We start from the raw sequence: 1,137,405 nt of genomic DNA on the forward strand, positions 1-1,137,405 counted from the left end.
GGATTCACATGCACATTCTGAACAACAAATCAGGTGGATTAAAATCCTTTCTGCTTGCGGAGATCACATGGCAACCTGACCAAAATGCTTTTGCATAAGTGCATCCTTTCTGCAACAAGCATTCAGGGCATCAATATCTCAAGGACCACCTCTCCCCATCTAAACCAACCTGATCTCTGCGATCATTATCTGAGGCCCTTCTTCATGTGCCTCCTCCACAAGAGGTGCAAAGAGTGGCAACACAAGAACAGGCCTTTTCTGTGATGGCTCCCCATTTGTGGAATGCTCTCCCCAGGGAGATCCATCTGACACTTTCATTATACATCTTTAGGTGCCCGGAGAAAACGTTCCTCTTTCACCAGGCCTTTGGCTGATTGATATCCGGTGCCCTTTTTAAATGCCGAAACAAAATAAAAATAAAATTCCTTCCAGTAGCACCTTAGAGACCAACTAAGTTTGTTCTTGGTATGAGCTTTCGTGTGCATGGACACTTCTTCAGATATGATAAGCTCATACCAATAACAAACTTAGTTGGTCTCTAAGGTGCTACTGGAAGGATTTTTTAATTATTATTTTGTTTCGACTACGGCAGACCAACACGGCTACCTACCTGTAACTTTTTAAATGTGTTTGTGAGAGGGAGGGGGATTATTACTGGTTTGTTTTGGTGTCGTTCTTGTTTTTATTATAAGCTTTGTGAACCACCCTGATGGTTCATCTTCAGATGAAAAGTGGTGTCATCCATTCATTCATTCATTCATTCATAAATAAATATCATTCATATCTTCTTGCAAAAATACAATCACTGAGTTCTTCTCTCTATGAGAGAATTATTTTTTTAGAAAATTCATAATTAAACAAAAGAAGTAATTTGCAAAGTTACATGCTTAAACAGAATTAGCTCCCACATGACATAGCAAGGATCATAGACTTGGATGGCTTTAAAAGAGGAAATTTGTGGAAAATAGGACCATCAATAGTTACTAGCTATGTTCTACCTGTACTGTCTCCGAGGCAGTATGCCATGGAATTCCAGCAGCAGGGAATCGTAAGTAGGGAGAGAACTGTGGTACTCATGACATGCTTGGGGGCTTCCCATTGGCATCTGGTTGGCCACTGTGAGAACAAGATCCTGAACTTAATGGGCCTTGGACCTGATTTAGAGGGGATTTTCTTATGTCGTTATGAGATGATTTCTACATGTGTTACTAGGCACAGGGATCATGCATCAAGGCTTTGAATGGACTGCTTTGGAGTACTGCAATGCGCTCTATGTGGAACTACCTTTGAAGGTGACCCAGAAACTACAACTAATCCACAATGCGGCAGCTAATCATAATTAATAATAATTTATTATTTATACTCCGCCCATCTGGCTGGGTTTCCCTAGCTACTCTGGGCGGCTTCCAACAAATATTTAAAAATTCATTAAAACATCAGTCATTAAAAACCTCCCTAAACAGGGCTGCCTACTGGGAGTGGAAGCTGAGACCATATAACACCGGTCTTGAAAGACCTACATTGGCTCCCATTATGTTTCTGAACACAATTCAAAGTGTTGGTGCTGACAGCCTCGGTCCAGTATATATGAAGGAATGTCTCCATCCCCATCATTCTGCCTGGGCAGTGAGGTCCAGCTCCAAGGGCCTCCTGGCAGTTCCCTCATTGCGAGAAGTAAGATTACAGGGAACCAGACAGAAGGCCTTCTCGGGTGTGGTGCCTGCCCTGTGGAACTCCCTCCCTTCAGATGTCAAGGAAATAAACAACTATCTGACTTTTAGAAGACATCTGAAGGCAGACCTGTTTAGGGGAGTTTTTAATATCTGATGTTTTAGCATGTTTTTAATATTATGTTGGGAGCTGTCCAGAGTGGCTGGGGAAACCCAGCCAGATGGGCAGGGTATAAATAATAAATTATCATTATTATTTGAGTTTTGGTGCGAAGGAAGACCAGCTTGTACCAGCAGTTTAGGAGGGAATAAATGCTGAAATGGACAACGCCAGGCAGACTAGGCACTGGACTATGAGCCCTGGCTGCGCACCTGGTCCTTCAGGGGCACAGTTACCCTATTCAGGACCAGGGAGTCCTCCACACCAGCCCGCCCCCTGTCCCCCAAAAACAGTACTTCTGTCTTGTCAGGATTCAACCTCAATCTGTTAGCCGCCATCCATCCTCCAACCGCCTCCAGACACTCACACAGGACCTTCACCGCCTTCACTGGTTCTGATTTGAAAGAGAGGTAGAGCTGGGTATCATCTGCATATTGATGGACACCCAGTCCAAACCCCCTGATGATCTCTCCCAGCGGCTTCATATAGATGTTAAATAGCATGGGGGAGAGGACGGAACCCTGAGGCACCCCACAAGTGAGGGCCCAGGGGTCTGAACACTCATCCCCCACCACCACTTTCTGAACACGGCCCAGGAGGAAGGAGCGAAACCACTGTATAATAGTGCCCCCAGCTCCCAGCCCCTCTAGACGGTCCAGAAGGATGTTATGGTTGATTGTATCAAAGGTCGCTGAGAGATCCAGCAGAACCAGGAAACAACTCTCACCTTTGTCCCTAGCTCGCCGGAGATCATCAACCAGCGCGACCAAGGCAGTTTCAGTCCCATGGTGAGGCCTGAATCCCAATTGGAAGGCATCCAAATGGTCCGCATCCTCCAGGCGTGCCTGGAGTTGTTCAGCAACCACGCGCTCAATCACCTTGCCCAAGAATGGAAGATTTGAGACTGGGCGATAGTTGGCCATACTGGCCAGGTCTAAAGATGTTTTTTTAAGAAGCGGTTTAATGACCGCCTCTTTCAGCGGATCTGGGAATGTTCCCTCACAGAGGGAAGCATTCACCACCCCGCAGAGCCCATCGCCCAGCCCTTCCCGGCTTGCTTTTATTAGCCAGGATGGGCAAGGATCAAGGAGACAGGTGGTTGGTTTCACACGTCCAAGCAGCCTGTCCACATCCTCGGGGGTAACGGATTGAAATTGATTCCATGCAACTTGACCAGACAGAGCTCTAGCACTCTCCCGCCCCGGCCCTGCTCCCACGGTGGTGTCTAGCTCCTTCCGAATATGAGTGATTTTATCTGCAAAAAACTTAGCAAAATCATTGCAGGAGATCTTGGGGTCTTTACAAGGCCCCGGTGGTATAGGTGGTTCCGTTAAATTGCAAACCACCTGAAAGAGTCTCCTGCTACTATTTTCTGCAGATGCAATAGAGGCGGTGAAGAAAGTCTTCTTCACCGTCGCTATCGCCACTTGGTAGGCTCGACGTTGAGCTCTAACCTGTGTATGGTCAGATTCGGAGTGAGTTTTCTGCCACCGATGCTCTAGCCGTCTCAGCGATTGTTTCATCGCCCTCAGCTCCGAAGAAAACCACGGGGCTGTCCGGGCTCCATGCAATCGGAGAGGGCGCTTCGGAGCCAGACAGTCGATAGCCCTGGTTAACTCCGCATTCCAGCGGGCCACCAGGGAATCAGCTGAAAGGCCATCAACATGGGCTAAAGCATCCCCTACCACTCTCTGGAAAATGGAAGCATAGGTAGCATATGACTGTGGGCTGTTTTCAGAACTATGACAAAATGCCCAAATACCAGCACTCACTCACAGACACACACACCACAATCTTGATTTGTGGTATGGCCTGGATGCCTGTCAAACACAGCAATAGATTGAAAGGGATGCTTGGAGTTGACAGACTTGGTTAATGGATTGTTGGATCCACTGTTTTAATGTCAGTGGGTAGGGCTAATGTTATGCCGGGCAATTTTTCTTCTTGTGGGGCACAGTTTGGAATAGGGGGAAGTGTGTGTGTTTTGTCTTGGTGTGTGGCCGTCCCGAAATGCTGGAGGAACGTTGAGTTTCCTCCTTGTAAAACTGAATTTGGATTATTTTCCCCTTCTGTGGGTAGAGTTCTTTCTGTTTTTTAGTTACTGCCTTTGTGAGATAAAATTTGCTTTCGGCAAGATTTCTTTCTTTCTTTGGAGAACTGAACTGAAATGTGGGTGACGAGAGAGAGAGATCGATCAGGAAAAGCATAGAATCACAGAGTTGGAAGAGGCTGTGTGGAAAATCTAGTCCAACCCCCTGCAGTGCAGGAACTGAACTATAGCCTTGCTCTATCCCTTATTTACAGAGATGCGGGTGGCACTGTGGTCTAAAACACAGAGCCTAGGGTTTGCCGATCGGAAGGTTGGCAGTTTGAATCCCTGTGACAGGGTGAGCTCCTGTTGTTCGGTCCCTGCTCCTGCCAATCCAGCAGTTCGAAAGCACATCAAGTGCAAGTAGATAAATAGGTACCACTCCGGCAGGAAGGTAAACGGTGTTTCTGTGCGTTGCTCTGGTTCGCCAGAAGTGGCTTAGTCATGCTGGCCACATGACCCAGAAGCTGTCTGTGGACAAACACCAGCTCCCAGCGAGATGAGTGCCGCAACCCCAGAGTCGTCCGCAACTGGATCTAGGTTAGGGGTACCTTCACCTTTACCCCTTATCTAAAATGTTTATCCACAGCGCATAACCCCAAAATGCCTGCCTGTTGGTCCTGCACTTGGGCAAGGCCAGAGCATGGGAGCCAAAATGGGACACCCTGGTTTGGGATTATAAACCAGGGTGGTTTCTGCCAAAACATGATGTCCCATTTAAATCGGGACACTTGGAGAGTATGATCTTCCTCCTCCCTCACATTGCAACTACTAAACACACTTTTCACTTTCTGCCCTATTACAAAGCCATCATCCCCTCCAATTGTGCAGACCTTTTCATGACCCTGATTTCATCTTCACCCCCATTCATATGTGTAACATGCCTCAAGGTGTGTTCTGACCAAGGGACAAGAGAGCAGTGCTATGACTTCCCTTGATCAGCACACAATACTTCTGTTGATGCAACCTAGAATAGCATTAGCTCTTTCTTTGCTGCTACTGCTGCATCACACTGTTGATTCATGTTCAGTTTGTGGTCCACTAAGACCCCTAGATCTGTTTCACATGTATTACTGGCAATGTACTATTGTGCAGCTGGTTATACCTGCCTAACCTTCTGTATGCCAGTGTGGTGTAGTGGTTCATCATCATCAACCTTTTATTCGACCGTCAGTCAGAAAAAAGTACATTTGTCAATACACAGTTAAAACATCCAAGAAGATTTTAGACTTAGCCAACACTAAAATGGGCTAAACAGATAGCCCCATAGGTGTAGTGGTTAAGAGTGGTAGACTCGTAATCTGGGGAACCGGGTTCGCGTCTCCGCTCCTCCACATGCAGCTACTGGGTGACCTTGGGCTAGTCACACTTCTCTGAAGTCTCTCAGCCCCACTCACCTCAAAGAGTGTTTGTTGTGGGGGGGGGAGGGAAAGGAGAATGTTAGCCGCTTTGAGACTCCTTCGGGTAGTGATAAAGCAGGATATCAAATCCAAACTCTCCTCCTCCTCCTCCTCCTCCTCCTCCTCCTCCTCCTCCTCCTCCTCTTCTTCTTCTTCTTCTTCTTCTTCTTCTTCTTCTTCTTCTTCTTCTTCTATGCCCCTATATTCAGAAGGGCACAGTTCATTTTGTCACAGTTCTCCAATCTGTTTCGGTCATACTGAGCCCCGATTTTGTTTCTGCAGCATTAGCTAGCCCTTCTAGTTTGGTGTCATCAGTAGCAGATCTTGGGATCAAATTTCAGCAGCAGCCTGTGTGATGCCAAAATTCAGCACCCCTGCCTCTTGTCTTCCATTAGTTTTGGTATCCCCTGGCCAAGTTATATTTGGCCTCTCCCTGACAGTAAAATTATAATGATGGTGGTGGTGATGATAAATACCTGACCACTATACGATGCCCCAGAATCAGATGCCTGAGGCCAGGGATGTGGAACCAGCAGTTCTGTAGATGCTGTTGGACTCCAACTACCTTCAGCCACAGACAGCGTGGTCAGTGATCAGGAATGATGTGAGTTGTAGTCCAATGACACCTGGAGGGGCACAGATTCTTCATCCCTTCTTCCAGCAGCTGCATCACTCTACCTTCTGGACTGGGCCAGCCATACAAGCCAAAGCAAGGACAAGCTCAATAGCTTCAGCTGAAAGGCTGTGCAGTTCTCAGTGAACCTCGAATACTGGAAGAAAGCCCAAACTTTTCCAGGTGGACCTGGGCAATGCCTGGCCTAGGCTACAAATGGTCGACACATATTAGACTGCATGAAAAGCACCATTGGTGGTCTCATTGACTGCCCCAGGATGAGTGGGGGATCAAAGGTGTACATTCTGTACTGCAGTCTAGCAAGGACACAAATACTTGAAGTCAACAACTGAAGCTTTGGCCTGGGATGCTGAAAAACAGACCCAAAATTATACTAGTTCGAAATTATTTCACCACACAATCCTAGAAATACAGCAGAAGTCCATGGTGTCGAAACGAAAGGACATCACAGCAAATACCACTGTAACAGGCCGCTGGCCAAGAGACATGTCTCCAAGCTGTCCTCCAACTCCAGAATAAATAAATAAAATATTTCAGAGAGAAGAGTTCTGTATGCTTTGGCCAGGCCGTTGGACTTTGTGTGTAAAAACCAATTCATGACTCCGACTTCCACTAGGTAAAGACACTTACACAAGAAACTCATTTAAAGTGGTCAAATTCAAACAAACATTTTCTGCGAAAATTCAGTAAGTTGGAATTTGCCAGGAGTTTTTTCCAGGAATTATTAACCTCCAAAGACTGCAAACACTTCCCTCCACTCCCCCCTTTTTTTGATAGTCTCTCGCCAGAACCTCTCTCCAAAACCCATAAAGCAAGAACTTTAGAAAACCTGTCTGAAAATGACTATGCTTTAAAAATATCAACACCACACAGCTCTGCAGCACAAACCTAGAAGTGGATGGAGAAGGAGGAGACAGAGGAGTCGCCAAGTGAGTGAATATCCAGCCCACCATCTTGGCTCTGGGACTATTGGTTGCAATGGCAGAGTGAACCACAGACAAGCACATTTGACATTTACAAATCCACACCCTGCATAGATAGGGGAATTTCTCAAACCTTTGTGGAGTGTTCTAGGGATCATTTTACCAAACAATGATTGTAATATTCTTAAGTGAGAATATTACAATCACCAAGTGTGCTGTCTTCACAGAACAAAACACAATTGGCTGGCTTTGGTATGCTTTACTCAGAACTAGCTCTCTGAAAGGAGTAAGTTTGCCTTCCTACTATGGAAAAATTGTGATATTGCCCCCACTAAATTTTTGAAGTCGGCCTCCACACTAGTCATCTGCTTGTCATCACTGTGGTGTTATTTGTCAATATACAGCAGCCAAATGAAATATATAGAGTACAAAATGAATCAGCAAATATAACCATAAAACAATTCAACAGCTTACAGCTTTCCTAAAGACAGTACATGAAAAGGAAAAGTTGATCATCAAGTTTGGCAAAATGTTCTTTGGGTTTGCTGAGAGTTGTGAAAGTGTGTATATTTGTTGCTGGTCTTAGTATATAATAATATTGTAAGATGTCACCATGCTGCAGTTCATGTGGTCACCAGTATTACAAGTGCCCAGGGGGGAAAGCTGTCAGAATGTTTGCAGTTTAGTTTTTGCAAGGGAAGTTGCCAGAACAGGATTTGTTTTATGTTACAAACAAATGTCAGGGCTGAGACCCTAGGAAGTGAGGAAGCAGAGCAGCCCTCAGACTGAGACATATGGACTTGAAATACAGTGGTACCTCGGGTTACATACGCTTCAGGTTACAGACTCCGCTAACCCAGAAATAGTGCTTCAGGTAAGAACTTTGCTTCAGGATAAGAACAGATATCGTGCTCCGGTGGTGCGGCGGCAGCAGGAGGCCCCATTAGCTAAAGTGGTGCTTCAGGTTAAGAACAGTTTCAGGTTAAGAATGGACCTCTGGAACAAATTAAGTACTTAACCCAAGGTACCACTGTATAGGTAGTGAAGGATGCTTGAGGCAAGGAGACAAGGAATGTGGCGGCTACAGAATGATATCAGCTGACACACAGTTTTGTTGGCTGCAGGGGTTTTTAAGATTCAAATTAGGAACTTTAGATCAAGATTTAAAAAAAGAAAATTGGAAATTATTTATGTATGCAACAACAGCGGCAAGAATTATATTAGCACAAGCTTGGAAGACAGAAGAAATACCAACGACAGAACAATGGCAATGGAAACTTATGGAATATGCAGAACTGGCAAAATTAACAGATAAATTACATGAAAAGGATAACAAAGACTTTAAAAGAGACTGGGAACCATTTACAATGTATATGAAGAAACAACATAAAGAATTGGACTCACTGGCAAGGTTTGAATAAAGAAAACACAATTGTATATAACAAAAAGTAAGATTATATGCGTTGGGGAAATTTTGGGAAACAACACACAGGATAAGTAATATGGAAATAAAACAAAGTGGGAATATGAGGGAAGTCCAGGGGAGGGGGGGATATGGAAAAATGCTAGAGAAATATTGTTAGAGGATGTATACATGGAAAAACCAATATTTTTTAAAAAAAAAGATTCAAATTTGGCTTCCAAATGCTTGAGACTTTTGTCATATAAAACGCTGGAAATTATCATTGAGTGAGCTTCTGTGTGCGAATGATGTTTGCCAAGAACAGAAAACTTTGGTGAGCAGCAACATATTAAAGTCAGAGTCAAGTATTTTAAGAGGTAATTATATACAAGAAAAGATCATTTACACTTCCCTTGATGTTGTTTACTGCCTGTTCCTGCCCGTTTCCCCCCAAGGCTGAATATGTTTGCCTTATGTGCCGCATCGCAGGAGTACATGGATGACTCAGCGTTTTCCCCCTTCCAGGAATACGCTTCCAGCACTAAAACACAATTTGGAAAAATCAAAACAAGAAGGAACTTTGATGGCGGCTATTTATAATGGGTGAAGAGGTCCAAATAAAAAATTAAGTATTTTTTTGAGGAGGGAGATCTTTTGTCTCTGTTTCTTTGGGTGAAGCTATGAAGGTACAGTGGTACCTCAGGTTACGGATGCTTTAGGTTACAGACTCCGCTAACCCAGAAATAGTACCTTGGGTTAAGAACTTTGCTTCAGGATGAGAACAGAAATTGCACGGCGGCAGCGTGGCGGCAGAGGGAGCCCCATTAGCTAAAGTGGTACCTCAGGTTAAGAACAGTTTCAGGTTAAGAACAGACCTCCAGAACGAATTAAGTTCTTAACCTGAGGTACCACTGTAAACATTTTACAGAATGCCTAAGGGAGAATAGAAATTTAACCTAAGGCAACTATGTGGATGAGTAGCCCAGGACATATCCAATCAGTCAGATTTGCTAGAAGGGTTTATAAATTAGGGACTATATAGAAATTCCCTACATTTCATGCCCTGTATGCTGGTGATACCACAATGACTCAAAACTGGACACAACTTTGAACACAACTTCTATTCTCCTCCAATAGAATGGAGGTCAGCCCTTCCTCAACATGCCTTGAGGTAGGGAACAGCAACTTCTCCCATGGCTGGCTTAAAGATACCCAATATGTTTATGGTGGAGCTGAGACATCAGAGTCATCCTTTCAACCACTAAATGACACCAGTTCTCAATGTGTTTAATGACATTAGCAAGTGGAAATAAAGGGGTGGGGAATTCTCCACCAAAATGAACATCTAATGGCTTCCATGGACTTGGCTCAGGAGGTGTCTTCATGATTCATGCCTTTGTTTGAGAAAGAGGTGGATGATAAAACAGTATTTATAGTAAACTATAAGCACTCCCGTCTGGTGATTATTTAAGTGGCATTTATGACATTCAAGCACTGCACCTTTTACACGCAACCAGTATATTAAACTTATTTATTTATAGCTCTTCACTAGGACTTCGGTTTGACTTCATCCCCGGAGGCACACGCCATTGCTTTTTGAGGCAGACGGATGCCAACAACTAGGACTGGAGCCCAGCTACGTTACACATCAACTTTCCTCAGCTTGTGCATATTCTGCTTTTGCTAATGTCCTCAGCTGGAAAGGGAAAACTTGAATTTTGTGTTGTCAGATATCTCACAGAGTCTCCAAAGTGTTGTTCATAGACATTGCTGCTCCTAACCCTTATTGGGTCCTTTGCCAGCTTGGTGCCCTCCATATGTTTTAGACTATGACTCCCATCCCATGCTGGCCGGGGCTGATAGGAATTGTAGTCCAAAATGTCTCCAGGACACCAGTTGTATGCAGGTGGCTGCAGATGATACAAATCCAAGAAGATAGTCATAGGATCATGAGAAGAGTCTGCTGGACTAGGACAATGAGCCATCTACTTCAGCATCCTGTTCTCACCATTGCCAATCAGATGCCTGTGGGAGACCCCCAAGGAGGTTCCAAGCACAAGACCACCCTCCCAGTGGCGTAGCGTGGGGGGTGCAGGGGGGGCCGGCCGCACCGGGCGCAACATCTGGGGGTTAGGGTTAGGGGGTGCAAATCCTCGGGTTAGGGGGCACAAATTACTTGCCTTGCCCCGGGTGCTGACAACCCACGCTACGCCACTGCACCCTCCCCTCTTAGGGTTCCCAGCAACTGGCATTCAAAAACATAACCACAGTGGTACCTCGGGTTACAGACGCTTCAGGTTACAGACTCTGCTAACCCAGAAATAGTACCTCGGGTTAAGAACTTTGCTTCAGGATGAGAACAGAAATCATGCAGTGGTGGTGCAGTGGCAGCAGGAAGCCCCATTAGCTAAAGTGGTACCTCAAGTTAAGAACAGTTTTAGGTTAAGAACGGACCTCCAGAACGAATTAAGTTCTTAACCAGAGGTACCTCCAACTGTGGAAACAAAATAAAAAAATTCCTTCCAGTAGCACCTTAAAGACCAACTAAGTTAGTTCTTGGTATGAGCTTTCGTGTGCATGCACACTTCTTCAGATACACTGAAACAGAGTTGCCAGATCCTTCTATATAGTGAGAAGGTGGGGAGGGGTATTACTCAGAAGGGTGGTGGGAATGGGAGGTTGGCAGATAGCTGAGATGAGCCTGTTGATGACTCTTAACGACTGTAATAGGTCTTACAGGAAAAGGCAAGGGGTGAGAAGGTGAGAAATGGCTTAGTCATGTATAATGAGATAAGAATCCAATGTCTTTGTTCAGACCAGGTCTCTCCATGGTTTTAAGTTTGGTAATGAGTTGCAATTCAGCAGCTTCTCTTTCCAGTCTATTTCTGAAATTCCTTTGTAGTAAAACAGCTACTTTGAGATCTTGTATAGAATGTCCTGGGAGATTGAAGTGTTCTCCTACTGGTTTCTCTGTTTTGTGATTCTTGATGTCAGATTTATGTCCGTTTATTCTTTGGCATAAGGTTTGGCCTGTTTGTCCAATATAGAGAGCTGAAGGACACTGTTGGCATTTGATGGCAACATTGTGGTTGTGTATGTGGAAACAAAACACAACCATCATGGTTAGTAGCCATCTGTGGTCTTATCCTCCATGAATTTGCCTACTCTTCATAGCAAAGCAAAATTCACGACACACAGTGGAGAAACAGTGGCTGGAAGGTCCCAGATGGATTTTTGCCGTCAAAAGCCCAGACCAGCCTTCTGTGGTCTCATCTCCCATGTCAAAGGTGCAGAGGGAGCTGCTGTTTAGAAAAGCAATTGGGGCTCCTGTAGTAGAACACATTTTTTAACTGGGCAACGCAACAAATCTTTGATATTAACACATCTGCCAATCCTCTTGCCAGTCACTAGCTCCCTCCCCGTTTGACTGCACATCTTTTCAGTATGACATCCATCTCCCCTGACATCTGGAATGTAGCAAACAAAGAGCTGCTGGCTTGGAAGAGGCAGAGGAACAAGCTGTCCACCTTGCCAAAAGTCACTTAGCAACATAACATGTGTACAAAAGGCAAGCTTGCTTCATCCATCATCAACAACAACAACAGCAGCAGCAGCAGTGGGGGTTGGAGGGAATACCCTCTCTTAGCAACTTTTGTAAAATTGTGGCAAATGTTACGGTGAACCTCATCAGAGAGAAAGCCAGGTCCATAGAATGAAGAAGAGGAAGCAAAATGAATTTGCTTCTTACAAAACCATACATCACACAGACACAGAAACATACACACTCCCTCTGGATTAAGTCTTCCAAAGCTGAAGGCGATGACTCACTGTAGACAGTGTGAGCCCTCAACATCTCTTTTACCTCTCTGGAATCTCTGAAGCGGCAGATTCTCCACTGCTGTCGATCTTCTAGGCAAAGTCTGGAAGTCTCTCAGTCAACAGGCTGTATTTCCCCCAACTGAGGTTGATGATGGTTCAATCAATGAAAAAGGGAGGGTTTGATGTTTCCAGGTTGACAAATTGGATCTATGGGTCTTCAAAATCCATGCAACAAAGGGCTGACCTTTCAAAGACAGTCATGCTGAACTTTCTTCCGGCAGTTTCGGTTTAGTTCTTCTCAGTGCTTTTTTCTTCTTCTAAAAAAAAGTTTTAAAAAAGGTAAAGGTAAAGGACCCCTGACAGTTAAGTCCAGTCATGAATGACTCTGGAGTTGCGGCGCTCATCTCACTTTACTGGCTGAACGAGCTGACGTTTGTCCACAGGCAGTTTTTCCAGGTCATGTGGACAGCATGACCAAGCCGCTTCTGGCGAACCAGAGCAGTGCACGGAAACGCCGTTTAACTTCCCGCAGGAGCGGTACCTATTTATCTACTTGCAATTTGACATGCTTTCAAACTGCTAGGCTGGCAGTTTAGGGGTACTCTTACTCAAATTGGGAAAAATAAATACAGTAAATGGACAAAAGTACAAAGATTCACAAATTGTTTAGGGGTAATTCATACCACTGTGTCCCCTCAGAAAAAAGCACTGGTTTTTCTACATAGAGAGAATATTGACTGCTTTTTGCCAGTGTTTATGGCATAAACATACACTGATGCAATTTGCACTGAACACAGAAGGAAGGTGGCAGGGGGTCTATTTTTGGCCTCTGACCTATCACGAGCTAAAGTTTTTGTGAAAATGTAGGCTAGGGATACAGCTAGCAGAAACTGGAAAGAAAAGTGGAAGCATTTGCTTTCGCTATCAGGTGCATGGTTTAGGAAGCTGCACAGAGTGACAAAGTTCTAGAGCTGTATAGCTTCTTTTTCTTTGCGGCTTGGGAGAGTCACCAAGGCTGCACCCTAGTTTCAAGAACCTTTACAATCCCTTGGGGAGAGATTTCAGTACCTCTTTGTGGGCCTATTGGCATATTGGTCTTAAATTTAAAATGCTTTTAAGTTGGAAACAAGCATTCTCTGTGAATGTTCAGAGCCTTGTTTTATACTCCAAACCAAAGAAGAATGGGGAGGGAAACAATGTTTGATTCATCTTGTTTCCAAGCATTACAGCTCAGACAAATTTGTGTTCCAAAGCACAACATTAGGAGTTTCAGCAACACCAATCAATTCTGATATTTGTAGTGGAAAAGAAAATCCTGGTTTGTTTGAGGCTTAAATGAATGGAATTGAACTTGCTGATCAGTTCTAATTCATCAATTTCACTCTGGACTCGGACTCTCTCTTTTATTTTATTTATAGCAGCAGCTATTAACTGTGTTGTCCTCACACCAAGGAGGGCATATTTTCAAACGAACGAAGGGCTGGAAACTGATGTGTTGATATACTGATAGACAGAGGATATATATCTCAATATACAGAGTTGGCTAAGTTACAGTACTGCTTTCTATTTTGCCTATTCCATTCATAAAAAAGTTTAACTTGGTGAGGGGGAGCAGCTCTGCAACATCAGCTGGTTTGCCCCAATAGGAGGTCAACTAAGATAGCTTTGGCCACCTCATGAGAAGAGAAGACTCCCTGGAAAAGACCCTGATGTTGGGAAAGATGGAGGGCACAAGGAGAAGGGGACGACAGAGGACGAGATGGTTGGACAGTGTTCTCGAAGCCACAAACATGAGTCTGACCAAACTGCGTGAGGCAGTAGAAGACAGGAGTGCCTGGCGTGCTCTGGTCCATGGGGTCACGAAGAGTCGGACACGACTAAACAACAACGAAGTACCCCTGCATTTCCCCAGAAAAAAAAGCACTGGAAGTACATTCTCAGCAGATTGCACTTCAGTTTGACAACTATTTTTGGACTAGGATGACATGGGGATGATGTGTGTACCACACCCCAAAGAAAACTGTGTCCAGCACCAAATGTATCATGCAGTGCGTGTAGACGCCTAGAGTAGTTTGGGGTGGGTTATTTCACAATGCTTCACATTGCGCTGTTTAAACACTGCATTGCCAGCTAGATTTATAGTTTTGTAGATATGTTGTTTGGAAGCAATGTAGATGAACAGCCAACCACATGTGTGTTGCATATAATTCTCAAGGGCAATTTACACTTCTTCAGTGTAAACATTTAAAAGTTTACTAGAACTCTTCTGAGTGCTTAGAATCTAAAAGATCAGAGCAAGGGAATGGAAAGAGACCCAACAGCAACAGTGAACAGTAAACATTTAGATAAGAAAACTCTTAACATCCTCCCAGTCCAGAAATTATTGCCATTTTGTTTCCTCTGTTCAAGCAAAAATAACCTAGCAGTGTAGTCCAATTATCAGAATGAGCAATGCAGCAATTTGGTTTCTTGGTGGTCAATCAGCTCTGGATCACGAAGCCTCAGCTCCAGTGATCTCCACGCAATCCACGTGCATCTCTTTTCTTCCACAGATCCAGCAGCAAATTATGTATCAAACAGCTGCTTTATTCAATGCATTTTTTATCTTTATGCAGGAATGTTTTATGTATACCACTGATAATTTAAAAAGTGACTTTGACAACATGTTTGCAAACGCAGATATTGCAGACCTTTACTCATGGGGGGAGGGTCAGGGTTGACTGCGGTGTCCTGTCAAATCTAGCCATGATGATGATGATAGCAACAACAACAACAACAACAACAACAATTTATTATTTATACCCCACCCATCTGGCTGGGTTTCCCCAGCCACTCTGGGCGGCTTCCAACAGAATATTAAAATACAATAGTGTATTAAACATTAAAAGCTTCCCTAAACAGGGCTGCCTTCAGATGTCTTCTAAAAGTCTGGTAGTTGTTTTTCTACCCACTACCTCCATGGTCAGAGACAGGAGACCACCACCAGCATTTTCTGTTTAATGTCATTTTTTAAATTGTAACTGGCTTTCCCAGCTTGATCAATGGGTCTGTACTACGGTTGTCTATTTGTTCAGATTTTAGTCTTATTTTAAGTGTTGCTTTTGTGCTTTAACCATTATTTTATTATATAACAACAACAATTTTATTATTTACATGCCCCCCATCTGACTGGGTTACCCGAGCCACTCTGGGCAGCTCCCCCAAAAATGTGTAAATCACATTGAGATGGTGGTTTAGAAGGCGACAATTCTATTATTATTATTATTATTATTATTATTATTATTATTATTATTATTATTATTATTTACTACTACTACTACTACAGAAGCCAGGTTCTATAAGGTATGAAGAGGACTGTAAATCTTACGGCACATCAGAAACTGTCTTATACTGAGTCAGAACACTGGTCCATCTAGCGCAATAGTGTCTTCCCCAAACTCATGCCTTCCAGATGTTTTGAGCAACTCTTCCCATAAGTCCTAGCCAGAAAAGCCAAAGTGCTGCCTGTTCCAATAATGGAAGGAGAAAAATGATGCTGGAAAGTGGGACAGTTGGAGAGTCCTGCTTGACCAAACTACCTCACAACATCTTCGATGAGTGACGAGTTTCCCTGCAGGGAGGGGAGGAAAGCAGGAAGGGGAGTGATCCAAACTGATCCAATGTTTCTTGCCATTTGCAATAGAAAAACAGACCCTCACTTTTAAAAAACCAATATAGTCTAGGGTAACCAGATGTCCCCATTTCCCGGGGACAGTCCCTGGATTTGCAAATTTATCCCCGGACAAATTCCATCCCCGGAATGTCCCAGGATTTCATCTAATGTCCCTGGGAAACGTGGCAGCAGCAGTCTCAGCAGCCCAGAGCCAGCCTGGTAGCGCAGTTGGCTCTGGCTGGCTTCAGGAGCTGGCCGCTGCTGTGGCGCCCGCCATTTTGCCTCGCTGGAAGTCCCCATATGATGTGTTGCGCACAAGACACATCATATGGGGACTCGGTGTAGGGGCTGAAGACGCGGTGCTGGGCACCGCCACCGGGCGAGAGCTGCGCAGGGTCATTGAGCTTGGAGCGCCACTGCAACTTGGTGCTCAGCTCTCCATCGGCGCCGCTGTCCAAGGCTGGCAACTCAGCCTCCGGGTGGTGCTTGGGTGGCTGCGGCTCCTGCTCAGCTTCACCATTGTGCTCCTCGACTTGCAAGTGGCGGCTCAACTTGTTGGCCAGCTCTTCATTGGCCATTGCGGATGAGAAGCGAGCAGGAGACAAGCTGATCTGGCGAGATCCTACCTGCCTGCGGACTGTCTCGCCAGAGTGGTGCATGCTCTAGTTATATCCCGCTTCGACTACTGCAACGTGCTCTACGTGGGGCTACCTTTGAAGGTGACCAGCAAACTGCAATTAATCCAGAATGCAGCAGCTAGACTGGTGACTGGGAGTGGCCGCCGGAACCACATAACACCGGTTCTGAGAGATCTGCATTGGCTCCCAGTACGTTTCCGAGCACAATTTAAAGTGTTTGTGCTGACCTTTAAAGCCCTAAACGGCCTCGGTCCTGTATACCTGAAGGAGCGTCTCCACCCCCATCGTTCAGCCCGGACACTGAGATCCAGCGCCGAGGGCCTTCTGGCAGTTCCCTCATTGCAAGAAGTGAGGCTACAGGGAACCAGACAGAGGGCCTTCTCGGTAGTGGCGCCCGCCCTGTGGAACACCCTCCCATCAGATGTCAAAGAGATAAATAACTACCTCACATTCAGAAGACATCTTAAGGCAGCCCTGTTCAGGGAAGTTTTTAATAGGTAACGCTGTACTGTTTTTAACACTTGATTGGGAGCCGCCCAGAGTGGCTGGGGAAACTCAGCCAGATGGGCGGGGTATAAATAAATCATCATCATCATCATTATTATCTGGTCCAAGCATGCCTCCTCCTGCTCGCTTGCCACCGGCTCTGCCCAAGACCCACTGACTGGGCATGCCACACTGTGGATGGGCGGCTGCTGGACAATTCCTGTGCAGGAGATGCCCAGACTGGTGGGCAGGGCAGCAGCAGGAGGAGGGGGTTTCTGTTAACACATACTCTCTAATAAGCCTGTAGGGGATCGCAGTGCAAGGAGGGGGAGTGAGGGAGGGGGAGGGGAAGCATGGCTAGTGCTCCAAGATAGGCTGGGACCCAGAGGAAGGCCACGCAACAGAGGAGACCACAGAAGAGAAGATATTACTTCTTTATTTTTTTAATAACTTTCCCCCCTTTTTAAATTAATTTTTATTTTATTTTATTTTATTTTATTTTATTTTATTTTATTTTATTTTATTTTATTTTATTTTATTTTATATATAGAGAGAGAGAGTCCCTGGATTTATTGGAAAAAAATCTGGTAACCTTAATACCCCCGAAATTAATGGACTATGCAGAATTGGAGAAAATGACAGGAAGGATTCGAAACCTGCAGGACCAGAGATTTACAGAAGATTGGAAGAAGTATATGAATTATTTGAAGAGCAACTGTAATCAACAAATTACGCTAGTAGGACTACAAGAAGTTTTGTAAGGAGAAATATACGAAGTGTTACAAAGTAGAAAAAGACAGAGATATTGGTTATGAGTTTGAAATGTAATAGGGAAGATAAGAAATGCATACTGAGAGATTAGACTGGAAAATTTTCAGACAGTATTGATGGAAGTCAAAAATTTGAATAAGATGTAAAAGTATGTTTAATTATTGTTGAAAATGATATGTTTAAAAAACTAATAAAAATTATATATATATATAAAATTAATATAGTCATACCCCAAAAGTACTTCCCCTACCTACCATCTTTGACGCCGAACAATAATTTCCAAAGACAGGACCAGTGCCAAAGGTCGACATTGCTGAGTACCTGCCATGACCCATACTCCAGGAGTGACCCACAGACAAGAGCCTTCTGCTCCTCCTCCTTGCTGTTGCTATTCTATGGGCTTAGCCACACTCTAGCTTGCGGGAGATGAGCAGCAGGAACAAGAATGAGGACCAATTGCAAACCCTTGCAAACCTAGTAATCTGGTGGGCACCATTGGTAGTGCAGTGGATTACGACCCACTGAATGAAATGGGGCACACCACTGACATCTTGCCCAAGGACCCCACCAAAACCTGAAGCAGTCCCTGTCTAATGCTAAACCTTTCCAAAATATACCAGGTAGTTCACAAACGCTCTTAATGCCATAACAGGGCTCACTAAGCCATCCGTTGCTACCTCTCTTGCACCATAAACAAGAAAGAAATTACTAACGCGGGACATCAGAACAGAGTCTCACAATGTGTGTGAGGGCACTGTGTGTGCTAACGCCCATGATTAGCTATTCCTCTTGTTCTCTGTCCAGAACAATATTTCCGGAAGCCTTTCAAGTTTGTTCTCTCTCATGGAGGTTTTCCGTCCTTTGTGTCTGTAATGCTGGTCAATCTGTTGCTAATTCTTTCTTTCCTCCTCTTTTCCCTCTATTATTCTGGTGCCCTTGGGAAACTCTGATAGAATGACTAAGGCAAGCCAGCATAATATGTGACCCGCTCGGCTGAATACAGCCCTCCAGCCAAGAATAAACAGTGTGGTGGCGTGGCAGTGATTATTATTTATATGGAAATTAAACAAACATTAAAATATAAACATCCCTAATTAAAATGCACATCGAAACAACCCCACTGAGGCATTAAAATTCAAACACCCATAATTTAAGTATGCAATATTAATTATCTCAATAAAGGAACACTGCAAATGAAACAGAAGACTCAGGTTGAGAAGTCAAGGGGATGCCTATGTAAACAGGTGTGTCTTCAAAAGCTGACGGGATGCCAGTACAGATGGGACCTCTCATATTTCAGCATTCCACAACACCGGTGTCACTGCTGCCAGTAGTTGAGAATCACAAGTGGGAGAGTGCTGTTGTACTCGGGTCTTACTTTCGGGTTTCTCATGAGCATCAATATGGCCAGTGTGAGAACAAGGAGGTTGGGTGTCCTTAAGCTATAACAATCACAGAGTTATCAGGTGCCTTCCAGGCTGGTCATGCAGAGTGTTGATTTATTGCTGGGAAATAATAATAATATTAATAATAATAATTTATTATTTGTACCCCACCCATCTGGCTGGGTTTCCCCAGCCACTCTGAGCGGCTTCCAACAAAGATTAAAATACATTAAAATGTCACACATTAAAAACTTCCCTGAACAGGGCTGCCTTCAGATGTCTTCTGAATGTCAGGTAGTTGTTTATCTCTTTGACATCTGATGGGAGGGCGTTCCACAGGGCGGGCACCACTACCAAGAAAGACCTCTGCCTGGTTCCCTGTAGCTTTGCTTCTCGCAATGAGGCAACTGCCAGAAGGCCCTTGGCGCTGGACCTCAGCACCAGGGCAGAATGACGGGGGTGGAGACGCTCCTTCAGGTATACTGGGCCGAGGCCGTTTAGGGCTTTAAAGGTCAACACCAACACTTAAAAAAGTGATTGCTCCCCCAACCATTGTTTCAGGTATTTATTTTATTTTAAATGGTGCACATGAGTGCGCTGGCACACACATACATATGCCATTAAGGAAATGCTTCAGTGTATAAACATGTCAGATATTTGTAAAATGTTTTTAAAAACCAAAGAAGGTATGATAGTGTGAGATCCAGCGTGAGAAGAGAAACACAGCAAAGTTCAGCCCATAGCAGGAAATTCACGTAACTGAATTTTTGCATAATGAACTGGCAGATGTGTGGATTATTTCTGGTATGCTGGTATTCACAAGCAAAAGAGCGTTGCTGTGCTCATAACCTGCATGCAGGCTTCCCCAAAACATCTGGTTGATCCCTGTGGGAACAGGATACTGGCCTAGATGGACCTTTGGTGTTATCCAGCAGGGCTTTTCCTATCTCATTCCTCCCCACCCCCACCCATTTCTCCATTCTGCCCCATTTCTTTTTGTCTCCATTTCCCACCTTTTCTACTCAGGTGCTATTTTATTTCCTTTTAAAACGCCCCGCCGAGAAAATGTATGCAGCGTTTGGAACTTCCTGACAGATTTGCACATCAGTTGAAGTTAACTGACAGCAAGTTTATTGCATTTCGTAAATTACGACTCCGGCCCCCTCATATATCTCACTCTTCCATTTCCTCCTCTCCTCCTGTTATTTATTAGGTAGGTCCTCTGCAAATAAAGGAGAGAGGGGGCTTGTGGCTTTGGCAGAAAGGCTGGGTGCTAAGCTGGTGGCTTCCCCTCTCTTCTGCAGGGGAAAGCAGACGTTGCCAACACATTACCTCAACCGTTTCTCGAGCACGATTTTCAAGAACAATGCTATGGTGAATCTGCAGCCTGTTCACTGACATTTCTCGAAGCTGCAGTGTCTTTGAGTCCTGTCCTATGGTCCGTGGAATGCCTGTGTTTTGACATACAGGAATTCCCTTTCCACCCAAAAGATGTCTGGCACTCCCGCTTGCGACCCACACTAAATTCCGTGCCATTGCAGAGCGTCCAGCCAACACTCTTGGGTTTTGCTTTTGGACGAGTTTTTCGTGAGCTTCTAGCTCGCAGTTCTACATGTTCTAAATATATTCCTCAAAGTGCAATCCTAGCTCCCTGCCATTTCCTGCTTTGGCTGTACATATAAGTCCCGTTCAAGCTTTCCCTTCCATGCGTTCTGAGAAAGTACCAAGGGAGGAGTAAGGCTTTGTACACTGGGGCTGCATTCATATAGCAGTTTATGGCAGTTTGCATTTCTTAGTGCAGCAAGTATTGATCTGATGTGTAGAGATCTTTCCTATTCTAATTCATTCAAGAGGGTTCTGGAAGCTTCTCTGTGTGAAAGAAGCAACCAAGAAGGTTCATGATGTTTGGGTTATTCCTTCAGAGAAGCTGAGTACAGTTGGTTCCAACTGGTTCTCTTATCTCTTTCAGTCAAGGTCATGCTGACCATAAAAGTAGGGCCAGAAGGAGGCCTGGGTTTCACCCTCTCTCTTTCTGTCTCTCTTTCTATCTGGCGTGGTGTTCTATATGTAGTGTTAAGTTTTAGGGTGATTATAAGTTTTTGCAAGTTTAAGTCTGCTGCAACTGGACTTTTTATGGACAGTGCCAATAAATTCAGTGCCTGAATGTATTGGATTTGTGACCATTATGCTCATTTGCCTTCAGGAGCAGTAAAGCTCTGCTGGATGAAATACAATGGCCTCTGGTCTATTTTTGGGGAATCCTTCAACATATTTAAGTTGTTACTTATACTTGCTAACTATACATTGCACATACATCTAACTATACATTACTTGCTAACTATACATTGTTGTTACTCCGCTAACTACTCTGGATCAATATTGAGTAGAATTCCATGACAGTTCATTTCCTTTTCCTGATATTTCATAAGAACATAAGAAGAGCCTGCTGAATCAGTGGCCCATCTAGTTCAGTGTCCTGTTCTTACAACGCCCCCCCCCCATGCCAGTGGAAAGTCCTCAAGTAGGACTTGAGCACAAAAGTACTCTTCTCTCCCTGTGGTTTCCAGAAACTAGTACAGTGGTGCCTCGCAAGACGAAAAGAATCCGTTCTGTGATTCTCTTCGTCTAGCGGTTTTTTCGTCTTGCGAAGCAAGCCCATTGACGGATTAGCGCTATTAGCGCTATTAGCGGCTTTTAGCGGCTTTTAGCAGCTTATCTGCTGATCGGATCAGCTGATAAGCGGCTTAGCGGCTTAGAAAAAGGGGGGGAAGGGAAAAAAACCCGCAGGAACTCGCAAGACATTGTCGTCTTGCGAAGCAAGCCCATAGGAAATTCGTTTTGCGAAGCACCTCAAAAACGGAAAACTCTTTCGTCTAGCGAGTTTTCCGTCTTGCGAGGCATTCGTCTTGCGGGGCACCACTGTATTCAGAAGCATTATTGCCTCTGAACATGGAGGCAGAGCATAGGCCATCACGGCTAGGAGCCATCGATAGTTCCCCTAACACAGGTTTTCCCAGTTATTCTTGGACTACAACTCCCATGATCCTTAGCTAGCAGGACCAGTGGTCAGGGATGATGGGAATCGTAGTCCAAAAACAGCTCAAGACCCAAGTTTGGGAAACTCTGTGGACCTAACCATTAATTATAGTTGAGCTTTCACATGACGTAGAAGCCACTTCTGGAAAACTAACGGATTTTACTGCATGTTTAGTGCTGATTTCTGTGTTATTTGTTTGCACTCTCTTTAACCTGGGAAACAGTGGAAGTAAAGAGACAAAACCTGTGAGAAAAGAGACCAACATACAATCCTTTCCTGCTGTTTTCACGGGGCAAATCATGGGGAAACAGAATTACGCAGGTGCAGAATGGGTTGTTGCTGTGTCACACCCAGCGGCATAGATGTCAACTTTTCCCTTTTCTTGCGAGGAATCCTATTCGGAATAAGGGAATTTCCCTTTAAAAAAGGGAAACGTTGACAACTATGCCCAGTGGTGGAGCATATGTCCATGCTGCCCAGGGTGGGCACCCTCCTGAGGCCCAGGATAGCCACTCGGGTTCCCGGAGCGGTGTGCGCGCCTTGCAGCTGTGGGGTGGAGTGAGCTATCCATGGGGGCGGAGTGAGCCGCCCATGGTGGATATTCAGCATGTTGCCCACCCGCAACTCCCAAGCCTCCTCCAAGCTGTCAAAATGAAGGGGGAAGGGTTGAATGCCGCCGGCAAAGTGGCGCAGCTCCCCGCTTACCCCAAAAGCTTGGGGCAGGCTTGGGTGGCACGGGCAGGTGGCGTGCCCAATGTCACTCCCCTCAGTGAGGTCTGCCCCCCCTTCCTACACCCCTGGTCACACCATGCCCATGCATGTGAAGGAAATTTAGCATGACATGCCGGTATATTGGTCAAAAAGCCACCTTTGCATAACACAATAGGTATGTACCTCACTTAGGACGCGGGTGGCGCTGTGGGTTAAACCACAGAGCCTAGGACTTGCCAATCGGAAGGTCGGCGGTTCGAATCCCCGCGATGGGGTGAGCTCCCGTTGTTCGGTCCCTGCTCCTGCCAACCTAGCTCCTGCTAACCTAGCAGTTTGAAAGCACGTCAAAGTGCAAGTAGATAAATAGGTACCGCTCCTGCTGGAAGGTAAACGGCGTTTCCGTGCGCTGCTCTGGTTCGCCAGAAGCGGCTTAGTCCTGCTGGCCACATGACCCGGAATCTGTACACTGGCTCCCTCGGCCAATAAAGCGAGATGAGCGCCGCAACCCCAGAGTCGGCCACGACTGGACCTAATGGTCAGGTCATGTACTGCACTGTAAAAGGAGACTTAGAAAACAGGACACAAGTCCTAGCATTGTAACCAGGAAAACTAACACAATATTCCCTGTGTCTTGAAGGCATCCTAACCCTACTCCCAGTATCCCTGTCCCTTCGGCCTTCATTTCCATCTTTCATGTATTGAATAGAGAGAAGAAGAATAAGAGTTTGGATTTGATATCCCGCTATATCACTACCCGAAGAAGTCTCAAAGCAGCTAACATTCTCTTTTCCCTTCCTCCCCCACAATAAATACTCTGTGAGGTGAGTGGGGCTGAGAGACTTCAGAGAAGTGTGACTTGCCCAAGGTCACCCAGCAGCTGCATGTGGAGGAGCGGGGAAGCGAACCTGGTTCACCAGATTACAAGTCTACTACTCTTAACCACTACACCAGAGGCCTGAAGGAGGAATCTTTGTGGGCTTGGCTGAAAGTGCTTGGAATGCCCTACCCCAGGGGTGGGTGGCGTCTGACCAACAGGCCTAACTAGTCCCACCTCCAAACCCATGAGACTGTTTCAGTGCTTTACAGTGCAAAGCAGTCAAGCCCTGTGGTCAGGCTTGCATGCATCTGTCCTGGCAAAAAATGGATTACTTGATGCTGTTGAGAATAAACCAACAACACTTGCAATAGGTTGCCTGAAGCAGGGTGGAGGTGTCGGTGACAGACACCTGTTCTTCCTCCTCCCCGATTCCTTCTCTTTTAGTAACTATTTGTTGGTAAAGTAGATTATTCTCTTTCAGACTTTTATTTCTTTCCTGCTTCTTCTCCAACTTCAGCTTGTTCGAGGGAGCTGCAGTATGAGTTTACCCATTTGTGACTCCATTTTGGAGACACGTGAAGCCCTTGTTTGCCATGCATAATAAACCTTCTGTTTTCTTTATCCTTTCAGCCATCAGTCTTACCAGGTTATTTCTTTCCGCACCACACTGCAATATATTTACTAAACTCCAACACTTATGACCTTGGGCAGTTGGCTGGTGGGTGGCTCCACCAACCTGACAAAGCTGACCCTGGGGATTGGGGGAGGTCAAGATCTGGCCCACTGGGAGGGTCCAGTTCTCCACCCAAACGGCAGACTATTCATGAATATTCCATGACATCACTGCAGTGCAACCAATCCATGGTAGAGGTTTTATTGCCATGCCCAGGAAAAAAAAACTATTTTAGTAGTTTCCTATATGCTTCAATGAGTATCACATGCGTCTACTCTAAAGAATGTATACTTATTCCAGGAAGTTAGCACAAATTTACATTTCCACTGAATTGAATATTTTCCAATTTTAAAATGGCAACTGAGGCTAACAAGCAAATGTTGCATAATGCAGATAGTTAAATTTTCTCATGATTTTCCTGCAAAGCATTTCTTTTTTAATTCCTTTCATTACAATTTTACATTGTACAGTGGTACCTCAGATTAAGAACTTAATTCATTCTGGAGGTCCGTTCTTAACTTGAAACTGTTTTTAACCTGAAGTACCACTTTAGCTAATGGGGCCTCCCGCTGCCACCGCGCCATGATGGCACGATTTCTGTTCTCATCCTGAAGCAAAGTTCTTAACCCAAGGTACTATTTCTGGGTTAGCGGAGTCCTTAACCTGAAGTGTCTGTAACCCGAGGTACCACTGTATATTAATTAAGGGGGGAGGGAGAAACCCTGTTGGTTGAAGAGGGTTAGTATTTTACACTTCATATATTGCTGGTATAACACCACGAAGCAGGTTTTTGTCTTCTCACCAAATAACTCGCTTTCTATTTGTTCATTCTAGCTTCTCTTCCAAGTTGAAAAATGTAAACAAAATAACAAATCATTTGTTGACAGACCAAAAAGAAAGAAAAGAAGAAGAAGATCTATCTATCCACACAGTGGTGAAAATATGAAATAACACTTGGAATTAACTGCACATGATGGATAGACAGCAATAACCCCTTTGGGATAACTCTATTAATTTTCAACAGGCAGGTTTATAATATTTACAGAAAGGTTTAATCCAAAACTGTTGCTAACTGCAGTATAATAAAATATGCTCAAGCCAGCGATTGCTTCCTTATCCAAGTTGCCCTGTTGGATGTCAGCTACTGGACTTTCGGGAATTCAGAATGTTCTAATACAGTGTCACCTCTAAATGATGGTTGCTTGTCTAATAAGAAATGTGTGGCGGAACCGGCACAGGCTACTGGATCCTCTTCAGAAACAAGCGACAAAGGATTATTTGTGACTGCTTTCATCCAAACCATATGGGGCGCTTGGGTCATGTGCTGTCTTCTCACAAAGGAGGGAGGTCTGTTTTGCATGTTCTAACTGGAGTCTTCTTTGGCGATCACTCGTAGCCGAGTAAGATTGTCTTCCATGAACACGGTCTTAACAGTGAGTCCGTAAGTGACTGTGGAGGCCACTTCTGGATCCACATGTCCTTCCACAGTGGGGACATAGGTTTCCAGGCAGGAGTTGATCACGGTGAGGGTTTGCCAAGCATGCCTTCCTCTTAGCCAGTGTGGTGTAGTGGTTAAGAGTGGTAGACTCGTAATCTGGTGAACCGGATTCGCGTCTCCGCTCCTCCACATGCAGCTGCTGGGTGGCCTTGGGCCAGTCACACTTCTCTGAAGTCTCTCAGCCCCACTCACCTCACAGAGTATTTATTGTGGGGGAGGAAGGAAAAGGAGAATGTTAGCTGCTTTGAGACTCCTTCGGGTAGTGATAAAGTGGGATATCAAATCCAAACTCTTCTTCTTAGCACATTTCTCCCTTTTGTCCTGAGTTTGAGCGTCTTCAAAGCCCATGACACCTTTGGTAAAGGCTGTTCTCCAATTGGAGCATTTGCAGGCCAGTGTTTCCCAGTTGTTGGTGTTTATACTACATTTTTTTTTTTTTTAGATTTGCCTTGAGAGAGTCTTCAAACCTCTTTTGTTGACCGCCAGCATTACGCTTTCCATTTTAAAGTTCGTAGTTGCTTTGGAAGACGATAATCAGGCATCTGCACAACATGAACAGCCCAGCAAGTTGATGTTGAAGAATCATTGCTTTGACAATGGAGTGGGGAATGAGTGAATGGTTGATTTGAAGATTCTATGCATCATCTTCATCCCGTGGCCGGAATATCTAGGGCGTGATTCAGTATTTGCAAATTCTGTTAGTCCCATTGGAGGAGTGTTGAGCGTGTGCTTAACTCCACTAAAATCAGTGGAAGCGCCTAGCTCTACGGTTTGACCATAAATAAGGTCCCCAGTTCAATTTTTGATATCTCCCAGTAGGGCTGAGAAGGACTCCTTTCTGAAACCTGGGAGATTCTCTGCCAGTCTGCTGGTGGGCCAGTGATCTGACATTCCTGTGACTAACTCACCTACTGAAATCAACGGGAAGTGAGTGTGTTTAAGGTCATTCTTTTTTGCACATGGCTATGCATTACACTAGGCTATGCATTACATCTGCAAGTGAGGGCCTCCTACAGATGCCATCTCATCAGGAGGTCTGTTCCCCTAATACAGTGGTACCTCCGGTTGCGGACAGGATCCATTTCAGAGCTCCGGTTGGATCCCTAGGTTTCCGCAACCGGAGGTGCCACTTCTGTGCACGAGCACGCGCAGAGCGAAAAAGTGCTTCTGCTCATGTGCGCGGCATGAAAAGCGCTTCTGTGCATGCGTGAGTGGCGAAACCCGGAAATATATTTCCGGGTTTGCCGTTTTCGCTACTCGAAGTTCACGTTACCCGAAGGTAACATAAACCGAGGTTCTACTGTATATGAATTCAACCTTTAGTGGCATGGCACTTACCCTTTGGAATTCCTTCCCGTTAAATATTAGAAAGGTGCTGTCTCTGTGGTCTGTTGACCTTCCTCATCAAAGAAGCCTTTTAAGTAGCGACCTTTCCCAGTCTGGATCTGTACTGGAATTGTTTTTAGGTGTTTTTCATTTGTATGTTTGCAGCTCTGGGCTCCTTGCAAGGATGGGGAAGGAATGTAGCTCAGTGGTAGAGTATCTGCCTTGAATGCAGAAGGTCCCAGGTTCAGTCCCTGGCATCTCCTCTGAAATGCTGGAGAGCTGCTACCAGTGAATTACCGATACTAATGATCTACTGAGTCAGGTCCAATGAGATCATTCTACTAAGTCAGCTTCCCATGTTCATATATTATTGTATTTAACAATATATATATATGATATATATTTAATAAATAATAATAAATAATTACCTAACCTTGATTAATACAATTTGGTTTAGCTGTACATATAGACACATATAGACACTTAGAGCATGGAGAGTATTCCAGTATACTCAGCAGCTTGCCCTTTCCCTACCAACTTCCCCTACTTCAGAGGATGTGCTAGCGGCTATTATAGTAGATGAGAAAGGTATGGGCAACCCTCCCACATCTCCACCAAAACCCTCTCTCCTCTGCTTAATGCCAGAGGCACTGCCAACTTGCCCTTGAGGTAGACAGCTGGAATAGCTCAGTAGGTAGAGCACGAGACTCTTAATCTCTGGGACGTGGGTTTGAGTCCCATATCAGGCAAAATATTCCTGCATTGCATAGATGATCCTTGTGGTATCTTCCAACGCTAAAATTTTATGATCCTATTATTCCTACCCTTGGATACTATTCAAAGTGGTCAGTCATTAGTTGAGATGAGGATGCACAATGCTTTGGAAATGTTTGAGGTCCCTTCCAGCTGCATATATAGAACCATGGAGTCATAGAATTGCAAAGTTGGAAGGGAACCATCTCAGTGATCTTATCATGGAAATGTAAAAAGGTGAAGAAACAACAGAAAGCTTGATGGAACATCTCCAAATGCTTCTCGCTCCCCCCCCCCTTTTAATAGACTTGTCTTGGTTGAAGAGAAGAAAGATAACAAGAAGAACATAGGAAGGGACTAAAACTGTGTTATCCATGTCCTCACATGCTCACTTGCTTGCATAAAATGCTTCATAACCCCACTCCCCAAATATTCATCATAATGAAGTGTAAGCTTTCAAGCCTTTTAGATTTAGTGGAAAAAACAAGCTGATTGGCCCAGTGAGTTTCTCAAACTCACACAGCTCCGATTCCTACAGAGCTCCGTTGCGTTTTCAATCATGTCCCTTGAAAGAACCTTACATGAACTAAATCAAATGAAAAACACATGGACTAAAAGCAACAGGATCTTGCCAGATACCCTTCTCTGGTCCAAAGCGGCGAACTTCTAGTCAGTTTGTCCTTTCATGTCTTGTTTTTTCTGGCTCCGCAACCTAAGAATGATTTTTACTACGTGCAGTAGTATAACAACATATTATGCAATTCTGTTTTCCAGGGAGAACACTGTGTAATTCATGAGGTTTACTGCACCAGTTTTTTCTTCCCTTTTCTTTTTCTGTACAGCAAGCAGACATGGTGGGGTATGTGCTTGGGTGTCCGTGTGTGAAGGCTAGCTTTTGATTTCCAATGATGAAAGTTGCTTGGTGGGTCTGTACGTGGGAAAGGCCATAGGCGGTAGAGCGTCTGCTTTGCATGCAGGGTTCCAGCTCTGGCATCTCCAGAAAGAACTGGGGAAAAAATTCCCTGTCTGAAATCCTGGAAAGCTGCTGCCCTTCAGAGTAGGCAATACTGAACTGATGGATGTGTGACTCTAGTATTTTCTATAGTGCTCATCAATCAAACCACGACTTCACTCATTGGCCAAAAACGCAGAAAGGCGGGAGCAGCATTTGCAATTGATTAGTGTGTCACTTGAACATTTTCTTTGTATCTCTCATTCTACAAGGGCTGGAGTCTATTAATTTTGTTACACAAAAAAATCTGAGAATTGGGTCTCTGCTGCCTCTGGGTCCAGTACAGCAACATCTCTTGATCCCTCCTCTTGCCAGGCCTGGAGAGAGACTTTACCAGCCATCTGAGCCCATATTTCTGGATTCACCAGGGTCTGAATCCAGCCTGGGACGTTCTACATGCAGAGCATGTGCTCTGGCAATAACATTGGTCCCCTTCCTTACAAAACATAATATTATACTTGACCCATCTTATTTGGCATTTTTATATTTTTTGCTGATGTTTCCTTGCTTTACTATTACAGTGGTACCTCGGGTTACATACACTTCAGGTTACATACGCTAACCCAGAAATAGTACCTCAGGTTAAGAACTTTGCTTCAGGATGAGAACAGAAATTGTGCTCCGGCGGCGCAGCGGCAGCAGGAGGCCACATTAGCTAAAGTGGTGCTTCAGGTTAAGAACAGTTTCAGGTTAAGAACGGACCTCTGGAGCGAATTAAGTACTTAACCCAAGGTACCACGGTATCTTTTTATATTTATATGCAGATATTTATATCCCAGCATTCTTATGCTTACATACCAGTGAAGGCAGCCAAGAATATTGGAAACCAGGTAGAATATTCAGCATGCGCACACACACAGACACAAAAACACACACACATGCACACACGCACACACACACACACCTCTGAAACACATACAACAGATAAAACAGAGACAGTGGGAGGGGATCAAATTTATCTATCCAATACACCAAAAAACCTGCTTAAACATTATTATTACTTTTTGGGCATAAGAAAAAATGAGCCAATGAGCCTCTCAGGACTTACATTCTGTTTGTTCCATGCTGGTCTCACTTTTACTCTCCATCTCCTTCCTGGTCAGCCACAGCAATAACAGTGCTGGGAGGTCATGGGATCTCAACTCCCATGCTGACTGCTATTGGTTATTGGTTAGAATTAGGGTGAGGGTTTGTTTTGTTTTTTTTTAATTCTTTGAGCAGCTCTGTTGCCGAGGGTAAAAATCAGGGCACATATTTTTATAAACATCCATCAAAAAAGGAAATAATGTGAAAAGTGGCTCTTTGGGGTGTTTATCCTTGATAAGAAATCTTGGGCTAACAGAAGGTTGGCGGTTCGAATCCCCCCGAGGGGGTGAGCTTCTGTTGCTTGGCCCCTGCTCCTGCCAACCTAGCAGTTCAAAAGCATGTCCAGTGCAAGTAGATAAATAGGTACCGCTCCGGTGGGAAGGTAAATGGCGTTTCCGTGTGCTGCTCCGGTTCGCCAGAAGCAGCTTAGTCATGCTGGCCACGTGACCCAGAAGCTGTACGCCGGTTCCCTCGGCCAATGAAGAGAGATGACCGCCACAACCCCAGAGTTGTCCGTGACTGGACCTAATGGTCAGGGGTCCCTTTACCTTTACCTTTAATTAAACATTGCTGTGTACAATGATTCCCAAGGGAGCCTCTGTACCAGAATGCCAACATTCAAGCATCTCTTATGTTCTCCCCCCGTATACCGGTACTTTTTTATTCATTCTCCAAAAATATTTCAAAACATTTATCATCATATACAAATGTTAAAAAACATACGTAGTTTCTTCTTGAATCTCCACCTATTTTTCCTGATATTTGTTTCACTCCCTTTTATTAGCTGCCTTATAACAAATATGTTTTTATTGTCTAAACCCCAAATCATTGGTTATTTCAATAATCCATTGCTTATACTTTATATCCTGCCTGCAACTTCATGTATGGATGACAGTTTGATAGGTAATCCATCTATGGTCTCCATTGCTCCTTAAACGTTTCATCATTATGTCCTCTTAATTTAGCAGTCAACTTCACTATTTCAGCATAGTCCATCAGTTTTATAAGCCATTCTTCCTCAGTTGGTGACCCTTCTTTCCACTTCTGTACATATAAAGTTCTAGCGGCTGTTGTCACGTACAAAAATAAATTAGTCTGCTTTCTTGGGACCTCCATTCCCATTATTGCTAGGGCTCTTCAACATCAGCTTTGTTGGACTGGTCATGTTGTGCGGATGCCTGATTAATGTCTTCAAAAGCAACTACTCTATTCCGAACTTAAAAATGGAAAGCTTAATGCTAGTGATCAACAAAAGAGGTTTAAAGACTCTCTCAAGGCAAATCTAAAAAAATTTAGTATAAACACCAACAACTGGGAAACACTGGCCTGCAAGCACTCCAATTGGAGAACAGCCTTTACCAAATGTGTCATGGGTTTTGAAGAAGCTCAAACTCAGGATGAAAGGGAGAAATGCGCTAAGAGGAAGGCACGCTTGGCAAACCCTCACCGTGATCATCTCCCGCCTACAAACCTATGTTCCCACCATGGAAGGACATGTGGATCCAGAATTGGCCTTCACGGTCACTTACGGACTCACTGTTAAAACTGTGATCATGGAAGACAATCTTACTTGGCCACAAGTGGTAGGAGGAGGAGGAGGAGGAGGAGGAGGAGGAGGAGGAGGAGGAGAAGAAGAAGAAGAAGAAGAAGAAGAAGAAGAAGAAGAAGAAGAAGAAGAAGAAGAAGAAGAAAGTTTCCTAGGACTCAGCTACAATAGTCAAAAAAACCAATTGAATTTCTGATCTATTTATAGTGGTTTTTTCCTGGGTGTACATCCATCTCTAGTTAAAGGCTTTGGGTTTCCTAGCGGTTGTCAGTGAGTCTCTTACTTTCAAAGCTGTAAACCATGTTGCTCAATGTATATCATGAAAATGTGATGCTACCTTATGCTGAGTCTGTTCATTGGTCTAGTTGGATGGGTGCTTTCTTTCTACCCGAACAGGGTATGAAGAAATCTGTCCCAGATTTACAGCCACAGATCCTTCTAACTAGAGATGATCAGATCCGGATTGGCTCCCCCAACTTTCTGTAACCGAAGTCTGTTCCGCACCTCTGAGCTACAGTGTCCATGCTTCATGATCTCCCCATGTAGACAGCATGCATTAGTTAGCAGGCAAGCCTAGCTGTTTGTTCGGCATGAGGTCATACCCTCATAAAGAATTCAGCAGGGAAGATCAGGGGAAAATGTTAACTTATGCAACAGGAAGTGTGGTTTCTCATGCATTTGTTATTTGCACATGGCTCATTCATAAAAGGGACACATTGGTATGAATCCACCCTTGGCAGGAGTTCTTTTATGGAGATTTACAAGCCATACAATGTCTCAGAACTTCCAAGATGATAGGAACTGACTGACAAGCCAAGTTCAGTGATAGGAACTGACTGACAAGCCAAGGAGTCCCCCACTGCCAGTATTTCTTTCCTCCAAGGGCAAATCTCACATGCAATCCTTCCACCCCATGCTGCGATCAAACCACGAGCACACTCATAGAATCATAGAATCATAGAGTTGGAAGAGACCACAAGGGCCATCGAGTCCAACCCCCTGCCAAGCAGGAAACACCATCAGAGCACTCCTGACATATGGTTGTCAAGCCTCTGCTTACAGACCTCCAAAGAAGGAGACTCCACCACACTCCTTGGCAGCAAATTGCACTGTCGAACAGCTCTTACCGTCAGGAAGTTCTTCCTAATGTTTAGGTGGAATCTTCTTTCTTGTAGTTTGGATCCATTGCTCCGTGTCCGCTTCTCTGGAGCAGCAGAAAACAACCTTTCAAGAGAACGCTTCATGCAGCCCTTGCTTTCATAAAGCTGTCCGCCTCTGAGGTGCCTCAAGACTTTGTGTTGTTTGTGCTGTACGCCTCACCCATTTTTGTTGATTTAGATTTCTTACCCTCCCTTTAATTCCTCCTCAGTTTCTGCCATCAAGGTTGTGTCATCTGCATATCTGAGGTTGTTGGTATTTCTTCCAGCAATCTTAATTCCGGCTTGGGATTCATCCAGCCCAGCCTTATGCATGATGAATTCTGCATATAAGTTAAATAAGCAGGGAGACAATATACGATCAAACCTATGCATTCTTAAGGAAATCAGCCCCGAGTGCTCACTGGAAGGACAGATCGTGAAGCTGACGCTCCAATACTTAGGCCACCTCATGAGAAGAGAAGACTCCTTGGAAAAGACCCTGATGTTGGGAAAGATTGAGGGCACTAGGAGAAGGGGGCAACAGAGGACGAGATGGTTGGACAGTGTTCTTGAAGCTACCAACTTGAAGCTACCAACTGCGGGAGGCAGTGGAAGACAGGAGTGCCTGGCGTGCTCTGGTCCATGGGGTCACGAAGAGTCGGACACGTCTAAACGACTAAACAACAACAACAACACCCTCCCTTTACCTTAAGGTTCCAGGGTGCATTGCCATGATAAAACACGCACTTATGAAACAAACAAAATAGAACCATAAAACGCGGGAAAGCGTCAAAACACTTCCATATCTAAAAACAATGCAAACATTTGAAAAGAATTTCACATGTATCCATCTTAGCTGTGAGTCCTGAAAGACTAATTCATCATGTTTGGAAAAGTGATTTTTTGCATAGCGAGCTTTCAGAAAAGTGGAACCTGTGTGTGTTTGTTTGTTTGTGTGTGTGTGTCTTTGCACACCTTAGTATTTTCTACATGGGTGGTGGGAGGAAGAAGTTACCTGTGAACCTACCACTTCCACCTACATGCAGATATTGCATGCCGGACCTGCATCTGAACTGGTGCTAGAAACTAATATCCTGTACAGTGTTTGAATGGCAGTTGCCAGGCCATTAGGTTGGACTGTTTCTATGTACTAAATATTTGGGAGGGGAACTATCCCGCAGGAGGCAGAGCAAGGTTAGCATGCATTCTTGGCAAAGTCTGTAATGAAGTTCTTGTCGGAACACACCTGGGGGGCACAAGCAGCCCCCGGAATGAGACAGACCTGTCCGGGTGTCTTCCTGATGAAGCACAGCCCGGGACGTTCACAAATCAGTCCCAGTGTGCACCAGCGACATATATCAAAAGACATGTGCACGCTCTATCAGCAGAGTATAGCAGAAACAATCGTGGAGCGTGAGTGTGTGTATTCTAAGTATTTATTAAGCAATATATACAGGACAAAGCAATCATGGCGTTCTCTCACTTCTCCGAGAGAGAGAGAGAGAAAGAAAGAAGTACAGAAGTACAGTACAGTGGAAGAGAGTATGACTGACTTCCGTTCTCACACTTTCCAAGCCTAGAAAGTAAACACTGTCATGTGATATAGCAATCACACATCCAGCAAGGGAGGAGTGAAATGCTGACAGTTCTATGCCACTGGATCTACACTTTGTGTGGTGAGTTCCCCCCTCCCACCAGTAGAAATAAAGACACCGGACACCATTATTTAGGTTAATGGGCTAAAATTGGCCACAACTTTATTGGTTGCAGGTAATGAGCGGTATTGGCTTAGGCATTGGTCCTAATCAACTATCCGGCTTCAGTCTGTCTGCCTGAGAGGCCGGGAAGGGTTAACACCAGCAGGGGGAGCCCTGCTGATGCATATCAACTCCCCCGGGGTCACCGCTCGGGAGCGTGCCTTGGGCCCTGGCCTCCATAGGCTTTGGATGTGGCCACGCCCCCCAGAATCCTTTTCCGGACTACCCTTCACTATCCGGGGGAGGTGATGGTGCTCCCCCCCATTCATCTACATCTTAAATGGGGCAAGCCACACCCCCTGAGCCAGCCGGTTGGCTGGCCAGGGAGTGACATGGCAGAGGATTCCCCTGGTCACGTGGGGCTGGGAGCCAGCCTCCGCACGAGTGTGGGGGTGGGAATCCCGCAACACCACCTCCTCCTTAGGTCGGAAGTGGCTTTCCCATAGGATCTAGATATTACAACAACAACAACTACTACTACTACCGTACTACAACTACTACTACAACTATAGGGACATATAATTTTTGTTTGTTGCTCTGGAATGTATTCTTGTGTTTTTGTATTGTAAACCACCCTGCCATCCTTGGATGAAGGGTGGCATAGAAACTTAATAAATTAATTAATAATACACTGAGTCAGACCTTTGTTCATTCTAGCTCAGTATTGACTACACTGACTAAGGTTAAAAAAAAAAAAGGTACAGGACCCCTGGACAGTTAAGTCCAGTCAATGGGGTGCGGCGCTCATCTTGCTTTCAGGCTGAGGGAGCCAGTGTTTGTCCACAGACAGCTTTCTGGGTCAAGTGGCCAGCATGACTAAACCGCTTCTGGTGCAACGGAACACCATGACGGAAACCAGAGCGCACAAAACGATGTTTACCTTCCCGCCGGAGCAGTACCTATTTATCTACTTGCACTGGTGTGCTTTTGAACTGCTAGGTTGGCAGGAGCTGGGGCAGAGCAACAGGATCTCACCCCGTGGCAGGGATTCGAACCACTGACCTTCTGATCAGCAAGCCCAAGAGGCTCAGTGGTTTAGACTGCAGCGCCACCCGCATCTGCTACACTGACTGGCGGCAGCTCTCCAGAATTCCAGACTGGATGCATTCTCAGTACTACCTGGAGATGCTGGGGACTGAACCTGGGACCTTCGGCATGCAAAGCAGATGTTCTGCCACTGAGCTATGGCCCTTGCACACTACTGTTTATGCAGACTTCATGCTTGGTTATACAAACTTCACACCAGCAGCTGGAGCATCCTGCATTTTTTCCATTTTCATGTAAATCCAATGAAAGAATTCTTGACACACTGCTGAGAGATTAATTTGCAACAGACTATGACTGAATTTGGTTTTGTTTGCGATTTTTCCATGTGTCTTCGGTACTAAACTTATCACATTCATTGAGTGGGCACAGGGAATATTGTTCCTATCACTTAGCTGGATTGATACCCAGTTGACATTCTGTCCTGTTTTGAGTTTGGGAATCTCACATTCTGAGCACTTGTAACCATGTTGTAGCCTCCTGCTAGCGTAATCACTCTGCCAGTAAACCCGGTTTTTTGAATGGCTCATATAAGAGACGCAGAGAGTCAGAAAGAGCACCAAATACATATGCAAAGAAAATCTTAAATAACTTCTTGTAATCCCTTTACTCCACCTAGATGTTAATTATGCCCAGGCTTCCAACATAAGCTTAATTTGATGCCCATAAGTTCTAGTGTCATAAGAGAAAGAGAAACCTTTTCCCCATCCACTTTCTCCATGCTGTGCATAAGCTTAGAAACTGCTATCACCTCATCTCTTACTTGCTTCTTCTCTAAAATAAAAAGTCCCAAACATGGCACTCTCTCCCCATAGGGGAGTTGCCCCATGCCTTCGATCGTCTTGGTAACCCTCTTCTGAACCTACAATATCTGCTTTGAGGTGAGGCAGAACTGTACACAGTACTCCTTCGATCTATATCATGGCATTATGATATGGACAGTTTTGTTTTCAGTTCCTTTCCACATGATGCCCAGTGTAGATTTTGGCTTTTTTTAACAGTTGCCACACACTAGGTCAACATCTTTCTGGAGCTATGTACTATGACCCCCTTCCTGGTCATTCAAAACCAGTTCAGACCACACAGGCATATATGCAAAATTAAGTTTTTGCTGTGACATGCATCACTTTATACTTGTTTACATTTGTTCATTCGGCCATTTGGCTACCCTTTTTTATCACCTATTCATGGTTAGGAGAGGTCCTTTTGGGGTTCCTCACAATCTCTCTTTATTTTAACAGCAATTTGTATCACCAGCAAACTTGGCTACCTTATTGATCATTCCTAACTCCAGATCGTTTACGGACAAGTTAAAAAGCTCCGATCCCAATACTGATCTTTGGGGGAGTTCACTTTCTATACTTCTTCATTTGGAAAAATGTCTATTAATTCCTACTCTTTGCTTCTTAGCCAGTTCCTGATCCAGAAGAGGACCTCTCCACTTATTCCTTGACTGCTAAGCTTACTCAGGAGTCTTTGATGAGGTACTTTGTCTAAAGCTTTTTGCAAGTCCAAGTACACTAGGTCATAAGAGGAACTTGATTTGATCTGGCATTTACTGGCTCCAACCAATACTGCTTAATTTTGCTGATCGGGTGGCTCCAATGTGAATTGGCAGCTCTAGCATCATTTCAGTGCTCCGTTCTTCAGCCTGGGCAGCTGTGTGAGGCACCCTCTCCGCAACAGATGTGGAGGAATGCAACGAGGAAGAGACCCGGTTTGTCCATCTAGGCAATGAAAATCAGCTGGAGAATTGGTGGCATCCACATGTCATGCACATGGTTTGCTCACGAGGAATCTTGAGTGACCGAGCACATAGTTTCCACTGTGGCACAGTCCATATCCCTCTCTGTATAATTTTAAATTAATTTAGCATGCCCTCCCAGATTTATTAACAGTATTTGCTGCATATTTTGCACTTTCCAGATTGGACGTTTGGCTTTTTCCTCCAGGAATTTCAACACCACCAACTTGTGTCTGGTGCCAGGAACATTCCTCAATCTCTCTCTCCGTCTCTGATCTCCCTCTGTATGTGTGTAAAATCTTTCTCTCTCCCCCCCCCCTCGCACTCTGACTCAGCCATTGGCTTAATGACGTGCCACTGAATGGTTTCATAATTGCACAGATCAGTGATAGCCAGTTTCCCCCCTCTGCCTGTGGGGACTGAACCCTCCCTGGCCAAGCTGCTTAGGGGATGAAGGCTCCCTCCTCTATGCTATTATGTCATCACATGTGTGACCCCCCAAGCAGCTTGTCTGGGGGAGCAGTCAGCCAGCAGGCTAAAGTACCTGGCAAGAATCCATTCCACTGCAAAGAGTGAGGATGACCCCAGCAAGGCCTGTTTGTTATCAAACTGGGGCCTCCTCTCATCTTTTGCTAGGAGAGGCACAGTGTCTTGCAGGTTGCTTTGGTTTTTTTAAAATATTTATTAATTTTATTAAATAATACAAGAATGGCAAAAAAAAAGAAATAAAAGACAAATTTCAAACATATGCACATGAACCTAATTATTTACATATTGCAAAACAATGTTTAGGAAAAAAGAAAAGAAACAAAAAAAGAAAAGTTAGAAAACAGAAAAATATTTACCATAAACAATAATTCCAAATTTGTACTTACACACAAGTATGTGTTTCCATGTTACAAAATACAAATCTTGATTAAAATATTTTAAAAGACTTCCACCACCTACACCACACGTCTTTTATACCTAGTTCACCTTGACCTCTGTTCTTAACCTCTGCTTTGGACTGGTAGAAATATATTTCCCCTATAGCAATATGTAATCAATAAATTTTTAAATTAACTTTCCATAATTCCTCCCAATCTTCCATTTGTAAGTTATGTCCTATATCTTGTGCCCATTTAATCATTATAGGTTTGACCTCTTTAGTCTCCCATTCTAACAATAAATTATACATTTTCTTTAAGAGTTGATTATTATCATCAACAATTTCTCTTTGAAATCTAGATATGGTATAACAAAACCTTTCTTATTATCTTCTTTAAAAACCTCATTTAATTGACGATGTTGCAGCCAATCATGAACATATTCTCTTATCGCATCATAATCCTTAAGTTTTAGTTTCTCTTCTCTTTCAATCAACAGATCTCCGTATGTAGGCCATTTTCCTTCTATATTTATCCTTTTAATTGAAATTGCTTCCACTGGGGTCAACCACCATGGTGTTTTTTGTTTTAACAGATCTTTATATTTTCCCCATAATTTTACCAATGATTTCCTAATGATGTGATTATGGAATCCTTTATGTACCTTCCCTTTGTTATACCATAAATACACATGCCAAGAGGGGGACCTTTTTCATCCTGAGGCCTTTCAGGGGCCACAGGCCACAGGCACAGCTGTCAACTGTCCCTTATTTGTTGGGAAAGTCCCTTATCCCAGTGCAATGTCCCGCTGCTGTCCCTTATTGATGATGTCCCTTAAATTTCCCAGGTTTCAAAGGAAGCAGCTCCTGTCCCTCCCTCCCTGCAGGCCAGGGAGGAGAGAGGTTCCAACTGTATTGCTTGGCTGTGTTGCTCATCCAATAAGGAGTCTAATAACGACTGGGGGTGGAGCTTGCATGCCTTGGGCTGATCAAATCGGCCGCGTTGCCTGGGGACTCGCCTTTGCTCAGTGCTTCCCAGCAGAGAGGTGATGGTGGTTTTCTTTGCTGCATCCCCTTTGCCGGGTTGCTGCGCTTGAGGCTTCATTTGGCTGCTGGCTGGGCTTTCTGCCTTTGGCTTGGAGGTGCTCAGAAGTTGAACATACCTGTGCTTGGAAAATTCCTTATTTTGGCTGCTGATCCCTTATTTTCGAGGCTGCTGGTCCCTTATTTTCAAATCTGTAAGTTGACAGCTATGGCCACAGGCCAGAAGCAAAAATAGGTGGAGCACCACATCCTTCATTTCCTTGTACACCTCTTTTTATCCTCCACACAGGCAATGACACTTATAGGCAGGCAAAAACATTTAAGGTGGGCCCAGTGAGAGGAGGTATTGCTGGGGAGAGACCTGGGAGGGGATCAATAGCCATCTTCAAATATCTCAAGGGCTGTCACATGGAAGATGGAGTTTTCTCTTGCTCTGGAGGGGTAGGAAAATTACTTGCAAAATGTATGTGTTTCATCAAATTGTGTACAGAAATGTGTGTCTTAGGAGAAAGAAGCACGGAAATGCATGAGGACTTTTTTAAAAATTGCAAACTCGTGTGGAAATTGGGTGACCTTAAGATTGGAAAAACGAGGACTTATGAGAAACTGGAAGTGACACATTGTTCCATTCCTAATCCTTGCATGTAGTTATTCGAACGAGAATTAAGAGAAGCCAGTCCTCTCCTGAAGGAACTTCTGTGCTTTAACAGTTGAAAGATAAGCAGAAACCCAACAACTGGCATGAACTTCACTGGCATGAAAAGCAGCACCTGTTGTATATCCTTTGTCGGCCATGTAGCTGTTAAAAGCCCAGAACCATAATACAGAAAGTGTTCTGCAGTGGGAAGCTAGAATGACATAACTTCCTAACAGCATCGCTCAACTTTTGATTCTCTGGACACATTTGTGGCCTTTGCGCTATGTCATTTAGCGCATTTCTCAGTTGGCAGTCGCGACGGGCTGCTTTGGGGCTTGAGAGTTAAGCCAAGATAAAGAATCCTGTCTGTTCTCAAACATTGTCAGGCATGGATCTGAAGACCAAAGCAAAACTCCAGGCAGTGCAGGCTATACAAGCAGGTCCATAAGAATTAATAGCCTGCAAAAATATATAATAGTCTACCTTGGGGCACATTGACCATCTGAAAGGAAAACAACAACACACTTCTCTTTCCATCTATCAAAGCTTTCTGCTTAGAAAAATAGAATCATAGAATTGTAGAGTTGGAAGGGACCCTGAGGTTTAGCCTTTTGTTCTGAATAAATTGCACTTATACCATTTTCAACTGAAGCATTCATGACAGATGACCATCCAATCCCTGCTTAAACACCTCCAAGGAAGGTGGAAGCCTGCTCCACTGTCAAACAGTTCTTAACCTCAGACAGTTCTTCTTGATGTTTGGTCGGAATGTCCTTTTTTGTAACATTCTAGAGGGCTTGCAAGGAATTGTGGAGCATGCCCATTGGGCTAGGTGTAGTATCTCCTTTAAGCAGTCTCATACTCTGGGTTGAATCCCATCCTTAAAAAAAAAAAAAAAAACCATGCTAAACTGGTTGCTTTGTCAGGCTCACCCTATTATTACAGTGGACGCTCGGGTTGTGAGTGTGATCCGTGCGGGATACGGGTTGTGATTCAGCGCTTCTGCACATGCGCAAAGCACGATTTAGTGCTTCTGCGCATGCACGACCACTGAAACCAGGAAGTAACCCATTCCAGTACTTCCGAAACCCGTAGTCCGTAACCCGAAAAAATGCAACCTGAAGTGTCTGTAACCCGAGGTATGACTGTATTATTATTTATATACCGCCCTATATGCAGAGGTCTCTCTTATATTCCATGTGCCTTGTGTGCCTTGTGTGCACATGTGGACTAGATATATGAAGGATATAGGGTCATGTTTTATTATGTTTTATATATGCTATAAGCCATCCAGTGTGGCTGGGGAAACCCAGCCAGTGGGTGGGGTATAAATAAAACATAACAATAAAATAACAGCAACAGCAACAACAATAAGCTGCCCTACACTCTTGCAATGCTTGGTTGACTCCTACCAGGAAAAGTGTTCATTTTATGAGATAGGAGTATTAGAAGCTATTTTATACCAAGTCAGGCCATCGGTCCAACCAGCTCAGTATTGTCTACACTAATTGGTGATTCTTCTTCTTTTTTGGCGATCACTCATAGCCAAGTAAGATTGTCTTCCATAAACACGATTTTAACAATGAGTCCGTAAGTGACTGTGGAGGCCAATTCTGGATCCACACATCCTTCCACAGTGGGGACATTGGGTTCTGGGTGGGAGTTGATCATGGTGTGGATTTGCCAAACACCAGTGTGGTGTAGTAGTTAAGAGCGGTAGTCACGTAACCTGGGAAACCGGGTTCGTGTCTCCGCTCCTCCACATGCAGCTGCTGGGTGACCTTGGGCCAGTCACACTTCTGTGAAGTCTCTCAGCCCCACTCACCTCACAGAGTGTTTGTTGTGGGGGAGGAAGGGAAAGGAGAATGTTAGCCGCTTTGAGACTCCTGAAGGGGAGTGAAAGGCGGGATATCAAATCCAAACTCCTCTTCTTCTTCTTCTTCTTCTTCTTCTTCTTCTTCTTCTTCTTCTTCTTCTTAGCACGTTTCTCCCTTGCGTCCCGAGTTTGAGTGTCTTCAAAGCCCATGACACCTTTGGTAAAGGCTGTTCTCCAATTGGAGCACTCACAGGCAAGATTTCCCCAATTTTTGGTGTTTATACTACATTTTTTAAGATTTGCCTTGAGACAGTCTTTAAACCTCTTTTGTTGCCTGAGCTCTGCGAGTGTGGCTTTCCCCCGATTGAAGTGCAGAGTGTTTGAGGACCGGGATATTCGCAGGGAAACCAAAATGCTTGCTTACAAAGCCATCGTACTCTATTCCCAACTTAAAAATGGAAAGTGTAATGCTGGTGGTCAACAAAAGAGGTTTAAATTGGTGATTAGACCCTACCTGAAGGTTCCAGGGATTGAACCTGGAATTTTTAGCATGCAAAGAAGATGCTGTCCCACTGATCTTTGGCTGTCCCTCTAATAACATCACAAGAGCCCAGAGCTAAGTTGTAGAATGTTTGCTTTGCCTGAAGCAACTCCCAATGTTTGCTTTGCCTGCAACTCCCAAATCCAACTTAAAGGGTCTTAGGGTTGGGTAAGACCTCTGTCTGAGAGCTGCAGTTGTTGTCACCAGCATGTCTACAACGTCAACCTAGGACAATGTCTAAATAATTTATTTATTTTTAAGTCTCCACCAACTTATATGTCCATATTGTGTCTTTTTTTTTTTTTTTTGTCTAAGACGTTTTAAAACCTCTAGAAAATATTCAAAGGTTGCAAAAGAAAAGGGGGAAAAGCACACCAAACTGAGATAAAGCAGCAGAAGGATAGAAAGAGGACATGGGCTAATGTAATTTAGAAAGTCATCTGAAGGTCTTATAAGCAAAAGAGAGCTGTAAAATCCAGCCGAAGCTCTGATAAAAACAATTAATAAAAGCTGCTTTTTAAAAACCATTAAAATTCTCAAAGGAAAAGGCTTTGACTTACTGATGGAATGACTACCACGTGTCTGACCTCTCCTGGTATGGTACTGGTGACCCAAGGAAGGCAGATCTTAGATTTTGGCTATTCCATGTGTCCTTCATGTATTTATGTCCTTTTTCCTGAATAAATATTTTCTTTCTCTAGGAATCTACTTCAGTTTTGCCTCAGGGAAGTCCAAAGCTCTGTAAGCCTCATCTTCATTGTTGCTACTCTGTTTCAGGGGTTGGAGAGAACCTGGATTCAGGCTGCATTTAAAGGCGAAACTCCCAGATCCATAGTTCCTGAAATAATGCAAGAATCAAAGCACCGTCTTTCTTTAAACGTCACACTTCTCTGAATTTTGCAATGCAGATTTTCAGCCAAAAAAAGAGCATATGCGAGGGCAAACTGTGCATAAAAAATGCACGTGTTAGTAAAAAAAAAAAAAAAACATTTGAAAAGGCAATAAATTAGGGGAAACTGCCTTGCAAAAATGTGCATATTAGACAAAATTGCATACAAATGGGTGCACTTTAGGAGAAATCCACATTAAAACACTGATTGATTTTGATGGGTACTTTTTTAAAAGAAAAATTGCATACTGATGTGGAAATGTGGAAACTTGAGCTTAAGATTGGAAAAAATAGAAATAGGATAGAAACTGAAATTGACATATTCACCCATCTGTACTCTCCTTGGACAATTAGGAGGACAAGTTCATAAGGCTGGAAAGTATTTCATTTGAGAAAACGGGGGCCCAGCTATGAAGCTCACCGGCTGCACTTGGGCCAGCCACCCACTCTCAGCCTAAGCTAACTCACAGGGTTGCTGTGAGCATAAAATACAAACACCACCTTCAGCTTCTTGAAGGAAAGGTAAAGGTAAAGGGACCCCTGACCATTAGGTCCAGTCGTGACCGACTCTGGGGTTGCGGCGCTCCTCTCGCTTTATTGGCTGAGGGAGCCGGCGTACAGCTTCCGGGTCATGTGGCTTCTGGCGAACCAGAGCAGCGCATGGAAACACCGTTTACCTTCCCCCTGGAGTGGTACCTATTTATCTACTTGCACTTTGATGTGCTTTCGAACTGCTAGGTTGGCAGGAGCAGGGAATGAGCAACGGGAGCTCACCCCGTCGCGGGGATTCAAACCGCTGACCTTCTGATCGGCAAGTCCTAGGCTCTGTGGTTTAACCCACAGCGCCACCCGCATCCTAGGCAATGTATAAATGCAATGAATAAATACACTTCAACTCAGTTTGGCTTGTTTAGCCATCTGGATATACATTTGTGGTAAAATGGGTGCAGGAACTTACTTCCTAAGTAAGTGGGCTGTGGTACAGCTGGACCACCTACTCCTCTCATCTCTGAAATACCTCCCAGGGCTGTGGCAGTTTGTGAGCGCCCCCTTGGCCCTGCTAATCGTACTTCACATTTCCACAGTGCTTTCAAATGTTCAGGGCGCTTTAAATGCATTAACTACTTGTAATCCTAACAGGGGGACGTGGGTGGCACTGTGGGTTGAAACCACAGAGCCTAGAACTTGCCGATCAGAAGGTCGGCGGTTCGAATCCCCGTGACGGGGTGAGCTCCCATTGCTCGGTCCCAGCTCCTGCCAACCTAGCAGTTCGAAAGCACGTCAAAGTGCAAGTAGATGAATAGGTACCACTCCAGCGGGAAGGTAAATGGCGTTTCCGTACGCTGCTCTGGTTCGCCAGAAGCAGCTTAGTCATGCTGGCCATATGACCTGGAAGCTGGCTCCCTCGGCCAATAAAGCAAGATGAGCGCCGCAACCCCAGGGTTGGTCACGACTGGACCTAATGGTTAGAGGTCCCTTTACCTTTTAATCCTAACAGGCAGTGCTTTTTTCTAGAAAAAATAGGTGCCACACTTTTTAACAACAACAAAAAGAGGTGCAGGTACTGCATATTATCGAGTACCCCCTGAAAAAAGCAGTGCTATGGGCGACACTCTCATGGTGGGAGGAGCCAGATGGGGAACCCCCAAGGGAAGGAGGCTCAGAGCCCGGGGATTGGTGGTGGGACAATGATGAGCAGGCAGAGGGAGAAGATTGGGAAGAGAAGGTGTTGGAAGATGAAGAGGGGACAGGGCTGTGGAAGGGGCTGTGAAGTGCGCCAGGGCAGGGACAACCTCATTGTGCTCAAAGGTAGTACAGTGGTACCTCGTGTTACATACGCTTCAGGTTACAGACGCTTCAGGTTACAGACTCTGCTAACCCAGAAATAGTACCTCAGATTCATAGAATCATAGAATCATAGAGTTGGAATAGACCACAAGGGCCATCGAGTCCAACCCCCTGCCAAGCAGGAAACACCATCAGAGCACTCCTGACATATGGTTGTCAAGCCTCTGCTTACAGACCTCCAAAGAAGGAGACTCCACCACACTCCTTGGCAGCAAATTCCACTGTTGAACAGCTCTTACTGTCAGGAAGTTCTTCCTGATGTTTAGGTGGAATCTTCTTTCTTGTAGTTTGGATCCATTGCTCCGTGTCCGCTTCTCTGGAGCAGCAGAAAACAACCTTTCTCCCTCCTCTATGTGACATCCTTTTATATATTTGAACATGGCTATCATATCACCCCTTAACCTCCTCTTCTCCAGGCTAAACATGCCCAGCTCCCTTAGCCATTCCTCATAAGGCATCGTTTCCAGGCCTTTGACCATTTTGGTTGCCCTCCTCTGGACACGTTCCAGTTTGTCAGTGTCCTTCTTGAATTGTGGTGCCCAGAACTGGACACAGTACTCCAGGTGAGGTCTGACCAGAGCAGAATACAGTGGCACTATTACTTCCCTTGATCTAGATGCTATACTCCTATTGATGCAGCCCAGAATTGCATTGGCTTTTTTAGCTGCCGCGTCACACTGTTGGCTCATGTCACATTTGTGGTCAACCAAGAGTCACGCTGGCCACGTGACCCGGAAGTGTCTCCGGACAGCGCTGGCCCCCGGCCAATAAATGTGAGATGGGCGCACAAACCCCAGAGTCTGGCAAGACTGGCCCGTTTGGGCAGGGGTACCTTTACCTTTACCTTTAAGACTCCTAGATCCTTTTCACATGTACTGCTCTCAAGCCAGGTGTCACCCATCTTGTATTTGTGCCTCTCATTTTTTTTTTGCCCAAGTGCAATACTTTACATTTCTCCCTGTTAAAGTTCATCTTGTTTGTTTTGGCCCAGTTCTCTAATCTGTCAAGGTTGTTTTGAAGTGTGATCCTGTGTGATTAAGAACTTTGCCTCAGGATGAGAACAGAAATCGCGTGGCAGCAGCAGGAGGCCCCGTTAGCTAAAGTGGTGCTTCAGGTTAAGAACAGTTTCAGGTTAAGAACGGACCTCCAGAACAAATTAAGTAATTAACCCGAGGTACCACTGCAATGTGAACAAACCCTGAGAGTGAGCCCAAGGCAGAGGTGAGATTTGAATCCAGGACTTCCTGATTAGTAGCTCAGTTGCCTCACCACTGTGCTGCAGCAGCTCCAGTCCAATCCCTGGATGCAGGATAGTGATGTAAATGAAAGAGGATAAACACTGTCTCATCCTGACCAATCAGAAGTCACTGCCAAAGGAGGAGGGATTTTCATTTGCATAAAACAGTTTCTGAGGGTTGCTCAAGACAAGTACCGTTCCAAGACGTCGCACAGAAAGATTTAAATGACTGGATGCCCTTCTTCAGAACATCAATTGAATTCCTTCTATAAAAATCCTTAATACATCTGTGATGAATTTTAAGAGTTCCTCCCCCCCCCCCATATTACAGCCCCAAAACACATGACAAATTGGAATCAAATATATATGTCACATATTTTTTGCATGATGGTGGAATGTGTTGGCATCAAGCAGCAGTGACTAATGGAAAAAGGAAAGTGTTTCGTTTAATGTATTTAGCAACATGTTATATCACATATAATGATGCAAAAAATTAAAACGCCTGGAAGTTGTTTGTTGAATGCCAATCTAAACAGTGCTGCTCTCTGCTGGCTGATCAGTCAAACAACACTTTCCCAAATCTCTCTTTCACTCTAAAATCTCTCTTTCACTCTATCATTTGTCTATCTATCTATCTATCATCTATCTATCTATCTATCTATCTATCTATCATCTATCTATCTATCTATCTATCTATCTATCTATCTATCTATCTATCTATCTATCTATATCTATCTATCTATCTATCTATCTATCTATCTATCTATCTATCATCTATCTATCTATCATCTATCTATCTATCTATCTATCTATCTATCTATCTATCTGATGTGGAATTAACTAAATTAGGTGCATCAAATCATGTAAAAGAGTTTTAAAGTAAGTACTCCAGCTTAATACACCATTTTCTGGAGGTATAAATATTTGCATGGGAGAATACATATTTATGAATAAAAAATTAATCTTACTTTATTATTCATTCATCTCCACCCATGCAAAATTGTCCTGCAGGGATGGCAGAGAAATTCAACAAGGTTTGCATTTAAAGGTGAACCTGCCTAATTCACACCGTCTAAAATGATATGAGAACTGAAACACATCTATCCTTTTAAATTCAAAATTATCCCCGTTTTGCCATGTAGTTCTTCAGCCAAGTAATATATACAGAAGTGAATAAGCCAGAAGGAAGGAAGGATGTCATGTTACAGTTTCCTGCTGAGGTAGACAAAGAAAGCGATCTCACAGAGTTCTCTCTAGGAATTTTGTCAGCATAGCTCTGTGAGCTTCTGCTCCTTCATGTGCCTATCTGGCAAAACATTAATTGTTGGTCTGACTGTAATAATGCCTCACACATGCAAAGAGCATTTTAAGGGGTCAGTGCAGAAGGGCAAAGAAGGTGGCTGAAAAAGTTATTGAAATCACTGAACTCAGCAGGGCGTACTGTGGAACTGATGGAATGAGCATTGCAGATTTGTACCCGTGCGTTGTCACAGTGTTATTAGCTCTATTAATAAAAGGCCTGTCAAAGTTGACGAACAGAGGAAGGGAGAAGGGAGAGTACTGGTCCTTTCTCTGCCATCAGATAACTCTCCCATGCTGAGAGGAATCACATGGCAAATCAGATTCTAGTATGTGATGTCACTGAGGGCAAGAGAACATGAAGGTCAAGAAAACACCAAAAAGGGGAGAAACTGAAAAGGTTTGCAAAAAGCCAACAGCCCAGTGAATTCTTTTCAGAATAGCTCTAATAAATATGATACATAATACAGAAAGTTAAGCAGGCAATAAGCCCTTTGACTGAGTAGTGAAGTGCCATCAATTACAATGTGATTTCCATGTGTTCAGCTTCCTTTGGATTTAGCCCATTATATGCAACCTCTTGAATGACTGACATGTCAAATGGTGCTTACTAGCAATGAGGAGTGGGTGACTGTGTCACTTTTGGTTTTTCTCCATTTCTCATTTTTCCCATAGTCAGTCCAGTTCTCCACATTGCACAACAGTTTGCATTTTTTTTCCTTAAACTCCCCAAGAAAATCCACCAGCAATTTAGCCCCAGCGTTCTCATTTTTCTATGCATTTGTCCCTAACATACACATTTTTGTAAAGCAGTTTTCCCAGATGTATTGTATTTTTGCAGGCTTTTTTCACCAATACGTGCATTCCTATGCAAGCTTTAGGCTAGTGTGTGCATTTCCCCACACATTTCTTGGCTGCACAATGACATTGCAAAATCTGGACAAGTGTGAATTTTGGTAAGTTTGATTGTGAACTGACTTGAATTTTCACAGTAGTTCAATGGTAAACCACAACCCGGCTGATCCAAATTGCTATTGGGATGTGAGCCCCCCCCCAACCAGCCCTCCATCTTGCTGTGTTCCATTTTGCTTCAGAACATTAGTTCTCCCAATCATTTATTTTTTTAAAATTATCTCGAAGGCTGGATGCATGAGAAGCCAATTTCTTCCTTCTCATCACAAATCATAATAAGGGGGTCAGGCAGGGATGCCTCAGAGGCACAAAGGCTCCTGGGGCTGTGGAGAGAGCAACAGATGAAGGCCAGATGGGGCCCTCACATCTATCTCGGCTTATTTACTACCTAGTAACACAGTCCATCTCACCCAGCAGTTTCTGCATCAGCCCCAGATGTCCTGGCTAAACTACAGCATGTGCATTAGGAAGGCATCCAGCCTTTCCTTCACAGGCTTCAAGAGACCAAAAAAAATATTTTAAAAATAAAAATAAAAACTTGCGAGGAGGGGGAGTCCTGCAATGGTCAGTTGCAGATGGTCACTCCCAATGCCATCTCACCCTCTCTTTAAACTCATTCCTACAGATACAAGAAAGGACTCGGTGGGTTTTTCAAAGCCCGGGCCTCTCATGGATCCTAACCTTTCCTTTCTGTTGGTAGAGATCCATCTCGAGAGCCTCTTTAGTCTTACCCAATACTTTCCCCTTGCATCAACTTGGCCACCTATGGTAGGAATCTGGCCAAGAAGCAAAAGCAATTGGATGGTCAAGAGAGCATGATTTATAAAGATTAAATGCCTTTTAAAAGGCAAGATGTCCTCAGGGGTCCAAGACTTTAATGAAAGTCTTATCCCCTTATATTCTCACCACCACCACCCTCCTTGATATGTGTCAGGACTTCTGTCTTTGAGACTTTTGGTGATGAAAGGGGGCTTTGTCTTATTGGGGCGGAAGAGGCAGTTGGAGGCCCCAGTACAGGGGGTTTGAAGACACTCGAACTCAGGATGCAAGGGAGAAACGTACTAAGAGGAAGGCACGCTTGGCAAATCCACACCATGATCAGCTCCCGCCTGGAAACCAATGTCCCCACCATGGAAGAATGTGTGGATCTAGAATAGGCTCAATAGTCACTTACGGACTCATTGTTAAAACCATGTTTATGGAAGACAATCTTACTTGGCTGTGAGTGATAGAAGAAGAAGAAGAAGAAGAAGAAGAAGAAGAAGAAGAAGAAGAAGAAGAAGCCTTGTTTCATGCAGCCGGAAAGAAAGGGGGAAGGTAGCAGCAGGTAGCTGTAGAAGGAGAGGCTGTGTGTGTGCCCTGCTCACTTTTGACTCTAATCCCATCCATTTTTGAAGCTGTCCCTGCCAACCCCCAGCTAGGTTCCCCAGCGGACTGCCCCTAAGAGAATGCAGCCTTCCATTAAAATGCCCCGCATTTTAGAAGTCCAAAAAGGAGGTAGCACACTGTAAGGTGAGGGTAGGGGTCAGAGAGGATGGCCAGTTACAGCAAGGCAGAGCAGAGCAGAGCAGGGCAAGGAAAGGAGAAGGTATGTGAGGACAGGCAGGTAAGGGGGAAATCAACAAAAAGCATACGGACAGCTTAGTGGCTTCCATAAATGATGAGTTGCGCAGACATAAGAGCATAAGAAAAGCCTGCTGGATCAGGCCAATGGCAGCCTACCAGATGCTTGTGAGAAGCCTGCGAGCAGGATCTGAGCACAAAACCGCTCTTCCTTCCTGCAGTTTCCAGCTGCTGGTATTCAGAAGCATCACTGCTTCTGGCTGTGGAGGCAGAGCCCAGCCATCACAACTGGCAACCATCAATAACATTCTCTTCCATGATTCCCCCCCCCCCCCATCCTCTTTTAAAACTTTCCAAGTTGGTAACCATTACTGCCTCATGAGGAAGCAAGTTCCATAGTTTATGCGCTGCATGAAAAAGTACTATACAGTGGTGCCTCAGGTTACATACGCTTCAGGTTACAGACTCCGCTAACCCAGAAATAGTGCTTCAGGTTAAGAACTTTGCTTCAGGATAAGAACAGAAATCGTGCTACAGCGGCGTGGCAGCAGCAGCAGCAGGCCCTATTAGCTAAAGTGGTGCTTCAGGTTAAGAACAGTTTCAGGTTAAGTACGGACCTCCAGAATGAATTAAGTACTTAACCCGAGGTATCACTGTATCTTTTATCTGTCCTGAGTCTTCCAACATTCAGTGTAGTTGGGTGTCTGCAAGTGAATGTAAATGGCTTAGACGCATTTTGCATCAAGAGGCAAATAAATCAATTAAGCACATTGCTATCGTTGCCATTATTGTTACACAGTGGTTCCTTGGTTCTTAAACTTAATCCATTCCGGAAGTCCATTCCAAAACCAAAGCGTTCCAAAACCAAGGCGTGCTTTCCCATAGAAAGTAATGCAAAACGGATTAATCCGTTCCAGACTTTTGAAAACAACCCCTAAAACAGCATTTTAACATCAATTTTACTATCCTACAAGACCATTGATCCATAAAATGAAAGCAGTAATCAATGTACTGTACTATAAAATAAATAAGACAGTATTGTAGATGATAAAAATTAAAATTATTATTTTTTCTTAGCTGCACAGATGATAGTCATTGTTTGGATGCAGGGCTTTTATACATTTCCGCAGTCACAAATTCAATCCTTCAGTAGCTGAACTGGGTTCCACACAGTCACAAAAACAAATTAACTGAAAAAGCCTCAAAAACAAAAGCTCAAAATAAATAATAAAAACAAAAGTGCCACATAAAATCCATTCTGGAAGTCCATTTGACTTCCAAAATGTTTGAAAACCAAGGTGCAGCTTCTGATTGGTGCACGTGCCCCAGAAACAATAGCCGACAACTGCATTGGACGTTCAGCTTCTGAAAAATGTTTGAAAACCGGAACACTCACTTCCGGGTTTTCAGCATTTGAGAACCAAAGCATCTGAGTATCAAGGCGTTTGAGAACCAAGGTATCACTGTAATTGTCATACTCATACTGAGTGTTTAGTTTTGTCTTTATTTCTAAGGGCACCAAATCTGACTCACTTTCCATTTTAAATATGTATAATTAAAAACAAACAAAAACAAAGCAAAAAACAGCACCTTTCCGCTTAGAACCCAGAGTGCAAGAGTACCCCCAAGGTAAACTGTGACATTTAATAGTGTGGAGGTGGCTGTGGAAGCAGTGGATGAATGAGGTCATCAGCTACTAGGAAAGTAATGAAACCAGCAGTTACTGGGAAGGTAATAAAATGTTCTCTTCCAGAAAGTTGACTGAAATTCAATAGCGGCCATGCAGTATCCGGGAAGATTACTGAAGGTAAAGCAGGCAGTGAACATGTAATGCACAATGTGGGTGAAAGGCACCTTTGTCCTGCTGCCCTGGAAAACATCTGAAGGCAGCCCTGTATCAGGAAGTTTTTAATGTTTGATGTTCTATTATGTTTTTATATGTGCTTGAAACCTCCCTGAGTGGCTGGGGAAACCAAGCCAGATGGGTGGGGTATAAATAATAGCATTATTATTATTGTTGTGAGCTTTTGTGGGCATGCACACTTCTTCAGATCTTCGGTATCTGAAGAAGTGTGCATGCACACGAAAGCTCATACCAATAACAAACTTAGTTGGTCTCTAAGGTGCTACTGGAAGGAATTTTTTTTATTTTGTTTCGACTACGGCAGACCAACACGACTACCTACCCGTAAGTAGCATTATCATCATCATCATCATCGGCTAAGGGCTTGTATGAAGGACTGTTTTAGCAGCAATCTTTTTCTTCTTTGGCAATCACTCGTAGCTGAGTAAGATTGTCTTCCATATATGCGGTTTTAAGAGTGAGTGACTGTGGAGGCCAATTCTGGACCTACACGTCCTTCCACAGTGGGGACATAGGTTTCCAGGTGGGAGTTGATCATGGTGAGGGTTTGCCAAGCGTGCCTTCCTCTTAGCGTGTTGCTCCCTTTTGTCTTGAGTTTGAGCATCTTTAAAACACATGATGCCTTTGGTAAAGGCTGTTCTCCAATTGGAGCGCTTGCCGGCCAGTGTTTCCCAGTTGTCAGTGTTTATACTACCTTTTAAAAGATTTGCCTTGAGAGAGTCTTTGAACCTATTTTATTGACCACCAGCATTACGCTTTCCATTTTTCAGTTCGGAATAGAGTAGTTGCTTTGGAAGACGACAATCAGGTATGACCAGTCAAACAAAGTTGATGTTGAAGAATCATCGCTTCGACACTGGTGAACTTTGCTTCTCCCATTTGTTCACCTGCCTTCCCAACGGATGTGTAAAAATTTCCGGAGACGCTGTTGATGGAATCTTTTGAGGAGTTGGAGATGACATTTATAAGTTTCACAAGCATACAGTAAGGTTGGGAGGACAATAGTTTTAGCAGCAATGGAAGCCAGTTAACTCAACCTTTCATGTTATAGGAAGAACATGAGAAATGCCTCATAATGTTTAACTTAGTGCTATATTTCTTGGAAAAGAGGTGCAGGAACTCACCACAAATGCCTCCCTTGTTCTCTTATAATGGCAACAGTGCCCATCTGAGAGGTGCCCAAACTGAGTTTTGGGGAGTTCCAGCTAGAAAAAACAACCTGGTTTAACTATCCTGCAACTACATAACCGTACAAAAGTATACACTTTGCACAAATGTACAGCCAGTATGGCATAGCCTACAAGGGCCCTTGATCAGGAGTATACCTAGAGGTTGGTTAGATTGGCGTCTGCCGAGGGCACAGGACGTTGTATGTGTGCATGCAAAAATCACCCCTCTCCACTCTGGTTTGGAGTGACTAAGAGCCCACCCGTCCAATTCTCTGTGCATTTCCTAGGACGTTCCCCAAGCTCTGGCCTGCAAGCCTCAGTGGAGGAATCTGGCCACTGGTGTGGGCCATTGCAACATTGAGAGTTGCAGGAGGAGTATAAAGGGATGGAGAGAGGGAGGAGGAGAAGGAAAGGTGGCAAACAGAGGGAGGGGGCAGAAAGGAAGGCAGATGGATGGACTTGAAGAGTGTTGGATAAAAGCAGCAATGCAAAAGCCAGCTGCAGGTGGCTGGAAAGCAAAACAGGATGTTGATGTGTGGAACTGTACTGTTGGGAAAAAGGGGGAGTCTATTCTCTGTACTGAGCACCGGGTGTTAGCTCAGAGTGTCATCTGACCTGTGCTGGAAGTACAGAGGCAGAGTTGTGACTGTTCTGCTGGAGTCTGGAGGGTGCAGTCACGTTTTCTATGTACTGCTGAAATGACAGGAATAAAAGACATGTAAATAGACTCCTGTCTGTCTCTTTCCCCTCCCTGGGGGGAATGCAGGGAGGGAGAGAAGTCCAGAGGGTGTGTTCTTCTCACGTCTGATGAGGAGAATCACCGATTTACGACCTTGCCTGCCGGGAGACGCAGACGGGAAGGTCAACAAGTATCTCACTCGGTTTGCCCGGGGGAGGCCAGTTACCTCTGACTGTGAGCTGAGATAGAGCAGAGCTGATGGCCATGGAGGAAATCACTGGCAGAACATGAAAGGCAATGAGAAGCAAACTTTCTGGGCTTCTTGGCCATGGTCTATCCCGGCATCAGAGGCACCAATACATCTCCTTGCCAACTGCACAAGGGAACCTAGGTACACCTCTTCCCTTTATAAGGTAGGCCAAGAAAGCTTAGGTTCAAAGCCTCCCCCAAACCACAAAGGTGGTGAAATCAGGATCTTTCAACCAGGGCTGGCCAAATCAGGACCTTTCCTCCACCACCCACTACTCAGTAATAATAATAATAATAATAATAATAATAATAATAATAATAATAATATAGTGGTACCTCGGGTTACATACGCTTCAGGTTACATACGCTTCAGGTTACAGACCCTGCTAACCTAGAAATAGTACCTCGGGTTAAGAACTTTGCTTCAGGATGAGAACAGAAATCGTGCTCCAGTAGCACGGTAGCAGCGGGAGGCCCCATTAGCTAAAGTGGTGTTTCAGGTTAAGAACAGTTTCAGGTTAAGAATGGACCTCTGGAACAAATTAAGTATTTAACCCAAGGTACCACCTCAGTGCCTAGGACTTGCCGATCCTATGGTCGGCGGTTCGAATCCCCACGGCGGGGTGAGCTCCCGTCTTTTGGTCCCAGCTCCTGCCCACCTAGCAGTTCGAAAGCACCCCTAAGTGCAAGTAGATAAATAGGTACCGCTTTATAGTGGGAAGGTAAACGGCGTTTCCGTGTGCTGCGCTGGTGCTGGCTCGTCAGAGCCGCTTCGTCACGCTGGCCATGTGACCTGGAAGTGTCTCCGGACATCACTGGCCCCCGGCCTCTTAAGTGAGATGGGCGCACAACCCTAGAGTCGGACACGACTGGCCCGTACGGGCAGGGGTACCTTTCCCTTTCCCTTACCACTGTAATAATAATTTATTACTTATACCCTGGCCCATCTGACCCGGCCTCCCCAGCCACTCTGGGTGGCTAGCCAACAAAATATATAAAATACGCTAAAACATCAAACATTAAAAACTTCCCTAAATAGGGTGGCCACTACTGAGAAGGCCCTCTGCCTGGTTCCCTGTAACCTCACTTCTCGCAGTGAGGGAACCACCAGAAGGCCCTGGGAGCTGGACCTCAGTGTCCGGGTTAAACGATGAAGGTGGAGATGCTCCTTCAGAGCTGAGGCCGTTTAAAGGTCAGCACCAACACTTTGAATTGTGCTTGGAAATGTACTAAAGATCTCACCACCCTTTGTACATTTAAATACATGTCTTATAATCACCAAACTCAATTTGATACCTATTTGGACACCTGGGGTAGTATCCAGCGAAGTGCTTCTACTGGTACATGGATTTCTGTTTGCACAAGGGAACTTCTCTTCCACCTGCTCTTCCTAAATGGCATAAATCAACCATCAGTCAGGACAGGAGGAAAGGTGTCTCAAGCTAGGAGAACTTCCTTACAAAGCACTAAAAGATCTTAAGATGTAAAAGCCTGAGTTCGTAAAATAAAATACGTTTTTGTACAGGGAAGCCAAGTATGTAAACTGCATTACGTCAATAGACAAAATATACACAAATTGTCACATGAACTTGCAGCCGTCAAGGGGGAATGCCTGTGAATCACTCTGCAGTGAATATAGAGTATAAATGCCTTTGAATTAGGGGCGGCTCTCTGTTCCAGTCCTGCAAATATATATCTGTCTGCACTCCACAGAAACCTAATAAATGCAGAAGAAATGATAGCTTTGGCTTTTTGCCTACCAGCTGAGATAATGCTGTTGGAGGGGCAGGGAAGGGGAGACATATTGCTTGTTCCATGAGCAATCTATAGTGAATAATAGTCTTCTAGTGTTACAGTTGCTAATAACCACACAGGCTAGTATTCTGTTCTTTGTTTCTGTTTCCAGATGCTACCTGTTGATACTGTGATTCCCCTTTCCCTTTTCTGTGCTTGTGCAAAGTCTATTTCAGTGATGTTCTTGATGATGATTCCAACAGGACCTTTTAACACAATGTGGGCTGTTATCATTCCCCCTCCCCTTGCCCATGGATTATGTATTCTCTCCATTTATTTATTTTTATCATTCCCACTAGGCAGGATTAATCTGGAGAAGCTTGATTACCTTGCACCAGGGTGGGCAACTGATAACAGATCTCCCATGAAGAACAACCAGGAAGAGGTCATTTGGAAGCTAGTTAATCCTGCTTAGCAGATCAGGGTGTTTTTATCACCCAGCGAACACCAAAAGTGGGTGTTTCCTAAGAGATCTTCAGCCCCTGCTTTGTTTCAAACCTCATCAATGTTTGCTGAAGTTAAATGTAATATTGCAAGGCTTGGAGAAGCTAAAAGCCAGGAATTCCTTGTTCGTGATCAAGCGGGTGGATGAGAAAATCGAACCAGTTCTCATTTAAAGGTGAACTTATGGAATTAGCACTTTCCTAAACAGGGTGGTGGCAAGGAGGAAACACGGGGTGTGTGTGTGTGAAGGACCATGTATGTGCCACCTTGAGCAACTGAGAACACAAAAGAGCTTGGTGGATCAGCCCTCTCGTCCATCTAGTCCAGACTTCTCTTCTCATAATGGCCAACCAGATGCCTCTTCAGTATTCAGAAGCATCCTACCTTCAGCAGTGGAGGTAGAACATACTCATTGGGGTTGGTAATGTCTGACAGTCTTCTTGTTGTTGTTTAGTCGTTTAGTCGTGTCTGACTCTTCGTGACCCCATGGACCAGAGCATGCCAGGCACTTCTGTCTTCCACTGCCTCCCGCACACATCCAAATACAAGTACAAAGACAAATGTCCCTGACAGTCTTATCCTCCATTAATTTGTCTAATTATCTTTTAAAGCACTACACAAGCAAATCAGGATGACTGCTCTCTGGAAGAGCCTGTGATAAGCAAGGAAGCAAACCAACCAACCAACCAACATAACAAACCAACCAACCAACAAACCAATCTGTATATGAAAGGCAAATCTGTCAATTTCAGTTTTTTTCCCATTTCTCCTTTTCCCTATCTTAAGGACAGGTCTCTCCCTACCTGTTTACATCAGTTTGGAATTCATTCAATTTTTTTACAAGAAAAAGGTCTGGTGTAAATTTGCTCACATTTTTTGTAGTTTCTTCTCCTACCGTGCACATATTCATGTGCAATTTCCCCAACAGAGACATTATTGCAAGGCAAACCCCCCCCCCAAAATGCATATTTGTATGTTATTTTCACTAACACATGCATTATCCCAGTGCATGTTCCTTTGTGTACACTGCCTGGCTGGAGGGCTGCGCTGCAGAATTCAAATGCATACAAATTTCAAAGGGGTGCCATGCCCCAGTTTCAGAAAGTATGAATCAGGTCCGTTTGCCTTTAAATGGTAACTGAATCTTCCCCCCCCCACCCCATCCCTGCTACAAACACACACATCCAAACACAAGTACAAAGACAAATGTCCCTTAGATATATGAGAAGGCTACATACATTCACTCCCTAGCAAAGTCATCTGCTGCATCCATGTGCACAGCCACTCGCACACCCCATAAACTTTGGCTGCTCCCATTTGTGTTTTCTGCTGCCTCTCCTGTCTGAGAGCATGGCTGGCCCTTGATCTGTCGTCCCCAACTCATTTCTTCCATCTGGGTGGATGTGTGCGGTTAAGGCAAATGCAAAGTCACACTTTCCCAGGAGTGTTGTTTACCAGCTACACTTAGCTTCCATCGCTCCACGATCTTCTTCTGTCACTCAAGACTGAGATGTAGTGAGAAGAGATAGATGAAAGTGGAGTCCATCAAAGCTATACCTGAGCAACCAGCAGCTCATCTTTGTTCTCCCTGAAAATGGGGGAGCAGTTCAAGTAAGCCAGAACAGGGCTAGGAGGGGAGCACTCTGGAAATGTCCCTCATAAACCAGGTGTTCCAACATGTAGATTCAGGATAGATTCGTGCCCTGCTTGGGCTTCCCAGGGGCATCTGATTGCCCATTCATTGTGGGCACAGAAAGCTGGACCAGAAAGCCCTTTGGTCTGATTCAGCAGCAGTCTTTTTGTGCTCTTATCGATAAAGGTAAAGGTAAAGGTACCCCTGCCCGTACGGGCCAGTTGTGTCCGACTCTAGGGTTGCGTGCTCATCTTGCTCTAGAGGCCATGAGCCGGCGCCGTCCAAAGACACTTCCAGGTCACGTGGCCAGCGTGGCGAAGCTGCATCTGGCGAGCCAGCACCAGCGCAGCACACAGAAACGCTGTTTACCTTCCCGCTATAAAGCGGTCCCTATTTCTCTACTTGCACTTAAGAGTGCTTTCGGACTGCTAGGTGGGCAGGAGCTGGGACCAAACGACGGGAGCTCACCCCGCCGCGGGGATTCGAACCGCCGACCATACGATCGGCAAGTCCTAGGCACTGAGGTTTTACCCACAGCGCCACCCGCGACCCGCTCTTATCGATAGGACTCTTTTTCAAAACCTTGCATACAGATGTAGGGCATTTCTAAGCTGGTCCCACCACAAGCTGCATGTTCCTTGTGTTCACCCATGTACCCCTATGTCTGCAGGCAGACATGATCTGGAAGAAAGATTGGGACAAAGAAAGGTATGTAGCAGGAAGTCTGGCAACAAGAGGACACAGCAGAGTTTGGAGTTTGCTGAGTAGGCTGCCATAGAAGAAACAGCCATGATAGTAGAACATAACGCGTATTGTTTAGGATACACAATTGTGGTTGCATTTCCCATCTTTCCTCTTCAGCCCAAATGTATCCCTTTGGTGTCAATAGAATTCAAGGTCTAAAAACCTACATCCCACAAACATCTCTGCTGTAAGCATCCATTTTGACATTCCCTGGGTGACAAGGGTAAGGGGCAAAAGAATATTGTGAGGACTTCATTCCTGGCTGAAGCACAGAAGAGACAGCAATATTATCTGCAAAAGAGTTAAATAAATCATGGGTTATAAATATGATTGGAAATTCAAAGAGATTAAAATATTTCCTATTATGCAAAGAGCACACACAGTTAAATCAGTATCCTTTTCTCCACCGCCCTCCCCCAACAAATAAATGTTTGGAAGGTTTTTTTAGATCTGGAGAGAAGTTTTAAGGGATTTGCTTTTATTAAAATGTTTAATTTTAGGTGGCTAGGAATAGAATGCCCTGTTGACAGAAATAGCATGGTTGCAGGAGGTCAAATACTACTTACCTGTTGAATAAAGACAAGCATGTGAAGGTTTTCTGCCAAGAATCCCCTCTAGTTTCTAATGCTTTAGAAAGCTAATCCACAGATCCTTTGTTTTTCTAGTGGGGCCACAGAATGTTAAGATTCTATTACAGGAAAGTTCCAGACCATTGAAGGAAGGCCTTTCATAAAGCTTTTCCTTTGTGTCCTTCTATTTTGGGGTGGGTACTCCCCCCCCCCCAGTTGGGAATTATATTTCCCGAATGGTTGATAATTAGCTGGAGTCAGAAATAACCTCTCCATTTGTGTTTTGTAGCAATGGCTCAAGTGGTTGAACAGCCTTGGGAAAAGAACAGTCTGCTCACCTCAGTGGAAATGGACAACATTCCCTCATGTTTTACTTCTCTTCGTAGGTACTGTAGCAACCAAGGTCAGCCAACAAAGCTTTGGTGCATGATACTAATGGCCACTCTCCTTAGTGCATATTGGCAGAGTCCGTACTTGAGGGGTTCAGACTTGGTAGCTCTCCAGATGTTGCTGGGTGACAGCTCCTATCATACCATTGGCCATTCTGGGAAGTTGATGGGAATTGGGATAACATCTGGAGGACCACAGGTTCATCAGTAGACAATCTGTTCACCAAGCAACAGCCCGTGATTTCTAATGGCTAACTCAAGAGGCAGTGAACCTAGGCAGATGGAATGCATATAATTATAATTTCCTTTATGTGGTTTTGGGGGCGCATATATATTGGGGGCGCATATTGATTGATCAAACCTATCCATTCTGAAGGAAATCAGCCCTGAGTGCTCACTGGAAGGACAGATCGTGAAGCCGAGACTCCAGTACTTTGGCCAACTCATGAGAACAGAAGACTCCCTGGAAAAGACCCTGATGTTGGGAAAGATGGAGGGCACAAGGAGAAGGGGATGACAGAGGACGAGATGGCTGGACAGTGTTCTTGAAGCTATCAGCATGAGTTTGACCAAACTGCAGGAGGCAGTGGAAGACAGAAGTGCCTGGTGTGCTCTGGTCCATGAGGTCACGAAGAGTCGGACACGACTAAATGACTAAACAACAACAACATATTGATGGAATTCAGCTCTCAGAAAGTCAGACCTCAGACTTGGGAATCAGTCAGATCATGCACTAATAAAATGCCAACTATTATTCCAACTACAACCCAGTGGTGACTTGAGCATGCTATTCCAGACCTGGTGAGCTCAGCCTGTGAAGCGTACTCCTCTTTGCACTGGCACCTCTTGTATCTGGCACCTCTTGCATCTTAGTTACATTATGGCCAAGGCGGGAAGATATGGATGTTGTTTAATTAAATTATAACTTCCATCATCACTGACCATTGAGAACCGCAGTGGTGATTTTGGAAGCCATCCAAAATCTGCTATAAGCCCAAAGCCTGACGACAAATACAGTACACAGGTTAAGTTCCCTACCCCATAAGGCCCCTGCTAAGGTAAAGGGACCCCTGACCATTAGGTCCAGTCGTGGCCGACTCTGGGGTTGTGGCACTCATCTCGCTTTATTGGCCGAGGGAGCCGGTGTACAGCTTCCGGGTCATGTGGCCAGCATGACTAAGCCGCTTCTGGCGAACCAGAGCAGCGCACGGAAATGCCGTTTACCTTCCCGCCAGAGCGGTACCTATTTATTTACTTGGACTTTGACATGCTACGGATGCCTTTAAAATTGTGTGGTGTTTCTAGACCTCTTGGTTAGAGATCAAGATGGACAGGGTTAATACATTTCCTTGACAGCAGCTGGGTGAATGATGCAGTGCTGTCCATCTCTGACTGGTGCTGATCCACTTGAGATAGAGTCAAAAGGTTCGTGCAACATCTCCAAGCTGTTTATCCAAAGTCAGGAGACCCTATAGCTTAAATGTTTCCAACGTCTAAAGCTGCATCAGTGCCAATCTCTGGTGAAATTTCACTGGAATCTCACAAGATCTTGTGGAGAAATTGGTGCCGTTGTTTCATCACCAGTTGTGGCAGCAGGGCAGGCAGAGGGGTAGCAGTGGGAGGGTGGGGCAGCGGCATCTGGGTGGGTTGGATGCACCAGCCCTGCAAAACAGGCAGAATTGCCCATACCTTCTCTTAGGTAAGTGTGCCTAGGATTGCAGCATAAGTGGACTTCTAGGAGTCTCTGCAAATAATTACCAGTTTTTTTGTTCAGTGGTAAGTAGCAACTCAACACAGGTCTTTAGAATGAGCTAATTTGGGAGATGGGAGTGTGTACAGTTCTCTCCCTCTCTCTCTTTCTTTAAAAAATACATTATCTGTCCATTTAGATCTGCTTGCTTATGAAACTCCGATGGGGCTGGTGAAAGTTCAGCCTCGCTTTGATGCAACTCACATTGGCCTCATTCACAGGTATGAATGCCGGATTGGCTGAGTTCCTTTGCTTTCAGCTCCTAAGTACATACTAAGCTAGTTCACCTCATGACCTTATGTTGAGTTGAGAGTCTTTTTCATTAGCCACAAAGGAGAAACCACTCACAGCCTCACTCTCAACCATGAGAGGAGCTATATTTATTGCTCTCAAGGCTTACAGCCATAATCTGGAGTCTCTTATGTCACTGGGACAATGGGCAGAGAGCTTGCAGAAGACTCAGAGAAGGAGTACTATGCCCTTTCTCTGAACCCACGACTGAAAAACCTTGTGATGCCACCACCCATTCCTTGCAGAGCTGGTGTACAGTCATGGTTACACATAGCATAATATAATTTCAGAGATGGAAGGGACCCTGAGGGACCTGAAATGCAGGAATATGCAGTTGGCCGATACAGGGATAGAACCAGCAGCCTTGGCATTATCAGCACCACACTCTAATCAAGTGAGCTATCATTCCTTCTGGGTTCATGGTGAGTAAATAGAGATTTCCAAGGCCTCACAACAGGGCCCTCCATCACCCAATGTGAACCCAGCATCCCTGCTCAAGGCCCCTCCACAATGTCAGCCCTGCCTTAAATTGGGGTTTAATAAGAAATAAAACCCAGCCCAAAATATCTGGGAACAGAGAGGGGCTCTCTCTAAATAGCTTTGTCTTCTTTCAGTTGAAGCCTGTGGGAGATCAAAAGAGTGTTTTGCCAGGCAGATGTCTGCAATGTCAAATACCAAAGCATTGATGGGAAGACATGTTTCCATTGGCTTGGATTTCTGCACAACTGGATTACTCAATAGGAACACTAAGCACAGGAAGGATGCATATGAAGCTGCCTTATACCAGATCATACTGTTGGTCCATCTAGCTCAGTGGTATCTATAGAGTCCAGATGTAGTATGGCTGGAGGAATGTCCCAGAAGTCATAAACGTTGATGCTTAGCACACCCTTGAACCTTACATTTACCATCTGTAGGATTGTGACATAATGGCTGTGGGTCCCTGGTTGAGAGACATGATAAGGTGACAGATGCCTAGCACAGCTCAATATTCTCCTGTGGATATCTGCCGGAAAAAGAGAGAGCCACTTTTACAGAATTGCAAGTGATATGTCTGTCTATTTTCAGCTATGTCAATGTTTACTTTGACTACAGCCTCATGTAGCAGAAAAAGTCCATTAAAATACCAAACTCCATCACTGGAGACAGAGAAATTCTGCATCTCCTGTGGGTTCTGAAACAGAAGAAAGTGTTACAAGGCACTCCAGATTTCCAGTGCAAGTCGGAAATCCTCAGGGGGATCACAAACAGAGTATCAAGGAATAAGAGCTTACATAATCTATTAAGTGCTTTGATAAAACGGCAGAGTGGGAACAGGGGGAAAAGTTTCGACCCCTGTGGGCCATTACAAGATACTCTTGAGGGAGATAAAACAACTCTGTTTTCCTATCCTGTCCTCTGTATTAAATAATGTGCAGTCTGATCCTAAACATGCACATTTGGAATCAGAAGGAAGACTCGTTGTTTTCAATGGGAGTTACTCCCAAGTATGACCATGCAGGATCACAGCCTTAGTAGAAACCATTAGCTCTTGAGCTTTGATACCTAATTGAATTTCTTAGCTGCCTATAGGATTTGCTGCAAGTATTTACAGTAACTGGAGGTCAGGTGTTGTCAGAGAGAGTGCAGATTCAAGAAAGCCGATATTTGTGAAGCGCACAGGGGTTGTGTTGGGCCACAATCTCCCAACATCTGTGGAACCCAGTGTTTCTCAAACTTGGGCCCCCAGGCTGTTGTCAGACTACAACTCCCATCATCCCTAGTTAGCAAGACCAGTAGTCAGGGATGATGGGAGTTGTAGTACAACAACAGCTGGAGACCTACATTTCTCTGTACTTTGGTAAGCTGTATAGGCCAATACAGCAACTGCAGCTCCAATGCCACCTCCAGTTCTCAGTACTTCTTTCTGTCGGGATTCAAGCTGTTATCAGAGGAAACTGGCCACTCTCCAGGCACCCGGCTTGAATCTCCGGTTGACCTCCCTGTCTGCATTTCCCGGCAGGATCCAGGCAAGGTCGCGATCGGCGATCCTCCCCAACGTGAGAAGGACACACCACTCTTTCCTGCCCCCCCCCCAGGGAGGGGAAAGAGATAGACAGAAACGTATTTACATGTCTTTATTTCTGTCTTTTGCAGCGTTACAGAAAACATGTCTGCTCTCTTCAAACTCCAGCAGCAGAGAGACAAACTCCTCCTGTACTTCCTGTACAGCTCATATTACACTCTGAGCTAATTCCGGTGCTTCGCACTGTGAATAGACTGTCCCTTTGTTTCCCACGGAACAGCCCCAACATTCCCATTTATGTTTTGCTTTCAAGCCAGCAGCTCGCTGCCGCATTGGTTCTATATTGTAACATTTTCTTGAAGTGTGTCAGGGAGGGACCATAGAACAGTAATGAAGTCCCAAGTTCAGTTCCAGGCATCTCCAGCTTGATGGAGCAGGGAGCAGGCAACACCAGACTATAAAAGAGCCTGGTGGATCAGACCAGTGGCCCACTAAGTCCAGCATCCTGCTCTCACAGTGGCCAGCCTGTGGGAAACCAACAAACTGGTATTCAGAAGCGTTACAGCCTTACAACCGTAGAGGCAGCGCAAAACCATCATGGCTAGTAGCCACTGAGACCTTGGATATCACTTGCTAGAACATCACAGCCTTCATTTCTGATTCCGTCATGTCTTTTCCCAAGCCAAATCATAGTTGAGGAAGAACGCAGAAAGGCATCCGTAGGCAACCATAACAGGTACAACATGGTTCATGGTTCTTCTCTTTCGTAGCCTCAACTAGGAAGGGCATTTGAAGTGCAAAGGGTGACTTCCACCACGATGGCCAAGGTAACATCTCAAGGAAGGACAGTGGTCTATGAATCACAGAATCATAGACTTGCAGGGTTGGAAGGATTCCCAATGGTCATTTAGTCTACCCGCCTCCAGTGTTGTAGGATGTTGTGTGCAGGGTTCTCCAAACTCTCTTCTCATTTCAGCTGCAAAAAAGAAAAAGGAAAAATACACACTGGGCTTGGCCAGGGACCCAGCTCTTATTTTGCAAAGGTCCCCCACACTCTGATCAGGATGGAAGCATGAAGAGCAGGGAGTGTGTATCTCTCATCAGCAAAGCAGTGCAATGGTGGCTATTGACGCCCATTTCCAGGAACTGACCAAAGCTTCATTTTCATTTTGTTTTTTTGTAGCAGGCGGAAGATAAGAAAGCTTTTTTTAAAAAAATGAAAACAAGTGACATTTCACTAGACACGTCAAAACAGAAAGTGTTTTGAGAATTGCAGAGGTGTTACAGTGCTGCAAAAGTTACATAATTTTCAAAACATCCCCAAGAAGAAACTCTGGGCATGAGAAGCTCCTCCCCCCCCCTTTCTGTGTTGTGTAGCAAAAAAGATTCAAGAAGGTCCAAGCTTGATGTTTTCCATTAGCTTGGAAGGGGGGAGGGGGGAACAGTGAAAGCTGAAAGATGCCAGATGGCATGAAGAGCTTAAAAATCCTGAAACACATTTGTTGGCCTTTAAAATTTATGGTAGAAGATTTGTGATCTGTAGGAAAGTACAGTCTTGGTACCTGGGTTGAAGAAAGAGGGAGAATTGGATATTATTTGTGGGCATTCTAGACGTAGATTTTGACTCTGGAATGGCAGAATGTATGTGGCTGGTTCTTTTAAAAAGAGGCATCCTGGAGAACTGAAATTGATTTTTACAGCTTTCCTCTGCCAGAATTATCTGCTTTGCCATGACAGTAAAAGACTGGATATTGATCAAGTTCACCTTGAGTTAAATAACCCTTAAGCAGCTGGGATCCACCTATCCCCATAGCTTAGGACAGGCATAGGCAAACTCGGCCCTCCATATGTTTTGAAACTACAATTCTCATCATCCCTGACCACTGGGCCTGTTAGCTAGGGATGATGGGAGTTGTAGTCCCAAAACATCTGGAGGGCCGAGTTTGCCTATGCCTGGCTTAGGATCTTACAAGACAGATGTATGATCTAGTTGAGATTCCTGCATTGCAGAGGTTGAACAAGATGACCCTTGGGGTCCCTTCCAACTCTACAATTTTTATGATTCTATGTGCTCCTCTGCGGCATTGAAAGGATGGCTGCTCAGCACGCATTTCATAGATCTCAGGACATCACCTTCTCCTCGAGGTTCACAACACAACATCCTATCTATCTGCATGAAGCTGGGGAAAGCTGAGAAACATTTCTTCAAAACCGAACAATCATTTCAGCACTTCTTGAGATTAGCTGTGGAGAGAAGCATTCATTCCCAGAGGACGTATCACATGCGGGGAGAGCATTGTTGCACTCAGGTTCTGCTCATAGGCTGCCAATAGCCATCTAGTTGGCCTCTGTGAGGACAGGATGTTGGACAAGATAGGCCTTTGGTTGGATCCAGAAAGGCTCTTTGCAAGTTCTTACGTTCTCGTGCCAACTCAGCAGTGCCATAAAGATCTTGAACAGCAGAAGGGAACAAGACAGATCCCAGTGATAAGCCAAAGTCATGGAGTTAACCAGGAATCTCTTCTAATACCTGCCAGGGACTGGGTAGAGGAGGAATGGTGGAGACCGCCTCCCCAGCCTGACCCTTCCAGAGAAGAAGAAGACAGTTCAGAATTACAACAGGGGTTTGAGGGAGATCACAGCTCAGAGGCAGATGAGAGGGAAAGCTGGGAAATAATGGGAGAGGAGGAGGAAGAAGAAGCACCAGGGGAGAGATAGCTGATGAACTTAGTGTCTTTAGAAAGCATTCCAGACCACCACCACCACCACCCAGAACCCAGCGAGCAATGAAAGTAGGAGAGCAAAGAGCTCAAAGGCAGAGAGCACTTTTCAACACTGGTAGCGATGATGCATGAGGAAGTGGGAGAGACAGAGGGGGTGGAGACTCACTCAGGGCAATGCTGTTATTCCAAGAGGCTGCATTTACTCTCTGTGAATATTGAATAAAAAGCAGACAGTAAGACTTTTCCTTGTCTTGTCCATTCATGGCAACCTGCCATGGGGGTTGGTTCCTCTGCCGCCTGACAATACCACCTTTTGGAATCTCCCCTTCAGCAAAGACCAGAATGGCCAGGAAATTTCAGCTACGCATTCCAGAAGGTCACCATATTCAATGCATCCAGACTAAGGTCCACTGGTGGGAAACTTGTAGGTGTAGCAATGGTCTCAATGACAGAAGGGGGGCAAATTCTCCTTTACCCTCTTTGTCCCTTCAACAGCTGGTCTAGAGGCTTCAGCAGAGCAGCCAGAGAATTGACACAAAAGGTTGCCCAGGGAAGGGGAGATTGACCAAACAACAACAAAAGCCACCCTACCCTTGCCCTCAAGTGGGAGGATCCCTCCCCTGGATCCCAACTTCTTCAAATTGAGGGAGCCTTTCCATTTGTGGATGGCTAATTAGGCTTTAAGTGATTAGGGTGCAAGAGGAGGGGTAGTACCTCTGATGGAGAACGCATTGTCCTCCTTCTGGGGCAGTTTTTCCACCTTTGGTTCCCACCCTGCACTCAGCTCTCAGTTGTAGTTACCAGAAGCTGTCAGCATGCAACAGTGGCCACACCCAGGAAACGGCTTTGACTGGCCAGTGAAACCAGGTGAGAGGAGCTGATGGTTCTCAAAACCTCAGCAAGTTAGGGGATTCCCCTGCATGTGAAGACAGGCTCTGGCGAATTGGGCAGATAAGACTAATACAGGCAAGCAATTGTCAAGAATGCGGTTTCTGTCCATGCTCTAGTGCTATGATAAAAGGTCAAAAATTTCCTTCACCCACTTTCTCCAACTTTATAAACTTTTCCCATGTCATTTTCTCTACGGTCACTGTTTCCGTGTTACCTTTTACTCTCCTTTTCTACTAAGTGCTGCAACCTTTCCACACTGGGGAGTCATTCCCCCCCCCCTTGATCATGTTGGTTGCCCCAGAGCAGTAAAAAGGTAAAGGACCCTGGACGGTTAAGTCCAGTTAAAGGTGACTATGGGATTGTGGTGCTCATCTTGCTTTCAGGCCAAGGGAGCTGGCATTTGTCCACAGGAAGCTTTGTGGGTCATGTGGCCAGCATGACTAAACTGCTTCTGGAGCAACAGAACACCATGATGGAAACCAGAGTGCATGGAAACACCGTTTACCTTCCTACTGCAGCGGTACCTATTTGTCTACTTGCACTGGCGTGCTTTTGAACTGCTAGGTTGGCAGGAGCTGGGACAGAGCAACAGGAGTTCACCCTGTTGCAGAGATTTGAACCACCACCTTCTGATTGGCAAGCCCAGGAGGCTCAGTGGTTTAGACCACAGCGCCACCAGAACATTGGGGGCTCATAGCCACTGGATCTGTTGGGTAGCCAAGGCAGTCACTGGAGGAGGGGCCCAGGGACACGATCAGTTTATTCCTGTTTGCCCCACCCTAGTCCTCCTCCTTTACAAAGATACTGTGTGCACCCAAGCAATACAGTAATACAGTTACTTAGCATCGAAATGAACTCAACCCCAGAGTCTACTACATGTACTGGATTGGCAAGAGTGTGCAGAGGTCAACCAAAAACATCTATAGCCCAGGCTGTTTTTAAAGCCATGAGTAAAACCAGTGTGGATCTGTTAGCTCGTGGGTCTTACTTGTTTCTAACAGAGGTGCTGCAGGGAAAGCAGGTTACCATGGTTTTAAAAACAAAAATAACATACAGACTTTTTAAAAGGTTCTTGCTCTGCAATATTCAAGTCATTGTGAACATACATCATTTTTATTGCAGTCCCTTTCCTGTTGAACACACTTAACTTCATCCACAATAGGAAGGATGGCTTATCCAGAAAGAGAGAGAGAGGGAGAGAGAGGGAGAGAGTGCCAAGGCACTGTTTTGTTTCATTAGAAAATGAGAGAACTCACTCTGCTGGAGGGCAGCCAATTCCAATGCAATTTTATGCTAAATGAAACAGGAGAAAGTTCAGATGAGTTTTGTTTGGAAATCTTGCTGCTGAGATAGGTTGTTGCTATGGTGGCTGCAAGCTCCCAACTCAGCAGGGGAAATGAGGGTGCAAAGGGGGTGCTGGCCTTGCACTTCTGGAGGCTGGAAAAGTCAAATGCACGAGGCAGGTTTGCATGAACAGCCCCATCTCAATCATGTAACGTATTTTTCGCTCTATAGGACGCATTTTCCCCCCTCCAAAAATTAAGGGGAAATGTGTGTGCATCCTATGGAGCGAATGCAGGCTCCTTGGCTTCAGCAATAGCAATGTGAAGCCTCCAAAGTGCAGAGGGAGCGCTGCCGCCGCACTCCGGTAGCTTCGCGTTGCTCTCGCTGAAGCCAGGAGAGCGAGAGGGGTCGGTGCGCACTGACCCCTCTCGCTCTCCAGGCTTCAGGGATAGCCGCCTGAAGCCTGTGGAGCGCAGCATGAGTTCCCACTGTGCTCCGCAGGCTTCAGGTTCCTTTCGCTGAAGCCAGGAGAGCAAGACTCTCCTGGCTTCAGCCGAGAGGGAGAGCTGCGCAGCGCCCCTTCAGCCAAGCGGGAGAAATGGAAGGGGCCCCGTTTCTCCTGCCACTTCGCTGAAGGGGTGCTGAGCAGAGAGGGGGAGAATTTCGCCCCTTGTTCTCCCCATCTAAAACAAGGCGCGTCCTATGGTCCGGTGCGTTCTATAGAGCGAAAAATACAGTATTTATTTGACCAAGAGCTGAAGCAGCCAGAAACTTTTATTCAAATTAAATTAACAAAGGGGTTCAACTTATATGTCCTGTCAGTGGAAGCCGTGTGCAAGGATTTCCACTTGTGCAACAGGATTTTCTCCCCTTCTCCCCTTCTCTTTGACCACTCCTCAAAAATCGGCTTGGAGGAATTTGGGAGAATCCCTGGGACAGCAGGCAGGGATAGGAAGGGGGCGTCATTTTGTCCGGCAAGAGAAAATGGTTGCCGAGACAGAACAATCCTCTTAGCTTTCTCCCAAGGCTATACCCTTTGCAAATGTCTGGCTTTGCACTGTCTTCAAGGAGCACAGAAGACTGAGAGCTAATATAATAGCCATCTTCAAATATCTTAAGGGCTGTCGCATGGAAGATGGAGCAAGCTTGTTTTTTGCTGCTCTGGAGGGTAGGACCCGAAACAATGGCTTCAAATGATGAAAGCGAGACTTTGCTGGGGATGCAAGGTAGTTTTGCTGCGGTTTGCTACTTTTTCAGGTCTGTCCCCATCCCAAAGCTTCTCTTTTAAAAAAGTAGGCAGAACATCTGTTTGGCATGCAGAAGGTTCCAGCTTCCATCTCCAGAGTTTCCCATTAGGACTTGAAGAGACCCCTACCTGAAAGCCACCATCATTGCAGACTGACTTACCTCAGTTTGAAGTAAGTGAAGCAAGTCCATTGACATCTAGCCCCCTCCCCCCAAAAAACCCTGGGACCTTCTGCATGCAAAGCAAGTGTTCTGCCACTGTGACTGAACAAAGGACTCTTTTTTTTTCCCATAGACTCCAGCAAATAAGCAGAATCAAATTCCATATAAGCATTTTCACTTTGAGAACTGATATTATCAAAGGGAAGAATCAATTTTCTCAGGAACAAAATACTGCCATTTTGAGTCCTGAGGGGAAATGCAATATAATTTAGTATTTGTAGTGTTGAAAATGCCATATCTCCACTTCAAAAACTAAACTAAACAACTAAACTAAACTATACTAAACTTATCAAAATATGGAAAGGCTCTGTGTTTCTTTATTAATATGGCAGAAATGATGGAGTTGGTTTTAGCTGCGAGATGCTTTGAGAGGCTACTCATAAATTACATGTTCAGATGCTGCCATCCAGTGGGCATTAGTGGTTAAGAGTTTGCATGAAAAGGCAATTCTCTAAAGGTTGAATGTTAACCAATGGACTTCTTTTCACAGAAGTGAACACAAAGCTGAAGCGTCAGGAGCGGAATGGCATTTCTAATATAATAGGTGTGCTTGTTGCAGGATGGACTGGCAACTTAACTGCTTGTTCCACTCTTAACTGAAAGCACCTGTTAAATTTCCCCATGATTCATCCCATTCGTAGCACCTGGAAGAACTTGCTGGGCAAGTCATCTCTACCATCCCATCGCAAGGCCCCATCTGCACTATACCTTGAAAGCTGCTTCAGATCACTTTAGGCAGTCATGGCTTCCCCCATAGAATCCTGGGGGCTGCAGTTTGGTGAGGATGCTGAGACATGTTAGGAAACCCTTGATCCCCTCACAGAACTACAATTCACAGAGTGGTTTAACCATCAAAAACCCCAGGGAAGTCTGGGAACTGTAGTTCTCTGAGGGCTTTCCCTCATAATGCATGGATGGAAGGCTTGCTGGGCCAGCAGAGGATGCAGCAACAGAGGCCAGATCTGAGATCGCAGCCCTTCTCTCGCACTCAGGCAACTGGAACGGCATGAGGTGTAAAAGAACAGGGTTTGCCCATGTGGTGTCCTCCTGATATTGGGGCAATAGTAGCAGAAGATTGGAACCTGGAGGTTCACCATGTTGGCCAACCCTGCTGTGCAATCTTTCCATCAAACTTGGCACTCCATATTCAAATCTCACTAAGCAGCAAACTGGATCTATTCTGGTCCTTGGAGTTCAGTTGTTCATGGCTCTGTTGCTAGCTGTGAAGGCTATACTCTGCCTTCATGGTTGGAGGTTTCTTAATACCAGTTGCCAGACACCTCAGGAGAGCTCCTTTTGCATTCAGATCCTGCTTGGCGATTTCCCACAGGTTTCTAGGTTAAGGTTACCAGATATCCCTGTTTCCCGGGGACAGTCTCCGGATTTACAAATCAGTCCCCTGACAAAATCCATCTGTTTAGTAGAAAGCTGAAAAGTGTCCCCACATTCATTGAAGAAGAAGAAGAAGAAGAAGAAGAAGAAGAAGAAGAAGAAGAAGAAGAAGAAGAGTTTGGATTTGATATCCCGCTTTATCACTACCCGAAGGAGTCTCAAAGCGGCTAACATTCTTCTTTCCCTTCCTCCCCCACAACAAACACTCTGTGAGGTGAGTGAGGCTGAGAGACTTCAGAGAAGTGTGACTAGCTCAAGGTCACCCGGCAGCTGCATGTGGAGGAGCGGAGAGGCAAACCCGGTTCACCAGATTAGGAGTCTACCACTCTTAACCACTACACCACACTGGCTGAAAAAAATCTGGTAACCTTATTCTACGTGGCCACTGTGAGAACAGGATTCTGGATGAGATAGGTCATTGGCCCAAGCCAGAAGGCTCTTCTTACGTTCCTCTTATGTCTTAACAGGCCAATGCTCCAATATAAGGTCAAGGTAGAAGAAGAAGAAGAAGAAGAAGAAGAAGAAGAAGAAGAAGAAGAAGAAAAGAGGAGTTTGGATTTGATATCCCGCCTTTCACTCCCCTTCAGGAGTCTCAAAGCGGCTAACATTCTCCTTTCCCTTCCTCCCCCACAACAAACACTCTGTGAGGTGAGTGGGGCTGAGAGACTTCAGAGAAGTGTGACTGGCCCAAGGTCACCCAGCAGCTGCATGTGGAGGAGCGGGGATGCGAACCCGGTTCCCCAGATTACGAGACTACCACTCTTAACCACTACACCACACTGGTGTAGGCAAAAGGTAAAGGACCCCTGGACAGTTAAGTCCAGTGAAAGGCAACTATGGGGTGCAGCGCTCATCTCGCTTCAGGCCAAGGGAGCCGGCGTTTGTCCACAGACAGCTTCCCGGGTCGTGTGGTCAGCAGACTAAACCACTTCTGGTGCAACAGAACACTGTGATGCATGCCAGAGCGTGTGGAAACACAATTTACCTTCCCATCGCACCGGTACCTACTCATCTACTTGCACTGCCGTGCTTTCAAACTGCTAAGTTGGCAGGAGCTGGAACAGAGCAACAGGAGCTCACTCCATCGTGTGGATTCAAACCGCCGACCTTCTGATCAGCAAGCCCAAGAGGCCCAGTGGTTTAGACCACAGCACCACCTGCGTTGTCCTACCCCAAATACAACACAGGCACTCAACACAGCAGTGGCCTGTACGAACAGAAACCTGATTCCTGTGATCTTCCAGAAGAATTGTTTCCAGAAGAATCAGTTTGTTTCCAGAAGAATCAGCCGAAATAGGCTCTTGAGCACACTGGCTTGTTGAGTGCCTGTGTTGCATCCTGCGTGATGCACAGATTAGACATTTTCATGGAAGAAGAAGCCTTTTAATAGATGCTTATGAAGGTACTGTCCATGTGCACAACAACTGTTGTCTCATTTCCTGAAGGTTGAAGGCTGGTGCAGCCAAGGGAGTAGGCTATGAGTCATGACGATCCCCAGTTCAATCATCTCACTTCAGCTATAAAACTCACTAGGTACTCTTAGACGAGTCACTGCCTCTCAGCTTCAGTCTTCTCTCTCCCCACCACCCCATCTGCAATATGGGGGAATCATAATTCTGACATTTCACAGGGTTTTTGCATGTATTACAACTACTAAATGCACAAAAAGCCCTTTAAGCATGTGAAAGCATAAGAAAAGCATGCTAGATCAGGCCAATGTGTCGAGAGCCAGTGTGGTGTAGTGGTTAAGAGTGGTAGTCTTGTAATCTGGTGAACTGGGTTCGCTTCCCTGCTCCTCCACATGCGGCTGCTGGTTGACCTTGGGCTAGTCACACTTCTCTGAAGTCTCTCAGCCCCACTCACCTCACAGAGTGTTTGTTCTGGGGGAGGAAGCGAAAAGAGAATGTTAGCCGCTTGGAGACTTCTTAGGGTAGTGATAAAGTGGGATATCAAATCCAAACTCCTCCTCCTCCTCCTCTTCTTCTTCTTCTTCTTCTTCAACGGCCCATCTTATCCTGTTCTCCCAGGAGTCTAGACACAGGACTTCAGTGAAACACCATTTTCCCCATGTGTAATTCTCAGCAACTGGCATTCAGAGACATTATAGCTAGAAGGTGTTAATAGCTGTATCCTTCATGAATGTATCTAGGGGTTTGTCCATACTTTGATCAAATGTCTACCCCTTGTGTGCCTATTAGCTCCCGCTTGTCCATACATCCTTCATCAGATACATCTGCTGTCCCACACTTTTTTTGGGGGAGGGGGAAGGTTAAATCCAGAGATACATGGTACTTAGAGAATCCTAAGAGAAATTTTCTCTGCCTCTAAAAACACTTTTTGAACTGTTCTATCTCCAGATTTTCTGATGAGGGCTCGGGGCTCAGGAAGCAGAAAAATGACATGACAACATCTTGGTATCAAAATGGCCACAACTTTATTGATTACAGATGTAAGTAGGTTTTGGCTTAGGCACTGGGTATGCATCCTGAATCAACCAGCCTGTTTGCTGGCTGAGTACTACATCAAGGTCAATCTCAGATGCACATCAAATGGAGCGATCCCTCCAGGATGCCGTTTGGGGAGTTCTGTGACCTGTTAGCCCCTATCTGGGTATTCAGAGAGAAGCCTTCCCCTGGACCCCTTTCCAGGAGTACCACAATACTTAATCCTGAAAGGGAGGGTAGGACTTGCTCCCACCACCCTAGTTTAGACTAAGAATCCAAACCAGAGCCTTTTTCCTCCAGCAAGGTGTGACAGTTGCTATGAGGTAGGTAAAATGCCCTTTTGTTGAACCCAATTGAAATGTTCTGGAAGACCTGCAAGCACCATCTTTGTAGTCAAGATAACGCCCCAAATAATTGGCCGTTGTTGCAAGGATGAACACATACATGTTTCCTTGCTTTGATATGTGCTAATTGGATTGCTTTGATGCTGCACTTATCTGTGGAACTTGGGATGCTGGGCTTTAGGCTTTGGATGGCTGCCACCTATGACCTCACTGGCCAGGTGAGGTTCTGGGCAAACTGACATATTCTGCTTTGTGCATGATGGCTATATCAACATTTGCTTGGGGGCGGACAAGCCATGGTGACCTCTTATTGTTGCAGTGTTTGTCCTGTGCCTGCAATGGCAGCGAGGCCCAGCAGGCTCGTTTACTGTAAGCTTACGCTTTCTTATAGTAAAACACTAGGACTGATCACTCTGGTATTTTTAAACTTCCTTCTTTGGTATACCTGCACCAAACCACTCCCATGAGCCAACCTTTGGGCTGGTGGATCAGGACAACCACCTGCCCAGCCCAATTGGTCTGTGGGCAAATTGCGCCCGGGCCCCAAATACAGCTATTGATTAGTTTCATGCACAGGCACTGCCCACTTAACTTCAGGTAGTGCCAAGACATGAAGAGGGCAGGTGAGATGTCTGATGGCAAACTGTGCTGCTGCTTCTGAGTGTAGTCAGCATGAATGGATTGTCAGCACACCTGAGTGAAGCCAATCTTCCCCAGGTCTTCTCACCAGCTTTGCCTTCCAGGTTTGCCAGGGCTGGCATGTTAAAATTTTAATTTCCTGCCAAGTCCCCCATGACCGGCAGTCTCTGCACCATGAATGATTTTATACACATCTAATCTGCCCTCAGGGATGCGGGTGATGCTGTGGTCTAAACCACAGAGCCTAGGGCTTGCCGATCAAAAGGTCGGCGGTTCAAATCCCCACGATGGAGTGAGCTCCCGTTGCTCAGTCCCAGCTCCTGCCCACCTAGCAGTTAGAAAGAACGTCAAAGTGCAAGTAGATAAATAGGTACTGCTCCTGTAGGAAGGTGAACGGCATTTCCGTGTGCTGCTCTGGTTCGCCAGAAGTGGCTTGTTCATGCTGGCCACATGACCCAGACGTACGTCGGCTCCCTCGGCCTATAAGAGCGAGATGAGCTCTGCAACCCCAGAGTCATCCGCGACTGGACCTCATGGTCATGGGTACCTTTACCTATACCTTTAATCTGCCCTCCTCTCATTCACCTTTTCTCCAAATGACAAAGCAACAAACTTGTAATGCAGCCCCGCAACCTTTCTCTTTTGGTCCTCCATCCTGTCCAGGCAGGGAGGTCATGTCCCCCTTTCAATACACAAACAGATTAAGGGGTTCCACCTATTTGGGAAGCAGGGGAAGACCTTCCGCAGGAGTAGCTAACTGCAACGGCCCATTTCCTCACTTCAAAAATGTGTTACACTCCCTTCCTGGACTGACGTGGCTGTGTAAGAGCTTCCTGTCAGTCAGAGCCCACGTGTGTGCCAAGAGCCCTTAAAAGATGGATGGCTGCCAACCAACAGCCCTTGTTCCCTGACATCCGTCAGGCCATCAGTGCTGCTACATTATGCATGAAGAAACCTGTTAAGTAAGTGACTGCAACAGGATAGACATGAAGCGTGATGTTCTTTTGTGGACCTTTCCCCTTCCTGTCTGCTGAAACATTCTTCCAAATAAAACAACTTAAAAATGGCAGGTGGGTTTTTGCGTGCCTTCGTGCCAACTCAAAGTGGTATTTCTCTTTCATGTGCCTGGACTAGGCATAGCCGTGGCACCTTCCAGTTGTTGTTGGGACTACAATTCCAAGCTCTGTTGGTTAGAGTGTGGTGCTATTAATGCCAAAGTTGCAGGTTCAGTTCCCATATGGGACTGCTGAATATTCCTGCATTGCAGGGGGTTGGACTAGATGATGCTCAGGGTCCCTGAGATATGGCCTGGAAGAGCCCCAAAGGCCACATAAGAGAGGCCTGGGGGTCTTGTTAGGCCCCAGCTTCTGAAATTCTCTGCTCCTGAAAGAGAGCACCAGCCTGAACCAAGTCAAAGTTAAAAGCCTGCATCAGTGTCAATGAAGCACAGCAAAGACCCTTGAAAACAGATAAATCAATATAGCCCTTAAATATCCTTTATTAGAAAATAAGCACTGGAAAATGACTCAGAAGTAGCACGGTGGCCAGACATGCTATACACAGTACAATAACATCAGTTCTCTTATTTTCCACAAAGTATCACCTGCCTTTTGTTTATTTTTAAAGGAAATAAAGATTCATGGGTTCACCACATATGATTCTGAGTGCGTATGTAGGTGGGAAATCATACTACAATGGGAATGGGAAATTTCTTTAGGTGAGAAAAACACAGTCAATTTCTTGTCTGTCAACTGGTCCCAAAGCCAGGAAAAAAGGAAAGAAAAAGTAAAGCCAACCACTTGAAACGTCAAGAGCACATGTTGCGAAATATAAGGCTTTGGGCACAGCCCAGACGACAGTATCTTTCGTCCTTATTCATTAGTCAGTTTGATCTTCTCTGGGAAGATGATATTCACCGAAAGGTTCTCGCCTTCGTTGGCCTTGAGGAAGCAATCCCTCTCCTTGCGTACCAGGTGACTGTACCTGGCATTTGCTAGCCACATTTCAAATCTGGAAAAGAAGATAATCCCGGTTGTACCCAGCACAACGAGACACGTCAGCAGGCCGAGGGCCAGGAAGCAGATCACCTGACTCCTACTGAGAAGCTGCTGCCTGTTTTCGATCGTCTCTTTTATGGTCAAGACGTCTGGCTCTTGGGGATGAACAGGTTTGTGGTGAGCTTTCGGGTGCGGGTGGTGATTCGGCCTGTGTTTAGCCTCTGCACCGACGCTTGTGTTTCTGCTGGAAGAAGCACAGGTGACCCCGGCAAAGGGTGGTTTGCAAATGCATTCAAAGCTCCCGCCAGGGCGTTGGCGACACGTCCCACCATTTTTGCACGGGCCGCTTGTGCAGATTGTGATGGGACTGCTACACAACACACCTCCGTAACCAGAGGGGCAGATGCAGCGGAAGCCCCTCCCAATATCGGTGCACGTCCCTCCATTTTCACAAGGGTTCGACTCGCAGTCGTCCGTATCTATTTCGCAAAAGATTCCAGTGAAGCCAGGAAGGCACAGGCAGGAGGCGTGAGGAGCAAATCCGTTGTTGTCCACACAGGTCCCTCCATTCTGGCAGGGAGAACTGGAGTTCAAAACAACAAAGGCAGAAGGGGAAGTCCATGAAAAAAACAGAAATGGTATTTCCCCTCCTGTAGAATGAAATAGCTCCACCCCCATATGTATACCTGTTACCTGAAGGAGCGTCTCCACCCCCATCGTTCAGCCTGGACACTGAGGTCCAGCTCTGAGGGCCTTCTGGAAGTTCCCTGATTACAAGGAGTGAAATTACAGGAAACCAGGCAGAGGGCCTTCTTGGTAGTGGCACCCGCCCTGTGGAACACCATCCCATCAGATGTCAAGGAAATAAACAACTACTTGACTTTTAGAAGGCATCTGAATGCAACCCTGTAAAGGGAAGCTTTTAATGTTTGATGATGTTGTTTCCTGTATTTTTGTTGGAAGCCACCCAGAGTGGCAGGGGCAACCCAGTCAGATGGGCAGGGTATAAGAAATCATTATTATTATTATATATCCAAAGCCAGGAACGAGCTGAGTTGGGGAGACATGTGCTAAGAGACACGGAAAGTGGGGAGGGAAGGTAGCTTTGCCCTCCTTCACTCACATGCTCCTCTTGTTGCAGGAATTAGATGCTACCTGCTTGATGGGTGAATGGTAGAGGCATGTGAACAAACAAACCGGGCTGACACCATGATGCCCTATGCTTGGACTCCTCAACATGGGTGCATATGAGCAACAACACACACTCCTAATCCTTCTTTATCTGAGAGCATTTTGACACTTTTTTCTTTTGATGGAGACGGTTGTTGTGGTCTGCTCTGCTTGTTTTGTGGTGTGTTTGCCTGCTTGCAAGGTGGTGGTCTGGGCATTGCCAGTTTCTCTTCTGAGAAATGGGCACTTTGTGGTGCCCATGACAGTTTCCAAGTGTGCCCTGAAAGGTTGGGGACTCCTCCCCTGTATGCAGGGCTGGATTTAGGTTTGATGAGGCCCTAAGCTACTGAAGGTAATGGGGCCCTTTATATGTCCAGCTGTCCTTTGTCAACAACAAATGGTAATTTATGGACCTAATAGGTGTCTAAAGCCATTTGCACATGCAGAATGTAGGCACCCTATACAGTATATAGAAATGAGCAAAGCAGTGATATTTTAGGGAGCAGGCTAGCAGGCGAGGCCCTTTACTTACATCATAGGAGCCTACACAACACAAAACACTGTTGCTGTATGTAGGTTTTATTTTATTTGTTTTTTATCTTATATTTTGGAAATGTACATCCAGGGGGTTTTTTCTTTAAATTTTTTTGGGGGGCCCCAAGAGAGTGGGTCCTAAGCTATAGCTTGTTTAGCATATACGTAAATCCGACATTGCCCGTGCACAAATGCATGTAGGTGTCAGCCTAATAAAAGACAGCAGTAAGACATTCACAAGTTTTTATCCATATTTACCCGTTCACTATACAAGGGCCCTTTTTCACGTGGCAGTTTTCCCCGATATATCCTTGAGCACACAAACAAATGTATCCTCCATCGCCAGTTTCAATACAAGTGGTTGAGTTATTTGTACAAGGTTTTGAAGAGCAGGGATGAACATCTATATTAATAATAAAAAATAAAAAATCAGCGTTATTTTTGTATGATTACTGCAATCCTATGCCCATTTACCTGGGAGTGAATCCCACTCAGTCCCACTTATACCCAAGCAGACAGGTATAGAATTGCACTGTATGTTTATGAACATATGAATCTTGGGGTGCATGCACACAAATCCGTTTGTAGCAGAAAACAAGCAATTTCCCCTCAATCTGGAATTCTTTATGCTCATCCTCAACATGCCATTTTCAAACTCAATTCATTCTGGATCTTGCCATCCAACAGAGCGGGTGTGGTCACTCAAGATACATGTGAAAACCTTCCCCTTAATTATGTTATTTCCAACTTAATTATGTTATTCACAGGCACATGTGTCAGGTGAATGATGAAAGACGTGACGAAGTCAGTGGGCAGATGTGGATACACCCCCATTACTGAGACCACTTACATCTGTTTGCATCTGTTTTGAAATGGACACACTGTGGGATTTTCAGCTTTTTGAGAAGCAATGAGAAATTTATATAACCTCAAATCTCCTGCTTTGGTTCCCTCCCAGTGTCAGGAGGACATTGGTACTTCTAAGATTAAAACTATATACCAGTTTTCCCATTTGACATATAGTTTGGCCTTAAGTAGAACTTTGAGGGTTGCCATATTCTGAAGAGCAAAAAAGAGGATGCTATGACGACTTTCGTTTTAAATACCCCTGCTATATGTAGGATATAGGAGCTGCAATATATTGCTGAGGGGAGGAGAAGAGAATAGGAAAGCAAATCTTCAGCCGCCAGTTATTTCTATGTCTCCTCCAGAAATTATGGCCAGAGACATTTTGGCAAATTGAAAAAAATCCACCCGGACACAAATTTTACCCCTGAAAAAGAGGACGTGTCCTGGACAAAGAGGACACAAGGCAACCCTAAGGATCTGCTCATCTGAACAGCTGCAACTCCAAGGTGCCTTCATTGCAAAAAGGAGGGAGAGAGAATGCTATTAGAGTAACTGTCTATCTGCAACACCAGGTGGTGCTGTAACCATATGGATTGATCCATCTGGATCTTGGGCAGAGGAAGCAAAAGAGGTTTGCAAACCTGTGTCACAGAGGCTGCCGATCCATCCTTCTTCGCACATGCATTGCCACGGCTTGGCACAGGTCCCGTGCAGGCAGCCAGGGAAAGGGATGCACTGGTCACAGAGAGGGCCCTGCCAACCAGGCTGACACCTAAAGAAAAGACAGTCAAACAAGCCCGGATAGCTCAGCTGGCTAGAGCATGGTGCTGATAACGCCCAAGGTTGCAGGTTTGATCTTCATAAGGGACAACTGCATATTCCTGCATTGCAAGGGGTTGGACTTGATCAGGCATAGGCAAACTCGGCCCTCCAGATGTTTTGGGACTACAACTCCCATCATCCCTAGCTAACAGGACCAGTGGTCAGGGATGATGGGAGCTGTGGTCCCAAAACATCTGGAGGGCCGAGTTTGCCTATGCCTGGACTTGATGATCCTCGTGGTCTCTTCTAACTCTATAATTCTATGATTCTAAGATATCAAGCCGGGATAAGCCCACCTTTGCAAATACAGTTAAGAGTTTGGAAAGTGCAACAGATGAGCTTACAAAAATAAGATGTCTTGATTTGACCAATCATGGACTATTCTGGTTCTAAACGCAGCATAAGGGGTTTCTATAGTATAGTGTATTTTAAAATGGGGTTTTAGAGTTTTTAGGGGTTTTAGAATGTTTTATGTAGTTTTTATGTAGTTTTATGTAGTTTTTATGTAGTTTTGTGGTAGTTTTATGCAGTTTTTATGTAGTTTTTTTCAATTTCATTGTCCTGCATGGGACAGTGACGATAAAGATATAGCGTATTCCTCTAATGGAATCCTATACACATAGTGCAGCTACATACACACCTACATGTATTTACGGGACCTCCTCTCCTGGTATGCCCCGCAGAGGACCTTAAGGTCCACGAATAATCATAGTTTAGAGGTCCCGGGCCCTAAGGAAGTCAGATTATCCTCCACCAGGGCCAGGGCTTTCTCAGTGATGGCTCCCACCTGGTGGAATGCTCTGTCCCATGAGACCAGAGCCCTGCAGGATTTAACTTACTTCCGCAGGGCCTGTAAGACAGACCTATTCCACCTGGCGTTCAAGCCTGATCTTTTATTCCCCTTCCTTCCCTCCCCCTCCCCTTTTCATGAAGATTACCCGCTCTGGGATCCCACAGCTAATTCTCCCCTGGTCTCCTCGCTGGCCCAAATAGGACTAATTTAGCCAGCTATCCCTTGTGATCGTCTAATGTTTATTGGATGGATTTCCCCCCTAAATTGATTTTTGAATTCTGAATTTATTGTTATTCACATTTTATACTGTATTTTATGCTGTTTTTTGTTGCATCAATTAATAATAATAATAATTTTTATTTATACCCCACCCTCCTCAGCCAAGTCCAGGCTCAGGGCAACTAACAAGCAATAATAAAAACAAGTTGAATGAATACAACTTAGAAACAAGATTAAAACACAACAATTAAAATACTGAAACATTAAAATATTAAAATGCAGCCTCATCACAGGAGGAGAAAGGAAAAAGAAAAAAGAAAGAATTTTAGTGTTTTAAATTTGTTGTTAGCCGCCCTGAGCCCAGCTTTCTGAACCAGGAATGGCAGGGTATAAATAAAATTGTTGTTGTTGTTGTTGTTGTTATTACAAGAGGGGACAAGTTTCGAAACACATATGCCTGGAGATAATAGGATTTCAAAATCATTTGTGTCTCGCATCTGAGCATCACACATAGAAACCCAATTTAAAATAACATGCTTTTTCTTTTCTCTGCAAATAAAGGGGTTTTTTTTAGGACTGTTACTATCAATGGCTATTGGCGTTCATCCTTTATGGAGGCAATATGCCTCCGAACAACAGTTGCTGCAAATCCTAGGCTGCTCTCGGCTTCTGTTTGTGGGCTTTCCACTGTGGCATCTGTTGATCAATGTGAGAAGTGGATGCAGATCCAGCAGAGTTCTTCAGGATATCCTGTGATGCTTTAGAGAACTTTTTTCCCGGGGACAAACACTTTTAGTGCTTCGTATCTGGATTGTTTAATTTATTTTTTCCTAATGCATTTCACATTTTGCATTGCATAATTGCAAAACACTTTGGGGTGCCTATGGATGTGTGAAGTGTTATGCAAAGATAATAAATTAGCTAATTAAACAATTACTGTTGTTTCGTTGTGCTGGGTAACTTTGTACCTCATAATTTACATTGGTCTGCTTTTTAAGTGTTGCACAGGCCGTAATAAATCTAAATCAGGTGTGGGTAAAATGATTGCACGGTTATTAATTAAAGCATTGGTTACTGAATTACATTTTGCACACAAATATGCTCCTGTTAGCTGAAAACAGAATAGAGTTCAAAAGCATGATTAACTGAAACAAGCGCTCTCTAGCTTGGGCATAAAAATCTTAATTTACCTGCATTCACTTGAAACTTCACAATATCCATTTACAGGATGACAACCAGGCTTACATTCGACACCTAAAATAGTAAGATTTACAACATAATATTGCAGAAGTGCTTCTATAAAGAGCTCCTCCTCATTCTGTTTTAGGTTGAAGACCCCACTTTGATGATAAGATAAGATAAACTTTATTCGCATAAGCCAACGGCCATAGCAACATAAAACAAGAAATATATACAAATAAAATATATACAAATAAAAAAGACAGCAATGGGTAAAAAGGGCAGTCAAATGGCCTAGAGTATCGTTCAGATAGTGGCCCTTAATCTCACTGCACCCTCGATAAACCTAGCAACCTTCGCTGTTGTCTGCTCATTTTGATCTAAGACCCCACTTTATAATGACAATGTTACCCATGCAAATGTTTCATTAGCAGCACAGCAGTTGACGAAAACATACGCATAGCTTTAGAACCTATATCTGTTTTCTAAGTTTGAAACTGTTTCCTTCTAAATCAGACTCAGACCCTGAGTGTGGATGCTTATATAGCCAATCCATGTACAGGAGGGAGACCTCAGCAGGCCTGGGAAACCCCAAGGTTTGCAAAAACACAAGGCATCTTTAGGGAAGGGGGGCAGGGAGGAAAAGACCTCAGCAGTGTAATGAGGTCTGAGCATGCTTAGTAGGGCAGGAGGGGAGGGGCGGGAAACTGGAGATGGGATTTTGAGTGGTTGGAATCCAGAGAAGTAGTACTTCATACTGTAACATTTTGTTGCAGCTACTACTTGTGACAAGCCTCAGAGCTGAAAACAAAACGCAATGCAAACTTTTAAATAGTATTATAATTGCCACTGATACAATAATGTTTTTGTTCATTAAATTTCTATCCTGAGCTTCCTTCCCCAAAAGGCCAGGGTGACAAATAAGAAAACAGCAAAAGCATAAAATTTGATGTATATTTTAAAAAAGAAAAACAGCAGCGCAGAATTTCCAACACAAGTGATGCCAGTTTCAAGTTGTATAAAAGAACCCATCTGTGACTACTAATCCATTCTCATTTCATATTAATGCCCTTGGATATATTATTCTCCTTGAAACTTTTGCTTCGAAAGAAGTCCCATGGACTTCAAGGGAGCTTACTCCTAAAGAAGTGCATTTAGGAGCAAATGTTAATTAATAGCTACTCGTTCAAAAGCAGCTCCTGGCTCTAAGATGACATCCAAATATCCCACAACATAAACACCAAATTTGTCCAACAATGAGGCTTGATTGGGAAAAAACTAATTTGGTTAAACCGCAAAGAAATGCAAAGGTTAATTGAAGCTCATTACATTAATAGTGTTGTGAAATGTATCACCTAAGTAAGACAAAATAAAATCAGGCTTTGCTGCCAGAACCTGTGCATGTTTACTCAGAACTAAAATCTGCAATCCTGTGCACACTTGCTGGGATCAAGGCTCGCTGAACACAGTGAAGCTTGCAACTGGGTAAATATACACTAGACTGCACTCAAAGGCCACAGTCACATTATATACACTCAGTGGCGTAGCATGGGTTGTCAGCACCCGGGGCAAGGCAAATAATTTGCACCCCATAACCTGTGGATTTGCGCCCCCTAACCCGTGGATTTGCGCCCCCTAACCCTAACCCCCAGATGCTGCGCCCGGTGCGGCCGGCCCCCCCTGCACCCCCCCACGCTACGCCACTGTATACACTTAAAGGTAAAGGTAAAGGGACCCCTGACCATTAGGTCCAGTTGTGGCCGACTCTGGGGTTGCGGCACTCATCTCGCTTTATTGGCCGAGGGAGCCAGCGTACAGCTTCTGGGTCATGTGGCCAGCATGACTAAGCCGCTTCTGGCGAACCAGAGCAGCGCACGGAAACGCTGTTTACCTTCCCGCCAGAAGGTAATTGCACTTTGACATGCTTTCGAACTGCTAGCTTGTCAGGAGCTGGGACCGAACAATGGAAGCTCACCCCATCATGGGGATTTGAACCGCCGACCTTCTGATCGGCAAGTCCTAGGCTCTGTGGTTTAACCCACACTTATTTGGCATTAAATCTTGTGGAACTCAATCCCATGAGCTATATGACAGTGGAAAATACTATACCAGATCCTGACACTGCAATATATTTAAAAAATGTAATTGTAAAATCATTCATAGATCTGGACCATGAACCAAAATTTCTTCTGAAAAATATATGATGCATTTAAGGACAAAGTTATATTTGAACTCATTCTTCTGCTTAGGAGAACAATGATCACATAGGCTGACCACAAACACAGTGAATTCCGAAGTTAACTGATATATGAAACATTTAATAGAACTAGGCAATAGAACCCCATCTCTCCCCCCCCCCTTTCATCTTTTGCAAAAATGAACAGGCATACCAACATCTCAACACTGGCAGAACAATCCCGAGCCCGGCTTTGGCTGGGGAGGGTGGGATATAAATAATTTTTTATTTAATTATTTAATTATTTTATTATTTTATTATTATTATTATTATTATTATTCATGTCTACTCAGAAGTCCTATTATATCACTGCAGTACCTAGAAGCACTGAAAGTTCAGTTTTTAAGTTTCACCGGCAGAATTAAGCGTGCAGTTACAACTGCTCCGCTTAAATAAATGGAACTGGAGTTTATCTCTGAACGGATCATGCCCTTCAAACAAATACAATGTGTGAAATTTCTGTGCAACGTAGCTCACACTGAAACATGTTATTACACAAGCTGGATCTTATCAGCTGACACTTTCCCAGCCTTAATCTCAAACACACTTAACCATCAATGACCTTAAACCAGGAGCAAATTGCATCAGATGGAGAATGCAAATAACTTTCAGTAGTGGTGCAGTAATAAAACTGCTAGGACGTTTGCAAAGCTAAGCAGGGTTTCTACGATTCTGTAAACTGAGGGGCTGGGGGAGACGGGACAGGACACAGAAAGGACACTCTCCCCCTCCAATAGTTGGAAGATATTTACAACAGGAAAGCTTTACAGTGGCATTAAAAGCTTTGTTTAAAAATAATACTGAGGATTGGGAGAAAGTTTGCAGTCTTTACAGCTGCTACCTATAGAGGGGAGGCAACCTAGCTCGCCCGCCCCCCGACATGGAAGAAAACGGCAGATGGAAAAGTGGGCGTTCATTTTCAAATGAGTTTGTAAGAACTGTTTTACTAAATATCGAAAATGGGGTTATTAATAGAGATGGGTGCGAGAGAGATAGTACGGTGCACGGCGGCCAGTTTTTGGATCTACAAGCAATGGCATGGATGCACAATTCGCTCTCTCGCTCCGCATCCCAATTGAGCGGAAGAGAGAACAAAAACTCGACCTGCTCCAAGGGAGACAGCAGCACGAGCAAAGAACAACAAAACAAAGGACTCGCGAGGGACAGAGTGTGGACCCCACTTGATGCGCCCTGCCTTGGGCGTGCCACGCAAACGCGAGAGGGATTCATTTACTCGCGAGTAAGCATGCACAGCCTTGCGCCGGACGCCGAGGATCCCATTCCCACCGGGATCTCCTTACCTTGGGCAAGAGGGATGCTAGCAAGCGGCCACAAGAAGTAACAGATGAATTTGGCAGCCTTGAACCCCATCTCCCAAAAACGCGCCTGGGGAAGGGGGTCATGCCCCGCGCCGCAGGGGAGGAGACGAAGGCGACGCGCGCCTCGGCTGGCTCGGCTCACGACAGCTGTCCCATCCGCAAACAGATGCGCAGCGTCTCCCGCTAGAGACTCCCTCCTTTCTTTCTTTTCCCAGGAAGGGAAAGGAGGGAGGTCCACCCGCGCGTCTTCCGCAGCAGGAGGAGCGGGGAGGGCTCTTCTTGCGGAGAAGGGACCCTTCCCACCCCCGCCCAAGCTTGGGCGAGCCTCTTACGTTCTGGGGAAGGAGGCGGAGGGAATGGGCGCATTCTCACGTGCACGCCGCCACCTCGCGGGGAATCCAATATTCCCTGCACGTGAGGAAAGGAGAGAAATGGGGGACCCCGAGGCGAAGGGGGCGCAGTGGAATTAGACAAGCCACTTAGGGACGGGGCGCCGGGGGTTGGTGGGGATGGGTTTAGGGTGGGGTGTTTTTTTGGGGGGGGGTGAATCCCCTAATTTGACTCCGCACGACACGTGCACGCGCCCCTCTGCTTTGTTCTCCGCCTGTTGCTTCCAAGCTGGCCAATCGACACACATCGCCGGGGTTGGGGGCAGAAAGGATAGCTTGCGGGGAGTAGAGATAGCTCCGCTTCTTGGAGGCGCGCAGGGTGCGCAGGAAAGGGGCGCGCTCGCTTAACTTGGCCAGGAGGTGGCGCTAGCGAGAAAAGCCCACCTTCCTCTTCGCGAAGCTAAAGCGCTGCAGCGGCTGCGGCTGTCCGCACTGCCCGAACCCCGGGGAGGTTTCAGCCCTTGGCACCCGCGAAGAGCGGGCAGAGGGAGTTTGCTCCAGCCTTATCGCGGATCTGCTCGCTTTGGCAGCGCGTGTCGGAGCTGCCTGGGGAGGGCGCGCTGCCTGCCCGGTGTTCACTTATCGGGGACCAGCAGAGCCTATGTGCCTTTTTTTAAGTTTACTTGTGGGTCCACATTTTGATTGTTGTTTATTTCAACTTAATATCCCTCCTAGGATTGCTGCCTTTGTTGTGGCAAGATACAGGACAGAGCTGGGCGGTTGGGGGAGGGGAGGCGATCCTCACCCCCACACCAATCTGGTGCTGAAGTGACTTCAAAACAGTTCCATTACAATCTATTGCAGTTTAACAGGATGGCCCCTCTGGAATTGGTCACACAAATTTTTAAACTATGGACATCAATATGCCAGCCCATAACCCCTCTCCTCATTTAATCCAGTTGCCAATGGCTTGTTTATAATATCTCCATGACCCATTTACAGTACAGTGGTACCTCAGGTTACAGACGCTTCAGGTTACAGACTCCACTAACCCAGAAATAGTACCTTGGGTTAAGAACTTTGCTTCAGGATGAGAACAGAAATCACGCGGTGCCAGCAGCGGGAGGCCCTATTAGCTAAAGTGGTACCTCAGATTAAGAAAAGACCTCCAGAATGAATTAAGTTCTTAACCTGAAGTACCACTGTATTGAAGCCCCATCTGGTGGAAGCATCCTTTGCCAGGCCATATCATTTCATATTTATTTACAAACTTGCAGAAGACTTCTTTGTACTTGGAGGGTTCCACAAATAGGCAGAAGCCAGGCCACTGCTCTTTTTTGGGGTGGCCCCAAACTGAAAGGCACTCAGGCACCTGAGTTTGCCATTGACGGTATCCCACTCCAGTATCCCTGCCAAGAAAACTGAAGACAGGAGTGCCTGGCGTGCTCTGGTCCATGGGGTCACGAAGAGTCGGACACGACTAAACGACTAAACGACACAAAGTACAGTGTATTGAGCTTTCTTGTATTTTTTTTTTAATGACGTTTATAATGTTTTATAAAAAAAAATTTCTGGATTTTTTGTATGTGGGGGGTGGGGGTGGGATTGATGTTTGGTTGGGCTTGGGGAATTATTATTTTTTTATTTTGATGTTTTTGTAATTTTTATATTTTTTGTTTGTATTGTTGTATTGGTTTTGTTTGTTTGTTTAAGGTGTTATTTTGTTTTTAGGGGGAGGGGTCAGGGCTGCCGGGGAGTGGGCCCCAGCCCGCAAAATGGCTGGGGCATGTTCCACAGGGGGGGATGCACTGGGACAACCGATCTCAGTGATCACGGGTAGGAGGAGGAGTTACGCTAAGACCAGACCATGTCATTACAGAGGAGGCAGGTTTAGTCGTTGTCTGAGGACTATCCCTGCCTCCGGGTCTGGTCCTGTCCGGACGGATACTAGAATCAGCAAGGGATACCCACATAGCCTGAAGGTGCTGCTGTGCAATGCCAGGTCAATGATTCAGAAGACCACTGCCATCCATGACTTGATCATGGATGGAGGATTTGACCTGGCATGTGTAACAGAGACTTGGTTGGATGAAGCAGATGGGCCTGTTCTTGCCGCTGCTTGTCCACCAGGTTTCTCTTACGCACAGCAACCCAGGTCATGTGGGCGGGGAGGGGGGGTTGCAGTGATTTTTAGGAAGTCATTAGTTTGCACCAGGCGTCCTATTGGGAAGACCCAGTTTTCTGAGTGCATGTTCTGGAAGTTGGGCAATAGGGGCAGTACAGGATTCCTTTTGGTGTACCGACCTCCCCGCTGCACCAAGGATTCCCTGCCCGAGCTGCTTCAGGTCGTGGCGGATGTTCTCCTGGAGACACCTAGCTTGGTCGTCCTAGGGGATTTTAACATCCATGCCGACACGACCTTACAAGGGGCCGCTCGGGACTTCGTGGAAAGCATGGCCTCCATGGGGCTGTCCCTGAATAAGTTTGGCCCAACCCATAGCCGTGGACATGCCTTGGACCTGGTGTTTACCTCTATGGATGTTGGTGATCTGACACTAAGTAAAAGCGAAACGAAAGAAGTGCCATGGTCAGATCACTTCCTGGTGCAACTGGACTTCTCTGCGACCCATCCCCTCTGCAGGGAGGTGGGACCAATTCGGATGGTCCGCCCCCGCCACTTAATGGATCCAAATGGTTTCCAGAGAGTGGTAGGGGATGCTTTATCCCATGTTGATGGCCTTTCAGCTGATTCCCTGGTGGCCCGCTGGAATGTGGAGTTAACCAGGGCTATTGACTGTTTGGCTCCGAAGCGCCCTCTCCGATTGCATGGAGCCCGGACAGCCCCGTGGTTTTCCACGGATCTGAGGGCAATGAAACAATCGTTGAGACGGCTAGAGCACCGGTGGCGGAGAACTCATTCCGAATCTGACCGGACACAGGTTAGAGCTCAACGTCGAGCCTACCAAGTGGCGATAGCGACGGCGAAGAAGAATTTCTTCACCGCCTCTATTGCATCTGCAGAAAACAGCAGCAGGAGACTTTTTCAGGTGGTTCACAATTTAGCGGAACCACCTGCAACATCGGGGCCCAGTACGGGCCACATGTTCTCCTGCAATGATTTTGCAAAGTTTTTTGCAGATAAAACCGCTCAGATTCGGGAAGAAGTAGACTCCACCGTGGGAGCAGGGCCGGGGCGGGAGAGTGCAAGAGTTCTGTCTGGTCAAGTTGAGTGGGATCAATTCCAATCTGTTGCCTCCGAGGATGTGGACAGGCTGCTTGGACGAGTGAAACCAACCACCTGTCTCCTGGATCCTTGCCCATCCTGGCTAATAAAAGCAAGCCGGGAAGGGCTGGGCGATGGGCTTCGTGGGGTGGTGAATGCTTCCCTCCGTGAGGGGGCCTTCCCAGACCCGCTGAAAGAGGCGGTTATTAAACCGCTTCTTAAAAAACCATCTCTAGATGCGGCCACGATGGCCAACTATCGCCCAGTCTCAAATCTTCCATTCCTGGGCAAGGTGATTGAGCGAGCGGTTGCCGAACAACTCCAGGCACGCCTGGAAGAAGCGGACCATTTGGATCCCTTCCAGTCGGGATTCAGGCCTCATCATGGGACTGAAACTGCCTTGGTCGCACTGGTTGATGATCTCCGGTGGGCTAGGGACAAAGGTGAGAGCTGTTTCCTAGTTCTGCTGGATCTCTCAGCGGCGTTCGATACCATCGACCATAGCATCCTTCTGGACCGTCTTGAGGGGCTGGGAGCTGGGGGCACTGTTATACAGTGGTTCCGCTCCTTCCTCCTGGGCCGTGTTCAGAAAGTGGTGTGGGGGATGAGTGTTCAGACCCCTGGGCTCTCACTTGTGGGGTGCCTCAGGGTTCTGTCCTCTCCCCCATGCTTTTCAACATCTACATGCGGCCGCTGGGAGAGATCATCAGGAGGTTTGGGCTGGGTGTTCATCAGTATGCGGATGATACCCAGCTCTACCTCTCTTTTAAATCAGAACCAGTGAAGGCGGTGAAGGTCCTGTGTGAGTGTCTGGAGGCGGTTGGAGGATGGATGGCGGCTAACAGATTGAGGTTGAATCCTGACAAGACAGAAGTACTGTTTTTGGGGGACAGGAGGCGGGCAGGTGTGGAGGATTCCCTGGTCCTGAATGGGGTAACTGTGCCCCTGAAGGACCAGGTGCGCAGCCTGGGAGTCATTTTGGACTCACAGCTGTCCATGGAGGCACAGGTCAAATCTGTGTCCAGGGCAGCTGTTTACCAGCTCCATCTGGTACGTAGGCTGAGACCCTATCTGCCTGCGGACTGTCTCGCGAGAGTGGTGCATGCTCTGGTTATCTCCCGCTTGGACTACTGCAATGCACTCTACGTGGGGCTACCTTTGAAGGTGACTCGGAAACTACAACTAATCCAGAATGCGGCAGCTAGACTGGTGACTGGGAGCGGCCGCCGAGACCATATAACACCGGTCTTGAAAGACCTGCATTGGCTCCCAGTACGTTTCCAAGCACAATTTAAAGTGTTGGTGCTGACCTTTAAAGCCCTAAACGGCCTCGGTCCAGTATACCTGAAGGAGCGTCTCCACCCCCATCATTCTGCCCGGACGCTGAGGTCCAGCGCCGAGGGCCTTCTGGCGGTTCCCTCATTGCGAGAAGCAAAGCTACAGGGAACCAGGCAGAGGGCCTTCTCGGTAGTGGCGCCCGCCCTGTGGAACACCCTTCCAGCAGATGTCAAGGCGATAAACAACTACCTGACATTCAGGAGACATCTTAAGGCAGCCCTGTTCAGGGAAGTTTTTAACGTGTGATATTTTATTGTATTTTTGGTTCTTATGGAAGCCGCCCAGAGTGGCTGGGGAGGCCCAGCCAGATGGGCGGGGTATAAATAATAAATTATTATTATTATTATTATTATTATTATTATTATTATTATTATTATTATAGGAGATGCTTCTTTTATTTATCACAGTGTCCAGCAAATAGTAACAGAAATGTGCATTCTCTCACTGGTGGTGCTTTCCGCCCCACACTGATTTAGTGGCAACAGAAGAGGCTGAGGTAGGGCTGACCCTAATTGTTTGGTTACTATAGCAATGCATTGCCAAGAGGGAGCAAACCGTTGGTTTGGAGCAGCTTTTTCTGTCATGCAATGGAGAGATCTTAACTAAAACAACAATTGAAACACTGCCATTGTAATGGGAGCTAAGCTGTCACTTCCCTCCGTGGTAGGTGTCTGACACCAACCGTGCTTCTAAAACAGCTTTGATATATTTGGCTATGAGTTCAGATGGAGTTGCAGATATATTTGTACGTCGACCATAACACCACAGGCAAGCCATGTAGACAATGCAAAATGGAGATTCGGAAACAAAAGGCCTTTCCAGTTCAATATGAGAAAAAATAGTACCGGTAATCTCACCGAAGAATTGATGCTTTTGAATTATGGTGCTGGAGGAGACTCTTGAAAGTCCCATGGACTGCAAGAAGATCAAACCTATCCATTCTTAAGGAAATCAGCCCTGAGTGCTCACTGGAAGGACAGATCCTGAAGCTGAGACTCCAATACTTTGGCCACCTTATGAGAAGAGAAGACTCCCTGGAAAAGACCCTGATGTTGTGAAAGATGGAGGGCACAAGGAGAAGGGGACAACAGAGGGTGAGATGGTTGGATAGTGTTCTCGAAGCTACCAGCATGAGTTTGACCAAACTGCGGGAGGCAGTGGAAGACAGGAGTGCCTGGCGTGCTCTGGTCCAAGGGGTCATGAAGAGCCGGACACGACTAAATGACTAAACAACAACAACAAAGTGGGCATTGAAGCAGATGAAAGGTGTGCGGTAGTTCAGAACCAGCTTGGAAATGTAGGTGAATATAAGCCTATGACTCATAGTTGATTTCTCCAAGGTTGCACCCCATCTGGTAGTTTTTCATACATGGTCTACAGGCAGGGATGTGCAACCTGTGGCCCTCCAGACGTTGGACTTCAGCTCCCATCATCCCTGGCCATTGGCCATGCTTGCTTGGGGCTGATGAGAATTGGAGTTTAAGAATAGCTGGAGGGCCCCATGTTCCTCATTTGTGAGGTACAGAAAAATCACATTAGGAGTTTCTCAATGTTCAGTTAATTAACTAGCTAGGATCTAAACACTCAAATAAACAACATTGCAGTCTCAGTTTCAGAGAATGATTTTTAAAACTTCTGCTCTACCCCCCAAAAAGAAAGGAAGGTAGGATTTGCAGGCCCCATTGGGTTTAATAAGGGTTACTTCTGAGTAGACATTATAGGTTTGCACTGCTGGGTAAATAAATGTCCATTGAGAAGTAAGTCCCACTGAGTTCAATAGGATTTTGGATGCCCTAAACGTGGAGAGTCACAGTCCCAACACCCTTGACATACCACAACTGTGAATTCCTTGAAGGAAAAATGGGCTTGAAAACTGAGCTTTATATGGATCACCCTGCCCTTTGGCATAGCACCTGAACAGGAAACATTGTCTTCTGCCTCAAAATAGAATAAAAGTATAAATACATTTGCGATTGATGAGGACTACACAAATGTGAATGGCAGGCCAGACTATTCACTCTGCATTGCAGTGTGACTGCTTGACATTTCCGCTCTTGAGGCAACCAACTTTATTTTATTTTGGATAATTAAACGACCTTTAATTAAATGGCACTGAAGCTGAGCAGACTTGAGTGTCTTAAAATAAAAGGAGTACAACACATGCCCTCTTACTGTCTTTGCAGCAATGCTGGAGAGGAAAAATAGATTAATTATGTTGCTTTGTTTATCTTGTACTGTGTGAGGAAGTTACTTGGTGTGTGTGTGTGCATGGGAGAGAAGATACTGAACCAAAACTGTTCAGAGAAATCCAAATTAATGCCACCAACCTTTACTTGTGTGAGATGTTGGCTAGTTAGATCATTATTCATTTCAAAACCCCTTTTAACAAATTCCCATTCATGGGGACACAACCTGAATGGGTATTGGAGATGGGGGTGAAGTTTCATCTCTCTCTTTCGGTGACATCCCCCTCTCTCTACCCCAAAAGTAGATAAAAGCAGTTTGCACCTTCCTCCTCCAACCTGGAGTTACTTTCCAGAAGCCTGACTTCATTTCCTAACTATTGTTCTTGTTAGCAAAGTCTTCCTGATGTTTAAACTAAGTCTTTCCTTTTCAGCCTGAAGCCATTTCCTCTTGGCCACAGAAAACAATCAGCTACTAAGGGCACAAGAAGATGTGACAGCAGCAGATCCCATGCTCAGATCTGCTGGTTTTGTTTTGGTTTTTTTTTTTAAAGTTTAATAGCAACTAGGACACCATTGTCTGGTCCTACTGGAAATGGGAGCACAGGAGGCACAGACACCAACCATAGGTGCAGCCAGAGGCAATGAGAGACGCCGCCAATTAATTCTAGTTTTGTCCCCATTTGCTTCATTCACACCATCCATGCAAAGTAATATGATACCACTTTAAACAGTCACAGCTTCCCCCAAAGAATTCTGGGAGCTGTCATTCATTAAGGGCACCGAGGGCTATTAGGAGACCCCCCTATCCCCACCACAGAGCTACAATTCCCATAATGGTTTAATCATTGATCCCCTTTAACAGGGGACTGGGATTTAACCCGCACCACTCTGAATTTTGCAATGCAGTTCTCCAGTTAAGTAACGTGTACAAAAATGTATATACCAGGGTAAAGTATGTATAAGAAAGCGTATGTTAGAATTATAAGGGGGAATTGCTTTGCCAAAATGGGTATATTAGATCTGTACATTTGGCAAGATTGGTACTAAAATGCTGCACAATTGTCATGTGGACTTGTTTTACACACACGCACACACAACTGATGTGGGCACTGAACTGAAGACCTAAAAATTAAGGACGTGAATTAAACTGAAATGGACAAGATTTGTCCATTGCTATTCCCAGGTAGAGGGTCAGATTGGGTGTCGGTAAACCACTTTGAATCAAAATAAGTTGAGGAGGAGGCCTTGAAGTCTAACTTGTCCAACCCACTACTCAATGCAGGAAAACTAGACTTAGATTATTCCCAGTAGTTGGCTGTCCAGCCCCTTCTTGAATGCCTCCGGTGAAGGAGAGCCTGCTATCCCTCTAATTGGTTCCATTAGTGAAGTGTCCTTTCCATGAAGAGGTTTCTTCTGTGCTTAAGCCAAGGTGGTGCCCACCAGAAGTTGTTGGACTCCAATTCCCATCAGCCCCAGCCAGTATGGCCAATGCTCTTACTGTTAAGTATTGTTGGCAGGGACATCCCAAATGCCTTTAGGAAGGTATTTTTATATGCAACGGCTGCAGCTCTTACTTTGGTGGCAAAGGGGTGGAAGGAAGAAGAAGTCCCGACAATAACGAATTGGCATAACAAGCTACAAGAATTTGCTAAAATGGCGCAGTTGACAAATAGCCTGAGAGGCAATTCAAAGCCTTTTTTTTTTTTTGGGGGGGGGAAAAGTGGGATAGATAGAATATATATGTTCAAAAATACAGTAAAGATTCGCTATCTATGCTAGCATTCGATTGACATTGGAGAGAGACTGAGTTGAGAAATAAGACCAAGGGTACATATTGATATAGGAATGTATTAGATAAAATGTAGGGAAATATACAATAATAAGAGTACATTCATTTATAAAAAAGGAATATACAACGGGATAGACAGGAAGTCCAAAGTGTTGGTACATATATGATTTTGGAATCGTTTTTTGTCCTTGTTTCTTTTCTTTATGTATATAAACTTTGTATACATGCTGAAAATTATATTATAATAAGACTGTTGAGAGTCCCATAAACTGTAAGAAGATCAAACCTACCCATTCTTCAGGAAATCAGCCCTGAGTGCTCACTGGAAGGACAGATCCTGAAGCTAAGGCTCCAATACTTTGGCCACCTCATGAGAAGAGAAGACTCCCTGGAAAAGACCCTGATGTTGGGAAAGATGGAGGGCACAAGGAGAAGGGGATGACAGAGGACGAGATGGTTAGACAGTGTTCTTAAAGCTACCTACATGAGTTTGACCAAACTGCAGGAGGCAGTGGAAGACAGGAGTGCCTGGCGTGCTCTGGTCCATGGGGTCACGAAGAGTCAGACACGACTAAACGACTAAGCTACAACAAGCCTTGTGATGTAATAAGATAATGTTTACCGATGTAACATAAGAACGTTAATAAATAAATAAATAAAACTAAACCACCCCCCTCAAAAACCAGTATGGCCAATGCTCAGGGAGATAGACCTGCAGTCCAAGAACATCTGAAGAGGACAACTTTGGCTACCCTTGGCTTGACCCAAAAATCTTCCCTCCTGTAGCCTCTGCCCCTGAGATCTAGACTTGCCATCTGGGGCAGCAAAGAACAAGTCTTTGTCTCATTCTAAGTAACAGCTCATCTGGTATTTGAAGATAGCTATTGTTCCTCTCTGCCCCAGTGCTTTCATAGTACACACAAGCATTGCATCCTGCCTCCACAATCAGTGAAATTAGTGCTTCTGACAGTGAATGCTCACATGATGTCTGACTCAGACCTGTCACACACATTGGAACTTTGGGTTTAGCCCATTCCTATTTTACCCGGCATTAAAGGTGTCATCTTGCTTGCCAGTCATACCCAATTACATCAGTTCTTTATTCTTTCCGTGAGGGGGTACAAAGGGCCGATTAGTTAGGTGGGAGAGAACAGATTATCTACAAATAGTGATACATAAACTCCTTTTTAAGGGTGTGTGTGTGTGTGTTTTGTTAGTCACACTAACATAGAAATTATTCTAGTGATTAGCAGAATACTAATAGTGAACCAGAGAAAGCTGGCGTGAAGTGCTGTTTATGCTTCTATATCCCTTTTCTAGAAAAACGAACAAACCATGTGCTTAACTGTGGGGAAATGTTCACGTCCAAGCCTTAAATAGCCAAAGTTCTTGCTCCTTTCAAAAGTCCATTTCCCCCCAGTTTCGACATATCAAATGGTCACTTAAAATCAAGAAATGAATAAATGGCATTTTACTTTAATATGTACCACCCTCCGCCCTCCACACAGACGTCGTAAAACCATTTGCTTTTAGTTCAGAACTGCAGGTAGCAGATGGATCTGGCCAATATCTTCCCCGTACATTCCTGAGTGCTTTCCAGTGGCTCTCTGCAGACCTTGACATTAATGCGAGCAACTGCATCACTACGACAAGGGAACAAGAGACAAGGACGTTTCCCACTTACCCTGTGTTTCTAAGGCATGCGTTAAAATAGTTACTGTCAGATTTCATTTAACGAAAGGACGGGCCAAGGAGGAAGTTGGCAGCTGATCAAAAGCAAACGGCTGCTCAGAGTTCTGACTTGTCATGTTTAATGAGCAGAGCTGTATATTATTTCTTTTTCTAAAATTAATTTTTATGGAGATTTTCCCACAAAAGATACAGTAAAAACCGAACTCATCTAAAGAAGGGAGATAAGAAGCAAACCAAGAGAAAAATTAAAAAGGAAGGAAAAAAACTATACATGTGTATAATATGAAGCCCTCTATCACAATTACATCTTAATCCTTATTCCACACACAGAAGAGTGCATAATTATCTCTGCTGACAGGAGTGCCAGCAGCTGATATCTAGTCTGCCATGATTTCTTCCTAGAAGTCTATTCTGGCCTTTTCAGCTGCAGGTCCCTGTCTGTGGAATGCTCTCCCCAGCAAGGTCTGCTTGGTGCCTTTGCTGACATCCTTGTTTCCAGTCATGTGAGGCCATCGGGGCTGATATGGGCCCAATAACACTAATTATTATTATTATTATTATTATTATTATTATTATTATTATTATTATTATTATTTATTATTATTATTTATTATTATTATTATTTATTATTATTATTATTATTATTATTAATACCCTACCCCACCCATCTGGCTGGGTTTCCCCAGTCACTCTGGGCAGCTCACAGCATATATCAAAATATACTAAAACATCAGACATTCCCCCGATACAGGGCTGCCTTCAGGGCTGTCTTCTAAAAGTCAGACAGTTGTTTATTTCCTTGACATCTGATGGGAGGGTGTCCCACAAATGCTGTGCCAGCTCCAGACTAGCATAACTAATTGTCTACCCTGTGCTTTCTGCTCAGGTCCATGCTTGCCAAGTGTCAGGGACTGTGCTGAGGGGGGGCTGCACTGAGGAGGAATGGTGGGAGCCCCCCCCCCAACCCTGACCCTTCCCCAGAGCAGGAGGACAGTATAGATTTAGAACAGTGGTTTGTAGAGGGGCATAGTCCAGAGGGGGAAAGCTGGGAAATACTGGGTGAGGAACAGCTAGAAGAAGAAACACCGGAAGAGAGACAGTTAACAGATTCACTGTCTTTGTGCAGCATTCTAATGCCCCCGTCACCAAAGGCAAGGAGAGCCCTGAAAGCGCAGCGGCAACAAACTCAGATTACAAGGCATAGGAGTGACATAGATTAATAGCAACGAAGGGGGTAAGCCTTAATTGGGAGCACCGCCATTTCTAGAGAGGTGCATTCTTTTGTCTCTCGCTGTGATTATTAAAGAAACTAACTGGTAAGAATGTTCCTTTTGTTTGATCTGCTTATTTACTGCCACCAGGGGAGTGATCCGATTCACCAAAGCCTGACACCGAGCAAGGCTTGTTGTTGTTGTTTTCGTCCCACCTCTTTCCCCAGGAAAACCTGCTGCTTACCACTGAATCAGAACAAGTGTCCATCCACGGAAAACCCAACTGATATTTCTTCAGATTCAGTGGTAAACCGTGGGTAAACAGGCTTATGCTTGGAATCACAGACCTGTGCTGACAAATCGTGGCACAAACTGAAGTCTCCGTGACACTTTAGGCTGCAGGAATCCAAACATCCTTGTAAGAAATTCCAGTGCAGATGTTCATTTGGCAGAAGGGGGGGCAGGCCATTGTGAGGACAAGCTTGGACATACACCATGTCCAAGACTCCTTCACTTCACAGACATGCTGATGGAAGTGGGGCTACCCTATGCCAGCTGTGGGATTGGCATAGCTAACTGCCTCGTATTTTGGTTGGGTGTATCCCAGCATAAGATGGGATGTGGGTGGCGCTGTGGATTAAACCACAGAGCCTAGGGTTTGGCAATCAGAAGGTCGATGGTTTGAATCCCCGCGACTGAGTGAGCACCTGTTGCTCGGTCCCAGCTCCTGCCAACCTAGCAGTTTGAAAGCACGCATTGCAAGTAGATAAATAGGTACTGCTCTGGCGGGAAGGTAAATGGCGTTTCCGTGCGCTGCTCTGGTTCGCCAGAAATGGCCTAGTCATGCTAGCCACATGACCCGGAAGCTGTACGCCGGCTCCCACGGCCAGTAAAGCGAGATGAGCGCCACAACCCCAGAGTCGTCCATGACTGGACCCTAATGGTCAGGGGTCCCAGCTTAAATGGATGGTAGGATTACTCTGGAAGGCTGCAGTCTTATATACCAATTACTAGCGAATAAGCCCCCTCACTTGCCTCTGGGTAGACATGCCTTGGGCTGTAGTGGAATTCATTAAACCTTGGACTGAATTTTCCTAGTGCTCTCCAGATGGAGATGCAATATGCAAATGTATTTGAGAACTAATTAAGGGCGATATTAGTTTCACACTTTTTAATGCCTTAGCCGAGCTGCAGTGGCTTATTCAGCTACGCTCCTTGGTTCATTAGGGATGCAGCAAAATCTTCACACTTCTCAGTAAACGCCTCGGTGGATTAGGAATGGTTTAGCATGGTGCAGAGACTGTCCTGTGACTGGATTCAGGCAGTAAGGTTACATGTGATGATCTGACACAAGATCAGGGTGGACCATCCTGTTTCATGGCCTTAGGTGAAATCAGGAAGGTCCCATGCTGTGAGTGGGCCATGCACTCCCCACCCAGCTTCAAAGCCTCTATTTCGGGGTCTAGGGAAGGTTGTGTGAGGCTTCCAGAGGCGACTGCATGATTTCACTGGGCTCTCATGGGATCTCACCAGAAGCTGCTGCAACCACTTCTCCTCGCTTCCCTGGCTGCAGTGGTGGGGTATGTGTGCCAATGGAGGCACCCCTTGGCAGCAGCAGAGCAAGCTAATCAGGTGCCTGGGGCAGTGCGCGTGTCCTATGCCCATGGGTGGGGCCAGCCGCCCATGGGCGAGGCGAGGACGCTCCACGGGGCTTCTGAGAAATTTGCCTGCCTCCCCCCACTCAGCCAGCTGCCCTACAGCTGGGGGTGGGGTGGGGAAAGGCAGCGGGAGGAGCGTTTGGGGTAGTGCAGAGCCTGTGGGCACCCAGGAGAGACATGTGGCTCGGGTGCACTGCAGGCCCTGCGGTGAGTGCCACCCAGCATTTTGTCACCCCCCCCTCAGTGATGACACCCAGGGAGGACTGCCCCCCTTCCTCCTCCCGTGCCCCTTGGATTCCATTTCCTGAAGTGGCTGCACCAGTCTGCACAACCCTGCAAAAGATGAGAGGGCTTCTCAATTTGACAAAGCACATACATTTTTGCAAAAAGTAATTTTCTGTATTATAAGTATTTTTCTACACCCTTTAATACAGTTTAATACCTCGGGTTACATATGCTTCAGGTTACAGACTCCGCTAACCCAGAAATATTACCTCAGGTTAAGAACTTTGCTTCAGGGTGAGAACAGAAATCGTGCTCCAGCAGTGCGGCAGCAGTAAGAGGCCCCATTAGCTAAAGTGGTGCTTCAGGTTAAGAACAGTTTCAGGTTAAGTACGGACCTCCAGAACGAATTAAGTTCTTAACCCGAGGTACCACTGTACAGCCTTTCTCAACCTGTGGGTCCCCAGATGTTGTTGGACTACAACTCGCATCACCCCTAGCTAGCAAGGCCACAGCTCAGGGATGATGGGAGCTGTAGTCCAACAACATCTGGGGACTCACAGGTTGAGAAAGGCTGCATTAATACATTCAATTCTGTCCCCCCCCCCCCCACATTTTGTACACATTTCTTGGTTAGAGAAATGGAACACAAAATTCAAAGGCGTATGAATTTTGGGGATGGTTGCATTTTGGTTTACATATTGATTCAGGGAGTACCAAATAGGCTGGCTATTAGAAGGCCTTTTCTGGTGGCCAAGTGTGGCCAGCTGCCATGCTTGATCCTCCATTACTCTTGTCCCGATTCCTTGTGGTTCCCTCACTGCCCTCAGTGCCACTTCCCAAGCTGGCAGCAACGAGAAGACACCCAACAAAGAGTCCACTGAAGAAGTATGGGGAACCTAAGACCTGTGGACCAAATCCTGGAATTGTAGCTTTGGAAGTGACCCTGAGGGTCATCTAGTCCAACCCCTTGCAATGCAGGAATCCCAGCTAAAGCATCCATGACAGATGGCCATCCAACCTCTGCTTCAAAACTTCAAAGGAGCGTCCACATCCGCCCAAGGGAGTCTGTTCCACTGTCGAAGAGCTCTTTCTGTCAGAAAGCTTTTCCAAATGTTTAGTCAGAATCTCCTTTTTTTGTAACTCGAAGCCATTGGTTCGAGTCCTACCCTCCAAAGCAGAAGAAAGCAAGCTTGTTCCCTCTTCCATGTGACAACACTCAAGATGTTTCATGATGGCTATTGTATCTCCTCTCAGTCCCCACTTCTCCAGGCTAGACATACCCAGCTCCTCCGAATGCTCCTCATAAGGCTTGGTTTCCAGACCCTTGACCATCTTGGTTGCCCTCCTCTGCACACATTCCAGCTTGTCAACATCCTTCTTAAATTGTGGTGCCCAGAATTAGACACAGGATTCCAGGTGTGGTCTGACCAACGCAGAATAGAGTGGTACTATACCTTCCCTTGATCTGGACACTATATTTCTGTTGATGTAGCCTAGAATAGAATTAGCCTTTTTCGCTGCTGCATCACACTGTTGGCTCGTGTTAAGCTTGTGGTCCACTAAGTCCCCTAGATCCTTTCCACATGTACTGCTAATAATCCAGGTGTCCCCCATCTCATATTTGTGCATCTGGTTCTTCTTGCCTGAATGCAGAACCTTACATTTGTCCCTACTGAAATTCAGTTACAGTCATTTTGACTTCGTGAAGTCTTGAAGTCCTAAATTATCACGCAGAAGTTCTTCTGTGGACCGATCTGCAGAGCTGTTTTTGAGATGGAGAGACTGCTCAGTATTCATGTAAGTTTGCTGGCTCCAGGTTTGAACAGGCCACATTTTAAAATTCTTCATAATGCGCTCTTTAAATTTCCCATAATTTCTTAGAATGGTGTGACCTCAGGGGCATTGTAGAGAATGTATAAAGGCAGCTTGCAGGCACAGATGGCTAAGTGCAAGGCACCAGAGCAAAAAACAGTGCCTTGCTGGGGCACTGTGGACACATAGCTATTGTAGAAAGGGAAAATTCACATTCATTGCATGTGGCCCAGGAAAGTGGTGAACTCTCCTTCCTTAGAGCTTTCAACGTAGATGCTGAAAGGACATCTATAAAGGATGCTATAATTATGTTATTAATTAATTAAATTTATTATTACCATCCTGCCTTTCTTCCTCCAATAGGAGCCCTGGGCAGCTAATAAGAGCTATAAACAATTTCACCTCTAGGTAAAGGTAAAGGAAAAGGACCCCGGACGGTTAAGTCCAGTCAAAGGCGACTATGGGGTTGCAGAGCTCATCTCACTTTCAGGCCGAGGGAGTCAGCATTTGTCCACAGACAGCTTTCCGGGTCATGTGGCCAGCATGACTAAACCGCTTTTGGTGCAATGGGACACCGTGACGAGTGTCAGAGCACATGGAAACGCCGTTTAACTTCCTGCTGCAGAAGTACCTATTTATCTGATTGCACTGGTATGCTTTCGAACTGCTAGGTTGGCAGAAGCTGGGACAGAGCAATGGGAGCTCACCCCCATCACGGTGATTCGAACTGCCTACCTTCCAATTGGCAAGCCCAAGAGGCTCACTGGTTTAGACCACAACACCACCCTCGTCCCTACAAATTCACATCTAGCAACCAATGTGCCCCTTTGGTTTCAGATAGCACATGGGTAAAGGTAAAGGGACCCCTGACCATTAGGTCCAGTCGTGACCGACTCTGGGGTTGCGGTGCTCATCTCGCTTTATTGGCCGAGGGAGCCGGTGTACAGCTTCCGGGTCATGTGGCCAGCATGACTAAGCCGCTTCTGGCGAACCAGAGCAGCACACGGAAAACTGTTTACCTTCCCGCCGGAGCAGTACTTATATTTCTACTTGCACTTTGACATGCTTTCGAACTGCTAGGTTGGCAGGAGCAGGGACCGAGCAACGGGAGCTCACCCCGTTGCGGGGATTTGAACCGCCAACCTTCTGATCGGCAAGTCCTAGGCTCTGTGGTTTAACCCACAGCGCCACCCGCATCCCTAGTACATGGGTAGGTGAGTCTATAAAGCCCAGGACACAAATTTTCACAGCCTTCTAGCACCTATGGTGGCTCATTTACCAGAAGTAATGTATTTAGCGTTAACCGTGGAAGTGTGTACTTGATTCTGATCAAACCAAGGCTTCTAAGGCAAAATATACACCAGGAGACTTATTTTCAGCTCCCCTAACCCACTATTCGATTGATGGTTAAATGGTGTCAAAGAGGGGAAGGGGGCTGGACTGGATGGCCTCTGGGGTGTATTCCTGGTCTACAGTGGTATGATTCGGCTACTTGATGTACTGCCTCAGGTGCATGGGCTAAAGCAATGGGGAAGGAGCTCCCCTGAGATATCAGGTGTGTTTCAATGAGGGGGCCTCCTTCTTTATGGCAAACAAAGGGTGGTTCAAGGAAGAAAGACAGCAAAAAATAAACGATCTAAGAGGCAAGCAACAGGTTGAAGCAATAGAGAAAACTCAAGTTCCTTTTAAAATGATGGTAGAGAGATACACCCTTTCCTGAATGCACGCACACACACACACATCTCATTTTTTATTTTTTATTTTATTTTTTGTTCTTCTGCATCCTTCCCCTGTGATGACTACCTTGGGTTATGTAAAGGGAACGATGGGTTCATTTGCATGCAGAAATAAAGTGATAATGAATTAGCTGCCTAAGTCCCTGCTTCTTATTCTAGGGAGAAGATGAGAGAGCTGCTCATTTACATTTCAGGTCCCCTCTGGATAGAGATGCTGTTATTCAGCCTCTCACTTCTCTTTAGCCGTTAACTCTTCCTTGGCCTGATCCTTGGATTTGTGATGTCTTTTTCCCTTTCTTTGGCTCATGCATAAATCCTGTCTGTAGCTAAGGGTATTTTCAGCAAACGTTGAAAAATATTATACAATAAAGGAGGAGCCTTAAAAACGTAAGCATTTACCTGCAGGGGTGACTCGTCTTCCTCAGAAGGCCTGAGTTCTTAGCACTAAATTTGCTATAGACTTAGCTCATTCTGACCCTTTCCCTTATACGCTCATTAGCGTTCCTTGAATAGCCATTTGAGGATAGGAAGTTGCAACTCTGTTGTACCAATAGGAAGAACATTGGCCCAGCAGTAACAAAAGCTTCCTGTCATCTTTCGCCTTCGTGGAATACACTTCCAAGCATTTTTCAAAGCTTGGGGTTAATGCACGTTATAATTATGCTTGTCTTAGCACCATTAAACTTCTGCATAAGTATAGCATAATTACACCTTCATTATAGAGTTCTCAGTTGCAGCCGTTTCTCCCACAGGAGGGCTACCGTGCTGTCATCTCAAAACATTTTTGTAATCAGCCTCTCAAGTGGGAGATTAGCATTGGCAAGTCCTTAAATTCTTGCCTGTTTGAAACCTGTCTCTCTCTCTCTCTCCCCCCACCCCCACCCCCCACTTCTTCTATGTAGTGATGGCACCCACATCCACAAAGCAACATGTCCTTGTCAGTGCCTTGAAGTAGATCAAGACGATATAGCACCTAGCAATATTTAATTAGCACAGTAAGTGGGTGTAATAATTCAGGATCTTCTTTTCCTCCCCTGTTGAACCAAGCCTTCAAAGTAGATGTTTTCACTCAAAGCTTAATTTTTCTTATGGGTGACATTTTCCCAGAAGGAAGAGGTTTTTGGAGGAGGAATCAGAAAGCTGAGCAAGGAGAGCGATGATGTGGAACTTGCTAGCAAGCTGAATTATTCTGATTCAGATGGAAACAATAGGACTCACTGCAATATTTTATATTTTGTAGAAATTGCCACCCCACCCTTCAAATAAATTTCCAGGGCGGCAGGTGTGGGGCTGTAAGAATTTTATATCCCGTAAAACACCTTGTTGTTTTAACGAATACTAGCAGGGGTGGAGAACCTGCTGATTCTCAGGCCTTGAGAAGCTTGTTTCAGATCACCTTGAAAGGGACTTCAGCTGAGTGTTGCTTCTTGAGAAGCCCCTTTCAAAGTGCTCTGCAAGACACCTGACCAGGGGAAAGTCACCTAGTGTCAATTGACTGACAGGTGGCTGGCTCCACCTACCAGACAAACATGGGCGGTGAGGGGTGGGGGAGATAGCAATCTAGGCTGCTGGTCATTACCTGCGCTGGAGGTAATAGCATGCCTAGGTACACATCAGGGCTGGGAGATACTGTATATCAATCTATCATCCATAACCAGTTTGAAGTCCTTCTCATCATATCTGTTTCATAATTTTTGACCTGCCAATATATCACGAATCATGATTTGTGTTTGGGCTGGGCAATATCTTGTCCAAAACTGGTTTGAAGTCCATATCACGATATTTGTTTCATAATTTTTGACCTGGCAATATATCATGAATCATGATGTATGTGTCTGTGTGTGCTATGCAAAAATCACAATGTGGGTGGGGGGGGGGAGTGAAGCAAGCCAACGCATAGTTCCATCCTTATATCAGACATTGTGATATATCAGTATATCACAATGCTTAGTTGGTGATATATTGTGATGTTGAAAACCAGATAACGCTGTTTCACACCCTCCGACATGTTGAGTCCAAAAACCAGGACATTAGTCTTCCTATCAGTGATCCTGAGTGAGCCACGTGACCCACGTGACCCATGCGAAATCACGCCCCCCAAAACTGCACACTTTGGGGTGCTGTCTAAGAACTTGCATGAGATCATAGAGCCCAAAAATGGCTTTCATGTCTCTTGCATGTTCTGTGTTTTTTCTGAGACACTTGCAGGGTATCCTAATTTGGCTTGAAATCTGATGCATTTCATATAAAATCTATGGAGGCCTGCAGAGTTTGCAAACTTGAAGATTGCTGGTGGGATTTAAAGTCGGCCACAGCAGATGGAATTGCAATCCATCCTAATTCAGAGACGGTATCTTCACCCTTCAAAAGCCATGAGATGAGATGTTTTCATGGGTGACCTGCTTGTCTCAAACTCCTTGATGGGCCAACTCTGTTCATGCAGTTCCAAGGTCTAGACTTCAATATTTTGTCTGAAAGAACCTGGTAGCAGGGGGTAGAGATCTAGGATCATGGTTTGGTGTCTCATCCACATCTGTATTTATTAATTTTATTTATCTGTTATGGGGGGCGGGATGTATAGCCCACCCTATCAGCTGCTCACCCTTCATTGGGATGCTGGGAACCTAATGGAAACCTAAAGCAGTAATTATGGGAGGCAGTTCAAAGCCACTCTCCATTCAGCAAAGCAATTCTACTGCTATCCTGCAGACACCCAGGGGGCAAGCTCAATTTTCGCTGCCTGTTAAAGGAGGTGGCTGAATGGACATTTATAAATAGCGGAGGCATGAAGATCCATACTTGGTTTTTCCTTTTCATCCTGAAGCAGGTGAGATTTCTCCCCCTTTGTCTCGTGGTTCTCTCCTCTGAGCAGTGCAGATTCAATAAGAAATTAAAAACAGGATTTCTGAAGTCTCTACCAAGGAGGCTTTTGAAATGAGGACTCTGAGTACCAGCACTGCCCACTTTCATCTCGTGGAAGCTTCTTCCCATTTCAGCAAGCGACTAAATCTCTGGTAGAAAATCTTAGCAGCTCGGATCATCAAAAGAAAAGAGGCCAGAGAGTGCCAAACAGGAACTGCGTATTCTCAAACTCCTCTTTGCCTGCCACAAAGCTCCAAGCCCTCAACCAACATTCTTCAAGCTGGTGCCCTCATGTTGTTATAAGAAGGCAACAATATGGTCATTGCTGTCAGGGATGATTTATTAATAATGCTATTTATTCAATTTATATCCTGCTTTCCCCCAGGGCAGCAAACACAGCCATAATAAATGTTATATACTGAAGTTCTCACCCTGGGCCAGCAGGGGGATACTGTAGATAGTTATGCAAATGAAAGATCGAAAGTGACGTTCAGTGATTGGATAGCTTTTATGCAAATGAAGGATCGAAAGTGACGTTCAGTGATTGGATAGTTTTAGAAAGTTGCTACAGTAACGTACTGGAGCTCTATATAAGCAGGCTGACTGAGCCTATCAGTTCAGTTCTGTCTGGCCTCTGAATAAAAAAGAGCTGTTTGAAGAATCGCTGTGTCATCTGATATGTTCACCCACAACTTAACAATAAAGCAAATTTATGAGGAAGACTTATGAGGAACATTTGAGGGAGCCGGGTTGGTCAGACCACACCTGGAATCCTGTGTCCAATTCTGGGCACCACAATTTAAGAAGGATGTTGATAAGCTGGAACGTGTGCAGGGGAGGGCAACCAAGATGGTCAAGGGTCTGGAAACCAAGCCTTATGAGGAGCATTCGGAGGAGCTGGGTATGTCTAGCCTGGAGAAGTGGGGACCGAGAGGAGATACAATAGCCATCATGAAACATCTTGAGTGTTGTCACATGGAAGAGGGAACAAGCTTGCTTTCTTCTGCTTTGAAGGGTAGGACTCGAACCAATGGCTTCTAGTTACAAAAAAAGGAGATTCTGACTAAATATTTGGAAAAGCTTTCTGACAGAAAGAGCTCTTCGACAGTGGAACACTGGGAGGATGTGGACGCTCCTTTGAAGTTTTGAAGCAGAGGTTGGGTGGCCATCTGTCATGGATGCTTTAGCTGGGATTTCTGCATTGCAGGGGGTTGGACTAGATGACCCTCGGGGCCACTTCCAAAGCTACAATTCTGGGATTTGTTCCACAGGTCTGAGGTTCCCCATACTTCTTCAGTGGAGCCATCTTCAAATATTTCAAGGGCTGTCACATGGAAGATGGAGCAAGCTTGTTTTCTCCTGCTCTGGAGCGTAGGACTTGAACCAATAGCTTCAAGTTACACGAAAGGAGATTCCGGTTCAACCTCATGAAGAACTTTCTGACAGTAAGAGCTGTTCAGCAGTGGAGTGTTCTCCCTCAGGAGGTGGTGGAAGTTCCCCAGCAGATCGTGCTTTGTTCTACGTACTTTATAAAGCACCATGCACATTAAAGTGCAAAATAAAATTATGTGCAAAGTTTAGCATGTCCCAGATTCATCCACCCATACCTTGTTTAATTTAGCCATTAGAATTTGACCAATTAATATAAAGACAGCAGTTCATGTTGTCAGTTGAAAAATGAGGCACAGCTACTTTGGTATGAGCACAGAGCAAGACAGGAATTGAAGGACAAATGACACAAAAGGCTGGTGATTGCTTTTAATGGCTTGATCTCATTTCATGTTCTGGAGCAGTCAGGGATGTGCCAGGACTCACTGTCTCATTCTAAATGGTATCATTTAGCCCTATAACATTTTTGCTTGCAAAAATTAAGATAAAATAAAAAGAATGTGTCATTCATTTCTTGTCTATTGTTCACAAATAATTTAAGCTTAAGCACTTGCATTTAATCCTGTTTTAGCCTTTAAAAGTGATCAAGGGTAGAGAAACCAGATTAGGGATGGGTAAATCTGTCACTTTCAGTGTCTCTCAATTTTTCATTTCTCCAGTCTGGAATTCACTTCTCCACATTTTCACAGCGGGGTGGCGTTCTTTTTTAAAGTCTTCATGAAAATTTGCCAGCATTTTAATGCATATTTCTGCTAGCACACGTGTTACTGTGTGCAATTTCCCCTGATATACATATTTCCAAGCAATCACCCCAATACAGTCATACGTTGGGTTACAGACGCTTTGGGCTGCACGATTTCGGGTTGTACACTGCGCCAAACCTGGAAGTACTGGAACGGGTTACTTTCAGGTTTTGGCGCATGTGCATGTGCATGCACGCTGAATGGCGCTTTGCGCATGTACAGAAGTGCCGGACTGTGACCCACACATGCACAGATGCACAGGTTGTGAACGCTGCAGCTTGTGAACGTGCCTCCCGCACAGATCACTTTCGCAACCCGAGCATCCACTGCACCATACATTTATGTGTGTTATTTTCACTAATATACACATTTATGCATGCTTTCACTTAGTGCATGCATTTTTGTATCGTAGAATCATAGAACTGTAGAGTTGGAAGAGGCCTTGAGGGTCATGTAGTCCAACCCCCTGCAATGCAGGAATTTCATCTAAAGCATCCATAACAGATGTCCATCAAACCTTTGCTTAAAAACCTCCAAGGAAGGAGAGTTCTCCACTTCAAGATCTCACCAGAACCTGCTGCCACCACTTAACAGACTGCCACACAACCCAGGCAAGGGAGCCTTTGGCGGGGGCCGGGCAGCACCTTCTTATTTCACCTCAGGCAGCAAAACGGGATGCGCCACTCCTGCAGCCCCTGAGACAAGTGGACCAGGCAGCCATCAGTGTCATCTCAATTCAGCCACCACACCAGAAGCAAAAATAATAACACACCATCTAAGGCTGACAGTGAAAGCCAATGCCAGTTGGATGAAAATATTGAATCAGCCTGCCTAGGGAGAAGAAAAAAAAGAAAGAAGCAAAGACATTTCTCCCTCCCACACTCAAATATGTGAATACAAATGACCAGCCCTGGCTATAGATAACATTTGAGTCACGTATTTCTCCCGCAGTGCAGCATCTAAAGCCCAGCAAGTGTTGCCTAAGGCAAAAGAATATTGCAAGAAGATGCCAACAGCCTAGATTCCTCTCGGGTTTACAAAACTGAAACACATCACAGCACACGTTGCTGAGGAAGGTGTGCAGAACATCATATCCAGCAAAGGTTGAGCTCCCACCCTGCCATCATATTGATCCATAGATTTATTGCTTTTTCAAAGCTGCCTTCCCTGCAGTGGTGATGACGTTCTCTGCAGAGGCTCAGATACTGCAAAACAGGAAAGCAGGGAAGGAGAGCTTGTGGTCCTCCAGGTGTGGTTGGACTCCAAATCCCATCAGCCCCAGCCAGTGTGTCGCCAAGGGGCGGGGTTTATGGGAGTTGTAGTCAACAACATTTGGAAGGCCCCAGGACGGTTCCCATCCTTGCAACAGACAATGCAAAGGATAAGAGAAACATCTCCAGTGGCGCTCTAAGAAACCAGTCTCGTCTTGTTGCGGAAGAACAGATTTTTTTAAAAAAGCAAAGGTAAAAAAAGAACTCCATATCTGTGTCATGTTTCATGTACATTTATGAAAGATTTATACTGTACCTCAGTAGTGAGGCATCCGCTCTGCATGCAGAAGGCGCCAGCTTCATCCCTAATTGCAAAGCTTCCAATTTGAGCACTTGATTTAAAATGTTTGTACAGTGCATATTCTATTTTGGACACTTTCATGTGAAGAAAGATACAGTGGATGCTCGGGGTGCGAACGTGACCTGTGCGGGATGCACATTTGCAACCCGAAGCGTTCACAACCCGTGTCTGCGCACGCACGGGTTGCGATTCGGCGCTTCTGCGCATTCACAAAGCGCAATTTAGCACTTCTGCGCATGCGCGACCGCCGAAACCCAAAAGTAACCCATTCCAGTACTTCCGGGTTTCGGCAGTCCACAACCCGAAAAAACGCAACCTGAAGCGTCTGTAACCCGAGGTATGACTGTATTACGGTAGCGAATGAGTCTAATAATCCTGGAGGGTCACTATCAGTTGGAGTACACAGTAGGAATGGGGGAACGTGCCCTCAGATCCATTCAGAATCACAGACTTGTACAGCTGGAAGGGACCACAAGGGTCATCTAGCCCAACCCCCTGCAATATGGGAATCTTTCACCCAACGTGGGGCTCAAACTCACAACCCTGAGATTAAGAGTCTCATGCTCTACCAACTGAGCTATCTGGCTGCATACACACCGGATGTTCACACTCTGCACCCTAAAAATTCCTGGGAACTGAAGGTCTGTGTAACTTGAACTGAACACTGCTGTGAAATGATCACTAGTCAAGGAGCGAGCAGTGCAGGCACTGGCAAAAAGGGGGGGGGAAGACCCACTCCAGAATGCCCCCAACTTTCACAGACTTTGAAAGAAGCCATGAAATAGGGGTGGGGTGGAATTTTTCAGTGTTAAACCCTTTCACCATTTCAGTGACAATTAAATCAATTATGCTTAACATACCATAGTTTTAGAAGGCATCTGAAGGCAGCCCTGTTTAGGGAAGCTTTTAATGTTTGACAGACTACTGTATTTTAATATTTTGTTGGAAGCTGCCCAGAGTGGCTGGGAAAACCCAGCCAGATGGGCGGGGTATAAATAAATTATTATTATTATTATTATTATTATTATTATTATTATTATTATTACACACCCCTTCCAAAGAATCCTAGGAGCTGTATTTTAACCCTGACAGAGCTACATTATGTTGTTTTTAACAGAAGGCTCCATGGACAGATGCTGGTCGTGACATTCCTGGTGTCTTTCGGAGGGGTATTCTGAGGAAAGCAAAATGGCAGCCACCAGTGAAGAGGCAAGGAGAGCTTTGGTGAGTTTTGCCCCGTGTCTACAATTTCTTCCAACCAGCCCCCCAGGAAACATGATCGAGAGAAGCCAGTTTAGCTCTCCCCAGTATTGACTGAAAACTGCCACTTTTGAAGTTTCAGCCTGTCTCTAAAGGGAATCCAGGGCAGAGCGATGCATATATGTCTAGGCTTGATTTTCACTGCCATTGAGCTTTAGAAGGCAAAGTCAATGGATGGCAAATTGGTTTCTAGTTCACAAAATTGCATCTCATTTACTCACTTACTCAGCACTGATTCAAGAGGGATTAGTGGCCTGTTTACTTATTTAGGTTACTTTTACCTCATTCCCCCCCCTCCATCCTAAAGTGCGGGGAAACGAAATAAATGTTGCCAAAACTAGTACAATTAAAACCAAGTCCACAGCCGGAATCGATGCTCAGCTTAATCACTGTGGCTGTCGTCTGCCTTCCAGAGCCAGCTGTCCAATCCAAAAGCCCCAAATGGAACTTGCCAGTCGGGGTGAGGAAAACGTCTGGGCTGTGCAGGGGTGGGGAATACCTTTCTGCCTAAGGGCCACATTCCAACATTTTGTACATTTAACCCCTTGGCTTATTTCCAGCTTGTAGCTATCAATGTTCTTGCTGCATTTGAGAGTCCTCCTTCTCAACTGGCTCTTGGTTTCAGGCTCAAAGCCCTGCCCTGATATGACTGCAGCCTTAGAGTCTTCCAAAATTTTTGAGGAAGTGCTTATGTTAATATTAACAAACAAACCAAAAAAAAACATTTGCGCAAATCTATTGGAGAAGAGCAGGTATACAGTATAGTCTGGCAAGAAAACAGTAATAAATCTTGTGAGACTGTTTCTTCTTTTTTAACAGCTTTTTTCAGAGTCCCACAGCTGCTGTTTGGCTGTGTTTGTCAGTGATTGCCATTTCATTGAGTCATGCACTTTTAGTACCTGGGATGGTTTATTGGCATTCTAAAACTTACTTTATTGTCCAAGTCAGTGATAATAATAGAAAAGTTGTGGAAACGGAAGATAGGGTAGTCCACAGGGAAATGTCATATGTCCTACTTTATACTTGTCCACTGTTTGAAGGGCTGTCAGAGGACAGTCCTTTATCTGAAGGAATCTCTTCCTTGAAGAACTACCTGGTCCAAGTCATAAGAACATAAGAAGAACGTGCTGCATCAGACCAATAGCCCGTCTATTCCAGCATCCTGTTCTCACATTGGCCACAAATGCATGGGAGAATCCTGTGAGTAGGACCTGAGCACAACAACACCTTTGAAGGTGACCCAGAAACTACAACTAATTTGGAATGCGGCAGCTAGACTGGTGACTGGGAGTGGCCACCAAAACCACATAACACCGGTCTTGAAAGACCTACATTGGCTCCCAGTACGTTTCCAAGCACAATTCAAAGTGTTGGCGCTGACCTTTAAAGCTCTAAACGGCCTCGGTCCAGTATACCTGAAGGAGCGTCTCCACGTTTTGCCCAGACACTGAGGTCCAGTGCCGAGGGCCTTCCAGTGGTTCCCTCACTGTGAGAAGCGAAGTTAAAGGGAACCAGGCAGAGGGCCTCCTCAGTAATGGTGCCAACCCTATGGAACACCCTCCCATCAGATGTCAAGGGAATAAACAACTATCTGACTTTTAGAAGACATCTGAAGGCAGCCCTGTTTAGGGAACAGATAGGTAGCCGTGTTGGTCTGCCATAGTCAAAATAAAAAAATTCCTTCCAGTAGCACCTTAAAGACCAACTAAGTTAGTTCTTGGTATGAGCTTTCGTGTGCATGCATATCTGAAATGTGTATCTGAAGAAGTGTGCATGCACATGAAAGCTCATACCAAGAACTAACTTAGTTGGTCTTTAAGGTGCTACTGGAAGGAATTTTTTTATTCTGTTTAGGGAAGTTTTCAATGTCTGATGTTGGAGTCCAACAACATCTGCTATATACCTGTTATATAAATAGCAAGGGCCCACGAGCTTTAGAAATGACACTCTTTATATTACCAGCAGATTTAACGAAGTCTGTCTCTCTCTCTCTCCATACTTTTTAAAAAGCTTTTTTGAATGCATTGTACCGTATTTTTTGCTATCATCCACTGATGGCTGGCTGGCATATGCTCAGTTGCTTCATTATAGGACGGTATACATTTGATTGGGGTCAGGGACATGAATGTTAATTATGTTTAACAGTAAACAGAAGAAAGCAATATGGTCTCCTTAGATTCTTCTGAACTGGAATTTGAAATAAGTTTTTTGAGGAAAAGATTAAACATAAGTGCCTGAAAAAAAGAAGAAGAAGAAGAAGAAGAAGAAGAAGAAGAAGAAGAAGAAGAAGAAAGGAACACAGTGTTTCATCTGGTGGTTTGATGAAAAAGAAATTGCCTGCTGACAGAGATCACTAGGCAGGAGAACGTCTTATGAATCAGGCTGTTCCACAATCAAAAGAAGCGATGTGGCTTGGCATAATCTGGGCACTGGTGGCAGACAATTGGCAACTCATTCTTCCAAGGATCTGGAATGTGAGTCACACTCATTGGCCCAGGTTGGTTGCAAAACCCAGATTTCTCTGTGCCTGGAGTTACGTGTGTATGTGCATCGACTGGGTGGGAGGGCAGGCAAGCAGGTAGGAGAGATCAATGCAACTCATTAACAGCTGCTGAACCCCCCCCCCCAAAAAAAATATTTTTGGCTGCCACACATACAAAATTCATCACTTCATTATGTATAGTCTCTTGACTCCCCCTTTGAAAAAAGACCCCAGCCTTTTGCAAAGCTGATGTTTGAGGTGGTATTGTTGTTGTGTAGTCATTTAGTCGTGTCCGACTCTTCATGACCCCATGGACCAGAGCATGCCAGGCGCTCCTATCTTCCACTACCTCCCGCAGTTTGGTCAAACTCATGTAGGTAGCTTCGAGAACACTGTCCAACCATCTCGTCCTCTGTCGTCCCCTTCTCCTTGTGCCCTCCATCTTTCCCAACTCCAGGCTGTTTTCCAGGGAGTCTTCTCTTCTCATGAGGTGGCCAAAGGACTGGAGCCTCAGCTTCACGATCTGTGCTTCCAGTGAGCACTCAGGGCTGATTTCCTTCAGAATGGATAGGTTTGATCTTCTTGCAGTCCATGGGACTCTCAAGAGTCTCCTCCAACACCATAATTCAAAAGCAGAGGTGATATTAGTCTTTACATAAATTTAGTCTTTACATAAAAAGTAACAGACAGGTAGAGGAGCCCCCACCAAATCTTATTTCACCATACTTTGTTAAGTTTAAGGCTTCCCAGCCCAAGCTGGAGAGCAACAGAGCACAATGTTGTTAAAGTGACAGAGTCTAGTGCGGGAAGGCAAGTGAAAGATGGATTTTGCTCTCTTCCATCACATCCTTCTTTTCACTTAAAGACAAGAACTCTCTCCGTTTTTTTGGCAGACTGCACAGACATAGGAATAAAAAAGGGCATGGCTTTCCTGTTGTAATTTTGCTGGTATTTGTCACTCATATGATCTCTCCACCCTCATCTCCAGGCCAGCATATCTCTCCCACCCACTGCTGCATCAGCTCAGATTCCCTTGAAAAGCTGTTGTCAGCTGAGAAAAGAATTGGCTAGCACAGTCACTAAAATTTATGGCAGAGACAAATAAGACAGGGGTGGCAATGAGTCTCCCAATGGCAGATTGCATTGTATCAACAATGTGCTCTTGGCTTGCATCCTTCCTTCCTTTTTCACTGAAAAAGAAGAGGTATCATTCTGCATGTCCCCAGCCAAGTGGGGCCCCATATAATTCTCTGTGCTTCACAGTCCAGCCACAATTTATCATGCTACAGGAGCCAGCTAACTTTCCATCCTGACAAATCTGACACTACATTTTTTATTCTTTTGTGTGAGTAGCCTATTCCATCTCCAGTTTTTTTCAGCTAGGGATGTTTATTTGACTACAGTGGTACCTTGGGTTAAGTACTTAATTCATTCCGGAGGTCTGTTCTTAACCTGAAACTGTTCTTAACCTGAAGCACCACTTTAGCTAATCGGGCCTCCTGCTGCTGCTGCGTCACCGGAGCACAATTTCTGTTCTCACCCTGAAGCAAAGTTCCTAACCTGAAGCACTGTTTCTGGGTTAGCGGAGTCTGTAACCTGAAGTGTATGTAACCCGAGGTACCACTGTACTAGCAAGCAAGCAAGCAGATAAAGAAATAAAGAAATAAAGAAATAAAGAAATAAAGAAATAAAGAAATAAAGAAATAAAGAAATAAAGAAATAAAGAAATAAAGAAATAAAATAGGCACTTATAGAGTGGTGATTAAAAAAAAAAAAGGCTGGGTATCTGGATTCAAAACATGGGGCTAAACTCACATCCTTTCACCAAAGAAAAGGTAAAGGGACCCCTGACCATTAGGTCCAGTCGTGACCGACTCTGGGGTTGCGGCGCTCATCTCACTTTATTGGCCAAGGGAGCCAGTGTACAGCTTCCAGGTCATGTGGCCAGCATGACTAAGCCGCTTCTGGAGAACCAGAGCAGCGCACGGAAACAACGTTTACCTTCCCACCGGAGCGGAACCTATTTATCTACTTGCACTTTGACGTGCTTTCAAACTGCTAGGTTGGCAGGAGCAGGGACCGAGCAACAGGAGCTCACCCCATCGCGGGGATTCAAACCGCTGACCTTCTGATCGGCAAGTCCTAGGCTCTGTGGTTTAACCCACAGCGCCACCCGCGTCCCAGATAAGAAAAGGTTAGCTACCCATAAATGAAAAATCCTTAGTGACAAAAATGTTGTACAAAAAAGCTGACCCCCAACACGTAGTCATCCCCAAAACCATGGGATCCTTTTTGAAAACTCCAATGTGGATGAAAACTATTGGATACACATACCCCACACTTATCTGAAAGCAACCCACATAATTCCCTATGACATGACATGAATGCAACTACAAAATCTCGTGCATAGTTCTGCTTTGGGGCTTATTATGATGAGCAGAGTTAATTAATTTCAAATCTACAGTGATACCTCGGGTTACATATGCTTCAGGTTACAGACTACGCTAACCGAGAAATAGTGCTTCAGGTTAAGAACTTTGCTTCACGATAAGAACAGAAATCAGGCTCTGGCGGCGCGGCGGCAGCAGGAGGGCCCATTAGTTAAAGTGGTGCTTCAGGTTAAGAACAGTTTCAGGTTAAGAACGGACCTCTGGAACGAATTAAGTACTTAACCCAAGGTACCACTGTATTAGCAAGGTTTTTGGAGGGCAATAGTTGTAGCTGCAGTGAGTGCACGTTTTAAAAAACATAATCTTCATTCTTATTAGCTAGTAATTCTTAGTCCATTGTTAAACTTCTTTGAATAAGAGCAACTCTACCTCATATAGTCACCTTTTCTTATTTTTATAATCTAGTGTGGAAATGGGGGGAAAGGGCATTTCTCATACTTTTGTCTTTTGGGAGATTTCTTTCTTGCTCCCATCAGTTCAGACACTGAACACAATGTGCAGTGCTCTTAATAAATGTTTCAATAGCTAAGGGAAGGTGTTTTATTACCTGTTGCCTTCCATTTCTAGCCAAGCATTATGTAGGGGGAATGCATTGTATCATCTGCTTTATTGTATTTTTCTTCTCTTTTCTTTTTGCAGCACATTGAGCACCAGCTCCAGAGAGCATGGAAATCAATGGGAGGTTTTTCATTGACTTTAATGAGACCAGGTAAAAGTACTAAAGAGTCCAATCTATGGCAATTAAATTAAATAGCATGATATTACATATCAGGGGGGAAATTGAGAACATAATTCATTAGATGACGCAGCTGTGGGGAAAGAGGTTCAGGAAATTGGTAACTAATGACAGCATAAATCAAAACTTCTTTGGCACCGCACACTGAAGTGTGGTGCTATTATATTGCCAGGCTATTGAGACCTTCCCCCAGTGAGCACAATCACTGTTCTCTTGCATTTCGCAAAGCTTCTTGTCTTAGATACGGTAAAACAAAACTTTTTTAAAAAAACACACCCATAATTCTATATATTCTTCATTTAAATCATTTGCTGCTCGATTAAACTTCATGGGTTCCTCGTGGAGTGGCAATCATCTGTCACAGCCATCAGGATATAAAAAATTGAGGGTCTGCAATTCATACGCGGCATCGTATTTTGAAAGAAAGACGCTGAGTGAGATTTAAGAGCCATAACCGAGAAAAGCTGGTAGGATAGAAGAAAGGAAGAGTGTACTGAATTGTTAGGGGAAATCTAAAACATTTGTAAGTAGTACAGAACCAGGTTTATTGACAAAGCAGCAGTACTTTCAGCCCAACCAAGGTTCGTGAAGAGGGGTTACCATCCATTGAAGTAAATGGGATTATCATCATCATCATCATCATCATCATTTACTTGTACCCACCCATCTGGCCAGGCCTCCCCAGCCACTCTGGGTGGCTCCCAACAGAATATTAGAAAAACGACCAGCTGCGGGGAGGGAGGGAAGTCAAGACTCAGCAAAGTCAAAGGGATTATATTGTGATAATAATGTTGGGGAAAGGATTATATGAAGAAAATAATAAAAATTCATTTGAAAAACAACACAGAATATTAGAAAAACGAAAAAACATCAAACATTAAAAGCTTCCCTAAACAGGGCTGCCTTCAGATGTCTTCTAAAAGTCAGATAGTTGTTTATTTCCTTGACATCTGATGGGAGGGCGTTCCATAGGGCGGGTGCCACTACCGAGAAGGCCCTCTGCCTGGTTCCTTGTAACCTCCTTTCTCGCAGTGAGGGAACCACCAGAAGGCCCTTGAGCTGGACCTCAGTGTCCGGGCTGAATGATGGGAGTAGAGATGCTCCACCACAATGGGATCATCCAACACAGCACAGTTGGAGTCAACCTTTATTTCTGGGATGGAGAACCTGTAGTCTCCCAGATGTTGCTGGATTACAGTTCCCATCATTCCAAAATGTTTTGCCATGATGGCAGGGGCTGGTGGGAACTGTAGTTCCAATATTTTCTAGAGTGGCATAGGTTCCCCCATCCTGATGTAGCTGCTTATGCCTTCCCATCAGAATTAGAAGGTGCTCGATGAAAGCTAGTTTTGATTCAGTTATATTTATCCCTCTCTCACACACACCCCTTGAACCTCAGCACATTTAATTAGACTGAACACAAATATACTGAGAGGTAAAGGAAATGTGCCAAGCATTTCCCCAATATATAACTTCCTGCTGAGAGTTCTTTGCTTCCATTTTTTCCTATTAGTTGCATGGATAATATTTTTTTTAAAAAGGCAACTTGCTGGTCAACAGACGCTTAGCAAATCATTCTTAAACTGCACAAGTCCCGTTGTTTTAAACTCTATTTACCCTCATGGCTTATGCATCCACAGAATTCCCCCCTCCCCTTTTCAGTGTTATTGCTGGGGGGGGGGGAATTCTGTGATTGTTCTTTTTCTTGTACCCTCCACCCCAGTAAAAGAACACTGCAAAATATTATCCAGCTGTCTTCCACCATTTTATTTCCTGCTGGCTGCTGTTTCTATCTTATCATGCCCCAAAACACCACTAGGTCTGAGGAATTGTGGAGGTTCCAAAATGGCTGCCAGGCTGCCAACGCAGTTGTTGCTACCACTTGCAGTGACAGCCAAAAGCAACAGCTAAAGCTCTTTTTTGTGGGGCTTGGCATAATGTGTGAAATTGGGGCTCATGGTTTCTCTGTCTCTCAAGAGGGAGGGAGGGAGCTGTAACTAAGATTTGCTCTTGTGGTTTCATTTGGGGGAAACAAACCATGACCTTGGGTTTGTACATAAGCCAAACCACAACTTAGCTCTGGGTGGTGCCTCACCAGCAGGACTGGGATAAAAGAGAAGGAACAGGGGTTTTCTCTCTGGAAAACACTTGCATGGTCTTGCTAAGCCATGATTTGGGTTAGCATTACATGTGAGCAAAGACATTGTCTTTATGCAATATTGAGCACAGAGGACTAATATTGTTCTCATTGTGGTTCTCTCTCTCTTTTATTCTTCTTTTTTGCAAAGAAAAAGCCGTCTGAGCAGAAATAGCTCCTCAGCATCAATTCTGATTCATTATAGCTGGAAGCTGTGATTCTGTTTCTTGGAAGAGACCTTCTTATGTCTCAATTATCTTTTCCTTCACAATGGTAACTTCAGGCAACCACATTTCACAAGGCTGTCAGAAATATTCACAGACTCGCCAAATGAATCTCTCTCTCTTGCTCTCTGTTCAGAGGCTGAAAAAGGATATGAAAAGAGAAGCAAGGAATTGGAGACTCATAGGAAGTGTATTTCAGCTGAGTGTGCCCAGCATGTTGTGAAGGGAGAGAGAAGGAACTATCAATTTAGAGCACATATACACAAAACTGGTAAACCAATATCAAGTTCTGTTGGTCTTCCCAGGGAATTCTGGGAAATAAATGGCAGATGACACAAGAAAAGTTTATTTATTTTAATTTTATTTCATAAAATTTATATATCTCTTGATTCTAAAAAAAACCCCAACACCTCAAAGCTGTTTTCAAAAAAAATAAATATCAGTAAAACAGTTAAAAAACACACCTATTTAAGACATTCAGAAATAATTTACATCAACAATAAGCTAAAAACCTGATTAAAACATATATCAACCTTCTATGTATTGGGGTAAGCTTGCCAAATGTTTTTAGCAGGTGCAGGAAAAAAAGATAGTAGTGAATGGGCCTTCCTGATACTTACATACATACATACATACATACATACATACATACATACATAATTTTATCTGTATGCCGCCTTTCCACAGTTCAAACCATGCTAAAGGAGGCTTACAACATGAAAAAATTCTTAGCTACAACATAACAAAAGTAGTCATAAACAAGAAATAAAACTTTAAAAAATACACAACCAAACTGAATAATTTCCACATGTCACCTCAAGATCTAAAATAAAGATACAAAAAACCAAGAGCAACAGCAGCAACAACTCCCCCAACAAAAGCCCCCAAATAATGCCCCAAAAGTCTGTTCAGTCAATGGCAGACCTACATTTTTGGTACTGCCATGGGGGCCCCTTCATAATCAGCAATGAGGTCTAGGTAACCACTGTTATCTTCTTCAATGTTATCTTCTTCATGGCAGATCACCACCTCTTCACAATTTCTGTGCAACCGACTCTCAAACTTGTTGAAATCTCCCCCCCCCAAAAAAAAATCAAAGTGAATAGTCTGACCCAAATTGGGTCTACTAGACCCAAAATTTTAAAGCAATGTGGACTAAAGTCACTTCTGGGGCTCCTCTGGGATTAGGAGCCCTGACGTTTGAGCTTCATTAGTTTCATAGTAGATCCGCTCCTGTGTTCAGTAGCCTCAGCTTTTGTAGCTGGAGTCAGTCCAGGCCCCGCCCTCCCAACCAGGTGGGAAAAGGCCAGCAAGGCAGGGAGCAGGTCTTCCAGGACTCACAGCCAAGGTAGTCTCAACAGGCAGGGATGTTAATAGGCAGGAAGTTCCAAAGTGGAGGTGCTACCACACTAAAAGATTGATTTGTGTAGCTGTTGTAACAGGGGCAGTTCCGCCAACCTCCCACTGCCTCCGCCTCTCTTTCCCAGTACAGTGGTGCCTCGCAAGACGAAAAGAATCCGTTCTGTGATTCTCTTCGTCTAGCGGTTTTTTCGTCTTGCGAAGCAAGCCCATTGAAGGATTAGCGGATTAGCGCTATTAGCGGCTTTTAGCAGCTTTTAGCGGCTTATCTGCTGATCGGATCAGCTGATAAGCGGCTTAGCGGCTTAGGAAAAGGGGGGGAGGGAAAAAAACAGCAGGAACTCGCAAGACATTGTCGTCTTGCAAAGCAAGCCCATAGGAAATTCGTTTTGCGAAGCACCTCCAAAACGGAAAACTCTTTCGTCTAGCGAGTTTTCCATCTTGCGAGGCATTCATCTTGCGGGCCACCACTGTAAGTACAAGTGACTGAGCTGCTATTGGTTATAGCCCCCTAGCCCCCACATGTCCAGATCCTGATCAAGCCCACTGCACCTGCAATTTGCTTTTAGAACATCATTTCAGATGGAGTGAATCTAGTCCACATCTAGTTTAGCCCCAACTCCACAGCATGCAGAATATGCTCCCAGTTTCAATGATGAGGGAATAACTCAGTGGCAACATTCCAGATGTGTCCTGCTGTCCTGACGTCCTTTTCCCAATGGCACATTATTCTCAGTTTGATTGCTGGATTTTATACAACAAGTCAACAAATCACTGTGCCAAGGAGCTGGGCAGGAGGATTTGACGGATGTTGAGTCAATGGCAGCAGCCCGAATGGAAACTCCAGTGGGATCCTCTGTTGCCAGCCCTAATCTATGGCATGCAGAGAGCTAAAGGCACCCCTGCCAGTCTGGCCTTTTTCAATCATCCTTGCAGACTGCTGTGAAAAAGAGGCTAACAAAGGAGAGATTGGCTCTCTGGCTTTCCTGGCCAATGTAAATGGCCACTTTCGACAATGAACCCCTTTTATCATTGCCTGCTTATTTGCTGCTCCCACTTCCCCTTTCTCTCTGTTTGGCCATTCACTACTTGGGGAGAGTATTTATTTATGATACATCACTTGTCCATAAATTCCAATCTCCTCCTACAGCTTTTACTGTTTTTCCACTCCCTGGTGATACATTTCCCCACTGTGATCTCTGAGCCTCAGCATCAAGTCTCCTTCAGCTGAGTGGCCACCAGCATTCTTAAAGACATTTAAGCAGTGTGTGTGTGTGTTTGCATGGAAGGCCTCTCAATCTTTTTGTCCTGTCCCCACCAACATCGTTAAACCTGTGAGCTGTGACTCAAGAAATCCCTGGGTTAAATCTCGCTGCAGTGATGGTCTGAGTCCTCTTAAGCAAGTCATTATCAAGCTCAACAGCCCGCCTCTGGACCTGCGTTATGGAGCAGTTTGCTGCAATGACGACTGTGATCATGATCCAGCTCATTCATACATAAAGGCGTACCTGGGCTGCTGTGCTGGAAGAGGAGAGCAAGTCGTCCCACAGATAATTTTAGTGAAATTAATGCTGTTGTTTCACTTAGAGAGACACCCACCAGAATAAGGAGAAGGAAGACCATTTTTAACAATCTCCCTTGCAGATTAATGCAGAAAGAAGATAGAATGGACCACATATGAAAGTGACATGGACTAAAATGTACTAATTTGCTTATTATTATTATTATTATTATTATTATTATTATTATTATTATTACTATTTATTTGTACCTAACCCATCTGACTGGGTTGCCCCAGGCCATAGGTTTGCAGATTTGTGGGGAGGAGATCATGCTCACTCCTTCCTAGTCATTTGGGTGCTGTTTTGAGCTGAGCTGAACTAACACATGGCTTGACTTAGCATATCATTCAAATCCAGGTTTTAGCTCTCTCCAGACTAAACAAGGGCACACCCTCACTTTTGTATGTGCTGCAACTTCTAGGCACAGGTTTGTGATTTGTAGACACGGGTATGAGTGGGGATTTCTTTTGACCCCTTGCTTTCCCCAGGGGAACTTGCTGTTTACCACTGAGTTGGAGAAACAGTCAATTGGGTTTTCAGTGGATTGAGGTTTGTTCTGACCCAGTGGTAAACAGCAGGTTTCCCCAGAGAAAGTGGTGAAACAAAAAACAAAAAAGGGGAAGGGGACGTAAAACCAACCATTTGGTTCTGTGCCTACAAATCACGGACCTGTGCATCTCAAAACTGAACAAAACTATGGTTTGGCTTAGCATGACATGCAAATGTTTCAATCAGGAGTTGTTGTTGTTTACTCATTTAGTCATGTCCGACTCTTTGTGACCCCATGGACCAGAGCACGCCAGGCATTCCTGTTTTCCACTGCCTCCCGCAGTTTGGTCAAACTCATGCTGGTAGCTTTGAGAAAACTGTCCAACCATTTCATCCTCTGTCGTCCCCTTCTCCTTGTGCCCTCAATCTTTCCCAACATCAGGGTCTTTTCCAGGGAGTCTTCTCTTCTCATGGCCAAAGTATTGGAGCCTCAGCTTCACGATCTGTCCTTCCAGTGAGCACTCAGGGCTGATTTCCTTCAGAATGGATAGGTTTGATCTTCTTGCAGTCCATGGGACTCTCAAGAGTCTCCTCCAGCACCATAATTCAAAAGCACCAATTCTTCGGCAATCAGCCTTCTTTATGGTCCAGCTCTCACTTCCATACATCACTACTGGGAAGAATACAGTCCAGTAATTTTAGATACGAAACTGAACGAATCAAAAGAGAAGGGAAAGGTTATTTCGATGGCAATTCCCATTACTTCATAATGTGGTGAGGCAATCCTCTTATGTTTAGGTTGAGGTTCATACTGCTGATGGGTTTCTGGGCTTCTGCCCCAAAGCTCTATCCTTGTAGCATCACTGGTTACAGTCATAAAGGTCTGAACTCCTTAGAGCGCTGTGAGTCCAGAAGTGAATTCTTCCCTTGGATTTATTGTTATGGGCTGGTTAATATGCAGCAGTTGTTGGACAATGGGTGTCCTTACTTCATCCATCTTTCTCTGACTCAATGAAAATAAATGGGGCCGTCTAGAAAAACCTGGCATGAGAGTAATTGCACCAAAGATCTGTACATGATGAAAAGCTTCACATGCACCCACCCCAGTGTCTAAGGTATTCAGGTTCCTTGTGCATTAAAGCTCTCGAAATGGTATTCTTAATTTTAACATCGCAAAGCATAACAGGTTGACAGAGAGAGGCCCTGAAGAACAGCAGTAAAGAATAATAATTAAATAAAAAATACTGGTAGCAGCAAAGGAGCAGGACAGGGAGGAGAGAGGGGGAAAACAATCCCTCTGCAGGACACTGTAAGTAATCATCTTGGTTCTTGTAATAAAGGCAATTGAGTCGTGGAATGAAGAAAAGAGATGAGGCAATGAATTCTGTCATGGGAATTCTACCCCTAAATAGCCATCTGTCTGCCTCATAATGCAACCAGGTAAAATAAGGCTTGGAATAAGAAAGAGAAAGAGGAAATTTTGGGTAGTCTGAGCACACAGTTCAGGAGAATTGAGTCCAGAAATTGAACACAAGGGCATACAAAGTGCCTGCTGAATTAGGTCAAAGGCCCATCTATTTCATGATCTTGTTCTCAGTGTGTCCAATCAGATACCCACAGGAGGAGATTTAAAAAAAATAAAAATGTTTATTGTTTTATTATGCTTTTATATATGTTGGAAGCCACCCAGAGAGGCTAGGACCACCTAGTGAGATGGGCAGGGCATAAATAATAAAATTATTATTGTCATTATTATGGAATAGGATGTCCATATTTTCATCAGAGAAATATTAAAGGGTATGAAATAGATTAAACAGGTCATGGAAAGTAATATACAAGGTTGTTTGTGCATCTGTCTAGATGAGAGCAAATACTGTGGTTTCTGAGTTATTGCAAAGGGGGAACAATTGTGTAACCATAGCAACATACTAGTACAGTGTAAAAGATGCAAAAGACCACACTCCAGACTATGGAATGGCAACTCATAAAGCTGTGGAAAGCACAATAGTGTGGGCCCAGTTGTCAACTATTTGTGTTTGTTGTTGTTTAGTCGTTTAGTCGTATCTGACTCTTTGTGACCCCATGGACCAGAGCACGCCAGGCACTCCTGTCTTCCACTGCCTCCCGCAGTTTGGTCAAACTCATGCTGGTAGCTTCGAGAACACTGTCCAACCATCTCTCCCTCTGTCGTCCCCTTCTCCTTGTGCCCTCCATCTTTCCCAACATCAGGGTCTTTTCCAGGGAGTCTTCTCTTCTCATGAGATGGCCAAAGTATTGGAGTCTCAGCTTAAGGATCTGTCCTTCCAGTGAGCACTCAGGGCTGATTTCCTTCAGAATGGATAGGTTTGATCTTCTTGCAGTCCATGGGACTCTCAAAAGCATCAATTCTTCGGCGATCAGCCTTCTTTATGGTCCAGCTCTCACTTCCATACATCTCTACTGGGAAAACCATAGCTTTAGCTATATGGACCTTTGTTGGCAAGGTACTATTTGCATTACAACACTTCAAAAAGATGTTTTCTCCCCACTTCTCTTTCCCTGTACACATCTCTGTCTTCCATTTCTACATGCTTAAATGGAGTAAATGTGACTGGAAAGAACATAAGAGGAACAGGTCAAAAGGTCCACATGGTCCCACATCCTGTTTACAGTGGTAGGTTGACTGGATGGTTCTGCAAAACCCATAAGCAAGCCCTGAAGGAGACATTCATCCCAGCAGAACCAGCTTATTACATTTGGCTGTCTAAGACATGGGGGAGGGGAATTTGGTACCCACTCACACTCCATCAGCTCAAGACATTTTGCTGCCTGAGGCTGCCTGGTCCCTCCCTTCATTATATCTTCAGAAGCTGATTTGACTTGAGCAATTGAATTGCACTTGGTGGCTTTCTCTACAGCAAACAATAATAATTTTATTATTTATACCCTGCCCATTTGGCTGGGTTTCCCCAGCCACTGTGGGCAGCTTCCAGCACATATAAAAACATAATAAAATGTCAATCATTAAAAACTTCCTGGTACAGGGCTGCCTTCAGATGTCTTCTGAAAATTGTGTAGTTCTTTATCTCCTTGGCATCTGCTGGGAGGGCGTTTCACAGGGAGGACACCACTGCCGAGAAGGCCCTCTGCCTGGTTCCCTGCAACCTCACTTCTTGCAGTGAGGGAACCACCAGAAGGCCATTGGAGGTGATTTGTTTGTTTATTCATATAAATATTGCCTCATGTGTACTGATATGGGTGGGGAAATAGGGGGCACACCATAAACTCAGGTATTTGACCTTCCACTATCTGTCTTTGAAGAAAAAGATGGAATGGACATTACAGGTAGATGTCTTTTGGAAAAAACAACAGCACACATTTATTTAGCAATATATGCTGGCTTGCACTTCATTGTTTTCACATGGGTGGGGTAGAGGAGTCTTGGGAAAGCCTTGCTGACTTCAGGCAGCCCTATGGTCCTTGTTGTGTCATTCCTGCCCACCCCCTGCCTCTGTTGTGCAATGCTCTGGCACTCCCGTGTTCCACAATTTCACTCTTAACAAAGTGTACAACTCCATGCTGGGTTTTTGATGGGTAAAGAATGCCTGGAGGGCCCCAGATTCCACCTCCCTGTCTTAAAGAAGGTTCAGTTTCACTATGACAGCTGATAGTCTGTGATGGATCTATCCTCCTACAGCAAAGACTACATGCTGCATGATTTGAAAAGCCATTGGGCTTTCCTTCCAAACAAAACCTGTGTTGGTTGAGTAAAGATAACACATTGAAGAAGCCCAATACATACAACACTTACTTCACCGTCAGAGATAGTATTGGTTTGACAAAAAGTGACAGAAAACGTTCAATAGACTCAAAACCTTTCTCAATAAGCCTGTTGCTCCCTTTAGAGAATTAGAGTGACAGTCTTCTTCGATTAACATTTTCCCACATGATTGCAGGAAACTGATTTAACAGGGTGACTCAGGTTTTCCTCATGTCAAGTGCTGTGCAATGGTCTCTCACGAGTTAGGAAGGCAAAATGAATGTGTCACGCAATTTGAAGGACTGGGGGGGGGCAAGGTGATGTCTCTGTAGCACTAAGGTGTGTATGAAGGTCCTTTTGCAGTGGACCTCCCTGAAGCCATGCTGATTTTGATAGCAAAAAGGTAGCAGGAAACATGCTGTAACCATACCATAAAGACACTCCGGGCATGTTTTTCTATACAGTGTTAGCAGCGAACAGTGGGAATGTTTGCCAAGACTGCAGCAAGGGGAGCACAGGGAGAGAGGAAGGCAGGAGTTGAGGCAGATGTGGCCATTTGCGGTTGTAGCCAATAGAATATTGCCCACACCTGCACCATGAATTTAAAGCACTATGGTGCCCCTTTAAATCTTGCCTTCCCCCAAAGAATCCTGGGAACTGTAGTTTGTTAAGGGTGCTAAGACTTGGTTATTTTTGTTGTTTAGTCGTTTAGTAATGTCCGACTCTTCGTGACCCCCTGGACCAGAGCACACCAGGCACTCCTGTCTTCCACTGCCTCCCGCAGTTTGGTCAAACACGTGCTGGTAGCTTCGAGAACACTGTCCAACCATCTCGTCCTCTGTCGTCCCCTTCTCCTTGTGCCCTCCATCTTTCCCAACATCAGGGTCTTTTCCAGGGAGTCTTCTCTTCTCATGAGGCGGCCAAAGGTTTGGAGTCTCAGCTTCAGGATCTGTCCTTCCAGTAAGCACTCAGGGCTGATTTCCTTCAGAATGGATAGGTTTGATCTTCTTGCAGTCCATGGGACTCTCAAGGGTCTCCTCCAGCACCATAATTCAAAAGCATCAATTCTTTGGCGATCAGCCTTCTTTATGGTCCAGCTCTCACTTCCATACATCACTACTGGGAAAACCATAGCTTGAACTATACGGACCTTTGTTGGCAAGGTGATGTCTCTGCTTTTTAAGATGCTGTCTAGGTTTGTCATTGCTTTTCTCCCAAGACTTGGTAGGAGACCTGTATTCCCCTCACAGAGCTACAGTTCCCAGAGTTCCCTGTAAAGAGGGATTAACTGTTAAGCCACACTGAGAATTGTATGTAGTTCTAGGAGGGCAATGGGATCTTCTAGCAACTCTCCTTACTGCAGTGTGTTTCTGCTTGCAATTAACGAGCTTTTAAGTCACTGTTGTCTAAGCTTTGAAGTTTCCACTTTCATCTATTTTGGTCTTGTCACCTTCCCTTCCTAGTCCTTACAGAGCTATGATGAAACAAATTGTGGCAGTTCAGTCTCTCACCTGACATTTGTTTCCCTCTCCCGCTCCCTTTCCACGATCAGCATCTGCTTTCTTGTTACTTGAGATCATCTGCTGAACCTTTCATATGCACCATTAACTTTGCTTTGAAGAAGGCAAAAATATTTATGTGCATTATAAGCAGATACTCCAATCCATATGCTCATGGGGCCTCCCTTGTCAATCAGGCAGATAGCAGAGAACTGCCTGAAGTGGAGGCCATGGCTATAATAATAATAATAATAATAATAATAATAATAATAATAATAATTTATTTATATCCCGCCCTACCCAGCCAAGGCCGGGCTCAGGGCAGCTAACAAGCAATAATAAAAACAAGTTGAATGCATACAACTTAAAAACAAAATTAAAATACAACATTAAAATATTGAAACAATAAAATATTAAAATGTAGCCTCATCGCAGGAGGAGAAAGGAAAAGAAAAAAGAGAGAGGGGGAGGGAATCAAATTGACTCCAAGCCAAAGGACAGGCGGAATAACTCTGTCTTACAGGCCCTGCGGAAAGAAATCAGATCCTGCAGGGCCCTGGTCTCATGAGACAGAGCGTTCCACTAGGCTGGAGCCAGAGTTGAAAAGGCCCTGGCTCTGGTTGAAGCTAATCTAACTTCCTTAGGACCCAGGACCACTAGGGTGTTGCTAGACCTTGAGGCTCTCCATGGGGCATACCGGAAGAGGCGGTCCCGTAGGTACGAGGTTGATATGGTGGAAACTTTGCTGAAGTCAGACCCATAGAAGATTCCTCCTGCTGAGAACCAACATTGTCATATTGGCAGGATCCCCAAGGACGTGCTCTATGGGGAGCTGGCCTCTGACACCAGGCCCATTGACAGACCAACTCTGCGTTACAAAGATGTCTGCCAGCTTGACATGAAGGTTGACAACATTAACTCTGCCCTGTGGGAATCCCTTGCAGATGACCGCAGTGCCTGGAGACAATCAGTCAGGTCGTGCATGCATAGCAGTGACCAGAGGAGGAATGACGTCTGGGAGGAGCACAGAGAGAAGAAACGCCATGGTGCATCTGCAGCAGCACAGCCTGACGCCTTCATTTGCCCCAACTGCAACAAAACATGTCTCTCCTGAATCAGTCTCTACAGCCCCAGCAGGTGCTGCAACCTTCCAACAGTTTGACTTTACACCCAATGGCACACTCCTCCATTGTCTTTCAAGACAGACGGATGCCAACCAACCCCATGTATGTACAATGCCCTTCTGCAGAGTCTCCTTCCGTAGGATGCCACAGGTCTTCAGCATCCTAGAGCAACCCATTTATCATGGAAAGGGAACTTTCTCAGAACTCAGAAATCTTCTCATCCCTTGTGCTGACTGAAGTCGATCAGAGTGAAGCTGTCTCCTGAGACAGACAGATGCCAACAGGATTGATGAAATATTCTTATTGATCATATGAGCTGTTGTTTCTTTTTCATTTCTGTTATTTTGCAATATTATATATTGGAATAAAATGAGCCAGATGTTCAAGATGTTGCCTAGTGTGGCTGGATTATGTCCCCACCCAACTCTCTCTCTCTCTCTCTCTCTCTCTCTCTCTCTCTCTCTCTCTCGTTTCATCCTGCCAAAGAGCTGATAGATTGTCAAGGGGAACATTAGTCAGAATGCTACTAATAGTATTGCTATTCTTCATCTCTCAGCAAGTATGCAGCCCCTGGCTGGCACTGTGCACACAGCAGGGGCTACTTGTAAGCTGAATCAACAACTATATGAAAATCCGCTATTATCTCAGAGGCCTTTCAGAACCAGACAAATCAAGGATAACATTTTAAAAAAAGAATATATATATATATATATATTTAGCTGCATAAATAGATGGTGTCAAACAAACAAGAAGAGTCATTCTGGTGTGATTTACAAGATTCTCATGCCTGTGAGCTGTGCTACTTTACTTTCTGCATATTTATCAGTTCCCCCTGTTAGTCCAGTGTGATCCCCCATATATGAAAAGACTGCTTTGGAAGAAGAGAATGGAATAAATTAGCCCCATCAAGGAACCTGATGAGCAATTGCAGGCGTCTAATAAATAAGTTAGGACTTCGGGGCTGTTAATTTATTTCCGTGAACAAATCTCTTCTGCCTTGATGTCACATTAATTCTGTATCCATGCAGGTGAGAGCTGGGAAAGCTGAACAAAATGCATAAGCAGAAATGTCACACGTCTCAAAGAGCATCCCGATTGCAGATAAAATGCAAATGAGTGCAGGTTTATTTTCCTGGTGTGTCATTAGCTGCTTGCCTGGGAGCGGAGGAGAAACTACCCTATCCCCATTTCTCCAGCAATGTTTTGGCAATGGCATTATTAGTATCACATTAGCCAAAAACTCAGTGGGTGATGGTAAGGCACAACTACATAGGAACACAGGGAGAGCAGTGTTGTTGTTGTTTAGTCGTTTAGTTGTGTCCGACTCTTCGTGATCTCATGGACCAGAGCACGCCAGGCACTCCTGTCTTCCACTGCCTCCCGCACTTTGGTCAAACTCATGCTGGTAGCTTTGATAACACTATCCAACCATCTCATCCTCTGTTGTCTCCTTCTTGTGCCCTCCATCTTTCCCAACATCAGGGTCTTTTCCAGGGAGTCTTCTCTTCTCATGAGGTGGCCAAAGTATTGGAGCCTCAGCTTCAGGATCTGTCCTTCCAGTGAGCACTCAGGGCTGATTTCCTTCAGAATGGAGAGGTTTGATCTTCTTGCAGTCCATGGGACTCTCAAGAGTCTCCTCCAGCACCATAATACAAAAGGATCAATTCTTCGGCGATCAGCCTTCTTTATGGTCCAGCTCTCACTTCCATACAAAACTACTGGGAAAACCATAGCTTTAACTATACAGGGAGAGCAGTAGGCCAGCTCAATTTATTTGTACATTTCTAGCCCGCCTCTCTTTTAAGGAGCTAAAAGTGGCACACATTGTTCTTCCTGTCCACATGCTATTGTCACAACAACCCTGTGAGGTCGGTTAAGCTGAGGGCCATCCTGAGTTTTGTGGCTGAATAGGGATTTGAATCCTGGTTTCTTAGGTCCTAGCTCAAAACTCTAATCATTGCAACACACTGTCTCTGTGTTCTGGCACAGAGTGAACTGTGTGGCTCAGAAAGACCTGTCTGCTCCCTGCCCCGTGACACCTGCCGCCTGAGGCATCTGATTCACTCTGTCTAATGATAGGGCCAGCCCTGCCAAAGCATAACCCAAGTGTGGCTGTACGTTTTGACTTGGTCTCCAATGACATCTTTCGGTCAGAGGAATTTGTTTCAACCTGACCTCGTTTGCAGTGTTCACGATGGGTTCGTGTGGCTACAGGGGAATTGGGAGCTTACAATTAATGGAAATCAATAAGGCCGAGAACCTTAATAACTAGATGCACTGTCTAAAGCTCCCTGGTTGGGTGCTCAATTCATCCTTGTACCCCACTGTTGGAGTTTCTAATATAAAAATTATTGTTCACTGTTGTTGTAGAGTATTCATTATTTTCAAATTATATATCTCCAGTTGTTTCTATGGAAACACTTGTCTCCTTGTGCCTGGGAAACTATAAAAATAAGAGAAGGGGGGTTTTGTGTGTGTATGTGTGTAATCTTGTTTATTCTAAGTAGAGTGCTTAGCTGAGCCTCAAAAGGGCACGATTATTTAGCTTAACAGCAATACTGGACAAAATTCAAATACTATGATTGGGTATGAGTGAAGGCATAACTGTATTTATCCAATTGACTCAAGAATAGCCATAAGATTGCGATAATTGGATTCAGGCAGCATGAGAATATATCATGGCTATTTATGTGAGCATTACTTCAGAGTTGGCTCAGTCAAAGGCAGGACAGCAGGACACCCCCCCCCCATTAAAATTTAGGAACCATGTCACTGTCCCATTGGATCAGAGACGAGGGCTCTTTGACTCTCCAGATGTTGCAAGACTACAACTCCCATTATCCCTGATCATTGGCCATGAGGAATGGGGCTGATGGGACTTGGAGTGCAACAACATATGGAGTGCCACAGGTTTCCTATCCCTGGATTAGACCTCTCTTTCATCTACCTCACTGAGAACCTGAATTCCATTTTAAATAGGAGATTTTGGCAGCATATGGGTCATGTTGAACTTGAGTGTTAAAAATTCAATTCAGTTTAAAAGTGACCTTATCTAACTTGCACCTTCAGAACTAAAACGCAAATTGAAAAACAGCTATCCTTCAAAATTTGTACTTCTCCGAATTCTGCGATGCAATTTTCCAGCCAAGAAATTTGTACAAGGAGTGTGCAATAGGGGAAAGTGTGCATAAACATTTGTGCAAACATGTAAATAACAAAGAAGAGAGGGTTTGCTTTGCAAAACTGTGTGTACTAGGCAAAACTGCAGACAAAATATGTACATTAGGGTAAATTTGCACTAAAATGCTGGTGAATTTTCATGAGGGCTTACCAAACAAAATCACAAATGAATGTGGAAATGTTAAGAACTAAACTTCCCTAGTCACCATAAGCCAAATTTGGGAATGTGTTGTATTCTGGCATGGGGCATTTGCTCCACATTATCTCCTTAGAGGGACGCGGGTGGCGCTGTGGGTTAAACCACAGAGCCTAGGACTTGCCGATCAGAAGGTCGGCGGTTCGAATCCCCGGGACAGGGTGAGCTCCCGTTGTTCGGTCCCTGCTCCTGCCCACCTAGCAGTTCGAAAGCACAAAGTGCAAGTAGATAAATAGGTACTCTGGCGGGAAGGTAAACAGCATTTCTGTGCGCTGCTCTGGTTCACCAGAAGCGGCTTAATCATGCTGGCCACATGACCCGGAAGCTGTACACCGGCTCCCTCGGCCAATAAAGCGAGATGAGTGCCGCAACCCCAGAGATGGCCACAACTGGACCTAATGGTCAGCGGTCCCTTTACCTTATCTCCTTAAAAACAATCCTCTCTTCCCTTCAATCAAGAGGAAGCCAAGTGAGTTGTATAGGACTCTGTTACCATGTTATATTACTATTGCATCTTTGGAGTTGGAATTAGCAAACAAGGTTCAGCAGACAACATATAGGGAAATGAAAAAGGCATTGTGGGGATGGGGCTGAAATACCCCAGCTGATTTCCCTGCCCTATTTGCAAGCAATAAATTGGGGGTTGGGGGGGATAAGGTGCAAAGGGACCTTTAAAGTGTGCTTAATGTAAAGTGTTACTTGGCCCTCAGTCACAACTAATTTCAAGACCTACTGATTTGAATGGCCTTCCTTGTGGCCAAGTGACATTTTGCACAAAAGCATCTTTGAGCTTATTTGCTCTTTTTATAATTCAGGAGAGAGTGGAAACAAAGAGCAGCAAAGAGAGGTCAACTTGGCCTTCCTGCCATTCTAAATCACGGTTTACTCTGCTGCATCATGCCTACCCTTACAATAAGTGCAATTATTTAGTTCTGGAACAGGTGACTGTCTGCCTGTTGCATCACTTTTCTATAAAGCTGCAGGACTGTGCGGAAGTTATCATCAATTTCCCACCAAGGAAGGAAAGGGAAGCATGGCTTTAAACCGTGGCTTCTGCAAATCTAAACACTGCAATATTCCTCAAATATCATGCTCAAAAGGCAAACACTTAAGGAAAGCAAGCACAAAGAACCTCTTAATAGGAATAAAACTAATTTACTGTGAAATTAAAGTGGTTATTCAATGCTTCCTCTGGTGTTTCTACCATTTAACCAATTAGTCTCTCTTTCTTGTTCCTGTCAGATACTAAGACATGCTTTGTTGCAGCTAGGGAAAATAAAGATGTCCAGCACAATTGGACGCCTTCATCTGCCCCAGCTGCATCAAAACATGTCTCTCCCGTATTGGTCTCTCCAATACAGCTGTAACTCTCCAGTAGTTTGACTTCACCCCCGAAAGGTGCACTCCTCCATTGTCTCCCGAGACAGATGGATGCTAACAACTAAATGGAGGGTCCACTGATGATGTTCCAAGGAGAACCTTGGAATAAATAGATAGTTGGTCATGAGAACGTAAGAACTTGTGAATGATGCTAACCATAAGAACAAAATGGATGACAAATTCATTCAACACAAGTCTGATAGGGTTGAGATCAAGTATTTGGAAGCTGTCATTTCAATAGCATTTCCAAAAATTAGTCAAGGAACAGTCACATCCTGAAGAACATGAGAAAAACCCTGATGGGTCAGGTCAAAACTCCATGTACTCCAGCATCATGTTCTCTGCCTCCATGCCGTTAAGGATATCAAAGAATTCCATCGAAAATGGGAGCAGAAGTTCTCACAATCCATGTTCATCAGAGGTCAGGAATTGCATTATTTTCTGCATTTCCCCCTGCCCGAAATATTTTTTGTTTTCAATATACCAAAATACAAAGTCAACCAGCATTGTATAAACAACAGGTAAAGAAGGGATGCATATTTTACAGTATCAAGTAATATAATATATCTAATTTCACATTTTTACTACTTTTCTTTTAAATGTTTTTATTTTTCACTGTAGTTCTGCTATGATATTAATAAACTGGTATTATGCTGTGTTCATCAGGAGTACAAATGCTATAAACAAGGTTAAAGTAAAAAGACAGTGGAATAAGGTAGTATATTTAATTCACGAAAAGGACAGCGACACTTTATATTCTCACAACAGTGAAACATCCTTATTTGCTTCTGGAATGAAGTCACTTAAACTGCTAATATTAGCATATTGTATAAAATCCTAACACACTGCACAAAACCCCAAAGGATGTGCCTTGCCTTAAATTAATTTTAAACTAAATGTATTTTTCTTCCTGAAATTGCAGCGTTCCACATGTTTTCAAGACACAGTTGTACAGTTACCCCAAGCTTTCCAGTGTTGGATAACAGACTGCCTTGCTGCAATCAACTAGAAGGTGATAAGTTGACTGTTAAATTTTGTTTGTACTTTGGAACATTGTTAAAATAAAAAGTTCTGGAGGGATTTTAATGGCGTTCTTTATTATTGCTGTTAGTTCAGTGTAAACCAGGGACCAAAAAGCTCTTATAAGGCGACAGGTCCACTACAGTTATACCTTGGAAGTCGAACGGAATCCGTTCCGGAAGTCCATTTGACTTCCAAAATGTTTGGAAACTAAAGTATGGCTTCTGAGAGCCAGTGTGGTGTAGTGGTTAAGAGCAGTAGTCTGGTAATCTGGGGAACCGGGTTCGCGTCTCTGCTCCTCCACATGCGGCTGCTGGGTGACCTTGGGCCAGTCACACTTCTCTGAAGTCTCTCAGCCCCACTCACCTCACAGAGTGTTTGTTGTGGGGAGGAAGGGAAAGGAGAATGTTAGCCACTTTGAGACTCCTTCAGGTAGTGATAAAGCGGAATATCAAATCCAAACTCTTCTTCTTCTTCTTCTGATCGGAAACAGAACTGATTGCAACAAACCCAGGACAGGGTTTGCCTCCTTACAACCCAACATACTGCCTCCGGCAGTGGAGGTAAAATGCAGCCATCATAGCTGCAGAAATAGTACCTCGGGTTAAGAACTTTGCTTCAGGATGAGAACAGGAATCGTGCTCCGGCAGCGCGGCAGCAGCGGGAGGCCCCATTAGCTAAAGTGGTGCTTCAAGTTAGGAACAGTTTCAGGTTAAGAACAGACCTCCGGAACAAATTAAGTACTCAGCCCGAGGTACCACTGTACACTGTCTGCAGAAGTACCTTGTTTTGTCTGTCCTGAATCTTCCAACATTCAGATTCATTAGATGGCCCTGACTTCTCGTATTATGAGAGAGGAAGGAAAATCTCTCCCCGTCCACTTCCCCCACACCATGCTGTATTTTAGCCACCTCTGTCATGTCTATCCACCCCAACCAGCTTTTTCCTACACAAATTGGTCTCAGCTAGTCTTTCCTGCTGAATGTGGATCTCCTGCATCTAATAAGCCTATGGGGGTCTGTGTGTCATGTTGCTTCTGTGCTCTGGACAGCAGCTGGTGCTTGGATGCTTCACACCAAATAGAAAGGAAGGCAGAGAATGAAATAAAATTGTGGAGTGAGGCTTCTCTTTTATAAGCACCTCTCCCATGAAGCCTTTGGCACTACACCTTAATCCTCACCTTCAATGGTAATGGAGCAAGCCAACCACACTCTGCCCCTGAGATGGCGCATTCCTTAAAAAAATTTTTTTTTAATAAAGTAATAATACAAATAAGAATGTGCACTGCACCTATTTACCATAATTATTATCCAACTTTCCAAAAACGTAACACTTCTCAAGATGGTTTGACCCCTTTCTGTTTTAGCAATACGAATTCCACAAATATTATCCATATTTCCTCAAAGTCATTTCTCTTCCATTTCCCCCTTCTTACTTTAATAGCACATATTAATTTATCATTAATTGTTATATACCTCACGTCTTTCTACCATTCTTCTGTTTGATATCCAACTTGCTTTTTCCCCCCAATTCCTGGCTATGATAATTCTTGCCGCTGTCAACAAATTTGTGAGTATATCCTTCATAGCTTGCGTACATTTAACCTTAGCAGTGCTATTTCTGGACGTTCATTCTGCGTTAACTCTGTTAATTCTCTTATCTCACTAAACACCCTTTGCTCAAAGTTTACTGCATATTTGTACATGTAAATAGGTGATGGTTCACTCTAAGGGTGAGGAGTGGACACAGAGCTGAAGTGCCTGGGATCCAATGGATCCCAGTCTGGTCTCACTACCATTGCCCAACAACATGGAGTGCAATCCAGACCTAGTTGTTGTACTGGCCTGGAAATAAGAAAGGTACAGTGGCACCTTGGTTCTCAAACTTAATCCGTTCTGGAAGTCTGTTCCAAAACCAAAGCGTTCCAAAACCAAGGTGTGCTTTCCCATAGAAAGTAATGCAAAATGGATTAATCCGTTCCTGACTTTTTAAAAAACCACACATAATAATAATAATTTTTTATTTATACCCCGCCCATCTGGCTGGGCTTCCCCAGCCACTCTGGGCGGCTTCCAAAAGAATATTAAAATACATCAAAACAGCAATTTAACATGAATTTTAAACACACACCTAAAACAGCAATTTAACATGAATTTTACTATCTAACGAGACCATTGATCCATAAAATGAAAGCAGTAAACAATGTACGGCAGTCACACAATCAATCAATCAATCAATCAATCAGTAGCTCAACTGGGTTCCACACATTCACACACAAAAAAAAAAGAACCGCAAAAACAAAAACGCAAAATAAATAGCAAAAACAGACAGACCTCAGCATAACTCTCAAAACGGAAGTGTGGCACTCAGATCAGAAGCGTAACACTCAAAATGGAGCACGTTCAGCTTCCAAAAAAAGTTTGCAAACCAGAACAATAGAACAATTACTTCTGGGTTTGCAGTGTTTGGGTTCCACGTTGTTTGAGTACCAAGGTGTTTGAGGACACCCTGTCCCAGAGTCAGACCATTGGGTCATCTAGCTCAGTAAATTAGTCTACACTGACTGGCAGCTGCCCTCCAGGACCTTAGACAGGGATCCTTCCTCCCCCTCAATGCCAATTTATTCTTACATTTCTTATTTTTTTATTATAAATAGAGTTTAGTGCAGCACATTAAATGATAGATAATATAGACACTAAGCACAACAGCAAATGCCTCTTCTGTCACCTTGCTTATGACAAGCCAACTTATATAGACAATTCAGAAACGCAATAAACACAAAAAGATACACAATCTCTTGAAGTATTACATCGTCAGTGTGTTTTATAGCACATTTCCCCACAAACAGATTTGCGCTCAAATCGGTTTAAGGAGAAGAAGCACTCCAAGTAGAACAGTACAATAACTATAAGAAGGTGTAATTAAAAAACCGATATCACTACAACACCAGGGACTGAGCAACCCAAACTCTTGATCTGTCAAGGTGGAGGTGGGGTCTACTCTGAGTAGGGCTAACATTGGATTCAACCCTCAGTCACATGATCAAGTTATCTCATATCTCAAGTTATTGTAGTAAGGTAAAGGTAAAGGTACCCCTGCCCGAACGGGCCAGTCTTGACAGACTGTGGGGTTTGTGCGCCCATCTCACATTTATTGGCCGGGGGCCAGCGCTGTCCGGGGACACTTCCGGGTCACGTGGCCAGCGTGACATCGCTGCTCTGGCGAGCCAGAGCCGCACACGGAACGCCGTTTACCTTCCCGCTGGTAAGCGGTACCTATTTATCTACTTGCACCCGGGGGTGCTTTCGAACTGCTAGGTTGGCAGGTGCTGGGACCGAACAGCGGGAGCGCACCCCGCCGCGGGGATTCGAACCGCCGACCTTTCGATCGGCAAGCCCTAGGCGTTGAGGCTTTAGCCCACAGCGCCACCCGCGTCTTATTGTATTATTGTAGTAGCACTGACAATTTACAAATCAATCTTCGTCACAATTAAATCTACAGCACAGGGTCTTCCCATCCTGAAAAAAAATCTGCACGAAATTTTCTTTTACCTGTACTATAAAATGCTAAACTAAGGAAAACAAGCAAACAAACGGATTTTGGGGTTGTTTCAGGGAATTTTTTGCCTGTGAAATGGTGAAATGCCGATTGTAATAATGCCGATACTAATAATATCTCTTCTCGCAGTTTGCTTATGTCTGGCAGTTTATACAGAGAGTGTGTGGAAACTCAATAAACCACATCTCCACAAACATTCCAAAACATGAATTTCTTTTGTATTACCTGGGATGGGTGGAATGTGTGTGAGAGAGAGACTGAAAAAGACCTATAGCACTTTAAAGTGCTCTCGGCTATGATTTGCAAACTGATTTATTACTTTGAATTTGCACCAGCAGAGGCCGCTACACACCTTGTGAACCACGCATGAGAAAAGCAATGTAATTAATTATGAGTAATAAATTCATATCCTCCACCACCCTCGAGAAATTGGGTGTGATGCGTAAATTTGATACCCTGCCAGCTAACCTAATGGAGCAGCAACAGAAATTGCACTAAGATTTCCATGCAGATTATTCATGTTTACTGACGCAGGCTAAAGATAGCTAGGCTTCTCCCAAATAAAACACACTGCCTGGCACTCAGCAATAAAAACAGATAAGCTGGGTGCTCTAATGCAAAACACCGCACGAGTTATTTACATGGGCTGCTCTGTGAGACAACGTTCTCCACGCATGGTCTGTAGATGTTGTTGGGCTATGGCTTCCAACATTTCTGAACTTGTAGCCATTCTGACTGGAGATGATGTGAGTTGTAGTCACCCTGCTGAACCAGACATTTAAACAGCAATGGTTTTCCCCAGAGGATTCTGGGAGATGGGGGGGCAGGGGTGCCATGGTCCCAGGCGCACAACCAGACACTCCTGCACAGGCCGGCAAGGGAAGCAAGCCGGAGGCAAGTAAGAGAAGAGGCAGCACTGATGGTATCAAACACCGAAGTAAACTGGCAAAAATGTATAGATCTAAATCAAATAATGTAATACTTGGAAATATAAAAAAGAAAGAAGGTTCTTTTTATCATATGTGGTGAATACAGCTCAAGATATTATGGGCTGTCCCGTGAATACGCTGGATGACATCGCGGAAGAACGTTGCCTCAGGAGAGTGAGGAGAATTCTCAGGGATGATTCACACCCTGGCCGACACTTTCTTGATCTCCTGACCTCAGGCAGAAGATATAGAAGCATGATTAGTCGCACCAACAGGGTAAAGAGCAGCTTTTATCCGTGGGCTCTTAGGCTGGTTTGCTCGGTGTGCATCAGTAAATGAGGGGAATTAATTTTGACTAAGAGAACTTGACTAAGAGACCCTGATGTTGGGAAAGATTGAGGGCACAAGAAGAAGGGGATGACAGAGGACGAGATGTTTGGACAGTGTTCCCGAAGCTACAAACATGAGTCTGACCAAACTGCGGGAGGCAGTGGAAGACAGGAGTGCCTGGCGTGCTCTGGTCCATGGGGTCACGAAGAGTTGGACACGACTAAATAACAACAATGCTCATGTAATCTCACTGTATACAAGTTGTACAATAAAGTATTTCAATATGTGGTGGTCTTGTAGAAGAGAAGAAGAAGAAGAGTTTGGATTTGATATCCCGCCTTTCACTCCCTTTAAGGAGTCTCAAAGCGGCTAACATTCTCCTTTCCCTTCCTCCCCCACAACAAACACTCTGTGAGGTGAGTGGGGCTGAGAGACTTCAGAGAAGTGTGACTGGCCCAAGGTCACCCAGCAGCTGCATGTGGAGGAGCGGAGACGCGAACCCGGTTCCCCAGATTACGAGACTACCGCTCTTAACCACTACACCACACTGGCTCTATTGTAAATAAAAAAACAAAACAATTGTCCAGTAGCACCTTAGAGACCAACTAAGAAAGACCAACTAGAGACCAACTAAGTTTGTTTGCACACAAAAGCTTATACCCAGAACAAACTTAGTTGGTCTCTAAGGTGCTACTGGACATTTATTTATTTATTTAGACTGCATCAGACCAACACGGCTACTTACCTGAATCTAGAATCATGGAAGGCACCACATTGAGCCGCATGAAATGGAAGTCCATCAGCCTCACAAAGAAGCATGCACAGATAGAGACTGATATCTCCTTTCTGACTAACTGCAAGAACTTGGACATTATACCTAAGGGTCTTAGAATTAAGAACCCTCTACAATCCACCTATCCTACTGAATATCCAAAGAAACTATGCCACACTTTCTCCAAGAAGCTGCTCAAACATCTGATCGGCGTTCTGTACTCTAAACAGAAGCAAATAAAGGAGGAACTCTCTGTACTGGACAACTCTACAAGGAATCACCCAGCTTGGCAAAAGTTCCACAAGGAAAGACAAACTATTTACGACTCTCAACTGGAGTTACTGAAAAAACAAAAAACTCTCTAACCTTTCCAACCCACAGGCTACCAATCAAAACAACATGATCAACAATATTGTCAATCTCTCACAGCAAACACTCAGCCCAGCTGAGGAATCAGTCCTTTCAGGTGGTCTTGGAGTAAGCTTAAGACTTACTGGGAAATGATATACAATGAAATGAAAAAAGATGTTTAAAATAACGTTTGTAAAACAAACAAAAAACAAACAAAAAACCAGAAGCCTTTCTCTTGGGAATTATAGGGCCAGAGCTACCTAAATTGTATAGAAACATATTCATGCGGCTACAGTGGCAGGAATGTTACTTGCCCAAAAATGGAAAGAAGTCCCAGCAAAGGAAGAATGGATACAAAAACTTATGGAATATGCAGAAATGGCAAAACTTACCAGAACAATAAGAAATCAAGATAACAAACTTTTTTTATAAAAGAATGGGTTAGGGTTAGGGTTAGGGTTATTTACAGATAAATTGTAAACTGATAAAAACACTGGCAGAATTATTATAATAACCTGCAGTTACATAAGAGTATATATTTAAAGAAGATAAATAAATGAGTAAGTTAAGTTGGATATGCAGAAGACATTAAAAATAAATTTAAGGAACTGCAGAAAGAAGATGAAGAAAGTCAAGTTTTAAAACATCAAAATGATTGTAAAAGCAGTGAAATGTATATATCTGAAATGTATAAATAAATTTTTTAAAAGAGAGAGAGAGAGAGAAGAGGCAGCAGCCCTTGCAGTGAGATAGCAGGGATGTCCGAAGAGTGCCGTCCCTTTTCTACTTGAGACACAGGTTTGGGAAACCAAAGAGAATATGAAGGAGCATGGGCTGAGCCGATAGTTTCCCGGTGCCAGTTTTTTTGTTCTTTTCACCTCAGGTGATAGGCACCCTCCTTGCCACCTGTTTTTACTTTCGCCTTCGTCAAAATTAAGGCACGCAATCTCAGTCAAAGTGGCATTTGTGGTGACGTGGGCAACCCATGAGACCACTGCAGCTTGGTTGCTCCAGTGGCATCAATGTTTAGGGCTGGGCTGGTGCGACAGGCTATGTTCACCATCAGTGTCCTGCCCCCCGTCCTGCCCCCACAGTGCCCTAGACCCCAGCAACCCATGCTATGCTGCTGGCTGTAGAAGTGTGCTGGGAGAAGAAGAAGAAGATGAAGAAGAAGAAGAAGATGAAGAAGACGAAGAAGAAGAAGAAGAAGAAGACGAAGAAGAAGAAGAAGAAGAAGAAGAAGAAGAAGAAGAAGAAGAAGAAGAAGAAGAAGAGTAGTAGTAGTAGTAGTAGTAGTAGTTTGGATTTGATATCCCACTTTATCACTACCCGAAGGAGTCTCAAAGCGGCTAACATTCTCCTTTCCCTTCTTCCCCCACAACAAACACTCTGTGAGGTGAGTGGGGCTGAGAGACTTCAGAGAAGTGCGACTGGCCCAAGGTCACCCAGCAGCTGCATGTGGAGGAGCGGAGACGCGAACCCGGTTCCCCAGATTACGAGTCTACCGCTCTTAACCACTACACCACACTGGCTTGTTAGGAGAGTTGCTAGGAGACCCCTATTTCCCTTCCAGATCTACATTTCCCAGAGCAGCTCCAACGATCATTCCCTCTTCACATGGAACTCTTAAAATTATGAACTCTGTGGAGGGAATGGTAACTCTCAGCACCGTTAACAAACTACAGCTCCCAGAATTCTTTGGGGGAAAGCCGTGAGTGTTTAAAATAGTATCATGGTGATTTAAATGTACGGCACCAGTGTGGCCTTAGGCAAGTGATCTGTCATGCCAGCCAGATGCTTATGGGAAGCCAAGGTTGTCCACCACCACCTAAGGACCAATGTTAGGGAAGGCTTCTACAAGGGTGGGAGAGGAGCTGTCAACTGAGTTTCCAGCAGGAGTGCCAGAGCCACTCCTGCCAATCAGGCAAAGGAATTGGCATCATGGCCATAACAGGACTCGGCACCTCCTCAAACCCTGGGATCACCCTTGGAAGCCACAAGCAATCATTGGGGAAATGTGAGATTCTTCTTCTCCTGAGTTGTTTCACAAAACCAGCATAAACCAAGAAAGGTAAGGGTAGGCAAGGGGACTCTGGGGGAGTTGACACACTACTTCAATACTCTTCAGGACATAGCACCAAGCCTGGTCAGAATCCTCTCACCTAGAAGCTCTATGTAGCCCACCCATTTGCCCTCAGATCTGCAACAGCCATCAGTGACTGGTTCTCACTGATGTATGGAAGGCACTGGGTCCAGCAGTAGGTGGACAAACACAATGTCAGGGACCGTGCTGAGGAGGAATGGTTGGAGCCACCCCTCCCCCTCCCCCTGCTCCTGCTCCTGAATCTTGTCAAGAGCAGGAGGACAGTATAGATTTGGAACAGTGGTTTGCAGAGGGGCATAGTTCAGAAGGCAGAAGCTGAGAAATACCAAATGGGGAACACCTAGGAGAAGAAACATTGGAAGAGAGAGGGCTAGTAGATTCACAGTCGTTGGACAGCATCCCTCCGCTCTCTCCAAGGTCGAGAAGAGCTCAGAAAGTCTCAGAACAGAAAGCACAGAGGGTACAAACTCAGATTACAAGACGTAGGAGTGACGTACATTAATAGGGATGGAGGGGGTGTAAGCCTTAATTGGGAGCACCGCCATTTCTGGGAGACAGGTTCTTTGTTCTCTCACTGTGAATATTAAAGATTCTAACTGGTAAGAAGCTCCTTTCATTTGATCTTTGTTTTACTGCCACAGAGGAAGGAAGCTGATTCCTCGAAGCCTGACACCCAATGACAGACAGAACCAACTAATTCTACTTTTGTCCCCCATCCTCCCCCCCTGCTGAGGCCAACTGAGACTGAGTCTACGGAGGAGGAAGGGGACAGCCAGTGCCACTTGGTGTACTGGAGGCAGGCAGATGGGAGCTGGCTGAGGGCAGACGGAACAAGGTGGATTGGTGGAACAGGGTCCCATTCCCTCAAATGGATCAGCTTCCACTGAACTGTAGAGTGGTATTGATGAAGAGAAGCAAGCAGGCCACCTGCTTCCCCTTAGCAACACAGTCTTTTACCCAGGCCAGAAATTCCCTTATGAATGCAGTAATACATGGAGGATGCCTGGAGATGCCATTAGACAGATTAGTTTTCTGTTACACAGGAACCCACAATCATTGCTGCATGATCTCAGGATCTGTAGAGAGTCTCTGTCATTTGCGTCACATGACACCGTCCTTCCCTCTTAGCATGATGCGCAAAGTATTTCTAAGAGATATTGTTGCTGTGGAGAAATAGCAGCAAGATACAATTCCATTATCATGTCCACCTACGCTGGGGAGATGTTTGAACAAACATCTTTGAGTCTAGTTAGGTCTATTAGCATTTTAATTATTTACTCCCTGTGGGAAGGCTTCTTCAATTATCCCTCCCTCTCTCCCCTCACAGTGGTACTCTACTCTTGTTTCTTTCAGCTCCAAAATTTAAACTCAAGCAACCACCTTTATGTACAGGCATCTTACGTAGACAAGATGGCCAAATGTTTGCCATTGTGAAGAAGACACTCACTCATAACAGGCAGGCGCCATGAGGTATCCTGGAGTGATTGCTAATGTCCCAGTTTTGCAGGCCTGTGGGAGTAGCCATATCTACCCTCAGCATTGCTCCTGGGAATGACACTGGTCCACACAGCATGCTGAACCATGGCTTAGTGTGACTGCACAAGCATGCAAACTTCTGAAGAAGAGATCCCTACTGTTTTGTTTCTCCTTGGCCATACTGCTGCTGTGCCTTAAGCTATGGCTTAGCATGTCATCCAAACTGGGCTCATGGTTTTGCTCTCCAAGATAAACCATGAGCAGTAAACCGTAGGACAAACCCTTGGTTACATCCAATGGTTTGTCTGGGGGAAGCTAAACCATGAGCTTGGTTGGAATGATGCACTAAGCCAAGCCATGGCTTAGTTCAGAGCAGCACAGCACAGCAACAGACTGGCTAGGAAGGAACCAAGTGACTGCGATCTCCTTTCCTGGAGCTTGCAAACTCCACATTCACACTAAACCATGGTTAGCATAATGTACAAACCGGGCCATTGCCATGATGTAGCATTAGCCCAATTGCAGCAGCTTACAAATATTCTGATAGACTGTTTGATGCAACTACAGCACCACGTGAAGCTTTCTCTAAAGAGAGAATTCTACAGCCCTCTGTTGACACATGTTAGTGGCAAGTCTCACCCCAATGGAAATTGCTAGAGCTATGAACATAAGAGCCTGCTGGATGAGACCAATAGCCCATCGAGTCCAGTATCCTGTTCACATAGCAGCCAACCAGATAGCTGTGGGAAACCTGCAGGCAGGATTCTGCCCACCTGCCAATGGTTAGGGACAATGGGAGCAACAGTTCAGCTATATCAGGAGGACTTGAGATATGCATTTACCATCTCAGTGCTGGTGGTGGGAGGAATGGGACCCCAAGGTTCTAAATTTATCCACTATACTTCACTGCCACATTGCCTTCTGCTAGGATCTTTATTTTTGATTTTGACATATCCAGGGACGGTAATTAGCAGTTACAATGCAATATAACCCAGTTCCATCACATACCTGAGAAGCGAGATGTCATGTTTTAATGAGAACACTATTATAAAACTCATAATTTGCTTCTACTTCAACAGGTTTGGGAGGCGACGCTTTTTTCAAACAAACTGTTTGCATTATCAGTGTGGCCGAAAACATAAAAGTCACTGGGGAAATGATGCAACTGTATAGATATCAGCATATTCCACCGACTATTTCTTCCACACATCAATCACCCACAATATTCATTGATATTTGCCTTTTGGAGTACAGTGGTACCTCGGGTTACAGATGCTTCAGGTTACAGACTCCGCTAACCCAGAAATAGTACCTCGGGTTAAGAACTTTGCTTCAGGATGAGAACAGAAATTGCATGACGGCGGCGCAGCGGCAGTGGAAGGCCCCATTAGCTAAAGTGGTACCTCAGGTTAAGAACAGTTTCAGGTTAAGAACGGACCTCCAGAACGAATTAAGTTCTTAAACCAAGGTACCACTGTACTGACACTTGCCTGATTGCTTCCAAAATGTACAGTTAAACCATGTACGGTTCCAAAAAGAAATCTAGAGATTAAATGTATTGTAAAGTCAACTTTTGTTTTTAAAATTAAGAATAACAAACACATCATTTCAATGTCATTTAAAAAATAAATAAATTGTGAACCTTCCCCAGGATCTGCTCTTAGATAAACATTCATAAGCATAAGCAGAGTGTTTCTTTTATTAACCATATATATTTTGCAAAGTTGTTTATTGGTGTGTTCTCCATACATTTGGACTCCTCCTAAGATGTTGTATCCAAATTTTGCAGGATAGTTCCTGAGATCAAGGAGTGGGTTTTCTTGTATGGTTGAATACAATCGAACATTGTTTTGAATCAAGATGACAGACTTAACCTGTCAAAATTACACTGATTTTAACCATTAGAATTCAAAACAACACTGACTCTTTGCTTTCTTGCAATTCCTGAGCAATGTCAATGTTGTTGTTTAGTCATTTAGTCGTGTCCGACTCTTCATGACCCCATGAACCAGAGCACGCCAGGCACTCCTGTCTTCCACTGCCTCCCGCAGTTTGGTCAAACTCATGCTGGTAGCTTTGAGAACACTGTCCAACCATCTCATCCTCTGTCGTCCCCTTTTCCTTGTGCCCTCAATCTTTCTCAGCATCAGGGTCTTTTCCAGGGAGTCTTCTCTTCTCATGAGGTGGCCAAAGTATTGGAGCCTCAGTTTCACGATTTGTCCTTCCAGTGAGCACGCAGGGCTGATTTCCTTAAGAATGGATCGGTTTGATCTTCTTGCAGTCCATGGGACTCTCAAGAGTCTCCTCCAGCACCATAATTCAAAAGCATCAATTCTTCGGCGATCAGCCTTCTTTATGGTCCAGCTCTCACTTCCATACATCACTACTGGGAAAACCATAGCTTTAACTATATGGACCTTTGTTGGCAAGGTGGTGTCTCTGCTTTTTAAGATGCTGTCTAGGTTTGTCATTGCTTTTCTCCCAAGAAGCAGGCGTCTTTTAATTTCATGACTGCTGTCACCATCTGCAGTGATCATGGAGTCCAATAAAGTAAATTCTCTCACTGCCTCCATTTCTTCCCCTTCTATTTGCCAGGAGGTGATGGGCCCAGTGGCCATGATCTTCGTTTTTTTGATGTTGAGCTTCAGACCATATTTTGCGCTCTCCTCTTTCACCCTCATTAAAAGGTTATTTAATTCCTCCTCACTTTCTGCCATCAAGGTTGTGACATCTGCATATCTGAGGTTGTTGATATTTCTTCCGGCAATCTTAATTCCGTCTTGAGATTCATCCAGCCCAGCCTTTCTCATGATGAATTCTGCATATATGTTAAATAGGTAGGGAGACAATATACAGCCTTGTCATACTCCTTTCCCAATTTTGAACCAATCAGTTGTTCCATATCCGGCAATGCCAATAGCACAGGCCTAATCTTCCCTCAGGGGTGCAGGTGGCGCTGTGGGTTAAGCCACAGAGCCTAGGACTTGCTGATCAGAAGGTCAGCGGTTCGAATCCCCGCGACGGGGTGAGCTCCCATTGCTCAGTCCCTGCTCCTGCCAACCTAGCAGTTCGAAAGCACGTCAAAGTACAAGTAGATAAATAGGTACCACTCCAGCGGGAAGGTAAACGTTTCTGTGCGCTGCTCTGGCTCACCAGAGGTGGCTTAGTCATGCTGGCCACATGACCCGGAAGCTGTACACTGGCTCCCTCGGCTAGTAAAGCGAGATGAGCGCCGCAATCCCAGAGTCGTCCGCAACTGGACCTAATGGTCAGGGGTCCCTTTACCTTTAATCTTCCCTCTGCCATGGAAGGTGGAGCAGGGTGGCGATGTTCGGATTGGACCAAATGCTTGTTGCATGATGGCAGCAGGACCAGCTCAGGATCCAACAGAATCCAGACCAGCTCAGTCCTTCCCCACCTCCAGAGCGGCCATTTGGAGACCATTTGGAGACCCATTTGGCACTCACACACATAAATGGTGGGTGGATGCGAGAGTGTCACACCAACAGTGATGCTCACACCACTTCATAGGTGCCAGCAGATGGGAGGCTGGTTTATCCAGCAGAGCTAGGCCCAGGAACATCTCATCCTACCCCAAACTCACCTAACCCAAATCCAGAATACTGGGTTGGGAGAGAGTTGGGTTTTTCTGTAGCTTTGTTTCTTCCCAACCCTCTATAATCTGCTATACTTTTGTATGTTGCTTTCCTCCCTCATCAATAAAAATGCAACCATCCTCCTCTTTCTTTCCAAAGGGATGAATTCCAGATCACAGTTTTCAGCCTTCCAGATCAAGCTGTGCAAGAGAATATTTACGGGATCCACAGAGAGGTCATAATCTGCATAATCTTTGATAAACTATATTATTGCCTGCCAATGTATTTGAGTCCTGGGGCCATGCCACCAGACGCAAACCAAATCTGCTGATGAGTTTTACATTGCCATCTGGCTTCCTTCTTAATTGTTTGAAGCTTAAAAGTGGTCAAATATTGAGTTCCGGGGGGGGGGGGAATCATTCATGTTTAATGCACGTTGATTTAGAAGAAAGGTTGCGCCAGATTGGAATCTTAGGGGGACTCATTTAATCTTTTCATACATATGCCCGTTTCATCTTGCCATCTTGGCACAGGGATGGGGCAGCAGGGATGCCACTGGAAATGAAGTACTCAAGGACTCTCGACTAAATGTTACAACAGGGCTGGGGAATCCCTTTTCAACCCAAGGTCCACATTTCCTCTCCAGAGAGCCGCATGCTAGTGCTGCGAGGGGCCGGAGGCAGACGTTGGCAGGGCCAGAGGCAAAACGTGGTGGAGCAAAGATCTGAGTCTCTCTCTCTGTTATGTACTGTAGGAGGCCCAGGGTTCACTCTGATTGTTTAGAAATACACAATCGCTTTGAGGTCCTCTCCCCTAGCATGGAAGACGGAGAGCAGACTCCATTTGAGGATCTCTCCCTCATTACAGTCGATCAGGTATATGAAGATGAGCAGCAAAGTCAGTCCTCAGGGAATGTGCAGGCGACCTTGGAACGGACAGCTCACGGAAGAACCCCGACCAAACCCAAGAGGAGGCGTGTAGTGGTGATAGGGGATTCCCTACTGAGGGGAACAGAAGCAGTGATCTGTGGGCCTGACAAGATGTCTCGCGAAGTGTGCTGTCTCCCCGGGGCTAAGATCCAAGATGTAACTGAACGACTGCAAGGAATCATAAAACCCACAGACAATTACCCCTTCCTCTTGGTTCATGTGGGAACCAATGACACTGCAAGCAATAGCCTCCAGAAGATCAAAAGAGACTACGAGGCTCTCGGCAGGAAATTGAAGCAACTAAATGCACAAATTGTCATCTCGTCTGTCCTCCCAGTTGAACGGCGTGGCTCAGGGAGAGAGGGGAAAATAGTGGAAGTGAACAGCTGGCTTCGCAAATGGTGTAAACAGGAACGGTTTGGATTCTTAGATCACGGACTGCAGTTTCTTGAAGATGGACTTCTGGCAAGTGATGGGCTGCACCTCACAACGGTTGGGAGAAATGTTTTTGCCAAAAATCTCAGAAACCTCATCAGGAGGGCTTTAAACTGACTAATGTGGGGGAGGGAGACAGTGCTCCTGAAGGTAGGAGTCTATCAATTAATGAAGATGATCATCCAAATGTCATAGACCAAATGGAGCAAACAGCACGCGGACCTAATGGTGGGAGGAAAAAATCCTTAAATAAGAGACACGGGGGAATGATTAATGGACTTCAATGTCTGTACACTAATGCGCAAAGCATGGGAAATAAACAAGATGAGCTTGAGCTCTTGGTACAGCAAACTAAATATGACATAATAGGCATCACTGAAACCTGGTGGGATAAGTCCCACGATTGGAATGTAATAATGGGGGGATACAATCTATTTCAGAGAAACAGACCAGACAAGAAAGGAGGAGGAGTGGCGTTGTATGTCAGGGATGTGTATACCTGTGAAGAGATCCAAGATTTAGATCCTCAAAGCCAAAGTGAGAGCATTTGGGTCAAAATTAAGGGAGAGAAGAATAACAGAGACCTCATTGTGGGAGTTTACTATAGATCCCCAAGCCAAACGGAGGACATAGATGATGCCTTCCTGGAACAGATGGCCAAGCATGCAAAAGGAAGGGAGATAGTAGTAATGGGGGACTTCAATTACCCGGATATTTGTTGGACGTCAAACTCAGCCAAGAGCATAAGGTCAAACAGATTCCTCACTGGCCTTGCAGACAACTTCATTGTCCAGAAAGTGGGAGAAGCAACAAGAGGAACAGCCATTTTAGATCTGGTCCTAACCAATGTCGATGACCTGGTTAGTGGGGTAGAAGTGGAAGGATCATTAGGCGCGAGTGATCATGCTCTTCTGAAGTTTACTATACAGCGGAAAGGAGCAGCCAAGCATACTAGGACTCAATTTCTTGACTTTAAGAAAGCCGACTTCATAAAACTTAGGGAGGTGCTGGGTGAGATCCCATGGACAACAATACTAAAAGGAAAGGGAGTTCATGATGGCTGGGAGTTTGTTAAGAGGGAGATAGCAAAAGCACAACGTCAGGCAATACCAATGAGATGGAAACATGGAAGGTGCCTAAAGAAGCCAGGGTGGCTATCTAAAGAACTTTTAACTGAATTAAGGTTAAAAAAGGATGTGTACAAAAAATGGAAAAGGGGGGAAACCACCAAAGAGGAATTCAAACAAATAGCCAGCACGTGTAGACACAAAGTCAGAAAAGCTAAAGCACAGAATGAACTCAGGCTTGCTAGAGAGGTTAAAAGCAACAAAAAGGGCTTTTATGGGTATGTTCGTAGCAAAAGGAAGAACAAAGAAACAGTGGGGTCACTCAGAGGAGAAGATGGTGAAATGCAAACAGGGGACACAGAAAGGGCTGAACTCCTCAATGCCTTCTTTGCCTCAGTCTTCTCCGATAAAGAAAACAATGCCCGACCTGAAGAATTTGGAGCAAATGATTCAGCAAAGGAAACACAGCCCAGAATAACTAAGGAGATAGTACAAGAATATTTGGCTAGTTTAGATGTATTCAAGTCTCCAGGGCCAGATGAACTGCATCCAAGAGTATTAAAAGAACTGGCAGATGTGATCTCAGAACCACTGGCAGTCATCTTTGAGAATTCCTGGAGAACAGGCGAAGTCCCGGCAGACTGGAGGAGGGCAAATGTTGTCCCTATTTTCAAAAAGGGGAAAAGAGAGGACCCAAATAATTACCGCCCAGTCAGTCTGACATCAATACCAGGGAAGATTCTGGAGCAGATCATTAAGCAAACAGTCTGTGAGCACCTAGAAAGGAATGCTGTGATCACCAATAGTCAGCATGGATTTCTGAAAAATAAGTCATGTCAGACTAACCTGATCTCATTTTTTGACAGAATTACAAGCCTGGTAGATGAAGGGAACGCAGTGGATGTAGCCTACCTTGATTTCAGCAAGGCATTTGACAAGGTGCCCCATGCTATTCTTGTAAAGAAGCTGGTAAAATGTGGTCTTGACTATGCTACCACTCAGTGGATTTGTAACTGGCTGACTGACCGAAGCCAAAGGGTGCTCATCAATGGTTCCTCTTCATCCTGGAGAAGAGTGACTAGTGGGGTGCCACAGGGTTCTGTCTTGGGCCCGGTCTTATTCAACATCTTTATCAACGACTTGGATGATGGACTCAAGGGCATCCTGATCAAATTTGCAGATGACACCAAACTGGGAGGGGTGGCTAACACCCCAGAGGACAGGATCACACTTCAAAACGACCTTGACAGATTAGAGAACTGGGCAAAAACAAACAAGATGAATTTTAACAGGGAGAAGTGTAAAGTATTGCACTTGGGCAAAAAAAATGAGAGGCACAAATACAAGATGGGTGACACCTGGCTTGAGAGCAGTACATGTGAAAAGGATCTAGGAGTCTTGGTTGACCACAAACTTGACATGAGCCAACAGTGTGACGCGGCAGCTAAAAAAGCCAATGCAATTCTGGGCTGCATCAATAGGAGTATAGCATCTAGATCAAGGGAAGTAATAGTGCCACTGTATTCTGCTCTGGTCAGACCACACCTGGAGTACTGTGTCCAGTTCTGGGCACCACAGTTCAAGAAGGACACTGACAAACTGGAACGTGTCCAGAGGAGGGCAACCAAAATGGTCAAAGGCCTGGAAACGATGCCTTATGAGGAACGGCTAAGGGAGCTAGGCATGTTTAGCCTGGAGAAGAGGAGGTTAAGGGGTGATATGATAGCCATGTTCAAATATATAAAAGGATGTCACATAGAGGAGGGAGAAAGGTTGTTTTCTGCTGCTCCAGAGAAGTGGACACGGAGCAATGAATCCAAACTACAAGAAAGAAGATTCCACCTAAACATTAGGAAGAACTTCCTGACAGTAAGAGCTGTTCGACAGTGGAATTTGCTGCCAAGGAGTGTGGTGGAGTCTCCTACTTTGGAGGTCTTTAAGCAGAGGCTTGACAACCATATGTCAGGAGTGCTCTGATGGTGTTTCCTGCTTGGCAGGGGGTTGGACTCGATGGCCCTTGTGGTCTCTTCCAACTCTATGATTCTATGATTCTATGATTCTATGATTCTATGATACTGAGTTGAATAGGATCCAAAATGCAGCAGTCTGATTGGTCCTAGAACAATAGGATTCAGAATGCAGCAGTCTGATTGGTCCTAGAACAATGCAGCAGTAGGATTGGTCCGCAGGAGCCACCCAATCCAGCTCCAGGTGGAAGTGAATCCACAACCTGATTGGCCTACAGGAGAATCCCAGAATTAGCCAATCACGTGGGGCCCATTGTGTAAATAATGTATATAAAGCAGATATTGTGGGGGAACTTCCATTCCTCCTCACCACTATGAGCTGAATAAAGAGCATGAATCCACCTCTCTCTCTCTCTCTCTCTCTCTCTCTCTCTCTCTCCTCACCAAGCCCTGATGAGCTGTAGCAGGCAGCAGTAAAGTTGAGAGAAAGCCAGATTGGACACCCACGCATATAGCTGGAGAGACATTCTGCTCGAAATACCACTTTGCATTTTGCAGAAAAAGAGCTTGAAAAACTCTCTGAACTGAAACACAGGCACCGATCAAAATTCGCACTTCCCTGATGTAGAAATGTGGAGAAGAGAACTTATGATGGGGGGGGGGGACAAAAGGAGAAACTGATAAGAAACCAAAATGGACAGATTCACCCATCCCCCTTTTTTCCAGCAGCTTGTGTTTTAATAAAGATTCTTTGTTTAAAATGGGCAGTCCACTTTGAGCTTCCTACCTATGGTGGGAACATTAATAAAAAGTCTCCTAAAACCTAAATAATAAATGACTATTAGACAATAATACTAGAGAGGAATTTGAAGACTGCAGCCAAAGAGCTAAGTTTTAATACCTCATAAGAGCAGATTACTGTCAGCAATTTAAAAGAGTGAGAGTATAACTGTTCCCCTAGTATCTATTTATCTCCACAAGCAGATCCAAATGAACTAATGGCACCTTTAACGCAAAACTATTGGACCACCTTCCAATGTATCACCCATTAAGATTTGCTCACAGTTGTTATTGCCTTAACAAGTCATTGTCCTTTCCCATGTAGCAGAGCTCTGATGCTCATGCCTAGCTCTGCTGAATGCAAAGTCTAAGAAGGTAAGGAAAGTCCTGATGGTTCAGCCAATCCCATCTAGTCAAGCTTCCTTTATTCATTGTGGCTACCCAGAGACCACTTGGTGAAATCCAGAAACTGGTATTATTCAGAGGCTTACCGTCTTGACTAGGCCTGGGCAAGGTATCGATACATTGCCCAGGTGTCAGACTTCAGGGAATCAGATCCCTCCCCTGGTGGCAGTAAATAAGCAGATCAAATGAAAGGAGTGTTCTTACCAGATAAGTTTTTGAATGACCAAAGCAAGAGACAAAGGAATGCATATATCTCAAAAAAATGGTGTTGCTCCCAGTAAAGGTTTACCCCCTCTGTCCCCATTAATCTACGTCACTCCTACATCGGGTAGTCTGAACTTCTTGCCATTGCGCTTTCTGCTCTAACACTTTCCAAGCCCTTCTAGTACTAGGCGAAGGGGTGTGTGTCAGGAATGCTGTCCAATGACACTGAATCTGCCAGCTGTCTGTCTCTTGGCCTTTCCTCTTCTAGCTGTTCCTCACCCAGTATTTCCCAGCTTTTCCCCTCTGGACTATGCCCTTATGCAAACCACTGTTCTCAATCAATACTGTCCTCTTGCTCTTGGGAAGGTTCAGAAAAAGGGGGGGCTCCCACCATTCATCCTCAGTCCAGTCCCTGCCACCAGGAATGGTATGATTAACAGACCGCGATGGCAGCTTCATCCGATGGTGTATCACAGGTGAAACTGCCACCACTCCTGAGACCCTCTGCAACCAACACCGCTTTCAACGTCGGGCCACTGGTAGCAGAGGGACTCAGGAGCAGCGGCGGTTTCACCTGTGATATACTGTCGGGTGAAACCGCCATCATACCTCATACCACAGAGGAAGGAGCAAGCTACAGTGGTACCTCGGGTTAAGTACTTAATTCGTTCCGGAGGTCCGTACTTAACCTGAAACAGTTCTTAACCTGAAGCACCACTTTAGCTAATGGGGCCTCCTGCTGCCGCCGCGCTGCCAGAGCACAATTTCTGTTCTCATCCTGAAGCAAAGTTCTTAACCTGAAGTACTATTTCTGGGTTAGCGGAGCCTGTAACCTGAAGCGTATGTTACCTGAAGCGTATGTAACCCGAGGTACCACTGTACCACTGAGCTGATACACCTTAGTCCTCCCTTGACTTCTTTAAACTGCTCTTGCTCCCCACGCCCCCCCCCCAGCTGAACCAGCCTCAATTTTTGACATGGGAGCCAAGGAGGCATGGGGCTTGCTTAGCTGGGGGGGGGGCAGGAGAAGCTTTAGCTCAGCTGGGGATGTGGAGCCTTCCCGCCCCCCAGCTGAGCTGCGCAAACAAGCTGCGTTGTCCCAGCCCGCGAAGCGCTGAGGTGAAACCACCTTGGCTCCTGCGGTGAGAGCTGTGGCAGTTTCACCTGGCACCGGTCAGGCTGAGGCCAATGCAGCTTGTTTTTTCAACTATTTTTTTACAATACTGTAATTTTTATTAGTTTTCAGTTACAATAATCCAATGGTAGCCTCTTTATAACAATGCCAAATTATAATACAACTACTAATCCCAATCATTCAGATGCCAAATTATATCATTTAGGTGGCCTCCCGCGTGCAAGAATTGATGGTTGATGATTTGCTTTGTTTCTGCGTTCCATCATCTTATTCATCTCAATTATATTCCATTCAAAATAACAATCCCTTATACAACAACTGCAATATTAACGACATCCATTCGACTTGACACATTAAATGCTTTATAAAGCTACAGGTGAAGCGTTTCAAACTATATCCTTCTTCCTCCTGTGTGTGACGATTATTCTGCCCATGGTTTTCCTTCCTGTCCTTGCAAAATGTTATGTCTATCTTTTCCCAGCCGTTGCTGCTTGTTTTTTCAACGTTGTAGCATATCACCAGACCACAGTGCTTGGCTGGTGATATAACTGAGATGTTGGAAAGCTGATATCGCCCAGCCCTAGTCTTGACAGTGGAGGCAGAACATAATGGCCATCAATAGACTTTTCCATGAACCTATCTTTCAAAGCTATCCAAAGTGGATGGGTCCCACAAGACAAAATAGCACAGCTGTCAAAAAACAGTGCAAAAGGTCCTCCAGTGTTCAGTTACATCTGGCTTCCATTCTCACTTCAGCGGCAGATCTTGCTCGTGCTTGTATGTAGCTTCCAATAACCTCACTTTCCAAAGAAGTGACCAGGCACTGCTGTGGGGGAAAGGGGCAAACGAGCGTTGGGGTGTTCAATGATTTTCTTCCTCGCTGGAGATGAGCTAGATATTACAGTGTTTCTCAATCTTGGGTCCCCAGCTGTTGTTGGACCACAACCCCCACCATCCTTTTCTAGCAGGACCAGTGGTCAGGGATGATGGGAGTTGTAGTCCGACAACAGCTGGGAACCCCAGTTTGAGAAACACTGATAGAAAGGGATTTGATAAACTCTTCAGTGTATGGGTGAAAGGTTTCGTGAAATTGTACCTGACCCACAAGTACACCTTTTCTTGCAGCTGCTGCCACCCAGATGTGTGATCCTGGCAGCATTTATGCTAACCTGATGCCCTTCAGAGGTTGCTGAACTATAATAGCCATCATTCCTGACCATTGACCACGTTGGCTGGGGATGACGAGAGTTGTAGTTCAGCAACATCTGGAAGGGACAGGTTAGCCATGCCTTCTTTAGGCAAAGCTATGATATAACCACATTTGGAATACTGTGTCTAGTTCCAGTAAAATGAGGGTCTGCAGGTGCATAAATGTGTAGCTTGTCAATTATTCTCCAATTAATAGACCCAAGTTAATCAGGCCCACTAATTTCAGTGGGTCTGCTCTGCGTGTAGCATTGACAACAGCTCTTAAACTGCAAATGGATCCTGTGCATCTGCAAACTCTCATTTTCAGTGGCAGAACTTCTCAGGGACACGTCATTCAATTCACAGTGCATGCATGGAATACAAGCTAGGCAAATTCGTATTCTGAGCCAGGACATTACAGACTTTCGTTGCATCACTGCATCAGGCCAGTTTTCCCACCATCGTCCCAACACACACACACACACAATGTCTGGAGGATCCCGAAAATTCCTCTGAACAGGCACAACAAAAGCTTATCAAAGTGGTGGTGTTTTTAATGAGTATAGATGGACCATTTAACTACTGCCTTCATTTAAGATAACCAACGTTGCTGACGGAGCTTTGATTCCATTTATTTTTGTCAATCGAATCAGTGGCACAGATAACATATATTTTCTTCTTCTGTGCCCCTGTAATCTTCAATCTGTATAACGCACTTGGTACTACAGTTTCCTGTTCTCTCTTAATAAAAACGAAAAAGCCTCACAATAATAGAGTTTTCCACAGAACAACTTCCAGGGATGATCTTAAGAGAGTGTAATACACTGCAGTTACTGTATAGTGTAAATAGCCAGTAGCTTCTTATTACCTTCAAATCGCTCCTTTCAGACTCCTTAAATTGGCCTGGAGGCCTCTTTTGTCAAACCTGCTCCACTCTCTATCTTTCCCCTCCCCTTTCTGGCCATTTGACAAAAGAGATTTCAAGCTTATCTTTAAGTTATCAAAGTACATCATCTCACTGTGGCATAACACTACTCAAGCAGCTTCGATTGTCAAATAGCCATCTGAAAAATGACCTACTTCTTAAGCAGAGAGAGAATACAAATGGATGCAGAAAGATGCAGAAACACATTTTAAAAAAGGGGCAGGGACAGCCCTACCATTAGGCAGAAGGAAGCCATGGCCCCTGGGAGCAGTGGGGGCACAAACACATGCACTCCAGCCATTCCTCCTGAATCCTCCAGCCACTTCCCTCTGCTGGAGAAGAGAGATGTGTGAACACTTGCCAATCAGAGGCACATGCAATGTTCTGTGCGCAGAGTTTTGCAAGCATCAACGGTCCGCAGATCTTTTGGGTTTGCATAGCACAGTGCCAAGGAGCTCAGATGATCAGCTGATTGTTGGAGCTTCTGGGTAGAGTGCCCTGCAAAACTGGGTAGCCTAATGCATATGCTCCAAAATTTATCCAATGAAAATAGGGACGTCCTAGTCTATCATCGTCATCACAATTTTATCCTTTATATGCCACCTATTAAACACTAAAAAATGGCTGCCTTTGGGTGCCTTCTAATGGTTGTGCAATTTCTTCCTCCTCCTCTTCTTCTTCATTGAATTTATATATCGCCCTATACCTGGAGGCCTCAGGGTGGCTCACAGAAAGGTCACAATATACAAAATCAAAATAAGAACGATAACCCAATAACACCCCCCCCCAAAAGAGAAGTCACATTTTAAAAGGGTATAGGATGTCCATAAGGTCAACCAAAGGCCTGGTTAAAAAGGAAGGTGCCAGGTGAACTTCCCTGGATATAGGGAGCCACTGCAGAGAAGGCCCCGTTCTCGTGTTGCCACCCTCTGGACCTCTCAAGGAGGAGGCACACGAAGGAGGGCCTCAGAAGGTGATCTCAGGGTCCTGGTAGGTTCACCTCCTTGGTTCAGGGGATGCGTAACTCCATACTCTCCAACATTTCTCTGATGAAAATAGGGATGTCCTTGTTGAATGGTTTCTTTAAATGTAAAGGTTCATCATTGTTCCACCTGATGTGTATGTATTTAAGGGGCCAGGGCCAGGGCCAAGGCAAATAACGAGACCCAGTCTTACAGCTGTGAAACATAGCAGGTGCTGCTAGGTTGTGTTAATCAAGCTGTGTCAGCAATTGGGTATAGTATATAAGGAGCAGCACCTAGCTCTCTCATTACCTTGGGGGATGGGTTGGTGGTAGGGTCTGGTTTGTTGATGATGTATTTAGTGTAAAAGGAGTTTTTGTTTTTGTAATTAAAACCTTGTTTAAGTTATTTTTGAGTCCCTTTTTAATGCATGGTCTCCCCAGCAAGCTCTCTGCAGCACTACCATACTGCAAATAGCCAACAGTCCTAAGGAAAAGCGGGACATACCATGATTAAATAAGAAACCAGGGTGGCTTCTGTAAATCCAGGACTGCTCCTGGAAAATAGGGCCGCTTGGAGGGTCTGCTGATGTTATTGTGATGTTAACCTGAAGGAGCATCTCCACCCCCATCATTCTGCCCGGACACTGAGGTCCAGCTCCGAGGGTCTTCTCGCAGTTCCCTCACTGCAAGAAGCCAAGTTACAGGGAACCAGGCAGAGGGCCTTCTCGGTAGTGGCGCCCTCCCTGTGCAACACCCTCCCACCAGATGTCAAAGAGAAGAACATCTGGTTCCCCACTCCCTTCTGTATAGCATCTTCAGCTGATGAAAGTAAGACCTCTTTAGACATTGTATTGCCAGATTCAGTACACACAGAAGAGGAAAGTGTGAGGATGACCATCATAGTTCCACCATTGCAACTGCTCCAATTCCCCTACAAGAAATTGAGGTTTGTGGGATTTTGGAGAAGTATTTTGTATATTGTGGGTACCACATATAAAAGAATATAAGTTTCACCACCCTACCCCCTCTCTTCTTCCCCAACCTTATACTGTACACAACACTAATGTCTCCTATCAAATATAACTCATCTGTAGAAAATAAGTGGTATTGGTAAAAAGATTAACAAGAATATGTGAATACGGATTGACAATATATACTCAATAGTTTAAAATATATAGTCATAATAGGTTAAGATATTGAGTAAAGATAAATGATAGAGGGTAAGGATTTGCTGAATTAATTATGTGAATTGGAATACAAAAAAGGGGGTGTGAGGAGGTCAGGAAACAAGTAAATGAAATATAAGACATGAAAATATTGATTTCTTTTTAACTTTTTCTTTTTATGTGTTTTGTTTTTGTATTTTGTATCTTTTTTCCCTTTTATTGTTGTTCTTTTTATTTCTTTTTTTTTAATCTTGTAGCTTTTTATTGCCTGTAAAATCTCAATAAATATCATTAAAAAAAACCAAATATAACTCATCTGTAGAAAAGATATTACAACCTGAAAAAAGAAGACAATGCACACATTTTTATAAACCAAGGATTTGTCCTCCAAATCCTAGAAAGTGATTGGAACAGCAAGAGTGCTCATCCTCAAATCTTTCCCCCTGAATGTTTAGCCTATATACATAGTGGATACCTGAAGAAGGCTACTGATGGCCTCTTGTTTGCTGTTTGATGCAAGGCACTGCAATCAACATATCCAGAGAGTGCATAGTGCACAGAATGTCTAGCCATATAAATATGGCTCCAGAATACAGTTAACTTCTATAACTTGGCATCATGAAACGAGATGCATATTAGACAGATAATCCATAGCTGCCTGTACAGTAATCTCTATAAGCCTGCTTTTAATTCTCTTCCATAAGGAATCGACTGGGGCAGCATTCAGTTCATCAGCATTCATGACCTCACTGCTGCCTTCTGCCTTCGGAAATCTCTTGCAGGAGTTTTTTGTTGCAGGCAATTTATCGCTCCTTTGCTGCCACGTCAACCAATAAGAACGGGAGTGCCATGCACCTGAGATTTGGCAGCCCTTGTACTTATGATTAGGAATGCAAAAAGGTGTCGATTTTGTCCATATGTGTATTAATTAAAGAAAAGCTTCATTGTTTCTGCACTCTGCACAACGAAACATAATTCAATCTGCCTTTTCCCCCCAATGGCAGGTCTTTACATAAATAATGTTGCCGTGTTTTCCTTTTACATTGGCTCTCGAGGCAGATTCTCCATCTGTCTCAATCCTAGCCAGACCTACTCAGAGGTGCTCCATTGAATTCAGTGAGCCTTACTCCCAAATGAGCCTTTGCACATATAGCCCCCCTGTGGATAGCTATTGTATATGGCATGTGTAACCTTACTGCAAATTCCTAACCATGGCTGGATCTACACTAATCTGGAAAACACTATTTTTAAAAAGCTATTAAAAAAATATAGCTCCCAATGCAATTTCCTATTGGCGACAGACCACTGCTCTACAGTGCCCTCTGGTGTCACGGTTTTATAATACATTTTAACATTATAACTTACCAGTGTAGATTAACTCCTTGTTTACTCGGAGATAAGTCCTGTTGAAGCAATCAGTCTTACTCCCAGGTGAGTTTATGACTGAAGCCTTAGTCTATGTAAGCTTACTCAAAAGTAAGTCACAACCTTGGGTGTAGTTTGGACAACACAATGTCCTTGCAATGTAGAAAAGGCAGCAATCCTAATCACGTCTCCTCGGAAGTCGTTGATATTGAATTAATGGGGCTTACACCCAGATAAGAAGGTTCAGGATTGCAGCCTTAGTCTATGTAGATAAGATAAGATAAACTTTATTTGCATTAGCCAATGGCCATGGCAACATAAAAAAAGCAATTGTTGTTGTTTAGTAGTGTCCGACTCTTTGTGACCCCATGGACCAGAGCACACCAGGCACTCCTGTCTTCCACTGCCTCCAGCAGTTTGGTCAAACTCATGTTCGTAGCATCGAGAACACTGTCCAACCATCTCGTCTTCTGTCGTCCCCTTCTCCTTGTGCCCTCAATCTTTCTCAGCATCAGGGTCTTTTCCAGGGAGTCTTCTCTTCTCATGAGGTGGCCAAAGTATTGGAGCCTCAGTTTCACGATCTGTCCTTCCAGTGAGCACTCAGGGCTGATTTCCTTCAGAATGTATAGGTTTGATCTTCTTGCAGTCCATGGGACTCTCAAGAGTCTCCTCCAGCACCATAATTCAAAAGCATCAATTCTTTGGTGATCAACCTTCTTTATGGTCCAGCTCTCACTTCCATACATCACTATTGGTGAAAAAACAAGCAATATATACAAGTAAAAAAACAGCAATGGGTAAAAAGGGCAATCAAATGACCAAGCTTAGTCTATGTATCTTGTGCTGTGTTGTCTGCACTGGCCGTCAGCAGCTCTCCAGAGTTTTGAATGAGCCTGTGGCTTTTGGCATAGAAGGCACTGAAAGCTACATTCAGTGAGGCTTCCTCCCAAGCAAGTATAAATAGAATAGCAGCTCTAGCCTCCTTGGTAAGGCATTATATATTTACAGTGGACACTCGGGTTGCAAATGTGATCCATGCGGGATGCACGTTCGCAACTCGCAGCATTCCCAACCCGCATCTGCACACGCGTGGGTTGTGAATCGGCGCTTCTGCACATGCGCAAAGCACAATTTAGTGCTTCTGTCCATGCACGACCGCCGAAACCCGGAAGTAACCTGTTCTGGTACTTCTGGATTTCGGCAGTCCGCAACCCGAAAAAACACAACCTGAAGCGGCTGTAACCCGAGGTATGACTGTAGTACTAAAATCAAAACAGTGCAACAATTCCTTCACATCCCTAGCACTCTCAAAACAATTAGTGGATGGGGGCGAGGGTGAACAGCCAAGAACTGAAAATGAAGCTGCTGATGAAAGAAAGGAAAATAATTGCATTATCTTCTGTTTCTCAATTCAGAACACCAACCAATTTAATTGACATTTATTCATTATCTAGAACTTTGTTAGCTTGAGATTAATTTATTAAACCTGCTTAAATATGCAATACAGAAACACAATTAACTGGAAACTTTTTTTAAATATGCCACCATAAAAGGCATTAGTTGCTGATTACCCAACACATCTCGGAATGAAGATGCAGAACAGTTATGGGATTAGCCACAAGTTTTATTACATTGCAGGGATCTGCTATGAGTAATGACTTAATAAACTTCCTTAACTCAGGCACAGATTGGGAAGACACACATTCTGCTGTTTACCTTCCATGGGCACGTAATGTGGCCTAGCTGTTGTTGTGCCATAAACTTCAAGATATGTACCTCCTTCCCTTACAAAGGCAACTCCTCTCTGGATCCAGACTGCGCTGGTCCCGGGGGGTTACTGTGCGGCATGGTCCGAGTCCAGTCCAAGGTCAAGGGTGTGGTATGAATGCTGTCCGTCAAAGCTGTAGCTGGGTCCAAGGCGGGGAGTCGGGTGAGGTCAGGAACTCTGGCAGAAGAGCAGGACAGAGTGCCGGCAGGAACAGGTTACCAACAATGTTGCTCCCGCAACCTGGAACTGGGCTGGCTGGCTTTTATCTGCCCCGAGGCATAGGGTGGCCCCCGGTTCACAGGTGACTCACTTTTCCTGGCCTGGAGGCGAGCACTCCTCCTGCAGGAACTTAGTTCCCTCCGCCTCTCTGCCCTGAGCCTCTGCAGCTCAGGAGAGGCTGGAGGGTGACCGGACCCAGAGGCAACCTCCTCTTCCCCTGACGGGGCTGAGAGTGGATCACTTGCAGGCAATGGGTCCTCGATCACCTCCGGAGCCAGAGCAGACTCAGCTGGTGCCTGCTCCTGAGGATCCGGCACAGGTGAGGACCCTTCAGGTTCAAGCCCCAGCCCCGGCTCAGCTGGTCCTGGAGGCGGGGACTCCTGTGCAGGCTCTCAGGTACAGCCTCTGAATCCGATTCCCAGGCCATTACACAGACTCTGGAGTAGCCCATGAACTGAATAATACTCATCCCTGGCCAACTTTAAGGCCATGTGGCAGGTGAGGCCTCTGCTTCATGGAACAGAAGCCCTCAGGGGGCACACCCATGGGTGTCCTGTCTGCCCCTCTGCCTCCACCAGCAGAGGGGAAACACCACTGGTACCAATGCCAATTTGGGGCAAGATCACAGCCATATTGGGCAAGATCCTGCCCAAAATTGGCAACGATGGAGGGGCCACTTCTCCAGCAGTGTTGAATGGGGCAGGATGCACAGCAGGGGCAGAGCAGGTGGCGGCAGCAGGCGCAAGTAGGTGGTGGCAGGAGCAGTGGCAGCAGCAAGGTAGGCGAAATTTGATGCACAGCCCCTGTTGAGGCCTGTAGGCTGAAAACATCACTCTGGGTCTTTTTCTAGGCCATGCTTTTTCTTCTATGGTACAACCAGGTGTCCTAGTCTCACATACAAGCAGGAGCTGCTACATTGTGCTCTCTTGACACAACTACAGACAACATGTAGTGGCTGTAAAAAGCAGACTCAACACACCATTGCTCCATATCTAACACATGCACAAGTGGCTATAATGTTAAGCGAATGTTAAATCATATTTCTGCTTCTTGTTATGTAGCCAGTTATCAATCTGACCTCTCTCCTATGATTACTATGTTTCACAGAGCAGTCAAGTCTAATAGACTTTATCAAAAGCTTTTTGGAGGTCTAAGCACAATTCATATAGGTCACACCAATCTACTTCTTTCCTGACACATTCAATGAATCCCAAAATGGCGGGAGAGGGTTTTCCTTGTTGATCTCCCTCTGCAACGGTTGTTATTCTATATACTTAATCGTTTTAGGTTTGAGGGTGGATCTGTTAAGATAACTATAGATTGAACTATGTCAAACTCTGTAAACATTCAGATAATGTTTACTACCTTATCGACCTTAACCCATGCAATGGAAACACTTAGGGACAAGGGGAGGAGAGGGTCTGATGGAAAGGTGTACTAATATAATTTTTGATTACCGATATTTATTTATTGCATTTATATTCTACCTTTCCTCCTAGGAACCCAAGGTGACGGACATCGTTTCCCTCCTTCCCACCTTATTCTCACAGCAACCCAGTGAGGTAGAATTCTTTGTGTGATTTGTGCTATTGAAATTAAATCAATAAATACATTTTTAAAAATAACTCAAGGTTAGTCATGCTTTCCGCTGATATACCAGGGACAAAATTATGATGGAAAGTGGTGGTTGGTAGCCAGTGGAACAGCTTGATTTCTACTACCACTGCAAAATTGGCAGCAGTGGTAGGGGATAAAAAGTAAGTTGGGATGGCTTTGCCTACCACAAACCCTCTGAAAAATGCCCAGAATTTCTCACTAAATAACTTTTCACCCATTCTTACACCAGAGTTTATAAGAAGTCCACCACAAGGGTTCTGCTCCTGTGAAATGCTTACCTTAGCAGGTGCGGACAATGTCACATTTAAATAATATCACAGTGGCTAAATCTGCGCTTAATTTTAAACATTTTCTGCCCTTTGATCTCCCAAGAAACAGAGCTAAACCTTGGGCTACTGCTTAGCTAAATCTTGACTTCAAGAAGTATAGCTTAGTGGGAAGTTCAGAGTTAGTAAAATCCCAATAAATGTAGGGCAATTGTCAAGGGGGCTCCTTTCATTGTAAAAATAAAAGCCATAAGCATAATACAGGTATAGAGGTTTACAGACTCACCTCATGTCCGTTATCCATGTGCATTATGAGCTTATAATGATGTGACAAATAGCAACAAGACATAACTAACCTATTTGTTATTGCTCATGTTGTTGTTGGATATTGAAACTGCATTTTAAAAATAGGAATAAAAATTGAGCATAAAAAACAAAACATGCCTGTCAGCGACTGTGAAGATGCTTCTTCCAAAGTTCCCTATCAAGCAGATGGGTGTTTGTGCATATATATATTTTTCCAACTCTCAGGGGCCTTCATTCAAACTGGCTGATATAATTTTATTTGAATGGCTTCATCAAGGTGTTTTTGTCCACCTGTCAGCTTTTATATGGATTACCTGTCCACAGCGTTTTCATTATTCATCCACCTGTAGTGAGGAGTAAGAAAGGCAGGCACTTATTCTGGGCACCACACCATTATCTATCTGCTCTCCGCTCCATTTGGCTGTGCAGGAAGAATTCCCCGGACTGGTGCTTCAGTCGCTGTATGGGTTTGCACACCACAAAGAAGATTTTCTGAAGTTGGAGGCAATTTTCCTACCAGCGTAATTCAAAGTGTGTTTCCTTTGCCCCAAATAATTGCAGCGAGTGTCCTTCATACTACAGTGGTACCTCTGGATGCAGACAGGATCCGTTCCGGAGCAGCGTTCGCATCCTGAAGCGAACGCAACCTGTGTCTGCGTGTGCGCAGGTCACGATTCAACACTTCTGCGCATGCGTGTGACGCCATTTTGAGCATCTGCGCATGCGTGAGCGGGAAAACCTGGAAGTAACGCGTTCCGTTACTTTCGGGTCGCCGCGGAGCACAACCTAAAAACGCTCCACCTGAAGCAACTTTAACCCGAGTGTAATGGTTCTAGGGGTTGCTCGTGCATAGGTTGCCGCCACTGCTGGCGAGGTTACCTGGTTAAACCCTTTCTGACTGAACAGCCTCCAGCATCGTGACTGTCTCAGTCGCTGGCAGAATCCGCCAGTGGGCATTTCTTGAACTTCTTCCAGCACAAAAGTTCTTTGATGCCAAGTCTCCTCCTACTCTCCCTGCGGGGAAGTCTTCTGCGCAGGGAGGGTGTGGGCAGCGGAGTACCCATACTCTCTCCGCTGGTCTCTGGCGAGGAGTCTTGGAGCCTCCTCTCCGATTCCCCCATCTGCCCCCCTTCTCCACTGGTGTTACGCTGATTTCCTTCCCCAGCGGACGGGCTGCCTCTCTCCCTACTGGGACCCTCTCCGCCATCCCTCTGGAGCCTTCCCTCCGCCTCTAGCTCCGATGGCAGTTCCCTGACACCGAGGTATGACTGTACTTCCTAGGACCAAGTCAAAATTTCTCAGAAGAGGTATTTCTGGATTTTGTTTTTGTTTTGTTTTTTTTTAAAAAAAACAACAACATTTCCTCCTAAGCTGTTAGAGCAGGCACCCCCAAACTCAGCCCTCCAGATGTTTTGGGACTACAACTCCCATCATCCCTAAAAGGACCAGAGGTCAGGGATGATGGGAGTTATAGTCCCAAAACATCTGGAGGGCCGAGTTTGGGGATGCCTGTGTTGTCCTCTTGAGAATACTGGGCAAAATGGCCTCCCTGCTTTCACCACCTGTGAATCTTGGGCCCAACTATGCATCCAGTTCATTAAAATATTTTGTAAATATTATTTTGATATTGCGATGGGTTTGGTCTTACTATCCCAAAGACAGATTCATAAAAGTTATTGACAACTTTGGCCAAGGCCCTCAGTTTTTGTTTTCTTAAGAGTAATCTACTTTCCTTTATGTTATGGACAGACAAGATTATATGGCATCACCGTGATCATACATTGACTTGCTAAATGCCCCTGAAGGCTAGATTTGTTTCAGAACAAATTCATGAGCTGAGAATGCAGCGTCTCACACAGAATTGAATCGGGATAGGCAAAGTTGAAAATAAGGACTGACATTGGTTGAATAATGTCAGTCCTTAATTTCTTTACAATGTAGATTGCTTGACTGCATTGCCTCCTGTATGCCTCCTTGGTAATATATGTCTACTCCAGTGGCTTCCATTGCCCTGTAAAATGGCTTGACAGTGTGTATGTGCATTTGCTCTTCTAAATAACGTTGATCACTTTTAATTAGCTTAACTAGAGTCCAATTAAAAAGACAGCCTATTTTCAAATCTGAATATGTAACATGCTCGTATATACCCATTACATTTCCACCCCCTCTGGAACTGCACCAGAAAATTGTGCTCAAATGGAAGAAGGCAATCATAGAATTGTAGAGTTGGAAGGGACCATAAGGATCAGCTAGCGCAACCCTCTGGAATACAGGAATCTTTGGCCCAGTGCGGGGCTCAAACTTGACTGAGCTGGGCTGCAGCTCAGGGGTAGAGCATCTGCTTTACATTCAGAAGGTCCCAAGTTCAATCCCCGGCATGCTGGGCAGGGACTGACTCTTGTCTGAAACCTTGGAGAGCTGCTGACAGATGGGCCAATGGCGTGACTCCGTATAAAGCAACTTCCTGTACTATAGTTTCTTCCCCCAGCCTTTCTGCAGCAGTTTACTATAGCATAGGGATGCGGGTGGCGCTGTGGTCTAAACCACTGAGCCTCTTGAGCTTGCTGATCAGAAGTCTGGCAGTTCGAATCCCTGTGATGGAGTGAGCTCCCGTTGCTCTGTCCCAGCTCCTGCCAACCTAGCAGTTCGAAAGCACGCCAGCGCAAGTAGATAAATAGGTACCGCTGCAGAAGGTAAACAGCATTTCTGTGCGCTCTGGTTTCCGTCACGGTGTTCCGTTGCACCAGAAGAGGTTTAGTCATGCTGGCCACGTGACCCGGAAAGCTGTCTGTGAACAAACGCCGTCTCCTTTGGTCTGAAAGCGAGATGAGCGCCACAACTCCATAGTTGCCTTTGACTGGATTTAACTGTCCATGGGTCCTTTACCTTTACCTTTCTTTCTTTTTTACTAGCATGTATATGTCACCCCGTCGTGGGGATTCGAACTGCGACCTTCTGATCGGCAAGTCCCAGAGTCGGTCACGACTGGACCTAATGGTCAGGGGTCCCTTTAACTTTTTTTATAAATATATGTTATGTATAAGATACACCTAAAAGAAGGAAAGTACACTAAGAAAACAAAGCAACTAAGGTTGCCAGATTCAGGGCCAGGGTCCAAGATCATCCAAGGTCCATCATCCCAGCAAGATGGCTCACTGCTAATCATCTGCTTCCTTTCCTTGGTGTTCGTGCTCATTTACCTGCCCATCATGAAACTGTGCTCACATGTTACGTACAACAAGTGTGCAATCAGATTCCTTATTCTAATTTTGTTTGTAGAGGCCTTATTATTACACTCAAGCGGTATATAAATTTTATATGGTGATGAGTGCTAACAACAACAAAGTTTTTCCATTAATATTTAAAATAAATATTTCCACCCTTATTTCTGCAGCAGCAGCAGCAACAAAAAGACTTCACTTAAAAAGAAGAAAGGAATAGGTGTCAGGTACATGGCAAGCAAGGGACGCAGGTGGCACTGTGGGTTAAACCACAGAGCCTAGGACTTGCCGATCAGAAGGTCGGCTGTTCGAATCCCTGCGACGGGGTGAGCTCCCAATGCTCGGTCCCTGCTCCTGCCAACCTAGCAGTTTGAAAGCATGTCAAAGTGCAAGTAGATAAATAGGTACCGCTATTTAGGTAAACAGCGTTTCCATGCGCTGCTCTGGTTCGCCAGAAGCGGCTTAGTCATGCTGGCCACATGACTGGAAGCTGTCTGTGGACAAACGCCGGCTCCCTCGGCCTATAAAGCGAGATGAGCGCGCAACCCCAGTGTCGGTCATGACTGGACCTAACGGTCAGGGGTCCCTTTACCTTTTACATGGCAAGCAAGCTCTGCACCTTCTGGCGTTCCCAGGATAGCCCACCCGAGGATGTCATGGTGTTGTCAGGAAACACAAGCACTGAGAAACACTGCACAATGCATTGGAAAGATGATTTGCTGAATGAAGGAAAAGACAGTGGCAGACATCCCTTGACCACCTTTGAAAGTGAGGAAGGTGCAACAAAAAGCTTGCCGCTGCCCTGATCTCCCCTTTGATAATCTTCAGGTGTGCAGTGTTTTTTTTTTCATTAAGTGATGGAGAATGAGAAGGACCAAGCAGGGACATTTTTTGGTACAGCACTATCTGGGACACGCCCTGCCCAGGTGGCCATAGCAGAGCCACTCAGAGATCATGAGGGACAGCTAATGCACATGGGTGCGTGTTATTGGATTCAAAGAACGTACAAGCCCATTGGTGAACAGATCAGAAACATCTGGCTGTATGCTAACAAGCACAACGAACGGCAAGCTGTGAGCCTGATAATAGGGAGAACAGATGGAGACATCTAACGACATCCACTTATATGGAAGATGTTCGTCCTTGGTTTTCACAGTGGTGGGAGACAACAGAAAAAGGATGTGACGTGACCTTCAGAAACAATGGAACACCATTATAACTCCAGGAGGAGCACTGTTTATGCTTGAGTTGAACTGGGTGGAGTCCAGTGCCTGCTGCGGGAAAGGAACAGGGCTTTCAGGTCGGGCGAGGTGCAGCTTTACAGTGTGGCAAGAGCAAACTTGAAGAGGGGTATTCGACGGGCAAAACTGGATTATAGGCAGAGGATTGAGGATAATTTAAGAAGCAACAACATAAGACAGATGTGGCAGGGGATTCAGCATATTACCAACTACAAACCTAACCTTGGCGCTGTCGATGGTGACCCTTTGCTGGCGGAGGAGCTTAACCTCTTCTTTGCTCGCTTCGAGAAGGAGCCACCTGAGACGCCGGTATTACATCCACCAGCCCATAGGGGCCCCTCATTCACTGTAGAGGAGCACGAGGTGAGACAAGTATTGAGGATGGTGAATCCGAGGAAGGCGGCTGGACCTGATGGTATCACTGGAAAGGTGTTGAAGGGCTGTGCGGATCAGCTGGCGAGGGTCTTCACTAAGATCTTCAATAAGTCCTTACACCAGTCTATTGTCCCACCCTGCCTGAAGTCACTCAACTATTGTCCCTCTGCCTAAAAAATCCACAATCAGTAGTTTGAATGACTACAGACCAGTTGCACTGACTCCAATCATCATGAAGTGTTTTGAGAAACTGGTGCGCCGTCATATTACTTCCTGTCTTCCATCAACTTTTGACAACTACCAGTTTGCATACAGGGCAAATAGATCCACAGAAGACGCTATCACCACCACTCTCCATGCTGCTCTGTCCCATCTGGAGCGGCCGGGGAATTATGTGAGGCTGCTGTTTGTGGATTTTAGCTCTGCTTTTAACACTATCCTCCCCCATAGATTGGTGTCCAAGCTAGAGACGATTGGACTCCCCAACTCCACCTGTCTCTGGGTTTTGGATTTTTTGTCAGAACGTTCTCAGAGGGTTAGAGTAGGGTCACATGTGTCCACAGCCCTTAGCCTTAACACCGGCTCACCACAGGGTTGCGTGTTGAGTCCCCTGCTCTATGCTCTCTATACGTATGACTGTACAGCCATCTACTCCAGCAACAAAATCATCAAGTTTGCTGATGATACTACGGTGGTGGGGCTCATTTCAGGAGGGGATGAGTCCGCCTATCGGGACGAGGTGGAGCGGCTCTGTGTTTGGTGTGGAGAGAACAATCTGGCTCTTAATACGGCTAAGACCAAGGAATTGGTGGTGGATTACAGGAAGAAAAAGGCGGACATTCAGCCCTTGTATATCAACGGGGAACGGGTGGAGAGGGTGGCGGAATTCAGGTTTTTGGGAGTGACTATGGATCAGGGCATGACTTGGAGCGCAAATACCACTGCTCTGGTGAAGAAGGCCCAGCAGAGAATTTATTTCCTCAGACTTTTAAAAAAGAACAATCTGAGTGAGAGACTGCTGGTGTCCTTCTACCGAGGCTCCATAGAGAGCATACTTACATACTGTATTTGTGCTTGGTTCTCCAGTTGTACAGCTAGGGAGAGGAAGGTGCTCCAGAAGGTCATAACCACAGCCCAAAGGATTATTGGTCACCCTCTCCCAGCTTTGGAAGAACTGTACGGTTCCCGTTGCCTTAGGAAAGCAAACAACATCCTGCAGGATCCATCTCACCCGGGATACAGTCTGTTTGCACTACTGCCTTCTGGCAGGAGGTATAGAAACATCAAGTCAAGGACAAATAGACTAAAAAACAGTTTCTATCCAAGAGCTGTGGCCTTTTTGAATGCTGTAACTCGATAGTGAGACCTGGGAGTTTGATGGGTGTGGGTGTGGGTGTGGTTGGAAGGTGGTTTGTTTGGTTGTTGCTGTTGTTTTGCTTTTGTTGTTTTTAAGGGATGGCATCCAATTTCGTTGCACTTGTGCAATGTTGCACTAGTGTAATGACAATAAAGAATCTATCTATCAATTGCGCTCAGTGACATACAATGAAAATGGGGGTGTTCGTTTTCCTTTCTGGTTTTTCTTTTTTAGATGGGAAAATGCAGTTATTTTAAAGCGTGTAAATATCAACCTGCAGCTAAATTTGTGAGGTTATGTGCTCAGAGGAATGGGATCTCGGATGATTAATTGGAGTGTTTTGTTTCATAGGGCTCTGGGTCCAGCAGGGTTGCTCAGCTGTTATCAATCAAGGCTGATCGCTAACAACCCCAGCGAGCTCTCCGGACATGGCATTTTATCAGCACCAATTAGCGCCTAAGTGCTGTTTAGCTGATAAACGAGGAATCAGAGCAGTGTGGAGCACAACAAGGGAAATAACTGTATATGTGCAGGAGAAGCAACAGCCTGCTTTCGTGGTCAGTGGGAAGACTTTATTTGAAGCTTGGGAATGTGACCTCAAATATATCAATTGAAGTCGCATCCTTTGAGTTTCAGAAAGAGCTGCCACCATTTCATGCCTATTTCAACAGCTGCAGATTTTGCTGCCAATATTTAAAGTTTACCTTTAGCTTAATCCTGTGCATTTTTACTCTCATGCAAATATAGGTGAATCTGGTGAAGTGTGCATAGCATTGCAGATTCTGGGGAATACTTTAAAAATAGAAACAACCCATGAGGCATAATCCAGCCACTATTAAGTGCATAACAGTGCAATCTTAGGTTCATGCTTTAAAGGTTTGTCTTCAAGTGTTGGGAGGTTTTTTTTGACCCATCGTTTTCTCCAGGAAAACACACTCTTCAATGCTGAATCGGAACAAATGGCAATTCAGGTGTTTTCTGCAGATTGCTGTTTGCTCCAATTCAATCACAAGGAGTGCCAGGCAAAAATCTTGGATACGATGCTTTAAAGTGTGGACCTGTGCTTAGAAACATGGTACAAAAGGAAGCCTGGATGAGCCCTTAGAGAACTGCATCACAAAAATCAGAGAAGTGGGAATTTGGAAAGATAATTGTGTTCTGTTTTGCGTATTGGTTCAAGATATACATACAGTGGTACCTCTGGATGTGAACGGGATCCGTTCTGGAGCCCCGTCCGCATCCAGAAACGAATGCAACCTGTGTCCACATGTGTGCGCATGTGCGGGTCGCGATTCGCCACTTCTGCGCATGCGTGTGCTGTCATTTTGACCGTCTGTGCATGCACGAGCGGCAAAACCTGGAAGTAACATGCTCTGTTACTTCCGGGTCACCACAGAGCACAACCCGAAAATACTTATCCTAAAGCTACTTCAACCTGAGGTATGACTGTATTGCGTAGTTCTTCATTAAAATGCCAACAAAATCAAATTCCCCGCAGTCTATAGCTTGAGCACCCTGATTTTTTAAATAATAATAATAATAAAGCAAATATTTTAGAATAATAAGAAGTTAGCACCCTCCAACTTCAATAATTATAACAGTATTTTTTTCCCCAGGGATTGTGAATGAAATCACCAAAATTTGTGTTTTCGTGTGTTTGTGTAATTTTCATTAATATTTTTTTTTTGTATTTTTATAATTTTTGATATAAATTTTGTAATTGAATTATATGTGCTTGAATTATCTGTTTCTCTCACTTTCCTAGCTACAACTTCTATCATCCCTAACCATTGGCAATGCTGGCTGGGACTTGAAAACCTAAGCATCTGAAAGGCACCAGTTTGGAAAATTCTGTGTTAAGTGAACATTCAACCCAAACTACCATTTATGTGGCTGAAAGGTGACGTATGCCTACAGTTCCTTGGAGGAAAAGTCATCTATAAAAGTTTGAAATGACTGTCGTTCTTTCCCATTTTGGTTCATTTAAAGCACAAACAGAAGCAAGAGCTCCTGTGGCTTTTTTAAACAATGTACCATTATTCTGCTCTATATTGTCAGCTTCAGGCAGAAGCCTAAGGGGCAGACTGCAATGAATTCATGTATTTTCTTCTCCAGCATGCATTAAGAGTTTTGAACTTTGGGTGAATGGAAGCTTCTGCCTCCCTTGATGATTAAAGCAATGTTCTGGGTCTAGTCACAGTGACAGATTACATATTTCCCCTGCAGGCAAGAGTAGGGATAAACCAAACCGCATACTCCCTGCTCCAAAATTTGCCCTGTGTGATCTTACTCAAAAAAACAAACTACTCAGCCCTCTTGAAGTGTGTATCTTCTATAGTTCAAAATCTTTTCTGTTGTTGGGATGGTTATCACAATACTCCATGTGAAGCCACCATTCATTCTGAAACCTTATACAGAATTTTTTTTGTTTTATCTGTATAACCCAAACAACAAAATAGAACTTCATGAGACATACACATGAAAGCTAAAACCCAACCAAAGCAAGATTGGCATGGGATGTTACATTCACAAGAAGAAATGATAGAGCTGGTTATCGGGATGTTTGCAATAAGGTATCAACAGGTAAGTGGAGAGTTGTTGGCCTCTGTCTGTCTCAAGAGACAACAGAGGGGGCCTTCAGGGGTAAAGTCAAACTGCTGTGTTAGCAGCACTGAAGGAACCTCCCCAGGGCGCAAGCCTGGGTAGTTTGTATGGAGGTCCTAGGCTGCCCAGACAACAAGACACGCCCCCCCCATCTTCACTGATGTGGTCCAAAGGGAAGCAGACCAATACGCTTGGCTGCAGGAGTTGCCGGAAGGAAGCATACAAGGCACCATCCAACCATCTTAAGGACTCCCCTCTGGATTTGTGTAGAGCTTACTCCTTAGTCTCAGTTTTTCCTTGGTAGAACTCAGTACAGTGGTACCTCGGGTTACATACGCTTCAGGTTACAGACTCCGCTAACCCAGAAATAGTGCTTCAGGTTAAGAATTTTGCTTCAGAATGAGAACAGAAATTGCAAGGCAGCAGCGGGAGGCCCCATTAGCTAAAATGGTGCTTCAGGTTAAGAACAGTTTCAGGTTAAGAACGGACCTCCGGAACGAATTAAGTGTGTAACCAGAGGTACTACTGTATGGAGGAATAGGGGAACAAAATTAAACTTAGTTGACACTCCCCATTGTTTGTTCTGGCTCCACCTACTTTTGGCCTCCATGCATTATACCCTACCAGTTCCAATGGGCACCAGCCACCACAGGATACTGTTTATATCCAGTGAAGGTTGGCCTATTAAAATGTAGGGTGTGTGGCTCCCACCAACCCCACTCTGCACTCAGCCAGCCCCTATCTGCCTTCTTTCTTACACCCAGTCCAGGCAGGGGGTGACATGATCAGTCAGCTTCTTCCTCCTTAGTCTCCTTTTCCTCCTGTGGAACTCAGCAGGGAGGTGGATGGGGCCAAAATAGAATTAGTTGGCTCAGGCTGTAATTTGCTCTGGCTCCCCCTACTGTTGACCTCCATGACTTCCACCCTACCAGCCCCAGAGACACCATTCACCACTGATTATCTCATTGGGCTAATTTGGGCTAATTTGATTCAAACCTTCTTCATCTTGTTGAGTGTTTGTGTACTCATTTGGTTTGCATGCTTGTTGGAACTGGATCCCATTTATGCCCTTTAATTTGCACATCAGTGTGACTTTTGAAGGGGGGAAAAGACACACTCTGTCTCCAAGGGATACTTCTCATCTGATTATAGAATAATTGCAATTATTTTAATGGATTGCTACAAAGCAAGATCATTATAGGAAGTATGATAACTGGGCATGATGACTACAAACTCATTCATGGTTCAGGCATTTGCTCAGCATAATGGGGGGTGGGGGCGGGGAGAACATCACCATTGACAAAGGAAGCAAAAAGACCTTCCAAGAAACACTGATTTATTCCAATATGTTTCCCTGCTTTAGGCACCGCTGCATCAGATTTCATATTGCAATCTTTATTTGGATAATGGCTGCAATTTTAAGATGCATGAGTTTAAAATGATTCTCGACATCACAAAAAAGCCCACCTTTAGGAGCGGTCACCAGAAAACTCTAGGTCCTGAGTGGCTAAAAAGGGAACAGCAATTATTAACCAAAAGAGGAAGGTAATGGAGGTCAATTTGGCAGAGAGGGTGCGTGTGCGTCATACATTGTAAGAGTCCTGCTGGATCCCACACAAGGCCTATCACTTGTGACTGCCAGCAATTGGTATCCAGAGGCATAGTGCCTTTGACAGTAAAGACAGAACAATAACCATTGTGGCTAGAAGTCACTGATGGCATTGCCCTCTGTGAGTAAGGTAGCTCTCTACCTGTCCCTACCATATGCTTTCAATACCCAAAAGAGGAACTGAGCTGCGGAAACGACATCTGCTCCATTTCTGTTTAATTTGATTTCCGTTCACCAGGCTGCATTTGAAGGCACAATAGCAAGGTAATCCTAACTAGCGTTGACATACTTAGTGGCATGGCTTGCCTATTGAGCGACCTTTTCTTCTGTCTTTGGTTCAGCTCAGGAATGGGGAGCCTTTGGCCCCCCATATATTGTTGGGCCAGCAATGGCCACAGAGGAGTTGTACATCAACAACATCAGTAACAGGTTTCCCCATCCCTGCTTTAGGTGAAATTCAACTCAGTGTGTGGGCCTGGAAGACCTGCCAGTCCCTGCCCTGTAGGCCTTTCCATCCCCTGCCTGAGAGGTTGGGTCCCAGACTGACTCCAGCTACAAAAACTGAGGCTTCTGAAGAGACGAGAGACCATCTTGGCAGAGCATCCTGGAATACCTCTCCCCTGCCTTGCAGGCCTTTCCCCACCTGGTCTGGGAGGGTAGGGCCTGGACTGACTCCAGCTACAAAAGCTGAGGCTGCTGAACAGACTCTGAGGCTGGGATATTGTTTAAGGGGGGTTGTTGCTGTTATTGTAACCAGGCAGAGGGCCTTCTCGGTAGTGGCGCCTGCCCTGTGGAACGCCCTCCCATCAGATGTCAAAGAAATAAACAACTATCAGACTTTTAGAAGACATCTGTTTAGGGAAGCTTTTAATACTACATGAATCATTGTATTTTAATATTCTGCTGGAAGCCGCCCAGAGTGGCTGGGGAAACCCAGCCAGATGGGTGGGGTATAAATTATTATTATTATTATTATTATTATTATTATTATTATTATTATTATTGATGTTAATTTTTGTATCTTTATTTTAGATTTTATTAGGATTTAGGTGGAAATTTTTTAATGTGGTTGTGTACTTTTGATGTTTTATTTATTGTTTACAACTTTTATTATGTTTGTGATTAGGGTGTTTTTTTCATGTTGTAAGCCACCTTGAGCATGGTTTGAAATAAAATCATGGCTGGTCGGATGGGTGGACACATACAAGCCCTGTAACAATGGGTGTTACTCTGGCCTTTTTTTACCAGGTCTATGTGTATGGATCATGGCATCAGTACAGCTGGCATAAGGTTTAATGTAAAAAATTCTCCTTATGAATTATCTGTGACCTTATCTGTGACCTGAGAAGAAATGTTAACATCTTGACCCTAATAGTTGCAGAAAAGATCAGAGCACACCAATCCTTGTATTTGCCAGGAAGGTCTGTCTACTCTTTAACAGCCTCCTGCAAGCAGGAACTAGACTCCAAACAGACACTGAAGATTTTTTTAAAGGCAAACTTATGATTCAGGAACTACAGAGATAAAGATGTGGTCTTTCCAAAATGAAGGTCATGTCCTCTTCACTTCGAACCTATCTTATAGACACACAAAAGTACATTAGAAGCAAGAAACAGCAGTTCAAAGAACTTGTTCTGTAATCCACTCACTAAGGAAAACCCCTGGCTTCTCCACAGACATTAGTTAAGAGTCAAAGGTGCAGGAGAGAGATCTCTGTTGCCTTGCTGACATAGGATTTTGAAGGGGAGAGCTTAACGCCTGCAGAACACACATCTGGTTGTTCTGCTTGCTCCAAGGTCATATATACCCCTCCCTTTATTTTTCTTTATATTAAGGTTAGTATTGTGGCACATTGCTTTGGGGCAACTGGAAAGTGATTTACTGTATAGAATGTATGTACTGAATAACTATGTGCAACTTTACTGTCTAAAGCAGCAACCATATACCCTTATCTTCTTTTCATTTCCGTGTAATAAACCAATTCATTTCCTACTTCCTGGTGGCAAGTTTCTTATTAGCTTTAAGGGTCAAAGGTATACAGTGGTACCTCAGGTTTCTTTTTCTTTTTCTCCAAAATATAGTCCGGCCCCACACAAGGTCTGAGGGGCAGTAGACTGGCCCTCTGCTGAAAAAGTCTGCTGACTACTCCAACATCTTGTTCTCACAGTGGCCAACCCAGATGAAGAAATGTGAGGTGCCTGCCTCAAGTGGTAGAAACCCAGGAGATGACATCAGCCTCACTTCTGTTGCCTGTCCCCACACCATTGTTCCTGCCACCATTGGAGAAGTGAAGCCATCAACAGCACCAGTTTCTGAGGAGATTTCATGGAGAATATGTGATCACATGAGATTTCAGCGAGATCACGTGAGGTTTCTCCAGAAGCAGGTGTCGCTTCTGGGAGTGTCTGCACTGCTGGGAGTGTTAGAATTCCTGCTCCATGATTGCAGTCATGGGATTGTTGTCCAGCACATGACAGTGTATGTTTTGACTCCACAGAGTGGGAAATGATGGAGACAGGATGTTCATGTTACTGTGTTTCATGAAGTGGGACTATTGTCCTTTGTTCTTTCTCTTTGCTGTCGGATGCTAGAGAGAGAGGGAGCCATGTTGCAGTGCTCTGTGTGTGTGTTTATATGTAAATAAAGTAGATTAGCCAAAATGTTGAGTTGCTGAAGTCTGTCACGCAAGCTGCGAAGACTCTGCAGAACCCTAAGTGTGCCGATGTCTGTTGACATGGGTCGCTGTGATGTTCGGGCAGAAGAAAGCTTTTGAAGCTCCCGAACGATCAACCAGGAGGGAGGGAACAATCCAGTCGGGCATGTGTCTCTACCAGGGTCCTACTCGAGTGTAGGCTGAGCTCCTGACGGTAAGTAATGGGCCCTGTCTGCTAGCCTGCTCCCTAAAATATCACTGGTTTGCTCATTTCTGTATATAGGGTGCCTACATTCTGCATGGTTGCATGGCAACATGTGCAAATGACTTTAGATACCTATTAGGTCCATAAATTACCATATAGATAGATAGATAGATAGATTCTTTATTGTCATTACACAAGTGCAACATTGCACAAAGTGCAACGAAATTGGATGCCATCCCTTAAAACAACAAAAGCAAGACAACAACAACAACCAAACAAACCACATTCCAGCCACACCCACACCACACCCATCAAACTCCCAGGTCACACTAACGAGTTACAGCATTCAAAAGGGCCACAGCTCTTGGATAGAAACTGTTTTTCAGTCTATTTGTCTTTGACTTGATGTTTCTATATCTTCTGCCAGAAGGCAGTAGTGCAAACAGACAGTGTCCCGGGTGAGATGAATCCTGCAGGATGTTATTTGCTTTCCTAAGACAACGGGAACCGTACAGTTCTTCCAAAGATGGGAGAGGATGACCAATAATCCTTTGGGCTGTGGTTATGACCTTCTGGAGCACCTTCCTCTCTCTAGCTGTACAACTGGAGAACCAAGCACAAATACAGTATGTAAGAATGCTCTCTATGGAGCCTCGGTAGAAGGACACCAGCAGTCTCTCACTCAGATTGTTCTTCTTTAAAAGTCTGAGGAAATAAATTCTCTGCTGGGCCTTCTTCACCAGAGCAGTGGTATGTGCGCTCCAAGTCATGCCCTGATCGATAGCTACTCCCAAAAAACTGAATTCCGCCACCCTCTCCACCCGTTCCCCGTTGATATACAAGGGCTGAATGTCCGCCTTTTTTTTCCTGTAATCCACCACCAATTCCTTGGTCTTAGCCGTATTAAGAGCCAGATTGTTCTCTCCACACCAAACACAGAGCCGCTCCACCTCATCCCGATAGGCGGACTCATCCCCTCCTGAAATGAGCCCTACCACCGTAGTGTCATCAGCAAACTTGATGATTTTGTTGCTGGAATAGATGGCTGTACAGTCATACGTATAGATAGTGTAGAGCAGGGGACTCAACACACAACCCTGTGGTGAGCCGGTGTTAAGGCTAAGGGCTGTGGACATGTGTGACCCTACTCTAACCCTCTGGGAACGTTCTGACAAAAAATCCAAAACCCAGAGACAGGTGGAGTTGGAGAGTCCAATCGCCTCTAGCTTGGACACCAGTCTATGGGGGAGGATAGTGTTAAAAGCAGAGCTAAAATCCACAAACAGCAGCCTCACATAACTCCCCGGCTGCTCCAGATGGGACAGAGCAGCATGGAGAGTGGTATTGATGGCGTCTTCTGTGGATCTATTTGCTCTGTATGCAAACTGGTAGTTGTCAAAAGTTGATGGAAGACAGGAGATAATGTGACGGCGCACCAGTTTCTCAAAACACTTCATGATGATTGGAGTCAGTGCAACTGGTCTATAGTCATTCAAACTACTGATTGTGGATTTTTTAGGCAGAGGGACAATAGTTGACGACTTCAGGCAGGGTGGGACAATAGACTGGTGTAAGGACTTATTGAAGATCTTAGTAAAGACCCTCGCCAGCTGATCCGCACAGCCCTTCAACACCTTTCCAGTGATGCCATCAGGTCCAGCCGCCTTCCTCGGATTCGCCATCCTCAAAACCTGTCTCACTTCATGTTCCTCTACCGTGAATGAGGGGCCCCTATGGGCTGGTGGCTGTAATACCGGCGTCTCAGGTGGCTCCTTCTCGAAGCGAGCAAAGAAGAGGTTAAGCTCCTCTGCCAGCAAGGGGTCACCGTCGACAGCACCAAGGTTAGGTTTGTAGTTGGTAATATGCTGAATCCCCTGCCACATCTGTCTTGTGTTGTTGCTCCTTAAATTATCCTCAATCCTCAGCCTATAGTCCAATTTTGCCCGTCGAATACCCCTCCTCAAGTTTGCTCTTGCTACACTGTAAAGCTGCACCTCGCACGACCTGAAAGCCCTGTTCCTTTCCCGCAACAGGCACTGGACCTCTCTATTCATCCAGGGTTTCTGATTGGGGTAAAACCGGATGGATTTATTTACTGTGACAGTGTCTGTGCAGTGATTGATATAGCACAGAACTGCCGCCGTGTGCTCCTCCAGGTCTGAACTATCGAAAATATCCCAATTGGTTCTCTCAAAACAGTCCTGCAGCTGGTGAATAGCACCTTCAGGCCAGATTTTAACAGATTTTAATATTGTGGGAGCCCGTTTCCTGAGTGGGATATATGCTGATACCAGGAACAGAGACATATGGTCGGACTGGCCCAAGTGTGGCAGCTGTAAAGCCCTATAGCCGTGATTTACATTCGAATAAACTTTATCCAGTGTCTTGTCCCCTCTTGTGGGACATTTCACATGCTGATAGAGCGTTGGGAGCACTGTTTTAAGTTCAACATGGTTGAAGTCTCCCGCAATGATGTGCACAGCTTCAGGATACTTGTCTTGCTGGCTGCTGATAAGGTCCTGCAGGCATCCCAAAGCCAAGTTGGCATTGGCATCTGGTGGCACGTACACACCAGTTAACATAACAGCTGTGAACTCCCTAGGGAGATAGACTGGTCTACATTTAACAGCCACATATTCCAAATCCGGTGAACAGTGACTGCCCACAGTCTTCGAATTATTGGACCAGCATTTGTTCACATATACACACAGCCCCCCTCCTTTGGTTTTTCCGAAGTCCATGCCTCGGTCATGACGATGTACCGCACAGCCTTCCAACTGAATAGCTGTGTCTGGTATGGACGGTTGAAGCCATGTCTCAATGACAAATAAAACACAGCAATCTTTTACAAGGCTGTTTTTTGCTGCCTGCAGCCTCAATTCGTCCATCTTGTTGGTAAGAGATCTCACATTAGCAAGAAATATGCTAGGGAGCGGTGGTTTAGATGGACTCCTCTGCAATCTTACCAGGACGCCAGCCCGACAACCCCGCTTTTGCCTCCTGTCTCTACGCCGCCTTCGCCTCCTCCCTGGAGGCATAGTAATCCATGGAGAGCCCGGTGGCCTGTCTACTCCCACAGGAACGTTATCTGGGCGAAAATAATCAGCTCTTACAGCTTGTTCACACTGTAACCCGACCTTCAGAAGTTCCTGCCTGCTGTAAATCTTTCTTGCCCGACCAGACATACTCAGACCAAGTAAAAATAATAAAAACAAAACAAAACAAAAACGCTGAGGGAGAGCACTAAGCCACAGCGTCTATGCGCGCTGCCATCTTGTATATCTTGTATAGCATATATTCAACACTATTTTTGTTGAACAAGGACAGCTGGACATATAAAGGCCCCCATTACCTTCAGTAGCTTAGGGCCTCATCAAACCTAAATCTGTCCCTGCCTCTGAATACCAATTGCTCGTCATTTCAGGTGGAAAGAATTCAAGTGTATTCAGGTTCTGCTTTCAAGTTTCCCATGAGCAGCTATCTGGACACTGTGAGAACAGAATAATTGACTAGATGCCTTCCTGGCCTTACCCTGGAGGACCCTCCTTACATTCTTAATTGCATCTGCATGTGGATGCAAGGTTTCTTTCCTCTTGTCTTCTACAGACAGATTAAAATAGCATCCCCCCCAAAAAAAAACAAACCACTGTTTTTTTAAACATACAGCAGAATGCCGCCTGGAGGATTTATATGATATGACATGACATGAAATTAATTGTATGGCTCACGCCCAGCTGCAGACATGAGCGGAGAATGAGATAAAGGTAAGAGAATTTGCACTTCAGGTGCATCCAGAACAATTTTAAATTACAAGGCCGCTCAGAGGCTATATTGATCTGCAAAATTCAAAGCAAGGCTCGAAGACAAACAAGCGTATGTAACTGATTGAGGTTACCCAATAGCTGTTGGAGGGAGTTCAGATTGTTCAGATTGATAGCCTAATTATTATGCAATGAAAATGTTAATTAATTTTGGCTAGGGAAAAAGCAACCCAAAGTGTAAATAAAAAACCAAGGCATATTTGGTGGTGGTGTTCGTAATTAAATCTGCAACTTATGCTGGTGACTTTTTACACTTCTAGAAGAAAAGTTAAAATAGTTCAGTGAACAGAGTAAGGAGCATCCCTGTTCTTCTTTGCCAGCACACAGCCAAGGGATATGCAAACAAAGAATAAACAGTAATTAGAGGCACTGTAGGGCAATTTCCCGGACATAGCCGGGATTTGGTCGTCAGAAACAGTGCCTGGGTGTAAATTGACATGGCATCCCAGTGTAGATTTTGGCAAATTTCCTTTAAAAAAGCTCAGAAAGATTTTGAGTTACTCATAAAGCTCAACAGCTTTGCAAAAAAAAAAAAAAAGCACCACAACTTTTGTTGGGATTGCTAGGAAATCACCCCCTTGACCGCCATGGTTCTGACCAGGTTGACTCGCTCCATGCTGGGAATTTGTTTAAGTTAAATCAGCTACTCAAATGTCAAATGACGTGACAATCATCCCGTCCAGTTTGGCTCGGAATGAGCACAGGATATTGACTACAGCCGCCGCCATTTTGTCATAGGATCAAGCCGCCTGTCTCTGATGCAAGTTATGAGGCAAGGCGATTGCACTGAATGAGTCATTTCCAAGATGCTGGAGAGATGTCAGCTTAACCCGCCTGTTGTCTTATTACGGCATTTCTCCGGGGTTTTCGGTATTTGAGCTCCGCAAACCATTTCATTTCCAGGTGCGCAGAGCTAACTGCTCATCTCACAATAATGTTTTTATCTCGACTCTCAAAGACGTTTTAATCTTTGAGTGCCTTGATAAAAAGAAGAAGTTATTGCGAGGAGAGCAGTTAGTGTTCCCGCTGGAAATCAAATGGCAATTCTGCCTCAAGTTTGTGTCCCGCATCTCATCTCCAGAAGTTGATAAAGACTAAAGGCCTCTGGTATATGTAACTCTTACCGTGAAAAGTTATTTCTTTCCTCCGTTTCTTAGCCTTTTCTCGGAAATATTTTGAACTATTGTTTTTCACCTCCAGCTTTTGGCAGCACTCTTTTATCCCTTGAAACTTTATTTCAAATGGCAGCTCGATGCCCCGCACAAAGTTTTCTCTGCAGTTTTCTGTGGGAATGTTCAGGGATGCAGGAGAGGATATAGTGTCTAATTATATCCTTATCCAAGGATAAGGATATAACAAGTTCCACAATATCAGCAGAGTAACACATTCCCCTTTATTTTAAGTTTGCAGCGTCTGCGTTTGCTCAGGCTCGCTAAAGCCTCTATAATAACTATTCTGGTAATTTCCCCCTTATTCCCTCATAAAATAGAAGAGACGACACAGTCTTAAACCAAAGTATAGAAAGGAGTTTACTCACATTCTGTTCACAATCAGATCCCAGAAGGCAGACTTAGCTTAATGAAGTAACATGCACTTGGAATCTATCTTATAAGAAGACAGTCCCTTTGTCCTCTCTTGGCTGGAAGTCAAGAGGGCATCTTTGGCTTAGTAGATGTTGCTTCTTCAATGCATGTGATGAAAGAGAGAGAGATGGCTGCCCTGCCCTGTGCTTTTGTCATTACCTGCACAGGTGAGGCCACACCCACCTCTAGTCACATGTAGAGGAAGTCTGCCCCAGCCCAGAAGGAAACAGGAAGTTTACCTGCTGGCTGGACAAACATCCCTCCCCATGTGTAAACATGTTCACTCTAGGAATGTTGTACTTGACTGCTCTTGTGTTTCACATCCCACATTTTCATCTCCCTGTAGTTCAGGAGTAGTCAACATGGCGCTCTTCATATGCCCAACAACCCTTGCCAGGATGGCAAGACGTCAAGGATGATGGGAGCTTGAGTCCAACAAGTCCTGGAGGCCACACCACTGGCTACACCTGCCCCAGATAATGCCTCTTTATGAATTATGGCATGCTTTTAATTTTCAATCTTATCTGCCATCTTTTCCATAAGAAGGAATTTGTGAGGTAAGTGATTTATTCCTACTTATTTTTTTTCAAATTTTTTTTGTTTTCACATTACAAACAAACAAACAAACAAACACATAAGACAAACAAACATAAATCATAGCCTTATTGAAAATTACTCTTATTAACAATGTTAAGTGGCTTCCTCGCTTCCCCTTGGTTGAATTTCATTGCATATCCCTTTAATGGTTTTCCAAATTGCAGTTCTTATAAAATTTAACTTAGACCTTAACATCCTTCGATCTTCACATTATGACATTAAACATATTAATTCATCACTTAACATAAATAAAATCCTAAGCCAATTAAGTATCTGCAAGCTGTTTTCAGTTAATTTAACTTAGAATCATAGAGTTGGAATAGACCACAAGGGCCATCGAGTCCAACCCCTTCTGAGTAATACCCCTCCCCACCTTCTCACTATATAGAAGGATCTGGCAACTTCTGTTTCAGTGTATCTGAAGAAGTGTGCATGCACACGAAAGCTCATACCAAGAACTAACTTAGTTGGTCTTTAAGGTGCTACTGGAAGGAATTTTTTTATTTTATATTTAACCAAGTCATCATTAAATTTGTCCATTCTTCCTGATACTCCTCCTCCTCCTTCTGGTCGCGGACTCTTCTGGTTAGGTCGGCTAGCTCCGAAAAATCCATCATCTTTATATGACATTCTTCTATCGTGGGTAATTCTTGGGTTTTCCACTTTTAAGCTAATAAAATACGAGCAGCAGTTGTGGCATACAAAAATAATTTAACATCTTTCTTGGGCAATTCCAAACCTGTTATTCCAAGAAGAAAGGCCTCTGGCTTCTTTATAAGTGTATATTTCAACATTTTTTCCCAATTCATTATAAATCTTTCCCCAGAGGTCTTTCACCTTGGGACAGGTCCACCACATATGATAAAAGGTTCCTTCCTTTTCTTTACATTTCCAACATAGATTGTCACAGTTATGATATATCTTTGCTAATTTTACAGGAGTCAAATACCATCTGTACATCATTTTCATTATATTTTCCTTTAACACAGTACATGCGGTGAACTTGACCCCTTTCTTCCACAATCTTTCCCAATCCTCAAACATTATATTATGTCCTACATCTCTTATTCCTATTTAACAGATAGTGACGGATTCAAAGCCATGCTGTTAGTTCATGGCGGACATGGCATTTTTATTTTATTATTACATTTCTATTTCACCTTTTGCTCCAGGGACCTCAAAGTGACTTACATACTTCTCCCCCTCTACATTTTCTCCTCACAACAACCCTGTGAGGTAAGTTAGGCACAGAGACAAGTGTTATGTACTGATGTTCTCACCCTGGGCTAGCAGGGGGATACTATAGATAGTTATGCAAATGAAGGATTGAAAAGTGACGTTCAGTGATTGGATAGTTTGTATGCAGATGAAGGATTGAAAAGTGACGTTCAGTGATTGGATAGTTTTAGAAAGTTGCAACAGTTACAATTGTTCTGGAGCTCTATATAAGCAGGCTGACTGAGCTCCTCAGTTCAGTTCTGTTCCAGCTTACAAATAAAGAGCTGCTTTGGAAGAATCGCTGTGTCGTCTGATATACAGTGGTGCCTCGCAAGACGAAATTAATCCGTTCCATGAGTCTCTTCGTCTAGCGGTTTTTTTTTGTCTTGCGAAGCAACCCTATTAGCGGCTTAGCGGATTAGCGCTATTAGCTGTTTAGTGGCTATTAAAGGCTTAGCAGCTATTAGCAGTTTAGCGGATTAGTAGCTAAAAGGCTATTAGCGGCTTAGCGGCTTAGAAAAAGGGGGGAGCGGAAAAAAATCGGAACACTCGCAAGACGTTTTCGTCTTGCAAAGCAAGCCCATAGGGAAAATCGTCTTGCGAAGCAGCTCAAAAACGGAAAACCCTTTTGTCTAGCGTGTTTTCCATCTTGCAAGGCATTTGTCTTGCGGGGCACCACTGTATTCATCCACAACTTAACAACAAGTACTGGCCCAAGGTCATCCAGTGGGCTTCATGGTCAAATGTGGATTTGAAACCTCTTTTCCTAGGCCCTAGTCCATCACTTTAACCACACTGGCTCCCTTGAGCCCAGGTCTCCAAGCAACATCGCTCTTGGCACATAACATGGGAGACATGTTTGCACTGTAATATTTCTTTCTTTTTTTCTTTTTTCTTTATTTATTGATTTTCACATATTACATTACAATATAGATGTACCAAAACCAACACCATTTCCTCCCCATCCCCCCATACATTTACATTTCCTCAATCCATCATATTATTCTTTTCTCCTTCCTCTCACTTCCCTCCGCCCCCACTCGATTTCCTCCGCATTATAGAATTTACAATAATCTTTGCATTCTACACTCTTCTTAAATCATCTATATATTCTTATTATCTTTCCTTACTCATTTTTCTTCCATCCAGTACTTCACATTTTAATCTAGGCATATTAACGTATCTTTTTTTGATCAATAAGAAATCAGCCGAATCAAAAATTAAAAAAGGAGTGGAAATGTTTTGATGAATATATGGCAAAATATTGCACTGTAATATTTAAAGGGTGAGATGTTTATCTTTAAACAGGTGCTAGATATGTTCTGGGGAGCTATGGGGAAATCACAGCTGGAAGCAGAAAGGAATCATATAGCATTCTGTCATCTTTAGATGTGGTATATATCGATTCTCCATTTTTTATTTTTCCCCCATAGATTTATAGCCTACCTTTTTTCCACTATGGAATCTAAAGTGAATCCTGGGAAGTCTAGGCAGGCACTTGGTTAGCTTCAACAGAGCGCCTTTCTTTTGTTTTCACTTTTGCTCCGGTGTCATCCAAAACGCATTATTCCTATTAGATTTCTGAAGGGAGAGTCTGAAAAGCAGTATTTTCTGTAATGGAGTACAAGGCACGTGGATCTGATCTGATATTCCATTTATATGCTAGGAAAACCAAGGATCCCATTAGTTCCAAATATTCTGCCTGCCTTTTTTACATTCCATATTAAAATACACCATAGAATTCAGGCTTGTCCTTGCCTGCTGCTTAAAGGTCTGAATTATTCCTAGCTAGTCGGTAGTGCACAGTGTCATTAAAAGCACAATACTCTGGTGTCTAATTAGTGACTCTCCTTCCACCATCATTTATGGTTGCCTTGTTATTTGTTTGCCTTAAAATAATAATAATAATTAAGCACACTATCCTGAATACAAATACATTGTATTCTTAAAGTTGAACAAGCCTGACTGTAGCTGGAAGTCCAAGCTACAGAAACTGTAATAGGTGTGCATACCGACAATGGAACTTAACCAAGTTCCTTCCTCGGAATCCCCTTAAAAATCATTCTTTACTCTTTCAGAGATAGGAATAAATTTGGTGAAAACAGTGGACTAACAAGGAACCAGTTGTTGACAGATGCTGGTTACAAAACACTGAGCTACAAGTTAAAAAGCACAGTGGGTGGGCTAGCAAACTTAACAAAAGAAGGAATACAATTCATATTTTCATCCTTTCTGAGCATCTCTAGGAGAGACAGGGAACTATCTAACCAGCAAGCAAAGACTAGAAAGCAAGCAGTTTAGGCAACAATAATTTACGGGGAGGAAGGGGTCAAAACTGTACTAAGCTAGCTTTGCTTTTCCTTGGCTCCATTTCCATCTTCTGTTGGCTTCCCTGCCTTGCCCCCTGCCAGCCCCAATGAACTGCATGGGATCTATGCATTCTGGAGGTTATGGCAATAATACTCTCCTCCACATAGGATATGGAACTGGGTTGTGTGATGGGTCCAGTGCCTGAAGTTGCTATGCAGTGGGGAAAGTATCCCTCTCGGCATTCACCTTACCACTGCCCTGTAAAGTTTCAAAGGCATGCCCAGCTTGCACATATGTTTGCTGCTTCTTTTCCACAACAAAGGCATGAGTGGAGCTGTGTGTGAAATTCAAATTCTAGGTCTGATCAGTGTCAGTCGCTGAACTAGGATTCATCCGCAAATCCGATTCAAGAAGAACACATGTGCATTTTACCCTTGTCTAATAGGCTTCACAATTACACATCCTTTTTTATTCCCCAACCAGGGACTCAGTTACATTAGTCAATAAACAATGTTTTGAATGTGTTGTTGTTGTTGTTAGTTGTTTAGTCGTGTCCGACTCTTCGTGATCCCATGGACCAGAGCACTCCAAGCACTTCTGTCTTCCACTGCCTCCCGCAGTTTGGTCAAACTCATCCTGGTAGCTTCAAGAACACTGTCCAACCATCTCGTCCTCTGTTGTCCCTTCTCCTTGTGCCCTCCATCTTTCCCAACATCAGGGTCGTTTCCAGGGAGTCTTCTCTTTGAATGTGTTATTAACATGCAAAACCAGATGGCGCCAGAGAGCAAAAAATAAAAATCTATGCAATTTTTGTACAGGTTTCCCCCCTTTTGTTATAACAATTTAAATTCTGACTTATTTATAGAGCTTTTTTCCTGTGTAGATCCACCTCAGCTAACTCTGGTCACAGTTCAAGGACACATTCTAGCAGGCAAAACCCCTGATGGAAGGTGCGAACCAGGACCGCGGAGGGATGTGTGACCTGGAGAAAGTTCAGAGGGGCATATAGAGAAGTCTGGAGGGCCACATCTGGCCCTGGGTCTGCGGTTCCCCATCTCTGCTCTGGTCTACAAGCCCCTGTCACAAACTGACTTTACATGCAGTTCGCCGCTACATTCAGTTTTAACAGCAGTGGGTGTTCAGTAAGAGTTGGAGCTGAATCTGTCAATCATAGGTTCATGTGAGAGAGTTTCAGTGCACAGACTGTCTTGCTCATCAGTGAATAATCACATTCCCAGCTGCATTGAAAACGCCTCCTGAATAAACATTTGGAAGGAAGACAGCTTGTAGATTTGATAGCGATTTTAATCACAGAATGCCGCTATTTCCCTTTCAGCGGCACAGTTTTGGAGAACAGCGTCCCAACATCGCTGGGACTTCATTGTCAGGCAAACAGCACACAGGAAACAGAATGCCGGGCTCCTCCAATGCCCCCTTCCTTCCCCAGCTGTATCTTCATCCCGCATAGATGAATATCTATGAGCCAGAGACAAACAACTACATAAGGCAATGATTTCAAAAGGGCTTCTTTGTTTTACCATAGCCACTTTCACTTAGCTCACCGTAGCTTCATCTTAAAAGGCCACATTTACACCATACATTTAAAGCGCAATGATAGAAATATAAGCAGACATGACTTCCCCCAGAGAATTCTGGGAGCTGTAGTTTGTTGAGGGTTCTAATAGTTGTTAGTAGATTCCTATTTCCAGGGCTTTCCCCCCCCCACCCGAACTCACTGGAACTCAGTTCCAGCACCTCTCAAATGGACGCCATTGCCATTACAGTGGTACCTCGGGTTACATATGCTTCAGGTTACAGACACTTCAGGTTACAGACTCTGCTAACCCAGAAATAGTACCTCAGGTTAATAACTTTGCTTCAGGATGAGAACAGAAATCGCGCAGCGGCAGCAGGAGGCCCCATTAGCTAAAGTGGTGCTTCAGGTTAAGAACAGTTTCAGGTTAAGAACGGACCTCCGGAACGAATTAAGTACTTAACCCGAGGTACCACTGTATAAGAGAACAAGGGAGGCACTCATGGTGAGTTATGGCACTTCTTTTTCTAGAAAAATAGCACTGCCTGTTCCACACACAAAACTACAATTCTTGGAGTTCCCTGTGGAAACAGGTTGATTGTTAAACCACTCTGAGAACTCTGGCTGGGGGGGGGGGCAGGGGTCCAATTTAAATAAAAAGAACCATAAGAAAGGTTCTCCCTTCTCACAGTTCTTTATTTTTAAATCAGACTTTGGACCAGATAGTTCTTTGCATAGGGACCCTCTCAAACAGAGGACTGTCTTCTGTAAAGGACCGGAGAAGGGTCACAGCTCAGTGTTAGAGCTTTGCATGCAGAAGATCCCTGTGTGAAAGAGAGCTGCTGCCAGCCAGAGTAGACAGTACTGATCAAGATGGACCAATAGGCTGGCTCAGTATAAGGCAGATTCCTGTGTTCCTAAACAGGATAAATGGCCACCCCAAATGAAGGTGCCCCAGTATGCCATAGAAGAAATTTAATACACTTAACTTTCACTCATTCTTTCTTCTCCTCCACTATCAGATTAAATCAATTTTGATTGATTAGAATGCATTACGAGAATAGAATAGAATAGAATAGAATAGAATAGAATAGAATAGAATAGAATAGAATAGAATAGAATTCATTATTTATACCCTGCCCATCTGGCTGGGTTTCCCCAGCCACTCTGGGCGGCTTCAAACAAAGTATTATAATACAGTGGTGTGTTAAACATTAAAAGCTTCCCTAAACAGTTCTGCCTTCAGATGTCATCTGAAAGTCTGGTAGTTATTTTTCTCTTTGACATCTGGTGGGAGGGCATTCCATAGGGCGGGTGCCACTTCCGAAAAGGCCATCTGCCTGGTTCCCTGTAACTTGGCTCCTCGCAATGAGGGAACTGCCAGAAGGACCCTCAGCGCTGGACCTCAGTGTCCGGGCAGAACAATGGGGGTGGAGATGGGGGTGAAGACGCTCCTTCAGGTATGATTGTTGGCTTTTTGCAGTATGGTAACGCTGCAGAGAGCTTGCTGCGGAGATCATGCATTAAAAAGAAAGGACTCAAAAAGTACTTAAAGGTTTTAATAAGAAAAACAAAAACTCCATTTACACTAAATACATCAACAAACCAACATGACCCAACCACCAACCCATCCCCCAGGGTAATGGGAGAGCTAGGTGCTGTTCCTTATATACTCTACCCAAATGCTGACACGCCTTAATCAAATCCAACTCAGCAGCACCTGCTATGTTTCACAGCTGTAAAGCCGGGTCTCGTTATCTTGCTCTGGCCCTTGCTCTGGCCCCTTAAAGACATACACATGGAGTGGAACAATGATGAACCTTTACATTTAAAGAAACCATTTAACAATGATTGGTTAGAATGTATTATATGATTGTTTTACTAAGCCTCCCAACCCACTAAGTCTCTCAACCCACAATGAACACTCTCTGCTTCTACATCTTCTGTGCTCCATCCCAGTCCAGAATCCACATTCGATACCTGCCTGGCTTCCACTTCCCTTGTCTACCTGCTCCACCCAGCAGCATTGCCACCATGAGCAAGGTGGGGGAGAGCGTAAAATGATGTGTCCTGGAAAAGGACATGGCTGGCTGACTGGAACCCTAAGCAGGAGCACTCCACACTGCAACATCTTGTTGCAGATCTCACATGCACCTCTGAAACTTTATTACAAACAGTGCATAGAACCTAGAGGGAGCGGGTGGCACTATGATCTAAACCACTGAGCCTCTTGGGCTTGCTGGTCGGAAGGTCAGTGGTTCAAATGCAAGCAACAGGGTGAGTTCCCGTTGCTCTATCCCAGCTTTTGCCAACCTAGCAGTTCAAAAGCATACCAGTGCAAATACAGTGGTACCTTGGGTTACAGATGCTTCAGTTTACAGACGCTTCAGGTTACAGACTCTGCTAACCCAGAAATTGTACCTCGGGTTAAGAACTTTGCATCAGGATGAGAACAGAAATCATGCTCCGGCGGCACGGCAGCAGCAGGAGGCCCCATTAGCTAAAGTGGTACCTCAGGTTAAGAACAGTTTCAGGTTAAGAACCTCAAGAACAAATTAAGTTCTTAACCCGAGGTACCACTCTGGGTACTACAGTGGGAAGGTGAACGGCATTTCCGTACGCTCTGGCTTCCATCACGGTGTTCCGTTGTGCCAGAAGCAGTTTAGTCATGCTGGCCACATGACCTGGAAAGCTGTCTGTGGACAAATGCCGGTTCCCTGGGCCTGAAAGTGAGATGAGCGCCGCAACCCCATAGTCACCTTTGGCTGGACTGAACTGTCCAGGGGTCCTTTACCTAGAACCTACATGCATACACTTGTATATTATGTGTTGCATGATTATTCCATCAGGGCAAGCCTTTCTGCTTGCCAGATGGAACAATTGCCCCTTCTCCTCCCTCCACGTGCTGTTTTGGGGGTGCTCGGGGGTCATACGGGGAGAGGAAGAGAGCATGCCCCATTGAACTTGCAAGACTTAGTGTACTTGCTGCCAAAGACATAACTGTTTAGTTCAGGCATGGCCAAACTTGGCCCTCCAGAAGTTTTGGGACTACAACTCCCATCATCCCTAGCTAACAGGACCAGTGGTCAGGGATGATGGGAATTGTAGTCCCAAAGCATCTGGAGGGCCAAGTTTGGCCATGCCTGGTTTAATTGAATCAGTGCCTTAATCTCTGGCTGGAGAGGCAGGACCTGCTACCATGGTTCTGCCAAGCTCAGGCAGTTTGTGTCCACCACCTGCATTGGGCTATTGCATGTGAGGGGAATTCTTTAAGCTTCATATATAGAAACACTGCATGCCTCTGATTGTGCCCTATCAAGCAAAGCTGATTTAGTCCTTGTTCATTAGAAAAAGATGGCACTTGAGGCAGCCAAGGCCTCTTACTTATAGCTCAGCTAGGCTTTGTTAGCATTGCTGCCAAGGAACAGAGAGTGCCGTCTGTGCAAACCTTCCCTACGAACGGAGAGCACGAGCTGCAGATATAAAACAGCACCAACAATAATATCTCCTCCCTTAAAGAGAGTCTCAATATGCTGCCCACTAGATGGTGCATTGTCATTTCCCAATAATGTGCGGAAGTTGCATGGAAAGCCACGGTCCTGTATCCTGCACGTTCCAGAAGACCAAATGGTTTAGCCTGTTACAACAAAAGCAAAACAGAATGAAGCAAAAGCCTCATCAAAATGACATCGTCCCGTGGCATCTTGACTTATAGCCTGCATCGAATAAAAGAGCCTCATTCTTAGACCACAATAAATGCCCTGAACTTTACACAGCCACAAAGCTCTTATTTCTAGAGTGGGAAGAATGTTAATTCCTTGCAGCCAAAACAGCAGAGTCTTGTGGCACCTTTAAAACGGTCAAATTTATTACGGCATTAGTTTTCATGGGCTACAGTTACAATTAAAGTCACAGTTACAATGCACCAAGAGCTTCCATGCTCCTACCATATTGGCCTGAAAATAAGCCACACTCCCCCCCCCCCCCCCAATTCCAACCGCGAGAAGTTAAAGTGCGGCTTAAATTTGTGACCTTACAAAAATTGGCTTTTACGATATCGCTGCTGAAACAGACTTGTGGTAAAACAGAACGAGTGTGAGTGCCTGAGGAATTTTAAGGTAGCAGTTTATATTTGGGTTGTTCCCCCCCCCCCTTGAATTTTAAAGGTGAGGCTTATATTTGGGTGCGGCTTATATTCGGGCCAATATGGTACTTTTGAATAAATAATTTTTTATTTATATTTTTCATTATTACACTTTCCAGGACCACATTCACATTGAGATAAACATTTCTCTCATTTATATTTTACTATATAATAAAACAATCATTTATGACTTCCCTTCTTCCCCTTCCCTGGTTCCTTTGATTTTCCCATCATTTCTGCATATTCTTATATAAACATTTAGTTCTCTTCCCCCACCTTTTTTTTTTCTTTATTAACAATATCTCTTATATCATATGACACATTACATATAGCATAGCTCGCATAACATATATGTGGTGGTTGGGAGTTACTCGTGCGTAATCCTGCCCCGTTTGAGCATCGGATTGCCTGGTTAAACCCTCCGGACTGCGCAGCCCATCTCAGCATGGCTGCCCTTAGTCACTCGTAGAATCTGTCTGTGGGCGTTTCTTAAAGCATTGCCAACATAAGAGTTGTTTGACGCCCAATCGTTTCCGCCTCTCACTGCGCAGGAGTCTCCTGCGCAGGGTGGGCGTGGGCAGCGGGGTGCTTGGGCTCTCCTCGCTAACTTCCAACCGAAGAGTCCTGGAGCCCCTGCACCTCCCTGTCCCGTTCTCTCCCTGATCCCTGATCCCTGATCCCTGGTGTTACACTCATTCTCTTCCCCTTCTTCCCGGCTGAGTCTCCCTCTAGCGCCTGGACTTTCCCCTGCAGAATCTGAGACCCTTTCCTTCTCCCGTGCCTCTGATGGCAGTTCCCTGACAATATACATATACATATGTATTGTACATCTTCCTGAGTAAAAAATATATATACAGTAATCTGTGTAAGCAAAAACCATATACAAGTAGTATTCTGTTTACTTACATAAATTAAACTGATTCGTATTTTTACTATCTTTTGATGTCTTATCTATTTATTAACATGAGTTAAAGAAAGAAAAAACCAGGAAAAAAAGAAAAAGGAGTAGTTGGACTTCCTACCATTTCCCAGTGTATAGCCTTATTCTAGTAATGAATATACCTACCATTCTTGAGTTATTTTTTTATATTCCTTCTAATACATTCTTACAACAGTTAGTACCTTTTGACTTATTTCTCATATGTTTCACTATATAAGGGTCAATTAAATGCTGCCATAAACATTATACCACTGTTATAATTTTGTAAATAGTTTGAGAGACAACACAAGTTTATGTTATACAATGGTACCTCGGGTTAAGAACCTAATTTGTTCTGGAGGTCCGTTCTTAACCTGAAACTGTTCTTAACCTGAAGCACCACTTTAGCTAATGGGGCCTCCTGCTGCCGCCGCGCCACCGGAGCACGATTTCTGTTCTCATCCTGAAGCAAAGTTCTTAACCCAAGGTACTATTTCTGGGTTAGCGGAGTCTGTAACCTGAAGCGTCTGTAACCTGAAACATCTGTTAACTCGAGGTACCACTATACTGTTGAATTTACCTTAACCCTGCTAACATTTTTACATATTTACGATTGTTTTCCAAATAGTCCACACAAAAATTTCCATTCCTCTTTATATACTTGATCCACTTGTTCTCTTATCCATTACTTGTGGTTTGAACCAAGACCAATGAAATTCAGGGGGTTTTGTATGTTAATTGGTTCACCAATGCAAGGATGTTTGTGTTATCAGCAATTGCTTTGTGAATTTCCATTACATAATTAACATGGTCTGTACATTTCTGCCTTTCATTGCCACCTGGCCTTGCTGTTTACCACCACTATGCGTGTGCATGTGTGTACACACACAAACACGCTTTCTCTCGCCTGTAACTCGGAATAATGCTTTCTGCATCTGAAGTGAACTGCAGTTCACAAAAGCTTTTACCGTGATATTTTTATAATGCTATTCTAGGCATTATTGTGGCTGAACCTGAATCAACAGTGTGATGCAGCAGAAGCAGCAGGAAAGAAAGAAAGAAAGAAAGAAAGAAAGAAAGAAAGAAAGAAAGAAAGAAAGAAAGAAAGAAAATAAATGCTGGTCTGGGCTGCATCAACAGAAGCATAGCATCCAGATCGAGGGAAGTAATGGTAGCACTCTGTTCTGCCTTGGTCAGACCACACCTGGAGTACTGTGTCCTGTTCTGGCCACCAAAATTTAAGAAGGATGTTGACAAGTTGGAAAGTGTGCAGAGGAGGACAAAACGAGATACTCAAGGCTCTGGAAACCAAGCCTTATGAGGAATAGTTGAGGGTGTTAGTATTTCATGCTTCCGATGCTGCAGATGTTGTTGTTTGGTCGTTTAGTCGTGTCCGACTCTTTGTGACCCCCTGGACCAGAGCACGCCAGGCACTCCTGTCTTCCACTGCCTCCCACAGTTTGGTCAAACTCATGCTGGTAGCTTTGAGAACACTATCCAACCATCTCATCCTCTGTCGTCCCCTTCTCCTTGTGCCCTCCATCTTTCCCAACATCAGGGTCTTTTCCAGGGAGCCTTCTCTTCTCATGAGGTGGCCAAAATACTGGAGCCTCAGCTTCACGATCTGTCCTTCCAGTGAGCACTCAGGGCTGATTTCCTTAAGAATGGAGAGGTTTGATCTTCTTGCAGTCCATGGGACTGGTGTAGATGAGATTGGTGTAAATCACATGCCTGTCTGGGACGAGTGTGGGAATGAAAGACAGTCTTATCTCTTTCGCTGTATGTACTTATTGTACTGTACTTTTGCTTTTACTTCTTCTGATTCATCTCTCGGAGCTGTCAGGAGGTCCTACACATGAGTAGGAATCCGGCAGAGACACATGCCCAACTGCCATGTTCTCTCCCTCTTGGCCGTTCGGGAGCTTCAAAAGCTTTCTCCGGTCCGAAAATCACAGCGACTGATACCAATAGGCATCAGCAGACTTCAGGATCAGCAGAGTATAGGTAGTCAGCGTACAGACTCAGTAGTGCAGCTTATTGGCTAAACTACATTTATTTACATATACACACTAGGAGTATCTTGACTCAGCTCCTTCCTCTTCAGCATCAGACAGCAAAGAGAAAGAACAGCAGGACAAATGTCCTACATCATGGAAACATAGTAATGTAAACATCCTGTCTCCGTCACCTCCCACAATGTGGAATGAAAACATACACCATTATGTGATAAAAACAATCTCTTGACTGCAACACGGGGAATGAATCCTAACAGGAGCTGGAGAGAGAGAGGACGCATGACTCCTTTGTCTGTGCATAGTGTGTAAATTAATATGTAGATTAGCTCTGCGATGTCTCATGCTTCTTGCTGTGTTATGCTAGAAGATTAGTGTGCATATATCATTTGATATATGTCGCTGAATCACACTGGAGAAGAAGGGAAATGCCTTTTCCAGAGCTGCGCATACCGGAGGATGCTCAGAGTTCAGGGGCTGCAGGGGCACCCCAGGGTGTTTTCCAACAGAGGGAATTGGGTACGTTTAACCTGGAAAGGAGGAGATAGAGAGGAGATATGATAGCCATCTTCAAATATCTCAAGGGCTGTCATATGGAGGAGGGAGCAAGCTTGTTTCCTCCTTCTCCGGAGGGTAGGTCTCGAACCAATGGATTCATAGTAGACTGGCGCATATCCCCCAGCCCCTAAACCCAAACTGAACTGACCTGGGGAACACCTGTTAAGTTGTGGGTGAACATATCAGACAACACAGCGATTCTTCAAACACCTCTTGTTTATTCACAGGCCAGAACAGAACTGAACTGAAGGGTTCAGCCAGCCTGCTTATATAGAGATCCACTACAACGCAACAGTAACTACTTTCTGTAACTATCCAATCACTGAACGTCACTTTCAATCCCTTATTTGCATATGTGGACCTGAGTGAAAACTATCTACAGTATCCCCCTGCTGGCCCAGGGTGAGAACCTCAGTACATAACAACACCCATCTTAGATTAAGCCCTGAATCAATTTGGGGATGGGGCTAATCTTAAACTGGGGTTGTACAAACCCCAATTAAACATACGTGTGGGAGGAGGAGGAAGGAGATGTTATGTCACCTCCTCCCACCTCTGACCAAGAGCAGGATTCAATCCTGCTGGGGAAAGTTGTGCCACACACAGTCTCAAAGCTCACTGGGGAGTACTTCAAACAGTAGCTAAATCTGAGTGCAACCCACCTTGCAAGGCTGTTGTAGCCAGGAGGAAAAGAGGGAAGGGTCCCCACACCTAAAAAAAAGTTGTGCAAGCTACATCTGCTGTACGACACAGGACACCTGTGAAGTTCACTTTTCTACAGAAACATCAAACGTGCAGGAGTGCTGTCCACTTTTGCAACCGGTCATCCTAGGTTGTGTGGAGCTTAAAGTGTGTGTTGGGAAAGGAGGGAGGGGTGAACTGCGTCATGCTGTGAGCTCCTTGGAAGAAAGGCAGAAGAGAAATGCAATAAATGAATAAAAATTAAGAAAAAGCCCTGCTTCAGATTTGCTCAAAGGACGCTGAAGCTTTGCTCCTCGCTAACTATTCTGTGAACACATATTCTTACTCTCTCTCTCCCAAGACCTGCTGCAGGAATGGATGGAGGCACAGGTTTGTGTGGGCTGGGGGGGGGGGAGGGGGGAAGGTACGGAATTATCTAATTTTCTACTCAAGGAGACATTTTCACAAATCTTGCGCAGTGTTTTTAGCAACATGGCTCCCATTAGAATCAATGGGAGTCTTGTAACTGAAATCCCGTGGGGGGTCTGAACAATCATGACGTTAAACTAATGCTCTTGGTAGTCTTCTCGCTCCCTCCACCCCCTGCCCCCAGTTTTCTGTTGGAAAATTGCTAAAGGTTTATTTTTGCTCTTTATATTTACCTGCTTAGTTACCAGGAGGCATTGGAACGATGCCTTAAATATGCATGCTCAGAAACATGCAATATATTTAAGGGGTGGCATGGCCTGGAATCTGGAAGTGCCTTTTGTGATTTTTAAAATATATACGTAATCTAGCTTCCATGTGCTCAATGCATCATTCCACCTACCAGCTGCAGGCTGAGATTTTGCATCTGACACTATTATTTAAAAGAGCTATTTTGCAAGTGTACGTAGGGGAGAAGTCCTAACCCCTCTCCTTGAACCCAATTCTCCACAGAAGCTCAAGCAAGAGGGGAACTGAGAGATCACACCGCTTAGTGGTAGAGCAACTGCTTTGCTTGCAGGTCTGATCCCCAGCACCTCTGGGTAGGACCTGGAGAGACTCGTGCTTGGAACCCTGGAGAGCTGCTACCAATCAGTGTAGACAATACAGAACTAGATGGGTCGATGGTCTGACTCAGTATGACAGTTTCCTATGCTCCTAAAAACAGGTCCCTGCTATGTTGTGGGTGAACATATTAGACGACACAGCGATTCTTCGAACAGCTCTTGTTTATTCACAGGCCCAGAACAGAACTGGGCTGAAGGGTTCAGCCAACCTGCTTATATATAGCTCAACTACAAAACAACAGAAACAACTTTCTCTAACTATCCAATCACTGAACGTCACTTTCAATTCCTTTTTTGCATATGTGGACCTGAGTGAAAACTATCTACAGTATCCCCCTGCTGGCCCAGGGTGAGAACTTCAGTACATAACAGTCCCTATTTTCAGTTTGTGCAATGACAGACTATATTCCCTCATACCAGGGGTCTGCAACCCGCGGCTCCAGAACCGCATGTGGCTCTTTTACACCTTTGCCGCGGCTCCGGGGTGGATACTAGCGAGGGGAGGAGGTGCATTGTGCGCCCCGACACTCCCCACTGTGGCGGGTGCTGTACTGGCTGTGACGTCGCAAGGGGGCGGTGCGTGCGTTAGTCACGCACCGTCCCGACGTCACCTTCCCGCCCGCCCGCCCGCTACATTGTAAGGGCCATGTACGCTGGTCACTGCATTGAAAGGGGGCATGTACGCTGGTCACTGTTTTGAAGGGGAGTGAAGAACACACACACACAAAAAGGTAACTTGTTAATTTAACGTTTATTTCTATGAGGAGGAGTAATTCTGAGGGGTCAAACAAAGAAATAATAAAAAAGTGACAAAAAAGTTATTTTTATAATGACGAGTTTTGTGGCTCCCAGTTTTTTTTTCTTCGGAAACGGGTCCAAGTGGCTCTTTTTGTCTTAAAGGTTGCAGACCCCTGCCTCATACAAACCTAGCCCGGGTTTTGAGATCTTCAGGGGAGGCTCTTCACTAGGCCCCACCACCCCCACAGGCATGCTTAGTGGGGACATGGGAGAGGGCCTTCTTGGTGGTTGCTCCAAGACTTTGGAACTCCTTCCCTAGAGAAGCTAGACTGGCTCCCTCCTTGCTGTCCTTCTGTGGTAATGAAATACAGAGAATAAGGTTTGATGTACTGAGCATACTGGGACTGTGGTCGGACTATGCTCGGTAACTGGAGTGAAATACAATACTGAGGTGAAATCTAATCCTGCAATAAAATTCTAGCAGACCACGAGGAGGCTTCTTTTTCTAAACTGGTATCTAGTACGCATGCTTCCCCCTGTAGTAAACTTAGAGTAATCACAGGGTTAAGTGCCTTATAAGGAAATGGGGCGAGAGGAAATGAGTGTTGTGATTGGATATGAAATTTAAACTTATTGGAATCCCTGTATAAAATGATATGGAACCCTTTATTCTGGGTCCAGTTCTTTGTGGAAATTATTCCCACTGAAACTACTATTTCTGCTCAGAAATAAAATACAGAAGGACTCATTTTCCACTCATTGTCTCATGTTGTTTTTGGTTTATCCATGAGATAGGGCAGGCTTTGCTTGCAACACTTCCACTCGCAGGTGTAGAATTGCTTATTCCAATAGGCTTTTGGGAACTGACTGCTTTTAATAAAAGGGTTGGCATCATGCTGCTTTTAGTGAGTGTGAGTGTGCGCGTGTGTGTGTAAATATATATATATTTTAAAAAAATGTCCAGTAGCACTTTACAGACCAACTAAGTTTGTTCTTAGTATAAGCTTTTTGTGTGCATGCACACTTCTTCAGATACCACAGTGCTGCTGCTGCTGCTGTGTGTGTGTGTGTGTGTGTGTGTGTGTGTGATGAGGATGTGGCCTATGATTCAAATGCCTGCCTGGTGGACTTCTGTATGTGGAACTGAGGGGTGCCATCTTGTCCGTCTCAGACAGCAGAATCTCTTGGTCTGGCCCTGGGGAGACCTTCAATGGCAAAGGAAATGTGAATTCTAAAGGTGTGCATAAATTATTGGGTTGCCCCAGCCACGCTGGGCAGCTTCCAACATATATAAAATATTAAACTTTTTTTTTTTTTAAAAAACTTCCCTATACAGGATTCAGACAGCCAAAGGATTGGCTAACTCCATGGCGTCCAACATTTCTCCAATGAAAACAGGGACAGCCTAAGGAAAAGCGGGACATTCTGGGATGAAATCAGAAACTGGGATGGCTTCTCTAAATCAGGGACGACCCTGGAAAATAGGGATACTTAGAGGATCTGTGTGTGTGTGTGGTGTGTGTGACACACACACACACACACACACACACACAACTTTGGCAGCAGGTTTCCCATTGCAATGCATGGGGCAACCACAAAGATGCTCTCCTTGGCGAAGCTTATTTTATGGTAGCAGTAAATCAAAAGCTTTTGATCAGCAACTGTGCTTTTATTCACAGAGCAGTTTGACTTTATGTCAGTAGGAATAGAAATTATTTTCATTCTTTTGTACTCCAAATAAAAGCTTTACAATGCTATGTTATTTTTCATTTGCAGAGTCCAGATGAAAGCAGGAGTGGTGAGTTATAACATGCATCGACAGGGAGATTATTTGATTGAAAAGGAGATATTTCAGTTACAAGGCATGTCTGACCTGTCTGAAAATTGGAGGAACATTGCCAGGAAGCCAATCATCGCCCCTTCTGTTTCCAACTTTCAGTGCTGTTGCTTCTGTAGCTAAAAATGGTGCCCTCTGTGCATAAGAGGAAGGTTTTGGGAACCCTTAAGTTTGCAGAAATACAAAAAAAAGGAGGCATGCTCTAAAGGAGGGAGAAGAGACCCATCAAAACAGCCCAACAAGGTCTGAGTATGCTCAGTCAACAACTGCAGGATGTCTGACAGGGAGTGGTGAAAAATGAAAAATAGCTGATGATGGGAGACTGAACCCTAGTAAGCTTCCATAAACTCCATATTGCAAGAGACGTCTATGGCATTAAAGGAGATACATGTGCCATACGCCTCTCGTGGAGCTCTACCTAATCTGCGAAAAAATAATAATATAACAAGACCGAGGAGAGGTTGGGAACCCTGGGGGGAAAGAGGGAAGTTTCAGGTTGTCTAAAATTAGAAGAAACTTTCAGCTAGGACTGAATCCACTGAGACTAAGCCAGCTAGGATTGAGCGCTAAGGTTTTGAAGCGAATAGCTCTTATAGGTTCCATCACCTGAAAGAGAGGTTTTCTCAAGACAAAAAAGAAGGGCATCTAGAGTATTGTGGGGAGTCTAAGTGTGTGTCTGTCATGGACTGGGGGAGGCGGCAGCTGGGGAACCCCCCAGGGGAAGGAGGCGCAGAGCCAGAGGGTTGGTGGCGGGACAACGATGAGCGGTCAGAAGGAGAAGAGGGATCAGACTGTAAGGGAGATGATGAATTTGCCATTTTTGAAATGTGAGCCTGCTCCTTAAATGGGCTTGCAACCCCTCCCAGGAACACGATCAAACAACCCCCCTCATCATGGAGATGTTAGATTCCAGCTCCAATATCCCAGGATCTACTGCACAGACACAGGTGCTTCCATCTTCTCCTTTCCCCAAAGAGCTTCTTCCATACCAACAATACCTCCATCCTAACTTAAGTTTGCAAGAAGTCACAGTTAAATTGATAGTCACTGCTTTTCTAAAGCACCTGCAAATCGAATATAGCTTTGGGCTGCCATGCAAAAGTTGTCAGGTTCAATCCCTGTCATGTACAGGTGGGAGAAAGACTCCTGTCAGAAAATTCAGAGAGCCATGGTCAATCAGTGCATCATAATCATAATCATAATGAATTTAAACCCCGTCCATCCGGCTGGGTTTCCCCAGCCACTCTGGGCGGCTCCCAACAGAATATTAAAAATACAATAAAAGATCAAACATTAAAAACTTCCCTGAGGAAGACCTTCAGAGGTCTTCTAAAAGTCAGATAGTTGTCTATTTCCTTGACATCTGATGGGAGGGCATCCCACAGGGCGGGCACCACTACCAAGAAGGCCCTCTGCCTGGTTCCCTGTAACTTCACTTCTCGCAGTGAGGAAACCGCCAGAAGGCCCTTGGAGCTGGACCTCAGTGTTCAGGCTGGACAATGTGGGTGGAGACACTCCTTCAGGTAACGTTTCCCAACCTGTCACTATCTAGATGTTGACCCAGCAAGTATGATCAATGGTCAGAAATGATGGGAATTGGAGCCCAACAACATCTGAAGTGCACCAGGCTAGGAATGTCTGATCTATCATGAAGAACTGAAGAGGTTAAGGACCACTTTCCCATTTGGTCAATCTTCTGGGAGTCACATGCAAGCAGTGGGACACACCCCACATTCCCACATCTTTCTTCTTCTTTGGCGATCACTCATAGCCGAGTAAGATTGTCTTCCATAAACACAGTTTTAACAATGAGTCCGTAAATGACTGTGGAGGCCAATTCTGCATCCACACGTCCTTCCACAGTGGGGACATTGGTTTCCGGGTGGGCCAATTCTGGACCCACACATCCTTCCACAGTGGGGACATTGGGTGGGAGTTGATCACAGTGTGGACTTGCCAAGCGTGCCTTCCTCTTAGCACGTTTCTCCCTTGCATCCTGAGTTTGAGTGTCTTCAAAGCCCATGACACCTTTGGTAAAGGCTGTTCTCCAACTGGAGCACTCGCAGGCCAGTGTTTCCCAGTTGTCAGTGTTTATACTACATTTTTAAAGATTTGCCTTGAGACAGTCTTTAAACCTCTTTTGTTGACCACCAGCTTTACGCTTTCCACCCCAGGAAAGGACTGAGCCAGCAGGTTGTAGATAGAAATATAGATACATGAAAGAATGCAAATTTTTTGCTGCATCTTTCTGTTTGTTCGCTTAAAGAAGGTAGATTTTCAGGGGGAACTGAGTAATTTTTTTTCTGAAAAGGGGGCAGTAGGCCAAATAAGTTTGGGAACATCTGGTGTAGACAGTAACATCTGACTCCTTACAAGGCGGCTTTCAATGTTCCTACTTACAGCCGGAAAGTTGGACAGAGTGCAGCTTAACTTTCTCTGAGACAATGTCAGGAAACTGAGTTTGTCCCATCAGTCAGTCACAGATGTGAGCTGAGATTCTTCACTAAGGAAGAAAATACTGTTTTCAGGAGCTCTATCTCCTTATCAACTTGACATGTTAGGGGACTGAATCTTGGCAGTCAGAAGAGGCTTTTGGTGCAGCTGAAACAAATTTACATATATTATTATTATTATTATTATTATTATTATTATTATTATTATTATCAGATCTGAAATGAACAATAGGATCAATCTTCACCTTACTTTCCTTGTGCCTTTGAAAACCAATGTCAAGGCAATGTAAGTGAACAGCCGTCTGAAGTAAGCCAGGAGCCTACACCAAAGAGTAGTCAGGATTATTATTATTATTATTATTATTATTATTATTATTATTATTATTATTATTATTATTAATTTTTTATTTATACCCCGCCCATCTGGCTAGGATTCCCCAGCCACTCTGGGTGGTTCTCAACAGAACACTAAAAACAGAATAAAACTTCAAACATTAAAAACATCCCATAACAGGGCTGCCTTCAAAAAGTGAGATAGTTGTTTATTTCCTTGACATCTGATGGGAGGCCCTCAGCGCTGGACCCCAGTGTCCAGGCTGAACAATGGGGGTGGAGACGCTCCTTCAGAAGCAAAGCGGAACCAGAAAACCCAAGATTCAGGACCAAAGAAAACACAAGAGGCTTACCAAAGCCTGGTTCCGTTTCCACTCAGAAAGGAACATCTCTAATGCTTCTTCTTGTCCATGAGGAGCCAATGGCCAGTCTTGATGGATTCAATCCAGAAGGTTATTCACCTAGAAGTTGTAGTGAGGTGGCTTGCCACATGAGGAAACAGCGTTCCTAGGAGCCCATATAATATAAAATGATGGACTTTGATCTTGGCTGAAATAGCTGCCCAGTTATGGAATCACTAGCTAATATCTCTTAGCAGTAGCCCCATATCTGTTCAATCAAAATAATTGTTGGCATGGCCCACCTCACTGTTTCATTGTGAAGGCTAATGCAATTTTCATTGTAAAGCACAGCACACACTAAAAAAGCAATATAAATGATGAATAATAACTTTCTTTGGCAGGCTCGGCATCAGATTTTTGGAAATATTCCCCAACCTCACTCATGATCATCAATTCCTTAAACTAAGCCTGTCAAAGAGCTTAATTATGTTCTTTCTCCCTAGCAACTGCTAATTATATCCCTTATAGCCTAAAGTAAAATAACTGGGCCAGCTGATATTTCCTGTGCGTCAGCACCCGCCGCTGAACCTATGGGACTGTTTTCAGTAGTCTTCTGACCATTGCTGCTCACTCTCAGCACATCTTTGATACGGCTACATTATATGTAAATGCAAAAATGCATAACCCCGATGACTGCGTCAGCTGCTGAATATGAGTGCTCTGCCCCATAGATTCGCCATAATGCGATCAAAGTGTAATTCTGATATTGAGAGGAGAGTTAGGAATATTGTATTGCCATTATTATGGATCACAGATCAAAGCAAATGTGAACGCTTTCATGTAAAGAACACCACTGTTGAATATCAGAGATTAGAGAACAAAGAGTCCGGAGGCACCTATCACATTAATTATGCCCTGAACTTTCGCTGGCAACAGCGTTATTCGCTGGATACAACAGATATTAGGGCTATCTAAAGGCACCGCCTTCCTTGAATCATATCAACTGGAAATATGGCAAGACTTGCAACAAAAAGCTGCAGCGGGAAATATTTCTGTTGAGGGTTTCAGACACACTGTTCTATTCGCCGCCAGCCACCAGCATTCCTCGTCCACTGAGCATGCCCACTGAGTATGACTACCCAGCTGAAGCTAAGCAGGTCCACGTCTTGTTAGTGCCAGGATACCACATGCATGCCATCATGGATTCCATGATGGAAGAAAAGTGGGATATAAATGTAAAATAAATACAAAACTTAGGGGTTCCCCCAAGTCTCTTGATGCCTCCTTGAAATGTGCAGGTGGTGCCATTTTGGATATATAAGGACCAGAGCTGAGAGAATTGAGATCTCTGTAAGTATATGTGGTGGGAAATGTATTTTATATGGTATATATGACCCGAAAAAAGCTGAGCTGGAATTTTTAAGAGAAATTCAACCAATCATCCAGGTGGCATTAGTGCCACAGCAATCTCCCCTCTTGTATCATGATACTCTTGTATCATGGCCTGGCTGGATGCAGAAGAGTTTGTGGGAGGCAACCCCCAGGGGAATCCCCCAGGGAAGATGATTCAAAGCCAGGAGATTGGTGGTGGGACGACGTTGAATGGTCAGAGGCAGAAGAGGTAGCAGACTGGGAGGAGGAAGTGTTGGAAGCTGAAGAGGTAACAGGGTTTAGTGAGCAGGAAGAGGCTGTGGCAGAGAGAAGTCTAGAATCAGAGGCAGAGTGGAGGCTGGAGAGGAGGGAAGGCCAAGAGACAGATTAGGAAACTAGGCTGTCTCTCCCTCCTGTGACAGGCAGTTCACCTTCCAGTGGTATCCCAGAACCCTCAGGGGTATGAAGATAGCAGAGCAGAGGCAGGCAAGACGATGGAGACTCAGATTGCTTGGGAAGGAACTGGGGGCCTTACAGCACTTGGCATCAGGGACAGACCATCTGCTTCCAAGGGTGAAGGCTCAAGAGTGCAGGGAAGAGGAGAAAGCTGAAACTTGCATCATTTTTCTCAACATCACCTTAGAGGTGCCCTCAATTTTGGAGGTGTTAAGGAAGTTGTCACATTTGAGCTATGCATTGCTCTGTTTGTAAGCAGGCTTTAAAGCAGGCTGGAAGAGGTCTGGCGTTTTTGAACTTTCAAGCCCAGGGACTTTAATGAAATCTGAAAGAGGAAAGCAATATAATGGGACAGGTCACACACATGTGCCTGTGTCTTATTTACTAGACATTTCCAGGTCAGGGAGTTATGCAGCTACTGTGTTTTTATTTATAGCTCCACCCCAAGCCTGAAGTGATAGACTTCGATGTGAAAGACATGGTATTGACCATGATGAAAAAGAGAGTACCAATATTTTTTTAGGGGGCAAAAACTCAGGGCTGCCAGCCACAACCTGGAAACTTCCCCTCTGGTGTATTAGGAGGCAATGCAGACATGGCCCCACCCACTCCCAGATAGGCTCCTCCCACCCGTTTTGCCAGGAAGTGGGAATTCAGTCTCTGCAGATTCCGACATGTAGGACCATTGTGGTCAGTGGTGGCAGTGCCCATTGGGAGACCAGAATGGTGGAAGCAGAGCTGATGATAGGCAGAGTCAACTAATTTGATTTTTGTCCCCATCCTCCTCCCTTCTCAATGCAACAAGGGGCAACACTAAGACTAAGGACGAGAAGCCAGAAGGAAGGCAGATGGGGTGGACTGAGGCTGATGGGTCAGTGTCCCATTTGTTGAAATGAACCTGCCTCTGGAGGTAAAAAAAATGGTGATTAGTGTCCATTGGTGGTTGGTGTCCATTGAGACTGGAAGGGTAGGAGGCAGGGAGACCAACAGTACATGAGAAGCAGAGTCAGCACCTGATTGGTTGATAGCAAGGAGACAGGCAGGTGGGAGCCAGCTGAGATCGGTAGGGCAGTGGCTCATTCACCCTAATGGGCCAGCCTATGCTGATGCAATGCTTCGTTTGACCCTTAGTCTGGATATAGAGACCATTGGACTAAAATGAGGGTTCAGATCCCTACTCATAGAATCAAAGAATCATAGAAGAGACCACAAGGGCCATCGAGGACTCGATGGCCCTTGTGGTCTCTTCCAACTCTATGATTCTATGAGTCCAACCCCCTGCCAAGCAGGAAACACCATCAGAGCACTCCTGACATATGGTTGTCAAGCCTCTGCTTAAAGACCTCCAAATAAGGAGACTCCACCACACTCCTGGGCAGCAAATTCCACTGTCGAACAGCTCTTACTGTCAGGAAGTTCTTCCTAATATTTAGGTGGAATTTTCTTTCTTGTAGTTTGGATCCATTGCTCCGTGTCCGCTTCTCTGGAGCAGCAGAAAACAACCTTTCTCCCTCCTCTATATGACATCCTTTTATATCTTTGAACATGGCTATCATATCACCCCTTAACCTCCTCTTCTCCAGGCTAAACATGCCCAGCTCCCTTAGCCGTTCCTCATAAGGCATCGTTTCCAGGCCTTGGACCATTTTGGTTGCCCTCCTCTGGACAAGTTCCAGTTTGTCAGTGTCCTTCTTGAACTGTGGTGCCCAGAACTGGACACAGTACTCCAGGTGAGGTCCGCCAGTGACTTTGGTCCAGCCACAGTGTCTCAGCCCAACTTACCTCACAGGGTTGTTGTGAGGATAAAGAGGGAGGAAGAAACCTGAAGGCTCCTCAGAGAAAACGCGGGATGTAATAAATAATTATTCCTGGAGCAAAACAAACTGGGCTCCAGTTTCCAAGAGTGCTGCACACTATTGCTTTGGGAGTGACGTTGTCGTGAATCCAGCACTGCTTGCCTGTGTGCTTGCTTCTCCACCCCCATAATATCTGCTTAGGCTGTAAGTTGGGAAAGAAACAGATTGTTAAAAAGATACCACCAGCCTTTGGCACTTTCTACTCCAAATGGAAACACTGTCCTGTGTGTCCCATCACTCAGGGATATGTGTATGTCTGTGTGTGGGGTGATCATAATCTATAACCTGAGAAACCTTCGGGTAGCTTGCTAAGGTTCCCTTTGGCTTAAATATCAAATAGGGACAGAGTCCTGTGCCAATGAGTTATCTGATGGCAGCAAGTTCTCTTGTTAGAACAGCAGCCAGGCATTCATTTGGGATCTAGCTACGACTTTGGAGAGCTGATCTGCTTTCTAATCATAGTGCAGAAGGGCAGCTATGGATTCTGTCAGAAAAGCACATTTTCTCTGTCACAAAGGAGGCTCTTGCAAGAGAAAGCAAAGGAGCAGCAGGCAAGGTAGCACACTGTTCTGGTTATATAAGGTGCCAATTTACACACAAGAACTGGTGCTTCGCTCTGTATTCACACTAGAGAGATGTCACAGCTCTGGGAATCTGAGGGCCACGTCCAGATTGGGATGGGGAAGAAATTCAATTCACTTCACTTTTAAAGGCAAACCCACCTAACTCACAGCTTCACAAACAACATGTGAACTAAAACACAGCAATTCTTCAGAACTCGCACTTCTCTGAATTTTGCAGTGCATTTCTCCAACCCAATAATATGCTCAGAAATGCATACATTAAGGAAAATAACTTACAAAAATGCGTTGTATTAGAAGAAATAGCTTTGCAAAATGGTGTGTGCTTGGGAAATGGCATACAGTAATGTGTACATTTGGAGAAATTTGTACTAAAATGCTAATGAAATTTTCTTTTAAAAAATAAAATTTGCAGACTGATTTGGAAATGTGGGGTGCTAAACGTGAGATTGGAAAAATAAGGAACAGAGAAAAGCCAAAATTGACAGATTTGCCTATTCCTACTTCCCAGCAACAGGTATATTGAGCATTCATCTGATTTGGGGGGTGTTTATATGAGAATGCCGACCAGTCAAAGCTAACCAATGGGTCTCAAACCATTGGTGAGTTGGGAACTTCCCTTGCCTGCAATGACAGGATTTGGCAGATTGAGCGGATGAGGCCAAGAAGACAGTTTTTGCATGAGTTGCAGAGGGGAGGGGCAGATGGGGCTCGTCAACCTGGGCAGGGAAACCATTTAGAAGAACGAAAACTCTGATCCTAAACTTCTGCTGCCTTGTGGGATACCTTTGGGAGAAGAAAAGCCTAAGGAGTAAAGCCTACAGAAATCCAAAGTGGAGTCCCTAAGACAGTTGGATGGTGCCTTGTATGCCTCCTTCCAGCAACTCCTGCAGCCAAGCTGGTGCCAAACACACTGCTCTGCTTTCCTTTGGACCATATCAGTGAGGCTAGAGTGTTAGAATTCCTGCTCCATGATTGCTGTCATGGGATTTTCGTCTATCACATGACGGTGTGTGTTTTGACTCCACAGAGTGTTCCGTGAAGTGGGACTATTGTTCTTTGTTCTTTCTCTCTTTGCTGTCTGATGCTAGAGAGTGAGGGAGCCATGTTGCAGTGCTCCATGTGTGTTTATATGTAAATAAAGTAGATTAGCCAAAATGCTGAGTTGCTGAGGTCTGTTACGCAACTGCACAAACTCTGCGGATCCCTAAGTGTGCTGGTGTCAGTTGGCATCGGTCGCTGTGATGTTCGGGCTGAAGAAAGCTTATGAAGCTCCCGGACGATCAACCTGGAGGGAGGGAACATGCCAGTCGGGCATGTGTCTCTGCCAGGGTCCTACTCAAGTGTAGGCTGAACTCCTGATAGAGGGGAGGGTCTTGTCATCTGGGAAGCCCAGGACTACCCAGGCTTGTGCCCAGGTCACTTCGGTGCTGCTAATACAGAGGTTTGATTTCACCCCCCTAGAAGCGCGCTCCATCATCTCTCGAAACAACAACATATGATAATGTATGCTTATTGAGCACATCGTTCATTTTTGTTTTGTTTTGCAAGTGGGCTTTATGACATCGCGAATTGAAATGTTGAGTTTCCAGCGCATTTTCCTCTCTCTTTCCTTACACACAAAGGCCTTTAGGAGAGGGAGGGAGGGGTGAATCTGTTGCACAAGAGCACAAAAATCACTTTAATTGAGCAACCAGAATTTGCGACTGAATCCTACCTGCAAAATAGCAACAGTTTGGAAGCACCTTTGGTTATCCCAAGACAAAATGAACAGAAAGTTGTGATCAGTTCAAGAAAGCAGCCCACCTGATGGTTCCTGCCTCCTAATCTAAAATTAGTGGGTGCGTAGAAAGGGGAAACTCCAGGAAATGGATAATAGTTGGCCCCCTATGCAGAGCTGATCCACACACCAAGAAAATTAGTTTAGCAATGGAAATGCTTAAAAGATTATCTATGTAGACATGGATTAAATGTAAGGTATTGGTTGTGTTTAGAATAGATTTATGAGAGATTTAGAAAACTTATTGATTAGAATATTTGTGTGAAATTGTATGGGGAAAATACGGAATAACAGATACAATCTTGCTTAAAATGTGTATAGGAAGTGCAGTGTAAGCGATGGAAGTCAATCAATGAAATCTTATTATTATTTTCATATTGAGATATCTGTAGAATAAACTTGGAAGAAATTCTTCCCACATTTCTTCTTTTTTCCTCTTTATTTTTTCTTCTTTTCTTCTTTTGTTCCTTTTTTCATATATATGTGCTTATTTGAAATATGTATGTATGTATGAATTTGTAACATTTTGCTTATATTTTGTAACAATTATGTTAAATAAACAATAAAATTATCCAAAAAGAAAAAAAAAGAAAATTAGTTTAGGATTGCAGCCTTAGTTCAGAAATGGAACACAGATTTTTTTTTTAAAAAAAAGTTTTTTTATTTATATTATAATTCCCCCAGTGTGCATAGGTGGGAGCATAGAGAATAGGGCAGTAAAAAAAGAAATCCCAATAATAAAATGTCACCAGCCTCTTGTGCACCGTGTGGTTTTCAACGAGCCATTCAGAGCCCAATATAATGTGAAATGAATGGGAAGTGTAGGAAGGTTTGTGTGTAGGTGTGCAGTAGCCAGGCAGCTGGGATCTGAGTGTGACTGATGTGGTGATAGGCGGCTATGTGCATGGAATGATAAATGGAAGGAAGGAATGGAATTGATTATATCTGAGAAGGAGCTCACAAGCTGCCATAATAATATGCCTCTCATTTGGAGAGATTTTGTCCAGATGTTTTTATTATGAACACCTTTGTCGAAGGAACTTAATAGCACCATTTATCATGGCATGTTGTAAACCCCCTCCCCTCATCCCCGAAGGCCCTGCCTGCTTCAGCTTTCAATCTCTCTTTATTTCAGGTGTGCAAGAGCCTCAGTCGTTTTTCCTGTCTGCCTCCTTTTCTTCTTTTTCACGAATGTAAGAAGAGTGCCGTCATATCAGGCCAAAGTTTCAGCATCCTCCTTCCTGTAGTGGCCAGCCAAATACCTCTGGAAAGTCCACAAGCAAAGTATGAGGGTAATAGTTGTTATTCTGTTGCTCCTCTGGTTTTCTGGAGGTGCTCTATATCTATAATAAATTAGGGCAGACATCTCTTACCTGATGTCCTCTATTTATACCCCGCCCATCTGTCTTAGTTTCCCCAGCCACTCTGGGCAGCTCCCAATCGAGTGTTAAAAACAATACAGCATTAAATATTAAAAACTTCCCTAAACACGGATGCCTTCAGATGTCTTTTAAAGATAGGATAGCTGCTTATTTCCTTCACATCTGAAGGGAGGGCGTTCCACAGGGCGGGTGCCACTACCGAGAAGGCCCTCTGTCTGGTTCCCTGTAACCTCACTTCTCGCAATGAGGGAACCGCCAGAAGGCCCACAGCACTGGATCTCAGTGTCCAGGCTGAACTATGGGGGCGGAGACGCTCCTTCCGGTATACTGGACCGAGGCCGTTTAGGGCTTTAAAGGTCAGCACCAACACTTTGAATTGTGCTCGGAAATGTACAGGATGAGGACTGCTTGTCTTGAGAGGTGGTTGTGGAGGCTTCAAGGGAGCACCCCCTTGCCTCTCCATGGCCTCTCCATGGCTGCCACTGCCACCCTCCTCCCAGCTGTGGTCTAAACCACTGAGCCTCTTGGGCTTGCTGATCAGAAGCTTGGCGGTTCGAATCCCTGCGACGGAGTGAGCTCCCGTTGCTCTGCCCCAACTCCTGCCAACCTAGCAGTTCGAAAGCACACCAGTGCAAGTAGATAAATAGGTACCGCTGTGGCAGGAAGGTAAACGGCATTTCTGTGCATTTTGGTTTCCATCACAGTGCCCGTTGCACCAGAAGCAGTTTAGTCATGCTGGCCACATGACCCGGAAAACTGTCTGTAGACAAACGCCGGCTCCCTTGGCCTGAAAGCGAGATGAACGCCACACCCCCATAGTCGCCTTTGACTGGACTTAACTGTTCAGGGTCCTTTGCCTTTACCTAGTGCTGATAGTACCCCCACTTCTTGTGACAGGAAATATTCTGTGGGTGGGAGACAAAAAACGGGGGGGGTGAGGACGGTCAGTTGGTGAGGGAATGAGAAATGTCTCTATTTTCATCTGAGGAATGCTGGAGGGTATGAAAACCTGAATTGGGGAGTACAAGTCCAAATCAGTAGCAATAAGAAACTTGCCTCCTTCCAGACTCTAGGCTCTCCTCAGTAGCCATTAGAAAGACCCCGTGAGGAATGGCAGACTGCACAGATCCCTACTTAACCTAACCCCTCCATTCACATCCTCCTCGTGTGTCTGATGGAAGAAGCAAAACCAGTTGGACATAAATGAAATGGGTCTCATTGATTCCTTGATGCTGTTAAAGTTTGCTACATCACTGGGAAGCACTGCCAGATTTATTTATTTATTTTAAGCAAGGCAACCTTTAATAACCATTTGTTGAGTTTTGCTATGCAGGTTGCCATAGACAGGAGAAGAAGATTCTCCACTAGAGCATCAAACTACCCAATGTGATAGAATATATACTGTATATATATCAGTGGGAACTGCTAAAGCTGCATGGATCTAATAAGCTACTTGTTTTTCCAGCACTGTTGTTGCAGGCAGTGGGAAAGAAGAGCATAGCCTAAGCAAACCTTCTCAAGTGAGTATCGTTCATCCCCCTCCCCACCCCATTTAATGCACAGCATGCCTTTGGGTTTAGAAATCTTACAGGTAGGAGGAGGGGGGAAGTCTTCAGTGTGGGAACTGTGGCGCTGCAATATGACATCTGAATGCCTTAATGTGATTTAACATGCTCGATCGCTGCATTCGGCGGAGGTTGCTGCCTCTGAAATAAAGGAAGCTTTTTAATGCATTATGGTACAAAAGACGGCAAATTAGGAGGGCATGGCTTGCTACAGCCATGGCGAGAGGAAACTAAATGGTGTAATGATTTATAACTGAGTGTCAGGGTAAGGTTTGTGTGTGCGGGGTGGGGTGGAGTGGGGGGAGAAAATTGAGTTGTCCTTCGTTCATTTGCATAATGCATGTCATGAAGCAAACCCATTCGATCTCATCTTAAAAGGGATGTGTATTGTGAACGCACTATGGGCTGTCAAGAGTGAAACCAGCCCTGTCATTTTTTGACAGGGGAGGTGAATTGTGCGGGGAAATCACAGGCAGACATCCCTCTCCAATTTATTAATTAGAGAGCTGGCAATTGCACGATAAAAACAAAGTTCAGCTATTTGGATTAAACATTTGAGGAACATTTCCATAGCGGATTGTTTGCTTAAATTAAGCAAGGCATTAGTCTCTCATCGCTGACAGCTCCCCCAACGTTTGTTGTGACTGATGCATAGATGACATTTATTTTATTTACTTATTAAATTTATATACCATCCTTCATTGGAGGATCACGGGGCGGTTTACTGTATAAAATTACCGTGCAACTACATAAGCACAACTTGATTTGCAAGGTTGCCGAAGATTTTTGTTGTTGTTGTTCTGTGGAATATTCAAACAGCTGTTATGGGGGCATGATGATGGAATGAGAAGGGGACACCTCATTTAGGGACAGTAACTCTTTTCCCAGTTCTTTTCAGGTATGTAAGTCTTGAAATATGACATTTAAGCAAGGAGGCAGTGTGATAAGAACAGCACAACAGCCTCTATATGCGATGGTGCTTCTTCATCTATGGGGGTGTGCTTTGTGATTTGCTACTTAGACATGCATGTGTATATTCTCAGCGTATATACCAGTCAGATACTAAAACTACAGGTGAGAGTTGCATTTGAGCTACTGACACAAATACACACAAAATATAACAAACGTAGAAATATAATGCACCTCTGACTTCCAACTGATCAGTATTTTGGGGGGAAGCAAGCTGTGGCAGGCCTACATTTTAAGCCACCTGAAGCTTGAACTGTTGGGGTTGAGCGGGTCTGTTTTGCAACCAGCAATGAGATCTGGGTTGTTATCTGTTATCTTCTTAAATGGGGTTGATGCACAACAGATGACCACACCTTTACAACATCTATGCTACTGACTCTCAAACTTTGGGATTGTTGAACTAGATCAGGCTTCCTCGAACTCGGCCCTCCAGATGTTTTGAGACTACAATTCCCATCATCCCTGACCACTGGTCCTGCTAGCTAGATATCATGGGAGTTGTGTAGGCCAAAAACACCTGGAGGGCCGAGTTTGAGGAAGCCTGAAATAGATACATGTCAGGGACTGAAGGGGAAGGCTGGGAATCCCCCCCCCCTTTTGCTTCCCTCAGAGGAGGGGGAGTGGGGAGGATCGCCCCCCCTCCAGTAGTTTCAAGAGAAGAGGGAAACAGGCTTGAATTGCAGCAGAACTCAGAGCTGCCAAGTTATGAGGAGGTGTTAGGAGAAGGAGGGAGAGGGGGAGAATTGCCAGTAGAGACATCGCTGGAAAGCATAGAAGCCCCGCCATCCCCGTGTACTCGCCGCTCACTTAGAATTCAAGAGCAAAGGGCTCAAAGACCTTTGACTCCTGAGGCCACCTGTAGGGCCACAGGCTGTTGCTGGGGAAATAAGTAGGGGGAGCTCACAGTGAGCAACGTCACTATGGAGTGAAGGACTGGATTATTTGTCTTGCACCACGAGAGCTGAATAAAACCATAAATATGAACTTTCTTGCTTCTTCTTTGATCCTTGATGGAGGATAGAATCCCCCAAGCCTGACAATACTATAAAAAATTAACCAACGTGACTCAAATTGGGTCTCCTAGATCCATTTTTTTAAAGCAATGTGGACTAAATTTGCTTCTGGACCCCCTCTGGAATTAGAGGCCATAAGCAGAAGCTTCATTCATTTATAGTAGATCTACCCCTGGCTGCAAGCTTTCATGGATTTCCTGGTTTGGTTAATTGATTAAAGTGTAGCTGCGGACATTTAAGAACACATACAAGATAATCAAGCAAGTAACAAGCCCATGAAATAGATATTTCAAGGGCTCCAACCAACAACCTTACTGGAGTGAAGAAAAGTGTGGCGATCGGGCCGGGACTAATCAGCCATATTTGAAATCATGAAGGCATCTCAGCACCATCTATATCTTGAAAATAGAAATTCATTCAGACCTAGTGATATTGCGTGACAAGGCTCCAGGCCCTGTAGTTCCCTTATATAACAAACACACACAGACACGGATAATTTAGGTTACAGGGCTAAAATAGGCCACAACTTTATTGGCTACAGAAGTGAGCGGTTTGGCTTAGGCATTGGGTGAAACCAGACTATATCCCAACCCCTGCCCATCTGCATGGAGTCACTCTAAGGGTAAACCACCAGTGGGAGGAGCCCTGTGACATACATCAAATCAATTGGTCGGCCGGGGGCATGACGCAGCTGGGAATCCCCATGACGTGGGTGGCATCCCTCCACCCCCAATCCGGGTCACTGGCAGGGACGCGGACTTATAAAAAATATTGGGGGGGCCCGGGAAAGCTCGTGAAATGTAAATAAGCTCATGAATATGCAAATAAGCTCATGAATATGCAAATAAAGTGGCGCCGCCCCCTCGTGAGCGAATAGGGGAGAGCGTGCTGCTGCCTATTTATCAGCTCCGGAACAGCTGATATGCGGGAAACCTGGGGCTAGAGGCAGGAGCCCCCGCCCCCGGGGATTCCCTAATCTCGCGGGGGACGGCCGGGGCTCTCCGGCTAGGGCGCGCGGCTGGCTGGCTGGCGAGGGAGCAGGTGGGGAGGAGGCGGGGGACGGCGGCGGCGCCCGAGATTATTGGGGGGGCTGAGCCCCCCCAAAATTTTTTTTGAGGGGGCTCAAGCCCCCTCAAGCCCCATGGAGTCGGCGCCTATGGTCACTGGCATTCCCAGATGCTAGTCTGCAACATCACCCACCCCCCCAGGGAAGGGGAGCGGACCTGTAGAGCAAATCATGATGCTTTGTATGGTGCACCATGACTTAAAGTTTTCTGGGTGGTTTGCCATAAATAACAATCCACCCATCTCTTGATTCTGTTACCAAATTAGGAAGCTGGCTTATACCAAGTCAGACCATTGGTGTACCTTGAGCAGTGGGGTGGGTGGGGGTGGGAATGTTCAGGGATGCAGGAGAAGATATATTGTTTGATTATAGCCTTTCCAGCTTGTGTAAGCAAGTTCACAATTTAGCAGAGTAACATTCCCCATTTAAACTCAAAGGAGATGCGTTTACTCAGACTCGCAAAAGCCTCTGTAATAACTGTTCTGGTATTTTCCCCTTTATTCCCTCATAAAAGATAAGGCACGACACAGTCTTCTATAAAAGTATAAAAAGAGTTTACTCACATTCTGCTCACAATTGGATCCTAGAAGGCAGACTTAGCTTAGAAAAGTAACATACACCTGGAAACTATCTCATTAGGAGACAGTCCCTTTGTCCTCTCTTGGCTTCTTCGATGCATGTAGTCAGAGAGAGAGAGATGGCTGCCCTGCCCTGTGCTTTTGTCATTACCTGCACAGGTGAGGCCACACCCACCTCTAGTCACATGCAGAGGAAGTCTGTCCCAGCCCAGAAGGAAACAGGAAGTTTACCTGCTGGCTGGACAAACATTCCTCCCCATGTGTAAACATGTTCACTCTAGGAATGTTGTAGTTGACTGCTCTTGTGTTTCACATCCCACAGGGGGGAGCTTCATTATGCAAATGGGAGTCCTTGCGCTGCACTTTCACTGATAGGATTCATTAGTGGTATCCTGTCAAGGGTGTGGCATTCAGTGCTAGCCCTTCTCGGAGTAGTCCAACTGAACTTAATGGACACAATTAACTGAAGATTCATTAATTTCAGTGGCTCTATTCTGAGGAGGACTTAGCTGACTGCAAGTCGGTGAACTGATTGGAACTGGTGTATAGTCTGGAATAGTGGCAAAGCAACCTTGCAAGTCTGACAATAAACTCCCTTTCGATAGCACATGGTAGCAGCAAAGGCTGTTCTATTTGGGTGAATGAGAAAATACCACACCCACCTCAATTTGCCCCCACATTTTCTCCCCACATATCTGCCTTCTTACACATAACAAGTCTGAGGGGTACTGCGGCTGCTGCCCTGTATAGGGAAGCTTTTGAATGTGTGATGTTTTATTATGTCAGATGGGCGGGGTGCCAGTAAAAGAATTATTGTTGTCACCTTTCTCTTCCTTGGCTTCAGCGTTGCCTTTGGAGATTCCATCAGGAAAGAGCATGAGGATTTAGCTGCAATTCCTGCATTGCAGAGGGTCCTTTCCAACTCCTCACTTCTATGATTCATAGGGTTGCTATATTTTGAAAAGCTTTTTTTCCAAAATAACAAAATCGACACTGCCAACATGAGTTGCATGAATCCAGATTTTCCCAGATATTTCCCAATTTTCTCCCGAGTACTGCTTCCAAAGGAGGGCCGTAGCCAGTGGGTGGTGAGGTGGGACTGTGCATGGGGCGCAGGCAATGGGGGGCACAAAAACAACAAAAATATGTCCGTAAATATTGATTATTGCCTCATAAGAAATGGTTTTAAATAGAGGGTGAATTGAATGGGTGGAAGGGGGGGATTGGAGGAGAGGTGGAAAGAAGAGCTAATTTGAGAGAGGCAGTGTGGTGTAGTGGTTAAGAGCGGTAGTCTCGTAATCTGGTGAACTGGGTTCGCTTCCCCACTCCTCCACATGCAGCTGCTGGGTGACCTTGGGCTAGTCACACTTCTCTGAAGTCTCTCAGCCCCACTCACCTCACAGAGTGTTGTGGGAGAGGAAGGGAAAGGAGAATGTTAGCCGCTTGGAGACTCCTTCGGGTAGTGATACAGCGGGATATCAAATCCAACTCTTCTTCTTCTTGTCCATGGCTAAGGAGCGCAATCTGGACGGTTCTGCCAGGGGAGCAAGATCACCTAGCTACGGCTCTGCTTCCAAGTGCAGTATTCTGAGTATGTCTGGGAAATTCAGACATACCTGCTAGTTCCAATGGGCACCAGACACCACTGTGGTGGCATGCTCAAAATGTGGATCCTTGCAAGTGGCAGTTATGACAATGTTGCAAAGAGTCAGAGATGTGTTAAGAGTCTACACAGATTCCTTCAATCCACAGAATTTGGTCGTGTGAAGTGGGAATACCTTGATGTGAGATAAAGTGCGAGGCAAATAGTGTTTATGCATCAACAAACAATGATGCGTTGAAATTCCCTGGGTGAAAGAGGTATGGGAAAGGTGTGCTATGTTTGTTAAGCAACCAGAATTTGTTTTTCACTCAGACCTATCTTCTTCTTCTCCTTTTTTTAAAAAAGGCTGTTTTTGAAGATCCGTGAAAATTTATCCACATCAAAAACTTAGTTACTTTCTTTTGCTTCAGGCAAGGAAACAACTGGTCCCCAAAATGTGGCACTCACTTGAGATTCAGTTCCACCATATGAAAGCATCTTCCATCACTGTTTCCTGACAGGATTTAATCATTTCGTTTATTTATTGTTTAGTGAGCCTTTTAGCATTCTGTGCTTGGAATCGGTGCCGGGTGCCTCCTACAAAAGAAGCTGTGTTATTCATTATTAAATTAGCTTCATTCACAGGGTCAATCATGTTGTCTTTTTTAAAAAATATAGATTCTTTGAACACATGGCTCAAAGAGTCAGGCCTGTGCAGATTTCAGTCCTGATAGGCAAATGTTAGCGGAAGGGTTGCAGCTCAGTAATAGAACATCTGCCTTGCGTGCTAATAATAATAATAATAATAATAATAATAATAATAATAATTGTATCCCACCCATCTAACTGGGTTGCCCCAGCCACTTTGGGTGGCTTCCAACAGTTATAAAAACATAATAAAACTTCAAAGATTAAAAACTTCCCTATACGGGGTTGCCTTCAGATGTCTTCTAAAAGTTTTATACAGTGGTACCTAGGGTTACATACACTTCAGGTTACATATGCTTCAGGTTACAGACTCCGCTAACCCAGAAATAGTACCTCGGGTTATGAACTTTGCTTCAGGATGAGAACAGAAATCGCGCGGCAGCAGCGGGATGCCCCATTAGCTAAAGCGGTGCTTCAGGTTAAGAACAGTTTCAGGTTAAGAATGGACCTCTGGAACGAATTAAGTACTTAACCCAAGGTACCACTGTAGTTATTTATCTCCTTGACATCTGATGGGAAGGCGTTCAGCAGGGAGGGCGCCACTGCCAGGAAGGCCCTCTACCTGGTTCCCTGTATCTTGAGGGAACTGCCAGAAGGCCCTCGGAGCTGGACATCAGTGTCTGGGCTGAATGATGGGGTGGAGATACTACTTCAGGTATACAGGGCTGAGGCCGTTTAGGGCTTTAAAGGTCAGCACCAACACTTGTGCTCAGAAATGTACTGGGAGCCAGTGTAGATCCTTTAGGACCAACCAGTGTTATATGCTTCCAGTGGCCACTCCCAGACACCAGTCTAGCTGCCACATTCTGGATTAGTTGTAGTTTCTGGGTCACCTCCAAAGGTAGCCCCATGTAGAGCACCTTGCAATAGTCCAAGCAGGAGATAACTAGCACATGTTCAAATATATAGCCATGTTCAAATATATAAAAGGATGTCACACGGAGGAGGGAGAAAGGTTGTTTTCTGCTGCTCCAGAGAAGCGGACACGGAGCAATGGATCCAAACTACAAGAAAGAAGATTCCACCTAAACATTAGGAAGAACTTCCTGACAGTAAGAGCTGTTCGACAGTGGAATTTGCTGCCAAGGAGTGTGGTGGAGTCTCCTTCTTTGGAGGTCTTTAAGCAGAGGCTTGACAACCATATGTCAGGAGTGCTCTGATGGTGTTTCCTGCTTGACAGGGGGTTGGACTTGATGGCCCTTGTGGTCTCTTCCAACTCTATGATTCTATGATTCTATGTACCACTCTGGCGAGACAGTGTGCAGGCAGGTAGGATTTCAACCACTGTACCAAATGGAGGTGGTAGACAGCCACCCTGTATTCTGTCACTTTCCACTGGGCCATGATGATGTATGCTGCTGCTGGCAGGCACAGGAAAATGACAGTACCATGCCCCCCTACACACACACGCAAAGCAGGAGGAGAGCAGTTTTGTAAAGCAGGAGTAGAGCTCATGTCAATGGCACCATCCCATCCTGAAATATCCACTCAGGTGATGTCAGTTCCACCATTCCACCTGACATCTCCACTCAGTCGCTCTACTTAGCATTGCTCATTCTCTTCTTTCCTATAACATTCATTAGGAGTCGAGTCTTCACAAATTGACCTTTTCCTTTCCATTTTACTGATGGAAACTGGCAAGTGCTCCCGGGCAATTGAAGCCAGCACCGATGCCTGTGAAAAGGTGCTTGAACATGGAAGGAGATAATGTAACCTAACCCTGATTTCTCTCTCTCTCTCTCTGTTTCCATCCATATACTATACTTCCTATACTGCAAATGGCACGCACTACAGAGGCAATGACTGGGGTAGTCACAGGAAATTGAGGACAGCATTCAACCCCAGCATCTGCATGCTGCAGAGTGAATAAGCAAGCCAGGCCTCCTGTTTCCCCAGAACCTGCAATTTGGGCTCATATTACTATAATTAAGGCAGTGTGGAAAAGTCAGACCTTTGATTGCCTTCCACTGCTATGATTTGTTGCATGGGGTGTGCACATGTGGCCACAGAACCTTTGGCAAAGATTAAGCAATGCTAACTCCCAACTAGAAGAAGGTTCTTGTAGGGAAACTCAGCCCTCCAGGTGTTTTGGGACTACAACTCCCATCATCCCTGACCACTGGCCCTGTTAGCTAGGGATGATGGGAGTTGTAGTCCCAAAACTTCTGGAGGGCTGAGTTTGCCTAGGCCTGCTCTAAAGGCATTTTGGAAGCTTCAATTCAGTAACTTAACCGGTGCATTGAACTAACTGGCCCCAGTGAGATGAAATATTTTGCCAAACTGTTTTTTCTTATTTATCCATTCTAGGTATTTTTATGCCATATTCCCAGGGTGGTTTACAAAAAAAGACTAAAGCAATTAAAATGTAAGTATAAGCAAAACATAGCAAACTAAAAGGCCAGAAGATCACAAAGCAGCATAAAACTGTCAGTGTGTTTAAAATTATACAATAAAAGGCTCACAAAATAATAACAAGGACTTTGCCTGGAGCAGAAAACAGAATAAGGTAGGCATCATGTAAATCTCAGTGTTTTTCAAAATTCATAAATAGTTCTCAAACAGCTACACCGACTTGTGGTCCATTTAAGAATATAAAAGAGCCTTGCTGGGTGAAGCCCATCTAATCCTGCACAATGGCGTAGCGGGGGGGGGGGCACAGAAGCGGTTGCCCCAGGCACAAAATGGTTAGGGGTGCAAAATTTCAACACCCACTGCTGCCTCAATACAGCTGCGCACTTCCATCACTGGACTCCATTGAAAACAGCTTCTCCTTGTGAAGTGACCTCTCCAGACAATGGAACAACTCTTCTTTTCTTATCTCTGCCGCTATGATCTTCTGGGTGATGCAGATACCATTAGGCAGTTGAATGTGCATGTATACTCTGTTCCCTTCCCACCCACCCTTCCACACAGCCCCAGGCTCTGGCAACCCATGCTACACCACTGGTCCTGCATCCTGTTCCTCGAGTGGCCAGCCAGATGCCTGTGGAAACCCTAAAGCAAGACCAGGGTAGAAAAGCAATCCGCCCTCCTGCAGTTTTCAGCCCTGGTACTTGGAAGCATTACTGCCTCTGACAGTGGAGGCAGAGTATAGCCATCATGGCTAGTAGCCACTGATAGCTTTAATGCTCCATGAATTTGCCTAATCCTCTTTTAGAGCCATCCAAGTTAGTAGTCATCACCTTGCCAACAAAGGTCCGTATAGTTAAAGCTATGGTTTTCCCAGTAGTGATGTATGGAAGTGAGAGCAGGACCATAAAGAAGGCTGATCGCCAAAGAATTGATGCTTTTGAATTATGGTGCTGGAGGAGACTCTTGAGAGTCCCATGGACTGCAAGAAGATCAAACCTATCCATTCTGAAGGAAATCAGCCCTGAGTGCTCACTGGAAGGACAGAACCTGAAGCTGAGGCTCCAATACTTTGGCCACCTCATGAGAAGAGAAGACTCCCTGGAAAAGACCTTGATTTGGGGAAAGATGGAGGGCACAAGGAGAAGGGGAGGACAGAGGACGAGATGGTTGGATAGTGTTCTCGAAGCTACCAGCATGAGTTTGACCAAACTGCGGGAGGCAGTGGAAGACAGGAGTACCTGGCGTGCTCTGGTCCATGGGGTCACGAAGAGTCGGACACAACTAAACAACAACAACAAGTTGGTAGTCATCGCTGCAAGTTCTGTGGTTCCACAGTTTAAAGATGGGCCACATTAAGAAGTCCTTTCTTTTGTCTATCCTGAATCTTCCAACATTCAGCTTCATTATGTGCCCACAATATCTAGTGTTATGAGAGAGGGAGAACAACATTTCTGTATCCTCTTCCTTTATGCCACGCATAATTTTATGGACCGTGCCACCTCCTACTTGCCTTACAAACTTGAAAGTCTGAAACGCTGCAGAAGAATTTCTCTTGATCATTTTGGCTGCCCTTTTCTAACTCTGCAATATCCTTTCTGAGGTGAGGCAACCAGAACTTTACACAATATTCCAAATGTGGTCACACCACAGATTAGTAGAACAGCACTATGTCTGCATATTGCAGTCTTATTTATGGGTTCTTAGGATTGGTGGACAGCCTGAATGCCACGGTCCTTTGCTCAAAACACTTTGCCCCGTGCTGAAACTGTGCTTCACTGCTTTTGTGGACGACTGCTTGTGCTAGAGGGAGTCTTGAAGCAAATTCCACATCACTTCTTTTCAGAAGCTTGTCAAGTGTTATTTTCCCTCCATGCATTTCTTTCTTTCTTTCTCAAGACAATCAAGTAATCAAAAATGACATTTACCTACCATTTCCCCCATGGTTGCTATTTATTTCCAACATGCTCTCGTACAGTGAGCTCTGACATTTTTACCCCACTCAGGAGAACAATCAGAAGTCCAACTGGCTGCAAGTGACTCAAGGAGGAGAGCCAAGCCAAAAGCTACAGGGGAAAAGCAACACCGCGATGTTCAGCTTGCCTTTTGAATGTCTCTTCCCGTCAATGTGACATTCCCATTGGCATGTGGAATTACTCTTTCCTGTTGGGGACTCCCATGCTGCCTTTGATAGCCTGGCGAACCCTCCCATCTTGGCTATATGCAAGCAGAGCCGGTTTCATTCTAATTGGCTCTCCTTCTGCTATTTCTGTAGAATGGCTCGGCAGATATTTGAAGCAACAATTTCACTATTCCAAGCGTTCATTCATCCAATCAACCCACCCACCCCTCATCATTCAGTATTAACAAGAGCCATTTAGCCTAGTTGACAGCATCATGGTTTGGGAGACGGGATCTTAATCATAGCCACCCTTGGATAAGTTACAATTGCAACCTCAGTTCTCCCATATGTAACACAAAAAGAGAAGCAGCTCACTGGCTGGGGCAGAACCGTAGGCTAGCTTCCTGGCAGATGGGTTACTGTTGCTAACCACAAAGGGAAAGCGTAAGGCAATGTGGAGGCCAGCATAGAACAAACACATTGGAGGAGCCAATCCAGTGTTCCTGCCAGTGTGTTTGCACTGCACTGACCTCACCACTCTCTCTCCCAGAGAGCAACCATGGCTCACCTGCCAGGAAGCTAGTGTAACAGTTCCTCTCCACCCAGTGAGCTCCTTCTGCTTGAGAAGAACAGTAACACCAGGAGGGGAAAGAGCCACCCCAAAAAAGCAACTCTGTGCAGTGTAAGAGATCCAAAAATGATGAGAATGTTTAATAGCTGATTTTTCATTTAGTAGACATCAATCTGTCTTCATCGTAAAATACACTTCATTGGAAAGTATTTCCTGATAGCAGTATTTCAAATCATAGAATCAGAGTTGGAAGGGACCCTGAAGATGTTCTGATCCAACTCTCTGCAATGCAGGGATATGCAGCTATCCTGACCCTGCAACCTTGGTGTTATTAGCACCACGCTTTATTTTTAAAAAAATATTTATTGAGATTATACAAAAAATTACACATAAAGAAAAAACTAACAAAAACTAACAAACACAAGCTAACAAGAAAGTTGACAAAAAGGCAACCTAGCAAGAAGGAAAAAAAGGAAATAGGAAAAAGAAGGAAAAAAGATATATTTTAAAAAAGAATAAATCCATTTTTCAGCATCTTTGATCTCGTTTGCTTATTTCCTTGACCTCCTCACACCTCCCCTTTTGTATTCCCGTTTTCCAAGTCTTTTCAGCAAATCCTTACCCTCTTTCATTTGACTTTGCTCTATACTTAACCTATTATAACTATACATTTTCATCCGTATAACTATCTATATTTACCTATTCTTATTAACCTTATTACCAAAACCACTTCTTTTCAGTCCAACATCATTTTAACATTCATTAATTTTACAGTATTTCTGCAGATAGTCTTTAAATTTCTTCCAATCTTCCTCCACCATTTCTTCTCCCTGGTCTCGGATTTTGCCAGTCGTTTCTGCCAATTCCATATAGTCCATCAGCTTCATCTGCCATTCTTCCAGAGTGGGTAAATCTTGTGTCTTCCAGTACTTTGCAATAAGTATTCTTGCTGCTGTTGTAGCATACTGAGCTATCCACCTTGATGAATCATATCTGTCTAAGACAGTAGCCTGCCCCATAAGAGGGGAGGCTAGCAAACCTGCTAACCCAGTCCCTCCTACTTTGGTCTTCAATTCTACCACCAAGTGAATATCTTTACTCCTCTGCCCTCTAATCTCTGGAATTTGATTCCTGGCCCAGCCAACTCTCTGGGGACTGTGGCAAGGAAACGGGGGTGGGAAGACTAACAGGTTTTCAGATAAACTGCTTAGACCATTAGTCTTCAACTAGTGGGAAAGAACCCACTGCTGTATTGTAGACTCATCTAAGGTGAGTTGCAACAGTAATATTGCCAGCATAACAAATGTGTGGTAAAGCATTAATAAAAAGGCTCCCAAATGCTTGTTTGGATTACAGGTGGGCCCTGGATCTGAAAAAGTTGAAGACTTACTATATAATTCCTATATAAATATAGGAATTAAATTGATAAAAGTAGTTAAAACCAGAATTAAATTCGTTTTTCCTACAAGCAGTACATTCATGGTTTTTATGGATATATATATATATTTAGAAGCAAAAGGTAATTTTAAAAGAGTGTGAACAATTAACCATAATTTTCAAATGGAAATAATCTAGCTAATTCTAGTCTAGATGATTTCCCTATTTAGCAGTAGAGCCATTTCCAGCCCTCTCGGTTGAGCTTCTGGAGTCTTGGGCTGTATTTCAGCAATTTTTATTTTCTCCAACAGCACTTTACCATATTTAACTGTATTTAATTAGCTACATTATTTCCACTCACTTTCCCACCATAGTGGCCAATCGGAAGAGCAGGACAGTTCTCTTTCATTTCCTATTTCCCATAATTTATTCGGTTTCCTTTCTTCCCCTTTCACATTTAGGTTTCATTCCCACCCCCCACCCCGGGGGACAGATTTTGGGGCTGAACTTTGGATCCCCATGGTCTGAACCTCTGCTAAAACAGTGGTCACCAACCTTTTTGGACTAGTTTGCACAGTGTGAATTTTGAATGCTGAAGGTGCCAGTTACAAAATGGCAGCCATGGAAGGGGCATTTCTGTTTTACTGGAATTAGCAATATGGAGAAAGGGGTGAGCCTGTGAGGTGGGCTGAGGCAGCCACCTCAGGCAGCAGAAGCCCACAAAATCTCGTGAGATCTCATGCACTTCATGAGATCTCACGAGACCTTGCTGCCACTTCATAGGCATCGCCACGCAACCCAGGCATGGGAGGCTCTGCTGGTGGCAGGGCATCACATTCCCATTTAGCCACAGGCAGCAAACCAGGACCTGCTGCCCCTGGAGGTGAGAGACTCTGCATTGGTCACCAGCAGGTGGCTTTTTCCACCTGCCCTGCCTGTCAAGGAACTGTCAGGTGTGCATAGGTCATCCTCAAGACAGGAAAGAATGTGAGGCATGAAATGCAATTAGCTTTTGTTCACGGAAAGCAACAGCATAGCAGAGTTCCTCTGTCTCATCTCATTTAGCTTAAGGCGTGTCACGGTCCAGGTTACGGGCAGTCGGAGTCCCGGCTTGGTACGTCAGGACCGGAATAGAGGTCGGGAAGCAGGAATCAGCAGTCCTGGGTCAGGAAGCCAAGAGTCCACGAATCAGGAAACCAGGAGTCAGGAAGCCAAGAGTCCGAGGGTCAGGAAACCAGGAGTCAGGAAGCCAAAGCACAGCTAGGTGGGTAGCGTGTTGCCGTGGCAAAGAGTCAGAAGGAAATGCTGGTCTTATATACCCCTCCCAGCCCTTGCCACCAGGTGCTACGAGTCTTCTGCCAAGTCTCACCTGTGCGGCCACACCTTGCCCTCCCAAGGCCAAACTCAGGAAGGCCCCAGTCCTGCGAGGCCTTACCAGTCACAGGCCCTGGCTCCAGCACGCACTCCTGACAAGGCGTTCCTGAAACTGACCACTGTCCCCATCCTTCCCCATCTAGTCTCTCAATCTGGATCCCTCCCACGCAGATGGAAACTGCACCGAGGGGGTGGGCTCCTCCTCTGGGCCTGTTTGTTCAGGACTCTCCTTGAGCAGGGTGTCAGAGGGGGAGGAGAGCCAGCAGGACTGGGACGGTCCAGCTGCTGGGTAGAAGGGTCAATCTCTGACCCCTCTGTCTTAGTCTGTGCTGACATTCAGACTCCCAGCCTCCAGCCCTGTCCTGGAAGGTCCTCCTCCTTCAGACTCTCATTGATGGCTCAATTCTCCTGCTTCTAACTGCTCCCCAGTGTCGCACCACCACAATCTGGTGTCCATGTCTTCTTCTTCTTCTTCTATGTCCTCCTTGGGGATCTACTATGAAATGAATGAAACTTCTGCTTATGGTCTACCACTGTTCCTCATTCAGCCGGTCCCTGACACTGCCCTCCCCTCCAGCCCTAGGAACCTCTGACAGGGAGCTTCTGTGAGGGATGAGAACCCTCATAAGGGAGCTATTTCCAGAACTGTGATGGGAGAGAGACTCTCTGGTTGCCATCAGAGGATGGTTGGTTTCATCTGTGTTGCTCCACCCTCACAGAGGCTGGCTCTGTGGTCTAAACTATTGAGCTTCTTGGGCTTACTGATTGGAAGGTAGCAGTTTGAATCTGCACAGCAGGGTGAGCTCCTGTTGCTTTGTCCCAACTTCTGCCAACCTAGCAGTTCAAAAGCAGACCTGTGCAAGTAGATAAATAGGTACCGCTGCAGCAAGTAAATGGCACTCGTCATGGTGTTCCGTTGTGCCAGAAGCGGTTTATTCATGCTGGTCACATGACCCAGAAAGATGGCTGTGAACCAACACCGGTTCCCTGGGCCTGAAAGCGAGATGAGCACCACCACCACATAGTCACCTTTGGGCAGGTAGGGTCTCAGCCTGCGTACCAGATGGAGCTGGTAGACAGCTGCCCTGGACACAGAATTAACCTGCGCCTCCATGGACAGCTTTGAGTCCAAAATGACTCCCAAGCTGCGCACCTGGTCCTTCATAGGTATTTTGACTTGACATATCAGTAAGCTCTATGCTTGGTTAAATGTTTATGCATGTTAAACAAATGAGCAGCTATTGATTATTGATATTTTATTGTTCTGTTGCAGTCCCCTTATGTATTGCCATTATGTTGCTGTATTGAGATTTTGATTTGGAACCACTCTTACCACAGATTTACTGTGGAAAATGCAGTATATATAAATAAATTGACAAGGGCAATGCAGTATCTTGCAGTATACCAACCCTTTCTGCAAATACACCACACACATCATAACAGTGACCAATCTTTTGCTAGTGAAAAATAATGGCCAAATGAGATTAAAACTACGCATGTGATAGGCCCAGCTGACAGGTGCCCGTCGAGCTGCACTGACAGCTATGGGTATCGTATCTTCAAAATTCATAGGAGCAGGGTGCTGATTGATTTAACCTGCAAATGTTGCCACCAGCACTTTTGCAGGACCAGGAGGGAAAATATTTTTTTACAAGGTAACTGCAGGCGGTGGTTAACAGTTCTTGCCACAAAACGAAAACATCTTTCTGAGCACTTCTTTAGGAAACTTCCAGTTGTCATAACAACCTTGGCGGCAGTTCTCCTCCTTTTGCTACAGGAGATTTCATTTGCTCGTGATACTATTCCCAGGAAAACAAAGCCCTTAAAAAAAAAATTTAAACGTAAGCCCAGTTCAAAGGAAAAGGACAAATCTTTGCCCCTACCTCCCAAGCACAAAAGTCTTAATTTCTTTTCACAGTACAGGGGCACCCATTTGAAACTCTTTGATCTATGGTTTGCAGAGTCATCCCACTGAATCAATTAATCTTGGTGGTGGTGGGATCCTTCAGTCTGGTTCTGCCTTTGCTCAGACCTGGAGGTGTTCAGAAAAGCTCTCTCAAATGTCATTTGGAACCTAAATAAGCTTCAATTAACCTTTGCCCAAATTCTTTATATACCCTCCGTGATCAAGCTGGCAATGTATTCCCAATAAGTGCCTCAGAATGCATCTTTCTTAGTCCTCCAAGGTGCCAAGCTATGCAGGTGGAATGCTGATTTGCCAAGGGAGATACCTTCACTCTCGTTGTGTCGCAAGGGATCCTGGGGCACGCAGTTTGTAAGAAATCCCGAAGAACCTTCACAAGACCGTTTTGATGCAGAGTGGTGAACTTTCCCAGACCCTTGTGAAGTTGTACAGCATTTCAGCTTCTTCTTCTGTGTGATAGTGTTTGGAAAGGAAAGGAACCCTGATCATGCTACAGGCAACACCAGGAAGTCATCAGTGAGGGGTGGGAAAGAAAGGCAATTCAACAGCATAAAGATCAAACTGTAATTTCAAGAAAAGTGGTAAATGAGATGGGTTAATTGACTGATTAGGGATTCATAGCTGTTGGATACCACCTGTTCTCATATACATATAAAATCAGCAGGTGTTGATATTGCCTGGCAATTCTCAAGAGTTTTGGGTCTTTAGGTAATATTGTGCCACAGAGTTTGCTTTTTTACTTTTACAAGATGTGAGCAGGTTATCTCTGTCCAGGAAGGGCAATTTTGGTTCGACTCACAGCTGATCATCATTTGAGTTTCTAAGCCAATGCAATAAGAATCCTTTCAGTGAATATAATCATAATTCTCAACGTTTTCAACAAAAATGATAAATAACGCACAGAAACTAAAGGCAAAACGAAGCCCCACCCAGGGTTCAGTGTCCACATATGGAAGATTCCCTTAAGATCAGTAGATCCTATGGGATGAGAAAACACAAAGTCAACACATCAGAATATTAGAGAGAGTGTGAGGTCTTTGTGGGCCTCCCATGTGATCAGACCTCTTCCTCCACTCAGTGCAAGTTACGTCTTCCCGAGAGCACCAGAACATTGGGTGGAGAGGATGGACTGGCTGGATGTGACTTCCCATTCCATGAAATATTATGGGTAACAGTGTCTTTGCATGTCCCCCATTGCATGTACATTGAAGGGGAATCCTCTGTGCATGGACACTGCTGCAATGGGGGGGGCAGATCATCCCCCTAAACATCTTATTCCAAGGCCTGATGGGTCCTCATAGATTTGTGTGTGTGTTTTATAACAGAGCAGATTGCATTAACAAAGAGCAGGGCATTTCATACCATCATATGACCTTCTTTAGTATCTGACTTATTTAAAAAAAGCCCTGCAATGTTACTGCCCCAGAGCTTACTTAGTGTGAATTGATTCACATCAATGTAGATGAGTTCACAGTTCAACAGGCAGGAATATATCAAATGCTTGTCTTGATCGATGGAAACCCACGTTTCTCAGTGGCGGGGACCGGGGCAGGAGGTGGGAGATTGCATGTACTATGGATTTAGTTGATTGGTACAACTAATTAAAATGATGCAAATTTGCTATTGATCTAATTTTGGTGGATATGTGTGACTAGGGATTGTGAACTGTGGCAGCTGGACCAGGGGTGTATTTTGCCAAGGAAACAGCCCTTTTGCATGGATGATGAAGAAGAGGGAGATGCCATTTTGCTGGCAATAGGTTAACATTCTGATACGTAAAAGAAAAGATCCCATGGAGCTGTTGTCCAAAGGATCTCCAACACACATCAAGGCAGAGAGTGGGGCACACGGGAGACTCCACAAGCCAGAAGGGCCTAGGGGGATGGCTGAAGAACGACCATGTTGCAGTGCTGCTGCCTATCTCCGTGCCTCTGAAGCTGGAAGCAGCCTAGACAGCAGACATTTGAGCATGTTGGGTATGGCGAGCTATTCCAAACCCTGCAGCTCCAGCGAGGACAGCTTTGAGCTCCAAAGTGGCGGAAGGTCAGAGGCTAAAAGCTTTGTTAAAAGCAAAAATAAGGATGAAGGTTATCAATCCCATCGATTGAAACACAACCAGAAATGGGGTGAAAACATTCATGGTCTGGAGCACGCTTCACTCTACCCAGCCAAAACAGGGAACACCAGCCAGAAGCTGCAGAGGCGGAAGGTGCAGAAGAGAAGCAGCTCGTCTGCCTCTGACCTCAGCGCACTGAGCCAAGGCTCCTCAAGCTCCTTGTCTGTCGTGGAAGAGAAGATCGAGGCCAAGCTCAAGTTCTCACAGTTCCTGAACGAGGTCACGTTCAGGGTGCTTGACCCTGTGAGTCTGAGAGCTTTCCGGGCCGCCAAGCTGAAGAGTAGCCTGGGCTCGGGCGGCAGAAGCCTGGATGACTTGCGGATGAAGAAGAAGACCCCCGAGGGCTGGAAAGCCGATGCGGTGGCCCGGAAGTCACACCAAGAGATGGACCTGGAGAGCTTGAGGAGCGATGACCTGGTGGCTAGAGCGCGGTTGCGCAAGCTGGAGAAGTCCTTGTCTTTGGATACAGGCCCTCCCCGTGAGAGATACGGCGATGGGATTTCATGCGAAGTCAGGCCTGTCCTGCCGGGAGAAACCATCATTTTGCAAAGGGATGGAATGCCTGCTAGGAAATCCGCCTCCTTGCCTCGAAGTTCAAGCATGGTGAGCCAACCCAAAACCACTTTATTTGGCATGTTTCTCATGGGTTTGGGGGAGGGGGCCGTAGTTCAGTGGTGGAGCATCTGCAGTAGCATACCCTCCAACATTTCTCCAATGAAAATAGGGACATTGTATTCTATCATCATCATCATCTGGACAGCTTTCAGCATATATAAAAAACATTTTTTAAAAAATTACAAAATCTTCCCTATACAGGGCTGCCTTCAGATGTCTTCTAAAGGTTGTATAGTTGCTTATCTCCATGACTTGGGGGGTCACATAACTCCATACCCTCCAACAATTCTTTGAGTATACCTGAAGGGGCCACCCCCATCGTTCAGCCCGGACGCTGAGGTGCAGCTCCGAAGGCCTTCTGGCAGTTCCCTCACTGTGAGAAGTGAAGTTAAAGGGAACCAGGCAGAGGGCCTTCTCGGTGGTGGCGCCCTCCCTGTGGAATGCCCTCCCATCAGATGTCAAGGAAATAAACAACTATCTGACTTTTAGAAGACATCTGGAGGCAGCCCTGTTTAGGGAAGTTTTTAATGTCTGATGTTTTGTTGTGTTTTTAATATTCTATTGAGAGCCACCCAGAGTGCCTGGGGAAACCCAGTCAGATGGGTGGGGTACAAATAAATTATTATTATTATTATTATTATTATTATTATTATTATTATTATTATGCAGGTGTCCTAGGGAAAAGCGGGACAATCCGGGATCAAATCAGAAACAAGGATGGCTTCTGTAAATCTGGGACCATCCCTGTAAAATAGGAACACTTGGAGGGTCTGCAGTAGGTCACAGGTTTGATCCAAGTATCACTTGGAAAAGACCCCTGCCTGAAAACCTGGAGGGGTCACTGCCAGTCCGTGTAGACAATACAGAGCTAGATGGACCCATGGGCTGACTTGGTGGAAGGCAGCTTTCCATGTTCTGCAGCTGAGCCAAAAATAGGGCATAAGGGCAGAGCTCATTATCAGCAATAGCAGAGCTTCTTCCTTTTTTTTTCTTAAGAGTTTCACCACCACCCTGTTGTTGTTGAAAGTAACAGCAGTGGCATCTGTTGATCTGGCTGCCATTTTGCAGTTTTCCACAATGCCGAGGACTTAGAATCATACCTGGGACATTATGAGGAGCAAAATGGCGACACACAAATGTACACTGGTTGGCAATATTTGGAGTGCATTTGGCAAACTGCCCCTCTTTTTGCAGAAGGACGAGGGAAAGAAAATCCTCAGCAAAATCCTCTGAAAAAATCTCTTCTCTTTTGTCTTGCGCAGTGGTTCAGTTTGGTTCCATTACCCTCCACCTGTGCTTGTGAAGCTATGGGTTCAAATCCCCCTTCCCTGAGTGCCGGGAGCCAGCAAGGGTGGAGGAAGTACGTATACAAAGACTTTACATGCTAATCCTAATTTCAGTCCTTGGCATCTCAGTGTAAAGAAATTTGGGCAATATAAGTGGGGATAAATCCACCTCTACACCTATTTGTGTAAAAAGCTCTTTGGACTGGCAGTCTACCTTAGTATAAGGCAGCTTCCTGTGTTCAGAAGACCCCTCATCATATATGTAGGGTTCACTTTCTGGAGACAGCAAAAACAGTTTCACTTGAATAGTATCATCCACATGCTACTTCCCCCCCCCCCCGGGGTGCCAATTAACATGAGAGAAAACGTTCGCACTCCCCTTTTAAAAATTCACTTTTGAAATAATGTATGTAATTGCCAGCTTCCTCCCCTTGCCCCTGTCTCCCACCAGCTGGTGCTAAACTGAGACTTTAAGAACTTAACCCGGGGAGGCCCAAGCAAACTGGCTTCCTGGTTGCATAATCCTGGCCCATTCACAAACTGATGACCTCAAGCTGAGCCCTTAGGGGAAGAAAAATGTTAAGTCACTTTGAAGTCAAGAGAAGCCTTATAGATTTTTTTAAAAAGAAAGAAAGAGGTGTGTGTGTGTGTGTGTGTGTGTGTGTGTGTGTGTGTGTGTGTAGTCTGCAGCATGAGAGGGCAGAAGACCTGTGTGTAACATCTCCTTTTCCCCTGTTCATGTTAATAAATGCAGTCATTTAATAAAAGCACCAGGCATCCATGCTGCTGAAATTTTGCAAGGTGTCCTTGGCCGTCTGTGCCATGTCAAAGATGGCCTTAAGGCAAGGTTCTGGACGGAAGGCAATTCCGTCTGAAAAGCTCTACGCTCCATTACAGGTCAGCACCCTGAATAGCAAGTGGATGGTCCTGCAAAAAGAAAAGAACAAAGGTGACCCCTCCTCTCAGTTCAGAGGGCTGCTATTAGAATTTGTGGGGCTGTGAGCTCTATAGCATACATCTGGGATGGGCAGCGGCTGACAGGCTGATGCATCCTGTGCATTAACTTTAACCACTTTGCTTTTAACATGGTAAAAGTCCCTCTCTGCCATGTTACAAGTCCAGCAGCGACCTTCTTTCTCTCGTGGGCGATTTCATGCGGTTGCGGAATGTTCAGCTTGGACTAAATTCGCTCCCTGATCATTTTCTGCCTCAGTTCTCTGTGCTGAATCCAGAGGACAGTTGTAATAGAAACATTTCTCTACTGAATTCTGACTGCTTCAGTGCTGTAGTATTTTGTGAATAGATAAATGCGGGTTTCCTTTGGAATTCCTGCCCCTGAACTTCTGGACTTATTCACACAATGTCTTCAGTAATGTAGATCCCCTTCTCTTTGGTCGAGAATTCCAACTTTGGCCCCTTCCTGGAGCTCCCCGTGGGAATTTCATTTCTCAAAAAGTGTTGGGAAATGAAAAACTAGAGCTCCAAAATGTATTGATTTGTTGTTGTTGTTGTTCACATCAGGAACCCTTCAGCTGAGTTTGGTGACGATATCTTGAGAGGCAGCGGAACCTAAGGAGAACAGGGACAGATAGACAAACCACTTTCCAAAATAGATATTAAATGTTCTCTTATTTGATTCTAATAATGGTGATTGCTATGTAAAATTTAATAATGCAATCCATATTGTGGGCACTGTGACAATTTTGAACCGTGTGTATTCCAAAATAAACTCGAAGCAGTTTATTAAAGAAAACAAGTAAAATAAATGCGTATATGATAAAACAGTTCACAAACAAACGTAAGTATAACATGCAGGAAAAGTCTTCAAGCTGCACTGAAAACAGTTCATATTTCTAAAATCAATTTCGTACAGTAAAACCAAGAGCGTGATAAAACAACTCAGCGATAAAAACCAGGAGACAGAACTTTAACCCACACTACAAGCCTGACAAAATAAAAAGGTCTTAGCAGCTTGCCTGAAGCTTACATTTCCAAGGTCTTCAATAAACTCAGGCTAATGCTACTATGCAGGAAGCTCAACTTTGCAATGGCTGTATTGTATTTGGTGTTTCATAATATAACTAATAACACATAGTCCTGCCGAACATTTCAATTTCAGGCAACCTTACATAACCTGCACGAGCTCAGTTGTGACAATGGTTCAGAGACATAGAAGCAAAGTTGTCATGTGACTGGAGGAGTTTTCAGCATTCGTGAAAACTGGCATCCTCTGGAGATTCAGACCCAGGGGGCGGTGATGTGCAAAAATCACCTATCAGACTATGGAGTATATGACACATATGTTTGTGGTGCTGCGCCACTGCTGCTGCAGTGAGATCAAACGCAAGAGAAGCTCTCCATCCTTCCTTGCTGCGGGATCACATTCATCCAGTGCTTTACCAACTGCACTAGCTCTTGGTGGTGTACAGGGTCAGGTTTAAGGTGCTAGTTTTGACCTTTAAAGCCCTATGCAGCCTAGGACCCACGTACCTATGGGACCGCCTCTCCTGGTATGCCCCGCGGAGGACCTTAAGCTCCACAAATGACAACATTTTGGAGGTCCTAAGTCGCAAGGTGGTTAGATTGGTCTCAACTAGGGCCAGGGCCTTTTCAGTACTGGCCCCGACTTGGTGGAACGCTCTGTCACAAGAGACTAGGGCCCTGTGGGACTTGACATCTTTCTGCAGGGCCTGCAAGACAGAGCTGTTCCGCCTGGCCTTTGGTTTGGACTCAGTCTGACCCTTATGTTTTCCCCTCCCCTTACGGTTTTGATCTATGGGCTACTTTTAAAATGAGGCTGCATTTTTAATTGCATTTTAGCCTGTATTTTAAATTGGGATCTTTCCCCTATTATGATTTTACTGTAATTTTACTGATGTTAGCCGCCCTGAGCCCAGCTGTGGCCGGGGAGGGCTGGGTATAAATAAATTTATTGTTATTGTTGTTATTGATATTATTATTGTTATTGTTATTGTTATTATTCCTGTGCCACGGCACAAAGGTGTGTGAATGTTTTTGCCCTTCCACCTTGCCTCGCCCTCACTCTGAACATTTGAGTACTTGGGTCACATAAAATGTAGTAATTTATAATGTGACTATTGCAGTAAATGGATATTTTTTTTTATTGGCGGGGTGGGGGCATCACTGCAGCTCCTTGCCAAGGGTGCAAGGGATCCCAGGTCCTTCTTGCATGATGCACTGAAACCCATCTTGCATGCATGACTCCAGATAATGGAGCAAAGCAGCCAGGAAAGAGTCCTGTGGCATTTTAAAGTCTATCAAATTTATTGTGGCATAAGCTGTGCTATCTTCATTTGGTGTGTGGGTGTGTATGAAATATTCCCATAAAGCACCCTGAATCAATTTCACAACAAGGGATTATGGCTATGAGTCTTGGAAGACCTGCTCCCTGTCCTGCAGGCCCTTTCCCACCTGGCCTGGGGAGACTGACTGACTCCAACTGGGGCCCTGACTGACTCCAACTACAAAAGCTTAAGGGAGGCTGAGGAGTCATGGAACATAGTGACAGTTAAAAATCCCTGCCCCTTATGGGATATGCCAGATTTTTGATCCAGCAGAACCAAAGCCTCTATCACCCGACTCCCAAATTCCCAATTTTGGGCTTTCTGCTGGCTACCACAAGTGGTAAAATAGCCAGTACTAACTTTATACCTGCCATGGGGCCTCCAGCATGGTGAAGCCCCCCTCCTCCTTGCATGGTGGGCTACCCTGGCAGTGGAGGCTGGCTGGTGGTCAGGAGCCTGTTTGGTTTTCTAACCTCCCCAGGCAACAACATCAAGGAGCTAGGGTTGCACCCGAAGTCTGGATGCAATTCATATGTGCAGAGATATAAAAGTTTGTCGAAAGTGGAGCAAGAGAAAGGGCCACGAAATGCAAAGGACATGCAGTAGTTACACCTCATTTATATGCATTGGCCAAATGCATAAACGATATGAATGGAATGACTCATTCACAACAGCAGTCATGAGTGATAAGATTATAGTGCTATCTTCCTCACTTGAGCCCAGATTCAACGGAATAACATTTGCTAATAAATTCAAGCTCAGCAGTTTCTCACAGGAGTGCCCCTCTGAATTCTTGTTGTTGTTGTTGAACTTACGGAGCCTTGGAGGTCTGCAGCAAAGTGTTTGGGGCGACTGAAATGTTGTAATACAACTTTTTGAATGTACTGAACTTAAGGACATAGGAAGCAACATTATAACAAGTGGGGCCTTTGGTCCATCTAGTTCAGTTATCATTACACTCACTAAAAGTGGCTCACTAGGATTTCAGACATGGGACATTCCCAGTTCCACCTGGAGATGAACAAGGAACCCTCTGCTGTATCCCTGACCTATAGACCTTCCTGTGGTGATGTCAGATTCGTCTCTGTTTATTCGCACATAGACTGAGCTCAGAGGTAGCAATATTAGCTTAATAAACCATGGTTATCAAGTCAAGAGAAAGCATGGTGAGCCCTCCCTTATCAGTGGTGCTTCATTCTACCAGTGAGGACAGAGAGAGGCCTGTTTGCTTTCCTTCCCCCCATCCCACCCCTCCAGCCATCTCTCCTCTTCTCCTCACGGATATACTTGGGCACTTCTAGAGTGGTTTGTTTAAACCACAGTTTCCCATTATACCCAAACAGGGGTAACTGTGACTTAACCTTGGTTTACTAACTTGGATATGACTCTACCGTCAGAGTGGTGTTGTGCTGGCTGTACAGCTATACTAGGAGAGCTTTGACGTAAGGAGGAAATTACATCAAGCTGAAACCCTTATGCACCTCACTTAGTAGTAGTAGTAATAATAATAATAATAATAATAATAATAATAATAATAATAATTGCCTTGACATCTGATGGGAGGGCATTGCACAAGGCAGGCGCCACTAATGAGAAGACCATCTGCCTGGTTGCCTGTAACCTCACTTCTTGCAGTGAGGGAACCACCAGTAGGTGGTTCAGGCTGGATGATGGGCGTGGAGATGCTCCTTCAGGTATACAGGACCAAGGCCACTTAGGGCTTTAAAGGTCAGCACCAACACTTTGAATTGTGCTCGGAAACGTACTGGGAGCCAATGAAGATCTTTCAGGACCAGTGTTATATGGTCTCGGTGGCCACTCCCAGTCACCAGTCTAGCTACCGCACTCTGGATTAATTGCAGTTTCCAGGTCACCTTCAAAGGTAGCCCCACGTAGAGCGCATTGCAGTAGTCCAAGTGGGAGATAACTAGAGCATGCACCACTCTGGCAAGACAGTCTGCGGGCAGGTAAGGTCTCAGCCTGCGTACCAGGTGGAACTGGTAGACAGCAGCCCTGGATACAGAATTGACCTGTGCCTCCATGGACAGCTGTGAGTCCAAAATGACTCCAGGTTGTGCACCTGGTCCTTCAGGGGCACAGTTACCCCATTAGGATCACTCACAGCTCATTCTTCCTCATGCCCCTTTATATTCCATGTGCTGATGCCAGGAACTGTTGAGCACTACCATATATGGTGAGCCTTGTAGCTTCTCAGGGAATAACTTTCCATACTGACTCCACCCAGAATGGTCATTGGCTCCTACATGACAGGAAGGAGTATAAGAGAGCTTCCTGTCTTAGAGGAACTGTGCTTGAGCAACTAAGTCTACCCGCACTTCAGAGGGTCTTGTGCTTCTGGCTTGTTCTCTGATCTTGGATTTTCCGAGCTCTAACTGGAGATGCTGGGGATTTAACCTGGGACCTCCTGTGTGCAAAGCAAATGCTCTAATCACTGAGCTATTATCCCAATTGCTCCTTAACTGTTCTAGAATGCTGCCCCTGACACAGCCCTAACTCTTGGGACAAGAAAGATCCTACTACCTTTTTTTGCGATAAGCTCCAAGCTTTCCATACATGCAGGGAGGGAGGGTGCAAGATTGTGGCGATTGAAACCTACATTGCTTGGGTAAAAAGCAATTACCCTTTTAGATTAACAAAATGAGTCTCTTGCAAACTAAAAGAACAGTTAATTATAGAAAAAGGAAGACAGAGCGTACTTGTGAAAGATCACATTTGTTTGCATTAGCTTATTCCCATCTTCTGCTCAGTACTCTGGTTTTCTTTCATGAAAAGCATGCCTCCCATAATCCGCCCATAAGGATGGATTTTAAATAATCACTTTCCACTTATATACATTTTTTTTTTTCCAGCCAACGTGCTGTATCTCTCATGGCTGGGTTTAAGATCTTGCTCTGCCTCTGTATGCATGTATCAAATATTGCAGATGCAATAGGAGTGGAACTGCTGATGGATTTCAAGGGAAATGCACTTAAATCTATTGTAATAACAAATAGACATACTTTCATATTTACTTCATTATTCTGGGATCCAAAATGAATGGAACCTTTCAGAGTTTGCGAACAATTCTAGCATTTTCAGCACTTTGTCAAAGAGATGGATTTACATCAAGGCCTCCTGAGAACCATTCTCTGATTAATTTTGCACTGCACCTTCACAGACTTGTTCTCTGTTGTTCAGAGGATAGGACAAGAACCAGTTGATGAAAATTGTATGGAAGCAGGCTAAAACTTGGTGGGACATGGGTGGCACTGTGGGTTAAACCACAGAGCCTAGGACTTGCCGATCAGAAGGTCGGCAGTTCGAATCCCCGTGATGGGGTGAGCTCCTGTTGCTCAGTCCCTGCTCCTGCCAACCTAGCAGTTTGAAAGCACATCAAAGTGCAAGTAGATAAATAGGTACCACTCTGGCGGGAAGGTAAACGGCGTTTCCGTGCACTGCTCTGGTTTGCCAGAAGCGTCTTAGTCCTGCTGGCCACATGACCCGGAAGCTGTACGCCAGCTCCTTCGACCAATAAAGCGAGATGACTGCCGCAACCCCATAGTCAGTCATGACTGGACCTAATGGTCAAGGGTCCCTTTACCTTTACCTTTAGGCTAAAACTTAGGAGAAGCTTGCTAATTGTAATAGCTATTCAAAAATGGAACAGTCTACCTTGGGAGGTGTTCACATTTCCTTTGCTGAAGATACTTGCATTCTTAGGCAATAAGCACCCACAAAGGCATGCTTGTGCCTTTCATGTCTATGCACATGCTTTCACATTTAATCCCTTTGGTGAAGAAGTTTATAGCCTTAGTTTAATATACTATAGAAACACAGACTTATAAAGCTGGGACCATTGACTATCCTTAACCATCCTTGACCATTGGCCATGCTGCGACCATCTACTCCAGTTTCCTGCTCAACATAGCATCTACAAAATAGGATACCATCAGTCCTCACCAACCAGATGTTTTGGACTGCAACTCCCATCAGCCCTAGCCAGCATGACCAATCATCATTGACCGTCCTTGACCATTGGCCATGCTACCAATCCAAAACATCTGATTGAGGACTGGTTGGTATGCTGTGGTTGCATCCTGCTTGCGTGGCGAGTTCCCGCCTCCCCCCAGTGAAAATAAAGACCCATGACACCATTATTTAGGTTAATGGGCTAAAAATGGCCACAACTTTATTGGTTACAGGTAATGAGCAGTATTGGCTTAGGCATTGGTCCTAACCGACTATCTGGCTTCAGCCTGCCTACTTGAAGTCCGGGAAGGGTTAATCACCAGTAGGGGGAGTCCTGCTGATGCACATTAACTAGGAGCTCCCCCGGGGTCACTGCTCAGGGGCGTGCCTTGGGCCCTCACCTCCATAGGCTTCAGACAGGGCCACGCCCCCGGAATCCTATATCGGACTACCCTTCAATATCTGGGGAGGTGATGGCGCATCCTCCCCCTCTCATTTACATAACAATACTGTTACCAATGCCTAACCGCCAATGCCAGGGAAGTTCTACATTGAGCAAGGAGCAGATGGCCTCCACATTGCTAGTTTTATAATTCTGTGGTATGTGCATCTAAGGCTCTAACTTCTCCATCATGATTTTCAGTCCCGTTTCAAAATTTGCATGAAGGTGCGTGCTCCTGATCATGTACCGTATTTTTTGCTCTATAAGACTCACTTTTTCCCTCCTAAAAAGTAAGGGGAAATGTGTGTGCATCTTATGGAGCGAATGCAGGCTGCGCAGCTATCCCAAAAGCCAGAACAGCAAGAGGGATTGCTGCTTTCACTGCACAGCGATCCCTCTTGCTGTTCTGGCTTCTGAGATTCAGAATATTTTTTTCTTGTTTTCCTCCTCCAAAAACTAGGTGCGTCTTGTGGTCTGGTGCGTCTTACAGAGTGATAAATATGGTATATCTGAATCATCTGGGTATTATGACAGTTACAGTTCCCTTCCCATTGACCTAGGTGCCTCAGACAAACCAGGTTAAATGGGAAGATGCAGCAATGGGGATGTAGACCAGGATGGGCACAGACTGCAGAGAACTCACTGGTATCACCTGGGACGTTCTGGAACATATAGATTTTACCATTTGGAATTAATCTGAAACCAAAAGTATCGGATGGATCAGACATCCAACAACCCCTCATTAAATTAGTCCTTCATTTACCACCCCCTCCTCAAAGATAAATTCTGAAAGGGATGGGGTGGTAAGGTCCTCACATAACAAGTCTTACAACACAAGGGTCCCTGCTATTGCAGTTCCTTTTCAAAAGCCAAATAGAGTTTGGTGACCTCCCTGCTGTCTCACCCACCCTCTTCCTGGACAGCAGCAGTGACACACCTGCTGGAAAGCTAGCATTGCGACTCTGGCCTCCCCAGCAACCCATCTCTGCACTGTGGAGGGAGTCTGCATGTGCCATGGGTTGTGCTGACACTACAGTTTGCACATCTCATGAGCACCAAGGACCAAACTACACATGATGTTAAATGCATGCAAGTATCTAATGTGCATGTTTAATATAATAATAATAATACAGTGGTACCTCTGGTTACGTACTTAATTCGGTCTGGAGGTCCGTTCTTAACCTGAAACTGTTCTTAACCTGAAGCATCACTTTAGCTAATGGGGCCTCCTGCTGCTGCTGCGCCACCAGAGCATGATTTCTGTTCTCATCCTGAAGCAAAGTTCTTAACCCGAGGTACTATTTCTGGGTTAGTGGAGTCTGTACCCTGAAGCGTATGTAACCTGAAGTGTATGTAACCCGAGGTACCACTATACAGTGGTACCTTGGGTTATGAACTTAATTCGTTCCGGAGGTCCGTTCTTAACCTGAAACTGTTTTTTAACCTGAGGTACCACTTTAGCTAATGGGGCCTCCCGCTGCCGCCATGGCGCAATTTCTGTTCTCATCCTAAAGTAAAGTTCTTTACCCAATGTACTATTTCAGGGTTACCGGAGTGTGTAACCTGAAGTGTCTGTAACCTGAAGTGTCTGTACCACTGTCATAGACAGTGAGCACAGGGAGGAGAGGGGTCAATACTTTCCCTGTATGTTGTGATCACATCAAAATAATTCCTCTCTTGCTGAAACTGCTATTAGCTCCAGGGAGAAGGCTCCAATTAGAAGCTTCCCTCTCTGTGCCAATAGTAGCTTCAGGGGGTAATTTTGAGCAAGACTGGGTCATGACCCACAACCCAGGGACCTTACAGTGCTCAGCAATGGATGCAGATGAGGGCAAGTTTCAGGTTACTTCCTGGGTGGCAGGGAGACATAACTGCCAGGGACTGACACCACTGATGAAGCGTGCAGCTGGCACTGATGCGGCAATGTGCAAATTTGCACTCACTCTCTCTTTCTCTGGCATGCATCATGGGGTCAGTTTGCTATCAGGGCAGGTTTACGTTTTTTGATCACGACTAGCAAAGTTCTCAGCAACTAGGGATCAGCCTACCTGAAGGGGATGCTGGCAATCAATCAATCAATCAATCAATTAATTCCTAGGAATCAGAAAGGGCCTGACAGTCATGTGCTTCCAATGCTCTGGAAAATATATTTATTCCCTCAGGCCTTTGTGCGCAATGCACAGTTTTGTCCCTAACATGCCTGAAAAAGGCTTCTTCCCAGAGCAAAAGAGATCCATGCATCCAAGATATATAAAAAAGAGTGTGAATGGACAAAGGGGATGCTGGCACCCCCAAATTGTTGACGACTGCCAAGACTTCACAAAATCCATCTTCTCCCATTGACGTTGTCAGGGCTGCTTCAGCTTCCGAAGCCTCATACTTGTTGAGGTGTTGACAAAATCTAAAAAATGAGCTCATTCAATAGCAAGTCTTGAAGAGTGGGTAGATTGCATGTGGCCATCACCACGAGCGCAGCTATCCTTTTGCATAGTGTTTGCATGACTGCTGCGCTGTGGCAACCACAGACTGCCACCCAAGAATCACAGAATCATAGAATTGAAGAGTTGGAAGGGGCCCTGAGGGTCATCTAGTTCACCCCTCTGCAATGCAGGAATCTCAGCTGAAGCATTCATGACAGATGACCATTCAATGAAGGAGATTCCACCTGTCAAACATAGGGCTGCCATACGTCTGGCATTTGGGGGGGGGTGTCTGTCCTGGTTTTTGCTTTTTGAAATATGGGAACCCTAGTCAAACCGCTCTTACTGTCAAAAAGGTCTCCTTAATGTTTAGTCAGAATCCATTGGTTCAGGTCTTGGAGCAGGAGGAAACAAGCTTGTTCCATCTCCCATGTGATAGCCCTTCAGATATCTGAAGATGGCTATCAAATCACCTCTCAAGCTTCTCTTTGTACTTTATCTCTGTACATTGAGAGTGGAGACATGCCCTCCAGCTTGACCTTGTTTATTGCCATTGGTGCCTCCTGCAAGGACTCGTGGAGGCATGACACCAGTTACGCTGCCTCCTCAAAGTCATTTTCAATATCTAGTCCCATCTTCCATTTCAGGAGGACCTCATAACTTTGGCTTCCCCTTTTTATTGCTAGACTCCACCCCTTTATTGCTGGGCTGACAGCTCTGTGACATCACCAGGCCCCACCTCATACCATAAGAGCCAGTGTGGTGTAGTGGTTAAGAGTGGTGGACTCAGGATCTGGTGAACCAGATTCGCTTCCCCGCTCCTCCACATGCAGCTGCTGGGTGACCTTGGGCTAGTCACACTTCTTTGAAGTCTCTCAACCTCACTCACCTCACAGAGTATTTGTTGTGGGGGAGAAAGGGAAAGGAGATTTGAGACTCCTTAGGGTAGTGATAAAGCGGGATATCAAATCCAAACTCCTCCATCACTTTGGGGCATCACCAGGCCATGTGACATCATTCTTGAATCTCAAGTTTCGGGGTGCTGGATTCTAAAAAAGTCTATATGGGAATGCTTTGGGACTAGTGCTGCTCACTGTGTGTTTGTGTGGTTTTCTCACAGCACAGTTTCCCCTCTATGTCCCTAGCACAGTCTTACAAGTGGACTTAAAAGCTGCCCCTTGAATAGCCTCTCCATAAATATATCTAGCATTAAAAAATAGTCTGGGTGGAAATTATCCAAGGCTTTTCTTCAAGCCCTTCTTATGCGCATCACAGGTCTGCAGCCGCTAGCCGGTTGAATTCAGCGTTCCTTGCAGAGAAGAGCGATCTGTGGAGCAACTCACACAATGTTCGAGACAAATCCTATTTCAGGAAGCGAGCGCTCTGAATCACAGTCACAGGCAGCCAGGAAGCTAGAGAGCAGCCTGCAAAGTGGTGTGTGATGTTTGAGGAGAAGAAAAAGCACAGCTATAGGCAGCAGGACCTGCTCAGCATGAGAGAGAATGCTCATAAGCATTCATCAAAGGGAAGGGACAATGAGGGGAAAACATTTGCAAATAGAATTCCCCTCCTCTGCTTCAGGAATAAAGCCTACCCCCAATTCCACATATGATATTGGAGCGAGGGCTTTGGGCAGTGGCCAAGTGTTTACAGTCATACCTCAGGTTACAGACACTTCAGGTTGCATTTTTTTCAGGTTACAGATGCGCCGAAACCCAGAAGTACCAGAATGGGTTACTTCTGGGTTTCGGTGGTTGCGCATGCGCAGAAACGCTAAATCGTGCTTTGCGCATGCGCAGAAGTGCTGAATCGCAACCCGCACTTGCGCAGACGCGCTGCTGTGGGTTGCAAACGCTGTGGGTTGCGAACGTGCATCCCGCACGGATCATGTTCGCAACCCGAGCGTCCACTGTGCTTTTGTCTCCTCTTGCTTACTATAATAATATGGTGAGTATAACTACCACAAGGGCCACCAGTCTGAGGCCCACGTGTGCCTGTGTGCCTGTGTGCCTTTATCTCCTATAGCATTGACAAAAGGTCTCCATAAACGTCCCCTCCAAAATCCACAGGTCACAAGAGCCAGTTGCTCTTCCTGCTCAGTTCCTCAGCATCTCCTACCTTGAATATGCCCCCTTAAACATGCCTACATTTCATTGGATGCCAGAACTGGACACCTTCCTTCGCTTCTGTTCTGAACAGAGACCAGATACAAATAGCTTCTCTCTGTGAGTGAGCATAACAGGGGCTATCCACTCAGTCGAATCTGGCTGGGAAGGTGCCAGCCTCACGTTGTGGGAGGGCCCCAGTTCAGTGGTAGGACATCTGTTTTGCATGCAGAAGGTCCCAGGTTCCAGGTTGCCATCTCCAGTTGAGACTGGGGGATAGCCTTCTCTGAAGCACACAGGGTTATCGTAGTGGCCAGTGAGAAGCCCAATGAGCAGGACTTGAGTGCAACAGGACTTCTGCCATGCCTGAGCCTCAGAGTTCTGCTGCAAAATAAACAACACTTACTCATATTTTGTTACTGTTTCCGTCATTCTAGTGTGAGCTCCCCCAAGCAGCCATCGTTCGATGGCATGCTCTTCTTTGCACGGCCAGGTGGAGACACACCCCCCCCGACCCCAGGCGACCCCCGGGAGGAATAATGACTCACGACAACGTGTTATGGGATTAAAATTGGACACAACTTTATTAAACTTTCAGTTGCCTTGACTTAGGCATTGGGCATTTATCCCTCCCAGCCCCCGTCCAGGGATCTGGAGAACATCAGGGTTATCCAAACTGTGTGGGGATTGGGCTGGCTCTGGAGAACGTCGGTTCAAGCAGAGAAACCCGCCTCCCATTTCGCCGCAACGCAGGGGAGAGCACTGACTCCTCTGCACATTTAATGTTGCTCCAATTACTTGTTCCATTTCATCCCTTGCTACAATAGACCAGACATTTTGTTTGTTAGGAGACTCACAGTGCCTGCTATGGCTACAGAGACTGGCAATTCATAACTGCTGCCTCCCATGTTTTTAAGCTGCGTTAGCAGGACTGAAGTGTCCTCCAAGGGAGCAAACCTGGGTAGTGTGTGTGGAGGTCCTGTGCTGCCCAGATGACAATACCCGCCTTTTGACCTTGCTGCTGTGATCCAAAGGAAAGCAGAGAAATACATTTGGCAGTAGCTTGGCTGCAGGGGTAGCTGGAAAGAGCCATACAAGACACCATCCAACTGTCTTAAGGACTCTGGATTTGTGTAGAGTTTATTCCTTAGCCTTTTTTTCTCCTAATGAAAGATAGATAGATGATAGAGATGAAAGTTGATAGATGATTAGATAGATAGATAGATAGATAGATAGATGATAGTTAGATAGATGATAAAGATATAGATGATAGATAGATACATAGATATAGATATAGATGATAGATAGATGATAGATAGATGATAGATAGATAGATGATAGATAGATGATATAAATGACAGATAGATAGATAGATAGATAGATAGATAGATAGATAGATAGATGATAGATAGATAGATATAGATAGATATAGATGACAGATAGATATAGATAGATGATAGATGATAGATGATAGATGATAGAGATAGATAGATAGGTAGATAGATAGATAGATGATAGATAGATAGATAGATGATAGATAGATAGATAGATAGATAGATAGATAGATAGATAGATAGATGATAGATAGATAGATAGATAGATGATAGATATAGATGACATACAGATAGATCTAGATGATAGATAGATATAGATAGATGATAGAGATAGATAGATGATAGACAAACAGATGATAGATAGATGGATGATAGATATAGATAGATGATAGATTAGATAGATAGATAGATGATAGATAGAGATAGATGATAGATAGATAGATAGATAGATAGATAGATAGATAGATAGATAGATAGATAGAGATAGATGATATAGATAGATAGGCATAAGAAGGGGGGAGAGGGTGTGTGCGCTTATTTCAGAACACAAAAAATATACAGAATAAAACCACATAACTCTCAACTGTCCTGTTAAAATTGGGACATCCTGTTTTTTCACCCATGAGCACGCCACCCCAAAAATGCACATTTTGGGGTGCAGCAAAAGAATGGCCCCGAAAAAGGCACATCTTTGGGGGCCGTGATCTTGCGTGCATCATATGACTCGTGCAGGAGCACAGCTGGAGAAAACACATGTCCAGTTTTTCACCACAACGCGTTGGAGGGTATGACACCATATTGTATTTAGAGCTCAAAAGCATCAGTCCCCCTTCCACGACCAGCATCCACTGACCCTCCCCCTTCCCCAGAAAGCCTAATGTCCTTCTCATCAGCCCCTAACAAATTGCAGTTCCCATGATTCTTTGGGGGGAGTCATGCATATGGGGGGTGGGCAGAATAGCTCAGTCAGTAGAGCATGAGACTCTTAATCTCATGGTTGTGGGTTTGAGCCTCTCGGTGGGTAAAAGATTCCTGCATTGCAGGGGGTTGAACTAGATGACCCTCAGGGTCCCTTCCAACTATACCATTCTATAGAGCCAGTGTGGTGTAGTGGCTAAGAGCAGTAGTCTCGTAATCTGGGGAACCAGGTTCGCGTCTCCGCTCCTCCACATGCAGCTGCTGGGTGACCTTGGGCCAGTCACACTTCTTTGAAGTCTCTCAGCCCCACTCACCTCACAGAGTGTTTGTTGTGGGGGAGGAAGGGAAAGGAGAATGTTAGCCGCTTAGAGACTCCTTAAAGGGAGTGAAAGGCGGGATATCAAATCCAAACCCTTCTTCTTCTTCTATGATTCTATGATACAGTTTAAAATGTATAGTACAAATGGGGCACTAGACATTGCAACGCCTCACAAAAAAATCCAGAAATAACCCCCTCCCCTTTCATGTTTTTTTCAGCAGGCCTATGTTTTATCCCCAGCCACCCCATGAATGGCAATTTTTTGAATAAAAAAATGTTCCCCACATCCTCCTACCCCAGACATCATGGTAGTTAGCAAGAATAGTTAACCCCATTTCAGGTTATTGTTGCCTGTCCAAAAAAAGTACAACGAGAAACAGATAACAGCATATTGATTTTACATCTATTCTAACCTTCCCAGTGGAAATGCCATGACTCTGCATTATAAGTTTTCTCCCTTGTCAAGCAGTGTAACTGTTAGCAGCCGATAATTCATCTCACTGACTTTCGCTCTTTGGCCTTATCGAGACACCGTGCGATCTCTGCTCCTATATGTCATGGGGAATATCGGGGGAAATAAAGCACTGGTGCCTATCAATTTTATTTTTAAAGACCATTTCTGATCATTCCCAGGAGTTTGCCTTTAGATAAGGGCAACAGACAAGCAATAATTTTTGCGAGAGTTGGTATGAGAGAGCCATTGTGGCCCATCAGCCAGAAACATCTCTCTGCCCATTTCCTTTGACCCACAATCATATCTGTCATATTGAGCAGTATCCGAGTAGTTTTTTACTCTGAGTAGGACTATTAAAAATTATGGGTCTAAGTTAGTCATGTTTTTATTATTTTCAGTGGGTCTCTGTTCTCATTATAGTTATACTAACCAGTTTGGTATTTCCACAGCTGTACAAAATTCAGCAAAAATATATATAAATAAATACACACACCCCATTTGACAGAGACTGAAACCTATTGTAGGCTGCTTTGAATTGTTTTGAATATTACCCGCCTTAGGGTGGGTAAATAATAATAATAATAATAATAATAATAATAATAATAATAATAATAGGGATAAATGTAGGCACACATATCACAGCAGGTTCAGTAGCAGCCTGTGTTGTAGGGCTGGGGTGGGGGGGGCAGATAGGGATGTGAAGTTGGGGCTGCCCAGGTTGTCATCCTTAGTACACCCCTGTATCTTTGACTTCTCTGCCACCCTGGCTCGCTCCAGCCCCATTCAGGTAAGGTGCAACAATGCCAACGTTGGGACAGTTCTCCGCCATATGGGTTGCTACTTGATCAACTATGTGGAAAGTAGCTATTTGTCTGTCAGCCAGGAGTTCAGGAGGTACCAGTTAAAATGGGTAATGCTTGAAAGCTTCATGTTTGGGTTTGGCATTTGGTGAATTCCCTCTGAATTCCCTCTTTTGTTGCCTCTTTTTACCAAACTTTAAAGAGATGGGGCGGGGAGAGCCATTCACTGTTTTGTATAGTTTGGTATTTGGTTAAAAAATAACCGTTGAAAAACACTGGTGTGATATTGATTGCCTTTTTTTTCATAATTAACTCATAAGCGTGGGAAGAATGCATCACCTGATACATGATCTCATAATATGAAGAGCCTATTTGCTCAATATCCCCAGACTTCTCTAAAGTACCCTGCTTAAGTTTCATCCTTCTGTTTGAGTCTTCTCAATTGCCACCATATGGCATCCAGTAGGATGGAAGGATGACCTCTCTCAGCCATGGGGCTCAGCATATGGGCAGCGGCTTAGGTGTTGCTGAAAGAAACAGATCCCCAAAAGTGAAGGCAATTTTAGCATATTATTCAAGACACATGAAACGCTCACCTGATCTATATGCTGAAGGTCTTTGGGTTGAATATCATGGGTAGCAGGAGGAAACACTAGTCCCGCTTCCTAGAATATTAAAAACTTGCCCCATGAAGGGAATGGCTAGATAGACCTTCAGGGGGGGAAATCTTTCCCTGATAGGCTGATCTCACCCAAACTTAAATTATTCAATTATGTGAAGCTGTTTGTCCAATAAAAATTGGGAATGTGTGAACTCTCTAAAACGTATTTCAGATTACCTTGCTAATTATCCCTTTGGGTGGGGGGAGGTGGAGAACTCAGATAATTTTTCTGAATCTGAGCCAATTCAAGGAGTTCAGGAAAACTACCCATCTCCAGAGGTGGTCCCTGCCAGCCTGCCACCCTTTCTCCCCAGGGAAAGGGTTTTCCCCCCACTTCCTCACTCCCTTCTCAGATGCTCTGGTGTATTGACTGATTAGCAATGTGCCAGGCATCAGATCCCAGTGACCCATGGGAGATGTAGTTCTCCGAAAGACTGCTGCAATTGCAATTGTGAGACCCCGAAGTTTGTTACTGCAGGTGGCCCAGACAAACTTCCTCATCATGCTTAATTGAAAGTGTAATACAATTGTGAGAGCCTTTGTGGGAATGACATCTCCCAGTGTTCCCGCCCTGTTGCAAAGTAGGATCGGTGCAATGGGCAGTTGGTAGAAGAAGGAGAAAGAAAAATCTCCCCTCTCTTTCTTTTCCTTGCTGCTGCTCCCATTGTGACCAAGTTAAGGAAAGGAAGAGTGTGGTGCAGGCTTCCCCAACACTGGTGAGGCTAATGGGGAGTTGCAGTACAAAACATCTGGAGGGGAACTGGGTTAGAGAAAGCTGGCATAGAAGATAGGGATTCTTCTCTAGCTCGGATTTTGATCTGAGATGGAGAAGAATTTCAGACCTTGTAGAACTCACTTTGAGGCCAGGTGTTGTAGTCTCCAAAGTTCTCCTCTGAGCCTGCGTCAAGACTTTCACTGGCATCTCTTGTAAATGAGAACATAGGTCTTTCTACCTGGCTATTTCAAAGCATTGGTCTGGGAGGGAAGCAGAATGCACATCCCTTGTCCTCTATGACATTGATCTTCAATTGGTAGGTCAGGACCCACTACTAAATGGCAGCCTCATTTAGGGTTGGTTGCAATTTCAAATTGCTGCAACCCATTCTGGGATCTGCTGATGAAGGGCAGGTAATAAATGTAATAAGAAAAATAGTGATAAGATAATGAGCCTGATATGAAGTTAGTAGTACTATTTTGAGAGTGGCATCATTATTTTGGGGCATGGATATATTTTGCATCAAAAACTTGAACACTGCACTGCTTAAACAGTTCCCAGTCTTTGTAAGATGTGAATCTCCTCATGATTCCATTTCTTTTCTCTCTTTTTTCAGTGCCTAATGCTATTTAACATACATTTTAATGGTTATCAGTGAAAGGATTCGTAGAGGATCTATGGTTGCTAGGAAACTGTTGCCTCAGTTGTGCAAATCTTCCCATGCTGCACACATTATCTTGCATCAAAAATTGTTGTCTAGCAGCCTTAGAAAGCATAGGTGGGGGGGGGGTTTCTCTCCCCCTTCTCCCTTTGCAAGGAATATGTTTCTTGAGTTTAATGGTACAGATCGTTTTACAGCCTCAGTGTCATCATTATACAAATCCAGTGTCGCTGTATTGTACTCTCAAGTTGATGCTTTTCAACTGATGAGTCTGGATCTTCAGAGTTGTGAAGTGATGGCGTCTGATGAGAGCCACAAATAAATAACGGAGAATGTCAAGCAAAGAGTTAGAGTTAGTTTTAGGGTGGGGGGAAAGGAGATGATAAATCATGCACATATTTAAGCTTAACATACCCTGTGAGGTGTTGGGAAATATGATAATTTGGTGGCACAGCCTGGATTTTGCAGGCAAAAGGTCCCTGGCATCTCTTGGCAGGGCTGAGAGAAACCCCCTTCCTGTAACCCTGGAGAGCTGCTGCCAGTCAGTGTAGCCAATACTAAGTTAGGTGGACCAATGGTCTGACTCTATATAAGGCCTCGTCCTATGTTCCTAAGTAGTCCATACACTGGTGTCACGAAGTCTATTTTACTGTAGCTCTTTCCATTCAAACCAGCATGTGGTCCAACATGATCACCTTGCGATTCCTGTTTGAACTCATTTCTAATTCAGCCCTTAATAGCATTATTGATCTGGATTGTGCTTTCATTTTCCCAGGAGTTGGGAGCCCTGTAGATAAACTGGTCCAAATTCTCCTTTGGAGGGATATTAAGTACATTCTAATTTGACCTGTGCGCATGACTCAATTTTTCAACTTTGTAATTAAGCCTATTGAATCAAGAGTCCGCCGGGACTCAGCAACTGCTTTGGAATGCGAGAGCCGTAGCAAACAAGACGGGAGCATAATCAGCAGAAGTTTGCCATTTCTGCCATGCATCAAGCTCCAACGAACCCTGGGAGCAAACGAAACCCAGTATGTCACCGGGAATTTATTCACGAGTCTACTAGGCTGGCTCAATATGTTAGAGTTTAATTAATCTTTAAAGCAACACCTTGGTATTATTAGAAACCAGCGTCTTGTAAGTTGTTTTATCTGCATTAACAAATTCAATATTGGTCAACCTCACTCTTCAGGGACCCTCAATAATCTCTAAGCAAACAAATGGTTCTCGCTGCTGGGCTTAAACGGGAGGTTTGCAAAATTCCTGCTAAGAAGATTTTACAGAGGAGGTGGAGGAGACAGAAGTGAAGTCCCAGATTCAAAGAACCTCCAGGTCTGCATTCTATCACTTTGATATGTATGCTACAGCCTCCCCAGTTTTCCAGACCTCATGATGGGTTGGAAGCCATTGGGACTGGTGGGGCGGAAAGCAGAGAGCTCAAGGATAGGTGGAGCCAGAACCCAGGACCACAGGTCTGTGCTTCAAAGCTCTGTGTCAGAGTGGTCTCTCCCACCCCAAATTGGAGCAAATGACAATCCACAGAAAACTCGAATGCTTTTGTTCCGGTTCAATGGCAAAACATGGATTTTCCTGGGGGAAGCACTGGAACAACAACAAATAAATCAAAACTGCTTGGACACATAGCTTTGAAGTCCAGACCTGTGCCCAGAAACACAGCACAAGGTAAAGGTAAAGGGATCCCTGACGACTAGGTCCAGTCGTGTCCGACTCTGGGGTTGCAGCGCTCATCTCACTTTATTGGCCGAGGGAGCCGGTGTACAGCTTCCAGGTCATGTGGCCAGCATGACTAAGTTGCTTCTGGCGAACCAGAGCAGCACACGGAAACGCCGTTTACCTTCCCGCCGGAGTGGTACCTATTTATCTACTTGCACTTTGATATGCTTTCGAACTGCTACAAAAAACCTCAGGGGGGTATACATGGTTCTTTCCTTGCCATTTTGTCTTCACAACAGCCCTGTGAGGTTGGCTAGGCTGAGAGACTGTGACTGGCCCAATGCTACTCTGTGGGCTTCATGGCTGCATGGGGATTCAAACTGTGGTCTCCCATATTATAGTTCAACAGTCTAACCATTCACACCTTTGCTGAGTGGTTTTTTCTGTCTGGAATGTGTCGTTGACATCTGATGATGCTCAATCCAAATCTGGACAGAGGATCGAAAGGGCTGAAACTAGCCTACCATACAAAGCCTTTACATTTGTTGCTCCTCCCAGTTGTGCCTCCTGCCCCAGCCACCACTGGTATGTGCCCCCCTGGAAGACTGCTCAGAAGGGAATGTGCCCTCTGGCTGAAAAAGGCTCCTCTGCCTTAAAAATAATTGATTTCCCAAATGAATCATAGAATTGTAGAGTTGGAAGGGACAACTGCCATGCAGAAATCTCAACTAAAGCATCCATGACAGGTGGACATTGGCCTCTGCTTCAAAACCTCCAAGGAAGGAGAGTTCACGAACTCCCAAGCGAGACCATTTCACCGTCCAACAGCTCTTACTGCTAGAAAGTCCTTCCTGATGTTGAGTCGGAAATTCCTTTCCTTTCCTGTAACTTGAATCTGTTTGTTATGGTGCTACCCTCCAGAGCAGGAGAAAATGAGCATGTTCCATCTTCCAGGTGACAGGCCTTGAGATATTTGAAGGCAGCTATCATATCTCCTCTCAGTCTTTTCTTCTCCAAGCAAAACATACCCAACTCCCTCAACTGTTCCTCATAAGGTTTGATTTCCAGCCCTTGATAATCTTGGTCACCCTCCTCTGCTCATGTTATAGCTTGTCAATATCCTGACAAATACTCCAGGTGCTGTCTGACCAAGGCAGAATAGAGTGGTACTGTTAGTTCCTTGATCTGGACACTATACTTCTGTTGATGCAGCCTGGAATAGCATTATATAGATATATATTGCAGCTGCTCACACTGTTGACTCTTGTTAAGCTTGGGGTCTACTAAGACCCCAAGATCCTTTTCACATGTACTACTAGTAAGCCAGGTGCCCCCCCATCTTATATTTGTGCAGCTGGTTCTTCCTGCAGAAGTGTAGAAGCTTACATTTGCCCATATTGAAATTCATTTTGTTACATGCCTTTGATTGACTGTGTTGAATGTGTCCTGACCATCTTGGTTTTCTAACTATGGGAAAGGGATAGAGTTAAACCCAGATCTTCTGAATTTAACATAACTATTTCTGGTGATGTCTCTGTTTTCTGGCTTTATTCCACAGTTGCCATCCTTTACTGGTAACTATGGCTTCCACGGGGTGGGGACTGGGAGGTAGTCAATGGATGGTTTTTCTTGGCCTTAAATGTCTATAATTTGCTTAATTGCTCAGTTCCATGTTCACATTTGAAAACCCAGCAATTTGTTAGTGCGTTGATGTTTCACAGTCGGTGCTTGCTTCTTTCTCAGTTTCCAGGAATATGATCCTAGCCCATGTAACAATTCCTGGTTTGTGCCTTACAGTGTCTGTCTTTTAACAGTGGGCACCTTAGTCTAATCAGTATTGTTACATATAATAGTATAGATATGATCAGTGGAATACCAATCTGACAATGCCAGAAGCAAGAATAAGAGAGTGTATATCATAATAATATTTTGTGCTACTGATTTTTTATATAATTGGGAAATATATTGTTTCAATGTTTTTTGAAAGTTTCTGATTCTATAGCTATAGATGATAGATAGATGATAGATAGATGATAGATAGATAGATAGATAGATAGATAGATAGATAGATAGATATAGTATTGTTACATACACTTCAGGTTAAATACGCTTCAGGTTACAGACTCCGCTAACCCAGAAATTTACCTTGGGTTAAGAACTTTGCTTCAGGATGAGAACAAAAATCGTGCTCCAGTGGCGCAGCAGCAGCAGGAGACCCCATTAGCTAAAGTGGTGCTTCAGGTTAAGAGCAGTTTCAGGTTAAGAACGGACCTCCAGAACGAATTAAGTACTTAACCTGAGGTACCACTGTATATGTTTCTATGGATGCCGTTTTGTGAGGGCCTTACTCTAATAAGTGAGCTAGACATATTTAAAATACTGAACCCTGTAGGTGGGATTAGCAGGTCTGTAATGGTGATCTTTGTGAATAGGCAAGTAGATACAGGCAAAGATGGTCCCTCAGACACCATCATCCTGATCCTGGGATTAGCAGGCCTGTAATGGTCATCTTTGTGCATAGGCAAGTCCATACAGGCAAAGATGGTCCCTCAGACACCATCGTCCTGGTCCTGGTTCATTTTGGACCTTCTGAAACAAACCCACCACTTTGAATTTCACTTCTCTAAATGAACTGCAGATGTGTTCATTTTGGTGACTCCTTCTTAATAGTTCCATCTGCAGTTGAGGGAGTTGGGTATGTTTAACCTGGAGAAGAGAAGGCTGACAGGTGATATGATAGCCAGATTCAGATACCCAAAGGGCTGTCAGATGCTCCAGAAGGCTGGACCCAAACCAATGGGTTCAATTACGAGAAAGAAAACTCCAACTAAACTTTAGGAGGAGCTTTCTGATGGTAGGAGCTGTTGCAACAGTGGAGCGGAGTACGTCAGAAAGTGATGGAAAACTTCATTAGATGCTTTTAAACAGAGGGTGGTTGGCTATCTGCCTGGGATTCTTTAGCTGAGATTCCTGAATTGGGATACCGTCCATCTCTACAATTCTATGACACAGGAGTTTCTGAATGTTCTTGAAAGGCAGTCCCTTGTACAACACAGTACAGATGATAACCTAGTCCAGCTTATGACTTGATTGTCATAAGCTGCATAATACAAAATCAGGCTATTGGTCCATCTGTCTTACTAATGTCTACTCAGGCATGGTGGGGAATAGGGATGGCAAACAAATTTGCTTCTGTTTGCATTTCAAGGCAAGCTTCCCCAAAACTGTAAATGGAAGCGCAGCCATCTTCTGAAACATGCCAAGTGATGCGTACAAAATGCATATAGTAGGGCAAAGTGTGCATAAAATTGCATATACTGCTGAAAATCATGTGAAAGTGCATTACGTTACAGGATGCTGGTTTGCAAAAAAAGAAGAAGTGTCTATTAGGAGAAATTTGCAATAAAATTCTGAACAATTTTAATGAAGAATGTGGGGGGAAATGCAAAGGGGTGTGGAAATGTGAAGAACTCAAGATGGGGGGGACTATGAAAAACTGAAATTTACAAATTTAACCCCTTAGTGGGGACCCTGTAACCTTCCAGATGTTTTGTACTGCAACTCCCATCATCCTTGACCATGCTGCCTTGGTATGATGGGAGTCATAGCAGACCCTCCAGGTGTCCCTATTTTCTAGCGACAGTCCTGGATTTACAGAAGCTGTCCCAGAATGTCCCCCTTTTCCTTAGGACATCCCTATTTCATTGGAGAAATGTTGGAGGGTATGGAATAATATCTCCCTATTTTCATCAGAGAAAAGTTGGAGGGTATGTCATAGTCCAAAAACCCCACTGCCCACCCTTGCGCTAAGTGCTCTAAAGCATTGCTACAGATGCTATGCATTGTTATTGGTCCAGGGACCGCTAAGATGTCAGCTTCATCCCTGGGGAGTTATTAGAGCCCGCCAGGCCCTTCACTTTCAGGGCCAAACATGCTACCTGCAACATCACACTGGCTCTCAGAAATGCCAGAGCGCACATTATTATCAGAGAGGCAAGCCTGGCTTGCTAACAACAGCCCGCACTGCTGAATCATTGACAAATTCAACCTCAACCACCTTCTCAGTGTTTGCCTTGACAACTAGTCTCCTGAACGGCAATTGGATGAAAATCCCTTTCTAAAAATAGTATCACACAGGACAGAATGACAAGCACGAGCCACTAGATAATATTCACTGGATGTTCCTGCAGAGGGCTTTTCCCCCACCCTGGGCAGGGGGTGGATGTGCCGGAAGGAGGGGAAAGGCCAAGGGGAGCGGGAAGGAATATGACACATGTGAAGAGCCAACTGCACTTTTAATAAATGTGGCTTCCTTTTGACAAAGGAATCTACAGAGGCTGATTTAATGTCTCCTCTGCAAATCCTAACAACTGCACATTTTGTGTAGGAGTTGAGAGCCGACTCTTTCAGACTAGTAGAAAGGGACCTGCGGAGAGGAATGCTAATGCGCAGCGCAAGAGAGGGTATCAAGGGACCATGGGGAGACTTCTGGTGACCTTTCGGCTATTAAAATAGCATCCCAGTCCAGTACAGGCTTCACTTCAGCCTTTCGTGTGTGTAGAGGTGCCGTGTAGGACGCTCCTCTTTCTATAATAAGCTAAACAGAGCCTGTTTCTTTCAGGCAACACACAAACCCACAGCTTGGAAAAGATCGAAAACGAACATTTGGAGAGCTGAGAGAACATTCAGGGGAAATGTGTGCAGATGATAGATAGATTCATAGAATTGTAGAGTTAGAAGGGGCTACGGGGGTCATCTAGTCCAACCCCCTGCAAGGCAGGAATCTTTGGCCCAACCTGGGGCTCGAACCCATAACTCTAAGATTAAGAGTCTCATGCTCTACTGACTGAGATAGGTAGGTAGGTAGACAGGCAGGCAGACATAGAGATACAGATATATTCAAAGAATCGGATAACATTAACCCTCCTATTTCAAAGATATTGACACATTCATTTAATTCAATATATGGGGGAGGGGTTGAGAGATGGGGGGCCTCAGGGGTGCTAAAGAACATAATAATTACGTTGTTGGATCAGACCAAAATGATTCTGAGTGCTGCTTCACACCTGCTAACTCATTTCTTTTGTATTAATGTATTATTGACTTTTTTTTTTACCTGCTTTGCCATACAGACAGCACCTTTCTACCCTACCCAACCCTATTAGCTCCTATTTGTTATAACACAAGGAGCTTGGATCTATTGCTAATCAAAGCTCAAAATATTATTAAATATGCAGCACAATACTCATTCTACTCATTGCAATTTAACATCTTAATCCTATGCATTGCTTATCAAGAAACTGGTACGTCCCTATCATTAGCATACCATCCAACTTTTTCGGATGTGTGTCTTCTGGGAAGTGCTTCTGGGTGAATCATGTGACCCACACCACGCTCTCGGGCACCCCCAAATGCTTTTTGGGTCTAGAGCGTGGCCCTGAGCACGCAATATTGTGGGACCCAAAATGGCAGCTGAGATCTTGCATGAAAAAATAGGATGTGAAATTTTTCTGGTGCTCTTGGCAGGTATGCATTAGGCAGAGTGAAGTTGCTGCCTCCGGCAACTAGTGCTGGGTATTAAGAAAGAGCAGGAAATCACTAGTTAGTTCATTGTTTATTGTTGTATTTTTTTACTATTAGGGTGAGGTATTTGTGGAACAAAATAACTTAACCAGCCTTGAGGACTATAACCTTGACTGGGGAAGAGTGGGGGGTGTTGACAACAGTCAGCTTTGAAGGAATAGCAGTCTGTACAAAAGCCAGTGCTTTTTCCACCATCCTTGTTATTTCGCTTACTGAGCTTTGATATGAAAACAAGTTCTAGATCTCAGCCGAAGCTCTGGTCAGCCCTATTCCTCACAATTCCCAGAGTTCCCTGGGAACAGGGATTGACTGTTACACCACTCAGTAAATCGTAGTTCTGTGAGGAGAACAGGATCTCCTGGCAGCTCTCAGTGTGCTTAACAAGCTGTAGCTCCCATGATTTTGTGGGGGAAGCCATGACTATTTAAAGTGGTGTCATAGTGTTTTAAATGTATGATATGAATGGCCTATGTCTAATCAACCTCAGAGGGCTGTTCAGGGAATAAGATGAGGAAAAAACCATGCATGCTACCTTGGAGGAAAGTTGGGATCTACATATACTAATAAAACCCACCTGCTTTTTCCATAAAAGAATCATAGAATTGTAAGAGTTGGAAGGGACGCCAAGGGTCATCTAGTCCAACCCCCTGCAATGCTGCAATCTCAGCTAAAGCATCCATAGCAGATGGCCATCCAGCCTCTGCTTACAAACCTCCAAGGAAGGTGAAATATACTCTGAGTCGAGTGTGAATTTCATGCTCTTTATTCAGCTCATAGTAGCAATGAATGAAACTTTCCCCAAAACGTCTAGCTGTATATACATTATTTACACAATGGGCCCCGCGTGATTGGCTAATTCTGGGCTGCTCCTGTAGGCCAATCAGGTTGCAGATTCACCTCCTCCAGAAGCCTGTTTGGCTGCTCCTGCAGGCCAATCAGGTCGCTGATTCACTTCCACCTGGAGCTGGATTGGGTGGCTCCTGAGGACCAGTCAGACTGCTGCATTCTGGATCCTATTGTTCTAGGATTCAGCTCAGTACATAACAGAAGGAGAGTCCACAACCTCCCAAGAGAGACCGTTCCACTGTCAAACAGCTCTTATTGTCAGAAAGATATTCCTGATGTTTAGTCGGAATCTCCTTTCTTGCAACTTGAAGCCATTGGTTCAAGTACTACCTTCCAGAGCAGGAGAAAACAAACTTGTTCCCTCTTCCATGTGACAGCCCTTAAGACAGTTGAAGATGGCTATCGTATCTCCTCTCAGTCTCCTCTTTTCCAGGCTAAACATACCTAGCTCCTTCAGCCTTTCCCCGTAAGGCTTGGTTTCCAGGCTGCTGATCATCAGCTTTGTTAAGTCCCACCAGTTCAATACCTACCAATCTGCCCAGTTTCTCAAAAAACAGACAGCTCTTTTGCCAGAGTCAAGATGGGGTGCCCAGGAGGTCAAATCACAAAGGTCCCATCAGCTAAGGGCTTTTGAAAGGATGCCCACAGAAGTTTAATCATATCCCAAATACCGCTGTGATTTAACAGCCACATAATGCCCCGATTTCCTGAACAGCAACCTCTGTGCCTAAATTGCTTGGTGTAATTATAAACATCCCAGCAAACTGCTTCTCTGTGCTATGTTTCAACACCCACCCACACAAGTTATTAAGCAAGGTATGGTACATACCAAAAAGAGCAGTGCACTCATGAGAGAGAGAGAGAGAGAGAGAGAGAGAGAGAGAGAGAGAGAGAGGCAGGCACAGTCCTTCGGGTATTTGATTTCACACTCTCCTGGTTTCTGGTACTTTCTCAGTTCATGTTATTCTTAGATCATTTTTCCTTGTGAGGTCATGGTAAGTTAAGCTTCCCCCCAAGGTGAACTACAAACACAGAGAGTGGTGTGTAGTACTGTCCCATCTTTATTTAAACCTCTGCGTATTTTAAGTAGAAGCCATTCTAATCAAAGGTCATAATGGATTGATATTTTCAAAATACAAGCCTAGCAAGAAGGAAAGGAAGGGGGTAGGACCACTCTCTTCCTCTTGTCTCATTCAGTGGTTTTATCTGGGGAAGGGCTAGAGCACTTGCCTTGCATGCAGAAAGTCACAAGTTTGATCCCCTGCATCTCCAGGTAGGTCTGGGAGACGCCCCTTGTCTGAAATGATGGAGAGCTACTGCCAGTCAGTGTAGATAATACTGATTAAGATGGACCCAAGGTCTGATTCAGTACAAGGCAGCTTCTTATGTTGCTATACTCACAACAACCTTGTAAGGTTGTGAGAGATTGGCCAAAAGTCACCTAGCGAGTGACATGGCTAGCTGAAATTTTGAACCCAGGCCTCCTTAGTACTTGTCTGGCACTCCAGCTGCTACACTGGGGCTGGTAGAATTCAGCAACAGCTTGAGGGCCAGAAGTTTTCAGCTGCCAGCTTTCTTTATTATTTATTACTTTATTTATGTCCCACCTTTTATCCAAAGAGCTCAGGGTGGTATTCACAATCCCTGGCTCTCCATTTTATCCTCATGACTAGGCCTGGGCGGTGTATCAATGCATCATCCAGGATCAGTTTGAGGGCTAGACTGCAATGGCTCCCAGTACGTTTCTGAGCACAATTCAAAGCATTGGTGCTGACCTTTAAAGCCCTAAATGGCCTTGGTCCAGTATACCTGAAGGACAATCTCCACCCCCATCTTTCAGACACTGAGGTCCAGCTCCGAGGGCCTTCTGGTGGTTCCCTCACTGCGAGAAGTGAGGTTACAGGGAACCAGGCAGAGAGCCTTCTCGGTAGTGGCACCCACTCTGTGGAATGCCCTCCCTTCAGATGTTAAGGAAATAAACAACTATCTGAATTTTAGAAGACATCTGAAGGCAACCCTGTTTAGGGAAGTTTTTAAAGTTAGATGTTTTATTGCTTTTTTATTATTATTGGTATTCCGTTGGGAGTTGCCCAGAATGGCTGTGGAAACCATAGAATCATAGAATCATAGAATCATAGAGTTGGAAGAGACCACAAGGGCCATCGAGTCCAACCCCCTGCCAAGCAGGAAACACCATCAGAGCACTCCTGACATATGGTTGTCAAGCCTCTGCTTAAAGACCTCCAAAGAAGGAGACTCCACCACACTCCTTGGCAGCAAATTCCACTGTCGAACAGCTCTTACTGTCAGGAAGTTCTTCCTAATGTTTAGGTGGAATCTTCTTTCTTGTAGTTTGGATCCATTGCTCCGTGTCCGCTTCTCTGGAGCAGCAGAGGACCCAACCAAATGGGCAGTGTATAAATAATAAATTATTATTATTATTATTATTATTATTATTATTATTATTATTATTAACTTTAGACCTGGCAGTATTTCGCCTCTAGGTTTCAGGCCAACTGCTTTAAACTCAGGAGGACTAAAGGTGGGTGGATGCATGCATGGAATCTGTGCTGCCCTCTGCCAATCAGCACCCCACACATGTCACCCACCTCCAAAACAGCATGCCTGAGAACAATTTCACCCTAGGGGCTCCTTCCTCTGTGCACCGGGCACTGGAGGAGGAAGTAGCTTCACCCTATGCCTCGTGGGGCTCCTTCCTCCATGTGCCAGATGCTGGAGGAGGAGGCAAGAGGCTCTGCAGGCAGCTCCACAATGCCCTGGTATGTGGTGCCCTGGCTGATGTACTCTGTCTAGAGCAGCACCGCCCTCTTGACCTTGAAAGAAGCGGCAGAAGCTGTGCACAGTGATGCTCATTGTCTCCATGGCTGGCAGCTGCCTTCTTCCTCCCTGCCTCCTTTCTGACATCATAATACACTGCCATATCACAAAGTTTAGCTGGTGGTATATTATGACACTGGAAAGCAGATATCGCACAACGCTACTCATGACATCATGCAGGCTCTCATTTAATAGCCAATGATGAGAAACTGGAACTAAGGATAGATTCATCTAATGCATTGAGATATAAGTGCTGGGTATTTATAGAGAATACACCAAGGGATTGGTTGTATGAGTAAACTCAGCCCCTTTACTTATTTCTGCATGGGAAATAGCTGGTGATCTCAGAAGTTTTCAAACTCTTACAGTCAATCCATTAAAAGGTGCTACTACACGACTATTACACAATTGCAAAGCTCAGTGTTCTCCTCCACCGATGCTGTTGGTTCAATCAAAGTTCTTATCTGAGTCCTTTAACAGAATATCTACCCAGAAAAGGGTATCCACTTGACATCACCAATGCTTTTACAAAATCTCTCTCTCTCTCTCTCTCTCTCTCTCTCTCTCTCTCTCTCACACACACACACACACACACACACACACTCCCCAGTAACTTTTGTTCACAAACAACTTTGCTTCTAACCTTCTGTACTACTAGAGTAGGCTTACTTATGGAACAATGCATCTGAACACAATAAAAAATTGATGCAGACATCTTTGCAAAAGCTAAAGCCAAATGAAACATAAAAGCCTTTTGGAATGTTAGCACAACACTAAAAGCCATTCTCCCCCCCCCCCCCGCCTGTATGGGAAACCCATTGCAGCAATCTGTAAGTATGCATTTGGACATGGCTTTTTAACACCTATCATCTGGCGCTAACAGCTGCCTACTCCAAAATGTATAGAGCAACACGCTAGCAAACGCCTGCACAACTAGTGACACACCTTTATTTTATTTTATTTTTAGTGATATATTTATAATCCACACTTTCATAAAGTATATCAAGGTTGGCATACAACATGCAAAGCACCCATTAAAAGAATTAAGAACATCAATAAATACCGAATGGTTAAAAGGAAAAAGATCATGTTGCAAAAGGCCTATCTGGACAAAAAAAGCTATCAAAAGAGGTCTGGAGGGAAGGAGGGAACTCTACAATTCTATGGTCTAGGAATTTGTAGTTCCTGCCAAACTTCTACCTGTTTGGCACGGAACCTGCTACATGAAAGCGAATTGAACCTCAGGGACATGCAGGAATCACCAGAAGTGCTCTATTGACTTAAATGGAACATAAGGGATGAGAAGGTCCTTAATTTACTTTGGGCCCAAGTTATTTAGAGCTTTGTGAATTAATCCAAGTAACTTGAACCTGGCCCAGTAGCATAGCTTTCTCTCAACAGCAGAGTAGCAGGGTTCTAGTAACCTGTTCCTGCGAGCAGTTTGGCCATGGCATTCTGCAGCTTCCAGACCATTTGTGAGGGCAGACCCACCTAAAATGCATGACAGTAATGAAGTCTTGAGGTTACCATTGCCTGGACCACTGTAGTCAGGCTGTCGTGGTCCAGCAATTGGCATTCCAGCCAGAGCATACCATGACAAATACAACTCACCAACCATGTATGCCGGTGCAGCAGAAACTTGTGAAATCTCCTGGTCATGTTGCCAGCTTGGTTCTCCTGTTCTGGACAACTGCCTTGAGACCAAGGAGGTACATTCTAGTCAGGTATGACAAGGTGCATACCCACGGAGATAGCTTAGGAAAAACAAGCCAGATACAAGACTCACTGAGAAGCTACTCATGTTACTCCAGCACCAGCCTGGAACTGACTGATGCCAGGGATGAGGAACCTGTGGCCCTCCAGATTCTGGGATTTGGACTACAACATCTAGAGCTGTGTTTCCCAAACTTGGGTCCCCAGCTGTTTTCGGACTACAACCCCTATCATCCCTAATAACCGCTCCCCACATCAAATGGGGGGGTGCCCTTTGTATGGACGCACGCAGTGCTCCTGGTAATACGGGCTGGCTTTGCTCTCCCCAGGATGGATACTTGGAGGTCTCCACCTACCTCACCCAATCCCACCTGGGGGGGGGGTGTTGCCAGGGGATCGGCCAGGTAGGGGAAAAGGACTGCCTTGCCAACACAACAGAAGGATTATTCAGCTTGGGGGTCACCTGGGGTTGAGGGGACTCCACCTGTCCATGCAATTAGCAGGACCAGTGGTCAGAGGTGATGGCAACTGTCATCCAAAAACAGCTTGAGACCCAAATTTGGGAAACACTGACCTAGATCACTTCCTCCAGTGTGGTGTAGTGGTGGTTAAGAGCAGTAGACTCGTAATCTGGTGAACCAGGTTCGCTTCCCCGCTCCTCCACATGCAGCTGCTGGGTGACCTTGGGCCAGTCACACTTCTTTGAAGTCCCTCAGCCCCACTCACCTCACAGAGTGTTTGTTGTGGGGGAGGAAGGGAAAGGAGAATGTTAGCCGCTTGGAGACTCCTTCAGGTAGTGATAAAGCGGAATATCAAATCCAAACTCTTCTTCTTCTTCCTCTCCCCCAGTTTCCAGCAACTGGTGTTTAGAAGCTTTACTGCCTCTTAATGTGGAGGTAGAGCATAGGTATCGTGGCTGTTAGCCATTGTGAGCTTTATCCTCCATTAATTTCTCTTATCTAATCCTCTCTTAAAGCCACCCAAGTTGGTGGACAGCATTGCCTCCTGTGGGAGCAAGTTCCATACTCTATGCACTACCCTGATATGAAGCACATAGCGGAGTGCCGTGTCCTTATAAGCTCTTCCCCTTCCTCATTGCCGTCCTCCTTTTAGCTCTACACAGCAGCTTAGGAAAGGTGTTTGCCAGTGCAGAGTGGGGCCGTGATTCTGTCTTCTACATTGGTGAAAGGATGAGAATTCAGGGTTGCGCTGCATCATCAGCACAGGAGGGTTCTTTTGTGGAGCACAGAAGGACACCCTCCTTCCCCCAGCGCACCAGCCCATCCATTTTTGGAGGTTCCACTTGCATAGAGTGGACACTAGCGATTATCATTTGGCATTTAGGACTCCCAGGATCGGAACCAGCAGGGGGGCGTTCAGAAAAGTCGTCTCATCTTGTGCGCTGCAATATTGTATGTTAATGAATTGGTGTGGGGGAACCGTTCAATCAATGGGCTCAGTTTGCCTCTCGGTACATTTTGCAAGGCATTGCCAAGGCAACAATGGACGTGAGGAAAGGACTTCCACATCATGAGATCATAAGTGACTGGGCCAGAGAAAAAAACAGGAAGGACGCCGGGTGGTGGGGGGGGGGAGAAATGGGGATCTGTTGGCAATTGAAGAACACAAACGCCACTGTGTTGATTTTCATTTTTGCTGTTCTGATCATGCTTCCTTTTTCCTTTTCTTACCTAACCAACATCTGTTGCACAGGCTAAGTACATACCATACATTTAAAGCACACACCCCGCCCAGAATTCTGGGAACTGTAGTCCACCCCACCCCCCAGAGCTACAATTCCTAGCACCTTTAAACAGCATTTCCCAGTTTGTTTTTTAAAAATTTTGTGTTTGGTAGGGGAGAAATGTGCTTTAGGACTATCTAAAACAAGAGGCTTTGAAACGACAGGTCTTCTGGGACTAAAAAAAGGATGGGAATATACTTTTGAAATGTCGGGTTCCCCGACTCGCCCTGGCGCTTTCATCCTCTAATTCACAAAACTGGGATGGAAGGGGGAAAGCAGAAGAGCCCGCCCACCCACTCTAGATGTGTGTGAAGGGCAGGCGGAGCCAAAAGAAGCCTGACAGCTCAAAATATTGGAGAGAATTGTGTCGAGGGTGAATAAAATGGTTGCATGCCATACATTGAAAGGGGAAAGAATTCAAAAGAAATGAAACGATGCAGGGATAGATAGATAGATAGATAGATAGATAGATAGATAGATAGATAGATGATAGATAGATAGATAGATAGATAGATAGATGATAGATAGATGATAGATAGATAGATAGATAGATAGATAGATAGATGATAGATAGATAGATAGATAGATAGATAGATAGATAGATAGATGATAGATAGATAGATAGATAGGAAGGAAGGAAGGACACACTAGTATGGTAAAAGCTGCAACAGAATCCGTCCTCCCCCCCCCCCCGCACCATCCCGGTGGCTTCATCTGGGCAGATCTCAAGAAGCAAATGGTTAAGCAGGATCCCAAAGAGTCAAGCGCTGTTGGAGAGGGGTGTCTTCCTTGGCCGGGTCTGGCGGAACAGGGGTTAAAAAAAGGAGTCCGCCTGAAACTTTCCCCCCACCCTCTTGCCGGTGCGGATCAAAGGGACCCCGGCGTGGATCTTAAAGGGCAAGGCGGAATGCGAGAGAGATGAATTAAGACCCTGAATTATAGGGTGGGTGGGGGACACACACAAAAAAAAACCAACCCTAACGCGATCCCTGAAACTCTCGCTCGAGCTGCGTGCGCGCGCTCCATCTGCCGAGATCTCGGGGAAACGTGATGAATTAAAAACTCCAAGGTGGTGTGGGGGTTTTTTGGGGGGGGAGGGCGAGGGAGGAGAGAAACTGGAGATCGTGGCAGCGTCTATGTGCCACGTTGGTGCGCGCCTGCCTGCCTGCCTCCCTCCCTCCCTCGGCTCCTGTTGGACGGGGCCACCCCTCGATTTCAACTTTCTCTCCTGCGGAACCCGCTCGGCACAGTAACCTGTTACTGGTTCTCCTTCCACCTTCCTCCTCCTCCTCTGCCTTCTTCGCCTGGGCGCTACAAACTGAGTCATTCCGTGTTGCCCATGTCTCCTGGGGAGCTCGCCAGCCTTTCTGCAGCGTGTTCGCTGCTGCTGCTGCTGCCTCCGCCGCTGCTGCTGCTGCGTTCTTCGCGAGTTCACCAGTCAACGTGCACCCCTGCTGCTCCCATGCAGATCTGGGGTCCGGGTCTGGCCGGGGCTCGGTAAACGGGAGCCGGCGGCAGCAACCAGCCAAGCCTGCCAGCCAGCCTTTTTGGATAGCCTGAACTATGCATAAATCTGCCGAGTGAACGCTGCTGCTCCCTTTCCATTCACTTGCACCTTGTTTGTTTGATTTCTTGTAGGCCTCTGCGGCAGAGATGGAGAAAATAAGGTAAGTCAACCAGTTTTGGGGTCTCCCCTTCTTCTTTCTTTCTTTCTTTTATTCTTTCTTTCTTTCTTCTTCCCCTCCCCTCCCTTCCCACCCGCCCTCCTGCACTGCTCGTTATAAGGCAGGCGATCTGCTGGGTCTTATACTGATTGAAGACTGTTCATTTCTTTATTTGGGGTGCTTTGGCTATCTGGAAGTAGATTTGATTGCCTGGTTTTGGAAATCTCAGGGGTCTGGAGGAAACTGGGGTGGTGGGTGGTTGTTGAGAGCCTTTTGCAAAGATGTCTATTTCAGAAGGAGCCTCTGTCTGCACAATGCTATGTTTCCATTACCAGATAAAATAGGAGGCGATACAGTCAATTAAAGAAACGCAGTAGCCACCACTTGGGTCTATTGCCAGAGCATGCTTCCTCTGCTCAGTGGGAACAAGCCAGATCAAATAATTCACAGGGAAAGAAGAGGAAGAGAGAGCTGTCAGTTGAGGGGCTGGGTGGGAATCAACTTTGCATCAAAGCATCCAATTGCCTGTTGTTTGTTTCAGTGTAAATGGTGTAATATTGGTGTTTGGTTTTTTTTGTTTTACGTTTATTTTCTAGCTGGGGTTTTGTTTTGAGTCATTTCTTCTGTGTTCAAAATGTTGTCTGCCTGTAGAAGTTTCTTCTTAGCATCAACCCCCTGCTTTCAATCAAAGGGGAGATGGCATTTGGAAAATGTGCAAGTTTCCGAGCTCATGTTTTGAGTGTTGCTTGGGAGGTTTCGTTTCTTTATGTCGTTGCAAGGCATTAAAAAAGGAAGGAAGGAAGGAAAAGCCATAGATTTCTTATTGAACCAATTACAACTTGTTTTTGTACAGCGCACAATTAAGTGTGAATGGTCTTGTCCACACTTGGAAATAAGCTTCACTGAAGTCCATGGGACTTTCTTCAAAGTAAATATGCATAGGATTTGGATTGTATGCAATACAGTGGGATTTGGAGCTATGTTACATCCTCCCTGTGTTTTGACAAGGTTTATATTACCATCCAAATGTTTTCTAAGTCAGGGATGGAGAACCTCTGGCTCTCCAACTATTGTTGGACTATGGTACCTATCATTCCTGGCCATTCGCTGTGCTGGCTGGGGCTGATGGGATTTGGAGTCCAACAGGTTCTCCATTTCTGTTTAAAGATCTGGGGTTTATCAGGAGTCTTTCCTACAGTTTCCAGTGAGCCATTGCCATCAGTAGAGCCAACAGAATACAGCTTTCAAACTCGTTGGTGTCAAAAAGGGCAGCCACAAAGTTATTAAAAAGTGTCAGAAAGTTGCAAAGCTCTGTGGATTCTGATGAAAAGGTAGACGAACACAAACGGGGGAAAGAGGAAAACTGAATGGGTTCCTTTAGCTGGATCTTAGCTGGTGGAAGTGCAGGCAGGATTAGTATTCACGAAGACACTGCTTCTGAACACACCCTCGACACTGGTAGCTTTCTTTCATTTCTCATTCATTACTGCTTGGCCTCATGGCCATCAGGGACTAGCCTGGAGGTTCGTTATGGTTCATTAGTGGTCTACAAATACATGGTGATGGGAAGAGTCTGTGTAGTCCAAAAGTATTTACTTTCCTTCCTGTGAAGAGCTTTGCTACTGCTTTGAGCGAAGGGTCCTCCTCTGCGTCCTCCGTTGATTTAAGGCAACCTGTGGCCCTTCAGCTCCAACCAGCATAGCCAATGGTTGAGGATGATGGGAGCTGTAGTCCAACAACATCTGGGTGGCACCATTTTGGGGAAGGATTGCATTATTCACCCGTCGTTGTGCATGTTGCCTTATAGTTATCAAATTCCACCAGTCAGGGAATGAACAACACTGAATCAAATCCCACGTCTAGGATATTGCCTCTAGGCATGCCTAACTGTGGAAGATTTTACACTTCCTTTCAGTATTTCCATACCATACAGAACAGGGTTGGATAACCTGCAACCTGCTATGTTGTTGGATTCCAACTCCCACCAGCCCCAGCCAGCATGACCAGTGCACAGGGATGATGGGAGTCACTGGTCTGGCAATATTCAGAGCTCCCTTGACTGAAGAGGTTGAAGGAATGGAAAGAGATGGGCTGGCCGGGCCTTTTCAAGCGAAGGGAAATATTGTCAACAGAATTATGCTCCAGTCCTCATTATTCAGCCAGAAAAGCCACCAAATTGTGAATTCAATGTAAGTTAATTCTTGCTTCTGCCACAGCTCAATGATTTTGGCATGCAACAACCGCCCCACCCCCCACCCCGACTCTGTTGGGCATTAGCTCAAGAAGGGCCCAAATTTTCAGAGCTGTACATTTTTCTGCAATCACATACCGTAAGATATGGTCACTGATCTGTCCCTTTTGCAAATGGGAAAGTGGGGTTGAAAGAAAATGTGTTTCCCCCAAACAAAGCAATAACATCATAACAGAAGGTATTCTGGGGCAAAGCAGCACCACAGAAAGCTAAGCAGGCTTCGTAGCCCCAGAACTTCAAACACTGATTTCAGGAGCAGCCAACACAGATTCCAAGCCCCAGCCAACATAGCCAGTAGCTATGAATGCTGGGAGTTGTAGTCCAACAATGACTAGAGAGCACCTTGTTGGCTACTGCTGCTTTAACTAGTCAAAGGTACCTCTTTTTCTGTTCAACTGACTGCTTCTACATTTTCATTTATTTAGGCATCTTCTACTCATCATTAAACTCAATCCTAGAGCAGGACACAACATGGAAATATATACTACACGATAAAACAATTTTTTTAACAAAAAACAAAAAACCAAACCACAACAGCAATACATCAGGGTTGCATCATGGCAGCAAGAAGGAGACAATTGCAATCTGTTCTTAAAGTAATAAAGTGGACTGATATACTCCGCATGCATGCCAAAGGCACGGGTCCCCTTTCCTGCAGAAAACAGGTTGTCTGACATCCGGTGCAAATAGCTATACAGTGGTACCTCGGGTTACAGACACTTCAGGTTACAGACTCCGCTAACCCAGAACTAGTACTTTGGGTTAAGAACTTTACTTCAGTATGAGAACAGAAATTGTGCTCCGATGGCGCGGCAACAGCGGGAAGCCCCATTAGCTAAAGTGGTGCTTCAAGTTAAGAACAGTTTCAGGTTAAGAACAGACCTCCAGAACAAATTAAGTTCTTAACCCGAGGTACCACTGTAGTTTTATGAGGCAATACACTCATAAGTAAATGCAATACACTCCCTAAAAATATGCTTTATTTTTTTCCTTTTGGGGCCATTTCATCTTGAGTGTATGCAAGGGCTGGGCTTTTAAAACCTTGCTGGAGGAGGGGACAGGCTTCTCTGTCTCCTGAAAATCTGAAAGAGCATCCTGCTTCTAGATATGCAACTAGCTTTCTTTATTTTTGCCATCTTGGCTTAAAAGGCAGTTTTGTATATAGATACTTGGGTTTCTTTGCCTCTGGTGCTGTCCCAACACGAGCACAACCTACAGTTATCACATCTGGGTTGCATGGCGCTCTTCTAATATATTGTTTTAAGCAACGCATTTCCATTTCTAACACTCACCCACAGCACTCTTCATAATCAGGAGGTCCATTTCCACTCGAGGAAGTCCGAGATGAGCAATGAGCCGTGGCTGCACTCGGTGTAGAGGCCAGCCAGGAGACCCAGCAGTGCCTTCATATTCAGGGTGCTCTGGCCATGCCACGGCCCATCCACCAGCAGCCACCCCAGCCTCCCCAGCTGGAGCAGCCAGCCAAGCCCACCAGGCAGGAGGGAGAGGCTGCCACAAAGATGCTGAGGAAGCCTCAGCAAGATCCTATTGGCCTGGATGAGCTTTCGGTGCTCAGGCCACTGCACAAGGAAGGCATGAAGCTAAGGGTGTTGGCAGCTGGAAACATCCTGAACATGGAGCTGTTGGTTGGCCTCATACTGAGTGCAGCCATGACTCGCCACTCCAGAGGGACAGGTTCATCTTGGACTTCCTTCGGTAGAAATGGACCTCCTAATTATCAAGAGTGACACCAGTGAGTTCCTCACGAATGGTGCCTGGGCACGCTGCTCAGAGTCAACATCCTCCTTACCACTGGTGGTGGGCCCGAGAGCCCCACAATCTTCAATATTGATGGGATAGCTCAGTTGGTAGAGCATGAGACTCTTAATCTCAGGGTTGTGGGTTTGAGCCACATGTTGGTTGAAAGATTCCTGCATTGCAGGGGATTGGACTCAATTAGTGGTCCCCAACTGATGGTCCTCAGACCCCAGGGGGTCCACATAACCCACCCAAGGGGACTGTGACACCATTCACATAACAAAAAACTACCATAGAGATAACAACATTTTCAAAAGTAAGGGGTCCATGGATTGGCTTTTGAAAAACAGGGGGTCCGCAGTACTAGCTAATCAGGAACAACAGAACTAGATATGATTCTCGTGGTACCTTCCAATGATATGATTCTATGATCTCACTAACCCTGCCACAATCTTCCAATCCTTCTCTACCACTCCCTCTCAATGCTATCACCTCAGCTTAACACTTATTTTAATTTACCTGATATACTTACCTACACATTTCACATAATACATGCTGTCGCATACTAGTTTACTGTAATTACGCTGATATTTGCACAATATCATTTACATATACATCACAACATCACAACCACCTGTGCGAATCACATCATTCTCCTGTAGCTCAGGAGGTTTGCCAACATGGTGGCCTTCAGAAACTGCCGGATTAAAATTCCAATCAGCTCAGCCAGAGATTGTGGGAGCCATAGTTCAGCAACAATTTCTGGAGGGCTCCACGTTGACTGTCCCTGCTATAGCTCAGCTACCCATAAAATCATCACAAGTAAAAATTGAGATAATTTCCTCTCGTCATGAGAGAGTTTCAGTGACATCTATACAGATTCCCAGCTTTAAAAGGAAAACAGAGAGAGTGCATGCTGATGTGAGTGGTTTGTTAAGGGTTCATTAAACTCTCCATTTATATTTACTAAAAGGTAGTAATACTGGAAAGGTGCTCCCACTGTAGAAAATTGAAAGATAGATGATAGACCATGAACTCCAAGACAGATCTTTGTACAGATGTGGAGATGGGAGAAGCCAGATGGGAACAATAAATAGCAGAGCTCTGATTAATATTCTTTGTTTTCAATGTTGAGGTTTACTGTAGCAGTTTTACAGCACATTCATAAACCTGTCTACTCAGAAGTAAGTCCCATGGATACTGAGATTCATCTCTTTTCCAATCTTCAACATTGTTTCACTTGGCTTCTACTTTCCTTCCTTCTCCTTCCTGGATTAGTTGCAAGAGTGATCCCACTGAATCTGGGGTCCTGCATTTAATGATTTGATTTTGCAAAAGCTACATAGCCAATCAGATGTTGTTATGCCATGAAACTGCTGTGCGAAAGTGGAGGCAATTCAGAGAATAAGATGAACGAACAGTGCAAATGAACGAGCAAGTAGCAAATAGTCTAAAAAGTGAGCAAAGTTTGCAAAAGCCCAAACAGCCTAATCCTACGTATGTCTATTCAGGAAACTCTAGTAATGTTGAATTTAGTAGGACTCACTCCCAGAGAAATGCGCTCAGGGATGGATTCAGCCTGAGTCATATGGGCTTGGTTCTTCTAAAGAAGCAAAATGTGTGATCTCAGCACTCGCCCAGTGAAAGGGGCAGGGTTCCATTGTCTGCTTCCATGGCAGCCGGAACAACTGCTGGGTCAGAATTCTTCTTCACATCAAACCTTCTCAGCAAGAAGCAGTGCTTCAATACTGTGATGTAATCCTGTATATCATAATCTCTTTGCTGGAGAGTGGGTCAGGAGAATGATTATATGCCATCAAAGATTGGTACAGGTAGAAGAACTGAGCAGCACCACAGAGAGGAAGCCTTGGTATTTTCTTTGTCAGTACCACATTTTCTTATTCCTTACTGTCTTGGGTATTTTAGTTATTCATAACTATTTCTTTTTTTAAAAAAAAAAGCTTTACATTTTAAATCTGGTTTATGCCACAAACTCAAGGGGATGATGAGCCCCTTGCCATACCAAAATTTTACTTTGTTTCAGTTTAGGATGGACTGAATTCACCAAGTTGGTGCCCTCAATAGGTAGTTTTGGACTCTCAACTCCCGTCAGCCGGTGGCAGCATAGCCAGTGGTCAGGGATGATGTCCAGAAGTTCTAATGTCATGGGAGAGGGAGAAAAACTTTTCACTATCTGCTTTCTCCATGTCATGCATAATTACAAGCACTGCAAGCTTTTGCCATAGGGGAGCCATGACACCCTCTTGATCATGTTGGCTGTGTTTTCTTGACCCTTTTCCAACTCTGCAATATCCTTTTCGAGGCGAGGTCACCAGAGCTGTAGACAATATCCCAAATGCAGTCCCGCCATAGATTATGATATTAGCAGTTTTAGTTTCAATGCCTTTCCTAATGATGGATTTTGCCTTTTTTCACAACTGCCACAAACTGGGTGAACATCTTCGTCAAGTTATCCTAGTGACCCCAAGTTCTCATTCCTGGTCCATCACTGTCAGTTCAGGCCCTATGAGTATATATGGGGAATTAAACATTTTTGCCCTGACATGCTTCACTTTACGTTTGTTGGAGTCTAACTCCATCTGGAAGGCATCAGGTTGGCAAAGGCTGGTTTAGGCTGTAGATTTCTTTGAGCTGGGACTTACCTTTTGCTTATTATGGGTTGTATTCAACATAACACTAAGGCTACAGTACTGTCAGCACAAGGATTTCTCCTTGCACAATGGAATATTCTCCTCAACTTGCCCTGTATGCCCCCTAAATCCATTCTGGGGGTTCCCCCCCAACCCTCTGGAGCAGATGCGAGAACAGTGTGGGGGCACATGGTGGGAGGAGAGGGGGGAGAAGTCTTGTTTTCCTAACACTAATCCTTGTGCACACACAACTATTTCATTGACTGATGTCCTATGTTAAAAATAACAATATCAAGTTCTGTGTGCACTAGTGGTACAGTAGAAAGAATAAATGAAGCTTGACATTTTATGCTGCATCAGTTTATTTTTTAAAGTGCTTCCTTCCGTTTTCCTTTGCATTAACACAGGGCTCATCCAAACTTACATCTGTTCCATGTTTCCAAGCGGTTTCTCCATCACCACCACCACCACCACTACAGCGCATTCCCCAGGAAAACCTGTGTTTGTTTTTCCAAAATGATATCCATTTTATAACACAAATAAACAACACAAACAGAAAAACAAACAATACAAACAAATTCTTGTCTTGTCCTTATTTTTTCTAAACATTGTTAGGTGGGCTTCCCCAAATCCCCCCCTATCTGATTTTCATTTTACCTCATCTTTAGCGGTTACATATATCATAATTTCTAACCATTTTTATCACTCTTACTTTAACCATAAAAATCTTCACATTTTATAACATACAGATAATACCGTTTTAAAATACACTATCTTCTACTTCTAACCCTACAGCCTATATCCACTTCCAAAGCTATTCTAAGATTTAAATATTAACATATTTTTTTCAAATATTCTTTAAACTTCTTCCAGTCTTCTTCCACCGTCTCTTCTCTCTGGTCTCGGAGTCTCCCAGTCCGTTCGGCAAGTTCCATATAGTCCATCATCTTCATCTGCCATTCTTCAGAAAACCTGTGTTTTACCACTGAATCAGAGCAAACAGCAACCAGGTTTTTCATGGAGAAAGCACTGGGGACAAAGAAAACCCATTCGGACCCACAGTTTTAAAGTGTGGAGCTGTATCTGGAAAGCGCTGCACAAAAGGAAGTCTAGATGAGCCTAGAGACTAGGAGATTCCAAGTAAGGAGAAATTGGCCATGGCCAAAGTCAGAGGTTAGGGTAAAGAATGGTGGGAATCCAAAACACACTTGGGGAACCAGGTTGGGGGAACCAGGGCTAGGATATGCCATTCTACTCCCTGCTTCTGGTGGATTTCTGCTGCCAGTCCAAATGATGGATGAAAATCTAAAGGTGCTGTATAGATAATAGAGATGGATGGGATGATCTATTTGAGTCAACATATCTGAGGCTCTTGAGCATGACTTTCATCATGAAGGAACTGGACTAGACTAATTAAATTTCACATTGGTGCTTCACTCAGAGTACAACTATTATCTGATCACTTTCCTGGGATATTTGTATCCCAGTAATTAAAGTTACCAGATTAATAAGGCAAAACAGGAGGTGAAATTGCCACAATGGTAAATACATTCCTTATTTCAAACAACTGATGATTACTTCCTAGCTTAACCATTCAGCGCTCTGAAAAAATATTATTTAAGGAGCAGAGTCAATAAGGTTGAAGCCAGTACTTCATTATACCCAAGGCAAGATTCTGGAATGTAGGGAAAAGTTTATCCAGAAAAAGCAGGGCAAAACTGCAGGAAAATGAAAGATATATTACAAATCATTCTAGACTCACTGTGTGATGATTTATCTTTAGACATTTAAAAAATCAGTAATGGATTTTTGAAGTTACAAGGTGTTAGAATATCACGAATGCATGCTGGAATCAAAGTTCATTTCTTGTGTTTGGTATCTATTGTAGCAGTTGCTCAGGTATGCAAGACTGAAGTCCTTGGTACATACATCATGCAAAACAGGATTGTTTGCTATTAAGAGTCAGATGATACCATGGGCTTGTTGTATAGTAGAGAGTCAATCAGAAGTATTCCATTTGTCATTCTAAAATAGACATAGAAGTGACTCATCATTGTGTGAAGAATAGGAAGGACAATAGTTTCTCAGCAGAGGTTGAGTAGCACTTATTCGGAAGTGTGTAAAAGGCAGTGTCTTGCCTAAGAATACTTAAATAGATTTGTGACTATATATGATGCAAACAGGCTTCAATGGTAAACTTGGGCTCTTGCTGACTCTGCTGCATGAAATAGGATTTTATGATACATTTCTGTTGTTTTAATGGCCCATTTATTGTGGATTGCTTTTATGTACACCACTCAGGCAGGGGTGGCTGGTGTCTGTTGGGATGTGTGGGGCAGAAAGTAGGAAGCCCAAATAGTGAGTGGAGCCAGAGCAAATGATGGATGGAGCCAACCTGTTCTAAATTTGTTCCCATCCTCCTCCCTGATGAGTTCTATAAGGGGCAACATTGAGACAAAGGAGGAGGAGGAAGCAAACACGCAGGGCAGTTCCTTGGATTGATTGAAATTAGAAGGTTGGCAGGTCAGGGGCTGGCAGGAGACAGACTGAGGTTGGTGTGGCACAGCCTCATTAGCCCTAATGAACTAGCCTCCATTGAACTTAGAAATTTGAATAATTAAGTGGTATAAAAAATGTCTTAAATAAAATAAAAAGATAATACTCTGTCCAGAGACCAGAGGCTTTATTCAATATATCAGACAATGTACAGCATAAGAGTAAGGTCATTTATTGCACAGATAAAAATTTTATATTTGTGGATATCATGGGATGTATTCACCCAACTTTTACTCAGAGTAGACCCATGGAAATGAACAGACCCAAGTTAGCCATGGCCATTAATTTCAATGAGTCTACTCCAAGTGAAAGTTACTTGAATACAAACGCAAAAAAATATTTTTGTACACAGGGGTACAGGCATACTTATAGAAAAATGAAGTTAATGGATTACTGTTACATTTTGCATGATTTTCCACCAACAGAAATTATTTTGCAATCTACCACCAAAGCTGTTTTGTATCTCTTGGTTTATTTCTTAAAATAAAACATGCACACAGCTGTCCATATTAGATTGGAATGCTAGCTTCAGTATTGACCACATGATATATACTTAAGTTCTATCAGCCCTTGGAGCTTGAACCAAATACAAGACTTCATAAATGTTTATAGCACACTTGAATCTGAAATCCGAGTTGTTGTTTTCTTCTGTCTTTGATATCTCTTTCCTACCAATAACTGAATCGTTGGCTTCATCCTTTCCCAGCCTGATGACCTTCGGGTACTTTGAACTACAACTTCCACCAGCCCCAGCCATCATAGACCCAATGACCAAGGCTGATGGGAGCTGGAGTTCAAAACATATACCTCTGGTAATTAGGCAGATTTTGCACCAGTCTGGTCTTGGTTCTGCCAGAAATCATAGTCTCTTTCCGCTGGCTTCATCAACAACCTTGGTACCTCCCAGGTGCTATAATTTTTCATGTCAAGGGTTGGCAACCCTACCTGTGGATTCTTCAAGCCCTTCTCTGAAGTAGTACATTCATTATAAATCAATCAGTGTTGGTGCTGTCCTTTAAAGCCCTAAACGACCTCCATCCAGTATATCTGAAGGAGCGTCTCCACCCCCATCGTTCTACTCGTACACTGAGGTCCAGCACCGAGGGCCTTCTGGTGGTTCCCTCACTGCGAGAAGCCAAGTTACAGGGAACCAGGCAGAGGGCCTTCTCGGTAGTGGCACCCACCCTGTGGAATGCCCTCCCACCAGATGTCAAAGAGAACAACAACTACCAGACTTTTAGAAGACATCTGAAGGCAGCCCTCTTTAGGGAAGCTTTTAATGTTTGATGCATTACTGTATTTTAATATTTTGTTGGAAGCCACCCAGAGTGGCTGGGGAAGCCCAGCCAGATGGGCGGGGTATAAATATATTATTATTATTATTATTATTATTATTATTATTATTATTATTATTATTGATGATGATGATGTCTGCACTCAGTTTGGCAACCTTCCTAGAAATTCCCAGTCTTGAAACACTTTTAAACCAACAGCAGACTCTGGTAAGTCTTGAGTTTGGTCCAAAATGGATCTTTGGAATGCTAAACCCCCAAATCTACCACGCTTGGCTTTCAACCTGGGAACCTGCAGGAGTGCTGCCAACAGCTGCAGGGCAGGCTAGTTTGCAGTAGTTCAGGACCCTGGACAGATCCCTGTAGAACACACAAGGCATTCCTAGCAATAGCTGTCGCTCCAGCAATTCCCTGGAAGTCACTGTGAACTCAAAAGAGTCCTGCAGCCAGGGGATCTCTCCCCCCCACCCCGCTCTGATGGAAGCCAACCGCAAGAAGTCTATGACAAAAGCATCTCTCACTAAATATAAACAAACTGAAAAAGGCTATGAATTGAAAGTGCAGACAGTAGATGTGTACCTTTCCCTGTTTGTTTTGTAACACTAAAAACACTTTAATAAAAACATTTTTTTAAAAAAAAAGTCATGCACTGTTTCTGGGTGACAACTTCAGGGAAAGAAGATACTGGCAGTGCTAGCTTTTGGAACTCCCCTCTTGTAGAAATCTCCCATACAATTGGTATTTGCAAGGTTCTCTGAAGGTATGGCTTCTGCCCCCAGCCTTCTCAATCATGATACTTCTCTGAGTTCCACATTTGTAGGAAATTGGTATTTTATTGTGGCAGCCCACATACTTTGAAACTCCCTGCCTTTTGACATCAGACAGCTCCTTGTACTCTTTTCAGCACCAGATACAAACATTTTTCTTCCAGCAAACCTACCTAGATATGTAGAATATTGACATATTTTAATCAGGTTTTTAGCTTAGTGTTTTAATTAGGTTTTTTCCAGCAAGCCTACCTAGATATGTAGAATATTGACATGTGTTTTAATCAGGTTTTTAATTATTTTTAATGTTTAAAATCAGTTGTTTACAATTGTCTTTATTGATAATTTCATCATTTAGAATCATAGAATCATAGAGTTGGAAGAGACCACAAGGGCCATCGAGTCCAACCCCCTGCCAAGCACTTACTTGTAAACAGCTTTGAGGTTTTTTAAAAGCAAACCACGAGATATATAAATGTTATGAAATTAATAAAAGAAAAAAATGTTTTTATATGGTCTCAAAAGCACATTTAAAATGCATGTTATGTTTTGAAGCCAATAATTGTGTTGCGAAATTCAGAGAGAAGAAAAATCAGCACATTAGTCCAGGAGGCAGGGATCAGGTCAGCTCATACTGGATTTTTTTTAAAAAAAAAGCAAAATTCTTTAGGCAAATGACATCACAAGTGTCTGCTGAGCTCCCTCATTTTGAAAACTGGGATTCTTCTCATTTTCATTTGCTTTTGTCCAATGTTGTTAGAGGAGAAAGAACGAATGAAATCAGCAGTGTGTGGGCGAAACTCAGAAACTGGTGTAAGAAGATTCTATGAACAGACACAGAGGCATGTACATCTCTGTGCAGCAGTTCTGCTTGTTGGTGGAATAAGTGTGCAGACCTCCTGTATCACACCTGATCCTTTTGAACTGCAGCCCTAACGATAACTTTGGTGGGGAGAGAATTGGGAAATCCTCAGAAATTAGCCACGAGTACAGGGGAAACTGCTTGTTGAAATGCCAGTGTGCTGTTTTCCTCCCCAGCTGCCAGAATACCTGCTGAAGCAGACTGTGCCTAATTATTAGAGACTTGCCAGGCTGCGGAGTTGTGTTCACAAGACTGAGTGTGCATTCTCGGAGCTTGGGAGTGAGGCTAAACTAATCACAAACTTTTTCTTTTTTAAAAAAGGATCTGCATTTATGTAGGTTGGCTGTATATGTTTGCACTGACGATGCTTTATAATAAATAAATACCACACACACACACACACACACACACACACACACCCCACTAATTACTGCTGACTCAAAAGTGCACAGCCCCAAACCGTGTCTACAAACAAGTGCAAAAAAACCCCACATAGTCCTTTGAGTGCAATGAAAGTACAGTCTGAGGCATACATTATGTTTCACTCTAACAAGGCCCTTAACTGCTGAAGTGAGAAGGCAGCTGGGTTTTTCCTGCCTTGTACCCTATACATATTTATTCCTGGAATTTGTTCTTGCTCACTTTGATCTGCAACAACGCTTTACATAGCTGCGTTAAAATCAAGCCTATCCACCCAAGTGAGTATGGCCCACAAAGGAATGGATGAACATCCTATTCTTTGATGCCTGCCTGGGACTTAAAATATGGAAAGGGGGGGGGAGAGAAGCTTCTCAAGCATCTATTGAACCATGCCTGTTCCACCCTCCAAAACCCAGCCCAAAGTATAACAAATGCAAGAACCTCTAGGCCTCTAAATATTTAATGTTCGGATCTGCAATAACAGACCATTTTTAAGAAGCAGAATGCAGCCGTACAGATGGATAATTCAGAGGTACAGACACTTTGCTTTCCTAGCCAAGTCAGACGAGGCATTTACAATAAATAAAAACCAGCTGCAGTTTAATTACCTAGTGCTCCTACAAAACAAAGCTGGATGAAGCTGGATTATTTGGGGGGGGGGAGATGGTCAGCCTCTAAGGGCTTCAGCATTACATTATGCATTGGCACTGAATGCTGGCACTGTTAACTAGTGTGATATTTAATTTTTGGTTTAGCCACCATGGGCAAAGTTCTGTTATGGTGCCAAGTGATGGGAGTTGGGGGGGGTCACAGAGGGAATCTGCAGCACAGCCTGATCTGCTCTTGTACTTCTAACAGCCTCTCGATTTGCAGAAGTCAGCAAGTGAAAACTCCTCACAGCCAGAAGATAAATATTATCACTTGCTTACATCTGGGAACCTTTGGCTTGAAGGGGAGAGTACAAATTCAATGGATAATACTAGAAATATTGAATGTGTAGCTGTGTGTCATGACAGAATCACAGAGTTAGGGAGACCAAAAGACGAGCTTCAGCAAATCCTTCCAACAGGCGGAACCATCTGCCTTAACCCACCCCCACTTAGACTTACAGCGCACCAGTTTCTAGACCTCTTCCGAGTCCTGTGTGAAGTTTTACAAAGGCACATTTAGGGCAGTGTAACTGGCTCCCCCTCACAGGGTTCTGAGCCGAGGGGGCACCTTCCAGTATGATACAATACAATACAATACAATACAATACAATACAATACAATACAATAATCTTTATTGTCATTGTCCCATACAGAACAACGAAATTGAAAAATCTACATAAGACATTCAAAAACCAACAAGCCTGCTATCCCAGCCTGGTTAGCCCCCTAAAAACTCTGATACCCCATTTTTAAATACAATATAGACTCCTTAGGTAAAGGTAAAGAGACCCCTGACCGTTAGGTCCAGTCGTGACCGACTCTGGGGTTGCGGTGCTCATCTGGCTTTGTTGGCAGAGGGAGCCGGCGTACAGCTTCCGGGTCATGTGGCCAGCATGACTAAGCTGCTTCTGGCGAACCAGAGCAGTGCACGGACATGCTGTGTATCTTCCCACCGGAGCGGTACCTATTTATCTACTTGCACTTTGACGTGCTTTCGAACTGCTAGGTTGGCTGGAGCTGAGACCGAGCAACCGGAGCTCACCCCCATCGCGGGTATTCGAACCGCCAACCTTCCGATCGGCAAGCCCATGAGGCTCAGTGGTTTAGACCACCGCCACCCGCATTCCTAGAGACTCCTCACACTGTGTTTAAAACCAAAATCGCATTTGGATAAAAACTGTTTCTCAGGCGGCTAGTCCTAGTCTTTATGACCCTGTACCTTCTTCCAGAAGGCAGAAGCTGAAAGGGATCATTTCCGGGGTGCGCACTATCCTGTGCTATCTCTGCAGCTTTCTTATGGCACCTGGAAGCATAGATTTGATCCAAGGTGGGAAGAGTGCACCCAATTGTTCTCTCTGCAGTCTTTACAACCCTGGACAGCGTTGTTTTTTCCCTGGCTGTGCCGCTCCCAAACCACACACAGAGATGATAAGTCTTCCTCCTTCTCAAGGCCTAGTAAGTGCTTGCTTTGGGAAGGTGGCATGAGGGATCTGGAAGGACCCTAGAGTCCTCCTGCCTCTTCCCAAAACTTAGTTAATGTGTGCCCAGGTTTGGGAAGAAGGGAGGGCTCTAGGCCCCTGCCAGAGCCCTTACACCTCCTTCCCAAAGCCCAGCACCTCCCTTAGCCGGCTTTGGGAAGGCAGCATGAGGGTGGGCAGCATCAAATTTGGTCTCGCACAAGGTGCTATATTGCCAAGGTCCACCCTTGGGTTTTAACACAATCCCATATGACCATTTCTCTTCGCCCCTTGCTATGCAGACTGCTTTGCTCCTTAGGCAACTGAACATTCAGAGCCACTAGACCACCTCAGCCAATTGGTGTCAGAGGTTTTTACTGCCAAATGTCTCGCACAACGAGGATGGATGTAAGAATCATTAACCTTTGCACAAGTATTATGTAGATCAGAACGATAACATTAGGCACCGGCAGGAAATACTAAACCTATGTAAGTGCCAGTTGGTGACAGCTGCCACTGAAGCAAGCAAGGGCCAGCTATTTGGAAAGTCACCTTAGCTGGTAAAGTAAGTGTGTGCTTCGAGAATCTTTCTCTCTTCGTAGAGAGTTGTCTTGTGTTGCGGGAAGGCTTTCAATGGCAGTAAACCTCTGAATGCCAAGTGCTGGGAATCACAAGTTCAGAAGGTGCAACAGCACTCAGGTCTTGCTTGTGGGCTTCTGGCTACCCACTGTGAGAGCAGGATGCTGGTCCAGATAGGCTGTTGGTCAAATCCAGCAAACTCTTTTTATTTTCTTGAGAAGTCACTGCATTGCAATGCAGGCAGCAGCAGGTTTAGAGTTTCTGGGGCAGAGTTGAGGAACCTGTGACCCTCCAGATGTTGTTGGACTCCAGCTCCCATCATCCACATCAAGCCTGGCCAAGAATAATGCGTGTTGCAGTCTAGCTGCACCTGGGAGGCCCACAGATTTCCCAGTCCTAACCTAGGGCTTTTGAGCCTGACATGGCCTCCGAAGCTCCAATGAATCCTTGCTTATCCCCTGAAGTCAAGCTACCCTGAGGGCAGCAAAATTGGTGGACAGGCCACAAATAAATCAGGACTTAACCTAATTAAGTCAGGACTGGCTCCTCATTGAGCGGGGAAGTGATAAAGTATCCTCTGGTGAGTCCACTTCTATGTCAGCTACTTCTGGTAAAGTTACCTGCTGGTGGCAGTTTCCACAATGCTCCCATAGGCACCAAATGGTGGCCATTTTTAATTTCGCACAATGCCTCAGCTGTCTAAGATTGCTGTGTGCTAGAACCAGACCTAAATTGCATCATCTAAGTATACCAATGCCTTGAAGTATCTGGGTGACTCAACAATACTCCAGTGAAATGTGTGTGAGAGAGACGGGGTGGAAAACATTTTCTTTGTTTGGTACTGTCCACATGCCCCCCCCCCATATCTATTGTTTTATTTTTGTCAGCAACCCAAGTTAAGAAATACAACCTCGGAACAGTCTTCTGTTTCCCTCCAATCAATATCACTTTTATTACCGTAGGTTTCTGCTGCCTCTGATAGCTTGTTAAGTTAAACCCCACTTCATGCTCAACTTCAGAGACCTGAGCTGCAATCCATAAACCATTTTGTGTGCATGTGAGCCCTGTGCATTGCAGCAGGCCATGTTACCATCAAAGTGCTTTGAAGACTAACAAGTGAAGCCAATTACGTTTTCTCCAGACCAGAATTTGAAAGCGTTTCCCTTAGCTGTCAAAACACAAAGTGAAAGTTTATCTCTCACACATATCTTGTTGCCTTTGAAATTAGGTTTTTTCATTTCTATTTCTTTTCTGCTTTTCACCTCAAGTGGGTAAGTTTGAAAGACCAGTTTGGTGCAACCCCAGAACCACCTTACCGGGAAACAAGCCTTGTTGAACCCAATGGGAATTGCTTCTAGGTAGACATGTACAGCATTGAATTGCATATCGCTCCCCGCCCCCACGCATTTCTGAAGTCCATAATTTCATTTCCCTCATTGGCTAGAATATAGAAAACTAACTCAGTGTTGGCTTTCTTCTACTTTCTGCCATATATTGTTACTAAAAAATAATAATAGCACATTCCAGACTAAAAAGAAGAAGTCTTCTTAGGTTCATTTTTGAAATTGAAATTCTCTAGGCCTCTTTAAATTTTCTCAGGAGGCGATTTCATGCCACAGCATGTACAAGTTCACAGGCTCAGCCTCTAGCACCTATAGTTGTTTTTATGGCATATAAACAGAGTGGGGGTGTGCTCTCCCGGTGCTGTCGGACTCCAGATCCCATCAGCACCAATCAGTATGGCCAGTAGCCAAGGATGATGGAAGTTGTAGTCCAACAATACCTGAAGGATACCGTGTGGGTGAACCCTGGATGATGTGTAGATAGTTTGAGTTATACAGCTCCTGGGAAGTTAGGAGAAAGGGGAGGTATGAATGTTCTCCATGAATCTTTGGTATTTGCAGGCCAGGGACATACCATATTTATCAACTTCTTGTTAGCAGCTTTATTATTATTATTATTTACAAGATCCACAAACATCTCCACATGACTCGTATTGCTTCCATCAATCTAGCCACTCTAAGACTTTTTGTACCTGACAGGTTATCGCTTAGACCAGGCATAGGCAAAGTCGGCCCTCCAGATGTTTTGGGACTACAACTCCCATGATCCCTAGCTAACAGGACCAGTGGTCAGGGATGATGGGAACTGTAGTCCCAAAACATCTGGAGGGCCAAGTTTGCCTATGCCTGGCTTAGACCTGCTGTATCAGGGCAACCTGTTTTGCCAACATTAAATGGGACTTTGCTACTTGCATGAATAGAGCAGGAGAATGCAAAGGTTAAAGACAATGCACCCATACCAGTAACAGGAAACAGAGACTCCCTGGGCGATTGCCACTTACTGCTCAAGCAGCTTTAGTTCATCAGCACAACCACTTTATTTGTATGCCACCTTTTGCCTAAAGAGTGACTTACGGCAACGAGAATCGTAGAACTGTAGCATTGGAAGGGACCGTGGGGATCATCTAGTTCAACTTGCTGCAAAGCAGGAATGCGTGTCTGGAATTGAACCTATGACCTTGGCGTTATCAGCACCACACTCCAACCAACTGAGCTAACTGCCTTGGATGGAATATATCATAACTGTAAAAACTAACAGTTGCAAGAAACATTTCATAATAACGGCAATAACGAAAAAGCAACATATGGTAAATACAACAGCATGCAAAAAAATAAAATAAATACTCAGTGTTATAAACGTAGCAACATTACACCTCTTGGCAACAGTAAAAAGAACAAGTCTGAACAGTTTCATTTTGTTCCAGCCCCTGCGACTATGTCTGCTACAAATTGGGCAAGGATCAAGGCCACATTTTACAATATCCATTTAAAGCACCGATGACAATGCTTTAAACAGTCCTGCCTTCCCCCAAAGATCTTTGGGACCTGTAGTTTGTTCAGCGTGGTGAGAGTTGTGAGGAGACCCCCTAGACCCCTCACAGAACTACAATTCTCAGAGCTCCCTTGGAAGATAAGCTACTGGAGCTAATGGGGCCCTTCATATGTCCAGCTGTCCTTTGTCAACAACAAATTTTCGCTGTTTTTTGTGTTGAATATATGCTATATGGAAATAAGCAAACCAGTGATATTTTAGGGAGCAGGCTAGCAGGAGAGGCCCATTACTTACATCATAGGAGCCTACACATTGTTGCTGCATGTAGGTTTTAGTTTGTTTTTTATCTTATATTTTGAAAATGTACACCCGGGGGGGTTCCCCCTTTAATTTTTTTGGGGGGCCCGCAAGAGAACAAGGCTTGTTTAGCTTATACGTAAATCCAGAACTCTGAGAATTGTAACACTATGAAGGGTAGTGCTTTAAATGTATGGTGTGCAGCAGGGGTCAGCAAACCTTTTCAGCAGGGGGCCAGTCCACTGTCCCTCAGACCTTGTGGGGGGGCCAAACTATATGGGGGGAATGAACGAATTCCTATGCCCTACAACTAACTCAGAGATGCATTTTAAATAAAAGCACACATTCGACTCATGTAAAAACATGCTGGTTCCTAGACTGTCCGCAGGCCAGATTGAGAAGGCTATTGGGCCAGATCTGGCCCCCAGGCCTTAGTTTGCCTACCCATGGTGTGCAGGGCCAGCACACCCATGAGGCAAAGCGACAGGATCCATGGGGCAGCAGATCCAGCCTCCAAAGAACACATCACCCACTGCCCCTGCTGCAGTAACAACAACAGCTGTTGTTGTGCTCGTTGGAGGCCAGACCTGTCACCGCCTCAGCTCTCCCCTGCTTCTCATGCCACCTCTATCTACAACAACCTCTTGGTGAATAGGAGCTGCTGGTGGTCTCTCCTCCAACCCCAGTTCCCAATGTATATCTTTATTTCATCCCCCCCCCCCCGTTCCTGATGTAGATCTTCACTCGCCCCTTCTTCCCTGGAGGGAAGGCCACCATTTTGTGGTTCGCCTCAGGTGCCAAACTGTCTTGGGCTGGCCCTGATGTTGTAAATGTGTGCCAGGTGAGTCCGCTCAAATGTATAGGCCTCACCTTCCCCAGAACGCAGTCGAGTCACTTTTGAATCTATTATTTTTGAGGGCGGGGGTAAGGACAAAGGGCAAACCACAAACTTCATCCACAGGAAAGGTGGTGGTTGCAATCCCATTGCTTCTCCTGTTTGACCACTGAGAGTGGGAGAGCTCCAGCCACAGTGCTCTGACATAGCCCAGCATGAGACTTTTAATCTCAGGGTTGTGGGTTCAAACCCCACCTTGGGCAAAAGCAGTGCTTTTCTTATAGAAATAAAGGTGGTTGTACTCACTATGATGTTGTTACAGTAAGTGCTACACTTGTAATAGGTGACTTTCTGGTAGGAAAAAAAAGGTGCAGGGACTGCGTACCTTTGAGTAAAAAGGTAAAGGGACCAATGACTATTAGGTCCAGTCGTGACTAACTCTGGGGTTGCAGCGCTCATCTCGCTTTATTGGCCAAGGTAGCCAGCGTACAGCTTCCGGGTCATGTGGCCAGCATGACTAAGCTGCTTCTGGCGAACCAGAAACGCCGTTTACCTTCCCACTGGAGTGGTACCTATTTATCTACTTGCACTTTGACGTGCTTTCAAACTGCTAGGTTGCAGGGAGCAATGGGAGCAAGGAGCAATGGGAGCTCACCCCACCAACCTTCAAACCACCGACCTTCTGATCGGCAAGTCCTAAACTTTGTGGTTTAACCCACAGTGCCACCCGCATCCCCCAGACAAAAAAAAGCAATGGGCAAAAGATTCCTGCACTGCAGGGGGTTGGACGGGATGACCCTCACGGTCCCTTCCAACTCTACAATTCTATAATTAACCCCCAGCCTTTTATGTGGGACTCTTTAGCCATAGTAATTTCCCTGAGTCCCAGGTTGGCATAAACACGTAGCATTCTAGGACAGGGGGGAAATATTCACAATTTCATTTAACATCATAGTGCTTAATCATCAAAACTTCTAAGTGCTTTACATATAATATGCATTGAAATTACTGGGGGGTGGGTGGGAATCAATATTAAAAACAGGTTAGCCTGCTCCCCCCCCAAAAAAAAAAATCATAAAACCAACAGTTTTAAAACATACATTATAAAGTAAAATTGCAGATTAAAATACTCGTCAATTTTATGTATCTGGGTAGGCTTGCTTAAACAAGCAAACAAAAAGCTTTAAGCAGGTACAGTGAAGGTGAGTGCCTGATATCAATAGGCTGGGAGTTCCGAAGTCTAGCTGCCTCTGCCTTGAAATATTGATTTCTTACAGATGCCAAATGCATATTACGTGGCACTTGCAACAGAGCCCGAAACAATGTACAGACTCCAGGGAGCAGCTTCTTCCTTGCTCCCTTTCCAAGCCTGCCTTCTCTGTTTACTGAAGCAGAGTGCCGCTTCACTCCTGCTAATTGGCTCCGAGTGTATTGGCACAGCCCTACGTCCTTTTTTTCTCAAGTCTTGCCCATTCACACTCTCTCCCCACCCACCCACCCTATCCTCTTTCCCTTTCCCTTTTCTTGAATTGTGCATCTTTGGGGGGGGAAAGATGAGTACTTCCATTCTTAGAGCTTCCCAATTTGGAAACCGAAATTAGAGCGTATGCATATAAAAATAATCTCTCGGGAAGAAAATAGCTCCGCAATTACTCGAAGCCTGCAAATTGTGCTGACAAGCCACAATTAAAAGGCCACTGCAAGGACGGGCAGCAAACGCAATTACTCACTTAACCCTATGGATAGGGGCTTACGGTCTCTTTTTCTGGGAGCAACCATTTGAATGCCCGGGGGGTGAAATATTTTTCAGCACTACCATCATAGGCAACCTGGGGGGGGGTGCATGCTGGTAGTTGGCTGAGCCAAAGGCAAAAGTGGGGCAGAGCGACTGATATGGCTCCTCCCTTTCTGAAGTAGGCTACATTCCAGCCATACAAAAAACCCAGGGGTTCCTGCCTAAAGAGACATGCCGCTCTCCATTCAGGCAAGCATCCGATGAAGGCATGGAGCAAGGCTATTGAGAAGGTGACTTATGGAGGGGGTTGTGGCAATCACACAGGGTCCCCGGACGTTTCACCGTCTATTGATCCCTGCAGTGGCGTAGCGTGGGTTGTCAGCACCCGGGGCAAGTAATTTGTGCCCCCTAACCCGTGGATTTGCGCCCCCTAACCCGTGGATTTGCGCCCCCTAACCCTAACCCCCAGATGTTGCGCCCGGTGCGGCCGCCCCCCCTGCACCCCCCATGCTACGCCACTGGATCCCTGTGCCACCACTTTATTTCTCACTGCCACCACCCAGGCCCTACCTGGTACAATACTGGGTCCAGTCAGGGTTAAATTGGAACATAAACTTCTGTTTATTTATTGCAGTTTAACAAACCGTGTGGTTTCACAAACGGTATCGGTCCATTACAATCATGGGGTGCCTATCCAGACCTATAACTTCTGCTACCTGCTTCTCTAAACCACCTCTCAGAAATTTACTTGTCTTCCTAGCTCCTAACTCAGCTTATTTCGCTACACTAACTCAACCTACCCACAAACTCTATTCCAATTCACTCTCACTCCAACCAACCACCCAACTCCCAACAAACTTCTCCTTCGCCCCTCCCAGACCTGGTTTTTGTTGGATAAAAGCAGCAATGCAAAAGCCAGCTGCAAGTGGCTGGAATGCAAAACAGGATGTTGTTGTCTCGAACTGTACTGTTGGAGAAAAGGGGGAGTCTATTCTCTGTACTGAGCACCGGATGTTAGCTCAGAGTGTCATCTGACCTGTGCTGGAAGTACAGGGGAGGAGTTGTGACTCTTCTGATGGAGTCTGAAGGGTGCAGTCACGTTTCTATGTACTGCTGAATGACAGAAATAAAAGACATGTAAATAGGACTCCTGTCTGTCTCATTTCCCCTCCCTGGGGGGGAAAGCAAGGAGAAAGAAGCAGAGGGTGTGTTCTCCTCACGTCTAATGAGGAGAATCGCCGGTTTACGACCTAGCCTGCCGGGAGTAGCAGATGGAAGGTAAACAAGTATCTCACTCAGTTGCCCAGGGGAGGCCAGTTTACCTCTGACTGTGAGCTGAGATACTGACAGTTTTATGGTCCCTCTGACTCCACCCCCGGGTTCTGATTGGGTAACTTGTTTAACTATTTCACCTCCAACACTCTCATATGTTAACGTCACAGGAGTGTCATCTAAGTAGAGTCTGACCAAGATGGACCTGGAGAGTTGCATTTGTTCCTTAGGTTCTGCACCATTGGTCTAATAGGATCTACACAGGAACATCACATGGCAGGACAGAGTCTCAAAGGTGTGCTCTCCCAAGCCCACATTCCCAGCACGTTCATACTCCTGTCTCAGCGACATCTACACTGGCTTGGTCATGTCCACAGAACGGAAGATGGCAGGATCCCCAAGGACGTGGTCTACAGGGAGAACAGACCCATTGGTGGACCAACCGTGCATTACAAAGACATCTGCAAACATGGCATGAAGCCTGGTGACATCAGCCCCGCCGTGTGGGAATCACTTGCAGATGACACCACACTGTCTGGAGAAAGACAAGATAGGATGGGATATGAGTGGCCCAGCAGACGAGATAAGCACGAGAGCCAAGACAAGGCAATATCAACAACAGCTGCAGCAACACAAGAAAAGAGGCTCGATCTCAGGAATAACTTCTACAGTGACAACAGGACAAGAAAGAGGTACAGCAGTCTCCATGGATGCAGTATCGCAAGCCCTTCTTAAGATAAATCAATCCCTGGAGAATTTAACAAAGCAAACGGCAGAGAACACTAAGAAATTGACAGAGAACTCACAGAAATTGACAGACTTGACAGCAAGACTTGATTTGAATACAGAATCTATAAATAAGCTTACGCAAGAGAACTCTGCCACACGTCAAATTGCGGAGGAAGCCAGAACTATTGCTGGAGAGACTCAGGAAAAATTAGAACCGATTGCCAGGAAGGTCTATGACCACGATGCAACTCTGGCACTGTGGGAACTACAAAGAAAAGAAAGGAATCTGAAATTACGATCAATTCCAGAGGACGAAGGAGACAATCTCACGGACTTTTTAACGAAGGAGTTTGCTGATGCTTGGGAAGACTTAGAGGAAGACGAAATCAAAATCACAACGGCATTCAGACTGGGCAGAAGACAGAATAGAAAGGTACCGAGAGACTGCTTGATCACCTTGAGATCGAAGGAGGAAAGAGACAAAATATTAAGACTGCATTTTGAAAAGGCCTTACAAATTGGGAATTCACCGATACAGATCTTTAAAGATATCCCTAAACATATTCTGGACTTGAGAGCTTCTTATAAGGACCTGGTTTACCTGCTCAAGAAGAACAACATTCGTTTTAGGTGGGAATTTCCACAGGGACTGTCCTTTGACTATAGGGGGAAGAAGGTGAAAATAAAGACGACACAGGATAAAGACAGCTTCCTGCATAAAAATCAAGAAGATCTACAGAAAGGAGCTGTAGACCCAATTGCTGAGCAAAGGAGTGTAATAGATATCTTGAACCTCTCATTTGGACAGAACCTTCCACCACCAACAGAGGAGGAACAACAATTGGGAGCAGTTGGAGGAATACCAGAAAAATAACAAGATGGCCCTGCAATTCCTTAGCTGGAATTGTAATGGGATGAACATGCCTTTGAAGAGACGACAAGTATTTCACATTTTGTACAGAGAACAACTGGACGTGATTTGTTTACAGGAAACTCACATAACTAGAGCCCACAGGAGACTGCTCATGAATAAAAAATTGGGACAAGAATTTATCTCGTCGGACAAAGTGAAAAAAAGAGGAGTTGTGATTTATGTAAAAGAGAAGTGGGCCCCAAAAATGATTCTTAAAGATGAAGAAGGAAGATATTTAGCGGTGGAGATTCAAGCACAAGGAGAAAAATTTTTGATAATTGGGATTTATGCACCAAATGAAGGTAAAGCAGAATTCTTCAAAAAACTTCATGAAACCCTGATGGATTATTTGGAATATAACATGATAATTATGGGAGATATGAATGGTGTAGTTTCTACAAACATGGACAAGACACAAAGACTGATACTCACTAAAGAAGGGAGACTCCCGAAGACTTTTTTTGAAATGACTGAAAATATGGACTTAATAGACATTTGGAGAACAAGGAACCCTCTTGAAAGAGAGGGAACCTTTTTCTCCCAAGCAAAGATGACCTGGACCAGAATCGACCAAATCTGGATTACTAGTGGAATGGCTCCGAAGATTAAGAAGGTAGAAATCTGCCCAAAAACCTGCTCCGACCATAATGCCGTGAAGATGGAAATGAAACTTACAACAACTGGTCAGTTTAGATGGAGAATGAATGACACCCTGTTTCGAGATAGAGAGTTCCACTTGAAGGGCCAAAAAACCTTAAAGGACTATTTTGAAATCAATCTAAGGGGCGATGTGGAAAGAAGAGTGATCTGGGACGCAAGTAAAGCTGTGATGCGAGGGTTTTTGATTCAACAAAACTCAATAAAGAAGAGAAAGCAGAAGGAGAAAAGAGAAAAAATTTTGGAAAAGATAAAAGAAGGAGAGAAAAAATTAAGGTCAAAACCAAAGTCCCAGGAGATTTTGAGGGAGATTAAATTGTATCAAACACAATATATGGAATTGATGAACCAAGAGATAGAGTGGAAAATAAAGCAAATGAGACAAAAGACATTTGAGTCGGCAGACAAATGTGGCAAACTCTTGGCATGGCAACTCAAGAAAAGACAGAAATTAAATACAGTTTCAAGTTTGGAAGTGGATGGAAGGACCATATCTAAACCAAATGAGATAAGAAACTGTTTTGTGAGTTATTTTAAAAAACTTTATTCCCAAGGATTACAAAATGAAGAAGACATAGATAAATTCCTTAATAAACATGGATTACAAAAAATCTCTCCTCAAAGTAAGGTGGATCTAAACCAGAGAATAACAGAACAAGAGATAGAGGGTGCCATTCAGGACATGCAATTGGGCAAATCTCCAGGGCCAGATGGACTGACTTCCAGATATTACAAATCGTTAAAGGAATGGTTGATACAACCGTTAAAGGATGTCTGTAATGAGATCTTAGAGGGAAAAAAGGCACCTGAATCGTGGAAAGAAGCATATATTTCACTCATACCAAAGACAGAGACTGAAAAGACTCAATTGAAGAACTACCGCCCAATCTCGTTACTCAATGTGGATTACAAAATTTTTGCAGACATTTTAGCAAAAAGATTCAAAAGAGTATTGATGGAAAAGATTCATAGAGACCAAGCAGGCTTTCTCCCAAAGAGACACCTCTCAGACAATGTTAGGAATATAATAGACATTTTGGAAAAGTTAGAGGTGAACATAAATACTAAAGCAGTTTTGATATTTGTGGACGCGGAGAAAGCCTTTGACAACATTTCTTGGAGTTTTATGAAAAAGAACCTTCATGGGATGGGGGTAGGACAAGGTTTTGAGAATGGTATGGGTGCAATATATTCCGAACAAAAAGCTAAGTTGATTGTAAACAATGTAATAACTGAGGAACTTAAGATAGAAAAAGGAACACGACAGGGGTGCCCAATTTCCCCATTGCTTTTTATTTCGGTCCTGGAGGTGTTGCTGAACATGATTAGAGAGGACCAGCAAGTTAAAGGTGTACAGGTCGGAGCAAAACATTACAAGTTAAGGGCTTTCGCAGATGACTTAGTTCTGACTTTACAAGAGCCATACACTAGCACGAAAAAGGTGTTGGAGATAATTCAACAATTTGGCCAGGTAGCTGGATTTAAACTGAATAAACAAAAAACTAAAGTCTTAGGGAAAAACCTGACAGATATGGAGAAGAATAAGTTTCAAGAAGAGACGGGTTTGATGGTGGTTAAGAAGGTGAAATACCTAGGGGTTAATTTAACATCTAAAAATTTGAATCTATATAAGGACAATTATGAAAAATGTTGGTTAGAAATTAAAAAAGACTTAGAAATATGGTCAAATTTGAGATTATCAATGTTAGGCCGAATTGCAGTAATTAAGATGAATGTATTGCCTAGAATGTTATTTTTGTTTCAAACTTTGCAGATTATTGACAAGATGGACTGTTTCAAGAGGTGGCAGAAAGATATTGCGAAATTTGTCTGGCAGGGCAAAAAGCCCAGAATAAAATACAAAATATTAACAGATGCAAGAGAAAGAGGGGGATTTGCCCTGCCGGACTTAAAATTGTACTATGAGGCAGCAGCATTCTGCTGGCTGAAAGAGTGGATGCTCCTCGAGAATACAGATATCTTGGACTTAGAAGGTTTCAATAACGCATTCGGTTGGCATGCATATTTATGGTATGACAAAATCAAAGTGCATAGTGCCTTTAAAAATCACATTGTAAGGAAAGCGTTGTTCAATGTTTGGATGAGATATAAAGACCTGTTGGAAAACAAAACCCCTAGATGGTTGTCACCCTTAGAGGCGAAGGCCCATAAGAAAGTTAATATGGAGGTCGGATGGCCAAAGTATTGTGAGATTTTAGAACAGGATGGAGAGAAACTGAAATTAAAGAGCCATGAAAAACTAAAACCCAAAGTACAAGATTGGCTCCATTATTATCAAATAACGGAGGTTTTTAAACAAGACAGGAAAATTGGCTTCCAGGTGGAAAAATCAAAACTCGAGACAGAACTGCTAGAACCCAATACTAAGAATTTGTCAAGAATGTATAACTTGCTGTTGAAATGGAACACACAAGATGAAATAGTTAAATCAGTTATGATTAAGTGGGCACAGGACATTGGTCATAATATTATGTCTGCTGACTGGGAAAGGTTGTGGAACACCGGAATTAAATTTACGGCATGTAGTGCCTTAAAGGAAAATGTGATGAAAATGGTATACAGGTGGTACATGACCCCAGTTAAGCTAGCAAAAATTTACCATTTGCCTGACAATAAATGCTGGAAATGTAAGGAAACTGAAGGTACTTTTTATCATCTTTGGTGGACATGCCCGAAGATTAAGGTCTTCTGGGAGATGATATATAATGAAATGAAAAAGGTATTTAAATATACCTTTCTTAAGAAACCAGAGGCCTTTCTCTTGGGCATTGTCGGCCAATTGGTGCAAAAAAAGGATAGAACTTTCTTTATGTACGCAACAACAGCAGCAAGAATACTGATTGCAAAGTATTGGAAGACACAAGATCTACCCACCGTGGAAGAATGGCAGATGAAAGTGATTGACTATATGACATTGGCGGAAATGACGAGCAGAATTCGAGACCAGGGAAAGGAGACTGCGGAAGAAGACTGGAAGAAATTCAAGATTTATCTTAAGGACTACTATAAACTTGATGAAGTTTAGAATGTCGAGATTCTATAGAGAGAAAGGGTTGCAGTAATATAAGATTAGAATAAGAAAGGACTATGACGAATTAGAGTTGGAAAAAACATTTATAAGTTGCTATAAAATTTGGACATGAGGATGCAGAAAGGGGAGGTATGGGGAAGTCCGAGGAAAGAAGTTTATGAAATGACATTATGAAATTATACTTGTTTGTTTGTTTGTTTTCTTTTTTGTGTTTGTCTGTTATAAAAACTTTTGTAAAACCAATAAAAAATATTATAAAAAAAAAAAGAGAAAGACAAGATAGGTTGAGCATCCATAGCAGTGACCAGAGGAGAAATGACCGCTGGGAGGAGAACAGTGAGAAGTGGTGCATCTGCAGCATCTGCAGCAGCACAGCCGGACGCCTTCATCTGCCCCAGTTGCAACAAAACATGTCTCTCCTGAATCGGTCTCTACAGCCACAGCAGGCGCTGTAACTCTCCAACAGTATAACTTCACCCCAGAAGGAGCACTCTTCCATTGTCTCCCGAGACAGACGGATGCCAGTCAACACAGGATCACAGGAAGCTGCCTTATACAGAGTCAGACCGTTGGTCCATCTAGCCCAGTATTGTCTACACTGTCTGGTAGCAGGTCTCTAGGATTGCTGACAAGGAGTCTATCCCACTCCTACCTTGAAGATGCTGGGAGTTGAATCTGGGACCTTCTGCATGCAAAGCAATTGCTTTGTGGCCCAGCTTTGGCCTTTAAAACACACACACACCATGGAGGAGACCCTAGGAATACATTGCTGCCGTCTCAGATGCTGCCAATCCTTCTGCAAGAGGTTTAGGAAACAAAAACAATGGCAGAATACTGCAGGCCTGTCAGCCTTTTCCAGCTTGCATTCCTCTGTAAGCTGTGAGACTGTAGTAATTAAAGCAGGGGGGACCTGTCACCTGTGACTCAAAACCCTTTGTGATTCCACGGGTTGCCCCTGCTTCCTATTTCTCGTCATTAAAATGTTGTGCCTGCTGCATACACAAGATCCTCTCTGGATGAGTCACAGTGCTGTCCCCTGTTCCCGGATGACTTTGCCAACATTTTCCTCGAATGACAAGTCCTCATAGAGGGCCATCGGTGATCATTCCACTCAGCTAATCTAAAATGAACAAGGCATATACTTAAACGAACCCACGCAGAAGTAATCTGAAATCAGCATGCTATGGCGGTGAGTCTGGTGGTGGCTTGTCTGCTCCCAGGCTGTCATAGGCGGGCTGGTTTACACACCACCTTCTGCCATTTTCCCAGGCTGGCAAAACGACAACACAGGGATTATTATTACCATTTAAAGCATCTGTGCTGCTTGCCAAAACAGATATTGAGAGTCGGTGCCCCTTCCAGGTGTCCTTGGGCTCAGAACCCCATCAGCCACCACAATCAACAGTTGGGATGTTGAGAGTTATTATTTCTGGACAGGTTCGGCTAACAAGTACCATCAGCTGAAGGGTTTCCACATGTGCAATTGGACTTATTCCTCCCCTTGTGTGTGCCCCACACCCCACACTCCAGGGGGTCAAGGGGACCACTAGGGAGATTTAGGGGGCATACAAGTGGAGGAGAAGGGGAGGTAGTCCACCAACACCTGGACAGCAGACTGAGTAACAGGAGCGGACTTTAGTCTTCTTCTTCCATAATATGGCACCCTGTGCAAGGCCAAAACTTGGCGCCCCCAAATGGATCTTCTCAGTTATGGACCTTCACAAAGTTGAGCCACCATGCTTGGCTGTGCCCTAAATCTGGCGCTGCTGAGCAGGCCCATAGGCCCATCTGTTGTTGGATGTGCTGCACTTCTATCTAAAACTTTACTGTTTAGAGACCCAGTGGTGGTAAAGTGGTCAGAGTGTTGGATTCAAACCTGTGATACTAGGGATCAAATCCTCGCTCAGCCATGAAGCTCACTAGGCCAGTTGCTACCTCTCAGCCTAACCTACCTCGCAGGGTGGTTTTTGGGGTTGGAAGAAAAAGAAGAAGAGGAGGAGGAGGAGGAGGAGGAGGAGTTTGGATTTGATATCCCGCTTTATCACTACTCTAAGGAGTCTCAAAGCAGCTAACAATCTGCTTTCCCTTCGTCCCCCACAATGAACACTCTGTGAGGTGAGTGAGGCTGAGAGACTTCAAAGAAGTATGACTAGCCCAAGGTCACCCAGCAGCTGCATGTGGAGGAGCAGGGAAGCGAACCTGGTTCACCAGATTACGAGTCCACTGCTCTTAACCACTACACCACACTGAATGAAAAGAAGGTGTACCATGTACACCACCTCAACCTCCTTGGAGGGAGAAGGTGGAATATAAATGCAATCCATCGATAACAGCAAAAATTACCGTATTTTTTGCTCTATAAGACTCACTTTTTCCCTCCTAAAAAGTAAGGGGAAATGTGTGTGCGTCTTATGGTGCGAATGCAGGCTGCACAGCTATCCCAGAAGCCAGAACAGCAAGAGGGATTGCTGCTTTCACTGCGCAGTGATCCCTCTTGCTGTTCTGGCTTCTGAGATTCAGAATTTTTTTCTTTTCTTGTTTTCCTCCTCCAAAAACTAGGTGCGTCTTGTGGTCTGGTGCGTCTTATAGAGCGAAAAATACGGTAAGCATCTCCAAAATTAAATCTTAACCCCAAGACAAACGCTTAAACAATGCCCCACCTCAATACAGTAGGCATCCCAATACAGTAGGCATCCCAAGCAGCAATTCCTGCAGGACTCACAGCCACTGGCAGAGGAAGAGGAGTCCGGGGGGAGTGCATTGCCCCCGGCAGCGCGATCCCAGTAGGGTGCCATTGCGGCTGCCCCTTGCCCCTGCAGGCGGCGTGCTACACCCCCAGGACACACACCACACCCCTGAGAGCGGCACGCCCCACCCCAAGACGTGCGCCAGCCCACCCCCGCCTGCTCTCCACCCCCCAGTGCCAGAGCATGAAGCTCTGCCACTGCTCATAGCAGTCCGGCTCTCCTAGGCCAGGTGGAAATAGACCAGGTCTTGCATGAGTCACAGCAAAGATGAACTTGAGCTCAGGTCTTCCCCGGCCTAGTCTAGTACTCTTACCACTATACCACACTGCCAGTGAATGTGGTATCAGGAATTGACCCTGGGATTTCCTGCATATAAAGCACACATTCTTCCACTAAACTATGACACTTCACTTTAGTTAGGTGAATGTATTTTTAAATGCTAATTTCAAATAAGGGATAGAAAATACTCTGGCCGTTTCTGCCTAAGTGATCTTTCTATTTCAGGCACCAATTTAACTGATTTTCGGATCAAATTTCAGTTGGTAATAAGAATGAATATTAATGGGGTGATTAGTTCAGTACTGACCAGCAGAGAAAACTCTTACAGCAACATGCCGGCTGTGGAAAGCTGAGACTTGTGATCTAACTTATAATGCTGCTCAGCAAGTCAATGCCTCAAGCTAGAGCAGGAATTCATTATAAAGGAATGACCCATGGAATGTTGAAACCAACAAGGTCTTCGCATATCATGGAAGAAATTAAGCTCCACTAATACAGGGTCAATAATCCAGGGCTAATTTCATTTTGCAGTGGTTCAGCAAGTGAGTGACCCATATCTCAAGATAATATTGAGGCGATAGATTTGGAGAGGATTTTTAGAACTTTTGTAGACCAAAAATTATTTCATCTGCAAACCAGCCATCATGTACAGTGGTACCTCGGGTTACATAGGCTTCAGGTTACATACGCTTCAGGTTACAGACTCCACTAACCCAGAAATAGTACCTCGGGTTAAGAACTTTGCTTCAGGATGAGAACAGAAATCGTGCTCCGGCAGCGCGGCGGCAGCAGGAGGCCCCATTAGCTAAAGTGGTGCTTCAGGTTAAGAACAGTTTCTGGTTAAGACGGACCTCCGGAATGAATTAAGTACTTAACCCAAGGTACCACTGTACACCTTTAGCACATATACCTAGTGCAAAAAATATATACCTGTCTTGTGTACACAATGGCTATGATTATGCTCAGAGAGGGAGAGAGAGATCAGAAGTGTTTTCTGATCTTCGTGAAGTTTCAAGGAATTTTACAGCTGAGAAAGTTGGCAGATTCTAGCTGCTACCTTTCCTGTGCTGAAACGGGGTTCTGCATGCCTGGCCATCGGAAAACCTTTCAAATAAGGTACATTCATACACATCAGCTGTTCAGGATGAGGAAATATCACCATTTATTTGATAGGACTGTGCACACTGACCCATAGAGGCCTGTGGCTGTGGGAATCAAAACCAATTAACTTACTCAATTTCCATTGGCATGAACTGCCTCAATCAGTTGTCGAAGATGATTTCAGGCACCAGGCTAGCCCTGCCTTTGCTGACTGATTTGATTCCTGTTTCATCAATGCAGAACATCACATTGCTGCAGTCACTGAGTGATAAACAGCTCACCTACCCAGAAGTTAATTTGGCTCTCCCAATCAGCACTATGTTGCCATGCCTTCAAAATGGGGATAGAGACCTCTGGCCCCTCGGTTGTTGATGGATTGCAGCTCCCATCATCCCTGACTACTGGCCAAACTGGCCGGGGCTGATGGAAGTTGGAGTCCAGTAACATCTGGAGGGCCACAGGGTGTGCACCTCTGCCTCAGAATGAAAGGCTTTCTTCAAGAACAGCACAAGCAGGTTTACCAAGCTGAAGATCCAAATTGTTGCCTTTAAATTCCTCCATCTGTCGGTCTGCCATAATTATATTCTACGTTTCTATCCTTTAAGGAAGTTCAAAGCAAATGCACATTTTTAAAAAGGGGAGGGGGATCTCCAGTGTACAAGAAAATGCAGAGCTGGTCCTGCCATTAGGCAGAATGGGGAACCTGCCTCAGGCAGCCAATTTGGGTTGTCATGAAAGGGCAGCAAATTGCTACTTATTTCATTTGTTGTTGTTGTTGTTTATTATTGTTCATACTTTTGCTGCCAGGGATGGGGTGGGTGGGGAGGTGCTTGTAGGATTTTCTCTTTCATGTGCCAGGATAGCATGACTCGCCTTAGGTGCTATTGACTTAGGCTCATATTTTTTACACACCAATTTAGATTCCTCACCAAAGGAGTTGGTTAACAAAATATAAACACTCAAAAAAAGTGGGAAGGTGCTAGGGGAGGAGTTGTCATCGCGGCACCCCTTGTTGTGTGGAGTACCGCAGGGTGCAATCCTCTCACCGATGCTTCTTAACATTTTTATGCGCCCCCTTGCCCAGCTTGTCTGGAATTTTGGGCTGGGTTGTCATCAATATGCTGATGACACCCAGCTTTATCTGTTGGTGGACGGCCATCCTGACTCAGCCCTGGACACACTGACCAGATGCTTGGAAGGTGTGGCTGGATGGCTGCGTGGGAGCCAGTTGAAGTTAAGTCCTTCGAAGACAGAGGTCCTCTGGCTAGATCAGGACGACATGCGGTTGGGGGGCCAACTCCCATCTCTTGCGGGGGCTCAATTAGTGCCAGCGCCTTCCATCAGGAGTTTGGGTGTAACCTTGACACTTCCCTCTCTATGGAGGTACAGGTTGCAGCTACAGCAAAGGCGGCATTTTCCCACCTTTGCCGTGCTCAGCAGCTGGTCCCTTACCTTTCTCGCCCTTATCTGGCCACAGTGATCCATGCGATGGTCACCTCCAAGCTCAATTATTGTAACTTGCTCTATGCGGGGCTGCCCTTGAAGCTGACCCAGAAACTCCAGCGGGTGCAGAATGCTGCTGTGAGGCTCCTTACGGGGTCCTTGCCGTGGGGCCACATTCACCCAGTTCTTTTCCAGCTGCACTGACTCCCGGTGGAGTACAGGGTCAGGTTTAAGGTGCTGGCTTTAACCTTTAAAGCCCTATACGGCCTAGGACCCTCGTACTTAGGGGACCACCTCTCCTGGTATGCCCTGCGGAGGACCTTACAATCCACAAATAATAATATCTTGGAGGTCCCAGGCCTCAAGGAGTTTAAAATGGCCTCTACCAGACCTAAGGCCTTTTGGGTTGTGGCCCCAGTCTGGTGGCACACACTATCGCAGGAGACCAGGGCCCTGCAGGACTTGACATCCTTCCGCAGGGCCTGCAAGATGGAGCTGTTCCGTCTGGCCTTCAGTTCGGGACCAGTTTGACCCCCCCCCTCTATGGGACCCTGTAAGTTTCCTCTTTGGCCCTTTTATCGGCTCATGTGGGACCAACATGGATAGCTGGCCCTGATGAATACTTGAGGTTCCCGACCCCTATGGTTGTAATTCATGGGCAGTCATTTAATTTTGTCCTGATTCTAATTTTGAAGTTGTATTTTAATCAATTGCTTGACTGTGTTTTAATGTATTTGATATTTGAGTCCAGTCTTGGCCGGGGAGGGCGGGGTATAAATAAAAATTTACTTACTTCATAATAATGATCACCTCATCATTGAACAAAGAGGACAAAAAAAGAACATTTGGGACCCAGGTATCCAGAGCGAACAGTAAATGAATTTAGTGGTATAGAATCAATGGCTCCTTTAAATGACTTAAGTCACTAGTGGAACACGGAAGACAAATTACTCTTGCTTCTTGGGGCAGGGAGTTCTGCATGTGGCAGAGACGGGGAATCTCTGGCTATGCAGGCCCCCATGAAAATCATACATGGTACGTATTGGAAAATGAATAAAAAATATGTATTTTTAAAAGAAAATCATACATGGTGCTTTGCAAGCCCTGGTCAGCTGAGAATCAGCTTGCAAAGTGCACAGCACATCACCGGGGCTTGTATAGCAACCAATTCAGTGGTTGTCTGTGCAGACCTTTTCACCCACTGCATTGTGGGAAGTTTAAAAAGAAATATGTGAGTTGCTGTGTTGTATCCTGGCAACTGTAAGCCCAAGATACTCATAGAATGTGAAAACAACCTTTTGAAAAAGCCAATAAGACCTTAATATTGTCTTAGAACAATTAAGCAGCAATGTAACTAATTAGCAAGTCAGCTGAATTCTTTAGTGAATAATGGGCAGCTTGGAATACTGCAATTATGGTCAATATGTGTAAGTGGGGGGATATTGGAGAGTTGGAAAAGGTGAGGAAAGGGGATGACCACAATGATCAGAGGGTCTGGAGCAACTGCTCTATGGGGAAACATTAGAATATTGGGGTTATTTTATCATTAAAAAGAGAGTAAGCAGGGACATGACAGAGATGCATACAGCAATTTCTTTGCGCTACAGTCAATTAGGAAAAACCATGACGTGATTCCGAAGAACTAAGTATGAATGGATTTGTGCCTGCACCTTCTAGGAGAACTGGAATCCACATGGCTCTGTGTTGTGGTGTGTTCTGAATCCACAAGATTTAGCTGCAATTATGCTTAAAGTGACAGAAAGAAAGTATATGCAACAAGCTTTGTGGGGTATAATGGCACCCCTGGAATCACAGCACATCATTGTGAACACCACTTCTGCTACTTCAGCTCTTGAAATATGCATTATTTCATGAGTGAGTTAAGTGCATCATTTGAAGTCTTCCTTTAAATAAAAACATGTTTTTAACATTTATATTCAAATCCAATTCAGTGAGCATAGCTCAAAACCAGAGCTCAGCTTTACAACATCTTGCATGCAGAAGGTTAATAATAATAATAATAATTCATTGCTTGTACCCTGCCCTTCTGACTGGGTTGCCCCAGACACTCTTAACGGCTTCCAACACACGATACCTAAGACATTAGAAGCTTTCCGATACAGGGCTGCCTTCAGATCTCCAAGGTTCAATCCATGGTGTCTCCAGGTAGGGCTGCAGAAATCTCCTACCTGGAACACTAGCAAGTCCCTGCTGGTGAGAATAGACAATAATAAACAAGTTGGACCTATAGAATGTCCTAACTTTCTGAGGAATGTTGGAGGGCATGTCAATGGACCGATTCAGAATCAGGCAGCTTCTTGTGTTTCTAACAACCAAACCACTGCTCTCCGTTTGGCAAGGAAGAGCACTCCAAACCATGTTCCAAAGGAGCTGGGGCTCTGAAATTGTTGATAGGGAGACATTGGCACAAAGGAACTTTAGCCCTGTTGTCATATGCACACCTATACACCATTCGGACCACATGAGGCAGTGAGGACAAGTCTGTTGGCCCCAAAACACTTCAGCATACCTTATGGTCTATCCCTACTCCTTTCCATATATTGGGGCCTGAATGTCTGCAGTGGGGAGTGCATAATAATAATAATAATAATAATAATAATAATAATAATAATTTATTTATACCCCGCCCATCTGGCTGGGTTTTTCCAGCCACTCTGGGCGGCTTCCAACACAATATTAAAATACAGTAATGCATCAAACATTAAAAGCTTCCCTAAACAGGGCTGCCTTCAGATGTCTTCTAAAAGTCTAGTAGTTGTTGTTCTCTTTGACATCTGGTGGGAGAGCGTTCCACAGGGCGGGCGCCACCACCGGGAAGGCCCTCTGCCTGGTTCCCTGCAACTTGGCTTCTCGCAGGGAGGGAACCGCCAGAAGGCCCTCGGCGCTGGACCTCAGTGTCCGGGTAGAACAATGGGGGTGGAGATGCTCCTTCAGGTATACTTGTGTAGACACCCCTTGGTATTTGGAACATTGCATAAACATAGGCTTGTAGAGTTGTAGAGTTGGAAGGGACCCTGAGGATCATCCAGTCCAAGCCTCTTTAATGCAGGAATATGCAGTTGTTCCATACAGGGATTGAACCTGCAACCTTGGCATCATCAGCACCACACTCTAACCAACTGAGCTAAACTATGGTTTCAGACAGGGCCCATTCTCAGTCCTACCTTAAGATGCCAAGAATTGAACCCGGGACCTCCTGCATACAAAGTCAATGCTCTACCACTGAGCTGTGGCTCTTCCCTATATGTATACAGCACCGTGCACAGGTCTAGATTAAAGAACCTGACAAATGTCATACCTTTCTTTTCTTCCTCCCTTGAAGTTTCTCTGCCCAATTAGCTCAGCCTCCTGTTATTTGCCCTGATGCAGTCTTCACCAAGTTGGCATTGACTGAACATTTTCTTATTTGATAACTCTTTTGATGCTGTCCAAGGCTATTCCCGTTGAGTTCTCCTAAACAGCTATTCCATCCCCACCCATCTTAATCAGACATATAATCGCTGAATGGCTTCAGGGTGAGGACATGAGACGAGCTCTTGCAACGAGTGCTTAGAGTAAAACTGTCAAGTTAATTGCTAGCAGTGGCTTTAATGGGCAATGCCTTTGTTGCATTAAGCCTGCATTAATTATTCCATTGTAGGAAGCTGACACTATAGTTTCAAAACTACATGTCAGTGGAGTAGCTGGAATCAAAACTCAGGCATCTGTCATCCATCTTTCCAGAATGTCAAAACTGTCTGCACCTAATGATAACTTACCCAGTCTTTCCTCCACCACCTCCTGCAAAAAGAACAAATTTTATGAGGGGCTGATGTGCTCCTTTGTGTGAGTATCTTTCGCACATCTTCCTAGCAGAAATAAAATCCCAAACCTGTGGGACGAAAACTCTGAGCCAGTTCAGTGGCTTGTAAACCAGTTTTGTCCTTCAGTGAGCATGGGTTACCTTTGTGCTAGGAATCGGTGGTGTGGTTGTCTGTGGTCATGGGGGGGGGGGTGTAGTTAGAATATATTGGAGCTCTTGGACCAGTATACCTGAAGGAGCGTCTCCACCCCCATCGTTCTGCCCAGACGCTGAGGTCCAACACCAAGGGCCTTCTGGCGGTTCCCTCACTGCGAGAAGCAAATCTACCGGGAACCAGGCAGACGGCCTTCTCGGTAGTGGCGCCCAACCTGTGGAACGCCCTCCCATCAGATGTCAAAGAGATAAACAACTACCTGACGTTTAGAAGACATCTGAAGGCCGCCCTGTTCAGGGAAGTTTTTAATGTGTGACATTTTAATGTATCTTTAATCATTGTTGGAAGCCGCCCAGAGCGGCTGGGGAAGCCCAACTAGATGGGCAGGGTATAAATAATAAAGTAGTAGTAGTAGTAGTAGTAGTAGTAGTAGTAGTAGTATTGCCCATATACACCCACAGAAAATAGTAGATCTAGCTGAAAGACAATAAATGGAATGATCTCCCATCTTTTCCTTCTGTGCATGATTCTCCCAAACCTTCCCAGAGCCATTTACAGGAGCAACAGATGGGGGAAGCCACATTGCGCATGCAGCCCTTATGCAGGGCTTCCATTGATGGGGCTCTCTAGGTGAATCCCATCCTGTAGAACAAGCATGGGCAACCTGTAGGCCTTCAGATCCTGTTGAACGTCAACTCCCATCAGCACTAGCCAGCATAGACAATAGCCAGGAATGGTGGGAGTTATGGTCCAACTGCACCTTGAGCGACGCAGGTCCCCCACTCCTGTTCTAGAATACATAACTGCAGTTTTGCTTTAGTTTTTAATATGGAAGCATTGACTACCCATGAGCTTTTGCTTAGGGAGTGAAAGCCGCATATTTACAGCTGCAAACAGGTATCAACTTAAGAGAGGGTAGCAAGATCAGGGAATCTAGTCCAGCCTTCTGTTCTCACAGTGGCCAACCAGGTGCCTATGACAAGCCCACAAAGAAGACCCGAGAACCAAGTACTTGCAGATTAAGTTACATCGTGCAAGAGAGTGTATTCAGAAAGGACTCATTCAGGTGTCCTACATGCCAGGAAATGAAATTCCTGCTGATCTGTTGTCTAAGGTTGTTAACAGAGAACAACTTAAGGTTTATGTGCAGAGGTTGCAATTGGGTTGAACCACAGGTACTACAGGTTACACGGAAAGGGGGAGGATGTTAGGATATAGTTCCATTCCACCTTAAAAGAGTCAGGCATGATTGTTGTGTGTCACATGCCTGTTTACTCCCAGCACTGTTCTCACTGGGAACTTCCGTTTTGTATATAGCCTTTGTTCTGGCTGTTTTCCTGGACATTGATGCAAGCAGTCATGTTTTTCCTTTGTTCTGATCTACGTTGAATAAAGCTGTAAATATGCTCTTGTGTCTGAATCTTCCATTGTGGAAACTCTGCGGAAAGGGCGTGCATGAGTCTTGGAATCTATCTGAGGCTCGTGTCGCTAATTGACTGATGTTGTTCCAACGGAAGACCGGAGATCATCCAGAGACGACATGGAGGACTTCCTGATGCCTCCGTCTCCCTGGCAGTATCCCAACAAATAGTACTTTCCCCACTTGTGTTTCCCAGCCACTGGTGTTTCGGATTATTCTTATCATTATTTGTTGAATTTAAATTCCACCTTTTCCTAAAAGGAGCTCAAAGTGGCGTACATGGTTCTGTCTCCGCCTGTAAAGTGGGTTAATCTGAGAGGCAATGACTGACCCAAAGTTGCCCAGTGCACTTCACGTGGCTAAGTGGGGATTCGAACCCAGGTCTTCCAGGTCAGAGCCCAACACTCTTACTGTTAGACCACATTGGCTTTCTCAGATGTATAGCAGCTTTGATACCAGAGGTGATACATAGCCATAAGGACCAGCAGTCATTGAAACCTTTATTATCCTTTGAATTTGTCTAAACACTTTTTAAAGCCATTCAGGTTCATTAGTACATGTGGAGTATAAGATCACAAGGGAGCTGTAGCCAAACCTGGTTTTCTGAAAGATATACTTCTATGATGCATATGCAGGAAATGTGTGTCTACCTTCTTGGATTTTAATGGTATGTAATAATAATAATAATAATCATCATCATCATCATCACTTAGGTGTGCACCTAAAAGTACTGTGAAGAAAACCAATGTGTTCCAAGCAATTACGGATGATTTCCACACGCAAAGAGGGGGGGAAAGCAATGCCTCATTGCACTTGGTGTTGCAAAATTAAGCTTGGTCCACCCAAGCCCAGCTCCTCACGCTGCACAATAGCATCCCATGCAGTGCTTTGAATAGCATCTTCTGATAAGCACCCAGTTAAGGAGTTCTGTAGGGAAGCAGTTGAGCATAGCAAGCTAGCTTTAAATATAGAACCATGAACAACGGTGCCATTTTTCTCCTTATCCAGAACAGTTTTTGAAGGTTTTTTCTTTTTCTTTTTAAAAAAGGACATGCACATATGCGCTTCTGCAGAAAAAAAACCAGATAAATTTAAAAGGCCTCATTGCCTTTAAAGGGACAGGAAGCAATACAGACTAATGCTATGAACTGAACTAATTTGAAAACTAACAAATCGGAAATTTCAGCCCTCATATCTGTTTTTAGGAAAAGTGCCCCAAGCATACAATGTTAATCTTCATCGCACCAGAATTATTGTATTTATTTATTTATTTATTTGTGACTTAACTTATTTTTGAGCATTTTCAATCAGTCTACTCTGAGATTGATTTTGTCAGCCACCATCCATGATGGTGAAGTTGATTAGCGTAAGCTCTGGGGAACTTACAGCAGTCGAAATATTAAAGTCAATAAACCACAAAACAATAAAATCAGCTGTCAGGGGTTCAGGAGCAGAGGCGAGGGCAAGGGAGGAAACAGAGAGCGAGGGGGAGGAGGCAGAAGAAAGGATGAGTGATGACGACGACCCGAGATCTCCGAGTCTTTCCAGTGAATCAGAAGATTCACAAAAAGGAGCACCAGTGGCCAGGGCAAGGGGGGAGACTAGGGGGACACCCCAGGAAGATAGAGCCAGAGGGGACTCAGAGGGGAGCAGTTGGAAATCGGGACCAGCGTCACCGCCAGAGAGTAGGAAAGAGGAAGAGCGCCAGGCATCAAGCGCTGGCAGCTCGCAACAGGAGGGAGGGCACGAGTCAGGAGTGGCCACACCTTCATCGGGGAGCGAAGTGACGGTTAGACGGAAAGTGGAAGGTTGGGCGCGCGCGCCAAGTTCAAATGCACAGGAAGGTGGCGCAGTAGGCAGCCCGGAAAGGGAGCCAGGTCCTAAAGCCCGGCGCAAGGAGACAGGAGAGTCAGGGGGGTCAGCGTCAGAAGAATCCCGGAAGGAAGAGACCCAGGGGGGCAGAGGGACCCAGAGGAGAACTGTCAGGCGGAAAAGGTGGAGCAGGGCTAGGATATTAAGTTGGTGCGCAAGGGGCGGAGACTCAGACGGAGCTTCGCCGATCTAAGCATAAGACGTAGGGTTGCACGCAGCAGCTCGAGAATGGAGACTGTAACTCAATAAAGACTTTTATTTAACGATCGCTGGCTAGCGTGATCCTCTGTGAGCTAGGATCTGGAAGTAACCCTGACATCAGCGTACAGATTTCAGCATAAAGATTTCCCCATCAGAGACTAAAGCAGCACAGAACAGTACTCTGCATCACTAAAAATATGCAGATCTAAAGTGCAGTGTTGCTAACAAAGATCCATATAGTTAAAGCTATGGTTTTCCCAGTAGTGATGTATGGAAGTGAGAGCTGGACCATAAAGAAGGCTGATCGCTGAAGAATTGATGCTTTTGAATTATGGTGCTGGAGGAGACTCTTGAGAGTCCCATGGACTGCAAGAAGATCAAACCTATCCATTCTGAAGGAAATCAGCCCTGAGTGCTCACTGGAAGGACAGATTGTGAAGGTGAGGCTCCAATACTTTGGCCACCTCATGAGAAGAGAAGACTCCCTGGAAAAGACCCTGATGTAGGGAAAGATGGAGGGCACAAGAAGGGGATGACAGAGGACGAGATGGTTGGACAGTGTTCTCGAAGCTACCAGCATGAGTTTGACCAAACTGCAGGAGGCAGTGGAAGACAGGAGTGCTTGGCGTGCTCTGGTCCATGGGGTCATGAAGAGTTGGACACGACTAAACGACTAAACAACAACAACAACAAAGTGCAGCAGCTTCAGAAACTACCAGTTTAAAATGCTAAATGCTTGTCCTACTCTTTCGTTTCATCACAGAGTCTGAACAGTTCCATTTCTTTCCACAAAGACTCCGGTCGCTTGAGCAGTGAGAAGTATTTTGTGCACGTTGCCTCAAAGGAACATAATTGCAATGTTCTTATTGTCTGAGTGAGGTCAATAAGAGCATGGCACTGCAGGAGTTTTACTACCAACTTCTGTTTTAAAATTGCCATGAGATGGGTGCACTGCCAAGAATATGCTCCCCGTCCCATTGAGGGTCAAAGATCAGTCTAAAAATAAAAAATCAGTCAACAACCAGCAAGGCTCTCCAGTTCAGGAGACCAGCGGTCAATGGATGAAACCATGTAGGACAAATACTCACCTGACTCAATAGCGGACAGAGCCTCAGACCAAACTCTGAGAATTTCTAGCAAGCAACGAAAGAGACAGCAACACCGGGTTGGAGCAGATGAAACTCAGGGTCCCTACAATTCCACAATTCTAAGCTGGACCTGGGTCACTGTGCAAGCATTTGGTACAGAGAGTTGAAATTGCACATGAAATTCAGGGGAACAATCCCCCCTCCCCTGCCAAATGCTAATTGCAAAGCTTAAATAATGCCAAGGAAAAAGTAGCTTTCTAGAAGTTGGTGTAGAGTAAAAGACAGGCATAGGGGTGAACTTTCAAGTTCAGCGTGAACTTTCCTTCCCTGGAGCTTCTTACTGAAGGAGCTCACCTGCCAGTCTTTTGAATTATACTGGGACCAGAGAGAGAGTGTGTGTGTGTCTCCTTATTTTTGAAAAGTCAGTGGTGCAGACCCTTGCATGGAGAAGGTTTAGGGTGGCCGTTCATACATTATGATGAAAGGAAATTGCCAATAGGGATGTGTCACGGGAAATGGGATTGCTTGTGTGTAAACCTCCAGCTGTTCCAAACTGCTTAGAAGTTGGTGGTGTCTTTCCCTGACCGAGCAGCCTAGGTGCTGCTGCTGCTCAGTCGCTGGACGAATCCGTGAGTGGGCGGCTTCTAAATTTCCTCCAGCATAGAAGCTCCTTGACGGATAGTCTCCGCCTCCCCTCTCTGCGCGAAACCCTTCTGCGCAGAGTGGGCGTCCCTAGGGGTGGCCCTCCACTCTCTCCACTGTCTTCAGTGCCAGAGTCTCGGAGCCTCTCCTCCAAGATGCTTTCCCCCTCTTCCTTCTTCCTGGTGTCACCTGGACATTCTTCCCCAGATGACGCTCTCTCTCTACCTTACTCGTTCCTTCTTCTGCAGAATCGGGAAGTACCGCCTCTCCCCTCTGCTCCGATGTCAGTTCCCTGACAGGATGGGTGGATGGATCTGTCAGATTCAGTTATCTCAGTTTCTCATTATTTTTCCTGATCCTAAATTCAATTCTTTGCATTTCTGCTGCAATTTGTTGGACTTTTTTAAAAAAAATAAAAAGATTATGAAAATTCATAAGCAATTTAGTGTGGATTTCTGCTGCACACATTTTCGTATGCAGTTTTGGCATACACACACACACACACACACACATTCTCCTAATATAATGCATTTTTGTATGTTCTTTTCATTATTTTTTATATGCACACTCTCCCCTGAGACATGCATTGCAAACCTCCGATCAGTGCAAATTTTGAAAGATGACTGTCTTTTGCTTCTCATGGAAAGTGCAAATGGGATAGATTGGCTTTACATGCAAGCTGAAACAAATTCCTCCCCCGTCTGTAACTACCAGCAATAGATAACAAAATATGGGGCATAGATTTGCATAGCATTTGTATATGCTAATGTATATGCACAGATGGAAATTTGGAAATCATTACTATCATTTAAAAAGAACTGTGGTGCATTCTGCCATAATGGAGGAGACTGTGAGTAAGTGAGTTGTGTGCCTGCTCTATCTGCTGTTCAACTACAACTTACTTAGTGGTCAATGGGGAGCTTCAAGGCTTCTGCTCTCCCTTGTGGGCCTTTATCTTCAAACCCAACCAAGATCGGACAGCTTTTCACATAGAGGGCTTTTCACAAATAGAGATCTGTCCTCTGAGAAATCTTCACACTGAGATTGTCCTCTGTAAAATAGGATGCACAGACACCCTGAGTAGGTCTTGGGTTGAGTTCTTGACATCTCCATGCACAACTGTGAACATGGCAGCAGTGGGTTATCAAGCTTGACATGGAGAAAGCAGACTGAGAGATGTTACACTTTCACTTTCATAACATTGTGAGAGCAAGAGGAAACGTTCTGGGCTATTCAGGAGAGATAAGAGGAAGTACTTCTTCACATAGCTACTGAATACCAGTTGCTGCAAACCACAGGGCAGGAGAAGGCTCTCATGATAGGCTGCTTCTTGAGGATTTCCTTCTAGCATCTGGTTAGGCACTGTGAGACCAGGATGCTGGACTACATGAACCATTGACCTGACCCAAGCCGACTCTTCTCATGTTCTTATGTTACTGAAACACAATATAGTTTATAGCAAAAGAAATGCCATACTTGATAACTAGGTACCCTTCATATTGCAACAGTTCTTCCTTCCTGCTGATGTAGACGAGAGAACATGCTTTTGCATGTTCCCAAGTTTGATCCCAAGTTTGCCGCGTGAAATCTCCTGTTACTACGGGGCATAGGAGGCAACTCCAGGGCACCCACAATAATATAATCATGGGAGCCAGGCACCCACAAAGTCAACGAGCCAGCAGGCGGCGGCAGCACTGCCTCTGAGATAGAAGCAGTTCAGCTCCGCCCTCCACAACCAGCGAGCAAGGCACCCTTTTCTGGGGAGGGGGGTACAGATGCGCAGTCAGAGTCTCTCTGCTTCAGAGTCCAAACCCCTCCAAGCAGAAAAGGGTGCCTCAGTCACTGGGGAGAAGAGGAGGTAGAGAAGCTGATGTTGGCCACCACAACACGAACATGCGACGTCACATGCACATTCCTGCACATAGTGGATGTGACATCACCTGTGCAGGCATGTGAATATGATGCGTTATGGTGATGGGCCCCCACAATCCTGAGGGTGAGATGGCACCCCTGCTATGGGCAGAGAGCAGGTAATGGGAAGAACCTCTGCCTAAGGCTCTGAACAGCCATTCTAAGTCCGATTGGACGATACAGGGCCAGATGATCTCATAGTTCAGCTTGTCCCAAGGCAGCTTACTATGTTCTACCATGTGCAGAAGTGGAATCTTGGAAGCTCTGTTAACTAAATTAACAAACTGCTACTGCTGATGCTGCTCTGAACATGGTTTGGTGCTGTTGGAAGCTACAAGTGTCCCTTATACAGCAACTAACCATAACTGGATGCTTCCATGGTTGAAGAATGGGGTGTGTGCCTCTGTGTGGGTCTCTTAAACGAGAAAGAAGCCCGTGGTTCTGAATATTCAGCGTTTCGCAGCCTCAGCTTGGGACGATGGCAGATGACATAGTGTCAGTAGCTCACTTGCATTCATAGTGCGTTCTCTGCGATGGGTATTTGAGCTTGGCTCATTTAGTTTCTCCAACATTTACATGCTCCTAATGCACTTAAGGGGCACATTAAAGGAGCACAGGTACTATATCAGTCTTGTTAGACACAGAGGCTGATTCCTCTCAAGCACTACATGCGCCTAACAGCTATTAGCAGCAATGAAAGTGCTATGATTCCATCAGTTGGCAACGAGACATCCTTTCTCCAAGACAACTTAACACAGTAGCATGCGGGTTCATCGAGGCCTGCTAAAAAGAAATGCCTAGAGGTGTTTCACAAAGACTTTGCATCAGGGATGAGGAGCTTGAGGTCACCCAAATGTTGTTGGACTCCAACAGCTCCAGCCAGCAAGATGACATCCGTCTGTCTTGGAAAGCAATGGAGGAATGTGCTTTTGGGGGTGAAGTCAAAGTGTTGGGAGGTTGCAGCGCTTGCTGTGGCTGTAGAGACCGATGTAGGAGAGACATGTTTTGTTGCAGCTGGGACAGACGAAGGCATCTGGTTGGGCTGCTGCAGATGCAACAGGGCGTTTCTTCTCCCTGTGTTCCTCCCAGCGGTCATTCCTCCTCCGGTCACTGCTGTGGAGGCACAACCTGACTGTCATCTGCACAATGTGGATTCCCACATGGTGGGGTTGATGTGGCCAGCCTTTGTGTCAGATTTGTAGACATCTTTGTAACACAGAGTTGGTCTGCCAAGGGGCCTGGTGCCTGAAGTCAGCTCCCCATAGAGCACATCCTTGGGAATCCTGCCGTCTTCCATTCTGTGGCATTTGCGGGATTATGGGAGCTTTAATCTAACAACATCTGGAGGGCTATAGATTCCCTCCTACAGCACACACACACTTTGCAAAGTGTGAGTGTGGTCAAACATGCGGAGTGCTGCGGGTCTCTAAAACCAGTGAGCTCTCACTCATATTAATGCTTCACTCCCAAGTTTCTTTGCAGTAAATACAGGCACTGAGTTTCCCACAATTCCCTCATGATCTCTGGATAAACATTGTAAGAGATCCCAGTCCTTCAGGGCTTGTTTCCATGACTGTTCTCTAGTAAGGGAACTCAACGATTTGAATTGTGAACTTCTGACAAATTCATGGAATTCATACTAAATTCATACTAAAACAAGTGGCTGGTTGTTCAGGAAAAGACACGTGTACATGTTTAAAAACTAGATATTCCTTGGAACTGAAAATATTGGGGACCCCAGAATATTGAATCAGGTTGGGGACCTCAGAATATTGAATCAAAAGCAATCCTACAATTGGAACATTAAGTAACAACTATAAGAGGACTCAACATACATGGAAATCAGTTTTATGCTCTGGATAGAGATCAGTTTTGCACATTGGAGGGGGAATGTAAAGGGTGAGGGACAGCTAAAACGGTCCAAAGAGAGACTTGGTGACCACAGTTTTGAGTGTTTTTTTGGATAGGGGTACAGAAGAGGTGGAGGAATGAAAGGATTCTGTAAGAGGGCATGACCAGCTATCTGATTAGGACACTGATCAGGACCACTCCACCCTGCACCATTTCATGCACTCCACCATAGACCACTGGTTCTATAAAGTTTACTCCGTAACTCTGAAATATTACAATTTACCATACATTTAGGTTTCAGTTTTCATTCTTATTTAACCTGTCAGGTCAGAATGAATGAAAAGGAGACCAGCGGGAGACTATGCAGTGAAATTGCCAATGTGGTAGTATCATCAGCTCTGTCTGTGTTTAGAAAATCACAGCAATAACTCAGATGGTTTTTCAGCCTCTGAGTTCCTTTCTTAGATTACCACCCAGCTCTCTGAGAGGAAAGCATATGCTGAGATAACAGTAAGCAAGCTGACAGCAGCTCAGGGAGAACTTCCTTGGCAGATGGTAGCCATATATATATATATATATATATATGCTTTCGTAGATTTTCACGGGTACAGGAATGCAGGTTTTGGTGTCTTCGGGTGTCTTCCCGTGTAAGAGTCGGGGTGTCTGTGCGACGTTTCGACGAGGTCTCACTCGTCATCTTCAGGCTGGTGCTTTCGGCTTCTTGTTACTGGAACAGAGCAGAATCTGGTGTTTGAGTTCCCCACGGAAAACATCATATGCGGAGTCGAAGCTAGCCTGACCAAAATCGACCCAGATGAAGCCAATAAAATCAGACTTGAAGTCACCAACATCCTCTGCTCCAGCAAACCACCCAGAAGCAATTTACACAAAGAAGAACAGAAAGCACTCACCAACCTGAGGAAAGACAACAACATAATCATTCTCCCAGCAGACAAAGGCAACGCCACTGTTGTGATGAACACATCGGACTACCAAGCAAAACTATCAAATCTACTCCAAGACCCTACCTACCAACCTATAAAAACAGATCCCACCACCTATCTGGAAAAAACCACCAAATCCAAAATAAAAGCCTCTCCTATCAGTGAAGAAATCCAGCTAAGAATCATCCCCAGAGAAAAATCATCCAGATGCCCCAAACTCTACGGTCTCCCCAAGATACACAAAGAAGGAACACCACTCAGACCAATAGTCAGCTCCATAGGCTCACCTCTACAAAATCTCGCTAAATTTCTCGCTAAGCAACTTCAGCCCTATGCAGAATCCATCGCTTCACACGTTACTAACTCCTTCCAGTTCATAGAAACAATAAAGAAGCAATACCTACATCCCGATGACCTACTTGTGAGCTTCGATGTTGTATCTCTCTTCACTCAAGTGCCCATTAATGAAGCCTTGACAGCCATTCAAAACAAATACAACCCCCCCAAATACATCCTGGACCTGACCAACCACTGCCTAACCAACACGTACTTCATCCACAATGGACAAAGATACAAACAGATAGAAGGAGCACCTATGGGATCACCCCTCTCACCGGTCATCGCAAATTTGTACATGGAACACTTTGAAACCAATGCTTTAGACAAGTCAGAACACAAACCCAAACTTTGGCTCAGATATGTTGACGACACCTTTGTAATTTGGCCACACGGGAAAGAAAAACTAGATAGCTTCCTCACACATCTCAACAGCCTACACCCCAAAATACAATTCACTATGGAAATAGAAGACAACAACCAACTCCCCTTTCTTGACGTCCTAATCTACAAAAAACCTGATGGCTCCCTAGGACACACTATCTACCGGAAAAAAACACACACCAACCGCTACTTACATGCACAATCACACCACCACCCTGCACAAATAAACTCCGTAGCCAAGACTCTCATCTCCAGAACCAAACGCCTGGCTGACAAAGACCACTTGACAACTGAGTTACAGAATCTCTCAAATGTGTTAATCGCCAATGGATACCAGAAAAACAGGGTTACGAAGCTAATCCAAAAAGAAACACCCCCCAAAAACCAAGACACAGAAGAAAACAATGGCAATGGCCCTCCTTCCTTATATCAAGGGCACTACAGACAAAATCAGCAAAATCCTCCATAAACACAATATCAAAACAGCCTTCTGCACCAACCAAAAAATAGCCAATATCCTCAGAAACCCAAAAGACAAAATCCAGCTGGAAAACCAAGGGGTCTATGAAATACCCTGCAAAGTCTGCCCAGCCACGTACATTGGACAAACTAACAGACGAATAAATGCACGTATCGCAGAACACAAGAATGCCGTCAAAAAAGAAGAAAAAACTTCCTCTCTTTTCCAACACATGAAAGAAACAGGACACGAAATTAATTTTGCAGATTCCAAATTGCTCTTTAACATGGAACATCACCACAAGAGAATAATCATGGAAGCCATCGAGATAGAGAAACACCCTCACAACATGAACAAGCGTGACGACACGTCCCGCCTGCCAGACATCTGGAAATTAGCCCTCCCCACAAAAACCGACACCAGAACCAGAGGCACACAGAACGCCGTCACCAATCAACCACACCAGACCCAAACCCAGACCCTCTCCACAGACATATTACAGACTCCATCCAGTAGCCAAACTATAGTGGCACCTCCGGATGCTGCACCCCCCTGCAATCCCTACACAGATCTGGCTGGCACAAGGCACAAAACCACAGCTCGCCCCTATACACGAAGCCAAGCCAGAGCACAACTAAATGCAGCACAGCCATCTTCTCAGAAAAACTCTTCACAAGCTCAAGAGGTCAAGACACAAAAGCTTTAGCAACTAATCTACACTTAATGACCCACCCAGTGGTATTCAGAATATCACTCATGAAATCACTCAAGATATCCCTCAAGTAATTAAGGAACAAAAGAAGAAGAGGCACACTAATCTAGGAACTTCCTCTCTGCCCAGAACGTTGGAGGCTATACACCACACCCCTCAACAGTATTTATAGGAACTCAAACACCAGATTCTGCTCTGTTCCAGTAACAAGAAGCCGAAAGCACCAGCCTGAAGATGACGAGTGAGACCTCGTCGAAACGTCGCACAGACACCCCGACTCTTACACGGGAAGACACCCGAAGACACCAAAACCTGCATATATATATATATATATATGCAGGTTTTGGTGTCTTCGGGTGTCTTCCCGTGTAAGAGTCGGGGTGTCTGTGCGACGTTTCGACGAGGTCTCACTCGTCATCTTCAGGCTGGTGCTTTCGGCTTGAACCTCGTCGAAACGTCGCACAGACACCCCGACTCTTACACGGGAAGACACCTGAAGACACCAAAACCTGCATTCCTGTACCCGTGAAAATCTACGAAAGCATATATATATATATATATATATATATATATATATATATATATATGAACGAACAATAAATTGAAGATTAAAGGGGTGGAAAGGATAAATTCTATCAATATTTTAATCCTTGGGAATTAATATATATTAAATCTGAACTGTTGAAGAAGATTGCTTTATCAGTAATACACATAACATTTCTTAAAATCTTTGAAATGCACATTTTAAGCCAGTAATGTCTGCAGCTTATAATCAGCCAGCAACTTCGTTAATTGTTATTTTCCATTTTATTCTCCCAACTTTTAATCTTTCAATTTCCTCCCTCTCATCTCTCAATCTACCACCAGATGATTCTCTGAGACAAGTGCATTAGCTGCAAAGCACTGCTCAGGATTAATGTCCTCTGTTTTGTTTCACCCTCTGAAAGATAGCAAAATACCCTCTTCTGTGACATCTGTGGAAACAATTCAGATATTCCTATTGAGGAAAAAACAAAAAAGAACCAGGAATTGCTGAAGAATGTGGGTAGTTAGTACAGAGCTACTTTAGAGGCTATCAGCTGCTTGGACCCATATGTTAACCCACAAACACACACACACACACACACACACACACACACACACAGAGTCTGCCACTATGAACTGAAATGCACATAGACCTGGTCTACACCAGCATTAACCAACATAGTACCCTCTACCATAGAGGGAACCATAACACCCCAGGGTGTGGGGGTGCATTACAGTACAGTGGTACCTCGGGTTACAGACGCTTCAGGTTACAGACGCTTCAGGTTACAGACTCCGCTAACCCAGAAATAGTGCTTCAGGTTAAGAACTTCAGGATGAGAACAGAAATCGTGCTCCGGCAGCGCAGCGGCAGCGGGACGCCCCATTAGCTAAAGTGGTGCTTCAGGTTAAGAACAGTTTCAGGTTAAGTACGGACCTCTGGAATGAATTAAGTACTTAACCTGAGGTACCACTGTATAGCTAATTGTTGCTTGCTTAGTTTTGCTCTTCTATTTTTACCACCATTTTGATTTTCTGTCTTCTTCACCAACATTTCTTTAGCAGTGTTTTGAGGAGCGTTGAATTCCATCGTTGCAGAAAGAGTCGGCCACTTGCAGCCCCCACCCCCAGCACTCCCTGCACACACACCCCTCCTGAATGGTGTGGGCTGTGTCAGAGGTAGCAGTGGTATGGAGGAGCTACCCAAAGTCAGGCAGAGGAATATTGCATTAGTGGAGTCCTACGCTCTCAAAGTTCCTCTACCTGACTCTGGCCAATTGCTCTTCTCCCAGCTGTTCCCCATAACGAAGTCCACACCATTCAAGAAGATGCAGCTCTCCGGAGATGTTTTTCAGGGGATACAGGAGGTATCTGGGTGGAAGAGCATCCTCCGTCTCATTCAACCTCTGATTCCAACCCCATGTTTTGAAAGGAAGAGCAGGTGCTGAATTTCTCTTGGACTCTGAATCATTACTAGTAAACACACCACCAGTAGTTGCCAGAGAAGGCTTCACTGCAGCAGTGTCCACCTGAGTATGTCCATATTCAGTTGGGAAGGGAGAGCAGGGATATCAGTTGTCCTCTTTCTCCCATTGCTTGGAGACCATAGGGGAACTGGCACAGGGGAACAGAGCCTCTGTCAGATAAGGTCCAAGACCAGTCAAAAAACAGGACCCTGGAGAGCTCTCAGTGGACCCTGCTAGCTGAATTTGGGGAGGCGTTGTCTCAGCCACAGCTTCGAGTCATCTAAAGCCTTAAAGCAGCTAGCAGGGCTTGACATCCCAGCCAGGATTGTGAAGCAAGGTCAGTAAGGGATGCGAACTAGGGAAAGTCCCAAGAAGAAGACCTAGACAGCCAAATTTGGCACCAGGACTGAGACTCCCCATCCTGGGACAAAGAGTTGTTTCCCCTGAAACCATCAGCTAGCCGAAAACTATCAACATGATGCCAAACATACTACAAGAATTTGCTGAAATGGCACAGTTGACAAATAGCCTGAGAGGCAATTCAAAACAAAATTTTATGGGAAAGTGGGATAGATGTAAGATATATGTTCAAAAATACAGTAAATGTTCGCTATCTATGCTAGCATTTGATTGACATTGGAGAGAGACTGAGCTGAGAAATAAGACCAAGGGTACATATTGATATAGGAATGTATTAGATAAAATGTAAAGAAATATACAATAATAAGAGTATATTCATTTGTAAAAAAAGGAATATACAACGGGATAGACAGGAAGTCCAAAGTGTTGGTACATATATGATTTTGGAATAGTTTTTTCCCCTGTTTCGTTTCTTTAGGTATATAAACTTTGTATATAAACTTTACATAAAGGGTAAAGGGTAAAGGGACCCCTGACCATTAGGTCCAGTCGTGACCCACTCTGGGGTTGCGGCGCTCATCTCGCTTTATTGGCCAAGGGAGCCGGCGTACAGCTTCCGGGTCATGTGGCCAGCATGACTAAGACGCTTCTGGTGAACCAGAGCAGCACACGGAAACGCCGTTTACCTTCCCACCGGAGTAGTACCTATTTATCTACTTGCACTTTGATGTGCTTTCGAACTGCTAGGTTGGCAGGAGCATTATGGGACAGAGCAATGGGAGCTCACCCCGTCATGGGGGTTCGAACCGCCGACCTTCTGATTGGCAAGCCCTAGGCTCAGTGGTTTAACCCACAGAGCCAACTGCGCTGCAGAGTTATAAAAGGGCAGCCAAAACAATCAAGAGGCTGGAACAACTCTTCTGCAGGCAAGTAAAAGGTGGCACGGTCCATAAAATTATGCATGGCATAAAGGAAGAGGATACAGAAATGTTGTTCTCCCTCTCCCATAACACTAAATATTGTGGGCACACAATGAAGCTGAATGTTGGAAGATTCAGGATAGACAAAAGAAAGGACTTCTTAATGCAGCCCATCGTTAAACATCATTTAACCCACAGCACCACCCGCATCACTAAACTTTGCATACATGCTGAAAATTATATTATAATAAGCCATGTGATGTAATATGATAATGTTTACTGATGTAACATAAGAATGTTAATAAATAAATAAAACTCAGAAAAAGAGAGAAAACCAACAGCATGATGCGACTTTGCAGATTGCAATAGAAACTCTGCCTTTAACTCGCTCCGTCTTTTCTGTAACCAGACAGAACTTTCCGAGAAGCTCTCTATCAAATGTGGGAAGGCTGTGTGTCATTGCATTAAATTTAAATACATTTAAATTTAAATGTTGCTCTAATATAGTCATTTTAAGTTTTATATATATATATATATAATGTACATCAAAGCCTCCACACCCGCCAGATTTTGTATGCATGAGAAAGAAAAAGGATTGATGCTTCTCTTTTGCTGCAAAGCCTTCTTTGAATTTGAGCAGAAAGCACAAAGGAGCAGCTGACGGGACTTAGCCAGGTGGCTTTAAACCTCACCTGAATTTACAGGGTTTTTTAATTATTAAATGTGACATGTTCGACAACAGTGGGCTTAAAGGATGGAAGGGAAGATAATTCAGTTAGTTCATAATGGAATTAATTGTACAGTGATTGCTCACACCTGCTGGGATCTTTTCTTTCTTTTTCAGACGGCATCTTTTAAAACAAAGTAAAAAAATCTAAAAAGAATAACTAACGTTTGCTAAGAGTATTTGCATGTTATACCCTTTGACAAATGTCAAGGACATGCAAGAAACAGGTTTTCAGAATTTCTGATGGACTGGTGCACTTCCGTTTGATTAATTTCTTGGCAAAGCTATGGTATTGCATTAGATAACTGGACAGAACGCTGCAGTAGCGACTGAGCAGATCTTTCCAAGCTGAACCAAAACATTTCTCTGAAAAGCTTTCTGAGATTTTTCTTCCCGAACCCCCACCGCACGTACACACACAGAAAAAGAAGGCTACTTTGCAAAATTGTCTCCAAATATTTCTTGAGGTTGACCATCATTACACACACACACACACACACACACACACACGAACAACTCAAGAACAACTCAAGATTCCCGGATCATTGCAGAGGATGAGAAGAGGTATAATGAGTATAGTAATATTGTGCAATTTTATTTCCACGAATACATGCATTTTTGTCCACCCTTTCCAGCACCATACTCTTCCTTTTTACACATTGTTTCGGCATTGTAAAATTCAGAGAAGCGTGACTTTCGAAAGAAGGCTGTGCGTCAGTTTGCAAATTGGCTTCAGAAGTGCAAATTAGGTACTGTAAGTTTGCCTTAAAATGTGATGTGAACCACCATCTCCCCCATCTCCTACTATCTATCAGGTGGCCCAGATGGAGGAGAATTTCGTTCCATCTGCATTTTTAAAGGAAGCTGCCTAATTCACACCACCTGGACTATTGCATAAGATCAGAAGGCGGATAGCTTTCAGAACACACACTTCTTTGAATTTTGTGGTGCAGCTTTCAGGCTTTCGTTCTCACCAAGGCATTTTAGATTTCAAAAAGTTTTAGTGGCCAATGGTAACTGCAGGGGAAACAGCTTGAATATTTCAGAGTTTGTGGTAGGTTTATCATTGTCATTACTCTGTTTTAAAAGTTTTATATCTCTTGTATTATTATTTTTTTCTAAACTGTAAGTCACCTAGGGGCATTTTTCTGTGTTATGTGACAAAATAAGTCTAATCTAAACAAATACATTTGTTACACACACTCCAATCTCTGAACAGTGAGAGACATATACCTTAGGTTCTGTTTCCTTGGAATGAAGGTCACAGAAAACCGTGGTATCTTTTTGATAAATGATTTTATTTATGCATACATGTATATACAAGCTGAGCAGAAGATAGCAGGGTTCATAGCATTAACAAATCTTGCTCCTTCACTGCGTTTCCAGGGAGGCCCTCAAAGCCATAGCTTTGGACTCAGCACAGAGAGCAAGTCCAGCCTCTGTGTTTTCCTAGATCTCAGCGCCTAACCCAGACTAGCCACTAGCCTTTTGTTCTCCTACCTCTGGGATGGTGTGGCTTCCAGCCAGGTGAGAGGAAAAAGCCTTAGCCCTTCTTCCAGAGGCATCACTGATCAGTTGTTCACATCAGTACTCGGCCAACTCTTTAGACATATAAAAGGATGCTCGTGAAGAGGAGAAAGTATTTCTCCCCTTCAGCCGACAGAAGGTTTTTCTTTTGTTGACGGTGGAGAATGAGGCAAAGGGGAGAAAGACTTTCGCCTTTTCACTCCTTTCTCATCTCAGAACAGCAGCAGAAGCAGAACCTTGGAACTGGGACAAGCTGTGAGGGAATGTTGTTGTTGCTTAGTCATTTAGTCGTGTCCGACTCTTCATGACCCCATGGACCAGAGCATGCCAGGCACTCCTGTCTTCCACTGCCTCCCACAATTTGGTCAAACTCATGCTGGTAGCTTCGAGAACACTATCCAACCATCTCTCTCTCTGTCGTCCCCTTCTCCTTGTGCCCTCCATTTTTCCCAACATCAGGGTCTTTCCAGGGAGTCTTCTCTTCTCATGAGGTGGCCAAAGTATTGGAGCCTCAGCTTCAGGATCTGTCCTTCCAGTGAGCACTCAGGGCTGATTTCCTTCAGAATGGATCGGTTTGATCCTCTTGCAGTCCATGGGACTCTCAAGAGTCTCCTCTGGCACCATAATTCAAAAGCATCAATTCTTTGGTGATCAGCCTTCTTTATGGTCCAGCTCTCACTTCCATACATCACTGCTGGGAATAGGAGTGGAGAATGGGGGAGTTTGGAACCAACTGTAGACCAGGTCAGATCTACTATGAAACTAATGAAGCTTAAATTTCAGGGCCCCTAATCCCAGAGGGGCTCCAGAAGTTACTTTAGTTTACATTACTTAAATGTGTCTTGGCACAGGACACAATTCTATTATTATTATTATTATTATTATTATTATTATTATTACTACTACTACTATTACTATTACTATTACTATGTATACATTTCAACAATCCCAAAGTTTGAGAGTCAGTAGCACAGATGTAGTAAAGCTGTGATGATCTGCTATGGAACAAACCCATTGAAGAAGCTAACAGTGGTTACCCAGACCTCATTGCTGCTTGCAAAGGGGCCCCCGTAGCAGTTTAAGCCCCAGAAATGTAGGCAGGAAGGAGGTTGAGAATGGGGTGGTAAGACAAGACAGGGATGCGGAGTTGAAGGCCAGGTGAGGGGGCCAGGTGAGTTGAAGGAGCAGTAAGGAGATGGGGTGGGAGGTGTGAGGAAGAATAGTAATACTGACTTCCTTGCAGGATCAATATAAGGACTGCAGCTGGGTAACACATGTGGCATGTTTTGAATACGGAAAGCACTTTGAGTACAAATGGCAGCATCCAACCAATGCATTCCATCATAGCATCATGGAATTGTAGAGTTGGAAGAGACCATGAGGGTCAGTGATAGAAAAAGAGATGCCTGAACTCACCATGATCGCCTCCCTTGTTCTCTTATAATGGCAATGCTGCCCACCTGAGACGTGCCAGAAATGAGTTTCAGGAAGTGCTGGTTGGGGGGGGGAGCCCTGCTGAGGATCATCTAGTCTAGTCCACCCCCCCCCCCGCAAGGCAGGAATCTTTTGCCCAGTGTGGGGCTTGAACCCACAACCCTAAGATTAAAAGTCTCATTCTCTACCAACTGAGCTATCGCAGGTGTAAGCATTTACACTTAAGCAATGGGATTCTCCTCCCACACACACAACACACACACACACATGCCCTGAACCCTCCCTATATATGTTCACGGGACGGGTTGGAGGAACCCCTAGAACAGATTTAGAAGGGACACGGAGGCAGGAGGGGTAAATTCTGTTGCCCAAGGATAAATCCTGGTGCTGATGGAACATGTCAATTGGAGACCACCCAAAGTGATATACTCACTGTTACTGAAAAGACTTGAACACCACACTCTTTTTCTCTCTGTTTAGCTCTGTAATGCTTAATTACTATTTGTTACTTTTTTAATAATAATAAAAGGAAATCACATCTGTAGAGGAGAAATGTCTCAGCCAAGTCAATGCCTTGGTTACTTGAGAATGCCTTGAGTTGCCTTGGCTTCTACCCATATTCAGGGCTTGTTGTTCACACTGGTGGTATTTGTTCCCTCTCCTTTGTCTTTCCTTCTTACATTGCTTCCACTCCCCCTTTGAATATTATTCCAAAAATACACCCTCGCAACAAAAGCAACTCTAGGAACCCATCCCAGTCATAAAAGGAGCCGTCGGCTTCCGCATTCAGTACTCAGAGGAAGTGGGTAGATATAATCCCTGGAGGGGGGAAATGAATGCATTCTGCATGTTTAACTGAACACAGATTTTCGGCTTTACTCCAAGGCAACAACTGAACTTTAAGGGTGCCAAGGCAGCTCTAGGAGAGTCTCTTGAGTTGGCATTTATAATCGCTAGGAACATAAGCCTTATACAGAGTTAGACCCGTGTGTGTGTTTGGAATGAGACTATTAAGTCCAGAATCACCTAACTGCAGTGGAGACTGGTCTGTTAGGGCTCGTGTCAGGGACTGGCTGGATGAGGAGGAGTGGTTGGCACTGCCCACCCCAGGGATGACACAGAGGAAGAAGACATAGACCCAGGACAGTGGTGGTGGGATACGGGGGACCAGTTTGCAGAAGAGACAAGCGGGGAGGTGCTAGAAACAGGAGGTTTGAGTGAACACAGGGATGGGCGGGGGGCAGGAGAAGGAAGACATTCCAAGACAGAGCAGGATGCTGAGTCTCAATGTGAGTACAGACTCTGACAGAGAGGAGGCAGAAGCTGCTTTTATTGCTCAGCAACTGGACAGTTCCGTTCCAACCAGCTCTCCTCCTCCACTAAACCCCAGAACATGAAGAGTCCTTCACATTGCTGAGCAAAAAGCCAGACAGGCCCAAAGAGGAAGCGTCTCAAGCCCCTTTTCCTGACTTGTAGATGACCTGCATTCTCCTGACAACCATTTGACAGCTAGCTTGGGTGCTGCCCCACCAACCTCAGTCTGTCCTTCACTAACAGCCTGGATAGCTCGGTTGGTTATAGTGTAGTCCTGAGAACACCAAGGTTGCAGGTTTGATTCCTCTATGGGACACCTGCGTATTCCTGCATTGCAGGAGTTGGACTAGATCAGGCATCCCCAAACTCAGCCCTCCAGATGTGTTGGGACTACAACTCCCATCATCCCTAGCTAACAGGACCAGTGGTCAGGGGTGCTGGGAATTGTAGTCCCAAAACATCTGGAGGGCCAAGTTTGGGGGTGTCTGGACTAGATGATCCTCAGGGTCCCTCTATGATTCTATGAACCCTCACCCGTCAACCTTCTTGCTTGCATCCAGTTGAAGGGGTGGTCCTGGCTGTCACCTTCCACCTCCTTAGCCTTAGCATTACAGAAGGAAGACGGGGTTTCCTGGAGGTTTCCCCAGCTGGTGCCTCCCCCTATTACTCTGCATTCAGCCAATCCATGGCATATGTTGAGATTTATGGTATTTCTATTCAAATAGGAATCCAGGAGGCTACCTTACACCAACTCAGACCCTTGGTCCATGTTGCTCAGTATTGTCCACAGTGACTGGTAACCTCGGTCCAGGGCATCAAACAGGGGACACTGTCAGCCAGCCCCGCTTGCTGGGGATCAATGGGTTTAATAGGAACTACAGTTTTATTTATGATGACTTGTCAAATTTCTATATCGCCCTTCATCAGAGGGTCACAGGGCTTTTTACAATATAAAAGCACAAAAAGGCAGAGTAACAAACAAAAGCAATAATCTCCCCCTCCTTCCCACAGTTTAGAAGTCCACGGATGGTTTAATTAGCACATGGGTAGGCAAACTAACAGGGACACAGGTGGCGCTGTGGGTTAAACCACAGAGCCTAGGACTTGCTGATCAGAAGGTCAGCAGTTCAAATCCCCGCGACAGGGTGAGCTCCCGTTGCTCAGTCCCTGCTCCTGCCAACCTAGCAGTTCGAAGGACGTCAAAGTGCAAGCAGATAAATAGGTACCGCTCCAGTGGGAAGGTAAACAGCGTTTCCGTGTGCTGCTCTGGTTCGCCAGAAGCGGCTTAGTCATGCTGGCCACATGACCCGGAAGCTGTACGCCGGCTCCCTCAGCCAATAAAGCGAGATGAGCACCGCAACCCTAGAGTTGGTCATGACCAGACCTAATGGTCAGGGGTCACTTTACCTTTACCTAGGCAAACTAAGGCCCGGGGGCCGGATCCGGCCCAATCCAATCACCTTCTAAATCCGGCCCGTGGACGGTCCGGGAATCAGCATGTTTTTACACGAGTAGATTGTGTCCTTTTATTTAAAATGCGTCTCTGGGTTATTTGCGGGACATAGGAATGCGTTGTTTATTATTATTATTATTAGTAGTAGTAGTAGTAGTAGTAGTATTTTCAACATATAATCCGGGCCCCCAGAAGGTCTGAGTGACAGTGGGCCGGCCCCCTGCTGAAAAAGGTTGCTGCCTAAATTAGCCAAAGACCTGGGAGAAGAGGAATGTTTTTGCCTGGCAACTAAAGATACATAAGGAAGGTGCCAGGCAAGCCTCCCTGTGAGAGTCAGTGTGGTGTAGTGGTTAAGAGCGGTAGATTTGTAATCTGGGGATATCAAATCCAAACTCTTCTTCTTCTTCCCTGGGGAGAGCATTCCACAAGTGTGGAGCCGCTTCAGAAGGTTAAGCTTCTCTCCCAGCCTCACCTGGAAGTGCCAGGGACCGAACCTGAGACCTTCTGCATACAAAGCAAATGAATGAATGAATTTATTATTTTGGTCACAGACCACTTCCAGCCCACATACAATATCAAGGAAGTCATAAAACACAATAGGGATACATTTGAATTTGCAATTAGGTATAACAGGGGCAATACAGATATAGCAACAGTTCTAAAATATATATAAATTAAAACTTAGTCACTAAAATATAACCTAAAATTAACCTTTAAGGCATAAATCATTACGATAGCACAGCTTGTTCCCTACGTTTTATGCCAATCACACAGAATCTGGCTACCCTTAATGTGAGCTCAGGATCCTTGTCCTCTACCAGGGATTTTAGACATTGAAGTTTGGATTCATTTGGAGATTTATGCATAGCAGGGATAATAAATATAAAGTGTATATCCCCATAGAAATGGCAGCATAACAAGGCATGAGAGACAGTTTCTACCTCCATCAAGCCGCAGGGGCAGACTCGTTCCGTGTATAGTTTACCCTCGAATCTGCTCTGCAATAAGGCAGATGGCAGCAGGTTGAATCTTGCGAGGGTAAATAACCATCTGTATTTAGGTACAGTGGTACCTCGGGTTACATACGCTTCAGGTTACATACGCTTCAGGTTACAGACTCTGCTAACCCAGAAAAATTACCTCGGGTTAAGAACTTTGCTTCAGGATGAGAACAGAAATTGTGCTCCAGCAGCGTGGCGGCAGCAGGAGGCCCCATTAGCTAAAGTGGTGCTTCAGGTTAAGAACGGACCTCTGGAACGAATTACGTACTTAACCCGAGGTACCACTGTATTTGTAATTTTGACAAATAATTTGCTGGGGTAAATTCTCACCCATTATCTTTTATTGCTGGGTGTTTATTCATCTCGCTCACGTGGCATTGCAGTTCCACATCCCAAATTCGTTGGCGGATTATTGCTCTAGCTTTCTCATAACCTACAGCTATCAGGGCCTGTGGGGAAAACCCCAAGCCTCTTAGCTTTTCATGTAGTGTAGCTTTCTATTTGGATTGGTAGGAATCCAGTAGGGTTAAGGGTGCCAACCCAACAGGGAAAAAGATAAGTTTTAACCAAGCTAAGGCCCTTCCCCCACGAATTATTTCTAAATGTGCATGTATATATACAAATAATCAGATGTATATTTGATGCAGATTTCCGCCTTGTTTTATGCTAGCTAATTTCCCTTCCTTGGCAATGCACAAATGACCGCCCTGCTGACCACACACGGGGACTGCGCACATGTGGCCCAGGAACACCCCCAAAGATGATGAACTACCCTATTATGGGTGTCACAGCAAAATGTCACACGGCCATTGCATTGATCAAGGCCTCGCTTGACTCTGAAACTTCCCTTGGTTATCTCATCTGCAGCAGGGTGGGTTGAGAAAATCCCAAGCATGCTTAGCGGCATAGAAAAATACTAAAAGTGAATCAATAATGAGGTTGAGGAGGGGCGGGAAGTGGGGAAGACAAATTGAATTATCGTGCCACAGTGTAATAAAAAATCTCCCTTATTTCTAATCTGAAATACAGTATATTCAGCACTTGCAAATCTATTTATAGAAGGAAGCCCTTTCCCTACGGGAAATCTCACCAGCTTCATACTAAAGACAAAATAAAAATATTGCTCATATAGAAATAGGTGCCTACACTGATTCAGCAAGTGCTGGTTTCTAAACGGGGTTCTCGTCAAACTGCAATTCCCCCACCCAGTTGGCTTTTCAAGGAAACGACCTTCTTCCAGATGAGAATTAATTCTGGATTGTGTCAGATTCTTCCCCCCTCCAAACCCACTTTTGCTGGAGATGAAACCATTTCCAGTGTAATTTCGCAGCGTTGGTAGCTTCGTTTTCATATTTCTAGTATGCCTGGTAAATAAATAAGTCATGTAATTGCTCATTATCTCTCAGCCTTACACTTTTGAATTGGATTAGTGTGGGTACAACTGACACTGATTATCTCTGAAAGGAAGTTATTTAATCCCTTTGGTGGGATATATATATATATATATATATATATATATATATATATATATATGCAGGTTTTGGTGTCTTCGGGTGTCTTCCCGTGTAAGAGTCGGGGTGTCTGTGCGACGTTTCGACGAGGTCTCACTCGTCATCTTCAGGCTGGTGCTTTCGGCTTCTTGTTACTGGAACAGAGCAGAATCTGGTGTTTGAGTTCCTATAAATACTGTTGAGGGGTGTGGTGTATAGCCTCCAACGTTCTGGGCAGAGAGGAAGTTCCTAGATTAGTGTGCCTCTTCTTCTTTTGTTCCTTAATTACTTGAGGGATATCTTGAGTGATTTCATGAGTGATATTCTGAATACCACTGGGTGGGTCATTAAGTGTAGATTAGTTGCTAAAGCTTTTGTGTCTTGACCTCTTGAGCTTGTGAAGAGTTTTTCTGAGAAGATGGCTGTGCTGCATTTAGTTGTGCTCTGGCTTGGCTTCGTGTATAGGGGCGAGCTGTGGTTTTGTGCCTTGTGCCAGCCAGATCTGTGTAGGGATTGCAGGGGGGTGCAGCATCCGGAGGTGCCACTATAGTTTGGCTACTGGATGGAGTCTGTAATATGTCTGTGGAGAGGGTATGGGTTTGGGTCTGGTGTGGTTGATTGGTGACGGCGTTCTGTGTGCCTCTGGTTCTGGTGTCGGTTTTTGTGGGGAGGGCTAATTTCCAGATGTCTGGCAGGCGGGACGTGTCGTCACGCTTGTTCATGTTGTGAGGGTGTTTCTCTATCTCGATGGCTTCCATGATTATTCTCTTGTGGTGATGTTCCATGTTAAAGAGCAATTTGGAATCTGCAAAATTAATTTCGTGTCCTGTTTCTTTCATGTGTTGGAAAAGAGAGGAAGTTTTTTCTTCTTTTTTGACGGCATTCTTGTGTTCTGCGATACGTGCATTTATTCGTCTGTTTGTTTGTCCAATGTACGTGGCTGGGCAGACTTTGCAGGGTATTTCATAGACCCCTTGGTTTTCCAGCTGGATTTTGTCTTTTGGGTTTCTGAGGATATTGGCTATTTTTTGGTTGGTGCAGAAGGCTGTTTTGATATTGTGTTTATGGAGGATTTTGCTGATTTTGTCTGTAGTGCCCTTGATATAAGGAAGGAGGGCCATGCCATTGTTTTCTTCTGTGTCTTGGTATTTATAGGAACTCAAACACAAGATTCTGCTCTGTTCCAGTAACAAGAAGCCGAAAGCACCAGCCTGAAGATGACGAGTGAGACCTCGTCGAAACGTCGCACAGACACCCCGACTCTTACACGGGAAGACACCCGAAGACACCAAAACCTGCATTCCTGTACCCGTGAAAATCTACGAAAGCATATATATATATATATATATATGCAGGTTTTGGTGTCTTCGGGTGTCTATATATATATATATTTGCTTTCGTAGATTTTCACGGGTATAGGAATGCAGGTTTTGGTGTCTTCGGGTGTCTTCCCGTGTAAGAGTCGGGGTGTCTGTGCGACGTTTCGACGAGGTCTCACTCATCATCTTCAGGCTGGTGCTTTCGGCTTCTTGTTACTGGAACAGAGCAGAGTCTGGTGTTTGAGTTCCTATAAATACTGTTGAGGGGTGTGGTGTATAGCCTCCAACGTTCTGGGTAGAGAGGAAGTTCCTAGATTAGTGTGCCTTTTCTTCTTTTGTTCCTTAATTACTTGAGGGATATCTTGGGTGATTTCATGAGTGATATTCTGAATATCACTGGGTGGGTCATTAATTACTTGAGGGATATCTTGGGTGATTTCATGAGTGATATTCTGAATATCACTGGGTGGGTCATTAAGTGTAGATTAGTTGCTAAAGCTCTCGTGTCTTGACCTCTTGAGCTTGTGAAGAGTTTTTCTGAGAAGATGGCTGTGCTGTATTTAGTTGTGCTCTGGCTTGGCTTCGTGTATAGGGGCGAGCTGTGGTTTTGTGCCTTGTGCCAGCCAGATCTGTGTAGGGATTGCAGGGGGGTGCAGCATCCGGAGGTGCCACTATAGTTTGGTTGCTGGATGGAGTCTGTAATATGTCTGTGGAGAGGGTCTGGGTTTGGGTCTGGTGTGGTTGATTGGTGATGGCGTTCTGTGTGCCTCTGGTTCTGGTGTCGGTTTTTGTGGGGAGGGCTAATTTCCAGATGTCTGGCAGGCGGGACGTGTCGTCACGCTTGTTCATGTTGTGAGGGTGTTTCTCTATCTCGATGGCTTCCATAATTATTCTCTTGTGGTGATGTTCCATGTTAAAGAGCAATTTGGAATCTGCAAAATTAATTTCGTGTCCTGTTTCTTTCATGTGTTGGAAAAGAGAGGAAGTTTTTTCTTCTTTTTTGACGGCATTCTTGTGTTCTGCGATACGTGCATTTATTCGTCTGTTTGTTTGTCCAATGTACGTGGCTGGGCAGACTTTGCAGGGTATTTCATAGACCCCTTGGTTTTCCAGCTGGATTTTGTCTTTTGGGTTTCTGAGGATATTGGCTATTTTTTGGTTGGTGCAGAAGGCTGTTTTGATATTGTGTTTATGGAGGATTTTGCTGATTTTGTCTGTAGTGCCCTTGATATAAGGAAGGAGGGCCATGCCATTGTTTTCTTCTGTGTCTTGGTTTTTGGGGGGTGTTTCTTTTTGGATTAGCTTCGTAACCCTGTTTTTCTGGTATCCATTGGCGATTAACACATTTGAGAGATTCTGTAACTCAGTTGTCAAGTGGTCTTTGTCAGCCAGGCGTTTGGTTCTGGAGATGAGAGTCTTGGCTACGGAGTTTATTTGTGCAGGGTGGTGGTGTGATTGTGCATGTAAGTAACGGTTGGTGTGTGTTTTTTTCCGGTAGATAGTGTGTCCTAGGGAGCCATCAGGTTTTTTGTAGATTAGGACGTCAAGAAAGGGGAGTTGGTTGTTGTCTTCTATTTCCATAGTGAATTGTATTTTGGGGTGTAGGCTGTTGAGATGTGTGAGGAAGCTATCTAGTTTTTCTTTCCCGTGTGGCCAAATTACAAAGGTGTCGTCAACATATCTGAGCCAAAGTTTGGGTTTGTGTTCTGACTTGTCTAAAGCATTGGTTTCAAAGTGTTCCATGTACAGATTTGCGATGACCGGTGAGAGGGGTGATCCCATGGGTGCTCCTTCTATCTGTTTGTATCTTTGTCCATTGTGGATGAAGTACGTGTTGGTTAGGCAGTGGTTGGTCAGGTCCAGGATGTATTTGGGGGGGTTGTATTTGTTTTGAATGGCTGTCAAGGCTTCATTAATGGGCACTTGAGTGAAGAGAGATACAACATCGAAGCTCACAAGTAGGTCATCGGGATGTAGGTATTGTTTCTTTATTGTTTCTATGAACTGGAAGGAGTTAGTAACGTGTGAAGCGATGGATTCTGCATAGGGCTGAAGTTGCTTAGCGAGAAATTTAGCGAGATTTTGTAGAGGTGAGCCTATGGAGCTGACTATTGGTCTGAGTGGTGTTCCTTCTTTGTGTATCTTGGGGAGACCGTAGAGTTTGGGGCATCTGGATGATTTTTCTCTGGGGATGATTCTTAGCTGGATTTCTTCACTGATAGGAGAGGCTTTTATTTTGGATTTGGTGGTTTTTTCCAGATAGGTGGTGGGATCTGTTTTTATAGGTTGGTAGGTAGGGTCTTGGAGTAGATTTGATAGTTTTGCTTGGTAGTCCGATGTGTTCATCACAACAGTGGCGTTGCCTTTGTCTGCTGGGAGAATGATTATGTTGTTGTCTTTCCTCAGGTTGGTGAGTGCTTTCTGTTCTTCTTTGTGTAAATTGCTTCTGGGTGGTTTGCTGGAGCAGAGGATGTTGGTGACTTCAAGTCTGATTTTATTGGCTTCATCTGGGTCGATTTTGGTCAGGCTAGCTTCGACTCCGCATATGATGTTTTCCGTGGGGATGCGTCTCGGGGCGACTGCAAAGTTGAAACCTTTGGAGAGTACTTTGGTTTCAGTTGGGGTGAGGATCCTGTTTGATATGTTATGTACTGTTTGTTTCATGGGTTGTTGTGGAGGGTGGCTGGGCTTCTGGCGTTTTTCTAGTTTGTAGAGTTTGTTGGTGTGTCTGTCTGTCTTATGTGAGGTCTCAGTTTCAGCTCTCCAGACGGCTAGTTGTTTGCATTTGTCCCAGAGTGCAGGGTGGATTTTGTTGCATAGTTTGAGGTGAAGAGTGAGCAGATCTTTGTTGGTTTGGTTTAGTAGGTATCTTTTCTTATGTATTTCGTTTCTGATTAGGGATAGTTCTGTTCGTTTCAGGATCCTTTCGGTAGCTGGGGTTTTAGAGTGGAATTTAAGTTGGAAGCATGTGGGAGTTAAGTTGTTGTCTCGGCAGTTGCGTAGGAACAGGAGATCACATAAGATGGTGGCTCTTCGGATTTCTAGTTTCTCGTAGGTTCTTGTCAGCTGGAAGGTTTCCTCCCCGTAGAGGTGAGATATTTGCTTTCGTAGATTTTCACGGGTATAGGAATGCAGGTTTTGGTGTCTTCGGGTGTCTTCCCGTGTAAGAGTCGGGGTGTCTGTGCGACGTTTCGACGAGGTCTCACTCGTCATCTTCAGGCTGGTGCTTTCGGCTTCTTGTTACTGGAACAGAGCAGAGTCTGGTGTTTGAGTTCCTATAAATACTGTTGAGGGGTGTGGTGTATAGCCTCCAACGTTCTGGGTAGAGAGGAAGTTCCTAGATTAGTGTGCCTTTTCTTCTTTTGTTCCTTAATTACTTGAGGGATATCTTGGGTGATTTCATGAGTGATATTCTGAATATCACTGGGTGGGTCATTAATTACTTGAGGGATATCTTGGGTGATTTCATGAGTGATATTCTGAATATCACTGGGTGGGTCATTAAGTGTAGATTAGTTGCTAAAGCTCTCGTGTCTTGACCTCTTGAGCTTGTGAAGAGTTTTTCTGAGAAGATGGCTGTGCTGTATTTAGTTGTGCTCTGGCTTGGCTTCGTGTATAGGGGCGAGCTGTGGTTTTGTGCCTTGTGCCAGCCAGATCTGTGTAGGGATTGCAGGGGGGTGCAGCATCCGGAGGTGCCACTATAGTTTGGTTGCTGGATGGAGTCTGTAATATGTCTGTGGAGAGGGTCTGGGTTTGGGTCTGGTGTGGTTGATTGGTGATGGCGTTCTGTGTGCCTCTGGTTCTGGTGTCGGTTTTTGTGGGGAGGGCTAATTTCCAGATGTCTGGCAGGCGGGACGTGTCGTCACGCTTGTTCATGTTGTGAGGGTGTTTCTCTATCTCGATGGCTTCCATGATTATTCTCTTGTGGTGATGTTCCATGTTAAAGAGCAATTTGGAATCTGCAAAATTAATTTCGTGTCCTGTTTCTTTCATGTGTTGGAAAAGAGAGGAAGTTTTTTCTTCTTTTTTGACGGCATTCTTGTGTTCTGCGATACGTGCATTTATTCGTCTGTTTGTTTGTCCAATGTACGTGGCTGGGCAGACTTTGCAGGGTATTTCATAGACCCCTTGGTTTTCCAGCTGGATTTTGTCTTTTGGTTTCTGAGGATATTGGCTATTTTTTGGTTGGTGCAGAAGGCTGTTTTGATATTGTGTTTATGGAGGATTTTGCTGATTTTGTCTGTAGTGCCCTTGATATAAGGAAGGAGGGCCATGCCATTGTTTTCTTCTGTGTCTTGGTTTTTGGGGGGTGTTTCTTTTTGGATTAGCTTCGTAACCCTGTTTTTCTGGTATCCATTGGCGATTAACACATTTGAGAGATTCTGTAACTCAGTTGTCAAGTGGTCTTTGTCAGCCAGGCGTTTGGTTCTGGAGATGAGAGTCTTGGCTACGGAGTTTATTTGTGCAGGGTGGTGGTGTGATTGTGCCATCAGGTTTTTTGTAGATCCCCTTTCTTGACGTCCTAATCTACAAAAAACCTGATGGCTCCCTAGGACACACTATCTACCGGAAAAAAACACACACCAACCGTTACTTACATGCACAATCACACCACCACCCTGCACAAATAAACTCCGTAGCCAAGACTCTCATCTCCAGAACCAAGCGCCTGGCTTGACAGCCATTCAAAACAAATACAACCCCCCCAAATACATCCTGGACCTGACCAACCACTGCCTAACCAACACGTACTTCATCCACAATGGACAAAGATACAAACAGATAGAAGGAGCACCTATGGGATCACCCCTCTCACCGGTCATCGCAAATTTGTACATGGAACACTTTGAAACCAATGCTTTAGACAAGTCAGAACACAAACCCAAACTTTGGCTCAGATATGTTGACGACACCTTTGTAATTTGGCCACACGGGAAAGAAAAACTAGATAGCTTCCTCACACATCTCAACAGCCTACACCCCAAAATACAATTCACTATGGAAATAGAAGACAACAACCAACTCCCCTTTCTTGACGTCCTAATCTACAAAAAACCTGATGGCTCCCTAGGACACACTATCTACCGGAAAAAAACACACACCAACCGCTACTTACATGCACAATCACACCACCACCCTGCACAAATAAACTCCGTAGCCAAGACTCTCATCTCCAGAACCAAACGCCTGGCTGACAAAGACCACTTGACAACTGAGTTACAGAATCTCTCAAATGTGTTAATCGCCAATGGATACCAGAAAAACAGGGTTACGAAGCTAATCCAAAAAGAAACACCCCCCAAAAACCAAGACACAGAAGAAAACAATGGCAATGGCCCTCCTTCCTTATATCAAGGGCACTACAGACAAAATCAGCAAAATCCTCCATAAACACAATATCAAAACAGCCTTCTGCACCAACCAAAAAATAGCCAATATCCTCAGAAACCCAAAAGACAAAATCCAGCTGGAAAACCAAGGGGTCTATGAAATACCCTGCAAAGTCTGCCCAGCCACGTACATTGGACAAACAAACAGACGAATAAATGCACGTATCGCAGAACACAAGAATGCCGTCAAAAAAGAAGAAAAAACTTCCTCTCTTTTCCAACACATGAAAGAAACAGGACACGAAATTAATTTTGCAGATTCCAAATTGCTCTTTAACATGGAACATCACCACAAGAGAATAATCATGGAAGCCATCGAGATAGAGAAACACCCTCACAACATGAACAAGCGTGACGACACGTCCCGCCTGCCAGACATCTGGAAATTAGCCCTCCCCACAAAAACCGACACCAGAACCAGAGGCACACAGAACGCCATCACCAATCAACCACACCAGACCCAAACCCAGACCCTCTCCACAGACATATTACAGACTCCATCCAGCAACCAAACTATAGTGGCACCTCCGGATGCTGCACCCCCCTGCAATCCCTACACAGATCTGGCTGGCACAAGGCACAAAACCACAGCTCGCCCCTATACACGAAGCCAAGCCAGAGCACAACTAAATACAGCACAGCCATCTTCTCAGAAAAACTCTTCACAAGCTCAAGAGGTCAAGACACGAGAGCTTTAGCAACTAATCTACACTTAATGACCCACCCAGTGATATTCAGAATATCACTCATGAAATCACCCAAGATATCCCTCAAGTAATTAATGACCCACCCAGTGATATTCAGAATATCACTCATGAAATCACCCAAGATATCCCTCAAGTAATTAAGGAACAAAAGAAGAAAAGGCACACTAATCTAGGAACTTCCTCTCTACCCAGAACGTTGGAGGCTATACACCACACCCCTCAACAGTATTTATAGGAACTCAAACACCAGACTCTGCTCTGTTCCAGTAACAAGAAGCCGAAAGCACCAGCCTGAAGATGACGAGTGAGACCTCGTCGAAACGTCGCACAGACACCCCGACTCTTACACGGGAAGACACCCGAAGACACCAAAACCTGCATATATATATATATATATATATATATATATATATATATATATATGCAGGTTTTGGTGTCTTCGGGTGTCTTCCCGTGTAAGAGTCGGGGTGTCTCAAACACCAGATTCTGCTCTGTTCCAGTAACAAGAAGCCGAAAGCACCAGCCTGAAGATGACGAGTGAGACCTCGTCGAAACGTCGCACAGACACCCCGACTCTTACACGGGAAGACACCCGAAGACACCAAAACCTGCATTCCTGTACCCGTGAAAGTCTACGAAAGCATATATATATATATATATATATATCACATTTATTACAGCACATTGCATCTCTCAGCATTGGTTCACTTAGGAGCAATTATTTAAAGTCTCGTTTAGCAAAGCATGTCACCAGTACCGCTGAGATGCAGAAGAGAGGCATAAATAAACTTTGGGTGATCTATAAAGCAAGCAGGGGTTGGGAACCACTGGCCTATGGGCTAAATCTGGGTCCCAGTTTGGCTTGCAAGGCTGTTTTCCCCAAACTATGCCTACCAGTCCCCCACACCGGACATCTTATGGTGCAGGTAGATGTATGTCTGGAATGGCTGTATGGCCAACTCCATGACGGAGCTCAGCCCATCCGCTGATGATATTGTGATGTCAGGTGATTGTCAAGTTGCAAGTCAAATTTCCTCATGAGGGGTAGGAAGAAGAAGAAGAGGAGTTTGGATTTGATATCCCACTTTATCACTACCCGAAGGAGTCTCAAAGCGGCTAACATTCTCCTTTCCCTTCCTGCCCCACAACAATCACTCTGTGAGGTGAGTGGGGCTGAGAGACTTCAGAGAAGTGTGACTGGCCCAAGGTCACCCAGCAGCTGCATGTGGAGGAGCGGAGACACGAACCCAGTTTCCCAGATTACGTGACTACCGCTCTTAACCACTACACCACACTGGCTCTCCAACCCATACTTGGGTCTGGAGTTGCTATAATGCTTGAAAGCGGGTGAGGAATCTCAGGTCAAACATAGCCTCTAAGGCCTGTATCCACCCTAAGGACTTTCCTCAGGCCACACTCTACCACTGCTCCTGCTCCACGTCCTCATTGAGTGCCGAGAGTTCTTATCCCCCTCCCAGAGCTATAATTTCAAGAGTCCTGAAAAGGGATTGTGAATTAGACCCCTCAGAGAATTGTAGCTCTGCGAAGGGAAGACAGACCTCCTAACAACTCTCAGCACCCTTAACAAAATACACTTCCCATAATCCTTTGGGGGACGCCATGAATGTTTAAAGTGATTTATAGAGTGGATTTGGCCCTGTTTTCAATGCTGAACTAAGATTCATCTGGTTTCTGTGCATGAACCAGGAAAGCAAACAGGTGGCAATAAAGGGTCTTCATCCCTGATGGAACTCATACAGGGGGTATTTAATATGGAGGGGCTACATTATACAGTTGATCACTCCATGTAATCCCTGCTAGATTGTGCTCCCACAATCAGTCCTGCACACACACACACAGGTGATCAAGACAGAGGAAGGCACTGAGCAGATAAACCCGGCCCCCAAACCCAACACATTAGAGACCCCTTGCTTGCGAATATTTCACATAAGATATTTAGTCTTTGTTGAACTTGCCTCTCACTATTTGTTTTCCATTAAGAGTCAAAACTGTCTGGCACTCACGGAATGCAATGTGAGGCCTTTAAAATTGCAGCCTTGTCTTCTAAAACCAGACTGAGAAAGGGATCTTGGCTTTATAATAAATTGCTTTGTTTATTCATCCCCGTTATTAAGTTACATTTTGCCTTTGGTAGCTGCAGATATTTCAAGATTATTATTGCTTACCTACTCAGTAATTTGTCTGTACTAAATGCCTTTTCTGGGCATTTTCTAGGCAATTGTGTCTTTTTCTTCTTTTTGCAATGGAATTTGCTAACAGTTGCAGTCATTTAGGACTGTGTAGCTGTTAGCTGATTCCATTGCAAAGAGCCATATTTCTAAAATATGATGCCAATTTTATGCTGCTTTTGTTCTCAATGGTTATGTGCAGCTAAGGGGTTGTCTATGCACCTGCATGTGAAAACATGCACAAAGCCAGAACAACCCCCACACCCACCCCAAAAGATCCCCCAAAGCTACATCTCTGGAATAGACTGACATAATTTAATAATGAGCAAGGGGAAAAAGAAAAAGAATTTTGAACAGCAGAGTTCCAACAAGTACTTTACATATAGGGAATATTGAATCATGTATCCTCCCACACAGAGAGACACCACAGACACCTGCAGCTCAACAAAATCTGGGTGTGTCAAAAGGTGGGGCAATGGCTGGTGGAGGGAATAAAAGAGAAGCAGGCAGCAGCCTCTATAAAGAGCAGTACAGGGCTCTTTGCAAGAGGGCTTTCAAGTAGCCCCTTGTTGCACTTTGGCTTCATTTTCATGTTCCCTGAGAACATCCATGTGTATACAGCCAAACTGAGCAAGATTGAACCCTCTGCTCACTGAGGTGTCTTGGATTGGATCTGGGGGCATGCACTGCCCCCAAGCTTTAGGTCTTGAGTCATCAGCACCCTGTTTTCCACCCACTCCAGTTTATGGTGGTGAAAACATGCCAGATAGTTGTAGTCAACAGGAGGTCTATGCCTTCCTCCCGTATCCCCACCCAGCCCATCTTCTCTGTACTGTGCTAGTTATGTGTGCTCTGGAGTCATTCTGAAGTATCAGCTCTATTTTAGAAAATTAAATGAATTGAGCACGGTCTGGTGAATTTATTGGCAGTGGCGGCGGCTGTGTTTATGCTTCTGGAAGCTGGTAAATTAGCTAAGCCATGGTTACCTTTGCAAGACTCAGTCTGGTTTTAACACTGATGTGTACTTTCAAAGTGCTCATTTCAGAACCATGTACAAGCACCTACTGATTAGCAGCTCCTTATTGTATTGTATACTGATTAACTAGGCATAATAGAAATAAAATTTCCTGGCTGCAGAACAGCCAACCATTAACTAAATGGCAAGTGATAGGAGAAGACCTGCTGATTGGTACATATGAATGATGACCAGCTTGGTCTTATTTAGCCTTAGTTTGCTAGATGTGGAACCTTCAAGTATTTCTCCCTCTCCCATAATCCTATAATTTGGGGTTATCCAATGAAGGTGAATTTTGGAAGATCCAGGACAAACAAAAGGAAGGACTTTCTCATACTGTACATAGTTAAACCATAGAATTTGCTGGTGATGGTCACCAACCTGGGTGGCTTTAAAAGAGGATTAGACAAATTAAGAGAGGAGAAGGCTCTCAATGACTGTTATGGCTATTTTCAGCCTTCGCTGTTGGTTACCAGTTGCTCCAGGTAGTAGTTGTGATGGCACTGTTGTACTCAGGTCCTGCTTGCAGGCTTCCCACAAGCCACTGTGAGTACAGGATCCTGGCCTAGATGGTCCTTTGGCTTCACTGAGCAAGTCTCTTCTTATTTTCTTGTATACAGAAGCTCAGTGGATAGAAGTTACTGAGGAACAACCACATGGGAAGGATATTGCTTTTGGGCTTGTCTTTTTTTTTTAATACTATTTATTAAATTTTCCACTTTAACAATCCAATAAAACCATATTAAACATTCCAAATTATACTTATTATTCAGTAATCAAACAGTCCAAATATTATACCAAATTATAAAAAAATTGGAAGTATCTTCCCATATTCTGAGGTCGGGGGATGTCTGATCATCTCATACTTCTACTGCTTTCATAATTTTCACGATACATTGGTACCTCAGGTTACATACGCTTCAGGTTACAGACTCCGCTAACCCAGAAATATTACCTCGGGTTAAGAACTTTGCTTCAGAATGAGAACAGAAATCGTGCTCCGGTGACGCGGCGGCAGTGGGAGGCCCCATTAGCTAAAGTGGTGTTTCAGGGTAAGAACAGTTTCAGGTTAAGAACGGATCTCCTGAACCAATTAAGTACTTCACCCGAGGTACCACTGTAGTTCCAATAAATCATTCTGATGTTAATCCTCATTACTTTTCACAGTCTCTGAGTTTATCAAAGAAGCGAGATAAAACAAAACAATATATTCTGTGTGGAATTTATGTCCTGCTTTTGGGCTTGTCAGAGGCCTGTGGACAACATGACGTTGGGTCCTTCATCAGAGATCACTTGGGCACCTGTGGTACCTCTGCTATTCTGTGGATGCAAACAATGTTTAAACAGAATTTGCTGCAGCAGCAAAGTAATCAGCAGGGCTCAGTCCTTCCTGCAGATCCCTTTTTGGGGCATTAGATGAGTAGAATGGCTGCACATTGAGGCTGGAGGAAGGAGCAGTCTCTGGACAGCATATGCTGGCCTGCCTCAGGCAGCAAAATGTCTTGGAACAGCCCTTGACTTGAGGTGGGACTCCACATGATTGGATGGCTTCCCACATGGCAGTTCAAGGAATGCTTCTTTTAATAAATGCTTCCTCGTGTGCAAAGGCCATTAGTGGGATTGTGCCCCAAGCACCAGCATGACCTGAATTTTAGGGTAGGCAGGTGAAAAATTGAACCAGGCTCTTGTACCTTTCCTCCTGCCAACCTAGCAGTTCAAAAGCACGTCAAAGTGCAAGTAGATAAATAGGTACTGCTCCGGCGGGAAGGTAAACGGTGTTTCCATGCGCTGCTCTGGTTCGCCACATGACCTGGAAGCTGTACGCCGGCTCCCTCAGCCAATAAAGCGAGATGACCCCAAAGTCGGACACGACTGGACCTAATGGTCAGGGGTCCCTTTACCTTGTACCTTTCATAGTTACATAGAAGAGGAAACGCCAGCAGGTGTAGCTTGACATGCAAACTAACTAGATTGCTAAACATGGTTGCAATGCAATTTGCACGGCAAGCTACACTTGTTCACATTTCCTCTTCAACAAAACTATGAAAGGTGCAGGAGACTGGTCTTCTTCTTCACCTGGCCACTATACTGAACCAAGGTTGGCTGGCCTATGGTGCAGGACCTTCTCCGCAGCGATGGTGCCTGAATGTTGGAACACCCCATCCCACAGCGAAACTCAGCAGGCCCACCCCATTGCAATCTTTGGGGAAGTAGTGAAAGTCGCTTTTCCCCCCAGTGCACAGATGTTTAGTTGATTTGTCATGTAAATATTATTTCAGTCTCGGAAGGTGGAATTCAACATCACACCATTACAAACATTCCCTCTGCTTGTATAAGTTTGCCAGACAGAATGACCCACCTCCCCCCCTCCTATGCACTTTTGTGGGAGTTCGCCCAACACCCTCCCTTGAGCCAATTTCAGGGGTACGGAGGGCACGCAGGGGAAATTCCTGTTGCACGGGTTGTGTTGATGGGGTCTGTCAGGTGAATCCCATCCACTGTGTTTTGATGGGGAAACATGGTGGCTATCATGGAAGGCTTAGAGCATGTGTAAGCAAGCTAAGGCTCAAGTACAGCCCAATCGCCTTCTAAATCCGGTCCGCAGATGATCTGGGAATCAGCATGTTTTTACATGAGTAGAATATGTGCTTTTATTTAAAATGCATCTCTGCGTCTTTTGTGGGGCATAGGAATTCATTCTTTCTCCCCCCAAAAAATATATAGTCTGGCCCCCCACAAGGTCTGAGGGACAGTGGACTGGCCCCCTGCTGAAAAAGTTTGCTGACCCCTGGCTTAGAGGGCACACGGGTCAGGGAGCCAGACAGGAGGTTTGTTGCCTTTCTCCAACATGAGCAGGACAGGAACAGGAAAACTCTTGACTCTTCGTGCCCCCCGTGTAACTAAGTCTAGTGCCACCTAGTGATTAACACGTACGGTTGTGCTATCCACCAAATTCTTGTGGGTTTTCTTTATTATAATGGTGTTGCTTTTGCTTTAACCTTCAGCAATAGAATGGTGTCCATTCTTTAAACACCCCCACCCGCCCCAGGTTATGTTTCGTTTTTGTTTTGTTTGTTTGCTTTTGTTTGCTTTTGCAAAGCCATTAGATGGGATACAAATGTCAACCATAAAGAAGAAAAATGTGTGTGTGTGTGTGTGTGTGTTTGTGTGTATGTGTGTGTATGTAAAGAACTTAAAAATAAGGGGGATCTGTTTTCCTCACCAGTGCAGAAGGGTTTTAGTGGAAATACAAGGAGCTGCACCAAAGAGAGATGGTTAAACTGCCTTCAACACTAGGACCGGTGCTTGATGTTGATGCTGCGCTGGTGTGTTTTCATACAGTACTTCCTGTTACATGTCTGCTTACCTGTTGGTGTTCTGTTAGGTTTCCAACCTGCTTTAGCTCTGCCTTAATATATATTTTGCTTCTTCAGGGTTTGGTCCCCATTGTGCCTACGTTTTCTTCTTCTTTTTCCTCCGCTTAAACATTTCACAGCTCTTGTTCGGCCACTGCTGCTGGATGTGCTCAGTCGGTGATATATGCAGAATTTGATTTTCCCAGGTTTTGAGGTTGCCTTCCCCAAAGCTTTGGAGCAGTGGAGATGGTGCATCAGCCTTTGCCAACGTGGTGCCCTCCAGATGGTTTTGGACTACAACTCCCATCAGCCCCAGCTGATGCCTGGAAGGCACTGGGTTGCTGAAGAGTGCAGTACATCATTGTGTTTGCCTTGATGCTCTCTTGGCAGGCCTGACACCATCCCAGTGAGGAAGGAAAAATCGGTATATATAAATAAAATACAGCCATCACTCAGTTTCACACATTCATTTGTTTACATATATGCACATTTAAGATTAAGGCATTCAATGAGGGCTTGAGAAGAATCTGACCCAAAGGCAAAAAGAGTCAGTATTATCTGTAGTGTCCATCATGTATTTAACAGATTTGGAAACCTAGTTTTACTTGGTTTCCATGAGTAACATGCAAGACAAAACATTAGGTACTAGAAAACAATTGTCTGAATCCAACCCAAAGCTACTAATTTTGGAAATAAGAGAATTTCAGGACCCAGCTAACCAACCAAGGACCTTAAGTAACAGGACCAGCCTCCTTTCTTGTGGATCATGTGAAAGGACTTCAAAAAAACCTAGAGGTATCCCAGTGACCCCTCTGGTTGATTATTGGCAGGTAGGGGAGATGTCCGCCAGAAGCTCAAAGGTCGCATAAGCCCATCCCTTATCTTAACCCTAACACTGCAATCCTATACAGTGCAATCCACCATCTGCCACCACCATCAGCTCCAGAAATCACCCTCCTCCACCCCATAATTATGGGTATGTGTGGGGAATGGTCTGTTCAAATCCATGGGATTTCAAGCCTATTTGCTGCATTGAAGGCATAATTTGGTGTGAGGTCCTTCTCTACTGCCACATACAAATACCCCCACAAATCCCCACCCTGTGTAGCGATTAGGCTTAGGAAGAAATACTGTATGTATTTTGAGATGAGACCTTATTTCTTAGCCTAATTGCTGTGAGGGGGGGGGAGAGAGAGAGACAGAGGACTGAGGAGGAGAGATGCTCTCCAAACTGCATGAGGCCTTCAGGCTGCAATCCTAAACACACTTGCCTGAGGACTCAATGAATCTTACATCAAAGAAGGCATGCGTAGGATTGCACTGTGAACTTCTGCTTTGTGATATAGACAGCAGATCTTGTTGGAAGTTAAAATGCTTGAATAAATCACATGCTAATTTTGCATCTTGTATGTATCCAAACTAGGGATGGGAGAGAAATTCAACCTAAATGCAAACCTACCTAAATTTGCACTATCTGATGCAATTTGTGAGCAAAAACATAGCCAGCCTTCAGAATTCGCATGTTTGAATTTTTCAATGCAGTTCTCTAAGTGATGTATCTGCTTGTAAAGTGCACAGAAAAATGCATATATATATATATGTAAAAATTAACGAATAAAAATGCATTGCTTTGCAAAAAAAAAGGTGTGCATGAGGCAAAACTGCATACCAAAATGAGCGCATCGGGAGAAATTCAGCATTAAAATACTAGTGAATTTTCGGGAGGACTTCTAAAAAAATAAAATTTCGCAAAATGATGGGAAAATGTGGAGAACTGAACTTAAGAAGAATGAGAAACTGGGAGAAACCCAAATGGACAGATTCACCCATCCCTAATCCAAGACATACTAGCGAATCCTATATACCGATATATCCAAATATATGGATACCACCCGCTTGCTGCCTGCTTATGTGCAGGGCTTTTAGCTAGGTGACCACACAGATGTCTGTTTTGACCCATTTCCTAGCCATGGTTTGTCCTCTATTCATACTGCAGGGTACGAAATTCCTGGGTGCCAACCTGCCTATGGCAACCTAGAATTCTCCAGGGCAGGCTCGCAAAATCTTCACCTACCCTCTGGGACAGGTAATTAAACAGCGATGTTTTGTCAAGTTGATGTTTTCTCTTATAACTTTCTGCTGTTGCTTGTTTTTTGTTTTGTTTTTTTAAAACTCCTCTCTTCCCCTGCCAGCCATTTGCCAGCCGCTCAGATAAAAGATGCAGCGTTTTGGAAATTAGGGACCCGACAGCAGCCTCGCTTGAATGTACGAGCCACAGATTTCATGGCAGCACATTGCAGTAATTAATACCAGCACACGATACGTGTTGGCAAGAACGTTGCTTCATAGAAAATGTTGCTTCATTAATCTGCGAGATCACAATGGACAGCAGCAGCTCCACGTTTGAGTTGCTCTTGCGAAAGACACCCTCCATGTAGTTGTGGCTGGTGCTCAGTGAGACTAGTAGGATGATGGAAGCAGGAGGCCTAGTAGTAGATGGAACCAAAGCCAGCTCATTCTAGATTTGTCTTCCTCCCTGCTTCCAACCAGGGCAATATTGAGATTATGGCCACATTCACATCATACATTTAAAGCAACTATGGTAGCACTTTAGTCCTAGCTTCCCTGGAAGAATTCTGGGTGCCTAGAGAAACCCCCATTCCCTTCACAGTTGCAATTCTGTGGGACAGCCATTGTGGCCTTATGGTTAGAGTACTGGACTGTGACCTGGGAGACCAGGGATCGACCTACTGCTCAGCTGTGAAGCTCAATGGATGACCTTGGATCTGTCACTGCCTCTCAGCCTCATGAGAATAAGTCATGAGAATAAAATGGGGAGGAGGGGAAGTATGAATAGCACCTCAAGTCCCACGGAGGAAGGAAGGGAGATAAAGGTAATACGTCATAATAAATAATAACTCACAGAGTTTCCTGGGGAAAGGGATTGATTGTTAAACCACTCTGGGTATTTGTCGCTCTGGAAAAGGAATCAGATTCTCTTAAAAGTTATTAAAAGTGTGGGAGCAGTCTTACCCCACCCGGCCAGTTGGCAACCATAGCATTGAAAATAAGCACTTGTCAATATCACTGCTGTTGGATTCAAGCCATCTCTTCATAGCCAGAGGTTGGTTGGATGGCTTGCTTTATTCTTTTTAGCTGTCTGCTTTTTTTTTAAGTGTTTACCTTTAATCTCTGCCTCCCAGAAATTTGGTTCTCTGTGTGGAAAAAGTAGCAACAGAATAGCTCCTTGGTTCCTTCTAGGATTCCATTCTCAGGGAGCTTATACAGTGGTGCCTCGCAAGACGAAAAGAATCCGTTCTGTGATTCTCTTCGTCTAGCGGTTTTTTCGTCTTGCGAAGCAAGCCCATTGAAAGATTAGCGGATTAGCGCTATTAGCGCTATTAGCGCTATTAGCGGCTTTTAGCGGCTTTTAGCGGTTTATCTGCTGATCGGATCAGCTGATAAGTGGCTTAGCGGCTTAGAAAAGGGGGAGGGGGGAAGCAGGAACTCGCAAGACATTGTCGTCTTGCGAAGCAAGCCCATAGGAAATTCGTTTTGCGAAGCACCTCTAAAACGGAAAACTCTTTCGTCTAGCGAGTTTTCCGTCTTGCGAGGCATTCGTCTTGCGGGGCACCACTGTACAATAATTCGTTTCTTTGGGGAGGTAAGGTGGATGACGACACGCTCCCTGTTTCTGGTGCTCGTCATCAGTGTTGAAAGCTGTGGCCGTTTAACATGTGTCTATCTCTCTAGTTTTCGTTTTCTGGTAAAAGCTTTAGAGTTACAATTCAAAATCAGAAAATGGGAAGGAGGAAAGTTCAACATGCACTCCTTCATTGTATAGCTCCCATCATATTCTGAGAAGGCACATCTTTACCCTTGTCTATATATGTGTGTACATATATATATGACTGTTGCCACTCTTTACCCTTTCCCCATATTCTACCAAACCCCTTGTCTATTCTTGCACTGCCTGACCCACCCCCTACCTTACCCCCGCAACTCACAAACCGCAGAGCATGATGGCGCCTTACTCTTGTATGTCTATGGCAAGAGATATGCCTTATTCTTCTGAACGTAAAATGCTTTAACTGATTTTAACGTTGTGTTTTATTGTTATTGTTCTTCTTAGGCTCAAACATGAACATACAAAAGTTTTATTTTTGGTGGGAGCAAGGAAGTTTGTATACACACATCAAAGGCATCTGAGCATTTCACTAAGAGAATTTCTGTTTTTATGTACTGAAATTGGTCTTTCGGAAATACAATGCTCCTGCAGGGCAAAAAGGTTAGAGAGTTACTGAGGAAGGGAATAATTTGGGTGTAATATTGTATGGTTGTTATCCTGGGACCTTATGGTGAAGGACGAGTAAGAAATCCAAATAAAAATGATGATGATGATGCCACTCTCTCCCTTTTCCTATCAGATTACCAGAATTAGGCAGCCTGCATCATCTAGTATAATTTGAAGTGAAATGCACACTACAGAGGCTCAGAAGGCTGATGTTTGACAATCCCAGCTTCCTTACGTGCCCAGCCTACTTTAGATTCCCTTAGTCATTGTTGAATTTGGCAGCAACTCCCCTGTATGTCTTGGTCTGAGCAGAGTAATTTATCTTCCTCCAGCATGCAGCTTCACCTCCCCCAGATATATAACCCTCAGAACTGTCTCTTCAGCAAAACCAGATATCTTGTTAATAAAAACTAGCAATGCATTATGAAGACTCGAGGTCAGGTTAGCAATGGCGTTCTCTCTGTTTAGAAGCCTGTAGCGCTCCAGGCTTTCTTCCCACAATGTTTTATTGCTGGGGGAACATGACTCCTTTCCGTGCCATGAAGGCACACAAGGCCACCTAGCCCAGAATCTTGTTCTCAGTGGCCAACCTAATGTCTAGGGGAAGTATTTTTAGGCTCAGAAAAGTAAAGCCAAGGGGATGGTGTTTCTCCACTGTGAGGAAAATCTTGCAAGCAAGAGGTGACATGATAGAACACAAAATTATGCATGGCATCAAAACTGTGGCTGAAGAGGGGCTTTTCTCCCTCTCTCGTAACACTACGACTTGTGGACATACTGTGAAGCTGAATATTGGAAGATTTAGGTCAGATAAAAGGAAGTCATTCCCACAGGACGCAATGGTGGCCACAAGCTGGGATGGTTCTTGAAGTGTACGTATGTTCCCACGAAGCAAGACACGGAGATAACAGCAAGAACCTTTATTTGAACTAACAGAACTGGACAACAGGGGCAAGGGAACTACTTATATACATTTCTGAAGGCCTGGGCCACTCCCACTCTCAACGTGATTGGCTGTCTAAATTCCCAAGCTGTGAATCATAACTCAAGAGTTTAAGGGCCAATGGCAGTGGCCCGCATCCTGAAATGTTCTGTGATTGGATATCATGTATCGAATCAGAACACAGGGTCTCAGAATTCTTAGTCCAAACTCAAGCTCAGGGAAATGCTGACCACTGAATATATAACAGAGGAGTGGTCAAACTCCTGGGGAACAAGGCTATCGATGGCTACTAGCCACTAGCCTCCACAGTTGCTTCTGAAATACAAGATGCTGGAAACCACAAGAGGGGAGAGTGCTCTTGTGCCTGAGCCCTGCTTGGGCATTTCCCACAGGCATCTGGTTGGCCACTGTGAGAACAGGATGCTGGACTAGATGGGCTATTGGCCTGATCCAGCAGGGCTCTTCTTAGGTACTTATGTTCTTAGAAGTCTCTTGTGAAGTGGGAGGAGACCAAGCTGTAGGTCCTCTATGCCAGGCACCCCCAAACTCAGCCCTCCAGCTGTCTTGGAACTACAATTCCCATCATCCCTGACCACTGGTCCTAGGGATGATGGGAGTTGTAGTCCCAAAACAGCTGGAGGGCCGAGTTTGGGGATGCTTGCTCTATGCTCAAGAGGAACGTTACCTGCAGAAAGGTTACCTTGATCATTATCCCTGTGTTGCTATGCATTCTTTTCAGTATTTAGACGGGAGGAATCTTTTCGCTGTGTGCCATTTGCTATTAATGTTAAGATTTTTTTTTGAAATGCATTTCTTTTTTAAAAAAAGAGCAGCAAAGAAATCTATAAAAAAGCACGTGTGCGAATACAGGCCAACAATAGCTCTGTGTATTCTTATATATGCACTTGACTTCATTTCATCTCTGCTTTACTTAACCAAATTACCTATTAGAAGCAAACTGGCTGTAGCACTGTCAGCTGGCCAGGGGGCAGCGGGGTGTAGGAGCTCACCCTGACCTGCTCTTGTGTCTTTAATAGCAGCTGGAGTTGAGGAAACCAGGAGGTCAAACTGCTATTCTCATTAGTTATGACTTGCGGCCAAATTCTACATGCAGGAAGCTGACCCTGGTGGAAGTCTGCCCCAATCAGAAATGGGCACGGAGATAAGCATTTTCACCTCCAAATGTTTCCAGGAGAAGCTGCTATTAAAATCCCAGCTATGGGAGCTGGCTGAAAACTTAGCAGCCTTAGCTAAACGCTGTCCCGTTTTTGCTCAAAGAAACAAGAACCCTTTTGCCCATTCCCTGCTATAGGAACACAGGAAGGTGCCTTATACTGACTCAGACCACCAGATCTCAGATCTCACCGAATTCACTCCTTTTGAAACAGCCATCCTTCAAAATTTGCAATTCTCCGAATTTTGCAATGCCATTCTTCAGCCAAGAGAGGTCTACAAAAATGCATATATCCTGGTAAACCGTGTGTTATTTGGGAAAATAAAATGCAATGGTGCATTATTAGCATTTTTACTGGTTGCCAGTTCATTTCCGGGTTCAATTCAAGGCACTCACATTAGTGTTTAAAGCCCAATATTACACAGTCCCCAAATAGACCCTTCTCCTCCCCTACATATCCTACTGAGAGCTAAGATCAGTGGAGGGAGCTGTTTTGGTTGCTCCACTGCCCTCAGAAGCTCAGGAAGGGGGCTCAGGAGAGTGCCTTCCCTGTGGCAGCTCCTAAGTTGTGGGACACACTTCCCACAGAGGTGCATTCTAGCACCTTCCTTGTATAGCTTTTCGTGAGTTCTTTGCCCTGGCTTTTGATACTTTCGGTGCATATTTCTGGGACCCACCTTATCTCTGTAATTTTAAGTTGTCTAAAACTGTTGTTAACGTTGTTCTAATATTAATGTTGTGTTTCAATTGTTGTAATTTATTATACCCCGCACATCCAGCTGGGTTTCCCCAGCCACTCTGGGCAGCTTCCCAAAAAATATTAAAATACCGTGATACATCAAACATTAAAAGCTTCCCTAAACAGGGCTGCCTTCAGATGTCTTCTAAAAGTCTGGCAGTTGTTGTTCTCTTTGACATCTGGTGGGAGGGCGTTCCACAGGGTGGGCGCCACTACCAAGAAGGCCCTCTGCCTGGTTCCCTGTAGCTTTGCTTCTCGCAGTGAGGGAACCGCCAGAAGGCCCTCGGTGCTGGACCTCAGTGTCCGGGCAGAACGATGGGGGTGGAGACGCTACTTCAGATATACTGGACCGAGGGCGTTTAGGGCTTTAAAGGTCAGCACCAACACTTTGAATTGTGATCGGAAACGTATTGGGAGTACGTTAAAATACAATAGTCCATTAAACGCTTCCCTAAACAGGGCTGCCTTCAGATGTCTTCTAACAACAACAACAACAGGAAATTGTTTTGCAAAAATGTGTGTATAATGGGAAATATATATATACAAAAATGTGTAAAAGAAATTCTAGAATTGCTGGTGATTTGCAACCTAATGTGGAAATGTGTAGTATTGAACTTAAGATTGGAAATATGAGAAAATTATTTCTTTTTTAAAAAAAAATGTGATTGGGAAAGTGCTGTCCTGTTCATGAGCATCACTGTGCATTTGCACTACATTTCTTCCACATGGTTGTACGTATATGGAGCTATACAGAGTGGGGGAAGTAATTTGTGTACCCCTTCAGTCCTATGCCTCTTTGCTCCCATTTGAATATGTGCCCGATTTCAGCCGTATCCTGGTTCTTATCTGACTGGCACTGGCGCTTAGGCAGGGCTCTTTCCCTATCTGCGATCCTATGACTGGGGTGCAAAGCATCAACCAAGAAACCAAATGCAAGTGAGCATACAACTGCGCTATGACCCCTCAGTATCTGAGGTTCAGCTTTCTGTGCATCATGTTAATATTCCCAAACCCTCCTCATGGGAGGGACGAGAGAGAAAGGACTATTTGTTCAAATGAACCGTGTGGAAGAAAAGAAACCATTTTAGTGTCGTGGCACCTACAGTACACATCAGAATTCCCTCCCATTAAACATTAGAGAAGTACCATCCCTGTTGTCTTTTTGGTGCCTAATAATAATAATAATTTTATTATTTATACCCCGCCCATCTGACTGGGTTTCCCCAGCCACTGTGGGCAGCTTACAACATATCTAAAAAAATAATAAAAACATCAATCCTTAATCCTACTGAAGACCTTCCACTTTCAACAAGTCTTTTAATGTAGGGATCTTTCCCAGTCTGCATATCGATAAGTAACTGTTTTTTTACTGCTTGTATATTTGCCATCTTAGACTTCTTTGTGAGCAATGGTGGGATATAAATTTAAACTGTAGCTCATGTAAACTGTAGATTGTGGGTTTTCCTCTCTAACTAGGGGAAAGTATTGCTTTGCCGGCATTTCCTTAAGTCATCGTCACTTTGGCACCTTTGAGTATTTTCTTCAAAACAATCCAACCGTCTTTATAATTCCACTTCCATTGTGACACTGTTGTTGTCCTTTTTATCACAGGGGTGGAGAACCTTTTTATTTCAGACCAATGGCCGCATTTCCTTCTGGGCAACGTTCTGGGAGCCCCATGCTAGCGGTGGTTGTGCGGGGCTAGAGACAAAAGTGGGCGGGGCAGAAAATATAAATTTTACCTTTGTGACATAGGCCAGCTTCTATACACACTTCCGCACTGCTCTCTACCCGGAAAACACTGGAGAAGGATATGAAATAGGACTGAGAAGGGGTGTGGCCAAGGAGGGGTGTGGCCTATGGAGAGTCCTGAGACCTAGATAGAGCACCCTTTCCTTAGCATGTTATTAGGTTTAATTATTTTTTTAACCTTATCATACACGTACTTACCACTTAAGAAGCCAGTGTCTCATCTGACTGTAACTGAGAGCTACCAAAAAGCAGCCTGCACAAAGGGACCTAGAATTTATTTATTGTTTCCATCCTTTTCATTCATTTTAGGCCTTCATGGCTGCTGTTCACTAAAGTTTGCTGACGTTGATTGTTCTTTGGGCCTAGGTTAGCACAGTGGGGAGGGAGAATCAGTAAAAATCACCTCCCCGCTCCCCTTTCCGTTGGTGGGAGTCTCCTTGTCATCAAAGAGCTTTCCATTTATGGAAGATCTCTTTCCGTGAAAAGAAGGGTTCAGTTTTATCCAGCCCCTTGCGTTTTGTGTGCAAAACGTCCCAGATCCATGCACTGTCATTTCCTATCAAGTAACCAGACTGGAGGGACGCGGGTGGCGCTGTGGGTTAAACCACTGAGCCTAGGACTTGCCGATCAGAAGGTTGGCGGTTCGAATCCCCGCGACGGGGTGAGCTCCTGTTGCTCGGTCCCTGCTCCTGCCAACCTAGCAGTTCGAAAGCACATCAAAGTGCAAGTAGATAAATAGGTACCGCTCTGGTGGGAAGGTAAACGGCGTTTCCATGGTTCGCCAGAAGCGGCTTAGTCATGCTGGCCACATGACCAGCTGTACGCCGCCACCCGGGGCCAACAAAGCAAGATGAGCGCCGCAACCCCAGAGTCTGCCACGACTGGACCTAATGGTCAGGGGTCCCTTTACCTTTTAACCAGACTGGAAAAAGACTCCTATACTCAGGATACAGCCAAATGATCAGTGCGTTCTGACAAAAAGAGCCTCCTGCAGGAACCATTTTATCAGAAATTCCTTTCTGCACAGGAATAAGCTTTCAGTGTTGTAGCGCCTACCCTTCTGAATTCTCTCCTGTTCAATGTTAGACAGGTACCATCTCTGTTGTCATTTTGATTCCTACTGAAGACCTTTATCCTTCAACAATACTTTTAAAGTGAAGATCTTTACCGATCTGCATATGTACAGGAATTGTTTTTTAAATGTTTTGGTCATTTTACTTCTTGTGTGTTTTCCATCCTGGGCTCCTTTGGGAGGAAGCGGGGGGCGGGGGGGGGATGAATTGAATAAATAAACAAATGGATAAATTGATAAATAATTGTGGCTGACACAATGGAGAGCCACTGCTAATCCAAAATAGACAGTTCTGAGCTGCTTAGGCCAACATTCTGACTTGGGATAAGTCAGTTTTGTATGTTCCTGAGCAAATTCCAAAAACAAACGTTGGCGGTGATTTACATTTTCCAAATGTCATATAACAGCAAGCCTGTAATCTTGATCCACAGGACAGCTATAATGACAGCAGTGCTGAATGTGAACAATTAAGAACTATGATTCATTATATTACATTAAAGTAGTATAATTTACGAAGACTGTGACCACTTCTGTCACTAGGACCTCAGTCAAGCTGTTAATCAGATGCAAATCTTTTGTCTTTCCAGCACGTTGCAGGAACAGAAGGGGGAACTTCGCAAGCGTCTCTCCTACACAACTCACAAACTGGAAATGCTTGAAACAGAATTTGATTCTACACGCCAATATCTTGAAGTAGAACTCAGACGTGCTCAGGAAGAACTTGAAAAAGTGACTGAAAAGCTGAGACGGTTAGTTGTTGAATTCACTGACCTTTCCTCAAAAGAAATGTCATATTTCACTTTAGGTAATTTGGGAAATGTTGCAATCTGCTGGAAATGCTGAAGGAGGCCATCAGAAAATGCTAACATTAACTGGCAAATTTCTAAGCAACCAGCTTCAAATTTCTAAGCGACTTCCTTCAGTAAATGGCCATATTTAATCCTCTTTTGGACCTTCAACATGGCCCATGTGCAAAGACCAAAAGTGAGTCTTTGACCCATTTTTGAGATTAGCAGCACAATCATATATATGTCTGCTCAAAAATAAGCCCCATCTAACTTTATGGGGCTGATTCTCAAGTTACTTAACAGAGCACTGCAGCCCTACTGGCTCATTTTAAGACACGCCAATAAATATCACACTTTAATTTTGCTCACTGACCAGTAAGTACCAACATTTACCAAGACTGGAAGAAAAATAGCCTCCATGTAGCATATTCCGTCCCATCAGGAGTGGCTTATTATGAGGATCCCCATAATCATACATTGAGTTTCCACATCATTAGTAACTACTATCAGTAATGCTTTCAGAGGTCGCTGTGTTGTGAATAATGCTCAAGACCAGTGGTGGAAAAGGTTCTGTGGATAAACCCTTTCAGATATTCATCCACTCACAATCTTTTTATTCTACCTTCCCCCCAATAGTTTAAAAGCAGTTGACTGTCAAATGAATACAGACAGACAGGAAAACAAGTTTAGAACAATCCAATAGAACATCAAAAAAGTGAGCAGCAAAAGAGTAGAACAACAAACAGTAGGTGAATGTTGAAGACATGAGGAATTCTGGACGGAAATGTGCTCAATATGCAGCCCATGGGTGGATATTCTCCAGCTCAGGAGTAACAAGGAAGAAGACCCTGCAGCAAGGCCTCTTTTGCCCAGAAGATGGTTTCCATCTTCCTTGGCAGATCTTCTGTCCATTTTCAAAAATGGATAAGATGGACAGATCCGTCTCTTTCTGGCCCGTGTCACTTTTGCATTTGTTCATTCTGTTTTGCTTCTGCTTTTAAATCTGCAATTTAAAAGAGATCCTAACAAAAATTCACATTCGGTTCCACATTTTGTAACATATTTTGCCTTGAAATCTATTGCTGCATTTAGAACTGCATTGCAACATTTGGGGAAGTGGAAAAATCCAATGCGGCTAGCCATGTTCTGATCTGCGCATTCATCTGGGAGTCGCAGATCTGGTCAGTAGCAGGATTTGCAAGGTTTGAATTCCCTCAAGGATCTCTTGCAGAGGGTGTGGTTGATTTTGATTTATTTTTTGCTTCAGAATCAGAATAGAAGTGAAACTCTGAAGTCAAAACTCTGTTCTGAGCAAAGACCAAGCACCAACCCTGTCTCACACGGGCTTTCAGGGGATTTCACTTGCAAAAGTTTCCTTTCCCTCACAATAACTTCACCATGGGCAAGATTTCTTATGCTTCCACCTGAGTTCTGCATCGCCTCAGTAAGACTCCTTTGGGGGCTCAGTACATCAAGAGAGGACACATTTTACAATCCCCTGCTGTCTTCTAAGAGACCATTTTTGCCATGTTACAAGAAAATGAACTTCACAGTGATGAGCAATGGGAACTGATCATAAGATGTGCCGTGCTACATCTTTTCAGTGGAATGCTGGGTCTAGGCTTTGGTTGTAGATCTCATCTTGTAGCATTCAAAATACCGCACATTTAATCCAAATGTATTCCATTAGGATGATTTCTTTGAAATATGTTGGAAAGATGTTTTCCTCTCGTAATTGCCAACTGGGCAATCCTCATTCTGAAGGGTTGTCAGCATGGAGCTATGCTGAGAACATTGTTACCTCACCACAAAAAGGGGCCAGGTTTTGCAGAGGACTGAAACTGTTCTCAGAAAAGGTCCCCGCACACAATTTTGGCTTGGCGAAGCTAAATGATATGAAAATGCTTCAAAAAAGTGGATTTCGCCAATGCCATGTCAGTGTTTGAAAAACAAAAGGTTCTGACCTCCTTTTTACTCCTTTGCCAAGTCCTCAGACCTTAGTTGGCACAAAAGAGTCACTTGAAAGAGTGTATCCTTGCAAAGTATTGCCGCTTTTATTCTTAAAAAGTCTTCTTCTCCAACCACGACTGACAGCTTTTACACACACCAAACGCAACCAGCTTTCTACCATCCAACCAACCCACACCAAACACTAGCATTGACCCCTCTATATATACAGGTGCAACTTGGTGAAAGGTTGCATGAGTCATTGTAGGCCGCTGACTCTTGCTGATTCAGTTATTTTAGCATTAAAGAAACAGTGGCCAATTTTTAGCTGTGACATGCCAGAGCATCAGGGCACTACTATCAGTGTGTTTCATCTTTTGTTTCCTCAGGGACATTTCATAAAAATAAAAATAAAGGAAATCTGAGTTTATATACTCAGCAGGAAGCTACAATGGGTGAAATATTATGGAGTCCATTTTTTTATCTCACCTTTGCTCCAAGGAGCTCTCAGCATAATACACAGTTCTCTCATTTCTTTACCCCCCACAAGAAGCCTATGTGGTAGGTTGGGCTGAGAGACGCTAACCAGCCTAAGTATACCCCAGCTAGCTCTCCCATTTACCAATGTATATCTATAATGTGTCTGTTTCCCAGCATCTACATGGCACATTCACTCAGGGCCTGAAGCAAAGCAGTAAATACCCCCCCACACACACACACACACAAACACACACCAAAGTAAAGGTGCATAGTAGCCAAACCAAACCAAATTATTGTGGCACCTGAAGCAGAAAATCCCACAATAATCTCTCCTTCTCCCTGGAAGTAAAAATACAATAGCAATTAACCAAATAACTAATAATTAGCTGCGGCCTCACTTTGCCTAATGGCAGGACTAGCTCTGCATCAGTCTCTGCATTGGCATGAGAGGGGTAAACTGAAAACATATTAGATGTATACCTATTAAAAAAATTGTAAGAGTACTCACCGGTACAGAATAAGTGTACATTTTTGTTGTCCATGGCAGCCATTTTGCATTGGCACCATGGCAAGTTTATAGAATCATAGAATCATAGAGTTGGAATAGACCACAAGGGCCATCGAGTCCAACCCCCTGTCAAGCAGGAAACACCATCAGAGCACTCCTGACATATGGTTGTCAAGCCTCTGCTTAAAGACCTCCAAAGTAGGAGACTCCACCACACTCCTTGGCAGCAAATTCCACTGTCAAACAGCTCTTACTGTCAGGAAGTTCTTCCTAATGTTTAGGTGGAATCTTCTTTCTTGTAGTTTGGATCCATTGCTCCATGTCCGCTTCTCTGGAGCAGCAGAAAACAACCTTTCTCCCTCCTCTATGTGACATCCTTTTATATATTTGAACATGGCTATCATATCACCCCTTAACCTCCTCTTCTCCAGGCTAAACATGCCCAGCTCCCTTAGCCGTTCCTCATAAGGCATCGTTTCCAGGCCTTTGACCATTTGGTTGCCCTTATGAGAAATGGCATCTGCATTTTACCCCCACCCAAAAAAAAAAACAACCTCCAGAATGATTTATGTATCAATAGACCCATAACCTTAGGAAGCAGCCTTTTACTAAGTCAGACAATTCGTCTTTCTAGTTTAGTATTTTCTACACTGTGTAGCATCTGCTCTCCCTGGTTTCAGACAGAGAATGGTCCCAGCCCTGGCTGGAGAGGTGAGGGATTGAACCCAGGCTGCATACAAAGTGGGTGCTCTACGACTGAGCTGTGGCCCTGCCTCAAGAGCCAGGATTGACACCTCAAAGCACCTTGTTACATATCAGTTCTCTCAAAGACTGGGTGGCATTTTGAAGTCTGCAAACCTTAGCTTTCAGTTAATCAAAAAGGCTTTGCTAAGCGGCAGAAAGCAAGGATCAAATAAGCTAAGAACCGTTAGTGGGGGAAGTAAGTTGCAATCTCTTATGCAAAAATTGACGTTAAACAGTGTGGTGCTGAGTGTGGAGAGGTATGTTAATTATATGATTTCATCTTTGTTTTAGGATACAAAACAATTACCTAGCCTTACAAAGAATTAATCAAGACCTAGAAGACAAATTGTACAGGATGGTAAGTACAGGGGATTGTTATATTACTATTCTCTATATCTTTATGATTCTTCAAGCGCATAACATATTGACAGAGAGCTGGCACTGAGGAAACTTGCATTTAAGCTTTGACAGTGTGATCCTACACTGTAGGACAGGAATGGATAGCCTGCAATGAGAGTTGTGGTCCAGATGTTAGACTGCAGCCTTTAGCATTCAAGTGTTCAGGGAAGGGAAAGAGCCAGCAAAGAAGAATTGACCTGGGTTTCGTTTTAGGGATAGCAGAGATGGTTGTGGCAAAGATAGTCTGACTTCATATATTATTGGCTCCATTGGTTCTGTGGGCCATTGGCTTGTCTTCTTATAACACTGAGCCTTTTTTGAGCTGAAAAGGGGTGTATAAGTTTGGCTAGGCCTGGTATAAACATTGGGGCTTCTTGTCCTTACCTAGTCAACAGAGCATTATCCTTCCTTTCAGGCTCTGGCTACAGATTTAATGAAGAATAAGCTCCTGCCAACCTAGCAGTTCAAAAGCACAAAGTGCAAGTAGATAAATAGATACCACTCTGGCAGGAAGGTAAACGGCATTTCCGTGTGCTGCTCTGGTTTGCCAGAAGTGGCTTAGTCATGCTGGACACATGACCCGGAAGCTGTACACCGGCTCCCTCGGCCAATAAAACGAGATGAGCGCCACAACCCCAGAGTCATCTGCAACTGGACCTAATGGTCAGGGGTCCCTTTACCTTTACCTAAGCTTTGAGAATTCTGCAGTGGTACAGAGTGGGGAGACAAGAGTCATTCAATATCTACATCTAACTCCCAACTCAACTTTTTTTTGCCAGTGCTGCAACCTGCTATTTTATTTTATTATTTTATTCTTTATTTAGGGGGGCAGATGGGTTGATATCTTGTCCTTTGGCCTAGAACCATCACAGAAATGGATCACAACAGACATATTATGCAAAATCAATCCGGCACACCTTAGAGACATTGAAACTCCGAATCAATCCACATGGTCCTCCATCTCTTGCAATATCTATCTTGAAACAAACTGAACCTCAGGTGGCTTGACGCTTTTGCCCAGCTCCAAGATTTGCGGAAGTGTGAACTTTGAAGGATTGGCTGTGTTTCGGTTCATATATAGTTTCAGTAAGTGTGACTGACATAGTTGAGCCTTTCAATGTTTACAGAATCAGGTTTCTCTTCCCCATCTCTACCCGTTGCCCTCCAAGTACTTGCAACTATAATACCCATCATCCCTGGCCATTGGTCATGCTGGCAGGAGCAGATGGGGGTTGTAGTCCAGCAACTTCTGGGAAGCACCAGGTTGGGGGAGGCTGAGTGAGGGTTTTGAAAAGAAATCTTAGACCCCAAGGTTCAGACTCCTTGCTCTGCAATAAAATTTACTGCATACCCTTAAACAATAGACTATCTTTTACTCAAGGTTGCCCGCTTCTGCATGGGAACAGCAGTGACTTATCCTGCAGAATTGTTGCGTAGGCAAATACTTACAAAGCACAAGGCACCTATAAAATGGGTCAAAATTCAAGGAAGAGACTTCAGAGTGTTGCTGTTTAATGGAAACGCCCCCTCCCCTCGAGAAATTATTCTTGCTAATTTGTCACAAGGCATCGCCAAATTTAGATGCCTGACACAACTGCATCCCCTGCCGTGCCGTCAAACAGGATCATACAAAACAGTAGACCCGTCACTCCATTGTGTGAGATCTCCAGCTGGTGCGAAGGAGAACCTTGAGATTTTTATCAAAACAACTCTAATTGGGACCATCTAAGGAGGCCACCATGCCATTCTTCCTTTTAGTTTAGGAGTTTGAACTTCCTTAAAGTTTAAAAGAGGTTTTAAAGGTATAGTGTGAATGTGAGGCCATAGTAGGACCCTCTGTATCTCTGTCAGGCCCACACCCATATCTCAGGGAGGCAGGACCTCAAGCCTGGGGGCCAAATATGACCCTGTAGACCACTCTAACTGGTCCTTCAGACTCTCCCCAGGTAACAGGAGGGTTCCTGAGGCACACCCCTCACCAGCTCTGCTTTGTACCATCCTTCAGTGTTTCTACCTGAGTGGAACTTGTCCTTGAGCTCTGGCAGCGAGCGCTTCTTGCTTGCCTGGAAGGAGGACAGAGAAGAATTTGTGAGTAGGTCTAGAAACATGATGTCATGAGGCTGGCAGGGAAATACTGGTTCTCTGCAGGTCAGGAAAAAGCTAGAGGCTTGGCATGCAATTGACTTTCATTCACCAAAAAAGTAAACACAGAGGGGTCTCCCTGGCTCGACTCCTTCAGCTTGAGAAGTTTGCTGGAAACTGACCACCAGTTCCACCTTTCTCCTCTGGCCTCTCACTCTGGAGCCCTCTCCAACAGACATAGGAGTGAGCTCCTCCTCTGGGCCTGTCTGGCCCTTTGCTCTGCAGCATGCAGGACTCCCCTGGAGCAGGGTGTGAAAGAAGGAGAGCCAGCAGGACTGAGACTGTCCTGCTGCAGGATGGCAAATGTACCCTCTGATTCCTCCCTGTTTGTGTCTGTGCTCACATCAAGACGTTCAGCCTCCAGCCACTGTTCTGGAAGGGCCTTCTTCTTCAGGCCCACCTTGATTGCTCCAACCTCCTGCTTCCAGCACCTCCCAGCTCGTCCCTTCCCCAGCCTCCTCCCCAGTGTCCCACCACCACAAGTCCTGTGGAGACCCAGTGTGGTGTAGTGGTTAAGAGCGGTAGACTCGTAATCTGGGGAACCGCGTTCCTGTCTCTGCTCCTCCACATGCAACTGCTGGGTGACCTTGGGCTAGTCACACTTCTTTGAAGTCTCTCAGCTCCACTCACCTCACAGAGTGTTTGTTGTGGGGGAGAAAGGGAAAGGAGAATGTTAGCCACTTTGAGACTCCTTCAGGTAGTGATAAAGTGGGATATCAAATCCAAACTCTTCTTCTTCTTCCTCATCTTTCTTGTCCTCCTGGGGGGGGGGCTCCCAGGCAGAGGCTCCCACCATTCCTCCTCATCCAGCCAGTCCCTAACACATGACCGCTGCATAATGCGGAAATTAACATTCGTTTCTCTGCCCACTTTCACCTCAAGGCCCACCCACCATTGGCGTGTGGCCTCCAGAATGCTGCCTAAAAGGGAATGTGGCGCTCAGATAGAAAATGGCTTCCCAAGCCCCTTGCACTATCTAATTGCTAACACAACTTAACAGCAACCCAGGGCAAGAAAGCTTTTAAGGCATGCTCTGCTTGGCATGGAAGAAACTGGCAGCAACGGCAATCATGCCATTAGGAGAACGTCTATTATTAGATGGCTCACTATATTTGAATGGGGCGTTCAGTTGTGTTAATGATAAGGGTTGGATACTGCCTTTGATCTAACTGTGAATGAATGTTCCTTGTGTGACTTCCATGAAGGAATGCATTTTAAAATATTTGAGATTTATCGTGCTAACAATGATTATTATGATTTGAAAATCCACTGATTTTCAAAGCCATGCTGGTTACAGTTCTTAAGTTTTACAAAAGTTGCTTTGGCCCTTTGAGGAATTTGTCTTTCCAATGTTCCGCTCAGCCACCATCTTAGTATTAGATGTTGAGCGGGTTGTTCTTTCCTATAGATTAATGTTGAACATCCTGGCTGCCATAGGAATTTTATACATCACTCACTTTCTCCATGTTCTGCATTCTGTTTCCGAGGCTTAATAACAGCATCTTGAATTACCTTGTCCAAGGGCGTGACAGGTTTATCTTTGTGACAAATCCCTGGAGGGTTCTATTACGCAATGTTTTACGGCACAACCTCTACCCACATATAACAGGCATAAACTATTCTTATGAGTTTGTTTTTAAGCTCTCTCCATCAATAGAAATACTTCACCTCAAAATGTCCTGGGACTGATCAAATCCTGCTGCAAAGAAGAATTACCAAATTCTAGCGGTATTCCCTGCCAACCATTCTCCATCAATTAATGAGAGGGGGAAAATACATTCAAAAATTATCAAAGGGGAGGGAAAATGGCAGTGAAATTCTCATAGGCAGGGTGCAGAGTTCTTTTTTATTAGCGATGTGCAGGGTATTTTACCAAAGCCCAAATTAACTCAGGTTAATTCTCTTCCCCGCCCCCCAATAAATTTTTATTGTTTTTCATTGAAATTCAAGAACAACATACAATAACAGTAACTTGTCCGGGACTACGTTCTTATAAAGTTTCATATTCAGTACAAAGAACACAACCAATAGATTTATTTACGCATTTATCAATTCAAATTATCTCTTGTTAAAGATTATTGTATTGAGGGTGGAATAAAATTATTTTCCATCTTAGTTATAAAGGTAAAGAAAGGAGCCAATCTCACCCCAAGTATCCCTCCTTGAAGTAAGTTTAATTGCTCTCTTGTGGCGAGCGAGGCGTTCCAATACAGTCACATTCCAAATATTATTTAATCAGATTTCATTGGGAATTTCAACAAATTGTTTCCAATAGAAGGATATTGCTAATGGGGCTAAAAATCTCAATCTCTGCATTTTAGATTATCTTTTGATTTTGGGTCTATGGATAATAAGATGATAGCCATATTGGGCGGGGGGGGTGCTGTCAAGAATCTGGGGCAGGTTTCAGCACAATGCAACTTTCTACAGCCAACTGAATCAAATTTTGGTACATCTCTGCCCGCAAATTGGCCACACATTTCAACTCCCGATCGGGAAATTAGAATGCGTGTTTTCTATATATCAACTTAGTGAGTTCTGTTTTTCTAGAAAAATAGGTGCTGGAACTCACCATGAACACCTCCCTGGTTCTCTTATAATGGCAATGGCCCCCACCTGAGAGGTGCCAGAATTGAGTTCCGACTGGGGGGGGGGGAGAGCACCGAACTTGGTGCTGTCTAGATGTTTTTGACTACATCTCCCATCAATCCCAGTCAGCATGACCAATAGTTGCTAATGACAGGAGTTGTTGTCCATGCACATCGGGACTCTGCACTTGCTTGCCTCCAAGCCATCAGATGAGAGAATTTTCTCTCCAAATGTATGAGGGGGAATTGAAGATTTCCCACAGGCATCTGGCTGGCAATTGCAAAAACAGGATTTCCCCCCAGTTTCATTTCACTTTTAATTTGTATGCCGCCTTTCTATATTATATAATAATAATAATAATAATTTATTATTTGTACGCTGGGTGGCTTCCGCAGAGACCAAAAATACACTAAAATGTCACACATTAAAAACTTCCCTGAACAGGGCTGCCTTAAGATGTCTTCTGAATGTCAGGTAGTTATTTATCGCTTTGACATCTGCTGGAAGGGCGTTCCACAGGGCGGGCGCCACTACCGAGAAGGCCCTCTGCCTGGTTCCCTGTAGCTTTGCTTCTCGCAATGAGGGAACCGCCAGAAGGCCCTTGGAGCTGGACCTCAGCGTCCGGGCTGAACGATGGGGGTGAAGACGCTCCTTCAGGTATACTGGGTATTACTATATGCAAGGCAGTTTACAGCAACGAAGTATACAACAGAGAACGCATACCTTGCAATAATCTGATCCAATACAATAAGTCATAATAAAACATTACTTTAAACTGGAACGACTTATATCAAATAAAGTAATATTCAATAATCTATTAGAATATAACAATACACAATAGAATTAACTCTCAGAACATCAGCAAGTATTTATTATTAGTATTAGTATTAGTATTATTTATTTATTTATTTCTATTTATTTATTTATTTATTTAGATGGGCCATTGGCATGATTCAGCAGGCCCTTATTGTGTTCTTATAAGATTAATGTTACAATTTCAAATGAAGTAAAAACATTTAAAACATTTTAAAACCATCTAAAAGTATTTAGAACATTTGAAAACATTTAAATGCAAACACATCCCCCACAGTTATTCATTTCACATCTGCCATGCCCAAGATCAATCAAAGCCTGTGCACACCAGAATGTTTTTAAAATTCTCCTGAAAGCAAAAAAATGACCCCATGCCAGCCTGTTATAATGTGTAGTTCCACTCAAATATGAAATCACATATTGTGGTCATCATCTACGGCCATCAGAGAAAAGAAACCCCAATCTTCTAAGGAAGAAAAGCTATTCAAAAAATGCTTTGGGATGGGGAGAAATTTAATCTAGAATATTCTCCACTAAGGGCAAAGTATCCCTGAGTCCCACTTCAAATTATTGACTTTACTCTGGATGTTATCAGAAAATTCAGGGCTATCATCACCAAATGCCTAGAAAAATGAGCTTGTCAGGCTGACTCTAAACTTTGATTGTCTTTTGAGTTGCAGCTCCTCTATAGAGCCTATATTTAGGTCATCCACGCTTAACTTTCACAGGGCATACTAAAAAAAAAAAAGCTGTTCTCAGAAAAGAAATAGTAAGCAAGATGCTTTAAATCACTTCAACTGCTCAAAGTCATCTTCAAAGTCGTCGCCCTTTATAAAAGAACAAAAATGCATGAGGTCTGCCAGCTTGACACTGCAAAAGTCTGGCCAACTTTCCTCCTCCCAGGAGTGAAACTATTGCTGAAATCCCAGATAAGACATAGATTTCAAGTGCAATCAGAATCTACAGGCTCATGGGCAGAGATGCCAAGCAACTTGGGGAAGCAAACATGGACCAGTTCTTTGAGATCCAAATGTTCACCAGGGAGTAACAAGGCTTAACAGGGCAGCTGCATCGGGTGCCCTCCAATTCACGCTGGTCTGGGTAGAAGGTCAGGTAAATGGCTGTGTGGCGATCACACAGGGTCCCCGGATATTTAACAGTCTATTGATCCCTGTGTCACCACTGTGCTCGCTTCCCCGCTGCCACCAACCAGTTACTCTCTGGTAAAATATTGAGTCCAGTCAGTTGTTAAAAGTGAACCAAAAAAACCAAGTTTATTTTACAAACATTAACAAGTTTATGGTTTCTCAGATAATATTCCTGTCAGTATCTTAACTTTGCCAACAAAGGTCCGTATAGTTAAAGCTATGGTATTCCCAGTAGTGATGTATGGAAGTGAGAGCTGGACCATAAAGAAGGCTGATCGCCGAAGAATTGATGCTTTTGAATTATGGTGCTGGAGGAGACTCTTGAGAGTCCCATGGGCTACAAGAAGATCAAACCTATCTATTCTGAAGGAAATCAGCCCTGAGTGCTTACTGGAAAGACAGATCCTGAAGCTGAGGCTCCAGTACTTTGGCCACCTCATGAGAAGAGAAGACTCCCTGGAAAAGACATTGATGTTGGGAAAGATGGAGGGCACAAGGAGAAGGGAACACAGAGGACGAGATGGTTGGACAGTGTTCTCGAAGCTACCAGCATGAGTTTGACCAAACTGCGGGAGACAGTGGAGGACAGGGGTGCCTGGTGTGCTCTGGTCCATGAGGTCATGAAGAGCTGGACACGACTAAACAACTAAACAACAACAACAACATCTTAACTTTAGTTTCTTTACTGGCCTATACCTTCCTAATACCTTCTGACTGATTATCTCAGCTGTTTGACTGACTCCTCTTAACAAATTCTCTCCCTCTCACACCAGACTAGCCCAACCCACAGACTTCTCTTCCGTCTCTCGTCTAACTCCAGATCGTCTTCTCAACCATTCTAACTCTTAACTCTTCTAAAAAAAACCTCTGTGCTTAAACCTTATACACAGCTAACTCTGCCTCTTGGGTTCCCATTGGTTAGTCATTTTACAATTAGTTAACCCTTTCCTTATGAACCCAGTATGATGACACACATAGGAGGGCAAACGCCACAGGCTGTAACAACCTGGAGCTGGCACAGTGATCAGGTTTAGCTCAGGCCTGATGTAATCATGTGGTGGCAGTGGGGCTGACATGGGATCTAGTGCACCCTGGGCCTCTTCAGTCAGCCCCCTGGAAAATATCTGTATGCAACCTCTCTACAGTCTTCATGATTTGATGATGAAGTACTGGTGTTGACTTATAAAGTCTTAAATGGCTCATTTAACACCTCAAGGGGGACGCAGGTGGCGCTGTGGTCTAAACCACTGAGCCTAGGGCTTGCCGATCAGAAGGTCAGTGGTTTGAATCCCCGCGACGGGGTGAGCTCCCGTTGCTTGTTCCCAGCTCCTGCCATCCTAGCAGTTTGAAAGCACATCAAAGTGCAAGTAGATAAATAGGTATCACTCCGGCAGGAAGGTAAATGGCATTTCCATGAGCTGCTCTGGTATCGCCAGTCATGCTGGCCACATGACCCGAAAAAACTGTCTGCGGAACTGACTGAACTAAACTGTCAGGGGTCCTTTACCTTTACCTTTAACACCTCAAGGACCGCCTGCCTCTCCCCATATGAACCAACCTGGACCCTGCGATCATCATCTGAGGCCTTCCTTTGTGTGCATCCTCCACAAGAAGACTTGAGGGGATCAACACAAAAATGGGCCTCTTCAGCCATGGCTCCTCGTTTGTGCAATGCTCTCCTCAGGGAGGCTCACCTGGCACATCCATTGCGTATCTTTAGGCGCCAGGCTTTTTCTGATATTTTGGGGTCTTTAAATGTGTTTGCGGGGGGGGGAGGGAGATTACTAGTTTATTTTTTGTTTCATTATGCATTCTGTGCTCCAGTTTTGTGTTTTTATGTCACAAACCACCCTGTGACCGTTGACTATACAAATTTAATTAATTATAATAATGCTCCATGTTGAACTTCAGAACGGATGGCTGAATCTGTCTGTTTCAGTTTCTCATTTTTCCAACTCAAGATCACTTTTCCACATCAATCTCCCAGGACATTCTATACAAGATCTCAAAGTAGCTGTCTTATTACCAAAGAATTTCAGAAACAGACTGGAAAGAGAAGCTGCTGAATTGCAACTTATTACCAAACTTAAAACCATGGAGAGACCTGGCCTGAATAGAGACACTGGATTCTTATCTCATTATACATGATATAGCTATTTTTAGCCATCTCACCCTTGCTTTTTCCTGTAAGACCAATTGCAGTCGTTAACAATCAACAGGTTTACCACACCGATCAGCCAATCACCCATTCCCACCACCCTTCTGAGTAATACCCCTCCCCATCCTCTCACTATATATAAGGGTCCGGTGACTTCTGTTTCAGTGTATCTGAAGAAGTGTGCATGCACACGAAAGCTCGTACCAATAACAAACTTAGTTGGTCTCTAAGGTGCTACTGGAAGGATTTCCCCCCCCCCCCACATCAGTTTGCAAATTCTTTCTTTAAAAGTCCTCATGAAAACAGTGCAGCAGGGAGGAGGCTGGGGGCAAAAGTAGAACGAGTTCGCTCTGGTTCCACTTACTGCTGGGCCCTGTGGCACCCCTCACCCGTTGCCAGTCCCTCTGGGCGCCAGCCACCACTGCATGGAGGGTGTCTTTTGCAAGAGTGGACAAAACATGGAGCTAAAACATGGAGCTGGTGATGCCCATTGTGATCTCAGAGATTAATGAAGCTGCCCCCTTTTTTTTCTATGAAGCAACATTCTTGCCAGCACATATCATACACTGGTATTAATTATCCTGCAAAGTGCTGCCATGAAATCTATGGTGCATGCAGTCAAATGGAGCTCTTGTCAGGTCCCTAATTTCCAAAATGCTGCATCTTTTATCTTATCGGCTGGGAAATGGCTGGCAGGGGAAGAGAGGGATTAAAAAAACAAGAAGCAGCAGAAAGTTATAAGAGAAAACATCGACAAAACATTGCTGTTTAATTACCTGTCCCAGAGGTGAAGATTTTGCGAGCCTGCCCTGGAGAATTCTAGCTTGCCATAGGCAGGTTGGCCCCCAGGAATTTCGTACCCTGCAGCATAAATAGAGGACAAACCATGGCTAGGAAATGGGTCAAAACAGACATCTGCGTGGTCACCTAGCTAAAAGCCCTGCACATAAGCAGGCAGCATGCGGGCGGTATCCATATATTTGGATATATCGGTATATAGGAATCATTAGTATGACTTGGGTGAATCTGTCAGTTTGGGTTTCTCCAAGTTTCTCATTATTTCTATCTTAAGTTCATTTCTCCAACAGTTTGTGAATTATTATTATTTTAAAGAAGTCCTCACGAAAATTCATCAGCATTTTAATGCTGAATTTCTCCTAATATGCCCATTTTTGTATGCAATTTTTTCTAATGCACCCATTTCTGCAAAACAATTTCCCCATATCTATCTATTGCCTTTTTGATGTTATTTTTAGCTATATTTGCATTTTTATGCACACTTTACCCAAGTATGTGCAGTTTTGTGCTGGAGAACTACATTGCAAAATTCAGAGAAGTATGAATGTCAAAAGATGGCTGCACTTCATTTCGCATGTTTTTATCTGAAAGGGCAAATTAGGTAGATTCACCTTTAAAAATGAACTGAATCTCTGCCATTCCTCATAAAACAATAATATATTTTTGAATTTATATCCTGCCAATTTTGCTGCGTTTCCCCAGCAACTCTGGGTGGCTTACAGCATATATAAAAATACAACAAAGCATCAAACATTAAAAAACAAAATATCCTATACTAGCATTAAGCAAACCAAGAAATCTACAGAAACCAATAAGAACAATAATAACAATAATAAACACTTTATAGTTATAGCTATAACCGACAACCCCGACTAACCATATAGCCAACATCAACCCAACAAAAACAAAACAGAGGAACCAAAAGTAGAACCATTTAAAGCATTTTAAAACGTTTTAGGCAGTTGCCCCAACCCAAGAGTTGTCCCAGCAATGTCCCTACTGCCTCCCAGGAACCTCTTTTAGGAAGGACACAAAAGTGGCTTCAAATCAGTGTGAAGGTAAGTACAAATACGCCTCAATGAATACAGGGGAATAATACAAGAATGAAATTAAAACAACAGTGACAATGCAAATAAAAAAATTTGGGTCTATGGACCGCAATAAAGTTGTTTTGTGTGTGTGAGTAAAAAAACAATACAGTGCCATATATTCCAAATTCTAGCATAATAGTATAGTGGATTTTTACTGCTAATATAAAAAACAAGTGAGTGTCAAGTCAGAACAAATTTATTTGATTTTTTTAATACAATGAAGAAATATCATTTTGAGTCACTATTTCCACGAGGGCTAAATATCACACCTGTAGGCCAATGGAACACATTGTGCGTCTCTCCAGTGTTTGGGCAACGTCAGCCTGCCTGCAATGAACAAGTGGCCAATTAATTATTTGGCTTTTATTTATTTATTTTTATTTCTTTATCCAAATGCTTTTAGCTTGCTTGGGCAAAGGGAAGCAAATGCTTCAGTAAATGGAAAGCCAGATGATGATCCCAGACAAAGCCACTAAAAGAACAAACTTCTTTGGAAAACTTTAAAATATACTAAATTTTAAAATATATTAAATTTAATCCTCAGAGGCTCGGGTCCTAATGCGAATGCAAGGAAGGCCCTTCCTAGCCTCAGTTTTGGGTGGGAATCTCTTTCTTCAATCCGCATACAGTTGCTCTACCTAGGTTCATTATTATTAGCCTTAGAGAATACTTACCGTATTTTTTGCTCTATAAGACTCACTTTTTCCCTCCTAAAAAGTAAGGGGAAATGTGTGTGCGTCTTATGGAGCGAATGCAGGCTGCGCAGCTATCCCAGAAGCCAGAACAGCAAGAGGGATTGCTGCTTTCACTGCGCAGCAATCCCTCTTGCTGTTCTGGCTTCTGAGATTCAGAATTTTTTTTTCTTGTTTTCCTCTTCCAAAAACTAGGTGTGTCTTGTGGTCTGGTGCGTCTTATAGAGCAAAAAATACAGTACCGGTATATCCTGCTTTAGTGCTCTGAGAGGCACTCAAAGCAGCTTACAAAAGACTCAGGCAATATGAATCACATTCAAGTTTGATCAGGGGCAGAGGAAGGCGTTGTGACACCTGGGGCGGGCATCACTACGTAGGGCACACATGCACTGTACTTAGTGGTTTGCTGCCAGCGCCAGGATCCTTCGCTCGCGGCTGCAGCCGCGAACGGAGGATTCTCCAAAGGCGGCTGCAGCAGCACAATGGCTGCTCGCGCCGCCGCGAGCCCCCATGGAGTGACTTGTTACCTCCACAGACATAGAACCAGGGGCGTACCACCACCACCCCACAACGTCTCCCGTTGCGACACCACTGGGTTTGATATCATGGGAAAGAGAAGCTTCAGAGTCAGAGGGATTTGGAGAGCATAAATACCCAGCAGCAGAAATGGCTCAGCTGGCAGCGAGAAGCCACAACACTAGGGCCATATTCAGACCGTATGTTTAAAGGAGCGTCTCCACCCCCATCGTTCTGCCCAGACACTGAGGTCTAGTGCCAAGGGCCTTCTGGCCTTCTGGTGGTTCCCTCACTGCGAGAAGCCAAGTTACAGGGAACCAGGCAGAGGGCCTTCTTGGTAGTGGCGCCCTCCCTGTGGAATGCCCTCCCACCAGATGTCAAAGAGAACAACAACTACCAGACTTTTAGAAGACATCTGAAGGCAGCCCTGTTTAGGGAAGCTTTTAATGTTTGATGTATCACAGTATTTTAATATTCTTTTGGAAGCCGCCCAGAGTGGCTGGGGAAACCCAGCCAGATGGGCGGGGTATAAATAATAAATTATTAAATTATTATTATTAAAGAACTGTGATATCTAAACAGCCATGGCTTCCCCCTAAGAATTCTGGGAGCTTTAGTTTGTTAGCAGTGATGAGACCTATGTTCCCTGCACAAAGCTACAATTCCCAGAGTGCTTTAACTGCTAATCCCTCTTCATAGGGAACTCTGGAAATTGTAGCTCTGTGAGAGGAAGAAGGCGTCTCCAGCAACTCCCAGAACCCCTTAACAATCTACAGCTCCCAGGAATCTTTGGGGGAAGTCATGACTGTTTAAAGTGGTATTGTATGGATGTGGCCTAGCTTCCATGGCAGTTGTGTCCCTGTGACTTACTAAGAGGGAGAGGGGAGCCAAATTCCTCCACCAGTCAAAGGCAACTATGGGGTTGCAGCGCTCATCTCACTTTCAAGCCAAGGGAGCCAGTGTTTGTCCCTAGACAGCTTTCCAGGTCATGTGGCCAGCAGGACTAGAATCATAGAATCATAGAGTTGGAAGAGACCACAAGGGAAGAGACTAAAACCGCTTCTGGCACGATGGAACACCGTGACAGAAACCAGAGTGCACGAAAAGGCCATTTACCTTCCCACCGCAGCGGTACCTATTTATCTACTTGCACTGGTATGCTTTTGAGATTCAGGGATCATTTTGGAAAAGAAAAAAAGAAAAGAAAAATCCAGTCATTAGACATCAAATGATCACCAGGGCTAACTGACCAAGTTGCTCCTACTAGGGCCAAGAAGGAGACCAGGGAAGAATTTAAATGTGGGGTCCCGGAAAGGGTTTCTTCATAGAAGAGGAAAGGGGAAAAGGGAATAGAGGATCAGGCTAATTCAAACTGAAGGCCAGGTGGAATAGCTCTGTCTTACAGGCCCTGCGGAAGGAGATCACATCCTGCAGGGCCCTAGTCTCGTGGGACAGAGCATTCCACCAGGTCGGAGCCGTCACTGAAAAAGCCTTGGACCTGGTGGAGGATAGTCTGGCTTCCTTAGGACCTGGGACCTTCAAGCTATTATTATTCATTGACCTTAGGGTCCTCTGTGGGACATACCAGGGGAGGCGGTCCCGTAAGTATGGTAAGTTTAGACCACAGCGCCACCTGTGCCAGACAGAATCAAACTCCTCACCCTTCCTCCTCTTGCTCCCACTAAGGTGCAGCAATGTTGTTGCTGGGGAACTAGCATGGCGGCTCCTGCTTCCACCAGGCAAAATGCTTCTTCCTGGCAGAGGGAGAGTTAAGCACCTCCCCACCCCACACTTTCACTCAAATGACCCCCCTCTCAAGAGGAATCAGAGCTCTCGTGGACCCATTCATGTGGAATGTGTCTCTGGCTCCTAAGACATTGCTAATCTTTCATTAAATCTTTTTCATTTTCTCAGCCTAGAAAGGTGGGTGGGGGATATCTCCCTGCTTAGATAAGACAGTCTAGAGCTTGGGAGGCCTAGAGGAAGGCATGACATTAATCAAGATATGAGTATTGCTGTTTGTGTGGCTAGACGGCTTGCATGGATATGGATTTTTTATAATTGGGCCCTCCACACTCCTACAACAGTATTTGGAGCAAATAGAATTCGTAATGTTATGACATCTACTGTCAGCAGTCTTATTAGTTCACCTCTAGTTACTTATCGATTTAATTATTTGCTGCATTTGGGGGAAGCAGCCCTTTCCCTTGTACAAGTTACTGTCAATGCAATCTCATCTCCGAAGATCACATTAGGGACTCAAGGGAATTAACCGTGAATTAGTTCCATCTCTTCCCTCCAGCTAGAAATATCTTGTATAATGCATTGTTATAGACCATCTCCTGCTTTACAGTGCTGTGCCACGTTATTCATGCATGCTGTGCAATAGATGCACAATTTCACCCGGAGAACAAACATCAATGACTCTGCATGATTCAACTGGCACGTACCATTGCTTGATCGCCTTCCCGTTCACCATGCCATGGCTTAGACTTTGGGTAGAATGGGAAATATGGGTTGGGTCACAAGCTGTCCTCATTCATATAACAGCAGGGATGGTGCTATCAGGTTAGGACTTAGGGACAGAAGTCTAAGACTCCCCTCAGCAGAATGAGCAGAAATAGGAGAAGTAATATGTGTTCCCCATCTAAAGCAGGGCGCCTCTTTAGACAATTAGTAGTCTAATAAGACTATTAAGGCCAGAGTTTAAAATTACATATCACTGCATTAGGACTGAGCCACCAGCTGCAGGAAATTTAGGTTCTTCTGAGAGCTGTAATTTTGATCTTTTAGCTATATAAGTAAAGGACCCCTGGATGGTTAAGTCCAGTCAGAGGCGACTATGGGGTTGTGGCGCTCATCTCGCTTTCAGGCTGAGGGAGCCAGCATTTGTCCACAGACAACTTTCCGGGTCAGCACAGCTAAATCGCTTCCAGTACAACGGAACACCATGACGGAAACCAGAGCGCACAGAAACATGGTTTATCTTCTGACCACAGCGGTACCTCTTTATCTACTTACACTGGCGTGCTTTCGAACTGCTAGGTTGGCAGGAGCTGGGATAGAGCAATGGGAGCTCACCCCGTAGTAGGGATTCAAACCACCGACCTTCTGATCTGCAAGCCCAAGAGGCTCAGTGGTTTAGACCAAAGTGCCACCCGTGTTCCATACTTTTACCTTTACCTTTACCTTTAGCTGTATGCACAGCTGTTTTCACAGCTGTCCACCACATGCCTGTGGGAAAACTACAAGCAGAACCTGGGTTCAACAATGATATCACCCCTTGCAGCCTGGAGCAACTGGTATCTAACAGTGGAGGTTGAGCATAGCCATTGTTGTTAGCAACCATTGATAGTCTTCTCCTCCCTGAACTTGTCTATGTCAGGATCCGTCTCACACTCGTGTAGAACCCTGGTAGAGACACATGCCCGACTGGCATGTTCTCTCCCTCCTGGTCTATCGTTCAGGAGCTTCAAAAGCTTTCTTCTGCCCAAATGTCACAGCGACTGATGTCAATAGACATCAGCACACTTAGGGATCCGCAGAGTTTGCGCAGCTTGCGTAACAGAACTCAGTAGCCCAGCATTTGGCTAATCTACATTTATTTACACATAAACCACTCAGAGCATTCTGACTTAGCTCCTTCCTCTTTCTCATCAGAAAGCAAAGGACAATAGTCCCACTTCACGGAACACAATAACACAAACATCTTGTCTCCGTCACTTCACACTCTGTGGAGTCAAAACATACACCGTCATGTGATAGACAACAATCCCACCGTGTGAGAAAGTCCTTCCTTTTGTTTGTCCTGGATTTTCCAAAATTCAGCTTCATTGGATAACCCCAAATTATAGTATTATGGGAGAGGGAGAAATGCTTGAAGGTTCCACATCTAGCGAACTAAGGCTAAATAAGACCAAGTTGGTCATCATTCATATGTACCAATCAGCAGGTCTTCTATCACTTGCCATTTAACTAATGGTTGGCTGTTCTGCAGCCAGGAAATTTTATTTCTATTATGCCTAGTTAATCAGTACACAATACAATAAGGAGCCACTAATCAGTAGGTGCTTGTACATGCTTCTGAAATGAGCACCTTGAAAGTACACATCAGTGTTAAAACCAGACTGAGTCTTGCAAAGGCTTAGCTAATTTACCAATCTCCAGAAACATAAAAACAGCAGCAGCCTCCATAAATTCATCAGACCCTGCTCAATTCATTTAATTTTTAAAATTAGAGATGATACTTCAGAATTGCTCCAGAGAACACATAACTAGCACAGTACAGAGAAGATGGTCTGGGTGGGGATATGGAAGGAAAGCATAGACCTCCTGTTTTCTACAACACGTTGTTTTCACCACCATAAACTGGAAAACAGGGTGCTGATGACTCAAGCCCTAAAGCTTGGGTGCTAACTGCTAAGGCATTGCATGTCCCCAGATACAATCCAGGACACCTCAGTGAGCAGATGGTTCAATCTTGTTCATTTTGGCTGTATACTCATGGCTGTTCCTGCAGGGAACATGAAAATGAAGCCAACGTGCAACAAGGGGCTATTTGAAAGCCCTCTTGCAAAGAGCCTCGTACTGCTCTTTGTAGAGACTTCTGTCTGCCTCTCTTTCTTCCCCTCCACCCACCACTTGACACACCCAGATAGCCCCAGATTATGTTGAGCTGCAGGTGTCTGTGGTGTCTCCCTGTGTGGTAGGATACACGGTTCAATATTCTCTGTTTGTAAAATACTTGTTGGAACTCTGCTGTTCAAAGTTCTTTTTCTTCTTGCACATTATTAAATTATGTCTGTCTGTTCCAGAGATGTAGCTTCAGGGGATTGGAGGGGTGGGTTCTGGCTTTGTGCGTGTGTTCACATTCAAGCGCACAGACATCCCCTTAGCTGCACATAACCATTGAGACCAAAAGCAGCATAAAATTGGCATCATATTTTTAAAAGATGGCTCTTTGCTATGGAACCAGCTAACAGCTACACAGCTGCAAATGCCGTTCCCCCTCCTGTGGTCTACAGCAATGGGTAAAAGCCAAGCCATTGAGGCCAGTGGCCACTGATAGCATTATCCTCATGAATTTGTCCAATCATCTTTTAAATCTATCCGAAGTTGGAGGCTGTTATTGTCTCCTATGGGACTGAGTTCCATAGTTTATGCACTGCATTCAGAAGTATTAAAAAAAAACAAAAAAAAAACTGTGCTGAATCATCCAACGCTCAGTTTCATTGCATTTCCACAAATTGTAGTGCTGTGAGAGAAGGAGAAAGACTTTTTGGAATTCTGGAATTTGGACTTTCTCTATGTCTTGCATAATTTTATAAACTTCTACTGTGTCACCTCTATCATTCTTTAAACTAGTAAGTCCCAAATGCTGCAACTTTTCCTTTTGGGGGGAGGGGGTTAGCTACCATCTCTGCTGTCCAAGCAATACTCTTTTTAGGCCCAAGTAGCCTCAGTAAACAGGACTGATACTTGAAGAAGCCATGATCGGAATATATGGTATTTTTAATGGGATCATTGAACCACAAGGATACAGAGCATCAGTGGTGTCAGTAATTATGTGAAGTGGTTCCTGGTGCGCTTAGGATATGATTCTGTGAGTCATCAGGGTCCGTAGGAATTATATTTCCCATGGTTCCTGAATCTGGTTGTTGTCATGCATGCTCATGATGTCAGGAACCACGAAAACTATATTCCCCTGGATTCTAGCATGCATCCTTCAGACCAATAGAGAACAAGCCTGCCCTACCTTCTGCATGAAGACTGCTAGCATATCTAAATAAAAAAATTCTTTCCAGTAGCACCTTAAAGACCAACTAAGTTAGTTCTTGGTATGAGCTTTCGTGTGCATGCACACTTCTTCAGATATCTGAAGAAGTGTGCATGCACACGAAAGCTCATACCAAGCTCATACCAAGCTCATACCAAGAACTAACTTAGTTGGTCTTTAAGGTGCTACTGGAAAGAATTTTTTTATTTTGACTATGGCAGACCAACACGGCTACCTATCTACTACTGCTAGCATATCTGTGCTTAACCTTCTCCTCTCCATGCCAAACATACTCTTTCAACTGGGCCTCACAAGATTTGATTTCCAAAACCCTTCACCATCCTGGTTACCATCCTCTGGACACATTCCCACTTGTAAATGCCCTTCTTAAAATGAGGTGCTCAGAACTGGGCACAGTACATGTGTGTGTGTGTGTGTCTATCAGTAACAAGTTCATTCTTGAATTTAAGATTTGTGTGCTGGATCTGAGCAACAAGCCTATCAGGGCAGGATTATTGGCATTGTTACCCTCCCCAGTCTTCTTGAGCAATTAAAAAAGGTTGTTTGTCATAAGCTGGGTCTTTCCGTTGTTGTTTTATGGTGGTAAAAACATTGGCTATTTCTTCAAATTAGATTTTGATCAAAGTCATGCTGTCATGCCAGTGTGGTGTAGTGGTGAAGAGCGGTAGACTCGTAATCTGGTGAACCGGGTTCGCGTCTCCACTCCTCCACATGCAGCTGCTGGGTGACCTTGGGCCAGTCACACTTCTCTTAAGTCTCTCAGCCCCACTCACCTCACAGAGTGTTTGTTGTAGGGGAGGAAGGTAAAGGAGAATGTTAGCCGCTTGGAGACTCCTTCGGGTAGTGATAAAGTGGGATATCAAATCCAAACTCTTCTTCTTTCATCCACCTTTGTCTTCACTCTCTAATTTCTTTCAGTTTTTTAAATTATTATTCCCCTGTGTTGTCAGAAGGAATGAAATACAAGACATCTAAACTCAGAAAAGGAAGGGGGGAAAGAGCTATAACACGATGGAAAAGTAGAATGGGAGGTAGATATGCCAGCTGTTTCTGCTGGTGACATTTTATCCTCATACACATTTTCTATAATTAACTCTGTTTAGTGCTGATTTAGTACCATTATAACAGAAACAAAGAGCATTTGAGCCATTGCCAACCTCTTCAATGAAGTGTCTCAAACTCAATTACTTGTGGCTTTAATGTCTCCAAAAACGAAGAGAGGAAATTATGCTCTTTAAACATCTCTATCAATAAGGTTGCATGGAACTTAGGCATCTGCCTATTTACAGCCCCAAACCTGATAGCTCCAGCTCTTCAAATAACTGAGAACCACTGACAATTCCAATTCAATGTAGGTGTAGCTGGACCAGAGCCAAACTGTACATTAGATGATTGTGACAATCATTCTGGACGCTGTCCCTACAGGAGGTGCTGAACAGACAGTTCTGGTGCTTTCCACTATCTAACCTACTGGCCATCTTGCTAGCAAATTTGGGGGGGGGGGAGAGATCTTGCTGTCTGCTGTCAATCCAAATGTTAGAAAGCCAGAAGCACACCCTAAAGGCAGTTCTACACAGATGGAAAAGCAGGTTGAACAGTGATTGCATGAATGAATCTGAGATGTGCCGACAAAGAAATGGGTATGGCAGCAGCAATGCCATTATGAAACTATGTCACTGAGCAAGCAAGCAATCTCCCCTGAATCTGATCTGATGAGAGAGAGAGAGAGAGAGAGAGAGAGAGAGAGAGAGAGATATGATGGTGATGATGATAGATGATAGATAGATAGATAGATAGATAGATAGATATAGATAGATAGATAGATGATAGATAGATAGATAGATGATAGATAGATAGATGGATGATAGATAGATAGATGATAGATCAATAGATGATAGATAGATAGATTAGATAGATAGATAGATAGATAGATAGATGATAGATAGATTAGATAGATAGATGATAGATAGATGATAGAGAGAGAGATGATAGATAGATGATAGATGATGATGATGATGATGATGATGATAGATAGATAGATAGATAGATGATAGAGAGAGAGAGAGAGAGAGATGATAGATAGATGATAGATAGATATAGATAGATAGATAGATAGATAGATAGATGATAGATAGATAGATGATAGATAGATAGATAGATGATAGATAGATGATAGATAGATAGATAGATAGATAGATAGATAGATAGATGGTAGATAGATAGATAGATAGATAGATAGATAGATAGATAGATTAGATAGATGATAGATAGATAGATGATAGATAGATTAGATAGATTAGATAGATAGATAGATAGATAGATAGATAGATAGATAGATAGATAGATGATAGATAGATAGATGAGAGAGAGAGAGAGAGAGAGAGATGATAGATAGATAGATAGATAGATAGATAGATGATAGATAGATAGATAGATAGATAGATAGATAGATAGATATAGATAGATGATAGATAGATGATAGATAGATAGATAGATAGATGATAGATAGATAGATAGATAGATAGATAGATAGATAGATAGATAGATATAGATAGATAGATAGATGATAGATAGATAGATGATAGATAGATGAGAGAGAGAGAGAGAGAGAGAGAGAGATGATAGATAGATAGATAGATAGATAGATAGATAGATAGATAGATGATAGATAGATAGATAGATAGATAGATGATAGATGATAGATAGATAGATGATAGATACCACATACACTTAATTTGAGCAATGATTGGTGCAAAAATGAAAAAGACAGGGTGAGTAGGTTTGGGGACTGGGAATGAAAATGACAAATCATAGGGTGGGGCAAGCAATTCCTTTTTCTCCCACCAGCTTGTGGGCACAAATCTTTTTTTCAAAGCAATGAATCCACTTTGCTTCTATGTCACATGCAAGTGTCAATGTTACAATAGATGCATCTAGATGGGGGTTACTTACGTGGGATAGAATTGTATGCACGCTCGTAATACCCCTTAGGCACTTTGTAAACAAAATATGGTGCTGAGATTTGCTGACATTTGAAGGCTTCATTTGTCCATCCTGGAGGAGAGTGGAAATGAAAAAAGAGTTCTACAAGAACAAGGGATGCAGAGGTAGGATGTGGTTGGATATCAGTTGCTGCAGGGGGAAGCAGTGTGGGGAAACTGTTGCGTTCATGCTTCTAAGCCTACTGGAATCATCTGACTTGTCAATGTGAGGAACCAGATGGAACTTTGGTTTGATCTCATAGGACTCTTTGTTACGCCTGCTGTTGCTTTGCTGGCATTCAAAGAAATGCACTTCCTCCATCAGTAGTGGAGACAGCTACTGCTGCACTCACTCACAGAGAGGCTCCTTTGCACCTCTCCTCTGTCCAGAAATGGAAGTAAGGCTGGGTGTTCAGTCCAGGCATCCAATAAAAGGTCAACATGTTTAAGGGGTGTGGGTAGGTGTGTTCAGTGTAGGAGAAGCCAGTGTAAACAGGAACTGAGCATGAGGAGCAAACTCCCATGCATTGTGCATTTTTGAGCAGATATTTACTGAAGCCATTGCAGGTGCTATTGATGCCTGCTGCTGGTACATTGGCAAGCCCTGGCCCATAACTTTCACTTTTAGGAATACTCCTTCTGTAAATATCTATCTTTGTCCCAAGAGAATTATATCCTTAGATAAAAAGAGTTCCCACTGACCAGCAGAAAATGTGGCATGGAAAATTTACCGTATTTTTCGCTCCATAGGATGCACCTGACCAAAAGACGCACCAAGTTTTTAGAGCAGGAAAATAAGAAGAAAAAATCCAACTCAAATGTTGTACTAAACTATTTAAAACAGCAAAGTGGGTGGCTCCTGTCCACTTTGCTGCTTTAAAGCAAGCCACAATATATAATGAAGAGAATGGAAAAAGGACAGACATTCCATTATAATGTAGCTGTTTTCATCATCACTGGGAAGTCAGTATTGGCAGCAGTCACAAAAATTAAAATTTGAGCATTTTACTGTTATTAATCAAGAATATTAATAGTCAGGGAGAGAAACCAGGGCTGTGCAAATGAGAAGTGCTTGGAGTATGGAGGAACAGCAAAGAGATCCAATGATTGCGCTCCAGATCCTAAATCTCTGAAGTTTTCTCAAAACAGGCCTGGTTGTTTTGAAAGGAAGATTCAAAGAGTGGGAAATGGAGTGATTGAGCAAAGAACAGAGGAGGAAAAGAGGGCAGATAAATAGCTCCCATTCAATAACAAGAGAACACAATGTTTTTGGTTTGGTATAGGTGGACTGTACTTGTAAGAATTTGTATAATGAATTATAGATTTGGAGTGGAAAATCAGTGCCTCTTTTCAGCAATAAAGATTAGCTGCTAGGAACATGGTCCACACACAAACACACAGGATGTCTGGTTATAGTTGCAGTTACAGATAGGTAGCCGTGTTGGTCTGCCATTTGTTGTTGTTGTTGTTTAGTCGTTTAGTCGTGTCCGACTCTTCGTGACCCCATGGACCAGAGCACGCCAGGCACTTCTGTCCTCCACTGCCTCCCGCAGTTTGATCAAACTCATGCTAGTAGCTTCAAGAACACCATCCAACCATCTCATTCTCTGTCGTCCCCTTCTCCTTGTGCCCTCCATCTTTCCCAACATCAGGGTCTTTTCCAGGGAGTCCTCTCTTCTCATGAGGTGGCCAAAGTATTGGAGCCTCAGCTTCACGATCTGTCCTTCCAGTGAGCACTCAGGGCTGATTTCCTTCAGAATGGAGAGGTTTGATCTTCTTGCAGTCCATGGGACTCTCAAGAGTCTCCTCCAGCACCATAATTCATGGTCTGCCATAGTCAAAATAAAAAAATTCCTTCCAGTAGCACCTTAAAGACCAACTAAGTTAGTTCTTGGTATGAGCTTTCGTGTGCATGCACACTTCTTCAGATACAGAGCAGTGTATCTGAAGAAGTGTGCATGCACACAAAAGCTCATACCAAGAACTAACTTAGTTGGTCTTTAAGGTGCTACTGGAAGGAATTTTTTTATTTTGGTTATAGTTGTTTAGTTTAAACTGTTACTGAGCCAGATGCCTGCTCGGTTTTAGCTGAGCTCACTAATACTGAATTGTGGAAATGCTTTGCATGTATTTATGACTATTTCTGCAAAACTGCTACCTGAAGAAATCCCCAAACTTAGTATTTTTAAACTTCAAATGGAGCTCAGAATCCGGTTAGGCAATCCTTTGCAGTTGAATTAGGAGGCACTGAGAGAAAGCAATTTGCTGCTCCCCACCCCCCTCCACCCCAGGATCACACAGCCTTCCCTCTGCTTGCAAACCTTGTCGGAGCTTCACGGGGAATGCGAACGCTATAGGCAGAGCAGTGTGGCTCCCCCCCCAAAGCACCCCAGGAGCGCAGGGCAAAGACGCACAGCCTTCCCTCTGCTTGCAAACCTTGTCGGGGCTTCAGGGGGAATGCAAAAGCTATAGGCAGAGCAGTGTAGCTCCTCCCCCCCTCCACCCCAGGATCACACAGCCTTCCCTCTGCTTGCAAACCTTGTCGGAGCTTCAGGGGGAATGCAAAAGCTATAGGCAGAGCAGTGTGGCTCCCCCCCAAAAAAAGCACCCCAGGAGCGCAGGGCAAAGACGCACAGCCTTCCCTCTGCTTGCAAACCTTGTAGGAGCTTCAGGGGGAATGCAAAAGCTGTAGGCAGAGCAGTGTAGCTCCTCCCCCCCTCCACCCCAGGATCACACAGCCTTCCCTCTGCTTGCAAACCTTGTCGGAGCTTCAGGGGGAATGCAAAAGCTATAGGCGGAGCAGCGTGGCTCCTCCCCCACCCCCAAAGAGCACCCCAGGAGCGCAGGGCAAAGACGCACAGCCTTCCCGCTGCTTGCAAATGTTGCCGGGGCTTCAGGGGAAAGCGGAGGCAGCCGGCAGAGCACCGTGGCTCCTCCCCCCATCCCCGAAGAGCACCCCAGCAGCGTAGGGCAACAGCGATTTGGCTCCAGGGACCACACATTCGCTCCATAAGACGCACAGACATTTTCCCTTCCTTTTTAGGAGGAAAAAAGTGCGTCCAATGGTGCGAAAAATACGGTAGTGCTGAGATGTTGTTGGCACTCTGATGTGTGAAAAGTTGTTTTTGAACATAGCGTGCTACAAAAAGCCATATTTTGCCTCCTCCTGGTGTAGCGCTTTCCCATTATATCTGCAAGTTCTTTTTCTTTCCCCGTGTTCCTTGGCTAGCTCTGGGCTGTGATGGCAAGATATCTATTTTTTGATGCATTATTAAACAAGAGATCAGACTTGACTCAAACTGCATAGAGCTTTGGCAGAACTTAACTGAGCGGATTGCTAAAAATGGGAACAGATTTCTCAACAGGGGTGGGGAATATTAGCTGAAGTGCCGCCCATGAACTGTAGTAAATAAAATGGAGGTTTGGGGATATGAAATCCTTGTCCCTCCACATCCCAATATCCTAATATTTCCTAATGTGAAATGTTGGAGAGATGGTGTCTAAACGGATACTATTACTACTACTACTACTAATAATAATAATAATAATCTTTTGTTTGCATCCTGCCCTCCCCAGCTGAAACTAGGCTCAGGGCAGCTAACTTCAAATATATAACATTGCTATAAAATCAGGCAATAATTAAATTACCTCCTAAAAACAAGTCTAATTAGATTTTAATTAGATGGTTTTCCACAGGATTAGGGTTGGGAACAGTAAATGCTCATCAGGCCCAGCTGTTCTTACATAGGCCTGTAAGAATGCTGTGAGGCCTCTTTCATGCTAGTTCTTATACAAAAAGAGAAAGGGAGTCAGGCTGAGCCCTGACCAAAGGCCTGGCGGAACAATTCCACCATGCAGGCCCTGCGGAAAGATGTCAAATCCCCCAGGGCCCTGATTTCTTGTGGCAGAGCGTTCCACCAGGCCAGGACCTTTATTTGTAAATACAAGATAAATATGGAAATGATGGTGTTGGGATCAGTGCCCTGTTTGTGAAACCTCAGCTGGCACAGAAAAGTAAAACTATTGTGAAGAGCAGTCTCTTTCCTATGCTGAGCTGCTTCCTGCCCAGTGAAGGCCGACCCAAGCAGCAGAGGCAATCATTTGGGAGGCCACCCTTTCATATTGCCTACAATGCCCTAGATCAGTCTTCAAGCTGGCACCATCCAGTTCTGCACTACAACTCCCAATCACTCCCATTCAGCATGGCCAATACAGTGGTGCCTCGCAAGACGAAAAGAATCCGTTCTGTGATTCTCTTCGTCTAGCGGTTTTTTCGTCTTGCAAAGCAAGCCCATTGACGGATTAGCGCAATTAGCGCAATTAGCGGCTTTTAGCAGCTTATCTGCTGATCGGATCAGCTGATAAGCGGCTTAGCGGCTTAGAAAAAGGGGGGAGGGAAAAAAACCAGCAGGAACTCGCAAGACATTGTTGTCTTGCGAAGCAAGCCCATAGGAAATTTCTTTTGCGAAGCACCTCCAGAACGGAAAACTCTTTCGTCTAGCGAGTTTTCCGTCTTGCGAGGCATTCATCTTGCGGGGCACCACTGTACAGTGGTACCTCAGGTTACAGACACTTCAGGATACAGACGCTTCAGGTTACAGACGCCACTAACCCAAAAATAGTACCTCGGGTTAAGAACTTTGCTTCAGGGTGAGAACAGAAATCGTGCAGCGGCAGCAGGAGGCCCCATTAGCTAAAGTGGTATCTCAGGTTAAGAACAGTTTCAGGTTAAGAACGGACCTCCAGAATGAATTAAGTTCTTAACCCGAGGTACCACTGTATTCAGGGGTGAAGAGAGCTACAGCCTAAAATATGGAGTGCATCAGATTGGTGAGCAATGCTACACTGAGGTATTGTGAATAAGGCGCATGCATGCAGAAGGTTGCAGGTCCAATTCTGGCATCTCCAGGTAGGACTGGGAAAGACTTCTTGTCAGAGCCCCTGGGAAACTCCTGTCAGCCAGCATAGACGATACTGAGCTGGCTGGACCAATGGTCAGCAATAGTGAAAAGTCATAGCTCAGTAGCAGAGCATCTGCTTTGCATGTGGAAGGCTGCAAGAGCCTTTGCTGGATCAGGCCAATGGCCCACCTAGAGCAGCATCCTATTCTCATAGTGGCCAACCAGATGCCTATGGGAAACCAGCAAGCAGGATTCAAGCACAAGAAGCCTCTCCCTCCTGTGGTTTCTCCTTCCTGTGGTAGTATGGGGGACACCTGGCTTACTGGCAGGACACATGAAAAGGATCTAGGGGTCTTAGTGGGCCACAGGATTAACATGAGTCAACAGCGTGATGCAGCAGCAGCAAAAAACATATTAACACTCTTCTAGGCTGCGTCAACAGAAGTATAGTGTCCAGATCAAGAGAAGTAAAAGAAGAGGTTGAGAGGAGATTGTCAGGGAACTGACATTGGAGCGAGAGGCGAAGGGGAGGCTCCCAGATGATGCTGGCAAAGGACCCAGCAGCAGGGGGAGAAACAGCTCAGTAGAGGGGGAAGCCAATCAGCGCAACACCAGGGATAAAGGGGGGCAGACGGGGGAAGTGGAGAGAGGGCTCCAGGACTCTTCACTGGACACCAGCGGGGAGAGCACGGGTCCTCCGCTACCCATGCCCTCCCTGCGCAGAAGACTCCCACGCAGTGAGAGGAGGAGGAGACTGGGTGTCAAACAACTTTTATGTTGGAAGAGGTTCAAGAAACGCCCACTGACGGATTCTGCCAGTGACTGAGGCAGCCACGATGAGAAGGGGCTGTGCAGTCAGAAGGTTTAACAAGGCAAATTAACCGAGAAAGGCACCAGTTTACGCACGAGTAACTCATACCCATTACAGCGATATAGCCATCTTCAAACATCTCTCTCATATGTATATATATATATATATATTTGCTTTCGTAGATTTTCACGGGTACAGGAATGCAGGTTTTGGTATCTTCGGGTGTCTTCCCGTGTAAGAGTAGGGGTGTCTGGGCGACGTTTCGACGAGGTCTCACTCGTCATCTTCAGGCTGGTGCTTTCGGCTTCTTGTTACTGGAACAGAGCAGAATCTGGTGTTTGAGTTCCTATAAATACTGTTGAGGGGTGTGGTGTATAGCCTCCAACGTTCTGGGCAGAGAGGAAGTTCCTAGATTAGTGTGCCTTTTCTTCTTTTGTTCCTTAATTACTTGAGGGATATCTTGAGTGATTTCATGAGTGGTATTCTGAATACCCCTGGGTGGGTCATTAAGTGTAGATTAGTTGCTAAAGCTTTCGTGTCTTGACCTCTTGAGCTTGTGAAGAGTTTTTCTGAGAAGATGGCTGTGCTGCATTTAGTTGTGCTCTGGCTTGGCTTCGTGTATAGGGGCGAGCTGTGATTTTGTGCCTTGTGCCCGCCAGATCTGTGTAGGGATTGCAGGGGGGTGCAGCATCCGGAGGTGCCACTATAGTTTGGCTACTGGATGGAGTCTGTAATATGTCTGTGGAGAGGGTCTGGGTTTGGGTCTGGTGTGGTTGATTGGTGACGGCGTTCTGTGTGCCTCTGGTTCTGGTGTCGGTTTTTGTGGGGAGGGCTAATTTCCAGATGTCTGGCAGGCGGGACGTGTCGTCACGCTTGTTCATGTTGTGAGGGTGTTTCTCTATCTCGATGGCTTCCATGATTATTCTCTTGTGGTGATGTTCCATGTTAAAGAGCAATTTGGAATCTGCAAAATTAATTTCGTGTCCTGTTTCTTTCATGTGTTGGAAAAGAGAGGAAGTTTTTTCTTCTTTTTTGACGGCATTCTTGTGTTCTGCGATACGTGCATTTATTCGTCTGTTTGTTTGTCCAATGTACGTGGCTGGGCAGACTTTGCAGGGTATTTCATAGACCCCTTGGTTTTCCAGCTGGATTTTGTCTTTTGGGTTTCTGAGGATATTGGCTATTTTTTGGTTGGTGCAGAAGGCTGTTTTGATATTGTGTTTATGGAGGATTTTGCTAATTTTGTCTGTAGTGCCCTTGATATAAGGAAGGAGGGCCATGCCATTGTTTTCTTCTGTGTCTTGGTTTTTGGGGGGTGTTTCTTTTTGGATTAGCTTCGTAACCTTGTTTTTCTGGTATCCATTGGCGATTAACACATTTGAGAGATTCTGTAACTCAGTTGTCAAGTGGTCTTTGTCAGCCAGGCGTTTGGTTCTGGAGATGAGAGTCTTGGCTACGGAGTTTATTTGTGCAGGGTGGTGGTGTGATTGTGCATGTAAGTAGCGGTTGGTGTGTGTTTTTTTCCGGTAGATAGTGTGTCCTAGGGAGCCATCAGGTTTTTTGTAGATTAGGACGTCAAGAAAGGGGAGTTGGTTGTTGTCTTCTATTTCCATAGTGAATTGTATTTTGGGGTGTAGGCTGTTGAGATGTGTGAGGAAGCTATCTAGTTTTTCTTTCCCGTGTGGCCAAATTACAAAGGTGTCGTCAACATATCTGAGCCAAAGTTTGGGTTTGTGTTCTGACTTGTCTAAAGCATTGGTTTCAAAGTGTTCCATGTACAAATTTGCGATGACCGGTGAGAGGGGTGATCCCATAGGTGCTCCTTCTATCTGTTTGTATCTTTGTCCATTGTGGATGAAGTACGTGTTGGTTAGGCAGTGGTTGGTCAGGTCCAGGATGTATTTGGGGGGATTGTATTTGTTTTGAATGGCTGTCAAGGCTTCATTAATGGGCACTTGAGTGAAGAGAGATACAACATCGAAGCTCACAAAAACACACACCAACCGCTACTTACATGCACAATCACACCACCACCCTGCACAAATAAACTCCGTAGCCAAGACTCTCATCTCCAGAACCAAACGCCTGGCTGACAAAGACCACTTGACAACTGAGTTACAGAATCTCTCAAATGTGTTAATCGCCAATGGATACCAGAAAAACAAGGTTACGAAGCTAATCCAAAAAGAAACACCCCCCAAAAACCAAGACACAGAAGAAAACAATGGCATGGCCCTCCTTCCTTATATCAAGGGCACTACAGACAAAATTAGCAAAATCCTCCATAAACACAATATCAAAACAGCCTTCTGCACCAACCAAAAAATAGCCAATATCCTCAGAAACCCAAAAGACAAAATCCAGCTGGAAAACCAAGGGGTCTATGAAATACCCTGCAAAGTCTGCCCAGCCACGTACATTGGACAAACAAACAGACGAATAAATGCACGTATCGCAGAACACAAGAATGCCGTCAAAAAAGAAGAAAAAACTTCCTCTCTTTTCCAACACATGAAAGAAACAGGACACGAAATTAATTTTGCAGATTCCAAATTGCTCTTTAACATGGAACATCACCACAAGAGAATAATCATGGAAGCCATCGAGATAGAGAAACACCCTCACAACATGAACAAGCGTGACGACACGTCCCGCCTGCCAGACATCTGGAAATTAGCCCTCCCCACAAAAACCGACACCAGAACCAGAGGCACACAGAACGCCGTCACCAATCAACCACACCAGACCCAAACCCAGACCCTCTCCACAGACATATTACAGACTCCATCCAGTAGCCAAACTATAGTGGCACCTCCGGATGCTGCACCCCCCTGCAATCCCTACACAGATCTGGCGGGCACAAGGCACAAAATCACAGCTCGCCCCTATACACGAAGCCAAGCCAGAGCACAACTAAATGCAGCACAGCCATCTTCTCAGAAAAACTCTTCACAAGCTCAAGAGGTCAAGACACGAAAGCTTTAGCAACTAATCTACACTTAATGACCCACCCAGGGGTATTCAGAATACCACTCATGAAATCACTCAAGATATCCCTCAAGTAATTAAGGAACAAAAGAAGAAAAGGCACACTAATCTAGGAACTTCCTCTCTGCCCAGAACGTTGGAGGCTATACACCACACCCCTCAACAGTATTTATAGGAACTCAAACACCAGATTCTGCTCTGTTCCAGTAACAAGAAGCCGAAAGCACCAGCCTGAAGATGACGAGTGAGACCTCGTCGAAACGTCGCCCAGACACCCCTACTCTTACACGGGAAGACACCCGAAGATACCAAAACCTGCATATATATATATATATATATATATATATATATATATATATATATTTGCTTTCGTAGATTTTCACGGGTACAGGAATGCAGGTTTTGGTGTCTTCGGGTGTCTTCGACTCTTACACGGGAAGACACCCGAAGACACCAAAACCTGCATATATATATATATATACACACACACACACACACACACACACACACATTTTTATTGGTTTTTTTAACATATCATTTTCAACAATCATGTAACATAACATCTTATCTTATACAATGTTTTAGACTTCCGTCAACACCTCTGATGATTTTCCGTTCTTTGTCACTTATTCTGCATTTCTTAATTTCTCTATTACTCTTAATTATCATTAACTAATGATTCTCCTCATAGTCTTTCTTGCAATATTTCAGATAGTCCTCCTTACAAAATTTCTTGCAGTCCTACTAGCGTAATCTGTTCGTTACAATTACTTTTTCAAGTAGTTCGTATATTTACTCCAGTCTTCTAAGAATCTCTGGTCCCGCAGGTTTCGAATCCTTCCTGTTAATTTATCCAATTCTGCATAGTCCATCAATTTCATCCGTCATTCTTCTTTCGCCAGTAATTCTTGCTGCCATTTTTGCGCCAATAATATTCTTGCCATCTTCAAACATCTCAAGGGCTGACACATGGAAGATGGAGCACGCTTGTTTTCTCCTGCTCTGGAGGATAGGACTTGAAGCAATAGTTTCAAATTATAACAAAGGAGATTCCAACTAAACATCAGGAAAAACTTTCTGACAGTAAGAGCTGTCTCACAGTGGAACAGTTGCCCCTCGGGAGGTTGTGGACTCTCCTTCCTTGGAGGCTTCTAAGCAGAGGCTGGATGGCCATCTGTCATGGATGCTTTAGCTGAGATTTCAGCATTGCAGGGGGTTGGACTAGATGACCCTCGGGGTCCCTTCCAACTCTACAATTCTGTTATTCTATGAGCATATGATTCCAGCAACTGGTATCCAGAATCATTGCTGCCTCCAGCTGTGGAAGCAGAGTATAACTATCATGGCTGGCAGCTAGTGATAGCCTTTTCCTCCATGAATAGCACTCTCTTCTAGGTACAGGTGGAAAAGGCTCCATGTCTGAGTCCCTAGAGGGCTGCTGCCAGTCAGTGTAGACAATACTGAGTTAGAGGGACCAGTGGTCTTACTCCATACAAGGTATCTTCCTATGTAATTACAACACTGGACAGCTATCAGCTGCCCACTACAGCTCACACTGTTGCGCGTCACCCCAAATAAGCTCATACTTCACACATCAGTTTTTGTTTAAGGTTTTTAGCATGATTTTGGCCACAACTTTATTTAAATACACACATGTGAGTAGTTGCTTAGGCATTGGTTACGACTATTTGTCCTTGCCCCAGGGACAGAACCGACTTCCAGATTCCAGCGGAAGCCAGTCAGGGAAAACAATATTGGGGAGAAATGAAGCTGGGCAACAGACCCTCACTTCTCACCCGCATGCTCCCGGGGCTTGCACGGCCCAAGCCCAATGACAGGGACTTGGACAAAAAGGATGGCAACCCCCTAGATTCCTTTAACGGAATTCCCTTGCAGCACCACCATTGGAGGGGTAGGCACTTACCCCTCCACCAACCAATTTTAACCAATGGCTAACATGACAAGTTGTGACGATTTGCTACGCAGTAGGCAAAAACCAAATGGCACCAGCCAATCAGCCAAATGGACAAAACTCCTACCAGGCCCCTGCCCCAACAGCAGGCGACCTCATGACAGGCATAGCAAGGACAAAGCAAACAAACCACCACCACCCCAATTCAGGGAGGGTGGGCGGTTGATCCAGTGCACGCAGCCCAAGAAGATGCTGAAGGCTGCGTGCCCAGTATTTAAAACCTTTGACCCCACCTCCAAATTGGCAACATCGAGACTCCCCAGAGACTCAAATTACCCAATCACTGCTCATGGACATCCAAACGGATCTGCCCAGCAACAGTGGGGTGGCCTGCTGACCCCCACCGCAACACATGCTCTCTGTTAGGGAGAACACGTTTTGCTGCCAGCAGCTGGCACTGGTTCTGGTTAGAGGAAGATCTATTCTGTCCTGGTACTGTCCTTCTTCTATTCCAGTGAAACCCCTTTTTCCTAAGGGAAGAGGCAGAGCCTATCCTAATTCCCCTAATTACCATGGTTGGTCATAGCACTGTAAAATCCAGGATTATTCTATATGATCCTAAGCAGGCCTGCTGGACAACTTTATAGATGATGCCAGCGTTTGGAATTGCAAACGGTAACATTGGACTGGTGTTTTAACAGCCGCCATCAATCATTCAGACTACATTGTTACTGTGCTTTCATGCAAGGGATTGCAAGGAACTTTACAATGCGACAGCACCAACCTTTAAGTATGTGCCAAATTAAAGAGAAAAGACTTAAATGGAAGCCTTTGCAGGCTCGTCTTCATTGCTAAGATGATGAATTTGGAGTCTTGAGTTCACTTTCGCTAACCTATAGCGATCCTGCTTATATACCTGTAAAAATAAAGGTTTGCTGGAAAGCATTAAAAAAAAAAAATCTACAGCACTCCAAATATGGCAAGTCTAAAAGAATATCAAGGATCTTAATGATACACTTTATTTTAGTTATTGCCTTTATAATCTGCATTTCTCTTGTAGAACTCAAGGCAACATACATATGCTTCTCTGTGTTTGTGAGGTAGGACTACAGGGGAGCGGATACCACATTTTTGACAGCTCCTAGGGGTGAATTCCATGCAAGCAGAAAGCTAGCACAGGGAGGAATATGCTAAACGAGAATCTCATTCTCTGATATGCTAGCAAGAATTAGTTTCTCTTACAGGGATTTGTTTTACATGAGGAACATTCAAAACAACATTCCCCACCTGCAGCCTGAAATAGCGCAGTTGATTCCACCACCTCATATTCCTACTTGTGTAGACCCAAATGCAGTGACCAGACCTAGGTAGGTAGGGAAATGGATGTGCAGGAGTAGAAATGGAAGCAGAATCCAAGTCATTGTAGTCAGAAAAACTTTGCCTGTAGATTGTTTCAACCTGCAAAGTGTGTGCTTTAGCACCACTGACTAATGTCTCCCCATTTTATTGGTCGGTTTTAATGTCTCCTAGACTATTCAGATCAGTGAGGCTGCCTTGCACTGCAGAACTGTTAAACTAGGGCCAGACACCCTGGTTTCCAAGGTGCACATTAGAACAGAGATGCTGGCCAATCCAGGCTCATTAAGCTAAACACATGCTAACCTTCTTCTAGTTAATCAGTAGTCAACCAGCATCCATTCTCATTAGTCCGGGTTCCCTAGGAGATTTGCCAGAAAAGCAGAGATCCTAATTAAGCTCATTCCAATTAATTGGGGTGTGATAGTTTTGCAGATTTCTGTTCTGGGATGGAATACCAATGGGATATATCACAAAAGAGCAAAAGATTAGCTGGTAGACTTCACTGCCATGCACCAAGGCATCACTGCATTAACCCCACTAATGTGCCTAAAACTCAGATAAACCTTGCACACGTTCCCCTGCGCTTAACTTAGGTCAAACAGATGCTTCTCTCAGAGTACACAAAAGGTTCATTGGACTGCACAAAAATATGCCATTCTTTACTTTAGCATTGAGAGAGTTGTGTTTTTCTGTCTCTCCCTAAAGGATCTACCATGTTTCACTAAGGTCTGCTTAAGGCCTCAAAGTTACTCATCCTTCAATGACTACTATATGCCCACATTTTATTAGCCAAGCATTTTTATTTGTTTGTTTTACCCAGGTTTGTTTGTTTGCTTGTTTGTTTTTTGAGCACATCACTTTTCTGTATAATTCAACTACAAAATTCGGAGGAGGGCAAATTTTGAAAGATGGCTGTGTTTACGTTCACCTCTTCTTTCAGAAAGAGTGAATTAGGTAGGTTTGCCTTTACATATGCACTGGCTCAATTTTCTCCCCCTCATTGTGTGTATGCCACAATTTCTCCAAAGTACTGAAAACATGAAAAAGTGTGGCAAGGGGCATAAAGTCCCATTTCAATAGGGTTGATATCGTTCTTAAGACAGCAACATTTACAGCCATTTACTGGCAAAGATATCCTTGAAACACTGTGTGCCATGTCTGCTGGTTATCTCAGAAGCCGGAGAAGTTGCTGAATAAGATTTTCAGTGTGACACACAGAAGAGGGAAGCCTGATGAACTAGAGACCAGACAATGCAAGAAAAATATAGAATACAGCCACTAATCACAAGCATTGGAATTATAATTTGGCACAGGCAGGATGCATAATGAGCTAATAACAGACAAAATGCAAAGTGCATTCATTTTTGCATCCAAGCAAACAATATAAACAGCTCTGCCCATTTAAAAGTATAATCTTAGGACATGACTTGATTAGTGCTGGGCCAAAATCGGAGCTACGGTACTTATTTCAGCCTGCCCCAGAATGCCCTTTGAAACAGCCTAGAGTATTGCCATTCTCATTTTTGGCATTCTATAGAAGTCACAGATGGGCTGCTCACCGTAGTTCCTCTGCCACCTGCAGCAAGGGTAAACTTTTTTAAAAGTGCTTATATATATTTTAAAAAAAACCCTACTGGATCAGACCAAATGCCTATTCAGCCCAATAATTTTTCTCCAACCATGGTGATCCAGATCCTCTGGGTTCTACACTGGCGCCCATTGCCACATCTTGTTTTCAAGAATTTCGTAGTTTAGCTATCTACTGTACAAAGAAGTACAGCCTTTTGTCTGGTCCGATTCTTCCAGTCTTCAGTTTGACTGGGTGACTGCCGGCTCTAGAACAGGGTTTCCCAAACTTGGGTCTCCAGCTGGTTTTGGACTACAACTCCCATCATCCCTAGCTAGCAAGACCGGTGGTTGGGGATGATGGGAATTGTAGTCCAATAACAGCTGGAAACCCAAGTTTGGGAAACCCTGTTCTAGAATGATCAGCAAGGGAGGAAAAGCATTCCCTTCATCCACTGCCTTTGCCCCAAGCATAATTTTAGAAGCTCCAATTGCTGTCACTGTTCCCAGTAGTGGGGGTGCTCTAGCCCCCGAAACAGATCATTTTAATTGCCCTGTTCTTTATACTTTCCAGCTCTACAATATCCATTTTAAGGTGCGGTGACCAGAATTGTACTCAATGTGGTTGCATTCTAGATTGTCATCTCATCAATTTCTGCCTTTCCCCATCTCTCACCACTTCATTGGCTGCTGGGAGAATCAGTGAAGAGAAAGAGAAACATTACTCTGTGTGGGGAATTATCATGGGGGTGCTGTCTGGGTAGCAGACCCTGTGTGTTTTCAGAAACATCTAGTTTCACCATGATAGCAAACAACATGCAGAACAACAACAAAAAGCCTCTCTTCCAACACGGTGAACAAAGAGTTAAACAGGTTGAATAGATCTGAATTATGCAATCCACTGTGGTTGTGAGGCAGCACCTATGGGAATAATTTTTACTGGTAGGGGTGTTGTGTTTTTTTTAAGGATCATCCCCTTTTTATTAGCCTCAAAGCAAATACGGCTGGGTTTCCATAGGATCAATCTTAGCCCAACAAATCCCCCCTAGATTGCAATGCGGAACAATAATGCTCAGATCAAAAAGCACTCTGATTAAGTAGCCTAATTAAGAGATGTGTGAAATCAGCTGAGCAGCAATATTTTCACTCCCTGCCAACAGGATGAAAGAGACCGTTCCTTAGTTGACGGAGTTAATGATAAATATTTGCTTCCCGTGGCATTGCCTATAAACCTAGGTGGCTTCCCCGTCCTGCTTTAAACGTAGCACAGTACAGTGAGACGGGCAAGGAATATCAAAAGCAGAATGGAACAGAATGCAGGTACTGGAGAAGGAGGAGGAAGTATATGGAAGATTCCTCAATGGAAGCCCAATGCTGTGGATAACTTGGATAGCCTGAATGCATACTGAAGAATCTGCCTTAGATCTCTGGGTGGTGACCTGGCATATAAATGACTCCCCACAGCCCAGCACATGCATTCCCCCATGTTGTTGATTCTGACAAACAGCAGCCAATGCAGAGATTTTGTTCTCTCGGTTCCTTTCAAGTGGGCAGACCAGGAATTGAACTCAGGACCCTGTGCATGCTTTGCTTCTGTCCTATGGCCTCTCGCCATCCTCCCTTCCTTCTTTCTCCCCCGACCTGCTGTAATGAACAGGTCTCCCGGTTTGCCATGCAGCAGAGCCTATGATGCGGCGAAGGAAGGAAGGAATGGGAGAAGTAGTGGCAGGCAGCCACATTGCAATGTCGATGCATGTTCTCTGGGCTGCAGTTTGGGAAATCTGTGGGTGGTTGCAAAGAGTTGCCGCCACTGAGCCTCTTGGGCTTGCTGATCAGAAGGTTGGTGGTTCGAATCCCTGCGACGGAGTGAGTTCCCGTTGCTCTGCCCCAGGCAGTAATGCTTCTGAATACCAGTTGCTAGAAACCACAGATTCTTCTTAAGTTAGATAGATAGATAATTTATTACGGTCGGAGACCAGCTTATAAGACACACTTGGGGGTACAATCCCAGAAAGAAAACAAACAGTTAAAACAATGTACAACAATAAAATTAAAATTTATAAATGCGATAAGCATATAGACACTTAAAACTTTAAGATAAGCTACCGCATAGTTATGACCCAGAGTCACCCATGGAACCGTGTTTGGGGATTTTCTTCACGAACTAGTTTGAGTCGGGGGATGGTCTGCGCCTACAGATCTGTACACAGAATCTGGCAACTATCCAGGTCATCTTATGATCATAGAATCATAGAATCATAGAGTTGGAAGAGACCACAAGGGCCATCGAGTCCAACCCCCTGCCAAGCAGGAAACACCATCAGAGCACTCCTGCCCTCCAAAGAAGGAGACTCCACCACACTCCTTGGCAGCAAATTCCACTGTCGAACAGCTCTTACTGTCAGGAAGTTCTTCCTAATGTTTAGGTGGAATCTTCTTTCTTGTAGTTTGGATCCATTGCTCCGTGTCCGCTTCTCTGATCTTTGCCTAACAGGAAAAGGTCAATTTTTTGATTTTCCGAGAGGTCAGTGAGCCTCACCAGTAGGGGATCAATGGTCTTACTAAGTTCCTCTTCATAAAAGGGACATCTAAAGAACAAGTGGTCTGGGCTTCCTATATCCCCCAATGAACAGGTGTAAAGTCTCTGAGCATATGGGACTTTTTTAAAGGACCAGCGAGGGCAGAGCCGAGCTTCTGGCGAGTGTAAAGGCCCTTCTAGCATTTATGGATACGAGAAAGAAGAGATATGCTCGATTTCTCCAATTTTATAGTCGGGGCACCTTGAGCAGTCCTGTTGTCTCTCGGTGTCTATGATTCTCTGCCTGACTGTGGCTTTTGCCTGGCCCAACCCCAAACTTAGAAGGGCTTGAGGGGCAAAACCCAATTTCTGGAGGGTGTTCAGAATTGCAGTCAGCCAGCCTGACTGGAACTGGTCGCAGAGGATCAGTGGGGCTATCCCTCGGGGGGAGCAGATTCAATGTCAGCCATTTGTAAATTTATGTTAGGCAGCTTCTTAAGTTCTTACATTCCCAATCCTGCCATCATACCTGATCGTACCCCACAAACACTCTATAGCTGCCCAGAGTGGCTGGGGCAACTCAGTCAGATGGGCAGGGTAGAAATACAGTGGTACCTCGGGTTAAGTACTTAATTCGTTCCGGAGGTGCGTTCTTAACCTGAAACTGTTCTTAACCTGAAGCACCACTTTAGCTAATGGGGCCTCCTGCTGCTGCTGCACCGCCGGAGCACAATTTCTGTTCTTTTCCTGAAGCAAAGTTCTTAACCTGAAGCACTATTTCTGGGTTAGCAGAGTCTGTAACCTGAAGCGTATGTAACCCGAGGTACCACTGTAATAGATTGCTGTTGTTGTTATTGTTGTTGCAGGCAGATACATGCCCACTATCCCTGAAACTAACAACCAGCTTTCTTAGTAGCACTAGGGAGATGGAACAAGCATAGAACAGATAATGGAGAAATACAAAACGAACAGGGTTTCAAAGATACCCACTTGTTATTGGTTGGTTTCATTTGCCATTCCACCCTCCTTCCCCGCCAAAAGCTGGAAATTAGACTGGGCTCGGCGGTTGCAGCGATGGAATGATTTCTGCCTCACATTATAATCAGAAGCACAATGTGGCCCTTGGGTGTTGTGCAGTCTCTCTCTCTTTCTTTCTTTCCCTCCCTGCTTCTTTCTAGTGCAGAAACAGGAAACAATGAGTTTTCGTTTAGGGAGCGGCTCTCTCCACTCTTGCTTTGGGTTTCAACATAAACTCATTTGTCTTGACACCTTTAATGCTGGATCTAAGAGCTTTGCTTCAAACATTAGCAGAGCTGCTTTCTTCACTGGCTATTTAGCTGAAATTCGCCAGGAAAAGGAACTTGTAAATGCTGCCTTTGATACAAAAAAATTATGTCCTCCCAAGCAGGCTCTATGAAAGTTATGACGGTGGAAGATGAGCCCCTCAGGTCAGAAGGCGTCCAACATGCTACTGAGGAAGAGCGGAGGACAAGTACAAGTAGATTCAGAGCTGATGAAGCGGCTGGGCCAAAGCCGAAAGGGCGCTCAGTTGCAGATATGCCTGGAAGCGAAAGGAAAGTCCAATGCTGTAAAGAAGCCACAAACATGAGTCTGACCAAACTGCGGGAGGCACTGGAAGACAGGAATGCCTGGCGTGCTCTGGTCCATGGGGTCACAAAGAGTCGGACACGACTAAATGACTAAACAACAACAACAACAACAAGCAGGCTCTGTATGAGATAAAAAGGGGGAGTCATAGTTCACCAGCGCAATAAGAGCACCTAGAAGCTGTGTGTTTGCTCATTTTAATCTTTTTGGCCATCCCTTAACTCCCTCCCCACCATTTTCATTCCTAACTGCAGAAACGTCAGTGTATAGGGCTGCTGCCCAAAATCTGGTGCCTTCCAGATGTTTTGAACTACAATTTTTGCCAGTCAATGGTTATGGAGGAGGGAAGTTGTAATCCAAAACAGCCACCCCTAGTCTAGAATTAGGCTCAGCAATCCAAGCTTCCTCACTCCCTCAAAACTTGAAAAGGAGCTTTGTTGTTGTTGTTTAGTCGTTTAGTCGTGTCCGACTCTTTGTGACCCCATAGACACCAGGCACTCCTGTCTTCTACTGCCTCCCACAGTTTGGTCAGACTCATGTGTCAGGGGTTCAGGAGCAGAGACGCAGAGAAGGGAGGAAGCAGAGAGCGAGGGGGAGGAATCCGAAGGGAAAATGAGTGATGATGACGACCCGAGATCTCCAAGCCTAAGCAGTGAGTCAGAGGACTCCCAAAAGGGAGCCCCAGTGAGCAGAGCAAGGGGGGGATCCGGGGGGACACCCCAGGAGGAAGGGAACAGAGGAGATTCAGAGAGCAGCAGCTGGAAGTCGGGACCCACGCTCATAACTGAGAGCGGCAGCAGCTGGAAGTCGGGACCCACGCTCAAGACTGAGAGCAGCAGGGAGGAAGGTAGCCAGGCATCGGGTTCCGGAGGCTGTCAGCAGGAGGGAGGGCACGAGTCAGGGGTGGTCACGCCCTCCTCAGAGAGCGAGGCAACGGTTAAGAGGAAAGTAGAGAGTTGGGCGCGCGCGCCAAGTTCAAATGCAGCGGAAGCTGGAGCAGTAAGCAGCCCGGAGAGTGAGCCAGGTCCTAAAGCCCGCCGCAAGGAGGCAGAAGGATCAGGGGGGTCAGCGTCAGAGGAGAGTAGAAGGGAGGAGGCCCAGGGGGGCAGAAGGACCCAGAGACGTAGGGAGAGGCGAAGGAGGTGGAGCAAGGCTAGGGTATTGTCAGGGGTTCAGGAGCAGAGACGCAGAGAAGGGAGGAAGCAGAGAGCGAGGGGGAGGAATCCGAAGGGAAAATGAGTGATGATGACGACCCGAGATCTCCAAGCCTAAGCAGTGAGTCAGAGGACTCCCAAAAGGGAGCCCCAGTGAGCAGAGCAAGGGGGGGATCCGGGGGGACACCCCAGGAGGAAGGGAACAGAGGAGATTCAGAGAGCAGCAGCTGGAAGTCGGGACCCACGCTCATAACTGAGAGCGGCAGCAGCTGGAAGTCGGGACCCACGCTCAAGACTGAGAGCAGCAGGGAGGAAGGTAGCCAGGCATCGGGTTCCGGAGGCTGTCAGCAGGAGGGAGGGCACGAGTCAGGGGTGGTCACGCCCTCCTCAGAGAGCGAGGCAACGGTTAAGAGGAAAATAGAGAGTTGGGCGCGCGCGCCAAGTTCAAATGCAGCGGAAGCTGGAGCAGTAAGCAGCCCGGAGAGTGAGCCAGGTCCTAAAGCCCGCCGCAAGGAGGCAGAAGGATCAGGGGGGTCAGCGTCAGAGGAGAGTAGAAGGGAGGAGGCCCAGGGGGGCAGAAGGACCCAGAGACGTAGGGAGAGGCGAAGGAGGTGGAGCAAGGCTAGGGTATTAAGCTGGTGTGCAAGAGGCGGGGACTCAGACGGGTCTTCGCCGACCTAGGGCAGAAGGTGTAGAGCTGCACGCTGCAGTTCGGAAATGAAACCTGTAACTTAATAAAGACTCTTATAAAGTGAACGCTGGCGGACTTGGTCCTATGTGAGCTGGGACTGGGTGGCAGCCCTGACAGTAAGACCCGTCTCTCAAAAGCTTCGGACACCTGATATCTCGCAGCGGAGAGAGAGGCAGCTGGAGGAGGGGATCGGTGTTTGGGAGCAAGCTCACGACGGTTAGCAGAGATGACGGAAGCAGAGACAGTTGCAGCGCTGCAACAGGCAGTTACCCAATTGAACGCGGAGGTACTGGCATCCAAGAAGAGGGAGGAGGATGCGGCAGCCGCCTACAGAGATCTCCACGCCAGGTTTGAAGCATGGGTTAAACACGGGCAGCCAGGACCCAGACCGGAGGGGGTTGGGTTGGCACGGAGAGCAGGAGGGCTTGTGGCTCACTTCGATGGGAATTTACAACAGTACCCCAATTTTCGAGCAGACGTAATGTGCGCACTGCAACTGCTGGCAAAAGACTTTAGAGATGAGGAAGAGAAAGTGGGGTTCATACTATCCCATTTGCATGGGGATGCTAAAGCGTGGCTACGCAATTTGTGGAGGGATAAAGATCCGGCGCTTCAGAATGCAGATGCCTTTATCAAAGCGATGGATGCGTGTTTTTTGTCTACTATTGATGTGGATCTTGCCCGACGGGAGATTCATGGACTAAAACAAGGGAGGGCAAGCGTCCGGCAGTACCACGCCCGCTTTTTTGCGCTGGTCAGTGCCTTAGAGTGGGACCGGGATTCGCCCCCTGTCAGAGACCTGTTCTGGGAGGGTCTAAGCTCTGCGGTCAAGGATGAAATTGCAAGGGGGGAGAGGCCCCGAAGCACGCAGGAGGTGGTCCAAAGGGCGCTGACTGTGGGGGTGAGGCTGGAAGAACGTCCATGGTGCAGAGATGAAGGACGTGGAGGGCGCGAAGCAGCGAGAAGTTTCTCTTTCGTTCCAAGAGAAGCAGCGCGTGCGCAATCCACACCTCCGCCTGGAGGGGGAGGGGAACCGATGGAGGTTGGAGGTGCAAGGGCTCAGTCAGCAGCCAGAGCCCAAGCACCGACAGCAGTGAAAGCGAAGCCTCCTAGAGGGAACAGGAAGTGTTACATCTGCGAGGATCCAGGCCATTTGGCGAAAGAGTGTCCCCGGAGGCTCCACAAGCACACTGCAGCCTCAGCAATGGTGACTGCAGCAACGCAGCAAGGAGAACCACAGCAGGGAAACGACGATGTCTGGCTGGAGACAGAGGCACTGGGGCCCAGCCAGACGCATCAGTGAAGCAGTCCCCAGCGATCTTGCAACCCACGGACCCCCTCCCACCCAAACCAGTAGTGCAGCTCACAGCATCTCTCCAGCTACCCGATGGCGTCACTATCGAAGTGCCGCTTTCTGTGGATTCTGGAAGCAACGCAGACTTTATAGCGCAGGATTTTGTGGAGCAGCACGCTATACAGCTACTGCCTGCCACTCTGCCCCTGCAAGTCGTCACAGTGGATGGCAGAGAGTTGCTAGGGGGGCAGGTGGTGAAGCAAACGCCACCGATGGTGATGCGCCTTGGCAACCACAGGGAAGTCATCAGTTTTAATGTCACCCAACTGTCGGACACGCCCATTGTGTTGGGCATGAGTTGGCTGGACAGGCACAGTCCGACACTGGCTTGGTACCAGAGACAGCTGATCTTCGGCTCCTCTTATTGCGCAGAACACTGCATCCTGCCCAGACAGGAGGGAGAGGAGGAGGAATCACAACTGCAGTTGGGAACGTTGCAAGCAGTCCCCCACAAATACGCAGACTTTCTGGAGGTCTTCTGCGAGAAAGAGGCTGACAAGCTACCACCGCACAGGCAATATGACTGCAAGATTGACCTCCTACCAGGGGCGACGCTGCCGAAAGGGAAGCTGTATTCCATGTCTGAGGACGAATTACAGGAACTCAAACAGTTCATAGATCACAATTTGCAGCGCGGTTTCATCCGGGAGTCCAGGGCAGTAGGGGGCAGTCCTGTTTTCTTCGTGAAGAAGAAAGACACGCCCCAAAAAAGACTGGTGGTGGATTTTCGCCTCTTAAACAAGATGACCAAGCCTTCTGATTTCCCCATGCCCAGGATTGACGACCTACTAGCGACGGTGCGCAAGGGACGCGTGTTCACCAAGTTGGACCTGCGAGGTGCGTACAATCTCATCCGCATGAGGGAGGGCGATGAGTGGAAGACAGCCATGTTCACGCCTCTGGGCACCTACGAATACAGAGTGATGCCGTTTGGATTGCAAAACGGTTCTCACTGTTTCCAAGCTTTCATGCATCATGTGTTGGCGGGACTCCTTTACAAGAAGTGCGTCTGCTTTCTGGATGACATCCTCATATTCTCCGAATCGCAGCAAGCCCATGACCAAGATGTTCGGGAGGTGCTGGAGAGGCTGCAGCAGCATAGACTGTACGCCAAACTGGAGAAGTGCCAGTTCGACACGACGGAGGTGGATTTCTTGGGTTACAAGTTGTCGGACAAGGGGCTAGCCATGGACAGCGCCAAGGTTCGTGCGGTGTTGGATTGGAAGAGCCCGCGCAACCGGAAGGAGGTCCAGCGGTTTGTCGGCTTCGCCAACTTCTATCGCAAGTTTATCAAGGGGTTCGCGATGCAGACGGCGGCCATTACGGACACGCTAAGCTCCAAGAAAAAGAAATTCATCTGGACGGAGCAGGCGGAGCAGTCCTTTCAGGCACTCAAGCGTCTCTTCGCGTCGGAAGAGCAACTGCTGCATATCGACCCCAGCAAGCCGATGCGGGTAGAGACAGACGCGTCCGATAGAGCAGTGGGAGCTGTCCTGCTGCAAAGGGACCCACAGGGGGTCTGGAGGCCGGGAGCGTTCTACTCCAGAAAGCTCAGCAAGTCGGAGCAGAACTACACCATCTGGGACAGGGAGTTGCTGGCCATTCATGCAGCTTTCAAGGCGTGGAGGCACTTCCTGATCGGCGCCAAGCACACGGTGCAGGTCTGCACGGATCACAAGAATCTGGAGCACTGGCGCACGGCTCAGTTCCTGAACCAGAGGCAGATACGTTGGGCGGAGTTCTTTGCTGACTTCAATTTCCGAATAGAGTACGTCCCAGGCGACACCAACGTCATGGCGGATGCACTGTCCCGCAAACCGCAATACCTCGAAGAGGCGACGCCAGCGGCAGCCATGCACATCTTCGCGCCAACAGCGTGGGCGTGCGCTTCAGCCACAGTAGACCTGGATGCGGTGCGGCGGGCGTTGCAGGACGACTCCTTCGCGCAGGCGAAGATGGCAGAGGTGCACAAGGGCACGGCGAAGGGCGACGAGTTCCAGATACGAGACGGCTTGCTCTTACGTAAAGGGGCCATCTACGTGCCGGGAGACGAACTTCGCGCCAGGGTACTGCAGCAGCTGCACGACGCACCCACGGCCGGGCACTTTGGCACGGAAAAAACGGTGGAATTAGTCGCAAGGGACTTTTGGTGGCCCAGACTGAGAGGGGAAGTCGCGGACTACGTTGCGAGGTGCGACACCTGCCAGAGGGCCAAACCGGTGCACAAACCACCGGCGGGACTGCTGGAACCGCTGCAAACGCCGTTTGAACCGTGGGAGAGAGTGGCCCTGGACTTTGTTACGGATCTACCCAGCTCGAGAGGCAAGACAGCTGTACTAGTGGTGGTGGACTTGTTCACCAAGATGGCACATTTCATTCCGTGTGCGAAGGTGGCCACGGCGGAACAAACCGCCAAACTGTTCATAGATCACGTGTTCAAAGTGCATGGTCTGCCGCGGTCTATCCTGTCCGACCGCGGGCGCCAGTTCGTCTCGAATTTCTGGCAGAAGCTGATGAGTTTTCTAAATGTCAAGGTCGATCTGGCATCAGCAAGACACCCGCAGACCAACGGGCAAGCAGAGAGGGTCAATGCCATCATGCAGCAGTACCTGAGATGCTATGCCAATCAACAACCTGCGACCTGGGTGGATTACCTGCCGCTCGCCGAGTTCGCTTACAACAACACGAAGCACGTGTCCACAGGGGTGACGCCGTTCTTCGCCAACAATGGGAGGAATCCCAGAACCTTCCCGGGACGGGAGAGAGTGGGGGACGGAGAACCACAGACGGCGGACGCGTTCGCGTCAGAGTTGCAGGCGGTACACGATCAACTCAGACGGCAGCTGGAGCTAGCTAAGCACGCCTACAAGGTGCAAGCTGACAAGCACAGGCGGGTTGGCGAAGAGATCCAAGTGGGAGACTGGGTCTGGTTGGCAGCCCACGCAGTGCCGACCAGGTCACTAGCCAAGAAGAAGTTGGGGCACAAGCAAATTGGTCCGTACCAAGTCGAAGCACAGATCAACCCGGTAGCCTTCCGACTGGCGCTGCCGGAGGGTTCCAGAATGCATCCGGTGTTCCACAGGTCGGTGCTCACTCCCTACAAGGCACCTCACAGATTCCAGGAGCCAGGGACGGCACCGAGTCCGTTCCGGGAGCGGACGGAGACGCGAGGGGTGACGCAGCAAGACCCCATCAACGAGGTCACGGAGATTTTGGACTCCAGATGGGGGGAAGAGGGAGTCGAATACCTCCTAGCCAGAGAGGGCACCCGGGCCAGCGCCAATAGCTGGGTGCCAGACTACGCTTTGGAGGAACCCCTGCTCAAGGACGAGTTTCATGCCCTTTTCCCACACAGACCCATGCCAGCGAGCTTCTTCGACGACTGGCTGTTCACGCCCACACTTTCTTCCAGCACGTTCCATGGATTCGACTCGGACGGGGAACCCGCACTGAGCACCCGTTCCCCAGAAGGATCGCCGGCGGGTTCGGCGTCAGACACCTCGTATTGGTGGGACGATCGACCGGAGGAGCAATGGCGCCGGAAGTGGCTGGAGATGCCAGGTCGAGCGACCGACGCAGAGACTGACATGGACGTGTTCGGGGAGGACCTTGGGTTCGAGCACGGCGGTACAGAGATGGAAGCGGAACAGGTCAACGTCGGCGACCGCGAGGAGGAAGACTCGGAGGTCTTCAGTTGGCGGCCAACCACGGGGAGCGAACTGTATCCGGCATTCCCTCCCGTGATGATGGAGCACCCAGCACCCACACCTGAAAGCGGGGAGGGGGGAAAGGGGGGCTTCGAGGGGGGGATGGATGTCAGGGGTTCAGGAGCAGAGACGCAGAGAAGGGAGGAAGCAGAGAGCGAGGGGGAGGAATCCGAAGGGAAAATGAGTGATGATGACGACCCGAGATCTCCAAGCCTAAGCAGTGAGTCAGAGGACTCCCAAAAGGGAGCCCCAGTGAGCAGAGCAAGGGGGGGATCCGGGGGGACACCCCAGGAGGAAGGGAACAGAGGAGATTCAGAGAGCAGCAGCTGGAAGTCGGGACCCACGCTCATAACTGAGAGCGGCAGCAGCTGGAAGTCGGGACCCACGCTCAAGACTGAGAGCAGCAGGGAGGAAGGTAGCCAGGCATCGGGTTCCGGAGGCTGTCAGCAGGAGGGAGGGCACGAGTCAGGGGTGGTCACGCCCTCCTCAGAGAGCGAGGCAACGGTTAAGAGGAAAATAGAGAGTTGGGCGCGCGCGCCAAGTTCAAATGCAGCGGAAGCTGGAGCAGTAAGCAGCCCGGAGAGTGAGCCAGGTCCTAAAGCCCGCCGCAAGGAGGCAGAAGGATCAGGGGGGTCAGCGTCAGAGGAGAGTAGAAGGGAGGAGGCCCAGGGGGGCAGAAGGACCCAGAGACGTAGGGAGAGGCGAAGGAGGTGGAGCAAGGCTAGGGTATTAAGCTGGTGTGCAAGAGGCGGGGACTCAGACGGGTCTTCGCCGACCTAGGGCAGAAGGTGTAGAGCTGCACGCTGCAGTTCGGAAATGAAACCTGTAACTTAATAAAGACTCTTATAAAGTGAACGCTGGCGGACTTGGTCCTATGTGAGCTGGGACTGGGTGGCAGCCCTGACAGGTATTAAGCTGGTGTGCAAGAGGCGGGGACTCAGACGGGTCTTCGCCGACCTAGGGCAGAAGGTGTAGAGCTGCACGCTGCAGTTCGGAAATGAAACCTGTAACTTAATAAAGACTCTTATAAAGTGAACGCTGGCGGACTTGGTCCTATGTGAGCTGGGACTGGGTGGCAGCCCTGACAGTAAGACCCGTCTCACAAAAGCTTCGGACACCTGATATCTCGCAGCGGAGAGAGAGGCAGCTGGAGGAGGGGATCGGTGTTTGGGAGCAAGCTCACGACGGTTAGCAGAGATGACGGAAGCAGAGACAGTTGCAGCGCTGCAACAGGCAGTTACCCAATTGAACGCGGAGGTACTGGCATCCAAGAAGAGGGAGGAGGATGCGGCAGCCGCCTACAGAGATCTCCACGCCAGGTTTGAAGCATGGGTTAAACACGGGCAGCCAGGACCCAGACCGGAGGGGGTTGGGTTGGCACGGAGAGCAGGAGGGCTTGTGGCTCACTTCGATGGGAATTTACAACAGTACCCCAATTTTCGAGCAGACGTAATGTGCGCACTGCAACTGCTGGCAAAAGACTTTAGAGATGAGGAAGAGAAAGTGGGGTTCATACTATCCCATTTGCATGGGGATGCTAAAGCGTGGCTACGCAATTTGTGGAGGGATAAAGATCCGGCGCTTCAGAATGCAGATGCCTTTATCAAAGCGATGGATGCGTGTTTTTTGTCTACTATTGATGTGGATCTTGCCCGACGGGAGATTCATGGACTAAAACAAGGGAGGGCAAGCGTCCGGCAGTACCACGCCCGCTTTTTTGCGCTGGTCAGTGCCTTAGAGTGGGACCGGGATTCGCCCCCTGTCAGAGACCTGTTCTGGGAGGGTCTAAGCTCTGCGGTCAAGGATGAAATTGCAAGGGGGGAGAGGCCCCGAAGCACGCAGGAGGTGGTCCAAAGGGCGCTGACTGTGGGGGTGAGGTTGGAAGAACGTCCATGGTGCAGAGATGAAGGACGTGGAGGGCGCGAAGCAGCGAGAAGTTTCTCTTTCGTTCCAAGAGAAGCAGCGCGTGCGCAATCCACACCTCCGCCTGGAGGGGGAGGGGAACCGATGGAGGTTGGAGGTGCAAGGGCTCAGTCAGCAGCCAGAGCCCAAGCACCGACAGCAGTGAAAGCGAAGCCTCCTAGAGGGAACAGGAAGTGTTACATCTGCGAGGATCCAGGCCATTTGGCGAAAGAGTGTCCCCGGAGGCTCCACAAGCACACTGCAGCCTCAGCAATGGTGACTACAGCAACGCAGCAAGGAGAACCACAGCAGGGAAACGACGATGTCTGGCTGGAGACAGAGGCACTGGGGCCCAGCCAGACGCATCAGTGAAGCAGTCCCCAGCGATCTTGCAACCCACGGACCCCCTCCCACCCAAACCAGTAGTGCAGCTCACAGCATCTCTCCAGCTACCCGATGGCGTCACTATCGAAGTGCCGCTTTCTGTGGATTCTGGAAGCAACGCAGACTTTATAGCGCAGGATTTTGTGGAGCAGCACGCTATACAGCTACTGCCTGCCACTCTGCCCCTGCAAGTCGTCACAGTGGATGGCAGAGAGTTGCTAGGGGGGCAGGTGGTGAAGCAAACGCCACCGATGGTGATGCGCCTTGGCAACCACAGGGAAGTCATCAGTTTTAATGTCACCCGACTGTCGGACACGCCCATTGTGTTGGGCATGAGTTGGCTGGACAGGCACAGTCCGACACTGGCTTGGTACCAGAGACAGCTGATCTTCGGCTCCTCTTATTGCGCAGAACACTGCATCCTGCCCAGACAGGAGGGAGAGGAGGAGGACTCACAACTGCAGTTGGGAACGTTGCAAGCAGTCCCCCACAAATACGCAGACTTTCTGGAGGTCTTCTGCGAGAAAGAGGCTGACAAGCTACCACCGCACAGGCAATATGACTGCAAGATTGACCTCCTACCAGGGGCGACGCTGCCGAAAGGGAAGCTGTATTCCATGTCTGAGGACGAATTACAGGAACTCAAACAGTTCATAGATCACAATTTGCAGCGCGGTTTCATCCGGGAGTCCAGGGCAGTAGGGGGCAGTCCTGTTTTCTTCGTGAAGAAGAAAGACACGCCCCAAAAAAGACTGGTGGTGGATTTTCGCCTCTTAAACAAGATGACCAAGCCTTCTGATTTCCCCATGCCCAGGATTGACGACCTACTAGCGACGGTGCGCAAGGGACGCGTGTTCACCAAGTTGGACCTGCGAGGTGCGTACAATCTCATCCGCATGAGGGAGGGCGATGAGTGGAAGACAGCCATGTTCACGCCTCTGGGCACCTACGAATACAGAGTGATGCCGTTTGGATTGCAAAACGGTTCTCACTGTTTCCAAGCTTTCATGCATCATGTGTTGGCGGGACTCCTTTACAAGAAGTGCGTCTGCTTTCTGGATGACATCCTGATATTCTCCGAATCGCAGCAAGCCCATGACCAAGATGTTCGGGAGGTGCTGGAGAGGCTGCAGCAGCATAGACTGTACGCCAAACTGGAGAAGTGCCAGTTCGACACGACGGAGGTGGATTTCTTGGGTTACAAGTTGTCGGACAAGGGGCTAGCCATGGACAGCGCCAAGGTTCGTGCGGTGTTGGATTGGAAGAGCCCGCGCAACCGGAAGGAGGTCCAGCGGTTTGTCGGCTTCGCCAACTTCTATCGCAAGTTTATCAAGGGGTTCGCGATGCAGACGGCGGCCATTACGGACACGCTAAGCTCCAAGAAAAAGAAATTCATCTGGACGGAGCAGGCGGAGCAGTCCTTTCAGGCACTCAAGCGTCTCTTCGCGTCGGAAGAGCAACTGCTGCATATCGACCCCAGCAGGCCGATGCGGGTAGAGACAGACGCGTCCGATAGAGCAGTGGGAGCTGTCCTGCTGCAAAGGGACCCACAGGGGGTCTGGAGGCCGGGAGCGTTCTACTCCAGAAAGCTCAGCAAGTCGGAGCAGAACTACACCATCTGGGACAGGGAGTTGCTGGCCATTCATGCAGCTTTCAAGGCGTGGAGGCACTTCCTGATCGGCGCCAAGCACACGGTGCAGGTCTGCACGGATCACAAGAATCTGGAGCACTGGCGCACGGCTCAGTTCCTGAACCAGAGGCAGATACGTTGGGCGGAGTTCTTTGCTGACTTCAATTTCCGAATAGAGTACGTCCCAGGCGACACCAACGTCATGGCGGATGCACTGTCCCGCAAACCGCAATACCTCGAAGAGGCGACGCCAGCGGCAGCCATGCACATCTTCGCGCCAACAGCGTGGGCGTGCGCTTCAGCCACAGTAGACCTGGATGCGGTGCGGCGGGCGTTGCAGGACGACTCCTTCGCGCAGGCGAAGATGGCAGAGGTGCACAAGGGCAAGGCGAAGGGCGACGAGTTCCAGATACGAGACGGCTTGCTCTTACGTAAAGGGGCCATCTACGTGCCGGGAGACGAACTTCGCGCCAGGGTACTGCAGCAGCTGCACGACGCACCCACGGCCGGGCACTTTGGCACGGAAAAAACGGTGGAATTAGTCGCAAGGGACTTTTGGTGGCCCAGACTGAGAGGGGAAGTCGCGGACTACGTTGCGAGGTGCGACACCTGCCAGAGGGCCAAACCGGTGCACAAACCACCGGCGGGACTGCTGGAACCGCTGCAAACGCCGTTTGAACCGTGGGAGAGAGTGGCCCTGGACTTTGTTACGGATCTACCCAGCTCGAGAGGCAAGACAGCTGTACTAGTGGTGGTGGACTTGTTCACCAAGATGGCACATTTCATTCCGTGTGCGAAGGTGGCCACGGCGGAACAAACCGCCAAACTGTTCATAGATCACGTGTTCAAAGTGCATGGTCTGCCGCGGTCTATCCTGTCCGACCGCGGGCGCCAGTTCGTCTCGAATTTCTGGCAGAAGCTGATGAGTTTTCTAAATGTCAAGGTCGATCTGGCATCGGCAAGACACCCGCAGACCAACGGGCAAGCAGAGAGGGTCAATGCCATCATGCAGCAGTACCTGAGATGCTATGCCAATCAACAACCTGCGACCTGGGTGGATTACCTGCCGCTCGCCGAGTTCGCTTACAACAACACGAAGCACGTGTCCACAGGGGTGACGCCGTTCTTCGCCAACAATGGGAGGAATCCCAGAACCTTCCCGGGACGGGAGAGAGTGGGGGACGGAGAACCACAGACGGCGGACGCGTTCGCGTCAGAGTTGCAGGCGGTACACGATCAACTCAGACGGCAGCTGGAGCTAGCTAAGCACGCCTACAAGGTGCAAGCTGACAAGCACAGGCGGGTTGGCGAAGAGATCCAAGTGGGAGACTGGGTCTGGTTGGCAGCCCACGCAGTGCCGACCAGGTCACTAGCCAAGAAGAAGTTGGGGCACAAGCAAATTGGTCCGTACCAAGTCGAAGCACAGATCAACCCGGTAGCCTTCCGACTGGCGCTGCCGGAGGGTTCCAGAATGCATCCGGTGTTCCACAGGTCGGTGCTCACTCCCTACAAGGCACCTCACAGATTCCAGGAGCCAGGGACGGCACCGAGTCCGTTCCGGGAGCGGACGGAGACGCGAGGGGTGACGCAGCAAGACCCCATCAACGAGGTCACGGAGATTTTGGACTCCAGATGGGGGGAAGAGGGAGTCGAATACCTCCTAGCCAGAGAGGGCACCCGGGCCAGCGCCAATAGCTGGGTGCCAGACTACGCTTTGGAGGAACCCCTGCTCAAGGACGAGTTTCATGCCCTTTTCCCACACAGACCCATGCCAGCGAGCTTCTTCGACGACTGGCTGTTCACGCCCACACTTTCTTCCAGCACGTTCCATGGATTCGACTCGGACGGGGAACCCGCACTGAGCACCCGTTCCCCAGAAGGATCGCCGGCGGGTTCGGCGTCAGACACCTCGTATTGGTGGGACGATCGACCGGAGGAGCAATGGCGCCGGAAGTGGCTGGAGATGCCAGGTCGAGCGACCGACGCAGAGACTGACATGGACGTGTTCGGGGAGGACCTTGGGTTCGAGCACGGCGGTACAGAGATGGAAGCGGAACAGGTCAACGTCGGCGACCGCGAGGAGGAAGACTCGGAGGTCTTCAGTTGGCGGCCAACCACGGGGAGCGAACTGTATCCGGCATTCCCTCCCGTGATGATGGAGCACCCAGCACCCACACCTGAAAGCGGGGAGGGGGGAAAGGGGGGCTTCGAGGGGGGGATGGATGTCAGGGGTTCAGGAGCAGAGACGCAGAGAAGGGAGGAAGCAGAGAGCGAGGGGGAGGAATCCGAAGGGAAAATGAGTGATGATGACGACCCGAGATCTCCAAGCCTAAGCAGTGAGTCAGAGGACTCCCAAAAGGGAGCCCCAGTGAGCAGAGCAAGGGGGGGATCCGGGGGGACACCCCAGGAGGAAGGGAACAGAGGAGATTCAGAGAGCAGCAGCTGGAAGTCGGGACCCACGCTCATAACTGAGAGCGGCAGCAGCTGGAAGTCGGGACCCACGCTCAAGACTGAGAGCAGCAGGGAGGAAGGTAGCCAGGCATCGGGTTCCGGAGGCTGTCAGCAGGAGGGAGGGCACGAGTCAGGGGTGGTCACGCCCTCCTCAGAGAGCGAGGCAACGGTTAAGAGGAAAGTAGAGAGTTGGGCGCGCGCGCCAAGTTCAAATGCAGCGGAAGCTGGAGCAGTAAGCAGCCCGGAGAGTGAGCCAGGTCCTAAAGCCCGCCGCAAGGAGGCAGAAGGATCAGGGGGGTCAGCGTCAGAGGAGAGTAGAAGGGAGGAGGCCCAGGGGGGCAGAAGGACCCAGAGACGTAGGGAGAGGCGAAGGAGGTGGAGCAAGGCTAGGGTATTAAGCTGGTGTGCAAGAGGCGGGGACTCAGACGGGTCTTCGCCGACCTAGGGCAGAAGGTGTAGAGCTGCACGCTGCAGTTCGGAAATGAAACCTGTAACTTAATAAAGACTCTTATAAAGTGAACGCTGGCGGACTTGGTCCTATGTGAGCTGGGACTGGGTGGCAGCCCTGACATCATGTTATTAGCTTCAAGAACACTGTCCAACCATCTCGTCCTCTGTCGTCCCTTTCTCCTTGTGCCCTCCATCTTTCCCAACATCAGGGAGTCTTCCATCTTTCCCAACATCAGGGAGACTTCCAGGGAGTCTTCTCTTCTCATGAGGTGGCCAAAGTATTAGAGCCTCAGCTTCACGATCTGTCCTTCCAGTGAGCACTCAGGGCTGATTTCCTTCAGAATGGATGGGTTTGATCTTCTTGCAGTCCATGGGACTCTCAAGAGTCTCCTCCAGCACCGTAATTCAAAAGCATCAATTCTCCGGCGATCAGCCTTCTTTGTGGTCCAGCTCTCACTTCCATACATCACTACTGGGAAAACCATAGCTTTAACTAAAAGGAGCTTAGTTAATTTCAATTCAAGTCTACTTCAGTCTCTACCATGCTCATAGGCACCAACTCCTAGGAGCTGAGGCACTTTGGGTCTCCCAATGTTTCTTTGAAGGGTCCAGGGCCCTCCATTTTTCACAGGGTGGAGGGGAGCGAACATGGAGCCGGGATCAGCACAGTTTTGGTGGTCAGTGGCTTCTCCTGCTGATGCTGCCACCCTTGGCCAGGGGTGTCTTCTCCCGTCTTTCCCTTGCATAGCAGGGGGAATGGGGTCCCCCGGTTGCTGGGCCTGTGTTGCTGCCATGTTCAGCTCCATCCCCTGGATCCTTGTGACATCATGCACATGAAGTCAAGACGTTGCATCAGGGCCCCACAATCTTTTCCAGAAGTTGGCGCCTCGGAGCATGCTTCTGGTGGCATCAATGCACAGGTATTATATTGGAGCTTATGGCACACTGACACCTGGGCCATATTACAGTTCACCCTAAAAGGTAAAGGACCCCTGATAGTTAAGTCCAGTCACAGACAACTCTGGGGTTGCGGCACTCATCTCGCTTTACGGGCCAAGGGAGCCGGCGTTTGTCTGCAGACACGTTTTCCGGGTCATGTGGCCAACATGACTAAGCCGCTTCTGGCGAAACAGAGCAGCACACGGAAACGCCGTTTACCTTCCCACCAGAGCGGTACCTATTTATCTACTTGCACTTTTTGGCATGCTTTCGGACTGCTAGGTTGGCAGGAGCTGGGACAGAGCAACGGGAGCTCACCCCGTCATGGGGATTCGAACCACCGACCTTCTGATCAGCAAGCCCAAGAGGCTCAGTGGTTTAGACCACAGTGCCACCCTAAACTAAATGCAGGAAGAAGTCAATGAGCATGCTCGGATCTGGATCCCTCCCCCAACCTCATAACTTCCCAACACCTCCTCCCTTCAAAAGTCACCACGTCCACTTGCATCATTATCATCATTGTTGCAGCAGTCATGGAGAGAGGAGGGAAGCGTTCCACCTTCTCTCATTCTCCCCCTCCCTGATTCTCGAGATGCTGCTACAGGGGCAAATGCCTTGGAAACTTCATTAGGTGCCCTAAGAAACTTCATGTCCAAAATCTCAGCCTCAGCATATTCTCCGCTGAACAAAATAATAGTCAAACTAGACTGTGATTCCCCCATCACATCACATCTCGCTCCCCCAAGCATCTCCCACCAACTAGGGATGCTTGAGATGTTCTACATCCAAAACCTAACTTGGCAAGCTCTAAGTTCAGAGGCAGCAGGCCACTGAGCACCAGTTGTCCAGGAATGATGCTCCTGACCTCACTCCAGCATCTCCTTGGTAGAAGGCACTGAGAAAAGGACTGCAGTGGAATGGCATGGTGCTTTGCATGGTGCGGGTCTCCAGGGTCAGGGTTGCAAATACCTCCACCTGAGATATTGGAGCGCTCATCCCAGTTAGAGGAGACAATCCTAGGCTAGACCTAATGGCCTGACCCAGCACAAGCCAATTTCCTTGGCTCCTTATGAGGAAGCAGAACCAGAGAGAAGCAAGGAGCATGTGTACCAATGACAATAAGTAGGATGGACACTATATATGCCCTCCCTTCAGTGTTGCAGCTTGCCGAAGGTGGTCAGCGATGGAAGCTGGTCCATTCAGGCAAATGGGGCACTGATCCTCCAACCTCAGACGGCACTCAGCTAGCCCCCACATGCCTACCTTTTTACATATAGCCATTCCAGGGCAGTTGGCTTCCTCTTCCTTAGTGTTGCCTTTGTGGGAATTAGTTGGCTTGGCTTGTCGTTAGCTTTGGCTCCATCTAGGCTTGGTCACCCTGGCTTCCACCCTACCGGTTCCAATTGGAATCAGCTATCACCGATGGCCAGGTTTGGGCATTATTGCTGCAAAGCTATTCCAAAATGTTCCCCTTTTGGTTTAATGTTCCAAATAATCATTTAGCATCAAGGCAAGTTCACATTAAGAAGAGTTAAATATGCATGCTTGTTCTGAGATTAACTATATAGCCGTCGACAAGCAGTCTTCCCCAAGCAGAAGCTTATCTGCAAAACCTCCACATCAGCGCTGGCTTTTGCACACAGGCTTTAGTGAGGATCAAGGTCTTACCAGGCTCGTTTCCACAGTAAACAAAAGGCAACAGGGATTTGAGGCAGGGCTGATTACCTAAACTGCATTCTCCATATTCTGGTTGCTTTCAGATTTAGAGATCAATTACTGCCTCCTTGTACACAGCCTTACATCTCTTCTCTCATAAGAGAAAAGAAGAGCAGCTGGGTTTTGTTTTTCAGTTATTTGTAAACTTGAGAAAAGACGGGCAGGGAAATAAACACTCGTGCTAACCACCAAGAAAGAGTAGTGCATGAATCCATAACGTAAAATACAAAGCAGAGGGAAAAACCTGTCCAGCCACAAATCATAAGCATTTCCAGATAAAATCACATTTTAAAGGGATGGCCCAGTGTTTCCTATGACAAATTGTTTACAAAGAGCCACCACTTTGCTGTAAAGTCCAGTGACTTTTTCAGAAGTTGCAATTTACAAAGCCTCATGGAGACAGTTTGTCGTGGGATATGATATCCTTCCGCCCTTGTGCTATAACTCTAGACTGATCCAGTCCAGTTATGGTCCCAATTTCTGATATTTTCAAACCCCAGAACTTACAGGGGTGCAGTCCCACCACATATGATGGCAGGTTCCTCTGGAATTTTACCCCCTCCAGCAAAGGAGGGGACTTTGAGATATGATTCAAGCGGGCCAGAATCAGAAACTACCTATGAAGTGCTTTTAATGAATTTTCATGTACATTAGCAGACTCCAAGATAAAGGATTTAGATGGACCAATTTTTGCCCGTTTTGAGGGATTGATTTCCATTCCAAGGTCCATTTCCCAGACCACTCATGAATTCTCAAATGGGGAGAACTGTGAGTCTAGGATTATAAAATTTAAAATGGAGGTGAGACCATTTTCAGAGTCCCAAGATGAAATAAAAGTTTCAAATATTTTCAGAGAGTGTGTATCTTTTGCCCGTATCTTTGGTTCCCTAATAAGGAGGGAAATTTGCTTAACATGTAACCAATTTATACCACTACCCTGGAACTTCACAGCCGCTTGCAGTTCTGGTAAGGGACCTCTATCATTATATATATTTAAAAAATCTGAACAGCATAGTTTAACCCATTATAAAGTGCAAATCTGTCTATCCCCATGTACTTGGGGAGATATGTCAGAGGGGTGGGGTGGGGAGATGAAATCAGCTTATCTTGCCACTTAGCTTTATGGTCCAGGAAAGTTTCTGATACCCTTTTAAAGTAGTCCATGGGGCAGTTGTGCTCCAGATGGCATGGAGAACATAAGAAATGTCCTGCTGCATCTGGCCAAAGTCCCATCTAGTCCAAGGTCCTGATCTCATCAGAGCCAGTGTGGTGTAGTGGTTAAGAGTGGTAGGTTCATAATCTGGGGAACCGGGTTCGCGTCCCTGCTCCCCCACATGCAGCTGCTGGGTGACCTTGGGCTAGTCACACTTCTTTGAAGTCTCTCAGCCCCACTCACCTCACAGAGTGTTTGTTGTGGGGAAGGAAGGGAAAGGAGAATGTTAGCCGCTTTGAGACTCCTTCGGGTAGTGATAAAGCGGGATATCAAATCCAAACTCCTCTTCTTCTTCTTCTCATAGTGGCCAACCACATGCCATGGGAAGCCCTCAATAAAAACTTTAGCACAACAGCACTCTCCCCTCCTGTGACCCACAGCATATGATGGGTTGCCAGCACCCAGGGCCATGCAGAACGGGCTGGAGGGAGGGAAACAGATAAGAGTGCACATGCACATTCAACTGTCTAATGGCATCCACATCACACAGGAGATTGCAGCTGTTCCATTGCCTGTAGAGGTCACCTCTTGGTCCGCATGGAGACCAGTAATGGAAGTGTACAGCTGTATTGAGGCAGCACCAGCTGTTGAAATTTTGCACCCCTAACAATTTTGCACCTGGGACAACTGCCCTTATGGCCCTCAACACACTACACCACTGGTATTCAGAGGTATTCTGCCTCCAACAGTAATGATAGAGCATAACCATTGTGGCCATTGGAAAGGGGAAGACACATGGGGAGCGGGCTGGATGCAGATAATTCTTTACGCAGAAAGTCCCAGGTCCAGTCCTTGGCATCCCCAGGTAGGGCTGGGAAGGATTCCTGCCTTGAAGCCCTGGAGAGATGTTGCCAGTCAGTGTAGACAATGCTGAGCTAGATAGACCAACAGTCTGGCTCTGTGCAAGGCATCTTCCCGTGATGGATGGATAGGCTTGCAAACATCCGAAGCTGCCTCCAACTTTTAAGAGAAACAGCTCTACTTATTTTCTGGAGCAACCCTTGTATTGGAGTTAATGTTCAATTATTGGCCCTGTTTGCCAGAATAATGGGAGGGAGTAGCTGGGGTGAAGGAGGTAATGGTATCTAAATTATTGTTATCATTGTTATTTGGTGCGGTGATGGAATCTAAGTGTTAAATATCAGGTCTTGGAGCAAAGAAATAACAGAGGCAAATGGCTCGCAATTTTGGTAATACATTGCTGTTGACAATGTATATGTGTTAAAGTGTTAGTCATAGTAGTAATAATAATAATAGTGTACATCAGTGCCTAAATCATGGGAAGGCAAAGGGCAGCCATATGAAGGAAGGGAAGCAATATCAGAGGAGAGCAAATACTCTGTTCAGAGACTGCTATCGGGTAGACAGAATAGTTAAATGCTTCCCATGCTGTAAGAATTTCCATTGACAGCTGAACCATACAATACTCTACACATACTTACCTGGGAGTCAGGAGCATTGGAGTCAGTGAGTCTTGCTTCTGAGTAGACATGCTGGGGGGTACACTCATCATTTCCTTTGGATGAAAGGGACTAGACACTTAAAGCAGCTTTGTAATAGTAATTATTAACACGCTGTTGTTGTTGCTGCTGCTGCTGTTGTTGTTCACTTATGCCAGCTTTGTAATAATAATAATAATAATAATAATAATAATAATAATAATAATACTACAGTGGAACCTCGGTTTTCGAGCATCTCAGAAGCTGAACATTTCGGAAGCTGAATGCCGAAAACCCAGAGTTAATTGCTTCCGTTTTCGAACGCACCTCGGAAGTCAAACGGCTTCTGTATGTTTTTCTTTTTTCTCAGTGGACTTTGCCGACCACCTATTGCTCCTCGGTTTTTGAACATTTTGGAAGTCAAACAGTCTTCCAGAATGGATTATGTTCGAAAATCGAGGTTCCACAGTAATAATAATAATAATTATTATTATTATTATTATTATTATTATTATAATTATAATTATAATTATAATTATAATTATATACCATCTCAGGGCAAAAAGAATAAAATACAGCATAAAAACAAGCAAATGATTAAAAACAAAACAGCAGAGCAATAACCCTCCTTCCCACAGACCCATTTAAAAGGCTGTAGAATATTAATCAGCCAAAGGCCTGGTTGGATGACGAATGTTCACCTGGCACCTAAAAATATATAATGAAGGCACCAGGCATATCATAACAATAATACGTCATTGGCATTCATAGTACTTTACAGCAGGCTTCCTCAAACTCGGCCCTGAAGATGTTTTTGGCCTACAACTCTCATGATCCCTGGCCAGCAGGACCAGTGGTCAGGAATGATGGGAATTGTAGTCTCAAAACATCTGGAGGGCTGAGTATGAGGACGTCTGCTTTACAGGGTACGAAAGAATCACACACATAAATACACACATGTTGTATGCAGAAAGTCTTAGGTTCTGTCCCAGGCAACTCCAGATGGGCTGAGAAAGACCACTCATCTGAAACTATAGGATCAGTGAGAAGGACAATAGCTCATCAGCACAGTATCTGCCTTGTGTGCTGAAGGTCTCAGGATCATTCTCCAGGTAAGGCTTGGAGAGACCTTTGCCTGAAACCTTGGAAAGCCACTGCTTGTCGTCATCAGCCCTAAGCAAGAGATGGAGCAATGGCTTGACTCCGTATAAGGCAGTTCCTTATGTTCCTGCCAAGGAGATTATATTCTAAAAATAGATACAGGGGAAACCAAGGATGGTGAGAACTGACGGCAAGGGGCAAGCAAGGAAACATTATACAGCTATTTCAGTCACATGTGCTTCGGGGCTTAGTTACAGGCTAAGTTGCTGTCTTGTTTACAAATGTATAAGCAGAACATAATTGGAAGCAAGCAGGCTTTCCTACAAGGCAGAAGATACCTTAGAGGGCAACATGGGCAGCACTTGCCCCCAGCAGCACCTCCAAGGTCCAGCTAATTTGAAACAGACAGAGCTTCTCTCTCATTACCTCTTCCAAACTGTCAACTACTATTTCTCAAATGCACAAACACCTGTCACCTCCCTTTGGTTGGAGGGTTGTCAGCTTCTGTGAGCTGTGATGGATCCCTTATTCCAAGAGACAAAGAGGTCCTCAGCTATCAGGAGACCATCACCTGACCATTAGCTCCTATAGATGCAGCAGCAGCTGACCACCCTGGACTTATTAGCTAGAAATCTGCCTTAGAAAGGGAAGGTCCACCAACAGCTGGAACAATATAGTAGAAGAATCTGATTCATAAAACAGAGAATCACAAATCCTGTTGCTGTTGGTGTTCAAAGGACACCAGTCTGGTAGGGTGACCAGATGCAAATGAGGACATGGCTCCTGTACCATTAGTGGTTTCAAAACAAGTGAATTTAATCAGATAGGGACCCAAAAGCACCTTCTAAAGCATCTGCCTATAACTTCTGTCCCATGATTCAGTAGATGAAAAGAGAATATGGTGTCTCACATACATATATTACCACAATCACACAACTGCAGAAATGGTTTTGTCACCTTTGGTTTACTGAGTTTGTGAGCCTTTGTATTGTACCTTATTTGATTTTAGTGTGCATCACTTTGGTAACTTTTGGTTGACAAGCAGTTTATAAACTGAGGGATAAATGCATCAAATAAATAATTTGCAGGCATCAGGGTCTTATTACACAATGAGAGTGCCTTCGTTTCCAGATTCGTGCACATAGATTTGGCCTTCCTTAATTTATTAGCAGTTTAAGAGACAAAGCTTAGCAATCCTTTAAATGGATTTTTAAAGTGAGTTCAAGTGGTGTGGTTCACAATAAATGCTAGATTTGGGGGCTGGCAAAAACCCCATTCCCTCATTCAACAACTTCCAATACATTTTCAGAAAAACGGACAGTTCATTGACAATGTCTCTCCACCACCAAGGCTCATTAGAGCTTGCTTCATTTTGTTCTCATTTTCCTGTCACTCAACCTCATTTGTTCTGCGTTGCTTTACATTCCCCCTGCGCTGTCCCGCCCCCAACCTCTACCCCTGCCCTGAAATGTTTGAAAGCATCTTCCTCCATCACAGCTGCACAAAGAAACAGTTGAAACGGCCTCTACAAGTTGCACTCTTCGCTAATGAGGCATGAACACGACCTGCACATTGAACCAGCCTTGAAACAAAGATGAAACGCGGGCAGCTCATTTGCCTCAGCTGTCAGGCAAATGCCTCTTTGTTCTTTCTAAGCCAAGACCCGTCCATAGAAACCGCCTTCATGCCGGCTTAAAAACAAGCCAAAACAATTTCATTTAGCATGGCATGAGGCAGATGGAGAAGGTACACGACTCTGTAATTACTTGGTTCCTTGACTGTTGAATGGTCTTAGGAGAAGGGAAAGGCTGTGGCTCAGTGGCAGATCACATGATTTGCATGCAGAAGGTCTTAGATGGACCAATAGCCCAACTAAAGAAGCTTCCCAAGTTTCTGATGACATGGCATAAGAACATACAAAGGGCCCTGCTGGATCAAACCAAAGGCCTAAAGGTAAAAGTTAAGGTAAAGGGACCCCTGACCATTAGGTCCAGTCGTGACTGACTCTGGGGTTGCAGCGCTCATCTCACTTTATTGGCTGAGGGTGTACAGCTTCCGAGTCATGTGGCCAGCATGACTAAGCCGCTTCTGGCGAACCAGAGCAGCGCACGGAAACGCCGTTTACCTTCCCGTCGCAACGGTACCTATTTATCTACTTGCACTTTGACGTGCTTTCAAACTGCTAGGTTGGCAGGAGCAGGGACCGAGCAACGGGAGCTCACCCCATCACGGGGATTCAAACCGCTGACCTTCTGATCGGCAAGTCCTAGGCTCTGTGGTTTAACCCACAGCACCACCCTCATCCCAAAGGCCTATCTAATCCAATAACCCATTTCCTACAGTGACAAACCAGATGCCTCTGGGAAGCCAACTAGCAGGACAGCAGCCCCTCCAACTGTCCTGTTTTTACCAGGACATCCCAAAATTACAGAAGCTGACAAGGCTTCTGATTCCATCTCAGGATGCCCTAGGAGTTCAGTTAAGGGGGACCAAAAGAGCACGGAACCGAAATACACATGTGTTTTGGTTTTGCTCTCTCTTGGTTCCACACACTCTTTGCTTCCTGTCCAGCTGGTCATCACCTGCCACAGACGTGCAAGGAGGGGTGCAGCTTCCTGCAGTACAGTGCTGCTTCCAGAAGTATGTACATTGCTGCAGCCTTCCTCATGCATGTGTAGCAGCAAGTGGGGGGCTGCTGGTTGTGTGCAGGTGAGTGGTGATTCAGAGTGGCGCACACTGGCGGGAATGCACATGCACGAGCCGGTAAAGTGGTGGGCAAGGGAGTGGTGTCAACAGTGTGGTTGTGTGTGGGTGTGGGTGCGAGCGGGCAAGCATAGACGGCGTAGTTGTGTGGTGGGGGTGCGAGTCGGGAAGCGTTGTTGGCGTGATTGTGGGTGGGGTGCAAGCTGGCAAACATTGGCTTTGGTGGCGTGATTGGGCAAGAAATGCCCTGATTCCTTTTTGTGAAATGTTGGAGCGTATGCGGCAGCGAAGTCAATTGAGAGGACTTGGTGGTGTGTAAGAATTTCTTCACAAGGTCAAATGAAGATCTACCTTCTCCAGAATTCTGGTTCGTGCAGAAGTTTACATTCATCAACCTACCTAGAAGGATCCAGTGTTCAGCCTGGGTGGGCAGACTCAGTCTAGGAGATCCTTCACTACCGAGAGTGCAATTCAGTGATTTGCCACACAGGGCAGCCACACACAGATTCCTCAGTAGCAATTTCATGGCCTACGTCAGAAGTTGCCAATGTGCTGTCTTCGCATCTGCCCACCGAGTCATTCCCTAGTGCCCATTAGGACCTCTGTCCCTGTTGAAATTTGGCTTGAAAGAAGCATCCCATTGTAGCCAATAGAAAAGGAGGGGAGGTGCCCACAATAGTTCCCCCTGTTTACAAATGTCCTTATGGACCCCCAAAAGGTTGGCAGTCTGCTGTCTTATATAATGATGTATATCACTGTGTGTTCCGCACCTCTGAAGGAGCTGAATTATTGGTCTTCTTCTCTGTGTTAACTAACCATTAATACGAGCATCATGGAACAATTATTACAAGCAGCTGGGATCACAGGCTGCTCTGGGGAAACCGAACAGAGGCAAAAGGAACTTGAGTAACATATTAAAGAGGTTTCGGAAGCCAAATCTGTTTCTTCCTTTCTTTCCCAGGATTGCAATTTATATAATTCCACACACAAACCCCACTTTAACACTTACATTTTTTCAATATAAGTTATTTAATATAGTTAATACGCTTGGGTTAAAGAGGTTTCATTTATTTGACACATTGGCTTTAAAAACATGATTCAAATTAAGAGGATTGGGGAGAGAAGAACGGAACGGAGCAATTTATATTAATGAATTTCTCTCTCTCTTGGGTAGTGAAAAATGTTTATGAAGTTATTTTTCTCTGTATCCTAGGGAGCGCCACATGATTGGGGTGGGGGCACCTAAATCTTAAAAACTTAAATATCATCATCTGGATTGAAGCTCTTTGAAAAGAATAATGAAGATTTTGTTATTATTTTTATAAGACCGCAGAGACCAATTTACATATAAGATAGACTTCAGAACTCCAGACACTCCTTATACCAAAAGCTGTTTGGGGTGAGGAATTTACAAGAAGGCTTTGCATGAAGAATTTACATGCACTTCCAATTCTGTTCAAAAGCAGATGTGAACTGTGAATCTGGGTGCAAATCTAAAAACATTTTGTTATGCTTATTTACAGCAAATAACTTTCATGGTATGATCATGAATCTTCACAATGTGCTTTAAAGCAGGGATGGTCTTCCAGAGACGCTATTAAACTCCAGCTTCCATGAGCCCTAGCCAGCATAGTCAATGTTCAGGGATGCAGGGATTATACCTGATCGGTGTCCCATTTGTTATGGTGAGAGGACAGCAGCCATCTTGGTTGCTGTGATCTTGCATGATTTTATGGCGTGGTTTCCCTCCGACAAAGCATTTTCCCTGGCCTGCGATCTCGTGCAACACCCCAAAATGCAGGTTTTGGGGCACCACACCCCCATAAAAGCGCTTTTTGGGGGGAACCATGGCATAAAATTGCAATAAAAAACGGGAACATGGCGTCCGGGAAGATGGTGTCTTATATTTTGGCTTCAAAGTGATGGAGGGTATGAAGGAGTAGTATAGCATCAAGAAGGGCACAGACTTCCCATCCCTGATTTAAGCTGCATTTGCACCACACATCTAAAGCAAGGCTGTAGTCCTTTAAACAATCATGGCTTCCTCCCCCCCCCTCCCCGCCAAATTATGGGAGCTGTCATTTACAAGAGGTGCCGAGAGAGTTGTTTGGAGACCCTAGTTCTCCTCACAGAGCTACAATTCCCAGAGTTCCCTGTGAAGAGCAATTCACTGTTAAACCAACCTGGGAACTATCGTGAGGGTAAAATGCAGAGGGAGGAGAACCGTGTCTGCCACCTTGAGGGAAATTGGGGTATGAATGTAGTAATAGAAGAGTCTTGAGAGCCAGTGTGGTGTAGTGGTTAAGAGCTGTAGTCTCGTAATCTGGGGAACCGGGTTCGCGTCTCCGCTCCTCCACATGCAGCTGCTGGGTGACCTTGGGCCAGTCACACTTCTCTGAAGTCTCTCAGCCTCACTCACCTCACAGAGTGTTTGTTGTGGGGGAGGAAGGGAAAAGAGAATGTTAGCAGCTTGGAGACTCCTTACAGTAGTGATAAAGCGGGATATCAAATCCAAACTCTTCTTCTCTTCTTCTTCTTCTTCTAAGAACAAGGACACCAGGCAAGTCTCCCCAGAGGAAAATGTTCCAGAGCCTGGGTACAATCACTGAGACTCTTCATGCACCCAAAATCCAATTGCAAGCCAATCTGTTCTAAACCAAATTTCTGTCTTCTTTATTGATTTCCTATGAGGTATGGGGAAAATGGATGCTCCTAAAATAGATTGCTGCAGTTTTTCACCATTTAACCTTGAATGCATCTACAAGCTGCTCCTTGGACATTGCTGAATGCTTCCTACTGAAATGGCACCCCTGATTAGGAGGACTAATGAGATACAGAAATAGTCCACAGGAAAGCTCTGCAGAAATTATGAATAATAAAAACAACAGAAAAGCTCAGTTGCTGCACAGGCAAAAATTGCAATAGGCTGATTACCCAATACAGCCCCTAAACTAACCATGTAGCTGGTGGGCATCAAAAATGCTTTGATCAGTAAAAGCTCAGATAAAATGGGTTCTGTATATCCATGACGTCATTGGGATAGGGCTTGAGATCATGGATTGTTATGCCAAAGGCTGTAACTCAATGGTTCGATCTCTGGCATATTCAGGTAGCCTTGGGAGAGACTTCCTCTCTGTAATTTTGGAGAGTTGCTACCAGTCAGGGTAGGCAATACTCAGCCCGATTGACCATTGGCCTAACATGATATATAACAGCTGGATGAGCCTAAAGTGAAGTTGCAGTTAATGCGCACAGATTAGCACAAAAAACTGGGAATTGTGTAGACTGTAATAAGAACCTGCTGGTTGTTTTTTAATTGTCAATCTGTATGTTTTGTGAATAGATTTTATTCATAAGCTTGCTCACTACCCTGGAATTTTTTGATGAAGGGTAGGTAAGATTTTTATTAAAAGTGTGCTTGTGCTACAAAACAAACAAATAAATGGGGGGGAGTACATCTTATGTCTCCACTTTCAGTACATAGTCTTTTTCACAGTTTGTTTTCATGTAACTTTTGTCATAGACATCTTGCGATTGGAAGGAAAGGGAAGGGAGAGAGGGAGGAAGAGAGGGAGGTGGGGGTATTGTTCTTTCATCCTATTGCTAACTGGGAAACACTGGTCTGCGAGAGCTCCAGTTGGAGAACAGCCTTTACCAAAGGTGTCTAGCATCTTCCTCCGCAACTGGCCAACTAGGTGCTTTTGTGAAGCCCCCCAGGCAGGACATGATGGCAACATCCCTTCCTACTCTCACTCCCCAGCTTGCTTTGTGTTATATCTAGACTATGCACATCAACCAGACATCTTCCGCTTGTGCAAGTCCTTTGTGCACGCTTAAAAAATGTGTGTGATGGTTGGTGTTTATGCACAGTCACCATTCAAATCACTACGTCCCACACACTAGCTGAAATAAAGCCCCGATGATACCCAATGAGTGCCCTTTGAACCCCTGATCCCATGTAGGGTGGAATTTATAAGAGGAAAGCAGCCAAACCAATTCCCTTGTTAAGGTAATAGGTAAAAAGGTAAAGGTAAAGGACCCCTGGGTGGTTAAGTCCAGTCAAAGGCGACTATGGGACTGTGGTGCTCATCTCGCTTTCAGGCCGAGGGAGCCGGCGTTTGTCCACAGACAGCTTTCCGGGTCATGTGGCCAGCACAACTAAACCGCTTGTGGTGCCACGGAACACCATGACAGAAACCAGAGCACATGGGAATGCTGTTTAGCTTCCTGCCGCAATGGTACCTATTTATCTACTTGCACTGGCATGCTTTCAAACTGCTAGGTTGGCAGGAGCTGGGACAGAGCAACAGGAGCTCACCCCAGTGTGCGGATTCAAACCGCCGACCTTACAATCGGCAAGCCCAAGATGCTCAGTTTAGCCAGCCAGTTGAGTACTTCTGTTTACCTTATAGAGGTTGCCCTGTTGCCGCAGAGACCAATGGGGTAACCTAGTTGGAAGCAGCATCCCTTTGTAAGGTAGAAGAACAAAAGCCAGAGTTTTGTGTGAGTGATTTGGGGTGATGCTGGACGCTGGAGACGCACATACATGTTTTGCTCTGCTGTGGCTTGGGGCTTCTCAGAACCCTGAGGAGGAGGCAAGATCTGTTGGGGTGTCCATGCAGTGAGCCTCTCCATCCTATGCTCAGGTTGCATATATATGTAAATAAACCATATATCCTAAAGGCAACCCAGTTTCCATTGACTCAAATATCAGTTAGTCCAGAGCTTTTCTTTCGCCCAACTCAAGTTGCTGGATTGGGGGTCGGGTTGCCCTTGCCTACAAAATGTCAAAAGAAACATCAGATACCACTTTCACAATAGTGCTGTATACAGAGCAGAACACTTTTTTTATATTCAGCTTGTAGTTTAAATTTGTCTGATGAAGGCAGGGTTGGGGACTTGTTATTGTGGAGTGTTCCTGTAATGTATAACAAAAAGAATGTGATATGTGCTTCATTTAACAAGAATGGATGTGGCCCCAAGTTAAGTATTATACATTCTGAGAGAATTTCATAAAAAAAACCTCAAAATAAATGGGAGTTAAAACTCCCTAAGTTTGACCAGATCAATTCATGTAGTAGTAGTAGCAGTAGTAGTAGTAGTAGCAGTAGTAGTAATATTTATTTATACCCCGCTCATCTGGTTGGGTTTCCCCAGCCACTCTGGGCGGCTCCCAACAGAATATTAATAATAATTTTTAAAAATCGATAAAACATCAAACATTAAAAACTTCCCTAAATAGAGTGTATGCTTTTCAGTGTATGTTATTGCATACAGTCATCTTTTATCCAAACAAAATAAAGTCATTCCTTCTTTCTTTTCCCCTTAAAACATCGCCAGGACAATCTTGTGTATTGATGTATTTGCACCAAGCTTATGCTAAAGCCTGCAGTTGAGTGATCAGACCACATTTTATATGTTTCTATTTACAACCCTCTTTTATTACAAGGACCTCAAGGCAGCATACATACTTCTTCCTAACACATCTTATCTTCACAAAACCCCTGTGAGGTAGATGAAGCTGAGACACTGTATCCCAAGGTCACCCAATGAGCTTCATGGCTGAGTGGAGATTTGAACCTTATTCTCCCGGTTCCTAGTCTGATGCGCTAACAACTACACCATGCGCATCAACCCAAGAGGCACTTGAGCCTATGTAGTGTGACGTCCTGGATCTGCTGGAACCCCTTGTGTTTACTCAAGAAATCAAGGTTTCCAGAACCCAAAACCTATGATTCTGGCATAGTTTAGGGTCCAGATATCATGAGAAGTAATAGTACCACTCCACTATGCTTTGGTCATTCCTCACCTGTCTTGTGTCCACTGCACAGCAGTTTAAGAAGGATACTGACAAACTGGAACGTGCCTGGAAGGAGGACACAAAGGGGGTGAGGGACCAAGTCCTATGCGGAGAGATGGAAGAAGCTGGGTCTGTTTTGCCTGGAGAAGAGTTAATATGATTGCCATCTTCAACCATCTAGAGGGCTCTCACCTATGGTATTCTGGACATAGCCAGAATAAAGCAGTCTGAATCAGTGTCTTGGCGGAAATCAGTGAAACGTCCAGGAAAATCCAGATGTATGGCAACCCCTGTCGGAAGTCTAGGTTTTGGCAAACTTCCTTAAAAATAGCTCCAAAACATTTTGTAAAAGTTCTACGTCAAAACCAAAAAAAGCTCAACTTTTGTGTCCGGGTTTTCTGTGGCTCCTGAACCAATAGGTGGGGACTTCCAATTTACTGTGAAGCCCAGCAGATAGCAGTCGTGGTGGGTTGGTAGCATGACATTTCTGTAACATAGGAATGTAGAAGCTCATGGGGACGAAATGCATCCCTCCTGGCCTCTCTATCTGGGTCTTGGTGTTCTTCCTTGGCCATATCCCTAGCAGACCGTCCTTGAATGTTTTTGCCTGGCTAGACTATGTCTTTGAAATCTCATCATGCCTACTGCTTCCCTGGATAGAGGATAGAGAAGGATGTGTCAATGTGAAGAAAGTAGCCTGCCTTAGAAAGATTTGAGTCACATCTACTGCTCCGCCCACTTTTGCCTGTGGACCCGCCCACTATTGGCCTATGCCCTCCCTCCAAAGGTGGTCCTGAAGGGACTGGGGCCCCAGGACTGAAAAGAATTCCCGCTCCTGCTTCAATATCTTCACTTGGGTTTAAGGAAGAGAATCTGCTTTGGAACTCTGCCCAAGAGCTTCTCTCTGCTTCCCTTTCATCTGTTTTTTTGCTCCTGTCAGGAAACAGATTCCTATAATAGATAAATGCCCTGAGGTAGATTGAATACAGATCAACAACTTGTTTTCCCTGACCCTTGCAAAAAGAAAAGTGTGTATTATAGCATCTTCTGTGCCCAGAAATTGTCTCCACAGGCTACATGTCTTGGGCTCTGGCAGTTACAGCAAAACAGCAAAGCTCTTTAAGCAAATAGCTGGTATGCTACAGAATAAATAGAATGCATTGCTAATTACCCTTGATGAGATCCCTAAATGTCTTCCTGAGAGCCAAGGTGGAATTAGCATGAGGAAGAGATGCTGAAAAACGGGATGCACATCTTCAGGACCCTGGCAACGGGAGAACGCGGAAAAAGCAAAACTGAAACCAGAAAATAGGATGACCTGTTTTGTGTGCAGTATTATAGATTGTTTGTTTGCCTCTTATAATTCTTGCTTTTCATAAAAGTATAACAAGGTGGTATACAGCATACAATGTTATAATGAAATCAGCAAGCACGCCCATATTAACACTGTTTTTTTAAATAAAAATCTCATGAATGAATGCAGTTTTGTTAAAAACAGAAAATAATATTGTAAAGGCCTGTCCAAACAATACCGTTTGCAGTAGACACCTGAAAGAAAGCAGTCTTGGTTCCAGTCAGGGTCGGCCCACCCATGAGGCGAGCTGAGACATTTGCCTCAGGCAGCGGAACCTGAAGAGGCAGTAGCCCTGCAGGCACTCAGCCAGTGTGGTGTAGTGGTTAAGAGCGGTAGACTCGTAATCTGGTGAACCGGGTTTGCTTCCCCGCTCCTCCACATGCAGCTGCTGGGTGACCTTGGGCTAGTCACACTTCTTTGAAGTCTTTCAGCCTCACTCACCACACAGAGTGTTTGCTGTGGGGGAGGAAGGGAAAGGAGAATGTTAGCCGCTTGGAGACTCCTTCGGATAGTGATAAAGCGGGATGTCAAATCAAAACTCCTCTTCTTCTCCACTGCCTCCACCGCTATCAGAGAAGCAGTGGCAACAGCAGTGGTGTCCAGTGAGATCTTGCAGCCCGGGTATGGGAGGCTGTAGTACCAGGGCGTCACCTTCCCATTTCGCCTCAGGTGGCAAAACAGGACGTGTCGCCTCTGGCTCCTGCTGAACTTCTACTCAGAGAGAGTTCCGTGGGGCAGGGCCTGCCACCCTAAAGGCTCAGTCTCAAGTGAATGTGAACCAAACATCGGGGGCATGAGGAACCATCAGAGGTGCCCCATCAGAAGATCTCCGCGACAGAGAGATAAAGAGCATAGTTGTCACTTGATGATACATCTCATGTCACCCTATAAGGCAGGAGTTCCGGTGCACCCATTGGTGCCTGCTGTAGCACCCACAAAAGGTCTCAGTAAAATATCCCCTCAAAAACCCACAAAGCCTCTCCTCCTAACAGAGGGGGGAGGGAGTTGTGAGCGGGGCCTGGTTCCCACGTCGGCAGGGGGGCATATTCGGCCCCCTGCCTCAGCTTACCTGGCTGCTGTGCCACGCCCATAGGCCAGCCAATAGGGCTGGCTTGTGGGCGGGGTTTAACTGCATTCAAGTGGCTGCAGCAGCTCCATCTTCTGATTCTGCGCCCCTTCGTCGTCGGATCACCCTCCCACCCTCCCTTTAGGTCATATTTATGCGTCTGACCTTGCTATGGACTCAGGTTGGTTGCCCTGGTTGACCAGAGGACCTGGTAGGAACTTTTACCCATTTGGCAATTTGGAACCAGCTCCTTGTTTTTTCGCCTACCTCATAGCAAACCGTCACAACTTTTTGGGTATTGGCAGTTAGGCATTGGAATATGTGTCGTGTGTTGGAGGGCAGGTGTGGCCATCACCTACCCTTGTTGGATATTACGTTAAATCCAGCAGTCGTGGATTCTGTCCAATGCCCTGCTGGAGGCTAGGGCCATGGCACGACCCCCAGTGACATCAGGGGAAGCTTCAGTTGTATTTGCATCAACAAGCTCCTCCCACTGGCTGTTAACCTTCAGATGACTCCCCGCTGAGTGGGGTGGAGTCATGTATAGATTGTTTGATCCAATGCCTAAAGCCAATACCACTCACATGCTGTAACCAATAAAGCTGTGGCCTTCTTTAGCCCATTAACCTTAAATTCATGTGCCCCTGTGTCTTATTTATCTCTAAGCGGGTGGCGGGTCCTTGACTCCCAAGTTCGTTCTTCCTGCTCCGTTCCTGTTTGCGTTGACTCTGCAGTTCTTACCCTGAGCAAGCTTTAGCTGCGATTCCTGCATCACAGGGGGTTGGACTAGATGTCCCTTGGTGTCCCTTCCAACTCTGCCATTCTACGATTCCAGATTTGGCAACCATTTTGTGTTGTGCCACACCTCAATAGCAGCCATTTGGGGTTATGCCATGCCCCCCCCATGGCAACCAGTTTGTGGCTGGCACCTGGGGCACGCTCTCAAAATTTCAAGTGTGCCCACAGCACCTCGAATCATTCGGTTGTAAAATTAGGAAAAGGGCTGTAAAAGCAGGTAACTGACAAAAGCATGAAACTTATAATACTGGTGCCCTTTTCAGATTCTGTCAGCTCTAAAGAGCTGTCAAGAAAAACACTTTCTAATTGGTCTGCAACCCCCATATAAGGACATTCTGGGTCCACTGGTGAGCAACAGTTCAAGACCGTTGCGTTTACTTCTTCCTTGTGTTATTTTGTTCTCTCCTCCTCTAGAAACTGTACAAAGAGCTCGTCTGCAATAACAGCTGGCAATAAAAAAAAAAAGTTGTCGTCTGATGACTTTCCTCTGTCATTCTCCCACAGTGAATATCCACTTCAAATGATCAGATGCCTACATATTGACATCCTGAAAAATGCTCAAACACTAATATTCTTCTGGCTGCAGACCGCATATAGCAGTGTTGGGGGAGCTGGCTAGGGATGAAATTCTGTCTTCTTCCTTCTTATAGGAATGGTAGAGACAACTTTCAAAGGTCTAATGATGGCCGTGATAAATACATCACAAGAGAGTTTCCTATATTTGGTTCCAGATAGAGTTTGGCTAACCCAGCAGATTTCCCGAAAGTTACTTAACCTGTCATGCATCAAACTTCAAGAAACCATTTCTTTTTTTCTTGTGCTAATATAAAAGGGGGAGATAAAGGTTTGTTCAGAGGCGCACAGAGTGCTTTTGCTGTCAGATAATATCTTAGAGTTCTCATGTGATCTTAAATAATATTACAAGCAATCACACAGTGAGCTGAAGCATTATCCTACAAAGTCCAGAAAAGGGCAACCAATAGGCATCATAGAAATCATAGCATCGTAGAATTGTAGTGTTGGAAGGGACAACAAGGGTCATCTAGTCCAACCCCCTGGGATGCGGGAATCTTGTACCCAACATGGGGCTCAAACCCATGACTCTGAGATTAAGAAACTCATGTTCTACCAACTGAGGCCACCCAATGAAGCTGAACTCTGGGAGATTCAGGACAGACAAAAAGGTGCGCACAGCACCTAGTTAAACTAAGGAATTTGTTTCCGCAAGTGAAAGTTATCGTGACTAACTTGGGTGACTTTTAAACAGGATTAGACTGATCAAATTTATGGAGGGTAAGGTTATCAGTAGCTACTAGACCCGGTAGCTATGTGCTACCTCCACAGCTAGAAGTATTATACCCAGGGCCAGATTTAGGTTTGATGAGGCCCTAAGCTACTGAAGGTAATGGGGCCCTTTATATGTCTAGCTGTCCTTTGTCAACAACAAATTGCCGCTGTTTTTTGTGTGTTGAATATATGCTGTATGGTAAACCTAACAGGTATCTAAAACCATTTGCACATAACAAAAATATGTATTTTAACATTAGATAACAGGTACAACAGCTTGACCTACATTCAGCTGTGCTGCCCTGCAGTCTGCAGCTGCATGTTGCCATGCAACCTGCAGTCCGTGCAGAATGTAGGCACCCTATATACAGAAGTGAGCAAACCAGTGATATTTTAGGGAGCAGGCTAGCAGGCGGGGCCCATGACTCATAGGAGCCTACACAACACAAAACACTGTTGCTGTATGTCGGTTTTATTTTATTTGTTTTTTTATCTTATATTTTGGAAATGTACATCCAGTTTTTGTTTTCCTTTAATTGGGGGGGGCAAAAGAGTGGGGCCCTAAGCTATAGCTTGTTTAGCTTATACGTAAATCCAGCACTGATTATGCCTTTGGACCCCAGTTGGTGTTGTTGTGCTCATGTCCATCTTCTGGGGCTTCCCAGAGGCACCTGACTGGCCACTGGGAGAAGAGAGCACTGAACTAGACAGTCTTTTGGCTCTTCTCATGTTCTTATGTCCCCTCACCGCATGCTGCGACTCCTGCAGCAGCAACAAACCACCACCCCTCACGTGTCTAGAAGCTAAAAATAATTAGGAGGCAAAGCTACAAACCACACACTTAGCATAAGGTGCAGTTGGGCCCACAGTGGTCTTTGATTCCAGTCTCTGGAAATCATGTCAGGCCTTCCTTAGATGGAGAAAGTAGCCTTTAATCAATTCGTATAAAAAGAAGCAATTTAAAAATCACAAGACGTGCATATCTTTTAAAGACGGGAGTTGGGCAAGGGTGTAATACTCAAGGAATGTGCATTGTTATGCTAATAAGAAGCACAGGTTCCTGGTATCTCTTGATCAGCCGAGATCATAGCTGTGCAAAGATGACAAGGAATCTTAAGCTGATATTTGGATTTCTGCCTTTTCCAAAAGCAAAACGCCAGCATGAATATTTTCTGTTTCCGGAGGTCACGTGAAGCTTATATTGAAGGCCATGTCACCTTTGAGTCCCTGGATGATAATAAAATTTTAGGATTTTCTCTAAGGGACCCCAAGGGTCATCTAGTCCAACCCACTGCAAGACAGGAATCTCAACTAAAGCGTCCATGACAAATGGCCATCCAACCTCTGACTTAAACACCTGCAACCGTGCATCTGGCCTCTTCTCTTTATAGTTTCAGGGAAATGGCTGAGATGGACTCTTTTTGATAAATGGATTAGCTGCTGTTGTTTGTAAACTGGTATTTAGCGAGCAGTTACAAGTTGTGTGCATTTTAAGGATGATGTTATTTGATGGGCTCTTTTTATCTTATTTGACCACCCCGTGGCTCGTGTAAAGGGTAGTCTATAAATCACCCAAAGAACTAATAACGGTGAATAGAATAAGCCAATGAGAATGTAGAAATGAAGGGAAGCAAAAATGTTCTATGGAGACGCTATTCTGTAACAGAAGAAGGCTTAAAATCCGGGGCAATCCTTAAAATAGGGGATGAGCCCTCTTGCTTTACAAAAGAGAAAAGCGACCTGTTTTTACATTGCTGTTATAATCTCCCTGTGAGCTATCAGCTTTCTATTAACCCATCACCGTTAAAAGCTGAGATTGCAACAAAATTGCCAGCTTTGAGCAATCAGCAAAGTAGTCGTGCAGCAAATCTAGGGCTCTCCATCATTTTGTCAAACTGAAAATAGAGCTTCCTTCTATAGAATTAAAAATACAAAAATAACCGCTATTCATCAAAGAGGCTATTTTAGCTGCTATAATCAACTGGACTACAATAGATTAGAGTGTTATCCTCCCATGTGTAAAAGTGCTACTTCTGCTTATGAGGTCTATAGCTGCTGTTAATTTACAAACTATCTCTGCGTTGTTTAAGCTTACAACACACTTTCCCCAATAAGATATACAAGGGTGAGTCTCATCTCCCTGCGTGGGACTTGCGTTGTGGCAGGGTTGGGCTAGATGTCCTTTGCGGGTCCCTTCAGACTCTACAGCTCGGCAAGTCTATGACTTTCTTCCAAGTTATTTATATATTTATTTGCCCACCCTTCAGTGTAAGGTCCCAGGGTGGGTTGCAACAATCAAAACGCAATATATATATAAAAAAACCAGTTTAACAACAACAAGGGACAAGCTACTCAAGGAGCACAAGGTAACATGCCTAGTTCTTCCGCTCTTTTCTTTTGTCTTCACAACAACCCTAAGAGGTAGTGACTGGCCCCAAAGTCACCCAACGAGCTTCTTGGGGATTTGAAGGATGGTCTCCCAAGTCCTAATCTCCAACACTCTAACCACCACACCACATTGCCTTTCACACAGGTCTGGACTGATTTTTAGGCTGTAATCTTATATCCATTTACCTGGGAGTAAGCCCCATTCAGGGATGCGGGTGGCGCTGTGGGTTAAACCACAGAGCCTAGGACTTGCCGATCAGAAGGTCGGCGGTTCGAATGCCCACAATGGGGTGAGCTCCCGTTGCTCGGTCCCAGCTCCTGCCAACCTAGCAGTTCGAAAGCACGTCAAAGTGCAAGTAGATAAATAGGTACCGCTCCGGCGGGAAGGTAAACGGCATTTCTGTGTGCTGCTCTGGTTCGCCAGAAGCGGCTTAGTCATGCTGGCCACATGACCCGGAAGCTGTACGCCGGCTCCCTTGGCCGATAAAGTGAGATGAGTGCCGCAACCCCAGAGTCGGTCACGACTGGACCTAGTGGTCAGGGGTCCCTTTCCCTTTACCCTTTAAGCCCCATTGAACACAATGGGACATACATCTGTATGGGCATGCACAAGATTGCATTATAATTGTGGCAGTGAATGCACACTGTTTAGATATCAAGATTTATTTACTATAATCCACAATAAAAACAGATTGGGGATCTCAGTAAAATGAACGTTGAATCATAGAACTGTAGAGTTGTAAGGGATCATCTAGTTCAGTCTTGTCCAAAGTCCGTAACAAGGGCCTAATTCAATCTCCACCGGTCCAGTTTAACCTGGCCTGTGGCAGATCCTAAAAAATCCTTTAAAAAACTCAATCCTAAAAAAAGCTCAACAATTCCAAACCTTAAAGGAAAAAAAGCTCAACAACTTTAAACTTTAATCCTTAAAAAGGTCAATAACCTTGGTTGGCCCCCACGGCCCTTCACTTCATCAAATCTGGCCCTCTTTGAAACAAGTTTGGACACCACTGATCTAGTCCAGCCCCCTGCAATGCAGGAATCTTTTGCCCAACACAGAGCTCAAACCCACAACCCTCAGATTACAAGTCTTGTGCTCTGCCAACTGAGCTATCATGCAAATGTTTTTGCTCTGAATTGAATATTGAGGGTAATTTTGGATACCATGGATAGTTCACTTATTTAGTTTAGCTATTGCCAAACACTACATGTTTTCTATCTCCATTCCAGGAAGTTTTCCAACCCAAAATGTTTGTAATAGGGGGAAGCATGCTTTAAAATATACTACATATTTTTTTTGAAAATGACAAGCAAAGATTAATTATATTAGGGGAAATAGCTTGCCCAAATGTTTATATTCGGCAAAATTCCATACATAAATGTGTATATTAGGAGAAATAAACTGTGGAAGGCTGACAAATTTTCTTGAGGACTTAAAAAAATAAATCGCAAGCTAATTAAGGAAATGTGGCAAACTCCAAATACTGTTGGAGTGGTACACAAAGGATGAGGAGGTGAAATCGGTGATGGTACAATGGGCAAGGGACTTTGGATATAATGTTCAACTAGAGGATTGGGAAAGGTTGTGGAAAGAGAATATAAAATTTACAGCTTGCACGTTATTGAGGGAAAATATGATGAAAATGCTCTACAGATGGTACCTGTCACCCACTAAATTGGCAAAGATGTATAAGGTGGACCACAAATGCTGGAAATGTAAACATAAAGAAGGGACATTCTTCCATCAGTGGTGGGAGTGTAAGAAAGTTAAAAGCTTTTGGGAAGAGATCTATAACGAGATGAAAAAGATGTTGAAGTATACTTTTGTGAAAAAACCAGAAGCATTTTTATTAGGTATTGTAGGGAAGGATGTCAGAAGAAGGGACCATAGACTTTTCCAGTATGTGGTGACAGCTGCCAGAATTGTGTTAGCTCAGAAGTGGAAGCAGGAGGAAGTTCCAACGGTAGAAGAGTGGAGAGCAAAATTGACAGAATATGCTGAATTGGACAAATTAACAGGGAAAATTAGATATACTAAAGATCAAAAATTTATAAAGGACTGGGAGAAATTTGTGTTATCTGGAAAATAACTACGATGTAAAAATAACGCTAGTGGGATTCAAAGAGGCTTTGTAAAGAACTAATAAATATTGTTCAGTAGAGATTATGAGGAAGGGAGGATTAATGGGCAATATGAAAAAAAATGAAATGTGTACTAAAGGCACAACTACGAATGATGTCAGTGACGTTGAAGGAAGTCTAAAATGGATATGATTTGTTGTATAATGGTCAAAATGTATAATGAGTTGGAAATCAATAAAATTATAAATATCAAAAAGGGGGGAAAAAGGAAATGTGGCAAACAGAACTCAAAACTGGGGAAATGCGAGATTCATTCATCCCTACCCAGGTGATTGCAGGAGATGAATGAACCTTCAAAACTGTGTGTTTGTCTTTAGGGCACCTTTAACTTTCACAGCTCTTCAGGTTTCAGAGACTGTGCCAGGGTTCCTGTCTTCTTCCAAACAAGAAGCTGACTTGTGAAGGTTATGAGTCTTCCTCACTTAAGTGCATCAGTGGAAGCAATTTGCAAGCTTCAGAATGTCTTTCATTGTATCTTTCCATTAGTACAAAGAGAAAAGGCCAGAACACCATGACCCCATTTATCCAAATAGCCTGGAGGATGCTTAAATCACTTGGGTAATCATGTTGTTGTTGTTGTTGTTTAGTCATTTAGTTGTGTCCGACTCTTTGTGACCCCATGGACCAGAGCACGCCAGGCACGCCTGTCTTCCACTGCCTCCCGCAGTTTGGTCAAACTCATGCTGGTAGCTTCGAGAACACTATCTAACCATCTCATCCTCTGTTGTCCCCTTCTCCTTCTGCCCTCCATATTTCCCAACATCAGGGTCTTTTCCAGGGAGTCTTCTCTTCTCATGAGGTGGCCTCAGCTTCAGGATCTGTCCTTCCAGTGAGCACTCAGGGCTGATTTCCTTCAGAATGGATAGGTTTGATCTTCTTGCAGTCCATGGGACTCTCAAGAGTCTCCTCCAGCACCATAATTCAAAAGCATCAATTCTTCGGTGATCAGCCTTCTTTATGGTCCAGCTCCTTCATGGATAACTGCCTTGTCATGGCGAAGGGGCTTGAACAACTCAGAAAGGTCATAGTGGAGAGTTTTGAATAAACGTGATCCACCTGGAGCAGGAACTGGCAAGCCACTCCAGTATGCCTGCCAAGAAAACTCCATGGACAAAGACAACAGGCATATAAAACTGGGTAATCATAAGTTTAGGTAAAGGAGAAATACAAATTGCACAGGGTTCAACTGTCATGTGGGATGTGCCTTTTAAAGGAATGCATATAAAAAATAGGGAGAAATTAGTGCCTTGTATTATATTACCTTTCTTAGCCAAACCTGTAGGCATAAGTCTCTAAGTGTACAGCTATAATAAGCAGATTCTGTCTGAGTTCCATAGGATTCCCAGTTACAGCTGGTGTTGAGCTAACCGTAATGGCAAAAGCTCTGAATGGTTTTGGATGTCTCTGGGATTTTGGCTTAGAGAGAATGCTTTTACTGTACTTAGTAGTCTCAAAATCCAATTTTGCCAGAGACAAAATCAGGATGTTCTTGGGAGTGACATCATTGAATTGCTGATCTTGTACAATACTGATTGCCAAAGAGGAGGCTATGTGGTTTGCTATATAGTAGATGTTCAATTTAGGAGCTTCCCATGCATTTTCTCTGCAACCCTTCCAAAAACACCTGGAAAGGTAGAATCATAGAATCATAGAATCATAGAGTTGGAAGAGACCACAAGGGCCATCGAGTCCAACCCCCTGCCAAGCAGGAAACACCATCAGAGCACTCCTGACATATGGTTGTCAAGCCTCTGCTTAAAGACCTCCAAAGTAGGAGACTCCACCACACTCCTTGGCAGCAAATTCCACTGTCGAACAGCTCTTACTGTCAGGAAGTTCTTCCTAATGTTTAGGTGGAATCTTCTTTCTTGTAGTTTGGATCCATTGCTCCGTGTCCGCTTCTCCGGAGCAGCAGAAAACAACCTTTCTCCCTCCTCTATGTGACATCCTTTTATATATTTGAACATGGCTATCATATCACCCCTTAACCTCCTCTTCTCCAGGCTAAACATGCCCAGCTCCCTTAGCCGTTCCTCATAAGGCATCGTTTCCAGGCCTTTGACCATTTTGGTTGCCCTCCTCTGGACACGTTCCAGTTTGTCAGTGTCCTTCTTGAATTGTGGTGCCCAGAACTGGACACAGTACTCCAGGTATGGTCTGACCAGAGCAGAATACAGTGGCACTATTACTTCCCTTGATCTAGATGCTATACTCCTATTGATGCAGCCCAGAATTGCATTGGCTTTTTTAGCTGCCGCGTCACACTGTTGGCTCATGTCAAGTTTGTGGTCAACCAAGACTCCTAGATCCTTTTCACATGTACTGCTCTCAAGCCAGGTGTCACCCATCTTGTATTTGTGCCTCTCATTTTTTTTGCCCAAGTGCAATACTTTACATTTCTCCCTGTTAAAATTCATCTTGTTTATTTTTGCCCAGTTCTCTAATCTGTCAAGGTCGTTTTGAAGTGTGATCCTGTCCTCTGGGGTGTTAGCCACCCCTCCCAGTTTGGTGTCATCTGCAAATTTGATCAGGATGCCCTTGAGTCCATCATCCAAGTCGTTGATAAAGATGTTGAATAAGACCGGGCCCAAGACAGAACCCTGTGGCACCCCACTAGTCACTCTTCTCCAGGATGAAGAGGAACCATTGATGAGCACCCTTTGGGTTCGGTCAGTCAGCCAGTTACAAATCCACTGAGTGGTAGCATAGTCAAGACCGCATTTTACCAGCTTCTTTACAAGAATATCATGGGGCACCTTGTCAAATGCCTTGCTGAAATCAAGGTAGGCTACATCCACTGCGTTCCCTTCATCTACCAGGCTTGTAATTCTGTCAAAAAACGAGATCAGGTTAGTCTGACATGACTTATTTTTCAGAAATCCATGCTGACTATTGGTGATCACAGCATTCCTTTCTAGGTGCTCACAGACTGTTTGCTTAATGATCTGCTCCAGAATCTTCCCTGCTATTGATGTCAGACTGACTGGGCGGTAATTATTTGGGTCCTCTCTTTTCCCCTTTTTGAAAATAGGGACAACATTTGCCCTCCTCCAGTCTGCCGGGACTTCGCCTGTTCTCCAGGAATTCTCAAAGATAACTGCCAGTGGGTCTGAGATCACATCTGCCAGTTCTTTTAATACTCTTGGATGCAGTTCATCTGGCCCTGGAGACTTGAATACATCTAAACTAGCCAAATATTCTTGTACTATCTCCTTAGTTATTCTGGGCTGTGTTTCCTTTGCTGAATCATTTGCTCCAAATTCTTCAGGTCGGGCATTGTTTTCTTTATCGGAGAAGACTGAGGCAAAGAAGGCATTGAGGAGTTCAGCCCTTTCTGTGTCCCCTGTTTGCATTTCACCATCTTCTCCTCTGAGTGATCCCATTGTTTCTTTGTTCTTCCTTTTGCTACGAACATACCCATAAAAGCCTTTTTTGTTGCTTTTAACCTCTCTAGCAAGCCTGAGTTCATTCTGTGCTTTAGCTTTTCTGACTTTGTGTCTACACGTGCTGGCTATTTGTTTGAATTCCTCTTTGGTGGTTTCCCCCCTTTTCCATTTTTTGTACACATCCTTTTTTAATCTTAATTCAGTTAAAAGTTCTTTAGATAGCCACCCTGGCTTCTTTAGGCACCTTCCATGTTTCCGTCTCATTGGTATTGCCTGATGTTGTGCTTTTAGTATCTCCCTCTTAACAAACTCCCAGCCATCATGAACTCCCTTTCCTTTTAGTATTACTGTCCATGGGATCTCACCCAGCACTTCCCTAAGTTTTATGAAGTCGGCTTTCTTAAAGTCAAGAAATTGAGTCCTAGTATGCTTGGCTGCTCCTTTCCGCTGTATAGTAAACTTCAGAAGAGCATGATCACTCGCGCCTAATGATCCTTCCACTTCTACCCCACTAACCAGGTCATCAACATTGGTTAGGACCAGATCTAAAATGGCTGTTCCTCTTGTTGCTTCTCCCACTTTCTGGACAATGAAGTTGTCTGCAAGGCCAGTGAGGAATCTGTTTGACCTTATGCTCTTGGCTGAGTTTGACGTCCAACAAATATCCGGGTAATTGAAGTCGCCCATTACTACTATCTCCCTTCCTTTTGCATGCTTGGCCATCTGTTCCAGGAAGGCATCATCGATGTCCTCCGTTTGGCTTGGGGATCTATAGTAAACTCCCACAATGAGGTCTCTGTTATTCTTCTCTCCCTTAATTTTGACCCAAATGCTCTCACTTTGGCTTTGAGGATCTAAATCTTGGATCTCTTCACAGGTATACACATCCCTGACATATAACGCCACTCCTCCTCCTTTCTTGTCTGGTCTGTTTCTCTGAAATAGATTGTATCCCCCCATTATTACATTCCAATCGTGGGAGGAGGTTAAGGGGTGATATGATAGCCATGTTCAAATATATAAAAGGATGTCACATAGAGGAGGGAGAAAGGTTGTTTTCTGCTGCTCCAGAGAAGCGGACACGGAGCAATGGATCCAAACTACAAGAAAGAAGATTCCACCTAAACATTAGGAAGAACTTCCTGACAGTAAGAGCTGTTCGACAGTGGAATTTGCTGCCAAGGAGTGTGGTGGAGTCTCCTACTTTGGAGGTCTTTAAGCAGAGGCTTGACAACCATATGTCAGGAGTGCTCTGATGGTGTTTCCTGCTTGGCAGGGGGTTGGACTCGATGGCCCTTGTGGTCTCTTCCAACTCTATGATTCTATGATTCTATGATTCTATGACTTATCCCACCAGGTTTCAGTGATGCCTATTATGTCATATTTAGTTTGCTGTACCAAGAGCTCAAGCTCATCTTGTTTATTTCCCATGCTTTGCGCATTAGTGTACAGACATTGAAGTCCATTAATCATTCCCCCGTGTCTCTTATTTAAGGATTTTTTCCTCCCACCACTAGGTCCGCGTGCTGTTTGCTCCATTTGGTCTATGACATTTGGATGATCATCTTCATTAATTGATAGACTCCTACCTTCAGGAGCACTGTCTCCCTCCCCCACATTAGTCAGTTTAAAGCCCTCCTGATGAGGTTTCTGAGATTTTTGGCAAAAACATTTCTCCCAACCGTTGTGAGGTGCAGCCCATCACTTGCCAGAAGTCCATCTTCAAGAAACTGCAGTCCGTAGGTCATTATTATTTCCCCCATATTACAGACAGTATGGCAGCAGCTGTGTGTGTGTGTGTGTGTGTGTGTGTGTGTGAGAGAGAGAGAGAGAGAGAGAGAGAGAGAGAGAGAGAGAGAATTGTGTTCCTAAGACCACCTGTAAGCTTTGTGGGTGAGGTGAGAGGATGAAAACGGAAATATGAGTGACTGGGTTTATAATTCTGTGTCATAAATCTTAGCTTGTTCTAGCACCTTAACAGACACCTAAACATTAGCAATTCCAGATCAGAGCTACAAAGTGAAAACATTGCTTTTGTTGCTTTTGTTGCTTTGCTGTGTTTGCTAACAGAAATTAACATGATTAGGATTTGTTCAGCAATCTTCAATTATTTTACGGAAGCTATGCAAATATTTATGAGGATGTCTCCAAACAGCATGAGCAAATGGAACAAAATCTTTATCCCACAAGGTTCAAACTCCGTTTAGCCAGCCAATCTACCACTGTTAGGGGCATTTTAACAAACGGCATGCAATCCATCCTATCAAACTACCAAATACTCTCCACATTGTAATGCATCCAAAATAGATGGGAATGCAATCAGAGCTCTGCAATTCTTTGATTCATGTATATAATAACAGCAGAGGAAGCTGCCTTCTCCTGAGTCAGACAATTGGTCCATCTATCTCAGTATTGTCTGGCAGTGGCTCTCTAGGTTGAGTAGTCTCTTCCAACCTCGATATGCCAGGAACAGAACCTGGGGCCTTATGCTATGGCCTTTCATCGTGGAAAGTACCTGTGTAGTGTAGTGCTAGTGGTACAGCACACGTCATTCTCATATGAGGGCTCTGACCAGGAATGAGCAAATCTCTCATTTTTCATTTCTCCTGGTTCTTATTTTTCCCATCTTAAGTTCAGTTTGCCTAGGGCGACCATACATCCCGGATGTATGCTGGGATTTGTCCTCCAGAAATGGTGTCTGGGCGTATGGCAGCCCACGTCGGAAGCATCGAATTTTTTTTTACGAATTCCCTGAAAAATAGCTCAACAACTTTTGTGTCCCGATTTTCACTTTTTGAACTATGGCAACCCTAGTTTGCCATATTTCCACGTCAGTTTGCTTAAAATAAAACAAAAAAAAGTCATCGTAAAAATTTGTCAGCACACTAAAGTGTACATTTAAAATCCCATTTTGCCTAATATGCACATTATTTATAATATAATGCATTTTTTAATCTACTTCCACCACTGCAGGCACTTTCACACACACTTTCTCCAGCTATGTGGATTTTTCTGCATATTTTTGGTTGGAGAACCAAATTACAAAAATTCAGAAAAGTATGAACTTCTTGGGATAGCTGTTTGCGTATTGTTTCAGGGATTGCATATAATTGGCGGGTTTGCATTCAAACCAGTAAAGGCATTTCCACACATACTTTCCTGTAACATATGGATTGCCATGCACATTTTTGGTTGAAGAGCTACATTGCAGAGAACTAAATCCGAGCCAATATGGCGTACTGGTTAGAGTCTTGGACCAGGACCTGGGAGTGCAGGGTTCAAATCCCCAGTTGGCAGGGATTAAATAAGGAGGGGGAGAGTCATGTATGCCACCTTAGAGAGAGAAATGTGGGTTATAGATGCAACAACTAAAAAGAAAATGAATTTACAAAATTCAGAAAAGTGCAGATTTCTAAGTCTAGCTGTGTATCAGTTCATGTATTGTTTCAGGAAGCACAGATTAGGCAGATGTGTTTTTCTACATGAGCCAGACTGAATTTCTCCCCCTAATCCAAGTTACCCCTATGTTCGAAGAACAAGCCACTAAAACCAATTTCTTCTTCTTCTTATCTTGGTCAGTTCCTCAGCTCTCATTAACATACACATTCCCACTTTATATCTGTTGCATGCACTCACTTGTGGCTTCCGGATCTTATAACCTCTCAAAAATTAACATCCAGGGGAGCATTAGAAACCACTGTTTGCTCACTCTGAGACGGCTTCTTTATAGGCGGAGTGAATTCTGAGCCAGTCTGCTCAGAGCTAATAACCTGCCAATTACACTCCTATGCTTTTGCCTTCTCCCTTTGGAATTTTTCTGCTGGAAACAAGGCCGGGTCTCTGGCCTTGTGTGTGGAAGATATCAAGCCGAACTAACATCACGGGTTTTATGATCCATATACTATGAATTTGTTTGGAGCAACATGACCTGTCATGGCCATAATTGTCCCTCTTCTGTTGATCAGGACAAAGCTAATTCAATCTGTGGGCGGGTAGGTGGGAAGGAAGCAGAAATCACTCTCTGGCGTGCTTTGAAATCACCCAGGAGCTGCTTAGTGTGAGCAGTTTGCCACTTTCCGATTTTAATAATCTCCTTTATATCATAGCCCCGTGTTCCACACACGCGGATAATTAACCTTGATATTTGTTCAGGGCCCGCAGTACAAATAATTCCCCACGCTGTCAGTTATCAGTGATACAGAAAGTGATGATGGAAGGGCTGTGTCATATTGATACAAAGCAAGACATTTGGGAGAAGACTGGTGCATACTCTGGTTTGCTTATCACACCTAATCTTTCATGTTTCATTTTAATAGTAAATATTGGAGGGAATGGGGCCCTGAACTTCTCGAAGCAAGAAAGCTTCTTCAAAGAAAGAATAGGAATAGTCAGCATGCGGCAATGAAAATGTTACTGTTGCAAGTGAAGACTGAAGAGGCGATTGGTTTTTGGCAAACTCAATTGTTTGCTAAAGGGCAATGGTTTTATTTATTTATCACATTCATGCCCTAATTTTACTCCGAGGATGCTCAAGGTGGCAAACATAGTTCTCCCTCCCTCCAGCATTTTATCCTCTCAGCAACCCTGTTGGGTAAGTTAAATGCAGAAGTTAGGTTGTTGTGAAGACAAAATGGGAGATAATCCCCATGGAAGAATGTTAGGTAAAAGTAAAGGGACCCCTGGCCATTAGGTCCAGTCATGACCGACTCTGGGGTTGCGGCGCTCATCTCGCTTTATTGGCTGAGGGAGCCAGCGTACAGCCTCCGGGTCATGTGGCCAGCATGACTAAACCACTTCTGGCGAACCAGAGCAGCGCACGGAAACACCGTTTACCTTCCCGCCGGAGCGGTACCTATTTATCTACTTGCACTGTGTGCTTTCAAACTGCTAGGTTGGCAGGAGCAGGGACCGAGCAACAGGAGCTCACCCCGTCACGGATTCGAACTGCCAACCTTCTGATCAGCAAGTCCTAGGCTCTGTGGTTTAACCCACAGCGCCACCCGTGTCCCCAATGTTAGGATAGATATGTAATAATAATAATAAGTGCCTCAACTCCAAATGTCCACCAAAAGCAGGGCTTCTAACCAGAGGGTTGTATATTCAACTAAACCCTAGTCAGAGTAGGCCCACTGAAATAAATGAACCTACCGTAATTCAGTCATGTCCAGTAACTTCAGCGGACCTGTTCCGAGTAGAATGGCATTGAATTAGAGGAGACTGAGAGGAGATATGATCGCCATCTTCAAATATCTCAAGGGCTGTCACATGGAAGATGGAGCAAGATTGTTTTCTCCTGCTCCAGAGGGTAGGACCTGAACCACTGGCTTTAAGTTACAAGAAAGGAGATGCTGACTAAACACCAGAAAAAACTTTATGGTGGCAAGAGCAGTTTGATAGTCAAATAGACTCACTCAGGAGGTGGTGAGCTCTCCTTCCTGTTGGCATGCAACCAAGGAAATGGGGGCAATTGGCAGGCCCCAGCTGCCCTAGGCCATGGGCCAGTGTTCCAGGTGAACTCCAGTCCTTGGTGCAGCATGAATCTGCAACCCGAGCTTCAGAAGCTAGGGCACGCTACTCAGCAGAGCAAACACTACGCAACAGAAGTGGCAGGAGAGGCTGTGTGAGCATATTTACAAGCAGTTTATTCAGCATACGTCAGGACAAAAGGAAACATGTCTGATCTCCTTCGTGTCCAAAGCAAGGCAGCATAAGCAAAAGCTATACACAAACGGAAGTTCCCAGCAAGCTGTGCTGGAGTGTAAACAGGCATGTGACACACAACAATCCTGCATGTTCCTTAAGGTGGAACGGAACATCCCAACACTTCCTTGGAGGTTTTTAAGCAGAGGTTGGATGGCCATCTGTCATGGATGCTTTATTTGAGGTTCCTGCATTGCAGGGAGTTGGACTAGATGACCCTTGTGGTCCCTTCCAACTCTACAATTCCATGATTCTATGAATACCACCCACAGTATATTCATGGCTTCTCCTTTTATGCCATGTAGGAAAGAACCAGTATGGTGTAGTGGTCTGAGTGATGAACCAGGAGTGGGAGAACCCAGGTTCATGTCCCTGCTCAGTCATGAAACTCACTGCGTGCTCTTGAGCTGGTTACTATCTCTCAGCCTAACTTATCTCACAGGGCTATTGGGATAAAAATGCAGGGGTCAGGGGAACACGTGTGCTTCCTTGGTCTCCTTGGAGAGGGAGGAAAGGCACAAGAAGAATGGAACAAATCAATTACATAAAAGCACATCTTCAGCAATGCTTATCTCAGATGGATGCTAGGGAGACAGGACACCGGTGAATTTCAGATAAAACTGCCGATATACTTAATCAAGAGTAAATATTACTACAAATTCCACAGAGCTCGCAAAGTTTAAGGAATGTTTCCCTGAGGAGACCAGAGTTGTCGCCCGTAGGGATATAAGCACATGTGGAGAGTTGCGGGATGGGGGAGAGAGGTAAAAAAATGGGAAAGGAAGTTAGGAAAGAAACAACTGCAAAAATGACACTCTTCTGCAGACGGAAATGAGAAAGTCTTTTTCTGAGTTTGGACGGCATAGATAGATAGGTTAAAATTGCCCTACATAATTAAATGCTCTGCCTACAGTGCTGCCTGGGGAAGCAGGCTTTCAATTATGGTGTGCCTTCCAATTGGGGATTCTTCTTTAGTGAGGTAACAAAAGTGTTTCCTCACCTAGAGGATTTAGGCTTCTTCTTCTTCTTTTTTTAAAAAAACCCTCCATAATGTGAAACGCAGTGTAGAATGGAGACCTCAGCCCCTGTCCTCAATGGACTTCTATGCTGAAGAGTAATTGTACTATCTAGACTTGCACTAGCATCAGTTCTTTTTCCTTTAAAGAAAGCAGGTGGGACACTTGGAAAAACTGGCTACTGGTGCAGTAAAGTACGAGAGAACAGAAATCCACATGGATCATTGGGTGTGCTGCGAACATTGCAAGCCAGTTTTTGTTTTAACAGATTGTGAATTCTGTTTCCATTACTGTGTTTATCTTTTTAATGTACAGTTCCTTATATTTCTTTTGCTTTACATTACGGATGGTATCCTTGGTGCATCTTTGAGTAATGAAGATAGCAATAAAGAGAATGGGGTGGTAAAAGAAAGGTTGGAGCATTTGCTTCTAATGCTAATATAGACATTGTAATGTATGCAAAAGAAAGTCACAGCAAATGGCCTTAAATAGACACCCTTCTTCTTTTTTCGTATTCGTACTATAACCTTTACCTTGCTGAATTTTGCATGTGCCTTTTCCCTCAATTTCTATTTCTTTCTCTTCCACCCCCAAAACTGAAAATGTCCTCTGGAGAATTATGGAGTGTATAGATGTGTGTGTCAGCAGACAGAATGGATATTTCTGATCCCAAGACACTTCAGATGAATACCCTGCTTTGCAGAATTAGCACGTTTCAGCAAACAAGCCATCCATATTGAAAGCAAATGTGCGGAATGGATTACCTAATTTGGTCTTTGCAGGCTCCCAGACTTAGCAAATGGCTGACTCTAGAGAACCAGTCCAGCCTATTTTCACAATAACTCTTGCACACTTAAAAAAAAAGTGTGTAAATTAATTATTTGACTGGGAAACAACTGATTCGAAAGGGTACTTTAAGACATGGGCTTAAATATTCTTCACCCTGAGGATCATCCCAATGGCATCTACTGATAAGAGGTGGTCACCAAGCCAGGTGTTATTTACTAAATTCCCAGTTTGTTATCTATTCTATACTATCAAAATTTCAACTTAGCAAAGGAGTCGGTCTCCTTTTACAGTGCCAGTGGCTGACTGGGTCAGGCTAATGCTGGCAGTCCATCTGTTGCCTCTACCAATGCCTTTCCTATCTAATTCTAGACATAGAAAATTGGGGTGTTAGGAGAAGGTTTGTCTGGGACCCTTTTCTATGTGGGTTAGAACATGTGAACACCCAAACATTCAGTTCCCCTACCTGCAGCCTGAAATGGTACAGTCCAATCAAGAGCTGTCTCATGTGATTCAGCAGCCATGTGGCTCAGCTTCCACCTGTTTCATAGACTGAGAACCTTGGGATATTTTTAATCCAGCTGTGGAGGTCAACTCACATTTTACTCTGGTGGTTTAGGAACTTCCACGGAGTACACAAGTTTCCCGTAGGAACATAAAACTGAACTTTGGATCATAGGCTGAAATAATGGCTTGTAATGTGTCTGCCATGAATGGGAGAAAAATGAGGTACATTTGCAACTTACATGCATTTAACTTGTGCACATTTAGCTTTACACACTTGGCAAAAAAGAGTTTTTTAAATAATAGAAAGGGGAGGGGCATCCGGGGGGAAAGATTTTGGCAACTCCACCAGCCATTCAACCCAATGTGTTTTGACAATACACGGTTTTGGCTTTATGCGCTATCCCCAAAAAGGCAACCTGACATAAGTTGAACGTCGCATGTATATTTTCTTGTCAATGAAGGTTCTACGTATGAATTACAGACCAATTCCACATGTCCAACTTTGGAATCAGAGTGAACTGATGTGTGAAAATGCCCCATGTCAAGGTTCCATTATTTTAAAAAGCAAAACAAGTGTGCTTTCAGTTCTCCGTCATATGCTGCTTAGTAAGGAAGAGAACAAAGCAGAGGAAAAGAAATATTCGGAAAGGGGGGGGTGGAAATGGCATTTCATACAATTGCTCTTTAGCTTGGGGAAACAGCATTTGACAGCTCGCGTTGTGAGGGGAAAGACGTTGATTGAATTGTCTTTGTACGCAGGGTCAACATTACGAAGAAGAAAAAAGAGCTTTAAGCCACGAAATAATAGCCCTCAATAACCATCTGATAGAAGCCAAGGTGACAATTGATAAATTGTCAGAAGATAATGTAAGTACTTTGAATAGTGGCTATTTGTCATGATCACGTGTGGAAATATATGTTATCGGAGATTGTGGGTTGCTGGATTAACTACTCGGATTCAATTATCCCACTTACCTGTATCAGTGTGGCTGCTTTAAGAAGTTTTCTCTATTAGTTCAGGGGTGGATAACATGTGGCTCTCCAGATGTTGTTGGACTCCAAAATCCATCATCATCATCTCATTTATATATATATATGAAATTATTTTACATATGCTTCATTGTCAAAGCTTTTATTTTTTTTATTTTTTTTATAATCATATTTATTAAAATTTCCAATAATAACAGAATAAGAAAATAAGAAAGATAAAGAAAAGAAAGAAAAAGAGAGACTAGTTTAAACCCTTCTTTTCATAGCCTTCTTTCTGGGACTTCCTCCTTCCCCTCCCGACTGTATTCCCCTTTCCCTAAGTTGGTTCCACAAGTTCTCATCCCCAATTTAAGCCTAATATATTTTACTCATAGACCAAATTAAATTTACACCATCTTGACGTCACTCCTCATCTTGTAATAAAACAAAGTTTTCCCCCCAAGATCAGCTCTCATTCCTTCCACGAGTTCCCCCTTTCTAAAAAAAAAAAAGAAAAAACAGAAACATATAATATCATAGTTATAAAGAATATAAGATAGAAAATATAGAGAAGTTCAAAAAGTTGGTTACAAAGCCTTTGGATTCTAAGATTCCCCCTCCCTTCCCCGGTTTTGATTCCCCATGTCCATTTGTCTGTATGTTGTCGGCCTGGAGATCTTAAGTCCACAGCCAAATTTTTCTCAGTCCATCTTGCTGGTTTCTTCAGATTTGGTTGTTTTAATGATGTTTAACTTCAAAAATCCAATCTAATAGAGGCCTTTAACTTTCTTTAATCTTTTGTTGCTCCTCCCGTTATTCTTTCCGTGTCGTATTCAGCCATTTGCTCTTTTATTTCTTGGTTTCTCAGGTTTCTGTCTTGTTCAGCTGTCAAAACATTCTTGTTCCAAAATTTAATGTCTCTACAGAGGTTTGTTATTCAGGGAAAAAGACTTACGTCCAGTTCCTTTCTTGCTTCAATAGAAGATTCTATTGTATTATGGTCACCTCTGTAGACAAAATAATATTTCAGTTCTGCAGCTTTCCCAGGAGATAAGACCTGTGCACATCCCAGAGTAGTTTTCCACATACGACACTTGTAATGTCCCGAAACCCCTCTAGAGGGATTACAATAACTTTGTATCCTCTAATCCAAAAGTCAATTTGTTGTTTCTTTTTTCCCGACAGTTTATATCCATATTTGTATCAAATTGTAACAAAATTAACCAGCAAAAAACTTGTAGCAAAGTCCTCTTTATATTTTCCAGTTTTGACAGCTCCTTTGACAGCTGTCAAAATCTTCATCTCTCTTCGCCAGGCTATCCGAATCGCCCCGGTTCCCAGGGGGGGGGGTTGCTTTTTTCTCCTCACCCTCGACTCCTCTCCTCCAGCACAGTTCTTATAATTCACATCGTGGAGTTGATAATTTTTGTCATCAATAAGCTTCTGAATCAATCTTGGTTTCTCAGTCCTTGTTTTAACATGTTTACAATCAGGGAGGGGACTGACTTCCTTTTTTGGATCCCCTCCCGCTCGTGCCAAATCCGGAAAAAAAAATTTCTTTTTTCCTCCTTTTATACCCGGTTGCCCAATTACTCACGGGTTGTTGATCAATTGTCCGAATTTTCTTTGGAAGAAGCCAGCGCTCTCCGCCGGATGGCATGCGGCTGCGCTCGGCAGGGGAAGCGGAGGACTCAAAGCACCACGCCACTCCCCGGCGCCCGATCCGTAGCCTTTAAAAAGGCTCCTTCACGAGCCGGGAGGGCGATAACGGTGCCAGCCGAGTCACCATGTCCACGGGATCCGTTCCCGTGGTTTCTAAGGGTCCCCGCGTCGCCGGCGCGGTAGGACCCAGCCCCTGCCGAGCCGACTCCCTCCGGAGCTCGGAGGGAGTCCGCCATTCGGCGATGGCGCTAACCCGGAAGTCCCCATTGTCAAAGCTTTTATTGCCCTTTATCGTCTATCATGAAAATTGCTTTGAAAATCGCTTCGCAGGAAGCAATTCATAAATTAATTAATTAAATCCCTAAGCATTGGCCATGCTAGCTGAGGCTTCTGGGAGATGGAATACAGCAACATAGGGAGGTCTGCAAGTCCCCCTTCCCTGTCCTATTTGTTGTGTGTGTGATGTGGCAGTGAAAATCGCCAGAACTAATCCAGGACTAATTTAGGTGTTACTTCTCCATCACCCACCCAACCCCCAGTCGGTTGCTGCCAAAAATCTTTTATCCATGAGAAAATTCCAGACACATAGGTGGCACCAGAGGAATGAGGTGGCCCTCCCCAAGATATAACACACCTCTCTCCATCCTCTACCTCTTTTGTCGGATCCTCGTGGTGACTTTGCATAAGCAAATAAAAAAACTGAGCCATAAATTGGGAATTGAAATAAGACAGCGCTGAGCTGCAATCCTAAGGATGGATCAAGAGGACTTGCTTCAGGGAAAATCTTTACTATAGGATCTAAACATATTCCCCCCCCCCCATCAATATACTGTACTGTTGTTTCTCTTTTGGAAATATAACATGTGGGACAAGTCTTACCCACCCCAGAAATGCATCTCATCTCTTCTGGGTGTGTTCCCTCCCCATACAATATTTTTTCGTGGTCCTATCACTGACCACACAGTGGAGACACCTAGAAGACCCCCAGCTGCATTCTCCAGTCGAAGCATGGTGGTCACACCATAGGAGCCAACTCCTAGAGGTCGAAGTCCCTTTGGGGGCCCCAATATAATATTTGAAGGGGCCAGTCCTCCCTCAAAGTTCATGGGCATTGCCATTCATCTGGTGTCATTCAATCACACCGCATCTTGTGATTGATTATGCAGGGCAGGGCTTACCTGCCCCCACCCAATATTTTATTCAAATTGGCACCCCTGGGTCACACCATTGTTAGCTGCTTGCCTCACCCATACACACCCAGGCTACACAGGGATGGCAATTGAATTTATGCAAACTGACAGTGATTAGCACAGTTAGCCTCACTGAAACAAAACACTCCTGGCTATGTTGAGTACCATGCAAGGAGTAGGTTTTTAGTAACAAGTGCGGGGGGGTAAGTCTCTCCATTGTCCCCAAGCTGAATTTTCAATCACAATGCTAATTGCATATGTGAATCAAGCTGAAAGATGGAAGTGATAGAAGAGCAGTTCTTCAGGCCAGAAAGCATGTGCTCATTCGATTCAAAATTATTGTTCTTATTGTTACTCAAGAAAGATTGCCAGCAGCTATACTGGTTGAAGTAAACAGCATCAGTCTGCCCTTTGAGGGGCACGTGGAACATGTTCAGACCTTGAGGCTTCTCCTGTATTCTCTCTGGGTCCTAAAAGTAAGTTAAATTAAGGAACAAAATGGAAGAAAAGTCTCCCATCCCTTCTTCCCTCTTTCACCGCCACCACCTGGGACAGGACAAGATAGGAAACTTTCCTGCCATGAACTTCCTGGAGTTAACACAGCATTCCCCAACCCTGTGCCCTCCATATGTTGTTGGACTTAAAGTCCCATCAGCCCCAACCAGCATGGCCAGTGGTCAGGGACGGTGGGAACTGGAGTCTTAAACAGAAAAGCAAAATAAAGAAGAAAAACTCAACTGGATCAGCCCGGAGGCCTATTTACTCCATCAGCCTGTCCTCCCAGTGGCCATGGGAAGCCCACAAGCAAGACTTGCATGCCACAGCACTCTATATAGTCCTCATGACCAGAATTGAATGATAGCTTGATCACCCCTGATTTTTTCTATTCCCTCCATCACATATTCTTTCAACCCCCAACTAGGGCCCCTGAAGATCTGGAATTCAGTATCTGGAATTTATTTAACAAAATATTCAGATGGACAATGGAGAGTAAAGAAGAGATAGCAACATCATTCCTGACCACTAGCCATGCTGGCTGGCTGGGACTGACGTGGGAGTTGTAGTCCAAAGCATGTGGAGGGCACCCCGTTGGCTGCCCCTGAGATAGGGGTTTGGGTGGTCATGCCAGCCAAATAGATGCTGAGACTTTAGACTACCTGTCACCATGGGAGCCTATCTCATTTCTGTATTGTCACCTATTCATAATTTTGAGAGAGCTGCCCATAAGGGGAGTCACCAGCGTGTTGGGATGATGCCATGGAACCATCCTTGCTGCTTTGCTGCAGGGTGTTAGTGAGGTTTGGACACCAGTGCCATCTTTGAAAGCCGCTGGATTTTGTAGCACTGCCACAGCACCCCAGCCTCTTCTGGTCCGGAATAAGTAGAAAAGGAAGGTGGTCATGAACCCAGTTTGCCCCTATTTTCTGTGATAGCTGACTTGTGTGTGTCCAAATGACCTTCAATCAGTGCGGCTTTCATTTTCCCCCAAACAAAGCATTAAAGGAGGAAAATAGGAGCCTCTGGAGACAACAAATTGTTTTGTTTTGTTTTGTTTTGTGTGGTGTGTGTTTTTTTTAATCAAATAAGTTGAGTAGTGTTGTAGCAAAGTAATGCATAGTGTTTTGTTTTCCGTTCTCGTTTTGGAAACAGAAATTGCTGTGCATGGTAATAGTGGGCGGCTGGCATGTTTTACAACACTGCATCAAATCACGAAAATAAACAAGGCTACTAGATAGCCATGGCAACCATTGCACTTGGTCATGATGACAATAAACCCCTTGATGTCATACTTGTTTGTTCCCGCCCACATGGACAAGGAAGGGTGTGTCTGTCAGTTGCCAGGTTAAAATAGGGAAGCCCGAAAGCACACACAGCAGCCCTGTGAAGCTCTCTGGACTCTAATGCATCTTCAGACCACAAGGTTCCTGAAAATAGTTTTCTACCATCCATGTGCACTATATTGAACTGTAAGCCCATAGGTGTATTTCCCAATACATGGGGTATTACATCTATAGATACATACATTTCATTGCCGGCTGTAGGAAGCAGGGTGTTCAATGTTTATATCTCTCTTTCCATATCATTTTTATTTTTATTTTTACAGGAGCTCTATAGGAAGGATTGCAACTTAGCTGCTCAGCTGCTCCAGTGTAGCAAGAATTACGACAGGGCACATAAGCTTTCTGAGGTAATGTAAACTAAACTCATCTCTGAAAATCACTTAAGCAGCTGCTGCTGCTGCGACTTGCTTCTACTCCTCAAGAGCAATGGAAGGGAGAGGGCGGGCAGGGGCAAATAATGGCAAGGCAACCGCAGTATCAGTGGAGGGTAACATATGAACCGTAGTCCACGGGATATGGTGTACCACTCATTCCTGCATGCATCTGGTACACAGGCTGAGACCCTACATGTTCACGGACTGTCTCACCAGAGTGGTGCATGCTCTAGTTATCTCCCAGTTGGACTACTGCAATGCGCTCTACATGGGGCTACCTTTGAAGGTTACCTGGAAACTACAACTAATCCAGAATGCGGCAGCTAGACTGGTGACTGGGGTCAGCCGCCGGGACCACATAACACCACATAACAGTCCTGAGAGATCTGCATTGGCTCCCAGGATGTTTCTGAGCACAATTCAAAGTGTTGGTGTTGACCTTTAAAGCCCTAAACAGCCTCGGCCCAGTATACCTGAAGGAGCGTCTCCACCCCCATTGTTCTGCCCGGACGCTGAGGTCCAGCGCCGAGGGCCTTCTGGCGGTTCCCTCATTGCGAGAAGCAAAGCTATAGGGAACCAGGCAGAGGGCCTTCTCAGTAGTGGCGCCCGCCCTGTGGAACGCCTTCCTATCAGATGTCAAAGAGATCAACAACTACCTGACATTTAGAAGACATCTGAAGTCAGCCCTGTTCAGGGAAGTTTTTAACGTGTGACATTGGCTGGGGAGACCCAGCCAGATGGGCAGGTTACAAATATTATTATTATTATTATTATTATTATTATTATTATTATTATTGGGATTCCTGGGATTATTGGGTGGCAAGGCAGCAAGGATAGGGTGGAAGTAAAGGAAGTCTTTTCATAACTCAAGGACTGCAAGGCCAAACTGGAAGACTGAAGAGGGTCCAACAAGCCCAGTGATGCTTGTTGGACCAAAATAAATTAAGTTCAACCCCACCCAACATTCTCCCCCTGAATAGGATGGCCATAGTAATCATGATCTTTCTTGTGAACTTCCTGGTGCTGTTTAGTTGGCTGTTTAGAGACACAGTGCTGAATTCCATGGACCTTAAGTCTGATGTAGCATGTACAGTTCTAATGTACTTATTGTCAGGCTTCCATCCCAGAACACAGCAGCGCTTACTTCAGAGTAAGGTCTTTATTCAAGCTAGCAGTGATACAGGCTTAATAGCAACCACAGGTCCAGCAGTCAGGAGTTCAGGGTCCAGAGCAGGGCTTTCCAAACTGTGTGTCGCAACACGTGAGTGTGTCAGCTGCGGTGTGTGGGTGTGTCATGCAAACGCTCCCCATGCACCTTACCGGGACTGGAAAGGGGTTAGTTTAACCTCCTGTTTGCAAGGAAAACTGAGTTACTGTGTCATGAAATGATGCATGTCTAAAAAGTGTGTCCTCAACATGGGAAGTTCGGAAAGCTCTGGTCCAGAGGGAGGAGCTGAACAAGAGGAGAAGGCAGCAGAAGGCTAGGGCGGTCTTGTAGCCACAAGCCCACCACTACCTTCATAGGTGGGGTCCATTGCACCTGTCATACCCTATAGATACTTCACTGAATAGGATTGTGCATGGGGGGAGGCTGATATGGATCAGGGCCCTGACAACAGCTGTGTGCTAATGGTGGCATCGACTCTTGGTCTCCTGCTGCAGTCTGAAACTGGATCAAGCACCTCACATTTATTATCAATGGGAGCAAAGCACCCATTGAGAGCTCCCCCCTCCATGAAAATAGCAGGTGCCCCCCCCCATCTCAGGGTTACATTGGGTAGGAAATGGTTAAACTCTCACCTCACATGTACCAATATCTGAATCTCGACTGGGAACCCACGCTGGCTGTTTGTGAAAGAAAGATTTTCCACTCAAGGGCAACTATCACGATTGTGTAATTTAACACACACACATATTAGTGTTAAACTAATGTGTAGTCAGTCCTTTTTTTCCAGGGGGTACTCAGTGGTACACAGTTCTGGCACCTCTTTTTGTTGTTGTTAAAAAAATGTGGCACAGACTGTAACAACTTCATGGTGAGTACCAACACCTGTTTTTCTAGAGAGAGAGAAAAGCACCGTGTGTGGTTTAACACACCCCCTGCAATGAATTTGGTGCCTTAACCCTAGTAGTGGCTTCCTGGCAAGATGAGTGCTTTCCTAAAACTCAAATTAAGATCAGTGCATTGCTCCTGCAAAACACTTCAGTTTAAAAAAAGTAAAGCCTGCTGCCATGGACAGCTCCTCTCTCGCAAATATTTGTCATGGCAACAAACTCTTTTCCTGAAAGCTACTTTCGGCATTTTGTTGTGCAGGGATGCCACAAAATCCGCTACTGTAACGCCATAAACCCACAAGCAATGTGAGTGCTTATCCTCGCTGCCTCCCTCCCCCCACTGTAGTCGGGGCCATTGCTGAGTCCGACCCTTATAAAAAATTGAGTGCAATTGTGTCCTTGGGGTGTTGTTCCAAAGCATGAGAGCTACAAGCTTTACATTCACAACGAAAACAAGTGAAAACAGAAGCTTGCAATTCTGGGTTGACAATTTGCAAGTGCATTTCTGTGTTCAACCGTGAAGGCTCAGCAGAGTGTATGAGTTCAGAGGAGGGGAAGCAAGGGAGGGCATAAATGTTAAAACATTGCAAATTACTGATAATCATTCAGTAAGCAGCTAATATTTCACTGATGAATGCAACTATATTGTTTCCATCCTTCCTTAAAAAAAAAGTCAGATTTGTGGCCTTCAGTAGCTAGGGCTTCTGGGTCACAAACGATGCCTTAAGACAGTAGTCACCAACCTGGTGTCCTCCATATCTTGTGGACTACAACTCCCATTAGCCCCAGCCAGCATGACCAATGGTCAGAGATGATGGGAATTCTACTCCACAACATCTGAACACCGCCATGCTGGCTATTGCTGCCTTACTGAGCTCCTGATTTGACCACATTTCACCCAGCTTTCTCCTCCCACCTCCTGTTTATTACAGCTGCCATCTGAATTTCAGGAACGCGTCAGCATCCACCTGGAGAAGCACGGATGCAGCCTCTCAGTACCTCTGTGTCATACATCCTTTGCAGACAACATACCGACTTGCGTCATTGCTAAGGTCCTGGAAAAGCCTGACCCAAACAGCCTTTCTTCGCACTTGTCAAGCTCATCGAACAGAGATCTCGCCTTCCAGGACTCTGTCGGAAAGCTTGCCCAAAGGCCTCAATACAAGTCCGACATCTACTGCAGCGATACAGCTCTTTACTGCCCTGATGAAAGACGCAGGGAGAGGAGGCAGAGTGTTGACATGCAAGTCAAAGATGTTGGGTTCCTGAGGTCCCAGAATTCCACGGACAGCACCGTCGAAGAAGATGGCTTCCATTCCAGCTTCTCCCACGAAGCTTTCCCAGAATACGTTACCTCTCTGCCAACTTCTAGCTCCTACTCCAGCTTCAGCGTGACGTCCGAGGAGAAGGAGAACGCCCAGGCTAGCACGCTGACCGCCTCTCAGCAAGCAATCTACCTGAGCAGCCGGGATGAGATGTTTGAAAGAAAGCCATCTTCAGGTTATGACCACCAGGGGAGCCCAAGATTTGCAAAGTCTAAGTCCATCCAGCACATGGAGCTGGCTGACGACAACAACTCCCCAACCTTCACTAGGACTATGTCGCCTTATGCAAGTGAGCCTTATCATTTCTCGGCCATAACTACACAACAAGCTTTAGCATCGCAGAAGATGCACAGTGAGTGCAGGAACACCAACTTGTCCGAAGAGGACCTGCCGGGACGTTGGAGGCAGCTGAGCGTTGAGGATATCGGTGCGTATTCTTACAGGAACAGTGGCAGGCTTTCACCCTGCAGTTTCTCGGAGCAGTACTACAGAAGTCCCATCAAGAAAGCCGACAGCCGGTCGAGTCCCATTTACGCCAGTTACAAAGGCGATAGCTTCTCAGAGGGAGACGACATCTGTCAGAGCAGGCTTGTGGATTCTTGCTTCCTGAGGACCGACAGTGGCCTGAACATTGACATCAGCACTAGCTGCAAACAGGACAAGCTGTCCTCCTCTTACAAAACGAAAGAGCCGAGAGACAAAATGAACGAAAGGATCACAGTCCAGGTGTGCAGTAGTAAAAGCATTGACGGAAGCCCGGTGTTGAAAAGAGAATACGTTGATGTCAGTCCGAACAGCTCAGCCGAGTCCCTCAACCAGAGTTCTATGGAGGCTTCAGAGATCCACCAGTCTTCCATTGAGCAAGGAAGCCATTCAAGCCTCCATAGCAAGCAGCAGCAGTTTCAACGGACTGGAAGTACAGGCTTAAGTCGGAAGGACAGCCTTACGAAAGCACAATTGTACGGAACCCTCCTCAATTAAACATCTTCCAAAGTTGCAATAAGGAGACAAACATCACAACGACAAAAGGTGACATTTGATACTTCTAGCGTACGGTAGGCTTCTGAGCAACAGTATTACAAAATATATATTCATATTCACAATAGTACTGTTTTAAAGGGATGGGGAAAACCCAAATCTGATTATTTAAAAAGGGGGGGGGGGACAAAAAACATTACGCGGCACTTTTCACACGATGACTTTTCCATCTTGGATACCAACCCTTTGCCCACTTTTATATCCTGAGATATTTTTATAAACAAATCAGTATTTATTAGACTGTCCTTAGTACTCTCAAGCGCTTCGAGTGACACTTTTTTGTCCCCTTCAAGTAGGTTTCTTATTTATTTTTTGTGCATGAGGCCACATGTGCCTGAATTCTTGGAGGAGAAGGGTTTAAAAAGAGAGGAGGGCGGGGGGCGAGAGAAAGAGAGCATCCTTATCACAAGGACAAATCAAATCTCTATATGATTCTTTAAAAGTTTGGGTTGTGTGTGGTGCAGGATGTACAAGAATGGTGATGTTATAAAGAAGTATATTTTTAAAAATGCAATGGAAACAAAAATGACCCACTAAGTTCTTTAATACAAATGTATTTCGGAGTATGAACAATTTTTTGGGGGGCGGGGATAAATGCACAAAATGATACAGATATTTTGGTTGGTCTGTCCCATTGTGTTTCTACTTTTCTGCCCTGTACACTACCTCAAAATTAATTGAGGGTTTCTTTGTCACTTATTTTTCTGTAGGCTTGCATTTATATTGTTTCAAATGCATGGAGTGTCATAATTAGTACTGTATTTTGCATTACTTAATAAAAGACACCAGTGGAAATGTTTTGATTTTTTTTATTTGATTTTTTATTTTTTGGTCATTAAAAGATGTTCTAAGAGAATGCTGTTAATGAGTATTGTGTTCAGCAGGGTCAATTTGGTACCGATGTAATGTTTATTAAGTCGTGTGAAGTTGCAAATACTGCATCTAGCGATGGAGGAGGAGTTTGATTCATTATCCCTATGGACTCCCCCATTCTATGTTTGTTCTGCCCAAAGATTCAAATCAAGATGAGCAATTAAGAGGGAGTCACAACTAGGTACGGGGGAGACAATTCCATTTGCATTTAAAGGTGAACCGAACTAATTCACATTTTCCGGAACATAGGAGCCAACCCCTGGGGCTAAAGTCCCTTTGCCCCACCCCATAAAATTGGGCCCCTCCAAAGTAGATGGGCAATGCCATTCAAATAGTCTGGGTGTGTCCCATCATGCAATCAATTATGTAGGGTGGGGCTTACCTGCCCCCCCCCATATTTTATTCAAGTTCTGAAACAAGATGTGAACTGAAACACAGCCATCCCAAGAAATTTGCACGTCTCTGAATTTTGTATTGCAGTTTTCCAGCCAAGTAATGTGTAGAAAAATGCAAATACTATGGTAAAGTGTGCAGTGCATATACAGTCGTACCTTGGTTTTTGAACAGCTTAGTTCTCAAACGTTTTGACTCCCGAACGCCACAAACCTGGACGTGACTTTTCTGGATTTGCGAACTATTTTTGGAAACTGAACGTCTGATGGGGCTTCCGCGGCTTTTGATTGGCTGCAGGAGCTTCCTGCAGCCAATCAGAAGCCACGCCTTAGTGTCCGAACGTTTTGGAAGTTGAACGGACTTCCGGAACGGATTCCGTTCGACTTCCAAGGTACAACTGTATTAATGAAAACAGCATACGAACATGCATTATATATGGGAAAGTTGGTTTACAAAAAAAAAAAGGGGGAATAAGAGAAATTTGCACTTAAATGCTGAGTTTTTAAAAAGTTGCAAAGCGATGAGGAAATGTGGAGACCTTACCTTAATGTTGGACAAATGAGAAATCTGAATTGAAACATTTGCTCTTCCCGAATTACATCTGACCTCTTTACAGCCTGCTCAATCCAAGGGCAGCCTATGTGTTCTGGCTCCAGCACAATAAGGTTATCATAAGCTAAATAAATTAGGTCAATAGCGCATTTTATGCACCACTGTCTCTTAGTCTGTTTCAAGAAGAAGCACTTCACACTTTGAAACAAGACTTTCTGTGCTTGGCTGGTCTTCAGGGAGGGCGCATAACTTCACCAAAGAACACATGTTTTGCACACACAAAGTCCTAGGTTCAACCTCTGGCTTCAAGTGTTCAAAGAAGCCGAGGAAATCAGAGCAGACAATACTGGGCTAGACAGATAGTGTGGCCTATGCTGTTGCCTAAAGTGAAAGACAGCATGTCCTCCTCCCCCACCCCCCCAATCCAATTCAGTGCACCAAAGCTAACCAGACTGGCAGCTGTATCTTTGGTCAACACCAGCAGTGAGATACCATCCTCCACCATTGGAGAAGGTAGCTTAGGGGGACAAAAAAAAAAACCCTGTCTTCCAATACCTCGCTTCTGCTCACTGCCTGCCCTGTACTAGCTTCTGTTGCCTGAAACATTCATCTTCAAATTCAAAGTGTTGGTGCTGACCTTTAAAGCCCTAAACTGCCTCGGTACAGTATATCTGAAGGAGCGTCTCCACCCCCATCGTTCAGCCCAGACACTGAGGTCCAGCGCCTAGGGCCTTCTGGCGGTTCCCTCACTGCGAGAAGCCAAGTTACAGGGAACCAGGCAGAGGGCCTTCTCGGTAGTGGCGCCCTCCCTGTGGAACACCCTCCCACCAGATGTCAAAGAAAACAACTACCAGACTTTTAGAAGACATCTGAAGGCAGCCCTGTTTAGGGAAGCTTTTAATGTTTGATGTATTACAGTATTTTAATATATTTTTGGAAGCCGCCCAGAGTGGCTGGGGAAGCCCAGCCAGATGGGCGGGGTATAAATAAATTATGATGGTGATGATGATGATGATGATGATGATGATGATGATGATGATTATCTTACTCTGCCTAGTGGTAGGCCCAGTTCTGGCAGTGTGGAAAGAGTGAAAAAAAGTCTGCCTTTGTCTCCAAATAAAGTGGTACCTCGGATTACAGGCACTTCAGGTTACAGGCGCTTCAGGTTACAGACTCTGCTAACCCAGAAATAGTACCTCAGGTTAAGAAATTTGCTTCAGCATGACAACAGAAATCGCACGGCAGTGGTGCAGGGGCAGCGGGAGGCCCCATTAGTTAAAGTGGTACCTCAGGTTAAGAACAGTTTCAGGTTAAGAACGGACCTCCGGAACGAATTAAGTTCTTAACCCGAGGTTGTTGTTGTTTAGTCGTTTAGTCGTGTCCGACTCTTCGTGACCCCATGGACCAGAGCACGCCAGGCACTTCTGTCCTCCACTGCCTCCCGCAGTTTGATCAAACTCATGCTAGTAGATTCAAGAACACCATCCAACCATCTCATTCTCTGTCGTCCCCTTCTCCTTGTGCCCTCCATCTTTCCCAACATCAGGGTCTTTTCCAGGGAGTCCTCTCTTCTCATGAGGTGGCCAAAGTATTGGAGCCTCAGCTTCACGATCTGTCCTTCCAGTGAGCACTCAGGGCTGATTTCCTTCAGAATGGAGAGGTTTGATCTTCTTGCAGTCCATGGGACTCTCAAGAGTCTCCTCCAGCACCATAATTCAAAAGCATCAATTCTTCGGCGATCAGCCTTCTTTATGGTCCAGCTCTCACTTCCATACATCACTACTGGGAAAACCATGGCTTTTACTATACGGACCTTTGTTGGCAAGGTGATGTCTCTGCTTTTTAAGATGTTGTCTAGGTTTGCCATCGCCTTTCTCCCAAGGAGCAGGCGTCTTTTAATTTCGTGACTGCTGTCACCATCTGCACTGATCATGGAGCCCAAGAAAGTAAAATCTCTCACTGCCTCCATTTCTTCCCCATCTATTTGCCAGGAGGTGATGGGCCCAGTGGCCATGATCTTCGTTTTTTTGATGTTGAGCTTCAGACCATATTTTGCGCTCTCCTCTTTCACCCTCATTAAAAGGTTCTTTAATTCCTCTTCACTTTCTGCCATCAAGGTTGTGTCATCTGCATATCTGAGGTTGTTGATATTTCTTCCGGCAATCTTAATTCCGGCTTGGGATTCATCCAGCCCAGCCTTTCGCATGATGAATTCTGCATATAAGTTAAATAAGCAGGGAGACAATATACAGCCTTGCCGTACTCCTTTCCCAATTTGGAACCAATCAGTTGTTCCATATCCAGTTCTAACTGTAGCTTCTTGTCCCACATAGAGATTTCGCAGGAGACAGATGAGGTGATCAGGCACTCCCATTTCTTTAAGAACTTGCCATAGTTTGCTGTGGTCAACACAGTCAAAGGCTTTTGCATAGTCAATGAAGCAGAAGTAGATGTCTTTCTGGAACTCTCTGGCTTTCTCCATAATCCAGCGCATGTTTGCAATTTGGTCTCTGGTTCCTCTGCCTCTTCTAAATCCAGCTTGCACTTCTGGGAGTTCTCGGTCCACATACTGCTTGAGCCTTCCTTGTAGAATTTTAAGCATAACCTTGCTAGCATGTGAAATGAGTGAAATTGTGCGGTATTTGGAGCATTCTTTGGTACTGCCTTTCTTTGGGATTGGAATGTAGACTGATCTTCTCCAATCCTCTGGCCACTGCTGAGTTTTCCAAACTTGCTGGCATATTGAGTGTAGCACCTTAACAGCATCATCTTTTAAAATTTTAAACAGTTCAGCTGGAATACCATCACTTCCACTGGCCTTGTTATTTGCAGTGCTTTCTAAGGCCCATTTGACTTCACTCTCCAGGATGTCTGGCTCAAGGACAGCAACCACACTACCTGGGGTGTATGAGACATCCATATCTTTCTGGTATAATTCCTCTGTGTATTCTTGCCACCTCTTCTTGATGTCTTCTGCTTCAGTTAGATCTTTACCACTTTTGTCCTTTATTATGGTAATCTTTGTACGAAATGTTCCTTTCATATTTCCGATTTTCTTGAACAGATCTCTGGTTCTTCCCATTCTGTTGCTTTCCTCTATTTCTTTGCATTGCTCGTTTAAGAAGGCCTTCTTGTCTCTCCTTGCTGTTCTTTGGAAATCTGCATTCAATTTCCTGTATCTTTCACTATCTCCCTCGCATTTTGCTTGCCTTCTCTCCTCCGCTATTTGTAAGGCCTCGTTGGACAGCCACTTTGCTTTCTTGCATTTCTTTTTCATTGGGATGGTTTTAGTTGCTGCCTCCTGTATAATGTTGCGAGCCTCCATCCATAGTTCTTCAGGCACTCTGTCCAGCAAATCTAAATCCTTAAACCTGTTCCTCACTTCCACTGTGTATTCATAAGGGATTTGGTTTAGATTGTATCTTACCTGTCCAGTGGTTTTTCCTACTTTCTTCAGTTTAAGCTTGAATTTTGCTATAAGGAGCTGATGATCTGAGCCACAGTCAGCTCCAGGTCTTGTTTTTGCTGACTGTATAGAGCTTCTCCATCTTTGGCTGCAGAGAATATAATCAATCTGATTTCGATGTTGCCCATCTGGGGATGTCCATGTGTAGAGTCGTCTCTTGTGTTGTTGGAAAAGCGTGTTTGTGATGACCAGCTTGTTCTCTTGACAGAACTCTATTAGCCTTTGCCCTGCTTCGTTTTGATCTCCAAGGCCAAACTTGCCAGTTGTTCCTTTTATCTCTTGATTCCCTACTTTAGCATTCCAATCCCCTATAATGAGCAGAACATCCTTCTTTGGTGTCACTTCGATAAGGTTTTGTAAGTCTTCATAGAACTGGTCAATTTCAGTTTCTTCAGCACCAGTAGTTGGTGCATAAACTTGGATTACTGTGATGTTAAAAGGTCTGCCTTGGATTCGTATCGAGATCATTCTATCATTTTTGAGACTGCATCCCAGTACAGCTTTCGCCACTCTTTTGTTGACTATGAGGGCCACTCCATTTCTCTTACGGGTTTCTTGCCCACAGTAGTAGATATGGTAGTCATCCGAACTGAATTCGCCCATTCCCGTCCATTTTAGCTCACTGATGCCCAGGATGTCAATATTTATTCTTGCCATCTCATTTTTGACCACATCCAACTTACCCAGGTTCATGGTTCTTACATTCCAGGTTCCTATGCAATATTTTTCTTTACAGCATTGGACTTTCCTTTCGCTTCCATGCATATCCACAACTGAGCGTCCTTTCGGCTTTGGCCCAGCCGCTTCATCAGCTCTGGATCTACTTGTACTTGTCCTCCGCTCTTCCCCAGTAGCATGTTGGACACCTTCCGACCTGAGGGGCTCATCTTCCAGTGTCATAACTTTTATATGCCTGTTGTCTTTGTCCATGGAGTTTTCTTGGCAGGGATACTGGAGTGGCTTGCCGATTCCTACTCCAGGTGGATCACGTTTGGTCAAAACTCTCCACTATGACCTGTTCATCTTGTGTGCCCTGCTCGGCGTAGTTCATAGCTTCCCTGAGTTCTTCAAGCCCCTTCGCCACGGCAAGGCAGTGATCCATGAAGGGGAACCCGAGGTACCACTGTACAAGAAAATTACAGTAGGTGCAGCGGCGGAGCTTCATGCTCCGGCACCGGGGGGCAGAGAGCAGGCAGGGCGGGGCTGGCGCACATCCCAGAGGGATGGCATGCCGCCTGCAGGGGCGTGGTGCACATCCTGGGGCATGGCGCCCAGTGTGGGCAGGGGGGCAGCTGCGTTGGCACCCCACCGGGATCGTGCTGCCGGGGGCGGGGCGTTCCCCCCACCCCCCTCTTCCTTCGCAGTGAGTAGGTGAAAGATAAACAATTACAGTGGTACCTTGGGTTAAGAACTTAAATCGTTCCAGAGGTCTGTTCTTAACCTGAAACTGTTCTTAACCTGAAGCACCACTTTAGCTTTAAAGTTCTTAGCCCGAGGCTAAGTTCTTTAGCAAAGTTCTTAACCCGAGGTACTATTTCTGGGTTAGCGGAGTCTGTAACCTGAAGCGTCTGTAACCCGAGGTACCACTGTAATTCATCACCAGAAGGCTTGAGAATGGCCACCAGGGCCAGAGAGCACCCTGCAGTGGCCAGGGAAATGCGGTCTGAGTGAAATTCCTATGCTCCCCACTCCATAAGTGGGTGCAAAGGATATGGAGTCGGGGCGCAAAGCCTCCCTGTTGCACTCTGCTAAGCCAAACCATCTCCCCAAATCTGCTGTGAATATGAGGTGCCTCCCCCGCTTCATTTTATCCTCATCAAAACACTGTATGAAGTAGGTTAGGCTGAGAGACGGTGACTAGCTGAAGGCCACTCAGTGTGCTTCATGCTTGAGAGGGGATTTGAACCCAGGTCTCCCAAATTCTAATCCAGCACCTTAACCACTACGCCGTACCATAGGTCTTTCCCAGCACCAGATTCTTTTTTGACCAGGCCTAGGGACTGAAACTGGGGTTCATGGTACACAAATGTTACGCTCTGCCACTGTGAGCTGTTTAAACATTCCTTGCAGCGACACCACCAAAACTGAATGTACAGTGGTACCTTGGGTTACAGACGCTTCAGGTTACAGACTCCGCTAACCCAGAAATAGTACCTCGGGTTAAGAACTTTGCTTCAGGATGAGAACAGAAATTGCGCTGCGGTGGCAGCGGGAGGCCCCATTAGCTAAAATGGTACCTCAGGTTAAGAACAGTTTCAGGTTAAGAATGGACCTCCGGAATGAATTAAGTTCTTAACCCGAGGTACCACTGTAGAATTCATTGTGCAAGATAGACAGGACAATCCAAAAGGACAGGGGGAGAAAGAACAGAAAGCAGATGAGCTTCTACCTCATATGTACAGTCTCATGCTGGAAGGACGGACGTGGGAGGCCCCATTTTGCACAACTATAGGATATATAAAATTTTCTACTCTGAACTTAAAATGTGCTTTGGTTATGTGTCCTCATCACCCCGAAGATTCTCCAGCTACAGCTTCTCCTACGGCATCAATCCTGTACCAGCCAAATCCAGGAGCATAGCCTCCTGAGGACAGTTTGACGAGACTTGCAGTTCCATCAAGCCAAGGATTTTATCCAATATTCCCTACGATTCGGTTTGTAACTGCCCTTTTTGCCTTTGAAAGCCTCCTGCTTAAAGAACCTGACAGATTAGAATTAACTTTGAGTTTGTCTAGGTCAATATTTTATTCCCAGATCAATAAATCTTCAGATTGGCTGCAATTCCCAAGCCACCTGCAGGCTCTGAGCAGTCATTCAGCGCAGTAAGTTATTTCATGCCAAAAAACAAGTTTCAAAGAAGTTAAGACTCATCTGATTGGAAGTGGGTGGGGGGGGAATGCACTTCTGTGAGATTAATATACTTTTCATGGTCTCCAAAAGGTTAGCTATACATCACCCATACATGCCAAGTTTTTTCTCCAGTCTTCTAGGCCAGCTGATCAGCAGCTTCCATAGTGACTCCATCCTCACACAAAAAAACTGTCCATATTGCACACAAGATTACACTTGGAGGATCCTTAAGTCTGGGGAAGAGGAACATTTTCTGACCCATTAAAGGTAAAGGTAAAGGTACCCCTGCCCGAACGGGCCAGTCTTGACAGACTCTGGGGTTTGTGCGCCCATCTCACTCAAGAGGCCGGGGGCCAGCGCTGTCCGGAGACACTTCCGGGTCACGTGGCCAGCGTGACAAAGCTGCATCTGGCGAGCCAGCGCAGCACACGGAACGCCATTTACCTTCCCGCTGGTAAGCGGTACCTATTTATCTACTTGCACCCGGGGGTGCTTTCAAACTGCTAGGTTTTTTCTGACCCATTATCAAGCATTAAATTCAAGCAAATTAATTCAAATACAGCATGTGACATGCTGTCCCTTTACGCCTGACATTATATATTAAGTTGTATTCCACTAACTCAGAGTAGACCCATTAAAATCAATGGCTATGACTAACTTAGCTGCATTAATTTCAGTGGGTCTTCTCTGGTGGGGGGGGGTTGAATACTGCCTAATGCCTTGATGTTATTTGATGGTGGATTTTGTAAAAAGGCCCATTATGATTTCTGCAACAGGGTTACTTTATCCGTCATCCTACAGCTGCCCAATCAGCGTGAAAGGGGAGGGGGGGTTAGCCACTAAAACAGGCTTCCTCAACCTGCAGCCCTCCAGATGTTTTTGGCCTACAACTCCCATGATCCCTAGCTAGCAGGACCAGTGGTCAGGGATGATGGGAATTGTAGTCTCAAAACATCTGGAGGGCCAAGGTTGAGGAAGCCTGGCCTAAAAGTCAGTCACTGAGGATTGCCTCCTAGGGTCATTCTGGAGAGGCCATGCAAGAAGACCTCCAAGGAGGACTTGTTCTGTAGGCTCCAAAGCTAAGCATTTAGGAACACAAGATGCTTCTGTTTCAAGAGGATGATGTACAAGTTCTGTTACGTACATTGGGACTTCATGGAAATCACTCTGCAATAAGATATTAGAGCACTCCAAGCCATTTGCCTATGTATGTAACTTTCTGATAGTAAGAGCTGAGCAGACTCACTCGGAAGATGGTGGACTCTCCTTCCTTGGAGGTTTTTGAGCAGAGGATGGATGGCCATCTCTCATGGATGCTTTAATTGGGATTCCTGCATTGCAGGGGGTTGGACTAGATGACCCTCAGTGTCCCTTCCAGCTCTGCAATTATGGGATGCCATGTTTCTATGTGCACAGAAGAGAGTAGATCAAGCTGAAAGGCAACACATGGTGGGCTGCATTGATGGTTGCAATGCACTCCTAATTCTTATTCTTATGTAATCTTAGATAGTATAAAATCTGAGAAAGGGGCATGGCGGTGACTGTCAAGAAGGGACCCTGCACATCTGAATTTGACCCTACACTACTGCTCATAAGAACTGGTTTCCCAAAAAAACCCTCCCTAGGAGGAGGTGAGGCATGGTAATTACCGTATTTTTCGCTCTATAAGACGCACCAGACCACAAGACGCACCTAGTTTTTGGAGGAGGAAAACAAGAAAAAATATATTCTGAATCTCAGAATCCAGAACACAAGAGGGATCGCTGTGCAGTGAAAGCAGCAATCCCTCTTGCTGTTCTGGCTTCTGGGATAGCTGCGCAGCCTGCATTCACTCCATAAGACGCACACACATTTCCCCTTACTTTTTAGGAGGGAAAAAGTGAGTCTTATGGAGCAAAAAATATGGTACTTGTATTGAAACAACTTACTAGCATGAGTTTACAAAAGATAGTTAGAGTTTGGGGCATTATCGCTTGATGGAACAGTCAATGTCACAACTGTGTTGATGCCGAGGAAGATAAAAGCATTTCCACGTACATTTTGCAGGCTGCCTTCAGATGATGACCATTTGTACACTGCTGCCAGGGGTGGTGAGCAGGACGGATGGATCGCTGTAGGCTTTCCATCATGTCCTCACTTAGTGCGGGCAGAATGCCTTGCGGGTTTTCCCATTTACTTCCTTGGTTTCTACTCAGAAAGCATCCATGCGGGTGACAGGTTTTGCTTGGCAGGCTGGCAACACGGATTGACAACGAGAAGCGGCCTTCTTTTAGAAAGATGAAGGCAGCATGAAAAATTAAAGGAGTGTGATATAGAATGTGGCCTGTCTTTGCACGATGAAAGGCTGCTTCCAAAAGCTTGGTTTTTCAAGATTTCATCTTTTAAACATGGCTAGCGCTGCCAGAGTTTGTTTTGAAATGTTCTTTAAAGGGCTTCTATTTCCCATCAGTATCTTATTGAGGGACTTGCAACAAACTGAAATCCTTGATATTACTATGTACCAGCTTTCTTTTAAAAATAATAATAATAATAATAAAATCTCTAGCCCTCCTAGAATGAAAGCTTTGGAGCAAAATGTGCAGGTACTAAGCAATCTCTGTGAAATGAGAGTTTGGTGTAGCCAGTTTGTGTATTTTTCCTGATACTGAGGAATGTTCCCTGTTGCTGTTAGACGTGTGTGTGTGTGTGTGTGTGTGTGTGTGTGTGTGTAAAAATATTGTGCGATCGCCACAATCAGGAGCAGCAGGACACAGCTAACTTGCAAGACATAAGTATGCCAGAGTGGTAGTCTGTCTAATTCTAAATTTGTGTTATGCTGTATTCGTCTGGCAGCCATTTTGCATTATGCCAACCCCAACCCCATAGCAGCTACTTTGTGACTGGTGTTCCCAACTCTCTCCGAAGTTTTGAAATGTCCCCACTGGTCCAATAAGGTTGGCAACCATTGTGTTAAAATGTGGAGTGCTCCTATTCAGCATTCCTGTCTGACAGCTGTACCCACTTCCAGGAAACTCCATTCCATTTCCACCTCCCAGTCAACATTCCATGACCGCTGAGAATGCTCAGTCCTCATTGAACTGCTTTGGATTCCCCTTTCCCTTTATGGGAGCTTCTTATCTTTTTTCTTTCTTTATTTTACTTCTGTAAAATCTCAGAGCTTTGCAGTGCCTGATTTGCCATCTGCATAGGAACCGCCACTCATGCTGGAACATCAGAAATGGAGTAATTTGGTGCCAAGGACATGCAGAGAGCGGCCTCATTTTCTACTCACAATAACCCTGGGAGGGAGGCTAGGCTGAAAAATAGTCTGCTGCTCAAGGGAATCGATTGAATAGGAATTTAAACCTGGTCCAAATGAAGGAGGTGGGATTTTTTTTCGCCTGGTGGGCCAGATCCTTATCTCCCCTCACCCTCACCCTCACCCCCACCACCACCACCATTGGCCACATTTGAATGGTGAGTTGGACAACCCACATGTCAAAATGTCATGATAATAACAGGTGACTGACACCTGTTAAAGTCCCTTGTGCAGTACTTCCCTAACCTCCATCAGCCAGCTAGGTGTCAGGTGCTTGGGAACTGCCCAATCAGCTAGCTGCCGAGCACTGAGCAATGAGCTTTGCAGACCCTGAGCTTGGCACCTCCCAAGCACCAAGCAAGGGTTAGGGCACGGCACTCCGAACCTGCAAAACCCCTTTCAGCCAAGCCCTGTCTTTACCTGCCCCACAGCCAATGTCATATATACGGTCCACAATAGAAAGTGTCCTTTCATACTCCATCACAGTGTGGCAGTGGCGTAGCGTGGGTTGTCAGCACCCGGGGCAAGGCAAGTAATTTGCGCCCCCTAACCCGTGGATTTGTGCCCCCTAACCCGTGGATTTGCGCCCCCTAACCCCCAGATGTTGCGCCCGGTGCGGCCGCCCCCCCCCCCACGCTACGCCACTGCAATGTGGTACGCTGGTTTGACATCTACTGATAGGAAGTGCCTACAGAGGGTGGTGAATACAGCACAAGATACTATGGGCTGTCCCGTGAATCCGCTGGATGACATCGCGGAAGAACGTTGCCTCAGGAGAGTGAGGAGAATTCTCAGGGATGATTCACACCCTGGCCGGCACTTTCTTGATCTCCTGCCCTCAGGCAGAAGATATAGAAGCATGATTAGTCGCACCAACAGGGTAAAGAACAGCTTCTATCCATGGGCTGTTAAATGAATGGCTGTTAAATGAAGGCTGCTGAATGAAAAGATAACAACAGGGCAACTGACTTTCGGGTTTGGTGGGTGGGTGTCAGTAAACGAGGGGAATTAAGACTAAGAGAGCTGAGTGGGGGGTGCTTGTGTAATCTCACTGTATACAAGTTGTACAAGTGACAATAAAGTATTTCAGTTTCAATCAAGATTAGAATAAGTGGGAATGGCTTGCCTAAACCAGCCATGTGGGTCAAATGGGGAGGGCTGGTGGGCCGGCCCTACTGTGACTCACTCCAGTGTTGTTGGAAGGCTATTTACACCATGTCTAGTTTGGTTTCAGCTTGCAAGTCCACAGCCAGGGGCTAAGTTGTTCTTCATTCTTTTCCTACCGTCCCTAGAATCCCTTAGGTCAGGCATCCCCAACCTACGGGCCTCCAGATGTTTTGGCCTACAACTCCCATGATCCCTAGCTAACAGGACCAGTGGTCAGGGATGATGGGAATTGTAGTCCAAAACATCTGGAGGGCCGAAGGTTGGGGGTGCCTGCCATAGGTGCTTTATAAAGGAACAAATTGATAAATTAACAACAGCAAGGATGCATTCACATAAAGAGAAACCAGCTTCTATGGACTAGAACTTTGAGCTAAACTGAATTGGGCTTTCAGGTGCTCCATTTATTTATTTTTATTCAAAACATTTTTTTTTTAAGTCCCATCATTTAAAAATGCCAAGGCAGTTTACAAGCCTGGTGACATCCTTCGCTACTCTCGACACCACCCTCCAGTGGGGATGGGAAAAACCTGTCAATTTTGGTTCTCTCCATTTCTCGTTTCCTCCACATTTCCTACGCGGTATGCAATTAAAACCATCCATGTTCTTAGTGTGATTTTCTCCCAAGACGCATTTTTGTATGCAGTTTTTTACAAATGTACACATTTTCGTAAACAAAGCACCCTAAAGCAATGCACTTTCATCTGTTGTTTTCTCTAGGAGCAAGTTCGTGCGCACAGGTGAGCATCACACCTCACTCTCTAAGGTGGGTAGAAGCTTCCTGGGCTTTGGGAAGGAGGGGCCAGGCCCCCCTGAAAGGATGCTGTAGCCCTCCTGCCTCCTTCCCAAAGAGGGGAGGGCTTTGGAAAGGTAGCAAGAGAGTTCTTGGACCCATTGGAGCATGGGTAGGCAACCTAAGGCCTGGGGACCAGATCCGGCCCAATCACCTTCTAAATCCAGCCCACGGACGGTCCAGGAATCAGTGTGTTTTTACATGAGTCCTTTTATTTAAAATGCACCTCTGGGTTATTTGTGGGGCCTGCCTGGTGTTTTAACATGAGTGGGATGTGTTCTTTTATTTAAAATGGGTTATTTGTGGGGCATAGGAATTGGTTCATATTTTTTTTTTCAAAATACATGGTCCCCACATGGTCTGAGGGACAGTGGACCAGCCCCCTGCTGAAAAGTTTGCTGACTCCCACATTGGAGCATCACAGGTCCCTCCCTAAGCTGGGCAAAAGCTTCCTGGGCTTTGGGGAAGAGGTGCCAGGGAACATTTAGGGGAATAGCCTAGTCCCCCTAGACCGCTGACCGCACACCTCTGATTTGTACCTACAGCAGATGTAAATTAGCAACTAAGATGACGGGATGTGTATGTGTGTGTGCCTGTCGCAAGTAAAGCCTAGCTTAATGCTCACAACAGCTCTGTGGTCTAAAAATAGAAACAGCAGCAGGTCCTCCATTAATTACTCTCCTCGGTTTCCAGCATCAATAGTTGTATGCATCGTTTTATCTTCCCCACAGGGTGTTTCATAGCAACACAGAAAGCACTCCGCATGGATCCAAAACCCAGAGCAACCGTTTCACATCTCATGCATGGCTGGAATTTAAAACCCATTGGAGCCATTGACTTGCATGGAATCAGAGCCAACCTGGAGCCAAAGCAGTGAGGAAAACAGGCAAGGAGCCAGGGGCCTCTATAATTAAACCCAAGGGTTGCTGCTTGGCCAGTTTGAAACCAGTCTGAAACCTGGTGCATTATTTTATTTTATTTTAATTGGTTGGCTTCCAAAAAAATGTTCAGAGCTCAAGAGCGAACACTTGGAGACTTGAAAATTCCTCAGCCTTGAATAAATGCATGGAAATGAGCGAAATGGTCCCTAACTCAGTGGTAGAGTGTGTGCTTTGCATGCTTAAAAGTCCCAGAGGGATGGTGCTTGTAACCCCCAATTAATCACAGGCTGCAGGGCTGGGAAAGATCTCAGGATGCTGGAGAAAGGGAGATAGTCAACAAATAGAAATCCGACTCTCTATAAGGAAGGTTCCTATGTTCATGGCTCGAAGGGGCTGATATTTCATAGCAACCTAGGAACTTAGGAAGCTGCCATGTATTCAGCTGGACCACTGGACCATCTAGCTCAAAAGAATCATAGAGCTGGAAGGGTCCCCAAGGGTCTTCTAGTCGAACCCCATGCCATGCAAGGATCTCAACTGAAGCATCCATGACAGGTGGCCATCCAACCTCTGCTTAAAAACCTCCAATGAAAGAGAGGCCATCACCTCCTTAGGGAGTCCTTTCCACTGTCAAACAGCTCTTACCGTCAGAAAGTTCTTCCTGATGTTAAGTCCGAATCTCCTTTCCTGTAACTTGAAGCCATTAGTTCAAATCCTACCCTCTGGAGCAGCAGAAGATGCTTAGGTGGGGCATGGCCAAAAAAGGTTGGGAACCACTGGTCTAAACCAACTAACAGCAGCTCTTCAGGATTTCAGACAGAGAGTCCTTCCCAACCCTACCTGGAAGAAGAAGAGGAGGAGGAGGAGGAGGAGGAGGAGATTGGATTTGATACCCCGCTTTATCACTACCCTAAGGAGTCTCTAAGAGGCTAACATTCTCCTTTCCCTTCCTCCCCCACAACAAACACTCTGTGAGGTGAGTGAGGCTGAGAGAAGTGTGACTGGCCCAAGGTCACCCAGCAGCTGCATGTGGAGGAGCAGGGAAGCGAACCCGGTTCCCCAGATTACGAGTCTACCGCTCTTAACCCCTACACCACACTGGCTCTACCTGGAGATGCTGGGAGTTGAACCTGAGACCTTCTGAATGCAAAGCAGGTGCTCTGCCATTGAGCTACAGCCCTTTCAAAGCTGAGACATCCATATTTCAAAAACAACTGGCACCAGTGATTTCTGACTCCCGCAGTCACGTGGCTCATGCTGAAAAGCCACTTCCCTGTGTTTGAAGCCACTTCCCAGGCCACTGGTCTGCAAGGTATCTCTGCAACCCACACAGTTTGTATGTGCATACATATTGATATAGGTTCTGGGTGCCAGAGTATGTGGGTGCAAGTCACCCATAATGCTTGGATTCAGTGAGAGTTAGGAGTAATCAAGGTCTGACTAAACCGGGTGAAACACAGAAATTCCTGAGCTCAACTGATGCTAAAGAGCCAGGCCAGGTTGGCAGAGCTCACTAGGTGCGGACGAAAGAACACGGTGGCTGGTCACTAACCCATCAATGAAAACCATTGACAAGGCAAAAGACTCTATGCTGGACACAGACGGGAGAAACCCTGTTCTGAGCTTTAGCCAATTAGCAATAAAATAAAATAAAATACCAGAGTTGGGAGGGGGAAGATGTCAGAACTGCAGTGGGCGATGAGGTAAGTGAGCAGGAATAAGTGTCCCTTTTGCAAGCTGGAGGGTGGGGTGAACAAAGTCTGTTTTATGTTGCAGAGAAGCTCAGACATGATGTTTGAGGGCTCCAGGAATCTGAGGCTTTAGCAAGGGCAGGAATGGACCCTCTTGGGATGCGAATGCTCTGCCCTCTCTCCATATAGACTAAGGTTGTATATATGTGTAAATAAAACTATATATCATAAAAACACCACAGTCTCCGCTGTGCCTCCTTTCCAATCGTAACATGGACCCTGGGTATTCACCCCTGAAATCTCACACTGTGGTGGAGATAGGAGTAGCGTGTAACAATATATATATTTTTTTTAATATAAAATTTTTATTGGGTTTTCACATTTTATATAGACAAAAACAAAGACAGAAAAGACAAATAAACACATAAACAAAACAAAAAAAAACAAACCAACAACAACAACAAACATATATACTTTCCCAAAAATGTTATTTCCTAACCCTGGTCGTTGACTTCCCCCCACCCCCTCCCTTGCATCCCCGTTTCCAAATTTATATCAGCAAATTGGCATTTCCCTATCCATCTTAATATTAGTCCTTTTATAAAAGCAAACAAAATTAATTTTTTCTAAGTTGGACCTCAATTCCCTTCCATCGATTTCCCATTTTGTCTTGAATAATAATCTTATTAACCAAATCCCATAATCTTGAGTGTTGTTAGAACTTAATTTTTCCCTCCCTCCCATCCCCGGTTTGCGTCCCTTCCCAAAGCATGTCCAAAATGACAGTTCTTAGCCCGGGTTCCTCACGTCCGAGGCCCTCCAGTCTCTTTCAGTCCCTCTCCGCCGGTCTTGTTGGTAATCCTTTATGCCGGTCGTCACATCTCGAAAGAGTTCTTTCACAATCAATCCAAAGTCTCTTCCCATATTTGCAAACAGCTGCTGAAGAATTTCCACAAGGCATGAATCTTGAAGGTAATCAAAGTCAGAGTCTGTGTGGAGGCCCCGATTATATTTCTTTATTTTAAATTCCTTAATTTCATAGACTCCCAGGGCCTCCACTTTCGTCTTCTGCATCTTTCGTGGATTTATAGTAGGTTTGCTCCAATAGTCTCCTTGTTTATATTCCACAGGCGTCAGCTTCTGCTCAGTGTTTTCCCACATCACTTCTTCTCTTTCTTGTTTTGTCTTCTCCTCTTCTTTTATTATCATTTCTGGTTCAGCTGTGGATTCTTTCTCATTGAGGTCCTCGTTACATTCAGCAGAACTACTTGTTTCAGAAGTCAAGGTCATCAATTGTTCACTCATAGCCGTAGTCTGCTCTTGTAAGATTCCGACCAAATAGAACATCCTTTCGATTTCTCCCAGTATCTTTCCATCCACAGCCATTGTAATTCCACAGAATTCCCTCTAGAGGGAATCTGGTTACTTAGTATTCTTTTCCCCAACAGTCCTCTGTCTTGTTATTGTTTCTTTATTTCCAACAATTTTAGATCAATTGTAACTCTTTTTAATCCAGAGGTAACTTAGGTAGCAATTTTCCACTATTAACAGTCCGTTTGACAGCTTTGACAGCTGTCAAACTCTGCACTTCTTAAACCAGCTCCAAAGCAGGACGCTCCCGGGCCCGGGAGGGGGGGTTGTTTACAACAGAACACAGAACATCCAACACTCCTCTCTCCTGCTCAAAATTTCCAAATCTTGGAAGTTACTGTCTTTTTTAAAACTCACCCTTTACAGGGCAGGCACTCCAGCTTAGTTCTTTTTTCGTTGCTCTGGATCGTCTGCAAGGTGGGGGTGCGGACTTCCTTTTAGCACATCCCCCGATCGTCTCAAATTCAGTGGATAAATTTCTTAAAAGCCAAGTCCAAATTACTCACGGGTTGTTTTTTCAGCCGAATTTCAAGGAAGGAAGTCAGCGCTCTCCGGTCATGGCTCGCGGCTTCGCTCAGCAGAGGTAGCGATGGACTCTCAGTGCCGCGCCACCCCCCGTATCCCCTCCGCAGCCTTTAAAAAGGCTCTTCGCGAATCAGGGGGGGCGCTTAAGGCACCCGCCGAGTCTTCAGTCCGCAGGCATTCCGCGCCTGCGGTTTTAAGGGTCCCCGTGTCGCCGGCACGGCAAAGACCCGTCCCCTGCTGAGCCGATTCCCTCCGGAGCTCGGAGGGAATCCGCCATTCCCAGATCGCGTCAACCCCGGAAGTCCAGGAGTAGCGTGTAACAATATATAACCAATGTGATAAATGTAAGACATGCAACCTACTGTACTAAATGAAAATGTATTTGGGGATTTTGTTGCTAGCTACGAGGCACAGGTAAGTGTCAATGAAGCAGAAATCGGAGATTATAGAAGTAAGATGCTGCAACTGCGCATACTTGCTTGCTGCTTCTGAGCAAGTAGCTGCATCTATCCAGACTACACCCCCCCCATTCCACAGGATTATATCTCTCAACTCTCCCCCCCCCCACCTCCTCATAATTACAGCGAACAATTCTGCTGCTGAAATTTCCATGGGAGGGTGGGCAAAAGAATAATCAAACGAAGCAGGAAGCAAATTTGTTTTACAGGGCTCAAGAGATCCATGTGGACGAACACACATAGGTCCAGATGATCACATTGAAAGAACTGCAATATCACACACAGGGTCTCCCTATCCTGCCAGACTGAGATGGGTGGAGAGAGGCATTCTAACATGCAGGGATGCTAACCGGTTCGAAAGGCTCAGAGTTGATGTGAGTTGGAGGTTTCAGTCCTTCCCTACTTTTAGAGCTGGCTGGCATCAGAGAAAGAGATAGATCTCATACTAAGTTTTAAGGCACACTTCCCTTCCAGCATGCTGTACTGGATGGTAGGGACGAGGGTGGAGCTGTGGTCTAAACCACTGAGCCTCTTGGGCTTGCCAATCAGAAGGCCAGTGGTTCAAATCCCTGTGATGGAGTGAGCTTCCGTTGCTCTGTCCCAGCTCCTGCCAACCTAGCAGGTTGAAAGCACGCCAGTGGAAGTAGATAAATAGGTGCCACTGTGGCGGGAAGGTAAATGGCATTTCTGTGCGCTCTGGTTTCCGTCATGGTGTTTTGTCGCACCAGAAGTGGTTTAGTCATGACCCGGAAAGCTGTCTGTGGACAAACGCTGACTCCCATCAGCCTGAGAGATGAGCTCTGCACCCCATAGTCACCTTTGATTGGACTTAACTATCCAGGGATACTTTACCTTTACCTTTTACTGGATGGTGCATGCATGCTTTCAGGGAAATAAAGGGGACAAGTGAATGCTCTCACAAGAAGCCTTGCGGCCTTTTAATATATTATCATCATTTCTCTTATGAAGACTTCACTGCATCAGACCAAAGCTGATGTAGCCAGTATTCTGTTTGTGCAACAGTCAACCAAATGCCTATATGAAGCACACAAGCAGGACCTGAGTGCAATAAGCATTCCCAGCAACTCATATTCATTAGAGGCATGCTGCCTCCACTACTGGAGAAGGTGCATGGCTATCATGGCTGGTATTAAAACTGGTTTAACCCGGGCTGCAGTGTTTAATCAACTAATCCAGGAATGGGGAAACAGTGTTTTTCACCAGATGTTGTTGAACAGCAACTCAGATCATCGCCGACCGTGCTGGTGCAGCTGATGGATTCCGGCAACACCTGGAAGGCTAGGGGGTTCCCATCGCTGGATGAACTAAACCAAGTAATATTTGGGAAATCGTTGAACAACAAAATGTATCCCTGAATAAATGGGCACCACTGAAATCAGTGAGGAGTACTTCAGAGCAGCTAAGCATCTTTTTCATCAAAGCTACGGGAGGTGTGCAAATTTATGCAGATTTAATCCCTAAATTAATTCACCACAATATATATGGAACCAGGTGCCGTCCTTAGTTTTAGCAGACTGTGCTCCATCCCAGCCTAATCCCTCACCATGGTACGCCATAGAATCCTTTTCCATTTCCCCCTTTAGCTGCTCCACTTGGTCTGCTTTGAAGTGTGCATTTGGGGCCAAAAATAATTGCTCCCTTAGCTAAGATCTTGCAAGTTATTGTTCCAAACCTGCCTGATTATGTAGGGTTTTTTAGTGTCTGTTGTTTCCCTCTGACATGTTCCAGGGCTTGATAATGGGAGCTGGCACACAGCCTCACTGTAAGAAGATGTTCGAGTCAAAACATTTATTATGTTGCCCTGATCTTCAAATCGCGTTCAAGGCATGTCTCTGGGAGAGAAAGCTTTTAGCAACACAAACACCAGTTTGCCTTTGTCTCTTTGTGCAAGCACAAACCTTTGGATGGAGGGAGCAGGGGAAGGAATATCACGGAACAATGCCTTCTCTGAGGGCGGCATTTGCCTTTGCTCAAAATGACGTGGTTTGCCATTGGAACTAGAAAAGTAAATTGCCCCGAGACCGAGCTAGGCTAATTGGAAGAATATCTCTCTGAAGATATGGCTTTCTGCTGGGGGACAAAGCCATAGGTGAAGAAGTGTAATGATCTGAAGTGAAACCATGCATTGCAACAGCTGCTGATGCCTCCCCCCTGCCCCAGCCACTCAAATTGTAAGCAAAACACACTGAAGCTATGGCTCACGGGCAGCTTCTCCCACTCCAGATTGTGCACTGTAGCCTATGACTTTTTGTAAAGGTCCAAAAGATTAGGCTTCAGTAACACAGTTACTGGACGTTTATAGATACATACAACTTGTAGGTTTTGCGGATATAGATACAGATATATACAAACACAGTATTTCTGTTGCTCCAGCAATTCAAGACATAACACAGACTCAGACTCATGGACAGACTCACTAACTAACCAACCAGCTGACATGCCATAGCAATTGGCTTGGGTGACTTTGCACAGTGGGTCACCTTAATCAAATATATCTTTGTAGCCCATGACTTTTAAGCACGGGGAAATATCCCAGAGAGATGGAGTCATTTGGCTGTGCTGTGAAAGTTCAATAATTAGGACTACTCACCTGTGCTGGCTTCCTTAGCAGAAATGTAGACAGAAGAGGAGGAGGAGGAGGAGGAGGAGGAGGAGGAGGAAGAAGAAGAAGAAGAAGAAGAAGAAGAAGAAGAAGAAGAAGAAGAAGAAGAAATAATAATAATAATAATAATAATAATAATAATAACAACAACAACAACAACAACAACAACAACAACAACAACAACAATAATAATAATAATAATTTATTATTTGTACCCCACCCATCTATCTGGGTTGCCAGATGCCACTCATATTGATTCAGAGATTCAGAAGCCCAAAACCTGCCCCTCCAGTCACTGATGCAAGGCAGCGATTATTACTCCACATCTCAATATTCAATGACTGACTTACACCAGCATGTTTGTTTTTACCCCGCCCATCTGACTGGGTTGCCCCAGTCGCTTTGGGTGGCTTCCAGCATATACATAGTAAAACCTTAAAAAAGCTTCCCTATACAGGGTTGCCTTCAGGTGTCTCCTGAAGGTAATATACTGAGCTTTTACATCTGAACATGCACACTGCTTCCACTGATGTTGGGTTAGAGTGGGCTTCCTGAACTTGCTGCCCTACAGATATTTTTGACTACAGTGCCCATCATCCCTGACCATTGAAACGGACAGTATTTATATTGGGATGGCTTTAAATGAGGATTAGACCATTCCTGGAGGGTGAGGCTATCAACGGCTATTCATCATGATGGCTAAGTTCCACCATATGGCTCTGAATTCTGGGAATCACAGGTGGACAGAATGCTCCAGTCCTGCTTACTGTCTTCCTACAGGCATCTGGTTGCTCACTGTGAGAACAGCATCTGGACTACAGGTAGATGGCCCATTAGCCTGATCAGACAGGGCTCATCTTGTTTTCTTATCGGTTAGGATTGACAGAAGGGACGTGGGTGGCACTGTGGGTTAAACCACAGAGCCTAGGACTTGCCAATCAGAAGGTTGGCGGTTCGAATCCCCGCAACAGAGTGAACTCCTGTTGCTCGGTCCCTGCTCCTGCCAACCTAGCAGTTCAAAAGCACGTCAAAGTGCAAGTAGATAAATAGGTACCACTCCGGCAGGAAGGTAAACAGCGTTTCCGTGTGCTGCTCTGGTTCGCCAGAAGCGGCTTAGTCATGCTGGCCACATGACCCGGAAGTTGTACGCTAGCTCCCTCAGCCAATAAAGCGAGATGAGTGCCGCAACCCCAGAGTCGGCCACGACTGGACCTAATGGTCAGGGGTCCCTTTACCTTTACCTAGGTTTGACAGACGTTACGTCTAAAGCATTTGGAGGGCAGTAGGCTTGGAAGAACTATCTTGGAAGGATAACAAAGTGATATCAAAGCTTGGCTGTGTTGTTTGATCTTGATGCTACAGTAGCTGAGTAATGAACATTCATGTGTGCATTCACTCTTGATGCACCCAGACATGGTCTCAGAGACTGAAACCACTGCTGATGAAGACATTCATCGAGTCAATAATCGAGCCTAGAATCGGACATCATTTGCACCCATGCCACATGCACACCCAAATTGCATTTGATGGTTTTTTAAAAAAAAAAATCTGTGGACACTTTCTTCCTGTTGCATTGGACTGGTGCGCTCAAAGCCAAAGATGACACTTTGGTTGGAGCTGTGACTAGCACCGATAATTAAAAACTCACATCCTTGCTTAGGTGCCAGGTTAGCCAATCTGTTTGTTTTCATGCCTGTTTGTCCTTGACGAGACTCTCCTTTTATTAAAGGGAACCCAAAAGCACTTACTATCTTGAAAGGCTTTGAGGCTGGGGGAAGGGAAGAGAAGGAAAGCTGTATTATTGCTGCTGCTGCTGCTGCTGCGATGGTGTCATTAACACCTGCTGTTTCAGTAAACAAGGCATACTTCTAGGGCTGCAAGCACTACAAATAGAAAGCAAGTGTTTACCAAAACTTGAACAGATGATTCCAAAAATACACCTTGCGAGAAGATGAACATTCACTAATAATCCTGAGATCTTCTGCTGCACTCCTTAAGTACCAAGACTGCATTCTAACAAGAGAGTGACTGAAATGTCTAGGTTTCCTACAAACATTGTGAATCTGGACTGGTCCAGTAGCTGGATGAAATAACTGCCTTGCCAACCACGACCAGGAGCTGGGAAAAGGGGCTCAGTAGGGTGCTATTATCTCAGTAAGAGCTCAGGACAAATTGAGAGGCTCCAATCCTTATTGCTGGTCCTGCCCCTTCCTGGTAGGATGTTAGATCAGGCAAAAGTCAAAGTAGTACTTTCCAGGTGTTGCTGGGACTACAACTCCCATCATCCCTAGCTAACAGGACCAGCGGTCAGGGATGATGGGAACTGTAGTCTCAAAACATCTGGAGGGCCGAGTTTGCCTATGCCTGGTCTACTGTATCTAACCCAAGGCTCATTTAGGGGAGCATCCTGCTTTCCCAGTGGTCAAACAGAAGCCCATGAAAAGCCCATAAGCAGATGTGAGCGTGGCAACACCTGCCCCAGTTGCGTATCCCAGCAACTGGTGTTCAAAGTCATGCCATCTCTGAAACTGGAGGTAGCAGCACATAGCCATCAATGCCAGTAGCCATGGAGGATAAGCCATGCAGGTGAGTCGCATTTGCCACTTCCTGCGGCAGCAGATTCCAGCTTAACTGAATGTTGTGTGAATATATACTCCCTTTTGTCTGTTCTGAACCTTCCAACATTAAGCGGTTGTGAATAGCTTCAGGTTCTGTGGCTGTCGATGTTGCCAAGAATGTTGCAATGGTAAATAAGCTATTGCCTGGGGAATATGATTTTTTTTTGTATAATATTTTTATTAATTTTCACAAAAACATTTCATTAAAAAAAGCCATAAAACATTTAGAACTATATACAAAATCAGTATTGAATCCACAGTATGGGATTACTTGAATCCCCTGACTTCCCTCCACCCCCTCCCCTGGTTCCTTTATAATATTTTCATCCATGCGCGTCAATAAAGTCTTTATCTCTGATTACTTACAATTTTTGTACACTGTCTATAATATTACAAGTTTGTTTTTTTAAAAAAAAAAATCCTGCTAATGTATTAACTTGTGTACATTGCTTTTGTCAATGTGCAATAAACACTTCCCATTCTTTTATATATTTGTTGTCATCTTGATTTCTAGGTTTTGCAGTTAATTTAGCCATTTCAACATACTCCATTAGCTTAGTTTGCCAATCTCCTTTGGTGGGGACTTCTTCTTCTTTCCAATGTTGGGCTAACAATATCCAGGCGGCTGTTGTCACATACAGTACATTTCCGAGCACAATTCAAATTGTTGGTGCTGACCTTCAAAGCCCTAAATGGCTTCAGCCATGTACATTTAAAGGAGTATCTTCACCTCCAATGTCCAGCCCAGATACTGAGGTCCTGCTCCGAGGGCCTTCTGGCGGTTCCCTCACTGTGAGTTGTGAAGCTACAGCGAACCAGGCAGAGGATCTTCAGTAGTGGTGCCCACCCTGTGGAACACCCTCCCATCCAATGTCAAACAGATAAACTACTATTTGACTTTTAGAAGACATCTGAAGGCAGCTCTGTTCAGGAAAGTTTTTAATGGTTGGTGCCTTTTTAATATTTAATATGTGTTTTTAATATTTTGCTGGGAACTGCCAAGAGTGACTAGGGCAGGGGTCTGCAACCTTTAAGACAGAAAGAGCCACTTGGACCCGTTTCCGAAGGAAAAAAAAAACTGGGAGCCGCAAAACTCGTCATTATAAAAATAACTTTTTTGTCACTTTTTTATTATTTCTTTGTTTGACCCCTCAGAATTACTCCTCCTCATAGAAATAAACGTTAAATTAACAAGTTACCTTTGTGTGTGTGTGTGTGTGTGTTCTTCACTCCCCTTCAAAACAGTGACCAACGTACATGCCCCCTTTCAATGCAGTGACCAGTGTGCATGCCCCTTACAATGTAGCGGGTGGGCGGGCGGGAAGGTGACGTCGGGACGGTGTGTGACTAACGCATGCACCGCCCCCATGCGACGTCACAGCCAGTATAGCCCCCGCCACAGTGGGGAGTGTTGGGGCGCACAATGCGCCTCCTCCCCTCGCTAGTATCCGTCCCGGAGCCGCGGCAAAGGTGTAAAAGAGCCACATGCGGCTCCGGAGCCGTGGGTTGCAGACCCCTGGACTAGGGCAACCCAGTCAGATGGGAAGCAAACAGTCATACCTCATGTTACATCCGTTTCATGTTACGTTCTTTCAGGATATGTCCCACGGCAACCTGGAAGTACCGGAAAGGGTTACTTCCGGGTTTCACTGCTCGCGCAGATGCGCAAAATGATGTCACACGCATGCACAGAAGCGGCGAATCACAACCTACACGTGTGCAGACGCGCCGCTGCAGGTTGCGTTCTTTTCATGTTGCAAACAGGCCTCCGGAACGGATCCCATTCGCAACCAGAGGTACCACTGTATAAATAAAATCATCATCTCTTTCCTAACCCCCAAGTATCTCTCTCTCTATCAAAGTATTTCTCATCTCTCTATTTATATTCTGGCCTCTCATAAAGCATCAGGGCAGTGTACAGCAGCACATAAAAAAAATGTAAAAGCAGTACGGGAAAATAATGAAAGTCACCACCTCTTCAAGAAACTTTTATAATGAAAGAAAAAAGAAAAAAAACTCAAGTGAGAGGCTTGAATAGCAAGGTATTTTTATACATACGTTGGCCTTCTCCAATTCAACATGGAAGGAAACATTTCCTTAAACAATGTGTAAGCGATACTGTGGAATTTGTGACCACAAGAAGTGTGGATGGTCACCAAATTGGACAACTTTTAAAAGGAACTAGACAAAAAAAAAAATAGAGAGGATAAGGCTATTGAAGACTCTTAGTCATGATGTCTATTATGTGAAGCTCCAGTGTAATCATTGCTTTCAATTCCTCTATAACTCCAGGCATTGGGTATTAGTGGTGCTTCAATGGTGAGAGTCATCTACAGGCTGCCATTAAAATATCCCGTTTTGTAATTTAAGTACCTAGCAATTATTTCAGTTTTCAAGGACATTGTACTGTAGCCACGTTTTTTTAATAATAAAAAAACCCTGAGCTATTTAAAGGTCAAAATGTGAACTCTATTAAGTATTCGAATGCCGGGAAAGTAGTCAATTATTGCTTCATAAGATGAATTAATAAATAATGATACTTCACTTGCCTTTGTTGCCTTCCAGTAGACCCTCTCAAAATGCTTCACAAACACTAGTGATTGAAATCCCACAACATGCTCCTCTCAAGAGAATGTTGCAGCAGAAATGAAAATGGTGCCCACAGGAGAGAAGCAACCTGTTCCAGTAGAACAGCAATGCAAGCTCATTCTGCTTCATGTGACTCAAAAAGACCAGTTTGGCAACTGCATTGATTTCACAGAAAGCGAGGGATCTTGGGTTGTATTCAGCGTAGCGTTGAGATCATTCCATTAGCACGAGGATTGCTTCTTGCACAATGGAGCAATCTTCCCCGTCTCATCTCTGGAGGGTCCCCTCAACCCCCTGGAGATTTGAGGGGGCATACACAGGAGGAGATACACCATTCATTTGAGCAATGCCCCTTGGGAGTGCACGTGTGCGCATGAGATCTCAGGTTCCGTTCTGGTATAAAGCCACAACCAACAATGGGACGCCTATCCATTTTTGAAACACTGAACATTTCACTATTTTGCAAAAGGACTGCATTCATGGGCCACAGGAAAGGTCTGTCAGGCGTCAGAGGATCCAGCCCGCCATGGTAGGTTGCCAGGAACAGATAAGACAAGGAAAGCTCTTACCAATGCTTTTTATTCAATATTCACAGAGAGGGGCTTAGAAATGCAGCCTCTTGGAGTAATGGTGTTGCTCCAAGTGAGTCTTCATCCCCTCCTATTATGTGTCATCACTACAGGTGCTGAGATGTGTCCTCTGCCTCTGAGCTCTCTGCTCTCCTACTTTCATTGTCCATCGGGTTCTTGGGGGGGGGTCTGGAATGCTTTCTAAAGACATTGAGTCTGCTTCTGCTTCCTCTTCTCCCATTATTTCCCAGCTTTCCCCCTCGTCTGCCTCTGAGCTGTGATCTCCCTCAAACCCCTGTTGTAATTCTGAATTGTCTTCTTCTTCTCTGGAAGGGTCAGGCTGGGGAGGAGGTCTCCACCATTCCTCCTCTGCCCAGTTCCTGACAACTGCCGATATCCACTCACTCTTAAAAGAGACGAGAGAGGAGATGTGATAGCCATCTTCCTATATCTAAAGGGCTGTCACATGCAAGATGGAGAAAGCTACTCTTCTGCTGCTGCAGAGGGTAGGACTTGAACCAAGTTAAAGGAAAGGATATTCCAACTAAACATCCGGAAGAACTTTCTGGTGGTAAGAGCTGTTCCGATGGTGGAACAGGTTCCCTCAGGAAGCGGTGGACTCTCCTTCATTGGGGGTTTTGAAGCAGAGGTTGGATGGACAGCTGTCATGGAGGCTTCAGTTGAAATTCCTGCGTTGCAGGGGGTTGGACTAGATGGCCCTTGGGCTCGCTTCCAACTCTATAATTCTGTATTTGCTGATAATGGGAAGAATGACACAGAGGGTGTCCATGGCTGCCATGATGAAACAACGTAGGAGGGACTAGATAAACGATAACTTCATTAAGAAAATTAACACTGCTTACTACGGCATTCCTCAGCCTTGGTTCCAAAGGTGCTGTTGCACCACAGATCCCATCAACCTTTGCTATTGGCTAAGCCAGCTGGGAATGGAGAGCTATTGGGGACTCCAGGCTGAAGAAGGTTGGCTAAGAGAAAATTGACAGTGATGAGTACAGAAAGGGAGGCATAAATCCTCAGGAATTCTTACCTCCCACCTCAAGCCCAACTGTTAGATCCCCCTAACTTCAAGTCCTATTATGAGACGTAAGTGGCATGGTCTGTCTTGCTCACCAGGCCCACACTCCTAGCTCAGCAGCAGACCTATTCAGAAAATGAGGCTTTAAAATGAAGATTGTACCTACACTGCCACTCTGCAAACCCGCAGGTGGGCCAAATAGCTACTCATGAGCTTTTCAAACTTCGCCAACCTGAAAACGCTCAAATACAAAAGGTACGAAATTAATTCAAAGCCTCGCAGTGGAGAAACAAGTGTCTCCGAGACACAACTGAACAGGAGGAAGACCTGGGAGGCGCTCTGTTCTCTTCAGTGAAATACCCAACGGATCAGATCAATTTCTTTCTGAAATCGTCCCTTCTGTTTCCCGCTGATGGATCTGAAGGAAGGGAGGTGGGGAGACAAGCCAGGGACAGCAGACTGGACTCATTCTGTGTCTAAGAAACACCCCGATCAGACTGAAGAGTCAAAGCAGTGCCAGACTATAATCTATTGATTCCTGATGATTTGTTGTACCAACCTCTAAGAAGTTGTAGTACCTCCTCTGACCATTTGCAAGGGTACAGCATAGAGCAGGCCAGCAGGTCTCTTCTCCAGCAATCTGCCATGGATGGTACAGATATTAAAGTTGCTGGCTCCTGCTGCAGGTACATACCAGGAGAGGCGGTCCCGTAAGTACAAGGGTCCTAGGCCGCATAGCGCTTTAAAGGTCAAAACCAGCATGGAACTGACTCCACAAAAGTTTTTCAGTGGCCAACCAGATGAAGACGAAGAAGAGTTTGGATTTGATATCCCGCTTTATCACTACCCTAAGGAGTCTCAAAGCAGCTAACAATCTCCTTTCCCTTCCTCCCCCACAACAAACACTCTGTGAGGTGAGTGGAGCTGAGAGACTTCAAAGAAGTGTGACTAGCCCAAGGTCACCCAGCAGCTGCATGTGGAGGAGCGGGAACGCGAACCCGGTTCACCAGATTACGAGTCCACCGCTCTTAACCACTACACCACACTGGCTCTCCATAGATGGGAAGCTTGCAAGCAGGACCTGAGCCCCATCCGCAAAATCCAGCAACTGATATTCAGAAGCATTCTGCCTTGGACAGTGGAGGCACAGGATAGGCATCATGTCTGGTAGCCACTGAAAGTCTTATCCTCATTCATTTGCCTACTCCTGTTTTAAGCAGAATTCCCTCTGTAGAGCAACTTGTCAGGTTATTTCTATCCTAATATTTAGGAAAACTGCAAGGGTTTTCCTTTCCTGTTTCATAAAACTTTTTTGTAGGTAGGCAGTACTCGCTTTTTAATTGTGTGGGTTGTTTCTCTTAAGTTGCTTCTCTACTGTTTTAGACTTGTACTGTTTTAGACTTGGCTTCTGTTGCGCTTTACTTATTGCTGTTATACGTTTTATGGCTGCTAAGTGTTTTTACGATATACTGTAAGCGGCTCCGAGAGCTTTTTGGAAGCGTTTGACAGGAAAATAACATAACCTCAAAGAAAGAAAGAAAGAAAGAAAGAAAGAAAAAAAGAAAGAAAGAAAGAAAGAAAGAAAGAAAGAAAGAAAGAAAGAAAGAAAGATACACCCCGAGTCAGCCATGTCCTTAACGTAACCTCTGTTCAATGGAAGTCCATGTCCTACAAAATGTAAAGAACTAAAATGCTATTGTGTCAATAACGTTCATCACAGCTGTGCCCAGAAAAAAAAACTGATCAATAAAAACACCCAGTCAATGCCAAAAAAAAAGAAGAGTAAATTGGTTTGCCAATGAATATGAGCACAGGAAACAAACAAGGAAGCAAGGATTGCCCTGGCTTACCTTCTTTGCCATTTTCTTTTTTTAAAAAAAGTTTTTATTTGACATTTTATAGTATCTTCATCGATTCCTTTATACATTTCAACATTTAACAATTTTCACCTCAGCACAGCATAAAACTATGCACTCTTATTTACACAGAATAAATGTATACAAGCGCTTTTGGTCTGGCATGAAAGGTGTGTAGTACAAATGGCTGACTTCTTACCCGCCATCTATGGCAGATCAATGCAAGTTCCGCTGGTTCTCATGTAAATCACTCTACACAAAAGCTGGCCTCTTGACATCTCTCAGTGATGGCTCACACCAGAGTGGCTGGGGACCGCCTCTCCTGGTATGTCCCACAGAGGAACTTACAGTCTGCAAATAAAAACATCTTGGAGGTCCCAGACCTCAGAGAGGTTAGGCTGGCCTCAACTAGAGCCAGGGCTTTCTTGGCTGCAGCTCCAATCTGGTGGAACGCTCTGTCACAAGAGACTAGGGCCCTGCGGGACCTGACATCTTTCCACAGGGCCTGCAAGACAGAGCTGTTCCACCAGGCCTTTGGTCAGGGCGCAGCCTGACTCCCTCCTCTGGCAATCTGCACAGAATTTTGCTTAACGGTTGCCATTAATTTGATTTTAATTAACTTTTAGAATGAGATGTTTTTAGAATGTTGGATTATTTGATTGTTGTTAGCCGCCCTGAGCCCGGCTTCGGCTGGGGAGGGCGGGATATAAATAAAAATTTATTATTATTATTATTATTATTATTATTATTATTATTATTAGAGGGGCATAATAATAATAATAATAATAATAATAATAATAATAATAATAATAATAACAACAACAATAACAATAATAATAATAATATAAAGCGACCCTGGAGAAATGCCACAGCTGAAGACACATTTTCCACAATGCACAGAACACTGATGCTCAGCACACAGAATGAAAACATACTGGCTGAGACTTCTTAAATACATAAACATAACTGCATTTTAGGGCAAGAAGCCTATCCAGTATTGAACATCAGTGGCATGGAAACAGGGATCACGAACTTAAACTACTGTTTCCATTTTCCTTCCTACTGCCAGCTCTGCTATGACAATCTCTGTCTTATATGAAAGCTACAGTCTTAAAAGTGCAACTCCTCTGTAGAAACTTCTGTTCATATGGAAGCGACTCGCATACAGGCCCCAAACGCAATTTGTAAGTAGAACTCCCCGCAAGACCCTTAATGACAGTAACCTGTGCCAGAAAAGTCTCTGTGGTTGCATCGGCCACAGCACTGAGCCCATTAGCATGACTTAGCCGAGGACTCAAAACAGGGGAACTCCTGCAAGGCCAAATCATGTACTGGTAAAGGGCTGGAACTGTTTTAAAGAGAAAAGGGCTGAGGTTCAGCTTTAGCTAAGCAGGAGAAAGAAATAAAATCACCTCTAGTCTCTAGGACAGAAAAGGTTTAAAGGCTAAAGTGTAGATTCAACCAAGTTTAAAGAGGGTCACATTTCGATGCTCCCAGTGGGACCTAACCTTGACTCTGAACCCTTCTTAATCACTTCTAGTCACAGGTTTTGTGCATTCTGTAGTGAGTCATGGCAGCTAGACTGTATAGACTTGGGGCTGCAGGCTAGTCACTCATTCGTTTTGGAAGCTCTTTCCCTCATTAACTCTAGCAGCAAGAGGTGGAAACTAGTCACAGGTACAGATTTAGTAGTATTCTGCAAGGAAACCACAGCTCTGTGAGCATCAAGACGCTGTAGAGCAATGGTTCCAAATGTGGACGTTAAGAGGCAAGAGGGTAGCAGGGAGGGGGGTGCTGGAGGTGTCAATTACTATCAGTCTTTGAAAAGCTGGCGCCATTAGATCAAGTTCACCAATTTTGTTGAATTAAATAGATTTAATCGGGTTTTGAATAAACATGCAATTCATTGCTCCTGCTTCAAATTTCATTGTGTTAATATCTCCCTTAGTGGGTCATGCAAACCACTATTCTGAACAATGCGCTTTGTAGGGTAGGGTAGAGGGCATTGAGGATGAGTTTATGGAACCAGAGAGGCTGTGCTCCCAAAATATTTGGGAATCACTGCCCTAGAGTATCACAGCTCCAGGCAAAGTATGAAAAAAACCAAGCTAAGCAAGTTGGGCACCTGTATGGTTGAGCCAGCAGCATTCTAGAGTAGGGTTTCGCAAACTTGGGTCGCTATTTTTGGGACTACAACTCCCATGATCCCTAGCTATCAGGACCAGTGGTCAGGGATGAAGGGAATTGTAGTCCAAAAACAGCTAGAGACCCAAGTTTGGGAAACCCTGCTCTAGAGTAAACTTGGAAGCAAACTTCAAAACACAGCACATATATATATATATAGAGAGAGAGAGGGGATTTTTAAGATCACTGATATTATCATTGCCAGATCTTGATGACTCCATCCCAGCCACATGTAGCAAGGAGCGACGGAAGGACTGGATGGAAAGTTGCACACACGCAGGCCTGGCTTTGCGCGGACAGCGTGCGAATGATCCGAGCTGTGCGATAGTTGTAGAAAAACACTTTGCCCTCCGAACTCCCCGTGACGAGTAGCATTCCGTCGGGGGAAAACTCGCAGCCTATCGCAAATCCTTCAACCTGCAAGAATCCGGAATCGAGAGAGGTTAAATAAATCAAGATGTTAATTAAGGAAATGGGATATGATCTATAACCTCCCGAAATTTCATAGTGTAATAAGCATGTCAGTTTTTACCATAATGGCCTAATTGCTTCCCTAGGTGTTTATTAAGACAGCCCCATTAAGGACTTTACATTGTTAGCGGCAGCCAGTTTATACGTGACAAGGCTATTAGCAACTAATAACACTTGCAGGTATTTTAAGCTCTACTCGCTCCTCAGTTTAGTTCTAAATTAACTAAAATATAGAGAACAGGGTTGAAGTCGATTAATTTTTATCCCCGCTGTAAATCAGAAGCATAAGCAGGCATTTAAAAGGGCAAGATCTATTACGAGTTTGCAGAGAGGGGAGGATACCTTGTGCCCTTCGTATATCTTCTTTTTGTTCATTCTGTAGGGTCGCAGGCTAGAGAACAAGGCCAGGTAGTTGCCGTTTGTCTGAGCGACGAAGGCAGGCTCCTTAGGATGCGGTGCAAAACTGGGGCAGGTGTAACGTTCCTGTGTGGTGAATTGGGAAGAACGGCAGAAGGATAAAGCCTTGGCTCCAAATTCTAGTCCCAACATTGTACCAGGCCTATAATCGAGCCTGAGCAGAACAAACCACATAATCATAGAATCGTGATATTGCAGAGTTGGAAGGGATTGAGGTTGAATCCTGACAAGACAGAAGTACTGTTTTGGGGGGACAGGAGGCGGGCAGGTGTGGAGGGTTCCCTGGTCCTGAATGGGATAACTGTGCCCCTGAAGGACCAGGTGCGCAGCCTGGGAGTCATTTTGGACTCACAGCTGTCCATGGAGGCACAGGTCAAATCTGTGTCCAGGGCAGCTGTTTACCAGCTCCATCTGGTACGCAGGCTGAGACCCTATCTGCCTGCGGACTGCCTCGCCAGAGTGGTGCATGCTCTGGTTATCTCCCGCTTGGATTACTGCAATGTGCTCTATGTGGGGCTACCTTTGAAGGTGACCCGGAAACTACAACTAATTCAGAATGCGGCAGCTAGACTGGTGACTGGGAGCGGCCGCAGAGACCACATAACACCGGTCTTGAAAGACCTGCATTGGCTCCCAGTACGTTTCCGAGCACAATTCAAAGTGTTGGTGCTGACCTTTAAAGCCCTAAACGGCCTCAGTCCAGTATATCTTAAGGAGCGTCTCCACCCCCATTGTTCTACCCGTACACTGAGGTCCAGCACCGAGGGCCTTCTGGCGGTTCCCTCACTGCGAGAAGCCAAGTTACAGGGAACCAGGCAGAGGGCCTTCTCGGTAGTGGCGCCCTCCCTGTGGAACATCCCACCAGATGCCAAAGAGAACAACAAGTACCAGGCTTTTAGAAGACATCTGAAGGCAGCCCTGTTTCGGGAAGCTTTTAATGTTTGATGTATTATAGTATTTTAATATTCTTTTGGAAGCCGCCCAGAGTGGCTGGGGAAGGCTAGCCAGATGGGCGGGGTATAAATAAATTATTACTACTACTACTACTACTACTACTACTACTACTACTACTATTATTATTATTATTATTATTATTATTATTATTATTATTATCCCGAGGGTCATCTAGTCCAACCCCCAGCAATGTAGGAATCTTTTGCCCAACATGGGGCTTGAACCAAGAATCTCACGCTCTACCGACTGAGCTATCTACGTTCTTTCCTTGTTTTGACGCAGGTCCACTTCCCCAGCCCTTCTTCTGTTTCGCCTGCATCTAATTTTCTATTGTAAGCTCCTCAGGGCAGGGGCCTGTCTTCTGTGGAATGCCGTGCATGGCGACGGCTACTATATAAACGTGAGAAGAGCTAAATGGAAAAAGGAAACCTGAAAATGATTTTCTGACAAGCTCTCTGAGGGTTTTCTTTTCTGCCCTCTCCCCCAGCTGAACTGTTGGAGAAATGCGCCTTCTACCCGACAATACAGTGGAAAACCTGGGCGCAAATGTGGATCCAACCCAATTTACATATTGTTGACAGTAGTATCTGTGCCCTACTTCTCTCCCCTGCTTCCTTCATCTGCCTGTATGAACAAGCAATAGAGTTTGGAGCAGAAAATAATAACCAGAAGACAAATTTCTGGGTATTTGCTGGGTTGTGTGTTTGTGTCCTGTTTACAAAACTACACTCTCCCAGAGCAAAATCCTCCAACCCCTGATTTCACCACCTACAAACTGAGTCGAGGAATTTGATCCAACCCTACAACAAGTAATAAATTTACGTTAGAAATGAACCGCGCAGTATTTATTTAGTTGGTGCTACGAAAACGCACAAAGAAATCCCACATGTGTCGGAACAATCAGAAATCATTTCTATGATATGATTTAGCAGCGGCAGCAGCAGCAAAAATCAACCCTGCATACAATTTGCTCTGCTCGCTTTGCTGCACAGCCGCATCGGAGTAATTTGTACGGCTGACGATCGTGTCGCTTCAGGGAGACGGGACACGTGTTGCAAATTATTCCCTTTTAACAACGAAAGCAGCAAATGTTGATGGAGGAAATGAGAAGTGCTTCTTAAAAGAAAGTTGCGCTCCTGCAAAACAGGACTCAAGCAGCCCTTTCAGGACATCCCAGTGCCAGCCTCGTTTCCTTTGACCAGTTGCTCACGCTGGAGCGTGACATCAACTTCTGTGACCATCTTTCCCAATTTCTCCATGTGATAGTGCGTAAAGACAAAATGCAGATCTTTCCAGGTGCTAATTTGGTGGAAATTGTTCTGCATTTATCCAACAGGAGTGTGGAGGAAGGAAATCCATATGACCATGGAGGACCATGGGCGTGGGCAAGATTTGTTTGGGGGGCAGGCATCTGCTGGGGGGGGAGAACCTCAATTAATTGAGTACTTTCAATGCTTTTCAATATATTTTGAAGATCTCCCGTGACCTCCTCAGTAATTTTCATTCCTTCTCATGGTGGTGCTCAGGCTGTGACTGAGGATCAGCCCCCATACACATGAGCAGGGGTGTCAACTTGAATTAAATACTGGGGGGAGGGGCAGGTAAGCCCCCCCCCCAGCATAATCAATCACATGATGTGGCACAAGCACACCATTTGAATGGCAATGCCCATCAACTTCCTCAAATATTTTATGGGTGGGGTTGGCTCCTAGGAGTTGACTCCTATGCACAAGAGGGAGGTATCAGCAACCTAGAAGTAATGCGACATTTGCAGAAGTTCAAGGCGTAACTTCTTCACACAGCACATAGTTAAAATATGGCCACCAACATGAGCATCGCTTATTTCCCACAGATTCCTCCCCGGAGCCAGTTTTTAGGAAGCCGCAACAGTGAAAGAGATTCACCACTTTTAATCTAAGCCGTTCCTCCCATATGTAATACCTGAACTGTTTTTGTCGGGATTCAAGCCTGCCTTCAGGAGAAACTGGCCACTCTCCAGGCACCCGGCTTGAATCACCAGTTGACCTCCCTGTCTGTATTCCCGGCAAGATCCAGGCAAGGTCGCGATCGGCGATCCTCCTCATGCGTGAGAAGAACACACCACTCTTTCCTGCCCCCCCCCAGGGGCAGGGGAAAGAGATAGACAGAAATGTATTTACATGCCTTTATTTCTGTCTTTGCAGCGTTACAGAGAAACACGTCTGCTCTCTTCAAACTCCAACAGCAGAGAGGCAAACTCCACCTACTGTACTTCCAGTACAGCTCATATTACACTGTGAGCTAATTCCGGTGCTTTGCACTGTGAAAAGACTGTCCCTTTGTTTCCCATGGAACAGTACCCAACATTCCCATTATGTTTTGCTTCCAAGCTAGCAGCAGCTCGCGGTCGCGTTGCTCCTTTTCTGTAACAGTTTTTACCATACCAGCTCTTAAACGATCTGAACCCAGACACTTACTGTTTCAATTGAATTAACCACTTCTTCTGGTGTATCAATAAAAAAATCCATAAATAATCCATATATATCATCTATCTATCTAGACATCATGGCTGGTAGCCATTGACAGCCTTATCCTATATAAAGGATGGATCCGGTCATTTGTTCCAGTGTAGAATGGACAAGAGGCTCAGATGCAAAAGTCAGCTGTTTTAGAAAAGAGAGAAGGAAAGGCAAACCATGGAAGTTGTTTTGGCTCAATGAATGGTGTTTACCCTCGATGAAAGTGGAAATTGACTTTTCAGTGTATTGGGAGTGCACGCAGCCTTCCATCTGAAAGATTAGAGATGGAAATTTATGAAACTAAAGGCATTTTTAAGGGAGTAATTGTTTACCAAAAATAAAAAACCCAAACCAACCCTCAATTTCACGCTAGCTCTAGAGAGCGCAGTAAACTGCCCCATTCAATAACACTCTCCTTTTTAACTCCCAAGGAAATCATTTTGTTTAAGCTTCTGAATACATCAGAACTGAGTGCTCTGCAGTTTCTTATTCACTGAAGCGCGTTGCTTTTGAAGTGCAAATGACTAACCTACTATCACAATTTATGCACTGGATTGTGCATCTGCAAATCCGGACAAAGGCAATCACGGAAAGTTGGGAATGGGCAAGTTCTATTAAATCATCCACTCCATCTCTCCGCGAGGACAGAATTGTTCTTTTCAGAGATAAATGGATGCAAACTGACCCTGATTCTTTATGTTTTCAAAAGAGACGCGAGTTTCCGCAGACTTCCTACTATATGTGAAACGGGTGGATTTATGTAGGAAACGCCTTTTAAAAATGGTGCAAAATCATTACACGGCACAAGATGGCGGTTCTAAAAGCAGCCAGCTTCATTCTTCAGGAAGTTGCAAGAAACCAACAACAGGGAGGTGTCTAACAACTTCCTGTTCCTAAAAAAGCAGGTGTAGGGAATCTGTTTCTCCTGTCAAGAGCCTCATTTCCTCAAAATAATCTGTTAGGGCAGGCTTCCTCAAACTCGTCCCTACAGATGTTTTTGGCCTACAACTCCCATGATCCCTAGCTAGTCTCAAAACATCTGGATGGCTGAGTTTGAGGAAGCCTGTGTTAGGGGCACCTGAGAATAGTGGGTGGGGTCACAGCCAACAGTTGCCAGAGCAACACCAAAGTGGGAGGAGCCAGATTAAATGCTTGGAATTTGAAACTAGGCCAATGGCCACAGCTTCCCTAGCTGTGCCAAAAGCCCAAGACTGAAATCTGAGAGCGGGTTCACGTTTCATCCCACAGAAGTGCACAGGAATGACCCCCAAGCTACTGCAGAGGGCGGGATTCAGCCAGGGGCACCAACTTGAATAAACTCCATAATTGATCACAACACACACACACCATTTGAATGGCAATGCCCATCAACTTTGAGAGGGCACTGCCTCCTCAAATATTTTATGGAGGAAGTGAAGGGACCTTGACCCCTAGGAGTAGGTTCCTGTGGATTCAGCTAATGATTCCCATCTGTGGAAGCCTGACTTCCACCTTTGCAACAGGAAGCTTTCCCCCTCCTGTCCCCATGTGCATCCCCCCCAAAAATAGTCCTGCGGAGATCGGGGGAACCCCCCAGAACAGGGCGTGGGGAGAGGAGAGGGGCGATCATTCTGCCTGGCAAGCCGAAATGTCTGCCCTGATGGAACAAGACATAACACAACACAACACTCCCAGGGTACATATGGCTACACAACATCTATGATCCTTGTCCTCTCATTTTTAGTGGAGGTGCCTGAGTCCCTGATTCACAGGTGAATTTTAAATGCAATAGCAATAGCCTTGCAAGCCTGAAGCTTGCTCCTGTGTCCCACTGTGTGTAGACCCTACAAACCAAAGGAAAGTTATGAATCAGCTTTAGAGATATTTAGTATAAGGAGGATTTCTTCCTAGGAGGAACACAGGGACCTACCTTTTATCAGACTATTATGCTGTGAACCGCCCTGAAATCTACAGGTACAGGGAGGCATACAAATTTAATAAATAAATATTTGTCCAAAAAACTTCATCAAAGACTGGGGGAAATTTGTGGGTTATTTGAAAGGTTACTGTACACATGTAAGTTCGTTAGCAGGCTTAACTTAAACCAGACAGTTAAAATTAATGCTAAAGGAAAACTAAGGAGTAATTAATAATTGGAATAATGAAGGAAATGCAGCGTTACAAATCTTAAAAAAAAAAGAAACCACAAAAGGGGAGACAGTTAAAATACACATATTTGTTGGAAAATATTGGATCTGTATTTTTGTCAAAATATTTTTGAAAAACTGAAAAATAAAATTTATTATAAATAAATATTTGCCCAACCAGCCCAGTACAGACTATTCTAAGTGGGAATAGCACTATAGAGTCTCAGTTAGAGTCTCAGAGAGCCAGTGTGGTGTAGTGGTTAAGAGCGGTAGGCTCGTAATCTGGGTAACCGGGTTCGCATCTCCGCTCCTCCACATGCAGCTGCTGGGTGACCTTGGGCTAATCACACTTCTCTGAAGTCTCTCAGCCCCACTCACCTCACAAAGTGTTTGTTGTGGGGGAGGAAGGGAAAGGAGAATGTTAGCTGCTTGGAGACTCCCCAGGGTAGTGATAAAGCGGGATATCATATCCAAACTCTTATTATTATTATTATTAGTTCCTGCTACCTAATTCCCTTTAACGTGCCTTGCCAGGGACTGAACCTAGGACCATCTACCTGCAAATTACGAGCTCTAACACTGACCCACAGTTCCTCCTGCCTGTGAATAGAAGACTGAACTTCTGCATCCTCTCCCCAAAACTGAGCAGTGTGACGAATAATATGTTTCATGATTTGACAGCTACAAGGAATCTGGTTGGAACTCAAGAATGTGCTAGAGAACCAATGGGGACTTGTGGACAGAGCGATGTGTCTGATGTTCCCGAGTTCCAATCCTACCTCAACCATAAAATAATGGTTGCGGCCAGGCAGAGAGCTGTCTGGTTACAAGTCCACGGAGTGAGAGGAATCAAGGACTAAATAATCAAGAGATTATCATGCATGCGTGAATCAGCTCTTTGCTACATCACTAATCAGCCCAGGTTGACATTTCTAACGGTGCGCCACCATGCATATTTACTTCAGAAGCAAATCCCACTGTGTTCAATGGGGGTTCACTCCCTGATGAGCATGCATAGTAAATGAAATATAAATATACTTGAAACAAATGCATGAATAGTTCTCTGGTTCGTTTGACATTTATAATCAAAGAGTAAATTAAGGGCTGTTAAAGAAGCATAATTATTGTCTAAAATGTGCTTCGTACAAAAACAAAATAAAACAATGTAAAAAATGGCTTGAGTACAGATGTGCTGGGCTGTAGTGTCAGTTGCAACCTTCCATTGTAAAGCAAATGTGATCAGTGTGTAGCAAAATGGAACCAAAAACAATTTAGATCAGGTGCTGCACAGACGGACTTAATTACCGTATTTTTTGCTCTATAAGACTCACTTTTTCCCTCCTAAAAAGTAAGGGGAAATGTCTGTGCGTCTTATGGAGCGAATGCAGGCTGCGCAGCTATCCCAGAAGCCAGAACAGCAAAAGGGATTGCTGCTTTCACTGCGCAGCGATCCCTCTTGCTGTTCTGGCTTCTGAGATTCAGAATATTTTTTTTCTTGTTTTCCTCCTCCAAAAACTAGGTGTGTCTTGTGGTCTGGTGCGTCTTATAGAGCGAAAAATACGGTGACAATAAGGCTCCAAGATGCTGTTGAGAAACGGGGCTCTTTCCAGGCTGACAAGAGTTTGGGAAGTTTACTTGGCACTGTGGAAAGTGGGAAGGTGATTATTGTTATCATTGCTAAGACTGCACTACCTGGGCCTAACAATCTGAAGCTAGCAAGATACAGAAACAATAGTCTGGAGTCACAATCCTCCGCCATAGCAGACTCCCGGGCAAGGTGCCATTTTTCAGGCAGCTTGCTGATCCAGAACTCAAGATGTAAAGCTATCAATTCAAGGATAATAACACCTTGAAGAAATTAATATTGTAGTGCTCTGACAAGAACTTGGGAGCAAATCCCACTGAACTTCATGAGGCCTACTTCCAACTATCCATGCAAAATAATGAAGGGTGCTCTGCTGTTTCTCCTGAGCTGTGCACCTACAGATTGCAGCACAATGCAGCAGAGTCCTGTTGGATGAAGGACAAAATAGTAATAATGCCAATACTAATAACAATTAGAAAGGGACACGGGTGGCGCTGTGGGTTAAACCACAGAGCCTAGGACTTGCTGATCAGAAGGTCAGCGGTTCGAATTCCCGCCACGGGGTGAGTTCCTGTTGCTCGGTCCCTGCTCCTGCCAACCTAGCACTTCGAAAGCACGTCAAAGTGCAAGTAGATAAATAGGTACTACTCTGGCGGGAAGTTAAACGGCGTTTCCATGTGCTGCTCTGGTTCGCCAGAAGCGGCTTAGTCATGCTGGCCACATGACCCAGAAGCTGTACGCCGGCTCCCTCGGCCAATAAAGGGAGATGAGTGCCGCAACCCCAGAGTCGGCCACGACTGGACCTAATGGTCAGGGGTCCCTTTACCTAATAACAATTATTCGATTTCTTACCTGTCCTTTCCCATACGGTCCCAGAGTACAGTATTAAAAACAGTTTAAAATATATTACAAGCTCACGAATAGGATCAATCCTAATATTTATGTATCTCTCACAAGGGTCAAAGACCAGGGTAAAGAAATGCACCTTCAGCATACAAAGGAAACTCCACAATGAAAGGACCAGATGCGTTTCTGTGGGGAAGGGATTCTACAACTTTGGGGCTGCCACAGAAAAGGCCCTGTCCTGGGGCATCCATCCTCTCTGTAAAAGCACTCACAATACCTGAGAGTGGTGAAACTACCAATAGCCGCCACCGCCCCCTCTGCTGATCTTAACACCCAAGAAGGTCTGTAGCGAAGGAGGGAGTCTTTAATATATTTTGGGCCTGAGTCATTTAGGGTTTTGAACGCTAATGTGAGCACCTTGAATTGGGCTCAGAAACGAACAGGCAACCAGTGCAGCTGTTTTAAAAAATTCTGGACCAGTTTCCGAGTTGCCTTTCAAGGGCGGCCCCACAGAGAGTGCATTGCACAGTCTAGAAATTAGTAGAGCAAGGAGTACAGTGGCCCAGTGATCTCTGTCCAACTTTGGCAAACCAGCCGTAGTTGGCAATTGATTCTCCTAGCCACCAAGGTCACCTGAACCTTCAGTGACAATACTGGGATCCAAGACTACCCCCAAGCTATGGACCTGCTCCTTCCAAACCCATCCAAAACAGTCCATCTTCCCACCTCCTAGTTCTGAGGATGAATCTTCAGCATCCTTTTGACTGGGGGAAGCAAATTTGTTTCAGCAGCTTCCAGAGAAAAATTTGCTCTGGGCTTTTTTTCTTTTCTTTTTTAACGGAATAGTGATTGAGCCATCGTAGAAGTAAATAAAAAAGTAAATAAAACTCTCACATGGTAGATTTGATTGGAGATCTTTGCAGCTGTGTGGAAATCCCAGGCAATGATGGTACGGTCAGCTGAATCTTGGCTTACTGCATCGGTGCTGGTAAGAAATTCTTTCCCTTCAGGGAGGAACATGATATCTAAGGTTTGCTGTACCGCAGCTTTGTAAACTTTTATTACCTGTGGTTAAAATATAAAAAAAGATTAAAAACCATAAAACAACCGTTGTTCCGGTGGCTTCTTAAGACATATTGCCTTTCCAAGCAGAAGAAGGCTATTTTAATGCAAAACATTAGTGGGTCACAAGAAGAGGAGGGAGAATGTCCATTCAAGTTCAGGGGAAGAACTCAAGATGGAGGTGGGGCCACATTGGCTTTTACATTTTTAGCATGCTCTCTAATCTCTGCACACATACCAAAACACTGTCATCTCTCACGGTTAAGGCTGCAGATATGCTATACATTTAAAGCACATGACTTTGCCTACAATGCACAACAGCCTTAAGTAACTACAGTTCCCATGATTCCTTGAGGGAAGTCATAGGCTCTAAATGCATAGTCACCTTTTTAGGTCAAAGCTGAGAAATCTATGCTGCTTTTGGAAGAGATATAGTTGGTGTAACCCATAGTTACGGTACTAGAACAATACTGGTTCTCAATCAGGATACTATTAAAATGAGACAACTGCATTCCACCACAACTTCCAAGGGCTCATGCATGGCACGCAAAGCAATTAAAACTTCTTCTTTTTCAGTATCTGCATGCTAATAGTAAATTGATTTTTATTTCTGCAAAGAAATGATCACACATGGGTAACTCCCTGAGAAAGTCAAGGAGCATTACCAGAAGAGAACTTGTAAGCTACTGGCTGGGAAAATGACTGTCAAAATAAATAACAGTTTACATATTTTAAAAAAAGGTCTCCACCGCTAGCAGCAACTGCCCGGAGAATGAAAATTTTGGTGAGGGGTGGCCGGCAGGGAGGGAGGGAGGGAAGAGCTTGCAATCGGAAAATCTGCAGCAACATTTCTGAATTATTTAAAGTTGCACAAGGAACGCGTGGGCTTCTAGTGGGAGAGGGAGGGGTGCTCCGACGAGCACGCAGTACAGGAAACAGTTGCCTGGCAACAAGACCCTTTGGAAGGGAAAGGAGTTAATATTGACAGTTGGAAAGATCAGAAGGGAGGAAAGCACAAAAGTGCAGAGAGCGCTAGACAGGCAGGCAGAGGGACAGAAGCTAATTAGTTGCAGACGGGGGGACATGAAAGCAAAGGGAGAAGAAGCGAGAAAACAGTGGCTGGGAGTCTCAGACTAAGCATTTGTATTTTAATCTCTGATTAAGATGCTCCAAAACCAAAACGAAACAAAATACGTAATTAGGGCGCTCATAAACCCAGTGTTTACTTGAAAGCCCTGCAGAATGTGCCTCTGGATGTAAATATGTTGTACTTGCACCCGAGGAATGCCGCATGGATCTTTCCCCCTCTTGTTTTGAAGATGCTTAACACTGCATCATCAAGACAAAAGAGCTGTGGAAAATAAAAAATAAAGAACAGAGAGAGGTAGGAAGAAACTAGACAGCAAGTTGCCTTTCTATTTGTGCTCACTTGATTTTTGTCACCTCTTGGTTGGATTTTGGCCCATTGGGAAAGTGGAACCTGATCATAGGAATGTATGAAACCACTTTTCTGTCAATCAAAGGGATGAGGAATATGCTGCCCTCCAGATATGGTTGGACTCCAGCCCCCTTCAGCCTCAACCAGCAGGGATGATGTGAGTTGTAGTCCAGCAAAATCTGGAAGGCCACAGGTAACCCATCCCTGTTATCCCTGAGCCATTCCATTAGTCCAGTGTTTCTCATCAATCTTGGGCCCCTAGCTGTTGTTGGACTGCAACTCCCATCATCCCCTGCTTGCAGGACCAGTGGTCAGGGATGATGTGAGTTGTAGTCCAACCACAGCTGGGGACCTAAGAGTGATGAGAAACACTGCAGTAGTTCAGTGTGTCTAGCCCCGTAGTGCCTATTCCCTGATTGGGAATGGCTTTTAGATGGTCTTTCCTAGACCTGCCTGGAGATTCCAGGGATTGGACCTGAATGCAAACCACTTGCTCTGCACTAGTGACCTCCAGCTCTTTCCAAAGGAACCTTAAACATCTTCAGATGGTTTGTAATCCACCTACCTACCTCTGTATCATGGTTTAGACATGGGACAAAACCCCCAAACAAGATGGGAACTGCATGGGAACACATTGTTCTCACCTAAACTGGGCCATGTTATACTTGCAGTATGGAACACACCAACTTCAAAAACATATAATATCCATTTCAGGAATCAGCCACTTGCAACGTGATCTGAGCTCACAATTCTGCAAAAGGCTGTACTCAGAACCCACCGAGATGCATGCCAAAGCCTGCTGGAACAAAGACAATGCCTCAGTCATCTTGGCAGTAGAATCAAAGATGAGGAGAGTCAAGAGGAAGAACAAAATGGCAGGGAAGTGTGGATCCGTCACCACAGCAACAGAAGCACTTCCTCTCCTTCCAGGAAGCCTGGATGTGTGCTAGGAGATCCAGGGCTTCCTCAGGCCTGTAGTTGGCTGTTCATATCTCCAAATCTAAAGCTTGAAAACAAGGCTACCAAGCCTACAAGAAACAGCAAACTAAGAATGTTGGAAAACATTGCTTTAGTGCTAAGATACTTCACCAAATTTGTGCTCTGGTAGGTTTCTGAAAGAAAATACTGTTATTTAAACTCTGCACTTTTAAAATCCTGGCATACTTCAGTAAGCTCATCCATTTGGTAGAAGAGGAAAATGTGTTGTTGGTGGTTTTTTTTGCTTCTTTATATGAGCAGGTTTATTTCACACATACAAACAGGTTTTCGAAAGCCTGCTTACTGAAGCTCAATATTCCCGGACAATCACAAACGGCTTTCAGATATAGGCACAATAGTGTCGGATGTTAACAAAAAAACAACAACCCAGTATTATGCTGGATTTTTTTTCTTACTTAAAGAGAGTTCAAAGCTGAAGGCTTACTTCAAGGAAGATCATTTGGCCACACAAGAGACTCGTCCACTTTTAATACTGTGAAAAGCATACACTGAGCTGGAGTCAAAAGCCGCTTCTGCACTGATGAGCTGCCTCCTTCGATATGCAGTTGTGAACTCCAGAAATGAGTGCAACAAATCTGGACTCCACATTTTTGCAGCTTTGGACTCATTGCATGAGCAAGGCGTAGCCGGACTATAAAGCACCAAGCCTGACCGCACAGCAGTTTGAAGTTGCCCCACAGGCTTTCACAGGGAAATGCAGAGCACTTCGCTTCTGTTCATTCTCTCTCTCTCACCCATATTTATGTTCTTGTTTGTAATATTTATTCGCTGCCCTTCAGCCAAAGGTCTCAGCAAGTCTTACAAATTAACTAATAGAAGGAATGTAACAGTAAATATAGAAAAGTAGGTTCGGAGCAGAGCGCAGCAGAACAAAACACCAGCGTAAAAGTAAGTCACACAAGCTAAAAGGCCTGGGCAAAGAACAAGGCTTTCCACTGGGAGCTGAAAAGAAAACAAAGATCATGCCAGATGATCTCTGGGGAGGGAATTTGAGAAGTGGGTGCCACAGCTGAAAAGGCCCTGTCTCCAAACACCATCCCCCTTACCATAGATGGCAGAGGGACCGAGAGCAAGGCCTCGGTGGCTGATCTCAAAAGGCCTCTCCTCCTTCCGGAGGGGAGGTGTTGTGGGCGGGAGATGACTCCCGCGTCATGCAGGGGGCATTACGCCCCCTGCCCCATCCACATGGCTGGCGTGCCATGTCCCCAGTTGGGCACCCAATCGGGCAGCTTGGTGGGGGCGTGGTTTGCTGCTCAAGACTCAGCCGCGCCAGCCATTCCTCCCATTTGCTCACCTTCTCGTTGCGAGTCACCCACCCACCTCTCCGTTAGGGCTTAGGGCTTAGCTTTTCTCTTGACCTTGCTATGGACCTATAGTTGGTTGCCCAGGTTGACCAGGGGGCCTGGTAGGAATTTTTCCAACTGGCATTAGGCCTTTTGGTTTTTTCACCTACCTCGTAGCAATCGTCACAACTTTCTTGGTATTTGGCGGTTAGGCTTTGGAATGTGTTGTTGGTGTGTGGAAGAGCAAGGTGTGGCCATCACCTACCCCTTCAAATTTGGGTATTCCGTTAAAGGAATCCGGCGGTCGTGAATCCTGTCTGATGCCTTTGTTGCGGGGAGCCATGGCACGACCCTCGGTGACATCAGGGGAGAGCTCATAGTTGTATTAGCATCAACAGGCTCCCCCGACTGGTGGTTAACCCCCTCTTCAGACTCACCCCTCTTCGAGTGGGTGGAGTCAAATCTTCCGTGGTCCAATGCCTAAGCCAATACCTTCTCACTTGCTGTAATCAATAAAGTTGTGGCCTTTTCTTGCCCATTAACCTTATATTTTGTGTCAACGTGTCTTTATTCCACCAAGCGGGGGTCGGGTCCTCGAACCACAATTACAGGTTAATGGAGGTCTAAAGCCAATCCTTCAGATACTCTGGCCCCATGTTATATACGGCTCTTTAAGTCAAAACCAGTCCCTTGAATTTTGCTTGGAAATGGGCTGGAAGCCTATGTATATTCACAAGACCTGATGGGATAGATCTCCATGTCTGGTCTCTGTTAATAAGCGTGCAGCTCTAATTGGCAATCCTCAAAGGCAGCCCCACATAGCTGGTATTGCAGTAACGTGAACCAAATATACTGATAACTGCTACAAGGGTAGCTCTGTCCAGGAGGGGTCACAGCAAGAGTCAAGTGGATATGGGACAAGAAACTGAAACAGAATCTCGACAAGGTGGTGGCTCTGTTGATCAGCTGTCCAGGGAGCTGTTTCAATCAGCTCCAGAAGAGACTCTATTTTCCATGCAAGATAAGGTGCACAGTTAGGGAGTGGTGTAGCACTTGTCTTTGTCTCTTGAGTTTCGAAAGGCATAAAGGACCTTCTATCCATAGAGGTTTATCCACTGACTGCACCCCTAGACAGCGACAGTCTAGCCAGTTATCCATGCCTTGGTAACTTAAAGGCTCCATGGACTACCACAAAAAGCTTAAAATGGGGCTGCCTTCGGAGACAGTTTGGAAGCTGCAGGTAGTCCAGGGGTTATACAAAGATCCTCCGGCACCTTCATTGTACAGCTTCCAGAAAATGTTGAAAATGCACCTCTTTACCCTGGCTTTTGGCACTTGAGGTGCATGTTTTTAGGGCCTGCCTGTTTTTGTGGTTGTAAGCTGTTTTTAATATTGTGTTTTAATGTTGTGACCCGCCCTGTGACCTTAGGGCAATTTGCAGGCAATAAATAAATAGAATTGACTATCAGTCTTTGTACTCCCGAGCCCATTCCTTCACATGTAATTCTACACACACACACACCACTGCCAGTAGTCTAACTTCAGACTGTACAGTTGTACCTCGGGTTAAGTACTTAATTCGTTCCGGGGGTCTGTTCTTAACCTGAAACTGTTCTTAACCTGAAGCACCACTTTAGCTAATGGGGCCTCCTGCTGCTGCCGCGATGCCGGAGCCCGATTTCTGTTCTCATCCTGAAGCAAAGTTCTTAACCCAAGGTACTATTTCTGGGTTAGCGGAGTCTGTAACCTGAAGCGTATGTAACCTGAAGCGTATGTAACCCGTGGTACCACTGTACTTCTCTCTCGTCTCTTCATTGAGTTAAGCTGCCATGCACATGGTTGCACTGTGTAAAATACATTAATCAGCACCAGCATTTCACACTCCCACCTATTGATCCAATAGAGCACATATGCTCCTTCCAGTAGCCGGGCTGGCTCTTAAAATGAATGCTCTGCAGGTAGGAAAGACAGGTGCTTCCAGTGCCATAAGCCACATTGGTGCCACAAGGCAGGGATGTCTCTTCCATCTGAAGCAATAATAGTCCCTGGTGCAGTTTCAGCCACATCCTTGTGCTTAATTTCACCAGGTATCCTTTACCGCTCTTAACCACTACACCACACTGGCTCTCAAAGGTAGGGAGCCTCAGGCCCAGGGGGCAAATGTCAGAAGCCAGGCTCCTGGGACCCTCCAAAAGGGACGCGGGTGGCGCTGTGGGTTAAAGCCTCAGCGCCTAGGGCTTGCCGATCGAAAGGTCGGCAGTTCGAATCCCCGCGGCGGGGTGCGCTCCCGTCGTTCGGTCCCAGCGCCTGCCAACCTAGCAGTTCGAAAGCACCCCCGGGTGCAAGTAGATAAATAGGTACCGCTTACCAGCGGGAAGGTAAACGGCGTTCCGTGTGCTGCGCTGGCTCGCCAGATGCAGCTTTGTCACGCTGGCCACGTGACCCGGAAGTGTCTCCGGACAGCGCTGGCCCCCGGCCAATAGATGTGAGATGGGTGCACAAACCCCAGAGTCTGTCAAGACTGGCCCGTTCGGGCAGGGGTACCTTTACCTTTACCTTATCCTTTACGAATCCCCAAGTAGATTTAAAACAGATTTCAGCTGTGATAAAGCCCACTCTGATAAACTGAAACGGTTCTTGGTGACGAGCCCCCCCCAAAAAAAAAAGGCATTCAAATGTTTAACTCTCTTTTTTTCAAAAAGATAAGTACACCCTCAAGAAGCTTTGCTGTAGAAAAGAAAGCAATGAAAGTGTTCTTTATCCGCCACCATCTCTTATACAGGCAGAAGAATCTCTCGGTTGGTTTTCGTAGCTGCTGAATTATCCTATGAATGGCAAGCCTGGTATGCAGAGAACTCAATTTACATGCATTTCATATAGAACCATTTTCCGGGGTTTCAACAGGGTTAAATATCTGGAAATGGGTATATTAAGCCATAAAAACAGAATCCCCAAGACTTCTCCAATATCTGTGATCTTGATATTTTTAGCTGGCACAATACAACTCTGCAATGCTTCGGAAGTTCACTGTGAAAACATGGTTCGCCACCAGCAAACTGAGGGAAGGGAGGGGGAAGTATGGTTTAAAAGGTGACCTGCCACAAAGCAGAAGAGAAGAAGAAGAGTTTGGATTTGATATCCCGCTTTATCACTACCCGAAGGAGTCTCAAAGCTGCTAACATTCTCCTTTCCCTTCCTCCCCCACAACAAACACTCTGTGAGGTGAGTGGGGCTGAGAGACTTCAGAGAAGTGTGACTGGCCCAAGGTCACCCAGCAGCTGCATGTGGAGGAGCGGAGACACGAACCCGGTTCCCCAGATTACGAGACTACCGCTCTTAACCACTACACCACACTGGCTCTCAAAGGTAGGGAGCCTCAGGCCCAGGGGGCAAATGTCAGAAGCCAGGCTCCTGGGACCCTCCATAAGTTATACCTCTGCCTTGGTCATAAGGTAAAGGTAAAGGGACCCCTGACCATTAGGTCCAGTCAGGCCGACTCTGGGGTTGCGGCGCTCATCTCACTTTATTGGCTGAGGGACCCGGCGTATAGCTTCCGGGTGATGTGGCCAGCGAATCAGAGCAGTGCATGGAACGCTGTTTACCTTCCCGCCGGAGCAGTACCTATTTATCTACTTGTACTTTGATGTGCTTTTGAACTGCTAGGTTGACAGGAGTAGGGACCAAGCAACAGGAGCTCACCCCATCGCGGGGATTCGAACCGCCAACCTTCTGATCGGCAAGTCCTAGGCTCTGTTTTTTAACCCACAGCGCCACCCCCCTCCTTTAGTGTTTTTTTGTCTGGATGGAATGTGTCCCTGAATTATGGTATTACTGCTTGCTTTCCTGCATGGAGGATACATTTACTTCTGCTAAATGAGTCAGCATAGCCACTGGAGGGACATGGAAAATTGTGCCCTGAGCTTTTTAGACTCATCAACCCATGTACTATCGAAACCCAAGGGGCACATTGGTTACCAGATATGGTGGCATTATTTTCAGCTCTCCAACCCCACTATGCTAACTCAACCATCCTGTGGCTCCTAGACTTCCCACTTATTTTCAAGCTTATCTTCACATGGATGAGGATTTCATAGAATCATAGAATCAGAGTTGGAAGAGACCACAAGGGCCATCGAGTCCAACCCCCTGCCAAGCAGGAAACACCATCAGAGCACTCCTGACATATGGTTGTCAAGCCTCTGCTTAAAGACCTCCAAAGAAGGAGACTCCACCACACTCCTTGGCAGCAAATTCCACTGTCGAACAGCTCTTACTGTCAGCAAGTTCTTCCTGACAGTTCAGGAAGGATTTGAAACATGCTTAATTGTCTGAAAAAAACAAAAGCCAAGATTGTTGTCAGGGGACTGCCATCGGAACAGGGAAGGGAGGCAGAGGGGCCGTTGGGATACAGGGAACATCCAAAAATATTGCAAAGCAGCTCCTCTTCCTATGGTGGGGAAAGCCACACCTCCAGTGGGGAAGAGGGAGAGGGACCAGAGGATGCTGCTGGGAGCCTCGGCACCGCTCCTTGCCAAGCCGGCCAGGAGGGAAACATGCCTCTTCCGTCGCCCACCTTGCACAGAGGGGTAAAACGCAAAGAACGAAGGAAAGGGTTGGGGTGACTAAGTTCTTATGTTGGGGGAGGACCTGGAAAGGACCACTCCCGAATTCTGCTAGCGACTGAGGCAGACATGAACTTGTGGTTCTGCACTGTAAATAGTTTTGCACCAAAATAAAACCTGTAAAAGACAGGTCAGAGTCCTGCCTGGTTACTCACGAGCAAGCACCATTGCCATTTGACAATTGTCATGAAACCGACACCTATGGCTAATGACTCTTGCGGGATCCTGGCATTAAGCGAATGGGTTTTGCCAAGGCCTGGCAAAGATAACCAATGCATGTGCCACAATTAGAAAGGAAGAGGGTTGGGGAAAACTGCCTCGCCCACATCAGCCGTTCTTCTCAGCTGAATGACAAGTGGGAAGACTTAGAAGTGCAATTTAAGGCAAAATAAGATCAAAGCTGCAGCAAGTATATAAGAGGGAATAAATGCCATGGATCTTAAGAATGAACTGAGAAGAAAGCACTGTCTAAAATACATGCGCTGTACGGATAGGCAGTTTGCATGCATCACGATGACAAGGCAACTGGGAAGTGAGTCCCTAGCCCAAATTTTCCAACTTAAGGATAAATTGAGCACACTGGAGACAAAATTATGATACGCCAGACAGAACACCCCCCCTCCTTATCTCATATGTGACCATAAGGATACAAGAATGGAAAAAGAGGAAATTGTGCTTGCCGCTTTGCACAAACAATCTTGATATAAAGATGGGAAATGGAGGAAAATAGATTCATACTGAACTACCCTAAGCTGGAAATTACTCCCCAATGATTTATGACCAGTCAAAGACACTAAAGGTAAACTAGTGTAAAAAGTTGGTTGGATTCCTTAACAGGAACTTTCCTACAACTTTTTTTATATATAAAAGTGTTATTAGGCCAAAATGGAGGCTTGCAGCCAACTAGTGAAAAGAGCAGCACACACATACACACACAAAAACTTGTAGGAGAAAAAGAGATGAATCTCAAAATTGTACCAATGTATACAATGGACTTTAATAATAAAGTGTCAACAACTCTTAATCTGCTAGAGCAGCCTTCATGAACCTGGTACCCTACAGAGTACAACTCCAATCAGCCCCAGCTAATAATAATACCTACAAACGCACACAGCGATGATGGAAATGTTTGATTTTGCCTGCATTTTAATGAGGAACAACCCAATTTGCACTTCTCAAACTAATGCACCAACCAAAACACATCCTTCAAAATTCGCACCATCCAACCAAACAACATTTACCAATCTTGGAGTAAGTGTGTCTATATTGGTGAAAATAAAATACAAAATGCATTATACTGGGGCAAATGTGTAACATGTGTGCATTAGTCAAAACTGCAGGCAAAAACAATGTGCTTTATTAGGTGAAATTCACACCAAAATGTTGGTGAATTTTCATTCTATAAAATAAAACAGCAAATTGCTGCAGAAATGTGGAAAACCAGATTTAAGACTGGGAAAACGAGGAATGTAATATAACTGAAATGGACAGATTTGTTGATCCCTACACACAGATGCCTTTTTTTTTTCTTTGCTGAACCACCAGTGGAGTCTTGTCTATTAGGGCAAGTGGGCACTGAACCGCCAATCTCAGGCAGCCCCCTGGTCAGCCTCCATGTGGCTGCCTTCTTACTTGTAAATCAACCCAGGGAGTGACCCTGGCTATCAGGTTCCTTCACCTTCCTTCTCAGTGTGGTCAAAGAATCACAGAACTGTCGAGTTGGAAGAGACACCCTGTAATACAGGAATCATAGATCTGTCAGTGATTAGCTCTAGTTCCACTTATCATTGGCTCTGACTGACATTGGCTCTGTCTCCATCTGCTTTCCCCCTCCCTTCCAAAAACTGCAATTAATCCAGAATGCGGCAGCTAGACTGTAGACTGGGAGTGGCCGCCGGGACCACATAACACCGGTTCTGAGAGATCTGCATTGGCTCCCAGTACGTTTCTGAGCACAATTCAAAGTGTTGGTGCTGACCTTTAAAGCCCTAAATGGCCTCGGCCCAACATACCTGAAGGAGCATCTCCACCCCCATCGTTCAGCCCAGACACTGAGATCCAGCGCTGAGGGCCTTCTGGCGGTTCCCTCATTGCGAGAAGGGAGGCTACAGGGAACCAGACAGAGGGCCTTCTCAGTAGTGGCGTCCACCCTGTGGAACACCCTCCCTTAAGATGTGAAGGAAATAAGCAGCTATCTTCTCTTTAAAAGACATCTGAAGGCAGCCAGGGAAGTTTTTAATATTTAACGCTGTACTGTTTTTAACACTTGATTGGGAGCCGCCCAGAGTGGCTGGGGAAACTCAGCCAGATGGGCGGGGTATAAATAATAAATAATTTATTATTATTATTATTATTATTATTATTATTCATTATTCCAAGTCCCAGTGTAGTGCTGGATTACCAAATAGGCACAGTAGGCACCAGTCTATGGGACCCACGTCTTTGAGGGGCCCCATGACAATGGATCATAATAATATTGCTTTGATCTTGGAACAAAACTACTATCAAGCTTTCTTAGTTCAATGCTATTGCACTAGAGTGCATGCATAAGAAACCTCCAGATATGAAGCTTTGTTGGTGTGTCACGAGCTCCCACCGACTCCAGATCCTAGAATATTAGGAGATGATCTATGAGAGGCCCCTTGCCCCAAAGATTTCAACTGCCTAGGGGCCTCCCACTGGGTTTAATCCAGCACTGTACCAATGGAGGTCAACTACCATGGTCAAACCCACTCTGATATGACTGGCTTGGGAGAAGAGGGACTGAAAAGAGGGACTATGGGTTGGTAAAAGACAGGCAAAAGGAGTGGGTGAAATCTGTGCTCCTCATCCACACACCTATTTTGCTGCTGAAAGCTAAGCTTAACCACCAGCGCCTCACTATTCCCATATTCATCCTTAAATGCATGAACTTTCTGACGTCACATTTACTTTGGCCCCAAGGGTGGCAGGAGATCACAAAACATTCCAGCTTTAAATGGATCTTTGTGCAGAAGGTGGAAGCCAAGATAGAATTAGTGCAGATAGTTGGATGCAAGAGGGCTTAATAAAAAATACCATTAAGACCACTGAATGAAAAGGCTTTGAACAAAAGGGTTTTAAAGTCAGTAAAGAACTATACTGATAATACAGAACAAACTCTGAAGTTGTATGAGAATGGTTTTGAGACTTCCAAGGAGAACACATACAGCAGGTCCAAGAGACAGCATTGTGGATTTAAGCAGGGGAGACTGAAATTTCAGAATATGCAAACAAGCTTTCAGTTTTTTCACAGTCTTTCTGTGGATAGAAAAGCACAAGAGACCTTACATTACTTAATCAATTGCCTCTGCCATAACAAACCAACAGTCTTGGTCTGCAATCCTGGGATTTGATTGCTGCCTTGCACCACAATGAGATATTACCATTATTTCTTAATTAAGTCAGTTTTTAAAAAATGCAGTCGGCTATATTTATCACACAACTCAATTTGCGAAGTTAATAATTAATTAGCCTCATCTCTCTGAGAAGTACAATTCCTGTATTTCCTGATATTTGTGCATTATATATTCCATGACTGAGCAGAAATTTGAGCCACATCCTAATAGTGCAATCCTATGCACATTTACTTGTAACAAAGCTGTCAACTTTTCTCTTTTCTTGCGAGGAATCCTATTCAGAATAAGGGAATTTCCCTTTTAAAAAAGGGAAAAGTTGACAGCTATGACTTGTAAGTAAGTCCCATTATGTTCAAGGAAGTCTGCTCCCAGGCAAGAGGAATCCTAGCAGAACAATCCTATGCGTGCCTACTCACAAGTAAGCTCCAATAGGTTTAATAGAACTTGCTCCCAGGGAAGCATGCATAGGGAGCCAGCCCAAGTGGTGGTTTAATACAAAATTGCCTGCTGTCAGATCCAGACATAGTTATTAGTAGAGTAGAGCTTATAAAATGAAAAAGATTCTTACAAGTGAACAGACAAAACAGATATAGTTTTGAAAACCTCACAGTTGATTATTATACCAGTCAAGTGCTTACTTACAAACTGATGTCTCCTAGTGAATATGTATTCTTTAACAGCAGACAACTCCTGGACTTACCAGAGAGGTGAAATGATATTTAAAACTGAATGTAAAATAAACTTTTTAGATGTGTTCATATTTTCTTTATTCTTTTTAATTTGTTTTACAGGGAAAGCACATCAAAGATTGTAGTTGACTGTTTACCTTTTTGAGAGACAGCAAGAATGATAAAATTGTGTTCCCATGCTGCTTCAACGGAAAATGACAATTATCCATTCCAGAACAGCATCATTACCTATCCACATGCATCTTCCCTTCCTAGGATGCTTATCAAAAGCAAATACAAGTAATTTTTTTTACTCAATTTTATTTTTACCTTGGAAGACCTGATATCCCAGGCCTTGACTTCTGGACTGAATCCTCCACAGATACAAACATTCGGATCAAGAGGGTGAAACTTCAAGGTGCTAATTCGAAAGTCAGTCCTACTGCTAAAAGTCTGTGCTCCTAAAATAGTGACAAAAAAAGAAGAATGGAGGTTACTTTTTTTGGAAGTAAGGATTTACGGTTTCACAATTTTATTTCAGAACTATACGTGGTAGTAATGCTCAATGGAAATTCTTTGACTTTTTCCTGAATGCCATCAGAAAGTTGGCATTGTCTATATAGCACCATGGGGGGGGGGGTTGGGATAAATGCACTGCAGAAGCTGAGTCAAGTGTTTAAGACAGTTGTCTTTACTAGGCCAACACCAACATACACTACTATACATACTATCTACACACTATCTACACATGTTACAAGTAGTCTTCTTTCTCTGAACCCAGAGAGGGTTCTTTGCTTCAAAGTCCTTGCTCTGTTAAAGTTCATAACCAAATCCTTAGTTCAGTTGCTTGCAAAGTCCTGCAACTGATAGAGTTCTCTGAGTTCTTTCTTTCTTCTTTCACAAACAATATTTCCAAAAAGACTTCGCTTGAATCCAGAATTCCAACACATAGCCTGCAACATTTCCTGCAATCTCCTACCACACAATATCCCTCACAATATGCTGTAACTTGAGCCCTTTTATAGTTACTTGCCAAATCTGCCCAATAACACAGATAAGAGAGCCCTAAGAGAGCAGATGCATTGTGGGGAATGAGTCATCTCAGCTGACTCTGGAGAATTAACCCATTAACTGCATTAACCATTGGGATGCATGCAGTTTTAGAGAATACGAAACAGGTCCCTGTCCCAAGGAGCTTACAATCTGAAATTCAAGGGAAACAGAGGAAGATGAGGGAAATGGAGGGAAGACATATGTGGTTGTTTTCGACTGCATGTATGTTGAACTTGGGGCTGACTTTGTCTGGGATGTACAGATGGTTCAAAATACAACAGCTAGGATAATGACTGGCCCCAGACAATAGAACAAATGGGTCCATTTGTAACCCCACTTGATCTTAAAACAGAAGGCCCTAAAAAAGTTGGGGTCCAGGTTCTCAAGGACTACCTTTCCCTGCACAAACCTGCTGGCACATCAAGACCATCTTCAAATGCCCTTCTCTAGGTCACAACTACCACTAGAACTGAGGCAGGTGGTGCTCGCCTGCCACCAAACTTAGAGCTTTATTCCAGTCATTTTAGCTCTGAATTTTGCTTATTTATTTTGAATATTTATATCCTCATTTTCTTCACAAAACAGACTCTCTTAACTTTATGCTGTTCTGTTGCCCTGTTACATAAAATTTAAAAATCTATTAGAAATTGCTGCGGTAATCCTTTTTTAACTGAAGAACGAGACAACGAATGCTTATAAACCATACAACTAGATGCATTTTGAGGTTAGTCCATTTAAGCAACCATTGTTTTGTCCTTAAAGGAAATTATTACGGCCAGTGGGCAGTATGGGAAAATAGAAAACTGCTTCATGCTGAGTCAGATCACTGGCCCTTCTAGAACTCAGAACTGTCTACACTGACTGCCAGCAGCTGTCCAGGATTTTAATTAAGGGTCTTCTCCAAGCTTCGTCTGGAACTGAACCTGGGACTTTTTGCATGAGAAGCAGATGCTCTACCACGGAGTTGTGGCTCAATTACTGGAGATTTTTTTGAATAAAGAAATAATGTGAAAAATTAAAAATTAAATTAAATTAGCAGAGGTATAGGGTGAGAAAATGTATCCCTTTCCTTTGATGATATCACAGCCACCATCCAATGAGCAGTTGTGGCACGTGCATCTGCATTGCATCCAAAACTGCAGTTATGAGGCTACTTTGGTAGGGTGGGTGGGATCCTTTCCCTAGCACCAACAACAAAAATGCAGTTTAATACGAAAATTAGATAATCTGTAATGGGACACCCTGGAGAATTTATCTCTCAAAAAAAGTCATTAGCCTGGAAGAACTGAGTGGGGAGGGAGAGGAAGTAGGAAAGCAGCAAAACTTAGTCCTGTTCTTTTATGTAGAAGAATTCTCAAACTGGAAGAGATTTGGCAGCTAGAGAGGCAGCATGCGCGGCAAAAGATACCGCAGCAAAAAGCATGCAAAGTAAAGGGGAGAAGAACAGAGCAGCGCCACTCAGCAGAGATAAAGGAGAATGAGCATGGAAAAAACAGGAGCTTTATGTCTGATGGGAGTTGGGAATAAGTCAGCCTTTGCTAACTGGAGCTGATCAGAGCTGCAGTTCAAAACAACTACAGGGCATCAGGTCATAGCTGTCAAGTGTCCCTTATTTGGCGGGACAGTCCCTTATCCCAGCGCCATGTCCCGCTGCTGTCCCTTATTGATGATGTCCCTTAAATAAGCTACTGAAGGTAATGGGGCCCTTTCTATGTCCAGCTGTCCTTTGTCAACAACAAATTGTTGCTTTTTTGTGTTGAATATATGCTATATGGTAATTTATGGACCTAATAGGTATCTAAAGCCATTTGCACACAACAAAATATGTATTTTATCAAAGTAATTGTTGATCCCTTATTTTGGCTGCTGATCCCTTATTTTTGAGGCTGCTGGTCCCTTATTTTCAAATCTGTAAGCTGACAGCTATGCATCAGGTTGGCCAAGGCTGCATTAGACAAAATGATCAGCTCTGAATTTCTACTTGTCCTTTCACCAGAACGCATTCAAATGAAACAAAGGAAGTGTAACACAGACGGTGGTTTAGCAGTTCATGTTGCCATTGGGCAATACTTTAGTCCAGTTTGCCAAACTTGGGTGTCCAGCTGTTTTTGGACTATGATTCCCATCATCCCTAGCTAGCAGGACCAGAGGTCAGGGATCATGGGAACTGTAGTCCAGAAACACCTGGAAACCCAAGTTTGGAAATTATTGGTTTAAGTCTGCCATCCATTGTGTTAACACAATTCGGGAAAACGCTGCCCATTTGGAATGATTACAGTGGTACCCCGCAAGACGAATGCCTCGCAAGACGGAAAACCTGCAAGACAAAAGGGTTTTCTGTTTTGGAGGCACTTCGCAAGACGAATTTCCCTATGGGCTTGCTTCGCAAGACGAAAGCCCATAGGGAAATCTCCGGGGACCTGTTTTAAATTGCTGGCGGTCGGGAGCAAAGACTTTCACCCACAGCCAGCCTTTAGAAGAGGTCCTGGACCTCTTCTGAAGGCCGGCGGGGGGCAAAAGTCTTTGCTCCCCCCCGCCTGCCTTCCCGGGACAGCGGAGACTTCTCCGCTGCCCCAGGCGATCTTAAAATGCTGGCGGGCGGGAGCGAAGCGTTCGCTGCCGACCCCCAGCATTTTAAAATCTCCCCGGGACAGCAGGGGCTTTTAAAATGCTGGCGGTCGGCAGCAAAGCCCTCCTGTCCCCGGAGCTTGCGGGGCGGGAGGTGGGAAGAAGGGCTTTTCTTCCCACCGCCAGCCTTCAGAACAGCCTTCTGAAGGCTGGCAGTGGGAAGAAAAGCCCTTGTTCCCCCCCCCCAGCCTTCAGAAGAGGTCGGGGGACAGACTGTCCCCGGACCTGGTCTGAAGGCGGTTTCCCTAGGAACGCATTAATTGATTTTCAATGCATTCCTATGGGAAACCGTGCTTCGCAAGACGAAAAACTCGCAAGAAGAAAAAACTTGCGGAACGAATTAATTTCGTCTTGCGAGGCACCACTGTAAATTGGGGGAATTATACAAATGATCCTGAAGCAAACCACTGAACGCATTTCAGCAATGTCTCCCACAAGAGTCAGAAAGCCTCTCGTTAGAATGAATGCCCTGGTCGCCTTTTCTCCAACTGTTAGGGCTTTGAGAAAACAGCACAACACGCAATACATTTTGTTGGCGAAACCACAATAGATTAAAACATATTTTGTTGCTGATTTAGGATAGGGGAGGGAGACAGAATTCTACTCTCAAAGCAAATAAGGATTTGCATATCCTCTCAAGTAAGGCACTGGCTGTTCCCATGGAGACACTCTTTTCTAAATTTAATTGTATGTGGTAATCTTCACAGAATCCTGTGGCTTAATACCAATCGTCTTTGTAAACAACCTTTCCAGGGCCGTAAATTAATGCCACAGGAAATTCAGCTACAAGGATTTGAATTTTATCTCCTGTTCATTGCCATTATACTTATCAAATTAATGATGTTAATAAACAGTTCACTCCAAGGTGTGAAACCAAATGCATTTTCACAATTTCCATTCCCTTTTATATCCTGATGAATAACACACACGAGGTTGCGTTATGCATAAGAAAACCTTGTTTTTCTATAAATCTATGCCTGTGGAGGGGAGGGGAGGATGTACGAAGTGTTTCCTAACTTATGGCAAGGAGCTAACGCTTCCCAAAAATACTCTTCCCTGTCTTTTCTTAACATGCCTGGGGATTCCTCAGGTAGTTAAGGAAGCACCCATAAGATCGCACCATTTTATTCTGCAGTAATTACATCTCGAACAACCACTGAACCTCAATATTCCACCAAAACAGACAAGAATCTCCAAGAAAAAGCAGTTCTGAAATCACAACCTAGTGCAGCTCCCAAAACAGCCACACTGTGGTCCATCAATGGTGAAAGTTGACCAGACCCAGAGTCTCTGCCTTGCTTCTCTTTTTACTCCTCCCAATCTTATTTGACACACCTGAGCTTGCTCCAGCTGAGCAGCTCTGTCTCCCTCCCCGCATGAAGCATTTGACCCAAGGAGTCCCTTGACCTTCACCTGCTCGGCTAGTAAGCTGGGCTGTGTTCTCTCACCTGTCTCAGTCTCTTAAGTGCACTTCTCGCTGTTCACGGCGCCTCAGAGCCTGTCATGTTCACAGAGAAGGGGTACCTCTGGTTCTGGAGATGTGTCCCCCGGCTCTCATGAACTGTCAGCTGCCCCTTCAACGTCCTCTGATGCCTGCTAAGTACCTCCTAAGTCATGGGTAGGCAAACTAAGGCCCAAGGGCCGGATCCAGCCCTATTGCCTTCTCAATCCAGCCCATGGATGGTCCAGGAATCAGCATGTTTTTACATGAGTAGAATGTGTGCTTTTATTTAAAATGCATCTCTGGGTTATTTGTGGGGCCTGCCTGGTGTTTTTACATGAGTAGAATGTGTGCTTTTATTTAAAATGCATCTCTGGGTTATTTGTGGGGCATAGGAATTTGTTCATATTTTTTTTCAAAATATTGTCCGGCCCCCCAGAAGGTCTGAGGGGCAGTGGACTGGCCCCCTGCTGAAAAAGTTTGCTGACCCCTGTCCTAAGTCCCCACCTCCCCTTCCCCATCTTCAGCTTGTCCTGGTGTGTACCAATCATGGCTACACCCCTTCCTGGGATCCTCTTCACCTTCCTCAGAGCCCTGCCCTTTCACGACAGTTTCCCCACCCCTACTCTTAGTAAAATTTCGTAGTATAAAGTCAGGTCCTGTTCTCATTTATATGTTGGCAACTCCACAGCAGATCTGTCTACATTATTAAAAACTGTTTAAACTTTTAACGTGCACCTAATGTTCTAGTTGATGATTTATAGCTTTTCTCCAGATGTGGGCTGCTTGAGTAACTACCATCACATTTCTTCACATTTTACACAATAAAAATCCCTTTTCTTCCCAAAGGTATAGTTCTTCCCAGAATTACAGAAACAATGGAACACGACCGATTTCCAATGTAGGCTAAGCAGTGTTTCCTGTGATATGCAGTAACAGAAGGTATTTTAAAAATAATAATAATAGAGGCCACCTTGCAAATTCTTATTACTGCCTAGTCCAAACAGTATCTTCCGTGCACGAGAGGCAGGTGTGAGCAGGTCTGGGGGAACTTGAAAATTTGCAGAAATACAAACATATTAAAAAAACAACAACCCAAAAGGGGAAGAAGCCCCAAACAGCTGAAGTGAGGACCTGAGCTTAGTTTCCACAGAATGCTGACTGTTTTGAGGGGAGGGGAGAAACAGGGTGGGGGAAATGGAACAGATAGGCTGAAATCCTGAACAGCAGCATTACGAACTGTAAAAGATTGCTGTTGTCCTCATTTGTTAATGTTATGTACTGAAGTTCTCACCCTGGGCCAGCAGGGGGATACTGTAGATAGTTTTCTCTCAGGTCCACATATGCAAATAAGGAATTGAAAGTGACGTTCAGTGATTGGATAGTTACAGAAAGTTGTTACTGTTGCTTTGTAGTTGAGCTCTATATAAGCAGGTTGGCTGAACCCTTCAGCCCAGTCCTGTTCTGGCTGTGAAGAAACAAGAGCTGTTTGAAGAATTGCTGTGTCATCTGATATGTTCACCCACAACTTAACAGTTAATACATTAAAATCATCATTTAAATTATGCTGAGCAGCCATAACTCAATAGTTTAGCACGCATTTTGCATGCAGTAGCTCCAGAAGTTTTAATACAATCTTTTTTTAAAAAAATGAAGTGGATGAACAGAATTTGCTAGGAAAACCACAAAGAAGGTTCTGCTGTCCTGTGCCTTAATGAAGGGTGGGGAACCCATGGCTCTCCATATGTTGTTGAACTACAGCTTCCATCAGCCCCTGGGATAATGGGACAATGGTCAGGGATAATGGGAGCTTTAGTCCAACAACATCTGGAGGGTCACAAGTTCCCTGCCCCTGGCCATTGAAGGAAAAGTATGGCTTTGCCCTCTAGAAGTGGAAGTGATATGGATGGCTCCACTTTTAATCCTAATTATTGGGCGCATAAGGAAAATCTCTGTCTGCACCTTGAGCACCATTAAAACTACAGGGCTTCTTCAGATTCTGGACTAATTTACTTATCTGGGCATTCTCTGTTTTAAAGCAGCACTTGAAGTGGGATACAAATGGGGAGAAATGAAGCAAAGTCATAAAGCAAGCTCTAAGTAGCCTAGTAAGTAAGCAGGTGGCATTGTGGTCTAAACCACTGAGCCTAGGGCTTGCCGATCAGAAGGTCAGCGGTTCGAATCCCCACGACAGGGTGAGCTCCCGTTGTTTGGTCCCTGCTCCTGCCAACCTAGCAGTTCGAAAGCACGTCAAAGTGCAAGTAGATAAATAGGTACCGCTCCGGTGGGAAGGTAAACGGCATTTCCGTGCGCTGCTCTGGTTTCGCCAGAAGTGGCTTAGTCATGCTGGCCACATGACCCGGAAGCTGTACGCTGGCTCCCATGGCCAATAAAGTGAGATGAGCACCGCAACCCCAGAGTCATCCGCGACTGGACTTAACTGTCAGGGGTCCTTTACCTTTACCTTTAAGTAACCTACATTTCCCTCTTAAATCTAGACCCAAGAAATCTATGACGGGCATGCATTTATATTTAATTCATGAACTCTAATGTAATATAATGTTAGGCAATCTGCAGTGCACCAAAGAAAGTGCTTTTAAATCATCCCAGAGTGGCAGTTCAGTTGCGATAATCAGAACACTGCATTCATGGCAGGCAAATGGCCATCTGTCATGGTTGGGTGGAGAGATGTCATGGATGCGCTAGTTGAGATTCCTGCATTGCAGGGGGTTGGGCTACATGACCCACAGGATCCCTTCCAATCCTACAAGTCTTTGATTCCAAATAACAAGATTCCCCCCCGCCGCCCCAGCAATCTGCAGGTGCAATGGCATTGTTTCCTTTGTGACAAAGAGACGGCAGTTTAATTAAAAATGTTCGCTGTTATGCAAATGCCACAACACATAAACATAAATTTCAAAACTACATTAGCATGCCGGGTTTCGCTGCGCTTCAGTGGCCAGCAGGAGTTACCAACATGCTCAAAAATGACTAAAATAATATGTAAAATTACATGCTGGGAAAGCGAAACCTAGGCTTTGTGCAAAGGATTGCTTCGACTATCTAAAAGGGTGTCACGTGGAGGATGGAGCTAGCTTGTTTTCTCCTGCTCTGGAGGGCAGGACCTGAACCAGTGGCTACAAGTTACAGGACAGGAGGTTCTGACTAAAAACCAGGAGGAACCTTCTGACGGTGAGAGCCATTCAACAGTGGAATGGGCTCTGTGGAAGCTGTTAGGATATTTCCGTTCCACCTTAAAAGGCAGCAGGCTTTGTGAGTCACAGAGTCTGCGTATTTCCTGTTCACAGGAAGTTTATGTTTTGTATGTGCTTTCGTTTTCTCTCTGTGTGTCTGAGACACTGAAGCAGGCAGTCATGTTTTTTCTTTGTTCTGACCAACGCTGAATAAACTTGTAAATAATGCTCTCCTGCGTGCATCTTTCGCTGTGAGAACTCTGCTGATAAGAGCCTGCACGAGCTCTGGAATGTGGCAAGCTATTTCTGAGGCTTCGTGTCGCTAATTGACTGATACTGCGTTATCTACGGGAGGTCGATGGATCGCAATGGAGACGGCTTGGGGGCATGATGGCCTTTGTCTCCCGGGCAGTATCCCAACAGAAGCTGGTGGACTCTACAGTCATACCTCTTGTTGCGTTTGCTTCACATTGCGGCTTTTGAGGTTGCGAACGCGGCAAACCCGGAAGTGTATACTTCCGGGTTTCACTGTGCGCACATGCGCAGAACGCTTTTGTGCGCTTCGCGAATGCGCAGAAATGCTCTATCACGCTCCGCGCTTGCGCAGAAGAGCCGCTCTAGTTGCAGACTTTTCGGGGTGCGAAAGGCACCCCAGAACGGATCGTGTCTGCAATTAGAGGTACCACTGTACTTCACTGGAAGTTTTTAAGCAGAGGTTGGGTGCCCATCGGCCATCAGAGGCGGATTTAGGAGAGTAGGACTACTCTGCTCACACTGGGCCTAGAGCTGCAGGATCGCCGCAGGGGATGTCGCAACTATCGTTTAGAATGAAGCAAGAGAGGCAGAGGAATGCTGGATTTTGGTGTCGCACAGGGCGATGCTGAAGTTTGAGGCCCGCAAAGTCCGCCACGGCTGCCATGGGTGCATTAGTTGAGATTCCTGCACTGCAAGGGGCTGGACTAAATAAGACAATAATAATTTAATTTATATCCCACCCATCAGGCTGAGTTTTCCCAGCCACTCTGGGTGGCTTACAACATATAAAACACAACGAATCGTCAAACATTTAAAAACAAGATATCCCATACAAGCAACAAACCAACCAATAAATCAATAAAAATCAACGACAACAATAATAACAATAATAATGACAATAATTCAGTTTACAGCTATACCCAAATTAAAGTAACTGCCAACCCCAACCAAACATTTAACCAACACCAACCCAACAAAAAGGAAACAGAGGAACCAAAATCAGAACCGTTTACAACATTTTAGTCAGTTACCCCAACTGGGGAATGGTTGGGTATGGTTTAGCCTGGAAAAGAGGAGACTGCAACGAGATACGATAGCAAACTTCCAATATATAAAGGGTTGTCAGTGGAAGATGGAACAAGCTTGTTTTCTCCTGCTCTGGAGGGTGGATGACACTTGGGGTCCCTTCCAACTCTACAATTCTATGATTATATATATATATATATATATATGCAGGTTTTGGTGTCTTCGGGTGTCTTCCCGTGTAAGAGTCGGGGTGTCTGTGCGACGTTTCGACGAGGTCTCACTCGTCATCTTCAGGCTGGTGCTTTCGGCTTCTTGTTACTGGAACAGAGCAGAGTCTGGTGTTTGAGTTTCTATAAATACTGTTGAGGGGTGTGGTGTATAGCCTCCAACCTTCTGGCCAGAGAGGAAGTTCCTAGATTAGTGTGCCTTTTCTTCTTTTGTTCCTTAATTACTTGAGGGATATCTTGGGTGATTTCATGAGTGATATTCTGAATACCACTGGGTGGGTCATTAAGTGTAGATTAGTTGCTAAAGCTTTCGTGTCTTGACCTCTTGAGCTTGTGAGGAGTTTTTCTGAGAAGATGGCTGTGCTGCATTTAGTTGTGCTCTGGCTTGGCTTCGTGTATAGGGGCGAGCTGTGGTTTTGTGCCTTGTGCCAGCCAGATCTGTGTAGGGATTGCAGGGGGGTGCAGCATCCGGAGGTGCCACTATAGTTTGGCTACTGGATGGAGTCTGTAATATGTCTGTGGAGAGGGTCTGGGTTTGGGTCTGGTGTGGTTGATTGGTGACGGCGTTCTGTGTGCCTCTGGTTCTGGTGTCGGTTTTTGTGGGGAGGGCTAATTTCCAGATGTCTGGCAGGCGGGACGTGTCGTCACGCTTGTTCATGTTGTGAGGGTGTTTCTCTATCTCGATGGCTTCCATGATTATTCTCTTGTGGTGATGTTCCATGTTAAAGAGCAATTTGGAATCTGCAAAATTAATTTCGTGTCCTGTTTCTTTCATGTGTTGGAAAAGAGAGGAAGTTTTTTCTTCTTTTTTGACGGCATTCTTGTGTTCTGCGATACGTGCATTTATTCGTCTGTTTGTTTGTCCAATGTACGTGGCTGGGCAGACTTTGCAGGGTATTTCATAGACCCCTTGGTTTTCCAGCTGGATTTTGTCAAAATCCAGCTGGAAAATTTTGTCAAAATCCAGCTGGAAAACCAAGGGGTCTATGAAATACCCTGCAAAGTCTGCCCAGCCACGTACATTGGACAAACAAACAGACGAATAAATGCACGTATCGCAGAACACAAGAATGCCGTCAAAAAAGAAGAAAAAACTTCCTCTCTTTTCCAACACATGAAAGAAACAGGACACGAAATTAATTTTGCAGATTCCAAATTGCTCTTTAACATGGAACATCACCACAAGAGAATAATCATGGAAGCCATCGAGATAGAGAAACACCCTCACAACATGAACAAGCGTGACGACACGTCCCGCCTGCCAGACATCTGGAAATTAGCCCTCCCCACAAAAACCGACACCAGAACCAGAGGCACACAGAACGCCGTCACCAATCAACCACACCAGACCCAAACCCAGACCCTCTCCACAGACATATTACAGACTCCATCCAGTAGCCAAACTATAGTGGCACCTCCGGATGTTGCACCCCCCTGCAATCCCTACACAGATCTGGCTGGCACAAGGCACAAAACCACAGCTCGCCCCTATACACGAAGCCAAGCCAGAGCACAACTAAATGCAGCACAGCCATCTTCTCAGAAAAACTCCTCACAAGCTCAAGAGGTCAAGACACGAAAGCTTTAGCAACTAATCTACACTTAATGACCCACCCAGTGGTATTCAGAATATCACTCATGAAATCACCCAAGATATCCCTCAAGTAATTAAGGAACAAAAGAAGAAAAGGCACACTAATCTAGGAACTTCCTCTCTGCCCAGAACGTTGGAGGCTATACACCACACCCCTCAACAGTATTTATAGAAACTCAAACACCAGACTCTGCTCTGTTCCAGTAACAAGAAGCCGAAAGCACCAGCCTGAAGATGACGAGTGAGACCTCGTCGAAACGTCGCACAGACACCCCGACTCTTACACGGGAAGACACCCGAAGACACCAAAACCTGCATTCCTGTACCCGTGAAAATCTACGAAAGCATATATATATATATATATATATATATATATATATATACACACACACACACACACACACACACACACATATCACTTGCTTGCTTGCCAGGCAGGGAACCAATAGGCAAGCAGGCAATGGCATCTCCTCCTCCTCCTCCTTCCCACCATCAAGCAGGTTGCAAGGGTGAAAAGGAGGAAGAGGAAGAGAAGGAAATGGCGGAAGAGGAAATGGTTCAGAGGGTTCCTGTCAGTGCTCCCATCACACCACGAGGCTTGGCCCTCAGCAGATGCCCAACCACACCAAGCCCTTGATGCCAGCCCTCTAAGGTAGGACCTTACTTGTCCCCAGAAAGCACGGAAGGGTTCCAAGCAAAGGAGGCACTTCAACCTTCTCCACACAAGTGGCAGAAGAGGGAGAAGAGGGAGAAGGACTCCATCAGTCCACGGGCCTGAAGTGCTGTGGAGGCCTGAGCAAGGAACAATTCCTCCAAGCCTGCGTGGAAAAAGTAATTAAGAGGGGAAAGCTTGCTCATGAAGCCGTGGATGGAAGACATCTAAGCGAAGTTAATCAAACGCTGAAATAAGCTCCGCGCTGGTGAAGAGCAGTGGAGAGAGGTGAATGAACGGTTCAGTGAAATAAGGCTGCTCTAATCTGTACAGCTGGCTTCATGTTTTTCAAGTGAGAATGCACCCAATTTGGATTCCAGTAACAAGCTGGGTTGTTCTTGTTCCGATTTTTTCTTTTCCTGAAAGCGCTACTGACGTATCGGTGAGAAATGCAGAGTAACAATAAACAAGAAAGGAAAAAGGGAGGTGTTCAGAGTAAACTGGCTGTGTTGTTTGAACCTGCTTCTCTCTGTGTGTGTCTTTCTCTCTTACACACACACACACATAACAGATGCATGATAATACACTGAAAAATTCCCAAGCTATATAAAACGGAAGCATCTTGTAAAATTCAGTCAAAAGCCAATGAATTGAAATGCCTGTTTAAATATAAACATTTTAATATGACGTTGAAAGCTGCTTCTTCAGGCGGGGTTTATTCCGAGCACCACTTATTCTCACCTGCCTATCTTACAGAACCTCGGCGCAGTCTTACTTACCCAGTGATTTAGAAAGCTGCCCTAGATCAAATCAGTCAGTTGGTCTACCTAGCTCAGTATTGTCAACACTGACTGGCAACAACTCTTCCAAGGTTTCAGGCAGAAGTCATTCCCAGTTTTATCTGGAGTTGCCTGGGATTGAACCTGGGGCATTTTGCATGCAGTGCATGTGATCTGTTGTTGTTGTCGTTTAGTCGTGTCCGACTCTTTGTGACCCCATGGACCAGAGCACGCCAGGCACTCCTGTCTTCCACTGCCTCCTGCAGTTTGGTCAAACTCATGCTGGTAGCTTCGAGAACACTGTCCAACCAACTCATCCTCTGTCGTCCCCTTCTTCTTGTGCCCTCCATCTTTCCCAACATCAGGGTCTTTTCCAGGGAGTCTTCTCTTCTCATGAGGTGGCCAAAGTACTGGAACCTCAGCTTCAGGATCTGTCCTTCCAGTGAGCACTCAGGGCTGATTTCCTTCAGAATGGAGAGGTTTGATCTTCTTGCAGTCCACGGGACTCTCAAGAGTCTCCTCCAGCACCATAATCCAAAAGCATCAATTCTTCGGCGATCAGCCTTCTTTATGGTGCATCTACTTTATGTGATTTACCACTGTGCTATAGTTGTCCCTTTCCAGGCAGGATGATAATAGTTTGATAGAGCCTTGTAGGCAAGCTTGTCCAACTTCCTCTTCTATGCATAAAATCCAAACCTAGAGCAGCCCCATGAGATGGCTGTCCAGCCTCTGCTTCAAGACCTCCCCGGCCACCACCCCAAGTTACTGCTTCCATTGACAAACTGTTTTTACCATTAACAAGTGTCTCCTAGTGTTCAACTGAAATCTGCCATCCTGTAACTCGAACCCATTAGATCTAATCCCACCCTTTAGGGCAGCAGCAAAGAAGTCTTTATTCTCTTTAGTCAGACGGGATAGCTCAGTTGCTTAAAGCATGGTGCTGATAACACCAAGGTTGCAGGTTCAATCCCCATATGGGACAGCTGCTTATTCCAGCATTGCAAGGGGTTGGACTAGATAATCCTCAGGGTCCCTTCCAGCTCTACAGTTCAATGTTTCTATTATTATTCTTGGCCTATCTTTCCAACCTTTAGATAGGAATACCCATGCACACATCTCATCTGTCCTGTATCTGAGCCCGGCTTCGGCTGGGGAGGGAGGGATATAAATGAAATTTATTATTATTATTATTATTATTAGGAAGTCTCAGTCCTGTATCAGGAAGCTTTTAATGTTTAATGTTTTATTATGTTTCTGTATATGCTGGAAACCACTTAGAGTGTCTGGGGCAACCCAGTCAGATGGGTGGGGTGCTAATAATAATAATAATAATAATAATAATAATGGTTCAAAAATCTGCCTAGAGCCAACCCAAGGAACTAATTCTCCACATGTGCCAATTTGCTTGTTAATTCACGTAACAACAGCCTTAAATTGACTTCATATCTTACATAATAAAGTGCACTGTGCTTCCTGAAGGGCATGTACAAAAACAAATTTGTATGACACTTGATGCTTTACGCGCAGATAAAGGCCATACAGCTTAGAAAAGCAGCTGCCAATTTTTTACTTTTGTCTCCAGCATCCACTAACAACAGAAGCCACTGGGTACACTGCTCCGAGCACGGGGAACTCAGTCCATTAGCTTCAGTTACAATTGGCGTTGCGCTATAATGACAGCAAGAAAGAAAATACCAGAGAAATGCGGCTGTGAGAAGGAAAATGACCCAAAGACACAATGCAGAAATGGGCTTGTCTGAAAAGAAAGTTTCGGTACATTACTCGCTCTCCCACCGAACTACAAGCAAAGCGGATCCATAAAACTCATAAGTGGTAATATGAAAGCTTGATTAACCCAGAAATGTGAATACTCCAACGTAAGATTTAATGGATTTTATATTCGGAGTATGGAATGCCCTTGGAGCCGCAAGTATTAAAAACACATGCCATAACAAAACTGAAAGAATTGATTATCACTGCATATGCTGAAAAATTATGTTCAGGCAATCTTCATTTTGGCTCGTTTCATGGCTGGTTTCTAAAAGAAATCAAGAGAAATTCCTACCCTTTTTAAAATTCAAACATCTACACACAGCCCTGTAATATAAAGGTACTATGAGGGCGCCACATAATATTAACATGGCTTACTAGCCATCCTTTAGTTTGGATTGCCACCATGCCCCTGCACTCCAGCATTAAAAAGGTACAGGACCCCTGGACAGTTAAGTCCAGTCAAAGGCGACTATGGGGTGCGGAGCTCATCTCACTTTCAGGCCAAGGGAGCCGGTGTTTGTCCACAGACAGCTTTCCAGGTCATGTGGCCAGCATGACTAAACCACTTATGGTGCAATGGGAACACCGTGATGGAAACCTGAGCACACGGAAACCTTTCCGCCACAGCAGTACCTATTTATCTACTTGCGCACAGGCGTGCTTTTGAACTGCTAGGAGTTGGGACAGAGCAACTCCAGCATTAATGTAACAGTCAAGCTTGCATGGGAGGAATTAGTTTAGAAACCACTGGAAGTAACTAAACAAACAAACCACGGAAAGTTAGAAAAGGCCTCCTAGAAAAACAGATTGATGAAGTAATTAAACGCTTAAATGGCTGTCCTTAACAGTCTTGTTTGGAAGCAAGACCTATTGATTTCAGTACAACTTAGGGCCAAACTAGACACAGCAGTAAATGTGTCTTAGCATCCAATACTGGGGGGGGGGGGGTTTAGGAAAAAAATGCAGATTGCAGCAGCTGGGGTGGGGTGGGGGCCTGATAATTAAAAGAATCAAAGCATGTGGAGGGGGGAATTTAACTCTTTCCTCTCTTGCTAATGTCTCAAAGAAAAATTGTCTTCTGAAGCTGGAATTTGCTCTGAAGGCAGAGGACACTCACTAGTGCTTAAAGGAGATTACCTCCCAAGGAGGGAATTTCTTTGGAACCAAGCACTGAAGAAAAATAGTGAAATCTCCCTTCCATAACTGTTCTGATCCAATTAATTAACATTTCACCTTGCCCCCCACCCAGCCAATAAAAAGCTGATTCAATTGGCATTTTTTAAAAGCTGCACCCTAGATGCAAATATGCATTTACTACTGTCATGTGTAGTTTGACCCTTTTTCCCGTGTTTTACTTATTCATTCATAAAATTTATTCACCACTTGATTTTAAAAAACCTGAAAGCAGTTTATAGAAGGTAAAACAGTAAAATCAAGAAAGGTTTGCGACTCAAGTTAAAATACTAAAACTGACTAAAATTAACTAAACTTTCTAAGGACCTGAATACCTTTTAAAATAACATTTTAAGCCCCAGAGTGTTCCATGTACTATGAAAATAGTATTTTACATGCAAGCCAAAACACATACCTATATTAACATTTACCTGTTTCAATATCGGTTAAATGAAGCATAGAATCAAACCCTCCGCTGAGAACACCTCTCCCACAGGGGGTCCACTGGGCAGCTCGAACGGCACAGGTGTGGCAAAGGTATGTTTTCAAGCAACGGCCCCGATCCACAGCATCCCAAACCTAAAAGGGAAATATAATGAACTTTAAAAAAGATGAGCCGACCAACTGCAGCAAGGGCCAACAGGGAATAGCAGTGGCTTCTGATCGGTCACTTTAAGATCTCTTTGAGAGTATCATTAGGAAGCAACACTTTTGCATCTTGGAATGCAAACGGCTAAAATGAAGAAACTGCTCGGAAGTGAAGCAGCCACATTAGTTGTGTTTATAACGGGAAGTGGGAAATGGCCTCGTCACACCATTCAAGATGGAACGTTATTCAGAGCCATAGAATATCTGGCAACCACGAGCGCACGGGGCTATTCTGCAGAAGGAAGTCTATCAACAACAATAGCAACAGAATCATAGATTTGGAAGGGACAGCGAGGGCCATCTGGTCCCACCCACTGCAATGCCAGATGAGTCTCTGTGAAGAGGAAATTCTATACAGAGAAGATCCTCTCCTGGGCTACAACTGCACAAAACATACGAAGATGACAAAGCTAGATGTAGTTCCTATCTGGAGGACATACATAAAAGTGGTAGATAACCACATTCAATTAGCACCAGAAACAGGTCTTAGAGTCATAGCATTGTAAAGTTGTAAGAGACCCCCGGGTCATCTCGTCCAACCCCCTGCAATACAGAAATCTCAGCTATAGCATCCATGACATATGGCCTTTCAGCCTCTGCTTAGAAACCTCCAAGGAAAGAGCGTCCACAACCTCCCGAGGGAGACCACTCCACTGTCAAACAGCTCTTATTCAGTTTTGAATTATGGTGCTGGAGGAGCCTCTTGAGAGTCCCATGGACTGCAAGAAGATCAAACCTATCCATTCTAAAGGAAATCAGCCCTGAGTGCTCACTGGAAGGACAGATCCTGAAGCTGAGGCTCCAATACTTTGGCCACCTCATGAGAAGAGAAGACTCCCTGGAAAAGACCCTGATGTTGGGAAAGATGGAGGGCACAAGGAGAAGGGGACGACAGAGGATGAGATGGTTGGACAGTGTTCTTGAAGATACCAGCATGAGTTTGACCAAACTGTGGGAGGCAGTGGAAGACAGGAGTGCCTGGCGTGCTCTGGTCCATGGGGTCACAAAGAGTGGTACACGACTAAACGACTAAACAACAACAACATACATATTCAGCAGTATTCATGAAAGAGCCTTTTGTGCAGCCCTGTGTTTGCCTGCAACCAAACACAAGGGAGCGCCAGTGGGGAGCAGTGGTTCGAATGCTGGGCTAAGACCCGAGGGTACCAGGGTTCCAATCCCCACTCACCAACAAAGCTCACTGGGTGACCCTGGGCCACTCATTGTCTCTTAGCCTAACTTACCTCACTGGGTTGTTGTGAGGATAAAATGGGGAGGAGAACTACTGTATGTACGCCACCTTGGCCTCCTTGTTGCAAAGGTGGTGTCAGGGAACTGACATCGGACCTAGAGGTGGAGGGAAGGCTCTCAAATTATGCTGGAGAAGGGCCCAGCAGGGAGAGAGGCAGCTCTGCAGATGGGGAAGCAAATCAGCGCAACCCCAGGGATATAGAGGGGCTGATGGGGGAATCGGCGAGAGGGCTCCAGGACTCTTCACTGGACGCCAGCGGGGAGAGCACGGGTCCTCTGCTACCCACGCCCACCCTGCGCAGAAGACTTCCGCGCAGAGAGAGTAGGAGGAGACTGGGTGTCAAACAACTTTTATGTTGGAAAAGATTTAAGAAACGCCCACTGACGGATTCTGCTAGCGACTGAGGCAGCCACGAAGTGAAGTGCTGTCCAGACTGAAAGGTTTAGCAAGGCAACAAAGCCTGGAGAGGCGGCAACTTACTCACGAGCAACCCATGCACATTACAGGTGGCATATAAATATAAAACAAAATACATGAGAACATACACACTGTGACGCACGGATGCACATTTTGACAGAAATATGGCTTGGATCCGAACTAAGGTTCCAGTGGTGGATGCATCCCATGGGTATAATTCCACAAACCAGACCAGCAGAGGGGGGGGGCATTTTTCACCCCTCTCCCCTTCCCCCTTTGCCCCCTTGAAAATCTGTTCCAGGGTGTTGGAGGAAGCTCTTGAGGGGCAATGTGGGGGTCTGCATGGGGAAGGGTGGGTCAGTGAAAAATGCCTCCACTGGACTCCAGGTTCCTCCATGAAGAAAAGGAGTCCTTCATCCATGGAGCACTAGTTAGGATCCCAGCTAGTATATTATTAGCGGTGTCCCCATTTCCCATCAATCTCAGACAGTTCAGTAGGATTAGGTGGCAAAGCATGTCAAATGCTGAGACTGAAAAGATTGAACACAGTTACATGCTGTCTCTGTACTGACCCCTTCCCTAAAGCCCAGCTGGCATGTTCCAGGAAGTCTATCTTACACTGGAATTCATTAAGCAGTCACACCACAGCCAACTTATTCACCTTGGTTTTTTTATAAAAAATAAAATTAAAGAGGGAGTGGTTAATTTGAGACCAACCTGCAATTATTCAAATATTTCAGAATATGTATGAAATAACATTTCCTTCCGCACTTCAGGAAGAAGCCCATCATCCAGAACCAGTGTAGAGGAGGGTTCACCAATATGGTGCCCTGATATGGTGTTCTGAAGAGCACACATAACCTGGACCAGGCAGGTTTCATTGGTTACAAGGGGCAAGAGTCAACCCAAATAATTGGCCTCGGGATTCCAATCACCTTGTCTTCTTCCTTTGGCAACGGCAGTTTAAGCTTGTATTTCAAATCTGGACAGGTTAAGTGTTCCAAACATCTCGTCTAGACTAGCTTGCAAGACTGGATTTAAAGTAAAAGGAGAGAACCTTGCATTCTGAAACTATATTAAAGGCAATAAATTAGTGTGTGGCAGGCACAATTTCCTGAAAATTTCCTGAAAACGCTGGAACTGATCATGAAAGATTTCTGTTGCCACATTTATCATCCTCGGCTAGTTCAAGAAACAATCTTATCACTTATCAGCCATCTATACTTTATATTTCATCTCCACAAAAGCAATGCAGCTTTAGTAGTTGCCTGATGCCCTTACTATTAAATAACTTTGCTATGGAATTATGACGGTGACTCTGTGGACTGAAATTGGAAGTAAGATTCTACATATTCACACATAGCAAGGCATTAGTTTTATATACCATATATAAGGCAATCGGTGAACCCAGCAGAGTTTTTAGAGGACATCTTTTATTTACAGGGTGCCCCTCGCTCCTAAACCACGTATCTGTTTAGTTTAAATCTCAGCCCAGCTTTACTTTAGTGAAAATCAGAGTTCAGATGGTCACAATCAGTCTGCGTAGGTCTGAATCCAAGTGGTTGGTTTGCAAACCACAGTGTTCAAGAGTTAAGACAGGCTCCCATGAAGTGAATTGCTATCAGAAGCATATAGGAAGGCTGGAGGAAACAGACCTTTGCAAATTTCAATATGAATGACTTGATCTGCACATTTCACAACGGTGCACAGATCACAACAGTGCTGCCCATCATATATCAAACTTCAGCAAATGTTGCAGTGTAGTTCTCAGCTCAGCAAAAAGCAGGAATATGTTTTAAAATGCATACTTTGAAGATAAAATATGTTTAGAAATGCTTGCTTCGATAAAATACATTTAGAAATGCCTATTTCAATTTTTATAAGAAATACTTTGAAAACCTTCACACATATTTTTTATAAACTGCAAATGAATGTGGAAAGGGAATGGAACAGAATTACGAATGAACACATGCAAAAGTGACACAGAGCACAAATAGACTGATCCATCCATCCTTAGAGGTATGGAAAGTCTATTGACCATTGGCCATTTTGGCTGTGGTTGATGGGAAAATCTGTAGAGCCACAGGTTCCCCTTCTCTGGCTAGTTCATATAAGACAACAATAACAAATCATTGTAATAAAGGTTGGAAATAATAAGGCATTTAATTTCCACAACATTTGAATAGATGGTGGGAATTACAACTTGTAATTATACTTTGGGTTTCAGGATAATCAAGATATCCCATTAATCAAAAGTTATCAGCGTTATAGTCATTATTTTTAGCACATTTTAATAACAAATATATCTTCAAAGTTTATCAGAACAGTAATACCCAGCTAACATGCTAATGGGTCTCTTTACAAGACATTATGTTGATTTACTGTTTTGTATTAAGAGCGCAATGCTAATATCCCATGGTAATAAAAATGTTGGATTAACATGCAGGATTACTATCTTCTACTTGGTTTTTGATCCCTTTTTTGCTATTTAGCTTTCAAGCTGCATAGTACAATTGGTTTTTCAGGTCAACTTAAACTTACTATCAGAGTTAGCATACCTAATAAATTAGTGTTCAAATTCCTGAATTGGGGAGAACCAGTCTACATCAGCTTGCTGGCTGGGATGGTGGGAGTTGTAGTCTAAAACATCTGAAAGGAATGGGGTGTTAAGAAAAGTACAGCTACAGGTGTCTTGTGACTGTCTTATCTGAGCAGCTGGGCAAACTATCATGTAGCATTGGGTAGACAAGGCTGAAGTTACAGCATCCATTGTTGGGAAGTACAGGAGAATCTTTTGGAGATGCGGAGATTGTTGGAACAATCTTGTGAAAGTGTGGAAGACTTTGTGAAAAGCTTATCTGAGAAAAGTTGGACAACCTGCAAGACTTCTGGATTGAGAGAATTCTAGCAGTTGCAGGACTTTGTTAGCAACTGGATTTTGCGCTTGCTGTGTAGACTTTGTCCCAGCAAGAATTTTATAAGCTGGAACCCTCTCTGGGCTCAGAGAGTGAAGACTTCTTGCAGCAACTGTAGTGTGCATCTATAGTGTGTGTATATGCTAAGTAAAAGCTATCTCTGCTACACAGTTGTTTCCTGTGGTGAACTTAAGCGCTTGACTGAACTTCTGTGGCACATACACAACACCCAACATAGGGTTGGGAGAGGCTGTCATGGACAAACATATCATATAATACAAACACCAAAGTGTATTGGCCAAGAGTAATTTTCTGTGATCCAGTAGCTTGGGGGTGGGCAGATAACCATAGAAGTTAGTCCCCATCAAATCTCTGAATGTCTGAATCATGCATTATTTTTTATCACACATGAACATCTCTGGGGAATGCTAAGAGGGTATGTGCTGAGCAGGAAACTGCATGAACCAGACCCTGACTGCATGCTGTCTCAATGAATCAACACAACTTCAATTTGGGCTCCCCATGGTGCAACTTAATTCTTTCTTAGGACACAAAAATCATTCTTTGACATGGCAACTGATGGGCCTTTGCTCTATTTCTGTACCTTCAAATAGATGCTATATTGAGCAATCAGGTATTGCAAAGTCTTTGAGAATAGATTCAAGGCAAGTCACGCTGTCAATATAGTTTATTTTGCCCTATTTGCGGAGAAGTGTTAAAAAATGCTGTTGGAAATAACTCTTCAGAAAGACTTGATGATCCTGTCACATTTTACTAGACTAATAAAGAGTAAATCATACCCAGCTGGAATCTGGAAAAGGGGAGTTTTTGAGAGAGCTGATGGTTGAGTAAAGTTGAAAAGACAGGCTGTAAATTACTTAGAAGATATTTGGTGTACTTAAACGATTAACTATAAAAAGGCAATTTTCGCAAGAAGTGTGTGTGTGTGTGTGTGTGTGTGTGTGTGTGTGTAAGAGAGGGGAGAGGCTGTGCTGCACACTTTTATCTGTTCTTTCAAAGTAGACAAACAAATATCCCATTAAAGACTGACCATATAAGAAAGTCACAAAATTCAGTATTTTACGCCCAGTACCCCAACTTGTAAGCAGGTGTTTTTTCTAATGAGATACCAAGACTGCATGAGATATTCTCTACAGAGCACATAAGATTCGTTCAGACCATGCTCATTTTCTCCCTCCTCAAGACCTAATTGCTTCTCCTCTGCCAAGGGATGGGCTCCACTACCTGTCAGAAGGCCCAATCCTGCTTATGCACCATCTGCCTGCTCTGATAGCTCTCTCTGCACACCAAACCTTTCCTCTTCACTCAGCTGCCTTCCTCTCTTTTTCGAAGCCAGTGAGCCGGTGCCACTGACACGGGAGGAAGATATAATTTCATAGGAGCATAAGAAGTTACAATTGGCAAAACCTATTTGGTGTTTCGCAACTTTCCGACTAGTTGCAGGACCTTAGCCAGACCTAGCAGAGTACACGCAGAATCCACGGAAGCAATTGGCAACTTGGCTGCAGATAGGATGGACGAAGCAGGAACCAGGAACTTGTAGTTAGGTGTTTATTATATACAGTGGACTATTTACAGGAACAGAACACAGATCTTTAGCTAGCTCTCTCATACACGACTTACAACTCCTACACTGACACAGAACTACTGAACTCTGAACTACGAACCAACACATTCCAGTTAGTAGGCCATTAATTATCACTCCCTTGAGAGAGCTTGACCAATCAGGGAGCTGTCTCCATGTCTCTGTTATCACCAGGCAGACATGACGTTCTGACTGACTGCCAAACCTTAATTGACTCTGCACGTACAGAGTTTCCCAACAGTTACCTTATACAGAGTCAGGCCACTGGTACAACTAGCTCAGTACTGTCTGCACTGACTGGCAGTGGCTCCCCAGGGTTTCTGGCTCTACCTGGGGATGCCGAGGACTGAACCTTCTGCATGCAGAACAGATGCTGGTTGAGCTGGCTGGCTTTCACAGCACTGTTTGTCTCTGGGCCCCAAGAGACAAGGCTTTACACTGCCCACCCACAACCTGGTGCCCTCCAGATATTGTTAGACCAGTGGCGTAGCGTGGGTTGTCAGCACCCAGGGCAAGGCAAGTAATTTGCGCCCCCTAACCCGTGGATTTGCGCCCCCTAACCCTAACCCCCAGATGTTGCGCCCGGTGCGGACGGCCCCCCCTGCACCCCCCACGCTACGCCACTGTGTTAGACTACAACTCCCATCACCCCTGAATGTTGGCCAGGCTGGCTGGGGCATCCGGAGGGCCCCAGGTTGCAGAGGTCTCGTTTACCGTAATTGGTCTGACACCAGTATATTTACTTCATACTCTTAAAAGAGTTTGCCCTGTGTTGGCCTCAGAGGCAACTGAGCAATAAAAGGCAAGTTCTCTTTTTCTTCAGACTTAAAGGTAATCAATGGCGCTTGTGATTGTCAAAGAGATTAGATGAAACAGACCCTTCAGAAGCCAATTATAATGATAAAGGGTATGTAGCAAAAGATACACAGAAGGGTAATCTGCTGATCGGCAAGGGGACGCCAAGAGGCCAGCGCAGTGCTCAGGGTCAGAGTCTAAACAAGATTCACACTTGCCAAGAAACCACACCAGAGGTTCCTGTGCTAAACAGGAGTCGGATAATGACTGGCACAGGCTGAAACACATGCAAGACTGTATCTTGATAAGAAACTGGTGCAGTAGTTATGGCATCAGCAACAGGAATGAGAAGACCTGGGTTCAAAATCTTATTCAGACATGAAGCTCACTGAACTACCTTGGGCTCTGCACAGCCTACCGCAGAAGGCTGCAGTGAGGATAAAATGTGAGAGAACCATGTACACTACAGGATATAAAGGCAATTAATGAATGTGTTCTAGACTGTTGAGACGGATCAGAGATTGCCATCACTTGTCCCTCCCTCCCCCCCCCCAGCCCCGCTGCTGCCCATTTGTATTTCCAGCACCTGCAAGCTCATATTCTATTTAAAACCAAAGGGTGCCTGATGTAGCGGATCCAACCACCTATCACCAATTAATAATGCGGCAGATTTGCCCCGCTAACTGCCCCTATTAAATACAGCGCACAATCCTCATTGTCCACCAATTAACAGGAAGTTTTGCAAATTTACCACAGGATGTCTGGGGGGGGGTTGTGTGAGGGGAAATTGAATGATTTAGAGTCCCAGGCAGGAGTTGATCAAACAAATAAGAAAAGTGTGTTCAACAAAGAGAAGTTAACTTATTACTAGAAGTGGGCAAAAAAGATGTCACGGGCTTAAATACACTAGTATAGGCACAGCTCTTCTTAAACTCCAGTCGCTATTAATCAGTTGGTAAGATGCTTAAATCAGTTTCTGTAACTTAGCTAGGACAGGTGGTTCCGTTAAATATTTTTATTGCAGAACAGCTTCCTTCGCAGATTTATTACCCTGGTTCATGAGCGAGGGGCACTTTTCCCCAGTTACCCACTCACTTAACAGTCTTACTCCTGAGGTATTCCAAAATTGCATAACAGACCCAGGGGACGCTCCTGTCTGTCTACGTTTCCCAGACCCTCAACCCAGTCTCCCTATCTAAGCTGCGAGTCTCTGTCCTTTCGCTATGAATGTTCTCCTCATTGTGGATGTTCAACTGAACTCAGAACCAGTTCTCCCTCAGTCAGAGCCTCTCCTACTCTCTCTCTCACTCCTTAACTCCCATCTCAAAACAAGCCCTATCCATCTTCTCAAATCCAGCCCCAGCTCTCCTCTTAAATCAAGCCCTATCTCATAACCTGAACCTTAGCCCTCTCTAACTCTCTTCCTCAGAAACTGCTCCTTTTATTCTCCCTCCCAAGGTGCTGCTCCTCCCCCTTCTGTGACGAGCTGACTTTGTAGCCAATCAGAGAGAGGCCCCGGCACTCTGGTGGAATTTCAGGAGGAACTGCATCACCAGACTCTGGTCTGGCTCAGCCATCCGTCATGCCTGACTTTTTGTGAGCCAATTCAAAGAAATCTCAATTCCTTCCACATATCAGCTGTAAACCAACAAATGCGTCTGATCACAAGGAAAGCATTTTAAAGTCTTTATTCCCCTTTAATTCCTGATGGGGTTTTTTGACGCCGCTGATCAAATCATGTTAGTTGCCGTTTTGAATTTTTTATTGTTTCTAGATTTGTAGTTTTAATAATAGTGGTAGCCACCTTGCAGAACTGGAATGCAGGATGCGAGCGCTTTAATAACTGTCGGCAACAGAAAATTATCTGTGGCTGCTGAGTGAGGACATGCAACAAATCTCAGTGAAATCTACCACCTAGGGACAGGTTTTAAGTGCAGTGCCTTAGCAAAAACTTTTGTGATTGCCAGCTCATGGCAGGCAAAGGGTAGGGAACCCAATGCCTGAGGTCAAACATGGCCATCCAACTCCCCCTCTCTGGCCCTCACTCCCTAGGCCACTGGGCTCTGCGTTGTGCCCTTTTTCCTGGCTGGAAACCCTGGAAATGCATCTTGCTCGCCTGGAAGGCGAAGCGTGAGGGCACATCTGTAGACTTTTGTGTGGCTGCAGGTCTGAAAAATATACATGATAAGGAAGGAGACAGAAAGCCAAGGATAGGATAGGATTCATTATACAGTGGTACCTCGGGTTAAGTACTTAATTTGTTTTGGAGCTCCGTTCTTAACCTGAAACTGTTCTTAACCTGAAGCACCATTTTAGCTAATGGGGCCTCCTGCTGCTGCTGTGCCGCCGGAGCACGATTTCTGTTCTCATCCTGAAGCAAAGTTCTTAACCTGAGGTACTATTTCTGGGTTAGCAGAGTCTGTAACCTGAAAGACATGTCCAACCAGTCGACTGCAATCGACAGGTACTGTAGATCGCCGGGTGATCTTGGTCGATCGCGGTCATTCGTCGGCAAGTAATGTCGCCGCCCCCTAGTTTCTTCCACCGGCTGCACAGTAGCATTGAGCGCAGGTCAAGGTGGCAAGCGGAAGCAATGTTGGCTTTAGTGCTGTGTGTCAATGTCAGCGCTGTACTTTCAGGAGATTGCTTTATTGTCATCCTCGCTCCATAAAAGCTCGACTACCCAAGGGACCCCCCCCCCCAAAAAAAGCTCATCAACTTAAGGATTTCCACACCCAAAAACTCAGGGTACTCCCCCCTAAAAAAAAAAGCTCAACAACTCTTGGCACCCCCCGAAAAAAATGCACGCTCCTCCTTCCTCCAATGACAATGGGTAGATCACTGCCATTTCTTTTATACTAGGAGCAGATCACATTCTCTTCTGAGTGCCTGCTCTTCTGCAATACTTGCATACATGCACTGTTTTTATCTACACAATGTCCTTGTTCACAAGTAACACTTAGCCAGCCCATGGCACAGTGGCAACGAGCAAATGTTTGAGCTCCTGGAGAGATCGAGGCCTCTTCTGTCACTTTATTGCTGCACTGAGCTAAGCCATGTGTGTAGTCCAGACCAGTGGTTGTGTTTTAGCTCTCCCTGACAAACCATAGAACAAACCTTGTCATATCATATAATGCGTCCTAGAATTCCAAAGTTGCATTAAAAAAAAATCAAGACTAGTTTTCTGCTAGTTTTAAAAACAACTTGGCTTGGTTCCTCTTCATCCTGGAGAAGAGTGACTAGTGGGGTGCCACAGGGTTCTGTCTTGGGCCCGGTCTTATTCAACATCTTTATCAACGACTTGGATGATGGACTCAAGGGCATCCTGATCAAATTTGCAGATGACACCAAACTGGGGTGGGGTGGCTAACACCCCAGAGGACAGGATCACACTTCAAAACGACCTTGACAGATTAGAGAACTGGGCCAAAACAAACAAGATGAACTTTAACAGGGAGAAATGTAAAGTATTGCACTTGGGCAAAAAAAATGAGAGGCACAAATACAAGATGGGGGACACCTGGCTTGAGAGCAGTACATGTGAAAAGGATCTAGGAGTCTTGGTTGACCACAAACTTGACATGAGCCAACAGTGTGACGCGGCAGCTAAAAAAGCCAATGCAATTCTGGGCTGCATCAATAGGAGTATAGCATCTAGATCAAGGGAAGTAACAGTGCCGCTGTATTCTGCTCTGGTCAGACCTCACCTGGAGTACTGTGTCCAGTTCTGGGCACCACAGTTCAAGAAGGACACTGACAAACTGGAACATGTCCAGAGGAGGGCAACCAAAATGGTCAAAGGCCTGGAAACGATGCCTTATGAGGAACGGCTAAGGGAGCTGGGCATGTTTAGCCTGGAGAAGAGGAGGTTAAGGGGTGATATGATAGCCATGTTCAAATATATAAAAGGATGTCATATAGAGGAGAGAGAAAGGTTGTTTTCTGCTGCTCCAGAGAAGCGGACACAGAGCAATGGATCCAAACTACAAGAAAGAAGATTCCACCTAAACATTAGGAAGGACTTCCTGACAGTAAGGGCTGTTCGACAGTGGAATTTGCTGCCAAGGAGTGTGGTGGAGTCTCCTGCTTTGGAGGTCTTTAAGCAGAGGCTTGACAACCATATGTCAAGAGTGCTCTGATGGTGTTTCCTGCTTGGCAGGGGGCTGGACTCGATGGCCCTTGTGGTCTATTCCAACTCTATGATTCTATGCCTTTTTATTCTCTGAAAACCGAGATTGGATAAAGTTAACAGCTTAAAATATATGCATTTCAAGCTGCCAACTGAATGATCATTTTTACAGGAAAAGAAACAGTTAACATTTGCAATTGCAAACAGTTGTTTAATTTTTCAATAGTTTTTTTTTAAGGCAACAATAATGCAAAATGGCACTGTTGTTTCCCCCACAGCGTGCTGCGAAAGGCTAAGAGAGTTTTAAAAAGAAAAAGGAAAAACCTCCATTTTATCCATGCAGTGAAGAACATTAAATGGGTCAAATCAGTTAAAAGCAAAGCACATACAGGATATTATAGTGGGATAATTCAATGGCCCAGAGACAAAAAAAAAGTTAGTGGGATATTTCTATGATCAAAACTGAATATACTAAAATGTTAGCGAATAAAGAAACTCCAACAGAGCAGTTTAAAGGAAATATTGAAGGTGCTCATTCTTGAGATGGGAATGTATGACTTTTGTAACTAGAACTTTGAAGCAAAAACTTCAGAACAAGTGAAATTTAGGAAAGCAAACTTATTTATACTGCAGGGATTAGAAATCTCAGATTCATGTTGCTAACCCCTTGGGACCTGTGAGCATATTTGAAAAGCTGAGAAACTGTTGTGAACACCACAACTTTCCCATCCCCAAATGTAGCTTGCCCAAAACAGTCTCCTACATCACAAGTAGGCTTGGGGAAAAGTCTATTGGCTAAAGATGGCCTCCTTCAGTGGAGGAAGGAGGGGGGAGCAATTCTGAGAGTTCATGTGCACCTGTGGGCACCACGTTGGCGATCTATGTAAAATCATCCGCATGCTTGCACACAAACACTAGGGCAACATGCAGCCTTCCATTTCATGCCCTACAAACTACTGTAAACATACTGTACGGCAATATATTTAATCCCAAACAACAAACATTCTCTTATACTCTAAATTGTTATAAAGGTAAAGGTAAAGGTACCCCTGCCGTACGGGCCAGTCGTGTCCGACTCTAGGGTTGTGCGCCCGTCTCACTTAAGAGGCCGGGGGCCAGCGCTGTCTGGAGACACTTCCGGGTCACGTGGCCAGCGTGACAAAGCTGCATCTGGCGAGCCAGCGCAGCACACGGAAACACCGTTTACCTTCCCGCCAGTAAGCAGTCCCTATTTATCTACTTGCACCCGGGGGTGCTTTCGAACTGCTAGGTTGGCAGGCGCTGGGACCAAGCAACGGGAGCGCACCCCGCCGCGGGGATTCGAACCGCCAACCTTTCGATCGGCAAGTCCTAGGCACTGAGGCTTTTACCCACAGCGCCACCCGCGTCCCCTAAATTGTTATAGGATAGGCTAAATGATATGGAAGTGAGAGCTGGACCATAAAGAAGGCTGATTGCCGGAGAATTGATGCTTTTGAATTATGGTGCTGGAGGAGACTCTTGAGAGTCCCATGGACTGCAAGAAGATCCAACCTATCCATTCTGAAGGAAATCAGCCCTGAGTGCTCACTGGAAGGACAGATCCTGAAGCTGAGGCTCCAATACTTTGGCCACATCATGAGAAGAGAAGACTCCCTGGAAAAGACCCTGATGTTGGGAAAGATGAAGGGCACAAGGAGAAGGGGACGACAGAGGACGAGATGGTTGGACAGTGTTCTCGAAGCTACCAGCATGAGTTTGACCAAACTGCGGGAGGCAGTGGAAGACAGGAGTGCCTGGTGTGCTCTGGTCCATGGGGTCACGTAGAGTCGGATACGACTAAACAACTAAACAACAACAACAACAAAGGCTAAATGATATTTAGGCAAGATAAACAAGTGCAAGTGGGCAGTGGGGGCGCAAGGAGAGAAAGCTTCTGGAATGTGCAGTAGCAAGGTAGAGAACAAGCTCAGGTGCTTTCCCTTGCTGTGAGGATTGGGGTGTTACAAGCATCTCCCTATTTTCCCAGCACTGGAGCGAGTGTGATGCTGCCGCAGAAGCAAGCATACAGAAAAAAGAGTAGTTGTCGTTTTTAATGAAGTGCTCACAATACAATCTTGTGATGTTTATTTTCTGCATAGTTTTTTGCTCAGCCGAAGCGATTTGGGCTTAATGGATAAGTCAACCCTAAATGTAGTCCAGGGGTCACCAAGGCGGTGCCCGTAAGTGCAATGGTGCCCCTGAGGTCTTCCCCTGGTGCCCACAAAGACTTCAAGCTCTCTGCACTCCCTGCCCCCTTGGTCATGAAAAGTACATGAAGCTGAAGGAGAAAGCTAGAAGCGTGACACTCTTTCCCACTTCCTCTTTCAGCTTTTCAAGGCTCAAGTTAATTCTACTGGATCTGACTTTTACCTTGATCTCTTGGTAAAGCTTCCCACCTATCTGTCTGTCTATCGATCTCTAATCTGTTTATGTGTTTGTTTGTCTGTCTGTCTGTCTGACTGTCTGTCTGTCTATGTATGCAGACCTACGGAGGGACATGATCCAGATAAACACAGACAGTCTGACCCCCCACAACAGCTATTAGGTTAACCCTTCCCTCTCCAAATGTAATTCTCCCCTCTGCCCACCTCCCAAGACGAGCTGCAGCAGAGGAAGGGTGGGATGTGGAGGGGGAGGGGTGCATCCATCCCAAAGTACAGCAGCTCCCCCACCTTTGGTTTTACACCAACAAGATTTGTAGGCTCTAGGCTTGCTTAATTTAAGCTTTTTGCAATTCCCAACATTTTTGTTTTGCAAGACTTCAAGATCGCCAGTGTTGGATTGAAAATAAAATGTGGGAACTACATCAAGCAATAAAGCATGCATATCAGGGGTTTAATGTTAGAATTCCTGCTCCATGATTGCAGTCATGGGATTGTTGTCTTTCACATGACGGTTTATGTTTTGACTCCACAGAGGGGGAAGTGACAGAGACAGGATGTTTGTGTTACTGTGTTCCTTGAAGTGGGACTATTGTCCTTTGTTTTCTCTCTTTGCTGTCTAATGCTAGAGAGAGAGGGAGCCCTGCTGCAGTGTGGTGTGTGTGTTTATATGTAAATAAAGTAGATTAGCCAAAATGCTGAGTTGCTGAGGTCTGTTATGCATGATGCACAAACTCTGCGGATCCCTAAGTGTGCCTATGTCTGTTGGCATCGGTCACTGTGATGTTCGGGCAGAAGAAATCTTTTGAAGCTCCCAAACGATCAACCAGGAGGGAGGGAACATGCCAGTCGGGCATGTGTCTCTGCCAGGGTCCTACTCGAGAGTAGGATGAGCTCCTGACATCTAATACATAATAACAGAAGGAGACAAGGGGAAATCCTAGGTTTTTTTCCTTTTTTTCTCTTGCTTTTTAAGCTGATGCATCAAGAAGTAAAATCTTCAAATTTTATTTGGGTGTAAACGGGCTAAGGAATGGGTGGTTGGTGCTGCACCCACTGACCCCATCCCCAACCTCCAAGTGTTCAAGGATCACCCAGGTCTCTAAGTGGCTTACTGATTAAACAACTCTGAACCACACTTGTTTGGAAGCCCAATTTAATTCAGCAGAATAAAGCTGTTTTCCAAATCCCAAAATGGAGCTGTATTGCTCTTTAAAGGGAAGGAATTCATTCATATAAAACTTCACGAGCAAAAAAGTTCCACATCTTTAAGTCTAAATACCAAACAAACAAGGATTTCATAAGGATCTCCAGTACAGGACAAACCATACTTCCTGATTCATGTGACAACCGCAGTGTTCGGAGTGAAGCTTTAATTAATATAACTATTAAACTTAAAATGCTTGCTGTTGGCCATCTGTTCGGGGAAACTAAAGTATCTAATAATTCATCAGTCTTAACCTAACCTGAAACTCAACAAAGAGAAAAATCTCTCAGCAAACTTAAATTGAAAGCACAAATCAACTTCAAATGTACAGAGCCAGCAGTCTTTCTGCCACTAAAAATCATTACCACATCATAATGCATCAGTGACACCATACACACACATATATATAACATTTGTTTGTCTCAGCTGAAGCACAGAACATTCAGCTTCAGTGATTCCCACCCCCCGCAACCCGTTTCAGACATCTAGGCAGTGGGCAACATTACAGAGAAATGACTGAAATCTTAAATAGAGATTTCTAATATAGAATAGGTTTCAGCTGGTACATATAAGTATTTGTTAAGTTTGGCCTTCCTCAAACTGAAAGCTGTGTTACCTTTTAACAAAGCGCAATGGATTGCTTTCAGAAGAAATACCAAGGTAATTCCAAACACAATAAATCTACTCTGCAGGTATGGCTTTGTCCAGAATCATTTTGCAGTGGGAGTGTTTTTGAAAAAAGGATATTGCAGCCAAAGAACTCCAAGTGCTCCAAGCACACTTATGATTATTATTATTATTATTATTATTATTATTATCATCATCATCATCATCATAATCATCATCGTCATCATCATCATCATTATCATTACCATTATTGTATTTCTATACCACCCCTTCATCAGAGGATCACAGGGTGGTTTACAATATAAAAACAAAAAAAAATGCATAACATAATAACAAGCAAAACAACACCACCACCCACCCACTCCTATAAAAACACCTGCAATTTATATACTTAATTGGAAGGGTACCCTTAGCTTAACAATGTGCTGATTGTCCTAATTATTCATTTTCAGCCTTGTACTTCTTCTGAAAGTCACACAGGTTCTGAAGCATCCCTAGCCAATCTTAAAGACTGTATAAGGATTGAGGCCATCTCTTAGGGATGCCGGGTGTTATCATCACAAATTTGAAATGAGCCCAGAAGGCAATCGCCATGAATACTGGAAGGAAAGGGATGAGCAGCCTCGTCTTGTATAGCATGACTAAACAGCAAGTCTAGGCTAGCAAAGTTTGAGCTTTGACACCAGGTTGGAAAGTTCCCAACCTGACCTAAATTGGATGCATTGGTGCGTAACAGAATTTATAACTGAGCCTTCTTTAAAGCTTAGTGCTGCTACTTCAAAATCTTGTCCACTGGTACAGGTTAGCATTGGTGCAAATTGTCACACAAAAGGCCATTCGGTAAAGCACCATTTGTCTGCATGAACCAATTGATTTGGTAACAGGTAAGGTAAAAGGTGAATGAGGGTGAAAGAGGAGAGCGCAAAATATGGTCTGAAGCTCAACATTAAAAAAACGAAGATCATGGCCACTGGGCCCATCACCTCCTGGCAAATAGAAGGGGAAGAAATGGAGGCAGTGAGAGATTTTACTTTCTTGGGCTCCATTCACTGCAGATGGTGACAGCAGCCACAAAATTAAAAGACACCTGCTTCTTGGGAGAAAAGCAATGACAAACCTAGACAGCATCTTAAAAAGCAGAGAAATCACCTTGTCAACAAAGGTCCGTATAGTTAAAGCTATGGTTTTCCCAGTAGTGACATATGGAAGTGAGAGCTGGACCATAAAGAAGGCTAATTGCCGAAGAATTGATGCTTTTGAGTTATGGTGCTGGAGGAGACTCTTGACAGCTCCATGGACTGCAAGAAGATCAAACTTATCCATTCTTAAGGAAATCAGCCCTGAGTGCTCACTGGAAGGACAGATCCTGAAGCTGAGGCTCCAATACTTTGGCCTCCTCATGAGAAGAGAAGACTCCCTGGAAAAGACCCTGATGTTGGGAAAGATTGAGGGCACAAGGAGAAGGGGATGACAGAGGACGAGGTGGTTGGATAGTGTTCTCGAAACTACCAGCATGAGTTTGACCAAACTGCAGGAGGCAGTGGAAAACAGGAGTGCCTGGCATGTTCTGGTCCATGGGGTCACAAAGAGTCGGACACGGCTAAACGACTAAACAACAACAACAAAGGTAAAAGGACCCTTTTACCCTTTCCTGGTGACTGTTTCTGTCTTTTTCGTAACCCCCCCCCAAAAAAAAAACACCAGTCACCACTCCCCCTGAACCAAAGTTATCATACACTTGCCAATTTCTAAATCACCTGACGTGGGTGGCGCTGTGGTCTAAACCACAAAGCCTCTTGGGCTTACCGATCAGAAGGTCAGTGGCTCAAATCCCCACGACGGGGTGAGCTCCCGTTGCTCAGTCCCTGCTCCTGCCAACATAGCAGTTCGAAAGCACGTCAAAGTGCAAGTAGATAAATAGGTACCACTCCAGCGGGAAGGTAAACAGAGTTTCTGTGTGCTGCTCTGGTTCGCCAGAAGCGGCTTAGTCATGCTGGCCACATGACCCAGAAGCTGTACGCCGGCTCCCTCGGCCAATAAAGCGAGATGAGAGCCGCAACCCCAGAGTCATCTGCGACTGGACCTAATGGTCAGGCATCACTTTACCTTTACCTAAATCACCTGAGCCCCACATTACCTGCTCCTCTAGTGCCCATTATCTGCCCACGTACTCTGAACCCTACACTTACCACACCACCCTGTCTTGCCCATATCTTAAAATGTTAAGTTTTCTAAGCAGAGCCCATGTCACTTCTGAAAAATGCTAATTCAGAAAACGTGATCATTCCGTTATCAGTGATAATTCAGAAAAGGCTTCTCTGGTTTCCATGAGTTCTCTTCCTTTTCATAATGTTACTGGTGGTACTAAACAGTTGCACTGGAAATTAGGGGTTAACGCTGAGGAACATCCGAGCATGCATTTGGAAGGAAGTTGACTTTGAGCACGTAGTCGACTAAATGCAGACCGTGCAAGCTCAAAATAATTAATAGTGGAACAGTATCATCTTTGTTGTTGTTGTTTAGTCGTGTCTGACTCTTCGTGACCCCATGGACCAGATCACGCCAGGCACTTCTGTCTTCCACTGTAGTATCATCTATATCGGGATATAAGGTCCAAGAACTAATGGATGGGTAAGGAAAGCCAAGGAAAGTTTTGAAGTTAAAGACAAGAAGCTTATGCAGGATCCAACAGTGGACAGGAAGCAGTGCAGGGATTTGAGGAGGGGGTGCCACATGGTCAGAGCAATGAATCAGGTGAATAATTTTGACAGCACACCACAAGATGGACATGAGTGGCGAGACATTAGGAGACCAGAGAGAAGAAGACTGCATTGGTCAAAATGAAAAATAACCAGGCAGGGGTTCTGTACAGGGAACAGAAAATAAGGGTCATGTTTTTGCAATGTTATTGAAGTAAAAATAATCTCATTTACCATTCTGAGCAGGAGAAACACTTCGGGGAAATGGAACTCAAACGGTAATAAAGTTGAGCATTACAAGCTGGAGAACACTGTGCACTAAACAGAGATTTCAACAACAACGCTATAGCGGTAGTTATAGCAGGAGTCATGCAGGATCCGCTGGAATACGGGGCGTGGGAACTCTGGTAGAACGAAGCTCACAGAAATTGGAAATGGCAAAGCCAGCTCCGCTTCCTTTTCTTAAGCTGCGGCCCTACAGCTAAGGGCACCAAAACAAATTGCTGCGCTGTCCCCCTGCTCCACAGCACCATTTTCATTGATGGAACAACAAGCCCAGGGACTAAATAAAATGAAGCCGCTATTCTAGAAACAAGCAAGAAATTGGTACTTGTTGCTGCTTCGCAAGAATAGGACAGTAGTGACTAACTGAAGCTGCAGCCAAACCCTTGCAAGAAGCTGGTGAACTTTGAAAAAGCCAACATTATAATTCCAGTGGCGAAAGGTACCTCACTACAAGATGAACAACCCCTTTGAATGAAATTCTAAGGAAGCTTGACCCAATGAGCGTTTACTCAGAATTAAATTTCACTGAGTCCTGTGGGGCTTACACCCAACGACACACTAACTTGGCAAAGAAAGTGCTTTGAAATCCCTCTTTCAAACCTGGGGCAGAGAGGGCATTTGCCTGGAGAAACTAGACATGCACTCCTGTGAAAACAGTCCACAGGTCTGTCTCCCTTCTGCTGAGCTTATCATCCCCACAGTTGTGCTATGCCTGCAGATAAACAGCAAAAGAACTTCTGAAATGACCAGTCTCCAGCTCCCGAGCTCAAGAAAAGGGCTAGGTTTTGGCTGGTCTCACCGCCTTTCCAAGGCACTTGGAAAACATAGGGAGGACAATACAGTGGTACCTCTGGTTATGTACTTAATTCGTTCCGGAGGTCTGTTCTTAACCTGAAACTGTTCTTAACCTGAAGCACCACTTTAGCTAATGGAGCCTCCCGCTGCCGCCGTGCGATTTCTGTTCTCATCCTGAAGCAAAGTTCTTAACCCGAGGTACTATTTCTGGATTAGCGGAGTCTGTAACCTGAAGTGTATGTAACCTGAAGCGTATGTAACCCGAGGTACCACTGTACAGCTGCAAGGATGAGAATCTTCCCTCTCTCTAGCTCCATGAATGAGAGGAAGGCAGTAGCTCCTCCCACAACTTGCCAGTGGAGAGTGATTAACTCTCACCATGATAAGCACAGCTAGTGGATTTGTGGACCCTTGCCCCATATCCCCCTTCCTTCCTTCCAATAAATAGCTTACCACTCAAACAAAAGCCATTACAGTAATCATTCTGGGCTGCTAAAAGAGCAAACCGAACTACTAATACAATCCTTAAAATAGGAGGCTTATACACAGACTGTTAAGACAGCAAATCCTCTTGGCAGTTCACCACATTTGCTTGCAGAAAATGCGCAATTCAGCTTTTTTCTGCAACAACTGCAAACTGAGCCATCTCAGGAGGTTCTATATATTTATCATGACTGCTTAACATAAATTGACATTCATTTTATATTCAATACCCCAGCCATCATATCTGCCAAGAATATTCCTCCGAGAGATGCATGCATTGGACAATGCGGGGGGGGGGAGCAGGCACCTACTACTTAGGAAGCAAGTCTATGTAACTGGTGATTTACTGATGACTTAGCACAGCAGAGAGGTGAAGGCCTGATACAAGGTGCCATATGTCAAATCATGAAAATAACAATTATTTTACATGGTGGTAGACTGGGGAAAATATCATTCACAGTTATGGAATAAATTGTTCTACATCTTTTGAAAAGCTGTTTGTTCACTATGCATCCAAACACTTCTTAAGATGCCACAAACTAATATTTGCATGATCGTTCCTAAGATCAAGGAGCAGGTTTTCCACTGAATAAAAAGTAGTTTCAGTCCCTCCTAAAGGTAAAGGTAAAGGACCCTGACAATTAAGTCCAGTCGCAGACAACTCTGGGGTTGCGGTGCTCATCTCGCTTTACAGGCCAAGGGAGCCGGCGTTTGTTCGCAGACAGTTTTTCCAGGTCATGTGGCCAGCATGACTAAACCACTTCTGGCGCAACAGAACGCTGAGACCAGAGCAGCGCATGGAAACGGCATTTTACCTTCCCGCTGGAGCAGTACCTATTTATCTACTTGCACTTTTTTGGCGTGCTTTCGAACTGCTAGGTTGGCAGGAGCTGGGACCGAGCAACGGGAGCTCACCCTGTCGCAGGGATTCGAACCACCGACCTTCTGATTGGCAATACCAAGAGGCTCAGTGGTTTAGACCACAGCGCCACCTACGTCCCCTTACTCAGTCCCTCCTAGCTCCCAGTATAAAAGGCTCAAGTAGCAGGTTATAGGAGACCTTGGAGAGCTCAGAATACATAATAGTCTGACCTTGTGGAAGGCAAATTTCTATAAAGCTTTGAGACGTTCTAGAACACAGCATCCAAAAGAATGCCTTCCAGATGTGGCTGGACTCCAGCTCCCATCAACCACAGCTAAAATGGCCAATAGTCAGGGATGATGTGAGCTGTAGTCCAACAATTATCTAGAAGGCACCATATTGGCTACCCCTGTCCTAGAGTGTCAAGATGGGCAAGACCTTTGAGTCTCATAGAAACAGCTGGAATGGGTTATTGGTTTAAACCAGTGTTTCCCAAACTTGGGTCTCCAGCTGTTTTTGAACTACAACTCCCATTGTCCCTAGCTAGCAAGACCAGTGGTCAGGGATGCTGGGGACTGTAGTCCAAAAACAGCTGGAGACCCAAATTTGGGAAACACTGGTTTAAACGATTTATGAAGTATAAGAAGATCATACCTATAAAACGTTGTTTTTTTTTAAATCTTGCATGCATATTTTTAGGTAAATTGTTTGCATTCAGGGTACAGATAACCTTGGTGTAGCTTTTCCATGTTCTCTTTCCTTAAAAAAAATACATTGAAAAATATGGGGTTGTCGTATGCAATTCTTCCCAGTTCTCTTTGCTTGCTATAGCACTTCTATAAATCCTTTTTCCAGAAGATAACAATTGCTTCAGAACCACAAAATAATTAACTTTAATTCTGCTAAGTTTATGATGTGCTAACATTTCCTCAAGCGTGCTTGGAAGCTGTGTAAGCCCAGCAAAACAATATTAGTCAGTGTGTGTCCCAACACTGCCTTAAGAGAAATGTCAGGAAAGGCTGGCCCATGTGTTTTCAGCAGATTAAAAAAAGAAGAAGAAAAGCCTGCTCTGGCAAGTTCATTTAAACTTAAATAAGGAAGCTGAACCATATCTAACTTGCTTTCCTTTTCCCCCAAACAATGAGCAAATCTGACAATTCAGTGAAGAAGTACAGCATATCCTCTTAACTATAATAGAGGATGCAAGACAAGAGGCATAAGCATCAACTGGGGGTGTGGGGGAGAGAGAGAAAACGAAAGGAAGAAAATTAAAAACCAAGGTCACCAAAGCAAAACTCAGGACTCTGTGTGCAGTGAAGGGAGTTCTGCGCTGAATTTAAATGCTCTATTTCATTATGCTGCAAGTGGCTACAAACTATTCCATCCCTAAGTAATTCAAGCCTTGGGGAATAGCTGCTAATACATAAAATGAACAAGGCGCTTTAATAAATAATCCCTCTGCTGCTCTTATTCAGTTTATATTACTTTTAATTTGATTTAAAAGTAAAGCTAATAATGGAGGGTTTCAAACCCCCCCCCCCCCATTTAAGGACTGGAATGGAAACTGCCTGCAATTAATAGGGTACTTATATTTCTGTCTCTAATGTTCGTAAGAAAAAGTTCCTAGGGTGATTAAATAGTTTAAACAATTGCTAATTTGGGGTCTCATAGATACACTATATCCTACTAATGCTAAAATTGTGAGCAGCTTAATGGAGGAAGAGAAAGAGATAATCACCCTTTCTCCCCATCACCCAATATCACTCATCGGATCACCTAGAATTGCAATTGTTGTCACACTGGCAGAAGGTGAAGCAGTTGCCCCCTCAATGGCCCTTTGCCCAGCTGAAAATAGCTTTTATCAGCCAGGGAATGCTCCATCCCTGCCTTCTCATTAAGGCATCACTATCTTAAGGGAAATGCCAGGAGGTGAGATTCTCCTAGTTCTTAGCTTGGGAGAAAATGTAGAGAAACTGCATATGAAGAGTCAGAGACCAATCCAGTTCAACAACCCTCATTAGAACGGAAGAACCCATCAGTCCCAAAATCACAACAGATCAAGACAAAGACTCTGACTCTCTAACAGGAAAAGATTGTGGCACTGCAGAGGCTTTCAGATTCCAGTCTGTTGATGGGTCCTGATCTTGATAATAGGGATCTTCAGATATCAGAACCTAAGGGCAGTGCGAGCACCAAGGGGGCAGAGTCCCACCACTGTATTTATTAGCCCCTATTAAACCAAGTGCTAAATTGTCACTCTGGTTTTGATTGCAGTGTATTTAGAAGTTTTGTCACAGAGATGTAAAGGGACAAAATGGACACCACCACCACCATAATAATAATAATAATAATAATAATAATAATAATAATAATAATAATAATTTATTATTTATACCCCCCTCCCAATCTGGGAGGCTCCCAACAGAATATTAAAAAGACAATAAAACATCAAACATTAAAAACTTCCCTAAACAGGGCTGCCTTCAGATGTCTTCTAAAAGTCAAATAGTTGTTTATTTCCTTGACATCTGATGGGAAGGCATTCCACAGAAAGGGTGCCACTACAGAGAAGGCCCTCTACCTGGTTCCCTGTAGCTTCACGTTTTGTAGTGAGGTGAACCGCCATAAGGCCATCAGTGCTGGACCTCAGTGTCCGAGCTGAACGATGTGGGTGGAGATGCTCCTTCAGGTATACTGGGCCGAGGCCATTTAGGGCTTTAAAGGTCAGCACCAACACTTTGAATTGTGCTCAGAAACGTACTGGGAGCCAATGTAGGTCTTTCAGGACCGGTGTTATGTGGTCTCGACAGCCACTCCCAGTCACCAGTCTAGCTGCCGCATTCTGGATTAGTTGTAGTTTCTGGGTCACCTTCAAAGGTAGCCCCACGTAGAGCGCATTGCAGTAGTCCAAGCGGGAGATAACTAGAGCATGCACCACTCTGGCAAGACAGTCTGTGGGCAGGTAGGGTCTCAGCCTGCATACCAGATGGAACTGTAGAGAATTGTGGCTTCCTTTTTGTTACTGGAAGCTCCAACTGTGTACACAACCCCAGATTTTCTCTCTTTTTACAGTGAACACACGCAATTGGAACAAAGCAAACTGGGAGGCATACTATCACAATGGTATCTCCAAAGGAGGTAGCAAGGGGACAGGCTTTTTTCTCTCTGTTGAGTTTCTTGCAAAGGTTGCCATTGTTAGAAAAGGCATTCAAGCCCCCACCCACTCTGCAAACCATAGCTTAGTAGCAGAGCAGTACATTTTTTGCATGCACAAGGTTTCATTGCAAGTTAAATTGCCCTTTTCAGATCAGGGACCCACCATCTCTCTTGTCATGCAGTGAGGTGAGAAAAGCTTTGCCTGCTGAAATTCCCTCTTCTATCCAAATATTTAAAAGTACAGGAGGACTTCTGTCTTTGGCCTCCAACAACCACCACTTCGTATTTCTCTTTAAATGAAACCAAAGAACAAACTGTGGGCGTTTCGTGGCTGTGATCCACATTAGGTCAGGATGCAAGCCACTTGAGGCAGGGAAACATGATGAATCTTTGTTTATGCCAATATGAACTGACCTGATCTTCACCTCCCAGGCAAATGTAGAGACCAGAACTTAGTGGTTCCCCAAGCTTTCACACTTCTCAATGTTCCAAACAGAGTGCTTAGTTCAAAAAAATATGTGTCAAAATGGGTTTAGAAACCTGGAGTTTGGGAGATGTTTTTTAAATAAATAAAAAATCATCTTTAGATGCAGTTTTTTGTGTAGACTTAAGAGAGGGGGAAATGGACGCAGGTGGTGCTGTGGGTTAAACCACAGAGCCTAGGACTTGCCGATCAGAAGGTCGGCGGTTCGAATCCCCACAACGGGGTGAGCTCCCGTTGCTCGGTCCCTGCTCCTGCCAACCTAGAAGTTCAAAAGCACGTCAAAGTGCAAGTAGATAAATATGTACCGCTCTGGTGGGAAGGGAAACGGTGTTTCCGTGTGCTGCTCTGGTTCGCCAGAAGTGGCTTAGTCATGCTGGCCACATGACCTGGAAGCTGTACACTGGCTCCCTCGGCCAGTAAAGCAAGATGAGCGCCGCAACCCCAGAGTTGGTCACGACTGGACCTAATGGTCAGGGGTACCTTTACCTTTAAGAGAGGGGGGGAGATTTGCAGATTAATGGAGAAATGGGATAGAATGGTCTTATGGGTGACCACATGTGAAAGTGACAGAACATAATGGTTTGATTCATCCATCTCTAACTTGAAGGCCAATAAGTTAAATTATCTGAGATAGCAGGGCTGCCAAAAATCCTTGCCTGGATCCTTGGAGAGCGCCTGACTGTCAGGGTAGATGGATTTTCCCGGGAAAAGCAGTCGGGGAGAGAAAGCAAGCAAGCAAGCAAGCAAGCAAGAAAGAAAGAAAGAAAGAAAGAAAGCGCTCAGACACAGACCTAGAAATCCCTGTGTCTAGAAAGTGTGACACAAAAGGAAGTGGGGATGAGCCTTAAGTCATATTCAGAGCAGAGCCAATGAAATCAATGAACTTGTTAGGTATGACTAATGTTGGATACAGCCCTCTGTTCTAAATGCTTCTGTTGATTGCCAGTATTCACCTCTTTACCTAAGCTACTTTTAATTCAAAGCTTTCAGCACAACCCGAAGGTACTGAATGGCTGCTGCTTCACCCAAACGACATTCATTTCCAAGTACCTTAAAATTATCTCAGTTGTTTCTTCTGGAGGTATTTCTTTAATGTGGAAGATTGTTCTCAAAAATAGCTACTTTACATATTCAAAGGTCATTGTATTTTTCCACTTAAGATAAGGCAGCTCTCTACATATTAAACACAGCTGATTATAAAACGACTTTCACGCCTAGCACGTCTAGTTGCATTAGGGCTAAAGGTACTCTGACTTCCAGCCTCTCGCTTTCCACTAAAAACGTCCTCCGTATTCTTTGTGGTAAGGAGTGCAGGAGGATTTTGACATTTCCTTTTTTAATAGGAATACATTAGAGCTTTCGCCGGGGAAAGGCGTAAGATGGGACATAATTGGAACCGAAACAGCACCTAGCACTGCAGTGGCTAAATCTCTTTTCAGATTTCTGCGCAAAGTCATTTAACTGCAATGTTCCTTTTAAAATTTAAGAATGCATGCATGCATGCTTAAACACAGGCACACGCACACCATGATTCTCACACAGTGTACAACTTTCAAGCTTGCCTTGAAAATGAAAGGCGCAGGCAATTGCCGGGTGATAGAGCACATATTCCTTCCTGAACTCCCCTCTCCTCCTAGACTCCTTTCCTCTTCACAGCTTTTTCTTTTTAAACGTCTATTAATCCAGATAGGAAGCAGAGTGCCAGACGCTGTGTTTCTCAGCTGCCTTATTTTAACTCAAATGTGCTCCTTGCTATAAGTTTTTTATTCCTCCGTGCCCTTCAGCTCAATCACTCCAGAAAACTTCGGTTCACTTATAGATTCAGCATTAGCCTATGCCTCCCAATGCGAGTGGGTACAGCAGCCAGCCCCATTGATTGCTTCCAGCTCTGCTTAAGAGGAGCGTGAATGTGGTTGGTTTTTAAGATTTTTTTGAAATGGCTAGGGATTCTTCTTCTTCTTCTTCTTATTATTATTATTATTATTATTATTATTATTATTATTTGTATCTTTTAGACTTGAGTTTGCGTGTTACATCCTTTGTCAGCCTTTTTTTGGTACAAAGGCAGCATATAAATAAACATAAACCATAAGAGCCAGTGTGGTGTAGTGGTTAAGAGTGGTGGACTTGTAATCTGGTGAACCAGGTTTGATTCCCCGCTCCTCCACATGCAGCTGCTGGGTGACCTTGGACTAGTCACACTTCTTTGAAGTCTCTCAGCCCCACTCACCTCACAGAGTGTTTGTTGTGGGGGAGGAAGGGAAAGGAGATTGTTAGCCGCTTTGAGACTCCTTTGGGTAGTGATAAAGCGGGATATCAAATCCAAACTCTTATAACGACCTATGATCCTAAGAAGGACCTGATGGATCATGCCAATGGTCCATCTAGCCCAGCATCCTGTTCTCAAAGTGGCCAACCAGATGCTGGTGGGAAACCCAAAAGCAGAACCTGAGCACAACATCACTCGACCCACTTGCAAAGTCTCTAGCATTCAGAGGCTTACTGCATTACCTGTTTGTTTTGAAGAGTCCATGAGCTCAAGAGAGAGCCTTTGGGGCTTCTTTTTTAAATTGGTGAGGAGGGAGATAATTAAGGGATTGAGACATGATCAAGGCTTATAAACCTACACATCATGTGCAGAAAGGGTAGGTTTCTTCCTCCTTCCCCCATCATACTACAACTTGGCAGTGGCGTAGCGTGGGGGCTGCAGGGGGGGCCGGCCGCACCGGGCGCAACATCTGGGGGTTAGGGTTAGGGGGCGCAAATCCACGGGTTAGGGGGCGCAAATCCATGGGTTAGGGGCGCAAATTACTTGCCTTGCCCCGGGTGCTGACAACCCACGCTACGCCACTGCAACTTGGGAGGCAACCAAATGGAATTGATTGGGGTAAATAACAGATTGGAGATGGACAAAACAAAGTACTCTTCATGCAGCCAACTGGGTTGTATCTGGGGCCCTCTCACTCGTGGAATGGCTTTTGATCCCATGGGGAAAGCACTTTTTTTTGACCATTTCCCTGTCTCATTGTATCCCCTGCCACACACCCACACCCAAAAAATCTGCTCTGGGAGCTTGAGGGGGGGGTGGTCCTCCACAGCAGGGTGAAAGGTGGCGTGGATAACTGCAGGGGGAAGGGCAAGTTGGCAAAAATCATACAAACCCCTGGAACAAAAGCACAAGAAATGCCAACCGGATTCCACCTCTACTGAATGCTGCCACAAGATGTGGTGATAGCCAGTAGCTTATATGGCTGAGAACTGGACAAATTCATGCCAAAGCCCCTCTCAGAGCTGTTGGAGGAACTGAACATGAAGGAAGGGGTTGATTGCTGTCATGGGCACAAATCACCCCATGTATGAGATAAGCTGCAGGTGCAAGGTCAGCCAAGCCCATTGCTAAGGTGATAATGACTGACTATGTGCTGAGTATATAAGTGATTAAGGTATGTCAGCTTGATATATAAGTAACTATATAAGTGATTAAGGTATGTCAGTATGACAGTCTGTCCGTGAGTCAAAGTCTGTGTTATGTCTTGAAATGCTGGAGCAACAGAAATACTTTCTGAGTATCTGTATCTGTATCTACCTGTAAAAGATAAAGGTAAAGGGACCCCTGACCATTAGGTCCAGTCATGGCCGACTCTGGGGTTGTGGCGCTCATCTCACTTTATTGGCCGAGGGAGCCGGCATACACCTTCCAGGTCATGTGGCCAGCATGACAAAGTCGCTTCTGGCGAACCAGAGCAGCGCATGGAAACGTCGTTTACCTTCCCGCCGGAGTGGTACCTATTTATCTACTTGCACTTTGATGTGCTTTTGAACTGCTAGGTGGGCAGAAGGTATCTACCTGTACCTGCATTTATATTTGTATCTGTAAAGCCTACAAGCTATATGTATATTTCAACGTCCGGAACTGTATTACTGAAGCCTAACATTCTGCAGCAGTGAACTGGTATTTTGGACCTTAAACTCCCTGTGTGTTGTGACTGGAACTAGGGGCAACTTTCACTGCGTGGTCATCTCACCTCAGATTCCCAAGAAAAGCATTATCCTGTTCAATGCTTTCTGATCAGTGGTGCCTGCAAACCCCCTTTTGGCCTAGTCGGGTTTTTACCTAACCTGCACCTGAGGTCATACATGAAATGGCCTCACAGGCAAAATGGGAAGGCCTGGTATGCCTAATAAACCACACAAGCTGATTTGGAGCTTTACCCTGACCCAGCAAAATTCTGAGGATGTTTATTGCAGCTTTGGCGTGCCATGATTAAACTGACACTGTGGACGTTGCACAGGGAGTCTGGCAGTCTGGAAGAACAGGCAGCCAAGGAACAAGAATGGAAGGGAGACAGGAGTCACTGCTTTAGAATAGTCATTAAGGGAGCTTGCCTCTGGCAACAAGAACATGGGGAGAGAGAAAAGAATAAGAGAATGAAAGGCCTGACCTATGCTTTGGAAAGGGAGCCCAGGCTGCTATCAAGAGGAGATGGAATAAACAAAGAAAAATAAAGTACCCGGGTGTTTAATATAATAATATTTCTGGGAATCTCTATGAATTTTTGCAGGACTGCAGCCTAAGGGTTATGGTAGCTATTAGACTCGGGGGTTAAATAGAATAAATTCATGTTCCCCTGCCTGTTATGAAACTTCTTCCTGAGCTACTTTCATAGCAAAGCAGACTGGGTGATAAAATGCCTTTACTGCTCCTTCCCTCCTAAGTCTTTTAGCAGCAATTCCCCCAGCAGTACACTTATTTATCAAACATCAGATCAGGATTTAGTGAACCCGCAAACACATTTTCCAAGCAAGGTTTCCAGAAATAACGCAGAAAACAACTTCTCAAAATCAAAGACGAAAGCCAAGTGAGTGGATATTATTCTATCAAACGTATGAAAGCAGGACAGGTAGCACAGACCTGTCCCGTGGGGAGCTGGCAGGTGTATTCTGCAACTTGTCACTGATGCAAAAATAGTGCATTGGTGGTGGGTTTAAACTGGACCATCTCCATTCCGCTTTATTAGTTGTTCTGTGATGCTTCTCTGGTGTTATTTCATTAGTGCCATTTGAAGGGGCACTTTTGTACTACAGCACAACAAAATGGGACACACACACACACACAATGGAACATTTGTGGTATAAAAAAAATACAGGATTTCAGCAGGAAGTTACGGGGCACACAAGCACTGATAGGAAATGAAGCAGTATGGCCACTCCAAAACTTTTACAAGCACAAATAGTATTGACAGGGGGGTTGTGTTTAACTACCCTAATATCATCATGAACACAAATCACCATGAATGCATAAATAAGAAGGATCTATGGAGGGGACCCTGCCCTTTTTGCACATTTGATGAGTATGTTCCAGTCTCTTACCAAGGGATTGCATGCCCTGTCTACTTCTAATGGTTACTTCCTTCTGGCTGAACATGATTCATTGCTGTGGGTGATATCCAGAGCTAAGTCAGAGTATGACTAATGTTTGATTATCTCCCTATGCATCCATCTTTGAATGCAGCTTTCTACAAGTTAGTTAGTTAGTTACATACCCACTTCTTCTTCTTTTCTTTTTCTCCCAAACGCCTTTATGAGAATGTCTTATGAAGGTAAAAAGGGAAACATGAAAACGCCAAGATGGAACCAGTTCAGAAGCAGCGCATCTGTTTTCTCATCACAGACATGTGAGATATTGGGAGGGAACACCATCCTGCTGCATTTATTTTGCATACGGAATAGGGTTGGCAATACCTGGTTCCAACACCGTGATACATCACCCCCAGCTAAACATCGCGATATACTGATATATCATGAAGTAAGGATGGAGCTATGTAGAGGCGTTGGCTGGCTTCATAGTTTTTCCCTCATCATGATTTTTGCCAGCGCCCGCTCTTGTGATTTGCTGCCGCCTGCAGGAGGCAGGGGATTGATGAGCCAGCAGAGTTAACAGGGACTGCAGGAATCAAGAGAAGCATTGACTGTCTTCAGTTTTTCCCACATTCTGAATTTTGCAAAGCACACCCACCCACACATCATGATATGCAATACATAGCCAGGTCAAAAATTATGAAGCTGGTATCACAATATGGACTTCAAACCAGTTTTGGATGATATATCAATATATCACCTAGCCCTAATGCATAATATTGATTTTGTTCTTCTAACTTATGTCAAGCCTGCACACAACACGAGACCCGCCAAGCCCAAGGTAACCCAACACATTGTGACTGCCAATCACCTGGGGATGTCTTCAATCCAAAGTCAGACTTCTCAGCTGACATCCATCCTAGAGGAGCTGTGAGAGTCCAGCAGGCATGACCCCACCCCTTCAGTGGTCAACCTTGGAACACGGATAGTTTTCTGATCACCTCCGAGGCCCAGCAGCACTAAGGAGACAAGTCTCAAGGGGCATCTCCAGAGGTGCTCAGAAATGGAGAATCATTAGTTGCAAAATGTACCTGGCGCCCTACGGATTTTGAACCCTGATTACTATGTGATTATTGTGTTCGACTGATTTTGTTTTAGGCTTCTAAATGATTTGCTGGTTTCGAAACGCACGTAAATTATATTGATCTGATGTTATCTGATTGACTTTACTGCTCTCATACATAGTTGTACATTGTTTACCAGATTGCTATTATTCAGTGTTCCAGTGTTTATACACTTGGTTTATTAATTTGTTTGGTGGAATGTTCCATACATACTGTGGATTTATTAATTTTCTTGTTGATGTTTGTATTGTTGCTACATATCTGTCAGGCTTGATATAAATTGCCTTGGGCATCATATATATTGAAAAATGGTGCATAAATAAAACGGATATTGACTCAGCTCTTCATACTGACCCATCTCTTCTATGCAGAAAATTCTCCTTACCTATCACAAGCTTTGCACATTTTTGCCACCAAACAAATAGTCGCGGCCAATGGAACCACAGCAATTGTGAGAAAGGGCTAAACTTAAACACACACACATGCACATTTGCTGAAACCCAGTAGGTAAGAAACATCAAAAACGTAAGTACAGTCTTCAGTAATTACTGTTAATTAACTAGCAATATGGCAGCATTTCCAAATGTGACATTTAAAGCACATTAATGTGATCGTGAACAGTCACAGGGATAATTCAGCTCATCTGCTGTAAGACCTTGATTCCTGAACATCTGAAAACACTACTTAAGCTATCATTAAAGCTGTAATCAAGTATTTTCTTGCTCTAGAAAATTAGGCATGCTTGCTTACCTGAAAAAACCAACAAAAAAACAGGAATGTGAGCTAAAATTTTCAGTGAGGCTCCAGATAGAATCATAGAATCATAGAGTTGGAATAGACCACAAGGGCCATCGAGTCCAACCATCGAGATAACAAACCTCTTTGAAAGCTAAATGTGTGACTAAACGGCTACTCACCCAAGGCTTACTCAAATGAACAGTGTACCAAAGTTCATTGATTCCAAGCTTTTGTTCAGAAAAAAAGCTTTTTTGACACAAGCAGGGAATCTCAGTCTGCTTTAGCTCCACTTATGACATTCCTGCAAAAAGACTGAAGTATTTTGAGGTGATACATCTTTGTTATTCATTACACCGTCAAAATCTGTAGAAAGCCGGGATTTTGGTAAGGAGAATTTGGTGTAATTTTTACACGAGTATCTGGAGGGTTATCGATCACCAGCTTGTTACTATGAATGATTTTCAAAAGAATGGTAGTTACCCCATCACTGAGCATTACACAAATACAAGAAAACGAATTTGATAACAGCCTGGCCAGTAATATAAGAGCACGTGCAGAGGCTATGGTGGTACTCTGAAAATTTTTACATATCACTTGGGAAGACAGGCAAACTAATGTCAGTGTACTAGAAGAAGCAAAGATCACCAGTGTCAAAGCAATGATTCTTCAACATCAACTTCGCTCGACTGGCCATGTTGTTGAGATGCTTGATTATCGTCTTCCAAAGGAACTACTGTATTCCCAACTTAATAATGGAAAGCACAATGCTAGTGGGAAACAAAAGAGGTTTAAAGACACTATCAATGCAAATCTTTAAAAATGTTGTATAATAATAAATAATAATAATAATAATAATAATAATAATAATAATAATAATAATAATAATAATTTATTATTTATACCCCACCCATCTGGCTGGGCTTCCCCAACCACTCTGGGCGGCTTCCAACAAAATATTAAAATACTATGATACATCAAACATTAAAAGCTTCCCTAAACAGGGCTGCCTTCAGATGTCTTCTAAAACTCTGGTAGTTGTTGTTCTCTTTGACATCTGGTGGGAGGGCGTTCCACAGGGAGGGCGCCACTACCGAGAAGGCCCTCTGCCTGGTTCCCTGTAACTTGGCTTCTCGCAGTGAGGGAACCGCCAGAAGGCCCTCGGTGCTGGACCTCAGTGTCCGGGTAGAATGATGGAGGTGGAGATGCTCCTTCAGGTATACTGGACCGAGGCCGTTTAGGGCTTTAAAGGTCAGCACCAACACTTTGAATTGTGCTCGGAAACGTACTGGGAGCCAATGTAGGTCTTTCAAGACCGGTGTTATATGGTCTCGGCGGCCGTTCCCAGTCACCAGTATGGCTGCTGCATTCTGGATTAGTTGTAGTTTCCGGGTCACCTTCAAAGGTAGCCCCACGTAGAGCGCATTGCAGTAGTCCAAGCGGGAGATAACCAGAGCATGCACCACTCTGGCAAGGCAGTCCGCGGGCAGATAGGGTCTCAGCCTACGTACCAGATGGAGCTGGTACACAGCTGCCCTGGACACGGATTTAACCTGTGCCTCCGTGGACAGCTGTGAGTCCAAAATGACTCCCAGGCTGCGCACCTGGTCCTTCAGGGGCACGGTTACCCCATTCAGGACAACACCGACAACTGGGAAACACGGGCCTGCAAGCACCTTAAAGACATCATGGACTTTGAAGAAACACGAACTCAGGACAAAAGGGAGAATCGTGCTAAGAGGAAGGCACGTTTGGCAAACCCTCACCATGACCAACTCTCACCTGGAACCTGATTTCCCCACTGTGGAAGGATGTGAGGATCCAGAATTGGCCTCCACAGTCACCTACAGACACACCATTAAGACTGTGTTCATGGAAGACAATCTTACTCAGCCACAAGTTATGATCCAAGATCATAATGTGCATCTCATATTTGAAGCAAGCCTTAAAAGCCTCCCAAGGACTCCCAAGCCCAAAGATACAAGTCTCAGCACCAGTTATTATCCAATTTGACTGCTAAAGCTTTAGCAGAAACATTAATATATGACCTGCCAGGAAGGTACAGAGTACAAACAAACAAACAAACAGCTTGGAGCCTTGGGAGCTTTTTTGGGCTGCCCGCTTATTATTCAATGAAAGTATAACAGAGAAAATTATGAGCAAATGTTGGCAACCCAGCGACCACATGGGAATGCTGCGCATACACACAAATGACAGCAAGCTGTGCTGGCTTGCCATGCATTTAGTCGTCATCAGCTCTAGTACAGTAACTCACTGGGCAGCATTTTTGCACAATACACTAAGTCAACCAAGTGGCAATTAACCTTCCAATTTTCAATCAAACCCACTTGCTGAAAGAAGAAGCAGTTATAGCCACACACACAAAATGGACCTGGCTTTGGCATCACACCTTTAACATCCCAACTGGCAGCAATGGCACCAGCAGGCTCCCTCCCGCGCATACAATTATGGCACAATGTCATTCGAAGGAACACTTAAAAGCAGAGGAACTGACTTCACCTACCAATTATGGTTAGAAACTTAGACTTTGCTTCCGATGGCTATTCAGCTCACACAATTATGCATTTTCAGGGCATGGAAATTGTTATTCATTGGCAAGAAACGCTGGGAAAGGTAGGATTCTTTGGGGACAAACATTCCAACAGGGGCAATCTGTTTTGATGGTTGTTTATCTATCTCTCCGGCAAAGTAGGGTCATTTCAGCGCTGTGCAAACATAGTGATGCCACTGCATCCCTACCCAAAAAAGAACCAGTGCTCCAGTGGCAGAGGAGCCAGAAAGAGAGCTGATCCATTAACTACTGCTTTACATTCCCCCCCCCCTAAAATGGGGTGGCAAAGGGAGCAGGGCTTGTTTCATTCAAACCCACCACCACCTTTTCCACCATAGTTTCAGCAGATTTCTTGCATCTACCGATTTCTTGCACCCATGTGTTCATTGAAATTGTCAGGAGTGAGCTAGCAGTAAATCACACAGACTAAGTGAAGTTAACTCTTTATTAGAAAAACAGGATCTGCACAGGGATGCCAGGCCTAATGAGCACAGCAACTCTTCCTCAGTAGGTCTTGCCCCTATGAAGCAGTTGCGGGGACTGAAGGTTCCCACCTTCCACAGCTGCCTACATCCCTCCCCAGGGTTTTCCCCAAGCAATCTGAGGCTGTGCCTGAGTGCCTGGCTTTGCTCCTCCCATTTCATGCCTCCCCTGGTCTTGAGAAACCAGTGAGGAGGAGACCTTTTCACAGCAGGAGGGAGTGCCTCTTTATCAGGCTGACTCTTCTCTGCCTCTTGACCTCCCTCATCCTCCTCTCCTGCTGAAGCTTCTAGTTCTGATTCTGGATTGGTCTCTGCCATGGACTCTTCCAGCTCATTAAGCCCTGTTACCTCTTCAGCTTCCAATACCTCCTCTTCCTATTCTTCTCCCTTGGACCACTCATCATCATCCTACCACCAATCCCCTGGCTATGAGCCTTCTTCCCTTGGTGGTTCCCCAGCTGGTTCCTCAGACCCCCGGCTGGTTCCCCTACATCCAACCAGTCCATGACAGAAATTGGACAAATCCCACCTCTTGCACTGCCTAGTAAAGCAACTCATGGGTTCTAGAGAGGAGAGGAGGCAGTGATATTCTGAAGCTGGAAAAAACCATAATAGCCTCACGCCTCCACCTGCTCACTCCTTGTGTCAAAGTTGTCAAAGTTACCCAAGGGCATTTCTCACATTGCTTATAGGGCAGGGGCTGGAATGCTGGGCTTTAATGTTGGGATACTCATTTAATCATGTGCCCTGTACATGTCAGTCCTATCCTGCACGCCTTCGTCACATCAGTTCAGTTTGGCTGCCACTGGAATCAATGGGACGTCAGTGATCACTAACTTCAGCGGAACTAAGGTCAACTAACTTAGACTGGATCCAACATTTTACGTGCTTATTTTAAATTTTTATCAAAGCACATTTTGTTTTATTCATATTTGACACTGTGGAATAATTGTAACCACATTGGACAGCTTGTATTTAGAGTGAAGTGTTCTGCACTTGTTCCCCTATCTACCAAGTATCTTTAAGCTTTCCCACCCCTCTGGCACAAAGTGTTTTGACTCCAAGCCCAAACTACCATTTACAACAGAGCTGCCGTGTGTGTGTGTGTGTGTGTGTGTGTGTGTGTGCAGCTAACGCCAAACAACACATTAATTAAGAAGATGAACTTATTTTCAATAACAGAAACTACAGAAATCCAGGAAGGCCTGCTTGCTTGGCTAAACATCAAGGTGAGCTAGAGAATACCCGAAAAAGGAGAGCAAAGCTTCTCAAAGATTCGGATTGCCTTGACAACGGCAGTGACAGATCACAAAAGGTAAAAGAATGTCAGCCTTTTAAGTAAAGATAAAAAATACTGGTGGGTTTTGTAGAAGCATTTCTATACTAGCTTCATTTACGTCAGCACCATCTGGCATTTGTATACCATTTTGCCTGTGCAGAATGCATTATTATATCTGCTGCACGTCTTCCTAAGCATGGAAAAGAAAGCTGCTATCTTAAACACCCCCATTCTGAACACTTGCACACTGGAGAATTGGACTGACTTTGCCTTGCCACAAGGGTTCATACACCATATAAATTTCCCCCATGCTTGGAAAACCTAAGACTATACAACATGCGGCCTATAACAAAATGTTGCAGCGTGGAGTGCTCCTGAGAGCCAGTGTGGTGTAGTGGTTAAGAGCGGTAGACTCGTAATCTGGGGAACCGGGTTCACGTCTCCGCTCCTCCACATGCAGCTGCTGGGTGACCTTGGGCCAGTCACACTTCTCTTAAGTCTCTCAGCCCCACTCACCTCACAGAGTGTTTGTTGTGGGGGAGGAAGGGAAAGGAGAATGTTAGCCGCTTTGAGACTCCTTCGGGTAGCGATAAAGTGGGATATCAAATCCAAACTCTTCTTCTTCTTCCTCTGTTCATAGTTCCAGCCAGTCTTGTCCCCCTCCAGGGAACTCCATTCCATACTCCCTTCCTTCCCTACAATAGTCAGTCAATGTTTAATGTCCACTGAGCATGTTCAGTCTTCACTGGCCTGTTTTTGGGTTCCCAATTTACCAGATTAATTTTTTTCCTAACAAGTTCTTCTGCCTCTTTGGGTTTCCTAAAGAATGTGGATTCCTCCCTCTTGTGCAAGGATGGTGCTGTTCTGGATATGGAAGGACTGACACACAGATAATCGGATTCACTATAAGGGTACATGACGCAATTTTATCCTCTGCATTATTATTATTATTTTGAAAAATCCTTTAAAAGAAAAGCAGCGGTCCATTATCATGTGGCAAGATCATCAAGAGGATCAAGAATCCTGCTTCAGTGCATCACTTCTGCCAAGGCAAGCTTCAAAAACCCTATTATTATTTATTAGCCATGTTCTTTACAAGGCAGTAGCCCTTTAGTGCTTTCTCTAGACAAGCAACCCAATTCAGAAATCACTATGTGCACTGACCTCTTGCTCACTTGGGGAGATCCTCATTCATTTTAATGGTGGGAAGAATGCAATGTTACGCTGCAGGGATTGTTCCGGCAGGGCAGGCCTTTTGGCTTACCAGACAGAACAATTCCCTGCTCTCCTCAGACTGCATGCTGTTCCAGGGGTTGCCCTGATCCCTTCTCCAGACCCATTTTGGGGGATATGCAGAGAGGAGGGAGAAAAACCTTAAATCTAATGCATGCATTTTTGCACAAATCTGGTAAATGTTTGAGCCACAAACCGTATCACAAAATTCAGAAAAGCGAAAACAAATGAAGAACAAATGAAGCGTTCTGATCTGCATATTAGTCCCTATTAGCCCACAGACAAATAAAATTCTTGACTACCCTCGCTGAAATTAGTTCAAAATAGTCTTACTGAAATGTGACTGAGCCTATGTAACCCAGAAATAGTGCTTCAGGTTAAGAACTTTGCTTCAGGATAAGAACAGAAATCGTGCTCCGGCGGCAGTGGGAGTCCCCATTAGCTAAAGTGGTGCTTCAGGTTAAGAACAGTTTCAGGTTAAGAACAGACCTCCGGAACAAATTAAGTACTTAACCCGAGGTACCACTGTATCAGGTTCTACAGCAAGGGGAAATCAAGTTGAGATACCACTGGTTAGCTGAAATGAAATTGGCTGTGTTTGCATGTATGCAAGCCAAAGATAACGTTAATCGTTAGGGTTATGAACTAGGAAGTTGACAGCTTGCTTCTCATGATACAGATTCTCAACTTATTCGTTTTATAATACGAATATAGTAATCCCCCCGCCCCGTACAAAAGCAGCCAACCTTGTAAGACTAGACTAGAACCATCTCATACAAAAAAGCAAGATTATGCAGAAAAGAAACTAAATAATACAATTAAGTCACCTAATTAACAACAAAAAAATGCTCTGCCAATAAAGTACGTTGGGAAATGGCTGTTCCAACCTCACATGATACTTGATACCTTTTTTTCTGCTACGTTTCTTAAAATTAGGCTCTACTTTATGCCAAGATTCAGAGACTGAATGAAAGCAACTTCCCCATGAGAACCACTTAATGTGCACAGTGTCTGGCTCATGGCACACATCTCTTGTTCAACGCGAAGAGCCTCTGCACTGCCACCAGGGACAAATGTTTCCACCAGCCTTTACTTTGCTGGCATAATGCGCTTACTGGCCCTCAATTTTGTTGTCAGGAAACCAAAGTGCAATAAGGAAAATGCTTCTTTGAAACATATGTTTATACAGTGTTTGGTGTTAGCATTTATTTATTTGGTGGGTGGGATACTAGGATGTATTAATACAGTTGTGGGGAAAGAATTAAAAATTTCAGAAGATAACATCATTTCCAACTACATATCTAATTTATGCGGCTTGAAAATTGGTCAGCGTAAATGGATTCTCCTGGTCTTACCATGTGCAAGAATATTGATATTGATACATTGGAAGGATAAAAATAAATGGCCTCCTTTGATCAATGAACAGACAATGTGAAGACGCTTGCAACCTTTGAATGGATCGCTTTCAGACCAAGATTATGTATGGACCAATTTAATCATACAGTGGTGCCCCGCAAGACGAAATTAATTCGTTCCGCAAGTTTTGTCGTCTAGCGAATTTTTCGTCTTGCGAATCACGAAATCCCATAGGAATGCATTGAAAATCAATTAATGCGTTCCTATGGTCAAAAAAAGTCCAAACAAAGCCAAATTTGGTACAACAACAGTTTATTAACTGCTCTTTAAAGTCACACATACTGTAAAGAGCAGTTCAAAAATTGAAGGGAAAATAAACTAACTTTATAAACAAAACATGTCTTTGTTTTTAGACAAAGGAAACAAAGTCGCGAGACGTTTTCGTCTTGCGAAGCAAGCCCATAGGTGAAATTCGTCTTGCGAGGCAAATCGAAAATGGAAAAACCTTTCGTCTAGCGAGTTTTTTGTCTTGCGAGGCATTCGTCTTGCGAGGTACCACTGTATTTGGAAAGTATTTAACGAAACCATAGTGAATCGTGAACTGATGTATACATGAGGGAGATAATTCATTTGTTTACATATATATAACATAGCGCTATGTACTGTTACTCTGTTATTGCTGTAATCCTGTTTTCTTTTGTTTCTCCCCCCCTTCCTTTTTCTTTTTTTTTTCTTTTTGCTTTAATTCACTGTAAAACTTTCAGTGAAATATATATATATTTCCCTGTTTCGGGAAGCTTTTAATGTTTGATGTATTATAGTATTTTAATATTCTTTTGGAAGCCGCCCAGAGTGGCTGGGGAAACCCAGCCAGATGGGCGGGGTATAAATAATTAATTATTATTATTAATATATATATATATATATATATATATATATATATATATATATATATATAGTGCAAAGGCTTTCTAAATTTCTGTGTAATAAACTTTCAGTGCTTTGCATAAGAAGAGGGGGCCCCATTGGACTATGGTGCCAAAAACTCAAGTAGAGCTGAAAGAAGACAGGACATGGTTTAAAAAGTCCAAAATGAAGGGATTGTTCCTTTGAGCATAACACGAAGGAGGTCTTTTTGCTTAGGCCGAAAACAGCTACCTGTGTTGGACAGTTACAGAGCTGCCAATGATCCACACAACTAAAAAACGTGTTGTCCATTCAAACAAGTGTCTTGCAAGACCCAACTCTCAAACAGCACATTAGCAAGCTACTAGCACAGTGGGTGCTGTGGGTAAAACCTCAGTGCCTAGGACTTGCCGATCGTATGGTCGGCAGTTCGAATCCCCGCAGCGGGGTGAGCTCCCGTCTTTCGGTCCCAGCTCCTGCCCACCTAGCAGTTCGAAAGCACCCCTAAGTGCAAGTAGATAAATAGGTACCGCTTTCTAGCGGGAAGGTAAACGGCGTTTCCGTGTGCTGCGCTGGTGCTGGCTCGCCAGAGCAGCTTTGTCACGCTGGCCACGTGACCCGGAAGTGTCTCCGGACAGCGCTGGCCCCCGGCCTCTTAAGTGAGATGGGCGCACAACCCTAGAGTCGGACACTAGGGGTACCTTTACCTTTACCTAGCACAGCTTAAGCACATAGTTACAAAGCATCTTTTCTCACTGGGACCTAAGACTTCGCCCCAGAATCCTCGCTGGGAAACTTGACACTATGCATGCTATTTCTGGCAAGAACACCCTCCATGAAATGATGTCTCAAAACTAATTAAAATATCGTAGCGCAAATAAGACAGGCATAGATATGCCAAGGACTGAATCTATGTTCTGTACAGTATAACATGGGTGTGGGAACCTCTTTCAACTGGCCGCTTATCTTCTGGGTAACAATCAGATGGTGCTAGATATTATGCAAGCTTACAAGCTTTTTTTGGTAAGGAAAAAAATTAAGGGAATATCATTAATACCCAGTACTACGATAAATATTGTTACAAAAAAAATCTGTTCCACCGAGGGACACTAAAAAATATAGAACTACTCTTTGCAAGGACTACTTTCAGTTTCCTTGGAAACAGCATGCCTGGAAACAAAATGTTTAAAACACTTCATAAGAAATATGACCGAGAGTTGCTTCTACACCACTCCTATTGATTTCAATGGTACCTCCATGGGGAGAAAAATTTGTTCAGCTGATTGTTTTCAACACAACATTGCCTCCCAAGCGTCTAACTGTCAATTCTGAAAATACCTACAAAATATGTGCACCAAAGGAACATCTTAAGCATCCTGAAATCTACTTACTGCCAAAGATTATGCAAGAGAAATAAATCTGGAAAAATAATACTACATGTGTATCCTCACAGGGCAATTTGGTAAATCTAAATTCAGCTACGTCTTCTCCAAGTGGGATGATGCACAAGCTTTAGGCAAATAAAACAGCAGCTTAGCAACACAATCTTAAATGCGTCTGCTCAGGAGTTCAATGGGAGCATGATTGCAGCCCAAGGCATCTGGTTTCAGAAACGACACTTGGCTGGGTGATTATAGCTACCGTATTTTTCGCCCCATAAGACACACTTTTTCCCCTCCAAAAATGAAGGGGAAATGTGCCTGCGTCTTATGGGGCGAATGCAGGCTTTCGCTGAAGCCTGGAGAGCGAGGGGGGTCGGTGCGCACCGACCCCTCTTGCTCTCCAGGCTTCAGGAAGCTCTGCGCAACCCTCGGGAGACCGGCTCCGAGGGTTGCGCAGAGCTGCCTGCAGTCCCGGGATCAGCGCAGCTTTGCGCGGCCACCGGGAGCCGGGGGCGAAGCTCCGCCCCGCTCCCGGTGGCCGCGCAGAGCTGCCTGCAGTCCTGGGACCAGCGCAGCTCTGCCCATCGCCAGCCCCACAAGCTCGGGGGACAGCGGGGAGGCAGAGCGTGCCTTCCCACTGTTCCCCGACCTGGTTCTTCCAGCCCAGCACCTGGGGGGGGGGAATAAATTAAAAATTATTTATTTCCCCCAAAAAAACTAGGTGCGTCCTATGGGCCGGAGCATCCTATGGGGCGCAAAATACAGTATGCAACAGTCCATATTGGGCTGGCAATATCCTAGGTTGGAATACCAGTTGCTGGAAACCACAGGAGGGCAGAGTGCTGCTCTTGTGCTCAGATCCTGCTCGCAGGTTTCCTGATTGGCCTCTGGATGCAGGACTAAGTAGGCCACTGGCCCAATCCAGCAGGCTCTCCTTGTATTCTTACGTTCTTAGTTACCTGGATAAGAACAAGGCATGTAATCTCCTGTGGTTGCCACCTCCAGCTTCTCTCTTGCCCCAATAGGACCAGTTTACTACATTTATATACTGCCTTTCTGGCAGAGTGCTCAAGGCAGTTCACAGCTTAACATGACCAACAGTACGATGGAGATGCAACAAAAGCAATGGGGGACAGGGAGGGGAAAGGAAAGCAAGAAGATTTGAGTACCAGAGCTGCTATATAAGAGAGTTCAGCAAAGGAAGCACACAAATTGCAGTTGCTTCAAGTCAAACATTTGGCTGACAAAATATTTCAAAATACAGTGGTACCTCGGGTTACAGACGCTTCAGGTTACAGACTCCGCTAAGCCAGAAATAGTACCTCGGGTTAAGAACTTTGCTTCAGGATGAGAACAGAAATCGTGCGGTGGCGGCGTGGCGGCAGCGGGAGGCCCCATTAGCTAAAGTGGTACCTTAGGTTAAGAACAGTTTCAGGTTAAGAACGGACCTCCAGAACGAATTATGTACTTAACCTGAGGTACCACTGTACTAGGTATTGGGGCAGAAGGGGATAGTTAGACAAATTCCTATGCCCTGTTATTTGCGCCGTGTCATTGCCATATAATAACTTGCTCTGCTATTGCCAGCAGCACTAAATGATGAAAAGCTGTGAGGAACTCTCAATGGGAGGATATCAGCACAGGACAAGGGATAGGTGTTCCCAAAGTATGCACGGGGGGGATTTGCTGAAAGGAACCCCTTTCCTCCTGTGGGGGATGTTCTCCAGCCTCAGTCCTCCTTCAAGCCTGGAAAGAAGATGAAGACAGGGAAGAGCACCACTCAGGGAGGCAACGTTCCGCAAGTTTTTTCTTCTTGCAAGTTTTTCGTCTTGCGAAGCACGGTTTCCCATAGGAATGCATTGAAAATCAATCAATGCGTTCCTATGGAGACCATCCGGGGACAGAGGGGAAGCGCCGCTCTGTCCCCTCTTTTGAAGCAAGGGGCTGCGGGGAGAAGCGATCTTCTCCCCGCAGCCCCAGGTCCAGGGACAGCGGGAAGCGCAGCGCGTCTTCCCCGCTGTCCCCGGACCTCTTTTGAAGCAAGGGGCGGCGGGGAGAAGCGATCTTCTCCCCGCAGCCCCAGGTCCGGGGACAGCGGAGAAGACGCGCTGCGCTTCCCGCTGTCCCCGGAGCTTGTGGGGCAAGCCTCGTTTTGCGAAGCAAGCCCATAGGGAAATTCGTCTTGCGAGGCAACTCGAAAACGAAGAAACCTTTCGTTTTGCGAGTTTTTCGTCTCGCAAGGCGTTCGTCTTGCGGGGCACCACTGTAGTTGGAATTCTGCCCATTGGGCAGATTGGATTCAACCCATAGAGATGTTTTGTTTGTTTTTTAAAGACTGAATGGGCATTTACTTATGAAACCCTCGTTTACAGCAGGTCAGGATCTTTTAAAATACCAATTTCAATATCTTGGCTTCTTGTTTACTATCTTGTACAGAAGGCGGCTGAAAGACATAGAATTGGAAACATGTTATCGTTTGGTACATCCAAACAAAAATATCTCTGTTGTAAAAAAGCATGTGTGTGATAACTTCAGCTTTGAAATATTACATCCAAAAGATAGCCTTGTCTGGCACAAAAGTGGTACTTGTGATACTGCTTCTGGGCAGTAGATGTTACACGACACTAACGTTCGATTTTTGCCTCTGGAATGAGCAATATTTTAAAACCTGATTGCATTTCATATAGCAAGGTTTTCGTTTTTATACACTGATGATCAACTTTTCATTTAATCATCCAAGAAAAAGCAGTTTCCACTTTTCTTCTGTTCCACATCCTTGATTGAATTGAGTTTGTTTATTCTTGTTCTGTGATCATTTGGATCTCTTCTGAAAGTAATCTCAAGTTGAGATGAGAACTTATTCACGCCAGTCAAAAGAGTTTGGGGATCATTCACCAATGTGCACTTGGATGGATTGCCATTAAGACAATGAAACATTCTGCAAGGTGGGTACCCATGATGAAGTCATGCTCTAACACAAAGGCAGGGGGGGTTAGCATAGAGAATGAGAGCTCTGGCTGTCGTAAGATGCTGTTCTGAATCTAGATATGCAACCCATAGTTTTAGCTGTGTTTGTTTCTGTTTGCCTTAATATCTTTTAGCTTTTCTATTTTCAGGATGCTTTGAGTTTGCATAATTGTGCTTTAAAAATTATGTTCTGCAGTTTATTTTTATGTAAACCACCCTTGGTTTGTTGGTTTGTTTTTTGACAGACAATATAAAAAAACACCCCTGTAATATATACAATAAATAATATTCTATAAATCATTGCACTTAAGAGTTGCACAACTAGGATAAAATGTACCTATTTGCAGGGGGGAAGGCATGGGAATAGTTCCCCAAGATGTTCAGAACTAATCTGCAAAAAAATTCAGTTTTCTCTGGTTCTCTGACTCCTGCATTCCAATTTGTCTTGTTCCTCTTAGTTTTCCTTTGCTGCTAAAAGCCCCATTAAATCTCTGCGCACTCTGTGACTGCAAGAACAGCACGGAATATTCATTCTGAAAATGATAACTAAAAGAAAGGAAAGCCCATTGCTGAGGAGTACTTAAAAGGAACTTGCAAGGCTATTAGACAACCCTATTAGACGACCCTAGGAGTTTCCCAAGGGTAGCATTCTGTCAGGACCAACAGCGTTGCTACAGAAGACAATGGGAGAAAACCTTCCTTGCCTCTGCCCACTGGGCATGCATCTCTTGCTTGCCCGCAACAGGGGCTTAGTAAAGGCAGAGATAAGAAAGGACCAGGAAAAGGACAGAAAACACTGACCAGAACTCAAGACATGTTTGAAATAGGTGTGGCAGTCCATGCAGACCTCCTAAAAACCCCTAGAAGAGCAGCAGGTGTGAGCTTGTGGACCCAAGAAGAGAATGGTTGACAAGTGCAGCCATAGGGAAGGAATGAAGAAGGGGGCGTGTAGAAAGTTTTGATGCAGCTCAGTAAGCCACAGGATGCTGAGATGTAGGCAAGAAGACCCTCCAAGAATCTGGAAAGCAGTACCGTTTCAGTTTTCACCCAGAGCGTCAAAGGCTGGTCCTTTTCATTATGCACAGATTTGAAACAATTTCTCCTCTGTGATGTTCCTCCCATCACATCCTCGTAAGCCCATTATTTCCCCCAAAGGCTTTTCTGAGCCATGCTTCACCATTTGATTGCACACAGCATTTTTAAAAATGGAGAGTGTTTCTTTTCTTCGCCATAAAATGGACCGACTGTTGTATGCCTTCTTTTGAGAGATGAGAGATTCTTCATAGTCAACTCTCCGAGGTGCTGAAGAGACTCACCTACTGGTGGAGAAAGTGGATGGTAAAACAAAGAACTGCAACCCTGGAGCTATCCATGCATTATTCATCCCTTTCCTAGCACTTTTTTGGTGTGCAAAGTGTTTTATAGTAAGTAGCTCATTCATAAATCATGGCTTACTACTAGATTTCAATCACACATGTACTTTCTCCTCAGACTGGCTAAGACAGAACAAGAAAACCTAGGGATTTCTAAGGGAATGTGCTCTGAAAAAGCGTCAGGCCAACTCTTTTTAATGAAAAAAGAAATATTGGGAACAATGTGGCGGCGATGCAGGGAATGAGCTATAAAGCAGGAATAGAATTGATTAGTAAAAGAGCGTACTTTTTCACCATGAGGCTCAATTTAATTTCTTAGAGTGGTGACGGGAGGGAGGTCTTCTTGGAAAAAGCTCCCATTTGGAGCACAGTTATTCAGTCAATTTATTTCATGCAGAGGAGGCTGTGTGGTCCCCCCCGCACACAATCCTTCCAATCCTTGACAGCCCAGGTTCCATTTCCAAAAAATGCAAATGAAAGCCAGAAACTTATATAGAAATGCTCTTTTTCCATGTCTTTAAAAGATAACGGTGCTCCAGCAGAAGAAATAATCGCCAAAGCCAAAGATAGTAGTATTAAATAGTAACAATAGTGTTTATTTTAAATTTAGTCTTATTTCATTTCGTTTTTAATTTTCTTTATTATATTTTTTTATCTCATTCTTCCAAAGAGTCTAGTGCGGCATAAATGGCCTTTTATCATCAAAATAACCCTTCAAAGAAAGGTTAGTCTGAAAGATAGCAAATGTGTCATGTGTGACAGCCTTATTGTTTTCATGGGGTTCTCTTATATTTTCTCAACCACCTTGGAATCCATCAATGAGAGAAATGAAAATATTTAAAATGTAAGTCGAAGATGATGATAATCATTATTATTTTATTTATACCCTGCCCATCTGGCTGGGTTTCCCCAGCCACTCTGGGAGGCTTACAACATAACATACAACTGAGGTCCAGTGCCAAGGTTCCCTCACTGCGAGAAGCAAAGTTACAGGGAACCAGGCAGAGGGCCTTCTCGGTGGTGGCGCCCACCCTGCAGAACATGCTCCCTTCAGATGTCAAAGAAATAAACAACTATCTGATGTTTAGAAGACATCTGAAGGCAGCCCTGTTTAGGGAAGTTTTTAATGACTGATGTTTTAATGCATTTTTAATCTCTTGTTGGAAGCTGCCCAGAGTGGCTGAGGAAACCCAGCCAGATGAGCGGGGTATAAGTAATAAATTATTATTATTGTCATTATCATCATCGTCATCAAATAGAATAAAAACATCAATCCTTAAAAACTTCCCTAAACAGGGCTGCCTTCAGATGTCTTCTAAAAGTCAGATAGTTTTTTATTTCCTTGACATCTAAAGAGAGCATGTTCCAAAGGGTGGGAGCCACTACCAAGAAGGCCCTCTGCCTGGTTCCCTGCAACTTCGCTTCTTGCAGTGAGGGAACCAGCAGAAGACCCTCAGTGTCTGGGCTGAATGATGGGGGTGCATATTTTCTTTTGCCATGTTGCAAAGAGGCAGATTGAAAGTGCTGTCCATAGTGGTAGGAAAGTAACAGCCCGCTTTGGATGAAACACTAAGTTTGTTTATTGTAAGTATTTTTATACTACTCTTCAATCATATTCCCAAGGAGGTATAATATGATCTAGCATTAGATGAACAAGAAGAGGAGAGCCTTGTCTTGTCTCTGGTGCAGCAGCAAGGAAGAGGTTGGAACTATCTGCATCAATACTGGAGGAAGCCTTAGCGGTTTTAAACTATGGTTAGTGAACAAGTCAGGACTGAATTCTAGGAAGATGAAGGCTTTCTGGATAGGTGGTTCCTGTGTCCATAAAACAAGCCAACTGCCTGTTCTGGAAGAAGTTGCATTCCCTCTGAAGAAGCAGGTAGGTAGCTTTGGGGGTACTCCTGTATACGCAAGTGACCTCTGTGGCTAGGAATGCCTTCTACCAACTCCATCTGGTATGCCAGCTATGGCTGTATCTGGATCAGGAAAGCTTGGGCAGTGTGGTCCATGCAATAGTTATATCAAGGATGGACTACTGCAATGTTTGCTATGTGGAGGTGCCCATGGACCTGACCTGGAAGCTCCAACCAGTGCAGAATGCAGCACCCAGACTGCTGATGAAGGCAGATGGGTGACAGCATCAGGTTCAAGGTTCTTGCATTAATATACAAGGCCCTGAGCAACTTGGGTCCCAGACAACGCAAGGACCACCTGGGCCCTTCTATTCCAGCTCAATCACTGAGATCCTCTGGAAGAGCACTGCTCATTGTTCCCTGGGTATCAGAAGCCCAACTAGCTTTAACTAGAGGTTGGGCACTTAGTGTCACTGGTCCCATGCTGTGGAATACTCTCCCAGCAGAGATAAGGCATGCATCCTTGCTCCTTGGGAGGAATTCAGCAGTACACTAATATCGCAGATACTTATTGAGGGATTTTTAAGGCCTATTCAGCTGTTTAAACTATTTAGATTAGCCAGTCGTTTTTATGATTCTTCTGCGTGCTTTCTGTGGATCTTGATGTACAGTACTCTGGTTTCTGTATGAGGGGCAATCTATAAATGCTTTTCTAAATATAAATAAGTAAAATGAAGCACAGTTAAATATCGGGAGCAGGTTTAACATTGGGAGCACCATCCCCGCCCCCAGAAGAGGTTAGAGGTAATTATAAACTCTGCCTTAAGCTGTTTGCTACTATCTGTATTGCAAAGCATCCTTTCTGCAATGAATGACCAAACAGAGAAGTTAACTGCAGTTGGTATCCCACCCTTGCAGTGTTCATCTTTAATCTAACTGTGCCCTCTACTGGCCTGAAAAGAACTCTGAAGAGGGCAGGAACTAATAGCTAAAAAGAAAAATATGTGTGATTATTCCTCCAAACAATGAAATAGCTTTCAAGGACTGTTTAGCATACAATAGGACTCAGAGCTCTACTGACTACTGATTTTTTAAACTCTACAATACCATAAACACTGGTTGCCACTTGAGCTTATTCGTTTTAGCCAATAATTCCCATTCTCTGCCTCCTCAGCAGGAGATTAATTGTGAGTGCCGGCCTCTCCTTGGAACACACTAAAATAAAATGAATGTTCTATATATCTGAACTTACCAATCTGCATTTTAAAAGAGGAGGCTGAGGACCAGTTCAAGAGAGCACTTTAGTGCAGCTTTGAAATGAAACAGTGTCGCTGCAAATCATTGCCTGGTACATTTCACAAATTATTAACCTCTTTCTTGTCTAGAAATTGCACTTTGGGGCAATTGTGATTAGGATGTTTGTAGCCCATAGGCTGTGATGCAAGAAGTGGCCACACCCTTGATACAATGAGAATGACTTTGCTGCCGCTGACTTTGCACTTCCGATTTCAGAGAGGGGCTGGACAATGCTGGCTAACTGCTATGAAGGAACTGTAGAGACCACGGTGAATAACTTTGCCAAATCAAACCTATATTGCCAACAGACCACCAGCTTTTAAAGGTACAAATCACCTGAATGGGCTCCAGAACCTTAATACGATTACCATTGGCCATAGACAACCATACTTCTTCCCCAGCATGCCTTGTCTGTTTAGCTTGCAAGCCCGACTGCAGAACCTGTCTCTCTCTGTCACTGATGGGAGCCAACTCAGGGGACCATAACTCAGAAGAGTGGCATAAAAACTCAGCAAATGAATTTAAACATTTATAAGCGCATACACACACAAGGAGGGGATGCGGGTGGCGCTGTGGGTTAAACCACAGAGCCTAGGACTTGCCGATCAGAAGGTCGGCGTTTCAAATCCCCGCGACGGGGTGAGCTCCCGTTGCTCGGTCCCAGCTCCTGCTAACCTAGCAGTTCGAAAGCATGTCAAGTGCAAGTAGATAAATAGGTACCCTCTGGCGGGAAGGTAAACAGCATTTCCGTGCGCTGCTCTGGTTCACCAGAAGTGGCTTAGTCATGCTGGCCACATGACCCGGAAGCTGTCTGCAGACAAACGCCGGCTCCCTCGGCCTATAGAGCAAGATGAGCGCCACAACCCCAGAGTCGGTCACGACTGGACCGGATGGCTTTACACACACACAAAGTAGAGCATCCGCCCTCAGTAGACCCTGACACAACAGCCAATTAGTTGGAACAAAAAAGTATTTACCTACTGACAAAAAGTATAGCCGAGAGGAGGCCAGCTTAGCCTCATACTAGAATGAGTTCCACAATCTGGCAGCAGCCACCAAGAACTCCCTATCTTGCATCCTGACCAAATGTGCTTGTGAGGTGGTAGGGCCAAGAGAAAGGTCTCCCCAGAAGATCTCAAAGCCCAGGCAGGCTCATAGATAAGAGAAGAAGAGAATTTGATATCCTGCTTTATCACTACCCTAAGGAGTCTCAAAGCGGCTAACAATCTCCTTTCCCTTCCTCCCCCACAACAAACACTCTGTGAGGTGAGTGAGGCTGAGAGACTTCAGAGAAGTGTGACTAGCCCAAGGTCACCCAGCAGCTGCATGTGGAGGAGCGGGGAATCGAACCCGGTTCACCAGATTACTAGTCCACTGCTCTTAACCACTAAACCACACGGCATAGTCCTTCAGGTAGCCTGGACTCAAGCCATACAATAAAATAAATGCTTCTGTGTTTATACCAAGTAGATGGTGTTCATGGTTTCTAGTCTCACTGTTATCTCCTCTAGTTAATTGAAAAGCCGTGCAAGAAAGCAAAGTCTCACGTCAGTCAAAGAAAAAGTGGTGCGTACATATATCCCTTTGTGACAACCTAAGTACTTTTGCAAAAGCTAGAAATGAGGCATTAAGGACAGCAAAACACAGATTATTCACCCGCTGATGTAAAGAACTAGAATTAGCAGCAGGAGGACACCACATAAGCTTTCCGCTAAAACCTTACAATGCAAAGCAAGCGTCATTACAGCAAACCTAAGAAACATCTAAGCACTTTAATTATAAGGCTGACATGAGTAGTCAGTTGTATCCATTCAAAGAAAGGAGTTTTTAGGAAAATTATAAGTCTCGGAATAAGTCTCAGGAAGTCAGAGGCAAATTAGAAATTTTGTATGACACAGGGGAGCTCACCACTTCTTCTTTAATAATTCGTTTTGTTCTAGGATTTGAGGCTCAGTTGTTTCAACACAAAAGTGGTTGGAGGGGTTGTTACAGCTGCCTATGCTTACTTCTATGGGTACAGTGCAAGGATATGGAGTCTGGAAAAAGCCACTAAAATAGCAAATGGAAGGTTGGCTGCAGGTGGGGGCAATGAACAACAACTGTTCTAGCCAACTTTGTACAGTAAGATCTGTGGAAAGGGAAGAGTTATGGGGAGCAATTCAGGATAGCCTCTCAGGATGGTCTGCATGCAGCATGTTAAGGACTAAACCAGGACATTTCTAATTAAAGGATCTCAGATATCAGGGATGGAACAGATGAACCGTATGAAAAAGATCTCAACTTAAGACCTTGGAGAGTTGCTGCCAAATCAGAGCAGACATTACTGGGCTGGATGTCTGACAGTAGGCATGACAGCTGCAGCGCTTGGGAATCATGTCCCTACAAATTCAAATTCAGAACAGGCAAAAAGTAGTTCTTCTTCACATAGTGCATAGTTAAATCATCGAATTTGCTATCACAAGATGTAGTAATGGCCACCAACTTGCGAGGCTTAAAAGGAGGACTAGACAAATACATGGAATCAGGTTATCAACAGCTACTTGCCTTGATAGCCGTACAGTACATTACGGGCAGCATCAGAGATAGTATGTCTATGAATACCAACTGCTAAGAGTCATAAGTGGGGAATGTAATATTGCACTCATGTCCTGCCTGTGGGCATCTGGTTGTTATCTGTGAGTACTGAATGTTTGATTAGGGGTCTTTGGCTTAATACAGCAGGCTCTTTATGTAAAATCATATCCTATGCCTGTGCTCTTTTTCTTGTATTAATCAGTAGTGATAAACCTAAACTCCAGGGAAGCCTCAAGATCCCATCACTGGCTCTACTCCACTTGCCTAAAATATATATATTGCAGTCTTAGCTATTTCAGCTTATGCCCTCTCCTGCACCAGGTTGCCAGACAAGGTAATTTTAAGCCACAAAACCGATTACACGGAAAGTCCGTAATGGAAAATTCCTAAAATTATCACCTGTTGATTTCTCCTTATAGGACTCCCTTCATTTCTCCTTTTGTTTCCCTGCAGCACATATCAAAATGTTATTGGGAGAGCTGAGGTTATCCTTCATTTTTTCATTCCTCAGTCCTTTCCTAGCAGCAAACAGTGCAATTACAGCAAGTGGCTCCAATTTACTTGGGAGAACCAGGACAGGGACATAGAAAGCCTTGCCTCTTCAACCTACTCTTTCCTTGCAGGTGGCACTTAGAAACACATGCACCTGGATTCCCCCTGTCTCAAAGAGCAAATGATAGCTTTTGATTTATTTTTTTATTTTTTGCAAGCAATGGGGCACTGTCTACTACACACACAAGCTGGCTCCTCTTGTGTGGGTGTTCCTGTCTACCATTACCACCTGCCAATTAGCCACTACCATACCTGGGGAAATAAGTATTTAAAGGCGCCCTCATATAGCCAACCAGAGGCCAGATCAGAGGGCAAGGAGGGACTCTAGTATGCCATGTTGCGCCTGCTGACATCAGCAGCATCACAGGTGCTATATTTAGATTCCTTTGAATCTAAATATAGATCTCCTTGGTCTCCTGCAAGAGCACTGAGAATTCTGCTGCTCCCATTTCCCCACAACTAAGAAGGTGGGGGGGAGAGGAATCCTCTATAGTTTTTTAAAGGAACAATGCGCCAGCTCCATCTACAGCTTCTCTCTGACTTACTAGAACTAGTGTCAGAGTTCAGCAGAGTCTGCACTTTTTCCCACCCTCTCAACTTGCAGAAATCCAATTTCACAGACAGTACAGAAGTCCATAATTTCCATCAGCACATAACCTCTGTCAGAGTAAATGCAGACTGCACTGCATAACAGACAGGTGCCTACACAGTTCAACATGAATCTGCCAGTTCCACAGAAAAAAAGGCTCACGGGGGCACACCAGAGACTTTTGAAATTGATTAGATTCCCACCTCTTTTCCTATGGGGAATAAATGCTAATTTTCCATCAAAAAGACACAAACACATTCACTCTGCAACATATTACCTTGACAGTTTTATCCATAGATGCAGAGAGCAACATGTGGCTCCACTTCTGCACAGGGCACCACTGGACCACATTAACTGGACCGCTGTGATCAGACATCTGAAATACCAGGTTCCTGGGAATTTCAGTTATCCCATACTTAGAACCTATGTATGGCATAATATATTGGGAAGTATTAAAGGGCATCTGTTCTCCTGCTGTATCAGGTTTGGCTGCACAACTTGTGCTCTGGCCACTGTCTTCAGCTTCACAAAGAAGTGGATTTTTTTCCTGCCGCAGTCTTTTAGGGATATATGGTCTCAGCCCTTGTATAGTATCTTCGCTGTAATCACAGGGCCTCTTCTGAGAGCAACTCTCATTTGCAGAAAATAGTCTAGGTGTATCAGGCTGTATTTTCTTAAGAAGTGTGGTTGCCATATAGTTTTTATTAGGTTTTAGGTGCCGGAGAAGAGTATCTTCATGAAACATGTTACTCCTGGAACTGTCAATGTATTCCACAGGTTGGAATGTGCTATCAGAAATTTTGACTGTCCCATCACAAGGCTGAGCAGCAGTCATAGCAGAATTTGTAACATTTATTCCACTGGCAGTAGCATCTTCAGATTTCCCATCCTCTGTCTCAGAGTCTGAATCTTCGTAAGCAACAAGTGAGGGATTCATCAAGTCGGCTGCAACAGAATCCTCTAAATTTTCCCTTTAGATCTTCATAAACAGTGAAAAGCTTCTGCGATGAAAATCTACAAATTTAAGGAAATTCACTTTAAAGAACTCATTTTTCTGTCAAAGAAACATAGCATACTTTCATACTTACAAACATTACACCAGGGTAGTTTGTGACCCTCCACAGAGTAACCATTACTATGTTCATAATTAAATATTCAATTAAGTTAACACATTCCAGTTTACATTAACAGCCTGAAAATAACCTGGTATACCATGGCCATCCCAAGACAATTCCAGTAATTTGAATATTTTTACTCAAAAAAAAAACTGCAAACATTTAATGAGAAAGTACTGAATCAGAGAGCCAGCTAGCTTTAGTGTTCAAATGGCTTGTCTCAGCAGCAAACCTGTATCATATTTGGTTTTCTGAAAAAGCAAGTGTAAGGACCAACAGATGGATAAATAAAAAAATAAATAAAACAGATGCATTTAATTGACTCTTTGCTCAATGAATTGGCAGTGGACTCAAGACTATGTGTGATCATTTGTTTTTTATCATTAATAATGTATCAATTATGAACAGATAAGTGACTGAAGAATGTGGTGCTGCTAAAATTAGCCCAGCACCTTGCTGCAGCACGTTATTATTTTTTACAGCTGAACCTTTCAAGGGCAGCTCTTAACAATTCCATACATAAACACTGAATGAAACTGAATTATGACAAGAAATATGTATCTGTTGGAAGCCAGGGACACTTTTTTAAAAAAAAAAACACTGCAAAACAGCAGCATCCAAGGGTCAAAAAACCACTTCTGCGGAACTGGCACATTCTCTAAAATGTTGTGGAAAAGTTTAGCTTTCAAAGCACACGTTTTTCTGTTACCTAGCGACTGTAGATAATTCTGTTATCAATATGCCAACACCATGAAGGAGGAAAACTTGAGTATGGCATGCAAATACCTTTCCCCTACCCGACCCCGGAATGTATAAAAGTAACAGAATTGTTAGATCTATATCAAAACCTGTGTTTGCCAGTAGACCCCCCAAAACACAAATAAACATACATACACTTGGGGGGGGGGACTGTGCGCCTGTATTACAAGGTAGTCCTATAGCAAGGCTTTCTACAACTATATTAAGCTTAGCTACAGTAACAAGAGTTGTGAAACAGGGGCGCTTTGAGCACGTACTTTGCATAAAAAACCTCCTTTCCCCCGCTTCAAAGCGCCCCGAGTGCCACGCGAAGCAGCTCCGCCTGTACTGCCTGCAGCCAACGTCTGCCAAGAAGGGACCCGGACCTGTTTCCATGCACGGGGGGGGCCCCTTTCACGGCAACACCGCCCTCACGCAGCCTCCCTCCGCGCGGCTTGCCGCTCGGCTTCGCAGCGTGGGCAGGTGCCTCCCGCTGAAACGGTTCCCCCAGGAAACTCGACCCGGCGTCGAACGGTCCGGAGCCCCCACCCCGGTACCCCCTTCACCGACGTCCTTCGTTCTGTGTTTTTGTTTGTTTGCTCGGCTTACGGCGCGGCTCTCACCGAAGACCTCGCCTCCTCCCTTCCGCAGTTCTGGGCATGGGCCTAGCTGTCTCGCTCTCTCGCTCCTCTTCACCGGTGGTTCCGGGCTCAGGTGCGTGTTTCCCGCCCGGACGGCGATGAGCGACGCACTTGGCTGATGCAAAGGGGAATCACGGCTTCTTCCAGAGGCGCTGAGAGAAGCGGCTGTCTCCTGAGGCAGGTGAGGAGCTGGGGGGGGGGGGAGAGGCGAGTAGTCGGGGGAGAGGCGCCCCTGCAGCCCACTCTTTGAGCGGGAGGCCTTTGGGTGGGGGAAGAAGACCGTGGGGGTCCGACCCGTCGCCCAACTGACTCATTATTCTCTCATGTAGCTTCCCCCCCCCAAAAAAAGACAGGGCCAGCCCAAGGCATTGCTCAGGGCCCCCCCCCAAAAAAAAATTAAAGGAAAAAAACCTGGATGTACATTTCCAAAATATAAGACTATAAAAATAAAACAAAACCTACATACAGCAATAGTGATTTGTGTTGTGTACATAGCTGTCAACGTTTCCCTTTTCTTAAGGGAAATTCCGAATAGGATTCCTCGCAAGAAAAGGGAAAAGTTGACAGCTATGGTTGTGTAGGCTCCTATTTGTTATGTGCAAATGGCTTTAGGTCCGACAGCTGGACTTATAAAAGGCCCCATCAAACCTAATAATAATAATAATATTTTTTATTTATACCCCGCCCTCCCCAGCTAAGGCCGGGCTCATGCCGGCTAACAAGCAATAATAAAAACAAGTTGAATGAATACAACTTAAAAACAAGATTAAAATACAACATTAAATACAACATTAAAATATTGAAAGATTAAAATATTAAATTGCAACCTAGGGCCTCATCAAACCTAAACCCGGCCCTGCCTGAGGCAGACCCCCCCCCCCAAATGCCGACACACACACACACCTCTCCCCACCAGGGAAGAAGGGGTGAGGGAAGAACTACATCAGGAGCAAGCGGGGGGGGGATCTACATCTGGATCTGCTCCCCCACTGGATCTTGCAGCCTGAGGCAGTTGCCTCACCTTGTCTTTTTTATTTTTTTTATTTGCATTTTTAATACAGAGACAGAAAAGAAAAACAGCACATCCCACATTCCCTTCCCTCCACTTTAAGTACAACTTTCATACCAATCTGGACTTACAGCTCAATACCTGGTGACTTCACTTCCACCCTTTTCCTGGTTTCTTTATTTTTCCTATGAAATCGCATATTCCAAATTTCTAATCTTCTAATTCCTTCCTCCGTTGATTTGTATTAGCTCCTATTCTGCGGGATTTACTGAAGACCTGCTAGGTTATTTACTTGTTTATACCGGATCCTAAAATATTCAATAAACATTTTCAAATCCTTCTTATCATCCTTTTCTCTTATCCTATTCATTATACCTGCCAATTCAGCATATTCAAGCATTTTAAACTGCCACTGTTCCTTAGTGGGTACCATAGTTGTTCTCCACCTTTGTTCTAATAAGGTTTGTGCTAATAAGGTTCTAGCCACAGTGTTGGTGTATAATAATAAATTCTTTTGTTTTTAGGGACTTCGGTTGTTACCATTCCCAAAAAGAATGCCTCCAGCTTTTGGGGGAAGATTTTTTTGAATATATTTTTTAATTCTTTGTAAATTACTTACCAGATTTCCCTGATTACAGGACCACCATATGTGGAAAAAGGATCCCTCCACTTCATACCCTCCCCACACCAACACCTGTGAGAAACCCACAGAAGCAAACACAGTGGCCCTCTGCCCCACTCACCGATTCCCAGCAACAGATATTCAGTGTTTAGCTGTTGTGGCAATCCCCTTTGGCAGTCCTCAGTCATTGCTAATTACAGGGGGGTTTTCCCCCAGCTGGAACTCACCAGAACTAAGTTCTGGCACCTCTCAGGTGCGCACCATTGCTGTTGTAAGAGAACAAGGGAAGCGTTTGTGGTGAGTTCCAGCGTCTCTTTTTTCTAGAAAAGTAGGACCGGCTATATCTTGTAGGAACAAATGCCATAGTTCAGCAGTGTTCCCTGTGTGGGAAAGGTACTATAAAGCCTTTAACATCTTGGGATCTGTTTAGCTGACTACGAGATCTCCTCACCCCATATGTGCCCACTCAACCACTTCCATAGACAGAATTGGCACTTTTACAGGTGCCACATAATACCTGCACTGCATCTGTAAGAACTCTGTCGTTTAGTGTGGCGGCACCAACATCTTTGAATTCCCTGCCTATTGATATCAGCCAGGTGTCTTCACTATATTACTTTCAGTGCCTGCTGAAGATGTTTCTTATTTAGGCAAGCCTACTCAGATGTTTGGGGCGCAGGTGGCGCTGTGGTCTAAACCACTGAGGCTCTTGGGCTTGCCGATCAGAAGGTTGGCGGTTCAAATCCCCGTGACAGGGTGAGCTCCCATTGCTCGGTCCCAGCTCCTGCCAACCTAGCAGTTCAAAAGCATGCCCCAAAAGTGCAAGTAGATAAATAGGTACCGCTCCGGCGGGAAGGTAAAATGCCGTTTCCGTGCGCTGTTCTGGTTCACCAGAAGCAGCTTAGTCTTGCTGGCCACATGACCCGGAAGCTGTCTGCGGACAAACGCCGGCTCCCTCAGCCTATAGAGCGAGATGAGCGCACAACCCCAGAGTCGTCCACGACTGGACCTAACGGTCAGGGGTACCTTTACCTTTACTCAGATGTTTAGAAAGTTTTTAGGAGTTTTAATTTGTTTTGGTCTATTCTATTGTAGTTTTAACTTCCTCGGTGTTTTAAATTATGGTTGTAAGTCTTTAGTGAAAATTTTATTGTCTTGTTTTTCTTGTACAAGCTGCTTTGAGGTTTTTTCTGCAATCAAGCAGTATATAATTTTAATGAAAAAAAATAATTTTTGATTGTCCTGAATATTCCAACATTCACTGAGTGGCCTCAGATTCTGCTATTATGAGAGACAGAGAGAAATCAACCAATCACTCAGTCTCCCTATCCACTTCCTCCGCACCATGTGTAATCTTATATACCTCTATCATGCCCCAAATGTAGCATTTCCTCATGGGGGAATTTCTTGTTTGGAGTCCCTTTCTGAAGGAAAGAAGACTGGTGTGTCTGGACTATCTTGAGGGGGCATGAGCTCTGCTTCCACTTCCACTACCACCACTTTCTTTGCCGAATGGCAAACATTGTATGTGACCTTTTTGTCCACCCTGAGACTGGGCACTTAGTTTATTAGATCACCTTAACCAAAATATGATGATACTTAGCATTTGTATAGTCCTTGCCAGTGTTTTAAAAACACTTTACATCCTTGAGGTTCACATGTACTATCATCCTTATACCAACACTGCAAGGTAAGTCATCATTATTATACCTCTGCTACAGCAGAGGGGGAACTGAGACAGAGATAAGAGTGGCTTGCCTAAGGTCACCTGGTGAGTTCTTGGCAGAGGCAAAATTCATACCAGAGGCTTCACAATTCATAACCCTTATTCAACGTTTGGATTTGGTCTCCCCTTACATCTTTTAAGAAAGGCTTTTTTATTTATTTAAGAAAGCTGTTCACCCAGGAGAGGGGGCAGAAGGAGTTGCAGGTGGATTTGGAAAACATAGGAAGCTTCCTTACACAAGGTCAGACTTTTGTTCATCTAGCTCAGCAGTTTCCCAGGGTCTTTGGCAAAGATCTTTCCTGTCAGCTGCTATTTGATCCCTCTTTTAAAGGTAATGTGGAGTATTGAAACTAGGACTTTCTGCCTACATAGCATGCCCTGGATTAATGAGGTACAGTCTCTATCCATGCTCCCTAGTGGTCACATCTCCTGTAGCCAGGCTAGCAAAGAGACTTCTTTCTGAGATCCTGGAAAGCTGCTGCAATTCAGAGGAAACCAGTGAATCACTGGTCTGTCATGGCATCTCATGGCGGTTGTCTCTCCGGGCCCTATTCCAAAAAGTGGGGTAATCCAATTGAGAAATAGCTTTGCTTACAAGGCTGACTCTGAACTTGTGAGTTGAGCAGGCTGAGAGTCATCAGCATTATCCCAATTAGGGTTCGCAGCATTCCATGCACAGGTCTTTTTAAGGCATGTATATGTCATACAGACTTTCCATGATTATTGAAGGAATTAATAACATGCACCTAAGCAATCATGTCTGTCAAAAAGAGCTGCCTTTGCAGACTAAGCTGTCAACCCCAAAATCTTGGGTTCAAAGTTTGCCTCTTCCACAGAATATGTTAATATTGATCTACTGAGATAACGTAATATAAGTGCTTTGAACACTTAAAGTACTGAGTGCTAATAGTTCCAAGCCTTTCTTACTATTCACCAGACAGTGCTACAAGCTATTTTTTTTAAAAAAGTTATTACTATTTATTGCTATATTTATATAGCTACCCATCAGCACATGTCCCTGGTACCATTTACAGGGCACAGTGTAAACTGCAATATTAAAACACAAGATAATAATTTAAAGCATTAATAAAATGTAACTTAAAACGTTCATTTTTTGGCAGAGACCTCCCGCCAAAATGCAGTCATTTAGCAGACCAATAAGATAAAACACAGAGTGTACAATAAGAGCCCAAATTGAGAGCTGTGTGCAATCATACCTCGGGTTACAGACGCTTCAGGTTGCATTTTTTCAGGTTGCGGACCGCCAAAACCCGGAAGTACTGGAACAGGTTACTTCCGGGTTTTGGGGGTCGCGGAAGCACTAAATTGCGCTTTGCGCATGCGAAGATGTGCCGAATCACAACCCCACATGCACAGATGCGCTGCTGCGGATTGCAGACACTGCGGGTTGTGAACGTGCATCCCACATGAATCATGTTCGCAACCCGAGCTTCCACTGTATACTTAGACCCTTGGAAGAAGGCTGAACTGCTTGCTATTTTCCGACAGAACATTGTTAGTGATTGAAGTTGCCTCCCAGTCACCTCTCAGCTTCCCCCGCCCTCCAAACAAACATTTGAAGGGGCACTGTGGCTGACCATCCGCATGAGTGTGTTACTGCTCTGGTTTTCACATTTCCTACCTTCTGGGAGGCCTTTCAACAACTATCTCCCTGATAAGGAATATTGTACACAACTTGCATATTTGCCATGGAACCTCTGTGTCTTGCAGAGGGTTTGGGAAGTTATCTTAGGGTTCACATATAACAGCTGGGCTTATGGACTCACACAAATTGAGAATATGCCCTAGAATACTCCCAATATGCACTTTATTGCACATTCCACGTGGTGGAAACTGGGAGGGAAGCTGTCTTGCAGAAAAGCTTGACAACCATTATTGATTTTCAGATTGAGGAGGCTCTGGTAAGCTTCCAAGGAATTCCAGGGCTCCTGGGTACATTGCCTGAAAATCTGTACTCTTTTGCTTCATTCTAAAAGATTGGGGCATTTTTGCTTATGCTAGTGATTTAACAATACACTGTTAATCATACACTTTGACACGTTAATATTTATTGATTTTGTAATGGAGTGAGCAAAGAACATTAATGTAAATCTTCTTATATATTATAACAGAGGTCGTCAAACTAAGGCCTGCGGGCTGGATTCGGCCCACCGGGCTCGTTAATCCGGCCCGCGAACCTTGTGGACCCTGCCACCCGCTCAGTAAGTCCCTGTGCTAAACAGGCACAGCACAGAGGCCTCACCGCACGGAGACTGACTTATGTGATGTGGCATGACTTTTGATTGACTGCAGGAAGCTCCTGCAGCCAATCAGAAGCCGCAGATGCCTCTGGGCGCCGCCCCTTCCTTCCTGCTGAGGCGGCCAAGCAGGAGGAAGCGGTGGCACCCAGAGGCTGCCCAGGCCAGCAGCATCTGGGTACTGCCCCTTCCTTCCCGCTAAGGTGGCCAAGCGGAAGTAAGCGGCATCGGCGTGGAAGCTGCCTCCACCGCCCAGGCCAACAGCATGGGCTCCGTGCCCTGCCGAGACAGAGGACACCAACACTGCCGAAGACGAGGCGTGGGTGGCATAGGCAGGGGGCCTTTGGGGAGGGGAGGTGCTTTCAGGCAGCAGTGGGTCCGGCCCCCCACAAGATCTGAGGGACAGTGGATTGGCCCGCTCCTGAAAAAGTTTGCCAACCCCTGTATTATAACCTTAAAAGGGCAATTAAAATGCAGTGTTCCCTTGTGTTATACAGAGAAGGCAGGGATACTGTCCTGTTTAAGCAGGAGCCAGCGAAAGTGAGCACCTGTGGGGTTTTAATACTTCCTTAACTGATAGGCTTTCTGCCTTCTGGGGTCTAAAGTTTGCATTTGTGTGAGCACTTCAGGAATGGAACAACCTGCTCACACAAATGCATAGAGCTTACCAGAGTTTGCATCAGTTTTTGGGAGCTCATCTGGAAAACAAACTGAAGGTTGAAAATTGTGAATATACCCTGTCTTTTCCTCATTTCAAAAGCAGACATTGTGTAAGTAAGTTTGCCATTTCACTTATTTGTTGAATAAGTAAAATGCATTAAAAATGATTGGCAGAAAATTTCTAAGAAAAATTGAGACTGAAATTAGATCCCATGGGAATAGATTTTTTGAGTGGAGATGGAAGAGTTATTACATGTAATTTTTTGCTTAAGCGTAATTGACTAAGGCAAAGCATTTGGCATCGTAATAATGGCATGTAGATGAGTGGAATAGAATTCTCAAAGCATACTATGAAACCCTGTTTTTTAAGTGTTGAGGAAAAAGTAGCAATGATGCACCTAGCCACAGAGCTAAGCAAGTTAAAACAGTGATTGGCTTTAGTTTGATGCATTGTATGGTGTATTTGTTCCAGAAGTGATATTTGAGATGCAGTCAAGCAAATGGAGGAGTATTGCAGTGAAAAGGGATATTGCTGTATTGGGATTTAAGGAAATTGGAGAATTGTGGAGAAATTGCTGAAAATTCAAGGCTGTGAAAGGATATGCTTACACACTGGGACTTGTGGCTTCCTTTTGAAGGCTACAACAGCACTTTGGAAGTAAGCCCCATGAAAATTGTGGGACTTAACTTCCAAGTCTGTTCCATTCTGGCTTCATGCCTGACCATGGTACTGAAACCACCTTGGTTGAAGACATTTGTCAGGAGAGAGATAGAGGAGTATGAACCTGCTCATTCTCCTTGATCCCTTGCAGCTTTTAATATTGTTGATCATGGTGTCCTTCTGGAGCATCTCTAGGATATGGAGATGGGGGGCACTGTGGTTCAACAGTTCCTCTTCTGTCTCCAGACCTGTTTCCAGAAAGTAGCTTGGGAAGCCACTGTTCAGCATCATGAGAGCTGTTCTGTGGGGTCCCGCAGGGTTCCACCTTGTTCCCCATGCTATTTAACATCTATAGGAAGCCTTTGGGAGCTGCCATTGGAATGAAGTGTCATCAATATTTGGATGACACCCAACTCTACTTCTCTGTTCCATCTGAATCTGGAGAGGCAGATGCAGTGTTAGAGTGGTGCTTGCACGCAGTGATGTGTTGGATAGGGGCCAAGAAATTGAAGCTGAATTCTGAAAAGACAGAGATGATATGTTTCCCCGGTTTTCATGTACAGGAGGTGGGGAGACAACCTTCCTGGATGGCACTGCACTCCCCTGGAAGGAGCAGGTCCACACCTTGGGGGTGCTGTCACTAGAGGCTCAGGTGGCCTCGGTGGCTAGGCATGCCTTTTCCCAGCTACAGCACCTGTTCAACGCAAATAATGCAAACACTGTATTCTGGTAACTTCCAGGTTGAAATAGTGCAATGCCCTCTACGTGGGGCTGCTCTTGAAGCTGACTTGGAAACCTCAACTGGTCCAAAACACAGTAGCCAGATTACTGACTAGGGTTCCATGTAGATCACATTAAGCGCTGTTTTAAAACAGCTGCATTTGTTGCAAGTTCGTTTTCTGAGCCCAGTTCAAGGTGGGCAAAGTAGTGTTTAAAGCCCCTAACAACTTAGGCTTGAAATATTTGAAAGACCATCTCCTTCCCTACAGAACTTCTCTGGTGCTAAGAATGGCAGAGGAGTCTCTCTTGGTGGTTCTGTTGCCCTCAGAACCTCAAAGGGGTGGCCAAGGAGAGGGCATTCATTCTCTGGCAGGCAGAGGCAACCTTTGGCCCTCCAGATGTTTTGGCCTACAACTCCCATGATCCCTAGCCAACAGGACCTGTGGTCAGGGATGATGGGAATTGTAGTCCAAAACATCTGGAGGGCCAAAGGTTACCTATGCCTGCTCTATGGCGGCCCCTAAATTGCAAAACTTCCTCCCCACCTAGGAGGGTCTGGCAACTTTATTAAACAGCTTTGAGCGAATGCTGAAAGCACACCTCTTTACCCTGGCCTTTGACACCTGAGATGTATCTTTTCAAAACCCACCCTTTTGTGAGTACATATATTAATTTTAAGTTTTAAAACTGTTTTTAATGTACTTTAAATTGTTGTGGCCCACTCTGGGACCTTACAGTGAAGAGCAGCAGAATGATAATGCACATATAGGAGTGAGCTGTTTAAGTGCTAAATGATGCCCAGAGTAGTGTCAGATCAAAAAGATGGGAGGAAGGCTAAGGAACCTTTGCCCTTGATGACAAACACGTTTGTAAACTGGCTTGGCTTGAGCAAGCTTCTCTGTAAATGCCATGCCTAATTGCTTCAGGAAGGCCTCTGACTTTGATTTTGGAATGAGGTTTGTTTTCCGGTAATAAAGCTCTGTTGGGCCTACCAGGTGGATGCTAAATATTAAATCGATGTATTCATGTACAGTATTCTTAGATTTAAAAATACATGTGTTTGAAAAACTTGAATCCTATTTTCTGTGTTTGCACATAAAAAATAATGCTTGACCTATGCCATATTTATAAAACTAGCTACCAAAGATTAAAGCATACATGGTCTTTTATCTTCTAGACTCCTCCAGGCTGTTTTGAAGTTTCTGGATAAAAAGAAGCTGCAAGTTGCACTTTAAACTATAAACAGAAAAGATCCTTCACACTCCTGAAAATGGCAGACCTTCAGAATTGTGACTTTTGCTCTCTTAATCCACTTGAACTGTTTGAACAAGTGACTGCACAAGGAGAAAAAGTCAGATCGCTAAAAGCTGAGAAAGCACCAAAGGTAAAATTGTAGTTCATTAACTGAACTCTTAGCAATATTAGTTTTCCAGTTAGAATTTTATTTTAGTAGAATCTAGTTATGCAATTTTCTCATTCGTGTGTGTAGCCTTTTAATAAAACTGAATTTCTACATCTACAAGCTCCTTTAAAAAGGGGTGGGTGTTGTTGTTTTTTGAAAAAAGGTAGCTATCTCACAAAAACAGTAATTTCTAAGTTCCTTGGTTGGGAATTTTAATATATAAGGGATTGATCTAGAATGTCCCTTCCAGAAGCAGAAGAGCTCCTTCTGGTTGGTGAAAGGATTGAGATCCAGTGGGCATGCCTATTGGAGGAAAACGGGGAGATGCTTTTTGCCTCAGTTTCCCCCTTCTGCCTCCTGCATTACCCCCATACTGTTCTAGGGGGTCCTTCAACCCTCTGGAACATTTTTCAGACTGCAAGGGGAAGGTGGGCTTGGCAAAAATATATTCTCTTCCCACCTACTCTTTTTGCCAGCGGGAGTGTCCTGTGTCTGAGTCCAAAATCATTTAAAAATGCCTTCTGAATCCAACAAGGGGTCTCTCTAGTCCAGAATCTTATTTTCTAAGGTGCTTATCCAGATATATTGGGATACAGTGCAGTAGTCCTGCCATGCTGTTTCCACCCCAGCCCTACATGTCCAGCAGTAAGAGCTCTGAATCAGGATGTTTCATTTGACTCCTCATGGCTAATGTCCATTAATAAGCCCACCTTCTATGAACGTGCCTGGTGTTTTTTTTTATATAAAACTTGTTGTTTGTGGTCCATGTTTTAGTAATGTATTTTATAGGCTAATTAGTTACCTGGTTGTATTTTCAGGGCATTTTAGCGATAGGTTAGAGACATGGGTAAGAATGCAGTTGAGTGTTGAACAAAGGGCTAAGCCAATGGGAAGCAGTGGAAAAGATGAGTTTTCAGGTGGGATTTGATAGCAGCAGATAGGGGTGGTTAGGGTAAGTCTGTAAAGGAAATATTAGCTTCTCTGCACATTTAAGAACTCTTTCAAGTCCTACAGAGCCCCTACAAGGTAAGTAAATATTTGTATTAGTTTTGCAAGTGGAAAAGTGAAATGGAGACCTTGAGTGACGTTGCTCAAGGTTAGACAAGCAGGTCATTTGGTTTGTTTACATGGAGTTTGGAGAGCCAGCTGCTTCATCTCTCTGCCCCATCCACTTTCGTCTTCAACCTGTTATTCATTCTCTCATTCATGTATGTATGTATGTATGTATGTACACACACAAAAAACACACACACACGATTTCATGCATATAGAACATTTCCTATTCTGTATAATGTAGCTGCAAGGCCACAGCTTTCTTCATTTTATTAACCTGAACACTGCCTTGTGTGTGTTTTCTTCTTTCACCCCAGGATGAAATTGACACAGCAGTTAAGTTGTTACTGTCATTAAAACTGAGCTATAAAACAGCGACAGGTGAGGAATATAAACCAGGTTCCCCTCCAACAGACTTCACTCCAGTCAGTAATGGTCCAGGAGACACAGAAGATAATGATTTTGTAGACCCTTGGACAGTACAGACATCCAATGCAAAGGGAGTGGATTATGATAAACTTATAGGTACGTGGTGTTCTGTCCATTTTTAAAATCTATAATATAACATACTCTGTCTGCTGCATTTTTGTCATGAAGTGCTCAGATTAACCAAGTTTTCCATTGTGCTCAAGCGGCCCTTTCTATTTCCAGTTTTTGAGAGGCAGTATTGCTGCCTAACACCATTTGTCTTCAAACCCTTCTTGTGGGTTTCCTGGAAGTTTCTCACAAGCCACAGTTCAGAAGCAGAAGGCTGAACTAGATATTCCTCAGACTTGATCTATCTGGTCTTATGTTCAGCATTGCCTTAAAAGTCTGTCTTAAGGAAAGAATGAAATAATGAGAAATTTCAGAGGGTGATTTGTGCTTCTAGGGCAGCAGTCAAAAGCACACCTAACTAGAGAATATGAACCATTGAATCTGATGGCACTTACCTCTGAATAAACTTTCTAAAGGTTGCACTATAACTCTGACAGCTTTTACTGAGAATGAAGTAGCTCAGTTTGAAAAGGGAATCAGGAATCTGATTAAAGAAGAGTGTAGATGTAGTTTTGTACATTTTTGTAGACATTTAAGGGTAATGGTGAGCCAAAATATTTAACAATTCCCTTGTTTTTATTTGGAGTGGTGGGATCATGTTGCTATGCTGTATTGCTAATTCAATGGTGATTTAGATAGCAGCATATCACTGCTGAATGTATCTATAATTTTATATTGTATTTTTACCTATACAGTGTACGCTCGGGTTGCAAACGTGATCCTTGCGGGAGGCACATTCGTAACCCACAGCACCACGTCTGCGCACGCACGGGTTGCGAATCTGCACATGCGCAAAGCACTGAAACCCGGAAGTAACCTATTCCAAGTACTTTTGGGTTTGGCGCAGTGCGTAGCCCGAAAACACACAACCCAAAGCATCTGTAACCCGAGGTATGACTGTACTGTACTATGTGAATATGCTTTAAATCACTTGAAGACCTTTTTGTGTAACAAGCAACTAAATAATAATAAAAATAATAGTAGTAGTAGTAGTAAATACCGTATTTTTCGCCCTATAGGACGCACTTTTTCCCCTCCAAAAATGAAGGGGAAATCTGGGTGCGTCCTATGGGACGAATGCAGGCTTTTGCTGAAGCTTGGAGAGCGAGAGGGGTCGGTGCGCACTGACCCCTCGCTCTCCAGGCTTCAGGAACACATCCGCAGCCTAGGCAGCCCTGTGGGAGGTCCCGCAGGGATGTCTAGGCTGCGGATAGCAGCCTGCCGCCCAGCGCGAGGGGCGCCCTGAAGCAGAGTGCCCCCTGGCCGGGCAGACATCCGCAGCATGGGGAGCCCTGCAGGAGTTCCCCGCAGGGCTCCCCACGCTGCGGATAGCAGCCTGCCGCCCGGCAGGCGGGCGGGGCGCCCTGATGCAGAGCGCCCCTTGCGCCGGGCAGACATGGGCCAGCCCCACAAGCTCAGGGGACAGCAGGGAGGCGCAGCGCCGCCATCCCGCTGTTCCACAACCTGGTTTGGTTTCCCCGACCTGCTTTTGGGGGGGAAATAAAGGGGGGGAAATTTCCTTTATTTCCCCCCCCAAAAAAAAAAACAACACTAGGTGCGTCCTATGGGATGGAGCGTCCTATGGGACGAAAAATACAGTAGTAGTAATAATAATAATAATAATAATAATAATAATAATAATAATAATAATAATATCTATTGCCCATTTTGGTTGTCTTCAGTTCGATTTGGCAGCAGCAAAATTGATAAAGACCTCATCAACCGGATAGAAAGAGTTACTGGGCATAAACCACACCACTTCCTACGCAGAGGAATCTTCTTTTCTCACAGGTAAGTAGGTTTAATTGCTGGTTTGTCAGCCTCTTTCACACTTTGTACAGTTGTACCATGTACTATATCACATACATCTCTGCCAGAGAAAGCAAAAGGCAACTTTCTTGTGGGGTGAATGGTAAAGGAGTCTTGCATAATTCTTTAGATTGCATAGCTGGGGTGTCAGGTTTTGCACTGCATGCAAGCCCCAGTTACACTATTTAAATTACAATATTTTCCTTAAAACACAAATTGTAGTCACAAAAATGACATGTTGCCTTCTTTGGAACTTCTCGTGCTTTTTTCATTTTGTCAAGCTCATCTTTTAAAAAGTCAAACTCTGTGTCTTTACTTTTTTCCAGAGATATGAACCAAATTCTTGATGCCTATGAAAATAAGAAGCCATTCTACCTATACACCGGCAGAGGCCCCTCGGCGGAGGCAATGCATGTTGGTCACCTTATCCCATTTACTTTCACAAAGTAAGTAACTCTGGAAGTATATAACATTTCATGTTATATATTTGCTACTCGTTTAAGACAACATACAAAGTGCTAGACAATCGGAACCTGTAATTCATAGAATTGGGGCTCAGATCCATGAATGGAAGGAAATTTATGGATGAGTTCTTCTTACCCCTTTTACCTCTTCAAAAGGACTTGGTGATGGGGGGGGGGACACCTCTTGAAGACCATGGAATGAGGCACGGGGGCAGGCATTTAGGGGGAGTTTGCAAAAACACACACACAACCTGGCAGAGGACCTTTTGTAAGCAGAAATAGGACTGCAATTGCTACTGTAACTAATGAATGGGCTGGGCAATGAAACAGCTGCCAAATGTGAATCCCTTCCTTTCTCTCTGATTCTCAACTTTGACACCTCCGTTTTCTTCACTCCAGCCCCCACTTGCCCTATGCAGCATGGCCAATGGCCAGGGATTATGTGAGATGCACTCCAACAATGCCTGGTGGACCACATCTGTGCTCTACTCTATGCCTTTCCCCAAACAGCACACCCCTTTCATTATCCTATTATTTGAGTTCATGGCTGTGGCTTCTGTGTACATGGGAAACAAGTTACCTCTGCTCAGCTAGGAGAGATCATTCTCTACGACAGCATTGGATAACGTCTGGCCCGTGGTCCCTGAGGCTGTTTTGGCCAAGCCACACCCACCTGCCCTACAACCAATGCCATATATGATGTCAGGCGTGGGGCAGGGAAAGATGTGGTTGAGCAAAAGGGTATTGGCAGGTACCACTGATCCGTAGCGCCTGCAAAGCCCTTTGCACGGTACTTTACAAGCACTGACAACCAGTTGATTAACAAGCATGCAAACCACATGGGGAAACATTTGATAGAAGAGTTTGGATTTGATATCCCGCCTTTCACTCCCTTTAAGGAGTCTCAAAGCGGCTAACATTCTCCTTTCCCTTCCTCCCCCACAACAAACACTCTGTGAGGTGAGTGGGGCTGAGAGACTTCAGAGAAGTGTGACTAGCCCACGGTCACCCAGCAGCTGCATGTGGAGGAGCGGAGACGCGAACCCGGTTCCCCAGATTACAAGACTACCGCTCTTAACCACTACATCACACTGGCTCTCAGATCTGAATAGCATTGTTATGTCAGGTAATTGGCATGGGGGTGCACCCAACTGTCAGGCTTGCCCTTCCAGGGATAGGGAGGTTAAAAATCTGACCTCCTGGCCAGATCCATCTCCCCACCCCTGTCTGTAACATTGTTCTCTGTCTTATCTGCCACAAAGATAAGCAGCTTGAATTAGGTGACAGGTGTCACTGTAATAAATGTACAGATGTGGATGAGCAGAAGAACCAAGGTAACAACACAGAGAAGTGTAAATGTTTCTGCACTTCCACTCTGCAGCAGCCGAAACAACAAAGGGCTGCCCAGGGAATTCTGCTTCTGCTTCTTGATTTTAAGTTGAGAGGAAAAGAGGGAGTTTGAAGACTTTTTTAATATACACAAAACAGAAACTGGATTCTCCTGCTGGTACAAAAAAATGACAGAAAACACATAATGGGACAAGTAACGTAACCACATTAATCTTTGATACGATTCAATGGCCAGCGAAACTTTACACAGATAGAAAAACTGACTGACATCAAAGATGGGCTCATGCAAGGGGCTTGCAGTAGCTCAATGGATTTTTTTATTTTATTTTGTGCAGGATTCCGTCATTACAGTGCCTTTTATGTGGGGCTACTGTTGGGGCTACTGGTCTGGTGCAAAATGCTATGGCTAGACTATTGATGGAGGGGCAAATTATGGCCAGCACGTAACTCTGGGTGCTCAAATGCTTGCACTGGCTGCCAGGTTCAAGGTTGTTTTTATTCATTTACAATGCCCTTAAAAACTTGGATCTAGGATATCTCAGGGACTGCCTGATCCCTTATTTCACCACTCGATCAATAAGGTTGTTGGGGGAGTCTCTGTTAGTAGTCCCCCATGACTCAGATATGTAGCTTGTACCACAAGGAGCTCAGTATTGTGGTCCCAGTTTTGTGAATTCTAGGACACTTTTTAATTTTACAGCATCAACACATGGTTAGTCTTATTGTATTGGGTCTCCCATACACCACTGTGATTAAGCAGCGTACAAATGGTTGAAGTAAAATGAACAAATGTTCCTGTCCCTCATGCCATATCATGATCTGCTTTTGAAATCTCTTTGTTTCCCAAGCAGTTTGCTAGAAAGCACCACTCTGAAGTCCCCTTCTGCTTGTGGAACTAACTGCATGTTTCTTTGAATTCTTTCGATTTTTCTAAGTATGAATGCAGATTTAAAATACTTTTCTTGCTGTTTACACAACCAAGATTTCGTCAAAGTAGCAGTGAAAGGAAATGCACTTTACCCATTTCTGTGATTACATGACACAATTGCAGCATTTAGTATCCAGATAATTTGGCAGGCTTGATCCAGTCTGGAGGGGCTACTCCGCCTGCAAATTTCATCCACTTCTGTCAAATGGGGGGGGGGGGAATTATAGCTGTTTTCCTACAGGGAATAGAAACAAAGCCGCTTTTCCCCAGCATGGATTTGATCTCTTCTGAAGCACTTCAGATTGAGGCTGGTTGCTTTCCAAAGTGCCAAATTGAGGTCCAAATCAAATATTGTGGACAATGCATACCCATAGTGTGCATAACCACATCTTTAAAATAAATCGATTTAGGAGAGTCTTTGCAGCTGAGAAAACGATTCTGTAAAGTCTGTCAAAGGAATCTGTGAATAATTTAATTTCAACCCAGATTGCACTATTGTATAAAGATTACCATGTTGGCTAATGATTTAACTAGAACCCACCCTAAAGCTAAATCTGTTTCATTTTTTTTAACCAGGTGGTTACAGGAAGTATTTAATGTTCCCCTAGTCATACAGATAACTGATGATGAGAAGTACCTGTGGAAGGATATGACACTTGAGAAGGCTTATCAGTGTGCCATAGAAAACATCAAGGACATTATAGCCTGTGGATTTGACATAAATAAAACCTTCATCTTTTCTGATCTGGAATATTTGGGGTACATTTCTAAGTATTCTTTGAAACTTTGCATGATCAAAAGTCTTCTGTTGTTTTCTGTGATCTCAAACTTTCTATCAAATTTAGCTGGGGTGGCAGGGGGAGATGAACCATTTTTCCCAAGATAACAAGATGCAGTACATGGCAAGGCTTGACTACTACTACTACTACTACTACTACTACTACTACTACTACTAATAATAATAATAATAATAATAATTGTACCCCTACCCATCTGACTGGGTTGCCCCAGCCACTCTGGGCAGCTTCCAACATATATGAAAGCATAATAAAGCATTAAACATTTAAAAACTTCCCTATACAGGGCTGCCTTCAGATGTAAAATGAGCTTTGTTCAGTAAGAAGAAAGGGAATATTACTGAAAAGTAATGCTTTATTAAAGAAGGAAATAGCAATGCCTATTTGATCTCTTCTATCTGCGGAACTTGCACTTTTAGAAATGCCGTATAATGTTCAATTTGCAAGGAGTCTGTCTCAGCGTGGCAGCACCTGTGCTTGGGGAACTCCCTGCATGTAGACCTTGGTAGATTCTCATACGCACCTGCCGAAAACCTATTTCACCAAGCCTTCCCAGAAACATAATTAAACCGCCTACATTCATTTTAAACATCTTACTGATTTTATTTGTGTTTTTACTAATTATTATTGTTTTATGTAAAAATAATAGTAGCAGTAGTAGTACAGGGAGATTTGATTAAGCAGTTTTAAAAATTTCAATAAGTAAATGCATTTTTCTTTGGGTTCCATTAAGCACCAGTTAACCCAGTGTGTCTTTATCACGCCCTCGAGCCTTAAGGAAGAATCCCAGAGTGTTATAGCATGCATATGGTTATCATATTAAGTGCCAGTAGGGGGCGCAATGCTTCTGCAACCCCTGGAGGTCATTTCAGCTTCAGAGGAAATAGGAATTTATCAAAAGGAAACCAGATCTTGAACTGAGTTGCACTTGATTGTTTGGCAGGCCAGCAAGGAAGCTGCCTGTAGTTTTCCGTAGAGTTTTAATATTCCAGGGATTGCAGACCTGAGGACTGTAAAATGTAAAACTTTTGAGTCAATCTGGCTCCACTCCTTTTTTTTTGTCTTTTCTTTTTTAAGTACACTAGTCTGGTTGGAAAGCATAATCACCGCAGTCACTGCCTTTTCTTGGTTTCATCTTAATTATAGCCAGGGAGAGGGACTGAAAATGAAAAATTCTTTATTTACAGAGGCCCACTGTAAAACAGCACCTGAGATATGTGAAGGGCCATAGGTCAGTGGTAAAGCAGCGCTAAATCCCCAGCGTTTCCAGGTAGGGCAGGGGAAGACTGCTGCCTGAAATCCCGTAGAACATGGGTAGACAAACTAAGATCTGTGGGCCGGATCAGGCCCAATTGCCTTTTGGATCCAGCCCACAGACAGTCCAGGAATTGTCGCATGGATCACCAGCACACACGTTCTTTCCCTCCCTCTCCTTCATGCGGCAGCGGCGCCGCCTCCTCCCTCCCTCCTCCTGGCTTCTCCCCGCCCTGCCTAGAGGAGGAAGGGGGCTGGGCTTTGTTGGTGCCAGCAGCAGTAGCGCTTGAGCGGCCGCCATTTTAAGCAGCCCCTTTCTGGAGCCCTTTCGCGCTCCGCTCATCGTCCTGCCACCGCCAGCCCCTGCTACTCGCAAGACACAGGTAAGCAGCCACCAGGACTCATGCATCAATTCCCCCCCCCAAATATAATCCGGCCTCCCACAAGGTCTGAGGGACAGTGGACCGGCCCCCTGCTGAAGAAACTTGCTGACCCCTGCTGTAGAGCGACTGCCAGAGACAAGGATGAGCAAGATGGGCCAGTCATCTCCATCGTCCTCAGGCAGCTCCCTGGGTTCCTATCATAGAAGCAGATGGCGTTGCACAAATAAGCTTTACGTGTACTGCATGTGTTGTCTCTCTTGGCTGGCAGCACATGGACTGCAAAAGTTGGTCCCTATCATTTACAAATATTCCTTTTAGACAGCAGTTCAAAGTGGCCTAGAATATTTTTCCATACGTTTTTGGTCAGAGAAATATGGTATACTTTCTTACCTACAAACATCTTAACCGGGAGCAGTTAGCCTATGGCCCTCCATAGGGTGACCATTGCTCTGTTTATACAGTGGTACCTCGTGTTAAGTACTTAATTCGTTCTGGAGGTCCGTTCTTAACCTGAAGCACCACTTTAGCTAATGGGGCCTCCCGCTGCTGCCGTGCCGCCAGAGCCCGATTTCTGTTCTTATCCTGAAGCAAAGTATTTAACCTGAAGCACTATTTCTGGGTTAGCGGAGTCTGTAACCTGAAGCGTATGTAACCCAAGGTACCACTGTAATTAAATCTTTTAATTATGTTTTGTTTGTTACTTGGTTTACGGTGACAAGCCTACAAATAGCCCGGTCTGAAAGGGGCATCCCAAGACAATTGCAGTAATTTTGCATTATTTTTACTTGGAGGGAAAACAAAAGACTTTTGCTGAAAAAGTACTGAATTGGAGCAAAGATAACTTACTATAGTTGTACCTTGGTTTTCGAACAGCTTAGTTCCTGAACGTTTTGGCTCCCGAACACTGCAAATCCGGAAGTGACTGTTCCGGTTTGCGAACTATTTTTGGAACCCAGACATCCAACGGTGCTTCTGCAACTTTCGATTGGCTGCAGGAGCTTCTTGCTGCCAATCAGAAGCCGTGCTTTGGTTTTCGAACGTTTTGGAAGTCGAACGGACTTCTGGAATGGATTCCTTCGACTTGCAAGATATGACTGTACTATCTTAGTGTCATAGTGATCTTTTTCAACACCTTTTCGGGGGAGGGGGAATAATAAAAATATTCCTTTGTAAATGTTCTGTAAGTATAAATAATTTGCTTCTGTAGTTCTGTAAGTAAAAAAAAGTAGAATAGATTGTGGTGCTGCCCTGTGAATATTCTCCAGAAGGCATTCTTTTCCTTGTCTAAATTTTTAGTTTTGACTCCCCTTCTTTCTCAGGATGAGCCCAGGATTCTATAGGAACATTGTTAAAATCCAAAAGCATGTGACCTTCAATCAAGTGAAAGGAATCTTCGGTTTTACGGACAGTGACTGTATAGGTGAGTTCCCGATAGGTTTCTAGCAATTCATGAATAGAAGCAAAAATCCAGTGGGAGTTGTTCAGCAACTATATCAAAGAATCAGGGTCACAACCAAGGTTGTTGTGATAAAATGGAGGGTGGAAAACCTTGTCAATCATCCTGAACCCCTTGAAGGAAGCACAAGATTAAAATTCCATCAGTAAACATACTGGAAAGAATTTTTTCCTTGTTAAATTGTGGAATAGCTGGTGCTAGCACTCCAGTCCTAGGTGCACTTTTGTCAGTTGCCTCAGAGCGACTCACAAAATGAAGTCTAAAGCCATTAGCTTGCTGCTGAAAGCAAACTCACAAATGTGTGTGATTTGTTCCCTTCTAGGGAAAATCAGTTTTCCTGCTATTCAGGCAGCTCCATCCTTCAGCTCATCATTTCCACAGATCTTCAACAACAAGAGCAACATTCCGTGTCTGATCCCATGCGCAATTGACCAGGTAGGAAACGCTTCTTCTTAAAATCTTTTAAAACACTTCCATTAAATCTATTGCTGCTGGCCAAAAATAATTACCGGAGCTCGATGAGTTCTGCGTATCCCTTAATTGCATCCTATAATTATATAGCTTTGGATCGTAAGATAATTTAAAGAAGTCCATGGAACGAATGCTTCCCTTTCCTCTTGCAAGATTCAGTAATGCTTAAAAGAAAACACTTCTTCACACAACACATAGTTAAACTGGAAGTTGCTCCTACAGGCGGTCGTGAGGACCACCAATTGGGATGGCTTCAAAAGAGGATTAGACAAATTCATGGAGAATAGGGTTACTGATGGCTACTAGCCATGATGGCTGTGCTCTGCTGTCTCTGTTGGACACAGCAATACTTCTGAGCACAATTCAAAGTGTTGGTGCTGACCTTTAAAGCCCTAAACGGCCTCGGTCCAGTATACCTGAAGGAGCGTCTCCACCCCCATCGTTCAGCCCGGACACTGAGGTCCAGTGCTGAGGGCCTTCTGGCAGTTCCCTCACTGTGAGAAGCGAAGTTACAAGGAACCAGGCAGAGGGCCTTTTCGGTAGTGGCACCCGCCCTGTGGAACGCCCTCCCACCAGATGTCAAAGAGAAAAACAACTACCAGACTTTTAGAAGACATCTGAAGGCAGCCCTGTTTAGGGAAGCTCTTAATGTTTACTAGACTATTGTATTTTAATATTCTGTTGGAAGCCGCCCAGAGTGGCTGGGGAAACCCAGCCAGATGGGCGGGGTATAAATAATAAATTGTTGTTGTTGTTATTTATTATATCAGTTGGTGGAAACCATTGCTTGCTGGTTTCCACAGGCAAACTGTTCAGCCACTGTGGGAACAAGATGCTGGACTAGATGAGCTATTGGCCTCATCCAGGGGGCTCCTCTTATGATCTAACAAATAACAAGACGTCATTCTCTGTTCCCAACAGCAAATCATCAATTCGGAGCTTCGCCAGGTTACTGCTTATCTATTGTGCTTTAGATCCTGAAAGAGGCTTTCTCTTTGTTATGTAGTATTTTGCTCACAAAGCAAACAACTGTGAATCATTTGTTTTCCGCTTCGCACACAAGCCTGTTCCTGGTTGTTGTTTTCCAGGATCCCTACTTCAGAATGACGAGAGACGTGGCCCCTCGGATCGGCTTTTCCAAGCCAGCGTTGCTGCATTCTGTCTTCTTTCCAGCCTTGCAAGGTGCACAAACAAAAATGAGCTCTAGTGACCCCAACTCCTCTATTTTTCTCACTGACACACCCAAGCAAATAAAAACAAAGGTAAGAAAACAAAAGTCGGCAGTGTATACAATTATTTTTAATCACACCTGGGTTCCAGTGCACCATCTTACTTTTACAAACCGCTTACCAAATTTCTTTGTTTCCTTGCTCAGTTTGTAACAAAACAAATATTCTAACAAATATCTGAAGCTAAGCAATATTCTGAAGCTGGCTGGATCACACACACAGTGAGCTCCTTGCACTCTCAGCTAAACTAGATGTAATATTTAATGTACTAAACATCCTGTTTGCTCATCTGGCACAGGTCTGGGGCTGACGTCAATGTTCACCTGGTGGTGTCACTATTTTTTTAAAAAAATACACATGGTTTTAAAAGATTGACATCTTGTGATGTAAATCAAGCTACCAGAACTCATTTTGTCCTAGGCACCAGAAATCACTTGCTACAAGGTGGCTGTTGCTAGGCAAGCCAAGCTTAATGCATCAATCTGTGTTGAAGCTGCTGTGGTTTGTAATCTCAGACCGCCTGGCTCTGAATGGACGAGTCAACTCTCCTCTTGAAACATGGTTCATTTAGTGTGTTCCAACATGAAGTCTGCAGACCCCTGAAGGCGATCCGGCATGACTCTTTGCCAGGGAAGTGCACTGGGTGTGTTGCAGTGTGGTACGTGGATAAAGAATTAAGCACAAAACAAAGGTTTAACAAGACAAAACAAAGGTTTAACAGGACAAAACATGATTTCTTGGCTTTTTTCTGAAATACCTTCAGGTTACTTCACATGCTTTTGCCCAAATGCCAGATATATCCTCCCAGAGAATTTAAGAGCGAACTTGCCAGTCAGTTTCAGATTGTCATCTCATGACAAATAATTTTTTTATCATTCAGTTGTTTAATAATAGATAGAGGTAGGAGTTTTGCTTTGGCATTAGGTGGGGCTTCCCTTATTTTATGACATGAGAATCCAGTGTGTTGCATGAATCTCTTATGCAAAGTTCCAGTTCTTATGAGGTGTGTGTGTGTGTCGCGCGCGCATACACATACCCTTTGGCATAACGCCATATGCTTACTGATTTTACTGTATTGTATTAATTTATTCCCCAGCCTTCATTACACCCTGCAGAAAGTTTATATTCAACAAATTGAAAAAATTAATCTCAAAATAAAAGCCCCCTAAAAACAATTTTATAAACCCGTGTGTGTGTGTGTGTGTGTGTGTGTGTGTGTACATACACACACACACTTTTAGTCATTCTGGCCTGCCACTTAACCATAAGTTGTCCCACAGATGATCAAAAAACCCTGGCTTGTTTCTCGAATGTTTAGCTTATTTTCCAGCTGCTTGTCTTTTGTAGTGTGGTGAGCATCTAGGGTAGGGTGGTTAAATAAACCATAGTTAAGGAAGGGTACTGAGATCACAGTTAAATCATAGTTAAAACACAGCAAGGTTTGTAAAGCAAAAAAGATTTCACATCAAGATTTGTTGGCGCTAAGCAAGCCATGCTTAAGCTTCTGAGCAGGAGTAACACATAACAGCCATGGTATAATAAGCTAGGCCATGGTGGTATACTATGTCCTGGATTAGTTGAGTGAGCTGAATGTTGACAACCTCTACATAGACTTGATGACCTCTGGACTTTTCAAGCATTATGATTCTTGGAGTTGCTCCATGACAATCCCTTCTGACTGGATTTGCAGAATTTCTTTATATATAGTTAAAAGTAGCTCAGATTGTAGACCAGAGCTAGCCTGCTGAAGTCCTTGGATCTCTGTTCCAGATCAATAAACATGCCTTCTCTGGTGGCAAAGACACAGTGGAAGAACACCGGAAATATGGGGGCAACTGTGATGTGGATGTGTCCTACATGTACCTCACCTTCTTCCTCGAAGATGATGACAAATTAGAACAAATCAAGCAGGTAATTCTTATCTCTCTCTCCCCCCCTCCCCCAGTGAGAAGCCTCACTACCCAGATAAAAGCACATAGGCAATCACGATTTTGCAATAGCAGCTCAACAGATTTTATCCCCCCTTCCTGGCACTCCTTTATATCTTCCTCTCCTGGGTCCAAATTGACTGGCAAGTTCTGGGTGTGGGCTTCGTTGTGTGTGTAGCTTGGTTGAAAGAATGGAAGCCACATAAGCACTCTGAAAACGATGGTAGCAGAGGCAGTAGCTATCAACTGTCTCAAAGAATGTCTATTATTCCTACACAGTGGGAGAGAGCCCGTGTTAGTCATACCCAGGCTAGACTTCACATCTTCACCCAGCTTTGATGGCAGACTGCACTCGCTGCAGTTGCCAGGCAAAGGCTGAGCATCAGGAAGACCCAATTATGTTCTGCTCTTATTTGATCCTGTTTGTGCATGCAGTTGAAACATTTTTAGGGCCTCCATTAAGCTGTGTCGGCAGCGAGTTGACGCTTCCTTCTATGCTCTGTAAATTTCCCATGAAAGAAGAATGCACAATCAGTATACAAATCACCCAGGGGGGAAATTGCAGACTTTTCATCATGGCGGGTTGTTGAGGCATCAGAACCCATCCTTCACGCCTGCATTAAAAGGGTAGGAAAGTCCACAAAAGGTATGCAACGTTCGTACTAGTGCAAGAATTAGCCTTAGTGCAAATGGATACCCCTCCCTCCCTCCCTCCATGCACACCATCACCAAATCTGCTCCAGAGGGTTGGGGGAAAATCTGGAAGAGATTTGGGGCATGCATGGGGGGCGGAGAGGAGAACTTTCCATCACGCACAAAGAAATCCTCACACTGACACAGTATTCACCTTTGTGCTACATTGAATGCAACCCCATCCTTCTCCCTCTATGCTCCGAACACAACGCAGTGGCTTAAAGTAAGAGGCAGCTAATCTCTGCAAAGTGTTCCTCAGTAAGTGCCCTTAGGAGTAATAATAAAAAAGTCCTCACTGAGTCATCAGCTCAAACCTCTAGGCCTTAAACCAGGATCCTCCGTGCCTAAAAATTTCCCTTTCTATGGCAGCTCGAGAGATACGTCAGAGGGAATGATGTATCTAATTAAGACAAACAGATTGCGTTGCTTGCCAGCAGCTGTTCCTTTCCAGGAGACTTGCAGGAGGGTTCTTTCCCCAGATGTTACCAGATATGACCCTGGCATTCTCTTGGCAGGCCTATACAAGTGGAGCACTGCTGACAGGAGAACTGAAGAAGGCGTTGATTGAAACACTGCAGCCCTTGATCGCTGCTCACCAGCAAAGGCGAAAGCAGATCACCGATGAAATAGTGAAGGAATTTATGACTCCGCGGAAGCTGGCATTTGATTACTAATTACAGAAGTGCATGTTGATTTATCAGTACACATAGAGCACACTTGATAGGTGTTGCCCTAGCCTCTCGTCTGCCGCCTCTCCCTAACAACGTACCTCTCTGCTTCTAGCAAGTTACTTTCAAAGTCGCCCTCCATTGTCACCAGTGACTTTGGGAATATGTAGTTTGTGTTTGGAAAAAACAGACATTGGCCTAGGACTTCATTTGACTAATTACGGGTTAGCAAGATAACCCGATCACCTGGAAAAGAGTTGCTTTGTCAACAAGAGGACCCTATTTCACGGAACGCAATATTAAGAAAAACGCTGATTACAAAGGTGATGCAATGCCAGATTCTGCTACCGTGGGAGCCGTGTTAGGCATGTTTTTACATCTAGGAGCTGTGCCTGTTTCAAAGATAAACTAAACTCTTCCATCCAGAATATACATTTGTCTTTGTTTTTTTCCTTTTTCGGTTGTTTAGTTACAGTGGACATGATTGCAATTTGGCCTTCTCAAAAGCGCTGTCCACTTGTTACGAGCCGGTTGAGAGGGAGCTTGGGACCATCTCATCCAAGTCAAGCTGCTCGTTCTGCCTTCACCATTCTGACCAGCATGATCTCTGCAGCAGGAACCTCTTTCCTGTGAGTGGAGGCTCCCGGTGCAACTTGGAGTCATGGTTGCAAATTGCACAGGCAGCCTCACCCCTTCAGACATTCTACTGCACACAGTCAGTGGTGATGGTGGAAGCAGGAAGAAGAAACTTTTATTTCATAGCTAAAGGTACAGCCCTGAGCCCCTTTTCAACATGCTTGCCCTCCACAAGCGAGTAGTGTGTGAACTAAAGATCTGCTGTGTTTCTAACAGCCTGGCAAGTTTCATTTGGGCAGTCACTTATATTTCAGTGGTTCTAAGAACATATGATAGTTGGTTGATGAGTCTTTCTGCAAATGATACCTGGCTAGTATCTGTAAGTTGTCTATACTGGACTTTTGGGGGTTTTGTCAAGCCCAGCAAGCAAATTGTTGCTCGTTTTTGCCTTGCAAAGCAAGGGAAACTAATAATAATAGCTATTATTTCTCAGGGGCAGCATGGACTGCTAAGAGATTATCACAGTAGAGACAGTGTATACAACGGGCAAAAAAACCAAACCTTTCCGATAACTGGGAAGTTAAAAATCGCCAAGCGATGCTGTGACATCAGCAATGTGGCTGCAAGACAAAGGACATCTTTGTTTCTGTGTTTATATTGTTGAGATTAAGAGCTGGTTATCTCTCTCTGTGTGTCTCTCTCTTTGTGTGTCTCTCTCTTTCTGTTCATATAATCTTTCAGCATGAATTAATCCACAAACTATAACCCTCATTGAGTATTTCCTACACAACAGGTTCTCAGGTTTGTGATGCAAGCAGAAACAAAGCTTCCTGTTTCCATTTTTGTCTTCTTTAAGTAATGAGCATTAGATACGGTGTGAATCCACAGTTCATTGAAACTCTGCATCAGTAGAGATCTGCTGTGTGGGTTATATGCATCGGACCTGTATACCATGCACTGAAAGCACACTGCGCCAACCTAGTATGTCTTTGCTAGTTACAATCAAACTAGTTGAAGGCTGAGGTGCCACAACAGGTGAGTGTGGATGAGAAATTGCAACTGGAGCATTGTGACCTGCCATACGTTCTTGTAGCAAATCATGTTGGTGTGTCTGGTTCATGAGCTTTTGTCTTTTGTTTCGTTTTTGTTAACAATGGTGCAGCTAATCAAAGAGAGTTTATTTTTGAAAAGCGCTAAGAAGGGCGACAGTGAATCCAGCCCTGCTCTGACATCTTGCACAGCACCTTACGAATGCTGGTGTAAAGGGAATTGTTTATTAATCATGCATAGCAACTGTACAAACTGAAACCATACACAATAAAAACAGGGAGATCTTGCAGAACAAAGGCTGTTTTTGCCATTATTACCTAGTGTATAGACTTGTGCATTTTTGTGTGTGAGCACTCAAAAGATGCAACTATTATCAGATGTTGCACATAAATATAGGCTGGTAGAAATCACTTTAAATTTGCTTAGGGGACACTTATAATACGATACAATAATCTTTATTGTCATTGTCCCATACAGAACAACAAAACTTGTAGTGAGCTGTTTGTGGAGCAGACGCTATATGCAGCAATATTTGCTAGCTCTTGCAGTAGTCCCAGGTCACCGTAAACTCATGGGCCAGATGGACTTGCATGCTCTTGTTGAGGACTGTACACTTTCTAATTGTATAGTACAGCGGTTCATTAAAGTGCTGGAAACACTTTCCATTGAGCTACATGTTCAAGGGTGCACCCTCAGTTCATGCGGGGGCACAGTTGGGCTACATCCTTGCCCATTGTGAACTGAGAGCATGACCTCAAACAACCTTAGGTCCTCAGGTCATTGGCCAGGCTAGCTGGGGGTATCTGGATTCTGAGCCCAGCAAGGTCTGGGGCCCCAAAGCTGGAGCAGTGCATATCAGGGAAGTTCGGTAGCGGTGCCCCTGCTGTCTTTTTCAGGAAACCTATTTGCTGTTATTCATCAAAAAAACTTTTCATGAGCTTCTGAGTAGCTCCAGGAATTCCCAGTGCACAGCCTGAAAGCCACTGCTGCACAGGAAAGGAATCTCAACAGGAAATGAGCAGTGAAACCAGATCACATGGCTGAATCAAGAAATTCAGTTCTATCACCTGTGTACTGAAAGAAAATAATGGGTTTTTACCCTAAAATGTGGGTTAGTTTCCCAGTGTTGTTCTCAGCACTCTTTTAAGAATCGTCATTGTAAGATTTTAATACATTTGAGCTTTAACAAAATAAAATTACACTCTAAACTCACTGTTTACAATCTTTCTTTCTCTCTCTCTCTCTCTCTCTCTCTCTCACACACACACACACACACACACACACACACAAAGACCATGTATATCTACCTGCCAACTTAAGATAACACTTCCTGTATCTGATGATACAGGACTCTAGTCCACGAAAGCTCATACCTGCAGCAGACAAATACAGCTTCCCTAATGAAAATTGGGGAGTAGAAAACGACAGTTTCACATAATTTAATGTGAACCACCTAGCACTGCTTTTGCAAAGGTTTGCCTAAGAGTAGTTCCAATTGCCTGAGCATGCCGTGATGCTCTAATTCAGCATGCCAAATTCCATTAGTGCTCACAAAAGCCAGTTCCCCTTGCAGAGCTTGTAAAAAAAGGACTGTCTGGGAATGAATGAGATTGCAATGGCATAAATGGGAGAGCAGAATTAAAAGTGCCGACTTTTCCTTGTCCAGCAAAGCATGTTGTAAATGGAAGGCCATTAGTAGCCTTTTATGCAACATGTGCCTTCCCACTGCAAGCTGCAGTTTTCCAGCAAAGCAATTCTTGGACATGGAATGTTACATGTGGTGTCTTGTTTCTGCCAGTGGCCTTGAGCTTTTCGTGCATCTCTGGTGAACAGCTCTATTGTTTGTTCAGTAACGAGTAATTTGGGGTCATTTAGAACATCAAACTCTTCCATTGCCCATCACTGGCAAATCCAGATTTCTGTATGTGTCCATTTTTCCTTCTGTCTTTACACTTGCAAGTTTTCAGCTTTAAGCAACTTCAGGCAGCGATATTCATGTGCATCTGTTTCTAAAGTGAGGCGTCCATGTCTGGACATGGAAAACAGATGAACCCAGAATTAAATCAGGGATGGAGAACCTTTTTTCAGAGAGAAGACCACATTCCTTTCTGAGCAGTCTTGTAAGGGCCAGCGGCCAGTGATGGGTGGGGTCAGAAGCAAAGGTGAGCAGAGCAGCATACGTGTGCAATGAATATTAAGTTATTACTTATTAAATTTATATACCGCCCTTTGTCAAGGGACCACAGGGCGGCTTACCTGGGCCCCCAGGTCTTCATCTGGGGCCCTCAGAGCGCCCCTCCAAAGAACGTTCAGCGAGTGACAACAAGGGCAGGGCCTTTTCAGTTGTGGCTTCTTATCTGTGGAATGCCTTCCCAAGCCTGTCGCCAGCATCCTTTCCACACCAGATGAAAGGGGAAATCTCTCTTCTCCCAGGCATCTGAAGGATTGTCATGTTGCTCGATGATACGTCTTGCTTCTGACTTTATTTTTGCTGCTGCTGTTTTGCTGGGTCTGTTCCATGGGTCTTTGTATGGTTTTTATTGCAATGTGATGTTCTTTTTTCCCAGATATGTCATGCTTTTCCAGATATGTCATGCTTAAGGACTCTCTATGTAGCAAGTCGAATAAATAATAATTTCTCAACGCACAGATGGTTTTCTCGAAAGAAATTCGGTGGAGCATTCCGAAAGGAAAAGACTGCTTTGGAGAGATGATATTGCAGTGAAGCAGCCTTTGCCGTCCTGGTGTCCTCCAGGGTGCAGGGATGGGGGAGCCTCCAGCACAGGGGGCAACTGTGGCCCTCCAGACCTCTCTGTTTGGCCCTTGAGACTTTCTAGACCACGCCCCTCTCTAGTCACACCCCTCTCCCTAGGCCACACCCCTCACTGGTCCTTGAGGTTTTTTGCCTGGCTGGAATGTGTCCTTCAATTATAATAATGCCCTTTGAATGCCTGGATGGAAGATAGAGAGGGGTGCACAACTGTGTGTAGAAACTACCCTACTGTACAAAGATGAATTTAGCATTCGTTGTCCCACCTGTTTGTACGTGGCCCTCTGATGGCAAAGGTTCCCCGGCCCTGCTCTCGAGGATGCCAGCTAGCGAAGGCTGCAATGCGCCCTTTATTTCATCCAGCGTTCGCCTAGCCTAAGCACACCTTCGTACGTAAAGAACACCATCATATTTGCAGGGAAAGCGCGGATGGAGTTTAGTCCGAGGCCTTTGAAGAGGACTCTCACCCCCTCTTCTCTTACGCTGTCCCTCACGCAGTGTACTAATCCAGAGTATCTGCGCAGGCCCTCGCCATCCACCTGCATCCGGGATTTGATGACATCCATCGGGGTGGCCGTGCCCCAGGCCAGGACTCCAGCGCAGCCTCCAGAAAGAAGCACAGCCCATAAGTCTGCAAAACGTAATTATAAGCAGCGTTAAACTGACAGCGAGATAGGTTTGCAGAGGAGAAATGGGCATTGCTCTTTAATTAGAATGCAGAATGTCGACACACGTTTTGATTTAATATTTTTTTTGACATTTGAAATAGTTGTTTTTATTTATTAAAGTGGTGCCCCGCAAGACGAATGCCTCGCAAGACGAAAAACCCGCTAGACGAAAGGGTTTTTCGTTTTTCGATGCACTTCGCAAGACGAATTTCCCTATGGGCTTGTTTCGCAAGACGAAAACGTCTTGTGAGTCTTGCGATTTTTTTCGCTTTTTCCCCCCTTTTGCTAAGCCGCTAAGCTGCTAATAACCTTTTAGCTGCTAAGCCTTTAATAGCCGCTAAACCGCTAATAGCGCTAATCCGCTAAACCGCTAATAGGGTTGCTTCGCAAGACGAAAAAACCACTAGACAAAGAGACTCGCAGAATGAATTATTTTCGTCTTGTGAGGCATCACTGTATTATCACTTATTAAATTGCTTAGCCACTTTATCTTGCCTGTGGCAACCCAAAGTGACTTACAAACAAAAAAACCCCAATGGAAACATTAAAACTAATTTTGGGTGGCAGAAACTCCCTGGCTTGCGCTTGGGACTGCAGCTGCTAATAGACATGCTAATTTCAATGGGTCTACTCTTGAGTATAACTTAGCTAGCTATGCCCTCTTAAGTAGTGGTATTATTATCGTCTTCCAGATCAGCAGTGGGCAGACTTAAGTCTTGTGAGGTCTACTCTTTTCAGCCCCCAGAATCTCAAGGTCTACCAGCTTGAAGCAGATGCCAAATAGTGGCTAATCCACTTTCTGATGCCCCTGGCCAAATTCCTTATCCTGACTCAAGTCCTACCTAAGGCTAGTTCCACAAGCAGCAGATAAGATGATAAGGCACTACTGTGGAGTAATAGGCAGAGAGGTTGATGACCATGAGAGGCCTAATTTATGCAGGGCAGTTGCTTCCAATCAGCTCTGAACTATGGAAGGAAGACTGTAAGAAGATACTTTGCAAGTATCTCAGATTGGGATTAAGCACACAGAGAAATCTGCTAATGAGCTTCGAGAGCAGATATCCCCTGTTGGAATTATATGTCATGCTGCCTCTTTGACCTGCACTCCGTAGTCCCATGCACAAGATTCTTGACATACCTTCTGTGAAACATCAGGCAGGCCTTTAAGAGGCTCTGCTTTCTGAAGCTTCCCCTTTCTCTGCATCCGGGACAAGTGGATTCCCTGTCTCTCCAAATCCTAATTAAATTTGATTGAGCGGCCATCTAGCTGGCCGCTGAAAGGTTCCAAATAAGTTTACATCCCTTCAGCTTTCCCACATCGAAGGCTGACTACATTCCATATATTTAAAGCACATGGCTTCTCCCAGAGCTTCCTGGAAACTGTAGTTTACCCCTCACAGAGCTACCATTCCCATCACCCTTTACAAACTGCATTGCTTTAAATGTATGGTGTGTACACAGCCTTGGTCTCTACAGCTTGGTTAAACAAGGTTACATGATTAAATCAGTCGGTTGTGCAATCCATACACAACATTTACGGGAATCTCCGTGTGAGAGCCAGACTCGAAATCAAGTCCCATTGATTAAAGTGAGTGGGATGCAGGTGGCACTGTGGATTAAACCACAGAGTCTAGGGCTTGCCGATCAGAAGGTTGGCGGTTCGAATCCCCACAATGGGGTGAGCTCCCGTTGCTTGGTCCCTGCTCCTGCCAACCTAGCAGTTCAAAAGCACACCAAAAGTGCAAGTAGATAAATAGGTATCGCTCTGGTGGGAAGGTAAACGGCGTTTCCATGCGCTGCTCTGGTTCGCCAGAAGCAGCTTAGTCATGCTGGCCACATGACCTGGAAGCTGTACACCGGCTCCCTCGGCCAATAAAGCGAGATGAGCGCCGCAACCCCAGAGTCGGTCACAACTGGACCTAATGGTCAGGGGTCCCTTTACCTTTACCTAAAGCAATCTATGGCCTTTTAAACTGGGGTGGCGGGATTATTATTATTTTGTTTGTTATTACCGGTGCTTGTTTCTGGGGGTACTCAAGGGTACACAGAACTGGCATCTTTTCTTTCTAGAAGAAAAGCCTTGGTTTAAAGTGTGGCACTTAGCATGAAGTTGTTACAGTGAGTACCAGGACAATTTTTCCTAGAAGCATCAGCTGCCACTGCTTCCCAATAAGGCAGGAAATTTGGATGGAACACAGTGAATCCGCAAGGATTTCCCCTTGCACAATGGGGCTTGCCAACTCCTTCCTCACACCCTGCCTCCCCCGCAAAAAAACACAAAAACTTGTTCTGGAGATCTCCCGAACTACCACACAGGGAGAGGAGAGGGGAGATTGTTCCACCGGGCAAGCAGAAACTGATCATTTGTAGCAGTGCAACCTTGAATTCCTCCCTATGTTTGTAGCTGTGCACACTTCCTGTTCCATGTGTCAGCACAAATATTCTACCTTTATATTATAAAATAAAAACCCATATGCATGAACAGGCTATCTTATTTCCTCAAGCTAACCTCCTAGATAGACCATATAAATTGTGGGAGGAACACAGAGAGAATGGAACTCTTCCCCCCCCCCGCCCCACCGGGATTACTTGTGTGGGGAGGGACGCTGACTGATGTTCTGAACATGTTCTGTATTTTTGCATTGAACAATTACTAATTTCCTAAAGTCAGGTCCACCTGTGATTGTGATACAACTCATTGCAGCAATATTGACTGAGATCGCTCATAGCTTTATTATTTCCACATTTAATAAGATGCTCTACGCAGGGCTGCCCTTGAAGCTGTCCCAGAAACTCCAGCGGGTGCAGAATGCTGCAGCAAGGCTCCTCACGGGGTCTCTGCCATGGGAGCATATTCACCCAGTGCTTTTCCAGCTGCACTGGCTCCTGGTGGAGTACAGGGTCAGATTTAAGGTGCTGGTTTTGAGCTTTAAAGCCCTTCACGGCCTAGGACCCTCATACCTACAGGACCGCCTCTCCCGGTATGCCCCACGGAGAGCCTCAAGGTCCATAAATAGCAACACCCTAGTGGTCCCAGGCCCTAAGGAAGTTAGATTAGCTTCAACCAGAGCCAGGGCCTTTTCAACACTGGCTCCGGCCTTGTGGAATGCTCTGCCTCATGAGACCAGGGCCCTGCAGGATCTGATTTCTTTCCGCAGGGCCTGTAAGACAGAGTTGTTCTGCCTGGCCTTTGGCTTGAAGTCAATTTGATTCCCTCCCCCTCTTTCTTTTTTCTTTTCCTTTCTCCTCCTGCGATGAGGCTACATTTTAATATTTTAATGTTTCAATATTTTAATGCTGTATTTTAATTTTGTTTTTAAGTTGTATTCATTCAACTTGTTTTTATTATTGCTTGTTAGCCGCCCTGAGCCCAGCCTTGGCTGGGGAGGGTGAGGTATAAATAAAAAAAAATTATTATTATTTATTTATTTTTATTATTATTATTATTATTATTATTATTATTATTATTATTATTATTATTATTTTAAAATGTGCCTGAAATACTTGGAACATTTGTCATGCTCTGGCCCCCCACCCCGGCCCAGGCACCTGTGAAAATGCTTCCAGGGTCGCTGGCCTCTCCTCTCCCTTCCTCCTTCCCTACACGTTGCATGAGATGGGCTATCATGCCTCTGGGATTAGTGAAGAGCTAAAAATAAAATCCATTTCATCATTTAGAAAGTGCCCCTACACCCGAGCTGTATAGGCTTTAGCGATGCATTTGAAAGGTGCAGTTAGCCGGCATGACTGCAGTTAATAAGCATTCGAGGGGGAAGTTGGAGAGGAAGAGTTCTTGGATGACATCAGAGGACGCGGCCTCTGAGTTAACCAGTTACACAAGAGAAGCTCAAATAGAATTTCATAACAGGTGCTCCAAGCATATTACACAACTGGAGCAAATTGTGCCAATGATAATACTCTGTTCTAATCATTCCCATCTATTTTCCGGTTTGAGTGCCGCTGCTTACGTAGCCAAAACAGCAGCAGCAGCACCTATGTGCAAGAGGGAGGTGTCAACATCCAGCTTCCCCTGTTTGCTGTAGGCATGCAAACCCCAAGGGGTTACAGAACAGTAGAGAGAGAACTTGGGGACATCCAAAGAAGCTATAAGCTGGGAGATTCAGGGCTTTCTCCCACAGCACAAACTATGGAACTTTCTCCCACAGAATGTCCACCAACAGGATGGTTTTAAAAGAGCATTGGGCAAATTCACGGAGCAGGCAGCTATCAATGGCTGCTAGCCATGATAACTCAGTGCCGGGAACAAACACTCTATACGAAAGTTGCAGAATTGTGGTGACTCCAATGCAGAAGCTATGAAGACAGGTTTTTCAAAACTCGTGAAACAAGCCCTTCTCATTTAATGCACACACCTGCTCTGTCTTTTCCCGCTGGAGTAAGCCAGTCGCACAGGACGTTGTAGGTGAGGAAATAGACGACAGATGAGCAGCAGTCTCTCCACATCAGAGCCAAAGACCCCTTGTATAGACCCCTGAAACCTTCCTCCTTCACGACGGTCCGCAGGCAGTGCACAGCTCCTTGGTACTTAGGCTTGGAGATCAGGACGTGGGGTGGAATAGCCAAGGGATCTTTCTGGATCTGTAGTCTCACTTTGGCCAACTCTGCAGGTGACATTAGAACAACCTGAGGGGTGTAATTAGGAATTAGTGGTCTAGAAAGAGATGTTTCCTGTAGAAGCTCATCACCCACACATCCCCAGACCAGACCATGAAGATACAGAGCCTAGGGTCCAAACTCATGTATTCTGGGGTTCCCAAACTTTTTTCAAAGAGGGCCAGATTTGCATGAGGGCCACCCAAAGTTGTTGAGCTTTTTTTCACAATTTTACCCCAAAGTTGTTGAGCTCTTTTAAGGACTTAACCCCAAAGCTGTTGAGATTTTTTTAGGATTGTAGTTGTTGAGCTTTTATTTACAGTGCTGAGCTTTTTTGGGGATTTTACCCCAGGACATATACTGCCAGGCAGGCTGAATTACATTGACCAGCGGGCCATATTAGGCCCCTGAAATGGACTTTGGACATGCCTGCCTTAGTGTATATACCGTATTTTTTGCTCTATAAGACTCACTTTTTTCCTCCCAAAAAGTAAGGGGAAATGTGTGTGCGTCTTATGGAGCGAATACAGGCTGCGCAGCTATCCCAGAAGTCAGAACAGCAAGAGGGATCGCTGCACAGCCTGTATTCGCTCCATAAGACGCACACACAGATTCAGAATATTATTTTTTCTTGTTTCCCTCCTCCAAAAACTAGGGGAGTCTTATGGTCTGGTGCGTCTTATAGAGCAAAAATACGGTGGCTCAGACATTTCACTGCAAGAGCCTAACATGCATAGTCTTCTGGAAACTAATTACACAAGTAATACTATCTTGTTGCCCTTCTTGTTGTTATTATTTATAAAAATTTATATGCCACCCTTCATCCAAAGATCACAGGACAGTTTGCAACATTAAAATACACAATGAAAACACAAAAGTACATAACAACAACAAAACGATGAGGGACAGATGATATAACACGGATGTTTTCCACAGGGATAACTTTCTATAATCAAGAAACTTCAGTGCTTTAAGTATACAGTGGTGCCTCGCAAGACGAAAAGAATCCGTTCTGTGATTCTCTTCGTCTAGCGGTTTTCTCGTCTTGCGAAGCAAGCCCATTGACGGATTAGCGGATTAGCGCTATTAGCGTTATTAGCGGCTTTTAGCAACTTATCTGCTGATCGGATCAGCTGATAAGCAGCTTAGCGGCTTAGAAAAAGGGGGGGAGGGAAAAAACCAGCAGGAACTCGCAAGACATTGTGGTCTTGCGAAGCAAGCCCATAGGAAATTCGTTTTGCGAAGCACCTCCAAAACGGAAAACTCTTTCGTCTAGCGAGTTTTCCGTCTTGCAAGGCATTCATCTTGCGGGGCACCACTGTATAACATGTTACATGAACACCATTACTGGTCTGTACCAGGAGAGGCCAAATGTAGTTGTCAGGGAACTGCCATCAGCTCAGAGGTGAGAGGTGGAAGGGCAGTTGCGTGAGAAGCAACTCTTCTTCCGGGGAGAAAGGAAGCCACGCCTCCAGTGGGGAAGGGATGCAGGGCTCGGAGGATGCAAGGGAGAGCCATAACACCAAGCCTGAGCAAAGCGGGGGGGGAGGCAGGTCCCCCTTTGCCCATGCCCTCTCTGCGCAGTCATTTTACGCGCAGAGAGGGGATGCGTAGAATGGGGGTCAAAAGACTGCTCTGCTGGGGAAAGTTTAAGGACCGCCCACTCCCAGATTCTGCTAGTGACTGAGCAGACATGGAAGTGAGTTGTTCTGCACTGTGAATGTTTTTGCACCGATAATAAAGCCTTGAAAAGACCAGTGGGGGTCTTGCCTGTTTGCTCTTGAGCAGCCACGTCGGAAAACTAGTGCTCTTCAAATGTTGTTGGACTACAATTCCCCTCATCTGTGAGCACTGACCATACTGGTTGGTGCTCAATAACCAAAAGGCACCACTTTAGCTACTTCTACATAACAGAATAGAGGGACGCGGGTGGCGCTGTGGGTTAAACCACAGAGCCTAGGACTTGCTGATCAGAAGGTCGGCAGTTCGAATCTGTAACGGGGTGAGCTCCCGTTGCTCAGTCCCAGCTCCTGCCAACCTAGCAGTTCAAAAGCACACCAAAAGTGCAAGTAGATAAATAGGTACTGCTCTGGTGGGAAGGTAAACGGCGTTTCCGTGCGCTGCTCTGGTTCGCCAGAAGCGGCTTAGTCATGCTGGCCACATGACCCGGAAGCTGTACACTGGTTCCCTCAGCCAATAAAGCAAGATGAGGGCCGCAACCCCCGAGTCGGCCACGACTGGACCTAATGGTCAGGGGTCCCTTTACCTTTTACATAGCAGAATCTGCCCCGGCTGCAGCAAAACATGCCTCTCCCATATCTGTCTCTACAGCCACACCAATAGTTTGACTTCATCCCTAAAGGCGCACTCCTCCATTGTCTCCCAGGACAGACAGGTGCCAACCCTATTCCACTTTAACCTTTATGATTTCCCCCCAAAGAATCCTGGGAACTGTAGTTTGTTAAGGGTCTCCTAACAACTCCCAGCAGCCACAACAAGCTACAGTTCCCAGGATTCTTTGGGAGAAGGCATGACTTTTAAAGTGGAATAAGAGTGCTTTACCAGGACATCCCGAAGGCCAAAAACGCCAAAATTAATTGATTGACTTGCGCTTTTTTATTGATTGTATTGCACATATACATAAATCAAAATGCACAAACTTAAAAAAAAGAAAATACAAAAGCTTATGTAGAGAGAGCAAAAAAGAAAAGAATAAAAGCAGAAACTCCAGAAAGGAAGAAAGAAGTAAGGGATATAAATATATGCCTTTTGTAAGTACATTTAAATCTTAAACATTATTTTACTTGTAACCTACCCGGATTGCACCAGTAGCAGCTGCCGCAAAAGACACGTCTGCCTTTGACGGCTTTCTGTCTGCAGAGCCATATCGAAATCTGCAGATGTTATAAAGGATGTTTTTGTAGATGCCAAAAGAGAACGATGTAATAAACGATGCAGTTATGACAGTCATCGACACCCCACGGTAGAAACCCAGCACCTGGTTTGCATAGAAAAGTGAGAAGAAAGTGTTAGCCAAGCTAGTCTTACCTAATCGTCCCAAGTCTCCATAATACGAAAGTCACAGCCGCTGGGTTTTTTCTTTGGCTTTCTGGTAATAAGGAAATTAATTATAATAGAATAAAGGACACCTCACAGTTTGTCTTCAGGTTTGGTACTAATCGAGGAAAAGGAGAAGGTGATAGCTCTGTCGGTAGAGAATTAGTCTCTTAATCTGAGGGTTGTGGGTTCAAGCCCCACGTTGGGTGAAAGATTCCTGCATTGTTGGACTAGATCAGAGTTTCCCAAACTTGGGTCTCCAGCTGTTTTTGGACTACAATTCCCATCATCCCTAGCTAGCAGGACCAGTGATCAGGGATGATGGTGATGATTTATACCCCGCCCATCTGGCTGGGTTTCCCCAGCCACTCTGGGCAGCTTCCAACAGAACACTGAAATACAGTAACCTATTAAACATTAAAAGCTTCCCTAAACAGGGCTGCCTTCAGATGTCTTCTAAAAGTTTGGTAGTTATTTTTCTCTTTGACATCTGATGGGACGGCGTTCCACAGGGCGGGTGCCACTACTGAGAAGGCCCTCTGCCTGGTTCCCTGTAACTTGGCTTCTCGCAGCGAGGGAACCGCCAAAAGGCCCTTGGCGCTGGACCTCAGTGTCTGGGCAGAACGATGGGCAGAATGATGGGAACTGTAGTCCAAAATCAACTGGAGACCCAAGTTTGGGAAACACTGGGTTAGATCCTCATGGTCCCTTCCAACTCTACAATTCTATGAAACCTCTAGGTCAGGGATGTGTAACCTGTGGCCCTTCAGATATTGTTGGACTCAGTGGCGTAGCGTGGGGGGTGCAGGGGGGGCCGGCCACACCAGGCGCAACATCTGGGGGTTAAGGTTAGGGGGCGCAAATCCACGGGTTAGGGGGGCGCAAATCCACGGGTTAGGGGGTGCAAATTACTTGCCTTGCCCCGGGTGCTGACAACCCACGCTACGCCACTGGTTGGACTCCAAATCCCATCAATTCCGACCATGATGGGAGTGGTAGTGTAGCAACATCTGGCGGATACCAGGATTCCCAGCCCTTTTCTAGGTGCTTATGAGGCCCAATGCACCCAGAATCAGGTTCTTGTTCACAGGTATTCTTAAACACAACCAACCTTAGCTGTAGGGCCAAACCCTAACCCTCGATGCAGTTAGCAATTGCACAAAGGGGTTTTTAGAATTCAGGATCAAATCCAGATTGAAACATTGGTGTGGGAAATGGATTTTTAACCCCTTGACCTCCCCCCACACTACATCCCTGAACTGGACTGAGAGTCTCTTATTTGCACTGGCAGCAGGTGGAAAGCTCTCATTTGCTGAAACAGATGTGCGGGGAGCAATCTGCTTCAGGACTGCTGCAGAGGGCAAAGTGTTAAAAATCCCTTCCCTCATTTTCCACCCAACCCATGTTTGCAATTAACTTCTTATTCAGCCATTCACACAACTGTGTGAAATATGCCGTGTTAGGCCACAATAGTCATTGTAATAAAGCCATTCCTTAATGTTGGACAGACTGTGGGTTTTTCTCCTAAGAACTGTAGTTTGCCACATCAACCTACAATTCCCAGCACCCTTAACAAACCACAGCTCCCAGGTTTCTTTGGAACAAGTCATTTGCTTTAAATGCAAATTAAATATGTTTTAAATGTATGGTGTGGCTCCGCCCCAAGTCAAGCAGACATGATGAAGCAAATTTCCCCTTCATCAACAGGAATTTTACCATACGTACTTTTTCAGTTCTGTATGTGTCTCTGATACAGTGCCATATTCCACGATAACTTGTCTGAGTCTGAATCCTCACCTGTTAAACGGGACAATCCGTCATTCATTTCATCTTGGGGAAAAGAAACATTTCATTGGTAATTTTGCAAGTGGGTAGGGGCATCAGATCAGCACGAAAAGTGAATTTATTGCACTAGGGCAGGGATCAGCAACCTTTTTCAGTTTTGGGCCAGTCCACCATCCCTCAGAACATGTGGTGGGCCAGACTATATGGAGGGGGGGAATGAACAAATTCCTATGCCCCACAAATAACCCAGAGATGCATTTTAAATAAAAGGACACATTCTACTCATGTAAAAACACACTGATTCCCGGACCGTCCGCGGGCCAGATTGAGAAGTCAATTGGGCTGCATCCAGCCCCCAGGCCTTAGGTTGCCTACCCCTACACTAGGGCGACAGAATGCTTTAATCCATTGCGCAAAGCTGAATTTATAATATGTGCTTGAATCTCTCCCACAAAAGAGGGACAAGATTGGAGGCACCTACAGATCTCACAATGTAATTTCTAGTTTGGTCCTAAGAGTATGGTGAAAGGATTGGGAGAAGCTGGGGAAGCAGAAAATGGAGGAGCCCTGGAATTCCTCCTGGCAAACCATAGTTTATTAGCTGTTGGGTAGAGAAACCACTGCAGTGGTGAGAACCGCCTCACACACTCATCCTAGCTGCTTTCAGCTCTGAAACGGGGTGGAGAAGAGTTCTCTCCATCTCATCTTGTGACTTGGGAGATTTGATTGTAGTTAAGAAAACTAAACTTTGAAATACCTTGATTGTGTCCAATGGATATCCGACTGCAGCACTAACACCACCTGAAACAGTTAAATTGTACGTTAAATTTTTAAAATTAAAAATTGCACCTTAGAGACCAACTGAGTTTGTTCTGGGTATAAGCTTTTGTGTACATGCACACTTCTTCAGAAACACTGAAACAGACATCACCAGACACTTATATATTGGGGGGGGGCGGTTCTCAGGAGGGTAGTAGGAGATGGGTGATTGACTCCATGGGTATGGTAAACCTGTTGATGACTGTTATCAACTGCAATTAGTCCTACAGGAAAAAGGAAGGGATAGTATGCAGATGACCAAAAATAGCTTTAGTATACGTAATGAGACAAGAATCCAATATCTCTATTCAGACCAGGTCTTTCCATAGTTTTCAGTTTAGTATAGGTAAAGGGACCCTTGACCATTAGGTCCAGTCGCAGACGACTCTGGGGTTGTGCGCTCATCTCGCTCTATAGGCCAAGGGAGCTGACGTTTGTCCGCAGACAGCTTCTGGGTCATGTGGCCAGCATGACTAAGCTGCTTCTGGCGAACCAGAGCAGCACATGGAAATGCCGTTTACCTTCCCGCTGGAGTGGTACCTATTTATCTACTTGCACTTTGACATGCTTCCGAACTGCTAGGTTGGCAGGAGCAGGGACCGAGCAACGGGAGCTCACCCCGTCGCAGGGATTTAAACCGCCAACCTTCTGATCGGCAAGCCCTAGGCTCTGTGGTTTAACCCACAGCACCACCCTTGTCCCTTTCAGTTTAGTAATAAGTTGTAATTCAGCAACTTCTCTTTCAAGTCTATTTCTGAAATTCTTTTGTAATAAGACAGCTGCTTTGAGATCCTGTACTGAATGTCCTGGGAAACTGAAGTGTTCTCCTACTGGCTTGTCTGGCTTGTGATTCCTGATTTCAGATTTATGTTCATTTATCCTTTGGCGTAGGGTTTGGCCTGTTTATCCAATATAGAGAGCTGAAGGGCACTGCCCTTTATTTTGACAGCGTCAGACCAACACGGCTACCTACCTGAATCTGTAAGTTAAATTGTTTCAGAAGCGATACACTCACCTCACAGAGAACCAACCTCAGTAACACCAGAAAACTTAAGCCACATTCACTTTGCACTTAAGCCAGGTGTGTACATTTGAGACAGCTGTTGCACATGCACAAAATGAGCACATATGGACAGATGGCAATGTCATGAACAGGAGTTCCGGCAGGGCTGAAGGAGAACCAAAAAGTGCATTGGGTGAAGACATCTCCACTCCCTTTCTGATGTGTACAACACCATGCAGATGTGACTTAAAACACAATGCGGGAGGGGGAGATAACCTCATGACATTTTAAGCTGCTAATGTGAACATACCCTTACTTGCAAGTAGCACCTTGCAAAGTATAGAATTGCACCACTAACTAAGGTTACCAGGTGTCCCCGTTTCCCGGGGACAGTCCCTGGATTTACAAATCAGTCCCCATACAAAATCCATTGAAGTTGAAAAGTGTCCCCGGATTCATTGAAAAAAATCTTGTAACCTTACCATTAACCTTGTCAAGCAGTTCCGCACATGGTCCACCCTTGTAATTCTACCCCACCTCCAAAACAAAACAAAACATATACTCTGAAATTGGGGGTTTTAGGTCAGCATCCCTGATCACTGGCCATGCTGGCTGGGACTGGTGGGAATTATCGTACAAAACATCTGGGGGCACCAGGTTGGGGGAGGCTGCTGAATGAGGGCCTGGGCATTCAGACCTCTCCGCTACAGCACAATACGCATAGTTCATGTTGTACAACAAACACCGCAAGTACAATAAAGGGTGTGTTGGTGTGCAGTCTTTCAGCCCATAAACTGGTATAGCCAGGTTTTGAGAATTGTGTCTACTAAGCTCATAGCTTATAGCATTGAAATGGGTCAGGGAGAGGATAAGGTTGATTGGCACATATAAAGAATGGTAGCAGTGCACATTCTTTGTACTTCCTTAGCAACAAATGCTATCGCTATATATATTTACAAGAATACGAAGATGTTTATGTGGTTGTTTGGTGGGAAATTGCGTTTCCACATAGAACATTCAAAGACTCAAATACATACAAATTTAAAGAAAACTATACATAAATAAAGGGAGGGGGATGTGAAATATTATATAGGTTTACTTGGAGGAGGAGGAAACCAAACCGATCATTGTACGAAAGAGAAATATTATGGGTGGTATCCAGTGATGGTCTACCCAATTGCGCAATTGAAATCCATTCACTTGCACAATTCGACTTCCAGTCAGGGCTGGCCCAAGTCATTTTTACACCTGAGGCGAACCACAAAATGGCACCTGCCTCCCCGCCAGGGAAGGAGTGAGCGAAGATCTACATCAGGGACAAGGGGGGAGGGAATAAAGATCTACATTGGGATCTGCTGCCTCTGTGGGTCCTGCCACCTAAGGTGGTTGCCTCACCTTGCCTCATGCGTGGGCCGGCCCCGTTTCTCATTTATCTGCTCTCCACACACACCCAGCAAAATTTGTTCCAGGTGAGTCCCCCAACCTTCCAGAGCAGATTGAGGGAGCTTTAGGGAAAGAGCTGCAGGAAAGAGGAGAGGAAAAAGAAGCCCAGTTTTGCAAATTCTGGATCAGGCAGGTCTAGTGAAAGCATCCCATTCTCACAGTGGCCAACCATATGCCTATATGAAGCCTGCGAGCAGGACCTGACGACAATAACACTCTCTCTACACTCTCAGGAGCATATTGTCTCTAACAGGTGAGGCAGAGCATAGCAATTGTGGCTTGTATTTATTGATTTCTCCCTGTACATTTTGCTGCATATTATAGCCTTCTGATATAGTGAAGACTACAGAATTGACAAGGCAAAAAAAATCAAGCTGGACAAAAATAAAACAGCTTTCCTAATAGGCTTGTTTGTGTGGAAAGCAGCAAAGTTAATAAACTGACTACTGTTCTTACAGAGAAGAGAATATTGCTGTACCACAATCTCAGAAAATTGTGAAGGACCATAAGTATAATTATAATGTAAATACAAACCTCAGGTGTGGTTGTGCTTCTCATGTGGTTAGGTTTTTGCAAGCTGCTTTTCATCCAGACATCTGTACCCACATTTTACTCTACAACCGGTTTCTTGTTATGAGTTTGTGGGTGCCGACCTCCCCTAAATTCCTGGGTTGAGTAGGTGTTAGTATTTAATCAAGGCTTGGGGAGTTAACCTGGATGCTAGACTTCAAATTCCTGGACCCAGCTTCCCATGTTCAGGAGATCACCTGGGAGATGGGCCATTGAGAGAACAAAGGAAAGGTAATGGGCCATTAAGAAAGCGAAGAAGGCAAATGGGTGGGGCCCCTACTTCAGCTCTAAGATAGAAGACAAAGACAAAGCTTGAGGTAGACCTTAAGAGTAAAGACAACAAACTGAAGACAAGATCAGAGTACGATGGTTTATTTCTGTTTGAATCTAAAGCTGTCGCAATCGGAGAATCAAAACTCTCTTGGGGTGTTAATGCTGTGAACCCCTGCACTGTAGGCTCAGGTTGTATCTATGTGTAAATAAACCATATATCATAAAGACACCACAGTCTCCATTGTGCCTCATTTCCAAAAAGAAAAACGAACCCAAGGTGAACACCAGGAACCCCTGGAATCTCCCACCACTCGGAGATTGGGGCGACATGCAACATAGTGCTTGCAGTTCACATTAACCTGCACTTCCAAATGCACAGTCTGCACTCATGTGCTTCGTGGTACTTTGCATACATTCTTGGGTCACCAAAGGTAGGTGCCTGAAGCTATTCAGGGCCCTACCCAGTTCACGGGCCAGAACTATAAGGTATTAGGATCCTGCTAAAGTAATGCAATGCTTGCTTCCACCCTAGTTGTTCCTAGGTGACCACTGAACATGCTCAGTCCTCATTGGGCTGTTTGTGGGGTGGAGTTGTCCCCTTGGCTGCTCCCCACCTACTTCTGCATATCTTGGGATTCATCCAAATGTGTTGATACTTACCTCTCTCTTCCCTTAACAGTGGCCTTCTTTCGGGTCCAGCCCTGTCGACGCAGCAGCAGCACTGAGTTTGCTCTTAGAGGGACAGAGAGAACACAGTCCCAGTGTGACACTGTTGATGCTGAGGCAAAGCGAAGGAATAATCTGCCAAGTCAGACTCATCAACAGAGTTCTTCTGGACACCAACTGACCTTTGCGAGTGCTCCAAGAGCAGCAGTAAAAACATGGATTTAGCATTCTCCAGGGATTTCCACACTCCAGATATAGCAACCCATAGACGCGTCTAGGGCCTAAAATAGTCTTGGGGAGATGGAAGCTCAAAGCTGCTGCCACAGCTGGAGAAGCAAAACAAACAGGCACAATGGGAGGCTGGCAGGCCTTCCTCAGCCCCAATGAATGAAACTTCTCCACTGCTCAGAAGGAATTCTATTTGCAGCATGAGCCTAAGTGTGTTTACTCTGAAGCAAGTCTTACATGGGGCCCTTCCGGACGTCCTGTTCATTGTGCATTCATGATTGTTTCACTAAGACAAAGAACTTGCAGGCTTTAGATTAGAACTAAGATATTTATTGAGTTCTGTGTGGGCTCACATGCCAGTCTGCTCTGGGTAAGCCGTAGGGAGAGCACAGATGTGGTCCTCTCCCTCATTTCCTGTCCCGGTCTCTCCACTTGGCTCTATTATTCCTGGTGCCATGATGATTTGAACTCAAGGTGATATTGGGGCAGAGGTCTCAAGACTCAAGAAGCAGGGGAGTCACCAACGTTGTTTGCACCACCGGCAAAAGTTTCAGGGTGGGCATACTGCTTTGTTTCCAATCAGTGCCAGCCTTGTAACTTCCTGCTCAAATCCTGCAACTTGTTCTGGGGTATTTTATTTTATTGCCCCATGTCTGTTGTGCTACATTGCAAGAATGTCCCTCCTGACGGCAATAATGCCGCAACACTGAGGAAGTGCCACACAACAGCTAATAAAGGGGAATGATGCGTCTAAACCACTGAGGCTCTTGGGCTTGCCGATCAGAAGGTTGGCGGTTTGAATCCCTGGGACAGGGTGAGCTCCTGTTGCTCTGTGCTAGCTTCTGCCAACCTAGCAGTTTGAAAGCATGCCAGTGCAAGTAGAAAAATAGATACCGCTGTGGTGGGAAGGTAAACAGCATTTCCATGCGCTCTGGCTTCTGTCACAGTGTCCCGTTGCACAGGAGCCGGTTTAGTCATGATGGCCACATGACCTGGAAAGCTAACTGTAGACAAATGCTGGCTCCCTCGGCCTGAAAGCGAGATGAGCACTGCCCCCCATGGTCGCCTTTGACTGGACTTAACCGTACAGGAGTCCTTTACCTTTACGGTAAAGGGACTCCTGACCATTAGGTCCAGTCGTGACCGACTCTGGGGTTGCGGCGCTCATCTCGCTTTATTGGTCGAGGGAGCTGGCGTACAGCTTCCGGGTCATGCGGCCAGCATGAGTAAGCTGCTTCTGGCGAACCAGAGCAGCGAACGGAAATGCCATTTACCTTCCCGCCAGAGCGGTACCTATTTATCTACTTGCACTTTGGCGTGCTTTCGAACTGCTAGGTTGGCAGGAGCAGGGAGTGAGCAATGGGAGTTCACCCCGTTGCGGGGATTCGAACCGCCGACCTTCTGATCGGCAAGTCCTAGGCTCTGTGGTTTAACCCACAGCGCCATCCGCGTCCCACCTTTACCTTTACCTTACCTAAATCCACCACTATCTCCCCATTATTGCATCTATGTCATATTACAGAACACACTGTAGAATAAATAATGGCACTCTATTCTACCCAGGAGGGGAGAGTAACACAATTTTCAAAACTGCAACACACAATCAAGTATGTTTCCCTGATCCTCTTCTTTGACATGAGTTGGATGAAGCTCGGCCAATGAGGGATGGAGGTGGAGTACTAAGTTCTCAGCAGCTGTGTTGTTGCTGCTCACCAGGAGAGGCGAGGTAATGGGAAGGCCAGCACAGTGTGGCTGCAGTGGCAGGACTCCACCAGCGCACCTGCACTGCAGCGACCTCCCCCCTCCGCTGTGCCCCTCCTCCCCTCCAAAGTGAGTCTCCGGATACCCACACAGTCTGTAAGCAGAACTGAGACAGCGATGCTCGAGCCAGTCCCTTGTGCTGTTTGCACAGCCCAACCTACACAAGCAAAATACTGAATACACCACACAGAGAAGGCAAAGTCTGCAGAAAGGTGTCATTCAGGCATGCAGCTCTTGGCTGCCATCAATAGAAGCTAGTGGTTAGGTCAAATTAAGTGCTTGGGATGGTTTTCCAAGGTTCCTTTGGTCTGTTCTCAGCTGTTCTTGGTGTTATGAGAATTTTAAGGTCTAAGATATAAAATAAATGTTCATAAATGTACCAGGCAAACACATACATAAATATATAAACCACATGTCTGAAACAGTACAGGAAAACAGTCCTAAAGCAATTTTGACTCTTTCAGTGACCTCAAATATTTCTCTGCAGTTTGGATGAAAATGGGAAAAGCCTCCCCATTGTCTCTCTGCTCACAAATCTTGCTTTCAGGGCACATTTGTGTATGAATAAGGTGAGCCTGTGACCTAGACTCAGGAATTAAGTATTTATCATCACAAAAGAATGGCCAGGCTCTCCAGGTAAACCTATCAACAGGTTTCCTGCCAGACAGGATTCTGCTGTAGACTGCCCCTTCTGTGATGTATGTATGATGTATTGGGGGGTGGTCTTGAGCTACAGGGTGGCAATTTCAAAAGTCTATATAAGAGCTTGCACACCATTGTTCTGGGTTCCTCCTCCCTCCTGTGTGCAATGGGGTGGGGGGTGAGCACCCTGTTGCAACAGATCAATAAAGATCAGGCTTACTAGCTGCTTTGCTTCTCAATATTCTCTGTTATTTTCTCCTACCAATAGAGAACCTACATAAGGACTCTATACGGGTTATTGGGTACCCCATAAGGGAAAAGGAGCAGTTTTTTCTTGTAACATTGGCCAACAGCTTATCAGGCAACACCAGATTCTCACTAGTTTCTACTGATTCCCAATGTAAAAGAAACATTTTATCTATAATAAATCACAAGGTTAAGAAAAAAAAGATGTGTCTGGTTTAGGGTGGAGTCATGTAATCATCCCTACCCTGCCTGTGGTGCAGTCAAAATTATTTGCTATTTGAGTAATCTTACTTTGACTGTGTTGTTGTTGTTGTTTAGTCATTTAGTCGTGTCCGACTCTTCGTGACCCCATGGACCAGAGCACGTCAGGCACTCCTGTCTTCCACTGCCTCCCGCAGTTTGGTCAAACTCATGTTTGTAGCTTCGAGAACACTGTCCAACCATCTCGCCCTCTGTCGTCCCCTTCTCCTTGTGCCCTCCATCTTTCCCAACATCAGGGTCATCTTTCCCAACATGGGAGTCTTCTCTTCTCATGAGGTGGCCAAAGTATTGGAGTCTCAGCTTCACGATCTGTCCTTCCAGTGAGCACTCAGGGCTGATTTCCTTAAGAATGGATAGGTTTGGTCTTCTTACAGTCCATGGGACTCTCAAGTGTCTCCTCCAGCACCATAATTCAAAAGCATCAATTCTTTGGCGATCAGCCTTCTTTATGGTCCAGCTCTCACTTCCATACATCACTACTGGGGAAACCATGGCTTTAACTATACAGAAATTGTTAGCGAGGTGATGTCTCTGCTTTTTAAGATGCTGTCTAGGTTTGTCATTGCTTTTCTCCCAAGAAGCAGGCATCTTTTAATTTTTTGACTGTGTACACACTCCTATTTATTCTGTATCTAGCGAGTTGCCACATAATTTTAGACACAGTCTGATGTCTGCTCTGTATGTATCTTGCACTTTTTTTAAAAAACGAAGCACCACATTTTGATGTGTTTTCCCCAAAACCAGCTTCCACCCAAGTTGCTGGTTTAAACTGCAGCTAGCTTGTTCTTTTTTCTCAATTTGGATGGATGCCTGCAGGTGCATTAATCATTACACAAAGTAAGTTACAGAGGAGGTTCTCACACTCATTGGGCCTCCTCCCATTCTTCAAACTATGTTCAGTGTCCCAACAAGGAAGAGCATGTTCATGCATAGAGCTTCTCTAATTACCTAAGACTGGCTTTACACCTTCATCAAAAGCTCGGGATGTATTATAATTCATATCCTAATCTCATTATTATCACCACATCCCTGTGAGTTAGGCTGTGGAGGCATGCGCCTAGTCCTAGGATCTGGGAGCTTAGGGATATCAGCTTGAATACCAGGTCTGGAAACAGGAAAGAATAAGAATAAAAACCATGCAGACCTTCAAGTGCTTCCTGAATAGAAGAGGGCCAGATCACATAGAATCAAAGAATTGTAGAGTTGGAAGGGACCCCAAGGATCATCTAGTGGAGCCCCTTGCAATGCAGGAAACTCAGCTAAAGCATCCATGGCAGGTAACCATCCAAAGGTTGTATAGTTGCTTATCTCCTTGGCTCGGAGGTTGCATAACTTATGCATACCCTCCAACATTTCTCTGATGAAAATAGGGAAGACCTCTTCACCGAAGAATTGATGCTTTTGAATTATGGTGCTGGAGGAGACTCTTGAGAGTCTCATGGACTGCAAGAAGATCAAACCGATCCATTCTGAAGGAAATCAGCCCCGAGTGCTCACTGGAAGGACAGATCCTGAAGCTGAGGCTCCAATTCTTTGGCCACCTCATGAGAAGAGAAGACTCCCTGGAAAAGACCCTGATGTTGGGAAAGATGGAGGGCACAGGGAGAAGGGGACGACAGAGGACGAGATGGTTGGACAGTGTTCTCGAAGCTACCAACATGAGTCTGACCAAACTGTGGGAGGCAGTGGAAGACAGAAGTGCCTGGCGTGCTCTGGTCCATGGGGTCACGAAGAGTCAGACACGAAAAAACGACTAAACAATAACAAAGCAGGGTCAGCAAACTTTTTCAGTAGGGGGCCAGTCCACTGTTCCTCAGACCTTGTGGGAGGCCGGACTATATTTTTTTTGGGGGGGGGGAATGAACCAATTCCTATGCCTCACAAATAACCCAGATATGCATTTTAAATAAAAGGACACACTCTACTCATGTAAAAACACGCTGATTCTTGGACCATCCGCGGGCCTGATTTAGGAGGCAACTGGACTGGATCTGGCCCCCGGGCCTTAGTTTGCCTACCCATGACCTAAAGAAAAGTGGGACATTCCAGGATCAAATCAGAAACCAGGACAGCTTGTGTGAATCCGGGACTGTCCCTGGAGAATAGGGACACTTGGAGGGTCTGAGATCTGTCAATCTTGGTTTCTCTCGCTTTCTCAGTCTCTTCCAATCTTAACTTCAGTTTGCCAGATTTCTGCTTGAATTCCCTTTAAAAAAAATGCTATCCTTGCTATCTAAATGCAGAACTGTTAGGTTAGGCTGTTTTCAGACTTAGCATTAGGTTGGGGGTTTTATTTTTACTGCTGGGGTTTTTAAGGCAGCTCTGGATTCAACTGCATTGTAAACGATACAGTATTCTGTACTAGCATAAATAGCACAAGAGAGTCCTGAAGGCAATTTAGGCTTTCCCTAAGGTATCCTTCTCAAACCTGTTGCATGCCAGAAGGTTTGGATTGCAACTCCCATCACCCTTGACTTTTGGTCAGGCTGGCTGGGGATGATGGGTGATGTAGTCCAAAATGTTTGGAGGGCACTGGGCCGGGGGAAGCCATGTCATGCAAATAAAAGGTAAAGGTAAAGGGTCCAGTTGTGACCGACTCTGGGGTTGCGGCGCTCATCTCACTTTATTGGCTGAGGGAGCCGGCGTACAGCTTCCGCGTCATGTGGCCAGCATGACTAAGCTGCTTCTGGCGAACCAGAGCAGCACACGGAAACGCCGTTTACCTTCCCACTGGAGCAGTACCTATTTATCTACTTGCACTTTGTGCTTTCGAACTGCTAGGTTGGCAGGAGCAGGGACCGAGCAACGGGAGCTCACCCCGTCGCGGGGATTCGAACTGACGACCTTCTGATCGGAAAGTCCTAGGCTCTGTTGTTTAACCCACAGTGCCACCTGCGTCCCCTGTAAATAGGTGCCCTTAATTCCCTTCTTGTATTCTGAATGGCACCATCCCAGGAGCACCGCCCTGTGTGATCCTTCAGGACATGGGTGTCAATCAACTCTAAATCCATAATCTCTCAATGGACAGAAATAACCACCTGGAGCAAATAGCTAAGGGCAGCTGCCAAAATTTAGATCAGTAACTGGCACAGGTAAATCAACAACGCACTCAGTCTGCAGCCATATGCCATGCTCATCTAACCCTCTCTAGTAAAGATGACGCGCGCACATTTCACTAGTTCTTCAGAATCACAGTCACCAAACACTTTTTTTTTTTGCCTTGTGCAATCCTACAAGTAACAAGATCAGGCCTTGGCCTCTTGCCAAACTCCTTATATCAGAGCCAGACTTCACCAGGACAAGCCAGAACAAATCTCAGCAATATGTGTTTGTTGAATGCACATCTGTGTGGCATTACTAAACACAGTAAAACCCAGCATGTAGCAAATGTGTTGCAAATAGCCACAGGTTTCCTTCTTCGGAAAGGTGTGCACGATTTCAGAGTGCACACGCCAGACCTGACCAGATGGCCTTTGCCTTTTGCCAAGTGTGCACGGAAATTCTGGGGTTTCGGTTGTTGCCTGGGCCCTCCTTTGGAGCTGATGTTAAAGTTAGGGTGGCAGGAGGTAAAACAAGAGAGTAATGGGCAAGATGCCTTAGGAAACCCCAGGATGTTCTCATTGCATGATGTTTTGGCACTGGGGATCCCTGCAACTTACATGCATGGGACATCTATTACAGTGGTACTTCGGATTACATACACTTCAGGTTACATACACTTCAGGTTACAGACTCCGCTAACCCAGAAATATTACCTCGGGTTAAGAACTTTGCTTCAGGATGAGAACAGAAATCAGGCGGCGGCAGCACAGCGGCAGCAGGAGGCCCCATTAGCTAAAGTGCTTCAGGTTAAGAACAGTTTCAGGTTAAGAACAGACCTCCAGAACGAATTAAGTTCTTAACCCAAGGTACCACTGTATAAGGTTACCAGATTTTTTTCAATGAATCCTGGGACACTTTTCAACTTCCATGGATTCTGTATGGGGGCTGGTTTGTAAATCCAGGGACTTTTCCCGGGGAAACGGGGACGACTGGTAACCTTAATCTATTATGAGATGGTTCATCTGTGAAGAGTTGTAGCTCACTGGTATAGCGTCAAACAGAAGGTCCCTGGTTCAGTTCCCAGCATCTCCAGGTGGATGTGGGAATAAATCCAGCCCGAAATCCTGGACAGCTGCTGTTCGCCAGTGTAGACTAATCTCATTCCTCGTCTTTGTCCCACCATCACGAGCTCCCTTTTCTCTCTGGAATTGCCTCTCCTTCATCCCCCTAGTCCATATGTCCCAGGGCACATTTGGAAACCTAAGAAACTGGCATGGGCACCACAAAATACCCATTGCACAGAAGGAATCTGGAGTTACTGAGAAACTCCACCCCCCCAAAAAAAAACCCACCAAATTGCAAAACACCTATAAACACCCAAAACAAATAAAACACAAAACGGGCATTCCCCCACAACTAAACAACCCTCCCAAAAGACAAAAACAGGGGGGAAATATCTGGAGGGGCAGCAACCTTGGCAGGCACCAAGGAGACTATCAGAGGGTGCCATGGTGCCCATGGGCACTGTGTTGGGGATCCCTATCCTACTCCACATCCTTCATCCTGCCCTCGTACATGTATTTGAAATAACCATTTCGTCTCCCCTGCCCTAGTTCCTTGCTTCCATTTCCCACCTCCTTTGTTGTTTCCTTGTGTATCTCATTTAGATTGTAAGCCCCTAGGGGCAGGGACCTGTCATACAGGTTCTGCGCAAACGGCCTCATGCATAAGATGGCACTCTAGATATTAACACAGGCATACGTTTAAGTTCCTGCCCCTTTGAGATTCTGCTTCAATTCCCCCATCAGTCTCTTTCGATTCACACCTGCGGCTGATCCCTCCTTGTCTTCGCCTTTCTCTATGGGCTCACCACGTATATGCAATCGTACAGAAAGAATATCCGATTTGCAATGGTTCCTGGAATTAATGACCCCGCCAGCTTTGAGTTCCACTAAGTGCCCTTACGCACGCTGAACTCGCGTCCACTAAAACCTCCGCCTTGGGGGCTCTGAAGGTCATTCGCCCTCTCCCTCCGGCGTGGGGGACCTGCCTGGAAGTTAACAGCAAGGAAACACAGCTGTCTCTCTTCATCAGCGGGCTGCTGGGTAGTTTATTTATTTATTACCTCCAATGGCTCCGGCGATGAAATCCATCTGCGCGGAGGGGAGCCAGCTGCCTTTGCTCGTCCCGATTAAAAATGCTTCAGCCTTGGTGCAGGAAAGCAGACCGGCTCCGTCTTTCCAGGAACGAGAGGCCCTTCTGGATGGATCTACAGTGGGGATGAGCAATAGGCTGAAGTTAGGAGCACCGGCTTCAAGGCATACGTAACCGAGAGCCGGCAGGAGGAGGCTGGGACTTTGAATCAGCCTCGGGAGTCCTGTCGATGCTGCAGAACTCCACAAGGCATGGCTGAACCACTGCCGGGGACAAGGCCCTCCCTCCTCCTGCCTTTTGCTCTCCAAATCACCAAGGGCAAAAGAGCGTTGCAGCTCAACTGGACAGGGGTCAATTTGCACTCGGGACATTAGGGTGTTAAAGTTCCTCTGCTGCACCGGGCAAATCTCTTGACGCGGCAAGGAACGACGATTGCCCATCAAGCCTTGCTTCTCATGCCAAGTGGTCATAGGCAATCAGGCCCTCCTCATCTAGGAACATATCATGAGAGCTGAGCAGTACAGCAAATGGTTTGAATGCATGAGGTTCCAAGGTCAGTGCCTGAGACCTGTAGCTTGAAGGGTTTAGCGACGCCTGGAAAGAACTTTGCCTAAGACATCAATATGTGGCTGCCAGTCAGAGCAGAGAGTATTGGGCAAAATCAGCCCACAGTCTGACTCTATAGGCAGGTTGAGAAAGGTGCTTTTACTTTTGTATGTTCTAAACATGCGCCCGAGGCCTCAAGCACGAGGCCTTTTGACTGCTCCTTCCACCACTCAAAAAAGGGGTTGTCACTGGAAATTAGAATATTTAGGACAAGTCTTCATAAGCTTTAAATGTATGCTATATGCATATATTCATACACAGGATTTAAATGTCTAATAATAATAATAATAATAATAATAATAATAATAATAATTATTATTATTATTATTATTATTTATATCCCGCCCTCCCCAGCCAAAGCCGGGCTCAGGGCGGCTAACAACAATCAAATAATCAAACAATCAAATAATCCAACATTCTAAAAACATTCCATTATAAAAATTAATTAAAATCAAATTGATGGCAACCGTTAAGCACAATTCTGTGCAGGTTGCCAGAGGAGGGAGTCAGGCTGCGCCCTGACCAAAGGCCTGGTGGAACAACTCTGTCTTGCAGGCCCTGCGGAAAGATGTCAGGTCCCGCAGGGCCCTAGTCTCTTGTGACAGAGCGTTCCACCAGATTGGAGCCGCGGCCGAGAAAGCCCTGGCTCTAGTTGAGGCCAGCCTAACCTCCCTGTGGCCTGGGATCTTCAGGATGTTTTTATTTGCAGACCGTAGGTTCCTCTGTGGGGCATACCAGGAGATGCGGTCCCAAGTGATTTTCCTACCCAAGCCACCACAGATAAACAGTTTAGGTTAGCTTATTCATTAAGAATATGTCATAATACTCAATAAACAATCAATAAGCCCAGATTATCCCAAATCCTCTTCCATTTACCACCCATTAATTTTCCCAACAGCTCGTTCTTCGAACCAATTAAATTATCCTTCGATTACCCCCATTTGTTACCTCCCATATAATTGAATTGAATAAATTTATTACGGTCATAGACCAGAAGAAAGGGGGGGGGAAAGGCAGCAATAATTTACAAGGGAATGATGGTGTCAGTTAAAAGTTGTAAAATTATACATAAAAACAATACACATACACACCCACACCCACACACACCCACATATACATACTCATATATGCACTACAGTATATGTATGGGCTTAAAAAAGGGGGGGCTTATCCAGGGGTCAGATCTTTTACTTTTTTACAGCTAATGCCCTCCGCTTGATCGCGGCCGCAGAAAACTTGGCCACTTTCAGTGTTACTTCTGGGTTTTTGTCTCCTAGTAGGATTTTCAGCCGCTGAGATTCAGATCGACCTGGAAATTTCTGAACGATAGGGGAGATAAACAGTAACCTGATATCCCCGTAAAGGTCGCAGTGTAACAGCACATGTGAAGCCGTTTCCACCTCCTTCATACCACATGGGCAAACTCGTTCAGCATAGGGTGTGCCCTCGTATCTGCCCTTTAGTAAGGCAGATGGCAATACATCAAATCTAGTAAGGGTAAACGCCCGCCTATATTTTGCGATTTGTAGGTCCATCAAATATGGGGTTAGATTAAACCCTTTTCCATAATCTTGGATAGCTGGATATTTATCTATCTTGCTCATATGCTCCTGAAGCTCTACATCTCCTATTCGCTGGCTCACCATCATTTTAGCCTTTTCAAAGCCTGAGGCTATGAGTTCTTGTGAGGAAAGCCCCAGGCCCCTCAATTTTTCATAAAGCGACAATCTCCATATAATCTATGGGTAATCTTAAATTAATTTTCCCCTCCACGAATGAATAGCTTATCGTTGCTGTTTGGTGGCGGAGATGATTGCTGTTATAAGAAGGGCTTCCGGTATGCCTGCTTTATAAACATAGGAAGCCAACTTTCACTGATGTGGACCTTAAATGGCTCAGAACCGCAATACCTCAAGGACCGCCACTTTCAATATGAACCTACCTGGACCCTGAGATCATCTTCTGAGGCCCTTCTTTGTGTGTCTCCTCCATGAGTGGTCTGGAGGGTGGCAACAGGTCTTTTCTGTAGTGGCTCCCCACTTGTGGAATGATCTCCCCAGGAAGCCTCACCCGACACCTTTTGGCACCAGGCAAAAACGCTCCTCTTCAACCCGGCCTTTGGCAGATGGACCCCCAATGCCCACTTGCTGTACACATCAGCCTCGAAATCTTACTGACTTGGAGAGGATCTGCAAAGAAGAGTGGGACAAAATACCTCCTGAGATGTGTGCAAACCTGGTGGCCACCTATAAGAAACGTCTGACCTCTGTAATTGCCACCAAGGGTTTTGCCACCAAGTACTAAGTCATCTTTTGCAAAGGGATCAAATACTTACTTCACTCATTATAATGCACATCAATCTCTGACTTTTGTCTTCTGGGTTTCTGGGGGTTTCCCTGTTGTTATTCTGTCTCTCACAGCTACAATAAACCTACCATTAAAATTATGGACTGGTCATTTCTTCGTCAGAGGGCAAACGGGCAAATTTAGCAGGGGATCAAATACTTTCCCCCCTCACTGTAAATGTGTTGTGGAAGGTGGGGGGGATTATTGATTTGTTGTTGTTCTTATTTTTACTATGTATTTTTGTGGTTTTTATATCGCAATTTTATGATGTGAACTGCCCTGAGGCCTGCAAAAGAAGCGCAACACAAAAATTTAATAAATAAAAATAATTGGTCCAACTGGTTCAGTTAAACACCATTTGAAATAATCAACAGTAAAAGTTATTAAAGCTTGTCAACATCCACAGCTTGGAAGCACGTGGCTTCCCTCCCCCGAAAATCCTGGGAACTATATAGGAATTAAAGAACCTTTTAATGAGGGTGAAAGAGGAGAGCGCAAAATATGGTCTTGAAGCTCAACATCAAAAAAACGAAGATCATGGCCACTGGTCCCATCACATCCGAGCAAATAGAAGGGGAAGAAATGGAGGCAGTGAGAGATTTTACTTTTTTGGGCTCCATGATCACTGCAGATGGTGACAGCAGTCACGAAATTAAAAGACGCCTGCTTCTTGGGAGAAAGGTGATGGCAAACCTAGACAGCATCTTAAAAAGCAGAGACATCACCTTGCCAACAAAGGTCCATATAGTTAAAGCCATGGTTTTCCCAGTAGTGATGTATGGAAGTGAAAGCTGGACCATCAAGAAGGCTGATCGCCAAAGAATTGATGCTTTTGAATTATGGTGCTGGAAGAGATTCTTGAGAGTCCCATGGACTGCAAGAAGATCAAACGTATCCATTCTTAAGGAAATCAGCCCTGAGTGCTCACTGGAAGGACAGATCCTGAAGCTGAGGCTCCAATACTTTGGCCACCTCATGAGAAGAGAAGACTCCCTGGAAAAGACCCTGATGTTGGGAAAGATGGAGGGCACAAGGAGAAGGGGACAGCAGAGGATGAGATGGTTGGACAGTGTTCTCGAAGCTACAAACATGAGCCTGACCAAACTGCGGGAGGCAGTGGAAGACAGGAGTGCCTGGCGTGCTCTGGTCCATGGGGTCACGAAGAGTCGGACACGGCGAAACGACTAAACAACAACAACATAGCTTAAGGGTCCTGGAAAGTGAAGCTCTACGAGGGGTAAACTACGGTTCCCAGAAATTGTGCAGGGAAGTCTTGTGCTTTAAAGGTATGGTGTGGAAAAGAGTTTATTCCGCAGTTTTCCCAGGTTAACACTTAACGATCGTGTGTCGCTTATTAACAAGAGTGCTTCTCCCTTTGTCCCTGTGATGCTGCAGAGGTTGCCAAGTCTGGCTAAAGGTGCCTTCTGAGATGCATTCCTTTGAAAATTCTTCTGCCTGAAGATGTCTGTGCTGACCAAAGAGCCATCTGGGGGCACATCTGCGTAGTGTATCATAAAGGCACCTCTAGCCTAGTGTACCTTGTTTGTTCCTGTTCTCCACCTGTGACCTACTGAATAGCCTTGATCACTCTGGCTCATATTGTGTGGGGAGAAAACTTGATATAGATCGATATCCCATGTGGGATAATTAATAAAAGAACTGGCTGGATCCCTATATCCAAAACATGGGGCTAAACACACTCTCCTGCAAGAGAGAGCCCCCAGCAGAGTTCAAAATCACAGAATCATGCAGCACAGTGAAGTGTGAGGAACATAGGCTGCTAGACCTTATAAATATCCCGTTTAATCCGCTTACAATGCTTCACCTCTCTACCCCTCTCACAATGAACAGACCACACCATTAGAAAGTTTAAATGCTTTACTTACAAACCCCAAAGGTCAGATACATGTGTTATTCCACGCTGCAGCAGTAAGAACACAGGTAAAAATCTTGTGTTTACAAAATATAGAAAAATATTTCTGAGGACACGGTCTGGGCTTGAAGCAATCGATCAGAAATCCTTGCACTGATGGAACGAGGGAGCTGGATACCACCCAGCAGTGCCACCTGGATACTCAGCTACTCATGTCTCAGACTCTCGCAGCAATGCCCATGATCATCCTTCCCCCTGTAGCAAAACACTGTTGTGGGCAGTGGCTGTCCGCTCCATCCCATGCACCCAGGATCTGATCCCTCAAGACAAAAGTGCTCCAGCAGTGGTTGGGAGTGCCTGGACTTTGCCTGCGCCCCAGACATTCAATACCCACAGCCCCTCGTGCATTTGGAACTACGCTTCTAAACCAGGGGGAGGTGGGAGCGGGTTCCCACTTTGCACATTCCACAGGAAGCATGTACAGTGGTACCTCAGGTTACATACGCTTCAGGTTACATACGCTTCAGGTTACAGACTCGGCTAACCCAGAAATAGTGCTTCAGGTTAAGAACTTTGCTTCAGGATAAGAACAGAAATCGTGCTCCAGCGGCGCGGCGGCAACAGGAGGCCCCATTAGCTAAAGTGGTGCTTCAGGTTAAGAACAGTTTCAGGTTAAGTACGGACCTCCGGAACGAATTAAGTACTTAACCCGAGGTACCACTGTACAAGGAACCAGCTTGCATGACTCAGGCTTCCTCAGTTACTGCTTCTTCGCTGTAGCCAAAAGCATTAATAAGTAAAGTTGTTGAATGGGCTCTGAAGGATCTTGCCACAACACAGCCAAAGATTAGGTTTCTTTTCTCTTCTTGAATGGAATGTGGCAGAGGCCACGCAGATCTTCTCAGTATCAATGGCTAAATGAAACCTTCATGTATATAGTGTTACCAAAGCTGCTAAGCAGGCAAATATTAGGCGCTCTTCTGCATTTACCTATGTATTTCCACTGATACATGCAGGCTCTGTGCATTTGGAATTAGACATGTGCTTCTTCTATGTATTCCTCTCCCGGAGCCAGTTTGTCCTGTTCTGGGCATTAAGCTGTACTCTGTTTCAAGTGTCATGATCCTGAAACAAAATATATCCTGACCAACCTATAGCCACTTGCAGAATCAGTTCTGAAAGGCTGCAGAATTCTGAAATGTTGCAGAATCCAATCTGAAAGCGTTGAATGAAAATTATTGCACCCGCAACTTCATTTGGGTTTCTAGCTGCATTAGGAAGAAGAAGAAGAAGAAGAAGAAGAAGAAGAAGAAGAAGAAGAAGAAGAAGAAGAAGAATTTGGATTTGATATCCCGCTTTATCACTACCCTAAGGAGTCTCAAAGTGGCTAACAATCTCCTTTCCCTTCCTCCCCCACAACAAACACTCTGTGAGGTGAGTGGGGCTGAGAGACTTCAGAGAAGTGTGACTGGCCCAAGGTCACCCAGCAGCCGCATGTGGAGGAGCGGAGAAGCAAACCCAGTTCACCAGATTACAAATCCACCGTTCTTAACCACTACACCACACTGGCTCTAGTTAGGGCCTGAGTCACAATTTATATAAGGACAGGTGATACATGACCCCAGTCAAGCTTGCAAAAATTTATCATCTGCACGATAATAAATGTTGGAAATGTAAAGAAACTGAAGGTACATTCTTTCACCTTTGGTGGACGTGCCCGAGGATTAAGGCTTTCTGGGAGATGATCTATAATGAATTGAAAAAGGTATTTAAATATACCTTCTTGAAGAAACCAGAGGCCTTTCTCCTGGGCATAGTCGGCCAATTGGTGCTAAAGAAGGATAGAACTTTTTTTATGTATGCCACAACAGCAGCAAGAATACTTATTGCAAAGTATTGGAAGACACAAGACCTACCCACTCTGGAAGAATGGCAGGTGAAGGTGATGGACTACATGGAATTGGCGGAAATGACTGGCAGAATCCGAGACCAGGGAGAAGAGTTGGTGAAAGAAGGTTGGAAGAAATTTAAAGATTATCTACAGAAATATTGTAAAATTAATGAATGTTAGAATGATGTTAGAATGAAGTTAAGTGGTTTAAGCAGTAATGCTATAAAGGTGTATGTAAAAATGGATTGATATCAGGTAAAAATTTAAAGTTATACTATATTAAGTTAAAGGATTAGGAGAAAATAAAGAGGGAAAGAAATTGCTGAATTAACTAATTGAATTGGAACACAAAAAAGGAAAGGTATGAGGAGGTCAGGGAAACAAGGATATGAATGTAAGGCATGGAAAGATTGATTCTTTTTTTTCTTTGTGTTTTTACTTTTTTATTCTGTATTTTGTATTTTATATTTTCTTTGTATTTTTAGTTTTGTCTGCTATTTTTGTACTTCTTGTTTCTATGTAATTCTTTTTTCTGAAATTTTAATAAATATCATTTTTATAAAAAAATTATATAAGGACAGAGTGTGCTCAGTTTCCATACTTAACCGCCCAGACCCTATTAAAACACCTTACTCTTTTTGCATGGAACAACCTCTTCTTCTCATTCGTCCTTCGGCAGGTAATGCTTCATTGCATCCTTGTAAATACGTTTAACGTACTCCTGGTTTTGCACCTGCTCATTCCTGAACTAAGGCAAGTTCCCAAACGATTTGCCACTGCGTAGTGAATAAGAACCACTGATTCCCGTGCAGAAAATGCCACTGATACAGGGTAAAAGCGAGAGGCAAAGAACATTTTGTGTTCATATACTGAATCCGACAGTGGGGGTCCACCTAGCTCCATGCTGTCTACACTGGCTGGCAGCAGCTCTCCAGGGTTTCAGAAAGGGAGTCTCTCTCAGCCCTACCTGCTTGGATTCGGTGTTACTTTTTTTATGCAAGCTGGCTGGCAGGGAATTTGTGCCTTTGGAAAAACCCTGATTTCCCTCTCTCCTCCCATCTTCAGTTCCAGCCGGGTCAGTGCAAGGAATGAGAGTTGAGAATGTGGCATTAAAGCCACTGCTCTGTCACACCCAGCTGTTGCCCTATCCAGCTGTGAACTCACCTGACCATTGTCATCCTTTGTTTTTGGAGGAAACATAACGAAACAATCCAAATTTTTGCTTCTCTCACTATTATCTCATCTGGTGATTTTGATTGCTAGGCAGACACAACCCCTTGGCGTTCTGTCCAAATCATTGCACTCATTGCACTCAGGCTACCTTGACAGGGACAGCCAGCTCAAACAAAATCTCTGATGCCGTGTCACGGTTTTGTTTGCCCATTGCGGCATTAAAATGTCTGTGTCAAACTGGCAGGGCTTGAACTTGGCACGCGTCAAGGTGGGTGGTTAAGGGGGTGGAATCACCGGGCTAGGCATGCAAGGGACAGGGTATCGTCACCAAACAATGTGCGTGCTGTAAGAAAAAAATTCAAAGCAGCGCACTGCCCTATGTGTCTACTCAGAATAATAATAATAATTTATTATTTATACCCTGCCCATCTGGCTGGGTTTCCCCAGCCACTCTGAGCAGCTTCCAACAGAGTATTAAAATACAATAACCTATTAAACATTAAAAGCTTCCCTAAATAGGGCTGCCTTTAGATACCGTCTAAAAGTCTGGTAGTTGTTGTTCTCTTTGACATCTGGTGGGATGGCGTTCCACAGGGCGGGTGCCACTACCGAGAAGGCCCTCTGCCTGGTTCCCTGTAACTTGGCCTCTCACAGCGAGGGAACCACCAGAAGGCCCTCAGCACTGGACCTCAGTGTCCAGGCAGAATGATGGGGGTGGAGATGCTCCTTCAGGTATACTGGACCAAGGCCGTCTAGGGCTTTAAAGGTCAGCACCAACACTTTGAATTGTGCTTGGAAACGTACTGGGAGCCAATATAAGTCTTTCAAGACTGGTGTTATGTGGTCTCGGCGGCCGCTCCCAGTCACCAGTCTAGCTGCCGCATTCTGGATTAGTTGTAGTTTCCGAGTCACCTTCAAAGGTAGCCCCACGTAGAGCGCATTGCAGTAGTCCAAGCGAGAGATAACTAGAGCATGCACCACTCTGGCGAGACAGTCCGTGGGCAGGTAGGGTCTCGGCCTGAGTAACAGATGGAGTTGGTAGACAGCTGCCCTGGACACAGAATTGACCTGCACCTCCATGGACAGCTGTGAGTCCAGAATGACTCCCAGGTTGCACACCTGGTCCTTCAGGTTACCCCATTCAGGACCAGGGAGTCCTCCATACCCACCCGCCTCCTGTCCCCCAAAAACAGTACTTCTGCCCTGTCAGGATTCAACCTCAATCTGTCAGTCCCATTGAGTTCCACGGGGTTTGCTCTCAGGTAAACGATTATCGCCTAGGCCAAAGAGTTATCCTAATCGCATCAAGAGCATGAGGCTTTCCTGAATACCAAAAATAATTAGGGGATTGTACTAAATTCTCTTGCGTAATTTTTTTTGCAGCAGCAAACAAGCGGCGCAATCCCACAGCCCTGTGCTTCATCTTTCTGTAGATGGGAGCATTAAATATTGACCTAAGGAGCAATCCTATGCACAAACTGGTGTTAGGTTAAGCTGGTGTAAAGTTACACCAGATCCAAACCCACCAGGTAGCTTAGAAGGCTAGGATTGACTCATCCAGTGAGCTTCATGACTGAGTGGGGATTTGAACCCTGATCTCCCAGGTCCTAGTCTAACCACATTCTAACCACTACACCACACTGGCTTTCTAGAGTACTTCTGCTATGGGGCAGCTATATAAATTAAGTAGGTCAATAAATATGGGGAAAGCAGAATGTCCCTTAGAGAAGGATCTGAAATATTTTCCTTCAAGCTTGAATTTGTTTTGTTGTTGTTTCATTTGATGCTTTAACTTGTTGTAAACAGCTTTGATTCTTTTTTCTTTAAAATATAAAGTGGTATAGAAATGAAATGAAAAGCCGGGAAAAGAGGAGAGTGAAAGGAGATAGGATAGCCATCTTCAAATATCTTCAGGGCTGTCACAAGGAAGATGGAGCAAGCTTGTTTTCTCCTGCTCTGGAGGGTAGGACTCGAACCAATGGCTTCAAGTTACAAGAAAGGCGATTCTGACTAAATATTCGGAAAAAACTTTCTGACAGTAAGAGCTGTTCGGCAGTGGAATGGTCTCCCTCAGGAGGTTTGGAAGAAGAGTTTGGATTTGATATCCCGCCTTTCACTCCCTTTAAGGAGTCTCAAAGCGGCTAACATTCTCCTTTCCCTTCCTCTCCCACAACAAACACTCTGTGAGGTGAGTGGGGCTGAGAGACTTCAGAGAAGTGTGACTGGCCCAAGGTCACCCAGCAGCTGCATGTGGAGGAGCGGAGATGCGAACCCGGTTCCCCAGATTACGAGTCCACCGCTCTTAACCACTACACCACACTGGTGGTGGGCTCTCCTTCCTTGGAGGTTTTTAAGCAGAGTTTGGATGGCCATCTGTCATGGATGCTTTAGCTGAGATTCCTGCATTGCAGGGGGTTGGACTAGATGATTCTATTATTATTTTTATTATTATTATTATTCTAATAATAATAACAATAAATTTTATTGGGGGAAAGATGCTTTAGCTGAGATTCCTGCATTGCAGGGGCTTGGACTAGATTATATTATTTATTATTATTATTATTATTATTATTATTATTATTATTATTATTATTATTATTCTACTAATAACAACAATAAATTTTATTGGGGGAAAGGTGCCTGGACATTCTGTTGTGGCAACCCTAACCTATTTCAAGGTGCCATTTGCCGATTTAGCTTATATATCTGAATTCCTAACATTACAAGCATTGTGAAAGATATATGTATCTGAAATTAGGAGACAGGGGCTGGATTCAACTAACCTGTCTGGCCAGGACAACAGAGCTCCCCCTATCCCAACCCGCAAAATAAGATAAAGGTTCAATAAACAGGTCATGTAGAAGCAACCAGAGTGTAATGAGGAAAATCCTTTTTTAAAAAAAACCCAAAGTCTAATAATAAATGGTTGCCTCCAGGAAGAATATAAGCACTTAATGATCGCAAAGTATACAGAAGTTGTAGATCAAAGAGAGAGCCAAGCTTGTCATCACTTTTTAGCACAGGTGGCAACTTACGACTGACATGTCATCATCTCTAACTTCAATAACTGGCACCACATATGTGGGAACTGTTTAGGGTCACAAAGTTAATAGATAATAAGGACCAATCCTTTGTCAATAAGTGAGCGCACACAGTAGGAAGTGAACTCTTTAGCAATAAGAATCCCACTTTGCAAGAGGGGGGAAAAAAGCCCAAAGTTCTGTGTGAAAGCACAGGATATTACTGAAGTTTAGAAGTTACTGGAAGATTTGGGGAATGCAAAAAATGTTTGCAAGGGTTTTTTGTTTTTTTTTTAAAGTGTGTGTTTTTCAACAGATACTAAAGATTAGATACCTTCATAATAAGAATAAAAGATGGGTGCATGTGTGTTTTGTTCCCTGAGCCCACAACATTAAAACATTCCAGTGGTTCAAAATATGGAAGCCAGCGAAAATGCCTTTCAGATGTACAGGATTCCTTTGGGTTGTTGTTTTCTTCTAAGACGACGGAAGATGACGAATGGTTTTTGGAATGCTCAGTCTTGGCCAAAGGAGCAGAGCCATAAAAACTCAAGAGCAGCCATTGATTTGCCTTAAAGCAAGGCGGCCAGGATGCCAGTAGTCCAATCCAAGTAGGACATTGTAAATCACAGATGGTTCAATAGAAGATGGGCCAGATCAAGCCCCAGAAGCCCCACCAAAGTTTAAGGCATGGGAAATCATTTGATTGCATTTTAATCAAGGGATAGAAAGTCACTTGTAAGGAAAAGTGAGGCAGAGGAAAAATAAATATGCCTCCTTATATAATCACCTGATTTCTGGGACAGTCAATTGTTTTAAGCTGTTTTTAATACTATCTTTTAATGTTGTAACCTGCACCAGGACCTTAGGATAAAGGGTGGGTAAATAACAACAATAACAACAACAACACATTTACTTTCAGGTGTATGCATGCATAATTTGGGACCTGAGTCTCTGCTTCCTGAGGGTGAAGTCTTCACTTTGAAATGGTGGCAAATTTTCTTATGCCCCTGACCCAGTTTGTGCAGTAAATAAACTGAGCCCTGGACCACTGTTTGGAGAACAGAATAGATGTAAGAATACAGAAATTGGCTGTTCCTGCCTATAGAACAGGGTTTCCCAAACTTGGGTCTTCAGCTGTTGTGGACTACAATTCCCATCATCCCTGACCATTGGTCTTGCTAGCTAGGGATGATGGGAGTTGTAGTCCCAAAAATAGCTGGAGACCCAAGCTTGGGAAACCCTGATACTGCATAGAGGAAGGAGCTGGTCAGGCATATTAAAAGCGAAGCATTTTTGCCTTGCTGCTGTTGCTTAACTAGCTGCTAACTATATGGCTGTCCTCCATTTGTTACACAAGGCATGACTAAGAAATACAGTGGTACCTCGGGTTAAGAACTTAATTCATTCTGGAGGTCTGTTCTTAACCTGAAACTGTTCTTAACCTGAAGCACCACTTTAGCTAATGGGGCCTCCTGCTGCCGCTGCACCGCCACTGCACGATTTCTGTTCTCATCCTGAAGCAAAGTTCTTAACCCAAGATAATATTTCTGGGTTAGCGGAGTCTGTAACCTGAAGCGTATGTAACCTGAAGCATATGTAACCCAAAGTACCACTGTACTCCTTGATGGTGGTGGGAAGGGCACACTTGGAAAACGTGTGTAACTTGCCATGGCGAATCCAAGAGTTGCCCCTCTGTGGCCAAACCACTGTTTTTGTGTTATGTGCAGCACCTAACATTCTGCTGAGGCTAAGTAAATGCCGAATAGGCACAAAAAGTCTGGAAAGAAAATCCCAAGTCAAAATTAATCATTACATGACACACTCTACACTGTAGCGTTCCCTCAGAAGCACTTCAGTTAATATAGTAAGGCTCCAGCCAGTATATTAAACCCCTGTTGTGGTTTAACTGTGAATGCCCTACTGATGGGGGGGATTGCCTGCCTTTCTCCCAGAAAACAGAAAAAACAGTGCCCAAGTTCATGGAAGCAGATGTGAGTCATAGCCCAATGGCACCTCACTCCAATAGGAATGCAAGATCAGCCCTGCTAGTCTAGCACCCTGTTCTCACAATAGCCCAACAGATGCCTTTAGCAAGCAGGTGTTCAGTGCAACCATTAAGATATGAAGAACCTTTTCACACACTCTCTTGAGCCACTCTCTTGGAAGAGTCTCTTGGCAACAGCATCTAAGACACAAGGATGGGGAACCTGGTACTCTCCAGATGGTGCTGAACTCCATCTCCCATCATTCCCAGCCACAATTGGCCAATGATCAGGGATGATGGGTTTTGTAGTCCAACAAAATCCTGAAGGGCCACATAAATTATAATATAGGCATTCTATTAGACGTCTTTTAAAAATAAAATAGCAATTATATTCAAGGATCATGATTTTATTATTCTTATCATTTTCAGAATGTAGGTTACGCAAATATGCAATTATATGTAGGGAGGGGGGGGGAGGACAAGAGAAAAAACATGGCTGATAGGTCCATAATGAGGACCCCCCCATAAGAAAATTCGCCTTAATCCCGGGGCCCTTGTGTTCTTGATGCAGCAGTATTTGCCAACCTGGTGCCATCCATAAGCTTCGGACTACAACTCCCATCACCCCCAAAAAGGCAGCTGGAGTCGGAAACTGTTGGGAGGGCACCAGGTTGCTACAGGCCGAGAAACAGTATACCTCTGGAGAGTAACAGAGAGACGGGGGTGGGACGCGCTTGCCCAGAAGCTTGCGCGCTTCCCCAGAAGCATCCCCATCGGCTGGTTAGTCGCGCAGCCCGCAATCCTGGGCATCCGATCCTCGGAACCAAGGGAGATGCCAAGGAGTTCAGTGGGGCTTCCCGCTACCCAACAGGCAGCTCTTTCTTCCGTCCTCTTCAGTCTCTGGCCTCTGCCCAACTCCGCCCCCCCTGCGCCCCCTCGACGGCAAGGCAAGCGCCTTCCTTGCTCCCACTTTTCCCCTGGGCGCGAGATCCACGCAGCCGCTGCTCCAGGGCCTGCGCAACCGTCTCCCGCTTTCCCTCCCCGCGCCGCCACATCGCCAAAGGCGCCGTCACCGCGCCAGCCTCGCGCGCAAAAACGCACCGACACAAAGCCACCGCTTGTGCTCTTCCTGCGTCTGGCGGGCGGAGCTCCAGCTGCCTTGGCCCGCGTCCTCCGGCCCGCCCTCGCCGCGCTGCTTTCCTAACCACTGGCTTCCCATCCCCGGCAGCCTCCCTCGCCGCGCAGCCAATGAGAGGCCCGGGCGGAGGGCCGACCTGAAAGGGTGTTGCCTGGCCAGGCGCGTCTCATTGGCGGCGCCCGCTTCCCCAAAAGGCTCCGTCTCCCCCTCCTCTCTCTGGCGTCAGAAATAGAAGCGACCAGATCGGATTTGGCAACGGGCGAGGGTGGATCGTGCCGGCTCGGAAGGCGCACCGGGCGGGTTGCTGGCTTGCTGCGCGCACAAGCGAGGCGGCGACGAAGGGAAAACGAATTAAGCAACAACCGCTACCTGACATTAGATCTCAGATCGCCCCCCCTCCTACTCACTGGATCCGAGGGAGCCGATCCCGCCGCCCCCCTCCTCGAGCTGCCCCCAAAGGAATTCGTAATAATTACGCACGGAGCCGGGAGGTGCAATAGAAACCAGAGGAGCGGGACGAGGCGCACGAAAGGGGTTTGAAGGCGCGCTTTGGAGACCGCGATCATGGCGCTGGATTTCCTCGCAGGCTGCGTAGGAGGTAAGCGCTGGCGGGCGATTCCGCGCTGCTAGGAGAAGCGGAGCTGCTCTATTGTTATCTATCTTTGCGCGATCCAGTTATGTAAGGTAGCCGGGGCGGGGGCGAGAGAGAGAGACACAGCAGCTGGGCTGCCCGTGGCTGCGCCTTTGGAGAGCCTCGTGTGTGTGCGCGCGTTGCTTGGCGCACTGCAGCGGGGATGTGCTGCCTACCCGTCCGCCTGCCTCCGAGAGAGGGTGGGGGCACACTGCACGCTTGGAAGGGAAGGAAGAGGCACCGCGGGAAGCCTTGGCGCGATGGGTGCCTCCTTACCTCTTCTTGCACCCCTGTCTCCTCAAATTCGTGAATTGCTTCGGTGCCTTGGCGAGCCGGCGCCAGCTCTCTCTCCGCTGCCCGCATTGTCCCTGAGGCCCGAGGGGGCCATTGTCCCTCTCGGCGCCGACACTGCACCGGTGCCCATAAAGGCAGAGCCGGTGAGTCAGCGCTCGGCAATCGGGTCCCTTTTCCCTCCTACCAGAAACTCTCCGCGGGGGTCTGCCTGCCACCTCCTCGAACAGGGCTGGAACTGCGCGAAATCGAAGCGGGCGTTGTGCGCTCAGGCGCCCAGCCTCCCTGGTTTCCTTGGGCTTCGCCTGTCGAAACTTTCCCCTCCGAGCCAGGGATTGATTTGGGCCGGGTCTTGGATCTCTACTGTTATCGAAGTGATACCTTGTTGGAGTAGCGGGTGCCTCTCTGAGCACGCGCAGAGTTCAGTTCTCCCTTCCCACTGAGCGCACACCATCAACCCTTCCCTGTGAGATGTGAGCTTTGTGAGGCCGAGGGAGTGGTCTCGCGCAAGGTCCTTTCCCTTAACTGGGCGAAGGTATTTCTGCGCGCCCCCGCGGCTCATAGCTGACCCCTCCCCCTAACCCCTCTAACCCTTATTATAGGGCTGTCTTTTGTAGGAAGGTGGGGCTGCGCACCAATTTCCTGAAGTGTCTTGTGCTGGAAGGACAAGCAAGAACCTCCTTCCTCTTGGGTGGGGACAGAGCAAAAAGGAAACAAATGGACTTCTGCCAAGGGATGCCGCTCACCTCTCTGCTAGCATATTGGGGGGGGGGCATGGGCGTAGCCAGGATTTATGTTGGGGACAGGACACCCACCTGTCATCACCACATGTCTGGCAGACTCGGAATGAAATGCCTCAACAACAGTTGTTTTCAATTCCTTTCTTTTGACCTCAAGTGCTCAGAAAAATCTGCCAGGATCTTTGATAGAACGCACCACAACACCATCCAAGTGACCCCAAATATTCTGGTTATTTCTACTTTTAGTCAAGAATTTTATCTATTTACTCGGCTACCTCCCTGGCTACACCCATAGAGGATGGTGCTGTTTTTTTGTGGTGTGGGGCTTCAAGTCTTATTATTTCTGCCCCTTTGAAATTCTTGAGGTGTCCTTATTGTGTGCACCGCTGGAGTGGTGACAGCCACTTTACCCAATCTGTCCTCCCCCCCCAAAAAAAAAAATCACTCAAGTTTGTATCCAATATAAACCCATTCAAGATAATGAATATGGCTACTCTGAGCATGACTTACCTACAATTTCAAAGTTAGCTTCCTCATAGTGCTGGATGAGTTTACTCCTTTTTTTATTTTAGCTGCATTAGGATCTTGCAGCAAGAATAAAGATTGTGGCACCTTAAAGACTAGCATTTTTATTATGGCATAGCCGCTTGTGGGCTAAAACACAATTTGGCAGGTGCTTGTGTCCCAAGATCTTATGTTTCGAGGGGCGGAAGAGAGAGAAAGAAGAAACAAAGTGTGTGTCTCCTTGCCTTGATTTTGATGAAGCAATGCAGGTCTGACTCTGGAGATGTCGTCTTCCTCCAGTGAAAGTTACAACAGCGAGTAGCTGGCTGGTTTCAGCCTATTGAGGCTTTCCTTCTCCCTTCCGTTGTTGACTTCTCTCTCCCCCGCTCTGCAGGCACAGTTCGGGGTTATGTAGAACACTCTGTACTTAATATCTTCATCTGCTGCAGTTTTAAGTATGCCACTTTGCGTGTGATTTTTAAGTCCTTGCCAAATCGGTTTTAATAAGATTAACACAGCGGCACTCAGTTGGATCCTTAAAGGAAGAACTTAACAGGAGCCTGTTGACATTTTAACCCTGCAGTTTTTTTGAAGATGCTATGCAGAAGATATTTAAAAATATGTAGGCTGAAAAGCATCAATCCCCCTAGCCATACTTGTTCAAATACTTGGTTTAAAAATGTGGGGTTGGTTTTTTTTAAGTACTTGCATCACTTCCTACAGCAATTGCATGCTTACCGCAATCTTACTAGAACACTAGCACTTGGTCTCAGATGCAGTGGCTAACATGTGTTTCCCTTTAGATATTGTGGGACTGTCATTCCCATTATCCTTGGTCATCTGCCATGCTGGCTGGGGCTGATGGGAGCTGGAGTCTAGGAACTGCATCCAGTGAAGTTCTTCTGTTTTGTGCAAGGACCTCTGCTTGTGCAATGTAACTTCCTCTCCTCCTCTTCTCAACCCATACCCTTTCCCCATAATTTCTACTGGGGGGGGGTCAGAAGAGGTGCACAAGCAGAGGTCCTTGGGTGGATAGGATGAGTTGATTGGATACAATCTTAAGATGAGCTTGGAGTTTCCTTCCCCATCTCCCCATGTGTTAAGATGCACCTTGAAGGCTCTGCTCATTTGACTGCCTACAACATCTGTCAGGTTAGCAGCCATGAAAGACGGAGCCTTCTCAGTGGTGTCCCCACCCTCAGTTAGAGAACTCCCTTCTAACAGGATTGTGGTTGTCACCCCCACAAAGCAGACCTTCGGACTGGTCTTGAGAACTCATCTGTTCTGGGTATCCTTCTCCAGGGTTTTTGGTTTAGCAATCAGTCCTGCTTCCCAGGGAACTCTGGGATTGTAGCTCTGTTAGGAATAGGGATGCGGTTAAACCACAGAGCCTAGGGCTTGCCGATCAGAAGGTCGGCGGTTCAAATCCCCACGACAGGGTGAGCTCCCATTGCTCGGTCCCTGCTCCTGCCAACCTAGCAGTTCGAAAGCACATCAAAGTGCAAGTAGATAAATAGGTCCCGCTGTGGTGGGAAGGTAAATGGTGTTTCCGTGCGCTACTCTGGTTCACCAGAAGCGGCTTAGTCATGCTGGCCACATGTACGCCAGCTCCCTCGGCCAATAAAGCAAGATGAGCGCCACAACACCAGAGTCGGCCATGACTAGACCTAATGGTCAGGGGTCCCTTTACCTTAGAGAGGAATAGGAGTCTCCAAACAACCTTTAGCACCCTTAATAAATTAAATTTCCCAGAATTCTTTGAGGGAAGCCACAAATACGGTAGGGCTGAGTCCTGTAAAGGTAAAGGACCCCTGGACAGTTAGGTCCAGTCAAAGGCAACTATGGAATGTGGTCTCATCTCTCTTTCAGGCCGAGGGAGCTGGCCTTTGTCCATAGACAGCTTTTCAGGTCATGTGGCCAGCAGGACTAAACCGCTTCTGGCGCAACGGAACACCGTGACGGAAACTAGAGTGCACGGAAACGCCGTTTACCTTCCCACCACAGCGGTACCTATTTATCTACTTGCACTGGCCTGCTTTCGAACTGCTAGGTTGGCAGGAGCTGGGACCGAGCAACAGGAGCTCACTTTGTTGTGCGGATTCGAACTGCCAACCTTCTGATCAGCGAGCCCAGGAGGCTCAGTGGTTTAGACCACAGCGCCACCCGCATCCCTCCTACCTGAGTCCTATAGACAGCAGCCATGTGACTTCCGTAGTCTTCTGTGCTTTGCAAATAGTTGCTTCTGTGGTGGGTTATAGTGGTGCAATGCCAGATTGTCTCATAATGCCTTCTTCCTCATTTCAGGTGCTGCTGGCGTGTTGGTAGGACATCCATTCGATACTGTTAAGGTGGGTTGATTTTCCACAGGCTTACTTAATCATAAACATTTAGGCTGAAGATAGCACTAGCCCTTATGAGTAGAAAGGGTTTTTGTTTTTTAGAATTCAGATATTTTGGACCCATTAAATAAACATCCTCATACGCCAATTCCTGGTATAGAGATCTTGAATTAGATTTTCAGACATACTGAAGCATTGAAACATCCCACAGTGAAGCCAAATTAGCAGCATGTTAAAAAGTTCCAAACTGATAGTCCCTCTTGACTTGAGTGCTTTGATTATTGGGTCTTCAGACCCCCTTTTTTTAACTCAGCAATCCAGCAGCATCTAGCAAAAATGCTTATGGAAGATGCAGATTTTTAGGACTAATGCAAAAGCGGGTGGGGAGTTGAAGTGCACTTAAAGGTGCATTGTTGCTGTTTGCTACATTTTTTGTTTTCCTACTCCCTTTGGGGAAACATAAATTTGTTAATTATATTTCCCGGATGACAGTTTGCAACATGATGAAACAGTCTTGCTAATTAACATGCTTCCTCCCACCCTTGGGGAAATATTGTGAGCTCACAAAGGAATACTTTTCTTCTTCTTTTTCTCTCCCCCCCCCCCCCCGGTCTGGGAAGTTGACATTTAATTGGTTGAACTCAAAACAGAAGTGGCCGATTGCGGGTGGGAAATGAGATCCAATTAGGCATATCACTTAAAATCTGTGCCTGTACAGCAGTCAAATAGCATCTCAAAACAGGACCAGACTGGCCCATGGATTGGAATGCATGAGTCTAAGCTGGGCTTTAGTCATTTGCACGCTTGCTTGAGAGCAAGCCTCATTGAACGCTGTAGGGCTTACTTCTGAGTACCCATGCACAGGATCAAGTAAATCCAATAATTTCAGCTTAAGTGTGGGTTGGAGCAAGGGTTTAAGGATCTTCTGGCTGAGGAAATGTGCCGATTAACATTCATAACCTTAAAACATCCCATACTTAATAGGTGGAACAATTATGGATGAAATGTGAAGTCTGTTGGTTTGTAGCTGTAAAATCCAGTCATTTCATGCAATGGTGTATCCTTTGCTTGAGAAACCGTTTCCATTGATTCCGTTGAATTTCCGTTGAATCCCATTTTGTCCCATAGGGGATAATACTATGATCCTTCATATTATGGACATGTTTGCAGAACCAAAACTCTGACTGTCTGGTTTTCTTAATCTTCTTCACTTCTTCTTTTTTAACTTAATGGAATTGGGCTTAGCTGAGAGAGTGAAGGCATAGTCTGGCACCCTGAACTGAAACCTTTTTTTTTGTAATTTTAGTATATTTCTATCCCACCTTTCTTCCATCATGGAACTCAAGGTGGTGTCCATGGGATCCCTAGGCGGTCTCCCATCCAGGCATTGACCAGACTCATACCTGCTTAGCTTCAGAGTGGTGCCTGCAGCATGTGCCCTCGGACCACATCTTGGGACCAGGAAATGCATTTACTTGGAAGCACATTCCACTGAGCATACTTGCAAAGCAAATGTATTCAGGGATGGGGTATTAGTTAATTACGATGGCAATATACAAATCCCTCAGTTAACTTGCTACCATGTTGTTGAAGGTACAATGACATTACTAACAATGCAAAGGGGGGGATTCTGTTTTAAGGTTGCAATCCTATACACACTTAATCATGGGAGTAAGTGAACTTAACAGGACTTATTTCCGAGTGGACAATTAGAGAGGATCGTGCTGTCAGTTATCAGTTGCATATCCTGTCCATGTTTACTGGAAGTCAGTCCCATCGGGGGACTTGTTCCCAAGAAAGTCTGCACAGGATTGCAATATTAGACTAACTTACCGTACTTAAATCTGCTAGGTAATAATAACCTGATCTTGTAAAAAGGCAGTTTATGCAGATCTAAATCTCGTGTCGCTGCATTAAGCCCTATAAGTCTTTCCTTGTGAGTCCCGTAACTTACCTGGATGGCTAGACATTTCTTAGCTTTCATTTTATTTTTTAAATTTATCTTTTAAAGCAAATTTTCTAAAGGCCAACTTCATTTTGAAACTATAAATACATCTTGGGGAGGGATCCAAAGCAAAGCTTAATTTCCTCTCTGAAGCTTGTTTTTTTCACTAGTTGCACAGATAAAGCAATGTCTGGGTTTTGTGGGAACCTGGTGGGGTAGAGGCAAAAAACATCAGAGATACTGAACCGAACCTGAACCAGGTCTTCTTCGAGTGGCAAATTCTTTCCTGCTCCTCCTCCTCCCCCCCAGTTTGTTGATGTAATGTGTACAATTGCTTTGTTGCTTAACTGCCTTTACTTTCTGAGCTAGGGGCTGTCTTCATTAACAGCAAAAGTGTTACTTTGTTGTAGATGACAGATAAGCCTCATCACGGGAGAGTTACCTAGTAAGTATAGACCAGGTGAACCTTCTGTTTCTCTCGGTCTTAATTTTTTCCAACATGTATGATTAGTTCAAGTTTTATAAAGACAACAAAAATAATAATAAAAAATACCAGGAAACCATATGTAGTTTATTCCCTTCCTCTTTCTTTTTTTTTCCTTTTTAGTTTAAAAATGTTTCTCGTGCTCTGAAGTGGAGGGGGTGGGGATTTGCAATATGCAAGGTTTATTTTGAATACGAGCTTTTAAAAGAAAACCTGACTTTGTTTTGCATTCGTTTTCCTAGAGTGCACTAAAAAGATTTTATATGCTTTTTTACGTGCTTAAAAAAAGATTTTATATATGTACTTTGTGGAACAAAACTTGTGAATTCTGTTTTCAGCCACTCCTTAAATTGAGGTTCCCACTTTTAATATATATATATATTTATTTATTTATTCCCCCCTGCCACACACAAATGTTATAACCATATCTGTATTGATGCATTTTTAGGTATTGGTACTTGGTTGGTCTGTGGGGTTCACTCTCAGTGTGTGTTTTCAATTCAAATTTTAAGTGTTTTTATATGCCAGGGTTCAGCTTCAGCAGTATTGAAAGAAGGAAACTGGCATAATGTAATGGGAATGGTATAGAAAATTGCATTATGGCAAAAATGTAAGAACCTTAGAGCATCTGTGTGGTAATGTTTTAACAGGCCGCAAAGAGAGACTGCCCCACAATGCTTAAAAAAGCATAATTGGTTAAAAAAAACTATAGGTCCCTCAAAGCAGGATTTTCTGACTCTATTGTCTAAAATACAGGCAGCTTCTTTTAGATTTAGGGTTCATAAAAAGTGGATATATTTCACATATCTGTTAGTTAGCTGCGGTCTAAAAGGAAAAACTATGAACTCCATTCCTGATCGCCTGTAGAATATTCTTGTTCATCATAGGCAACCAGACAAGTAGCTGTTTATGGACCTCAACTAACTTCCTTTAAACTTGGCCATTCATGACCGCTGAGTAGATCCTCGCCGGCCTTATTTCATAGCTGAGAATAATGACATGTGCTAATGAAACCTCAGATAGCTTGAAGTAAGGGGGACAAGCACCATCCCCTATTAATCATTCCCATCTCATGCAGACTTGAGCACTAAACTGAGTGACTCCCAAAATACTGACCATTTTTTAAATTGCCTGCTATGGCACTTTGGTGTCAGGACTGGGTGCACATCGATGCACCTTATGTGTGCCCAGTCAAAGGTGCTGTCATACTTCTGCCTGCTGATTTTCATTTATTTTGTTTGCCATGCCAACGGATTCTCACTACGTTTTGTAGGTACGCCTTCAAGTTCAAAATGTGGAGAAGCCACTTTACCGGGGGACCTTGCACTGTTTTCAGTCCATCATAAAGCAAGAGACGGTGAGTAGCTTGTTCAGTGATTGTGTTCTTCACTTGTGTTTTGCACTGTATTCAAGGGAGAAGGAGCCTTTCATGAATAAAGCCTAGGAGCTCCTTTTCACCATGGGTGTCACGGGAGCAAAGAGAGAAGAGAAAAAAGAGCAAAGCTCTTTTCCTGTCACTTCAGAATTCGCCAGGCCACTTTGGATTCCTAGACCAGAATACCAGTTTCTGGAAACCACAGGTGCAGGCGAGTGCCCTTGTGCTCAGGTCCTGCCTGAAGGTTTCACACAGGCATCTGGTTGGACACTGTGAGAACAGGATGCTGGACTAGATGGGCCATTGGCCTGATCCAGCAGGCTCTTCTTATTGTTCCTATGGGAGGAGTTTGCACTGCAGCAATGCAGCTGTGTGGAGGAGCTGCAACTGGATCCTCTCACATGATCTGTGATTGACATCTTGCATTAACTAGCCAGTTACAGCTCTCACACTACAAATTTTAATTAGAGCTCTGACCCTTGGGTTCCCCTTTCACTTGGATGCCTAGATGACAGCTGAAGGCCAAAAGTGCCTTCGGCCAACTTCATCTGCTATGCCAAATAGACTCTTTTTCTTGGAGGAATCAGATCAGCCTGGGGTTTTTCCTGCTCTCTTCACCTCCAGGTTAGATTATTGCAATGCATTGTCCTTGAAGACGATTCAGAAATTTCGGATAGACTCTAATTGTCAGGGGTTATGACCTGAGTTGCTCCATCAGCTCTTGTTAGCTGATCTTCTTCTAGGGTGCTGGTCTCTAGATGGCTTCCAGGCTCCATTCAAGGTGCTGTTCTTTGCTCTTTAAAGTTCTAAACTATCAAAGAATATCTCAAGAATCACCTCCCCCCACAGGACTTGGCTCAAGAACTCCATTCGAGATCCAAGCCACTCTTTCAGGTTCCCTCACCATCAAGAGTGTCCTTGTGGAGGTCCTTCTCAGTAGTGGAACAGCCTCCCAGGGTGGGGTCTGGTCACATCACTGATTGGACAATGATGACTATTTTATTTCAGTGCGTCTTGTGAGAATTTTAACGTTCCATTAGAATTTAATTGCCCCTGTTGCTGATGCCGTTTGTTTTAAAGTGCTGTTTTTTTTAAAAAAAAAATTTTGTGGTTTTTAACTAGTAGGTGTTTATTGTGCCATCTCCTTCATTCTTTTGTTTCTCTACTGTGATTTTATTGTTTTTACGACTGTATAAAAAGTGTCTTGTAGAAAGGCAGACAGTTGTTCGATTGCTACGGTTAAAATGAAGTTCGCCTAAATGGATTCCAGTGGAAACTAGTTAGCTCAATGTTTCGGCTTATAAAAGTAAAGTACAGGCACGTTAACTGGTTTTTAGCCATCTCTCACACACCATAACTGGCATATTTTCTGCTCTCACTGGAGCAAATTATCAGAGCCGTTGCCCCGAGAATGAGTCTTAAACTCTTCCACTTTGGAATGGGGAACAGAGAAGACTTGCATATGTTTGAGCAGACCCCCATGAGAAAAAAACCCAAAAGTAACTCTAAGAAACAAAGGGACAAATTAGGGGGGGAAGGATAAATGCAACACCAAACTAAAGAAATTAAACTACAAATAGCACCTGATTAGGGGCCCTAATCAACATTGGCACTGCAAACTAGTGGTGAGGATTGTGGGCAATTTTTAATCAGGACCACAATGCTTCTTATAGGTGGGTGGTTTTCTTAAAAGCAGAGATCTTCGACCCAGGTACCATATATGGCCCTCCAGATCTCTTTCTGTGGCCATCAGCACTCTCCCCAGGCCACACACCCTCACCAGCCCTCCACCCGCTTTTGCCTCTTCCCCCACCCCCACAATTGGCATGTGGCCCCAGAAGGTAGCCCAGCAGGGCTTTGTGGCCCTTGGGTTGAGAGATGCCCCTCTACCTCTGTTTTAAAGCGGGAAGTTCCTCACAACACCCGTAACAGTTGCCTTAGAATTTGGCTCCCTGCAGATCAGAGAGAGGTTTAGCTTAGTCACGTTCCTGGTGTGCCAGTTTTCCCTACGAAGGGGCTCGTGATACGCGAAGGCACGACTTAATCTTGCTTCGCTCCTGCCTAGATGTAACTAGCAGCTGATAACTGAATGGGAAGTGAAACCAAAGTTAAGTAACTTCCCTAAGGGACGTGTCGAAATAGCTCTACAGGTCAGTAAGGGAAGATCCCCAATTGGCCACAATAAATACTCCTCATGCCGCAATGCTGGACTTTTCTTCCAAAGGCTAATGGAAGCGTGATCGGAAGAGGGGCTTCCCCATCCCCAGCTAGCCGTTAATCATGTGACTGTTCCTTGGTTGTGCAAAGAGCCACATGGGGAGCTATGTGACACTTCCTTAGTCATGACGTGACATATAATAATAATAATAATTTATTATTTATACCCCACCCATCTGGCTGGGTTTCCCCAGCCACTCGGGGTGGCTTCCAACCAAATATTAAAAACAATACCGCATCAAACATTAAAAACTTTTCTAAACTGGGCCGCCTTCAGTTGTCTTTTAAAAGTAAAATAGTTACTTATTTCCTTGACATCTGCTGAGAGGGCGTTCCACAGGGCGGGCGCCACAACGGAGAAGGCCCCCTGCCTGGTTCCCTGTAACCTCACTTCTTGCAGCGAGGAAACCGCCAGAAGGCCCTCAGTGCTGGACCTCAGTGTCCGGGCAGAACGATGGGGGTGGAGACATGGCCAGCCGCTGCTGTTGTCAACTTTCTGCCTCCTCCGTAGCTGTACACACACCAATAAATATTTATAAGTACTCAACCAGTTGCCGCAGTTGTATGATTCTGTATGGTTTTTGAGCACTTTGTGATAGATGGAAGACAAATACATTGGTACCTTGGGTTACAGACGCTTCAGGTTACAGACTCCACTAACCCAGAAATAGTACCTTGGGTTAAGAACTTTGCTTCAGGATGAGAACAGAAAGCATGCGGCGGCGGTGCAGCAGCAGACCCCATTAGCTTAAGTGGTACCTCAGGTTAAGAACAGTTTCAGGTTAAGTACGGACCTCTAGAATGAATTACGTTCTTAACCCGAGGTACCACTGTAGCCCAGAAAAACTCTTTGAGATATAGTTACCAGGTATTGATTTGAAATGCAACTATTTCTGAAAGAGTATTTAGGAAAAGTGAACCTAATTCAGCGGGGCAGAAGGAGCTTTCTAATGTTTTTCATCTAAGCACAGTGCCCCATTTCAACAAATTTGCCTCTGTGCCATGTGAAATGGGGCCATGAAGTTTGGTTTCCATAAAAAAAACCCCACCAAACTTTACAGCTCCTTTTAAGATGTGAGCATCCTTAGGATGTGGGGTTTTGTTTCAAGATAGCATTCAAGTGTGCCGTTCCTTTGAAGGCTGGGATTTCTCCTCACATTAAGGGGAAAGATAACTAACAGAGGCTGGGCACGGTCTTGGGAACATATAGAAAGCACCTTTATAACGAGTTAGACCATTGGTCCATCTAGTTTAGAATAGTCTACACCGATTGGCAGTAGCTCTCCAGGGTTTGGGAGAGAGGTCTCTTGCCAGAGGATGCTGAGGACCGAACCTGAGGCCTTATGCATGCAAAGCAGATGCTCAAACATTGTGATAGTCACATCACCTTCCACCATGTTTTGGAGGGCCCCCAACTCTCAAGCTGGTTTGTGGTGGCTGAGGGCTGAAGACAGATGGGGATTCTTCAAAAAAATTGCATCCTCTTTTTCATTAGCAGTCAGCTTTGCTGGCTTCAAAGCCCTTCTATGAGCCCAATGGGACATTTTGACCCCCTTCCTATGAGTTATTGTGGGTTCAGAGAAGTTTGTGGCAATTTTGCCTGTCTCCATCCCTTGCCCAGAAGGGATTACTGTCTAAGTCTGTAAAGTTGGGATCATAGAATTGTAGAGTTGGAAGGGATCTTGAGGATCATCTAATCTGATCCCTTGCAATGTGGGAATATGCAGCTGTTCCATATGGGGATCAAACCTGCAACCATGGCATTAAGAGCACCGTGTTCTAGCTGACTGAGCTACTGAAGGGTGTGCATGCCCTAAGGAAGTAAAGGAGGCAGATAATAATAAATGTCTATTTCCAACTCAACTTAAAGCTTTCTTGTTGCAACTGCTATCCATACCCACTCAAACAAAATTGTCATGACACAGGGAGAAATAACTTGAGGGAAGGTGTGTTGACAAAAGGATTGAGATTTCTGAATTCTTACTGGTTAGCTGAGGCAGGGTCATAGCCCAGCGACAGAGCCTCTGCCCTGCATGCAGAAGTTCCCAGGTTCAGTCTCCAGGTAGGGCTGGGAAATGCTGCTGTCTGTTACCTCTGCCAGACAGTGTAGACACAGGTGGTGCTGTCGTCAAACCACTGAGCCTCTTGGGCTTGCCGATCAGAAGGTTGGCAGATGCGGATTCCCGTGACAGGGTGAGCTCCCATTGCTCTGTCCCAGCTCCTGCCAACCTAGCAGTTCGAAAGCACGCCAGTGCAAGTAGATAAATAGGTACTGCTGCAGCAGGAAGGTAAATGGCGTTTCCGTGCGCTCTGCTTTCCATCACAGTTTCCTGTTGCATCAGAAGGGGTTAGGCATGCTGGCCACATGACCCGGAAAGCTATCTGTGGACGAACGCTGGCTCCCTCAGCCTGATGAACGCTGCAACCCCATAGTCGCCTTTGACTGAAGTTAACCGTCCAGAGGTCCTTTACCTTTGCCTTTTTGCAACACTGAACTAGATAGATGAATGGTCTCACGTGGGGTGATGCTAGCTAACCTATTGCTTAACCAGAAGAGAAGGTTACAGGAACCTTCAGGTGAAACATTTTGAAGGCTGTGAAGATTTTTATGCGTTAAATGGAATCACAGGCAGGATTAAATTTTCAGCAGTGGATGCAAAATAAAATATAACAGTAATGAAAGTATTGTGGAATAAATACGTATAATGCAACCTGGAAAGGTAGGAAATTGACTTTGGAATTCGGTATTAAATCTGATGTTGTTAAAAAGAACTGAATAAAAATGACTTGGCTAATATTACCCAAGTCTTTCTTATTTATTTATTTATACATACATACATACATACATACATACATATATACATACATACCCTGCCCATCTGGCTGGGTTCCCCCAGCCACCCTGAGCAGCTCCTAACAGAATACCAACAACAATAAAGTGATAAAATATCAAACATTAAAAACTTCCCTAAACTGGGCTGCCTTCAGATGTCTTCTAAAAGTCAGATAGTTGTTTATTTCCTTGACATCTGATGGGAGGGTGTTCCACAGGGCGGGTGCCACTACCGAGAAGGCCCTCTGCCTGGTTCCCTGTAACCTCACATCTTGCAGAGAGGGAACCGCCAGAAGGCCCTTGGAGCTGGATCTCAGTGTCCGGGCAGAACAATGGGTATACCTTCAGGTATACTGGGCCGAGGCCATTGCGAGCTTTAAAGGTCAGCAGCAACATTTTGAATTGTGAAGATGGTTCACCAAATGCCAATTTCTCCCTTCTGTTTTCTCTCTCCTAGACCCTTGGACTTTACAAAGGCATTGGGTCACCTATGATGGGACTTACCTTCATCAACGCCCTTGTGTTCGGCGTTCAAGGGAACACACTCCGTGCTCTCGGAAAGGACACTCCAATGAACCAGTTCCTTGCCGGTTCCGCGGCCGGCGCCATCCAGTGCGTCATCTGCTGCCCCATGGAGCTGGCTAAGACGCGGATGCAGCTGCAAGGGACGGGCGAATATAAGCTGAAGTCCAAGAACTACAAAAACTCCCTGGACTGCTTGGTCAAGATCTACCGGAAGGAAGGGCTGAAAGGCATCAACCGGGGGATGGTCTCCACGTTCATGAGGGAGACGCCCAGCTTTGGCTTCTACTTCCTGACATACGACTGCCTCACCAGGTACTTGGGATGCGAGGCGGAGGACAGTTACATCATCCCCAAACTGCTCTTGGCGGGAGGCATGTCTGGGATTGTCTCCTGGCTCTCCACGTACCCCGTAGACGTGATCAAGTCTCGCCTCCAAGCAGATGGGGTTGGCGGGATTGTGCGCTACCACGGCATCCTGGACTGCGTCAGGAAAAGCTACCACGCCGAAGGCTTGAGGGTATTCACAAGAGGCCTCACCTCCACACTGCTTCGAGCTTTCCCCGTGAATGCTGCTACTTTTGCCACAGTCACTGTCTTCCTCATGTACATGAGATCAGAAGAGAACCAGATCCGAGGCGATCTAAGTGGATGTGAGGCTGGCCCGGCGATCCAGCAGCCTTCAAGCTTTTAGATTCCCAAACGGAAGCAAGTGATCTTCTTTTTATTTTATTTTTTCCTTTCTTTCTTTTTTTAAAAAAAATCTGGATGTAGAAACTGTAAATTTCTGTCTGTATAAAGCATCCTTTTATCGTGACTTAGGATTTCACCTCCTTTATGAAAGCAGCAGATCTGTTCTAGAAATCCAGGTAATAAGAGGACTTGCTTTATATATATATATATAAACATTGTCTTAAAAAAAAAATAGACCTCATCCTACCTTCCAGCAGTTCATTATTTGGCACATGGCCTAGCTGCTGCTACAAACCTCATAAAAGACCCCCAGCCTACCCTATTCCCATTCAATATTGATATAAGCCCCTATGCAAGCATTCTCCATGCATAAATGGTGGAGAAGGGGCAGGGAGCAGCAGTGGGGTCCTGATTCTGTGCAGCATGTTATGCTTGCACAGTTGAATGTTGGTGGGTTCCCCTTGCAGACAATGGTGCCATGCATGTTGGGATGGCAAGGCAGCTGGCGCACATTCTAGAAGGATGGGTTTTCTTTGCCTTACGTGTTTGTGCTTGAATAGAGACGTGGGCCTTATTCAGGCATTTGCCTGAAAGCGTGTGGGATAAAACGGGGGGGGGGCAGGCAAGGGCAAGCACACAAAACTCCCTCCCGGAATGTCTCAATGCAATGGCTCCATTTCTGACCTTCCCGTTTTGGGAGGGAAGATGTAGAGAGGAATTGCTAATTGCATTAGGAAACCTTGTCAAGATCAGGACATGTTGCCATATTTCAAAAACTGAAAGTCCAGCTGCTTTTTTTTAGTTTTGCCCAAAGTTGTTGACGTTTTTTGAGGTATTTTTAAGGAAAATCTACAAAAATAAACCAACTTGACACTGCCGGCATGGGTTGCCATACGTCCAGATTTTCCTGGACATTTTAGCTGATTTCCACCCAGGCACTGCTTCTGATTCCAGGTATGTCTGGGAAATTCCGGACCTATGGCAACCCTAATGTTCACCCAAGCAGTTTTAATCCCCTGCCCTCACAGCACGAAAAGAGAGAGGAATCCAGATGTGCTGGAAAACCTGGCTTCAGGTGGCACTATTGCCTAATCGCCCCTTTGTTAGGCAGAATCCCACCAGCAATACTCAGTGACTGGGAATCAGGGAACCTGTGTCCCTACACCAGTGGTTTTCAACCAGTGTGCCGTGGCACCCTGGGGTGCCTTGAATGAAAGTCAGGGGTGCCATGGGCAACACTGGCCTCTGACTCTCTTTCCTTATTTTCCTCCTCCCTTGCCCTCTCATGTCTCTGCCTCCCAAAGGCTTGCACAGCTGTTCGTTGCTGCAGCCCTGGCTGTAAGCTCCCCAAGCGGATGGTGCCTCTGGGGCAGGCCAAGGGGTGCTTCCCAGCCCCCTGTGGGACAGTTTGAGGAGGCACTTCTCTTTGGGGCGGTGGGGGGAAGCTCAGAGACTAGGGGTAGCAGCAGTGGCTGCCCAGAAGGCTTCCAGGGAGAGAGGCGAGGAGGCTGAGGGAACACTCCGCAAGGGAGGCTGTTTGAAAAGGAACGAGAGGCTGCCAGCTCTGCAGCCAAGGGGGTGACGTAACTGGGCTCCTGAGTCCCACAGGGGTGCCCCAGAAAAAAAATGTAGTTGGTCAAGGGAGCAGTGGAATCAAAAAGCTTGAAAACCTCTGGCCTACACTATTTGAAGGTCTGCAGGTCCCTCTCCCCGACTCTTCTTGCCATGAGAAATTCCGTAAATGGTACATGCTTGAGCATTTACTGTTCTTGCTATCAAGGCTGATGCATTAGTCATTGGAAATCCCACATACTGTGAACCTTTCAGTACAGCATATCAACATCCTTCTTTTTCTCTTGGTTGCGAAGTTTCTTAGCTGGGTTCCTGCTGGGTTCTCCCACTTCCCCCGTTTTGCTGTACTTTTGACAGGAAGCGCCTGACTCCTCTGTGAGTGTGTGCATGTATATGCACTTAGACAAGCAACAAAGGATGCAATTTGCCTTTTCCTAATGTACTGCAGGTTGCACTAAAAATCATTCAGGAACGCAGGAAAGTCCTATGCACTTCTGATAAAGCTTACCTGCCTTGCCAGTTGCTGTATAATGCAAGGCATCCCTATCCAGAAAGCTTAACAGTTCTGATTGTTGTGAGGAAAGTGAGCTGCAGAGCTGAAAGTTGTCATTCCTGAGACTGGGATGTGTGTCAGCACAGCATTGAATGATACCTAACTATAATGAGAGGGAGCAAAGCAGGGCTTCATTAACCTCAGCCAGCGTGAGCAAGGGCCATGGGACTTTTTTACATGAGCAACATCTATAAGGCTGCAGCTTCCCAGTGCAGGTGTGAAAGATGCAGGTGCATATTGACAGTATAGCACCTTTGTAGCTCCTCATCTCTCTCTTGTTACAGTGCAGTTTGGAAGGCAAGCTTATCAAGAGAGCCTCTGGCAACTTTTTGGCCTATTCCGCAGGGCTATGCCCAACAACGTTGTCCCGTTTGCACCACAGCTTCTGCTTGGGCCATAGAACTTCTCCCCTCGCAGGGCTCCCACGTTTGTTCTGGGGTTTCCCCCACCCTGTGGAATGGTTGTGGAGGAAAAGTTCTGTCGTGCAGGAACAAACAGGACATTTGTCATACGGTTCAACACTGGCATGTATGTTGTTCTAGCTCTGTTGACCTCAAACGTTCGTTTGAATCCGTGCAAGTTAGCTGGATGGTGAGAGTGAGATTTACTTTTCTTTAGAGACAAGAGGCTTAGGCTGCAGTCTTATCTCCTCTTAGCTGGCTATGAGTCTCATTGAACCCCAAATACTTTTGCAGAGGTATGCATGGAGTCGTGCTTTGGAGCCAGCGCTGTTGGCCAGTCACTAGTATTAAGAGCCTACCAAGAGCTGTAAACCTGTCTTCCTGCCAAGTGAAGGAGAATTTTACCATACTTCATTGAGGCCAGATATGAACGTTACAGGTCCTATTGCTCTGTTAGGGGCATAATGTTGCCACCTGTGGAGGTGGCTTTAGACAAGCCCTGCATAACCCATGGCATGTCCCCAAGCCTTCCTCCTAGTCCTCAAAGGTGTGCTTAATTCTGGTGTAGAAACATCCTACGGACAGAGGTAAAATTGAAATGGAAGCATAGCCCTTGACTAATTTCCACACATTTGAAGCTAGGAAAAGAAAGCCAGGAATACTCCCTTGGAATAATTGCAGGATACTTCCTCTTTCCAAGTTGTGTTCTCTGTGAACCTTTTATTATTATTATTAAGTTGATTTATTATTTTATTATTTTCAACAAAATAGTAATAAATAAAAATAAAAATGTGACCCCACCCCCAAGACCATTCCACTGTAACTATCCAACCTCCCCAAATTTCAACACCTCTTGCAATGGTTTGACCCCTTTTGTGAACCTTACTTTCAACGCTTCCCATGTGAGCAGAACAATGTGCAAGGTAGCATGAAATTCCTAAGGTCAAAAGCCAGAGGAATTCCAAGCTCCACAAGGCAAATAACTCCTAGATCTGACCCAATTAGAAAAACTGGGGGAGCAGGAGTTATATTCACGTCTCTATTTCGTACAGGGCAACGCAGAGAACCTGTCAAGAGTCACTTGTGTTAACCATGGTTTATTGAAAGGGGGTCTTCCTCAAAACCCTTCATATCCAAAGCGCGATTGGGAAGCTGTATTATGTCAAGTCGGACGATTGCTCCATCTAGCTCAGTACTGGCATCAGCTCTCCACGGTTTCAGACAAGAGTCTCCTTCCCAGCCCTGCCTGGCAATGTTGGGGATTGACCAACCAGATGCTCTGCCACTCAGCCATGGCTCTTCCCCAACCATGGTTCTCTTAACCCTGGGGTCCCCAGCTGCTTTTGGACTACAACTCCCATCCATAGCCACAAGGACCAGTGGTGAGGGATGATGGGAATTGTGATCCAAAAACAACCGGATACCCAACTTTGAGAAACTCTGTCTTTGCCATACCTTCAATGTGAGACCTATTCCTTTTCTTTTTATGTCTTTCCTCCTTTATATGCTCGCTCTTCTCCTTGTTATTTTTCTGCTGCTCTTCTCTCAAGAACGTGCAAGCCCAGAAGAAAATGGCAGTGTTGCTGCTACTACTGTGAATGGCTTTAGAGCAAGGCCTAACCCAGCTGAGGGTCTCAATGTATTTGCTGAAGGCCAATGCTCTATAAAGTGCTAAAAGGTTTAGATTTAGAGAAGGGAATTTTGTGCAGGGGGTGGTGGTGGGAGCCACCTTTAAGCAAGGGATATAAAACAACACAACTGATAAGAACCTCCCACAAGCTGATGGCCATGGGGGGTATTTTACCCTTTTTATTGGGGACAGAGGTGCAATAGGGCTGGCTGGTCTTTCAATGAAATACCTACCTAGATAACAGCATTTTTAAACCAATGTTACGCTGGAGAAACCTGTAAAACTGGTTCATCGCTTCTATACCTTGGAGGTATACCGAATGTTTCGCTGCCTGTTTGGCAAGGACACTCAAATTGAATGTGAAACCTATCCGAGCTGTTTATGCACAACAATTCAAAGCAATGACAACTATCTCTTTTTTTTGTACAGTATTCTGTAACTGTTGTACATAAAGGCAGAATGAATGAATAAATCTTTTTTTAAAATAATATTGTAGTTTCATCAAAAGGTGCATCTATATTTCACTCCGTGATAATGCAAGACAATCGCCTAATGATTGTATGTTTTATGGGACAACCTCAGTGCAATGCAGGCAACAGATCTGTTGATGGTTCTTGCAGAGCTCCCAATTTTTGCAAACCAGCCACAGGTTGCAAGACATTTCTTACTGATAAAAGGTCTTCGGAACCTGCGCAAAGCAAATCAGAATTGGGAGTTGGTTGAAACAGTAAGTACTTGAAAGAAGCGATTGTGGTGCTTTTCTCATAGGGAAGTGCTTTTATTTTCAAAGGCAGGAGGTTACCTGTTGGAAGCTGCTGTAGTTTTGTTCCCTTGGCTCTTAATTTTTGCAATTCCAGAAATGGAAGGAGAGTTGCGTGTCCCTTCCATGCCTCAATCTCTCCATCCATTCATGCAAGTTTACGACCCAAGTGAATGGAGTGATGAAGAAATACTGTGTTGCAATAAGCAAAGTCCTTTGCAAACCCCACACCCATTTACATCATATTTACAAAATGTGCATTAGCATCGTATTTTAAAACCATTCGAGATCCATAGCCACAGAACTTACCATATATAAAATTCAACTCAGATATCAAAATTAATCATAAAGCATACTTGCAATTTTCTGGTCACTGTGGCAAATGCAGCTGCTGTTTCAGTAATGTAGAACTGATTTACAATGCTAGCTTTCAAGGATAATCTCCTGCCCACAATTTCAGTAACCATGCAAGGAGTCACGGGGGATAAATGTGCTCTTAAAGGTAAAGGGACCCCTGACCATTAGGTCCAGTCGTGGCCGACTCTGGGGTTGCGGCACTCATCTCGCTTTATTGGCCGAGGGAGCCGTCGTACAGCTTCCGGGTCATGTGGCCAGCATGACTAAGCCGCTTCTGGTGAACCAGAGCAGCGCACGGAAACACCGTTTACCTTCCCGCCAGAGTGGTACCTATTTATCTACTTGCATTTTGACATGCTTTCTAACTGCTAGGTTGGCAGGAGCAGGGACAAAGCAATGGGAGCTCACCCCGTCACAGGATTCAAACCACCGACCTTCTGATCGGCAAGTCCTAGGCGCTGTAGTTCAACCTACAGCACCACCCACGTCTTATTCCCACACAAAAAATGATCGTCTGTAGGGAGCGTCCTATGATCATGGAGGCTTCCTGTCTTTTGCATCCTTGATTTTCCAGGGTTCCAAAGGAAATCTGTAGAGAGCTTTCTGTACTCGTTGGGGCTCTCTCCTTCAGAAGGTGGAAGGCAACCAGAATGGCAACTTTGGGATGGAACCAGTACACTCATCCCAACCACCCTGCCCTCAATGCTGGAAGAGGGCTTGACCGTTCCACCTTACAAAGGGAACAGCAGTTATGATAGGGACCTGCCTCCAATGTCTAAAATGGCACCAACTGAGCAGCTTAGAATTGTCCTCAATTAATGGTGGTAATGGGGACCCAGCAACTGTGATTAGCAGATTCCATTCCTGTTCCTACAGCACAAGTAAAATGCCTACTTGCTGCTACAACTCATCCAGCTCAGGTTCAGTCATATATACCAAAAGTGAGGTGCTAGTACAGGCATAGGCAAACTCGGCCCTCCAGATGTTTCGGGACTACAACTCCCATCATCCCTGACCACTGGTCCTTTTAGCCAAGGATGATGGGAGTTGTAGTCCCAAAACATCTGGGGGGGCAAGTTTGCCTATGCATGTGCTAGTAGCAATAGCAGGACTGTTTAGTTTGCTGACAAATATTCAGGTTCTTTTGATAACACTAATTGTTGTTGTTGTTTAGTCATTTAGTCGTGTCTGACTCTTTGTGACCCCATGGACCAGAGCATGTTCGTAGCTTCGAGAACACTGTCCAACCATCACTCTTTCCCAACATCAGGGTCTTTTCCAGGGAGTCTTCTCTTCTCATGAGGTGGCCAAAGTATTGGAGCCTCAGCTTCTGGATCTGTCCTTCCAGTGAGCACTCAGAGCTGATTTCCTTAAGGTTTGATCTTCTTGCAGTCCATGGGACTCTCAAAGAGTCTCCTCCAGCAACACTGATAGTTAGGCTATCCTATAAACCCTATGGAGATGGTAGTATTTTTTAAAATAAATGAACAGCAACCAGAGAATAAGGCAACGTCCTGGGAAGGAGTGAAGCTGCTGAACTCCAAAGGGTGCCGTTTCAGCCTCAGGGTTACGCTACATCATAGGTGGGGAACCTGAGGTTCTCCAGACGTTGCAGGACTAAAACACCTACCAGTCTCTCATAATTTGGTATATTGGTGGAGCTGATGGAAGTTGACAGTCCAGCACAGGGAATCTACTGGTTCCCCACCACTGAAATACCTATTAAATAATAATAATGATGATGATGATGATGATGATTTATTATTTATACCCCGCCCATCTGGCTGGGTTTCCCCAGCCACTCTGGGCGGCTTCCAACTGAATATTAAAAACAGTACAGCTTCAAACATTAAAAACTTCCCTAAAGAGGGCTGCCTTCAGATGACTTTTAAAAGTAAAATAGTTGTTTATTGCTTTGACATCTGCTGGGAGGGCGTTCCACAGGGCAGGCGCCACTACCGAGAAGGCCCTCTGCCTGGTTCCCTGTAACCTTACTTCTTGCAATGAGGGAACCACCAGAAGGCCCTCGGTGCTGGATCTCAGTGTCCGGGCTGAACGATGGGGGTGGAGACGCTCCTTCAGGTATACTGGACCGAGGCCATTTAGGGCTTTAAAGGTCAGCACCAACACTTTGAATTGTGCTCGGAAACGTACTGGGAGCCAATGCAGATCTCTCAGAACCGGTGTTATGTGGTCCCGGCGGCCACTCCCAGTCACCAGTCTAGCTGCCGCATTCTGGATTAATTGCAGTTTCCGGGTCACCTTCAAAGGTAGCCCCACATAGAGCGCGTTGCAGTAGTCCAAGCGGGAGATAACTAGAGCATGCACCACTCTGGCGAGACAGTCCGCAGGCAGGTAGGGTCTTAGCCTGCGTACCAGATGGAGCTGGTAAACGGCTGACCTGGACACAGAGGTAACCTGTGCCTATTCAGGTTCAGCACACTCTGCAGCTACACTTGGGCAGTATTTTTTAAATGAGGATTCAGACATGCAGCAAAAGGTGCTTGGTATTTCTAAAGGTGAAGTTAAAGCCTTAGAAGCGCCTCCCAAACTTGGTTCTCCAGTTGTCTCTGGACTACAACTCCCATCATCCCTAGCTAGGACTAGTGGTCAGGGATGATAGGAATTGTAGTCCAAAAACAACTCGAGAACCAAGTTTGGAAGACGCTTCTAAGGCTTTAACTTGTCTCAAGGACAAGAGGACACATGGAGGATGAGAGGAAGTCCCACTTATGCAAGTGGACATTGCCCAAGCTGGAATTCAGAAGCTAAATTCTTTTTTAGGAATTAAATATACATGCAGGTGCCGCTATCAGAACACTAGTTATCCAAAATCTGCTAGCTGAACACCAAGAATCATACCCAAACCTTGCTACACAGACAGCTGATTCAGATATCCAAACAACCAGAGTTTGCCCACTTCCTTACTTATTTCTGTTTTGCTGGTCAGCGGCAGCCATTTCAGGGAGGGAGGCAGATTGTGAACATTCCTAATCTGTGATTTGTTCACAGGAAACAATGGAAATCATCAGCTCGTTATATGCAAACGCTTGCCTAACAAATAATTTCCTGGGAACGCATTGTGTTCAGAAAGTGGGACCTGCATGTATTCCTCAGATGCATCCTGTAAGGGGCATGTCCCATGATGAAGTAGCATCCTTGTATCTCTCACACAGGGGTGGCTAAACCTGTGGCTGTGCAGATTGATGGGACGCCAAACTCCCACCAGCTCCCCATCTGCACGGACAGCTATCAACATCTCCCGCTCTTAAGTTCTAGGAGAGATCTGCAACAAGAGCACTCATCTTCACGACTCTTCAAAAACACCAGCACACCAAGACGGTGAGAAAGGAACACTAGCAAATACTCCCCTTGCCTTCATCTTCCTCTTGCTTCCCTTTTAAAAAATAAACTGAAATTTAATCAGCTTTAGCAAGTTTAGAAGCCGCTTTTCACACATAAGATGGCGTTACCATGTACAGTTAACTATGCAGTACAGAAAGTAGTACATGAATTTGTCATTGTTTACAGAGAACCTGATGTTATGCTAGGCATAAATATGGTTCTACGGAGGCATACACAATTGCAAGTGCTACACAGCAAAGTGTAAAAGAGAAAAGGATTTTTTTTTAGGTTGAGTCCATAAACGGAAACACTTGTCTACCAATGCTGGCTTACGTTAGTGTAAGCAGAGTTAAGACAGATGATACCAAGACAGAAACAAAACTAAGGCTTGGCCTGAGATGGCCCCAAGATGCATTTAATTGGTGGGCAAGTTTCTCCAGAAACACAAGATCCCATTCCTTAGCAAAACTATTGCAGAAGTGATGCATCAAGATGGGAAACCTTCAGTCTTGAGCAGGTACCTTAGTTTCCATTCCCCGTATTAAGAACTTAAGCCCAGGAGATTTACATTTTGAAGTTGCATCGCTGACACATGAAAATTGTATTCCCACTTCCCATCCAGTTCGAATATAAAATCAGACACTGGGGGCACACTGGCAGCAATATACCCATTCTCTGTCCTGTTGCAAGCTAGATCTTTGTTAATAATTGCAGATTCATTGCAATGACGTTTCTGTACAACCAGGGTTGTGTTTATTTAAAAGCATTTATAAACCGCTTAATATTTTAAAAATCTCTTAAGCGGTTATACAAGCTGCTACAATTCTGCAGAAGTGTAAAACAGAAGTTGCAGCACACGGTACAGGGTTCAGACTTCAGCTTGCAAAGAAACTCATTTCTAGCCCTCAGTTCCTAGCCCTTAAGGTTGAAAGTAGAGGAATTCAATGTAGAGCTAAGCGGATGGCTTGGCCTGCCCCCCTCCTGAACATACAAGCTACTGAAGAGTGTCCCGATGCCCTTAGCCAACATGCAGCATGCCGGGGGGGGGGGACTCTGCTGTGCCAGGAGAAGTCCTTGTGCAGGATGAATCCCGTCATATTCTTGTGAGCATGGGGAGTGCCCTCAAAAGCTACTAAAATTTCCATTGATCAGGAGTGGGGCTTGGGTGCCCTGCACAGCTTCTTGCCATTGTCCCTTGATTAGGTTATGCAGAATTATTGTACAACAGTAACGCATTACAGAGTCAAACAAAATAGGTTGTATCATTTAAATTCACATCACTGATGCAGAAGCCACCCTTTTCTCGGCTCAGAATCCGAGTTAAGCTTGTTGCTGTTTTGGTACTTAGGGCAGCTATTGGACACCAGAAAGGAAAAATGACAGCAACTATACAACACAGCTCTGTTCAACAAAAAATATGCAACCTGCACTATACTGCCATCAATTTTGATTTTAATTAATTCTTATGATGTTTTTATAATGTTGCACTATTTTAGTGTTGTTAGCCGCCCTGAGCCCGGCTTCGGCTGGGGAGGGCGGGATATAAATAAAATTTATTATTATTATTATTATACTGTGCTATAGATTCTCAAAGGTAAGAACCATCTCCCCCGGCCAAGGACAGGTTATTTCAGCATTCTGGTGTTTCAATTCACATGCACGACTCACCCCACTAATGGGTGCAGCTGTCATCACCTTACCTTATCAGACCAAGGCAGCAGAGGTTGTCTATAGGTTGTCCTGCTCCACCACTTGCTGAATGTAAAAAACAAAAGCTAAACTTCACTGTCAAAGCTGCAGTGCCCAATGGGAGGCTCCATATGATCAAGAGAAATCAAAATCTCCACAACTGCTTAGTGTTACTCAGGTTGGGGGTTTAGTGCTATGATGAAGATACACCACTTACATTAAAAATCTAATTGAATGCAGGGGAGGGGGGTAGTTAAGGTAACTTGAGTTTTATTTAGCATCCAATTTCTGGGACGTTAAAGAACTATAATTTGTCCTGGACAACAGAAGAAAAATAGGCTGTGCTTACAGATTGTTTTCTGCCATATTCTTTCTTCAGGACCACTGTTTTATTTTTTGCCCACTCTATTACACGGGATGTACATATCAGGTGTTGTTAAAAGGTCAGTGCCTGTACAATACATTCTACAACTGAGCACCACTTTCCTTAACTGAACAGGCAAAGAGAAAGTACACGGAACATCAGCATCTGGCAGTATTTTTCCCAAAAAAAGTGACTAAAATGGGTTTAAGTTGATTAACACTATTAAATCACATCTAATATTTGTTACTACATGATTTCATTACAGCTATACGATACAATTATACAAAATGTGTTAACATCAAAGAATACAACCAAAAAAATTAAGATAGCAAACAAAACCTATATAACTTTTTTTTCTCTTTACAGGAAAATACTTTTGAAGTATGCATGTAACTGCCCATTCTTTTAAAGAAAATCTACTGCAAGCAAAGTTATCAACCTCCAGAAAAAAATCACACATAGCATTACTAAGCATATCCCCAAAAAGTGTACAATATGCACACTTGGAAAATACAAAATTAAAAAATTGTAAGCAACAGGTGAGCTTCATATTTATAACAATGTGAAAAGTCCAATTTTAGCACTGTTGTAGAAAGAACTGTCTTTGATGCAAGTCCATGAACTGTCTTGCCTCCTCCAGGTGGGGCCACGCTTTACAAAAACACCGTACTCTCGAAACCCAAATTATAGAGCAAAATCGAGCATTGCAGCAATGCACCCTTAAAGTTTATTTTGCCACTTTATCAAAAACAAGTCCTTTAGGCGTGTAGGGTTCTTTTTTTGTTTGTTTTTTAAATTCTTTCCTAGAAACAATATACAAAGGGGAGGCTTATTCATTTTCAACCATTCTCCTGTAAAGTAAGATGCTTTGAGTCCAAGAGCTTTCTTCTTGCAGAGTTTCACTGGTTGTTTTTGGCCTTAGCATGTGTTAAGATGTGAGATTTCAGGTTAGTTGACTGAGCGAACTTCTTATTACAGCCATCAAAAGGGCACACATAGGGCCTGTCTCCAGTATGAATTCGCACATGTGTGCGCAAATTGAAGTCCAGTGAAAAGCGTTTGCCACAACCTTCGAACGTGCACTGTTGAATGAAAACACAGGGCATTAGGAGAATGTCTCAGTAGGACTAATATTTTTGCCCCAAATACTGTGAACATGAAACTATGATTAGTTTGCTCATGGCATGCTGGCACTTTCCAGTCACCATTTCTATACAGTCTATCATAGTAGTCACAAGGCAGCGGGCAATCATTTTAAAAATGCAATACAAACATACAATATTCAGAATGAAGCTGAAACTCAAACCCATGGACTTCCATACACAGGATCATATTTGTTGCTGGTTGACTGACTGAATACAAAGAGTGATCACTAATAGTTTCCCGTCACCTTGGAAAAAGGTAACAAGTGGGATGCCACAGGGTTATGTCCTGGGCCATTGTTGTTCCAACGTCTTTATAAATGACTTGGGTGAAGGAATTGAGGGGATGCTCATCAAATCTGCAGATGCCACCAAACTGGGAGGGGTAGCCAATGCCACTGAAGACAGAATAGTGATTCAATCAGACCTTTAACAGATTGGAAAACTGAGCCAAAACTAGCAAAGTGAATTTCAATAGGGACATATGTAAAGTTTTACACTTAGGCAGGAAGAACCAACTGTACAGATATAGGATGGTGGACACCTGGCTTGCCTAGAGTACCTGTGAAGAGGATCAAGGACTCTTAGTAGACAAGCTTAACATCAGTCAACCATGTGATGCAGCAGCAAAAAATGCTAATGCTATTCTAGGCTGCATTAACCGAAGTGTAGTATCCAGATCAAGGGAAGTAAAAGTACTGCTCTATTCTGCCTTGGCTAAACACCTGGAGTACTGTGTCCACTTCTGAGCAACACAATTTAAGAAGAATGTTGACAAGCTGGAACATGTGCAGAGGAGGGCAACTAAGATGATCAAAGGTCTAGAAGCCAAGCCTTATGAGGAATGGTTGAAGGAGCTAGGACTAGATGACCCTCAGGATCCCTTCCAACTCTACAATGCATACAATCATACAAGGTATGATTGCATACCTCGTGACATGAAATTACTAGCAGTAAGATATCTCAAGAAAAAGCTTTACATTTCTAAAGCAGTTAAGTAGTAGTCCAGGTAACATTACATAAGCCTATAAGCAGTTCTTGGTATCCTTCAAGCACCACCTTTACTCTTTCCCCAGGAATCCACATTTCCCCAGGAAAATACATTATAAATGTACACCAATTAACCACAACGTTACATTAAAAAAAATACTGCAAATAGCAGGCTTTCCAGCCAAGAACTTAGGAATCCCATGGACATGAAGAATTCACCCATTCCTTCCTATAAACGCTATGGTGCAATGCCTGTGTTATCTGAACAGTTTAGCAGGCATAACAAGCAAAGTACATCTCTGGAGGATAAAGACAATGACTTTATCACTTTATCCACTGAAATCAAAGTTGGCATTCACTATCTTGTTTCTATGCACTTGTTTCTATGCACGGCTTCATTCATAGCCCTCTTGCACGATTTTTGCCAACGAAAGGCTGAGGAACATTTGATGAAGAGGCATGAATGGCTGGCTTCAACAACATGGCAAAAGTCAATTCTTGATTGCTTTATATAAAGGACGGTGAATAACAGCCATGGCAAACTACTACTACTAAGAGGTAAAACAACAGTTCTAAGAGCGCCAGCTTTCACAACAGGAACAGAATTTCTCCACTGTCTAGATTTCTGTTTATTGCTCCTATTACAAAAGTTTGCATACAAGCACATTCTAAAAACCTCAAGGAGAAAAAACACACATACAATTTGTTTATGATGTTGTCCAGTTTGTACATCTTGAGCTGGCAAACTAGACAGTATGACTTATCAGTGAAAGACATCCCACACCTATATAACCTCTGAGGCCTGGCCTGTAGTGGGAAAATGCAGCATGTCAGGAAAGGGAGAAACAGTTCTCAATATATTGCACTCCATCTACATCAACAGCTTGCAAGTGCTCCAATAATTAAGTCTCTGACAATGATGAAGTGTGCAGCCAGCAAATGAAAGGCTTTTTGGGGGGGGGGTGAGTGAGTGAATGTAAATTTTCCTAGGTATATTTTGCCTAGCAGCTATTAAGTCTGCTGCTTGTTATAAGACCTGATCTTAAACCTCCTGGTAACTGTGGAAAGATATAATCATGAATGGCCCAAAAAGACAGGATAGGAAAAGATTTAGTGTGAAATGCCTGTTGGGCAGTTGCTTGAATTATTCTCTGTCCACACATTTAGATTATTTCCAGCCCTTTGACTGGTCTTACCTAATTTTATCTGAGAACAGGTACCTTTGGGGGTTTTGAGCCTCAGAATGATCTCTACATGCAGCATAAATGTCTACCAAACGTATTTTGAAAAAAAGTTACCTGAAAGGGCTTCTCTCCAGTATGAACTAGCTGGTGCCGCTTTAGTTTTGAGCTCTCCACAAAGGCCTTGCCGCACTCCGCACAGACGTGGACTCGAGGCCCGTGAGTGTGCAGATGCTTTCGCATGGCAGAGTTGTCCCTGAACATCTTTGTGCAGCCCTTCAAGAGAATACAAAGAAGACCCATCAGTGGACTGTATTACAACTAGGATTTCCGGGCGCTCTACTAAAACACATTCAACTTCTTCACATTTTTTGCTAAGTCATTTTCCGATTTTTTAAATACATGAGCTGCTTTCCCTTTGTCCTAGTTGCCATGGCCCTTCTACTTCCCATCAGCAGAAACAATACTTTAATACAATACAAAATGTTAGCAACTTTCCTCATACTTTAATTTTTAAAAGGAACAGAGAAGTAGTCTTTATACTCTGAAGTTAAAAAACATTTTATTGACCATCAGGCTATCAGCAATCATAATATTTCACTCACTTTATGAGGACAGGCTATCGTTCTTGGAGCATCATCTTCTTTGATTTTTCTTGGCTTCATTCTTGCAAAGAAAAGCACAACAGCATTGATCAGTGAAAAGGAAATATACAGTGGTGCCCCGCAAGACGAATGCCTTGCAAGACGAAAAACTCGCTAGACGAAAGAGTTTTCCGTTTTTTGAGTCGTTCCACAAGACGAAATTCCCTATGGGCTTGCTTCGCAAGACGAAACGTCTTGCGGGTTCTTGCAAGCTTGTTTCCTTTTTCTTAAAGCCACTAAGCCGTTAATAGCTGCTAAGCCGCTAATAGCCGTGCTTCGCAAGACGAAAAAACCGCAAGACGAAGAAACTCGCGGAACGGATTAATTTCGTCTTGCGAGGCACCACTGTATTCTTATTTGCTTTGTATTAACAAAGTAATCTTCTGACATAAACCAACTGTATCGTATTGCAGTTGTGATGGCAAAGTCTCAAACTGACTGGCTGAGCTGGTGTGATGGAATGAAATATTGCACTGTCCAGGAAACTAAACAGTTTACAGTTCAACTTCTGTGAGGGAGGGGAAGCTGTTATTTTCGTTGGGAATAAAACCTCAAAAGAAATCTCAAAGGGTTAGGAAGTGAGGAGAGACTGGTCCTATCTCTGCACATTTAAGGATATGGAGCCCAGAGGGGGAAGGCTGGAGGCAAGATGGAATAGAGAATGGACTTTGCAACAGGAATCTGTAAACTTGAGGAATATGGCAGGCAAGCCAGAGAATTTATTCCAGAATGACCTAATCATAGAGAGAACTCTGAAGAAATTTCACAGCAATTACGACAGTCTCTATGGTGAGGAAGAAAAACCACAGAGTGATGGAAGCTGGTCAAGGGTGACTAAAGGAAATGCCTGTAAGATCAAGATCCTGAGGGGGTAACCCACCAGCGTGACCTGCTCTCACTGTGGCATGAACTGGGAGGCTTTAAACTACACAATAAAGGGCATCCTCACACTCACAATTCCTATCTCAGTGACTGAACTCTTATGCCAGAAAGATCATTTCTCAGTATCTGATATATTATGAATGAGCATAATGGAATAATGTTTTTACTAGAAAAACAATTCTCTTACCACTTACCTTGCAAATTCAGCCAGCTGTTTAGGGTCGGAAAGATCGATGCCAGGTATTCCTCCAGGTGGTAGCTTCTTTCCTGTCATGTATTCAGAGTAGTCTGGAGGGGAGTTCTCACCAATGATCTGCTCTTCCACCACAGTCTCGTGGTCAATGTCTTTTTTGTCATCTGAAATGATTAGAGCAAACTGAATTTTGATTTAACATCCTCGAAGGACACCACCGTTGGCTAGGTTTGTACCTTAGCACAACCTCCCCCACCCTTAGAGCTAGCAAACACCCCTCAAGCTATTTCCATATGCAGGGTCAAAAAGGTAATAAAATGCATTAGCAAATGATTATTTGCTTACAAAAATGTACTTTATGGAACTCTCTGCCCTCCACCCCAGTACTAAGCACTAGCTTTATAGAACATGCAATTATTTCCTATTTCAAATGAATACAATGCTAAATTCAATGTATGATGAGTTGTAACTATAAATATATACACTGGCAACTCTGCCAATTTCAGCTTAATTTAGCAACAGATGGCAATTAACTTCCATTTTCTTTTAATAATAATTCCCTCTTAAATAAAGAGGAATTCTGATTTTTTTTTAATTCTAAAGAACTGAATTCTTCAACTGCCAATTCCTTGCTAGAAAAATAATCCACAGCCCAACAAAGATATGAACAGCAGGCAGGGCACATATGCTAACTGAACATTTTGGGTAATCAAAATCTGTTGCCATAGCTTGTTATAAGGTGTTCGACAGTTTCTAGATTTCATTATCAATTCATTTTCTTCCTTTTTTAAACTACCAAAAGCACAGCACAAACAAAGCAATCTTAAGGGCAAAGGGAGAGAGAGACTGTGGCGGAGGAAGCCCCTTTGTCCTACAGGCAGGACAGAAAGGGGCAAGTGATTCCCACCCCTCACCCCATTTTGCCTTTAATGGCTGCTTGTCCTTTTAAAACCCTTTCCTTCCCACTGCTTCCACTGAGAGAGGGTGTGATGGGGGATTGGGAGGATCCTAAAGATCCACAGTAGCCACCCCCAACCCAGAATGCCTCCTTTTTGTCCTCTCTGCTGTCCTACTTCCTTGACAGCTCCATTTGCCAAAGAGCAGCTGAGAACCAACAAGAAGTTCCAAGCATCTCCAAGGATCCCAGAATTGCTGTGCAGGTTTGGAAATGAATGAGAACTGAATGAGACAGGAGGATTGATCATGGAGATTACACGGCAGGTACAGTGCTTCCTGCAGCAGTGAACAAGGTCTTGTGATCCCTGCCTGCTATTGTGAGTCTTTGAAATAACATGGTATGTCCAAACAAGTACATATTTGTCCCTAATGCCTGCTCTTGAATGCTAGGCAGATCATCTGGAAACTAATTTGTGCTGTGGCTGCTGTAGACACCCACTTCTTCAGGGGAAGCATCAGAATCTGGCAAAAAGCCTTCACATCTTGTCAATGTGTACATCATGCTTTCGGTCCCGATGTCTGTTGACATGGGCGGAGGCTTGCAAAGGTGTCTGGGGAGAAGGAAAGCCTGCTAGTTAAAGCTGCCCAGCAACGCCTCTGTCCCTTCTGCTGTCGCAGCTATCAAAGACCAGGCAAGGGCCCTAGATAAGCACTGCAAACTTTTCAAATGGTGCAGCGGGTGGTAGATCCTATTCCACCTTTTGAACCTTACCCTCAGAAGATGGCATGGCATCTCCTATGCGCTAGCTAATCCACTTCTGTAGCCCCAGGTGGACGGATCCACTATCCAGAATCAGAGGGTGGGGTAGCCTAAAGATCCGCTGGCTTACACCCATTTTGATCAGTCCCTTCCTGTCTATGAGGGTTAGCACCGATATAGCAGAGCCACCCTGACAAGGTGGTCGGGCCATCTGGGTGCTCCCCTCCATCACTACCAATAGCAATTGCTCTCCTAGAGGAGCAAGCTCTTCTTCTCCTAGGGCTCTCAGAAACTGTGCATGGAATGGATATGGTGTTGAATGCCTCCTCCTTTAAACTTATAACACATATTCAGCCAAAAGCCCACCTCATGACCCACCCTGACTAGGTAGAGGGGTGGGTGGTGGGGAATGCAATGAAAAGACCCATGCACCAAGATGGGAAGGACCAGAAACTACATAGGAACTCACTCCACTCAGAGGATATAGGACGCTAATTTCAATGGCCTTGAAAGTGGGAGGGCAGATCTATGCAAGAATTACTGCCTCCACTGAAGAAGAAATTAGCTAGTTTAAACTCCCTGTAAGAAAGAATAGTGAATAGCTCTACCCCTAACACCATCCAAAAATAATATTTGCATGTAAGAAATGAATAAGCCATAGGCTAATTTGTCAAATGTCTGCTGTAAAGTGGGAAATTCATGAATTGATCCCATTATTTTAGTTTCTACATAAGCTAACAAGGAGAGGTATCAAGAATAGCTCACCCTTGAAAATTCTTCCTAGTGAAACACTAAACTATGGCCGGGGGGGGGCCAGATGCTGCCCAATCGACTTCTCAATCCAGTCCGCGGACGGTCCATGAATCAGTGTGTTTTTACATGAGTAGAATCTGTGCTTTTATTTAAAATGCATCTCTGGGTAATTTGTGGGGCATAGGAATTCGTTATTTCACACACACCCCCAAATAAAATATAGTCCAGCCCACCACATGGTCTGAGGGACGATGGACTGGCCCACAGCTGAAAAAGGTTGCTGACCCCTGACCTATATAGTTCTTTCATTCTTTGTGAATGCCACCACTAGCTCTAAATATAATTTTCAAGTAGTAGTTCAATGCAGGATTCTCAGGAATTCTGTCCTCCTGAATAGTGTCCAAATCTCAAGAATTCCTATACAGTGGTACCTCGGGTTAAGTACTTAATTCGTTCCAGAGGTCCGTGCTTAACCTGAAACTGTTCTTAACCTGAAGCACCACTTTAGTTAATGGGGCCTCCCGCTGCCGCTGCGCCACCCGTGCACGATTTCTGTTCTTATACTGAAGCAAAGTTCTTAACCCAAGGTACTATTTCTGGGTTAGCGGAGTCTGTAACCTGAAGCGTATGTAACCCGAGGTACCACTGTATAATTTTTTATTTTTATTTTTACACTTCCGGCATTCAAATGTGATCAATGCTCTAGAAAGGTGGATTTGAGTTTATGAATAGAGATGGTAAGTCTGGTTAAAGAATGAGGATTTAAGTAACATGACAGATGACTTGAAGGAGCCATGGGAGAAAGAAGCAAAGGTAACCAGGAGCTAGTAAGATTGCAATGCACAGTAAAGACGACAATGAAATGAGATTGGATATAATGCTGGTCTGCATACATGTCAGTGCTTCTGAACTTTGGCCATAAGTCTTATTTGCTCATGTCCCCAATTATGTGCTTAGGATGAATCATTGCTGTTAACTGGGAAAATCATTTTACATTCTGTATTTTTTAAAAAAAGAAAAATATATATTAAGTGGTTTTCAAGTATGCTGAACTATTGGACTTGGATGAGTTGAATACACTCTGGTAAAGGAACCCTCAATAATTCTCAATGGATCTGAGGGTGGATGATTATACCTTCAAAGAATGGAGATTAAAGAGCTGCTATTGCTTTGTTCATAGGTTTCACAGTGTATGGTTCTAGGACCCTAACTTGACAGATCATCTAACCTAGAAGAAGCAAGCTGTATGCACATTGAGCAATAATATTTGTATATTATATCATGCAGAACCGATTACTAGCATGGGGAATGCAAGAATTTAAGAAGAACACTGTTGGATCAGACCAAACACCCATCCAGTCCAGCATTCTGTTCACATAGTGACCACTTCCAAATTTGGGAAACCAAATGAATTATAGCCGTTCTCTGCTCTGGTGAGCATCTGGTTCATTTATCTTCTGTACATAACAAACACCCCAAACTGGCTTGAGCAACCAAAAGGTAACAGAGCAGAAAAAATCCAGTAGCACTGATGGATGCAGTCAAGTTTCAGAAGCATAGTTAAGGGCATCAGTGGACGATTTGGGGCTTAAACGTAACATGAGAGGATGCCAGTGGCCACAGGTGATGTAATGCTAGTGATATGGCTGAAGACATCATATTATGCAGATACATGCTGAATTTCTAATAACTAGGATCTAAACTTACATTTCTACTTCTGGGCATTATGACCTAGATCTTACTGCAGTGAATTCTTATTAATGAGATACGCCTGTACTACTTCAGTCTGATGAAAACTATACAATGGGGATGGGAGAGAAACTAGGCTAAAATGCTTCTTGGTGATATCTGGATTTCTATGTGGAAGTAATGCCTAGTTCAGAAGAGCATTCTGGAGTGGAATAGATGTACTAGGCTTCTGAAAAAGGGATGGCACATAGGATTGGGGGAACCCGTGGCCCCCATAAGTTGTTGGACTCTAGCTCCCATCAGTCCCAGAGAACATTGCCAATGGTCAGGGATGATGGGAGACAGAGTCCAACAGAGTATAGGGGGCCACAACCTACCCACCCAGATGCTATCTGACAAGGGTCACTGCAATAAGCCATGCAATAGTTTCCCGCTTACTAACTGAGAGGGATTTCTTAATGGTTTGAGAAATAGCATTGTGCTATAATGGGACCCTGGAATGTAACTAATTACCCAGAATGACAACAGAAGGTAAGGACTTCCCTTAATTTGAAAGCTGCAAGTTATTAAATTGCTTAAGAAGCAACTCTACTCAACCCCAAACTTCAAAATTAAGTCATTTGAGAGCAAGTACATGGTATTTGGTGGAGTAACACAATTTTTTAGTAATTCAGGATATTATGCTAGAAACTATTAGGCTTTCCACATGCATGAAAAGGGGGGAAGAGAATGCCTAAGAACTGTTTTTGACCTCCACTGTCACAAGTTCAGATAAGGCACAGCATAAATGCAATTACGGAGCAAGTTGAACTGGTTACCAAAACTTGGTTTCCATCCCATAAAACACAGGATATGTAAAAAGATGCATTCAAGATATCAGAAGACGACATCTGAGAAGTTTATGAAGTTTAACCAGTTCAACTATTTGAGCATCTGAAATGGAGTGTCATTTAATGTATAGTACTGTAACTGAACACATCCTCCTCAAATCCTACCCTATTCAATTCAATTCAGAACTGGCAGAAGTGTTAACTTTCCTACAACAATTATTTTTGCAGGAGGGCATTAAAGTTCCCTTAAACAAGGCTAAAGGAATAGTCTGGGTAGCCAGTCTCAAAACTGAGGGATGCATAGCCCTCCTGTTCAGAACTTGGGAGAATCCAAAAGAGGAGAATAATAGCACAAAGACGATATAATACTTGGTAAAGAGATGGCTGAGTAGACAGCATGAAACAAGGATGTCGTATAACTCTTCTAACTTTGTACAAACTGTTAAAAGTTTGATTTGAGCCTTTTTGTGTTTAATCATCATACTATTTCAGATATATCCCACTGTTAAGAGTGGAAGGCATATATGAAGAATTCAATTATGCTACTTCTGTTAAGCACACCTTGAACTAGTGGTCTGTAAAGTGCCTAAAAGGAGCAAGCACAATATTGTGATCAAACAGGGCAGGTACTCAATTAAATTATATAAGCAGGCTGATGGACTTTGAGAGCTATCAAAGCTTCAGAGCACCACAGAAAATAATCGGTGTATATACATATTACATTTCAGCAGAAAAGGCTATTGCATTATTTATACAAGGTCAAAACAAGCCTGGATTAATGCACTGATTTTGATTCAGAAACAGAGAGAATTGAGCCCATAACTAACAGAGTTCATTTAGGCCATCAACATCAGTAGCTTCAGACACCTTACTAGATGCCTGAAAATCCACAGCTCAATGACTTTCGGCACCTCTGGCAATAGCTTCTGCATTATGTAATATTTGATAAAGCTGCTTAACATAAGCACAAGGCATATAGGACTACAATCTGCACTAGAAAGTAAGCCCCATTTATATCAGTAGTACTTGCTTCTAAGAAAGCATGTGTGTCACTGCAGAAATTATCCATTTAACATATTATCGGATTCCGTGAACCACTTATGAAACTCAATTACTTGAAAATTTATCAGCCTGGTCAATAAGGTGATATGGCTATGGAAATATCATTTTAGATTGTCACAGAATGCCACTTGCTCAGTTTCTCTGAAGTACCAGAGGACAAGATAACCAACAGTGAGGGGGACTGGAAATTTTAAAAACACTGAATAAAATCTGTTCTGGCATAGTTTTTAGACAGCACACAGGATTGAGCTATGATGTTCCACATAATCTAATATGAGCTGCTTCCTAAGAATTACAAGCCTTAGTTCTAAATTAAGTGATTGGGTTTAGTAGTTTGGATTTATAGTAGGCATGTTCAAAGTCCGTTTTGGAGGCCTAATCAGGCCCCTGTGGCAGTTTATTTCCTGGGATAAAATCCTAAAAAACCCTCAACAACTTCAGTCCTAAAAAAACTCAACAAACATAGCCCTTCATCAAATCTGGCCCTCTTTGAAAGAAGTTTGGACACCACTGATTTACAGAGAGTACACCAAACGCATCTGTCACTGGTCTCTAAGCAATGTAATAATGATATATTTACTCAATGAAAAAATATCATGTACAAAATTAGTACAGCACAAATGTTATGTAGACTGTATAGTCATAGATTCTGGATTGTGCTCCTGGCTGGCAGTGTTTATTTTATTAATGATTAAAACAATTACTCTGTCCTGGGGATTATGTTGTGCTGCTATTATTAATATACAAAGTTGCCCCTTTAACACCAGGACTTTCTAAAACTATGTATTATCAATGCAGTAATAAGGCAGAAACTCAAACTAATTCAGCAAATATTTATGTTTCTTTCACTTAACACACTGAAATGTGCATGAACTGTGTTCTAATCAGCCAAGCAGGCATATATTGTAAAACACCAGGAGCCAAATTCATACCCATTTTTATGTTTCTGTAGGCGATACTTCAAGGGATCTACTTGAGTATAACCTGGGATAGCTCACGCATTAGAGCATGAGACTCTTGGGTGAAACATTCCTGCAATGCAGGGGGTTGGTCTAGAATGACCCTCACAGTCCCTTCCAACTCTGCAATTCTATGGATTAGGACACTTAAAAATAAAGGATTAATGGTAGTAGGTTCTCCATTCATTAACACTCTATTTAACTTGCAAAAACCATTTGAGAACTCTAAAACCCTTAAGTTTCCTACAGCTGCTACCCTTTACTATTAACCCATATATACAGGCAGGAACCACAAGCACTGTTTACTGCGGAGGTTAATTCCCTTGAAACAACATATCCTGGATCTGGAGGCCGGCAGTGTCAATTTCACACACCTGCTGTGTAATGAGAAGAGGTGGCAGCACCTATTAAGTCAAAAGGCACTCTCGCTGCTGGTCTTCTGCCAGAGATCCAGCTTCCAGGGTCAGAGAGGATCCACCTCCTTCCTCCAGAGCAGATGTCAGTGATCCAGGCGCCTAATTTTAGGACTCCCTCAGACCCCTCAAGTTATTAAAAACCCCGCTAGATGTCAGCTAAAGAGACTTTTAAGCACCGTGAAAACAGGCTCAGTTTGGGAAACGTGTTTCGTGTAAAGGGACTCTGATGTTGGAAGGAGGCGGCAACTAGGGCGCTTCCCCGACTTACTGGCAGTAAAACTGAAAGCCGCGCTTCCTGAACAGACCTCTTGTCGGAATTTATTCGGGAGTTTTTATGGGGAGGAGAGGGGGACTTAGCCAAAATCCCGGGAGGAAGGAGAGAAATGAGGAGGAACCAGTCAGGCAAGCGCTACGAAGTCAAGGCGGCTGGTTGGGGAAAGGAAACGGACATGAGGCGGGGCGCAAGAAGGGAAGGGAAGGAAACGGCTTATCCGTTTGCTTGCGGGGGAAGGAAAGAAGGTTGAAAAGACGGCGAAGGGAAAAGAACAGCGAGGAGGCTGAGGGGGAAAGGGAACGTTTAAAGGTTGCCCCGAGTCTGTCACGGGGTAGAGAATGAAAGGAAGGAGGCTACACGGAGAGGAGGCAACGGGAGGAAAGGGGACGGAAACGAGGCAGCTCGAGGGAGAGAGGCTGGAAGAGGGGAGGGAAGGGGCCGCCAAGCTCGGCCCGCGCCGCCGCGTGCCTGCCCCGCCTCCCTCCTCCTCTCTCCCTCCCTCCCCCTAATGCAGAAACTACGCCATTGCGGCCTAGTCCAAGAGTCACTCAGAGAACGAGAGGAGTTGTGGGGGGGGGAGGGGAAGGAAGGAGAGCGCGCGCGCGCGGACAGGCAGGCAGGCGCGCCGCCTCGCCTCCCCTCCTCTCTCTTCCTCTCAGCCGCCATCTTGGCGGGGCCGCCGCCATCTTTCTTTCCCTTTTCCCCCCCGCCGGAGGGAGCCGGGCAATCAGGCAGAGGCAAGCGCAGACCCCGCCATCTTTTCGGGGGAAGCCGCCATACTTGCCCTGGCGAGATGAACATGGCGGCGCCCATCACACACATCCAAACATGGCCTCCCTTCAAAACAAAACGGGGGGAAAGTGCCCGCCGGGCCCGGAGAAGGGCTCCCCGGACCCTGGGGGCCTCCCCGCGCAAGGTGCCGAGCCCCGCCCGGCCGCTCCACTTACCCGAGGCCCACATGGTGACCGAGAACTCCCCCTCCAGGGTCTTGATCTGCACCTGCTTCTGCTCCCATTTCCTGCCGCCGCCGCCGCCCCCTTCGGCCGCGCCGCCGCCGCCGCCTCCTCCCCCCGCCAGGTAACTCTTCTTGCTGCTCTTCTTCCCGCTGCCGCCGCCGCCTTTCTTCACCCGGCCGCCGCCCGAAGAGGAGCCTCCCCCTCCCGAGCCGCCCTTGCTCCCGGCGGCCGCGACGGTGACCAGAGTCTGCTCGATGTACTCGTCCTCTCCGGCCGGGGCCGGCACGGGGATGAGGATCTGGTCCTCGAAGCCGTCGTCTGCCCGCAAGCCGTCCGAGTCGTCTCCGCCGACCACCTCCTCGCGGGTCTGCACCAGGATCACCTCCTGGTGGTGCGGGTGGTGGTGCAGGTGGAGCTGGCCGCCCCCGGCGCCCACGCCGCCTCCGCTGGGGTCGCCGTCGGTGACGAGCGGCTGCAGGGCGATCATGGGCGGGTGGTGGTGATGGTGGTGGTGGTGGTGCCGGCGGTGGGGCGGGTGGTGAGGGCCGCAGTCCTCGCAGCACTCGTCGTCGTCGTCGTCCTCCTCCTCCTCCTCGCCGCCCACCACGGTGGTCTCGATGGTCTCCACCGGGATGGTCTCCACCTCGATCTCGTGCAGCTCCACGATCTCGGCCGGCATCTCCGAGCCGTCCGTGGCGATGTACAAGGTGTCTCCCGAGGCCATGGCGGCGGGCGCAGCGGCGGCGGCCCCGAGCCTAGCGACGGGCCTCGGCTCCGCTCGTCCGCCCGACGCCGGCGGGGCTCAGGCTCCTCTCGCTTGCCTTCCTTCTCCCTCTCCTCCTCCTCCTCCGCGGCCGCCTCCTCCCCCTTCCACACAAACACCAGCTCCTCGCTGGGAGGGAGGGAGGAGGGTGGGAAGCAAGCAGGCAGCAGCCTCCGCCGCCGCCGCCAAATCCCGCCCGCGCCGCCTCGCGAGACTTCCGCCGCTGCGAGAGACAGGCGCCCCGAGCCTCCCTCGCCCGCCATCCAGGCCCGGGGGAGGCCGCGGCTGCCGACGGGACACGCCCTCCGCTCGCGGCCGGGGGGCCAATCGCCGGGCGAAGCTCGACCTCAGGGCTCCGCCCACCACCCAAACCACGCCTCACTCACCAACGGCCAAACAGGCCGGTTGGTCTTCCGCCGCCCCTTGCTTCCCCCCTTCTCGGCGCCCAGCCTATCGCGAAGGAGCTCGGCCGCGGGGCCACGCCCACCCACCCGCTCCTCCTCCTCCATGATCTCCCTCTTGGGTTCCAGTCAGCTTGCCGTTGGCTTCTGACGAAACTTCTCTCGGCTGGGTCGGCCGTTGCTTTCTGCGGCCCCGCCCACTTCTCTGGAGAGAGCTGCTCGCGACGGTCATTGGCTGGTTCCGGTTTGCTGGGCCGGTTGGCGCGGCGGCAACTTGGGCGCCGCTCGCTTTTCTGAGGGGTCTTTTCCCTCAGAGCGTCCGCGGCGGGTGGGAACGTGTCGCCATCCCGGGGGCCGCCTCCCTTAAGGGCCCTCCGAAAAGGACCCAAACATGCGGAGCTCTTCCTCACCAGGAGACGCGGAGGCTTCGTCACCTCCCCAAACCGCCAGCAGCTGAAACGACAGCGCTCCTCTCTCCGGGCGATTCCAGATTTGGCTGGTCGCGATCGCTCCGTTTTGGGAAGCGAACTGGTTGCCGTTCTTGCAATTGGATGCTCGGCGCATCGTATGAAGAGACGTCGCTGCCTTTATTTTCCCTTTGGGAACTGGGCTGCCGCTGCCCCGCAGGCATTTCTGGAGAGGTGCCTCTTGTCTAACATGATTTCACAGCAACGTGCCTCGCGATCCTATGCAAACGGGGGACGCCTGGGACAAGGTGAAGGACGAATGCATATAATATTCTGAGGCTGGTTTCGGTGGTGCTTGTAAAAGTGCTCCAGTAAATTGTGCTTAAGAGTGTAACCTCTTTTTCCCATTGCTTTTCTTTTCTGCGTCTTGGCTTTTTGGGATTCAGCACCTGAGGAAATGGACTGCGTAGTTTTCATTTATTTGTAAACTGCTCTGGGAAGCTTTTCTGGTTGAAGGGTAAGGTGTAAATGCTTCGAATAAATAAACTTTGCACTCAAGAATGGGTGCAGAAATGGTTGCTTTCGCTCCTCCACTTGTGTTTATTTGGATTACAATATTAATGGTTATGTTTAGCGTGAATTCAATTAATGTGTGCTGTTGTGCAAAATGTAATAGTTTATCATTTAAGACCCTCCAGCTGCTGCTGGACTCGACTCCCATCACCCCTGATCTTGCTGGCTGGCTCTGATGGGAGTTGGAAGTCCTGTATTTTGAGGTTTTATATTCCTGCTTTAGAATATTTAACTATTTTCCCCTTATGAGATCCAGAGTAATGTTTCCTAACATTTAAAACATTTCAGGGACACTACTTAGTGTACCTTGTAGAAAATCTCAGTGAACATGGGGCACTTTCTTTTTAAATACTTTATTTTCTTGTTTAAAAATTGCGCACATAACTCATGGAACTTTTATGTGAAACAAGCATACTTTTCAAATGTATCTTTCAATCTTCCTTCCAAATTATAAATGAAATGTGTCAGGGTGAGGATGATTTAAATTAGGGAAAATCTTTTTGTGGCAGAAGGTGTGCTGTGGAGACTGAGTGTTGTGGAGTGTTGTGCATTCACATCAGTTAACTTAGATATGGAGAAGCGAGAATTGTCCTGCCATCACAGCTTACTTTTAGCTTGTGCTAGCTAGAGAAATGAAGGTGAGCTTATAAATGCAGGAGCGTGCCAAGGTCAGACTGGCAACTAACTAAATGTACAGTTAATGATGGCTAATGGATTTCAATAAACAGCCTCTGGTCTGTTTGCAAAGGAAGTCCCGCTGAAGCTAGGATAGTGTTCAGGGCAGGCTTAGAGTGGATAGCACTGAATACAGAGTAACCAAATTGACTAAATGTCATTGGATTATTAGGGAAAATGCACTATGTTTAGTGATAGACAACATAAGTTGGACTATCCTTGTCCAGGTGGGGCACAGCTGGGCCACCATCTGAAGCTGATGGAAGGCACTCTGCTGCACTGAGGCCATCTGAGCCTCAAGCAACAGCAAGGATCCAGAAATACCCTGAAGCTGTGTACCCGCTCCTTGAGAGGGAGAATAACCCCTTCAAGAGCAGGCAGCCTGCCATCCATCTGGACTAGAGAACTACTCCCTAAAAGAGATGCAAAACATGAAGGCTGTAAAACATCACAATAGGCAGAAGAAGAAGAACTGGTGCTGAGACAATATAGTTCTTCTGCTGGGTAAGTGTATAAAGTACGAGGAAAGGTGATGTTGTGAAAGACAATAAACATCATTAATAAGGTTCGACTTCCACTCTCAACTTCCTTTGCCATTCTTTGTATTCTCCTGTAGCAATCCTTTGACTTTGTTGGGGGGTTAAAGAAACAACCATTTGAAAATCGCAGAAGATTTTGATCTCTCCAAAGCATTCACTGAAGCAAATGTCAGTTCAAAGTGAAGGGCAATATCAAGCTTTGGGGCAGAGTCAGGATTCAGGGGGTTCCTTGGGAGTCTGCCCTCCTGGATCAGACCAAAGGCCCATTTCATTCAGCATCTTATGCAAACTGATCAATCAACTGCCTTCAGCAGGATATGAAGGTGGTGGACTGCTTCATTGGAGGTGTTTAAACATGTTGGATGGCCATCAGCCAGAGATTCTTTGGCTGTGATTCCTGCTTGCAGGGGATTGGACTTGATGACCCTTGGGGTCCTTTCCAGCAGTACATTTCAAAGACTATAGGAATGCAACAGCATTCTCCCTATTTGTGATTCCCAGCAAATGAAATTCAGAAGCAACCCTGGAGAGTGACCATTATGGCCAATAGCCACTGATAGCCTTATCCCACAAAATATTAACCAGTATACTACCATATACCTTCTGATCATTCCTGTACTAAGATACATATGTCCCAGTGCATTTAATGTTAACAACTTTTAATTGTCCCTGGAATTTGACAGCCGCGTTGCCAACGCACAGATGGAGTAAGTGACCGGACCAGGCTTCCGTGCCTAGAGAAGGAGGTTAGGAACCTATCCATATGCAATCCTGAAACTGTGTTTGGGACAACAAGAACATTCCAAACTAGGCTGCAAACTAAAAACACTGTTGGTAGAGCCCCTTGAATGTTGTTGTTGTTTAGTCGTTTAGTTGTGTCCTACTCTTCGTGACCCCATGGACCAGAGAACGCCAGGCCCTCTTGTCTTCCACTGCCTTCCGCAGTTTGGTCAGACTCATGTTTGTAGCTTCGAGAACACTGTCCAACCATCTTGTCCACTGTCGTCCCCTTCTCCTTGTGCCCTCCATCTTTCCCAACATCAAGGTCTTTTTCAGGGAGTCTTCTCTTCTCATGAGGTGGCCAAAGTATTGGAGCCTCAGCTTCAGGACCTGTCCTTCCAGTGAGCACTCAGGGCTGATCTACTTAAGAATGGATACATTTGATCTTGATACGTTTGCCCCTTGAATAGATGGGGAATATCCTCCAGATATGCTGGTAATTGCTATGTTTTTTAGTGTGTATTTTATTCTGCTTGTAAGTTGCCTAAATACTATTTTTGTATTAATTGACAAATAATAGCCACAGTATGGGGGTGTACTGGGCAGCAGAATTGAGTTGGAAAGGGGGGGAAAGGTATGTCCCAGTTTCATCTCATTATCAGTGCACAGCATCCAGAATAACATTTCCTTACTGCACAGAATCTGTGGAACTGTGTCGAAGACAGGTTGGCTGCCTGGCAACTGCCTCTCTTAGATTTCTTTCTTTTCTTTTTTAAAAAATGCTTTATTGAAATTAAAAAGAAATAAACAAAAGGGCTATCCTGAAGAAAGAAAATAAAATTATAATATTTGTCACATCACATCACAATGTGTTCTTCTTGGGTTTCTAACAACTTCTCGCCACCCCATCATGTATCTACCACTTAGTCTATCTAGTACACTACAGTACTTATTTTCATTTTCTTTTGTTAATTTTCATCAATATTATATTCTCTTATAATTATCCATCGTACCATAGAAGTCATTCAACGCCTGCCACTGACGTCATGTTATTACAGTAATCCTTAAGATATTTTTGTACGTGTTCCATTTCCTAATAAATGTTTGATCAGTATGACCTCTTAAGTTTTTCTGTCATTTTTGCCAACTCAGCATAATCCAACGGTTTACTTTGCCACTCCAGCTTTGTCGAAATTTTATGTCCTTTCCAATTCATAGTGATTAATATTCTTGCAGCTACCGTGGCATACAATAATATTTCTCTCGCATTTTTAGGTATGTCTTGGCCTAGTATCCTCAGAAGGAAAGCCTCCAGGTTTTTTTTTTTTTATGAAGGATACCTTAATCATTCTCTTGAGCTCATTATAAATTACATCCCAAAATTCCTTTATTTTCTTACAGACCCACCACATCCGCACATCTCCAGCATTCACTTGAAATGTTCTTACACATTTTAGATAATTTTAGTAGTGTTAAGTACCAGCGGAATTGCATCTTCATAAAATTGTATTTCAAGGTGTAGTCGGTACATTTTGGAGAGAGTTTTTACTTTAGAGTTGATCAGTTCTTTTTGTCAGTACGCCTTTAAACCGATGTCCAGGAACTGGACTTAATAACTGGTTCTGCCCCGTGCACTGGACTCAAAACTGCTTTGTGAGGCCCTGTCCCGGAGTGCTATGATGGGGTCCTGGAGAAGATTGCGGAGATCAAGAAGGAGATCGCCCAGACCCAGAAGAACAAAGGTTTGGCTCCTCCTTAGGACGCACCAGCTGAATGGAAGAGGCTACCCCTTGACTGGGACCTTTTAATCACCTGTTCGGCAGGCAGAAGTTCAGCAGGTGCGGCTTTTCTCAGAAAAGCTTCGCCTGCTGAGTTTTTGCCCCGAGAGGGTTAAAAACAATAATAGGAGCTCTAAGGCCCTGGGCTGGGCAATGGCAGAGGGTTGAAGCTGTTTTTGTGGGGTTGGCAGGGTGTGGATTTATTTTATTTATTGCCATATTTTTCGCTCTTTTGGACACACTTTTTCCCCTCCAGAAATTAAGGGGAAATGTGTGTGCGTCCTATGGAGCGAATGCAGGCTCCTTGGCTTCAGCAATAGCAACGCGAAGCCTCCAAAGTGCAAAGGGAGTGCTTCCTCTGCGCTCCGGAGGCTTCGCGTTGCTTTCGCTGAAGCCTGGAGAGCGAGAGGGGTCAGTACACACCGACCCCTCTCACTCTCCAGGCTTCAGGGATAGCCGCCTGAAACCTTTGGAGCGCAGCGCGAGTTCCCGCTGCGTTCCGGAGGCTTCAGGTTGCTTTCGCTGAAGCCAGGAGAGTCTTGCTCTCCCGGCTTCAGCAAAAGGAACCTGAAGCCTGCGGAGCACAGCGGGAACTCGCGCTGCGCTCCAAAGGCTTCAGGGATCTTTGAGGCTGGCGGTGGGGGAAAGCAGCGCTGCTTCCCAACCTGGACACACAGAACGCACCTTGTTTTAGAGGGGGAGAACAAGAAAAAAAAAATTCTCCCCCTCTTTGCGCAGCCGGAGGAGAAATGGAAGGTGCTCCGTTTCTCCTGCCGCTTGTTCTCCCCCTCTAAAATCAGGTGCATCCTATGGTCCAGTGCATCCTATAGAGCGAAAAATACAGTAGATTTATTAAGGGAGGGAATGAACTGAAGGGTTGCGGGCAAGTGGCTCTTCAGATGGGCTCCTACAGCACCTGCATGCAAAGTTTGTGTACCAAGTGTGTCACATTTGTTTGCCCCGCACTGCCTTTTTGTTATCGCTATTTTGCTTAAGCACTTTATGTGTCCCCCTTCGGTATAAATACATTTGGGGAAGCAAAACAAGTGTGGCGGCAAGGTAGCTAGGGGACTTTAAAAAGCGAGGAATAGGACGGTGCATTAATAAAAAAAAACACCTGTGCATTGTGAGCACCAGACTCATGCAGAATATAAATAACGCGGAAGCTAGCTGTGAAGCATAACCCCTTTTATTTCTAATAGCTACTACAAACTAACGAACTGCTGGCTTGCATGAGTGTTACATCTCCCTCTCAGCCATCTAGTCCCAACATAGATAAGACTGTCTCCACACAGAATCAGGCGGTCAGGAGAGGAAGAGTAGAAGAGCAGTTTCTGCCCCCTCCTTTCTCAAAACATCAGATCAGGAGATTCTTGCAATGGGAGGGATGAAAATATCAACACTTTTTCCAAACTGGAGGGTTCCATCGCAAAACCATTTCTTTTGTCTAGTTTAAATACCTCGTGAAGTTGGTGATACTGTAACCAACCTGACAGATGTTCCCTAATTTCTTTGAAGTTTTTTAGTTTCAGCTGATTTCCTTCCTCTTTTAATAATACTTTGTATATTGGCCAATTCCCTTTCATATATATTTTTCTTCACTGCTAGTGCTGCTCTTAGATTTCAGGGAATGATAGATCCAAACAGACTAAAGCCAGCCTTGGAATTGTATCCTGTACTTCTGACTCTGTATATGCAAAAGCGTAGGAAATGTCTGCATTGGATAGCCTCCTGTTGTAACCCATGGCTGCTGTAGTGGGCGCTCTTACCCATGTAATCTTGAAATCATACATTTTCTTTGGGAATGTTGTTAATTCATAATCGGAGGTAAGAGCCAAGCGGTTCAGCAAATTGAAAATGATCCTACAGAATCCTACAGATTCTGCTGAATTGCATTTATTTCAACAAGGTAGGGTTGCCGTATTTCAAAAAGTGAAAATCCCAACACAAAAGTTGTTGAGCTTTTCCCAGACATTTCTGTGAATTCCACTTTTTGCAATGGCCAAATCCCAGCTATGTCTGGGAAATTCCAAATGTATGGCAACCCTACAATATAACCAACCATGGTTATATTTTCAGAGCAGGGGCAGCCAACGGGAGGCCCTTTAGATACTGCTGGACGCCTGCCCGCCCATCCTGTGCCACTGAGGCTTATGGGAGTTGAGTCCAACAACTTCAAGAGGTCTGCAGGATCCCCACCCCCACCCCCTTCTTTCTCTCAAGTGTTATGACAGAGTAGCACCCACCTGGGCATCCTCTAGTTCAGGGGTCAGCAAACTTTTTCAGCAGAGGGCCAGTCCACTGTCCCACAGACCTTCTGGAGGGCTGAACTATATTTTTGGGGGGCGGGTGAACGAATTCCTATGCCCCACAAATAACCCAGAGATGCATTTTAAATACAGTGGTACCTCAGGTTACATACGCTTCAGGTTACAGACCCATTAACCCAGAAATATTGCTTCAGGTTAAGAACTTTGCTTCAGGATGAGAACAGAAATTGTGCTCCAGCGGCACGGCAGCACCAGGAGGCCCCATTAGCTAAAGTGGTCTTCAGGTTAAGAACAGTTTCAGGTTAAGTACAGACCTCTGGAACGAATTAAGTACTTAACCCGAGGTACCATTGTAAAAGGACACATTCTACTCATGTAAAAACACCAAGCAGGCCCCACAAATAACCCAGAGATGCATTTTAAATAAAAGGACACATTCTACTCATGTAAATACATGCTGATTCTTGGACTGTCCGCGGGCTGGATTTAAAAAGCAATTGGTCCGGATTCGGCCCCCGGGACTTAGTTTGCCTACCCATGGTCCCTTCTGCAAAGAAGTTGGTGCTGAAGATCAGTGTTTGGCTCCTGTGAATGAATGAACCTATCAGTTGCCTCAAGGTTCAGTTTCAACACACTTTTTTAACATCTGAATCAGGGGAAGGGAATCTTCTGCAGCCCAAGGGTGGGTGGGGCCTGAGGCCTATGTGAGTGAAGCAATTGATGCAAAGTTTCCCTTTGTACAGAACACCCTCTCCCTTTCTACACACACTCTACCTGCCATGTGGACAAGCAAGAGTCCAAGGACACATTACAAACAGGCAAGGACCTTCAAGGAGAGGATGAAGTATGGCTGGTGAGGGACATGGATTGGAGAAAGGGGGTGTCATCTGGGAATGGTTCTGGGGGCCAGATAGCAAGGACTGGAGGCCACGGTTGGCTCCCAGGCCTGAGGGCTCCTAGCCTTGATCTAAATGAAATGTGAAGTGCTGTGTCAGCACTGTGACAATGAAACATGGCAGTATCACTACAGTTGAGGATGTTTAGCCTGGAAAAGAGGCGACTCAGAGGAGATATGGACTATTTCAAGGGCTGTCCCATGGAGGATGGAGCAACCATATTTTCTGCTGCTCTGGAAGGTAGGACCCAAACCAATGGATTCAAGTTACATGAAAGGAGAGTCCGACTAAACCTCAGGAAGAACTTTCTGTCAGTAAGAGCTATTCAACAGTGGGACGGATTTCCTCTGGAGGTTGTGGACTCTCCTTCCTTGAAGGTCTTTAAGCAGAGGTTGGCTGGCCATCATGGATGCTTTTTGTTGAGATTCCAGAATTGCAAGGGGGCTGGACTAGATGACCATTGGGGTCCCTTCCAACTATACAATTCTGTGATTCTTTGATCCACAGGAAAACGCTGCATCCACACTTCCCTGTGGCAGCTGGGGCTCATAAGGCAAAGGACACGTTAGCCTATGGTAGGCAGAATACGAACCAAGGGCAGGTAGAGTCAGCACAGATCGCAATACTAGCCCCATTTACCTGAGAGTATGCCCCAGTGAACATAAGAACCCCCTGAAAACGTTTAGGGAAAGATTGCTTTTATCTTCAACAACATGTCGCAATCCAACATGACTCAGAAGGCAAGTGTCTCACAACACTTTAGTCCTGATAATTTATGTTCCTTGAGTGATTCTTATACATGTTGAGGACTAACTTAAATCATGCTTACGTATGCATGCCAGAGGTTCTTTTATTTTGTGGCATTCCAAAATTTTAGAATTCTAAATATAAAAATAAATATAATGAATTAACATATAATAATTAAAACCAAAAATCATTTTGGGATAGTCTTTGTGCCTTTGGTGGTCCTTTAGCTGCTCGTCTATTGGGAAAATGTGACCAGATTTGTCTACTAAAAGGTCAAAAACTTTAAACCTTATCTGCTGCCAGATTCCTGCAGGGACATTTTATCATCTGTAACGGGGAAAAGGCATTGTGTACACATTTATTCTACCACATTGTATAATCAGGTCTCTACACTGCATAATTGGCTCTCCGTATTCCTAATAGAACATAAAAAGTGATGATGCCAGACTCAGCTTACCTTATTCATTTTTTACTTGATGTAAGTTTCTTTTCATTTACGGCTTTCAAATCATGGAAGAAGCCTAGCAAAATGACGCTTTGGCACTCCTTACAGTGTTTTTATATATACTGAAAGCTGCCCAGAGTGGCTGGGGAAACCCAGCCAGATGGGTGGGGTATATTATTATTATTATTACTATTATTACTATTATTATTATTATTATTATTATTATTATTATTATTATTATTATTATTATTTCCTTCCTTCCTTCCTGGAAGAGATGGGCGAGACAACACAGCAGATCCTCTGACGACGCCTTAGGCAGGCAGCGTTTCCTGTCATGTCCAGATCTGGTTCTGCCCCCACCTTTCTCCTTCGCAAGGCCCCTAAACACTTCAAACAGAGGATTCCTTGCAACATTCTCCCCCACTCTCACCCCCACGCGTGTAGCATCTGATCCTTTAACCAATGCACACCGGGGAGCTTCTCAAAATCTAACGTAGTTATTGCACATTCCCCAGATCCGGAGACAACCGAGATGCAAAAAGCAAAAGCTTAAAAGCAGGACAAATATAACCGAAAATCAATCCATCAATCCTATCCATGCGCGCGCAGTGCGCAAATCCCATCAAGTTTGCAATAAAGGTTGGATCTCGTTCAGGGAAGCGCGCGCTACAGGAAGCCCGCAGATTGCATACCAGCTCGCCTCTGGCAGCACATTCCCAGCTGAAAATCGTGAAAAAGCCTTTATTATTATTATTTTTAAGGCTTCCCAAATCCGCTTGCCGCGCATAAGCTTCCACGGGCCCCGGCGCTCCTCTTGGCGCGCCTGATGCGCAGCGAGCGCGCTCCACTCCGAGGCCGCTTCTATCCCGCATCACCACGAGGCGAACGAGGCAGGCGAGTTGGCGAAGGGGGCGGAGCCACCTCTCGGCCCCGCCCCTCAGGTGGACCGAGGAGATAAAAGCCCCCGCGCTTGGCCGTCGAGCAGGCAGGTGCAGCGGCAGCGGCAGCGATGGGCAACAGGGTTACCCGCGAGGATTTCGAGTGGGTTTACACGGAGCAGCCCCACACGCAGCGCAGGAAAGAGATCTTAGGTGAGCCATCCTCGGGATCCCCCTGGGAGGTCACTGCCCGCCTCGTTTTCCCACCACCCTCTGCTTTCTTGCTCCAGACCTCTTTCCTCCTAAAAACGGACGGCGTTAGGGGTTAATTCTCCGCCAGGATCAGGCCCTCTGTCAAAATCGCTTTGCCTTTTAATCCCAGGGGTGGGTGGCCGGGGGCAGGGGGGCAACTTCCCCCTCCAAATAAAGTAGATAAATAAAAATATATAACAATCTGAGCAACCTCTTCTCAGGTACGTCGGTTCTGTCCACCCCCCCTCCCCAATAAATCCTGGCTAGACCCATGTGTGTTGCTCGGAGGGCTGGCTGTGTGTGAAGATAATGAACTCTGCACATGCTCGCGGGTTCTCTTTTCGTTGCTGTTGCTTTCCGAACAGTGCCAGGGTCCTGGCGCGGAAAGGAGGGCTTTGATGGGGGCAAATCCTGGCTCCGACGACGCCTTAGGCAGGCAGCGTTTCCTGTCATGTCCACTTTGCATCGTCTTCTCCACTTCTCTTTCCCGCATTTCCTTATAGATCCAGAAATACACGGCATTTGATGAATACATGAACTCTCTCTCTCTCTCTCTCTCTCTCTCTCTCTCTCTCTCTCCCCTCTCTGCCACGCTTCAGGTTGCAAACTTTCCCCCTGGAAAGGGGCTGCTGTGTGACAAACAGAAATCCCACGGGTGAAGCCTTTTCTCTTCATACATTTGTACGGAATGGGCGGGGGGGGGGACGGGACTCACCTGGATAATTACAGTGGTACCTCATGTTAAGTATTTAATTCGTTCCGGAGGTCTGCTCTTAACCTGAAACTGTTCTTAACCTGAAGCACCACTTTAGCTAATGGGGCCTCCTGCTGCTGCTGCCGCCGCGTCGCCGGAGCCCGGTTTCTGTTCTTATCCTGAAGCAAAGTTCTTAACCTGAAGCACTATTTCTGGGTTAGCGGAGTCTGTAACCCGAAGCGTATGTAACCTGAGGTACCACTGTATTGCTTGTCATGGAAAGCTATTGAAAGCAGGAAAGCTTTTCCAGAAAGAAAGAAAGAAAGAAAGAAAGAAAGAAAGAAAGAGAAAGAAAGAAAGAAAGAAAGAAAGAAAGAAAGAAAGAAAGAAAATTGCCAGGTTGGGGTGCGCCCCCTCACCCCCTATTTCCTCATAGTCTCCCCATCCAGTTTCTGACAGCCAGCGCTCCTTTTTGAAAATGTTCCTGGAAAGCACAAAATGTTGCCTCTGAAACCACTTCTCCAATTTGGTTACTGAGAGACAGTTCTGGTAACATTCAGAGACACTTTCCTTGTGAAAGAAGGATGGAGGCATATATATTTTTGTTATTCTTGTGCACACATATGTATATGTATATATATATGTATATGTATATGTATATGTATATATGTGTGTGTGTGTGTGTGTGTCCCATACCTTTCCCCCTCCAGGGAGGTCAGAGTAGAACCCTGTACACAGTTCAGTTGGCTGATGAGTCAGATTATCATGGGAGGCAGTGACTGCTTCAAAGCTGCCCAGCTCTCTCCACAGACCTAATCTGATCACTGCACCTGACTTCTTTAGTCTTCAGGTCAGGTTCTGTAGCTATTCAAAGTCCTGCCCAGCCAGCACCACACCCATAGCTAAATAGATGTAGCTTTTTTCCCTTTCTTATAGCCTGTGGGCGCAGTGAAAAATTGCCCAACCTCTGCCATACTTTCCTTCCTTCCTTTATCGATTCTCATAACATGACATGGGAAATTGCCACACGGTACACTATGCAAAACACACTTTGTTATCCGCCCCCCCCCCCAGCAGGGGCCATTTTATTCTCTGTGTCCTAACCTGAGGGCCATTTTTGCATTTTCAACTCTTTTTTGCATGTTTACAGTACAGAGATTCGTATCTAGGGGACTAGCTTTAGAAATGGGGTGATTTGGGTTCAAACCAGCCCTCGGTGATTTAAAGATATCATCCTAATTCGCATTGCACTGCAATCCTTACCTGGGAGTAAGCCCCATTGGACTCAGAGACTTCTCAGTAGCCACGTACAGGATCAGGGGTGCCAACTGGAATAAAATATTTGGGGGGAGGACCCAGGTCACTTCTGCCCTACATAAGCAAATACATGATCCAGCGCATTTTTGGGGGGTGAAGACTTCTCAGCCCCAGAAGTTGGCTCCTATGTAATGGACTGTGTCCCTGCTGGTGAAATTAAATAATGAGCAATTATTATTGCTTATTATATTTATTGGTCGCTTTCCCCAAGAAAGAAAACTCAAAGCAACATACAAAAACAAAAAAATGATGAATGAGTCCTTTAAGGCTGCTCCCATCGTTTGATTGCATCAGGTAATCTTGCACTATCTCTTGGGACCTGCGACAGAATGTTCCGAGTTCCAGTCTGCCAGCCATCCTCAGTTCCAAGATGCTCTATTCCATTTCCATGTCCCACCTGCAGTCAGGATTCCAAGGTCACTGTCCTCGTTGGGCTGTTTTGGGGGCATCCTTCTTAGCATTTCCCTCTTAAACTCTGTAAATCTTGGTGTTTCCCTGGCTATTAGTTCCTAGATCCACCCTGTCTGTGAGGGCTTGGAGAGGTGCTGCCAGTCAGAGTAGACAGGCTGGGCTCAACAACTGCTAGCGCATATCTCTGAGCCCAGGCAGTGCTGACATTAGGAGCCTTAAGTGTGGTTTTCTCCCAGGTGGACTTCGCATCATGAACTCCCCTGCAATCAAATGTCACCCGGCAGTGGTCATTCGGAAGTGCTAAAAACTACGTCAAGCTGCCCCCTTAGCTGATTTGGGGGTCACCCCTGGTTCTGGTTCTGGTCAGATCAATGCACCTCCCTCGTTCTCTTAGATTCAGGCAGATGGCTAGGGCAGCTGGGAAATGAAATGCACACTCCAAACAGCCTAATGAGTATTGGCTATTTTCAGTGGCCAGGGAAGACTGACTGATTATTGCCTGGCTGGGGAAAATGGAAAACCAGGTGGGTGGAGGAATCAAATAGAGTATCCTGAAGTGGGGCTGGGCTGGCTGGAAGGCTAAACAGGACCACTCCACACTGCATAGACACATATGCATGCATGTGTGCATGCACATATATACAGATATATTTTTACGATTATGATAAAAAAATGTTTTTATTGAAAGATTTTCATGGATAACAAAGCTACATATAACATCTCTGTTTTCAGGTCACAGAGTCCTTCCTGTAGGTCAGCTGCTTTGGGTGTGATACGTGGCTGTCATAGGCAGAGATTGGGGGGGGGGAGAGGTGGGAGAAAAGGGGGAGGGCAGTACACACAGATATTTTAGACATGCCAGACATTTCCAAAGAGCCGGTCTTTGAAAAAATATGTTCCGCGTCATTTACCAAAACAAAATCAGTCTCATGTTAATTTATCATATAACCTATGTCTCACACCTCTTTATACCATTCTTCCATTTTATATTCTGCTTGCCCCTTCCACTTCCTAGCTATCATAATTCATGCAGCTGTCAATAAAATATGTGAGCATGTTCTTCATAGCCTGCAAACCTTCCACCCCGTTGTAAATTGACAATAATGCTACCTTTGGACTTTCGGTCAGCTTTAACCCAGTGATTTCTGTGCGGTTGAGGTAAGAGAGGGAATACACAAGAGAAATGATTTTGAGGAGATATGGAAGGAATTTGTACTGTTACAACGTAAAGGGGTCAAACAAGGGTCTGCAACCTTTAAGACAAAGAGAACCACTTGGACCCGTTTCCGAAGAAGAAGAAAAACTGGGAGCCGCAAAACCATTGCGACATTTAAAACATATCTCTGGAGCCGCAATCTGACAGCGGGCGGGAAGGTGACGTCGGGACGGTGCGTGACTGACGCACATACCGCCCCCATGCGACGTCACAGCCAGTACAGCGCCCGCCACAGTGGGGAGTGTCGGGGCGCACAATGCGTCTCCTCCCCTCGCTAGTATCTGCCCCGGAGCCGCGGCAAAGGTGTAAAGGAGCGACATGCGGCTCCGGAGCCGTGGGTTGCAGACCCCTGGGTCAAACCTTCGCAAGAGGTGTTGAAATTTTGGGAGGTTGGATCATTGCAATGGAATGGTCTCGGTGTTGGAGTGCACATTTTTATTCTTACTTATTTATGATTATTACTTTGTCAAAATAAAAAATAAAAATGGGGGGGGACCAGAAATGTCAGGAAAAACAAAACAAAACAAAACAAAACAAAACAAAACAAAACAGAATCAGGCTGATGCATGTCCTTTGTAAATCAAGGCTTGGAAAACTTGGCATTTTATTTATTTATTTGAATTTATATAAGGTTTCATTGTAAACGACAACAACCTCAAAGCTTCTTATGAAAAGAATGATTTAAACCATTCGGAATAAGAATAATTAAAACCAACTACTATTCTCTTAAGCAGGGATGGGAAACCTCCAGCCAAATTGAATGTTCAAATTTAGCCCGCATGGCCACTTTCCCAGCCTCCCCACAGCTACCCCACCTGTGTAAGGCAAAGCAGATTTTCCGCTTTAAAGCCCCACAAAGGGTTCTGTGCAAGCAAGCCCCGCTTGGGTGTGGTGCTGTCAAGCCCCATTGATCTCCTGCTATCATTGTGGGCAGAGCCGAGCCCCAAAGGTCCCTCACCTGTTCTCTTAAGGGACTCCATTTGACTAAAGATTTCACTACCATTTGAATTGCGTGTGCAGAAATGCAGCATCAGTGGTCAGAGGATGTGAGGCAACTAATTTCATTAGGTTTAACGGCACGGCCTCTCGGACGCTGGTTGCTCAATTTCAACAGAAGGATCAGTGGCCACACCCTGCACTAACACTTCAATGCTTTTATAATCACAACGAGCCAAAAGGCAAGAACGGAAAAGAATCAGACATTTATTGCAGGTACTCTGTCCCTTTGCTTTTGTCCCAGGATTCAGCTGACTACTTTTAAAGCTTGTGAGTCTCACCTGAATAGTAATTGGCTCATGTGAGCAAGCAAAGTAAAGAGAGATAAGTAAAGCCAACTCAAATCACAGGGAATGCAATGAAATAATAATCATTTCTTTTTTAAAAACAAAAGAATGACGATTGTAAGGAATTTTCCCTATCACCTTTTCCTCAAGAGGCATGTCTTTGATGCAACAAGTATATTGTCACAATGGATTATTATCACCATCACGTTTAATATTATCATTAATTAGCATATTAATATTAATTAATATTATCATATCATTAATTAGCATTAATTATTATAATTCATTAGTTTTAAACGCAGTATAAGGAGTCTCTATAGGAGGATATTGTATTTTAAAATGGGGTTTCGGCGTTTTTAGGGGTTTTTGAGAGTCTTATGTAGATTTTTCCATTTCATTGTTCTGTATGGGACAATGACAAGAAAGATACCGTATTGTATGGTATGGTATGGTATGGTATCCTATATGTAGGCTTTGTTAATTGTGCTACACAAGTACCTTGAGGCAACTTGTGAATAATATTAGTGAAACAGACAATACTATTTTTTGCACTGGGTACTGTTTAGACCCAGAATGGAGGCTTTGTAAATTGTTCCTGGCAACAATGCAGCTTTTGATTTCTGGGAAAGGATGGCAACTGATTTACCGACTCATCCGGCTCTTTAAAAAAGGGGAAATGAGGTTGGGGCACGATGCATGAACTCACATTCACTTCAGCAGTGCGTGCGTTCACCATTCAAAGTGGTGAACGAGGTTCACATGGCGATGATGGGATCTGCTTTTCAGTCCTCATGCGATTTCAATTTCTCCCACTCACCCCCCACCCCGGCCACACTGCTAAGACTCCGTATCTTGTTGCTGTTAATTATTAGTCACATTTTTACCCTCAAAGAAGCGCACACCTTGAAAATGGAACTAACAAAGACATTAAAATCAGGTACAAAAAAACCAACAATGAGCAAAAACTAAAATACTCCTCTGGAAGCATATCTAAAGTAAATAAGTCCTACCTACCCCAACTGAAGGGATGCAGGTGGCACTGTGGGTTAAACCACAGAGCCTAGGACTTGCCAATCAGTAGGTTGGCGGTTCGATTCCCTGTGACGGGGTGAGCTCCTGTTGCTTGGTTCCTGCTCCTGCCAACCTAGCAGTTCGAAAGCACGTCAAAGTGCAAGTAGATAAATTGGTACCACTCCGGTGGGAAGGTAAACGGCGTTTCCATGCACTGCTCTGGTTCGCCAGAAGCGGCTTAGACATGCTGGCCACATGACCCGGAAGCTGTACGCTGGCTCCCTCGGCCAGTAAAGCAAGATGAGCACCGCAACCCCAGAGTGGGTCACGACTGGACCTAATGGTCAGGGGTCCCTTTACCTTTACCCCAATTGAACACCACAAAGTCCCACTACCCTCTCAATTAGAAACCCAAAACCTGACTAAATAGGTTTGTTTTTGCCTGGCAGCTGAAGGCAGGCAACAATGGCACCAAGCAGTTTTCCTGGGGAGAGTGTTCTGCAAGCAGGGAACCACCACTGAAAAGGCCCCTTTTCGTGTTCCCACCCTCTGGTCCTCCCACACAGAGAAGGACCTCAGGTGATTATAGCAGATAAAAACATGCTGGCTGTACAGAACCTCCATGGAACACAAGAACCTGCCTTATGACAAACTAGGCCATTATTTTATTTGCAGCAAGTGTAGCTAGCCTGCAATTCAGGTTTCACTTCAGTAACTCAGAATCCACAAATGTGTTTTTTTGTGTGTGTTTTTGTTTTTTTTAATGCTGGGACTGCACTCTGGGTGCCAATATACCCTGTGAGGAGGTCTGGACCAGGGAAAGGAGCACTAATTGTAACTTGCATACCCTCCAACATTTCTCCGATGAAAATAGGGACCTCCCATTCCATAATGATTATTTTACTATTTATACCCCACACATCTTACTGGGTTGTCCCAGCCATTCTGGGTAGCTTCCAACACATGTAAAAACATAATAAAACATTAAACATTAAAAAAAACTTCCCTTCAGATGGCTCAGGGGTCAGATAATGCCATACCCTCCAACATTTCTCCAATGAAAACAGGGACATCCTAAGGAAAAGTAGGACATTCTGGGGTCAGATCAGAAACTGGGATGGCTTCTCTAAATCAGAGACGTCCATGGAAAATAGGGGAATTTGGAGGGTCTGAACTTGATGGGGCAGCAGCTGAATGGAATGGTGTCAATTCAGTCCTGGCAGCCAAAGAGACAGGAAAACCAGCTAGAGGGAGGCTTATTGAGAAAATAGAAGGGCTAGCTTGATGCTGAGAATGAAATGTGCAGAGAACACTTGGCTATGTGAGATTTTCTCCTCCACTGCTCTATTCTTGGATGCCACTAGAGGGAGTCCAGGCAACAACTTTTCTGATTCCCACCACTGCGCTGCACATCTGTCTCTAATTCTTGCAGGATTCTTCTGCTACCAGTCCCCCTTCCATGCAGGGAGCTGCAGAGGAGGAATGGGGAGCTGCTGGATTCTCCCCTTCCCATCCCATCCTGTCAACATCTACCATATTTTTTGCTCTATAAGACTCACTTTTCCCCTCCTAAAAAGTAAGGGGAAATGTGGCTGCGTCTTTTGGAGCGAATGAAGGCTGTGCAGCTATCCCAGAAGCCAGAACAGCAAGAGGGATTGCTGCTTTCATGGCGCAGCGATCCCTCTTGCTGTTCTGGCTTCTGGGATTCAGAATATTTTTTTCTTGTTTGCCTCCTCCAAAAACTAGGTGCGTCTTGTGGTCTGGTGCGTCGTATAGAGCGAAAAATACGGTTCACTTGTCTGTTTGAAAACATTGCTTAGCCACCATTCACCAGAAGCTTCCGGGCTGTCCTTGGGGAGAAAGAGGCCTGTTCTGAACCACACCAGGAGGGGCGGCCCCCACCATTTCTTCCCTATGGGTGGGAGGAGACCAGCAGCTCCTATTCACTGTGAGGATGGAGGGTGGTGGGGTGTTTGCCGGGGAGACAAGAAGTCCAGCCTCCAAGAAATGCGCCACAGCCATTGCTGCCACCGTGGTGGCAGCAGCGGGCAATGTATTCCTTGGAGGCCAGATCTGCTGCCTCTGTGGATCCTACCGCCTGAGGCAGTCGCCTCACCTTGTCTAATGGGTGGGCCAGACCTTCGTGGAGGCCTGGTTTATGTCAGGTAGGTAGCCTGATGGATATTAGGGGCAGAGGGATTTGTCTAGTTGGCACCACAATTCCACGACTGGATTCCAGGCAGTTTTGACTGCATTTGTGTTTCTTTTCCTCCTCAGCGAAGTACCCAGCCATCAAGTCTCTCATGGGGCCAGATCCCTATTTGAAATGGATAGTGACGGGGATGGTGTTCACCCAGCTTCTGGCCTGCTACCTTGTGAGGGACCTTTCCTGGAAGTGGATCTTCTTCTGGGCCTATGCTTTTGGGGGCTGCATCAACCACTCCATGACCCTGGCCATCCACGACATCTCCCACAATGTGGCCTTTGGCAACAAGCAAATCAAGTGGAACCGGTGGTTTGCCGTCTTTGCCAACTTGCCCATTGGACTCCCCTACTCGGCCTCCTTCAAGAAGTACCACATAGACCACCACCGATACCTTGGCGGAGACTCGTTGGATGTGGACATCCCCACGGACTTTGAGGGCTGGTTCTTCTGCACTCCCTTTCGGAAGATGGTCTGGCTTGTCTTCCAACCCCTTTTCTATGCCTTGAGACCGCTCTACATCAACCCCAAAACAATTACTGAGATGGAAATACTTAACGCTTTGGCCCAGTTCTCTGTCGACTTGATCATCTACTACCTGTGGGGTTTGAAGCCTGTTGTTTATTTAATATCAGGGACGTTGCTTTGCATGGGCTTGCATCCTTTTTCGGGGCACTTCATAGCAGAACACTATATGTTCCTGAAAGGGTATGAAACGTATTCCTACTACGGACCCCTCAACTGGATCACCTTTAACGTGGGTTATCATATGGAGCACCACGATTTCCCCAGCGTTCCTGGATCTAAGCTGCCAATGGTAAGCTCTAGAGTTTTTGACCCTTGCAAACAGGTTTGGCTCTCTGGGTGTTGCTGAAATACAACACCCTTCGGCCCCAAGCAAGCATGGCCAGTGGCAAGGGATGATGGGAGTTGTGGTTCAGCAACATCTGGAGGAGCCAAAGGTTGTGAAGCTAGTTTACCTATGCAGCTTATGAAAGAAAAGTGGCTCTTGAATCCTGAAATTAGAGGTGGTGGTGCAGTTAGGTAATTTTAGACTCCGGACTTAACGACCTGGTAGGAAGGCATCTATTTAGACAGCAGCATGCATTAACTTCAGAAATGCGATAAGCCAGCGTTGTTGTGTTTGGGAGCCTCCCTGTACCTTAATGTCATCGCTGCTCGGGGGGGATGCAGTGGGAATGATGGTATTTAAATATACAGCATAAAGTAAGTGAATGCAGATTGCTACACAGACACTATTTTGTAGCTGGCTTAACCCCAAGCACCAAAGATACTCTAGATCAGCGTTTCGCAAACTTGGGTCTCCGGCTGTTTTTGGACTACAACTCCCATCTTCCCTAGCTAGCAAAACGATTGGTCAGAGATGGTGGGATGGTGATGATGATAGCAGCTACTCTGGGCAGCTTACAGCACATATAAAAACATAGTAAAACCTCAAACATCAAAAACTTCCCGAAACAGGGCGATTGTAGTCCAAAACCACCTGGAGAATTAAGTTTGGAAAACACTACTCTAGATGAAAATAATACCTTCTAGGCCTTAGGAAAGATGCTTTCATAGGAATCTGAGGGCAGTGAGGAGAATTATAGGCCTAGGACTTGCCGATCGGCAGTTCGAATCCCCGTGATGGGGTGAGCTCCCACTGCTCAGTCCCTGCTCCTGCCCACCTAGCTGTTCAAAAGCACACCAAAAAGTGCAAGTAGATAAATAGGTACTGCTCTGGCGGGAAGGTAAACGGCATTTCCGTGCGCTGCTCCGGTTCGCCAGAAGAGACTTAGTTATGCTGGCCACATGACCCGCAAGCTGTCTGTGGACAAAAGCCAGCTCCCTCGGCCTATAGAGCAAGATGAGCGTGCACGCCCAGAGTTGTTCATGACTGGACCTAATGTTCAGGGGTACCTTTACCTTTATGTTACTACAGTCATACCTCATGTTACGTCCGCTTCATGTTGCGTTCTTTCAGGTTACATTCCGCGGTGACCCAGAAGTACTGGAAAGGGTTACTTCTGGGTTTCGCCGCTCGCGCATGTGCAGAGGCACAAAATGACATCACGTGAATGCGCAGAAGCGGCGAATTGCAACCCGCGTGTGCGCAGACGTGCTGCTGCGGGTTGCGTTCTTTTCGTGTTGCGAATGGGCCTCCGGAACGGATACCATTCTTCACAAATCCAACTTTTTAAACATCTTGGTTGACTTCCTCAAATCCCTCTCTTCTGAATTTCCTTGTACAGTGGTGCCTCGCAAGACGAAAAGAATCCGTTCCGCGAGTCTCTTCGTCTTGCAGTTTTTTCGTCTTGCAAAGCACAGCTATTAGCGGCTTAGCGGCTATTAGCGGCTTAGCAGCTTAGCGGCTATTAACGACTCAGCGGCTTTAAGAAAAAGGAAACAAACTCGCAAGAACTCGCAAGACGTTTCGTCTTGCGAAGCAAGCCCATAGGGAAATTCATCTTGCGGAACGACTCAAAAAACGGAAAACCCTTTCGTCTAGCGAGTTTTTCGTCTTGGGAGGCATTCGTCTTGCGGGGCACCACTGTATGTCTGTGTAGCAGTGTTCCATTTTGTGTCTGCGTCTGTTTAAACGGCAGTTGAGGAGGGGAAAAGGAAAAGGAAAAACAAACACAGACTTTAGTGTGACCGATGCTTCCCCCATAAGCACAGCAAGGTGGGGTTTTTTAGGTAGCTGGCTTTTGTTAAAAAAGGGCTACAGATCCAATGTTAGTTCAACTCATTCAATAGACTTCATGCAAATATGTGAGCATGACTGATTTTGATTCTTAACTTAGTTGGACATACACACGCACACACCCAGTTCTGTGGCATGCAGGGAGTTCTGTGGCTTGCATTATGTACCCTACACCCAAAAGCTAATATCTGCAAGAAAAGCTGCTTTGGGAAAGGGGATATTCATTGGGACTGTGATACAGGAGGAAATAATTTTTTAAAATAAAAAAAGTAACCTGTCTTCCCCATGTGCAGTGGTCCCAGTTGACACGCACCCCCCCCCCCGATGTATGTTTAAAAAGACACAAATCCGGGTATATAAACTGCAGTCGTGCGTTTAATTCTTTAGCTCAGAAGCTGGCCCCTTCCCTTTTCCTGCGCACATGTTCCCAACAGAGCCCAGTCTTATCAGCTACTTTGTGGAATGCGGTGCGATCAGCTCCCCCCACCCCCCAAGCAATACAATAGGGCTTGTCATACTTTCAGGCAGGTTATTGCCCTGGGGACAAATAAGTAACTTATTAAATGAGTGCCTTTTTGCAGTGACAAATCAACTGGCTTGTGCAATGACAGTCGCTGCACACAAATGTAGATAGACAAGTCGAATTCTGCCAGCCCAGTGATTTTTCTTAATCGCAGAGTTCCAGAACAAGCTTTATAACCCGTTCGAAGCCAGGAATAGCCGTATCACTGTTTCCTTGGCATGGTCTGCTTCTTGCTTGTTCCTGATGGGGCACTGAGATAGCTCCGTTGATAGAGCATGACACTCTTAATCTCAGGGTTGTGGTTTTGACCCCAACGTTGGGCAAAGGATTCCTGCTTTGCAGGTCCTGGACTAGTCGACCCTCGTGGTCCCTTCCAACTCTACAATTCTGTGATTTTATGAAATGCAGTAATTGGGTGGCAAATGTATATCATTGACTGTTAAGGTGACAAAAGGAAAGGAAGCTTCTTGTTATTGTTGTACATGGTTTTGCCTCTGCGACTCTCCATAGTTTTCAAATGTCTTACCAATGGACTTCAGAAGGGAAGGCTCTCTGTGCCAGTCCTCTGATGGATGCAGAAAGCCAGTCCCAGAGCTCTCTCCTTTGAAGTTATCGCCCGGTGTCAGGTGATGAGCAGGTAGATGGGACTTATCCAGCTTTCAAAGTTGGCCCACAGGGTGAGGGACGTGGCAGGAAGGAAGATCCAGCCCACTAGCCAGTTTGAGTTCTTTACACCTTTCCTGCTATAAAACACTCCCCCCCTCCCTGTTTCTGCGCTATTCATTCCTCCTAATTTCACTCCTAACCAACCATCCAAAACCGGAACGGATCCTGAATCACACTGACACTTGTGTAGCAGTGCAGAATGGGGCATCTGTGGACCGCCCCTCGTCCTTGGCCATTGGTCACACCAGCTGGGGCTGACGGGAGCTGGAGACCGCCATAGCTTCCCCAAACTTCTAGGATTGCATCTGATTATGTGGAAGCTTATCCAGAAAGCATCTAGGAGCGTATGTGACCATCCACTGCATCTTCTATTCGGAGGCATACTTCTGCTAAGGGTTGTTCCAATCCAATGGCAGCAGCTATTGCTAGACTGACCCATGGACTTGCCTGCAACAGGGAGCTTGCCTTAGTCTGCTCAGTGCTGTCTACACTGACTGGCAGCAGCTGTCTGGGTTTCCAGGCAGGGAACTCTCCCACCACCTACCTGGAGAAGCAGGGGTTCGAACCTGGGACTTTCTGATCTGCTCTCCCCACTTTCTGTCTGCTTGCTCACAGAATTAGCCATGGGGCTGGCAGGTAGTGTGCAACTGCTCCCAACTGCAGTTAGACGTGGGGCAGCCTTTCTCAACCTGGCGCCCACCAATGTTTTGGCCTAGAACTCCCACCCTCTCTGACTCACCCGCCATGGGCTCAGGCACACTTCAGTTTGCCCTGCTGCTTTCCTCCAGGAAAACCCATGGCTTAGCACTGAACTGGAGTGAACAACAACTGGGCTTCCTGCAGATGTTTGCTCCATTGCTATGAAGCATGGGACAAGGAGGGGGGGAGTGTGGAAGACAAGGCCCATGGCAGATGGGACTGGTGGAAGTTGCAGTCTGGGGCAGGCTGTCCTAGGTCTGGATCGGCAAGAAGGTAAAGGGACCCCTGACCAGTAGTTCCAGTCGTGACCGACTCTGGGGTTGCAGTGCTCATCTCGCTTTATTGGCCGAGGGAACCGGCATGCAGCTTCCGGGTCATGTGGCCAGCATGACTAAGCCGCTTCTGGCAAACCAGAGCAGCGCACGGAAACGCTGTTTACCTTCCCGCCGGAGCGGTACCTATTTATCTACTTGCACTTTGACTTGCTTTCGAACTGCTAGGTTGGCAGGAGCAGGGACCGAGCAACAGGAGCTCACCTCGTCACAGGGATTCAAACTGCCAACCTTCTGATCAGCAAGTCCTAGGCTCTGTGGTTTAACCCACAGCGCCACCCACGTTCCAGATCGGCAAGGAAACACAGTAGAAGGCTCTGTGGTTTAACCCACAGCGCCACCCACATTCTGGATCGGCAAGGAAACACAGTACAAATCCAGCAAGCTGCATTATGTCCTACCTGGACAGTCACAGATTCCTGCAACTTTGGCTTACATTTTACCTTGGAAGCTGTCAAGTGAAGGTCAAAAATCTGTGCTGGGACTGGGAAAGACAGAAACAATGGAGCTTTTTTAAAAAAGCATTTTATTTTTTCTTAGCACACCTTAAAACTGGTAGGGCTTCTGCCAGGCAACGGGCCTTCAAGCTGCCAGTTGGCTATTCCCAGTCTAGCAAACAGAATTAGTCATCTAAATTATTTGACTGCCCCGGTTCTGTCAGATGAATGCTCAGGTTAGGTTTCAATGCTGCCATGGGGTGAGGGAGATTCTTGCTCCGCCACATTCAGAGCCCTGCTAGCTCCTCGAGGCCAAAGGATGAGGGATCCAACAGGACTTTTCCCTTCCCTCTTCCCTTCTCCCCTCGACTGACTGCAATGGGATTTGAATTCCAAGGTGTATGAACCATGAAAAATCTCTTCGCTCTCAAAAGTAATCTGGGTCGCTTTCATTTGTTCATTGGGTTTATACTCTTGGCATAAATTCTATTAGTCTGCATTCAGACAGCACTCTATTCCGTTTTCTTACACGGCAATTTTAACGTTTTTATATCATCTGTCATGCCATGTAAAAGCCACTGCAGAAATTTAGCACACATTTCCACGTTGACTGCTTCCGGGGGGGGGGGGGACCCATCTTGCAAGCCTGTTAACTCAGAAAAACACAGGAGTTTTGTGCTCGGTTTGCATGTGTCAAAATTCAAGGGTGGGGGTTGGTTTTTTTGGAATGCAGTTCTTTCCTGCCGTTTCAATGGGTAAATCATGGGCGAACAGGAGTGGTCATGTGCATAAAGGGTGGCAACACATCCAAGAGTGTCACCCGTTGTGTCACACCACACTCACTGGTGTGAATGAAATTTAGGGTGACACGACACTCTTGGTCAAAGGCCAGAGTTTCATAACACAGCAGGTACTGTCGCTTTAAAGCAGCATTAGAAACCTCATGTCCATATGCATTCTAAGATAGATGTTTCACAGATAAACGAACAGTGGATAAAAATTTTCTTTTGCTCTTGCAGGTAAAGAAGATAGCAGCAGAATATTATGACACCCTGCCTCAGCACCAGTCTTGGGTTCGAGTTCTCTGGGACTTCATTTTTGATGACTCCATCGGTCCTTACTCAAGGGTGAAGAGAATATGCAAGCTGGCACCAGACTCTCGATAGCTGCGGACTCTGCCCTTTCCCCCTTTATAAGCTTAATGGACCTTTGCACCCTGTATACTTCCCCCATCCAAGCAAACATAAACGAGTCTGTTCTCTGAACAGAGCATGCCCGGTAACCACATAAGAGCTGATGTTATATTTCTGACACCCAAGGAGTTTTTGTAACTTAGATATGAAGAAATATTACAATGAAGCTAGTTGGAAGTGCCTGAAAATGTATAATATAGTTTTTAAAAAATTAACAGACCTTTTTCTTTTATTCTCTACTAGGCTGTTTGACAGCCTGGCTCACCCTGGTTTCCTGATGCTTTGAACTACATTGCTCATCAGACATGGTTAGGCACAGTGAGATCTGTGAGCTCAACATCTATATTCCAGGGTTGTTTCAATGGAGAGGTGAGACACTTTCCTTCTCACAAGAAACAGGGAGACCTCTGGACAGACACATAAGAGTAGTTCTCCAGCTGAGAAGTCTCCTGTTCTTCCGCCGGCCCCCGAAGATGCTAGAATATCAGGATCAAAATGTTTCTCTTCAGAGACCTCATGTTCTCTGCCTGCCCCTCCAGAAAGGACTAGAGAGTTAGGGGAGCATGTCCAAGGACAACAGTGGCAGAACCAGGACTCACTAGTGGGTCACAGCCTGACCCAAGGTGGGTTGCAACAGGGAGCGCTACCACCATGCAAATATATGGGAAAAGACTGAAGATGCCTGCATTAGGGGGAAATAATTCTTAATTCCACCCTGCAAACATGCATCATATGATCGTTCCCCTGGATAACACAGACTCCAGCAGTCCTGGGGATCATTGTAATTATCAAGCGGGGACAGCTCAGTAGAGCATAAGGCTCTTAATCTCAGGGTTGTGGGTTTGAGCCCCATGCTGGGCAAAAGAGCCCTGCATTGCAAAGGCTTGGACTAGATCAGAGTTTCCCAAACTCCAGCTCTTTTTGGACTACAATTCCCATCACCTGTGACCACCGGTCCTGCTAATGACGGGAGTTGTAGTCCACAAACAGTTGGAGACCCAAGTTTGGGAAACATTCCACAAATGGGGAACTTCCACTGAAAAGGCCCCGTCATGGGTCACCGCCGGCTAGGAAGCCCCTGGAGGTGACACCAACAACAAGGCCCTTAGTGGTGCATAGGGCTGTTTTTACACAAAGTGGGTGTGGGGGTGGTTTCAGAGACCACACGGCATATATGCAACTTATACAGTGGTGCCCCGCAAGACCAATGCCTCGCAAGACGGAAAACCCGCTAGACGAAAGGGTTTTCCGTTTTTGAGCTGCTTCGCAAGACAATTTTCCCTATGGGCTTGCTTTGCAAGACGAAAACATCTTGCGAGTGTTCCGATTTCCCCCCGCTCCCCCCCTTTTTCTAAGCCGCTAAGCCACTAATAGCCTTTTAGCCGCTAATCCGCTAAGCCTTTAATAGCCGCTAAGCCTTTAATAGCCGCTAAACCGCTAATAGCGTTGCTTCGCAAGACGAAAGAACCGCTAGACGAAGAGACTCGTGGAACAGATTAATTTCGTCTTGCGAGGCACCACTGTAATGTGGATCTTCCAGTTTGTGATTATTATGATTATAATGGTACTTCGATGGGAGGCAGCAGGGTTAGTGAAGTTCCTTGCACGGTCAGTTTGGGCCATCGCAACATCAAAGTGTAAAGAACTGTACTTTCTTACAACACCCAATTTTTCTAGCACCACCAGGGACCAGAAACAAAACGCTCTGGGAGAGCCAGACTGGTTCCAGCGTACGGCTACCCCTGATTTTGCTAAGAAGCACAGTGGAGTCCAAGTGTGCTTCAGAGGGATGAAAGAAAAGCCAAGCAATGCCACATGGACAATGAACAGTTTATTACCAATATGAACACAGATACTGTGAAGCAATGATGTACCGCTGTAATATTGTGATAGCTCTGAGACCAGGGACTTGCTGTCTGACAGCTGGGCATCGTTCGGCCTCTTCAGGCGATGCCACAAATAAGGTTTTGTTGGCAAAAAAAAAAAAAAGGTCTTCATTTACATTGCAGTCTACCAGTAAAATTACTCTGAAGTCATCTAGTAAAAGCGAATGGTTCACGTGTTTCCTTACCTACTATATACTAAAAAAAAGTCATACATTTAAATAAGCAAATACAAAATACAAAAAAGGCTGACCAACTCTGATGTGCATTGTCAGATGAAATTTTAAAAAATCCAGAAATTTAAATTTTAATATTTTCTTTTTTTAAAGATTTTAAGACTTCTCTCTCTCTCTGTTGTTGTTTTTTTAACGAAGCAAATCCAAGGCATCAGCAAGCCTCAAAGTCTGCTGAGTCTGCTAATAAAAAGGATTTAAGAACAAAAGACAGAGCCAGGTGTCCTCTTTCACCATCTTGCATGGTCTTGGGATGCTCAGAAACGATCCAGTTGCCTTTCGCATCCTATGTGGCTTCTAGATGGTTCCATGGCCATTATGTCGTGCTGATTCTACTCAATTCTTGCCTGATGGCTGAAAAAAAGAGGAAACAATTAAAAAAAGGGAATACGCCTGAGCTTACAGTCAAGGCACTATACTGTCATAGCTTCACACCTAAGCTAAAGACCACTGACTATATTTTGGGAAGTGGTTAAGATTACAGAGGCGGTGGCGGCGGCGGCAGCAGCAAGAGAAGGACAGTACAGATCCTAGCTGTGCACACACACCATACGCCTGAAGCACCTTGGGAGCTGTAGCTTAACCCCAACAGAGCTACAATTCCCAGCACCCTTAAACTACAGTTCCAGCTATTCGTTTTGGGTGTGTGTGTGTGTGATGCTTTAAATGTATGAAGGCAGGATCTGCACCATCCTTCCCTTGCTGCTTGGTTCAGGGCTGGCTTACCTGTGGCCCCTCCAGATGTTGCCAGACCACGGCTCTGCATTGCAGGGGGGTTGGATTAGATGACCCTTGGGGGTATATCCCTTCAAACTCTACAATTCTCTACAAACTCCCAGCACCTCTGACCACTGTCCTGGCTGGCTGGCAGGGGCTGATGGGAGATGGAGTCTAACAGCATCACAGGCTGCCCACATCCAGCTCACAGCAGATGGGATAATGGGAGAGTTGCAGGTAAGCCACCCCAGGCTTCAGCAATATATCGAGCGGCAAGGGTTGCCCTGGAAGGATGCCAAGGCAAGGCTGTTCAGTTGGGTGTGTAAGGCAGGGCTGATGTGGCAGCGAGAGCAAATATAAACATGGGTGCAAAACTGGATTTTTATCGGACATGAGGCTCTGCTGACCTTTCTCTGTGGCACAGGATTCACAAACGTTCAGGACCGAGTGGCAGAAAAAAGTCTATTCCAGGTGTCTCTCTGGGGAGACTTAATCGTATTTCCTTCTCCATGGGAATAATATTTCTTTGTAGGTACTGGGCTAGGAATTGCAGGTACAGGGGTAGTCAACGTGGCGCCCTTTGGATACGGACCATAAATCCCATCATCCTCAGCCAACACAGCCGACGGTCAGGGATGTTGGAGTTGTCATCCACAGAAACCAGAGGGCACCATGTTGGCTATTCCTGTCCTAAGAGGTAATTCACAGTGTTTTCAGCTGCACTCCCAGTTCCCAGGACTGGATGTGGGAAGGTGAACGGGCTGGCTTGAGCGTCATGCAATAAAAGAAATTATCAATGTGCCTTATACATACAGTCCATGTTTAAGCAAAGGCATCTCAGCACACTAGAGAGTTTGATAGCTCAGTTGGTTAGGGCGTGGTGCTGATAACGGCAAGGTGGCAGGTTCGATCCCTGTATGGGACAGCTGCATATTCTTACATTGCAAGGGCTTGGACTAGATCAGGGGTCAGCAAAGTTTTTGCAGCTTGGGCCAGTTCACGGTCCCGCAGACGCCGCAGTGGGTCGGAGCGCGCACACATGTGCAAACACTCCTTCTAGCACAGAGGAGGTGTGTGCAGCTTCCTATTGGTTGCAGGAGCTTCCTGCAGCCAATGGGAAGCTGCCCAGCGTCATGGAAGGCGGTCCCTGCTCCGCGCCAGTTCAGCACGGTGCACGGGAGCTGACCAAGCGGGCGGCTTGGCCCATGGGCCTTAGGTTGCCAACTCCTGGACTAGATGATCCTCAGGGTCCCCTTCCAGTTCTACAGTTCTATAATGCTCACGCACCTGGATTACTGATCAAGCCGCTCAGCCGTGGAACAGACAACCTCAGGTGGAGGTGGACTCTCAGAAAGTGATGGGCAAGAGGCTGTAGCAATGGGCAGAGGATTAGGGAGGCTATAGCAATGGGCTTCCTACACTGGGTTAGGTGACCTTTGAGATACCTTCCGACACCCTTGGCCAATGTGAGAAATGCCCAACCACCCCTCCTCGCTTCTTACCATCGATTATCTCTTCTTTTACTTTGTGTAATTCTTTTACAACTTCCTCCAATATTTCCTTGAAAGACAAAAAAAAAAAATTATAAAATTAAAATGTCCTCTGAAAGAAAGAAAGAAATAAAAGTCCTTTGCATTGGTATAAATGGAACTTCTCCTAACAAAGCACTTAACTGGTCCCTACGAGAGCCAGTGTGGTGTAGTGGTTAAGAGTGGTAGACTCGTAATCTGGGGAACCGGGTTCGCAACTCCGCTCCTCCACATGCAGCTGCTGGGTGACCTTGGGCAAGTCACACTTCTCTGAAGTCTCTCAGCCCCACTCACCTCACAGGGTGTCTTTTGTGGGGGGGGGGAGGGAAAGGAGATTGTGAGCCACTTTGAGACTCCTTAGGGTAGTGATAAAGTGGGATATCAAATCTAAACTCCTTCTTCTTGTATGTTGCATGAGATCGCCTGCATGAGCTGCAGAATTGTTTTTATCAGTCACTGACTTTGAAGCAGCCATGTGTGGACGTGTACTTGTTTTCCATAGTTTATTATGGTGAAAGTGTTGGCATAGTACCTAGCAAAAACTTTGGAGTAAGGCTGCAGGGTCTATGTCTGCCCAGGATTACACAGAACTGCTGTCGATAAGAGTCGCCAATACAGTGGTACCTTGGTTTATGAACTTAATCCGTTTTGGAAGTCCGTTCTTAAACTGAAACCGTTCTTAAACCGAGGCGCCCTTTCCCTAATAAGGCCTCCTGCCACCAGTGCCCTTCCACTGTTCGGCTTCTGTTCTTAGACCGAGGTAAAGTTCACAAACCGGGACACTACTTCCAGTTTTGCAGAGTTCGTATACAGAATAGTTTGTAAACAGGGCTGTTCTTAAACCGAGGTACCACTGTACTGGGCAACAGGCCTGACCTGGTATAACAAGGCTACTTCCTATGCTCTTATTTACAGCAAGAAGCTGTAACCCAAAGAATAAATGAAAAACTGCTCTTATCTGCATCCAGATCCAGCGCCGAGGGCCTTCTGGCGGTTCCCTCATTGAGAGAAGTGAGCTTACAAGGAACCAGACAGAGGGCCTTCTCAGTAGTGGCGCCCGCCCTGTGGAACGCCCTCCCTTCAGATTTGAAGGAAATAAGTCTTTAAAAGACATCTGAAGGCAGCCCTGTTTAGGGAAGTTTTTAATATTTAATGCTGTATTGTTTTTAACACTCGACTGGGAGCCGCCCAGAGTGGCTGGGGAAACTCAGCCAGATGGGCGGGGTATAAATAATAAATTATTATTATTATTATTATTATTATTATTATTATTATTATTATTATTATTAATAATTATGTGTGCAAAACTCCCAACTCACTTGTTTCATGCGATCAAAATCTAAGGTGTCCATGGCCACGTCATTGCTGCTGCTTGCAGGTTTCATCCTTGAAAAAGAGAGGAACAAAATAAAACAAAGAGGGACATTGCCCAACATTTTCTAAAGCCACTGGCCATGATGCTGGCCATTCTTCCTAGCACAAAGTGGTGCATAAAAGCAGGTGGAAGGAGCTCCCGAGGGGTTAATTGCTTTGACCCTCCACCGCTCCCTCTTGCATCACCGGGAAGCACTCAGCAGCCAGCATGATTTTGCTAAGCAAGCAGCGCTAAGAAGCATCCACCGTGCGTCACCCGAAAGACGTCCGTTCCCAAGAGGAGAACGCACTGGAAAGGGGGGGGGGAGTGAGCCGAAATGCATCAGGGTACGTGAGGATTTTATTATTTTTTTTAAATATCTGTAATGCTAATCCAGATAGTTTCTATGACTACTTTACAGCAGAGCCCTTTCGCTGCTGTTAATGATTGACCATGCCACGTTTGAAAACACAACCCGGAAAGCGGTTTTAATACTTTCTCCTCTCCCAGGCATACCTGCCCTTGTTCCCCCCCGCCCCCCCCATAAAAGTGCTTTTCAGTCATACGTGGCTTGACGTGCCAACAGAAAAGAGCGCCGTCATATACACACAACGGCCACTTCTTAAGCATTTGGGCGCTACTTATTGCAGAGCTTGAGGCAGGAGGACCTCATGTGGCCAACACTGTGCAGTGCACGAAGAATGGTTTTATGAGTTGCCAGGTGCAAAAAGGAAGGCCAAACTATGTGGCCTCTTTGAAAAACATATGGTAGAATAAACAAATAAATAAAATGATCCCAACAAAAATTGCTCCTGGAAGCTGCTCTTTGGCAAGGAGCTGAAGTCACCGCTTATGGTGTTATAGTCCCCTTTAAGGCTAGCATGCGGGAACAGCTCCACGCACCCCTGTGACAAATTGCAGCCATGGGGCAGAATTTTCATCAGCAAGAAGACACAGGAGGACAAAGCTAAAGCAAACCATTCCACAAAACTGATTCTGATCAGATCACCACTACCCCTGGGCTGCTATTTAAGGTTTTGCTTTCCTCCTCCTCCTCCTCCTCCTCCTCCTCTTCTTCTTCTTCTTCTTGTAACATCACACAGTGCCAAACTATGCATTCAATATAATGCGTCGTTTGGCTCTCAAAAAATGTACTGCATCGTCAGAGGGCTACATAACGTATAGCTTTGCACGCTTTGCAGAATTGTGCAAACTAGCACTGTAGTATTTGGGGGGAGAGCTTTGTCTCTATGCAAAAGTCGTCGAGACCAACGGCAGGGAAGCGGACATAGTGGCAAGTTCATAGAATCATAGAGCTGGAATAGACCACAAGGGCCATCGAGTCCAACCCCCTGCCAAGCAGGAAACACCATCAGAGCACTCCTGACATATGGTTGTCAAGCCTCTGCTTAAAGACCTCCAAAGTAGGAGACTCCACCACACTCCTTGGCAGCAAATTCCACTGTCAAACAGCTCTTACTGTCAGGAGGTTCTTCCTAATGTTTAGGTGGAATCTTCTTTCTTGTAGTTTGGATCCATTGCTCCGTGTCCGCTTCTCTGGAGCAGCAGAAAACAACCTTTCTCCCTCCTCTATGTGACATCCTTTTATATATTTGAACATGGCTATCATATCACCCCTTAACCTCCTCTTCTCCAGGCTAAACATGCCCAGCTCCCTTAGCTGTTCCTCATAAGGCATCGTTTCCAGGCCTTTGCCATTTTGGTTGCCCTCCTCTGGACACGTTCCAGTTTTTCAGTGTCCTTCTGGAACTGTGGTGCCCAGAACTGGACACAGTACTCCAGGTGAGGTCTGACCAGAGCAGAATACAGTGGCACTATTACTTCCCTTGATCTAGATGCTATACTCCTATTGATGCAGCCCAGAATTGCATTGGCTTTTTTAGCTGCCGCGTCACACTGTTGGCTCATGTCAAGTTTGTGGTCAACCAAGACTCCTAGATCCTTTTCACATGTACTGCTCTCAAGGCAGGTGTCCCCCATCTTGTATTTGTGCCTCTCATTTTTTTTTGCCCAAGTGCAATACTTTACATTTCTCCCTGTTAAAGTTCATCTTGTTAGTTTTGGCCCAGTTCTCTAATCTGTCAAGGTCATTTTGAAGTGTGATCCTGTCCTCTGGGGTGTTAGCCACCCCTCCCAGTTTGGTGTCATCTGCAAATTTGATCAGGATGCCCTTGAGTCCATCATCCAAGTCGTTGATAAAGATGTTGAATAAGACCGGGCCCAAGACAGAACCCTGTGGCACCCCACTAGTCACTCTTCTCCAGCATGAAGAGGAACCATTGATGAGCACCCTTCAAGTTGCATGAAGGCAGGCAGGTAGTTAGCTTAGGATTTGCATGAGTTTGCAACAGATAAGCCGCAAAGAGGAGAGAGAGGAGCTAGAGCAGTTTTTCAATACCTAAAGGTTGGTTGGAACTGAACGGGGCTCTTTGGTTCAGGACTCCTCCCCACTGATGGATTTCTATGGCGAGAGAGGATATGACATGAGCGCATGCAGCTGCAGCATGGGCACATTCCAATGCATGCTGGTGGACCCACAAAGGAAGACCCCCCCCGCAGCTCACCTAGAGAGTAGCGCAGTGACAGGTTTTTCCACAGAGTTGCTTCTCTCCCAAGGCTTCTTTCCAGCATCTGCTTAAAAAAGAAATCCATGCAAAGTGAACCAAAGAGAGCTTGGCTTTGTGGTGCTTTCCCCCTCTTCCCCATCATTATCGTAGCAACAAACAAACAACAGCCCTGTATAGGGAAGTTCTTAATGCTTAGTGTTTTATTAAGTCTCTTTATTATGTTGGAAGCTGCCCAGAGTGGCTGGGGCAACGATATGCCAGTAACTCGTTTGTAGCATTAAGCTCGCATCTGGAAACAAACCAAGATTTATCTATGGATGGAGATTGGTTGTATTTAAGTTCCTGTGATATACAAATGATTCCATAGATCAATATTATGTTACCCCAGAATGAGCAAGAAAAATAAATAAATCTGCATATTTTTATTGAATCTTTCAGAAAATGCTTTCAAGTTGTAAGATGTTCATCAGTGATGATTTGCAAAAAAAAAAAAAAAAGTTGTTAAATTGCTATTCATGACTGGCTGAGAAGTAAAACACTTGACATTAAAAAAAAGATTTATCTATTGAACCTGGGACTTCCCCCCCCCCAGCCAGAGAGACCACCCAGAATCCTCTAGGCTTCCTGCAACTTCTGTGTTTTTATGCAGCCCCCAGTCCTCTCCATGGGCTGCTTGTTCAGTACCAGGACGGTGAAGTCAGGCTCCACTACTGACCTACTTGCTGACTGCTTTCAAAGGGAGAGCAGCGCGGAACGGAACGGAATACCTGAGGAATTTTGCTGCTGAACAGGGCCTCGCGTACCGGGGGAAGGAGAGGTGCTAGCCTCCTCCTAGAAAACAAGCAAACAAAGCTTCGGATTAACGTTGCGGAAGAATTCGTACTTTCCTATGACTGCTGTTAGGAGCAACTTTTTTCTGTAAAAGAATGTAGAAGATAAGTAGGGCCCTGCTGTATCTCAGACCAAAGGCACAGGCAGTCCAGCATCTTCTCGTGCCAGTGGCCAATCAAATGCCCATGGGAAACTCATAAGCAGAACCTCAGCAGAACAACACTCTCCACAGCTATGACTTCCAGCAACAGGTATTCAGAGGCATTCTGCCTCCAACAGAGGAGGTAGAAAAAAAAGAAAAGGGAAAGGACCCCTGGACGGTTAAGTCCAGTCAAAGGCGACTATGGGGTTGTGGCGCTCATCTCACTTCAGGCCAAGGGAGCCGGCATTTGTCCACAGACAGCTTTCCAAGTCATGTAGTCAGCATGACTAAACTACTTCTGGTGCAACGGAACATCATGATGGAAGCCAGAGCACACAGAAATGCCGTTTACCTCCCTGCCCTAGTGGTAACTATTCATCTACTTGCACTGGCTTGCTTTTGAACTGCTAGGTTGGCAGGAGCTGGGACCAAGCAACGGGAGCTCACTCCGTTGCGGGGATTTGAACCACCGACTTTCCAGTCTGAGCACTCTGCCATAGTTGAAGACTGCTACTGCAGGATTCCTTACAAAGAGTTTGCCCACATGGAGGTTACGTCACTGAAGATTTGCCCCACTACTTACTGGTTTGCCCAGTCTACAAGGACCTAAGAGCATTCTTGTTCAAGGATTTAAATCTCCCAGTTGACAGATTGGTTGGGTATCTGATTAACTTTTTATTAGGGGACAGACCCCTCTACACCTTTGAAAAAGTGGCCTGCTGTGCTATTATAGTGTCAGTTTAAGAAAGGTTTCTGGGGATAAGTTTAATTATTTGGGGGAGCAAACAGAACGCCTTGTTTCACTATTTTAACTGTGTAATATATTTCATTCTGCTTTACGTATTTTGCAATGACCTCAGCTACAAAAATAAATAATGTTCATATTTGTATTCATGGCTAGTGGCCATTATATATTCTGTCCTACTTCTAAAGATCAGAAGGTTTCTTCCCCCTCTGCAAAATACAACAGGACTGGGCTTCACTTCTTTTGTATTACAGAGCATTCTTCCCAAAGGAACCCGTCTCCTTCCCTTCACATAGGACGTAATATAGGAGTGTTTTACACGGCTCCATATATGTTTGTGTGTATGACTGTGTTCAGACAAAACATTAAGCCATAAACCATTGTTCGGCAAATCAGTCAGTGTGTGAGTTCAGTGCTGGTTTATGCAGCTCAAGCTCAGAGGTAACAGAGGGATCTGGCAAATTGGGATTTTGAAGTGGACACACCTAATTTGATCTGCCTGGACCAAAGCAGATATCGAAGCTGCAGCTCACTTTGAAACCCACACACTGCGAGATTCTTGCTCTCTTACAAGTTTGAATACACGCTGGTCCGAGAGCCAAACGCCTGTTTTCCTTTGTTTTTTAAAGAAAGCAATTTCATGTACGTGTACGTATTCCACGTTAAATTTCCTCGATATTAAAAGCGAGCTGAAAACAATATTAGTAAATTACACAAAAATTGCTTAACCCCCCCGCCTGTCCCTGAGAGTGATGGCACGTCATCAAGTCACGATGTCAACATGTGTGGAAAGAGGACAGTCACTCTTAGGCAGCTGAAATCGCTTCGTGAGATTGAAAACTTCGTCTTGTGCAGAAGGCGAACTCGCAGCAGAAAAGAAACGAGGTTGCAAGCGACAAATGCACAGAGGAATGGAAAACAATGCCTTCTTACACCAACTGGCCTGGGAGACATTTTTCACAGTGTGAGGCGGTGTTCCACTTACGTTTTGGCTTTCCTCTTCTTTTTTGTCGGCTGGCTTGTCCGACTGTGATGCTGCTTTCCTCCTTAGGACAGAGTGAAGGGAGAGACTATAAACTAGTTCCTCGGAAAAATATTCACTGACCACAGCAATTCAGAGAACCAGCAAGTTCATACGTGCTCTTTCCTCCCCCGTCCCCTTACCTTACTTAGTTGAATTTATGTGTGCGCGCACAGAAGGCAGAGAGAAGAATCTGTACTAGACAACAAGTAATCCCTATTAAACATGGCAACTGTAGTTATTCTTCCAGAGGCAATGCGGAAAGCAATAGTAAAGCAGAACTGGGAAGGCTTGTCAGAGTTACTTTGGTGGTTGTTTTTACTAGAACCCCAAGATCTACCAACCAGAGTCAAGTGCAGAAGACATACAGTTGTAATTAAGAACACAAAGAGCACCAGAAGAGCTCTGCTGGGTCAGATCAATTGCTGATCTAGTTCAGCAGCCAACCAGATGCCGATGAGAAGCCCCAACTGGATTTCAGAGGCATATCCCTTTCCGGAGTGGAGGTAGAACATTGTAGCTGGTAGCGACTGGAAACCTTCTCCTTGAATTGCTGCAGTCCTCTTTCAATTCACCCAAGTTGTTGGCCATCATCACATATTATTTGGGAGCGAATCCCAGAGAGCAGGGTATCCCAAACTTGGGTCTCCAGCTGTTTAGGGACTACAATTCCCACCATCCCTGACCATTGGTCCTGCTAGCTAGGGATGATGGGAGTTGTAGTTCAAAAAAAGAGCTGGAGACCCAAGTTTGGGAAACCATGCCATAGAATAACTATGCACTGTGTGAACATGGTGCCTGGCCAAATTCTGAGCCTAGATGTTGGTTTACAGGATCAGAATTGAACTGACCCTCACAGTATTTTCACACAAAAGCCCACTCCTGGTTAACGTTCTTCACTTCAGCACCATCTCCAAGGTGGGAAAAGCTGTGTTGTTGTTGCTATGGTTAAACAACCGGGAGTCATAAACTCTTGCCAATCTACTACTACAGATCACCCAGGGATCTACTGGTAGATCCCAACCTATAGTCTAATTCGGCCCCCACTGTGGAATTTGGGCTGCTCCTTGGCTTGAAAACCTCCAAGGACAGTCGCCCTGGTCTCCCTAAGTTAGAGAATAGCACCTAGGTTAATGGGTTATAGTGGGCCAAATCTACCTCTCCCTCCTCGCTAAGATTCTTTGAACCGTTTGGGGGTGGGGGGATTAGATAAGAGGCAGTGTTACTCACAGATAATACACAACACCCCACCCCTCAATTACTGTAGGCAGGAGTGAGAACCACCAACCTTTTCGCCAGTAGTTTATTCATTTCTTCCATTAGTCCGCCTCCACCACTACTCGTCCTATTGGCATCGCCCTTGGAAGCACCACTGGGACTAGAACCTCCTGAGGCATCCTCTGGCTTTTAAGACAGAAACCAGCATTTTAGATCTGGGCACTAAGGGGGTCCAATTTTGCTGTCTAAGCAGAGAAAGGCAAAAAAAAAAAAAAATATCCAAGGCACTAAGGGCAGCTGTCGCTGTCAAGACAACTAGTGGCTGAAACATAATAGGAGGCCACCTGTGAATTTTGTATGTGTGTGTGTTGCTTTACTAATTAGTTGTCTGCAGGACACGAATCTTCATATTATCTTATTATCATTATTATTTTTAAAGGAAGATTTGTTCGCTGCACTGGTGTGTACATGCACACGTATGAAGTGTTATGATACAATGATGTGTGTCTATTTTATACAGACTGACGACTGAATTCAGTAATAAAAGCACCTTAGTTGTAAACACATCACGTGAACACAAGCCTTACTGAGAGAAGCATAAATTACTTCCATGGAACAGCAGTAATCTGCAGTGTGAATACGACACACATGCATCCACTGTACGGAGTTTATCTTTTAAAAATGGGCTTGCTGATTGCCCTGGGAGTTGCTGAGGGACACAGGGGCAGAAAAACCTGAAGGTGCTATTGCCTGCACACACATCATGCGACTTGAGAGCAGCCTGCCATCTAATCCAGAGCTATGCATGCTGAGTTGGGTAGGCAGCCTCATTCACTCAGAACAAGATGTCCATGCTAACACTCCTCCAGGACATTAGTGTACTGGGTTCTAAACTTCACCGTGAAGTATTAACAAGGGCAATACCCATCTTGGGGCAGATAGGGCTTGACAACCTGGGAAGTTAGCACAGCCAGGAGAAAGAAAACTCTGATTCTAAATCTCTGCTGCCTTGTGGGACATCTTTGGGAGAAGAGAAGGCTCAGAAGTTAAAAAGGTAAAGGGACCCCTGACCATTAGGTCCAGTCGTGACTGACTCTGGGGTTGCGGCGCTCATCTCGCTTTATTGGCCGAGGGAGCCGGTGTACAGCTTCCGGTTCATGTGACCAGCATGACTAAGCCGCTTCTGGCGAACCAAAGCAGCGCATGGAAATGCCATTTACCTTCCCGCCGGAGCGGTACCCATTTATCTACTTGCACTTTGACGTGCTTTCGAACTGCTAGGTTGACAGGAGCATGGACCGAGCAACGGGAGCTCACCCCGTCGCAGGGATTTGAACCGTCGACCTTCTGATCGGCAGATCCAGAGTGGAGTCTCTAAGACGGTTGAATGGAGCCTTTTATGCCTCTTTCCAGCAACTCCTGCAGCCAAGCTGGTACTAAACACATTGCCCTGCTTTCCACTGGACCACATCAGCGAGGCCGAGAGGGAGGTCTTGTCATCTGGGCAGCCCAGGACCTCCATACACACTGCCCAGTCTTGCGTCCTGGAGAGGTCACTTTGGTGCCACTAACACAGTGGTTTGACTTTACCCACAGAGGTGCACTCCACTGTCTCTCGAGACAGATGGATGACAACAACAACAACCCATCTGGAACACCAAAGAATTTAGTGTAATGTGTATGTGTTGGTGGAGTGAGTGCTGCATATTTTGTGTCAGGATTATGCCTTGGCAAAAGGGCATATCTGCCCTAAGATGGAAGGCTAAAGCTGAGAGACAGGGGCAGTGAGCAGCTTGCTTCAGCAGAGCTAGGATTTGAAACTGGGTTCCTGGTCTAAACTCTATGCCACCATGGCCACCGCCAGCAGCAGCAGCAGCCCTCATTACTTACCCGTTGTACTCTCCTTAGTTTGGCACCAGCCAGAGCTGCCGCTAGTCCCGACACGGACCCATCATCAGTGCTGGACCCTCCACCGCCTACTGGCAACGGGGGCGGCGGGGGTGGCACAGTGCCCGAAGGGGGAGGAGGCGGGGGAGGAGGCGGAGGAGGACCACCAGAGGAAGTGGGTATCCCAGCCGAGGGGTGGCCTGGTGGAAGGACGGGGCCTGGAACATGAAAGAACAATAATTCAGAAATCATATCCCCCTTTCCTTAAACGTCGCTCATGTCAAAGTAGACAGGAGACACCGAATTTCTCAGGTTCCCATGATCCACCCAGCAAACAGTATACAGTCATACCTTGAGTTGAATGTGCTTCGGGTTGAGCACGTTCGAGTTGCGCTCCGCAGCAACCCGGAAGTAATGGAGCGCATTACTTCTGGGTTTCGCCGCTTGCGCATGTGCTTAAAATGACGTCACACGCATGCGCGGAAGCGGCGAAACACGACCTGCACACACGCAGACGTCCTGAGGTACTACTGTACGTCAAATGCCCCTTGGGGAACAGTTTGGGTCCTGAGCAAGCAAATATCCACAGATCTTCTACAGGGGCAAATGCAGCCGCCCTTCAAGATAGTCACAGCCAAAGCCCACTCAATAATCTTATAATTATACAATATAATAATCAGGGATGCATCGCAACAATCAGTGTAGATCTCTGTGCATTGCCTTTCAGCCAGAGCTACTATTTTCTGTGCAATTATTATTATTATTATTATTATTATTATTATTATTATTATTATTATTATTTATTAGAGTTTGGACTTGATATCCTGCCTTTCACTCCCCTTAAGGAATCTCCAAGCGGCTAACACAGTGGTGCCTCGCAAGATGAAATTAATCCGTTCCGCGAGTCTCTTCGTCTTGCGGTTTTTTCGTCTTGCGAAGCACGGCTATTAGCGGTTTAGCGGCTATTAGCGGCTATTAACGGCTTAGCGGCTATTAACAGCTTAGCGGCTTTAAGAAAAAGGAAACAAACTCGCAAGAACTCGCAAGACGTTTCGTCTTGCGAAGCAAGCCCATAGGGAAATTCATCTTGCGGAACGACTCAAAAAATGGAAAACTCTTTCGTCTAGCGAGTTTTTCATCTTGCGAGGCATTCGTCTTGCGGGGCACCACTGCATTCTCCTTTCCCTTCCTCCCCCACAACAAACACTCTGTGAGGTGAGTGAGGCCGAGAGACTTCAGAGAAGTGTGACCGGCCCAAGGTCACCCAGCAGCTGCATGTGGAGGAGCAGGGAAGCGAACCCGGTTCACCAGATTACGAGTCCACCGCTCTTAACCACTACACTACACTACACTACACTACACTACACTACACTACACTACACTACACTATTTGTCTATTACTCTTCATCCACAGATTTCTTAGACAAATGATTTGGACCACTCCAATATCTTCTTTCAGAGTGACTTAAGTTGTGTTTTCCATCCTATGTAACAGACCTTGCACATCATTCTCGTAAAACTGAAGCACATTATCTTTTCAGTGCTCTGAACGCTTAGCTTTGGAACATATAATGGCTAAAAAGCTCCCCTTTCATGCTGATTGGGTGGTTCTAGGACGCTGGAGATAGGGACCCTGCTGCAGAAATAGTAAGGGGGTCTTCAACCCACCATGACCTAGGCCAATACACCACTGATCTTCTCTCCCCCCATCCCTTAGTCACCAGTTGGCAACTCTTTCCCCAGGGTTCAGATCCCAGGCGTCTGCCATGCTTTGGGTCATTCAAATGGTATTGCAATAAAGTAGAATATACGTAATAAAAGAAGCAATAAAATATAATTTTAAAAATTCAATATGATTATTTCATGAGATGGATATGCCCCAACTCCCCTCATCAACAACAAATCAACATACGCATCACCTGCAGACCATAGTTTGGGAATCCTTGATCTAGACATAAATCACTGAAAGATACATTCACACAAAACTCTCCCAATAAAGTAGATTCCACAAATTTTATAGGCAGCTAAACCTATTCTCGTTTAAATATTTGTAGCCTTGAGAGGTTTCTGCATTTCACCCTGGGCCACAACTGAACTTGGCCACTGCAAAAAAGACACAACTGGACAGATATTTGGGGTCGATACATTTTTATGTTCTAACGTAGATGCAAAAATGTCCCAGCATCACCCTTAACTTGACATTATTCCAAACTTGTAAACATCCACCCGTTCTGTCATCTTTGGCAAATCAAAATTGCTTCCCGGCCACCAGGTTGGGACACTTAGAAAGATGTTATTTATTTTTAAAAAGTATACCACTTCATATAATTTTTTTTTAAAAAAAATCCTTGACTGTTCCTTGACATAAACCAATTAAGAATGGGCATTCAGTAAAAGTTTCTGAAAAACTAGATTAGAAACCCAAGATAAAAGCAAAACTATCTATCTATCATCTATCTATGTCACAACTAAAACAGAATAGTGTACAAAAACAAAGTTAAGGTTGGGCAAAGTTTCCATGAAAGTTTGGGCAAACACTCATTTATAGGTGTTTAAAAATAAATACTGTCTCCATCTTGGAGATAAAAGCCCACCCTTTAGCTTCTTCTTGTGACTACCAGTGCTTTTTTTTTCTGGCAGTACGCAACGGTACACAGCACCGGCACCTTTTCGAAGGAGAAGGAGGCAGGAAGGCTCTCAGGCGCTCCCAGAGCATCATGCCTATTTCCCTGAGCTGGGCAAATGCTCCCCAGGTTTGGGGAAGGAAGCGCAAGGCTCTGACAGAATCCTGGAGCTGCGCTGCCTCCTTCCCAAAGCCCGCGAGCCCATGTCCCGGCAGAATGTTGGACGGTAGGACCCATGGTGAAAATAAGGCATGCGCAGTCAGGTACTGCGAGTACAGAAAAAAGGTGTAGTCATTTACTTAACAGGCATCATGTAAGAACTATATAGCAAGGTCTTAATGAAGTTCCTTCCAGTAAACTTGTACAGTGGTACCTCGGGTTACATACGCTTCAGGTTACAGACTCCGCTAACCCAGAAATAGTACCTCGGGTTAAGAACTTTGCTTCAGGATGAGAACAGAAATCGTGCTCCGGTGGCACGGCGGCAGCAGGAGGCCCCATTAGCTAAAGTGGTGCTTCAGGTTAAGAACAGTTTCAGGTTAAGAACGGACCTCTGGAACAAATTAAGTACTTAACCCGAGGTACCACTGTAATGGTTTTACATGTAATTGTTTTCCCTGGCCCCTAGGAAATTTTGTGCCCAGGGCAGCCACCCAGAGTACCGGCACCTTCCCCCCACCCCCCAGAAGCAAAGCACCGGTGACTACTTTCATTTCCCAATGCATTTTTGTGCTAACTCATAAACAATCTCATTCTGTGCCTATAATCTGAGTCCTCAGGGCTTGTATTAAGAAAGAACGTCTCTACCCCACTGAGGTCCAGCTCCGAGGGCCTTCTGGCAGTTCCCTCAATGTGAGAAGTGAAGATACAGGGAACCAGGCAGAGGGCCTTCTTGGTGGTGGTGCCCGCCCTGTGGAATGCCCTCCCGTCAGATGTCAAAGAAATAAACAACTATTGGATTTTTCGAAAACATCTGAAGGCAGCCCTGTTCAGGGAAGTTTTTAATGTTTGATGTTTTATCATGTTTTTAATATTCTATTGGGAGCCGCCCAGAGTGGCTGAGGAAACCCAGCCAGATGGGCGGAGTATAAATAAATGATGATGATGATGATGATGATGAAATTAACAGGTGCTGCCTCTGAGAAGGGCCAATTCTGTGCTGCCCTTTGACAATCAATTGGTCATGGAACAACCAGCAGGGTTCTCCTTCATCAGGTCTTACTATGATGAGCTAATGCAACCACTGACTAACCTTGCTCTCGGAAGTTCTTTTACTCAGCCAGAGACTCTCCCATCACTTATGTGTGCATTCTCTGCCTCCCCCTCCCCTAGAATTCCTTATCATACAATTGAGTTATTTTATACCTGTCTACAGCTTTGTTTCTGTCACTTAAATCACACTGCTCTCTAAAACCACCAAAGTGTTTGATATCCTCTTACAGTGGTACCTCGCAAGACGAATGCCTCGCAAGACAAAAAACTCGCTAGACGAAAGGTTTTTCCGTTTTCGATTTGCCTCGCAAGACGAATTTCACCTATGGGCTTGCTTCGCAATACGAAAACGTCTCGCGACTTTGTTTCCTTTGTCTAAAAACAAAGACATGTTTTGTTTATAAAGTTAATTTATTTTCCCTTCAATTTTTGAACTGCTCTTTACAGTATGTGTGACTTTAAAGAGCAGTTAATAAACTGTTGTTGTACCAAATTTGGCTTTGTTTGGACTTTTTTTGACCATAGGAACACATTAATTGATTTTCAATGCATTCCTATGGGATTTCGTGCTTCGCAAGACGAAAAATTCGCTAGACGACAAAAATTGCGGAACGAATTAATTTCGTCTTGCGGGGCACCACTGTAATTTGGGGTTGTCTTCCAGTCCGTAACTTCCGTTCAAGCCCACAACGAAAAAGTGAAGTAGATCTACAGTGGATTTCAGAATTCTCCAAATGAAAACTCCTGCTCTCTTTATTCCCCCCCCCCATGAGTTTAGCCTTTTAGCCAGGCTGCCTGTGAAGCTACCTTATGCATACCCCTTGCAGCATGTTGCTTTTTTTATGAGAATTATTATTAGTATTATTTATTCAATTTATATACCTCCCTTTATCAAAAGATCCCAGGGCGGTGTACAACATTAAAAACACATCACAGAACATCGATGATTAAAAAATAATAATAATAAGAAGCATACTGACAGACAGCCTAATAATAAAATAGTCATCATAATAACAGGCCTCTCCCCCACAATTTCACAGGCCATAGATTATTTAATAGCCAAAGGCCTGGATAAAGAGGAATGTTTTTGCCTGGCGCCCAAAGACATGTGATGATGGTGCCAGGCGAGCCTCTCTGGGGAGAGCATTCCACAATCAGGGAGCCACCACAGAAAAGGCCTGTTCTCTTGTTGCCACCCTCTAAACCTCTCTGGGATAGGGGGACATAAAGAAAATGCCTCAGATGACAAGCACAGGGTCACACCAGAACTGAAACAGAGCATCGCCACAAATGAAAGCACTGCTTCAGATGTGCTTTGCCTTCCCTGCCCGCTAGGAAAAGAAGACTTCCCTTCCAATTCTGCGACCCAAACTGCCCACCTCCCCTCAATATTTCAGTAGCCCTTTTCTGTGGCATAAAAGGGGCTGCTGCAGATCCAGAGCCCTAAGCTAAACAGAGCCACTATGTAGCATTTGCAGATTGCTTTAGGCTGTTCAAAATGCTCAGTCATCTCAGTACAGTGGTACCTCGGGTTACATACGCTTCAGGTTACATACGCTTCAGGTTACACACTCTGCTAACCCAGAAATAGTGCTTCAGGTTAAGAACTTTGCTTCAGGATAAGAACAGAAATCGTGCTCCTGCGGCGTGGCGGCAGCAGGAGGCCCCATTATCTAAAGTGGCGCTTCAGGTTAAAAACAGTTTCAGGTTAAGAACGGACCTCCAGAACGAATTAAGTACTTAACCCGAGGTACCACTGTAATTCCTACACCAACCTCGTAAGGGAGGTCAGTACTGTTAGCTGTATAATGCAGATGGTGGCTTGCCTGAGGCCACCTAGCCACTTCCAAGCAAAGCTAAGAGTTGAACCTCAAACTTTGTTGATTACGGTTTGTGCTCTCCGCTGGCACATTGCACTAAAGTCCTCCCTCAGCCTACAAGACTTCTGTACAGGCAATCCGTTAACACAGTGGTTCTCAAAAGGTGTGGTGGCAGGGGAGTGTGGCAATTGCGGCAGGAAGACTCAAGGCCAATCAAAGAAACATTTCTACATTTCAGTGTAGTATAGTATAGTATCAAAACATTTTTTATTTGCAGAATATGGATAGATATCTTTTCAAAACGAAAGCAGGAGCATCAAATGTGTGAGAACGATAAGTGATTTTATGTAGTGGCATTGTCATTACTTTCTGAATGCCCCATGGCTACATTATAAAATAGTTGTGTTCTGTGTTCTAATCAGCCACTGCTAGGAGTTGCTCCTTTTTGTTTTCCAATGTATTTCCTTTCAATAAAAAAATCAGGGTGGCGTGAGTTAATTTTTATTCTGGCACAGGGAGAAAACTTCGAGAACCACCGAATTAACATATGCTAACTGGGGAGGGGGTCTGCCTCCCTTACATCAGCACTCCCTGTTCTCTCACTGAATGTGCTTAAAAAAAATTCTTTTGCAAATTTTACTTTTTTGTCTCTGGCCTGAGACTATACTAGTTATGTATGTAGTCTTTTGGGATATAACATGTATGTAGTCTTCTGGGATATAACATCTTTATTGGGGAGCCTATACCCTCCAGATGTTGATGGGACTCCCTGTTCCCATAATTCCTGACTGCAGATCATGCTTGTTGTTGTTTAGTCGTTTAGTCGTGTCCGACTCTTCGTGACCCCATGGACCAGAACACGCCAGGCACTCCTGTCTTCCACTGCCTCCCACAGTTTGGTCAGACTCATGCTAACTGGGCCCAATGAGAATCAAACAACACCTGGAGAGTTCCAGGTTTTTGCCACCTCTGTCCTGCACCCTCCACAGGCACTTAAGCATGCTCTTGAAAGTCTGGTCAAAAATTTGGGCTTATAACCTATTGCTTAAAACCTAAAGGTGTTGCCTAAATATAAATAAATGCAATTCTTTCAAACCAAGTACTTACTGAAGTGGGAAATGGTTGATGAAGTCATGTAAGGAAGGTTCCTCTTGGACAAATTCACCTCAGATACAGCGGCGTAATAAGGAACAAAGTGTGACATGGATGGATAGAGCTGGTGTGGAGAATGAGGCGAATGTTGGGAGGGTCGGGGGAAAGCCTGGATGTAAGACCCTGCTGGGTCGGCTATGACAGGCAGATGCGAAACAGGCACGGCTTCCAAGTACGAGAAATAGGACTCGTCTGTTCTCTTTACCTGGGTCCTAGAGGAGCTTGGAGGAATTTGCGTGGCAAAATGTCCGTCGCGGTGGCCGTTCAGACCTAGCTGAGGTACGTTTGCGGAGGTGTCTTGGACCACGGTATCTGAGGGCCCCCGCATCCTGCCGTTTTGGGCAGGGAGGACAGGGAGGACCACTGGAATATGGGGCTGCAGGAACAGACCCTTTTGTACGGGGGGCGTCAGGGTCACGGGTGGGGAGGGAGGCTGAGGGGAATAGGAGAGAGAGGAGCGCCTGGTGGGCTGAGGAGGGGCGAAGGGGTAATGGGAAGCCGGGGCAGGTGGCGGGGATAAAGAGATGTGCTTGGTGCTTCGTGTCACAGTCCTGTAGCCTGGCCAGGCCGGAGGGATGGAGGAAGATGGAGATGGAGAGAACTCGGAGGCAGAATGTCGGTGGCAGTGCAGAGGGGGTTCCCTGGGCCCCTGAGGGGGTTTGAAAGAGGCTTTGCCCACAGGGTCAGGGAGAGGAGATGCCGACGAGATAACTTTGGCGTAAGGAGGTGGAGGCGGGACAGAACCCGTGGAAGTGGAAGCATTGTAGTTACTGTAGTCAGGAGGAGGAGACTGGCAGTGGAAGGGGGAAGAAGACACTTTTATCTGAAGGGTGGAAACTAAAAATAACAGAAAAGGAAAAGGGGGGGGGAGGAGAAAGAATGAGATGGGTTGGAACTGAGGAACGACAGATGGCACCATGGTTAGAAAGACTGGGTACAGGGGGAAGGAGGAATTAAATCAAAAACAAATCAAAACAAAGCCAAAACTTAATAAAGATTAGTACAGGTATAGGTTTTAAGGATGCCCAAACAAAGCCAGGACAGTTAAACACCAACACGCCACAAAGCACTGGCCTTCATCTGGGCCATGCCTGTTTGCTATAACGTAGAAGACGGAACAAAACATAGCCACTCCAGGCTTTCCTTTTGCATCCCATGCCATTTAAGCCAAAGAAGATTTCTAATCCTGCGGTGTGAAAACACCTTACAGAAAAACGAAGAGCAACCAAATCCCAGAGCACAATGAGCTAAGTTTCGACGTCAGCTGCACTTGCGCAGTTGCCATCCTTCTTTGTACCTCCCGTGTCTGACTGAAATGTTTTCAAGCCACAGGATAATTGCAGCAATACTCAACAGGCCAAACCGTTTCCAGGGAGCAGGTGAAAGTTAAGGGAGGCAAGCAGGGGAAAGGCGAGGCCTGTGTTGCTTACAAAAGCTGGATACGTGCCTGTGGTAGAGGTTCTTCTTTCCAGAGATTCCTGGCGCTGCTGCTGCTCCATGGCTTGCCTAAAACAAAGGGGAATAAGGAAAAACAAATCAAGTTTTAGTTTCTAATGTGCATTTGACCAGACACTTTGGCTTTGTTTGCGCTGGGTATAGTTTGTTGGGGGGGGGGAGGGATGATGCCCACAAAACAGCTTTCTTGAGGCACTGTTCATTTATTACAATCTACTATGTATTCTGGAATGTTGTTTGCCTGTTTACTATATGCGGAACACCCTTTAATAGACTGTAACCCAATTTTGCATGATGGTGGCTGATTTCAAGGAGTAGGTTTCTCTCTATGTTGGGCACCATTTTGAATCAAAATGGCGGACTGAACCTTTCAAAACCGCATTGAATTTTTGTTGTTGTTATTGTTTTCTTAGGTTTTCCAAGCAATGCCGGTGTTATGTAGTGTAGTTCACCCTGGGCCAACAGGGGGATATTGTATATAGTTTTCACTCAGGTCTGGTGTTATGTAGTGTAGTTCACCCTGGGCCAACAGGGGGATATTGTATATAGTTTTCACTCAGGTCTGTAGATAGTTTTCACTCAGGTCCGCGTCCGTTATTTTAGGCGGGAACTCTGAGCTGTTATGGTTACAATGTTGACATCCGGTTGACTATAAATACAGGCCGGCTGAGCTGTTCGCAGTCAGTTTATTTCCAGCTTACCAGAATAAAAGAGCTACTTGAAGAAATCGCTGTGCCGGCTGCTATGTCAACTCACAACTTAATACTGGCGACGAAGGTGGGATTGCAAACACACTTGGTCAGGAAACAGGCCTTGTTGAAAATAGTGGGGTTTCACTTCTCTTTTCCGGGTTGTGCTGAAAACTATCTACAGACCTGAGTGAAAACTATATACAATATCCCCCTGTTGGCCCAGGGTGAACTACACTACATAACACCAGACCTGAGTGAAAACTATATACAATATCCCCCTGTTGGCCCAGGGTGAACTACACTACATAACACCCCTCCCCACCGAGATAAGGCGTTAGTTACAATCGTAATGGTTTCCTTATATACAGCACTACGCGTAATGGTTCAATTAGGCACAAAAGCATATCGGTTACATTTCCCCTACTTAGACCAACAGTGATACCTGTCCAACAACATAGTCCTTTAAATAAGTTGGGCGCTTGGAAACTCTGCCAGACCGCCGGGGACTGGTAGCCAAGTCCGGAGGGCCACACAGTTCTCGCTGAGGCTGTGGTGCGACCCTAGGTGGCGTTGGAACCAACTCCCCTGGATCCGCTGCTGTGGGTGGAGCCTCCGCAAGTGGAGTGGTCTGAGTCTGTTCTGAAACGGCTTGGTTCGGCTCCACGCTGGCAGTTTGCGAGGGAGGTGTAGGTGGGGCCTCGCCATCTGTACGTGTCTCTTCTGGAGCCGCAAGCGCAGTTGGGGGCACCTCGGTAGTGTCCACGTCCCCAACCCTGCGCCTAAGCTGGTCTATGTGCCGTCGCCACAAGCGTCCGTCTTCGAGTGCCACCTGGTATGAGCGAGGTCCAGTGACCCCCACTACTGTGGCTGGCACCCAAGGAATGTCCCCCACGTAGTTCCGGGCAAAGACCTGGTTTCCTGGGACAAATGACCGTGGTGCGTTGGCACAGCCTGGGGGTTCAGCCACGGCAAAGTCTGGGTGTAGCCGGTCGAGCGGTGACCTGAGGCGGCGGCCCATAAGCAGTTCAGCAGGGCTCCTCCCTGTGGCCGCATGAGGGGTGATGTGTTGCATGAACAAGTATTCGGCGACCCGCTCATGCCAGTCTCCCCGGTCCAGGCGCGCCAGTGCCTCTTTTGTCGAGCGCACCATTCTTTCTGCTTGCCCGTTGCTGGATGGATGAAAAGGTGCCGTTAGGGCATGGCGGATGCCCAGTCCCAAAAAACAAAACGGAGTTGCAGGCATTCCTGGGGCTGCTGAACTGCTTATGGGCCGCCGCCTCAGGTCACCGCTCGACCGGCTACACCCAGACTTTGCCAGGTACAAGGCTACTAGGTATTTATAGCCAGCATTCAGCGTACAAATCATCGCAAGGAGGATTTATTCAGCGGAAACCCTAAACTGCATTTTAAAAGGGAACTGCAATGAACAATATTGTATCTACCTTTTAAAAAGTCGGGTCCTTCCCTCAGGGAAATTTGAATGGCCCTGTGGCAGAAAGGGGACAGTCAAGATGGAACAGGCTGCAGGGCAGTCTTTGACAAGGTTCCTCTCCAGGTAGGTGCACCTTTTGTTACTCTTAGTAGGGTATACAAGTAGAAAGCTGTTTCTACTCACAGTACCCCTCATGGAAACGTGATGTCATCCAGGGGAAAGTGAAGCGCGCTTTAAATTCAACAGGTTTCAATCGGATTTCAATGGCATGCCAGCAAGCTCAACCTTTGCTGAACTGGGTATTATAGGCCTAAGATCCCTAGTGAAGGCTGGTTTTATGGGATAAATTGTTACCTATTAGGATTTAATACCTGCGGTGCCATTTGGCTTTCTGGCTGGAGAGCAACAGCATATTGCAGCTGGGGGTGGTTGTTTGCTTAAGCCCTACTTCTAAGGACCTAGTATTTGTACTTCATTTCCTTCTCCCCTCAGGGACAGAAAAACTACAGTGATACCTCGGGTTACAGACAATTCAGGTTGCGTTTTTTTCGGGTTGCAGACCACTGAAACCCGGAAGTATCAGAACGGGTTACTTCCGGGATTCGGCGGTCGTGCATGCGCAGAAGACTAAATTGTGCTTTGTGCATGCGCGTAAGCGCCAAATTGCAACCCACACATGCGTAGGCGTGCCGCTGTGGGTTGCGACCGTGCATCCCGCACAGATCGTGTTCGCAACCCGGGTGTCCACTGTATTACCATGCTCTTGGAGAAGCCAGAAACTGCTTAGTTAGGATCCCGTATTCAAGATCCCTGTCTATGATCTGTCTTTCTGGTTTTTCATCTGAAAATACAAGAGCTGTTGTTGGCAAAAATGCGAAGGCTAACTATCTGTGTGAAATGGCTTTCAGCAACATAAATAATCTTAGCCCCAAATGTAATCGTTTCCTAATCATATTTCCCAAAATATTCCTCCATAAGTGGACCTCAGGTATAGGAAGCAACACCTTTTTTGTGGAACATGTATCTGCTTCCGCAGTGCAGGTATAAGCAAGAAAATATAGCTTGGTCCCCCCCAACCCCCCCAAAAAGGACTTTTCCTCAGGAACGATTTCCTTCACATCCTTTTACTATTGGCTTCAGGGCTGGAAAAGTAGCAGGTATACCAGCATCATTCTCATGCGATGGAACCATAGCCTTTTAAAGGAGCATGTAGTTTTGAGGAATTCCCACCAGAGGGCCTTTCAGATTAAAACTGCCTTGGAGATTTGCTACTTGCAGTTATAATTTGTGCTCTCTTTGGTAGCACACTTGTTTGAGCTAACATATGAGCAATGCACTAACAAAGCAATTCTTTGCATGGCTACTCAGAAGTAAGCCCTGCTGAATTGCATCCCCTTCTACACACACTTTACCTGGAAATAAGCCTTACTTCTGAGTACACATGCGTAGGGCTGCACTGTAAATCTAATTTAGACATTGCTCCCCCCCCCCAATGTTATTAGTCTCGCTGCCCGCCATGGCAGAATTTTATGCAATTAATTATTAAGTAGCTCTGCCACTTGGAGAGGCCATCTTAAAGGATCGGTTGTGGCAAGTGCCACTCTAACCAGGCCAATCCCCGTGGGATCTTCAGCGTGGCTTCTTATCACAGTTTTGGTGACCAACATGAAGCCAGAGGTCCCGCATTTGGATGAAATTTCTGGCTGAATGGAAGTCACGATCTCTTCACCAAAAGTGATAGGAATAGTGAGAGACAGATGTCCAGTCATTGCACTTGTCTACAACATGCTCTGGTTTGTGAAGTCAAAGACGCTGTTGCGAATGCAAGCATTGCCCTGATCTGTGAATACCTTGCCCACATATCATGGTAACTTGCACACATCTCCCCTCAAGGATAGTTCAGAAGAGTTTCTGGAAATATCCCATGGTCGCTTCAGTCCTGAACTTTGGAAGGTCCAGTAACTGAGAAAATGCAGAATTAATTGTCACAAATGGCATGAGAACTGGGAAAAACCACTCATGCCTCTAAATGGCCCTGATTTTGATTGATAAAGTATTTCACTTGAGTCATTTGGGATCTTGGGGAGCGGCCAATAAGGGGATCACACGCCATTTCAGGAAACGGAACCATACACAACGGTCTGAAATAATCACTAAGGTAGATGCAGCCAGCAGGATGTTCTCTACATAATGTGATCCTCTTGATAATTAGAGGCCCAGCACCTTAAGCTTGCTTAAGAAGCTTAAGAAAATAAACACACAAACATAACCAAGCAAAACATTGTGAAGATGGCTTAGGAATGGACGTCAGCTTTGTTGATTAACTCCAACATACTTTGCAAATGGGCCAAACTGATCATGCAAGGAACTTCACTAACCCTGTTGCTTCCCATCACCTAAGCTAAGTACCATCATAATCGTCACAAGCTCAAACTGGAAGATCCACATTATAAGTTGCATATATGCCGTGTGGTCTCTGAGACCACCCCCACTTTGTGTAGAAACAGCGCTATGCACTACTAAGGGCCTTGTTGCTGGTGTCACTTCTGGGGGCTTCCCAGCCGGCAATGGCCCATGACAGGGCCTTTTCAGTGGTAGTTCCCCATTTGTGGAATGCCCTCCCAGGTGAGGTGCATCCATCTCCCTCATTACTGACTCTCAGAAGGATTTTTCTTTTTTTAAAAAAACTCCTCTTTACCCAGGTGTTTGATGGCTGAAATACACTGTTTCTGGTAACCCTGAAATTACCAGTTCGGAAAATGTTTTTAGAATGTTTTAGAATGGATTTTGAATGATTTTTGAATATTTCAAAATAATTAGTTTTGATGGGTTTGCCACCTTGGGCTCCTCTGGGAGGAAGCGCAGTTTATAAATCTAACCAATAAATAATAAAGAGGTAAGGAATGAGGCTTCTCAGAAAAATAAAAATGAAAGCAGTGATCAGAGTGCAGATCTGTCTCACACATATCTTGATCGTGCTGAACAGTCTTTCCTATAGTGTCTTATAGTACAGAACAGAACTGATGGAGCTCAGAGTACTACAATTCTGATGGGCAAAACATATTTTATCAACACAGGGAATCTCATGGGTTGCAAATACACTGATTGGTGTTAACAGATCAGGATGCAAACATAGAAGCAGAGGCTAAAATTACCACCCACTTTGATGGGATAACAATTCCATTTTTTGCATCAGGTTTCATAGCGACAACTGGCCTGTACAGTAGCGCAGTTTCTGAAAGAATGCCCTGGTGTTCTGATAGGCTCAATTATATTAGCAACAGTTGGTATTTGTTTTAAAAAATCACAGTGCTTTGCAGATTATTTGTTTTTGCTCCTTACCGTCTCTGAACCTCCATTTCATCTGGAGAAGGTCCATTTTGAACCTGGCGTTGGGTTGTTGGACCTAGAAGATGAAACAACACAGTAATCATTGCAAAGGCAGTAAGAATATGTTGTATGGTATCTGAAGGAGATTATTTAAGGTCATTGAAGCAGCACTCATTGGCCAGCCATGACAAAGTGAAGTGTCAATGCCAATGGACCTTGATTTTGTTTTCTGTTGATGACTTGAAAGGCAACACAGGACATACAGGAACCAGCCATTATCAGGTGCCAGCACAAAGGTAAGTATTATGGAGTAAGACACCTGTGATAAAGGGAGACCTAATGCAGAACTATTACTGCATTTTTCGCTCCACAAGACACACTCCCCCCCCCCCAAAAAAAAGTAAGGGGAAATGTCTGTGCATCTTAGGGAGTGAATGCACTGGACAGCAGAGGGATCCCTTGGCTACCGCTGCAGTCACGAGCTGAGGGATGCCTCTGCAGCCGGAGCCATGGCTCCCATCCGTCGCTCGCTGTGAAGCCAGCAGAGCAAGAGGCGCTGAGCAGCTACCGCTCTTGCTCTGCTGGCTTCAGCGAGAGCTGCACAGCGCCTCTTGCTCTGCTGGCTTCACAGCGAAGCGGGAGGAGGGACGGACGGGAGCAAGCAAAGCAAGAGCCGCTTACATGGCTTCTGTCCTGCTTTGCGCAGCTCTCACTTTGCTTGCCCATCCTCCTCCCTCCTCGCTGTAAAGCAAGCAAAGCACCTGTCCCGGTGTCTCCTCCTCCTCTTCTTGCTCCAGCGTAGCCTCACTTTACAGTGAGGCAGGAGGAGGGATGGGCAAGCAAAGTGAGAGCTGTGCAAAGCAGGACAGAAGCCATGTAAGCGGCTCTCACTTTGCTTGCTTTAAAGCAAGAAAAGCGAGAGCTGCTTACATGCTCTGCGCAGAATATATTTTTTTCTTGCTTTCCCCCTCTAAAAACTAGGTGCGTCTTATGGAGCGAAGAATACGGTAATTAATCTCAGCAGCAATTTTCATCAACAGCCTAACACTCTCAAACTTCCAAAAGGAAAACACAAGAATCTCAATCTTATGTTCCCCTTGTAAGGCGAATGAAGAGACGGGGAAACTTGCGTCTTGGGAAAGGAAGGTAGGTGTTTTACATGTGCCATCACCCACTGATCCTTCTTTCCATATCACTTCCCCTGCAATTTATTTGTATTCCCAAGAATTGGAGGAGAAATTCAGTTTGGCCCGTCATTTTAACGCGAAGAAGAAGAAGAGAAGAGTTTGGATTTGATATCCCGCCTTTCACTCCCCTTCAGGAGTCTCAAAGCGGCTAACATTCTCCTTTCCCTTCCTCCCCCACAACAAACACTCTGTGAGGTGAGTGGGGCTGAGAGACTTCACAGAAGTGTGACTGGCCCAAGGTCACCCAGCAGCTGCATGTGGAGGAGTGGAGACGCGAACCCGGTTTCCCAGATTACGTGACTACCGCTCTTAACCACTACACCACACTGGCTCTACTTAATTCACACTTACGGAAAAAGCAAGTGAGCCAAAACATATCACTTCTCCAAATATTGCAATGAAGTTCTCCAACCACATAACGTGTACAAATAATGCATGAATTTGGGGCAAGTGTGCACAAAAACGCATGTATTAGTGAACATAACTGACAAAATGCATTACATTAGCTAGAAGGTCATGGAAAAATGTGCACAGTGAGAGAAATGAACACTAAACTGCAGCCAAAATTTCCTGAGGGTTTTTTTGTGTGTTTTTTTTTTAAAGGCAAGCTGATGAAGAAAAGTGGAGAATTTTAGTTAAGGCTACAAACACGTGAAACAGAAAGAAAGCAAAATTCACAGGTTTGTGCAGCCCCCCCCCCCAGCAGCAATTCAAAACCAGAAGCACAGGTCCATAAAACCAGCAGCTACCAGTCAGTATTTTAAAAACCTGGTGCCTGTTTGTTTGCTGTGCAATGGATTCCAACATCCTCTCTCCTTAAACCTTGTGTGTTCAATGGACATGTGAGAGGGGCATCATGGGAAGTGGGTTTGTGTCTCCGTCCTCCCCCACAAATATTCACTTGTTTGCTGCTACACTACTACACTTGCCTGTACTCATAGGTGTGTTTTTGACACACAATATGCATTTAGCCATATTTTGAAGATGTGCCAATGGATGCATCTACTGCATGGGTGAAGCCTGTCATTTCCCCTGCCCCGTACACACATATTCTAGAGCCTAGGAAAAAGGCCTAGAATCCCATGTTAACACCCAAGAGTCCATCACACATCAAGAAATGGAACCCAGATAAACGGGAAGTTCCAGGAGGAGGGGAGCTGGCTCGATGGCTCCCAATGAATCACATGGAGAAATTAAACGGGCTGAGTTATGGGGCAGAACACAAAGAAAGCAAACCCTAGCTGCCCATGCCGCAGAGGCTGGGTAAGCCAGGAGGCAGGTTTATTTTCACTCCTGAGATCTCTGAACGCTCAGAATATAAAGAGATAGGGCCAGGGCCTTTTTAGTACTGGCCCCGACTTGGTGGAATGCTCTGTCACAAGAGACTGGGGCCCTGCGGGACTTGACATCTTTCCGCAGGGCCTGCAAGATAGAGCTGTTCTGCCTGGCCTTTGGTTTGGACTCAGTCTGACCCTGATGTTTCCCTTTCCTTATGGTTTTGATCTATGGGCTATTATTAAAATGAGGCTGCATTTTAAATTGTATTTTTAGCCTGTATTTTAAATTGTGTTTTCCCCCCTCCGCTATTATGTTTTTATTGTAATTTTACCAGGGAGGGCGGGGTATAAATAAAATTTATTATTATTATTATTATTATTATTATTATTATTATTATTATTATTATTGCCATATTTCTATGGTGGCAATATACAGGCTTTCTCTCCACAAATGCTCTGCACATCACATGATAATATTGATATTGGAAAGATTGTGAGAATCCTCACAATGATGAGGAAGAGGTGGTGGTGGTGATGGAGTCATGCAGTTTTCAAAGACCCTTGGAGCAGAGGGATGCCCATCTATACCTGTCACGGATTTCAGGCAGGAGTCTCTCCCAGCCCTACTTGGGACATGCCAGAAACTTAACTTGGGATCTTCTGCATGCAAAGGCAGATGGTCAGCGAGCTACGCCCTTCCCCTTATAACAGAGGGCAAAGTCTCTTTCCTTATTACAGCTAAGCAGAAACAAAGCCAAACAAAATGCATTGTGATGCAGATGGTGTCATGGCAGACCAAAGTGCTACAAATTGCTTGCAAACACTGGCTAATTAGAAAGTTCTTGCGTTCTTACAATTGGTCGGCTGCAGAGAGCTGCCCTGCTCCGGTTTTCTGAAGTTCAGCTTCACAATTATGCTCTGCCAAACCTCATGCACACATTCAGAACATGGAATTATTTTCAGCAGCAGTCCAATTTCTCATGCGCACGACCTGCGTGAGGCAGAGCAGTCGCTTTCTTCAGGGGCTGGTGGGACGTCACACATAAATGCGTGTTGCAACTGAGCCCCAATGGCATTATCAGGAGGAGATAATTTATAGCAGAGAAGCAATGTAGGAAGGAAACGGCACTTAGCCAAACCATCACCACTTCTTTGTGCCCCAAATTGCCTTCCTTGAGCAATTTAAGAATGTAAGAAGAGGAGCTGTCCAATAGCATATCCAGCCCAGCATCCTGTTCTCACAGCGGCCAACTAGATACCTGTGGGAAACCAGCAAGTGGAACATGAGGACAAGAGCTGAACTCTCCCCTCCTGTGGTTTCCAGCCTCTGGTATTCATCCTCCATGAAGTTTATGTGGCCATCACTGCCTCCTGCTGCAATGAGTTCCACAGTTTAACTATGTGCTGCATGAAGAAGAACGTTTTGTTATCTGTCCTGAATCTTCCATTGTTCAGTTTCATTGGATGTCTATGAGTTCTAAGGCAAACATATTTAAGGGCAAGCATACCAAAGGAAAAATTGCTTAAGAACTCTGTTGGGTAGAAGGTGGCACCTGGGTGGAGGTGATTTGAGCAGAGGTTATGAGATTCCCATGTCCCTCTGGTAGTTCTCCATTCGAATCCCTCCACACACCCTTCATTTTTGTAAAGTCATCAGAGCCCAGCCGTATGCATGTGTGCCTGACCTAATGGCGGGTCTCTTTTTAACTAAACAGAAATCGACACAAATTTCATCTGCTCTAAATAACGACAAGCAATATGGTCTATTGGTTTTTTGGACCCTCCCCTTTAAAGATTTCTTCTCGGGCTGCAACATGACCAATCACAGGTGACAGGTTTGGGGAACTGGCCAAGAGCTTTCACCACGTGGGTGGACATTTCTGCGAGGATATACCATTTTCCGCAGTTCAGTCTTCGCAGCAATTCATTCATGAATTGCTTTGCTAATACCTCCAAGTGTTGGCTTTGTAACAAACCCCCTGCATTTTGCACAAGCATCCTATGACTCAGCTTTCAGTGTATTTTTGGGAACGATATCGGAAACATACTATATTAAGCTTTGCCTCCCCTTTCCAGTTGATGACAATTAGCCAGAACATCGCCCCCCCCCCTGGTCCAGAGAACCTAGGCTACTTTCATTTTGGTGGCTACCTCCTGCCGTCTATCCAGTGACTCTGGAGAATGCTAACAGGCTCATTGCTCGAAAGCCACCTCGCCACTGGGCAAAGACAAACCAATGATAGCATAGCGAGAAGCAAGACTATTAGCAGCTCCCAAGGTCACTTGTAAACCAAACCCTCTGGTGCTGAAACACTTCTGATACTTGACCACAGCTGTTTTATTTGGAGTTTAATTTTTTTTCCTAATTAGATTGAACTTTTGTTGTTGTTGAAAACCCCTTTTATTCCCTTCTCTCGTTTCCCAGGGTTCTGGGAAACTGATTTGTTCCCTCTGACATACCATGATTTTGCATCACTTATTAATAAAAGTGTGAGACTATCCATAAGGACAGAAAAATGATCTGGGAGGGAGCTGGAGCGAGCTTCTGCAAACAAGTGGGCGGAGAACGAGGGAACATCCAATGAATCTGATGGCTGCCAACCTAGATGGCTTTAAAAGATTAGACAAATTCGTGGAGGTTATTTCTTTTCCACAGTTTCTAACCATAATGGAGGAGGCAGTTAAAAATGGAAAGCATAATGCTGGTGGTCAACAAAAGAGGTTTAAAGACTCTCTCAAGGCAAATCTAAAAAAAAAAGTAGTATAAACACAGACAACTGGGGAGCACTGGCCTGCGAGCACTCCAGTTGGAGAATAGCCTTCAGCAAAGGTGTCATGGACTTTGAAGACGCTCGAACTCAGGACAAAAGGGAGAAATGCGCTAAGAGAAAGGCACGCTTGGCAAGCCCTCACCATGATCAACTCCCACCCAGAAACCTATGTCCCCACCTTGGAAGGACGTGTGGATCCAGAACTGGCCTCCACAGTCACTACAGACTCACTGTTAAGACAGTGTTCATGGAAGACCATCTTACTTGGCTACGAGTGATCACCAAAGAAGAGGAGTATTGAATGCTGGAAACCACAGGAGGACAGTAGGCTGTTGAACTCAGATCAGTGGCGTAGCGTGGGGGGTGCAGGGGGGGCCGGCCGCACCGGGCGCAACATCTGGGGGTTAGGGTTAGGGGGCGCAAATCCACGGGTTAGGGGGCGCAAATCACTTGCCTTGCCCCGGGTGCTGACAACCCATGCTATGCCACTGACTCAGATCCCTCTTGCAGGCTTCTCACAGGCATCTGGTTGGCCACTGTGAGGACAAGATGCTGGACTAGATGGTCCTTATGTTCTTTGCAAAGGGGTGATGGGGACCCACTGAGGCACGCAGGAAATCCCTTAGGGATTTCCAACCCGAACCACCAGGGCTGAGGGCTACATTTCAGCAATGTTTTTCAAGCTGTTTTCAAACGTTGGCAGCGGACTGAAATGTGCAGGCACTCAGCTAGGGCCGAGACAACTTGAATCCTCAAGCAAGCACCTCCCAGCCCACCTGCCAAAGATCCTTTAAATTACAAGGGCCAAGGCCCTCTTCCAGTAAAGACCTGCAAGGAGGATAGAGTGACACCTGAAAATTATTGTTCTCCCTCAGAGATCAATTCCTGTCACAGAAGATCCACTGCAACGCCTCTCTTGAAGCAAGGTGCATCTCGATTTGAGGAGAGGGGTGCTGGAACCTGTCCCCAAGTTAGCTCAGAGGAGTCTATGGTCCTGATCTAAGTAAGAAGAACCATATGTGGAAAGAGCCCTCAGGGTGGAGGGGTGTACCACTTACTGGGCCAAGAGTAGGGGGCAAATCAGACGCTGTTAGGGCGTCTCATTTTAGGGGGTGAAATGTAATGTTTACAGATTTCTTCAGTGAAGGGTCTTAAAAATATGTTTTTTGGTGTGAGGAATTCAATTTGTTGTTGTTTTTTTGTAATTGGACAACATTTAAGGCTATGTTTGATGAAGAGGCACATAAACTGCTTTCGGAAAACCAAAGTATTTTAATTTTACCCTTCTGAAAATGTCAGCTAATGCTTAATAATAATAAAATAAATATTGATACATAACTGCATAATAAAATAATGATAATAATAAATAAAATTGCTTAGAAAATGGTTATCAAGTACTTGCAGTCATATTATATATTAATATTAGTAATAAAGAGAATATAAAAAAGATAACTGCAAGTTCTTGGGCAATGGAGAGCTGTGGCCAGTCACTGCAGAGAATATCAAGCTAGATAAAAACCATGGTCTGACAGCTGCCAATGTGATCTGGTAATGGATACATGTGCAGATCTCTTTAGTGGGTCTGGGGATAGGAAGAGTACAAATAATAATAATAATAATAATAATAATAATAATAATAATAATAATAATAATAATATAATTTATTATTTATACCCCGCCGATCTGGCTGGGCTTCCCCAGCCAGTCTGGGCAGCTTCCAACAAAATATTAAAATATAATAATTCATCAAACATTAAAAGCGTCCCTAAACAGGGCTGCCTTCAGATGTCTTCTAAAAGTCTGGTAGTTGTTGTTCGCTTTGACATCTGGTGGGAGGGCGTTCCACTAGGCGGGTGCCACTACTGAGAAGGCCCTCTGCCTGGTTCCCTGTAACTTGGCTTCTCGCAGTGAGGGAACCGCCAGAAGGCCCTCGGCGCTGGACCTCAGTGTCCGGGCAGACCCAAAAAATGGGGGGGGGGGGTTGGCCTGCATTGTGTACTGTTCCATTCTTTTCCCTTCACAGAATCACAGAGCTGGAAATGACCCAGAAGGCCAACCCTTGGACTGTGGTCCTCAGATGATAGGAGGTATGTAAATGTAATGAATACAGTGGTGCCTCGCAAGACGAAAAGAATCCGTTCTGTGATTCTCTTCGTCTAGCGGTTTTTTCGTCTTGCAAAGCAAGCCCATTGAAGGATTAGCGGATTAGCGCTATTAGCGGCTTTTAGCGGCTTATCTGCTGATCGGATCAGCTGATAAGCGGCTTAGCGGTTTAGAAAAAGGGGGGGGGGAAACCAGCAGGAACTCGCAAGACATTGTCGTCTTGCGAAGCAAACCCATAGGAAATTCGTTTTGCGAAGCACCTCCAAAACGGAAAACTCTTTCGTCTAGCGAGTTTTCCGTCTTGCGAGGCATTCGTCTTGCGGGGCACCACTGTAAATGATTAAAAAAAACACCCAGTCAATGCAGAAAATCCATCGCTACAGCATCCCCTCTGCTTAAAACCCTCTAGCAAAGAAGAGCTCACCACCTTCCAAGGCAGTTTGTTCCAGCTCATACTATCAGGATGTTCTTTCCTTTAGTTAAAATCCCATTCCTTTTACTTTGAATCTACCCCCCCCCCGGAGCAACTCGGAACAAATTTGCTCCATCCTCTCTATGTGACAGCCCTGTAAATATTTTAAGATGGCTATCATATCGCCTCTTCTCCAGGCTAAAGATACCCACCTCCTTCACCCTTTCCTCACAGGACTTGGTCTCCAGGACTTTGGCTTCTCATGTGTCGGAATTTGATCGACACCTTTGAGTTCAAACCTGCACTCAACCATGGGGTTCAATGGAAGACCTTGGGTCAGTAGGTACGTATCAGTCCCACCTCCCTCCCTCACAGGGTTGTTGTGAGAGTAAGAGGGGGGGGCAATGACCACGCGGGCCACATTGAAGAAGGGTGGGATTAAATAAAGGAAAAAGTATTAAGTGACTCGAACTTTCTCCGTTACAGTGTCTCTCCTGATTTACGGAAGAGTCAAACTGGAATAACCTGGGAATCACCTGTTTATGGTAGATGAAGTGCCCGGAGCCAGACATAAGTAATTTAGCAGCTGATCAATTATGCTGTAGCGGAATACAGGCTAATGAGCCTGCCACCTGTTGCTGGAACCTAGCTAAGCAGCATCAAGATGCTCAGCAAACCCCCTTCCCCACATTAAAGAGCTGTTGAAACTTCATTACACCCATCAAAATACTCTGGGCTTCTCAGGTCACTGTGAAAAGGCTCTGACTCCTCACACATAGAGACAGGGCAAAGAGAACAGCCAAAAAAAGTGGAAACCTTTTTCTCAAAAGTGCAGCTGAATTAAGAGTTCACTATGCACACATGACGCAGGTGGCACTGTGGGTTAAACCACAGAGCCTAGGACTTGCCGATCAGAAGGTCGGAGGTTCGAATCCCCGTGATGGGGTGAGCTCCCATTGCTCAGTCCCTGCCCCTGCCAACCTAGCAGTTCGAAAGCACGTCAAAGTGCAAGTAGATAAATAGGTACCGCTCTGGTGGGAAGGTAAACAGCGTTTCCCTGCTCTGGTTTGCCAGAAGCGGCTTAGTCATGCTGGCCACATGACCCGGAAGCTGTACGCCGGCTCCCTCGGCCAATAAAGCGAGATGAGCACCGCAACCCCAGAGTCGGTCACGACTGGACCTAATGGTCAGGGGTCCCTTTACCTTTACTTTTATGCACACCCCCTGTTTGAACTGTGATGCAGAATGCTGCTTTGTGGTGCTCTGGTTCTAAAATACCCACCAAGGAAGGTGGACGAGTTGAAATGAAGCTTGAAGCGAAGAAATAAAGGGCTAACTACACATGACATGCAAAAACAGATTAATGTAACCGCCTTGCCCCCACCTCCCCAAATCACATATGAAAGAACTGCAACTCTGGGGATGTTTAGAACTCGTTTAAACCAGCGGAAAGAAAATAATACCCACTTGAAAAGTTGTGTCACTATATCATGACGTTTGTGATGTTGAAACCCTACTTAGAAGTCACCTTGGTGAGACCCAGTTTACTTGGCCTACCCTTTCCTCTCCTTTGCTTGTTGAAAGTGGTGGTCTGGGTTACCTGTACAGGAGCGATAATGTGAGGGTGATCTGGGGAGGGATGTGTGTGATGCGTCTTTCCTTAGTATTATAGAAGGAACCTTCCTCCACAGGTGTAGGAAGATGCCCTCAAAATACTGTAGCCAAATGACAGCAGCAGGGATTTGGGCTTCCAGGTGAAGCCTGGAAACATGTATACCTGAATGGACCAGGTTCCAAAATCTTGAATCACCTTTTTGTCTCACAGCCACATCCACCTCTGTCCAATGAATGCAGCCTTCTTCCTCTTCAATAATAAGGCTTTACATATAGTGATCGTTTCTTGGTCAGGATCTTAATATATATTATGATATTTCCGTGCTGCGTTCCGCAAATTTGGCTTGAAGAAGAGAACCGATTATTTTATTTTATTGAAAAAGTACTTATATACCACCAATTCATACGATATCACATGGCGGTGTAACAACAATGCATACAGCAAAATCTAAAATGCAGAAATAAGTAAGTAAGTAAGTAAGTAAGTAAATATTAAGGTGGCTGGCTAATCAAGAGAATCTAAACAGTTACATAGGCCTGTTGTCTTCAAGAGAAGCCTGAAAGTCAAAAGCAAAGATGCCTGCTGAATCTCTGCTGGAAGAGGGTTCAAAGCACGGGACCAATGACACTCAATGTCCAATGTCTAGTTGAGGCCACCTGCGTCTCTGTAACAGGAGGGGACAACTAGCCCCACAACTTCATCCCTATGCAGTCTTCAATTTAAAACCCGAAGGGTTAAAACTTATGAAGTGCTGGTTGTCCTTTAGGCTAGGGAAGCTCCATAACTAGTAAGAATAAAACCAAAGAGAGTATCAAATTATCAGGGGACCCATTTCTGGACAAAACAGTGTAATGCTACCCCGTGAGGTCTGCACCTGCCTCTGAAGAATGCCTGTCCGTCTCCCCAAGATGCTATGAGAGGCTATGCTAATCACACTGACTTGAAAAGCATTGTAGAAGTGTAATCTAACTCTGTTCCACTCCAAAGCCTCTTCGCTCAGGTAGCAGACTTTATTCAGCAACTGTCAGTAAACCATAGAAATGTCCTCATCTGCAGCACCTTTCTCCAACCTTGAGTCCTCAGAAAATGGTCAGGGATGATGGGAATTGTGGTCCAACAACTTCTGGGGACCCAGAGGTGGGAGAAAGCTCACCCAGGGCAACTCCAACCATTAACACAGACAAAATAAAAAAATTCCTTCCAGTAGCACCTTAAAGACCAACTAAGTTAGTTCTTGGTATGAGCTTTCGTGTGCAGTATCTGAAGAAGTGTGCATGCACACGAAAGCTCATACCAAGAACTAACTTAGTTGGTCTTTAAGGTGCTACTGGAAGGAATTTTTTAATTTTTTTTATTTTGACTATGGCAGACCAACACGGCTACCTATCTGTAACATTAACACAGAACCTGACTTTCCCAACAAAGTATCACACATCAGTTTGGGGCATGCCATTTTAAGGGGGGAAACTTTTGTTTGTTTGTTTTTTGCAAATTTCTCCAGTGATGTGGGTTTTTTTGGGGGGGGGGGAATCTGCTATTATTTTTTGCGACTGAACAAAATTTAGAAAGGCAAGTCTACATTTCGCGAAGAAGCAAATAAACTGCTTTCGGAAAACTGAATGATTTTAACGTTACCTTCTGAAAATGCCAAATAGTATTAATATATAATACAACTGCAAGTACTTGGCAATCATTTTTAATGCTTTCTATTCAATTTTACACACACACACACACACGCACACACACAAGCAAAACTGGATTATATTAATCTAAGCAAAATATCTTTTAATTTGCAAGGCAGGTGGCAACTTTTTAGCAGCCAACTTTTTTGGAATTTGAAAGTTGAAAAACTCAACATGCCCTAACATTATTACCCTCCTTATAAGGCACCACCTCCAGAAAGCACCACAAGAGAGATTCTGTAGGACAAGCAATTAACAAATGTCTTTATAAGCAACTTGAGCCACATGAGAGGCAGTGCAGTGTGCTGGTTAGTGTCTCAGAAGAGATCTGGGGAAGGCCTGGATTCAAACACCCACTTAGCCATGAGTTTCACTGGGTGGCCTTGGGCCAGACCCTGTCTCTCTACCTGGTCTACTTTACAGAGCTGTTGTGAGAAGTGCAGGGGTGGAATGAAATGGGTTACACTGCCTTGAGCTCTCTAGAGGAAAGCAAAGGGGAAACGCAACCACAAATAAATAAATTAAAAAGCATGCAACAGGGAAAAGTAATTAAGATCAAACACCAATGACAACAACAACAACAAGGTAACTTGCTAGCTTCTCTAAATTTGGAAAATTGTGTTTTTTTTAAACCCTAACAACAGCTGATATCCTAGATAATGAAAATGGAATTACATCAGTACTGAGGATTCTAGGCTATAGAAAGTGCCAGGACAGATCTGTATGTTATCATTATCATTATTTATTAGATTTCTGTACCGCACTTCATCCAAAGACCACAGGGCGATTTACAATATTAAAACACAAAAATGCATGCCATAATAACAAACAAAACCAGCACCCCCTCCAAACACAGTTTAAAAAGCCATAGATTGTTTAATTAGCCAAAGGCCTGGTGTCTATTTGCCTCTATGTCTTAATTCATAAGCTTCCCCAGCATCCTTTTCCATGGTGATTGTTTGGAAAGAACAAGCAGTCCATGAGAGGGGAAATGAAACATTCTTTCATGCTTGTAATCATGCAAACAGGAGATTGACTAGGAGGAGGAAAGGAGAACTGGGCTTTTGCACCTTTAATAGTTGTACAAAGCAGGACATTTTAGAAGAAGGTACTATCAAAGGTGCAGAAGCCCCATATGTGAGTGAGCAAAAGAGAGGGAGAATAACAGTAACAATACCAATCACTAACCAAAAATCCAAAACAGGAGGCGAAACCCAAAGAAGTGGCGAGCAAGAAATTTAGAGATTGAACATGGAAATCTAGACCTGCTGAAATCCCTTCTTCTACAGAACTAGTTAAGGCGCAGGAGCCCAGCGATCATTTGTACCTGGCGCCACCTTCACAGGTGTAGATCGCAACTACAGCTGTGGATTTTGTCCGAATTTCTCCTTCATCTACCTGTACTTCCATTTCATTTTTAAAATGCACACCAAAAAACTGGGCTGCTTGTAATGATGAAAAGTTGCAAGGAAGCGCCAAGACTTCAGCATTATCTTATTATTTTCATCGTGTTCTTGGGGCAACTAAGGTTCTGGGCCACAGTCTAAAAGCCACTGATGTAGCCCATCCCTAATCTCTATTATTAATTTCTGGCAACTGGCAACAGGTTTTTTTACATGAAACGTAGCCTTGAGAGGTTGCAGTCTTTAGCAGAGGAATAATAGTGTGTACATGGTTAACTGTACCCTTGCAGGGCAGATTTCTGCTAAAAACCATTCCCAAAACTGCCCCCCCCCCCAAAAAAAGACCTCAGGCTTCTTTCTGACATATATTTACAAGAGTCAATATTATTCCAGAATTCTGTAGTGGAAGGGGAGGCAGCAGGAAGTGGAATTTAAGGAAAACATGGTGAGCAGGAAAAGGGTTAAACACAAGAACAGAACCTTGCCTCTTCTCAAAATAGCAGCATCGCAAAGCAGTTTTTCATTAAACACACACACACACCTGCTGAGGCTCTATTATACACATTCGCACACCAACACTTCTGTGCTTTAAATGATGCATGAAGAAAAACACGTATTTTAAGATGCATTTGAAAAATATGACGTACAGTGAGTTAATCGGTAAGAGCTCATCAGTAACAGTAGCAGTTAATAAAACAGCAGATGCACAGCAAATATAACACAACATGGCATTAACAGATACAGAGCTTTAGAGTTAATAATTTAATCTGGTTATTTTTTTAAAAAACAACAACAACAACAACCAACAACTCTCATTTTAATCAGGATTCCCAGAACTTGCTGAGTTCACTCCTCCCACACCTCCCGGTATTAATTCATCTGAACTTCTCTGCAGTTCAACCACCATCCACTGGAAAACAAAGAGACGGGGGAAATCGGAGGTAACATTATGGCAGGAAACGTATCTCCCAACAGGGAGGGATTCTGAAAGGGAAGTTTTCATTTCAAAGCCTGACACTGTCCTAATATACAGAATTGGGAGTGGGGCGGGAGAGAGAGAGAGAGGGGAAGGGGTCTGCAATGCCTCTTGCTCTTCCCTTTTGCAGTAGCAGCACTTTAAGACCCTCAAGGCACAGAAGAGAGAAGAAGTGGAAGTTTTCCATCACCTACAAGACATCCTGAACAGGAGGATGCAGTCACACTGACAGAGGCAGAAGCAGTGGCAAATCCATTCCCTGTTAACCATAGTATGGCGGCGCCTTTTGTTTAGGACAAACTCCAATGCAACTCTTCCATGGCCCTGGGCATTTCTAGCACCCCGCAGTGGGCCAGGTTACACGGGGTGTAATCGATCCCTCCGCACAGCAGCCGACTGGGCCTCGGCCTTTAATTATTTAACCGGAGGCCGCCTTCCTGGCCTATCAGGGATGTTTGCAGGGTTCTCTAATGCAACACACCGTCTCGAAGGCAAGAATGAAGATGGCTGAAATGGCACGGGAGGAAACCTGACAGCCACGGAGGTAATGTGGGGAGGCCGCCTGCCATCTATAAATACTGTAGGGAGTAGAATACTCCGATGCAGCAGCAGCCTTCAAAATTCCCCAGGGCTCTCCTTAGACCAGCAGTGGTCAAATATCAGCAGAGAGGAAAAGGCTGCCGCTTTGTGGCAGAGCATCCAGCTATGCATGCAAAAAGATCACGATAATGCATAGGTTTTTAAGGGGGCTGTCAGATGCTGTTGTGATTGCTCGAGAGTAGCCAGGCAGGACTCCGACCTGTCTTTTACAGGCTTTATTTTGGTGCAAACTATTTACAGTGAAGAGCGTCATAAGTTCATGTCTGGCTCAATCACTAGCAGAATCCGGGAGTGGTCTGTTCTTGTACCTCCCTCGACATAAAAGTTTCGTCACCCCCAGTCTTTTCCACCCCTCTCTGCGCCTCAAGCTACTGCGCATGATGGTTGAGGGCAGGGGTGTGCTTCCCTCCCCTCCGGCTTGCTCAGGTGCAGTGTTAAGGCTCTTACTAGCATCCTCTGGTCCTTGCACCTCTTCTCCACTGGAGGTGGGGCTTTCCTCCTCGCCGGAAGAGGAACCGCTTAGCAAGATTTTCGGAGGCTCCCTGTAACACAACTCCCCCTCTACCTCTCGCCTCTGAGCCGATGGCAGTTCCCTGACAGGGGCTGCAGTACAAAACTACAGAGCTGTAAAGCTCAAGAGCAGAGTTCTTTAATAAAAAAAAGTAAATATTATTTCACTTAAAATTCCAATACAAAATATTTTTTTCTTTTGCTTTATCAACTTCCCACCCCATTTTCCATGGGGTTTTTTTTGGGTGTGTGTGTGTGTTTGTGTGTGTGTGTTTTTTAATTCATCTCATTGCAGCACCCTATCTCCAATCTTTAATATAAATCATAACCATAATACAATGATCTCTAATCATTACTGTTGTTCATAGTTCAAATCCCACTTGCAGATTCATCATATTGAAATATTTCTTTAAATAGTCTGGAGCAGAGTGCTTTAAAAAAGAAAATAAAAGAAGAATAAAACTAGCATTCCACAGTTCCTTTGGATATCCTCCTCTAGTTTTTGCTGTGGAGGTGGAAACAACTTGAAGGTTCTGCCACTGGATCACCGCAAATACTGCACATCTGCATCAGTATGAATGCCAATGAAACTTCACATGGCTAGCCAACAGACGCCTCCCCGGGAGCCGATGCTGGAGCTGCACAATCTCTTCCCTAGGTATTTTGCTGCCCTCTCCATCTCTTACCAGCTGGAAGGTACATAGGAATCGGCCTCTTATCAGTTCAAACAATTTGTCCACCTAGCCCTGTACTGTTCCCCTCTGACTTGCAGCAGCTCTCCATCGTCTCCGGCAGAGGTCTTTGACCTGCTACCTGATCAGGTGAAGGAATCACCTGCTACATGATCCTTTTAAACAGACCTTCGGCTGGAGCCAAAGACCTTCTGCAAAGCACACGACTCTTTCCCTGTGTGTGATTGACTCAGAAGCACTCGCTGCCATTTCCTACATTACAGGGTATGTACTTGTCTACTGATGGCTGTAGCTCAAGGGTCTTGCGTGCAGAAAGGCCCAGGTTTGAGCTTTGGCCTTTCCAGGTAGGGCTGGGATAGAACCCTCTCTGAAGGCCTGGAGAGTACTGACCAATGGTGTGACTCTATAGAACACAGCTCCCTATGTTCCCTACCGCAGTCCTGTTTGCATTTGTCCGGTGGGATGAAATATAGCTGGAGCTTCCTCTGAAAGGGTGCTCTGCCCATCCTTTTCTACCTGGAAGCGCAGGAGTAGTTAACACTGTGCTTCAGAATGACACGCACACACAGCCTTTCCCAAGCATTCAGAGGGAGATTACAGCAAACCGCTGCTGAATCTCCCAGAAGTAATTTAATGCTGAAAGATCACAACAGAGATTCGCATTTTACAAGCACTGCGGTAAAAATAAGGTCCAGCACTCAGCCTCCTCCTCCTGCTGCTGCCCCCATCACTTCCCCCAAGGACCCAGTACGTTATCTTGCGGCATGGGAAGGATGCAAGTGACCGCAGGCATTCCCACTCACACACACAATCCCAGCAGAGCGTTGTTCCCGTCGGGAATGGGACTGGGAATCCCTGGTGCTGTGCATTTTGTTTCCACCAAGGAGAAAGCCCTACAACAGGCATAGGCAAACTCGGCCCTCCAGGTGTTTTGAGACTACAATTCCCATCATCCCAGACCACTGGTCCTGTTAGCTAGGGATGATAGGGGTTGTAGTCCCAAAACATCTGGAGGGCCGAGTTTGCCTATGCCTGCCCTACAAGGTCCAGCCTCTTCTCTGGTGAGAAAAGATGCTCTAGGGAGCGTCCACTGCTGCCACTACCATTACCACCACCTGCCTCCTTCCTGCGCCCTAAATCAAGTTTCAGGGCAAAGAGGCTAACAGGGTGCCAACCACGAGATTAAGGCGAGAGGGATCTGCACACCTCAATCTGTCTTGAGAGGAATGGGAAAGGGGCCCTTCACCATCTTAACAACATCTCTCAATGCAACAGCAAAGAATGGCGCCTTAATGCTCAGAATCATTACATCTGAAAACTACTGGCAAAAATATCAAGGGGGAAACCTATCCCCATAATTCCCTATCTGTGAGATTGCTGTATTTTATTTTAATTAAATTTGTATATTGTCCTTCATCCATAGAGTCCAGGGCGGTTCACAGCATAAAAATACAAGATGAAAACGCAAAATAGTTTTTTTAGTTGTGCCCATGTTGGACCCAATACAGTGGTACCTTGGGTTACATACGCTTCAGGTTACATGCGCTTCAGGTTACAGACTCCACTAACCCCAAAATAGTGCTTCAGGTTAAGAACTTTGCTTCAGGATGAGAACAGAAATTGTGCTCCAGCGGCACGGCGGCAGCAGGAGGCCCCATTGGCTAAAGTGGTGCTTCAGGTTAAGAACAGTTTCAGGTTAAGAACAGACCTCCAGAACGAATTAAGTACTTAACCCGAGGTACCACTGTATAGCTGCCAGCCTGATACAGGAAAGCAGTGTTTGTTTGTATGTGTGCTGCCAATACAAGGAAATCCCTTTTATTCTCAGCATGGGGGGTGGGAAGGGAGAACAGCAGTTGTTGCTGAAGCTGCAGTGCAGACAGCGCAGTCCCAATGTACATTCTGTTGAAGTTAATGGGGGAAAGAGAAAGTTGGAAAAAGTTGCAGCAAACGTCCAGACTTCTCCAGCTCCCTTTCCCCTCCCTCCTCTCAGCACCCCCTCTTTCTTTCTCATTCAACAGCACCTGCTGTGACCGAGTGACGACAAGGAGGCTTCAGAAGTGGTGTGCTGATTGCTTTAATTGCTCTTGCCCTTTCAGTGCATCATTAGCAGGGGGACTGAGCAGCTGCCTCAGATAAGTCCTGAAGTCCTAGGTTGCTTTTTTTGCATTCAAAAGTGAGTGTTGGTTGCTCCCAAGCAACCACGTTAAACAGGCGTGGGAAGGGCCCAGGGCAGGGAAGTCAGCAAAGAGTGGCAAAACCACAAGGTGAGTTGACCCCCAACTCGATGCCCGAACTCTTTGAGTGCATCTGTGTTGTGTTGACTTTGTGCACTTCCTTCCGTCCACCCATCACCCAAGACGAACCTCAACACATGGCTGACTGTCCTACTTATCAAATGACCTGAAATTCAGCCCCCATCACCTGGCTGCAAACAGCAATTGGCTTGTGGGAGAAAAGCGAGAGCTTCTGTCTGCTTGCTAAACTGCAGTCGTCAAGTCAGGAGGCTTTGGAAAGGCAGAGCTATCTTGTCAATTGCTGGGTCGACAGGATGGCCTAAAAATGTCTTTTAAAATCTCCAGGCTTCTTACATCCTCTCTCACTCCTCTGTCTTTTTCTACCCACTCCACTGAATTTCATTTTTTAAAACCTGACATTTCAAAGGAAGATTGGAAGGAGAGAGGAGGAGAAGAAAATATTCTGTGCAATTTAGAAGAAGAAACTGGGCCAGGAGCCGTACTTTTCCTCCTCTATTCATTTTATCTGCCTTACAAATTAAAGCATTTCCTTCTGGTTAGTATTGGGGGGGGGTGCAGACAGGAGGGGGGGAGAAGAAGAAACCTAAAACAATCTTCAAATTAAGGCCTTAGATCACATTAACCACAGAGTTATGGAACTAAATAATTAACTGTCTTATATCATCTGAGCAATGCCTAATCTTCAAACACAGCAACCGCTCCCAAGGTTCTTTTGATCTTTGAGGAATTGCATTGGAGGAAGTGCTGAGCTCTGCGCTTCAAGCAGGTGATTCCTTGACCGACTTATCGGAATCTGGAACGCAGATTGACCTAAAATTGACCGCGAAGCCATTTTTTGCACACATGGATTTTGATAAATCTCACTGTCCAGATGTTTAGCTGAGAGAAGTTTTAAGCAGACATTAAGTGGCAGATAAAATGCACTGGAGTGCAACACTCCCCTGCCAATTGAACCCTTTATACTAAAGAGAAATAATAATAAGAATAATAAAATTATTATTATTGTTATTATTATTATTAATACCCCGCCCATCTGGCTGGGTTTCCCCAGCCACTCTGGGCGGCTTCCAACAAAAGATTAAAAATACATTAAAACATCAGCCATTAAAAACTTCCCTAAACAGGGCTGCCTTCAGATGTCTTTTAAACGTCAGATAGTTGTTTGTTTCTTTGATTTCTGATGGGAGGGCATTCCACAGGGCAGGCGCCACTACCGAGAAGGCCCTTTGCCTGGTTCCCTGTAACCTCACTTCTCGCAGGGAGGCAACCACCAGAAGGCCCTCAGTGCTGGACCTCAGTGTCCGGGCAGAACGATGGGGGTGGAGACGCTCCTTCAGGTATGCTGGGCCTTTGAGGCTGTTTAGGGCTTTCAAGGTCAGCACCAACACTTTGCATTATAGGGTTGTTAACCTGAGCCAACATCTTTACTGATTTTTTGGGTCCAGATCACGGATAGGGATCCTGTGGCCTTCCAGATGTTGTTAGACTACAACTTCCATCATCCCAGACCATGGGGAATGCTGACAGAGTCCAACATCTGGAGAGCAAAAGGTTCCCCCACACCTGATCAGGTATATTTATGTGATTTATATCTCACCTAGGTGGCACTCCTCATTTCTCTGTTCCCCATTTTATCCTCAGAACAAGCTTATGAGGGAGGCTAGGCTAAGAGATGTTGAATGGCCAGTGGTCACCCAATGAGCTTCATGGCTGAGGGCAGATTAGAACGCTGGTCTCCCAGGCCCTAGTCCAGCTCTCTAATGCATAAACCACACAACTGTTTATACTGGATCTGGTACAGAGAAGTGATCTCTGTGCTGGAAGTTTCAGTACAGGGGCAGACACTAGAGAAAATGGTAGCCTCCACCCATTAGCGGATGAGCTTGTGGGTCCTTTCCGATAAAAATGTGTGCAGTTGTGCTGGTAGTTCACTTGCTGGTGTTAACAAAACCACAGAGGTCTCATGCTGAATGAAGCTGTTTGCTGTTGCCTCTGAATGTACTATAGAGGTGCAACAGAACTGGAAAGCAGAGGGGTTTTTCCATTACAGTGGTACCTGGGGTTGCATACGCTTCAGGTTACATACGCTTCAGGTTACAGACTCCGCTAACCCAGAAATAGTGCTTCAGGTTAAGAACTTTGCTTCAGGATAAGAACAGAAATCATGCTCCGGCGGCGCAGCAGCATCAGGAGGCCCCATTAGCTAAAGTGGTGCTTCCGGTTAAGAACAGTTTCAGGTTAAGAACGGACCTCCGGAATGTAAAGAAAAAGAAGGAACATTCTTTCATGTGTGGTGGGAATGTAAGAAAGTGAAAAGCTTTTGGGAAATGATATACAATGAAATGAAAAAGATGTTAAGATATACTTTTGTAAAAAAAGCAGAGGCTTTTCTTTTAGGGATTACAGGAAAGGAAATAAGAAAAGACTGTAAACTCTTCCAATATGCAGTTACGGCAGCCAGAATACTGTTGGCCCAGAAATGGAAACAAGAGGAAATACCGACGATAGAAGAATGGAGACTGAAACTGACAGAATATGCGGAACTGGACAAACTAACTGGGAAAATTAGATACACCAAAGACCAAAAGTTCATCGAAGACTAGGGAAAGTTTGTAGATTATCTGGAAAATGTATGTGACGTGAACACAACGCTAGTGGGATTTCAAGAGGCACTGTAAAAACAGAGAAGTATTGTTAATATGAAATAGTGGGGGGAAGGGAAGTTTAATGGCAATATGAAAGAAGGGAATGTGTAATTAAAGATATAAATATGGATGATTCTCAGAGACGTTGAAGGAAGTTCAAAAAGAGACAATTTGTTGAAATTTGGATAAAAATGTATAATTGTATGGAAAACTAATAAAAATTTATAAATAAATAAAAAAGGACGGACCTCCAGAACGAATTAAGTATGTAACCCGAGGTACCACTGTAACTTGTTCCATCACTGCAAGGACTTTTGGCTAAGCAACAGAACTTTCCCTCCTCCTCTCCTTTCCCGCACCCACTAAACCTCTTCTGGGGATTCCCCCAACCCTCTGAAGCAGTTTGGGGGAGGGGACAGGGGGCACACAGGGAAGGGAGGTTTCTGTTGTGCACTAACCAAACAGGGTACAAGGGCAAGACAATTTGAGCATACAACACTAATTCTGGCCCAACTGCACTCACTGGCTGCCAATTAGTTTCTTGGCCCAGTTCAAAGTGCTGGTTTTGGCCTATAAAGCCTTAAACGGCTCACCATATGAACCGGTACCCATCCTCTGAGGCAATCATCATCTGAGGCCCTTCTTCATGTGCCTCCTCCACAAGAGGTCCAGAGGGTGGAAAGACAAGAGCAGGCCTTTTCTGCAGTGGCTCCCTGATTGTGGATTGCTCTCCACAGGGAAGCTTGCCTGGCACCTTCAATTAAATACAGCATCTTTAGGCGCCAGGCAAAAACATCCCTCCTCTCTCAGGCCTCTATGGGAGGGGTGCATCGTTTTGCCTGTTACTATTTTATGTATTTTTATTCTGCAAACCACCCTGCAATCCTCAGACGAAGCAGGTACATAAATTTAATAAATAAACATACTGCCCAATACATTTTTCCCCATTTAGTTGGGCAGGCTTCTCTTTATATTATAAGAGACTGGTCAATATTGCAATATTGTTTTATATGCTCGCTGAAACCATTATTATTATTATTATTATTATTATTATTATTATTATTATTATTTATTATTATTTCATCAAGCCCACCCAGACATATTATTGAGCTATGTATACTTTTTCCATTTTGGTGACTTTACCTGTTGTTGTTGTTATTATTATTAGTAGTAGTAGTAGTAGTACCCTGACCATCTGACTAAGTTGCCCCAGCCCCTCTGGATTTTTCTTATATATATTTCTTTTGATTTATATACACTTTTCTAAAGAAATAAAGCCCTTGGGTGCACTGCTTCTAAAGTAATTTATACAGCCTTTTACGCAAGTCAAGGTGCTAGCCATTACCCAACACAAAAGCGCTTTCTTTCCCATTATATTCTTATGAACTTCAAGCTGCTCAGTTGAGATCACACTGCCATTTTGTGAAATTCTGTCAAGCAAGTTCTCCTCACAGGTACCTCTAGCCAACAGAGGCTGTGAGAAGCCAATAACAAGGGAGTTAAACTTAGTGCAAGGCTGCCTGTATCAAAACATTAGCCAATCCCTACGGGACGCAATGCTGTCTTTAAATTTAGCATGTGAACTGTTGGGGCAAACCACTTAGGCAAATGCCAGCCAGGAAATTTCTTGTTCAGTTCTACCTTCTCTGAGGGTTAATTAATATTTTTTTGCTAATAATAGAGCCTTGTGTTTGCTCCGATAAGCTACGTCTGTCACTAGATTTCAGAACACAATTGGGTGAATGTTTTCAGTCTATTCTAATACTCTCTTCTTTTTTTTGGAGTATTGTTAAGGCGCACAGATAATAGTCAAGAGGAATGAGATAAAGAAGCAAAGCATTTGCCCAAAACAAAGACTGTTTACTAAATTAATGCAGTTGTTGGCCTCTGAATAATGCTGACCGCAACAAAAAGGATAAAAGAAAATCATGTCAAATTCGATATGCTTGAGACCAATTAACGTGCAAAGTATTTGGAAGCAGTCATTTCACCCAGCCTTTCAAATAATTACTCAACAGACAAGTCACATTTCTCAGTCTTGCTCATCCATATCCCTTTCTCCTCATTCTTCTTGTTTCCCATATCTGCCTCCTTAAAGGGCCAAGGCAAATTAGATGTGAAATTAAATGCATGGATGGAAATTAATGCCCATGTTTTATGTTTAGTAAACGTATGTTTCAGTTTGTGCAGGCGCACTGTCTGCAGTTTTTCTCTTGCATCTGAATAATCTTGACTCAGGTTGGGGGTCCCTCGTTTGGAGAGTTCCTGCTTCTGTCCAGACAAGTACCACATCTCTCAGAAGCAGCCCACTTCAGTTCAACATTTGTCCAACTGACAGGAGACTTTCCCAACTCTGCCTGGAGATGCTGAGGATTGAACCTGGCATCATCCGCATGCAAGTAAAAGGTAAAGGACCTCTGGACGCTTAAGTCCTGTCAAAGGCGACTATGGGGTTGCAGCGCTCATCTCGCTTTCAGGCTGAGGGAGCCGGCGTTTGTCCACAGACAGCTTTCTGGGTAATGTGGCCAGCATGTCTAAACTGCTTATGGAGCAACAGAACACCGTGACGGAAACCAGAGTGCACGGAAACGCCATTTACCTTCCCACCTTAGCGGTACCTACTTATCTACTTGCACTGGTGTGCTTTCAAACTGCTAGGTTGGCAGGAGCTTGGACAGAGCAATGGGGATTCGAACTGCTGACCTTCTGATCGGCAGGCCCAAGTGGCACAGTGGTTTAGACCACAGCACCACCCACATGCAAAGCTACTAAACTATGGTCCTTACAATCCAAGTATTCTAACTGTGACCCAGATGAGCAGAGGGGGCAAGCGCAAAATAACTGTGGCTTGACGACGGCCACCTAGTGTGATTATCTGTAAAATTAGGTTTGAACCAGGATTTCTAGTTCACAACCCTTGCTCTCAGTTACTACAGTGGTACCCCGGGTTACATATGCTTCAGGTTACAGACGCTTCAGGTTACAGACTCTGCTAACCCAGAAATAGTACCTCGGGTTAAGAACTTTGCTTCAGGATGAGAACAGAAATCGTGCGGTGGCGGCGTGACGGCAGCGGGAGGCCCCATTAGCTAAAGTGGTACCTTAGGTTAAGAACAGTTTCAGGTTAAGAATGGACCTCCAGAACGAATTAAGTTCTTAACCCAAGGTACACTACATGTTTAAAACTAAACATAATATTAAAAGAGCTGTGCTGTATCACACCAAGAGTCAATGTAGTGAGGTATCCGGTTTCTCACAGTGGTTTGGTGGGGCTGGTGCCCACTGTTTGACGTTTTACTGTAGTTTTGTAATTTGTTGGAAGCTGACCAGAGTGGCCAGGGCAACCCAGCTAGGTGAGTGGCATATAAATAAATTATTATTATTATTATTATTATTATTATTATTATTATTATTATTATTATTGCTGCTGCTACTACTACTACTACTATTACTACTACTACTACTACTGTCAAGGGGAAAGGCAGAAAGACCAACAGCAGGAGTTGCCACAGCCAACAACAGGCAGAGGCAACTAATTCTAGTTTTGCCACCTATCCCTGCTAAGTTCTACAAGGGCAACATAGAGAGATAGAAGAGGAGGAAGCCACCCTCCCTAGACTGGTTGCAGGTAGGTAGGAAGGCAAGTAGGTGGAGACTGGCTGATGGCAGGATGGAGTTGGTAGGGAAGTGCCCCGTTTGCCTTGCTGCGGGGGTGGTCAACCTGATGCTGATGCTGTTTATTTATGTAGACCATCTCTATACAGCTTAATATATACAAATATACATGGGCAGTGTGCAGAGAGTATCCGAAGTATCTGAAAGATTGCCTCCTTCCCTACGAACCCCTCTCAGGTGTTAATATCGGCAGAGGGAGCCCTATTGGTTGCTCCACTGCCCTCGGAAACTGGTGTGTGTGTGTGTGTAGGTAGGTAGGTTGCTGAGATGGCCTTCTCTGTGGCAGCCCCTCAGTTGCAGAACAACCTCCCCACAGAGGTGCACCAGGTACCTTCATTAGACTGGTTTCAGCGGATGCCAAAAACACACCTGGCTTTTGATACTAGTGGTGTATTATGTTTAGGACCCACCTGATTTCTGTGATTGTAGGTTGTTTTGAACTGTTTTCAACATTGTGTTTTAACTGTTGTAACCTGCCCTGGGACCTTAGGTTGAAGCACAGGTTGTTGTTGTTGTTGTTCCTCCTCTCCCACTATTTTCCCCTCTCCCTGGAGATGGGTATTCAGAGGCTCCTGACCTCTGTGGTAAAGGTAAAGGGACCCCTGACCATTAGGTCCAGTCGTGGCCGACTCTGGGGTTGCAGTGCTCATCTCGCTTTATTGGCCGAGGGAGCCGGTGTACAGCTTCCGGGTCATGTGGCCAGCATGACTAAGCCGCTTCTGGCGAACCAGAGCAGCACACAGAAACACCGTTTACCTTCCCGCCGGAGCGGTACCTATTTATCTATTAGCACTTTGACATGCTTCCGAACTGCTAGGTTGGCAGGAGCAGGGACCGAGCAACGGGAGCTCACCCCGTCATGGGGATTCGAACCGCCAACCTTCTGATCAGCAAGTCCTAGGCTCTGTGGTTTAACCCACAGCGCCACCCGCGCCCCAGACCTCTGTGGTAGTATACAGCTATTGACAGCTTAACCCTCCATGGATTTGCCTAATTCCCTTTTAAAGCCATCCAAGTTGGTGTCAACAGCCACATCTTGTGGGGACCAATTCCATGGTTTAACTACTTGCCCTGTGAAGAAGTACTTCCTGTTTGTCTGCTTTGTGTCCAACGAATACCCTCATCCCATGGAAAGGCAGCTTGTCAACACAGAACAATAGACTCCGGGAGGTGGGGGTAAGAATGAAACCAGCACACTAGACAAATGTGCCATCCAATCCCTGTGGGACTCATTCAGGCCACCAGGTGCTCCATAAAGTTTATCACGTGGCATGACTATTCTGAAAAGCTGCAGACTACTAAAGGGGTCAGCTGACTTGCACCATGGGGCAGTGGGGAGGGGTGAGAGAATCTCTGTCTTTTTAAAGCAGGGCAGACATAACAAGGAGTTTGCAGCAGGCAAAGAGAAAACAGCTCTGTCACGGTTACTTCAGGCTTTACTCCTGTTACTCCTCTGTGGATTGGGGTGGGGATAATTTACAATCCAAATTAGCCTCAAGAAGTCATCTCTGCTTCACAGGGCTGTAACTCTGTGAGTTCACCGTACTTTATTTCTGCAAGAGCAAGGAGCCCTTCAGTGCTCGGGTCTCACCCTAGCAAGCTTCTCAGAAAAATACTGCGCAATAAGGTGACTTACACTGCAATCCCAGGCATGCCTACTCAGATGCAAGCCGCAGCAAGTTCACTGGGATTTACTGCCATGTAAGGATTGCACCTTTATACGGATACTCTATGCTCCCTACAATATTCCAAACACTTTTGTACATGGAATTTTTCAAAATGAGCAAGTCATTTTTAGAGTATCCCTCATCAGTAACCATGTTTAGGAGTACACAAATATCCAGCCCCCAAATCTCAGTTACTCCCTGTCCCTCTCTTTCCCATCTTTCCTGGTTTTCTTATTTGCCCCCCCCCTTTTTTCCATAATTGTTTTAAGTTGCATTCCATATCTGCTAAAAACCACAGGGGATTTTCCAAGAAGATGCATATCGCACCTTGAGCAAAATCTGTACCGAAGGTAATGCATGATAACCCAACAATTATTATTTGCTCTTATTTCAGCTCTGGGTGCCGTTTTAATAGAAAAGCAGGGTATAAATATCAAACCCAATCTGGTCTCCCCCTCCCCTCCCCTCCCCAAAATATGTTTTTTTAAGTGAAGCGTTGCTTATTATTACGGTTCTCATCGAACAAGGGCGATTCTGCGACAGGGACGTTAGCTTGGACCTCGTCATCGCTAATCAAAACCGTTGTTAGCTGTGCAGAAAGTAAGAATTCTTTGGGGGGCGGGGGGGGGGGAATCCAAGAGGACTGCCACAGCAATATTTCATTATTGTCATTTCCCCAAGGAAGCACCCCCCCCCACAAAAAGTGCCGAGTCGTTGCAGCCTTCGCACACCAACGCAGTGCTTTGACGGGGGGCCTTGCATGACTTGCAATGCTTTCAACCCACATAAAGCTGTACTTACACCGAGTGCTGAGGCTGATGGTGGCCCAACTCACTCCTTTCAGATGACCGTGCCGAGTCCGCCGGACTGGCATGTTAGCAGAACTGAGTTACTTCCCGCGTTGCGGCATGGAGAGCGTGGGTCGTTTAAGCAACGGCGTCCGATTGATTCCTGCATTAGGCATAGGGGATACTATATCCAAATGACACATCCGGAAGAGGGGCTTTGCAGCTGAGAAGGCCACAGAATCAAGTCTGCAGCATAACAAGGGAAATCCCTCGGGTAAGGGGGGGGGGACGACAACCACCTCCGAAACGGTGGGGGCGGGGGGAGAGAGAGAAGAGTAAACCTGAAACACAGCCAATAACCCTAAAGACTCCTTGGGATATTCTGGACCTAAAAAGCCCTCCAATCAGAGCCGCGGGGGCAGGAGAAAACAGACACATGCCTCCCTGAACCATATATGTCTTAGATTAGGCAGAGTTTGAAGGGACTGAAACAGGAGATGGGTCTTCGAGACCCGTCAACCGGCATCACATGTCACTTGTCAATGTGAAATACTGCAGAGTTCGGAGGTCCTGTTTTGAGAAGGGGAATTAGGTTAGGGAGGGGAGAACATGTGTCAAACTTTTTCAAATAATAATAATAACAGCAGCAGCAGCAGCAACGACAACAGTAATTATATACAGCTATTAGCTTCAATTAAGTGGTGGTAGGGTGTGTGTTTTTTACCTGCAAAAAAAAAAAGACTGTTAAACTTTTCAAAGTTAAAAAAGAAAACACTAGCCTTTTATTATAGGGCGGATCAGGGAAGCCATAAGGAATGAAACGACTGCCAAATCTGGAAGCAAGAATTGGGAATCTGTAGCACATTCTTGAGAGCCTGGCTTTGGCTGCCAAGGTCTCTTCTGCCCAGTCACTTATTTCCCCGGCCAATTCTCTAATGAGATTAATCTCAATTAATCTGCAGAAGGAAACAAGAGTCCCAAATCAACAGATGCTGGAAGGGGAGGCTGCGCAGAAATTCTGAAATCTATCGCAGCCACTCTTCAATTAGTGTTTTATTATTAAAACGGTCTCTCTCTCTGGCGTAATATTATGTGTAATTCACCAGCAGAGAGGAAAATTATAAAATCCACACGGAGTCATTGATAGAAGACTCTTCCAAAATCAATCAGAGTGCATGAGGAAAAGCATCATTAGAGCTTTGAAAACGTCTGGTTTTTGCATGAAAACATGCTGGCACAAACTAACAATGCCTGCCATGGGTACGTTCATATCATACATTCAATGCACTGTGACGATACCACTATAAACAGCCGCAGCTTCCCTCAAAGAATTCTGGGGCCTGTAGTTTGTTAAGGGTGCTGAGAGTTTTTAGGAGACCCCCAGTTTCCTCACAGAGCTACAGTATTTCCAGAATTCTTTGTGAAGAGGAATCGACTGCAGGAGCCTGGGAATTGTAGGAGCTTAAAGGGGTCTGCTACAACTATCAGCATCCTTAACAAACGACAGCTCCAAGCCATGACTGTTACAATTCAATTCAAAGTTTATTTGTTGTTGCGGCCATCCCGGTCGTTCCAATGAAAAAAGGAGATAAAAATATTCTGTGCCTTGCTGTGCAGAATATCTGTCTGTCTGTCTGTCTGTCTGTCTGTCTGTCTATCTATCTATCTATCTATATTAAAATACAGACCTGCACAAACAAGTTTTTATATTAAATTGCTTATCAGACTTTTTGATGAACATTCTTCTCAGTTTCCGGGCTGCAACTGAGAGTCTTGCAACAGCCATGACCATTTAAAATGGTAACATAGTGCTTTGAGCGTGTGTTTCTGCATGTGAATTGGCCTCACTAGATCCTAGCCTTTGAGAGGTTCTTAATATCCTTCTTGATGGTGCGAGAGCCACTGGGGAGCCAATTGCTTGTGTAAGACAACAGCTTTGATGCCACAGGTGAGAAACCAATGCCATGGATTGGTCCCAGAGCATCCCATATTATCTCAATGGGGCAGGAAGGAGCTTGGCTTCCATGCTCCTGCTGGAGTAATTCCAGAACCCAGTCTCAATGTTGTTGTTGTTGTTTTAAGCAAATGCTGTGTGTGTGTGTGTGTGTGTGTGTGTGATTCAGTCAATGCTTGGCACACAGCATTGACTGTATTCTGTCCCCTCTGTGCAAATTCTTTTTGAGGATGGTTCCCTGCAGGCATCTTCGCACCAGTAAGACCGAATAATTTCATAACTAATTACCCTTCGCCAGAAAATACTTGGGGCAATGTGCTTCAAAAATATGAAGAAATTACAAGGAAACAGCGTTGCAGGAATCATAGACTTGGGAGGGATCCTGAGGCAATTCTAGTCCAACCCCCCCCCCCAAGCAGGAGTTCTGCTCCCAGCTTTCCCTGGGTGGGTTCGATCTAGTTTAACACCCGGATGCTGTTATATGTATATACACATGTGTATTTGTGTGTACGCAAACACAGAGAGTGAAATATATACATTTTAATGAGGCACTCCAGCCAGTTCGTCCAGGTGCGCTTTTGATGCGCACCTGTGGGGCATGCAGCAAAATGTTGCAACATGAAGTGCTCCTGCTCAGGGTTCCAGCCAACAATGGGCTCTCCAATAGTCAGTCAGCACTTCATGGCCGATGAACCTGCCCAATCCTCATTGTGCTATTTTGGCGGTCTTCCCTCCAAAGATTTTCCTCGCAGCCTGCTGACACCTCCCCTCTTGTGCGTGGATGGTGCTGTTTCAGCTATATAGATGTCCCTGCTCAGACGAATTCACTATACAGTGGCACCTCGGGTTAAGAACTTAATTCGTTCTGGAGGTCCGTTCTTAACCTGAAGCACCACTTTAGCTAATGGGGCCTCCCGCTGCCGCCACACCACTGCTACACAATTTCTGTTCTCATCCTGAAGCAAAGTTCTTAACCCGAGGTACCACTTCTGGGTTAGCGGAGTCTGTAACCCGAGGTACCACTGTAATTATATAGGGTGGTGGCAAGACTTCACACTTCAGTGTGTAGATGCCCTACCCAAATGTGCACCCCTCACATTTAAACCCCAGATACGTTAACGGCATTGCATATTGCACGTATAGTTACAACTACAAAGAGCACCTGCATTTTCTGCATGTATTCTGCCGCACTCACTTAAAGGTTCGCCCTTTGAAGCAGCCATTTCCAACCATGAGAGTTGTGGCCCCAAAGGTTATCATGTTAGCAAAGGTCATTTTAAAGGCGTGGGTGCATTTATTCAACTTTGCTTAACTAGCAACGTCATTCACTAGGCTATACACTAGGGTTCATTTCACAAAGCAGTTGTTCCACGGTAGCAAGTAGGGCATTTATAGCGCATTTAAAGCACATAGCTTTCCCTAAAGGATCCTGGGAACTATAGCACTGCAAAGGATTCTTTTTTTGTGGGGGGGGGAATCATGTGCTTTAAGACTAATGTAAATGATTAATTAAGTACCGCTTACGCATCCCCAATCAACATATCAGCCAGTAAAGCAAATATTGCTTTAGCTAGAATGGAATAAAAGCAGCAGTTAGGATAAAAACAACAGGCAAGATCCAGGAAAATATGAAACACGTTCATATCCCATTGCTTTCAGTAGGAGAGAGCTAAGCATGTTTTAATTCTGCCCATTTGGTGGACGATGGGGGGACAATTGCTTCATTTGTTCCATCCTAATTGATGCAGTAGATATGCATGGGCCCTGTCTCTGCAAATGTGCATGCTATACCTAACACACACACCACCATACCGAAAGCAATAGCACTAGCCAGATTTGTGCCGATGAGCAATACGGTAGGAAGCTTTTCATTCCTGAGTCACAAGTTCCAGCCTGGCAGAAGTCAGTAACAGGGTTGTCAAATGATAGCCAAAAAATGCATTCATGACAGGTCAGTTTGTCTTGCTGGCACCTAAGATTCTAAAATAGACAACTTTCATCAACTGAAGCCTGGCTAAACGTATTCCAGATCCGATTTCAGCAACATAACTTGCCATTGTACATGTATGCCGCAGAGCTGAACAACTATTATTGTAGAAATTTTCATGCATTTTTTTTAAAAAAAAAACCAACAACAACATATCAAGCCATTAGCAGCTGTATAATATATGGCTTGCCACAAACTCCAGCATTCAGGTGTGTTACCACTCAGCATTTAGCAGCAGATCATTCTGAGAACTTGGATTGCTATTGGTTTGCAGGGTGTTTGGTCACAGCCTTCTCCCCACCCACTATAGGAAACCTAGTTTTAAAGTGGGGTTCTCTCCCCTCTCCACCAGGGCACTGTGGTAGGTATCATGTCAACTTACAGAAGCAGTAACAAGAACTAATTCAACCTACCAAAAGTCAGGAAATTTTAATTATAGGAACAAATAAGGGGCAGAAAGCCATTGATTCATGGCACAGGGACAAAAGGAAAGTAAACCAAAAAGGGGTAAAAAGGGGGAGGGCATTATCATTTATTATTTTCGACTCATTCTCGTGCCTAAATGGAATGAAGTCATCTCTTCCTAGAGAGCAACAGAAGATATTGATTATCAAAGTGCTGCTGTTGAAATCAGGCCAATAGGAAGCCCAGATAAAACTGAAGTGGATTTGAAAATCAAGCCTATTAGTGAGAACAATCCCTCTTAGGCTGAAGGAAATTACACATCTGATGAATGCACAAGCGAGCTTCCCAGAGACTGAGCCAAAGATGTAATTCAGAAACTCAACAGATCAGATTAAACTGCAGATAACAGCCAGGGAGGCCTGCTATTCATTCATTCCCGAATGTGCTACATGCTTTGAAAGAGCGACTCTTCCAAATGAATTTCAGGAACTAGAACCCAAAAGATGATTCTGCCACCCCTTCTGAATATGCTACTAAAGTAAGAGAGAAAGACTACTGAATTTAGGGTGGCCATGTTGCCCTGCTTTGCAGAGGACACTCCTCTATTTGAAGGGCTGTCCTGTCCAGGGATCAGGAACTCTAAGAAGGGCGAGCAATTGGACCTTGAAGTTGCCCATCAGCAGTTTACACCTGGAGTACAGACTGAGTGGACACACCTGTCTTCCCAATTATCACAAGATATGCCGTGTTTCTATTTAAATTACAGTATTTATTTCTAAATTCACGGAGGAGTCTCTTGAGAGTCCCATGGACTGCAAAAAGATGAAACCTATCCATTCTTAAGGAAATCAGCCCTGAGTGCTCACTGGAAGGACAGATCCTGAAGCTGGGGCTCCAATACTTTGGCCACCTCATGAGAAGAGAAGACTCCCTGGAAAAGACCCTGATGCTGGAAAAGATTGAGGGCACAAGGAAAAGGGGACGACAGAGGACGAGATGGTTGGACAGTGTTCTCGAAGCTACCAGCATGAGTTTGACCAAACTGCGGGAGGCAGTGGAAGACAGGAGTGCCTGGCATGCTCTGGTCCATGGGGTCATGAAGAGTCGGACACAACTAATCGACTAAACAACAACAACAACAACAACAATTAAATCAACATATGCTAATTCTATGCAAACCTGTGCCCTTTTGGGGAGGGGGAAGAATACATATCCCCCTTTTGGGCCATGGGTAAGTGGCTAAAGTTGACTATAAAGCTTTCTGTTGCAAGGTGTGATGGAGAGTCACACATGGAATTATATTAAGGTGCAACTCCAAACACTCTTGGATGAGACTGATTTTCTAGATCCATTTCAGGCCTGGTGTGGGGAGTAAGGTTGCCTTGGTCGCCCTGTATGTTGGGACAGGTGTGTGTGTGTATGTGTCCCTGTTTGTTCTCCTTGACTTCTCAGTGACATTTGAAACCATTGGTCTTACACAGCCCTCTGGGGAGAATGTCTGAGCTGTCAACCTTAATATGCATGGAGGTTATACAATGCCTGTTCTTCATTCTAATTTCAGAGAATCGTAAGAGTTGGAAGGAACACAGGGGTCATCCAGTCCAACCCCTTGAAATGCAGGGACATTTGGCCGACATGGGGTTTGAACCCACAACCCTGAAATTACGTGCCTTGTGCTCTACTAGCTGAGCTATTTGTGGGGACATTATACAACAAGGAGCATTCATTCTGATTTGTTTGTGTGGAGTTCTTTAAAGTCTCCTAACTAATGCATGGTCTTCAAAATTTGGGTCAGGAGCAGTCTTCCCATCAATCGCTTGTCCTACACTTTTAGTGCATTCCCCCGTCAATTTCCCAACATGAAGAGTCAATTTTTTAAAGATTTGTTGTGCCAGACTTATTTAATCCACAAATCTAAATTTCCAATACAATCAAATCCCCACACACAATGCTGACAATCTCAAGGCAACACTAATCTATTCTCTTCACTGGCTTTACTCAAGCCCTTTTAATTCTCTTCCCCCTCTCTTAGAAAAACAGACAAAACCTTGGTTTCTGAAGAATGTTTCTGTCAGTGTGGAGAAAACTTCAAGAAGCTTCCCTAAAAGCTATTACAGTACATTTTTTAAAAATGTGCTTCAAAGTGACAATTATTTTCCTTTTGCATTTCTAAAACAGTGGACATTCTAGATCAGGGGTCCCCAAACTAAGGTCCGCAGGCCGGATAAGGCCTAAGGGACTCGTTTATCTGGCCTGCAGCGACCCCTGCCACCTGCTGCCGCCACCCGCTCTTACCGGTGCTGCACGGTGCGGCTGCCCACTTCCGGGTCAGAGGAGCACCAGAAATAGCTTGTGCGCAAGCGTTATTTGTGCTTGCGCATGCGTTATTTGCACATGTGCAAGCGTTATTTCTGGTGCTCCTCCGACCTGGAAATAGCGTGTGCACACACATATGGGCATGCGCTCCCCCGCCCTCCGGCCGACTGTGCGATCAGCACTGTAGACACCGGCCCAAGGTTTGCTGACCGCTGTTCTAGATTATGTGTTGTGATCACCATAACCCCATTTGATCTGTGGATCCGTTACAGGTGTCCCATAATACCCATCCTGCATTGTAATGTTTTTAGTGTGCCAGTACCTAAACTTTGGATCTCCCTGCCTATTGATACCAAGCAGGAACCTTCTTCATTGTACTCTTTTTGGCACCTGCTAAAAACATTTTTGTTTAGACTCGCTTGCCCAGAGATGTAGAATGTGGAGTTGTATTTAGTTTTCAGTTTATCAATTTTTATCTTTTTTTGAATGTTTGAATAGTTGCTTTTAACCTATTATTATTATTATTATTATTATTATTATTATTATTATTATTATTATTGTCTTTTTGTAAGCTGCTTTAAGGTTCCTTACAATCAAGAGGTATAATAAATTTTATGAAATAAAAATAAGTAAATATTCCCTGCTGCATACTCCTAAAGACAACTGGAAGAGAATCTGTCCACTCAAATTCAAGAAACATTTCAGCACAGCAAAATGAACGCTGAACCTGATATTTTACCATTCTGCAACATTTTGTTGCATGTATCTCTTGGGTTTTGTGTGAGTCTGTGTTTCTCGGTTTCCTTATTTCTCTTTCTTTTGTGCTGTACCCCTCCATGCTACCCTCTTTTTTATATATATAAATTTCATTTTCTGCCACGATTCTCTAGTATTGTTGGTTACGGTGCCTACTTGTAAATACTGCCAAAAAGAGAACTATCATAAATAAAGTAAGCCAGAATTAATCAGTTGCTTAAAAACAAAACCTCTGATGTCCCTAATTTCTTGGCTTGTGATCATTTGGCTCCTAACATCAGCTAATAAGTGTTTTGATCTTTTCGTGAAATACTATTCTTTCATCCTTTCTTAATTGCATCCAAACTGCCACTAAATACTGTGCAAATATTAAAGCTTTTCAGACACTTGGAGGCAATGTTGCACAGCCGGGCTTTGCCTGTGGTGCGTACGTTTATTTCCTGTGTTTCACCACAACGTCTTGTTTTGCAGACTGCCTTAGCACTTCAAGGAAAAGCCAAAGTAAGACCTTCAAAAGTGGAACCAGCACGACTGATAAGCACAGCTTGTGTTATGGCTGAATTTAACTAGACCAAAAGATACTCTGGTCTAGTCAATTCCACCCAGATCTCTTCTGAATTCTAAGAAATTAAGTGGAAAGTTTGCAATTAAAAATAAGGAAGGCAGAGCCAAAAAATAAATAAATCCCCTCTACTTTTGTACAGTTATTGGGATATTAGTGCCATTAAAGGGAATTCACTTTGATTGCTGTTATAATTGTAGAAATTGTGATAGAGCAGGGCTCTTATATTCTTAATTCAAACTCCTGACGCCTGCCTAATACAGGGTGTCTCTAGATCACACTCTGTATTGTAACATTTCCATATGCCTCTCAATGAATGGTTAATGCAAAAAAAAAAAAAAAGGAAACGGTGATATCATGGGGGTGGAAATCGTTCTTGGGGTTTCTAGATTCACATCAAAAAGATGTTCTATTTAGGACAATGCTGCAGATTGATACAGACAGACAGAGAGAGATCACTGTAGCTCAAATAAAAATTGAGAGACTACTTGGAGTTTTGACCACTGTCAACTCTACATAAAACATTCCTTTATATTGGGTTTGTCCACTTAATGTGCTTCTTCAGCATTCACCCTAATTTGCTTTTGCAAAGCTTACAGAGGGTTTAAACTATATCTGGTCTGTACTGAACAATCATTTCTGATTTACTCGTGGGGTGTTTACTCACCACCCCATTAATCATTCTTTCAACCTGCAGTTTTTTTAAAAAGGATTTCATTGTCACTTTCCTAACTGCAAAAAGTCTGTTTATTTTATTTTTTTAAGTGGATTTGCAGCACTAATCCACTTCAATCTGCATTAATTGTGCAAACCTAAATTCATGGTAGGGACGCGGGTGGCGCTGTGGGTTAAACCACAGAGCCTAGGACTTGCCGATCAGAAGGACGGCAGTTCGAATCCCCGCAATGGGGTGAGCTCCCGTTGCTCGGTCCCTGCTCCTGCCAACCTAGCAGTTCAAAAGCACGTCAAAGTGCAAGTAGATTAATAGGTACCGCTCCAGCGGGAAGGTAAACGGCGTTTCTGTGCGCTGCTCTGGTTCGCCAGAAGTGGCTTAGTCATGCTGGCTCCCTCAGCCAGTAGAGCAAGATGAGCGTCACAACTCCAGAGTCGTCTGCGACTGGACCTAATGGTCAGGGGTCCCTTTACCTTTAAAATTCATGGTATGTGTCTTAATCCCCTTCACCCACAAAATAGTGACAAGGAAAAAAACCCAGGGCCTTTTCCTTAGGACTTTTGTGACCTCCAGGTTGAATGCTATAACATTACACTGTGTTCTGTGGGAAAGAAAAGCAAGGCCTGGGCTTTATTACAGTCTCTCCCCCTGCCCTCAGTACAGGCCAGCAAGAAAACCCAGTAAAATTGTCCAGCAAGAAGACCCTTAGATAGGAACATCATAGAATCATAGAATCATAGAGTTGGAAGAGACCACAAGGGCCATCGAGTCCAACCCCCTGCCAAGCAGGAAACACCATCAGAGCACTCCTGACATATGGTTGTCAAGCCTCTGCTTAAAGACCTCCAAAGTAGGAGACTCCACCACACTCCTTGGCAGCAAATTCCACTGTCGAACAGCTCTTACTGTCAGGAAGTTCTTCCGAATGTTTAGGTGGAATCTTCTTTCTTGTAGTTTGGATCCATTGCTCCGTGTCCGCTTCTCTGGAGCAGCAGAAAACAACCTTTCTCCCTCCTCTATGTGACATCCTTTTATATATTTGAACATGGCTATCATATCACCCCTTAACCTCCTCTTCTCCAGGCTAAACATGCCCAGCTCCCTTAGCCGTTCCTCATAAGGCATCATTTCCAGGCCTTTGACCATTTTGGTTGCCCTCCTCTGGACACGTTCCAGTTTGTCAGTGTCCTTCTTGAATTGTGGTGCCCAGAACTGGACACAGTACTCCAGGTGTGGTCTGACCAGAGCAGAATACAGTGGCACTATTACTTCCCTTGATCTAGATGCTATACTCCTATTGATGCAGCCCAGAATTGCATTGGCTTTTTTAGCTGCCGCGTCACACTGTTGGCTCATGTCAAGTTTGTGGTCAACCAAGACTCCTAGATCCTTTTCACATGTACTGCTCTCAAGCCAGGTGTCACCCATCTTGTATTTGTGTCTCTCATTTTTTTTTGCCCAAGTGCAATACTTTACATTTCTCCCTGTTAAAATTCATCTTGTTTGTTTTGGCCCAGTTCTCTAATCTGTCAAGGTCGTTTTGAAGTGTGATCCTGTCCTCTGGGGTGTTAGCCACCCCTCCCAGTTTGGTGTCATCTGCAAATTTGATCAGGATGCCCTTGAGTCCATCATCCAAGTCGTTGATAAAGATGTTGAATAAGACCGGGCCCAAGACAGAACCCTGTGGCACCCCACTAGTCACTCTTCTCCAGGATGAAGAGGAACAATTGATGAGCACCCTTTGGGTTCGGGCAGTCAGCCAGTTACAAATCCACTGAGTGGTAGCATAGTCAAGACCGCATTTTACCAGCTTCTTTACAAGAATATCATGGGGCACCTTGTCAAATGCCTTGCTGAAATCAAGGTAGGCTACATCCACTGCGTTCCCTTCATCTACCAGGCTTGTAATTCTGTCAAAAAACGAGATCAGGTTAGTCTGACATGACTTATTTTTCAGAAATCCATGCTGACTATTGGTGATCACAGCATTCCTTTCTAGGTGCTCACAGACTGTTTGCTTAATGATCTGTTCCAGAATCTTCCCTGGTATTGATGTCAGACTGACTGGGCGGTAATTATTTGGGTCCTCTCTTTTCCCCTTTTTGAAAATAGGGACAACATTTGCCCTCCTCCAGTCTGCCGGGACTTCGCCTGTTCTCCAGGAATTCTCAAAGATGACTGCCAGTGGTTCTGAGATCACATCTGCCAGTTCTTTTAATACTCTTGGATGCAGTTCATCTGGCCCTGGAGACTTGAATACATCTAAACTAGCCAAATATTCTTGTACTATCTCCTTAGTTATTCTGGGCTGTGTTTCCTTTGCTGAATCATTTGCTCCAAATTCTTCAGGTCGGGCATTGTTTTCTTTATCGGAGAAGACTGAGGCAAAGAAGGCATTGAGGAGTTCAGCCCTTTCTGTGTCCCTGTGTCTGTTTGCATTTCACCATCTTCTCCTCTGAGTGACCCCACTGTTTCTTTGTTCTTCCTTTTGCTACGAACATACCCATAAAAGCCTTTTTTGTTGCTTTTAACCTCTCTAGCAAGCCTGAGTTCATTCTGTGCTTTAGCTTTTCTGACTTTGTGTCTACACGTGCTGGCTATTAGTTTGAATTCCTCTTTGGTGGTTTCCCCCCTTTTCCATTTTTTGTACACATCCTTTTTTAATCTTAATTCAGTTAAAAGTTCTTTAGATAGCCACCCTGGCTTCTTTAGGCACCTTCCACGTTTCCGTCTCATTGGTATTGCCTGTCGTTGTGCTTTTACTATCTCCCTCTTAACAAACTCCCAGCCATCATGAACTCCCTTTCCTTTTAGTATTGCTGTCCATGGGATCTCACCCAGCACTTCCCTAAGTTTTATGAAGTCGGCTTTCTTAAAGTCAAGAAATTGAGTCCTAGTATGCTTGGCTGCTCCTTTCCGCTGTATAGTAAACTTCAGAAGAGCATGATCACTCGCGCCTAATGATCCTTCCACTTCTACCCCACTAACCAGGTCATCAACATTGGTTAGGACCAGATCTAAAATGGCTGTTCCTCTTGTTGCTTCTCCCACTTTCTGGACAATGAAGTTGTCTGCAAGGCCAGTGAGGAATCTGTTTGACCTTATGCTCTTGGCTGAGTTTGACGTCCAACAAATATCCGGGTAATTGAAGTCCCCCATTACTACTATCTCCCTTCCTTTTGCATGCTTGGCCATCTGTTCCAGGAAGGCATCATCTATGTCCTCCGTTTGGCTTGGGGATCTATAGTAAACTCCCACAATGAGGTCTCTGTTATTCTTCTCTCCCTTAATTTTGACCCAAATGCTCTCACTTTGGCTTTGAGGTTCTAAATCTTGGATCTCTTCACAGGTATACACATCCCTGACATATAACGCCACTCCTCCTCCTTTCTTGTCTGGTCTGTTTCTCTGAAATAGATTGTATCCCCCCATTATTACATTCCAATCGTGGGACTTATCCCACCAGGTTTCAGTGATGCCTATTATGTCATATTTAGTTTGCTGTACCAAGAGCTCAAGCTCATCTTGTTTATTTCCCATGCTTTGCGCATTAGTGTAGAGACATTGAAGTCCATTAATCATTCCCCCGTGTCTCTTATTTAAGGATTTTTTCCTCCCACCACTAGGTCCGCGTGCTGTTTGCTCCATTTGGTCTATGACATTTGGATGATCATCTTCATTAATTGATAGACTCCTACCTTCAGGAGCACTGTCTCCCTCCCCCACATTAGTCAGTTTAAAGCCCTCCTGATGAGGTTTCTGAGATTTTTGGCAAAAACATTTCTCCCAACCGTTGTGAGGTGCAGCCCATCACTTGCCAGAAGTCCATCTTCAAGAAACTGCAGTCCGTGATCTAAGAATCCAAACCGTTCCTGTTTACACCATTTGCGAAGCCAGCTGTTCACTTCCACTATTTTCCCCTCTCTCCCTGGGCCACGTCGTTCAACTGGGAGGACAGACGAGATGACAATTTGTGCATTTAGTTGCTTCAATTTCCTGCCGAGAGCCTCGTAGTCTCTTTTGATCTTCTGGAGGCTATTGCTTGCAGTGTCATTGGTTCCCACATGAACCAAGAGGAAGGGGTATTCGTCAGTGGGTTTTATGATTCCTTGCAGTCGTTTAGTTACATCTTGGATCTTAGCCCCGGGGAGACAGCACACTTCCCGAGACATCTTGTCAGGCCCACAGATCACTGCTTCTGTTCCCCTCAGTAGGGAATCCCCTATCACCACTACACGCCTCCTCTTGGGTTTGGTCGGGGTTCTTCCGTGAGCTGTCCGTTCCAAGGTCACCTGCACATTCCCTGAGGGCTGACTTTGCTGCTCGTCTTCATATACCTGATCGACTGTAATGAGGGAGAGATCCTCAAATGGAGTCTGCTCTTCGTCTTCCATGCTAGGGGAGAGGACCTCAAAGCGATTGTGTATTTCTAAACAATCAGAGTGAACCCTGGGCCTCCTACTTCTTTGAGTCACGTTTCTCCATATATCTGGCTCAGAAGAGCTCTGCTGGATCATGCCAGCTGGATTAGCTACTCAAGCATCCTATTCTCACAGTGGCAAACCAGACGTCGCAATGGGAAGCCCACAAGCAGGGGAAAATGATTATGTTGCTTTAACTTACAGCGAGCTTTATTTTAACAGCCGAAATCGTTTCATGTTGGACATGAGCTAACAAAACACAGACTTTGTTCTGAGGTGGAAAATAAAAATAAAAAGATAGCATATCCACGGCACAACAAACTAATTTAAGGCATTCCCATTGCGTGGCTATTTATTTGGAGAAATTGTAAGCCTATGATGCCTGTAATTTTAAAAAGCTAAAAACTGACAGAGATGTTTTCAGTCACTGAAAAAACTGTGCAGCGCTGCCCTCTTTTAGCATTCTAAATTTAAGGCTGGCGTGTCACCCTAAGCACACGCCGTTTCCAAAAAGTTCCTCTGCAGTTAAAACAAACAGGCTCTATTGAAAGCACGCCGAGTGCTAAGAATTCCTCCCGCTACCCCAGTCCACCCAACTGATTAATTTAGGTCATACAAGTGGGTGTTTGAGTTAAGTAAGCAGGCAGAGTGATGATGCCAAAGACTTGACTGAACTACTGTAGGCCTCGCAAATGCCTAAAGATTATGGGTGGACAAGCCAGTTTTATGAAACAAACCAATGTTAAAAATAGGACACCCAAGAATATTCCAAGAAACTCAAGACACCAATTTGATATGTTTACTTTTTCTCCAGTGTTCTGTTGAACTGCCAACATTACGGCTTACTTTGTAGGTTGTCTTTCCATTTCTTTTAGACAGCACTCACCCCTCTTTTCTAGGAAAATTGGGGGGGGGGGAGATGTATGTCTATGCATTTGTGAAAGAACTTTGTATTTAACTCAAAGGAACTGGTTTTGAGAATCACAATAAGGACCCGTAATGAAACTCCTATCTGGAATTCACATTCAACGTAACAAAGTGAAAACTTTGTCTTATCTTTGACTGTGCACACAGACCATACATTTTAAGTACATTTTGAGCAAATTTCTCCACCCTCACCTCAAAATCACAAACCAGAATTACCCATCACAGAACCAGAATTCCCAGCACCCTTATTAAACTACAGTTCCTAGGCTTCAAATTCAGTAATGATGGGATACAGGCAGGAGGAGGACTACAAGTTCTGAGACAGCTTTTCTCGCGTATAAATATGTGTCTGTTTGTGTGGACATGCTTGTTTCTGTGCTGTTACATCTGCCAGTTGAGGACTGTCTACAAAAGAAAGATGCCAGAATAAACCTTTTAACATGCAACTAGATCCCTTTTGGGTTTTGTTGTAACAGACTCAGCACTGCTATGCTTCTGGAAACTTTCCTTGTAGACAATTTTAGGGGGCAAACTGTCTGTTCCTAAATTATAACTTGCCTGCAGTTTGTTTATTTATTAAAAAGATTCTTAAACCTGCCTTTCAGGGCACGCTGCCCTCACAAAGAGGCTTACGACACTCTGAAAATACACTCTGGTTTGCGAACAAAGAGCTGTTAAGCGCCTTCCTCCTTTCAAAAGACAATAATTATTTTGAAAGCAATAGCCATGGTAGAGTTTCTTTTTATAAGTGAAATTATATATCTCTATCTCACGTCACTTAGAGACTCCTTACGTAGCAAGAGACTAATAAATAGAAACAGTGATGATGACAATGTGTGTCAGACCATGAATCTCTCCCCCCCCCCATATAGATGGTGGGAACTAATTCAGACAGCGGTGGCATGCTAACTGGTGAGTTCATAGCTGGGATGATATTCAAATCAGGTACTTCCAAGCTCACAGTCCTAACTATATAAACTTCCATGTTTGGGGGAGTTCATGAAGAGTCCAATGTGGTGTATCAGACTTGGAAGCCAAAATTCAAATCCCTTCTCTGTCATGGCTGGTGACCCTGGACCCAGGGGTGTAGCTAAGGCACCAAATTTCTCTCTGTTGTGTCTGACTAGCTGCTATCATTGATGTTAAACAAACATTACGGTTTTCATTGTGCAACATATCTCAGTGTTTCGATTTCTGGGAATGGAGTTGAGAGATGACCTAACCTGGGGAGAAAACAGCAAAGACCCGATGAAGAGAGCACAGCAGAGGTTATATTTTCTGAGAATCCTCCAGAAAAATAATCTCTCAAAGGACCTGTGGATGGCAATTTACCATTGTACTGTTGAGAGTGCATTAACTTATGGCCTGTGTGTGTGGTTTGGGAGCTGCACGGTCAGGGAAAAAGCAATGCTGTCCAGGGTTGTAAAGACTGCGGAGAGAATAATTGGGTGCGCTCTTCCCACCTTGGATCAAATCTATGCTTCCAGGTCATAAGAAAGCTGCAGAGATAGTGCAGGATAGTATGCACCCCAGAAATAATCTCTTTCATTGTTACTTTTCTTGATTGATTGATTAAATTTGTATACCACCCTTCATCTGTAGATCTCAGGATGGTTCACAACACAAAATTACAATATAAAAACCACAAAATGAATAACAAAGTAAGAACAACAAGCCAATAATTCCCCCTCCCAAAATACATTTAAAAGGGCATGGGATGTCCATCAGGCAAAGGCCTGCTTGAAGTGGAACATTTAAAGAGTTTATGCATATTGTGATTACCCATTAAAAAAACAAGACTGTCCTTCAAACCTCATTTTTAGTTTGACTGCTCAAAGTTTATACACCAACGGCAACAGGAGGCACACAATATCTATGATGTGCATTGAACAGCTATGGTTAGATATGGCACTGCTTGGACCAGCCGATCCCTCTCAAATCTACCATCTCGCAGGGTTCTTGCAAGGACAGAATGGGCAGTGTGCCAGCATTGCACTGTAAGTGGCTGGCACATATGATATGGGATCCTCTCTGAAGCCTATGGAGGAGACGTGGGAACTTAACTGCAGCTACCTGAGTTAACCTTCCGCCTTTCAACTGGAAACCAGTCTTCTTATGCCTGTGGCACAAACCCCCCGCAGCCAATCACCTGCACACATGATACAGAACTTTTAATACAGTCTACATAGCATTTAAGAGCGTATGCCGATGTCCAGAATGTAAGACTTTGGGGCTTACAGGGTCATGTTACTAGAAGCCACATAGTGTACATAGGCTCTTCCACTGTGGGAGGCAGCCGGGTCAATGTTTGCAGCCAAGTGTAAATAGACTTGGGGAAACCTGAGCCTTGGCTTTAACATATAAACTTTCACGAGGTTCATAAAGCTACAGACCTAAACAAGTTTACTTCAACCTGGGTCCTACTGATTTAATTGGAGCTTGGCTTCCAAATTAGAATGCTTAAAATTTTTAGGCTAAATATCTATCTAAGTTTTGCATTTTTCATGCTGTTAAACAGTAACAGAATACCAGCAAAGATATGTATCTAAAGAGAGAGAGAGAGCGCAAGCGAGCTCAATTTTAGTTTTCAGAATTAACTACCGAAATGTCATGAGAAAGAAGACAAACAAGGCACCCTGGAAAGCAACTCGAAATAAATTAAGCAATAAATACTATGATTAGAGATGTCAATTCCAGTTGCTCGCTGCTCCTCATTTTTCCAGTCTGAATTTCAGTTCTCCATATTTCTCCACACCTTTGCATTTTTTCAAAGTCCTTATTAAAATTCTCCTAATGTGAATTTCTCCTAATATACAATCTTATGTATGTTATTTTGCCCAATATCCATTTTTTTGCAAGCCATTTTCCTTAATATCATGCACTTTTGTATGCTACTTTCACCAATATATACATTTACATATATACAAATGTGCATTCTTGTGCGCATAGCTTGGCTAGAGAACTGCACTGCAAAATTCAGAAAAATGCAAATTTCAAAGGATGGCAGCCTACTCATTTATCTATTGCTTTAGGAATCGTTACTTAAGTAAGGTATGAACTTAACCACATTTCTCCCCAATACAGTGGTACCTCGCAAGACGAATGCCTCGCAAGACAAAAAACTCGCTAGACGAAAGGGTTTTTTGAGCTTGCTTCACAAGACGGAAATGTCTTGCAAGTTTGTTTCCTTTTTCTTAACACCGTTAATACAGTTGTGACTTGACTTCGAGGAGCAACTCATAGAACGCGGTGTGGCAGCCTTTTTTGAGGTTTTTAAAGACTTTGGTGATTTTTGAAGCTTTTCCAAAACTTTCCCGACACCGTGCTTTGCAAGACGATAAAAATCGCAAGACGACAAAACTCGCGGAACGAATTAATTTTGTCTTGCGAGGCACCACTGTACTAATTATGATCAGACTGCTCCTTTGTAAATAAATCACCCTACAATCAGCACCTGAAGTCACATCAGTACTTGAGTCACCCAAACCTTGCATTCAGCTTTTCAAGTAACAAGGACCATTACTGCATCTCCCAGTGTTGTATGCATTAAAAAAATAAGCATGAATTGCATCAAATATCCTTGCAGCAATGAAGGACAGGGCATTTTATACTTTCCCTCTGTACTGTTTTACTAACTAAAACTGCCAGCCCAGGTTGCAGTTTTCCACACAGGAGGTATTTCCCCCCTGTGGATGAAACAGCTGCCAGAGGTATGTGCAGTTTTTATTGGAAAAATGGAACAGCTTAAAGATCATGTTCACAGCAAGAATCTCTTCGACTCCAAGTGTCCAAAGATGCTGTTTTTGGCTGCAGCTGAAGTGGTTAGCCAAGATGTGAAGTCTTCCGTGCTGTTCATATATAACTGCGCATCAGCCCTGCAAAACTGTGTGTGTGTGTGTGTGTGTGTGTGTGTGTGTCATCTTATAGCCTCTTATACTGGGGACAGCAGAATTCTATTGCCCAGAAGTGTTTTTCTTTTTTTTGCCACACAAACGGACCTCCATCTCGGGTGGTCAGACATTGTAATAAAAGTTTTTGCAATGGATTTACAGCTCTGGAGCACACATGTCAAAGGCAATAACCAAGTCATTTCATACGAACCCCAAAGAGAAATATAACATGAAAGAGGTTGGCTGGCTGCCATAACTGTCCCACAGCCCTGCTTTTGTCCGTGAAAGGAGTAAATTCCTTGATTATTGTTTCAATGGCAGCCTTAAGTCTCCCCTTATGTTTGGGCAAAGAGCAGCCACTTGGCTTTGCCATTCAACATGGCGAGACTGACTTTACTCCCAGCACTGCAAACTGCACCACAATTGCATAACGGAAGTGTGCACACCTTCCACAGCTGGTTTTAAGCCATTCGAGCTGCGCCACCCTGAAAACTTCCAGAATCTTACAAGAGCATGCTGCAGAAAGGGGTGGAACGCACATTTTAAAATGTACTCTAAAAACCAAGGGACCCATCTTCTCCACCCTTACTTGCTTTGGAGCGGAAAATAGATCCTGCGCTAAGAACGCAGCAAAAAAACAAAAAGATGTCCAGCAACGCAGTGTCACAGCAAGAAGGCAGACAGGTAAGAAAGAAGAGGAAAAGGGAGGCAGATGACTGCCAGGCTTCCTTACCTCCATCTTGCAGAGAGTTCATGATATTCAGGGCAAACAGCATGGCATTTGAGAACGTGGTCGCCTCCTCCTTGCTGGCAAAGTTCAGCCCATAGACCTGCCGCGCATCGCGCCACTGATGGAATGTTGGCGTCGCCTGGTTGTACTTTAGTCCTTTCACAATTGAATAATTGATCACTACCTGAAATATAAAGTGGGGAAGATGAATACTAAAGGGACGAGAAAGAATGGAAGGGAGGGAGAAAACCAGCAACTGCTGAAAGAGTCTTTCTTCTTCTATTTAGAAACCTCTTCCATCGGTGTTACGTAAACGCAGTTGGAGGGGAGGAGCCTGTCTCCTTATCCCCTTCCTCATATTAATACCTCACATGCTTTTATATCGGAGAGCAGCAACAACAACATCATGAAAGTTAGTTTTATCCCTCACTCTAATTGCACATTAAGGCCCTCATACAATTCTAATTGTGGGGGGGGGGGCTGCCATTCCTTCATCACACCCCTGTTGCCCCAGCCTAGCCACCCTCCATGAAATGGGGAGCCTGTTTTCTCTCTCCACACTATTGCCCATGTACATTGGTACCTCGGGTTAATAACTTAATTCGTTGCGGAGGTCCGTTCTTATCCTGAAACTGTTCTTAACCTGAAGCACCACTTTAGCTAATGGGGCCTCCCGCTGCCGTCGCACGATTTCTGTTCTCATCCTGAAGCAAAGTTCTTAACCCGAGGTACTATTTCTGGGTTAGCGAAGTCTGTAACCTGAAGTGTATGTAACCTGAAGTGTATGTAACCTGAAGTGCATGTAACCTGAAGCGTCTGTAACCTGAAGCGTCTGTAATCTGAAGCGTCTGTAACCTGAAGCATCTGTAACCTGAAGCGTATGTAACCCGACGTACTACTGTAAATGGTTTTTTTGTTATTCTTAAAGGGGCCTTGAGGACCACCTCTCCCCATATAAGCTGACCCAGACTCTGTGTTCATCCTCTGAGGCCCTTTTCCATCTGTCACCTCCATGAGGGGTCCATGGAGCTCTGAGAGGCAACACAAGAACAGGCCTTTTCTGAAGTGGCCCCCCATTTGGGGATTGCTCTCCCCAGGGAGGTTCAGCTGCTGCCTTCGTTATACATTTTAAGGCACCAGGAAAAAATATTCCTCTTCAACCGGGCCTCTGGCTGATTAACATCCTTCAGCCTTTTAAACGTGTTTCTGAGAGGGAGGGGGCTACTCTTATCTTGTTTTTGTTTTAACTATTTATTTGCGTTTTTAATCTTGTGTTTTTATCTCCCGAACTGCCCTGAGATCTTTGGATGAAGGGCGGTATATAAATCTAATAAATAAATAAAAGTTAAACATGAATAAAAAACTGTGTTTTACTCATATTTAAGCAATACACACACATGTTAAAAATGTCATAAGTAGACACATTTAACAGGATAAGCATTATAAATACAAAGAAAACTCTCCCTAAAATTATTTGTCAGTTTAATCATTTGTGAAGCACCCCAGATTTTGCTTAACCATTCCTTGCTTATTCTGGGCCTGAGCTACACCCCATGTATTGGTTCCAGAAGGCCTGAAGTGAGGAATCTGTTCTATGCTTTAGGTTCCATATTCCTCAGGAACCTAACGTACAGAGAGCCCGCAAACTACTTTTGAGTTTTTTTCTACAATCAAGCGGTGTATAAATTTTATGAAACAAACAAATAAACATGCAGAACAGGCTCCCTGCATCAGGGGGGGGGGACACTCTTTGTAGTAGTTGTGAACCTCATTTCCAAATACCAGGATGTTCTGAGTAGAACCTCATTAAAATGGCGCCTATTCTGCTTTGCCCGTAATTACATTGACCGTGGCAAATTGCACCCACCCATTCGAGTCATATAGTCTACAATAAAAATTGGGAGCCACCGCAAATATACAAAGCTCGTGAACTACGATGAGGTCACAGATGTAAGATTATCAGAACCGGGGGGCTTAAGTAGTCGGAGCCAATGAAACGGCAGATTTAAAAATACACACTCAGCGGTTTCAATTTAAAGCCCCAAAGCTCTCCCTTCATTCTACTATAATCAGATGAAGATACTTCTCTGGCTTTTAAAATACTGATTTCGTCTCTCTTATACAAATAGAAAGATTTGGGGTGGGGTGGGGGCTCTTTCCAGCCACTCACCAAACCCTCAGAGGGGACAGAGAAGTGGAACGTTACACAGTCTGTGTTATTTACCACAAGCTGATGAGAGATAAGTGGAAAGTGCACAGTGTAGCCATCTGGGCATTTTTAAAAATAAAAAATCCAATGCAGTTTCAGCCTGCATACATATCATACAGCACATTACAGACCCCCAATTATCATGGAAACTAGAGTTTAAAGGTGCTGAGAACTGTAGCTCTGGGAGGGGTATTCCAGGATTTGGAGGTAGGAGGAATGTGCTATAAATGTATCATGTGTCTGCCACCCCAGTGTTAGCCAATGAGTAGGTATTCTGTGATAATACTCATCATCCTTTCCTCCTTCAGAAAAAATAGTTTCCTTTTTGTTTTCATAGGTTTTTTCAGCCTTTGGAAAGATAATTTGGATTTTTGCAGACTTTTGTACATCTACGCTCAGCGTACATAATGTATTCTGGCTACAGGCTTCAAGGCGGGACTATTTATCCATCATCTATCTATCTATCTATCTATCTATCTATCTATCTATCTATCTATCATCTATCTATCTATCTATCTATCTATCTATCTATCTATCATCTATCTATAATCTATCGGTTTGGGAGTTGTTTTTTTAAAGCACAAAACCACAGGCCCTGCTTATTGGTTTTTATTTTAAAACATACAGACAGGAAATTGCAAGAAGCCACAGTTACTCACTTGCTGATCTTGTAGTTTAACTCCGACTACTCTAAATGTGTTACTGGCAGTGTTGTGGTAGATGTTGATTCGGCTGAAGCCTTGTTGGCCGGGCTTTATTGGCACCCATTTCTTACTGGTATCGTCGTAGACCATAACTGACGCCCGGGCTTGGCAAATACTCTGTTCACTGCAAAGGAAGCAAATGAAAAACATTAACAAAAGGCAATGGAAGGCATAGGATCCATGACACATCTTATAATCCGAGAGATAGAGAAATATCAATACTACTTTGACATTTTATTAAAACATTTTATATTCCAGAGTGCTACAGCTGTTTGCTGTTTGTTGTGGGGACAGGGGCTGCTGTTCAGTGACAGACCACATGCAGGTACAGCTGGGAAAAGCTTCTGTCTGAATCTTTGTATGAAACTAAAGGTAAAGGTAAAGGTACCCCTGAAAGTTAAGTCCAGTCCTGGACGATTCTGGGGTTGCAGCGCTCATCTTGCTCTATAGCCCGAGGGAGCTGGCATTTGTCCAGGTCATGTGGCCAACATGACTAAGCCGCTTCTGGCAAACCAGAGCCGCGCACGGAAACGCCCTTTACCTTCCCACCAGAGTAGTACCTATTTATCTACTTGCACTTTGACGTGCTTTTGAACTGCTAGGTTGGCAGGAGCAGGGACCGAGCAACGGGAGTTCACCCCGTCGCGGGGATTCGAACCGCCGACCTTCTGATCAGCAAGCCCTAGGCTCAGTGGTTTAGACCACAGCGCCACCCGCATCCCCTTGTATGAAACTAGTTGATGTAAATCAGGGATGGGGAACCTATGGCCCTATGGATGTCATTGGATTCCAACTCTGATCACGCCTGACCCTTGGGTACATTGGCTTGAGCAGATGGGAGCTGGAGTCTAACAACAGTTGAAAGGATAGGATCTCCTTCCTTATAAGAATCATAGAATTGTAGAGCTGGAAGGGACCCCGAGAGACATCTCAGCCTACCCCCAGCAATGCAAGAATCTCAACTAAAGCATCCAAGACAGATGGCCATCCAACATCTGCTTAAAACATCTGCTTAAGCCCATTCCACTGTTGAACAGCTCTTGATGCAGATAATACTAGACTAGTTGGATCAACTGTCCAACTTCATGTAAAGAAGCTTTTTATGCTCGTAGTTGATCATTCCAGTACTGTACTTGCTCAGCTATCTTTGGAGAGTTCTGCTACAACACTGACTTACATTGCATGATGAAAACTGCTTTGTGTACATGGCCACTTAATAGGATTTGCCCACTCTCACAATTACAAGATGCTGAGCAAGTGATAAGAAGTTTGGTTATTTTTGTGATTCTATATCCATGCACATATGGATTTGCCTTATAAAGGTTCAGGCCCTTGATCCTGTTTGTCCAGTATTACCTAGTCTCACCAGCAGAGACTTTCTAAGACCCCAGACAGATAGATGCAGGGTCCAGCATGATACCAAGTATCATTTTACTGGAGGCGGTAGATATTGAACCTGTGGTCATATGCATGCAGAAACATGTGTTTCCACTAGGACATGGGCTCATCTTCCCAACTTAGTACATTTAAATGTGTGTGTGTGCTTTTAAGTGTCCTGCTGTATTGGCTTCTGCTAATGGCATTCAATTTGCCCATGCTGCTTGCAGTTTCTCTGCAGGAACTGCCATGTAGAAGCATTGCAGGCCATTATCTCATCTCCAACTCAAGTCCTTGGTACTGGGTCACTCTACTGGGTTGGAGAAAATCCCCCAGTTTCAAGAAGGGCCTCCAGTCTGGTTCTTACAGATTCTGGGAAGAGTTTTACGGCTGCTAAGTAAACTACAGAAGTAACACCCTAGCACAACGGTATATTTTGTAGTCCCATAATAGCTATTTGTTCTAATGTTCTAAATCAATACCAGCCCATTTCATTGTAGATAGCCAAAAGCCTACACAATGGACGACAGAGAATAAAAGGAAAACTTCTAAAATCATACAACGTAACCTGTAGCAGTTTACAGCATAAAAGAAATTTACAGTAGTAAAATTTGACATCGCAGTGCATTCACATAGCTAGAACGGAGCTTCCTGGCTGCCATTGCAAATTTGGCTACCTGGTGTGTAATGTATAGATATTTATCTGCGAGAAGTTCAGCTGATCCTGTGCAGATCAACTTGGATGGCACTTAAGAATAGGCAATATACCGGTAGATTTTCCTCTGGGCGCTGTATACAGGGGGCAAATCAGCAGATAGTATGTAATGTCTTCTACCCTTATGCATTCATATATATATATACAGTATATATGCGATCCATATGCGGAATTCCCTGATATCTCCCCTCTAAATATGCTGAGGGAAATCTGCTGGAATCTTAGTTCTACGAAGTCCCTGTGTAATGTTCTAATATTGGCTGTCTTTGGCAAATTCAAAGCAGCGAAGACATGAGATATGGTGATATTTTACAAACTTTATAATTTATGTTTTGAAGTATTCCATTATAGAGCATTTAAATGTAGAATGCAAAGGAACAATAAGAACCCATTTGCGCACATTAAGCCAGCTAATGTTCCATTAAAAATAATAATTTCACAACCCAAATTAGTGTGTGGGCAGGACATCAAAAGCAGACAGGATGAGTGTGTTTTTGCCAGTTTCATAAACACTAAAACAAGCTTTTGTAAAAAGCATTTCAATTCTGCTGCCTTTCAATGTGAAGAAGGAGTCATTTATTTTGCAAAATCTTCCCAGAACCATGCTGTTGGCATATCACTCCCTAACTTAGGACCAATCGAGATGTTGTGGATGCAGACCCATGATTTGGAAAGTGGATGCAGTCAACTCTTTTAAAGAAGTGGTCTGCTTTGATATGTCATACCTGTTTTCTGTTATGATTTTGTTGTATGCTTGATTTTGCATTTTAATAAAATTTAAAAAGTGTGGTGGGAATGACTCCAAAATGTTAAGCAAGAGGTTGTGTGTATATGGGTGAGTTAATATGTCAAACCTGGTAGTCTCTCCTTTTTCCAATCTTAAATTCAGTTCTTCATATTTCCACAGCAGTCTGCTTTTTTTTTTTTTAAGGTCCTCATGAAACTTCACGGGCATTTTACAGCAGATTTCATGTATGGGTGTCTGTGTTTCTATGCAATTTTGCCCAACATACACATTTTTGCAAAGCAAAAATTTCTGTATGTTATTTTCACTAATATATACAATTTTTTATGCACACTTTACGCTAACAGATGCATTGGTTTGAGAAGTGCATTGCAAAATTCAGAGATTTAGTTCACACATTACAAATTAAGCAGATTCAACTTTAAATATGCACTGAAGCAAATTTTTGCTGCTTCCCTAGGTGTGACTTTTCATCAGCCCACTGTTTTCCCACTATGCAAACTATAACCAACAACAACACAAACATTGTATGGAGTAGAGTTTCTTCATGCTCATAATTGCCTTATATTACACACACTACAGAACCAACCAGTTGTGGGCACAGGTCAGTCCAGGAAGATTTCTGGTGGTTGAGAAACATCCCAGAGGGCCCAATTGCTTATACTCAACAGCAACGGCATCCATGTGGCCAAAATTTTAGGGGGAAGCCCAGAGAGATTAAAAAAAATTGATGCAAGAAGCTACGATTTACTATTTCCTGGGTACCTATAACCATCACACTTTGGTTGCTTCCACACTGTCAGTATTTTGTGGGAGGGACCAAAATGAATACAGTACAGGATATGTAGGTTTGTGAAATTAAAGTGGATTATAGCACTCTGGGGCAATAAAGGTAAAAGTAAAGGGACCCCTGGCCATTAGGTCCAGTTGTGGACGACTCTGGGGTTGTGGCATTCATCTTGCTTTATTGGCCGAGGGAGCTAGCGTACAGCTTCTGGCTCATGTGGCCAGCATGACTAAGCCGCTTCTGGGAAAACCAGAGCAGTGCACGGAAACGCCATTTACCTTCCTGCCTGAGCGGTACCTATTTATCTACTTGCACTTTGACATGCTTTTGAACTGCTAGGTTGGCAGGAGCACGGACCGAGCAACGGGAGCTCACCCCGTCGCGGGGATTCGAACCACCGACCTTCTGATCAGCAAGTCCTAGGCTCTGTGGTTTAACCCACAGTGCCACCCGCATCCCTCTCTGGGGCAATAGATCTATCTCAAAAAAACCTCCAGACTTTTTGAGGTTAGGAAGTGACAGGGAACTGAATGGAAAAGTATGGGGTGGGAAAATGATTAATGGGAGGGTGTATAATTCAGGATGAATTCAGGATGAATGCTAATTGTTGTATGACCTCCCTGCAAGCAAACCAGAATTAATGCTCTACAGAGACCAAACTTAGCATAACCATTTGCAAGCAAACTAAGATGAATGCTAAACAAACAGGTTGTCTGGAAGAACCCACAATTCGGCATTGTATCTTTATTAGGGCTGCCAGCATGGGAATGAACCAGCCCAACTACATAACCGACACACTGCAATGTGGAGTTCTGGCTCTGCAGATGTGGTTTTCACTGGCTATCCATGCCACCAAAGCGATGATACACCAATCAGGCCAATTTGTGCTAGGAAGCAGTAGTAAATAATCAGAGCAGAAGATTGGGCGGGCCTGTGCAAGCCATTGGAAGCAGCTCAAGCATAGCAAACCTTTTAAGTTGTGCCGACATGATCTGCTTAGGCCGTTTCATACTTTCACCAAAGACAGAAGCAGCAGCAGCACAATGCCTAACTCATTTTAAAGGGCTTATAACCCGAGCTGCTTCCACAATCGGGGAAGCATAACGTTAAAAGAGTTCTCTGGATTGCTACACAGGGAGAGCTTCTAAAGCCCGACTGCAACAGAAGTGCCTTTTCTCTTTTTGGCAGGGGAGCGTTATCTTTCTAAGGCAGCTGCTGCAAATCAGCAGCATTTACTCTGCAACCCACAGGAGACATCCCTTCCACAAGCCATACGCAGGCAGCCGTGCATTTTCCACAGGCTGAGACCAGAAGCCATCATTCCCTTCCCTCTGGAATTGGTTCAGAACAGCGGAAGAATTCTCATACTGCTGCAGTGTTATATCAGGAAGATAAAAAAAAAAAAAAAATTAGTAAGATTTCTGAGCAACTGACCAACGTCCTGGTAAATGCTGCTAAGACTATAATCAAGAACGTGTAATTCAAAAACTTATCCCTACCATTCAGTTTTGGTAGGCTGGACCTGCAACACTCGATGGGAAAAAAGGCAATAGCATTGATTATATATACCCAGGAAGAGCAAAGTGTGCATTCTCATGTACCAAATAAGATGCAGTTAGCTTGCACAACTGCTGAACCTGACTAGTTTCAAGGTGAGGTCAGGCTGAAAACTAATATATGTCTATAAGAGAAGACACTGCGCCCTTCAGCTGAAATGACAGGCATGCATATTAGTAGAACTGAAACTCAGCAATCAATATTCTCTTTCCAACTATAGTTTGAGGTGGGCCAGCTTCCCTTTTAAAAATAAACTTCAATGTGCCACATATGAATATCAATGTGTTTATCCTTATCAATTTTTTTTGTTAATGACAACTCATTTCTCAAGGTAGGAGCAAGCTTACTGGTCACATCACGTGTGGAGGATCTGCCAGCTGGGTTCCTGGGTTCAAATTTGCAAAACTGTACTTTCCGCCTGGGAGACGAAGATGCCTATTTGGTTTGATCAGGGTAGGAATGGTTTCAGATTGGATCAGTACTCTGAAAAGGCAAGATGTGCCTTCTTCCCCTATTTCAGCTCTACAGGAAGCCTTGGTCAAGTCCCAAGCAAAGCCACACAACCCAGTTTCAAAGTCTCCTTCATACTCGTATTGATGCTAGTGAGTTCCACACAAGTCCTCCCTTTAAGGACTCAGCAGTAGTAGCATCCTGCCATGAAATGTGATAGTCAGATCATTTGCCTATCTAGCTTAATCTTTTCTATAAAGGTAAAGGGACCACTGACCATTAGGTCCAGTCGTGACCGACTCTGGGGTTGCGGCGCTCATCTCACTTTACTGGCCGAGGGAGCCTGTGTACAGCTTCCGGGTCATGTGGCCAGCATGACTAAGCCGCTTCTGGCGAACCAGAGCAGCACACGGAAATGCCGTTTACCTTCCCGCCAGAGCGGTACCTATTTATCTACTTGCACTTGATGTGCTTTCGAACTGCTAGGTTGGCAGGAGCAGGGACCGAGCAACGGGAGCTCACCCAGACGCGGGGATTCGAACCGCCTACTTTCTGATCAGCAAGTCCTAGGCTCTGTGGTTTAACCCACAGCGTCCCCTTTCTATACTGAATGGCAATGGCTCTCCAGGGGTTCGGACAGAGTCTCTCCTAGCCAACCTGGAGGTGCTGGGGACTGAACCTAAGACCTTTTGATGGAAAAGCAGATGCTCTACCACTGAGCTACAGACCTTCCTGTTCATGTGTAATTATACTCCCACTGGGTGGCATAGCGCCCCCAAAGCGCATGACATCATCAGCGTTGTCACAAGCACTGAACGAACACTTGCACCAACTTAGTCCAGGTTGCCCTCCAAATTGAAATAACTACTGTTGGAAAGAGGATTCTGGACCAAATAGACCCTTGATCTGACTTGCTCAAAATAATATTCAGCTTTTGTTTCCTTTATATGCAAGGTGGGAACCTAGGCAATTGCACTAGGAAAAGCTACGGCATCTTTAGTAAATGCTGACAAGGGCTTGGGTTCACAGAAATGGGATAGTCACTCAGAACACATTTCTCTCTTCAAAATGGGCAAAAACAATGGCTGCAGTAATGTTTTCCACTGGAACAATCCCAAACATGGCATCCTAACAATAGGGATACTGTAGTGTGCTGTGTGATTAATGGAGAGGGCTGGAATGAATGGGTAAGACAGTCCCAAAGAACACATGGAAACACTTGGCGCACAATAATCTCTTCCAACCCAGAGGCCAGAACGAGATGCTACAACAGACATAGGACTGATGCAAAAATCAAAACAAAACAGCAGCCCGACTCCTTCTCCCAGGGATGCCTGAGTTTTTTTGCAATGTCATTTTACATCATTACATTCTGGGTTTCCTGAACCCCAATGAAGTCGAGGAGCAGGCAGGGAAACTCTTGGAGCACAATGATGCAATGCAATGCATTTTTGTAGTCCCTGGCATTACTGAAGAGGAGGAAGAGATGTAGCGTTGCTGGTTTAAGCAGAGGCCATACATCTGCTGGCACATCTGGTGCTAAATGAGTCGCAGCTGTGGAAGAGTGCTGTAGCTCGTAGTCTTTCCAGTCAAGCTGATGCAGGAGATGGACTGTGGTGCCTCTTATTCTCTAAATCATTAAGGACCAAAGTAGAATCCGTCATGCAAAGACCATAACCTCATGTTTGCCAGTAGCTCAGCACTACTGCGCTGTTTTGAATGCAAAAGGTCCCAGGTTCAGATGCTGGCATCTTCCGTGACAGAGATCTTGGTTGACAGAACTGGGAAAGGTGGATCTCTCCTTGGCACTCTGGAGAATCTCTTGTCAGTCACAGTGGAACTGCTGGGGCCAGATGGGCCAATGGTCTAAAGACAGGGATGGGGACATCTGTGGTGCTCTAGAAATTGCTGCACTAAATTTCTCACCATAACTGTCTTCAATGTTTTAATTTTAAAGTTTTCAATGCAATGGAGCAGGATATAACTGTGGTGAAATAATAAAATAAATAAAAAACAATAATAAATAACAAAATAAATAAAAATAAATCCCTAACAATTGTGCGTATAACTACTAATGCACTATTACTGCATCAATAACATGTTGCAGAATATTTATGTACGCAACTACAGTAGCTCGGATTTTGTTAGCCCCAAAATGGAGGGTGGCATAGGTCCCAAAGAAGGCAGAATGGCAGTTTAAAATGATGGGAGTATGCAGAGTTAGCAGGTCTAACCAGCCGAATAAGAGAACAAGAAGACAAAGTTTATAAAGATGAATGGAAAATATTTGTGGAATACTTGGAAAATAACTGCAAGCAAGTGAAAATCCTAGCAGGATTAAGGTAAATGCAACAGTATAATCTAAATTGAAGTAATATGTAAGGGGGGGGGGGGGAATTAGATGGTTGGAACAGAATATGCAGTAGTAATGAGAAAATTAAAAGAGCCATGAAAGAAGGAGAAGGGAAGCTGATGAATGTACTATTTTACTGGTGGATAATTTACTGTGGGAAATGTATAACTGAAAATTCTATGTATTTATTTATTTTAAATACATGTAGCAGAATGAAGAGGGAAGGTCCTTTTAATCAAATATAAATAAATGGTGGTGATGCAAGTTAGCGTGCTCATTTATTATCTGAGACTACTGTATTTTGGCTTTACAGCGGGGAACGAACGTGGAAAAGATTGTAAAGCTTATCCTTCCCTCTAAAAAAGGAATAACGTTGGTTTATTAATTGAAATGTTATCATATATTTCTTCCAATGTTTTATAACGGCACCTGTAGTGAAGTTTTAGTAACCTGTGCATTTATTCAACTTTACTTGGTTCACGAATGAGTGACCAATCAGTAAAAAAGGGTGCAGGATAAATTCTTTAATCAGCTGACAATCCTAGAAAACCTGCTGTAGCTGCAGCTAATATTAGCCGTCACACTGGACACACAGCCTCTGAGCACTTTCGCAATAAGTCAAAGCTTGTTTCCGGCTTCATATTTAAGACGCGTTATTTCCTAACGTACAGAACAGAAGAGACTGATTTAACAAACCACAGAACACCAAAAATAGGAAGCAGGAACAGAGGAAGCTGCTTTATACCATCGGTCCATCTAGCTCAGTATTGTCTACACTGATTGGCAGCAGCTCTCCGGGGTTTTAGACAGGGGATTTTCTCGGCCCCACCAGCTGGGGATCAAACCTGTGACATTTTGCATGCAAATCATGTGCTCTGCCAAAGAGACACAGCCCTTCTGCACGTGCAAGGTTTCTGAGTGAGTGGCTAACTACATTTTAAGGTCCCCTAAGTATTTATGCATCTCCCTACCCTGGCTAGAATCTGAAGGGTGGGTGTTCAGGGAGGAAGAACGGCAAGCATTACCCACACGTTGGAAGGGGAAGCTCCTTCTCTGAGTTACGAGTGCAGAGATGATGATAATAATAATAATAATAATAATAATAATAATAATAATAATAATAATATATTTATACCCCACCCATCTGGCTGGGTTTCCCCAGCAACTCTGGGTAGCTTCCAGCAGAATATTAAAATACAGTGGTACCTCGGGTTACATACGCTTCAGGTTACATACGCTTCAGGTTACAGACTCTGCTAACCCAGAAATAGTGCTTCAGGTTAAGAACTTTGCTTCAGGATAAGAACAGAAATCGTGCTCAGGCGGCGCGGCGGCAGCAGGAGGCCCCACTAGCTAAAGTGGTGCTTCAGGTTAAGAACAGTTTCAGGTTAAGAACGGACCTCCGGAACGAATTAAGTACTTAACCCGAGGTACCACTGTACAATGATTCACCAAATATTAAAAGCTTCTCTAAGCAGGGCTGCCTTCAGATGTCTTCTAAAAGCCCGATAGTTGTTTATTTCTTTGACATCTGGTGGGAGGGCATTCCACAGGGCGGGCGCCACTACCGAGAAGGCCCTCTGCCTGGTTCCCTGTAACGTGGCTTCTCACAGTGAGGGAACCGCCAGAAGGCCCTTCGCGCTGGACCTCAATGTCCGGGCAGAACAATGGGGGTGGAGAAGCACAGAGGCAGTCGCTACAGTACTATGGCAGCTGCATGAACATCTCTGCGTTTTAAAAGGGTAAGTAGTTCTTTAAATGCCACAAGACAAAGTGGGGACACATGGAAGTCCTCCACAGAAACTGCCTGTGTTGCTGATATTGCTTTCTTTCTGAAAATAGTGCTGGCTTTTTAAAAGCTGAGAGAGATATATATGAAGGCAGTGCAGCCAGCTTTGTCAGTGCTGAAGAGGCTAGGGCGGTTTGACATTTGGGTTCACTCCAGCCACACAACTCGTGTTAGCAGGTGTATGGAAAACTGCATAGCTGCAACAATGAAGAAGAAGAGAAGAGTTTGGATTTGATATCCCGCCTTTCACTCCCTTTAAGGAGTCTCAAAGCGGCTAACATTCTCCTTTCCCTTCCTCTCCCACAACAAACACTCTGTGAGGCGAGTGGGGCTGAGAGACTTCAGAGAAGTGTGACTGGCCCAAGGTCACCCAGCAGCTGCATGTGGAGGAGCGGAGACGCGAACCCGGTTCCCCAGATTACGAGACTACCGCTCTTAACCACTACACCACACTGGCTTCAATTACAAGGCGAACGCACATTGGACCACAGGACTTCACTTATCACAACAAGGGCAATCCACAATGAAGCATAACCAGGAAATCCTGCAGTTCAGAAGGAGGCAGCTGAAAATGTAGGTTCTTTCCACACCAATATAGTGAGGACCCAGACCTAGCCGGTCTACTTTCTATCGGTTAACCAATGCGAGTGGACGAAATAACAACATCATATTTTCACATCGCTTCTTGTTGTTTCTTCCAAGCCTAGAGGAAGTCACAGGCCTATGACACATCTCCTGCGCTTGAAAAGGCCAGTAAAAAGAGCCACAGTAAACCTCAACCACTTTTAGCCATTTTAAAAAAAAAGACATGGTATTTTGCACAGGACATATGTGGTCGCCCTGCTCTGCTTACTCTTAACAAGTTCGTGTGAGAGAGTGCAAAGAGGCCACAGGTCTGTTGCCACAAACTGCTCACTCCAAGCAGATTGAACGTGAAATGGACACACAGTGGTACCTTGGTTCTTGACCTTAGTCCGTTCAACTCCTGAAACTGTTCGAAAACCAAGGCGCAGATTCCAATTGGCTGCAGGAGCTTCCTACACTCAAGTGGAAGCCATGTTGGATGTTTGGCTCCCGAAAAACATTTGCAAACCGGAACACATTTGCAGTGTTCGGGATCCGATTTGTTCAGCAGCTAAACTATTTGATAACCAAGGTACAACTGTATGTTTTATATATATTCATGAAAGTAGCAGCTGCGGTTGTAGGTAACATTTAAGGAGGTTCTTTAAGTGTACCTAACATAACACTCATCTTTGGAGAGGGCGAAATGTTTTTCCACTTATTAACAAGTATAGTCAACAATTTAACTTGATTGGTAGAGCATGAGATTCACCAACAGTTTGGCTTCATCCCCCAAAGGTGCACCTCTTCATTGTCTCCTGAGACAGACAGATGCCAATAACATGAAGCCAGTTTACTCAAACTTCTGCCTCGCTTAAAACCACCATTTCCCTCATTTCCTCCGCACAGCCACCACGGGCACAAAGGGAAAGAGCTCCTCTATTGCATTCACATCGGTTATCTTGTTTATTTCAAGTATTTATATTATTTATTTCATTCGTCAGTCACTTTTTACAGTAAATGGAAGTCTCAAAGTGACTTGACAAAAACAAAACACAGACTGTAAAATCAACTGAAAACCAGCAAAAAAAAATCAACATGCCAACAACACAAGATACATGAAATATCTCACATTTCTTCTACAAAGCAAAATAATCATCATCATCCTAAAGGAAAGTAAGAACAAATGTAAAACCACAAATTTACCCAAAAAAGCGCCCTGCCCCCCTTACCACTGAAACAACATTACAGTGGTACCTCGGGTTACATATGCTTCAGGTTACAGACTCCGCTAACCCAGAAATATCAATTTCAAATTGTGTGCGGCATAATTAAGATTTGAAACTAAAGCAGTAAATTTGACTAAAAACTTCCTTAATTGGTTAGTATACTGTGGGAAGGCTCTCTTTGACAGTAGCAGCTGGTGTTTCCAGCAGCTGCTGCAGTTACCCATTTGTTCACCTTCCCACGGTCAGGGCCTGCCACCTTCTTGGATGTGGGCAGCAGAGAGGGACAAGGAAATTGCTGTTTACTGCAATTTCATTGTACAGTGGTACCTCAGGTTACATACGCTTCAGGTTACAGACTCCGCTAACCCAGAAATAGTGCTTCAGGTTAAGAATTTTGCTTCAGGATGAGAACAGAAATTGTGCTCCGGCAGCGCGGCGGCAGCAGGAGGCCCCATTAGCTAAAGTGGTGCTTCAGGTTAAGAACAGTTTCAGGTTAAGAACGGAGCTCCGGAATGAATTAAGTACTTAACCTGAGGTACCACTGTACTGAAATGTTTATTTGTGAGCTTAAGCTATAAATCAAAGGGCCCTGGGTTCAGATTTCACCTCCGCCATGCACTCACTGACCCTGCGTAAATTCCAATTCCTCAGCCTCCATTTCCTTCCCAGCATCTCCTATGGGGTAACCATAATCAGCTTCACAACCCTTGCTATCAGAATTACATGAAGTGTTATATAAATGGAAACTCAACCGTTACGACATTTTGAGCGACAGCACACATAAAACCCTTGAGAATCTTCGTGTGCTTGCTGCCCTCGTATTCTCAGGGCACACTTCCTTAATTTTCTTCCTTCGTAACTGAGGAAGGCGGAATAATTCGGTTCAGTTCACACTTTACTTCACACAAGTCTCTTAAAATACTCGGCGAAACAATACGCAAGCTGAAACACAGCTGTCCTTCAAAATTTGCAGTTCTCCTAATTTACTGAAGACATTAGGGTACAGCGCAAAAAATTAATAAATAATAATAATTTTTAAAAGCGTATTTTGGTGAAAACAAAAATGCATTAGAGTGAGGGGAAACTGCTTGCAAAACAATGTGTACAATAGCTACAATTGCATACAAACTGTTCATGTCAGGATAAATGAGCACTAAAATCCTGGTGAATTTCCATGAGGAATTCAAAATCAATCAATCAATCAATCAATCAATCATACTGATGCACAAATATGGTGAACCAAAACATGAAGGATGCAGCAAGCTTCGTTTCTCCTGCTACAGATCAATGCATTCAAGTTGGATGTTTTTAAGCAGAGGTTGGATGGCCATCCGTCCTGAACGCTTTAGTTGAGATTCCTGCAATACAGGGGGTTGGACTAGATGGCCCTCAGGGTCCCTTCCAACTCTACGATTCTATGATTCCTTCCTCAGATTTTGTGGGCTCCTCCGGGCAATCTGTTTGGTGAATCACAGCAGGAGAAAACAAGCTTGCTCTCTCTTTCCACACCCTTTATCCATCTTGGTTGCCCTCCTCTGCACACATTCCAGCTTGTCAATATCGTTCTTAAATTGTGATGCCCAGGAGAGTCCTTATGGTGGGAAGCCCTCAGATGACTGTAGCAGCTACCAATTCCAACAGTCAAGTGGCCCTGCTTCAAAACTGGTCTTGGCACCACCATGCTCCTTCCTCGGACAGCACCTGCCTTCTCCGTGCAATTGGAACAAAAGGAAGATGGTACAGTGGTACCACGGATTAAGTACTTAATTCGTTCCGGTGGTCCGTTTTTAACCTGAAACTGTTCTTAACCTGAAGCACCACTTTAGCTAATGGGGCCTCCCGCTGCCGCCGCACCACTGGAGCCCGATTTCTGTTCTTATCCTGAAGCAAAATTCTTAACCTGAAGCACTATTTCTGGGTTAGCGGAGTCTGTAACCTGAAGCGTATGTAACCTGAGGTACCACTGTACAATGAAATTGCAGTAAACAGCAATTTCCTTGTTCCTCTCTGCTGCCCACATCCAAGAAGGTGGCAGGCCCTGACCGTGGGAAGGTGAACAAATGGGTAACTGCAGCTGCTGCTGGAAACACCAGCTGCTACTGTCAAAGAGAGCCTTCCCACAGTATACTAACCAATTAAGGAAGTTTTTAGTCAAATTTACTGCTTTAGTTTCAAATCTTAATTATGCCGCACACAATTTGAAATTGATCTTAAGAATCATCTTAAAGCATATTTCTTGAAAAGATGTAGACAGATCATTCAAATCAGTGTCATGAATAAACTCGCTCGTGGATCAGAGCCAAGAATAAACTTTCACATGGAAATAAGCCACTTCTCAAGGTTTGTAAATTTACTTGATTAACCAGATCAGCAAGTTTAGTCCCTTCCACTTTGATTGCGTTTTTTAAATTCAGAACAGAAAGCTATATGGTTTGTAACTTTGTAAAGTTCGTTAACAGTTCTGTGCATTTTCCAAATCCAAAGCAATAACAGCATTTGGCAAAAGAGATAATGGAGTTAGAGAAAACATATACACTTAAACAGACGGCCATTCAGCCCTGCATTGTGTGTTGAAAAAGACTGAGGTAGAAGAGATCATATCTGTAATGGATTCCAACTGAAATTCACAAATGCAATGAGAGACAGACATAAAACGAAGCTGTTATACCGCTGTTCCAACAAATCAGTTTTTTGTCTGGAGATCTCAATCTCATGTGTGTTATTATTTGCACTCACACGCCTTTGCATCAAATGAACCTCACTCACTTTTTGCTCTCTACCAGATATGAATCCCTATGCTTCATATAAAACAGGACTATTGTTCTCCAGCGAATCAGTGCAATACATTCCCAGTAAAGTTGCCAAGTACTTACCTCGCTGCCATCACAGAAATAACTTGGTATTATGTTTTGGGGAGAACAGTACTAGCGATCTGTCCAGCACAACTGTTGCATTAAAACATGTCGCCTTTGTAACTTTACCACGTTACACAAAGCAGAACATGAAGTAAGCCAAGCAGTTTAACTTGAAAGTTTACACTAGGTCTTGTAACCAAACAGGAAAAGGAAGCTTTACCAAAATAGAGAGCGTATGTGTGCAGGAAGCAACTCTGCGTTTTTGGCTTGATATTTTTTTCTTAGCAAAATTTATTGTTCAGCAGAAAGGCCAGTGTGGAAAAAAGACAACCAAAATAGCCCAAATTCGAGGGCACAAATAGTGCCACCCTCACTGGGAGTGTTGAGGATATATATTTAAGTTCCCCAAGAAAAGCACCCATCAGTGGAACTCAATATGGACATCACTCGCCAGCATTCTCCAAGATGCGCAGGGTCACAGAAATTAAGCTGGAATCTGCAATATGTGCAAGATGCAGTAATTTGTACTGGTTTGGGAAGGGACAAGGAGCAATGCTGGCAAGGAAACCACTGGCAATTTGGGTCAGCCAATTTCTAGCTGCTGAGATTTCAGCAGGCACTGCCAGGGCACATACAAACACTGTCATAAGACCCAGAGACCTGATTTTATTTTATTTTTAAAAAAGCAAAACCGAACACATAGATTTTCAAGGAAGCTGGAGTCTGCTCTGTTTTTCATTCTAAGCTTTATTTCTGGCATCCACACAGAATTCTGCCATACCACACAAAGCCCACATCTTTTAGAATGGAGGCACAAACCAGCCCTCATTTTGTTTTTGCACATACAGTGGTACCTCGGGTTACAGACGCTTCAGGTTACAGACTCCGCTAACCCAGAAATAGTACCTCGGGTTAAGAACTTTGCTTCAGGATGAGAACAGAAATTGCGTGGCGGCGGCAGCGGGAGGCCCCATTAGCTAAAGTGGTGCTTCAGGTTAAGAACAGTTTCAGGTTAAAAACGGACCTTCAGAACAAATTAAGTTCTTAACCCAAGGTACCACTGTATACACATATACAGTGGACGCTCAGGTTGTGAACATGATCCGTGTGGGATGCACATTCGCAACCCGCAGCGTCCGCAACCCGCAACGGCATGTCTGCACACACACGGGTTGCGATTCAACGCTTCTGTGCATGCACAAACCGTGTTTTAGCGCTTCTATGCATGCTCTACCGCCAAAACCTGGAAGTAACCCGTTCTGGTACTTCTGGGTTTCAGCGGTCTGCAACCTGAAAAAACGCAACCTGAAGCATCTGTAACCCAAGGTATGACTGTACACACCATCTCTTTAAGTGTGTTGTTAAATTTGAGTTGATTTATTATCAACCCAGTCAGATGGATGGGGTTAGTTGAGAGTCCAGCACTGCAGGAGGTTGGATTAGATAACCCTTGGGGTCCTTTCCAACTCTATAATTCCATGATTCTACGATTCCCCCCCCCCCACAGCACCTTTCCAGTTTCCCATTTATCTGTTAAGCTCTGATACTTTCATTTCTGCCACTCTAGCGGTGTGGCGAAAGATGAGCAATCCACATTTATTATATTGCTGCAGGGGGAAAAACTTCACACTCACTCCATGCCTGCCAATCTTCCTCTCTAGGTCATAATTATGAAGCCCACCCAGAGACTCCTGTGTTCAACAGATCAATGGAATGGCATGTGCAAAGAACAGAAAATCCATACAGTGGGTTGGCCACACTTTTGAATTGCGCTAAAACAAGTGTGACTCTACCTCTGTTTTCCTGTCGTTTTGAGCAGGAACCTGCAGCTGTCTTATGCACAAGTGGTTAGCCAAGACGGGAGTCCAGAGAATAAGGAAACTGATAATACTTCAGAGAGAGGGTAAACAGAACAAAACAGTGTATGACAGGAGGTCAAATCCTATTTGGGGACTTCCCTGGCTTTTTTCTGGCCCACGTAGGACCAGTCTGAATAGTTGGCCTTGGTTTAGGGAAGCTTTTAATGTTTAATAGGTTATTGTATTTTAGTGTTTTGTTGGAAGCCACCCAGAGTGGCTGGGGAAACCCAGCCAGATGGGCAGGGTATAAATTATAAATTATTATTATTATTGGTGAAGATCTGACGTTTTCATCCCCAAAAGGTTTTAGATTTGAGTTTCTATTGAAATGAGGCTCCATTTTAACGTTGTATTTTAATCTTGTTTTTAAGTTGTATCTTAATCAATTGTTTTATATCTGGTGTTAGCCGCCCTGAGCCTGGTCTTGGCTGGGGAGGGCAGGGTATAAATAAAAATTTATTATTGTTGTTATTATTATTATTAATCAACTGAGAACACTCTAGTTCTTAGATCAGGTCTTCATCAGAGGGAAACTCAATCAGAACCAGTCAGAGGCGCCAGCTTGTGGAGGCAATGGAGGGTGCAACATTGTGTGTGTGATGTCAGGACGTTGGGAGGAGCTGGGGCGGAGCCAAAAGTGGCGGCCACATGCCTAAATGGCTGGCGGCTTCTCCGCCTCCTCTTCTTAGCACTGCCACTGGTGGGAGGATGCTCTGACACCATGCTGGGCTCCATTCTTCGGCACCGTGCTTTTGGGACATGGGCCCCCCCCGGCCCCTACCCCCAAAATATAGGGGGCCCGAAAAGGGCTCGGCCCCCAGGAGCCCCCTGGAACTAGTTTACTTTCCAATTCTTCCAAATGTCAAATCCCAAATGTCTTCGTCACCGACTACTGAATCCCAACTGACTCGAACCTCCAGCCAATCAGTCTGGACCAAAAACAGAATTAAGTCCTTATGTCACACACTAGCACAAGTTACCAGGGAGGCGTTGTAAAGAGAGTTTACCTTCTCCTTATTCCCCCACCCTGGGTGAGCATAAGACAAATGCAAGTTCAAGCTGAAAACAGCAAGGAAACAAAGAGGAAGGGCAGCACACCCCAAACCGAGTAACATTTAAAAGCACAGCAAAAATGAAAAGGCTTGCTTACTTCTCAGGAGTCATAGCTTAGGCTTCCAAGCTCAGGCATACTCATTTCTGCCTGTCTCACATGAACAATGTTCACATACATGCAGACAGTACAGTGGTACCTCAGGTTACAGACGATTCAGGTTATAGACGCTTCTGGTTACTGACTCTGCTAACCCAGAATTAGTACCTCAGGTTAAGAACTTTGCTTCAGGATGAGAACAGAAATCGTGCAGCGGCAGCACGGCGGCAGTGGGAGGCCCCATTAGCTAAAGTGGTGCTTCAGGTTAAGAACAGTTTCAGGTTAAGAACAGACCTCCAGAACGAATTAAGTTCTTAACCCGAGGTACCACTGTATAATGCTTTTACCGTGCGTGAGAGAGCACTTGTGAAAACATTCACTGCATCCACCTGCGGCGCAAGGTAAGGGTCCAGAAATAGCATCCACACCGGGAATGCTATTTATGCTGGACCAAAAATACACAGACACACAGTAGCACAGTCTTTCACTTTAAAAACAACAACAACCCAGCTTTGCTGCAGCTTCAAAAAGTGGCAGAGCTTCTCTAAGCAGTTCAGCACTATTGCTCATAAATATGCTTTATATTCTCATTAATCGAGAACATTCTCGAGCCAAAAGATTATTCTCGAGAATTTAACATCACTAGGAATGATGTTACATCATGGTGTAGCAGGTATTCCCAACGGCCCATTCTGCTACCACAGTGCTTCCTTGCTGCCACTCCTAAAGCAGCAGCAAGACTGCTTTGTAGGCAAGGAAAGAGTGTGAGACCCTCCAACACTTCCTCTAATATGGGAACACCCCTCTAAAATATTACTATTATTATTTATTAAATTTGTATACAGTACTGCCTTCCATCCATAGACCTCAGGGTGGTTCACAACCTAAAGACACAAGATTAACCCCCCCACACACACACAAAATACAGAATAAAAACAAGAACTAATAACCCTCTCTTCTCCAAAACACATTTAAATATTAAAATTTCTCCCATTCTCCATAAGTTAGCGAAAACAACTTTCAGAACCTTTCCACTTACTTGACAAGTATCACAGGCCAAAATATTTGGCCCAGGACTAGGGGCTATAGCTCAGCTGTTGAATGAAGGTCCCAAGTTCAACCCACTTAGGACAGGTGTGGGGATCCTTCAGCTCTCCAGCTGCTCCTGTACTACAACTCCCATCGGCCCCAGCGATCATGGCCAATGGCAAGGGATGGTGGGTGTTGTAGTTCTGCAACATCTGGAGGACAACAGATTCTTCACACCTGAGTTAGAAGAATCAGAGAGCAGATCATGCGAAAGGAACCTCTACACCAGTGATGTCCAAACTTGGCCCTCCAGCTGTTTTGGGACTACAATTCCCATCATCCCTGACCACTGGTCCTGTTAGCTAGGGATGATGGGAGTTGTAGTCCAAAATCTGCTGAAGGACCAAGTTTGGCCATCACTGCTCTACACCGAGGTGCTGGGGAGCCACTGCCAGTGAAAGAAGACTGTGCTGGGCTACAAAGATGAGGGATGATGGGAATTGTAGTCCAAAAACTGCTGGAAACCCAAGTGTGGGAAACTCTGATAGATAAACAGCAAGACCAGGCACACACAGCAAACTGAAACTAGGATCCAGACCTCTCAACCATGGGTGGCCTTTCAGGTTTACTTCTTTAGCAACCTGAGATGTTCTGTCTCCTTTCAGTTACCGCATGGCAGCCTTATAAAGTCTTCCTGTTGTTATACTTGAAATCTGCAAGGCAGAGGCTGGGTGGGGGGGGGGGGAAGTGCTGCATTTAGAACTGTGCTAAAGAGAAGTGAAATGTAAAAAATGACCTAATTTACAGCTGCAGATATTTTTTGTTCTGTCTCACTGAGCCGAGTAGCTTGAGGTGAAAGGGACTTTCCTAAATCACTGCCAGATCTTAAAATCACAGTCCGTACTTTCCATTAGCTTTTGACCCAGTGGTTCAGAAAGCTCCTCCATGATCACCTGTCTCTTCATTTGAGAATAAATCGAGAAAGTCCAGTTGGCCCTTCCAAGTTTACTTTCACACTGGATCCCCTCAATTGTCCCAATGTCAGTTTCTGTTCTGCAGGGGGCTGGATTTACTTGCTGGCTGCGTCTCACTTTCTAAGAAATAATAAAGTAGTGCTATGCTACTAACAAAAAGAAAGGAAGGTAACTAATGGAATGAAAAGTACGAATTAAATAATTGTTGACTCCCCGGGCATGAACAGAAACTGACACTGGAGCAACTGCAATTTGCTAACCTTCTCCACCCATGACATTCCTTAAATGGGGTGAACCTACATGGAAAGAGCAAAAAAAAGCCCTTAAAAGGCTTGCATTGTATTTGTGCAATTGTATTTTGTTACAAAAAAGCTGCCACAAATCAGGTTCCCTTCCCCAAAAGAAACCCACAGGAAGGCAACACAGAAAAAACTGCAGCAATGAGCTGACAACGACATCATTAGACCGTTCTGTAAGAAATATGTACACAAAAGATGACTATTCAGAGAACGGTCCTTGGCGTTTGCAAACCAAGGCTGAGTTTGACAAGCACCAACTGCATCTTGGGTGGAAAATAGTTGGCTGGTTTACATTAGCTCCTGCCTTTAAAATGTTTGGTTTTTTTAATTAATGTATGCTATTTAGGTTTTGCTCTTTTAACCTTTTCTTTAAACAATAATGACAGCATGTATACAGATTACTGGAGCCCTTGGATTCAGCATGAGAACAAGCTGAATAAAACTGCAAACAGTTGCATACCAACATTAAGGATGGGGCATGAAAACGGTCTCACGATAAAATTTGTTAAAACTTGCTAGAGTCAGCCATTTGCATTTTCTCCCAGTTGACTTTAAAAGAGGCACACCACTCCAAGTCAAAACTTCCTTGGTATTTAAGCTAGGCTCTGAGGTATTTTTTTTGTCCACTGCAATAAGTTTATTAACAATGCAATAAGCAGTTGACATCAAAAGAGAAAAAATATCAAAACTTTCAGTTTTCACAGCAGGGTTGGCACTGCAGTTAGACAGAGTCAGATGACTTCCCTCAGGCAGCCTGATGCTGGAGGTAAGAGGCAACAGCTTCTAGCTACACCTCTGCCATTATTCCAAATTGAGTGCTTAAATTGTACTTTATGGTTTTTATGGTAGTTCTGCACTTATGATATTATTTCCCATTTAAATACATGTCAATTTTTTTTCAAATAACCAGGAACATAAATTTCTTCATCTTTTTATATAGCACGTTTTTTTTTGGGGGGGGGGGAATTTTAAAGCAAAAATAGAGGCATAATTTTACTTTAACTTCTGGGGGTACTAGTAATATTAAAAAGAGGTTAACCTCTTCCTATAGGGTATCTGTTTCTGATTCCTTACCTCACAGTAACCACTACAGCAATCCAGTTTAATCATCCCAGGGTCAGACATCTTAGAGAGCTCTAAGAGGTCTGGCTGTTCTTTAGTAAAATCCAATCTTTCAACCAGCATAAACATGATACTTCGAAATATACCGTATTTTTTGCTCTATAACACGCTCCCAACCATAACACGCACGTAGTTTTTAGAGGAGGAAAACAAGAAAAAAATATTCTAAATGAAACAGTGGATGTATGATTTTTGTGGTTCATGCTGTGGCCACAGACATGTGATCTGATGGTGAATTTGGGGTGACCCAGTGCAAAAATCGCACGGATCCATGTGGATCCGTGCTTTGTAACCACGTTTTAAGTGGGGAGGGAAGGAAAAGCACTCAAGGGACAAGGAGCAGCGTGGGGTGTGTGGAGAAGGAGCTTTTCGGGGAGCTGAGGGGGGAGGAAGGAGGGAAAGAGCACTGTTGCTTTAAAGGTATACTTAAGGTATTTGCCCTGTGCCTGGGTTTTTTTCCCATTTAACAGTTTGCAGCCTTTTCCTTCCGCTCCTTGTTTTGAGGCAGGATAGATTTGAGCAAGTGAGGAGGACTTGGATTGCAGGGGATTCGCCATTAGCTGTGTAAAAGCGCTCCTCCTTGCAGCCTGAGTGATAAGCAGCCACCAGCAGCAATAGAATGGAGCACAAAAAAGAGATAGGGGCACTAGGACCCAGACAATGCTCAAATCTATCCTGCCTGAAAACAAGCTGCTCAGTCCCAGCGGATCAGCTGAGACTTGGGGGATTTGCGAAGTTTTCCCCTCTCCCTCATCCCCAGCCTTTTTTTTTTACTTCCTGGTTTTCACTGCGTGGCTCAGAGCTAGAGGTTGGTTTTATTTTGCTGCTGGTTGCTTAAATTTTATCTTTCCTGCTGTCCCTCTGCAGCCTCATTGCTCTGTTTAGAGAGCGCGCAGACCTTTGCTAGCGTCTGTCCCGCCTCCGTGTCCGCTTTGCTGCCATGGCTCTCCTTCCCTCCCTCCTCCCCGGCTCCAGGTCGCTTTAAAGCAAGCAAAGCGAGAGCCTCATAGAGCGTGTAAACGGCTCCCGCTTTGCTTGACTGACGGCAGCCATGGCTCCGATCCGTGCATTCGCTCCGTAACACGCACAAGCATTTCCCCTTATTTTCTAGGAGCAAAAAAGTGTGTGTTTTGGAGCGAAAATTACGGTAGTTGTAGGTCAGGGAGAGCAAAACCACCTCTCTTTGGTGCTGCATTTCTCCAGGACTATCCTAACAACAAAACATCTGGCTTTTATAAGTGGATTTGTTGCACCCTGGCAACAGAGCACTTTAATCTACTTCACATAAAGTTCTGGTATGCTCCTGAATCCCTCCTGCAAAATAATGATAGTCTGGATGTTGCCAGGTATATATAAAATTTAATTACGGCTATTAGCCCATAAACTGGATGCTGCCAATGAACATTTAGCACCTGAACAGGTCACCTAGTTTCAGTCTTCCCTTCTATGACGAGACATATTGTATTTGTACAGGAATCATAGTAATTATTTCTAAATTTGCATGTATACATATGTGGATTGTATGCAAATCTCTTTATCTTTTGTGGCAGTGTTTATGTGGCCACCCCGCCTGTCAGTTAGAACGTTCTTCAAGATCATTACCAGCTGCCACCTGATGATCTCATTGCAGTACCAGGGCAGATATAGTAGATCCTGCTTTCAATACTATTTTTACCTACAAACCTTTTGAGGTGGGCATACTGCTTTCTTTCCAACAACAATGCCTGCCCCATAAACTTCCTGCTGAAATCTTGTAACTTCTTAGTCTACTAAAGTTTTTTGGGGGTGGCAGCAGTGTTGTTCTGCTTTTGTTGTGCTATAATACAAGAGCTTCCCTATGGACGACTCATAAAGCAGACAGTCCGGTATAAATTCACCTTTAATGCACTATTATTGTGCCACGATGTGTTGCCTGCAAAAAAATCACCAGTCTGAAGGGGTACACTGTCTGCCTGAGGAGTTAACTGTGTGCTGTAATTTTTCCTATCAAAATCCGGCCCAAACTTTTCCCCTTTTGATCTAGCTATGCTGCCAACACCCTGGCTTGATCCATCTCCAACCACTTCCCCAAAAATGGTGAACACAGGGATAAACAGACGAAAAAGGACTGCCCTCATCTCAGGCCTTTTTATCTTCCACAGAGGCCAGTCTCACTGCTTTCTCTCTCACTGTAAATTCTAAAATCAGCCTGGTTCATTTCTTGCACCGCAGCTGTCTCAAACCTGTCTTGTTCTTGGTCTTGAGACGGGCCGTATGGAAATGTTTATTTTATATATGTTGTACAATGTCTCAAGCACTCCCCCCCCCCCCAGTCCTTTCATGCTTTTAAACAAAATATTTTAGCCATTTTGGAAGAGGTCAAATGCATTTCCACATAGTGCCGCAACTGTGACTTGGCATTTGCTATGCGTTGGCTAATCTGTGGATGTGCAGCGAGTTGACTCTGCTTCGGGAGACTTCATTGTGTGTGTGAAAGTGGCAGATTATTGCTCTCCATATGGCCTATAAATTGTTTCATTGCTGCTCAGCGTGGGGTCTGGGCTCATTATAAATACCACCATTTATTGAGAGAGCATTTTCAGGCACCCACTGAGTTAAAGTGTTATAATAACAATGTTGACGCGTAATACAAAATCAGACTTGCTATCAGTTCTTTCAGTCACAGGGGTAGAGAGAGGACAGCTGATCTTGAACCAGAAACGTATGGATTGTTGTTCATGCTACTAGTTTGAAGTGGAGAATTATCCTTAAGTTGTGAGAAATTTTCCACTGAGATGGTCTTCCTTGAAAGCAGTTGGCTCCAGTAGGAGGTTTAAGCCCAGTGGTTTGGTTAGAACACCTTAGTTTGGGCTCATTTATATATCTTGGGCTAAACCCAAAGCCATCTGTTACACTTCTGCAGGTCAGCTGACTGTTGCGAAGTCACCTGATACTTTGGCAAATAGGTGTCCCACATTATACTTTGTTAGATAAGTCCTGAAGTTGTACTTTGAATACCAACCCAAATGCTTCCTCCAGGACATCTTGTAAACACTCTGTAGACACAGAATGATAGGATTTTTGTTGGCTATAGCTGGCAAGCAGAGACCTGAGCAAAGGAATCCGGATATAGTTTAGAATTAGAGGCAAATAAGATGTTGGAAAATAAGGCTTATAATGTTTGCTAACATGCCTTGGTACAACACTACTTTTATTTTTAATTGGTCATCTCAACAGCACTTGGTTTTCCTATAAATACTTCATGCCTTTACACAAATGGAGAGGCACGGTCCACTCAGGATTTAAGTACTTTTAAGTACCACTGGCTTCACTTAATGCTTCCACTAAAATCAATAACACTTTAAAACGCTTGACTTTTTTATTTTGCTCCCATCCATAGTTTCTGAGAGCTCAATATGAAATAGCATGCGGTTCTGAGAGACCTGAAGTTATCCCAGTACTGAAACTAAAATACAAAAAAGTGAACCATGAGATAAATCTTTTCACAGCTCCTGAAGTACATTAACCTTTATGAAAAAGTTAGGATGAAGTAGGTTCTCAAGGACTACTTCAAGCTTGGGGTATCTTCTAATTCTACGATTCTTTGATATGCCACCTTTATCTTCCAATGATCTCAAGATGGTGTCCATGGTTCTTCTCCTCCCCAATTCATCCTCACAACAACTCTGTGAAGTAGGTTAAGCTGAGAGATGGTGACGGGCCCAAGGTCACCCAGTGAGCTTCATGCCTGAGTGGGGATTTGACCAGGGGCAGAGTTCTCAACATGAACTTTTGACCGGCCTGACAGCACCTTCTTGCTTCCTTTTCTAGGGGCAACTAAAAGGCTAGATTCAGAAAAAGGGGGCTCAGGTGAGCTTCCATTTCGAAGGCAAGGTGGAGCTGGGGAATTATTGCTGACCATCCCCTCCCACCTTGCTGACAAAGGTCCGTATAGTTAAAGCTATGGGTTTCCCGGTAGTGATGTATGGAAGTGAGAGCTGGAGCCATAAAGAAGGCTGACTGCCGAAGAATTGATGCTTCTGAATTATGGTGCTGGAGGAGACTTTTGAGAGTCCCATGGACTGCAAGAAGATCAAACCTATCCATTCTGAAGGAAATCAGCCCTGAGTGCTCACTGGAAGGACAGATCCCGAAGCTGAGGCTCCAATATTTTGGCCACCTCATGAAAAGAGAATCATAGAATCATAGAATCATAGAATCATAGAGTTGGAAGAGACCACAAGGGCCATCGAGTCCAACCCCCTGCCAAGCAGGAAACACCATCAGAGCACTCCTGACATATGGTTGTCAAGCCTCTGCTTAAAGACCTCCAAAGAAGGAGACTCCACCACACTCCTTGGCAGCAAATTCCACCGTCGAACAGCTCTTACTGTCAGAAGACCCCCTGGGAAAGACCCTGATGTTGGGAGAGATTGTGGCCACAAGGAGAAGGGGACGGCAGAGGACGAGATGGTTGGACAGTGTTCTCGAAGCTACCAACATGAGTTTGACCAAGCTGCGGGAGGCAGTGGAACACAGGAGTGCCTGGCGTGCTCTGGTCCATGGGGTCACGAAGAGTCAGACACGACTAAACAACTAAACAACATCCCCTCCCACTGCCTCCCCATTGCTTCAATTCAGAGTTCTACCTTCCCTTCAGAAACTAAACTAGAAAGCATTTATCTGCTGTGATGAAAGAACACTCCAAAGGCAATCAGGTGTTGATACAGACTTCCTGCTCCCCATCAGTAAAGCTTACAGCCTGCATTTCAGCTTTTGAAGATAATGCTTAAAAACATCCCATCTGCTAGCGGGGGTGGGGGTGGGTAGCAGCTTTCTGAGTTCAGCTGATGACATTTCTGAGGCCCAATCAGAAGCAATGCACCATCCAATGGCAAACTGCTTGCTCAGAAGCAGGCCTCAGGAAGATTGACTGAAATCACACAGGCATTAAATCACCATAGTCATTGCCATCTTACCTAAAAGGGAATTCGATTAGCTGAGGAACATCCCAGACAATGGAAATTCAACCCAAACTGAAGCCTTAATTAATTTGCCGTTCAACCTCATGCACTGAACGTGTCAAATATAATTGGTTTGTTATCATCTGAGAGATGTTCTCCTGCTCTTTTGGTCTGAGCAAAACCATCTCCCTGCAGTACAAACAGTATAAAAAAATCAAAGAAAGCCCATACCCCTACCTCCTGCCAGTCATGTGCTGCATACAGTTTTGGGCAGTTAACAGCTTAATAGATGAAACACTGACCTCCAAGATCCTTTTCCAAATCCAGTTTGCAGTCCCATGACAGGCAGCAGAATTGGGTTATGGAGCATTGGAGATGGAAAAAGGGGGGCTTTCCTAACACACGTCAGCGTTTTTATTTATCTTTTTGCTGCAGGTCTTTTTGTCTTCCGTCTTTAATGTTTCCCTCTTTCCCTTACTTGCCCATGTCAGCCCATTGCGGGTTAGGGTTCACTGTTTTCTTACACCCGGACGACGGTCGTTATTTACTTAACCCATCCTCCCCAGAAAATGACTCCATTTCGGAACACTCTTGTGGGACAGCGGAGAAGCGTGCAAACAAAACCAGCTTGCCTCGCACCACAGTTAAGTGCATTTTAGCCCATTTCAGCGCCACTGCACAGCAAAGAGTGAACTTCTAACTGTCGTCTAGCTAGGGAAGACTCTCAGACATTACTCAAGCACCAAAACATTACAACTCTCCCAAGAAAGGCAAAGGAACCATTGAGGAATCATAAGGCTGTTGCTTCAGTTTCTGTCTCCAGGTCTTATTAGAAAAAGTCATAGTGCATCTGACATATAATGTGATGGGATGATGAGCTGCTTGTGCGTAAAATCCAAGTCCCTCAGAGTTTGGTTAAGTCCGCAAACCTCTGTCTGTAACGGAGCCCCTTAAGCATGGCTCCGTCAGTCACTGGCAGATTCCGACAGTGGTTGCTTTCGGAATCTCTTCCAACATAAAAGCTCCTTAACGGAAACACGTCTTCTGGACTCTCGGCGTGACAGTTTCCGGCGAGGAGTGGGTGTCCCTATAGGAGGTCCTGAAACCTCCCCACTGTTTTCGCTGGAAGTGTCTCTGAGCCATCCCTCCTGCTCACTTTCCCTCGGAGCTCCTCCTCTCCTCCTGCTGGTTCCCTCTTCAGCTGCTGAGTCTCTCCCAACCTCTGTGAGCCCTTCCACCTCCTGTCCTTCCGATGGCAGTTCCCTGACATATAAGCATCAAAAAAGAACGATGGAAATATTACTTGCCTTCAATACATTGTGGGGAGTTTGGTTTGTTTTTAAAGACATACCTAATTTCACTCTTCACCAGGGAAACTGGTTTAGTCTATAAAGTAAACATACTAAATCATTTGTAACTCTCCTGAGCCCAATAACTTGGAAAACAAAACTCCTAGATGGTTGTCACCTTTGGAGGCTAAAGCAGTGAAAAAACTCAATATGGTGGCCAAAGTATTGGGAAATTTTGGAACAAGAAGGTGATAAATTGAAATTACAGAGCCATGAGAAATTAAAAACAAAAGTACGAGATTGGCTCCATTATTTCCAAATAATGGAGGTTTACAAACAAGACAGGAAAATTGGCTTCCAGGTGGAGAAATCAAAATTAGAAACAGAACTGTTAGAACCCAATGTTAAGAATTTGTCAAGAATGTATAACATGTTGCTGAAGTGGAATACACAAGACGAAACAGTTAAATCAGTTATGATTAAGTGGGCACAGGATATTGGTTATAACATTATGTTTGCTGACTGGGAATGGTTGTGGACCACCGGTATAAAATTTACGGCATGTAATGCCTTAAAGGAAAATATTATGAAAATGATCTATAGGTGGTACATGACCCCAGTCAAGCTAGCAAAAATCTATCATTTGCCTGACAATAAGTGTTGGAAGTGTAAAGAAACTGAAGGTACTTTCTACCACCTTTGGTGGACGTGCCCGAAGATTAAGGCTTTCTGGAAAATGATATATAATGAAATGAAAAAGGTACTTAAATGTACTTTCCCTAAGAAACCAGAGGCCTTTCTCTTGGGCATTGTTAGCCAATTGGTGTCGAAGAAAGATAGAACTTTTTTTATGTACGCTACTACAGCAGCAAGAATACTTATCGCAAAGCATTGGAAGACCCAAGATCTACCCACTCTGGAAGAATGGCAGATGAAGGTGATAGACTATATGACATTGGCTGAAATGACCGACAGAATCCGTGAACAGGGGAAAGAGACGGTGGATGAAGATTGGAAGAAATTTAAAACTTATCTCAAGAAATATTACAAAATTAATGAATGCTAAAATGTTGGGGTTTTTAGTAAGAAAAGGAGATTACAGCGACAAAAGATTAAGTAAAAGAAAAGAACAAATAAGGGACAAATTTGATAAAATTAAGTTTAGGATTTGCTGAAATAATTTTGGAAATTGGGATGTAGAAAGGGGAGGTTTGGGGGAGTCAGAGAAGTGAGGTTTAGGAAAAAAGGAGATGAAATTATACATGTTTGTTTGTTTCTTTATTTGTTTGTATTGTTTATAAAAACTTTGTAAAACCAATAAAAATATTTTTTAAAAAAATAAACATACTAAATCATAACATCCTTCATTCCAAAAGGCTTTTGATATTTTTACTTACTGTATTTTTTCGTGTATAAGCCGCCCCCATGTATAAGACGACCCCTATTGTTTTAAACCCAAAATTAAGAAATTACATTGTTTAGCTTTTGGGGGGGGGTTGGGGGAGGTCACTTCCGCCAATCACTCACCCGCCTGCCCACCACTGGCGATCACACACTTCGCCGCAAACACCAATTGTCTGCCCGCTCGCCACCACCAACAGCCCTCCCGCCCCCTTGCTGCAGCCGCCAATCGCCTGCCCAATTGCCGCAGCCACAGCCAATCGCCAGCAGGCCTTGCCACAGCCACCAATCACACGCCCAATCACCGCTGCCAATCTCCTGCTTGCTGCTGCCATTAATCACACGTCCCTCCTCTGCATTCACTATCCATGTATAAGACGACATCCAATTTTTGCCTAAATTTTTCTAGCAAAAAGCATTGTCTTATACACAGAAAAATACGGTATTTTAAATATTTTTAAGTATTATTGTATCAAGTATTGTTAAACCCTGGGCACCACAATTTAAGAAGGACATTGACATGTTGGAACATGTGCAGAAGAGGGCGACCAAGGATCTGGAAACCAAGCCTTATGTAGAACGGTTGAAGGAGCTGGGTATGTTTAGCCTGGAAAAGAGGAAACTGGCTTATTCCTCTATTTTCAAATATGCCTTTTCCTTTGTGGGTGCAAATTGCTTCCATGTAGGATAAACCCTTTCATTCTTGCACATATTTTGCAACAAAAAGACGCTGTCTTTTTGCAGATTTCTCCCCTGTGAAACTGTTAGTGACTTTGCATGCAAACACATATGAATGCAAATGCATTTAAAATAAATTAATAATAATAATCCACGAGGTCATATGGGAAAATAATCCTGCTGAGTTTCTACACCAAAGCATGGAGAAAATAAAGATTAAGCCAAGGTGGTCCTTTTTAATGTAGCTAACGGCCCAGGTTGCTACACAAGAGAAAGCGCTGGTTGACCTACTGCTCTAATTAGGCTAGCAGACATTTTGACATTTATGTTGTTGAAAGGAGACAATGTTAATAGCTGGAGGGGAGGCTGTCAGTGCTTCTAACAATCACAGCATCGCTGGCATTGCATGCTGTGGCCTTTATATATTCAACGTACTTACGGAAACCCTGATTTCTTTTTTAAAAAACAGGCAGATGGCTTGTTCTATAGGATGCACATTTTACGAAACTACCGCCTTTCTTGCACCCAATATTAATTCCATTTCCCACTTGATACAGGCATTTACTAATTTTAATCAATGCATTTTGCAACTTAAGATAGAGCACTAGTAGCAGCAGCAACACAATAAAGGCATAGCTGCAGATTTTCTCTGCAGATACTGATAAGACTCTCTGGCCAATGTCAACTATATTGAGCCAGATGGGCTCAAGGTCTGACTAGCTATAAAGCTTCCTGTGTTCCCTTATGATGTAGGCTTCTGCGTATGACTTGCCTTAAGCTTTTGAGAAAGAATGGGACACACACATTTAAAGAGACTTAAAAAGGCAGAGAGAACCACATGTTTTAGGGCAGGAAAGAGAAGCACATTTCAAGGGCCTTCATTCTAACTGCCTGGCAAAAGGACAACTCTGGGTCGCAAAGATCAACTCTCCCTCGGCCTTGTCGTTTCTGCCACTGTGCTGTGACTGTTAAACGCTCGCACTTTAATTAAGTAGAGTTTTACAGCCACTTTATCCTGGCATAAATCACTACATGGCGACACGAAGAGAGCCGGAGCCAGTTTGCACGAAAACATTTTTCATGTGCGGTTAACAGCCAAACTGTTTGCAAGCACGAAAGCTCCATAACAGATTTCTCTGCCACAGGCAAGTAGGACGCATGGGCTCTCTCCTTGATTATATGAATGCAGCCTGTTTCCAGATTTTCTAAAGGTTTTTTTTTTGCAGCTGTACAGGAAGAGGAAGCCTCCCCTTCCCCTTGCAGGCTTATCTGTTTCCTGCCAGTGCCAAACAGCTTAGACCCTGGGCACACCCATGCATTTAAAGAACCCATGCATTTAAAGAACATTCCCAAGAATCCTGGGAACTGTAGTTCTCCGCTCACAGAGCTACAATTCACAGCACCTCTACTGAACAACAGTTCTCAAGATTATCCGGGGGAAGTAAAGTGCTTTAAATGAATGGTGAAGTTTACCTGTAATCCTATTTTTTCTTGTGCTTCTTTATTCCTTTATGCTCCCACTACCCATCATTCCCTTCGAGATACCCAGTTCTAAGTTTGCATCCGGTATCTTCCTTAACCACCCTTCCCTTGATTCTTCAAATCTGCATGGGTGAGAAATTCACCCATGCCTGTACTATGCACATCTTGTTTTTTTCTTTCCTTATTACTGGGGTATGTGAGCCCTACATTTGCTCTGATGGCAGTGGGTGGGAAAGGGAGGGTTGTTTTTTTCAGTGCCGCAGTGAGACTGGAAAACGGGTTAAGTCCCTGTTGGTGTCAAGGGGGGCTCCCTTATCACCACCAAGCTGTGGTGTGTGCTTGTGCGTGCGTGTTAGGGACTGGACTGAGAAGGAATGGTGGAGATTCCAACCCCATCCTGAACCTTCCTGAGAAGAGGACAGTATAGATTTAGAACAGTGGTTTGCAGAAGGTCACAGTTCCGAGGCTGCAGTGGAGAGAAGCTGGGAAATATTGGGAGAGGGGCAGCAGGAAGAAGAAGCACCAGGGGCGAGACAGCTGACAAACTCGTGTCTTTAGAAAGCATTCCTGACCCTCCCCTCCCAGGACCCGGCGGTCATTGAGAGTAGGAGAACAGAAAGCTCAGAGGCAGAAAGCACAGATCAGTCAACATATCAGGATGATGTATAATAGGAGAGAGGGGGTGGGACTTTACTCGGAGCAATGCCATTACTGAAATAGAGGCACCTTTTCTAAGCCTCTCGCTGTGAATATTGAATAAAAGACTTGGTAAGAGCTCTTCTTGTGGTACCTCAGGTTAAGAACTTAATTCGTTCTGGAGGTCCGTTCTTGACCTGAAACTGTTCTTAACCTGAGGTACCACTTTAGCTAATGGGGCCTCCCGCCGCCGCCACGCAATTTCTGTTCTCATCCTGAAGCAAAGTTCTTAACCCGAGGTACTACTTCCGGGTTAGCGGAGTCTGTAACCTGAAGCGTCTGTAACCCGAGGTACCATTGTATCTGATTCTTGGCTGCCCCAAAGCCTGACAAGAGAGGTCTGATCTCCATTCCAATCTCAGTGCAGAAGTAAAAGGGCTAAACCTCCCATTCCGACGTTTCCTTCAGAATGAGTCAGGCTCCCCTTCCCGCCTAGATGATAAGTTGAAGAAAAGCAATAATTCTATCTGCCTGCAATGTCTTTAGGCACATGTCTAGTTTGGCCACAGAGCCTCTCTGTGTCTCATATGAGAATTTCATCCCGGGCAAATCAACCTTTAACTTCTGCCGCAGAATATGAACTGCATGCTAACACTGTAGCTGCAAGGCTGAAAGGTTAGCATATCAGAATCCTTGATGACATTCCAGACATCAGGCCTTATTTCTACCAATGGCTGCAGGGGAATGATTTGCAGACCACATGGGCATGTATTGCCTGTCACCCAAGGCGACATTATGCATTTTTGTGTCCACCCGTCCCATAACTGTGCACTTTTTGAACTTGCTTAGAGTCTTTAAAAGCAGCCAAGATTAAGACAATTTGCAAACCATTTATTGGAACTGATGTCAAACACTGCACTGGGACAGAAATGCCAGTAAAACACAGTTAACACACAATTTCACAAGGCGGTACTATTAATTTTTCTACAGCAAGGAAAACAAATTTCTGCAACAACACGCCCCCCCCCCCAACCCTCTCATCCCAGAATATGTTATGGAAATGCATATATTCATCAGGGTCTATACATATCCCTGTTATGATTTTACCCATGTATTTAATTATAAAATGTTTTGGGATCCAGTATTGCTGATAAAGCAGGGTATAGCTATGATATAAAAAGGAAACAAGAACAACAACAATGGTATTATTTATACCCCGCCCATCTGGCTGGGTTTCCCCAGCCATTCTGGATGGCTTACAGCACATATAAAAACATAGTAAATTGTCAAACATTTAAAACTTCCCAATATGGGGCTGCCTTCAGATGTCTTCTGAAAGTTGTGTAGTTCTTTATCTCCTTGACATCTGATGGGAGGGCGTTCCACAGGGAGGGTGCCACTCTGAGAAGGCCCTCTGCCTGGTTCCATGTAACTTCACTTTTTGCAAATGAAATCACATGCATATATGCTTTTTTGTCACAACGATGAGGTTTCCTTCCAGTGAGAATAATGTCAGCTCAGTACACACTTTCCACATTACAGGTTCTATCCCGGTGATCTATAGGTTGTGCTAGGAAAGAGCTCTATTTTGGGGTGGTTCCAGACTGTCAACATTTTCAGGTTGAATTCAGTCACGTGCCAGAAACCACTTACAGGTTGATTTGGTGCCCTTATGCAACAAATCTGCTCTTCCACCCAAAACTGGACTCTGCGATAAGGAAAGTGAAACAAAAATGCACTGGAAAGTGTGGGGTGATGACTCCTTCATCGCAACACACCATCTAACCTCCCCAGAAACAAATCGGAAGTAATGCTCAATGAACACCTTCCTACAAACAAATCTGGATGGACACTCGGTTAACACGTTGCCTGGATGTGACCAAGGTCATTCACTCCAACCGGAACTATCTTAAAATATTTCAGAACCACAAGCCAACAACCAGGGAAGGAGAGAGGGAAATAAAGAGACTTTTCAGACCTGAGCATCTTGAACATTGCACATGCAAAATTATGTATCTTATCTTAATCTGCCGAACCTGTTTTCTCCCAGTTGTCTGCACTGTCAGACATTCTGTGGGTTTAGTTTTAACACCGTCTGGCTAAAGGACAGAACGAGAAATGCAGTGATGGAGATGACCTTTGCTGCAGTGCTGAATTTTCGTTCCGGGGCTGAAAATGCTAGAATTGAAAAGGGTAGGAGGGCAAACCTTCTCCATAAAGTTAAAGCGAAGCCTCTGCACGTGCCTGGATCCAGTTTGACAGGCACTGTCATTTTCAGGGGTAAAGAGAGGCCAATTTTACGAAGCAATTCTGTGTTTCTGTATCCACGAAGCTTGCAATCTAGCAGAAGAAGCCACTGAAGCGGTCAGACCACTATCTTTGTTAGGCTAATGGCCTAAGCACCACGTTCCACATAACTTCAACAGCAGGGCCATGTTGCCATAGCAACAATTAAGTGATGGAGCTCCCCAGCAAGGGGTAGACATTTCCCCACCCCTCACCTGGTGGGATGCCAGGTCATCCTATAGGTGGGGGGGGCTAGTTTTGTAGGTGAGCTTATAACTGGGCTAGAAGATGGACAGAGAAGCTTGACTTCATCTGTGGGCCAAATCCCATAGCTTTGGGGAGGGGGGTTTCCCCTGGAAACCTAATGGGGAAGCAAGATCTGTTAGAGCAGGCAAGGCAAACTTGGCCCTCCAGATGTTTTGGGACTACAACTCCCATCATCCCTAGCTAACAGGACCAGTGGTCAGGGATGATGGGAGCTGTAGTCTTAAAAACATCTGGAGGGCCGAGTTTGCCTATGCCTGTGTTGGAGTGTTGATGCTGCGAGCCCTTCCATCTTATGCTCAATTCATACAGAAGTGTGAATAAAGTCTCCATTGACCTCCATTCTAAGGAAACTAAATCTGGTGTAATCACTGAAACCTCAGAAGTCTCTCACTGCTCAGGGACTGAGGTGCATGAAACAATATGTTCAGGTGCCCAGCGCCCATGGAAGCTCTGCCACTGCCCAACAAACAGGAACTGTGCACCCACCTACATGTGACATGGACAAAGGAGGAGTCAGCTCACAGAGATCAAACTGCGGTAATGTCCATCATGATGCACACACACCCCACCATGCAAATAATGCAGAGGAGAAGGCAGCCACAATTAAGGGTCCTCCATAGTGCAGTCTGCTTTGTTCCAAGTAAGACCATTGGTCCATCTAGTTCACTACTGTCTATATACTGACTGCCAGCAGTTTCCAGGGTCATTACCTGGGGGATTCCTGTGATTGAACCTGGGACCACCTGTACTTGAAGCATGCGCTCTACCTCTGAATTGCAGCCCTAAGCAATGCAATGGCAGGGGGGTTGGACTAGATGACTCTCGGGGACCCCTTCCAACTCTACAATGCTGTACAGTGGTACCTCAGGTTACATACGCTTCAGGTTACATATGCTTCAGGTTACAGACTCCGCTAACCCAGAAATAGTGCTTCAGGTTAAGAACTTTGCTTCAGGATGAGAACAGAAATCGGGCTCTGGCAGTGCAGCAGCAGCAGGAGGCCCCACTAGCTAAAGTGGTGCTTTATGTTAAGAACAGTTTCAGGTTAAGTACGGACCTCCGGAACGAATTAAGTACTTAACCTGAGGTACCACTGTATTTCTATAACTAGTTTGGCCCTTGCTGGTCCTCAATATGCATTTGGAGCAGGGTGAGGAGGCAGAAAAAGGTTAATCAAACAGATAAACATAAATGGTCCATTTACTACTGGCAAAGTGGCCCAGGACTCAGTAATTCCCAACACTGCTTGAAACTGCTTAATGTCAGATTTCATCATTTCACTTGGGGGAGTGGCACCGCTAGGGCAAACTAACTGCAAATCTCTTTTGCCAGGTTTGGTTAAGCCCAGCGTGAAATTCATTTAACAGAGCCTTAACAGCACCACTGTAAAGAATCTGCAGCTAGTCAGTCATGCAGAATGCGTGAACACATATATATCCCTTTGTTGCTTCTGAGTTTCAGAATGCATCCAAATTTCATTTCTGTAATTCACACTTATCTCAGGCCGCTGGTCTCATGCTTCTGCTTCCCCTTTGATTCACAATTTCGCAGCTGCTGCAGCTGTTAAACCAACCCCACTCTCCGCCAAAAAAACACAACCCCAGATAACAGATTTCTCTCCCCCCCCCCTTCCCCTGATCCAAATGAGTGGAGTCAGCTATGAAATATTAATCTGTCAGCATTCTACAAGCTACAACATTTCAGGAATGTATTCTTAATTATACATTTCCGCTCACATCTAGGAAATTAAACCCAGGACGAAGCACCAACTTTGAAGCAAAGGGCGTTTTCAGGCAAAATGGCATACAGGGTGGTATTTGCAAGGATTTCCACTTGTGTAACAGGACTTCCCTCTCCTCTCCTCCCCAAGTCTCCTCCAGAAGGGAACCCCTAGAACAGACTTAGGGAGCATATGAGAGGAGAGGAGAGGGGGAGAATAATACACTGCACAAGCTGAAATCCTTACACTGATGGAACAGCCACCTGCTTTGGATACAACCCACAGACTGGAGCATGGGATGGGCTGGATCATGCCCAATGGCCCCACCCCAACCTACACAGCTCCTGTTCAGATATAAATCTGAACAGGCCCTGCATCTAGACAAGCCTGCACATATACAGATATGTGTAGGGTCTGTTCAGACACTAGCCTGGATGTGCCAAGCAAGCAGGGCATGATCTTAGCAGGATGACACCCACCCAAATGCACCATGTTGTCTTCAAAGCGCAAGTAACAAAGGGGTAGCACATTCATCCATTAATAAGTAACTAATTTGGCATACGTGGATCTAATGTGTTCGGAATCCTGATCAAAAGTTATCGCCGCTGTGGTTTTTTATTGCTCATGATTGCCCCCATTTTGCATTAAGAATCATAGAATCATAGAATCATAGAGTTGGAAGAGACCACAAGGGCCATCGAGTCCAACCCCCTGCCAAGCAGGAAACACCATCAGAGCACTCCTGACATATGGTTGTCAAGCCTCTGCTTAAAGACCTCCAAAGAAGGAGACTCCACCACACTCCTTGGCAGCAAATTCCACTGTCAAACAGCTCTTACTGTCAGGAAGTTCTTCCTAATGTTTAGGTGGAATCTTGAAGAGCCTGCTGGATCCTGCTAGATCCGCCCAATAACCCAGCTAGTCCAGCATCCCGTTTTACAGTGGCCAACCAGATTCCTGTGGGAAAACCCAAGCGCAAGAGGGCTCTCCTCTCCTGCGGTTTCCTGATACTGGCATTCATAAGCTCTGCTGCCTCCAACAGTCAATGTTGGAGTAGCCATCATGAGCTGCATCCTCCATTAATTTGTCTCATCCTCTTTGAAAGCCTTCCTAATTTGGTGGCCATCACTGCCTCCACTCCTGTACCACAAGCTGCACAGTTTTAACTATGGACTGTGTGAAGAAGTACTTTTTTAAAATACCTGTCCTGGATTTCCCAGTGGTCAAGATCACCAATTCATGGCCAAGGTCACAGCAATTTTCTTCAAAGAAACCGTAAGGACATAATATGAGCCTGCTGGATCAGACCAATGGGACATTTAGCCCAGCATCCTGTTCTCACAGTGGCTAACCTGATATCCAGCAGGAAATCTGCAAGCTTGGCATGAGCGCAAAAGCATTCTGCCCATCTGCAATTCCTAGAAACTTCTATAACTGCCTTTACTCATTTTTTTGTGTCACATGACTATGGTTACAATAAATTCCTGGGCAAATCTCTCACTAGGTGGAGGGTTTTTGAAACCTAAGCGATTCACCTGCAAGATCATCTTGCTGCAAGGCTGCGAGGTTTCTGGAGTGCAAGGTTCAGTTTGGAGATGCTGTGACTCACCAACTAATTTTGTATATTATTCCTACAAACAGCAGCATCTGAAGCATGAAAGAGCCATTTCTACACATGCTTATCCCAGCAAAAGCTATCTCTGGAATATAATCGGAAAGGCAGCTGCATCTTGGCTTGTGAGGAACTGCGCATTTAAAAAAGAGCAAATTGAAAGCAGGGCTGCTTCTTGCAGAGCTTTTAGGGAAGTGGAAGAGTCTAAAAACTCCTTGATCCATATGAAATCAGTCTGTGTACAGTAAGGGTTGATGGGAATTGTAGTCCCAAAACAGCTGGAGAACCAAGTTTTGGGGAACCCTGTTCTGGAAGGCCACAAATGGTGTTTCTCTGCGCACTAGGTCCAACATCTGACACACCTGAAACTTGGTGAGTACATGGAGGATGCGTCACACAACCCCAATTACCTTTGGGCTTCCTCAGACTGAAGCTGATAAGAACGACAGCCCAACAACATGTGGAAGACACGACATTGGCTACCACTACATTAGATAATGACTGGGGGCTGGAAAGGTTTCGATATCCTGTTAGCCTAATCATGATCACGGCAAACACTAAAATTGGAAAGAACAGGGACCCCAGGGTATGGGGAATAGAAGGTATGTCTCCTGCTCTGTCCTATTAATCTACTTGCATGCCTGCTCCACCACACCCCGAAGTATCCTGCAGGGATGGAAAACCAGGACATCAGCCAGGACTTGGATTTATAGCACCCTCAAGCCCCACTCCTCCCAAGTTGGGTAACCTGGGCGTCACACTGGTATTTTTCCACAGTGAACTGTGTAAGTGTGTTTGTGTGTAACAAATGCGTTGGGGCGTGTGCATCTTTAAGACCTCCATGTATATGTGGCTGGGAATCCTGGGCCTGTCCAGTTAAACCTTTCCTGACAAAACGTTAAAAAATAACACCCTAGCTCAGTCTTGTAGAGAGAGCCGTGTCACATTCCTGCATCTGCAAGCTGCTCCAGCTGATTTATTGCACCATCCCTAGTTTATATGTGTACCGAATGTGCTGTGACGGGCTGCAGAATTTGTCAGGATCCTGCGCACCATTGCAGCAATGCAGGTGTCATGGAAATGCTGTGGAACTCCCTGCCACTACAAGGCTGTCTCAGTTGAGTCCCATGACCCTGGGATTAAGAGTCTCATGCTCTGCCAACTGAGCTAGCCGTTCAGGTATCCATGTGTTTTGTTTAAATTTCTGGAGTTTAATTTTTTTGCAACTTATGATTTTACATTCTTTAAAATCACTGCAAGCCACTTTGAGACCTAGATGGTGAAAAGCGGGAGATGAATTTTTGACATGAATAAAAATAACTGCTGTCCATGGCCAACATGCCACCAGAGGGAGTCTGTTGTGAACAACTCTTTATTGGCATTAGCCAAGATCTACAGAGTAGCACATAGCTGTTTTATCTTTTACCTAGACGGCCTTGCTCAGACCCAGTCCCCGTCTTCTGCCAATTCAGAACTGAGCAACAGACAAAAGCAATCTTTCTTGGTTGACCTGGGGTTTGTTTTATTTGTTTTAATTTGGGTTTGGGCTTTTCTTTTCTTTTCTTTTCTTTTCTTTCTTTTTTCGCATCAGCTTGGATTCTGATATTCCCATGATAAAACAGTTGACCCAGAATCTCCTTCCAGGCACTATTAGAATGATTTGTGGAAAGATGCTAAATCACATGCTGGTCTAATGATGGAGCAATCAGTTAAGTATTGCTTGGCTGTGGTTGACACACCCAGATCTTCCCAGAGTTGGCTGTTGTGAGAACCAGAAAGCTGGACTAGGCTGGCTTTTGGTCTGAGGCAGCAGGACTCCTTCTGTTCTTATATGTACAGCAGCAAGCTATGCATTCGTGGACTGTATGAATTTGTCCCACACAGTAAGATGCAACGTTCAGCGGTTTATAGATCAATTCTATACGTGTCTACTTACAGAAGGAACAGTTGAGGGAATTGAGTATGTTTCAATTATGGTGCTGGAGGAGACTCTTGAGAGTCCCATGGACTGCAAGAAGATCAAACCGATCCATTCTGAAGGAAATCAGCCCTGAGTGCTCACTGGAAGGACAGATCCTGAAGCTGAGGCTCCAGTACTTTGACCACCTCATGAGAAGAGAAGACTCCCTGGAAAAGACCCTGATGTTGGGAAAGATTGCAGGCACAAGGAAAAGGGGACATCAGAGGAAGAGATGGCTGGACAGTGTTCTCGAAGCTACCAGCATGAGTCTGACCAAACTGTGGGAGGCAGTGGAAGACAGGAGTGCCTGGCATGCTCTGGTCCATGGGGTCACGAAGAGTCGGACACGACTAAACAACAACAAAAGCCTGGGTAAAGAGAAGAGGAGATATGATAGCCATCTTCGAATACCTAAAGGGCTGTCACATGGAGCAACCTTGTTTTCTCCTGCTCCAGAGGCTAGGACCTGATTCAAGTTTCAAGAAAGGAGATTCTGACTAAACATCAGGAAGAACTTTCTGATGGGAAGAGTTGTTCAGGAAATGGACTCCCTCAGGAGGTTGTAGACTCTCCTTCCTTGGAGGTGTCTAAGTATAGGTTGGATGGCCATCTGTCATGTAGGATCTGGCTGAGATTCCTGCATTGCAGGTTGTAGGACTGGTTAAGCCTTGAGGTCCCCTCCTATTCTATAATTCTATGTTTCCAAGTACGTTTCGTTGGGTTCAGCAGAACTTATTTCCAAGCTAAGTGTGCATAAGCTTGCAGCCTCAATTTATCTGTTCAACTTCCTTTTTTAAAAATAATAATAATTGATTGCTTTTCTTAGAATCATAGAATCATAGAGTTGGAAGAGACCACAAGGGCCATCGAGTCCAACCCCCTGCCAAGCAGGAAACACCATCAGAGCACTCCTGACATATGGTTGTCAAGCCTCTGCTTAAAGACCTCCAAAGTAGGAGACTCCACCACAAGGTGGTGAATCAACAGTACATATACAACAAAAGAAAGCCTCTCCCTTAGTTACAATGATGTAGTGCAGAATGGAGCCATGTCACACAGCACACCAAAGGAGAAGAAAGAGCCCAACACAATAAAAGAAAAATAGTACAATTTCAGGAATCACACCAGCCAAAAGATTTTATATGCTTTAGGAAGTCCTCTGTCGACTGTCTTGTTTATGTGTGCAATAAAACAGTACCATTCTTCAATGAATCTGTTTGTGGCTTCCCCCTCTCTTTTCCCCTTGCCCCTTTTAACTTATTTATAAGTTTTTCATTTAAAGAAGTCTGCCACACTTTTGGGTACAATGTCATAACAGTGGCCAGTTGCTTCCAAAATCTGGCAAACACCAACCAGGCCGCTACCAGTAAATATACAATTAATGGTTTAAAGTGAGCATTCAAGTTTTCACCTTGAAATAAACTCAACAGGACAAGGTCGCTTGTCTTTCTGTAGGCCCTGGCCAGCAATTTCAACAAATGTTTCTTTTCAGTTCATCATAAGTGACCAAAACGGTAAAAAACAGGAAAAACGGAGAACGATAATGCTCAATGCAATCGTTGAACATGGATCATTTAAAACATGACATCTCACAGTGCCAAGGTACTTGAGTCTTGTGCATCATTTGGCTTAGATATATTTAATTATGCCTACCCAGCAAGCACATAAATACACTGTGATCTCCTCTTCTTATAAACAGCAGCATCAATCAGGCTAGCATTCTCCGGCAACTCTGTAGTAGGTAATCAGAAATCACGTCCTATTCAAGCCTGATTTAAGCCATCAGGTCCCATTTAGCAGAGCACTTACTTGGCCGGATTTATACATATGCTGGACAAGGCTCTGATTCAGCAAAATACTTTAAAAGCTGGGTGCCCCTGAGGCTGGGGACTGGGAAATCAAAACAGTGGCCTGGAGGGTGCAGAGACATGATTTGCACACTCTAATGGCTGGAAATAGCTTGTTAATTAAGTCATGGGTCAGGAGTCTATCCTCCTGCACTAGTTTCTTAAGGACCCCAGAAGACAACTGATAAAAATAGCCGGCTGGATTAGGAACACACACAAAAGATTATCTGCTAGCAGTTTGGTTTTGCTTCATAGCAGCATTCTCAAACAGTGAGTGGAGACTTCCACAGCTTTTAACATTTGATTTGAGCAATATCCAGGAATCATTTTGCGAGAAGTTTAAGAATTGGGGGTGGGATGGGCGAGATCCCCACCTATGCCTACAAATATAAACACATGTCGCTGATACTCACAGGTAATCTTCTTTACAGGTTAGGACTATTATGGTCTGATGCTTACATCATGCATTTATGTCTCTCCCTAACTAGGATGGCAGAATGGCCCACATATTAGAGGATGAGTCATCCTACACAGCTGTAACACAAGGCAGGTTATCCTGGACCGATTTAAAGCAGAAGAGCTGTAGACCAGAGAGTCCTGCTTTTGGTCCTGTGCCCAGGATGACTACTGAACCAATCTCTGATAGAAGACTTCTTTACCTGGCCAAATTCAAGGAGTTACTATTAGTATATACAGTAAAGCCTTTAAGACCTTGGGACCAGTTTGCTTGAAGGATCACTTTGCCCTAAATATGCCCATTCAACCCTTTTTGATCCAAAGAACTGCCAATCGTACAAGTGACTTATGGGAATTACAGGGACAGAACTACCTAAGTTGTATGGAAATTTATTTATGTATGCTACTACTGTACAGCAGCAAGAATGCTACCTGCCCAAAACTGGAAAGAAGCAGAAGTCCCAGCAAAGGAAGAATGGATTAAACAAAAACAACTCATGGAATATGCAGAAATTGGCTAAACTTACCAGAAGAATAAGAAATCATGATAACAAACTTTTTATAAAAGAATGGAAATGGTTTATTGAATATGGACAAATAAAAACTAATAAAAACAATGGCAGGATTATTGTAATAACCTGCAGTTTCATAAGAGTATATATTTAAAGTAGATAATTAAATGAACGAATTAAATGAATTTGGATATGCAGCAGATATTAAAAAATAAATTTAAGGGACCGCAGAAAGAGGGGGAGAGGAGGAAGTCAAAGTTTGAAATGTTAAATTGATTGTAAAACTAATGAAATGTATAAACTTGAAAAGTATAAATAAAATTAAAAATAAAAATTACAGCAACCCTCTGCAATGTGTGCATCTTTTTGCCCAATGTGAGGCCTGAACCCTTGAACTTGAGATTAAGAGTCTCATGCTCTACAAGCTGGTTCCTTAGTGGGGCACTTAACTTGTGGGACTCCCTGCTCATGCGTATTAGGTATGTACCTTTAATGTTCTCAGAACCTGCTAAAAGCTTTTCTGACTTAGGCAAACCTAACCAGAAATATCAATTTGATAGGTATTTTAACATGTAATCTGCCCCCCCCCCCATGTACAGGATATAAAATTGCTGATTTTATTTTGAAATAAAATAGGTCGACTTGTTTTTCAAATCCTGTTGAAAAGTAAAGGAAGATTTAAAGAACACAGGCCTTTATCTGAAAGTCAGTGAAATGTTCAGAACTAAGTCCCATATACAGACATTCCTCTCCTGCACGATAAAAATGTTTTCTGGTGAATTTTCTTGCATATCTTACTGGATTAAAAACAACAACCCCGAAGCAGTCCATCCCTAATATATTCTCAAACTGAAAGAAAGGGTGCGTTTTTATATAAGAGCAATTTACATACCTCTGATTAATACATATAATCTCATTAATATTCGCTGAGAAGGGAAAACAAACATACACCCATGAAGAGAGCAAAATTTACTCAGTCAGAAAGAATGACTTGAGCTACGTGTGCCTGCAAGGCAAGGTGCATAATAAAATATGCAGATGCAGTTTGATCTAGGTCATTATGAAATTTATTCTATGGACAAGATATAGTCAAACCAGGTGACAATCAACCTGTGAACTTAAGATAAGGTCTTGTCCTCCGAGGCCTACTGCAAGGTTTCCAAAATCTTTTCATTAATAGTTTTATTCGAAAAAATTCACATCTGTCTCTCCCCTAAATTTTCCCAACTTTGTGTCTCTCCTCCTCCTCCTTCCCTGACACTCCTGACGACACTTCCACCATGAAACACAGGGAGTCAAACATGTTCCAACGCAGGGGTGGGGAACTTCTGATGGCTAGGCCAAATTTGGCCCACCAGGATGTCATAGACTGGGCAGGATGCAGAGAAGTGGTGGGAGGGAGCAGTTGGGGAACCCCGAGGGGAAGAAGGCTCAGAGCCAGGGGTCTGGTGGTGGGACAACGATGAGCAGTCAGAAGGAGGAGGAGCAGACAACTCTATGATGTCACTGGACAGACTGTAGGAGGCCCTGCCCACCTGTCAAATTTTGGTCCACCAGCCGTGGGGAGGTATATAAGTAATATAAGTAAAAGTTATACATAACAAAAAGAAAGATGATAGCAATATATTATGAAAAGGGGGGAAGGGGAAACAACATTCCTGTTTTCTGCTGCTCCAGAGAAGCGGACACAGAGCAATGGATCCAAACTACAAGAAAGAAGATTCCACCTAAACATTAGGAAGAACTTCCTGACAGTAAGAGCTGTTCGACAGTGGAATTTGCTGCCAAGGAGTGTGGTGGAGTCTCCTTCTTTGGAGGTCTTTAAGCAGAGGCTTGACAACCATATGTCAGGAGTGCTCTGATGGTGTTTCCTGCTTGGCAGGGGGTTGGACTCGATGGCCCTTGTGGTCTCTTCCAACTCTATGATTCTATGATTCTATGATTCCCTGACTTTTGATATCCGTAGTTCTGGTTATAGGTAGGTAGCCATGACGTGTGCATGCACACGAAAGCTCTTACCAATAACAAACTTAGTTGGTCTCTAAGGTGCTACTGGAAGGATTTTTTTTATTTTGATATCCGAGGCACAAAGGTATTTTCGAGGTTTTAATAACAATCTGGAGGCAGTTTATGCTCAAAAGTATCTTTCAGATTTCAAGCGTGCATCATCCTTGCAAGTCCAAGTTAGCCAGTATACCATGCTTAGAGGTAGAGGTACCCCTGAGCGTTAGGCAGTGGCGTAGCGTGGGTTCTCAGCACCCGGGGCAAGGCAAGTAATTTGCGCCCCCTAACCCGGGGCAAGGCAAGTAATTTGCGCCCCCTAACCCGAAGGCTGGCGCGGGGAGAAGGTCTCTCTGCCCCACTGCCAGGCTTCGGAGCAGCCATCCGAAGGCTGGTGGTGGGAGGAGGTCTCTCCGCCCCACCGCCAGCCTTCGGAGGAGGTCCGAGGACAGTGGGGTTCCTGCTTCCTCGAGGAGGGCCGGCCAAACGCGCCCCCCCAAATGTTGCGCCCGGTGCGGCCGGCACCCCTGGCACCCCCCACGCTACGCCACTGGCGTTAGGTCCAGTCGCGGATGACTCTGGGGTTGTGTGCTCATTTCACTCTATAGGCCGAGGGAGCCGGCGTTTGTCCACAGACAGTTTCCGGGTCATGTGGCCAGCATGACTAAGCCGCTTCGGGCGAACCAGAGCAGTGCATGGAAATGCTGTTTACCTTCCTGCCGGAGCGGTACCTATTTATCTACTTCTTGCACCTGACGTGCTTTTGAACTGCTAGGTGGGCAGGAGCTGGGACCAAACAACGGGAGCACACCTCGTTGCGGGGATTCAAACTACCAACCTTCTGATCGGCAAGCCCTAGGCTCTGTGGTTTAAACCACAGCACCACCCTCCTCATTTCACCAGGGATCTACAAATCCAGTCAACTGATGGCCAATTATGACTGCTTCTCTCTGGCTTAACGCACCTTCCTCCATGTCCAGCACAACAGTCCCATCATGTCACTTTGCACTGTCCTTTTGCAGAAGGCAAGAAACAGTAGGAATCTCCCTCACTTGTTAGAAGGTTCCCTCTTTCCATTAAGAACATAAGAAGAACGTGCAGGATCAGACCAATGACCTGCCAGGCAGCAGAAGAACTGAGCCCCACAGCAGGTTGCCAGGAAGGTACAAGACAAGGGAAAGTTCTTATCAACTGTGTTTTATTCAATATTCACAGAGAGAGGCTTAGAAATGCAGCCTTTCAGAATACTTTTGCTCTCCGACTTTTAAGGCTCACCGGGTTCTGGAATGCTTTCTAGTGATAACGTGTCAGCCTCCTCCTCTCCCATTATTTCCCAACTTTCCCCCTCATCTTCCTCTGAGCTGTGACCTCCCTCAAGCGGCTTCTTCTCTGGAAGGGTCAGGCTGGGGAGGAGGTCTCCATCATTCCTCCTCTGCCCAGTCCCTGAAATGACCCCTCTAGCCTAGCATGCTATTCTCACAGTGGCCATCCAGATGCCTGTGGGAAATCTGCAAGCAGGACCTACTCAGAAGAGTACCCTTCCCTCCTGTGGTTTCCGGCAACTGGTATTCAGAAACATATATTGTCTCTGACCATGGAGGCAGAGTTGTAGCCCTTACGGCTAGCAGTCACCGATAGCCTTATTCTCCCCAAATTTGTCCAATAAATAATATTATTTATTAAATTTGTATCCCACCCGACCTCCCAAGGTGACAAACACACAACTAAAACATCTAAAAATATTTGCCATGATGGAATCTTAACCAAGCAAGCCCACCATCTTTAAAGCAAGATCTCTGCAATCCATCTGTGTGCAAAACTGTCATGGATGATGTTCTTTGAATCCACAGCTAGGTTGGCAGGCGCTGGGACCGAGCAGCGGGAGCACACCCCGCCGCGGGGATTCGAATCGCCGACCTTTCGATCGGCAAGCCCTAGGCGCTGAGGCTTTTACCCACAGCGCCACCCGCGTCCCACTAGTAGATAAATAGGTACCGCTATTTAGGTAAACGGCGTTCCCGTGCGCTGCTCTGGTTCACCAGAAGTGGCTTAGTCATGCTGGCCACATGACTCGGAAGCTGTCTGCAGACAAACACCGGCTCCCTCGGCCTATAGAGCGAGATGAGCGTGCAAGCCCAGAGTCATCTGTGACTGGACTTAATGGTCAGGGGTACCTTTACCTTTTTAAACACTGTACAGCGGGGGCTGCAAATCTTTTTTTTCAGGAAGAGGGCAACCTTCATGGGGCCTCACAGCACTGATGGGCAAGGCCTAAGCCGAAAGTGAGCAGAACCAGAGGGAAAAGTGTGCAGAGCGCTGGATGAGACTCTAACGTTTGTATACAATCCAGCCATGTATGTCAGAGGTTTCTGCACACAGACACCAAATTCAGGCAAGAAGTGCACAGAAGACAGGCAGACAGACAACTTTCCAGAGCATATGTAGATGCATATCTATACACACACTTATAGCTCTCAGCCTAATGCCGACCACTCTGTCACACAGATGGTGCAATGTGCAATCTCCACGCTATCTCACAGATGTTGGAATCGCCAAACAACAGCCCATATTTCGCTTGCTTTTATGAAGGCAAAACGCCTCATCTGTCACAATAAAGACATTTATCCCTCACTGTGGCCTTTCAGTAGTTAAACATTCTAGTAATCCCATCTGCTGTGATTTATCACATTATGAACTCTCCAGTAAGCAAGAACAAGCCACGCTTCGCCAAAGGCTCATCCACACAATTGGGAAGGGTTTCTGAATGGCCTATTACCACTGCTTGGCGTTCTGCTCCTCACATTAGAGTAACAACTGTTGTCAAGCCAATGGCTCTGGTGCTGACTACAATCTTCTCCTGGGAATAACCTCTCAGACGAAGAGTTTTAACATATACCTGTTCGTTTATTCAAGTTTAAAGCAGGATCAGACTTTTGAATCTTTGCTATTTTTACAACGGTCTTAGCTTTGCTTCTTTCAGACGGCAGTTTGCAGACTCAGCAGCACCAGGGTCTCCCTAAGCAAGGGAGCTTCATGAGTTTTAGGCTTGTAAGCTCCTCAGGGCAGGGACCCATTGACCTCTGCACACGGATGATGTAATCATAATGACGGCCACAGTTTCCCCATCATTCTAGACTCCAACCAGACAATTCGGACAAGGTTCTTTCGTATTGTCTAAGCAGGACTGCAAGGATCCGTAACTTGTTTTGTGAATGCAGCCACATCTAGCAGTGAGTTCTGGATATGTGTGTGTGTACACACACACACACACACACACACATATTGGTTTTAGGGTGGTTAGTTAATCTTCCCCAAAGTGACTGGAGAAACCCAGCCAGACAGGAGTATAAATAAGAAAGCTGTCATTATTATTATTATTATTATTATTATTATTATTATTATGCATTTATGTTTGTTTTGAGTCTTTTCATCCTTACAAGGTCCTCGGATCCTACAAGATGAAGGATGGTCTAGAACAGTAGTTTTTTCGCACCAGATATGCATTTGGGGACCCCATTTCTTTTTTCTTTCTTTCTCTTTACTAAATATTTTTATAGTGGGAGTGCCGCTGTTGCAACCTGCCTCAGATCAGGCCATGTCCCAGTAGCTGGAAAGACTAATGGTCTGCTGAAAAAAACAGGCCAGGTCTAGAAGCACAACAAATGAACGATGGTACTAAATAAATAAATGTGTGGTCACCGCTCTGGGAACAGGCCAAGTATTTGACCAAAGATTTTGATTGCGCTCACAATAAATGGATGAATTTGAAGCAGCAGGTCAGGGGGGCACTTTAGGAAGTGAAACTGCCTTAAAAATCCATCAATTTTATTGGATTTAAGCCAGCTGAGATTTGATTCAATGAGTGCATTACTGCAAATTAGTCCCTCGAAATCTCATCTTAGCGCTTGAACCGATATCCTTTCCCAATCTAAGAAAGGTGTTTTTTTCCTCCCTTGCTATTCAGTACCTGTGTTGCTCAGGCTAGATCTTGGATTTCTTCCAAACAAGGCTGCCCTTTGTCCCCATTTCCTGCGGTTGTAAATGTCTGTGTCCTTGGCCAGACTCAGAGGTTCTGCCTTGCTTGCGCTGGAACATGATAACGCTGTGGCTGCATCCTTTGTTTCCAAAGCACAAGCAGCGATGCTGTTGTCATTTGGCATAATTGGTACATGCTTGTATGTGCTCCCAAGAGTTCCGAAGCCTTTGCTTGCATGCATAGATGCAGTTGCCCTGAGCCATTCCTGGTTACAAGGTCACTGAGCTCACCAGTGTGCATGTCACTCCACTTAAACTAGATTGTTCTCAGGGACTGGAAATGGCCTTCCTTGGCACGGCTTTGCCTTGTTTCAAATGCATGCACATTACTTTGACCGCCACTATAATCATCGCCTGTATTCAGAAAGACAGAAAGGGAAACAGCAAATGGATTCTAAAACTTAGAAGTCCTAAATAGCCATTCACTTCCTGATTAAAAAAAAAACACCAATTCTGAAAACAGCTGTGACTTTTGTATGCTAAGTTAAGCGTGCACTTACGGATGAACTCTCAGTCTGCCTTGCTTCGTCACTACAAACCTAACGTGCTCTGAGATGAGGGAAAGGGCAAAGCAGGATTGTAGGCAAGGGGGAGGAGACCCCTACAAGCACTGCAGCATTTGGAACTTTCATGATCTTTCGGGCTCTTCCAGACAACCTGTATATTCAGCATTTGTTCCGATTTGCTTGCACAATGCTTTTGCAGTGGTTAGACTATGTCTAGTCTTTGCTGAACATTCATCCCAATGTATTTGCAGGGCTGCACATTCAAAGTATCCTGGTCCCTATAGTTTATCCCTTATAGACCTACAGTTTCCAACAACCTAAAAAACATACCCCTAGGGTTCCCAGGATTCTTTGTGGGGAATAATGTGCTTCAGATGTCTAGGGCGCATGCAGCTTTACAGAACAATGAACACTCAACTTGCACTTGTCTTGATTTGCCCGTGAGGCCTTTGCACATCTTCCCATTAATCACTTGCTCATTCCACACTTTTCAATGCATAAAAATCTGTGTTTTTTTTAAAAGGGGATGTGTTGTGCTAGGGCAACCTGAGTGCTTTAATCCACTTTAATTGAGCAATTCTAAAGATCCACTAGTGCTCAGATCTCTCCCACAAACAAAAGACAGTCTGAAGACACCCTCAAACACCCTGCAGATTTCAACGTTTACATACAGATAAGATACTGAGTTTCGCAAAAAGCAAACTCTGGGCTTTTCAAAGGCACCTACAGATACACAATTGAGTAGCTAAGTCAAGGACATCGTTCACACAGCTACACACATTTTGAACAGCTATTTATATAAACGTAACCGTGCGCAGAATTGAAGCTCAGGATAAAGGAGTAGCAAATTTGACCTAGGAGTTGCTCAAAAAAAAAAAAAAAAAGGCATTCCTGGTGTATGAGAAACACAAACACAAATCCAGTAAACCAGGAAACCAGACAGAGGGCCTTCTCGGTAGTGGCGCCCGCCCTGTGGAATTCCCTCCCTTCAGATGTGAAGGAAATAAGAAGCTATCTTATCTTTAAAAGACATCTGAAGGCAGCCCTGTTTAGGGAAGTTTTTCATATTTAATGCTGTATTGTTTTTAACACTTGATTGGGAGCCGCCCAGAGTGGCTGGGGAAACTCAGCCAGATGGGCGGGGTATAAATAATAAATTGTTGTTGTTGTTGTTCTTGTTGTTGTAAGGACATCAAACCTCATCCCCATCTGTAGGCAAGAATGAGCAGATAAGATCCCAGCCCAAACAAAAAGCATTGCGGTCTAGGAGGAACCACTGGCCAGGTGAGGTCAATCAAGGTAATCCACAGCCTGAAAATACTTCACTGCCAGGAAGAGCCCCCCCCAAGCCCCCCCAAAGGCCTTTTGTCCCAGAGACATCCACTGTATCTCACTTTACAGAAGGGCATCAAATGACGGTTGAATATTTGGACTCTAAAATCTGTTCATCTCACCTTATTGTTGCCATTGGTGAGTTTTCTGGAAAATTATTAATTGCATAAATTTCCCTCCCCCCAAAAGATCCTGGGATTTCTCCCCCTCCCCCAAACGGATCTTGTGCAACATGATTATTTGACTTACATTTGGTAAACAAAACTAAAATACAAAAATAAAAATCATCATCATCATCTCTATTGCACTATTAACATGTTGTAAAATGTTGTATGCAAACACAGCTTATTGCCCAGGCTTTCCTTGACCTATAAGATCAGACCCTGTTTTATGAGTTTGAATTCCCTTAATTTCTGCTTTTATATGGTTTTACGCTGCTGTTTCATTGGTTTTAGGTTGTATTTGCAGGGTGTTGTTGTTGTTGTTGTGTAGGTATGTATTGGTGGACTCTCCTTCCTTGGAGGTTTTTAAGCAGAGGTTGGATAGCCATCTGACATATACAATCTAGCTGAGATTCTGGCACTGCAGGAGGTTAGATTAGAAAACCCTTGGGGTCCCTTCCAACTCTACAATTACATGATTCTAGTTTTATAATACACCTTTTCAAGGAACTAGTGGCAAGCCTACATACACTTCCTTTGCTTTGCTTAGAAATAAAAGGACTAAAAACTTACTAATTTTAGCATGCCCAAAAAGCTGTGTGCGAAAATACATTTGCTTCCTAAGCATGGTCACCTGAAAAAAGTTAATTACAACTTTGATTTTAGATGTGACTGGTATTGTACGCATTCCCTTTGTTCAAGTTGACTTGTATTATATTCATTCAATATGCTCTGAATTTCTGCCGTGAACTCTGAAAATTCACTGGCTATCATATGTTTCCTGCTGTTGTGCTTAAAGTCGCTTTTTTGTGCTGTTGTGCACACCAGATAGGAGGGCAGGAATGTCTTCATTCCATGTGCATTACCTGATTTCTTTCCTCGTTCAATGAATTTATCATCTGCGCATTCTCAAAAGCTGTCTCGAATGTTCCCAAATCGGATGGAAGCTGGTTTGAGGGGAAACACATCAAAGTACAGCAGTGCTTCTCAAGAAACTACAGAATACATATGGATTGCAACTAATATCATGTGTACTCAACTTCAAATAACAGTGGTAGGAGTACACTGGAGCCATAGTAAATAGTAATGTGTACACAGCCTTGTTTAAGTAATCTTCAGTGCTCCTTGTCTCTACCTTGTTCTTCTAATGTATGGCTTAGTCTCACTTTACTCCCATGTGCAAAAGGTTGTATGAAATCTAGTTCATTGTTCTGCTGTGCACGCTCCACAGTAACTTTTTCAAACTTTGTCCTTACCAAGAACTATCAGTCTCTGTACCCAATACAGAGTTCCCGAATAGCTTGGCTCCCGAACAAATCAGCTCCTGAGCACTGCAAACCCAGAAGTAAATGTTCCAGTGTGTGAATGTTTTTCGGAAGCTGAACATCGTACGCGGCTTCTGATTGAGTGCAGTAAGCTCTTGCAGCCAATTGGAAGCCACGCCTTGGTTTTCGAACAATTTCAGGAGTCGAACGGACTCCCGGAACAGATTAAGTTCGAGAACAAGGATGGAAGACTGAGGAAACTCCGACTAAAGAAGTATGATGGAGTATGTAGACTTGGCAAAATCGACACATAAACTACGGGACAAGGATAACTGTGACTTTAAAGGTGAATGGGAACCTTTTACAAAGTACTTAAAGACGCAACGAAGTGAATTGGACTCCTTGGCAGGTTTTGAATAAACACTCACAAACTTTTTATTGATAACAAACAGCTAGACAAATTAAGGATCTATACAAATTTGTAACATGCAGAGAATTGCAATTATAGAGAAACCAGTGATTGGAACTGAGGGAAGTCAGGGTGGGGTGGGGAGGGTGGATTGTTTTATGAGAGGAAGGGGGAGGGGGAAATGGGGAAAAAATAAAGGATGATATGTTTTAAGATAATATGTTTTGTTTAAATTCTTAATAAAAAAATCCATTAAAAAAAAGATTAAGTTCAAGAACCAACGTTCCATTGTACAGAAAGTAGGATTTCAAAGGTCCTCCAGTCCAAGATTCTGAATATAGTTTATGAACTTGCTAAAGCAGCATTCCTAAGTGCTTCCAGGACTATTTTATGCATTCAAAACCTCCCTGCTACTCAAGAAACACAAACCCTCCTAGTCATATTTATCCTTAACGTGGCATTTGAGTATGTCTCATTTGAATGTAAACACAGTAATATCCGTTCACAACATAATTGGCAGATGGGGAATAGCCTGGCTTTCGTGCGAGAGTCTGACTGTTTACCCCAATTTTTTACAAATAGGTGTACATTAATACTGGTTTTCAACAACAACAAATCCGTTTATTGTGAGGACCATGCCTGTACACAAACATCAACACAACAATAGTTAAAAATATTGAAATTCATTACATACTATGCCAGCAAAACCTTCATCCCACAAAATAGAGAGAGAGGGAAAACAAGCAACGAGTTAAACAGACGATGAAGGGGTCTTTACATTGTCATCTATAAATCTTTCCCTGGCTTTCATGGCCTTCATCACAAAAACCGCTACCACATGGGTAATACATGGGTTTGCATCAACTAACAAAAATTTTACTCTATCTTCAGGATTGGTTATAGAGTTGGGTATAATTTGCAGCAATGCGTCTCTAAAGCCCGAGTAGATGGGGCAATAGAGGAGGTAATGTGTAAGATCCTCTTTAATTTTCATAAGGCAAGGGCATAAACGATGTTCTACTGGGGTTTTTGTGAATCTATCGGTCAGATATGCAGTTGGCAATGTTTGAAACCGTGCCATAGTGAAAGCTCTCCGAAGGGTGGGATCAGTGATCTCTGCCAAGTAGTTGGCACAGATTTTGACTGCTTTTACTCGGGGAAAGACTGGGGAAATACTGGTTTTCCATATCAGGAGGCAGCAACTACTACCAAGAACAAGCAAAAGACATTTTTTTATATTTAAAAAAGGTTTTAAAAATGTCAAGGAGGGAATGGGGTGCTCCAACTTCTTTTTCACCGTTTTGAAAAAGGTTGGATATATGCTGGAGCAAGTTCCATAGCCACTGAAGGCAAAAGTAAAATAAAGAGTAAATGTTCACAAAACAAGATGAAATGTGGTAGCTTATGAAATCTAATATCCAACCGGTCCCTGCCTATGAAACTCATGCAGCCCAACAATGACAGTATTATTGATTGATTGATTGATTGATTGATTGATTGAATTTCTATACCACCCTTCATCCAAGGATCTCAGGGTAATTTACAATATACTGGGTTACCACTGGGCAGGAGGGAAGAGGCTGCACTGTCTTTTCCTAAGGTACAAAATTTGATATACTCTACCCCATCCAGAAAGGAATAAGGTCATGTAAGCCAAATATACACACACATATACAGTGGTACCTCAGCTTACATATGCTTCAGGTTACATACGTTTCAGGTTACAGACTCCGCTAACCCAGAAATAGTGCTTCAGGTTAAGAACTTTGCTTCAGGATGAGAACAGAAATCGTGCTCCGCCGTCGCGGCAGCAGCAGGAGGCTCCCTTAGCTAAAGTGGTGCTTCAGGTTAAGAACAGTTTCAGGTTAAGTACGGACCTCCGGAACGAATTAAGTACTTAACCTGAGGTACCATTGTATAAGCTGCATGAGCTCCTGATCTTGCCAAAAGATCCATGTAGTCTGCAGGAGCAAGGCCCTTTCTTAGATGCATCAAGCACTGACACCATACAGCTCAAGTGTTTCCTATGCAGCGCAATACTCACTCTGTTCCTTGTGCAATGCTTCACTTGCTTTCACTTACCCAAAAAAAGTTTTCCTTAGGACGAATGGTGAAAATGTATGATTGGTCTGCTAATTTTGTGTGCCTAAAAGCTGTCAAGCAGGGACATGCCCTTATTTGCAATAATAAGAACGATGATGATGAAAATGAAAAATGAAAGTGCTGGAAATATTGGAAAATACACTGCAAAAATAGAAGGCGCCAGAGGTAACACTTGTTAGGAGGGAATGAACCACATTCCGATTGCAGCTCGAACAGGCTTCAAAACGTTATACTGCATTCTACCAACTTGTAGACGGCATGGCTTTTCAATATTCCCTACAATGTTTTTTATGCACTGCCAATGGTGGGCTGGCAGAGCCTGAGACAATATTGTCTAGCAAACACTGTTCAAAAATAGCACCCACATCTGCAAAACCCCAGACACCATTTATTTTTAAAACACTTTTTGCTATCTCTCCTTCGCTGGCACCATTAAACGCCAACGAGTTTAACTCCTTAAATTCCCAAGCTCGCTATTGTTATAGTCGGGAAGGGGACAGCTCTGTTTTCTTGCGAATGCTTTAGAACAGTCGCAAACGTCAGAACGTCCCTAAACGGGAAGAACTTCAGAGAAGGGAACATAAGAAGAGGAGCCCTGCTGGATCAGGCCCTGTCTAGTCCAGCATCCTGTTCTCAACCAGATGCCCACGAGAAGCCTGCAAACAGGACCTGGGTGCAACTGCTCTCTTCCCTTCTGCTGCTTTCAGCAACTGGCGTTCAGAAATATACTACAGTGGTACCTTGGGTTACATACGCTTCAGGTTACAGACTCTGCTAACCCAGAAATTGTGCTTCAGGTTAAGAACTTTGCTTCAGGATAAGAACAGAAATTGTGCTTCGGCGGCACGGCAGCAGCAGGAGGCCCCATTAGCTAAAGTGGTGCTTCAGGTTAAGAACAGTTTCAGGTTAAGAACAGACCTCCGGAATGAATTAAGTACTTAACCCGAGGTACCACTGTACCTCCAAGAGTGAAAGAATGCACCAGGCTTAGTAGCCATTGAAAGCCTTCTCCTCCATGAATTTCTCCAATCCTCTTACAAAGCCATCTAATTTGGTGGCCATCACTGCCTCCTTGGGGAGCAAATTCCATAAGCTTGACTTTGACTGCATGAAGAAGTAACTTTATTTTGTCTGCCCCAAATCTCCCAACATTCAGCTTCTTCATTGGATGTCCAGGAGAGATCTAGTGGACAGTTTCTTTCCTTTAGTTTTGGTGGGTCTTCTCTGAGTAGAAGTTAACTGAATACAAACTTTTTCTTTATCTACTTCCTTCACACAATGCATCCTTTTATTCCCTTCTATCATGCCATCTACTCACCTTCCCTCACAGGGGACCCATAGCTCCATCCCCTGTTAATTTCAATGGATCTACTCTGAGTAGGTTAGAAGACCCACCAAAACTAAAGGAAAGAAACTGTTCCATGTCTATTAATTTCAATGGGTCTACCCTGAGTAGGTTTGACACTGGATACTACCCTGTTGCTTGAGGCAGCAGGAATACAAACTAGGCCACTTGGAAGGTTTTTGTGGTCTGTTTTGTACCTGCCCCTCAAAGTGCAACAGTTAGATTCCAGTTAATGGAGTTTTGGCTTTAGAGCTCAGGTGTAAAAGGCTAATAATTTGGAAGTCCCCTAGTTCATCAGTGGTTGTTAAAATCTATACAGTGGTACCTCAGGTTACATACACTTCATATGCTTTAGGTTACAGACTCCGCTAACCCAAAAATATTACCTCAGGTTAAGAACTTTGCTTCAGGATGAGAACAGAAATTGTGCAGCGGCAGCAGGAGCTAAAGTGGTGCTTCAGGTGAAGAACAGTTTCAGGTTAAGAACAGACCTCCAGAACGAATTAAGTACTTAACCTGAGGTACCACTGTAGTTGGCTGCTGTTCCGTGTTTTTCATGTGCTTTTCATAGTGGGCTGCTGTTTATGTGAAACGAATAGAAACATTTCCCTTCATAACCATCTGCACTTGCTTTGATAGATTAACTGTTACCTTCCCGTTCCGCGTGAAGAATTCTGCGTGGCTTAAGAAGTTCCACCATGTTAACAGAATCAACAGTGTGCCTGAGTAACAAATCTGCTATATTCAGGGAGTGCCATAGCAACAGCTCTACATGCCAAGCACGGTGACTAGGAAAAGTAGGCACTGTTTTACAAAAGAAACCTCCCTAACAAAGGATAATGCAAGGAACCCAAAAGCATGACCTGCATGTTACTTCAAGGCTACTAAGTTCAAGCTTGCCTCGAGTAAAATGCCTTTGAGATGAAGAGAAGCTGTCAATGGAAAGCAGTGTGCCCCCATGCCCTTTGCAAGTCGGCGTATCAAAACGAACCTTGTATCTGCGTGACAACCTGATCGCAAAATCATTAAGAAAATCACTTTTGCATCATTTGCTCTCCCATCTGCACAGAATGACTAAGACAAAAGGACGCGAGGCTTGCTGCCTCGTCTACATTTTGCAGCTTAACTTGGTGACAGTAATTGGCCTCTTCAAGGTTTGCAAGCATTTTCTTAACAATGCTACAAACTGCAGTTATAACACAGCACTGCACTGGCTTCTGCCAAAATCCTCCTCCTCCTCCTCCTCTTCCTGCTCCCAAAACAGTATTCTCCTATGTTTCAAAAATAGCACAAATTCTCTTATCCCCCCCCCCGCACTGTGCAGAAAACGACCGCTTACTTTTCAAGACCAATCGAGAACAAAATGCTGTTAATCATCCTTTTTGCTATCAGGGACACCTCAGCCAAATGAACATGAACATGACAGTGACAATGACATGCCTGACATTAAAATGTGTTTTAGCAGGAAAACAGTGCTTTTAACACCAGTGCCTGCGAGGAGCAAACCCCCTCCTCTTATTCAGCTGGATGATGTCTTCAGTTAATCAAATCCCACCTCCCATGCAAATAAGGTACAAGTTAGCTTTTTGCAGTATGTGACTATTGAAATGACATTATAATGAAGGCATCTGCACAACAAGAGCAGCGGCTAATGATACCCACCCCCACCATGATCTTCACTAATTAGCTTTGAAAGACGAAGAAGAAGAAAAAGTGGGTGAGCTTCCTTCTTATTTGCAACCACAAAGTGAAAGGCCAATGAAGGTCAGAAAATTGAACATATCCCTGTATTGTTTTGTTGCAGGTAAGAACAAGCCTAGGATTCACTGTGTTTCATATGCATTTAAAAAAATCTGCAGGGCTGCAAAGGAAAAGAGTTAGAAAAGACTTACCAAAGCCCTCCCCCCGCTTCCATTTCTCAAAAAAGAATTATGTAGAACACAGCATTTAATACCACTAATAAAAAATATTATCTTTCTGCACCTATTAAAATCTCACCAAAAATACAACACCTCTACTGATATCTAGAGCATTCTATTTTCACCAAGTGGTTTTGCTAAAATACTGCAGCTACGAAACCACAAGTAGCAGACATACCGTATGTACTGAGCAACAGCTCCCCAGCCTAATTCCATACATGCTCCATCCAAGCATCTATATTTCAGCCCACACAAAATTAACTATCCTTTAAGAATAAATGAATAAAAACCAGAAGAGAAGCATCTGTCATGAGCTAAAAACAGCAGCAACAACAACAAAATACTTTTCATTTTTCCCAGCAGAAGGGTATGTTTTTATGTTTATGACTCTAGGTTATACTTGCAGGCTGCAAAAGCGATTTTTTTTAAAAAAAAACCAACAAGGCATTAGATTAGAAGCTATTACTCATCTCTGCACTTCATCATGCAGTTAGCTATTGTTTACCTGCAGCTTATCCTTGACACACCCACCTCCCAAGCACTGGAGAAGGGCTACGATTCTTACACGGAGGCAAAAGCCCCCCTTTTACAACTCAGAAGCCTTTTTTTCTTTTCGCGGCCGTACAAGCAGCCTGACATTACACAGCAAAATTCCTGCAAGAAGGAAAAAAAGAAAGAAAAGAGCCAGTCGTGCTGTTACGCAGAGCCTACCTGAATTCTTCAAATGCATACATGGCCCAGGAAAGAATAATGCACAGGCCTCTGAGGTCTGCAAAATCCCCTCCGTAAGGCGCAGGAGAAACATTTAGTTGGTCAAGCTGCAGACATAACTGAGAGCTGTGTGCTGGGAAGCTTCTGGGAGAAACGAAGCTGCAGATACTGGCCTGCAGCCTGCAGCTCAACCAGCTGCTGACAAGCAGCAGCTCGCAGGGAAAGGCGATAAAATACCATGTGATCATTCCAGCAAGTCTGATTAATGCAGCATTACTCCAAGAATACAGGCTGATATCTTTATTATTCAAGCCCAATCAGAGCCATCCGTAGAGAACCTGGCACGCACGACAGTTAACGTATCTGATTTTGATGGACGGTTGTTATTTTATTCTAAATGTGGACAATGAATTTATTCACAGAACAAGAAGCAAGGCAGGGTGGAAGGTGGTGCTGGCGTTTCAGCAGTTTGCACCCATTACACCCCCCTGCAAACTAAGGGCATGCTGCAGTCCACACTGAGCGTATTTTAACTCCTGCTGATTTTAATCAATAGGACACAGAGTGTCAGAAGAACTTTGGCTCAGAGGGGCCTGCCTCACCTGCCTCAGCTGCAACAAAACATGTCTCTCCTGCATCGGTCTCAACAGTCACACCTACCAACAGCTTGACTTCTCGCCCAAAGGCGTACTCCTCCATCGTCTCCCGAGACAGACAGATGCCAGCAAGGCTAGATCATGCTGGTTATGCTAGATATGAAAATGTTGCAAACTGTTATCTGTGAGAAAGGCTCGTAAGCTCAGGGGTAGAGCACATGTTTCACATGCACAAAGTCCCAGGTTCAGCGCATAGCTGTCAACTTACAGATTTTAAAATAAGGGGCCAGCAGCCTCGAAAATAAGGGATCAGCAGCCAAAATAAGGGATTTTCCAAGCACAGGTATGCTCAACCTCTGAGCCCCTCTGAGCCAAAGGCAGAAAGCCCAGCCAGCAGCCAAACGAAGCCTCAAGCGGTGGTTCCCACAGTGCAGCAACCTGGCAAAGGGGATGCAGCAAGGAAAAGCACCGTCACCTCTCCGCTGGGAAGCGCTGAGCAAAGGCAAGTCCCCAGGCAACGTGGCCGATTTGATCGGCACAAGGCATGCAAGCTCCACCCCCAGTCGTTCTTAGACTCCTTATTGGGTGAGCAACACAGCCAAGCAACACCGTTGGAGCCTCCCTCCTCCCTGGCCGGCAGGGAGGGAGGGAGAGGAGCTGCTTCCTTTGAAACCCGGGAAATTTAAGGGACATCGTCAATAAGGGACAGCAGCGGGACACAGTGCTGGGATAAGGGACTTTCCCGCCAAATAAGGGACAGTTGACAGCTATGGTTCAGCGTCTGGCATCTCCAGCGAAGGCTGGAAAATATCCCTGCCTGAAAACCTCCAGTGCTGCTGCCAGTCAGTGTAGACAGTACTAAACTAGATGGACCAATGGTATCACCTTGGTAATAGCCAGGTTTCTGTTTTCCTCACACCAGGGAAGTTGAACCCACTCGTTATAGCAGCTAGACACTTGAAGAAATAGAAGTCTTGCTCAACAACACACTTTTGCTTCCACGTCACCGCCTAGAAACCGCCATTTTCGAATGTCGCTAGAGCTTCTTCTGGCTCTTAGCATGTCAAGGTATTATTGTGGAATACAGCCAAAGCAGAAGAGATGGCGTGACTTGAGAAAAAGGTCAAAACAACGAAGCCGCGTTTCAAAAATAACGCTGAGAGGAGCAAGGCTGAGGGAAGTTGGAAGCGTGTTAGCGGCGATGCTTGAACCGCCGAGCAAGGAGCAATGCAGAACATTCTAGGTCAGAAGACAACATGGGGTCATGGGAACAAAAGGGAAATTGCACCGAAACATGAGCAAGGCTTGCTACTAAAAAAACATGACATTAGCGCAAGTGGCAGGAGGGCCTAGGGGGGGAAAGAAGCCATTTTGAATGACAGGATAATTAGAAAGGGCGATGTATTGTAAGATAAGAGAGGGGCAGGGAGGAGGGAGCACCCACAGCAACATTTCCAGGATATTTTCAAACAAATAAGTAAAAGCTGGTTGAAAACAATACAGTGGTACCTCAGGTTACATACGCTTCAGGTTACATACACTTCAGGTTACAGACTCTGCTAACCCAGAAATAGTACCTCGGGTTAAGAACTTTGCTTCAGGATGAGAACAGAAATCGGGCTCCGGCGGCACGGCAGCAGTGGGAGGCCCCATTAGCTAAAGTGGTGCTTCAGGTTAAGAACAGTTTCAGGTTAAGAACGGACCTCCAGAACAAATTAAGTTCTTAACCTGAGGTACCACTGTACCTCACTTATTTACTCTGAAGCACAGATAGGTAGCCGTGTTGGTCTGCCATAGTCAAAATAAAAAAATTCCTTCCAGTAGCACCTTAAAGACCAACTAAGTTAGTTCTTGGTATGAGCTTTCGTGTGCATGCACACTTCTTCAGATACCTTCTTCAGATACACTTCTGAAGAAGTGTGCATGCACACGAAAGCTCATACCAAGAACTAACTTAGTTGGTCTTTAAGGTGCTACTGGAAGGAATTTTTTTATTTTGACTCTGAAGCACGTTAGGGACAAAATTTGGCCCAGCAGAAGTCACAACCCAGGATTCTTGCAACACCTTCTGCTAATGTCCATTTAAAGTCTTCCAAGCGCATGTCTACACTAAACGAATATCATTCATTTTTTTTAAAAGGCTCCCAAACCAAGAAATCTTGAGATCGGCTGTCCTCTTGAGATCGAATAACAATTGTGCGCATTTTGCTACTTTTTCATTCATTTTAAAGAGGGGTGGGAACCATCAGCCCTCCAGGGGTTGTTGGACTACAACTCCCATCATCCCTGAACATTGCCCAAGCTGGATGGGGCTGATGGGAGTCGGAGTCCAACCAGACCTGGGACACGGCAGGTTGTCCATCCCGGCTTTCGAGGAACAGGGAAGTCCATCATTAATAGCCTTTTCATTTTTCACAGAAGTCATTATTTCTGCTCAGATATGTTTTCTCAGAGCGTATGACCAACTCAAAAGGTATAAAAGAAAATTAGCATCTTTACTTCAGCCAATGGAATTGGAAAGCCGGTTCTAAGAGAAGTAAATGACTTGGCACCAAGAACCTTCTGGTATGCCCCAGAGCTAAGGTTACAAAATTAGGCGTTCCCCAAATCTGCTCACATGGAGTGACTAATTCCGAATAATTACAAGATGTGTTCATAGGCTGATGCTTTGGAGGTGAAAAATACTCTTAGTTCTCTAGAAATTCAGGTGATGTTCTGTTTGGTTGGTTGGTTGTTTAAGAAATTTTATCCCACCCCTCAGCTGGAAAAGGCTCCTAGATCAGGTCACAATTCACTAAAAGAAAAGGTAGCCTCTGCCCTTGGAATTATAATCTAAAAAGACATGGCACAAAAGGAAAATAGACTGGGAGGGAGGAGGAACAAAGCAATCTCACGTACTAGTTCTTAGTTTTAAAAATAAGGTACAAGTTCTAAAAATAAGAAAACGTCTACAAAAAAGAGACACTACTAGACGTTGGCCTTGTTGCATTCACAGGCCAGATTGTCAAACACTAATTGCTACAGATGAAATTTGTCATATGTTGACTCCTACTGCAAGTTCAGTGTCAAATATTTTCCAAATATACATCCACCCATAGAATGCTCTTGCTGTCAAAATTCACTGAGGCAGATCTAATGGAGTAAATTCATTTCAGCTCTACTTGCCACAGAACTATAGTGCCTATTTCCCCACCCCGTGTAGAAGACTGTATTTGCGAACATGAAACAGATAAATGCGACAGTCTTGGTCCTGTCAACTAATCTGCGCCGTCTCTTGAATAGCTGGAGCATAGAATCATAGAATCATAGAATCATAGAGTTGGAAGAGACCACAAGGGCCATCGAGTCCAACCCCCTGCCAAGCAAAAGTCTGGCTGCATGAACATTCTAAGGAACATATAAATTTTAAATTTCAACCCCACATCTCTGCAATGAGGCCAAAAGGAGCCTTGCATCCAGAACAAGCATAGTCTCCAATCTACAGAAGGTTAATAGTGTAATTTATAGTCATTAATTATTATTAAAGTGCTCCCTAGCATGTGCAGATAAGGCAACACCATATCGTCCACATGAATAAAGATCAGTAAAATGATTTCCTAACGTAATTTTTAGCAGCCTTTGTGTCTAATCGGTACACAAGGATGACTACATACATACATACATACATAATTTTATTTGTAAACCATAGCTCAGTGGCAATGCACATGCTGTACACACAAAAAGCTTGCAAAAGATTAATCCCTGGCACCTCCAGGTAGAACTGGGACAGACCCTTCTCTGAAACCCCAGAAAGCTGCTGCCAGTCAGTGTAGGCCAACTCAGTTTCCCGTGTTCCTGTGAAGCCCCAAAACCTCATTGTCCTCCTATCATTTTTATATTCCTGCATGGTAATTAACGATGAATGGAAAGTAATGGGATAATTTCCCCTGAGGTCTCAAAATTAAACTTGAAGATCCTTCAAAATCAATTAGTATGCTGGATGTTTTGATTAGTTTGATTAATTTATTGGTATCAATTAGTATGCTGCACTGTTTCTCAGGTTTCACCTTATCACACACCGTGACAATGAATAAAATCTGGGCCGTAGTCAACAGTCCCGCCATCCCCACCCCGTCCTCCATATCAGATCATTAATCCGAAGCAGAAATTGGTCGCTACAGCAGTAGCAGCAGCTAAGAAGGCTGCTTTATGTTGTGAACTGCCCCGAGGTCTGCGGACGAAGGGCGGTATACGAAATTACTAAATAATAAATGATACAGTGGTACCTAAGGTTAAGTACTTAATTCGTTCCGGAGGTCCGTGCTTAACCTGAAACTGTTCTTAACCTGAAGCACCACTTTAGCTAATGGGGCCTCCTGCTGCCGCCGCGCTGCCGGAGCACGATTTCTGTTCTTATCCTGAAGCAAAGTTCTTAACCTGAAGCACTATTTCTGGGTTAGCGGAGTCTGTAACTTGAAGCGTATGTAACCTGAGGTACCACTGTACTGATAATAAGAGGAAGGATCCTAAATTCTTGATCAGCAAATGCTAGTGCTAGTAATAAAAGGGAATGGAGGAATTAAACAAACCAAAACAAAAATGCATATTGCACTCCGCACCCTCCTTGAACAACACCGCAAACAAACCGCTAATGTGACATACCGAGAAAATGTAAGACCATGTATGTTTCCCTCCCCACACCCACCCTTCTTCATGTTGTCTGCATTTTGTTCTGCTGGTTTTTAAACACGTTGACACTGAAATAAGATGACTTAATACATAAACATCAACTGTGCCCAGCTGATAGCTACCAGGCTCCACCGCCATTTTGGGTTGCCTAGGTTTTTTAACGTGCCAACTGGATGTGCATTTTGGGCTGCTTAATACAACCTGTATATTCCTCCCTCCTGCTTTTGCCACAACTGTGCCCCAACAGTTAAAAAAAAGATGCACATAAATAATTATTAAGTGCAATATAATTATTCGTTGTTGGTTGGCATCCATGTGTCTCGGGAGACGGTGGAGGAGTGCGCCTTTGGGGATGTTGGAAGGTTACAAACATTCACCGTCCAGTTCTTTATTATCCAGTACTTTAACGGCAGACCCAGAAAACCACATGGAAACTGGGTAAGCCTTGCTTTATTCATTCATGTGAGTCACTGGGGTGGCTGGCGGTTGTGGGGAGAGAGAAACTGAGATACTGCCAAATCATAGCCCACATTTCTGTAGAGCTACCATGCAATCGTACAGTCTGGTGCCCAATATGGAGTTCCAAGCAATACACAAAGTCTCATTTTCGAACATTCTAGCTATTAAGATTTTAAAATGCTAAACTAGAAGGGCTAAGGCAGCCTCCTACAGCTAAGAACGGCACAGGCACTTCAAGTGTTAACCCTAAAACCACTTTTTTGCTGCTATTGGAATGCGTGTGGCCTTTTCAGGCGAAGGAGTCTCTAAGGTGACATTTCCGTCAGAAATTCATACGACACACACACTTTCAAGTTAGAAGCGAGACACTCAGAGTTTCCAGCTTAACTCTGTGTCTGCTTTTGACTCCTCAGATCCCGTTGCCAGACCATAAGTAGAAAGACATCCTAGGAAAACTATAGACATCAGATCTCTACAAACACTGAAGAGGCTTTCAAAAACCCCCCTTTTTTTTTCTCTTGGGAAGCCAAAATATTTCGCAGCAAAGGCAGCCAAGACTGGAACCACTTTCCATATAGGGAATTTATTTTTATTTTTTAAAACAACATCCCTTTAAAGCCCTGCAAACTGTCATCACCTCATGGGGTGAAAAAATCTAACTGTTTAGAAATATATGATCTACTGGTATTTTTAAAACTGGGAAGACGGTGCCCCCGCCCTGCAGAGAAATGAAGAACTTTACGTGTGTGTGTGTGTGTGTGTGTGTTCGTGTGTTTGTGTGTTCAAGTGATTTGCCCTCTTAAGTGGACAGGAGTATGCAGCAGAAACAAAAACAAAAAAACACCCACCCACCCACAAAAAAACGCTTTTTAAAGCAAAGCTTCCTTCTGGGCTGCCATCATTCTGTCTTCTTTTACATCAGGGGTCAGCAAACTTTTTTAGCAGGGGGCCGGTCCACTGTCCCTCAGACCTTGTGGGGGGTCATACTATATTTTTTTTTGGGGGGATGAACAAATTCCTATGCCCCACAAATAACCCAGAGATGCATTTTAAATAAAAGGACACATTCTACTCATGTAAAAACACCAGGCAAGCCCCACAAATAACCCAGAGATGCATTTTAAATAAAAGGACACATTCTACCCATGTAAAAACACGACGATTCCTGGACCGTCTGCAGGCTGGATTTAGAAGGCGATTGGGCCGGATCCGGCCCCCGGGCCTTAGTTTGCCTACCCATGTTTTACATCATGCCTCAGCAAAGCCCCTGGTCAAAATCTTAATAACAGGGTGGGTCCTCCAGGTAAGCCAGTCCCAGACTTTGGGGGTTTCACTGGCCAGTGCCAACACTTGAGAGGTCACATGATGCAGTGCACACACACCATCTGAATGGCAATGCCCGTCAAATATTTTATTGGGGGTCCAGCCCCTAGGAGTTGGCTCCTATGCTTGCCAAGTTCCAAGGATCTCAGAAGCAGCTCGGAGCAGGGCTTTTAGTGTGGCTTCCCATGTGCTATGGAACAGCATTCCTGTTGAGGCTCTCATTATCTGCACTTTCCAGAAACAAGTGAAGACATCTTTGCTCCAGCACGTTTTCCCCAGTTCAGCGTTTCCCAAACTTGGGCCTCCAGCTGTTTTTGGACTACATTTCCCATCATCTCTGACCACTGGGTCCTGCTAGCTAGGGATGATGACAGTGGTGCCCCGCAAGACGAATGCCTCGCAAGACGGAAAACTCGCTAGACGAAAGAGTTTTCCGTTTTGGAGGTGCTTCGCAAAACGAATTTCCTATGGGCTTGCTTCGCAAGACGACAATGTCTTGCGAGTTCCTGCTGGTTTTTTTTCCTCCCCCCCTTTTTCTAAGCCGCTAAGCCGCTTATCAGCTGCTCCGATCAGCAGATAAGCCACTAAAAGCCGCTAAAAGCCGCTAATAGCGCTAATCCGTCAATGGGCTTGCTTCGCAAGACGAAAAAACCGCTAGACGAAGAGAATCACAGAACAGATTCTTTTCATCTTGCGAGGCACCACTGTATCTTATGTGTAAATCACCTTGAGGTGGTGGTTTAGAAGGCCATTAATAAATTAACAGTAACAATAATAAACTGGACTATAACTGGAAACAAACTGGTAGCCAGCGAAGTCCTTTCAGTACTAGTGAGACATGTTATCTGTCAGTGAATACTGTTTAACATCCTTGCTACTATTTTCAGGATCAACTGCAGTTTCCAGAATGCCTTCATAAGCAGCCACAGGTGCGTATTGATGGAATCTAATCTGCATCTGACCAGAGCTTCCATTTATTCCCATTTGATTCAGGGCCTGACCTATCTTCTCACAATTCTGGCCCCGTCCTCCTTTTGTCTGCTGCAGCTCATGTGGCAAGAGAAGGTGCTTTTGCATACAGAAGGCCCCAGGCAGGGTTGGGAAAGACACACCTGAGGCACCGGAAAGCCACCACCAGTCAGTGTGTACATAATGGAGGATTTGCTAAATTTGCAACCTGCACTGGTTGCAAATTTAGCACTGGGCCAACCTACTACTATTACAATAAAGCACTGAACAACTTGGGACCAGTTTACCTGCTGTTATGTACCGAGTTGAATAGGATCCAAAATGCAAAAGATTGGTCCTAGAACAATAGGATTCAGAATGCAGCAGTCTGATTGGTCCTAGAACAATAGGATCCAGAATGCAGCAGTCTGATTGGTCCGCAGGAGCCACCCAATCCAGCTCCAGGTGGAAGTGAATCAGCAACCTGATTGGCCTACAGGAGAATCCCAGAATTAGCCAATCACGTGGGGCCTATTGTGTAAATAATGAATATAAAGCAGGCATTTTGGGGGAACTGGCATTCCTCACTACTATGAGCTGAATAAAGAGCATGAAATCCACACTCGACTCTAAGTATGTATATTTCACCTGCAGAATTGCCTTACTCCTTATACAGCCACTCAGTGGCATAGCATGGGCAGGGGCCCATGGGGCGGTTGCAAAATTGTTACGGGTGCGAAATTTCAACACCCGGTGCTGCCTCAATACAGTTGTGCACTTCCGTCGCTGGGCTCTGCTGAAAACAGCTTCTCCATGTGAACCAGGAAGTGACTTCTCCAGACAAGGGAACAACTCTTCTTTTCTTATCTCTGTGATCTCCTGGGTGATGCAGAAGCCATCAGGCAGTTGAATGTGCATGCGTACTCCGTTTCCCTCCAACCCACCCACTCCCCTTCAGGAGGCCCCGGGCACTGGCAACCCACGCTATGCCACTGCACCCACTCAACCACTTTCATCTGAGGAACGGGCACTGTTACAAGTGCCACATAATTCTCATCCTGCATTTGTAATAAATCAGTCTTCGAACGTGGCAGGCATTCACATTTTGGAACTCCCTGTCTACTGACACCAGGCAGGCACCTTCACTGTACCGTTTCTGACGCATGTCAAAACCATTTTTTGTTTAGACAAGCCTGCCCCAGTAGGTAGAATGCTGGTGTGTGTTTCAGAATCATGAAATTACAGAACTGCAGATTTGGAAGGGACCCCCAAGGGGTCATCTAGCCTAACCCCCTGAAATGCAGGAATTTGATTTGTTTTTAATTTATCAGTGATATTGATTCCCCCCAATGTTGCTTTTAACTGTTTTTACTGATCATTTTATTGTTCTATTCCTTTTGTAAATGGCTTTGAGGCTTTTTACAATCAAGCAGTATATAAAATTTATGAAATAAAGATAATGAATAGGGACAGCTGGAGCAAATGTGTTCATCGCCATTTATTTTTCTAAGCAAAGGTAACACAATTTACCAGCGATTTTCCCTACTCCAGTTCTCATTCATTTGTAGTGAATTGCTTCTTTACTAAAAACGTGTCCCTACGGGCTTTGGTGCGCTCGTTCTGCATTACTGAATCAACAAAACTCACCAGGTACACACTGACACAAGCAAGCGCATATTGTATATCTGTTGTATTGCTCTGCTCTTGCTTTTCCTTCCACAGATGTTCCATCTTAAAGCTCGGAGGCAACAGCAAGAGCCTTCTCAGCAAATGCATTATGTCATATTTAGGGCACCGGTAATCAAAAATTCCCTGTTCTGCAGGTGACATATGTAGAATAGAGTTCCAATTTGATCACAGTTCCTTTGATCATCCCATAAGGAATTCAAGCCTAACCTACCATTCTCGTCAAACCTTTATTCAAAGAAGGAACATTAGATTCTAACTGATCAGATCAGTGGTGGGAGGGGAAATTTCTGATCATTACTATAGTAATAAGGAGCCCACATCATCCCTTAAAGCAGGGAGTGGACTTCGGCCTGTTCAGTTAGGTCCCATCTGCACTATAAATATAAAGCGGTATCATACCGTTTTTAACAGTTATTTTCATTTTGCTTTTGGTACTCTCTAAAGCAGTATTTCTTGACTTTGGGGGACCAGATGTTGTCGGACTACAACTCCCATCATCCCAGACCACTGGCCCTGCTAGCTAGGGATGATGGGAGTTGTAGTCCAACAACATACAGGGACCCAAGATTGAGAAAGGCTGATCTAAAGTGTCATATACAGTCATATCTCGGAAGTCGAACGCAAGCCATTCCGGAAGTCCGTTTGACTTCCAAAATGTTCAGAAACCAAGGCGTGACTTCTGATTGGCTGCAGGAAGCTCCTGCAGCCAATCGGAAGCTGCGGAACCTGCGTCGGACATTCGGGTCCCAAAGAACGTTCGCAAACCGGAACACTCACGTCCGTGTTTACAGCGTTCAGGAGCCAAAACATTCAACTCACAAGGGGTTCGACTTCCGAGGTACAACTGTATATGAAAAGGCTGCAATCCTAAAACACATTTACTAGGGTGTAAGGTCAATTGAACATAATGAACACACTTCTGAGTAGAAACGTAATACTTCTAAAATGTGTGTTCTACTGATTTCCAATCTGTTTCTTAAGAAGTCCTAAAATTGAAATGACTGTTTATACTGCCACAGTACATACAGTGGTGCCTCGCAAGACGAAAAGAATTCGTTCCGCGAGTCTTTTCGTCTTGCGATGTTTTTCGTCTTGCGAAGCACGGTCCGTCGCAACTGCGCCTCTTCAAGCGGCTTTAAAAAAAAAGTGCAAGACGTTTTTGTCTTGCGAAGCAAGTCCATGGGGAAATTCGTCTAGCGAAGCAATGCAAAACCGAAAAACCCTTTCGTCTAGCGAGTTTTTCGTCTTGCGAGGCATTCGTCTTGCGGGGCACCACTGTATTTCATATTTTTAGTGAACTTTGCACTGGGATTTCCATATCTCTTTCCTGGAAAACTGAAGCCTATTTAAAGCCGGTTAGGGTATTATGTGGTTTGGGGCTTTATTATTATCATCATTTCACCCCAGTGTGGGTTTCCCCCCTTAAGTTTACACTTACTTGCCCTGAATTGCATCTGCAGTACTGTTGCCCAGCACATAAATGTGTCCTTCAATGCTTCTCAGTGCCCAGTTAAAAACTGACAAGACGACACTCAAATTTTTAAAAAATGGTTTCCCTTTCCTAGCTCTCAGCTGTAGAAGATGTCCTCTGCTGAAACCTGCTCTCCTGCAGGTCTAAATGCAACATAAGGGAAATATTCCCTTGGCTTTCATTAAATCCCTGTGTGCTAAAGCCAAGCCACTGTTTTAATCTCTAGTATTAATGCCACAGCATTAGCTGACTTCATTACTGCTTTCAGTTCTGTAGCTCAGTTCTGATCAAAGGGAAGGATCCTGCTGTCAGTTACAAGGTCTCTGGGATCAAATGCATAATCTTCTTCCTGTGAACAGCTTTCCACAACCCAAACACAGCCACCTTGTTATCACAATGCTTTTAAATTTGGAGGCAATTGTTTATCTGCTTATGCTGCTTGCTTGTACTCTTTCTCTCTAGTGTGTTGTCACTGTATAACCATTGGTTTTTGGTGTGGTTTTTCTTTTTAAAAAAGCTTGATGCTGCCCCTCAATGGCAGCTTTTATAATAGTTGATGATGATGATGATGATGATGACTATTATTTTAATACCGAGTTCTGCAGGGTGGCCAGTTTGAAAATGTAATACAAATGAGGCCGATTAAACAGGCATCGAGGGGCTGTTAACCCAAAGCCCAGTGATGCTTCCTTAAATTCTGCCAACTGGAGAAAAATTAGATGTGCCTAACTATGCATCAGAAGACAGCCACAGAAGGATTAACCTATACCCAGCTTGTAAACATTTCTTCCATAATATTATTAATTTACATGCCAACAGTAGCGTACAGTGGTGCCTTGCAAGACGAAAAGAATCCGTTCTGTGATTCTCTTCGTCTAGTGGTTTTTTCGTCTTGCGAAGCAAGCCCATTGACGGATTAGCGGATTAGCGCTATTAGCGGCTTTTAGCATCTTATCGGATCAGCTGATAAGCGGCTTAGCGGCTTAGAAAAAGGGGGGAAAGGGAAAAAAACCCGCAGGAACTCGCAATACATTTTCGTCTTGCGAAGCAAGCCCATAGGAGATTCGTTTTGCGAAGCACCTCCAAAACGGAAAACTCTTTCGTCTAGCGAGTTTTCCATCTTGCGAGGCACCACTGTAATGACAAATTCAGAAGTGCAGGTTCCTGTCTTGCTAGCCATAGTCATCCGTCCCCAGCACACACCTACAGTCTTCTAAGATTATTCAACAATAATTAGGGATGCATTGCAAAAACCAATGCAGTTCTCAGCACTGATTTCAGATCTATTGTTTTCTGTGCACATACACGGACAAATGATTTGGAGTGTGCCAATATCTTTATTTGGCGTGACTTTTGTATTCTCCTTAGTATTCCGTGGTATGTTACAGAACTTGCACACTATTCTATTGAAACTGAAATTAACTTGTATTTTCAACATTCTTACATCATGCTTAGCTTTGGAGCATGCAGAACAAGAACTCCTCAAACTTCTTCCCATGCACTTTCTGCAGAGTGACCCTAGGATCCAATCCACAGTGGCCGACTCACCTCCTTTCGCTCTGATTGGCTCCAATCAGCATGAAGGGCAGGAATAAATATTCTCAGAGGCTAAACAATTTCCCCTTTCATGCTGATTGGGCAGCTCTAGGAGGCTGGAGGTACAGACCCCGCTGCAGAAACTGAAACAGGTCTTTGACCTCCCACAACCCAGGAGCTACATGCCACTTAATGCAAAAACTGGCTTCTAAGCAGTTTACAGGTATAAAAACCATTTGCACAATTGATCCCATATCATCAAGTAAAGACTTTCGAGATTATCTGACATTCTCCTCCCAGGTAAAAAGGGTAAATACCGAATATTGCACCTTTAATCACCTCAGGCCCAAATCATACAATATTTCTGCAATACAGTTGCTGCTGCAAAGTCATGCATGGCTCCTATGCCAGATCAGTGGAGGAAGGGCCATAACTCAGTAGCTGAGTGCATGCTTTGAATGCAAAACACCCCAAATTCAATTCCTGGAAGTAGGTAACTGGTGATGTGGAAGACTTTTGGTCCGCAAAAACCTGGAAAGCCACTGCCAGTAAGAATACGCAATGCTTTCCTGGGCTAGATGAATAAATGTCATGGCCTGTATAAGGTAGATTATAATGCTCCATATGGATGTTTGTGTCATGTGGGTAGCTAGCTAGGATAATCCAGTGGCTTCATCAAGACAGCTGATGGTGTTGGCATTGAAAGTAGTTATGCAATCAAGCACATGGAAGGAGTTTTGTGATGGGGAAAGGGTAGCATAAACTAGGCTGTCATATCCATCAGTCTCCTCTGACTTACATCAGGACCAATTTAATACCTCTTGTACAGGCATAGGCAAACTCGGCCCTCCAGATGTTTTGGGACTACAACCCCCATCATCCCTAGCTAACAGGACCAGTGGGCAGGGATGATGGGAGTTGTAGTCCCAAAACATCTGGAGGACCGAGTTTGCCTATGCCTGTTCTTGTGTTTTCAAGCTCTACAAAGTCAGATGAAGGCCCAAATGCAAATCTAGTCCACCAAACGTTAATGAGACTCAAGTTTGTTGCTAATTTCTCTGAGAGTAAACCCCATAGGATTGCATACTATTGCTCCATAATTCAGCTAAACCAGGCTTGAAATGTAAAGACACCCCCATCTCTCTGATATTTTACAAACTGAATTAGGCTTACAGTCTGTTCTTGATGCTGTTGCAGCATACAACAGAAAAAGCAGAATGAACTAAACTCTGTACTGGCAAGCATGCTTTCTAGAAGCAGGCATGTATGTCCAAGAGGTATTCTCTCTCTGTCCCCTGTCCCCCCCCCCAAAAAAAAAGCCCAATTAAACTGGCCAAATGCATCAAGAGCATTTGCAATCTGGACAATGCTGGATTGGCTACAGTAAACAATATTTGCTCATGCATTGCTTCTCTCTTCTTTCGGTTTAATTTACTACCACCACTGCTTTGAAGTACCTTGCATAAATTCTTGGGTATTTGCAGCCCTACCATGTTTGGTAGGCGGGAGGATCAGGGCAACACTTTGGCTGCAGATTTAAATGGGCAGGACATTCCCTTCCCAAATACTGTACCGCCTTGGTGTATAAAGCTCTTGCAGCTCAAGAACAGAGGTAAATAAATTAGCAGTGGGCTGGATGATGTGCACAAGACATTCTGTAACAGCGGAGGAGGACAGGCAACGGGCCTGGGATTCAGGGCAAGCAGCAACCTGTTGGGACTTAATCTGACCCGGGCAGGCACTGCTTATGAAATAAGTCAATTGTGGGACACGGATTGCACCAGGGTAGAACAGGTAGTGTGCAAAAGTGCAGGAGGCATCCCAATAAGGCAAATTCATTGCTTTAACTCAGAGTCAGCGGACCTTTCAGTGTACTACATTTCCATATATAACCTGGCCCTCAGTGTTAGAAGCTGAAATCTGAAAGTTAGGAGCTGAATGGCACCTTAAACCTAGATTATGGGTACAACAATTGAATGTCTAGGTGCGCTTTTTATAACAAGAATACAAAGCTGAAAATGAACGAACTGCAGCTAAAATATTATGTTCATTTTTCACATGGTCTAGTCTTTCCCCTGCCCAACCCCCTAATATTCCTAAGAGGGTCTCTTCTCCAGTCTTCAGAGAGTAGCTGGAAGTGGGGAGGCAGAAAAAGCTCCTCCTTTCCTTCCACTCTGCAGTTTTAAATCTGAAATCTTAGGCACAGAGCTCGGAAACTGCTCGCGCTAAAGAAATTCCCTGTTGCAAAATGCGCCTAGAAAGATGGGAGTTTTGAACACTGCTGGCGCTTTAGCCCATAAGAAAAGCAGAGTATTTAAAAGAAAAAGAAAATATTTTCACTAAATATGCACAGCCCATCAGGGAAAATGGTATTTGGAAATAAAGGGCTCAGAGATCAAGGAGAATGAACAAGGATGCATTTCCCCTGTCTCTCTTTTCCAATACAGGTCATCCTACAGGGTGATCAAAGCAGTTTCTGTACAAAAACTGGGCCTAAGCCCCAATTTGTGCCTTCCTGGATGCCTTTACTGCCACTGCTTGATGAGAACCCATCAGTGTTCAACTGCAGGTTTCCTCCACTCATGTTCAAGCCGTCTCCCATCTTGTTTCCTATATTCTGGAGTATACCAGAGGGCCAAGCGGTAGGAGGCACTCAGGCACAGGGTCAACAGCCCTAGCCATCTGGATGTTCCAGAAGTCAGCCAGAGCTTCAACAGGAGCACCAGTGACAGCAGCCAGAAAATTCTTCAGAACCACTGGAAACCCATTGACTCCATCAGCCTCCAAGGGCAGAGCATCCTAACAGGTCCCCTGCCTCTGCAGAGGAGGAAAGGTGCTGAAAGCCTAAATCTCAGCATCTGACTATGACAAGGGACTGGTGTCAATACCCCCTCCCCCACTTTTGGATCACCCTCTTCCTGCCCAGTTGTGAAAACAAGGTCCAGTGTGGGCCAATGGCATGTTAGGAAAGTCCCATGGTCGTCATGGCAGCCATGAAGTCCTGAGCCATCTCAGAACTATTTTGAGCCTGTTCCAATTTGGAGAAAGTTAAGGTCTGTTAGCTGGCTGTGTACTTTTGAGATTTGCTTCCAGATTAGAAGTGAACTGTTTGTGGTGTGTACACAGCAGAGAGCTAATCCCATCCCAAGAAGCTTCTTCCCAGTTGGCACCTCATTTTGCTTGCTTCCCACCCTCATCGATTATCTTTCTTCTCCACTGTGCTCATAACATCGCTGACTTATTTGATAGAACATCTAGTTGCGCAATTTCCCTCCCTCTCTGCCCCAAAGTTTTGGTTAAAGTTTCACAAGAAGACAACTGGAAGGGAAATGATCCCAAGGAAATTTCAGCGCAAAACATCCATTTGTGCAGAACCCACCAGAAAAAGTGGAATAACATGGATTGCCTGAAGTTCTACCACTTTATTATGGCAGGCACAATGGACCTGGACAACAGAGGATGAACAGTGCATTTTGGTCATCAGGAAGCAGCTATGATGGTTGAGCACAAGCCAACTATTTCTATCTCTTTTTTGTAGCTTTTTAAGCCTCCATCCCAAATACTTGTGCATATAAGTCCTAGAACCATAGAGATATCACACTAACCATACTGAAGAACCCAAACCATGCTTTCAAAGCTTTCAAGTGCACAGCAGGCAAAATATGGCTAAGAGTAGCTTGCTCGCTTTGGTTTTCAACTGTCTCTGTACTCTGTTTCATACGTCCAATCCTGCTCTCCAAGGTGCAACAGGCTCTGGAGAAAACACAGCAGCCTAAGCTACGGCTGGTCGATTCATAAATAACAACAGGCCAGTTAGCACAAACCATGGTTTCCAAAGCCGCTTCAAACCATGGTTTCCAATTCTGGTTCCGCAGTTAATCACAAACCATAGTTTGCCTATTTCACACAACACATGAATCCATAATTAAGGTTCCTTAACCACATCTTTGATGTGATGTCTGAACTGAGCTTAAACATGGTTTAACTAAATAGGACAATGTAAGAGGCCTCAAGTCCCGAGCACAAACAAACATCCTTAAATTGGCTGTAATCAAGATTGGTCGTTTTTTAGATCACTGTAACACAGGGTTCTACTGACCACAACCCTAAAAGGCATGGGTAAAACTGGAGCGTTGAGAAACGCACCAAACAGCATGTGAAGTGTCAAGGATTAGCAGGAGACAAAATGTGCACAGGCACACACAGCGCCATGCTGGTGGTGAGCTATTTTGATGTGTTGTCTGCAGCTTTTTATAACCCCAGACATAATCTGCCATATCAGTTTAAGTAATCACAGTCAATTATGGGTGGGGGGGAACAACCCCCAAAACATCACCCACTAGCATTTTATCAATTTATCCTGGTGAAAGACTGGGAGACAATCTCGTTTTTTTCCAGGATGCCTAATTCCTCCCTAATAAATAACCTGCCCTTAAGAGGAAGAAGAAAAATTCTCTGACATTGAATAATTATCTCAGCATAACATGACCCAGCCATTGTAAATATGAGTGGTTCTGTTATTGTGGACCTCTGAATCGGGAGAAGAAGTTATCTCAGAGAGGCAAAGGTCACGTAAAGATAGGCTCTTTCCTTCCCAAGTTATTCTGATCTCTCCCCAACTGGTTGTCATATAAATAATGAAATGCCACGCACACAAGAGCAATTATACCATCTGCACAGAATTTGCACTGCTAAACCAGTAGCCTCAGCCAGAACTCTGTTCCTGGATCTTTTCCAAAGTCACTGGCAAAAAAGGGGGTGGGGGGGGGAGTGTGTTCCCATCACACAAGCTGCAGTATCTCTAACTACACCAAGACAGCCACACTGTTATAGAGAAGATCCCAGGAGTGATTTTGTTTCCTGCATCCCCAGAAGAAACCAAGAGGCGTTTATTAGAGAACTCCCATTCCCCTTGTCTCCCTTAGAAAATACACGCAGAGAGGCAGATACTGCAAATATATGCCTAGCCAACATCTGCATCTTACAGGCACAGAAAGCCGAACTGAATACGGAGGTGGAAGGGGCAAGGAGAGGAATCAGCTGGGCAAGGATCCATCTGACACACACGTTTTTATAAAAATGGGAGGGGAGGGGAGAGATTAAGGTTCCCCCCCATCCAACACATCACCTGTAAACAAATAAAAGACATAGACAAACATCACACCATGGAGATAAAGCAAGAAACCTCTGAACACACAAACACACCCAAGCACAGGGTATGCAAGCCTGCAGCAACGGAAGGAATGAACACACCCACATTCTTGCCAATGGAGGGGAGTTGCGCGTTTCCTCCATCTCTGTTGCTATGCACCTTTCTCTGTGTTTCTCCACATGATGCACTACGTAGTCATTTGGCATACTGATGCCCATTCCCTCTCCCTCTGCATGAATTGGGAGAGCTAGCACACCTACATGCACACAGATACACCTCGGTGGAAGACCTCGTGTTTCTTGGAAAGCTACCAAATTTATTTGCGGATTAGGATGGCAATCTATATACATATGCACAGACATGGACACTTAGCAACAAAGGCCACAACACACACACACACACAGTACTTTTCCCCAGTGCTTTTTCTTTTCCTGGGGATACTCAAGAGTACATAGCACAGGCACCTAGAAGAAAACCGCTGCTTTTTCCAGCACAGAAATTAAGGCGGAAGCTGCACATGAGAGCAGAAACAAGGGCTGGGGCAGAAATGAGATGTAAAAATAAAACCCCACAACCGCTTGCCAGGATGCAGAGTGTGCAATCTGTCAAAAGGCTGGAGGAATGACAGCCAACCGTGTCTAAAACACACCACCCACCAGCATGGGATCCATTCTGGTGAAAGACTGGGAGGCGCAGTGACACTTAGGTTTTTTTTCAATGGAGGAAGGATGGAGATGCACACTGCCAGAACAGCTCTGCTTACATTTCCAAGAGAAGCACTGATGCTGAATCCCACCTGGAAGTGGGCCACCCTCGTCTGCCTGCCTGCCTGTCTCTCTCTCTCACTCTCACACACACACACACACACACACACACCTTAATCTCAGGTGCCCAAGTGGCTGGTTTTACTACCTACAACCGACTCAAGACTTTGTAGGGCAGGTTATGATTTCCAACACAGTGTGAAACCTCTATCGTTTGAAGAAACAAGACATGCCTCTCTGCTGCCACCAGACTTTAAGTTGGATCCAGACTTAGTTGTGCTTAAAGTAGACCCACTGAGATCAGTGGGACTACCCCATGCATGGCTCAGGCAACATCCAGCACTAGGCGAATTGTGGCATTGCTAATTCCTGCAGTGGGCAAGCCAGAAAGACATGCACCACATGAATAAGGCCTCCGTCCTGAGGACAGGGCACTCTGCATGTGCTCAGGGGCTTCCTCCCTGCTTATTATCCCATCATCTCAGTTTTAGGGTTGCCAACTGTGAGGGAGGCAGCGGCAGCAGCTGGTGTCTAGCTCACTCTTGTGTCTTTCACAGCAGCTTGATCCGCAGAAACCAGCTTCCCACAGCAGAACCGAGATCAGCAGGATATGTGGCAGATCCCAGAGGCATAGCCGTGTTTGCCTGTCACAACAAAACACCCCAAAAGTAGATCATCTCCTGGCCCCCAACTGAGGCATAAATTCTGACAGACGAGGAAAAGTCCTCCCTTAGGAAGCTGACCCTTGTGCCACAGCAAACCTGCCACAAAGGGTGTTGTTTTTTTTTAAGAAAGGTTGCTCAGAGCAGCAGATTGCAGCGGTTAAGGGGCACTGGCAACTCCCCTCAATTCCTAGGTATGGAGGGGTGGGGAGGGAGGAAGGAAGATAGGTGCTGGGGCAGCTGCTAGGCCCGAGGAAGCGAGGCAGGCACCCCACGCCCAGCCTATCCCAGCGCCGGGGCACGTCTCTGCCCCAAGCCCGCCCGTTCTTCTCCTCCCGAGGCGCTGCCTGCACCTGCCCGGCTGCTGCCAGGTGAGGGGTCCCTGCCTGCCCGCCTGCCTGCCCGAGCGCGCCTCTCTCCCTTCGCCTTCTCCCGGCAGCATCCGGGAGGGAGGGAAGGAGGGCGCTCGGGCGCAGCAGCAGCAGGAGGAGGAGGAGGAGGAGAAAGAAGGACGGGGCAGCCGCAGCTCGGCTGACTCACCTCATTTTCCCCGCAGTCGAGCTCTGCGCAGCCGCCTCTGGCCGGCGTCTCCCCGCCAGCTCCCACTGCGCAGCGGGAAGCTCTTGCCCGGGCCCCGGGCTCGGCAGCGCGGCGGCGGCGGCTGCAAAAGCGTCGTCGGCGTCTCGCGCTACTGCGGGCTGTCAGATGCTCAATGGAGGAGCGGCGCCCGGGAGAAGGAGGAGGAGGAGGGAGCCCGGCGGGCTTTGGCGTCGCTGCATCCGCTGCTCAGTCGCCCTGCTGCTGCTGCTGCTGCTGCTCCTGCTCCTGGCGGCCTGCGGCTGGCGCGCAATGGCATCTTCGTCCCCGCCGGCCAAGGGCGCTAGCTGCCGGGGAGCTTCTCCACGGCGCCGGGCAAGCGGTCCAGGGGCCCGGCCATCCTCCTCCTCCTCCCGCTCCGCTTTCCCGGGATGTGGCGAGGCGAGGGTGGTGGGCGTGGGGCGGGCGGGGAAGGAGGGAGGCGACGGCGAGGAGGAAGCGCACAAAGCCCGCGGGGCTCGGCTGCCCACTGCTGCTGACAGACACTTCCGCCCGTCTGTCTGCCTGCCTGCCTGCCGCCGCTACGGCTCTCGCAGAGGCATCGCCGACCTGGCCAGCCCGTCCAGGCACGCGCACAGAGCGGGCGGGGAAGAAAAGCGCACACGCGAGGCGGCCATGCAACGCCCGGGCGCGGCGAAGCGCGCGTGCGCCACCACGAAGCGAGGCGCGCCTCCGTACCCGGAGCGGCCGTGGATTCTTGCAGGATATTGGGGGGCGGGGGCGGGGGGCTCCTCGTGCGCGCACCAGACGCCTTGGCATCGACATTGCAGCCCTTTCCCTCTTCCTCGCCTTTATCCCGATTTAGCCTTTTTGGTGGAAAAAACTATTTTTTGAAATGGAAAAAAAAGAAAGCCCCTGCCTATGACCCTAATCTGGAAATTCACGCGCATACGGGGGAGGGCTGGGGCTCCTTATGATCACTAATCCAGATTTATTTTTATTTTATTTTTTACAAAAAACAACAACCCCAAACCCTTTCGGGGTGGTTTCAATGTATATTGCAGTGTAACGGGGCAGTTTATTGTGGACTCTGCTCTGCACAACGCATGGACATATTGCACAGCGCCTGTATGACGTCGTCCTCATCAAAATGCCATCACATGCCGCCCCCCGCCCCTCGATTTTACCCGGATTTGCCGTTTCTCAGGAAAATCCGATAATAATAATAAAAGCTGGAAGCAGTTAATCCGGATTAAAGGGGAGGGGGTAATGCAGGGCGGCGCTTTGGTGAGGGTGACGTCATGGAGATGTTGGAGAGGCTGGGAACTCGCAAACTTCAGAAGGACCAGTGCCACAATAAACTGGTGTTTGGAAGTGTCCTAGGAGTAGTGAAAGGTCTCAAAACCAAGCAAGGGATATCTCAGAAGAAGCCTGCTTCTCTGGATCAGTTTCTGTTTGAGGAAAAATATACTTTTTTATTCCAATACATTAACATTGCCAAGACAAGAACAAAACATCCCAGTGACAAAAACAAACACAAATCAAGTAATTTTTGTCCCAGGCCCTCAGACTGGGGTGGGGGACATTTTCCAGCTCAAGGGACACATTCCCATCTGGGCAACCCAGTATTTGCTCTGTTAAGAGGACCTTGGGGTGGTCTCCGAAATGCCCACTCGCAGAAACTTCCTAAGAGATGGATGCCAAAGTATATCTTTTCCCAAAACACATTTGTTCTGTTTCGACATCACAAAGGTGCCAAGCTGATTGACAGGAACCTTCTCATTTCTTAAACCTTTCAGATTTTTAAACAGGCTTGTTTAAGTAAAGTTCATAGATGTTCTTAATTCAGGCTTGTTAGCCCAGAACTATTATCCTGAGAATTACAGAGAATTTCTAGGACAATTGTAGGCACTCCTCCTTATTGACTGTCTTGTCTTGGGTCACTCAAAGGTCCCTGTTTATTATCCATTAAAGCCTAAAGTCCTAATTCATGTGTGGGCAGCGTTTTCAGAGTTGAAGGCTGCAGTCCCTTGGGGAGAACTGGTGGAGACAACACACCACGTGATGGTGGGTGGGGCAAAGTGAAAAATGGGTGGAACATCCCATTTGTCCCCTTCCTTGTCCTTCATTCCTCATTCCTCATCATCGTCCATTCTCTCTTGCACCAAAACTCTCTTCCCTTCATTCATCCATCGTCCATTCATTCTTCTCCATTGCCTATCATTCTCTCTGGGCTTGTGGGGGAGCTGGAGAACTGCATGTGGCTCCTGGGTCATGGATCAACCACACCTGTCACCTAAACACGCTTATCTGAAAAGGGAGGAGATATTTTGGGAAGGATGATTGTGGCTGAGATGCCAAAAATAACAATGTTAGAGGGGTTTTTTCCTCTGGTGGCAGATGACAGAAGCTATTACACCACGGGGCCGGTGTAAAACCAAATTAAATAAAGGTTTTATTATGAAACAACAAACAGCAAAGCTTGTGGGTATTTTTTCTTGCGGGCAAATCCAAACTGCAACTTTTCCTGCTTTCATAGTCATGACCAACTGTGCCCAATCTGCCCAAAGCTCACAGAAACAGTTCTTAAAGGTACAAACATATTTACTGTTTCTTTGCAGAATGACTCCCAACAAAGAAAGTCTGATGTCAGCAGTGACCCCTGTGGCACTGAACAGAGGCAGATTTAGGTGACTGTGACCAGTTTGGTCGCGAAGGTGATAAATTTTGGTATCACACAGGGCACTGCTGAAATTTGAGACCCCAAGGTCATGGGCTAGGAGTCGGCTTCACCTGCTGAGTAGCAGCCTGAAGGAGCAGAAGGTGAAGTGACACTCCACCTGCTGCTGATCAGCCGTCTTGCTCCTGATGAGAACCAGGTGACTCCAGCTTTCTTAAGCAGGGTTGCCAGCCTCCGTCAGTTGCTGGAAACAACATTCGTTGTTCCTGACCAGACCTTGCTGCTTCTTGCTTCTTATGACCTTGGACCCTTGGCTTTCTTGACCCCGCCCCTGATCGTCTGACTACGTGAACTGAGATACTCATGATCTTCAGACTGGACCTTGTGTACAGACTCTGCCACCAGGCAAGTACCCTCCTTGAGACTTGGCTGGTTGGCTGGCTTCACCCTCCGCTGAGCTCTGCCTTGGCTAGCAGCACAGGACTATGACACGAGGTCTGCCACTGCATTGAGCAATGCAATTCCAGTTGCCTTGAGTGGTGGTGATTGAGAACTTGGTAGTTCTGCTGCATTGTCTTCTCAGACACTGCAAAGTCTCAGAAAGTGGTCCTCCCTTTCCCTGTTTTAAACTAGGAGTGCATAACCTGTAGCCCTGCAGATGTTCCTGGACTCCAGCTCCCATGACAGGCCATGCTGGCTGGGGCTGATGGGAGCTGGAGGAGCTGGACAACATCGGGAGGGACATAGGTTAGCCATTGCCATCTTAAGGTGAAAATACTGGACGCTGGACTTGGAATCTTATTGCAACATCAGCTGAAGACATTTTGCTGCCTGAGGCAGAGGAGCAAATTTCCACCTCCCACTACCAAGCCTGAGCCCAAATTCACTACTCACGCATTAGAAAAGCACACACCACCTCATGCAATAGGTCGCTTTTGCTACCCAAGGACAGCCAATTTATTTTGGCACCCGGGGCAGAGAATCCCACAAGTGCCTCTTCCTTGCAGTGAAAATGCCTCCGTAGGGAACGATGTCATCTTGTATTAGCATGAATTTACGACTGGCCTTATATTCCTATTGGCTCTTAGCCATGATAGTTAAATGGGACTTAGCTGTGCAGATACAGGGGACAAACAGCAACTGTACTTGTCACCTTCATGCCCTGCTCTTGAGTACCAAAAGGCTTTGCGCCAGCCATTTTTTGGAAAAGGAATGCGAGACTCAATGGACCATAGTCTGAGCCAGCAAGGCAATTCTCTTGTCCCCATTGTGTATGTGTGGTGGTGAGAGGACATGACAAAATGTGCCAGTGGAGCATCACAACCTACTGGCCACATTGCTAAGTCCTCCTTTTGCTTTGTCAATGCTCAGCAGAGGTAGCCAGTAGGTGCATTGGTTGGGCACTTCTTCCCTCTTCGGCAAATCAGCTCAGGATTTACAAGTGCATACCACTATGAGCTGGCGTTAGATAGCATTTCCACCATCAATTGCCCCAGGATGAAGTTACAGCATCATCCATAGGCTATGTACACGGTGTACACGGTCAGTCTTTGCACGCATAAAAAATCAATCGATCGATCAAAATACAGTACATAAATGCCAATGCATTGAAGTCATTCCATGTTTGTGGAGTTTCAGCCAAAAGGAGGAAATCAATGTCATGCACTTCTGGTTGTTTTACCTGAAGGATACCTGAAGGAGCGTCTCCACCCCCATCGTTCTGCCCAGACACTGAAGTCCAGCTCTGAGGGCCTTCTGGCGGTTCCCTCACTGCGAGAAGCCAAGTTACAGGGAACCAGGCAGAGGGCCTTTTCAGTGGTAGCATCCGCCCTGTGGAACGCCCTCCTACCAGATGTCAAAGAAAAGAACAATTACCAGAACAACTACAGGCAGCCCTGTTTAGGGAAGCTTTTAATGTTTAACAGACCACTGTATTTTAATATTTTGTTGGAAGCAGCCCAGAGTGGCTGGGGAAACCCAGCCAGATGGGCAGGGTATAAACAAATTATTATTATTATTATTATTATTATTATTATTATTATTATTATTAATAATTTCATTAGTGCAAATATTTTAGCTAGACAGATGGAATTAGCCTCCTCTCCTACCATGTGCAAGACTACTGCTGATGGGACTTGTTAGTTTAATCCTGTCCATAATTTGCCACCTTTGGAAATATCTGGATCGGAGAACTGACAGCTCCCCAAATGGGAAGGGAACCCTAATTTTTCTCTGTGGGTTTTCTTTATTGGGATTCCTATTTTAGGCATCCCACCCCTGCTGGCCAAGGGCTGCCTTCATTTCTGAATGAGAATTATGCTTGGGGGAGCATCAAACTATTTGGGTGAGCATGGAACAACATCCACCAGCGGAACTTGACCATCTCCAACTGAACAAGCAAACCGTCAGGTTTGCTCTTTAGATTCTCTACATCTTCCAAGTAACATAGATCGTAATAATGGTTGTGTGTGCAAAAGGGCAGAGCTGCAGAATATGAGATGAGAGGTAGCAGCATGGAAATAGGGGGTGAAGATGAAAGCAGGGGTCCAAAAGGGGTCACAGGACGGGTGGTGGTGGCGGCGGCTTCATAATTGGTCAAAAGGTGACAAGAGTGCTTAATAGTTACAACGTATGGAAGGAGGAAGGTGCAGAATAGCGGGGGGTGGGGGTGTCTCCATGCAAGGGTGGACCACAAAAAGGAGGGGAGGGGCGTGCATATGGGAATGAAGGTGAAAATGGGTACAAAGTGACATTGCAGAAAAATGGCTTCAGAAATGTAATTGGAAAAAAGAAAAGGGAAGTTCAATAGGGTGCGATAGGGAAGTGTTGTTGTTTAGTCGTGTCCAACTCTTCGTGACCCCATGGACCAGAGCACGCCAGGCACTCCTGTCTTCCACTGCCTCCCACAGTTTGGTCAAACTCATGCTGGTAGCTTCGAGAACACTGTCCAACCATCTCATCCTCTGCCGTCCCCTTCTCCTTGTGCCCTCCATCTTTCCCAACATTAGGGTCTTTTCCAGGGAGTCTTCTCTTCTCATGACGTGGCCAAAGTATTGGAGTCTCAGCTTCAGGACCTGTCCTTCCAGTGAGCACCCAGGGCTGATTTCCTTCAGAATGGATAGGTTTGATCTTCTTGCAGTCCACGGGACTCTCATGAGTCTCCTCCAGCACCATAATTCCAAAGCATCAATTCTTCGGCGATCAGCCTTCTTTATGGTCCAGCTCTCACTTCCATACATCACTACTGGGAAAACCATAGCTTTAACTATACAGGCCTTTGTTGGCAAGGTGATGTCTCTGCTTTTTAAGATGCTGTCTAGGGGAGTACTAGCGGTTTAATGGTGGCAAGTGGGGTGAGAAGCACAGCCCCTAGTATTCAAATGTTTGTTCGATTTAAATAATAATAATAATTTATTATTTATACGCCACCCATCTGGCTGGGCCTCCCCAGCCACTCTGGGTGGCTTCCATAAAAACCAAAAATACAATAAAATATCACACGTTAAAAACTTCCCTGAACAGGGCTGCCTTAAGATGTCTCCTGAATGGCAGGTAGTTGTTTATCGCCTTGACATCTGCTGGAAGGGCGTTCCACAGGGCGGGCGCCACTACCGAGAAGGCCCTCTGTCTGGTTCCCTGTAGCTTTGCTTCTCGCAATGAGGGAACCGCCAGAAGGCCCTCGGCGCTGGACCTCAGCGTCCGGGCAGAATGATGGGGGTGGAGACGCTCCTTCAGGTATACTGGACCGAGGCCGTTTAGGGCTTTAAAGGTCAGCACCAACACTTTGAATTGTGCTCGGAAACGTACTGGGAGCCAATGCAGGTCTTTCAAGACCGGTGTTATATGGTCTCGGCGGCCGCTCCCAGTCACCAGTCTAGCTGCCGCATTCTGGATTAGTTGTAGTTTCAAACACATATGTTGCTTGAATTCATTTTATTCACTTTGGCGCACCATATTTTGTGAACGTCTTTCTTGCACGCCTCCTTGGAACCTTTTGTTGAAGGGTGGTTAATATTTTTCAATAAATACATCCAAATAAAATAAGTATTGGCAGGACACCAGACACTGTCTGGTTGGGAAACTTCAAATAGCCCTGTGGCAACTTAAAAGACCAGCGAGTTTATTATAGCATTAACTTTTGTGGAGTAGAGTGTTTGGGGCATACTTTGCTCATACACACAGGTTCAGAGTTTCACAAGAGATGTTCTTGTGAGAAAACTTACTTGGGCCAAAAGCATGTTGTTAAAAACAATCTTGCAGCTCCTTTAGAAAAGAGAGTGGTCCTGCACATTCTAATCTAGAGAGAATAAAATCCTTGCCAAAACTCGACAAGAGCTAGTGCCTATCTTTGCTGCTAGGTCAACGCATGCAGGAATCTGCATAGCCACCGGCCAACTTCCAGTCTGCAAGGTCACTCGGCCGATTTTTGACGTTGTTCCCAAGCTTCTGGAATGTTTCCTCAGGACTGAACGTATCCATGCTGTAACTGCTATTTCTTTCAGAAGGTGAAATGTTAATGGCTTTTCTACTTATACATGCATGTCGACTGTCCAGTAGACAAGTTGCCATAACGAAAGAACTCAGGAAACTGCCTTATACCAAGCCAGATCATTCTGCTGGCCTATCTACCTCAGCACCCAGGTTGTCTCCCAAGGATCGAACCTTCCTTGAAGATATTTAAGCAGAGGTTGGATGGCCATCTGTCATGGGTGCTTTAACTGACATTCCAGATGAAGGTGCGAGGTTTACAGAGTGTTCTACTTTAAAAGAAAATTTAATGAAAATGATGTACCGGTGGTATATCACTCCGGTTAAACTAGCAAAAATGTATAGAGTAACAAAGCTTGTTGGAAGTGTAAATTAAAAGATGGTGATTTTTTTCACATGTGGACATGTGAAAAAATGAAAAAATTCTGGGACATGATTTATAACGAAATGAAAAAAACTTTTTAAATACACTTTCCTAAATAAACCAGAGGCTTTTTGCTAGGGATAATAGGGGATGAATTAAGAAAAGAGGACCATAAATTATTTGTGTATGCCGCTAGGATCCTAGTGACTCAAAAATGGAAAACCCAGGAAATCCCAACTTTAACAGAGTGGCAGACGAAAATGTTTGAATATATAGAATTGGCGAAAATGACCTATAAGATTCGGAACCAAAAAGTAACAAAGTTCGAAGAGGAGTGGAGTAAATTTGTTGAGTACATACGGAATAATTGTAGAAGCTTAAAGACTGTAGCAGGGTTAATATAAATCTTGTGACGTGGACAGAGCGTAAATAAGAATCTGTAAGAGAGGATGTTAATTCTGAAAGCCGATGTAGGGAAGGAAGGAAGTCCGGGCGCGATATTGCGCATGGTAAATAAGAAAGACACAAAAATGTTGAATGTAAGAGTATATGTTTTATTTATCTTTGGTTTGGAAAATCAATTAACCAACGTTCCAGTATTCCAGGGAGGTAAGTCGAGATGACATTCAGGCTCCCTTCCAATACTACAGTTCTATGGTTCTATGAAGCTTGGGCCTTCTGCATGCCAACCAAATTCTCCACCATTGAGTTATGGCCCTTTCCCTTAAAAAAGCCAAACAGATACAGGCTATCCTCATCAGTAAGGGTGAAACTAATCCTGAGAGGAAGGATAGGATGGGAAGCCACATAACGCAATACAGAACCAACTTACGAGGGAAGATTCTCTTCACTGTTAAGACTTCAAACTTTCAGGCAGGCAATGACTATTTCCAACGGAATATGGATTTCCCAACAATTATATTTCTTGTCGGGTATATGCAACCATGTTGTACATGATCCCACCCCCCTGTTATATCCGATTCCCAAATTCAGGTTGTAGGGGTTGTAGGGCTAGCTTGCTTGAATGATGGGCACTGCCAACCCTTTGTTGATTTTCTCGATCCAAAAAGAAGCATTTGCATTTGTCCACATTCTGGGGTAGGGGGATCTGAAGTGGGTAAACAGTGAGTGGTGAAAAGGCAAACCACACTCTGGGCTTATCCACTTTACGTATGTGCTTTCCAGGCATGGTCCGTGCTTTAAAGCTCCTTATCCAAGCACTCTGGTTTTTGCTTTCCCCACGAAAACCCACTCTTTAAAGCTGAATTGGAACAATTGACAATCAGGGGAAAAACGTGAATTGTTGTTTGCGCCGATTGAGTGTAATAATAATAATAATAATAATAATAATAATAATAATTTATTATTTCTATCCTGCCTATCTGGCTGGGTTTTCCCAACCACTCTGAGCAGCTTTCAACAAAACCTGAAAAACAGAATAAAACTTCAAACATTAAAAACTTCCCTAGAAAGGGCTGCCTTCAGATGTCTTCTAAAAGTCGGGTAGTTGTCTATTTCCTTGACATCTGATGGGAGGGCGCCACCACCGAGAAGGCCCTCTGCCTGGTTCCCTGCAACTTCTTGCAGTGAGGCGTTGGATCTCAGTGCCTGGGCTGAACAATGCGGGTGGAGACGCTCCTTCAGGTATACTGGGCCGAAGCCGTTTAGGGCTTAAAAGGTCAGCACCAACACTTTGAATTGTGCTCGGAAATGTACTGGGAGCCAATGTAGGTCTTTCAGCACCAGCGTTATATGGTCTCGGCAGACAATCCCAGTCACCAGTCTTGCTGCCGCATTCTGGATTAGCTGAAGAGTGGGTTTCTGTGGGGAAAACTCCAGGACAAAAAAAACAGTGCTTGGATACAGAGCTTTAAGGAACAGACCTGTGCCCTCTTTGCTGTATGCTTGAGCACTATTACTCCTTCTCTGGAAAGCCAGTGTGGTGTAGTGGTTAAGAGCGGTAGACTTGTAATCTAGTGAACCGGATTCGCTTCCCCGCTCCTCCATATGCAGCTGGGTGACCTTGGGTTAGTCACACTTCTCTGACGTCTCTCAGCCTCACTCACCTCACAGAGTGTTTGTTGTGGGGGAGGAAGGGAAAGGAGATTGTTAGCTGCCTTGAGACACCTTTGGGTAGTGATAAAGCAGGATATCAAATCCAAAATCTTCCTCCTCTGGAAATGGTTTTATTCTTTTTTATATAAAAAGGTTGTTAAAATAATACAGAAATATGCCAGTAATGCCTAATTGGTCCAATATTGTACTGGAATACAGAAGCTGGGAGGAAACGGAGAAATTCATCTTTTTAATCTTTCTTTTTTAAAAAAGCAAAACACGAAACTTGGAACATTAAAAGTTTCCACTTGGCAATTCACTAGTGCAATTCACTAGTGCCAAGACTTACCACTGCCCTCAGGATCACACTCTCGAGTCTGGATATTGGGGAGGGGGCCTTTAGTCCTGGGAGGAAAGTCACTGCACATTTATTCATTTAAATGCTTATACCTCACTTTTGCCTTATAAAAGAGAGAGAGACTCAAGTTGGAAGCAAAACATTAATGCAAAAGAAATACAGTGGTACCTCTGGTTATGAGCTTAATTCATTCCGGAGGTCCGTTCTTAACCTGAAACCGTTCGTAACCTGAAGCACCACTTTATCTAATGGGGCCTCCTGCTGCTGCTGCGCCGCTGGCACGCAATTTCTCTTCTCATCCTGAAGTAAAGTTTTTAACCCAAGGTACTACTTCTGGGTTAGCGGAGTCTGTAACCCGAAGTGTTTGTAACCCGAGGTACCGCTGTATAACAAACAAAACCATACACATTAAAGGAAAAGACTAGTGCCATTTGATAATAACTAGGTTACCTGGTCTCAAAGGCTGTCTGAAGACCCAGGGTCTTTTAATGGAGCCAAGTAGATCTTTTTTGAGTGCCCATTTGGTGGTGTTGCCTGCACTCTCCAACTCCTGACTGAGATTTGCCTAGATACTCTGTAATTACCATTTAGAAGCCAAGGGGAAAATGTAGTATAAAAAGGCATTTTTAATGTGCCTGGTTTCTTTAGAAAATTGCATTTTCCCAAATGCACATTCAAAACAAACAAACATTTCTAGCATTTTTCTTAAGAGTTTGTCTCTGTTTTTGTTTCCTTGGTCACACTGCAATACTTCCTGCATTGAGCATTCACTTACGCTCATGCAGTTGTTTTGTTTTTAAAAAGCCCAACTAATTATATGCAAAACTGCTTGCAAAATTAAAGACAAAAAAATAACCTGTAATTCTGCAGCATATTTTTAATGAATATGTAAGTTATATTTATAGAGTTATATTCCTGTATCCAGTACTATGTGCTGGTTACAGTAGGAAACCTGGAGTGTATATGTGTAATGTGTAAGATAGATAGATAGATAGACAGATAGATAGATAGATAGATAGATAGATAGATAGATAGATAGATATAGAAGTGTGTGTAATGTGTGAGAATTGTTTGTGTTTTTAGCAGAACTGGTTTTTTAGAAAGCTTGTTTATACAGCATGGGAAAAAATATGAAGAGAAGATTTGGAATTTACAGTGTGCTATACATTAAAAGAAAATTATATGAAAATGATGTATCGCTGGCATTTAACCCCGACCAAACCAGTAAAAATGTATAGGACCAGCTCAAATGTTTGTTGGAAATGTAAGGAATAGGAAGGCTCCTTTTATCATATGTGGTGGAATTGTAAAGTGATAAAGAAATTCTGGGAAATGATATATTATGAATTGAAGAAAATGTTTAAAATAACCTTTGTTATAAAAAACCAGAAGCTTTTTTCTTAGGAATTGTAGGGGCAGAGATACTGAAAGAATTGAAAAGACTGCTTATGTGTGCTACTACGGCTGCTAGAATGCTTTTTGCCCAGAGCTGGAAAGATGATAAGATACCTACCCTGGGTGGATTGGCAGACAAAACTATTGGACTATGCAGAGATGGCAAGATTGACCGGCAAAACCAGAAACCAGGAGGATCAAAACTTCAATAAAGATTGGGACAAATTTATATTATATTTGAAAGACCACTGTAAAACACTTGAACTCTTTAGCAGGTTTTAAATAACTCTTGCAATGATACATAGATTTTGGATACAATGGAGGACAGTAAACTGTATGGATTTATAATATGCAGTTTAAAAGTTACTTAAAGAAGCGAAGTCTTTTTTTTTTTAACTATGGATGAATGTGAATGTGAACAGATTTGTAAAACCAAATAAAAATCATTCCAAAAAACCCAAAAAACTTGCTTCTTGTCAAAATCAAGGATTGAACAGGAATTTGAAAATATAATCCATGTTGGTAAATCTGACATCGATATTTTCAGAAAATTTTATCCCAATTTGTAATTGAAAACACAAAGGAAATGTTGTTCTTGCTGTTGCTGCGGCATATCACAGCTTCAATGCAGAATTTAATCCAGGCTGAGTCGTGCGATATAAACGAATCAGAACAATTTTTCTTGATACATGATGTTTATTGGTGTCCTGCACTTTCAGTGTAGCAGGTTGAAGATGTAATTAAAAAAGCTTCAAAAACTTATTAAATCTTCATCGAAATAACTCTCAACAACCCGTGCTTCAGAGCTCAATTAATTCACATGTTCCTATCCTTTGTAAGAAAAAGAAAACTTTCCTATTGAGCTTTACAGAGCCTGCTTACAACAATGCTGCTCGTTTAAAGTCTTTAGATACATTCCCCAATGTAAACAATAATTTTTCAGTCTGTGTCACAATCAAAACGAATAAGGCCTTCTTAACTATTTTATGCCACCTCCTCTCTTACTTCATTGCAAAACACAATCTTATTTTCATACTATAAATATTGGTCCATGCAAAACACACGGGGGGGGGGGGAATACGGTGGAACTTATGCACTGTGGTGTTGGACATCCCCCCACATTTTGCTGTCCCAAATGGCTGCATCAGAAGATGGAGCAAGCTTGCTCTCTGCTTCGCCAGAGGAAAGGACTAGAACTGACGGGTGGAAATTGCGGGAAAGCAGGTTTTGGCTGATCGTTAGGAGAAATTTCCTAACAGCAGGAGTTGCTCAAGGGTGGAACTATGGCCTCAGGAGGTGGGTGGCCTCTCCTTCGCTGGAAGTATCCAAGCAAAAGGTGGACAGGCATCTCTCAGGGATGCTGTGGTCACACCCTCCATTGCAGATCCAACTCTTATGACCAGCACATGATCTGAAGTCAGGCACCCTCTGCCACACTGCAAAGGCTCCCGAGGCACACATGTCATGACCTGCACATTACTTTGTTGATAGTCCTAAAAACACTGCAGCCCCAAGAGAAGACTTGGGTTGCTTGTGCAGTCCAGCTGGTCTTCTTAGCAGTTATTTGTGTTTACTTCCCCATCTCTCCTCTGCAGGTTAGTGGTATGCTTCAAAGGATCCCTTTATATTTTTGTCTACTTGACCTTAAAATACGAATATACAATATCCATAAGCAACAGGCAAGTAAAGCTTAGAATGCTTTACTATTTCTTATGAATTGCTAATTTGTTTATTTTTTTACACGTGTATAAGGTAGTTGCATACATGCCGATCAATATACAGATTAGGGTTCACTCTGCCAACTGAATAACGGAGATGTGGCCATATTGGTTCGTTATTTTTCAATAAGGAATTGTGAACATATATGTGAGAAAAGCTTCCACCTTGAAAACAGATTACCTGAAGCTGTAATCCCTGCTGAGATATTCAAGTTAAAATTGCTTGATTTCAAAGAGAGAGAAAAAATATTGGTACAATCTAGCAAATGCTTATTCCACTGAAACCAGTTAAGACTCAAGTCGATTACAAGTAAACCCCATTCCAGTTTTTCTATGGAAGTCAAGTCTTAACTAACTTTTGCTAGATTGTATCTTTGAACTTTTAATATTTTGCTATGCCAGGAAAAATTGCAAGTTAATGACTATTCCAACATTCACATTATTCAAACAAGTTCTTTACTATGGGAGCCAGAAAACCCAGAAAGGACTGCTGAGTGAAACATCTGTTTCATTTCTTATGACAAACTTACGCAAGTCCCATTAAAATGACTACCACGGAACAGCCATACTGAGTGGCTTGTTCACTCTGTTTTGTTGAGCTTGGGTTAAGCTTTCCATACAAATTCTTTGCTGCTGCCATCTATGGGAATGCCATCAGTTTTCCGACTATAGATATTCTAACTACGCAGCTAGACAGCACAAAGTATAAATAATGAAACTGTGAAGCACATATATGTAATATTACAATAAGCTTTTTTGTGACTATTTAATAGAAAAGTCCTGTTCATATATATTGCATAAGCATCCAAGTCAATACTTCATTTTAGACTTGTACAGCTTCATATGTTGTACAACAAAAAGAGCAGTAACGATGTGTTGCTGCTGTTGCTGTTTTTTCTTTTTAAGTGATACTTTATGAATTACTGAAATAAGTACGGCAGCCAGCCAAGAACTTAGCTTTCCTGAGGTTTGTAAGGATTTGAAACTTAAAAATCACAGTGACTAGGCTAGACGGCAACCATTTGTTAACTGTTACATATACAGTGCGTACAGAACTTAGGTTCACAGCCAGTCCTTGGTTACACATGTATGCTCATAGAAGGTTTACTCTAAATGACTCGCCACTGCATAATACTGGTATCTTTTCCACCTGTGGAAATGAGATGAGTATCTTCATATAGAAAATCGACGTTGGTTACATGACTACTGTGTCCACCATACACATGACTTGGAGCCTGGAAGACATTGTGAAAAGAGAGGGTCATTAGCAATGGAAGTGTAAACAATGACAACACAACAAGTTACGGTAACCAATAGCTGTATGCCAGGTGACAAAGAAGTAATGTCACATTGCTTCAATCGATCAAACCACAATATGAGGGGGGGGGGGGAGAAAAAGAAAGCTATTTGTCCTGTGTTTGTTAACTGCACTTCCCAACAAAGACACTTTGGACAACACTCATTTTGTGTGGTCTAACTGGGGGGCGGTACAGGCAGCAATCCGTGCTGTTTTTGACAAGGTGCTCACAGATTTTATCCAGCTGTTTGCAGCAGGCACATGCAATGTGCAAGCGGAGTGCACTAGAGCATGATTTTGAAGAGCAACTGAAGCGATAATGTCTTATGGGTTTGGTGGGTTGGGGGGGCATGTATTTTCCATATATAAGACGAGGGTGTCTTCTGCCTTGGCTCCCAGAGAGATCTGCATTGGCTCCCAGTACGTCTCCGAGCACAATTCAAAGTGTTGGTGCTGACCTTTAAAGCCCTAAACGGCCTCGGTCCAGTATACCTGAAGGAGCGTCTCCACCCCCATCGTTCAGCCCGGAAACAGAGGTCCAGCGCCGAGGGCCTTCTGGCGGTTCCCTCATTGCGAGAAGTGAGGTTACAGGGAACCAGACAGAGGGCCTTCTCGGTAGTGGCCCCCGTCCTGTGGAACGCCCTTCCTTCAGATGTGAAGGAAAGAAGCAGTTATCCTATCTTTAAAAGACATCTGAAGGCAGCCCTGTTTAGGGAAGTTTTTAATATTAAATGCTGTACTGTTTTTAACATTTGATTGGGAGCCGCCTAGAGTGGCTGGGAGACTCAGCCAGATGGGTGGGGTATAAATAATAAATTATTATTATTATTATCATTATTATTATTATTATTAACCCCATTTTTAAGGTCTAAAAACGTGGGTCGTCTTATCCACGGAATATAGCAATTAAATATATAAATAAATACGGAACTTGCTCTAGCAATGCCCTGTGGGGCATTCTCGGTCTGCTTGCCTCCTCCGACTCTGCCCGCCCTACAGGCAGAGGCTGCATGGGGGAGGCTGCGTGTATGGTCTGTTTTTTCTGCGTGGCAGCTCCATTTGTGTGTGGCGGTGCAACGTTACACAGGAGGAGTGCAAGGTGTGATGTTTCGCTGATGTTAAAGGCGCAGAGGGGGGATATTACTTCAATTGCCGCGCTCCTCTTGTGTAACGTCGCGCCGCACGCGCACAAATGGAGCCGTGCGAAGACACCGCACAGCAAAAACGGACTGCCGACAGCCTCCCTCCCAGCTGTAGGGCGGGCAGAGTGGGAGGAGGCAAGCAGAATACTGTAGGGAGGCTTTGTGGGAAAGGCGAGAAGTGATAAGACTAATTGAGGAAAAAGCTTCACCACTCTTCCCCCACAAAAAAGTTCAACTCTCCCCCCCCCCCCAAGGTCAGCGATTGCCGGCGAGGGAACAGCTGATAGGTGGCCTGTTAGATGCGTGGGGCTGCTAGCCTCTGGGCAATCCTCCCCCCGCCCCAAATTTCAGCAAGTCAGGGCAATTTTCCCCATTTTCCTAATTTGGGGTACCCAAAAATAGGAGGCATCCTGTACATGGGGGCATCCAATACACGGAAAAATACAGTATATCAGAAGCAATTTGTCAATAAACTTCATGTTAACTTGCATGAAAGTTTTAATTATGATAATTATATGTTTTATTATAGATTAACTTTCCCCTCAAATCTCCAATAAAATGGTTAGCAGCAATAACATCAAGAAAAACAAATTACAACAATTAATCCCTTTAACTGATGGCTATTTACAAAATAATCCTTTTTACAACTGCAAGGATAACGTGGCTGGGACCTTACCCTAAACTGTGAACATGGATAAGAGAAGAGGTGTACTTTGCCAAAGTCATCACCGGTCGATAACAGTTTCCTTCCCTGCGAGCGGCAGACAGCATTGATATCTGTGCCATCTGAACCTTCTGGCCACACACCTGAAACAAGAGTAAGAACTTCTTTACTGAAATGTTTGGGATGAACCAGGCAGACGGCCTTTTCGGCAGTGGCACCCTCTGTGTGGAATGCCCTCCCATCAGATGTCAGGGAGATAAAGAATTACACAACTTTTAGAAAACCTCTGAAGGCAGCTCTGTATCGGGAAGTTTTTAATGTCTGACATTTAATTATTTTTTAATATTTTGCTGGAAGTCGCCCAGAGTGGCTGGGGGAACCCAGTCAGATGGGTATGGTACAAACAATAACATTATTATTATTATTATTATTATTATTATTATTATTATTTACTTACCAAAAACATGGAATCCTAAAGTACAGGTGTAAGTAACCCATTCTATATCTCTAGTGGTCTCAACACTTACTACTTGTTTACAAGCTGACGGAACCCCTATAAAATAAGGGGAGGAGCACAAGAGAGAAAGAGAAAGAGAGAGGGGGGGTGACATTGATTATTAACTTGTACAGTAAAGAAACTTAAGAGACAAAAACAAATGTCTGCTCTGCAGTGGTTTGTGATTCATATTAGGAATCCATTAGCAGCCAAGCATGAACCCTGTACCAAGGGCAGAATACTATTTGTTACTCACAGTATAGGATTTCATAGTCCCCTGAATTAGACACAAGGTACTGAGAATTAACAGACCAGTCCAAGTGAGTAATGAAGCTGGAATGACCCTGCAGAGAGAGAGATGCATTATATTAATTCCAGCGACATAACATCCCCTAATAGAATTACACTGGAGCACATATAAAAAGCTGCATGGAAAAGCACACTGAAGTTTTGTTTACATTCAAAGCAGTGGGTGACCTGTGTTTGGTAGCAACCCAGGTCACCATATTGGAACCATAGGCTCCAGTCCAACGTTCCAGGTGCTCTTTGGGCTGGGAGAAAATAGTGGCACATGCCTCCCAAAGTTCAGTTCACATGGAATATAACCAGAGGGGAGGATGTAGTGGCTCAAATGCCGCCTGGGCTACAGATCAAAGCACAAAAAGGTAATAGGCATCAGTATTTAGATACATCTTTACAACCCTAACAAACTATCCTTCCACTGGTGGATTTGTCAGGGGAACTGGGAACTTCTAGACCCTCTATCAATGTCAAAGAAAGGTTTTATTTGCCTGTTATATAGATCCACCTTGTAGCCATCTTGACTGTAAACCAGGTATATTGAATAAGAAAGCCTCCTTAGGTAAGCGTCAAAGGTTCAAACTCTCAGTTGCTAGTGATTTTACTGGAACGGAATTGAGACCAGTTCATATCTCTCAGAGAGATAGCTGTGGGCTAGTCTCTTGCAGCTAAAAGAACGAAGGATGCTTCCAGACAGGAGTTTTATGTTGCAAGCAGGTCATCCAGAACTGATTTTTCTATCTGTGTGAATGGCATGTGAGCTGCATACACTCCTTTTTTTAGCCTTAGGCTTTTGTAGGTATTTTGCTGTTTCCTATCCAGACCAATGTGTGGTCCTTGATAGAATTTTTCCATGCTGTGTTCCTCAACTCTCTCGCACCTTGATCCTTTTGGGTGGAGGGCAAAATTCATTTCCAGATGGTGTATTTTTGTTGTTGTTTTGTTTAAAAAAAATATTAAAAAGATGTCTTCAATATTACCAAACTTCTCACGCAATAGTCTTCCACAAGAATATATTGTGCAAGTTTTGGAAATAATTATGCTTGCATAAATATTTAGCATTGGAGAATGAGCAGTGTTTCTACAGAATATTGTTAAAGTTATTTTATAAATGTTTTGAAAGGGTTGTTGCCATTTCCGAACCTTTAGGGATATTAAATTAAATCACGAAGAGAATGTTAAACAACTTTACAAAAAAAAAAAAGGAAAGGCTGGAGATGATTTTTAAACAATTATGTGATCACTTACTGAGCATTTGCCAATTCTACTGTATTTCCTCCCATTGTCATTAACACTGTATATATAAATGCAATTGTCATGAGAACCTATTGCCAAGAAATTGCCATCTGCAAAACAAAGAGAATGCATATTTTATCATAAGGCTGAAATCACACTGATTAGGAAGAAGCAACGCCCCTTGGACTGGAATTTCAGTAATAAGATTAAATGCAAAACTACTTCCTTTGTTTATTTATTCAAAACAGGGATGGAGAACCTGTGGACCTAGAGATGTTGCTATATTTAATGCTACTGCTCTGAACTTCCAGCTGCAGAATTGCAAGCTGGAATCCAACAACCTCTGAAGGACCACGTTTCCTATCCCCAACTGAAAACATCCGCACCCTACATTTCCTCACAAAAGTCTAATAACCAAAGATTAATAATCTAAAACATCAGCTACCAAAATATTTAAATTACTATGTACAGCATCAGAAAATCAACAATACAGCATTAGCGGCATCAGAAGTTATTAGTAGTAAGTGAAGAAGTTTGGACTACAGTTCCTATCGCCTCATACTGGCTGTGTTGGATGGGAGTTGTGGCCTCTGGATATTTTGGGCTACCAGATTGGGTGAGGTTGGTTAAAACCAGTATTGTAAGACACATATCTACAAGCCGAAAGCTATCTTAAAATAAGGTTTCCACTAGCTCCTAGAAGATCTTTAAAGAGGAGTGACATATCACTCTTGGGAGGGAATTTCAGAGCCTAGACCCAGCCACAGAAATGTCCTCTTTCTGGTCCCAGCCAAGCATTTTAAGGAACATTTGAAATTGTTGTATTTACATGAATTTTATAGGATATTTTTTTTTTGGGGGGGGGGAGAGAATACATGGACCAGGATAGTGGCAAGGCTGCTCTTTCACCTATGTACCTCTCCACATGGGCTTAAAATAAAGCATTTGAGAAAGCCCTGTTTCAGGTGCCACAGCCTGGCCTTTATACCAGTATCCATAAGAAGCAGGCCTCTTAAGTGGCGGAATCTGTGTTGTGGGATTCTCCACATAAGCTGTTTCAGGAAGCCTTTCAAATAGTGGGCTGAGGTGACTGATGTATTAATTAATTAATTAATTAATTAATTAATTAATGTGTTTTAATACTGCCTTTCATAGAAAATTCCAAGGTGGATCATTTTTTTTTAAAAAAAACCACCATTAAATACATTATTAATTTGTTCTATGCTGCCATTTTATTATTATTAATAATAATAATAATATTATTATTATTATTATTATTATTATTATTATTATTATTATTTTGCTAATATTAGCCATGAAATTAATTTAATTGGGGTTTTCATCTGTTTTACACATGGGAGTTTTAGTTCATATTTTGTGTTAAGGATCCTGTCAGGGCGATTAGGCAGAATATAAATTTATACTTTTGGTGACAATAACATGGTATATAGAACAAGATGGAATACTTTTCCCTAAAGCCTTAAACAAATTCCTCTTTCTGTATACCGACACTGTGACACGGTACATGATTCACATGCTTTTCAAATGTATTCTTAAACACAATGCATGAGCTGCATCCTGGCATCACACTAAAATTAAGCGAGCTGACTGAAAAGGTCAGCTCACGGCGCCTTTGCCATATTAAAAACTGCTCCTGTAAATTGGCAAATTAAGGGAACCACAGGTCACTTTAGCTGGTCCAAAGTAGGCATCAATTTTTCTATTCAAGAAAGAGAAGATTTAAAAATGAATCCATCATTAAGCTATGCACCTTTTTATCTCCAGTGATTAAATACGCTGACAGCAAAAGCATAAAATATAAGACTGTGATATTTAGGGATTGACAAACACTTTTTTATACAGTATTCAGTGCCCCCCCTTTTTTTTGTTCAAACAGCTGAACAAAGAATGCCAAACCTGGCGAGTAACGCATTGTGGAGAGCTGTTCATTTCCGTCTGTATGTACGGTGACCAAATCTTTTGTTTCGGTGTCAAACACAAACCACCTGTTGAAAACAGTGGGAGGAAAAGTCAACAAGCCGTATAAGATAGAACTGGCAAGGGGGTGAAGTGGGGCAGTCAGGGATCCCAGTACAAAGAAACATAGCAACAACCCTGCTGGATAAGACAAAGGGTCCGTCTCTGATTCTGATCTAATTCACAGAGTTTCCAATAAAAGAGAGGCATCTAAGCGTGTTCAGCTGAACAGCAGAAGCCCCTTTCAGTACTTTCCCCTCAATGCGGGCGGGTGTGGAGAACTCCCTGGTCCTGAATGGGGTAACTGTGCCCCTGAAGGACCAGGTGCGCAGCCTGGGAGTCATTTTGGACTCACAGCTGTCCATGGAGGCACAGGTTAATTCTGTATCCAGGGCAGCTGTTTACCAGCTCCACCTGGTACGCAGGCTGAGACCCTACCTGCCCGTGGACTGCCTTGTCAGAGTAGTGAATGCTCTGGTTATCTCCCGCTTGGACTACTGCAATGCGCTGTACGTGGGGCTACCTTTGAAGGTGACCCGGAAACTACAACTAATCCAGAATGCGGCAGCTAGACTGGTGACTGGGAGCGGCCGCAGAGACCACATAACACCAATCTTGAAAGACTTACATTGGCTCCCAGTACGTTTCCAAGCACAATTCAAAGTGTTGGTGCTGACTTTAAAGCCCAAATAGCCTCAGTCCTGTATATCTGAAGGAGCGTCTCCACCCCCATCGTTCTGCCCGGACACTGAGGTCCAGCGCCGAGGGCCTTCTGGCGGTTCCCTCACTGCAAGAAGCCAAGTTACAGGGAACCAGGTGGACGGCCTTCTTGGTAGTGGCGCCCGCCCTGTGGAACGCCCTCCCACCAGATGTCAAAGAGAAAAACAACTACCAGACTTTTAGAATACACCTGAAGGCAGACCTGTTTAGGGAAGCTTTTAATGTTTGATGTATTACTGTAGTTTAATATTTGGTTGGAAGCCACCCAGAGTGGCTGGGGAAGCCCAGCCAGATGGGCGGGGTATAAATAATAAATAAATTATTATTATTATTATTATTATTATTATTATTATTATTATTATTATTATTATTCAGGAAGGCTAGAGTGGGCAGAGATAGGGATGATGGGATAAGCAAGCACCATACCTGTCCTGAATCCATTGTGGATACATTTTACTGAACGAACTCAAGTTCTAAGTATTATGAGAAGCGAGAAAAACTTGTCTTTCTGCAAGCCATGTGCATCTTTTATAAACCTTGATCATGCCACCCCTTAGCCCACTGCCCTCACCAAACCATTCTCCATTTCCGAACAGTAACTTTGTGTGGGGACCAGAAACTGAACAATAAAAGGCAAGATGGCTTTATTTGTGACAAATATAAAGCAGAAGATAAACGAGAAGCGTTTTCATCATTATAGAATCGAAATATATTATCAAATGTTATTAAACTGTAGCTCATTACTGCTTTGAGACAGTCAGGATTAACAACATCTGACACATGGGAAATATTTTGCTGGTGTGGAATATTTGCCTTTTACAAATGCAAAACACTTTGCACCTTGTACTAAGACCCTATGGGGCGGAAATGTCTCCAGTGCTTCATATAATGAACGTATGTCAATTTCCAAATGCAATATTAGGGAAGCTGGCAGCTTTAGCCTCGCTTGCTAAAAACATGTAGCATAAGCATGCTATACTAGATTACCCTCCAAAGCATCGCAAATGTCTTATGCAAAGTACCCTCTTCAAATTATGGTAATTTGTATGGGAAAATTTCCCAGAAAACCCACATCACTGGTTTTATGTGGCCCTTTGGAAAGAAAGACGCCAGGGAGACGGGGCAGACAGGAAGTGGACTTTGACGATGGGAACTCAGTTTCTGAGTCATTCTGCTCCATCCTTTGCATATTACACCAGGAAATAAAACACTTCAAGTAGTGGATGGACACTAGGAAGAGGAGAACTTTTTTGATGAAAAATTATGAAGGCTGTCCCCATGAGGGCAGTGGTGTGCAGTCAGTGGATTAGGGAAAATAAGCTAGTCCCCTAAATGTTCCCGGTAAATTAGATTATTAAAATATTAAAGCCTGGCGCCTCCTTCCCAAAGCCCAGGAAGCTTTTGCCTGGTTTAGCAAGAGAGGCGTGGTGTTCACACATGCAACACTGTCCCATCTGGCTCGCAAGCTGGCGCATCTGGCTCTCACTGTTCCACTTTGAAAAGTTTCACTGCACGCCTGCACGAGGGGTTATATGAATACGTATCCAGGGTTTACGACTGGGGACTACCCCCAAAGCAAGTGCCCCTGCTCTTCTTATTCTTACCTTCCAGTTAGGGTTCCTACTGCAACCACGGACCCTGAAGGATGGAAACCAGAAGACTGCGCTGGATCCTACGAAGTTTCAAAGAAATTGCATATTTACAGCAACAGTTATAGCAATCTGTAACAATAATGCATATTGGAATGGTTAAGTTTCAAAGCGCTCACTGTACTAGGCACTTCACCTGTGAGTCCTCTTTGAAAGGAGTGGGACTTATAAAACAGCAGGCATGGTCTGTACCCTTGCTATATGCAGAAGCTGAGCTGTTACCAAGTCAAATGCCAAAGGCTGTTTTGCCTCTGGGATGGGGAATCTGAACAAAAACCTAACCTGTTTTTTAAAACCGAAATATGATGGTGTAAAGAAATATTATTATTGTACAATGTATGTGTTTAATACACACTCAGAAATGAATTATGTAATATATTTTAGATATATAAAGAAATATGCAGATGTGGCATCCATGATATATATATCAAAGCAGCTGGAAGAGGAGACCTGTGCAGAGGCCAGAGAAAGAACTGAGAGTGGGGGAGAGTCCAATTTGGGAGCCCCTGGTAAATTCACAAAATTTCCAACCTGCTGTAGCCTGAAACTGGGTGTGTGCAATGCAGCTGGTGGGACACAGCTTTGGGCAGCCTGAGGGTGAGAGCCAGGAGACTGAGAGATGTTGAGTGGGGAAATGTGTCAGAAGAAGGAATTTAGCCATATTTATTTATTACCAACTTGCATTTTTGTACTATTTTGCTGTTGCTGTTTTAGTTTTCTGTACACTACTCAGAGATATTTTTAGATATTAAGCGCTACAAAAATCACCCAAATGAATAAAAACACATTAAGAAATAAATAAATTATTATTGTTGTTGTTGTTGTTGTTGTCTTCTAAAAGACCCCTTACAGGGTCTTCGCTGTGAGATCACATTCACTCGGTGCTATACCAGCTGCACTGGCTCCTGGTGGTGTACAGGATCAGGTTTAAGGTGCTGGTTTTAACCTTTAAAGCCCTATACGGCTTGGGACCCTCGTACCTATGGGACCGCCTCTCCTGGTATGCCCCACAGAAGAACTTACGGTCTTCAAATAAAAACTTCCTGAAGGTCCCAGGCCACAGAGAGGTTAGGCTGGCCTCAACTAGAGCCAGGGCTTTCTCGGCCGCGGCTCCAATCTGGTGGAATGCTCTGCCACAAGAGACTAGGGCCCTGCGGGACGTGACATCTTTCCGCAGGGCCTGCAAGACAGAGCTGTTCCACCAGGACTTTGGTTAGGGCGTAGCCTGACTCCCTCCTTTGGCAATCTTCACAGACCTTTAGCTTAATGGTTGCCATCAATTTGATTTTAATTATTTTTTATAATGAAATGTTTTTAGAATGCTGCACTATTTTATTGTTGTTAGCCGCCCTGAGCCCAGCTTCGGCTGAGGAGGGCGGGATATAGATAAAATTTATTTATTTATTTATTTATTTATTTATTTATTTATTTATTATTATTATTAAAAGTTGTGTAATTCTTTATCTCCTTGATATCTGAAGGGAGGGCGTTCCACAGGGAGGGTGCCACTACCGAGAAGGCTCTCTGCCTGTGTATATGAAATATACACAATATGTAATACATTGGGATGAAGAGCCCTTGGCTAATAGTTGGGTGGCTTTAGTTTGTTTTAAATTGCACTGTTTTCGTTGTTGTAACCTGCCCTGGGTGAAGGTTAGGGGCAGGAGGGAGATCTAATTGTCAGCAAAGTGTAGTGTATTTTAATTGATTTCATTGCTTTGCTTTTGTTAATTCGCTTAAGAGACTTTTGCATAAAGCGACCAGAATATTATGGTCATTACTGGTGATAGTAATAGTAATAGTAGTAGAACTGTTTTCAAAAATGAGAACATCTTTCAGGAAATCTGCCATTTAAAAAAAGAAACACTTCCTTCTTTTAAAAAGTGACTGACTTGGGAAGCAGACTGCAGTGGAGGTGCCTGGGTTTCAGAAATATACTTAGGAGGGCTCTAAGAGAAAGCCACCTCTGCAGGCCTTGGGAACCCCTAGTGGTGCTTGGGAGAGAACATGGGAATCTACCTCAGTATCTCCTGAAGGTGCTAGTTTTCATGTTCAGGTGAAGTGATGCCTAACAAACAACAGGCCGAACGCCACACAAAATTGGCTTCTGCTGCTCAGAGCAAAAGGTAAGTACAGTGGTACCTCAGGTTAAGTACTTAATTCGTTCCGGAGGTCTGTTCTTAACCTGAAACTGTTCTTAACCCGAAGCACCACTTTAGCTAATGGGGCCTCCCGCTGCCGCCGTAGCACGATTTCTGTTCTCATCCTGAAGCAAAGTTCTTAACCTGAAGCACTATTTCTGGGTTAGCGGAGTCTGTAACCTGAAGCGTATGTAATGTGAAGCGTATGTAACCTGAGGTACCACAGTATTCACCTTCATCAGAACCATGCTCACAAAGCGGTCGATGCACATTTATTCTTATAGATAAGAGGTGAACTCAACCTGAGAGGTACAAGTGATAATCAAGAGGAATGGGAAATAGGAGTTAATAAATATTAATCTCTTTCTGTTTGTTTTATGTCCATTCACTACAAGAGAAGTGCATTTTTCCACTTTGAAAATGTACGGCCGCAATCTGTGACAGAGTAAGCCTGTTTAAACCCAGTGACTTCAACTGCCCTCTTGTCAGACGCACATGGCGGGGACTAGGAACACGGTCACCAGCTCTGCTCATGGGCGTAGCCAAGGGGGGCCAACTGCTCCCCCCGATCAAGTAAAATAATAGAAATACTTAACTAAGTGACCAAACACGTTGGTCCTGCTCCCAAAACAAATTCCTGCCCCCCCAACAAAGTCCTTCATCCCCAAACAAGAATCCTTGCAATGTCCATGGCTCTGCCCCCCAACACTTTGAGAGTTGGGAGCTTTTATTCTGTTATATTATATTGTTGTTCCATCAGTGTACTGACAGTGTTTATGTGCAGGGTTATCTCCAAAACATGCCCACTTAATACAGTGGTGCCTCGCAAGACGAAATTAATCCGTTCCGCGAGTCTCTTCGTCTAGCGGTTTTTTCGTCTTGCGAAGCAACCCTATTAGCGGATTAGCGGCTATTAAAGGATTAGCGGATTAGCGGCTAAAAGGCTATTAGCGGCTTAGCGGCTTAGAAAAAGGGGGGGAGCGGAAAAAAATCGGAACACTTGCAAGACGTTTTCGTCTTGCAAAGCAAGCCCATAGGGAAAATCGTCTTGCGAAGCAACTCAAAAACGGAAAACCCTTTCGTCTAGCGGGTTTTCCGTCTTGCGAGGCATTCGTCTTGCGGGGCACCTCTGTATTTACAGTATACATGATCAGTAGATGCACAGGAACGCCAAGGTTTACAGAAGTGCAAAATATGTTCAGGAGGAAAACAAACAAACTTCAGGGGCATCCCCCACCCTCAAAACAGCCCAGTGAGGAATGAGCTTGTTCAGTGAGCATGAGATACAACACCATACCTAACAACCACCATTATTTCACAACAGAAATATTATTCCCACCTTTGTCCCAATGCAAGACAGATCAGTTTTGGAGCAGACCTATTTATTATCATCCAGGCACCAAACCATAATTAATTGGTTAATTGGTTAATGAGATAATTTCTCATCTGCAAAAGCAGTTGATTCCTCATAGACTATGGAAGGTCACCCTCACTAGCATAAACTGAGATTTGCCAAACTGAAATTTACCATTAGCAGGCTGAAATGTAACTTCAGAAACGACCAAGGCTCAGCAGGTATATCCAGCTTGGAGGAATGCCTGTACAGTGCTGCACTGGATGGGATTTCAAATGTTAAGAGTCTCTCAAGTTGAAGCATACCATTCTTGAAATAAAAACTCATCCGTGTCTTCAGACTCACTGCCAGTAACGTGATATTTGCTTGAACTGCGTTTGGCTACTGCTCCAAGCGGTCAAGTAGACTACGCAAGCAGACAGGGGCAGAAGCCATTATTGCTGGGGGACACAAATGAGCCACCTCGTTCCAGTCTTTCTGACACCGAGCGAGATTGCTGAGGGGGCAGCTCAGCTACAGATTCCCTTTGCTAAGCCAGCTGTGAGAAGGTGCAGTAGAGGCTTGTGATAGAAAATTATCAGCAAGCTACCATTCTCAGGATTCCTTGGGGGAAGTCAGGCCTATTAACTTGGTATAAAACCAATATAAATCTGCATTCTGAAGAATAAGTTCAAAAAGCAAGATGTAAGTTCTTAAATGGGAACTGACAAGCCTAAACAATACCGAAACATTAATTCCATTTCCACTTCTCCCAAAGCACCTTAATATCAGAGTACCTTTTCTACAAGTTTAGATCAGAGTATTATGTAGTTTTTGTCAATCAGTATGGGTTAAACCACAGAGCCTAGGACTTGCTTATCAGAAGGTCGGCGGCTCGAATCCCCGCAACGGGGTGAACTCCCATTGCTCAGTCCCAGCTCCTGCCAACCTAGCAGTTCAAAAGCACGTCACAGTCCAAATAGATAAATAGGTACCGCTCCACCGGGAAGGTAAACGACATTTCCGTGCGCTGCTCTGGTTCGCCGGAAGCGGCTTAGTCATGCTGGCCACATGACCTGGAAGCTGTACGCCGGCTCCCTTGGCCAATAAAGCAAGATGAGCGCCGCAACCCCAGAGTCGGTCACGACTGGACCTAATGGTCAGGGGTCCCTTTACCTTTACTCATTCAAGGACGAGTATAAATCCCTATTTGTAGGTTTTGTAGGCAAAACTGTATCCTTGCCATGCTAAGACACTGTTAATGGTTTGTTTCTCCCTCAAGCTCTGACTTCCTGTTACATCCAAGCTAAAGCATCCACGACCCCTGCTTCAGAGGTTAAACTAAACCAGGAATTGAGACATTGCTCTCCAGTACTAGGAAAATAGAAGAAGTGAAGGGGGGGGGGCGATCAGCTTGTGCACAGTAAACCGTTAGCGACAGTTTACCTTGATGTCTGAACACTGCCACTGTGGTTGTTAAAGGTGGTGGTGGTGGTGGTGGTGGGGTTATGAAAAACGGATATCATACCTCTATAATTTTGTTCCAGATCGGACGGTGACTGATGGCATCCCAGAGTGTAATGTGTTTGTCTTGCCCACAAGTGAAGAACTGAGGTTTCGAAGGATGGGCTGTTAGTCCCCAAAGCTCATCAGTATGACCCTTAATAAATACAGCAATGTTTCATCAGAATATGAACAACAGAACACTGTGAGTTTCTCTAATATTTTATTGGTAATAATGGGGGACGGGACATATAGAATCCTTCTCCCTCTTCCTTCAAATCCCACTTCTGGTTCCTCTTTTTCATTAATAGCTTTGCTTAACTCTTATATTTTCACCCGCAACTGAAATGAAACCTATGCGGATGTAACTTCGCTTATTGATATTTGCTCCACTGCCCTTCTCCTCTCCCCTTTCCTTCTCTACTACCGAAACTGAGTTCGTAAGCTTTGAGGGACAGCGTCCTGTCCACCTCCCCTTTCGTACATCATGTGACAGCAGCAATTACACATTCAGCAAGCTCTCAGCTCCTCCGGAGTAGAGATCAAGGAACCTCTTATAATTCAGATTTTTTAAAAAATGAACACTATGATTTTGTCTTTTAAAAACTTTGGTCTTAAGAAGGAATGGGCTCAAAGAAGTACTTACCTGGGTAATGGGAGAAAAGTCTCCCAAGAGGGAACCTTGTAGAACAAAATTCCGAGTGGTGCCGATTAACACAACGTCACCTTTCCCCTCTGCTATTGTTCTTATTGGCCCAAATTGCTCTGGAATCTATTTTCAAAATTCAAAAGCATAGTGGTTAATCAAGCTGGCATGTAGTTTCCCCCCTCAAGTGTACATTTTCTACAGTGCTTTCCTCAGAAGGTGGTGGACTCTCGTTGGAGGTTTTTAAGCAGAGGTTGGATGGCCATCTGCCATGGATACATTAGCTGAGATTCCTGCATCACAAGGGATAACCCTCGGGGTACCTTCCAGTTTTACAATTCTACGAAAGGTATCTATTGTTTTCTCTGCACGATTTGTTGTTGTGTAACGGCCATTTCCCTCCTCCAATGAGACACTTAAGGGATGTGTCTTGTGTTAGTGTTACACAAAAGTAGTGGTTTTCATTTTTATTCAGTAATCCATCTGAACACTTGAGTTGCTCAGCAGCGGGCTTGCCTTCACTTCCTGCTCCTTGTTCCTCTTCACAGAATCATAGAGTTGGAAGGGACCATGAGGGTCATCTAGTCCAACCCCCTGCAAGGCTTGATTCTTTTGCCTAACATGGGGCTTGAGCTTATGACCCAGAGATTAAGAGTCTTGTGCTCTACCAACTGAGCTACCCACCCTCCAGGCCAATATTCTGCTTTGCTGTCATTACTATTTTTTTTTACATCTTGTTCTCTGTTGCGAGACCCATGGTTGAAACAATACAGACTGGCACATTATGAGCGTAAAACACGACAGGTTGCCCCTTTTCTCAATTTGGATCGAAGCTGGGGAAGCCACAGCATTCTGTAAGAAACAACAGGATAGGCATGGATGGTGGAGGATGTTGCGTGTACACTGCTTCCCCTAACCAGTGTTTGGAGCACGCTGGATGCAATCAGGGAATGGCTGTAGCTCCACGGTAGAGCATCAGTGTTGCATACAGGAGGTCCTAAGGTTCAATCCCCAGAATCTCCAGACAGGGCTGGAACCCTGCAGATCTGCTGTCGGTAAGTGCTGACAATGAGCCAGATGGACCAATAGCCTGGGCTCAGTATAATACATGTTCCTATGAATCTTTGATGAAAATGGTCAGAGTGTACATAGCCTAGCTTGTATGTAAGATAAGCTAGAAAATGGGGTAGACAGAAGCTTGTGGAGTCAGACACTTGAAGAGCTGCAAAGGAGAGAAAAGGGGCTTAAACGCTATAAGAGAGCTGGAATACTAAAAAGAAAGCACAGATGGGAACTATGGAAGGAAGAAACCAGGAGATGACCAGGAAGGGTGCAAACGGATAAATATCGGCTGATTTAAGGAAACAGTCCAGAATAGGTTGGGTGAGCTTTTTCCTCTATCTGGTTTTTCAATTTGCTCTTATGAGTAACTTAAAACCATTTGCTCAAAACCTGTTTAATTTCTTGCTCTACAAAACTATTAAGTAAAAGCGTAATTGGGTATTTTTTGGGGGGGGATAGTTTGGAGCTCTATTTTTCTTTCTACTCCAAGTACCATACCACTCTACCAAGTACTGGAAGTACGTGAGGCCAGTTACGGTCCAGGGCTGTTTAGTGAAGGCAGGCAGAGAAAAATAAAGGTATCAACTTGGTGAGGTGAACAAGAAGGAGAGGTTGCATTGAAGGGTTTGCTTGTTTCCTTTCCCTCTCATGATTCAAGCAATGTAATGTATTTCAAGGTAGAGAACTGTGCTGGGCAAATGTCTGGGATCTGTATCTAGGTATTCAAAATCTATGCATTGTATGACCCTTCTGATATTATATCATATTCTTAGTCTGAGGACATAGGCATTAGCCACAAGAAACAGTGATGTCTTTTAGAAGTTGACGGGGTGGGGGAAAGCTTTTTCAGGATTCGAGCTACAAAATAATTCTCTTTTCAAACAGGAAATGCTAAGATGTCGCTTTTAAAGGATTGATGACATCACCTCTGTTTTGTGAAGTTTTTGGTAATTCCCGTTCCAAGATATTAGCTTTCTGTCTTTTCCACCTCCAGACACAAGCGTTCCATCTCGCAACATACAAAGTGCAAAAATGCCACCTTCGTGGGCTCCTTGAACTGCAGAGCTTATTCTGTTGGTACCTAGATATGGGAAGAAAACAAGTTATTAACCAAGCAGTATATCTTATTTGGCGATTCAGTTATTTATTTATTACGGCAAGCCTGTTTTGTCACATATGAAACTCCCTCCCTACTGAAGTTCATCTGGTCTCAGCCCTGTAGTTTAAGGCAGCTGCTTAAGACACACCTTTTTCAGAGGGTGTTTGGAGGAGGAAAGACCTGATTAGATAATTGGATTGGCTGCTATTTAAAGTTGTTATGCTATGCATTTTAAGGACTGTAATATTTTATATTAAAATATTACAGTTCTCGAAGCTACAAACATGAGTCTGACCAAACTGCGGGAGGCAGTGGAAGACAGGAGTGCCTGGCGTGCTCTGGTCCAGGGGGTCACGAAGAGTCGGACACGACTAAACAACAACAACAACAATATTTTATATACTTTATGTATTTGAATACACATTTTCTTATTTGGTTGTAAACCAACCTGGGGGCTTGTGCAAACAGCCGTATATAAACCACAGAAACGTAAGTAAATAAGTAATATTGTGGACACTGAAAGATGTCTTTCGCCTAAACCAACAGGTTTAAGTTGGCCAGAAGATATTTGTGGCTGCAGTTAGCCTTGGAGCTTATTTCTTAAATGTATTCATAGAACTTAATTAGCTGTTTAATTTGTTAAACCATGTTTAAGACTGAAACATGCAAGGTGTCTGCTATCAATTTAGGACCATGTCAAATGTTTTGCAGGTGATTATTTTCTGCTTCCAGGGAACTGAAATGCTCCTTGCGCACCTTGTTTTATTCATGCCTGTTCGCTACCCCCCTCTTGGCAGGTATTTTAACGCCATTTTTGCCAATCACCATCAAAAGGCTGACAACATAATCCCAGCTAATCAGGAATCCCATAGCCAGCATGATGTAATTATTAGGCCACGTAGCCAGAACCACTTCACAAGATGGCTTCCGAGTCAGGGCAATGCTTCCTCCCCTCCCTTAGAAAGGGAAACAATTTTTGCTCTACTCGAACCTTCTATTACTAAGAAGTAGCATACTTTTTTGCAGGGGCAATAGTCCTCACATAATATAACCCCCCCCCCATTGATTCTGAATAAATTCTATTTCAGTTTCTTTCCAGGAAAAATTAAATAAGAACCTGCTTAAATCTAGAAGAAATAACTGTTAAATCTATGTCATATGTAGTAATTTACTGTTTTATAAGCTTACTCTTCTTACCTTTTCCCCATACTAAGATATTTCCACTTGAGTCTCCAGTAATCGTATCACCGTTTTCAGAAAACGTCACACACAAAACAAATTTTGGCTTTTCTTGTTTCTGTACGGTAAGAGATTTGGCATATTTATAATAATCACAGGGGAATAACATATTTACAATATATTTTTATTTATTCTATTTAGATAATTTCAAAACCGTATGCTTACCACAAGATAAAAATCGAGAGAAATAAGTAACAAGAGATTGCAAGTTTTACAGATTTTATCAACATATGTTTACAAATTCTTGACATATATTAAATAGAATACATTGCACATATGCCTTATCCATGCAATAATACACCTGTTGAATAATGCATTCAAAGCTATCTTCCTTTCTGAAGAAATCCCTTTAAATCAAAACTGCATTTAAAATACCTGGTTGTGGAATGTAAGGTTTTGTTGTTATTTTAAAGTAGTGACATTCCAGATTGTGTCCCTAAAAATACGGGGGAAAGAAATCACATTCCACATGCTTGGCCTGGACTCAACAGTCAGCTATAGGTAGACCCGAAGTCATGCAAATGGCTAGTGGATCTTCAGCACTTCCCTTTGAACGCTTTAAAAAATCATGTGGCTTTTGAACTCTCAGTTTGACAAATACCATATTTTTCCATGTGTAAGACTAGGTCCCCCCCCCCTAAAAAATAATGCCAAAAATTAGGGGAGCGTCTTATACATGGATACATCTCTCCCCATTTTCTTAAATATGAGTCCCCCAAAATAGGGGGCATCTTATAGATGGAAAAATACGGTAGTTTGAAATACAGCAACAGTAGCAGTCTGCAGCTGTTTGAGAAACACAGGCCACAAAATATCACTGGACCTGTGGAACTGGCTCTATGGAGATCTTGGGTTGTGCACTATAAAGATACCATCACAGCCAATATTCTAAGATGCTGGAAAGATATACAAGTTTTGACTAGAAGAAGGAAGAGCAAGTGTGATGAATCAGAGTCATGTTTGCAATAGTAGGTAACGTGGTGCTTTTACCCAAGAAAGGAGAGCAACAACTCATATTTGATTCTCAAGCTGTTTTTGGACTACAGCTCCCATCATCCTGAGCTAGCAGGACCAGTGGTCAGGGATGATGGGAACTGTAGTCCAAAAACAGCTGGAGAGCCAAGTTTGGGAAACCCTGGTCTAGACCCTGTTGGATGAATCCTGCCATGGGCAGCCTCTCCTTCAGCACTGTGACTTGGTGACACTAGAAGGACAACAAGACCAAGCAAACAACACTGAGAGAAAGACGGGTGAAGTTCATACATTGACTTGAACCAGCCAGCCCATTCTTTGGCTATAGGCTTCTTCTATGTAACTTCCGTAAGCAACCCCCATGAACATAAGCACTTGTTACCTCAAATAAGCCTTGCTTTTTAATGAGAGAACTGCCTTCAAGCGTCCAAAAATAAAGATGCGATTTCCCACAAGTAACTATTATATTTGTGTCTGTAGGGTGAAAATCAGCGGCAAATACGGCTTCGTTAGAGCACTAGAAGGAGGGGAAAATTATTTCAACATTTGCAAAAAAAAACCAGACATGTCAAAATGCCCACAGACAACATTAAGAGCACCAATAGTAAGTTCATATGCTTCGGAAGGATGTTAAATGCCTTGCAATACATTAATCTGTATAGATATAGGTCAAATAAGAACATACGGGGAGGCTGCTGGATCACACCGGAGGCTAGCAGCAATGCTTACAAGAAGTTACACTGAATATGGCACCAATGGGGTAGGAGCGAGGGAACAACCGGGTGGGTCTCAAGTAGCATAAAAGCAATCTCATTGCAAAATACCTTGACATCTGCTAGCTTTTCTTCTCTCTGCCAGTCCCACACTGAAAGCACATGGTCGTTGGAGTCATCCACTGAACAAAGGTTACTCCCTCCATTCTGAAATAAAACATGAAATATCTCACTGGAGGAATGCACCAAAAAGCGATTTAATATCATCACAAAGTCTAATTGGAAAGGCAGTTCTCTACAAGCCAGTCCTTACGAAACCAAAACAGCATCACCCACACAGAATATGTGTTATTGACAGGTTTGAGGAAAATATACAAAAAATTTTTTAGCAAAAATACAATAATAAATAAATAAATAAATAAATAATTTATAACCAACCCATCGGACCGGGTTGCCTCAGCTACTCTGGATGGCTTCCAACATAAAAACACAACAAAACATCAAGCATTAAAAACTTATTAATACAGGGCTGCCTTCAGATGTCTTCAGAAAGTCATGCAATTGGTTATCTCTTTGACATCTGATGGGAGGGCGTCCCAAGAAGGCCTTCCGCTGTTCTATTACAACTAGTTTGGCCCTAAACTAAAGGGGAGAAAGGGGAGGAATGAGCAGACCTCTTGGTCACAAATTCAGACAGACAGATCTGCAGCAAGCAAATCAAAATTCCACTTGTAGAAGAAGTAAAAATGTTTGGGAATTCCTTTTTTGTTTGTTTAAACCCTTCTTGCCTAAGAAAAAGATTTCACTGAAGCAAAACTATCTCAGCAAAACTAGAATCCAGTAAAATAATATTTGGTGCATTCCACTGGGGGCAACCTAACACAGAAGTGAATAGCATTTGTTTACAGAGGAAACTGTCCCATTGAGTTATGGCAACAGATTTTAGAACTGTAAATACGGCAAAAAGTGCATCAACAATACATAAGGAGATATCACTTACCGATTTGGAAAATGCAATGCAAGTGACAGCCCGGTCAAAGAACCCCATCCCAATGACATGCAGTGTGTTCAGAGTAACAGAGTCCCAAATGCGGACATGGGGCAGGAGTTGCTGCAGAAATGGAACAAACAATAAGCAACAGCTGCAGTTAGATTTGGGGCTGGGGTGGGGCAGGAATCTGAGTATAATCACAGTATGTGAAAATACCTGCAAATGCATCTTAGCCATATTTAACATCTTCCGTTCATGGAAACACAAACATACAGGAGAAAAGGTCCAATTCTCTTTCAACCTCTGCCTCTCATCTGCAATATAGGGGTAATAGTGGTCTAACGTATAGTGTGGTTGTCGGGGTTACTGAGACACTGATATGCAGATGGGCATTTTATTCTATTTCTAGTTCGTGTCACTTTTGCAAGTGCAAGTTCATTCCATTCTGTTTCTACTCCTTTCTAATTTTCTCTTAAAATATATAATTTTTGAATGTGTTTTGATTTTTTTTTTGCCAAGAACTGTGTCACAGCGTACAGAGAGGTACAAAACCCAATAGAAAGCTGTGGTTCAAGCTGCACACTAGTCTAGGAGATGTGGATTACGTCAGGTCATACCGGGAAAAATCTGGAAAGATCAATTCCCTGTGTACATGTGAAGCATTTTAGAGAGTCTATCCTGGAATTATTGGGGGCGAGGTGCATGCCTGCTGTTCCCAGAAAGTGAGGAGTATGATTCAACTACAAAACCATACGAAACTTGCAAAATGGTCCAATACATTACAAAAAGATTTAACCTTCTGACAGCTTCACTCTGCCCTCTAAAAGTCAGCTGAAACAGACACGTCTTATAACGCTTCCAATTTATAACTAATGCACAGCCTATCCAACTTGCATTTGCTGCTCCCTTCAATGACAGCTAATGGAGTTTGACAGGATTATATAATGTCTGCAATGCAGAGTTAGAACGCTAGAGAGCAATCTTTGCAAATCTTTAAAATAGCAAAATGCACGGCCAACTGACAGACAGTATTTGCCTATTGATGACTGCAGTCCCAAGTTGCAGAGGGGCAGTTCTGTCTATAAGCAAGAAAATCTATTCGCACAAAGTCTGAATAAATACTAAAAGGATTAGCCAGAATTGTTCTTGGTCTTTTTATCAATAAAGATCTCTGCAGGGAGAATCCTTTGGAAGATTTAAAGAAATCACTTTATACTTGAGGTTTAACATGTTGAAATAAACAAGAAAATAGGAATTGCATTTCCATTATCTGCAGTCTTTAATGAGCAATAAAAAATAAAGAGTTGCAACCACTGAACCTTACTAGTTCAAGTAATAGTAATAGTAATAGTAATAATAAATATTCTTATTGAAAATGGCTAAGGTCGATAGTCTTTCATACAGATCCTTTCCCACTTTCCATTACAACCACGGTAACTGTAATATTTGCTCTAGTGTTTTTAGCAAGGGCATAAGAAGAGCCCTGCTAGATTAGAAAAAGGCATATCTAGTGCAACATTCTGTTTCCTACTGTGATCAACCAGATGTCTTTGGGGAAATGACAGGCAGCAAGATTCTCTGTGGGTGCTGCACCCACAGTAACTGGCATTCAGATCCTGGAGTTGTATACAACCATCATAACTAGAAAGCTAATGGAAAAGGAGATTCTATATTTTAGTACCATCAAATGGTGACATTTATGCCTGACAGTTATAAGTACAGTGGTACCTCGGGTTACATACGCTTCAGGTTACAGACTCCGCTAACTCAGAAATAGTACCTCAGGTTAAGAACTTTGCTTCAGGATGAGAACAGAAATCGTGCTCTGGCGGCGGCAGGAGGCCCCATTAGCTAAAGTGGTGCTTCAGGTTAAGAACAGTTTCAGGTTAAGAACGGATCTCCGGAATGAATTATGTATTTAACCCGAGGTACCACTGTACTCAGTTCTGCTTGCAAGTTTCCCACAGCCTTGCAAGCTTCCCACTACACAGACAGGAAGCTGGATTGCTAGAAGGACCTTGTATTCTTATTACATTTCCTCTATCAAGCTCATGCTTTTCTCCAAAGCGTTCCACTTTTTTATGTCATTCATTCTGCCCTTACATTTTATGATCCTGACGTAGTTCCTGGTGCCTTATTTGCAGTTTCTAGTTTCCTATTTGTTTCAAAAGTGCAGAGGCAGCCTGAATAAATAACCACCCTTCATCAGAAGAGTGTTTGTACTAAAGTGAAAGAACAATTTGTACAACACAGGTGCAATATTTTTAAAAACGCAACAGAACGAATGAATGAATGAATAAATAAATAAATAAATAAATAGCATAAAATTGAGGAACAAAAGCAGTTCTCGTAAATATTATCATGGGAAATGCTGGGACAAATGAGAAAGTTGTAACAGAGCACTAAAGAAAAAAAGTGTGTTTCCTTAAGGAGGGCATTCAAACTGAGACAACACTTCAAAATAAGACCAGGTCACTACTGTGAATCATTTACCAACAGAACTGGTAGATACTGCCCAACAAAGTGAAACAGCACTACATCTGACTCAAGGCTTCATTTTGACGCATCGTGCTCTCAAGCCGCAGGTTCTCAGGAATGATATTGATTGATACCAGAAGCTTCTATATGCAACAGGAATTGGGTTTTGGGCACAAAATAAACATCCAGCTGCCCCAGATTTACATACATGCATCCAGCAGACTGTGCTGTATGAAGGATCCAAATCAAAACTTCACAATCAATGCATACTCAAGCACGAAGCACCCAGGAATGACGTGGCTTTAGATTGGAAAGGCAACTGGAAATAGGAACCAAACCCATCCTCATTTATATATCCCTACTAACATCATTTCTTCTATCATTTCTACTACATTGGAGCTCTGGTTCCTTCCAACATATAATCCTGGAGGTTTACTTTTAACACACCTGCTCCTTATTAGTATCAATACATTAGCACGTTAGTATAAAAACAACAGATTTCTAACAAGCAAAATTTTGAACATGATCAATAGGCCGACTTACTTTCCCATCCTTAGATGTTCCTGCAACCTGACCAGTTGCTATGGTGATCCTGTCAGGATGGACAGCTAGGCTGAAGGAGGGAGGGGAAAAACCTTTGTCAAATCTCATATTACAAACACTGTTCACAATGCAAGCTAAAAGAATTCTGAACACCCTGGACTGGATGGTTTCCCAATTTATTGCAATGCATATGGAAACATTTTCATTTCAACCCTTGCCATGTCTAATGTGTGAAGACAAGTATCGCAAGACACTGAAGGGTGCAAACAATTACAGTATTTTGCACATGCTTTTCATAAACTATTTAAATTTGATAATTTAATTCCCATGACAAATGCTCAAAGTTGCACTGTCCCCAACCTGCAATCTCTTGCAATAACCAAATCAATATTAACACTAAATGCATGAACGATTGAGGACTAGATTTATGCCTGCATCAGTGCTCTTTGTTCCATTTCTTGTAATCATGCAAAGCTGGCGATGAGAACTGATGTGGGGTATTATTTATTTACTATGGGTTGCTTTCAACTCCCTTTTAAAATTATTGAACTAAGTGAGTTATGGCCATTAATCTGAATGGGTCTAGTTCTGAGTAAAAGTTAGTTGTTTTTATATCTGTTGGAAGCTGCCCAGAGTGGCTGGGGCAATCCAATCTGATAATAATAATAATAATAATAATAATAATAATAATAATAATAATGGGCTGCAACCCTATATTGTTGTCCTGCTTTTCAGATGCCTGTCTCCCGAAGTGGGCCAAAGAAAAAGAAAGGGGAAAAGCCATGCATCAGACTTATAAACTAGAAAGATAAGGGGGGCTCTGTTTGGATCTCTTTCTGAGCTCGAAGTATGGGTACCCCCAACAAAAATTTAAAAATTTGGCTGTGTAATTTGGAATTAATGTGATTTGGAATTAATGTGATTTGATTGGCCTGTTAATAAAAATTATTTTAAAAAAAAAAAAAAGATAAGGGGGGCTCCCCATGCTTTGCAACATCTGCAACATCATCATCATCATCATCATTTTATTTGTATTCCGCCTTTCCATAGTTAAAACAATGCTCAAGGCGGCTTACAACATGACAAGATTTACATAATTATCAACATAACAAAAGCCATAAGCAATAAATAAAACATCAAAAAGTACCGTACATAACCAAATGGAAAACAATTTCCACATAAATCATAAAATCTAAAACTAAGGAAACAGCAAGGCAACAGGAGTTAGAGCAGTGTGTTATTTCAGGGAAGAAAGCAAGAAGCGAGTTCCCTGAAGCTGCTCCTTCTCTGGCCCCTGGATGAGGTTAGGCTGGTCTCCTTTCTGCCTTCATTCCTAGAAGGCAGTAGTGCAGCCTCATAGTGATCCTAGGTCTTCTTTCTCATGGCAGGAGCCAGAATGCTCTCCAGCTCCAGGGTGGTAGTAGTTACAACTGTGGGCTGTTAGCCAGGAATCTCCCATTCATTACAACATCAGTTCCATGAGTAATGGAAGAAGTATGAATGGCTTAACTTTTCTGCTCTCATTCCTACCTAGGCACTGCATTGTTGGAAAATTAAGACAAGGCAGGTGCCAGTATCACCAGGTGGAGGCCCATGAGGGTACTGTGTCTGCCCCCCCCAAAAAAATTTGGCTCTGTTGCTGTACATTATAGTTGTACCTTGGTTGTCGAACGGAATCCGTTTGACTTCTGAAAACGTTTGACAACCAAGGCGTGGCTTCTGATTGGCTGCAGGAGCTTCCTGCACTCAACTGGAAGCCGCAGAAGCTGCGTCGGACGTTCAGCTTCCAAAGAACGTTCGCAAACCAGAACACTCACTTCCAGGTTTGCGGCGTTCAGGAGCCCAAATATACGAGTGTCAAGGCTTTCGTCAACCAAGGTACGGCTGTATTTACAACAGACGTGGGCAAACTTTAGACTACAGTGGTGCCTCGCAAGATGAAATTAATTCGTTCCGCAAGTTTTTTCTTCTTGCGAGTTTTTCGTCTTGCGAAGCACGGTTTCCCATAGGAATGCATTGAAAATCAATCAATGCGTTCCTATGGAGACCGGGGACAGAGGGGAAGTGCCGTGGGCCTTCCCCTCTGTCCCCGGACCTGTTTTAAAGCAAGGGAAGGGGCAGCGGGGAGAATCGCTTCTCCCCGTTGCCGCCCCTTGGTTCAAAAGGGGTCCGGGGACAGAGGGGAAGGCGCGTGCACGCCTTCCCCTCTGTCCCCGGACCTGTTTTAAAGCAAGGGAAGGGGCAGCGGGGAGAATCGCTTCTCCCCGTTGCCGCCCCTTGGTTCAAAAGGGGTCCGGGGACAGAGGGGAAGGCGCGTGTGCGCCTTCCCCTCTGTCCCCGGAGATTGCGGGGCTGGCAACGGGGAGAAGCGATCTTCTCCCCGCCGCCCCTTGCTTCAAAAGAGGTCCAGGGTGCGGGGGCAAGCTTCGTTTTGCAAAGCAAGCCCATAGGGAAATTCATCTTGCGAAGTAACTCAAAAACGAAAAAACCTTTCGTCTTGCGAGTTTTTCGTCTCGTGAGGCGTTCGTCTTGCGGGGCACCACTGTACTTTGTTTTTAATGGAACACCAAAATCTACCAGCCAGAGCCAGGTGCAAAATGGTACTTCAGCTAGATGGCCATACGCTAAGAATTAAGGAATATGGGACCTTTGAACAAATGCCCAGCCCAGCAATTTGTGATCCGTACCAGAACCAAGCTCTCAAGTCCTATCACAAGCAATCTAACTGGACAGGCAGGGCTTTTAAGTTGCTGCCATTATTAAGACTATTAAGGGGTTAGAAACTGTTGCAGATTTCTGCAAACCACCTAGAGATCTGCCAGTAGATCCCAATCTACTTTCTGCCCAATCTACTTTACGAGAAATGGGACACACTATAGTTTCAATTCTTCCACCTTGTTTTATTTCCAAGGTATCAATGCCCTATACATACAGCTTACCACTTGACATCGTCATTGTGAGCAGTGTAATGCCGCTGTAGTTGCTCTTCAACATTGTACAACACAACAACAGACGCAATGAAATACACGGTTTCACCCGTCGGAAGGAGGTACAGGTTACTACGGCAGTCCCGACCCCTGTAGCCATAGCTGACATCTTAGTTAAGATCATAATAGTTTGTAAGCGGCCGTTCAAAAATTGCTAGCACCATTTGATGTGGTAACTTGGGTCTGTACTGTAAGGCTCTATGACTATGCACTAGTTTATTTGCACCAGATGCTGAACGCAGTTCACTAACCATTGTTCCATTTCCTGGTGAATCTGGTGAAGACAGATTTCTTTTTTGGGGAGTGATGGGCTTTCCCTTCAAATGTTCTGTGCTGTATCTCAGCAGACATGTACAACATCAGGTATGCTGTCTGGGAGTCCTCCCTGTCGGTTGAGGTGGGTTTGGTTTCAAGTGGCAGGAGAGCTTGCCATTTGAAACAGGATTCCCCCCCTCCCCCATCAAACCTGCAGGTGGGACAACCTCCATTTCAAACAAGAGACCGGGACCTTCCCAGTGAACAGATCTCCCCACCTTTAAGCAGTTCAGGCCTGGAATATTCTGCTGCTGTTCTTCAATGGGGACAACTCCACAGCCACAAAGACTGTGAAGCAGGAAGGTATAGCCCACCCCCTCGGGAAATGCTAGCACAGTGTACCTATAGACTTATCACCCAAACCACAACACAGATGAGTATACCTCCCCTTTAGGACTTTTGCAATGTATAGTTCACCTGCCTTCCCCTGTATTCTGTCTGTTGTACAGATTTGCCTTGAAATAATTTAAATGATGCAACTGAAGGAGGCTACAACAATACAAAAGCAGTGAATCTCATTCTCCAACCACCAGTGCCAATCATGGGCAGATCTAATCTGATTGTGGGAGTTAATCTATATGTTAAATGGTACTATTTGGCACATGATGCTATTTAACATTTAAAATCATGCAGCTGCATGCTCTGTCATACATGGTTTCTTGCTTATTGAAGGCCAAGATGAACTTTGGATAGATAAATTGATAGACAGACAGATAGATAGAGGCCATGCACAGTACTTCTGATTTGTCTTCAAAAGACTGGCCAACAGTGACTTGTGTGTTTAAGAAAGAATCTGAAAAATAATTCTAGGAGTAACTAAAAAGAGAACCAGCATAAACTGTCTTTCTATGTAGCATATGACCAAGCAATGACGGTATTTATACAAACTAAATGGATGTGCTGAAAATCATGATGTATTTTCTAAGAATTCTGTTCCTTAAAAACTACAGAGACATATAAATACCCTTTGATATGTCAGTAAAAGAGAAAAGCTGTTTAAGTACATTATAATTAGTAACCATAGCGCCCTACTTTTCTGCAATGTGCCTAATTTAACCGTGTGATAATTAACTGGTTTTAAACATAAACCTTCAGGCTACATTCAGCTGAAGCCTTCCTGGAGCTGCTTAATGGGATAAAGATGTGCAGCAGAAGTTTCATATTATTAATACTCATTTGATTGTTTTATCAGTGAAATGGTAATTGCTTCCAAAAAAACAACAACCCTAGATTCCCGCTATGATAACCTTCCAAGATACATTACAAAAAAACAACAACACACAACTGAACCCAAGAAATGAGCAGTTTCTACGTTTAACATGCAGCCATAAGAAAAGGATACACCCATTCCAGTTTTAGCCTCTTGGCTGGTAGTTCTGCTTTTGCTTCCAGACTGTAAGATTCCACTTGATCTTTGGGCATGAACATGGTAACAGGGCGTCCACGCAGAAACATTTTAACGTATCCTTCCTCTACAAAAAGGTCAAAAGACAGAAAGAATTACACACATACACCATTAGTCATGTACTTCAACATTCTTCTATCCCAGCCCACTAATATGTTGCCTAATGACACGCTGAAGTTACATTTTTTGGGGGGGGGTGCTGTTCCCCGCCCCACCCTGGCAAGCAAAATTTGAAATAATCAGATACACACCAAGTCCCCTTCTGCTTTAAATCTCTTTACAATACTGAAGAAGAAACTCCAAAGATTACAATTAACACCAGAAAAAAAATATGCCACATGAAATTCTTTTATTTATTTTTATTGGATATTTACACATCTGGGTGTCAGCATCTACAATTTTTAACATTCACGGCATCTTAGTGTAAAGACAAACTTTGCACTCGGCTTATATTGTTAGAGATACACTGGAAGCACAACGAGGACAGGCAATTAATAAAAGATCTGCGCTGAAGTACATGTAAGAAAGAAGACGACGACTAAGTTTTAAAACAGAAGCAGCGACAAGGACAGCACAGAGAAAGGAGAGAGAAACATAAAAGAATGACAGATCTGAACTCTGCTGACATTAAGTAAACACCCTGAACACCACCAGAAATGCTCTAGTCGACGGTGCTTTAATTGAAGTATGAAGCCAGAGGAACTTTAATAACAGATCTGGAAGTACTGACTTGGGGACTTCATGGGGCTTAAAAAGCTAGGTGATCTAGGAAATGTCATGATAGTCTGGCTAGGGCTTTTAGGAAATGGCAAAGCCAAAGGAGGTTTCTTGCGAACAGCTGGTGAAGCTTTTCGAGGTTCAGAACTTGCTGCCTCCTGCTGCTCCATCGGCAGATCAAGGGATCCAGCCTTGTTCTCATCCAAATCGGGCAGTTTTGGAGTCAATGACATCAGCAGAGTTACTAGACGGAATAATCGTGGGCATAGAGAAAATGGAAGGGCAGAAGCAATAACATTATGTAAATCAGTGAGAGAATTTTAGGTCTACTAAAAGCATAGCTAAGGATTTTCTAACACCATTAATGTTTAAAGGAGGAGGGCTTTGTTTTAGTGGACAAAGTAACATAATTTATGTGTTGTCATTGTAGTTTTAATCAGAATTCACAGAACAACAATATCATGTTATAAGCATATTTGCCAATAACAATTTAACAGTTGTTGCAGTGGTTAGTGTTTCTTTAAAACCAGCAATGCACATATGGAACGTACCCAAAGCTTAACTAGACACCTTCTAATTCTTTTCTCTTTTTCTTAATGAAGAACAACAAAACGTGTTGAAGCGAACACATAACTGCAAGCTTAACAAAGCTGTACTTTGCACATATTGCTAGAGATTCTTTCAAAGCATGAAAAGTTGCTACAGTACTTAACAGCTGCGCATGGAAAAACAAAGTACACAATGAATAGCTGGACACTTGACAGTTCCCGAGCTGTACAGGAAAGTTACAGGTAGCTACATTTCTAGGCCTACAACAACAAAACAAAGCACACCTGTCCTTAAACATGGACTATGTAGCACACATCAAAAGCTCAAGGGCTCAGATCACTTATCAGAAAACAATGCGGGTAGCCAATGTTAAAGTCCAATGCTGATGTAATGCTGCCAATCTCCAAAGCACAATCAGGAGGCTGTGAGTTCATGGAGGTCCTCAACCCCCATCTAAACCATGACAACCCTGATTCTGCTCACCTGGCTTCCACTCTTAATCAGGAAGCCAGGTGAGAAGAACCATGGTTATCTTCATCAGGTTTCAAACACAAGATGTTTTGGACTACAACTCCCATGACACACTATTACTGGCTGTGCTTCTTGGGGCTAATGGGAATTGCTGTCCAAAAGATCTGGAGGGCATCACTTTGACTACTCCTTCCCTAGTGCCAACAGGAGATGGGGGGGGGGGACTTGGCACTGGGAAGAAGGAGGAGTAGTATATGCCCTGCTTCCAAGTTCTCAGGCACTGGCAGTGCTACATTTGCATGGCACCCACGTAATGTGAGGATTGGGTTTACTAGCGTATTGTTCTTCTGAAATGTTATGCATCCACTTAGCGTAAGCACACAACCACTAATTGCATCCAAGCATTGTGAGACAGCTGCCTTTGGGGAACCTGTCCTAACCTAACATTTACCATGTAAGCAAGTAAATGCTTAGATGGGTGAGCAGCAACCACTGTAGCACTAGATCACTACATTACACATTATGGGTACAAGCATTTAGAATCAGGGTACAGTCGTATCTTGGAAGTCAAACGGAATCCGTTCCGGAAGTCCATTCGACTTCCAAAACGTTTGGAAACTAAAGTGTGGCTTCTGATTGGCTGCAGGAAGCTCCTGCAGCCAATTGGAAGCCCCATTGGACATTTGGCTTCCAAAAATAGTTTGCAAACCAGAACAGTCACTTCCAGATTTGCGTCATTCAGAAGCCAAAACGTTCGAGAAATAAGCTGGTCGAATACCAAGGTACGGTACTAAACTCTTGTCCACAGAACACACAATTAACTCAAAACAACCTTGCTATCAGTCACACGCCAGGAATGATTAATAATCCTTTCCAGGCAAACATCTGCCCAAACTTACTGTCCAGACCACCCGTTCATAACAGGTGTGTGGCAGCAGACATAGATACTGATAGGCTAATTCAGACAGTGGCATGCCCACCATCACTTAAAATATTTATGTAGCCTTTTTTGCTTTGGTATTCAAAGACACAGAAAGAACAACAGATGGCAAGTGTCTTAGAATAACAGACTGCAAGAGAAGATACTGGCTAATGGAAGTGAAGCCACTATATAAAAAGGTGAAAGACTGTTAAATTGTTAAAAGCAAGGCTGGATAAAGCACCTGCAGTATTCTTATACTACTTCAGGAACAGCTGGGAAACAGAACTGAGCAGAAAGGTTGAAACTAGCAACGCTTCAAGTTGCTTCCATGAGAGACTGCAAAATTAGTTACATGTGGCTTGTTGAACAACATGATCCACAAGAATAGAAGCAACCATGATTAAGAACTTAGCCTCCCATAATATTTAGGAGATGCGGATTAATGAGGAGTTAGTTAGGAATAAACCATTTGTACAATTGCAACACAAATCTGTTTACACAAGCTACAATGAAAACAATTGTGCATCGATTAAATCTTGGTTAAATGTTAATTATCAGCAAGCACTTCCAATATCATACATTCCCTAACCCTAATTTGGCATTCATATATATCCAACCGTATCCCTCTGCTCATGGAAGGCTCTTTGCTTCAATGGAAGCTTCCATGAATGGAAGGAGGAGGGAGGTGATTTTCACCAATTTCCCCTTTGGGCTGCGGCCCACCTCCCACTCTGTTTGGGTGAGTTCCCCAAACCCTCTAGTGCAGATTTGCAAGGAGCTGCAGAGAAAGGGGGGGAAATCAGTAAAAATTGCTTCTTGTCACCTATTTCCATTCATAGAAGACTCTGATGGACCTAACAGTCTTTGCATGAGCAGAGGGACACAACTGGAGACAACCTAATACGTTAACAGCACTGACATATCTGTTAGCCACTGCTGTATGCTCGTTGGCAATTCAGGTTAAGTCTATGATTTACCAGGGACAATTAAGGAAGTGAGCAAGCACTGCAATGCCACTCTAAATGCTTATTTAGGCACACATTAGGAGACTAACCAAACAAACTATATAGTGCAGGCTCTATCACATGGCTTCTCAGCCGAAGTGCCAAGCAGCTATTATCACACAATGGTACATTCATGTGTTGCCATATAGCTCTCTAACATTTGTCTCTTTCCTTGGCCATTTATTTGACCAGGTCAACTAAAGATCAAAGCGAAAATCCATTTGGATTAAATTCTACAAGGCTTACAACCCAGTAGGTGCCCTGCAAGAACTTTGGTCAGAAGAAACCGAACTTGTTTAGCGTTGTAGCAGTAGAAGAAACATGTTGCCTCAATGGAGACAAACTCCTGCCCAGAGAGCTCCTGCTTAGAGAGCTATGAGGTTTCAGAAGCGAGGCCTACCTACCTTTACAATGTGTCACACGGCGCTTCCCTTGTGGTTACAGAGACAGAGATAGAAGGGCTAGATAAAGATGCATTCAAGAACAGTCAGGCTCACCTAAATCCCTGCTCTATGGACTCCCCAACCGTCCTCTTTGATGTCCTGTTCAGGGAATACCGTTTTTGGTTCATGTAAGCGGTCTGAATCTTCCAGACAACCAGTGAACAGGATGGCCCTAAATTGATTCACATGTTGCTGTTTGCACTAACTGCAATTTAGACTGCAAATGACAAGTTGTGTTTGAGATGTACAGACCAGCCATGGGTTTATTTCGGTTTCCATCATCTCCTACCATCCACAACAATCTCAGGATGCTATTCCAAACAGCACACGAAGGAATATCCCAAACTATTTTTCTTTTAACTCAGAATATTTTCCCCAAATTGTAGTTTGCCGACCAGCTTCAAACCATGCTTCTTGCCTGGAGGCCACTTGAAAAACACGGTTTCTTGGATGGTACTGGTTCAGGCATCACAATAAATCATGGTTTGGTGTGATGTCTGAACCACGTCATCATGCAACCATTCTTGCGAGAGAGGCCGAAAGTGGAGGGCTGTGGGTATTACTGCTTATTCTATTTGCAACGGCAGATGTGATGCTCACAGTTGGGATAATCAGGACTTCATATAAAGACATCTACTTCACTGTGCCAAGTGGTAAGGAAGATTTTACCACATGTTGGATGTAGTAAAATAATCATTAATGCGGGGCTTAGTAGCTGATGCTCTCAACAAATTGAATGCATTTAATGGCCAATCCTTCTATACAACAATAGTAGCGTGTACTCCTCTTTTTAAAAGCAGAATAGATAGAAAACACAGGGAAGTATTTTAACAAGTATGTCCCCATCCCCCCCCCCCCATATTGGCTCCTAAGAAGTAGAAAAAAGGCATTGTTATTGATTTAGGGAATGATTCTGCTTGATTCAAGTATTCACATGCTCTAACACTGTCCTTTCCACCTCAACCCCATTTTCTCCTATGAGCTTTGGTTTTGTCGGGTGAGCGCTCACAAATCAGAAATATTGCTGTGTGCTGCTTTTCGTCAAGTGTGGTGGGTGTGTAACTGGAAATGAGGCTCTTTCTCGTGTGCCTGTATTTGTAGGGAAGATTAACCTGCCTACAAAAAAAACACCTGCAGACCTTTTTGATTTATGTGCTTGTTACATTTATATTTTGCCTTCCCTCCAACAGATGCTAAAGTGAGGATCATTAAAACTGAGGCACAACAAGTAAAGGTTTGATGCTACTCTGAATCCCAAATGAACCCCTCAAAATTCATCATTAATTACTGAATTAAGGACACTGTACATGCTTCTTGAAAAAGATAAAATTAAAAGAAAAGTATTACCTGATAAAACCAGCATATCAAGTTCATTTCCAGAAAATGTGAAACTACTAATTACCATTTGTTAATCACTGTAAAGTAGGACTAGGGCATGTTTTAGGAAATCAACAGTGATAGTTCTGTTGACAGTTCTGTTAACTCAGTAGAAAGCCTAGCTAGCTACAAATGTTCAAGCCATGTTTAGAAAAAGGTTATATCATCATGAAAACACCATTTACATAAGAATAAAGAAAGCAAAACAATTACCTGCACTGAACATTGGCTCCTTAGGCTTGCTGTGAAAATAATCAAGAAATATCCTTTTAACAAGACTTGCATGCCCATCTTTCCTCCCAAGCCCCACTCTCCTTCATGACCATCCATCTCAAATAAAGCAAAATTGCCATCCATTCAGTTCAGCAGGGATGAGGTTCTGGCTTTGTTTTTGATTCTGGCAGGCCCGTGCACAGCTTGTCTGAGGCCCAGGGTGGGAATCCCTGGATGGGCTGGGAGGCATGGGGCATTCTTGGCATGATTAAGGCAGGACTCAGAAGGGGCCCCTGGCCAGCTTTGCGCTCCATGCAAAGTGTACCCAGCTACCCCCCTGCACCATTCAGAATCATGCAACTAAAATTGCATGAGGCAAGAGAATGGAGCTGTACATGTCCTATGTCTGCCCATCCCCAGGTGTCCCACACTGGGATGGAAAAATATGACAATTTCAGTTTCTCTCAGTTTCTCATTTTCCCAATCGTAACGTTGCTCCTCAACATTTCCACCTCAGTGCAACTGAAAATAAACAAATCATGAAATGTCACCAGCATTTTAAGTGTGAATTTCTCCTAATATGCACGTTTTTGTATGCAATTTTGTCAAATCTAAACTTCTTTTCATAGCAATTTTCACAAATACAATACATGCTATTTTACTGAACATATGCTTTTCTATGCACAGCTTACATGTATTTTTGACATCTTTCTTGGCTGGAGAAAAACACTGCAAAATTCAGATAAATGATTTTTTTTTTTTTAAGAATGGCTGTTTTGGTTCACATATTCATTTGGAAAGTGCAGATTAGGTACATTCACCTTTAAATGTGAACTGAATCAAATTTAACCTCCATCCTTTCCGCTCCCTAACACTAATTCAGCCCTGGGGAGCATGTCTGCAGCTCACAGAAAAGAGCGATGGGCACATGCAGGGCAAATTCCTCTCCTCCCTCGTGTGATTATAGTCTCATGGCCCTGAATGACCGAATACAACTTACAAATCGTACCAAGTCATGTTGCTCATCTGTGCACAAAACTGTAAAAATATTTTTCTTCCTCGCCATCATTTCAGCTAAAACTCTGGTTCATGCTCTTGCGCTCCCTTGCCTTGACAACTAAAGTTCTCTCTCGACTTCCCTTGTCACTTCCTAGTGATTTCTCTTCCATTCAAAACTCTGCTGCCAAAATCATTCACATTTCTCATCACAGAGACCACGGGACGCTTCTCCTCAACCCCAAACAAAGACTTCCCATCCTCTTCTGCATCTAAGGCAAGTATTTTGTCGTTATTACTGAAGTTCTTCATGGACTCTTCCCAGCCTGCAATTCTGCCCGTTTCACTTTTATATTCATGGCTGGGACTTTCCTTTCTCCAAATGGACCACCCCACAACTGCCAAGAAGTATCCTGCTCTCTTACATTATTAAATTTCAACCCCTGCACCTCCACACGCCTAGAACTCAGCTCTACACATCAGCATGGTACCACTTCTATCTTTCTCCAACTCCCTCCTCAGAAACGATCTCTGAAGCATCTGACTTAACCTCCTGCTGTAGAACTGTGGCCTAAACACTTTCTCTGGGGTAAGTTCACTACTAAATATGAAAGACCACATAAGATTGCTGAATGGGTGCCTGTAACTAGGGTTGGGAAGGCACCGAAGTGCTTGCCCTGAAAAACAATCGAGCCCTTTCAGTGAAAACAATTCAATTGGTTTTGCAAGCATTTGACAAGAATAGTTGCTTGGCTACAAGCATCAACAATCCCCAGTAAAAAAAAAGATGCAATGAGATCATCATCTGCCACCAGCAAAGAAGCCTGCCAGGTCTTTCCTGGGTTCACTGGAACCCTCTATCAGCTGCTACCCTCTCCCCAAGGCAAGGCTTTCCCTCCTCCCTGAAGATGGAGGGAAGACTAGCAAGGATGGCAGGAGTGGGTGCCAGCTTGTTTGCGAAGGGCTATGCATGCTGCAAAATGCTGCTGTTTATTCAGGCTCCCCCACCGCACTGCATTCTTCTGTGTTTATGTTCACTACCCTTCCCATTCCTTCCCCACCCCCTTATTTCTCACTAGGAATGGACAAATCCATCAGTTTTTCTTTCTCTCAGTTTCTGCTTTTTTCCAGTCCAGATCTCCACATTTGCATTTTTTTTAAAAAAAAAGTCCTCATGAAAATTCATCAGCATTTATTGCACATTTCTCCTAATGTACTCCATTTTCCTATGCCATTTTGCCCGACACAGACGTTTTTGCAAGCAATCTCCTCTGATATAATGCACTTTATATGCTATTTCCCTAATATATGTATTATTATGGACACTTGTTCCTTAAATACATTTCTTTTAAGCTGGAGAACTACATCACAAAAATCTGAGAAATGCAAATCCTAACCAAAGTAGATTTCTTCCCCATCCCTATTTGTCCCTACTTATTCCATGCCACATTTTGTCTCCTCCTACTTTCAACATGTTGTTTGCAACTTTCTTGTGACAAGGGATCAGTCTTTTTGCTTTTGCCAAGTCTGTAAAGTGCCATGCACATGGGATTTAATAGTATTTTAATAACCGCAGCACCACCAAACATTGTGACTAGCCTTAAGAGCCAAGTGGATATAGCAAGAGCTCCTTCCCTACCTTTCACTGTTCTTTTTACCACTAGATGAACTGCTTGTGGATCCAGCTCGATTGCGGCTGATTTTGGAATCTCCATAGCTTTCCCTTCGGCCTCCAGGAGACACACGCTCAGCTGAGTTGGTTCTTTTGACAGTGCTAACAGAAAAGGAAGCATACCCAATTATAAAAAATAATACATTAGTCTGAGTCTACACGTCAAGCTCTTCAGAAGTACAATCCCCAAACAGTAATCTATGGTGAGCTGAAATTATTAATCCTTTAAAAAAAGAAGAAGAAAAGAAAGAAGCATGGGCAAACATGCAGAGGTTTATATTTCACTGTTTCAGGATGCATAACTTTTAACAAGAGTAAAAATAATTTATAAATATAAATGCAAATATAGGACCACATCCTGGTCTCAGTCCTTCTCAGGGATGCACAAGCACCCCAAGATTCCGTGGTGAAAATGTAGAATATGTGTGGGTGTGTAGAGGGTCTTCTGCCCAGCAGAAACTGATACACATGGCATCATTTTCCCACTGGGGGTGCTGGGATCTGTTATCACAGTTCCAGACCTTCAGAAAGTATGCTTCACAAGCGATCTGGAGGACTGGTCATCACCTTTCCCATCACCAGAGACATGTTGCTTGGCTCTTTGGGGAAAGGAAGTTATAGAGGTGGGGGAAGTGGTTTCCTTCATACTTTGTTTCATGTCTTAACAGGTCATTTGCCTTTTTCATTAAGAGATAGTCTGTAACAATAACAGAACTGACTTGACTCTTTTGGAACGTTTTGTACTTTCAGTCTTGTTGTTTATTATTAATATGTTTATAACTAAAAGGAAGACTGAATCAAGCTCACCTGGAACCTACTTGCAAGCAATGGAACAGGGGCACTCACTTCTGCCATTTTTGGTGACGTCCCTAGTCATGCTGATACAACGTCAACAGGCATGTTACGTAAGAATATATAACATATGGATCCATGCTTCTAAGTATTTTTACCTGAAACTAAACTCAAGTTAAATGTTTTGTGCCGTACGTCATTTAACTGGGTTTAGTTCAAGGTCATAAATATTTCAGTCGTGGTTCAATATCTTTCACTGAAACATAGTCATATTGTTAATTGGCTGAAATATATCAACACTTTAGATTGCTCTCATTAGCGCAATTGAGACCATGAGGCAGTGACCCACGCAACAAACTCTTCAAGCTCAGTAGGACTTTGGATTTCTGTTTTGAGAACAGCGGTTATCTCCTTTAGCAAACTGGTTTGGAAAATGGGGAAAAGTTCCAAAAGCAATTCACAATACTGATTGGTAGTAGTCAAATTCCTCTTCGGGTACCCAATAGTTCCCAGACAAATGAACTGAGAAGGCCTTACATGTGGTATAAATAAAGATTATATAAACTAGATAAACCTTTGCAGAATCGGTCAGAGAGCTTCCCTGGGTTTTGCCCTTGTGGGATAGCTCAGCAATGGCACCTTTGGGTGTTCCGATTAGGCCGCACACCTCCCATACATTTGCATCTAGGACTTGAATAAAAAAACCGCAAGCAGATTCAGGACCTCCGGAGGCGGCGCCACCGACAATGGCGGATTCCCTCTAAGCTAGAGGGAGAAAGCTCCGCATAAATCGGGTCTTACCGCTGCAGCGAAGCCGGGACCCTTCAAAAATCGCAGGCGGGTGAAGCCTGCGACCGTGGGACTCGGCGGGCACCTTTCGCGCGCCCCCGTCGGCAAAGGAACCCTGCGGCTTCAAAGCCAACAGCAGCACAAATTCCTGTAGGAGAGGGCTATCAATGGCTACCAGCCATGATGCCTGCTGTTCTACCTCCACAAATGGAGGCAGAAATTCTTCTAAATAGCAGCTGCTGGAAACCACAGGAGGGAAAAGTGCTCTTGGGATCATGTTCTGCTCACTGATTTCCCACCAAGCATCGAGTTGGCCATTGTGAGAACAGGATGGTGGATTAGACGGGCCATTGGCCCAATCCACCAGGTTATTCTTATATTCTTATGTTAACAAGCACAGTTTCATTGCACATAAAATGTTTGCATGTAAAGGCATTCGGATCAGAAAGAAATCCTCACCAAGAAGCAAGAAACGTTAGTATAGAAATGTTAGTACAGAAACAGAGGAAACAAAGTTAATACTCCTTAAAATGTAATATGAAAAGTGCTGGTTATGGGAACTTCCTTTTTCTTTCTTTCAACTACTCAAGCTTTTACTTATTACTACAAATACATACTACTGGTGATGCAAACTGCTAATTTCATTATGAATGATGGGAGACAGATGGGTGAACGAAAATGACATATTACAATACTAGTAAGAATTCCCTCACCTTAGAGCAGTTTTTTTCAGTTTGCATGCATTGAGAAGACTCACAGACCTGCTTAATCCATGAATGAGAAGTGCATAAACAAAGCAGAATAAAAGTGAATGCAGTAAAAATAAGAATGTACAGACAGAGAACATTCATATAAAAAAAAGTTAAAATACAAGACGTATACATTTTTCATGCAATCAATATACAATCCTGCATATTATGTAAAGCAGAATTAAGGAACTAAATCATTTAACAAGTTCCTTGTTCAGCTACCTTGATTGTTCAAGCTAACCGATAAACATAGCACCTTGAGCAAAAGATTCTGAGAGCCCCACAAAGAGTTTGCAAAGCACTTTAATACATTAAGCAATGCTTTCTGCATGTAGACATCTCAGGATCTTTTGGTTTTAAAAGTTAAAAAAACAAAACAACAAAACTGGTGAATACAGCCAGCAGTAATCAATGGAGGACAGACAGGAAACTCAATACTAGAGCAGTAAAGGGTTGGGGGAGAGACAAGGAGGACAGTATAAGTTATACACACAGACAGACATAGAAATAATGAATGGTGGTGTATAATTATTTGAAATGCCAGACATTCAAAATATCTTCACAGTACGTCAGGCAAGAAAGGAAGCAAATACTCTCCGATCATTCCAGCTAAAGATAGAATTCAGGTCACTGGGGGGGGGGGAATGAGATGAAAAGGGGGACAACCATATACAGGAGTAAGTTTTTAAAGAATCAGCAGCACACAGGGACATGGGGGTTTTTTTTATAAAAAAGAGGAACATTTCGTAACCAAGAGAAAATCTGCCCTACCTTGAGTAAATTTCTGTATGATCAGTATAGTTCATATCAAGGGACTGTTGACAGTGCTGTTTTCTAGGAACATAAACCACCATCTCTTCTCGAATTTAGCATTATTGAAGTAAGAGGGAGGCAAATGCTGTATTTGTATGACTTTGGGGATTTTATGTTTGACCCTCTGTGGACCAACACATTTTTTTTCTTGTATAAATACATAAGAAATTATTTACATTTTGGGGTTCCTTTGAAGACAATAATTTCTTTCATATTTATGTTGAATACTTTAGTTATATTATTTCCTTAAGATCACTCTAGTTATCAGTGCTGTCCCTTTTTCTTTTCTGGCCCAGTTTAGGCAATACTCCTGTTAGTTTCCCCTAAGAACCACATGCCGCACTCTTGATGGCATTGACGGGGGCAGATTTGACCCACCCAGTGATTTCTTGGGGTGCTGAAGGCTCAAACCACATATCCTACCTGCTGGACCTGTAAAAGTTGGCATACATGATGTTCCATCTCCCACCCTCTCATTTTGCACACTAAATAAGTGAAGAGGGGTATAATCATCCAAATTCCTCCCCCTCCGTCACAGCAGCTGGCAGATGCTTCCTCATAGTTTGATCCCAAGCCATGGAAGAGTGTGCATGCATGTGTGCGTGAATGTGGAGGGTACGTTTGGGACTGCACCATGTGGAAGTGGCTGCTATACTAGTTAGGGTGTGTGTGTGTGTGTGTGTGTGTGTGTGTGTAGGTGTGTGAGAGCATGCATATGCTTCAGGAAACCTGAACTAGGTGCAATCAAAGTAGCAGGCATCCCAAGACTGCACAACCTGACTACCCCATGCAATCGCGTACTCCTGATACAGAGCACAAAACTCATAATTTTGAATACTGTAAAGACACCAGGTTGGTGTCTTATGTTTTGCTGCAACTGGGTTAACAAACTCATGGGGTGTGTAGGGTGCTGGCAAAGAAAGTTTAGTAGCATCACAGAGGGGGCTGCATGTACTTTATGTTACCTGCCCTGCAACCCCAACTTCCACACTAAAGCTGGATTGTGTGACAAGCATAAATTCTGCTTTTTCTACTTCTACTAATCTATGTCCTGTGCGCAAGCCCAAAACATTCAAACCAAACGCAGCAAACAAAGCTCACCCTAATCAGCTCCCTATCTCTTAGGTTAACTTATCCCACAAGATTGCTAAGAGACTAAAATGCCACTCTGAGTAACCTGAAAGGAGGCTGAAATACAAAATGAAGGCTAAAGTATTAAATAGAGACATCTTGGTCTTCGCGCCCCTCCTAAACGCCCCCCGCCCCGTTTTATTTGTCTTGGGGTGGGTGCGGGGTTTTTTTCCTTGTCTGTTTTGGGGTGGCGGTGCTAGTGGTTCTGAGCATCCCCACTTTTTCTTCTGTGAAATGGTACCCACAGCTGTTTTTCAGATTTCCAACGTGCCCGCAGACGTAATCTCTTTGCAATTAACTCTGCAGTTTCATTTCCTGTTATAGACCACAGGTGGGTCAGCCAAGTGACCTCCTGTTGTCGTTGGCTACAATTTCCATCAACCCTGAACACTGGCCATGTTGGCTGGGGAAGATGGGAGTTGTAGTCCAAGAATGTCCGGGAAGCACCATGTTGGCTATCCCTGCAATAGACTATGGAACAAGGGACGGGACGCCCAAGTGCTTAAGAGCACAGAATAAACATTTCCTGCAAACAGCACACAAAAGAGAAAGAAGGAAACAGGCTTGTCTCATTACATACTTGCTCCCAGTGTAATTAAGCACGGTTGTGATTGCAAACTTTTATAACCTGTAAGGATAGCTTTGAATAAGAACTCAATACTTAAAAACTGTCGTGCACATAGAATGCATGAGCATGCCAAATATTGTAGGGTCCCCCCCACCCCCTGATGATTTAATGATGTTTTCTAGCCAAGTTACCTTTGCGCTGCCTAAGGTGACTAAATGAAAGCACCGCACCGATTCAAGCCGAGGTTAATAACACTTGCCTAGAGCCAACGATTTAAGAACGACAGGAAGTTTCATTATTACCCATGGGGCACTTCTCAACTCCCCACTCCTCTATTCAGATAAATTATTCAGAAGTGAAAACACAGTATATTATATCAGCTGTGATAAGAAGCGGCCTTGTACTCAGTCAGACCGTTGATCCGTTTACCTCACTATTATTTACTACTATATCAGCAGCAGTATACACAAGTACTATCAGCCACACTCCAGGGTTTTGGAACATTAACACTCCCAGACTGTTAGCGCACATTTGGGTTGCACATATCTGATTTTTCTGTGTGCTCTTTGGTGCGTGCCTGACCACACAAGTGCTTTCAGTTGAACTCTGCCTTAATGTTTCTCATCCACACAGGTAAGCTGCGCTTGATGGGATACATTTGCACTGTGTGCTGTTGTCCCTGCTTCTCAATTACAGTCATACCTTGTTACATTTGCTTCAGGTTAAATCTTTTCAGATTGCGTCCCGTGGTGACCTGGAAGTACTGGAAGGGTTACTTCCAGGTTTCGCTGCTCGCGCAGATGCGCAAAATGACGTCACGTGCATGCGCAGAAGCGATAAATCGCGGCCCACGCACACGCAGGTTGCGTTCTGCTCATGTTGTGAACAGGGCTCCGGAACGGATCCCGTTTGCAACCAGAGGTACCAGTGTATTGCTCTTCCGCCCTCCCTGAATTCCAGAAACCTGAGGTCCATTGTAGGCAAGCACACGGACCTGTGTACAGTGCTGTTTTTAATACAAGTTATATATATATATATATATATATATATATATATATATATATATATATATATATATGCAGGTTTTGGTGTCTTCGGGTGTCTTCCCGTGTAAGAGTCGGGGTGTCTGTGCGACGTTTCGACGAGGTCTCACTCGTCATCTTCAGGCTGGTGCTTTCGGCTTCTTGTTACTGGAACAGAGCAGAATCTGGTGTTTGAGTTCCTATAAATACTGTTGAGGGGTGTGGTGTATAGCCTCCAACGTTCTGGGCAGAGAGGAAGTTCCTAGATTAGTGTGCCTTTTCTTCTTTTGTTCCTTAATTACTTGAGGGATATCTTGAGTGATTTCATGAGTGATATTCTGAATACCACTGGGTGGGTCATTAAGTGTAGATTAGTTGCTAAAGCTTTCGTGTCTTGACCTCTTGAGCTTGTGAAGAGTTTTTCTGAGAAGATGGCTGTGCTGCATTTAGTTGTGCTCTGGCTTGGCTTCGTGTATAGGGGCAAGATATCCCTCAAGTAATTAAGGAACAAAAGAAGAAAAGGCACACTAATCTAGGAACTTCCTCTCTGCCCAGAACGTTGGAGGCTATACACCACACCCCTCAACAGTATTTATAGGAACTCAAACACCAGATTCTGCTCTGTTCCAGTAACAAGAAGCCGAAAGCACCAGCCTGAAGATGACGAGTGAGACCTCGTCGAAACGTCGCACAGACACCCCGACTCTTACACGGGAAGACACCCGAAGACACCAAAACCTGCATTCCTGTACCCGTGAAAATCTACGAAAGCAAATATATATATATATATATATATATATATATATATATATATATATATATATATATATGCAGGTTTTGGTGTCTTCGGGTGTCTTCCCGTGTAAGAGTCGGGGTGTCTGTGCGACGTTTCGACGAGGTCTCACTCGTCATCTTCAGGCTGGTGCTTTCGGCTTCTTGTTACTGGAACAGAGCAGAATCTGGTGTTTGAGTTCCTATAAATACTGTTGAGGGGTGTGGTGTATAGCCTCCAACGTTCTGGGCAGAGAGGAAGTTCCTAGATTAGTGTGCCTTTTCTTCTTTTGTTCCTTAATTACTTGAGGGATATCTTGGGTGATTTCATGAGTGATATTCTGAATACCACTGGGTGGGTCATTAAGTGTAGATTAGTTGCTAAAGCTTTCGTGTCTTGACCTCTTGAGCTTGTGAAGAGTTTTTCTGAGAAGATGGCTGTGCTGCATTTAGTTGTGCTCTGGCTTGGCTTCGTGTATAGGGGCGAGCTGTGGTTTTGTGCCTTGTGCCAGCCAGATCTGTGTAGGGATTGCAGGGGGGTGCAGCATCCGGAGGTGCCACTATAGTTTGGCTACTGGATGGAGTCTGTAATATGTCTGTGGAGAGGGTCTGGGTTTGGGTCTGGTGTGGTTGATTGGTGACAGCGTTCTGTGTGCCTCTGGTTCTGGTGTCGGTTTTTGTGGGGAGGGCATATTAGACATATTACAGACTCCATCCAGTAGCCAAACTATAGTGGCACCTCCGGATGCTGCACCCCCCTGCAATCCCTACACAGATCTGGCTGGCACAAGGCACAAAACCACAGCTCGCCCCTATACACGAAGCCAAGCCAGAGCACAACTAAATGCAGCACAGCCATCTTCTCAGAAAAACTCTTCACAAGCTCAAGAGGTCAAGACACGAAAGCTTTAGCAACTAATCTACACTTAATGACCCACCCAGTGGTATTCAGAATATCACTCATGAAATCACCCAAGATATCCCTCAAGTAATTAAGGAACAAAAGAAGAAAAGGCACACTAATCTAGGAACTTCCTCTCTGCCCAGAACGTTGGAGGCTATACACCACACCCCTCAACAGTATTTATAGGAACTCAAACACCAGATTCTGCTCTGTTCCAGTAACAAGAAGCCGAAAGCACCAGCCTGAAGATGACGAGTGAGACCTCGTCGAAACGTCGCACAGACACCCCGACTCTTACACGGGAAGACACCCGAAGACACCAAAACCTGCATTCCTGTACCCGTGAAAATCTACGAAAGCATATATATATATATATACACACACACACACACACACACACACACACACACACACACATAAATTATATATATATAAAATATATATAAAAAACACACATATGTGCCAGACTTGTACAAAACAGCTGATTTAAAAGCATAAGTAGTGTGTGCCAGGGCCAACACTAGCCAACCAAGGAGCACCTTGCCAGCAGAAGGAGGGGGTGCGGTGACAGATGGCACTCAGCAAAATGTCACCACATATGAAAAAAGAAGACGCTTGCCACACAATGTGCTTCAATTGAGTAGCATGCAAGTTTATGATGTACTCCCCCCCCTTTACCACATTAAATTGGGGGGGGGGAGAAGAGCAGGTTGCCACTTGGATGAGGACAACATTGTGTGGGAAATGCAAAAAAAAAAAGCACATATGCACAAATACGCTTTAAACTGCTGTGTGAACATCACCTTAGCCAGAAGTATTTCCCAGGGAAAAAGTGAACCTGGAACCTTTTGTATTTAAAGCAAGGTACTCTACCACTGAGCTCATCTCCGAATCTTGTGATAGACAAGATTGAAAACATGGAAGTATTCTCAATGTTACAATCTATAGCAAAGCTTCAACTGTGGAGGACTTTGCACAAGGAGTTTGGCTGTCTTAATTCTGGAGGACCATGTAATATATTACAAATTAACAGGCACAGAGCATTTACCCTTGGTGTGCCCTATAAATGTGCAAAGTGGATGCATTTGTTTATTTCACCATCTGTACAAGCTGCAGGGAGTTGCTGTTAGCTTTGGCTCTGCACCCCATGGCTGAATCTGCAGTCTCTGAAGCTTCCCTAACTCTTAAAGAGGTTTTAGGGGGAAATGACATTTGTTGTTGCTCAGAGGGTCAGAGCAAGGTGAACATACTCTTCCTTCCAATCTTTGTTTTTAAGATACAAAAAGGCTATTTATGGATGTAGATATTTATAGGAATTTGTCCAGGTTAGTGTCAATAATTCTGTTTTACTATTACCATTTGAAGCTATTTCCTATCCCACTGTGCACACACAAAATATTATGAATAGTGTATTGGCTAACACACAACTTCATACATAAAACTGAAGTTAAAAATAAGTTGTTGTTTTCTGAAATGCATGTTTTGCTGGATCTGTCTTTGTATATTCTACTATCATTCCTCTAAACCATGGGTAGGCAAACTAAGGCCCGGGGGCCGGATCCAGCCCAACTGCCTTCTAAATCCAGCCCGTGGACGGTCCAGGAATCAGCGTGTTTTTACATGAGTAGAATGTGCCCTTTTATTTAAAATGCATCTCTGGGTTATTTGTGGGGCATAGGGATTCATTCATTCCCCCCCAAAAAATATAGTCCGGCCCCCCACAAGGTCTGAGGGACAGTGGACCGGCCCCCTGCTGAAAAAGTTTGCTGACTCCTGCTCTAAACCAACCTTTCTTAACTGGTGGTGTCCTTCCTGGCTGGGGCTGATGAGAAGGCACCATTTTACAGCCTACTGTAAACAAAAGTTCTTAGCATAAACTTATATCTGCCTCTTTGACAAAGTGTTCTGAGCCTCAGAAAAAAAATGTACCAGACAAGTGATGATGACAAGGTTACAGAGAGACTCACTCCTAATGGATTCAGGTGAATTTGAAAGTATAAGCATTGCCTGCGCCTGCATTAGTTACCAAAATTATTTCATCATTTGTGGAGTATCAATGCTCACGTGGACTTTGCAACATGTTCTATCATAGTATGGCAGGTGCACGATGACTACGCTGATGAGTTCTCAATCTGACTTCGTTGCCCATGGTAAGTTAGACTGGATGGGAGGGTCCAGTGTGTTAACACTTCTTCTGCTTTTACAGACACAACATGCCTCATGAATCTGCCTCCCATTTCCTGCCATATTAGAGAAGGAAGCACCAACATGCATATGCATGTTCCTTTGTGCTGGCAAGAAACTTGAATCCTGTGGGGAATCACACACACCCGTTTTACACCAGGGCAATTGTTACAGCACGCTGCAGGCTCACTTTCTGGTTAGTATACCATCTCTGTGCTGTACAGACCCTAAACTCTCCCCCCACCACAGAGAATCCTTCATCTATGAATATCTTACTGTCATCCCAAAAGAAGCCCTGCTCAAAACACGACCACATTGCCAAGTGGCTTGGCACAAGAACCAAAGAACATTACAGTCACTTGCCACTCAAAGAAATCATTCGTTATTTAAATATATATATATATTTCCAGATTAAAATATTAGGCAGAGGCTAGTCAAGCAATGTGGCAATTTAGCATAAGTGCTTTTAGAAGATATGACTGAAAATTGTAAAAGCATCTTTAAAAAGTACCCTTACACATGTGAACAGTGGGAAGAAAGGGTTGGGATTTTGATCTCACTATGCTTTCGAGGGATTTCGCTGACTGCCTGTCATGGATGAAAATAAGCAAACTTCAGAAAATGAAAGTAATGGAAGAACAGGAACCGTAATTTTATACAATTTGGCAACAGAAAGAAAACTACTGGAGGAGCTACCTATCAAGCATATTTGCTACTCTTGTTGGTTCGGTAAAGAAACAAAGGCACTCATTTTCAGAATAGATTACAAAATCCCTAAGTAGACATTTCCTGCTCTTAACCACAAATTACAGAGGAAAGAAAATAACAGCCTAATTATGCGCTCCTTTAGAATTCTTGCAACAACATTAATCCTGATTAATTAATCTAGCATGAATAAAGTTGAAGATATTTCTACAAGGTTTCCAATTGTAATTTGGCTTAATTATCTAGAAATTTATCTCGAAAGTTTCACCCAGAGAGCAAAAAAATACTCAGAGGAGCAGTTTTAGATGCTGAAGGCAGGCAGGCAGTAATATATATACACCAGATAGATAGATATTGAATACCTTTTTGCTGCTGGTGACACAATTTCTTTTCTGGTTCCTGATGGAGAAGGTAGAGAGCCACTGGATTTCTTTGGTAGAACAGTTCCATTATTAACAGTAGTCTTTAAAGGCAGTGTTTGTACAAGGGGTCTTGCTGTTAAAAAAAGAAAAAGAGATGATCAAATAGAGGATTACAAGTATACAGTCTGTCTGATGAAAAAAATAAAGGGTTTGCAAATGTTTCTGTGTTTCTTCATAGCTGAGTCAGACCACTGGTTTATTGAGCCTGGTACTGTCTACAGACTGACAGCAGCTCTCAAGGGTTTCAGCCAAGACGTTTCTCCCAGTCCTGCCTGCTGACTGAACCTTAGACCCTATGCATGCAAAGCAGAACCTTTACCCTTGGGCTATGACACTTCCCCCGCATTATGAGAAATAAGGATTATTTCAGTCTACAATCAGGGTGCAAGTCAGTAGCCTTAGAAATTGCTTCCTAAATTTTAAACTGCAATCCTATGTGCTCTGTGCACAGAAAGCAGGAAGTGGGTCTTCAATGGGGGCTGCACAGGAGACCTCAGCTCTAGAAGGTGGCATAGCATGGTTTGCCAGATTCCGGGGCAGGCAGGTGCACATGTGCGCCAGGGCGGGTGGGGAGCAGAGGGTGACAAAGCTCGCCACACCAGCCCAACCCTCACTGCTGCCAGAGCACCACCCTGATTGGAACCAAGCGGGGCTGTACTGTGCCATCTGTCTGCCCTAGCAGGGTGAAGCCCAGCTTGTCAATGCGGTCCTTGGATCATCCCAGCTTCATAAAGTGGTTCAGGGCTGACAGGATGGCATGAGAAGGACGCAGCAGCCATGCCCCCTTCAGTCCCAGCCTCATCAATGAGATCAGCTCATTTATCAAGCAACTGCCCAACTTTTCCTACTGAAAATCTCTGGGGCACTAGCCTGGGCAGTATGTATGGAGACAACAAGACACCCCTTTCAGCCTCGTTGATGTGGTCCAAAGGAAAGCAGAGCAAGACATCTGCTTAGCGGCAAAAGTTGCCAGAAGGAGGTGTACAAGATTTGTGTAAGGTTTACTCCTTAGTTGTTTCTTCTCCCAAAGATGTCCCTCAGAAAGTAATAAGGAACAGAGTTTACCTAATAAAAAATTGTTAAATGAACTGTCATTCATAGATCTGATTCATCCAGAAAATGATTCATTTTTCAAAGCATGTACAAGGATATACACTAGATTACCAGTATTTCATGTCTCACCTTCTGAGACATCAGAAAAGAAGAAAAATGATGTGGTCAACCTTCAGGAGTGTTGCAGCCACAAATACATAGGTCTTTCCATATATGGAATGCTGAACAAGCTTTCTTCATATACTATGCAGGACACTGTCGGGTACCTTAGGAAAAGGAACACTTTCCTAGCCAGAGCATGCTTCAGATAGACTAAACACTTCAAAATCAAACTGCAAGTTTGATCAACTGTATACCAGGAAAAGAAGTTGAGACCACAAACTTCTGTCAGATAATTCCAAGGATTCAATATACTTGACTGGTCCGAAAAATATCAAAATTATTGCAACATTTGCTCAGGTCTAAGGAATGAATTTAAGAGGGAGTGTTTGAAATCGATACCTTTGGTAGGTCCTTTCTTGTTCTGCATGGCCTGTTGCTCCTCAGTAATGTTCAAGCGCCTAACAACATCTGCCAGAGCAGACTTGAGCAACTGGATGTCATCTTCCTGCATTTGAACACGTTGCTCCAGTGAAGCAATGCGGTCTGTCACCTCCATGCTGCTAGCGGCAGAGGCACTGTCATCTAAAAAGAGTATTTTAGAAAGATATGGTTTTATTTTGGAAATTTGTCATGAGGTATAAGGAAACATCATCACCTGAGAACTTTTACTAACCATACAAACTATTTCCCCACTATTATCAATGTTAGGATTCAATTGCAGCAGGTTGTTAGAAGCCAAGCTAAATTTTAGATCTTAAAAACCTACAAAATCAACCTTTAGAGTTTTGTTTACTATATCGTACTTTGCTATGCAGAACTTTCATTTTCAAAGCAGAACTAGATTGTAACAAAGAAGTCAATCCAGCATCACTTCTCTTTCTTTTAAGGTGTAAAAGCAGGAAATCTACAGCATAATGTGAAATGACAAAATGAAATGAAAGACTTTACAGCAAGGTATTTTTCACCTTGGTCAAAAGTCAACACAGTACATGTTCAAGAGCCCAATACAAATGCAAACAAAACATTAAAACATGGCTATTTTTATATAGGAACAGTTATAGTAAGATTATGGAGCAACCTTACCGACCACCAGTTAGTCATCAGGGTTTGATACTAAAACAGGCCCCAATGATTGAAATGTGAAGTAAAAGAAAATTCCTCAACCAAATCTAATTGCATTTAGAAACAGCCATGGGGCTCAGCAGCAGATCATTTTGCAATATAGCTGTATGAGGTATTAATCCCAAAATTAAGATTTAACAGGCACTTTGGCATTCATATAAGATTCCACAGACATGAAGCATGCCTTGAAGAGACATAAGGCCTACGCTGATCTAATAAGCTTGTACTTTAACTCAGCTGGAAGTAACAAGAATTAGCATACTGGACAGACAACCCCGTCACAGACTGGATGTAAAACATCATAAAACAAACTCAACTTAGCAAGCATCCTTCTAAATTCAATATGACTTTACATAGTTCCAGTCAATGAGTTTGACTGGAATTTGCCCCCCCCCCACTTCAGCAATTCCATCAACAGTTCCATCATGTGCAACAGCTATGCCAGTGTTTCCCAACCGGTGTTCCGCGGCACACTAGTGTGCCGTGAGACACCGGCTGGTGTGCCGTGGGAGGGAGGCGGGCGAGTCGGGCGGCGAGAGGCGGCGGCGGCGAGGATCCGCGTCGAGCCGGGGGCGGCTCCGCGGTGGTGGTGCCGAGCGGCGGGGCAGTGCGCGCAAAAGGGAGGAGCGCGAGACAGCGGAGGAGGAGGAGGCCGGCATGTCCGGGCAGCAGCAGCAACAGCAGCAGCAGCAACTCCCGGCGACGGCTCCTCCTCCGCCCGCTATCGCCGCCACCACCACAACAGCCGCCGCCGCCTCAGCTGCCGCCGTCCCTCAGTCCCTCGCTCTGCTGCCTCCTCCCACCCCGGCAAGGGGAAGGGAAAAAACGTTCACTTTTGTGCGTCCCTCCCGGCGTGACGCTGCGCGCTGACGTCACGGGGCGGGGCTTTAATGGTGGTGTGCCGCGAGATTTTTTTCCGGTAAACAGGTGTGCCGTTGCCCAAAAACGTTTGGGAAACACTGAGCTATGCAGCCAGTGATTCTAGCCCTCTGCACTTGACTCTTCCTAATGCATCTTTCACAGCCTTCTGCTTGTCCACAGCAAGAATACAGACACAAGCATGGGTTAGATTCAAAACTTACTTCGAAATGAAATACATCAGTATTGTCAATTTAGCCCCCTTCCCTAATTCCTTGATACCAACACCCTCTGCAAAAATGGCTGGGGTAAAAGACAACAAGGGAGGCGGACGGTACTTTGTGCTAGGTCAACCCTTTATACTAAATATTTGGGTGGGCGTGAAGCTCACATACACCCAACATTTTTCATTCCCAGAACAGAAGCTGTGCCAGCATGAAGTTAAGCTGTGGTGGTGGCTCAGCAGACATATAACTTTTTTAAGGGCGGCGCGGCGCAAATGCAGGTCTACAATGAGAAATAAATTTATTATAAGAACTGAAGCCAGACATCAGCTACTGAAAACAATGAGACAGCAATACAGGTTATGTCTGAGTCCTGTCCAATACATTTTAATGTTATCCCTTCCCCTCCCTTCTGTTCTTGTACTTATCGTCGTAAGTTTCACCTTTGTGCATCGTTCCTCCTAGATTTGCATGCATTAGGAATCCTCCCCCGAAGAACTATACTTCGGGAGCGTCTCCACCCCCATCGTTCAGCCCAGACACTGAGGTCCAGCGCCGAGGGCCTTTTGGCGGTTCCCTCGCTGCGAGAAGCAAAGCTACAGGGAACCATGCAGAGGGCTTTCTTGGTAGTGGCACCTGCCCCGTGGAACGCCCTCCAATCAGATGTCAAGGAAATAAACAACTATCTTACTTTTAAAAGACATCTGAAGGCAGATTTTTTTTGAATGTTTAATTCTGTATTGTGTTTTTAATATTCGGTTGAAAGCTGTCCAGAGTTGCAGGGGAAACCCAGCCAGATGGGCAGGGTTTTATTTATTTATTTTATTATTATTATTATTATTATTATTATTATTATTATTATTATTATTCTGCAGAGACCTTTGAGGGAACTATGTCTCCAATGAGCCGCCAACCCACTTTTTGCACACACCACTCCAGGAAAAGAGGGTTGTTTTGGGGATCAGATAGGGCATTTGGGTAGGGAAGCATCCTCTGATCATAATCCAAAATGGGGGGGGGGGATTAATGGGTCTTAGAGTTAACCTCTCCTTTGGAGGAAAGCTTTTAAGAGCCCCAGAAAACAATTTCCAAGCAAAGTTGGGAGGAATTCAACGGCACGTATGTCTAGGACTGAAGCCTGAACGATAAGAGTCATATGATGTATGTATGTAAATTGCCTTGGTAGGCAATTCACAAGTTAGTAAACAATATATAATATAGCAAGAAATATTCTTCAAATAACATTTGAGAATGACACATGTTTATTTAAAAATCCACTAGAGAGGTGTGCCAGTTATCTCTGGGTACACCATATAAGCTGTCAATAGCTGTAGAATGTCTTCATTAAAAAAAAAAAAGTTTTTCAATTTAAATACTGCCTATACAATTTTTTTTAAAAATAGTATTTCCTGGCTTTTGTTTCACAGACATAAAGCACATGCTCTTAACATTTAGCTCATCACTGAGGACCATATGTTCCCAAAAGAGTGTTCTGTATAAATGGGAATGCTCATCACGCTGCTCCTTTTCTTTCCCTGCTAATTAATCCATGATCTCACTGGAAAGATTCCACATGACTCTCTCCAGGACAATACAGGGCGATTAATCCATCCCCACAGTACCTTCCAATTTTAAGCCATCTTGTCGCTGAACTGAGCAGGGCATGAAGATGTATCAGAAATGTGATAACTAACAAAGGCTGCGCTCTCAACAAGCAGGCCCAGCTTATATATACAGTGGTGCCCCGCAAGACGAAAAGAATTCGTTCCGCGAGTCTTTTCGTCTTGCAATGTTTTTCATCTTGTGAAGCACAGTCCGTCGCAACTGCGCCTCTTCAAGCGGCTTTAAAAAAAAAAGCGCAAGACGTTTTCGTCTTGCGAAGCAAGCCCATAGGGAAATTCGTCTAGCGAAGCAACGCAAAAACAGAAAACCCTTTCGTCTAGCGAGTTTTTCGTCTTGCGAGGCATTCGTCTTGCGGGGCACCACTGTAATGGAGATAAAATCAAGGCTTTCCAAGAAAGGTAGTTTAGAAGAAATATCTTCCACTGCTATTTGAGCAGGCAGATAAATTTTAAGAACACAAGAGCGAGAAAACTTTTTGAGCAGCCATCGGGAAACTAATATCCGCAGTAGCTAAACCTGCGGAATATTTACAGTATTCCAAGATGCCTCATTTCAAAGAGGGGTCTCATGGCTACACAGGCTCAAGAACAGGTAGAGAGAGGAGACTGAACTATGGCATCTGTGGGAACTTGGGCTTCTTTTTGTAGGAAACTCAGCATCATCCTACAACTCAAGGGTTATGGAACATTTGGCATTGATGAGAGTTGGAGTCTACCAACATCTGGAAGGCAATAGGTTCCCCACTGCTGATACCACTACTCACTGTGGTATCTGAAGCCAACAGTTATCACTGAAAGTAGGCACAATGGACAAAATGGTTCTCTAAACAAGGGTGCCTGGTGTTTTTCTGTAGGGGAGATCTCCCCTAATATTGTCTGCAGCCCCTGTTTTTAAGCGCTCATGAAATGCACTCATCTGGGTCTTTAGTGTTGCAGCTGCAGCTTTCTGGAATCAGTTAGCAGGCAGATATGTTTTAACCGCCCATTTCACATCAGTGACTTCTACTCACGGGGGAAGGGAAATCCAGTGTTACTATCCAGATACTAGAGAGAAGGGAGTTTACATTTAGGGCTGACATTTTCAGCTGTAGTCCTATGTATCTCATAATGCTTAGTTTCACCCAAAGTTCACACTGCTGCCATTTGGCTAGTGTTACTCATGTACACATTAAGAAGGCCTTTAAAAGGGAATAATACCTTTGGACCCTCACTATTCAGACTACATTACATCCACCCTCTTCCATCTGCACTGGCTTCATGTTTAGGTCCAGGCCTTTTCAAGGCACTATGAAACCTTAAATGGCTTAGGACCTGGGCACTTGAAGGACCACCTCCTCTTATATGAACCAGCCCAACAGTTGTGGAAATCAGCAGAAGCCCTGCTGGGTGTTCTGCTGCCAAGACAGACCCACTAGGCATTGTCATGAGACATATGAGGGTTTTTTTATGGCAGCACCCAAGCTAGAGAGGTTTCTCCCAAGGAAAGATCAACTAACACTGTCTTTGATGGTTTTAGATGGGCAGCAAATGTCTTTTTATCCCACCAAACCTTTAACACCTTTTAAATTGTTTGTTAAAAGACCTCATTGAAATGCAGGCTTAATGTATTATTTTTAATTGCTGGTCTTGGTTTTTGTCATATTGAGATACACATTTAATGCTGTAAGCCACCTTGGGAGCCAAAGAATCCCATTGTTTAGGAAAGTATTTCAGTGTTCGGAGGACTACAAAGAAGTTAGGAGTACAAATACACACACACACACACACACACACACACACACACACAATTTTAGTTACGATTTTAGTTACTTCCGCTTGCAAAAATATAGTTCTGAATAGACACTGCTGTTTATTCCTCTGAAAAGCAAAGCAATAGATACACATGCACACACCTTTGTGCATAAGCCAACATCAAACTTAAGATATATCACCTGGCCCACTGTTTCCCAAACATTTCAAAATCAGATGCCCCAACTCTCAACTTAGAAATTGAATGCAGCATCTAAAACTCCTATGCTAATTTTTCCCCCCCCCACCACCCCAGAAGCTTCTACACATCCTGGTGCCGCATAATTTGTCACCTACTCCTCCATCTCAGTAACCCCAAGGTGGCACAACTTGCATTTTGGGGAACCTTAAGCCCTGGCTCTTGAAAGGCCTACTCCCAATAAGACATGCAAGGTAGTTTATACCTTTCCTGAGAGTGTCCCATGCCACACTCTTAAGAAATACCGACTACATCAAAATAGAACTACAAAACCCTATTAAATTTAAATCTATAGAGAGGGTGAACTGTGGAGCTTGTATGATTTTTATGTAAACTATTTAAAAGGGAAGAGGGCAGAAGCATGGCATACTTAATTAAAAAGTAACAAATATATTACCGGCATAATGAAGTACAATTACTATTTAAAGAGTCCCTTGAATAGCAGCCAAAAGTATGATTTCCTAGTGAAGATCCAATGGTTTAATTTAGAATTCTGAATGTTGCTTTATTCATAACTAAAATGCTTATCTTTTTCCTACTAGTTTTCTTAGGGAAGGATAGCTTAAGTATTAAATTCCCACACATGTTGATGCATGATATTAGCCTACAGCACTCAAAAGCATGTTTGTTCTTAAAAACCTACAGTGAACTCTAAATGCAATGTAATCCGCATGTAGGAATGAGTTAGAGTAGTAGTAGCATTCCTTCATTACATACATTTCTTCTGCAGTATTTAACAGACATGAAAGAATTTCACTAGTTGTGGGGGGCTTGTTTCCTGCACTCCCCTACATTTAATTATTTGTATGTCATCAAATATTGGGGTTTTCTGTATAAGGGTTTTAGTTAACTATACAAAATATACTCACAAGTGAAAATACACTCACACATGTATATAAATACACAAAATGTTGTCAAGAGTTTGAGGGTGCCAGATCCCTCTAAATCTCTGGTTCCAGTACGTGTTAAAGGCTATTTAAGCCAGGCTACTTCCGTGTGTTCAGACGATCACCTACCTGATGGGCCATTAAGGAAAGGGGGCTCTGTGAGAGATTTCAAATGTTTGGGGCTCCTTCAATGTAGAGTTAGTTAGAAGACAAACGAAGAGCTGGGAGTTAAGGGAGTAAGAAGCTGGATGCAAAAAGCAGCAAGCTGGAAAGCCAGAGAGTCTAATTTCTGTTTGATTTCTGATTGAATCCAAGGCTGCAGCCAATGCCAGAATTAGGGCAATGCAGGCGGTTTCCCTGCACAGGGCGACAAGCCCATGGAGTCCAAAATAGAAGGCAAGAAGGAGGAGGAGAGCTTGAAAATAAGAAAGGAGGGGCCAGATTTTGTCCTTGCTCAGGGCAACATATTATCAAAGTCTCTCTCTCTCTATGTAAATACAGTGGTGCCTCGCAAGACGAAAATAATCCGTTCCGTGAGTCTCTTCGCCTAGCGGTTTTTTCGTCTTGCGAAGCAACCCTATTAACGGCTTAGCGCTATTAGCGGTTTAGCGGCTATTAAAGGCTTAGCGGCTAAAAGGCTATTAGCGGCTTAGAAAAAGGGGGGAAGTGAAAAAAATCGCAAGACTCGCAAGACGTTTTTGTCTTGCGAAGCAAGCCCATAGGGAAATTCGTCTTGTGAAGTGCATCGAAAAATGGAAAACCCTTTCGTCTAGCGGGTTTTTCGTCTTGCGAGGCATTCGTCTTGCGGGGCACCACTGTATATATATTGCATATATGTGTAAATAAACCATGTATATTAAGGATACCACGGTCTCCGCTGTGCCTCATTTCCAAAAGGAAACACAGGGCCTGGGGAAGTCTGGGGAAGTGCCTGGAATCTTGTACAGCTTGGAGATTAGGGTGCCATGCAGCAATATTATCACATGTGATATAGCCAGACTTAAGCATCTTTCTATGAGTTTCAAGAGAAGAGTTAAGCACCTGCTTTTAGCACACACACACCCGCCACCCCATATAAGCAACAAGTCTATTAAAGTACTTTACTTTGGTTTAATCGTGTATGTGGAATTCTGTTCTTAAGACCAAACCAGACAAAACGCTAAATGCATCACTTGGAAGTTCCACCTTTTTTTTTGCTTTTGTTTTTCATACTTAATAGCAGCCTTGGGAGGACATGATTTTTATCAGGGTTGTGGTGTACAGGGTTGGTTTGGTTCTCCCTGTCCTCTTCCACCACAACACTGAAGAATTCCTCAGACTTCAGTGGGGGAGAAAGAGGTCAATATTTTCACTATGATCCCATATCCTGTAACTGCTACTAACTGTAAAAAAAAAAAAAAACATTCGCAAACAACCAAATATGCAAATTCAAGTGATGCATTTAGCATTGCCTCTAGTTTGGCCCTAAAATGTAAATATTTAGAGAGAATATGCTGTTTGTGATTCCTACTAAGGAAATCTTTCCATATAAAAACAAAAGAAACCTGGCAATGCCTGACAACAATCTAGCAGGCAATGATAATAGACATTTCTTGTGTTTGGTCAGCTTGGGCAGTAGACCTCCCCTCCCATATCAAAACCAACATTTGCTGAAAAAGCTGAATTACAAGTTTTTTTGGTAGCCAACAATAAAGACACGTCTTCCACTCCACTTTATATGCCGAGAGAAGCTTCTGGATCCCCACTGCGCTAAATAATTCAGCAACACTGGCAGTTAACTGAATATATACTATGCAGTATATAATAATTTTAAGTTATACTAGCTTTAGGAAACGTCTCCAAGCCAAAGTCCAAAATGATCTAAATATCTAATCTTTCACAAGACAAACTGACTTTTTTAAACACACACACACTTGCCTATGTGGAACCTGATAGTCGATGATTGATGGTTACTTTAAAGAAAAAGCTGTTAGGGCTACATTCAGTTAAACTGTTGTGCTAGGAGAAGCCATCACGACAACTCCCAGTAGCACAAGGGGACTTCCCCTTCTCCCCAAATCTCCTCTGGAGGATAGGGAGAACCCCCCAAAACAGCGGGCAGGGGCAGAAGAGGGACGATTGTTCTGTTGGGTCAAGCAGAAATGCTTGCGCTGACACTACCATCTTCTTAGTGCTACGCTGAATACAACCCTTAGGCTATATAACATTCATGTTTTGGAAAAGGGATAGGAATGTCAACAGAAAAATGCAAAATTTTACCAATGTATTTGCCTGGTGTGATGTCAGAATGTCTCCCACAGGCCTGGTACCGGAAGTGACCAAAACTTTTCCAATAGTTTAAATGTGCCTCTGCGTGGTTTCTATTTTGAAACAAGAGTCAGGTCTTGTCTTTCATGACCCCATTCTGCATATACCTGGCATGTTCCCAGGCCACACTTCTTGCTTCCATATGGGGCATCTTCATATGAGGATTTTGCCTTATCAAATAAACGATGTGTTCAGCCATTCATTGTGGACTGTCAAGGACTATGGAGCTTAAACAAGATACCTCTTGGTTAGAGGCTGTTCTAATTAAGTGAGGCTGTGCACTCAAACCTGAGATCTCTTCCAGTACAGAAAGAGTCTACAGAAAATGTGCAACATCAGCCCCTGTGCCTGGCAAGCAGACCAAGAGCTCTTGGATTGAGAAGATCTCCTATATTAGGAGTGTGGATTTCTGCCCTTACTTGTTCATCAGAGGAATGCTAGCTGACCTTCAGACTCCAGATGTTTCCAGTTTTCTGCTGCTTCCAGCTTCTCCACAGGCTCCAGGTCTAGATTCAAGTATCTCCAGCCTAGTCCTGACAAGAGTCATTCCAGAAAAAAAAGCCTTCAAGTACTTGCTACCGTTGCTTGCTACCGTATCCGTTTTCCAGAGTTGCATTTATTTTGGAGCGTTTGGAAAACTTGGGTTTCCTGGACCCTCTTTAGTATTTAATCAATGTTCCACTGTCACATGTACTGCAGTTATACATTTGACTCTGGTAACTTCTGAATCTGTTGCATGTGGCATTGCTGGTCAGTGATTGTATTCATCTCCTCTGGTTAAGAACATATTTCTTTACCATTTGCTATGTAAAGAATACATGGATTGACTCCAGGTGAAGGGCAGAAAATCTAGCACATAAATGTTTTAAGAAGTAACTAAATATAGGTCATTACAAAAAATGGTGTAATGCTCCTCTGTGCTCACGTTCTTCATTTTCACGGCTTGACTACAGCAACAACCAACTTATCTTCACTTCTCTCTCCAGTTTTCCTCTTTCCCATGTATAGCTCTGCATTGTTTATGCACGCCAACACACAAGAGTGCTTCCAGATGGGTGTTTACTGTGGGATCAGTGCTCCTCACGCTAGTTTTTCACAGTGTTCATACAATGTTGTTGGCATCAAAATGCCTGCCCATTATTCCCCATTTCATTTAACTTCAGTTGACCTTTTGCAAGAAAACTCTGATAAATAAAAGGGGAAAAAAGCCTTGCTGATTCTGTTGCAGTATCTCAACGGCCTGTTTGCAAATTAAGTTCCCATCTGGAAGCATGCTTAACACTGCTATTTCAATATAGCCATCAGAAGAAAACACTGAGTTAACCAGGGACTCATCCACACTTACACTTGTCCCACTGCTTTCCCCCAGAAAACCTGCTCTTTAGAACTGCAGTCATAACTCGTGCTCCATCTGCTTGATGTTGCGTCTTTTTGCGTTACATCCCGCTGTAACCCGGAAGTACCGGAAAGGGTTACTTCCGCGTTTCGCCACTCGCGTATGCGCAGAAGCACTAAATCGCGCATGTGCAGAAGTGCCAAATCGGGTCACACGCCTGCGCAGACACAATGCTTCGAGTTGCGGGCATTTCACGTTACGGACGGGCCTACGGAACGGATCCTGTCCATAACACGAGGTACCACTGTACTGGTTACGAACTTAATTCGTTCCGGAGATCCGTTCTTAACCTAAGACCGTTCTTAACCTGAGGTACCACTTTAGCAAATGGGGCCTCCCGCTGCTGCCGGCGCATGATTTCTGTTCTCATCCTGAGGTAAAGTTCTTAGCCCGTGGTACTACTTCCGGGTTAGCGGAGTCTGTAACTTGAAGTGATTGTAACCCAAGGTGTTTGTAACCTGAGGTACCACTGTAAATCAGAGTAAACACCAACCAAAATGACTTTTGCTCTGATTCAGCGGTAAACAGCAGGTTTTCCTGGACAGAAGCATCAGGGCAAGCAGAAGTGCGGATGATCCCTTAATGAATGCCGAATCTTGGATCTTCTTGCCTCGTACAGAGAGGAAGAGAGTTCCTCAAGATCCAAAATGTTGATGCTTCATCAATATGGAGGCCAAATGGCCGACATATTGGGAAATTTTGGAACAAGAAGGAGACAAATTGAAATTGCGGAGTTTCGAAAAATTAAAAAACAATGTGAGAGATTGGCTTCATTATTATCAGATAATGGAGGCATATAATTTGGACAAGAAAATCGGCTTCCAGGTGGAAAAGTCAAAATTAGAAACAGAACTGTTAGAACCCAAAACTAAGAATCTGTCAAGAATGTATAACTTGCTGTTGGAATGGAATACTCAGGATGAAACGGTGAAATCCGCTATGATTAAATGGGCACAAGATGTTGGACATAATATTATGTTTGCTGACTGGGAACAGTTATGGACCACTGGTATGAAGTTTACAGCATGTAATGCCTTAAGAGAGAATATTATGAAAATGATATACAGGTGGTACATGACCCCAGTCAAGCTTGCAAAAATCTATCATTTGCCCGATAACAAATGTTGGAAATGTAAGGAAACTGAAGGTACATTCTTTCACCTTTGGTGGACGTGCCCAAAGATTAAGGCTTTCTGGGAAATGATATATAATGAACTGAAAAAGGTATTTAAATATACCTTCCTGAAGAAACCAGAGGCCTTTCTCCTGGGCATTGTCGGCCAATTGGTGCCAAAGAAGGACAGAACTTTTTTTATGTATGCTACAACAGCAGCAAGAATACTCATTGCAAAGTATTGGAAGACACAAGATCTACCCACTCTGGAAGAATGGCAGATGAAGGTGATCGACTACATGGAATTGGCAGAAATGACTGGCAGAATCCGAGACCAGGGAGAAGAGTTGGTGAAAGAAGACTGGAAGAAATTTAAAGACTATTTACAGAAATATTGCAAATTAATGAATGTTAGAAGGATGTTGGATAGAAACTAAGGGGTTTCCAGCTGTAATGCTTTAGGAGATACGAAAAAAAAGGTTTACAAATGGGTAAAAGCTTAATGGTAAGGATTTGCTGAACTAACAAATTGAAGTGGAATACAAAGAAGGGAGGTATGAGGAGGTCTGGGGAAATAAGCGTAAGGAAGATACGTTATGGAAAATTATTTGTTTTTTAACTGTTTTTATGTTGTATTTTGTTTCTTTTTATTTTTCATTTTCATTGTTATATCTTAAAAACTTTAATAAATATCTTTTGAAAAAATAAATTAAAAAATGTTGATACTTCAAAAAAATTACCCAGCAACTTGCCACTCATTGCCACAGCCATGCCACTGTGCGCAGGTTGGAAAGACAAAGTCTCTCCTCTTCCCGAAGGGGAGGGGTTGTGAGCGAGTCTTGCTTCCCGCGCTTCGCAGGGGGGCATGGCTGGCATACAAGCCCCCTGCATCACTGAGAGTCCCTGGCCTGCATCTTGCCCACAGCCAGCCTACATGGCTGGCTGGGGGGGGGCATGGTTTGCCGCTCTTAAGCGAGCATGGCACTGTGGCTCAGCCTGTTTGTTTCCTGCATGCACAGATCTCCCTCTATTCTCGTGCATTCAACACCTGACCTTGCTATGGACCTCGGTTGGTCGCATGTTGAAGGGGCCTGGTAGAAAGTTCTTCCACTTGGCAGATTGGCACCAGCCACTTGGTTTTTCGCCTACCTCGTAGCAAATCGTCACAACTTTGTAAGGTTTGGCAGTTAGGCATTGGAAAAGGTGGTGTGTGTTGGAGGAGAGGTTGTGGCCATCACTTACTCCTCCCCTTGAAGGGTATTCCGTTACAGGAATCTGGTGGTCGTGGTTCCTGTCTGAAGCCCAGGTGGTGGCTAGGGCCATTTGCATCAACAAGCTCCCCCTATAGGTCGTTAACCCTTGTGTGACTTCCTGCAGAGTGGGCAGGAGTCAAGTATAGTCGGTTCAGATCCAATGCCTAAGCCAATACCACTCAAATTCTGTAGCCAATAAAGTTGTGGCCTTTTTTAGCCCATTAACCTAAAATACTTGTGTCCATGTGTCTTATTTCATCATAAAGTGGGGGACGGGGCCTCGACTCACAACCAAGAGAAGAGATGGCCCTCTTACTGAAGGAGACCCAAGCAGCTGTTCCTTCTACAGTGGGCTGAACACTGTAGACCAGTGATGACCAGTGGAAATTCTGGCCAGCATTCTTGACTTTCAGTGCTACACTCTGTCGCTATAAAATCAGCAAAGCACCTGCATAGCTCTGGTACTATAAAGTAAAAGTGACACACAGAGGACCTGTTGCATTCTCATGCGAAGGCAGGCAAGCAGACATACATGTGCAGCAGCATTCCTGTGCCTCTCTCAAAAGAACAGGGATGGTCTATTTACAACGCAAGATTTACTAGTTTAAGGTGGGAGAGCAGAAATTCTATCCGATATATTTTATCTGCACAATCAGAATGAATCTGAGGAACCAAAAAGTAGTACTGTATTGAAAAATACGGCTTTTGAGCCATTTGGCCCAAAAATGGCAACTAGGCCTTCCACTTTGGCAACTGTAACCCTTGTTTAAGGAGCCATTTGGCGACTAGCGTGTATATATCTGATTTTCCACTTGGATTTTTGTTTTGCAATAAATCTCTTTGTAATTTTTCACCTGCACATTCAATTAGGAATCACCCACATTCACCGTAATATTCATAATATTAAGCTGGTGTGGTTTAAAATAAGTCTTCCTATCCCCCTCCCTCCCAAAATATGAGAGCTGAGTAGTCACAGTAGTGTCATATAAACCTACTTATAAAGCTACAGTGAACAATGATTACTTAAGTGACAAATGAAAAATTGTAAAGCAACAGAAAACCCAGGGGGGTAGGAAACTGTGCCTCCTGACACATACACACACTCCCAAGAGTCTTCGTTTTAGAACTCAATGCAAACAAACAAAGGCTTACTTTGCCATCCTGGACGGTTTGTAGAATGAAGTATTTTGTAAACCTGCCAGACAGGACTGAGATGTTAAGGGAAACACCTCATGATGATAGGCCACATATGATACTAAGAATGCAATGAACATTACCCCACTACAAGGAAGAAAATTTATTGTTGAACATTAAAGATTTAAAGCCAACTTCTCTCCATTTTCTCATAATTCTTGCTATTAAAATATCCTCCATCAAAACGTATTAATGCCTTTCTCTCCCTCAGTCTGAATTGCTCAAGCATATTCCCATTTTTGTTCACAACACAAAAACTTGCCGACATCTCTCTGTGTCCTACTGCTGATCCACAGACAACCAGTTCAGGTATAAGGAACTTTGTCTGATAAACTATAGCCTGTGCACCACTCACTGACCTTCCTCTTCCTGCCACATAACCCCACATATACTGGTTTACAAGTAGTGCTTAATGCATAGTTTCCTAGTTCAAATACTACAGGAAGCGGTGGTTAAACAAATCACAAGCCTGGGACCTGGACACAAAGCTACCGTAGTTCTTAGTCCAATAAACCATGGTTTATTGAACTGAGATGTCTGAACTAGGCCTTCAGCTTCACTTCCTTCTGAATTCTCCTTCAGCTGTTTTCCATCAGCTTCTAAAAACGTTATCATTCTCTGCAAAAGCTTCATTCAAATTTGTTTCCTCATAAAGGTAAAGGGTCCCCTGGCCATTAGGTCCACTTGTGACCGACTCTGGGGTTGCGGCGCTCATCTTGCTTTATTGGCCGAGGGAGCCGGCGTACAGCTTCCGGGTCATGTGGCCAGCATGACTAAACTGCTTCTGGCGAACCAGAGCAGCACACGGAAACGCCGTTTACCTTCCCGCTGGAGCGGTACCTATTTATCTACTTGCACTTTGACATGCTTTCGAACTGCTAGGTTGGCAGAAGCAGGGACTGAGCAACGGGAGCTCACCCCGTCGCGGGGATTCAAACCACCGACCTTCTGATCGGCAAGTCCTAGGCTCTGTGGTTTAACCCACAGCGCCACCAGCATCCCTTGTTTCCTCATACTAAATAACAAAACTCTCTGAAACTAAGGGCTTGTCCACACTCCCACTGAGCAGTTTCCCCTTTGCCCCACATTTTTCCCAGGGAAAACCTGCTCTTTTGCTCTATATCGGAACAAACATCAATCTGGAGAAAACCCAAATTGCTGTTTGCTCAAAAGTGTGATTTTCCAGGGCGGGGATGGAATGGGACAAGAGGCTTTGTGGATAATCCCTAACTCTGCATTCACAACTTTCTACTGTCCTTCACACAATTCTCTATACTTAGAACACCTTCCCAAAGTTCCCACCTGTCAACCACTTTCCTTCTAAACTAGCCCTGCAACAAATTACCTCTGATTTGTTTTGTCAGGGACCAGACTCTTTGTACCACTATCATCCAATCTCTTCAGGGTAGTGCCTGTGGGTCCAGTTCTGCAACATCTTATCATACAAGCTAATCCTGTTGTAACCAAACGCACATGAGGAAGGCATGGGTGAATCAGACTATTTGTGCTCTCTGCGAGAGAGGAAAACCATAGGCATGGAGAATGATCCATCAAAAAATGCTAATTAGCTAATGTGTTTTTAGAAAACAGCAGACTTCATGAAGCACATCTACAGAGATGTATTCCAGAATTTTTATTCTGCAACAGGGCTTCCATGCTATTGATACAGGGAGCTGTCTTGCCTGTACCTTGATTTATGGAATCTCATCCTTTGTCTCTGACTTAGAAGATCTGCTCCTCCTGTTTTCTAATACTGAGAAAAATATAGAATCTAATAATGTACTATACAAATGCAGTATTTCACATATCTTCTTGTCCAGACAGCAGGCACACAATTATATATAGCAATAAAAAATTGCCTACATTTTACTAAGAGTTATAAGATACCTGCTGCTATTTAGTGATCATGGTTCAGGGTGGGGGGAGAGAAACAAACTCTAAAGTCACAAGTCCAGAGCTCTCTGCAATTAACAGTGCCAGGACTATTCAGCAGCAAGTGCCACTGAGTTCAGTGAGGCTTTCCTTCAGTGTAAGAATATTTTATTAGAATGAGTCCTTTTTTTAAAATAATGATCCCACTGATGTTGTCTAAGTAGCAATCCAAATAAATAATATAGAGCCAGTTACTGAACATTAATTCCTCCAATGGAAGTGACTCTCCCTGCCTTGTAAATTTTTACTGCAAAAGTTTACTGTAAATTTAGCTGACTTAACATAATCCCAAAGAAACATGCCAGAATCTACAGAACTTAGAAACAGGCATTCTTCCATCTCAAAGCTGACTTCTGTTTACTTTGAAAATAGCCTCACTAGGAACGACACTTCTTCCACACTGTGCTGCCTTCGAAACAAACTGAACCCATCACCAGAATTACACAAAACGTCAACGATTCATATGAAAAATATGGTTTGGCAAACACACATTCCTCGGACGTTTTGGAAGGCTTTTCCCTCGCTCATTCAAAAGCAAAAGGTCTGCAAAAAACCAGAAAAGAGGTCGCCCCAGCCAAGCCTTTCGGTTCACAAAGCGGTGGTCCCTACAAGTCAACCCCAGAAGAAGCGGAAACGAATCCACACAACATGGGGAGTTTTCACTTTCTTTTCCAACTCTGTATTGCATCTTCCACTACACACGTCTACACATTCCTGCAAAGCAGAAGGGGGGGGGGAGTTCTGCACAGCAGACATGAGCTTTCTCCCAAGCATGCAAATATATATATATATGTGCATGCATACACACACACAGGAACAGAAAACTATTTCTCTGCTGTGCTGTCAGGCAAAAACAGGGTTGTGGCTCTGGAGGAGCCAAGTCCTTCCCTCCCTTCCTCTTTTCCCGTGTCCCCCAGTTTCGTGGGGGGGGGGAATAGGCGAGCCGAGCAAAGGCCCCGCCGCGCTTCACCCGCGTTGGGATAACTGGGGAGCTGGTGGAGTAGCTTGTGGGTTCCTCCCCTGGGCAGCTTCTTCCTCTCGCCCCACACAATCCACCTTACTTGGCCAGAAGTAGGCGGCGGAGGCAGCAGCAGCAGCAGCAGGACTTTGCATGCAAGGCAACATACCGGAGCCAGGACGGCGGGGGCTTCTTTGCCACACATACCCCCCCCAAAAAAAAATATCCTTGGGCGTGTGTGCATCTGAGAGAGAAGCCCCACTTCTCTCCCCCCCCTCCTCCCCACCGTTCTTCTTACCGTTGCAGAACTGCAGGAGCGAGGAGGTGTCATAGAGGCTGCTGTAACTGGAGAAGCCGTCCTCCATCATCCCGAAGCCAGCTCAGCCGCCGCCTCCTCCTTGTCTTCCCCCCACTTAGGGGTCGTCGCCCCCCCCCAGCCCCCGGCCTCCCTTCTCCTTTTCTCCCGGCTCCTCTCTCGCTCTCGCTGCCGCCTCTCCCGCTCCCTGCCTCTCGCTCGCTCGCTCGCCCACCCACACATACACAACACACACACCCCGCGCCGAGGAGAAGCCGAGGCGGCTGGGGCCTGCCCGCCTGCCTCCGCCGGTTGCCACGGCAACGCAGTCACTCCACCGTGGCTTGGGCCGCCGCCGCTTCTCCTCCTCCTCCTCCTCTTCCACTGCGAGGGGAGAGAGGATGGGGCAGGCGGCCGGCTTTCCTCTGAAATTTTAATATGTATATATTTAAGAACGCGCTTTCTCTCTCTCCGTTCTAGTGAGCTTTCCGAAATTTGGGACCACCTATAATAAAAGGTGGCGGTGGGAATCCTTTTTGTGGAGGCAAGGGCGTAGCCAGGATTTTTTTTTTGGGGGGGGGAAACCTCAGTTTGCTATGTATTTTTATTGATTTGGGGGGGGGTGCGCCCATGTTGTGGTTTGGGGTCTCATCCTTTGGGGAGGTGGTGTTTGGGGGTGAGCATGGTGGCGCTAGGGAGAGGAAGACGCTGCCTCGCCCGCGCAACCCATTCATCACTCTTGAATGACGCCGAAGGAAAGGGAGCCCCGAGCGCGCGCGTGGAGGAGGAGGAGGGCTTCCCTCCAAACAATGGGATTTTTTTGGGGGGGGGCATTGGTAAGGCCGGTAATGGCCAAAAGGCGGTGTTTTTTGGAAGCTGGTGGGGAGAAATGCATGCGTGGCTGGCTGGGCAAGGAGGTTTTCTCCGTTTTTCTTTTCCTCTGCCCCGTAAAAGTCGCCGGGGATGAGCGCGACGATGGGAGTCGTAATAGGACTAGGTTAGCATGTCTCCATTTCTGGGATTAAGGGCGGGGAAAGCCGGGCCCGTTCACACGAGCCCAAGACACGTGCCGTGTCTTGGGCTCGTGTGAACGGGCCCGGCTTCCACGAATCGCCCGGGAAGCCTACAGAGCTGTGCTTTGGAAGCACTTCCCAACTTTGCCAGACGGGTCACGATCCAGCCTAGGCTGCCACGAGCGAGGGACGACGCGCGATAATCCCACGTGTACTGACTGCGTGTGGATTCGACTCAGTTTTGCAGCCTGCGGTAATTGCTCTAAGACGGCTGGGCGTGAAATCGCGCTGAAAAATGAAAACCGCGCTCCGAAGCATGCGCAGAGTGCCTTTTCGCACCATCATCACACGCGCACTTATGTCCTCGAGGAGTAGCACTTCCAGAACGTCAAACGTGGGTTCCAACATGCACGGACTTCCCTCCCAAATAAATCCTGGCCTCCTTATAGGCCCAGTTACAGCAGCCTCTATGACACCTCCTCGCTCCTGCAGCCCATTTTTTGGCCGCACCCTCCTTGGCCCGATCGAGCTCAGCCTCAGCCGAGCGGCTCCTCCCTTAGGCCCCGCTGGGCGAGTGATTTGCAAGCCCGCTTTCAAGATACAGGCATGGGAGGGAGGATCTGGAGCGAAGAAGGGGGCGAGAGGATGGGGAGGCGCCGAAGGGCCGAGCGAAGTCCAGTAGGAAGGAAAGTGAAAGGAGGAAAGAGATTTGCCGAAGGAAGAGCCGAACAAATAGATCTGGGGAATGGGTGGAGTTGAGGGGTGCGTGACTGGCATGGATTTTAAAAACGCTATTCAGCCGGATTTTAAAAACGCTATTCAGCCGGTGGAGATCAATTACTTGCGTATTTACTCTTAAGTAAACCTCAGCTGAGACAATGAGTCTTCCTCCAAAGTAAACGCGTCTAGGGTTGCAGATATACAATCCAACCTCAAGTATGCCTATTTGCAAGTTAGCCCCGCTGAGTTCAATGGGCCTTACTCCCGAGTAGGCGTGTCTAGGAATAACAAACAGCCTTAGTTGATATTGGGAATGACATCTGCAGCTACTGAGGGGAGTGGTCTGAGGGGCGCGAGGCTGAAGAAAAGGGAGCAAAAACGGAGTGGATTATTTATTTGCAAGACAATATAAAACTGCCTATTCACTTAGAAAAGAATTCTGCAATTTATTTATTGTACCACGCACAAAGATGAAAGCATTGCTGATGAGTTTTTTCCCCCTTCCAAAGTTTGATTCTGCCTATTATAAGGGGAAAGGGGGAAAGAGGATCCCTAAAAATTTGCAGTAAGCCTCATTAAGCAGTATGCATAAGATTGGGCTGTATAGCTTCGGTCAGTGTGCACATTTGTGGTTTGCGAAGTGGTGTACATATCACCCATAATACATATCTGTCCTCTATCCTGTCATTTCTTACAAAATACTGCTTTTTAATGTGCTTTCCCCCATTACCAGCTACTATCCGAAGTGAGGAAAAGAATGACCTAACAGCGTTTTAAGCCAGCAACGTGTACACAGTGTGTGGTACATGTGTGGTACGTTTATCCAGAAATAAACCCATGTAATTCAGTGGGGCTTCCTCCCAGGTAAGTGTGTGCAGTAAAGCATCTCAGCCTTAAGGTTTATTCGTTATCAGGACACACACTTGAACCACGCTTTTTGATGTGACAGTGGTAGTAAACTGCTGAAGCTATTTTACTCTTTCAATGTACGAAGGGACTGTGGAGTGCGGGTTCTAGTCCACAAGAATGTGGACAGAGAAACAAAAGGATGGAAGTTTAATTCCACAGTAATGTAAAGCAGAAAGGTGTGGTTCTGTTATGAAGTTCAGATGAGCTATATAGCTTAGGCACAGCAAACGCCATGCCCTGTTTTGAATGATACATATCAGTCCTGGAACGTATGGCGTAAGAAAGATAGCTTCTGAGCACGTGCTAAACCTTTTCCTCTTACTAATGGGCGGGACGCGGGTGGCGCTGTGGGTTAAACCACAGAGCCTAGGACTTGCTGATCAGCAGGTCGGCGGTTCAGATCCCCACAACGGGGTGAGCTCCCATTGCTCGGTCCCTGCTCTTGCCAACCTAGCAGTTTGAAAGCACGTCAAAGTGCAAGTAGATAAATAGGCGTTTTCATGCGCTGCTCTGGTTCACCAGAAGCGGCTTAGTCATGCTGGCCACATGACCCGGAAGCTGTACGCCGGCTCCCTCGGCCAATAAAGCGAGATGAGTGCCGCAACCCCAGAGTTGGTCACAACTGGACCTAATGGTCAAGGGTCCCTTTACCTTTACTTAATGGGCGCCAGTGTCCCTAAGGTTGAAGGACAAGGTTCTACATCAGGAGGTACAGCTTGAGTCCTCATGTCTCTAGTATATGACAAAATGAACTACTGACTTTGTCTTAGTTTTATCTCATCAGAAGATACCGTGCAGTCACCATACTTGGAAGGCACTGTGCTGCTGAATCAATAACGCACTTAGGCCAGCATAAGTGACCTAAAACTGGGCTTAGTCCCAGGGTTGAATTACAGCTCTCAGGCAATGTTTTTAATGAAAAGAGACGATGCAGCCAAGAATGCTTGCTTCAATTTAGATGAGAGACTTGGAGCCGTACAAGCAAAGTACAGCAATCCCTAACATTTCTTATTTAAAGCAAGAGTCTCCAAAATATCAAACATAACTGTGGGTGAGAAAACCCTTGTGCCTTTATATGTGAAATGCAGAAACAGCTTTTCTTCCTTCACATTTCCCATGAAAACATGCCCTGTTCAGGTGCTTGTAGCTCACACAATTCCTGTTGCATAAAAGGAAGAGCAGGGTCATTTGGCCCCATCAATCTCCTCCTCTGGATCCTCCTGACTGTGCAGAGTTCTAAATTATGCAGGGAATCTCCGTGCGGGGATTCCCTAATGCAATAGGTATCATGTTATATGAACTCACAAACAAGGCTATACAGTAGTAGCACAGGAAGCTGATTAACAAACATAATATATCTGTAGTCTATTATGCCCTGGATAATTTGTGCTAGTAGGAAACTAGTTTCTGTTCAAATAGCTTTTGGGCTGTTACTGACATATACAGAATTTGGGTGCAGAAAACTTGCCAAGGTTTGTGCATTCCTCTGACATAGCTGCAAGAAGTCACTTCTATTTTTTATAACCATTTTATCTGAACTCAGACTAACTGTGATTAATCTTAACTACTGTTAGTGGAGATGCCAACATCAAACCTTAGGTTATGACAGTAGCTTGTTCTTACTAGCTGTAGTTAAAATTAGCCACAGTTTAGGGCTTTGATGGCATGCTAAACTACTGTTAGTCTAAACTGGAAACTTCCCGTCTCACTGCTACATTGGAGAGGGAGGGGGGAAACATGCAAGACCGGGAGCAGGCTAGATTTGTTCTTGGAAATGTCTAAATGCAACTACAGAGACTAAAGTCCCTCCCTATGTTACACAGACTACAACTAGGCAAAAACCACATTAACCCACAGCAGTTGCACATCTAGGGGCATTGCACATGCAATCTTAACCATCGCTACTCAGAAATAATCTTTATGAATACAGTACAGTGAAGTATGAACACACCTTCAGACGCCTCTCAGGAGCTCACAACTTTGCCTTCCAACTCCCAAAAGTCCAAAGTGCTCAGAAATGTATCATCACTTTATTATTATGGCAGTTTGTGAACTATTTGTCCTGAAAGACACCTGGTGAAGCAGGGAAGCAAGCAATACCCTAGTTTCTAAGAGGAGGAAGGTAGGCCATTTGGGAAACAAACAGCTGCATGCAGATAGAGACCAGCTGGCTGATTTATAGAAGAAATTCCATCTTGCACAAGCATGACGACGACAGAGAGGCAGTGGCGATTACCCTGGAAGTGAAACACTTCAGTCTCAAGACTCTGAGCATTTTCACCCATAAGCTGTTTTGAGCCTTTCACTTTATCTGTAATGTGAATGCAAAACAAACATAGGTGACAATGTGCATTAGATTTATTTGTGCATTCCAGCCTGCATTAACAATAGTCACATGTGGCTTTAATAGCACAAGAGAGGCTCAAAGTTCCTCCTGCGCCTGCAATAAACTCTCACACTCATACTGCCTTTTCCCTGACCCTCCAGGCTGTGCTCCAGCAACAGCCCATCCTATTAAGTCCATCTCCACCCCCTGGACCCCCAGCTTCCCTTTTCAGCTTCGCCGCGACTCTGCTCCTTGACCTTGCACACCAGAGCTTGCAACCCTAACTTCAGCAAATAAGTTTTTAGAGTGAACTGCTGCACCGAAACAGTGCCAGGATGCTTTTGCAAAATAAGACGTTGCCTTGGCACTGCTAAAACATTACGCCAGAGATGCTGGAAGATTTGCTGGCACAAATATTCAGGATTAGGACAGAAAGCGTACAAGTGAATGTGATATTTACTGTATTTTAAATCATTGCTGCTTATTCAGTCCAGCTTTCTGAGCTTTGCAGACTGCAGTACTTGCAAGAACAAACAAGTACTCCCCAATTTCCCCAGTGTTCATTTGGCAATCCAATAAAAGTCATTCATACAACTTTTTATCAAAGCAATGTCATCTTAACAAAAACACATAATTCACAGATCTGCAGATTTGCTCAGTGACATGGTTTGGATGCCGGCCATAGATGACAAAAGCTGAAGTATGACAGGGTAGTTATAAAATGATACATACTGCAAGGATGTTAGGGGCTGTAATTTCTTCTGTTGCTTTTAATATACAGTCATCAATCTCTTAATGGAAAACAAAGCTGCTCATTTTGGCCTTCTGGTTTTAAATATCTCCCCGGTGCAGCTAAGGAGGTATCTGTGCAAAAGGTGCCTTCCTGGCTTTCTCTGAAAGCACAGGTGCAAATTGAATGTGCTTCTGAACGTGGATGCCTTCACTTAATTTATTTCAATGGAATGCACATCTGAACACACATCCCCGTTCACATCCTGGTACGATGTACACAAATCTTTTTAAAACTGCTAGAGCTGAATTGGGGTGATATTTTTCTATCGCTTGCAAAATGGTTAAGTAGGATAATTTCCCACTAAGTAGAGTAAGATTTAATATAATTACAGCACTCTTGGTGAGATGTCAATGCACGTGTAATCTATACTTCATTAAGATGTCAAACACTTTTTGTATAAATCCATGAAAATCTCATTATCATGTCTGATTTTGATGACAAAACAATTTCTGCGTGTACCAGTGGAGATCCTACTGCAGCGAGAGGTTAATTAATCATTGCATCGAGAAACATTACCATTTTAGTAAAAGATGCCCTCTTGCCGAGATCAAGCACAGTAGAATTCCAGGGTTACAGCAGTTTTGATAATAAACAGGCTTTTTTCATCATATTCTGAAAAGTAGGAGAGGAGGAATGGTGCAACACAGGATCAGCTCAGACTGGAGAAGATGTAGCTGACCTGTATTCTCAATCTATACACCAGAACAGGTTTGGAACTAGAATTGGGTGGTATCTCACAAATGTATGATTTCATGTGGGCCCAGTGAGTGGCACGAAGGCACATGATGCAACTTCCTTGCAGAAGCTAACAAATTCACATCTGATAAGTTTATTAATGGAAGCCTGCTTGGATTGGCAACTTTGAGCTCAGTGGAAGTGGGGATATAAATGCATTTAATAGGATTAAATGTACCACAACATAGTATTATGTGCAAATAAGTGTGCACACATATTTGTTCTTCAGGTCCTCAGATGTTGCTGGGCTACTCCGCCCATCTTCCCTGATCATTGGCTAAACTGACTCCAGATTATGGGACTTGTAGTCCTGGAACATCCAGGGGCCGAAGGTTAAAAAAAGACTCATATAAGAGATGTTGCATGCAAAATGAAATGGTGACATTAAGGTTGCAATCCTTTACACACTTACCGGTGAGTAAATCGCATTGAACTCAGTGAGGGGCAAAGGAGAAATGTAAAGAATTGCATTGTAAATGGGGAGAATCTCTATTGCTTAGAACTTTTGAAACCCTTTTTCTGTTTTCCACATGAGTCTTTTTTTCTTTCACTGTAAGGTAAAGGGTAAAGGGACCCCTGACCATTAGGTCCAGTCGTGGCCGACTCTGCGGTTGCAGCGCTCATCTCGCTTTATTAGCCGAGGGAGCTTCCGGTACAGCTTCCGGGTCATGTGGCCAGCATGACTAAGCCACTTCTGGTGAACCAGAGCAGAGCATGGAAACGCCGTTTACCTTCCCACCGGAGCGGTACCTATTTATCTACTTGCACTTTGATGTGCTTTCGAACTGCTAGGTTGGCAGGAGCTGGGACCGAACAACGGGAGCTCACCCCGTCGTGGGGATTCAAACCGCCGACCTTCTGATCGGCAAGTCCTAGGCTTTGTGGTTTAACCCACAGCGCCACTGTACCTTGATTCAAATTTGATAAGGTCACCAGAGACCAGATAGAATTGTCTCCGGGGTCAGATTTGGCCTGTGGACTTTCAGCTGGCCACCTTAAAAACAACGGAATAACAGTGTTCACTTAAAGGCTTATACCATTGGCCAATGTGTGTGTGGTGGTGGGGATTTAGCCAATTATTTCAGAAATCTTCCGTAGAGGAGAACTTCTGTGCATTGTGCAAATCAGTGCCATGGTTTGGGCCAGGATGATTTAGGTTTAAGTCTCTGAATGCAGGTCCATGATGCTATTATATTCAGGGACCAAAGGCTAGGGAAAGGGGAAACAGTCGGATAATAAAGTCAGAAATCTTCCGTAGAGGAGAACTTCTGTGCATTGTGCAAATCAGTGCCATGGTTTGGGCCAGGATGATTTAGGTTTAAGTCTCTGAATGCAGGTCCATGATGCTATTATATTCAGGGACCAAAGGCTAGGGAAAGGGGAAACAGTCGGATAATTGCATTGCATAAATTGCTTGATGCATTACAATCTTGTTAGGCTAGTGAAGCACAAAATGAAAAGAAGAAGAAAAGAAGAAGAAGAAGAAGAAGAAGAAGAAGAAGAAGAAGAAGAAATGATTTGCTCACAAGTGCGCACAGCAGTATGATAGATTTGAAAGCATCTTTAATGGATCTTTCAGAACTAGGGAAAGATCACTGAAACAGCCTTGGGTAACCCATTGTTCAGTAAATGATATCTGATAGATTTGTACAAGCCCAAATTAGTTAAGCGGGGGTGAGGAGGTAGAGAGAATTGGAAGCCACCTGACTGTAAACATATGCCTTGGAATTATAGAAAATGTGACATTACAGTGGTACCTCGGGTTACAGACGCTTCAGGTTACAGACACTTCAGGTTACAGACACTTCAGGTTAGGGACTCTGCTAACCCAGAAATAGTACCTCAGGTTAAGAACTTTGCTTCAGGATGAGAACAGAAATCGCACGGTAGTGGCACAGCGGCAGTGGGAGGCCCCATTAGCTAAAGTGGTACCTCAGGTTAAGAACAGTTTCAGGTTAAGAATGGACCTCCAGAATGAATTAAGTTCTTAACCCAAGGTACCACTGTATCTCTGAGGAAAACCATTTTGAGAAACTCTGCTTTGTAACTATGATATGTTAAAAGCCTTATGAATAGACCAATATGAACATGTCTTGTCGAAACCTCTGAGGTATACACATAAGTGGTTAAATGTCATAGCTTAAAACTTTTTCAGCGCAAAGGATCAGAATGCAAACAATGCCTAGGCACTCTCTCTCCATTCAAAGAGCTTCTGCAAAGTCTGGTACAATATGATTAAGAATTGTCTCCATAGCTTAATGCGAGCGCATAATTGATTCTGATTTTAAGGCAAAGGGATTTTTTTCTCCCACCCCACCCCCTTCATAATTCAGTATTAAGAGCATTTGGATATTGAGCGTGCTGTTCCCCATATAGTATTCCCTCATTATCCCTAATCTTGTTGCAAGATGACTGATTAACAAAACTACTATGTACTGCGTATCAAAAGATACACTTTAGCATTTCCACATCAAAAGCATGGTAATTCATATCTCTGGGATTCCCCACAGACATTGTAACACGAAATTGCGACAAATATTTAATTTTAGTTCAAGAGCAAGGAGTTCCATTGTGCGCCGTTATGAAGCTGCAAGTGCAAATTACATCTTTTAAAATGCTTAAATACCTGGAAGTCAATGCAACAAACATCTTCATCGTGTCATTCATAACAAGTTTCCCGCAAAAAAATCCATTTTAAACCAAAAATCAAAAGATTCTGGGTGGCTCATATTTCTGCATTTAGGTACAGTGTTGTTTTGTGTTTTGTTTTAAAATTCAATTCTCCCACCAATTTTGGCAGCTGCTATCAATGTGAAAGCTGGATCATAAAGAAGGCTGATTGCCAAAGAATTGATGCTTTTAAATTATGGTGCTGGAGGAGAGTCTTGAGCGTCCCATGGACTGCAAGAAGATCAAACCTATCCATTCTGAAGGAAATCAGCCCTGAGTGCTCACTGGAAGGACAGATTGTGAAGGTGAGACTCCAATACTTTGTCCACCTCATGAGAAGAGAAGACTCCCTGGAAAAGACCCTGATGCTGGGAAAGATGGAGGGCACAAGGAGAAGGGGACGACAGAGGACGAGATGGTTGGATAGTGTTCTCGAAGCTACCAGCATGAGTTTGACCAAACTGCGGGAGGCAGTGGAAGACAGAAGTGCCTGGCGTGCTCTGGTCCATAGGGTCACAAAGAGTCAGACAAGACTAAACAACTAAACAACAACAACAAAATTATCAATGATATCACTGGGCAGGGCGCATAATGTAGCCAACAAGAAGACTAAAAGAATCAACAGGGAGGAGGGGGGTGGTCCTGCTGACTTATAAAGAACACCCAACCTGACCACTAAAGCAGGTGTGTGGAATCTGTGGCCCTCCAGATGTTGTTGGACTCCAACTCCCATCAGCCCCAGCCAGCATGACCAGTGGTCAAGGATGATGGCAGCAGTAATCCAAGAACATTTACAGGCTCCCCAACCCTGCACTGAAGCATTCTCAGTGATGGGGCACTTGTGGCGATCCCAAATGCCCCCGAGGTTCATAGAATCATAGAATAGAATCATAGAGTTGGAAGAGACCACAAGGGCCATCGAGTCCAACCCCCTGCCAAGCAGGAAACACCATCAGAGCACTCCTGACATATGGTTGTCAAGCCTCTGCTTAAAGACCTCCAAAGTAGGAGACTCCACCACACTCCTTGGCAGCAAATTCCACTGTCGAACAGCTCTTACTGTCAGGAAGTTCTTCCTAATGTTTAGGTGGAATCTTCTTTCTTGTAGTTTGGATCCATTGCTCCGTGTCCGCTTCTCTGGAGCAGTAGAAAACAACCTTTCTCCCTCCTCTATGTGACATCCTTTTATATATTTGAACATGGCTATCATATCACCCCTTAACCTCCTCTTCTCCAGGCTAAACATGCCCAGCTCCCTTAGCCGTTCCTCATAAGGCATCGTTTCCAGGCCTTTGACCATTTTGGTTGCCCTCTTCTGGACACGTTCCAGTTTGTCAGTGTCCTTCTTGAATTGTGGTGCCCAGAACTGGACACAGTACTCCAGGTGTGGTCTGACCAGAGCAGAATACAGTGGCACTATTACTTCCCTTGATCTAGATGCTATACTCCTATTGATGCAGCCCAGAATTGCATTGGCTTTTTTAGCTGCCGCGTCACACTGTTGGCTCATGTCAAGTTTGTGGTCAACCAAGACTCCTAGATCCTTTTCACATGTACTGCTCTCAAGCCAGGTGTCACCCATCTTGTATTTGTGCCTCTCATTTTTTTTGCCCAAGTGCAATACTTTACATTTCTCCCTGTTAAAATTCATCTTGTTTGTTTTTGCCCAGTTCTCTAATCTGTCAAGGTCGTTTTGAAGTGTGATCCTGTCCTCTGGGGTGTTAGCCACCCCTCCCAGTTTGGTGTCATCTGCAAATTTGATCAGGATGCCCTTGAGTCCATCATCCAAGTCGTTGATAAAGATGTTGAATAAGACCGGGCCCAAGACAGAACCCTGTGGCACCCCACTAGTCACTCTTCTCCAGGATGAAGAGGAACCATTGATGAGCACCCTTTGGGTTCGGTCAGTCAGCCAGTTACAAATCCACTGAGTGGTAGCATAGTCAAGACCGCATTTTACCAGCTTCTTTACAAGAATATCATGGGGCACTTTGTCAAATGCTTTGCTGAAATCAAGGTAGGCTACATCCACTGCGTTCCCTTCATCTACCAGGCTTGTAATTCTGTCAAAAAACGAGATCAGGTTAGTCTGACATGACTTATTTTTCAGAAATCCATGCTGACTATTGGTGATCACAGCATTCCTTTCTAGGTGCTCACAGACTGTTTGCTTAATGATCTGCTCCAGAATCTTCCCTGCTATTGATGTCAGACTGACTGGACGGTAATTATTTGGGTCCTCTCTTTTCCCCTTTTTGAAAATAGGGACAACATTTGCCCTCCTCCAGTCTGCCGGGACTTCGCCTGTTCTCCAGGAATTCTCAAAGATGACTGCCAGTGGTTCTGAGATCACATCTGCCAGTTCTTTTAATACTCTTGGATGCAGTTCATCTGGCCCTGGAGACTTGAATACATCTAATCTAGCCAAATATTCTTGTACTATCTCCTTAGTTATTCTGGGCTGTGTTTCCTTTGCTGAATCATTTGCTTCAAATTCTTCAGGTCGGGCATTGTCTTCTTTATCGGAGAAGACTGAGGCAAAGAAGGCATTGAGGAGTTCAGCCCTTTCTGTGTCCCCTGTTTGCATTTCACCATCTTTTCCTCTGAGTGACCCCACTGTTTCTTTGTTCTTCCTTTTGCTACGAACATACCCATAAAAGCCTTTTTTGTTGCTTTTAACCTCTCTAGCAAGCCTGAGTTCATTCTGTGCTTTAGCTTTTCTGACTTTGTGTCTACACGTGCTGGCTATTTGTTTGAATTCCTCTTTGGTGGTTTCCCCCCTTTTCCATTTTTTGTACACATCCTTTTTTAATCTTAATTCAGTTAAAAGTTCTTTAGATAGCCACCCTGGTTTCTTTAGGCACCTTCCATGTTTTCGTCTCATTGGTATTGCCTGACGTTGTGCTTTTACTATCTCCGTCTTAACAAACTCCCAGCCATCATGAACTCCCTTTCCTTTTAGTATTGCTGTCCATGGGATCTCACCCAGCACTTCCCTAAGTTTTATGAAGTCGACTTTCTTAAAGTCAAGAAATTGAGTCCTAGTATGCTTGGCTGCTACTGTCCGCTGTATAGTAAACTTCAGAAGAGCATGATCACTCGCGCCTAATGATCCTTCCACATCTACCCCACTAACCAGGTCATCAACATTGGTTAGGACCAGGTCTAAAATGGCTGTTCCTCTTGTTGCTTCTCCCACTTTCTGGACAATGAAGTTGTCTGCAAGGCCAGTGAGGAATCTGTTTGACCTTATGCTCTTGGCTGAGTTTGACGTCCAACAAATATCCGGGTAATTGAAGTCCCCCATTACTACTATCTCCCTTCCTTTTGCATGCTTGGCCATCTGTTCCAGGAAGGCATCATCTATGTCCTCCGTTTGGCTTGGGGATCTATAGTAAACTCCCACAATGAGGTCTCTGTTATTCTTCTCTCCCTTAATTTTGACCCAAATGCTCTCACTTTGGCTTTGAGGTTCTAAATCTTGGATCTCTTCACAGGTATACACACCCCTGACATTTAACGCCACTCCTCCTCCTTTCTTGTCTGGTCTGTTTCTCTGAAATAGATTGTATCCCTCCATTATTACATTCCAATCGTGGGACTTATCCCACCAGGTTTCAGTGATGCCTATTATGTCATATTTAGTTTGCTGTACCAAGAGCTCAAGCTCATCTTGTTTATTTCCCATGCTTTGCGCATTAGTGTACAGACATTGAAGTCCATTAATCATTCCCCCGTGTCTCTTATTTAAGGATTTTTTCCTCCCTCCACTAGGTCCGCGTGCTGTTTGCTCCATTTGGTCTATGACATTTGGATGATCATCTTCATTAATTGATAGACTCCTACCTTCAGGAGCACTGTCTCCCTCCCCCACATTAGTCAGTTTAAAGCCCTCCTGATGAGGTTTCTGAGATTTTTGGCAAAAACATTTCTCCCAACCGTTGTGAGGTGCAGCCCATCACTTGCCAGAAGTCCATCTTCAAGAAACTGCAGTCCGTGATCTAAGAATCCAAACCGTTCCTGTTTACACCATTTGCGAAGCCAGCTGTTCACTTCCACTATTTTCCCCTCTCTCCCTGGGCCACGTCGTTCAACTGGGAGGACAGACGAGATGACAATTTGTGCATTTAGTTGCTTCAATTTCCTGCCGAGAGCCTCGTAGTCTCTTTTGATCTTCTGGAGGCTATTGCTTGCAGTGTCATTGGTTCCCACATGAACCAAGAGGAAGGGGTATTCGTCAGTGGGTTTTATGATTCCTTGCAGTCGTTCAGTTACATCTTGGATCTTAGCCCCGGGGAGACAGCACACTTCCCGAGACATCTTGTCAGGCCCACAGATCACTGCTTCTGTTCCCCTCAGTAGGGAATCCCCTATCACCACTACACGCCTCCTCTTGGGTTTGGTCGGGGTTCTTCCGTGAGCTGTCCGTTCCAAGGTCGCCTGCACATTCCCTGAGGACTGACTTTGCTGCTCGTCTTCATATACCTGATCGACTGTAATGAGGGAGAGATCCTCAAGTGGAGTCTGCTCTTCGTCTTCCATGCTAGGGGAGAGGACCTCAAAGCGATTGTGTATTTCTAAACAATCAGAGTGAACCCTGGGCCTCCTACTTCTTTGAGTCACGTTTCTCCATATATCTGGCTCCTGTGTTGGTGAACTAGCCTCCTTCTCAGGGGAGTCCCCTGTCTCCTCCCTGGTGGAGACGGTGTGCTCTGTTGCTTCCAAGAAGAGCTCCAGCTCTCTAATTCTTTGGAGCGTAGCTACACGTTCCTCCAGTTGCTGGACTTTGTCTTTTAAAAGGGCAATCAACATGCAATTGCTGCAGGTAAAGCTGCCTGCAATCTTTGGCAAGATGGCAAACATTGCGCAGGAATCACAGGCGACTGCAGCTGTTCCCTCCCCTTCCATCTTGAGATCGTGTCGTTGGGGGTGGCTACAGAGGTTCTCCATCATAAAAAGCTTGAGGACAGGACAAATAACTTCCCCCCCACACACAAAAAAACACCCACCCCAATGGTTCTTTATAATGATGATGTGCTGCCTGATCTCAGGCCCGTCTTTTGACCCAGGACTACCCTAATCTGGCAGTGAATATTAGCTGGATATTAAGGGCAAATAGATGACTGTACGTAATAGAAACTTCAACCTTGAATACGTAGTATTGAATCATTAATGGCCTGAAGTTGTGTTATTTCTGGAGACATGAATTTATTCCGGTTCTGTCTCAAATATCATAATTATAGGATGTCATGGGATGTTAGAGGAGCGGTAGTTCCTTTAGTGGGGGACATTGTCATGCACCTTCTGCAGTAAATTATCCACCCTTGGTGCCCACCCTGCACTCAGCTCTCACCTGTGGCTTCCAGAAGCTGTCAGCATGCAACAGGGGTTCAAGCAACGGCTTCAACCGGCCGGCTAAACCAGGTGAGGAAAGCTGATGGGTCTCAAATCCTTGGGGGGCTGGGGAATTCTGCTGCACCTGAAGTCAAGCCCTCACCTGTGCTAATACTGGCAGTCTTTGGCCTCCACAGGCACACCCGGTGTGTAGAGCCTCCAGCCACAGGCACTGTCTATCAGGAAAATGGGTCCTTTGACTGGGAAGATTCATGCAGTCGCTGTCATCGGATGATGATGGGTTGTATCTTAGCTTGTCAGTCACTCTGACATGGCCTGTGGCTTCCAGAAGCTGTCAGCATGCAACAGGGGTTCAAGCAACGGCTTCAACCGGCCGGCTAAACCAGGTGAGGAAAGCTGATGGGTCTCAAATCCTTGGGGGGCTGGGGAATTCTGCTGCACCTGAAGTCAAGCCCTCTTTGTCCTCGCTCCCGATTCTCCTTTTCTTTCCCGCAACATCCAGGGGGGGGGAGGTTTACCTGCCGCCCCGCCTTTCCTTTCCGAAAGCGCCCCCCCCCCAGCTACGGGGCAGAGCAGCAATCCGGCCCAAAAGCTCCACGTCCGGGAGAAGCAGGCAGTTCGGGAGGGGGGCTCTCTCCGCTCATTCCGGAAACAGAATGGCCTTCACCAGCGTAGCAGGCCCTGTCCTGTGGAACTCCTTGCCAATAGAGGTTCAACAGGAGCTGCTCCGGGTCGCTTTTTGACACCTTCTGGAAACTATTACAGTGGTACCTCGCAAGACGAAAAACGTGCAAGACGAAAGAGTTTTCTGTTTTTTGAGTCGTTCTGCAAGACGAATTTCCCTATGGGCTTGCTTCGCAAGACGAAACGTCTTGCGAGTTCTTGCGAGTTTGTTTCCTTTTTCTTAAAGCCGCTAAGCCTTTAATAGCCGCTAAGCCGCTAATAGCTGCTAAGCCGCCAATAGCCGTGCTTCGCAAGACGAAAAAACCGCAAGACGAAGAGACTCGCAGAACGGATTAATTTCGTCTTGCGAGGCACCACTGTATTCAGACAGGCCTTTCAAACCTGAGATTGGCTTTTATGGATGTATCTGATATTCTTGGTTTTTAAAATATGTTTTTGACTGGTGTTTTTAAAAGTTGTGTGCTGCCTTGCAATATTTTAGATAAAAATGCAGTTCGTGAAAATTTATATGCATACCCAGGTTGGAAGCCAGGCTGAGACAGAAGAAGGAAAGAAGTCCCTCAAGGCAGGCTGGATTCCAAAAGATAAAAGCAGTAGGGGCTGGGGTGGATTGGCCCAGGACTGCAGTGCAGGACGAATCTTCCCCCCTGTGCTATTTCCCCAATATAAATCACCCCCTAAAAGCTACTCGTAGCTCAGTGGGAGAAGATATACTGGATCCAAGAACTGTTTGGCTACAGTACCTGTTATCACATGGATTTCCAGGTTTGATTCAGCTGAACTGGTTGGCATGGCAGGTCTTTTCCGCTTCACTCCGTCCTGAAGAGCTTGCACGCCCCAGGTAGAAAGAAACTACAGTTTATGATAGCTATGCTTTCCTGCTAGGGCCTCCAAAGCAGCTCAAGGTCCATTTGTAAGGGGTGGGGAGGAAGACATGCAGGAAGTGGTGGCCTTATGGGCCTATCTACACAGTAGTAAACTTTATGAAGTTTGCAGCTCAAATCCAGAATTGATTACGAATCACTACCTTTTAAACTGGGCTAATCTCAAACAGGGATGGATTAATCTGTCAATCTCAGTTTCTCACAATTTCTCATCCTTTCGATCTTTTAGTTCTCCACATTCAAACATAAGTTTTCTTTTTCTTTTTCAAGTCCTCATGGAAATTTATCAGCATTTTAGTGCTGGTTTCCCTTAATATACAGCAGTATCTCTGGATATGAGCACTTCAGGTTATGAGCTCCGCTAACCCGGAAGTAGCTGCTCCTGGTTGCGAACTTTGCCCCAGGATGCGAACGGAAATTGTGCGCCATAGGCGCACACACAGCGGGAGATCCCATTAGCAAAAGCGCACCTCAGGATAAGAACGGTTTCAGCTTAAGAACGGACCTCCGGAACGAATTAAGTTCGTAACCAGAGGTACCACTGTACTGCATTTTTTGCATAGGATGTTATTTTTATTTATAGATACATTATATGCACACTTTAAATTTTTGTACGTGCATTTTTGTACACCTTACTTGATTGCAGAACTGCAATTCAAAATTTGGAGAGCTTCAGACGCCAAAGGATGCACATGTTTCAGTTTGCATTGTGTTTTGGACAGTGTGAATTGGATGGGGTTTGTAAAATATTCATATATATATATATTTGAAATTTTTTAATATAGAAATAAAGTACGGTAAAGGAAATGCAAAATTAAAAACAAATACAAAAAGTGTCTAAAACTGTACTACAATATGAAATATGGGTATATGAGCAATATTAGCATTTTGACAAATATAAAATGATTAACAAGGCATTATATTTTTTATAAATGCATATCAAATATTGTTCTATATATCCATTCACGATCTGCATCTAAAAGCAATCCATTCATATGTTGCAAAGGTTATCATATGTTCTATCCATTGATCAAAGGGGACCATAGTGTTATCTTTCCAATGAATTGAAATCAGCCTTTTGAATTAGGTAGGTTTCCTTTTAAATGAAATTTCACATCCATCCCTAGCCGTAAATTTCATCGCTAGCCTTTAGCAGCATGAGAAACAGACCAAACCCACCCAGCCCTACACATGTTTACACAAAAATTAGTTCCACTGAGTTCAAAGAGAGTTGAGTAAGCGGACGTCAAATTGCTGCGCTCCTGTCCACACTTACTTGAACACTGGACTTACTTCAGAGTAAGCACAACTAGGTTCAGCAAGCATTTCCTTGATCATTCAACTTAAAAACAGTCTGTCTAGAGCAAGTGCCTCAGATGAGCTGTACTGTTATTGAGCGTTTTCAAAGTAATTCATTCCGAGTTAGATTCATATCTTTCATTATTACCATAGCTACTCCGAAACAAATTAGATACAAAGGCATATGGCAATATATCTACATACCTGGTGCTCCATTGCCTATCTGATAAAATGCAACCATTCCTGTAAATAAGGGAGGACCTGTGGGAACTGCAAAATATATATTTTAATGTATTCAAGCCAGGCTCCTTTATGAACTCTTGACAGCAAGTTAACTCAAAGCTGCTCCTCCTTTGGTTTGTAAATAGTCATCTAGCTGGACTCGGGGATCAGCCAAGGAGGTGCTGTTCTGAGTGCCACCCCTTCAAAATGCACAATAAGGATTTGACGGCGGCAGTGCCACAATTATGGAATAGTCTCACCAGCGACAGGTAAGCATATGAAAGCTGGCACCATCAACAGGCGTGCTGCCAAAGTACAAAAGAACAGGTCCCCACCCTGTGGAATTTACAGTCTAAAACAGGCATAGGCAAACTCAGCCCTCCAGATGTTTTGGGACTACAACTCCCATCATCCCTAGCTAACAGGACCAGTGGTCAGGGATGATGGGAACTGTAGTCCCAAAACCTCTGCAGGGCCAAGTTTGCCTGTGCCTGGTCTAAAACTTAGCACGGAGACAACACAGGAAGGTGAGGGAACCAGATGTAGCAGTGTGAATATGTATTCATTTTAGTTATGCTTAGGCTGTATACATGCCACACATTTAAACCACATTAAAAAGGTAACGGGACCCCTGAACATTAGGTCCAGTCATGGCCGACTCTGGGGTTGCGGTGCACATCTCGCTTTATTGGCCAAGGGAGCCAGCGTCCAGCTTCTGGGTCATGTGGCCGGCATGACTAAGCCGCTTCTGGCGAACCAGAGCAACGCACGGAAACGCTGTTTACCTTCTTGCCGGAGCGGTACCTATTTATCTACTTGCACTTTGACGTGCTTTCGAACTGTTAGGTTGGCAGGAGCTGGGACCGAACAACGGGAGCTCACCCCGACGTGGGGATTCAAACCGCTGACCTTCTGATCGGCAAGTCCTAGGCTTTGTGGTTTAACCCACAGCGCCACTGTACCTTGATTCAGATTTGATAAGGTCACCAGAGACCAGATAGAATTGTCTCCGGGGTCAGATTTGGCCTGTGGACTTTCAGCTGGCCACCTTAAAAACAACAGAATAACAGTGTTCACTTAAAGGCTTATACCATTGGCCAATGTGTGTGTGGTGGTGGGGATTTAGCCAATTATTTCAGAAATCTTCTGTAGAGGAGAACTTCTGTGCATTGTGCAAATCAGTGCCATGGTTTGGGCCAGGATGATTTAGGTTTAAGTCTCTGAATGCAGGTCCATGATGCATTCGAACCGCCGACCTTCTGATCGGCAAGTCCTAGGCTCTGTGGTTTAACCCACAGCGCCACCCACGTCCTTTAAACCACATTACCCCTCCCAATAATCCTAGGAAATGTAGTTTACCCTAATGGAGCTACTTTTTACAAACTACACTTCCCAGTATTCTTTGGGGGATGTCATCAGTTAACACCAAATATGGGGAGAGGAGATCTGGCTCTTTTTGTCTGGTTCTGCAGTTTCTCTTTCATTGCATTCATTTTTAAAATGTTCTCCACTTTGGGCATTTTTAATAGGCTTCCCTCTGTGAGGGCAGCAAGCGGGTGCCATTACAGTCCCTGACTGTGTTTCCAGATATTCTAAAGGTGTGTGTGTTGTTTTTATAGCACTTTGCTAATATCTTCTGCTGCTGGTGGGGTGTCCCCCCCCCCAATCCCCTTCTAGGGCTGATCACACTTTGGCACTCCCCATATCTCTACCCCTGGATTAATGTGAGCGCAGGATTTCTCTGCCCACCTGGCAAGCAGGCCCCGCAAGCTCAATATAAAGGGTTATGACTAGCCAGCGTTTGCCACTTTGCAGCTTCCTGAGGTTATTGTAAAATAATTTTCTCATTAGGGCACAATGCAATTAAGGTAAATAGGGCCATCTCTGGGGAACAGCTGCACGTTTGGTTAAATTAGCAATCAGTGCCAATAAATAACACCGCATGGATACATTTATATGCTGTAAATTATCCACCCGGTGAGAGCAAGATATACCGGTAATGTGTGTTGAAGAATGAGGGACCGTTGGTATTGTAGTATGAGGGTTATTTTCTCACGGAAACTTAGAATTCAGAATTGTGTTTACTTGCAATGCACCAGGGCTAACCATAGTCAATGAACATCAGCTAAGGACGGGGGACCCTATAGCACTCCTGATGTTCTTGGATTGCATCTCCCATCTTCTCTGACCACTGGTCTGGCTAGCTAGGGCCGTTAGGAATTGGGGAGTTCAACAACATCTGGAGAGCCATTGGTTCCCCACCCCTGAGCAAGAGATCCGGATTTTTGAATGTCCGTTTTTGCTTAGTATTATTATTATTATTAATAATAATAATAATAATAATAATAATTTATACCCCACCCATCTGGCTGGGTTTCCCCAGCCACTCTGGGCAGCTCCCAACAGAATATTAATAATAATAATAATAATGTGATAAAACATCAAACATTAAAAACTTCCCTAAACAGGGCTGCCTTCAGATGTCTTCTAAAAGTCAGATAGTTGTTTATTTCCTTGATATCTCGTGGGAGGGCGTTCCACAGGGCAGGTGCCACTACCAAGAAGGCCCTCTACTTGGTTCCCTGTAATCTCACTTCTCGCAGTGTCCAGGCAGAATGATGAGGGTGGAGACGCTCCTTCAGGTATACTGGGCCAAGGCCATTTAGGGCTATAAAGGTCAGCACCAACACTTTGAATTGTGCTTGGAAATCTACAAGTGCTTAACAAGAATTGTACCAATACTTCATCAAAGCATTTTCAGCTATGTTAGAGAACTTCTAAACTGCTCCCAGCTACACTGGAGAAATCAGAATATCTGAGACTATTTCTGTGGGCAGAAACATCCATCAAGGCAACCCACAACATTGTCACAGGATTAAGGAATGTCTCAAGAGCAACCACAGGGAAATGGATGATGTCAGCCTTGTACCACAAAATGAATCACGGCTGTTGTGCCACACAGAAAACACAACAAGGTAAATGGACCTTGAGGCCTTATCTTTCTATTCCCTTGGTGTCAATGAGATGCCTTCCTTTCTGCTATTAGCTGTTCCGATTCTCTTTGCCTGCAGGTAAAACTTCCCATGGACACAGCTGAGGCAATTTTTGCCGAGGCAACTGTGAAACAACAGTAAATCTATTATGACTTGCATGCAGTGGATTATAATTGAGGTACAGCCTCTAAAAGAATGTTCTTCCTTTTAAGTTCGTTGCTGTGTGCATTTCAAAGTTGCTGCTTATGATTCTTTTCCATAATTGCTTGGATTTATGCATTATTTAATGTGGCAACTTTGGCTCGACATTTCCGTGGCTTGTGGTTAAAGCAAAGAAAAAGCAAGCTGAACCGAATGAAGCAGAGGCACTGTCAAAGCAAGAAGGAAAAAAACCAATATTTTCTTGGTTAGCTGTGAGAATATGCAACAGTGTGAGCACTTTTTAAAAAATAATTTGAGCATCATTTCATCATATTCATAATTTAAATATTATTTATATATTTTTCTTCCCTCTAGAGAGCTTAGAATAGTACACAACAGGGGTGAGAGACATGGGTGGCGCTGTGGTCTAAACCACTGAGCCTCTTGGGCTTGCCAATCAGAAGGTCAGAGGTTTGAATCCCCATGACGGGGTGAGCTCCCCTTGCTCTGTCCCAGCTCCTGCCAGCCTAGCAGTTCGAAAGCACACCAGTGCAAGTAGATAAATAGGTACCACTGTGACGGGAAGGTAAATGGCGTTTCCATGCACTCTGGTTTCCATCACGGTGTTCCGTTGCGCCAGAAGCGGTTTGGTCATGCTAGCCACATGACCCAGAAAGCTGTCTGTGGACAAACGCCGGCTCCCTTGGCCTGAAAATGAGATGAGCACCGCAACCCCATAGTCGCCTTTGACTGAACTTAACTGTCCTGAGGTCCTTTACCTTTACCTTTTGCCTACAACAAGCGTAGAGCTAGCTGCCTGCATCATGGCTCACCCTCAAAGCAATGTGCATCCTGTTGTATAAGTGAAGAAAGGGCCATCTCTTTGGACTGGTTGGATACAGAGGAATAGTGGGAGGAACCAGATGGGGAACCCCCAAGGGAAGGAGGCTCAGAGCCAGGGGACTGGTGGTGGGAGAAGGATGAGCAGTCAGAGGGAGAAGATTGGGAAAAGGAGGTGACAGAAGCTGAAGAGGTAACAGGGTTTAGTAAGCTGAGGAAATCTGTGGCAGAGAGACGTCCAGAATCAGAGGCAGAAGTGGAGGCTGGAGAGGAGAGAGGCCAAGAGGCAGATATGGGTCTGGCTGGTGAAGAGTCACAAGTGTCTCCTCCTGCTGCTGCAACAAGCTCCCCTTCCCGCTGGTCTCCCAGAACCAGGAAAGACATGAAGAGGGCAGGTGGAGGAGAAGTTAGCTTCATGCAGACACAGTCTCAGATTGCTTGGGGAAAGCCCTAGGGAGGAGGGAATTAGGCAACTGTCAGGAGACAGGGACCTTCAGTCTCAGCAACTGCTTCATGGGGGCAGGACCTACTGGAGATGAGCTGCTGTGCTCCTTAGGCCTAACAGTCCTGTGCTGATCCTGTTTTCGCTAGGAAAGAGTTAACTCCAACTTGCTCAGTGTGATTTACTGCTGGTTCCCTCCTGTCGGGCATTTGTGGTAAGTTGAAGTTTATGGAGCAGTTGATGTTGATGGAGTACAGGTCATACCTACACTCAGAATGGAGACTTGAGACCAGTGTTCTGACACAATGTGGGTATGGAAGGTCCAAGGCCATGCTGCTTGCTTTTAAGGGAACAGATGTGACTCTGGCTCTGCCCACTCATTGCATGTGGGCCTTGGATGCTTGCTCATGAGGGAATGAGGTCCTTGGGTTGCAAAAAGTGTCATGGAATTCTACTCGATATGATCCAGAGCAGAACTCCGATGTATAGTTAGCAGAGTAAAAACTTAAAATTCACCAAAAATAGACCTGAGGCAATTGTATTTCATCCAGCAGAGCTTTACTGCTACTGAAGGCAAATGAGCATAATGGTCACAAATCCAATATGTTCAGGATTGGCAACGTCCATAGGAAATCCAGTTGCAGCAGACTTAACTTAAACTTACAATTACTTATAATAAAACAAAACAAAACCTTAACACTAAGCATACTGTTTGTAGAACACCACACCAGAAAGAAAATGAAACCCAGGCCTCCTTCTGGCCCTACTTTTATAGTCAGCATGACCTTGACTGAAGAGATAACAGAACCAGCTTAAACCAGCTGTAATCAGCTTCTCTGAAGGAATAACCCAAACATCATGAACCTTCTGCTTGTTTCTTTCCCACAGAGAAGCTTCCAGAACCCTCTAGAATTAATTGGAATAGGAAAGATCTCTACACATCAGATCAATACTTTCTGTACACTGGTACCTCGGGTTACATACGCTTCAGGTTACAGACTCCGCTAACCCAGAAATAGTACCTCGGGTTAAGAACTTTGCTTCAGGATGAGAACAGAAATTGCGCGGCAGCAGTGGGAGGCCCCATTAGCTAAAGTGGTGCTTCAGGTTAAGAACAGTTTCGGGTTAAGAACGGACCTCCGGAACAAATTAAGTACGTAACCAGAGGTAGCACTGTACTAAGAAATGCAAACTGACAAAAAGTTCCTTACCCTGGTGTAAACAATATAGTACTGAGGTGAGTGAATCAATGGTATAGCTCAGTGTGAGGCAGCTTTTTACCTTCCTTAATTTTAACCATTTTCACCTGAAATTTTTTACCGAGTTCCCTCTCCTCACTAGAATTTGAACCCTAGATATTTGTGCCATTTTGGACCCGCCTGGGAAGCTGGGGAAACCTACCTGTTCACCATCTTTTCTAGGGTTGTGCTGGTACAGCAGCTGGAGCGCCCCACCTTAAGGATTTACTTACTTGCAGGACTTCCGGGGTTGACGCGATCTGGGAATGGCGGATTCCCTCCGAGCTCCGGAGGGAATCGGCTCAGCAGGGGACGGGTCTTGCCGTGCCGGCGACATGGGGACCCTTAAAACCGCAGGCGCGGTGCCTGCAGACTGAAGACTCGGCGGGTGCCTTAAGCGCCCCCCCTGATTCGCGAAGAGCCTTTTTAAAGGCTGCGGAGGGGATACGGGGGGTGGCGCGGCACTGAGAGTCCATCGCTACCTCTGCTGAGCGAAGCCGCGAGCCATGACCGGAGAGCGCTGACTTCCTTCCTTGAAATTCGGCTGAAAAAACAACCCGTGAGTAATTTGGACTTGGCTTTTAAGAAATTTATCCACTGAATTTGAGACGATCGGGGGATGTGCTAAAAGGAAGTCCGCACCCCCTACCTTGCAGACGATCTAGAGCAACGAAAAAAGAACTAAGCTGGAGTGCCTACCCTGTAAAGGGTGAGTTTTAAAAAAGACAGTGACTTCCAAGATTTGGAAATTTTGAGCAGGAGAGAGGAGTGTTGGATGTTTTATGCTCTGTTGTAAACAACCCCCCCTCCCGGGCCCGGGAGCGTCCTGCTTTGGAGCTGGTTTAAGAAGTGCAGAGTTTGACAGCTGTCAAAGCTGTCAAACGGACTGTTAATAGTGGAAAATTGCTACCTAAGTTACCTCTGGATTAAAAAGAGTTACAATTGATCTAAAATTGTTGGAAATAAAGAAACAATAACAAGACAGAGGACTGTTGGGGAAAAGAATACTAAGTAACCAGATTCCCTCTAGAGGGAATTCTGTGGAACTACAATGGCTGTGGATGGAAAGATACTGGGAGAAATCGAAAGGATGTTTTATTTGGTTGGAATCTTACAAGAGCAGACTACGGCTATGAGTGAACAATTGATGACCTTGACTTCTGAAACAAGTAGTCCTGCTGAATGTAACGAGGACCTCAATGAGAAAGAATCCACAGCTGAACCAGAAATGATAATAAAAGAAGAGGAGAAGACAAAACAAGAAAGAGAAGAAGTGATGTGGGAAAATACTGAGCAGAAGCTGACGCCTGTGGAATACAAACAAGGAGATTATTGGAGTAAATCTACTATAAATCCACGAAAGATGCAGAAGACGAAAGTGGAGGCCCTGGGAGTCTATGAAATTAAGGAATTTAAAATAAAGAAATATAATCGGGGCCTCCACATAGACTCTGACTTTGATTACCTTCAAGATTCATGCCTTGTGGAAACTCTTCAGCAGCTGTTTGCAAATATGGGAAGAGACTTTGGATTGATGGTGAAAGAACTCTTTCGAGATGTGACGACTGGCATAAAGGATTACCAACAAGACCGGCGGAGAGGGACTGAAAGAGACTGGAGGGCCTCGGACGTGAGGAACCCGGGCTAATAACTGTTATTTTGGACATGCTTTGGGAAGGGACGCAAACCGGGGATGGGAGGGAGGGAAAAATTAAGTTCTAACAACACTCATGATTATGGGATTTGGTTAAAAAGATCATTATTCAAGACAAAATGGGAAATCGATGGAAGGGAATTGAGGTCCAACTTAGAAAAAATTAATTTTGTTTGCTTTTATAAAAGGACTAATATTAAGACAGGGAAATGCCAATTTGCTGACATAAATTTGGAAATGGGGATGCAAGAGAGGGGGTAGGGGGAAGTCAATGACCAGGGTTAGGAAATAACATTTTCGGGAAAGTATATATGTTTGTTGTTGTTTTCCTTTTTTTTTCTTTGTTTATGTGTTTACTTGTTTTTTGTGTTTTTGTTTTTGTCTATATAAAATGTGAAAACCCAATAAAAATTTTTTTTTTAAAAAAAGGATTTACTTACTTGCAATTAACAGTGCCACAAAGCACACCATCTTCTTTTGTACCTTTGCAATTATAAGCATGGCTTACAATTAGTCTTCCGCACATCAGGATGCATTCGCAGGACGAATTAATGTGGATTAGTTAACCCTCTCATGTATTTACGTCCGCCTTTTGTTCGCGCAGCCAGGTTGGCTAACATGTGGCAAAGGGGTGCTCTGTCTTCTCGAATTTGGCCGAAATCCAAGCAATATGCGCACACAAGCCAAAGCTTCGTTTCATGTTGGTCCCACAGCTGGTTTTGCTGCCAAAGAGGCATTCGGGAATTGAGCAGCAGTTTGTTTCAGCGGTGGGGACTGCTGTGTCACCAACAACAAGGAAAGCTTCAGTTGTGTGTGCTCTTGTGATCCGTGCATATACAACCACACTGCTCTTTGCTCTTTTATTTTAATGGTATGATGAGATTTTCCACCCACAAATACTGAATTTCTATCAAGGAACCTGGATTCAAAGTATGAAATGAAGCCGTTCCATCTTCTACTAGAGAATTAACAAAAAATTCAAATGTGACTAAGAAAGTTTCTCCCATCCTAATTTGCCTTCTCGTTCGTTTGTCCACTTTTTAAAAAATCATCGGATTTGGTCCAGTGAGTCTGAACCCTGGTTTCTGACAGGTTGGCTCGGAAATAAGCTGAGTGGCTTCCGAAATAAGAATAAGAGAGAAGTGGCTTGGCTCAAAGCCAAATCTATTCCCCCAGCTTGAGCCCTGAAACACTCCATGGATTCCTCACTTTCTTCCTTTCATCTGGTTCCAGCTATGGTGATGGGTTGCAAGGAGGTGGCTGTCCTCCCTCCTCCAAGCTGGAAATCTCTGATTAAGTAAGATGAGGGGGCAATTATGGGCTGTAATAGTTGAGCTGCCAGAAATATATGCAGTGATCACCTCTTTCTTCCATACAGATTTCTTACACGTGGAATCACAGGTGCATTATTTAAAACAAAAAGAATCAGCTCCTGCAATCCTACTAGGATTCATTTTCGTCTGGATGTTTATTAGCGATGCACCTAAGGCAGCTGTCCTAACCCCACTGAATTCAACAGGACTTACTTGTGAGTAGACACAGTTAAGATTGCATTATATGTGCTCCTTCCGGTGAGAACCTCTGAGGGTGGGGGGAAGGACGCAAACTGAAAACTACAGTGAACAGCATATGCTCCCATTCTGAAATTAGTTCTGAAAAATTTCCTAGTTAAACTGGGAGGTAGGCAGAGCAGAAGGCAGAGAAGGGTATACAGGGAGACCTTGGAGATATTGTGGGTTCGGTTCCAGATCACCACAATAAAACAAAGATTGCAATAAAGCAAATCACACATTGTTGTTGTTTCCCAGTGCATATATAAGTTATGTGTACACTGCACTGTAGTCCAGGGTTTCCATCCCTAGCTAGCAGGACCAGTGGTCAGGGATGACGGGAATTGTAGCCCCAAAACAGCTGGAGACCCCAGTTTGGGAAACCCTGCATCGATTAAGCCAGCCCCCCCCCTGCCTGCAGGGGCAGGAGGGGGAAAACCCAGCTCCAGCCCTAGCCAGCTGCTCTCCCATGGCCAGAAGAGGGGCGTCACTTGCGGAGGGCTTCCTTCCTTTGGAAGTGACCGGCCTGCCTGCAGTTGCACCCACATCCTTGTAAGGAGCAATACCTGTGAAGTGCAATAATGCCAAGCATAATAAAACAAGGTATGCCTGTATACAACTGCTCAGCTCTATCAGAGGCTATGATGACAACAATTCTGAATACTGCAAGTGTCTGACTTTCTGATATCTGCCTGACAACCACTGAAGCAGAACCAAGAACAGTGGTCTTTTTGTGTTTGCTAACAATAAACGTTTGCATTCTTCAGGATATTGCTTGCTGCATAATCAGGGATTTGCTTTGTAAACCGGGGTGGTGGTAGCAGAATTAACGTAGCAGGACAGTGGGGAATTTGCAAACGCTTCTGTCACCGGTGCAGCGGGCGTTATGCTTAGTAAGGAGGCATTTTAAATAATGAACTAAACTTCAGTCATGTTTTTTTAAAAAAACACTGCACAAAACTCCTGTATGACATATTTTCTTTTCATTAGGGTATACAGGCAGTGACTATTTTAGGCCCTTCCAATGTGACCCCTAATACGCAGGTCGTTTATTCCTGTGTTCTCCTGGTGTTCCATCTCTCTTGCACACAAAACTGGTGTGAGCCTGGAGCAAGCAGTAAGGGCTCCTAATGACCTGAATTTTACTTCTGCCCCAGACCCATTTCTAGTGTCTCTTGTTCCTTCGTATGCTATTTTCAAACACAGAAGAATGGCCATTGTTTTCTTAGCCTCGACACAATTAGCACCAAACAAACAGTGCATCAATGAACAGAAGCATAAATCAGCAGCTTAATAAGCAAAGCCCCCCCTTTTTTTCCAGACGAGGGGATGGTGCCAATTTGACACTCATCCCAGCTCACCAACCACTGGGTATCAAAGAGGTCACCCATCAGAAGACTCCAGTGAATGGCATGTTTCACAGTTCTGCTGCTTTACATTTCCCTTGGCTGCCATCCAAGACTGAGGAATAAAGTAAAGTCTTATGATTACAAAGGGCCAATGTGAGTCGCAATTTGCAATTGTCACAGTGTGTGACGTTGTAGGGAAAAGATACAATTGGGCGGCAGAACAAGCACATCTACCTTTCGCTTGTCTCTTTGGCTGCAACCAAATTAGAAAGTTTACCAAAAATATCCTGCTCATCTATGTTTCACAAGTGCGGATAACCATCTGCAAACAGGTGTCGGGAAGAACGGCTGTGATCCCCTGGAATTGATTCCAGAGAAGGATGAATGCAAGCATTATAAATACAAATCGGCAAACCAGCTCAGTGTAAGGAGGAAGGGAAGGAGACAGAGAGTGAGAGAGCAGAGACTGTGCATTAAATTCCTAGACGGCAGTGGCAGAAATGCCAAGAACCCAGGTTGAGGAGGTGGGAGGGCATGTAAAACAAGCAGCCGCTGAAGCAAAAAAAAGCCTGAAGAGAACTGAAGCTGAATATGAAGCCGTCAGGCATGAAAATGATTATCGCTTCAAAGGAAGCCTTGGAACAGGTAAAGTCAAAGAAGAGGGATACAAGCAGCTATTTCCGAGCAATTATTTATAATGACATCATTGCAAGCATTCAAAGAGGGACGTTGGCAGGTAGGAGCACGCCTGCCCGAATGCTTGTGAGCAGGATCAAGGTAGACTGCTGGCAACGTTGTGCTTGTCTCGATTGTGTAGGGTTCTGGCTCCATCTGTACTTTCCCCTGCCCCAGGACACTTTCCCCTCCTTGGAAATGATGTGCATTACATCAGTTTCCTGCCAGAGATTCTTGGGCTTGATTCTGGGATCACCCACTGTTGCCATCTTGACTTGTTTTGGGCCTTGGGGGAGGGGATGGTGAATACTTGGAACACTTGAAAACTGAACCCCTTTGGGAAGCATTTCAGATTTCACCCAGTCTTTCCTCCCTACCTTTTCCTACATCACCCTTAAGGCAGTGGTATAGAAAGTTAAAGGTAAAGGGGTAAAGGGTCCAGTCGTGGCCGACTCTGGGGTTGTGGTGCTCATCTCGCTTTATTGGCCGAGGGAGCCGGCGTACAGCTTCCGGGTCATGTGGCCAGCATGACTAAGCCGCTTCTGGCGAACCAGAGCAACGCACTGAAACACCGTTTACCTTCCCGTTGGAGTGGTACCTATTTATCTACTTGCACTTTGATGTGCTTTCGAACTGATAGGTTGGCAGGAACAGAGACCGAGAAACGGGAGCTCACCCCATTGCGGGGATTTGAGCTGCCGACCTTCTGATTGGCAAGTCCTAGGCTCTGTGGTTTAACCCACAGCGCCACCCATGTCCCTCTTGTATAGAAAGTTACTAATAAATATATGATGATGACAATGAATTATTATTATTATTATTTAATTGTTATGTATAATAATAATAATAATAATAATAATAATAATAATAATAATAATTTCTTTAGGATGAAAACACTGGAGACTTAAAGTTGCTTTAAAGCATTTGCTAGGTTTACCAATATAAACGAGCAGAGCCTATTGGAATAAACCAGTTTCCTTTCAAAAAAGAAAAGCAGACAGACCCACCAGATATCTGCACCTTCAGTTTCCACTAAATCTAGATGCAAGTTCAGTTCTGTTCTATCTTTCTCTGTCCATTCAAAGCCCAAACTGCTGTTTTTCATGCGCTCCCCTGAGATGATTAATGACTCGATGATGATGATAATGAATTATTATTATTATTATTATTATTATTATTATTATTATTATTATTATTATATATTAATTGTTCTTTAGTTTCTTCAGGATGAAAACACTGGGGACTTACAGTCCCTTTGAAGTATTTGCTAGATTTGCAAATATAAACGAGGAGAGCCTATTGGAATAAACCAGTTTTCTTTTTAAAAAGAAAGAAAAAAAGGCAGCAGATAGATTTCCAGAGACCTATTCAAGTCTGCACCTTCGGTTTCTGCTAAGTCCAGCTATAACTCTCAGTTATCCTGTTCTATTTTTCTCTGTCCATTTAAACCCCAAACTACTGTGTTTCACATGCCCCCTCCCTTGCAGATAATTTGTTTCAGATCCTACCCCCTGCAGGTGAAAATTAGCATTTTAGTTTTGTCCCTGACCACACATTCACAGTGATCAAGCCAGCCAAAACTCATAAATACAAGAAAAACAGTGTAATCGTGCACCATCATATTGCTTCATGTCATTCCGGCTATCTGTTAATATTGTTTTCTCATTTCTGTATATTTAGCTGCATACGTCACCTTCCTTATTTTTCTGTGGAGTTGTTGTTTTTAAGAAAAGAACAAGGGAGAAGAGGGAAAACCATAACCGCAAAAAAAAATTTAAATTGAAGCAAAGTTATTTCCTCGGGTGACAAAATTTTCTTTGGCTAGTTTTGTTCCAGCAACTAAGAGAAATCCCCCCTCCCCCAAAGAAACAGATGCTTCTGTAATTTGCTGAGGCTACTCCAATAAAGAACATCATCTTAACTAAATGATCTCATTGAGGAAGGTGATGGGAGCAATAAATAGCTTGATGATGTAAACAAATAATGCGAGCCAAGCTTCAGGCTTTGGGAGGGGGGTGGTCTTGAGTGCGCTGAAACCCTGCCACAACTCAAAGTTTTTTGCCTTTCTACCAAGCAGTCACTATGGCAATGGGGAAATATTGTGATGTATAGGAATTATGAGGCTATGATTCAGAAAGAACAGAAAGAGCATTCAAAGTCTCATTGGGCAAATTGTACACCAGCATGTTTCAATAGCAATGTTCAGATTCAGAGACGGCCGATATCCTAGTCCAGCTGCCTTTTATTTCATTTATTTATTCTATTCCATTTTTATACCACCTTTCCTTTAAGGAGGTCAAGGTGGCATGCATAGTCTCCTCCTCCCAACGACAACAACCCTGTAAAGTAGATGTCTGGCCCAAGGTCACCCACTGAGTTTAATGGCTGAACAGGGATTTGAATCCTGATCTCACTGGTCCTAGATGACAAAACTTTGATGGCAGAAAGTGAGAAGGAATTAAAGAACCTCTTAATGAGAGTGAAAGAGGAGAGTGCAAAATATGGTCTAAAGCCCAACATAAAAAAAACTAAGATCATGGCCACTGGCCCCATCACATCCTGGCAAATAGAAGATGAAGAAATGGAGGCAGTGACAGATTTTACCTTCTTGGGCTCCATGATCACTGCAGTCACGAAATTAAAAGACACCTACTTCTTGGGAGAAAAGCGATGACAAACCTAGACAGCATCTTAAAAAGCAGAGACATCACCTTGCCGACAAAAATCCATATAGTTAAAGCTATGGTTTTCCCAGTAGTGATGTATGGAAGTGAGAGCTGGACCATCAAGAAGGCTGATCGCCAAGAATTGATGCTTTTGAATTATGGTGCTGGAGGAGACTCTTGAGAGTCCCATGGACTGCAAGAAGATCAAACATATCCATTCTGAAGGAAATCAGCCCTGAGTGCTCACTGGAAGGACAGATCCTGAAGCTGAGGCTCCAATACTTTGGCCACCTCATGAGAAGAGAAGACTCCCTGGAAAAGACCCTGATGTTGGGAAAGGTTGAGGGCACAAGGAGAAAGAGACGACAGATGGTTGGACAGTGTTCTCGAAGCTACCAGCATGAGTTTGATCAAACTGCGGGAGGCAGTGGAAGACAGGAGTGCCTGGCGTGCTGTGGTCCATGGGGTCATGAAGAGTCGGACACGACTAAGCTACTAAACAACAACAACAACTCCCTAGTCCTAGTCCAACACTCTTGCCACTCTTACCACACTGTCCTATATTTAATCAGGCCAATAGCTGTTCTGGCTTAGGACTGTCTCCTCTCTGACTGACAGTGATTCTGCAAGGTCTCAGGAAGAGGTGTTTCCCAGCCCTGGGACCCCACTGAGATCCTTTTAACTGGGGGTGCTGGAAGTTAAACTCGGGGAGACCCAATATTAGAAAGTGATCTCTTAGAAAATAACAGTCACCTAGTCCCAAGGCACTCAAGGCAACTTAGGAAGCAAGGGGGGGGGGGAGGAACCCCACACCCAAACAGCTAAAACCAACAATTAGAACATACACAAATATAACAAGAGCAGGAAAAGCAGGCATATAACCCAGCCAAAAACTATCAGGAGGGCTAAAAGAATCTCATCACTGCTAATGGCAGGTATAGCCACACACTCACTGCTTATAAGACAGAAGGCAGGCAGGTGGGGAATAGCAGATTGGTGGAGTTGTACCATCGCTGAACAAGCATTTTGACATCCTGCAATGCCCTTATGGCTCTTAACCTTTCCCTAGGTCACTGAGAGACTTCTTTTCAGGAAATGGCTAATAAGCTAAATAACCTTTATTCTTTCTGTGGTGTCATGGGTGTGCTACAAAGGGCACAGACAGAAGGAAGGTAGAGAGATTTGAGCGCAGGCCCGTTCTTCTCATCCTCTAGCAACTTCAGTTGAACCCTGAACATGTTGAACCCTGAACACGTGCTTCCCAGTTCTGTGCACCTATAATCAAAAGTGTACAAAAGTGTATAACTCCCCTAATATATTGCCCACTACTCCATTCGTCCCACACCCATGCTCCCCAAGCAACAGTTTTGGTCACCTGTTTTCTCCCCAAACGTGTTTTTCTGGAGCCAGCCCTATGGAACTTACACCCAAGTCTGTGTACTGTAGGTCTGGCACTTTAGATAAAGGGGCATGTCAGAAGTGGGGAACCTCCAGATGTTGCTGGTCTCCAATGCAACTACAATGGCCAGAAATGATGGGAACGACATCGAGAAGGCTTCTCAACTTTGGTGTATCCATTTAATTAAGTACCACTTTCTGGTTTCCATGACAGAGGATATGTAAACTGCAATGAAAAGGATGCTCAGATGAGCACTGTCTAGGTTCACCTTTAATCGATCTCCTCTGCCTCGTTTTTGTACTTCTTTAAGTACAATCTCCTACAATCAAACCCGTGCTTTATCTTTGTGTTTGGCCTCCTTTCTCACCCAAGAAACACTTCCTGTGCTGGAATGGTGCAACTGTCTCTTCTCTTTTTTTGGTTAATATCCCATGGGTGAGGCTGAGTCGTACTCCCCCCCCCCCGCTTTTCCAGCTTAAGTTCCGCACTCCCTGGTGTGGCCTTTTCATGAGCTTGTCGCCAAGGGAAGCTGTCTGATCCCACCTCCCATGGGGTTTGGTGGCAGAAGGTACAACGGAGCCCCTTTGGCATCAATATGATTATACAAGTACTCCTCCAACTCAAAATGACCAGCCGTCAGGACTGTTGCCCGGCAACACGAAACTCTAGTGCAAACTGGGAGCTTCATTAATCTTTTAAAATACTGTATTTTGCCTTGCCGACTCATAAATAATGGATGCCGATTTGGGGACATCCTTGCAATGCGCCCATTGGCATCTCGACAGGAAGCAAGTCAATTATAGCCCCCCCCCCATTCAAAAAACAACCCTGATTTTTACTTGATCCAACTGTTTTGCTTTGAACCACATTCTGTTCAATACATGGATTGTGGTTGCGTGTTCAAACCACCGAGGGGGCGTTTTGAGGTTACATCGTGAAGATAACAGCTCTTCCTTGACTGAATCATGCAGCCAAGTCACCTATTGGTGGGGCCCCGCTATTTTAAACATATATAGCACCACCCATCACAAAATAAACAGCAAATTTGTTCTGCTTGCTGCACAGGTTACAAACACTTACAATTTATCTCCAGATAAGAATGTAACCAGTGCTTCCACTTTCATGCGGAAACAGAAATAGCTACCATGTTCTCAGCTGTGCAAGGGTTAAAATAGTTTCAAGTTTACAATTAAGATTTATTTGATTTCTTACAATAATTTGCATTCACGGCAATAGGGTGATAGGAAAAGGGGAAAGGGATAGAGACACACTCTCATATTGTCCTGTAACCACAGTTTCCCGGGGTCTACCCTGGAGGCTATTTAGCTAATGGTTCATTAGGCCCGTGTTTACAGCACTGTTTCTATTGAACCTTAGGGTTCTATGAGAACAGTACTTGAGAGTCCCACTTAAAATTAAAATAATTAATTTAGATGTAGCAGTGTCTATAAGAATACATCCCCACCAATAACAATATTTAATTGAACGCAACGCCCACTGTTGGGCATAACCATCCTGGCTTGCTAAACAATGGTTTAGGAAGGTGTGAATGAGCTTTGAGTCCACATGCTCCCGTTGTTGTTGTTTGTTGAATATATACGGTATATCGCCCTATACCTGGAGGTCTCAGGGCACTTTACTTCAGTGCTGCAATTTCCGTTATAATAAGCCATGGCTCCTTTTTATATCCAAAATGGAAAAGTGTGATTTAATTGTGGTTTACTAACTAAGATCTCAAACCAGGATCAATCCTTTCCTAGTTTAAGATCCTAGCTGAAGAATTTCTTCCCAAGGAGAAACATTCGATTCAACATTCCATGCTATTTTTGCACATGCCACCTATCTATCTATCTATCTATCTATCTATCTATCTATCTATCTAGTATACAACTCAGTTGCCAAAGTGGATTCTAAGCAGTTTACAAGTGTAAAATCCAATGACAAAAATACATACAAACACCCATGATTCAAGCAGACAATGAAACCGTTCCTTCAAATGCTATAAAAATAAACATGTGCAATGAAAAATGTGTGATAAAGTAAGCCCATTAAAAAAACAGCATGGCAATTTTAGATGGAATTTAGGAGAGAGCATAGAGAGTTAGCATCCTGTATGGGTAACAGCTGCTAGGATAATATATGCAAAAAAGAAAAAAGTGGAGGCAAGCGGGTATTTGCCTCCTATCAGAGAATGGTAGGAGAAGGTCTGGGAATTTCCTACAATGGCAAAATCAGCTTATTATATGAGAAGTAGACAAGGAGAGAGAGAGAGAGAGAACATATTTACGAGGAAATAGATAAAACTTTGTTCAGCGTAACAGGATCAGGAAATAAGTCCCAAATATAGATTATGGATTTACAGTATTCTGAATATAAAAAACCATCAGTGGCTTTGTTGTTGTTTTTGCCTATAATTCTGCCTTTTGTTTTTTTGGGGGGTTATAGATCTCTCTTTATGTTCATACAATTGATTATAAGTAAATAAAATAATAGATGGAATTTTATTGGGAACGACTTCCACTCTTCCTCAATTTTTTGTTTTTGGCTTGCCTTTTCTTTTGTTCTTAAGGGTGGCATTGGTTTGAGGGAGAATATTAAACATGTATTTATAGCATGTGTGAACTGTTTTCAGTCCGATGAAGGGCAGTTTTGCTTTATTTTTATTTCAAACATTTCATAATAAATTGGTAGGAGTTCCCCTGTTTTTTTTGAGCTGGGATATGTTGGGAATGGGTCAAATATAACCAAACTCCACTCCCTGCCTAAGGCCAGGCTCTCCTCCTGCCAGCCTCTGTGGATTAACCCAAAGAATCCATGCCACGGTATAAATCATTCAGAGAAATAATTATACCACAGAAAAAGTGTCCAGGTCAACAGGATTCTCTCCCTATTCCTTCTCTCAAATGAATGCGGATATTTACGAGAAGTTTAATTTTCAAAGACAGCATTCTTTCATTTAAACTGAGATGCCTCAGTTGGATCACTGCACCCTGCGAATCAAATTTCCACAAATGCCCCCAAAGTATTTTAGGATCCAGATAATCTCACAATGCAGAATGCAAAATAGCCAGTCATCTCCCTACCCCGCCCGCCCTCTATATATTCCAAGGCAATCTCTTGGAGTCAATTAGCTGGAGAATGTAATTGTCACAAGAAAGCTCATTTTCATTCATCTGAATTACCATATTCACGGTAAATAAAGTTCTGGTGGAATCCAGAGCTGTCCCATTGTTTTTAAAGCTGCAAACCTAACCCCAGAAGGCTGATCACAGAGGAACTGATGCTTTTAAATTATGGTGCTGGAGGAGACTCTTGAGAGTCCCATGGACTGCAAGAAGATCAAACCTCTCCATTCTGAAGGAAATCAGCCCTGAGTGCTCACTGGAAGGACAGATCCTGAAGCTGAGGCTCCAATCCTTTGCCACCTCATGAGAAGAGAAGACTCCCTGGAAAAGACCCTGATGTTGGGAAAGATGGAGGGCACAAGGAGAAGGGGATGACAGAGGACGAGATGGTTGGATAGTGTTCTCGAAGCTACCAGCATGAGTTTGACCAAACTGTGGGAGGCAGTGGAAGACAGGAGTGCCTGGTCCATGGGGACACGAAGAGTCGGACACGACTAAATGATTAAACAACAATCCCACTTACCTTGGAGTAAGCCCTACTGATTTAATTAGGACTTACTTCTGAGTAGGCATGGTTAGAACTGTGCTGTGTTGTCGCTGAACTTTCCCCAGGCAAACGAAAATGGCTCTGCTTTATTATTTGTGTTGAATTGGAAAATTAGGTAGCTACCGGCAGCCATGTACATGCATACCCTTTCTAGCGTTGGTAGAATGCCTGGAGCATAATACACTAGGCACAAAGGTGCCAATTAATGGAAGACAATTCAAGCTCACATCTCTTATAACTAAGGGCAGCGGTTGTACTCAGGTAGCTTATCTCACCCTTTGCAATTACTGCTTGTTGTAGAAACAACATAGCAACTGATATTCAAAGAGCCAAGGCACCGTGTGTGAAAAATTAGTCCTGTACTGTACTGGGAAGATCTGCATCCTAGGGATTAGAGAAGTCCATTTGGAGAAGAAGAAGAGGAGGAAGAAATAGGCAATGCTTTTCATGTGAGCAATTATTGCACTGAAGAGAGGGGGTGCAGATTTAGATAAACTCCCCTCTGAAAAGCTGGTTTTCCACACTTGCCACCCTCCCTCTGTATTTCGCATTCACAGTGGGTTGGCCTACTTCTTAAAATATTTGAATGCCTTGTGAATAATGCATGAGGAAAGAGATTTATGCATATTCATAATAATCACTGCTTGGCAAGGATGTCGAGAGATAGCACTGTTGAGGGCTAATGTTTAGAAGTATGGGTGGTGAAAATATTGATGTGCTAGATGATGATAGCATTGAGAGGAATTTGATAGCATTCAATATACACATGCGCACACAGCAATATGCAACCCGCTGCCTGCTAAGGATCTGCTTACAGCTGTGACTGTTATTAAAAATTAGCCCTGGCCATATGTTGAAAAACAGAACAACCGAAAACCTTCTGGGAATCGTGATTTTCTGGAAAATCCCATTACAGCCCAGACCTGGACACATTGTTCTTCGATCATTTCAGTTTTTCTCCTTATATTTAACAAATGCAGAACCAATGCAAAGTGGAAATCAGTGACTATGTTTATTTTTATGTGTATCTCAGAGTTCAAGCACTAATTTCAGGCTGGTGTAAAGGCCCAACCGAACAGCTACTGCCAACCAACATGTCCCCTTCACGCCTCCCTGGTAATGTCTCCTAAAAGAAACATGCCCTGTGAAATCATTCTGCTCATCATTTCCACCATTCCCAGTCCAGTTCATTGGCCATCACTTGCAAGGTTTGGAGAAATGTTGGGTATAACATGCCATGCATTTCTTTTACCAGCCAGTATTGGGGACACGTAGGGGAGATGTAATTCCACAGCAGCAAAATACACCAGGGCCTTGAAACACACAACATACACACACAAAAAGCATCCATACAATTTTTGGTTGCAGTTGGTGCAGAATCCCCTGAAGGTTCATAGGTCAGAGGTAGAACATCTGCTTGGCATACAGAACGTCCAAAATTCAATCCCCGGCAGCTCCAAGTAGGGCTGGGATTCTGGGCTCTGGCTCTGGCCTTGTCCAGACTTCCTTTTGTACCACATGTTCGAGGCACAGTTTCCAGATCTGTGTCCGGGCTTTCGTTATTATTCTTGTCCCGCCACTGTCCCCAGGAAAACCCACTGTTCACCGCTGAATCAGAATAAACTGCCATCCACAGAAAGCCCAATTGCTGTTTGCTCCTGTTCAGCAGTAAACAGTGGGTTTTCCAGGGGAAAACGGTGGGGCAAAAAAAAAAAAAGAAAAGAAAAGACTGCTTGAACACGGAACCTGGAAAGTGTAGCGCAAAAGGAAGTTCGGCTGAGCCCTCAATAGAAGTCATATTCCTATGATCTCTGTGGATGCCTTGCATCTCCTTGGTTTGAGAGACAGTAGTTGGGCCTGAACCTGCCAAGCAGCTTTCACTCAGGCACATCCTATTGTCACAGCAATTAATGTAAATAGGTAAAAGGACCCCTGACCATTAGGTCCGGACGTGGCCGACTCTGGGGTTGCGGCACTCATCTCGCTTTATTGTCTGAGGGAGCCGGCGTACAGCTTCCGGGTCATGTGGCCAGCATGACTAAGCCGCTTCGGGCGAACCAGGGCAAGCACACAGAAACACCGTTTACCTTCCCGCCGGAGCGGTACCTATTTATCTACTTGCGCTTTGGCGTGCTTTCGAACTGCTAGCTTGGCAGGAGCAGGGACCGAGCAACGGGAGCTCACCCTGTCATGGGGATTCAAACCGCCAACCTTCTGATCGGCAAGTCCTAGGCTCTGTGGTTTAACCCACAGCGCCACCCGCGCCCCTTGCAATTAATGTAGTAGCAACTAATTGCAGACCCTCTTTCGCTGAATGAGGAGGAGAGACTTCTTCTGGAAGAGGAAAGCCAGTTTGGAGAAAGGGGCCTTTTCCTTCTTATCCCCATTCCCTACCCCCCAAGGTAGAGAGGATGTAAGCAAGGAGTCTGTGCAAGGAACAGCAGATTGATAGGTTGGGTGAGACTGGGGGCTGAGGGAGGGCAGGGAGCAAAGAAGAACTGAGCAGTTCTCTACAAGAATCGGATGGCGTTAATACACTTGGTTGTATAGGTCACCAGGTCATATTATTCCTTGTTAGGGTGAATGTATTAAATGGGAGCAATTCTTTCCAAATTTGCATCTAAAAATGAGCGCGTGCAATTTTGATGCAAATTGGCATCCTTTTCCTTGGGGTGATGTGCATTGCCAAAAAAGCCAAAACGTAAAGTGGCCACTCTAAGTGGCCCTGGGTGCCTGTTGTCCTGGAGGTCAGTTGTGGTTGCAGAGGACTTGAGGGAGGTACGATTGGGTTGCTTAATACTGTACTTATACTCAGCCTGTATATTTGTAAGCAAAACTAAACATTACAAAAAGCCAATTAGTTTCCAGCAATCTCAATCCAAAGGAAACTGGACCAGTTGGAATCCCTGAAACATCTCATCTAACAACCTGGGAGAATAAAATGTACTGTATTATTCAAGCCCTCTCCCTATGGTAAACTCTGGGCAAATAATATTGCAGTCCAGGTTCTAAGGTTCTCCATTTCACACTCATTTAACAATTAGCAGTCTTGAGGGGCAGCCCTACATAGAAATAAGTGCAGCAGTGAATGCTCAAGGTCATGACAGCATATATAATGTTTCTAGCTCTGATTCCAAATGAGCTGGAACTTAACCGTGCAAGCAGGAGACACACATTGAGTTGCCAGAAACATATCTATGCACTCTCATTCTCTATATCTTGCTACTTTTCTACGTTCAAGGCGTGGTGCTTGGAGCGTTTGGTTGGCTGGGTTTTTTTCCGTCTCTCATCCACAGTCCAAAGTGGTAGTTCATGGAAGGCTGCATCATTAGCTTTGGCAGATGTTTTGCACTACGACGGCCATCAGCTGCCACATGCCGGCTAGAGGGCACCTGGTTGCCAAAGGCCACCACAATGCATCACACTTCCTGAGTAACTGCTTCAATGAAACATTGCCAGAAGGACAGTAGCTCACGGACAGAGCACCTGCTTCGCATGCAAAAGGTCCCAGCTTCAACTGCTCCTGTTTTATTAGTTAATTGCAAGGATGCACCAATCTACTTGTGGTTATTGCAGAGGGCCACCCATACCTGAAGGAGCGTCTCCACCCCCATCGTTCTGCCCGGACACTGAGATCCAGCGCCGAGGGCCTTCTGGCAGTTCCCTCACTGCGAGAAGTCAAGTTACAGGGAACCAGGCAGAGGGCCTTCTCGGTAGTGGCACCCGCCCTGTGGAACGCCCTCCCATCAGATGTCAAAGAGAAAAACAACTACCAGACTTTTAGAAGACATCTGAAGGCAGCCCTGTTTCGGGAAGCTTTTAATGTTTAACAGACTATTGTATTTTAATATTTTGTTGGAAGCCGCCCAGAGTGGCTGGGGAAACCCAGCCATATGGGTGGGGTATAAATAATAAATAATAAATTATAATTATAATATGCTTTTTGATGCAAAGTTATCACATACATACCCTGGTTTATACACAGGGTTAATTTGTAAAGCATTTTTGCAACATTGTTAGACAATAAATTACAGCAAAACCCATTTGGTTTGGGATTTTTGTTATGAACTCTAAAATGCAGGCGGGATTTGCTGACAAATGAGTTGCTGGTTTTTTTAAAAACAACTCAGACAGTATATTGTTTTGAGTCAGCAGTATGTGAGACGCTGTCTTAGAGAAACGCTGTAGAATTCCTTGCAAAATAGTCTTGGAAGCAGTGCTTTTTTAAAAAAAATGTTTAGGGGTACTCTCATTTTCCTACTCATATTGAAATACCGCCCCTCAATGAGGCCAAACTTCGATTCACAAAATGTTTAGTGGTATGTGTACCCCTGCATCCCCCCAGGGGAAAAAAGCACTGCTTGGAAGGAATTGCACCCACAGTTTCTAGTTCATGCTGTAAACAGAAGGCAGTCAGAAAAGCTGCAAGGATCTCACCTTCCAGTGGCGTAGTGTGGGTTGTCAGCACCCGGGGCAAGGCAAGTAATTTGCGCCCCCTAACCCGTGGATTTGTGCCCCCTAACCCTAACCCCCAGATGTTGCGCCCGGTGCGGCCGCACCCCCGCACCCCCACGCTACGCCACTGTCACCTTCGCAATCAGCACGAACATTTATGAAGTTGTACATCAGCAATGAGGAAGACCTGTTGGCAGTTCCTATCTGGCCCTTGTCCAAAAGTCCTTCCCTCTGCTCACTCTAGACTCAGGTGAGACACTCACAAAGTGAGGCTCTACCCCTCTGCACTACTGCCCTTAGTCACCCCAGATGCTCGCTACCAGGGGTGGGGAGAGAAATTCAATTTCGTTCACGCCGAAAGGCTCACCTAATTAACTCACAGCATGTGACCCAAAACAAAGCCATCCTTCGAAATTACCACTTCCCGAAATTTTGCAATGCAGTTCTCTAGCCAATAATTGTGCGCAAAAACACATGTACAGTGGTACCTTGGGTTAATTACTTAATTCATTCCGGAGGTCTGTTCTTAACCTGAAACTGTTCGTAACCTGAAGCACCACTTTAGCTAATGGGGCCTCCTGCTGCCACTGTAGCACGATTTCTGTTCTCACCCTGAAGCAAAGTTCTTAACCTGAAGCACTATTTCTGGGTTAGTGGAGTCTGTAACCTGAAGCGTATGTAACCTGAAGCGTATGTAACCTGAGGTACCACTGTACTAGGTATGCATTAATTTAGGAAAAATAACATGCCAAAAATACATTCTATGCCCTCTGTGCCTCTCCTCCAGGTATTGTATCCTGTTAGCCACGGGGCAGAGAATTTTCATCAGCCTGAGCTCCACATCCTCTTGTGGGCAGCCTTTCAGGGGTCAAGTACCAGGAGTGGCATGGAGCAACAGAGGTGTCCGACATCTTGTTTTCACAATCGCCAACCAGGTGCCTATGGGAAACCTGCAAGCAGAACTTTAGTGCTCTCTATGCTTCTGATTGGGACACGGGTGGCACTGTGGGTTAAACCACAGAGCCTAGGAGTTGCCGATGAGAAGGTTGGTGGTTCGAATCCCCGCGACGGGGTGAGCTCCTGTTGCTCGGTCCCTGCTCCTGCCAACCTAACAGTTCGAAAGCACGAAGTGCAAGTAGATAAATAGGTACCGCTCCGGCGGGAAGGTAAACGGCGTTTCCGTGCGCTGCTCTGGTTTGCCAGAAGCGGCTTAGTCATGTTGGCCACATGACCCGGAAGCTGTACACTGGCTCCCTTGGCCAATAAAGCGAGATGAGCACCGCAACCCCAGAGTCGGTCACGACTGGATCTAATGGTCAGGGGTCCCTTTACCTTTACCTTTTATGCTTCTGATTCTCAGCAACTGGTATTCAGAGACATTCCACTTCTCATATTGGATGGAGAACAGAGCCGCCGTGGCTATAGCCATTCAGCAGCGGATGCCACGGTGGGATAAATGAGATACAGAAATATCACCCACTCTAAACCTTTGGGGGCATTAATCTAAATTAATAGCACTAGATAATAATGTCAGAGTCAGCTCCCCTCAGTATTTGAAAGGACAGCCCAGCTAGCATTTCATACATATCAACAGCAAGGCAGCCAGATAACATGTGCACATCTCCTCCTAAATCTGCTTCTATATATAGAATTCATCGTCAGGCTTTACCTTTCCAAGTATAAGTTTATGGGGAAAGACAATGGAGCTATTTAATTTGCATGGATTAGTCACAGCACGAAACCCAGGCTTTATGGCCTTTCAATGAGGCTAAGACTCTAGATTAGATTTCCTTCACTAGCTGCTGAAACCACACACACACACGTTTCTTGCTTTGCACTCTTAATACAATAAACAGAAATGAGACACGTTAAAAATAAAATAAAAGGCTACAACCAATTCTTTGTTTTTCTCATTACCACTCAAAAGTACAGCTGTTTACAGCCCTGCCAGTGGCTGAAGCAAACCCTTCTTATTAGGCAGAATTAAGCCATTAATGACATTACAGCTTGGTTCGGATTTACAGCCTTTTTTTCCCTACAGCCACCTGTCCAGCTTTTCTAATTATCCTGAAGGAGCAGAAAAGCTTCTTCTTGCCTTCAGTACAAGCTAAAAAGGGTTCCTTCTTCTGAAATGATAATACTTAAGAGAAACGGCTTTGTCGCCTCAACACAATGGCAAAGATTAAAACAACTTTACTAAATATCTGCCTCCCCCTTTCTGATTCCCTTTCCCACCCTGACAGCTCTTCCGATGTAATGGTTTTGCTGCCAAGGGGAGGGTAATTTTGGGTGCTTGCATATCAAGTGATTTCAAATAAAGTTTTTGTTCACATAGCTATCTTGGGGATGACCCTATGTGCCACACCGGAAGTCCAAAATAGTCCCAGTTCATGAAATCATCCATGGGTTAAGTTGCATGGGTGACCCATTCTGACAAAATATTTTCATGCATTGCGGTGGGCAGGGTGTCTGAAATGCATTCCTAGAGTACATAATATTAACTTGGAACGGATCCTTCCTCTCTCTCTTTCCCACTCTGTATTCCAACAGCGGAAACAAGGAAATGGAAATGAACTTGCAATGTAATATCCCTAGCCCAGTGACCAAAGTCCCCTTAACCAACATCCAGCCCAAAATGAACAGACTTAGCAACAAATCCACGAAGAGATGCAATACAGAATAACTAAGAGAAAGAAGAAGAGACCTGCCAAGCTGTCAGAAGGTCCAATGTGATCCATCTGCAATGGCTCTTCTGGAATAGATTTCATGTTCGTCCCCAACGCTTCGGAGGCTGCGGGCAGCGGGTGCCCAGTATTCAAAGAACTTTGCATGAGAGACGGCCGGCTCTTTTTCCTGCTTTATACTTATGTAAAGGTTGCAATGATAGTGGGGCTGAAAACACACACACACACACTCTTTCTCTAAATTAACTGAGCCTCCTTTAAGCCATGGCATTAAGGTGATGTCGTAAGAAGCAGCTTACCATGCCAAGGTCATTGGAAAGGGAGAGTTCCCCTATGCATTCCAGGCCTGCAGTAAACCAATTTGCAGGCTGAAGGACGTTTCATTGGCTGCCTCCCGCCTACGTGAAAACTTTGGAAACTGCTGTGGTTCTGATTGGAAAGATGCACAGCTTTGCCTATCAGTGCAAATAGGTATGGTTTGCCTAATCCTCTTATATAGCTGCCCAACTAGGTGGCAGGGACCGTATCTTATGGTAGAGAATTACATAGTTTAGCAATGCACGGTGTGAAGCGCTAGGACACAACAACACCACACAAAGCACATTTAAAGCACATGGCTTCCCGCCAAAAATCCTGGGAACTGTAGTTTGCTCAGTGTGCTGGGAATTGTAGCTCTGTGAGGGTTAAACAACATTTCCATGACGGGGACGGGGGCAGTCCTGTGCATCAAATGTGCTTGAAACGAATGGTATAGATGTGACCTTAACTTCCTTTTGTCTGTCCTGATCTTCACCTGATGACTCCAAGATCTAGCCTTGTGCCTGAGTTTTTCTGTCTACCCTCTTTTCTACAGCCTGTGTGCAATGTTATATACCTCTGGCATGTGCCCACCTTACCTGTCTTTTCCCTGAACTTAAAAGCCTCAAACGGCATAACCTTTCCAGGCGTTCAAAGATACTCAGAGATACGCAGAGTACAATGTAGCATACATTAGATTTCGCGGATCTCGCCAGCACTCACCAAGGACTCATTCCTGGGCATATCTATACCATGTTGTTGTTGTTTAGTCGTGTCCGACTCTTCATGACCCCATGGACCAGAGCACGCCAGGTACTCCTGTCTTCCACTGCCTCCCACAGTTTGGTCAAACTCATGCTGGTACCTTCGAGAACGCTGTCCAACCATCTTGTCCTCTGTTGTCTCCTTCTCCTTGTGCCCGCCATCTTTCCCAATCGGCATCAGGGTCTTTTCCAGGGAGTCTTCTCTTCTCATGAGGTGGCCAAAGTATTGGAGCCTCAGCTTCACGATCTGTCCTTCCAGTGAGCACTCAGGGCTGATTTCCTTAAGAATGGATGCGTTTGATCTTCTTGCAGTCCATGGGACTCTCAAGAGTCTCCTCCATAATTCAAAAGCATCAATTCTTCGGCGATCAGCCTTCTTTATGGTCCAGCTCTCACTTCCATACATCACTACTGGGAAAACCATAGCTTTAACTATATGGGCCTTTGTTTGCAAGGTGATGTCTCTGCTTTTTAAGATGCTGTCTGGGTTTGCCATCGCCTTTCTCCCAAGAAGCAGGCGTCTTTTAACTTCATAGCTGCTGTCACCATCTGCAGTGATCATGGAGCCAAATAAAGTAAAATCTCTCACTGCCTCCATTCCTTCCCCTTCTATTTGCCAGGAGGTGATGGGGCCAGTGGCCATGATCTTCATTTGATGTTGAGCTTCAGACCATATTTTGCACTCTCCTCTTTCACCCTCATTAAAAGCTTATTTAATTGCTCCTCACTTTCTGCCATCAAGGTTGTGTCATCTGCATATCTGAGGTGGTTGATATTTCTTCCGGCAATCTTAATTCCAGCTAGAGATTCATCCAGCCCAGCCTTTCGCATCTATACCATACTCTACAACATTCCTCGGACGAAATAGGGACATTCTCACTCCACACCCCCAATTGACCCTCCTCAACCACATCTTGAACCCCCATTCCCCCCTGCCGCAGAGCATTTCCACCATCACGATGCCAACAGGACACAGCACAATATAAATTTGCAATGTGGGAAGACCCTCGGTTGCTGTGGACATCTAAAACGTTGAGCCAAGATGTTTGTGTTCTACAATGCCTAGCATAAAACTGAATTCCAGCTCATGTTAACGCAGGCTGGTTTATCTGCCACACCTTGGGCTTTTATTTTATTTTATTTTTAGGCAACAGTGGTTTTGACTTTGCATATAGTTTGATGTATGAAAACAAATGAGCAAGGCCAGGTTTTCCATTCCCACCCTTCCAAAGCTGCCACTTTAGACCATCCAGGTGACTAAAAAAAAGAGAGAGCGAAAGCAGCAGGTGGCAGGTGCCTAACACTCCAAAATGGATGAAAAGTTACGCTGTTGTTTACTCAGATGAGGGTCAATTTATAAATGCTTTTGGGGGAACAGCTTTGCAATGCCACTTTTTCTGTGTCATCCCAGGCCTTTATTATCGAACGGCAAGCACTGGCTGCTCATATCCTACCAGCCCAGGTTCAAGGTACCCTGAAAAATGTGAGTCCTGGATACCTGATATCCAAGATTGATCTCTGGGATCGTCCAAACGAGTGCTGTCAGTTTTCCATCATGTATGGTTCCAACCCAGAAGTCAGGCATGCTCTTCCAGCAGAGATTCAGCAGGCATCCTTGCTTCTAACTTTCAGACATCTCTCGAAGACCTTTTTTGTGTAGACAGGCCTTTAGGTATTTCACTGTATGTCTTCCCTCAGAGGAGTAAACAGCAGCTTTAGGGCGTGGATCAGGATTAAGAACCAGTGCACTGGGAAGAGTTAAATCTTCCCTTTCACAAAACCAGTGGCGGAAACACCAACAAGGCATCCTCTGATGATCATAAGGCCCGTGATGTTCGATACTGGGTAAAGTCCTTGACAGACAGAAATTTGAAGTCCTTTTTCTTTCTTCTTTTCTTTTCTTTTCTTTTCTTTTCTTTTCTTTTCTTATTTCCTTTTATCGCTCTTCCTTTCCTTTCCCTTTCCTTTCCTTTGGTGTCCTCTGCTCTGGGCCATTATTGGGGTCCAAGGATTACAAGGTAAAGGTAAAAGGTAAAGGACCCCTGGACAGTTACATCCAGTCAAAGGTGACTATGGGGTGCGGTGCTCATCTTGCTTTCAGGCCGAGGGAGCCGGCGCTTGTCCACAGACAGCTTTCTGGGTCATCTGGCCAGCAGGACTAAACCACTTATGGAGCAAGAGAACACCGTGACGGAAACCAGAGCACATGGAAACACCATTTACCTTCCCGCTGCAGCAATACCTATTCATCTACTTGCGCTGGTGTGCTTTTGAACTGCTAGGCTGGCAGGAGCTGGGACAGAGCAATGGGGACTCGAACCGCCAACCTTCTGATTGGCAAGCCCAAGAGGCTCAATGGTTTAGCCCACAGCACCCCCCACAGGGATGGAAGGACCCTGAATGAGAAGCAGGGAAGAGAAGACCTCCCAGGGTGAAAGCCTGGGAGAAGGAAGGAAAACTCCCAAGTGAGAGGAGCTGGGAAGGTGTACCACTTTCTCTGTTAAACAATGGTGAACCTTGGAGAGAGGACACTGCATTTTCTTTTCTCTTGCATTCCCTGCTTTTTGTTTAGATTAGTTTACTTTATCTTGTTGTATTAAGCAGCAGCTTTAATAAAACCTTATGGGAAATAGATACTGGGAGAGGTGCTCTTTTAGGTACTTGGGTGTCAAGCTCCTTAGGGCTTTGTGGGCAAGTGCTAATGCCTTGAATTGCCTGGGAGCTCAATAGCAGCCAGTGCAGCACTTTTCAGCAGGTTCCATTGGGCTGCCTCACTTACCAACCTAGCAAAGGCATTTTGTGCTAGCCTGTGGCTCTTCAGACCATCTTCAAGGGCAGCCCCACATAAAGCACATTGCAGTAGCACTACTGTGCATTATAACAAGGCACATCATGCAAGTGGTCTGTGTGAGTAGCATGTCTTTGTGGGAGAGAACCTATAGAACAGCACAGAAGTAACAACTGCGAGCAGGAGGGATATTCTGCGTCCACAGAAGTTGCTTCTACGTTATCCTTCCGAGTTACCTCCTCTTACATTGACATTGTTTATATCACTAGCCCATTAAAGCAAACTGGTTACACACAAAAATGGCCAGTTATTATAACAGATGAGTAAGATCTTAGTCATTGCCATTTTTTTTTTTATTCCATGTGTTCCATCCAGCATGAGGGGGTGTAAGTAATGTTTACAATGCAAGCGGAATTATATCATTTTTTGAGGGCCAGCCAGTTGCAACGGAATGACTGTGCTCAGTATTCTATCGGAAAGAGCTTTTTGGAAGGTTTCATGTGCATTTTGTTGGAAGTTGCTCAACTGTGATCACAGGAGCAAAGGCTGGATTCCCAGATCTAATTATCAGGCTTATCTTTCAGAAAGTTATGTGCATAACCAAGTCTGATCAAAACCCATAATGTGGCCCTTAATATTTCAGGAACACAGAAATGCTGCATTCATTTTTCTATTTACCCAGAAAAAACAAAACAAAAACCACAACGGTAAAATCTTTGAATGTATTTAAATTAAAATTCCTTCTTCCTCCTACACCTTATCTTCTTTTTCTTCTTCTTCTTCTTCAGCAATTTTGCAGCAATGGTGATGCAAGTTGCTTCCGGATGACCTGTTTGGTGAGCATTCATCCTGATTTGTTTGTGCAAAGTTTGCAGGGACCCCAGATAGCATTGGCTATTTATGGAGCATTCATTCCTATTTGTTTGCGGGGAGCTTACACAATCGTGCACCAGGCATCATCTCACACTTTCAAGTGCATTTTCCCCATCACTTTCTTATCGTGAAAAGTATGATTTGCAGTGAAGCGGTTTGTTGTCCAAGAGCACCAACTCAGCATGAACTGCACAACCTGAATTTGACAGTATGTGGTTGAATCCCACCTGAACCCTACCTGTCAATATCCTGTGGTGCCCAGAGCCAGATACAGACCCACACGTGGAGTGCTGTGTCCAGTTCGGGTCCCCACAATTTAAGAAGGATACTGACATGCTGGAATGTGTGTAGTGGAGGAAGCCCAAGATGATAATCAGTAGTGGGAGTTGGGTATGCTTAGCCTGGATAAGGTAATAATAATAATAATAATAATAATAATAATAATAATAATAATAATAATTTATTATTTATACCCCGCCCATCTGGCTGGGTTTCCCCAGCCACTCTGGGCGGCTTCCAAAAGAATATTAAAATACTATGATACATCAAACATTAAAAGCTTCCCTAAACAGGGCTGCCTTCAGATGTCTTCTAAAAGTCTGGTAGTTGTTGTTCTCTCTGACATCTGGTGGGAGGGCGTTCCACAGGGAGGGCGCCACTACCGAGAAGGCCCTCTGCCTGGTTCCCTGTAACTTGGCTTCTCGCAGTGAGGGAACCGCCAGAAGGCCCTCGGTGCTGGACCTCAGTGTCCGGGTAGAACGATGGAGGTGGAGACGCTCCTTCAGGTATACTGGACCGAGGCCGTTTAGGGCTTTAAAGGTCAGCACCAACACTTTGAATTGTGCTCGGAAACGTACTGGGAGCCAATGTAGGTCTTTCAAGACCGGTGTTATATGGTCTCGGCGGCTGCTCCCGGGTAAGACTGAGAGGAGATATGATAGCCACTTTCAATTATCTAAAGGGCTGTCAAATGGAAGATGGAGCAAGTTTGATTTCTCCTGCTCTGGAGGGTAGGACCTGGACTAGAGACTGAACCTTCTGCATGCGTGTGTGCACCCTCCTTTGCCCACTCCCAATTAACTTCCGTCTCCAGGACATTCCAGATAAACATCAGGAAGAACTTTCTGACAGTAAGAGCTGTTTGACAATGGAACAGTCTCCTTCAGGAGGTTGTGGACTCTCCTTCCTTGGAGGTTTTTAAGCAGAGGTTTGATGGCCACCTGTTATGGATGCTTTAGTTGAGATTCCTGCATTGCAGGGGGTTGGACTAGATGACTCTTGGGATACCTTCCAATTCGAATATTCTATGATAACAGTGACAGTTTTGATGTGTCCTCAGTTACAGGCAATTTATCTCTTTCAATAAACCCAATCAGAAGAGCTCTGAATTTTCCTGGAAGGGGAGCCATTTACCAAGGTGCAACTCTGGGCCGGCCCACCCATGAGGTAAGGTGAGGTGACTGCCTTGGGTGGCAGGATTCACAAGGGCAGAAGATCCAGATGTAGATATTTATTGCCCCCTTGTTCCTGATGTAGATCTTCACTCACTCCTTCTTCCCTGGTGGGGACGGTGGGTGCCATATTGTGGTTTGCCTCAGGTGCCAAAATGCCTTGGGCCCGCCCTGGTACAACTGCATGCTATCCAGTAGTGGATGAGCCTGATGCCCTAAGGGAAATTTGGGGGGGGGGGTGAATCATAATCTAACTGTGAATTTAGCTAAAACACAAGGTGGGGCCGGGAACTCAAGCAATGGCTGTTGCAGATGTTCAGGTTTGCCAGTATGAACTGCAAATGTCTGCTTTAAGTGTGGGGGGTTTCTGTGGTTAATTCTGACCATGTGAGCATTAGCTCTATGATCTTTCAGTAAAGGCACATTTAGCAAAATTAGCACCGAGTAAATCTTAAGCTGATGTGACTTCAGCCTAAATGGAGTCAGCTGGAATGAGTAATGCCTTGCATATCCTTTGGCTGAAAGTAGGGTTGAGAACAGGGTGCGGGAGGAGAGAAAGACGGTGGGCTGGTTTTTCCCCTGAGCAATCAGAACCTCATGAAGTGATGTGAGTCAGAACATTTCATGTGGATAAAAAGCTTTAAGAAAGGAAGCTTTGTCCCTCTATAACGGTGGGTGATTAAGCCTCTACAATCTATAATAGTGGGGCTGGCTCAGTGAGGTAATTTGAAAGACCGGTATCATGTTCACCAGTGCAGTGGGAAGTTTCACAATGGGATCTTTTATTTTACAGTACATACCTGTTCACAGTGATGGTGTATCCTGGCACCCTGATGCAAAAGCCAGTGGCACCAACAATGAACGCCAGTGCCAGGGTTTTCACCTTTGGAATCCCTATATTGCTCTTGTTCTCACTACATACAAGCGAAAGGTCAGTAAAAGGATGGGGGAATTGCTGCATTCAAAGTGGGTAGCTATGCTTAGTTAAGACTTCTTTGAAGGGCTAGATTAAAAGTATGCCCACTGATTAATAAAAGTATGGTTGTCCACTTATATCTATGGGTATAGGGTGGTATACAAATATATTCTAGTAATAGTAATAATAATAATAATAATACTGCACTGACTTACTCTTCTAAAGGCATAGTCACAGTGGCCAGTTGAAAAGTTGGCAATCCTAAAGGACGAATGTTATAGCTAATTGTACGGTTAGGTGACTTTAGACTCTGGGATTAACCTTGTGCAGTGGGGCTTCTTTGCATGGTAAAGTGTATGACTTCACCTACTGCAAAATGACAGCCCTCCTGGTGTGTGTGGCCTTGTGAAAACCAGCCTAAATCGCTGGCTGTTGTGGACTCCCACTCCCATTAGCCTTGGTCAGGGTGGCCAGCTGCCAGGGATGATGGGAAGTATAGTTCTAAAGGATCTACCTTGGCTTCCAGTATGTTACCGAGCACAATTCAAAGTGCTGGTGCTGACCGTTAAAGCGCTAAACGACTTCAGCCCTGTATACCTGAAGGAGCATCACCCCCATCGTCCAGCCCAGACACTGAGGTCCAGCGCCGAGGGCCTTCTGGCAAGAAGTGAAGCTGCAGGGAACCAGGCAGGAGGACTTCTTGGTAGTGGCACCTGCCCTGTGGAATGCCCTCCTGTCAGATGGAAAGGAGATAAAACAGCTACACAACTTTTGGAAGACATCTGAAGGCAGTCCTGTACAGTATCAGGAAGTTTTTAAAATTTGATGTTATGTTTTTAGATGAGTTGGAAGCCACCCAGAGTGGCTGGGGCAACCCAGCCAGATGGGCAGGGTATACAAAATAAAGTTCTTCTTCTTGTTGTTATCTGGAGGGCTATAGGTTTGCCACTCCTGGTTTAAAGGCTGCCCATGTAGCTGGCCTTCATTACTGAACTATTTGCATATCCCTGTCTTTAATGTATAGTAACCAGCCATTAAAAGGAAAACCTGGGTTATTCTCATGCACTGTGTGCCCACTGCATCAGGAAAACAATATTTTCATGTCCTTTTCTGCCAGCTAGACTGCAGAAATGTCCTAGTGATGAAAAATGGTGCCACGGCTATTGTGAGGGCTAATGGAAGGAAAATGAAATAGAATCCATCTTCCTTGCGAGGCACCTGTAATGTGCATCAAGAAATGAACACTGCCAATTTATATACAGTGTCTGGCGTAACAAGGATGTCAGAAATGGGACCAATTTCATTTTATCCTACTTTACACTAATTTGCAGAGCTGAGAATTAAATCCTGGTCAACACCCTTCGTTATCTATGTGGAGAGAGGGGTTTTGTCAAGGGAAGGTTCACACAAGGAATTATTTTGTCCTTCTTCTGTAAAGAAATTTATTTCCTTCTTACTTTTAAATGTAAAGAAATCCATGGGATAGGTGCAAAGAAGCTTAGGGCGTTTGCTCTGGGGCTTCCAAGTCCCTGGTTTTCACCTCAGCTTCCCACCTATAAAAGCCCGTTGGATTGTTCCCTGAAAAGCTGGTTCAGAATGAGTGTGTCGGAAGGTTCCTCCTGAAGTGACCTTTGATACTGCAAGTGGAGCTTCAGTTACAAATGGGAACTCCACAAGTACTGGAGTGCACACATGGGGCTCTTCAGAAAGAGACCCTGAGGATCATCTAGTCCAACCCCCTGAAATGCAGGAATCCCAACTAAAGCATCCATCGCTCCAGCAACATATCTCTATTTCCTCGCATCCAGAAACGCAGGAAGGGCTTTCACTCTTGCTAGAAGCTCGACCTTGCCCTCACCAGTTCTGGAAGGCTCCTATAGAAGAGACTTTGCGCCTGCCTATTAGGGGAAATAGGAAGCCCTGAACATATACTTTTTAGATGTCCCTTTTATGTTGAGATTCGTAGAGACACCATTGATCCTTTGCTGAAGAGGCTCGCTGATCTTTCAGACAAGTCTAAACTTAATTCTCTCCTCTTAGGCAAAGATCACAAGAAGACCTGGCTGGTAGCCAGATTCTGCGCCCAGATTTGTAGGCACAGATCATCCTCTTGAATAAAATAGCTTACCAGGGAAATGCTGAAGTCACCCTTTGGGATGCCTAAGGGTAAATTTTTATGGTAGCCCAAATCTCAGTTGTACGGGTGTATGTATATATCTCAATTTTAACACATGAACTATTGCTGCGATCTGCTCTGATTGTATATTTTATCTTTATGAACGCTGTTTTTATTGTGTTGTGCAAGCTGGTCTTTGACCGTAATAAATTGTCTGTCTGTCTGTCTATCTATCTATCTATCTATCTATCTATCTATCTATCTATCATCTATCTATCTATCTATCTATCTATCATCTATCTATTATCCATGACAGATGGCCATCCAATCTCTGTGTAACAACCTCCAGTGAAGAGCTGTTGAACAGCTCTTACTATCAGAAAGTTCTTCCTAATGTTTATCTGGAATATCCTGGAGACGGAAGTTAATTGGGATTGGGCAAAGGAGGGTGCACACACACATCCAGAAGGTTCAATCTTTGGAACCTCCAGGTAGGATTGGGAGAGACCTCAGTCTAAAACCCTGGCCAGCTGCTCCCAGTCAGTGTGGACAATACTGAGCTATTAGTATAGGGCAGTATCCTATGTTCCTAATTGTAATCAGTCTGGTAATACTCAGAAGCTTGTAACAGGCTTATAAAGAGGGGATTAAAAGGACGCTGTCAGGATACAAAGGGACATGTCCTGAATATCACAATACAACTGAAATCCTTACGAAAACCAATATGAATTTTCATGACTCATTCTGGTGAGATTTCTTTAAAAACAAAACAAAACAAAAAACAGATTCCTAACTCAATTTAGGTCAGTAGCTATTTCAAAGGGACCAGGAATCTGCATCCCTCTGTTATATCCATCTTAGGGCATGTCTCTCCAACACAGACTTTTAATTGAAGGTTGCCATTCCCAAACATTCTATCTGAAATGTTTGGCATCCTCACAATTCTTTGAAAGCTCTGCTTGTCAAAACGCTTTAGAAGCAGATTTGTTTAAGATAAAAAAAGTATTAACCACATTAACCGTGGATGCTGAATACAATTTGAAAGTCATTTTCTAATAAAATTAAATACATCGAACAAGCGAAAACAAATACAATTATTATTATTATTATTATTTTTAAAAAGAGCAGTCAGCAAGTTGGGGGTTGAGATCCATATCGGAACTCCATTGGTAGGTGCCAAGGGGTTAAAGCAACAGGGAAAGGCCATAGATCAGAGGCAGAGCACCTCCTTTGCATATGCAAATGTTGCATACATATGAATTGGAGACCAGGTTAGGAACAAGTGATGCGGTCCTGTTGAGAAACAGAGCAGTGGTCCTCCCATGTGATGTGGTTGATTGGCGTTTCTACAAGGAAAATGGCTATTTGGAGGCACTGCACCCAGCCATCATTTCCTCTAAATCAGCCATCGTTTTGTGGCCTTTGGCAAGGCAGTGAGTCCCACATGGGGGAGAATGAGACACACACACATCGCTCCTCTCTTTGTTCTCTACCAAACCTTGGCTACTGGCTGAGAAACTACTCAGGTGCTGGTAGTAAAATGACAGGCTTATTAACAGCCTTCTAGACAGATCTCTGGCACGGCCCCTAATACAGGCCTGAAGCAGGATTTCTCATAGCTCATGGGAATACATGGTGGTGGTGGCGGTTGGGTTCTGGAGGCTGGGATTAATTAAATTTAACAAAATGTATATTCAGGTTGCCATATTTCGAAAGGTGGAAATCCGACACAAAAGTTGTTGAGCTTTCGGCAAAATCTACACTTCCGACGTGGCTTGGATTCTCCTGAACCTGGACATCTCCGCGATTCCCGCCCGGATACGGTTTCTGATGGCTGAATCCCGGCTATGTCTGGGAAATTCTGAATGTATGGCAACCCTAATACCACTTGAAGTGGTTTACTGTTTAATGGGACAGTGCACTGTCAGTTTACTGAGACTTAATGCAACATGCCTTTCACTTCAAAGAACGTCTTCCCTTTGATGCTTTGGCAGCGCAAATACCCAATTTGTTAAAGAGATGTCTTATTCTCAAAAAGGTGGGGGGTGGGAGAGATACATTACATGAATGGGCTCTCTGTACATTTGAGAGTCCAGTTCACATGTTGTTGAAGTGCATGTTGGAGAAGAGAGAAAGGACAGCCATCTATTTCTTTCATTATGTGAAGACCACCACCATTAGTAACATATGAATGGGGGCTTATTTTGAACATCTACATCAGTGGTGGACTGACTTCTGGCTTGTCACATCTACTTTGTTTTTAGCAAAGGCTCCAAAATGTACCAATGAGAGCCAGGTTTGTAAACCACAGATACTTTGTGTATTGGGCTATATCTCCGTAAAATGGAAACTTATGGAATCGCAAGACCATTTGCAATTACTTTGGTAGTGTACACACCGCACTGGGGTCACCAAACGTTTCAAACTAGTGGGCACATTTTGAATTTTGGGAGAGTGCTGGGTCTGCCTGTTATGTATGCAGGCATTATAGGCCAAAGCCTGGCTGTATGCGTGCAATGCAGTCCTAGGCCTTCAGGCCTCCTGGAGCTCAGGAACTTCACCTGCATCACAAAAGACAGAGAGAATTCTTAAACCCTCCAATGACATTGTTAGTTGCTGGCAGGCAGCCAATCCCTGCTGAGCTAGGGCCAGTGCTGTGATTCGCTAATTGCAGCATTAAGGAGACCTATCACAGGCCAGCTTAAGGTATATATACTGGGCCAAGTGCCCCTGTCTTTCTTGTTCCTGATGTTCCAATAGTCCTTTTTTTAGCTGAATCTCGGTCTTGGGTCATGCCTGAACCCACCTACACTTCACCGCCAGTCATAAAATGGTGGCCCCGGGGAGGGGGGGCGTGGTATTACACAAAATGGCTGCTGTGGGGCATCATGACATAACACAAAACTGGAGACATGGCCATCTCTGATGACCTGATGCTTGCCATATCTTGCTGGTCCTGATTATGGAGATTACGCACATAGACGCACTGATGCTGTTGGTATCTGATAACAGATAATTCCACAATAATGTGAAAAATATACAAGATAACCACACCACTCTCATTTCACAGAAACCACTTAAAAGGAAGGCTCAGAGAATTCTGAGCACTGTAGTTTGTTAAGCATTGCTGGTGTTATATACTGAGTTGAATAGGATCCAAAATGCAGCAGTCTGATTGGCCCCAGAACAATAGGATTCAGAATGCAGCAGTCTGATTGGTCCTAGAACAATAGGATCCAGAATGCAGCAGCCAGATTGGTCCACAGAAGCTACCCAATCCAGCTCCAAGTGGAAGTGAATCCGTAACCTGATTAGCCTACAGGAGAATCCCAGAATTAGCCAATCATGTGGGGCCCATTGTGTAAATAATGTATATAAAGCAGACATTCTGGGGGAACTCCCATTCCTGCTCACCACTATGAGCTGAATACAGAGCATGAAATTCACTCTCGACTCCAAGTATATTTCAGCTGGGAATTATAATTCTGTGAGGGCTAAACTACAGGGCCACGATTTTTTGTGGGAAAGAATGTGTTTCAAACGTGCTTTAAAGGAGTAGTGGGCACACAACCTTTCACAGAGAAGGAACTGAGTTCAAACATGCCAGAAATCTGCTGCATTACTTCTCTGCCTCTCTATTTAGGCAAGTTGCTCCAAATGTACGAAGCCTGTTCAGATATAAGGTTCCTGGTGGACCTTTGAACCCATCTCTGACAGAGCTTGGAAATTAGACCGAATGAGAGTTCTCCTCCCCATAAAGTTAAATACTATAAATGAGCATAATTAGAGGACTCTATTTCCCTCTTGGGATGTACTAGTGAAATAAAGAACCCACTTTCATTTCACAATTGTGGCTTGGTGTTGGTGTTGTTTTTTCTCAGTTGTCACCAGATCCCTTGATGGGATTATAGGTTTAGAATATACAGTTAGTGAAACATGAGCTCTTTTAGGAACTGAGTTAATTGTCGAGAAAGACTATAATGGGTAGAAATATTTCCTATCGTATTCACTCACAGCTCAAAGCTATTTTTTTCCTGCTCACTCCACATGAATGTTCAGACAGCTCAGTCTGGCTTCCACAATCAACAGCATTACTATTAAGCTTCTGTGTACAAAGACATACCACTGTACGTTTTGTCCATTCATAAATTGTATTGCATTACAGAACGTTACGGCTTGATGAGCTAAAGAACCATAAAGAGACGAGGATGAAGAATGAGTAATGGCTCATCTTTGGTATAAATTGACAGACTGCTATGCGGAATGCCCGTGCAACTGAGAAACAAAACATTGCTTGCTGAAACCCAACAACTGTATGAAGAACAAGCACTCAGCTGTTTGCCACATATCTAGATCTCCATCGTTCATCAGAGATCTCACCTTACCCCGATTTGATGCTCCATGTAACATGCAGAGACATCTAGTGGCCGAATAAAGCACACAAGTACCAGCTATGGAGAGATATAAAGAGCCATGACCCACCATGATGTATCTGACCAATGGGCCCTCTAAATATCATCTTGCTCCTGATATACCTAACCACATACCGTCCAACACAATGGCGGCCTGCTATGTACTGAGCTGAATCCTAGAACAATAGGATCCAGAAGGCAGCAGTCTGATTAGTCCGCAGGAGCCACCCAATCCAGCTCCAGGTGGAAGTGAATCAGCGACCTGATTGGCCTGCAGGAGCAGCCAATCAGGCTCCTGGATGAAGTGAATCAGCAACCTGATTGGCCTGCAAGAGCAGCCAATGAGGCTCCTGGAGGAGGTGAATCCACAACCTGATTGGTCTACAGGAGTAGCCCGGAATTAGCCAATCACGCGAGGCCCATTGCGTAAATCATGTATATATAGCTAGACGTTTTGGGGAGGGTTTCATTCATTGCTACTATGAGCTGAATAAAGAGCATGAAATTCACACTCGACTCTTGAGTATATTTCACAGCCCAAATCCAGGATGTCATCTTCCAGGTCTACAATCCCATGCGAGTCACATGACACACGCGAGATCGCAGACCTAGAAAAAATGCTTTTTAAGGAGCAGCGCCCCCAAAATGCACATTTTGGGGCCCCGTGTGAAGATCATGGATCTGGAGGGGAAATGTTTCTCTGGGGTGAGATCTCGATCCAAAATTGTGTGAGAGCAAGCTGTCCAAAATGGCTGCCATGCTCTCACAAGAAAAAATGGGATGTCCTGTTTTTTCCGGGACAGTTGATGGGTTTGTAGCCAATCACTGCATACTGCAGAAGAGGGCTTCCTGAAAACAGCATTATACCGGGAGGTCAAGTCTGTATAATTTAGGAATTGGGCCTTTAGTATAGTGGCACAAACCCACTGGAATTCCCTTCCATTACATATCAAACTGGCACCATCTCTATTATTGTTTTGGTGCCTATCTTTAAGTTCGTCCTTTTCCAATACACCAATTAAATTGGAGATTTTTTATCCAACTCTTCATCTGTATTGGACTTGAAATTGTTTTTATATATGTATCTATTGTTGATGCTTTTCATTGTGAGTTCACTTTGGGGTGTTTTCTGCGAAGTGAATGAAATAAATAAATAAATACCCTGTGGGGTTATTAAATAGTGCCAATATATACTGTTGTATTTTTCCAAAGATCATATCCCAGCCTGATTGTTAAAGCTATACGAGCACAAATGTATTTGCTGGTCTGCTATTAATAGCAATAAGAGCTTACTTGGGGAACCCTTGGAATTGACAGATGTACTGATCTTGCCTCTATTCATTATTATGGGCCACTGCCCATGATGGATTAGTTCTGATGTTGGTAACTCAAAAAGATTCCCTTTTAAAAAGAAGAAGAAGCAAACATTCGTACTTAGACAGGGTCCTGTTTAGACTCAAATCTATGTGAATTTGAGCCAGGCTTCTCTGGAGATAAGCTGAAAATGAAATAGGAGTGGATGGATATGTATAATGATGTGTTTAGAGCATGGACAAACCGCTGTAAATTCCGGAAGCATGTGTCCAACCTATTTAATAGCAAATGAGTTAGCAGAAACAGCCATGGAGTGGAGGCAGGATTAGCTAAGGGTTACCTAAGATAGCAGGGATGCGGGTGGCGCTGTGGGTAAAACCTCAGTGCCTAGGACTTGCCGATCGCATGGTCGGCGGTTCGAATCCCTGCAGCGGGGTGAGCTCCCGTCTTTCGGTCCCAGCTCCTGCCCACCTAGCAGTTCAAAAGCACCCCTAAGTGCAAGTAGATAAATAGGTACCGCTTTATAGCCGGAAGGTAAACAGTGTTTCCGTGTGCTGCGCTGGTGCTGGCTCGCCAGAGCAGCTTCGTCACGCTGGCCACGTGACCCGGAAGTGTCTCCGGACAGCGCTGGCCCCCGGCCTCTTAAGTGAGATGGGTGCACAACCCTAGAGTCGGACACGACTGGCCCGTACGGGCAGGGGTACCTTTACCTTTACCTTACCTAAGATAGCTCAGTGTTGGAGATGTGGCAAGGACAATGCCTCTCTGAAACACATGTCTGTACATGTTCTTTACTTAACAAGTTTTGGGAGACAGTGCTGGACTGTGTAACTATGACTGTGCAGAAAAAGTTAAATCTTTCAGCGGAAAATATTTTATTGAACTGTATATACCTGCAGTATGGAAATTATCAACGGGACAACGGAAATGGATTTTCCATGCGCTAATGGTGGCCAAGAGATTTGATATTGAGAAATTGGAAAAATAAAGATACGATAAGCCTTAAATCAATGGACTGACAATATGACATCACTGCTTACAGGCGCAAACTCTGAATGGAAAATACGATAACATTTGGAACGAGTTTATACAAAATGTAGTAGGCTATTAGCATTTATATAAGCACTAGGACAATAACACTATACCAATTTATAAAAGAATGTATGGGAATGTCGTATACCGTTCAGGAGCCAAAGCGTTCCAAAACGGAGGCGTTTGGGAACCGAGGTTTGACTGTATGTTTTACATAAGACCATCAAATGCAACTGCAGTTGTGTCTCCTAAACTCAGGGGCAATGCAGCCAAAAGGTCTCATGTGATCGTTCCTCCTACCATCTCCTCCTCCTCCACTTGCCCAGAGCAAACGCCCAACCTATTTAACAGCAAAAGAGTCAGCAGAAACACCCACAGGGATGAGGCAGAATTCACAAGAAGAGTAAAACAATATCTCTATTCAGACCACTCTTGGCTCAGAGCCTGTTATTTATTTATTTTCTGGCCCATCTTATATCTAGTGATCCCAGGGCGAAAGACACAACGTGGCGTGCAAGGTTCTGAGTTACACAGAACTCTTCCTCAGGCAGGGTGCTCAACAAATATCAAAGGTAGAAGGATGGGGTGGGGGGTAGGGAATGCCATAAGAAAGCTGCAGAGATAGCACAGGATAGTGCGCACCACGGAAATTATCTCTTTCAGCTTCTGCCTTCTGGAAGAAGGTACAGGTTCATAAAGACTAGGACTAGCTGCCTGAGAAACAGTTTTTATCCAAATGTGATTTTGGTTTTAAACGCAGTGCAAGGAGTCTCTAGGGACACGGGTGGCGCTGTGGTCTAAACCACTGAGCCTCATGGGCTTGCCGATGAGAAGGTTGGTGGTTCAAATCTCCGCGACAGGGTGAGCTCCCGTTGCTCAGTCCCTGCTCCTGCCAACCTAGCAGTTCGAAAGCACGTCAAAGTGCAAGTAGATAAATAGGTACCGCTCCAGCGGGAAGGTAAACGGGGTTTCCGTGCGCTGCTCTGGTTCGCCAGAAGTGGCTTAGTCATACTGGCCACATGACCCAGAAGCTGTACGCCGGCTCTCTCGGCCAATAAAGCGAGATGAGTGCCACAATTCCAGAGTCGTCTGTGACTGGACCTAATGGTCAGGGGTCCCTTTACCTTTACTACGAACATTATACACAGTATGATCCCAATGAGTGCTGGTTTACTGTTCCTATCATCCTAAAAAATACTGTTTTTACCACCACTCCGGGTGTGATTTCAGAGGACTAACACATTCGCCTGGATCTGACTTAACCACAGCAGTAGCAGAGCCGGTTCAAAGCATACCAACTCAGTCATCTATGGCAAAATCCTCCAGCAGATTCTAGCCCCATATTTCATCTCCATTCTCAGGAAAAGGGTAATTTAATTTATCAAGTAGCTGGGCTCAGATCTCGGTCTGACAAAAAGCTCCCTTGTTCTAACATAAGATCTCAGACAGAGTGAAGATTCCCCCCCTTTAAGAGAGAGAGAGAGAGAGAGAGAGAGAGAGTCCCCGCAGCATTATCTCTTTGAGCACCCAGGGCTTGAAAATCTTCAATCAGGCTGAAACATAGAAATGTTTTACTTATGGAGAGGAGGCGTCTATCTTTTTCTTTTCTTTTCTTTACTCTAATGGCCTCCTGTCGGAGATGTAGGTTGCCTTCCGCGAATCCAGGCGCTTTGTGATCTATTGTTGCTTGCAACGTCCATGGATCGCGGGGGTGCTCTTGAAAATGTTTTGTGCGCAGCAAGGGGACACTTCTGACATGCTCTCATTCATGTGTCTCAGCAGGACCACTCTCTTGCATCGGCTGTGAGCCCATTTGGATAATGTTATTCCTACACATCCACATTCTTTTGCCTGGGACTCTTACCTGCTTTTCATCATCTTCAGTCCTGCTGCCTACGGGGTTGTTGTTGCATCAAATTCCTGCTAATTTAAAGCACCGTTTTGGTCTGCCTTTGAGTCACAGGATTTGCTGAGGTGTGGCAAGGGAAGGAAGCGATTTAGTATATATTAAACATCTTTTTGCCAAAGTGGTTGATATTGCCCCTCCCCTGTGGGGTAGATGGGACTATGCAGGAGATGAATAAAGGCCTAGGGGGTCAAAAGAGAGTTTAAAAAAAGGGCCAGGTGAAGGGAAAGAAGCTTACAAGGCATTGCACACAAAAATTAACTGAGAACTACATGCTTCAGAAATAAAGGGTGCATCTTGCTTTTTAGAACAATTACTTCCTACAGTGCCAAAGAATAATGCTAACACTCCTCTTTCTCTCTTCCAAAGATGCAAAGATACCAAAACAAGCTGCTTTTTGGAAAACCTCCAAGGATTGTTGCTTGATAAATGTGGATTATACATTGATGTTTGTTGACTCACATTCCCAAGAATTGGGGTTGGGTGGGGTTGATGACAGCTTGATAAGCTCATTAGAGGGTCAGTGAGCTCAGAGGTTTGGGAAAGCCTGATCTATGCTTTTAATAGTATTCAGCTGTTTTCCTGCCACCTCACTTATGATAGTCAAACTGGGATCCAATGAATCATCTGTAACACAGGTACTTACTAGTGGTGGGGCTGATGCAAGATATAGAACCTGTAGTTTTGTTTTAAACCTAGGAGGCTGATACAAACAGCTTCTTCACACTTCCTCCCCTGTTGTGCTAAATGATCGTTTAATATGCAGCACATATAGGAATTGACCTATGAGGACGGGGGTCACCTCTATAGACCAGACTGAGCATATTTGAAATGTTGCTGTGAATAAATGGATAACATCTCTGGAACATGATGAGAGCTAAGAATTTCCAACAGTCCTTTTCTGAAAATGAGAATTAGGTTTATCATGTCCCTTGACTTATGATAAAATATCTTTGCATGACTTGGAATAATTTTCATGAAGCTATTGTGGGGTGCAAGGGTTAATCACTTCGATGAGCAGATTAAATCAACTACAGCTTTGGAATCAACTAATCAACTAAAACTGCTCAGCTGGACCTACTGCTTATTGATGATGGCAAATTTTAATCAGTAAGAGGTGAGATTAAAGACCTCCTTCTAGTTCTTTAAGATAATTTTGGCTCTGTGGTGTTACTAAAATAAAAATGAAAAGTCAACATTATATACGACCTTTTCTTCTAACAATAGGTGGTGGCTTTGGTTTATTAAATTTTCAAATTATTTAAATCTTGCTAAACATCAGATGCCCTTATTATGTATTTCTTTCTATTGTGATTTTATGTTGTAAACCGCCCTGATATCTACGCCCAACTTGCATCGGAGCTAGAAAAGGCAATTCAGTTTCTCAGTAAAAGGCCATTAAATGAATGAATAGACATTCCCGTAGCTCAACTGCAGGGCCCTCTCCAGCAATATTAATCTCGTCACATCTGAATTCATCAAACCACAGCAAAAAATAAAGAAAGAAAAAGGCACCGTTCACAAACAAGCATTCAGCAACATGCCATTCAAAGGTTCTCTTCATCATTCCTTTTCTTGGCTCTTTATGTGTGTCGTGTGCAGATGAACAATGATTTACTTCAGTACAGTGGTACCTCTGGTTACATACTTAACTTGTTCCGGAGGTCCGTTCTTAACCTGAAACTGTTCTTAACCTGAAGCACCACTTTAGCTAATGGGGCCTCCCGCTGCTGCCATGCCGCCGCCGCACGATTTCTGTTCTCATCCTGAAGCAAAGTTCTTAACCCAAGGTACTATTTCTGGGTTAGCGGAGTCTGTAACCTGAAGCGTATGTAATCCGAGGTACCACTGTACGTGCCACTTTCCCATATGCCATTCAATCTCATTTCTGCAATGATCTGCATTCTTTTTTAAAAAATCCAAAATTAATTATGTGTTTTTAAATGCAATTTTATGTCAAAATAATAAGTTCTGGCTAACCTGATCCAAAACACCCCCCCCCACTCACACATGAAAACAAAGACCATCACAGCCAACCACAAATGAATAACCACACCCTAGACCAACCCCAACCTCTCTCACCAGCAAAGGAACACAAGTGAACAGCAAAGAAACTGCACAAACAACACTGACAGCAAACCCTACATACAGTAAGTAAAACAGAAACATCGCCACCAGACCCCACCCCCCATCTCCCCCCCCACCTCTTTCCCCCTTTTCTTCCTAATGTCTCAACAAATGAAACTGATTTGTAAAAATGTTACACGGGGGTAAAAATACAAGAGAGAGACATTGCACACACTTTTGTAAATCAAGAAAATCTTTAATAAAAAAATAAAAATAAAAAATTCAAATCTGCACATTGAGTTTTGATCCGCACTTTAGTCTGAGAAATGCAGGCCACATTCACACCCTACATTTAAAGCACTATGATTCTGCTTTAAACAGTCATGGCTTCCACCAAAGAATTCTGGGAACTGTAGTTTGTTAAAAGGGCAGAGAGAGTTGTTAGGAGGACCCTATGTCCCGGGAAAAATAGGGACAATTGAAGGGTTTTTTTTTTTTGTTGTTTAGTCATTTAGTCGTGTCTGACTCTTCATGACCCCATGGACCAGAGCATGCCAGGCCCTCCTGTCTTCCACTGCCTCCCGCAGTTTGGTCAAACTCATGTTCGTAGCTTCGAGAACACTATCCAACCATCTGGTCCTCTGTTGTCCCGTTCTCCTTGTGCCCTCCATCTTTCCCAACATCAGGGTCTTTTCCAGGGAGTCTTCTCTTCTCATGAGATGGCCAAAGTATTGGAGCCTCAGCTTCAGGATCTGTCCTTCCAGTGAGCACTCAGGACTGATTTCCTTAAGAATGGATAGGTTTGATCTTCTTGCAGTCCATGAGCTGCAATTGTCAGAGTTCCCTAGGGAGAAACGACTCTCGAAACTGTAGCTCTGTGAGGGGAATCAGGGTCTCTGAACAACTACAACTCCCAGAATTCTTTAGGGAAGCTGTGAGGGTTCAAATCCCCCTGATACCACCTTAAACAGTCACAGCTACCCTCAAAGAATGTATGGTGTGCGTGTGGCTGCAGCTTAGCTCAGTTCACAACAACGTTCCCAAAGACTGAATTCCGTAAGCATGCCTAGTGCTAGCCTGGGGCCTTCCAGACCACAACTCCCATCAGTCCCAGTAGTTGATGGGAGCTGTAGTCTCCAGCATCTGGAGGGTACCAGGTTTGGGAAGGAGGAAGGCTACAACACTTGAAGACCCTTTGCTCAACTTCACAGATTTATTCCGAAGTCAAAGGGGCTGTGAGTAAGAATCGGGGTGATTACACTGGGAGCACGTTTTCTAATCGAAATGCTGAATGCGTCAAAATCAGCTAAGCCCTTATAGAGATTGAGCGCCACTGCTTTACAAAAGGAAAATAATACACACTAGGGAAAGCACTTAGATAATTGAAGTGTTTTGCTTTTATCTACATGTAGGGATGGCGGAACATCCATGTACTTTCTGCTAATGGATAGTGCAAGTATGTCAATATAATTGCTATTGTGGAAAGAAGCCAAAGCAAACGCCAGTCCTCTCAAAGAGACGGAAATGTCTTTTGCACTTAAAATCTATTGGTACAGGTGTCTCTTGGGAAATGGACTTTAGAGTTCTCTTTACCCACAGATACGGATGGGGAAGATACTCAGTTCAGTTCGCATGTAAAGGAGAAGCTACATAATTCGCATTTTCTGAAACAATAAGCAAATCGAAACACAGCCATCCTGCAAAACGCGCATTTCTCTGTATTTTGCAGTGCAGGGAACTCCAGTCAAAGAATGTGTACAAAAAACCCACACACATTAACATGTGCATATAAAAGCTGAGGCAATTTCAATCTGTTTTAGCGTTCTAAGTTTTGTATGTTTTAAAGTAGGGCTCTAATTTTTTCTTGATTTTGTTGTTTTATCTTTTTTTTGAAAACTGCTTTGAGGTGCTGTTGTTTTTTTAAAATATAAATCAAGCAGTGTATGAATGTTATGAAATAAATAAACATATTAGGGGAAACAGCATACAGAGGTACCTCGAGTTAAGTACTTAATTCGTTCCGGAGGTCCGTTCTTAACCTGAAACTGTTCTTAACCTGAAGCACCACTTTAGCTAATGGGGCCTCCCACTGCCACCGCTCCGCCAGTGCATGATTTCTGTTCTCATCCTGGAGCAAAGTTCTTAACCCAAGGTACTATTTCTGGGTTAGCGAAGTCTGTAACCTGAAGCGTATGTAACCTGAGGTACCACTGTACAACAATGCATTATATGAAGGGAAATGGCTTGGCCAAATGTGAACCTGTGACCAGGTGCCCCAAATCACACATTTTTGGGCACCACGATCTCATGCAACACACGCGTCCTGCCATGATCTCGTGTGTTTTTGAGCGCATGGCCCCCGGAATCGGGATGTCCTGGACAGTTGACAGGTATGTGCCAATTGGATCACCAATTGGAAACCAGCTGGGGAAAATGATCCCGAAATCAGGATACGTACAGAATGCAGGGGAAACACAATGCAACGCCGGCCAAACTTCTCATCCGCATGCCTCGCTCAGCTCAGAGTACTGATACAACTCTAGGGCAGTTCAAAAAGCCATATAATCTACTTTCATTACTGGAGTCAGTGACTTGGGGCTAAAAGACCAAGCTGCATCCATGTCTGCTTTGGGTTGACCTTGTCACAGTGCCTCATCGAGGTAATGAGGACATCTGAGATATGCCCAGTAGCACAGCATTTCCCTCTGGCTCGCAGCTGATTCAGAGCACTGCAGCATGTTTTTGTCTGGTCGCTTTACGCAGCTACGATCACATTACGCTTGCCCTGCTTTCTTTAAGCTGCCTGCCTGTGAAAGTGCCAGAGCGTGCAGTTGTGTGCCGTTTTTGAAACTCGGGAAGATCACAGACCCTGGATAGTTTCAGTCCCTTGTAATATTCAAGGCTTGTTGCAGATCGTTGATAAAGCTCCTAATGGTAGAGGATATGTTTGTTGTGTTTGGTTTTAGTGTTTCTGTTGTAAGTCAGTTTGGGTCACTTTCATGAGTAAAGCGACAAGAGTTAATTATACAGGCACCTCCCCAATTGCTCCTGCAGCCAATCGGAAGCCGCGGAAGCCCCATCGGACGTTCGGCTTCCAAAAATAGTTCGCAAACTGGAACAGTCACTTCTGGGTTTGCGGAGTTCAGGAGCCAAAACGTTTGAGAACAAAGCTGTTCGAAAACCCAAGTGTGGCTGTATTTTCTCTCTCTCTGGCAGCCTTGGCATGCTGGCTGGGGGTGATGGGAGTTATAGTTCCCAAACAGCTGGAAGCTACCAGGCTGGTGAAGCCTGCTGTATGGATAAGAGCAGTGCACTGAAGACCCTCCTTCAGTAACCAGAGGAGACATTTCTTCCAAAAAACCACATACCAGAGAGAATCGTGGCTCCATGAGATCTAAGGGAGAAAATCCTAAATGCTAAATGCTACATCTTTTCTGCACTGGCCAGATTTCCTCCATAGGCTGGTTCAAAGCTAAAGACCTGACTGGAGCCAGCTAGGTGGGTGCAGGATTCTCAGCTTCATCCAGCCAGGCCTCAGAAATAATAGCCAGGTTGGCAGCCACAGATTCTTTCAGAGTTCAATGGCAGATTGATGACGTTCCAGCAACCTGACATTCATAAGCAGCAGCTGAATGAAGAGGGACAGCTGGTCAAGGTGGAGAGAAATCCGTTCCCTGCTGCAAGGCCTATTTCCACCTGGCCTAGGGCCCACACTTACTCTGAACACGTCAAAAATGTTTTTAAATGTTTAAAATACTTGTTAATCTATGGCATGGGTCGGCAAACTAAGGTCCGTGGGCCGGATCAGGCCCAATTCTCTTCTGGATCCGGCCTGTAGACAGTCCGGGAATCGCCGTGTGGATTGCCAGCACACACGTTCTTTCACACTCCCTTCCTCTCCCTCACACGGCAGTGGCGGTGCCTCCTCCCTCCCTCCTCCTGGCTTCTCCCCGCCCTGCCTAGAGGAGGAAGGAGGTTGGCTTTGTTGGTGCCAGCAGCAGCAGTGCTCAAGTGGCCACCATTTTCAGTAGCCCCTCTCCGGAGCCCCTTCACATGCTGCTCATCGTCCCTCCACCGCCACCAACCCCTGCCGCTAGCAAGACACAGGTAAGCAGCCAGTGGGGCTCTTGCATCATCCCCCCCAATATAGTCCCGCCCCCACAAGGTCTGAGGGACAGTGGACCGACCCCCTGCTGAAAACTTTTGCTGATCCCTGATCTATGGTGTTTTAAAAGTTTTTCTTGTTTTGTTTTGCGCTGTTGTGGGCGGGATGGACATTTGTTAGGGTTAGGGATTAGTTTAGTTTTAGTATAAATGTAATTCTTATTATTTCAATTTATTGTCTTGTTGATTTGCTGTATAGTTTTATTTTGTTTTAAGGGGGAGAGAGTATGAGTCATGGGGGTGCAGAGATTGTGTGAATGAACGTAGTACTTAGCTTATATTTTTAACCTGCTAATTTGTTAATTGGGGACGCGGGTGGCGCTGTGGGCTAAAGCCTCAGCGCCTAGGGCTTGCCGATCGAAAGGTCGGCGGTTCGAATCCCCGCGGCGGGGTGCGCTCCTGCTGCTCGGTCCCAGCGCCTGCCCACCTAGCAGTTCGAAAGCACCCCCGGGGGCAAGTAGATAAATAGGTACCGCTTACCAGCGGGAAGGTAAACGGCGTTCCGTGTGCGGCTCTGGCTCGCCAGAGCAGCGTTGTCACGCTGGCCACGTGACCCGGAAGTGTCTTCGGACAGCGCTGGCCCCCGGCCAATAGATGTGAGATGGGCGCACAAACCCCAGAGTCTGTCAAGACTGGCCCGTTCGGGCAGGGGTACCTTTACCTTTACCTTTAATTTGTTAATGTTTTTAATATTTTATAGATTCTAAATGCCGCATCGATTTATTAATCATGTGACTTGCCGTAACTGTGAGGTTTAGCTTATTTTTTAGTTGCTGTTTTGTTAAGTTTTTTAAAATTAAATTTTGTGGCAACTGTTTTATTGATAATCTGTTAATTATTGTATACGATGTACAGTGGTACCTCTAGATACGAACGGGATCCGTTCCGGAGCCCCGTTCACATCTAGAGGTAAACGTAACTATAGACGGCACGTCTGCGCAAGTGCGCGTCGCTTTCTGCCGCTTCTGCGCATGCGCAAGCGGCGAAACCTGGAAGTAACGCACTCCGTTACTTCCGGGTTGCCAAGGAGCGCTACTCAAACGCGCTCAACTCGAAGCATATTTAACCCGAGGTATGACTGTATGCTGTATTCGCGATGTGCTATTATGTTTTTTTATGTTATGGTTATTTATTGGTTGTAAGCTGCTTTGAGATTCATTTGAATGAAAAGGGGCATAGAAATACAATCAATCAATCAATACCCCTAAACATTTTTTTAGGGGGGGGGAAAGCACTGGCTAGGAGTATTCATTTTGTGCACATGGATTCCCTCTGTTTAACGCAACTGGTTTCCCGATTTGCATTTGGTGACTTTGTTTATGTGTTTTAAAAATTATTTACGTACAATTTTTGCATTGCGTTTAATGATAATTATATGCCTCCCCCTGGTGCTTGTTTTTTTAAGTCCCAGCATGCACTTCTCTGCCCCCTTTATTTTCTGCTCTTGTCATCTCATCCCCCAACACATTTAATTTTCCATTCAAAGGAAGGAGGACAAGCCCAGCATTTTCAAACTGGCGAAGTTGCCTGCTAAGATCTGAAGAGCTGTGTATAATTAAGGCTTCTTGTGGGAAAGAAATATTGGCCAATTTACATCTAGCTACTGTAACTCAAGAGGAGGTCATGGGCAGAATAACTCCCCCTATCCTGCCTTCATTTCCCTCCTACACAATCTAGCAAGAACAATTATGCAGCTGTTCCCAGACTTCATAGTTGTGGAGGCTGCACACAGCACAGAAATGATGGTGTCTGCTTATTCTACAGGCTTATCCATACCTTTTGCCCTCGCTTTCTAGGCACAGGTCTGCCCCACTGTTTTCTCCAAGAAAAACAAATAATCATAATCATAATTTTATGACTGGGTTTCCCCTGCGTTTCCCCTGGCACTCAGGTGGCTTACAGCTTATATAAAAATAATAATAACACATGAAACATTAAAAAACAAAATATCTTATACAGACTATAAATAAACTAATAACTCAATAGAAACTAACAACACCAACAACAAACAATTTACAATTATACCCAAATTAAAAGAAATGCCAACCCCAGCTAAACATTTAACCAACTCCAACCCAACAAAAGCAAAACAGAGGAACCAAAATTAAAACTGTTTAAAATATTTTGAAACATTTTAGCAAGTTGCCCCAACACAGGAGTTGTTCCAGCGATGTCCCTCTGGCCTCCCAGAGCCTCTTTTGGTTGTTCAAGGTGAGTGTGGGCCCCGCCCCCTAGGCCAGGTGGAAATGGGTCTTGCAGCAAGGAGCGGTCTTTCTTCCAGCACTCACAGCAACCACACACACATTGCTTTCCCTGCAAAAACCTGCTCTTTACTGCTGAATCGGAGCAAACACCAATCCACAGAAAACCCGAATTCCCATTTGCTCCAAGGAACTGGTACATCTCACACAGTGACATATGAACGTAATAATGACTATGCTTTAAATATTGGCACTCTGCTCCTCCAGATTTTACTGTGTTTGTTTTGGATTAATATCCTGGTTTGTGAGCAATGGTTCGCACAAGCCACAGTTTACCATTTTCAGATAGAACAGCAAACTGTGGTTTGTTTCGGATTGCAAATGGAAGCTACTGATTTCCTCCCTCCAAGTGCAAAGGAAAGGGTAAGAGGAAGGGGAAGCACATGGCCCTGCGGCTAGCTGCAACTCATGCATGTAATGATAAATTGTGGTTTGTTGCTGTTACTCTTCACTATGTACACCATATCCCAAACCTTTCACATTCACTCAGTCATAGATTGTGGGTCTACCTGCTGTTAGATCAACATTTAGAAACCTTCTGGTACTACCGTATTTTTCTGTGTATAAGACAATATTTTTATTTTTTCCTTAGAAATAATTTGCAAAAAATTGCGGATATCCAGTGACCCCCCAAAAAAAGCTCAACAACTCCCCCCGCCCCCAAAATAGGGGTCGTCTTATACATGGGGGTGTGCTATACCTAGGTCAAAACTTTGTTGTTTCCAGTATGTCACTATCTTAGGATATTTCCAATAAACATGGAGCAAGTTTGCCTCTCCTTCCATGGGGAAACAGAGAACAGTTAAACAAAATACGTATTTTGGCCTTGCATAGAAATTAGAAGTTGTACAATAAGGTACCATACTGACAGTCAAACTTGATATTAACGTTAAACACATGAAAACAGCTGACACACTTATTTTGAAATTTTAAATAGCCAGTGTGTGGGGGTGGTGGGTGGGATTTGCACCTGTGGCAAACACAGGGAGAGAATATTTAACCCTTTGACCGTGATGAAAATTGGCACACTCAAAGATATTGGCCCCAGGAAGCAAGATGTGATTGGCATCAATTGAATAGGTTAAACCAGATTGTGATGCTGCAATAAAACAGTCATATCATATTCTGTATGCAAGAAATTACATTCAAAGCCATTTTCTTTTGCAACGGGGGGAATATAACTTAATGAACAGCCATCACTGCAGATTCATTCATATTAGGTGTGCATTAAATATTGTCTCTGTCATCTGAATCCCATCTCCCTGTCCTCTCCCACTTCCTTGATATGACTCACTATGCTTAGCAAGCAAACATGCTTCCAGATTCTAAAACCGAGGCCTGTTCTGCTGGCCATGCAACCTGCTCTGGTTACTAGCAGCACAGCATGCCTTTTGATAAGGCAAGCAAAAATACCCCTCTCCCCTCTTCCTTCCTAATGCAAAGGATTGACGAAACCAGGTGGCTTCTACAATACAGAAATACACGTTCGGAGCACAGAATAACTTGTTCTCACATTAAGTCAGTTTCTGCAGCCACACATTTATTTGCAAAGAGAGCTCTTGGTCATCTTGTTTAGATTTGCAGAGCAGTGGATAAGATACCATATCAAGGCACACAGTCAAAAAAACAAGCAAACAAATCAAACTGTTTGGTCAATTTATCCACAAAATCAAAAAACCTGGTGGCAAAACAACAAACCCCAACACCACAAGTTGTAGTTTTTGAAACCTCTGTAGTTACTAGCTGTGAGAACTCTGCTTTCAGTTCATTCAGAACTAGCCCTCTTCAGCTGTGGCTGAGGATTGTGAAGGGGACATAGATGTCCTGCTTTTACTTGCAACATCCCTATTTTCATTGGAGACATGTTGGAGGGTATGGAGTTATCTGACCCCCAAACCTTCTGAAGGCAATCCTGTGTAGGGAAGGTTTTTTTAAAATGTTTTATTATGTTTTTACATATGCTGGAAGCTGCCTATGTTGGAGTAGCCGGGGCAACCCAGTAAGATGTGTGGGGTATGAATAGTAAAATTATCATTATGGAATGAGACCTCCCTAATTTCATCAGAGAAATGTTGGAGGATATTCCTGGTGCAGGGGACAAAAGTGTTTGGCAGGTCTCGGTTCAAATCTCTGCTAAGCCATGGAGGAAATTGGGTGGCCTAGGAAAAGTCGCTCTTCCTTAGACTCCCAAATTGGTATTCCAAAAGTGGGCATTGCTCCATGACATGTCCACAAAATAAAACGGTTCCGCGATGGCTTTAAACTATGCTACGTGGAGAGGGATAAAAACTTGTACTGTTGGATGTGGAGTGCAGCAAGGGAATAGGCTTAGCTTTGCTATGCTTGTTTTGCAACTGAAGTGAAGTTATGTCTCCCGCCCCAACATTGGATTAATGTTTATTACTTTCCACCTCCGTTTTTGTCGCCCTTTTGCAGTTAGGAAGTGACACAAGTAAGTTACAACAGGATGCTTATTTCTGGTCCCATTCCCAGACATTCCTCTCCAAGTGCTCTAAAGGACAGATTTGGACACTGCCATTTTGACAGAATTAGTCACTTTGCATGCTCTCACCAGTTTGTCACCCAATATCCTTTCATACATATATAATTATTAATAGCATTCCTCCCCCAGAAGCACGAAGTTAGATTTTTAAAAATACGTCAGATAATAACCTTAACAGATCTGTTATTCAAAGGTTCAAGCAAAGAAAAACATTTTTAAAACCCCACATAACCTCTGCAGCTAATGTCCAACAACAGCTATGCAAGAACCTGGCTGGTTTTGGAGGGGGAAATCAGACTAAAACACTCTGACTCTTTGCAGCCTTGCTGTGCCTGAACTGACAGGGGTGAACATTTGGCTTAGAATTGTTCTGCTTTTCTCATCCGCCTCTTTTGAAAGCCGAGGCTGTGAACTAGACTTCAGGACAGCGTGGTAAATATAATTCTGGCACTTACCCACAGCTATCCCTTCGCAGTCTGACATCATGTGAAAAGAAGTTTCCTTTAATGCTTCTGAAGGGGAAAAAAACCGCAGGGAAAAATAATAACACCAACGCAGAACTCGTTCCTCCGTCAGTGCAAGCAGAAGAAATGTTAGCCAAAGAGAAATAGTTGTTTCTCTTTCTCTCTCTCCTCTCTCTTCTTCTCAACTGTACCCAAGGAGTTTACACAGCAACCAGTTCTGGCTCTGCCTTCTCATTATGGGATGTAAAGATAAGAATGTGCTTTTGTGCCAAAAGAGCACGCTATTGGTGGATAAATTTGTTGACATCCCTCCCCTTCGAACAGCTTCCTCTTTAATGTCACTGTGGCACATTACAGGCTCGAAAAGGCCATGGAATATTTATGAAAAAGGCTCTTAAGAACTACGCTGGGAAGCCAGGCTCAAGTGCCCACTGAAATAATTATGATGTGGAGAAGCTTGTAACTGGGTCTTGTTTCCAGGGCATTCCTTGTTGCATAACATGTGACTAATATTCATGTACTTGAGAGAAACTGAAAGCAGGTCTCTCTCTCCTCACCCCCCTCCCTTCAGTGTTCATTGGTGTGGGAAAACCTTGTTTGTAAGGACCAGGCAGATTATTTTTGGGAAGCATACAAGCAGAACATGGAGGCAACTGCCAAACTCCAACCCCAGTAACTAGTATTCAGAAATACTCTGCCTCTGAATATGTAGGTTCCATTTAGCTATCCTGGCTAAAAAAAAACCAGCAACAAGTGCTCCATGAATTTGTTTGATTTCCCTTTAAAGCCATCTAAGCCAGTGATCACCACTGAATTTTGTGGTATCAGATCCCTTAAGCTAGTTAAATGTGGTGCAGAGAAGCATGCCATCTATTGGTAATTGGCTACACTGGTGACATGAAGTGACGGAGAAGAGTCAACTTCAGGCTACCAGCTCCACCTTGCAGCTGAAAATGAGATCCACATGGAACATTCCAAAGCGGCAGGGACCGTGGAAGACACACTGTCAAACAGTCCAGATAAGCCATCCAGGTCAGCAGGCTACTCATGAGTAAATTGTTGCGGCATCTTTATGGCAAAAGACCCAACAGACACAGGATATCATTCCAAAACCCTTCACTGCACGGGGTAAACAGATCTCAATATGTGTGGACATAACTTTCAAAGAATCATAGAATGGTAGTGTTGTAAGGGACCCCAAGTGTCAAAGTGTTGGTGCTGACATTTAAAGCCCAAAACGGCCTCGGTCCAGTATACCTGAAGGAGCATCTCCACCCCCATTGTTCTGCCCAGACACTGAGGTCCAGTGCCAAGGGCCTTCTGGCGGTTCCCTCACTGCAACAAGTGAGGTTACAGGGAACCAAGCAGAGGGCCTACTTGGTGGTGGCACCCGCCCTGTGGAACGCCCTCCCACCAGATGTCAAAGAGAAAAACAACTACCAGACTTTTAGAAGACATCTGAAGGCAACCCTGTTTAGGGAAGTTTTTAATGTTTAATAGATTGTGGTTATTTTAATATTCTGTTGGAAGCCGCCCAGAGTGGCTGGGGAAACCCAGCCAGATGGGCGGGGTATAAATAAATTATTATTATTATTATTATTATTATTATTATTATTATTATTATTATTATTATTATCTCGTCCAACCCCCTGCAATGAAGGAATCTCAGCCGAAGCATCCATGACAGGTGGCCATCCAAAGTCTGCTTAAAAACCTCCAAGGAAGGAGAGTCCACAACTTCCCAAGGGAGTCCATTCCACTGCCAAACAGGAAACAGCTCTTACTGTCAGAAAGTTCTTCCTGGTGTTTATAGTTGGATTTTCCTTTCTTGTAAAAGTCTGGGGGGTTCCTGGTTTAAAGAAAAGGAGGCAGGGACATAGCGGCAGTATCATCATTACATACCATAAGATGGTCCTTTCCTTCCGCCCTGCCTAAGGTAACAGAGCTGCCTAAAGCAATTATACTAATGCAAGTTCGATGCAAAATTTCCACTGATAGACTGCACCGCATCCTTGGCTCTCATATGAAAGCTGGAGTAATATTGTGCCTGGGAGTAATCGTACTTCACTGACCTAGAACGAGGGATGAATTGTTCTCGCTCAGCCTCCATTTATCTTTCCCAACAGAGGGCACCCAGAGTGATTGCTTTTGTTAATGAAGTCTTGCCTGATTATGGCGTGTGTAATTTTCTGTTTGATTGAAGTATGCTCTCAAATGTGCAGCTCGGTAGGAGTCACTATCTTGCCCAATCAGAAACACCACATGCTTAAAATTATATATATATATATATATATATATATATATATATATATCCATATCCTTTCTGATTTATGCAAGTTCAGTTGCTCCCCCACTCCCCCCCCCCCTACTTCTTTCCCAGGTCAAGGGAGAAGATGTTAGCTCTGCTGGGAATCGCTAGACCAGATAGCAAATCAAAAGAAAGTGGAGAGGGAAATAAAAGATTGCATGTGCTTTGGTCTTTTTCTATTTACATGAGTTTATAAGGAGCGCTCAGAGATATAAAGAACAAGAGTAGTTAATATACCATTCCTAGGCAGTTGATAATACAGTGGTACCTTGGGTTACAGACGCTTTAGGTTACAGACACTTCGGGTTACAAACTCCGCTAGCAAGGAAGTGGTTGCTCCAGGTTAAGAACTTTGCTCCAGGATAAGAACGGAAATTGCGTGCCAGTGGCGCAGCGGTAGCAGAAAGCCCCATTAGCGAAAGCACGCCTCAGGTTAAGAACTGTTTCAGGTTAAGAATGACCTCTGGAATGAATTAAGTTCTTAACCCAAGGTACCACTGTATATGTAAAAGCATATGCACCAAATAGCTTGCTCTCGGAGCCAGAGCTTTCCAAACTGTGTGTTGTGACACATTAGTGTGTTGGCTGCGGTGTGTCGGTGTGTCGCATGAACGTTCCTCACACTCCTCCTGGGGCTGGAAAGGGGTTAGTTTAACCTCTGGTTTGCTAATGATGCATGTCTAAAAAGTGTGTCACCAAAGTTTGGAAAGCTCCGCTCTAAGCAAAGCACCCATTTTCCTTACCTCTTAAAGCCCTTTCATTCTTACATCACCCCACTTACACGGTGGTTACGTTCCGGTGCCCCACATGCATACGTGAAAATCGCTGAAGTGGGGAAACCTTCTAATCATCCTTTAAACACGCTCTCTCTCCCATCCAAAAATATCCACAACTAGAATTGTGGGGCTGGCATTGAGGCTGAAGGACATGCAGGAAATCTGCTGCTGCGCTACCCCGCAATCTGGGTGGGGAAGCTGAGCAGCCTAAACCATTGTCGTTGCAACGGGGGAACGGGGGGGGGGCGCCCCGGGTTCCACATCTGGGAGGGTGACAAGAAGGCGCTGCCGCAGCCGCATGTGAGAGATCCTCCGTTCGCAGCTGCAGCTGCGAGCAAAGGATCCCGGCACCATCCGTACAGCGCTGGAGTGGCACTGCCAGCAAACCGCTATGTACAGCACATGTGTGGCAGCGCTATGTACAGTGCATGCATCATACATAGCGACACCGCACATGCGCCCTACATAGCGACGCCCTGCCCCTGGTGTCACGACGCCTTCGTTTGCCCCTAGCCTAAACAAAGCCCTGCTGCACTTCTGGTCTCTTTGGGGCTTACTCTGCCCTCAATGATGTCCTCTTCGGGCTCCTGGGAGGGTCTCTTCCAGATTTGATTCACAATCACACGTAAGTCAATCACATGTAAGTGGGGGTTGGGGGATGCCTGTATTTAATGACCTGCAAGAAGTGCAAAATTTGGTCTGATCCGACAGAGCATTTCTGTGGCATTTGATTCAATAGTTTAAACGCTTGTATCCCTCCTTTCCATGCCCTTGAGTTTGCTACCAGTTTAAAAAGACACAAGGCAAGCTGGTGCAAATTCTGTTTCCTGCTATGAACTAGAAAGATTATAAATGGAGAAAAAATATCAACTATTTGCTGAATAGTGCTTCCATACGCCAACATAAAAGGAAGGTTGCTTGGGCTGGGGGCTCTACTTAGGGGATCGTGTCCTCACTTTATTTTTGAGCCGTTGTCTTAAGAATCTGAAAGCATAACAAATATCCCACCAGAAGCAGAAAGGGGAGCTGACTGTTGTTTTGCTACTGCAAAATCAGGGCATTAGATATGCTAGTGTTGCAGAGGGGCTAGGATGGGGTGGGGGCACATTCTCAATTTTGCTTTTCAGGACCAAGCTCATAGCTTAAGAATAAGACATGGGACTATTTTGCATCCATTCCTCTGATGTCTCCTGCTTAAGGGAAGATAATCTTTCATCTCTACCCCCGCCCCCCACGACAACAATTCAGTAGTGCGGGGTTTAACTGTGCCAGTTCAAAGGGAGGAACAGGAGAAATCCTAGCCACCTCGAGGAATGGCTATATCTCACCAGTCATATGGCTATATCACAAATAAAATGTTTCATGCTTTTCTAACTGGGTTGATATGCTACGAAATAAACTAAGATCTAAGGCTTAGAAGTGGATTTTTCTTTTGAAAAGGAACAAGTGAATCAGCTGAGAGGTGTGGGGGCATTTATTTATTTATCTACGGTTCATTGTTCTGTCTGATGTGGAATTACATCATACAGACAGAAGCATCAATGCAGGCTGGACTTCAAAAGGGGAGTTTACTTTCCCATTGAAGCGAGGCTTTTTTTTAGCGATTATAGCTGCTGCTCCCACATATGAGTTGAATGATGCTAATTTGTTTGCCGCTGAGTGAAAGCTCACCTGTGTTATTTGACTTGCATACAACAAACATAGATCCATTGAGCAAGGGACTAGTATGCCAGATTTCCTTATACAATTAAAACTGATCCACGGATTGGGACAAGGACCTGTCCTTTTGAACTTCGTTAAGCATAAGGCACAGTGGTGGGTGGCCCAAATTAAAAACCATCAGTGAACAATTAACACAAGCATTGTGTTTTCTTTGTTTTCTGTTTCTTTGTCCACCAGGCTTCTACCATGTGTGTTCCCCATAACCACAGTTTGATCACTGCTTGTTTTAACATATGCAGTACTTTACAGCTCATGGCCCCAATATCTTCTGGAACGCCTCTCCCTATATGAACATACCTGCCCCCTTAGATCATCACCTGAGACCCTTCTCCTGGTCCCCTATCTGAAGGAGGCTTAGTGGGCAATAACAAGGGAGAGGGATTTTTCAGTAGTGGCTCCCCATTTGTGGAATGTGCTCCCCAGCAAGACCTGCCTGGCACTTTCATTGACATATTTTCAGCACCAGGGGAGGATGTATCTTTGCCCCCAGGCTTTTGATAGACTGAGATTATGTTGTTCTGTTATTGGTGTGCTGCTTGCCAAAAAATAAAATAAAAAATAAAAATAAAAAACAGACTGTGTTATGTACTGAGTTGAATAGGATCCAAAAGGCAGCAGTCTGATTGGTCCTAGAACAATAGGATCCAAAAGGCAGCAGTCTGATTGGTCCTAGAACAATAGAATTCAGAATGCAGCAGTCTGATTGGTCCTAGAACAATGCAGCAGTATGATTGCTCTGCAGGAGCCACCCAATCCAGCTCCAGGTAGAAGTGAATCCGCAACCTGATTGGCCCACAGAAGAATCCCGGAATTAGCCAATCACATGCATTCCATTGTGTAAAAGCAGATATTTTGGGGGAACTTTCATTCCTCACTACTATGAGCTGAATAAAGAGCGTGAAATCCACACTCGACTCCGAGTATATTTCAGACTGTTGCACATAGCAAATAACATGGGTTCAAGGGAGACGACAAATAAAATAGGGGCAATGGCGAAACCCTGCTTTGTGCCCCATCAGAGAAGAAAGGAGTCAGAATGAACATGATTGACCCAAATCACTGCCTTCATAGGGCTATTTAATTTAGAAATAGGACTTAGTAGCGTGTCCACAAGCAGGTTCATCAGGTGAGGCCATTCAAGGCAGTCAAAGGCTTCACGAGTAACCAGTGTCATGAGTGCCCAGGGGTTTTTAGTGCATCTGCTATGATGTATAATATTTAACCACCTTCAGATAGATTGTCCCATTTATCTGCCCACCTTGTACGGATTGACATATTCTGCAATATGTCTGTTATGGTGAGCAGCGAATATAGCAGTGAATATCTTTTAGTCCTGGCTGAGCAGGGAGATGGATCCACGGAGGCAGCTACAGCCCCTCACCCCAAAACAGCAACAACATCAGCCACTCCAACAGATGCTTCATGCAAGATGGCAAATTCCCAATGGGAACGAGGTCTGCAGTGGAGACTGGCCCATTGGGGCAAATGGGGCACTGCCCCCACCAAGCTCATTCTGTGCTCAGTCAGCACCCACTTGCCCATTTACTTGTAACTTGTTTAGAGGACAGCACTGCCCATCAGCTCCCTCCTCCTTGGTCTCAGTGTTGCTCTTGCAGAACTCAGCAACAAGGAGCAAGGGCGAAATGCTAGGATTAGTTGCCTCAACCTATCATTGGCTCAAGGCAACTAATCCTAGCATTGGTGACAGCAGCCACAAAATTAAAAGACGCCTACTTCTTGGGAGAAAAGCAATGACAAACCTAGACAGCATCTTAAAAAGCAGAGACATCACTTTGCCAACAAAGGTCCATATAGTTCAAGCTATGGTTTTCCCAGTAGTGATGTATGGAAGTGAGAGCTGGACCATAAAGAAGGCTGATCGCCGAAGAATTGATGCTTTTGAATTATAGTGCTGGAGGAGACTCTTGAGACTGCAAGAAGATCAAACCTCTCCATTCTGAAGGAAATCAGCCCTGAGTGCTCACTGGAAGGACAGATCCTGAAGCTGAGGCTCCAGTACTTTGGCCACCTCATGAGAAGAGAAGACTCCCTGGAAAAGACCCTGATGTTGGGAAAGATGGAGGGCACAAGGAGAACGGGACGACAGAGGACGAGATGGTTGGACAGTGTTCTCGAAGCTACCAGCATGAGTTTGACCAAACTGCAGGAGGCAGTGGAAGACAGGAGTGCCTGGTGTGCTCTGGTCCAGGGGGTCACGAAGAGTCGGACACGACTAAACGACTAAACAACAACAACGTCATTGGCTCTGGCCGTTGTTGGGCTTCACCAACGATGGTGCCCCTTGCCTTCTGCCCTGCCTATAGACGCCAGCCCCCACTGCAACTCTGCAGGGCTTCTCGATCACCTTTGCCAAATGTTCTGCAAAGCAGCCTGAGTGGGCAGGGAGCTGAGGCCAGGAAAAGAATCAATAACCTCCCAAGACGGCTTGGATCTGCAAGGTTAACTGATGAAGGGCTCAAGAGCAAGTGATTCCCTAGAGGAATTAAGGAAAGGCAATGTTATGCTTTCGGCTGTCTTAAGCCATAGCTGTTGGCTATAGACCACGAGCGTTTCAGGAGCTAATTGCTTATGACTGAGTGAGGATTTCCATTCTGTAATAGAAAGGAGGCAAGATGCGGCACCCTGCATTATGGGCTCAAAGCTGAGAAATTAAAATTTGTATTACTAATCGGAACACAGCACACCATGGAGTAACATGGAGCAGAGATCCTATCAGGGGAGGCATTCTACTGAATTAGAATGACGATCTATGGCACCAAATCAAACAAGTCAATATACAACCCGCTGAACTTCATGTTATTGTCATTAAAAAAAAAGCAGTTTTATTCAGCAAGTTAGCTTCATGCTCCCAAATGACAAAGAACCACCCCCCACATTCTTCAATGTGTTGATACTGAATTGCAATAATCACAAGGGGTTTTTTTTGTTTTGTTTTTTAATGTACAGGAATAATAAAAGCCTGTAAGGTACCAGTTTGCTAATTTCACCCAAGCCTTTACCCATCCCCCCTCCACATTTCTGCTTTAAAAAAGTCCTAAAACTGCCCAGTCTCTAATGAAGTGACAGCCTGAGTAAAGCTGAATGAATTTAGAATCCATTTCATGTGGGATCCCAGCAGTGAGCATTCAATACAATTAACTGATGGCAACTGTAAAAACCCACAATGGAGGAGAAGGTCAAACGGGCATTATTAATCAAGCTCACTGTTGTGAAGTGGCTACCTGCCTCTTAACAGCCTGGACAGCCACTATACCTCTTAATTATCCTGCACATTACCCCATTGGCACCAAACAGTCTGTCCTCATTATTATTATTACTTATTTTGCTCGGAGCCTGGCTCCTGTCCCTGCTTTTGTTAAACCTTAGAGGGACAACAGGAGGCAGGGAGGATTGGGCTGACGATCGCATCCCGGAAGAAATTACCAGTTAGATTGAGAGTTGGAGAAAGAAAGGGAGAAAAAAAAACATTGCTTGCAAGAGTTCCAAGTCCCAAGATATCAGGCATGCATCAGAGTTTTTATAAAGTGGTACCTCGGTTGTCGAACACAATCCATTCCAGAAGACCATTCTTATTCTGAAACATTCGAAAACCAAGGTGCAAAGGGCAGTCAGCAAAGTCAATGGAGAAAATTGGGGGGGAACACAGCAGAAGCCATTTGACTTCCGAAGCGCGTTCAAAAACGAAAGCATTTACTTCCTGGTTTTTGGTGTTTGAAAACTGAAACGTTTGGCATCCGAGACGCTCAAAAACTGAGGTACCACTGTACTAACATTCTAGGGCAGAGCTTTCCAAACTTGTCATTTTGTTGACCCACTTTTTAGTTATGCATCATTTCGCGGCACAGTAATTCAGTTTTACTAGCAAACCGGAGGTAAAACTAACCCCTTTCCAGCTCCAGGAGCAAGAAGAAATTCCGACGAAAGAAGAATGGCAAACAAAATTAATGGATTACGCAGAATTAGATAAAATGACAGGAAGGATTCAAAACCTGTGGGACCAGAGATTCACAGAAGATTGGAAGAAATATACGAATTATTTGAGGAGCAACTGTAATCAACAAATTACGCTAGTAGGACTACAAGAAGTTTTGTAAGGAGAAATGTATGAAACATTGCAAAGTAGAGAAAGAATAGAGATATCAGTTATGAGTTAGATGTAATTGTGGAAGTAAGAAATGTATATTTAGTGAATAGATTGGAACATTTTCAGATGTGATTGATGGAAGTCAAAAAAATGGTATAAGATATGAAAGTATGTTTAATTACGACTGGAAGAAATTTAAAGACTACTTGCAGAAATACTGTAAAATTAAGGAATGTTAAAATGATGTTGGATGGAAACTAAGTGGTATTGGTAAAAATATTATCAAGAATATGTAAATATGGATTGACAATGGTTATAAACATATGGTTATAATAGGTTAAGATACTGAGTAAAGATAAATGACAGAGGGTAAGGATTTGCTGAATTAAATATCTGAACTGGAATACAAAAAGGGAGGTGTGAGGAGGTCAGGAAACCAGTAAATGAAGTATAAGATATGAAATTATTGATCTTTTTCTTTTCTTTTCTTTTCTTTTTGTTAACTGTTTTCTATTTTGTATTTTTCATGTGTTCTGTTTTTGTACTTTTGTAGGTTTTTTTCCCTTTCTTCTTTTTTAAGGTTATTTTTTGTTCTTATTTGTTAAGTCTAAACTTTGAAACTTTTTAATGTTTGTAAAATCTCATTAAATATTATTTTTTTAAAAATGAAAGTATGTTTAATTACTGTTGAAAATGATATGTCGAAAAACTAATTAAAAAATTATTTTTTAAAAAAATGACTGGCCCAATATCACCCAGAGATCATAAGGAGGAGAGCCTTCTGGACCAGGCCTGCCTTACTCTCCATGAATCTGTCTACCTCTTTTATGACCGTCTTCAAGACTGAGCAGGGATTAAAGACAGAGAAGAGATGTGAACCCTGGTCTCCTGGGTCCTAAGACAACACTTTAACCATCACACCATATTGAGATTAAACCTTTTCTGAGATGGTCTGTCTCAGAAATAAAGCAAATGGTAAGAGGGTATTGAATCAGGGGCATCCTGCTAATAAAGGAATACAAAGAGCTGATCTTTTTAGAATGGCCAGGGTTTCCTTTATATTAATGCAATTTCCTTCCTCCCATTCTTCCTGCTGTTGCTGCGCTTCACTCTGTAAACAAACCTGGGAAGATGCAGCTTAGAAGTCACGCTTAGCCCTTCAAGGCTCTTCTGTGCATCCTCTGGACTTCAGCAAGTACAGTGGTGCCTCGCAAGACGAAATTAATTCGTTCCGCAATTCTCTTCGTCTTGCGGTTTTTTCGTCTTGCGATGCACGGTTTCCCATAGGAATGCATTGAAAATCAATTAATGCGTTCCTAGGGAAACCACCTTCAGACCAGGTCCGGGACAGTCTGTCCCCGGACCTCTTCTGAAGGCTGGGGGGGGCAAGGGCTTTTCTTCCCACCCCCAGCATTTTAAAAAACCCTGGGACAGCGGAGGACTTCTCCGCTGTGCGGGGCTATCTTAAAATGCTGGCGGGCGGCATTTTAAAATCGCCCCGGACAGCGGAGGACTTCTCCGCTGTCCAGGGCGATTTAAAAGCCCCTGGGAAGGCAGGCAGGGGGGACAAAGACTTTTGCCCCCTGCCCGCCTTCAGAAGGTGTTCCCGCCCCCCGCCCCACTTCGGAACAGCTTTCCGAAGTGGGGCGGCGGGGCCAGGTGTTCCCGACCCCCCTCCCCACTTCGGAAGAGCTTTCCGAAGTGGGGCGGCGGGGCCAGGTGTCCCCGCCCCCCCTCCCCACTTCGGAAGAGCTTTCCGAAGTGGGGCGGCGGGGCCAGGTGTCCCCGACCCCCCTCCCCACTTCCGAAGAGCTTTCCGAAGTGGGGCGGCGGTGCCAGGTCTTCCCGACCCCTCTCCCCACTTCGGAAGAGCTTTCCGAAGTGGGGCGGTGGGGCCAGGTGTTCCCGACCCCCCTCCCCACTTCGGAAGAGCTTTCCGAAGTGGGGCGGTGGGGCCAGGTGTTCCCGACCCCCCTCCCCACTTCGGAACAGCTTTCCGAAGTGGGGCGGCGGGGCCAGGTGTCCCCGCCCCCCCTCCCCACTTCGGAAGAGCTTTCCAAAGTGGGGCGGCGGGGCCAGGTGTCCCCGACCCCCCTCCCCACTTCGGAAGAGCTTTCCAAAGTGGGGCGGCGGGGCCAGGTGTTCCCGACCCCCCTCCCCACTTCGGAACAGCTTTCCGAAGTGGGGCGGTGGGGCCAGGTGTCCCGCCCCCCCTCCCCACTTCGGAACAGGTCCTGGACCTCTTCTGAAGGCTGGCGGGGGCGAAAGTCTTTGCTCCCCCCGCCTGCCTTCAAAAGCTGTCCGGCCCAGGCATCCCGGACCTTTCCGCCAGCAGCGGCAGCGCTGCCGCTGCTGGCGGAGACTTGCCGGCATGCCGAAGCCTGTGCGCAGCGCGCCCAGGCTTCGCGGATCTCTCTGCCAGCAGCGGCAGCTCTGCCGCTGCTGGCGGAGAGTTGCCGGCATGGCGAAGCCTGCGCGCAGCGCGCCCAGGCTTCGCGGATCTCTCTGCCAGCAGCGGCAGCTCTGCCGCTGCTGGCGGAGAGTTGCCGGCATGGCGAACGAAGCCTGCGCGCAGCGCGCCCAGGCTTCGCGGATCTCTCTGCCAGCAGCGGCAGCTCTGCCGCTGCTGGCGGAGAGTTGCCGGCATGCCGAAGCCTGCGCGCAGCGCGCCCAGGCTTCGCGGATCTCTCCTGCCTTCAAATGCCGTCCGGGATAGCAGGAAGCGCTTCCCTGCTATCCCGGACAGCTTTTAAAATGCTGGCGCTGGGGAGCAAAGCCTTTTGGCCCCCGCCAGCCTTCCTGGACCTCTTCTGAAGGCCGGAGGGGGGGGGAAAGGCTTTGCTCCCCACCGCTAGCATTTAAAAGAGGTCCCCGGAGATTTCCCTATGGGCTTTCGTCTTGCGAAGCAAGCCCATAGGGGAATTCGTCTTGCGAGGCAAATCGCGGACGAAAAAACCTTTCGTCTAGCGAGTTTTTTGTCTTGCGAGGCATTCGTCTTGCGGGGCACTACTGTACAGATCTCACCTTCAGCTGTTATATTTAAAGGCAGCGAGCAACCGTGATCCACCTGCCACAAAGCTAGCGCAAGCAAGCTGCTTTTGTGTGTATGGTAGATTTTGGGTGTGGGGCAGTTTATAAATCTGCAAATAAAGAAATAAATCTGCCACCCCACCCCCCCCCATTTAGAGGGCAAAGCATCTGTCTGAAGCTCTCTGGGAAGAGGAGGAGAAAGCCACTAGGAAGATTTTGAGAGGAAACACAGAAGGCAGGGAAAGGGTTAAGCATCCCCTCCATCCACTGCTAGTTCACTTTTAAACCCTCCCTCCTACAATATAAGTGCTTTCCCTTAAGAATGCTATTGGCCATTAGCATGCACAGAATAGCGTAGTTAATCCCTGAGTGACAAGAGGCAGATCTGAATGGACCATTTGTCTAAGTCTTCATGGCAGATCTCATGTTTTCTTATATGGATGCCTCACTATGATGTGCTTGTATCAGTTGTGTGGGTGGGTGGGTGGAATAATAATAATAATAACAACAACAGTGCAATTAAAGGATAACAAGCAGCTGATTCCATAGGGAGTCAAGATTGAAAGCATTTCTTTTAAATGGCCTTTCTTGTTGTGTTAATTCATTTCTCATTTTTCATTTGAGTCAGGGAGGGATGAAGCTGGATGACTGCTTGGTTCAATGCAAGTCTGTTAAATGGGCCTGCAATTAATATTTGTGTTGACTTTCACCTTACAGTACAATAACAAAACTTCCACATTATCCTAAGTGATGCAGATGTAGTTGTGACAGGCTGTGCAAAGCACAGGTGCTGCTAAAAAGATGTGTGTTTGTGTGTGTTTATGTTTATGTAGCAGAAAGGGGAGATGTTACATGAAAATTACATTAATACAACGCAGACAAATTTATACTGTGAGTCTGATGCAGACTCATAAGCAAAGGCTCCCTTTGCTTTGCCTTGTAATGCTCAACTGTGGCTAATCCAAACCTCTGGGCAAATGCTCATCTCAGATCGCACGAAGGAGAAATCCTCTCTGAGGCAGGAGCCAACACCAGAGATGGTTGCTCAACTGCAAACCCGGCTTGCATATATATATTGTTGCAGTTGTGGTTGTGGCATTTTGCTTGCTTTAAAAACCTTTTGTGGCTTTTACATTATACGTGTCATCGGCCAGAGATAGTTTGTCAGCGGTATACAAACGTTGTAAACAAATAAGTGCAATAGTATTAGCACAGCAGGGGCGGTTGTGGGATGTGGAGAAGAGTGGTGGTGGAGTTTTTAAGTGCACAGGACTTGGTTTATTGAGAAAAACACATTTCAGACATCTTCCTCAGGAGCACTCCTAGGTAAAGGGGTAAAGGGTCCCCTGACCATTAGGTCCAGTCGTGACCGACTCTGGGGTTGCGGCGCTCATCTCGCTTTATTGGCCGAGGGAGCCGGCGAACCAGAGCAGCACACGGAAACGCCATTTACCTTCCCGCCGGAGCAGTACCTATTTATCTATTTGCACTTTGACGTGCTTTCGAACTGCTAGGTTGGCAGGAGCAGGGACTGAGCAACGGGAGCTCACCCCGTCGCGGGGATTCGAACCGCCAACCTTCTGATCAGCAATCCTAGGCTCTGTGGTTTAACCCACAGCGCCACCTGCGTCCCTAGGTATGACCAAACAATCATACCAAACAAAGGGGAGATTAATTCTGTCTAGCAAGCCCAAATGCTTGCCCCAGCAGCTCTCCAAAAAATAGTAGCAAAATAGTCTATTTATTTATTTATTTATTTATTTTAGGTGCAGATAAACAAACATAACACACAGACATACATTATATAACAAATAAAAATGAAAAAAGAAATAGAAAAAACAGAAAAACAGAAAAGAAATAACAATATTAACAAAAAGAACCATAACAAAAATAAAAGCATACCTAAAAAATTCTCTAACGGACAGTATATTTTAACCAAATTTCAGATCCATTTTCTTTGATGACTTCCTTCATCCTCTACGTGGCTCTGTTATCAACCATAATAATCTGCTTCCCTTTATCTTCTTATTAACTCTCTTTACATTTCTATTTAAATATTTTATTCTAACCATAAATCCATTTGCAAAAGTTAATTAAAACAAGTCCAAGTTGTATTTTGCGGGCATTGCTTTTTTCTGGTAATCGCTACATTTCTTCCAATCTTTTTGAAATTTTTGTTTGCTATAACCTCTGATCGCATCTGTCAATCTTGCCAGTTCAACATAACTAAATAATTTATCTTGCCATTCTTCTTTAGCTGGAATTATTTCTTTTTTCCAATTTTTCGCAATCAGGGTTCTAGCCACCGCCACAGCATAGAATAGTCACAGTATTTTAGCAGGGACAGGGCTCATCTCAAGACAGGCCTGGGAAATAATCCTGTCTGAGACCCTGGAGAGCCTCTGCCTGGTAGAGGTAGACCAATAGTTTTCTGGTGCTGCAGAAGAGAGCTTTTTATATTTCTACTTTTGGAGTGTGCGCATCCCTGGAGCAGACACCAGCTCCCTAGGCAGTTATACAAATAGCCTCGAGGCCTGTAAGGCCAATCCTTACAAATTTCCGTATGTTTTAAAAAATCCTCAATCTTCCCCCTTCTCTGTTTCTTAAGGATTATTATAAAAGTCTATTTATTGTGTGCGCACAAGTATATGTTACTGCCCTCTGTTGGACTATGCAGGTAACTGCCTCTATTTTCTTTTTCCAAAACTGAACACCCTTGAGTAAATGGTACAGTGGTACCTCAGGTTAATAATAATAATAATAATAATAATAATAATAATAATAATAATAATAATAAAGCCGGGCTCAGGGCGGCTAACAACAATAAAACAGGACAACAGTACAACACAACACTCTAAAATCATTCATTAAGAACTTAATTCGTTCTGGAGGTCCGTTCTTAACCTGAAACTGTTCTTAACCTGAAGCACCACTTTAGCTAATGGGGCCTCCCGCTGCCGCCGCACCGCTGCCATGCGATTTCTCATCCTGAAGCAAAGTTCTTAACCTGAGGTACTATTTCTGGGTTAGCGGAGTCTGCGACCTGAAGCGTCTGTAACTTGAAGCATCTGTAACCCGAGGTACCACTGTAAAAGAATCATAGAGATGGAAGAGACCCTGAGGGTCATCTAGTTGATCTAGGAATATGCAGAATTCGAACCCTGAACTCAAACACAATATGGGTTTAAATTAGAATGCACATACAACCAGTGCTTTAAAAAAAAAAAAAAAGCCAGAGAGCGCTGGAGCTTTCAGTTACTGCAGATAAGGCTTCTACACCCTCCAGCATTTCTCTGATGCAAACAGGGACATCCTATTCAACAACAACAACAACATTTTTAAAATTTATTATATGCTGCTCATCTGACTGGGTTGCCCCAGCCCCTCTGGGCAGTTTCCAACATATATAAAACATTAAACATAAGAAAAACTTCCCTATATGGGGCTGCCTTCAGATGTCTTCTAAAGGTTTCATCATTACTTATCTCCTTGGGTCATAGGTCACGTAACTCCATACCCTCCAACATTTCTCTGATGAGGAAAAGCGGGACATTCCAGGATCAAATCAGAAACTGGGACAGCTTCTGTATATCCAGGATTGTCCCTGGAAAATAGGAACATTTGGAGGAGCTGGGCTTCTGTGCTCTTTGGAACTTGCAGGAGAAACTTGCAGCACCCAGCTAAAAGGGGTAAGGTCTCAAGTAACCTGGTCTTGAGCTGTATAGGGCCCTAGACTGCCTAGTTGCCTACTGGCTATTGGAAGAAGAGCTCCTTCCCTTCCTCCATCTCTCTCTCTCTCTCTCTCTCTCTCTCTCTCTCTCTCTCTCTCTGGAGTGCCCAAAGGCCCAAAGGTGAAGAATCTAATTGATATTAGAGTGATGTTTCAAGGACCTCTGCTGAAGAGTACTGACTGAGGTCGGAGCTTTAAAGAACCCCTCTGCTTCTTATTCTATATAAGTATGCTTGTGTTCCACATCTTCAACACGCAGGTCCCCAGAGCTGCCTTTTCTGTCCAAAGGCAGGATATAGCAGCGCGATCAAAATTAGCTGGCCTAGTTCTGACTGCAGAAGGAAAACGTCTAACTGGGATAATGAGTCTCTCGTGTAAGGAGAAGAAGACATGCGCTTCATCATAAAGGCACTCATTTGATTTACCCTCCCTGCGCACAGTTACATTTGCAAGCCTAAGCCGCAGTTCAGAGGACTGCGTGAATAAGTCTGCATGCCCAGTGGATTTTATTTTATTTTTGTAGCAGAGCAGCCCATCTGCCCTTCTACGACATGACAAACTATGTCTGAAAATATCGGTAACCCTCAAAAGCAGTTTGTGATGCAGCCTGAGGAGCTACAGTTCTAAAGCGATGGCGGGGGAGCAAAGATGATACAGTACCACCTCCTCTATTCTCCCAATCTCCCTTACCCTAGGCCAATTTTGTGTGGCAGCAGGAGCAAAATAGGTCTAGCCATTTTGCCCTGGCTCCTGCTAGGACAGCTACAGTATTTAGTTGAATCCTGCCCAAAATATAACTACAACATAGCATTTTTAAAAACGAAGATGTTCAAGTAAAAGCAGCCAAGAACATCATACCCGAAAGTAACCAGAAAGCTGTTAACATTAGTAGATTTCAAAGCCTCTACCCCTTTAATGTCTCAGCACCCAAAATCCCCTCAGTGTTCTTCCAGAGACTGTTCTTTTGTGAAGGCAAATACAGACTCTATAACTTCGATTCAGTTGAGGAGTGGGGTTCTTCCATTCTGAGAACTTTACAAGCTGTTGTTTCCCTGCAGGGGGGGCCTACAGTGTTGACGCTCAAGACATGTTGCTGCCTGAGGTGAAGGACAAGATGGTGCCACCTTCATGTCACATACAGAACTAGCAGCTGGATCAGGGCAGTGTCAGCTGGTAGGCAGTAGCGGGTATAGGGCAGGACCCATGGGAGACACAAGCTCTGTCCTCCCGATACTTTGCTTCCACTTCCTGCCACTCAGCATCTGCTGCTGAAGGCAGCTACCACACTTGACCTAATGGTAGGGCTGGCCCAGTGGAGTGATGAGAGTGTCACGTTCTTCATCCAGCACTTCTGACACCACGTGACCAGGGCCAGATTTAGGTTTGATGAGGCCCTAAGCTACTGAAGGTAATGGGGCCCTTTATATGTCCAGCTGTCCTTTGTCAACAACAAATTGTCTCTGTGTTTTGTGTTGAATATATGCTATATGGTAATTTATGGACCTAATCTAAAGCCATTTGCACATGCAGAATGTAGGCATCCTATATATAGAAATAAGCAAACCAGCGATATTTTAGGGAGCAGGCTAGCAGGCAGGGCCCATTACTTACATCATAGGAGCCTACACAACACAAAACGCTGTTGCTGTATGTCGGTTTTATTTTATTTGTTTTTTTATCTTATATTTTGGAAATGTACATCCAGGTTTTTTTTCCTTTAATTTTTTGGGGGGCCCCCAAGAGAGTGGGGCCCAAAGCTATAGCTTGTTTAATTTATATGTAAATCCGGCACTGCACGTGATGGATTTATGTGATCATTAAATACAGCTCTTCACGACTGAATCATTTCAAGGCAGGTAGAGAATGATTTTCAACCGTTTTAAACTGGTTTGAGTGCTTTTTGGTTGAGGTTAGGGTTCCTTTGGCAATTCCTGCCCTTCCTTGCACACTCCTGCGAGAAACCACCTGGAAAGGCTTTTATTACAACAGGGGTGCTAATAAGCATGGCTGGCTAGAAGCAGCCATTTGTTGCATCAGTGCATAGCTGTTAGGACCCAAAATGAAACTGCAGCTGCAGTTCCGGGTAAGTTTTCATTTACACGCTTCTCAAGCCAAACCTCTTCATCAGTAATGAACCATCCCATGCAAAGACAGTGGTCTGAACTACTGCTGCAATTAAAAGGAAGACATCATTAACCCACAAATAAATCAACCACTGATTTGCCAAAAGTAAAGTGGATGCAGTTTTAAGCGGAGATCGAAGCTGTGTTCCATTAGCTCATTACAGGAAAGTATGTATGGCTGTGCTGGGAGATTACCGTCCCCTTTATGTCTCCCTATTAGAAAGAAATTAGCTTTTTTATATAAAATAAAAAATAAAAACCGAAAGGCGGGTTTAGCGCTCAAGCTGTTTAATTATGCTTTTGAAAAGTTGCCTTTGAAGCCACGGAATGGAGGGGAGATGAATCACCCTCCAGCTTCTTATTAGTCTCTCCCTCCTTTGATGGCAAGAATAATTACACTGTCCTACAATGAAATGAATATTCCTATTCCTAGAGAGGCCTTGCCTTTTCCCTCATGCATAACATTTCCAGCGCTGCAGGATGGCATGGTGATGTGGATAATTAAAGATCACGCTTCAGGATACACATGGAGTCTCCCCAAAATGCACAGGGACATAGATCTTGGTAGGGTATCAGAGGTTGTGGAACAAATTGAGTCTGGGGAGACGGGGGGGGGGAGATACATCAGGAAAGCGAAGCAGTTAATTTGTGGTGTTAAATTATTGGTAGGAATACCCTGTTCCCTCAAGGCAAGTATTTGCATATTCTGTGGCAAAGAAACATGAATATTTTATTACACAAAGATGGTCCAAAAAAGGGCACCAAATTCCTTCTATCTAATTCAGGGGTTTTTCTGTTTGTAAAATATCGGGATAAGTTACTGTACTCATCACCATCCTAAAAGCACATTCATTTCTGCAAGTGCCAGTTGTTCAGTAGTCAAAATGATCACCTGTGTCCAAAAGGGAATTATCATTAGGCTCAGGAAAGCTTTTAAGTGTGAAACAGTACAAAAACAAAATAGCAGGTGACAGTGGGGGGAGGAAAGGGTCCGTTTTTTATTTATTCATTCATTTATTTCACGAAATTTATACATTGCTTGATTGTAAAACAAAAAAACCACCCCAAACCTCAAAGCGAATTACATGAAAGCAAAATTTGCAAACAAACTTTAAAACGTACAAAAGTTAAAATACTAAAACAGATTAAGATTACCTCAACTTTCTAAGCATCCGGGTACACTCATCTAAGCAAGGACGTTTCTAAAAAGGTAAAGGTAAAGGGACCCCTGACCAGTAGGTCCAGTCATGACCGACTCTGGGGTTGCGGTGCTCATTTCGCTTTATTGGCCAAGGGAGCTGGCGTACAGCTTCCGGGTCATGTGGCCAGCATGACTAAGCCGCTTCTGGCGAACCAGAGCAGCGCATGGAAACACCATTTACCTTCCCGCCGGAACGGTACCTATTTATCTACTTGCACTTTGATGTACTTTCGAACTGCTAGGTTGGCAGGAGCAGGGACCGAGCAACGGGAGCTCACCCCGTTGCGGGGATTTGAACCGCCGACCTTCTGATCGGCAAGTCCTAGGCTCTGTGGTTTAACCCACAGCGCCACCCGCGTCCCTTTCAAGGACGTTTCTAGCAGGCGCCAAAAAACAGTACAGCGAAGGCACCTGCTTGATCTCAAGAGGCAGGGCGTTCCAAAGTGCAGGCGCTGCTACACTGAACACTAGACGACTGAGTTCTTACCAAGGCGGAACAGGTATTCTGTGGCACTTGTAACAGTGCAGCAAAGACTGAGCATGCTCAGTGGCTATAGAATGCTGTTGTTATGGGGTGTTGGAAATAATGAAGCAGTGGCACCATCCGCAAATCTTCTGCAGGCCACCAGCAGTACTGAAAGCGGGAGTGAGCACAAATCATAACGAATGAAACATAAAAAGCACAGCTGGTGAGGCTCAATGATGGGTAAAGGGAGAGACAAAGTTAGCAAAGAAATGGGAGCTGTCCCCTTCCTTGAGTCAGGAAGGCTTAACTCAATGGTGTAATGTTGCAAAATGTCGTTCACTTTTCCTACCTGGGCAATTATCTTTCCACAAGGGTTGACACTGATGCCGAAATCCAGCATCGTCTGAGCTCTGCAAGTGCAGCTTTCTCCCGATTGAAGTGCAGAGTGTTTGAGGACCGGGACATTCACAGGGAAACCAAAATGCTTGTTTACAAAGCTATTGTACTACCAACCTTACTGTATGCTTGTGAAACATGGACCACTTACATAAGCCATCTCCAACTCTTCGAAAGATTCCACCAACAGTGTCTCCAAAAAATTTTACACATCACTTGGGAAGACAGGCGAACTAATGCCAGTGTACTGGAAGAAGCAAATATCACCAGTGTTTTCTTCAACATCAACTTCATTGGACTGGTCATGTTGTGCGGATGCCTGATGATCGTCTTCCGAAGCAACTACTCTATTCTGAACTTAAAAATGGAAAGCGTAATGCTGGTGGTCAACAAAAGAGGTTTAAAGACTGTCTCAAAGCAAATCTTAAAAAATGTAGCATAAACACCAACAATTGGGAAACACTGGCCTGTGAGAGCTCCAGTTGGAGAACAACCTTTACCAAAGGTGTCATGATCTTTGAAGGCACTTGAACTCAGGACGCAAGGGAGAAGTGTGCTAAGAGGAAGACATGCTTGGCAAATCCACACCGTGATCAACTCCCACCGGAAACCAATGTCCCCATTGTGGAAGGATGTGTGGATCCAGAATTGACCTCCACAATCACTTACAGACTCATTGTTAAAACCGCGTTTATGGAAGACAATCTTATTCAGCTACAAGTGATCGCTGAAGAAGAAGAAGAAACAGTAAAGACACAAAGAGAGCTGGGAGATGCACTCTTTCCTGGCTCTCAGCCAGTCCCCAATCCAGGCAGGTGCTTTCATGTACTTCCCCTACCTTCTCTGGAGGTGATCAGGATGCATCCAAGAACCAAGGCAACTGGGCCTGAGGTGGAGGGGTCTGCTGGTTAGAGCTGGTGATATTAGGCTAGATAAGAAATACCTTCCTATGTTCCAGGTGAATTCTGGAGCTGTCTTGTTGTATCACTGATAGGGTTGCCATATTTCAAAACCAGGACACCCCAAAGGTTGTTGAACTTTTATTTTTTAAAGAAAACCTAAAAATGCGAAAAAGCCAAGATTTTTCAATTGACGTCAACTCCGCCTTTGAGATCCCGGACATATAGCAACCCTAATCATTGAGCTACATCCCTATTTGTATAGGGAACAAGCTCCTCCACATGAAAACCTGGAAATGAAACCGTAGCAGATTATGGAACACTGTGCAGCCTTTGCCAAATCCTTGAAGTTTTCGTTAGAAGCTCAATCACATTTAAAAAACAAAACCAAAACAAAACTGCTCTCTTTAATGTGTTGCATCAAATCAAACAAACTACAGTACATGCTTATTTTCTGGTGGGGAAGTTCCCCCTAAATACACCAGGTGGCATTACAGGAAATAGCTTCTTTTCTCAGCAAGGCTAACCAGACCACGTACTGTATTAGCTAAAATCAGTTTTGAAACTTCCTTGGAAGAAATGCAGGACCACTTTGAATGCTCAGATTAGTCTGTTGGCAGCAGTGAATAATCTTGTCCCCTCTAAAATTACTAACAAATTTATTTCCGCATAAGCATTCCCCTTAATATAGATAAAAATATTGATATAATTTTCTTTTCTTTACAGAATAACAAAAGATACAGCATGGAAAAAAGGATAAATAAAAGATCATGTACCAATTGGCTATGAATCAAGAATTTACATATGTTCAGCAGTATGTTTATTATATTTTGTTGGAATCATAGAATCATAGAATCATAGATGGGCGGGGTATAAATAAGAAATTATTATTATTATTATTATTATTATTATTATTATTATTCCAAAATGCGGCAGCTAGACTGGTGACTGGGAGTGGCCGCCAAGACCATATAACACCGGTCCTAAAGGATCTTCACTGGCTCCCAATGCGTTTCCAAGCACAATTCAAAGTGTTGGTATGGACATTTAAAGTCCTAAATGGCCTCAGCCCAGTGTACCTGAAGGAGTGTCTCCACCTCCATCATTCAGCCTGGACACTGAGGTCCAGCTCCGAGGGCCTTCTGGCGGTTTCCTCCCTGTGATAAGTAAAGTTACAGGGAACCAGGCAGAGGGCCTTCTCGGCAGTGGCACCCTCCCTGTGGAACGCCCTCCCATCAGATGTCAGGGAGATAAAGAATTACACAACTTTTTAGAAAACATCTGAAGGGAACTTTTTAATGTCTGACATTTTATTATTTTTATATTTTGCTGTGAGCTGCCCAGAGTGGCTAGGGAAACCCAGCCAGATGGGTGGAGTATAAACAATAAAACAACAACAACAACAACAACATTTTATTTTAGTTTCTTGGGATCATCAAATCATTCAGCATTTATCAGCAGGCTGGAAGCTTATTAGTTATTAAGGTGATGGGCTCTGTATAGATGTGTAAACTTAAACAAATGAAAAACTGCATCTGAGAAGGGATGGCCTCCTGTCAGCAAATGACATGTATCATTAACAGTGTTTGAGGAGGGACTCTCTCTGACTGATTCACTTGCCCCAAGATCAGTCTTCAGCTCTGCAACTTGTGCACCAGTGATGTGATCAAACAGCATTATCTGGGACTAAATTAGAGCGCTGCACTGTCTTCATTAATCCAAATTAACTGGGTTTGATCAGCCTGTCACTGCTTAATTTGTGAGAGAGACTTGGGAACATACAGCTGCTCGTAACATTGACTACATTATTAAAAGAGGGGAAACACAAACCTGTAATATTATTATTATTATTATTATTATTATTATTATTATTATTATTATTAATTATTATTACCCTGCCCATCTGGCTAGGTTTCCCCAGCCACTCTTGGCGGCTTCCAACAAAATATTAAAATACAGTGGTCTGTTAAACATTAAAAGCTTCCCTAAACAGGGCTGCCTTCAGATGTCTTCTAAAAGTCTGGTAGTTGTTATTCTCTTTGAAATCTGGTGGGAGGGTGTTCCACAGGGCGGGTGCCACTACCGAGAAGGCCCTCTGCCTGGTTCCCTGGAACTTGGCTTCTCGCAGGGAGGGATCCGCCAGAAGGCCTTCAGCGCTGGACCTCAGTATCCGGGCAGAACAATGGGAGTGGAGACGCTCCTTCAGGTATACTGGGCCGAGGGCTTTAAAGGTCAGCACCAACACTTTGAATTGTGCTTGTAGTTTTTGTAGTAGTCATAGTTTTCGAGTCACCTTCAAAGGTAGCCCCACACAGAGCACGTTATAGTAACCCAAGCAGGAGATAACCAGAGCATGTTGTCAACCATGTCCCACCCTTCATTCTCATTGCCACAATATTTGCCTTGCACCTGCTTGGATGTCACTGTGGAGCAATGCAAGGCTGCCTAATAACTAGAAAAATAGGATAGCATAAGGCAAAGTTAGCCAACGTGGTGTTCTCTAGATATTTCTGGACCTTATCTCCCCTCATCCAGGCTTAATCACCATGCTGACTGGGGCTGACCCTGACCCTTGTAGCCACCCTCCAAATATTTCCTTGGAAGGGGGATCTGGGGAAGAACCTTAGATGAAGACTGAAGGGTCCAAGGAACTACAGCAATTTCAGATCTGAGTTTTTTTAAGGATGCCATCTGGACCCAGCAGTTTGTTGGTTTTTAGTAAGCTTGGTAATGCTAAGATCTTCATCCCTTATCCTGATTATTTGCCTCTGTTCTTTCAACCCCATTTCTGAAAAAAGTCAGTTCAGGCATGCCTTGACAACTCCCTAGCATAACATCAATCAACCTTACGAAATGAGCTTGGTATTACCGCACAGAAAGGAGGAGTCCCACACCAATCATAGATGGGGGAGAAATCAAACTAAAGCTTTTGATCCACGAACTGCCGTGGTTTCTGGGAGGGAGGTTACTGGTATTAACCATCTCTCTGGTGCAGCATGGATGAAACTCAAGTGTGAATTCTGTAGTTTAACTATGCGCTGTGTGAAGTATTTGCTTTCATCTATCCTTAATCTTAGGGATGTGTATGGCGCTGTGGGTTAAACCACAGAGCCTAGGACTTGCCGATCAGAAGGTCAGCAGTTCAAATCCCCACAACGGGGTGAGCTCCCGTTGCTCGGTCCCAGCTCCTGCCAACCTAGCAGTTCGAAAGCACGTTAAAGTGCAAGTAGATAAATAGGTACTGCTCCGGCAGGAAGGTAAACGACGTTTCCGTGTGTTGCTCTGGTTCGCCAGAAGCGGCTTAGTCATGCTGGCCACATGACCCAGAAGCTGTAGGCCGACTCCCTCGGCCAATAAAGCGAGATGAGCGCCGCAACCCCAGAGTCGGTCACGACTGGACCTAATGGTCAGGGGTCCCTTTACCTTTACCCTTAATCTTCCAATATTTTCAGATTCATTGGATGTCCACAAGTTCTAGTGTTTCCAGCAACTAGTATTCTGATCCAGCAGGCTATAGTCTTATGAACATTAGGAAAATCTTTCTAGGAAGAATGGTTGAACAATGGGGGTCTTTAAGCAACAGCTGAACCGCTGAGTATGGACAGATATTTGTTGAGCATGCTTGAGATCTAGATTTCCTACATCAAGCCAAATTGCTGGACAGCATGACCTGTAGGCCCCCCCTCCAATTTTATGACTCCTGCACGTATCCAGTACATTTGGAAAGCGTGGTGTTCCCAGCATGATCCTCTTGGTGCCTTCCAACTCTACAATTCCACGATTAGTTTGCTCTAGGAAGTAGGTTAGCTTGCCTTAGCAAAATACCTTGTGGCACAATTTCTAGTAAGCGGATGGGGTTGGGGAGTGGGGGCTGAAGAAAGAGACTTTACTCGTGATGCATGCAAGGCCTATGGCTGGAAAAACATATCCACTTTCTCTCCAGCTTGTATGGGCAGATTCACAGCCAGGCCAGGCCAGGCTGACAGGCAGTTTATAAGGCAGCAGAAAGCCCCTTCTAAGACATAGACCACACCACACTTTCTCTGCTTTTCCCTAACTCTTAAATCATTTTCATCGCTATGAAAGCAGCCGCTCTGGCAAGGTATAATTAAGCTGGAGGGGGGTAGGCTACAGAGAGGATTGTTACCTGCCAAACCACGTGCCTCCTTTCATCTGCATATTTATGCATTTAAAGAGACAGAAAAGCTTTAATCACATTTTAATAACTAGGTACTGTACTTTGAACTCCATAAACCATCTCCAGGCTGCTCCTAAACTTTGTCTCTGATCTTCAAAGAAGAAAAGGAAGGAGCTTTGTTTTCTCTTTCTGAGCATCATTGCCCGGGGGGGGGGGGGTTGGGAGGAAGGGAGGACCTCAAAGTTTCTACTGTACACCCAGCACCAAAGTTGTTGACCCCCAGAAAGGCTGAGCGTTCTGAAGAGCTGGCTTCGACCAGGGAGGAGAGCAGCCATGTTTCAGCTCCTAAAATGGTGCCCCTGGAAAGAGATCTGGCAGTAGATCAAAACATTCCAAGGAAACTGGTATCAAAGGGGAAGTTTGGATGATTCAGAGATGTGAAGTGATTGCATCTGTCCTCCCACAGAGCAATAATTGGCTTATGCATTGCTTGTTCACTGTTGGGTCATGATGACCTAAGGCAGGTCGCACTAATTGGAACGATCACTTATTTTTGTTGTTTATTGTTTGGCTCAGTGGCTTCAGAGTAGGATGGTAGGAGAGAGATTGAAAACGATTATACATTTATGGTTATATGGGATATTGGGTCCCAGACTATAGGTTTTGGTTAAAGGGGGGCACAGATCTAAAAAAGGATGAAGAAAACTAGAATAGCATAACCATGGCAAATGCAGTATAAGAGAGAGTGAGGTTGTGATTATGTTTCATTGGCTTCTGTACTGAAAGGGAGAAAGAAATGAGTAGAAATACCTTCAAAAGCTTGTACAGTTGTACCTCGGGTTAAGTACTTAATTTGTTCCAGAGGTCTGTACTTACCGTAACCTGAAACTGTTCTTAACCTGAAGCACCACTTTAGCTAATGGGGCCTCTTGCTGCTGCCACGCCGCTGGAGCACGATTTCTGTTCTCATCCTGAAGCAAAGTTCTTAACCTGAAGCACTATTTCTGGGTTAGTGGAGTCTGTAACCTGAAGCGTATGTAACTCGAGGTACCACTGTATACTTGACAGGAGCAATTTTTTTATTTTATTAAACACTAAGTAAAAGTTGATTTTGCTATTATTATTATTTTGTTCAGACTTTTAAATCACAGCAGTGTAATAACTTTCTTGGACCTACCAAAACATCTCAAAGTGGTGAACAAGTTTCTTCAAGCTCTCTAGCTTGGCCAGACGCTAAGCAAAAGGGAGGGTGAAGGGAAAGAAAAAGCATTTAAGGCCATTTTTAACTGCCTTACGGTGGGCAGGAGGGGGAGTTCTGCAGATTTAAGACTGTTATCCCAAATGTTGCCCTATGTAAGGGTGGGAGGAAGCTGGTCCACAGCCACGGAGCAGTAGAAAAGAATGGGACACATGAATTGCTGCATAAGAACATTATATGGCATTAGCAATGGAATTATTGGGAATACATTCATATATATCAGAGTCCCTTGTGCTTTCACAGGGACCTCTAAAGCTCACTTTTTGTCAGCGCAGGACCCAGAGAGGTAAGAAATCATGAGGCTTGCTTCCAATGAGCTTTATACCAGGCCTTAAGAGTTTCAGCATCCTTTCAATATCTCCAAGAAAGGAAGTGCAATTTCAGAGTGAGCAGTCGGAACTGTGGATGGTGGTGATTCTCTGCTCAGATGAGAACTTTTGTTTTACACTCTGCTCCTATTTTCACCAGGCCAGTTTGGCTCTTCCCCTGATCTACCAGGTGCTGGTGGGTCTATCCTAGGGCTCCACCCTGATCCACTGGGCCCCAGCCACTGAATCTCAAATTGGAAGCTATCTCATTGCCAGTTGACCCATTCAGCAAAATGAGCAGGAAGCCTGGCTTGCCACTTTTTGAAGCAAGTACAGAAATGCTCATCTAAAGCAGGTGAGAGGAACCTCTGGCGCTCCAGATGTTGCTGAACTAATGCTTGCTGGGGCCAATGGAGTTGTCATTGGGAAACATCTGGAGGGCCAAAGGTTCCTCACGCCTGATTGAAAGACTGAAGAGGGTGTGTGTGTGTGTGTGTGTGTGTGTGTGTGTTTGTATAAATCCAGAGTCCAAAATTATGTAATGGAACTGCTAGGGACTGTGTGTTCATTAGATTGGTCAGCAGCCTGGTTTCGGGGTTGGCTGATCCTCCACCCTCTCCAGTAAAGCTGAACAGGACTATCATCAATCAATTAATCAATTAATCAATCAATCAATCATAGAGAACCTAGTCTCTAAATACCTTGATTTTACTTATCTCTGTGACCTCAGAGCGTAAATACTTTTTAATCTGTTCTTGTCCTTTTCTTTTAGAATTCAGTGGGATTTGGAGCACACAGTATTTTGTTTGCTGGTGTTGCTTTATCTCTGTTGCTGTAATCTGGAACTAATTTTTTTGGAAACTGGTTTTAATAACATGTCATTCCCCCCGCCCCCGCTGCCTAAAAGCCCTCAGTACTTTTTCTTCTACTAGCAACATCTTTCCAAAGATGCACTTTGCATAGAAATACTGTTCTTCCAGCCACACATGGTTTCCATTGCAGCTGGTCCCCTGTGGTTTCCAAACACCATGCTAAACTCATCTCCAAAGGTGGCTCTTGGGACAGCTGATAAGTTGATAGCTTGGAGAGAAAACTGACTCCAGCCGTTGTGTCATGTTGGAGCCAAGCAACAAGGTTACTCGAAAGACAAAACCACCACTAGCTTCTTAATTGTAATACGTAAAATAACTGTGTTCCCTACACCATTAGTCCGATAGTGTGGGACCCACAGTGGGCCGGTACCCAACATAAACTGGCTCACTCCACTGGTTACTACCATTACTCTTTTCACTGTCTTACTTAAGGGGCTGTTGTTTTTAAGACAATGGTGGAGAACCTGTGGCCCTCCCAATGTTGGACTACAGATCCCATCATGCCCATGACCACTGGCTACGCTAGCTGGAGTTGATGGGACCTGAAGTCACAACATCATCTATCTGCAGGGCCACAAGTTTGTTCCTGTTTTAACAATGAGAGGCTGCGGGAAACAGAGTAGGGGAGAAGTTGAAAAGAGATGGGACAGAGAAGATGGGAGAAAGAGAAAAGGGGTGGATTTTTTTAAAAAATTAATAATCTACAGGACTCAAAAACTTGAATGCTATTTTGTGACATTTTGGTTGGCCTAAAGAAAAACCTAACACGGGTGTTAAGAGTTTTCTCATGCACCAACACATCTTACTTTTAAAAAAAGAAGCTAATATATATTTTGATTTTATGCACTGTGGCTTGCCGTTGTTTTATTGATTGTAGTTTAGAAATCATTTATGGTAATTATTAAGTTGTGAGTTGACATAGCAGCCGGCACAGCGATTTCTTCAAGTAGCTCTTTTATTCTGGTAAGCTGGAAATAAACTGACTGCGAACAGCTCAGCCGGCCTGTATTTATAGTCAGCCGGCTGTCAACATTGTAACCATAACAGCTCAGAGTTCCCGCCTAAAATAACAGACGCGGACCTGAGTGAAAACTATCTACAGACCTGAGTGAAAACTATATACAATATCCCCCTGTTGGCCCAGGGTGAAACTACACTACATAACACCCCTCCCCACCGAGATAAGGCGTTAGTTACAATCGTAATGGTTTCCTTATATACAGCACTACGCGTAATGGTTCAATTAGGCACAAAAGCATATCGGTTACATTTCCCCTACTTAGACCAACAGTGATACCTGTCCAACAACATAGTCCTTTAAATAAGTTGGGCGCTTGGAAACTCTGCCAGACCGCCGGGGACTGGAAGCCAAGTCCGGAGGGCCACACAGTTCTCGCTGAGGCTGTGGTGCGACCCTAGGTGGCGTTGGAACCAACTCCCCTGGATCCGCTGCTGTGGGTGGAGCCTCCGCAAGTGGAGTGGTCTGAGTCTGTTCTGAAACGGCTTGGTTCGGCTCCACGCTGGCAGTTTGCGAGGGAGGTGTAGGTGGGGCCTCGCCATCTGTACGTGTCTCTTCTGGAGCCGCAACCGCAGTTGGGGGCACCTCGGTAGTGTCCACGTCCCCAACCCTGCGCCTAAGCTGGTCTATGTGCCGTCGCCACAAGCGTCCGTCTTCGAGTGCCACCTGGTATGAGCGAGGTCCAGTGACTCCCACTACTGTGGCTGGCACCCAAGGAATGTCCCCCACATAGTTCCGGGCAAAGACCTGGTTTCCTGGGACAAATGACCGTGGTGCGTTGGCACAGCCTGGGGGTTCAGCCACGGCAAAGTCTGGGTGTAGCCGGTCGAGCGGTGACCTGAGGCGGCGGCCCATAAGCAGTTCAGCAGGGCTCCTCCCTGTGGCCGCATGAGGGGTGATGTGTTGCATGAACAAGTATTCGGCGACCCGCTCATGCCAGTCTCCCCGGTCCAGGCGCGCCAGTGCCTCTTTTGTCGAGCGCACCATTCTTTCTGCTTGCCCGTTGCTGGATGGATGAAAAGGTGCCGTTAGGGCATGGCGGATGCCCAGTCCCAAAAGATACCGCTCAAACGTGCCTGACGTGAACTGCGGTCCGTTGTCAGAGACCAGGACATCAGGACACCCATGCGTTGCAAACAGGCCTCGCAGCACCCGGATGACAGCTTCGGTAGTGGTGGAGGGCATCAGGGCGACCTCCAGCCATTTGGAATAGGCGTCCACCACTACCATAAAGGTCCGGCCGTGAAAGGGGCCAGCCAGATCGATGTGCACCCTCGACCAGGGTGTCTTTGGCGTCTCCCAGGGGTGACCCTTAGCTGCCGGTGGTGCAGGCCTCGACTCTTGGCACGCTTGGCAGGCGGACACCCAGGCAGTGATGGCATCGTCCATATTAGGCCACCAGACGTAACACCGAGCCAACGCCTTCATTTTGACAATTCCCGGGTGGCCAACGTGCAGAGCCTCCAGGACGCGCTGACGGAGTCCCTGGGGAATCACGACGCGGTCTCCCCACAGCAGACAGCCGCGATGAGCTGAGAGTTCATGTTGTCTGGTTGCGAAGGGCTGGAACTCCGATGCAAAAGGCCCTTGTGGCCACCCCCTCCACACCCAGTTGAGCACCCGGCTGATGGTGCGATCCTGGGCAGACGCGGAGGCCACAGTGGCAGCCGATACAGGCGCTGTCGGAAGATCCTCAATCAGAAGGAGCGATGAAGCTGGAGCCGGGTCTTCCACAAATGCTGGAAGAGGGCAACGGCTGAGGGCGTCGGCATGGCCCATCGATTTCCCCGGGCGATGGATGAGCTGGTAGTGGTAGGCAGCCAGGAAAACAGTCCATTGCAGCATGCATGGTGAGAGGACCGGTGGAGTTGGACGATCACCGGCGAGGAGGCCCAGGAGTGGCTTGTGGTCAGTGATGAGGTCAAAAGTCCTGCCATAGAGGTATTCATGGAACCTCTTCACTCCAGCCACAAGTGCCAATGCCTCCTTGTCGAGCTGGCTGTAATTCCGTTCCGTCGGAGATAGTGTCCTGGAAAAGTAGGCGAGCGGTGCTTCCCTTCCATCTGGAAAACGGTGACTAAGGACAGCACCGATGCCAAAAGGTGAGGCGTCGCAGGCAAGGACCAGTGGCCTGGATTCACTGTACTGTACCAGCACACTGTCTGAAGAAAGGAGAGCCTTGACCGCGTTGAAGGCCGCCGTCTCCCGATGACCCCAGGCCCAAGGCGTCTTAGTGCTAAGGAGTCGGTGAAGAGGCTCAGCCACTGTGGCTTTGTGGGGCAGGAACATGTTATAAAAGTTCAGCAGCCCCAGGAATGCCTGCAACTCCGTTTTGTTTTTTGGGGTGGGGGCCTGCTGGATAGCGCGGATCTTGGATGTGGTTGGATGAAGGCCGGAGGCATCGATAAGATAGCCCAGGAACTCTACCTGTGAAACGGCAATCTGGCACTTCTCCCTCTTTACCTTGAGCCCGGCCTCCTGGAACCTGGTCAGCACGGCACGGAGGCGCTCGAACAGCTGCTGGTGTGAGTCTGCAGACACCAAGACGTCATCAAAATATGGTACCACGCCCGGAAGCCCTTGCAGGAGACGCTCCATAAGGCTTTGGAAGATGCCAGGAGCCACACTCACCCCGAACTGCAACCGGCGGCAACGGAATGCCCCCCGGTGGGTGACGATCGTCTGGGCCTCAGCAGTGGCATCATCGACAGGCAGTTGTTGATAGGCTTGGGCAAGGTCCAGCTTAGCGAAGATCTTACCCTCACCCAGGGAATGCAGCAGGTGGTGGACAACAGGAACCGGATAAGCGTGCTGCTGAAGTGCCTTGTTAATCGTGCACTTGTAGTCAGCGCAGATTCTCACCGACCCATCTGGCTTGACAGGCGTGACGATGGGGGTTTCCCACTTTGCGTGGTCAACCGGCTCCAAAACTCCTTGGGCGATCAGTTTGTCCAGTTGTTCGTCCACCTTAGCCTTGAGAGCAAAGGGAACCCGGCGTGGTTTTAGCTTGATGGGGGCGACTTGTGGATCAAGGCTAAAGGAGATGGGCGTACCTGTATATTGCCCCAAGGTGCCGTCAAAAACCTCGGCAAAGTCTTTGACCAGACCCTCAGTCTCTGCGTTAGAGATGCAGTTGATGCCGGTGATTTCCAGGCCGAGGGCATCAAACCAGTCTAGCCCTAGGAGGCTTGGCCGCTGACCTTCGACCACCACCAACCGGAGCAGGCCCGAAAAATCCTTGAAGGCGATCCGGAACCGGCCAACGCCTACCACGGGAATGTCGTTTCCCTGGTAGTCTCTCAGGTGTACGCGGTGAGAGTCGAGTTGCCTTTTGGACACTCTGGGTACCAGTCTTTTGAGGGTGCTCCATGACACAATGGACAGGGCAGACCCGGTGTCGATCTCCATGTCACATGGAGCTCCTTCAATGAGCACCGTGACGTTCAGCTTGCGTCGCGTCGACGAGTCGGTTTGGCCAATCGTGGTTCCAGACGCGCAGCGGCAGTTGGTGAGAGCGAAACAACTTTCCTTGGCAGACTGGCGTGAAGACTTGGACTTGTGAGTCGATGAAGGGGGGGTGTCAGACGGAGCCGATCGGCAGACCTTAGCGATGTGGCCCCTTCTGGAACACTTCTCTGAATCGACACTTGGCACGGGAATGGTTGCCTCCGCAGCCAGCACATTCCGGTTGGCCCTTGGAGTTCTGTTGGAACTTCCTGCGCTCCCGCTTTGTCTGGTGCACATCATCTTCTTCACTGGAGGATGCCTCATCACTGCTGGCCTCTTCATGATGCACCGGAACTGGCTCCCTAGCAAGACGCGGGCTGCTGGACTTGCGGATCTCCTGAGCGGAGCGTTCAGCAGCTTCTGAGGCCACAGCCTCCTCAATGGCTTTCTGTAGCGTGAGGTCTGGCTTGGCTAGGAGACGCCGTTGCAGATGGATGTCCCGGACCCCGCAGACGATTCGATCCATCAGGGCATCGTCTAAGTCTCGGAACTCACAGTGCATTGCAGCCTGTCGCAGGGCGGTGGTGTAGTTGTTGATTGACTCCCCCTCTGCCTGGTTCCGGTGGTAGAACGCATGGCGGGCAGCAATCTTGGACGGCTTTGGTGCGTAGTGGCTGCGGAGCTTCTCTTGGATCGTGTCCCATGGTGTTTCCTGGACTGCTTCAGGCGCAACCAATGCTCGGGCCGTCTCAAACACCTCAGGCCCACAGAGGCTGAGGAATAGGCCCCGCTTCCGATCCTTTGATACTGCTGTCAGCTCGTTGGCTTGGAGGTAGCAGTCGAACCGAGCGAGGTAGGAGTCCCATGATTCAGATGCTGGCGCAAACGGCGGTAGAGGCACAAGTGAAGCCATGATTCCGATGCCGGCGTGAAAGGCGATGGATGGAACACAGTGCTCCAGCCAGAACAGTCAGCTCTGAATTGGTTCTGCCCAGTGATTTCGCTCAGTGATTTCGCTCAGTGATTTCGCTCTGTGATTCAGCTCAGTTCAGAGGCTGGCCGCATCTGGCTGTGCTCTGATGTCCATCCATCCCACCTTCGTCGCCAATATTAAGTTGTGAGTTGACATAGCAGCCGGCACAGCGATTTCTTCAAGTAGCTCTTTTATTCTGGTAAGCTGGAAATAAACTGACTGCGAACAGCTCAGCCGGCCTGTATTTATAGTCAGCCGGCTGTCAACATTGTAACCATAACAGCTCAGAGTTCCCGCCTAAAATAACGGACGCGGACCTGAGTGAAAACTATCTACAGACCTGAGTGAAAACTATATACAATATCCCCCTGTTGGCCCAGGGTGAAACTACACTACATAACAGTAATTGTTAAGGGTGGATTTCTGTTTAATTTTTATATCCTGATATTATTATTCTATATTATTCTAATGATTGTTGAATGTTACTTTATTTGATGTAGGTTGTTTATTTTAAAGCTATGCTTTATTATTACATTTTTGTATTGCATTAAATTGTTATAAGGTGTACACTTTGTTTCTTCAGCTTGTAAACCGCCTTGAGTATTGTAAGATAGAAAGATGGTATACAAATTAAAAGTGATGATGAAGTTAGGTCTAGAAAATATTGTTAAGGTTCACCTCTGAATGCAAAACAACTACAAAACTGAGTTTCGAAAACAGAGGCCTTCAGGACATATTTACATGGAGGAATATTTCCTGAAATCTGTGGAACATATTACTTCACAAACTTGCTTAGGACTTAGGTCCTAAGGGCTTAGCTTCATCCCCTCACTGTATCTGAAGTATCTGAAGAAGTGTGCATGCACACGAAAGCTCATACCAAGAACTAACTTAGTTGGTCTTTAAGGTGCTACTGGAAGGAATTTTTTTATCTTCATCCCCTCAGTTTGACTGATAAGAAGCCAGGAACTGACCTTCCATTTTCTCTTTTTCTTTTGAGAAGCATGTTGTTGTTCTTTTATCTCCCAGGACTGAAAGGTGTGGAAGATAATTCATTATCTCTTCATAACCTGCAGTAGCCAGAATCACAAAGGCCAAAAGGCGCTGAGCCCTGGTAGAATCTCTCCTCTTCCATCTAAGTCTAAGGACCATCCTTGTGCTAAATAGGCTATAGCCATTAATGGGTTCCTCTCCAGCAAAAGTGGTTTCTGCTGTGCATTTGAGTTGAGGCCAACTGCATAACAATGGCAAGGGATAAGACCACCGGCCGAGTGTTAATGAGGCCTTATCAGCAAAAGTTCTCTCATCTGCATTAGCCATCAGCACAGTGGCAAATATTTAAGCGCTCTGTCCAAACAAGGCATTGCTGAAACCTTCATAGCTATGTAACTCCACAGGATGCCATCTTAAGACCTTTCCAGATAAATTTATTGAAAAAGTTTCCCCTACTCCTATAGTCAAGCGGACAGGTCAACACAGCAACTAGGGCATCATACAGGGGTTAAAAGTGGCTGGCCACTGTGAAAAGAGCGTAGGTGGGCCTTTCTTAACTGTGAGCAGCAAAATTCTTGGTTCAAAGTTTGCCTTAGCCATGAAGTCACCGGGGGTTGCCTCTGGGTTTCCAAATTAAGACATTGCAACAGCACAATTGTGTAACTGCCACCTACATCTGGGTTAAAGCAGAGACATCACCTTGCCAACAAAGGTCCGTATAGTTAAAGCTATGGTTTTCCCAGTAGTGATGTATGGAAGTGAGAACTGGACCATAAAGAAGGCTGATCGCTGAAGAATTGATACTTTTGAATTCTGGTGCTGGAGGAGACTCTTGAGAGTCCCATGGACTGCAAGAAGATCAAACCTATCCATTCTTAAGAAAATCAGCCCTGAGTGCTCACTGGAAGGACAGATCCTGAAGCTGAGGCTCCAATACTTTGGCCACCTCATGAGAAGAGAAGACTCCCTGGAAAAGACCCTGATGCCGATTGGGAAATATTGAGGGCACAAGGAGAAGGGGACGACAGAGGACGAGATGGTTGGACAGCGTTCTCGAAGGTACCAGCATGAGTTTAACCAAACTGTGGGAGGCAGTGGAAGACAGGAGTGCTTGGCGTGCTCTGGTCCATGGGGTCACGAAGAGTCGGACATAACTAAACAACTAAACAAGAACAACATCTGGGTTGTTTCATTTCATTTTGGGCCTAGGAGAAAGCAGCTTTGAGTGGATGCTGTTATTGCTTATCAAAATCACCCCCAGCTGATTTTTTTCCACCCATTTGGGTAGGAACATCTGTATTTTGTCACCACCACAGAGTAGAGATGAGAACATTGGGGCATGTAAGGTGTATATTCAGCCCCAAACCTCCAAATGCTTGCGCTGCTCTGAAAGAACGATGTAAACACTAAAATCTGTGACTAAGGCCACATGAGACTCTAGAGAGTCCCATGGAATGCAAGAAGATCAAACCTATCCATTCTGAAGGAAAACAGCCCTGAGTGCTCACTGGAAGGACAGATCCTCAAGACTCCCTGATGTTGGGAAAGATGGAGGGCACAAGGAGAAGGGGACGGCAGAGGACGAGATGGTTGGACAGTGTTCTCAAAGCTACCAGCATGAGTTTGACCAAACTGCGGGAGGCAGTGGAAGACAGGAGTGCCTGGCGTGCTTTGGTCCATGGGGTCACGAAGAGTTGGACATGACTGAAGAACAACAAAGGCCACATTCATACCATACCTTTAAGCACTATGGCACCACAATCATGGCTTCCCCCACAGAATTCTGGGAGCTGTAGGTTGCTAGGAGACCCCCCTATTCCCCCTCACAGATTCCCCTATGCAATTCCCCTATGAAGAGGGACTGATCGTTAAACCACACTGGGAACTGTAGCTCTGCGACACTCAGCTCCCTTAATAAAACTATAGCTCTCAGAATTCATTGAGGGAAACCATGATGGTTTAAAGCTGTGTCATAGTGCTTTAAATGTATGGTTGAAATGTGGCTCAAGCCCGTTGCTTACAGTAAACCCACTGAAAGCTAAAGTCTTAAGCTGGCCATAACATTCAAGGCCATTGATTTCAATGGGTCTACAATGTATGACTTATACTTTTAAGTATTGCTCCAAGGCCGATATAATTGGGTGTGGGACTATGCTGTGGAAGATAATTATATTCCTGTTCTCTGCATTTTGTAGTGTGTATGTGCGTGCTCCAGTAATATTATAATTTAGCTTTAAATTCTCATGATGTACTTCATTGCCGGCATTATCGCATATGGCTTGATTGTGTTTTTATGCTATGTTGCCAGTGTTCGTTTTGCCTGAAAAATGGTACGGCTAGAAGATGGCAATGCGTTCAAGTTTCCCCTCATTCCAAGCAAGCATCCTGATGTCTCACCTACCTTACAAAGGCTACATGGACACCCCTACGCTTGACAGGTATTGCAAGGAACCATTCTGCATGTGAAAGCATAGCAACCACCGTAATTTGCCCACAATCATTTCAGGCTGCTTTCAATGCCGACAACAGCTAAGCACTTTGCTTTCCTTACAATATAAGCCTGTTTCTGTTCACTCAGAGGGGGGTCCCTTTGACTTCAGCAGGGGATGGATACACTTCAGGCTTTTAAAATTTTATTTTACTAGAACGTTGTGCAAAAGGGACGGGTTTAGAATTAAAGAAATCTGAGCATGGGAATTGTTTCATGTGCCAGAACTGAATAGAGCTTATGATCCTCTTCCGGCTACCCCAAGTTTTCTTCATTTTTCAGTAGTATTACTTAAGGTAGAGACTCATTTTGTTGGTGGCATTGTTAAACTACTCAGAGAGTCCAAAATTATTGCTTACCTCCTGCAAAGACTTGCACAGGTCAAGGATATGGGCCACCCAGCTCTCTGGCAGCCATGACACATTTTAGACTGCTCTTCAGCAGCCAAGGGAAATTAAGACTAGTGTTCTACCAAATGATCCTGATCTACCTTCATTCCATCCTTGGTGTGTAGATAGTTAGTATGTACAAATCCCTGACTTGAGATGCTAACAAGTGAAACAGACCTGATTTCTTTCTTAAGAAGTCAGAATGTTCATGGACATTCCATGACATCATGGCAAGTCAGCCAATAACTTGTGAGGATAGGCTTTTGGCCAACACTTCATAGTAGCTTTTTAACGTAAGACATGATAACCATTAAAAAAGAAATGAACTGCAATCTGTTTTCAGAGGGAAGAAAAAAGCAATCCCTTTATATAATACATGCTTTTTATACATAATTAGTTTGAACATTTTGCTCAGCAGGATTTCTTTCACTGAAAGTAACACTGAAAAAACCTCCAAGGTTGATACTTAAAAATAAAAGCTGTACATCAAACCAAAACCACCAACAGAGACTCTGTATCCAAAAATGAAACACGTATCCCTTTTTCCTTCCTCTTTACTGGCTATAGTGAAACAACCATTTGTCTGATATATTGTTGTATTTAAGAAAGGGGTGTGTTTTCATGTGTTGGGAAGTTAATGGAGTCACAAAGGCTACTGTAATGTTCCTTTAAGACAGGCATTTCTTGCCAGGGAAATTAAGAGATCAATAGCTCATAACTAGTCAAGAATGTCAGGGTACAAACATCTTGGCAGAAGGCATACCTACCCTTGATGTAATCTAGATCTGAATATGTGTGTCCGCGAAAAAGGACACACTAGATTTAGGAATTTCAGATGGAGAGGAAGACAGGGAGAATTTTGCGGACTTTGGAGTTCTGGAAAGCACTGGGAGTTGAGCTTTCTCTCAGGAGAGCTGTTGTGAAACAGTAGAATTTGCTGCTGGGAGTGTTTGAGCCTAGGTGGACCTGTGTACTTATAAATAAACTTTAAGACACTTGGGCACACCCTGAGTCTGCAATGATCTCTACATCCAAAAGAAGATGGCAGCCAGGAAACCTAAAAGAGCTGAACAGTGCTGATCAGACATTTCAGAGGAGACCATCTACTTGCAGGTCTGTTGGGAACAAAAACTGTTATCTGGGACAGGAACTGTTTGCATAACAGCCTGCTTCCATCTATGCCTGTTCCCAGCTGGACTGATACAACCACATAGAGCTGGCACAACAACGTAATTTCATGGTAACAACTACTGCTTGGCTGACACAGCTGCTGCCAATCCATTATAAGACTTTAGATCAAGTTGTGCACATTTCTGACCATTGTGCCTGGGATCATGTAAACAACTTGTCCAGGTTATTCCATCTTATGAAAAAGGAAGGTTTGCTTTGATCATTCAAACGCCACCCATTAACTTGAGAAGTCCCAGAGAAAGATTGCGAAGCAGAAATGAAGCACATCATCAACTCTTGAGTGGATGAAGTTAGTCCCAGTGATTATTCCTTGTCCGAGAGCTCTGTATTCTCCCAGTCTCCTTGTAAGAGGCTTGTCTTTGACGCTGCAGATCGCTTAACATAAACCACTCTGTCGCCGCCTGGAATTAATTCACTCAAGTTGCTTCGAAACAAAGCAAGTGGCCTTCCTGAAGGAGAAAATAATTTTGAGAAGGGGTGGGGGTGGGAGAACAAATCAAGATCTGTAAAAGTTGCAATATGGGCTGAGGTTAAATGATAACACTGGAAATGTAAAAGCATCCCAGAAAGAGAAAGCAAGACGTCCAGTCTAAGATGTAAGGAATTCCTGCAACATCTCCCGCAGCCTCTACTATTACAAGCCAATGTCCATGTTGCATTCGCTGCAATCCTCTCCCATGGTGACTGGAACCTGTCCTCACCAAGGTGTGCTCAATATTGACTGTATAGATCACCACCATCAGTGACAAATCTCCAAGTGGCAGCTATCTATAGTTAGCATAGAATGCACCTGTTAGCTTGCTGAGTGGTGCAGCCTGATAGGACTATACTTCTGAAAGCACTGAACTGGCTGTCAGTGAACTATTGGGACCAATTCAAGGTACAAGTACTGACATAAAGGTATATAAAGGTAAAGGTACCCCTGACCATTAGGTCCAGTCATGGACAACTCTGGGGTTGCGGCGCTCATCTCGCTCTATAGGCCGAGGGAGCCAGTGTTTGTCCGCAAACAGCTTCTGGGTCATGTGGCCAGCATGACTAAGCCGTTTCTGGCTAACCAGAGCAGTGCATAGAAACGCCGTTTACCTTCCCACCGGAGCGGTACCTATTTATCTACTTGCACGCTGACGTGCTTTCAAACTGCTAGGTGGGCAGGAGCTGGGACTGAACACCGGGAGCTCACCCCGTCGAGGGGATTCGAAATGCTGACCTTCCGACCAGCAAGCCCAACCATCTCAGACCCTACATTCAGCAGGCGAGGTCTTGTTGGTGGTGCTGAAAGCCTTCGCAGCAGTGTTTCCCTAGTTGTGGAATGCCCACCATGATGAAATGCACTGTCTCCATCATTATTAACTTTCAAGAGGAGTTTGAAAACACTCCTGTTTTCCCAGTAATTTGGTGGCTGAAGAATACTGTTCCTGGCAACCTCGAGATCATTGGGTGAAAGCATTTTTTTAAGTGTAATTGCTTTAGAATGCCCTTTTTTTTTTTTTGCTCCATTTCTGCTTTTAAATTGTTTATATTGGTTGCCTTGGGCTCCGTGGGGGAGGAAGGGCTGGATATAAATTGAATCAATCCATATACTCAGGTGTTCCACTCCCAGGTAATACCCAACGGGTGAGCAGGGCTGTGCTGTGTTCTCCGCCTCCTAGCGTTCATGCGCACAGGGCGAACAACTGCAGGGAAGGATGTGCATGGAACGTGTGCAGAGGAGGGCAACCAAGATGATCAAGGGTCCGGAAACCAGGCCTTATGAGGAATGGTTGAAGGAGCTGGGTACGCTTAGCCTGGAAAAGAGGTAAATATCTTAACATGGAAGATGAAGCAAGCTTTCTCCCCCCTCCTGCTCTGGAGACTACGACCCGAACCAGTGGCTTCAAGTTACAAGAAAGGAGATTCTGACTAAACATTTCGAAAAACGTTCGACAGTAACAGAAATGGAATGGTCTCTCTTGGAGGTTTGTAAGCAGAGGTTGGGTGGCCATGGATTGCTTGAGCCGAGATTCCTGCATTGCAGAGGGTTGGACTAGATGACCCTTGAGGTCCCATTCAACTCTATGATTCTATGCAAATACTTCCATAAGATCCAAAGCCCTGATTGTGCAAGCTCCTTGCCCACAGCTATTTGTGCTGTATGCATGGGGGGGCATCCAAAAGGAAGAGCTAGTAGGGAAGGCTGATCGCTGAAGAATTGGTGCTTTTGAATTATGGTGCTGGAGGAGACTCTTGAGAGTCCCATGGACTGCAAGAAGATCAAACCTCTCCATTCTGAAGGAAATCAGCCCTGAGTGCTCACTGGAAGGACAGATCCTGAAGCTGAGGCTCCAATACTTTGGCCACCTCATGAGAAGAGAAGGCTCCCTGGAAAAGACCCTGGTGTTGGGAAAGATGGAGGGCACAAGGAGAAGGGGACGACAGAGGACGAGATGGTTGGACAGTGTTCTCGAAGCTACCAGCATGAGTCTGACCAAACTGCGGGAGGCAGTGGAAGACAGGAGTGCCTGGCGTGCTCTGGTTCATTGGGTCACGAAGAATCAGACACGACTAAATGACTAAACAACAACAAGAAGTAGGGGCATGTAAAATTGGGGCATTCCACACTTCGGAGACTTGCAAACAGTAACTGTTCCCCCCTCTATCCTTAACTACAATGGCTGGTTTGCTTCAATCTGCATCCTTCATTATTCACATTAAGGGTAATAGCTTAGATAGCTGCAGACGTGTCAGCTAAAATAGGATAATTGATGGTATAAGATATATCTGCCTGGTTGCACACGCACCCACTAGCTGCCTTCAATGAAAGGCTATAATCAGTGCTAATTACAGGGCATTTGGGAAAATTTGTTGGTCTGGGGATATAGGTAGATAAAAAGAATATCCTAAATATCATTGTTGTAATTAAAAGAGCAGTGCTCTTTCATCTCGAAATACCCTCGAGGCATTCAGACAAGAGCCGATGCATAACAAGCGGATTACTTCGCCCTGTCACTGGTTGGAAGATATAGAAGCTGTTTAACAATGAAGATCCGGATCAACAAATGGAAAGAGATGCAACTCTGGATTGGAGTTCGAGAAGAAAAAAATAGCCCAATATAAGCTTTAAAATGGAGTTATCTGTAGAGTCGCCCCTTTATGTTTCTAAATTATTTAGTATTTTATTGCTGCTGTAATGATCCACTGCTTAGCACTGCTGTTCTGCTGTGAGCTGCTTTCATCAAATTTGCAGCCTGCAAATTTAGAAAATAAATAAAAAAACAAGGACTGGCAGAGCTTTAATTTGAACAACTGCACGAACACAGAGGAAGGTATAACAGGTAACTTAAAGGGAACTGCAAGGAAGCTTACCTGTATTTTAAGTGAATCTTGAATGTGTCACCTAGAACAGGTTACTGGATCCTGTGTTCTAGAATAACTACGGCATTTTTCTTTCTTTTTTCTTTTTTTAAAAGAAGAAGTAGTTGGTGTGGGGGTGGGGGAGATGATTGGCGCTTCTTAGCAATATTATGTCACTTCCTCTCACCTGTCCACGTTGTCTGCAGAGTGATGAAGAAATGTTGGCACTGAGGATGGGAGCTGCAAATGGCGGCAGCTTCCTCTTCGTTGTGAACAGAGAGCATGCACCCCAAGTGGCGATAGGATGGCCAGCACTTGTAGTCCTCCGTATCCCTGCTGTGGAAGCCTTTTAAGGCAATGTAGTCTTGGAAAGGGGAAGAGACAAGGTGATATGATTATGTACGCAGCTGGAAACAGAGAGATATTTCAGATTTGGCAGTCAGTGGGACAAACAGGAAACGGTGCCTTTCTCAGTGCTCTTCCCTAGCAGATCAGCTGCGAATCTCATCTCAACAGAAAGGCAGCCCGGAACATACTGTCCTTCTCTTAGAGGACAATGCCAATCACCAAGCGACTCCACCCCACCTCACAGGCAAGGAATGTGAGTTGCGCTGGCACCCCACTGAACTGCTGTTCCCCCACTGAGATCCAACCATTATGTAAAGCCCGTAAGAGTCTATTGTGTGAAATAATGTACCTTTCAACTGAGAAGGCTTTTTCTGCAAATAAAGTCCAGACTTGTATAAATGCAAAACTCTCTGAAAAGCTCTCAGGGTTTCATTTGTTCCGTATCGCAAATCACCTACAATTACAGAAGAGGAGAGGGGGAATGATTTAAAGAAGGAAGGCGATTAAGAGCAGCTCTTCATTAAAACTTTTTTTAAAAAAACAAACAAACCAATTCCCATTAGAATGTACCTGTGGCATTCAGGATATCCTTCAGAATGGGTTGCAAAACGAAAGGTGCAGTATGTGGCAGGAGATAAGTGAAGAAATACCTGCAGATAGAATTTTAAGATTTTAAAATAGATGTATTTGTGTCAAAGATCTTCCATGTGTAACTATTTCTACAGCACAAGGCAATTAAGAGTCATATGTTGTTAAAATCCTACACGTTTTGAATCTCATCTCTCCCAATTTTGAAGGCTTGGTTTATGACCTGAAAGCAAGCAAAAAAATTCCTAGGCTGGCCAGATGCACCTCTGATAGTTGCAGAGGGCGAGGCCCCTGCAAATATAATAGTTGCACTGAAGAGGCAATTACAGCAGATGCAGCTTGCATGGAAACCATTGAAGGTGCAGGATCACTAGCCTCTCCTGCATCTGGCTACTGTAGTGGGACACGAACTAGCCTCTGGCAGAACAGCATCAGTTTGCCTAACTGATAAAATTTAGTCCTTGACTTAAGGTTTGCCTTCCCTTCTAATCTGCTGAAATCTGCTCTTCAGATTTACACTGCTTCTCAGGTGCTGGCCATATGGAACTTCTGACTAGCACGTGACCTCTTCCAGCAGCAATAGACAAAATTAGCCTCTTCCAATTGTACACTGTCTGGGGAGATGAAGGCAGATACACAGTGTAGTAACACAGAAGCGCTATGGCAGGCATAGGGAACTTCCATTAGGTCCACTAGGCTGTTGAGAATTCCGTTCCACCTTAAGGGACAGACGTGTGGAATTGTTGCATGTCACATGTCTGTTTACATTCCAGCACAGTATGCTGGGAACTTCCGCTCTGCTGTTTTGCTTTGGATATGAAAGAGATCAGACATGTTTCCTTTTGTCTTGATCTACGCTGAATAAACCTGCTTGTAAATATGCTCACATAGCCTCTCATGCCACTTTTGTTTGTGCAGCGTTTTCTCTGCTGAATAGCGTGCTCAGTCTTCTAAAGCCTGGGCTGCAGAGTTCGCCCGGCACACCGGCCAGTGGGCTGGAGCCAGCTGGGGGCCTGCCAATTGCCCCCGTTTCCTTGGGTGCATGCCAACATAGGCTTCCCCATGTGGCCTATGAGGCTGTTTTTGGCCAAGTCCTGCCCACCTGTCAAAGCTGGTTCAGATGCAGGTCAGCACACGAGGTGCAGAGTTTGGCACTGTGAAGTTCATCAATACCTTCTGACTGGGCTTGCTCCTCTAGAGCTGTTGCCAGGAGTGACTGTCCTTGCCTTCTACTTCCTCTAAGTTTCCCAAGCAGTCTCAAATGACATCAGAGCATCTGTAATCTCTGTTTTGCCCTATGCATCGTGTGTCCTTGGGAGGGGAGCTTGTCGCAGTAGGACAGGCAAACTCCTGGGATTTTCCTGCAGCCTCTTTGCTCCCCCCTTCATCTGAGCTGCTGCCTGTCACAGGCTCCCCATGCTCACTAAAGCCTGTCGTTTCACCATTCAACCATTCCTCTCCCGCTTCTCCCCTTGACATCTCCTTAACGTCCCACCACCAAACCCTGGGCTCTGAGCTTTCCTCCTCTGTGGCTTCCCCGGCTGGTACCTCTCACCGTTCCTTGTCATCTAGCCAGTCCCTGACACCACCTGTCCAACAACCAACATCACGTGTGATGTTATGTGTGGGGCAGATGCAAGCATGACTCCTTGCTAAAAGTGGTTTTTGCAAATGCTGGTGCTCAACTGATGGTCAGCAGCTGCAAAGCCTGGTGCCTACTGGCTTGGAAAGCCTCGAGTCCCTGAGCAGCAGGGAAGCATCCAGACCCTGATTACTGGACATTTGTGCTCTACAATAATAGATGGCTTTAGTGTAACTGGTATATTTATCTTAATCTGCTCCAATCATTCACTGGGTTGGGTAGTTTGGGGCTCAGCCTCTGCCTCTCCTGGCAAAATAAATGACCCACAAATGACCATATAATGTTTTGCTTTGAACTGATTCCTGGTTGCCCTTGAGACTGACCCAGAAACTCCAGCGGGTGCAGAATGCCTCGGCGAGACTCCTTACGGGGTCCTCGCTGAAGGATCACATTCACTCAGTGCTATACCAGCTGCACTGACTCCTGGTGGAGTACAGGATCAGGTTCAAGGTGCTGGTTTTAACCTTTAAACCCTATATGGCCTAGGACCCTTGTACCTACGGGACCGCCTCTCCTCTACACAGAGGAACTTACGGTCTTCAAACAAAAACATCTTGAAGGTCCCAGGCCACAGAGAGGTTAGGCTGGCCTCAACTAGAGCCAGGGCTTTTTCGGCTGTGGCTCCGATCTGGTGGAACGCTCTGTCACAATGTCACAAGAGACTAGGGCCTGGCAGGATTTGACATCTTTCCACAGGGCCTGCAAGACAGAGCTGTTCCACCAGGCCTTTGGTCGAGGTGCAGTCTGACTCCCTCCTTTGGTAATCCTCATAGAATTCTAGCCTAATGTTGGCCATTAATTTGATTCTGAATTGATTTTAGAATGTATTGATTTTAGAATGTATTTCTATTAATTGAATGTGATTTTATGTAAACTGTGTTACTTTTACTGTTGTTAGCCGCTCTGAGCCCGCCTTCGGCTGGAGCGGGTGGGATATAAATTAATAATAATAATAATAATAATAATAATAATAATAATAATAATAATTACTATTATTATTATTAATTCCAGCCCCAGAAGAATGGAGCTCCGAAGTCTTCCTTTGTGTGCTCAGCTCCACCTACTTTAAACTTGGAACCTTATTGAGAGTGTGGCCTTTTATGCTCTTTTGTCTCACTCATTCTTATAAATGGACGTGGCATTTCTAGATTCCTCTGCCTGATGCAACCTCAGCATGTTGCTTCCTGGTAAAGGCAGTCATGGGAGAAAGAGGTTGTGAAGTCCCTAGGAATTCCCCACACACATTTGTTTGCAATTGGGTGGGAAGTTGGGGGATCCCTTGATGAGCACACGGAAACTTTGGTACATGTGGATACGGCTCTTTCGTTCGAGTCATGCTTTAACGGTTAAATAATTATATTACACATGCATTTAAATGCTATTAACCCTAACTTTTTGCCCCCAAAAAGGAGTTGTCCAAAGTGGATTCTCAATAAAAAGAAGGCACAAATCACACAATCATTAAAGCATAGCAGCACTGTGAAATTCAGGATGCTGGTTTTGGAGGGCATTTAAAAAAATAAATAAATCACCCAACATACCGGTAAGCATTGAAGAGGTTCCTTTTCTCATTTATTCCTTCACACTTCCCCTGCACAGAACACCTGAGAGAGAAGCTTTTGGTGGGGAATTCCAGGGTGCAGTCCCCATCCCCTTCGCAGGACAACTCCTCAGTGCTCATGTCATCCAGGTCTGCGACTTTGAGGACCCCGTTCACCATGACAAACTGCCTGGGCTGGAAATCCAGGAGGGCCAGGGAACCCAGAGGAGACTTGGCCAAGTAATGGAGCAGCTCAGCCAGCTCCAGGCAAAGCTGAAAGAGAAGGGGAATACACTTTTATTGGCTGGGAGCATCCAAATAAATGGAAAAGGGGTGGCTAACATTATTTATTTCATAAAATCTATCTCCTTAGGGATGCGGGTGGCGCTGTGGGTTAAACCACAGGGCCTAGGACTTGCCAATCAGAAGGTTGGCGGTTCGAATCCCCGCCACGGGGTGAGCACTTGATGCTAGGTCCCAGCTCCTGCCAACCTAGCAGTTCGAAAGCACCTCAAAGTGCAAGTAGATAAATAGGTACCACTCCAGCGGGAAGGTAAATGGCTTTTCCGTGTGCTGCTCTGGTTTGCCAGAAGCGGCTTAGTCATGCTGGCCACATGACCCGGAAGCTGTACGCCGGCTCCCTCGGCCAATAAAGCGAGATGAGCGCCGCAACCCCAGAGTCGGTCACGACTGGACCTAATGGTCAGGGGTCCCTTTACCTTTATCTCCCTGGCCACATCAGGAAATCACTGAGTCCTGATCGAACACAGCAAAAACAACCAAACTCCCACTGACGATTATGTCCCTAGACACCCTTAAAGCCTTTGACTGTTTAGAATCGGAATTCCTGTTAGCAGTATTAACCAACATGGAATTTGGCCCCAACTTACTACAAACCCTTAAACAAATTTACTCCCAAGCTTCAGCAAAATGTAGGGTCAATGGTATGGACTCTAATACCATAGCAATGCGAAGAGGCACAAAACAAGAGTGACCACTCTTCCCCCTTTCTATTCATCCTGGCCCTTGAACCCCTAGCAATCCGAATCTGGGCAGCTCCTGACTTCAAGGGAGTGGTAATAAAAGGCAAAACCTATAAATCAGGGCTCTTCGCAGATGGCCTGATGGTCATGACACCAGACCCCACAAACACTGCAGCCAACTAAAGATATCCAACCACGCCCATCCCCCCAACCTTTCTCACCACCAAGAAAGATGTATGCATACCTCTCCTGGTATGCCCCGCGGAGGACCTTAAGGTCCACAAATGACAACATTTTGGAGGTCCCAGGTTGCAAGGGGCTAGATTGGTCTCAACTAAGGCCAGGGCCTTTTCAGTACTGGCCCCAACTTGGTGGAACACTCTGTCACAAGAGACTAGGGCCCTGCAGGACTTGACATCTTTCCGCAGGGCCTGCAAGACAGAGCTGTTCCGCCTGGCCTTTGGTTTGGACTCAGTCTGACCCTTATGTTTCCCTCCCCTTATGGTCTTGATCTATCGGCTACTTTTAAAATGAGACTGCATTTTAACCTGTATTTTAAATTGAGTGCCCCCCATTATGTTTTTACTGTGATTTTATTGGTGTCAGCCGCCTAGAGCCCAGCTCTGGCGGGGTATAAATAAAATTTATTATTGTTGTTGTTATTATTATTATTTGTGTATGTGTGCATATACATATAACATAAATTGTTCATTTATGTTATATGTATATGCACACATACACAAATAATTTGTACTCAAGTGAACCTACTCAAGTGACACTGGCATAAACCCCCACAAACATATTAAATATTACCACCCCAACAACCCCCCTCCCCCTTCTCTCTCCCCCTCTTCTTCTTCCCCCACCTTATTCTGTATAATGTCTCTGCCCAAGATCCTGGAGATCTGTTGCCAGTCAGAGTAGGTAATACTGAAGCTAAATGGACAAATAGTCCACACACTGCAGCTTCCTATAAGGAATAAAAGGACACTTTTACTCTGGTCAGTGAGGGGAGGGTTCGTTTTATAACAAACCTGGGTAAAGGTCATTTTCTTGGATTATAGTTTAAGGTCAAACAGCCGTTCCCAGGTTCATTTTATCAAACTATTTGAGACTTTTTAAGACCATCATTAGTGATGTGGGATACAGGTGAATTGCAATTAAAAAAAAAATCAGAGCAAGTTTATTCGAAAGACTTTTCATCAGCAAACAGAGAAGAAGATGATCAGTATCAGTCCCATCTGCCCTCAACCAGAGTCCTAGGGTCTTTGAATGAAATTAGCTCTCATTGTTTTTGTTTTCTTACTTTAAATCTCTCCTCCCAGGGGATCTGCAGAAGTTGAATCATCTCCAGGGGAACACCCAACTCCAAAACGGTGACCACCTTCATTTCAGGAACTAAGCTAGGATCATAGCACTGACCGCGCAACTGTCAAAAGAGGAAATGCACAGATTGCCCTGTTACTATAGATGTAAATGCTGGAATCAGCTGGATGAAAGATAAGATCTGTGTGTGTTTTGCAGAATCGGGGAATTCAGATCTTTGCAGAGGGGTAGAGGGACACCCTCAACAGGTCTTAGGAGATTCCATAGTGGGAATATTCCTATGTGGTTGTGGTTTCAAGCATGCTGATAGTACTGGATAGGAAACCATAACATTCATTAGTCTGCATTTTGAAGTTGAATGTTTATACCGCCTAAAGAACAGTGCATTCCCATTGATGTTTATTTACCATTAACCTAGCCAAGAGTAATTTCAATTCCAGAGAGGCACCTTTTCCATGGCTTTTCCCTCCCCGCCCCCTAATGAGCTCTGTCAGGTCATTAACAATAATTGAACCAAGAAAGAGTTTACAGGATGCAGATGTAAGAGCTTCACTACTCTAAGGTATGTTTGTGATTAAACATTTCCCATTTTCCCCGCAAGCCTGCAGTTTCGCTGTCCCCACCCTTTCTTTTAGGCAAATACCGCATCTCTTTGGGTGGAGGCTGGAGGAATACACAACCATTTAAGGCTGCAAGCCTAACCATGTCTACTGGGAAGTGCACCTCACTGAGTTCAGTGGGGCTTATTCCCAGGTAAATGGGTTTAGGATTGCAGCTATTGATCATCACCAACTGAGGTGATATTGCAGCTAGTGATCATCACCAACTGAGTTTTGTAAGTTGGCTACTAGTACTAAGGTTTGAAGAGTATAAAACAGGTGTTCCCAAACTGTGGTCCATGGACCCCGAGTGGTGAGCGTCATTTGGTGGTGTGGTCAATGGTGTGTCTGTGAAGAGCAGCTGCTGCTATGAATGGTGGGTGAGGCACATTAAATATTCCTCTTCATTTTTAATTGTGTTTCCATTGCTTCTTTTAACTTCTCATATTACATTTCATTATTTCTTATTGTGTTTGATATTCTACAGGATTGGAACACAAGAAAATAAAAATCGTGGGAAACGCCATTCAAAATCATGCTGCACCTAACAAAACGCATTACCAGTTGTCATTATAACAGGCAGAAAACCCATTAAAAGGTCCGCCAAGATCTTCAGCAATTTTCAAGTGGTGGTGGTGGTGGTGGTTTGGGAACCACTGTTTCAGAAGGATTTTCCCTCTGTCAACTCCTGCAAATCCAAGAGCAGCCATTAACAACATTATTGTTCAACTATTAGGAGTCAGGTAGCTTTGGTGATCTACTCCAGTGCACACAGAGATCTGTTGCAGATCCAGATCTGCCTTCTACTTACCCTGGGAGAAAGAGGAAAGTGGCCCAGAAGAAAGGCAATCTAAGTCTAGACATTTCAAGACAGTAATTCATGGGAAGGTTTGTTCCTCTTTAATAAAGTACAAATTGGCGAAGAAACAACCAGGAAGTGGAGCACTAAGGAGGAACAAGGGAAGCGGCAGATCACAGGAGACAACATAGTCTTCATAACCTCCATAAGCAGTTATCACAGGCTTATCTCACTTAAAAGAGAGAACACACCCTTCAACAGCAGCTGAAGTCAGTATAGGTGCTTTGATGGGAGAAACACTACTTAACAACTCCAAAACTCAGCTGGCAGAAATACTTGGAATTACATCAGCTTAGACTGCAATCGCAATCGCTTTTGCTTAGAGCAGTGGTGGCCAAACCTGGCCCTCCAGCCACTTTGCGACTACAGTTCCCATCATCCCTGACCACTGGTCCTGTTAGCTAGGGATGATGGGAGTTGTAGTCCCAAAACAGCTGGAGAGCCAAGTTTGGCCATGCCTGGCTTAGAGGAAAGCAAAAAAAAACACTTCTTCTAATTAAACACATTTTTTAAAAAATTTAAAAAGTATACACTGCTTCGTTCTATGTAAGATAAAACTATTTAGGATCCAGTTGCAATCAATTTAAAGGCGTAATGGTCAAAGAGTGTTGGACTGGGACCTGGGAGAAGCAGGGTTCGAATCACCACTCAAGCCATGAAGCTCCTTGGGCCGGTCACCAACTCTTAGCCTAACCCAGTATTTCCCAAACTTTGGTCCCCAGCTGTTTCTGGACTACAGTTCCCATCATCCATGATCGCTGGTCTTGCTAGCTAGGGATGATGGGAATTGTAGTCCAAAAAAACAGCTGGAGAGCCAAGGTTGGGAAACACTGACCTAACCTATCTCATAGGATTGTTGTGAGGATGACATGAAATGGGGAGGAGAGTCATGTACACCACATTGAGACCCTTGGGAGACAAAGGTGGTGTATGAATGAAATAAATATATATATAAATAAATGCAGTAATAGCGCAAAGCATTGCAGCAAAATATGATTGAACACATGTATTCAAGCTACAATCCTTGGAAGTAAGATGCACAGAACTTGGGATTTGCTGCCATGTAAATCTGCGAGTAAGCCCCATTGAACAGAATGGCAATTGCATCCGAGTAAACATGCCAAGGAATGTGCAGTTAAGTTTGAGGCCAGAACAGCACCCAGTCCCATAACATTTCTTAGTGTGACAGTTCAAGTCCTGGGCCACGTGGAGAATAAATAACAGTACAGTTAAGCATGCACAGATTGACGTTTACTTCCCAGTGAGTTATTCACAGGTCACCCACCGCAAGTGATATTACGTCGGTGGGGAGTTTAAAGTACCACTTAGGTCCCTGCCACAATCTACTATTCGCTTCCTCAGAAGCAGTTTCCATTCTGCTCGGTGGGGCTTCCTCGCCGGAAAGTGCGCACAGGAAAGCAGCCTTAATCCCAGCGCAAACTGATTTCAGTGAAGCTTCATAGCATAGAATCATAAATTGGAAGGGACCCTAGTCCAACCCCCTGCGATGCGGGTTGCAATCCTAACAAGATAGGATCGCACCACAAAGGCGCGCACCGGGCTACTCCCCCGGATCATTCAATCCTGCGGAGTTCCCCTGCCTGCCCAAGCTCGGTGCTACGTGCCTGGACGACGCCGGGATGTTCCAAGCTCCGCAGCAGAACCATCTCCTTGAGCAGCTTGTAAGCGGCCAGGCGGTAGCAGCCGCTCGGGTGCGCGTAGCGTTGCGCGCAGCGGCTCACGTCGCGGCCGGCCGGGTGCACGGACTTCAGGGCGACCTCGTGGCCTCCTCCGCGGGGCAGGACAGCCCTCTGCACCAGCTTGGTGATCCCGGAGCCCACCAAGCGCACGCCCGTCGCGCCGCTCAGCTCCGCGCAACCCAACGCGCCCGCGGCGGGAGAAAAGGCGCAAGCAGCCCGGGCGGACGCGGCCAAGCGCCGCAGATCCGCCTCCCGCTGCTCCAGCTCCCACTTCAGGCTCGGGGGCATTGGGGAGTCCAGCAGCTGCCAAGGGCCCGAGACAACGAGGGCCAAAGCCAGCAGAGCAGGGGCGGCCAGGAGCGCGAGGAGCGCCCCGGACCGCGCCGGCAGAGCGGAGCCCGGGCAGCAGCGCATGACCCAACCTCCGAACAGGCGAGCGTCCAGTGCCGCGTTTCGACTCTGCCTCGCGTCGGAAACCGGGTCAGGTTCCTCCCTAGAGGCGTGTCTGCTGCAGCAAGCCGCCGCCTAGCTCGCCTGGAGAGCCTCATTTCTCCAATCGGGAGGCGAAGAAAACAGAGGGATTCTCCTAGAATGGTAGAGTTGGAAGGGACACCTGAGCATCATCTAGTCCAACCCCGCTGCAGTGCAGGAATAGGCGGGGGGATCGAACCTAATCCCTCGGCGTTAACAGCATTACGCTCTAACCAAGCTAACTTCCTATCCAGGCATCAGAATTTGGGCAGGGAATTTCAGGGCCAGTTTAGTTTGGAGTGGGGCAAGGACTGCTGAAATCCGATAGGTGAGGCTCTGAAATCAGTGCAGGGGAAGGGCTTAGTAATTTAGTATCTGCTTGTATGCAGCTTTCTGGGTTCGATTCCAGGGGTCTCTACATAGGGATGGGAATGTCTCCTACCTAAAACCCTGGAGCCCCACTGCCAATGCAGAGCCTGGTCTCCTTCGTAGAACATGCTACACGTGCACAGAAGAAGAAAAATGGAGCTGAATGATTCATTCACAATATACAGTGGTACCTCAGGTTAAGTACTTAATTCGTTCCAGAGGTCCATTCTTAACCTGAAACTGTTCTTAACCTGAAGCACCACTTTAGCTAATGGGGCCTCCTGCTGCCACTGTGCGATTTCTGTTCTCATCCAGAAGCAAAGTTCTTAACCTGAGGTATTATTTCTGGGTTAGCGGAGTCTGTAACCTGAAGCGTATGTAACCCGAGGTACCACTGTACAGTTAACCACAGAAAGAAACTGTTGCATTCGTAAGCATGGAATCACTAGGGTAAGTTCTTAAACTGTGGTCTAGGCTGCATTTCTGGATGCTTTCTGAGGTCTAGCTCAAAACAGAGAAAGGTTTCTTGGAAGCTTTGATCACATGGCAAAGAGAGAGCAGATTGCATCTTCAGCAGTAAAAGTATCTGCAGTGGAAAATTCCAGGAGTTCCGTTCAGCGCTTAAAAATGTAAAAGCCACTGTGATTAGCATGCCATAATTATATTTCTCCACTCATGTTTCTGACCTTAAATTCAGTTCTCAACGTTTCCACATGAATTTGCAATACAGTCATACCTCAGGTTACAGACGCTTCAGGTTGCGTTTTTTTGGGTTACGGACCCGCTGAAACCCGGAAGTACCGGCACGGGTTACTTCCAAGTTTTGGCAGTCATGCATGCGCAGAAGCACTAAATCACACTTTGCGCATGCGCAGAAGTGCCAAATCGCAACCCTCGCATGTGCAGACGCGGCGCGGCGGGTTGCGAACATGCCTCCTACACGGATCACGTTTGCAACCCGAGCGTCCACTGTAATAATGATAATAATCCGCATGGGTTGCCAGTTTTTAGATGTGGCATTGCACGGTGCCACTATCATCAGGAAGCCTGAGGTACCCTCCCCTGTCCAAGCCTACCATTTAGGTTGAGGAAGATACTTCAATTTAAATAAAAAATCACTTTTCCTTGGTAAAGGTTCTCTGATCCCCTGCCGTGGGTTCTAATTTGCCTTATGAAGTTCTAAGCTCTAGGCCAGGCTTCCTCATAGAATCATAGAATCATAGAGTTGGAAGAGACCACAAGGGCCATCGAGTCCAACCCCCTGCCAAGCAGGAAACACCATCAGAGCACTCCTGACATATGGTTGTCAAGCCTCTGCTTAAAGACCTCCAAAGAAGGAGACTCCACCACACTCCTTGGCAGCAAATTCCACTGTCGGCCCTCCAGATGTTTTGAGACTACAATTCCCACCATCCCTGAGTACTGGTCCTGCTAGCTAGGGATCATGGGAGTTGTAGGCCAAAAAACATATGGAGGGCCGAGGTTGAGGAAGCTTGCTCTAGGCTTTAATACCTTGATCCATCTTCTAACTACATATCGGTATTTTGCTGCCACCATATAGACATGAATACCTTGGCCAAATATGAGACATGGTTTGAACAAACAAAACTTTATTAGTATAGTAAAAAGCTGGCTATAACACATTCTTACATGTTTTGCTTTCCATAACAGTGCTTGGATATTTTGTAGTTTATAACTTTATTCCTCATCCAGACCATCATCCTTATCCTATCCTATCCTAATCCCACAGCCTCCTCCCTCCAAAACTCAACTCCCCTTTTCCTGTCCCCCCCCCACCTGTTCTGTCACACTTCACCCTCAGGCAATCACTGGTCCTAAAGGATCTACATTGGCTCCCAGTACATTTCCAAGCGCAATCCAAAGTCCTGGTGCTGGCCTTTAAAGCCCTAAATGGCCCTCGGCCCAGTGTACCTGAAGGAGTGTCTCCACCTCCATCATTCAGCCCGGACACTGAGGTCCACTTCCGAGGTCCTTCTGGCAGTTCCCTCATTGCGAGAAGCAAAGCTACAGGGAACCAGGCGGAGGGCCTTCTTGGCAGTGGCACCCTCCCAGCGGAACACCCTCCCATCAGATGCCAAACAGATAAACAACTATTTGACTTTTAGGAGACATCTGAAGGCAGCCCTGTTTAGGGAAGTTTTTTATGGCTGATGTTGCATTGTGTTTTTAATATTTTCTTGGGAGCCGCCCAGGGAGGCTGGGGCAACCCAGTCAGATAGGCGGCATATAAATAATAAAATTATTATTATTATTAATCAGCATGGGACACACCCCATCATCCCAGCCTTCTCTCACTGCTGCCATGCACTGGACCTTACCTTACGTTTTACAAATATCTCCCTACATAGACATCTTAATAGGCAAACCTGTACAAGTCAATTATGATGACAAACACCGCAAAGCCCCCAACAGATAACCCTTTAGGCCAGGCATCCCCAACCTGCGGCTCTCCATATGTTTTTGGCCTACAACTCCCATGATCCCTAGCTAACAGGACCAGTGGTCAGGGATGATGGGAATTGTAGTTCAAAACATCTGGAGGGCCGAAGGTTGGGGATGCCTGCTTTAGGCAAACACACACAAACTCACCTCAACTATGATAGTTGTTAAAAAGCTGCAGTCATAGGTATATCAGTGTATTTAAATCTGAATTGTCAAATTGTGTAATTGTTATTATGGTATTTGTTGTAGTGTCTTTCACGGTTGTTTGTATTGAAAAAATGATTAAATAATTTTTTTAAAAACCCATCAACTATGATTGCAAAATAGCCCCAACTCCAAAATGAGCTCTCTCCTCCTCCAACCCGCCGGGAAATGGAACTTTTAAGCAGGTTCCAGTAGGAATTCAAGCTGTGAATGACAATATCCTACTGCCGATTATTTAATCCCCGTCAGAGCGAAGGTGGCGCCGTGGTCTCAGTCTGCATACTAAGCCATCAAATGGCTTCAGCGACTGTGTGTCCATAATTTTAAAGCTCTGAGGCGGGACCAGCTGGAATTCAAACCTCTGCAGAAATTTGGCCATCACCACTTTAGCCTCCATCTGTGATAAAAACAATGAATGAATGAATGAATGAATGAATGAATGGTAAACTGGCTCTTGCCATTTTGACACAGTTGAACACTATCTCCAGATAAGTGCAAATGCTTATTCTAGACTTGTTCAAAATACAGGATTAAATTCAGCCATTAAATAAAGAAATAAAAATCTAGCGGACTAAGAAATCGAGAGCGCTGGAAAAAAATAATAGTTTGGATTTGTTTTTATTTGACTCATATTTTTTTAAAAAAATTACAGGCCCATAAATGATACAGACTTTTAAAAAATCTATATATAATTTCCAACCATCATTCTGCTGCTGAGACCTTTATGGCCCTCACAAAGAACTATAGTCTACAGAACTATAACAAAGAACTATAGTCTAACAATCAAGTCCTCTTGGTAAGGAACTCTTAACTAATTATAGTTTCTTTGAGGGAAGCCGCTCATGTTTACAGTGATATCATAGCACTTTAATTGTGTGATGTGAACATGGCCTAAACCTCACTCTGAATGAAGCCTGAGTTCTGCCTTGCTGAGGCCCAGAGCCTGACCGCGAGATCTATATATTTTAAATAAATGAAATATTGGGGAACCCACAGCTGGGGAAGGCTGGGCTATGGGGCACCATCCCTGAAGCTATTACACACCCCACCCTGCTGTTCCACCAGTCCTTTTGCCCAGGCTCCTGGATCAGCAAGGTAGAATCACAGAATATTGTAGAGTTGGAAGGGACCCTGAGGGTCATCTATTCCAGTGCTAAAGCATCCCTGACAGATGGCCATCTAACCTCTGCTTAGAGACCTCCAAGATGGGCTTTTTAAAAGGACAGGTGCCACTTAAGAGGGGACTTGGAAATCCTAATGGGCACTGCCTTACCTGTGAAAATAGCTGCCCAATACAGGTATGACCTCCAAGGGAAAATGGGAAGTAGGTAAAGTATGGTCTAAAAAAAATAGAGAGAGAGAAAATCATAGAACTGCAATGCAGGAATCTCAAGATAAGAGTTATTGAAATGGCTTTGCATAGACAGCGTCCTTAGCAATGGCTTCGTTGCAACCTTGAACTCACTCCACCTGCTTAGGAGTGTACCTGATCCACTCTTTCGGTACAACAATGGTATAGTCATACCTCGGGTTGAATGTGCTTCAGGTTGAGCACTTTCAGGTTGTGCTCTGTGGCAACCCAGAAGTAATGGAGCCCGTTACTTCCGGGTTTTGCCGCTCGCACATGCACAGACGCTCAAAATGACATCACGTGCGGAAGCGACAAAACGCAACCCGCACAGACGTGCCGTCACGTCTTACGTTCTATTCAGGATGCGAACAGGGCTCCGGAACAGATCCCGTTTGCATCCTGAGGTACCACCGTAATCATTTTTATAGCCTCCTTTTTCCATTTCTTCTCCCCCCTCTTTTCCCTTTTCTAACATATTTTTTATTAAAGATGTCTTGGTTTACAAAAGTATGTGCAATGTCACTTTCTTCAAGTTACACTTTCTACAGATCAGTTTCATTTGTTGACACATTAGTGTTACATTAGGAAGAAAAGGGGGAAAGAGTTGGAGGGGGGGATATGGTGAGTGAGGTGGAGTGGCAATGCTTCTACTGTGGTACTTCGGGTTACATACGCTTCAGGTTACAGATGCTTCAGGTTACAGACTCCGCTAACCCAGAAATAGTACCTCGGGTTAAGAACTTTGCTTCAGGATGAGAACAGAAATCGCGCGGCAGCAGCAGGAGGCCCCATTAGCTAAAGTGGTGCTTCAGGTTAAGAACAGTTTCAGGTTAAGAACGGACATCCAGAACGAATTAAGTTCTTAACCCGAGGTACCACTGTATTCTACTTAGTGTATGTGTGGGGTTTTGTGTCAGCGTCGCTTGTGCAGGTTTTCTTTACTATTCACTTGTATTCCTACATTATATGTCTTGCCCAGGCATCGCCTTGGGTTCCTGTGTGCTTAAAAGTAGCTTAACACAGAGACCAACTGATAATACTCTATGTTGTGAAAAGCCCCACATGTTAATTTCTGCAGACCAAGCTACCGTTAAAGTAAAAAAGCAGTCAATTTTTCTTCTGGGAACCAAGTTATCATAGCATCAGAATTGTGTGAATATTGACGTTTGCTGGTAATCCTCTGTATTAATAAATCCAGGAGGAAATGTCAAAAGATACCTTTCAATTTAGGAGTAAATTTAATGCCAACTGGCCACTTCAACTGCATGTTCCAAAGTCATTTGTATTCCCAATATGTTATCCATACAGGCCATTCAAATGAGCTTCATGTTACAATTTGTTTTTACATTTTCCAGCTTGTCTCCTAAAATCCTAAGAATTACCAGTAAATGTCAACATTCACCAAGTTTCTAACATTGACTAGACAATATGCATTGTATTAGAGAGTTGTATCCAGCATAGCATTAAATACTGTGCCCTCTCAAAACAAGGATTTCTAATTGTACCAACCAACTTTCCCTGCTTCTTCGCCCTCTGTGCATCCACTAAACCTAGTCCCACTGCAAAAAAAAAAGTGAAATTCCTTGAACTGACAGGATGCATTTGTTGGATACAGCCCAAAGCAAACAAATGAAAGAACGTTTAGCACAATTTCCCTAAAAATGCAGCAACAGAAACTTACATTGTTTGGTCTTTGCTAAACCGGTCAGGATTGAAGATAAAGGGGTCTTTGAAAAACCTTTTCATGCGTCCCATGACATATTGACTGAACTGGCAAGAGAGGAGACAGTCATTTGCACTTGTAAATGCAAAGCAAGCTGCAAAAACATTTGTCATTCACAGCAAGAGGCAGCTGCACATCACAACCTCATTTAATGAAATGATGTTATCACTTCCTGGCCGTTCCTCCACACACCCTAAAGTCACATCTACTACATTTATATCAGCATTAGCTGGAAATGTTTTTAAATTTAATTGAATCCCTAATACAAAATTGAACTCATGGTGCTGTTAGGCTGTTTGACACATGGCTGAAACAGTCACAGGTGTGTGTTGGAGAAAGCAGAAAGCAAATGTTTGGAGATAAAACACTGATATCTATGAATCTGAAAGAGAATTATTTAGATCTTGCATTCATCCTCCAATGGCATCTGAGCACCTCTAAACTAAAGCACCCACATGCAAGACTATTTATGTATTTTGTGTTTTCATTTTGTATTTTTATGTTGTAAACCACCCTGTGATCTTCAGATGAGGGGCGGGGTGTATTAATTAAGTAAAAATATTTAAATATTTTTCAAAAATACCATAAAATTCAAAATGCCTGGTGTTCAGTGGTGGAATGCATTAAAGAAATCTCAGGTTACGAATTAGAAATGAATCTGATAAATATACTCTTAATTTTGTTGAAAACATGTGTTTACAATGTGGATACAGAAATGATCCTTGTCCTTTGGATCTCACACGATATGTCAACACCTGTTTACTGGGGGAAAGAATCCTCACATCTTCTATCTGAACAGGGTTGTTTTTTTTAGAATATGGGACTTGCCATAAGTTATTAAGTCAACATATTATACCCAATCAAGGAAAAGCATCTTGTTCAAGAACATGCTTATTGAAATTGAGTGGGGGCTTTTATATTACTTTTCGGAATGAAACGTTTGGTGAGGATTTGAGATCATATTCTTTATTATAAAGATATGTTTATGTGGTTGCCACCTAGCGGCCCAAAGGCAAAAGTGTTTCTTTATAAAATTTGTAATGTAGATGCTTAAGGCCTGCTATTTTTATTTTTTAGGAATGGTTCCAAGACGGATGCTAGAGTGAAAACTTCATAACAGAAACTAAGAAATACAGCCAGTTATTGTTTCATCTTACTGGTGTAGCCGACATAAATTAAAATCATTGGATTTGATTCCACATATAATAATCTCTGCTGTAGAGGGAAGTTAGGAGCAGATGGGGCTCGTCAACCTGGGAAGGTAGCCCATCTAGGAGAAGGAAAACTCTGCTCCTAAACTTCCACTGCCTCGTGGGATATCTTAGGGAGAAGAAAAGGCTAAAGATTTAACCCCACACAAATCCGGAGGTGGTTTGATGGTGCCTTGTAGAAGAAGAAGAAGAGACTGGACTTGATACCCCGCCTTTCACTCCCTTTAAGGAGTCTCAAAGCAGCTAACATTCTCCTTTCCCTTCCTCCCCTACAACAAACACTCTGTGAGGTGAGTGGGGCTGAGAGACTTCAGAGAAGTGTGACTCGCCCAAGGTCACCCAGCAGCTGCATGTGGAGGAGTGGGGAAGCGAACCTGGTTCACCAGATTACGAGTCCACCGCTCTTAACCACTACACCACGCTGGCTCTCTTGTGCACCTCCTTCCGGCAACTCCTGCAGCTAAGCTGATGCTAAACATATTTCTCTGCTATCCTTTGCAGCACATCAGTGAGGCTGAGAGGGGAGTCTTCTTGTCTGGGCAGCCCAGGACCTCCATGCACACTGCCCAGGCTTTGGCCCAGGGGAGGTCACTTTGGTGCTACTAACGCAGCGGTTTGGCTTCACCCCTCGAGGCACACTCCATTGTCTCTTGAGACAGATGAATGCCAACTGAAAAAAATCTGGATTTGGTAGGCATGTGGGCAAGGGCACAAGACTACACAGAGCACCCAGACAAATTTGCTTTCTGGCGCCTGGAATTCTTAGTCACCTCATCCACCCCCTCTGGCTTCTGTGATTTTCACTGGACCACATAGTTTTAAGCATATCTTTGCCATCATAAGGGCTTGGAAGTTGCTTTTTTTTTTTGTATAATGGGGGGGGGAGTTCAAGCTGAGATTCTGAGCATGCTAAATTTTGCGACTGCTTCTACTAGACTTCTGCAGCTTCCTTGCGTTCTTCCCGCATAACTATGGCACATAACACTGCCCCAGATTTACTTAAACAAAAATTAACGCAGATCTGGGAGGTTTGATGCTAAAGGCCAATATTTTTGAGACTCACCATCAGAGTTGTGTTTGCTGGAATTCTGACTCCTTCAAAGACGGTTTCCTTCAATGTCCAGCGAGGAACAGTGGGAACCGGAGAGTATAAGCGCAAGGCTTCCTTGAGAACCTGGGATGATAACAACAGCTTGAGCCAAATGCTGGTAAAGGGATTTCTTTACTTAACAGCTACGGTGATTGGAGAGATGGGAAGGGTGGGCTTTCAGCTGGAAAACAAACACTTTTGAGTTTCGTCTCCAGCTCATACTCAAACCTGCTTGATGGTTTTCAGCAAATATATTTCCCTTAGCCTTAGTTCCCCACCAGTAAGAAAAGCCTCTTATAATTCTTGAGAACTGGAAGAAATGCCTTTTGCACGACCACAGACACATCTGCATTTCAAACCAGGGTTAGTTTTTTTCAGCCTGAGCATAGCTCCAGCACCTCTCAGGTGGTGGGTGCCATGGCGGACTGGCTTCCTGACTCTGCCCTGCTCCTTCTGCTGCCAGTTGCCAGGGCAGGAAAGGAGAAACAAATGGGATGGGAGGCTGAGGATGGGGAGAGGTCAGTGCAAGTTAGAGCCTCCAGGGCACTGACCCTCAAGCCTGGGTGTGGCTCCTCCTCCTCAGGGAGGCCATGTGACAGCCCCACTGTGGGCTTGTTGCCTTTGACCAGGAACTCACCTTTGGTTTGGAAAGTTACAGACAAATGTATTGAAAGTCTAGAATGAATGATTAACGGGAAGACAGCTAAACACCCTGCAAGCAATTCAGGATGAATGCTCACTGGCATAGAATCACCCTGTAAACAAATTGGAACGTATGCTCAATAAAAACCGAACTGCCCCATAAGCTTTGTTCAGACAAATCTGGATAAATGCTGAATAAACAGGTCGTCAGAAGGAGTCCATAATCTCACCAGTGACTGCTGAGCCAAAAGGGTTGAGAGCAGCGTTGGGTTACCTGTGCCTTTGCTCTTTCTTCCTTTTCTTTTTTAAATACAATTTTTCATCGCATTTGTTCTCCAAGTGTACCTGAGATAAGTACTGGAGCTTCCCAAGATCTTCGTAGGCGATGTCTCTCTTCACACCAATGACGTCATCCACTTCAGCCTGAAGTCTACAAATCACAAGATTTCATTGGCAACCGCTGGCCTACATGGGGCATTCATACAAATTCGTACATAGACTATGTAACGTCTTATGGCCATACCTTAGGACCATATCTTTACCCACACATCTTGACATCTTTCCGCAGGGCCTGCAAGACAGAGCTGTTCCACCAGGCCTTTGGCCAAGGCACAGCCTGATCCCCTTCTTTGGTAATTCTTCACAGAACTCTAGCCCAATGGTTGCCATCAGTTTGATTTGAACTGATTTTATAATGAATTGATTTTAGAATGCTGTATTATTTTACTGTTGTTAGCCGCTCTGAGCCTGGCTTCGGCTGGGGAGGGCTTTCTTTTTTCTTTTCCTTCTCCCTCTGCGATGAGGCTACATTTTAATATTTTAATGTTTCAATATTTTAATGTTGTATTTTTTAATTTTGTTTTTAAGTTGTAATCATTTAACTTGTTTTTATTATTGCTTGTAAGCCGCTCTTGAGCCCGGCCTTGGCTGGGAAGGGTGGGGTATAAATTATTATTATTATTATTATTATTATTATTATTATTATTATTATTATTAAAATTTAAATTTTACTATTATTATTATTATTATTATTATTATGCACCTGAACTTGGGTACTTGCCAATATTGTCAAGATCCCCAGATTTTTAGTAGATATTAAGTACTTCACCTCTACATCCACAACTCTATATCCATGGTTTTCTCACATTACGCTTGTTCACGTGCACTGAGTGCTGGTCTGAATGGAAAAATTGTGTGAACTGGCCTCCAAAGTCTCACATATTCTAAAAAGTGAAAAGCTACAACTTCTTAAAACTACCAGCATGGACAAGTGAAGAGACAAACAGTTCACCTACTTTGCAACTACCTCAGGGTTTCGTGACAGCTCCATTATGGTGAAACTTAACTGGGTAGTAGTGGTGTCGTGACCTGCAGGATAAAGAAGAAGAAGAATTTGGATTTGATATCCCACTTTATCACTACCCTAAGGAGTCTCAAAGCAGCTAACATTCTCCTTTCCCTTCCTTCCCCACAACAAACACTCTGTGAGGTGAGTGAGGCTGAGAGACTTCAAAGAAGTGTGACTGGCCCAAGGTCACCCAGCAGCTGCATGTGGAGGAGCGGGGACGCAAACCCGGTTCACCAGATTACAAATCCACCGCTCTTAACCTCCACACCACACTGGCTCTACACCACAGAACATGGCAGAATGTGGTTAGGAATCAAACTATAGATTGGAATTAGTCTTCTGATAAAAGATAGAAGCCCTGATTAACGTGGCTCATGCATAATGGCAGAAACTTAATTTCCAACAGAAACAAGCAGCAAAATATGAGATAAGGAAATATATTTTCTTTTTCCAAAAGCTGATTTCTGGAGATGGAACAGTGTCTCCTGGTGGAAGCCGAGTGATAGTTTAGCGTGCTGCTGTGTGAGCAGCTCAGGGGTGGTGGAGTGAAGATGCTTACCTGACCTCCTGGCAGGTGAGCTGTTGCTGCTTACCTGGAAGAGATGGGGCAAGGCCCTGGACAGAGCAACACAGTGCAAATACACCAGCAGGAGCACCATATTGGCTCCACTGGTGCTTTTGCAGCTTGCTGACCTCGTCGCCACCTCACCCCTCCCAGTAAGCAGCAACGACTCACCTGCTGGGAGGTTAGGTAAGCATCTCTGCACCAGCACATCTCCAATGCTGGCCAGCTTCCTCCACCAGCTAATAAAACCGACTTTCAGTCCATCTGGTAAAAAGCTAAACTTGAGTGAGAGGTGAATTTGAAAGCAGCACAGCCCTCAACACATGAATGCAATTGGCCAAGGTTGGAAGAAATGCAAAGTTTCAAATTGCTTCTTACAAACTTGTCAGGCACAACAGCTACTGACTCTGGATAGTAATAGGTATTATTATTATTATTATTATTATTATTATTATTATTATTCACATCAAGATATGAATCCAGTTGGTACAGTTAGCCCCAGAAAAAAAAATCTGTGTGTGGATATTAATCTGAATACTATTTTTATCTGTGTTGGTTATACATGCCAGAAGTCTGTTCTGGGTGGCTGATCTTCTTAATTATATCTAAAGAACAACAGACCTACAAACCTGCAACGAAGAAGGTGACAAAATTGTCCAACATCAGTTCATCGTTGCAGCCCTCTTCCTGTGCTGTAATGGAAAACAAAGAGCAAAAGCTGACATAACTTTCTGGACAGAAGTGTAAATTCTGGACTGTTCTAACAATAGCAAGACGTTGGCGGGAAGGTATTGGAACTAGTCCTGGTTTTTCATAGCTAGTTCTCTCAAAGTTAGCTTATTGCTTTATGCCGTTTATGAGTCTAGCTGGAGACTTCCATCAATTTAGGATGAAGCAGCCAGATGATCACCTGTAACACATTTTGGTGATATCTGTTTATGGTGGTTTCCCTAACAAGCAAGCCAAACTCGGTTCTTTAGAATTAAACGTCATTGCTTCTTGTGCTACTAGCTGCAGTACAGATGGGGAGAAAATACCCCCCCCCCTTTTGCATATGAACATCTAAGGGAAATTACAAAGAAGGCTGCATACTCTGTTACTAGTAGTAGTAGTAGTAGTAAGGTAAAGGTAAAGGGACCCCTGACCATTAGGTCCAGTCGTGGCCGACTCTGGGGTTGCGGCGCTCATCTCGCTTTATTGGCCGAGGGAGCCGGTGTCCAGCCTCCGGGTCATGTGGCCAGCATGACTAAGCCACTTCTGGCGAACCAGAGCAGCGCACGGAAACAACGTTTACCTTCCCACAGGAGTGGTACCTATTTATCTACTTGCACTTTGACATGCTTTCAAACTGCTAGGTGGGCAGGAGTAGGGACCGAGCAACGGGAGCTCACCCCATCGCAGGGATTCGAACCGCCGACCTTCTGATCGGCAAGTCCTAGGTTCTGTGGTTTAACCCACAGCGCCACCCGCGTCCCACAGTAGTAGTAGTAGTAATAGTGACTACCGTATTTTTCGCTCTATAACACGCAGATTTTTTCTCCTAAAAAGGAAGGGGAAATGTCTGTGCGTGTTATGCAGCGAATGTGTGGTCCCTGGAGCCGAAAAATCAAGCAAAAATCGAACCGCGCTTCAGGGAGAAGGGAAACCTGAAAAGAGGAAGTGGCTGCTTTCCTGCATTCTGCCTCAGGGTCTTACTGCCCACCCTCCTCTGTTTCCTTACTGTGTTTGCTCAAACGGAACAAAGAGCAGGGAAAGCCCCTCCCCTCCAGGCAAGAAGAGAGGAAAGCAGAGCGTCCCTCTAATTCCTCTCTGTGCTCCGGAGGGAACAATGTTTGTGAAGGGAAGAGAGATTACAGGTTCAGTTTAAAATTCTGATTTGACTTTCTGCTTTTTGTTTTGGGAGACACACAGCATTCAAATATGCTTTCTTCCATTTAAAAGGATGAAATCCTTAAACAGTTTTTTGCCTGTAAATTCATGCGATCTGGAAGATTACAGTGTCTGTACCTCTTAAGGGATGGCAAAGCTTAGGTTTCGCTGCTAAAGAGTTCTTAATGCAGTTAAAATGCTTTCTTCTGTCAAGGCAGTTAAAAAAAATAAATATCAGGCAGCCGGAAAACATGCAGGTGGGAGGGGGAGAGAGAGAGAGAGCACGCTGGCTGGCTTGTGTGGGTGGGTGGGGGGAAACTTTTGCCTAGCTTTCCTCACGTTATAGCCCTCTCCTGCATTCTTAAGCCTTCTGTGTTTTTCCTTCCCTCCCCACTTAAAATGTGGTTAGAAAGCATGGATCCACATGGATCCTCAGGATCTTTGCATTGGGTCACCCCAAATTCACCATCAGAGCACACAGCATGTCCATGGCTACAGCCTGCCCCCCCAAAATCACACACCCACTGTTGCCTGGGGCTGCAATGGTGCAAAAACGTGGTTACAAAGCATGGATCCACATGGATCCTCAGGATCTTTGCATTGGGTCAGCCAAAATTCACCATCAGAGCACATAGCATGTCCATGGCTACAGCCTGTCCCCCCCAAAAAAATCACGCACCCACTGTTGCCTGGGGCTGCAATGGTGCAAAAACGTGGTTAAAAAGTATGGGTCCACATGAATCCTCAGGATCTTTGCATTGGGTCAGCCAAAATTCACCATCAGAGCACATAGCATGTCCATGGCTACAGCCTGCCCCCCAAAAATCACACACCCACTGTTGCCTGGGGCTGCAATGGTGCAAAAATGTGGTTACAAAGCATGGATCCACATGGATCCTCAGGATCTTTGCATTGGGTCACCCCAAATTCACCATCAGAGCACATAGCATGTCCATAGCTACAGCCTGCCCCCCAAAACCACACACCCACTGTTGCCTGGGGCTGCACTGGTGCAAAAACATGGTTACAAAGCATGGATCCACAGGGATTCTCAGGATTTTTGCATTGGGTCAGCCAAAATTCACCATCAGAGCACATGTCTGTGGCCACAGCATGAAGCACAAAAATGATACGTCCACTGTTTCATTCAGAATATTTTTTCCCTTGTTTTCCTCCTCTAAAAACGATGGGCGTGTTATGGTCAGGTGCGTGTTATAGAGCGAAAAATACGGTAATTAAGATGTTTTTGCAGCTAGCATGTTCGGCTGAAACGAAGGGCTGTAAACCACTTTGTAAGGCTAAAGATGACCCTGTGGGGTCCGCATGGAGACACTCATGTGTGGTAAGTACAAAAGATCATAGTCTACCTGCACCCTTCAGTATCTGAGTGAGAATATCCAATGGGATTTCTTCTCCATCTTGCACGTCCTTACGCCTCTGTTCAATACACTCCTTCCCAGTACGACGTAGCAGCCTTATGCTCTCCTGAACACCTTTCACTTCTTTTCTGTTCCATGGCATGTACTATAAAACAGACAACAGGTTTGAATTGCCCATTATATATTTGCTGGCTTAATAATAGTGGGGTATTTGGTTTTTCTCTTTGCAAGCTTCCTTGAGGACTGGCTTGGCTGAAAAGAAGCCCGGAATTTGTATACCGCTCAAACTCCTTTGGGTAGGAGAGGATATATATTGATTGCAATTTATCCCTCCAGGCACCCACATGTGTGGGTTAAACAGAGTTTCAGAATCCCATCCTTGGCGGCAAAATGAAAAGCATAGGAATCAGACTGTAAAACCTTGTTTTGAGCAAGTCTAGCTATTAAGTAAGCTAGCTTCCCCCTTCTTACCCCACTTAAGAAAGAATCAGGCAATAATTTGTACAGTAAGTTTAAAAATAAGATTTACGGTACTTGCTTTATAATCATGCATTGGTTCACAGCAAAGGCAGCTATGCAGCTAAAATACTTATATTTAACAGTATAACCAGCTTCACAAGCATCTATTTGTTGGAAAATATTGGATTGTATTTATGTCAAAATATTTCTGAAAAATTGTATGTGTGTGTGTGTGTGTGTGTATATATATATATATATATATATATATATATATATTAAACTGCAGCAGGCAGAGACATGTCTGCATCCAATGATGGTGGAAGGGGAGGGCAGGAAGTAATATATGCTCCTTCCTCTCCGGGAGAGGAGAGGAAATGACATCACACAGAGTCCTCTCTACCAACAATATTTGTATGGTCTGAACACTGCCTATCAGCAATACTGCTCTGTGGACTTAAACCCTTCTCATGCTAGTTAGCAAGAATATGCATAACCCTACATTAGAGGCTGGGGATTGTCCAGCTGTCCACAAATTTCTATACACTATTTCTATACACTCCAGGCTCCTCTGATTCTGACTGCAGCGAAATGGCTGCACAGAATGTGCAGAGCCCCAGAACTGATGTCCTTGGGATCTGCAATACTGCGCCAGAGAATGTGTTTGCCAGCTCAGTCAGGGAGATGGTTGGGCTGTGGGGTGGATTGTATTTTTTTTAATAAAATTTTTATTCAAATTTCACAAAAAAATTTAACAAACACAGCAACACAAACAAACACAAAACTAAACAAAAAAACCCACGTATAATTTCAAATCCTTATTTTCATATAACTTATTTCCCAGACTCCCCCATACCTCCCCTTACTGCATTCTAATTTCAAACTTTTTTTCAGCAAATTCTTACTCTCAATCTTCTCAAATTTATAACCTCCTTTCTTCTTTTTAGTCTTAATCTTTACAGCTGTAAACCCCTTAATTTATAAAACCAGCACCATTCTAACACTCATTAATTTTACAGTGTTTCTTCAGATAGTTCTTAAATTTTTTCCAATCTTCTTCCCCCGCCTCTTTTCCCTGGTCTCGGATTCTGCCGGTCATTTCCGCCAGTCCCATATAGTCTATCACCTTCATCTGCCATTCTTCCAAGGTGGGTAGCTCTTCCGTCTTCCGGGCTGTGGGGTGGATTGTATACCAGCAAGATCCTATTCTGTCTCTGCCTCCCAACACCAAATACCAGGGATCAGCAACCTAAGGCCCATGGGCCGGTAGTGGCCCACAAGGCTTGTCTAACCGGCTCATGGCGACCCCTGCTGCCCCCGCCACCTGCTCTTACTGGCATGGTGCAGTGCGGGGACTGACATCCGGGTTGATGGGGCCTGTGCGCATGTGCATGGGCACACCTCTGACCCAGATGTGCGCTGGAAATACTGTGTGCGCACGCGTGCGGGACGGAGAAGCACGCATGCGCACACCCTATTTCTAGTGCACATCTGGGTAGGAGGAGCGCCGGAAATAGTGTGCACATGTGCACAGGTGCTCCTCTGATTCGGAAGAGTGCGCATGCACACACGCTCCGGCCCATTCTCCGACGGACGGAGCATCGACCGGCCCATCCTCAGATAAGGTTGCTGACCTCTGCCAAATACAAACCTCACATCCAATTGCCAGATGCACTGGCCTCCTGGTGAGAATGATGGAATATTTGTGGACCACTGCCACACCACATCCTTGTCCCTCCAACAAAAACAACAATATTTCATTTATACCCCGCCCATCTAGCTGGGTTGCCCAAGCCACTCTGTGCGGCTTCCAAGACATAAAAGCATAATAAAACATCAAACATTAATAGTAACCATCTGATCCAGTATAAGAGTCACAATAACTTTAAAATAAACAACTTACATCAAACAAAGCAACATTCAACAATCCATCTGAATCTAATAGTAAACAGTAAAATTAAACACCAGCAAATAATAATTAAACAGTTCGACCACAATAAAGAATTAGCAATCTATAATCAATAGAAGTAACAGCAAATCACAATGCATAAAATACCGCAAAACGTACAAAACCATGTAAAAGGATCAAATTGAGAAACAAAGAAGCACAACTTGTAAAACTATTTTTAAAAAATATCCCTGAACTCCTCTCTTCCCAGCTGCTGTTCTCAAAGTCAAAGTCTGGGAGGGGCTAGGTGGGGCAAGGCAGGTGGAAGTGTTGTTGCCTGAGGAAGAACAGAAAGTCTCTCTCCCCTCACAAGGGGTGCTGAACTGAATATACAGGCTTGCAAAGCCCCCTGCCCCTTGGCCCAGTCCCTCAACAGGAGAGCTCAATATCACATTATCACCCACCGAGCATCCTACTCTCCAGTCTTTAAAATTCCTTCCCCGGGCAATGAATAGTCTGAATCCAAATTCTTGTCCGTGCTCTCTGAAGACAAGACAGTCCCAGTTACAAACATTCCTGCAAGACAGGCGTAATTCTAGGATTTTGGAGACCCCCTGAATAAGCTTTACAAGCAAAATCTTTGCATAGGGCAAGTTCACACAGAAATAAATAAATGTCTGCACTCACCTCGAAAAAAGGAATGCGGGATTTGGATAGTCCTTGTAGGGTCATGTATATGGCACGTGGAAAAGGCGTCTGGTCATCATAGACAGTGTTCAGTTCTAAGCCAAAAGCCACCTGATAACATTCAGAAAAATAAGAAGGTTGGTCAAAAGTCTGAGGGTCTGGGAAGGAGCTGCTATAGAAACCCTTCTATTGACATGTTAATGCACAGGGGTGGCTGGTGCAGTGGGAGTGCCTTATAGTCACCCTTGTGACTCTGGGGGCGCTGCCACTTACACGACGACAACAGCAACAACAACTTATTATTATTTAAACCCCACCCAGCGGCGTAGCGTGAGTTGTCAGCACCCGGGGCAACGCAAGTAATTTGCGCCCCCTAACCCGGGGCAAGACAAGTAACTTGCGCCCCCCCTAACCCCTAACCTGTGAGTTGCCGCTGGCGCTGCCGCCCAAACGACGCCGCTTGCCCGGAGGAGGAGGGGGGCAGAGAGGTGAGGAAAATGCAACGGCCCAGCAGCTGCAGCAGCACCGGCGGAGGCAGGGCTGTGAGGAGGGGCTGCCTGGCGCGTCCTCCGCGGCGAGCGCTGAGAGCCGCTGCCTGCCGGGCGCCTTCAGCCCGGACGCGCGCACAGCTCGGCGGTTCCGCGAGACATGCGGCTCCGCTACAGCCTGCGCCCGAGGCTCTTCGGCGACTCCGGAGGCAGCGAGCGCCCCCCCCAAAATGTTGCGCCCGGTGCGGCCGGCACCCCTGGCACCCCCCACGCTACGCCACTGACCCCACCCACCTGGCTGAGTTTCCCCAGCCACTCTGGATGGCTCCCAACAGATTAAAAAAAGAATAAAACATCAAACCTTAAAAACTTCCCTAAACTTCAGGTGACTGACAGTTATGGATCCTGCCCACTGATAGGATACAGTTCCCTACCCCTACTTGAACTTCTTCCTTGGGAGCCATTTGCAGGAATCATTTCCGTTCCCGTGTGGGGGCTTACAAAGCAGTGCCATAGCTGTCTGTAACATGTTACGCAGCAACCGTTGAGAGGGCCTTCTCGGTGGTGGCACCCCAGTTAGGGAACTCCCTCCTCTTTGCAGTGCAGCTGGTGCCAACCTTAATTAGTTTTCCGTGCCAACTATGCTTGTTTGTTCAGGTGTTTATCGAGCTTTCAGGCCGGAGCAAGTTTGTTTAACTATTGTTTTACTGTTTGTTAAGATTGGCCACGTCCACAAATATCTTTGGGTTCAATAACTTGAGACCATAGTTAACATGGTTGTTTTATTAAGTAGCAGTTGCAACAAACACTAGTTTTCTGCTGGAGGAGCCATCTCAGCTAGCCACTTTCCACTCCCTCACACCATTCTCCAGGGATTTTCTCCAAACTCCTCTCCCAATGTCTCCTGCAAGGAAATTCCTTCAAATTACTACAGTTACTACACATACAATTTAATTAAGACACTGTTATACTGCTGTAACAGTAGTGGCTTCCTTTGTCAAGTGAGTCCTGAGAGTAGTTGGAATTCCTAGAATCCGTAACAAATTACAGTTCCCAAGATTATTTGGAGGAAGCCATGACTTTTAAAGTTGACTTTTAATATGTACAGTGTGGATGTGGCAATTGTGTATTTTTGTGTTTTGTTTTGTGTGTTCTATTTTAAAACTCCTTATGTACTTTGTTCTGGGATTGTTGCAATGAAGAGCACGTAAGACATTTTGAATTAATAAAATAAATTAAAAGAACCATGAACTAGTCTGTTTTTTTTTTTTTGTAATTATGGTAAGATGAACATGGCAATTTCAAAAATACAGAACGGTTGTTCTGTGTTTGGTAAGTAATTTAAGTTCTTTTATTTACAAAGGGTTTAATAATAATCTGTATGACATTAGTATTGTACTTTAATTTGACAAAACCTGATAAATTTTTGCCATGATCTGTGCTTTAACAATAAAAAGAAAAATGGGAAATAAAGAGGAATTCTCTGTGGTGGAGCTGAACTCAGCAGGCATAACATTTAAAAAAGATGGGGAAATCTGTGGCCCGGTCGATGTTGTTGGACTCCAACTCCCATCTGCCCCAGCCAGCAGAGCAAAATCAGGGATGATGGGAGTTGGAGTCCAAGAACAGGAAATTAATCTAGCATGTACCTTTGCAATGATGTCCAGGGTCACTCGACTCAGCAAGCTCAGCATATCGACTTCAGTTTTTCCATCAGCTTTTCCCTCCAGCTGCTCCATAAGCTTGTCGGCTTGGTCGTTGAAGGTTCCCATCAAGCGAGTGAGGTAACTGTCCAATTTATTATTATTATTATTATTATTATTATTATTATTATTATTATTGGAAAGTGTGAGAACGGAAGTCAGTCTTATCTCTTCCGCTGTGTTGTACTTTTGTACTTTACTTCTCTCTCTCTCTCTCTTGGAGAAGATGTGAGAGGACGCCATGATTGCTTTGTCCTGTATATATTGCTTAATAAATTACTTGGAATGCACACACCTAAGCTCCACATCGTTTCTGCTATACTCTGCTGATTGAGTGTGCACTGATTGAGTGTGCACATTTGTTTCCTGCTTGGCAGGGGGTTGGACTCGATGGCCCTTGTGGTCTCTTCCAACTCTATGATTCTATGATCTCAAGATATGTGTCACTGATGCGCACCAGGACTGAAGATTTATGAACGTCCCGGGCTGCGCTTCATCAGGAAGACGCCCAGAGAGAGCGTTTTCTCTCCCAGGCGTGTTCTGACAATTATTATTATTATTATTATTATTATTATTACTACTACTATTACTACTACTACTACTACTACTTATCCACCCTTCACCTGAAGGTCCCAGGGCAGGTCCCAACAATTAAGCATCCATTAAAAATAGTCAAAAACAAATTACAATCACAATAATAACTGTGGGTCCTAAAATATACATCTCAAGTTTCAACGGCCAGGGTCAATGCATATTTCTTCAGCATACGACAAACGTTTTCTACCAAGCTGCAATCTCTCGCTCACACACAAACAGCAACAATTGGGCTCAAAGCAACAATTCCAGGTTTTTGAAGCCAACTGCAGATGAGGAAGGAAGAGTTACCCCCTCAGTGGTGACCCTGGTGCGATTAGACTTGGGGGGAGGACAGCCTTCCAATGTCCAGGTGTGTTGGCAATCCATGCACTAATATCAATGCAAAGGAACCTGCTGGCTTTGGCGATGGTTTGCTAAGGCCACACTTCACACTCACCATGCAGAATGGCATCCCATGGAATTATTACATGTTGAGGTTCTTTTTTTCTGCCAATATATTTCACTGATGGAGAGTGAGGTTGGAAACTGCACAGCACGATATGTCTAGCCTTTCATGGACTAAACTCATTTTTTTCTTCAATGGATACACACACACACTCACAGCAAATAGAGTAAAGCTGCTCTGAAAAAGGATTTAAATTTGCTATATTTGTTCATAATACAGTTTGATTTTTTTTTAAAAAAGAAAAGCTAATGAATATGCAAATCAATTCACAAGTCTAACAGTTGTGCCGCTTTGGAAAGTGTTCGCAGAGCTGCAATTAAGGCAGTGGCTGCTGCTTGCCAGAATGAGACATCTAGGACTTTCCCAACACACCACCATCACCAACAACAATCCAGCTTTTTTGTGCTGGGAGGTTGTCCCTAACCTGAATTTCTTATATTAATGAGATATAAGATCATGCACAATAATCCTTCAGAGCAGTTTCTTGCACCTCTAATTAAGAATTTCTTTTAGAAAATCCATAGGAACATTTGAAGCCATTTTATCCAGTCATACCTCTGGTCTATATGGCTCAGCGCTGTCTACACTGAATGGCAGTGACTCTCAGTGCTGGAATCTACACACATATTAAAAACGCTGGGAAAATGCTTTTTCTAAAAACGTTTTGGAAAATACGTTGAATTTGGCATAGCTCACTTTCGCCATCTAGTGCCACATTTGTATATTGCACTTCGCAACACATTTAGAACAGCTGTGTTTTGCAGCTGTGTAGCTGAGTCCCAAGGGAGTCTTTTCCAGCCCTACCTGGAGAGACTGAATCCAGGACCTTCTGTGCACAAAGTAGATGAAGAAGGCTCCAAATTCAGTCTCTGGTTCCTCTTGGGAGGGTGGGAACGACTCCTATCTGAAGCACTGGAGAACTGCGGCAAGCCACTGTAGATGAATGCTGAGCAAGATGGAGCACTGGTCATAGCATCAGGCAGCTGCCTATGTTCTCTGCCTTACCTTCGACTGAAAGCCACATCCATAATTCTCCGCTGTTTGTACCAGCGGGCATGGTCGAGGTCACTTACTAAGCCATTCCCTAAAAATCTGCGGAAAATGGAGAAAAACATTATACCCTGCATGGACTAGTTCAGATGTCATATTCTAATCTAATCTAGTGTGGAGAATCAGGAATGTGCCACAGACTTCCATGGAGTTCTTTCTTCATTTTTTGTTTCCCACCTTTGTTTGCCATGATATTGGAACTTGACAAAATACACACTAATGCGTTTGAAGCTGGTTTTGCAAAACCAGGCTTTGGAATAAATTCTGGTCATTGTTTGCCTGATTCAGAAGTCGTGGTAAAAAGTGGTTAGAAGAAACCAGAAAAAGGAAGAGATTGGCGTACATGAAGGAAGAAAGAAGGGAGTACATGATTCTAACAGCATGTTTCCAATATTTCAAACCTTGTTTTGAAGGATTACCAGAACTGAGCCTTAGGTGTGTGAACATAAACTCTTATTTTGTCAACTCCCCCTCTTTAATTTTCACATGTCTGCCTTTTCTTAATACTATACGGTACAATTTGGCATTTTAAATAAATGCTACCCACTAAATTTTCATTGCTAAATATTCCTCCTAACCTCATGGTTCTCCAGACAGGGATCCAAAATACAGTGGAACCTCGGTTTTCAAAGGTAATCCGTTCCGGAAGACCATTCGACTTCTGAAATGTTCAAAAACCAAGGTGCAAAGGATGGTCTGCCAATTCAATAGAGGAAATTGTGAAAAACAACAGATACACACAGTGGAAGCTGTTTGACTTCCAAAGCGTGTTTGAAAACGGAAGCATTTACTTCTGGGTTTTCGGCATTCGAAAACCGAAATGTTCGGCAACAAGCGCCGGAAAACCGAGGTACCACTGTAAGTCCAAGTCTGTCCACATCTCTGTCAGGCATGCACAACTTGTGACCTACCCAGCCTTTCTCAATCTTGAGTCCCCAGATGTTGTTGTACTACAACTCCCATCATCCCTGACCACTGGTCCTGGTAGCTAGGGATGATGGGGGTAGCTAGGGATGAGGCTGCAACCCAACCACTGATTGTGACATGCAAGGTGCCAGACATCCTTACTTTATGCAACCTCCAGGCAGGCAAAAAGAACAGGGAGTTTATCAAGGCTCTGGCAAACCCCCATAGAAAGCTCTTGGGCTACATATAATTTAGTGGGTCACAAATTGAGGCTGGTCTTATGCACAGTGTGCAGCTAGGTCTGCAAACACTCTCCATGGAACATCTTTAAAAGTCACCGTCTGCAGGGGAGAAAAGAGGCAGTGGATTCTCCACTCACTTTTTACCCAGCTGCAAAAGTCACCTCTCTGGAATCACAGGTTACCAGAAGCCAGACAGGTGGGGAAATGTTTATGTATCCACCCTTAAACTGCAGCTTAAATATTTTCCAGTTGTTAACCTTTGAGCCACATTGTGGATTTACTGGTGTACCTAGTAAACCATTGCATGGAGTATTCAGGAAGACTTCCACAGCTAACTAGGTAAAAGGCTACAGGCATTCTTCAGGGTGCACATGTCTACTACATGAATAGCACTTCCAAACTTGTGAGCGTGTGAACCCAGAGTCTTCTTTTCAGTCTGCACTGCCAGATGACAGCACCCTGGTCCTAGCACTGTATGCTCCACAGCTATCTAGGATGAATGTGTTTGTATCTGTCCAGGGGATCATCCAGTGAATATGGAACCCTGAAATGGAATTTAAACTTCACTTGTGAAATACAGAGTTTACTTTTCAAGGCTTTCCTATATGGAAAAGTTTGGACAGTAGCAACAGAAAATCATGGCTTCTAAGCCAGGAGAGGCATCGTAAAAAAGAAAAGAAAAAAAGCTAGTTATGTGTGGAGGACTACCTGGTCCTGAATGGGGTAATTGTGCCCCTGAAGGACCAGGTGCACAGCCTGGGAGTCATTTTGGACTCACAGCTGTCCATGGAGGCGCAGCTCAGTTTTGTATCCAGGGCAGCTGTCTACCAGCTCCATCTGGTACACAGGCTGAGACCCTACCTGCCTGCGGACTGCCTTGCCAGAGTGGTTCATGCTCCGCTTATCTCCCGCATGGACTACTGCAATGGGCTACCTTTGAAGATGACCTGGAAACTGCAATTAATCCAGAATGTGGCAGCCAGACTGGTGACTGGGAGTGGCTGCCGAAACCACATCACAATCAGTCCTGAAAGACCTACATTGGCTCCCAGTATGTGTCCGAGCAGAATTCAAAGTGTTGGTGCTGACCTTGAAAGCCCCAAAGGGCCTGAAGGAGCATTTCCACCCCCATTGTTCAGCGCAGACACTGAGGTCCAGCGCCGAGGGCCTTCTGGCAGTTCCCTCATTGCGAGAAGTGATGTTACAGGGAACTAGGCAGAGGGTCTTTTTGGCAGTGGCAGCCGCCCTGTGGAACACCCTCCCATCAGATGTCAAGGAAATAGACAACTATCTGACTTTCTGAAGGCAGCCCTGTTAGGGAAGTTTTTAATGTTTGATGCTTCATCGTGTTTTTAATATTCTGTTGGGAGCTGCCCAGAGTGACTGTGGAAATCCAGCCAGAACAGTAGGGTATAAATAATAATTTTTTAAAAAATTATTATTATTATTATTATTATTATTATTATTATTATTATTACCTGGGTTGCACGCTGGTTCTTATACTATACTGATTCCATATATGTATAAAATATGTTTATTTCAAAAGAGCATAAGAAGAGTGGTGCTGGATAAGACTAAAGGCCCAACAGTTCCAATATTATGTTTTCACAACCAAATACAGCTGAAAAGTCAGCAAAAAGGACCTGAATGCAGCAGCTCTCTCCCCATTTGTGACCTCTAGCAACTGGTGTTCAGAGGTGTGTTTCTTCAGACACCGGACAAAGAACACAGCTCTCATGGCCAACAGCCATTCATATCTTTGTCTTCCATAAATTTATACATCTGTCCAGCAGAACCCAACAAATTTGCTGGAAATTGGCTGTCATTTCGTCATACTTATTGATTGTAACTTACTTTTATATTAACTCACCTTTCTCCAAATATATTACAAGTACGTTCATATTCTTGGTCTTTTGGGTACTGTGGTGACAACAGGCACTCCTAAAATTAAATCCTTTGGTCAGTTTTCTGAAATTCGGTTAATCTCATTACTAAGAATATCAAGCGCTAAATTTAGGAGAACTGATTTCTAACATTAGTGTGCTGGGCTCAAATTTGAGGATGGGGGCGGGTGGGTACCTTCCTTCTGCCTTTAAAAACAGGGGGTCCAATTGAGGGTAGTTATTTCAGAATACTTTGCTTAAATTTGGCGGATCTTTTGCACAGGACTTTGCTTTGCAGGTGGGTCAGCCCCACATGGTAGGGGAAGCAACTTGGAGACATGCTTGATCTGGTACCCGACATGGAACCCACAGAGGACAAACAAGACACCCCACAGGTCATGGACCTTGAGGAGCAGGCAGGGTCCCCTGAAACCAATCCTTAGGATACACGGGAGGGACCATCTGGGACCTGCTGAAGACCCTCTAGGGCTGTCAGAGAAGGAGGTGGAGTCACCACCACCACTTGCCCTTGAGAACCCTGGTGCCAAAAAAACATAGTATACACATATGGACATGTGTATACTACAAGAACATAGTATGCACGTATGAACCCAGAGTTATCATGATGAAGCTATCCCTGGAACTCCTTCAGGACCAGCATCTGTGGTTAGAAGACCAGTATGGATAAGCTCTTCCTCTTGAGCCTTCCAATTGCTAGAAACAAGACAAGTCTCTGGTTCCTTAGGCCTGATGGTGGTGGTGGAAGGCAACCACCTCCTTTATGACCTTGTTGAACTTCCTGTGACTATAGGCTGTTCCATGACCTCATCATGGATTATGTTGGGACCTGGAACAGTTTTCTGTGCTTGACCTTGATGTCCTCCAGATGTTCAGGACATGCTGGCTGGGGCTGATGGGAACTGTAGTCCAAAACATTTGGAGGACACAAAGCTGGGGAAGGCCATTTTAGAGGGAGGGAGTCTAAGGAAAAAGTGAGAGCTATGGGATTTATTGGAAGCGCCAAAGGTATTAGAAGCCTAGCGGTGATGTAGTGTCTATCAGAGCAGCTTACGCTTTGGAACTTCCTCACCTGTGGTCAGCCTGCACATGTGCACTGTAGCAGGAACCCCCCCACCCCAATCATTCTGTTTGCACAAACTTCACACACACTCACACTCACACACTACATACGCCACATTTCTGTTATAAATTCATAGAAAATCAACCATACATCGGATTTGCACTGTTCCATTTTTTACTCCATGTGACAAGGACTATCAAAGGGGGGTGCTTGGTTTCTGGTCAGCCATAATCCCTTCACCATCCCAGCACATCCACAGGAGCCCTGCCCAGTTGCTATGTCAACCCTGATAATCCCAGACAGAAGACAATCAAAATCACAAAGAACAGTGGATTCACCACAGGCTGAAACAAAGGACAATGATCAGATCTTCCCTCTGGGGGCAGGAAACTGCAAACTCCCCATTGTCACCTGGAAAGTACTCATGGGGAGGGGGAAAGGAGGAACCAGCTGGGTGACTGGACACTCAGGTTACCACCACAACTCCTCCCTCAACCCCTCCTTTCTGTAATGTATGCATGATGTTTCTGGGGGTGGGCTTGACCTAGAGGAGGGGAATTTCAAAAGTTTTTATAAGGTCTTGCAGCCCATTGTTCTGGGTCTTTCCTCTCTCTTGCAAGGGAAGGGAACCCTGTTGCAACAGTTCAATAAAGGCCAAGCCTACAGGCTGCTGTTTTGCTCCAAGTTATCCTGGTTGGTGTCTTTACTTTTTGTCCAAGGGAGCCCTCAGATTTTTCCGTTAACAGTTGGCGACCAGACTCTGGGACACTTGGTTCTCCTGCAGAGGTGAGGAGGGAGATAGAGGGGATCAGGCGCCACTGGGCAACCTTAGCCCAGAGATCCTTCTTCCTCTCCCTGCCTCCTCTTTGCGGGCGGTAATCAATCGTCACCAAAAGCTCAACCAGGGGAGCAAAGGCGAGGTCAAAGCCGGCTAAGGGAAAAGGATCCCGGGATCTGCGGGGGGACATCTTCGAACGTGAGTATGGTTTGAAGTAAATACATTGGGAGGGGGGTGGAAAAGTAACGTCCCCACGACAGCCAGACTTTCCTTCTTTCATTTCTGATGTTACCCTTCGGAGTCGGCCGGGTACGTTCTCTCTCTCTCCTTTTCTCCCCCGATTCTCCCCCTCGGAGGGTGGCCAGGGAAATCGCGGAACTTTTCTGTCTGACGTTATCTCTCGGGGTCGTCTAGGAACGTCAAAACCTTTCCCTTTCTCTCCCCACAAATTCTTACGCGGTGCTGGGCCGGGGAAATTGTGGTACCTTTTGCTGTTTTCCGACGTTCCCCCCGGGGTCGTCCAGGAACGTCTTAATCTCTCTATCTCTTTTCTCCCCCGTTTTCCGTCTTGGAATTGAGTCCGGGAAAGCGTGGCTCTTTTACTGTTTCTCTGACATCCCTCTCTCGGAGTCGTCCAGAGGAGTCTTTCAAGTATTCTCTTACTCTCCACCTACCCTAACTCTGCAAATGAAGCTGCCCCTCCTGCCTGGTGACCTTTGTTAGGGATGACCTGGGTATGTGAGAACGCAAGGTCGTTTGCTCCCCTTTCAAAACTTTGTTTTCTCGGACCCCCAATCTGGCACTGCACAGCGCAGGCGTCCAGTAGGGAGCCCAAACTTAGTCTCAAAGGCTAGGCAGGAGGCTGTTGTGGAGGGTAGAAGGGGCGGTTCACGAAGTGGGGCCCCACACTAGGATTAGTCTTGTGAAGCAGCGCTGAGGAAAAGGAATTCCGGGCAGAGAGACCCGTGGTTTGAGTTTCCGGGCTGAGAGACCCGTGGTTTGAGTTTCCGGGCTGAGAGACCCATGGTTTTGTTTCAGGTTCAGGTTTGAGATTTTCAGAAATTAATTCGTGGTTTATAGATAAGTAGGAATTGTGTTAGTCAAGGGTACTTTGAGTACTGAAAGGATTTTTTTTCTGTTCACCCTTTCTTTCCCATTGCCTTTCCTCCCTTGTGTGTGTGCTTCCACTCTTTCTGTCTTTAGCGTACTTTGTTAACGAAAAAAAAAAAAAAAAGCCCAATAATAACATATGAGAGAATGGGAGCTCACTAAACACCCTAGCTGGACTCCTCCTGGCAACAAAGCTTCCATGAAGCCTTTTTGCCCCAGAGAGGATTCTAATATGCCCCTCCACCTTGCCATCTCCAATTAGAGAAAAAATAGAAATAAAATAAAGGGGCAAAAATGGTCAAGTTTGTGTTGTTAAACTGTAGCCTAGAGCTGGAACATGGAACTGTAAACTTAATGGTGCACAGAAGGCAGTAGATATAATAACAGTCCATGTTCTAAAATGCACATAGTTTTAAATTGCAAGCTTGCTTCAAAAAAATCTTAAATCTAAGGAAGCCATGTTGCGCCTTATCAATCTTAAAACAAAACAAAATGGAGAATGGAGTGTGCAAATGTTTGTTATTTGAGAGAGGCTCTAAAAGAGAGTTTCCCTCCCAAGTGGTGAAATCCTGTATACGTGCTACTTGTGTTCTGAAAGGGGGATTACCCCACCTCTTTCTTCTAGTTTTAAGTGAGGAGGGTGATTCTAAGTCTAATGGCAAATGATGTTTTGTTGTAACTTTTGAGTTTGCTCCAGTCTATTTTGGAAGGAGAAGTTAACCAAATGTTTCTGCTGCAAAAGCCTAGTTGAGCCAACTGCTCTCTCAAGCTAAAATGCAGTGTATGTACTTCATTAAGTATATGCCTATGAAAGTATGGTGTTCCTTCTAAGAAAAATATGTGAGTCCAGTTTTAACTTTGATCTGGTTGGACAGAAGAGTTATTGTAAGGCTCCTGATATCAGTCTCTATAAGACGTCCTGGCCTCTTTTCTTAGAAAATGCCCCCCTTATTTCATTCTGTCTCTTTCAGGTTTTTTTTCCTTCTCCTTCTTATTCTGTGCCAGGTAAATTTACTCCCGAGTAAGCTTCCTTTAAAGGAAACTGCAAAGGTCCTCTCCCTATCTTAGGAAAAATGTTCACTTCAGTCTTTAAAGATAATTTATCTAGGAACTTTCACTCTTTAGTCTAAGGAAGTAAAAAAACTCTCACTCAAACTAGCTTCAAGATCTGCTAAAATGGTTGGGTACTTTTATTTTCCTCTTCCTTAGTACATGATAGGCGCATGGTTTGTGATAGGCGCATGGCTTGTGATCTCTTCCCCAGTTGTGTCTGTGTACATAAGTATGTGTGTGTTTCTGGTAGTACAAATCTTGCTATGAACCCTGTATTTTAGGGTTGGACTAGATGACCCCAGGTCCCTTTCAACTTTCCCAATTTGTGGCTGATGAGTTGAAATCCAGCCCAGATTTGCTCTTTGTTTTTAAAGGTGAGAGGTGAATGTGTGTGTTTCTGGTAGTACAAATCTTGCTATGAACCCTGTATTTTAGGGTTGGACTAGATGACCCCAGGTCCCTTTCAACTTTCCCAATTTGTAGCTGATGTGTTGAAATTTAGCCCAGATTTGCTCGTGATGTTTGAAGCAGAACTGGTGATATCAGGCATTTAAGTGATTACAGTGTTTATCATTTTGTCTATTTAAAAAATAAAACTTAAAAGTCTACTAAAAGTTTAAGCACATAAAAATTCATATAGTCAAGTAGAATGCGCCTTGACCAATCCTGTAAATAAAGGGCAGGATAATTTGTCTGCAAATGGTAAGGCTGAAATGACTGAGAATGTTAAAAAAAAAAATCCTATGAATTCTGACTGGCCATTTTTACTCATAAATAAGAGAGCGGTTGATTGTTCCGCGAATGACCAGATAAAATGACCAATAATGATAGCCCTTTCCTGTACATAAAGGAAGCAGTCTCAGTTTGCTTGGGCTGAAATTGCTAGCTTTGGTGAATACTTAAATTGCTGAGTTTCTCTTTTTGTTTAAAATCAAACCCTGTTTTCAAAATCTACTCCTTACCCTTCCTTTCCCTTATTCAAATGGTAATTTAGCCAAAGGATGCAACATTTTCTATAGTATAAAAGGTTTGCCGAGATATGAACTCTGCACATGCACAGAGGCTAGATCAGCTACAGAAGAGAGAGAGAGGAAGGGGGGAACTGTAAGGGGGGAGAGGAGGTTTCTTCCAAATGTAAAAGAAAACTTGGAACCATTGAGGAACCATTGAGGGAAATCCCCCCTAATCTGTCTTTGCTCCAGGGGCTACTTAAGACAAAAGGCTAAAAAACAAAAACAAAAAAACCAAAAAAACTAGCCCATCAAAAGTCAAGAGCTTTCCAGGTTCCAAATCTTAACATGCCAAATTCTTTTCACAGGTAAATATCAGAGCATTCCCCCCCTCAATGGGAATTTTAGGAACAGCATTTCCTGACAGGCTTCTCACATGAAATAATTTTCCCTTTTAACAGGATATGTGAACCCCGATAACAAAGTGTTTGTCCCTTTTTCCTCCCACAGCAACTTTCTTTCTGTTCTGTGAAACAAGTCTGAATCCCTGCTACAGTTTGACTTCCATCTCTTTGTGGCTTTGACACTTTTTTTAAAGTTACAAATAATCTGTTTTCATTTATTTAATCTGTCTCTCCATGATGTCTATGAAGTTAATCGAAGCACAACCAAACATTGTTTGTGGAATGGTATTTGTTTACTTTTTTGCCTGAGCATTTCTTATTAATTCTGTCATTTTGGCTAGTGCAAGGTACTTGCACAACTTTAAATTGCCATTCATTTTTTTCCTTGGTATTAAGTCATTTTCCAGTATTGTCCTATAGCCGATGTTGTCACATCAAGAAACACTCTTTTATTTTCATTGTTACTTCAGATTTCTTAAAATTGTGTGTCTTAGCATTTATTTATTTTTCGTTCCTCATAAGTCATTGTGTGTGTTTCATTATTATTTTAACCTTGAATTTTTTTTACAGTTCTCTTTCTCTCCAAAGTGAAGGAAAGCAAACGAACTTGGCAGATAATAACAGTAGTTATAGGAAAATGTGATAATAATATTGGAATGAATGAAACGCTTAATTCGCTAAGATTTTTATTATTTGCAGCTTCCAACAGAAACCGAAGGACATCCTTTTTGCCTTTTGCCCCCTCCTTTTTCTAACTGTCTTTAAGCCCCCAAAACCCTGCCCCTTACAGGATATCACCTATACAGATGTGCAATGATGAAAAGCAGCAACAACCCCTCAACTCAGTTCTTCGCCAGCAACAACAGACACCAAAGTTTCAAAGTGGCCACAGCTTTCTCTTTCAAGAAATATAGACTGCCGGGGGAGTGGACCTGACAAAGGGGGGAGGAGTTGAATTGCAAGGACATTTTCCCACTTTTGAACCTTAAGACTGTGCTCCAGGATTGAGAAGATCACAATTGTCTCAAGATAGGCAACTGATATTTAATTAGTTTTTTTTGTATTATGTGTTATTATGTAAGAATGTTGAAATGTGTCTGACAGTGTGATTTCCACAAAGGGGGGCTATTTTGTGTGTAATTGTTTTTATGTTTAATGTCTTATTCCTTACACCCCAGTGGAGGATTCTCATACATTTTATGCTTTTTAATAGGTCAGGCTATTATGTAGTCCAATGTTTAGAATTTGATAAATTTATAACCACAATTCGTTGTCCCACCTGGCACTATGCCAACCTTCCCTACCCATTTTAAAAAAATGTGTTAAAACTTGCTTTACCAAGGAGAAGCTTATAAGATACATAAAGGTGCACATGCTTTGGTTTAGCAGGAATGATCCCTTATAGAGTTAAATTGACTTATTTGGACAAAATGCCCTTTTAAGAACGGTTTTCCTTTAACAGACTGGTTTGAAAGGTTGAGAACCATGGGCACATAAATTCAAATTGGACTCAGTTTGAATTGGGCAAGTGTATCCAGGCTGCAATTAGCTTTTTGGTCCTTAAAGTGCAAGTGATCAACTTCCCAGGACTACAAGACCAGAGCCTGTAATAATAATAAGAAATCCCATGGATTTTGGCCAAGGCGAAGACATTTCTCTCAGGACGTGTCCGAAACCTGTGCCAGCTGTGGTGGGTGCCAGGCTACATGAAAGCCTTAAGTGGATTCACCAGGGATTGCCACTACTGCGACACCGTGCCGATGTGAGACCACAGAAGAGCTACCTTGACACCTGAGAACACACAAATGGTGGGGGGGGGGGGAAGCAAACTGCACTTTTCAGTCATTAGTGGACCTTCCTGCCTAAATGTAAAGCATAGATCACTATTGAGAAAATATTTCTTCCAAGGTGCTAGAATACCACAAGTAACTGAGCAGTGCACTGTTACACCATTATATTTCCATGCAAATATCCTTAAAGTAGCATGATATCCAAGTCCCTTTCAGGTTCACATGGACACACATCTGGGACGGAGAATACCAGGTTATTATTTACCACCTTAAATTGTGCGGAGAAAAGGATTGCAAAGTAGCCACCTTTGCAATCTTATCTCCGAAGGGGGGAACTGTAGCAGGAACCCCCCCACCCCAATCATTCTGTTTGCACAAACTTCACACACACTCACACTCACACACTACATACGCCACATTTCTGTTATAAATTCATAGAAAATCAACCATACATCGGATTTGCACTGTTCCATTTTTTACTCCATGTGACAAGGACTATCAAAGGGGGGTGCTTGGTTTCTGGTCAGCCATAATCCCTTCACCATCCCAGCACATCCACAGGAGCCCTGCCCAGTTGCTATGTCAACCCTGATAATCCCAGACAGAAGACAATCAAAATCACAAAGAACAGTGGATTCACCACAGGCTGAAACAAAGGACAATGATCAGATCTTCCCTCTGGGGGCAGGAAACTGCAAACTCCCCATTGTCACCTGGAAAGTACTCATGGGGAGGGGGAAAGGAGGAACCAGCTGGGTGACTGGACACTCAGGTTACCACCACAACTCCTCCCTCAACCCCTCCTTTCTGTAATGTATGCATGATGTTTCTGGGGGTGGGCTTGACCTAGAGGAGGGGAATTTCAAAAGTTTTTATAAGGTCTTGCAGCCCATTGTTCTGGGTCTTTCCTCTCTCTTGCAAGGGAAGGGAACCCTGTTGCAACAGTTCAATAAAGGCCAAGCCTACAGGCTGCTGTTTTGCTCCAAGTTATCCTGGTTGGTGTCTTTACTTTTTGTCCAAGGGAGCCCTCAGATTTTTCCGTTAACAGTAATGGTGGGGGGGGGGGGAAGCAAACTGCACTTTTCAGTCATTAGTGGACCTTCCTGCCTAAATGTAAAGCATAGATCACTATTGAGAAAATATTTCTTCCAAGGTGCTAGAATACCACAAGTAACTGAGCAGTGCACTGTTACACCATTATATTTCCATGCAAATATCCTTAAAGTAGCATGATATCCAAGTCCCTTTCAGGTTCACATGGACACACATCTGGGACGGAGAATACCAGGTTATTATTTACCACCTTAAATTGTGCGGAGAAAAGGATTGCAAAGTAGCCACCTTTGCAATCTTATCTCCGAAGGGGGGAACTGTAGCAGGAACCCCCCCACCCCAATCATTCTGTTTGCACAAACTTCACACACACTCACACTCACACACTACATACGCCACATTTCTGTTATAAATTCATAGAAAATCAACCATACATCGGATTTGCACTGTTCCATTTTTTACTCCATGTGACAAGGACTATCAAAGGGGGGTGCTTGGTTTCTGGTCAGCCATAATCCCTTCACCATCCCAGCACATCCACAGGAGCCCTGCCCAGTTGCTATGTCAACCCTGATAATCCCAGACAGAAGACAATCAAAATCACAAAGAACAGTGGATTCACCACAGGCTGAAACAAAGGACAATGATCAGATCTTCCCTCTGGGGGCAGGAAACTGCAAACTCCCCATTGTCACCTGGAAAGTACTCATGGGGAGGGGGAAAGGAGGAACCAGCTGGGTGACTGGACACTCAGGTTACCACCACAACTCCTCCCTCAACCCCTCCTTTCTGTAATGTATGCATGATGTTTCTGGGGGTGGGCTTGACCTAGAGGAGGGGAATTTCAAAAGTTTTTATAAGGTCTTGCAGCCCATTGTTCTGGGTCTTTCCTCTCTCTTGCAAGGGAAGGGAACCCTGTTGCAACAGTTCAATAAAGGCCAAGCCTACAGGCTGCTGTTTTGCTCCAAGTTATCCTGGTTGGTGTCTTTACTTTTTGTCCAAGGGAGCCCTCAGATTTTTCCGTTAACAGCACAAATAAACCATAGGTCTCAAAATTCAAGTGAATCTCCAGTAACCATTCAAAGGGAATATAAGCCCTAGATAAACGATTGCACCTCTGAAGTTGTAGAATTGTGACAGTACCTTCACTCCTTCGGGGCTTAATACTAAGACCACAGCTTTGTGAAGTACATTAAAACGCACGACTGGTCCATATTCTTCAGCCCTATGAAGAGAAAGTCAACCAAAGTATTTAAAAAGGAAAGGGAACGCTTGCCAGAGATAAACAACCAGGAAGTTATATGGAACGTTGCAGTCATGTTTTGAAAAACTGGAACAAAAAATATGCTTTTGTTGCCAAGATCGTTTCTGTGCTAAGTTTATCTTGTGAACAAGTTGCTCCTTCTGGATAATACATGTCACCATCATGTGGAATAAGAGAAGACCCTACTGTGTGAGTGGGGGTGGGGGTGGAGATTTGACCTTTGGAGATTCCAGAGCAGTGCTGAATTTCAACAATAGCAATTCCAGAGGGTGGATAGTCCACTAACACCATCTGCTAAGAAGAATATTGAAACAGTGCCCTCCACCCTCAAATGGGGACAAATATAAGATTGGACCCTATCCCCGGTACAGTCATACCTCGGGTTGAAGTAGCTTCAGGATAAATATTTTCGGGTTGCGCGCTGCAGCGACCCAGAAGTAACGGAGTGCATTACTTCCAGGTTTCGCTGCTCATGCATGTGAGGACGGTCAAAATGACGTCACACACATGCGCAGAAGCGGTGAATTGCGACCTGCGCATGCGCGGATGCGGGTTGCGTTTGCTTCTGGATGCAAACAGGGCTCTGGAACGGATCCCGTTCACATCCAGAGGTACCACTGTATATGGAAAATATTTCATATCTGAAGTCATTCATGGATTGGAAGTAGACTTTGCCCTTGCTGTAGAAAACTCTTGTAAACTACTAACAAGCAAAATAAACTTTCAAGGACATAGTTGATGATTTCTAGATTTTATACCCCACCTTCCCTTTACTCAATAGTTAATAGAAATGTACATATTAGGTTGGGTTCGTGCTACATAAGAGTTGTGTAGATGGCTGCACATTCCTTTCTTAATTCCCCATCCCTCCAATTTATGGCAAACCATAGGGCACTCTGTTTTGTGCAAACTGGGACTACATTTCCTATTCACTTTCCCATTCTGCAAGTAGTAACTTATGTTTCCCCTAACATGCCCAACTGGGGGAAAGGTTATTGGATACATAGATTGTTGGTCTGAATTTGCATTGAAGCTCATAGCCCAGGGGTAGGCAACCTAAGGCCCAGGGGCCAGATGCAGCTCACTCGCCTTCTCAATCCAGCCCATGGACGGTCTGGGAATCAGCATGTTTTTACATGAGTAGAATGTGTCTGGTTATTTAAAATGCATCTCTAGGTTATTTGTGGGGCCTGCCTGGTGTTTTTACACGAGCAGAATGTGTGCTTTTATTTAAAAGGCATCTCTGGGTTATTTGTGGGGCATAAGAATTAGTTTTTTTCAGAATACAGTCCGGCCCACGGCTGAAAAAGGTTGCTGACCCCTGTACATAGCCTCTTATACCAAGCTCTCTGAAAAATTGAAAGTAACTTACCACTGCAGAAAGAGATCACCCAATGGCTCCTGGTTTTTAACCGTTTTCCAAATGAGTGGCCCATGTCCAAGAAAAAAGCTGCAATTTTTTTAAAAAAAGAAACAGGATGTTATGAAACTATATGAAGAACATCGTACAGTATTTTGCATTGAAATCAAATCAGGAGTGCCTATGTGATTTCACACACCAATTGGTGGGGGGAAGATGGCGCCAGGTCAAGCCTCAACTGAGTCTCTGCTGCGTGAGTAGGAGCTCTAATGATCAAATAACCCTGATAAAAAGGCTCAACCTATGAAAATATCTGCCAACTTTTATCAGTAAAAGACTCTGGGAGCTGTTGGGTGGACTTTCAAACCTCCCCTCCCTTTTAAAGCTACTTAAATCAACTTTGAACCATCTCCCTTGAAAAGCCCAAAAAGCTGTGGGTTGGATAAAATAGCCCCATTTATTTCTGAGTACGAAGATGGTACTTACAAGACAATGTGGCAAAGAACTGGGGATTTCACCTTTACAACCTGTGACAACTCCCACAAAGAAAAAACTGGCCAAAATTTCAACCTACTTCCATCCCAAGGCTGATGAAGCAAATAATCCAGGAAACCTCCATTCTCATGAGTGGTCTATTGACCACATCTGGATTGGAAGGGAGGAAAAAACTAACGTCGGAGGTGAGGGAGTGGACCTGGCAACAGAACTAAAACAAGCTGAGCTAGCCAAAGAGGGACGTGAAGCAAGTTTAGAACAGGAGCTATTCCTGGAAAACCTAGAAGCCATGTCAAACGAGCCTCTTCTCTCCTCCCTATCAGGAGAGAATTTAAGGTGCCCTGAGCCGACTGAGACAGACAAATGGCCAAACAGCTTAAGGGTACAGTACCCGGACAACCTTATCTTCTACTTGTCAGGGATGTTCGAAGAGTTACTCAAAACTCATTTCACACAGATAAGCAAAGAACTTGAGCCAATTTAAAATTTCCTTTCGGAAAGCTTGAACCTGCTTACCACCCTAACTGAATTGATTAAGAACCATGAGGTCGCTTTCCCTCACATGACATCTGGGACTAGGACTAATGGAGGTGAAACCAAGTCGGGACTCGATGGGAATAGTCATTAGGGGCCTCGTGACAGCAGAAAATATCATCAAGGTAAAATTCCTCCCTCATGACACGGCCCAAAATAGGGCTATAGTGACTTTTAAGGACGGGCTCTCAACTAAACAGACCCTTTCAAATAAAGACAATTTCCTGAGGACTGGCTTGCTTGTGCACCGTTTCTTCGAAAACATCGAAGACCCTTTACCACTTCTAGGAGCACATAGGCCAGCCAGAACAAAAACCAAAATCAGCACTGCAGAATCCAACAGCGCCGGAAACGGTAAGCTGCTCTACCCAGAGGCTGGCAATCTTAAACAATCTGGCAGGCTGTACAAAACCCTGCCCTCACCAAATAAGCTAGAAAAGGATTTCTCCTCAAAGGATGAACAACTCCTAACAACCTACATCGAGCAGATCCTACTTTCCCGGGATGCACTAAAGCGTGTTCTCCATCACGGAGAGCACGTGTTGCGGTTGGGGATTCCAAGACACCTTGCTGTTTCTGGGCAGATGGTTTGGCCAACTCGTAAGCAGGGGCGGGCTGTTACTGGGGAAATTTAGATGTTGCCATTTAGTGATTGACAGCCCTATTTGTTAAACACAAGGCACGCAGCAACGGATGTCCTCTTTCGCTGTGTGCTTCGGATCACCTGTCCTCCCTTCCCTAATGTTAGGCTGTTTACTTGACCTTGCTATTGCCTGTCATGGGGTCGTCTGCTTTGGGGCAGGGGCCCAGTAGGAATTTTGCCATTTGGCTGATTAGTGTGTGCCACTTGGTTTTCGCCTACCGCGTAGCAAATCGTCACAACTTGTAAAGTTTGCGGTTAGGCATTGGTCTGGAATTGGTTTTTGGAGGGGTATGGATTTGGCTGTGCCTGCCCCCCCAAATGCTGCTGCTGCTGAAGGGTTTTACCATTAAAGGAACCCAGGGGCTCCCCCATGCTTTTGTCCGAAACCCCCTGGCAAGGGGCTAGGGCCACGCAAGCCCCTGGGAGCATTCTGGGGAGAGGTGAGGCATGGTTCCCAGTCCCGTCTCTCTCCCCAGGTGACTTACCCTTCCTGACTTCGCGGGGGTGCGAATGTCAGAGCTGTCCCAGTGCGGGGGCAGTTAGTGCTACCAATGCCTAAGCAACCACTCACATTGCTGTAATTTGACTAAAGTTCTGGCCAAAATTATGCCAAAAAAATTAAACAAAAATTAAGTGTCAATTGTCTTTTCCTTTGGGGTGTATTGGGGACCTCGACACGCAATTGAAAGACTTTCAACTATAAGGAAGTCCCTGCCACCTCTAGCCCCGCCTCCTCCCATTGAATTTAATTACATCAATTGCAAATCAAAGCCTTTAACCAACGAGGAATGGACAACCTGTCGATATCTGTCTCCAGAAGAAACGGGCTCTCCTGCACCCCCTCCAATAGCCCAATCCAAATCGCAACAAGTTGAACTAGTGGAGCCAGCGCCGGGAATTGGCTCAATCTTCATGGATTGCCTGGGAATCCTAGAATTCTGGGAATTCATGCAGAGGAATGAAATAAGGTCTTAGCGGGTGACTGCCTGGACGGACAAATTAATACCCCCAAATTAATCCTTCCCTCAAAAGGCTCCCCCATTCCTCCGCATCGTGGCTCAATCAAGCCAAATTCAAAGGACCTGAGGAACCAGAGGCAGAAAACAGCTATGAGTGCCTGGAATCTAAAAACCCAAGAATCAACTGCTGCCCTAAACATCATCTCCTGGAATGTTGCCGGCTGGTCCAGATGCCTCTCCCACTCTACAGACATTCCCTTCTACCGTCAAAACTTTAACATCATCGCTCTCCAAGAGACGTGGGCGGCTGAAAACCCATCATTGGAAGGATACTATACATATGCAGTGAGAGCGGTTGCAGGCAGAGGACCAGGGAGGCTCAAGGGGGGGTTATGCATCCTAATCTCACTCTGGCTAAACGCCACCTGTAAGGAACTGTCCCCCCTAGACCACCTAGCAATGGCCCTACTCATATCCTGGGGAAACTGCAGTTTACTAATTATCAATGCTTATATCCCCCCAACAAGCAAAAAACCCGATATTGAGGGCATCTGGAATAGACTGGACTCTTATGTCAGGTTACTGATAACAAAGTACAGTGGTGCCTCGCAAGACGAAAAGAATCCGTTCTGTGATTCTCTTCGTCTAGCGGTTTTTTCATCTTGCAAAGCAAGCCCATTGAAGGATTAGCGGATTAGCGCTATTAGCGGCTTTTAGCGGCTTTTAGCGGCTTATCTGCTGATCGGATCAGCTGATAAGCGGCTTAGTGGCTTAGAAAAAGGGGGGGGGAGGAAAAAAACCCAGGAGGAACTTGCAAGACATTGTCGTCTTGCGAAGCAAGCCCATAGGAAATTCGTTTTGCGAAACACCTCCAAAACGGAAAACTCTTTCGTCTAGCGAGGTTTTTTGTCTTTCGAGGCATTGGTCTTGCGGGGCACCACTGTATCTGGGAGCAAAGGTCCTGCTGGTGGGTGACCTAAACGCAAGGTTAGGTCCTGATGACCCCAGTTTAGAAACCAAATACAGGCAAAAAATAGGGTACCCTGTCGACTTTGGCCCGGAGGCTTTACCAAGGCAGTCAAAGGATCAACATTCAAATTTTGCTGGAGCCTGCCTCCTCAAACTCTCTAGGCAGCTAAGTCTTCATATCCTAAATGGTTGCACCAGGGGCGAAATCCCCGGGGAATATACATTCGTGTCTGGGGTAAGATCCAGCGCAATTGATTATATGTTGGCGGACAGCGAATTGCTAACAAAAATAGTGAATTTAAAAGTGCTCCCATTCATAGAGGGGGACCATTTCCCTTTTCACCTCCAGGTGTCTCCATTAAACGAGTCACCCTTCCTGAGAACAGTGCACCCTGCAGAGATCACCGCATTAGAGTGACCTGGTTGCCGAGTCAAATGTGTTGTAATTGCAGAGTCCTGTGCACAACGGAATGATGAGCAGTACGTGCCACATGCTTAATGTTGCTTTATTTTCAGTTCAATGTTGAGAAATTACAAACATGCATCTTGCCTCTGCGGGAGCAGAGAAGCAACCGTCCTTCTCCTCGGAACAAAGAACACCGAGAGAAAGTGAAAAACAGGAAACCAGTGTACGTCACATCCAGCTTCCCATTCCCGTGGGAAAACCCAACAGTACTCTGACTGTGGAATGTAAACATTGTCTTGTGACAAGCACTTCGCTGCAAAGTGAAGAGAGCAGAAACCAACATCCTCCCCCTTTCTGTGAACATCACTGGGCAGCGTGTTCGTACAATATCAGTACAAACCCAACTTCTGTACATAGGTACAGTGTTGATCCCTTGATACAATCTTGGACAATACATCAGCAGGAATTTCATTACCTGGCATATAGGACACCGTTACGAGTCCCTTCTGAATATGTTCCCTAGCATGTTGCACCTTCAATTGCAAGTGCTTCGTGCTTTGCTTACAACCTTCCGAATTCAGCAAAGCCAAACATGCTTTGTTGTCCTGGTAAACCTGGATTGGACATTTGACAGGAATTTTCATGTCTTTGCACAATTGTAACAACCATTCACAATCCTTAAGTGAATAAGACAGTGCATTCAGTTCAGCTTCACAAGTACTTAAGCTAATTGTTGTTTGCTTCTTGCATGACCAATCAAATAGACCCTGATTGTACATGTAGCAAACTCCAGACGTACTTTTCCTGTCTGTAGTGTCACTTCCAAAACTTGCATCTGCAAAAATCTCAAGACCACCAGACTTCTGATTGTTAAATCTCAGTCTGTAATGCATAGTGCCTTTCAAATAGCGTGCTATGCGTTTCAGAGCTTTCCAATCCTTAACAGTAGGATTGTTAACTTGTCTGCTTAGCAAATTACAGCTAACAGCAATGTCAGGTCTTGAACATCTGGCAATGAAGTTTAGCTTGCCTAGCACACTTCTGTACAGTGTAGTGTCAGAAAATGCTTCTTCAGTGTCTTCTACCTGATAACCTGTTGTCATCGGTGTGTCTACAGGGTTAGCATCCATCAGGTTCAGTTTGCTTAACACATCAGCAATTTTCCGTGACTGGTGTACTAGAATGTTACCACTTTGATCTTTCTCTATTTCCAGAGATAGGTAGTTGTTTACCTCACCAAGATCTTTCATGTCAAAGTGCTCTTTCAGTTGAGCTAGGGCGTTATTGTACATTGTGACATCTTTCCAAAAGAATAAAATATCATCAACATAAAACAAACAATACAGCTTCTTTTGCCCCTCCTCTTTGACAAATACACATGGATCAGCTTTCCCTTGCTGAAAACCTAGAGAAAACAATGCTTCAGTGAGTTTTGTGTGCCAACACCGTGCACTTTGTTTGAGACCATAAAGGGACTTCTTTAGAGCACAAACATATCCCTGTTTTACTTGTACGCCATCAGGTGGAAGCATATAAAGTGATTCACCTAGAGATCCGTACAAAAATGCTGTATTTACATCGTGGTGACTAATGTGTAGATTCTCCTCTGCAGCTAGCTTGAGCATGAGCCTAATGCTCTCATACCTCACCGTGGGTGAGTAAGTCTCGTGATAGTCTTCATCCGGTACCTGTGCAAAACCTCTGGCTACCAATCTGGCTTTGTGTCTGACTATCTTGCCATTTTGATCAGTCTTCGCTTTGAAGACCCATTTGCTTCCAAGCAGTTTCATCCCTGGAACTACTGGAACTAGCTCCCAAGTTTTGTTCTTTTCTAAGGAATCAAGCTCAGCCTTCATGGCATTTAACCATGGCTCAGCTTCCTTAGAATCCAAATCCTGGATTTCTTGGAAACTTGAAGGTTCAAATACCTTCTTGGAGCTTTTAACAGCTGCTACTGCTGTCTTAGCAAATTCATCAGCAAATCTCTTTGGAGGTCTGCCTTTTGTGGCTCTTTGTGACCTGCGAATTAGCCTTTGGTCTTCAACACTTTCCTCTTCCTTCTTAGGAGAAAAGTGGCCTATTGTGAACAATGGTTCTTCCAATTCCTGATCAGAGCTTTCAGAGGGTCGCATAGAGGCTTTCGCACTCTTGAAATCCTCTGAATTATCCGATTCAGTTTCAGACTCAGAATCAGAACCTTCATCAGTGTGTGTGGGTTGTTGTTGCTTATCCTCAGTCTCATCACTGTCATCAGGATAACATTGGAAAATTCCCACATTCTCCCCCCACTTGGCATTGTACTCAACACTTCTTGTGAGCTTAATTGTCTTAGAGTCAGTCATCATTATTCTGTAAGAACCTTTCTGATAACCTAGAAAGATACCATGTAATCCACGCTTGCCTAATTTTGAGCTTTGTGGTGAGTGAACCCACATGTCAGAACCAAAAATTTTCATGTGTTTGATGTATGGTTTCTTGCCAAACATCTTCTCATAGGGGGTAAAACCAATCGCTGAAGATAACCTGCGATTGTAACTGTAAACAAAACATGAGAGAGATTCGGCCCAATAACTCTCTGGAAGATTGGCATCATGCAGCAAGGTTTTTAACCCTTGAAACAATGTCTGATTTGCCCTTTCGCAAAGTCCATTCTGCCATGGCGAGCGAGGACTGGACAAATCGTGCTGAATTCCTTTCTCAGTCAGAAAAGCTTCAAACTGCTGAGAAGTGAATTCTCCCCCGCGATCAGTGAAAAGAGTTTTTATCTTCTTACCATGCACATTTTCCAACCAAGCACAGAATTCCTTATACCTTGGAAAAGCCTCTGATTTCTGCTTGAGATTGTACACATAAATATACCTGGAAAATGCATCAATGAGAACCATGAAGTACCTATTGCCACCCAAAGAGGGCGATAGTGGACCAACTAAATCAGCATGAACAATCTGGTATGGTTCTGTAGCTTGCCTACTAGACACCTTACCTTTCGCAGCCATTTTCACCTTGTTTGCTGCGCATGCCTTGCACTTCATGTGGTACCTGCAGGGTTTAATAGTCATACCTTCAACCAAGGTAGGCATTTTAGAAACCGCCTCAAAATGCAAATGACCAAATTTTCGGTGAAAATCATGAATACATCCTGCATGCAAACTTTTGTTAGAACCTGCAATGCAACAAGTCTCATTCTGCACAACATCATCATAATACAAAACAAACAAACGATCAACATTTTCAGCATGCAATACATAATCGTCTTTGTCAGGGGTTCAGAAGCAGAGACGCAGAGAAGGGTGGAAACAGAGAGCGAGGGGGAGGAAGCCGAAGGGAGAATGAGTGATGATGACGACCCGAGATCTCCAAGCCTAAGCAGTGAGTCAGAGGACTCCCAAAAGGGAGCCCCAGTGAGCAGAGCAAGGGGGGGATCCGGGGGGACACCCCAGGAGGAAGGGAACAGAGGAGATTCAGAGAGCAGCAGCTGGAAGTCGGGACCCACGCTCAAGACTGAGAGCAGCAGGGAGGAAGGCAGCCAGGCATCGGGTTCCGGAGGCCGTCAGCAGGAGGGAGGGCACGAGTCAGGGGTGGTCACGCCCTCCTCAGAGAGCGAGGCAACGGTCAAGAGGAAAGTAGAGAGTTGGGCGCGCGCGCCAAGTTCAAATGCAGCGGAAGCTGGAGCAGTAAGCAGCCCGGAGAGTGAGCCAGGTCCCAAAGCCCGCCGAAAGGAAGCGGAAGGATCAGGGGGGTCAGCGTCAGAGGAGAGTAGAAGGGAGGAGTCCCAGGGGGGCAGAAGGACCCAGAGACGTAGGGAGAGGCGAAGGAGGTGGAGCAAGGCTAGGGTATTAAGCTGGTGTGCAAGAGGCGGGGACTCAGATGGGTCTTCGCCGACCTAGGGCAGAAGGTGTAGAGCTGCACGCTGCAGTTCGGAAATGAAACCTGTAACTCAATAAAGACTCTTTTAAAGTGGACGCTGTGTGGCGTGGTCCTATGTGAGCTGGGACCTGGTAGCAGCTCTGACAGTAAGACCCATCTCATCAAAGCTTCAGAAACCTGAAACCTCGCAGCGGGAGCAGAAGCCGCTAGGGGAGGAAGAGGGGTGTCTGTAAGCAAGCTCACAAAGGTTAGCAAGATGACGGAAGAACAGAGGATCTCCGCGCTGCAAGAGGCAGTGACCCAGTTGTCCTCAGAGGTATTGGCTTCCAAGAAACGGGAGGAGGAGACTACAGCCGCCTACAGAGACCTACACGCCAGGTTTGAAATGCTTGTTAAGCAAGGGCAACCGGGACCCAGACCGGAGGGCGTGGGATTGGCACGGAGAGCAGGAGGGCTTGTGGCTCACTTCGATGGGACTTTGCAACAGTACCCTAATTTTAGAGCAGACGTAATGTGCGCACTGCAACTGCTGGCAAAAGACTTTAGAGATGAGGAAGAGAAGGTGGGGTTCATATTGTCCCATTTGCATGGGGATGCCAAAGCCTGGCTGCGCAATTTGTGGAGGGATAAAGATCCGGCGCTTCAGAATGCAGATGCCTTTATCAAAGCGATGGATGCGTGTTTTTTGTCTACTATTGATGTGGATCTTGCCAGACGGGAGATTCATGGACTAAAACAAGGGAGGGCGAGCGTCCGGCAGTATCACGCCCGATTTTTTGCGCTGGTCAGTGCTTTAGAATGGGATCGGGATTCGCCCCCTGTCAGAGACCTCTTCTGGGAGGGGCTAAGTTCTGCGGTTAAGGATGAAATTGCAAGGGGGGAGAGGCCCCGAAGCACGCAGGAGGTGGTCCAAAGGGCGCTGACTGTGGGGGTGAGGCTGGAAGAACGTCCATGGTGCAGAGATGAAGGACGTGGAGGGCGCGAAGCAGCGAGAAGTTTCTCTTTCGTTCCGAGGGAAGCAGCGCGTGCGCAATCCACACCTCCGCCAGGAGGGGGAGGGGAACCGATGGAGGTTGGAGGTGCAAGGGCTCAGTCAGCAGCCAGAGCCCTAGCACCGGCAGCAGTGAAAGCGAAGCCTCCTAGAGGGAACAGGAAGTGTTACATCTGCGAGGATCCAGGCCATTTGGCGAAGGAGTGTCCCCGGAGGCTCCACAAGCACACTGCAGCCTCAGCAATGGTGACTGCAGCAACGCAGCAAGGAGAACCACAGCAGGGAAACGACGATGTCTGGCTGGAGACGGAGGCACTGGGGCCCAGCCAGACGCATCTGTGAAGCAGTCCCCAGCGATATTGCAACCCACGGATCCCCTCCCACCCAAACCAGTAGTGCAGCTCACAGCGTCTCTCCAGCTACCCGACGGCGTCACTATCGAAGTGCCGCTTTCTGTGGATTCTGGAAGCAACGCAGACTTTATAGCGCAGAGCTTTGTGGAGCAGCACGCTATACAGCTATTGCCTGCCACTCTGCCCCTGCAAGTCGTCACAGTGGATGGCAGAGAGTTGCTAGGGGGGCAGGTGGTGAAGCAGACGCCACCGATGGTGATGCGCCTTGGCAACCACAGGGAAGTCATCAGTTTTAATGTCACCCAACTGTCGGACACGCCCATTGTGTTGGGCATGAGTTGGCTGGACAGGCACAGTCCGACACTGGCTTGGTACCAGAGACAACTGATCTTCGGCTCCTCTTATTGCGCAGAACACTGCATCCTGCCCCGTCGGGAGGGAGAGGAGGAGGAATCACAACTGCAGTTGGGAACGTTGCAAGCGGTCCCCCACAAATACGCGAGCTTTTTGGAGGTCTTCTGCGAGAAGGAGGCGGACAAGCTACCCCCTCACCGGCCATATGACTGCAAGATTGACCTCCTACCGGGGGCGACGCTGCCGAAGGGGCGGCTATACTCCATGTCTGAAGATGAAATGCAGGAACTCAAACAGTTCATCGAGCATAATCTGGAGCGTGGCTTCATCAGAGAGTCCAAGGCAGTGGGGGGCAGTCCCGTTTTCTTCGTGAAAAAGAAAGACACGCCCCAAAAAAGACTCGTCGTGGACTACCGCCTTTTGAACCAGATGACCAAACCGTCTGATTACCCCATGCCCAGGATTGACGACCTCCTCGCGACGGTGCGCAAGGGACGCGTGTTCACCAAGTTGGACCTGCGAGGGGCGTACAATCTCATCCGCATGCGGGAGGGCGATGAGTGGAAGACGGCCATGTTCACACCGCTGGGCACCTACGAATACAGAGTTATGCCCTTTGGATTACAAAATGGCTCTCACTGTTTTCAAGCTTTTATGCATCACGTGTTGGAGGGACTCCTCTACAAGACATGCGTCTGCTTCCTGGATGACATCCTGATTTTCTCTGACTCGCAGCAAGCTCACGACCGAGACGTGAGGGAGGTGCTCAGCAGGTTGCAACAACATAGACTGTACGCCAAGCTGGAGAAGTGCCAGTTCGACACGACGGAGGTGGATTTCCTGGGATACAAGTTGTCGGACAAGGGGATAGCCATGGACAGCACCAAGGTTCGTGCGGTATTGGATTGGAAGAGCCCGCGCAACCGGAAGGAGGTCCAGCGGTTTGTCGGCTTCGCCAACTTCTATCGCAAGTTTATCAAGGGGTTCGCGATGCAGACGGCAGCAATTACGGACACGCTCAGCTCCAAAAAAAAGAAATTCATCTGGACGGAGCAGGCGGAACAGTCCTTTCAAGCGCTCAAGCATCTCTTCGCATCGGAGAAGCAACTGCTGCATATCGACCCCAGTAAACCGTTGAGGGTAGAGACAGACGCGTCAGACAGAGCCGTGGGAGCTGTCCTGCTGCAGCGAGACCCGCAGGGGGTGTGGCGGCCGGGAGCGTTCTACTCCAGAAAGCTCAGCAAGTCGGAGCAGAACTACACCATCTGGGACAGGGAGTTGCTGGCCATTCATGCAGCTTTCAAGGCGTGGAGGCACTTCCTAATCGGCGCCAAGCACACGGTGCAGGTCTGCACGGACCACAAGAATCTGGAGCACTGGCGCACGGCTCAGTTCCTGAACCAGAGGCAGATACGTTGGGCGGAGTTCTTTGCTGACTTCAATTTCCGAATAGAGTACGTCCCAGGAGACACCAACATCATGGCGGATGCACTGTCCCGAAAACCGCAATACCTAGAAGAGGTGACGCCAGCGGCGGCCATGCACATCTTCGCACCGACGGCGTGGGCGTGTGCCTCAGCTACAGTAGACCTGGATGCGGTGCGACGTGCATTGCGGGACGACTCATTCGCGCAAGACAAAATGGCGGAACTGCTCAGAGGCACGGCTACCACGGACGAGTTCCAGGTGCGGGACGGCTTGCTCCTACGCAAAGGAGCTGTCTATGTACCAGGAGACGACCTTCGCGCCAAGGTACTGCAACAGTTGCACGACGCACCCACGGCCGGTCACTTTGGCACAGAGAAAACGATGGAATTAGTCGCGAGAGACTTCTGGTGGCCCAGGCTGAGAGGGGAGGTCGCGGACTACGTCGCGAGGTGCGACACCTGCCAGAGGGCCAAGCCGGTACACAGACCACCGGCGGGACTGTTAGAACCGCTGCAAACGCCGTTTGAACCGTGGGAGAGGGTGGCCCTGGACTTTGTGACGGATTTACCCAGCTCGAGAGGCAAGACAGCTGTGCTGGTGGTGGTGGACTTGTTCACCAAGATGGCACATTTCATTCCGTGTGCGAAGGTGGCCACGGCGGAACAAACCGCCAAACTGTTCATAGATCACGTGTTCAAAGTGCATGGCCTGCCACGGTCTATCCTGTCCGACCGCGGACGCCAGTTCATCTCGTCTTTCTGGCAGAAGCTGATGGGTTTTCTAAATGTCAAGGTCAATCTGGCATCAGCGAGACACCCGCAGACCAACGGGCAAGCAGAGAGGGTCAATGCCATCATGCAGCAGTACCTGAGATGCTATGCCAATCAACAGCCTGCGACGTGGGTGGATTACCTGCCGCTAGCCGAGTTCGCTTACAACAACACGAAGCACGTGTCCACAGGAGTGACGCCGTTCTTTGCCAACAATGGGAGGCATCCCAGAACCTTCCCGGGACTGGAGAGAGTGGGGGAAGGAGAACCACAGACGGCGGACGCGTTCGCGTCAGAGCTGCAGGCGGTCCACGATCAACTCAGACGGCAGCTGGAGCTAGCTAAGCACGCCTACAAGGTGCAAGCTGACAAGCACAGGCGGGTTGGCGAAGTGATCCAAGTGGGAGACTGGGTCTGGTTGGCAGCCCACGCAGTGCCGACCAGGTCACTTGCCAAGAAGAAGTTGGGGCACAAGCAGATCGGTCCGTACCAAGTCGAAGCGCAGATCAACCCGGTAGCCTTCCGACTGGCGCTGCCGGAGGGTTCCAGAATGCATCCGGTGTTCCACAGGTCGGTGCTCACTCCCTACAAGGCACCTCACAGGTTCCAGGAGCCAGGGACGGCGCCAAGTCCGCTCCGGGAACGGACGGAGACGCGGGGGGTGAAGCACCAGGACCACATCAACGAGGTCACGGAGATTTTGGACTCCAGATGGGGGGAAGGGGGAGTCGAATACCTCTTAGCCAAAGAGGGCACCCGGGCCAGCGCCAATAGCTGGGTACCAGACTACGCTTTGGAGGAACCCCTGCTCAAGGACGAGTTTCATGCCCTCTTCCCACTCAAACCCATGCCAGCGAGCTTCTTCGACGACTGGTTGTTCACACCCACACTTTCTTCCAGCACGTTCCATGGATTCGACTCAGAAGGGGAACCCGCACGGAGCACCCGTTCCCCAGAAGGTTCACCGGCAGGTTCGGCATCAGGCAACTCGTATTGGTGGGACGATCGACCAGAGGAGCAATGGCGCAGGAAGTGGCTGGAGATGCCAGGTCGAGCGACCGACGCAGAGACTGACATGGACGTGTTCGGGGAGGACCTCGGGTTCGAGCACGGCGGTACAGAGATGGAAGAGCAACAAGTCAACGTCGACGACCGCGAGGGGGAAGACTCGGAGGTCTTCAGTTGGCGGCCACCCACGGGGAGCGACCTGTATCCAGCATTCCCTCCCATGATGATGGAGCACCCAGCACCCACACCTGACAGCGGGGAGGGGGGAAGGGGGGGCTTCGAGGGGGGGATGGATGTCAGGGGTTCAGAAGCAGAGACGCAGAGAAGGGTGGAAACAGAGAGCGAGGGGGAGGAAGCCGAAGGGAGAATGAGTGATGATGACGACCCGAGATCTCCAAGCCTAAGCAGTGAGTCAGAGGACTCCCAAAAGGGAGCCCCAGTGAGCAGAGCAAGGGGGGGATCCGGGGGGACACCCCAGGAGGAAGGGAACAGAGGAGATTCAGAGAGCAGCAGCTGGAAGTCGGGACCCACGCTCAAGACTGAGAGCAGCAGGGAGGAAGGCAGCCAGGCATCGGGTTCCGGAGGCCGTCAGCAGGAGGGAGGGCACGAGTCAGGGGTGGTCACGCCCTCCTCAGAGAGCGAGGCAACGGTCAAGAGGAAAGTAGAGAGTTGGGCGCGCGCGCCAAGTTCAAATGCAGCGGAAGCTGGAGCAGTAAGCAGCCCGGAGAGTGAGCCAGGTCCCAAAGCCCGCCGAAAGGAAGCGGAAGGATCAGGGGGGTCAGCGTCAGAGGAGAGTAGAAGGGAGGAGTCCCAGGGGGGCAGAAGGACCCAGAGACGTAGGGAGAGGCGAAGGAGGTGGAGCAAGGCTAGGGTATTAAGCTGGTGTGCAAGAGGCGGGGACTCAGATGGGTCTTCGCCGACCTAGGGCAGAAGGTGTAGAGCTGCACGCTGCAGTTCGGAAATGAAACCTGTAACTCAATAAAGACTCTTTTAAAGTGGACGCTGTGTGGCGTGGTCCTATGTGAGCTGGGACCTGGTAGCAGCTCTGACAGTCTTTCTTTGTGATGGTGCATTTCTTGTTCTTGAAGGAAACGTCAATGTTCCGTTCATTCAGCTGCATCACACTTAGAAGATTGTGTGTGGCATCTGGAACGTACAGTACATCCTGTATCGATAAGTCCAAACTGTGAAGAACAACAGTTCCGTAGCCTTGACTGGGGATCGTGTGGTCATCCGCCTGGTGAATCGCACCTTCCTGCGGTGTAAAAGACACGAACAGTCGCTTATCGTTGCACATGTGGTGGGTAGCTGCTGAATCAACAACGAAGAAGGATCTAGACGTCTTCTGGACCTTTGCAACGTTTGGAGTGAAGCGTGAGACCATTGCCTTGTGCTGCGTTGTCCTGGACACTGGACCTTTGCCTTTGCTTTGGCCTTTTCCACGCGATGAACTTCCGCTGCGCTGCTCTGTCTTGGCCTTGGGATATCTGCATTCCCTCTTCATATAGCCTAGACTTCCACACGAGTAGCATTTCTCTGCCTTCAAAGCTTTGGCGCCCTCTGGTGGTTCCACTGCACTCTGGGATGACGTCTGTGAAGACTTCCCCTTTCCCATGCAGCTAGCACCCCGGCGATCTGCTTCATTCTGGATCACGGCAGTAACATAGGCTACTGTGAGCTGAGCAGTTGGCTGAACAGCAATCTGAGTGGCAACGGACTCCCAACTTGGACCCAAAGAATGTAGTATCATGAAGGAATACACAGCCTCTGGAAAGTTGAGTCCTCTCTGTTGCAACTCATGTCTCAGATTCTGCATCTCCATCAGGTGTGTACGCACATCTCCACCTTCAGCAAGAGCCATACCATGCAGCTTGGCATAATAGTACATTGAGGAACCAGCCTCTGTCCTCAAGTGAGCCTGTCTTAAAGTGTCCCAAATTTCTCTGGCTGTGGTCTTTCCACGCAACAGACAGAGCTCTTCTGGGGATACTATCAATGTAAGTGTTCCCCTTGCTTTGGAATCCTTAGTTGCCCATTCAGCTGTAATTGGAGCTGGGGGGGTTTGTCTGTAATAACATTAAACAGACCTTCTTTCCGCAGAATTGCCTCTGCATACTGCACCCAGTTCGCGTAATTCTTCTTATTGAGCTTAGGAATCCAAAAACATCAGCCAGGCTTGCATTAGCCATCATTGCTGCTTTAATCAAGCTGCGTCTGTGTACAGCTGCTTCCAAAAGCACTTGTAAAAAGTACTTTCGCTTTCCCAGCCTCCAAGCCTGTGAGCTTGTGCCTTTGCCTGTATCGCGGCAAAACGGCTTTAAAAGTTCAAAGTCCAGCCATAAAGTCATAAACTAGAAGCTGGCAGGCTGCCCGGAGCATGAGCACATACCTTCTCATCAATCAAACTTGACGCGCAGAGCAGATAACGCCGATCCGTTTCTCTGACCCTCTGCCGGCATTCCGTCTCAACTGCTGGAGTCTCCATTCTTTAGTTTGATTGCGTCTTTCTGGGCCCATAACCAAAAATGTTGTAATTGCAGAGTCCTGTGCACAACGGAATGATGAGCAGTACGTGCCACATGCTTAATGTTGCTTTATTTTCAGTTCAATGTTGAGAAATTACAAACATGCATCTTGCCTCTGCGGGAGCAGAGAAGCAACCGTCCTTCTCCTCGGAACGAAGAACACCGAGAGAAAGTGAAAAACAGGAAACCAGTGTACGTCACATCCAGCTTCCCATTCCCGTGGGAAAACCCAACAGTACTCTGACTGTGGAATGTAAACATTGTCTTGTGACAAGCACTTCGCTGCAAAGTGAAGAGAGCAGAAACCAACAAAATGGACCCCTGCACTTGATTCCAAACTGAAGAAGATTTTAACCTCTGAAAAACTCTGTACAATTTTAACTGGCTTTGGGAATAATCCTAGGCCTGAGAACCCAGTTTCCAAGTATGAGAGCCTGCTCCAACAATTGAAACCCTATCTTTTTAATACCACAGAGAAAAGGCCAACTAAGCCAATAACATCAAATAAACCCTGGTTTGATTACACCTGCTTTGAGGCAAAGAAAGCCCTGCAAAATGCTTACAAAGCTGCCCTGACAGCCGAAAATGCTGTTAGACATCAAGCCTATCTTGCTGTCCGTGCCCTAAAAAAAAGAGTATAAAGACCTAATACTCCACCAAAAGAATGCCTATACCAGAAAATGTTGGCTAGAATTAATTAGTGCGGCAAAAGATCAGACACTATTCTGGAAACTGGTAACTTCTGGCACCCATAAACCTATTTCCCCCTTAACCTCACAAATTCCTCCTAGCCTGTGGGTCTCATTCTTCCAATCTTTGTACGAGGACACTGAACCTCCACTACGGAATTATAATATAGAACAACTGGCTAAATGGCCGCTTGTTTCAGTAACTGAAGTGAAATCATATATAAACCAACTGAAAATGGCCAAAGCCCCAGGCTCAGATGGCATTACGCCAGAAATGATAAAAGCACAGGCGGATTGGTGGGCACCTTTCTTAGCCACCCTCTTCACCTACATAGATGACACTGGCCACATGCCAAGGGAATGGGGAACAGCCATAATAGTTCCGATCTATAAAAAGGGCAACAGAGGGGACCCAGCGAATTATAGGCTGATTAGCCTATTAAGTGTGGTCAGTAAACTCTACGCAAAGCACCTCCTTAATAAGTTTACAGAATGGCTAGAGAATGAAGATATCCTGGCAATAGAACAAGCGGGCTTCAGACCTGGAAGGTCCATGACAGATCACTGCCTAACGCTACAACTTTTCATCGACAAATACAAATCAGGAGGGCAGGCCTCACTATACGCTGCCTTCGTTGACCTAAAAGCAGCCTTTGGATACAGTCTCCAGAACCAGACTCTGGGACAGACTACAGGGTACCAATATAGATAGAAGGCTCCTGCTCTTAATTCAGGGCACTACATGCAAACATGGCTCTTAGAGTCAGGTGCAGCCTGTTGTAATTGCAGAGTCCTGTGCACAACGGAATGATGAGCAGTACGTGCCACATGCTTAATGTTGCTTTATTTTCAGTTCAATGTTGAGAAATTACAAACATGCATCTTGCCTCTGCGGGAGCAGAGAAGCAACCATCCTTCTCCTTGGAACGAAGAACACAGAGAGCAAGTGAAAAACAGGAAACCAGTGTACGTCACATCCAGCTTCCCATTCCCGTGGGAAAACCCAACAGTACTCTGACTGTGGAATGTAAACATCGTCTTGTGACAAGCACTTCGCTGCACAGTGAAGAGAGCAAAAACCAACATCCTCCCCCTTTCTGTGAACATCACTGGGCAGCGTGTTCGTACAATATCAGTACAAACCCAACTTCTGTACATAGGTACAGTGTTGATCCCTTGATACAATCTTGGACAATACATCAGCAGGAATTTCATTACCTGGCATATAGGACACCGTTACGAGTCCCTTCTGAATATGTTCCCTAGCATGTTGCACCTTCAATTGCAAGTGCTTCGTGCTTTGCTTACAACCTTCCGAATTCAGCAAAGCCAAACATGCTTTGTTGTCCTGGTAAACCTGGATTGGACATTTGACAGGAATTTTCATGTCTTTGCACAATTGTAACAACCATTCACAATCCTTAAGTGAATAAGACAGTGCATTCAATTCAGCTTCACAAGTACTTAAGCTAATTGTTGTTTGCTTCTTACATGACCAATCAAATAGACCCTGATTGTACATGTAGCAAACTCCAGACGTACTTTTCCTGTCTGTAGTGTCACTTCCAAAACTTGCATCTGCAAAAATCTCAAGACCACCAGACTTCTGATTGTTAAATCTCAGTCTGTAATGCATAGTGCCTTTCAAATAGCGTGCTATGCGTTTCAGAGCTTTCCAATCCTTAACAGTAGGATTGTTAACTTGTCTGCTTAGCAAATTACAGCTAACAGCAATGTCAGGTCTTGAACATCTGGCAATGAAGTTTAGCTTGCCTAGCACACTTCTGTATAGTGTAGTGTCAGAAAATGCTTCTTCAGTGTCTTCTACCTGATAACCTGTTGTCATCGGTGTGTCTACAGGGTTAGCATCCATCAGGTTTAGTTTGCTTAACACATCAGCAATTTTCCGTGACTGGTGTACTAGAATGTTACCACTTTGATCTCTTTCTATTTCCAGAGATAGGTAGTTGTTTACCTCACCAAGATCTTTCATGTCAAAGTGCTCTTTCAGTTGAGCTAGGGCGTTATTGTACATTGTGACATCTTTCCAAAAGAATAAAATATCATCAACATAAAACAAACAATACAGCTTCTTTTGCCCCTCCTCTTTGACAAATACACATGGATCAGCTTTCCCTTGCTGAAAACCTAGAGAAAACAATGCTTCAGTGAGTTTTGTGTGCCAACACCGTGCACTTTGTTTGAGACCATAAAGGGACTTCTTTAGAGCACAAACAAATCCCTGTTTTACCTGTACGCCATCAGGTGGAAGCATATAAAGTGATTCACCTAGAGATCCGTACAAAAACGCTGTATTTACATCGTGGTGACTAATGTGTAGATTCTCCTCTGCAGCTAGCTTGAGCATAAGCCTAATGCTCTCATACCTCACAGTGGGTGAGTAGGTCTCGTGATAGTCTTCACCTGGTACCTGTGCAAAACCTCTGGCTACCAATCTGGCTTTGTGTCTGACTATCTTGCCATTTTGATCAGTCTTCGCTTTGAAGACCCATTTGCTTCCAAGCAGTTTCATTCCTGGAACTACTGGAACTAGCTCCCAAGTTTTGTTCTTTTCTAAGGAATCAAGCTCAGCCTTCATGGCATTTAACCATGGCTCAGCTTCCTTAGAATCCAAATCCTGGATTTCTTGGAAACTTGAAGGTTCATATACCTTCATGGAGCTTTTAACAGCTGCTACTGCTGTCTTGGCAAATTCATCAGCAAATCTCTTTGGAGGTCTGCCTTTTGTGGCTCTTTGTGACCTGCGAATTAGCCTTAAGTCCTCAACACTCTCCTCTTCCTTCTTAGGAGAAAAGTGGCCTATTGTGAACAATGGTTCTTCCAATTCCTGATCAGAGCTTTCAGAGGGTCGCATAGAGGCTTTCGCACTCTTGAAATCCTCTGAATTATCCGATTCAGTTTCAGACTCAGAATCAGAACCTTCATCAGCGGGTGTGGGTTGTTGTTGCTTATCCTCAGTTTCATCACTGTCATCAGGATAACATTGAAAAATTCCCACATTCTCCCCCCACTTGGCATTGTACTCAACACTTCTTGTGAGCTTAATTGTCTTAGAGTCAGTCATCATTATTCTGTAAGAACCTTTCTGATAACCTAGAAAGATACCATGCAATCCACGCTTGCCTAACTTGGAGTTTTGTGGTGAATGAACCCACATGTCAGAACCAAAAATTTTCATGTGTTTGATGTATGGTTTCTTGCCAAACATCTTCTCATACGGGGTACAACCAATCGCTGAAGATAACCTGCAATTGTAACTGTAAACAAAACACGAGAGAGATTCGGCCCAATAACTCTCTGGAAGATTGGCATCATGCAGCAAGGTTTTTAACCCTTGAAGCAATGTCTGATTTGCCCTTTCGCAAAGTCCATTCTGCCATGGCGAGCGAGGACTGGACAAATCGTGTTGAATTCCTTTCTCAGTCAGAAAAGCTTCAAACTGCTGAGAAGTGAATTCTCCCCCGCGATCTGTGAAAAGAGTCTTTATCTTCTTACCATGCACATTTTCCAACCAAGCACAGAATTCCTTAAACCTTGGAAAAGCCTCTGATTTCTGCTTGAGATTGTACACATAAATATACCTGGAAAACGCATCAATGAGAACCATGAAGAACCTATTTCCACCCAAAGAGGGCGATAGTGGACCAACTAAATCAGCATGAACAACCTGGTATGGTTCTGTAGCTTGCCTACTAGACACCTTACCTTTCGCAGCCATTTTCACCTTGTTTGCTGCGCATGCCTTGCACTTCATGTGGTACCTGCAGGGTTTAATAGTCATACCTTCAACCAAGGTAGGCATTTTAGATACTGCCTCAAAATGCAAATGACCAAATTTTCGGTGAAAATCGTGAATACATCCTGCATGCAAACTTTTGTTAGAACCTGCAATGCAACAAGTCTCATTCTGCACAACATCATCATAATACAAAACAAACAAACGATCAACATTCTCAGCATGCAATACATAATCGTCTTTCTTTGTGATGGTGCATTTCTTGTTCTTGAAGGAAACGTCAATGTTCCGTTCATTCAGCTGCATAACGCTGAGTAAATTGTGTGTGGCATCTGGAACATAAAGTACATCCTGTATCGATAAGTCCAAACTGTGAAGAACAACAGTTCCGTAGCCTTGACTGGGGATCGTGTGGTCATCTGCCTGGTGAATCGCACCTTCCTGCGGTGTAAAAGACACGAACAGTCTCTTATCGTTGCACATGTGGTGGGTAGCTGCTGAATCAACAACGAAGAAAGATCTAGACGTCTTCTGGACCTTTGCAATGTTTGGAGTGAAGCGTGAGACCATTGCCTGGTGCTGCGTTGTCCTGGACACCGGACCTTTGCCTTTGCTTTGGCCTTTTCCACGCGATGAGCTTTCGCTGCGCTGCTCTGTCTTGGCCCTGGGATATCTGCATTCCCTCTTCATATGGCCTAGACGTCCACACGAGTAGCATTTCTCTGCCTTCAAAGCTTTGGCGCCCTCTGGTGGTTCCACTGCACTCTGGGATGACGTCTGTGAAGACTCCCCCTTACCCATGCAGCTAGCACCCCGGCGGTCTGCTTCATTCTGGATCACGGCAGTAACATAGGCTACTGTGAGCTGAGCAGTTGGCTGAACAGCAATCTGAGTGGTAACGGACTCCCAACTTGGACCCAAAGAATGTAGTATCATGAAGGAATACACAGCCTCTGGAAAGTTGAGTCCTCTCTGTTGCAACTCATGTCTCAGATTTTGCATCTCCATCAGATGTGTACGCACATCTCCACCTTCAGCAAGAGCCATACCATGCAGCTTGGCATAGTAGTACATTGAGGAACCAGCTTCTGTCCTCAAGTGAGACTCTCTTAAAGTGTTCCAAATTTCTCTGGCTGTGGTCTTTCCACGCAACAGACAGAGCTCTTCTGGGGATACTATCAATGTAAGTGTTCCCCTTGCTTTGGAATCCTTAGTAGCCCATTCATCTGTAATTGGAGCTGGGGGGTTGTCTGTTATAACATTAAACAGACCCTCTTTCCGCAGAATTGCCTCTGCATAAAGTACCCAGTCCGTATAATTTTTCTTATTGAGCTTAGGAATCCCAAAAGCATCAACCAGGTTTGCATTAGCCATCATTGCTGCTTTTAATCAAGCTGCGTCACAGTACAGCAGCTTCCAAAAACACTTTCGCTTTTGCAGCCTCCAAGCCTGTGAGCTTGTGCCTTACAGCCTTTGCCTGTTTCGCGGCAAAACGGCTTTAAAAGTTCAAAGTCCAGCCATAAAGTCATAAACTAGAAGCTGGCAGGCTGCCCGGAGCATGAGCACATACCTCTCATCAATCAAACTCGACGCGCAGAGCAGATAACGCCAATCCGTTCCTCTGTTCCTCTGCCGGCATTCCAACTCAGCTGCTGGAGTCTTCATTCTTTCAGTATGATTGCGTCTTTCTGGGCCCATAACCAAAAATGTTGTAATTGCAGAGTCCTGTGCACAACGGAATGATGAGCAGTACGTGCCACATGCTTAATGTTGCTTTATTTTCAGTTCAATGTTGAGAAATTACAAACATGCATCTTGCCTCTGCGGGAGCAGAGAAGCAACCATCCTTCTCCTTGGAACGAAGAACACAGAGAGCAAGTGAAAAACAGGAAACCAGTGTACGTCACATCCAGCTTCCCATTCCCGTGGGAAAACCCAACAGTACTCTGTGGAATGTAAACATCGTCTTGTGACAAGCACTTCACTGCACAGTGAAGAGAGCAGAAACCAACATCCGCGTAGGACACCTAACGGACTCTATTAAAACCTTCAAAGGAGTCAGGCAAAGGTGCCTATTGGCCCCTCTACTATTTAATTTCAACTGGCAGAAAAGTACCAGTTTTAATGTACGCGGATGATGCTGTTCTTCTCTCTCAAACCAAAGTGGGTCTGAAACGTGCCTTAGGAAAGTTTAGTGACCAATGTAACACTGAATTGCTAACAATTAACTTCGCTAAAACTAAAATTGTACATTTTAACCGCTCCTTCAGGAAAGATAATTGGAGCGTAAAGGGAAACGCCATTGAACAGACTAAGACCTTCCAATACTTAGGCATTACTTTTTCTTATAATGCCAAATTGTCAACACACTTGACCACATCAGCTATATCAGCAGGAAGAAGTGCAAATGCTATCCTTAGACTATTCAGAAGAAAAGGAGCTGGCTTCCTCCCGATGGCCCTAACAGTCTTTCAGGCAAAATCTTTAGCCCAACTCCTATATGGCTCTCAAATTAGCCCCACGGCCAACCTTAAGACCCTTGAAACAGTACAATCTAAATTCTTAAGATCACTATTTGCTACCCCTAAGTGTACACCTAATGCAGTCTTAAGGCAAGAGGCAGGACTGCCCAGAGTGGAATTAAAAGTCTGGGAACAAGCAATATCCCTCTGGCTGAAAATCCATTACAATCCTAAGGGACTATTACCCTGCTTCCTGGCCGCAGTTCCCTATCCTCCTTGGCTCATGCAAATAACTAACAAGATCAAACAAATTGGCCTAAACCCCGAAAATCTTTTTATTGGAACTTTGAACAAGGCAAAAGCAATTATCACTAGGAGACTTTGATATCGAACTGCAACAAGAAGGCGCCCTACTCCCGGAGACGTATAAATGTTTAAAAGCTTCGCCTAATTTTGCACCTGCCCCTTACTTAACTAACATCACTAACGAAGCCTATAGATGGGCTTTCTCTAGAGCCCGCTTTGAGACAATGCCCTCAGCAGTGCTGTATGGCAAATTCACCTGGGTCCCAATGCATGCGCGTCTCTGCCCTTGTATGTCTAATAAGGTAGAATCTGTCACATACATTCTTCTATTTTGCGAATTTTATAGTGAAGAACGAGTTCAACTTATTTTACCGCTTCTATCAAAATTTATACCCCTTCAATATTATTTGGAATCCTCCCCCGAAATTCTTCGAAAATACCTCCTGGAAGATTCCTCAAGCTCAATATCATATGAGGTGGCTAAATTTTGCACTTTAGTAATTAGGAAGCGTAAATCTCTTCTGTTGAATGGCACATTGCGAAGTTCCCTTGTGTAACTTTTTTTTTTGAGGTTGCTGTTGATTTCTTGTTGTTTGATCTTGTGGTGTTTTGTGTCACTGGCTTTGGCCGCAATAAAACTTGACTAAAACTTGACTATTTAATTTCTATCTAAGTAACTTAGTATCTGCACTCAATGACTCAGAACTCCACCCGCCGAAGCTTGCAAATTGGCATATTTCGGTCCTGCTATATGCCGATGATGCGGTAATTCTATCTAGAACCCCCATTGGTCTCAAAAGAGCACTAAGAAAGCTTGCAGCATACTGTGAATCTGAATGTCTCAAAATCAACCATCAAAAGACCAAGATACTTGCTTCTGGGGGAAAAACAAAGCTTAGAAGCTGGGAACTCCAAGGCCATAAATTAGAACAAGTAACAAACTACAAGTATCTAGGGATGGTGGTACAGGCCTCAGGAACCAACAAACTACACATAAACTCCATCGGGAGCTCAGCGGGGAAAAACACAAATTGTATTCTTAAATTCTTCAGTGCACAAGGGGGCTTCTTCGTCCCCAAAGCTCTAAAATTATACAAGGCCAAAACTTTGGCACAACTCCTGTATAGTTCCTTTTTGGGTCCGCCTTTTTCTGCTTTCTCCCCCCTTGAGAGAGTTCAATCTAGACTTCTTAGAGCTCTCCTCCAAGTCCCCAGATGTGTCTCAAATGCATGGGTAAGATTGGAAACGGGGATGATGAGAGTGGAGGCTAGCATTTGCTTAACATCAATTTACAAATGGCTGACATTGAATCTGCCCCACTGATCCTCTGCGATCAATTCCAGTCAGGCTGGCAGACTGCAATTCTGAACCCCCTCCAGAAACTGGGTTTTGCCCCTCAAGCCCTTCTACGTCTGGGCTTGGGCCAGGCAAAAGCCACAGTCAGGCAGAGAATATTGGATACTGAGAGACAATAGGACTGCGCAAAGTGCCCCGACTATGAAATTGGAGAAATTGAGAGATATATAACCGCACGGGCAGCATACCTCTTCTTTCTTGTATCTAGAAATGCAAGAAGGGCCTTTACACTCGCCAGAAGCCGGTCTTACACTCTTCCCTTGCCAGTCCTGGATGGAGCCTTTAGTAAAGTCCCCTATGCCCAGAGACCTTGCACCTGTCCATTGGGAGAGAAAGGAAGCCCAGAACACTTGTTCTTTAAATGTCCCTTTTACGAAGAGGCATGCAGTAAGTTCATTGATCCCCTACTGGTGGGGTTCGCCGACCTCCCGCAAAAGCAAAAAATTGACCTTTTGCTGTTAGGCAAAGATAAGAAGACCTGGATGGTCGTCAGATTCTGTGTACAAATCTGTAGGCGCAGACCATCGCCCAACTCAAAATAGTCATGAAAATCCCCAAACTCGGTTCCATGGGTGACTCTGAGTCAACTCCCTGGGATAGTTTATTGTTGCACATTGTTTCTAAATTTATTGTTGTACATTGTTTTAATTGCCTGTTTTAACCATATTTGCACATCAGTGTCTAATGCTGTGAGTGAGGCTTCTACTTTTGCAGCCTCTTATAGTTGTTTTAACTGCGAGTCTTTTAGTTCTTACGCTCTTACAGTTGTTTTAACTGCATGTTTTTATTTGTTTTTAGTTCTTATCTGCTTTAATTATCAGTTTTTATCCATCCATTATCCGTGTTTAATCTTGTATTTTATTCAGATGTTTTATCCTATGCTTGTTTCTTTGTCCTTATTTGCTTCAACATTTATCAGTTTTAAAAAATCCTAACTGCTATTTTATTTATATGTTGTTGTTTTTTATCCTGGTCTGTGACCGTAATAAAGTTCATTCATTCACACGAATCTCCAAGGAACATGCATTACCCATCCCAGAAATAACAGCCCATGACCCATCCTACTGTGAGAAAGGGGACATCGTAAACTTGCATGCCTGTTCATTTTTAAAATTATTATTCCAGATACTACAACCAGCAACACCAGGGACAGGAAGTTCTGCCACCTGAGGCGAAAAGCCCACCACCACCTCCTTCCTCCTGTGCAGGAATGCCCTGCCAACCCTGCCCCCTCCTCCTGTCAAAGTCTGGCCACAAGACACACAAGACACACATTTGTACATTACGATTTGAAGGTCCAAGAGAATTAGCAGCCCCCTCCCTGTGGCATCTCCCATTAAATCAAATCAAATCAAATCAAATCAAATTTTATTAAACAGTCACAGACCAGATTAACTCGTACAGCTAGTCAGTGAAAAAACAAAGGACAATTTCAATACAGATTTGGCCATAACAGCAATTTAAAATTAGACAACATACATAAAATTAAGTATTTGCCTTCGCCTGCATTTTGACATTGGAAAGCTCTTGTTTCCTGTGCCTACACAAAATTTGGCCACATTGATCGTAATTTCAGGAACCTTATCTTCTATCAAGGCTCTCATACGTTGGAGTTCTGGTTCATTTTTACTCCCATTAAGTATCACAACCCCACCAGCCTCTTACCTCACCCTTGGGGCGCCAGGGATGTGATCATACTTCATGTGGATTGATTTTATGTAGCAGCAATAAAGGCCAAAAGCCAGAAGGGCCACCGCGAGCAAAATGCGCAGCAAGCCCCAGATCACCTCTGGCGCATCCATGACAGCCAGGAGCTCAAGCCACAAAGCTGCAATGCCAAGCTTCCAAAGCTTGAATGACTCTGCCTTGGAAATTGGAGTCCTGGAGTTGTTGCTTTGGCAATAAATCCCTTTTGAGTTTGGGAGGAGCCAGGCTGGGATGAGGTAGGAGGAACCTTTACTTAAACATACAGTCCCTGCAATCAGATTGAGTCAGAAGGACCAAATGATGGTCCATTTGGAAGACCAAAGGATTTAATTTTAGGAGTTGGTACAATGCCAAAGCACCCAGTCAGAACATAGAATCGTAGAATTGTAGAATTGGAAGGGATCCTGAGGGTCCTTGAGTCCAATCCCACTGCAATGCAGTAATCTCAGCTAAAGCATCCATGACAGATGGCCCTCCAACCGCTGCTTAGAAACCTCCAAGGAGGGAGACTCTTCCACTGCCGAACAGCTCTTACTGTCAGAAAGTTCCCCCCCGAATATTTAGTCAAAATATCCTTTCTTGTAACTTGAAGCCATTGGTTCAAGTCCTACCCTCCAGAGTAGGGTTGCCATACACCTGGGAAATCTTGGACATGTCTTTTTTGGGGCGGGGGGGAACCAACATGCCCAACTGGAACTGTCAGGGTTGGGTAGGTATGGGTTTTTTTGTTTGGCTCAGGCACGGGCTGCTCTGCACGCTGCAGCTGCTGCCAGCTCGAGCCGGCGAAAGAGGCACACGGGCATGGCAGGGCCTCTTTCCCCAGTTCAGGCTGGCAGCAGCTCAGGCTGTGCCCTTTCTTGCTCTTCAAGACATAGCAACCCTACTTCAGTGCAGGAGAAAAGAAGCTTTTCCCCTCTTCCATGTGACAGCCCTTGAGATATTTGAAGATGGCAATCTCCTATCAGTCTGCTCTTATCCAGGCTAAACATACCCAGCTCCTTCAACCGTTCCTCATAAGGCTTGACTTCCAGACCTCTGATCATCTAGGTCACCTTCCCTGCCTCCCCATGTGCAGTAAGCCCCAACTGAGGAGGAGGAGGGGAGTGTGGAGGACAGTGAGGAAAGGGTGAGAGCAGCCCTGAGTGCCCGCCTTGCTTGGGAGCAGGTCCAAAGGAACTTATCTCCCCAGCCCAACCTCCCAAAGCAGGAGGGGAAATCCGCAACCAGGAATCTCCCTTTCTTTCCCTGCTAGAAGAAGAAGAATTGGTTCTTGGAGACACTGGAGTGTATTTTTTTTTGGGGGGGGGAGTCTGCACCACCTCTTCCCCCTGGGGGGGAAGGAAGGAAGGAAGGAAGGAAGGAAGGAAGGAAGGAAGGAAGGAAGGAAGATACATGAAGCTGAAAAATGTGTCAAACAGGCCAATGAGGACTGAGTATCCACATCTAGTCCAGTATCCTGTCTTGCAGGAGCCAACCAGATGCCCATGGGATTCCCGCAAACAGGATCTGACCACAACAGCTCTCTTCACATCTATGGCTCTTAGCAACTGGTAGCCAACTAGGCATAATGCTTCCAACAGTAAAAGTAGGACATAGCCATAATGGCTAGCAGCCACTGATGACCTTATCCTCCATGATATTGCCTAGTCCTCATTTAAAGCCATGCAAGTTGATGGCTGTCACTACCCCATGTGGGAGTAAATGCCATAAAAACGCTTATGTTTTCTTCATTCCCTTTTCCTGTCCAAAGGTGGATCACTAAGAAATGATTAACTAGGTGAAACGCAACCTCAATGGAAGGCAATCACGATAATTGAGAATTTGAACAATACAGCTCAAAGGTTGAGCATAAAAGTCATTCTTCCCCATCCCCTAAGTTTGCAATAGGATACAGCTACAAAGATAGGTGTGTGCTGTCTAACATGGATGAAGAAAACTCTGGTGATTCAATATGGTGTTTCCTTTCAAGTCTTCTTTTAACACAGCTGAGAGTAATAGCTAGCAAAAAGGAGTCAGCCTTTAAATAAAGATGGGAAGTCACAGTGCAGAATTGCGAAGCCCAGACGTACTTGTTCAGTATTACTATGGTTGTTACTTTCATCTACTATTTATTATGGAAAGTGGTCTGTCTGTCTGTTCTCTACGAGTTCAGCCTCCGCTTGAGATACTGCTGTCTAACGTGGCACAAGGATTCCCAAGGTGGGAGCAGCAGTCTTTGCAGATACCTGGACACCGGGTGCCATTTTGAATCAAGATGGCAGGCAGAAACGTGGCCTTGGTGTGACTTTGCTTGATTTGGGGCCTGAAGGGCCCAAACTCACAATTTATACTATCCATTTTAAAATCAAAATACGTTTTGGTTTCTACGAATTCCTGAGCAGCGCCGGGCACTCACTGCAGATTCCAGAATAAAGTATGTGTCAGGGTTGCTTCCAGATCCTAGCTCACAGAGGATCACGCCAGCCAGCGATCATTAAATAAAAGTCTTTATTGAGTTACAGTCTCCATTCTCAAGCTGCTGCGCGCAACTCTACGTCTTATGCTTAGATCGGCGAAGCTCCGTCTGAGTCTCCGCCCCTTGTGCACCAACTTAATATCCTAGCCCTGCTTGCGCCGGGCTTTAGGACCTGGCTCCCTTTCTGGGCTGCCTACTGCGCCACTTTCCTGTGCATTTGAACTTGGCGCGCGCGCCCAACCTTCCACCTTCCGTCTAACCGTCTCCTCGCTCCCCGATGGAGGTGTGGCCACTCCTGACTCGTGCCCTCCCTCCTGTTGTGAGCTGCCAGCGCTTGAGCCCTGGCGCCCTTCCTCATCCCTGCTCTCTGGCGGTGACGCTGGTCCCGATTTCCAACTGCTCCCCTCTGAGTCCCCTCTGGCTCTATCTTCCTGGGGTGTCCCCCTAGTCTCCCCCCTTGCCCTGGCCACTGGTGCTCCTTTTTGTGAATCTTCTGATTCACTGGAAAGACTCGGAGATCTCGGGTCGTCGTCATCACTCATCTTTTCTTCTGCCTCCTCCCCCTCGCTCTCTGTTTCCTCCCTTTCCCTCGCCTCTGCTCCTGAACCCCTGACATCCACCCCCCCTCGAAGCCCCCTCTTCCCCCCTCCCCGCCTTCCGGTGCTGGAGCTGGGTGCTGCCGTGTCGAGGGAACGAATGTCGGGTACAGTTCGCTTCCCGTGGCGGGCCTCCATCTGAAGTCTTCCGGTTCTTCCTCCCTGCTCTCGTCGACGACGGTCACCTCTGCTTCCATCTCTGTGCCGCCGTGCTCGAAACCCTGGTCGTCCCCGAAAACGTCCATGTCCGTCTCTCCCTCGCTTCCTTCTGGAGGCGTTGCTCGTCCTGGACCCTCCAGCCACTTCCTGCGCCACTGCTCCTCTGATCGATCATCCCACCAATACGAGGGTTCTGAAGCAGATCCCGAGGGCGACCCCTCCGGAGAACTGGCGTCTCGTGTCGGTTCCTCATCCGAGTCGAACCCCCGGAACGTGCTGGCTGAAAGCGTGGGCGTGAAAAGCCAGTCGTCGAAAAAGTCCGCTGGCATTGGCCTATGCAGGAAAAGGGCATGAAACTCTTCCTTGAGCAGCGGTTCGTCTAAAGCGTAGCCCGGCACCCAGCTGTTGGCACTGGCCGGGGTGCCCTCCTTAGCGAGAAGGTATTCTCCCCCCTCTTCCCCCCATCTGGAGTCCAAAATCTCCGTGACTTCGTTGATGCGCACCTCCTGTGTCCCTCCCCGTTGCCCGGTTCCGTCTCGGAGCGGACTCGGCGCCGTTCCTGGTTCCTGAAATCTGTGAGGTGCCTTGTAGGGAGTGAGCACCGATCTGTGGAACACCGGATGCATCCTGGAACCCTCCGGAAGCGCCAGCCTGAAAGCTACCGGGTTGACCTGCTCTTCGACTTGGTAGGGCCCCAGTTGCTTATGCCCTAGTTTCTTCTTGGCCAACGACCTGGCCGGCACTGCGTGGGCTGCCAACCAGACCCAGTCTCCCACATGGATCTCTTCGCCAACCCTTCTGTGTTTGTCTGCCTGCACCTTGTATGCGTGTTTGGCCAGCTCCAGGTGCCGCCGCAGCTGATCGTGGACCTCCTGCAACTCCGACGCGAACGCATCTGCTGTCTGCGGCTCCCCCTCCACCATTCTTTCCAGTCCCGGGAAGGTTCTGGGGTGCCTCCCGTTGTTGGCGAAGAACGGCGTGACCCCCGTGGACACGTGCTTCGTGTTGTTGTAGGCGAACTCGGCGAGCGGCAGGTAATCCACCCACGTCGCAGGCTGTTGATTCGCATAGCATCTCAGGTACTGCTGCATGATGGCATTGACCCGCTCCGCTTGCCCGTTGGTCTGCGGGTGTCTCGCCGACGCCAGGTTGATCTTGACGTTTAGGAAGCCCATCAGCTTCTGCCAGAAATTCGAGATGAACTGCCGCCCGCGGTCGGACAGAATAGACCGTGGCAGACCGTGAACCTTGAACACGTGGTCTATGAACAGTTTGGCGGTTTGTTCCGCCGTGGCCACCTTCGCACACGGGATGAAATGCGCCATCTTGGAGAACAAGTCCACCACCACCAGCACGGCCGTCTTGCCCCTCGAGCTGGGCAGATCCGTGACGAAGTCCAGGGCGACTCTCTCCCATGGTTCGACCGGAGTTTGCATCGGTTCCAACAGTCCGGCCGGCGGTCTGTGCACTGGTTTGGCCCTCTGGCAGGTGTCGCACCTCGCCACGTAGTCCGTGACCTCCCCTCTCATTCCGGGCCACCAGAAATCCCTGGCAACTAATTCCACCGTCTTCTCCTTGCCAAAGTGCCCGGCAGTGGGCGCGTCGTGCAGCTGATGCAGTACCTTGGCGCGAAGTTCGTCTCCCGGCACGTAGATGGCCCCTTTACGGATGAGCAATCCATCTCTCAGCTGGAACCCATCGGTCGCCGCCTTGCCCCTTTGCATCTCTGCCATCTTAGCTTGCGCGAAGGAGTCATTCTGCAACGCTCGTCGCACCGCCTCCAGGTCCACTGTCGCCGCAGCGCACGCCCACACTGTTGGTGCGAAGATGTGCATGGCGGCCGCTGGCGTGACGTCCTCCAGATACTGTGGCTTACGGGAGAGCGCGTCCGCCATGATGTTGGTGTCCCCAGGGACATACTCTATTCGGAAGTCGAAGTTCGCAAAGAACTCAGCCCAACGTATCTGCCTCTGGTTCAGGAACTGTGCCGTGCGCCAGTGCTCCAAATTCTTGTGGTCCGTGCATACTTGCACCGTGTGCTTGGCGCCGATCAGGAAGTGCCTCCACGCTTTGAATGCTGCATGAATGGCCAGCAACTCCCTGTCCCAGATGGTGTAGTTCTGTTCGGACTTGCTGAGCTTCCTGGAGTAAAACGCTCCCGGCCTCCAAACCCCCTGCGGGTCCTTCTGCAGCAGGACGGCTCCGACGGCCCTGTCTGAGGCGTCTGTTTCAACCCTCATCGGCCTGCTGGGGTCGACATGAAGCAGCTGTTCTTCCGACGCGAAGAGACGCTTGAGTGCCTGAAAGGACTGCTCCGCCTGCGCTGTCCAGATGAACTTCTTTTTCTTGGAGCTGAGCGTGTCCGTGATGGCCGCTGTCTGCATAGCAAAGCCTTTGATAAACTTGCGATAGAAGTTCGCGAAGCCGACAAACCGTTGGACCTCCTTCCGGTTGCGTGGGCTTTTCCAATCCAACACCGCTCGAACCTTGGTGCTGTCCATGGCGAGCCCCTTGTCAGACAACTTGTAGCCCAGGAAATCCACCTCCGTCACGTCAAATTGGCACTTCTCAAGCTTGGCGTACAGCCTATGTTGCTGCAGCCTGCTCAGCACTTCCCTGACGTGTCTGTCATGCTCCTGCTGCGATTCCGAAAAGATCAGGATGTCATCCAAGAAACAGACGCACGTCTTGTAGAGGAGCCCCGCCAACACGTGATGCATGAAAGCTTGAAAAACGTGGGAGCCATTTTGTAATCCAAAAGGCATAACTCTATATTCGTAGGTGCCCAGGGGCGTGAACATGGCTGTCTTCCACTCATCTCCTTCCCGCATGCGAATGAGGTTGTACGCCCCTCGCAGGTCCAACTTGGTGAAGACGCTGCCCTTGCGCACTTTTGCGAGGAGGTCATCGATTCGGGGCATGGGGAAGTCTGATGGCTTGGTCACACTGTTCAAAATGCGGTAGTCCACCACGAGTCTTTTTTGGGGCGTGTCTCGCTTCTTAACAAAGAATACCGGACTGCCCCCCGCTGCCCTGGACTCTCGGATGAAACCGCGCTCCAAATTATGATCTATGAACTCTTTGAGTTCCTGCAGTTCGTCCTCAGACATGGAATACAGCTTCCCTTTGGGCAGCGCCGCCCCCGGCAGCAGGTCAATCTTGCAGTCATATGGTCTGTGGGGGGGTAGCCTGTCTGCCTCCTTCTCGCAGAAAACCTCCAAAAATTCTGCGTACTTGTGGGGAATCGCTTGCAGCGTGCCTAGCAGCAGCTGTGACTCCTCTTGCTCCCCTTCCTGCCGGGGCATGATGCAGTGTTCAGCACAAAAGGAAGAGCCGAAGGTCAGCTGCCTCTGGTACCAAGCCAGCGCCGGGCTGTGCTTGTCCAGCCAACTCATGCCCAATACAATAGGCGTGTCCGACAGTTGAGTGACGTTGAAGCTGATGATTTCCTTGTGATTTCCAAGCCGCAGCACCATAGGTGGCGTCTGCTTCACCACTTGCCCCCCTAGCAGCTCCCTGCCATCCACCGTGACAACCTGCAGGGGCAGCGTGGCAGGCAGCAACTGTATAGCGTGCCGGTCGACAAAGTCCTGCCCTATGAAGTCTGCATTGCTTCCCGAGTCGACGGTGATTGGCACGTCCATGGTGATTCCATTGGGTAGCTGGAGCGATGCGGTGAGCCTCACTACTGGCTTGGGCGGGAGGGGGTCCATGGGCGGTAAATTCCCTGGGGACTGCTTCACTGACACGTCTGGCTGGGCCCCAGTGCCTCTTCCTCCAGCCAGACATCGTCGTTTCCCTGCTGCGGTTCTCCTTGCTGCGTTGCTGCAGTCACCATTGCCGAAGCTGCAGTGTGCTTGTGGAGCCTCCGGGGACACTCTTTCGCCATATGCCCTGGATCCTCGCAGATATAACACTTCCTGTTCCCTCTAGGAGGCTTCGCTTTCACTGCTGCCGGTGCTAGGGCTCTGGCTGCTGACTGAGCCCTTGCACTCCCAACCTCCATCGGTTCCACCCCTCCCCCTGTTGGAGGCGTGGATTGCGCACACGCTGTTTCTCTGGGAAGGAAGGAGGAGCCCCTGGCTGGTTCGCGCCCGCTGCGCCCTTCTTCCCTGCTCCACGGACGTTCTTCCAGCCGCACTCCCACTGCCAGCGCCCTCTGAACGACCTCCTGCGTGGTCCGGGGTCTCTCCCCCCTCGCAATCTCATCTTTAACCGAGCTGTGCAAGCCCTCCCAAAAAAGGTCTCTGACAGGCGCCGAATCTCTGTCCCATTCCAGGGCACTGACCAAAGCGAAAAAGCGGGCATGGTACTGCCTCACGCTGGCTCTCCCTTGTCTTAGTCCATGCACCTCCTTCCGGGCAAGATCCACGTCAATGCTGGATAAAAAACACCCATCCATCGCTTTAATAAAGGCGTCCGCATTTTGGAGCGCAGGATCCTTATCTCTCCACAAATTGCGCAGCCATGCTTTTGCGTCTCCATGCAAATGGGACATGATGAACCCCACTTTCTCTTGTTCATCTCTAAAGTCTTTGTGCAGTAGTTGCAGTGCACACATTACGTCTGCTCTAAAGTTGGGGTACTGTTGCAAATTCCCATCGAAGTGAGAGACCAGACCGCCTGTGCGTCTCCCCAACCCAATCCCCTCTGATTTGGGTGTCTGTTGCCCTTGCTTCGTAAGCACGTCCAACCTGACCTGGAGATCCCTGTAGGCGGCAGCTGCGTCCTCCTCTCTCTTCCTGGATGCCAGCGCCTCGGCATTCAGTCGTGACACTGCTTCTCTCAGTTCCGCTATTTGCTGTTCGGCCGTCATAGCGTCTGCCGTTCGTGAGCTCTCTAGTAGGCACCCGCTTTCTCTCCCCTCCGCGAGGCCGTGGATGCCCACAATTTGAAGAGACGGAGCTTACTGTCAGGGTTGCTTCCAGATCCTAGCTCACAGAGGATCACGCCAGCCAGCGATCATTAAATAAAAGTCTTTATTGAGTTACAGTCTCCATTCTCAAGCTGCTGCACGCAACTCTACGTCTTATGCTTAGATCGGCGAAGCTCCGTCTGAGTCTCCGCCCCTTGTGCACCAACTTAATATCCTAGCCCTGCTCCACCTTTTCCGCCTGACAGTTCTCCTCTGGGTCCCTCTGCCCCCCGGGGTCTCTTCCTTCCGGGATTCTTCTGACGCTGACCCCCCGGACCCTTCTGTCTCCTTGCGCCGGGCTTTAGGACCTGGCTCCCTTTCCGGGCTGCCTACTGCGCCACTTTCCTGTGCATTTGAACTTGGCGCGCGCGCCCAACCTTCCACCTTCCGTCTAACCGTCTCCTCGCTCCCCGATGGAGGTGTGGCCACTCCTGACTCGTGCCCTCCCTCCTGTTGTGAGCTGCCAGCGCTTGAGCCCTGGCGCCCTTCCTCATCCCTGCTCTCTGGCGGTGACGCTGGTCCCGATTTCCAACTGCTCCCCTCTGAGTCCCCTCTGGCTCTATCTTCCTGGGGTGTCCCCCTAGTCTCCCCCCTTGCCCTGGCCACTGGTGCTCCTTTTTGTGAATCTTCTGATTCACTGGAAAGACTCGGAGATCTCGGGTCGTCGTCATCACTCATCTTTTCTTCTGCCTCCTCCCCCTCGCTCTCTGTTTCCTCCCTTTCCCTCGCCTCTGCTCCTGAACCCCTGACAGTATGATTTACTTCTGCCTTGATTATTGGATACAGGAGAGAATGGAGAGTCAGTAGATCTCTAGATGTTGTTAGATTGCAGTTCCTATTATATGTGACCATTGGCCATAGTGGTTGGGGCATATGGGAGTTGGAGTCCAACAGCAAGAGGACCACATTCCTGACCTTCATTTCATTTAATTTGTATACCACCTTTCTAAATTTCTATACACAGGGCAGTTAATAAATAGCTTGGACCTATTGATTTCAACCTTGTTCTTTTCATCTCTGGCATGGTTTAAAAAGCCATAATACATATTGGGGTATTTTGCATGGCGTGTTAAGGGAGGGACAGTACCTCTGATGGGGAACACATCGTGCTCCTTCTGAGGTAGTTTGTCCACCTTTGGTCTCCACCTTGCACTTGGCTCTCACCTGTGGCTTCTAGAAGCTGTCGGCATGCAACAGCAACCACACCCCGGAACAGCTTCAACTGGACAGCTAATCCAGGTGAGGGTAGCCAATAGGCCTTAAACCCTTGGTGAGTTAGGGACTTCCCCTGCATGTGAAGAGAGGCTCTGGCAGATTGAGAGGATGAGACCAACAGTGGGTCTAACAGTTAAGGAGGTGGTTTCTGCACATGCTGTAGAGGGAAATGAGGGGCAGATGGGGCTTGGCAACCTGGGAAGGTAGCCCATCTAGGAGAAGGAAAACTCTGTTCTCAAACCTCTCCTGTGTTTTAGGATATCTTTGGGAGGGGAGAAGGTCAATGAGTAAACCCAACACAAATCCAGAGTGGAGTCTTTAAGACAGTTGGGTGGCACCTTGTACACCTCCTTCCTGGCAACTCCTGCAGCCAAGCTGGTGCCAAGCGTATTGCTCTGCTTCCCTTTGGGATCAGTGAGGCCAAGAGGGAGGTCATCTGAGCAGCCCAGGAACTCCACACAAACTGCCGAGGCTTGCACCCCAGGGAAGTCACTTCAGTGACATCTTGAGACAGATGGATGTCTACAACAAACGAAGATGAATAGAATCCTAAGAAAGAACCTGTCACTTAGCTTGTTCAGTTAAAGAAGGTTCCATTGATGGAAGTTGTACCAATACGGGTATTCACTTATCATTTGAAATATTTGTTCTAAATTACTACATTGAGTCGGGGAACCTCATGCTGAGGACAACACAAGGCACCAGAAGTGAAATGCATTGCGTGAAGTTACCATGAAATATTTGAGGGCTCCACATCTTTTATCTCTCTCACCTAAGGCAGCTGAGGAATGGAAGAGGGAGACGTTTGAGTACAGT

At 44.9% G+C, this 1,137,405-nt stretch overlaps 14 protein-coding genes and 5 long non-coding RNA genes across 42 annotated transcripts; 8 read left to right on the forward strand and 11 right to left on the reverse strand.

Moving 5' to 3' along the window:
• Nucleotides 1-76,061: 76,061 nt before the first annotated feature.
• On the reverse strand, nucleotides 76,062-86,026 carry DLK1 (delta like non-canonical Notch ligand 1). Its single transcript, XM_082219120.1, has 5 exons — nucleotides 85,688-86,026; nucleotides 82,162-82,225; nucleotides 79,779-79,909; nucleotides 78,547-78,691; nucleotides 76,062-77,167 (listed from the first exon to the last, which is right to left on the reverse strand). The coding sequence occupies exons 1-5, from the start codon at nucleotides 85,755-85,757 to the stop codon at nucleotides 76,459-76,461; spliced, it is 1,119 nt and encodes a 372-aa protein (XP_082075246.1). The 5' UTR covers nucleotides 85,758-86,026; the 3' UTR covers nucleotides 76,062-76,458.
• Nucleotides 86,027-110,598: 24,572 nt separating this feature from the next.
• Nucleotides 110,599-128,842, forward strand: LOC309530893 (uncharacterized protein). Of its 2 annotated transcripts, XM_082220136.1 has the most exons (4): nucleotides 110,599-110,694; nucleotides 116,302-116,371; nucleotides 118,896-119,030; nucleotides 128,352-128,842. In XM_082220136.1, exons 1-4 carry the CDS (start codon nucleotides 110,659-110,661, stop codon nucleotides 128,519-128,521), a joined length of 411 nt encoding a protein of 136 aa, XP_082076262.1. In that variant the 5' UTR covers nucleotides 110,599-110,658; the 3' UTR covers nucleotides 128,522-128,842. The 2 variants fall into 2 exon arrangements, 1 of the variants encoding a protein (XP_082076262.1); XR_014218949.1 differs by lacking the exon at nucleotides 118,896-119,030.
• Nucleotides 128,843-155,627: 26,785 nt separating this feature from the next.
• Nucleotides 155,628-578,993, reverse strand: WDR25 (WD repeat domain 25). Of its 2 annotated transcripts, none has more exons than XM_082218380.1 (8): nucleotides 578,665-578,993; nucleotides 576,811-577,547; nucleotides 524,572-524,719; nucleotides 508,673-508,803; nucleotides 495,788-495,958; nucleotides 486,810-486,950; nucleotides 484,664-486,413; nucleotides 155,628-155,637 (listed from the first exon to the last, which is right to left on the reverse strand). In XM_082218380.1, exons 2-7 carry the CDS (start codon nucleotides 577,468-577,470, stop codon nucleotides 486,192-486,194), a joined length of 1,473 nt encoding a protein of 490 aa, XP_082074506.1. In that variant the 5' UTR covers nucleotides 577,471-577,547; nucleotides 578,665-578,993; the 3' UTR covers nucleotides 155,628-155,637; nucleotides 484,664-486,191. The 2 variants fall into 2 exon arrangements, with proteins under 2 accessions (XP_082074506.1, XP_082074507.1); XM_082218381.1 differs by lacking the exon at nucleotides 155,628-155,637 and adding an exon at nucleotides 490,549-490,606 and having other exon boundaries at nucleotides 486,275-486,413.
• Nucleotides 168,619-180,651, reverse strand: LOC309529837 (uncharacterized protein). Its single transcript, XM_082218089.1, has 2 exons — nucleotides 179,095-180,651; nucleotides 168,619-168,929 (listed from the first exon to the last, which is right to left on the reverse strand). The coding sequence occupies exons 1-2, from the start codon at nucleotides 180,577-180,579 to the stop codon at nucleotides 168,801-168,803; spliced, it is 1,614 nt and encodes a 537-aa protein (XP_082074215.1). The 5' UTR covers nucleotides 180,580-180,651; the 3' UTR covers nucleotides 168,619-168,800.
• Nucleotides 230,113-454,323, forward strand: BEGAIN (brain enriched guanylate kinase associated). Its single transcript, XM_082220280.1, has 8 exons — nucleotides 230,113-230,868; nucleotides 266,306-266,334; nucleotides 343,457-343,546; nucleotides 352,022-352,183; nucleotides 356,193-356,259; nucleotides 444,512-444,619; nucleotides 449,678-449,761; nucleotides 452,776-454,323. Exons 1-8 carry the CDS (start codon nucleotides 230,119-230,121, stop codon nucleotides 454,147-454,149), a joined length of 2,664 nt encoding a protein of 887 aa, XP_082076406.1. The 5' UTR covers nucleotides 230,113-230,118; the 3' UTR covers nucleotides 454,150-454,323.
• Nucleotides 578,994-579,104: 111 nt separating the features above from the next.
• On the forward strand, nucleotides 579,105-603,535 carry WARS1 (tryptophanyl-tRNA synthetase 1). Of its 2 annotated transcripts, XM_082218464.1 has the most exons (12): nucleotides 579,122-579,208; nucleotides 580,875-580,955; nucleotides 587,861-588,067; nucleotides 589,456-589,663; nucleotides 591,358-591,466; nucleotides 591,811-591,930; nucleotides 594,803-594,985; nucleotides 597,980-598,080; nucleotides 598,439-598,551; nucleotides 599,676-599,849; nucleotides 601,587-601,727; nucleotides 602,953-603,535. In XM_082218464.1, the coding sequence occupies exons 3-12, from the start codon at nucleotides 587,954-587,956 to the stop codon at nucleotides 603,109-603,111; spliced, it is 1,422 nt and encodes a 473-aa protein (XP_082074590.1). In that variant the 5' UTR covers nucleotides 579,122-579,208; nucleotides 580,875-580,955; nucleotides 587,861-587,953; the 3' UTR covers nucleotides 603,112-603,535. The 2 variants fall into 2 exon arrangements, with proteins under 2 accessions (XP_082074591.1, XP_082074590.1); XM_082218465.1 differs by lacking the exon at nucleotides 580,875-580,955 and having other exon boundaries at nucleotides 579,105-579,208.
• LOC309531185 lies at nucleotides 594,891-597,973 on the reverse strand. The gene is made up of 2 exons (XR_014219123.1): nucleotides 595,210-597,973; nucleotides 594,891-595,172 (listed from the first exon to the last, which is right to left on the reverse strand). It is a non-coding gene; the product is annotated as an uncharacterized lncRNA (long non-coding RNA).
• A 3,912-nt stretch (nucleotides 603,536-607,447) lies between the features above and the next one.
• SLC25A47 (solute carrier family 25 member 47) lies at nucleotides 607,448-646,186 on the reverse strand. The gene is given in 8 exon segments (XM_082220335.1): nucleotides 607,448-608,132; nucleotides 612,543-612,813; nucleotides 615,599-615,781; nucleotides 617,566-617,637; nucleotides 618,383-618,426; nucleotides 630,705-630,848; nucleotides 645,675-645,696; nucleotides 645,702-646,186. Coding segments are annotated over 8 exon segments (1,077 nt in total). The 5' UTR covers nucleotides 645,762-646,186; the 3' UTR covers nucleotides 607,448-607,851.
• On the forward strand, nucleotides 644,955-663,985 carry SLC25A29 (solute carrier family 25 member 29). Its single transcript, XM_082219456.1, has 4 exons — nucleotides 644,955-645,365; nucleotides 649,238-649,281; nucleotides 652,975-653,058; nucleotides 658,584-663,985. The coding sequence occupies exons 1-4, from the start codon at nucleotides 645,332-645,334 to the stop codon at nucleotides 659,340-659,342; spliced, it is 921 nt and encodes a 306-aa protein (XP_082075582.1). The 5' UTR covers nucleotides 644,955-645,331; the 3' UTR covers nucleotides 659,343-663,985.
• Nucleotides 663,986-669,901: 5,916 nt separating this feature from the next.
• Nucleotides 669,902-684,704, reverse strand: YY1 (YY1 transcription factor). Of its 2 annotated transcripts, none has more exons than XM_082218102.1 (5): nucleotides 683,632-684,704; nucleotides 675,046-675,208; nucleotides 673,931-673,991; nucleotides 673,443-673,601; nucleotides 669,902-671,094 (listed from the first exon to the last, which is right to left on the reverse strand). In XM_082218102.1, exons 1-5 carry the CDS (start codon nucleotides 684,362-684,364, stop codon nucleotides 670,912-670,914), a joined length of 1,299 nt encoding a protein of 432 aa, XP_082074228.1. In that variant the 5' UTR covers nucleotides 684,365-684,704; the 3' UTR covers nucleotides 669,902-670,911. The 2 variants fall into 2 exon arrangements, with proteins under 2 accessions (XP_082074228.1, XP_082074229.1); XM_082218103.1 differs by having other exon boundaries at nucleotides 675,046-675,196; nucleotides 683,632-684,477.
• Nucleotides 684,705-694,820: 10,116 nt separating this feature from the next.
• On the forward strand, nucleotides 694,821-710,859 carry DEGS2 (delta 4-desaturase, sphingolipid 2). 2 transcript variants are annotated; one of them, XM_082219347.1, is made up of 3 exons: nucleotides 694,821-694,945; nucleotides 703,194-703,936; nucleotides 709,500-710,859. In XM_082219347.1, exons 1-3 carry the CDS (start codon nucleotides 694,864-694,866, stop codon nucleotides 709,644-709,646), a joined length of 972 nt encoding a protein of 323 aa, XP_082075473.1. In that variant the 5' UTR covers nucleotides 694,821-694,863; the 3' UTR covers nucleotides 709,647-710,859. The 2 variants fall into 2 exon arrangements, with proteins under 2 accessions (XP_082075473.1, XP_082075474.1); XM_082219348.1 differs by lacking the exon at nucleotides 694,821-694,945 and adding an exon at nucleotides 697,210-697,289.
• Nucleotides 710,860-711,491: 632 nt separating this feature from the next.
• On the reverse strand, nucleotides 711,492-863,262 carry EVL (Enah/Vasp-like). Of its 13 annotated transcripts, none has more exons than XM_082217291.1 (15): nucleotides 862,872-863,262; nucleotides 785,289-785,457; nucleotides 782,424-782,604; nucleotides 737,551-737,614; nucleotides 732,077-732,135; nucleotides 730,585-731,466; nucleotides 723,825-724,039; nucleotides 722,005-722,120; nucleotides 720,681-720,741; nucleotides 718,745-718,808; nucleotides 717,975-718,044; nucleotides 717,809-717,871; nucleotides 715,355-715,421; nucleotides 714,009-714,066; nucleotides 711,492-712,143 (listed from the first exon to the last, which is right to left on the reverse strand). In XM_082217291.1, exons 1-15 carry the CDS (start codon nucleotides 862,874-862,876, stop codon nucleotides 712,106-712,108), a joined length of 2,112 nt encoding a protein of 703 aa, XP_082073417.1. In that variant the 5' UTR covers nucleotides 862,877-863,262; the 3' UTR covers nucleotides 711,492-712,105. The 13 variants fall into 13 exon arrangements, with proteins under 13 accessions (XP_082073417.1, XP_082073412.1, XP_082073411.1 ...); XM_082217286.1 differs by lacking the exon at nucleotides 862,872-863,262 and adding an exon at nucleotides 843,064-843,279 and having other exon boundaries at nucleotides 717,975-718,041; nucleotides 720,681-720,738; XM_082217285.1 differs by lacking the exon at nucleotides 862,872-863,262 and adding an exon at nucleotides 843,064-843,279 and having other exon boundaries at nucleotides 720,681-720,738.
• Nucleotides 727,750-729,794, reverse strand: LOC309531054. Its single transcript, XR_014219034.1, has 3 exons — nucleotides 729,412-729,794; nucleotides 728,296-729,167; nucleotides 727,750-727,878 (listed from the first exon to the last, which is right to left on the reverse strand). It is a non-coding gene; the product is annotated as an uncharacterized lncRNA (long non-coding RNA).
• On the forward strand, nucleotides 732,143-746,148 carry LOC309531129. Its single transcript, XR_014219095.1, has 6 exons — nucleotides 732,143-732,497; nucleotides 734,085-734,331; nucleotides 738,520-738,684; nucleotides 744,797-744,860; nucleotides 745,523-745,631; nucleotides 745,775-746,148. It is a non-coding gene; the product is annotated as an uncharacterized lncRNA (long non-coding RNA).
• LOC309532116 lies at nucleotides 831,514-832,980 on the forward strand. Its single transcript, XR_014219600.1, has 2 exons — nucleotides 831,514-831,631; nucleotides 832,412-832,980. It is a non-coding gene; the product is annotated as an uncharacterized lncRNA (long non-coding RNA).
• An 11,622-nt stretch (nucleotides 863,263-874,884) lies between the features above and the next one.
• Nucleotides 874,885-1,015,269, reverse strand: EML1 (EMAP like 1). 7 transcript variants are annotated; one of them, XM_082217075.1, is made up of 24 exons: nucleotides 1,015,040-1,015,269; nucleotides 925,603-925,785; nucleotides 923,989-924,121; nucleotides 915,493-915,543; nucleotides 913,166-913,300; nucleotides 910,531-910,559; nucleotides 908,902-908,928; nucleotides 904,772-904,901; nucleotides 903,067-903,216; nucleotides 900,128-900,197; nucleotides 897,116-897,226; nucleotides 896,227-896,322; nucleotides 895,785-895,919; nucleotides 894,389-894,488; nucleotides 893,019-893,173; nucleotides 891,031-891,156; nucleotides 890,410-890,541; nucleotides 885,363-885,430; nucleotides 882,979-883,067; nucleotides 881,074-881,171; nucleotides 879,782-879,869; nucleotides 879,487-879,582; nucleotides 879,042-879,172; nucleotides 874,885-877,161 (listed from the first exon to the last, which is right to left on the reverse strand). In XM_082217075.1, the coding sequence occupies exons 1-24, from the start codon at nucleotides 1,015,068-1,015,070 to the stop codon at nucleotides 877,036-877,038; spliced, it is 2,490 nt and encodes an 829-aa protein (XP_082073201.1). In that variant the 5' UTR covers nucleotides 1,015,071-1,015,269; the 3' UTR covers nucleotides 874,885-877,035. The 7 variants fall into 7 exon arrangements, with proteins under 7 accessions (XP_082073201.1, XP_082073198.1, XP_082073197.1 ...); XM_082217072.1 differs by lacking the exon at nucleotides 1,015,040-1,015,269 and adding an exon at nucleotides 942,356-942,504 and having other exon boundaries at nucleotides 915,493-915,540; XM_082217071.1 differs by lacking the exon at nucleotides 1,015,040-1,015,269 and adding an exon at nucleotides 942,356-942,504.
• Nucleotides 942,742-970,542, forward strand: LOC309531208. The gene is made up of 4 exons (XR_014219140.1): nucleotides 942,742-942,869; nucleotides 944,819-944,949; nucleotides 968,649-968,798; nucleotides 970,142-970,542. It is a non-coding gene; the product is annotated as an uncharacterized lncRNA (long non-coding RNA).
• A 36,796-nt stretch (nucleotides 1,015,270-1,052,065) lies between the features above and the next one.
• On the reverse strand, nucleotides 1,052,066-1,066,427 carry LOC309531010 (extracellular tyrosine-protein kinase PKDCC-like). Its single transcript, XM_082220327.1, has 7 exons — nucleotides 1,065,723-1,066,427; nucleotides 1,062,620-1,062,742; nucleotides 1,060,332-1,060,603; nucleotides 1,057,131-1,057,210; nucleotides 1,056,910-1,057,014; nucleotides 1,056,400-1,056,576; nucleotides 1,052,066-1,053,328 (listed from the first exon to the last, which is right to left on the reverse strand). The coding sequence occupies exons 1-7, from the start codon at nucleotides 1,066,209-1,066,211 to the stop codon at nucleotides 1,053,183-1,053,185; spliced, it is 1,392 nt and encodes a 463-aa protein (XP_082076453.1). The 5' UTR covers nucleotides 1,066,212-1,066,427; the 3' UTR covers nucleotides 1,052,066-1,053,182.
• Nucleotides 1,066,428-1,068,230: 1,803 nt separating this feature from the next.
• On the reverse strand, nucleotides 1,068,231-1,127,395 carry LOC309529888 (cholesterol 24-hydroxylase-like). Its single transcript, XM_082218325.1, has 15 exons — nucleotides 1,127,208-1,127,395; nucleotides 1,101,683-1,101,760; nucleotides 1,100,190-1,100,271; nucleotides 1,090,815-1,090,885; nucleotides 1,087,752-1,087,838; nucleotides 1,085,651-1,085,789; nucleotides 1,083,514-1,083,624; nucleotides 1,080,471-1,080,627; nucleotides 1,077,864-1,077,926; nucleotides 1,076,617-1,076,689; nucleotides 1,075,667-1,075,751; nucleotides 1,074,653-1,074,763; nucleotides 1,072,337-1,072,425; nucleotides 1,070,578-1,070,644; nucleotides 1,068,231-1,069,701 (listed from the first exon to the last, which is right to left on the reverse strand). The coding sequence occupies exons 1-15, from the start codon at nucleotides 1,127,342-1,127,344 to the stop codon at nucleotides 1,069,540-1,069,542; spliced, it is 1,512 nt and encodes a 503-aa protein (XP_082074451.1). The 5' UTR covers nucleotides 1,127,345-1,127,395; the 3' UTR covers nucleotides 1,068,231-1,069,539.
• Nucleotides 1,127,396-1,137,405: the final 10,010 nt, after the last annotated feature.

The sequence above is a fragment of the Podarcis vaucheri genome (genome assembly GCF_965113315.1).
Source record: "Podarcis vaucheri genome assembly, chromosome: 1".
In the NCBI taxonomy this organism is placed as follows: Eukaryota; Metazoa; Chordata; class Lepidosauria; order Squamata; family Lacertidae; genus Podarcis; species Podarcis vaucheri.

Coding starts and splice junctions, on each gene's coding strand:
- DLK1 (XM_082219120.1), bottom strand. CDS start 85,757: ATGGGGTTCAAGGCTGCCAAATTCATCTGTTACTTCTTGTGGCCGCTT. Junction 78,692..79,778: donor CGGCAGCCTCTGTGACACAG/GTTTGCAAACCT, acceptor TTATTAATATAG/ATGTTCATCCCTGCTCTTCA. Junction 77,168..78,546: donor GGCCCTTGTATAGTGAACGG/GTAAATATGGAT, acceptor TTTGAACTCCAG/TTCTCCCTGCCAGAATGGAG.
- LOC309530893 (XM_082220136.1), top strand. CDS start 110,659: ATGGCAGCCACCAGTGAAGAGGCAAGGAGAGCTTTG. Junction 110,695..116,301: donor AAGAGGCAAGGAGAGCTTTG/GTGAGTTTTGCC, acceptor TTCTTTTTGCAG/CACATTGAGCACCAGCTCCA. Junction 116,372..118,895: donor ATTGACTTTAATGAGACCAG/GTAAAAGTACTA, acceptor CTCTCTGTTCAG/AGGCTGAAAAAGGATATGAA.
- LOC309529837 (XM_082218089.1), bottom strand. CDS start 180,579: ATGTCTGGTCGGGCAAGAAAGATTTACAGCAGGCAGGAACTTCTGAAG. Junction 168,930..179,094: donor TCACGGTAGAGGAACATGAA/GTGAGACAGGTT, acceptor ACAGTGAATGAG/GGGCCCCTATGGGCTGGTGG.
- BEGAIN (XM_082220280.1), top strand. CDS start 230,119: ATGTTGGGTATGGCGAGCTATTCCAAACCCTGCAGCTCCAGCGAGGAC. Junction 266,335..343,456: donor GCAGAGATGGAGAAAATAAG/GTAAGTCAACCA, acceptor TTCATACTGCAG/GGTACGAAATTCCTGGGTGC. Junction 444,620..449,677: donor ATAAATTGTCAGAAGATAAT/GTAAGTACTTTG, acceptor TTATTTTTACAG/GAGCTCTATAGGAAGGATTG.
- WDR25 (XM_082218380.1), bottom strand. CDS start 577,470: ATGAATCCCTCACTTGTTGCTTACGAAGATTCAGACTCTGAGACAGAG. Junction 524,720..576,810: donor CTATGGATAAAACTGTCAAG/GTAATATGTTGC, acceptor TTTCCCTTTTAG/GTTTGGGATGCTGTGGATCG. Junction 486,414..486,809: donor AGATATACGAAGGGCACAAG/GTATCCTCCCCT, acceptor GGATTCTTGCAG/GTTGAAGGATTTGCGATAGG.
- WARS1 (XM_082218465.1), top strand. CDS start 587,954: ATGGCAGACCTTCAGAATTGTGACTTTTGCTCTCTTAATCCACTTGAA. Junction 591,931..594,802: donor ATCCCATTTACTTTCACAAA/GTAAGTAACTCT, acceptor TTTTTTAACCAG/GTGGTTACAGGAAGTATTTA. Junction 598,552..599,675: donor TCCCATGCGCAATTGACCAG/GTAGGAAACGCT, acceptor GTTGTTTTCCAG/GATCCCTACTTCAGAATGAC.
- SLC25A29 (XM_082219456.1), top strand. CDS start 645,332: ATGGCGCTGGATTTCCTCGCAGGCTGCGTAGGAG. Junction 649,282..652,974: donor ATCCATTCGATACTGTTAAG/GTGGGTTGATTT, acceptor TACGTTTTGTAG/GTACGCCTTCAAGTTCAAAA. Junction 653,059..658,583: donor CCATCATAAAGCAAGAGACG/GTGAGTAGCTTG, acceptor TCTCTCTCCTAG/ACCCTTGGACTTTACAAAGG.
- YY1 (XM_082218102.1), bottom strand. CDS start 684,364: ATGGCCTCGGGAGACACCTTGTACATCGCCACGGACGGCTCGGAGATG. Junction 675,209..683,631: donor GGTCACCATGTGGGCCTCGG/GTAAGTGGAGCG, acceptor TAATCATTTCAG/ATGACAAAAAAGACATTGAC. Junction 673,992..675,045: donor CAGCTGGCTGAATTTGCAAG/GTAAGTGGTAAG, acceptor TTTCTTTGCAAG/AATGAAGCCAAGAAAAATCA.
- DEGS2 (XM_082219347.1), top strand. CDS start 694,864: ATGGGCAACAGGGTTACCCGCGAGGATTTCGAGTGGGTTTACACGGAG. Junction 694,946..703,193: donor GCGCAGGAAAGAGATCTTAG/GTGAGCCATCCT, acceptor TTTCCTCCTCAG/CGAAGTACCCAGCCATCAAG. Junction 703,937..709,499: donor CTGGATCTAAGCTGCCAATG/GTAAGCTCTAGA, acceptor TTGCTCTTGCAG/GTAAAGAAGATAGCAGCAGA.
- EVL (XM_082217289.1), bottom strand. CDS start 811,470: ATGGGACTGCAAACTGGATTTGGAAAAGGATCTTGGAG. Junction 718,809..720,680: donor AAGAAGAGGAAAGCCAAAAC/GTAAGTGGAACA, acceptor CTTGTTTTCTAG/GAGGAGGCTAGCACCTCTCC. Junction 712,144..714,008: donor AAAAGAAGAGATAATCGATG/GTAAGAAGCGAG, acceptor TCTTTTTTTCAG/CCATCAGGCAAGAATTGAGT.
- EML1 (XM_082217071.1), bottom strand. CDS start 942,425: ATGATGGAGGACGGCTTCTCCAGTTACAGCAGCCTCTATGACACCTCC. Junction 900,198..903,066: donor CACAATGACGATGTCAAGTG/GTAAGCTGTATG, acceptor TCCCTCCTTCAG/CCTAGCTGTCCATCCTGACA. Junction 879,870..881,073: donor GTAGAATTGGCAAATGCTCA/GTAAGTGATCAC, acceptor CTCTCTCTGCAG/GGTCATTCCAGCTTCATTAC.
- LOC309531010 (XM_082220327.1), bottom strand. CDS start 1,066,211: ATGCGCTGCTGCCCGGGCTCCGCTCTGCCGGCGCGGTCCGGGGCGCTC. Junction 1,056,577..1,056,909: donor AAAGCCTTCTCAGTTGAAAG/GTACATTATTTC, acceptor CCCCTTTCCAAG/ACTACATTGCCTTAAAAGGC. Junction 1,053,329..1,056,399: donor TCTGCAGACAACGTGGACAG/GTGAGAGGAAGT, acceptor TTTCTCCTTCAG/GAAGGCCACTTGCTTTGTTT.
- LOC309529888 (XM_082218325.1), bottom strand. CDS start 1,127,344: ATGGATGCGCCAGAGGTGATCTGGGGCTTGCTGCGCATTTTGCTCGCG. Junction 1,100,272..1,101,682: donor GGTGATCTCTTTCTGCAGTG/GTAAGTTACTTT, acceptor TTCTCTTCATAG/GGCTGAAGAATATGGACCAG. Junction 1,070,645..1,072,336: donor TTTAGCAAAGACCAAACAAT/GTAAGTTTCTGT, acceptor TATTTTTTTTAG/ACCATACTTTACCTACTTCC.